The sequence below is a fragment of the Gopherus evgoodei genome, chromosome 1, assembly GCF_007399415.2.
Source record: "Gopherus evgoodei ecotype Sinaloan lineage chromosome 1, rGopEvg1_v1.p, whole genome shotgun sequence".
In the NCBI taxonomy this organism is placed as follows: Eukaryota; Metazoa; Chordata; order Testudines; family Testudinidae; genus Gopherus; species Gopherus evgoodei.
The window spans coordinates 290,748,463-291,819,313 of record NC_044322.1 but is presented as its reverse complement, the minus strand read 5'-3'; the positions used below and the strand labels follow the sequence as shown (position 1 = coordinate 291,819,313).

The 1,070,851-nt window shown below is 41.5% G+C and overlaps 2 protein-coding genes across 12 annotated transcripts; one reads left to right on the top strand and one right to left on the bottom strand.

The window, feature by feature from the left end:
• Nucleotides 1-94,582: 94,582 nt before the first annotated feature.
• ACSS3 (acyl-CoA synthetase short chain family member 3) lies at nucleotides 94,583-275,037 on the top strand. 3 transcript variants are annotated; one of them, XM_030548632.1, is made up of 16 exons: nucleotides 94,583-94,643; nucleotides 148,035-148,179; nucleotides 160,964-161,152; nucleotides 168,750-168,884; nucleotides 169,159-169,299; nucleotides 172,379-172,459; nucleotides 172,552-172,647; nucleotides 188,320-188,471; nucleotides 198,052-198,155; nucleotides 234,447-234,542; nucleotides 240,161-240,224; nucleotides 261,735-261,816; nucleotides 262,855-262,977; nucleotides 273,371-273,470; nucleotides 273,566-273,741; nucleotides 274,029-275,037. In XM_030548632.1, coding segments are annotated over exons 1-16 (1,755 nt in total). In that variant the 5' UTR covers nucleotides 94,583-94,641; the 3' UTR covers nucleotides 274,098-275,037. The 3 variants fall into 3 exon arrangements, with proteins under 3 accessions (XP_030404492.1, XP_030404491.1, XP_030404493.1); XM_030548631.1 differs by lacking the exon at nucleotides 94,583-94,643 and adding an exon at nucleotides 133,526-133,803; XM_030548633.1 differs by lacking the exons at nucleotides 94,583-94,643; nucleotides 148,035-148,179; nucleotides 160,964-161,152; nucleotides 168,750-168,884; nucleotides 169,159-169,299 and adding an exon at nucleotides 170,596-170,627.
• A 3,094-nt stretch (nucleotides 275,038-278,131) lies between these two features.
• Nucleotides 278,132-945,018, bottom strand: PPFIA2 (PTPRF interacting protein alpha 2). 9 transcript variants are annotated; one of them, XM_030548621.1, is made up of 33 exons: nucleotides 944,737-945,018; nucleotides 936,157-936,407; nucleotides 639,193-639,255; nucleotides 569,493-569,594; nucleotides 546,733-546,897; nucleotides 526,978-527,052; nucleotides 459,268-459,384; nucleotides 419,793-420,014; nucleotides 409,461-409,607; nucleotides 406,460-406,594; nucleotides 399,460-399,546; nucleotides 398,956-399,039; nucleotides 398,429-398,560; nucleotides 396,580-396,642; nucleotides 394,317-394,408; nucleotides 386,369-386,504; nucleotides 385,501-385,721; nucleotides 373,801-374,038; nucleotides 370,176-370,205; nucleotides 368,736-368,866; nucleotides 364,512-364,666; nucleotides 352,889-352,982; nucleotides 320,370-320,451; nucleotides 315,512-315,712; nucleotides 312,087-312,149; nucleotides 310,396-310,425; nucleotides 301,367-301,542; nucleotides 300,502-300,599; nucleotides 295,552-295,727; nucleotides 295,397-295,465; nucleotides 288,743-288,902; nucleotides 287,355-287,446; nucleotides 278,132-282,890 (listed from the first exon to the last, which is right to left on the bottom strand). In XM_030548621.1, exons 2-32 carry the CDS (start codon nucleotides 936,403-936,405, stop codon nucleotides 287,388-287,390), a joined length of 3,852 nt encoding a protein of 1,283 aa, XP_030404481.1. In that variant the 5' UTR covers nucleotides 936,406-936,407; nucleotides 944,737-945,018; the 3' UTR covers nucleotides 278,132-282,890; nucleotides 287,355-287,387. The 9 variants fall into 9 exon arrangements, with proteins under 9 accessions (XP_030404481.1, XP_030404482.1, XP_030404483.1 ...); XM_030548622.1 differs by lacking the exon at nucleotides 944,737-945,018 and adding an exon at nucleotides 943,679-943,736; XM_030548623.1 differs by lacking the exon at nucleotides 287,355-287,446.
• Between the last annotated feature and the right edge of the window lie 125,833 nt (nucleotides 945,019-1,070,851).

The following is a 1,070,851-nucleotide window of genomic DNA, read 5'->3' as shown; positions in this document are numbered from 1 at the left end:
TTCAGCAGGTTATCCTTTTCCAGTTTTTACCCACTGGACTGAAGTTTGCCAGGTTAGATATTAGTCCTGGAGTACACACTTTCATAATCTTTGAATAAAAATGTTCCAGCCATTCTTGAAAAAGGAAAACATTTTCCAATATAAAAAAAGTTTGGCAACTCTTTTTTTTTTATTAAATCAGCTTTCATGCCTCAGTGGCTTGAGGTAGATGTTGGGCATTTGGCAGAAAGCGTGTCCTTTTGGTCATCTGAGGCTGTTTGGTTGTGATTTGTGAAAGTTGGAAAGATTTGTAAAGAGGACAGTGCAGGCTCATGAATATTTCTGTCGTGATCTCTTAATGGCTTCCTAACAGCTCTGTGCATGCATAAACTAGGTAAACCAAAGGGAGTCCAGCCACCTTCCTTCTGAGGAGTGGAGGAGTATATGGATGATGACAGAGAGCCAAAGTACTGCTGCAGCCTGTCTTATGAAATATGAGGTGGTAGAGAAAGGTTTGCATTAAATAAGGCCAGGCCTGCATCCTCACTGATTTCTCTGCTGTGCAGTATGTGCATTTTGCTGTTGTCCGGTACATACTTAAACATGGTGGAATATCTGTTCCTAGATTTTCCCTTTAAAATATATAGGAAATGCTGTACAAAAGAAATTGCATTACAGTAGAGTTACAGTTGCAAAGTGAAGTTTTGTGAGCTGAAGCATGAAAAATTGAATCCACAATTGGAGCACTAGAGGAACTATTACTTGACTATTTTGACCACAAATCTGGTGTGTTTTATAATTAGGTGAGTGTAAGAGAAGAAATTTAAGACATATTTTCTCCTCAGAAAGATGAGTTAAAAACTAAAAGTCCTCTTCTGAGTAGTAAGCACAGTAGTCAAATCAGTTTGGCTGTGTTGACAAGTAAATGTTTTAATTGGCTAAAATGCTGAAATTTAAAAATCAGTTACTGGCAGGCAGTCAATTATCTTAACCTAAATTAACATAAGGATTTTTATTATGTAGATTGTACGTATTTGTGCAGCAGCTGGATTGACATAAAGTGTAACAGCTCCTTTTAAGAAGTCACATTATTATATTTGGGATTCGTACTCTTAAAATGAAAAGAATGTACACATTTGGAGCTATAACAACCTAATGTGACAACTCTCAAACTGTTATGACACTTTTAAAAAACCTGTTATGGGAATTATGCTTAAATAATATTAAAAGCACACTGCCAAGCTAATTAAGCAATCAAGTTGTTTTTCTTGTAGGTTTTCAAAATTCTTCAGACTCTTTTTTAAAATGACAAATTAAAAACAGACATTTTTGAAACAAAATACAAATATAACATATGTGGCCTGTTAATAAATATGTAATAGACATGCCACATGGATGTTATGAAGATCCAGCTCTCAAAAAAAACAAAACATAGTCCTCAGGTTTAAGAGCAACAATATTAGGGAGAGATGCTTTCTATGGGAAAAATCAGTAGGCCAACTTTGCGCCTTTTTGAGTTCCCTTTTATGTCTGTTGCTGGATGAACAGGTCAGATGTCCCATGCCATGCAGGGTTAAGCCTGATCAGTACTTGAATGGAGACTTCCACAGATCTTGGCTTTCCCTTAGGGAGTGTTGTTGCTGAGGCACTAGATGACATCCTTACCTTTAGATTCTGTGTCCTATTTCTGACCAAACTTTGGGCTGTTACATTCTGCCAGCCTAAATTCCCTGTGTAGTTTCAGTTGGCTATTGTACTCTTTCATGCCACATTCTGTAATATTACCATGTGTTCCATCCCAGGAATTTCAACTATGGATAAATTGATTGTTTCACAATGTAACACAGGCTTTAATCTTCTCCTCTTTTTATAAAACAAAGAAAATGTTATATGTGCTTCCAGTGCTCTCAAACGGTAACAACTTGACAGCTCTGGAGACTGAAATCCCCTGTTTATTCTCAGGAAAAGCTACAGCATGGTCAGTTGTAGTGATGGCTTCTCTTCATTGGAGCCTTGTCATGCTAGCCCCCAAGCCCTAGGCTCTGCGTGGAACTCCTATTCGCTTCAGTGGAAGTTCCGTGCACACAGCAGTTTGCAAGATCATGTGTAGAGTTCATAAAGTGGATCCTTTGGGATTAAAAGCGCATTATCAGCCTTCATTTACATTTTCTTGCCGATATTGGTTTCAGTCACAACCTACCATAGTATTTCAATGAAAATATAAGCAAAGGTGCTAGCACTATTATAATGCAGGGCCTGTTAATTTCTTTCTTCTTTATAACCTGGTCATTAAAATTTGTTTTGGAACGAATTCTGGCATACAATGTGAGTAGAGGAATGGGCCCTCTTTCTCTTTATTTAATCAGTCAGACCAGTTCCATGGTGTTTCTATAAAGGACATGGAATTTGGATATCTGATGGTTTACGGCACACTTTGCTTATTAGGCAGAGAATTGCATCCTTCTTCCAGCAGGATTTTTTTAGGATTCTAAAATAACAAGTTGCGACTTGATGCTTTTGGTAATAATTATACACAATACCAGCATGTGCTGCACATTCTGCTCCAGGACAGCCATCCACTGGTAAGCAATATTTCAGATGGATTGGGAACTAGGGAGGTAGTGCTCAACAGCTGCGCCTGGTGCTACAATAGTTACAACCTGGCGCCACTTTTATGTTCTAATATTGCAAAACATAAGACATAGTTTCAAAAAACTATGCATCTGATGAAGTGGGTATTCACCCATGAAAGCTCATGCTCCAATACGTCTGTTAGTCTGTAAGGTGCCACAGGACTCTTTGCTGCTTTTTCAAAAAACTGTTCTAAAAGCTCCAAACCAGCTTCATCTTAACAGATAGTACTTTTTTAATGCTAAATTCCCATTGGCTACAGTGAGAATAGGACTGAGCTCTTGTGCTCTGGGGAGCTTTACTGTTGACTTCAGTTCAGGTGTGGGAGCAGGCCCTTAATCTATAATGTAAATTGTCAACTTTGGATATGTTTTATAGCATCTGAAATACTGACATTTTTTAAAGTAGTTATGCTGAGTTAGTTATTTTTATGACTGTTTTGAGCACAGGTATACAATTAATGCACACAGTCTATAGCGCCTTACTTTTTAAAATATTAAAACTACAATTGACTCAAGCTTCAAAACTACATCTCTCACATATCAGCATAATGAGCTATCCACCCTGTTTACTTGGCCAGTCTGTTAACATATATTTTGCCTATAATAATGCTTTGCTAATAATCACCACAACAATAAACAACTTTAGCCATTTTTGACTATGCTTGTTGCTTGCATCAATACAGAGTTACACAAAGAAGTGAGGACAAACAAACTGTGGTTAAAACATTTAAAATCTTGTCACTAAACGATGTTAACCTAGCAGACTATATTATATAAAATTATTGCAAAAAAATCAATGATGAACAAATATTAGTGAATACAGACAGGTCTCTAGTCAGGCATTTAGATTTACAAAACCAAAAGAAATACCAGTTTTTAAAGTAAGGGCTGGAGGAAAGCCAATAGATGCAGAGAAGCACATGGTTTGGACAGAGACATCCTTTAGGGGAGGTTTTATTAATGGCGATATTCTATAGCCTAGTGAAGGGGAGAGGATAGAAGTTAATAAAGAACAGGTATGAACTGAAGAGAAACAGTCAAATGAAAAAGAGTCTCATTCAATTACAACACATGACGGCAGACAAATAAATACTGACAGATTTTATAAGTGCTTATATACCAGTGCAAGAAGTCTAAATACTAAGATGAGTGAACTTGAGTGCCTGGTATTAAGTGAAGATCTTGATATAATAGGCATCACAGAAACTTGGTGGAATGATGATAATCGATGGAACATAGTAATAGCAGCATACAAAATATATAGGAATGACAAAGTACTGTATATACTTATTCATAAGCCGAATTTTTTTAGTAAAAAAGAGAAGTATCAGAGAAGGGGGTCGACTTATGAATGGGTATAGAGAAGGAGAGGTGGGATGCAAGGGAGCAAAGGAGAAGCAGCACAGGCAGCAGAGCCAGAAGGGAAGAGGTAGGACCAGAGTCTCTCTGCTTCTAGCCACGCTGCTCTCCCCCCAGCCTCCAAATCAGCTGCAGCTCTGGGGCTGGCAGGCTGCAGCCATGCCGCTCAGCCTCACCTCCAGAGCAGGCTGTGGCCAGCCCGCTGGAACATGCTGCGGCCGTGCTGCCTGGTTTCGCCTGCCGGAGCAGGCTGCAGCCGCGCTGCCCAGCCTGCCGGAGCAGCTCCAGCCAGGTCAGAGACATCCTCCCCTGGCCCTCCCCAGGTAAGGTGGGAAGGGATGGGTTGGGGAGAGTGTGGGGGTCCTGGGCCGAGGGTTGGGGTCATGTGAGGGGTGGTCACAGGGGTTACTCCCCTGACTCCCAGCTTCTCCCCCCCAAAAAATTTCCCCACCAGTTGCTGTCGCAGCCTGTCAGGGTAAGCAGCTGGCAGGCCGGGACACTTTGTTTACCTAGGTTTACCTCCATGCCTGTAGACGCTCAAGATAAACAAACCATCTCAGCCCACCAACGGTTTATCCTAATGGCCCGGGAGCTAAAGTTTGCTGACCCCTGAATTATAGGGTCATCTTATGAACAGATTATAAAAATTTTCCATTTTTACTTACCCATCTTGGGGAGCGGGGTCGTGGATCAGCTTATAAACGAACCGGCTTATGATCGAGTATATATGGTAGTAGGTTGTGCTAGTGAGGGAGTGGCACTATTTGTGAAAGAAAGCACAGAGACAAATACAGTAAAAATCTTGAATGACTCAAACTGTACCATAGAATCTTTATGAATAGAAATTTCATGCTTCAATAATAAGTGGATAGCAATAGAAATATACTACCAACCACCTCACTAGGATGGTTGATGGTGATTGTGAAATGCTCAGGGAGATTAGAGAGGCTACAAAAACAGAAAACCCAATAATAATGGTGGGATCTCAGCTATGCCCATATTGACTGAATATGTATAAGGACGGGATGCAGAGATAAAATTTCTAGAAACCATAAATGATTGCTTCTTGGATCAGTTAGTCCTGGAACTCACAAGAGGAGAGGCAATTCTTGATTTTGTCCCAAGTGGAACACAGGATCTGGTCCAATAGGTGAATATAGCTGAACCCCTCAGTAACAGCAACCATAATGTAATTAAATTTAACATCCTTATGGGAGAAAATGCCAAAGAAACCCACCCCGGTAGCATTTAACTTCAAAAAGGGGAACTATACAAAAATGAGGAAGCTAGTTAAACAGAAATTAAAAGGAATGGTCACAAGAGTGAAATACCTGCAAGCTGCATAGAAACTATTTAGAACACCATAATAGAGGCTCAAACTAAACATATATCCCAAATGAAATAAAAACAGTAAGAAGAGCAAAAAAATTCCACCATGACTAAACAACACAGTAAAAGAGGTTGTTTAGAGGCAAAAAGGCATTCTTTATAAATTAGAAGTCAAATCCCAGTGAGGAAAATAGAAAGGAGCATAAACTCTGGCAAGTCAAGTGTAAAAGTATCATTAGGCAGGCCAAAAAAGAATTTGAAGAGTAACTAGCAACAGACACAAAAACTAACAACAATTTTTTTTTGAGTACATCAGAAGCCTGCCAAACAATCACCAAGGCCACTGGACAATCGAGGTGCTAAAGGAGCACTCAAGGAAGCCATTGACATTGAATTCTTTGCATTGGTCTTCACAGCAGATGATGTGAGGGAAATGTCCACACATGAGCCACTCTTTTTATGTGACAAATCTGATGCACTGTGCCAGATTGAGGTGTTAGTAGGGGAGGTTTTGGAACAAATTGATACATTAAGGTACCAGGACCAGATGTTCACTCAAGAGTTCTGAAGTAACTCAGATATGAAATTGCAGAACTGCTAACTCTGATATGTAACCTGTCACTTAAATCAGCCTCTGTACCAGATGACCGGAGGATACTTAATGTAATGCTGATTTTTTTAAAAAGATCCAGAGGCGATCCTGGAAACTACAGCTGATACGCCTAACTTCACTACTATGCAAATTGGTTTAAACTATAATAAAAAACAAAATTATGAGACACATAGATGAATATGCTACTTCGAGGAAGAATCAATATGACTTTTGTAAGGGGAAATCATGCTTTATCAATCTATTAGAATTCTTTGAGGATGTCAACAAGCATGTGGATGAGAGTGATCCAGTTGATGTTGTGTACTTGGACTTTCAGAAAGCATTTAAGGTCTCTCACCAAAGGTTCTTAAACAAAGTATGCAGTCATGGGATAAGAGGGAAGGTCCTCTCATGGATCAGTAACTGGTTAACAGATAGGAAACACAGCGTAGGAATAAATAGTTTTCAGAATAGAAAGAAGTAAAGAGTAGAGTCCTCAAGGATCTGTATTGAGACCAGTGCTGTTAGAATTATAGAATCATAGAATATCAGGGTTGGAAGGGACCTCAGGAGGTCATCTAGTCCAATCCCTTGCTCAAAGCAGGACCAATTCCCAACTAACTCATCCCAGCCAGGGCTTCAACATATTTATAAATGATCTGGAATAGGAAGTTAATAAGGAGGTGGCAAAGTTTGCAAACGATACAGAATTACTCAAGATAGTTAAATCTAAAGAAGATGGTGAATAGTGACAAGGGAATCTTACAAAACTGGGTGATTGGGCAACAAAATGGCAGATGAAATTCAATGTTGATAAGGGCAAAATAATACACATTGGAAAAAATGTCAACTATACATACAAATGATGCATCTAAATTAGCTGTTACCGCTCAAAAAAGAGATTTTGGAGTGATTGTGGATAGTTCTCTGAAAACACCTGATCAATCAGTCAAAAAAAGAATGTTAGGAATCATTAATAAAGGGATAGATAGTAAAACAGTAGATATCATAATGCCACTACATAAATTCACGGTATACCGACACCTTGAATACTGCAAGCAGCTATGGACATCCCATCTCAACAAAGATATATTAGAATTGGAAAAGGTACAGAGAAGGGCAACAAAAATGATTAGGGGTATGGAAGAACTTCCACATGAGGAGTGATTAAAAAGACTGGTTTGGAAAAGAGACGACTATAGGGGGGATATGATAGAGGTCTATAAAATTGTAGATGGTGTGGAGAAAGTGAATAAGGAAGTGTTATTGACTCCTTCATATAACATAAGAACCAAGGTTACCCAATAAAATTAACAGCAAGTTTAAAACAAACATAAGGAAGTATTTCAAACAAACTATTTGTCAAGATTAGGGTGACCAGATAGCAACTGTGAAAAAACAGGACGGTAGGTGGAAGTAATAGGCACCTACATAAGAAAAAGTCCCCCAAAATGGGACTGTCCCTACAAAAATGGGACATCTGGTCACCCTAGCCAAGATGATCAGGGATTCAGCTGCTTGCTATGGGTGACCCTAAACCTCTGACTGCTAGAAGTTGGGACTTGACACCAGGATGGTCACTCAAAAAATTTCCCTGGTCTGTTCATTCCCGCTGAAGCATCTGGCTCTGGCCACTGTCAGAAGACCAAATACTGGGCTAGATGGACCATTGGTCTGCCCAGTATGGCCACTCTTGTGCTACCATTCATTAAATTGCTATATCATAATTTGTGAGCTGCAAACGGTGCAAAAGACATTGTTCACTACTGGCCTTGTATTTACTGCATCTATATGCGGATGAGGCGGGGCAGAGGGGATTGGGGAGGGAAAGCAGGTTATTTGGCCATTACTAACTTGCAGGGTGCCTGCCCAAATGGGTAGAAACCTAATTTCAAGACGTTACTGTAGTTGATTCTTATTATAGTGTATGCTATGAATACTTTTTTTTCTGATCAGTAAAAATGAGAATATGATCAAATTGCTATTGTAATCTTGAATGCTTTTGTAGTTTTTGATTGGAATGTGAGCAAAGGCAAGCAGTTTGAAGAGCCTGATTTGATTACAGACCCAGATGTGGAAGTAGGCTGTCAGTATTATCTGAAATCATCAAATACATAATGAATTCACACAAATAACCTAGTTTCCTAGTTTGAGTTTTAAAAAAACAGCAACAAAGCAATGATGTGATTGAACTCAAATTTAGCAGTGTATTTGTCCTAGCCATAATTTCTATAAATTAAGAAAAAAGATTATTTTAGTTTTCAAAATATGGCTTGTGATGGTACTGAGGCTGTTCTGTGTTTTCCAGCCATATGCTCACAAAGATCACAATATTTAAAGCCCTGCACGTGATCAGAATGTCAGATCTACATCATCTACTAATGAGGTTTGTTCTGAGTAATACTTTGTCTTCACAGGGAAAGAGAACCAAGAGGGAAGGTATTTGAGTTATCTTTTCTGAGAAACAGTTTAATGGTCACTGCTATACTACAGGTTTACATCATTTAAGTGCTAACCTGTGTGCCAGTGTGAGCAATTGAATGACATCTGGCCACTACATCGCAGATTAGGTTCCTTATTTGCCATGGTATTCTATTTCCTCATGTGTCCTAATGGCAAGACCTTTCTTAAGAGTATCCCAGAAAAAGTGTATATATGAGTTCCAGATCTGTAAGGATACTCATAGGTGCAATCATTTGGGGAACTCATTTGTCTGGAGGCAGAGTTTGGAGTTAGGCCAGGTCTACACCGAATTTAGCAATGTTAAACTGATTTAACCCTGCACCCGTCCACACAACGAAGCCCTTTATATCGATATAAAGGGCTCTTAAAACCGATTTCCGTACTCCTCCCCGACGAGGGGAGTAGCACTGAAATCGGTATTGCCATTTCGGATTAGGGTTAGTGTGGCCGCAATTCGACAGTATTGGCCTCCAGGCGGTATCCCACAGTGCACCATTGTGACCACTCTGGAAAGCAATCTGAACTCGGATGCACTGGCCAGGTAGACAGGAAAAGCCCCGTGAACTTTTGAATTTCATTTCCTGCTTGCCCAGTGTGGAGCACTGATCAGCATGGGTGGCCATGTAGTCCTAAATCCAAAAAGAACTCCAGCATGGACCGTACAGGAGATACTGGATCTGATCGCTGTATGGAGAGACAAATCTGTTCTATCAGAGCTCCATTCCAGAAGATGAAATGCCAAAGCATGTGAAAAAATCTCCAGGCTATGATAGACAGAGGCCACAGCAAGGACTCAACACAGTGCTATGTGACAACCGTAACGGAAAGCCAAAGAATCAAATGGACGCTCATGGAGGGAGGGAGGGGGGACTGAGGACTTGAGCTATCCCACAGTTCCTGCAGTCTCCGAAAATCATTTGCATTCTTGGCTGAGCTCCCAATGCCTGAAGGGTCAAAAACATTGTCGCCAGTGGTTCAGGGAATATGTCATCAATTTACACCCCCCCATCCCCCCTGAAAGAAAAGGGGAAAAAATCGTTTCTCGCCTCTTTTCAATGTCACCGTATGTCTACTGGATGCTGCTGGTAGAAGAGGTGCTGCAGCGCTAAACAGCAGCATCCTTGCCCCTCCTCTCCCCGGTGGCAGACAGTATGGTACAATATGACTGATAGCCGCCCTCGTCATCATCCCGTGAGTGCTCCTGGCTGGCCTCGGTGAGGTCGGCTAGGGGCGCCTGGGCAAAAATGGGAATGACTCCCGGTCATTCCCTTCTTTAGGCTTTGTGTCCTGGAGATTCAGTCCTGGCAGATGGTGCATTAGGGCTGGTAACCGTCCTCATCATAGCACCTGGAGGCTGATCTCCTATCCCCCCACCCTTTCATGTCTAATGGAGATTCTGGACTATCATAGCAGTGGGAGACTGTGCTCCTCTCCCCCCACCCCCGGTTTAATGAGTAATGGAGATGTCCTGCCTGGAATATCATAGCAGCTGGAGGCTGCTTCCACCTCATTTTATCTCACTAAAAGCTCAGTGTTTCTTATTCCTGCATTCTTTATTACTTCATCATACAAATGGGGGGAAAACTGCCATGGTAGCCCAGGAGGGGTGTGGGAGGAGGGAAGCAATGGGTGGGGTTGTTGCAGGGGCACCCCCTAGAATGGCATGCAGCTCATCATTTCTATGGGATATCTGGGGCTCTCACCCGGAGCGGCTGTGCTCTCTGGTTCTCTAGTAGACTTGCCCCATATTCTAGGCAGGACTGACTCTATTTTTAGACAAAACATAAAGAAGAGAATGACCTGGGAAGTCATTCCCATTTTTGTCCATGCGCCCCTGGCCGACCTCAGTGAGGCCAACCAGGAGCACTCATGACAGCAGCAGACGGTACAATATGACTGGTAACTGTCATCGCCAATTTCCAAAGCAGCAGACAGTGTAATAGGGCTGGTAACTGTCTCTGATACCTTGCAAAGGCAAATGGATGCTGCTATGTAGCACTGCAGTACCGTGTCTGTCAGCAGCATCCAGTACACATACGGTGACAGTGAAAAAAGGCTAAACAGGCTCCATGGTTACCATGCTATGGCGTTTGCCAGGGCAATCCAGGGAAAAAGGGCGCAAAATGATTGTCTGCCGTTGCCTTCACAGAGGAAGGATTGAGTGATGACATTTACCAAAATCACCCGTGACTCTGTTTTTGCTCCCTCATGCATTGTGATCTCAACCCAGAATTCCAATGGGTGGGGCAGACTGCGGGAACTATGGGATAACTATGGGATAGCTACCCACAGTGCAACGCTCTGGAAATTGATGCTAGCCTCGGTACATGGATGCACACTGCAGGATTAATGTGCTCAGTGTGGCCGCGTGCACTCGACTTTATACAATCTGTTTTAAAAAACCGGTTTATGTAAAATTGGAATAATCCCGTAGTGTAGACATACCTATGGGCCTGAGGGTCTTTTAGACTCCGATCCTGCAAACACCTAGGCACATACTAACTTTATTAACATGGTATTCCCTCTGACCTCCGTGGAGCTACTCATGTGAGCAAAGGGCACCGACATGCGTGTTTGCAGGATTAATGTCTGAGTTAGTTCATTATCTAATTACAATTATATGAAAAGACTAGGGCTGTCAAACAATTTAAAAAATAATCCTGATGAATCTAAAGATTAAAAAAATCATGATTAATCAGAGTTTTAATCACACTGTTAAACAATAATAGAATACCATTTATTTAAATATTTTTGGATGTTTTCTAAATTTTCAAATATATTGATTTAAATTACAGTGCAGAATACAAAGTGTACAATGCTCAATTTATATTATTTTTTATTACAAATATTTACACTTTAAAAAGATAAACAAAAGAAATAGTATTTTTCAGTTCACCTCATACAAATATTGTAGTGTAATCTCTTTATTGTGAAAGTGAAATTTATATTTATGGGAGACAATGCTGCCCGCTTCTTATTTACAATGTCACATGAAAGTGAGAACCACTTGGAACTGTTGTAACCGATGTTGAAAGGTACTTATGTGCCAGATATGCTAAACATATGCCCCTACATGCTTCAACCACCATTCCAGAGGACATGCGTCCATTCTGCTGACCAGGGCCGGCTTTAGGAAGTGCGGGGCCCAATTCGAACACTTTCAGTGGGGCCCTGGCAGGGATGACTTAAAAAGAAAAAAGTGTAAAAAAAAGCCTTAAATTTCTTCCATGTATTATTTACTTTCCATAACTATATAAATAATAAAATTGTATATTATGTACATTGCATCATATATGCTGTTGATTGGTTATTAATGACTGCCGTTTCACATGTGTAGGTCCACGCCACTCCCTGGGGGTGTGCACATGTGTGGGTCCCCGCTGGTTCCTGCCCCCCTCATTGAAGCAGGTGTGCAGGTTACTGGCCTGGGAACTGCAGCAGTGGACATGGGGCTGGTTCCAGGCAGGTCAGGGGCTGACTGGAGGTAGGGTCTGGCTGCAGGCAGGGCAAGGGGTGTGGGGCTGGCTGGAGACTGGGGAGCGTGGGGCGGGCTGGCTTCAGGCAGGGCCACAGGGGGGTGCAGCAGGGGTTGACAGGGCTGGAGACAGGAGTATGGGACTGGCTGGCTTCAGGCAGGGGGGGTGCAGCAGTTGTTGGCTGGAGACAGGGCAGGGGGTTTGGTAGGGGCTGGCTGTGGGCAGGGGGTGCAGAGCTGGCTGCAGGCAGCGGGGGGCGGGGCTGGTGTGGGCAGGGCAGGGGGTGCAGCAGAGGCAGCTGGAACCCCGGCCCTTTAAATAGCCCCCAAGCCCCCCGCTATCCCAAGGCTCTGAGGGCTATTTAAAGGGCCCAGGGCTCCCCTGCTTCTACCCCGCCCCGGACCTTTTAAATAGCCATGGGAGCCCTGGGGAATGCATGGGGGCGGCTGGGCTCCGGCGGCTATTTAAAGGACCGGGGTGGCAAAGGCAGCTGGAGCCCTGGCCCTTTAAATAGCCCCCAGAGTCCCCTGCTACTCCAGGGCTCTAGGGGCTATTTAAAGGGCCTGGAGCCCCAGCCGCGGGTATGGGGCTTGCCGCGCTCCAGCCAGGAGAGCGGGGCCGCAGGGCTTGTCGCGCTCCGGCCGGAGCTCCAGCCGGGGCCTCCGGGCTTGTCGGGCTCCGGCCGGAGCTCCAGCCGGGGCCTCCGGGCTTGTCGGGCTCCGGCCGGAGCTCCAGCCGGGGCCTCGGGGCTTGTTGCGCTCCGGCCGGAGCTCCAGCCAGGAGAGCAGGGCTGCGGGGCTTTCAGCTGGAGCTCTGACCAGAGCGCCGCAAGAGCGGGGCTGTGGGGCAGCTGCGCTCCCGCCGGCGCTTTGGTCAGGGGAGCGGGGCCATGGAAGACCCCGGAGCAGACCACAGCAGCCGGGGTAAGTAAAAAAAATTTAAAAGGCGCCTAAAGCGCGGGGCCCTCTTAGGCGCCGGGTCCGATTCCCAGGAATCGGACGAATCGTCCTAAATCTGGCCCTGCTGCTGACGGGTTCTGCTCAATAACAATCCAAAGCAGTGCAGCCCACGCATGTTCATTTTCATCATCTGAGTCAGATGCCACCAACAGATGGTTGGTTGATTTATTTATTTATTTGGTGGTTCAGGTTCTGTAGTTTCTGAATCAGACAGTTGCACTTTTAAGACTTCTGATAACATGTTCCACATCTCATCCTTCTCTGATGTTGGAAGGCACTTCAGATTCTTAAACATGGGGTTGAGTGCTGTATCTATTTTTAGAAATCACATATTGGTATCTTCTTTGCGTTTTGTCAAATCTGCAATGAAAGGGTTCTTAAATCGAACAACATATGCTAGGTCAGCATCCGAGACTGCCATAATATGAAATATATGGTAGAATATGGATAAAATCATGGAGTAGGAGACATACAATTCTCCCCCAAGGAGTTCAGTCACAAATTTAATTAACACTTTTTTTTAAAATAAGCATCATCAGCATCGCCTATTATCACTTTCAGGTGACATTGTAAATAAGAACCAGGCAGCATTATCTCTCGTAAATGCAAACTGTAAAAATGGTTGTTTTAGCAATTGTCTGAACAAGAAGTAGGCCTGAGTGGACTTGTAAGCGCTAAAGTTTTACACTGTTTTGTTTTAAAGTGCAGTTATGTAACAGCAAAAAAATCTACATTTGTAAGTTGCACTTTCACGATAAAGAGATTGCATTACAGTACTTGGAGGAGGTGAACTGAAAAACACTATTTCTTTTGTTTATCTTTTTACAGTGCAAATATTTGTAATCAAAAATAATAATATAAATTGAGCACTGTACACTTTGTATTTTGTATTGTAATTGAAATCAATATATTTGAAAAATAGAAAAACATTCAAATATTTATAATTTAAATTGGTATTCTATTATTAACAGTTCAATTAAAACTGCAATTAATCATGACTAATTTTTGTAATGGAGTTAATTTGTATTGAGTTAATCACATGAGTTAACTGCGATTAATTGTCAGTCCTGGAAAAAACGTAATATTCTCATTGTCTAGGCCTCCTAGGAAGCCTGCAATGACCAGCTTCACAAGTGATTTTTCTGATAACTTATTTTTAAATTTTAAAAGAACATTTTCTTTTGGCATTAAATTAACAACACTCTCCAGCACCTGCTGTCATCCATCTGCTCGGGGCCCTCAGATGATACCATTCTGGTAAATCTGCTCTGCGCTCATATTCAAAGCCATCAAATTTGCCTTCAAGTTAACCCACATTCTGTTCCAGGGTAGAGAACAAATTCTCAATTTTCTTTCTGCTTTAATGACTGCAGCACTGTCAATAGTTTTTCTCTGTTGAAGGCTTTTCCTAAATAGATCTAAACATTGCTGGGATTCAGACTCATTCACAGGGCTCTTCTGAAGGTGTTTGATTCTCACCTGCCATTGTTGGGGTTGATGATGAGCTGGGCTCACTGACACAGCAGTCTGAATACATTAACAACTGTAATCAAACTCTGAGCCTCCAAACTCTGAGCCTCTCTGCTGCTGTTGTAGATGAAAATACCCCTATTTGTTAACTATTGAAATGGACCTTGAATATGCAGAGACTTCCCTCTCCAATAGGTTAACACATTATATTAAACTGTACTCCACTCTGTTTGAGTGTGCAAGGGGGACAGGGTGGGAGAAGTCTCCTTCCTGTGTACCTCTCTATGGGACAAAACCCCCTAGGGAGGTGCAGCCTCTGCTTCCTGCTAGCAGCCTCTGTGGGTACTCCTTTCCTGGCGGGTCATGATGAGGAGTATGTCATTTGTTATCTCATGTTGGGTGAAGCTGCCAGTGCAGTGTGGGCTGCCCCGGAATCGTCAGGGGGAGTAATGGCTGTGTGGTACCCTTTCCAGCAGAAGGCACAGTTCTAAATTCATAAGCAGGCCCTCATTCTTACATTTTCCAAGTGATTTCTATGATATTTTAGTGCAGCTTCTATTGATGTTGAATCAGTTGCTTAAACTTTCTGCCACATTTAACTCTTTCTAAGTTTCCTTCAAATACACAGGAGACTCCCACAGACCTATTTGCATTTAAGTTTTGCCAATTCAGTTACTGTCATTTGCTTCCCTTAGCTTCTTGCTGTGCTGTTTTGCTGCATTCTCCAATTATCAAGTGAATTTCCAGGCACAAGAAAAATCTTTTGAAAAGAAACAGCTGTCTGGCCAAATGTACCCAACCTTTTTCATATAACCTACCTTCATCTTCTTAATTTTCATGCTATATACTTCAGTCCCATTGGAAAGCTAAATGCTCTCTGTGCTCACCTGAATTAAACGGAGTAAAGCTCAGGCCTTCATTTACAATATATCTATATATTTTTGTCTATCAGGCTGAAGGATGTCTTTATATCATTCATATGATATATACATATGTAACTCTTCTGCCCCTCTGAGTTGGCAGCAACAAGGGCCGGGTTCAGTATCCAGGGGTTCCATTTCAATAACACAATGCATAACCGGCTCGAGCCCCCACCCAGTGACCTGGGAAAATCTTACACACACGCCGAGGTGCCTCAAAGAGGCAATGCTTCCCCTCTCGCAAGCACAGAGTCTCGGTGTAGCAGATAAACAACAAGCACTAAATTGGGAAAACACCTCAACTAGAGTTCCTAGACCAAACCGTGAGCAAAGACCCACCCCAGGGAATTGGGCAGTGTCCTTTCCCCTGGGCTCTTGAGTCCAGCAACCCCCAAATCACCCACTGTCCCAAAAGTCCCATAATCCAAAAGTCTCTGTCCTGGGTCAGTGCAGCCCCAAAGTTCAAGAGTCTATCTGCAGAGGTCCCTCCCCCCAGCCTGGGTAGAAAGGGGCACCTTACGTGGTCCAAGGCCAACTGCCCTGCTTCTCCGTGGGTTCTGCTTCCACCTTCTCCACGAACTGCTCCTCTTTACCGGCCGCTTCACTCTGCTCCTCCAGCCATCCTCACAAACTGCTCCGCTCCACCAGCTGCTCTGCTCCACCAGCTGTTCCGTGAGCTGCTCCAGTTGTCCCTGCAAACTGCTCGGCTCCGCTCGCTCTGTGGGCCGCTCCACCTGTCCCACAGCTACTCCACTCTGCTCCACCAGCTGTCCCGTGATCCGCTCCAGCCGTCCCCACAAACTGCTCCATTCCGCCAGCTGCTCTGTTCCATAGTATAGCTTCAGGCTCCCCCACTAGTTAGCACAATACTTAGTGCTCTCAGCTCAGTAATTTCAGCTCTTTAGTGATTTCAACTCTTAGTGATCTCAGCTTATAGTAGGGGAGCCCCAGTGCTAGTGCACCATTAGCCCAAAGTGAGTTCAGCTCAGTAACCTGTACCTAGATTCTTAAGGGAATAAAAAATCAACTCTGACATTCCACACTGGAAAGAGGGAGGGGAACTGGTGCTTCTGGCTCCACAAGGAGATTGCACCACCAGACACAGATACCTGTCCCCAGCCTCTCTCAATTCACTGGGTTTTGGAATCCATGTCCCTTGTCTAGCAAGTACCACCCAACTGAGGTTGAGTCATTTCTGTCACAAAGCAGTCCCACAGCTCGGCAGCCTGGGATGGGGTAGGCGTGCCTATGCAAATACACTCTCTGAAATTCTTTCCACCAGATGTCATGGTAGAGCTCATCCTGACTCTGCTTACACATGAACAGGACATGTCCTAAAACCAAAATGGGGATGTAATCCGTTTCCAACTTTCCATCAGCAGTTAGCCTTTTCCATCATTTCCATTGGCAGTTTCCATCAGCAGTTAACATTTCTTTCCTAATATTAGACGTTTGGGTATCACACATCATATGTGATGGGCAAAACACAGTTGCCACAATAAATTTGCAGGACACTTTCACATTACCCAGCTGTATACCAGCCAATGTACGTTGGGAATATATAGCGTCCATTCCAAGCGGCCCCAGAGGCAATCTGCATATGCTCAGAATTGCTGACTTCCCAGTTATGTTAATTACTATGTTAGTTAGGCTACTTAGTTCTACTTCAGCACAAAAGGGTTAAAATCAACTATTTAACTACAGAATAGCACCAGCTCTGTGCTGGAGGAATGAAATTCTAATGGAACTGCTTTGTGACAAAAGCAGAAATGTTTCTGCTGCTTAAACAAGATAAATACTAAATAAGTATATTATGTTTGTTTCAAATGGTGATTTTAGCAAAGATGGCTAAACTGCATTACATTGTAACACTGCTCATTTCACAGAAGATTGCCATGATAAAATATCTAGCTTTGAACCGACACTATTAATCAGATATATTTCCCTGTCTTATGTAGTACTTTGTTTCACTTTTTAAGGGTCTAAACTTGGATATGTAAGATATTTATCTTTGAAAGAGTCTACTATCTTTTGGGGATATGGAACAGACAAAAGCCTGGCTAAGTGAAAGGCACTGGTTTCTAGGGTGGGAGAAAAAAGGGTTAAGTGGCAGTGCTCAGAATAGAGGCTCCTTAGCTTCTCAGGGTATGTCTATGGAGCAAAATAAAACCCACAGCTGGCCTGTATCAGCCAATTGGGGCTTCTGGGGCTTGGGCTACGGGGCTGTTTCATTGCTGTGTAAACTTCAGGGCTCGGGCTGGGTCCCATCCTACAGGGTCCTAGAGCCCAGGCTCCAGCATGAGCCTGAATTTCTACACAGCAATGAAACAGCCCTGCAGCCCAAGTCCCATGAGCCCAAGTCAGCTAGCGCAGGCCAGCTGCCAGTGTCTAGTTGCTAAGTAGACATTCCCTTAGAAATGCAGCCTGGAGGGTGAAGAGGCAGGATGTTCTAATTAAAATCTCGATTAGTCTAGATTGGAAATGAAGACTTCTAATAAAACAACTCATTTTTGTAATTAATGTATTTATTTGTGACAAAATTAATGTCCTTTGCCTCACGGTATTAAGTCTGATTGTTTACCATTATAACACTTTATCTGCTACTGCTAACTGTATAATTCTGTGATTTTTCCCCCCCAATTGCCTTGGTGGCCATTACATTATTTCTCAAGGAACATAAGTGAAGCAAGTACAAATAAAATTCTGCATTCCATGCACCTATTCAGTGAGATACTGTAGCCCTTTTTGCTTATATGCACAATCCTATTGCTACTTACTGCTGTCTCTTCTACTGGTTTCATTGGACTATTTGTAAGAGAGCTGCAAGCTTGGTCTATAAAGAGGATTTTTGTTAATAATTATTAAGGGAAAAATGCTATTTAGCAATGTATGTGTAGCATTTAGCATTCAGATCCCAAGAAAATAGGCCTAGAAATACTTTTATAACTATCAGGATTCAAATAGGAAAACTGCTGTGCAATTTGAACAGAAATATTGACATTAAGTGAACTGCACATGCACTTTCCAAGTGAGTTATGTTGAGAAGTGTTAGGAGGTGAAAAGTAAGAATCCAGTTCTGCAGGATGCTGAGCACTTCCAACTCCTTCTGAAGTTGAGTGGGCATTGAGAATGCCCAGCATTTTATAGGACTGGATCCCAGAGTCTTGAACCATCATCATATAAAGTCACATTTTTTTTCTGGGGGAAATACAGATTGGATGCAATGTGCTTAAAGTAAACACTAAATCAATTATTTTACAGACTAGCTAGATGGAATATTATTTGTCAAGAAATTAATGGGAACAGTTATCTTTTACATCCTAACATTGAAGGTACTCTCTAGGAACTGAGGGCATATTTTATTTATTTATTATTACCTTCAACAGATTATAGAGCTGATGTTGCCCCTGTTATTACTAGTGCATTAGGCTATTAAAGTCTCAGGAATGGTAGAAGAACTCAGGAAATACAAAAGAAATGGGGAAAAGAAGATGTGTTTGTAATACCAATGGTTTGGTAAATATTTGAATATAGAAACTATTGTGACTAGCTGTTCAAAACTGCATTTCTTTTTAGCAGTCTCCCAGCTTGATCCTGGGAGGGGCTGAGCATAGTTGCAGGTGTTCAAAATCTCCCTGGGTGAGGCCCTAATCACCAGCTGTGAAGCATTCTAAAGACTGCTTCATTTTTCATCAGCACAAAAGCAAAGTATCCCTGGTACTAATAGGCACTTTTAGTTTTGCCTCATTGAGAGTTAGAAACGTTATGAAAAGAATAATTCTTTCTTTCATACCTAAGTCAATAAAAATTCTATTATGGCAATAACTGGGGCCATTTGAGTCAAGCGTCAAGTGATCTTAAAATGGGAATCTAAATATTTCCCACCAATGGAGTTTGTGATTTCAGGATGCAGCTGTCACTAAACTGTATTCACTGGTGGCTTATTTTAAAGCATAAAGAACAGCATAACAAAGGGTGAACAAATTTTTAGAAGGTTAACACTTAGAAAGGGAAAGGCTTTTCTGCTTGGTTTTATTTATTTTTACTATAAAAGCATTTCATAATATGAATGAGGCCATTTCAGGGAGTGGGATTATCTGACATACAAAGCTGGCCTTGTGATTTAGACCATGTACAGAATATAAATATCATAAAGCCACAGAGAGCAGGTGGCCAAAGACTTGAGTAATGATGAACATCAGCCTTCTGCTTTGGATTGGTCAGAGGGCGACTTTACAGTTGTCTGTGCTTTTCTGCAATATTGGGTTTAATACAACTCTTGAGATTCATAAAAAAACCAATAAAAGTATGACTTCAAAAATTCACAGGAGGGTAAGGAAATAGCCTTCCTATATAACTGTGTAAACAGAGCAGTTTTTAAAACATTACATCACCGGCAAATCTGGAAGGGGAGGAAAAATCCCAATTTTTTTAGGACTCTGAGACTTAAACTGGCTCTCTTGGATGTCATCTTCATTTATGACCAACCAGGACTATCTGTCTTCTTATTCCAACACCACAGTACTAGAGTGTGTCCCTATGACGTAGGCCCATTTGTGCCAACTGGCAAAGCATTCACTGTTCATTACAAGCAACTCCTGTCTCAGACCTGACAAACTCACTACATCCAATAAACCAGTGTCGTGGTATTTATCCAGAAAGGATGGCATGTGAGGTCTCTACTGAAAGCTTGAAACTTATCAGTACTTCTTGTGAGTATTCATACTCTACTCTGTTTTTTTTCCTTGTCAAAATATTATCTGCAATTAGTTGAATTTTAAAGATTAAGGAACCCATAGCAGATAGCTTCTGGATGATGCATCTGCTCAAACTTGAATCCAGCCCTATCCTTACATTTTCCTAACATATTTAATTCTACTGCTAAAAAATTAGGGATTTTTATAAGAAATATTATCAAAACAAAACCCCGAACATATGTAGATACTTTTCTGATTGATTACAGGCAATTAAGAGGACAAAAACAAAAGTAACCTTACATATTCTAAAAATCAATATAACTAAATTGAAAAGTAAATTATCATAGTCAAACATATTAATTCTTTATTCCTATAAACAAATCTCAGCAAAAGAAACAAAATAACAGCTGAAAACCACAGACAGCAAGACACAAGATATAATTATACATACAATATTTGCATAGTTCTAAGCTGAAATACATGCAACTCTTTTATCTTCAGTTCTAAAAATATTTGCCTTAGGAAACTGGACAGTGGAGTGGGCTAATAATGGAATATAACCTCTCACCTCTGTGCCACCAGTTTGGACAGGTTGGCAGCGTCCAGAAGTTGTTAGCAACTCATGATTGGTCAGAAGTTTGTAGCTCCTGAGCAATGAAGATGATAGAACCAGCATGTCATCCTTTGCTAGCACTTCCCAGAAAAGGCTACCGCTTTCTGTGTACTCAAGAGGAATACATGTTGTACTCCTTTGTTTACACCTTGATCCTCCAACTCCTGCCTTGGTGCACAGCAAGGAATGAAACATTGTTTCATGGAGTAGTGCATGTATGAGAAGAAGCTATAGGTAGACTCAAGTACAGTTATGTATTAGGCATGGTCCTCTGTACTGAATGGAAAAAAAGTCCCATGCCTCTTGCATGCCTGCTTCCCTACTCTCAAGAACACCAGGCAAAAAAGGAGAAAGGTGTGTCTGGAGAATGGACATGTTTAAGGAGACTCTGTCACCAGGAGGATGAATAAAACCCTTTATGAAATTTTGAAATCCAGTAAGAAATACGTCATGAGAAAATAGAAATAAAGAAAAAAAGGAGAGTCAGGAAAAGTGGTGTGTGTGTGTGTTTGTGTGTCTTGCAAGATCAAAGGATAGAAACATAAAGTTACTTTTCAGGATAAGAAAGTTGTTGCAAGGACCATAGAAACCTGTCAGGTGACTTCACAGTGGCAGTGTAAAGGTGACTGACTACACTAAAAAAATATAATGATGAATTATTCAGCAAAGACTTTAAAAGAATTTTCCAAGGGTAACAAAGAACAGAGAAAATAACCAATTCAGCACAACTGAGGAAAGTAATAAGTAGATGTATAAACATCAGACATATGATTGTGCAGCATATTGCTTCTTAAGAAAATAAGTCCTTCTTCTGATAATTGCCCTGATACTGGAAAATTTGTATTAATCATGTAGCATACATTTATTACAAGAGTTCTGAAGGACCTCAAATATGAAATTGCAGAACTACTAACTTGTATGAAACCTATCATTTAAATCAGCTTCTGTAAAAGATGACTGGAGGATAGTTAATGTGATACCAATTTTTTAAAAAGGCTCCAGAGGTGGTCCTGGCAATTACAGGCGGGTAAGCCTAACTTCAGTACCAGGTAAACTAGTTGAAACTATAGTAAAGAACAGAATTATCAGACATATAGATAACACAATTTGTTGCACAGGAGTCAATGTGGCTTTTGTAAAGGGAAATTATGCCTCAACAATCTATTAAAATTATTTGAAGGGGTCAACAAACGTGGACAAGGGTGATCCAGTGGATATAGTGTACTTGGACTTTCAGAAACCCTTTGACAAGGTCCCTCACCAGAGACTCTTAATCAAAGTAAGCAGTCGTGGGATAAGAGTGAAGATCCTCTCATGGATCAGTAACTGGTTAAAAGACAGAAAAAAAAGGGTAGGGATAAATGGTTAGTTTTCAGAATGGAGAGAGGTAAATAGTGGTGTCCCTCAGGAATCTGTGCTGGGACCAGTGCTATTCAACATATTAATAAATGACCTGGAAAAAGAGGTAAGCAGTGAAATGGCAAAATTTGCAGACAATACAGAATTACTCAATATAGTTAAGTCCAAAGAAGACAGCAAATAGTTACAAAGAGATTCCATAAAACTGGGTAACTTGGCTACAAAATGGCAGATGACATTCTATGTTGATAAATGCAAATAAATGAACATTGGAAAAAATCATCTCAACTATACATACAAATGATGCATCTAAATTAGCTGTTACCACTCAAGAAAGATATCTTGGAGTCATTGGGAATAGTTCTCTGAAAACATCCAATCAAAAATGTGGAGTGGCAGTAAAAAAAAGCTGCAAGAATGTTAGGAACCATTAGGAAAGGGATCAGAATACAGAAAATATCATAATGCCACTATACAAATCCATGGTACATCCACACCTTGAATACTGCGTGCAATTCTGGTCATCTCATCTCAAAAAAGATATATTAGAATTGGAAAAGATATGGAGAAGGACAACAAAAATGATTAGGGGTATGGAACAGCTTCCATATGAGGAGATTTTCAAAGAACTGGGACTTTTCAGCTTGGAAAAAAGATGACTAAGGGGGGATATGATAGAGATCTATAAAATCATGACTAGTGTGGAGAAAATGAATAAGGAAATGTTATTTACTCCTTCATATAACATAAGAACCAAAGTTACCCAATGAAATTAATAGTCAGCAGGTTTAAAACAAACCAAAGGAAGTACTTCTTCGCCAAGTGTGCAGTCAACCTGTGGAACTCGTTGACAGGGAGTATTGTGAATCCCAAAACTGTGACAGAGTTCAAAAAAGAACTAGCTGGGTTCATGGAGGATAGGTTCGTCAGTGGCTATTAGCAAAGATGGTCAGGGATACAATCCCATGCTCTGGCTGTCCCTAGCCTCTGACTGCCAGAAGCTGGGGATGGACAACGGTGGATGTATCGCTTGGTGATTGCCAGTTCTGTTCATTCCTTCTGAAGCATGTGGCATTTGCCCCTGTCAGAAGACAGGATACTGTGCTAGATGGACCATTGGTATGATCCGATATATCCATTCTTATGTTCAGTTCTTGTGTTTCTATTAATGAGTGATGGGAAGGAACCTTTGAACTGTATTGGTGGATCCCTACACCTGTGCAGAACCCACAAAGAGTTAACAGGACCTGTGTGATTGCAGGAGTGCACTTGTATGCTGATCTGGGTTTTAGGGCCTAATCAGTTCTCACTGAAATTGAAACTTCTGTGGGAATTGGTTGGGTCCTTAGGTGAAGTTCACACCCAGGCAGAGTACAGTGGGACCATACAAAACCCTATTACCTGGAGTTTAAGGAGGGCAGAGGGTTTTGCACAGATGATCTATGCCACATAAATATCATGTTTAAAGCATCCAGCTGTTTCACAAACTGGTTTTGTACCTAATTAAACAACATTTTCTTGTAGTTTTGCATTTTGTATGTTTGCTTCACAAATTTTAAATGAGGCATTTTCCTTGCAAAGATCTAGTCATAGGAGCAGATGCAGGTGGATGGGGGAAAGTTCAGCACCCTTTGGTTCCTTTCATCTCCTTGAGTGAATCCTGGAGTGCTGAGCATATTTGAAAATCTGGCCCATAATTCCTAGGCAGCAGGCAACCTGTAATGTGCAGATTCACTAGAAAATTACAATTAGCAGGGATCAATGGTCTGCAGTTTCTCTCTCTGCTTAAAGTATCTTCCAACCTAAGCAACCAAATGGAGTTCTCAGCAGTAGAGCTTGTGCTGGCCAAAATAAGATTAAAATGTTGCAATCCTGATTTTAGAATACATGAGGCAACTGCTCTCACACCAACAGGGAGTCTTTAACAGGCCATGTGGCATCAGGCACTGGAGGAAGAGTATTGATGTTTTTTGCCAAACACTGCAAAAAATCAAAAAGTGATATACTGAAGACTTTTTAGAGGAAAAGGTCAATCTGAACAAGGTCTACAGTCAATAACAGTAGCTAAAAATTAACTGCTTAAGTGCCTTTGGCTTTAACATGTAGAGCAACGATTCTCAAACTGTGGGTCGAGACCCCAAAGTGGGTCGCAACCTTGTTTTAATGGGTTTGCCAGGGCTGGCTTAGACTTGCTGGGGGCCGGGGCCAAAGCCCGAGCCCCACCACCTGAGGCCCAAGTCTGAGGGCTTCAGCCCTGGTTAGTGGGGCTCAGGATTTGGCTTCAGCTCTGGGCGGCAGGGCTCAGGTTACAGGTCCTCTGTCTGGGGCTGAAGCCCTCAGGCTTCGGCTTTGCACCCCCTGCCCGGGGCAGTGGAGCTCGGGCTTTGGCTTCAGCCCCTCCACCAGGGCGGTGGGCTTGGGCAGGCTCAGCCTTCATTCCCCTCTCCTGGGGTCGCGTAGTAATTTTAGTTGTCAGAAGGGGGTCACAGTGCAATGATGTTTGAGAACCCCTGAGTAACAGAGAGTTTCAAAGGGCATTTATATGTCATTTACATAGGAGAATAACGGTAGGGGGGAAATACATGATGTCTGGTGCAGTATTACTTCCTTTTGAACCAAGGTAACACCAGAAATAAAGTCAGGAGAGGACAATGAACTTGTCAGATCATAATATTTATAGTAAAAATATATATTCTTCACACAGCCATCTAATTAACTGATTTGTCATCTAACCTTTAGCTATAACTAGAAGATGGTGTATTGCGCTCAATTATCATGGTGCCTAGCAGTCAGTGACACACCAAGCAGTCATTGTGAGATAATTTTGCTGCACTGTGCATTCTGAATGAGACACCTACCAATCCTTGTTATTACGGAGATTTACATCTCTAGTCCATCATGCATGATGCTAAATTTCACTCCTTTGTGCAGAGGAAATGTAAATCTCATCAAACCTTTTCTGAACAATTTTTTCAAGGCTCTTGCTTAGCTCTGTTTCTCAGGACTGCTGTATAAGAAGCTCAGTTTGATCCCAGAGTCTGCCTGTCACTCCCTTGATTAGCAGTGCCTGACAGCACTATCAAGGTGGCACATTTAGACCAAGTCCTGCCCTTTAACTGACAATCTCCGTTTTTAATGGCATTTTTTAAATATGCAAAATGTAAAGAGCAAGACATTTGACAGGTTATACAATGTTTGTCCATGTAGATGATTTCAGTCCAAATGAAAAATTTGTCATGACATTGTAGATTTTTTAGTTGAGTTCACCATAAAGGTCCCTCTTCCATGTTTCATTTCTCATTTCATAAAGTGAGGTAAACTGCAAAACTGCAGGGTGGGAGGATCCCAGAGCTTGGGCTCCAGCACGACAACAGATGTCTATACAGCAGTGAAACAGCCCCGCAGCCTGAGTCAGCTAGCATGGTCCAGCCGCAGGTTTTTCTTTGCTGTGTAGATATATCCTATGAGCACAGGGGGGCTGTGTTCTCCATGGAAAAGGATAAATGGACACAAATCAGACATTAGGAATGGCAATATACAAAAACCTGTAGGAGAGCACTTCAACCTCCCTGGCCACACTATAGCAGACCTTAAGGTGGCCATCCTGCAGCAAAAAAACTTCAGGACCAGACTTCAAAGAGAAACTGCTGAGCTTCAGTTCATCTGCAAATTTGACACCATCAGCTCAGGATTGAACAAAGACTGTGAATGGCTTGCCAACTACAGAACCAGTTTCTCCTCTCTTGGTTTTCACACCTCAACTGCTAGAACAGGGCCTCATCCTCCCTGATTGAACTGACCTCGTTATCTCTAGCTTGCTTGCTAGCATATATATACCTGCCCCTGGATATTTCCACCACATGCATCTGAAGAAGTGGGTATTCACCCACGAAAGCTCATGCTCTAAAACATCTGTTAGTCTATAAGGTGCCACAGGATTCTTTGCTGCTTGGGTGAGTAGCTGGCTGGGAAGGTGAACAACTGAATCAATTTAATTGAGAACACAGAGCCATCAATTTAAAATATAAGCAGTACAGGAGGCTAACAGCCAGCAGGAGCTCATCAAAAACACTGCTTTGTCACCATTGCACCCCTCTTCTCCCCAAACAATACAAACCACCACTCTGGAATGATGAGGGTTTTTTCCTTCACCAAGTTTAAAAACAACAAAATCATGTGGAGAGTATGATTGGCTACACAATAACTGCCTATAACAGGGATCAGCAACCTTTGGCCTGGGGCCCGCCAGGGTATTGGGAAGCAGCAGCCAGCACATCCCTCGGCTCCACGCTGCTTCCCGCAGCCCCCACTGGTCTGGAGCGGTGAACCGCGGCTAGTGGGAGCTGCGATTGGTCAAACTTGTGGACGTGGCAGGTAAACCATCCAACCCGGCCCAGCCCACCAGGGTGCTTACCCTGGTGGGCCGCGTGCCAAAGGTTGCTGATCCCTGGCCTATAACAATGTAATTACTCATGTATGGCTCTTTGTTATTCTCTTGCTCAGGTTATTCTTACTGAATGCTAGATTCTGCCACCCTTACTCAGGTTGAATAGTACCTTCCTCCCTGATTTCCGTGAATGCCATGATAAAATCACAGCCATAATCCTAGGCCATGTAAAAACAATAGGGAAACAAAACACGCAGGCAAAAAGAACAATGTGAGTTTTACCTGGAGAGTTTCCTTATCCTTCCACCTTGGGAGTATGGTGTTTGCTCCCTGTGACACACTGCACTTCAGAATCATCATCATCATGTTCCCATTATGCCTCTGGCATTTAGGGCAGTGACTGTCTGTTTCCACTCCTGTCTGTTTCTGGCAAGTCTTTCAATGGTTCCCTAGCTGTGCCCCAGGTTTTTCAGCTCGGCTTCCACAGCTCTTCCCCATGTTGTTTGCGGGCGGCCTTGTTTTCACTTCCCTTGAGGTGTCCATCTTATTGCTACTCTGGTGATGGAATCAATTTCCATCCGAAGCACCTGGCCAATCCATCTCCAATGCCTCCTGGCTGTGATGGTGCTCAGATCCTCTTGGCTGCACTGTTTCAATAGATCTTGGTTTGAGATTGTTCTGGACCAAAAGATACGGAGGATTTTTCTGAGGCAGGTTGTATGGAAGGTACATAGTTTGGACATGTCATACTTTCTCATTCCCCAGCATTCTGCACTATAAAGTAGTGTTGAAAGTACATAGCTCGGATAAATCTTGAGTTTGGTTTTGGTTTTGTATGTTGATGATTTCCAGACTGTATTTACGTTCCTGAAGGTCTTCCTGGCTTTATTCTGGATGTCCTGGCCTGTTCTACCATCCTGGCTGATGGTGCTGCCCAAGTATGTGAATGTTTCTACACTGGTGAGAACATAATCCTCCACCCGTACTGGTGATGGTGAGGCAATATTACAGGTCATGATATCTGTCTTATTGCTGTTGATTTGCAGTCCAATTTGCTGGCTGAATGCATTGAGTAAAGTTATTTTTTCTTGTATATGGTGTTGGATATGTGATAGGAGAGCAAGATCATCTACGAAGTCCAGGTCTTCAAGAGATGAGAAGGGTGTCCATTTAATGCTTTTTGGCATGTTGTACGTTGCATTACACAGTTGATGGCAATGCTGACGAGGATTGCAGACATGACACATCCCTGACATATTCCTATTTTGACTTCAAAACTGAGCTCACTGTGATCAACCCTGCATGTAAAGTTGAAATAAAAGCTTTTGATGATGTTGATTATACGGAAAAGGATTCCATATGCCTGCAGAATGCACCATAGGCTGGTCCTGTGAATGCTATCAAAAGCCTTCTCAAAGTCTATGAAATGTATGTAGAATTGCCATTACCATTCTCAGCATTCTTCTATTATGTTTCATAGAGTGAAGATCTGGTCTGTGCATCCACGCCATTTCCGAAAACCAGCTTGCTCTTTTCTGAGAATGCTATCGACTGCCTCTGATATAAGCTGGAGTATGACCTTACACAATACTTTGCTTGGCACAGATAAAGTGTGATACCGTGACAGTTATTAACAATCACTGAGAGTTGCTTTCTTTGGTATCTTCACTATAATCCCAATGGTTCACTTATCTGGCCCTTTTTGCCCTTTCCCAGACTAATGTAAATAGAGGGGCCAGGATAGATGCTGCTAACTCAAGATTTACCTTGAACAATACCTTGAACCCTTCATTCAAGTTATCCTTGCCAGAAGCTTTCCCATATTTTAAGGATTTGATGGCTTGAATGATCTCTTCCTTAGTTGAGGTGTCTATGTTGATATCAATAACTTCTTCTGCCTCCTGAATGCTTGTTTCCTGTTTAGGTGGCTCCCTGTTCAGCAATTCTTTGAAATGCTCTGTCCAGTGCATTTCTTGTTCTTTTCTGGTTGTTAGTAGGTGGCTTTATTCGTCCCTGATGAGAGTGTTTGTTGGTGTCTGCCATTTACCTCTGATAAGCCATGTCATTTTGTAGATAGTTCCTTGTTAACCATGAGCTGCTGCATCCTCTGCTTGTGTTGCCAGATTATCAATATGATGCTGTTTGTCCTCTCACAAGGCATTTGAGCTCCCGGTGTGCCTTGCTATACTGCTCCTGATATTTGTCCTTTAGCTTCTGGGCAAGACAGTATAGCTCTGGGGTGTAAGGCTGGGAATCTGGGGGGAATTGGCTGGAGCCTCCCTATTGTTAGTTCATGAGTGGCTGAGAGAAGCATTCATGTAACTCAGTTGGGTGTGTCCCTACCTGTGGATGTCTGTGTAAGTGCAGTACCTGCCAGAGGTTGGCAGCTTGTCACATCATCCGTGTGAGAGGGAGCCCAGGTGGGTGGAACAGAGGGTTCAGCAGTACCCCAGTTCCAGGCTGCACACTAAGGACTTCATCGCACTCCCCTCTCTCTGCCCTCTCTTCCATCCTGTGCAAATGAGAAGGCATTTGCGCACACACGAGAAGGCATTTGCGCGCACACGCACACACGCACGCACACACCAGCTCAATCCCATTGATCTCCCTAGATAAGACTTCAGTGCCCTTGATGTGCTTGGCCAAATGCCACAATAAGGTTCCTGTCCACCTAGTCGCCATGCAAACATGCAGCTGTGCTGCCCTATCACAGCTGGTCTCATATCCCCCTGTGTGTGGGGTGAGCCTCCTTGCCTAGCAGTCAGAGTCTGTGGCAGGAGCCCTATCTGTTGGTTAGAGTCTGTGGCGGAAGCCCTGCCTGGAGGTATGGAGGTAGGGGAATCTGGATTCTTCCACCACCAGGTTCTGACCCAACGGCCCTCTTGAACACCGTAAGGCAGGCATCCACTACTTCTGATTAGGCTAATGTTCTTCTCCGGGTCTCTTTCTGCCACTTTGCCTCCCTTAAGGAGGCATTGTGGTTTGTAGTTGTCCAACACAATCTGGTCCACACATCTCAGCAGACTAGGGAGTCCTGGTTCTGTGCAGCAGACCTCACCCTGAGAATGCCTTCCTGGCATAGTCCCTCTGTAGCCATGAGCACAGATCTTCCTCTCTCCACTCACTGCCCTCCTGTCCTGTAGAGACTCCCTTTTAAGTCCCTCCTCCAACTGAAGCATGCCCAGCAGGTCTCTGGGGACAGGACTTCCCGGGCCAGAGTTGTGCCTGCATCCTTATCTCCCCAGTGTGAGGTTCATCCACACCATCACATACTTACACACATACCCTAAAGTCTGGTGCTGGTGTGTCCAAATCCAAGTCTTGCCACCCCCATCCCAGGAAAAGAAATCAGCATTCTGGTGTTTGTTCCTTGGCTTGTGGTTTACCTGGAAGGCATATGACTATAAGGCCAAATACCGCCTCATAATCTGGAGGTTGGTCCATGACATCAAGAAAGTGGAGGGGTGCATGATCAGTTATCAAGAGGAAGGCAGTTCCCACAATACTGCAATGCTTCTACTGCCTCTTTCACCAACAAGGTCTCTTGTCCTATAGTGAAGTAGGCCTTCTCCCAGGGAAACAGTTTCCAACTGATGTAGAGTATCAGACATTTTTACCCCCTCAGAGTCTTGGAACACTACTGCCCCCCAGCCACACATCTGAAGTATCGATGTGGAGTATAAACCATTGTCTGAAGTCTGGATGGAAGAGGACTGATTCACTGCTCAGAAGGTCTTTCAAGGCACTAGAGGCACTGTCACAGACCTGAAACCAAGTAACCTTCTTGGGGCTAGAGTTCTTCACCAAGTCAGTGAGGGGTGTGGCTATCATGGTGAAGCTGGGTATGAGCCATCCATAGTAGCTGTCCAGACCCAGAAATTGTCTAATTTTTTTCTTTTTTGATGGAATAGAACAGTCCTTAGAGGCCTGGACCTTGCCTACTAAAGGTGTAAGTTTGTTCCTTCCAAGGGTGTATCCTAGATATGTCACCTCACAAAAACTCAACCAGTACATGGCTCAATTCACCATGAGTCTAGCTTCCTCAAGAATCTGAAGCACCACTGATATATGCTTGAGGTGTTTCTCCCAACTGCAACTGTAAATGACAGATTGTCTATGTAAGCCTCTGTATGCTGGCCATATGGTAGCAGGAAGATGGCTGCGGCCCCAAGAAGGCCAAAGAACACAGTCTTATAGACTCATAGACTCATAGACTCTAGGACTGGAAGGGACCTCGAGAGGTCATCGAGTTCAGTCCCCTGCCCTAATGGCAGGACCAAATACTGTCTAGACCATCCCTAATAGACATTTATCTAACCTACTCTTAAATATCTCCAGAGATGAAGATTCCACAACTTCCCTAGGCAATTTATTCCAGTGTTTAACTACCCTGACAGTTAGGAACTCTTGACGTGATATATGCTGAAAGATGTAGCAAATGCCATTTTTTCTTAAGACCCCCTTGTAGCCCTTAAGATCTTAAGATCTTCCAGTAGCCCTTGGTCATATCTAGGGTTGAGATGTATTTTGTGTCCGCAACTTATCAATTTGCGGTATGCAATATGTGTCAAATGGGGATATCTCATTCCCCTTCCTAAAGTGGATACAAAACCAAGTCATCCCATCCATCTTGAGCACCAGGACAATGGAACTCCACCACCTGTTCTGAGATTCCTTTACCACCCCCAAGCTCAACATAATCTGTAGTTACTTATGTATGATGTATTGCCTGGGCAGAGGATAGTGGCTTTCATGGAACTTGCTCCAGGGCTCTCTTGTAGTGAAAATCAGCCATGTTTTTGCAGATCATGAAGAGAACACGAAAGGAAAAGACTGAATTTCCTGGAGCATGTGACCCAACAGGGTCAGGTGCAGACTTTCCCCCAGGGGTATCGTGTCTGAGTCCTGGGATAATCGTGTCTGAGTCCTGGGAGCCTGGGGAATTGGGGGAGCGAGGAAGGGTGCTATGAACTAGCTGTCACAACCCCACCAGGCCTTAAGCAAGTTTATGTGATAAATCTGGGTCTCCTTCCTCTTCCTGGGTTGTCAAATCTCATAATCGACTGCTCTGCTCTGACCCAGCGTACCTCAAAGGGCCCTTGACATCTAGCCACTAATTTTGACTCCGAGCCAGGCAGTAGCCGCAATACTCTGTCATTGGATTAGCATTCACATAGATGTGCACCCTTGTCAAATGCTTGGCTGAGACATTCTTGGGTCCTTAAAAAGTTTTCCTTTGCAAAAGTTCCTATTATCTTTAGGTCCTCTGATAGCTGGAGAACATACTGTACTACCTTGGTGCCTCTGGGCTCTTGCTCCTCTAGGTTTCCCACACTAGGTCTAGCATGCACTGGAGTTGCTTCCAATACAACAACTTGAAGGGTGAGAACCCTGTCGAGGCCTGGGGAACCCTACACACCACAGATAGGAGGGTTAGTAGCAAGCGATTCCAGTGGTGAGGGTCTTCAGCCAGGAACTTTCTTAGCATCCCCTTAGGATCCCATTGAAGGGTTTGAATAGCTCTGGTTGGGGTGGTAGCCAGAGGCCAACCCTCCTCCACCCAGTGCCAGAGGGGGAAACACTGAGCCTGATGAAGTGAAGGAGGTGCCTTGCATACAGTTTAGTTCTCATTAGTAAAATTCCGGCTACAGAATTCTGCAGAAGCTAGAGGCAATTTAGTGAGAACACGAAAGACCAGTCAACAACGAATTATAATAACTTAGTGTAGCAGAGACCAAACATGGACAAGAATAAGTCTGCATATTAAGCGTTGGTTGCAGTCTGATCCAAAGATTCCAAAGGTCACAGCAGGAAGCTTTACTGGTAGCAACACAATTTTGAAATTGCCACACCTTTTAACCATCCCTCATTGAGGACATCCCTCATTTTAATGCATTACACACACATTTGGTGTCCCAAAATGAAAAGTCATGAAACTAAAGTGTATAGAATGTTATTCACCCTAAAGGAATGACTCCCATAACATTTTAAGTTTCCTGTATAAATAATTTTGTTGTGGCCCTCATTCTGGGCCTTTGTCACATATTAGTATGTCTACACAGCAAAGAAAAACCCATGGCTGGCGTGTACCAGCCGGCTCAGCCTGTGTGGGCTATTTCATTGCGTCTGAGGTGTCTGAGACCTGAAATTTAAACAGCAATGAAACAGCCCTGCAGGCTGAACCCTGTGAGCCTGGGTCAGTTGGCACGGGCCAGCCATGCATTTTTTTGTTAGACATGCGTTAGACATACCCATTGTGTCCCACATTTGGGCTTTGACAAGCCAAAAGGTACAGAAGTGGCATCTTTGAATAAAAAATAACTCCAAGATCCTAGGGTTGTAAGTAAGAGGGCTGTTCTGATTGGACTTTGCTCAGAAATACTTTATGGGGGGTGAACGTAATTCTTGTGAAAAATGCCAGACTGACAGCCCTTGAAACTAAAGCCCTCTGTAGCTCATATTGTGAGTGGTGCCTGCCTAGTTGTAGAGGAAGAAGCTTCCATTGCTTATGTTGCAGTGTGGGAGCTCTCCCTGAACTCTATGCACTCCATGTGCCCTGCTCACTCCTCCTCCTCAAAAGAGATTAGGAGTGTAGGGAGGAGGTGGGCCCGTTGGGTCAGCAACCTGGGGTCTACTTAATGGGTGGACAAATCTGAGTGGGTGGAACAGTTTGTTTTTTGTTGCTAGTGGATGAATAGTCTTGGATCTCTCTACTGTGCCACCAAGGATGGTGTAGCTCCCTGCTCTTCACCAGGTCCAAGGCTTAAAAGCTACAATATGTTCCCTACACCTGCAAAACTCACACAGGCATCAATACTGCAATCTTCTTAAAGGCCCAGTTATCAGCCCCAGCCCCAGCCCCACCCCTGCGGCAGAGACAGAATTGTGCTCCTAACTAGACTTGGAGGGATCACCTCTATTGATGAGGTTCAGTATCCACATTTTCATCTAATTCTTGGCCTCTTATCCACAGTGAAGCTTCTTTGTGGTGTGGTCCCCTAGGAATTGGAGTGAAACCAGAAAACAGATTGTAACAGCAATCAAGGTTATGACAATTTTCAGGCTCTGGGCTGGATTCAAACTAGTATCCTAATTCATGCAGCCCCTGGGAGCAGCTAGGTTGTGGAAATCCGACTCACATTATTGAACACTTAATTCATAAGAAAATTGCAATAGAAGTCAGTGAGATTATTTGCCGGAGTGAGTGCTGAGCAACTGGAGTAAGGGTTCCATAATGGAAGTCTTAGGAAGCCACAGAGAGTGTGCACTCTCCCCAGCTGTCTTTTGACTGCCTATATTTCCCCCTTTTCTCTTTGCCTCAACTGCATCACCTATTTTCCTTTCTTGACAGAACAGAAGGGCTCTAATAGAGTTATAAAATCTTGTAGCTTTACATCATGAGAATCAGACTTTGAGTACTTTAAAAGAAGATTTTATGGTAATCGCAGATGCTTGAAATAGAAATACTGATCTTTGGGAAGAAAGGGTTTCATTATCTTTTAATTTCAAGATGAATGAATGTCATTTTGTAGTCAATGTCTTTTTTCAGCACTCTTGATAACATTACCACAGCATATTGCCTTCTGGGAAAGGACTGAGATTCTCTTTCACAGATATTGTTCTGTTTGAAATTTTTGTTTTAAGAGAATTAATATGAATTTAAGCATGTTTTTAACATAAACTTGGTCTCCTTAGCAGTCTGCTAGCATAACCTCCTAGCAGTTTGATACTATAAAAATCTGAGCCTTTAAAATGGTCCTTATCATTGCATACAATATTTAAGAAATTCAAATATTTGAATTATTAGTTGGCTAATCTGACAGAATATTCAAATATGAGAATATTCATGTAACACAGCACTTACTGTGTTTTTGATGGAAAGAACCCTAATGTCTGAAGTACCAGAACATTATATTGGTCTGTACAAATCCCACTCACCCTGCATCTTATACAAATAGTCCCTCCACCTTGTTCTTGAATCACATGTAAATAAGGTTAATAGAATACTCTAGATTCTTAGAGCAATGAGTAGATTTGGAAGGTCAATACAGGAGAGGATTCAAAGATTATGACTTTTACATTTTGTGAAATAGAGTTCCAATCCTTGTTTTTGCAAACAATGTTATGGCAAATCTAACAACTGAAAAGTGAAAAACTTGTAGTTGAAATAGTAATCATTTATATTCTGGCATTGATTTGCAGAAGAATAATGCCACCTTTAAATAGTATCTCTTTCCCTAGCAGACATGACTATATTGATTTCTAAGACAAAACTGGGTCCTTCTTTCACACAATGTGAAAATACTATTCAATATTTTTAGCCAAATCTAGACAGTATACTTTGACAATATTCAAAGGACTTTGAAAGCCCTCTGTAATGACACTAATGAGGGGAAACTAGGATCTCAGAGCTATTACAGGTTATTCAGAAAAGTGTTGTGTGCATGCTTTTTAAAATCACCTACATTACTAAAGGTGAGAATTAGATATATTCTTAATGATTAAGTCTGGTTGATAATAATCTTGTAATTCTATGGTACTCAAAGTCATAAACATTAAAAAGAGACACATAACCATTGTGTACATTGCAATATTTCCAAAATATTTACAATATAGCAGATATATAGATTTGAGTATTTTTGTTTGAAAAAAACAAAACTACTTGTAGTGTCACAGATGTAAATGGCATTTTTATACAACAGATGAAGATGTTGTCTCTGTCCTGAAGAACTCACAGTGATAGATATATCACCTGGAAAGATTCAGATATCCTGCCCCCAGTTCTGTTCCTGTGACATCAAACAGGCTCCTCAACTGTCAATCTGCAAAATTCACCCAAACTGTTTTCCTTTCCATGATGTTCCATCAGTCCCATGAGTTCCTTCACCCATTCTCATGACTTCTTCCCACAATTTCCTTTTCTTTGAAAAACTTTGATCGTATTTTATTTGAGGATCTTTGCTTTCTAATTGGCTACAATACATCATCTTCCCTGGTCAGAGGTACTTCAGTCCAGAACATATTCCATATTAAATTGCATGAAATTTCAATGCAGTAGTTTCCATGGCAGTGCTGCTGTACTTCCTGGACTCCACAGAAACATATCCAGGAGGGGGGTGGAAGAACGCTATGGGCTGGTCACAGAGAGGGAGTTGTGGGCTGTTGAGGGATGCTATAGAACAGCCTAAACCAGGGTCATGGGAAAAGAAGGAAGCTTGAATAATGGAAACAATGAAGGAGTTTTTCTTATCTCAGCTAAATCTTATGAGCCAAACTTTCTAAGGGGAGCCTCTAAATTTCTGCCTGTAACTTTTCACCTACAGTTTTCTGAGCACAAAGAGCTTAGCTGAACATACAGGTCAGATATCGTGACCGGGGACCTCTTGGTGCTAACTGGCAGATAGCTTTGCAGGGGTTCACAGGGTCTGATATATACATAATAGTTCCCCGAAAGGTGGCATGTAAGGACTCTACTGAGAGCCAATAGCCTGCTGTTCATCATAATCATTGTGAAATGTATGTATAGATAAATATTTAAGAAGTTATGTAGCTATACTAAATTCAAGACTTGGGATTAGGGTGGGTCAGCAGGAGGAATGTTTTAGGAATGTTCCTTTCAGGCAGGTGATAACAGATGCTTATGTCCCTGTCTGGTCATATGTGTACTGTATATTGTCTGTTTCACAATAGAGGTCTATTTGCATACTGAGCTTGATGCTAATCAAAAGGTTGCAAAATCAACAAGATAGGAAAGGCACCGGGGAAAAAAAAACAATCAGCAAAGAGTGTCCTGGTTATGGAAAAAAAAAAAAACCCAAAGGATTGTTCTGATATATCTAAGGGTACCAAGAAATACCCGGGATCTTTCACAGAGGAAGCAAGCTGACATGACTTGTCTTATGAATGGAAGATTGTGGCTAAGTCTGGCTGTAAAGTGCTAGAAGAATTTTGGGTGAACATTGCTCTATAAGACATGAAAGTATCTAGATAAGTAATCCTATGTTCTAGAATGTGTGTTATGATTTGATTTTATATGTAACCATTTCTTTTCAATACTTCTGCTTGCTAGGTCTTAATTCTCTACACTTTGTTAAATAAACTTTTACTTGTTTTCATTGTACACACATCTAAGAGCTGTGTGTCAAGCAGAGCGGTGATCCAAGGTGTAACTGGTAAGCTGGTGGGTAGTGCTTCTGTCAGAGCAAAGAAATCTGTGAGTGTCAAGCAGAGGCTGAACGCTCCAAGGACACACTCGGGGATGGAGTGTGGTCAGAAGTACTGACTTTCTAATGTGTCGGGGGGTGCTTGACCCCCCCCCCCAGCCTCAAGCCCTGCCCCCAATCCATCCCTTTCCCTAAAAGCCCACCACAGCCCTGTCTCTTCCTGCCTCCACCACAGCCCCGCGCCATCCCTGCTCTGCCTCCATCCCGCCTTTTCCCACCTCATTCTGTCCCCTCCCCCCAGCACACCGCACCCTCACTCCTGCTCCCCCCAGCACCTACTGCATGCCATGGAACAGCTGATCTGCAGTGGGCAGGAGGCACTGTGAGGGAGGGGAGGAACTGATTGGGGGGCTGTTGGTGGGTGCTGAGCATCCACCATTTTTTTCCCATGGGTGCCCCAGCCATGTGCCAGTCTGTGCCTCTGAGTTTGGCTATCGTTAACCTGTAGAAAGCAAGTGGTGCCTGCATGGGTCTAGAAGGAAGTGCTTGTGTTGCCCTTGGCCACAGGAATTGAGAAGCTGACCCACCCATGGCAGGCACAAAGAAGGCTTCCTCACACTAAGGGCAAGTTGTAAGAATTCTTAGTACCCCTAGGCAGCATCATAGGTACATTTGTGAAAACCAATACTGTTCGCATGCTGAAGTGAGTAGCTTTGCATGTGCAAAATTGTGTACCCACTTTTTAAAGGTTGCTTTTGGAAGTTTGGCTGCAAAATGTTCACATTGTGTAACAAGCCTAGTTTTTCTCTCCTTATTACACATCTGCCCATGCTCATCACATGATGCTGTGTGCAACAAGCTGTGCTGTGTCTTCCATTATGTACATATCAGTGCCAGCTTTGACAGCTGTAGTGTTTCTCGGAGAGACAATCTTCTCTGTTTCACTGTTAGCTTCTCCCACAGGAAGCTGTGTGTCTTGTGAATTCTAGTGCAGGTTTAATTCCCTAATGCTCAGCCCAGACTTTGAACAAAATTGTAATATAAACTTAAGACAGTCCAGTGAGTGGATTTTATCATATTCCTTGATTTACACCTACTCTAGCACATTATAGTAGCTGTCAAATTCAGGGATGGAGAATAAAGCCACACTGTTTGTCAGGTGCAAAAGTGGACAGTTAAGACTTTTGTCAGAGAGGGTGGGAGAAAATCAAGACTTCAGTCACTGCTGGCAGTGGGTTGGCAGTTGCAATTGATTCCTGGAGATTGGTGGAGGCTGAGTGGCAATCAGGGTGCACACTGTATGGTTAGTAGTATGAGAGACCCTTGCACCGGGGAGCAGAGCAAGAGGCATGTACTGAGGAAATTTGAGACTTGCAGAATGAGAGAGACCCTGCTCACAGGTGAGTGAGTAGTTTTCATTCATGAATCATCTGTGAGCTGGCAAGTTCATATCAAAGGCAGTGTTGTCTAGTGAGCAGAGTCTTGGACTGAGACTAGGTTCTGTTCCCTGTTCTGCCACTGGCTCACTGTGTGATCTTGGGCAAGTTTCCCTGTCATAGGTTTCACCCCCACTCTGAATCTTAGAGTATAGATGTGGGGACTTGCATGTGAACCCCTAAGCTAAATTACCAGCTTAGATCTGGTCTGGCTGCCACCACCCAAATATTTGAGTCATTTGGGAAACTGTCTTCCCCTGAAAAATCTTTCCCTCCCTGAGAGACTCTTCCACCAAGTTCCTGGTGAACACCGATCCAAATCCTTTGGATCTTAAAACAAGGAAGAATTACTCATCCCCCCCTCCTTTTCCCCCACCAATCCCTGGTGAGTCCAGATTTAGTCCGCTTGGGTCTAAAAACAAGGAAAAATCAATCAGGTTCTTAAAAAGAAGGCTTTAATTAAAGAAAAGAAAGGTAAAAGAAAAACCTCTGGGAGATAGCATACAAGCTGATCTCACAGACAACAGATTCAAAACACAAGATGTTACCCTGGGCAAAAACCTTAGTACACACAAAAATACCCAATTCGATTATCCCCCTAATGCCAGGACAAGTTACAAAAAGAAAATAAACATAAATCTATTTATTTCCTTCCTTAATACTCACTACTCTGTAAGAGGCTGATTCCTTGATCTTCTCCACTCCAGCCAAAACTGAGACTGACTCTAAACAAAGAAAACTTCCCTCCTTCCTTTTGAAATATCTTGTTCCCCCATTGGTTCCTCTGGTCAGGTGTCAGCTAGGCTAGATGAACTTCTTAACCCTTTACAGGTTAAAGAGGCATTAACCCTTAACTATCTTTTTATGACTGATATTCTCTTTCACAGATATTATTCTGTTTGAAATTTCTGTTTTAAGAGAATTAATATGAATTTAAGCTTGTGTCAGTCACTATCTGCTTGAACTGGTCCCACTTTTCGGTTACAGTACCAATCAGTTGTCTGTGGGATGTCAGTTTGTCATCGGGGTGTATGGGGTGCCCACGGAGGGGTAGTAAAGCCATTGCAGTCAGTAAGGTTGACAGATGTAAGTGATTAGAATTAAGTAAACTTTTGTGTTGATGATGCACAAGATGGAATACAATCCGACTCACTGCCTTATGGCTACATTGGCTCTGCAGCACACATGGGAATAAAAAATGTATTTTTGTAACTGATGCAAGAAGATGTGAATCTGAATATTCGCAGAGAGCAGAGTTCAGCATTTCCGTGTAGAAGCCTTTCTGGAGTCAACACGAATGTTGCCAGCCTCCTTTGTGCTAAAATAGCTTTTCAATATGGCTAGTAATGAACAACAGCAGAACCTTGCATGTATCAGTGCTCCACAGGCCTCTGCCCAGCCTCACCCCCATAATGCAGCAGAAACACTGGGCTGACTGTTCTGCTGTCCCAGTACTGTAATTACTTCATAATAAGCACTCTTATTGTATTGTAATTACAATATTATTCTAATACTGTATTTCCTGGTTCTACAGTCTACCTGTTTGGTATATTTAAATATACTGAAAGGCTTACCTATATAACCATGACCTGTAAATCATTCAGTACTCATGGAATTCTGAAAATCGAAGAATCCTGGAAATCTGCAGCTGGATTGCAGGTTCTGAGACTAACATACAGGTGCAATAGGAACATAGGAATAGGCTCTCTAGTCTGGTATCCTTTTTCTGACAGTGGACAATACCAGATGGTCAGAGGAAGATAGGAGAGTCCATAGTGTATGATTATGAAATGATCTGTCTCTCGCAGGGTGGGATGTTCTTTAACGGCATTGGGTTTGGCCCGACTTGTGAAAATAAAAGGTCTGCCATGCCCCAAAGAGCTTACAATTAATTACTTCATTTAAAATTTATAAAAGGTTCCTTCTTTTGATTTCATCACTGTCTCGTTGTTCTTGTATTGCGAGAGGATAAATAGGAGTTCCTGGATTTACCTTCTCCATATCTTTCATTTTTATATTTTTAAAATGTCCCCTCTTATTTTTCATCAGTCTATACTACACAGTCTTATTCTTTTCAGTCTTTCATAACTTGGAAGTCTTTCTATATCTCTTATCATGTTTGTTGAGTGTTTCTTAATCCATCCCAGTATTCCAGATGAGGAAGTATTCATAGGTTTATATAATAGCATTGTATTTTCTGTCTTTTTAAAAAATATATCCTAACATTTTGTTTGCTTTGCTCAGGTGTCTCTTCTAAGTGATTGCCGATCAATTAGAACCCCACAGTTTACGAATAGGTCAGATTTTTTTCCATTCAGGCTACATTACCTTGCATCCAACAACACTGAATTTCATCTGTCATTGTACTACCAGGTTATCTAGTTAAGTGTTCCTCTGTTTTCTCTCATCTTAACTAACCAAAATAACTCAGTATCTATAATGTTTACCACTTCAAGAGTACCACATAAGTCACTGAAAAAGAATAATCTTCCAAAAACTTTTCCACTTGCTGACATAAAAAATAGTGCTTGTGTTGTGCAGAATTGAAAGGATCCAGTGCCCCATTAATGTATTTGCTAAAGTGTCTAGTGCCAAGCTAAATAAGGAAACTATAGGAAAAACCAAAATCAAACAACTTTTGCACCTCAATTGCTCACTTGAAGACAAATTAACATAAGAACATAAGAATGGCTGTACTATATGTACCAACGGTCCATATAGCCAGGGGCAACATTTCAGATTTTGGTCGGGAAGGGGCACTTTATCTGTGATTTCAAGGGCTACTTAGGCACCTGAAAACTCCAGGATTTTTTTGCAGATAACTTAGAAATTGGCTGATAGGAGCACTGTATCTAATTTCTATATAAAAAAAGAGGATTTAATAAATATTAGACCCACTCAGCTCTAATACTAACATGTTCTCACATCTTCTGTCAAGTCACTTAAGTAACACTGGTTAGGTTTAAGATTTTAATGTATTCTTTGTTACTAACTCTTGAATACAACAATTGAAACAACTGTAGAAAAACCTAGGTTACTTTCTATCACTTTTTTGCAATTCACCAAGCTTGGAATAGATCATTTAACTTTGGAAACATCCTACTAGGGCAAGGCCCCATGAGTTTATACTGCACCTGCCTGGGGTCTAGAGGTGTTACCTCACTACAAATAATAGACTAGAAACTAACCTTGAATAGGAGTGAAACTGACACTTTCAAGTCACTTTCACAATATTGCCAATCCCAAATGTTCAAAAATCATGAATCAGGCTCATCAAAAATCATGAGATTGGCTTTAAAATCATGATATTACCCTTCTGCTTTTTGAACCTTCAGGGTGCACTGGAGTCACATTTTGAAACTTTCTCCACAGCCACAAGGACTAGAAACTTCATTTTTCTTTAAGAATGAAGGCTGAAATAATCACATATCCACTTGACTCCAGGAGCTTACAGGAGAATATTTTAAACCAAACACCAAGAAAATTCTATATTTTAAAGTTGAGAAAAAACCTGAGACTTCTGAGGTATTTCAGGGCCACGGCAGGCAGGAAAGGAAAATAAACAGACACAGGAGCTTGGGATAGCTCTTCCTTTAGAAAGAAAGTTGGAGGGTCAAATCTTCTATTCCTTAATCAACTAAAACTTCTATTGCCATCAGTGATAGATATAAACATCATGATGACCATGTGATAACGTGTGGTCAATAACTATACACTTTGTACTTAAATATCTGAACCATCTCATCCAGAGTTATACATCTTATATGCATTGGCTCAGGGACTGGATTTTCTGGCATATTCTGAACAATGCTGAGCACACATGGTGCCCAGTGATTAATGCAAATCATGACAATATTCGTCAACTTTATGGACTCTGTGGATGCAGTTTCTGTTCTTTGTTCTGAAATTGGCCTGAATACAACTGAAACCCTGAGAATTTGCACAATAAACACATCTGATATTTCTGTGACACTTTCTCATTCCTTCCTTTTCTCAAACTCAGAACAAAAAAATGACTGAACAAAATGGTCTTCAGTTAAAATGTTAAATTTCACAGCAGTCATTGCTGTACAACATAGCATGGGGCAGAACCTGCCACCCCTTGGGAGTTAAGTGATCTCCTCTCCTCTGACTCTCATTCTCCATCCTTCTTAACGTCTGTTCTGTTTTTCATGCTGTCAGCTATGACATCCATCCTGGGACCATTTGCTGGAGTCTCAGAGAACTGGCCAACTTGGTTTTGCTCCGTCTACCAGAGTCCTCTTTCAGAGTCCCCCACCCCACCCTCTGCCCAGGCATGCAGTAGAGAGAGAATGGCTGGTCTGCTGGTTAGGGAGTTAGCTCTGAAAGACCTGGGTTCTATCCTGCCCCCCGTGGACTTCCTGCCTGACCCCAGGCCAGTGCTTTAAGGGCAGAATTTCAAAGGTTTTTAGGCACCCAAAGATGCAGCTAGATATCTAGTGGGTTTTACAAAGCACCAAACCTTTTAAGTGCATTTGAAAATCTCATTAGGTGCCTAAATACCTTTGAAAATCTGGCCCTTAGTCTGTGTGCGCCTCAGTGCCCCATCTGTAGAATGGCAATAACAGCATTGTTCTACCTCATCGAGGGGCTGGGAGGAGAAATAGGTTAGACATTGTGAGGCACAGGCTCAGATATCTTGGTGATAGGCGCACAGGTAGAGTGGGAACTTCTCTGTACACTGCTAGCCCTTCCCTGGGTTTAAGGTGACCAGACAGCAAATGTGAAAAATTGGGATGAGGGTGGGGGGTAATAGGAGCTTATATAAGAAAAAGACCCCAGAATTGAGACTGTCCCTATAAAATCAGGACATCTGGTCACCCTACCTGGGTTTGACCCCTTCTTTTCACCTATGCCCCCAAATCTCCCTTGTTTCTGAATGTAACTTAGGCTCAGCGATTTGCTATATTTTTTCTGAGCTGCCTCTCCCCCACTTCTCTCTAAAACAACCCCGCCTCCCTCTCCCCCCATCCACAGAGGGATTCCTCTTTTACAGGCTAAACATCCATATCCTTAATTTAACCACCAGCCCTTCCTTATCTTAATCACCTTGCCTCTGTTTGTAAACAAAATACTGACTCTCAGCCTCAGGGGCATCTGTCCTCTGCAGAACTTAGGCCATGGCTACACTTACAACTGTACAGCACTGGGAATTACAGCTGTCTTCGTACAGCTGTGTAGGGAAAGCGCTGCAGTGTGGCCACACTGACAGCTACTAGCGCTGCAGTGTGGCCACATCTGCAGCATTTGCAGCGCTGTTGGGAGTGGTGCATTATGGGCAGCTATCCCAGCGTTCAAGTGGCTGCAACGTGCTTTTCAAAAGAGGAGGGTGGGGTGGAGTGTGACAGGGAGCGTGGGGGAGACAAAGAGAGTGGATTTTTGGAGGTGACACTGTGTCAGCTCCCTGCCTTGCAAGTTCTAAGTACTGGAAGATACGCAGCACCAACCTTCAATCATTTTAAAAGTTTCGACCCCTTCCCCCGTCCCTCTCTTATTCACTAAATGCAAATAGCCTTCAGACTAGATAAGCAGCTGCTCCAAAACGGACTCACCCACTCCCCCCCCCCCGCCGTGTTGCTTCTCTCCTCAAGCAAACACTATCAAGCTATGAACATTCCAAAGAAATTCCCCTGCCTGCCTCTGCTCGAGCAAACGAGCTGTGTTTGTTTTTTAGATAAGCAGCTCTGGGAGCCCGGAGTTCACAACAAAACAGCAGAGTGGCTGAACAGGCATTCTGGGATACTTCCTAATACCCTAATTATAGCGCTTTTGGTGGCCACATTTGCGGAGCAGCGCTACATCACCAGCGCTGCAATCCTTATACCCGAGGCAGAGCAGGAGTACAGCCAGCGCTGCAGCCAGGGAGATGCAGCACTGTATGTGACTTGCAAGTGTGGACGGTGAATAAGTTGCAGCACTGTAAACCCACCACCAGCGCTGCAACTCTCCAGTGTAGGCAAGGCCTTATATTTCACACTAATGCTGTGCTGTAGTTAAGAGCTCCACCTGGAGCTTTCACACCTCCTGTATGAAATTTGGGGGGCGGGGAGGAGAGTTCTGCCCTCCCCTGCCCCCACCAATTAGTGCCCTTGCATCTAGCCCCGTATCCTGTCTTCCAGCAGTGGCTAGTGACATATGCTTCTGAGGGAATGAACAGAACAGGGTGGTTTATCAAGTGATCCATCCCCTGTCTTCCAGTCCCAGCTTCTGGCCCTCAGAGTTAATAAACACCTAGAGCATGGGGTTGCATCCCTGACCATCTTGGCTAATAACTACTGATGGATCTATCCTCCAGGTACTTATCTAATTCTTTTTTAACCCAATTATACTTTTGGCCTACACAACATCCCCTGGCTATGAATCCCACAAGTTGATTGTGCATAGGGTGAAAAAGCACTTCCTTATATTTGTTTAAAACCCGCTGCCTATTAATTTTATTGGGTGACTCCTGGTTCTTGTGTTATGTGAAGGGGTAAATAACTTTCACTTTCTCCACATTATCTGTCATAATTATAAAGGGAAGGGAACAGCCCTCCTGTGAACAATACTATAAAATCCCTCATGGCCAGAGACACCAAAATCCTTTTACCTGTAAAGGGTTAAGAAGATCAGGAAACCTGGCTGACACCTGACCCAAAGGACCAATAAGGGGACAAGATACTTTCAGATCTGGATGGGGGGAAGTCTTTTGTTTGTGCTCTTTGTTTTGGGGGTTGTTCGCTCTTGGGATTAAGAGGGACCAGACATCAATCCAGGCTCTCTAAATCTTTCTGAACCAGTTTCTCATGTTTTAAACGTGTAAGTAACAGCCAGGCAAGGCATGTTAGTTTTATTTTTGTTTTCTCAACTTGTAAATGTTCCTTTTTGCTGAGAGGACTTTACCTCTGTTTGCTGTAACTTTGAACTTAAGGCTAGAGGGGGTTCCTCTGGGCTATATGAATCTGATTACCCTGTAAAGTATTTTCCATCCTGATTTTACAGAGATATTTTTACCTTTCTTTCTTTAATTAAAAGCTTTCTTTTTAAGAACCTGATTGATTTTTCCTTGTTTTAAGATCCAAGGGGATTGGCTCTGGACTCACCAGGAATTGGTGGGGGAAAGGAGGGAGGATGGTTAAATTCTCCTTGTGTTAAGATCCACGGGGTTGGATTGCTGTTCACCAGGAACTTGGTGAAAAAGCCTCTCAAGGCTACCCAGGGAGGGAAGTTTTTTGGGGAAAAGAGGTGTTCCAGACACGGAGGAATCTGGATGATGGCAGCGAACCTAGATCTAAGCTGGTAGTTAAGCTTAGAAGTGTTTATGCAGGTTCCCACATCTGTATTCTAAAGTTCAGAGTGGGGAAGGAACCTTGACATCACAAAGAGCTATTCCCCAAAGCAGCCAGCAGGAGGCACCACCTGTGGTGAGTGAGAACTAGGGTGACCAGATCGCAAGAGTGAAATATCAGGACACATTGGGCGAGCGAGGGGGTAGGAGGAAGGAAGAGAGACGATGACAACACAGGTGCACAGATCCATGAGAGGGAGCCCTAGGAAGCTGCAAGAGGGGTTGTATGGCCCCTCCTGCAGCCCGCACCACAAGCCACAGGGCAAGGACTCATGGCCCCAGCTCCAGCTCCCAGTAGAAGCCACAGGGCTAGGGGCACAGGGCTCTGTCTCCAGCCCCCGGCTGAAGCTGCAGGACGGGCACAGGATTCTGGTTGCAAAGTCAAATCCTGTTGCAGGGCAGGGGAGTAAAGGGTCCTGGTTCTAGCTCTGGCTCCAGCTGCAGTCACAGCGGGGAGGTCCCCAGTCCTGCCTTCAGCCCCAGCTTCAGCCACTGACAGCTGAAGCAAACTACATCACAGAGGTCTGGAATCAGTGAGTCTAAATTATAGACTTAGTCGTAATACATATTTAAACATACAGATTTATTTGTACACTAAACAAACAGGGGTAAAGGGCTGGGTTTTTTATTCAGTCAAGAAATCAACTTCCCAATTTGCATATCTCTCAGATATGCCAGAACTTTAGTACTTTTTGGCTCACTTTGCCATAGTCATAACTTACTTCTGGATAATGAAAAAACTGTAGAAGTCCTTGCAACTCATCCAGAAATTCATTTTGACAAAGGTTTCACTCCGCACCAAGCCTATGTTGCTTCAATTCTGGACATCAGTCCATGCACCTTTCATGATTGAAAATACACGTTCTGAGTATGTGTGACACCAGCTTTGCCATGTTCAGGAATTCAGTGCTACTGTCCTTGTTTCTCAGCACTTGAGACCAGAATTCCCCAGCTGAACAGTTTCCAGGCTCCAACTTGGAGTTGATGTCTTTGATGATACAGTACTCATCATAGAGCTGATCAAGATCCACTGTTTTCTGAAGGTTTACAGCTGTCATGGCTGCAGACAGATCCTTGAATTCGAATACCCTATTAACTTTGATGTTCATGCACTGGATATTGAACAAGTAGCCAGCTGTTGAAAAATCAAACCATTTCTCCAAATATAGGATCGACACATCGTAAAATTTCATGAAGCCTTTCTGGAGACATGAAGCAGTGACAGGCAGCATCTCAGTTAATGCACTTTCAACTTTGGCGCCAAAGAATAGGTCATTTTTCCCTTGCTGAAGTTTAATTCTCAGAGTAGTCATTATGACATACACTTTACATGCTGTCATACTCGCATTTTCCAAACAGAGCACAGTATCATTGAAGATTTTCAGGACATTCTGGAGGAAAAACAGATGAACCTCAATTTTGCTAGGCCCTTCACCTTGTTCACCATTTTCCCTGTCCAAGAACAGCATCCATAGAAATGTTGGACACTTCTCACTGCCCAGAGAAATGAAGTAGAACTTAACAGCCTGCCATATATTTACAAGCCTGTTTACAGCTGGGAAAAGACTCAACCAGCGCGTTGGAACATGGCGCAGTAAAGTGGCATACTCCATATCGACAAAGTCAAACTGTCATAAACAGAGTGTTAAGGGTTAATGTCTTTTATACTTGTAAAGGGTTACAAGCAGGAAACTGGACACCTGACCAGAAGACCAATCAGAAGACAAGATACTTTTAAATTCGGGTGGAGGGAAGTTTGGGTGTGAGTTCTTTGTTCTTCTCTCGGAGGGTCTGAGAGAGACCAGACATTACTACAGGCTCTCTAAGTCTCTTTTCAAGTAATGAGTAAAAAACAGGCGGTTTAGGCTTTTTAATTGTTTTATTCTATTTGCATTTGTGGATCTGGCTGGTTAACTTTTATATGTGTAGTTGCTGAGAATATTTTTATTTGTATTGGTACTGGGGGGAAAGTCTCTTTCTGGTGTCTGTAAGCTATAGGAACCTGTATATTGACATCTTGAAGTTACAGAGATAATTCTTTACTTTTTCCTTTCTTTTATTAAAAGATTTCTTTTTAGAGAACCTGATTGATTGTTTTTTCTCTGTTTCCCTTGTTTTATCCCAGGGGATTGGGATAACTCACCAGGACGGGTGAGGATACGGGAGGGGGAGAGATAAAATCTCTCTCTGTTTTCCTTGAATCTGTTTGCCTCTTTGTGGAAGGGAAGGGAGATGCTTCTCTGTATGGTGATTTAAGAGGTTAGATCAGTATCTCAGGATAGCTCAGGGAGGGAAGTTCTGAGAGGGGGAAGGTGGAGGAATGGTTTATTTCTCCTTGTTTTAAGAACCCAAGGGGTCTGGGTTCTTGGAGTCCCCAGGGAAAGTTGGGGAGGTCAGAGTGCCCCAAAACACTATATTTTTGGGTGGTGGCAGCCTATCAGATCTAAGCTGGTAATTAAGCTTAGGGAAATTCATGCTAGTATCTCATTTTCTGAACTCTAAGGTTCAGATCTGAGAAAGAATGCTATGACATGGTGGTAGAGGTGGGATAGATAAGAATCTAAAAGCCAGTAAGATTATTAATTTGCTTCTCTGCTAGCTGGTTATAAGCAGAGGGAAAGGGTTGTTGGTTTTTTTTAAACTGCAGCTAGAGAATTTTTTTTTCTTGCTCCATCTAGCTGTGCATAGGGAGGGCTATTAAGGTTTAATGACGGTTGTTTGTTAAACAAAGCAGCCTTAAGTGGTCAGGTACTCCAGCCAGAACACATTTGTAAATGAAAGACAGTTTCTTTTGCTTTTTAACTCTTTCAGAGAGGCTAGGAAGTTAAAAGGACTCTGTTACTAAGCAACCCCAGGAAGCCAACAGAGAACCTGCATTTCAGGCAGTAAACACCAGAGGGTGCCTCAGCACAAGAAAACAGGAACCATGACTACCAAGGACCTGAAACAAGAACTGGCAAGAGTGGAGGCAGAGGAACAAATCAGAAACGCAGACCACAAGCAAGACATGGAAAAGAAACTGCAAGAACTAGAAATAAAATAAAAAGAGATGGAGCTGAGAAAAAGAAAAGAAAAAATCAGAGAGGAAACCTACAAAAAAGAGCAAGCAGCCAAAGAGGAAACCTACAAAAGAGAGCAAGCAGCCAAAAAGGAAACCTACAAAAGAGAGCAAGCAGCCAAAGATGCAGCCCACCAACGAGAGAGGGAGAAACACCAACAAGAAATGGAAAAACAACAAAAACAGAGTGAAGAGAGGGAAAAAGAGAGAAAGCATGAAATGGACTTGGCGCGGGCCAGGCAGGATGCTCCTGCCAGTCCTAACAACCCTGCGCCAATGATTGTTCCACATCACAAGAAATTTCCCACCTACAAGGCAGGTGATGACGCTGAGGCCTTCTTAGAAAATTTTGAAAGGGCCTGCCTTGGGTACAGCATCTCTGAAGACCAGTACATGGTAGAACTGAGGCCACAGCTCAGTGGACCCTTAGCAGAAGTGGCGGCTGAAATGCCTAAGGAGAACATGAATGATTATAAACTTTTTCAAACCAAGGCCAGATACAGAATGGGGATAACACCTGAACGTGCCCGTCGGCGGTTCAGAGCCCTAAAATGGAAACCAGATGTGTCATTCTCCCGACACGCCTACCGTATTGCAAAGAATTATGAAGCCTGGATATCAGGAACAAAGGTTAACAATCTGGACGAGCTGCATCTCCTGATACAAATGGAGCAGTTCTTAGATGGTATTCCTGAGGAAATAAAGAGGTACATCCTAGATGGGAAATCCAAAACGGTAATCGAGGTGGAGGAGATTGGAGCCAAATGGATGGAAGTGGCAGAAAAGAAAAAAGCTACTGTCAAGGGGAACGAATACCCCAGAGGGCACACAGACAATAAACCTTACAACCGAGGGCAGCCAAAGACCCCACCTACAACCCAAGGAAAGCTACAGACGCCCTATTCTTCCACCTCATCAGTCTCCAGTAACCCACATCGACCCCAGTGACTATTCAGCTGGAAAATGCTTTAAGTGTAATGAACTGGGACATATAAAGGCCAACTGCCCAAAGAACCCCAACCAAGTGCAGTTCATTACACCACCATCACGCCAAAGTTCCCCAGGCTCAGATGCCTCTCAAATACCCTTGGAGCGAAGGGAAATTTTGAGAGTGGGCGAAAAGAAGGTTACCGCCTGGAGAGACACGGGGGCACAAGTGTCAGCTATCCACCAATCCTTCGTAAACCCCAAATTCATCAACCCAAAGGCCCAAGTGACCATTTACCCCTTCATGTCACAAGCTGTAGACTTACCTACAGCTGAACTGCCTGTCCAGTACAAAGGCTGGTCAGGAATGTGCACCTTTGCAGTCTATGACAATTATTCCATCCCCATGCTACTGGGGGAAGATTTGGCAACCAGGTGAAGCCGGCCAAGAGAGTGGGAATGGTTACACATAGCCAAACCAGGCAAGCTTCCAGACCCATTCCTGTTCCTGAGCTGTCCACTGAGGCCCCGTTTGTGTTACAAGAGACCCAGACAGAGGTAGTGGACCCGGATCCCATGCCAACAATGGAAACAGCCACAGTGCTTCCAGTCCCAGACCAGGAACTGGAAAAGCAGCCAGCACCAGAACCGTTGCCAGCACTGACGACAGTGCTTGCAAATCCATCTTCAACCCCAACGCCAGAGGGCACCAGCGAGCCTGAACTGGCAGAAGCAGCAGACAACCACACCCAAGAGGCTCAGCCAGAGCCTGAAATAACCCCTGGTGCACCAGCAAAAAGCGGCTCACCAGCAACGGAAACAACCCCATCACCTACATTGCTTCCAGACGGACCAAGCCCAAGTCTCCGGTCTACGGAAGAACTGGTGTCTCCAGCTTCAAAGGAACAGTTCCAGACTGAGCAGGAAGCAGATGACAGCCTTCAGAAAGCTTGGGTGGCGGCACAGAGCACCCCACCGCCTCTCAGCTCTTCTAATCGATCCCGGTTTGTTGTAGAACAAGGACTTTTATACAAGGAGACTCTTTCTGGTGGACACCAGGAAGACTGGCATCCACAAAAACAGTTGGTGCTTCCAACTAAGTACCGGGGGAAGCTCTTAAGCTTAGCCCATGATCATCCCAGTGGCCATGCTGGGGTGAACAGAACCAAGGACCGGTTGGAGAAGTCCTTCCACTGGGACGGGGATGGGCAAGGACGTTGCCAAGTATGTCCAGTCTTGTGAGGTATGCCAAAGGTGGGAAAGCCCCAAGACCAGGTCAAGGCCCCTCTCCAGCCACTCCCCATAATTGAGGTCCCATTTCAGCGAGTAGCTGTGGATATTCTGGGTCCTTTCCCAAAAAAGACACCCAGAGGAAAGCAGTACATACTGATTTTCGTGGACTTTGCTACCCGATGGCCGGAAGCAGTAGCTCTAGGCAACACCAGGGCTAATACTGCGTGCCAGGCCCTAACAGACATTTTTGCCAGGGTAGGTTGGTCCTCCGACATCCTTACAGATTCAGGATCTAATTTCCTGGCAGGGACCATGAAAGAACTGTGGGAAACTCATGGGGTGAACCACTTGGTTGCTACCCCGTACCACCATCAAACCAATGGCCTGGTGGAAAGGTTTAATGGAACTTTGGGGGCCATGATACATAAATTCGTCAATGAACGCTCCAAAAACTGGGACCTAGTGTTGCAACAGTTGCTTTTCGCCTACCGGGCTGTACCACATCCCAGTTTAGGGTTTTCACCGATTGAACTTGTGTATGGTCATGAGGTTAAGTGGCCATTACAGTTGGTGAAGCAGCAATGGGAGGGGTTTACACCCTCTCCAGGAACTAACATTCTGGACTTTGTAAGCAACGTACAAAGCACTCTCCGACATTCTCTAGCCCTTGCTAAAGAAAACCTAAAGGATGCTCAAAAAGAGCAAAAGGCCTGGTATAATAAACACCAGAGAGCATTCCTTCAAGGTAGGAGACCAGGTTATGGTCTTGAAGGCGCAACAGGCCCATAAAATGGAAACATCATGGGAAGGGCCATTCACGGTCCAAGAGTGCCTGGGAGCTGTTAACTACCTCATAGCATTTCCCAATTCCTCCCTAAAGCCCAGAGTTTACCATGTTAATTTTCTCAAGCCCTTTTATTCCAAAGACTTACAGGTTTGTCAGTTTACAGTCCAGGGAGGAGATGACGCTGAGTGGCCTGACAGTGTTTACTACGAAGGGAAAAAAGATGGTGGCATGGAAAAGGTGAACCTCTCAACCACCCTGGAATGTCTGCAGTGGCAACAAATCAAGGAGCTGTGCACTAGCTTTGCCCCATTGTTCTCAGGTACCCCAGGACGGACTGAACGGGCATACCACTCCATTGACACAGGTAATGCTCACCCTATTAGAACCCCACCATACCAGGTGTCTCCTCTTGCCCAAGCTGCTATAGAACGGGAGATCCAGAACATGCTACAGATGGGTATAATCCGCCCATCTTCCAGTGCATGGGCATCTCCAGTGGTTCTGATACCCAAACCAGATGGGGAAATACGCTTTTGCGTGGACTACCGTAAGCTAAATGCGGTAACTCATCCAGACAACTATCCAATGCCACGCACCGATGAGCTGTTGGAAAAGTTGGGACACGCCCAGTTCATCTCTACAGTAGACTTAACCAAGGGCTACTGGCAAGTACCGCTAGATGAACCTGCCAAAGAGAGGTCAGCATTCATCACCCATGCAGGGGTGTATGAATTTAATGTGCTTCCTTTTGGGCTGCGAAATGTACCCGCCACCTTCCAGAGGCTGGTAGATGGTCTACTAGCAGGACTGGGCGAATATGCAGTTGCCTACCTCGATGATGTGGCCATCTTTTCTGACTCCTGGCCCGAACACCTAGAACACCTGGAAAAGGTCTTTGAGCGCATCAGACAGGCCGGACTAACTGTTAAGGCCAAAAAGTGTCAAATAGGCCAAAACAGAGTAACTCACCTGGGACACCAGGTGGGTCGAGAAACCATAAACCCCCTGTCCCAAAGTCCAAGAAACAGGTCCAATCCTTCTTAGGCTTGGCCGGGTACTACAGGTGATTTGTACCACACTACAGCCAAATCGCTGCCCCACTGACCGACCTGACCAAAAAGACCCAGCCGAATGCAGTCAAGTGGACTAATGAGTGTCAGAAGGCCTTTACCCAACTTAAGGTGACACTCATGTCTGACCCTGTGCTCAGGGCCCCGGACTTTGACAAGCCATTCCTAGTAACCACAGATGCATCTGAGCGTGGTATAGGAGCAGTTCTCATGCAGGAGGGACCGGATCTCAACTTCCATCCTGTCGTGTTTCTCAGCAAGAAACTGACAGAAAAAGCCACTGGTCAGTCAGTGAAAAGGAATGCTATGCCATTGTGTATGCCCTGGAAAAGCTACGCCCATACGTTTGGGGACAGCGGTTCCAGCTACAGACCGACCATGCTGCGCTAAAGTGGCTTCATACTGCCAAGGGGAACAACAAAAAACTTCTTTGATGGAGTTTAGCTCTCCAAGATTTTGATTTTAAAATTCAGCACATTTCAGGAGCTTCTAACAAAGTACCTGATGCACTCTCTCGTAAAAGTTTCCCAGAATCCAGTAGTTAAAAAGTGTTCTTAAAATGTAGAAGTCTGTTAGTTATATACTTAGTAGTATATGTAAAGGTGCATGTGTTGTATTAATCTGGTTATTTTTGAGTTCTAGGAAGAAATCGCCGCCAGTGAGATTCCCCACTGTCTGCGATTTGGGGGGCGTGTCATAAACAGAGTGTTAAGGGTTAATGTCTCTTATACCTGTAAAGGGTTACAAGCAGGAAACTGGACACCTGACCAGAAGACCAATCAGAAAACATGATACTTTTAAATTCGGGTGGAGGGAAGTTTGGGTGTGAGTTCTTTGTTCTTTGTTCTTCTCTCGGAGGGTCTGAAAGAGACCAGACATTACTACAGGCTCTCTAAGTCTCTTTTCAAGTAGTGAGTAAAAAACAGGCGGTTTAGGCTTTTTAATTGTTTTATTCTATTTTCATATGTGGATCTGGCTGGTTAACTTTTATATGTGTAGTTGCTGGGAATATTTTGATTTGTATTGGTACTGGGGGAAGGTCTCTTTCTGGTGTCTGTAAGCTATAGCAACCTGTATATTGACATTTTGAAGTTACAGAGATAATTCTTTACTTTTTCCTTTCTTTTATTAAAAGATTTCTTTTTAGAGAACCTGATTGATTGTTTTTTCTCTGTTTCCCTTGTTTTATCCCAGGGGATTGGGATAACTCACCAGGACGGGTGAGGATACGGGAGGGGGAGAGATAAAATCTCTCTCTGTTTTCCTTGAATCTGTTTGCCTCTTTGTGGAAGGGAAGGGAGATGCTTCTCTGTATGGTGATTTAAGAGGTTAGATCAGTATCTCAGGATAGCCCAGGGAGGGAAGTTCTGAGATGGGGAAGGTGGGGAAATGGTTTATTTCTCCTTGTTTTAAGAACCCAAGGGGTCTGGGTTCTTGGGGTCCCCAGGGAATGTTGGGGAGGTCAGAGTGCCCCAAAACACTATATTTTTGGGTGGTGGCAGCCTATCAGATCTAAGCTGGTAATTAAGCTTAGGGAAATTCATGCTAGTATCTCATTTTCTGAACTCTAAGGTTCAGATCTGAGAAAGAATGCTATGACACAAATATATCCTTCAGGGCTGCTACTGTCTTAGCAGAACTGCTGAAATGATTGAACATCTTAATCACCAGAGTCTCAATTTCAATTTGTAGTGTATTGCTACCATGTTTGATGGCGTTGTGCACAACATGGGCAGGGCAGTTTGCTGGCAAGATATTTTTATTTTGTTTTTTTAAATTCTGGCACACTGATTGTTGCTTTCCATAATTCACATTTGCATTATCAGCACAGTAGGAAGACACTTTGTTTAGGTCTAGTTTGTGTGTTGCAAGTTTTTCAAGTAATGTGTTGCTTATTGCCTCTGTGGTCTCTTCACTTTGCTCATAGAAGTCTAACAGTTTATCTTGGACCCCATGTTCAGGTGTCCAGTATCTCAGTGATAAGGGGAAAGTTTTCACATTGCCCTTGTTAGAGGCATCTGTGGCAACTGAGAAATAGGGACCATCTGGCTTGCTGAGGTCTTTTAAAAATTCTGTTGAGCGTGGTGACAGCACATTTTAGATCAATGCCTCTGCTTTAGTCTGGCCAGAGCTGACATGCTTTGCAATTGTTGAATCTGGGTACAAGCTAGGTGCCAGTTTAAGTTCACAGTCACATGAGCGATAGGAGTGTTGATGGACTACTGTGTGGTAAACTTGAGTTCGCTCAGTAACGATAACCTTGTTATTGAAGGATTCATCTGGCTTGCTGAAAAAATGTGAGACCAGGGTATTGCTCTTGTGAGTCTGGGTGTTTTGTCCATGATTTTTTGATTCAGCATGATGCTTAACATCAGACTCACCGGCATGGCAAATGGTAAATTTCTTCCTGCATGCTTTACAAAAAGCTTTTGAATCATACTCATAGGATTTCCGAATCCAGGTGTTAGTGGCTTCCCATTCTATCCTGTATCTGCACTGTCTTTTTTGTTTTTTGGTAGTTGACTCCTCCCTTGCCGTTGTCATTTCAGGTGAGGTTTTCAGCTGAAGACTGTTAGATAGATAGCTAGCCACTGAAAACAACTGTGCAGTCTCTGTGCTTCTTACGTGCTATTACGTGCCCACTGTAGTTTGTCCTACAGTATACAATGTGCTTCAGAACTGTAAACTGCCAGAAATTTGCATTACACCGGAAAACAATCTGAAAAAAACAAAAATGCCAGTAGATAATCGATCACAATTGAGTTTAATGGGACATTCCCAATCAACTAATTTTCTATTTCACTACCAAATGCAAAATTTTACCTGAATAGCAGGACAATGGTGTCCTGATTGTATATTAAGCAGATGTACACTACCAGGTGCAATCTCTGCTTGCTAATGTGGGTAAGTGAACAGGGCAGCAGCCTAGCAGTGCTCAGTCCCAGCCTGCCTGGTGTAGAATCAGCATGTGCAGAGGCAGGTGCCTCCTTTCCTTGAGAATTGGTTCATTTTGTTTTCATAAGCTCTAAGTGAAAGCATAAGGCACACCCTCGCCCTCAATAGTGGCTGTTGTGGTTAGAAAAGGGAAATTTGAATCAGGGCTCCTCAAATCCATTTCTGGCTCTGCCATTGATTTATTGGGTCTTGGAGAAATTACTTTACCTTTCCCCATCTATATAATTATGATTTATTCTTTGTAATACAGCAATAATACAGAGTCTCTAACTACCTACCCTTTGTGCTTGGGATACTGGATCTACTAATGCTTAGCTACTTCTCAGGTGTATTGTGAGGATATAAACCTTGTAAAATGTTTTGAGATTCTTTGAAGAAAAATGCTATACATATTTAAAGATATAGTGATGAGTGTGATGTAACCGTCTGGACATACAGTGGTGCAAACCATTATTACTGTTCCAAAACATAAGGGAAATATTTTGGAAATTAAGGTTTAATCAAAGAGCACTGGGTGAAGGATTTTACTCTCTCTTTTATAATCCAAGTGTTTTAAAATATATTTATAAAGCTAAATATGTATGTGAAGGGAGATTCTCAACCTAGGAAAGCCAAAATGGTAAGTATTGCACTAAGATGGTTAGGTGATCTTAAAAATACTTAAATACAATTTGATGAATTTTATGCCATTTAACTTTTTATACATATTTTAAAAAATATCTATGTGAAATCTTTTACAGAACGTTTACTGTAAAAATCTGATGTATTTTTGTACTTTATTTCTGAGGTGAAACAAAAATATTGCTAGAATCCAGAGACTGCATCAACATACTACTACTTGGGTGACTTTTTTGGCCATGGGGTATTTGAGAGGATTCCTGAAACCTGGAAGAATCCACCTAGCCACAAAGTGACAAACATTTTGCATTCAGAATTCTTCAAAACCAGTCAGGAAGAAAAGTTTTATTCAATCTTTTTAGGTGTCATTAATATCAGAGCTATAAAGTCAAGGAAAGAATGGTAGTTATTTCAGAAGAAAAGTAATTTTTGATATATTCTTGTCTAATAATTATTTATATAGCTATCCAAGGTGTTGGAACTAACCACTCTCATTTTCCTTTAAAAGGGAAAATTTATCATGGTTTTATTTCAAGCTCAGAAATGTAGCATACACAGTAGTGTGATATTTCAGTTCAAGAAACAGATTCAAATAGACATTTTCATAAGGTCACAGTAAAACTTCATAGCATAGTACTACTCCAAGAAGTGATGATATAAAATTTTTCATGTTCTTACTCAGGAGTTGTGCTCACAGCAGACTGAGTTGGACTCAGTGTGACTCGTTCCTTAATATAAAGATAAACCCAAATCTGTTGCAGACAGGGAGAAAGGCAAGTGGCTTGGTGTGCTGGTCTACCTGCCCCTCCCCACCCCAAGCTGCCCTGGCTCCCTTCTCCTCCCCTGAACCCTCCCCCTGGGGAGTCCCTCCCTTTGGCCCCTGGGCTTCACACCTGCTTGGCCAGGAGCCCCCCCAGAGGGATCTGCCAGAGGGGGCCGGCCAGGTGAGTCCCAGCAGTGCTTACCTGGAACGGCTCACAGGAAGCACAGGTCCCTCTGGCTACTAGGGTCACATCGGTCGGGTTGGGTTGAAGGGGGGGTTGGGGGATTCTTTCCCACTGGCGCCTACTGCCCGCGTCTACAAGCCCCGCTCTGCTGTAGCACGCAGCAGATTGGAGACCTCCTGCCCCCTCTGTGTGCGTGGGGCAGGGTTGCACTCTGCAGACTCCTGCTGGCTGACGGGCTGGTGCTGTCTTGCCAGGAGTTCAGCTGCGCTGTCCCAGGGCCCCCCAGGAGGAGAGGTGAGTGGCGCCAATGGCACTGGCTTGCTGCAGTCCCCCCGATATTGGGACAAAGTGCATCTCGACCAAGGTAAGGTCGGGACGTGGGACAAATCCCCTAAAATTGGGACTGTCCCGATAATATCGGGACGTCTGGTCACCCTAGTGAGAACTCCTTGACAGATCCCTTTGTAACTCTTCGCAGTCAGCTTTGGACTTTATTATCTTGCGTAATTATGTAATTGTGTCTGCAAACTTGGTCACCTCACTGTTTACCCCCTTTTCCAGGTTATTTATGAATATGTTGAAAAGTGCTGGTTCCAGTACAGATCCTTGGGGGACCCCACTGTTTACCTCTCTCCACTGTGGAAACTGACCCTTTTATTTAATTTGAGCCTCTATTATGGTGTTTTAACAAAATTTCCATGCAGCTTGCAGGTATTTCACCCCTGTGATTGTTCCTTTTAATTTTTGTTTAACTAGCCTCCTCATTTTTGTATAGTTCCCCTTTTTGAAGTTAAATGCTACTGTGGTGAGTTTCTTTGGTATTTTCCACTCTACAAATTTGATTAAGTATAGTCTCTATTACCAATTGGTTCAGCTATATTCCCTTTTTGGACCAGATCCTGTGCGCCACTTAGGACTAAATCAAGAATTGCCTCTCCTTGTGAGTTCCAGAACTAGCTGTTCTAAGAAGTAGTCAAAAATGCTGTCTAGAAATTTCATCTCTGCATTCCATCGTGAGGTGACATGTTCCCAGTCAATATGGGGATAGTTGAAATCCCCCTTTATTATTTGATTTTCTATTTTTGTAGCCTCTCTAATTTCTCTGAGCATTTCACAATCACTGTCATTGTCCTGGTCAGGTGGTAGGATAGTATATTCCTACTGCTATACTCTTATTATTCAAGCATGGCATTGCTACCCATAACGATTCTATGGTACAGTTTGAGTCATTCAATATTTTTACTATATTTGATACTATACTTTCTTTCACATATTGTGCAGCTTCCCCACCAACATGACCAACTCCATCATTCCTCTATATTTTGTACCCTGATATTACCATGTCTGAATGATTATCATCATTCCACCAAGTTTCTGTAATGCCTATTATATCAATATCTTCATATAATACCATATAATACTCAAGTTCACGCATCTTAGTATTTAGCCTTCTTGAATTTATATACAAGCACTTATAAAATTAGTCAATATTTAGGTTGTCTTCAGGTGATGTAATTGAATGGAACTCTTTTGCATTTGACTGTTTCTCTTCAGTTCCTACTTACACTTTATCAACTTCTATCCTCTTCTCTCTACTAGGATATAGAGAATCTCTTTTAATAAATCATCCCCTAAGGGATGTGTCTGTCTGAACCATGTGTTCCTCTGCACCTGTCAGCTTTTCCCCAACCTTTACTTTAAAAACTCCTCTATGACTTTTTAATTTTACATGCCAACAATTTGGTTTCATTTTGGTTTAGGTAGAGCCCATCCTTCCTGCATAGGGTCTTCCTTTCCCAAAAGGTTCCCTAGTTCCTAATAAATCTAAATCCCTCTTCCAAATATCATTGTCTCATCCGTGCATTGAGACCCTGCGTTTCTGCCTGTCTCCTTGAAAGTGGAACCACTGGGAGGCATTCCTAGACAAGGGACTGTTCTCATGGGATGGACTCCACTTGAATAGGGAGGGAAATAAACTTTAGATATGGAGGTTGGCACAACTGATTAAAAGAGCTTTAAACTAGGAATTCAGGGTAGGTGGGTGGGAGATGCGCATGTAGTCTCCATGCCTGATTTTAACATTGAGCTGGAGGGGGAGGGATAGCTATGTGGTTTGAGCATTGGCCTGCTAAACCCAGAGTTGTGAGTTCAATCCTTGAGGGGGCCATTTGGGGCAAAAATCTGTCTGAAGATGGGTCTTGTTTTGAGCAGCGGGTTGGACTAAATGACCTTCTATGAAAATAAAGTGACAGAGTATATAGCAATGGAGAAAGGAACAACAGAGGGTAGAAGAATGCACATCAAGAGGAAAGATAGTGTGGGTACTAATTACAGTCAGGTAGGCAATACTGGCAGTAGAATGACTCTATCTAATCAGGCAAGAATCTGGATGAAAACAAGCAGAATCAACTAAGATAGGAGAGGGAGAGATAGCTCAGTGGTTTGAGCATTAGCCTGCTAAACCCAGCGTTGTGAGTTCAATCCTTGAGGGGGCCATTTGGGGATTGGTCCTGCTTTGAGCACGGGGTTGGACTAGATGATCTCCTGAGGTCCCTTCCAACCCTAATAATCTCTGATTCTGTCTGTACATCAGTGCAAGGAGCATGGGTAACAAAATGGAAGAACTAGAATTACTGGTGCAGGAAGTGATACCAAATATCACAGAGATAATAGAAACATGGTGGCATAGTAGTCATGACTAGGCCACAGGTATGTGCTGTTTAGGAAAGACAGAAATAAAGGAAAAGGTGATGAAGTAGACTTGTATATTAACAATGAGGTAGACAGTAAAGAAATAAGAAGTGATGAAATGGATAAACAGAATCTGAGTCAAAATCACTTGGGGAAGAAAGGTAACAGGCTTCACTGGGATAGTGCTTGGAATCTGCTACTGATACCCAGGATCCAGTTTTGATATGAATAGAGACCACTTTGTTTATTTCATTGAAAATAACACTACTGGGAATTGTGTGATTATGGAACACTGTGGAAGACAGCCAGCAGGAGACACTGCTAGCAGTGACTGAACCCCATGAAAATTAATGCAGAGCACGGGCACATGGTTGCTCTGAAGCCAGGGGAGTTTAAGAAATTGTTGCAGACTATAAAGGACATCATAAGTTGGTCACCCTTATACAGGGGGAGTGCAAAAGGCCACAGCAAGGCAGAATATGACAGAGACCACCAGGATAGGTCTGGTGGTGATGACCCCGGACCTGGCAGGGGATTAACACATGCACTCAGCAGTGGCTAGCAAACAAAACAACTGGGACAGAGAATGTCCAGTGAGACTGAAGTACGAACACTAAAGTGAATTGGACAGTGGTGGGAACTCACCCTGTGGGAAAGGGAGATGGGGGATCCCGTTGGGCAAGTGAAGGAGCACCAGGGGAAGCTAGTAGTAGCAGGGAAAGCCCTGAAAATAGCTGAAGAAGACCTGGAGTTCCAAAAGGAAAAGCTTAGGGATGCCATGGCATAATTTGCATTTCCTGGTGGAGAATAGGAGAGGGATGACCTGAGGGCCCAATTACGGCAAATGTAGGGCATGAGACATCCACTCCCCAAGGGTTATAGACTTGTGGGTGGGGGTATGTGATGGGGCGTCAACCCCCTTCAACTTTGTGTGGGGTGAAGGTGGCCAGCAGGCCAGTTAACTCCACCAGGTACACCTGGAGGAAGAGCCAGGGAAAATGCCCCTTATTAGAAGTAGACTCAGCTGGGAAGGAACAGGAAGCCTAGGAGCACTGAGCAGCAAGAGGACTGCAGGAATAGGGAAGTAGGCTATAGTTACTCCCTGGCAAGCCCAGAGCAGGGGAAGCCAGATGAGTAGTAAGAAGCCCAGGGAAACAGTAGCAAGGGGGTCAGACTAGGCAGAGACCTTGACTGCTTGTTATAGGGTCCCTGAGCTGGAACCCAGTGTAGATGGTAGGCCTGGGCTCTCCTACCAGCCACTGGGAACAGTCAGACAGCAAGTCTGGAAGGACTTTGGATTCCCCAGAAGAGGAGGACCTTAGTGACCTGGCAAGAAGGTCAACCCACATAGAGAAGACTGCAGATCCAAGAGTGACCAGGGCTGCAGAGAAAGACAGGACAGGTGAAGAAACCACTAGAGAGGGAGTGCAAGCCCGACAGAGCTAATTTCTAGGACGGCAAGCAAGAGGCGCTGTTAGTGGTGAGTGAATCCTGTGACAAAGACTTTAATTTCCCAGACTTTAATTGCTGGACAAAAGCTACTGATAATGGTAGATAGATATTCCTGATTGTTATAGCTGACACATTTCTTCACCAAATACACCAAACCAACAAAAGTTGATGCCATTTTACATTTAGTATTAGTAAGTAGTGAGGATCTCACAGAATAACTGTTTGTAGAGGACAGCCTTGGTTCGAGTGATCATGAGCTAATTCAGTTTCAACTAAGGGGAAGGATAAATAAAAATAGGTTTACAACTAGGGTCCTTGATTTCAAAAGGGCAAACTTAAAAAAAAATTAGAGGAATTTAGTTAGGGAAGTGGACTGGGCTGAAGAACTCAAAGATCTGAATGTGGAGGAGGCTTGGAATTACTTTAAGTGAAAGATGCAGAAGCTATCCAAAGCCTGCAACCCAACAAGAGAAAAATTTGTAGGGAAAGGTTGCAAACCAAACTGGATGAGCAAGCATTTCAAACAGGTTATTAAGAGAAAGCAGAAAGCCTACAAGGAATGGAAGAAGGGATGGATCAGCAAGGAAAGCTACCTCTTGGATGTCAGAAAGTATAGGGGAAAAAGTGAGAACCACCAACGGTGAAGCAGAATTGGACCTTGCAGTAGTAAAAGGTTCTCTAGCCATATAAATAAAACAAGGAAGGAAGTGGGACCACTAAGCACTGAGGATGGGATGGAGATAAAAAATGTACGCAGGGCCCAACACCTAAATATATAATTTGACTCAGTTATAAGAAATTATAAGACCAACAGCAAGGATTTTTAATGAATCCATACATTTGGGGGTCATGCCTTATGACTGAAGAATTGCTAATATGGTACCTATTTTTAAGAAAGGAAACTACCTTTTAGGCTTATTAATTTAACTCAATTGTATGCGAGATCTTGGAACACATTTTGAAAGAGAAAAGAGTTGAGAATGTAGAGCTAAACAATAATTGGAATAAAATGCAAAATGGTTTTACAAAAGTAGATAGTGTCATACCAATCTGATCTCTTTCTTTGAGGAGAGAAACTGCATTTCCTTTGTCTAAAAAATGGGTTCTCATCTACCTGGATTTCAATAAGGCATTTGATGCAGTTCCATATGGGAAATTATTAGTTAAATTGGAGAAGATGGGGGATTAATATGAGAATTGACAAATGGACAAGGAACTGATTAAGGGGGAAACTACAGCAGCTCATATTGAAGGGTAAACTTTCAGGCTGAAGGGAGGTTATGAATGGAGTTCCTCAGGGATCAGTCTTGGGACTAATCTTATTTAACATTTTCATTCATGATCTTAGCACAAAAAGTGGGAGTGTGCTAATAAAATGTGTGGATGACACAAAATTGAGAGGTATTGCCAATGTGGAGGAGGACTGGAATATCATACCAAAAAATCTAGAGGGCCTTGAATACTTGAGAAATAGAAATGGGGTGAAATTTAATAGTACAAAGTGCAAGGTTAATCTTGTTAATCTTGTTAAGGATTAACAAGAATTTTTGCTATAAGTGCAGACATCATTTGGAAGCAACAGAGGAAGAGAAAGACCTGAGTGTATTAGTTGATCACAGAATGATGATGAGCTGCCAATGTGATGCAGCCCTGAAACAGGCTTATGCAATCCTAGGATGCATCAGGTGAGGTATTTCCAGTAGAGATAGGGAAGTGTTAGTGCCATTATATAAGGTACTGATGAGACCTCCTTTCGAATAGTGTGTGCAATGCTCGTCTCCCGTGTTTAAGAAAGATTAATTCAAACTGGAACAAGTGCAGAGAAGGGCTATTAGGAATGGAAAATCTAATTTGCAAGAGGCGACTCAAGAAGTTTGGCTGGTTTAGCCTAAACCAGGAGTTGGCAACCTTTCAGAAGTGCTTTGCCAAGTCTTCATTTATTCATTCTAATTTAAAGTTTTGCGTGCCGGTAATACATTTAAACCTTTCTATAAGTCTATATTATATAACTAAACTATTGTATGTAAAATAAACAAGGTTTCCAAAATGTTTAAGAAGCGTCATTTAAAACTAAATTAAAATGCTGATCCTACACCGCCAGCCTGTTCAGCTCGCTGCCAGCCTGGGGTTCTGTTCACCTAGGCCAGCTGCGGGCTGAGCAGAGCCTGCAGCCGGGACCCCAGACCTGGGGGAGGTTCAGGGATCAGGGCAGAGGGCTTGGGGGTGTGGGGGGTGCAGGGCAGAAGTCTGCAGGTGTGAGGGGGGGTTCAAGGGTCAGGGCAGAGGGCTGGGGGGTATGGGAGGTGAAGGGCAGAATGCTGAGTGTATGTGTGAGGGGTCAGAGCAGAGGGTATGGGGGTACAGAGCAGAATGCTGAGTGTATGGGGGGGTCAGGGCAGACGGCTGCGGTGCTCAGTTCGTGGGGGTGCTCCCAGCCCCCTGCCCTGAGCGGCTCATGGCAGGGGGCTGGAAGGAAGGTGCCCTGTTCCACCCTCTTCCCCCAGGCTCCATCCCTACTTCTCTCTGTCTTCTATGGAACTGCCTGCACGCTGCCGCTCTTTCTCCCCCGCCCCCCACAAGGGCCATCAACTGATTGGCTCAGGGATGGAGAGGGGGCAGGGCAGGAAAGCACCATGCTGGGGGAAGAAGCAGGGGAGGGGGGAAGCTTGGCTGCTGGAGAACCAAGCTTCTGCCTCCTGTCCCCACAGGGGAGAGCGGTGGGCGCAGGGGCTGAATGGGGCTGGGAGTGTGGCAGGCAGCTGCGTGCCGCTCAGAATTGGCTCGTGTGCCATAGGTTGCTGACCCCTGGCCTAAACAAAGACCAAAGGGAGATATGATTGCTGTTAATAAATATATCAGAGATAAATACCCAGGAGGGAGAAGAGTTATTTACGTTAAGCACCAATGTTGGCATAAGAAGAAAAGAACATAAACTGGCTATCAAGATTATATTTTAAATTAGATAAAGATACCTAACAATCAGAGGAGTGAAGTTCTGGAACAGCCTTCTAAAGGGAACAGTCAGGGCAAAAACCTAACTGATTTCAAGGCTGAACTTGTTGAGTTTATGGGAGGGATGGAATGATGAGACTGCCTACAATGGCATGTAGCCCATCTACGACTGCTAGCAGCAAAAACAACAAGGAGTTCGGTGGCAACTTAAAGACTAACAGATTTATTTGGGCATAAGCTTTCATGGGTAAAAAACCCACTTCTTCAGTTGCATGGAGTTAAAGTTACAGATGCAGGCATTATATACTGACATATGAAGAGAAGGGAATTACCTCACAAGTGGAGAACCAGTGTTGACAGGGCCAATTCAATCAGGGTGGATATCGTCCACTCCCTATAATTGATGAGGAGGTGTCAATTCCAGGAGAGGCAAAGCTGCTTCTGTAATGAGCCAGCCACTCCCAGTCCTTATTCAAGCCCAAATCAACGGTGTTAAATTTGCAAATGAATTTTAGTTCTGCTGTTTCTCTTTGAAGTCTGTTTCTGAAGTTTTTTTGTTCAAGAATAGTGACTTTTAAATCTGCTATAGAATGTTCAGGGAGATTGAAGTGTTCACCTACTGGCTTTTGTATGTTACCATTCCTGATGTCCGATTGTGTCCATTTATTCTTTTACGTAGGGACTATCCAGTTTGGCCAATGAACATGGCAGAGGTTAGTTGCTGGCACATGGTGGCATGTATCACATTAGTAGACGTTATCTAGTAGCAGATATTCCCAACAGCTTGAAATGGGGAACTTGATGGGAAGGACTCTGAGCTAGTACAAAGAATTCTTCCACCAGTCAGAACACCTGGGAGCCTTGGCAACATGCTCAGGGTCCAACACCATATTAGGGGTTGGGAAGGAATTTTTCCCCAGATCAGATTGGCAGAGACCTGGGGTGTTTTTTCCATGTTCCCCTGCAGCAAGGGGTCTGGGTTGCTTGCTCGTTTAAACTAGAACAAATGGTGGATTCTCTGTAACTTGAAGCCTTTAAACTATGATTTGAGGATTTCAGTAACTCAGTCAGAGGTTACGGGTCTATTACAAGAGTGGGGTAGGTAAGGTTCTAAGGCCTGCAGTGTACAGGAAGTCAGACTAGATGAACATGATGGTCCCTTTTAGCCTTAACGTCTAGGAATCATTTCTGAGAATGTTACCATAGAGGTCCTGGACTTTAATCTTTTCCCTAGCAACCTATATTTGGCCTCCAGAACTCCTGTCTGTCTTTTCCCTATGTAATTGCTACCTACATGTATGACGACCACTGGCTCCTCACCACCAATGGACATAAGTCTATTTAGTTGTCTCATGAGGTCTGCAACTTTTGCACTCAGTAGGCAATTCACTTATGCATCTCCTGGTCAGCACAATCCCAAAATTAATCTTGTCTGAGCCTGTGGACATAACTAAAATAAACTCAGGAAGGTAGAAACTTAGCTCAAGATTCGGACAGAATGAGAATTCTTTCCTTCTTCAATTGAGTATTTTAATTTTACTTGTATGTCATTAAAGGAAAAGGAAAAAAACGGACAGTACAAAGCTTTGCAGTTTTCAGTCTAATACAGTAGAAGCATTGGTCATAAGTATCATATAATAAAGTGGACTGAGATCATTGCCCTCAGATCCACATGCTAAGAGGACCTTTCTCCCGCCATGGATTTTACCACATGGAAGAGAGTGGGAGTCAGACACTATTGAGGCAATATTCTTTCCCCTTTTTGGAAGACCAGAGAGAGCCTTCTGTAATGCTGAGATCCATGCAGGTGGAGTGGATGATCCCATGGGTTGGTAGTTGGCTATGGACCTGTGGTAATTCTCAAGGAAAGGTAATACAGTATCCTCCTGTGCTTGGAATACTCCCCACCATCTGAGGAGATGTGGGAAGCCAAGGCCCAGTGCCATTGTACTCATCTTACCAGGGCGCAGAAGGGTGCACTAGGATCTCCAAATTGGCACAAGAGCACAGGTCTTCTGGAAGGATTGTCCTGACCTTCTGCGGAACTCATCAGATTAATAGATTCTGCAGGTCATTCTGCAGAGTTGCAAATCCTTCCTGCCAGAATGTTCTTGGGGGAAATTCTTGCGACATCTTCCCTTTCCCAACTCTTCTCCCCTGATACTGACACAGCGGGGGACAATTTATATGTTAAGCAGATTCCTTGTAAAATCAGCAAATTAATAAACAGGATCCAAACTAGAATTACATATAAATTTTGTTTGGCGTAAGTGATAAGGTTTAGCTGCTTGTATGTTAAAATCTGCATATTTAATAGAGAAGACAAATAGCAAAATATTGATTACTTTTCCCATTTTTTGTTTTAATAGTTTTTTTCCATAATAAAAATCACATATTTTTGCCAAAACAGCTATTCAGATTCAGTGTGCTAGAGTTACACAACTGGAAACTGAGTCTAGCAGCAATCAGGTGAGTCAACTTTTTGTTGTTGGATGCTTACATATCCCAAACAAAGTAAAAGGCATAATAATTCATTCAGGAAATCCCAAATCAACCTAACTTCTCTCATCCATGTTTTTCTAAAACTCTCAGATCTCTGCAGTCTTGCCTACATATGTTTCAAACTATCAGCTAGGTAAAACATTTGTCTGTACTCAGCTGCATGGTCCATTCAGAGGTTGACACTATCTCTTAGGTTAGAGATAAGAAATGACAGTGAACATAAGTGATTAGAATCTTTTACTTGAAGGAAGCACCACTTCAAATGCTTACTAGGCTACCTGTTGACAGTGTACCTGATTGTTCCAATATTGATCACTTATGTAACTTAGCTTTTCTGGGATGCAATCATCTCTGAGATGCATTCATCTCAGGGAAGGAATGTAGGCAGGTTGGGGCCTGGGGAAAATGTATATTTAGGATGAACAGTTCAGCAGCAGCAAAATATAATAAGCATGAAGTAAAAGTTGTTTAAGTAAAATTAACTCAGTTTCCATTGATGTCCCTCCCTCCATAATGATTTGAAACACTAGAAAACATTTCTAGGTCATGTTATTTTTCTTGGTCTAGTCCTTCCCAGATAATTCAGGACACTTGTTGAATTAAACAAGGTCTTTTTTCTCTTTGTATATTTCACTTTTGTACTATATTAAGCTGAAATTTTTTTTGTTAAAGAAAATTTGAAATCTTTCAAAAATATAAATTATACCATTAATTTCAGAAAATACAAAACCATGAGTTTCAAGGAGTCGACTCTCCTGTCAAGATAATTTTTTACTAAATAGCAGCAATATCAAAGCAGCAGGCTACTCAATTCTATAAAAAGCTGTATGAATTTAATTAGAAACATAGTATCTCCAAAGTTTCCATGCTTTTAAAATGCAAATACATGAAAATCTAAAGTTGCATGGTTTGTTGACACTTCTCATTTGAAAGTTTGGTTTTGTGGGTTTTTTAATGGAAATCTTAACATGTGATATTTGTGATAACTTTTCATTTTGATCATATTTGTTTTTATTTGCATATACTTCAGTAAGGTATTTCCATATAAAATAAAAAGATGAGTCCCTCTTTCCTCCTCTTCTTTTAGGAAGTTTCATAGACTAATGTTTGAAAAGGTTTGTAAACCAAAAATATTTAAAGGTGACCTACACAAGACATTTTGAGCTAATATAAATTTATGCTTAAGAACTGATTATCCCTGGAATGAGCTCAAATAAAAAGGGCATCTATCAGCTTCCACTCTCTAACATCCAGTTGTGCATCTTCCTCTTGCTCATTGAGACATCCAGAAGAAGATATTTGCAAGTCACCTTTATAGCCTGATCCTGCCAGACTTTATTCACTGAAAATTCCCACTGATCGCAGTGAGTAGAGATTGGTTTCTTAAATGCTCATGTCATGATGGGAATCAGCAAATACATAAGTTTTTAAAAAGCAATGCAAATAGTGGAGGGTCTACTGGCCCCAGGTGTTAACCGAGGAGTAATTTGGAGATTTAAAGTATAATTGGGTATAGGAATAAAGAGCCTGCAGGTAAGTATGGAAAGTGTTACCAATAATGAGACTAAGAAGACCCAATAAAATCTCATTTCATGCTGTGACTTTCATGCTCAAAGTACTTTACAAAGCAATATGGTGATGGGTTGGACCCATTAGGAACTCACCTGCTGTGCTGAGATACCACTGAGTCTACCTGTTCTGCCAGCAGGGGCCCCCTTTAACCTGTCTTGCTGAGCCAGGCTCTTAAACCCTCCTCTAACACACACAGAGGCACGGCCACACCCAGCTGCAGATCCACTCTGTGAAGACTTGCTTTAAGGAATTTGCTCCAGCACTCATATGTTCCCTTCCCTTGGAGCACAGACCCAAAGATATATTATATTCACCTCTTCCCTCACTGTGGAAGAGAGTATACACAATTTCTCACCCCCTCCCCCAGTTAAAAATCACATAAACTGGATTGTATTATAAACCAGAACTAAACTTGACTATAACAAGTGTATTTTAAATAGTTAAGGAGGTAGCAGACAGAACAAGGCAAATTACTCAGAAAATAAAATAGAGCATGAAAATGAAGCTTAATACACTAAAGAAACTGGTTACATGCGATTTCTCACCCTAAATGTGGTTCTAATAATCTTTTTTCACAGGCCAGATGCCCTTCCAGCCCGGGCTCAGTTCTTTCCTCCGTTCACTCTTACTTGTTTCCAGCAGTCATCTTGGGTGGGGTAGCAGGGGAGAACTGATGACCTGGATTACCTCACTCCCCACCCTTAAATAGGATTTACATAAAATGGGAGTCCTTTGTTTCCCTAGTTTGACATCTCCCCACCTTACAGTAGGAAGTTCCAGGTAATGTTTTAGTAGCTGGTGACAAGACCACCTGACTCTGTAGGCTTACAGTGTCCATGAGTCAGGGACAATATGGACTGTCCACCAGAAGGCTAAGCTTTTCACAGTCCATTGTCCTTGCTGATGGGCCAGTTGTCCTGTCTGGTTTTTCCATTGTTATACCTGATCTGTTAGCAGTGGGTGTCACCCAAAGCAGCATAGCTGAAATACAGATACATAACCAATATTCCTAACTTCAAACACAGAAATGATACAGGCATACAAATTGGATAATCACATTCAGTGAAAAATAACCTTAAAGTATATCTCAATTATGTCATTCATATCATTAGCATATTTTCATAAAGCATATGGAATGCCCTGTCACACCTCACCTTGAAGATTACTGCCAGAGGATTGGTCACTGATGAATGTAGAGGCAGTAGCTTAAAATCTGTTAGTCTGTAAGATGCCACAGGACTCTGTTGCTTTTTGGCTTTGGTTATGCAACCTCCAAGTGTTACCAAACACTGATGTCATCCATGGGTGCTTTTGTAAAATTCTGGGTTTCTGTTCCCAGGTTGTCTGAAAACATGTTGGTGTATAGCATTGCTAACATAATGCAGATATAGATATCTTTTGAAGTGTGGGTGTCTTGGCATTTAGCTACCAATGCCATGAGGCAATGTGCTTCAGTTTCCCCTTTCACATTGCAGTCTAGATTGGCTATGCTTTCTCTGCTGTGCCAAGCTGTAAACTTGTTTACAGGTACTAGCTGAGCAGCAGTACTCTTATAGGACTTTCTTGTTATCACTCCCAGTCTGTACCAAAGGTTTTCCAAAAATCATGCATGTTACATATTTTGAAAATATTTACCACTAGTATCCAATTCTTTGTTTTAACCCACAGAGTATGTAGTGAGACATAAAATTACCAGCAAATTCATGACAGGGAGGAATTTCCAAGTATGATTGTCATACCATGCCTTCTGTCTAAATAGTTCAGTTTGTTTAGCATTTACTGTATTTCTGATCCCCTCAGTAAAGGTTCTTGCTTCAGGTATTTCTTTGGGGTTTTGGCAAGGAAAGGATATAAGGAGACCTTGTATGTTACTGGCCCACCCACTCTAGAGTTGCATTTACTCTTCAGGGTTAAGCCCCTGTGAAGAATACACTCCCTCTCCTGGGATCCCTTTGTGTTGATCATCCCCATCACTCAGGGCTGGTCTACAGTACGGGAGAAAATCAATCTTAGATACGCAACTTCAGCTACGTGAATAACATAGCTGAAGTCGAAGTATCTAAGATCGAATTACTCACCGTCCTCACGGCACGGGATCGATGTCCGCGGCTCCCCCTGTCGATTCCGCAACTCCATTCGGGTTGGTGGAGTTACGGAATCGATATAAGTGCGTTCAGGGATTGATATATTGCATCTAAATGAGACGCGATATATCGATCCCCGAGCAATCGATTGCTACCCGCCGATACGGCGGGTAGTGAAGACGTACCGTATGTGTCTGAAGCTCCGCTGTGGGACGGAGTTTACTTGCCAGGGAAGTGGCTGTCCCTGCCCCTTCCTCAGGTGGTTCATTAGCATGTTCACAGAAACCAGGCTGCTTGGAAGAATCCCCTCCCCTGCCTTAAAGAGACAGAGATTGTTTTCCCAAGTACAGCAGGAAAAACATTTTGCAAACATGGTTCCTGGATAAGGAAACCCTATGTTGCCCCTCTCTCTGTCCCCAAGAGGTCAGCTGTGTGGCTGCTCCCCTTCGGAAGGTCAGATACACAGTTCCCCCTTAAAACCTGGACTACAGGTGAAGTGCCTGGGATTACAGATGCAGATCCAGCAACTTTCTCCTGGGCAAACTCTTCCCTGTAATGAGTGGAGAGACATTCCTGTACTCCCCCACATTCCTTCTTAACCTTTTTCTCAGGGTTCTCATCAGGGTAACCCATCCCCTGTTCAACTGTAGGCTCCCAGCCATGACAGATCCTTCCCTGGTGAGCCCTGTATCCTTCTCCCTCTTTGAATTGGGCTGGCTTCTAGTCACGGAGCTCATTGAATCCTTACCCTCCGCAGCAGTTTCTCAGACCCCAACTTCCCCATGGGCTCTGTGTGCACTGCCCATGCTGTATCTCCGGGTACCTCCCCCAAAGCTTCCACTGGCCGCGGTTCCCCATTCCCAATGGGAGCTGTGGGGAGCAGTACCTAGAGGCAAGGGCAATGCATGGAGCCCTCTGCCCCTCCCCTGCCCGGGGGCCAGAGGGACGTGGTGCGTGTGGCGCCGCGGGCCGGATACAACGCCCGGAGGGGCTGGATCTGGCCCATGGGCCATAGTTTGCCCACCTCAATCTAGCTGAAAGCTAGCACAGTGCCTCCTGGAGAGCTAGGATGCATTGTGAGCAATAATTCTGAGGAAAGTAGCTGTTATAGCACATTTTGGTGAATGTACAATATCCACTTGTGAGCCAGTTCTGAGGGGTAGTGGGGATGGGAGGGAAGAGAACTGTGGCCCAATCTGCTTTGGAGAGGCTAGTTCTGACTACTGCAGTAGGACTCAGAGATATCTTATGTTTCCTGATGCTAGGTTCCCCGTTGTGCCTAATACTTCTGTGGACACTGTAAGAAAGAGGCTTGAGGGGTAGGAGCTATAGGTCACTCAAAGTTGGACTAAACAAAATCTTACAGTACTGTTCAGAAGGCTGTCTCGCTAAATTAAAAGCCTTTATTTACTAGCTGCATCACTTCCCACAGCAATAAATAATTTTACAAACAATTCAAGTACAGCATCAAATTGCTTGAATATAATTACTATAGAAAACAGACCAGCACATATATTAATTTTAGTTTGTTAGACAATTGCCTTCAGTGGCTATAAAGGGATGTTGTCAGATGGGATTCTGGGCTAGGTGGTAACGGGTGAGCATCTGGGCTGTTAGGTTCTCCTCCTTCCTCTGTTCTTGGTGGTGGTGGTCAGGCTAATTTCAAGTCTGATCAAACACGTTCCCTCTACTTGATACCTTCTCATATCTGATTAGCATGTGTCATATAACCTGGTCCCAGATTTGGACCTTAGCATCCAAAATATGGGGGTTAGCATGAAAACCTCCAAGCTTAGTTACCAGCTTGGACCTGGTACTGCTGCCACCACCCAAAAATTTAGAGTGTTTTGGGGCACTCTGGTCCCCCCGAAACCCTTCCCTGGGGACCCCAAGACCCAAACCCTTGAGTCTCACAACCAAGGGAAATAAATCTTTTCCCTTCCCCCCTCCAGGTGCTCCTGGAGAGATACACAGAAGCAACCTCCGTGAATCTAAGCAGAGGGAGTCCACCCTCTGTAATTCCAGTCCTGGAAACAAAAGCACTTTCCTCTTCACCAGAGGGAATGCAAAGTCAGACTAGTAAATCTAACACACACAGACCTCCCCCTGATTTCTTCCTCCCACCAATTCCCTGGTGAGCTGCAGACCCAATTCCCTGAAGTTCCCCACTAAAGAAAAACTCCAACAGGTCTTAAAAAGAAAGCTTTATATAAAAAGAAAGAAAAATACATACAAATGGTCTCTCTGTATTAAGGTGACAAATACAGGGTCAATTGCTTAAAAGAATATTGAATAAACAGCCTTATTCAAAAAGAATACAATTCAAAGCACTCCAGCAACTATAAACATGTAAATACCAAAAAAACATATAAATCCTATCTGATCTTTTTGTACTTACAACTGGAAACAGAAGATTAGAAAGCAGGAAATAGAAAAATCCTTCCCATAGCTGAGAAAGAGTCAGGCAGAAGACAAAGAACTCAGACACACAATTCCCTCCACCCAGAGTTGAAAAAAATCCTGTTTCCTGATTGGTCCTCTGGTCAGGTGGTTCAGATTATTCCTTTCCAGGTGAAAGAGATGTTAACCCTTAGCTATCTGTTTATGACATGCCCCCCAAATTGCAGACAGTGGGGAAGCTCACTGGCGGCGATTTCCTTCTAGAACTTGAATATAAACAGATTAATACAACACATGCACCTTTACATATACCCCTAAGTATATAACTAACAGACTTCTACATTTTAAGAACACTTTTTAACTACTGAATTCTGGGAAACTCTCACGGGAGAGTGCATCAGCTACTTTGTTAGAAGCTCCTGAGATGTGCTGAATTTCAAAATCAAAATCTTGGAGAGCTAAACTCCAACGGAGAGGTTTCTTGTTGTTCCCCTTGGCAGTATGAAGTCCCTTTAGTGCAGCATGGTCAGTTTGTAGCTGGAACCGCCGTCCCCAAACATATGGGCGTAGCTTTTCCAGGGCGTACACAATGGCGTAGCATTCCTTTTCACTGACTGACCAGTGACTTTCCCTCTCAGACAGTTTCTTGCTGAGAAACACGACAGGATGGAAGTTGTGATCTGTTGCTTCCTGCATGAGCACTGCTCCCATACCACGCTCAGATGCATCTGTGGTTACTAGGAATGGCTTGTCAAAGTCCGGGGCCCTGAGCACAGGGTCAGACATGAGCATTGCCTTAAGTTGGGTAAAGGCCTTTTGACACTCATCAGTCCACTTTACTGCATTTGGCTGGGTCTTTTTGGTCAGGTCGGTCAGTGGGGCAGCGATTTGGCTGTAGTGTGGTACAAATCGCCTGTAGTACCCGGCCAAGCCTAAGAAGGATTGGACCTGTTTCTTTGACCTTGGGACAGGCCACTTTTGGATAGCATCCACCTTGGCCTGTAGGGGGTTTATGGTTCCTCGACCCACCTGATGCCCCAGGTAAGTTACTCTGTTTTGGCCTATTTGACACTTTTTGGCCTTAACAGTTAGTCCGGCCTGTCTGATGCGCTCAAAGACCTTTTCCAGGTGTTCTAGGTGTTCGGGCCAGGAGTCAGAAAAGATGGCCACATCATCGAGGTAGGCAACTGCAAATTCTCCCAGTCCTGCTAGTAGACCATCTACCCGCCTTTGGAAAGTGGCGGGTGCATTTCGAAGGCCGAAAGGAAGGACATTGAATTCATACACCCCCGCATGGGTGATGAATGCTGACCTCTCCTTGGCAGGTTCATCTAGCGGTACTTGCCAATACCCCTTGGTTAAGTCTATTGTAGAGATGAACTGGGCACGTCCCAACTTCTCCAATAGCTCATCGGTGCGTGGCATTGGATAGTTGTCCGGACGAGTAACCGCATTTAGCTTACGGTAGTCCACGCAAAAGCGTATTTCCCCATCTGGTTTGGGTACCAGAACCACTGGAGGTGCCCATGCACTGGTAGATGAGCAGATTATACCCATTTGTAGCATGTTCTGGATCTCCGGTTCTATAGCAGCTTGGGCATGAGGAGACACCCGGTAGGGTGGGGTTCTAATAGGGTGAGCATTACCTGTGTCAATGGAGTGGTATGCCCGTTCAGTCCGTCCTGGGGTGGCTGAGAACAATGGGGTGAAGCTAGTGCACAGCTCCTTGATTTGTTGCCGCTGCAGACATTCCAGGGTGGTTGAGAGGTTCAACTCTTCCACGCCACCGTCTTTTTTCCCTTCGTAGTAGACACCGTCAAGCCACTCAGCATCATCTCCCTGGACTGTAAACTGACAAACCTGTAAGTCTCTGGAATAGAAAGGCTTGAGAGAATTAACATGGTACAGTCTAGGCTTTAGAGAGGAATTGGGAAATGCTATGAGGTAGTTCACAGTTTCCAGGCGCTCTTGGACCGTGAATGGCCCTTCCCATGATGCTTCCATCTTATGGGCCTGTTGCGCCTTCAAGACCATAACCTGGTCTCCTACTTTGAAGGAACGTTCTCTGGTATGTCTGTCATACCAGGCCTTTTGCTCTTCCTAAGCATCCTTTAGGTTCTCTTTAGCAAGGGCTAAGGAGTGTCGGAGGGTGCTTTGTAGGTTGCTTACAAAGTCCAGAATGTTAGTTCCTGGAGAAGGCGTTAACCCCTCCCATTGCTGCTTTACCAACTGTAATGGCCCCTTAACCTTGTGACCATACACAAGTTGAAACGGTGAAAACCCTAAACTGGGATGTGGTACAGCCCTGTAGGCAAACAGCAACTGCTGCAACACTAGGTCCCAATTATTGGAGAATTCGTTGACGAATTTACGTATCATGGCCCCCAAAGTTGCACTAAACCTTTCCACCAGGCCATTGGTTTGATGGTGGTACGGGGTGGCAACCAAGTGGTTCACCCCATGAGTGTCCCACAGTTTTTGCATAGTCCCTGCCAGGAAATTAGATCCTGAATCAGTAAGGATGTCGGAGGGCCAACCTACCCTGGCAAAAATGTCTGTTAGGGCCAGGCACACAGTGTTAGCCCTGGTGTTCCCTAGAGCTACTGCTTCCGGCCATCGGGTAGCAAAGTCCACGAAAGTCAGAACGTACTGCTTTCCTCTGGGTGTCTTTTTTGGGAAAGGCCCCAGAATATCCACAGCTACTCGCTGAAATGGGACCTCAATTATGGGGAGAGGGGCCTTGACCTGGTCTTGGGGCTTTCCCACTCTTTGGCATACCTTACAAGACCGGACATACTTGGCAACGTCCTTGCCCATCCCCTCCCAGTGGAAGGACTTCCCCAACCGGTCCTTGGTTCTGTTCACCCCAGCATGGCCACTGGGATGATCATGGGCTAAGCTTAAGAGCTTCCCCCGGTACTTAGTTGGAACCACCAACTGTTTTTGTGGCTGCCATTTTTCCCGATGTCCACCAGAAAGAATCTCCTTGTATAAAAGTCCTTGGTCTATAACAAACCAGGATCGATTAGAAGAGCTGAGAGGCGGTGGGGTGCTCCATGCCGCCGCCCAAGCTTTCTGAAGGCTGTCATCTGCTTCCTGCTCAGTCTGGAACTGTTCCCTTGAGGCTGGGGTCACCAGTTCTTCCTCAGACTGTGGACTTGGGCTTGGTCCCTCTGGAAGCGATGGAGGTGATGGGGTGGTTTCCGTTGCTGGTGAACCGCTCTTCGCTAGTGCTCCTGAGGGTATTTTAGGCTCGGGCTGAGCCTTTTGGGTATGGCTGTCTGTTGCTTCTGCCAGTTCTGGCTCGCTGGCGCCCTCTGGCGTTGAGTTTGAAGATGTGGTTGCACTTGCTGGTGCTGGTTGCTGTTCCAGTTCTGGGCCTGGGACTGGAGGTGCTGTGGCTGTTTCAGTGGTTGGCATGCTATCCGGGTCCACTACTTCTGTCTGGGTCTCTGCTAACACAGACGGGGTGCCTGTGGATGGCTGAGGAACAGGAATGGGTCTGGAAGCTTGCCTGGTTTGGCTACGTGTAACCATTCCCACTATCTTGGCCCGCTTCACCTGGTTGGCCAAGTCTTCCCCCAGTAGCATGGGGATAGGATAATTGTCATAGACTGCAAAAGTCCACATTTCGGACCAGCCTTTGTACTGGACAGGCAGTTCAGCTGTAGGCAAGTCTACAGCTTGTGACATGAAGGGGTAAATTGTCACTTTGGCCTTTGGGTTGATGAATTTGGGGTCTACGAAGGATTGGTGGATAGCTGACACTTGTGCCCCCGTGTCTCTCCACGCAGTAACCTTCTTTCCGCCCACTCTAAAATTTTCCCTTTGCTCCAAGGGTATTTGAGAGGCATCTGGGCCTGGGGATCTTTTGGGTGATGGTGGTGTAATGAATTGCACTCGGATGGCGTTCTTTGGGCAGTTGGACTTGATATGTCCCAGTTCATTACACTTAAAGCATCTTCCATCTGATGGGTCACTGGGCCGAGGTGAGTTACTGGAGACTGGTGAGGTGGAAGAATAGTGTGTCTGTGGCTTTACTTGGGTTGTAGGTGGGGTTTTTGGCTGCCCTCGGTTGTAGGGTTTATGGTCGGTGTGCCCCCTGGGCTATTCGTTCCCCTTGACCTTAGCTTTCTTGCTTTCTGCCACTTCCATCCATGTGGCTCCAATCTCCCCCGCCTCAGCGAGATTTTGGGGTTTTCCATCTTGTATGTACCGGGTTATGTCCTCAGGAACACCATCCAAGAACTGCTCCATTTGTATGAGGAGGTGCAGTTCTTCCAAGGTTTTAACATTGTGTCCTGATATCCAAGCCTTATAATTTTTCCCAACGTAGTAGGCGTGTTTGGGGAATGACACATCTGGTTTCCACTTTTGGGTTCTGAAACGCCGACGGGCATGATCCGGGGTTATCCCCATTCTGTATCTGGCCTTGGTTTGAAAAAGTTTATAGTCGTTCATGTTCCCCTTAGGCATTTCAGCTGCCACCTCTGCTAAAGGTCCACTGAGCTGTGGCCTCAATTCTACCATGTACTGGTCTTCAGGGATGCTGTACCCAAGACAGGCTCTTTCAAAATTTTCCAAGAAGGCCTCGGTGTCATCACCTGCCTTGTAGGTGGGAAATTTCCTGTGATGTGGAACCATAATTGGTGAAGGGTTGTTAAGATTGGCTGGAGCCTGTTGCTTAGCCTTTTTTAATTTCATGGCCTGTTGGTGGGCTTCCCTCTGGAGTTCCATCTCTTTTTGTTGTTTTTCCAGGTATTGGTGGTGGGCCACCTCTTCTTCTTCTAGTTTTCTGTGGTGGGCTGCATTTTTGGCTTCTTGTTCTCTTTTATGGGCTGCCTGTTTGATCTGTTCTTCTCTTTCTTTCATCTCCATTTCTTTTTGTTTTATTTCTAGTTCCTGTTTGTTTTTTTCCATCTCTCACCTGTGCTCGGCGTCTTTGATTTGTACCTCGGCCTCCATTTTTGTCTTGTTAGGCATGGTTCCTGTTTTCTTGTGTTGGGGTGCCCTCTGGTGTTTATCTTCTGAGCTGCAGGCTCTGTTGCCTCCTGGGGTCTGCCTAGCAACAGTGCCTTTTTCCCTTTCTTTGTCTAGCTAATTTTTTCAAGGTAGAGTAAACCAGAAAAACCACTTTATTTGCATGAGTATAGTGCTGGTAATGACTCTCAATGGGAGTGCTATTGTCACAAAAGACCTGTTTGTCATAGCTTAATGGTTCCTTGCTTAATATGCAAGCCAAAAACTGCCAGAGAGAGCAGAAAAAAAATTCTCTCTGGTTCCCTTTTTAAAACCAAACTTTTCTCTCTGCTAAAAAGCCCCTAGCAGAGAAAAGAAAAATATAATATTCCTACTGGCTTCTGGATTCTATCTATCCCACCGCTAACACCATGTCATATAACCTGGTCCCAGATTTGGACCTTAGCATCCAAAATATGGGGGTTAGCATGAAAACCTCCAAGCTTAGTTACCAGCTTGGACCTGGTACTGCTGCCACCACCCAAAATTTAGAGTGTTTTGGGGCACTCTCTTCCCCCCGAAACCCTTCCCTGGGGACCCCAAGACCCAAACCCTTGAGTCTCACAACCAAGAGAAATAAATCTTTTCCCTTCCCCCCTCCAGGTGCTCCTGGAGAGATAAACAGAAGCAACCTCCGTGAATCTAAGCAGAGGGAGTCCACCCTCTGTAATTCCAGTCCTGGAAACAAAAGCACTTTCCTCTTCACCAGAGGGAATGCAAAGTCAGACTAGTAAATCTAACACACACAGACCTCCCCCTGATTTCTTCCTCCCACCAATTCCCTGGTGAGCTGCAGACCCAATTCCCTGAAGTTCCCCACTAAAGAAAAACTCCAACAGGTCTTAAAAAGAAAGCTTTATATAAAAAGAAAGAAAAATACATACAAATGGTCTCTCTGTATTAAGGTGACAAATACAGGGTCAATTGCTTAAAAGAATATTGAATAAACAGCCTTATTCAAAAAGAATACAATTCAAAGCACTCCAGCAACTATAAACATGTAAATACCAAAAAAACATATAAATCCTATCTGATCTTTTTGTACTTACAACTGGAAACAGAAGATTAGAAAGCAGGAAATAGAAAAATCCTTCCCATAGCTGAGAAAGAGTCAGGCAGAAGACAAAGAACTCAGACACACAATTCCCTCCACCCAGAGTTGAAAAAAATCCTGTTTCCTGATTGGTCCTCTGGTCAGGTGGTTCAGATTATTCCTTTCCAGGTGAAAGAGATGTTAACTCTTAGTTATCTGTTTATGACAGCATGTCACCTCAAGGATCAGCAACTGCCCCTTCTTCCTTTTGGGGGGTTCTGATGCTTCCTGGGGTACCCACGGCTGTGATGCACTTCTCTGCCCCCTGCCCTTGGCATGAGGAAGCCTTGTCCATGCCTGCCAGAAGTCAGCTCCCAGACTCCTCTGGCCAAGGGCAATACAAATACTCCCCTTTCAACCTACACAGACTCCACTGTGTAGTAATAGGCACACTTTAACTATCGAGGCCTCCAAGCTTCTCCCTGCAGTGTCCAGCCCCTATTCTTCTGGGCAGTCACTGAATTCAGAGGCCTACTGTTCTGAAAGGACCAGGACACCTCTGCTCATCAGTTTCACCTCAGATCACCACTTCGCTCAATTCACAACACTTATACTTGTTGTCACCATCAACAAATCTAAGTTTATTTTCCCAAGAACAGAGATTCAAATAATAGCAAGTTGGCAGAAGTGTGGGAAACAATTGGTTACATCTAAAATAAAATCATAATACACTTCCGAGGCCTAGGCTTAGTTAACAAGACACTCCTATCTCAAAGGTTAGTTCACCCAAAGTCTTTCTCCCACTGGTTAATGGCCAAGCTGGCCATGACTCCTCATAAGACAAGCACGGTGGATTCTTGTCCTTGAAGTGAAGGACACAGGATGTCTCTCGACATTCTCCTGATATACCAGATAAATTGTTTGATCTTAGTCATAAACAGGACTGTGTTCTGTCCTGTAGATGTTTTAATCTTTTGTTGACTTTGCAATTTTGATTAGCTGGTGGCTCTGTATGCAATTAGACTTATATGGTAAGACACACAATACATAACAGTCAGCCAGGGAAAGATAAGCATCTCCTATCCCCTGCCCAAAGAGAACCTCTTTATCAGTTTTAAGGAAATCTGTCTTAATTTACCTACCATAAGAACGTAAGTTTTCAGTATAGATAAAGAACTCCTTGTATATCATCCATACATATACCTTGCAAAGCCAGTGTGCTACAGGTTGTTGGTAGATACCTCACATGCCACCCATTGGTGCACTATTATGTAGACATTGGACACAGGGGATCCCTGTGAACATGTATGCACCCCTTAAGCCCTCTGCCAGTTGGCATCAAGGGATCTCTGGGCCACAGGTGTTATTTACAAATCTTCAAACTTGAGGATGGCCTCCCTTGTTCTGTTAATCTGTTCACTTGCTCTTTCCCTAAATTATTGAATGTTCAGACTCAGCCACCTAGAGAAAACATTGCAGTTCCTTACTTCAGCATCTATCGGCTACTTCCTTTTCTTCCTCTGTTAAAATTAGCAGTGTATAACTTACCTCTGCAACTGACTTTTCCACTATTAAAATTCCTCCTCCCCCAAAAGATATTAATAATGTGGTTGCTATTAAATTCTCTGTTTACTCATAGCCTGTTGCTATAAAGGCTGCATAGTATTAGCAAGCATGAGAATAGTGAATGTTCTGTTAATATTGGGGAAGAAATCTCTTATTTATTCTCAAGTTCCTTTTATAGTGCTCCTACATTAGTATTTAAATAAGGTAATATTTATTCTTTGTTTTACATGAATTGAAAAAGGAACAATAGAAAACACTACAAATAGAGAGGAAATGGTCTTGCCATTCACATTCAAAAATAGGATTAGTAGCTTTTATGTCTCTTGTCTATTATTAGAAAGGACATTCAGAAAACAACTTGGTTTTAGTACATTTAACTCCTTCAATTACATCTTCAGTGCTCCTATCTCCACCTGGAACATTGTGCCCAGCCCCTGCACCAGTCTGGCCAGTTATGTGCTTAACAATGGCTCTTGAACATTATATCCATTCTTTTATGAAGAGGAAATACTGAGTAGGACATCAGGAGTCTCCTTTACTTTTTGAAAACTGCCACGGTAGCTTTAACTGCCACTCTTGGGAGGAACAAAAGGAATGCACTTTAGTATTTCACCCAAAGAAATGGTATCTTTGTTTAAAAACCTCCTTCAGACTTGTATTAGCAAATAGGGTTCCTTATCAAACTTTCAGAACTGTGTGTGCTGTGATATAAAAGATTTCTTTGAAGGCTGCACAAATTAAGAAATGAGTGATTACATAGGTAGAACAAATCTCTAAAATTATTCTAAAGGAATTTTGAGAATGTTTCAACAGTTGCAATGGATAAATTCATGTTGAATCTGTGTCTGCACATACATATTTTTCCAAGTTGAAACATAATTACTCAGATATTATAAGTTTACTTAGTACCTGTGTTGCCTTGTAAAAGATAGTTTCTCCTACTTTCTGTGCCTCTCTAGTTTTCCAGGCCCCTCTAATGTCATTCCCACATTGATTGAGCTATGCTTCTCCCATTTTTATTTGGGGAGGGGGGGAACTTATTTGTGTTCTATACCACAACACTGAGATATTTACTTAGCCAACAATTAAGTGTCATTATTGCCCCAAATATATTTAGCCATAGATACTACTATAACAGGTCACTGGTGCCTGGGGTTCATGTGTACATACTTGTGCACCTGTTATAGCCTGTGGCCTCTTTAAAACAGACTGCTGTTGTCATGGGGCACATGAGTAGGAGCATGCATGTGACCTGCAGGAAACCAGAATAAGGTTTCCTGCCTTCTATGTAGGAGACCCCCTGTGTCAAGGAAGAACTTGGGAGAGGCTCTCTATAGAAGCCAGGAATGGCTGCCTAGAGGAAGAGGATTTGTCCTCCAAAGTTGTGGAAATCAGGAATGTCTCAGTTGTGAATTTTTGTATTATTTTGAGCCTTTTGCATTTTCTGTTATTTTACAGAAAAAGGACTCGAAACTTGACTCAAAAGTTTGAGCTTTAGTTGAATTAGCCTGGCTGGTGAATCTGCCCACTGGCTTACAATTGTATATCTGTAACATAGTTATTTATTGATTGCATTCATAATTCAGTATATAAATCAGCAAAAGATTAGTTAATATGTCAACTGAAAGCCCATTCCTTCTTAGTGATGCCATAACATTACTTTATGATAACATGAAGAACAGCTTGATATAGCGACATATGCAGGTGAAAACAGTAAGAAAGCATTGGGAATTTAAAATTGGCATTAAAATCAAACCAGAAAAGCGAGAGAGGTGTTGCATGCCTTAATTATAGACCTGCATTTGTTCTACCAAGCCTTAATTACAAGGGAGAAGCTCATTCCCTACCTAGGGAAAGCCTGCATAGAAGAACAGACAAGAAACATTAGGCCAGATCTATATGCAGAGGAGACCCTCTGTGTGAGCATCTCTGTGCTCGTGTAGATTGGCAATCTTCCAATCTCTCCATTAACATCTCCTCTTCCTCAGGAACCCTTCAAGGGCTTTCCACAGGATCCATGAAAGCGGGAGGAATGTGGACTGACACTAGGGAGTAAGAGGCATCTGTGGGGAACACACATCATTCTCCCACTGGTCCCATGAAGACTTCCCGGGAAGAGTAGTAGGCCCTAAGGCTTTAACACCTATTTTGCGGGACTAATCTGCAGTGCAGGAACCGGCCCCTCTCCCAAGACTGTTTCATGGAAGCAGTAGGGGGCTCAGGAGTACAAAGCCATTGTAGAGACATAGGGTTTCTGTGTGGATGGTTCTGGTCTCCTAGCAATCCCCTGAGATCAGTGGATCTTGTGGGTGAGCACTGCATCTCATTTTGCAGATGCCAAATCATACAGTCCTGCAATGGCGTTATGGGATGAAACTCCATGAGGAATTCCTTGTTCTTTCCTCTGCCCCTTTCCAAGCTTCTTCTCGCTGGAATTCCCTAGTCTGTTTCAGAAGGCATTTGGGGGTGGATCATCATATAATTGATTAGGTTTCCTGCTCATAAGTCACATGGTTCCCCCAAGATCCATCCGGACCTCCAGTGAAGGAGCTGGTGAATAGGGTCATCATGTGATGCTTTTCTGCTGCTAAAGTATGTCTCTGGGGCCTCTGCTCCCTCTGTCTACATGGAATCAGGAACTTCTCTAGAATTTCTAGGAAGGGTGCAGAGGGCAGCAGATTATACCATGTGTACAAAAATTCAATAAAGATAACTGACTGAATTTCTTCATATTAACGTTGTGCGGAATTTCTGCAGGATTGGTATGCAAATAATGTAAAAAAGTGTCTGCTCTAGGCCCCTACCCCCCGCCTTCCTGAACACACAAATCCACTAGCCCTTGGAGGGCTGTTGTAGGGTAGGAGAAGGAGGGAATGATACAGCAAAAGTTGCACATCCCATCCTGTATGTGCCTCACAGCTAGGAGCTAGTGCTTCCTCCTCTACTCTTTCTGCTTCCCCCCAAATGTTTCTCCAGTTCCACAGTTGCCTCTGGATTGCCTCTCTATCACTGCCTGCCCAATCACACATCAAAGACACACCTGAACCTGCCCCGAGCTTTGATGGATCTCCCCCTAGACATGGACAAAAATGTCAGGAATGAAGGTGTTAAACTAATGATTCTAAGGCAAGAAGAAGTGAGAGCAGCAGAATAAAGACTTCAAAAAAAAACCCAGACTTCAACAAACTCAAAGACTTCATAGATATGATCCTATGGGAATGATAGCTAAGGGAAAAGTAGCTCAGGAGAGCTGAAAGTTTCTAAAAGAGACAATGTTAAAACCACAACAGCTTTTATCAAGAGGAAGGGGATCAATTGTTCTCCACATCTACCAATGGTAAGACATGAGGTAATCAGCTCAGTTTGCAGCCAGGGAGATTTAGGTTGCATATTTGGTGTTAAACTTTTCTATTTGGATAGGTAAGCACTGGAACAGGTTACCTAGGAAGGTTGTGGAAATCCCTTCCTTGGAGATTTTCAAGAAAAGGTTAGACAGACACCTGTAAGGATGGACTAGGTGTACTTAATCCTGCCTCAGCGCAGGGGAATGGACTAGCTGATCTCTTGACATCCTTTCTACCCCTACATTTCTATGACACTGTTTCTATTAAACTACCAGCTGTGGGTGACACCCAGATTTGGGATGGAGATATATTTATTTTTACAGTTGGCTTTTTTGCCCAATTTTTCTTACTGGGCCAGAGCCTCAGTTGTAAACTGCCCCTGCAGCTCACTGCAAAAAGGCTCCTTTCTATGAATAGACAATTTCACCTAGTTGAAGGTGTTACCGAAATATCGAGTCTGCCTAGCTGAGAGCCAATAACAGACTGACAGGGATAAGGAAAAGATGCTTTACTCTGCAGAAAAAAGGAGAGCCTTGTGCTTTAGTACAAAGACCCTATTCCATACAAATTTCACAATCCTTTTATACACTTTTAGACAAAGACCCTTGCGTGTTAACACTTGATTGGTAGGTGTCAAATCCCACGGTTCTGTTATCTGTTCAGTAAAAACTGGTTTGAAGCAAGTTTTCTCTGCTTTGAGGCAGAAGAAAAGAGAGAATTCAAAAGTTAGGTTACTGTATATGTGAGGCTTCTGCTTCCCCCTACTTGTAAGCTATTAAGAGGGGCTACCAGTAACTTTTACAAAGGTCTTCTAATTTGAAAATAGTCTCTGTAAAATGAACCATTTATTATTCAAGATTCTCATGCTTTTTCAGAATAACTGCTTCCTTAGAATTATTATTCATATTAGTTGGTAGTAGTAGTTGTATATATTGAGAAAGGAGTCAGGCCTGGTCTACACTACACGTTTAAACCGAATTTAGCAGCGTTAAATAGATTTAACCCTGCACCCGTCCACACAATGAGGCCCTTTATATCGATATAAAGGGCTCTTTAAACAGGTTTCTGTACTCCTCCCCAACAAGAGGAGTAGCACTGTAATCGGTATTGCCATGTCGGATTAGGGTTAGTGTGGCCGCAATTCGACGGTATTGGCCTCTGGGCGGTCTCCCACAGTGCACCATTGTGACCATTCTGGAAAGCAATCTGAACTCGGATGCACTGGCCAGGTAGACAGGAAAAGCCCTGTGAATTTTGAATTTCATTTCCTGCTTGCCCAGCGTGGAGCACTGATCAGCATGGGTGGCGATGCAGTCCCAAATCCAAAAAGAGCTCCAGTATGGACTGTACAGGAGATACTGGATCTGATCGCTGTATGGGGAGACAAATCTGTTCTGTCAGAGCTCCGTTCCAGACGATGAAATGACAAAGCATTTGAAAAAATCTCCAGGCTATGATAGACAGAGGCCACAGAAGGGACTCAACACAGTGCTGTGTGACAACCATAATGGAAAGCCAAAGAATCAAATGGACGCTCATGGAGGGAGGGAGGGAGGGGGGACTGAGGACTCGAGCTATCCCACAGTTCCTGCAGTCTCCAAAAAGCATTTGCATTCTTGGCTGAGCTCCTAATGCCTGAAGGGTCAAAAACATAGGCTCATAGACTCATAGACTCTAGGACTGGAAGGGACCTCGAGAGGTCATCGAGTCCAGTCCCCTGCCCTCATGGCAGGACCAAATACTGTCAAGACCATCCCTGATAGACATTTATCTAACCTACTCTTAAATATCTCCAGAGATGGAGATTCCACAACTTCCCTAGGCAATCTATTCCAGTGTTTAACTACCCTGACAGTTAGGAACTTTTTCCTAATGTCCAACCTAAATCTCCCTTACTGCAGTTTAAGCCCATTGCTTCTTGTTCTGTCATTGGAGGCTAAGGTGAACAAGTTTTCTCCCTCCTCCTGATGACACCCTTTTAGATACCTGAAAACTGCTATCATGTCCCCTCTCAGTCTTCTCTTTTCCAAACTAAACAAACCCAATTCCTTCAGCCTTCCTTCATAGGTCATGTTCTCAAGACCTTTAATCATTCTTGTTGCTCTTCTCTGGACCCTCTCCAATTTCTCCACATCTTTCTTGAAATGCGGTGCCCAGAACTGGACACAATACTCCAGTTGAGGCCTAACCAGCGCAGAGTAAAGCGGAAGAATGACTTCTCGTGTCTTGTTTACAACACACCTGTTAATGCATCCCAGAATCATGTTTGCTTTTTTTGCAACAGTATCACACTGTTCACTCATATTAAGCTTGTGGTCCACTATGACCCCTAGATCTCTTTCTGCCATACTCCTTCCTAGACAGTCTCTTCCCATTCTGTATGTGTGAAACTGATTGTTCCTTCCTAAGTGGAGCACTTTGCATTTATCTTTATTGAACTTCATCCTGTTTACCTCAGACCATTTCTCCAACTTGTCCAGATCATTTTGAATTTTGACCCTGTCCTCCAAAGCAGTTGCAATCCCACCCAGTTTGGTATCGTCCGCAAACTTAATAAGCGTACTTTCTATGCCAACATCTAAATCGTTGATGAAGATATTGAACAGAACTGGTCCCAAAACAGACCCCTGCGGAACCCCACTTGTTATACCTTTCCAGCAGGATTGGGAGCCATTAACAACTACTCTCTGAGTACGGTTATCCAGCCAGTTATGCACCCATCTTATAGTAGCCTCATCTAAATTGTACTTTCCTAGCTTATCTATAAGAATATCATGTGAGACTGTATCAAATGCCTTACTAAAGTCTAGGTATATCACATCCACCGCTTCTCCCTTATCCACAAGGCTCGTTATCCTATCAAAGAACGCTATCAGATTAGTTTGACACGATTTGTTCTTTACAAATCCATGCTGGCTATTCCCTATCACCTTACCACCTTCCAAGTGTTTGCAGATGATTTCTTTGATTACCTCCTCCATTATCTTCCCTGGCACAGAAGTTAAACTAACTGGTCTGTAGTTTCCTGGGTTGTTTTTATTTCCCTTTTTATGGATGGGCACTATATTTGCCCCCTTCCAGTCTTCTGGAATCTCCCCCATCTCCCAAGATTTCCCAAAGATAATAGCTAGAGGCTCAGATACCTCTTCCATTAACTCCTTGAGTATTCTAGGATGCATTTCATCAGGCCCTGGTGACTTGCAGGCATCTAACTTTTCTAAGTGATTTTTTACTTGCTCTTTCCTTATTTTCTCTTCTAAACCTACGCTCTTCCCGTAAGCATTCATTATACTAGACATTCCTTCAGACTTCTCAGTGAAGACCGAAACAAAGAAGTCTTTAAGCATCTCTGCCATTTCCAAGTCTCCCGTTACTGTTACCCCCTCCTCATTGAGCAGTGGGCCTACCCTGTCCTTAGTCTTCCTCTTGCTTCTAATGTATTGATAAAAAGTCTTCTTGTTTCCCTTTATTCCCATAGCTAGTTTGAGTTCATTTTGTGCCTTTGCTTTTCTAATCTTGCCTCTGCATTCCTGTGTTATTTGCCTATATTCATCCTTCGTGATCTGACCTAGTTTCCATTTTTTATATGACGCTTTTTTATTTTGTAGGTCACGCAAGATCTCAAGGGTAAGCCAAGGTGGTCTTTTGCCACATTTTCTATCTTTCCTAACCATCGGAATAACTTGCTTTTGGGCTCTTAATAGCGTCCCTTTGAAAAACTGCCAACTTTCCTCAGTTGTTTTTCCCCTCAGTCTTAATTCCCATGGGACCTTGCCTATCAGCTCTCTGAGCTTACCAAAATCCGCCTTCCTGAAATCCATTGTCTCTATTCTGCTGTTCTCCCTTATACCTTTCCTTAGAATTGCAAATTCTATGATTTCATGATCACTTTCACCCAAGCTTCCTTCTACTTTCAAATTCTCAACAAGTTCCTCCCTATTGGTTAAAATCAAGTCTAGAACAGCTTCTCCCCTAGTAGCTTTTTCAACTTTCTGAAATAAAAAGTTGTCTGCAATGCAGTCCAGGAACTTATTGGATAGTCTGTGCCCCGCGGTGTTATTTTCCCAACATATATCTGGATAGTTGAAGTCTCCCATCACCACCAAATCTTGGGCTTTGGATGATTTTGTTAGTTGTTTGAAAAAAGCCTCATCCACCTCTTCCGCCTGATTAGGTGGCCTGTAGTAGACTCCCAGCACGACATCACCTGTGTTTTTTACCCCTTTTAGCCTAACCCAGAGACTCTCCACCCTTCCGTCTCCTATGTCCATCTCCACCTCAGTCCAAGTGCGTACATTTTTAATATATAAGGCAACACCTCCTCCCTTTTTCCCCTGTCTATCCTTCCTGAGCAAACTATACCCATCCACACCAACATTCCAGTCGTGTGTATTATCCCACCAAGTTTCAGTAATGCCAATAATGTCATAGTTGTATTTATTTATTAGCACTTCCAGTTCTTCCTGCTTATTACCCATACTTCTTGCATTTGTATAAAGGCATCTAAGATACTGGTTTGATCTTGCCTCCCAGCTTTGCCCTGACCCTCCTTCCTCTCTGCCATTATAGCCCGTGCTCCCTCCTGTTTCCAACCCATCTCCCAGGTCTTGTTCCCCACTTACCTGTGGGCTTTGCTCACCTGTCCCCGTCGAACCTAGTTCATTGTCACTAGTAGTTCAGGGAATATGTCGTCAATTTCCCCCCTCAAAGAAAAGGTAAAAAAATTGTTTCTCGCCACTTTTCAGTGTCACCATATGTCTACTGGATGCTGCTGGTAGACGGGGTGCTGCAGCGCTAAACAGAAACATTCCCTCCCCTCCCTCCCCCGGTGGCAGATGGTACAGTACATAATGACTGATAGCTGTCCTCGTCATCATCCTGTGAGTGCTCCTGGCTGGCCTCGGTGAGGTCGGCCAGGGGCGCCTGGATAAAAATGGGAATGACTCCCTGTCATTCCTGGCAGACGGTACAAAAATGCTGGGTAACCGTCCTCATCATAGTAGCTGGGTAACCGTCCTCATCATAGCAGCTGGAGCCTGAGCTCCATCAGCCCCTCCTCCCTTTTGTGTCTAAAGAAAAGATTCTGTACTCCCTGGACTATCATAGCAGTGGGAGGCTGCGTTCCTCTCCCCCCCCTTTAATGTCCTGCCTGAACTATCATAGCAGCTGGAGGCTGCCTCCCCCTCACTTTATCTCACTAAAAAGTCAGTGTTTCTTATTCCTGCATTCTTTAGTACTTCATCACAGAAATGGGGGGACACTGCTACGGTAGCCCAGGAGGGGTGTGGGAGGAGGGAAGGAACGGGTGGGGTTGTTGCAGGGGCACCCCCTAGAATGGCATGCAGCTCATCATTTCTGCAGGATCTCTGAGGCTCTGACCCGGAGTGACTGTGCTCTCTGGCTCTCTAGTAGACTTGCCCCATATTCCAGGCAGGACTGACTCTATTTTTAGACAAAACATAAAGAAGGGAATGACCCGGGGAGTCATTCCCATTTTTGTCCATGCGCCCCCGGCCGACCTCAGCGAGGCCACCCAGGAGCACCCATGACAGCAGCAGACAGTACAAAATGAATGATAACTGTTATCGCCAATATCCAATTGCAAATGGTACGAAATGATTGAAAACAGTCATCTCATTGCTAATTTACAATGGCAGACAGTGCAATAGGGATGGTAACCATCTCTGCTACCTTGCAAAGGCAAATGAATGCTGCTGTGTAGTGCTGCAGTACTGCCCTGTCAGTAGCATCTAGTACACATACGGTGACAGTGACAAAAGGCAAAACAGGCTCCATGGTTGCCATGCTGTGGTGTCTGCCAGGGCAATCCAGGAAAAAGGGCACAAAATGATTGTCTGCCGTTGCTTTCACGGAGGAAGGATTGAGTGACGACATTTACTCAGAATCACCGGCGACACTGTTTTTGCCCCATCATGCATTGGGATCTCAATCCAGAATTCCAGTGGGCGGGGGAGACTGCAGGAACTATGGGATAGCTACAGGATAGCTACCCACAGTGCAACGCTCCAGAAATCGACGCTAGCCTTGGTACATGGACACACACCACCAAATTAATGTGCTTAGTGTGGCCGCGTGCACTCGACTTTATACAATCTGTTTTACAAAACCAGTTTATGTAAAATCGGAATAATCCCGTAGTGTAGACATACCCTCAGTCAAGTTGAGGGGAAGTAAACTTGCAGCAACAAGGTAGATGGCAGAATCAAAGGAGGAGAGAACAAATTAACAGTAGAGGAAGTCAAAATGACCTTTCCCTTAGAGGGTTTTTTCTGGAGACATTCAGTGCCGCAGGAGTGGAGGAAGCACATACAGGGAATGATTCAGGGTTTAGTACTGGTGGTTCAGACTGAGCACTGGGAAAGGTGATCAAGAGAGTCTATCCAGAGACAATATTGGTGTAAAGTAGGAAACGACTGTCTGACTGTCTCCACCTGAAATAAAAACCCCTGTATGTATTGCATTCTAATCTGAATATTGAGATACTGAATGTTCAAAGTGGTACATTTCCTTTATAAAAACAATCATAATGGCAAAAACAACTGCATTCTGACAGAGCCGTAATGTGACATATAACAACTTGATAACTCATGCAGATGTTACACAATACTGAGTTAAGTATGGTCTAACCTCTCTGTTTTCCACAGCATGTTTAGTTTAAATGTTTCGCTACGGTGAAGTGCATTTAGAGAGAAAAATTATATAAGGAATTATAGTATAATTGGGAATAAAAGTATTCTGATTCAAAACTGAGGCATATTATGGAGGGACTATCTATCATCATAAACTCAGGAGATAGGTTTTAGCAAGTGGCTTGTGTTAGTATTCAGGTGCTTGTTTTTATATTTTTTCTTGTTTCTGCTATGTTATCCCCTTGGCACTCATTAAGCCTTGTCTTCCTGCAGCAGACTATCCACTCAGGCATGAATAATCTAAGGGGATGTTGATATAAATATGCGGTGTCTATTACAAGAAGTATGAAATTAATATATAATTTAAAAAAAACAAAGGGTATGTGTTTCTCTTGTATAGTGTTTATTAGACTCTAACTCTAAACCGTCTTAGAGTTCAGTGAAAATAGATAACTCACTGGGTGGGTAATGGGCTATTGAATATTTCAGCTCTACCTCACTGTCCTTGAGAGGGAGGCAATTATAAATGTAAGGGGTTTGATTCTCCACTGCCTTGAATTTTATTTAAACATATACACTTATGCAAAGTGGATGTCAAATGCTACTATGTGTGTACATGAGGGGCAAATTCTGAATTGATACAGTTTTACAAGCCTGTAAGGATTGGCATGCGATCTGTGTATGCAAGGCATGCATAGCATGCCCCAGGACTGGCTGTGCCCACAGGACAATTCTGTCCAGCCCCTGAACACACATGGAAGACGCCATGTAATAGAACAAAATGGCATCCTCTGCACAGCAAGACATTGCATGCACTATACATGTGAGGTCATGCCACATGAGGGAATGCCATTTTGCATACAAGTGTAAAATTGCATGCATGACTAAAAATGTCACAGCAAGTCACTGGCTGTTAGACCCCTCAGTTCAGTAAAACATCTAAGCATGTGCCCATTCTATTCAGCAGCATACTTAGGAACACATATAATCATAGAAGATTAGGGTTGGAAGAGACCTCAGGAGGTCATCTAGCCCAACCCCCTGCTCAAAGCAGGACCAGCCCCAGCTAAATCATCCCAACTAGTGCTTTATCAAGCTGGCTAAGGATGGAGATTCCACTGCCTCCCAAGGTAATCCATTCCATTACTTCACTACCCTCCTAGTGAAGTATTTTTTCCTAATATCCAACCTACACTTCCCCTGCTGCAACTTGAGAACATTGCTTCTTGTTCTGTCATCTGCCACCACTTAGAACAGTCTAGCTCCATCCTCTTTGGAACCCCCCTTCAGGTAGTTGAAGGCTGTTATCAAATCCCCCCTCACACTTCTCTTCTGCATACTAAATAAGCCCAGTTCCCTCAGCCTCTCCTCATAAGTTATGAGCCCCAGTCCCCTAATCATTTTCATTGCCCTCCACTGGACTCTCTCCAATTTGTCCACAACCTTTCCGTAGTGGGGGGCCCAAAACTGGATGCAATACTCCAGATGTGGCCTCACCGGTGCCGAAGAGAGGAGAATAATCACTTCCCTTGATCTACTGGCAATACTCCTACTAATGCAGCCCAATATGCTTTAGCTTTCACTGTTGACTCATATTCAGCTTCTCGTCCACTGTAATATCCAGGTCCTTTTCTGCAGAACTGCTGCTTAGCCAGTTGGTCCCTAGCCTGTAGCAGTGCATGGGATTCTTCTATCCTAAGTGCAGGACTCTGCACTTGTCCTTGTTGAATCTCATCTTTTGGCCCAATCTTCTAATTTCTCTAGGTCACGCTGGACCCTATCCCTACCCTCCAGTGTATCTACCTCTCCCCCCAGCTTAGTGTCATCTGCGAACTTGCTGAGGGTGCATTCATCCCATCATCCAGATCATTAATGAAAATGTTGAACAAAACCGGACCCTGGGGCACTCTGGTTGATACTGGCTGCCAACTAGACATTGAGCCTTTGATCACTGCCCATTGAGCCTGATGATCTTCCCAGCTTTCTATCCACCTTATAGTCCATTTATCCAATCCATACTTTTTTAACTTGCTGGCAAGAATACTGTGGGACAGAGTATAAAAACTTTTGCTATAGTCAAGATATATCACATCCATAGCTTTCCCCGTATCTACAGAGCCAATTATCTCATCATAGAAGGAAATCAGGTTGGTCAGGCATGACTTGCCCTTGGTGAATCCATGTTGACTGTTCCTCTCCTCCAAATGCTTCAAAATGGATTCCTTGAGGACCTGCTCCATGATTTTTCCAGGGACTCAGGTAAGGCTGACCAGTCTGTAGTTCTCCAGATTCTCCTTCTTCCCTTTTTTAAAAATGGGCATTAAGTCCCATTGACTGATTGTTGCTGCTTAGGTATTTTTCTGAATCAGAATCTAAATGACTACATGAGGTGCAAGACAATGAAGAATCAGACACAAATCATAGATTTGTGGTTTTAAATAAATGTCTGGGAGTCAGACTCTCTGCTCACACTTGTTTAAATCAGGAGTAACTCCACTGACATCAGTGGAGTTATTACACTAGTGTTAGAGGATAGCCCTGAGAAGCTTTGGTTCTGTTGCTGGATCTTCCACAGACTTCCTGTTTGACCTTGACCAAAGCACAGAGGGCCTGATTCTGCTTTCATTTACAATGGTGTAAATAGGAATTACTGCATTGGGATTACTTGTCTATACGGATAGTAGTGCATGACAAGCTGGGTGTAAATGTACAGTGCAGTAGCCTGCTGCGTGAATCCTTCTACTATGCACTAAAAGTTCTGTAGTGTATTTTGATCTATGGCAGTTTGAAATGGGAGTAGATCAAAGCACACTAGGGAACTTCTAGTGCATAGTAGCAGTCTTCACACAGACAGTAGTGTGTCAGGCAAGTGCACTGTGGAATTACCCCACACTTATTGCACACCATCTGTACAGACAAACCCAAAGGCTTCCACCATTTTGTGCTTCAGTTTCTTCATCTATAAAATGGAGTTTCTAATACCTAATGCCTCTCTCACAGTGGTATTGTGAGGATAAATACATTTGTAGAGTTGTTCAGAGTCCTCAGATGGAAGGCATTCTAAGTACAAGTTATTATCTAGGAGGAACTTGGCAATCAAGACATCTACAATTCACCTGACAATACTTTGGCATGTCAAATGTGCAATTAATTCAGGACTCATGGAAAGTGAAATGCAAAGAAAAATACCACAGGCTTTTAATGTTTCTGAACAGAGATGATAATTTACACTCTAGCAAGAAAAGGAGCTCCAAAAAATAACCCCCCACCTCAGAAACTGCAATTGCCTGCAATCAAGCTTAAAAGGCAGAAAAAACAGATTAGACCTGACCATTGAAACATCTTAAAGAATAGTATATACATAAATTTAATGAAAATCAATCAGTCAGTCTTTAGATGTTCAAAAGCCTATCTAATCACTAGAAAACAATACCAAAAATAAATGCCTATTTCAGAAAAGAAGACCAGATGACTAGGGAAATAGAAGACCATGTTAATGATCAGAATCAACCTTTGGACTAACTGGCTAGACAAAATTTGTTCATAAACCATACTATTTTCTGGAATTTGGGGACAAACAGACTTCAGATATGTGAGTGATACAGAAAGTGGAATGAACATCTCTTTGCTTTCATTGTCAGCCCTTTGACAGAAATGTAACAGATTTTGGATAGCTTGTTAGTTCAAAAGAAAAACTGAAGCTGTAGTAGGGCTCAATGGTGCAGCCATTTTTTTATAATTGTCTGACACCATTATGACATAAAGACATAACCGAGGAAAACATGGTGGGTTTATGACTGTTTATGAAGTTTCATAATAACGTAAGAATTCTTCATCTAATTAAAAAACTAACATGGCATGAACAGTACTGCTTTTTATGATTTCACAGCTTCATTGAAGGCTGGACAAAATATTAGTAAAAATTTGTCTCCGTTGAAATAAACCTCCTTTCATGTTTGCAAAATGTGCCAAAACTGCAGGCAATTTTTCAATAATTCTAAATTATTTGAAAATACATGTAAAACATATTTCTATGAAGAGGGGATGAGTAAGTGACAGTCTGTACTCTTATGTTCACCCCATGAAACTGATAAATTTTGTACCAAGTATGCCTTGTGAGGTGGTATTTGAAAACTCATTACCTGCTGAATATTATTGTACTGGTAAAATATGTGTGGCAGCTTTATATGTAAAGTTATAACATTCTACTTTATAAGGCATGTTTCAAGTCTGAGGAAACAGCTTAAGACCAATTCCCCAGCGACAAAAGGCTAGCCAGCACCTCAGCCATATGTCAACAAAATCAAAAGGACTATCACCTGGTTAAGTGGCCATTCCTTGGTAGGAAGAAGGGTATGAGTGAGAATTTTACATATTGGCAACAGAACAGCTTGGAGTCCCCGTGTAAACAGACTGGCTATCACCAAAACCCCAGCTGGAGATGATTCTCAAAGAGAAGGAAAAGATATAAAAATGAGAAACAGAGGCTCCAAATCACCTCTCTCCTTCCTTTCTCTTTGTTCACAGCATCAGAGACACATGAAGGAACACTAACCTGGGGGAGGGAGCCTGACTGAAGGAGTTCATCCAGTAAAAGCATGTGAGACAAACCTTTGCTTTGAATTTATTTAGCTTGTTAATTTAGGTATTAGTTTGCATCTTACCTTTTATTTCTTTGTAACCAATTCTGACTTTTATGCCTCACTACTTGTAATCAATTAAATCTTTCTTTCTGTAGTTAATATACTTGTTTTATCACTTTATCTAAGCTGGTGTGTTTGGACTGAAGTGTTTGGGAAACTTCATTTGAGATAACGGGTTTGTTCATATCATTTTCTATTACTGAAATTATGGACTTTCTATGAGCTTGTATAGTCCAGGAGGATACTGAGCAGTGCAAGACTCATATTTCTGGGGACAAATCTGGGACTGGGAATTTGGTGGTGTCATTCTGCAGTGTAATTCAAGGGTGGCAGGCTAGTTGGCTGAAGCACTCTTGCAATGTAGGTGGGAGATAATTTACATGCTGGAGGCTGTGTGTGAGCCGGCCAGGAGTATTTGCTCTTACAGCAAAGCAGTGTAAAAGGCACCCCAGGGTGGACAACTGAGGAGACACAGCCAGGAGCAGCTCCAGGCCCCAGCACACCAAGCGCGTGCTTGGGGTGGCATACTGCGGGAGGCGTTCTGCCAGTCACCAGGAGCACCGCAGATGGCTCCGGTGGACCTCCCACAGGCGTGCCTGTAGAGGGTCCGCTGGTCCCGTGGCTTCAGTGAAGCTGCAGGACCAGTGGACCCTCCGCAGGCATGCCTGAGGAAGGTCCACCGAAGCCGCGGGACCAGCGGACCCTCTGCAGGCAAGCCTGCAGGAGGTCCACCAGAGCCATCTGCCAGTGGACCCTCCGCAGGCATGCCTGTGGGAGGTCCATCAAAGCTGCAGGACCAGTGGACCCTCCACAGGCAAGCCTGTGGGAGGTCCACCGGAGCCGCGGGACTGGCGACTGGCAGAGTGCCCCCTGCGGCATGCCGCCGTGCTTGGGGTGGTGAAATGTCTAGAGCCGCCCCTGGACACCGCTGTTCAACAGTCCATATTGTACCCTGAATAATATCACAGATTGTTTTGGGGGTTTTTTTACAATAGTTTTTGAGTTACTGTCTCTGATTTTGAACTGGACTGGCTGATTTTAGTTGATCACCGAAGTCACGTGGTATTGGTTCCAGTTCCCTGAATGAATGAGCAATTTGGTCAAAAGGGTTAGCAACAGCCAGTTTGACTCAGAGGAAGTAGATTCATTTTATGTACACTCTCTGAAACATTCAGAAATAATGGATAGTGGTCAGGAGTGGCTCTGTGTTGCACCTGGTATAGTGTTTGAGGGCGAAAAAGGAGAAGGAAAAGACTTTTTATTCTGAGTTAGAGACTTGTGTGTCTCAAAGTTGAGCAACTGAGTACTAAAGTATAAAAGTAAAGTTGTAGGCATCTATCTGTTGAACAGGAACTGATGAAAAATAAGGAATTGTTCCTTATGTGCATGATACAATGAAATATATGGTTGGTGATTTCCTATGCTTTCCATTTTATCACTTTGCTAAAATTGCTTTAATAGAATGGTTGAAATAATGGCTGTGGACTGACCCAGGACCTCAAATGTCTCAAAATACCTATCAGTCTACTGACTGACTGACTGACTGGAGATAATTTTGGATCCTTGGATTTTTTGTGCTTCAGATTTCTGGAATGGTGCATAAAGGTTGAACCAACTAAGTGATGCCAGTGACTTTGGAAGGAATATTGTGTATGATTTGCCAAAAGACTCCTAAGGTGCAGTTCTAAGGGGGAGGAACCAGCCAGGCCACCACCTTCAACAACTGAAGGAAAAGAAGAAGCAAGTTTGCTTGCTTCTGGCCATTGGTTTAAAACCATTGTTTGCTGCTGTCATGGCTGCTACTGCAGCTGCTGGTTTCTGGCCTTTGGCCATGTGATGCAACCATGCCTGACAAAAGAGAAAAGAGGCCTTCACTTCCTTGACTCTCCTGGCTGGTCACCAAGGGCTAGGAGTCCAGCAGCAAACAGCATCTAAGATTCAACACCTTTCACAGATTTCAAAGCCAGGAGGGACCATTGTGATCATCTAGGCTGACCTGCTGTATAACACAGGCCATAGAATTTCCCCACAATAATTCCTATTTGAACTAGACCATATCTTTAAAAAAATCAAGATTTTTAAAATTGTCAGTGATGGAGAATCCACCATAAACTTTGGTAAAATGTTCAAATGGTTAATTACCCTCACTGTTAGAATGTTACGCCTTATTTCTAGTGTGAACTTGTCTAGTTTCAACTGCCAACCATTTGATCTTATACTTTTGACTGCTAGATTGAAGAGCCAATTATCAAATATTTGTTCCCCATGTAGATATTCATGGGCTATAATCAAATCACCCTTAACCTTCTTTTTGGTAAGCTAAATAGATTTGAGCTCCTTGAGTTTATCACTGTAAGGAATATTTTCTAATCTTTCAATCATTCCCCCTGGCTCTTCACTGAACCCTCTCCAACTTATCTATATCATTCTGAGGCTACGTCTACACTACAAACTTTGATTGATGCAAATTGCACTGGCATACAGCTGCCAAAGTTGATATATTGCTCATGTGTGGGCATACTTGACTGCTCATGTTTGCACTGTGCATACACACTATGAAAGCTTGTGTCAGTGCAAAGTGTGGTGAACTACAGGTAGGTTGCCCCATGTGTCACACACTGGCATCCAGTTTGATGCCTTTTGGGAACTTTTTGCAATGTGTTGTGGGGTAGAAATGAGTCACGCAGGGATCTCTGGGAGATAGGGTTCAAGTTCCCAGCATGCAACTTTCTCCATCTCATAATACTACCCATATCCCATAATTTTCATCCTTTTTTAAAAAAAAATCCCAAAAATCCACACAGTCCTTTTCAGCGTCTACCATCTCTGACAGAAGCATAGAGTCCACAGAGCCCTGCATACTATTGTCATGAACATTACAAATACTGGACACACAATTCTCTCGTATTTTCAGACTTGCAGGAATTAGTGCAACAAAGGGCGACATGACAATTTTTTGGAAAGTTTACTGAAGGACATAGTGAAAAACTATTCAAGATGGTTGGTGGCATTCACGGAGCAGCTGCAGATAGTGAAGTGCTGCTTCTGAGAAACAAGCCTGAGAAACAAGCACTGACTAGTGAGATCAGATCATAATGCAGATTTGGGATGATGAGCAGCGGCTGCAGAATTTTCGGATGTGAAAAACCATGTTCCTGGATCTGTTTGCTGAACTCACCCCAGCTCTCCAGCTCAAGGGCACCAGAATGAGAGCTGCATTCACAGTGGAGAAGTGAGTGTCCATCACACTCTGGAAGCTTGCAATGCTGCATTACTTGTTGTTGTCCTTTATGACCGAAAATGACACTGGCAATGGTATAACATCTTGTAAGTGTGACTCTGGCTAAAAGTGCTGATTTGCGAGTGCAAATCTTTTTGCATTGAGTGCATATGTAACTTGATATTAAGGAAGGGATTACAGACTATGCTCTCTGAATCTGCTGCTATTTACAGCTCAGCCTCTGTGCCTAAAGATCCATATGGCAATTAATCTCGAACTGAGTAACCCCATCATTGACTGCTGCTTGCCAGCACGATCTAACTGTTGCTGATGACTCCCAGCTGTCAATGTCAGTGTTGCACTGTTTCAAGTTTTGCCTTGGTGTGTCTTTGAAGCACTTCTTCTGGCAGCCGTGTGTGCAATTACCCACTTTCAGCTCACTATACAGCAACTGTTTGGGCGTTCTGGAATCATCCATCCTCACCACATGACCAGTCCAGCATAACTGTTATGTAATGAGCATGGTTTCAATTCCTGTGGTGTGGCTGTATTCCAGAACGCATAATTGGTAACTTAATCTTGCTATAATATGGAATATGGCACGTAGATGTGATAAATGGAACTTATCTAGAAGCTTGATGTGATGCTTGTAGCAGATCCAGGTCTTGCACCTATACAACAAATTGGACAGCACGACTGCTTTATAAACTTGTAGCTTGGTTTGAAGCTTAATATCATCTTGCTGCCAGATTCTGCCTGATAGTCTGCCAAATCATGAACTGGTTTTGTTGATGCAACTTGTCAGCTCCTTGTCTATAGCAGCATCATTTGACAATGGGCTGGTAAGATAGCAGAAGTCTGTAATAGCATCCAACTGTGTGTTGCTGATGGTGACTTGTGATTTTGTATAGGGTTTTCCTGTCTTTTTCAGATTTATTGTCAGCCTGAACCTTTTTGCAGACTCTTTGAATCTGTGTGTAATCAATTATGTCTCTTCATGATGCCCATAGAGCACAGTCACTAGCATACAGCAGCTCATGCACAATTGCCTCAAAGACAGAAGAACATAAGAATGGCCATACCGGGTCAGATCAAAGGTCCATCTGGCCCAGTATCCTGTCTACCGATATTGACCAATGCCAGGTGTCCCAGAGGGAGTGAACCTAATGATCAAGGTAATGATCCTGCCATCCATCTCCACCCTCTGACCTTAGATCATAATCTCTTCAGATTGAATAATTTTCCAGAGGATTGGAAATGTACCCTGATAATGGCACTCAGGTCTCTTGTAGCTACAAGAAGCAATGGGCTTAAACTGCAGCAAGGGAGATTTAGGTTGGACATTAGGAAAAAGTTCCTAACTGTCAGGGTAGTTAAACACTGGAATAAATTGCCTAGGGAGGTTGTGGAATCTCCATCTCTGGAGATATTTAAGAGTAGGTTAGATAAATGTCTGTTAGGGATGGTCTAGACAGTATTTGGTCCTGCCATGAGGGCAGGGGACTGGACTCGATGACCTCTCGAGGTCCCTTCCAGTCCTAGAGTCTATGAGTCTATGAGTCTATGAGCATCATTGAGCACTGCAGTATAGAAGAAATTGAAAAGAATTGGACCAATTACACCCCATTGCTTAATATTATTAGTGATAGGAAATGGGTCAGATAGAAGACCATCTATAATGACTTGTTTGTGCCTTCCATCATGAAGTAGCCTCAGAATGTTGGTGAATTTTTCTGGACAACCAAACTTACGGAATAGTTACCAAAGTCCAGGTCTACTGATGTTGTCAACTGCTTTAGTCAGGTCGATGAAGACAGTATAAAGGACCCATTGCTGTTTTCTGCATTTCTCCTGCATCTGATGAGCTGCAATATAATGTTTGCCATTCCTTGTGTTGGCCTGAAACCACACAGTGACTCTAATAGCATGTGATTATTGATATTGCATAGCAGACAATTTAAGAGTATTCTGGCCAGAATCTATCCAGTAATGTAGAGCAGTGGTTTTCAAACTTTTTTTCTGGCGACCCATTTGAAGAAAATTGTTGATGCTTGTGACCCAGCAGAGCTGGGGATGAGGGGTTTGGGATGGGCTGAGAGCTGTGGCAGAGGGTTGGGGTGTGGGGCTGAGGGCTGCACAGTGGGGCCAGGAATGAGGGGTTCAGGGTGTGGGAGGGGGCTCTGGGCCAGAGTAGGAGATTGGGATGTATGAGAGGGTCAGGGATCTAAGCTGGGGGTGCAGGCTCTGGGGTGGGGCTGGGGATGAGGGATTTGGGGTGCAGGAGGGGGCTCTGGGTTTGTGGGGTGGGGCTCAGGGCTGAGGCAGGGGGTTGGGGCATGGGGTTGGGGCATGGGCTTACTTCAGGTAGTTCCTGGTCAGCGGTGCAGTGGGGGTGCTAAGGCAGGCTTCCTGCCTATCCTGGCACTGTGGACCGTACTGCACCCTGGAAGCAGCCAGCAGCAGGTCCAGGTCCTAGGCAGAGGTGCACAAGCAGTTCTGCGTGGCTCTTGCCCGCAGGCACCACCCCCCAGCTCCCATTGGCTGGGGACCGGCCAATGGGAGTATGGAGCCAGCGCTTGGCGGGGAGGCAGGAGCCAGACTTGCTGCTGGCCGCTTCCGGGGCACAGCGCGGTGTCAGAACAAGTAGGGACTAGCTTGCCTTAGCTGGGCAGCACCACTGATGGGACATTTAATGGCCCGGTTGGCGGTATTGACCAGAGCCACCACCACCCAGTGCCATACATTCTGCGACCCGCTACTGGGTCACAACCCACAGTTTGAAAACCACTGATGTAGAGTAATGAGGTACCATGATAGTTGCCACAGTTGAACTCTTTATCCTTCCTATTGTGTATGAAGACAGTGGTGGTGTTTTCAAAGTCTTGTGGTACCTCTCCAGTACTCCATATATTGAGAAGGAGTCCAGGCAGTCTCATCAGCAAGGACTCACCTCCATACTTGAATAGTTCTGCAGTTCTTCATGGCACTAATTGCAGTGCTGACTTCGTTGAGGGATGGGACTGTGTCTATGTAATCATTACAAGTTGGCTGATCCAGTGCTTTCATTAGTGCCGCATTTATGACATGGGACAGTGTGTTTAGGAGATCACTGAAATGCTGTCACCACGTGTCATAAACAGATAGTTAAGGGTTAATGTCTCTTTTACCTGTAAACGGTTTAGAAGCTCAGTAAACCTGGCTGACACCTGACCAGAGGACCAACAGGGGGACAAGATACTTTCAAATCTTGGTGGAGGGAAGTCTTTTGTTTGTGCTCTTTGTGTTGTTGTTCGCTCTTGGGACTAAGAGGGACCAGACGTACATCCAGGCTCTCCGAATCTTTCTGAATCAGTCTCTCATGTTTCAAACTTGTAAGTAATTAGCCAGGCAAGGCGTGTTAGTCTTATTTTTGTTTCCTCAACTTGTAAATGTTTCTTTTTGCTGGAAGGATTTTACCTCTGTTTGCTGTAACTTTGAACCTAAGGCTGGGGGGGGGGGCCCTCTAGTCTATAGAAATCTGATTACCCTGTAAAGCATTTTCCATCCTGATTTTACAGAGATAATTTTTACCTTTTCTTTCCTTAATTAATAGCTTTCTTTTTAAGAACCTGATTGATTTTTCCTTGTTTAAAGATCCAAGGTGATTGGATCTGGACTCACCAGGGATTGGTGGGGGAAAGGAGGGGGATGGTAAATTTCTCCTTGTTTTAAGATCCAAGGGGTTTGGATCTGTGTTCATCAGGGAATTGGTGAAGTCCCTCAAGGCAACCCAGGGAGGGGACAAAGTTTTGGGGGAACAGAGAGTGTCCCAGACACTGGAATTCTGGGTGGTGGCAGTATACCAAAGCTAAGCTAGTAACTAGGCTTAGAAGTGTCCATGCAGGTCCCCACATCTGTACCCTAAAGTTCAGAGTGGGAAAAGAAACCTTGACACCACCTTTGAAGGATTTCTTCTTTATCAGTGTTAAGCCGTCCACACTTCAAAGGCATGGTAGTGGTATGTGTGGGATTACATATGTCTTTCAAAGTAGCATCGAAGTCTTTGGTTTCATGATGGTTGGCCCACCAAGAATTAAGTGTGTGGAGGGGGTATTTCATTTGTATGAAACAATAAAATGTTGGTCCCTATTCCATGGGCATGAGTATGGGTTGATGGCACTGAATATTGGCACTATTTTCCACATATGTTGGTGGTTTTAGCTGATATCTCATTCCTGAGCATAAGAAAAACACAGAAAGCACAGTTGCTACTGGTATCCCAAAACTACCCAGGTCCCTGTGGTGCTAGTCTGTTTACTGCAATGGTGCCTGCTGAATTCACTGTGTAGTGGAAGGGAAAAGAGTCCTACCACAGAGAAAGAAAAGCTGCTATCCCTAGAAACTGTTAGGAGACGATTACAGAGCATTTTCATGAAAGTGTCATTGAGATCTCTTAGGAGGATACAAGGGACATTCCTGTGTACATAAGCAAACTGCTAGGCATGTCCTCTGGTCCTTGCCTAACCCAACAAGGGAATAAAAAGCAGATGCCAACTCATCCTCTCTTTGTTGTACCGCTATCTCTTCTCTTATGAGTAAAAAAATGAAAAAAACCCAAAACCCACTATCCCTGTGTTTTTGTTAACTTGGGGATGGGCTGGGTGCCATCTTTAAATTTAAACAATGCAAGGAAAAATGTATGCACATGCTTACCCAAGTTATTTTCCCCTGTGTTGGGCTCATTCATGCTCAGCTACTGGGACTGACTAGACTGTGATGGAAACTTAAACAGGTTCTGGCTCATGGCATGGCTGGGCCCGGCCCGTCGCACTGCATCTTTCTCCTCCTCCTCGCTGTTCATGGCAGGGGTCTCTGTCTTGTGCTCCTCTATGGTGTCCACAGGGTGCTGAGGGTTCTGCCAAGTATGGCATGCAGCTCATTGTAAAAATATAAGGTCTGCAGCAGATCAATTGTTGGCCTAATTGGCCTTGTGGTATGCCTGCTTCACTTTCATGCAGCATTGTTGCTGTTCTGTCACACTCTCTTGCCTGCATCCCCGTGCAAACTGTTTGTAGATGCCCAGGCTTCTGCCTGTAGTTGTGCTTGCACAACCCCACAGGGACAGGAGACTAATACCTCCTGTCTACTCCAGGGAGGAGCACATCTAGTGTGGGCAGCTGGTAGGGTTGGCTGGGCAGTTGCAGGCAACAAGGGAGAGCTGCTAGGTGTGCACGCCGAGGCGAGACAATCAGGAAAAGGTGTTTCAAAAACACTCGGGAGGCGGGGACGTTAAGTGGGAAGTGGCTTCCAGTCTCTGTGACCACTGGTAATGGAGTTTACAATTGTGACATGAGTGGTCATTGTTGCAGGGAATGGGGCATTTTGGGACAGCTGCTGGAGGACAGTCAGGGTTGATGCAGGTCATGCAGTGTCTACACTTGAAGTGCATTGAACTGTGTAGGTCGACCATGACTCCACACTTTTCAAGGATGTAGTTTTACTGCTTCGCCATAATGGGGCACTTATATCAGCCAGAGACAAATTTGAGTGTAGCCACACGTACAAACAAGTTGATGCAAGACAACTTACATTGACCTAACTTTGTTGTCTAGACCAGGCCTTAGCAAGTAACTGAGGGCAGGTCTACACTACAGCCTAAGTCGATATAACTTACGTGCTTCAGGGTGTGAAAAAGCCCGCCCACCCCGAGCAACACAAGTTTTGCACTGTCCACACCAACATTGCTTCTGCTTCTCGCCGAGGTGGAGTAATTATGCCAATGGGAGATTTCCCCCCTGTCGGCCTAGCACGTCTTTGGCTGCAGCTGCGCCAGTGTAGCATTGCAGTATAGACTTGACCTTAGCAACATCCTACAAATGAGTAACTTCTAGCCAGCCAGTAAGACCATGAGTGTTAAAACATATGAGCCCATAAGACTGGCTAATCTTTTCAGTGACATACCAGCTTCCTAAACCTGAATGAAATAGGAGTTGTGGCAAAATTCCTGCATAAGTATCAACCTTTTAGTTTTGTGTTCCTTTCCAATTTTTAGTAATAGAGGCACTTCTCTACTCTAGTATTCTTGCACATTTTTTAAATTCCTGTAGATAACTGGTAGCGAGCGAGAGCAGGAGTGTGTGTGTGTAGAACCCATAGAGTTTATTTGAGAAGAGCTTAGAAAATAGTTCCCTAATACCTAAAATAGCCCTAGGTTAAGCAATGTACTGTCCAAAAGATCATGCTTGCTTACTGTTACAGGGTGACATTGACCCTTTGAAAGGGAACAGCATCAGTACACTCCAATTTGGCCAATTAATTGTGCTTAACAGAGGGCACCTGGGCCTCAGGGGAGGCAAGAATCAGTGAGTTAGAGTCTGGATCAGTCATAAACAGGGCAGGAAGTGAGAGCTGCCAAAGTTAGGAGTCATAGGTGGTTTCTAGGGCAAAGGCTGGAGACAGGAGAGCAGCAAGAGAGGTTTGCTGTCCTGGAGTCCCCAAACCAGAGAGTGAGGGCTGATGGCCAGGGAGCAGAAGAGGGAATTGCCTGCTGGCTCTTAGCTGGAGCCAAGACAGGGTGACCAGATAGCAAATGTGAAAAATCAAGACACTTTTTTTTTTTTAGGGCGGTGGGGAGAAGTATAGTTGCGTATGTAAGACAAAGCCCCTAATATTGGGATGTCTGGTCACCCTAAGATCAGGCCTGAAGAGAGCTGAAGGGAGGGGAGCAGTGGAGAGCTGGACCCAGAGGAACTGTGAGAGGGCCAGAAGGAGCAAGGATTGCCCCACTGGCAGGGATGCTCCCAGCTATGTGGGTCCCCATTGGGAAGAGTGGGGTTTTATGCCAGTTGGAAGGGCTGGGATGGTTATCTAGGGACAGAAGAGGACTGGCAGAGAGTCCAGGCATGGTCAAAGGTTGCTGGGTGTGGAATGTGTAGTATCAGGAGGTGAGATATTGGGTGATCTTAATTTCTATTTGCATTTGTGGTAATGAATTGATTTTATGTTGGGACTCATGAACTATTATGCATGAAATTTTAATAATAAACCAGCCCCAAGGAGGATGGGTAATATTGAAAGAGAAGAACCTGAAGCAAACTTCCTTGGTTATCTGAGGGGGGAAACTGAGGCAGGATGCCTGTGTTGTGCCTGTCATGCTGTGGCTTAGTGCAAGGGGAGTGCTTCAGGTGAGGCTGCTCTGACACACACTTTATGGGTTAGAAGTTTTTTGTGTAATCCTAGGAAATCATTATTTTAAACCAAATTTGCTATTTGAATATTTAGTGTAACCAGCTGTGTTCTCTTCAATCAAATTGGAATGTTTCATGTTACCCTGTGTTCAGGGACGGGGAGATGGGAAGGCTGGTTGCCTTAATTGGAATCAGAGCTGTAATCTCAATTTTTAGCTTCAATATGAAAGTAATTTGACTCTCACTTTATCAGCCATTTGGAGGGAACATAAGTTTGTTGCTGCTCATTGAGATTGACAATGCCCTATCACTTTAGAGGTTGAAAGCTAAACAAGACTGCTGCCTTTCTAAATTATTACATAGATCTTATAAGGAGGGTTGGTTTATTGATATTGTTTAATCCATTTGATTTTATAACAACCTTTTTTAGATGTTTTTATGTATATTTGTTCTATGCTTTTGCTTAACAGTTTAGTTAATAAAATATAAAATTGGAAACTTGTGTGGGTCTGCTATTCTTTCCCCAGATGTCAGGGTCTGGACTCAGAGGAATACTGGGGTCACTAAAAGAAGCAACTCTGTGACCCACTTACTGATAGTCCATAGAATTTCTCATAACTGCTTTTGAAGGAAAATTGACTTGTGTGTTGATCATTTCTTTCAGTAAGAAATGTGGATTCCTGAACTTTTAAGGGCAAAAGATGAAAGAAGTGAAAGATACCAGCTACCCAGCCTTTAGATTGACCAATTTGCAATAATAACTCTATGTGCTTCACAACCAGTCCTTTCCCAAAGGAAGATAACACCAGCTCAGGTTGTGCATGGCCTCATGGGGCCTTCACAGTTTAGATAGATAGTTATTCAGACTAAGCCTTTTGAAATTTGACTATGGTGGAGCTGGCTTATAGTCTGAGGTGGGGAGGAGTAGAATGTAGTTAGTGATTGTAGTGAGGCTGAGACTTGCATGGGTGTGTGTGTGTGTGTGGTGTGTTTTTTGTTTTTGTTTTTTTTGTTTTTTAAATTTTATTCCTGTTAGAAAGTTAGCAACCCTAAGAAGCAGATAAACTGATTGCACAAACATGAACACCCTAGCCCTGGCCCTTCCCTGAAGCCCTGGCCCCTTCCTCATGTGCCCCTACTCACAACATTCCCCTCCCTCAGTGGCTTGCTCTCTCCCACCTTAACTCACTTCCCCTGGGCTGGGGCAGGGGTGAGGACTCTGGGGGTGTGGGCTCTGGGGTGGGGCCAGAAATGAGGGGTCTAGGGTGTGGAAGGGGCTGTTGGCTGGGGCAAGGAGTTGGGATGCAGGAGGATGAGGGCTCCAGATGGGGGTGTGAGTTCAGGGAGGGGTTTGGGATGCAGGAGAGGACTTTGGGCTGGGAGGGGCTCAGGGCTGAGGCAGGGAGTTGGGGCATGGTTTTGCCTCCAGAGGCTCTCAGTCAGAGGCACAGCGGGGCTAAGGAAGGCTCCTTGTCCTGGCACTGCACTGCGCCCTGGAAGCAGCCAGAAGGTCCAGCTCCTAGGCAGGTAGGGCAGGAGGCTCCGCGTACTACTTTCGCCTGCAGGTACTGCCCCCCCCCAGGTCCTATTGGCCCTGGTTCCTGGCCAATAGGAGTGAGGAGCTGGTGCTCGGGATGGGAGCAGTGTGTAGAGCTCCATGCCCCCACTCTGCCTAGGAGTTGACCTGCTGGCCACTTCCAGGGCACAGCGCGGTGCCAGGACAGCTAGGGACTAGCCTGCCTCAGACCTGCAGCACTGTCAACTGGACTTTTAATGATCCAGTCGGCGGTGCTGCTCAGAGCCGCCAGGGTCCCTTTTTGACTGGGCATTCTGGTTAAAAACTGGAGGCCTAGTAACCCTATCACTTCTATGTTGGTAAGAAAATGAGAGGAGTCGGCATTTGTCTTTTACATTTCAGATTTATCTGTACTAAAGTAAAATCCAAGATGGATAAGAGATTAAGAAGCCAAGACATGGTGTAAAAAGTGAGCAAATATGGGTCCTGGGAAAATAGAGCCCCTTGAGTTCATATTTTTTTTTCAAATGTTATCTGAGGAAAAATGTCATCATCTTTGGGGACTGTAATTCATAGAAGATGTCATCTGGAATTTCTACTTTGTCACAAGAGAATATTCTGTGTGCATTTTTGCTTTGATATATTGTAGAATGTTTCTTCATATGATTTTAGGATGGTTGACCTCAGAGAAAAAGCATTTTTTTCTTTTTGAATATCATTCAAGGAATTATGTGCACCCGAGAATTAATGCCAATTGTTACGAGGATCTGCAACGTTTATCTACAGGAATAAAGCAAGATCAAGAAATTCTTATTGTCAAGACAAAATAGACATACCAACCAAGTGCTACAAAAAAGGTATGAATACATTCAGCATGAAGACCAGAATGGCAACTGTATGGCTACTGAAGAATTCACTAAAGAAGCTGAAATGGTCCAAACTTTTAAGTTCTGTGTCTGCTACAGCCTTCTCTAGTTTAATAGTTTATCTCATTCATATACTTAACAGTGACATTTAATTTGCACTTATCTTTCCAATTACATATGATGGACCTCTGAGCAAAAGTCAAATGAGTGTCTGTTAGATTTATTATAATTGCTGCTATTTCAGGAGCACTTGTGCCACTGGCAGCCAGCATGAATCCTGGAGGCCTAGTAAAGTGCAAACATAATCTGAAACATGTACCTTGAAGACATCCACCATTTTAGACAAAAAATAGAATGAGTATATCAACGTGCACTAGGTATGATCAGGCATTGTTTGAACAAAGCGGTGTAGTTACTTTGACCAAGGTCCAGAGTGCTCAGTGAAGGGTAAAGTAGGATATTTGTGATAGGGCAAATGAGCAGGTGCCAGATCTGGATTTCTACCAAATTCAGTGCTACTGCTATGACCCTGAGTTGACAGGCTTTTTTTCCTCAGTTCCAGAGAACTAAGGTGAAGGGCACTGCCTTGTACTTTGTGCAGTCTTTGCACCTATGCAAAGTGAGCGTAAGATGCTATCGTTCTGTTTTGGTAACATGCTGCATACATTTTTCATTGGTACACTAAACTAATGACTGAACATGGTGCAAACCAGCACAGAATAAAGCCCTAAGATGATGGGCAAAATCCAGACTTCCATGGAAGTCCATGGCAAAACTGCCATTGACTTCAATGGGACCAAGATTTCACCGTATATATCAGGGTCCTGATCCATGGAAATCTGGTTCTGAAACCATACTTTTCCCAGATCCAAGTTTAGGGGCCTGACATTCAGATCCACAGTAGAAGTCTGAGCCATAGAAATTTGTATTGATCTGCATTTATTTCAAGTTTGAGGGTATCTGGACATACGCTTTGGCTTCAAACTCCTCTCTATATAAAACAGAGTAATTTTAACACTTTGAGAGTTAAAGACTGGTGCTAATTTTTCTTAACCATGTAAAGCAGTAGTTATCAAATTTTTGTACTGGTTACCCTTTTCACATAGAAAGGCTCTGAGTGCAACCCCCCTTCATAAATTAAAAACATTTTTTAATATATTTAACACAATTATAAATGCTGGAGGCAAAGTGGGGTTTGGGGCGGACACTGACAGCTTTCAACCCCCCACGTAATACCTTTGTGACCCCCTGAGGGGTCTCAACTCCATTTGAGAACCCCTGATGTAAGGCTACATCTCCACTATGAGCTAGGGCTGTAATTCCCAGCTCATGGAGACTTACTTGTGCTAGCTCTCATGTGAGCTACATACTAAAAATAATAGTGTAGCTGTGGTATCACATGCATCAGCACTGTGCTAGCTATCCCTAGTGCAAACCCACAAGGTCCATACTTGGGGTGTCTAGCATGTGCTGCCACTGCCTATGCTACTAATGGCTGCATGACTATTTTTAGCTTGCTAGCTCAGATGAGAGTTAACACAAGCATGTATCTGCAAGCTGGGAATCATACTCCTAGCTCATAGTGTAGATGTAGCCTTAAGGAATTGCACATTCTAAAATTATTTGAGTGCCTTGTGTAATCCACACCTATTTTTCCCCTTTACATCTGCAGAGGTCTATGCAACAAGCTGATCTTCAGGCTCATAGACTTTAAGGTCAGAAGAGACCATCATGATCATCTAGTCTGAATTCTTGCACATTACAGGCCATTCACCCACTCCTGAAATAGACTCTGAACCTCTGGCTGAATTACTGAAATCCTCCTGTCGTGCTTTAAAGGCTTCAAGTTACAGAGAATTCACCATTTATACTACTTTAAACCTGCAAGTGACCCATGCCTCATGCTGCAGAGGAAGGCAAAAAATCCCTAGGGTCTCAGCCAATCTGACCTAGGGGAAAATTCCTCAACAGGATGGGGCATAGCTACTTCCAAGGTTTGTGAGTGATGCTATTGGGACTGTCAGAAAGAGTCAATTGAGTGATGTCATTCTTTTGCCCCTCGGACTGAACATGGTGCTGTCATATTGTTCCCTTCTGGCCTGAAGAGCTAAAGATCAGACTTAGCACATATGTAGAGATGTCTTCACTAAGTGGCTGAGTTTTCACTTACATTTTTAAAAAATATATTATCATGCAATTTGAAGAATTCACCTGAAAATCAGAAGAATTTTGAATTTAAAACTTTGTAGATAATTCTGTAAATGAAAAAATTATGCATGATGATGCCACCTGCCTTGAAGTCTGAATATCAACTCTACATTGTATATTGTGATAGAGTGGGGTAGAAGTGGTGAAAACATCTGCTACTAGTAGGAACTCCATTCAGCAGTGGCTTGGAAAGGAGTAGGCATAGGGTGACCAGATGTCCCGATTTTTATAGGGACAGTCCCGATTTTTGGGTCTTTTTCTTATATAGGCTCCTATTACCCCCCACCTCCGTCCCGATTTTTCACACTTGCTGTCTGGTCACCCTAAGTAGGCAGCAAAGGTGCAACTCCAGGGGAGCAGCAAGAACAGATGATTGGAAAAAAGCTGTTTTTTGTTGTTTTTTGCAGTAAAACTTTCAGCCTCATCAAGTAGTTTATATTTTGAAGGGTAATTTAAAAAGGAGAAAGGCTATTTAAGAAATGGAAGCTGATATCTAAACCAACTCACTGCTGAATCACTCATACTTCATCACCACACTCACATTTGTAACCAGTAGCCAGCAAAATAATGTATTAATTTTAAGACAGACTTACTCCTAAGAAGTTTTGGGAGAACATGAAGCGCAAAGTTCTGAAGGCCAGGTGCTCAGGTGGCTTCATTTGTCATAACTCCACTGTCTTTGGTGGAGCTATGGTGACTTTCACCAGCTTATGATGACTTACACCAAACTAAGAATTACAGGTACGCTTAAAATATTAGGTGCCTCATCCTGCAACCCTTGTGCACCCAAAACTCTCCTAAAAGACAAAAGGAGCCGTGTGTGTGTGAAAGCAGTTCAGGATTAGGCTGTAGGTATTGATATTGTTTCCAAAAATCTAAAACATTGTACATTTTTTACTTAATTATACTATTATAATTAATTATATATTATATATAATTATAACATAATGGATAATCCCCACACACTGGGGGTAAAGCCTAGTCTTTAAACCTAAAGTAAGTGTGGAAATGTTCAGGCAAAAGGGAGCTTTGCTGTTTTATTATTGGAGAGAGTTGAAAATACAGTTTAGAATGGTTGCAACTTTAACTATGGAACTGCTCCATAAGAGCTAATGTCCATGTACTTCAAGGCTCGAGGTGAACTACTGAATTGTAAGGAAGGAAGAATGCTCAGGAACAAGGGATAGTTAGAAGAAACTGCTTAGATTTCATTTTCAGTTCATTCTGCTCATAATCTCTTTTGAGTTGTGCTGTTTTGTTTTTGGGGTAGGTTTGTGTTTACCAATTTCAGAAAAACAACCCCCCTCCCCGTAATGATGCCTGCTAGTCAGCAATATTGATAAAGGCCAGTTTAAATTTTCTGTGTTTTTATTTCTTTTGTTTCCAGTAATGATATTGGCATTTAAAATATCTAGGGTTTAAGGTCTCTCAGTTATAAGAAACTAAGAAGAAGAAAAAAAAGTAACAGCGGCCAAGTTATTTTTTGAAAGTAACTTTTCAAGGAATGTCCATAGGAACATCATTGCCTGGAGTTCTTTTGTTCCCCAATAAGAAAATATATATCAAGCACTGTACATTTGGTAAAAGCAATGCATGTGCATGTCACAGCTCCGATGCAGCAATCTGAAAAAATAGTCACAAACGCACAGCAAACAAACAAAGATAGTTTTTGATAACACTGATTTTACTCTTGTAGAGCCAAATAATCAATACTCTGCAATTGCATGAACCTTCACAGCCCTGGGACATGAACTACATAAAGATCAATGTTCACTGGCAATTTTTGTGACATTACTTCACAAAGAACTGTGTTATAGTCAGGTTAAGGTTATAGCTTAAGTCCACAAAAGCAAAGAATTCAAAGCAGAGGTTACAATTTTATTTGTCCTCTATGAAAACTGTACTTGACTGCTTTTTCTATATTGCTCCTAAATACTGGGCATCATCTCATATACTTTGTTTTTATCGTTGAACTGCTTTGCTTTTATATGCTCTTAATTTTCAACTAGAATTTTTTTTTAAAACATAATCCTTTGTGGGTTTGTTTCTTTCCTTTTTAAATATACAAGAAGAGTTGGCAGTAAGGAGGATAGTAATCAAAATCACTGAGGATTTTGGTTCAGATTCAGCAGAATGTTACATGAGCAGGGCTATTTGCATGTATTAAGCTAAACATGTTTGAAACAGGACTTCAGTCTGGGAAATGTGCTTGTGAAGAGATTTTCTTGCATTGCAAAGAAACCCTTCAGAGGAATCAAATAACAGCACCAATCATTTATACTAGTAGCGGAAAGCCTGTGTTCTTGCACAGGTGTAATTCATACAGCCATGTATGATTTAAAAATCAAAAGGCTGACAACTTAAAAATTGGATAGTAACAGATAATGAATCCCAGTAATGGTTAAACCTGGTGAATTCTAAACAAAAAGAGCTCTCAACCATGTTTGTAGCTGTTTCCATTACTTTACTTTGACTCAGCAGGCTTCAGAGTGACATTCCTGGAATCTTATTACATAGAATAATGTTGCTCTTCACCCCAAAGCATTTGTATGTGCTGCACAAATGAAATACATGTAACACCACTGACATGTAGCCATCTTTGGGTAGGAAGACAGCACACAGATAACTGGTGAGTTTTGTCTAAGGGCAGCCCTTAATATTCCAGAACATACCACAAGATCTTTAATGTTCACATAGACAAAAATTCCTCTTGAAGGGTTCCATCTTAATGTAATTTGTTTCAAATTATCAAAATTATTGTTTTAAATTCTATGTGTGAGATGCTTCCTGGATTTTGAATATAAATGTGATGTGCTTTTTATTCTGGGTTTTGTTGACAGAAAACTGGAATGCTTGTACTCATTTACAGACTCAACCTATCCCGTGCTTAATTTGTGCCAGGGTTGAGCCCTGGAACCTTTAGGCTTGGCATAAGAACATAAGAACGGCCGTACCGGGTCAGACCAAAGGTCCATCTAGCCCAGTATCTGTCTACTGACAGTGGCCAATGCCAGGTGCCCCAGAGGGAGTGAACCTAACAGGCAATGATCAAGTGATCTCTTTCCTGCCATCCATCTCCATCCTCTGATGAACAGAGGCTAGGGACACCATTCTTTACCCTTCCTGGCTAATAGCCATTTATGGACTTAGCCACCATGAATTTATCCAGTTTCCTTTGAAACATTGTTATAGTCCCAGTATTCATAACCTCCTCAGGTGAGGAGTTCCACAAGTTGACTGTGCGCTGTGTGAGAAGAACTTCCTTTTATTTGTTTTAAACCTGCTACCTATTAATTTCATTTGGTGACCCCTAGTTCTTGTATTATGGGAATAAGTAAATAACTTTTCCTTATCCACTTTCTCCACATCACTCATGATTTTATATACCTCTATCATATCCCCCCTTATTCTCCTCTTTTCCAAGCTGAAGAGGCCTAGCCTCTTTAATCTTTCCTCATATGGGACCCTTTCCAAACCCCTAATCATAAGATTAGTTGCCCTTTTATGAACCTTTTCTAGTGCTAGAATATCTTTTTTGAGGTGAAGAGACCACATCTGTACACAGTATTCGAGATGTGGGCGTACCATGGATTTATATAAGGGCAATAATATATTCTCAGTCTTATTCTCTGTCCCCTTTTTAAGGATTCCTAACATCCTGTTTGCTTTTTTGACCACCTCTGTGCACTGCATGGACATCTTCAGAGAACTATCCACAATGACGCCAAGATCTTTTTCCTGACTCGTTGTAGCTAAATTAGCCCCCATCATATTGTATGTATAGTTGGGGTTATTTTTTCCAATGTGCATTACTTTACATTTATCCACATTAAATTTCATTTGCCATTTTGTTGCCCAATCAGTTTTGCGAGATCTTTTTGAAGTTCTTCACAATCTGCTTTGGTCTTAACTATCTTGAGTAGTTTAGTATCATCTGCAAACTTTGCCACCTCACTGTTTACCCCTTTCTCCAGATCATTTATGTATAAATTGAATAGAATTGGTCCGAGGACTGACCCTTGGGGAACACCACTAGTTACCCCTCTCCATTCTGAGAATTTACCATTAATTCCTACCCTTTGTTCCCTGTCTTTTAACCAGTTCTCAGTCCATGAAAGGACCTTCTCTTTTATCCCATGACAGCTTAATTTACATAACAGCTTTTGGTGAGGGACCTTGTCTAAGGCTTTCTGGAAATCTAAGTACCCTATGTCCACTGGATCCCCCTTTTCCACATGTTTGTTGACCCCTTCAAAGAACTCTAATAGATTAGTAAGACACGATTTCCCTTTACAGAAACCATGTTGACTATTGCTCAACGGTTCGTTTTTCTATGTGTCTGACAATTTTATTCTTAACTATTGTTTTGACTAATTTGCCCGGTACCGATGTTAAACTTACCTGTCTGTAATTACCGGGATCACCTCTAGAGCCCTTTTTAAATATTGGCGTTACATTAGCTAACTTCCAGTCATTGGGTACCGAATCCGATTTAAAGAACAGGTTACAAACCTTAGTTAATAGTTCTGCAACTTCACATTTGAATTCTTTCAGAACTCTTGAGTGAATGTCATCTGGTCCCGGTGACTTGTTAATGTTGAGTTTATCAATTAATTCCAAAACCTCCTCTAGTGACACTTCAATCTGTGACAGTTCTTCAGATTTGTCACCTACAAAATCTGGCTCAGGTTTGTGAATCTCCCTAACATCCTCAGCCGTGAAGACTGAAGCAAAGAATCCATTTAGTTTCTCTGCAGTGACGTTATCATCTTTTGTATCTTGATCGTCAAGGGGCCCCACTGGTTGTTTAGCAGGCTTCCTGCTTCTGATGTACTTAAAAAAACATTTTGTTATTACCTTTGGAGTTTTTGGCTAGCCGTTCTTCAAACTCCTCTTTGGCTTTTCTTATTACACCCTTGCACTTAAGCTGGCAGTGTTTGTGCTCCTTTCTATTTGCCTCACTAGGATTTGACTTCCACTTTTTAAAGGAAGTCTTTTTATCTCTCACTGCTTCTTTTACATGGTTGCTAAGCCACGGTGGCTCTTTTTTAGTTCTTTTACTGTGTTTCTTAATTTGGGGTATACATTGAAGTTGGGCCTTTATTATGGTGTCTTTAAAAAGGGCCCATGCAACTTGCAGGGATTTCACTTTAGTCACTGTACCTTTTAACTTTTGTTTAACTCACCCCCTCATTTTTGTATAGTTCCCTCTTTTGAAATTAAATGCCACAGTGTTGGGCTGTTGAGGTGTTCTTTTCCCCACAGGGATGTTGAATGCTATTGTATTATGGTCACTATTTCCAAGCGGTCCTGCTATAGTTACCTCTTGGACCAGCTCCTGCGCTCCACTCAGGATTAAATCTAGAGTTGCCTCTCCCCTTGAGGGTTCCCGTACCAGCTGCTCCATGAAGCAGTCATTTAAAGTATCAAGAAATTTTATCTCTGCATTTCGTCCTGAAGTGAAATGGTCCCAGTCAATATGGGGATAAATGAAATCCCCCACTATTATTGGGTTCTTAATTTTGATAGCCTCTCTGATTTCCCTTAGCATTTCATCATCACTATTACTGTCCTGGACAGGTGGTCGATAATAGATCCCTAATGTTATATTCTTATTAGAGCATGAGATTTCTATCCATAGCGATTCTATGGAACCTGTGAATTCGCTTAAGATTTTTACTTCATTTGAATCTACATTTTCTTTCACATGTAGTGCCACTCCCCCCGCCCCCCCGCACGACCTGTTCTCTCCTTCCGATGTATTTTGTACCCTGGAATGATTGTGTCCCATTGATTGCTCTCAGTCCACCAGGTTTCTGTGATGCCTATTATATCAATATCCTCCTTTATCACAAGGCACTCTAGTTCACCCATCTTATTATTTAGACTTCTAGCATTTGTGTACAAGCACTTTAAAAACTTGTCCCTGTTTATTTGTCTGCCCTTTTCTGCTGTGCCAGATTCTTTTTTATGTGACTGTTTATCATCTGATCCAGCCCTTACATTATCCTCTTCCATCCTCTGTTCCTGACTATAACCTGGAAATTCTCTATCATTAGACTCTCCTCTAAGAGAAGTCTGTGTCCGATCCACATGCTCCTCTGCAGCAGTCGGCTTTCCCCTGTCTCCTATTTTAAAAACTGCTCTACAACCTTTTTAATGTTTAGTGCCAGCAGTCTGGTTCCACTTTGGTTTAGGTGGAGCCCATCTCTCCTGTATAGGCTCCTCGCATCCCAAAAGTTTCCCCAGTTCCTAATGAACATAAACCCCTCCTCTCTACACCATCATCTCATCCACGCATTGAGACTCTGAAGCTCTGCCTGCCTACCTGGCCCTGCGCGTGGAACTGGGAGCATTTCTGAGAATGCCACCATAGAGGTCCTGGATTTCATTCTCTTCCCTAGCAGCCTAAATTTGGCTTCCAGGACATCTCTCCTACCCTTCCCTATGTCATTGGTACCTACATGTACCACGACCACCGGCTCCTCCCCAGCACTACACATAAGTCTGTCTAGATGCCTCAAGAGATCCACAACCTTCAGGCAAGTCACCATACGATTCTCCCGGTCATCACAAACCCAGCTATCTATGTTTCTAATGATCGAATCTCCCATTACTAACACCTGCCTTTTCCTAGCAACTGGAGTTCCCTCCCCCGGAGAGGTAACCTCAGTGCGAGAGGCAACTCCAGCACCATCTGGAAGGAGGCTCCCAACTATGGGAAGGTTTCCCTCTGCTCCCATTGACTGCTCTGCTTCCCTGGGCCTTTCTTCCTCCTCAACAGCACAGAGGCTGTCTGAGCGGAGGTGGGACAATTCTACAGTGTCCCGGAAAGCCTCATCAACATACCTCTCTGCCTCCCTTAGCTCCTCCAGTGCTGCCTCCAAAGTCCGTACGTGGTCTCTGAGGGCCAGGAGCGCCTTACACCAACTGCACACATACGCCACCCACCCACAGGGCAAGTAATCATACATGCTACACTCAGTGCAATAAACTGGATAGCCCCCACTCTGCTGCTGCGCTTCTGTCTGCATTGTCTCCTAGTTAATGAAAGGGTGGTTTAAAGAAAGGGGTTTTGGAAAATGGTTTGGATTATAGGTTTTAAGGGGGACTACAGGGGAACAGGTAGGACCAACAAGGGACCCCCCTCCCTTCCCAAACTCCCTTACAAAACTCCCTGTTAGCAGCCCCTGTTCACAAGCTCCCTAGTCGCTTGTGCGCGGCTTTATAAAGCCCTGGACTGAGTTAATGCCCCGCCTACTGATTAAGGCTCAGCCAATTACCAGAGGCTTCGAGCTTTCAAACCTTCCTTTGAAGCTCACGGCCTCCAACTGCCAGCCACAGCACACGGTCCTTCAAACCACCAAACAAACAAACAGACTGACAAACACAAGCTCAGCACATAGCACACAGCAAGTAACCCCCAAACACAAACACACACACTACAGACAGTCACTTACCCCACAGATGCTGTATTTGCTCCTCCTTCACCTGGAGAACTCCCTTGCAAAACTCCCTGTTAGCAGCCCCTGGTCACTTGTGTGCAGCTTTATAAAGCCCTGGCCTGAGTTAATGCCCCGCCTACTGACCTGGCAACTCATAGACCTGGCAACTCTGGGCTTGCCCCTCAGTTATGTAAGTAAAAAATTGCTTGAGCCCAGGCACCTTTTCCATTATAAATTAAGCATTCAGCCTATCAGTTCCATTTCTATCACCTCTGAAGGAAATGAATAGAACAGGTTCTGACAGAAACTTCACTGTATTACGTGGACTACCACCAACTGAACTCGAATGTATTACTATTATTTCTCTATCACTGATAGTATGCCCAGCACTGTGCAAGACTGTACCTGCCCCAACGAGCTGTCAATCTACAAGTCAGACCAAGAAAGACAAGATGCACTGGTAGAATCAAAGCAAGGTTATTTTTGTTTCAATAGTGGGCTTTGTGGAAGAAGTGAGCCTTCAGAAGTGATTTCAATTAGGAGATATGGGTGCCTGGCAAATTGGGATTGGAAAATTTCAAGAATACGAGGAGGCAAAACAATCTTTACAATATTTTATTTAAAGTTATACTTTTTTTGTTAATCTTTTTACAAAATAAGAATATTTTAAAAATGTTTTTCAAAGATGTGAATTTATTTCTTTTCCTTTTTTTTATGTTAAAGGAAAATGTTGGAGGAAAATGTTTTCTTTTGTTTGAAACAGGCAAACAATATTATTTGAAGCCTAACTTTATAAAATAATTTAACGTAGTTTGTTGTTCTTTGCCAAGTTATAAAGCCTTGAGTGTGTGTGTGTGTATTTTAATGGAATCTATAGTTAAAATGAGAATTTCTGAACACACCAGTACATATTATTTGAAAATCCTCCAGCATGTGTGAATTTCAGGAAATAAAATGGAAATGTTAAACTCATTAGCTTTGTCTTTCAAATCTTGCTGGAAAAAGTCTTTAGAGATAAATTTCAGTAACCCAGGAATAATCTCTGATGATGTTTGTAAACGAAGCTCAAGTTAATGGTCTTAACCTTTACCTCTTAAGATATCAGTATGGGCTGCAAGCAGTTTGTTTAGTGAATATGATCTTCCACAGTTATTCATTACCAAAATTCCTTTAGGAAACAGTTTTAGGACTATAGCTAAAGTATGAATTTAATTTGCTTCCACTCTATAGTACAGTGATCTGTCTCATTTTCCTGTGATACTCTGAGCTTCTCCTCCATCTCCACTGTACCATTTGTAAGATGATGTCCATCCCCAACCCTGTATGGTGATGTTCACTCCTGCAGTGCTGCTCATTCTGACAAATGATTATTTCACTGCTCTGCTGGTACTATAGGCTGAGTGGATTGATCACAAGAGAAGCAGGCCCAGAAGTGTTCTTCCGCACTGTAAGGGGCCTCAAGCAAATTCAACACCTACCAGGGCTTTTTGAGCCCTATGATACTCTGTGTCATAAGAGCGGCCATACTGGGTCAAACCAAAGGTCCATCTAGCCCAGTATCCTATTTTCCGCCAATGCCAGGTGCCCCAGAGGAATGAACAGAACAGGTAATCAACAAGTGATCCGTCCCCTGTCACCCATTCCCAGCAAACAGAGGCTAGGGACACCATCCCTGCCCATCCTAGCTTATAGTCATTGATGGACCTATCCTCCATGAACGTATCTAGTTCTTTTTTGAACCCTGTTATAGTCTTGGTCTTCACAACATCTCTGGCAAGGAGTTCCACAGGTTGACTGTGCATTGTGTGAAAAAATACTTCCTTTTGTTTTAAACCTGCTGCTTATTAATTTCATTTGTTGACCCCGAGTTCCTGTGTTATAAGAAAAAATATTTACTCCTTCTCCATACCAGTCATGATTTTATAGACCTCTATCATATACCCCCTTAGTCATCTCTTTTCCAAGCTGAAAAGACAGTTTTATTCATCTCTCCTCATATGCAAGCCGTTCTATATCCCTAATAATTTTTGTTGCCCTTTTCAGAACCTTTCCCAATTCCAGTATATCTTTTTTGAGATGGGGCAATCACATCTACATGCAATATTCAAGATGTGGGCATACTATGGATTTATATAGAGGCAATATGTCTTATTATCTATCCCTTTCTTAATGATTCCCAACATTCTGTTCGCTTTTTTTGACTGCCGCTGCACACTGAGCAGATGTTTTCAGAGAACTATCCACAGTGACTCCAAGATTTCTTCTTGAGTGGTAACAGCTAATTTAGACCCCATCATTTTATATGTATTGTTGGGATTATGTTTTCTAATGTGCATTACTTTGCATTTATCAACATTTAATTTCATCTGCCATTTTGTTGCCCAGTCACCCAGTTTTGTGAGATCCTTTTGTAGCTCTTCACAGTCTGATTGGGACTTAACTATCTTGACTATCTTGTCAGTGCATAAGACTACACAATTTGTTAAGTACAGAATGTTGGTGTTTAAATGTTTTATTTTTTTGGCTACAGAACTGAAGCTTTGGTTGTTTTAGGGCCAGATTGTGTCATTAAGGCACAGACCTAGAGTAGAGGGCAGTACATAACTGCTCTGGCTCAGCACTGACTGTAAGAAGTGTTGCCTCCTAAGGATCAGGAATAGAGAGAGTGTCACAGAATTTTTTTTTCTCCACAGTCAGCTAGCTCTGTTTGCTGATGCACAGGGAAGGAAGAACAACTGGGCCTTAAACAATAAAATAAAATTAAACAAATGGCATGGGAAATACTACCAGACTATTATTGGAGGGCAGTGTGCTTACACACTCTTTCCTACTGCTAGTGAAGTCAGTGCAAAATATCAGAGGGGTAGCTATGTTAGTCTGGATCTGTAAAAGCAGCAAAGAATCCTGTGGCACCTTATAAACTAACAGACGTTTTGGAGCATGAGCTTTCGTGGGTGGATACCCACTTTGTCAGATGCATGTAGTCTGTAAGGTGCCACAGGATTCTTTGCTGCTTTTACAGTGCAAAATAGGTCATTGACATAAATGAGAACAGGTTGGGATTCATAATGCCCACTGAAATCAATGGGAAGGGTAGCACAAATGGGCCTCCAGTTGTCCCCAACAAGTTTTTACAATAATCTCTCAATGGTAACTTATTTTTCATGACGGTGTCACAGGGAGTTAAAAACATGGTTTTACAATGGAAGTTGGTTGCAATCTTGGTATAAGAAAAGGTCACAGTCTATCAGTACATTTATTGTTGTTGCATTAACTCCACAGGTGCATCAACTAAGACTGTTTCCCAAAAATTTTGTCTGAGGACTAAAAATTTCCATTCGAAATAATAAATATGAAATTAAAAGGAGAAGTGAGGAAGAAAACCACGCACAAAAGCCAAAACCTGTAAAACAGATTCAGTTACTTTGAAATCTCCACAACAGCTTTCTAGAAAATCCTCCACTGGATAAAGAGACTACCAAAAACAGAGTACAAGGAAAGAGCAAGGAGATAGAGAGAAGAGTCACATCTCCTTTTTAAAGTACTTTAAATCAGAGCACCATATAGAATGATGAGAGAATAAGAATAGTCACATCATGTAAGTAATTGTCACATGATGCAACAAAGCATCACTGCCTTGAAAAAAAAACCACACAAAGCAGAAACACAATGTACAGGATGAGTCTATGCCCCTGTGCAGGTATGGCAGCATGACTATAGTTATGGTTGTGTCACAACTTCTCTTTGAAGGTCAACCTTTCTCAGTAATTTGAAATAGATATGCTTAGTTGTATTCCTTTGAAAGTTGATGTACCTGTCCTCAGGAGGGGCAGGGTAGGCTGAGTGGGGGTTGCAGAGATATATGATCTGAAGAAAATAGCCATTTTTCAAAAAGTTTCTAGGTGAAGCTCTTTTCTTGTGCAGAGCTAGAAATTAACCTATTGATGTGATGTGGGACAGAAGTGACATCTATTGGATTTTACCCATTATAGTGCATGGCACCACTAAACTTTGGGGGGACTCATACTTAGAATAGTATTTAAGAAAATGTACCTTTTTTTATAGTGTGCATGAGCCAATACAGAAAAGTGGCAACAGAGTTTCTATTCCTGCCATTTAAGCTTGACTCTTGTAAGTGTGCTAAAATGCGAATGTTTATTTGGATTGCTTTGAAATTTGGCATGCATCCTGGAGGTGTGGGGTAGCATTAGTGATCCAAATGTAGGGCCATTTGACCAAGAAGTTTCCAAGTGACAGCCTCCCACTCAAAATGGTTTACTTCTGCTGCCTTGGACTGTTACACTGAGAGGTACTAATGAGTGGATGAATCAAAGCCCTAGTTGTGATTGACAGCTGTGAAGTCACTCTTTAATTAACATAACTAAGGATAATGTTGCTTCTTTTTGACCCAAGTGGCTAGTCAAAGATTGGGGCCTAGCTGAAGAAACTGATGGAGTCTGGTATTTTTCTGTGATACAATCTCGTTTATTTACAAGTAATGTACTTAGTCCCCCTTGTGCAAATGGAGGATGAACCAAGAACAAAAGGAGCAGTTTCTTAGTTTACAGTCCCAAATATCTTTAGCCAACAACTTTAAAAGCTCCTCTCTAGCTTTTTTCCCAGGGTCACACTGTAATCATAGGCTACTGCTTGACTTTCTGGCTTTTTGCCTCTGCCTCTCTCTTTGTTCTTGTCTTTTTCAGTCTTTTGTTGGTCTCCCCCTTCCTCTCTTCCCCCCCTCCAAAAAAAAACAAACAAAAAACCAATACTAAGCCAAAAGCTCTTGGGCAGGTTCATATACTCTTTTTGTCTTAGCTGGGGTCTTATGCTTACAGATATGTTAACTGAAGGGTAAGTTTTAACTTATCAATCTCAATGGTGTTTTAACTTACTCCATAACAAGGTGTCGAGCAGCTTGAAACTAGTTAATCACAGGCCCCTCTAACACAAAAGGAGTTTGGATGGAGTAGGTGGAGGTTGCTAAAATTTGAGTCATGGGGCACAGGCGGCATCTTTCTTAGTTGCCAGAGGGTGCTCAACCCCCACTCTGCCCCAAGCTCCACTCCACTCCTTCTTTCAAGCCCCCACCTTGGCCCCACCTCCGCCTCTTCCTGCCCCCTCTGCCCCAGCGCCTCCTGCATGCTGCTGAACAGCTGATCACTGGTGGACGGAAGGTGCTGAGAGAGAGGGGGAGGAGCTGATCAGTGAGGCCTGCAGGTGGGTGAGAAGTGCTGGGGGGAAGGGGAGGATCTGTTTGGGAGGTCTGCCGGTGGGTGCTGAGCACCACTATTTTTTTTCCATTGGTGCTCCCACCCTGGAGCACTCACGGAGTCAGCACCTATGCATGGAGGGGGGGGGGTTATTTTTGGAGAAACATAATCAAAGAATTTTGGGGAAAATTAGACATGTGAATGCTTCCTGGGAAGGGAGAGAGATTAGGAGGTGGCGGAATGGGCGAATAAGAGGAGAAGAGCAAGGGGCTGTAGAAAGCGAAGGGAGGTTATGGGGATGCATGAGAGGGGAGAGAGACTGACGGCTCAGGTGAGGGAGGCATAGGGAATGAGAGGTGGGACATTGGGTTTATGTCTATACTATGAATCTAGGAGTGTGATTTTCCCTGCTCATGTACGCATACTTGCACTAGCTCCCATCAAGCTAATGTGAGTATAAATAGCAGTGTAGCCATGCAATAGCATTAGACAGAATCCTGTGAGTGAGAGTGAAAGGGCTGTAAAAGGAGGTGAAGGGCTTGTACATTTCAGCAACTGTGGAGCTGGCAGAGTAAAGGTATGTGTGTTAATCAGGTGTATTTGGGCATTGTTGAAAGCAGGCAGAGTTAAGGTTGCATGCGCAGCATTAACTGTGCATTTCCTGGATTTTAGAATTTTGAGTTTTCCTCAACATTCTGCAAGGGGATGACATACCAACAAGCAACCTTAATTCTGAGTTCACATAGTTCTTTGCCGCTGAATTATATGTATTCCAATAGTCTAACCTTCCAGTCTTATAGAACTTTAAAATAAATCTTTATTTGAGTCTGATAAATCATCTGCTCTCGCAACGCAGTCTTGATCTGGTCTGTTCACACATTGTCAGGAGCTGTCAAACTTAATAAAAATAAACATATGGAAGTTTGTCCATTGCATTTAATATCTATCCTGTCATAGAGTAGGACAGGCAGATTTAAGACTGTATTGCTACATTCAATTTAAAAGGCATTAACTGCTTTCTTTTACCCTGAATGTGCATAATGTCAAGAAAAAACGAATAATGTTTACAGACAGGCTCGAAGAGAGACTTCTCTAAAAGTGGACTTACAGAACTCAGCTGTCCTGCCCACATATCACATGCTTGTGTTCAAGACAACTTGTGATTTATTATTAGACTCATAGACTCACAGACTCTAGGACTGGAAGGGACCTCGAGAGGTCATCGAGTCCAGTCCCCTGCCCTCATGGCAGGACCAAATACTGTCTAGACCATCCCTGATAGACATTTATCTAACCTACTCTTAAATATCTCCAGAGATGGAGATTCCACAACTTTCCTAGGCAATCTATTCCAGTGTTTAACTACCCTGACAGTTAGGAACTTTTTCCTAGTGTCCAACCTAAATCTCCCTTGCTGCAGTTTAAGCCCATTGCTTCTTGTTCTATCATTGGAGGCTAAGGTGAATAAGTTTTCTCCCTCCTCCTGATGACACCCTTTTAGATACCTGAAAACTGCTATCATGTCCCCTCTCAGTCTTCTCTTTTCCAAACTAAACAAACCCAATTCCTTCAGCCTTCCTTCATAGGTCATGTTCTCAAGACCTTTAATCATTCTTGTTGCTCTTCTCTGGACCCTCTCCAATTTCTCCACATCTTTCTTGAAATGCACAATACTCCAGTTGAGGCCTAACCAGCGCAGAGTAAAGCGGAAGAATGACTTCTCGTGTCTTGTTTACAACACACCTGTTAATGCATCACAGAATCATGTTTGCTTTTTTTGCAACAGTATCACACTGTTGACTCATATTAAGCTTGTGGTCTACTATGACCCCTAGATCTCTTTCTGCCATACTCCTTCCTAGACAGTCTCTTCCCATTCTGTATGTGTGAAACTGATTGTTCCTTCCTAGGTGGAGCACTTTGCATTTATCTTTATTGAACTTCATCCTGTTTACCTCAGACCATTTCTCCAATTTGTCCAGATCATTTTGAATTTTGATCCTGTCCTCCAAAGCAGTTGCAATCCCTCCCAGTTTGGTATCGTCCGCAAACTTAATAAGCATACTTTCTATGCCAACATCTAAATCGTTGATGAAAATATTGAACAGAACCGGTCCCAAAACAGACCCCTGCGGAATCCCACTTGTTATACCTTTCCAGCAGGATTGGGAGCCATTAACAACTACTCTCTGAGTACGGTTATCCAGCCAGTTATGCACCCACCTTATAGTAGCCCCATCTAAATTGTACTTTCCTAGTTTATCTATAAGAATATCATGCGAGACCGTATCAAATGCCTTACTAAAGTCTAGGTATATCACATCCACCGCTTCTCCCTTATCCACAAGGCTCGTTATCCTATCAAAGAACGCTATCAGATTAGTTTGACACGATTTGTTCTTTACAAATCCATGCTGGCTATTCCCTATCACCTTACCACCTTCCAAGTGTTTGCAGATGATTTCTTTGATTACCTGCTCCATTATCTTCCCTGGCACAGAAGTTAAACTAACTGGTCTGTAGTTTCCTGGGTTGTTTTTATTTCCCTTTTTATAGATGGGCACTATATTTGCCCCCTTCCAGTCTTCTGGAATCTCCCCCATCTCCCATGATTTCCAAAGATAATAGCTAGAGGCTCAGATACCTCTTCTATTAACTCCTTGAGTATTCTAGGATGCATTTCATCAGGCCCTGGTGACTTGCAGGCATCTAACTTTTCTAAGTGATTTTTTACTTGCTCTTTTTTTATTTTATCTTCTAAACCTACCCTCTTCCCGTAAGCATTCACTATACTAGACATTCCTTCAGACTTCTCAGTGAAGACCGAAACAAAGAAGTCATTAAGCATCTCTGCCATTTCCAAGTCTCCCGTTACTGTTTCCCCCTCCTCATTGAGCAGTGGGCCTACCCTGTCCTTAGTCTTCCTCTTGCTTCTAATGTATTGATAAAAAGTCTTCTTGTTTCCCTTTATTCCCATAGCTAGTTTGAGTTCATTCTGTGCCTTTGCTTTTCTAATATTGCCTCTGCATTTCTGTGTTATTTGCCTATATTCATCCTTCGTGATCTGACCTAGTTTCCATTTTTTATATGACGCCTTTTTATTTTGTAGGTCACGCAAGATCTCAAGGGTAAGCCAAGGTGGTCTTTTGCCACATTTTCTATCTTTCCTAACCATCGGAATAACTTGCTTTTGGGCCCTTAATAGTTTCCCTTTGAAAAACTGCCAACTTTCCTCAGTTGTTTTTCCCCTCAGTCTTAATTCCCATGGGACCTTACCTATCAGCTCTCTGAGCTTACCAAAATCCGCCTTCCTGAAATCCATTGTCTCTATTCTGCTGTACTCCCTTCTACCCTTCCTTAGAATTGCAAATTCTATGATTTCATGATCAATTTCACCCAAGCTTCCTTCTACTTTCAAATTCTCAACAAGTTCCTCCCTATTTGTTAAAATCAAGTCTAGAACAGCTTCCCCCCTAGTACCTTTTTCAACTTTCTGAAATAAAAAGTTGTCTGCTATGCAGTCCAGGAACTTATTGGATAGTCTGTGCCCCGCGGTGTTATTTTCCCAACATATATCTGGATAGTTGAAGTCCCCCATCACCACCAAATCTTGGGCTTTGGATGATTTTGTTAGTTGTTTGAAAAAAGCCTCATCCACCTCTTCCACCTGATTAGGTGGCCTGTAGTAGACTCCCAGCATGACATCACACGTGTTTTTTACCCCTTTTAGCCTAACCCAGAGACTCTCCACACTTCTGTCTCCTATGTCCATCTCCACCTCAGTCCAAGTGTGTACATTTTTAATATATAAGGCAACACCTCCTCCCTTTTTCCCCTGTCTATCTTTCCTGAGCAAACTATACCCATCCACACCAACATTCCAGTCGTGTGTATTATCCCACCAAGTTTCAGTAATGCCAATAATATCATAGTTGTATTTATTTATTAGCACTTCCAGTTCCTCCTGCTTATTACCCCTACTTCTTGCATTTGTATATAGGCATCTAAGATACTGGTTTGATCTTGCCTCCCAGTTTTGCCCTGACCCTCCTTCCTCTCTGCTATTATAGCCTGTGCTCCCTCCTGTTTCCAACCCATCTCCCAGGTCTTGTTCCCCACTTACCTGTGGGCTTTGCTCACCTGTCCCCGTCGAACCTAGTTTAAAGCCCTCCTTACTAGGTTAGCCAGTCTGTGCGCAAATAAGGCCTTTCCCCTCTTCGAAAGGTGAACGCCATCTGTTCCTAGCAGTCCTTCCTTGAATAGCATCCCATGGTCGAGGAAGCCAAAGCCCTCCTGGTGACACCATCTTCGCAGCCAGGCATTCACCTCCACGATACATCTGTCTCTGCCCGGGCCCCTACCTTCAACAGGAAGAATCAAAGAGAATACCACCTGCGCTCCAAACTCCTTAACCCGTACTCCCAGAGCCCTGTAGTCACTCTTGATCTGCTCAGTGTCACACCTCGCAGTATCATTTGTGCCCACATGGATGAGTAGCATGGGGTAGTAGTCAGAAGGCCTGATAATCCTCGACAATGCCTCTGTAACATCTCGGATACGGGCCCCTGGCAGGCAGCATACCTCCCGGGATGAACGGTCAGGGCGACAGATGGGTGTCTCCGTCCCCCTCAGCAGAGAGTCTCCAACCACCACTACCCTACGTTTCTTATGACTGGTGGCAGCAGACCTCCCAGCCTTAGGGGTACAAGGCTTCACCTCCTTAACTGTTGGGGGTGATTCCCTCTCTCCTGTATCAAGAAGAGCATAACGGTTATCTTTTACCACAGCAGGAGGGTTCGCAGCAGCGGTGGAGCACTGCCTGCTGCTAGAAGTAACCAGCTGGCTGTGTCCACCCTGAGCCTCCTCCTCCACTGGTGTGTCAGACACACCCTGAGGCATCTCCTCCTCCACTGGTGTGTCGGTAGTCCTGTCAGCTGGGACAGCTACGTCAGCTGTCTCCACATGGATACTGTCCAGGAATTGCTCATGGATATGTATGTTCCTCAGCCTAGCCACCTCCTCCTGTAGCTCTCCCACCTGCTGCCTGAGAGATTCCACCAGTAGGCACCTTTCACATTGGATGCCACCCCCAGCCTGGATATCAGTAAGTGGAAATTGCAAATTACAGTCTTTGCAAGCCCACACCAGAATCTGGGTAAAAGCATCCATGCTCTGGTGCTCTGTCTGGCTACAGGCGCAGGTGGACGAGACAGAAGCAGTGCTGGCACAGGTGTTGCGGGTCCTCCTCACCATTGTAAGCCTCCCTCTGTCAAACACTCTCAAATTCCGTCTACAGCTCCCTGTCGGCTCTGCTCTGCTGTAAACAGAAAGGTTTTGGATGTGGCTCGGTTTATAGGTTCAGGGGACCAATGGGTCACAGATGAGACCGACAAGGGACCCCTCCTCCCTTCCTACCCCCCTTCCAAACTCCCTTGCAAAACTCCCTGTTAGCAGCTCCTGTTCACTAAGCTCCCTGGTCGCTTGTGCGCAGCTTTATAAAGCCCTGGCCTGAGTGAATGCCCCGCCCACCGGTTAAGGCTCAGCCAATTACCAGAGGCTTCTAGCTTTCAAACCTTCCTAGCACTGAGGAGCCCCAGTCATAGACCAAGACCCTATTATGCTAGGTGCTATACAAACACAGAAGACAGTCTCTGTTTATGCTTATCTGAGACTGTGTGTGTACACATATATTATTATTTGTTATGATTATTTATTATTTGTATTACCATAGCACCTTAGAGCCCTAGTTATGGACCAGGACCCCACTGTGTTAGGTGCTGTACAAACATAGAACAAAAAGACCATTCCTGTCCCAAAAAGCTTGCAATCTAAATTTAAGGCAAGAGACAACAGGTGAATACAGAAAGAAGGGAGAGTACAAGGGAATGAGACAACATTGGTCAGCTTGTTAGGCAGTGGTCTGAGCACATGAGCAGCCTAACTGTTAATTTTTTTGTGGACCTCACAGCAAAGGATAGTTTGAAGGAGGGTTTTGAATGAGGATACTAAGTTAATTTTGTGGATGTTTATGGGGAGCTTCTCCCAAGCATGAGGGGCAGCTTGGGAGAAAGCACAAAGGTGCTTTGTTTGAAAATTTAACTAGTGGGCGATTGAGGCTGTGTCATGGGCTGATCAGAGGAGGGTGTTGACCTTTTGATGAGAATGTAGATATAACAGGTCAAGTGGGGATACATTGTGAAAGGTTCTGAAAGTGAAGACTAATAGATTCATATGATAGAGAAGAGGGAGCCATGAAGGGATGCAAAGGAGAGAATGACATGATCAAAGTGACATGTTAGGAAAATGATCTTTGCAGCAGCATTCTGAATGGATATCAGTGGTGCAAGAAGGCATTTGTCAAAGCCAGAGGAAAGGATGTTGAAGAAATTGAGACTGAGATGAAGAGAGTGTGGATGAGCACTTAAGCTGTCTGTAGACATACCTAAGTACTAACAGTGATATGCCCAGCCAACTCAAAAGCTTTCCTTGGTGCCTGAGGACAAAATTTGTTTACTGGCCCAATTTTGTTCTCACTGAAATCAATAACAAAATTCCTGTTGCCTTAAAAGGGAGCAAGATCAGGCCCTAACTGAGTATGCTGGCTGTGTGCAAGCATTCTCCATGGACAATGGGAGGAAATGGAATTCTTCCTCTGATGCACTACCAGCAAATCCATAAATACTTTACCAATCTCAGGGCTGCAATCATATTCACAAACCTTTTGCTCCTCTTCTTTGAAGCATATTGGCCAGAGGATGTGAATAGACAATCCTTCCATCCCTGCCTATTTCTTCAACCCCCTCTCCATAGCTGAGAAAGAGTATTTGCAAAATGGTGCAGGTGGCACAGTGTTCCAAAGTGCAGCCTCTTGGTGTCTCAGAAATGCCATTCTGATTCCTTTGCTTTGGTGGCATTTTCCAGTCCTTCCACAGGCTACAGGGTGGGACCTTAAATGTGCGAAGTTCTTTTAGAATGTCTACTGAACAGTCTTCACTTGCATTGTAAGCTTCTTTGTTATATACAGGGCCTAGCATATTGGGGCCTCTTGGCATTACTCATGATGGTGTGCTTTTGTTTGCCTCAGAAATAGAAACCACCATTCTTGATGTCTGAAGAGTGGTAGTTGTTTTTGGGGGTGGAGAATGGGATAAAGTGAGAGGGAGTTGGGCCAAAATGAGACCGTTTATTGGTCAAATCCTGCTCACCTTATTCAGTCCAGACTGAGAATTTATTGAGTAAATATTTTCCCTCTTGTAGTGGGTAAATAGACTATTTCCTTTGATCAGTTTATTCATTTACCAGTTATGTACCTTGTTGAATGACTAAACTTGGAATATATCAGTAATAGTCACCTTGCATAACCCCCAAGTTAATAGTGAATGTTACAATATTTGTGGCTATCCTGATTTGTTGACACACACGTATACTTACTTGGAGTTGTAATTTTCTTCTTCTTCTTCTTCTATTTCCTTTATGCCACTGTTTCTGGTGAGGATCATGGTGACAGTATGGAGAAACAGACCTCCTTTTCTTCTACAACAGGTTCCAGCTCCTCCTGAGGGATTCCCAAGTGTTCCCAGGCCAACAGGGAGATATAATTTCTCCAGAGTGTCCTAGATTGGCCTGGGGACCTCCTCCCAGTGGGATATGCCTGGTAGACATCCAAAGGAAGCCTCCCAGAGGGCATCCTTATCAGGTGCCCAAACCACCTCAGCTGGCTCCTCTTGATCCAGAGAAGTAGCAGCTCTCCTTCAAGGCTCTCCTGAATAGCTGAGCCCCTCACATTGTCTTGGAGAGTATGTCCAGCCACACTGTGGAGAAACCTCATTTCTGCCCCTTCTACCCACGATTTTGTCCTTTTTGGTCATTACGCAAAGTTTATGACCATAGGTAAGGATGGGGACATTGATTGGCCTGTAAACCAAGAGCTTTGTCCAAGAACTCAGCTCCTGCTTCACCACCACGGATTGGTACAGCGCCCACATCACTGTTGCTGCTGCACCAATCTACTGGTCAATCTCCTGCTCCCGCTCACCATCACTTATAAACAAGACCCCTAGGCAGCTGCTCCCCCTCACCTAGAGAGACAAATCCACTTTCCTCTGAGAGACGACCATGACCTCCAATTTGGAGATGCTAATTCTCATCCCAGCTGCTTCACAGTCAGCAGCAAAATGTAATTTTCTGTATCTCTTATATAATGTCTTTGTATAATGTGACTCTATGAACAATCTGCTCCCCCTACTTTTTTTTTTCATTACAGATAGAGTCATTAGAACAGTAAAATAACTGATTCCATAAAGAATATATAACTCTGCAAAATTCAGGAGTCTAGTGTATTCTTTTAGCTGGTTCACACTTTATAGTATTCTAAAAAGGACCCTCTGAAACTTAGAAAAGTCCCCTGGCTTGGCCCCAGATAGTAAAAAGAAATTCAAAACAATTTGAAGTAGCTGAGCTTAAGATGTTTCTTCCATTCTCAGAAGCCTTGCTGATACTAGTGGTAGTCCCCATTTTAGGCGCAGGGAATCTCTCTCAAACCAGTAGAATCTTTCAAAACAAGGGATGGGGGAGATTGTTTTTAGTTTGTAATTACTGCAGCTGCTCAGTAATGGGAGTACACCAAACCCATAATGTGCCAGTAGCATACAACGGCTCAAAGGCAAGTACTGTAGGTGCTTCAGTAGCTAGGTCTTGAGGGTGCTGGCCTTGGTAGGTGCCAGTAACCAGTCAGACACATGGCTACAAGAAAAGGTTTTTTACTAGGGCTGGCAGGAAAGGGAAAGGTTGGACATACCTTAGGTTCAGAGTCTTAAACCTTTACAGTTCAAAGTGAGCCATAGCTGTAAATGTTTGGGTCCCTGGAGCAGTCCAGTCGAGAATTAGGGATCTGCAGGGATAGTGCCTGGAGTACCCTCTCCAGTGCAGCTCTATTCCAAGCAAACAGGAACTTACAGGTTTTCAAACCTGTGTCTCTGATTCAAACCTGTGTCTCTGCACTGCCTCCCTGCCCAGCTGCTGTTGCTTCTGTCAGGGGCGGCTCCAGGCCCCAGCACGGCAAGTGCATGCTTGGGGCAGCAAGCTGCGGGGGGCGCTCTGCCGGCGCCACGAGGGCAGCAGGCAGGCTGCCTTCGGTGCCTTGCCTGCAGAGGGCCCGCTGGTGCCGTGGCTTCGGCAGTCCTCCCGCAGGCGTGCCTGCGGAGGGTCCGCAGGCAAGCTGCCGAAGGCAGCCTGCCTGCCGTGCTTGGGGCGGCAAAATGCATGGAGCCGCCCGTGTTCTCTGTAAGTGCCATATAGTCCTGCACTCTGCTGTGATGTCCAGCAGTCACAGCCTTTTCCATGTGTGGCTGTGTATATGGTTTCTGGGGAATCTTTTTTGTATCTAGCTTCACTGTAGCTCCTGGCTAGCCATGCAGCTGTGCCTTCACTGAACACAGCATGGCAGTGCCCACTTTCTGGTTCAAGACTTTTCCCCACCGCACATGCCCTTCCTTCTAGCCAGATAATGGGAAAGGACTGATTCAAATTGGAATTAATGCATTCACCTTTGGCCTGGCTGCCCACAACGCTCCCATCAGGGGGCCAGGTCAAACCAGAGTGATGCAGTGAACTCATGCCTAAAGTGCCAGGTCACTAAGCCCAGAGTAGGCGGCTGAGCCCAGCCTTCCCTATGTGATGGAAGCGACCGGAGCTACTGCTGCGGGATAAGTGCAGGATCACTCTACAACTTCTCCCCTCTTGGGGGCAGCACCCACCTCCCAGTGACAGCACACAACCTTGCCCCTCTAGGGACAGGGCCCCCCCTGCTTTAGCCACTAGAAATGTTGCAACCAAACACCCAGTACTTACACAAATCACATAAGTGTTAAAAATAACCTCACAATAAGATGCCCCTCTTCCTCCTTTTTCAGTTTGCTCCCTCTGCACCCTCTTAATTCATTTCTCTTCATCCTCATAATAAGCATATTCTGTTACTGCAGGCCGATACAGTTGAGCAGTAGGTTTCAATTATTTTTTATGGAGGGGTGAGGGAGAGGAGAGGGAATATTTGTGATTTATTGAAAGTGATGTGGGGAGGCACAGTGGTACAGATCTAGATTGTGCATTCCTCTGCCTTGTGTTCTCACAAGGTTGGCAGTCTGACTAACCCCAGGCTTTGGAAGGCCAGGCTGTTGGTTGTGCTCTGGGCAAGTGCTATCATTAAGGCAAAGTAGGCGGTTGCCCAGGGTGCCAAGATTTGGGGGTGCCAAAAAGCGGTGCCCCCAATTTTTTTTTACAGCGGTTCCTCCCCAGGGCGCGGTGGCTGCTCCACTTCTCCCATCTCCCAGGCTTGCAGCACCAAGCAGTTGTTTGGCACTGCAAGCCTGGCAGGAGAATTAGAGCGGAGGAGGCATGCTTGGGGAGAAGGTGGAGCAGAGGTGAGCTGGGGTGGGGAGCTTCTATATGGCTCTCTGGGCCGGGATGGGGTAGTGGGTAGCTGCCGTGGGGGTGCCTCAGGGTGTATGGTGGGGAACTGCTGTGGGGGGGGCACCTCAGGGCGGAGGGGGGGTAGGGAGTTGCCACAGGGCTGGGTGGGGGGCGCAAGGTGGAAGTTTCGCCTAGGGTGCGAAACGTCCTTGCACGGACCCTGGTTGTGCTGGTTTGAGGCTCCCCTAGACCTGGAGATGATGGAGGTAGAAGGGGCTGCACTGCGTGCATGCTCCCTGCTTGGAGGGACACGTTGGCTGCTCGAAGCTATGTCAAGTGCCTCCAGGTACTATGGACAAGGGCGCCTGTGCTAACAGTTGGAGTCCCGGCTACGCGGATACAAATCTGTAGCCGGACAGGGCTCTGCTAACAGTGCCCTATAAGCAGGAGGATCTGTTTTGCCTGGCCCACGCTCCGAGATGCGCGGGGCTCTGATCCGCTGTTCAGCGCCAAGACCGTGAATGAAATCGGGGCGGTCACTCAGGCTTGTGCAACTCACCTGGCCCCCGGCCATCAGCAGGGGCGGCTCAGCGGCAGGAGCAAAGCCCGGGCTGGACTCGGTACTTTAGCGCCTGCAGACTTGTTGCTCGCGAAGCGCTCCGCGGCGGAGAGCGGCGCTTGCAGCCGACAGGGGATCCAGCTCGGCTTTTTCGAGCGGCTTCCACGTGGCCCTTCAGTCGGGCTAGAGGGAGTCGCTCCCCAGCCGCACAGGACGGGACCGGTCCGCAGAGCGGCATCACCATGGGCCTCCAGCGCAGGCTGATAGGGATCCTCGCCTGCAACCGGGTCTGGGGCAATGGCTGGCTGACGGGGCCAGCCCGGCGCGGCGCTGGGAGCGCTCCCGCCGCCCGGCGCTCCCTCTCCGCCGGGCAGGCCGCCCCCGAGGGCGCGTACGAGCAGGCGGTCAGGGCTGCCCTGGCGGAGCCCGAGAAGCTGTGGGGAGAAGCCGCCGGGCGGATCCAGTGGCACAAGCCCTGGGTCAAACTCGTGGACAGGAGCAACCCGCTCGTAGCCTCCTGGTGAGCGACACCCCGCCCTCCTCCGGGGGCGCCCTCGGAGCAGGGGTGAGCGGGCGGCGGTCCAGCAGAGAAGGGCTAGAGACAGCGGGGGGAAGCCCAGTGTCCGCCCGCAGGTGGGGGCTGGAGGGAAGAAGAGAGCGTCCGTCGTGGGGTCGGGTGTGTGGGGAGGAGGAGCAGCAGGGAATGTCCCCAGACCTGTCAGGGGGTCAGATGTGTGTGTGTGGGGAGAACAGCTATTGCCTCTAGGATATAATGGGGGCCTGTGTTTGTAGGGGGGGAGGAGCAGGGAATGTCCCAAACTTATCATGGGGATCCGGTGTGGGAGAAGCAGTAAGTGCCTCTAGCCCAGGGGTGGGCAAACTTTTTGGCCCCAGGGCCCCATTGGGATTGGGCAACTGTATATAGAGCTGGGTAGGGAAGGCTGTGGCTCCCCAAACCGCCTGGCCTCCATCTCCTCTCACTTCCTGCCCCTGACTGCCCCCCTCTGAACCCCCAACCCATCCAACCTCCCCCCTGCTCCTTGTTCCCTGACTGCCTCCTCCTGGGACACCCACCCCTATCCAAAGCCCCTGCTCCCTGTCTGCCCCAACCACATTTACACCCCTGCCCTCTGACAGCCCCCCAGGGGCTCCCACCCCCTATCCAACCACCCTCTGCTCCTCACCCCCTGACCACCCCCTCCTGGGATCCCCCACCCCTAACTGCCCCCTGGGATCCCACCCCCTTATCCACTCCCTGTCCCCTGACTGCCCTCCCAATCCCTATCCACATCCCCATCCCCTGACAGCCCCCCGGGACTCCTACTCCCAACTCTCCCTGTTCCTGACCCCCTGACCACCGCCCCCAGAACCTCCACTCTATCCAACTGCACCTCCTCCTCCCTGACCAGGAGCGGTGCCAGACCGTCTGGCGCCCTAGGCAGAATTCGGAGGGCGGCATTTTGTGCACTCCCCACAGGGCATGCGGAAGCTTCCAGTTCCGCTCCCATTGTGCCGCCGAAGAAGGACCCTCCGCCAAAATGCTGCAGGCGACCGTGGCAGTCATTGAGCTGCTCAATTGCCTGCACTGTTTTCCGCGGCACGTCAGTAGATCCTTCGGGCGCGGAAACAGAAGCTCTTGTGCGCCCCGTGGAGAACGCACAAAATGCCACCCCACGAATCCTGGAGCCCTAGGCGACTGCCTAGGGTCTCCTAATGGAAGCGCCGGCCCTGTCCCTGACTGGCCCCCCGCTCCCCTACTTGACCCCCTTACCAGCAGCAGGAGCTTGCAGCCATGCCACCTGGCCAGAGCCAGCTGCGCTTCCCATGCTGCCCAGCGAGAGCAGTGGGCCAGAATGTGGCCTGTGTGGCTGCGGGGGAGAGGACGGGGATGGGGACAAGGCTCCCTGGCTGGGAGCTCAGGGGCCGGGCAGGATGGGCCTGTGGGCCGTAGTGTGCCCATGTCTGCTCTAGCCTATCAATGAGACCCAGGGCTTTATTTGTGTGTAGTAGTGGGGAGGAGAAGAGAATGCCTCTAATGTATAATGGGGGTCAGGTGTGTTGGAGGCAAAGCATGCCCTCCACCTTTAATAGGGGGTCACTGGTGCACGTCTGTGTTCTTCCTTCCCTGATCTTCACCAGTAGTATGTTTGGTATACCCATCATAACAAATGTTTCTGTTTTGACTAGAAAATATGGACCCTTTTAGGTGGGGGAAATGGGTATGTTTCACCAATACTAAAACATGCATAAGGAAGCCGAATCGATGTGTGTTTTGTTGACTGTTTTTGTAGCATCACACCAAAAGTAGATCAGAATGTAGAGACTAAATGTCTTCTATATTGTTTATGGCAGAGGATGTCTATAGCATGAGATTACAGGTAAATCATTGCACTGTTCACTGAGCGTATGCATGCCACTTACACTAAACTAAAATCAAATTACAGCAAGAGATTTTAGATAGTTACTTTAAAATCCTGTTACTTTAATTTATTCTCTTTTAGAAAGTATCATAATAAATCTGCCAAATTGATATGCAGTTTGTGAAAAGTTTGTATTCTGGAAAGAAGACATATTTTATTATGGTGAATCTTGACAAAATCAAACTCTTTTGACCTTCAAAAAGTTTTTTATTTTGACAATAAACTAATACAGCAACATAATTGATATCAGTCAGTTAAAGTAAATTGAAAGATAATTTGTTACATTCAATGCCTTTCCAAAGACGACTTCACCATTGAACTTTTATTTTTTATTTTTATTTTTTTTTGTATTGGGGAGGCAGGATAATATTAGAACAAGAATTTCCATTGCATTCCCCTAGAAAACCTGTGTACAATATACATCAAAAAAATGCTGGAGCAGTGTCCCAGCTGTGTGTTTAGTAAGTCTATGCCCTATATATTTTTTTATGTTTTCAGAAGGGAACTTCAGTTAAACTCACCGTTTAGACGTTAGTTTAAAAATTATGACCAAGCACGTGATCTGTCAGAGTTCTAAATCATTTCCACTAATTTAGCTGTAATACAATAATTTGTCATGAGAATAGAAGCATTATTCTGCATCTCTCCACTGCAGGGGTGGTGAGCCTGAGCCGGAGAAGGAGCCAGAATTTACCAATGTACATTGCCAAAGAGTCACAATAATACATCAGCAGCCCCCCATCAGCTCCCCCACCCCGCTCCCAGTGCCTCCCGCCCAGGGACACCCCTGCTGATCAGCAACTTCCTCCCCTCCCTCCCTGCATATCCTGATCAGTTGTTTCGTGGTGTGCAGGAGGCTCTGGGGTGGGGGGAGGGAGAGGAGCGAGGGCACTGCAGGCTTAGGCGAGGGGGCGGGAAGGGGTGGAGTGGGCGCAGGGCCTGTGGCAGAGCCAAGGGTTAAGCAGTGAGTACCCTGTGGCACATTGGAAAGTTGGTGCCTGTGGCGCCAGCTCCGGAGTCGGTGCCTATACAAGGAGCTGCATGTGGCTTCGGAGCCAGAGGTTGGCAATCCCTGCTCCACTGTAATAAAATAACTAAGGAGGATGTTAAACAGAATCTACTAGGGATAAACGCTTTTAAATATGAGAGGGGTAGCCGTGTTAGTCTGGATCTAAAAAGTGAAAAAGAGTCCTGTGGCACTTTATTGACTAACAGACATATTGTAGCATAAGCTTTCGTGGGTGAATATCCACTTCATCAGACGTTTGACGAAGTGGGTATTCACCCATGAAAGCTTATGCTCCAGTACGTCTGTTAGTCTATAAGCTGCCACAGGATTTTTTGTCACTTTTAAATAAGCAGTCCTGTATAACTTACAGCTAAGAGTCCTAAAACAGCTAGCTACAGAGATCTGTCTTCACCAATGTTAATTTTGAATAAATCTTGAAATACTGGGAAAGTTCTAGAAGACTGAAAGAATACTAATGCCATACCAGTATTAAAAATGAGCAAGTAGAATGTCCTGACTAATTACAGGCCATTTAGCCTGACATCACCCTTGGGCATAATAATGGAAGCTGGTATTAGATTCAGTCAATAAAGAGCTAAAGGATACAAATATAATTAATGTCAGCATGGTTCTGTGGAAAATAGGTTTTGTCAAACAAACCTGAATTCATTCTTTGAGATAAGTTTGGCTGAGAAATGTAACTGCCTTGGACTTGGACTTTCGTAAGGCATTTTGACTTGATACCACAAGTCAAACACAAGTTATTGGACTAAGTGTATGGGTAACTGTGAAATTCTATGGGCGGTGTTAGATAGGAGGTCAGACTAAACGATATAAGGTCCCTTCTGGCTTTATACCTCATTTTTTCCCTGTGCAAAGTGGATATAAACTGCTGCTAAATCACAGTGATAGCATTTTATACCACTTTGCATAGGAGTGAAGAACTACACAAAGGTGCAAGGCTGGGAGGATCAGTATCAGACCCTCTCTTTCTGACTGGAATTGTATTGATGTCAAGTATCTAGTGCTCCATTTTAGTTAATAAAACACAGTGAAATCAAGTACAAGTCTGTATACTTCTCATGTCTAAACTCTCTCTAACAAAGGAGTTTCTTTACCTTCATATGCTCCACAAATGTTTATTTTAATCCAAGTTTATATGTTCATGCTTATCTGAAACAGAGAGTGAGTGTGCCTATATATTATTACTTGTTGATTGTTTGTTTGTCTCACTGTAGCATCTAAGAGCCCCAGTTAAGCCCAGGACTCCATTGTGTTAGGTTCTGTACAGACAAAAGACTGTCCCTGCCCCAAAGTGCTTAAAATCTATGTTTAAGACAAGAAGCAGCAGATGGGGGAGTACAAGGACAAGTACATGCCTACAAAATGATGACAAAGAGTTTTAAGGTGGGATTTGAAGGAGGATCATGAGGTAGCTTTGAAGCTGTTTATGGGGTGCTCTTCCATGAGGGGCAGCACGGGAGAAAGCACAGAAGTGCATGTTTGAAAATTTAACAAGTAAGCAACTGGGGTTGGTGCCGTTGGTAGATCAAAGGCAGGAGTCAACGTTTCAATAGTGAATGAGAGATGATACGTAGGGTAGGGATAGGCAGTGAAAGGCCTTTGAAAGTTAAGACAAGTCGCTGGTATTTGATCCAATAGAGGGGGAGGGGGCAATAGAAGGCTGCAAAGAGGAATAATGTGATCAAAGCGATGGATCTGTGCAGCAGCATTCTGAAAGGATATGGATGCGGCAAGATTGTATTTGTCAAGGTAAACAAAAGATGCTGCAATAATCGAGATGCGAAATGGCAGGAGTTTTAGCTTGGTGGATGGATGTTATGCAGAGAGAATTTGGTTCATCCGATCGTGGCTCCCAGGCCAATGGGGGCTGCAGGAAACGACACGGACCGAGGGATGTGCTGGCCGCCCTTCCCGCAGCTCCTATTGGTCTGGAGCGGTGAACCGCGGCCAGAGATAGCCGCGATTGGCTGAACCTGCAGACACGGCAAGTAAACAAACCAGTGCGGACCGCCAAGGGCTTTCCATGAACAAGCGGCGGCCTGACTTTGAGAAGCACTGCTTTAAAGAGTCCAAGCACAAAAAAAGACCACAGAAACCAGTGATTCTGTACTGACCTGCACTGATCTACTGCCAGCACCTGCATTCCTCCAAGCTCGAGACCTGTCTGCTCCAGGGAAGACAATTGTTCCTGTACCAGTTGTGGGGACTGAGAAAGTATCCTTGATTCCAGGGAAGCTGGGAAGTGTTTTCCATGGGAGAGTCAAGGTTTCCACACTGCCTGGAACCCTCTACTTCCAGGGAGACTTTATCTTCTGTGCAGGGCATGCCTTAGCTGAGGCACCTCTTACCCCCTGCTCCGGCACCTCTTAGCCCAGCAACGGAATGGGCTAGACAACAGCACCTACACTCCACCCCATCTGACAGGGAAGGCAAAGCAGCTTGACCTTTTGGGCCTTAAGGTCTTCTCCTCAGCCAGCCTTCAATTTGAGATCTTGATCAGGCATTACTTGCCAAATACAATTTCCTGTATTACAGCAAATTGGAGGACTTTGCTGAAAAACTGCCTCAACAAGTCTGGGCTCCTTCTAAGCAATAATAGAGGAGGGGAACAAGATCATTGTTTAAATTGGCCATGGATGTGGCAGATATCTCATCACTAGAGCCCTGTAAATCTGTGGATATCCACTTTATATCTGTGGACCATTTTTGCGAATTGCAGCTTGGATGCAGATACAAATTTTGTATCCTGGCAGGGCTGTGCAGCACATGCTCATCCGAATGTAACAGTTGTCACCCAGCCCTCAGGCTCCAGCTCAGCTCTCTGAATCTTGCATCAGCAGGCTGCAATATGTTGCAATAGCCTCTGGGTATTCTGGGAGTTGAAATCCCTAGCTTTCTCAGATGGAGGAGGTAAATTACAACTCCCAGAAAGTAGTGAGTCAAGTGCCATTTTGAAAGATGTGTGGTTGTACTTTAGCGGGCGCTTTGAAGAGAATAGTTGTCGCTGCTGTCTGTCCCGGCTGGGTCTGCATGCGTTAGAGCCACCATAGTTGCGTAGGGGTGTCCAAGGCCCCCACTGGGAGGGTGGTGCTGCACACAAGGCCCAGGATTGTAGCCTCCCTGCCTGCAGTGGGGAAAGAGGTGTGGCGGGGGAGAAGTGGGGAGCCGTTGGGGGTCAGTTTGGCACAGCCTTGCATCACTGGTGCGGGGTGACCTGTGGAGCCTTTGGTAGAGCCCTTCAAATCTGCAGATATCCACATCCATGGATGCAGATATCCACGGACAAATTTTGTGGCTCGAACATGGATAAAAATTTTTGTATCTGCGCAGGACTCTACTCCTCACTCTCCATGGCCTTGGACATTGTCATGAGGATGGGATTGTGGCTTCTTTCCTCTTGTTTTCTTATGGAGGTACAAGATATCATCAAAGACCTCCCTTTTGATTAATTCTATCTTTTCAACCAGAAAATGGACAACTCTCTCCACATTCTCAAGATTTGAGGACACTTCATTCCTTGGGTATTTAAATACTTACACTGAAGCATAAATTGTCCCGCCTGCCACCCACACACTGTTATGGAACCTCACAGTTTTTCTATCAGCATCCGTATGGACCACCAGGGAAGCGTCAAGAGATTCAAAGATCTTGTCTTCGTGCCTGTCCTTGCAACATTCCTCCTCCCAGATACAACCCCCACAGAAGAGAGATTTCTGAGGAACCCTAGAAAGCCATCAACCACATTGCCTGCAGCCATACAACCACCCCACCTCCTTTGGGGGTCATCTTGTATTCTTCTTACCAGATTGGAGTGCAGAAACAATGGACAAATGGGAATAAATGTTGCCCACTATGGCTATACAGTCAAGTGCATCATGCTGCCTCATTGACAACCCCCTCCCCAATCCCATCTCAGAGACAACATTCTCACCTTAGAGTTGGACTTCTTACTACAAAGAGTGGTGACAGAGCGGGTTCCTCCAGACTATCAAAGAATGGGGTTCTATTCAACTTACTTCCTGATACCCAGAAAGAAAGGCAGATGGAGACCAGTTCTGGATGTCCACCATCTCAGTCGCTTCGTCCGCAAACCCAAGTTTTGTATGGTCACTTCAGTAGCAGTCATCCCATCATTAGAATAAGGCATGTGGTTTACAGCTTTCAATATGCTGGACACTTATTTTCACATAGATGTTCATCCAGCCCACAGACGATTCCTGAGATTCATGGTTGGCCTGCATCATTTTCAATACATGGTCCTGCCATTTGGACTCACCACTGCTTCCAGGGTCTTCATCAAGGTTTTCTCAGTTGTATTCCTTGTATTCCCCTATCTTGGTGACTGGTTCCTAGCAGCAGAGTCCAGATACAAAGGTCAACTTTCAGCTTGCATGCTGCTTGGACTCCTTTCCTCTGTCAGCATCAGTGTAGAAAAATCTTCTTTGGACTTCATGCAATCCCTAGACTTTATAGGGGCTTCCATCAGCTCAGTCACAGCACAAGCTTATCTGCTGAAGGACAGGTTCCAAACTCTGCAGGAAATCATAGCCCACGTAGTCAACAGTCCTGGCCAGGACTTGCCTATTCCTCCTTGGCCACATGGCCTTGTGGATATATCTTGCTGCCTTCACTTGCTTCCACCTTTGCTGATTCCAGATGTGGCTCCAGAGAGTTTACTCACCCATGTGCTGCACCGTAGACCTTTATGCTGATAGTTCTTCCATCCAGTGTTGAGAGACCCAGGGCAGATTTGCGTGGGAGTCCCCCTTTCTCCCCTCCTCCCTGTCCCTCGTAGGATGGGAGCACACATGGGAGACCACATGACACAGGGAACACTGACTCCTTGGGAATCCAGGATGCACATCAACATTCTGGATCTCAGAGTGGTAATGAGGTCTTGCCAAGCATTTCTCTCATCTGTCCTCTCCCATCATCTTTTTATGTCTGGCAACATCACCACTATTTACTATGTCAACAAATGGGGGACACCAAGTCAACTGCTCTATGTACAGAGGCTGTAAACCTCTGGAACTCATGCATTGTCTATCTCCCAAAGACTCAGAACATGATCACAGACTTGCTCAGCAGATGGTTTGTGATTGACCATGACTGGAACTTCATCATACCGTAGTGCGTGACAGTTTTGACCAATGGAGAACTCTGACCAGGGACCTCTTCACCTCCCCAATCAGTAAAATATGCAGCACATACTGCTCGTGGGGTGGGGGTGGGGGTATTCGTCCCCACTCTCAGGGCAATGCTCTCATACTCAGCTGGTCAGATCTGATCAACTATGCTTTCCCTCCTGTTCCACTCTTGCCATAAGTACTCCACAAGATCAGACAGGACGGGGTGACTGTCATCCTGATTGCCCCCATGCTGGCCCAGGCAGTTCTGGTTTTCCAACATCCTCCAGACATCCACCTATCCTCCAATTCCCATCCCCACTCTCGCTGAGCTACTGATACAGCACAACAGGAGGCTTAGACATCCCAATCTGCAGATGCTTCATGTCAGCACATGGTATTTGGATGGACACTTCTCTGGAACGGCCGTGTTCATTGGAAGTGCAAAACATCCTCTCGAGCAATAGGAAAGAGTTCACTAAGCATTCCTAAAGGGCCAAGTGGAAAGGCTTCATCTCTTGGGCCCAATAGAAGGGGCTTTCCCCAGAAGCGATGGACTTTTAGGTATCCTGTCCTTGTCTCACCCTCAACTCTCCCAATGTACACCTAGCAGCAGTTAGCACCTTCCATCCCCGTGACCCCAGTGGAAGGACATTCTGTCTTTACACCCCTGCTGACTGCTAAGTTTTGGAAAGGCCTCATCAGAACCTTCCCACCCATGCTACCCAGTGGGACGTCAATCTAGTTCTTTTGGCACTAATGAAACTGCCTTTTGAGCCGCTGGCTTCGTGCTCTTTGTCCCTTCTTTTCATGAAAGTCACTTTCCTTGTGGCTATCACTTCAGTGAGAAGGGTAGGTGAACTTGGGGGCCATGATGGTAGACCCTCCTTTCACCACTTTCCATAAAGGATAGTCTCCCTGTGCCTGCATCCAGAATTTCTGCCAAATGTCATCTCAATCAGCCCATTCACTTACCTGCTTTCTTTCTGAACCTTCACGCCTCGGAAGAGGAATGATAACTCTTCTCCCTTGATGTCCGTTGGGCCTTGACCTTCTACCTGCAGAGGATAAAACCGATAGGAAATCTCCTAGACTGTTTGCATAACTGAAAGAGTTAAAGGTCAGGCAATCTCCACACAGAGAATCTGCAAGTGGATTTTGGGGTGCATTACACTTTTCTGTCAGTTATGATGACTGCTTCCAGGTCCTTGAGGTGTGGGCGCATTCCATGAGAGCCCAGGCTTCGAACATGGCCTCCCTCCATGATGTGCCGCCAGCGGCATATGTAGAGTGACCCTGTGGTGTTCTATACATGCCTTTGTTACACATTATGCTTTGGTGCAGGAGTCGGTGGCAGATGGCTCCTTTGGCTCCACTCAACCATTCCAACTTTGTCCTCATATCCTCCTCTGACTTATGTACTGCTTGTGAATTTCTCTCAGTGGAATACAGTATAAAAGAAGAGGAAGTTACTTACCTGTAACTGGAGGTTCACTCAGATGGGTGGTCCTCTTTATATTCCACTTTCTGCCCTCCTGCTGCTGCGGATCTGGGGATTGGTGGTGGAGAAGGAACTGACAGTGCTGTTGTTCTGCCCCACTCTTTGTCATCTTGGACAAAACCATGTGTGGACTAATGGACACTACTGCTTTCAAAATCTCTGCCTCTGGATGCATGGTGCACATTCATAAACCCTCAGTGGAATACAGATGAGGACCACAGTTCTCAAAGAACCTCAAGTTACAGGTAAGTAACCTCCTCTTCCTAAAAGTTACTGGGATTGCAGAAATATTCTGCCGAAAAAAAGTGATCAGTAGCCTTATCGCAGAATATTTCTGCAATAAGGCTACTGGTCACTTTTTTTTAAAACTTCTGTAAATTAGATTAACTTACTTGCAGCAATCTCTGTTAACCTTCTTGCTGATGCGATGAAAGGCAGTCATTAACCATTTAAAAAGCTTAATATACCATCATTCGAAGGCGGTATGAAAGAATCATTGTGAGTGATTACAAATCAGCATTCAATGAACTTTTCATTCTGGAAGTTATGAATGAAATAGTCTCTGGAGCCGGATAAGTGGGTCAGCTTCTCTAGAAGTCTGAAGATACTCTGATCTGATGTACTGAAAACTACTGCGAGCAAGCAAATAAAGTCCTTATCTCTCTCAGATGCTGACAGCAGTCTCTGTCTGATAAAGTGAAGAGGCTAATGGGACTTGCTCTTTTCTCACAGAAGAGTTGCTTAGTCTAATGGACTTATGGATGGGAAGCCATTACCTTCTCTTCAATGTTTTATTTAGAAAATGGAATTTAGACTAGCACAAAATAAGTTTTTTTTTTCTTCATCAGGCATAAAAGTTTTTTTTTTTAAATGGTCACAGTGAACCTACTTGAGAAGAAGGGCAACATTAGTTTAAAATATTAAAGAAGTTTTCATAAAACCTGGCAAAAACGGAATCCCAGATTGGGAAGCATTTCTTTCAGAAAGCTTTCACATAAGCCAAAAACATTAAATGAGGAGTGAATGGCACTTACTATCCTTAGTTTAATGATGCCAAAAGAAACCCTTAAGAAAACCTTAAAGACATTTCAGTACAAGAGGAAATACAACAGTTAAGATATAGCATTTACTTCGTGTCGTTAGTTTATCTGCTCTAAAATACTTAGTTGCCACAAGGAAAAACTCTTGTGTTTGGAGCTGCTCTTTCTTATTTTTAAAATTTTATATATACAAGTGGTCAACTCCTGAGCTGGGTATTAAATCATCTTGAATAATACCGTTGTTACACTAGTTGGTGAGAATTTTGGATCTTGATGTATGAATGATTCATAGGTTCACAAGTTGCTAAAATTAGTAATAAGTTTACACCATGACTAAGGCTACCATTTAGTCACCACTGCTCAGGCGGTCCCCAGGGCCAGCCACACTGGCCTCTGCAGAAGTCATAGAGGCCATGGAAAGTCATGGAATCCATGATTTCACAACTGCCATGACAGACATGGAACCCTAATCATGAAGTAAGGCTTCTCTTAAACAACTTTTAAGAAACTCAGAAGAACACTTGATTTTTCACTATTGTGGGAAAGATAGGGAGAAAAAATATGGTGCAGTGCCAATTGTCAAAAAAGAATCTAACAGTAACTACATGAGACATCAAAGGATATGCTGGAGGATGAGGAAGATGATTGCTTGAAAACTTCAAAGCAGTTGTTGTAACTAGACATGACCTGTTCTACTTAGCACTGGTGAGGCCTCACCTGGAATACTGTATCCAGTATGGCGAGCCACATTTTAAGAAAGATGTAAACAAACTAGAGGGAGAGTCTAGAGGAGAGCACCAAAAATGCTAAAATGATATCTACCTGACCTATGAGGAAACAAAACAAAACCAAGCATTTTTAATCTTCGGGGAAAAGATTCAGGGGAGATCTGTTGAGTCTTCAAATATGTTAAGGGCTATTGCAAAGAGGATTGTGATAAATTTGTTCTCCATGTCTACTGAAGGTAGTACAAGAAGTAATCAGCTTAATTTTCAGCAAGAGAGATGTAGGTTAGATAAAGTTAGAACATTTCTTCCTAATAAGACTAGCTAAGCACAGGAAAAGGCTTCCAGGGGAGGTTATGGACAAGTCCTGTCATTGGAGCGGTGCAGTTGCAGCGGTACAGGTATGTCTCTGTAAGGTCTGTAGTGTAGACAAACTTACAAGTTTATGCTGAACTCATCAAGAAATAGCTATGGAATCAGAACATATATACAATTTTTTTAAAGTAAATGTATTCAAATAGATAACAAATCTGAATAAAAGCTGGCTCGTTCTAAAACAAAGGGTTTTAATTTTTTTTTTAATAAAAGGCTTTCCACAACTTTAATTAGAAAAAGTTTTGTGAAATTTAAAAAATGAACTAACATTACTTGTATGTAAACATATTTCTTCAGGGTTTAAAATCCATACATTGTTGCATTGTGCTAATGCAAAAGGCACAGAAAGTGAAAGCATCTTGTTTGCTTTGCTCTCAGCATAGTGGTGTAACCTAAACTCTTATCAAAAGCAACAAGAAAAGTTGTCAACAGTCAGGTTAAACATCAGCTGAGAGCTGGGAAGTTGAACCTCCAGGTCTGGATTCAGTCTCTTGTAATGTTATAATCACATCAGAAAAAAACAATTTTTTTTAAAAAAAGGGTACAAACATATTTTTTGTTTTTCATTTTAGTTTTAACTCTCTCATTTAATTATTTTTGTGTTTTTTAAAATGTACCCTTATTGTAATGTGAATGTAAGTCTAATGTATTCAGTTTAATTGTAATTGGGTTAAGAACACATACATCCTTAAAACTAGATGGCTTGTTTTGCAGATGGAAAGGCAGACTAGTTTAGGACTAAGAAGGAGGAGTTAGTTTATATGTGTGAAAGCTGTTGGTCTGATAAGTCTGGAGACAGAAGTTCATTATTCACAAACTACCTGATATTACCCTGGTAACAACATTTATGATAATTTGGAGGAACCATATCTAGGGGTAAAGAGTATTTCAGTCTCCATACGCACTCTGTCCTTTTTCTTTATATTGAATCTGCCAGAAATAGAATAGGGTGCCAATTGTGATGCTGTTTTTCTGTGGAATGCACAAAGAACAAAATTAAAATCAAACTTGTTTCAGGTTGGGGACTGAACGGTCTTTACGTGGTAACTCCAGGTCATTACCAACCTGAATTAGATTTAATAGTTGTGAACCTGTGATGAAAGATGCTGCATGCATGCAAATATTGTTTAAATCAGTCTTTTTATTGAGATGGGGGAAAAGGGACGCTAATCTTTTCTTTTCTTGCTCATAATGGACCTAATTGTTGAGTTTGAGTTGTGTCCAGTGCAGTACCCAGCCAAGGGTATTGTGGCAAAGGTATACCACTGTAAACCCCTCTCCTCCTATGGGGCAGTTTCACCCTGGTACTGTCTAGAGCATCCTCATGGGATCACAGGGTTCACAAATGCTTTCCTTCTGCTCTGTTTAGCTGTTCATCTTTCATTCCTGTATTGGGGTATATGCACAGATGGGGAGAGGGATATACAATCCAAGTCACACAAAGGGGACCATGGCTGGGGAGGTGGCAGGCAGGGGAATAGGACTAAAATTCAAAGCTCTTCTTTGACGTACATTTTTTGATGTTGTCTATTTTTGAAGTTGTGTCATCTTAGAATACACCACTTCTGTATATTTTTGTATTTCAGCATCATACTACATTTGAATAATCTTTTCTATGTAAAATTACAACAAAAACAAATCCCAAGTTTGTGAAACAGTTTTTAATCAATGACAGTTCTCTGTAAATATCTGGCTATTGAAGAGATCATAACTCTGTTTGCAGATTCCTAGTCTTTATACAGTTAAAGTACAGCATTTTACTAACCAGTTAATAGCCTCGTTTACCCATTTTTGAGCAAATTCTTTTTGATTTGGGGTTTGTCTATACTTACAGAGTTGCAGCTGCGCTTCTGTAGCGCTTGAAGATGCTACCTATGCCAACAGGAGAACTTCTCCCATTGGCGTAGATCTAGGGTCCCCAACGCCATGTCCATGGGCGCCATGGCGCCCGCTGGGGCCTCTAAGTGCGCTCGCGTACTGGCCGGCGGATAAGCATCCGCTAAAATGCCGCGACAAGCTGCGTCATCCAGAGGCGTCGCCGCCGATTTTTGGCAGTATTTCAGCAGCGATGTCTCTGGATGATGCTACTTGGCGGTGGCATTTTGATGGCGATGTCCATTGACGTTGCCGCTTGTATGCGGAATTTTGGCAGATGCCCATCCGCCGCCACAGTCCTTCGTGGCTAGTTGTCTGGTGCCCACCAGACAAAAAAGGTTAGGGACCACTGGCATAGATACTCCACCTCCCTGAGCGGCAGAAGCTATTTCGGTGGGAGAACCCTCCTACCAATACATGCTATTTATGCTGGGGGTTAGGTCAGTATAACTATGTTGCTCATGGTATGGATTTTCCACATCCCTGAACAACATTGTTATACCAACGTAAGTTGGTAATATAAGTAATCTAACAGAAGGGGCCTTCTGATTTGAAGACAGTGTTTCATCTGACTGAACGTTCTCTCTCCTCCCCATAAATTAGTCTAGTTAGTTTGGAAAGACTGTTATCTAATATTGTACTTTTTTTTCTTTTAGGTTTGTGGATGGAGAGCTGAATATTTGTTATAATGCTATAGATCGTCATGTTGAGAGTGGACATGCAGACAAGATTGCTATTATCTATGATAGTCCTGTAACAAACACTAAACAGGCTATCACTTACAAAGAAGTTCTTGAACAGGTAAGGTTGATGATAGAATCCTGTTTTCTAGAAACAGATAGGAAATAATGTCTCATTACGTGACACACAGATATTACAGAGATGTGTGAATTAGAAATAACATAGCCATATGATATCTTGCCTTTCAAATTGCATTTTATTCTTTAGTTGTGTTCTATTCTAATTTATAAACCTCACTAATTTTACCCAATAGTGCATTGTTTCTCTCGCTTCTCTTCTCCACTGGTTATTTAGGCCAACAGCTGCTGTTTTGTCAACATCTTAGATTTCTTTCTCTCTCTTCCCCCTCCCCTCCCCAACCACTTCCATAGTCCATCTCAAAGAAAACCAGTATAGGTAAATTAGCTTACTGTCATCAGCAAAACTACTCTTCTAGTAGTGATAGCAATAAGCTTATGAAAAGAAAAGCATATATCTTGACCCAATACACCAACAAAACATCATAATTAGAATTTAAACATTTAAAGGACAGAACTCCTAAAATATGTGCCTCATCCACCAAATTCTAGATCATCATGGAAGTGAAGGTTTTTTCATGTGTTTACCTGGTAAATCAGTTAACCTTGAATAATTGGTGAAAATTGGCATATGCACATGGAGATGTGTATGGTGCCACAGAGCTGTACATATGCAGAAAATATCTGTGTTCCAAGTTCAGCTAGTAGGTGTCGTAGTGAGGGTCTCTCCTGGTCATCCATTTGGACTGCTGTGAGAGGAATACAAGCCTCTGTTGTGCTGGATCCGTGAAGCCTGTATGGTGTTCAGCCATTGCCCTAATATCGGAGACTCTTAAGTGCACTCTCAGGGCACAGATATTCTATCTGGCTGGCACCCCTTTTGAGAGTTGGAATCTGCTCTCCACTTGCCTAGCCCATGGCACAGTGCCGGCTGTTTAGACTCGCCCGTACTTAAACACCCCCATTTCCCAGAACTCCACCCAAAAGAAGTGAAGCTTCTAGTTTACAGTCTGTCTCAGGGGCATGCATTAGTTGTGAACCATTTAGCATACACACACTTTGCACACTCTTAACACACTCTTTATGCTCTCTTATACTTAGTCATGGAAAGTGAAAGAGATTATACAAAACAGTAAATGTTACACACATCCCTTTCTATCACACCTTTCCCTTGGAAATCCTTGGGGATCAACTGTATCCTGGGGGTTACAGTGTCACCTCATGCAGGCAATTATGTGATGGGTGGTCTCTCCCTCTTGGAGCCCCTTATTCAGCTCCTGTGATGTGAGCCCTATTCTTTCCCTTCCTGTCTGGTTCTCCATATTCCTGGGTGGTTGGTCTTTTAAACACCACCTAATGACCTGCTCTCTTTTTTTTTGTTCTGCTCCTGGAAGTTTCCAGTGCTGCTCCCTTCAGAGGAGTCAACTAAAGTGCATTTCTAAGGCGGCAGCTCTTTCATTATCCCTGGTGTTTGCACCTCAATAGAATCATTGTCTTAGGCACCTTTTATTGTATCTGTCTGCTGCATACCAGCCACAGGGCCTGTTGGCAACAGTGGATCTATATACATATAAGCACTCATGACTTGGGTGTTTTTCATAAAACAACTGTGGCCACCAGCAGACCAGGTGGCAGCTCATGCCAAGGACCCTAGACCTCACTGAACACTGACAAATGCGTAGCTGGAAACCAGTCTGGCTCACCTGTGTGTTAGTATTGTTAAAATGGGTATTAGATTTATCGAGAGATGTTATTAGTTTTGGATTTTATGGAATCCTTGTGAGTTGCTGCATGTATTAATCTCACTTATACTATCTGTATCACATGTTTGTAAAGTAATATGTAAATATTTGCTTTGTAACTATAAAAGTGGTTGCTAGGAAACCCACAGTGAGGAGAGAATCATTATCAAGTGTGAAATGCTAGTTTACCACTGGAGGTGTCATCTTCTGCCCAAATCAGAAGGCCCATAGACACCGGACAAACCATTATGGGATATCAGGCTTTGATTGCTCCCCCAGACCCATGAAAAGGGGATGGACACAATCACTCATCCCATCGCAGTTTGAACACTGTGGGAAGGGAATAAAAAATAAAAATCCCTGACCTGAAGGATTTGTATCAACATGCTTCTTGAAATTTGGAGGGGGTAATATTTCTAAGCAGAAGCAAGGATCTCCAAACTGCTTAGCTTGGATTAGCCCTAAAGGATAAATAGAGCTTGCATATTACAGCAGTTTCTATTACTGTTTGAATCTAAGACTGTAACTCATTTATGTATCTATGTTTATCTGCTTCAACCTTGTAAGTAAGTCTAGTTTATCACAGGATTGTCTACAGGTGTTTCTTTAGTATAAGGTATAAGGTGAAATTGACATGGGTTAAGTGACAGCTCCTTTGGAACTGGGAATAACCTGAACATTTTTGTGATTTTTGGTATAAGGGATCATCTATCACAAAAGCAAGTTTGCCATGGCAAGATAGATTGGAGTACCCAAGGCAGTGACTCCATGGTTAGGCTGCTGTAGTTCTTGAGTTCACGCTTGTTACTTGATTGGTAAGATCTAAGAATAGAACTGACAACTATCTCCCCTAAGGTTGGCAATCACAGTCGTGAGCTACTCCAGACAGCTTGACAACACCTTCAGTGTATAAGTTTACAAGTATAACTTCGATTCATCACTGTAGGTATGAGTAATATCTAGATTGTACTATGGCAGTAGGCTCATTCACTTTTTAAAAAGGTGTGTATGTTCTTAGAATCTTGTTCGTTTGCGTTTGTTTTTGTTTTCTTTGAACCTGAGATGGATGGCCCCTGAGTGCTTGGAGTGCTGAAAGCATCCTGACTTGTCTGGCAAATGACCTATATTTTTACCTAGCTGGGAACAAATTTGAATTCTCTCTCTTAGTTAAAAATACAGGTCACTTACCAGATAGTGAGAAAAGGCTGCGTCTACCCTAGAAAAGAGGCTGGTTGAGGATCTGAAGGTAGGCTCCACTGTGGCCTATATTTATAGCATAGCATCCTTGCCTTGGCCAGTCAGACCCTGATAAAACCTCTGTTGTAAGGGTTTTAAATATTATGGTACATTTGTTTAAGTGAGGAAAATACTTTGACAGTGTGGATGCTAATGTCTGATTAATAAATTCTGTAGTTAATGTGCAGATTTGTATACAGCAATTGGTAATCAAACTGGATTTCTTGTTCCAGTACTATGTTTTAGCCATTTTGTTTTGTTCAATTATCTTTATCAGCTGTGCTGAACTCTAAAGTAAACTTCAGTGAGGTAGAATGAGACTCCCATATTGTCTTAATGATTGCAGTGTCCAAAGTGCAATTCAGGTCACTGTTGTAGTGAAATTGTTCCATGGAAAAAGATATTTACAGCATAATTGTGTGTAGTGTTCTGAAATGTGTGAATATGTTTACAAATGTGTAATGTACTCACATTAAAATAGTCCAGTTTGTGAGTTTTCTGTTACTGGCTTTAGGAAAGGAAAAACTGTTTAGTTGCAAACATTGGTACACATCACAGCACTTCTGTAACCCTGTGATGAGATCTGCAGAAAACCTTCATTTTTATTGATTGACTTTCAAGATTTTTTAACCAACATACACTATAGCAGTAGTCCCCAACCTTTTTCGTCTGGCGCCCGCCAGACGAAGGACCGTGGTGGTGGTCGAGCATCCGCCGGTCAGGACGCAGGCGCATAGTGCCCGCAGGCATCACGTTGGGGACCCCTGCACTATAGTGTTGTGATGCAGCTATTCATGTACTTCAACATTTATTGATAAAGTATGTCTCTTGTTTGTTTTTAAATAGCTATCTTAATGATGTAATATCCCTGTGTAAATCCTGTCCAGTGTATCCCCTTTGCAGTAATATACTTTGAAAAATCATTTGAAATGCAGCTCTTTACCTTTTGGAACCTGAAATTGATGTTCAGTTTCCTAGGTTTGTGGCTGTGTATTCTGTCCAGGTCTAATAATAGCTTTGGGAGAGAACAGTAGTAATAAATAATAGTATTGTACAGAATGAGAGAGCTGCACAAATTGACTTAAACATCCTCTCTCTACATTTTCTCCTCTTTCTAACAAACCAGGTTAACAGGGAGCACTAGTTACCAGCCCGAGTATGTAACCAAACACACTCTGAAGTCAGCAGGTCATGGATTGCTGTCTGTAGTAGAGTCCTGTCTAAATATTATCTTTGAATTCTGTACAGCTTATGCATGTGTTCTAATTTACACATTTTCATGCTCTTCTGTCATGTGAAGGAGAGAATGTCAGATTAATATACACTACAGTTTATAAAAATACTTAGTTTACTGCTAATCCTTTTGAAGCTGTTGAGTGTTTTATAATACCTGATTTCTCTGAAATATTCTGTTTTATGCATGCTATCTTTTTGTATTTGTTTTGTTTGTTTTATCTTGCATTGTATTTTACTCCTGTTATATTTCTTACAAAAGGACAATATTTTAACAATAAACTTATAATGAAAAACAAATCCTTTCCCCATTTTGACCCATTATGCAGTATTACCAATCCCCCGTCTTAAAAATCAAGAGATTTGGTATATAAATCAAGTTACTATTTTTTTTTTTGCAAACATAAATAAATTTACATAGACAGTTGGTTTATAAACCTCATTAGTGACTTATTTAATTTCTAACAGGTTAGAGCTCTTTAGAAAAATGATAGTTATGCTACACAAAGCACACGGGATCTTTTATAGAGAAGGGAAAAACCGCTGCATTTATTGAGAATACAGCAGTTAGCGTATGCTTTTTAGTCTCACTCACACACACACTCACTCACACACTCTCTTTCCCGCCAGTTGATGTTTATAGTTACCAGTCCAGAGTCTGTCAATCTAGTGGCCAGTCAGATTGGCCACAGAGGGGAGCTGGACTCTGTTGGTCGCGATCCGATGCTTCTGGACTGTGGCAAGACGAACCCAAAACCTGTTCTTAGTCTTTTTTTCTCTGTTGAAATCTATGGATTTTGCTGTGTTAGGCCTCGGCTACAGTGGCGCTTTACAGCGCTGCAACTTTCTCGCTCAGGGGTGTGAAAAAAACACCCCCCTTGGCGCTGCAAGATACAGCGCTGTAGAGCGTCACTGTAAACAGGCGGCTCCCAGTGCTGCAAGGTACACCCGATGAGGAGGTGGTTTATGTGCAGCCACGGCAGCGCTTTGAAGTTTCAAGTGTAGCCATAGCCTTACTTTCTGACTGGTTACTTCTTAATTGGTGTAAACATTCAATACACCTCGGAGAGGGTCATTCTGTCCTGGTTTAGATTTAATCAGTTGTCCTTAGGGCTGCCAGCCTTCACCTCAGGGTCATCGGTCTGCCCTTCCTTCATTATGGATGAACATTGATGGTGTCCTTAAGTCTCTTCATTCCTCCTTCCTTGACCATTTGGCTTTAACAATGGCCTTCACACCTTCTTTTCCGGATGCATACATTCCTCATTCACACAAACAGCCTTTTACAGTTAAAGGTATACAGCAGTTTTTATGTTGAGCAAGAAAAGGCATTGTAAATTAAAATTTCCTAAATCTTATAATCAAAACTATTTACATTGTGGCCCAGGCTTTCAGTGTTCCTCTAATCTCCTTAACATAGACACAATACAAGATCCTGTCTCTTACGTTCTAAACCTTAAAAAAAAAGAAATATATATTTAACTAGAGTGCCTAATTTGTAATACATATAGGAAACCATAGCAGACATTATAACTTATCCTAAAACAAAAGGGTGACCATAATCAGTCATAAGGATTGTTCTGGTCTGTCATTCCTTTCTGCTTTTCAAAAAGGGTGGCTGGCAGGATGAAATCAAATCATACATTAATACTCATAGTACATTTATAAAATCCTGCTCCTACAATATTACTGCATACGAAAATGCTTTACCAACAACTTTTTAAAAATCCTACCTGTTGTCATCCCCATGTTGCTATGCATCTCAGTTTAAGGTTACAATGACAGTGATTGGTATGACAGCATCTGCTGGAGTGCTGTGCATTTAGCAATTTCTGGTAGCTGTTGGGAAGGTTTCAGTTCATAGTAGTGTTGCCGACACAGAAGTGCCAGAGGCAAGCAACAGTGGTTCGTTGCCCAGAGTGCTTAGCGCCAATAAACACACCAGGGTGGAGAAGCAAAACACAAGTTTATTTGAGCTCAAATAAGGTGCAAGGGAGAAAATCTCAAATCCTGCACACCTAAAACAAGCAGTTTCTTCCTTTTATATCCCAGTTGTTTACTACAAAACTTTTTCGTGCTGACTAGCTGATTTCTCACTCCCCCCTCCTTTTCCATCCAGCTGCAATATCTTTACTCATTCAATCTTTTGTCTTCCCCGTTCCTCCCCCCTCTCCGCTGCTGAGACATGTATACAGTATCTTAAAACGGCCTTGAGCGTGCTTTAACCTAGCTTCAATGTATTACAACAGAGAACTGGCTGTTACAACCGAAAACTAATTGCTAACACTACATTTTTGCAGCTATTAGTACATTAGGTTACACCTAGGTTACACAAAGTGTTTAACATGGAGGAACATTGGTTCATTGAGGCCTACAACAGGAGGGCTTCATTGACACTTGTGGTCTACCACCCTCCTGAGTTACCTAGATTTATGCCTAGTGACACCATCAGTAGTCCAGAACATTTGTTTTTGTTACAAGTAAAATAGATAAGCCTTTGCTGCACATTCTAGATCAAAAATGGTTGTGTTTCTCTGCATTAAGGAGAATACATGCTCCACTCTAGCCTGACCATAAGGAAGAATCAGAAGCATAGCAATCAGTTTCAAAAGAGCTGGATACCACTTTTCTTGTGTCTCCATTTTGTTAAGATCCAGGACTTGTCCCCCTCCCTCCACTCATTCAGTTTTGTTACCCCTGGCTGGAAATCAGGCAGTTCAGACCCTACTTGATACTGGTTCCACTCATACACAATTGTTTGTTTTTTCACTCTCAGATTTCATTGCAGATGGAAATCATGTCAGTAGATTAAGAATTGTGTCTTCATCATAATGCAGTTATTAGGCAGATGTAGCAGTCTCAACACCTGAAGAATGTTATCTGTTAGTGGTAATTTTTTCATATAACTTGACTGCTGTTTTATCCGACTTAAAACAGAGTTATTTTTTCCTGTCATAACATTGGCAGAGTCAGAAGAGAAACAAGTAACATTCTCCCATGGAATGTGGTGGTTAGCAAAAAACCCCAGAATTTATTGTAATTAACAGATTTTCTGCATTTACTATATTAAATATTTCAATGGCCAAGAGGTCTGTTTTCACAACTTTGAGTCTAATGAAAGTACCTAGTGATACTGCAAACCTCCTTGCCATTGCAAACATCATTACTGTCATCCACCACTAAAGTGTTTGGGCTTGTTTCCTCAACTGATTCAAAATGGTGGTTGGAAAGTGCTTTTATTATTGCAGTGGCTTTTGTTCACCCACCTGGAAATTCTTTTGCAATGTTTGAATTGGGAAACACCAACTTGAGTGGTTGTGTGTGGTTGTTTTTTTGTTTTTTTTAACCTTCAAATGCAGTCAGTCGGTAATCCATATTCTGCAATGGCTTGACAAAAAAAGTACTTCAGCATTTGTAATCTTCTGACCTCTTCATGATAGGAAAAAATAACAATGTTTTAAAGTCGGATAAAATAGGAGTCAATTCCATGTACGTGGTGCTAGAACAATTTTTATAGTAGAGGTGATGAGAGCCATTGAACCAAACGGTAAACATTGTATATAATGGAAACCACTTCAACCCAGGGTGTGTGACAGCACCTCTAGTTCCAGCACTTATGTCTGTGTACTGTCTGCCTTGTGTTTCTCACATTGCACATCTTTCAGTGAAGGATGCTGTTTAAGCAGTCTCAAAACCCACAGAAGATCTGCTTGTGGACATTTTTCATTATTGTAGTGGTAGCACAAAACGAAAAGATGCGTACAAACAATACCAGCACTGCTGTGATGCAAACGAGCTTCAACTAATAAGACAAGGTGGAACAGGGTGGCTCAGTCTCTGCCAAGCAGTAGCAAGATGTAATAACCACTGGGAGCCCCTTAAAGCCTATTTTGGAAGGTGACTTGTCATTAAAGTGACAGATGCCAGCACCATAGACTAAAGATTTTAGTATCTAGTAAAAAGATTTGGTAAGAGCCTCGCTATGCAAAGATTAATGGATTAAACAGTTGAATATTTTTATACTGAGATTGAGAGTCTTGAATCAAAAAAGAGAGAGGGACGGAAATGAAGACAAGTTTTATCTCATGCGTGTTAGAAACGGTCAAAAATATCTGCCCAGTACTAAGGTACTGATAGGAAGAAGTAAGGGAAAAAAAGCTAAGGGAGAGATAAAAGTGCCACTAGAAACTAGCCTTATTCATAGTTTCGCTGTCTTGATGTAAAAATTGAGTGATACCTTGAAAAAATATAAAACTTGCCAACTCCATTCAGGATTTATTTCCTAACCTTTAGGACCTCAAGTAAACTGCATTGTCTGGCTAAGCCTGAAGAAGAATAGGAGAAACTGTATGTGGTTTTAATTAAGTCTCAACTTTATTTTTAAATGTTTGGGAGTACGCAGCAGATAAGTTGACAGTGCCGGTAATTTCATAATCATTTCACCATATACCCAGGGGCTTCCATGAGCCCTCCCACTTAGCCATCCTGGCCCCCAGCCAACCTGCTGCTGTGACCTCACCATCTCTCCCCTCCCAACTCAAATGAGGTTTCAGAGAGATTGGCCCCCTGAAATACCAGTCATAGTAACCCTCAACCCCCTCCTCCCTGTTTCTGCTCCTTTAAAGAATACCTTTAAATCCTTTACCAATCCATTTTATCTGATCACTGTGTTCCTTCTCTATGGTGTACTTGCTCTGGATATCCGCCATGGGTTGCGACATCATAGCTTAATTCCAGTTTCATGTTCACCCCATTAAGCCCCCCAGAATCCACTTCAGGCATAAAACCCCCACTTTGCCTTGGTCAATCTGGCAGTGAGGGAAAAAATTCCTTTCCAGCCCCAACCCCCTCAAGAAAGGAACAACTAGCACAGTAGCACAGTGCCCACAGTGGATCTTGACAAAACCCAGTATTTCACTGCTTCCAGGAGGGTGTGACCAGAGTCCTGGGGAGCCAACTGAGGTCACTCAATTAGGGTGAATTGCAAAGAATGGGGCAGACAATCCCCAAAGCTGGTGGATATTCTAATACTTAGATTTTTCAAGACAGCATAAAACAGCTTCTATAATACCTCTCTGGTTACCCAGAAGCCAACAACATAGTTCCCGTAAAATAACCCAGCCTTAGACCTTCACCCAGATGCCCAAGTCATATATGACGAGGATCACTGAACATCTTTTTCATCGTATAAGAAAGTTCTACTAATCCCAAAAGATTGGACACATTACCTCCCAGGTTAATGAATATTTTGGATCTTACCCAAATACATGCTTACAGCCAATTCTTATTAACTGAATTAAAATTTATTAAAAAAGAAGAGAGAGTGAGTGTACTGGTTAAAAGATTAGTATACATACTGATATGAGCACAGTTCTAAGTTTAGATTCATAATAGAGATGGTGAGCTTCGTAGTTGCAAGGAGTTCTTTCAGAATTCGTGCATATGTTATAGTCTAATGTTCATATTCAGAGTGAATCCAGATTATGACTGGAGATCTCATTCTTACTATTTAAGCTTTCCCTGCATGAAACATCAAACAAATCTGAGATAAAAAGGATATGGGAAAACTTCTTCAGAACTTTTAATAAAGAAATGAACATGTCATTTTACCCAGTTCTTTTTTTCTTTTAAAAAGATATGGCAATCCTGAATCATTCAAGCAATCTTCAGAGCCAGATAAGCCTGCTCCATTGTGTTCTGCATTTTTCTAGGCTTCTACAGTTGAGTAAAATGCTTCTGTGGATATTGTGACCTAAACTCTGGCTGTGTTTGGACTATTGGGAGGGGATGAGAGAGAGGATGCAAAGAGTATTCTCACAGTTGTGCTGCTACGCAACAGCTCAGGGACCAGCTATAGTATGGCTGAGGCATACAGGTACTGTAGTAGTCTACTGCCTTCAGTAACAGTTATCTCTCCAGAGGGTGCAGAGCAAACATAACTGGGTACATGTGGCAAATATGGTGGGATTCCTGCTACGACATGCCCTCTTCTCCTTTTCATAGGTTTGTGCTCTACAATGCTTCAATAAAGGTCCAAAACTGTCTAGATTGTAATTTTTTTACATATAAAAACCTATATTGAAAGACTTCTAAGGTTGAAAAGTCAAGCACTCAAAAGGTAGGAAATACTGGAATTAAGGTTGTGTGTGCATTACGATAGTCTTCAATGACAAAATCACAGGCTTTATTTTGCACAGAACCCCTACTTCAGAATGCATCCTGCTTACTAATTGGATAATTAGTTGATATTTCTTTTTATCCTCATTCAGTGTGTAGGCCCATATTTTTGTACCATAAACCACCTAACCCCCCGCACTGAATACAGAACTATTAATTAAATGTCATTAATTGCCTCTTGGGCTGTTTTATTGTACTCATTCCCATAGAATGAGTGCTTCTCAAGCATTGATTACAAGGATTAATCTTCACAAAACCGCATGTGAGGTGAGTTGGTGGCATTATCCTTGTTTTACAGCTACATTTTGGCATAGTTGTAAGCAACTGAAAACATGATCTTATAATGGAAAGTATTGGACAAATCCACCTATAATTAATTTTCCCAAGAGTCCCACCTAAAATCTTCTCTGAATACCAGATTATTTGGCTAGCAAAATGGCAGGTGAAATTCAGAGTTGGTAAATGCAGAATAATGCACATTGGAAAACATAATCACAACTAAATTAGCTGTTACTACTCAAGAAAGATCTTGGCGTCATCATCCGTAGTTCTCTGAAAATGTGTTGTAGCAGTCAAAAAAGCTAACTGTGTGCAGAATCATTAGGAGAAGGGTAGATAATAAGACAGAAAATATTATAAGACCTCTATATAAATCTATGGTACATCCATACTTTGAATACTACTCCCCATCTCAAAAAATATTAGAATTGGAAAAGGTACAGAGAAGGGCAACAACAATGATTAGGTGTATGGAACAAGGCTGAGACTGTTCAACATTGAAAAGAGATGATTAAGAGAGCGGGTATGATAGTCTATAAAATCATGAATGCTTTAGAGAAAGTGAATAGGATAGTGGTATTTACCCATTTGCAAGGCAAAAGAACCAAGGATCTGTTCATTAAATTAATTGGCAGCAGATTTAAAACAAAAAGGAAGTACTTAACACAATACACAGTCAACCTGTTGTACTCATCGTAGGGGATAATGTGAAGACTGAAAATATAACTGGTTTCAAAAAAGAATTAGATCAGTTTGTGGAGGATAGGTTCATCAATGGCTATTGGCCACGATGATTAGGGGACTCATCCTCATGCTATGGCTGTCCTTAAACCTCTGACTACTGGAAGCTGGGACTGGATAACAGGAGGTGGATCATTGGATAATTGCCCTGTGGTCGGAAAACAAGATACTGGGCTAGATGGACCATTGGTCTGATCAAATATTGCCATTCTTATGTTCTTACCAGTTATCATACATTTATCAGTGCCAGCGACTGCATTGCTCTTTAATAGTGCATCCCGATTTTCACAGTGTATTAATGGTGTGGAGTTAGTTATATTTAGAATGATGGAGACATTTCTTTCAAGATCAATCACTAAAGTTAATAAAAAAAAATTAAAACCAATAAACCAAGATAAAGATGCCTACCTGTTTCTGGTTAGCATATTATATTAATTATCCTCAATGATCCTTGTAGCTGGGGATAATGAATACCTAACACTTAGTTGTTTCTTTTATACTGTACAAAGAATTGTGTAAACATGAATACTTACTATAACCTCTCAGTACTAACTATGTGCCTCTCGAGGGTAAATAATTTGCTCATGAACGTACAAGTCACTGGCAGGATCAGAATTAGGTTTTAGGAGGGCCTGACTTTCAGTCTGATGCTCAATCTGTTAAACCTGTCTACATGCCTAAATAATCTGGAGCTGGGAGAAAAAAGTAATCTCTGAAATTAAATGGATCACGAGGATGTTGGGACAGACACAATGTGGAAGAACTCTTATCCAAAGGATTTAGAAATTAGAGAATACAGAAAATTGGGAAAACATTTGGTATCTCCTCTATTGACCTGTGCCCGACTTTGCTATGTTTTAATGAAACTTGGATTATGAACAATTCTGATACTTTCCTGGCTTTTTTCATATCTGTTTAGTTTAGTAAAATAAACCTGGCCTGCAAACGTGGTCTTATTTTGTATGTCTTACATAGAATTGTTTTAGTTAATTGTAACAGTAATATGAATAGCTAATTAAAATGAAATCGCTCTAGTATTTTTTCTTTGCTCTACTTTGTAAAGCCACTAATGCCGATATTTTTTATCAGCTTTTTCATCTTTACAGAAGATGCTGCTCCATTCTCTTTTTTTTTTCTAATATGGACTAAATTCATTGACCTTGTACTGGAACTTCAATTTTATGTAGTATTCCTGTGGCTTAAAGTGAAAAGCAGCATTAATTTTTAAGTAAACTGTACCAGTGATTCATGGCAAGATCAATGATAAAATGGTCAAGTATGTTGTCCAGTTATTATCTAATATTGACTGTGTTTCTTTTTGTGAGATGCCACCTAAACTGGAAAAGCAATTAATCTGTTTATTGAGATGCTTGCTTTATACATCTCTTTATCGTTAACTTGAAAATTTTGCCTATACAGGTCTCCAAGTTAGCTGATGTTATGGTTAAATACGGTGTGAAGAAAGGAGATTGTGTTGTCATCTACATGCCCATGATTCCACAGACAATATATACTATGCTGGCATGCGCAAGAATAGGAGCCATACATAGCCTCATTTTTGGTGGATTTGCATCTAAGGAGCTTTCTAGTCGCATTGATCATGCAAAGGTAACAAACATTTAGAAAAACAAAGCTCATAAATTATAGAAAATGATTGTTATATTTCCTCTTTTATGGTAAATAGGTGTTTTGTTAACAGTACATAGTACCAAAATGCAGACAGATATTTATGCAGAGTGTTATATTTTATAGCAAGTACTGAGTTTTAACTTTTTGACCTTTACAAGTATGACTTTTTATCATGCTGCTCTCTATGCTTAGACCGAACATCCTCCACTGTGGTAACCATTCTACACTTCAGAATCTTGGCTTGAAACCCACTTTTCACCCAGCCTTCCCTTAATTGTCTAAGATTCTGTAAACTGCCAACCTTGTACCTCTCCCTTTTGTTTGTTTTCCATCTGTCCATATTAGGTTGTGAGCTATTCCACTGCAGATTATGTTCAAGTACACTATATGGTTATAAAGTATTTTTCATGTCTGACACTATATACTGTAAGTAATATCTTGCAATTTTTATTAGAAATGAATAGTGCTGTCTATTTTTTTTAAATTCTGATGATTTATTTTGTGGGAATTACAGGTGGAAAAGAGAAGGGGAAATCACAACAATTTCTCGAAATTTATTTTATGCTTTTTCGGCAAGCTAGAGGGATGAATTTTAAGCCTCAGATGCTACTGATTGGCAAAATCATGTGGTGAAAAAAACCAAGTAGGAGTGCAAAACCTTAAGGTCAATTTATGTAATAGCACAGAGCTAGCATTTTTCATTTTCATAGTACTTTGCAAATATTAGCTAATTAATCCTAATGGTCCTTCTCTCAGAAAGAGAACACAGTATATAATTATCCCTATTTTACAGATGAGAAAACAGAGAGGGAGTTTAAGTGATTTATCCAAGGCCACACAGCAATTCTGTGGCAAACCAGGCATAGAACTAGGAGCTGCATGCCCTGGGTTCTGTGCTAGATTATGCTGTCATTTGTTTTAAACTTGAAAGGCGAATCAAATTGAATTATGTTTTATTCTCTTGATGAATTTTTCTTTAGCTGGCTTGCATGTTGAACACACTGATGTGTAATGAAATCAAAGGGTAAGACAAAGTGAGCCACATTCATACTGAAATTTCAAGATTTGTCCAGATTTCAGAACTCTGTACAGCTTTTTAAAAATTTAGTACAAATTATATTAGGACTATTTTAAAGCATATGCATTTAAATAATAGTGTAGTAGATGGCACTGTGCTCAACTCAAAGTTAGTAAGATATTCTTTAGCAATTGCCCCAGTTAGTACTGTAATTTGTGCTTATTGAACATTGAGGTACCAAACCTCATGTTGGTATGATATGCTAGAAAGAGTTGCATCTTTGGAACAGAGATCAATCTGTGAGAAGTTCTTTTGGGAGAAATATCACAATTTAGATCTTATCATAAGACCCCAGATATAAGAAATAATAAGAACTTTCTATTGGATATAGAAAAGTACAGATACCGTACCAGCTTGCCTTAATTTGTCTTGAATTTTAAATAGCTCTGGAAATGCTGCATAGACCACGATGATTGTTAGTCTTCTCAGATATTGACTGTGCTGTAGACATAAGTCAACTGAGATGAAGTGATATTGAATGGGAGTACAGGCATTTGTTATAACCTCATCTCACTTGAAGTGGAGCATATATATACTTCACTACACTGAAATAAGATACTTTTTTCTGATGGCCATTAAATGTCTGTTAGATCTAAACACATCATTTGTTTAAGCATCTTATTTTAATATTTTGAAAAATGTAAAACGAAAACTGCAAGGACACTTCAAATATGATGTGGTAGGATGTACAGCTTATAGATGCTGTGCTTTAAATCACTGAAGCCTCTTGAGGCAGTTAAACACCCATAGCTGGCCCATGTCAACTCACTCCGGCTAAGAGTCTGTTTAATTGCAGTGTAAACATTCAGATGCAGTTTTTCATTTTCAACCCATTTTAGCATGAAATGGGATCATCACTGTGTCTCAGAGAAGCGTCTTCCAAAAATAGAGTGCTATCACCTGATGTAAAGAACAGACCAAAAACAGTACTTGAACAAAACTCCTGTCCCAAAATCATAATCTTTCCTGTCACAGCTAGGTGCACAGCGGCTGGGTGCTAGTAGAGAGCAGATTTCAGTCAATGAATGTCAGCAATCAGGGCCTGCAACAGAGCTAGTCTCTAGGCAACCTCCTCAGTACAGCTGTGCTGCAGCAGGCTGCCTGACTGGCTCCATTCCCTGACTGGCTGGAGAGGCCAGTAGGCCAGCTTTTAGGACAAAAGCAGTTCACTGGCTGCTCAGTGCTCATGTCTGTCAGTGTGACTGCTTCTGTATTATCTTTCTGCCTTGCACTCAGCCTTGCCTCGGTCCTGCCGCTACCTTGAACCCCTCTTTGCCTGCTTTCCTGCTTCCTCCAGCTTCTGACCTCTGGTTTGACCCTTGGCTCCAGCTTCTGCCTCTGCCTCTGACCCTTGTCCCAGGGTCTAACACTGGTCCTGATGCCTGACCACTAGGCTTGAGACTTTTTCCAACCACTAGGCTAGCTTCCCCTTCTGCTGGTTGCCTAACACTGATACACAGACCTACCAGCAGCAGTGGGGGGTTGCCACTGTTCTCCTCCTTGCACCATGAGTTCCTCAGCTTTGCTCCACCAGGCCACAGGGGGACTGGAGTGACCTGTTCCTGGCCCAGGAGCAGGCTATGTCTCGCAAGTGAAGTGGAAGGGACTCTGTGACTTGGGGCTCCTCTCCAGATGGTAATGCCTACCTACTCACAGGGGTTATTACAGGGACGGGGAGTGCCTGGGCACTCATGGGGAGGAGCAGGCACAGGGAGGGGTTTTTGAGGCCCAGCTATTCACAGGGGCACTTATGGTTTAAAATAAACAAAAGGAATTACCTCTTCACATAACACACAATCAAACTGTGGAACTTGTTGCCAGAGGATATTGTGAGCTATAACCAGGTTCAAAAAAGCATTAGATAAGTTCGTGGAGGATAGGTCTGTCAATGGCCATTAGCCAAAATAGTCAAGGATGCAACCCCATGCTCTGGGTCTCTCTAGCCTCTGACTGCCAGAAGCTGGGAGTGGATGTCTCGGCATGGATCAGTAGGTGATTGCCTCTTCCATTCAGTTCCTCTGAAGCATCTGGCATTGGTCCTTGTCAGAAGACAGGATACTGGATTACATGGACCTTTGGTCTGACTCAGTATGGCTGTTTTTATGTTGGAGGTGGGGATGGGGGAAGGGAGGCGCTTTACATTCCTGAGGGAGCTGGTCAGAAGGGGGGCCACTACTCATGAGTGCAGCCTCTTGTTCCCTGTGGCCTATCTGTGCAGCAGTCGGTTGTCTTGTCAGGCTCCCTGCCTGTCTCACTCCCTCACTGTGCAGTGGCAGCAGCCACCAACAGGGCAATTTAACCTTCCCTGTGCAGGCATGCTGAGGAAGTCTGTGGGGTCTCCGAGGAGGGAGCCGTGTCCAGAGAATTCAAGCAGGGACAAAGTCAGAGTAGAAACTGGAAAAATACAATTATTGGATTTTTCAAAACACAGGAATTTTTCAGAGGTTTTTGGTGGAAAAAAACAAAAAATAAGGGGCCCTATTTATTCTGAACAAGACTACTGTTCTTGCACACAGATACATCCATAAATGGCTACTCCTGATTATTATCATGATCATCAGACCATTTATGTGATCAGGCACTAAGATGATGAGCCTGGCACTTAAGAGACATGGTTGCCTCAGAATAATGGCAGCCCAATCTTATGTTTAAAGAACTATTTATTTATTTTTGTAATACATGTTTTTTAAAAAGTCCACTCTTCCATAGATTTAAAAAGCAACTATATACCTTTATTACCCACTCTTACAGTATGATTAAGGCTAAGATTTTGTCACAGATGCTTTTAGTAAAAGTCCAGACTGGTCATGGGCAATAAAGAAAAATTAGTTGGGGCCCTTGGCATGTCCGTGACTTTTACTAAAAACATCTGTGACAAAGTGGGGAGCTACAGAGTCCCCACACTGCTTGCAGCAGCCGGGCAGCTGCAGGGGCCCCGATTCGGTGCTCCAGAGTGGCGGAGCTGCGGGGCCCCCTCGCTATCTGCAGCGGCTAGGAGCTGCAGGGCGGGTCCCTACTGCCCGTGGTACTTGGAGCTGCAGGGGGCCCCTGCCACCTCAGGCAGTGTGGGTACCCATAACTCCCGGCCACTGCTGGTGGCGGGGGGACCCTGCAGCTCCCAGCCTCCATGGGCTGAAATCAGAGGTCCCACGGATTCTGTGACTTCTGCAATCTGTGTGACAAAATCATAGCCTTAAGTATGATTTATCTGCTTTTATGTAGAATGTTACAGAATACTTGACTGCAACTCTTCCTTAGTCCTATCTCATATGGATTATATGCCCACACAGTGGCAGCTAGTCCGGCTAGTAAAAGTATGTAAACATTAGTCTTCCCTCCTGCCCCCTCACCCTTAAATTTTCCCGCCATTGCACTACCACCAATGCAGCTCCACTAGTGGAATCAACAGAGTGCGTGTAGTATTGCCAGTCCCAAATTACTAGTCAGAACCACAAAATCAAAAATGAGCTTCTTAAAGTGAGGGTTCTGTTCATTGGTCTTCTGTTTTCTAATCCTTATTATTCTCTATTCATGTTTTCATGCTGTTCTCCATGTCCATTAGGGCTAGAAACTTACTAAAAAAAATAAAGCTGACATGCTCATGTGACAACTTTACTCCAGAACAACAAATAAGCACAAGTCTTTATGGTAAAAGTGCTTAGTGTAGCTCAGATAGTAGCAGCAGCAGTAAAGTCCATTTATTTATGTCTGAATAGTGGTGACAGCATAGAATTTTCAGAAGCCTTTTTGAGGCATTCTAACTTTGCACACTCAGCAGCTGACTTCCCAATGATCTGCCACACACCATCCACCCATCCGTCTCCTTGCTGGTCATCCCCTACTCTGATGACCCAACACCATTCCTTCCATAATAACTTCCTTGCATTATTTCTGTTTCTATGCCTGATGTGACCAAAGTACATAAGTTTGTGCCTGTTGATTTCTGAGAGCAGATTCCACTTTTCTTCAGTAATATTTTTAAAATAAGCTTTTGTTCTCTTCCATCCAGGAGATGCACAAGTGTCTTTGCTAGCACCACATCTTAAAGACTTTAGTTTTCTTCTTGTCAGTTAGTTTCCAAGGAATTCCATCCATAAGTCATTACGAAAAAAATAAGCTTTTTATTTTTCTCATAGCAACTTATGGTTATGAATTCTGGGAAACTAATGCTGCTGACAAGAAGAAAATTGAAGCTTTTGAAATATGGTAGAACAGATGCTGGATTTCAGTCATTGTTTCATTTAATCCAGGCCTGCACAACTCGTAAAGCAGCGAGGGCCATATTATTCCAAAGAAAACAGCTGAGGGCCGAACCCCCCGGCCCTGCTGAACCTCCCCCCCAGTGCTGCCAAGGCCCTCCCCCCCCGAAATACAACACCCCTCCAGCGCCACCCAGCCCCGAAACAGCGGTATTGAACCTTGGTAATATGTTATAGCAGGCCCCTAAGGTAGTAGAATTAAGGTAAAAGAAAAATGTCTTTTTGCTAGAAGTAGATGATCTTCCCCCAACATTGTAATCAATTGCCCTGTTGAATGAATGAGGTGTGAATGAGGAAGGCGTGGAAGGCAGCTTCCAGACAGCTGCAACCCTTGGAGAGGGGATGGGAGCCAGACCAGATCAGTAGAACAGGTCAGCCACTGACTCCTCGCTTGCCTCCTCAGCCCCCCACCCCTCTGGCTCATCTACTCACCCCCCGCCACTGCCCGCACACTCGCTTCCTCAGCTCCCCACTCCCGCTGCTGGCTCACCTGCCCCCCCCCGCCACTTCCTGCCCGCTCGCCTCCTCAGCCCCCGCCACTGCCCGCCCACCTCTTCAGCCCTTCTCCCTCACTCACCGCTTGCCTACTCTCCTCCCGCGGGCTGCACAGTGAGCCCACATGATCCACATGTTGTGCAAGCCTTTTAATCTGACTGAGAGCAGATATGGATGACAAGATGGTTAAAGCACTGGTGTCGTCTGATGCCCTGTCTGTACTAACGCTGCCGTTTGTGTAATATGTATTACAAACACATACATAATAACACATTGCATAAATATTTTTAAAAATAAAGTATCAGCATATAAGTAAGCTTGAAGGTTATGAAACTTTCAGATTTTGATTTTTTAAAGAAAATTGATTTTATTCGATTTTCAAAATCTTGATTATCTGTGAAAGTCCAGAGACAAATTGGACAGCAGGAAGGGAATATGGGATGCATTGGGGACAAGCAGGAATGTGTGTAGCCTATACTGAAGGTAGTGAATGGGGATTTCAGAGGGAAAAGAGTTTGCATATCCCTCTCACCTCAACACCAGAAAGCAGGACAGGAGAGCTAAAGGTAATGGGAAGAAGGCGGTATGTGAGGAGGTTGTGAGCAGAGATGTGAAGGAAGCATGGCAAGGTTAGCAGGAATATGGAGTGAGAGAGAGCAAAGATAGGAAAGGGTAGGGGGCGAGGCATGAGGAAGCCATCTATGACACTCGCAATCAATGCCCCTATACTCTGGAGAAAATATTCATCTTGCCTAGCATGAGTTTCACTCCAATTAACTTGATCTTGTCTGAGATTAGATTTGCAGCATACAGAGTGGCTGGGGAAAGGTAATCACATGGGACCCCTTAAACAGCAACTTCAGCAAAATTAGCCCTGACTAGTCTATAAACATAACAATGGGAGACAATAGTTGTTAGTATTTTAGATTAATTACAAACTAATTTATTCAAATGTAGCCTCTTCATGACTTTAATTAAGCTGAACTATATGGAAAGTTTGAAAATTCTATCTTATTCTGTTGTTGAAGTTATTCTGGTCAAAAAGAGAGAGATGATAAATGCTGAACTTATTTTTTTTAAAAAGCTCATTTAAAAAAGATTTAAAAAATATTTTTAACTCAGACTAATTAATGAATTTCCTTTACTAATAAATTTGGAGATGGTACACTGTATTATTCATACATAAGAAAGCTACTCAAGTCCCATTCTGAGTTCAAAGCTCAACTCATCGGTAATTATAGAGTTGGGGCCACTGCCTCCATCATGAGATTTCTGGTAATATACACAATAAACTATCTTGGTCAGATTGTGAGATTGCATAGTATAAACTAAGAGCACTCTTGTTGTGCTTGCAGTTTTTCAGAGGAGAGAAGATTGGTTCAGTTCTAAATAAGATGAGTCTGACTATTAGTTGGCTTTTACTTCTTGGAATACGACTAATATACATTTGGTTTAGTTAATTTTTGGAGGCAAGCTCTTGGAAGTTATGTCAAAACATTTTGTATGTTGTTGTAAAGTCAGAGGTGCCCTGACTTTAAATTGTGCAGTTTAATGTTTTCACTCCCAGTATAAATGAAGAGTGCATGATTTAAACAATAATTTAAAAAAATAGAAACTTGTATGTGTGAAGAATACAATGTTCTCTTTAAAATGCAGTAAATGTGTGTATTGTGTGTAAGGGCTTTATTTACTGAATAATTTTATGACAAACATTTTTAATATACTATGATCCTCTTTATTTTAGCCCAAACTTGTTGTAACTGCAACTTTTGGGATAGAACCAGGAAGGAAAGTGGAATACATGCCGCTTCTAGAAAGAGCACTGGAGATGATACAGCACCAACCTGAGAAAGTTCTCATATACAGTCGGCCTCACTTGGTAAACTTATAGTTGTTCTTGCTTATTAACTTTTTACATATCTTCTTGCTGTCCTTTTTTTTCCTTTTTAATCAAAAATGTTTTGCTGTGCATTTTAATTGAGATCTTTCATGTCATGAGATTTAAATAGAGCTTCTGTGTCTGAGAGATTAGGTATACTAGCTTTGTTCAAGGTATGCATGTGGAGACTGGATGCTGCATATCTTTTGAGCCACTGTCTTTTATTCCATCTGATTAAATTTCATTGAATATTTCTGTGTTTCTTGGTGTATAGGGAACAGTTCCTCTAGTCTCAGGTCGTGATCTTGATTGGGATGAAGAAATAGCAAAAGCCAAGCCGCATGATTGTGTTGCTGTTCGTTCAGATCATCCACTTTACATTCTTTATACATCAGGAACGACTGGCTTGCCCAAGGTAGGGTACTATCTTTAGTATAAATATCTGTGACCAAACTATTTTCTGTTCCATATCAAAGAGCATTTAATTAAAAGGCTGAAAATATTTGCCAAAGCTCACCTCAATGAATGATAAGCATTGTTAGAACTGCTTTGATCTCATTTACTCACATTTCATTGCTTTAACTTTTTAAGATTTAAAGTTCATTGTCTTCCAGTAAATCATATTAGTGGATCTAAATGTGAATGACATAAGATAAAATGCATTCTAATCTAAATGTTTGTTTAATATAAATTCTTTAGGAAAAGGGACATATTTCTTATCTTTGTATGCACCCTCTATATTAGCAGTGTGATATGTTTATATAATAAGTTAGTGATAGGTTGGTCAACAGTGTTTACTTTGTGATGACTTTTTGTTTTATACTGAATAAAGGAGGATCAGATAATAGTCCATGAATTTTAACTGGAATCAGAGTGTAATGTTGACTAATGTCATATGTAATGTTCATATGCTCCTTTTTTTTCTTTTTTTTTTAAATGGAGGAAGTTGAGATTGAATAAGGTTAGACAACTAAGGCAGCATATGCTTTTCAAATTCAGTCAGTTATATATCTTTAGAAGAATTCTGATATGCTGAGCAGAACACAGAATGCCCCAAACTTTTTTCTTGGCTACTTTATTGCTGTATTAAAAGATTTTCCTGTTTATATTTGTATATTTTTTCCAATTCCCCCCGCCCCCAATCCCCAGGAACTTTAGCCAAAAACTTAAGGTATCCAAGAATTAATGAAAATTTACATTTTGTCTGCTGTCCCCCATTATTTTAAGATTAAATGTCAAATCTGTTTCACCTTTGCCGGTTGGCTGACTCTTGCTAAGAGCAGTCTAACGCTGTACACTACTAAAGCAGCAGCCCATAGGGTTTGTGTTAGAACTTTCTTACAGCAAAGGAAAGGAGTATTTCTTCAGTAAAATGTTTGAAGCAATACTCCATTTAATCACATATGATGCAGATTTAAGTGTCTTCTCAAATACAGTAAAAAGGTCTCCCTCATGGGAGAGCGGTGGGAGGGTGGAGGAAGCATCTAAAAGACTAAGTGGAAAGCCTATTATATCTTTGTGGAAAACAGACACTTAATATCTGTCAGTCTGTGAGTTAATTAACTCTTTCTGGCCCTAGGTCACCTTTCAATGAGACATTTCTCCTCCTTTGGTGTTCACACCTCAACTGCTAGAAGAGGGCCTCATCCTCCCTGACTGAACTAACCTCGTTATCTCTAGACTGATTCTTGCCTGCATATTTATACCTGCCTCTGGAAATTTCCACTGCATTCATCTGACAAAGTGGGTATTCACCCACGAAAGCTTATGCTCCAATACGTCTGTTAGTCTATAAGGTGCCACAGGACTCTCTTTCGCTTTTTACAGATCCAGACTAACATGGCTACCCCTCTAGTACTTAATATCATGACACTTAACTCTAAATTGTTTTTGGTTTACTGATTCTAGGGAGTGTGAGAGATGGGTGGGAGTAGGTAAGAACATGTCGGTGAGAAATTTGGGTCCAGAGGCACCAGCTATGTGCTTTTCCATCCCTTTCATTTGCCCCATTCTGGTACAGCAAAAACTTTTATATATCCTAACAAGTTGGAAAGAGAGCTGTGTAGTGCTGGTGGCTGGGTGAGGTCAGTGGAATACATAATGAATGGCCTGGTAGGTGGAGGAAAATATTGAGTGAGCAGAACCGGGGAAAATAGCTAAAAATACAATTGCACAACAAGAAGAAAACCAAATAAGACAGAGAAATGGGGGCAGAGAATAGAAAAGAAAATCTTAAAATAGAGGCAATGACTGGCATGAAAGGACATAGGTTGAGAGAGGGGAAGGGATTCCTAGGTGCCTGTTCATCTTGAGGTGAAATATAACTAAAAAGGCTAGGAACACTACTTACCCTCAGTGACTAGGAGCTTTTAACAAACAGATAGCAGTCCAGTTAATCAAAGCACAGAGGAGTCAAATGCATGATGCTTCTTTTGGAGAATTAAAATAAAGTACTTAGATGAAATGGCACAGTTATTTGTGGGGTATTACAGCTAAGCTTATATAAGTAGTGCACATAGGTCCTGTGATCCCCACTCTTCCAAAATTTCTAGCGACTGCTGTGCTAACTGTATCTCAGAAGCAACGTTTAGATGTCAGTAGAGTTGGCCAAAACTCGTAATTTCCAGTTAGGGGAAAATTTCTGCTTTTTGAAATTTGGTTTAGTTTTGATTCAGATTAGACTAAAACCTTTTTTTCAAAATTTCCTGCAACCCACACATTCTATTTAAAATTTTGCTTTGAAAACTTCAATATATGATGTTTCCAAAATGAAATAGGCTCCCCAGGATCCTGCCACTAGTGTATGAAATTGATTGTGATTCTTGTCAGTTTTTCTTCTGCCCTATGCTGTACAACACTGGTGAAATAGCAGCCAGATAGCCAATCTGTCAGACTCAGTATGTTTTTGTGAAACATTCTGGGCTCAATGAATCAGCATTGAGCTAGTTTTAGGTTGGAAATTCTCAATAAGCTCTAGTTCTCAACATAACTAACTGTGCAAGATGCTGTTAACAGCAATATATATAATATTCCATAGCATGGTGCTTATGTTCTGTTACTGAAGAGAAGGAGAGGATTAATTTCTGTACATACTTGCATTAAATTTTCTTTTATTTTAAATGTTTTATAACATTTGTTTGTAAATGTGTGGAAAACTGATTTTAAAGAGAGGATTTTAGCTGAGTGATGGTTGTGTTGTGTAAATAATTGAGATCAGATCTATTTTTTGCTCTGTCTTTTGAACTGATCCTCCAGGTAATAATGCAAAAGTTAATTTTAATCCATGCTTGGCTTTTCTTCAATGGGACTACTTGTATGAGCAAATATTTGTAGGATTGGGCTGTTATATTATCCTGATATGGCAGGGATGTCAAAGCTGAAGTTAGACAACTTTAAATATTATAGCTAATTTATAGTAATGAGATTTTTTTAATAGAGATTTAATGTGTGTTTGCCTTTTAAGTGATCTTAATTTTAAATTACTTCTCATTTAGGGTGTTGTTAGACCAACAGGTGGCTATGCGGTTATGTTGAACTGGACAATGTCAGGTATATATGGACTCAGACCTGGAGAGGCAAGTGCTATTTAAATTGTAGTTGCATGTATTAAAACTTTTTGGAACTCTTTTTTTTTGTTTAACTGAATTTAATTTTAATTTTATTTTAGGTATGGTGGGCAGCTTCTGACTTAGGCTGGGTAGTTGGCCATTCCTACGTTTGTTATGCACCTCTCCTGCATGGGAATACAACTGTTTTGTATGAGGTAAATGCTTGAAAGAGACAGAATATCTTTTATTGGACCAATTTCTGTTGATGGGAGGTACACATGTTGGAGCTACACAGGGCTCTACTTCAGGTTTGACATTTTACCATCTTAGTGCTATGTTTAGATGTGTTGCTTTTTAAAATTTCTGAGACTACTTCAAAATAAAATTAACTGAACCTAGCATGAACCCTAATCCTGCAAAGACTTTTACACCTTAATTGTGTACATAAGCGGTTCTCAAACTTTAGCAACCTAAGGACTCCCATTTTGATTTAAATTTTTTTGGGAACCCCACAATTCCCCCCCTTGCTCAGCCGTTACCCTGCCCCCTTCACCTAGGCCATGCCCCCATTCACTCCACACACCTCCATCACTTGCTCTCCCCCACCTTCACTCTCTTTCACCGGGCTGGGGCAGGGGGTTGAGGTGCAGGCTCTGGGAAGGAGTTTGGAGCAGGGTGAGGGCAGGGTGGTGCAGGGTGAGGGTGCTGGGGAAGGGATTGGGGTGGAGGAGGGGTTGAGGTGACTGGCACTTATTCTCTGGCAGCAGCTCCTAGGTGGGGGGCCTGGAGGTCTCCATGTGCTGCCTCTGCCTGCAGGCACTGCCCCCTTAGCTCCAGTTGGCTTCAGTTCCCAGCCAATGGGAGTTGCAGAGCCAGCGCTTGGGCTGGGGGCAGCGCACGGAGACCCCCCTCCCTGTTCCACCAGGCTACAAGGACATTCTGGCCACTTCTGGGAGCGGCATGGAACCAGGTTCCCTGCTCCTTCTCCACCCTTCCAATGCCTCCTTCACGCTGGGGAACAGCAGTTCCCCGGCATGAAGGAGACACTGGGAAGGACAGGGAGGAGTTAATCACCGTTGCTAGCGGACCCCCAGGGTTACCCTCGGGGACTTCTAGGAGGCCGTGGACCCCAGTTTGAGAAACACTGGTATACATAATTCCATTAAAGGCAACAGGATTATATACATATATACAGTTAAATACATATATGTGTTTGCATTAAGTTAGATGCTTGTGGTCTTTGCATGATCGTGGGCAATAGTGTGCTATCATGAAATAAATGTACGTTCGGGAAGAAATTTGGGATGTTGTTATCTTGGACCAGCAAAGAATGATTGCTTTGGAGGAAACACTTTCTTAACCATGGAGATAATGGAGGATTGGCTTTAGATGTTTAGCACTGTGGTTCCCAAACTTTTTAGTGCTATGGCTTCCATATGGATGTTTTAAAACTTGGTGGCTCCCTACAACCAAGTACAGTGGTTTTTTTTTTGTTTGCTTTTTGTTTTTTTTTAATTGACTTAGGTACTAGATTCAAGAGTTCAGGACACTATAGTTCAGATGGTTTTGTATCTTGACTTGTGCTGCAGTCCCGCTCTTCTTTTGGATCATGTTCCTGTCCCATCAGTGCATGGCCTAGGACATGTGGCCCAGTTAAGATCTTCAACCAGTATGAATTAATCAAGGATCTTGAAAATTTCCTCACTAGTTGTTCAGCTTAGGATTTCTTTGCAAAATAAGTCTTCAACTATTATACCTGCTTTGTCAAATCCCATATGCATCAGAAACTGAGCCATGTAGGCGATGTCTGTGAATTGGAATGGGTTACCTAGGGAGGTGGTGGGATCTCCATCAGAGGTTTTTAAGGCCTGGCTTGACAAAGCCCTGGCTGGGATGATTTAGTTGGCGTTGGTCCTACTTTGAGCAAGGGGTTGGATTAGATAACCTCCTAAGGTCTCTTCCAACTCTGATTGCCTATTGCCTCTTCTTAACTTGTTTTGTCAACTGCTTCTGGATGTTTTCTGCAAGATAATCATTGTGTCGGTGGATGGTATTATTTGCCATAAAAATGGTTGTCAGTGCCATGGCTACTTGTTCCCCAGTCATAATTCTACATGTCTATTGCTGCTGGAAGTTGAATTTTTTGGTAAATGGTGTGTGCAGATTTACCTTTCGCAATTCACCTGGCCACAACACAAGATCATTTAAAGCATTTTTGAGGAACAGTTGCCTCTTTATACATGACTTCTCTCATCCCTGCCACTCCCCCAAGCTTTAATTCTTCTTGTTTCCAAAAGAAAAATTGCTGCTCTTGTTTTTCGAATTCTGGGCGTTCAGTTTCTAAATGTCTCTGTAGTTTCCCTGGCCTCATGCTTTCATTTGCTAACACCTGAAAACAAGTGACATGTTTTGGCTATGGACTTTCCTCAGTAATACTGAGACACGAAAATTCAAATATAATGCAATTATCATCACATTATCTACTTTTCTTCATGTTATGTTTAACGCTGTTAAAACCATCATCTTCTTCAGCCAAACATTAGCTACATGTAGGCTTAGTATGTGGTAAAAGTTGTTCCCTTATAAAGATCAGACACTGATACCCACACACTCCAGGGCATCCACTTTTACCCAGTTCCTAGGCTCAATGGTTGACTTAGGCATCCCCACCCATTCCCAGTTCCTAGGGCTCTGGGGGAAAGGCATCTACCCATATCCAGTTCCTAGGGCTCAGGGTATACTCTTCTGTGGGTTTGCAGGATCTTTTTACCAGAGCTTTACACATTAATATCCTTAACCTCTTTTTGTTAACAATTACCAGAACAGAATGCACATGCTAAGCATACAATGCTTACCAATCCCAATAAGGCAGATGAACTTTTCCTGCTGGCCAGCCAGGACCAGGTCATCTGAGGACTCCAGCTTCTGCATGGTGTGACTGGCAGAGCGTTGAAGTCTGGCAGCTCTGATCTTGGGGCTGTGTCCTAGAGTTGGTCCCAAAGAGCTTCCTTTTGGACCTCAGTTTATATAGTGAAACTTGAATCCTGCTTAGCTGTAGCTTAACCAAAGTAATATAAAAAGGTAATTTTCAACAATCCTAGCCCATTATGAAACAATTGTTTAACTAATCTGACTCCACCACCATAGTTGATTTACACTGAGCAAAATTAATTATGCAACAGATGGAAACAATCAAAGAACCAGACAGAGACCATACAGATAAACAATAGAAAAGTAGGAACCAAAAAGGCTAAAACAATGGAAGTATGGGTGTTACAATCAGAACATTGATAAGTGATTCCTTGCCAGACAGAGTGCTATCAAACAACATTGTTTTCTTTAAACATCTTAAGAGATTCCTTGCTTATCTGGTGATGGTGGGCACTATTAGCAAGGGTGCCTTCTTACCAGCCCAATATTACATTGTTTTGATAGAATTTAGAAGGAATGTGAGGATGTGACTTTCAGCTTCTTGGCTTGTGGCTGCTACTTTCCTAATATGGCTGCAGGGAAAGGCCCAAGGCTTTTGCTGTATGCAGTTTTTCTTTTGCCTTATACTGCCAAAGCAGTTCTTTGCTCTCTAATGTCCAGCGGGTGGTGAAAGCCTTTCTGTATCACCTGGGAATATTGGCTTTGGCAGCTTTTATTAGGCTAATGAGGTGATGATAATTGGCAAAGGTCGGAGGCATGCACTTCACAAATTTCTCTGTGCCTGCTGTATTTTGAACATACTGCTTTCTCAAAGTTTTAACAGAGACTTCGAAGTAGCAGGATCTGGAGGCTGACCTGAATCACAAGAGGTCTGTGTTGGCTGTTGGGAAAGTTGTCAAATACTATCCTTGTTGATGGCAAAAGGTGGCTGTTGTTTTCTTGCAATACAAAGCAAAGGTCAGGCGTATAGCATTTTGTCAGTGTGCTGACCTAAAAGTACCGTGCTCCTTAGCATTGTAGTGCAGGCAAAGGTCTTCTGCCACTGCCTGTGATGACTGTTTTTCTCCTGCACAATCATTGGTGTCATAGCCCCACAAATTGTGGTGGCTGTTGAAGTTGCCTATGTGATGGTGGGGTGGCTTGAAAGTGGAAGCACTGCGAGAGGGCTAGTTCGTTAATGGACGTTTATAGACATTCACTAACGTCAAGTTGCTGACCTGGATGGCGATGGAATTAGGGGTTGTGTTAGGGAGTACCTGTATAGGGTTCTTCACATCACCTTTGGCATAGGTTGCCAGGCCTTGTTTTGGATGGAAGACTGCTAAGATGGGTTTATCTGTTGATCTTGGAGCGATGGCTTTTTCACTCAACTTACATTTCCTCCAGTCAGTTTTATCAGTTCATAGGATCTTTGTGAGGTAGTTGCATTTTGTGCTGGATAAACCCTTGATATTTAACTGCATTATGTGCAATGAGGGGCTGGTGTCTGGTTTGACTTGGAAGCAGCCACTTTTGCCATTGCTTTGCTGACTTGTAGGCCTTTTTGGGACTTTTGATCACCAGTTTAATGACATTCGTTGTGCTTATGTACATAGGAGGAAAGAGACCACAAGCAGGTTCTCATTTCATCCCTCAACAAATTATGAAGGTGTTCCTACCCTAGGAAATCAACCAGCACATGTGTGCAACACAAAGTTTGGTGCCACAGTTGGATTTGTGGTGATTATCTTAAAAGTGAGGCAAGTGGAAGTCTGTGATCCGGACCATTTATTTAAAAGATTAGCTATTGTTAATTGTAGAGAGGTTTCTTTTTGTTAGCATTTGAAGGGAAGAAAATGAGTGACTTGGAAGAAGGGTGAGGGAACTGGTCTTATTTAGTTTGCAGAAGAGAAGGGGTGGGGATTTAATAACAGCCTTCAAGTATCTGAAAGGTGGTTCCAAAGAGGATGGAGCTATGCTGTTCTCAGTGGTGGCAGATCACAGAACAAGGAGAAATTGTCTCAGGTTGCAGTTGGAGAGGTCTAAGTTGGATATTAGGAAAAATTATTTCACTAGGAGGGTGATGAAGCATTGGAATGGGTTACCTAGGGAGGTAGTGGGATCTCCATCAGAGGTTTTTAAGGCCTGGTTTGACAAAACCCTGGTGGGGATGATTTAGTTGGCGTTGGTCCTGTTTTGAGCAGGGGGTTGGATTAGATGACCTCCTGAGGTCTCTTCCAATCCTAATCTTATATGATTCTATGCCACCTTCAAGAAGGGCAGCATGGCCTGTATTTAACCCAGCCCATATAGTAGAGGGGAACAAAAGTGAAGTGATTGGCATGCACAGTTCGGAATGGCAGCCAGTCTGAATGAGTGAGCTGAGTACACTAAGCTGAAGTTCCTGAGCCTGTTGCTCATAGGGAAAGACAGGGAGGATGAGGATTTAGCAGTAAGGTTTGACAGGACTATCAGTGTCTTAACAGATGCCCTTACACATTCTTTGGAGCCTGCAGCATGCACTGATTGAAACTGGGCAGGTTTTCTCAACTATAGGAAGAAGCCAGAGATTGGTTATGAACACCTTCCCATAAGCAGGCTCTGAGATGCAAGATGCTTTAGCCTGAGGTCAGTTACGTTTTCAGTGGGGAGATGCAACTACAGCTCCAGATGGGGAAGACCCAAAGATTAGATGAAACTATCAAAGTAGCTACAGAGATGGAACTGGGAAGGAGACTGGAAGTTTTAGTTTTCAAGGTACTAGGTGCTAGGATGTATGTCCATTCTCTGGAAGAAGAGAAGGGAGGTTGAGACACCATCTTATGAATCACGGGTCATGTAGATGGTGTCGGGAGTGTTAGAATTATGGGGTGAACTGGATCAGCTTAAGGAGGCTGTGAGGATTCAGGCCCAGTGCAAGTTTCCATGGAAATATCAGACCAGATTATGATGGATGTGGGATCAAAGTGAAGAAACGGATGGATGCTGGCATTGTGGTAACCCTGACCATTTTTGGAGGGAATGCCCAAGGAGGAAGTGGCACTTGGGGAAGGGAACCAGAAGAGAGCAGGGTCCTAATGCTCAGAGAGACAGAAGAGGTCAGCAAGATAATAGATTGGCATAGGAGTGAGCAGGAAGATACTGATATAGAGAAATTGATAAGATGGAAAAGAACGGATAGTGGAGAGTTCCCAGAGGAAATTCGGTGGCATCCTTTCCTGAAAAGCTATCAAACTTGTGTCCTGAGCTGAGTGTTAGACCAGTATCTCCTGTCTATCACTTTCCTCTTTTCCTTCTTGCTGTTCAACTGTTTTCCTGTTGCACCTGGGTTCACATAGGGGATAAGACTCGTATGTAGGGTGGGAAGATCTGTATTAGCTCATTTTAAGACAGATTCTCTTTATTTGATTTAAAAGCATCTGCAGTCACCCGTGTCGGTTAAGGGTTGTCTTTTTAGAAACTTTCCCGTATCTCATTATTTAGTCTTTGAATTAGACGTTCTCCCTACTTCATTCCTTTTGACCTTATAACTCATCGTTTTCATGGCCTTCCTTCTACTTGCTGGTCAGGGCCTTTCTTTAAACACTTATATAGTTCCTTAACAAATAAGCTAACTTTAAATCTTTAATTTTATATTTATCCTACAACCTTCCTAATACCAGTGCCAGTTGTTTTAACTACACATGTGTCATCTGCTTGGCACTACAGGACCAGGATTTGTCACCTAGAAATTCTGAGTGCAGGGATGCCAGAACCAGGGGGGAGTTAGGAAAACAATGGCTCCCTCACTTTTAATAGTGGGAGGGCCATGCCCACACGCTTTTCGGGGTGGTGCTTCATGGCAGCACCAGTGTCTTCCTGTGTGGAGGGGGGGAGGGAGGGGATCTGAGATGGGTCTTAGCTCCCAATCATCATGGGGCTCTGCCCCCTGCTGCTCCTCTTCCCCCCAAGGCCCTTGCCAGGCTGGGAGCCGGTCCCTGGTAAGAGCTGCCCAGGGAACCTGAGCCACCATGGGGAGCTCCGGGCCCTCCATCTGCCCTGGGCAGCAGTGGAGGTGGGGACATGGACCAGGGTTTCCTCTTGGGCACCCTGGCCCCCCACCCAGGGCAGGTGAAGGGTCTGGGGCTCCCCACAGCAGCCCAGACTCCCTGTGCGGGCAGCTCTTACTACAGCCTGGTTCCAGCTTCCGGCCTGGCCAGGGGTCGGGGCATCGGGAGGAAGAGGAGGAGTGGGACCTTGGGGCAGAGGTGAGGCCACTGTTCCGGCACGGAGGGCACCCCCCTTTTATGTAGGTTCCGGCACTCCTTTCTGAGTGCAGATATGAAAGAGACGACTCATTATTATAAAAAGTGGAGACATAAACCTGGTGTGAGAGGTCCCCCCAGAGTGCAAACTAGAACTGGGGTACCGCTGATCCCTCTGCCATACCAGTCTGTGTTCCCTCTCACAAAGTGATGTTGTGACAAGCTGCAACCCCCTCCAAGCTTGCACTCTCACCAACATCCACAGGCAGGGACCACACCCAGCTGTGTTCATGAATGCTCTGGCCAGTCATTGCATGAACCAACAATAGACAGTCTCCAGCCTGAATATTCCCAGCTCCCCAGCCCCTAACCCCAGAGCTGTACTGTCCTGCCGTGCTCAAAAGCTCAACTAGTATGAATTTATTACCCAGTCCACCCCTCCCTTGATGTGGAGAGGACATGCACAAAGCCTTTGTTAACTGAGCTGAGATTTTTCACTTCACGCGAACCACACTGTTTTAGGTAAAGAATATAAAATAGATTTATTAACTACAGAAAGATAGATTTTAAGTGATTATAAATGATAGTAAACAGATCAAAGAAGATTACTTAAGAAATCAACAAAACACAATCTAAATCTCATACACTTCACAGGATTTGAATCAAACAGGGTCTGACCCTGTTAGATAGTACAAGCAGTTTGTAGATGTTTTATACACAGGCAGGAATCCTTTCTTTCAACCTGGGACCAGCACTTCCCTCAGTTCAGTCTTTGTTTCTAAGGTATTTCCAAGTGTTGAGTGAGGCTGATTGGTGAAATCACTCCCCCCTTTTATAGTTTCTTCCTTATAAAGGGAACACCTTTGTTCCAAGCCAAGTTGCCAGCCCAGTTTGTGGAAAAATACAGGCACACCTCTACCCTGATATAACGCAACCCGATATAACATGAATTCGGATATAATGTGGTAAAGCAGTGACCTGGGGGGGGGGACGGGGCGCTGCGCACTCCAGTGGATCAAAGCAAGATATAACGTGGTTTCACCTGTAACGCGGTGAGATTTTTTGGTTCCCGAGGACAGCATTATATTGAGATAGAGGTGTACCCAAATGGAGGTGAGTATCATATGGTCTAGCCACATGCCTTTGCATGCTTCGATGAGTCATAGCAGCCATTATTCATAGGCAGACTGAAGCATTACCTGGAAGGCTCACCAGGTGGGGAATAAGCTTCTCCCAAGGCCTATTGTTTTCCTTAATGGCCCATTACCTTGAATAGACTCTTCATTATCGGCCATCTAGACTGGAAGCATCTTGGTTTGCGGGTTTCACCTTGGTGAAACCACCTATGAAATACTGATAGTCAATATTCATAACTCCAGATACAAAAATGGTGCATGCATACAAGTAGGATAGTTATATTCAGCAAATCATAACATTTCCAATGACACCACACAACACAATTTGTCCAAGATGCATCATAATTACGTCATCATATCATTAACCATACCACTATGATGACTATGGGGTGCGGAGTGTCACACCTAGTATTAACAGAAAAAGGACAGTTTCTAGCTGCTTCCGTCTATACCACACAAAGGCCAACAAACAGCTTAAAACCTTCGTGAATGGACTCAGGCTAGGCCAGGAGTAGGCAACCTATAGCACGGGTGCCGAAGGTGGCATATGAGCTGTTTTTCAGTGGCACTCACACTGCTCGGGTCCTGGCCACCGGTCCAGGGGACTCTGCATTTTAATTTAATTTTAAATGAAGTTCCTTAAACATTTTAAAAACCTTATTTACTTTACATACAATAGTTTAGTTATATATTATAGACTTAGAGACCTTCTAAAAACGTTAAAATGTATTATTGGCGTGCGAAACCTTAAATTAGAGTGAATAAATGAAGATTCGGCATACCACTTCTGAAAGGTTGCCGACCCTTGGGCTAGACCATGACTCAGTTGTATATCTAGGTGTTACACTGGACTGTAACTTGAGTTTTCGAGCAACACCTTACTAAGGCCACACTGTAAATGAAAGACAAGAAACAGCCTGATCAGCAAACTAGTTGGTTCCTGGGGAGGCAATGTGCAGACATTAAGAAACTCTGGGCTTGTCTTGTGCTATTATGTAATAGAATGTTGCTCCCTGGTGTGGCTCATCTCATCTCACTTGTGACTGGTAGACACTCAGTTGAACAAAACCATGTATTTAATAACAGATATCATGAAACTGACTGACTTGTCCTGGCTTCCGGTCATAGATTCATAGATTCTAGGACTGGAAGGGACTTCGAGAGGTCATTGAGTCCAGTCCCCTGCCCTCATGGCAGGACCAAATACTGTCTAGACCACCCCTGATAGACATTTATCTAACCTACTCTTAAATATCTCCAGAGTTGGAGATTCCACAACCTCCCTAGGCAATTTATTCCACTGTTTAACTACCCTGACAGTTAGGAACTTTTTCCTAATGTCCAACCTAAATCTCCCTTACTGCAGTTTAAGCCCATTGCTTCTTGTTCTATCATTAGAGGCTAAGGTGAACAAGTTTTCTCCCTCCTCTTGATGACACCCTTTTAGATACCTGAAAAATGCTGTCATGTCCCCTCTCATTCTTCTTTTTTTCCAAACTAAACAAACCCGGTTCTTTCAGCCTTCCTTCACAAGTCATGTTCTCAAGACCTTTAGTCATTCTTGTTGCTCTTCTCTGGATCCTCTCCAATTTCTCCCCATCTTTCTTGAAATGCAGTGCCCAGAACTGGACACAATACTCCAGTTGAGGCCTAACCAGCGCAGAGAAGAGCGGAAGAATGACTTCTCGTGTCTCGTTTACAACATGCCTGTTAATGCATCCCAGAATCACGTTTGCTTTTTTTGCAACAGTATCACACTGTTAACTCATATTAAGCTTGTGGTCCGCTATGACCCCTAGATCTCTTTCTGCCATACTCCTTTCTAGAGAGTCTCTTCCCATTCTGTATGTGTGAAACTGATTGTTCCTTCCTAAGTGGAGCACTTTGCATTTATCTTTATTGAACTTCATCTGGTTTACCTCAGACCATTTCTCCAATTTGTCCAGATCATTTTGAATTTTGACCCTGTCCTCCAAAGCAGTTGCAATCCCTCCCAGTTTGGTATCATCTGCAAACTTAATAAGCTTACTTTTCTATGCCAACATCTAAGTCGTTGATGAAGATATTGAACAGAGCCAGTCCCAAAACAGACCCCTGCGGAACCCCACTTGTTATACCTTTCCAGCAGGTTTGGGAGCCATTAATAACTACTCTCTGAGTACGGTTATCCAGCCAGTTTTGCACCCACCTTATAGTAGCCCCATCTAAATTGTATTTGCCTAGTTTACTGATAAGGATATCATGTGAGACCGTATCAAATGCCTTACTAAAGTCTAGGTATACCACATCCACCGCTTCTCCCTTATCCACAAGACTCGTTATCCTATCAAAGAAAGCTATCAGATTGGTTTGACACGATTTGTTCTTTACAAATCCATGCTGGCTATTCCCTATCACCTTACCACCTTCCAAGGGTTTGCAGATGATTTCTTTAATTACTTGCTCCATTATCTTCCCTGACACAGAAGTTAAACTAACTGGTCTGTAGTTTCCTGGGTTGTTTTTATTTCCCTTTTTATAGATGGGCACTATATTTGCCCTTTTCCAGTCTTCTGGAATCTCTCCCGTCTCCCATGACTTTCCAAAGATAATAGCTAGAGGCTCAGATACCTCCTCTATTAACTCCTTGAGTATTCTAGGATGCATTTCATCAGGCCCTGGTGACTTGCAGGCATCTTACTTTTCTAAGTGATTTTTAACTTGCTCTTTTTTTATTTTATCTTTTAAATCTACCCCCTTCCCATAAGCATTCACTATGTTAGACATTCCTTCAGACTTCTCAGTGAAGACCGAAACAAAGAAGTCATTAAGCATCTCTGCCATTTCCAAGTTTCCTGTTACTGTTTCTCCCTCCTCACTGAGCAATGGGCCTACCCTGTCCTAGGTCTTCCTCTTACTTCTAATGTATTGATAAAAAGTCTTCTTGTTTCCCTTTATTCCCATAGCTAGTTTGAGCTCATTTTGTGCCTTTGCCTTTCTAATCCTGCCCCTGCATTCCCGTGTTGTTTGCCTATATTCATCCTTTGTAATCTGACCTAGTTTCCATTTTTTATATGACGCCTTTTTATTTTGTAGGTCATGCAAGATCTCGTGGTTAAGCCAAGGTGGTCTTTTGCCACATTTTCTATCTTTCCTACCCATCGGAATAGCTTGCTTTTGGGCCCTTAATAGCGTCCCTTTGAAAAACTGCCAACTCTCCTCAGCTGTTTTTCCCCTCAGTCTTGATTCCCATGGGACCTTACCTATCAGCTCTCTGAGCTTACCAAAATCCACCTTCCTGAAATCCATTGTCTCTATTTTGCTGTACTCCCTTCTACCCTTCCTTAGAATTGCAAACTCTATGATTTCATGATCACTTTCACCCAAGCTTCCTTCTACTTTCAAATTCTCAACGAGTTCCTCCCTATTTGTTAAAATCAAGTCTAGAACAGCTTTCCCCCCGGTAGCTTTTTCAACCTTCTGAAATAAAAAGTTGTCTGCAATGCAGTCCAGGAACTTATTGGATAGTCTGTGCCCCACGGTATTATTTTCCCAACATATATCTGGATAGTTGAAGTCCCCCATCACCACCAAATCTTGGGCTTTGGATGATTTTGTTAATTGTTTAAAAAAAGCCTCATCCACCTCTTCCACCTGGTTAGGTGGCCTATAGTAGATTCCTAGCACAACATCACCCTTGTTTTTCACCCCTTTTAGCCTAATCCAGAGACTCTCAACACTTCCGTCTCCTATGTCCATCTCCACCTCAGTCCAAGTGTGTACATTTTTAATATATAAGGCTACACCTTCACCCTTTTTCCCCTGTCTATCCTTCCTGAGCAAACTATACCCATCCACACCAACATTCCAATCATGTATTATCCCACCAAGTTTCAGTGATGCCAACAATGTCATAGTTGTATTTATTTATTAGCACTTCCAGTTCTTCCTGCTTATTACCCATACTTCTCGCATTTGTATATAGGCATCTAAGACACTGGTTTGATCTTGCCTCCCAGTTTTGCCCTGACCCTCCTTTCTCTCTCCCATTATAGCCCATGCTCCCTCTTGTTTCCGACCCATCTCCCAGGTCTTCATGTTCCCACTTACCTGTGGGCTTTGCTCACCTGTCCCCGTCAAACCTAGTTTAAAGCCCTCCTCACTAGGTTAGCCAGTCTGTGTGCAAATAGGGTCTTTCCCCTCCTCGAAAGGTGAACGCCATCTCTGCCTAGCAGTCCTTCCTTGAATAGCATCCTGTGGTCGAGGAAGCCAAAGCCCTCCTGGCGACACCATCTTCACAGCCAGGCATGTTCAGCCTCAACTCTCCTGAATCGGGCAAAAAGTTGCTTTGCAGAATATGCACCATAAGGTGCAAAGTGTGCCACATCTACCTGTTTAAAGATATGTTTAGTATACTAAGCCCACGGTCACAGCTGTTTGGACAGTTCCCCTAAGGACCTTGATATCCTCTTTGAGTGGCATATTAGGTGACAAGCCCTGGTTATATGTGAAACTTGTTCTTATCTCATGACTGGTCCAACAGTCCAGCCCCATGGTTTTGACTTTCCACACCATCTTTGGGTAAAACTCAATCTCTTCAGACATAGAGGAATCAGATGTGCTGCTAATGACTATAAGTGGGATCTTTGTGACTCCCCCTTTGCTTTTGTGGCCAGTTAAAAGATGCAGGTCACATTTGTAGTTTGCATCCATTAACAGGGGCTGCTTGGACTTTGTCATAGACTTGCATAATGCTCTTCACTCAGCTATTGAATGGTTAAGACACTTAGACTAACACAGTTGACTTGATCGTCTAGATAAATGTAATCACAATATGTACATATATATGTAATGCACTCTAAATTGTCATTTATACCAAATAGTGGAGATTTGAGTTTGTAATGTGCATTTGTTTGCATGCCGTAGTGCAGTATGGTGACAATATGGTGACATTTGCAACAATCAAATGCTTGCTCTGCACTTGTGGCTTCTTGTCCAATGTTTATGCAAGTGGCATTTTCAATATGAAAGCTGTATATACCTCCTGACTTGGCTGTAAGCTCTGTGTGATACAGAAAGTTCATCTTCTGAATGTGATCTTTCTAGTGAAAAGGCCCTGGCAATAGCTGTAGAGCTTTGCCTAAAAACCACTCTGTTTTTACTTAATCTCTATCATTTAAAATAAACAGGTATGGTGACCTTCACTCCCTGCAGCAGGCAGGAGCAATAAAAATTTTATTAGAAGATCGTGTGCCACCTGGTTTCCTTATTTACAGCACTGTAGAAAATGATTGGTGCTTTTTATCCCTAGCCATGCTGGGCAAACTGTCACATCTGGTTACTATTGATTACTATTCCCCTGGCATGTTTTGAGATATGGAAAGTCAGTGCTTAGTACAAAGCTGCTATTGTAGCACACCAAAATACAAAAGGACAGATCCTTGCCCCCTCTCCAGCCTTTTTGTGCTGCTGTAGGGCACGAAGAGGCCAGAAAGCCACTATGAGCAGCCAGCTGCGGATTTTTGCAAGGTGAGGGGAATCCTGGGTAGCAAAGAGCCAGCATTATTGAATTCTACGTTACCACCATGACAATCTGTGTCCAGACACCCCAATGGGGGAACAGAAGATCTGAACCTCCAAAATGAGCAGTTGGGACCAACTGGTTGCATACTGCATAGTTGTACTATAGAAGTGAATTGAGTGGGGTCTTTTATAAAAACTTGTGATGTTCTGGACTTGGTCACTATGAACTGTGTATACAGCTCTGTATACTGTCGTTATGAATCTAGGTGTTTAAGAACAGAGAAAACTGTGCTCCTGATCGGTACTACAGTTTTATCATTACCTCACAATAAGGCGGAGGAGCAGCCAAGAGGGGAGAGAACTCAAGCCTGTTCTTTACCCAAAACCAACTTCAAGTGACCATGACCAGCCCAGGAAATGACAATGGTTGACCATTAATGTTAATGGAAAGACATTGAGACAATTGAGTATTTCCTCACCTTGTATAGCAGTAGTGACTGAAGGGAAAAAAACCTGCCAACCCTTTTAAAATGGAAGGGGTTTGAAGTAGGGGTAGTTAACTATTTTTTTGTCAAAGTCCAAATTTCTTGGTCAAGGTATAGTCAAGGTCCAGACTCCAGAGAAAACAATACCAATAATAATAATACTAAGTAAATAAAAAGATTTTTGGGTCCATTCAAAAGTGTCTGACTGTCCAGTTTTTGCCTATGGTCCGTCTATTGACTACCCCTGATTTGAAATGAAATCCATCTTTAATCTGAGGGACAGTCTCGAAGGCAGGAGGCTGTCTGTCAAGACTGGATTCCCCACTATGGCTAGGGACATGCTGGGAAACTGTTCAAAGAGAAAAGGTAGCTTATTCTAGAAAAGAGATTTGATCTAATATGGAAGTGCAAAGCCAGAAGGTGTCTTTGTATATTTTCTGTGAAACTTGTCTATGTTTGCTTTTCCTTACTATTTCATCTTTAAATCTGTGTTTTTTCTGTTAAATAAACCTTTTACCCCCTAGCAGGTCTCTGTTGTGCAAACTGTGTGTCTTGTGAGTGAAACCGTGAACTGATAACTGGGGGGGTTGGTTTCATGCCTTTGGGGTGACAAACCAGAGGGGAACAGTCCGAGTATCTGTTACTTTAGAATTTAGGGAGGATGCTGTGGTAAGACTTGGGACTGGAAGGTCTGTTGGTATCACTCTGCAAGGAGTAACTAGGCTAATGGAGGTCAGGGTAAGGCCTTGTGCCTGTGGGCAGGCTGCTGATCAGAGATCTGAGCCATAGCAGGACAGCATTAAGACACCCCAAAGTTACCTGGGCAGGCAGTTGCAGAACCCCTTACTGCTCTGGGTGAACCTCAAAATATCACAACCACCTTCTGTGCCTCTGCACTGACAATGTAACTGGGACAAAGGGAATGTGGCTGGAGTGCTGCTGTGCTCCAGGGACACTGGGTGCTGAACTAGCCCATCATGGGTGGTGTGTGAACCCCCAGTTTGGGGAGTCTAGCCCCCTGCCCCAGCCCTTCTGCACAAGGCCCTGCCACTTCTGTCTGAAGTCCTGTCTCCACTCTACCCCCCTGCTCTTGCCCGCCAGGCCAGAAGGGCTCCAAGCTCCACAATGTGGCTGGGGTTGTAGTGGGGAGCATTAGCAGAGGTTTGGGGACACTTAGCCTCCCCCAGCCTCCATGACGTGCCGCCTATGCAGCCGAATGGGACTCTAAAGCTGTTCTACACTGTTCCAGGACCAGGGTTGGTGCAGAATTGACTCTCAATGTCTCCATTGTAGAAACAGCTCTTTCGTGGCTCTCCTTTTAACACACATCCATCCCCCAACTTTTCCTAGCTGCAGCTAAGACTTATTGGGCACAGTTGGAGATTGAGCTCAGAACCTTTTGAGTTTACTCTGGAACATGATCCAGCTTGTGAGATTAATGGTATAGCAAATGAATAAGCTCATTGTATATTGACAAAGGTATTTCTAAAGTGTTTTTGAAATACAGTTGTTGATGTGTTGATTGCTATTGTTACACGTTCAAGTCATGAGCTGTCAAGGAATTATGAAATATTTTTATCCTATGACATTTTATATTTATCTCTCCATAGGGGAAGCCTGTGGGAACGCCAGATGCTGGTGCTTACTTCCGTGTGCTAGCAGAGCATGGAGTGGCTGCCTTTTTTACTGCACCAACTGCAATTAGAGCAATCCGTCAGCAGGACCCTGAGGCAGACTTGGGAAAACAATACTGTTTGACAAGGTGAGCTAAGGATACGTTGGAAATTGTTTGTTATAGAAATAAACTTGATAGACTGAGGAGAGTATAATGTCTAGAGCTTTGAACACTTAAGCAGTAGAATATAAATATATAAAATACCAACTATTTTATTTATATATGTGTAAATGTGTACAGAGCATGTGTGATATATAAATAATCTACATATATTACACAAAATTAATATTAAAATAATATTAAGGTTGCAAAGTCAGGCACGCAAAAAATAAGGAGTGCCTCAGTTAAAGTTGCCTGTGCAACCTCCTAGTCTTTAATTATGTCATCACATACTGCTTTTTCTACAAGACCATTCAGTGCACAGCATGGCCAGAGCTCACTTAATGAGCAGCTAATCAGTGTGTTGTTTTGTCCTTGTGTTCATTATGTTGTGCTAGGCCTTATTTACTCCACACTATTCAAAACCTGCTCTAAAGACAGATTTATAATTTCCCGATGGGCTTTTCTATGGTGCTTATCAGGATAGCATTTGGGAGGCATGCAGATGCTAAGTATTTTCACATGATCTCTGTGCAGTGAGGAGGTGATACTTTTCCCATTTTACAGTTGGGGAGCTAAGATACAGAAAGATTAAAATAATAAGTGTACACTAATTTTGGGTGCACAATCTGAGCAGGCTGAAACCTGATTTTTCAGAGTTCCTAGCATTGTATGGCACTCTCATGTTCAAAGTACAGTTCGCACTGAATTCAGTTGCAGCTGTGAGTGTGCAGTACTTCTTCAAATTGAAGTCTCAAGTTGGGCACCCAGAAATTAAGGAACACACGGTTATGACTACCTGTGAAAACTTTGGTTTAAGTGACTTGCCTAACACCATATAGGAACTCTGTTGCAGAGGCAGGGATAGAATCTCCAGAACAACATTAACCGTGCCTTAACCATGAGACTTTCCTTTCTCTTCCTGCAATCCCCTGCCTCATTCACTTATAGGTAAGGCTAAGATTTTGTCATGGTTATTTTTAGCAGAAGTCACGGACAGGTCATGGGCAATAAACAAAAATTCACAGAAGCCATGACCTGCCTGTGACTTTTTCTGCTGTGGCTCCATGGTTCCCTGCCACCATGGTGGCTGGGAGCTGTGGGGCCAGTTGCCCCTCATAGCTGTTGGGAGTGCAGGGTGACCATATTTCCCAAAGAGAAAATGGGACACTCCCAGTCTCTCGCCTGAGGCATCTGCCTTCCCCTCCCATGTTCTCCCCCATCCCTGCACAAGGCTGTTACCCATCACTGGAACCCTGGAGGCGGGCCCCCTCAGGAGTCTGTCACCTTATTGCCTGTGGTTGCTGTTGCCTGTCCCTGGAACCCCACTGGCTGCTAGTTCCAGATTCCCTCAGCCCTTGGGACTGAAGCAGAGAATGTTGGGGATGTCTGTGGAAGTCAGGGATTCTGTGACTTCCAAGACCTCCATGACATAAACATAACCTTACTTATAGGTAACCTTCCAACTTCTGCAACCAATGAAGCAGGGATCCTACAGACAAGTTTCCTTTACTACACAGCCTTGATTGATTCCTAGAGTACTGTCCATCTTGTACATTGAATGAAGCAGGGGTCCTATGAAAAAATAGTATGTGATCATGTAATTAAAGATTGTATCATAATGCATGTGCACAAGAGGGCAAATTAAGGTTGTTGAGAGTGGGGAAAACACTTAGAGCTAGTCAAGGCACTATCTTTCAGTTGTCAAGATAATATTAGATGATGATAAATTGTATAGTCAATTGCTTAGCCACTCTTTGGTTTGTTATGAAATATACTCAAGAGACCACATAATCAGTGTCAGTCAGGTTTATTGCTACAATCCCATAATAATATAATTCAGGAAAAGGGTTCTGTAGGATACTAATCTCTGGGAAGCTGTCTTGTGCACTGGCGTTACATTCACCTCATGCAGAAGGTGTGTTCCCAGAGTTACACATTTCAATTGGTAGTATTTTTAAAATGATTTTGCAAGTTACACATTTCTTTACATCCATCAGTTGGCCCAGTTCTTTAACTTGTTGTTCTGTTCCTTTCCTTATTTTTGTCCTGAATACAAACATTCCAGGTATTGGTCTGTGAAGATACCTTCTAGGTTTGTACCATGGTAGAGCAATCATATATCTTGTCCTCTTCCTTTGGGATATTCCAGCACTGGCCTGTGAGAATAACTCCCTACCTGTTGCTATGGTAAAATACTCATAAATCCTGATCCTAACAGGTTTCCTACCTACTTAATCCAAAAATTACTTCAAGTAATGCAGATGTTATGGGATATATAGTACAGGATTATAGAAAAGGAGTAAGCCAATTTAGGCTATTTAACTACAATAATATTTGTTCTTAATGCATACTAATATATATACTATATTATACCTGTCCATAGTCTCTAGGAACATTTAGAAAGAATTAATAAAAATCCATAATACATCTACCAATTTATGTTAGTAAATGCAAACTAAATCCCCAGCCAACCCCTTCAGACAACAGTTTGGAGACAAAGGTGGAGATCTTGCTAGGGACACCACTCTCCCTTGTCAGGTAAAACTGGAGTACGAATTCTGGAGTGGATGGCTCTCCACTGAAAATACACCTGGGCTTTCAGGAAATGGTATAAATAGAGAGGAATGTTTTCTTTTGTACTTAGGAACAATGCCAAAAAAGTACATGCTGTATCTGTCTTCCAAGATTGGATCCTAAATGCACTGATCCAAAGCTTTATGTGGCTTAATTCTTCTTCAGTGCATTTAGGATTGAAGTCCTAAAAGCTTAATTACATTGATTTATAAGTCAGGAATCCAGGTTTCGGAAACAACGGTTTAGGACATGTTCACTTAACACAGTGGTCACAAGATTTCTTGCATATCAAGTTCAAGGAGCAAGACTTCAATAATAAATGCAATGACATATTGTAATCATTAAGGTTTAGGAGTGATTAAAATATAAAATTGTTCATATCAGGACTTTTTTCATATGTATACATAAATAGTGTTCTGCATCACTTACACACTTTTGATTTACTCTTCAGTAGGAGAAAATAATTAATTCCATATTTATTTTGCTTTAGTCTATTTAGCTGTGACACTCATAGTACCTTTCCCAGACAGGAAGAAGAGCTCTCTGTAGCTGTAAAGCTTGTCTCTCTCACCAACAAAAGTTGGTCCAGTCAAAGATACCTCACTCACCTTGTCCCTCTAACTTTAGGCAAGTCTTTGTAAAGTTTTCTCTGTACATTTATGTCCCCATCTGTAAAATGAGGATACCTTTGTGATACTTAAGAGCTTGTCCTCACTGTATTGTTAGCTCAAGCTATAACTTGAGTTTTGCCCCTAACCTGACTCTCGTGCGCGCACACACACGTCTAGCTCAAGCTACATGGTGTTTTAAGTTCAAACTATCTGGCCCATTCAGGGAAGGGTGCAAGAGGTTGGGCGGGGATGCTTGAGGCTCCAGTTATGCAGTAGTTAGAGTTATAACAAATCATCAGCTGTTAGCAGAATCACTCTGTGCTGCTAATCAAGTGTGTCTGTTTTAGTTTGAGTGTGGTCATTCTAACTCAGGGGTTTTCAACCTTTTTTCAACTTTGTGGACCCCTAAACAATTTCGAATGGAGGTGCAGACCTCTTTGGAAATCTTAGACATGGTCTGCAGACGCCCAGGCATGCACAGATCACAGGTTGAAAATCACTGTTCTGTAGTAATGACAACCTTTCACAGACCACTTAGACATAATCTGTGGACCCCCACGGGTCCATGGACCACATGTTGAAAACCAGTACTCTAATTCCAGGTGGGCTTGCTCAGGTGGACAAGCCCTTAGTTTTTTAATGTTTTCACGGTATAATTGGGAGATTTATTTTAATTCATTATAAAACCCCCAAGATGCATGGATGAAGTTTGACAGAATAAACACAGGCTGATAAATTTAGGTGCCCATGTTTAGGTTTCAGAGGTGATGTGACTCTGCACCTCTCCTTTGCCCTTGGGTTCCAAAATATAGAGTTAGGTGCCTAATTATAGGTTTCCAAGTTTGAAACATTTGCTCTGTTTCTACTTTAATCCATTCATGCTGTCTTGTATTGCCTGCCTCTTTTGAACAAACTTAGAAACTTCCTCATCTGTCCACCTGCTTCAACTTGCCACAGGTTGCTTTTTTCATGGCTGCAAAATGATATATATATAAATTAGACTTAACTCTGATCCTTGTGGCAGTTATAGTCATCTTTCTCCATCTTGAACTGCTATATAAAGTACTCTCTCAAGTCATTGTTAATTCAGAGGATGGACACTGCTGACCCCTAACTGATAATCACTGGTCTCTTTAGAACTGCACAAGCTGTTTTTGTTGTTTTCTCCCACCCTATTAACTTTTGGCTACTACTAGAATATTGCCTAGCATGTAGAGCTATGCTGTGAATGGAGCCAAAGACTCATGTCCATGGAGAGGAAATCACTGTTACAACCAATAGTATTAATACAATTAAGATTAATTGTTTTAGTTAATACAGCTTTTGTTATTCTTTGGAATCGTGCCTCCTGAGATGTTTCCTTTTACAAATAATTAGATTGCTCCACTGAACTGGAGTAAAAAATAATTTTGAAGAATAACATCTCATTTGGTGAGCTCAGTTTAATTTGTGAAGGAATTAAGTTTTTATTATAAATCTATTGGGGTGGAACATTGCTATAAGCTTCCTCACAGCAGGATCCTGCTAATGCTGCAAAGAAAGGAATACTGCTATGAGTCATCTCAACCTCCTTTCTCTCTTGGGTTGTTATCATTTACAATAATGGAAATGTTGCTGTACACGAGACATTTTGTCCAGTGTGTTACAGTGAAACTCACTGAACGATGACTAATAAAGAATTATAGTGCCAGACAAACTTAGTGCTCATTAATGTATATAATTGATTGTCAATTTTTTGTAAGGGAAATGTCTATGAAAATAGTACACTGTTTGACACAAAACCATATTCTTCAAACATGAAGCATAATGTTCATGTGACTTTATTATTTGATTAAAATACTCTACATCAGTGGGACATGCATGATGAGCATCACACACATTCTCTTGCTCACTTCTCAAAAAAAACAACCAGCCAAAACAAATAAAAACATTATCAGGAGAAATGCAGAACCCTGAATTCACGTTCACCAAAAAGATCTTTTATCTTGTAAAAGATAAACAACTTTCAGATATTTTGTATGTATTTGTAATGTTTATGTGCCTAATCCTGCACACACATATGTGTATAATTTTATTCACACAAGTATCCTATCAAGGTCAATGTGACTACTCGTGTAAGTACAGTTACGCAGTCATTTATCTTTTATGTATCTCTCATTTATCTTTTATGTATCTCTCATTGACGTACTTAGACCTTCTCACCGCAGTGTCTTCACTCCCGTACTGCACCATGAGAGGCACAAGCAGAGTTGACAGGAGATGGGTGGTGGAGTATGGGAGTTGATGGGAGAGCACTCAAAGGTCGATTTATCACATCTAGACTAGATGCGATAAATCGACCCCCGCTGGATTGAGCACTGCCTGCCGATCCAGTTGTAAGTGTAGACATACTCTAATTGTCTGTGGACAGATACAGGGTATAAAAACAAGCACATGAAAAGTGGTGTATAAATTATTCGGAAATGAGAAATGCATGTGATATATTATAACAATGGGACTATGCACGTGAGTAAAGTTACTGTGTAAGAATTTGCATAAGACCTGTAGTCTGCTAGTATGTTCTAAGTTCTAGATCCTAAATAATATTTTGTGTTGTAGGGACTTATTTAAAAAGCACTTTAGTTCACCTTCAAGTCCTTACCATACTGAAGGGGGAGTGAAATAAATTTGTAGTGCTTCATGAGGCATGACAGCTTGTGACAAAGTATATGATAAAACATGATGTTAAAAGATTGTGTGGGTTTAATACATAGTTATATAGAACTGTTTAATCTAATAATAATAATATAAATGCAAATAGTGCCTATTGCTTCTGCCAAAAGGTGCATCTGTTTCTGCTGCAGTTTGCTAGAGAACATCCTCCAGATGAATAGAATTCTAATACATGCTATGATGTCAAGTACGTACAGCATCAATTGAGTGTTTAATGTGCATGCAGCATGTTGTTCAGCAAAGAGGTGGCTATAATAAGTGTGCTACCTTATTGTACTATTTGAAAATCTAAATGATTTGTAAACTCTTAGAGTATGGAACCTTCAACAGAGTTTCAAATGCTATATATATCGTCTCCATTGTTGTTTGCCTCTGAAATTTACAGGTTGCTTTTAGGCCAATCTCTCTCTCTGTCCCTCTCCTATGTCTCACAGAATTTACAAATTTTCCAAGTATTATTTTTATTTCATATATAACTTAGAAGATTTGCTTTAAGATTATTCATGCACATTGGTTGTACTTCTGGGAAGGGGTTTATCTTCAGTAGTTGCTAGAAATACCATTTTGAAATGACTGGTTCAGTTAAGGTTAGAAAATTATTGAAAACCAACCTTAAATTGGAACACTGTTTACAACTTTAACTATAGAGAGACTACTGGTCTTTCCATAAAACATCTTAATTTCTGTGTAATTGGTTTCTTATTGTCTCTGATACTTTTTCTGCTCCTTTTTGGTATTTCCCCATCATTTCTTGACTTCTTTTCCTGTTTACACAGAGTCAGAGGTGACCATGTTTCTTTGCCATTCCTTGCAGTCCATGGTACAGGTTTGTAGGCTTGCAGGTCCAGGCTTTTTGTCTTCAAACTTCTCTTGACAGAGTCTTTCCAACATATTCTCAGTCTTTCTTTCTTTCTGTTCGCTTCCTCCCATGTTTTCTTTGCTTGTCGTCATTCTCATCACATGTCAAGCTCACTTCAAATGTGCCAGCCTATCTGTCACTGAGAGTCCCAAGTTAATCTTCCTCCTGCTTTCTTCCCTGTACACTCTGTCTACCCTCTGCATGCTAGCCATTCTCCTCAGTATATTATTGTCTACTACTTACCTCCTTTTCTTCCATCTCTGTAAGGCCCACCTTTTCCAAACCATACGCAGGGGGACAACCATGCAGCATACACTGTTCCTTTCAGTTAGTTACTTAGTTACGCATCCCACAGTACTTCTGTCACGTTTTTCACTGCCGCCCGTGCACATTAGTTTCTTGTTTTCACTTCTCCAGTTCTTTCTCCGAAGGCACTAAATGTACTTCACAAGTACACTTTCTTTCTTCTGATTCAGTTTTTCTCCTGAAACGTCAGTCAACCTCTCTTCTTCCACCTTCCCTACTTGCATAACTCCAGTGTTCTTTGTGTTTGCCTTCAAATACAGATGCCCACTCTGATACCATATTTACCAGTTTGTCTTTGCTATCAGACAAAAGGGCCAGCATACATTCATTTTCTCTGTGGCTCCACAGTCCTGCTTCTTCTACTAATAAACTCCATAACTGGAAGAGAAGTGGACTCAGCACACCGCTTTGTCTCCCACATCACCTCAGAACTCTCTGAAATTCCATGTATTGTTAACACCTTAGCTTGTGATCCTTGGTGCAGTTCTTTTGTCATCTCCACTTCTTGAAGTCCCTTTCCTGTCCATCTCAATATGCCAAACACCAGTTCCCAAGGAACCAGAACACATGCTTTTCTCAGGATTAGTCAGTACTGCATAGCAATTAAATCCTCCATTTATCATACTTTCAAATTTCTGTCTCATTACAAATATTGTGTTTATAGTACTCTTTCCCTTCTGAAAAGCTATGTTGCTCCTATAGTTTCCTATACCTTGCGTCTCAGTCTTGCTTCCAAAATTCTCTCAAGGGCTTTGAGAACAGGATGATGCCCCAGTAGGTGTTTCGATAATCTGCATCATCCATATCCTTTCAAAAAGGCACAATCAATCCCATTCTTCAGTCATCTGGTATCCTACCTTGGTCTAATAAATCACATATCTGTGAAGCCATGTTATTCCAGTATCTCCAGTGGCCTTGATCATATCAACAATATTTATGTTAACCAATTGCTTTACCAGTCTTCCTCTTGTCCAGTGCTGCTTCTACCTCCTCTGTAGAGATCAGTATCTTTTGAGACTTCCTGATACTTGGTGGTGCTTGCATTTGCAGCTTTCACTTCTCATTTAACAGCCTATGAAAATGTTTTCCATACCTCTACCATCTCCACAGAGTCACTCACCACACAATTCCCATTCTTCTCACATAAAGAATTCTTCATACCTTGTGCTTCATTGTTTTTCTGTTTGTCCAGCCCCGAAACCAATTTCCTGCCACCATCTTCCTCCAGCTTTCAGTATCATTCCTCTTTGCCACCATTCTTACCTTAGCCAACTGCCTTTTTAGCCTTAATTTTTGCTTGCATTTTTGATTCTCATGATCCCGAGCTGCTTCCTCAAACTCTCTGAATTATTCAGTCTTTCTTTTTAACTTCTCTTTTATATCAGACTTCCACCACCAGCGTGTTCTTTCTGAAAGCACCCCATCTTACCACTCATTCTGGCACATTACCTCTGCTGCTTTGATGAAATATTATTTAAACTTCCTCCATTCTCCCTCACTGTTCTTGTCAAAGTATGAAAGCCTTCCTTTACTTTTTGGCAGAACTCTTTCTCTCTCCCCCGCCCCCATTTACATAACCACCAATGCAATTTCTTCCTCAGCATCATCTTCTTTCCTGGTTTCTCAGGCTACAATTTTTTTTAGCTTATACTTTTGTTGTTCTGTCACATAATCTGTCAATATAACCTTTTTGTCTTTCACCATTTTCATATGTTCTCTTCTTATCAAAATATAGTCCACCTGGGGCATGCTTTTTTCACTGTAGCTTGTCACCAGGTGGGATTCTTTTTTCGAACCATGTATTTGCCACTGAGAACCCATTAAACAAACAGTGCTCAACCCATTTCTTTCCTTCTGACTTTTTTTTTTAACCAAAGCTAGATTTACCCACCATTCCGTCCACTGGGCACCCTTCACCACATGGCAGTTTTAATCACCACTCTCAGCCATGACCGCTAACTCTGCCAGATCATTTCTGAAGCTCTCTGTCTCTTCCATAGTTCTACCTTGTTTAGGAACATATGCTGACATAACACACACAAGCCTACTCTCTATCTTCAATGTTCTGCCATCCATTGGTCTCCTTTATACCCTTATGAAAACCTCAGCAATCTCCAGGCTCATAATCAGAGCTCCTTTTTGGTATATTGTATTGGTTTTGTAGCTATTGACACTGTACACAATTTCTATATTGTACCTGTTTTGTTTTTAATACATTTTTATATTTGTTTACTTTTCTTGAATTGTTGAGCTAGTCATGGTGCCCAAGGCCTTCACATTTTGAAAAAGAGGCTATTTTAAAGTATTATATTAAGTAGTATACATTAATATCCATAGGAATGCATTTTCCATTCAGTAAGCTGAACCAGAAACACACTCTCCACCCTTCAACATCTTGGACATAGAACACATGTTTCTAAAGTTTAAGAGGAAATATATTCCTTTTCTGTTTTACCTTTCCTTATCAAGCATTAACATTTAAAATTTTTACCATTTTATTTAGGTTCCGAACATTATTTCTAGCTGGTGAACGCTGTGATGTGGAGACATTAGAATGGTCCAAAAAAGTCTTCAAGGTCCCAGTGTTGGATCACTGGTGGCAAACTGGTGAGCCTTTGCAATATTATTTGAAATTCTCTCTCTCCCTTCCCCTCACCAAGCTTTACAGACTTGATTCCTGTTTTCTGCAAAGCAGTCACTACAGGAGGATCCTTCCATCTACATGACTTTCTATTTATGTTTGCATGGGATCCTATTTCTTTAAGGATCCACTTATGCTTTTCTGGTTGGGGGTGGAAAGCAGTACATGTTTATTTTAAACACACGGTTTGCTAATGTGGAAAACAAAATATAGTGTTTTCTGATACCTGTGTTTAAAAGATTTAACATCATTATTATCATCACTGTATTTTCTGTCTGTAACTATATTATACATGTACATGTGTTATCCCCTCACACAAAACTTGATCTATTAGAGAAGCTTTTAGATTTATTTTATACACTTTCAGTCTATTTTATGCATGAAAAAATATGGCACACTGTAGGCTCCTCAGTTTTTGGTCATGTTCCGTTTGAACCTGATCCAACACCCATTAAATGACTACTATTGACTTCAGTGGGACCTGCATTGAGCCCTTAGATCACAATGGGAGAATCAAAAGCACCAGTGTATGTGTAACTGTGTGTCACAAATTCTGGTGAGAGTTAGACAGCTTGGTTCTGGCAGTTAGACTGAACAGCTATTTACCATAACTCTGAATGACGTGTGTGTGTCTCTTTATAATTTATATATAAAATTATCAGAATATATTAGAAAATCCTTATGCTTGTTTTTTTTTTGGATCCCTTTGTGCCAAGAATATTCCTTTCTGTTTCTGTGATCACTGTTTCATTATAGAATTTCACAGATCTTTGTATGAGGCAGAAAGCTTTCTGCCTGCTCCATGATGGGTGGCGTATGGAATGGGCATGAGGCGGGAAAATGTGGTTTAAGGATACAATTGCCTGGAATAGAGAAGTTTCTTTAGTTCTGATCTGATCTGATTTACCATATACAGTAAAACCAGTCTAGTGGGCTTAAAGTGCAGCTTATTTATATAAACGTTTCAACACTTGTGTGAGATATTCGAAAGAGAGTGGTGTTGCCTGTTACTTAATCCTTGTTCCTATTAGTTGATAAAAGTAAAAGTGTTACAGGATGGAGAGAGAACCTATTTTTTTCCTCCGGTACAACTTTAGTAATACTGAAGGATAGATTCATAAATAAAACAATCCCTTTTCATTTCTGATAGGTCTGAATAAAACTTGTGCCATTTTATACAGCTAGTGCACTCAAGCTTAAAGAAAAGGCTCCCTGATGTCTGAGAACAAACATATGTCATTCCTAGCAGGAGGATGTGTTTCATATTAGTTTTTTTTTAATGTAGAGAAATCTTACGATGATCCTATATCAGTCTGTTGTCACTTTGAAGAACATTTTATTAAGTGGATTTCTATTGTTGTGAAAGATTACTGATTCCTATACTAAATAAGTCTTCAATGCATTAAATCATATCCTGTGGAGATCCATTCAATTACATTTGAAAATTCTGAGCTTTGGAGCAAGACAGTTCATGCCAGATAATGCTGGATGTCTGCTGTAACTTAAGCAGGTGTTAGACAGTTCGTTTGGTCCTATGAATCAAAGTACATTTTATAAAAGTATTACAGAGCTACAGAATCTAATAGTTATGAATTACTGACAATCTGGCATAGAGAGAGAGGAAATCTCTCAGAGAGGCAAGTCTCTAGCCATTTAGGGCTTCGTAGGTCGATACCAACGCCTTACTCTCTACCTGCAAACCAACATGCAGCCAATGCAGATAAGAGCAGAGTCACAGATTCCAAGGCCAGAAGGAACCATTGTGATCATCTAGTCTGACTTCCTGTTTGACACAGGCCAGAGAACTTCCCCAAAATAATTCTGAGTGCATATCTTTTAGAAAAATACATCCAATCTTGACTTTAAAATTCAGTGATGGAGAAACTACCATAACCCTTAGTAAATTCATCAAATGATTAATTACGCTCACTATTAAAAAGGTAAGGTTTTTATTTCCAGTCTGTATTTGTCTAGCTTCAGCTTCCAACCATTGGATTGTAATTGTACCTTTCTACTGAAGAGCCCATTATCAAATATTTTTGCCCCCCATGTCGGTACTTATAGAGTGTAATCAAGTTACCTCTCAACCTTCTCTTTGTTAAACTAAATATATTGAGCTCTTTCATTCTGTTACTATAAATTGTGTGTTTCTAATCCTTTAATCTTTGTTGTGGCTCTTCTCTGAACCCTCTCCAGTTTATCAACATCCTTCTTGAATTGTGGGCACTAAACTGGACACAGTATTTCAGTCCCACCAGTGCAAAATATAGAAGTAAAATAACTTCTCTACTCCTACTCAAGATTCCCCTGTTTATACATGCCAGGATCGTGTTTTAGTTCTTTTGGCCACAACATCACTCTAGGAGCTCATATTCAACTAATTATCCACCAAGAGTCTCACGTTTTTTTCAGAGTCACTACTTCCCAGGGTAGAATCCCCAATCCGGTAAGTATGGTGTGCTCATAGCTGCCACCTTCTGCACTAACTTCAGTTTCCTAGATGACTTAAGGTGAAGTTCCATGTACAGCACATTGCTGTAGTGTAATATGAAAGTGACAATGTGATACCATAATAGCAAGGCCACATCTGAAAGGAATAGTTATGCCTTCTGGACCAGATGCAGATGAAAAAATGTCATGATTACCGCTGCTATGCAATCATCTAACAGCACTTGGGGTTACATCAGTACCCATAGACTGCAAACTTGAGTAATAAATGATAGAGAAACCCACCCTCATTTGTATGGCCAGATATAATTCTTGCCGTATGTTTGGGTTGTTTCCCCAGTCTTACCAATTTCACTTCCTTCTTGCCTAGGCTGAGCTTCAGCCAGTTATCCATGGGGCAGCATCTATCAAATGCTAGGTAAGGCATTTGAAAGCGTGGTTATCAGTGGCATATTAAAACACCATAGTACATATCTCCTTATTTGGTCTGTATGCACATTGGATGGAGTAGAAACAAAGAAGATGAAGCCCTGAGGGACCACTCTTTGACAGAAAAGCATTTGCCAGCGATGACCATCTGGAACTTCTTTAGGAGATAGGAATGAAGTCTGTAAACCCTAATGGAAGAAAATGAGGCAAGTCAACAGTGCCAATATGTATCAGAGGGGTAGCTGTGTTAGTCTGTGTCCACAAAAACAATGAGGAGTCCGGTGGCACCTTAAAGACTAACAGATTTATTTGGGCATAAGCTTTTGTTAAGGTGCCATCGGACTCCTCAGTGTCAGTATGGACACTTGATCTTTATCAGAAGATCATCTAGCAAGGCACCCAGAATACTCCACAGTCTGTACCCAGATTGACAGGGGTCAGGAAGATTTTGTACGTCAAAATGCTCTGAGAATTGTTTTGCCACAGGAATCTTAACCAAAAATGGAAAATTGTGATCCTGAGAAAAATCTGGCTATTATCATCAGCACCAAGTAATGGCCTCACAACAACTTCCTTTACAGAAATCAGCAACCTGTCCTACATAAGTCATTGGCAGTCTCCACCAGTTGGGGATGCTGTTCTTCCCTGCTTTCCTTGCTCAGAAAAGAAGCACTTGTTTGCAAAGCACAGATTGTAGCACAAAATATTCCTAATGTCTCTAGTATCTCAGGGAGCATCAATGGCCGTTAGCCAGAAAAGGCTTAATCGCTCTGCATCTGCTGAAGTGGATATTTCAGGCCAATCAATTTTCTCTTCAAAATAACATGCAATTTCCTCACAATGGGAGGTAGTCGCTTCAGTTGGAATAACCAAAGCTGTCCATTACTTGAAACAACTCTGCTGATCAGGAGTAAGCCAATGCTAAAAAAATGAATTCCTGTTTGCCTCATGCACAACAACTGCAAAAAGGCTCTAAAATTGTTATAGTGCTATTGGTCAGATCCAGTCCACTTCTTTCATTTGGTACTCTAGACATCTTTTCTTCTCACTTTATTTGTCAGAGACCACCTGTAAACCATGATGACTTATTAGAACGGAGCCAGGGAAGATGATATCTAGGGATTGGGTCATTTAATCAATAATGTATTTTTTGTTTTCTTTCAGTTGTTTTTTATAGATAGTTTTATGACACAATATATACACGTTTTATAAAAACAAGCATTAAATATATAATTTACATATCTTAGAAGACATGATTGTATGTGTTTGGAGTAGGGGAGGTTTGAGAGACCTGCCTATGGATGGGAGTAGTGCATTTGAACATTTTGTTCATCTGTGTATAGAGAAGAGATAATTTTGTTCTGGTTTTATGCATATATTAGTGCAGGTGCTTGGTTTTTGCATATTTATAGAAAAATAATACTTTGCATTTAAATAGCACTTTTCATATTCAAAGTGGTTGTTCAAACATGAGCTAATTAATTCTCATAACACCCCTGTGAGGTAGGTAAAGTGTTATCCCACCTTCACAGATGTGGAAATTGAGGAAGAGAGATGACTTGCCCCAAGCCACACAGCAAGTCATTACAGATTCAGGGTTACAGCTCAGAAGTTCCTGTGCTCAAAGAAAAAGTTTCCTGTCATGCTTACATATGTTTTGTTTTGTGTGTGTGAGTGAGTGATGGGTAATAGAAAAATACATTTGGGGTCCAGCATTACATGTATATTGGTGTTTTAAGGGAATATAATTTGCCTCTGCCCGGTTTTTCTAGTTAAACATTCCAAATAAATATCATGTAAGGTACTTTGATAAAAATATCTTTGAAGTATCCTAAATCTTTTAAAATTCAGGAATTATAATTGGTATGTCCAGTTTTCCAAGGAAGTACCCATTTTCCTTCGTATGGATACATGAGGAAATACTGAGAATAGATTACTCCCATTAGAGCTGGAACCTGGATTTTAGTAGAGGAATATAATTGTCACTCCAAGACCTCTTCATTGCTGTAATTAAAGAGGTGATGGTTGTGAAAGTTTGTATTAGAGAGCCTCCTTTGCATTGAGCTGTTAGTTATTCAGTGCCAGTAAAACAAAGATATGAAATGAAATTGTCCAATCATTTTTTCTGTCTTCAAGAAAGGTTAACAAATAAGATTTCCTTCTATTCCTATTAAATGTAAGAAGTAAGGCTCATTTGTCTTGTAGGTACAAGACAAGGAGATATCTGAGCTATCTGACTGAGAAGATATATGAGCCATTAGCAATTATCTTTGAAAAGTCACGGAAGAGAGGGGAGACATTCCAGAAGACTGAAAAAGGGCAAATAGAGTGCCCATCTATAAAAAGGGAAATAAGAACAATTACAGACCAGTCAGCTTAACTTCTGTATCTGGAAAGATAATGGAGCAAATAATTAAAAAATCAATTTGCAAACATCTAGAAGATAATAAGGCGATAAACAACAGTCAGCATGGATTTGTCAAGAACAAATTGTGTCAAACCAACCTGGTAGCTTTCTTTGACAGAGTAACAAGCCTTGTGGATGGAGGGAAGTGGTAGATGTGATATATCTTGACTTTAGTAATGCTTTTGATACTGTTTCACATGACCTCCTCATAAACAAACTAGGGAAATACAACCTAGATGGAGCTACTATAACGTGGGTGCATAACTGGTTGGAAAATCATTCCCAGAGAGTAGTTATCAGTGGTTCACAGTCATACTGGAAGGGCATAACGAGTGGGATCCTGCAGGGATCGGTTCTGTTCAATATCTTCATCAATGCTTTAGATAATGGCATAGAGAGTACACTTATAAAGTTTGCAGTCGACAGCAAGTTGGGCAGAGTTGCATGTGCTTTGGTATTAAAATTCAAAATGAACTGGACAAACTGGAGAAATGGTCTGAAGTAAATAGGATGAAATTCAATAAGGACAAATGCAAAGTATTCTACTTAGGAAGGAACAATCAGTTACACACATACAAAATGGGAAATGACCAGCTAGGAAGGAGTACTGCGGAAAGGGATCTGGTAATCATAGTAGATCACAAGCTAAATATGAGTCAACAGTATAATGCTGTTGCAAAAAAATTAAACATCATTCTGGGATATATTAGCAGGAATATTGTAAGCAAGACACGAGAAGTAATTCTTCCACTCTACTCCGCGCTGATTGGGCCACAGCAGGAGTATTGTGTCCAGTTCTGGATGCCATATTTCAGGAAAGATGTGGAGAAATTGGAGAAAGTTCAGAGAAGAGCAACAAAAATTATTAAAAGTCTAGAAAAATGACCTGTGAGGGAAGATTGAAAAAATTGGGTTTGTTTAGTCTGGAGAAGAGAAGACTGAGAAGGAAAAGACGGTTACTCACCTTTGTAACTGTTGTTCTTCGAGATGTGTTGCTCACATCCATTCCAGTTAGGTGTGCGCGCCGCGCGTGCACGTTCGTCGGAAACTTTTTTACCCTAGCAACTCCAGTGGGCCGGCAGGTCGCCCCCTAGAGTGGCGCCGCCATGGCGCTCTATATATACCCCTGCCGGCCCGCCCGCTCCTCAGTTCCTTCTTGCCGGCTACTCCGACAGTGGGGAAGGAGGGCGGGTGTGGAATGGATGTGAGCAACACATCTCGAAGAACAACAGTTACAAAGGTGAGTAACCGTCTTTTCTTCTTCGAATGATTGCTCACATCCATTCCAGTTAGGTGACTCCCAAGCCATACCTAGGCGGTGGGGTCGGAGTGAGAAGTCGCGGCCCGGAGCACCGCAGTTCCGAAGGCCGCATCCTCCCTCGACTGCTGGACCAGGGCGTAGTGGGAAGCAAAAGTATGGACCGATGACCAGGTCGCTGCCCGACAGATTTCCTGGATGGGCACACGGGCTAGGAAAGCCAGCGATGACGCCTGCGCCCTGGTAGAATGCGCAGTCACACGGCCTGCAGGGACATGGGCCAAGTCATAACAAGTCCTGATACAGGACGTAACCCAAGAGGATATCCTCTGGGAGGAGATAGGAAGACCTTTCATACGATCTGCTACCGCCACGAAAAGCTGGGGGGATTTTCGGAAGGGCTTAGTCCTGTCTATGTAGAACGCGAGAGCCCTACGGACATCCAGCGAGTGGAGCTGCTGCTCCCTGCCTGAGGAGTGAGGTTTTGGGAAAAAAACCGGAAGGAAAATCTCTTGGTTGACATGGAAGGCTGAGACCACCTTGGGCAGAAAAGCAGGGTGTGGTCTCAGTTGCACCTTGTCCTTGTGGAAGACCGTATATGGGGGGTCTACCACAAGAGCTCGGAGCTCCGACACCCGTCTAGCTGAGGTGACAGCCACTAGAAAGGCAGTTTTCCAAGAGAGGTAGAGCAGGGAGCAAGTAGCTAACGGCTCAAAGGGGGGCCCCATGAGTCGGGACAACACCAGGTTAAGATCCCAGGTGGGAGCAGGGGGACGGACGTTAGGGAATAAACGTTCCAGCCCTTTAAGGAATCTCGACACCGTCGGGTGAGAAAAAACGGAGCGACCGTCCGCACCCGGGTGAAAGGTGGAGATAGCAGCTAGGTGGACTCGCAACGACGATAAGGCCAGACCTTGCCCCTTGAGGGACAAAACGTAGTCTAATATTTCGGAAACCGAAACTTCCATAGGGCGGAGATTTCTCTCTACGCACCAACAGGAGAAGCGCTTCCATTTCGCTGAATACGTGGCTCTTGTGGACGGTTTCCTGCTGCTCAAGAGCACCTCTCTCACAGGCGTGGAGCATCGCAGCTCTGGGCCAGTCAGCCACGCAGGAGCCACGCCGCTAGGTGCAGCGACTGCAGGTCTGGGTGACAAAGGGTCCCGTGGTCCTGGGTAATCAGGTCCGGATGAAGGGGCAGGGGAACTGGGTCGGCTATGGCCAAGTCCAGCAGCATGGTGTACCAGTGCTGCCTGGGCCACGCCGGGGCTACCATGATCACGAGCGCCTTGTCCCTGCGCACCTTCAGGAGGACCTTGTGGACTAGAGGGAACGGGGGAAATGCATAGTACAGGTGGGTCAACCACCGGATGAGGAAGGCGTCCCCTATCGACCCCGGTTCCCTGCCCTGAAAGGAGCAGAATGCTGGGCACTTCCTGTTCCCCCTGGACGCAAAGAGGTCCACCCGGGGATAACCCCACCTCCGGAAAATGGAGAGAGCGACATCCGGGCGAAGGGACCACTCGTGCGACAGGAAGGATCTGCTCAGTCGATCTGCCAGAGTGTTCCGTACTCCAGGGAGGAAGGAAGCCCTGAGGTGAACGGAGCGGGCTACGCAAAAGTCCCAGAGACGTATCGCCTCGTGGCACAGGGAGGAGGACCTGGTGCCGCCCTGCTTGTTGATATAGTACATCGTCGTCGTGTTGTCCGTAAACACGGCGACACAACGACCCTGAAGCTGATGACAAAACGCTTGACAAGCAAGGCGGACCGCTCTCAACTCCCGTATGTTGATGTGGAGCCCCACCTCCTCCTGGGACCACAGGCCCTGTGTCCGCAGGGTCCCCAGGTGGGCCCCCCAGCCCAGATCTGAGGCATCCGTTGTCAGGGATACCGATGGCTGAGAGGGGTGAAAGGGAAGACCCGCACATAACACGGACTGGTCCAACCACCAGCCGAGAGAGTCCAAGACCTTCTGGGGGATTGTGACTAACATGTCTAAAGGTTGCCTTTGCGGCCTGTAACGGCTGATAAGCCACAGCTGGAGAGGCCTCATGTGGAGCCGAGCGTAGCCGGTCACAAAAGTGCACGCTGCCATGTGGCCTAACAGGGTTAGACATGTCCTTACTGACGTCAACGGGGCTGACCGCAACCGCTGAACGATCGCCGCCATGGTCTGGAACCGTTGCAGAGGCAGCGAGGCCCTGCCCATCGTGGCGTCCAAGACCGCCCCGATAAATTCCACCTTTTGCGTGGGCCTCAGAGTGGATTTGTCTGTGTTTATCAAGAGGCCCAGACTTGCAAATACGGCGGTGATCAGGCGGACATGGCTGCTGACCTGCTGCTCCGACGTGCCCCGAATCAACCAGTCGTCCAGATAAGGGAACACGTGGACACGGTTGCGTCGAAGATGCGCCACGACAACTGCCATGCATTTTGTAAACACCCTCGGGGCCGTGGACAGGCCGAAAGGGAGGACTGCAAACTGATAATGAAGAGCCCCCACAACGAAGCGGAGAAAGCGTCTGTGGCGCGGCCAAATGGCAATATGAAAATACGCGTCCTGCATGTCGAGGGCGGCGTACCAGTCTCCCGGATCCAGGGATGGAATAATGGTCCCCAGGGATACCATGCGGAACTTCAACTTCACGAGGTATTTGTTGAGTTCTCGCAGGTCGAGGATAGGCCTGAGGCCCCCCTTGGCCTTGGGGATCAGAAAGTAGCGGGAATAAAACCCCTTGCCTTTCTCGTTTTCCGGAACCGCCTCTATGGCTCCTTTGCTGAGGAGCGTCTGCACCTCCTGTCGAAGGAATTGCTCGTGAGAGGGGTCCCTGAAGAGGGACGAGGAAGGAGGGCGGGAAGGAGGAAACGAAACAAACTGCAGGCGGTATCCCGTCTGCACCAGGTTTAAGACCCAGCGGTCCGATGTTATTTGGGACCACGCCGGGAGGAAAAACGAAAGGCGGTTTGAAAACGGGGGGAAAGGATCCATAGGGGAAACTGCTACAGCGCCCTCGGGCGCACCTTCAAAATGAAGGCTTAGGACCAGGCGGGGGTTTCGAGGAGCCTTGGTTCTGCCCCCCTTGGTTCCCAGACTGCCTGCGCCTGCCGTTCCTGCCGCGGCGCCTGTAAGGGTCCTGCCGCTGGCGGAACTGGGAAAACGGCCTACGGTACGGCTGCTGCTGTGGCCTAAAGGGTCTACGCTGCGTCACGGGGGTGTGCATCCCGAGGGACCGCGCAATGACCCGGTTGTCCTTCAGACTCTTGAGTCTGGGGTCTGTCTTTTCCGAAAACAGGCCCTGGCCTTCGAAAGGAAGGTCCTGTATCGTGTGCTGGAGCTCTGGCGGAAGGCCGGAAACCTGCAGCCAGGAGATGCGACGCATCGTAACTCCCGACGCGAGGGTACGGGCAGCCGAGTCCGCAGCGTCCAAGGATGCTTGTAAGGCCGTGCGCGCGACCTTTTTGCCCTCGTCCAGGATGGCCGTAAACTCCTGGCGAGCATCCTGTGGCAGCAGCTCTTTAAATTTGTCCACTGCCACCCAGGAGTTAAAAGCGTACCTGCTCAGCAGGGCCTGCTGATTAGAGACCCTGAGCTGCAGGGCCCCAGCCGAATATACCTTACGGCCAAGGAGGTCCATCCGCCTGGCCTCTCTGGATTTGGGGGCCGGAGCCTCCTGGCCGTGACGCTCCCTATCGTTCACCGACTGCACCACCAGTGAACCGGGAGTCGGGTGAACGTGCAAGTATTCATACCCCTTGGAAGGGGCCATGTACTTTCTCTCGACTCCTTTCGCTGTCGGAGGGATGGAGGCCGGGGACTGCCAGATAGTATTGGCATTGGCCTGAATGGTCCGTACAAAGGGCAGGGCGACCCTGGTGGGAGCATCCGAAGAGAGGATGGTAACAATCGGGTCCTCTATCTCCGAGACCTCCTCTGCCTGCAGACTCAGGTTTTGGGCCAACCGCCTGAGGAGGTCCTGGTGCGCCCTGAGATCCAGCGGGGGGGGACTGTTGGAGGAGGTACCCGCCACCGCCTCATCCGGGGAGGAGGATGAGGAGACCCCAGGCACGATAGTGTCCAACTGAGGGTCTTCCTCAGCCCTCGCCTCTACCTCCGGAGCCACAGCGGAGTCCTGCTGTTTGGACCCTTCCTCCGCCTCCGGGGAGGGAGGGGGGCGAGACAAGGAGGCTTCAGGGGCCCTACGCTCCGCATTCGCCGGTGTGGGAGGGAGCTGCTGGGGGCCCTGGGCCTGATGGTATGCCCAGGGTGTCCAGAATCCCCACTGTGGTGGGCCTTGGTCTTCCAGCGGCGGATCCCCGAAGAGCGCCGCCTGCCGGTCGGTGCCGAGCGCATACGCACTGTCCGCCTGCGAAGATACGGACGGCTGTCTCGAGGGCCACGGCGGGGCCGACCCCGGATGGTACGGGCCGGCGCGGGTCGGCACGGAGGATCGTCTCGGTGCCGGGGACCGGTGCCGGGAGTCGTATCGGTGCCGGGATCGGGACCGGGACCTGGATCTGTCACGGTGCCGGGATCCTGATCGGTACCGGGTGTCGCTTCGGTAGCGGGACCTGCCACCGGCTCGGTGCCGGGAGGTCGACCGGGACCTACCACCGGCTCGGCGCCGGGAGGTCGACCGAGACCGGGACCTGCCACCATCTCGGTGCCGGGAGGTCGACCGGGACCTACCACCGGCTCGGCGCCGGGAGGTCGACCGAGACCGGGACCTGCCACCAGCTCGGTGCCGGGAGGTCGACCGGTGCGGCGAGTAGCGATGGGACCTGCTCCTGGAGTCGCGGTGCCGGTGACGCCGACTGGAGCTTGACCGCGACCGTCTGGAGGTCGACCGTTGCCGCGAGTGCGACCGGTGCCGCTGAGGGGAGCGGTGCCGGGACTGCGAGCGGCGTCGGGATCTGGAGCGCCCAAGACGTCGGGACCTAGATGGCGAAGGACTGTCTCTGGGCGGCGCCGACATCATGGGCTTGCCCCTGGACACGACCCGCACCGGAGGTACCGGGGGTGGCAGCCGAGTGGGCTCCGTCAGGGCAATAAGGTCCCGAGCCGAGGCGAAGGTCTCCGGTGTTGATGGGACCACTATCTCAACCCCAGATCTCATGGGGGAGCTCGGCGGCACCGGACTCAATGGACCCGCCGGGCCCGGAGTCAACGGTGCTGACGGTGCCGGCGGTGCCGCGGCCGATGTCGAGGCCGGGCGCTCAAGCCGGGTCTGCCTGGCCGGAGTAGCAGACTTCGACGGCCTAGGCTGTGATTCCGGTGCCGGAGAAGGTCGGTGCCGAGGAGTCTTCTCGGTGCCGGAGCGATCCGGTGCCGGTGCCGAGACCACGGTCCGCGAAGTCGACGGGTCAAGTGCCGCCTCCATTAGGAGAGTTCGGAGCCTCTGATCTCTCTCCTTTTTTGTCCTCGGCTTGAAAGCCTTACAGATGCGGCACTTGTCAGACCTGTGCGATTCCCCGAGGCACTTCAGGCACGCTTCGTGGGGATCGCTGGTGGGCATGGGCTTCTTGCAGGCCGCACACTGCTTGAAGCCCGGCGAGACAGGCATGAGCCTGGCGCCGGGTGCCGGGAAGGGCTAAGCCCCCGGCCAAGAACTATTTAACAACTATTGACTAAACTACTTACTTAACAACACTAATTAACAACTATATAGAACTAGAGATAAGCGATTGAAAACTAGGAGAGCTAGGGACGTGGAGGACAGCTATGCCGCGCTCCACAGTTCCAACGACCGACACGGCGGTAAGAAGGAACTGAGGAGCGGGCGGGCCGGCAGGGGCATATATAGAGCGCCATGGCGGCGCCACTCTAGGGGGCGACCTGCCGGCCCACTGGAGTTGCTAGGGTAAAAAAGTTTCCGACGAACGTGCACGCGCGGCGCGCACACCTAACTGGAATGGATGTGAGCAATCACTCGAAGAAGAACATAACAGTTTTCAAGTACATAAATAGTTGTTTCAAGAAGGTGGGAGAAAAATTGTTGCTCTTAACCTGTGAGGATAGGATAAGAAGCAATGGGCTTAAATTGCAGTAAGGGCGGTTTAGACTGGACATTAGGAAAAACTTCCGAACTGTCAGAGTGGTTAAGCACTGGAATAAATTGCCTAGGGAGGTTGTAGAATCTCCATCATTGGGGATATTTAAGAGAAAGTTGGACAAACCCTGTCAGAGATGGTCTAGATAATACTTAGTCCTGCCTTGAGTACTGGGGACTGGACTAGATGACCTCTCAAGGCCCCTTCAAGTCCTATGATTCTATAATATAGTTTCTTAAAGAAATCTCTCTACCTGCAAATGTAATGTCTGCTCAAAGAGGTCTGCAACTTATTCACACATACACCTCTACCCTGATATAACGTGGTCCTCGGGAACCAAAAAATCTCACTGCCTTATAGGTGATATCACGTTATATCGGGTACTGTCCAGTATGGTGTACCGGCAAGAGCCACTACTCTGTGCTGGACTAGACCAGCTTCCCCAGCGGTGATTTAAAGGGCTCAGTGCTCCAGCAGCTGCACGGAGCCCCGGGCCCTTTAAATCACTGCCGGAGCTCCGCCAGCAGGGCTCAGGCAGGGATTTAAAGGGCCCAGGGCTCCCCGCAGCGGTCAGAACCTCTGGCCCTTTAAATCACTGCCCGAGACCAGATGCTGGAGCCCTGACGGGGATTTAAAGGGCCCGGTGCTCCAGCTGCTGTGGGGAGCCCCTGGCCCTTTAAATCACCGCTGGAGCTCTGACAGCAGGCCTCAGGCAGGGATGTAAAGGGTTTGGAGCTCCCTGTAGTGGCCAGAGCCTCTGGCCCTTTAAATCACTGCCCGAGACCGGCTGCCGGAGCCCCGAGGCTCCAGCAGTCAGGCTCGGGCGGTGATTTAAAGTGCCTGGGGAGCCACACGAATTCGGATATAACGCAGTAAAGCAGCCGGGTTCAGGTGGCGCTTTAAAGGGCCTGGCACCCCACTGCTTTACCGCATTATATCTGAATTTGTGTTATATTAGTTCACGTTCCATTGGGGTAGAGGTGTACTTTGAAAGAGAATTGTACAAATCTGCTTTTGTGGAAATAAGCTGCCATAAATGGAGTATGTAAAGTATGTAAAAGCAGTTTGAGCATTAGGTATCAAGATAGATATTGTGGTGGCTGCTCAAAAGGTGGCTGTTGTTTGTATAACGTAATCAAGGCCTTGAGTACTCTATAACACGAGACCAAATTCTCTGTCAGCAACCCAATAAATTCATGGCAAAATTTAATTTACTCTGTCACCATGAAATATCCTTCATTCCCGTCCCTGTCTTCTCTCAAACACAGAGAACTATTATTATAATTACTACTGTTACTAATTATTTGTATTGAGGTAGTACCTAGGATCCCTAGTTGTAGACCAGGACCCCATTGTCCTAAGCACCGTATAACAAAGGGACTGTCTCAAAATTGCTTAGCAATATCAGAGCTGTGGTTCATAGTTGACTATACTCAGTGATACAAATACTGTTACTGACTGTTTTTGATCATGATAATTTGAGAGGATGGGTTTTTATTATGTTCTCCATTATGGCTGTCAATTAATTGCAGTTAATTCATGCGATTAACTCAAAAACTTAATCATGATTAAAAAAATTAATCACAATCACAGTTTGCACTATTAAACAATAAACCAATTAAATTTTATTAAATATTTTTGAATGTTTTTCTACATTTTCTAATATATTGATTTTGATTACAACGCAGAATACAGGGTGTACAATGCTCACTTTATATTATTATTTTTGATTACAAATATTTGCACTGTAAAAATGGTAAAAGAAATCATATCTTTCAATTCACCTCATATAAATACTGTAGTGCAATCTCTTGATCGTGAAAGTGCAACTTACAAATGTAGATTTTGTTGTAGTTGTTACATAACTGCACTCAAAAACAAAATAATGTAAAACTTTAGAGCCTACAAGTCCACTCAGTCCTACTTATTGTTCAGCCAATCACAAAGACAAACAAGTTTGTTTATGTTTACGGGAGATAATGCTGCCCACTTCTTATTTACAATGTCACCAGAAAGTGAGAACAAGTGTTCACGTAGCACTTTTGTAGCTGACATTGCAAGGAATTTACATGCCAGATATGCTAAACATTCATATGCCCCTTCATGCTTTGGCCACCATTCCAGAGGACATCTTTCCATGCTGATGATGTTTGTTTAAAAAAAAGTCTTAATTAAATTTATGGCTGAACACCTTGGGAGAGAATTGTATGTCCCTTGCTCTGTTTTACCTGCATTCTTCCATATATTTCATGTTATAGCAGTCTCGGATGATGACCCAGCATATGTTGTTCCTTTTAAGAACACTTTCACTGCAGATTTGACAAAACACAAAGAAGGTACCAATGTGAGATTTCTAAAAATAACTACAGCACTGGACCCAAGGTTTAAGAATCAGAAGTGCTTTCCAAAATCTGAGAGGGACGAGGTGTGGAGCATGCTTTCAGAAGTCTTAAAAGAGTTACACTCCGATGCGGTGGTATCTGACTCAGTTGATGAAAATGAACACGTGTCACTCCGCACTGTTTTAGATTGTTATCAAGCAGAATCTGTCATCAGCATAGACGCATTTTCCCTGGAATGGTGGTTGAAACATGAAGGAACATATGAATATTTAGTGCATCTGGCATATAAATATCTTGAGATGGCTACAACAATGCCATGCAAAAGCCTGTTCTCACTTTCAGATGACATTGTAAACATGAAGTGGGCAGCATTATCTCCTGCAAATGTAAACAAACTTGTTTGAGTTATTGGCTGAACAATAAATAGGACTGAGTGGACTTGTAGACTCTAATGTTTTAGATTGTTTTGTTTTTGAATGCAGCTGCCCCGCACTAGTAGAAATGGGATTAAAAGCAGCCATAGGGAGGCTGTGCCAGAGACAGGCTATTGGAGAGAGTCTGAGAGGAGCTGGCTCTTATATGAGCCTGACAGGCTCATATAAGAAGGCTGCAGGGCAGAGCAAAGTCATTCCCTGGAGCTTGAGGAGGGAGGTAGACTGGCTGCCTTGCAGGCTGAGTTCAGCAAACACCCTGGACATAGCAATGCTATAGGCTGGTGCTGCAGGCTGAGGCCCTGAGGCTAGGGCAAAGAAGGTGCTGGGACTGCGGGGAAGTGGTCCAGGGAGATCCGCAGAGGAGTCGGAGGGAGTGTAGTAAGTGACTGCTATCTACAGGATCCCTGGGCCAGGACCCAGAGTAGTGGATGGGCCCGGGTCCCTCTCCCCTGCTCCTCACCACTGGCGAAGAGGCTAAAGAGTAGACTGCACTTGCCACTGAAGGAAGTGGCTGGACAATGGACTGCAGTCCACCCAGAAGGGGGGTACATGGAGTATGACCCAGCCAGAGAGCAGTGTCATGAAGAGGACGCCGTGGTCCTGGGAGTGAAATGGGTCCAGGAACAGAGATAGTCATGCCTTGTCACATGTACATAATCCTATATTTGTGAGTTCAGCTTTCATGATAAAGAGATTGCACTACAGTACTTGTATTAGTTGAACTGAAAAATAGTATTTCTTTTTATTTTTACAGTGCAAATATTTGTAATAAAAATAAATATAAAGTGAATGCTGTACATTTTGTATTCTGTATTGTAACTGAAATCAATATATTTGAAAATGTAGAAAACATCCAAAAATATTTAAATAAGTGGTATTATATTATTGTTTAACAGTGCGATTAATCACAATTAATTTTTTTAACCACTTGACAGCCCTCTTTTCCATACATAGGCTTTAACTCCCATAATGCTCGTGTGACCTGTCTCAGATCATTCTTTTTCCCACATGTTTCAGGGATGATGGTGTTAGATTCCAGTTCTCTCTTTCCAACCCCTGCTACCTAGCTCTGTAGAACAGTGCTGGGAGTATGCATTGTAATCCAATTAATTCCTCAATATGGGGGACCTTGCAGAGCAAGAGGCAGCTGCTAGCAGGTCCAATCAGGACAGGTAGACAAAAGAATGTTGGGTTTCTGACTGCAGTAAAATGGTGAATTTCATGGAATCTTCAGAAAGTGCCAAATTATGCCATTGTGAAATTATGAAGCCTACAGGGTCCTGACTGAGATGAGTGAAGCAAGAGCTGTCTCAGAGCTATTGTTTCAGTTTACAGTCTGTTCATACTTTTGAAGCCTTCTCTGCAGCAAAAAAGGCTAGAAACGTTTTTCTTTTTAAATTGGAAGCCGAGATTCTACATCAAAACTCTGGAAGAAGGGGGTGAATTATGCAGAAAATACCATAGCGGTGAAACACTTGGGTCACTGAACTTAGTGTTTTGCAAAATCTGGGCTTGTCTCAGACTTTCATATTGGGGATAGGGCAGGTAAGTGGCTATCTTGCTTAAGAAATTATTTTTGAAGGGGTTCGTAATCTGAGCTCATCCACTTAGAAGTACACAACATTATCTGTGGCCTCTTTCTTTAAGCAGTTTTTCACAGGGACCATAGTCATTGCCATGACCATATCTAACTAATAGTCTGGCTGGCTGGGTATCCCATCCTCTACTATGGCCTGTCAGGATATTTCAGATAAAGGAACATTGTAACTTCTTAAATTTTTGTTCCTTTTCCTATCTATTTATGCGAACATTGTGTCATGAGTGGGGAGCTCTTCCTGAATCCGTTTGGTGATCAGTTTTTCCCCTGAGGTCTAAGGATTGATAGCCTTAGTAATTTTGATTGTATGGTAATTAGTGTAACTGCCAGGTGACAGACTATTGATTTATATAATGGTAACCTCTCTGTGAGCTAAGATCAAGCGTAGTATCTATCACCTTATTAATGCAGTCTTAGCATATCCTTCACATTTTGACTATTGATGTGTCTTACTTGAACTGGCCACTAGGACTGATCTTTCTGCTACCTGTAGTAATTCGGAGTCACCATTGTCTACATTCCTCCTCTAATCTTGTATCCTCATGGGATTTCTGAGGCTCTTTTCCGGTTGCAGAAGATTCTAATCCAAACACTTAGTTGGCATCTGCTTCATTAATGTACTCAGATTTGAGGATTATTTTCCTGCAGAAAAGTTTTAATTCATTTCCACATTATCCACTGGGCACTCAAGAGTATTTGCTTTAATTATGTTTATTTTTTAAAATGATCATCTTATTTGGAATAAAATTGTTACAGCTACCTAAGTTTGCCATGGGTAGCTATTCAGTACTACTCACTCTGATCCATTCCATCATCCTGATGGATATGGCTTCTATATTCTCCTCCAAAGATGTTTTATCCCACATGAATTACTTCAGATATGCATTTGACAGAAGATCAATCCTCCTCTGCATCGTGGGAAGTGCTCTAGGCAGCAAAGATGGTGCAGGTTCAGTGACTGAGGGAAGGAGAGCTGTGTTGTGAAAAAGCTTCTAATCCCTTTGGTTTTATTTTTAGAAAATAAAGGTTTGCCTATGGGTTCAGGGAGCCAGTACTGGGGTCTGTTCCAGTAAATTAAAGCACAAACAGCTTGTGCTGTCTGAATTGCACAGGTTTACTGGTTTCCTCACAGTGGTCGCCTCTGCTTCTCTATAATTCTGTATTCTAATTTATTGTATCCAACTTGTCACCTACTCTGACATTCTGTATAAGTTTAGCATATTTTAAGATTGTTTGTTTCCATCTAATTTTAGTTTCTCTGTGCTGTTTAATCTAAGTCATTTCCAACTGTTATTCCACATGCAGTTAAGGGGTCTGCAGTAATAAGAATAAAGCATCATAAATGCCCACCCCTTTTAAAATTTCCTTTATGCGGTTTTGATGGTTGGAAACAAAGAAATTGTAAAATGATCTTCAGTCATGGAGCTCATCTCTGAGCTATTTTTAGGATGCACTAGATAGGAGAATGTAGGGGCGGGAGGGGAGCGTTTGTGTAAGAAACAGTGAGTTAAGTCTAATACAGTCTCAGCTGTGTGAGGGAAAGCGGCTGTGACAGTGCCCTCAGTTTGTATATTTGTGTGAAAATGTTACAGGTTGCTGATGTCATTCTTGTTGCTTGGCAACTGTTTTTTCCCTCTAGTTCGTAGAACAGAGTCCTCATTAGTGTCAAGTAGACAATTTTACTGATGATTTGAGAACAGGAAGCCCAGAGTTAAGCTCCATGAATCTAGTTTATGGGAGGAATAATCCTTTGCAAGATTTAAGGCAGCCTTAATGAAGATTTTCCTGAAGAGAGAGAGAGGGAGAGAAACAATTTATAAAATGTTAATCCCTGCTGCAGAGAAATTTACCTAAATTATACACTAATAATCTAATCATTCTGTTCCATCATTACAGTATAACTCTGCATTAAATATATAACACTTTCTCAAAATGATTAAACAGTAAATGGTTAGCACTGAGATGTGTAATTACTTTTTATAACATCCATTTGTGTCTACTATTTCATCATGTATCAGTACAGTATTACAACAGGAAGAGAATAAAAAAACGGGTTGCAATTAAAGCATGAAAATACATTTTATAATCATATGCATTGCATTACTTTATGCATCTTTAAATCTTTAGTCCTATTATCTGAAATATTCAAAGTAAGACGGAAAGCATTGCCATATATCTGAATATCTCAACAATCACTCTGCTCTTGCAAATTCCACCTATAAACTTCAGCTGCACTGTGACTGACTTGGAGCACTATAAGATCCACTAGACTTTTATTTCAATCCTTGTCATAGGCAACCAGATTCCAGTTAAGCTATTGAGTGTTTCCCAATAAGATCAGTTAATTGCAACCACACTTCTGAGGTTTGCAAGTTTTTGGTGTTCTTTGAAACCTCAGAGGGAGGCGGGCAGGTGTGTGTGTGTGTGTGTGTGTGTGTGTGTGTGTGTGTGTGTGTGTGTGTGTGTGTGTGTGTGTGTACATAGTGAACAATACAGTATATAAATATACAGTACAAGCTGTGTTATCTGGCACTTTATCAGTCAGAAAGCTCTATTAACTGGCATTTCTGATATCTCCTTACAAATCTTCAATCTAGTAACCAGGACTAGTGTAATGCCCAGGAGGTTATGCAATTGCACATTCTGCACTCTACTTTTAGGCAAAGGAGGCAAAAGACAAGTAAACAAGCTGGTATCCGGGATTTATTCAAAAAAGCAGCTTCCGGGGTATGTCATTGGACTGAATCTGTAATGACCATATCTCCTACGCTTTCTTGTACATCGACAATGGTAACTGATGTCGATAATGACTCGGAGGCACTGCAAGATCCTAAAGTGCCTTCTGAATTATCAAAGAAAGATTAAATTATGTTCAGTATAGTTTTAGTGTTAAGTGTATTTTTAGTGATCTGAGTGTACACCAAGCGCTGCCCATAGTGATATGTAGTGTTGTAAGATAACCTACTGTATAGAAAACTTTACGTGTATACACCTAAGTGCTTCTAGAAACCAACCACTCTGCAGTGCAGTGCTACTACTGGATTGATGAGTATCTGTTTACCATTTCATACTTTATTCATTTGATTGTATTCTAATTCTTTGAAAATTGGTATTCCATTGGTAAGTATAACTCTTAGTTAACCGGAATTTTTGATTAACCTGCACTCCGAATTCCATCAACATGCCCGATAACAAAGCTTTTACTGCATAATGTTTACACACTGGACTGAGAGAGTTTGGCAAAGAACTTGGGAATTATATATTTTTATTATTAAATTAAATATCATAACAACTATATTACCATGAGAGTATGGTTTTCAGAAATGAAACACGTGTTCATGAAAGCAGGTGTGCAGTGACTACTGATGCCTAGAGACTATAGGAAGAAAAAGGAGTTGTTGATTTCCCTTGTGACTACATTTAAAAAAGAAACACAAATTCTCTGAATGGACTTGAGTTTTTGTAATTTTATAAAGAAACAAGCACTGTTTCTCCAGACAAAATCATCTTTTAAATATTTTAACAGGTCTTGTGACTTCCTCTGGATTTTGTATATTTGCAAGAAATGACAGAAATAGTGTTATCAAGGTTACCTGTACCTAGCTGTTACAGAAACGCTGGTTGTGGCTCCAGAGTCCAAGACCAAGTTTATTTTCATTCTGGTAGTACCAGGAAGCCATAGTCAAACTCAGGCCCCTTTTGTACTACGTGTTGTAAAAGCACATAATAAGGGCTTGTTTGCCTACAGTATTTTTACTGATTTAAGTATATTGGTTTAAAAGCTATTATAGTTAAATTGGTGCATCTCCCAGTGTGGGTGCAGTTATACCAATTTATAAGTTCTGTATTGGTGTAGCTTATTTACCAAACTAAGCAATGCTGCTATAATATACTCTCATATTTGAATAATTGCGTCTCCACTAGGGGGTTATACCGAGCTTAACTACTGGTGTAGAAACAGATATAGTTAAATCAGTGTGTAGATGAGTTCAGAAAGACAGCTTGTGTCTCAGGGAGTTTGCAATCTGAAGTTCTGATTCAGAAAAGCATCTCTGTTCAGGAAAGCACTTAAGCATGTGCTTAAGTCCAATTGACTTCAGTAAGATTTAAACACAGGGCTTACAGTTAAGTGTGTTCCTTAACAGGACTAAATAGGCTAGATGAACAACAATTGGGAAAGAGGAAGTAATAGTATCCTCATTTTAACTAAGACTTGCAGATCACACTGGGAAACTGTGACAGAAAGTCCCAGTTTAGCATCTTAACTTCAAAGTCATCCTTACTCTTATAAAGGAAACAGTGGCAGCCACCTTATGGGTTATGTCGTGTCACAATCCCTTTGCCCCATCTGTCTGATTTTGTGTTTTTTTAGGATGTAAGCTCTTACTCCGTGACTGTACAGCAACTAGCACAAGGGGGAGGTGGATCTGATTCTTACTGAGACCTCTCCGTGCTACCATGATACAAATTAATAATGATACTACAAAGAGCTTTTGAGTAGGAGTGGACAATGAACTGCAAATGTGGCCGTAGCCAGCAGGAATGTTGCATGCAGATTTTGTGCAAGGGACTGGATTGTACTGTAAGAGTTTATGTATATCAAGGAATCTCTTTGGTACTGAAGACTTTCCAATTTCTCTGTCTTTAGCCCCTCCATCATTTGTTGTTTCTGCTCTTTCTTGTTTTGTATATTTCCTCTTTTCCATTCTGTGTTATATATCACCTTTCCTCTGTCTATTTTCTTTGTTTTATGGGTTAAATTTCTATGTTTCAGTTTCTGAATGGAGATAATCAGGATAACCTTTGCAAATAAATTGGGTGCCTTTTAGGGTGTCACTACAGTTCATCCCAATGAAGCCAGGTCAAATTCCAATTTCAGTTTTGTGTGGAAAAAAACTTGAAATGATCAAAACTTCTGTCCATGAGCCTAATGCTGTGCTTCTCTAAAGGTTTTTCACTTTTCTTGTAGACTCAAGGTGGGATAAAAATCTGTGGAGCCCTGGTAGGACCTTAGCGTAGAAATCTGGTGTCATGTCAACCTATGCTACTTAAATGCCATGTGGCCACATTCTGCACTAGCTGTGGCTTCCTAGGATTCTTTAAAGGTAGCCTTATGGCAGGTACATTGCAATAGTCTGGACTGAGGTAACCAAGTTATCCTAGTCCTTTGCTAGCTTATTGAGATTCAGCTCCTTGAAGTGCACCTGGAAATAGATAGGAAGTCAGGGTGCAGCACTAGGGTTGTATGCTCCTCTTAGCCTAACCCACTTAAAAGTCAGTCATACACATTGTACATAGGTGAAACTTCATGGTGCCTTTCCCAAATCATCCTAAACAGAGTGCATTACCATAATCCAACTGAAGATGACAACATTTCTGTTCTGTTTCTCTGCCAAGTAGATCCATTTTGAGTAACGGGCAGCATGGTGAATGCAGACTGTCTCCACTTGGCAAGAGTCAAGTAATTCTCACTATCAAAAATTTTCCAAGTTATCTTCAGAGAAAATCAATTAGTGTATGGCAGTCTCTCTTTTACTGACTACAGCATACCAGAGCAGGAAGGGGAAAAGGGCTGTCTTTTCTGGTTGGGGTTCAGTCTCACTGGTGGATATTCAGTATATGTTGGGAAAACTTTGTCCTACCGTTATGATATTTCTTTTTAATTTTAAAATTTAATTTTAATTTTAAATTTTAAAAAGATCACGAAAAACTAATGAAAAGAGTCTCTGTCAGAAAGTTGATTTAAAATCAAATGAAACAGTCAACTTGAGTATTACCTTAAAGGTAGTATTTATGATGACCCTTGCTGTAAGGGCAGTATCCTGCTGCTTACCTTTTCTCACTTTGTAGTGGATATAATCCTATTTTTAGCAGGCTGTTGGAACCTAGCACCATGTTGACACTTTGCATGTCTAATAAATAAGAGGACATAGATAGAGAAAAAAGGATATAACTGTCAGCTTTCAAAATCCTTTGATCCATGTATACCAAATCTCATAAATAGCCTGGAATTAAACATAAAATTGCCTCTGACACAATTATCACAGTTCAAAGAAACAAAAATAGAAAATAAATTCAGTGGTAAGAATGAAAGTGTGTCCTTACCTCACCTCATCTAATAGTGTCTAATGAGTAAATTGTGTTTAATTCCAGACCAGGTGTCTTGACAGATTTGGTGCTGGGCATGCAAAGGATCTTTCAAGGTGTCTTCCTCCAAATTCTTCTGTTTGTTTCTCTTTTGCTGTACTGAATCTTGTTGATCTTCCTTGTGGCAACATCCTGTTCAGTGTGCTAGGATGGAGTTCAGCCTTTCAGAAAATTGAATCTTTGCCAGTAAATTTTACTTAATTTGCTGACCCACTGTGTGAAGAGGGGCAGAGGATGGGATGAAGAACTTCTCCCGGTGATAGGCACCAAAGTGTAAATAACTTTTCCTAAGGCCTGGTCTACACTACGCGTTTAAACTGATTTTAGCAGCATTAAACCGATTTAACGCCGCACCCGTCCACACTATGAGGCCCTTTATAGCGATATAAAGGGCTCTTTAAATCAGTTTCTGTACTCTTCCCCAACAAGAGGAGTAGCGCTAAAATCGTTATTACCATATCGGATTAGGGTTAGTGTGGCCGCAAATTGACAGTATTGGCCTCCAGGCGGTATCCTACAGTGCACCACTGTGACCGCTCTGGACAGCAATCTGAACTCGGATGCACTAGCCAGGTAGACAGGAAAAGCCCCGCGAACTTTTGAATTTTATTTCCTGTTTGGCCAGTGTGGAGCTGTGATCAGCACAGGTGACCACGCAGAACTCATCAGCACAAGTAGCAATGCAGTCTCCTGAGAATAGAAAAAGAGCTCCAGCATGGACCACACGGGAGGTACTGGATCTGATCACTATATGGGGAGAGGATTCAGTGCTAACAGAACTCCGTTCCAAAAGACGAAATGAAAAAATATTTGAAAAAATTTCCAAGGCTATGATGGGAAAAGGCCACACCAGGGACTCAGTGCAGTGCAGAGTGAAAGTTAAGGAGCTCAGACAAGCCTACCAGAAAACCAAAGAAGCAAACGGAAGGTCCGGGTCAGGTCTGAAAACATGCCGCTTCTATGCTGAGCTGCATGCAATTTTAAGGGGCTGTACCACCACTACCCTACCCCTGTCCGTGGATTCTGAGGTGGGGATTGTAATCGCAACCATGGCTGAGGATTCTGCAGAGGGGGAAGATGAGGAGGAGGAGGAAGAGGAGGACGACCTTGCAGAGTGCACACAGCACTCTGTTAGCCCCAACAGCCAGGAGCTTTTTGTGACCCAGACGGAATTACCCTCCCAGCCCTCCCAAGCTACTAGCCCAGACAGTGAAGCCATGGAAGCGACCTCTGGTGAGTGTACCTTTGTAAATATAAAACATGGTTTAAAAGCAAGCTTTTTTTAATGATTGATTTGCCATGAGGGCTTGGGATGCATTCACGGCCAGTAAAGTTACTGGAAAAGTTTGTTAACATGTCTAGGGGTGGAGCGGAAATCCTCCAGGGACATCTCCATGAAGCGCTCCTGGAGGTACTCCAAAAGCCTTTGCAGAAGGTTTCTGGGCAAGGCAGCCTTGTTCCGTCCACCATGGTAGGACACTTTACCACGCCATGCATGTAGCAAGTAATCGGGTATCATTGCATGACAAAGCCTAGCTGCGTATGGTCCCAGTGTTTGCTGGCATTCCAGAAACATCTGTTCTTTATCTCGCTGTGTTATCCTCAGGAGAGTGATATCGTTCATGATAACCTGGTTGAAATTCAGGAATTTAAGTAAGGAGACAGAGATAGCCATTCCTACTGGGCTGTTTGCCTGTTGCTTAAAAGAAATCCTTCCTTGCACATAGCCAAGTGGGGGGAGGGAAATAGTGCTGAGCTGAGCTTTTTCGCGTTTGGCTATCAGGGATCTTCCCTGATACCGGCCACGCGGTGGGGACGAGGGGAAGGGAGGTGATTAGCAGTGATCTTCCATGATACCAGCCATGTGGTGGTGGGAGGGGTAAAGTGATCATCCCACAGAATTGGAGGGGGAGGTGGCTTCTGCTGCTGCGTGTTAACAGGAAAGAAGCATCACTGAACGGGATTTGCTTGGTTTTTGGGAAAGGCACTGTGTATATGAAGGCTGCAGAAGCCAAAAGACAATGGCTTATCATGGCCACATGCAAGCTGAATTCTGATGCCCGGACCTGCGTCTGTGAGATCTGTAACGCCAGAGCCACAGGCACTCAATATTAAGATGCAAAATGCGACCTTGTAGTGAAATCACATGTGCTATGTAAGGTGAATAGTGTTGTTCACTGTGAAAGAGTATAAGCATTGTTCTGTAAAATGTATCTTTTTAAATACTTCTCTCCCTTTTTTCCCTCCCTCATGCAGCTGCACATTTTTCAAGTCTCCCTACTCCATCCCGAAGGCTCTCTCAGATAAGGTGGAGGAAAAAGAAGACGTGAGACGAAATGTTCTCTGAAATCATGGAAGTGACCCGCATTGAAAGAGCTCATCTGAATGAATGGAAGGACATGGTATCAAGTTACAGGAAAGATGCCAGTGAACATGAGGACAGGAGGGACGCTCGAGATGAGAGGTGGCGCCAGGAAGATCAGAGGTGTAGGCAGGAAGATATGTGGTGGCGGGATGCAACGCTGGGGCTGCTGCGTGATCAAACTGATATCCTCCGACGTCTGGTGGAGCTTCAGGAAGAGCAGCAGGGTCACAGAGTGCCGCTGCAGCCCCTGTGTAACCACCCTCACCACTCACCATGTTCCAGATCTTCCTCACCCAGATGTGTAAGAAAGCGTGGGGGAAGGCTTCGTGCACCCGCCCACTCCACCCCTGTGGATAGCCCAACCAAAAGGCTGTCATTACATTGAAATGTTTTTAGTAGCCTTTTCCTTCCCTCCTATCCTCCTCCCAAACCACACCTGGGATACCTTGTCATTTCTCTCCCTCTTTTTATAACTTTTTAATAAAGAATACATGATTTTTAAACGATAGTGACTTTATTTCCTTAAGCAAACTGTAATCGAAGGGGGAGGGTGGGTTGCTTACAGGGAATGAGTCAATCAAGGGGGGGTTTCCATCAAGGGGAAACAAACACAACAGTTACACTGTACCCTGGCCCGTGATGAAACTCATTTTCAAAGCATCTCTGATGCGCACCACTTCGTGGTGTGCTCTTTTAATCGCCCTGGTGTCTGGCTGCGTGTAATCAGCAGCCAGATGATTTGCCTCAGCCTCCCACCCCGCCATAAAGGTCGCCCCCTTACTCTCACAGAGATTGTGGAGCACACTGCAAGCAGCAATAACAAAGGGGACATTGGTTTGGCTGAGGTCTGAGCAAGTCAGTAATGTACGCCAGCGCGCCTTTAAATGGCCAAATGCACATTCTACCACCATTCTGCACTTGCTCAGCCTGTAGTTGAACAACTCCTGACTACTGTCCAGGCTGCCTGTGTATGGCTTCATGAGCCATGGCATCAAGGGGTAGGCTGGGTCCCCCAGGATAACTACAGGCATTTCAACATCCCCAACTGTTATTTTCTGGTCTGGGAAGTAATTCCCTTGCTGCAGCCATTTAAACAGACCAGTGTTCCTGAAGATACAAGCATCGTGAACCCTTCCTGGCCATTCCACATGGATGTTGATGAAATGTCCCTTGTGATCCACCAGTGCTTGCAGCACCATTGAAAAGTACCCCTTGTGGTTTATGTAGTGGGTGCCCTGGTGCTCCGGTGCCAAGATAGGAATATGGGTTCCATCTATCGCCCCCCTACAGTTAGGGAATCCCATTGCAGCAAAGCCATCCACTATGACCTGCACGTTTCCCAGAGTCACAACCTTTCGTAGCAGCAGCTTAATGATTGCTTTGGCTGCTTGCATCACAGCAGCCCCCACAGTAGATTTTCGCACTCCAAATTGATTCCTGACTGACCGGTAGCTGTCTGGCGTTGCAAGCTTCCAGAGGGCTATTGCCACTCGCTTCTCAACTGTGAGGGGCTGCTCTCATCTTGGTATTATGGCGTTTTAGGGCAGGGGAAAGCAAGTCACAAAGTTCCATGAAAGTGCCCTTACGCATGCGAAAGTTTCGCAGCCACTGCGAATCGTCCCACATTCGCAAAACTGTGCGGTCCCACCAGTCTGTGCTTGTTTCCCAGGCCCAAAATTGGCGTTCAACAGCTAGAACCTGCCCCATTACCAGCAGGATCTCCAAAGCGCAGGGGCCTGCGGTTTGAGAGAATTCTGTTCCATGTCCTCATCACTCTCGTCGCCGTGCTGCCGTAGCCGCCTCCTCCTCCTCGTGTGGCTTTGCAGGTCCCGGTTCAGCATATACTGCACGAGAATGGACGAGGTGTTTACAACGTTCATGATTGCGCTTTTGATCTGAGCAGGGTCCATGCTTGCCATGGTATGGCGTCTGCACAGTTCACCCAGGAAAAAAGGCGCTAAATGGTTGTCTGCTGCTCTCAGGGAAGGAGGGGTGAGGCTGCACCCAGGACCACCTGCGACAATGATTTTTGCCCCATCAGGCACTAGGATCTCAACCCAGAATTCCAAGGGGCGGGGGAGACTGCGGGAACTATGGGATAGCTACCCACAGTGCAACGCTCCAGAAACTGACGCTAGCCTCGGACCACGGACGCACACCGCCGAATTAATGTGCCTAGTGTGGCCGCATGCACTCGACTTTATACAATCTGTTTTACAAAACCGGTTTATGTAAAATTGGAATAATCCCGTAGTGTAGACGTACCCTAAGTATAATTGTTTACTAGCTGTTTTCCTGGTTGTAAAGTGGCTAGTCACAGGTCAGTAGATGACCTGTATGAGTGTATGTCTTTGTTACTGTTTCCCTAATCTTCCCTCCCGTTTGACAAGTGAAATGCCTGCAAGATGCATGGAAACAATTTGAAAATACAATAATAGAAGTTCAAAGTAAATGTATAGCCCAAATTAAAAAACAAACACTAAGAGGTGCAAAAAACTCTCACTGTGGTTAAACAGCAGAGTAATAGAGATGGTTAGAGCGGAGAAAGGCATCCTTTAAAAATTGGAAGCCAAATCCCATGGAGGAAAATGAAAAGGAACATAAATTCTGGCAAGTGTAAAAGCATAATTGGGAAGGTCAAAAAAAGAATTTGAAGAGTAACCAACAAAACATACAAACAGCAATGTTTTTTTAAAAAGTGCATCAGATGCAGGAAACCTGCCAAAAAATCAGTGGGGCCGCAGGGCAATCAAGATGTTAAAGGAGCACTGAAGGAAGACAAAACTTGCGGAGGAGCTAAGGCCATGTCTACACTAGCGAACTAACAGCGAGACAGCTGTACCAATGCAGCTGCGCTGCTGTAAGATCACTCGTGTAGCCTCTCTATGCCAATGTGAAAGAGCTCTCCTGTTCACATAATAAAACCACCTCCACGAGCAGCGGTGGCTGTGTTGGCAGGAGAAGGTCTCCCACTAACATAGCACTGTCCACCCCTGGTGCTTCTGTTGTATAACATGTTGCTCGGGGCTGTTTATTCACACTCCTGTGCGACGTAAGTTATATTGACAAAAGTGATAGTGTAGTCAAGCCCTATGTGAATACTTTGCATTGGTCATCACTGCACAGGATATGAGGGAGATTCCCACATCTGAACCATTCTTTTAGGCGGCAGGTCTGAGGAACTATCCTCAGAGGAGGTTAACATAAGAATGGCCATACTGGGTCAGACTAGAGGTCCAATCTAGCCCAGTATCCTGTCTTCCGACAGTGCCCAATGCCAGGTTCCCCAAAGGGAATGAACAGAACAGGTGATCCATCACCTGTCACCCATTCCCAGTTTCTGGCAAACAGAGGCTAGGGACACCATCCCTGCCCATCTTGTCTAATAGCCATTGATGGACCTATCCTCCATGAACTTATCTAGTTCTTTTTTGAACCCTGTTATAGTCTTGGCCTTCCCAACATCCTCTGGCAAAGAGTTCCACAGGTTGACTGTGCATAGTGTGAAAAAAATTGGTTTTGGAACAACTGATAAATTAAACAGTAATAAGTCCCCAGGAATTCTGAAGAAACTCAAATATGAAATTACAGTACTACAAATCATGGTATGTAACCTGTCACTTAAATCAGCCTGTCTAGTAGATGACTAATAGCTAATGAGGATAGCTAGTGTAACACTGATTTTTAAAAAAAAAAAAGGCTCCAGAGGTGATCCTAGCAGTTATATAGGCCAGTAAGTCTAATTTTAGTACAAGGAAAATTGATTGAAACTATAGTAAAAAACAGAATTATCAGACACATGAACAAGATATGTTGGGGAAGAGTCAGCACAGTTATTGTAAAGGGAAATCATGCCTCCCCAATGTATTAGAATTATTTGAGAATGTTAGCAAGCATGTGGACAAGAGTGATACATTGGAATAGTGTACTTGGACTTTCAGAAAGCCTTTGACAAGGTCCCTCACCAAAAGCTCATAAGCAAAGTAGGTAATCATGGGATAAAAGGGAAAGTCCTCTCATGGATCAACAACTGGTTAAAAGATAGGAAACAAAGAGTAGGAATAAAGAATCAGTTTTCACAGTGGAAAATAATAAATAGTTAGGTCCCCAAGGATCTGTACTGAAACCTGTGCCATTCACTGTATTCATTAGTTCTTTGGAAAAAGGCGTAAACTGTGAGGAGGCAAAATTTGCAAATGATACAAAAGTACTCAAGATAGATAAGTCCAAAGTTGACTGTGAGAAGTGACAAAGAGATCTCACAAAATTGTGTGAGCAGGCAACAAAAAGAGAGGTGAAATTCAATGTTGATAAATACAAAGTTATGCACATTGGAAAAAATAATCTCAGTTACACATACAAAATGATGGAGTCTAAATCAGCTGTTCCCGCTCAAGAAAGAGATCTTGGAGTCCCTGTGGGTAGTTCTTTGAAAACATCTTAATATGTAGCGGCAGTCAAAAATGCTAATTGTAACCATTAGAAAAGGGATACATAATAAGACTGGAAATAGCACAATATCATTATATTATATAAATGCATGTTACGCCCACACCTTGAATACTGTATGCAGATCTGGTTGCCCCATCTCAAAAAAGATATATTAGAATTGGAAAAGGTACAGAGAAGGATAACAAAAATGATGAGGGGTATGAAAGAGCTTCCACATGAGGAGAGATTAAAAAGACTGGGACTATTCATCTTAGGAAAAATATAATTAAGGGGGGATATGATGGGGTGTGTAATCATGAATGATATAGAAACAGTGAATACAGATGTGTTATTTATCCCTTAACATAACACAAGAACCAGATGTCACCCAATTAATTTAATAGCCAGCAGGTTTAAAACAAACACAAAGAAAGTTCTTTACACAGTGCACAGGCAATCTGTGGAACTAGTTGTGAGGGGGTGTTGTGAAGGCCAAAAGTATAACTGGGTTCAGAAAAGAATTATATCAGTTCATGGAGGTTAGGTCCATCAATGACTATTAGCCAAGATAGGGAAAACAGCCTCATGCTCTCTCTTTAAACCTCTGACTTCTAGAACACAGGGCTGGATGATAGTTGCCCTCTTATCTTCATCCCTTTGAAACATCTGACACTGATCACTGTTAAAACACGGTATGCAGGGCTAGTTGGGCCAGGTTACAGGGTTGTTTGTTAGGTTCCCGCTGTCTCATGCGAACCACGTGTGTACATCAGGGACCAACATTTGACCAGCATACCTACCTGTGGTAGGGTCGATACAAAAAATGTTACATTCACAGTGGTAACCAGCGAGACAGTATCACAAAGTAGCTGCTACTGAAATTGCATAGCCGCTGTTTTGGAAATATATATTCCTTATTTAGAAGAGATGGAACACAGTTCAGTCTTTTTTATATTTTTTTTAATTGTGTAGTGAGTAAGTGCAGAAATATAAATCAATATAATAGCATGGTTCACTTTTAGTTCACATTGTTAGTTTTGTAGATTGTGCATAAAAAGCACAAAGTGGATCCTAACTTATCCTTGAAGACTTCACAGATCTCCCCCCGTCCAAGACCTTTGAACAGCAGGACTCTGCAGTGACAAATTTATGTCAGTTCTTAGTGCATACTAATCATATCTGTGGATTAGGTTACTGTAATGTTCTGTGCTCATTCCATTTTTCTGACAGAATCATTGCTTTGCAGCTGTAGTAATTTTCCTTGTCAAAGGCATTCCCTATTCTTGTCAACTTGTGTATAAAGAGAAATTGGCTGGAGTTCACACACTGCTGTCAACAATGATACTAAATGTAGAATTTATTAATATTTCTGTACTTGGCAATGTTGTGAGTAAGAAATATAAATTGGTTTGCTGAGTTACCGACAGTCACATCCACAACATTGCATTAAAACAGTGATAAAGTGGTGTATTGGATGGTTTCATGAAACTCATAATGGGACATTCAGCTTTTTGGCAATGGCTGTCTGTTACAAGTTCAAATGTGGCTTAGGTTGATAGGTACTGTAACAATTTTCAGTGACAGAGCTACTTTGCAGCCCACATGAACTGAGTTTAGCAGATTCAGGCCAACTCCTAGAAGTGGAATAAGACAAAATGAGTCCTAAAACCAAGAATTTTCCAGGATATTCATGACCAGACTCTTCCACGCTTCCCAGTCCCAGACTTAACACTGAGTATATTCTTCCTGCAAACTAGATCGGTCCTGCATGGACTCCCTGATTCGGGAATCCAACATGGGGGTCGGGAGGTCTTCCACCATTATCATAGGAGGGGGACAATATGTTTGTGGCTCTCTTGGCTACAGTCACTCCATGGGATGATGTCAGCTGAGCTACCCTGACTCCCACAAAGTCCTTTACTCAGGTGGGTAAATACTGAATCCTCTCTCTTCTGGAATGGGCCCTGGGTTTCCTGAAAGTGGGGAGGAATGGAGGAGGCCCAGGTTGCCCTAAGAGGTGATTTGTGATGGCTGTTGTGTTATAGGGGTGTGATACTGTCTGGGGCCCTGGATTTCCCAGGCCTAAGTTCCTAGCTCCCTGTGACTATCCTCCTACTTCATTCCTGTGTCATCTCTCCTCTCCCCCCACATTTTTCGTTCTTGCTGGATTGTACTGCAAGGCTTTCAAGTCTGCATGCTGCCTCCCCCTCAAATTTGTTTGGTGCCTGGGCCTATGTCCATTGCTGGTCTACGCTGAAGTTAATGGAGTTGCACAGGAGGCACTAGAGAAAGGAGCTGTGTAGAGTAGCAGTTCTTTGGGGTATACTGAAGCAGTGAGGTTAGGCGGGAGGGCCTCACAGGGAGAACATTAACAGGCTGAGGAGTGGCGTTTTGAAGGGGAGCTTTTTCCTCAGTACCATCCACTGCAGCAGCAGGTAGTTGGGCATCAGCTTGTCAGAAGTTTAAATTTTAAATACGCTGACAAGTGATGTCCACAAACAAATGAGCAGTCCAGGTCATCTGAAAGAAGACTGATTGTGTCTCATGATTTCCTCTTCTCAGCTCTAATCTAAAAGCCAAACCCACATACTACCTTTTGGCCAGGTCTGCATTAAAAGAGTCTCTTTCAGTAGAGCTGTGCTGGCATAGACTGCTTGTGTAGACACTGTATGTGCTGATAGAAGGAGTTGTTCTACTTCAGTAGCAGGACATCAACCCTGAGTGATTTTAGCTAAGCCAACAGAAAGACTCTTCTGTTGGCTTAGTTGCATCTGCCCTACTCCATTCCGCTGGCATAGCTAGACTGCTTAGAACAGTGGTGGGTAACCTGTGGCCCATCAGGGTAATCAGCTGGTGGTCTGCGAGACAGTGTTTACATTGACTGTCCGCAACCCACCACTGGCCTAGAAGGTGTGAATTTTTTCACGCTCCTACGTGACATAATTATGCTGGCATAACTTAGTAGTGTAGACCAGGCCTTTCTCAACAGACCTGTTGCAGAAGATTTGGCAGCCTCCTCCCTGAAACTCCTGCAATCAGCTGGAAGATTCTCCCTTTCCCCTTGCTTTCTGACACCTCCCCCCACTCCCAGGGAAATGCAGACTGTGTAGAAATTTGATGTATTTACTTGTATCTGCCCTTATTTTTCAATTTGACTTCATTCTGTTTAAAAAAATTGAATGGGGAAGAAATGTTAGGGTCCATAATAGCCCAATATCAGTGTTTTGGGGAAAATGCAGTTCCAAGCCTGCTGAATAACATCTGTCAGGGTTTCTGCTTTTGCAGCTCCATTACCTTCTGCTACTGCCTCCCTGCTTCCACTACAAGAGAACCCTGGCAAATATCCTCACACACATTGTTAAATGGGACGAGGCTCCTTTCATTTTCATCATAAGGAAGCAGGAACCCCTTACCTTTTTTTCTGCCTGCACAATACGAATCTCTCTCTCTCACACTTTTTCAAGGAAATAGGCCCATATTGTGATGTTATTAATCTTTGCCATAACCCTCACTTTTATCTAAACTATGGCTCAGAGGTACAGTAACACTATATCCTTATCATTTTTTCTAGTTTTCACACATCATTTATTTCACACTCTTTCCTCTTTTTCTCATTATAACTCTGAACCATTTTCTCCGCCCCGACAGTTTTTCTCTTAACCTGGGTGCAGCCCTCAGTTTTTCTCCCAATCTCTTCTGACCTGTTCTCCCTCTGCTCAGTTAGTTGTTGTCTCTGTTTATTTTTCTCTTTCCTACTTTCCCTTTAACCCTCAAGGCTCCTGTTCAGGCCAGTTTCAGCCTCCTCCCACTGGAGATCCCTGAGGTTCCAGTTCAAACTGCTACCAGCTGCGTCCACTGCCTTTCCGCTATTCTATCTGTGACCTCTGTGGCTCTTCTTAGTGTAGCTGTTATCTGCCTCCTGCAGCCAGCATCTGAGACAGGCCGCCTTCAGGTGGGATTTTTTCACAGCTTGGCATGTTTCTCTTGCTCGGCACAGCTTGACCTTGGTGCAAGTTCAAGGGCCATCTCTGGTCCTGCACTGGCTTGCTTAGTTTGAAAAATGGATGAGTTGAAATTCTAGTAAGGCCATCAGTGTTACTAGCCAAAACTACTGCACACCAGCCCATTTTGGGCCCTGCATATATGGTAAAGCCAGTAGACTGAATAAGGACCCTCTTAAATGTTCTGTATTAATCTTACCAATGACTGGTTAACTCCTGTAAGAATCTACCAACATGAAAAGCTTCCATAGCAAAAATACAGACTTAGCTTCCTTCCAGAGGGAAGTATGGCTGCTGTAGAGCAATACTCCTATAAACATAGACAACTCTCACAGTTTTATTATGAGTCTTACAATTTTTTTCATTAACCCCCTTCCCCTTCTCCAGGCCCTGGAGTTATATGAGCTCATCAGAACCTCAGCTTTCATTTTAATGAAAGTAAATTCCTAGCCATACTGGGTGTGGAGATAAGCTTGAATATCTGAGCACTGAAGATTCACAAGCTAAAAAGCAAGTAAAACAACACCTCAGTGTATTGCTTGTCAAATCTCATTCTTTTGGGGGCTTGACTCATGATTTGTTGACTGCTTGGGGCTGGAAATACTGAAGGAATGACTCCTCTTCCCCCAGCACTCCCATGAAGTTTCTTTCTAGTAGCTTCAGAAACTTAAGATACGTCTGCATTGTAGTCATACGATTTGGTTGCAACTCATGTGAATGTACCTGAGCTAGCTTTAATCTAGCACCTCATGATTGCAGCACAGCCATACTTATTTTATACTACTACTACTACAACATACTTTAATACTACCGTATTTTTGCTTTCTTCTTCATTGTGTAGCTGCAAATAGTTCCCAAAGTGATATCTCAGTGAGAACCCTATGAGTTATAAAATAGATATTCCTGAACTGTCTGCAATAGTTCCAGATAAAGTAATGATCCATTGCTTCGTAACAGAGACTACTCTCTGGTCTTCCTGCCCAGCAGCATGAAATTGGGAAATATTGCACTTGTCTGCTTACTGAGCATCTCAAGGGAGAGAATTTCTGAGCCCCAAAATAGAATTCTGCATACAGTTGTTCAGCCTTGAGGAGGCTTTGCACAACTGCATTCCTCCGTCTGTATATAACACCGTAAATTTTAAATGCCACATCTGATCAATTCCAGGGAATATTCTAGGTATCAGTGTACCGATTTACAGGCAAAATTAAAAAACGGAAAGGAGGAAAATGGGGGACATGGAGCTTCTGTCATCTGTTTAGCACAACAGCTTCCACTTTCCCTCCAGTTGTTTATATAAATCAGACTGGTTGAAGGCACCCATTAATATCTTCCAGTATAACAGTATCTCATCTCACCACCTCTCTGCTCATCCTTCCAGTAGCTTAACATGTTGACACCCTGAATGACTTATCTCGCAGATGGAAATAAAAATGATAAGGAAGAGGAAATAAGGGATGGGAGGACCCTGGTATAGGGGAGGGAATGAAACATACAGTTCATGGTGGGAGGGAATTTGGGGGACTCTGGTATAGGGGAAATGAAGGTGCACACAGAGTCCCTGCCATGAAGGGAAATGGGGGCGGGAGTCACAGAGTTTCTGACATGGACGAGGGAGGGTGGGGATGAGGGCACACAGCGCCATTTGCATAGAGGGGAGGGAGGGATAGGGGACACATAGAGCCTCAGGCATGAGGGACAGGGTGGGGGAAGTTACAGGGAGTCCCTGAAATAAAGGAGGATGGGAGGATGGCATGCTGGGAGCTTGTGGAGTGGAATGGAGGAATGCTGGTGTGTGCAGTCAGCTCAGCCTACGGAAGCTGCTAAACATGCAACCACCTAGTGATACACACCTTACACAGAAAGCACTAAGACAGTCTAAATGGAGAGGTAGAATAATAAGACAAGTCTGGTCTAGTGTGTTTTCTAGAAATTGTTCCTCTTGATTCTGGTTGATGGGACAACTCTTAAAATACACATAAAATAATCTTACATAGCAGTCCTATCATTTATAGGTTTCTTGCGAACGTGTAATTTATTGTTCTCTGACTCCCCTAGGTCCACAGCAGAATAAGCTACACGTTTTTCTTAGTGCAATAGAGATTCTTTTTTTTTTTAATTGTCTGTTATTGAATGGAAATGTGGCCTTTTAGAGCGCTCTGACTTCTGTGGTGAATTTGCATTCATTACAATTATATATGAATCTTCTGAATTCTAAATCTTTCATTGCACATCTGGGAATATATTTTTGATGTGCCGAACTAGAAACCAAGCTTGGCATCAGTAAATACTTAATTACACTAAGTACAAGACTTAACTGGCACGTTTTCCTTCTATTACATAACAGAAACTGGATCTGCAATTACTGCTTCCTGCATCGGTTTGGGCAACTCTACAACTCCTCCACCAGGACAAGCAGGAAAATCAGTGCCAGGATACAATGGTAAGAGTGTGCAGTGTATATCAATAGGAGAGCAGGTTGCTTACATGTCTGAGAGACCTCAGCATCTCACAAGATCAGGGTTTAAGATTGCAGTTATTGTTTAACAATCTAGGGCCAAAATTGGTCTCTGCTCAATCAGCTTTGCACCTCTCTGGCTTAACTGGCTACTTAACTGGATGAAAGTCCATGGGTCAACATAGTAGTTCCTCACCAATGTTTCTTTATTTTTCCTTCCCCCCAGTTTAGCTGGGGAAAAAACCACGATTTGGGAGCCGACACATTCTGGAGATCCCATTGTGTATGTTGGCGCAATTTAGAGCAGCCCTGATGCTATTTAATGTTATCGTTGGAACCAGTCTAGTGGCTCCAGGATTGACTTAAAGCCATTTTTCCTCTCTCTCACATACACACATGCAACTTTTTGACCTGTGTCAGGTTCAGAAGCATCAGTTCTTACAATCAGACTCCAGTGTCCAGTACAATTAAAATTACAGCAACCACTTAATCATATGGGTTTTAATTTACCCTGTATCATTTGAAGATGCTTGCATTTTTCAGGAGGTGCTCAAAAACTCACAAGGTCAGACCCGTAGCAATGTGCCTTATTAGCAAACATTCCTTTCCATCTTTCAACTGTTAGTCTTATACATTCCTTATGTACCCAGCATTTCTCAGGCATACAGTTAGATTTGAAAGTGCACAAGGAACTGGCTACTGTAGTTGTCATTGAACTGTTGAGTCTGAAGGTTTGGAATGCTTGCATACAAAGGGACAATGGATATTATGAAACTTTCAGAGCTTCAAACCATAATCTACAGTAATCTAGTGTTAAATCATAACCAGCAGTAACATTGTTTTTTAGTGGTTAGGAAAAATAGTGTTAATAGTGATCATCTTTATAATTGTGGAGAGGGAATAGTAGCTAAACTATGTAGCTAAATAGTGCTTTAAGAACGTATTGTCATACCTGTACCTTACATCTATGACTACATGTGTTATTCAGAGGCTAAATGGTTTTGCTTGTTTGGTATATACATTGTACATATATGTTTAAGAAACACACTAATCCAGTCTTTTTCGGCACAACAATTTAATATAAAAACTCACCTGATTTTAAGTGTATAAAGATGATTCTTCCTGAAGTCTGTGACCTCTACAAATATGTAATGATGAACTAAACAGCAACATGGTATGGGTATAAATCTTGTCTATTTGTACCTGCCTCACATCCCCATTCGTTTTATCAAAGACGACAAGTGTTTGTGTTCAGACTTGTACAGGGGCTCATATTTGGGAGAGTTGTTAAACACGTTATATTTCAATACATGTGCAGCATTTTTATTTCTAGCTGTACAAAATTGTAGACTGTGAACCAGCATAGGGCATAAAAAGTGAGAGCTTTCATTGTGTGGAAGGTATTTGCATGCAGAGTGTGCAGCCATGAGATGAAGAATTCTAAAATATTTTTATACCTGGGAACTCTGATTTTGACCCAGAGTGTTCAGGAATGACACATAATTAGATTTTTTTGAGGTCAAGCCATCTGCAGGAGGAGTCTCATATTCCTGGGAAGAAACAGTTGGCTGACTTTTCTTCTAACAAGTAGAAGTGAACATGAACATTAAAAAAAAAAAAAGTTTCAGCTGCCCTAGACTTTGGCACCAGTAGTTATTGAAGACAAACAATGAATGAAGGATGAAGTTAGAGAAAAGGCTTAAAGATTGACCAGAGCTCTAATAAGCAGGGAACAGTGGCAGAATATAATTGCATCCAACCTGTTCTCAAAGCTCTGGTGGTCAGGCTTAGCAAGTATATGTGGGAAGCACATATGCAGAGATTTTAAATGAACTCTGCAAAACCTGCTGTGAGGGTATCTAAAAACTTCCTTCTAAATGGATGAAAGGGAGTTACAGCAGAACGTCAGACTTCCGGATACCAGAGTTATGTACTGATCAGTCAACCACGCACTTGAAACTGGAAGTATGCAATCAGGCAACAGCAGAGAACAAAAACAAAAAGCAAAAAAATCCAAATACAGTGCAGTACTGCTTTAAATGTAAACTACTAAAAAAAAAAAGGGAAATCAGCATTTTTCTTCTGCATGGGAAAATTTCAAAGCTGTATTAAGTCAATATTCAATTGTAAACTTTTGAAAGAACAACCACAATGTTTTGTTCAGAGTTATGAACAACCTCCATTTCTGAGATGTTCGTAACTCTGAGGTTATACTATACTTTAAAATAGACTATAAAATGAACGTGCATTCAAGTATGTTCCATAAGGGAACAGATGTCACATTTCCTTTCTAACCAATGGTTCAGGACCACTAACTGGAAAAGTTTACAAATGCTGTAACCCTGCTGTTAATGAAATACAGGACCTTGAAATCTCTTCTGATTTCTATCTCACTTTTCCTCACTTCAGTTGTGATATGACTCTAGCTGCTGCTACTTTAGCTACTAGTTTGAGATAAATGTTTTATGCCACTTAAAAGATGGACTCTGTGTTTCCGATAGTATAAAATTGCATTAGTAGTTCTCTGGACAATGGTTGCTGAAGTCTTGATACCTTTAAATTGGATTTGGGGAAGTAAAATTGGAAGAAATGCCCTTTTAGCCCCCTAAATGGCCAAATTCTTTCCTGTTATACCATTGTAAATACAGAGTAAAGTAAATTGTGTGAAGTGACTCCAGCTTTACATTGTAGTAAATGAGAGCAGGATTTGGCCACAGTTGAAGATTCAACGTTGAATGACCAGGTTAGGCTATGAATGCTGCGTACCACTGGAAAACTAATTTAAATCTGAATTATTTTTTTAATAATATATCTCATTCATTTCTAGCTCTGATGTTTTCTGAGATCTGACCTATTTGGTATTGGTCCCTTGGTCTATAAGTTTGTTTGTTATTGTTATTGTTATTGATTGTTAAATACAGCAACTTTTGGATTTGAGGGCAGTAAATACCCCGAATATAAGTTGGTAGCCATGTAGTTCAGGAATACCCCTAAACTGCTGCTGTTCTTAAAATTTTTCTAAAAATCTTGGAAACCTAAATACTTAGCTGTCAAGAAACAAAATCTAATTTGAAAAACTGATGTTAGCACCTTGTTAAACAAATTACATTAAACTGAGGTCTCTAATGAAAAACAAAAACAAACTAAAAAATGTAAGTTGTGGAAACTGTGGTATGAGTAAGACTATCTCCTCTTACTATACGAGTCCAAGTTCTCAAATCTAACTTGTTGGATTTTTCTTATGTTACTTGAACAGGTACAAGCAACAAATAGTGTTTACAGAATTTGTAGTCATTGTCTAGGAGAATGGAAGCTTCTTGTTAGCATCCCAGATTCGCCCTCCCTAGGGCGACAGGGGACAGGATGACTTCTGAGTTCCTATTTATCCTTTGCAAAACCTTTCTTAGCTTACCTTTTGTCTGTCTAATTAACCCTTTATCTGTCCTTACACCAAGCCTCTGACCGATTGTCTGAGACAGGCTATGCAGGTGTTAAAATCACTGTCCTTTCTGAAGGAGTGTTTTCAGACAGCAAAGATCAAACTTCAGCAGTCTTGGAGTCTATGTATTAGGTAGGCACAATGATACTTCAAAGGTCTGTTGGCAGATGTGGGTATCTCTGCTCTCACCTCAACTTTCTTCCTTATTGTCCAAGGCTGTTGTAGCAGGATGGACCTAGCTGGATGTTACTGTTGCAGGTCAGGTAAAACTCCACCTGTATTCCCCTGTGGAGTCCAGCAAGGGCATCCACTTTTAGGCTCCCAGTTCCTCAGCTGTCACTTCTCTTGGGCAGAGACCCACATCTTGTTCCCTCCAGTCATGGTCAGGATTTTCCAGGCAGCATAGTTCTCTGCCTACACTGTGTTATTCCTGGTATGCCAGACTGCCTAAACAGGCCAGTGTCTACTCTTTGCTTTCTTTTCAGAGGCTGTAAACAACATGATTGCCCATACTTATAAATTACTACACAGCTCTTCCTAAGCAAGCACATTTATTCTTCAAGGGAAAAGCATTATAGAGAAAACATTAAAAACAATAAAAGAACCTACATAAATGCTAATAAATTTGACAGAGATCACCCCAACTCCAGCAAAGACTCTCTGGTAGGAGTTAGTCCTTTCTTTAGACAGCTTGGATCTTTGAACTTCAGATTCTGGGAATGGGTAAGCAGTAAACAATGATTCCCTCCTCATGGCATTGCTTCAACCTCCCCTTTGAGATTCCCCAGGTGAACCACTTGACACTGTCCAAAAGTGCATTCTGGTCTGGCCCATTATTCAGAATAATCCTTTGAAGTTCATAACATTTCCCAGGGCTCACAATAATACATTACCTTTGCATTTAATACAATGGATTCCAAATAAACTTAATTCAATAAGGTTTTTCAAGGATATTGCAGGAAATTGGCATATCTGTCAGAGTTACATCCTCTGCTTAGCCACACTCAAATAGCTTATGATTTAAAAGGCTTAATATGCCTCTCCTTCCCACCTTCACTTGCTTTTCACATACATCAACCATTCTTAGTGAGGTAACTCTAGCTACTCACGCCTCTGAGTAGTTAGTACAGATAAGGGTACCACAGCCCAGGGCAACAAGTTATTTGTCATCCTTCCCTTGTTCCCAGGCAGCATGAATTTGATTCTAATAGATTGCCTAGTTAAAGACAGTATCCAAGAGGAGATTCCAGGCTCTGCCCTTGTAAACCTAAATGTCCTCTGTTGAAGTATAACCAAATTACTGAAGATTGTAACAAATGTAGTGTGGACCATTGAAAATGGCACTGGAGATGGTCTCTGGATTCTGTTCCAAGCTATGCCACTGACCTGCTGCGTGAGTTTGGGCAAATCAGAAGCTACTTCAACTCACCTCTCTGTAGTATAAAAAACACAATCCTTCCCTGTTGGGATGGTGGTTTCACTATGCAGAGTCTGATGAATCAGAGACAGATTTTGTGCATTTGAAAAACAGACAGTGTTTTTAACCACAAATGATATTTATTGAGTGGATGCTAGGTCAGTCTCTAATAACCTTAGTTGTTATCACTTACTAATATTTCTTGTGGGCTCTTTTTCATGGGCTCACTTCCCTACTTCTGAAAGGGCTTTTTTTTCTTTTAATTTTTAGTTTGGGATTGGGTTCTTTTAATTCCAACCAGATGTTTCTCCTTCTCAGTTTGTGTGTCTTTAGTTTAAGGCCTAAGGTATTTGTGATGGGGATGCTAACAGGAATCTTTAACTCATCTATTTTGAGACCGAGAAATTCTATAATTTCTTTGTTGCCTTTTCCTACTCCACACTGAAGTGTGACATAAGTGGGCATTCATCAGATTAAAGTTTGTAGACATGGTGAGTTAGTGTGCTGCAAGACAGGGTGTGAATCTACAATGTACTAGCATGCTGCGTGGACCCTGTTACTGCCCAGTAGATGTTCCATAGTGCTCCATATCAGGGTTTACCTAGCCATTAATGCATTGTAGCTTCTCACTCTGGCTTGCCTTGCACTGACTCCCCAGGTAGACAGGCTTTTTAGAGATTGTCCTTGTCCATCTGAAAAGTACCATTTGCAAGAGAGAAAATGATCTCTTTCTTTGTTACTTTGCAGTGATGGTTCTGGATGACAACAAGCAACCAGTGAAGGCCAAGACTTTAGGAAATATTGTGGTAAAGTAAGCAAGTCAAAACGTACAAGGTGTCTTATAATTAAGAGGAGCTGCTTTACATGAAAACTGTTGAGAAGGGCAGACTATTTTTTTTTTTGGCAAAGACATAAATAGCAGTGGCACATAAAGTAAGGAGGATGAGAGTAGAAGAGCATGGCTGTCTCTCATGTTGATTTTTAGGAATCTCTCACTGCAACACTGATATCGGAGCACTCAGCTCACCTGGTACAAAAGGGTTAAAACAAACTCTATACTGCTTTTTTTTCTTAATGGCAGACTTCTTTGCCTTGTTTCTTATTTGCCGGCATAAGAACAAGCCTAATTACTGTGATACAAGAGAACACTGCCAGGTCTCCGACTTCCTTCTGGTTCCATGGAGGTCTGCAGCATCACAGAATTACATGCTTGATTTCTAGGAGGATGAAGCAATTACTGCTTGCTGCTTCTTTGTCTAGCTAGCTCAACCTAAAGAGCATTTGAAAATTCTTAGGTTTCCTCATCCTACTAAAGCAAGAGCCCTTCTGTTATCTGAAAGTGTGGTTTGTATGGAGAGGATAACTTGTCCCAGAATGGCTACAGGTCAGAGGAGGAACGTGTATTGACAGACTCCATAGGCAAGAGAATCATTGGTGTTCTCCTTGCTGTGTGTTCTCTTTGATAACACTTGATAGCAGACTCCTTTGTCTTTCCAGTCTGGTGCGTTTTATAAACACTAAGAGTCACTTTAAAATGCACACCCTTTTTTATATCTTCCCACTCTACTCCCCAGAGCAGATTTTTAGCTTAAAGCCACTCTAAATACTGACTGCTTTTCTCTTATCTCCTTTTCTGCTTTCTCATCATCTTGAGCTTCCATTGTGTCTGCTCCCATGGCACATGCCCGTTGCATTTCTTGGCTGATTTACAGGTAATGCTTGGGGTTACTGTCCTTTTAGTCAGCCAGGTACCCCTTTCTGACTTACAAGCTAGTCTGACTCTCAGCAAACACAGGTCCCTATGACAATGCACCAACTCACTGTTGTTTCAGTAAAAGCTAGGAGAGCAGTGCTAGGTCAAAAACATTCTTTAGAGGACTGGTAAGGAACATACTGGAAGTTTAACATTGGCCTGCACTAGAACTGATTGGAAGATTTTTGGTTAAATGAAATTTCCTTGAGATGTGCTCAAAGTCAAAATGTTTTGTGCAGATGTATCTGTTTCAACTGAGTTTTTGTTGGGAAATCTGGAGAGAAGGGGAAGGAAAGCATGACCAACTGACATACTGTAGGTGGGTGGTTAGGGCATTGGTTGGAGATGTGGGAGACCCAGGTTCAAGTCCCTGTTCTCCCTGACTGCGTGATCTGGGATGAAAAACTCCACTTTGGTTCATGCAGAACAAGCACTTGAACTTGGCTCTCCCACATTTCAAGCCAGTGCCTTAACTTTTGGGACATTTGACCTCTTTTCCTCTCTCAATTTAAAATCTCATTTGCAGTCAGAAAATGGACACTTTGACACATGGCCATCAGAAACTTTTTCCCTTCACAATACCCATTGGGCAGCTCGAGCATCTTCTGCTCTGGGCACTGCTGTTTGCACATATAAAGGGCAGAGCTGCTCCCGCTCCCCTCTCAGTTCCTTCTTACTTTTCACGACAGTCGCTGGAATCCCTGTTCATTACCAGAAGTTTTCTCTCTGCTCTGTGTGTAAAGTATAATTGTAGTTAGTTAATAAGTTTGGTTGTTATGTTCAATTTTTTTATTGTTTTCCATGTTTTGGGGTTCTACCACAAGCACTTAGGAGTGCCCCAGTTGCCAGGCTTCATGCCATGTCCTTGTTGCTAGTGAGTGACCCGCACAGTTGTTGTCTTAAATGCCAGGGTGAAGCACGTGAAAGACTGGTGCCAGATTTGCTGTAAATTCAAGCCTAAAACAAACAAGGATAGGGAGGCTAGGCTGAAGTTCCTGTTGATGGAGGTGGTACTCAGGCCACGCTTGAGCTGTCCTGCTCCAACGTTATCAGAGTCCCGGCACTCATCTCCTTCCCTTGTGCCTAGCAACAATAGATTCATAGATTCTAGGGTCAGAAGGGACCAATGTGATCATCTAGTCCGACCCTCTGCACAAAGCAGGCCACAGAACCCTACCCATCCACTTTTATAACAAACCCCTAAAATATGCCTGAGTTATTGAAGTCTTCAAATTGTGGTTTGAAGACCTCAAGCTGCAGAGAATCCACCAGCAAGTGACCCATGCCCTACGCTGCAGGGGAAGGCGAAAAACCTCCAGGGCCTCTGTGTCATAACCTAGTCCCAGATTTGGACCTTAGCGTCCAAAATATGGGGGTTAGCATGAAAACCTCCAAGCTTAGTTACCAGCTTGGACCTGGTACTGCTGCCACCACCCAAAAAATTAGAGTGTTTTGGGGCACTCTGGTCCCCCCGAAAACCTTCCCTGGGGACCCCAAGACCCAAACCCTTGAGTCTCACAACAAAGGGAAATAAATCTTTTCCCTTCCCCCCCCCTCCAGGTGCTCCTGGAGAGATACACAGAAGCAACCTCCATGAATCTAAACAGAGGGATTCCACCCTCCCCGTTCCCAGCCTGGAGAACAGAATTACCGAGAGTCAATTTCTCTTCCCCCCCTCACCCAGAGGGAATGCAAAGTCAGGCTAGTACATCTAACACACACAGGTTTTCCCCTGACTTCTTCCTCCCACCAGTTCCCTGGTGAGCTGCAGACCCAATTCCCTGGAGTTCCGCAGTAAAGAAAAACTCCAACAGGTCTTAAAAGAAAGCTTTATATAAAAATGAAAGAAAAGTACATACAAATGGTCTCTCTGTATTAAGGTGACAAATACAAGGTCAATTGCTTAACAGAAATATGAATAAACAGCCTTATTTAAAAAGAATACAAATCAAAGCACTCCAGCAACTATAAACATGTAAATACAAAAGAAAAACAATAACCCTTATTGTTTTTATGATCTCTGTACTCACAACTTGGAAACAGAAGATTAAAAAGCAGGAAACAGAAATCACTTCTCAAAGCTGAGAGAGAGGCAGGCAGGCAGGCAGACAGACAAAGAACTCAGACACAAACTTTCCTCCACCCAGAGTTGAAAAAATCCGGTTTCCTGATTGGTGCTCTGGTCAGGTGCTTCAAGTTATTTTTTTTTCAGGTGAAAGAGACATTAACCTTTAGCTATCTGTTTATGACACTCTGCCAATCTGCCCTGGAGGAAAATTCCCTCCTGACCCCAAATATGGCGATCAGCTAAACCCTGAGCATGTGGGCAAGACTCGCCAGCCAGCACGCAGAAAAGAATTCTCTGCAGTAACTCAGATCCCATCCCATCCAACATCCCATCACCAACCACTGGGCATACTTATCTGGCGATAATCAAAGATCAGTTGCCAAAATTAGGCTCTCCCATCATACCATCCCTTCCATAAATTTATCAAGCTTAATCTTAAAGCCAGACATGTCTTTTGCCCCCACTACTCCCCTTGGAAGTCTGTTCCAGAACTTCACTCCTCTAATGGTTAGAAACCTTTGTCTAATTTCAAGTCTAAACTTCCTAGTGTCCAGTTTATACCCATTCGTTCTTGTAACTACATTGGTACAAAGCTTAAATAATTCCTCTCCCTCCCTAATATTAATCCCTCTGATATATTTATCAAGAGCAAGCATATCCCCCCTCAGCCTTCTTTTGGCTAGACTAATCAAGCCAAGTTCTTTGAGTCTCCTTTCATATGACAGGTTTTCCATTCCTCGGATCATCCTAGTAGCCCGTCTCTGAACCTGTTCCAGTTTGAATTCATCCTTCTTAAACATGGGAGACCAGAACTGCACGCAGTATCCCAGGTGGGGTCTCACCAGCGCCTTATATAACGGTACTAACACTTCCTTATCTTTGCTGGAAATACCTCGCCTGATGCATCCTAAAACCGCATTAGCTTTTTTAACGGCCATATCACATTGGCGGCTCATAGTCATCCTGTGATCTACCAATACCCCAAGGTCCTTCTCCTCCTCTGTTGCTTCTAACTGATGCATCCCCAATGTATATCTAAAGTTCTTATTATTAATCCCTAAGTGCATGACTTTGCACTTTTCACTATTAAATTTCATCCTATTGCTATTACTCCAGTTTACAAGGTCGTCCAGATCTTCCTGTATGATATCCCGGTCCTTCTCCATGTTAGCAATACCCCCCAGCCTTGTGTCATCTGCGAACTTTATTAGCACATTCCTGCTTTTTGTGCCAAGGTCAGTAATAAAAAGGTTAAATAAGATTGGTCCCAGAACCAATCCTTGAGGAACTCCACTGGTAACCTCCTTCCAGCCTGACAGTTCACCCTTCAGTACGACCCGTTGTAGTCTCCCCTTTAACCAGTTCCTTATCCACCTTTCAGTTCTCATATTGATCCCCATCTTTTCCAATTTGACTAACAATTCCGCATGTGGAACCGTGTCAAATGCCTTACTGAAATCGAGGTAAATTAAGTCTACCGCATTTCCTTTGTCTAAATAGTCTCACTTTCTCAAAGAAGGAGATCAGATTGGTTTGGCACGATCTACCTTTAGTAAAACCATGTTGTACTTTGTCCCAATTACCATTGACCTCAATGTCCTTAACTACTTTCTCCTTCAAAATTTTTTCCAAGACCTTACATACTACAGATGTCAAACTAACAGGCCTATAGTTACTCGGATCACTCTTTCTCCCTTTCTTAAAGATAGGAACGACGTTAGCAATTCTCCAGTCATACGGTACAACCCCTGAGTTTACCGATTCATTAAAAATTCTCGCTAACGGGCTTGCAATTTCATGCGCCAGTTCCTTTAATATTCTCGGATGATGATTGTCCGGGCCCTCCGATTTTGTCCAATTAAACTGTTCAAGTATGGCTTCTACCTCAGATGTGGTAATATCCACTTCCATATCCTCATTCCCGTTTGTCATCCTTCTGTTACCCCTAAGCTCCCCATTAGCCTTATTAAAGACTGAGGCAAAGTACTTATTTAGATATTGGGCCATGCCTAGGTTATCCTTAACCTCCTTTCCATCCTCAGTGTGTAGCGGTCCCACTTCTTCTTTCTTTGTTTTCTTCTTATTTGTATGGCTATAGAACCTTTTACTATTGGTTTTAATTCCCTTTGCAAGGTTCAACTCTACTTGGCTTTTAGCCTTTCTCACTTTATCCCTACATGTTCTGACCTCACTAAGATAGCTTTCCTTGCTAATCCCACCCTTCTTCCACTCCTTATAGTCATTCTGCTTTTTCTTAATCATCTCTCTGAGATGCTTGCTCATCCAGCTTGGTCTACAACTCCTGCCTGTGGTTTTTTTCCCCTTTCTTGGGATGCAGGCTTCCGATAGTTTCTGCAGCTGTGACTTAAAGTAATTCCAGGCCTCTTCTGCATTTAGATCCACAAGTTCTTCAGTCCAATCCACTTGCCTAACTAATTTTCTTAATTCTTTAAAGTTAGCCCTTTTGAAATCAAAAACCCTAGTCCCAGATCTATTTTTGTTTATCCTTCCATCTAGTTTGAACTGAATTAGCTCATGATCACTCGAACCAAGGTTGTCCCCTACAACCATTTCTTCTATGAGGCCCTCACTGCTCACCAAAACCAAATCTAAAATGGCATCCCCTCTTGTCGGTTCTTCAACTACTTGGTGAAGGAATCCATCAGCTATCACATCCAGAAAAATCTGAGCCCTACTATTCTTGCTAGCACTTGTACTCCAGTCTATATCTGGGAAGTTAAAGTCTCCCATGATCACACATTTCCCATTAGTGTTTACTTCCTTAAAAACATTAAAGAGGTCTCTATCCATATCCAAATCAGATCCCAGCAGTCTGTAGCACACCCCAAGCACTATCTCAGGGGAGGGTCTAGTAGCTTTCTTTCCCAGTGTGATTTTTGTCCAGACAGACTCTGTCTTGTCCATTCCATCACTTCTTATTTCTTTACAGTTAACCTCCTCATTGATGTACAATGCTACTCCACCACCTTTGCCTTTATTTCTATCTTTCCTAAACAGCACATAGCCTTCAATACCTGTACTCCAGTCATGACTACTATTCCACCACATTTCTGTTATCCCTATAATATCCGGTTTCACTTCCTGCACCAGTAGCTCTAGTTCCTCCATTTTGTTCCCTCCTCGCATTAATGTACAGACATCTTAATTTTTGCCGTTCGGCTTCACTCACATTCTGTACCCTGTTAGGCACAGACATTCTACCACCAACATCACCTGTTAGTCTGTTATTTACACTACCCTTCCTCCTTATTCCAATTCTTCAGTCCATGGCTGTATCCCCTCTTACTTTGTTTATTTCCCTCTCAAGGTTAAAGCATGTGTCTTCTAAAGAGGCGCCCACCAGGAGAAGATATCCACCCTCAAAGCCTGAAAAGAGGGGTGAGAGGGAGCTGAGTAGAATATATCTGAAATCCAAGCATTTCTCCTCCAAACCAGTGCCTAAGTCGGCACTGGACTTGATGGTGCCCTCTCTGGTGCCGAAGTGGCACCATTGTGGTATAGCAGTAAACACATATGATCTGAACTTGAGGTTTCAGACGATTCAGTCTATTGCTATAGATCACAAAGCTCATTCAGTCACAACAGCATGAAACTGTTTGAGGCTTCTGGGGCATGTGGCCTTGTGCACTTACATGGTTCAAAATGCCAGACTGCACCTCATAATTCTACAGGGTTGGCTACTCACTGTGCTGTCACCATCTGGACTCAGTAGTGAAGGTGACCTCTCACGCCCTCATCTCCATAGCTTGATGGACAGTTCCAGCCAATGTGTGTGTGGGAGTCCTTTTTTGTCTGCCAGCAACAGACGCTCATGTTAGTGATCGATGTGTCTGCCCTTGGCTGGAGGACCCATCTGGATTCTCTACAGACTCAGAGTTTAGGTCCGCAGAGGACTTGGCTTTCCACATCAAGGTCAGAAAGTTGAAAGCTGTTAGATTGGCCTGCCAAATTTTTCTGCTACAGATCAAGGGAAACAACCTTTTAGCAGGGCTGCCAGAAGGGGGTGGGGAAGTGGGGCAATTTGCCCCAGGCCCGCAGGGGCCCCCACAAGAGTTTTTCAGAGCCCCTGGAGCAGGATCCTTCACTTGCACCGGGAGCCCTGGAAAACTCTTGCGGGGCCTGGGCCCCTGGAGCTTCTTGTGCTTCGGGTCTTTGGTGGCGGCGGGTCCTTCCGCTCCGAGGTGGAAGACCCCCCGCCGCCGAATTACCACCGAAGACCCAGCTCTTTGGCGGCAGGTCTCACTTCGGCGGTAATTCGGCGGCGGGGGGGTCCACCGCGGGTCTTCGGGGCATGTTAGCGGCGGATCCCGGAGCGGAAGGACACCCCCCCGCCGCCGAATTACTGCCGAAGCGGGGGCCCCCCGCCACCAAAGACCCAAGGCCCCCTGAATCCTCTGGGCGGCCTTGCCTTTTAGTCCTCACAGAGAACACAGCAGCAATGCTCTTCCTCAGCAAGCAGGGAGGAGCCCGCTCTGTCAAGAGGCTACACTGCTTTGTGAGCTTTGCACTGCCAACTCAATAGGTCTAGAAGCTTCTTATCTACTGGAGTCCAAAACAATCTGGCAGATCACCAGAGCAGATCATTTACAAGACACCATGAGTGGTCTCTTTGTCCACATCTGGCCAGCTACATCTTCCATCGGTGGGGGTTTCCACAAATAAACGTATTTGTGACAAGGATCAAGAGAAAGTGTCAACAGTTCTGTCCCCTACAACATCACAGCCTGGGTTCCCTGACAGATGCATTCTTACTACTGTGATCAGGCAGGCAGAATCACCGTTCCTTTTTTTTGTTCAACAGCTACTAGATTACTTATTGTACCTGAAACACTGAGGTTTGACTGCTAATTCTGTCAAGGGATATCAGGCAGCTATTTCAGCATTTACTCTTGGGGGAATTCTGCGCCAAAAAAATAAAAAATTCGCCACCAAAAAAATTAAAAACTCTGCATACAATATTTTAAAATGCTACAAAATTCTGAATATTTAATTGTCAAAATAACACAATATAATCAGGCCAGTTTTAATTATTTTGGTCCTTTATTTCAAAATACCTGTCAGCAAGTATGTCTGTACAATACAGACAACAAAAAAGATTCCCTCAGGAGTAGAAAGCTTACGACAACTCAGTTCCTATTTCTTGGTTATGCTTTTGTCAGGCGTCTCACACAAGCCGGCTCGGCACAGCTTGAGGGAAAACTCTGCCCCTCTGGTCTTTTAGTCAATTCTGATTTTTTTTACCCTGCCCCCGTAGGTTACCGTATTTCAAGTTCCCAAATAGAGGACACTGCCAGGGCAAGAGGGAGTTGCAGGGGTACAGTTGAGAGGGGGGCTGGAGTTAGCTGCACAGGGCCCCCTAGCCCAACACCTGCACCCCCTTTCCCCTCAGAGTTCAGCTGTGGGGCCAGACACCCGCACCCCCTCCCTCTGGAGCCCAGCTTCAGTCTCCACTCCAGGCAGCATTTGTTATTGTCCTACTGGGCAGAGATGACCCATATCTATTGATGGGGGAGGCAAAATGTAAAGATTTGGTCGCCTCCTGGAACAGGTCAAGTCACACCCCCTTCTGAAAGGCCCCCCCCCCTTACCTTCAGTCTCCCCTCTTGGAAAGCAGTGGTACCTCCCTGCAGCTTTCAGCTGTTGCTTCTGCTTCTCCCTGGAGGGTGCAGCCTGCCGACTCCAGCAGCTTTTGCTCAGGGAGGGGGCCTGACCACACCATGTGACCAAGCAGGGCTGGCAAACTCTGCTTATTGTGCAGCCCTGGCTCACATGCCATCTTCTTTGTTCAGGGCGTGCTGGGAACTGCAGCCCGTGCATGCCGCTTGCACTGGTGCATTGCGATTTGGGGAGCCGGGCTCTGTCAGGTCCAGCAGTCCCTAGTAGCAGCTCTGCAGCACCAGTTATGTGGGAAAAAATTAAATTCTGTGCAGAACATTACTTCTGTGCAAATTCCGCATTGCGCAGTGATGCAGAACTCCCCCAGGAATAAGCTTTCCAGCCCAAAGTGGATAATTGGTCTGTTTTCTCTAACAACATGTTCACAGGGTTTTTGAAAGGGCTAGTCAAATTGTATCCTTGGTTGCAAAACCACCTTCTCCCAAGCAATCTAAATTTAGTGCCTTCCAGACTTATGGGTCTCCCTGTATGAGCCTTTGGCTACATCTATGAATGAAGATGACAGCTTTGGTTGCCACTACCTTGGCCAGAAGAGTAGGATAGCTGCATGACTTAATGGATGGGCCTCTCTATACAATCTTCTTTAAGAACAAGGTTTACTTGCAGCCTCATCTGAGGTTTGTCCTAAAGGTGACATCATCTTTCCATATCAGCCAGCCAATTTACTTATCTGCATTCTCCCCAAAGCCACAGTTGTAGATTGCCAACCTAGTCCTCAGTCAACCCATTTTTTTTCCCGTTGTGGTGTTGCTCAGGATTCGAGAGACAATGCTAGGGTTGAGTGAGTTGTTCTCCACTCATGACTCGCCCTCCTAACCCTCTGTGTTGGAGGTCTGGCAAGATACAACTGAGGGGGGACTGGGGCCGCTCAGTCCTTTATACCTGCATGCAGTGGTGTGTGCCAACAGGAGCTCAAGCTACCCAATGAGTACTATTGAGGGGAAAAGTTTCCAATGACTGTCCTCTGGGCAGACAAACATCAAGATTGGATTGGACATGTGCAGTATGTCCAGAACAACAATTACTGAACAGCTTAGTAACTGCTTTTTCCCAAATACCAACACTCAACAAAATATTTTGAAGCTCTTGACTGTTTGCCCCAAAAGTGGTAGAGGAGGAGTACTCATTGGTGAATTTTGTGACTTTGTGGCAGTTAAGCTGAACTATATTTATTTCTTTTATATACATGTACAGCTATTTCTGTATCTTGTATCACGTTTTATTCTAGGTTCTTGTCATTAATGGCCTATACTGTAGGGGACCATTTAAAGTGTCATTGCCAGCCTTGATAAAGCCAAAAGTGAGCTTTCTTAACAAGTTTCCCTTTTTAAAGAGCTTTAAAAATTCTAAGGGTATTTGTTTTGTGGGTTTTTATTCTGTCCTCCCAACCCCCATCTTGACTTCTGCTGCATTTGGATGAGTTGGTGGAGAAGACGTGGGTGGGGAATCAGAATACTTTTTGTACTCTGTAATTCCTGGTAGAATGCCAGTACACTATCTTCTATTGTAGCAGTTTGGCCTTCTGTCAGCAGGGGGGGTAGGGGTTGGGTCTACGTCCAGCTGTCTTGCTTAGTGGCAAGAGTCTGTGGCAGTATCACCAGGTGGCAAGAGTCCTTAGGGTCAGTGGTAGGGGACCCCTGGGGCCTCCCTGCTCCATGTGGTTCCAAGCAGGTCGGATATACGCCCTGAGGGCGGTCACCACCAAATCTGTTTCCTGGGTCTCTTCCTACCGTGGCTTCCGCCAAATTCTCCACAGGGTTTGGCTTATTGATGTAACCCTTCTGCCCCTCTGAGTTGGCAGCAACAAGGGCCGGGTTCAGTATCCAGGGGTTCCGTTTCAGTAACACAATGCATAACCGGCTCGAGCCCCCACCCAATGACCTGGGACACTCACATACCACACCCCCTGGGCGCCTCTAGGAGGCAATACTTGCCCTCTCGCAAGCACGGAGTCTGAGTGTAGCAAAATCTTTTTAATGAAGGAAGGAATGAATGCAGCATCCCATTGGAGAAACACCACAAACAGGGTTATAACACAAACCATAAACAAAAACCCACCTCCCAGTATGTTTGGCAATGTCCTTTTTCCCCTTAGGGTTTTAAGTCCAATCACCCCAAAGTCCAACAACCCAAAAGTCTCTGGCCAATGCCACCCCAGAGTTCGAGAGTTTATCTGTAGAGGTCCTTCCCCCCAGCCTGGGTAGAAAGGGGCACCTTATGTGGTCCGGGGCCAACTGCCCTGCCTCTCCGTGGGTTCTGCTTCCGCCTTCTCCACGAACTGCTCTGCTTTACCAGCCACTCCATTCTGCTCCTCCAGGAATCCTCACAAACTGCTCCGCTCCACCAGCTGCTCTGCTCCATGAGCTGCTCCAGTTCTCCCTGCAAACTGCTCGGCTCCGCTCGCTCTGTGGGCCGCTCCACCCGTCCCACAGCTACTCCGCTCTGCCAGTCGCTCCGCTCCACCAGCTGTCCCGTGATCCGCTCCAGCCATCCCCACAAACTGCTCCACTCCGCCAGCTGCTCTATTCCGCAGTATAGCTTCAGGCTCCCCCACTAGTTAGCACAGTACTCAGTGCTCTCAGCTCAGTAATTTCAGCTCTTTAGTGATTTCAGCTCTTAGTGATCTCAGCTCATAGTGGGGGAGCCCCACTAGTGCACCATTAGCCCAAAGTGAGTTCAGCTCAGTAACCTGTATCTAGATTCTTAAGGGAATAAAAAATCAACTCTGACATTCCACAGTGGAGAGAGGAGGGGGTGGAACTGGTGCTTCTGGCTCCACAAGGAGACTGCACCACCAGACACAGATACCTGTCCCCAGCCTCTCTCTCTTCACTGGGTTTTGGAACCCATGTCCCTTGTCTAGCAGGTACCACCCAACTGAGGTTGAGTCATTTCTGTCACAAAGCAGTCCCACAGCTCGGCAGCCTGGGATGGGATAGGCGTGCCTATGCAAATACACTCTCTGAAATTCTTTCCACCCGATGTCAGGGTAGAGCTCATCCTGACTCTGCTTACATTGACTTACACTGAGGTTTCTCACTGACTCTGATCCGGAGGCTATTTTCCTTCAGTCAGGCCCTGCTTTGCTCAGTCTTCATGGGGCCTTCGGCAGCTCAACAATGGGGTCTGGTCCAGGTGTGGAGGAACTCCTGCGGCCTCTCTGCAGGAGCTACAAGCCTAGGAGTTCCCTTGCTCTGTTCACCCTGATGGGGCTCGGCTTCTGCCTTTTGAGCTATGCCACCATTGTGAGCGTGCCCAGCAGGTATGGCTGGGCAGGGCATCTGGGCCCAGAGTTGCTCGTTAACTCTTTATTCCGTGTTGCAGGGCTTATACACCGCACCACTCCCTCATAGTATGGTGGGAGGAGAATCAGAAAATATATTATACACCAAGAATTCTTAGGAAACAACATGCGACCACTTGTGAAGTAGGTTGTTTTTCCCCCCTCTTCTTTTGATATAGCCACTTGGGTCCAGTGTCCCTTTTAAATTATATTCTATTAGGTGAAACTATGGAAATGTAAGAAAAAACATTAGTGAAGTGGAGAAGGGTGAATGATGACCATTACACTACTTGCTTGTGAAGTTGCAACTTGGATGGTGCTGAGTGGAAACACATTTGTAGAAATTACGGTCAGCAATCTCAGCATTTTTCTCCAACTTTAATTCTAGTAATATGACATCTTCTTGGCAGTTTTTAACAGGTTTTACTAATATTAAACTAAAAATCTGGGGTTGTTAGGAAATGTAAATCCTCAACTCATTTGCTGCTGTTTCCAGCACAGCCTTTGTGTACTAGAAAAACTGAAATGCTGACACACTACAATTTTTTTTTCAGTTAAGGCTAGAGTTTGATTGTCCCTTCTGAATGGTGAGGAAAAAGAGATCTTTTCTCACCCTGACCTCGCACAGATCCCATAAAGATACTTCAGAAAGGCAACCCATGTTGTTGGGAGAGTGCAGGGCTAATAAGGAGCACAGCACCATAAAGCATTGGGAGAATAGACGTAGTCATGGCCTTGTGTCTGCAGTGCATTAGTCTGTGAAGTATTATTGCACTTTTTAAAAGCATGTAGCAGTTTGTTCCTTGTTTTCATGCTGTTGTAGTCTGATTAATTCATAATCTATATATTACATTGATTACTTAAGGATTCCCACTTATCACTTTGCGGTTTGACAGGTTCTTGTCCCAAGATCAGGCCCAGTATTATTAAAATTACTGTGTAGTTGGGAACTCTGATGTGCACAGTTGCAAAACTCTCACTGTAGGAACCCTTCTGTGTTTACAATAGCACTTTTTATGTTTAGGTTTCAAAGTGCTTTACAAAAGAAGGTCACTATCATTATCCACATTTTACAGATGGGGAGACTGAGACACAGAGGGGGGAAGTGACTTGCCCAAGATCACCCAGCATTCCTGTATCAGAGCTGGAAATATAACCCAGATCTCACGAGTCCCACTGTAGTGCTCTACCTACTAAGCTACGCTGAAGTGAGAGGAAGTTGGCAGTTTTTCAAAGAGACATTATTAAGGGTACAAGAGCAATCTATTACACTGCGTAGGAAAGATAGGAAGTATAGCAAGAGACCACCCTGGCTTAATCAGGAGATCTTCTATGATCTACAATTCAAAAAAGAGTCCTACAAAAAGTGGAAGCTCGGTCAAACTACAAAGGATGGGTATAAACAAATAACACAAGTATGTAGGGCAAAATTAGAAAAGCCAAGGCACAGAACGAGATCAAACTAGCTAGGGGGGAAAGACAATAACAGACAATGTGGAAATGGCAGAGGTGCTTAATGACTTCTTTGTACTGGTTTTCACCGAGAAGGTTGGTGGCAATGGGATGTATAAAATAATGAATTCCTGTGAAAATGAGGTAGGAGCAGAGTCTAAAATAGGGAAAGAACAAGTCAAAAATTACTTAGACAAGTTAGATGTCTTCAAATCACCATGGCCTGATGAAATGCATCCTAGAATACTCAAGGAGCTGACTGAGGAGATATCTAAGCCATTATCAATTATCTTTTAAGAGTCATGGAAGGCGTGAGACATTCCAGAAGACTGGAAAAGGTCAAATCTAGTGCCCATCTATAAAAAGGGAAATAAGGGCAACCCGGGGAATTACAGACCAGTCTGTTTAACTTCTGTACCCAGAAAAATAATGGAGCAAATAATTAAGCAATCAATTTACAAACAACTAGAAGATAATAAGGTGATAAATAACAGTCAGCATGGATTTGTCAAGAACAAATTGTGTCAAACCAACCTAATAGCTTTGTTTGACAGCTTAACAAGTCTTGTGGATGGGGGGAAGCGGTAGATGTGTTATATCTTGACTTTAATAAGGCTTTTGATACTGTCTCGTATGACCTTCTCATAAACAAGCTAGAAAAATACAACCTAGATGGAGCTACTATAAGGTGGGTGTATTAACTGGTTGGAAAATCATTCCCAGAGAGTAGTTGTCAGTGGTTCATAGTCATTCTGGAAGGGCATAATGAGTGGGGTCCCACAGGGATCAGTTCTGTTCAATATCTTCATCAATGATTTAGATAATGGGATAGAAAGTACACTTATAAAGTTTGTGGATGATACCAACCTGGGAGGGATTGCATGTGCTTTGGAAGATTACAATTCAAAATGATCTGGAGAAACTGGAGAAATGGTCTGAAATAAATAGGATGAAATTCAGTAAGGACATGTAAAGTACTCCACTTAGGAAGGAACAATCAGTTGCACACATAGAAAATGGGAAATGACTGTCTAGGAAGGAGTAGTGTGGAAAGGGATCTGGGAATCATAGTGGATCACAAGCTAAATATGAGACAACAGTGTAATGCTGTTGCAAAAAAAGCAAACATCATTCTGGGATGTATTAGCAGGAGTATTGTAAGCAAGACATGAGAAGTAATTCTTCTGCTCTACTCTGCGCTGATCAGACCTAAACTGGAGTATTATGTCCAGTTCTGGAGGCCACATTTCAGGAAAGATGTGAGCAAATTGGAGAAAGCCCAGAGAAGAGCAACAAAAACTATTAAAGGTCTAGAAAAAATGACCTATGAGGGAAGATTGAAAAAATTAGATTGTTTAGTCTAGAGAAGAGAAGACAGAGAGGGGACATAACAGTTTTCAAGTACATAAAAGCTTGTTACAAGGAAAAGAGAGGAAAATGGTTATTCTTAACCTGTGAGGATAGGACAAGAAGCAGTGGGCTTAAATTGCAGCAAGGGTGTTTAGGTTGGTCATTAGGAAAAACTTCCTAACTGTCAGAGTGGTTAAGCACTGGAATAAATTGCCTGTGGAGGTGGTGGACTCTCCATCACTGGGGATTTTGAAGATCAGGCTGGACAACACCTGTCAGGGATGGTCTAGATCAGGGAGCGAGCAAACTTTTTGACTTGAGGCCTGCATCAGGTTTCAGATATTGTATGGAGGGCTGGTCAGAGGAGGCTGTGCCTCCCCAAACAGTGAGACGTGGCCCGGCCCCTGCCCCCTATCCACTCCCCCCTGCTTTTCACCGCCTGACAGCCCCCACTACTGCCCCATTCACCCCTCCTGCCCTCTGTCCCCTGACCACCCCGGACCCTCTGCCCCTAACTGCCCCCCTGCTGCTCCAGCCAACCCCCATCTTCCTTCCTGACATCCTCCCCCGGGATCCCTGCCCCATCCAACCACCCCTTCTCCCTGACTGCTGCTGGAACCCCCGACCCCATTCAACCCCTCTGTTCCCCACCCTCTGACCACCACCACCCCCATCCACACCCCAGCCCTTGACCACCCCCGGAACTCCCCTTCCCTCCTGCTGCTCCAGCCACCCTCCCCTCTTCCTTCCTGATGGCCCCTCCCAGGACCCCATCCTCTTCTCTTCTCTGTTACCGCCCCCAGGCCACCTGCCCCTAACTGCCCCTACCACCACTGCCCCCCACCACTCCATCCAACCCCACCTCTTTCCTGACTGCCCACCACCACCCCATCCAACCCCTCCTCTGCTTCCTGACTGCCCCCCCGGAACCCCTGCCCCATCCAACCACCCCTGGAACCCCCGACCCCATTCAACCTCCCTGTTCCCTGCCCTCTGACCACCCCTACCTCTTCCACATCCCTGGCCCTTGACCAGCCCCCGAACTCCCCTGCCCTCTATCCAACTGCCCCTTCTCCACTCCCTGCCCCCTTACTGTGCTGCCTGGAGCACCGGTGGCTGGCAGTGCTACAGCTGCGCCGCCTGGCTGGAGCCAGCCGCGCAGCACAGAACGCCGGGTCAGGCTGGGCTCTGCAGCTGCGCTACCCCAGGAGCGCGCAGCTCCGCTACCTAGAGCATTGTGCCCGCGGCACAGTGAGCTGAGGCTGCAGGGGAGGGAGAACAGCAGGGGAGGGGCCGGGGGTGAGCCTCTCGGGCGAGGAGCTCAGAGTCTGGGCAGTACGGTCCCGCAAGCCACCGTAGTTTGCCCACCTCTGGTCTAGATAATACTTAGTTCTGCCTTGAGTGCAGGGGACTGGACTAGATGACCTTCCAAGGTCCCTTCCAGTTCTATGATTTTATGAAATTAGCATGAGGCAACTTGTGTCTCTGTTTCTTCTTCTGTGAGCTAAAATCTTTGGACATGAAGGTTAATGAGGGTTCATTTTGAAATAATTGTTGTAATGACCTCCAGCTTCCATTAGCAAGGGCAGCCTGATGAGGAGACCGACATTTTAACACAGAATCTGACCTTTCTGAGATTATATGTAACATGTATATACATGTGCATGCTTATGTGTGTAACCATTATTATGAGCAAAAGAGAATGTTGTCTGTTCTCATACTGAACATTAGCAATGAAAAATCAAGTGAAAATTCCGCTGCTGGAGGAAACTCAGAATCCGTGTATCTGTAGACTGTAAATGTCACAAGCCTTCTGTATTTATTTTTAGAGGCAATTACTAGTACTTCTGTTTCCCTGGCTACCATCACTCTTTACACCAGCAGTGGGCAACATGCGGCCCATCAGGGTAATCCGATTGTGGGCCGTGAGACATTTTGTTGGCGTTGACCATCCACAGGGCACGACCCCCTGTGGTTCCCAGTGGCTGTGGTTTGCCGTTCTCGGTCAGTGGGGGCTGTGGGAAGCGGCAGGTTGCAGGGACATGCTGGCCACTGTTTTCCACAGCTCCCATTGGCCAGGAACGGCAAACTGCAGCCACTGGAAGCTGTTGGGGGCTGTGCCTGCAGATGGTCAACATCAGCAAGATGTCGCACGGCCCACAATCAGATTACCCTGATGGGCTTCAGGTTGCCCACCACTGCTTTACATCAGGCCAGAACACTAAGGGAGGACACACAATCGTATCATAAGGACAGCAATGTCTAACAGCTGATCTCCCACTAGAGCCTCTCATGCAGCTCTGTGTCAATGCTTCTGATCTCAGTGTGGTAGTTCTCCCCTAATATTTATATAGCTGTTTTTGCACCCTTGCCGTGAAGCACCCTGGGAGAAATCCTGGCAGTAGTAAAGGTCTAATAACCATCCCTTCCCAGTAGCAGCATTGCATCCGTTTCCTTGTGTTTGGGAGGCAATGTTTTATTTTAATTTACAAATCTGGAACTGAAGTTTTTCAATCAGATCACCTTGGATTATGTTCTTGTCAGATTTCTCAAACTGAGCAAGGTCAGGCCTGGTCTGTATTGAGATAGGAGAGCTCCAAGGAAACCGAGGATGCTACAGGAAGATGGGCAAATGCCTTTTCTCTCTCCAGTGTCTCAGAACAGAACCAGTGCCCTCCCATGGTGCTAGGTTACACTTTATTATGTGAAGTACTCTTTCAGATGAAACACCAAATAGAGCACTTGACCATTTGATTTGTCGTCCTCTGGCTCTTAAGGTCCCAATCCTGCTGTTATTAAAATCTGTGGCAAAATGCTCATTGACTTTTATGGGATGGAGATTTGGCTCTTTGGGTGTAAATTCAAAATTCCAGTGTATAGATGTATATCCTGATCAGGTGACGTCCCTCTGTAGTTTATGGGATTCATTTTCTCTTCCTGACCTAAATGTGTCCTGTTATGTGACATTAGAGGTGGAACACGTTACTGGTAACATGAGTGGTTCCAGTGTAAATATTGTTTTGGAATCCTTTGGCATGAAAGATGATGTACAGGGAGTCCTCGGACTTACGATGCCCAACTTAGTTGGATGCCACTTACAACGCTTTTCAATTGACTGCTCATTTCGCCCCTACAACACTTGTTTCGCCCTTACGATGAAAGCCAGCAGGGAGAACATACACATCACATGCTGAGCCTCAGCCAGTAATGGATTTCACTGTTCAAGCTTTCTGATTGTCTGAGCTGGGGGCTGGGAGCCAATCAAATACAATTATCAAGGCTACCTGGCAACAAGCTACCCTAGCTGTGGAAGCCAATCAGACAAGTAACTGCAAGGGACCCCTTTCCAGCTCCATTCATTATAACATGACCACAAAGTTATTTACAAGAAAGACTGTGAAAAGCAAGCCCAGCTGCCTGCCTTGCTATCTGCCCCCCCGACTGTCTGTCCACAATGTCTCTCAATACTGAACTCAGTGCCTCTGTGAATAGGGGCCTATACAATATGTACAGCTGCTACAGAGAAATTTACAAGGAGAAGAGGAGAACATCTGTCCAAACTTCCTTAGACACTTTCTTTAAGACTCCAGAGAAGATTTCAGAGAAACCTGCAGCCTAGACTTCAGAGAAGCCCCCAGCCAAGAGCCCTTCAAAAAGTTCTGGAAAGTCAAAACATGTGATTTTATTTGTTTATTTGAATGTTGTTTGCCAAATAAATACATTGATGGTGCTACATTAGACATCTATCATTCATTTAGTACAAAAATCTGGGTTGTTGTGGTGAAAATAGTGTATCGAGCTTTGGTTCAGGAACCACTCCCCGCTTTAGACCATTGATTCCTATGGGAAAAACAGTTTTGACTTATGTTTCGACTTATAACACAATTCTGAGGAACGAATTGTGTCATAATCCCAAGGACTCCCTGCACATACATGTAGGATAAGTTCTCTTGGTTCTCATCTGTGACTAAAGTGCTGCTGAGAGCCATGGCAAGCCACTGTTAGTCATTTTGTTCTTTTTCTATCCTGTCCTTAAAGACAGCAAGGCTCTGGGTAGGGCTTCAGCTGTGCTTTTTCAATCTGATTCTTGTTAAACTAACACTGAATCCCAGGTGAAATAACAGAAAACTGAGATGGTAGGGACAAATAGAAGGAAGGCGGAAGCATGAGGGAAAGGAGTGATGGCGGGGGAAAAAAGCAAGGGAGCATGAGACAGAAAGGAGAGGGAGCTGGAGCAAAAGTGTAGAAGTAAATCTAATGTGTTCCAGAGAAATAATATGCTGTCAGACTCGTAAAATACAAATAAAAATAAATACAAAACAACGAAGAAAAAGTATGAAAAGAGGGATAGGGCAGATCAAAAAAGCCAGTAATTTTGTTTATGGATTTCAAACAACAAACAAAAATGCCACACACAATCCTGACATTATTACTAATGTATTTAGAAATTCTTGCACTCTAAGCTGTCACTAGCCATGACTTATACAAATGACCTGGTGCTACGCATAAGGTAGTTTAATTGCTAAAGTACTGATCTACTGCTATTGACCAATCAAGAAATCAGGATTCCCTGATGTCATATGTTACATATTTCTTCTGTTTTTAATTTTCAGAAATCATATTTACAAAACAGCAAAATGAGGTTTTTATGTTAGAAATGTGATGGGTTCTTCTGTTTAATCACTAAATTGGGGGCGTTTTAATGCAGCTCTGGAGAAATCATTAATGACTGTCAATGGGTAGTATCCTTTGTCTCTATCATAAAGACATCTCAGACAATTAAATAAATTAAAGGTGCAAAATCTGCAACTACAATACCTGTTATGAATTCTTACACAGTTAGCAGTCAGGCAACAAACATGGTAATTACCATTCTCTCATGGTTTCTCTTGAATCTGAACAAGAATTTTTTCTTTAAAACTCTCACATTTCCAAACACATGGCTTGATCCATTCCTGGGTTTCTTCAAGCAAGATTCCATAAAAATGGAGTTACTCTTTTGCAAAGCAACTAGTACTCCCACTCTGGGCACCTTAAGCTGTCCAATAAACCCACCAAAATGGGCAATGTGGGGAGTGGCTAGATACCCCATGGATGCTCATGCAGTTTACTGGGAAAAGTTCCATCATCTGAACCCTTGACCACATCCTGTTGCCAAATACACCCTTCTGGTCCTCTTAAAGTGAATCACGTGGAGGATAGCTGAGTCTGACCCTGAGAGGCCCCCATCATCTTAGGAAGAACAGTGATGATTTAGCTTGTTTTGCCATGGCTTATTCTGTCAATACTTTCTATAGAAAAAAGGAAATTGTCCTTTTGTGCTGATAAAAGTAAAGCCTGTAGTGTAGATGTGGTTGACTTGCTAACACCATTTCCTGTGGGCTAAAATCCCACATGCAGTTTATATTTTATCAGTATGGACATGGCCACACTACTGGGGAATGTTTCAGTGCTGGAGGTATTGTCCTTTGGATAGTATTATGAATCACAGTGGCATTTGTCAGGGTTTGGTGACTGCCAGGGTGAAAGTGAAGATCCCATGTATGAGGGATTACTTGTGAGTAATACATTCATCCCATACTCATACCAGGAGACCTTTTATGCCACTTAATAGAATTGCTCTAATATATGCATGCACACTTGCTCTGTCCTCTCACACACTCTCTCTCCTGCAAATCTGCTTTGAGAGTTAACCTTTATAGAATCCCAGTTCAACCTCCCCCCCCCCACCGAATTTATATCTTATAGGGTTAAACCCAGTTTCCTTAAACTTTTTCTCTACAGTCAATACTGTGAAATTTAAAAAATCACCGTTTCTCCTTGTCAGCCCAAGAAGCTTTGACACTTCTTCCCATCTGACAGATATTATTTATGTGGAATGCTCCTTCTCTCATCTTCATCACATTCAGATGCTGACTAAAGTGGCAGAAAGGAGCACATGTTGATAATTCAGCTCATGGTGCATTTCAATTTTTGTCATTTCTGTTTTCTTCTGTGAATTAAACCCAAATTATTTTATTTTTGAAAATATAGGTTTTTACCTTTTTCCATCTTCCTCCCCCCAATAATTACTGCAGTTTAATCTGCATAATTTCACTTCATTTTTGTACAATTAAAATAAGTATAACCACCTGAAAATACTGTGATCCAGATCCTCATGACTTTGAAGTCAATGGTGCTGGGACAATTTACACAAACTGAGGGTCTGATCGTGTGTGTGTGTGTGTGTGCATCTGTGTGTGCACGTGTGTGCATGCATTGTATTGTATGTATTATAAAATGTCTGTATCCATATAGAAGATATATGTATTTGTGCCAGGTACTTTATCTTGGGCAATGTTTTAAACTGAATGATGATGATAGATTTTTATAGCACTTTTTTCACATTTACTAGAGCAAACTTTATTTTACTAGAAGTTGGAGGCCCTGGTGTTCTATAAAATGTATCAGCTAGCAGTATCTTCAAGTTTAGAACTATATGAATGTGATTTAACATTAGTTTATGAAATACATAACTTTCAGGATCATCTGGCACTAAGCAATATAGGTGTTAAGGGAACTGTCATCCAGTTGCATAATCCTCATATGTTTACCTTACTATGCGACCTGAATGCAGTTCTATCACATTGTGATTATCTATTATACTGTGCATCTTTGAAGTTTTTAAGTTTGTATCTTATTATTCTAACTACTGCACTATTTTCCTTTTTAATGTAAGGTTGCCTTTGCCTCCTGGAGCCTTCTCGGGTCTCTGGAAAAATCAGGAAACGTTCAAGGAGTTATATTTCCAAAAATTTCCCGTAAGAATGGCAAAAGGAACTATATAAATTCCAGTAATGCTATGGCATTGAACGATCTTAGTTAGCAGTTATAGGATTCTGTCATTTTTTCTTTTGATGAGAGAGCTTTGATATGTATGTCCACATAAGATTAAAATCATTTAAAGTTAAACCTTTCATTGTGCAGAATATTAGAATGTAGTCACTCTCTTTTAAAGAAAATCTAAAAAATACAGTTTGTCTTCTGTGTGGGGTAACATATGCAGGAGGGGAGCATGACTAGGAAAGGGAATCAGTAAATAGATGAATAAATTACACTTCCCCCATCAGATCCACACATGGAAGAGATTGTACATAAGCTGATCTCCTCCCTACACAGAAGTGTGTGTGTGTGTGTCTTATGCATGACCAAGAAGGAAGATTTGGTCCAAGGGTGGAAATAGGTGAGGGAACAAATTTATGTGAGGACAAGATGTCATTTTGTGGTCTGGCAAGGTGTTGCTATCATGCTTCTGGGTCAAGATATTCCCAAAAGAAACAGAAATATCATGAGAATTTGAGTTCAACTCTGCTGCCCCATCCTTTAGAGACAACCCCACCTCTTCCTCTGGGCTTAGGAGAGCCCCATCTTCCAGGGGTTCTGAGGGAGCAGTGAACAGGCTGGAAAAGATGTGAGTGGACTTGCAGGTCATATACTGTTCCTGCTGACCCCACCAATTTCACTCAGGGAGGGGAACCCAAGCTGTATTATGAAATAAGAACAGTGAATAAAGTGTTTCAGAATAAAATCCATGTAATGAAAAAATAATAATTGGGAAAAGAAGGAACTGCAGAGTTTATAAAGATTTTTAAGTTTTAAAGTTGATGTGATCCTATTTTGCACCGTGAAGGTAAATATGTTGATAATTTTTAACGCATAAACTTTAGGTGGGAGATGACTATATTAAATAGACCAGGAACTTTTTTCATTTTGGGTGAGTCACTCATCCATCTTGCTGGTAAACATTGCTGATGACCCTAGCATTAATACCAATTTATTGCTTGTGGTTTTATTTTCAGGGATACTATGATACCATGGATGCTGGGTGCATGGATGAAGATGGCTACTTATATGTCATGTCTCGAATTGATGATGTGATCAATGTTGCAGGTCATAGAATTTCTGCAGGTGCAATTGAGGAGGTGAGCACAAATTTAACAGTGAAAATGGGTACAAAAAGGCTGGCATCACAGGTACGCCTACACATTGAGTGGGAGACTGTGGAAGTGAGTCTCAGAGCCCAGGTTTCAGAGTAGCAGCCGTGTTAGTCTGTATCCGCAAAAAGAACAGGAGTACTTGCGGCACCTTAGAGACTAACAAATTTATTTAAGCATGAGCTTGCATGGGCCACAGCCCACTTCATCAGATGCATAGACTGGAACACATAGTGAGGATTTATATATATACATACAGAGAACATGAAAATGTGGGAGTTCCCCTACCAACTCTAAGAGGCTAATTAATTAAGATGAGCTATTGTCAGCAGGAGAAATAAAACTGATAATCACGATAGCCCAGTCTCTATGCAAAAGAATAAATGGATGCACATCTGACATCAGAACATTCAAAAACGTAGGAGAATTCTTCAACCTCTCTGGCTATTCAGTAACAGATTTAAAGGTGGCAATTTTGCAAAAGAAAAGCTTCAAAAACAGACTCCAATGGGAAACTGCTGAACTTGAATTAATATGCAAACTAGATACTATCAATTTAGGCTTAAATAAAGACTGGGAATGGCTGAGCCATGACACACATTGAATCTATTTCCCCATGACCGCCCCCGGACATCTTCTTGTCAAACTGCCTTAAATGGGCTATCTTAAGTATCACTACAAAAGTTTTCTTTTTCCTGTTGATAATTAACTTGCCTCTTAGAGTTGGTAGGGGAACTCCCACGTTTTCATGCTCTCTGTATGTATATATATCTCCTCACTATATGTTCCATTCTATTGCATCTGATGAAGTGGGTATGCTCAGAGCCCAGGTTGACAGACTCAGGTTTGTGGGGCTCAGGCTAAGGTGCTTAAAATAACTATGTAGACATTGTGGCTCGGGCTCTGAAGCAGAAGGTGGGGGTGAGCTTCAGAGCCCAGCGTCTAACCCGAGCCACAACATCTACACAACTATTTTAAGTGACAGAGCATGAGCCCTGGGAGTCCAAGTCTGTTGAGCCAGGCTTTAAGAGTCACTGCCTGCAGTGCGGTAAGGGGGCAGGGAGCAGGGCTGCAAGGCTGCTGCTTACTGTGTAGATGTGTCCACAGAGACTGAAAACGTCAATAAAAATATGTGTTTTTTTTCTTTTCGGCTGTGTACTTGTTGGTTTTGATTTCTTTGGAAGTGGGGTGTTTAATATCACACATTTCTAAGATTAAAACTTTTGGAAAGTTTTTTAAAAGTAGTTTTAGGGCTGATTTCAAAAAGCGCTCAGTGTTGGCTTAAATTCTGCTCCTGTTGAAATCATTAGGAGTTTTAGCATTGGCTTCAGTCAGAGCAGAGTTAAGCCAACAGTAAACACTCTGAAAATTTCACCCTCACATCCTAGCTCACTAATGTAAAATACAAGTAACTCCAAAAGTTAAAACTATGCATTTTAAAATAGCATTTTGAGACTCATTTCCTGATTCACTGACCTGTCCAGATCTACTGTAATTGCCAGAAGATCTTGCAAGTACAGGAAGCCATGTAGGGAGTACAAGAAAATTCTGCTTATTTGGTAGTAGGCATGTTGTACTTTTCTCTAGACTCTGAACTTAGCAGTTGAGTCAAAGGAGAACTAATTTTGTAGTATTTTGCTTTACAAAATATCTGTTTGCAACCTGTATGTTGACCTGCATATTTTATTTAACATTTTGGATTTTAAAGCGTAGAAAACCTGGAAAAAAGCCAGAGTACAGATTTTTGGACTTTCTGACTGCACAAGCCTTTTGGGTTGCACAAAACCAGTGCATAAACCCAGTGGATCCACCTTCCTGAGCATTTGCATTATATAAGGCAGGGGCAGGCAAACTTTTTGGCCTGAGGGCCACATCAGGTTTCGGAAATTGTATGGAGGGCCAGTTAGGGGAGGCTGTGCGTCCCCAAACAGCCAGGTGTGGCTCGGCCCAGCCCCCGCCCCCTATCCGAACCTCCCTGCTTCTCGCCCCCTGACAGCATCCGCCCATTCCCTGATGGTCCCCCACCCCGGGACCCCTGTCCCATCCACCCCATGTTCCCTGTCCTCTGACCGCCCCTGAAACCCCTGCCCCTGACTGCCCCCTGCCACCTCATCCAACCCCCCTCTCCTCCCGGGACCTCTGCCCCATCCAACCACCCCTTCTTCCTGTCCCATGACCGCCCCCGGAACCCCTTCCCCTGACTGTCCCCTGCCACCTCATCCAACCCCCCTCTCCTTCCTAACTGGTCCCGGGGACCCCTGCCCCCATTCAACCCCCTGTTCCCTGCCCTCTGACAACCCCACCCCCTATCCACACCCCTGACCCCTAACTACCACCCTTAACTCTCCTGCCCTCTATCCAACCCCTGCTGTTCCCTGCCCCCTTACCGCACTGCCTGGAGTACCAGTGGCTGGTGGTGCTACAGCCACACCGCCCCGCTGGAGCCAGTCACGCACAGCACAGACAATCAGGTCAGGCCAGGCTCAGCAGCTGCGCTGCCCCAGAAGCTCGGAGCCCTGCTCCCCAGAGCATTGCACCAGCGGCAGAGTGAGCTGAGGCTGCGGGGGAGGGGAACAGTAGGGGTGGGGCCGGGGGCTAGCCTCCTGGGCCAGGAGCTCAGGGACCAGGCAGAAAGATCCCACAGGCCATAGTTTGCCCACCTCTGATATAAGGGGAATCTCTGCTTGGAGTAGAGTGGTATTAAAAGCTCTGCACCATGCCATCTCATCCTCCAGGGACATTACTGGCGATCCCTGCTCCCTGGTGCTCCCAAGATACTGGAATGTCCTCTTAGGTCTGGGAATAATCTATCTTAAAATAGAGCTGTTTTAATGTAAGAGTGCTAGGCTAGTGTACGTTGACTCAGAATTGGGAGAATGTAAATGTCACATAAAGCCACCTTCCCCTCCCACTCCACAATCCTGTAATGAGTACACCACCTGGGAAGGGATTCTTCCCTCCATTATGGCCTTTTAGTTTAAGGGATATCACAACACCAGATCTAGGTGGGGAGGATCTAATCACACACACACACAGCCGGTATGGACTTTGCACAAGGTATTTTATGTGGCCACATAAGACCCATGCCTCAAACCCCTGGCATAGGGGGCATGTCTAAACCAGGGAGCAGTAGGGGGAACAGCAGCAGCATAGCACTTCAGGGATTGTGCTAATTTAGGCCGCCCCTCAATGTTAAGTTATTCAAGGGACCATACAGGCCCCTAGAGCAACCCAGGATTAGCAGGGCACAAAGATGGTTTGAAGACACACAACACAGAATCTCGCCACTGGTCTTCTACTTTTGTATCGTTAAACAAATTATTCAGGTGTTGTTCCTTATCTTTCAGACTGGATCTGAAGCTGATAAAATGGCTGGTGTTGTGAATTCCCTGATATCTAATATTGTACTACTTTATCAGTGTGTACCATGTTAGCTTTCTTCTTTTCTTTAATTTCAGTCACTTGTTTTTCTGTCTTCTTCCCTACTGTTTTGTAATTTTGTTCCCCTGAAACAAGATACACTTAATCACAAGAAAATACTTAGTTTTTCAATTCACCTTTTAAACCAAGCTAAAACAAGCTAGACTGTAGTTAGTTTACAGAGCAAATTGCTATTTAAATGAGAAAACATTAAAAACAATGCAATTAACTTTTCAGTAAGATCAGTAAAAACAGAATTAGAAGCTCAGTGAATCTTCCTTTAATTAAATGACAGTCACCTGGTCGAGTATGCATATTTATCTCCCTTTCCATTATAGCTACAGGTAGTTGAGCAAGTTTTTCCTCAGATTTTGACTATAAATCTCAACAATAAGAGTTGTTTATTTCACCAAGATTTTCTATAAGTATCATCAGGCCCCTGTGAAACTACAGAAGTTACCATTTATCTGATGGCTCAATGAGTAGTTGTTATATATTTGTGTTAATTTCAGCTTCCATCTTGTGTTCAGTGTGTGTGTGTGTCTCTTTCAGCTGGCATTGCTCACCTTTTCTCTGAAGCAAGGGATTAATACTAAAGGGATTTAGCACGACTAGTGCCCTCCTGACTGCTGCTGCTGTAGAAAACAGAAATGCATCCTGTTTCAGTAACTACCATTCTAGAAACACTACCTCTTTATTTTTTTTTGTTTCTTAGTTTTACAGCTTTTGAATGACTTGTGGCTGTTTCTATTTTCCGTATTTCTATTTTGCATGTTTTAAAAATTTTTATTGTATTTTTTTAAAACTTTCTACTAATTTTTAAAGCTCTTATTTGCTTCTTATGAATATGGAACCCTTCACTCTTCTTCAGAATTATCTATAAGCTTTCTGAACTCCATTGAGGGTACCTGATCCAAGGCCAGGTGTGGGGCCCGAAAGACTGCACTGGGAGTAGTGGCTTTAGAAGGGCTTAGTCCATAGGCAAAAAATGGGAGGCTGAGTATTTAAGGAATCTAATGGCAGGAGCTCAGACCATAATGTCAAGTTCAGGATTACAACTGTTTTTTGTATGGTTTCCCTATGTTGTATCAGTGTGTTATGTTTCCCTGAGGTGCACTGAATTTTTCATGATATTTTCTCTGCTTTGACTTTATTTTTATATCCCAATCCCAAGGGTTTAATTGATTAAGATTTTACCTTTTCCTTTTGCGTGTGTTCACTTTTCTAGTGGTTGTCTCTATTTATGTGTTATATTCTATTCTTTGCCCACTTGTATTTTCCTTGATATATACAAAAAGCAGCTATGTCAACTAACACTCCTGACTGAGCAGGCAAAAGAGTCTTCAGGAGGTGCCGTTAAATTATAGACAAAGACTTCCTTTAATGGAAATTTGACATTTTGAAACCCAACAGTCAGGACAGAATAGCCCTTCCTTGTAATGAGGGAATTCTTGAACCTGCAAAAGAAATTATAGACTACTCCAGCATCTCAGCAACCTGAAAGAGAATAGAACAAAAGTATGAAGGTCCCCTTAAAGGGTTAGAGTATTTTTATTCACATCTGCTGCCATCATCTGTTTCCTTCCCCACACATGAAGAAGGGCTGTGTGTTGTTCGAAAGCTTGTACCTTTCACCAACAAAAGTTGGTCTGATAAAAGATATTATGTCACTTGGCACCCTCATCTCTAGTAGTCACTGCAGCTAATGAAGACCATCCCATGAGAAAAAGAGGCAAAGAAATTGGATCTGTTTGGTCGTAAGAATTATTCAGTGGTATCTCTTCAGGCCAGGCTTGCAAACTACTTAGCTATGCTAGCCAAATACAGTTATCTACAATGGGACAAAATTGCAGTCATGGTTCTCTTCAAGGTGGAGATCTCAACCATGTATTTTGTTTTATCCTAATTTTTTATCAGAAGAGTCAGAGAGTCCAAAAGAGAAGACTGTCCTCTTCATTCTCTGCTCAACCATCTCATTCTCAGAAGCAACAGTTTTGATACTTCAGTGGAGGTTACTGCACGAAACTATGTGGATTGGTACTCTTCCCTTCCCCTTTTTGGGACCTGCCTTTCTTCTTTCAAGAGTGCTTGGACTTCAATAACATTGCGCTTTTGGGTCATCCAGACAGGATGCACCCTCCGATTCCATACCATTTTCCCCCTCACGCACCTTCCCCATACTTTTTTGGGGACCATTCTCATGCATCAAGAAAAACTGTTACTACTGGAGTTAGTGGAAATGTTCTGGTTCCCGTAGCCTTTGGGGGAAAGGGATTTTATTCCCCATACTTTCTTATACCAAAAAAGTATACTAGACCAAGTGCTCCACAGTAGACCTCAGGCTCCTCAACACCGTCATCACAAATACAAAATTCTGCATGGTGACTCTGGCATCCATTATACCTTCTTTATATCCCATGGATTGGTTCAGTACACTCGATTGGTTCCGAACACTCGGTTCAGTGCAATACATCCTTTGCACAAGAAATGTTTTTATTTCCCAAGTACTAGGCAATCATCATCAACTACAGGTCTTTCTGATCAGACTCTCAACTGCACTCCAAGTGTTTACAAAATGTCTATTGTTAGTATCTGCCCATCTTCATCATCCAGGGATTTATGTTTACCTGTCTCTTCACAATTAGTTAATGAGGGAAGATCAACTCAACAGGTCTCAGAGTCAGTAAGATCGAATCTACATCTGTTCTCAAACTTGGTTCTAAAGTTCAGTCTCAGGCTCAATCTCGGTCCATACAATACCTAGGCATACATCCCTGCCTCAGGAGAAGTTCCAGAATTTCTCTCTCATATTTATTTTCAAGCCTGAGATTGGTCTCAAGTACTTATATCACACCCTTTGCCAGACTGAGGGTGAGACCTCTTCAGTCTTGGATTAGGTCAGTTTACTATCCAAACATCCACAGAATGATCACCCCTTCATTGATGGCTAGAACCAAGCAATGTCTGTTGTATCTTTTCTCTGCACTCTGCTTTTCATATTATTGCAAATAACCTAATTCCATAACTAACAGGATATTTATCTTAATGCTGTGCCAGTTAAGGCAAAATATGCATATATAATCACTGCTACCTTAAAAGTATGGAAAGTTTCAGCGTGTTGATATCATGTACATGTGTGCTGAAAAAATAGTGTCAATTGAACACACAAACTAGGAAGCAAAGGAACGTTCAGTGTGTTTGTGTGAGCAGGTTTCACATACTTTATGACAGCTGCCCAGCAACCTGAGGCATATGTTATTGGATTTAGATTACTGTCCGTCATTAGCGTGGGAACGAATCTTTGTTTTTGCAATAGGCTATTTCTTTAAAGAAGCGTTGGCTCATGCTCATGGTTTATCCTTTCGCCTTCTTGCTTTAATTCTTTTAAAAAACAGTGGCTTGGGACAATGTTAACGCATGGTGAATTTTGGGTACATTTTGCATAGTATTTTATCCGCAATGAGGAAAGCATTAATGGATATTATCACTACTATAATTCCTACAGGAAGGGTTTGATTAAGAGTTGGACCATTAACACCAGTGGATCCAAAGAGTTTCTTAGGAGGGAAATCAAGGATGCGTATCCTATAGTTTTTATAATCATTTTGGACACCTGGATCCCTAGTTATATATGAAGAGCAAAACAGAGTACTTCAGGGGCTATAGTCAGGATATCTATTTGGAAAGCTGAAGTGTTTTTTGCCCAGGCAAACTGAGGTCTCATTTTACCTGAGTTTTGACTACATTATGAGAGGAAATGAAGAGGACTCTGAGGCCATGTCTACATCTAAAATTTTGCAGCGCTGGTTGTTACAGCTGTATTAGTACAGCTGTATAGGGCCAGCGCTGCAGAGTGGCCACACTTACAGCAACCAGCGCTGCAAGTGGTGTTAGATGTGGCCACACTGCAGCGCTGTTGGGCGGCTTCAAGGGGGGTTCCGGGACGAGAGAGCAAACCGGGAAAGGAAACCAGCTTCCCCGCGGTTTGCTCTCTCGGTCCCGGAGCCACCCAGCAAACCACAGGGAAGGAGACCTGCTTGCTCGGGGTTCCGGGACCGAGAGAGCAAACCGGGAACGCCGCGGTTTGCTCTCTCGGTCCCGGAGCCAGCCAGCAAACCGCAGGGAAGGAGACCTGCTTGCTCGGGGTTCCGGGACCGAGAGAGCAAACCGGGAACGCCGCGGTTTGCTCTCTCGGTCCCGGAGCCAGCCAGCAAACCGCAGGGAAGGAGACCTGCTTGCTCGGGGTTCCGGGACCGAGAGAGCAAACAGGGAACGCCGCGGTTTGCTCTCTCGGTCCCGGAGCCAGCCAGCAAACCGCAGGGAAGGAGACCTGCTTGCTCGGGGTTCCGGGACCGAGAGAGCAAACCGGGAATGCCGCGGTTTGCTCTCTCGGTCCCGGAGCCAGCCAGCAAACCGCAGGGAAGGAGACCTGCTTGCTCGGGGTTCCGGGACCGAGAGAGCAAACCGCGGCGAAGCTGGTTTCCTTTCCCGGTTTGCTCTCTCGGTCCCGGAACCCCGAGCAAGCAGGTCTCCTTCCCTGCGGTTTGCTGGGTGGCTCCGGGACCGAGAGAGCAAACCGCGGCGTTCCCGGTTTGCTCTCTCGGTCCCGGAACCCCGAGCAAGCAGGTCTCCTTCCCTGCGGTTTGCTGGGTGGCTCCGGGAACGCGAGAGCAAACCGCGGCGAAGCTGGTCTCCTTTCCCGGTTTGCTCTCTCGGTCCCGGAACCCCGAGCAAGCAGGTCTCCTTCCCTGCGGTTTGCTGGGTGGCTCCGGGACCGAGAGAGCAAACCGGGAAAGGAAACCAGCTTGATTACCAGAGGCTTCCTCCTTCCACGGAGGTCAAGAAAAGCGCTGGTAACTGTCTACATTGGATTACCAGCGCTGGATCCTCTACACCCGAGACAAAACGGGAGTACGGCCAGCGCTGCAAACAGGGAGTTGCAGCGCTGGTGGTGCCCTGCAGATGTGTACACCTTCAAAGTTGCAGCGCTGTAACTCCCTCACCAGCGCTGCAACTTTCTGATGTAGACAAGCCCTCAGATACCTGAAAGATAGTAGATGAAGGTTTGTGCATTCATTCATTTTAGCTTCCAACATTCATGTGCAGGTTCTTACTCATTAGCAAATTCTTATAGCACTCCATAGTGTTGCTCCATGCAGGCTTTTTGAGGCAGGAATTTTGCCTTCATATGTGTTTGCACAGCACCCAGTACACCCCCCTAACAGTCTTCATCCACCTAAAGGTCCCTAAAGATAGCAGATTAATTTTTTCTCTGATTGTGATCCATCAGTGAGCACTCTTTTCCTCAATTTCAGTCTCCCTTTTTCCTCTTTAAGAGGTCACCAATGAATAATGGGGAGATTATACAGGCCATTATGATGTTTTCTTTTATATGATTAGGAAAGTTCCCTAAGCAGGAGATGTGATTAGGAGGGAAGGAGACACATTTTTGTATATGTTAATTTGATACTTCAACTTGACTGACAAATGTGAAGCAGTAATAACTTGTGGCTTTACTGTTGCTGGTTTGGATTGGCAGAAAATAAAATCTCAGATAAATTACTTATGTAACTTTAGTGCCCTTATGGTCAAGTGGAGTCTGCTCTGCAGGCAGCTCGGTCCAAGAGAAGCATGCAGGATGCAGCAGGGAAAGTCCCTTCCACCTCAGGGGCACCTGTTCCAACCCCCCCAGAGTAAACACACACACCAGAAAAGCACAATGAATATAGGAAAGGGAAATGTTTATTTACAGAGGGGTGAAAGGAAAAAAACAATGGGGAAATATAGGGGGAGCGATAAAACAGAGTTGCATTCAACTCAAGGCCCCACAGGCTTAGTGTAACACTGTCTGAAAGGGCAGACACTGAGTAATGTGTCTGCACACAGAGCTCAGGAGTCCTGGGCAAAGCTCCAGTCCAGCGGTGAGTCTTGGGTGCTCCTGGTCATCTTTGGTGCCAGTAAACTTCCCCCAGCAAACCCCTCTGGTGCCCTCTTCTGCCACTCTCTGTAAAGCTATGCAGAGTGACAACCTCCCCACTTAACTAGCTAACTCACTCACTCACTCATGCCCGTCACCCCACTCGGGGTATGGGCCGCCAACCACAGATCTCCAGAGTCCTCTATCTTGGGCCATTCGCTCTAGCTGGTTCAGCCTCCCTAATTATTCCCAATGCAAAGTCAAAAGCCCCAGAACTCACAGCCCCATGCAGCTCTGGACAGCAGTGATACTGGTTTCAGCTCCAGTTTGCCCGTCTCAGGCGATTTCTCCCTGGCACAGTGCTCCTTCTGGCTCCTATCCTGGGGTGTCCCCAGTCAGCTACTCTGTCCCTCCCAGGCTTCAGGCAGGTTCTTGACTGCTTCATTCTTTGAGGAGCCTGCTTGCTGCAGCTCTGCTATCTGGACCTCAGACACACCTCCTGTTGCTCTCTTCCCTTCTCTCTGCTTCCCCTCCTACCAATAGCACTTCCTCCTTCTGGAACTATCAGCACTTCCCCCCTCAGGAAAAATATTTAAAGGGGCAATGCTGTCTCTAAACCCCAAAGGAGTGACACTTATTAACATACTGCAGTTTGTGTTTCATTATAGAGTTGTAGTCTCTAGTTATGGTTGAAGAGGCTCTTTAGTTCCAAGTCCCTGCTTTCCGTACAGTTGGAAAGATTACAGGTAGATTACGTATCTGAATTGTGGTAGATCAGCTATTCAAGAATGTACCTGCACTCACTTGCTCTTTCCTTCCTGCATAACTGTGTGAATATTGTATCAACATAACATTTTCCAGCTAAGGTCTTGTGGAATGTGTTAAAATGTGACATTGTCATTTTTAACATTGTATGTTGCATTTCCTAGGAATTGTTCTTATTTCCATCCAAACACTAGATTGGCTATGCTCCCTGCGTATTAATTACAATAGAATATATATTCAGCTATTTGAGTTTTTGTTTTGTTTTGTTTTCTCCATCAGTCTGTTCTTTCCCATGGAGCTGTGGCTGATTGTGCTGTTGTTGGCCAAGAAGATGCCTTAAAAGGTCTTGTCCCATTAGCACTATGTGTATTAAGAAATGGTGAGAGCTTATTACTATTCATAGACTCGTCTCTTGTGTCACTAAGATTTGTATAATGTTGTAAAGTAGTTACAGCATCTGAAATTCCTCACCAGGTATAAAGATAGAGGAGGAGAAAGTTTTGGAAGAAATTGTTAAGCGTGTTCGAGAAAGCATTGGCCCAGTGGCAGCTTTCCGAAAGGCTGTGTTTGTGAAACAGATACCAAAGACACGTTCTGGCAAAATACCACGTTCTGCTCTTTCTGCTCTTGTCAGTGGCAAACCATATCAGGTAAGCTACAGGTGCACTTTATTCTAACAAGGGACGCTAGCACATCAGCAGAAGTGTCTTAACCTTTTGGTTCTTTAATGTATTTTGCTATTGATTCACAATATCTAATATTGTAATGTCATTTTATTTTTGCCTGGTATATTTTATCTTCAGAATCTTTATAAATGCTTTCTTCTTGATTACTTTAGAAAAATTAGCATTAGAAGAGATACTGAACCAATTTCTCTTTTACTGTATGTGGTATTTGGCAATTCTCTATCATATGTTTATGTATGTTCTTCTCTCAGATAACTCCAACCATTGAGGATCCTGGTGTGTTTAAACATGTAGAAGAAGTACTGAAGAAACAAAAATAATGTGACTTTTATCCATCATACAGTGTCTTTTAATGGTAAACTTCCGAACGTCTGGAATACATGAAGAAATTTTGTATTTGGTAACACTGTTATGGAACATATTTTAGAAGTCTGAAATAACCTGGTGCTAATTTTATTATTACTAAACTGTTGCTGCTTTCTCTGTCATGTAATATCATGGACAGTGAAACATTTTGAGTTTTGGCAGCCTTTGTCATTTGTATTATATTGGAGGTTGTAGACAGATAAGAAGTAGATGTAGATACTTACAGTAGAGAGTTTTAACAGAGCCCTGTAAAGAGGGTTCATAAATTCATCGAGTTCAAGGCCAGAGGGGACTATCAGATCATACAGTCTGACTATCATATAACCCAGGTTCTTAATTTCACCCAGTAACCCCTGCATTGAGCACAATAACTTGTTTGGCTGAAGCAGATCTTCCAGAAAAGTATCCAGACTCGATTAGATGATTTCGAGAATCCACCACTTCTCTTGGTCACTTCTCAACCTTTTTTTTGATAAACTAAACAGATTGAGCTAAGACTCTCGCTATATGGCATTTTCTCCAGCCCTTGATTCAATTTTGTGTCTCTTTGTCTCCACAAATTTTCAGCTTCTTTTTAAAATGCGACACCAGAACTATGTGCATTATCTCAATATCAGTTTCACCAATGCTGCATGAAGAGATAAAATCACCTTCCAACTCCTATTCCCTGTTTATATATATAAAGATCACATTAGCAGTTTTTGCCACAGCACCGCACTGGGAGCTTATGTTGATTTGCTCTACTATGACCCCTAAATCCTTTCCAGGATACAGACTCCCATGCTATAGGTCTGGCCTGCGTTCCTTGTTCTACTCCTGGTAGAATTCTCCACCAAAAGCTTAAAAATTCTGCGCACAATATTTTGCAATTCTGCATATTTTGTCACAATAATATAATCACACCAGTTTCAGTTATTTTTGGTCATTTATTTCAAAATACCTGTCAACAAGTATGTCTGTAACAATACAGGCAACAAAAAAAAGACTCAGGAAATGTTTTTTGACAGATTCCTTACTATGCATATTAATACAGAACTCTAAGTAATAATTCATTTAAACTACACTACAGAACCATATTGCCCACACCCCTCTGAAGCAGAGCAAAGGCTTGGGGGAGTCGGGGGGGGGGGTAACACAGGAGCTGAGTGAGAGGGAGGTAAATTGCTGGGAAGAAGTCTGGGTGTGAACTTGGAGAGTTGTTGGGTGTGGGTGGGAAAAGTATGAAATAGGGTTGTGGGGGGGGGGGGTTTGGGGGGGGCAGGGAGGAATTGCATGCAGACCCTGACTGACCCCTGGCCTCTCCCGTTCAGTCAGGCACATCCACTCCAGTCTCTGTGCCCTCACCCAGCCACTCCCCCTCCCTATGCAGCTCTGCCCCACCTCCCCTTGTCTCCATGTGCCTCTGCACCTCCACTTCCATTCAGCCCCTGCCCCAGTCCTCCCCCACTAGCCCTTATGAGCCCCTGTCTGACCCCTCACACACAGCCCCGTATCGTGACCTGGCGTGAGAAGCGCTGCAAAAGCAGCTCTCGCTCTTCCCTCACTGGTCTGGAGCTGCAACTTTGTTCTGTCACCACAGCACCCTCTGGTGGGAAAAAGTGGAACTGCAGCAATATTTTGGCAGAAGCGCTTTCTGCATGAAAAATTAGAAATCTGTGGGGCTCATTAAATGTGCGCACATGCAGTAGTGCAAAATTCCCCCAGGAGTACTTGTTCTTAGATGTATAACTTTGCATTTGACAGTATTTGGATGCATTTTGTTTGCATAGTCCCCAGTTACCAAATTATCCAGATTGCTCTGCATGACTGCCCAGTCCTCCTCATTATTTACCATTTCACCAATCTTTACGTCATCTGCAAAATGGAGCCCTAGTGATTTTTATATTTACTTTCAGCTCACTGATGAAAATGTTGAATTGGATCAGGTATCATACTGATCCCAGTGGATTCCCACTGGAAATATTTCCATTTGATGATGATTACCCATTGACAATTCCTTTTTGACAGCTGTCTTTTAGTCAGTTCTTAATTCATTTAGCTGTGCTTTAGTGATAATCATATGCTGTTAATTGTTTTAATCAGAATATCATATGATACTTTGTCAAAATCACTTATGTATTTTGCTGTTACTTTTGTCAACCAAACTTGTAAACTTTTTCAAAGGAAATCAGGTTTGTTTGACAAGACCTAATTTCATAAAACCATTTTGCCTAGCATTAATTACATTCCTATCTTTCAATTCTTTATCTGTTGACTCCTGTGTCAGCTTTGCGTTTAGTTCGCCCAGCATTGGTTTCTGGCTAATTGGCCTATATTTACCCAGTTCATCTTACTTGCCCTTTTTGAATATTGGCACATTCCTCCACTCGTCTGGAAGTTTCTTGAAAGTTATCCAGGCCTACTGAATTGAAAATGTTAATCACTAGTAGATGTTGCTTAACATGCTCTGGACTAATAGACTGGACAAGTGCATAATCTTGCTTCAATTCAAATATAAAACGCAGATATTTATTTAACACTTCTGCCTTTTCTGCTGCAGTATTAACAGTTTTACCATCTTCACCTAGTAATGGGCCTAAACCATTGCTAGGATTTCTTTTATTACTAATGTACTTTAAAAATGCCTTCTTATTGTCCTTAGCCCTAGCAGCCATGGAGTTCCCAATGTTTTTAGCTTCCCTTATCCATTTTCTACACTTCACACATTATCAATTGCTATTCCTCTTCTTTTTCCATTTGTTGTATGTTGATTTTTTTATTCCTAATTGCTGCCTTCACTTTGCCACTCAATTAAGATGGCTTTTTAGCCAAAGTTTTTATCTTTATTGATTGTGGACTTATGGCTTTTTGGCCATTGACTTGGTGGTGGAGCATGCTAATTTGCCTAATGCTTTTCATGTGTATCTTTACTTTAAAGTTATGTAACAAATAGATGGGAAAGAAGGAAGGAAAGACAAAGACTGAATTAGGACCGGATATCTTTCTAAAATATATCTCCAACTCCTACAGACGTTATGGGCTTGATGCAGAAATTACTGGATGAGGCTCTATGGGCTGTGTTATGCAGGAGGTGATTGTAGATAATCATAATAGTCCCTTCCAGCTTTAAAATCTGTGAACATCTGATTATGGATGACCATCACTATAGCCTTAATTCATATCATTTAAAAAAAAAAAAGATACAGAAGGATGACTTGATCATTGACGTTTGGAACTTTCTGGCCTTTTACAGTGTGTACCACTCTTAAGATAAAGAAAGGGATAACCAGATTCTGTGTGTGTATACTGCTGCTGAGCTAACCACATGCTTCAGGCTTGCAGTGAGACACAGAAACACTGGCAGCAACCCAGTAACATGATAACTGTTGGCTAATTGATGACAAACGAGCCACGGAGCACCTTTTTTACAGAAGTTTCTGACCCCCTTCTCTTCCCCCCTCCCAATAAAGCAGAGCTGTCCTTCTTGGGTAAGCCCCAGACAAACTCAGCCCCATCTTAGTTGTGGTGCAGTCAGTCTCATAAGGTGCTGAATATCACAGCGAGTTGTTTGAACACCCCTATGCATTTATGAGGTTATTGCAGGCTGCAGCTGCTAACCCAGTCAAAGGAGAGAGCCTGTACATTTGAGTGTGTTCTACATTTCAAGTGGTAGTTTTTAATGCGTAGTGAAATACAAAATGACACTAAGCAATACGTGAATTCAAAAGTTGCTATAATGAATGAGAGACTCATTTAGCATAGCTTCACTAAGGGAGAGTCCCTTAGTGAAGATAGTTTAGGGATCTCCAGTTTGGTCCATAGCTGAGGGATATATTTTGTTTTAAAGAGTATCTATAGGGATTTATGTATCGGGGGTAGCCGTGTTAGTCTGTATCCACAAAAACAACAAGGAGTCCAGTGGCACCTTAAAGACTAACAGATTTATTTGGGCATAAGCTTTCATGGATAAAAAATCCACTTCTTCAGATGCATGGAGTGATAATTACAGGTGTGGGCATTATATAATGACCTCACAAGTGGAGAACCAGTGTTGACAGGGCCAATTTGATCAAGTTTTCCACTTGTGAGGTCATTATATAATGCCCACTCTGTAATTTTCTCTCTATGCATCTGAATAAGTGTTTTTTTTACCCACGAAATCTTATGCCCAAATAAATCTATTTGTCTTTAAGGTGCCACCAGGCTCCTCGTTGTTTTTATAGGGATTTATAAGACTACACTTTATTTTTTGCTACGGGCAGTATTTCCTCAGAAAAAGAAGACATCCAGGAAGTAGCCATCAACTAAGGAATAAAGGTAGGAGGCTGTTAAGTGACACAATACTAGAACCAGATAAAACAGCAGGCTGATCATAATGGCTGGGAGTCTGCCATATATATAAAGGTGACTCCCATTTGAATGTTCTCTTGGGCCCAGCACCTGCAAACTGTGCTGGGTGAGTGAGGAGCTCTGCCTTTGCAGAACAATTTGCAGGACTGGAGCCATACCTGGGAACTGTAAAATATTCCAGAAAGTTTTTGCCTTGCAGTGAAGACCTTGGACCAAAACAATGAAATAGTGAGACTGGGATGAAATATGTTGGAAGAAACCACTACACTTATCAGATAGAATGAGTAGAATCACATAATAATTGAGTCCATATTTAATTTTATGCTTTACCAACCAGGATGAATACATTAACAATCCTGCTGTCCTGTTCGATTCAGGTGAAATCCACCACCTAAGCATGGCCTAGCCACTACCTAAGACCTCCAAATAAAGGGTGAGGGGGGGGGACTTACATAGGGGATAGGCCTTCTGCACAGGTTTTAAATTTTCACTCATGAGACAGCGATGTAAGTTTGCTCATGTGAGTAGTACTGTTGACTTCAGTAAATTACTCACCGAGGTGTTTGCAGGATCAGCTCGTTAATTTCCTGAGTTTGGCTATAAAAATGACATTTTGCAGTTTTCTACTGCATTTGCTGTCGCTTTGTAGGTATCGAAGATGATCCGTATGCATGTCTTTGTAGCTTTGGAGGGAAGACAGAGATGTCCCTATGAATGCTGCAGTGCTGTCTGTCTACCTTGGCTTCATTAGCTAACTAATGTTAACCTAAAGTGTACTACCTAATATGGAGTGAATGAAAAGCTCCAAAAGTTGCCCCTTCTGAAGAGTAGTGTCAAGCTGTGAGGTATAAAATTGCAGAAAATCTAAATTATTGACACTAACAGCAGAGCACTGTACAACAAATATGGCAGCTGTTAATATAAACCTAGAGCCTTCTTCACCACTGCCTTGCATCTTGTTTTAGATCGGTGGGGGAAATGATACTAAATCAGATGCAAATATTTTTGTGAATATGAAAAATTCAGTATAGCAGGCTAGTTTTGTTTGTACTTTAAGAACTACTTTGTGAGTCATGAGTTTGGACTGTAGAGTTGTATGCTAGTTGCTTTCCTGTGTAATTGATGAACATTTAAAAGTAAATTATAGTCTTTTGGGTTAATTTTTTTCTTTCGTAAATAGAATGGCAATGGAAGTCCTCGCTGATGTGAGAGGCTAACTTAAAGCTATATTACCCAACTGTATTCATGCTTATCAATACGTAAGGAATGAGTAAGATAGTATGAGTGTAAGAAACCAATCACAAGGCTTGAACCAAAATATTACTGTGTAAGGCTAATCAAGGTGTAACTGGAACTGTATATAAACCTGCAGTAATAGCAGCCAGAGAGAGATGTAACCCATGATAGCAGACACTCAGGACTGGACCGGAAGCAGTAGCTCCAAAGGGACGTCGAGGGTTCTCATTGCCTAGTGGTTCAATCTCTGGGAAGTTGGAACCTGGCCAGTCTGAGTCATCTAAGATCTAAAGTAACACCCACGTCTGCAGCCTGTCACCAGCATGAATGGAATGTGCGTCGGAGTATAAGTGCACAAATAATGGAAACAAGCAATAAATCAAACCTCAATACTGTTTTGGTTTGACCTTTTTTTTTTTGTTGGTTATTTCTTGGCTGGTTCCAAGAAAGGGTAATCTGAGAATGGAATGGGCCCTTTAAATGAAATTCCTTTTAGTTGGCTGCTGTTCCTTTTTCTGCCAAGGTTGAGATGCATTATACTTGCACCACTACTCTTGGTGGTGCATTAATGTAGAGATAAATAGGCGCTCAGAGATGTAAAATTGATAATTTTCACTAGTGCATTAAGGAATTAAATTGTTTATAAAAGTGTTTCTGGAATTTTAATGGTGATACAAAAGGCAAAAATAATTGTTTGGCCATGATGTTATGGTTTCAGACTGTATTTTATTTATACTACTGTTTGATGGTCTATGCACAATCATGTGAGGGCCCTTTGTATAGGGGGTAGCCTCCTCCTCCAAGCACAATGTAGCTCCTTGCACAGCATGGCTACTGGCTGATTATCAAGAGTTTAAGTACCCTGAAACTAGGAGAGCATTTTCACTTTTTTTTGAATACCAGCTTTCAAAATTTTGTTCGAGTCTAGTGTTTGAACCTCCTATAGTGTTTTGTCTGTGTGCTAAAGGAGTGTAAAATGATATTCTGACAACTGTGGCCATCTTAGATTCTGGAACATTTATCTTAGCCAACCTAAATCATACATAAGGTAGACACATCTTTGTGAACTATACCAGCCAAAGAACACCCTAAAACCCTGGACACTTGGATAGCTGAGAATGGGTTTGAACAGCTACCACAGTTGCAAGTTTTTAATGTTTTTCTTGAGAATGGCAATCTAACTCAGCAGCAGGGAGAAATAATTAGAGAGAGGCTCTGGGTCAGAACTGTTCACATCCAGCTTTAAGCTTTTATGAGTCCCCCCGCCCCCCCGATCTTCCAGAGTAAGAGATTTAGGGGTTAGTCTTCTACAGGCATGTAACTTCTTGTTCCGTTCACAGGGATTTCTCCTGTGTGTTGCTCCTGGTTTGGGCTGAGACTCTGTGAAAACTGCAAAAAACCCCAATAAATACTGGACTGGAACATAATGAGGGGTTTGCTCAAAAGAGACAAGTAGTACTGAAAATGTTGGAGTTTGCACTGTATTTACTTGTTTTTTCACTAAAACAATCAAAAGGGGGGAAAACATTAACATGAAAGCTAGTTAAGGCTGAGGAATTTGAAGTAATGTCTTTATACTATAGCTTTACTGTCTTGACAGTTTGATCAAATTCACCATATCCTACATATAAGCAAGTTTAGTGCTCCCTCTAGTGGCAGACTCAACATTAAGCTCATGTTGATAATCTCTGCCGGGGAAAAAATTCTTACACTTTGAGATGTGCCAGTCATCCAAACTGCTTTTCCATGCTACCATATACTCAGCCTTATAGATATTAAACACAAATAGCACTGAATATTTTTATTGACAATGGGTGAGAAAAATCTGTCACCATTTGATTGACTGAAATCTGTCAAATGAAAATAGACAATAAAACAAATGTTTAGGTACGTGCAAACATTGCAGATCAAAATGCTAAAAGAAATAACTAAAAGACAGATCTTGAGATAGTATCAAGCAGCAGAAAATTTACAAATAGGTCAACGACATTATTAAATAGGTTTTACTTTGGAACTTCCCATATAAACAAAGAATAAACAACACTAACACCACCAAATAAAGCCACAATAGGTAATAATTGCTCTTCTAAACTTTTATACACTATATATATTATCATTCTGTCTTTCAGTTATTTCCTCTGATAAAACTGACTTGCAAGAAGTCTCAGCAAGGCCATCTTGGCTAAAAGCATAACGTTAGACAGCAATTTGTCTAATGCCCTGTTACAATGAAGAAATGGTGGGGTTTGGCATTTTTTTAATTTTCTTTTTAATAGAAAACTTGAACATCAGCTTCTTTGCAACGTTCAGATTTTTACATCCCACGCTGGCTGGAACAAAAAGGTGGCTCTTGGTAAAGCAAGGTTCTTCTTGGTCCACAGGTAACACAGGAGAATGTTTGTTTTTTTTAAATATATATTTTTTCGGTAATTGCTTGTGACTCTTGTAAACAATTTTGTTGTTTTTGTTTTTAAGAGGAGAGCCATCACAGTGCATTTCTACAGGTATTACAGGTATCTGACCTTTCTGCTTGACTTTATAGGTCCATTTTGGCTCCAGTTCCAGTTTAAATCATCCTTTCATACATCTTCAGAGGCAGGTGTTCAGCTTTAAATATTGACAGATTTTTAAGCAGGAACAGGTTGTAGCTTCTAACTTTGCTAAACATATTAATTTGACTGTTACAATCAAAAACCTGTAAAAATGGTGGAATGGAAAGATACAAACATTATTGTTGACACTGTATTGTCAAGTGTTTGCACTGGGACCTCATGTACTATAGATTTTATTTTTAAAAAATCATTTATATTCCTTTACATACACATTTTAAAAGAAATACACAGTAAATACACAGATGGCTAGTATATAACAATAAAACAGATGAACAATATAAAAAATGAGTGGCTCCAGTGGATAAAACCATTGGTTTTGCACTACTGCCAAATTTATGATGACAGAGATGCTTGGGTTTTTTTTGTTTTGTAAATGATTTAGGTGTTTTATTACTCTTGTATTAAACTAACCAATAACTTAATACATGAAAAGAACATCACATTTTTTTAGCTTGATAAAACTTTGTGTTCTCTTCCTTAATTACCCTGTTCTTGAAGAGACCTTTACTGCTCCGTTCCCCTAAAATAGTGGTAGTGCACTTCAGGTAAAGTAGAAGAAAGAGATGATATCTAAAGACAAAAATAAAAAAAACCCATTAATTAGCAAGATTCTTGATTATATCCTTTTTGCCCAGACTTGATTTACAGTGAGCCCACTGGACATATAAACAACACTTCATACTATCTTGTTTTGCCAAAACTTGAGTTTGAGAGAGAGATTAAATTTTCATTTATTGTAAATCTTACATCTCTTTCTGTGAATATATAGGTGAGAATGGAATTTAGCTGTAAATCTTCACAATAATCATTTACTAACGTAGAAATTATTTTTCAAACTATAACAATTTATAGATTTAGCATATTATATATTTGAAGGCCATATGAGGCCTTACAGTATAAAAAAGTTGTGTACACTTAAAATCTTTACTCTACACACACTAAATTTTATGTCCTCCATCCTGCAGATAGTCAAGGACAGACAGCATTAGGGCTGCACGTACTTGAACCAGGAAGCAAAAGCTGTTAGTTATGTATGAAGTCTTGGTCCATCCACTGCAGAACCTAGTTCTTTTGCCTAGAAGCTTAAAGTCTGCACATCAGTGCTCCTTCTCCTAATTCAAGTTCCTTCTCTTTGGGACCAAAGAGAAAAAATATTCCAAAACTCCAGAATTGCAGATTAATTGAGAAGAAAGAAAAAGAAGAGGGAGAGAGACAATTCCCTGTTTCAAGCTTTGGAACTTGCTCCATGGGAGAGAGAACCAGAAAACCCAATCACTTCACCTCCCATTTCATGGGGCTCTCAGGTACCATTTGCTTGAGTGTTGGATGGTCTTGCATGGTCTGAGACCCTCTAGCATGCAAGTCAGCCATTTCCTGTCTCAGTGAGACAAGACAAGTGTGTATGTTTAGTTTACTCCTATTAGTTCTTCATGTGACTAAGCATTGGGAGGGAGGTTGTCATTCGTCCCTATCTTGGACTGTTGTCTAATCAATTGTGAGCTGCCCAAGTTGCATATGAGTAGTCATCCTAGGTCGATGCTTCACTGTGATTTCCTTTGTTCAGTGGAGCTGGAGTACATCTACCTTGTGTCCCTAGCCACCTAGGATACCAATGCTTTGAGCTATGAGACAGTTGTTGCCTGTTCACACCCATCTTTTCAGGACTCTCCTGTTCCCTCAGTTTTTTATGAAGATCCTGGTAGATTTCATTGCTAATCATGGGAAAGGGTACATCTCTACTTGGATGTTATCTGTAACCAAGTCCCTTTATTATCTCTCTCAGAAAAATCCAGTACCCACCGGTAACTAAGCAAGTGTTGCAAGCCTTAGCTGTGAATGGTCCTCACCACCTGACTAATAAAAGTGTTTTGTCTTCTGAGCCAGGTTACAATCCCTACTGAGCTTTCTTCCCGATCTTGACCTAGTCAAATTTATTCTTTGGCACATCAGAGCCTGTGAGAATCTAGTTTCCAGGTATCATCTTCATCTGAAGTTGCTGAAGTTTTTCCTTCTGTCCAAATAGCACTTATCCCCTTCCCTTGAGGAAACTCTTCATTCCCTAGGAAGCTTGGTTTGCCCTAGTATAGTGTTCCCATTGCCACACATGTTGCTAGAATTCTAATTTCTACCCTCTCTGAACCAACTGTATATCACCTCAGATATGATTAGCTTGGATTTGGGTACTCTGCTGGGTCAGTACAACTGTGGATGTCATTCCTTTTATGTAGACTAATTAACCTTACAAGAGAAATATACCACTAACAGTACAATGCAACAGAATCCTCACCTTTGTTTTATATAGCTTGTCTGTAGCTACAGTTATCACATTTGCTTTTGTATACATTTTTATTAAGATCATTTTCTAGCCTCCTTGAAATTTTTGCAGTTGCATATAATAACAGTGAATGAGACCATCTGAATAATTACTGTAGCATATTCCCTCTATAAAAAGTGGGCTGGAAATTAATTAAACCAGTATTACATTAGTAACATTTTAGTCATTCACATGTTAGGGATGGGCAACAGGAAATTAAAGGAAGAAATTATTGATCCTTCTCACTGGAAAGATGACTTGTAATAAACATGTAATTGCAAATGACTGGCCAAAGGCATTGACCCATTAGACATCACTCATTCTCAAGGTAGCAGCAATACTCCTACAGAGTATATTAAACTTATTTTTATAATATTCTATAAATGTATTTTGTTTAAATACAACACGGTGCAGCTCCAGTGATCTTTTGCTGCTACTTATCTATTTTTAGCTTTTGGGTTCTTGGGCAATAACAGAGCTCCAGCAGTAACAGACTGATCGGATAATTGGAAGTTTACGCATTTGCAGTCCCTGCCCTTCATGTATTCATGGTACTTTGAAACTCTTTGGGGCATGTCACATAAATTACATCCAGGGGAGGCTTACAATATTTGGATAATTTTAGTTGCACACCATTGTAACAGTTTTTAAATTATGATTTTTGATCTCTGTATTATGCCTTTCAAGCTTAAAGCAACACATGCTTAATGCCTGCTCCCTTTGAACTGAATGAGAGTTTTGTCATGAGGTAGCACGGGGCCCTAAATGACTCAGCCATTGTTCTCTGGGTAGAGATGGGCTGTATTGTCATCCTTACAGGATCATGCACTGAGGCTATTAGAGCACAAGGTTTGAAACCAGATCTGAATTTTTCCTAAGTGATTCAGAGTTTGAGTCCAGAAGGGAACATTAGAACATGTAGGTTGATCTCTTCTATGTCTCTGACCATTAAGTTTCATCCAGTTACCCCTGTATTAAGTGTCAAGAGGTGTTTGGCTAAAGCATATTCCTCAGAAAGTCTTGATCTGAACACATTAAGAGATGGAGAATCTGCCCCTTCCTTTGGTAGTGGACTGCTCATTATTTCCCAGGGCGTACAATATTCTAAGCCCTTCAATTGGCATTAAAAAAAAAAAATCAACCTGACAGAAATGCTTCCTCCTCATCATCCATACAAATATTTACCAGCCTGAGGTGCAGGATGGTCAGTTTCGCTGCTGAACCTATAACAGTTTTTTACTACATACAAATGATATGAATTTTATTTTACTACTCTGCATGGCTAGAAAAGGAAAGGGGAGATTTTCAGCTTGCCTAGAACTTGCCTAACTCCCACTGAAATCAATGAGAGTTAAGCCCAGATCCTCAAAAATAGTTAGATACCTACATCACCTGGCTTTACAGGTGAAAGGCTACAAAACAATTCTTAATGTTTCTGTAACACACATGGCATATATAGAACAATGATTGTGTGGTGTAAAATTTCTTTTGAACTCATTGGGAGAAAACCTACGCATCTCATTTGTGAGTAATGCTGTAATCCAAACTCATGGTTTAATACACTATTGTGTATTTTTATTCTTTCTCTCTGTGTACATGTATATAGAAAGATAGAGCCAGCTGAATACTGTGTTGACAGGTGCTTTATAAATGCCTATGATTATCTGCTGAAACTTAAAATGGAAAGGAAAACTGTTAAGTAAAATTAGCATGAAATGGTGGCATATTAATGGAGGTGCTCATCATATTCTTATTTTTGCACGACTGATGATTTGATAACAAACAATATATTTTCACACAGCTGTATTTTGTTCAGAAGTCTATTTGTACAACTAGTACAGTGTGTAGATTACAAACGATGAGATATTTAAGTAATAAGAACTACTACATACGACCTGACCCCTGTGTATATCTAGTCCAGTATCCTGTCTTTGCCACTGACGAATATCAGGTGCTTTGCGGAATGTGTAAGAACGTTCATAACTGATAATGTTGGAAGACCTTATCCACTGGAGATGTTTTGTTCTAACTCATGCCAACCACCAGCCAAAAGATGTCCTAAAGCGGGTTTACAGCTCTAATTTTTTCTAAAGTAAATCTAGTGTAACTGTTCTCTCTCATTAGGCTCCTCTCTAAAGTGAAGTTCCCCAGTGTCTTATATGCATGAAAATTCCTTCTTTTTACCCCATCATCTCATCCATACAGTGAGACCCTGAAGTTCCTGTCAAACTTTCTCTTCTTCGGGCACCAGAAGCATTTTAGAGAAAGCTATCAGAGACCTGACTCTGTGCCTTTCTCCTAATTAGTTGAATGTAGGCTCCAAGACCCTGCCTCTCCCTAATATGTACCATGACCACAGATTCCTCCTGAGCTCTCACTAGCAATTCACCTAGATGTCTCAACACATTTTCTTGGTCAGTATCATCACAAGCTATCCATCTTAAACAGCATCCTTATCTCTTGGCGGGCATGACCAGTTTATTAGAAGGGATGTCCATGAAAGAGAGGGAGAAGTTGCTGTTTGAGATGGGAGGTGGAATAACACGCTGGCATCCCCCAGACTGAGCCCCACTTACTTAGGATTTTTTGGGTTTTTTGGATAAATTAGACGTGCTGGGGGCAATGGACCCCATCTTGGCTTTCATTCCAGTAATGTCAGTGAATATGGGGTATAGTGTACATTTATACAGCCTCCATGATGGCTTTTTGTGAATACTCACAGCAATTCAGTGCTGGCTTCTTTGCTAGCCTTGTCAACATGAATATGTGCGAACTGTAGAGCTGTCTAACCTCTGCAATCGTGATGAAGCAACTGCAAATTGGAAAAAAACCCTCTTTAGAATAACGAAGAAAATTAATTAATATATTTTTCCTCCCTAAAAGTGTGACTGTTAAATTACTATTTAGCTCATTCTGTCCAACCTTCTGGGTTTGGTCTGGTCTATACAACTCATTTAGTGTAGCTACATGTCTGAGTTACTGTTGAAAATTGGACTGCTTCAGGAAAAATAAGAGGTTTTCCAACTTAACTGATGCCATTATTATTGTTAATACAGCATCACAGGTGTGCATTACAGTTTATAAAAAAATAATGTTCGTATCACAGGAAGGTGGGAAATATGGTCCTGGAGCCTGGCTTAATGGACACAGAATTGGGAAGCAAGTAGCCCTGAGCTCAACTGTCATGTCAGCAACAGACTCCCTACACTGTGTGACCTTGGCAAGTCACTTAATCTACTCCGTGCTTTAGTTCCCTAGCTGTAAAATGGGAATAATACTTTCCAACCTCACAGTGGTGCTAGGAGGATAAAATCCATTAAAGAATGTGCAGTGTTCAGATCCAGTGGTGATTAGGGTTATGTCAGTACCTACTTAGATAGTACCTTTGTTCATAGCTGGAAACCGCCTTTGAAACTGATCCCTTCTACCCTAGGACTTTGCACTAGTGCTAAAAAGTACAGAATAGAGAAAAGCATGAACATGAGCAGTGCAGTCAATGGAATTAGTGATGCGGTTAGTAACTTATGCCATTTGTGCTACTATATAAGATGCTTTTTAAAAAGATACACTTCTCAGACACGGAATGTAGAGGGATATATTTTTATACTAAATACTTTAAACAGCAGAAAAACATAGCAACTACCACCAATATACCAAGGCACAGAAGACACAGAAAATTAGAAGCATTATCAGGTAGACCACAAACACTGTCAAGAATGAAATACTATTCTGTGGTGAAATGAGTGCATAGTGTTTCTTTTTGGGCTAGAGGGAACATTAAGACTGGTACTAGATAACATTGCCAATAACTGCAATGTGGCCTTTGCCTTCTATTTACCCAGGGTCTTGATATTTAACTGCTAGCAACCACAGTTACTTCCATCATTAAGCCGAGGGATCAGATAGGACAAGAAGAGTAATAGTACTGCAAACTGAGACTGTGGAACACAACTTGAAAAAGACTCGGGGGGAGGGTACACCATGTCACTGCATTTCCCTCCCCCAGTTGATTAAACCTCTATTTTACCTGTGACCATACTAAACTTGTTCAATTTCAGGCTTAGTGCTAATTGCCCAAGTTCGTGTTAAGTACCAAAACACGTCATACCATCTGTTGTCATTTTTCGTGACTGCCCTGATGTTGTAGTTAATCTGAATCCAGCTGGAAGTGTTTCTGAGGAGCCAGGCATCATGCTGATCCCATGGACCTCACGTGGAGGAAATTGTCTTCGCCAGGAAGGGCCACGTCTGAAGTTCTTATCATCGCTCTGCCAATACAAATGTTTGTGTTTGATAAAACTAAATTAAATTCATGATTAGTTATCTGGATGGTTGCTTCTTCTCCAGCAAATAGATTACTGCATGTTTCATGCAATCCAGTAAAAAGAAAGTGTATGTGAGACATTCAAAGTTTCTAAAGCAACTGCTCTTACAAGAAATACTGGATCAGAGGGCTTTTCCTTGAATCTTTTGCATGATACACTATCAGGGTTTTTTGGCTGCTGATTTAGAACTTTCTTAAAAATCGAGGAGGCATAAAGTATCGCCACATAGGCTGTCTATTGAATTCAAAGGCAGGAAATACTGATCAGATGAGGAGGAATAAAATGATAGAAGAACTGAATGTTTGGATTTAAAAGCTGTATTCAGTTAAATTTCATGTCTGATTTTACTATTTAGAATTTTGGAGTCACATATATATTCTTTTTTCAACATAAATTCCAGTCACCTGTCATATACTGGAATTTATTTATTATTTTTAAATAATAATTTCAGTTTACATGAACATTTGTACCATGTGTTTGTAACCACATGCAGAAAATCCTAGATAGAAATACTGAGTCTGATAAAAGAGAAGACTAATGGTGTGGGTTCTTCTCTTGGTGGATCTGTGCCAATTTGCGTTAATACTAATGAAAACAACATTGAGTACCGTACCTAGAGGGAGATATATTAAGTCAGCAATTTATAAACCACTTATCAAATTTCAATAAGTGGTTCTTGAATAGATTAATATTGGGTAATAAACAAATAGTGAAATCCAGTTCTAAACCAGTTCAACTATCAGTATTTTCTCACAACCTGCTGTAAGGAACAAAGTATGGTTCTGAAAGTATTTTTCATACATCCTACTCCTTTTAATCTATCGAACAGAGTTTTGTCTTCCCTGATCAGGAGGCAAAGATCTGTCAATCAGAGATGGTATATAACTAGGGCCCTACCAAATTCATGGTCATGAAAAACATATCAGGGGCTGTGAAATCTGGCTACTGTAAGGGAGACCAGATTTCACAAAGCTAGATAGTTGGAGAGCGGCAACTGCAGGCCAGGAGCACAGCTCTGAAGGCAGTGCTGCCACCAGCAGTAGCAGCACAGAAGTGAGAGTGACATGGGGGGAGGGGGCAGTCATCACTTTTGGGGGGGCAGGGTTGGCCTTATGGGTGGACAAGTGGGTGACCACCCAGGGTCACATAGTCAGAGGGGTGCCGTGGTCACCTGTTACAAACAAACACAGAACCAACCCAAGGCTTCTTAACTCTTGAATCCTGGGCCTGGACCTGGGAAGGGGCAGGGCTGAGGGTGCCCCAGCTTGGGGTTCCTACTGTGTGCCAGGCTCCAGCTGCTTGTCCCAGACAGGCTGGGGAAGTACAGGCCTTCCTCTTCTTCGAGCGATTGCTCATGTGTATTCCACAATACGTGTGTGTGCTCGCCACATGCACCGGTGCCAGAACTTTTTCCCCTAGCAGTACCCGTAGAGGGGGAGCGCCCCGTGACCCCTGGAGTGGCACCTGCCTGGTGCGGTATAAGGCACGCTTCACGCTCCCCCCACCCTCAGTTCCTTCTTGCCGCCATTGAAGGTGCGGCGGAACTGCTCTGCTCCAGCTCTGCTGTTGCTTGTCCCCAGAACTGTTCATTGCGTTCAGCATTAGTACCTATAGTTAGTTAGCTGTTTATTTAGTCAGTGAGCCCGGGCCTGGGCATGCCCCGCGCCCCGGGGTTTAAGTCTATGCCAAGAAGTGACCCGCATGCAGACTGCGCTGCTTGGAAGAAACCCCCTATGAGCGAAAGGTACAAGATTTGCAAGTCATTTAAGCCTCGAACTAAAAGAGAAAGGCACATTAGGCTTCAAGCTATATTGATGGAGTCGGTTCTGGCGCTGCCCCTGACCCCAGCACGCTACTCCGAGCCGGTACCCAGCACCACGGTGTCAGTATGCGGTGACCCTCTGGTGCCATCGACCAGCCAGCACCACTCCCCATCCACGGGGCAGACCGAGGGCCAGGAAGACTCCCCTTCGCAGCGGCATTGAGGGAAGTCTGGGACAGAGGCTAGACCCATGCTGGGCAGTCCTCAATCCCCACCAGGCCCCAGGCCTCTGACTCAAGTTGAGCACAGTAGCCCAGCCCCTCCGGGACAGGCCTCTCCAGGACGTCATGTCCATGCTGGTGCTGGAACGCCACCGATGTCGGCCCTGCACTCCAGAGGCAAGCCGCCACTGGGATCTCCATGGTCACCTCCGGCCCGGTACCAGTCTCAGGAACATTCCCAACGCTGATCACTGCCCAGTGACCACTTGGGGCAGAGTCCAGGTGGATCGCTCTCGACGTCGACCAGCCTGTCTGGGTGGATCCCGTCAGGTCAGAACTCACAGCACCGCTCGTCCTCGAGGAGCGAATATCAGTGGGACTGCGGCTGGTGTCGCCATTGGTCCTCATCTCAGACAGGGTACCACAGTCAGTCATGGCATGGTCGTTGACGCCGTTCCCATTTGGACTCCCGCTCCAAGTTTCCATCAGGACATCACAGCCCTGGCTGTCAATCGCTGGCATCTTGCCATCGTGGGTCCGCCTGTCAAGGCCATTCGTGGAGCAGCTATTACCATTGGTGCCGGTCCTCCATGTCGCGATCGCGGTTCCATGGCCATCATAGATCCCGGCACCACCACTCCTCCCGGTCCAGAGACAGCAGCAGATATTATGCCAGCCTGGTTTCCATTCGTAGCAGTCCTTCAATGGGCCAGGCCAGCCAACCTGGACAGGAAGCCCCACTGGTTCCACAGCAGGTGCAGTGGGAGCTCGCTCAGTGGCCGGAGGTTCAGAAGCACCATTGGCCCCCCTCTCCAGACCCCCAAGAAAGGAGTTGGTGGGATGTATGTCCTCGGCACCATGCCCGGAGTCTGACCAGGTGGTGGACCCTCCGGAGCCGGCCGACACCCAGAGCACTGCACCAGTCTCTTTGCTCGTCCCACAGGAGGACTTCAGGGCCCACCAAGATCTCTTAAAGAGGGTGGCAGCAAGCCTACACCTCCAGGCAAAGGAGATGGAGGAGCCCTCTGACTCACTTTTTAACCCATCAGCCCAGGTAGGATGGTGTTACTTCTCCATGAAGGTGTGGCTAAGATTTCAAATGCCCTCTGGCAAACACCGGCCTCGTTGGTCTCCATCTCTAAGAAGATGGAACGCAAGTACATTGTACCCACTAACGGGCATGAGTACTTGTATACCCACCCAGTGTCCAACTCCCTGGCGGTCGAGTCAGTCTACCACAGGAAACGGCAGGATCAGCCAGCCCTGACCCCAAAGAACAAAGACTCTCGGAGACCGGACTCTTTATTCATCTTTGAACTTCCAGTTACGAGTGGCGAACCATCAGGCTCTCCTGGGCCTTTCATCCACCGGTGCAAGGGCACACGGTATTTTCCCTGCTATGACTGGCCGGTTCCTTAAGGGTTTGGACCATCTTTTTTCGTATTGTAGACTCCCGTTCCCACAGTGGGACCTAAACCTGGTGTTGGCTTATCTCACAGGGCCCCCGTTTGAACCACTGGCCACATGCTCCTGATCTCAACTCTTGTGGAAGGCGGTCTTCCTGGTTGCAATCATGTCAGCCAGACGAGTCTCAGAGCTCAGGGCCCTGACCTCCGAGCCGCCGTACGTGGTCTTTCATAAAGACAAGGTCCAGCTCCGCCCACACCGTGCGTTCCTCCCAAAGGTGGTCTCTGCCTACCACATGGGTCAGGATATTTTTCTGTCAGTCCTCTGCCCCAAGCCTCACGCATCCAGTGAGGAACATCGTCTCTGCATGCTTCATGTGCAGCAGGCTCTGGCTTTCCAGCTTGAGCGGACTAAGCTATTCAGAAAGTCCTCGCAACTATTTGTTGCCTCGGCTGAGCACGCAAGGGGCCGGCTGACCTCCACTCAGCTGCTCTCCATCTGGATCACCTCATGCATCCGTACCTGTTATGGCCTGGCGGGAATCACTCCGCCAGCCATTGTGAGGGCACACTTGACTTGGGTGCAGGCCTCATTGGCTACCTTATTCACCCACGTCCCCATCCAGGACATTTGTAGGGTCGCCACATGGTCTTTGGTTCACATGTTCACCTCGCAGTATGAGATCATCCCCCAGACCAGGGATGACACTAGGTTCGACAGGACTGTCCTCTGTCCTGGGAACTTGTGAACTCCTACTCACCTCCAACAGATATAGCTTGGAATCACCTATTGTGGAATACACATGAGCAATCACTCGAAGAAGAAAAGACAGTTTCCTTTCCGTAACTGATGTTCTTCGAGATGTGTTGCTCATGTCTATTCCATGTCTCGCCCTTCTTTCCCTCTGTCGGAGTTGTCTGGCAAGAAGGAACTGAGAGTGGGGGAAGCGTGCAGCTCCCCTTATACCGTGCCAGGCAGGCGCCACTCCAGGGATCACGGGGGCACCCCCCCTACGGGTACTGCTAGGGGCAAAAGTTCTGGCACCGGTGCATGTGGTGAGCATGCACACCTACTATGGAATACACATGAGCAACACACCTTGAAGAACACCAGTTACAGAAAAGGTAACTGTCTTTTTCCCAGTACGGGCCACTCTTGGGGCCAGATCAGACCTGCCTCCAGGTACCTCCTCTGGCTGCAGGAAGCGCCATGGTTGCAGGAAGCTCTGCGGCTGCTGGCTGGGATCCCAGCTCTGATGCAATGCTGCCACCAGCAACAGCGCAGAAGTGAGGGTGTCAATACAGTGACTCCCTGACAATAGCCTTGTGTCAGGGTCTGCTTCCCACTTTGAACTTAACATCCAGAAAGTGGGGACCTGCTTATTCCCTTCTAAGCTTAATTCCTATCTTAGATCTTATCATGCTGCCACCAACCCAAAATATAGTGTTTGGGTACACTCTCTGTCCCCCAAAACCTTTCCTGGGGAACCCAAGACCCAAATTCCCTGGGTCTCAAAACAAAGGGAAATAAACCATTCCCCCCTCCTTTCTTCCTCCCAGATTCCCCCCTCTCCCCCCGGGTTACACTGGGAGATCACTGTGATTCAAACTCCTTGAATCTTAAAACAGAGAGGAAATTCACCTTCCCCCCTTCTCTCCCCCTCCCAGACTCTCCCTGAGAGAGAGACAGTGATCCTAACACAGAGAAATTAACCTTTCCTTCCCCCTTCTTTCCTTTCCCCTCACCAATTCCTGATGAGTCCAGACCCCGTCCCCTGGGGTCTCACACAAGAATAAAAAAATCAATCAGGTTCTTAAAAGAAAAGCTTTTAATTAAAGAAAGAAAAAAGTAAAAAAATATCTCTGTAAAATCAAGATGGAAAATATTACAGGGTCTTTCAGCTTCACCTAGACCAGAGGGCTCCCCCTCCCAGCCTAAGTATACAAGTTACAGCAAACAGAGTTAAAATCCTTCCAGCAAAATACACATTTGCAATAAAGAAAACAAACAAATGCCTAATCCGCCTGCTATCTAGTACTTACAGTATTGAATAGAAGAGACTTTTTCAGAAAGATTGGAGAGCATGTCTGGTCCTTCTCAGACCCCAGAGAGAACAGCACAAAAAAAAACCAGCACAAAACAAAGACTTCCCTCCACCGAGATTTGAAAGTATCTTGTCTCCCGATTGGTTCTTTGGTCAGGTGTTAGCCAGGTTTACTGAGCTTGTTAACCCTTTACAGGTAAAAGAGACATTAACCCTTAACTATCTGTTTATGACACCTTGTGATCACCCTCGGCACCTTTTGGGTCAGGACCTCCAAGGTTACACCACCATGAAATTTCAGATTTATGTATCTACAGTTTTAAAAATCTTATGACTGTGAAATTGACCAAAATGGACCATGAATTTGGTAGGGCCCTATAACTCCTGGCCCACCCAGTCCACTCAATTCTTTGCCTCCTACATGGGGAGCTCCAGCTCCCTTAGCCCTTCTAATTGTGTCATCTTAGCTTTTCTCTGCTAGTACAAGAAAGAAAGCTGAAGTAAACATTAAGACCTTAATCCCTCTGGTTCTAACATTTCCATCTTTAAAATAACCTGCCTATCTTACAGGACCATGGTGAAGATAAATTCATTGGAGTGGGTGTGAGGTACACTCCTACTATGGTGACAAGTGCCATAGGAAAAGCCTATAAGGAACTTAATAATTGCCTATTTAATACAGGATTTGGATGGTGTTCAATATAAGTATGGGACAATGCCCTCACTGATGATGAAAAGAAATACTGAACTGCTGCCTCATTCTCTGAGCATTGTGAGTCCGAGGCAGGAGTCCTGTGGGAAAAAATAGTTATATAATTAACACTCATAATGCATATGCACAAGGGGCAGTAGTAAGGTTGCACAGGCTACCTTAATTCTGGCATTTCCTAATTTTTGACTTTGTAGCCTTAATAACATTCTTTTAACGTGTGTATGTGTGTGTGTGTCAGTGTCCTCCTGAACTTAGTGTGTGGCTTTCAAAGACATAAATTAAATTACTTACTTCATCAAGTCGTCTCTCAGTTCCTAGTGCTAAAAGATTGTTGTATTCTCTCTCGAGGATTTGCCGTGCCTATATATAACACATTAAATAATTAAAATAATTGAAAATAAGCAAAAATAAAATCCAGACAAGGTAAAAGTCAGGAAAGGACTTGCCTGGGTGTTTTGTGTTGGAATTTGTAATAATAAAGCTAAACTGCTATAATCAAAGTTTTCATCCAGGGCTATAAGTGACCCATGTACACCACTTTCTAAGACATTATTTGCATATTCTCGTAGTCCAATAGCCTGTATCCAGCGTATGACTCGATCATTGCTCCAGACCAATACATCTACAAACACAATATAGTATTAGTTTACTATTAATTGAACTTTCATAAGCATACAGATACATGTATGTATATGGTAGTTAACCTACTACACTACTTTCCATATAAGGAATGCTAATACATGATTAAAATAACCTCAGTGGTTTCATTGTTGATACAGAGTCCGGAAACTTGATTACCTGTGTGTCCATTCCCACTTGCTATTTAAACATACCAAATGACAACCCTCAGCAAACACAGTAGTGTCAGCAAACGGCTTTACAATTTTCAGAAAAGATTTTACAGGTTCTTGAGAGAAAAAAAAAAATCAGTCCCCTGAGGTTCAACCTCAAGGGAAGGTGGGGTGGGATTAGTTAATCATCAGCTGAAGTGACATTTTCAGAGCAAGACACGTACATAAAATAACTAGAGGTCAAAATCTATAGTTTTCTTATGTGACCGACACTAAAAAAAACACCTTGTGTTGACATTTTTAGTAACTAGCTGTTCTCACTTCTGAAAGTTGTTTCATTAAGAGCTGTGCTAATTAGAAAGCTATGGACAAGTAAAAAGAGAGATGAGGTCTTATTTGAGGACTGAGTAAAAAAATAAATCTCCACATTAGAAAGAGAGATATTTGTATCACATTCTTAATATTTAATGTTTTGCTTCTCTAATTAAACACAAATCAAAGATTGCTTTTTAAAGATCTCCTTAACAGCATAAGTCTCAGGTGTAAATAATCATGAGCCACTGAAGTCGTCAAACAGCAATAAAGTTAATTTAAATGGAAATCCTTCCCTGGCTCCTCCCTCTGTTTGTTGCACGACCAGCACAAAGAGGCTGGAAAACTGTTAGTTTGAAATTCTGTGAGAAGGACTCCTCAGCTGGTTTAGGGCAGTGTAACTGTTCTTCTTTGAGTGTTTGCACATGTCCATTCCAGTGTAGGTGTGTGCATGCCCCAAGCAGAATTTCTGGATTTTTTTCCCCAGTGGGATCTGTTGGGTTGGCTCCAGCACCCTCTGGTGCCGCATGCTCACAGCACTGGTATAAAGGGCCATGCCGACCCTGCTTCCCTTCAATTCCTTCTTACCACCTGTGAAGGTTGCTGGAACTCCTCATTGCTCAGGCAATTTTCTCCTAGTGGCTTTTCTACTTCTTTAGTTATTGTAATTTGGTAGTTAGTAGGTAGTTTTTTCATAGATACGCTGAGATGCTCGGTGTTGAGTCCGATTGTGGCTCTGAGACAGGTCTTAAGGCTGCCTCCACGAGGAAGAACTTTTTGGTGCAGTGTTTGGTCCCTGCAGATTTGGCAATGGTCTTTCCTATGAGATTGCCCCAATCACTTGAGACAACTCAAGTGTGGGTCACTCAAAGGCATAGACTTACCACAGGAAGTGCATGCCCTGGCACCGGCAGGTGCATGCCCTGGCACCGGGAGGTGGAAGACCTCGCTAACTAAGTGCGGAGGCATCTAAAACTGTTGATGTCTCTAGACGCATCAGCCCTCAGCTGGGGAATCCACCTACGGTGCTTCAGGTGTCTGGTTCCAAGAAGAGCTTTCCCTCCAGAGCTCAGGGCAGTCCACCTATCCTGTCAGGCATTTCTACCTGATATTACAAACAAGACTGTTTTGTTTCTCACAGATAATATGATGTGCATATTCTACATGAACAGACAGGGCAGTGAGTGTTCTACCCCCGATTCAGGAAGCAATCTGACTATGGGAGCTCTCCACTGATCATTCCATCAGTCTAGAAGTATACTACCTTCCAGGAATGCAGAACCAGCTGGCAGGATTACCTCAGCAGGTCTTTCTCCTCTCACCACGAATGGTCCCTCCAACCAGACATCACAAGGGATATCTTCCAGCGGTGGGGGACTCCCCTTATAGACCTGTGTGCTGTCTGGAACAACAGAAAATGCCATCAGTTCTGTTCTCTGTGACGTTTCAGCTTGGAGTCTCCCATAGATGCGTTTCTGTTGTATACATTTCCTCCTGCGTGACTGATTCACAAGGTTCTGATGAAGATCAAGCGGGACAGAGTGTGGGTCATTCTCGTAGCATTGGTTCACCATCCTTTTAGGCCTTTCAGTGGAGGCCCCACTATGGCTTTTGGTACACGCAGATGCCCGAGACCATGGTTGGCTGCTCCACCCGAACCTCAGTTCTTTTAATCTGACAGCCTGGAAGCTCCATGGCTGAATCCTGAGGAGGATCCTGAAAAGTCCTCCGTCAGGGCCACCTACCTTTCAAAATGGAAGTGGTTCTCCATCTGGTCCTTCTGGGGAATTCCACCTACCCAGTCCTCCCTGCAGCTCATCTTGGAGTACCTTCTGCTGAAACAACAAGGTCTGGTCCTCTTTTCAGTTCAGATTCATCTAGCGGCCATCTCAGCTTTCCATCCGAAGGTTGACAACAATCTGCTTTTTGCACAAGATGGTGATCAGTTTTCTCAAAAGCCTGGAGAGGCTGTATTCCCAGGTCAGAGAACCCATTCCTCCCTGGAATCTGAACCTTGTCTTGTCAAAGGTTACAGGTCCACTGTTTGAGCATATTAGCAATGTGCTTGTTGTTATACCTCTTCTGGAAAGAGGCCTTCTTAGTGACCATCACTTCAGCCAGAAGAGTTTCAGAGATCCAGGCCCTCACATTGGAGCTGCCATATATGGTCTTCTTCAAGGATAAAGTCCTGTACTCACACCCATCATTCCTCTCAAAGGTGGTCTCACAATTCCACTGCAGTCAAGCAATCTTCCTGCCAGTATTCTACCCTAAACCACATGCAAACAGAGAGGAACAGTGCCTACACTGGATGTTAGATAGGCCCTGGCTTTCTATATATGAAGGACCATAACATTCTGCAGATCTACTTAGCTGTTCATAGCGATAGTGGAGGGAATGAAGGACGTACCCAGCTCCGCTCAGAGAATTTCATTCTGGTTTACTTCATGCATCTGAGCATGCTATGAACTCATGGGCATCTCACCCCTCAGCTAATTTGACTGCTCATTGTACAACATCTCAGGCCTCATCTGCCGCCTTCCAGCACAGATAGCTATTCAGGATATCTGCAGAGCAGCAACTTGGTCATTGGTGCACATGTTCTCAACGCACTGTGCCAACACCCAACAGGCTAGAGACAATGCCAACTTTGGCCACACAGTCTTGCAGCCAGCCTGTCCTTGTACTCCGAACCCACATCCTTTACAACTACTTGTTAATCACCTTTATTGGAATGGACATGTGCAAGCACTCAAAGAAGAAAAAATAGTTACTAACCTTTCTGTAACTGTTGTCCTTTGAGATGTTCATTCCACAACCCACCCTCCAACCCCTCTTATCGGAAGCAGTTAGTAAGAAGAAATGGAACATGGTGGGTAGGGGCCTTTATGTTGGTGCTATGAGCACATGGCACCAGAGGGCATTGGAGCTGAAACAATGGATACCACTAGGGGAAAAAATTCCGGTAACTGCTCAGGGTGTGCACACACCTACATTGGAATGGAAATATGCAACACATCTCGAAGAGCAAGTTATAGAATGGTTAGTAACCATTTTCTTCTTCGCTATCCATTCTGAAGTCCCTGCCACAGAGAACATTCCAGGGTTTGGATAGGGGAGTGACTGAAATGCAGTGTTCCAGCCATCCCTGGCTGTAAAATATTCCACTGGGGAGCATGTCCAATCAGCACAGATTGGAACAGCCTAAGGCCGCTGTAACCTCTGCTGGGATCAGGGCTAGCACAGAACTAGCACCAGTAACCAGTTACTCCATGTGCTTCTCCATGCACACCCAGCAAATACTGGGCACACCAGGAAATTTGACCTTAAGTCCTCAGCACTATGTAAGTCTTTTGCATTAGAGTATGACACCATCTCTGCTGATGCAAGCACAGGTTCAGATGTTATAGTTAATTCTGTCCCACTAGTTCTTGTATTGTTAATTCTTCCAAAGAAAGTTGCACTTGAAAAGATTTAACTGAAAATGTTCTGGTTTCCTTTAATACTAGGCAATGCTTAAAGGATTCCCTTCTAATAACAGTTGGAAAGAAAGCCTCACTCTTAAGTGCAAGACCTGTACCTTGAGCTTGCATGCTCTCTAGGAAGTCTTATGTAGGAAAATACTGTTTAACAACTATTACGTCATACAATAAACCTTGTTCTTTGGAAACTAACATTATGGGTCAAGGCCTGACCCACAGTGAAATGGCAAGTTGTAAATTTGAAACATGTGCCTTTTCAGATCTTAAAGACCTGACTTGATGGGAATCCATCCATGTAATTTTATTTAAATCTGAGCTGCTTTAAAATTAGGAAACAAAAGCAATGATTTTCTAAAGCCTGACATTACGCTCCTAAATTCATGCTTAGGTATTGGCCAGATTTTCAAACATGTTGCACCCAGCAGCTCCCATTGACCAGCACTGGGGACATTCTGAGGCAGTTGGACTTGTCAGTTTTATGGCCAGTTTCTACTGGCTGACTGGTGCAAAAGGACTATAGTGGGATCTGGCGCACAGTCCCTGCCCCAAAGAGCTTACGATCCAATTTGGCCAAACACATACACACAAACATATACTTGCAACAACCATTCAGGAATGTGTCCCGGTTTAGCAAAGTACTTAAGCATGTGCTTAAGTGTAAGTAAATTCTTAAGTGCTTTGCTGAATAGGCATGGATTCAAATTTGTGCTTAAAGTTAAGCTCATGCGTAAATCATTTGTTGAATTGAAGACTATAGCTGAAGTCTCACAAAGAAAAAAAAATCACAATACCCATTCCCTGAGACTGTTACCTTTTATTTCATGCTGACTCACTTCTCTTCTTCTTTCCAGTTCTTTTCTGTCATAATTCAGCCTCTTTAAGCACATGATCCCATACTGCAAGCTTGTTCTGTTATTTGAGAGAGAAACATTTACAGAGTAACATAAGACATTTCAAAGAAAATAAGGTTGTGGATGCGAATGTGTTTGAAGTATTTACTACATTTTATATACGGTAGTTCAGTGTGCTCATGTATCAAATCATAGGGGCAAAGAGTCAAAAAACATAACAGACTAAAAACTGAAATGGGCACAAGCAAAAACGAATGGGGTTTAACTAAGTTATCAAGCAGAAATACATTTTACATTAAAAATGTATCCAAAACAGGCCAACAAATTATGTGAACTTAAGTGCTCTATTGAATCAGGATGTAGGCAGGAAGAGGTGTTTATTGCCAAATCAGATGGTAAAGAATACATCCTTGCAGGAATGGCTGCCTCCTTTGGTAGATGAACCTACTGCCCACTTGTTTTTTCCACTGTAATCTGAAGTAGCTTAAACATTTTCTTTATCATCATGTTTCTTGTCTACCATCTTCTGATGCTTTGCCTTTTAATATATTTTTTTTACAATTCATGTAGTGTTACAGTTACATTTATGTATTAAGGCTACTCTCTGCATCATGGAATTGCATTCCATAACTAATCATACTTACAGTTGCTAGGTCAAAAGGAACCTCTTTCATTTTCACATAGTTTATTGGTGCTGATTGTTTATATTTTCATGTGGTTTTCTAAAGTTGGAACAAACTTAAAACTAAAGCTCTGTTAGCTTATGCTGCACTGAGCATAATATTACATCCACATGCTCATTTTGAGAGGCCTTTGTAAACATACCGATGAAAGCTATCCACCATTTTTAAGTGCACGCGGAGATCTTTCTTCGTCAGATGGTCTAACATCCTTGCGTCTACCAGGCACTCCATAAAGTAACTTCGGTACTGAGGTAAACCCAGACTGGGGAGCCATTCATTACCAATCCATTCATGGTTCATATCACCATAAGCAAGGGTCTATAGAAAAATAGGAGACTTCACGTTTTTATCTATTTGGGTCAATGCCACAGAATGAAGGCAGTTGATCCTTCTGCTGTGCCATTTCAAATAGGAGTTCACTGTCTAGGAAATTCACACTGCTTTCTGTAGTAATTCTGACAATACTACCATTTGGGCCTCAAATATGTAACTAAAACACTATTAGCTCTCTGTATACATAAAATATTTTTGTTACATAAAAATATGATCTCTCAATATCATGTCTACCACCTTTTGAAAATGGAAATTCTAGTTGTAATAAGAAATAATGCATTAGAAAATTCACTTCATAGCAAAATCAAGAAAAATCAGACATAGATTGAGGGAAATTTGTTACAAGAACCTAAGTGAGTTAGGAGGACAATCCTATTGAATTTCAAAGGGATTTGTTATCCCAATGCATGTATGTGCTTTTAAAAATCCTTCAGTGCATTAACACAAGTGATATAATAAACCATTAGGGTGAAATCCAGGCAACATTAAAGTGAATGGAAGTTTTGTCGTTGCTTCAATGAGGCCAGGCTTTAATCCACTGCTTTCTACATCTTATTTCACCAAGCAATTAGCATTATACATTTGTAGTCCCCCTGAAACACTTGTTATTTTTAATTGGTTCTTGGCCAAGTCTGCATACCTGCCTCTGCTTCCAGCCCCAGTAACAGTAAGTAGCCAAATGCACACCACTAACAATATGTTTAAAAGTGTGACTAGCACAAATGAAATGCACCTTGTGGGACTATCAATATGTGCATCCTTGAATAAAGAGAAAAAACAATCTTTGGAGAATTCCAAAAACACTACAATTCAGGAATACTTTCTGTGCTGTGAGATTATAGTTGCAAACAAAAGTATGTGTGTAACGGGGTGCCTGCCCCACACTGGGCTCTAAGGGTTTAATAGAGCCCTCTGGAGGCTGTTCAGGAGGCAGCCAATCAGGGCCAATCAGGCCTATATAGAAAGAAAGCTTCAAGGCAGAGGAAGGCAGTTCTCTGCTGGGAGCTCAGGGAGGAAGGACTGTGTCCCTGGAGGGCTGAGAGAACTGCCAGTACCCTGGACAGAGCAGTGCTGCTAGCAGGAACCGGGGGAGCGAGACACAGCTCCTCGGGCTGCTGGGTTTGCAGGCTGAGGCCCTGAGGCAAAGAGGATCCTGGGGCCATGAGGAAATGGCCCGACAATTTGCTGCAGTAGCCCAAGTGACTGAACAGCGGACTGCACGTCCCCCGGAAGTGGGGAGCACAGTGTGTGGCACGGACGGAGGGCTGTGTTGCTGAAGAGGGCACCGTGGTCTTTGAAGAGATGTGGGTCCTAGAGCAGAAGTGATGGCAGTGAGGCACCACCAGAGGAGGGTGCATTGGCAAACTGAGCTAATCCCCAGGACAGCCAGCAGGAGGTGCCACAGTGGTGAGTGAACCCTGTTACAGAGTGTGATGTAAATGCACATAGAACTACTTTGGTATGGTTTATTTTAAGTATATAATCTATATTGTAGAAAGAGAGAGATTCTGCCTTCAATAATGCTTTGTGCAATCCCCTTGAAGTCAACCTAAAAATTGCAGGGTTTTTTTTTTTTAAGAATCTCTCACTTCTCAGGATAAAACACATTTTAGTGACCATTGCTTGTTATTGCAATAGTTTCTTGTCTTATACTTAGATGCTAACTCACTCTTTGGGTCAGAAACTGTCTTTTAGTTATGTGTACATCGTGAAGAACAAAAGAGGGCTCTGATCCTTGACTGGAGTGACTAGTCACTACTCCAGTATAAACAAATAATAAATCAATTATCTGAAGTAGTGAAGAACAGAAATGGGCCCACAGAAGCCTACTACAAGAAACTAAAATTTGGAAAAAATAATTCCTGCACTTGTTCTTGATTAGTAATATTATTGTTACAGCTAACAGAAGGCTATTGATAAAACTGAATTAGAGGAATTAGGTGTTAAAAGCTCTGTTCTTTCAGATACTGACATGATATTTTGGCTAATTTTGATTACAGATAGAGGTGATGCCTACATATGTATTAAACGATGAAACTGCATGTCTTTTATACCCAAATAATAATTAGTTTGCAAAAGGCATGTAGGTACATTGTTTCTTTTTTTGTGGTCCAGTTGTTTTGTAAAGTGTGTTGGTTTTCAGAACTGGAAACTATATACAGGAAGAAAAAAAAAGTCTGGTACTGCTTATAAAATATCTGTAATGGATAATCACAATAAACTTAACTAGTAATGAATATACAACTTAGAAGTTTAACACTCATGTACATTAAAATTATGTGGCACAAAACTGGATTTTTGACAAATAACTGTAGAAATGATTTACTTCATTGCTTACATTATCTATGTGCTTGGTATCTAGTTGTGAGCTACACATTCTAATGGCAATTTTTGCATAATAGTGCAACTGTTTAGTTTAAAATGCCAGGCTTTTTTATCCTTGAGAAAAACCACAAGCCATCAAGATGATTTAACTGTTGATGTTGATGTTATACCAATTTGACATTAACGGCCATATGATGTTACAGTTTTGCTCAGTGGGCAATGTAGTTGTAAACTTTGAAACCCAATTTTAGCTTCACTCAAGTGAAAAATATTCAAACACCAATATTTGTTTCAAAAAAGAGTCTAATGTGCATAAAGTAAATACATAAAACCAAACACTGATGTTCAGGAGGAACACTGTGTTTCTTGCTATTATACAGTATATATATATAATATATATATATAATCTTTTTATATAAATAGTCTTCCCTTAGCTGCTGACATCTGCAGTAGTACTTTGCTGTCACTCTCTTTTTAGTTGGATAGTTTTTTTCACTGAAATCCACACATTTCCATGAACCAAATGCAAACATTTCATTTGCCTCTAGCTGCTTTATTTACACCACTACCTTGGAAAAAGTTAATTGAATTTCCTCTAAATGTAAAGAGGTTGCTCTTTCAAGTGTAATGAAGGGAGTATCCATGCTGAGCTTGCTCAGGGAAGCTGCACATTCACCTCTGGTGTAGCGTTCTGGTGCAAGGCCCTCTGCCCCACTCTATGGGGGAGTGGGCAAGCAGGGGGAGCAGTCATGCTGTGGGTTGTCTTTGCACCTTTTGCATGACATGGGGGAAAAAGGCTCTGTGCTGCCCCCAAATGGCTAGTATGTAAAGCAGTGGACCAGAGGTGGTGCCATGGGATCAAAACTCAGGACACTTGAGAACCTAATTAGAATTCAAAACATTTTAAAACAAGGAAGCTAGTCCTTTTGGTGTAGGCAGAGAACAATAACCTAACCTTGGGTTAGGAAGACAGAGAGGGATTTGAACAGTTACACACATGGAAAAAGACTTCCTAACCAAGTTGTATGTGTGACATTATGCCCCATATTCTTCATAGAAATATTGTTATGATATGAATATGGCATAATTAAGATATATTTTTGGCAAGAGGGGTCATGTGAGATATCAGTGGAAAGGTTATAATTCACTAAATGTAATTATCCAATCTGTGTGCATATATCATTTCTGTATCTGAAATTAGGGGTATTGACTATATAGCAATTACAACTGTGTATGTACTTGGGGGAATGCCCATCAGACAGCAGGCAATGAGCCTGGATGGGCCATTAAGAAGGACAAAAGAACTTTGAAGATACTAATCTCCTGCCTTCCTGAGAAGCTTCCTGGGATGCTGCTTTGACACTACAAGGTCAAAGGGGGGAGGGGAGGCAGGCAAAGAGCTCTGCAGATCTCCTCCATTTTGAGGGAGGGGATGAATTTATGAGCTTCCACTATATAGATCTCTATACAGTGCAGACAGTACAATTTTTGGTTTGTATCCCAAAGGAGATGTGCACTTGAGTGCTGGGTAATCCCGAGCTGATTCTTCACACACAGAGCTGATCTCAGTGTCTCTGTGACCATTTGCAGCTGGGTGTGCCCCTACTTGTGTATGCTAGAGAAGGCTTAAGGGCCTGGCACAGCGAAACAGGGTGAGGGAGCCCAGGCTGGTGGAATGGTCAGGCTCAGTGGGACCCCGGAATATCAAGTGGTACCTTGAAAGGGGTGTCCAACCCGTCACAATATACAGATAAAATTATGGGCACATCAAGGGCTTGTCCTCACTAGAGTTTTTTTTTTACCCTGCATCAATTGCTTGTCAGGCTAATTGTAAACCTCAAATTTTGTAGGCTGGTATAAGTATTTAGGAAGTGTTCAGAGTATCCTTTATCAAGGTGTTAATTACAGGAGTTAATTGGAAAACAATTAACGGATATTTAAACAACAAAGCAGATAATTTCAAAGCACTGGACATGAACAATTGTCATTGTCAAGCTGCTGATCATGGTTTGAATTTGGGAGGGGATATGGGGCAATATACACACAGTTTCCCGGAGCTGCCATCTTGTTATCTAGAGTCTCAGCTTCTTTTAAGAAGTCTCTAGCTATTTCAGTTATGAAGAAAACCTTTAAAATATACCCAAGTGTAACTGATGTATGAAAGTTTGCCTGAGTCTGCAACCAGCCTGTAACAATAGCACTGAACTGTGGTATTAATTTCAATGAGGGTGATTATTCAGATGGAAAATAATAATAATTAAAATGTTGCTATTGTGAACTTCACTGCTGATTCTGTGTAAGAAAGAAGGACTAGTATATTATGAAGATCTGTGGCATGTCAAGTGAGTACAGCTTGGTTTGTGAGTACAGTTTGGAAAGGTACCACTAATTTTTTCAGTTTGCCCCCTAAAGTTAATAGGTATAATAGCTAAAATGATGATGCAGAGGCTGACACCTAATCATGAGAGTAAACTGGGTATATATGAAGGGATGTGTCAGTCTGAGGGAAAGAGGGATGCCAAAATGGAGAAAGACCTGACAGCAGCTGGACAGACACAGAAGTCTAAGAATATAAATATTTGATTCTCTGACCTATCTGAAACCATAAGCTTGTGCTCTAAGTAGGCAGGACTGCTTGTAGATTAAAATCTGCGATTTATATAATTTTACCTTGGATTTTCTCTCCATTTTCTAATAAAACTTCTAATAAAATCCTGTTATTTTGTGTGAGTGTGATGAATTTCAGGTAAGCATACTGCAGCCAGGTCTTAAGAGTTAGCTAAAAGTGGGTCCAGTTCTAGTCACTCTCTTCATACATGATTTGAATAATGGTGTAGAGAGTACATTTAAAAAGCTTGCAGGCAATACCAAGCCAGAAGGGGTTGAAAATGCTTTGGAGGGCACAATTAGAATTCAAAATAGGATAAAGCCTGGAGAAACCGAAGAAATGATTTGAAGTAAATAGGATGAAATTCAATAAGGACAAATGCAAAGTACCCCACTCAGGAAGGAATAATCAATTGCACAAATAAAAAATGGGAAATGACTGCTTAGGAAGAAGTACTGCAGAAATGGATCTTGGCTTATAGCTGATCACAAATGGAATATGTCATCAATATAACACTGTTGAAAAAAATGAACATCCTTCAGGGATGTATTAGCAGGAGTGTTGTAAGTACAGTGGTGCAAGTAAGCAGGTATGGTCAGGTATGCTGTACCATTGAGATATGTATTGCCAGTATGTTGTACCAGGAAGAACCATTTTCAGAACTGCAAGGCTCCCAGGAACCACAGCTGTACCGCCCCAAGCCCCACCCACAGCCCTTCCACACAGCTGCATCTCTTGTCTACGGTCTGTACAGCCCTGCTGGAGGTCAGGGCTGGGGGAGGCACAGCTGCACTGGAGGTGCTGTCAGCATGGGGCAGCCAATGCTCCTTTTGCCCCTGCGGTTTCCGGGAGCCCTGCAGGTCAGAAATCCATATCTGGCGCAGCGGGATAACAGAGCCCCCCAGGTAACATGGGACGGGGAGACCGTGGGGGGCCCCAGTCTGGGGGCAGGAAGGAGTAACATGGGCAGTCACATGCCCCCCCCCCCGTTAGCTGTTGCCCACTTTGTGTCCCTCCCATGAGTCGCCTAGGCATACCAATAAGAATTAAAATCTACTTGCACCACTATGTAAGTACAACACAAGAAGTAATTCTTCCACTCTACTCAGTACTGATAAAGCCTCAGCTGGAGTATTGTGTCCAGTTATGGGCATCACACTTTGGATGCCCAGAACTGGACACAATACTCCAGTTGAGGCTTTATCAGTACTGAGTAGAGCGGAAGAATTACTTCTTGTGTTGTACTTACACAGGACAAACTGGAGAAAACCCAGAGGGGATCAACAAAAAATGTTAAAGGTCTAGAAAATATGACCTATGAGGAAAGACTGCGTTTGTTCAGTCTGGAGAAGAGAAGACTGAGAGGGGACATGATAACAGTCTTCAAGTACATAATGTTATTATAAAAAGAGGAGGGTGATAAATTGTTCTCCTCATCCACTAAGCACAGGACAAGAAGTATTGGGCTTAAACTGCAGCAAGGGAGATTTAGTTCAGACATTAAGGAAAATTTCCTAACTATATGGGTAGTTATGCACTGGAACAAGTCACCTAGGGAGCTTGTGGAATTGCTGTCCCTGGAGATTTTTAAGAACAAGGCAGACCTGTTCTTAAAAACAGGTTCTTAAAACCTGTTCTTAAAAACATCCTGTCAGGAATGACCCACATAATACTTAGTCCTTCCTAAGCATAGGAGACTGGACTAGATGACCTACTGAGGTCCCTTCCAATCCTGCAATATGGTGATCTATGATTTAAAAGGACTGGGTAGTATATGGTGTGGTTTTCAAATAAAATAATTAATAAAAAAAATCTTTGAAATTGTGTAATATGCTGAAAAGCTTCTACATTAATGGTTTAGCTCCAAGAACTAGCACAATTTCCTTGACAGCTGTGTCACCTCAGCATGCTGCAATTTGGGTTATCAAAGTGAAGCCAGTCTGCTGTGACCGTTGATCCTAAACACAATTTGCAAAGGGTATTCTTTCTAGTAGTTCCTGGGCATTCAGCCTTTAGTGTAATTAAAAGGGCCTTTCAGCTTTCAGATGTGAAGTACATGATGGTTGTAGACCAGTGTTTCCCAAATTTGTTCCGCCGTTTACGTAGGGAAAGCCCCTGGTGGCCAGGGCCAGTTTGTTTACCTGCCATGTTTGCAGGTCCGGACGATTGCTGCTCCCACTGGCTGCAGTTCGCCATTCCAGGCCAATGAGAACTGCTGGAAGTGTTGGCCAGTACGTCCCTCCATCTGTGCCGCCTCCTGTAGCTCCCATTGGCCTGGAGCAGTGAACCACGGCCACTGGGAGCCACGATCGGCTGGACCTGCAGACACTGCAGGTAAACAAACTGGCCTGGACTGCCAAGTGCTTTCCCTGAACAAGCGATGGAATAAGTTTGGGAAACACTATTGTAGACTTTACATGCAGAGCATCTAGGCCCACATTTTTAGAGATATTTAGGCACTTAACTCCCATTGAAATCAATGGGAGCTAGGTGCCTAAATACCATTGAAAATCTGATCCTGTATTCTATAAATGACACACACAATGAACCTCCAAAAATGGATACAAAAATTGTGCAGGCACTTGATTGTACATTCAGTTACCCCTGCTGCACATACATATAAATGAGGATCTTAGTTTACTATGAACCAACCACAGGATGGTGTCAGGATGCCTTCAGCTTCCTTTCTCCCCCAGAGTTTACTGATTGTTTCATCAAGAAGAGGGAGCATGCCATCTCTGTGACTTGGATGGCCTTCCACAGACACTGGTGGCCAGAACAAACGAGGTCTTTTTTCTGTGCTGGCAGAGTTTGAAAGACATTGCCAGTAGGAACAGGAACCATACCTGCACCATTCACAATAGCCTGACATTAATATCCCATCTGGATAAGCAGCACATAAACTCAATTTTTTGTGACCTAATTGCCCCAAACTTGGGCATGTGCTTAGGAAAAGGTGTGCTAAGGACAGTGTGGGAAGGACATGAGGCATGCAGGGCCTTATTACTGAGTACACGCACACAGGCCCACCGACAACAATTCTGGGCCCCAGGGCAGAACATGCAGTGGGCCTGAGCTGCTGCTGACTGCGCTGCTAGTGGTCAGTGAACTGCTGAGCACACTCTTCGGCATAGCCAGGGTTTCTACATGCCAGCCTGGCTGCCTTTGCCGCTGCCGGTACCACCCCATGCACACCAAGGAGCCCTGTGGCCTGCCCAGGCAATTTAACCGGGCCCAGGGCTCCCGGCCACCACTACTGTGGCAGTGGCCAGGGGCCCCAGGGCCCTTTTAAATTGCTCGGGCTGCTGAGCAATTGCCCCCTTTGCCCTCCTGTTGGCAGGCCTGCATGTACATCACTTGTCCCCTGTGAGCAAACACATTTCTAATCAATACCGGTATGTTTGGGAGCTGCATCTTGCTGGTACTGAGGTCATGTAGCAGACGCACTCATTCTTTATGAGCATTAGGGACTGCAGGGTAACAAGGCATTTGCAGCCACTGTCAATAACCTGCTTGCTAGTGTGTTGTGTTTTACTTCCTCATCATCCCAAGCAAAAGCAAATCATTCTAGTGCACATAATGGATATGTGTGCAAAGTGTATATGCACAAAATAAAGGATTGTGTTGAGTCTCCTTAAAATATCTGGTTACAAAAGATCGTAGCAATTTATATAAAGGAAAATATTTGCTGCAAATATGCTATGTTTTATGTAATAAACCTGTCTAGAAAAGATTTTTTTTAAATTAAAAATGTAAAAGATACTCATTATACTTAACTTAATAGGAGGAAATCATGCGTTAGACTCATGCAATAGCTGATAAAATGTTACAAGGTTTTCTACACTATGTTAATTAAATTATTATTAGTGTTCCATCCCAAACGTGTAAAGTCAAAAGATTCATACCTGGGCCCAGCTGCCTTCCTCAGACTCTTTCTGTATTATCAGCAAGGAGCCATTAGAAAAGCAGGTAAAAAATACAATAAACACAAGTCAAGAAGCAAAAGGTGATTATAATGCAAATGTTAATTAACAATTCTAGTTCAAAGAAAAATGTACAAATAAATATGCTGATAATGCATTTAACCTAGTGTCAATGGCAAACTTCTTAGCTAAACTACAAAACTGACACCATTATAATTAAGGTTGAGTAAAAAACTTCTTAGTACTGACAAATCAAGAAAATATTAAAGATATTAAAAAAACCGTCATAGTTTTGTGAAATGTTACAAGTTCATCTCAAACTCCCTTGGTTGTTTTCACAAAAGCAGCTACTAAAGTCAAAATTTTGCCATTTTGTCTAAAAATATTGAAAATTAGGGGTAACCCACTGTTTTGTCCAGCAAAGTCTCAAAACATTCATAATGTAAAGCCATGTTTACAGGCAGAGTGGTTGAAATTTTGCCCTGATTCAGATCTGTGAATACCTGTAAAGCTTTCGTGTTTGACTTGCACATACTTAACAGGCAAAGTAATAGTTCCATTCAATTGTGTTAACAGTAACATTTTGTACAACACATTGCAATAAAGCTACTCACTTTCTTGTACCAAAAGTATGTGGCTTTTTCCTAGTCAATTTTCCAGGACTAGCTCTGTTTGTTGGTGCTAAAGGTGCTGTTATTGTGTTAGTGTTTTCTTTACCAATAATGATAAAGCTGAGAGGAGGCTTGGTTGTAAAAAATAATTGGTAAGGAAATCACTCCATGAAATTTATAGTGAATATGTAAAACATTATAGCAAATGAAAATGTGTAACAAATCCAACTTTGCTGCATTAAAATGTAGATTTAGCACCTCCCCTGCCATTTATGGGCTGGGCTAACTGTAAATTATTCTGAACTGAGGATAAATTTTCATACATCTTTTTTTTTTTAAGATCAGTTAATTGCTTACAAGCATGGTCTCATGCTGGCACAGAAAAACCTTACCTTTGAAAACAAAATATAATTCTAACCCTGAGGTGTTAGGGAATGAAAAAAGTCTGAGCCATTGACTGGGGGATACATATTGCCATATATTTTAAGTCTCTACCAAAATCAGTAAGACGTTTGCCAAAAAATCAATGGCACAACAGTCACCCCAAGTCCCAGAAAGGTGAACAACCTGGTCTGGTTTTCAAAGAGAGAATTCTAGCTAAAGCAATTTTGTCCTGATTACATACTGTTCAGGCTTCCTCTAGATTACCATCTCTCAGTCTCATCATTATCGCAAACTTCTATTTAAAGTGATACTGGAAAGGAGGCTTAGGGGCAGGTGCGGCACTGAAATTGCTATAGACTCATTTTTAACAGACTAGATTTCGAATTGACAGTGTTCCCTTACGCATATTCAACAGAGCGTGACATCCAAATTAATGTTTCAGAAAATGGAACTACAGCTGCACAGTGAAACTTCAGTACTGAGTGCAAGTTAATATAGTCTCTGTGACTAATATATTTGGTATTTTATTTTTTAGGGAACTGTTATGTTTTCTCGAACTGTATATTTGAGAAAATCTACAGGTGATCTGACAATTGTAAACAACTACATACATTTCACTTGTGTTCTTGGTATTAAAATAAATATCACTGTTGTTTAAATAAAATTGGAAAGACTAACCGTTTTGGCTGGAGCTGCAAGATTTTCCATTTCTTCATGGGTCACCCAAACATTGCCTGAGGGCTGTTAACAAGGCCCACAGGGAAGCAGGTAGAATCCACATTAGGTAAGCAGTGTTAAAGAAGAAAGGCAGCACCACTGTAAGTTAACAGCGTATAGCATCATAATCAGCACAACCATGTTCTTGCCTCAATCGAGCTGCAACTAGAGAGAACTTTAGACAACTTGCTTTACTAAGATCTTAACAGATGATTGTTTATTAACCAGAACTAGTGGATGAAATGTCTTACTCCTAATGTGGTGGAAATTCTCTGAATACCGTTACAAAGAAAAGAACAGTTAAAGTGAGTATATCACACAAAGCGCCAACAGAAGCTTTTATGTGGTACTGAATCCTGAAGAGAGTTCTAATTTGGTGATGAATTTCCAGCCTAAAAATTCTGCACACATACTGCAGTTTCATTGATAGTAACTGAAATTTACAGAGAGGCAAAATAAGAAAAATGCTGCTTGAGAATTTATCAGAGTTTGATTTAAGAATACTTATTTTGTATATTTTGGTCATGTGATCCTGACAATTTGGGTTTTCATGGTTTTAAAGCTTTAAATTCTTGAATCTCAACACCTACACTTATTAAATAGTTATTGTCTGACCCCCTTTATGCCCCTCCCCCAATTTCCCACAAAGGTCAACATTTAAATTGATAAAACTTTTATGCAGCTGTGAACATTTAAATAAATAAAAATAGTATATAGTATGTAGTATAACATAAGTTCTCTTTCTCTACAGCTCTGTATGTCAAACATTTTTGAAGAATTTCTTTTAAGCATGTTCGCTTTTTCCCCTCATTCCATTGTTTTTAATAAGGGTTAGAGTCTGACTTGCCCAGGTGTGACCAGGCAGGGAAGTAAGGGGGTTCAAGAGCTGGCTGAGCACACAAGGGCAAAGGCTGCATTAAATTAACTTCCTTCTGGGGAAAGAGAGAGGACAGAGGAGCTCTGACTCACAGTACAGCTGTGTACCACCCATCCCTCACGGCTAAGTGCAAAAAGCCCAATCTACCCTAATATTTCTAGCCTGAATATGTGACATCTCATCTGGTAAATGTCAATGCTTTTCTTCAGCTGTGTAACTATATATTTTAAAGGTGCCTCAGTAATGAGAATAGAGAAACAGAGATGTTCAGGGTAAAATTTGACTTTCAATGAACTCAGACTTCTCAGTGCCTGAGCCACTTTTGAAAATGGTATTTAGGTGTGTTTGTTTGAAAATTTAACCTAAGTCATTATGGTTTTTTGCTATTGTCTTCAATGAGCACAAGATTCATCCTTGAATGAGGAAAGCCATCAGATTTTGAGTACATATGCCAGATTCTTAGGGCCAGGTTACTGATAACAGTACCTTGGATAGTACCACTTCAAGGAGGAGCTCTCTGAGTAGTAGAAATCAGCTCATTGGAGGAATAAGGTCCTCCTCAAAGTAAAAGTAACAGAATTTGCCCTTAGCAGTTACTGGAATAGTGGACATATTTTGATTGCATGCATCAATCAAAAGATGTTTAAATAACTTAGGGATCAAAAACCACCAGTATGGGCATACTATAGAAAAACTGATTGTGCAGATCAAGTGGTGCAGAATTGTATATGACATGATGACAGCACAAACTCGAGCAGTACTGTAAAAGTCTTATAGCCACCTGATCATGCAGTGACTTACAACTACTGTTTGTTCAAGATACATTTCACTATGACATAACATTCACCTGCTCAGATCTGTGTCTGCAATTGTTTCCTTAAATTTTAAATCTATTGCTGGGTAACATAATGTATGTGCAGCACAGTTCATTATCACTGAGCATTTAAAATATGGAAATTAAGTAGTTAGAATATGGAAGTTAAGAGAAAGTAGAGAAATATTCAAATATCCCCACTGTTCAAACAATCTCTTCAATGAAAGAACAAGTGTAATATATTACACTGCACATTTAAAAATCTCCTTAATTCTGTCCCCATATTTCAACCCAGCTTCCACTTATAGACCTGAAAACAATTTACATAAAAGAAACTGTACTTGTATTTGCAGCTGACTAAAATTAACATGTACCAGAGGCTACAAAATAGCTTAGTCTCTAGAAAGTTCAAAACTCACTTTGCAGACTCAAGAGGTTTGTATACAGGGGTTTGAATGAGCATCCAGACTTTTGGATGCTGATCCAAACCAAGGCTCAGTACCCAAATGGAGAAGTGAAAGTGTTAGTATTCCAGTGTCCCCCTTTCCCAGGCAGCATGCTGCCCCTGACCTTCTTCATTTTCAATCAGCTTCCCTTTTTCTGACAGGAAAATACTATACAGCATAGGGAGATAACCATGCAATACAATGTACTATCCTTAAATTTGAGTGTTGTCTTAGAGTTTTCCATTTCTTGTTCACTTCTTTTCTCCCACTTTGATTCATTTGCCTCACCTCTTTTTCCTGATGCCTAATGTTCTCCTCTCTTGACTTTCTTTCCACCCTTTTTTCCTTCAGAGTCTCTACCTCTCAGTCTTTCCCTTCACTACTTCTGCACAATTCCCATCTGTCCAAGCCCCTTTTCTCTTTCTCTGACCTCTAATATCTCTTTCTAGGCCCAGTTTTCTCACCTTGTTTCCAATCACCTATTTCTTAGCGTTCACCATCTGTCATTCTTTCTTTCCCCTCCAGCATGGCCCCTTTGTTCTCCATCTCCCCTCTATGCACACTCTTACCATAATACACACAGGATTCTTACCCTCTCAAATTCACTTCCACTTCTCACCTTTGTTCTCTTTCAAACAGGCTTCTCCTATATGCACTCTTCTCCTGCCTGCTCTCTCTCCTCCCATCACCCATACCATTATACACAGAAAATAAAACACTTTCTATCTCTTTTCCTTCTTCTCACTACATAGTCACATACTCTTGCTGCCTCTCCTAGGGAGGAAAGATAAGCAGGAGGATACAATAGATCCAGGCTGAGGGATAACTGAAAAAGGTAGAAGGAGGGAGAGGCAAGAATCTTCTGTGGGAGGAAAGAGCCAGGGCAGGAAAAGTATCTGGTTCATTTGGGGAGAGGATGTGACTTGGAGAAAGGGGAAAATAAAACATCTGCAAAAGTACAAGTAAGATTCCAAACGTTAGGTATCTATGCATAGCACGTGTGAGCATTTTGAGGTTTGCCCTTCCCTCATATTGATCACTAAGATAATTTCAAGGTTAATCAGAAGCACGATGTTTAAAAAATATATTGTTTTACAGGAAAGTAGTGATCAACAAGCAAGTAAAGGCACTTCCACTCTCTTCAGGACAATTCAGACTGATTTTGATTTGGTTTGTACTACACAGCTTTTGCTATGGATTTTGATATAGTGTCAAGTGTGAGAAAGCAAGTTAGCTGAACGTGACTCACTGTTCTAGAAGTGGGAGGAGCTGATGGACTCGTAAGTGATACCATCTCCTGGATTGCTAGTCGGAGCTTTAAGCGATGGAGAGGGTTGCTGATTCCAATTTCTCTCTGAATCTCAGTATCAGACAAAGCAGACATTATGGCTCCACTCTTCACATTTGCACGGCAAGCAGCAACATACCATGCAGGCATTCCCAACCACAGCTGTTGAGAAAAAAAATCACTAGTTTAAGACACTAGAACTCAATTTCTGAGATTTCATACATGATTTAGTTAAAGACTCCTGCCATGTGAATTACTATGGTAATGCTCAAGCACTCAAATCACCAGTTTGTGAAAGGCCCTTTTGCGCATGCAGATTCAGGCATTGCACAGGCAATAAGTGTGATCAAAAAGTGATTTTGATGTTGTGAAATGGCTTCGGAATTCTGGACCTGAGCACAACTGGAGATTTCATGTTAGCTCTCCAGTGTTCCACAACCATACCAGGAATGTCAAATACAGATATGTTTCCTAGTGTATATCTATATTCCAGCTTGAGGAGACATACCTGCACTAGCTCACTGAGAGCTAGTGTGTGGAACATTGAGTATACCCACAACAGTGAGAGCCACTGACAGGGTAGCTACCTTGAGTACTTACCTAGCACGGTGGATGGGTTGTGCTCAGAGTGGCTAGTCCCTTGCGCCATGGCTGCTACACACTATTTTGAATGTGCTAGATCAATGAGTGTGAGCACAGGTATGTTTCCTTGAGCTCAAAGTAGAGACATATGCAAAGTGTTTTCAGAGCTGCTCATAATCCCTGCCTGCAATAGTTCTACTACTCTTTTCCTGACCGCTAATGAACAGAGACTGACCATACGACTGAACTGTGCTCAACTGTTTTGCATTCTTCTAGGCATGCAAAAACACACTGCCTGTTGTGTCCCTTATTATGATTGAAACAACACCCAGATCTTCTTATCCACAGGAAAGAATTCTGTCTCAAAGAAATACATATGTGAACCCTCCAAAACACGGTCCCCTCAAAAAACCAAACACCATCCCCCCAAACCAGGGAGCTCCTAGTCACAGTATGAAATACATTCGATTATAATGAAATGTGCAGAAGGAGGACCAAAAGACATAACTTGACAACATTTTCAGAAGTGACTAGTGATTTTGGGTGCTCAACTTGAGAAATTTGTACTTTTCAAATATAAGGTGTAAAAAAGCTCATTTCAAATTAATGCATTAGCTATTGGTAGTGTACAAACATTCTTTTCTGTTCTGTTTCCTATACCACACCCATCAGGATGGAACTGAGTGCCTGCTGAGCACCCATAATACCGTACCATTAAGGATTACATTTTCAAGATTGTTCACTGATTTTGGATGTCCAGTTCAGGATACTAGGTCTGGATTTTCATAGATTAATAGATTCCAAGGCCAGAAGTGTCCACTGTGAACTAGTCTGATCTCTTGCCTAACACAGGCCATAGAACTTCCCTAAAATAATTCCTCTTTGACCTAGAACAATTCCTGTTTGAGCTAGAAACATTTTCACAGGTGCTAAGCATCTGCAGCTCTATCTGAAGTAAATGGGAGCTTCACATGCTCCACATCTCTGAAAAATCATGTTCTGTGTGTCTCAAGTTGAACATTCAAAATTAAGATATAATTTTGAAAATGTAAGTCTAAATCCTCTCCAATGTCTTTGGATATTAGAAGCTGTTTTACCAAGAAAGAAAATGTAGGAATGAAATTTTTTTTAAACATGGCATCAGTTAATCCACATGCACCTGGAGAGCCATCTGGGACAGATAGAAGTGTGTCTGATTTAACAGTCTCCTAGTGTGAAATGAAATACTCAACATTAGACCTACATCATCAGGTTGGAAATGTGTACCATGAAGACAGCTGTGTGATAAATTTCATATGTTGGGGGGAGGAGGCGGGGAACCCCAGGATCTACTAAGAGCTAAAAATGCTCATTATAGAGAAAACTTATTTTTCCGCAGGTGCAGACTTGGGTACAACACCTTATCCTTTTGGAATTTCCTCCAGCTCCCTCAGGCTGATGAAGTGCCCTTTTGCACAGTATTGTGCTTGGTACTAAGCTGTAGTGCACTGAACTAAAATACCTAAATGCCACTAAAACTGCCTGATGCGTCAAGGGATGATGCGGGAGGCAGCTATCTGCAAGGATTACTTGGCATGTTCCATTAGAATAGGGGCTATGAAAAGGCAAAATGGCAAGATTCCTTCTCCCCCTCCAGTATTTGCTTCAGATGTAGACCTAATATGATATTCTGTCAAGCATCACAACATTCACTAACACAGACTTCTCAAAATGAATGAAAAGATCACCGAATTGTTCTCAAATCTTATGAAAGTTCCTATTTTTACCATATTAAAAATCAACAAGTAAAAACTAGAAATTTTGCATGAAAATAGACAGACACAGACTTTACTCTTGGATGTCACTGAGTTCCATACTGTCCTTTTCCATAGTAGGAGTGAAATTTTCTGATGGCTTGTCACTGGTACCACTGTAACTTGCACATCATCATAGTCTGTCAGAGGACCAATTACTTAGCACTAAACCTTACTGAGGATTAATAAAAATGCTCAGCAATATGGAGGCCTAAGCCACACTTCAAGAATACTAACCCTTCTGACTACAGTTCAGTGATTTTAAAGAAACATATCACTCATTGTTTTTTAAAATGAAGACATTCTGAAGAGCCAGACTGGGACAGGTGCACAAAAGGTCAGAGAGAGGGCAAAGAGCCCACACCTCAGATGGCCCACATAACGGGCCGCTACCACCACAGTTCCAGTGCCCAGGGGAGTTCAGTCAGATCCTCCATATGCCCCATGAGGAGCAGAGGGCTACAAACAGGATGGAGAGAGTCTGGGAGGAAATGGATCCCTGTCTCTCCACCACACACTGGTCTACAAAAGAGCACTGCAGGGAGCAGGCTGTGCTGAAATATGGTACATCAAGAAGCTCAGGGAGAGATTGGGTCTCTTTTTGATGCACAGTCCCCTCCTTGAAATCCCCCACACCACACATACAGGACTGAGTCTTGAAGAACAATCTAAGCCCAGATTAAATTGTCATGTAAAGTTTAATAGGGACATGTACACAGATTGAGTCCAGGTCCCAGATATAGAACTGTCAACACAACTGATTTTAGCTGAAGGACTATGAAAAAATGATGCACAGCTTCATAATGCATCTTCTCTCATATTTTTTATATATTAAATAAATTAGATTTTTCTCCTTTTCAGACTCTCTCCAACCCAAACACTCCACATAGTTTGCACTTAAACAGTTCCTTAGAACAGAAGACAACAATTTGGAAAGGAGAGCAGCCTAAGTTTGAGTTCTTTACTTCGGTAGAACTTGATTCAAAGTTAAATTACATGACTGGGTAAAAAGGAGTGTGCAGGTTTTAATCAGATCTATAGCAGACACTTATCTACATCAGAAACAACCACTTAGTGTGACACTAATAGTGTCTCTGAGAAGTGTGTACCCATTGTTCCAAGCAAGGAGGATGCAGCTCAAGATTGAGACATGTTATCAGCATTAGTTACAGAAGCTCATAGCTCTTAAGATTTATCCAAGTTATACATACTGTAATCATGTGCTGACTCACCCTTGCGGCGCCTCCTGCTGGTGTCCTGGGAATTAGCTCTTTTTCCAGCCTTAGAGCGCCCTCTGCAGGCCAAAATCTCATCACTAACTGGTTTGGCCCCCTTGTGCCTCCTAGACCCGCCCCTTCCCTCAAGGTGCTGCCCCCCAGGCAGTACCCCCACTCTCTGCGTCTCCCCACCCAGGGGAACCCCTGGGGTCTCCCCATAGAAGACACCTGTATAACCGGGATCCATCATCCCCTGGTTCCTTGAAGTCCAGGCAATAGTTCCACTGTCCATGCCCATGTCCCTTGTATCAGGGGCGGACCACTTATGCCCACATTCTCCAACACTTTCAGTTCCTCAAGGCTCGGGTTCGGGCAACAGTCCCACAGTCCATGCCCTGCCCCTGGGCCTGGGCCTGGGCCTTTCCCCCGCCCTGCTCCACTCCAGGTACCTTCTCTCAGCTTCCTGCAGCCAGATCCCTCCCTCTCAAAACCAGAGAGAGTCTGCTGAGCTCCTGGCTCCCAGCCTCTTATATAGGGACTGCTGAGGCCTGTCTGGGGCATGGCCCAGCTGCAGCTGCTTGCCCAATCAGCCTCATAGCTGCTTTCTCCCAGCCACAGCCCTCTGCAGGGCTACTTTTACCCCTCCCGGGCAGGAGCAGGTGATCACCCCCCTACAATACATATATTACACACCAAATAACTATGTTTAAAGAACATTAAGATGACAGTCAAGCAATGAAAACTTAGGAAATGCCAGTATTAAGTTTGCCTTAATTTGCGCCCCTTGTACTTATGTGTTATGTAAAGTCTTTAAATTATATGATTACATACTATTTGTGAGGGTAAGATCCTCTACATATCTGCCACTAGGGGAAATAAGAGAGACAGACATACTCAGACAGTGGGTTTCCCAGACATTTACTGACAGAGGAATATTGAGACTCAGGAACCCAGTGTTCAATTGCAGTTTTTCAGGGTAGCTTTCTTCAGAGGTAATAAACTTTTTTTTCCCCCCCTTCCATCCAACCTGCCTCTATCGCCCTCTCGGCAGCTTCTGTCTCAGTCCCCCACCCGTTAGCCTCCTGCAGCTGGCAGTGATACTACAGCTAATAGAAAGAAAGAAAATGAAACATTCAAACTTTCTTTCCAAATACTGTCTCTCAGAGTTTGGGAAGGTAACATAAATACAGAAGTTCTGTGAATAAGATCCATGCTTCCAACACTTACCTCCAGCCACGCAACCACTGTAGGCCCGTCCCACTGTGCAAAAGGCAATCCCTTTCTCCGAGCTTCTTCCAGAAGTTCATGCCTAAAAGTGTATCAGAAAGTGTTAAGTAGGTGTCAGTACCTGGGACAGCAGAGCTACACTTGTACTTCCAAGGCTAAACGCAACAATAATGCAGCACAATAACTCTCCTCATTTACACCAATAATCTTGTTAAAGTATTTAAGCCTAAGTAAAAGCAGTTCCTTGCCTTTTCTGAACATATTCCTTTCTCTATTCCAAACTTTTTTCTCTTTCTGTTCTAGGACTCGTTTTATCTTGGACTAGGACTCCTATGATAATGCCTAACATGTAAAGGAAATACATTTGTAATTTAATTTTCAACATTTCTGGATTGTGTATAGAAATATACCACAGAGAAGACATCTATTATACAATTTTGTTACACTTTTTGACACAATTCATTGGATAAGCATTGTGATGATTTATCAACGATATGTGAATCATTACAAAGGTGGCCAACTACAGATCCAAATTCTGTGCCTGCCATCTCCCCTGGACTTCAAAGCCTGTAGAACATGTCACTCCACAATAAGAATTTGGCTTTTGCAGCCTTTAAAACAAAGAGTGTAACATCATATTTAATATAATCGTATTGAATATCATGCAGATTATATACTTTTAAATCTATTAAAATATCAGGAAAATGCTTGCTTTACATTTCACCCATATTAAATAATTTGATCACGTACACAAAAAAAAATCCTTTTGCACAGGGGAACGGATCAACAGGATATTGCAGGGGGCACAGAATTCATCATGTAGCCCCTCTAAAACCTGTTTCTTATTAACCAAAGTATTTCTGTCTGCCTCCCACTGAGAGGAGCACAGAAGGCAGGTTCTCAGCAGTAATGGAAACAAATTAGATAAGGACTATGCTAATGTAACATTAAAATTTGCTGACAACACTTCATAAGAAAGGAAATTTAAAGTGATAATATTGCTTTTGCTTCCTTGTCCTTTATTGTTGCAGCCTGCGTGGTTCAGAGAACCCTCAACAATGCTGCTTTGCCTTAGTAGCCCTTCACATAGGGATCTTGAAAAACTGTGGCACAATGAAGCAGAGATAAAGGCAAGAGAATGACCTTGTTTTTTTTAAGAAATAAATTGGGGTTCCCAAATCATGAAGGGTCAGATTCTGCTACTTGTGCCCCTACTGAGTATCCTTTTATTCTGTAAATTACTCCATTGTAATCAATGGAGTAACACTTTCAGATAGATGCTATTCAGTGAGTGAGGGTTTTAGAATTTGGCTCTAGTAGAAGGGGAGAAAGATTGATTAAGACCTGCACACCTCTTTGTCCTGATAATCTAATATTTTATTTGAATCAAGTTGTCCAGCAATGACGAACTACTTACGTCACCATCCTTTCCAAATTTATGTTTTCAGTTCTATGGAATTGTTTAATTACTTAAATGACAACTTTCAGGTGCAATGCAAGTTTTTTAGATAGCCAAAAGTCAGAGTTTATAGGTGAAATCAGCCGCTTAGTTACCTAAATTCCCTAAATTATTTTGAATCCACAGGAAGAGTCCATTTTTGAAAATCTAGCCCTACAACTGCTTCAGGTTTCTGTATTTCAGCTATAGATAACACCATTGACATCTGACAACACTTTTCAACCAAAATCATCTAGGCTTCCCTCTTAGCACACACACTATCCTCTGCTGCAGAGAGTTTTGCAGCTGCTTGTAGGAAACCTGTTATATAACTGCCACTTGCTATCCATGTCCTTTTCCTGAATCCCAGCTAGGCCAAGGAGACCTGGGGAGCTGAGCCAAGAAGCCCAAGTAAAAAAGTCAGTTAACTGCTTGTTGTGTAAGGATGGCGTTTACTCTCTGTGGGTGGCTGGTGGAACTGAGAGTTTCCTCCTCCAATTTCCCAGAGAGGGTGGAGTGCCCCTCTCTAGCACACTGTTGTTGTACAGGTTCTACCCAATAACTGGAGTGTGGGATCACTCAACCATCCCCTCCCCATCATCCGTGTGAGCTTCCTCAGTGCACAGTGGTATGTGAGTTGGGAGGAACTTTGGTCTAGGAGGCAAATTTGGGCTTGTTAGATCTCTTTTTAAACCCATGGCTGAACTCTGGAATTGAAGTGCCAGGAAAGGAGACATAATCTTTAGGCCCAGAGCCACTTTACAATGTCTTTCCCCTCAACAACTCACTTCCTCCAGCCTGGAATATCAGAGAAAATATTGAGCATGTTCAGTATATCTCTGGTGTGATTCCCATGAGCTCAGTAGCCATACAGTAATCAAACTGGAGTCAGGTTTGGGCTCTCAGTTTAGCATTAAGCTGCCGCTTCTGAGGGAGATGTTCTCTTCTGGATTAGTGAAGAGCCTCTATAGCTGCATGGTCAGTCAGACTCGTGGCGGTACTTATGGGAGAACAGCTCCAGATATTGCTTCTGGCTGAACAGAACTGTCCAAAACTTGAATTTCTTATGCTCCTGGCTACAGCTATCAGTGACATCACACATAATCCTGAGGTTCTTGGAAGGCACAGCAGGTGAGGGAGGAAAATGATTATCACAGAATCACAGATTATTAGGGTTGGAAGTGGCCTCAGGAGATCATCTAGTCCAACCCCCTGCTCAAAGCAGGACCAATCCCCACTTCCCTAAATGGCTCCCTCAAGATTTGAACTCACAGCCCTGGGTTTAGCAGGCCAATGCTCAAACCACTGAACTATCCCTCCCCCCATACTAATAATTTTAGTTGTAATTTTAAAATCTATTATTCAGTCAAATATTGTATTAGGGTGAAATTAACCCTTGGGCAGAGTGCCTGCACAAGACAAAAGCCTCACTTAATGATTTGGGATCTTAAAGACATTTTTATTCATTTAATTTTGTAGAAGGATTGGAATTTATATTTAAAAGCTCAGATAATAATTTCCTTTTCTTTTATAGTTTTGCCTACAAATACTGAAATGCAAGTTTTATTTAATTTGAATTTCCCTTTTTTAAAAAAAATACCCTGTGGTTTAAATATATGTATGATTTTATATTATACAATATGAAATTATAAATTATATCACTTAGGCTGTATACAGCGTTTGAACCCTGGCTCTGCAGAACTAAAAACAGAGCCTCTATTACTTCATCTAAAAGCAGTAATTTCTTAGGTGACAGCTGTAGTAGACACTTATCCTCTTACATGAATCAGCCCCTAGAGGGGGACAAAGATACATTCTTTGTTAGATTGGGTTACACAAATGAGTATGATGCAAGTTAATTAATAAATGATGTATAATTTTGATAAAAAGTAAATCTAACTAATAAAGGTAATATAACTAAAATAGCAACTTCCAGTATTTATGAAAAATATGAATCTTCTGCAGTGATTGTAGGTCTGTAGCAAATTTTCAAACCAAAATTCCTTGGCTATTTCAAAGTCAAGTTTAAAAAAAAATCAAAATCAAGATGTTAGAATCAAGATTGTGTTATATAAGAGGTCACACTGGCTGATGGCTTTACAATCTCTGAATCTATTAAAGTGGTTTTCACTTGAGAATATATTAGTTTATTTACAGTATAAACTCCTTGCAAAAAGAATCCAATAATTTTCAAATGAATCTGTAATTTTTCATTACAACGTGAAAATGGCTAAAATTGTGCGCAATTTTCCTACCAACAGGGTAATAACAGCTATAAACCAGTTCACATAAATTTAGATGCCATTTTGGGAGAAAAATGTATCCTCTACACTTCATCAAAGTACTTTATGAGGCCATGAAGTCATTCTAAGTAAAACCCACAAATTAGTGACTGAGAGGAAGGGGCCCATGGCTCCAGAGGGTAGCTGCTGCTTGCTCTGCAGATGGACAGAGAGGCCCCTGGTTAGAGGAAGCTACAACTGCAGCTGCCTCATCCCTACCTAGCTAAGCAACTGATCATAAGAGGAGGAACAGAGTGTGCTCAGCTGCACTGATAACAGCCTCAGACTGTTTCCCTCTGCTGGGGTTTACAGCTGGTGGGGAGAAATGTAGTGTTCCCCTCCCTACTCTGAAAGGTGGGGAGGAGCTGGCAGATGTCAGAGAAAGCACTATATACTGTTACACTGTGTCACTTGTTTGTATCTTTAGGCAAATACAGGACTTTCCTTGCTTTCCTATCTAATTTTTGGCAACATATGCAACTAATATGGTCAGGAGAATTGATATTAATTAGACTTTACTGTAGGAGGTAGTTTGCATATAATAGTCTCTAAAAGAGTTTGCAAGCACTGGAATGATTACAAAATGAATCAATATTTTTAGATATTATTATTTAAGAATAAAATCACCTTTATTTAAGACACTGGGAGTAACGGTAATATGAATGTAGGACTGGAAGGGACCTTGATAGGTCATCTAGTCCAGTCCCCTGCACATAGGAAGGACAAAGTATTAGGAACCATCGCTGATAAGAGTTTGTCTAACCTGCTCTTAAAAACCTCCAATGACAGAGATTCCCAACACCTCCCAGGTAATTTGTTCCCGTTCTTAATGAGCCTTATCGTTAACTAGTTTTTCCTAGTATCTAACCTAAATCTCCCTTGCTGCAATTTATGCTCATTACTTCCTGTCTTCAGTGGATAAGGAGAACAATTTATCACTTTCCTCTTTATAACATCCTTTTATGTACCTGAAGACTGTTATCATGTCCCCACTCAGTCTTCTCTTCTTCAGACTAAACAAACCCAGTGTTTTCAATCTGTTCTTGTAGGTCATGTTTTCTAGGCCTTTAACCCACATTTGTTGCTCTCTTCTGGCCTTTCTCAAATTTGTCCACCTCTTTCTCAAAGAACACAGTACACCAGTTGACGCTTATTAATGCTGAGTAGAGTGGAATAATTACTTCTTGCTTACAACGCCTCTACTAATACATCATAGAAAGACATTTGTTGTTTTGCAACAGTATTACACTGCTGACTCATATTTAATTTGTGATCCTCTACAACTTCCAGATCACCTTCTGCAGTACTCCTTCCTAGACAGTATTTTCCCATTTTGTATTTGCACAGCTGATTATTCCTTCCTAAGTGTAGTTCTTTGCATTTGTCCTTATTGCATTTCATCCTATGTATTTCAGACCATTTTGACAGTTTGTTGAGATAATTTTGAATTCTAATCCTGCCCTCCAAAGCTCTTCCAACTCTTCCCAGTTGGTACTGTCCACAAATTTTATAAGTGTACTGTCTGTGCCATTATCTAAATAATTTATTATTGCGTCATTAATCAACTATCTTCCACTGCGCTAGATAGGTGTTCCAAGGTAAGGAAATTATATGAAAGTGGACTTTAGCTAGCCTCTGTCCAAAGCTAGGGTGACTCTTCTGTTAATCTAACATTTTCGAAAAAGGACATGATACAACTGGGTATCCTCACCATTGGTGCAATTAGAGAGGGGCACAGTCAGGTGTGTCTGGGTTGGCTGGCACAGAATGGTGGTGACATGGAAGTGCGGGCTCCCCCCATCATTGACTTCTCTTCCCTAATCCCAAGGAAACTACTTCACAGGTATCAGAGGGGTAGCCGTGTTAGTCTGGATCTGTAAAAGCAGCAAAGAATCCTGTGGCACCTTATAGACTAACAGACGTTTTGGAGCATGAGCTTTCGTGGGTGAATACCCACTTCCTCAGATGCACCCACGAAAGCTCATGCTCCAAAACGTCTGTTAGTCTATAAGGTGCCATAGGATTCTTTGCTGCTTTTATTTCACAGGGGCACTACTGTACTGGGCTGTTCTCCTTATCCTAATCCTCCCCAGAACCCCGGGGGACTGTTTAGCATATAACTATGCTAACCCACTCAACATTATTACAGTAGGGTTGCCATTCAGCACTTTGAAACTCCTCTGAAGGGAGCAGTGGCCAGAGTGGACAATATGGGAACTCTGCTGTCAGGGAAGAGATAAAACCCAAGAGATCAGTGCTGACTATGAATGTTCAGGACAACCTGCAGTGGTTTTCAACCTGTAGTCCATGGAGGGGGTCCACAAATGGCTGTTGTTACCATAGAACAGTAGTTTTCAACCTGTGGTCTGCAGTCTCCTGGGGGTCAGCAGACTAAGTCTAGGGTTTCCAAAGGGGTCCATAACTCCATTAAAATTTTTTTAGAAACCAAACGTGAAAAATGGTTGAGAACCACTGATTTAGGGGTTTACAATTCATGGAGTTTCTTGTCACTAAATGTTTTTTTTTCTTGTATAGGTGATTGTCAAATCCTCTTATCACCCACTGTCAACTGCTCATTGTGTAACAGCAAATGAATGTTATTTAAAAATGAATGACTAAGGAGAGTCCATCCATTGACCTCTCTGTTGGTAAATATTAAAATCTGGATTGAAAACGAAATTTCTAGCTTGATCTTGTTTATAACTGTCATGAAAGTGAGGCTCACCTAATGAGGTGAACAACAAATAGCTGCTCAAAATGACTGACATCTAAATTAAAGTGCAGGAACTTTAAGACAAAGTCTAAACACTTCCATGATGAAATATGAATTTCAACACACAACTCCGTACTTCTGCAAAATAGTAGTACGATTAGCTAGTTCCAGTTGATTTCACATGTAGCGTTCTCAGTAATACCAAGTATAATGGCTCTTAATTAAAATTCAATAGCAAATGTGAGGTAAGTTAATAATGAGGCATGTTAAAACAAGATGTAACAACATTTTAATAGTACGGTACTAGTAGTTCTCACTTAGAAACATCGGCTTGTAGATAGAGAAGCTAATTCCCATGAAATGTCATGCATAAAAGTTTTCTAATAAAGATACTGGCTGCAAGTCAAAATGTTACGTTGAAGACAAAATGCAACAGATTCCCTTTATTATTATTATTATTATTATTATTATTATTATTATTATTATTATTATTATTATTATTATTATTATTATTTCCTTTATTATTATTTAACACTGAGTAATGTAAATGGAATTGTTAATTATTGTATTCTTTCAAGTAGAAATATTGTCCAAATTACAACCAGCCTTTATACATATTAGATTTCTGTAAATTAAGTTAGATAGAAGATGGCATTCAATGTGAGCAACTTGAGGACTTTAAACCAAGGTGCAAACATAATTGATTCTCTATAGAAAATAATATTCAAATAACTGAAACAGACAAATGTCCAGGAACTAGTGTCTTGGATTCAAAGCCTTTTGGAATCAGGCAAGAATTTTTCCATTTAACTCATAGGGCTTTGGACAGATGCTATTAACAGAAGGAATTTTTCATTTCTCTGTATTGATATTTTTTAGCCATTATAGATTTAAAAGGAACAAGAAGCAACCTTGCCATTGCCATATACTTTTGACTTAATCTCTTTTAAAAGGGTCTACGTTTGTTTTAAATACAACCCTTCATTAAAAATTAAGTTAGTTATTCAAACTCTTGCCCTTAGGCTGACCCTGACTTTAAATAATGCACCTATCTTTTCTCTGTGTGTGTGTGTGTGTGTGTGTGTATAAAAAACTTTGTATAAAAGGTGGACTGGGAATGGTGGGCAAGGTTAATTCTTCATGTCTTTGCAAAACTTTTTCCAGTTAACTTTAAAAGAATTTTCAGGGGAGAATGATTGAAATATTGAACAGGTAAATGTAAGTAATGATTCATGCAATAAATAAAAACTGTTTAAATACAAAGGACAAGGGAGGTATTATTATTCCTTTAATATGAGCATAGGTAACATAGCTATGGACAGCATTTTTAAACATTGCTGTAATTGCTGTATATTAGTGCATGTTCTGCAAGCAGAAGGGCATTATTGCCTTTCTGAAAGCATACATTATGTGAACAGAGGCATATTCTGGAATGCTGAACAGCCATAAAAAATACAGACCATAACTTTAAATTAGAGGAGCAGAAAATTACTATTAAAAATATAATCAAAACAATAATGAACTAAACAGACTTGCAAAACAGACGACCTTGCAATCTAGTATAAAGTTTACTAGATATTATTAGAGACCCTTGGAGCTTCCAGGTTAATTAAATTTTATTAAATCAGGTTTTGTACCAGCATTTCATAGTAATACATTTTAAATTAAAATAGTAACTCCTGTCCTCTACAAGTTTAATTCTGGTCTTCCAATCTTAAAAAAAGCCATAGTTCAGACATATTTAAGAGTTTGTGTACTCTGCATAGAATTTTCTTTTATAAGCTCCATAAATAGTTTGTTTCAGGGAAAACAAAACTTGTTCAATTGATCTAAGAAGAGGAGATGAGGATTTTAAAACTGAAACCAGGAGAGCCAATTAAAACACATTTCCATACTTTTAAAACAAATGAATTAGTAAAAAAGAAAAATAAGCATGAAATTATATAAGCATAAAATGAAAATATTGTTGTTCTATATACAGAGTATGTAGACCCAACAAGCCAATCTATTTTAAAAATGGACTGGCATTATCCCCAGGTAGACTCTTAAGGGTAAAGGCTTCAAGATCAAGTCCTGAATTTGTGAAGAAATGAGAAATATTGTGCATTCAACTATTATAAAGTTGTAGAATACCCTGAACATTTGGTTTGGGGTTAGTTCCCTGCATAGGTCTGTTTATATAATTGAAAAAGGAAAAGAAAAAAAAAGAAAAGAAAACATGGTGCTGAAAATGAACATGTTCAGCAGCCAATGTGATTTAACTTACCCAGATATGCTTTTCATGAGATGAAGAGAGATGGATGGAAAAGAAAAGCACACAAACATTAATGAATATATGTCAATCCATTAAAAAAATCATGATAGATAAAATAATAGCACAATCACAAATATGGCAAATCTCACTAGGAAACAGACCTTCCACTAATTTATTTAAAAAGACACATGCCCCTATATGGATTTTTAAACCGAGATAATAGCAGTTATAATTAAATTGGCATCTGTTACTTATTAGAAACCTCTTAGCACAACAGACCTACAATAAATGTTAGAGCCAGAAGGTCTGACAACACAGCACATGTTGGATACTATTCACAAACAAATGCAGGTTGTCCCAGCTTTCATCATTCATAACCTTTTGTGCAATGGAATGTTACGTATATTTTGATTAGTGTTTTTTCACACAAATGCATTTAGATACAAACAACATGGGTTTAGCCACTAAGCACATTACCATGGAAGAATCTCCAACCACACACACAGAAAATACACAGCAAAAGGTGAACCAGGATTTGCTTTCTTGCCTATTACATAAAAAAAAATGGTCTAAGTTGTGTTTTCTGAAACATTACAGGAAATGACAGCATCACTTAGGGCTGGATACTTCCATCCTTACTCATGCTGAGCAGTATGTAACTCTGTGACTAGTCTGATTGGTGTGAGACGAGTTGTCAGTGATTTATGCGGTTTTGCATTCTGTGTAAGGTGTTACTCAGTGTAAGGATAGCAGCATCTAGCCCCTTACTAAGATTATGGAATTTTACTTCCAGTTCATAATGAGACTATATATAAGAGCAAGCTGAGTTATGTATGGTTGTAAAACAGCTACGATTCTCCAAAAAACATGGACAGAGAAATATCACTAAAAGGACTGTGAACCAATCACACTATAAATTTGATTTTATTTTCCTGTTGACACAAGTGTGTATAGTTATACAGACTCAAAGGCGAGCTAATAAAAATAGTTTCTGGATGAATGACATTCCCCACTAGCCAGTAACTCTGCTAAACATGCAAAAAACCCATGTGCAAACCATGTGCTACCAACATAATTTCTAAAGGTGTCTATTGAAGAGCCAGGATGCCACCATTGATCATATAATTTCCCCAGCATACCTTATGATTGTCATTCAGTAAAGAAAGAGAACCCGTGTCCCATGTGTGACGTTGCACTCCATAATGTTTTATGGAAATATGTTTATGAGTGTGAATATGATGTAACTGGAATATGCTTTATGCAAAAGGTCTCTTTTAAGGTATCATTACAAAGCTTATGATCTACTGACGATGTTCATCCTATTTGTATGTATGTATCATCCTTGTATCTGAAGCTAGAAATATGAAGTATAACTCTGAGATCCTATTGTAACTATGCAAAGGGTGGGCCATTAATAGTGGTTTAGAATCTTGATGGCTCCCATTGACTAGGACAATTGGTAGTAAATGGTTTATTTACCTGCAACCCTTCCTGTGTTCCTGTGAGCCAGCCCAGGAAGAATGGAGGCTGGGGTCTCACAGGACATGTGAACATGTCACCTGATACTGAATCCATCTTAAATCTGGTACTTTCCCATTTAAAAGAAGAGGTGGGGACCCAGAGAGACAAAAGATTCCCGCCTTGTGCCAAAGCTATAAAAGGGGATGGAACAGGACAAAGGGGGCTGCCAGTTATGAGAAAATGTCTAGTTTCCACCTAAGATGTTTGCTGAAACTAACAAGGACTATACAAAGGGAAAGGATTGGGCCCAGACTAGGAAGGCATCTAGTCCGTGAAGGAAGCTTATTGGAACATTTCTGAGCGTGAGATTTTACCTGTAATCAGTTTCTCAATATATTAGGCTTAGACTTGCGTGTTTTTGCTTGGTGACTTACTTTATTCTGTCTGCTATTAATTGAAACCACTTAAATCCTACTTTTTATTCTTAATAAAATCACTTTTATTATTGAACCCAGAGTAAGCGATTAATACCTGGGGGAGCAAACAGTTGTACATCTCTCTCTATCAGTGTTATAGAGGGCAAACAATTTATGAGTTTACCCTGCATAAGCTTTATACAGGGTGAAACAGATGTATTTAGGGCTTGGATACCATTGGGTGCTGGAGTCAGGTAACCTGCAGAGCTGTTTTCACTTAAAGCCTGCAGCTTTGAGGGTGTGGACCAGACCTGGGTCTGTGTTGCAGCAGGCTAGCATGTCTGGCTCAACAAGGCAGGGTTCTGGAAGTCCCAGACTGGCAGGGAAAACAGGCTCAGAGGTAATCTCAGGATGTCAGGTGACAGTACCAAGGGGGTCCCTGTGACCAAACCCATCACAACATGAATGAATAACATCTATGCAATCTTACAATACTGTATTTCAAAAAAACTTTAGAGAGGTCAAAAGAAAGGTGCACTGTAAAACTGCTTGGAAAATATAACTGAAGACAAGGCTGGCCTGATGAACCCATGCTCTCACTGAGCGTGGGCAGCTGGAAATGAGATCCGGACAAAACACACAGTAGTTGGTAGGGGGGAAGAGGCCAAGAAATACATTTTTTGTTTCAAGTGCGTGTGTGTGTGTGTGTGTGTGTGTGTGTGTGGTGGAGAGAGAGGATGGGCAACAGAAGGAGAAAAATGGGAAGAAAGTGGGAGTAAATGACAAAAGGGTGAGGTACGGAGAGTTTTGGGGCCAGAGGACAGACAGATAGGGAGGATGAAGAAAGTGGGTAAAAGAAAGAGAAATATATACATATTTGTACAATTCCTAAATTAATGGATCCTCCATTAGACTTGAAAGTAGAGTCATGAAGTGTAACATTTGGGAGAAGATTCTCTGCATTGCTCTACTCTGTGAGGACTGACCTTAAAGCTCTAACTGGAGATAACCCTACTGCGGTGGAGTTCCCAGCATCCAAAGGCAGCATAGCGCATTCCCTATGCTAGGGGAAGCTAGATGACTGTCAGGCTGTTCTAACCTGCCCCCTGAGCCAGACAGAGAATAACGGAAGATAAATTGACTTCCTCATGGCATCCCACTCCTCAGAAACTCCAGGTCCTTAAATTTTAGATCTCTCATTTTCCTAAGAAAACTTTTTATCCCCATTTTAATGAAAGAAGACAAGGACCTTCCTTGATCATATTTCAGCTTGTTGGAAATAATATCTAATACTTCTTTTTTTTGGGGGCGGGGGGAGTTTCCTGTTGTCTTTCGTCTCTTTCTCCCTTATTCCTGTAGGCTCTCATCCTATGAAGGGACTGACATGGCAGGACCTTTATGTCTGTATGGTGTCCCATTGATGGCAGAATCAGGATTTAAGGCACAGTTGGCTCCACGAGTACACACTTACATCCATGAGGGTCCTTCCACTGAAGTCACTGGGATGCTGCATGAGTGCAAGGCCCTCCCAGCATAGATCAGATTGCAGGGTTGAGGCCTTGTTTTGCTTTTCCTACTTGTGTCTGGCTCAGAAATAGCTGTTAGCTGAGGTAAGGCTCCTTATACTACATAAGGAGAAAGGATTCAAACATTTGGCAAGAGAGATCTCTGTGTCCCTCTGTTTATTTTTCACAAACCCTGTATTAAAACAAAACAGTTTTCCATAAGTAGAGAGAATGAAATGATGTACTGCTTTCATTGGAATGTGAAAGAAATAAAGAACCCGACTGCCCTCCGCTCCCACTGCGCTCTGAGTGGACTCAGCTGTGGCGGGCAGATCCTGTGTCCTTCGCTTCTGAGGAGTGAGTGACTCTGGCAGGCAGTAGAGCGCTGGGACAGGTACACAGAGTTTTTTTTTTGGGGGGGGGGAATAACCCTGCATGCCCCTCTCCCTAGTCTCTGCATGAAGCTGGCCCCACCAACACCCACTGCACCCCATTTTTCTGCCACCCCCTGCTTTGTGCCCTGGGTGGCTGCTCCACTCATCCTGCCCAGTTACAGTTCTGCACTCTGGATACATCTACACTGCAATTAATAAATTCACGGCCATCCTGTCCCAGCTGACTGAAGCTCACAGGCTCAGGCTAAGGGACCATTTAACTGCGATGCAGACATTCGGGCTCAGACTGGAGCCCAGGCTGCAGGACCCTGTGAGGTGGGAGAGGTCCCAGAGCTTGGGCTGCAGCCCAACCTGAACATTTACATTGCAATTAAACAGACTCTTAGCCCGAGCCCCATGATCCTGAGTCAGCTGGCTTGGGCCAGCTCTGGGTTTTTAATTTCAGTGTAGACATTCTCTCTGACACATTTCCAAGACCTGAAGAGGAGCTCTGTGTAAGTTTAAAAGCTTGTCCTTGTAACCAACAGCAGTTGATCCAACAAAAAATATTAACTCACCCACCTTCTCTCTTTAATATCATTACAATTTGTAAATGTACAGTATTTTAATGAAAGCAATTACTATTTTGGGTACAGGAGAGAGAAGGTTCCCCCAGTATCTAATTTTATTAATATGTGATGCTACTAAATTAAGGGAAAATATTGGTAGAGGCTTTACTGACTGTTCCAGAAAGATACTTCAATAAATGGAGGAAAAACATGTTTTGAAATGGAATTAACTTGAAAGGAAAAAAAACAGTTCTTATTTATATAGAACAAAAGTTAGGCCCTGATCCTGCAATGCCTCACTGACTTCAACAAGGCACTGTGAGGTTCTCCTAACCCAGGGGTGAGCAAACCACAGCCTCTGGGTCTGGGGATTGCCCTGACCCGGTACTCCATGCTGCTGCTTCCGGGAGCCTGCAACCCCTCCCCACGTCCCAACTCTCTGCCCCAGTTCTGATCCCCCTGCCACCCTCCAAACCCCTCATCCCTAGTCTGGAGCACCCTCCTGCACCCCAAACTCCTCATCCCCAGTCCCAACCCAGAGCCTGTACCCCCACCTGGAGCCCTCACTCCCCGGTACCTCAACGCTCTGCCCCAGTCCTGATCCCCCTCCTGCCCTCTCAACCTCTTGATCCCAGCCCAGAGCATCCTCCTACACCCCAAACTCCTCATCCCCAGCTCCACCCCAGAGCCCGCACCCCCCACGTCCCCACCCCAGCCCGGAGCCCCAGCCCACACCCTGAACTCCTCATTTCTGGCCCCATCCTTAGTCCACATCCCCAGCCAGAACCCTCCCCACTCCCTACACCCCAGCCCCAACTTCGTGAGCATTCATGGCCTGTTGTACAATTTCCATACCCAGATGTGGCCCTTGGGGCAAAAAGTTTGCTCACCCCGTCCTAGCCAGACTGGGCCCACAGAATGCACTTTTTTATGGCATCAAGAGGTATTGAATGCATCCTTTGTTTGCAAAAAGGGGAAAAAAGCCTTGGGAGTTCTTACATCAAATGATTTGTCATGTGTGCAGATACAAAGGAAAGAAATTAAATGAAGTACAATTAACAATAATAAGGCACGAGATAAAAATTATTCTTAAGGACTAATATACAACAAAGAATGCACACTTACAGGATAATAGATTTTTATAAATGTTACAAATATGAGAAGATTTAGATGGCTGGCAATTACAAAGAGCTTAATTAATGCAATTTTGATTAATTTTTTTAAAATGCATGTAATTAACATCATCATTAGTAAAAGCACTTTTATACTTCAGTGGGCAAAGAAAGTTTTTTCTACTTAAGAATGTACTAAACCAAATTCTGCTCTCAGTCATAAAACCCCACTGAAGTTACAGGAGTTGTATATGCGTATAGTTGAGAGCATCAGATCATCTAGTCTGACCTCTTGTATAGCACAGGCAATTCATTTTCACCCAGTTATCTCCGTTTTGAGGTCAATGCCTTGTGGTTGATTAAAGCATTACTTTCAGAAAGGCATCTAGTCTTCATTTGAAGACCTCAAGAAATGGAGAATCCACCACTTCCTTTGGTAGTTTGTTTCCATGGTTAGTCACCATCTCTGTTAACATTTTTGCCTTAATTCTAATTTGAATGAATCTGGTTTCAGCTTCTAGGTATTTGCTCTTGTTATGCTTTTCTCCAACAGATTAAAGAGACCTTTAATACCCAGTATTTTCTCTTTGTCATGGAACTTATACACTGTAATCAACTCATTTCTCAATCTTCTTTTTGAGCTCCTTAAGTGTCTCAGTGTACGGCATTTTCTCCAGCCCTGAAATCATTTCTTTGTGTTTCTTTTCTACACCCTCTCCCAATCTTTCAAGAAACTAAACAAGAGTAAAATCAGCAGAGGGAAAGAAAAGGAATGTAGCACTATTAGGAATGTAACTAGGCAACAATTCTTTTTGCTCTATACAAAGAAAAATGAAGCTAAATAACAAAAGTCTCCTTTTTATTTAACATGGGAATTGTTCTTTCTTGATATGTGAATTCCTGTAATAAATTATCATTAGTTTGTGACTAGACTCAGCCAAGCTGCAGTACTTCCGGACTAAAGGCTAAAAAATTGTTAGTGAAATAATCAAGATTTATGAACAGATAGAGGTATCTGGTATAGCAAACATAGAATTTCTCTGAATATAGGGAGCTTTGTACAGTGGACCAGTCAGTCCTCGGTCTTGCAAGGACTTATGCATATGTGTAAACATGTGCATAAGTCTCTGTATGATCAAGGCTTTTTTTTTTTTGCTACCTGCATTAAAAGCAGAAACTTGCATTTTGCAAATACAAAGCCTAATTGTGGTTTGTGTAATTAACACAAGGCTTCCAAAAGCATATCCACAGTATGGAATATTTTCTATATCTCTTCTCCTTCGTAAATATGAACTTTAATGTTCATGCCTGTTTTGGCGGCATGGAGTATAGACTGAAGATTTAGCTTTCTGTTTAAAAAATAATTTAAAAAAATCAGAACGGGAATATTGTCATTCAGATTGAAGCTATACAAAAGCAGAGGAAAAGTTCAAGCTGTCAGCTCTGACCTTGACTCACCCTAGTGTTCCTATTAGACTAAGGACTAGGACAGTACAACAAAATTTAGTAAGGGTGAATTGATTGTTATGAGGACACCTCTGCCTGTAGGTAATATTGTGGCTTCTGTTCTAAGCCTGATATTGACAGATGCAGCACAGAGCACAAGCAATATGTCATCTTCAGAGTTGCAGTCTTATCAGTGTACTCTGCGGAAGAGGTGGTTGATTTATACAGACAACTTTGGAAATGTGGGGAATAATTCAGCCATAGGATCTGCTGAATGAGTACCAGATGAGACTGTTTGAGGCTAAGATAGCAATGCACATGAGGTGACATCCACCTCAGTATGGGAGATCAGCCTACTTAAAGTATGTGTTATGCCAGCCCTCTCCACAGGGGCAAATTAAATGACCCTCTCTGCAGTAGAGAGTGCACAGATAAGTTGGAAGCATGGAGCTGTAAGTCAGTGTAGGGGGAGGAACTTTTTAAATATATTAACTTTTTATTTTTATAGCTAATTATACATTTAAACAGGAATTTTAATACTATTTTATACTTGACAGTTTTTTTATTTTAAAATATAAATTTCCAAAGTTAAGTCTCTAATTTATGTTGTAAGAAACTTTATGCACATAATGTGCCATTATGTAGATAATGGTTGACTGCTTACACGTTTACCAGTTCGTGCATGAAAGTAGATAGTTATTTGTTTTTTGTAATGCTGTATTGTGGAAATGTAGACAAAGTGACTACATTTGAAATTTGACCTTAGATGACTGTAGTATTAATTTGATATAACTGTCATTACTGAAACCTGTTGGCAGAGCCATCCCTTGAGTCTAGCAAATTGGGGCGACTGCCCTGGGCTCTGTGCTTTGGGGGGAGGCGGCAAACAGGGAGGTGGGCAGGCAGATGGGGAGGACTAGCCCCCCTGCCAGAACCTCCCGCTCCCTCCCAGTGCCTACCACCTGCCATGGATCAGATGTTTCGCAGTGTTAGGAGGTGTTAGAGGGAGGGGAAGAGCAAGGGCGCAGCATACTTGGGGGAGAGGGTGGAACTGGGTGGGGAAAAGGTGGGGCAGGAAGAGGCAGGGTTGGGGTGAGGCCTTGGGGGAAGAGGTGGAGTGGGAGCAGGGCCTTGGCAGAGCCATGGGGGAGCACCCCCCAGCAGATAGGCACCAAGTTTCTAATGTCCCAGGCCCTGTACCCACCTAGGGATGGCCCTGTCTGGTGGGATAATTCGTGTGATTGCAGTGCTAAAATCTGTTTATAATCTTTTACAAAAGATAGGTAAAAAAAGTATGTTGGGGGGGGGGAGAAGAAAGGCGGTGCTCTCTAGATTAAAGACACCACAATCTGTTCTAGAGTTGTTAATAACTCAGAAGTGCAGGATCTTGAATGCATATGGATCAATGTACAAACAAACAAAGCCCAGGAAGTGGTAACATGTGGGGTTGTGGTCTGTTACAGATCAGCAAATCAAACTAGAAGAAAATGAGTTACTTCTTAAGCACCTGTCTGCAGTGTGCAGAAAGAAAAAGTTGTGTTATCATGAGGGACTTCAGTTTGGAAGACATATGCCTGAAGTCTCATGCAGCCAAGTAGTTAAACAAACAAAATGGAAGATAATATTTTGACAAAAGGTATTATACACAACATGAGGTAACTATTTTGGTCTCCATTATGATGGATAAATATAAAATCACTGATGAGATTACAAGTGCCTGCATAGATGTAATATACTTAAATTTTTGTAAGGTGGTTGACTTAGCACCGTAAAACATTGTTGTTAAAAATTAACACTATACAATATCAAGAAAGCACACATTAAAAACAGATTAAGAACTGTATGACACATGGCCAGAGAGGGTTAAACAACTTGCAGGCTAAATGACCCAGATTCTACTTTTAGAGACACGTTAGAAAAGTATGAAAATGGTAATTAGGGCCATTCCATGTTAGATAGGCTAGAACTTTTAAATGAAAATCTGTATGGTTAGAGAATCAGAGGTGATACTAATTGTATGGGTTTACTTACATCTTGTTAGATGTTAGCCATGTGAACAGTTTCTGTCTATTATTATAGCTATTGATTCAGAGATCAAAAGGAAATATTAACATTTAGATGAAATGTGAGTGAAATAATGTCATTGTCTGTATGCCTCTTTAAAGTTTGTGGTAAGCTGTATTTTAACTACTTAACGGATAAATTACCTTAATCCATGTAGTTAATTACTGATAATGTTTGGGAAACACAAGGTTACATCAAAGGCCTATTGATCAGTCAAAGACTCTGTGCTGCCCAGGAACTACATAAAAAACTCTTGGGACATGATACTTTTCATCTCAGATCTGCTTGATGCTTTATGCAGGGGAAGCCTGAGTCATAAGACTGAGATCTCCAGTACAACTTGGATCTCTCTGGATATGAACACTGGACTATAACCGATGGACTATTTCTGAAAGAACTATTTGCAACTACAAAGCTCACCATCTTTACTATGAAACTAATCTCAGAACTGTACTCATGTCTGTATGTATACTAATCTTTTTAACCGATATTCTCTCTCTGTTCTTCTTAAAGAATTCTTAGTTTAGTTAATAAGAATTGGCTGTAAGTGTGTATTTCGATAAGATCTGAAATATTTATTAATGTAGGAGGTAATATGTCTGATCCCTTGGGATTGATAGAACTTTCTAATATGATGAATAATATTTTCAGTAATTTTCATATTTGATTTGGGTGTCTGGGTGGAAGCCCATGGCTGGGTTGCTAAAGGGAACTGTGTTTTGTCTTTTGGGTAACCAGAGAGGTATTATAGAAGCTGTTTTATGTTGACTTGGTAAATCTAAGTATTGGAGATTATCTGCCCCATTCTTTGCAGTTTGCCCTAATTGAGTAACCTCAATGTGGCTCCCCGGGACTCCGGTCACAAACTGAATAGCAGATCAGATCAAAAAAAAAGTAACAATTAATGGAGAATCATCTAGTAAGGTTCCATAGGGACCAGAACTGCTATTCCTCATTTTCATTCATGATCTAGAAGTAAATATAAAATCACTGCTAATAAAATGTGCAGATGATACAAACATTGGTGGAATGTTAAATAATGATACATATCAATTGAATCATTTTGTAAGTTGAACCTGTTCAAACAAAATGCATTTTAATACAGCTATGTGCAAAGTTATACATTTAGGAACAATGAATGCAGGCCATATATCTATAGAATGGGGGACCATATCCTGGAAAGCAGTGGCTCTGAAAAGGATGAAAAAGCAACTGAACATGAGCACCCAGTGCAATGCTATGACAAAAAGGGAAGATGTGATCTTAGGATGTATAACAGAAGTGGTCAGTATGAGTCGAGAGGTGATTTTACCTCTGTATATGACATTGGTGAGACAAATACGGGAAAGCTATGTACAGTTCTGGCATCCATATTTTAGAAAGGATGTTGAAAAATTGGAGAGGATGCAGAAAAGAGCCATAAAAATTATTCAATGGCTTGAGAAAATGCCTACCAGTAAAAGACTTTAATTGCTTTATCTGTTCAGTTTATAACAAAAATCAAAACCAAACAAGGTTGAGAGGTGACTGGATAACAGTGTGCCTTCATAGAGAAAATATTCCAAATACTAAGGAGCTCTTTAATCTAGCAGAAAAAGACATAATAAGATCCAGTGGCTAAATCTAAGGCAGATAAATTCAAATTAGAAATTAATCACATATTTTTACCAGTGAGAGTGACTAACCATTGCAACAAACTATCTAATGAAGTTGTGGATTCTCCCTTTCTTGATGACTTCAGATCAAGACTGGATGCATTTCTGGAAAGATATGCTTTAGCCAAAAACAAGTTTTTTGACTTAGTACAGAGTCATGGGGCGAATTGTAATGGCCAGTGATCAACAGGATATCAGACTAGATGATTTAATGTACCCTTCTGGCATTAAATACTATGAAAGGATGTGTCAGCTACTGGGGCACTCATGTCTGCTGAATTATACTGCTAGATATGGTCTTTAAGGACTGCAACACATTGGCTACACCCTCCTTCAACAGCTTAGGCTGCAAGTAGGCAGGCTGGGAAGAAGAGGGAAGCCTGAGAAAAATAAGTGTTGGCAAGTTCTGTGTGTGATAAGCCAAGGTGGGTTATCAGGACTAGTTTATATTGATAGCAAATAATGCAATTCTCTAGGCCACATTTCAGCATTGTTTATCTTCTCTATACCATATATCAGACAAAATGTAAGAATGCACAGTCTTAACAAAATCAGTGATATGCCTGAGATACATCAATGATATTTTCATCCTCTGGAGTCTGGACAGAAATCCTAAACTCCCCCACAGATTTCCATCACAATTTCAATAACTACCACCCATTCATCAAACTCCCTACAGAATACCCAACACCAGTTAGCTTCATGGATATCACAGTTAGCTTAAAAATAGAACCCTACAAACAATTATGTATGAGAAACCCACCAGTCACCAAACTTACCTCCACTGATCCAGCGACTGCCCCAGACACACCAAAAAATCTGTTATTTACAACTCACGTACCACAGAATTTGCTCTGAAGAGAAAGTCCTGGATACACACCTGAACACACTTAAATTGCCTTCTCTAAACAAGGACACTCCACTAGAGAAGTAGCTGTAAGGGGGGAGGGATAGCTCAGTAGTTTCAGCAATGGCCTGCTAAACCCAGGGTTATGAGTTCAATCCTTGAGGGGGTCATTATAGGGATCTGGGGCAAAAATCTGTCTGGGGATTAATCCTGCTTTGAGCAGGGGGTTGGACTAGATGACCTCCTGAGGTCCCTTCCACCCCTAATATTCTATGATCCCATCATGGAAAGGGCTATCCAAATACCTGGGAGAACCTGCTTCAGTACAGGGGAAAAGAAATCCCTGACCACACACCCCTAGTTGTCACCTACCACCCCATGATGAAATCCATGTGAGGTATTATCAAACAATTATAGCCCATATTTGATGGGGATGACATCCTGAAAGAAATCTTTCTTGAACCCCCTCTTCTGACCTTTAAACAATCCTCCAGCCTCAACAAGCTCCCCATAGACCAGGACACACCAACTCAAAGCAGCACCAGGCACTGCCAGAACAACAGATGCAAAATCTGTAGACAAATCTCCATTGCTATGATAATCAATACACTCTTAACATACCTTCTAAGATTTATAGATCCTACACATACTTATCACAACATCTGGTGTATCTCATCCATTGCAACAAATGCCCCAGTAACAACTATGCATGTGAAACCAGATAATCTTGAATGAATTCATAGAGAAAAATGATACAAAACAAAAACACCATATCACCTGTGGGGGAAACACTTTTCATAAAGCAATCACTCTATAGCTGATCTTTCAATACTTGTCCTCAAAAGGAAACCTACACAACACCTTCAAAAGGCAAACCTGGAAACTTTAACTCTGCTTGACACCAAAAAAACATGGACTTAACAGGGACACTGCTTTCATGGCTCATTACAACAATCTGCAACACACCACCCTGCCTGCTGATCTTAACTGCCCACTTCAAATCTTTTATGCATAAAAATCTAACGCCCAATTGCCCACTTCATTTCAAGTGCCAGGCTCCAACCTGCGTTACTCTTTCTGCTTAACAATCTGTCCCAACTTGTATTTAGCTCAAACGCTCTGCTTCCTTCCCCAGACCTAAAGAGGAGGATGATTTGGTTATGCATAGCTCAAAAGTTGTCTCTCTCACCAACATTAATTAGTCCAATAAAAGACATTACCTCACCTATCTTGTCTCTCTCATATCCGGGGATCAACATGGCTACCATAATGCCACTGCAAACAAATCTTAACAAATGTAAGAATAAATCTATTTCTCTATTCTTAACCAAGTTTCTTTTAGATAATAATAGTTTGCAGTTCTATAGTACCTTTCATCACAAGTTCTTAAAGCTCTCTACAGAAATTTATTAATCCTTTTAACAGATCTTTAAGGTTATAATTAGGTGTAAGAGGTAGATTCGCAAAAAACTGCACAGTAAATCCCTTGTAGAATAAGAATAAACTCAGAAGAGTCCTGAAATTCACTTTCATGCTCTGAACACTAGACCACATTTAAGTTACAAATAATACAATTCTAAAATACTTAAATTAATGTGTCTTATTACATCATGTGTCTTTTGTGGTCAGGCTTCACCGAAAACATACATAACTTTATGAATGTGTAGATGATTCATCTAACTAATGGCTGTATTATTGAATCAATTTTAGCATCATGATGGGATTAAATTAAAAACTTCTGAAGAGCTAGTTTCCTGTGTCTTTGAAGTCCTAGGATAAGGATTCATAGCTAATGACTAACTGTAACAACCAAATTCCTAGGATGAAAATTGGCTCTTTAGGGAGGTCTACAAAAGTCTTGCCTATCACGGAGTTAGGTTCTTCATTTCACTTTAATGGTGTGTAAGTAGTTAATTCAAATACATAGAAATATATAATGCCAAATAGCATCCTCTAAGCAGGAAGTAGGTAAAATTTGAAGTGCAATAATATGTTGATTACACTATAATCACAAGAGTGGGATTTGATATGCAGAAGTGTAGTACTCTCTCAGGAAACTTAGAGTAAAAGATATTGTTCAATAATTTATTTTGCATATGTAAATAGTCAGGGTTAGAGAGCTAAAATAGCATAATGTAAATTTAATTAGAAATATAATCCAGAATGTCAAATTTTTAAGAGTTCTAAGTTTAAGGCATTTTTCCCCCAAGAGAGTGTTCCTCTGAGACCCCCTGGAAATATTGTGGCTTAAGTTCAAATAATTTTAAAATAATTATCGTCATTATCTCAAAGCTAACTCATATTGTAACAAATTTTGGTCATACTTTGGCTACTCATAACTTTCTGCAACATCAAGGAGAAAACATTTTCTCCCATTCTAAAACCACAGTCTCCTGCCACCTGAGTTGCAAGAGCAGTGCCTGAGCTGCAAGCAATATAATGGTAGGGCTGAAGAATGAGCAGATGTGATGTTATCCAGTAGAAGGCGATGGTCCAAATTCTTCTTCATTAAAGTCACCTGTTCATTAAAGCATTCTATTCCCATCATTACCATACAGGACTGGGAGATCACATAGCAACTTTGTGGCAAAAACAGAATAGAATCCAGATCTCCTACCTCCCAGTCCTATGGTAATTACTAAACAATGCTTCTTTGCCTTTTTCTCATATCTGTCCTTCCAGCTTGTCATAAACAGATAGCTAAGGGTTAATGTCTCTTTCACCTGAAGCACCTGACCAGAGGACCAATCAGGAAACCAGATTTTTTCAACTTTGGGTGGAGGGAAGTTGTGTCTGAGGTCTTTGTTTTCTGTCTGCCTGCTTTCTCTGAGCTTTGGAGAAGTAGTTTCTGCTTTCTAATCTTCTGTTTCTAAGTGTAAGGACAAAGAGATCAGATAGTAAGTTATATGGTTTCTTTTCCTTGGTATTTGCATGAATATAAGTGCTGGAGTGCTTTGATTTGTATTCTTTTTGAATAAGGCTGTTTATTCAATATTCTTTTAAGCAATTGACCCTGTATTTTGTCACCTTAATACAGAGAGACCATTTGTATGTATTTTTTCTTTCTTTTTTATATAAAGCTTTCTTTTAAGACCTGTTGGAGTTTTCTTTTCTGGGAAATTTCAGGGAAATTGTGTCTGTACTCACCAGGGAATTGCTGGGAGGAAGAAATCAGGGGGAGATCTGTGTGTGTTGGATTTGCTAGCCTGATTTTGCATTCCCTCTGGGTGAAGAGGAAAGTGCTTTTGTTTCCAGGACTGGGAATGGAGAGGGGGAGTCACTCTGTTTGGATTCACAGAGCTTGTGTCTGTGTATCTCTCCAGGAGCACCTGGAGGGGGGAAGGGAAAAAGGATTATTTCCCTTTGTTGTGAGACTCAAGGGATTTGGGTCTTGGGGTCCCCAGGCAAGGTTTTTCAGGGGGGACCAGAGTGCCCCAAAACACTCTAACTTTTGGGGTGGTGGCAGCAAGTACCAGGTCCAAGCTGGTAACTAAGCTTGGAGGTTTTCATGCTAACCCCCATATTTTGGACGCTAAGGTCCAAATCTGGGACTAAGGTTTGACATGAGTGGCAGCGGTTACGGGATAGACAGAATCCAGAAGCCAGTAGAAATATTTTATTTTTCTTTTCTCTGCTAGGGGCTTTTTAGCAGAGAGAAACAGTTTGGTTTTAAAAGGGAACCAGAGAGAATTTTTTTTTCTGCTCTCTCTGGCAGTTTGTGGCTTGCATATTAAGCAAGAAGCCATTAAGGAGCTGTTACAGGTCTTTTATCATGCAATAGCACTCCCATTAGGAGGCAAATACCAGAACTATATACATGCAAATAAAGTGGTTTTTCTAGTTTATGCTAGAGGGAGAAAGGAAAAAAAAACATTGTTGCTAGGCAGACCCCAGGAGGCAACAGAGCCTGCAGTTCAGAAGATAAACACCGGAGGGCACCCCAACACTAGAAAACAGGAACCATGACTTCTAAGGCAAAAATTGAGGCCGAAGCACAAATCAAAGAAGCTGAACACAGGCGAGAGATGGAAAAACACAAACAGGAACTAGAAATAAAACAAAAAGAGATGGAGATGAAAGAAAGAGAAGAACAGATCAAACAGGCAGCCCATAAAAGAGAACAAGAAGCCAAAAATGCCGCCCACCACAGAAAACTAGAAGAAGAGGTGGCCCACCGCCGAGACATGGAAAAACAACAAAAAGAAAATGAAGAGAAGGAAAAACAGAGAAAACATGAACTGGACTTAGCGCAAGCTGGACTGCATGTGCCAACCAATCCTAACAACCCTTCGCCAATTATGAATCCACATCACAGAAAATTTCCCACCTACAAGGCAGGTGATGACACCGAGGCCTTCTTGGAAAATTTTGAAAGCGCCTGTCTTGGGTACTGCATCCCTGAAGACCAGTACATGGTAGAATTGAGGCCACAGCTCAGTGGACCTTTAGCAGAGGTGGCAGCTGAAATGCCTAAAGAGAACATGAATGACTATAAACTTTTTCAAACCAAGGCCAGATACAGAATGGGGATAACCCCGGATCATGCCCGTCGGCGTTTCAGAACCCAAAAGTGGAAACCAGGTATGTCATTTCCCAAACACGCCTACTACGTTGGAAAAAATTATGAGGCCTGGATATCAGGACACAATGTTAAAACCTTGGAAGAACTGCACCTCCTCATACAAATGGAGCAGTTCTTGGATGGTGTTCCTGAGGACATCACACGGTACATACAAGATGGAAAACCCAAAAATCTCACTGAGGCGGGGGAGATTGGAGCCAGATGGATGGAAGTGGCAGAAAGCAAGAAAGCTACTGTCAAAGGGAACGAATACCCCAGAGGGCACACCGACCATAAACCCTACAACCGAGGACAGCCAAAGACCCCACATACCACCCAAGTAAAGCCACAGACACCCTACTCTTCCACCTCACCAGTCTCCAGTAACTCACCTCGGTCCAGTGAACCATCAGATGGAAGATGCTTTAAGTGTAATGAACTGGGACATATCAAGGCCAACTGTCCAAAGAACACCATGCGAGTGCAATTCATTACACCACCATCACACCAAAGATCCCCAGGCCCGGATGCCTCTCAAATACCCTTGGAGCGAAGGGAAAATTTGAGAGTGGGCAGAAAGAAGGTTACTGCGTGGAGAGACACGGGGGCACAAGTGTCAGCTATCCACCAATCCTTCATTGACCCCAAATTCATCAACCCAAAGGCCAAAGTTACAATTTACCCCTTCATGTCACAAGCTGTAGACTTGCCTACAGCTCAACTGCCTGTCCAGTACAAAGGCTGGTCAGGAACGTGGACTTTTGCAGTCTATGACAATTATCCTATCCCCATGCTACTGGGAGAAGACTTGGCCAACCAGGTGAAGCGGGCCAAGCGAGTGGGAATGGTTACACGTAGCCAAACCAGGCAAGCTTCCAGACCTATTCCTGTTCCTGAGCTGTCCACAGAGGCCCCGTCTGTGTTACCAGAGACCCAGACAGAGGTAGTGGATCCAGATTCCATGCCTACCACTGAAACAGCCACAGCACCTCCAGTCCCAGGCCCGGAACTGGAACAGCAACCAGCACCAGCAAGTGCAACCACATCTTCAAACTCAACGCCAGAGGGCGCCAGCGAGCCAGAACTGGCAGAAGCAACAGACAGCCATACCCAAAAGGCTCAGCCAGAGCCTGAAATACCCTCAGGTGCACCAGCGGAGAGCGGTTCACCAGCAACGGAAACAATTCCATCATCTACATCGCTTCCAGAGGGACCAAGCCCAAGTCCACAGTCTGAGGAAGAACTGGTGACCCCAGCCTCAAGGGAACAGTTCCAGACTGAGCAGGAAGCAGATGACAGCCTTCAGAAAGCTTGGGCGGCGGTCCGGAGCACCCCACCGCCTCTCAGCTCTTCTAATCGATCCCGGTTTGTTATAGACCATGGACTTTTATACAAGGAAATTCTTTCTGGTGGACACCGGGAAGAATGGCAGCCACAAAAACAGTTGGTGGTTCCAACTAAGTACCGGGGGAAGCTCTTAAGCTTAGCCCATGATCATCCCAGTGGCCATGCTGGGGTGAACAGAACCAAGGACCGGTTGGGGAAGTCCTTCCACTGGGAGGGGATGGGCAAGGACGTTGCCAAGTATGTCCGGTCTTGTGAGGTATGCCAAAGAGTGGGAAAGCCTCAAGACCAGGTCAAGGCCCCTCTCCAGCCACTCCCCATAATTGAGGTCCCATTTCAGCGAGTAGCTGTGGATATTCTGGGCCCTTTCCCAAAAAAGACACCCAGAGGAAAGCAGTACGTACTGACTTTAGTGGACTTTGCTACCCGATGGCCGGAAGCAGTAGCTCTAGGCAACACCAGGGCTAACACTGTGTGCCTGGCCCTAACAGACATCTTTGCCAGGGTAGGTTGGCCCTCCGACATCCTTACAGATTCAGGGTCTAATTTCCTGGCAGGGACCATGGAAAAACTGCGGGAAACTCATGGGGTGAATCACTTGGTTGCCACCCCATACCACCATCAAACCAATGGCCTGGTGGAAAGGTTCAATGGAACTTTGGGGGCCATGATACGAAAATTCATCAACGAATTCTCCAATAATTGGGACCTAGTGTTGCAGCAGTTGCTGTTTGCCTACAGGGCTGTATCACATCCCAGTTTAGGGTTTTCACCATTTGAACTTGTGTATGGTCACGAGGTTAAGGGACCATTACAGTTGGTGAAGCAGCAATGGGAGGGGTTTACGCCTTCTCCAGGAACTAACATTCTGAACTTTGTAAGCAACCTACAAAGCACCCTCCGACACTCTTTAGCCCTTGCTAGAGAGAACCTAAAGGATGCTCAAGAAGAGCAAAAGGCCTGGCAGACATGCCAGAGAATGTTCCTTCAAGGTAGGAGACCAGGTTATGGTCTTGAAGGCGCAACAGGCCCATAAGATGGAAGCATCATGGGAAGGGCCATTCACGGTCCAAGAGCGCCTGGGAACTGTAAACTACCTCATAGCATTTCCCAATTCCTCACTAAAGCCTAAAGTGTACCATGTTAATTCTCTCAAGCCTTTATATTCCAGAGACTTACAGGTTTGTCAGTTTACAGTCCAGGGAGATGAGGCTGTGGCCTGACGGTGTCTACTACGACAGGAAAAAAGACGGTGGCGTGGAAGAGGTGAACCTCTCAACCACCCTGGAATGTCTGCAGCGGCGACAAATCAAGGAGCTGTGCACTAGCTTCGCCCCATTGTTCTCAGCCACCCCAGGACAGACTGAATGGGCATACCACTCCATTAACACAGGTAATGCTCACCCAATCAGAACCCCACCCTACTGGGTGTCTCCTCATGCCCAAGCTGCTATAGAACAGGGGATCCAGAACATGCTACAGATGGGTATAATCCGCTCATCTACCAGTGCATGGGCATCTCCAGTGGTTCTGGTACCCAAACCAGATGGGGAAATACGCTTTTGCATGGACTACCGTAAGCTAAATGCGGTAACTCGTCCGGACAACTATCCAATGCCACGCACTGATGAGCTATTGGAGAAGTTGGGACGTGCCCAGTTCATCTCTACAATAGACTTAACCAAGGGGTACTGGCAAGTACCGCTAGATGAACCTGCCAAGGAGAGGTCAGCATTCGTCACCCATGCGGGGGTGTATGAATTCAATGTCCTTCCTTTCGGCCTTCAAAATGCACCCACCACCTTCTAGAGGCTGGTAGATGGTCTACTAGCTGGACTGGGAGAATTTGCAGTTGCCTACCTCGATGATGTGGCCATTTTTTCAGACTCCTGGCCCAAACACCTACTACACCTGGAAAAGGTCTTTGAGCGCATCAGGCAGGCCGGACTGTTAAGGACAAAAATTGTCAAATAGGCCAAAACAGAGTGACTTACCTGGGGCACCAGGTGGGTCGAGGAACCATAAACCCCCTACAGGCCAAGGTGGATGCTATCCAAAAGTGGCCTGTCCCAAGGTCAAAGAAACAGGTCCAATCCTTCTTAGGCTTGGCCGGATACTACAGGCGATTTGTACCACACTGCAGCCAAATCGCTGCCCCACTGACCGACCTGACCAAAAAGACCCAGCCAAATGCAGTTAAGTGGACTGATGAGTGTCAAAAGGCCTTTACCCAACTTAAGGCAACGCTCATGTCTGACCCTGTGCTCAGGGCCCCGGATTTTGACAAACCATTCCTAGTAACCACGGATGCATCTGAGTGTGGTATAGGAGCAGTGCTCATGCAGGAAGCAACAGATCACAACTTCCATCCTGTCATGTTTCTCAGCAAGAAACTGTCTGAGAGGGAAAGTCACTGGTCAGTCAGTGAAAAGGAATGCTATGCCATTGTGTATGCCCTGGAAAAGCTACGCCCATATGTTTGGGGACGGCGGTTCCAGCTACAAACTGACCATGCTGCACTAAAGTGGCTTCATACTGCCAAGGGGAACAACAAGATACTTCTTCATTGGAGTTTAGCTCTCCAAGATTTTGATTTTGAAATTCAACACATCACAGGAGCTTCTAACAAAGTTGCTGATGCACTCTCCCGTGAGAGTTTCCCAGAATTCAGTAGTTAAAAAGTGTTCTTAAAATGTAAAAGTCTGTTAGTTATATACTTAGTAGTATATGTAAAGGTGCATGTGTTGTAGTAATCTGCTTATTTTAAAGTTCTAGAAGGAAATCGCCACCAGTGAGCTTCCCCACTGTCTGCAATTTGGGGGGCGTGTCATAAACAGATAGCTAAGGGTTAATGTCTCTTTCACCTGAAGCACCTGACCAGAGGACCAATCAGGAAACCGGATTTTTTCAACTTTGGGTGGAGGGAAGTTGTGTCTGAGGTCTTTGTTTTCTGTCTGCCTGCTTTCTCTGAGCTTTGGAGAAGTAGTTTCTGCTTTCTAATCTTCTGTTTCTAAGTGTAAGGACAAAGAGATCAGATAGTAAGTTATATGGTTTCTTTTCTTTGGTATTTGCATGAATATAAGTGCTGGAGTGCTTTGATTTGTATTCTTTTTGAATAAGGCTGTTTATTCAATATTCTTTTAAGCAATTGACCCTGTATTTTGTCACCTTAATACAGAGAGACCATTTGTATGTATTTTTTCTTTCTTTTTTATATAAAGCTTTCTTTTAAGACCTGTTGGAGTTTTCTTTTCTGGGAAATTTCAGGGAAATTGTGTCTGTACTCACCAGGGAATTGCTGGGAGGAAGAAATCAGGGGGAGATCTGTGTGTGTTGGATTTGCTAGCCTGATTTTGCATTCCCTCTGGGTGAAGAGGAAAGTGCTTTTGTTTCCAGGACTGGGAACGGAGAGGGGGAGTCACTCTGTTTGGATTCACAGAGCTTGTGCCTGTGTATCTCTCCAGGAGCACCTGGAGTGGGGAAGGGAAAAAGGATTATTTCCCTTTGTTGTGAGACTCAAGGGATTTGGGTCTTGGGGTCCCCAGGGAAGGTTTTTCAGGGGGACCAGAGTGCCCCAAAACACTCTAATTTTTTGGGTGGTGGCAGCAAGTACCAGGTCCAAGCTGGTAACTAAGCTTGGAGGTTTTCATGCTAACCCCCATATTTTGGACGCTAAGGTCCAAATCTGGGACTAAGGTTTGACACAGCTAAGGGACAGGGATCACTACAAAGCTATGTAAGATGCTTCTTCCCCTTCAGGGTCTGAGTTTGCTTTCTTTGCAGTGTTCACAGGCCCTGATCAACAGAAGCAAGGAGTCAAGCAAAAGGCTTGATCTCAAACTTAGTTGCTGTGCCACTAGAAAATAAGACAGTTTAATAAAGTTAAACTCCCTCACTTACCTTTTATAAAGATAACACATTGTTTATAGATAAGGTCCTGTCAGTACAGTATATTTCTACTATCATTAATGTGAGACACTAAATCTCTCTCACTTATATTACCAAAATTAGTATTCATCTCTCAGCCAAAAGACCTCTCTCCATTTATGCAAGGAAGGAGATGTGCATTGTTAAATGGGGGCAAGAAAGGTGTCTGACATACTGAGACAAACCTTTCTGCTTAAAGCATTAAAAAATGAAGTACTGGACTGTTTTAACTTCTAATACACTTCAAGATCTCAGTCACATTAAATACCTTTATCTTTCTAAAGCAGATCTGATAACACGTGAATTCTATTTCACACGTCCCTATCCCAGTAATGTCCATGATTCAATAAATACCTGTGACCTGCATTCATTTTTCTGTATTAGTCTTAGACATACAATTATATATTGAATGAATTAAGGACCTCGGTAAATGGACCAACACAAAGCACATCCAAACTTGTCTCTGAAAGGAACCTGGGGGAATTCTGAACAGTACTTTTAAAAGTTAACCAAAATTTACAAAGATTGACCACTCTTAAAGGTCTAAAGTGATGGAACAAAGGCCTTCAGGAGACAGATCTATAAACATATGATTAAGGGTAAGTACTTACAATTGCCATGTTTATAGTCTAATATCTTGGACTATCTGGAAAAATATGCACCTGAAATACTAGCCCAAGATTATATTCTAAGTGAATGAGTCATAATCACAAAGAAAAGTTTCCTAAATGATACCATGTCGAGGGATGATTTGGTTATGTCTACACCACAAGGAGCCAAGGACAGACAGAGGAGAAGAGAAAACTTTGAAAAGCTGACAGCACAAGAAAGTCCAACTGTAGGAGATTAGACTAAGAGGTCTGGGAATAGATTATCCTATATATTCTCCAATGTATCCAAATCCAAGACTTTTCTAGGTTTGTATTTGTGTAATGCAAGTAACGTGTAAAGCTGAATTTTCTGTGTTATCCATTGTACATAGATTAAAACTTTTACATTCTGTTAATAAATACTAACCTAACAGAATAAGAGAACTGACATATTTTGAAATATTTTTGTGGGCACTGTGGTAGCCTTTAAAATCTCAACATTTGACACTTCAACCAATACTGGCTGCGTATTGCGGTATCTTCTATTCTCAGTACTGAAAGATACTTGAGAAGCATGGTAAATGCTGAATTCCTAATGGCACCCAATATGGTCTGTTCCCAGTGGTGGCTTCAACAGCTCTTAAGAAGCTTTGCAGAATTAAGGATAAGCAATTGATATTTTTACAATATAATTCCATAAAAAGGGTTTAATTTCCATAAAATATATAACAGAATGGTGACTGATAATTGATTTGGAGATAAAAATTTCAGATGCAGAGGAAAGATTGATCTATTGTAGTATTCTTAAGAACAGTATCCTGAGTTTGGTGACCAAAGTCTCTTTGTTGGGAGAGGATGCTGAAGGAATGTTTTTTAAGCCTTGTTCACAGATTGTAAAACTAGGACCAATTTAAGTTGAACACTCATATTTGTACATTAACAATAATGATCGCATGTACCATAAAGGCATGTGGTACAAAGTAAGTAGTTAAAACCACTAAGAGAGGCTGGGAAAAAATCCCTGGAATTTCCTCATCAGAAGGGCAGAATACTATGCAAAGTATCCATCAAACCACATAAAAGATCAGCAGAAGACTGAGTTTCATGAGCATACTGTAAATATGAAAGATCAAAAAGAGAGTCTTAGGAAGTAAAATGTTGACACTCAAACAGTAATTAAAGAGGAGGAATAAGCTTGTTTAAAAAAAACATTTTCAGAGCATGATTTTTAACTGTCCTTTTTCTCCTCAGATGTCCTCTAATAACACTGGAATTATGAGACTGAATAGATGGGGGGGGGCACAATGCTTTTTTTTTTTCAAATGGGCCTACTTACTTTCTTGCAGCTGTTATGACTCAGAGTGTAACAGTTTTACAACTAGTGTAGCAGTGGAAAGCATTTAATTATTCTATAATTTATGTGAACAAAAAACTAGGCTGTCATTTTCTGACAGACATAAGAGAAAGCAAAGTTACTAATGTCTTTTATAATAGATTGAAATAATTATATGCTCAATGCATCCTCTTTTTCTTTTGGATAATCCAGACAAAGAGAGTCGGTAAGATGTTTCGTTCATTGCATATGTAGTTTTAAAAACCACAATTAGCACAGGACATAATAATTAAACTGTAATGTCAAACTAAAAAAATATTCCTTTCTTTTAAACTCATGGGTTTTTTTGTGAATGATAAAATATTCTACCTTTATAAAGTGTGCCTTATTAGCACATTACTTTAGTGTTAGTGTACTTTATTACCACATATTTCTGTTATTTTATGTGGAGCTTTTTAAAACAATAATCCTGGAAAAACTCACATATACACGATAGTCAACAGCTACAGTGTCAGACAAATACAGTCATTTGTTTGGTCATGCTTTCAATTATGCGCATATCTAGGATAACACACAAAATCAAAGTAGGAATAAGGTATGATGAAAATAAAATGAACAAGCAACCTACTTTTTCTTTAGTCTTCGGTCTTTTTCTGCTTGAGTTCCCAGTTTGCCTAATCCCAGAGAGTCCTGTGCTGCAGCCTCTGTTTCCATAAAACCTCCTGTGTTGAAACAGAAAGAAAAAGGAAAATATTTCCTCATAGTTCTTTTCTGATTATTCCCCTCCTCAACCCAATCCTATTTTTATTTTATTTATTTATTTTTCCCTTTTTAAGTCTACTGCTTGTTGAGAATACCTACTATTTATTTATAATCACAGAATTAAGTAACAAATCTGACCAAACGTTGACAAAGTCTTTATATATCCTTCTTACTACCTGGAAAGGTCTGAGTAATATTTTTAACTTCCAAACACCCATTTGTGAGGGAAATACTATTATTCCTATTTCACAGATGGGGGACTGAGGCAAAGGGAAACTAAGGGTATGTCAGTACTTCTAGCTGGAGGTGTAGTTAAGAACAAAAGAGCTGCCAGACTGGGTCAAACCATGATCCATCTTGCCTGGTATCCCTGTCTCTGAAGTGGCCTGTACCAGAGCTTTAGGAGGCATGTATATAACAGGGCAGTTATGGAATGATCCAGTCCTGTCTTCCTCTCCCAGCTTCTGATAGTCAGAGGTTTAGGGTCTCCTTGATCCTGGTGTTGCATCCCTGACCATCTTGGCTAATAGTCATTGAAGAATCTATATATTGGGCCATCACAATATCCCATGGCAATGAATTCAATAGGTTAGTTGTGAAAAAGTACTTCCTCCTATTTGCATTGAACCTGCAGCCTATTAATTTCATTGGACAATCCCCAATTTTTATATTATGTGAAAGGGTAAATAACTCTTCTCTATTCACTTTTTCTACACCATTCATGATTTTATAGACCTCTATCATATCCCTGCTAAGTCATCTCTTTTCTAAGATAAGTAGACCTAATCTTTTTAGGCTCTCCTCATATCTGGAATCTGTTCCACAGCCTTGATCATCCTTATTGCCCTTCTCTGAATCTTTTCCAGTTCTACTATGTCTTTTTTGAGATGGGCCAACCAGAACTGGACACAATATTCAAGGCATTGGTCCATGTATTTATATAGTGACATTACGATATTTTCCGTCTTATTTTCTATCCCTTTACTAATAGTTCATAAAACACTGTTAGGTTTTTTGACAACTGGTGCACATTGAGCACAAGTTTTCAGAGAACTATCAAGGTGACTTCAAGATCTCTTAGAATGCAATTTAGAACCAATCATTATATATGTATGGTTGGAATTATTTTTTCCAATGTCCATTACTTCGCACTTATCAATGTTGAATTTCATCTGCCATTTTGTTGCTCACATTTTGTTGCTACCCAATTTTGTGAGATCCCTCTGGAACTCCTCACAGTGTGCTTTGGACTTAACTATCTTGAATAATTTTGTATTGTCTGCAATCTTTGCCAATTCACTATTCACCTCTTGTTTTCCAGTTCACTAATGAGTATGTTTTATAGGACAGGCCCCAGCTTGAGAAGACATACCCGTGCTAGCTTTCATTAAGCTACCACACTAAAAACTAAAGCTACCACACTAAAAAGAGTGTAGTCATGGAGGCCTTTTTCCCTCCCCAAGTATGTACCTGTCCAAGACACTGGGTACATATGCGAAGTGGCTAACCCATCCCACTGCTTGCGCCACTGTGATTACACTTTATTTTTAGCATGCAAGCTCAATCAGAGATAGCACAGGTGTGTCTTCTTGATCTGGAAATTGCCCCTCCTGCTCAAAGTGTAGACATATCCTTAGTGACTTGCCCAAGACTGCAAAGGAAGCCTGGGGTGAAGCAGGAAATTGAACCTGAGTCTTCTAAGTCCCAGTTTAGTACCTTAGCCACTAGACTGACCATCCTTTCTTGAGGATAGATATCTAGTAGGGCTGTCAAATGATTAAAAATAATAATCGTGAGATTAAAAAAAAGTTGTGATTAATTGCAGTTTTAATCATACTGTTATACCAATTTAAATGTATTATACATTTTTTGGATGTTTTTCTACATTTTCAAATATATTGATTTCAATTACAACACAGAATACAAAGTGTACAGTGCTCACTTTATATTATTTTTATCTGAAATATTTGCACTGTAAACAGGATAAAATAAGATAAATAGCATTTTTCAAGTCACCTTACACAAGTACGGTAGTGCAGTCTCTCTATCATGAAAGTGCAACTTCCAAATGTAGATTATTATTTTTTACATAACTTCACTCAAAAACAAAACAGTGTAAAACTTCAGAGCCTACAAGTCAAAGCAGGAAGAGGCATATGCATGTTTAGCTGATCCACCATGTAAAGTCCTTGCAATGACCGCTACAACAGTGCCATGTGAATGCCTGTACTCACTTTCAGGTGACGACGTAAATAAGAACCAGGCAGCATTATCTCCTGCAAATGTAAACACACTTGTCTGTATGAGTGAACAAGAAGTAGGATGTAGTGGTTTTGTATGAGGCGCATTGAAAAATATTATTTCTTTTGTTTTGTTTTATCTTTTTTACAGTGAGAATATTTGTAATCAAAATAATGTAAAGTGAGGACTGAACACTTTGTATTCTATGTTGTAATTGAAATCAATATATCAGAAAATATAGAAAAAAATCCAAAAATATTTATAATAAATTTAAATTGGCATTTTATTATTGTTTAACAATGCAATTAAAACTGCAATTAATCACACTGTTTACAATTTAGTTAATTTGTTTTGCGTTAATCGCATGCATTAACTGCAATTGACAGATAGACAGACAGACCCATCTGTCTGTCTGTCTGTCTATCTATCTGGTGTCAAACCATATTACAAACTGAGTGCTAGATTGTGACTCTGTGCTCTGCCCTGAAAAAATGAAGTATGTTGTTGTGGCATTCAAAGAGCACGTGAGGAGGAATATTGTAAGTCTGCTTATTTTTCCTGCTGTTCAGTGAAGAGAGTGAACCTCAGTTGAAAGTGGCCAACCTGCTGGCTCTGCTCACTTCTCACCCGCAGGTGGGGAAGGTGGAGGTAAGAGCTCTGTGGACCTGCTTCCCCTCCCATGTTACTGCCCATGATGTAGGTAACTGGGGTAAAGTAGGAAGAGGACACCTCACATCTCCTTACTCTATGGCAGTGGTTCTCAACCTTTCTAAACAACTGTATCACTTTCAGGCACCTGATTTGTCTTGCGTACCCCCAAGTTTCATCTCACTTAAAAACTACTTGCTTACAAAATCAGGCATAAAAATAAAAAAGTGTCACAGCACACTATTACTGAAAAATTACTTACTTTCTTGTTTTTACCATAATTATAAAATAAATCAGTTGAAATATACATATTGTACTTACATTTCAGTGTATAGTAAAGAGAGCAGTATAAGCAAATCATTGCCTGTATGAAATTATAGTTTGTACTGACTTCGCTAGTGCTTTTTATGTAGCCTGTTGTAAAACTAGGCAACTATCTAGATGAGTTGATGTACCCTCTGGAAGACCTCTGAGTACCCCCAGAGGTACACAAACCCCTGGTTGAGAACCACTGCTCTATGGTAACTCCCTAGTGCAAGACTGGAGTCACAGTTTGGCCCTAAATTAGTATATATTAGATACTGGCATTATCTCGGACAATATAATAGAATTTATAATATTAGTAAGCAACTAATTTTTCTTAAAAAAACTGAAACAAATGGATATAGGGTATCACATAGAGGAAATAGAACCCTGAAATTTGCAAACGACTTTAACATGCAACTCAGTCAAATGAGAACAAAAATCTATTGGTGCATCTGTTTGCTGGTGTTGAAGAACAAATGCCTTTTTTAAGGTCATCCTTTTAAAATATAAATCATTCAACTGTTATAACTGTCTACAGGACAAGGGTACATTTTCAGTATTGTAAACAGGGCATTAGCCACATAACTTCCAAGATGGCAGCCATGCATCTGATCACACACACACAAAAATCACCTCATGCATTGCTTTATTGTTAGTGTCCTTTGATAGAAGTTTTATAGAATACTTAATCATATGTTTCCTTCTGACCCTTGTAAAGATATCACTTACACTCTTTTGTGCAGATTAAGTTGCTTTAGATATAGGTTGTGTGAGTTCAGTAACTTTTACAGAATGGAAAATATTCTTAGTATAATATACTTTTACAAAATACAGTTGTGCTGTTTGAATAACCAAGAAAGGATGGCAAACCTGGGGTTATGGCAGCCATAGTCTTAAATGTATATGTGAATGAGATAAGTGCTTTATAACACTCCTATCTTGCAAACTGATCCACACACTTGCACCCACACAGATCAGTTTTATAATCGGGATCTAAAAATCACTGTAATGTATAGTTTGTACTAGGGACAGATATAGCTAATATGTAACAGCAGAAGAAACACAAAAAGAAAGTTTAGCATGATATTCCAAAAGGACGTTAGAAGATGCACAAGCTGATAAAGTCAGATAAGTTAACAAAAGATGTGAAGTTCCCCCTCAAAAAAAATCTTTAAAGAAGTATACATACGTAAAACATATTCTAAGGAATGTATTAGACTTTGGATAGTAACGCACATAATTTAGTAGACATTGAAAGAATAATAACTCAAGAGTAACAGATTTAGCACTGGAAAACCAATTCTCTTGAATACATACAAAGAATTTGGTAGAAGGATATTATCAAGGAGAAATCTTGACCCTATTTAAGTCAGTGGTAAAACTCCTGATGTTCCAATATTTTTTTTTTAATCAACATTACTCAAATGAGAGATTGTGAGAATTTATATACATATACCTATGTTTTTTAAAGAGAGATTACTAGTTGCAGAAATATTATGTATACTTAAAGTTGCTGGAACCAGAAACATCTTTGGCACTGAGATGATCGTTCTAAGTAAACTCACTCTGTGTGCTAGTCTGCGTACGTGTGTGCACACACGTATGCATATGACTGCACACATGAAAATATAAAAAAGAAAGAACATTTTTGCTGAGGCTAGTCAATAAGATCTATTTAATGCTGTCTGTTGCTTTATTGAAGAAAAGGGAAGGTATCATCCAAATAACAGGAAAAAATAAATATTTGGAATAGTAAATTTGTACTTCCACAGGCCACATCAAGATTAGTGACATCTGGAAGAAAGAAGTTAAATTAGGACTTTTTTTATTCCCTTTTGTCAAGTTAATTTGTGACAACACATTAAAAATCTGATTTAGCAGTCAGAGGTACAATGATATAGAAGTCTCATAGACTCATAGACTCTAGGACTGGAAGGGACCTCGAGAGGTCATCGAGTCCAGTCCCCTGCCCTCATGGCAGGACCAAATACTGTCTAGACCATCCCCGACAGACATTTATCTAACCTACTCTTAAATATCTCCAGCGATGGAGATTCCACAACTTCCCTAGGCAATCTATTCCAGTGTTTGACTACCCTGACAGTTAGGAACTTTTTCCTAATGTCCAGCCTAAATCTCCCTTGCTGCAGTTTAAGCCCATTGCTTCTTGTTCTATCATTGGAGGCTAAGATCAACAAGTTTTCTCCCTTCTCCTGATGACACCCTTTTAGATACCTGAAAACTGCTATCATGTCCCCTCTCAGTCTTCTCTTTTCCAAACTAAACAAACCCAATTCCTTCAGCCTTCCTTCATAGGTCATGTTCTCAAGACCTTTAATCATTCTTGTTGCTCTTCTCTGGACCCTCTCCAATTTCTCCACATCTTTCTTGAAATGCGGTGCCCAGAACTGGACACAATACTCCAGTTGAGGCCTAACCAGCGCAGAGTAAAGCGGAAGAATGACTTCTCGTGTCTTGTTTACAACACACCTGTTAATGCATCCCAGAATCATGTTTGCTTTTTTTGCAACAGTATCACACTGTTCACTCATATTAAGCTTGTGGTCCACTATGACCCCTAGATCTCTTTCTGCCATACTCCTTCCTAGACAGTCTCTTCCCATTCTGTATGTGTGAAACTGATTGTTCCTTCCTAAGTGGAGCACTTTGCATTTATCTTTATTGAACTTCATCCTGTTTACCTCAGACCATTTCTCCAATTTGTGCAGATCGTTTTGAATTTTGACCCTGTCCTCCAGAGCAGTTGCAATCCCTCCCAGTTTGGTATCGTCCGCAAACTTAAAAAGCATACTTTCTATGCCAACATCTAAATCGTTGATGAAGATATTGAACAGAACCGGTCCCAAAACAGACCCCTGCGGAACCCCACTTGTTATACCTTTCCAGCAGGATTGGGAGCCATTAACAACTACTCTCTGAGTACGGTTATCCAGCCAGTTATGCACCCACCTTATAGTAGCCCCATCTAAATTGTACTTTCCTAGCTTATCTATAAGAATATCATGCGAAACTGTATCAAATGCCTTACTAAAGTCTAGGTATATCACATCCACCGCTTCTCCCTTATCCACAAGGCTCGTTATCCTATCAAAGAACGCTATCAGATTAGTTTGACACGATTTGTTCTTTACAAATCCATGCTGGCTATTCCCTATCACCTTACCACCTTCCAAGTGTTTGCAGATGATTTCTTTGATTACCTGCTCCATTATCTTCCCTGGCACAGAAGTTAAACTAACTGGTCTGTAGTTTCCCGGGTTGTTTTTATTTCCCTTTTTATAGATGGGCACTATATTTGCCCCCTTCCAGTCTTCTGGAATCTCCCCCGTCTCCCATGATTTCCCAAAGATAATAGCTAGAGGCTCAGATACCTCTTCCATTAACTCCTTGAGTATTCTAGGATGCATTCCATCAGGCCCTGGTGACTTGCAGGCATCTAACTTTTCTAAGTGATTTTTTACTTGCTCTTTCCTTATTTTCACTTCTAAACCTACCCTCTTCCTGTAAGCATTCACTATACTAGACATTCCTTCAGACTTCTCAGTGAAGACCGAAACAAAGAAGTCACTAAGCATCTCTGCCATTTCCAAGTCTCCCGTTACTGTTACCCCCTCCTCATTGAGCAGTGGGCCTACCCTGTCCTTAGTCTTCCTCTTGCTTCTAATGTACTGATAAAAAGTCTTCTTGTTTCCCTTTATTCCCATAGCTAGTTTGAGTTCATTTTGTGCCTTTGCTTTTCTAATCTTGCCTCTGCATTCCTGTGTTATTTGCCTATATTCATCCTTCGTGATCTGACCTAGTTTCCATTTTTTATATGACGCCTTTTTATTTTGTAGGTCATGCAAGATCTCAAGGGTAAGCCAAGGTGGTCTTTTGCCACATTTTCTATCTTTCCTAACCATCGGAATAACTTGCTTTTAGGCCCTTAATAGCGTCCCTTTGAAAAACTGCCAACTTTCCTCAGTTGTTTTTCCCCTCAGTCTTAATTCCCATGGGACCTTGCCTATCAGCTCTCTGAGCTTACCAAAATTCGCCTTCCTGAAATCCATTGTCTCTATTCTGCTGTACTCCCTTCTACCTTTCCTTAGAATTGCAAATTCTATGATTTCATGATCACTTTCACCCAAGCTTCCTTCTACTTTTAAATTCTCAACAAGTTCCTCCCTATTGGTTAAAATCAAGTCTAGAACAGCTTCCCCCCCAGTAGCTTTTTCAACTTTCTGAAATAAAAAGTTGTCTGCAATGCAGTCCAGGAACTTATTGGATAGTCTGTGCCCCGCGGTGTTATTTTCCCAACATATATCTGGATAGTTGAAGTCCCCCATCACCACCAAATCTTGGGCTTTGGATGATTTTGTTAGTTGTTTGAAAAAAGCCTCATCCACCTCTTCCGCCTGATTAGGTGGCCTGTAGTAGACTCCCAGCACGACATCACCTGTGTTTTTTACCCCTTTTAGCCTAACCCAGAGACTCTCCACCCTTCCGTCTCCTATGTACATCTCCACCTCAGTCCAAGTGTGTACATTTTTAATATATAAGGCAACACCTCCTCCCTTTTTCCCCTGTCTATCCTTCCTGAGCAAACTATACTCATCCACACCAACATTCCAGTCGTGTGTATTATCCCACCAAGTTTCAGTAATGCCAATAATGTCATAGTTGTATTTATTTATTAGCACTTCCAGTTCTTCCTGCTTATTACCCATACTTCTTGCATTTGTATAAAGGCATCTAAGATACTGGTTTGATCTTGCCTCCCAGCTTTGCCCTGACCCTCCTTCCTCTCTGCCATTATAGCCCGTGCTCCCTCCTGTTTCCAACCCATCTCCCAGGTCTTGTTCCCCACTTACCTGTGGGCTTTGCTCACCTGTCCCCGTCGAACCTAGTTTAAAGCCCTCCTTGACATAGCATCCTAATGTTAATGTAACTTGCAATACAGTTATAACTATTTCATTATAGTTGTCATAGAGCTAGTTCAATCAATTATGTAAAAATTTGTACTCTGTGTGTGTTTTTGCTACTATCTTATATTACCTTTAAAATACTAGCTCTATGCCAGTTTAAGCATATAAAAGCTGCCTGCCACAAAAGACTTCATTTCCTTCTCTTTTCTCATCTGTCTTGGTTACAAATTAAAGAGGAAACAAACTGCTCCGTATTTCAGTAGCACAGGGATCACCCTTAACAGCTTCTAAAAATGCTTTTGTTGCTTGTTTTTGGTTACCATATGTAAATGTATGTTTTATTGTTCCTGGTTAGGTTTATATAAAATGTATGTTTTTCACCTTCCCCACGGTGAGTTGGGGACCTGATAGGTTAGGAAATGGTGGTTAGGTTATAATGTCACAACTCATTATGTAAACCTGTGATGGACATCCAGGGGATACGGATCAGATAAAAAGCGGATTGGCAAAGGATTTAAAGGAGGCATACTTTAAAGGAGTGAAAAAGTGGGTTCAGGCAAATACAAATTGTACAGCAGAGAGTCAACCCTCTCTCCTTCATAGCTCCCTTTAAACCTCATAGAAAAGAGGTATTGGGGTCCCAGCAGCGGGATGGCTAGACCAGGATGGAAAAGGGGAAGGATGATGGCAGCCCCTAAACATAGGGAAATGAGAATGGAATTACCTACACTGGACACTTTTATTTGCTGGGTACATCCAGATATTTTAAGAATAAAGTTGCAGCCTAATTAAAACCACATCCAGTGTCTCCTTTTCTCCTTCTGGCATAGCCAGACAATCATCTATTGCAAATATTCACTAATGTCTGCCTGAAACTTCATGAGTTGGTTCTTGGGAATTATAAATGTGTTTTAACAGATTACGCATGTATAGCATGAACATTTTTAGGTATCATTTAGACAGTAATTTACGGTCATCTTCTATTGCTTCTGAGGCAATCTTTACAGGAATTTTCCATTCTGCACTGTAAAGAGCAGCATAGAAGACCAATACGTTGATTTTATCTTTCTCCTCTGGGCTCTGAGTTACTGTAAATTAATACAATATTATATATAATTTGCCAATATCAATAAAATTGGTCTCATGGAACGTAAATGGGAATTAATAACCCAGTCTAAAGATATAAAATTCTCAATCAGTGCAGATGGGAACATGCAGATTGACTTGAGAGGCCCATTTAATAGATTTTGAAATGCACTAAACTACCACATGGTTGAATAAATCAGATTTTCATTCTTCCCCTAGTGACACAGCAAGTGAAGCCTAAATTATGATTAAAACTCAGTCCTTTTTCATGAACACAGGGTTTTAGTAGGCAAAGAGAGGAAGATAGGTATCCATAACGACAGAGATATAGAACAAAAATTCTGAATTCTTTGATTTTATACTGATGGATTGACCCTAATATCAACTATTTTCATATGTGGAACCTTAGTTCTGTGATGTATCAAGAGCAGGTTTCACTATGGATTTAGGTTTCTAACTTCAGGCAATCAAGTTAGCCAGATACATTTCAAATTGGTGAAGTGTTCTAAACTCTCTCTCATGGACGTGTCTGGTGTCTGTTACTGTAGTATCTGAAAGTTTCACAATCTTTAATCCACAGGGCCGGCCACTCTCCGGATCCTGCAGCTCCGATGGACCTCCCGCAGGTGTTCCTGCGGAGGCTCCAATGGTCCCGCGGCTTCAGTGTCTACTGAAGCCGTGGGACCAGCGGACCCTCCGCAGGCATGCCTGCGGCAGGTCCACCGGAGCCGCCTGCCGCCCTCCCAGCAACCGGCAGAGCACCCGCAGCGGCGTGCTGCCCCAAGCACGCGCTTGGCTCTCTGTGGCCTGGAGCCGGCCCTGTTAATCCAGTTATGCTCACAATACCCCTGAGAGACAGGGAAGTGCTATTATCTCCATTTTACATATAGGGAACTGACGCACAAAAACTGAGTAACTTGCCTAAGGTCACAGAGGAAGCCTGTAGTAGAGCAAGGAATTGAACCTGGGTCTTATATATTCCAAGCTAGGGGACTTACCACTAGACCATCCTCCCTTCCTAAACACCAGTGATACCATCTAAAGAAGAGTGATATTTTCTAAGTTATAATTTAGGAAAAAAGATCTTATGAAGTCCTTACCAAGACAAAACTCATACTGATGTCAATAAGATTTTAAATGACTAAGGATTTCATGATTATACCCACAGCTATAGCAAAATGGTGAGTATGAAGTTACAGCTGAAAATATATTCCAAACTAGTGTAATGTAAACCTACAATAATAGGAAGCTTTTTAATATGAATTATAATGGATGTTATGATTCTGTCACTGTGCTGTATGTTGCAACAGGAACCACGTCAAACTATCACATCTTTTTTAGGCTCCCATAGCTATCTGGATGCTATAAAACATCACATTCTCACTGATATGTCTTCTGAGCAGTAGCCCAAAGGACATTATAATTAGATTTTTTCAAATTAGTGTCAAGAATGACAATTTGGACTGACAAAGTGGGTATTCATCCATGAAAAGCTTATGCTCCAACATATCTGTTAAGTCTTAAAGGTGCCACAGGTCTCTCTGTTGCTTTTTACAGATCCAGACTAACACGGATACCCCGCTGACTCTGGACTGAAGTACCTATTTCCTGAAAACACTGTTTTTTCTGTTTGTGCTCTGTAAATTCTGTCCAATAGGAAGCATAATAGAAGCCAGACAGACTTAGAGGCAGATTTAGTGCCATTAAATGAATTAAATGAGGATCACAGCTGAGGAAAAATGCATGAACTATAGAAAGAGAAAGGGCAGTTTTAGTGGGAAATGTGACCAATAGCAAGAGGACAGCCAAGCTATGACTAAAACAGCCAGGAACTGCTACCCAGTGAGAGACTGGAAAACTGAAGGGTTGTTATATTGAGTTTTGAGAAACTCCCAGATTGCATTATTAAGATAAGCTCATTACTGTGGGAACAGAAACTATTACCCTTCTATTTTCATTAGTTAAGGGTATGTTGTCAGCAATTTTGCTCTAATACAACAAAGTATTTAAGGAGTGCTTAATTTTAAGCATGTGAGTAGTTCCATTGAAGAGGCTAACTCTCAGGAAACAATGAAGCTTGTTAGCTTAACGGATTTCCTTTCATTTAGATCATGATTATACCAAATTCCTGACAAATATGCTCATTACTATAATGAAATTTAATGGAAAGGTTCTGCCAGTGCAAACGAGGAATACGCCATTTAGAAAACAAGAAAAAAGCAAAAACAAACACAAAAATGACAGTGGAACAATGACCTAGGCCGAGTACAACTAATTCCTTACTGAGCTGTCCAAGTCGAGCCTTCTCTTTTTTACCGAACAAACGTCCTATTGAAGACTTGATTCCTTTCTTTTTGGGAGCTTTGTGTAGGGAGTCCTGGCTGCTACTGGCACTGCCAAGACCAATACTTTCTGGCTCCAGTGAAGCTGGCAAACTACTGTAAAATTGAAAAGAAGAGATAGGTAACATATTATTCTCCTGGCTAGGTTTCATTTTCTCCTGAGCAGCTGTGCAAACACATTATCTAGAATCTAATAAGAACCTCTTCATAATTAGAACAATTAATCAAATTATTGATGTTTTCTTTCCTGTACAGCTTAGCAACATATAGAATAGTACAATGTCTAATGCTCTTGTCTCAATCAAGCAGAAGCAATCCCATGAAAAATGGCAAAGAGGAAATAAAACGTAAAGAGTCTTTCAAATTTGTTTTGCCAAAAATGATGCTGGGAAAATGTATGAACATATACGGTTTCCCAACTGAAATCTGAAGTATTATTTGTAAAGAAAAATATATCAATGACAAAGTTTTTATCTCATTTACATTGTGTAATTAGACAATTACAGAACTAAATTTCAATCAGATAATTTCTGTTTGTTTCACTCAATAACCAAATACAGCATACATTATTAACTACATATTTACATCAAAGCAATTCAGATTTTGGGCATTGGTAAAACTCTAAAGCAGACATATTGACATTACAGGCTACTTCATGGATTTAACTTTAAAAAGGAATGTTTTGCAAAACAGATTACTATATATTCTATATGGATACATTCAGCATTTGCTACTGGGAGTCCATACTTACAGTAATTGCCATTCAGTGTTATCTCAAATAACGAAGTTATTTCCTGTGCCCAGCTTTGGATTTCACAGAGTAATAACAGTTGACAACTATTTGCATTTTAATGGTGTGTACTTTATATTGTATATTTATTACACTCTTCAATGACTAATCGTATTCCAATTGGCCAAGATACAACCATGTGAGTAAAAGAGTTGGTTATCTGTCCTCCTTGAATAATCCACTATATTAATTAAGGTTTGTATCAATAACAATGATCAGCTTATAAGTAGAACACAACTGTCAGGAGGATACAACCATGTACATTTCAAGGATACAAATACCAAGGGGAAGAAGTAGTTAGAGTGGCACAAGGTGATTTTATAATTAACTTTGATACAGATAAAATTAAGAATGGAAAAATGTATGTTGTGTATCAGGAAAAAATTATAAAATCTCCTGAGACCACTGTTGGAATCCTCAAAATTTGGTACATTTGAAGTTACACTGGACAAACATTAGTGAATGTATGGTAGGAAACAACAATCTTGCACTGGTAGTGTAGAACTGATAAATGAAACTGTTTTTAATTGTTCACTTTATTAATGTAACTTCTGTTCACCATTCACTACACTTGCCTACACTGTAACTTCTGTTCCATATTGTAATTCAAACCCCATTTTAAAACACTCACTCCATTTTGTAAAAGCTTCCTCCAACCTTCATTTCTGCAAACCCTGCTGTAATCTTATTAGTTTAATTTAGATGTGTGAATGAGGTATGTATGAATGACGGAATCAACCTTCAACCCCAGCCTGTCCTGATGAGATAAAGTTCAAATACCAACGGCTGAAGACCTAGACAACAGCCCTAAACAAAGTAAGAAGCATCCACCCTAAAAAGAAAAGGACAACAGAACAACAGAAGGAAGATCAAAGCCAGGTTCAAGGCTGAAAGTCACGCCTGCAATTGATGGGTGATCAGTCTAAACCCAGAGGCAGTGTGACACAGCAAGACCTATAGACTTTGAATCCAAATTAAAAGCCTATAAAAAAAGAAGGGTGAGATGAGAGACTCTGGGTAACATTCTGCTGCCAACATGGAAGGACCTCAGTGCCTGCCCAACAGAGATCCAGCTTGTCCTTGTGCCTGGCTTTCCTGGCCAGTTAGCCGCCACAAGCTACGAACCCAAGCTACAAAATCAAGCTATGAACTTACGCTATCTTCAGGACTGGTAACTATGCAGCAGCTGCAGAACATCTGATGGGTGTGTGTGTGTGAATGTGTGTGTGTGTGTGTGAATAGGTATTAGGTATAATGTGTGTGTATAAGAATTAAGATATTAGTTATTAGTCATAAATCAAATTGTTATCATAATAAATGTGGCATCTTTGTCTTGTCCCCTTTAATAAGATCCTGCTGGTTTTTACTGGTCTAATATAATTGGTATAACAGTAGGAAAATTGATTTTATTATTTAATTTTATTTTTCTGGGTGAAATTCTGGTCCTACTGAAGTCAATGGCAAAACTTCCATCTCCCTTCATGTGTAATTTCTATCATTCATGCTGAGCCACATCTCTCACCATCTTGAGCAGGCATTGTGTAACTGTAATTGGGTCTTCCATGGCCAGGCTGCCTAGTGGCTAGATCACTGGCCTTTCAGTCTGTAAGGCCAGAGGGGATGTAGGGGGACCCCAGCCCTCCCTCTCTATCAGATCCCAGCCCAGGGCCCTATGTAGATCACCCCAAACAGGCGGGATAGGTCTCCCTCCTGGCAGGGAGTCAAGACCTGCTTTCCCGGGCTACTTTCTACAAGTCTCTTCAGTTTGGGCATGACCCCGCTAGTCCAGTTTATTGGGGGCTTGCCTAGTCAGTTGCCTCAGGTGCTGGGGCTTATCTGCAGCCTTCCCTTGGCAGGGGAGCCCTTACTTGTCTCAAGTGGCTGCACTGGCTGGCAGGTTGCTGATCCGTCCTTTCAGGCATGCAGGCAGAGTGCTCCTGCCTCCTCACCAGTCAGACCCTTACTGGGCCAGGCGCCCTTCTTCCTTCCCCCACCCCCCAGGCCTGGGATTGGCTGCCAGTATAGCAGTGTGGGGCTAGCTGAACCCAAAGGTTTTCTTTAATCCCTGCTATGCCGGATGGCAGTTTCTCTGATCCCTCATGGTGACAATACATGAAAACAATCTCCAACATGTGCAATATCACTTTGTTAATGAATGTAAAATGGGGTCTTGTTTAATCAACTAATGAAATTAACAAATTATTATGAATAAAATACCCCTTTAAAAATCTTCTCTCTCCCAGTTTTTCTCGTGTCTTTTTCTTTTCATCTATATTCTTGAATACTTAAAACTTTGTACCTGCTTTCTATGTTTACCTAGTTGCTCCTTTCCATTTTTTAGAATGATATTCTGCAATTCTTTTTGTGTTCCCTTATTCCTTCTCTTTTCACAACTGTTTCCCTCTCTTTCAGTGATTTTATTTCACCTCTTTGAATATGTATTTTTTTCTTGTATAACACTGTACAACCAGCGCAAGACATGCTGGTCACATACTTATATCTTTCATGTTAAGGAGCAATGCTGCATAGCTATCACTAGAAATGATTATTTCAAAATTCATTTTCATTATTTTTTTCAAATGGGTGAGCCTAGGGAAAATTAATTTACAGCAAATATTTCCAATCCTGAAATATTTTCTCTTTCTTAGGCCAGGTTTACACCAGAAAAAGTTTGCCGATATGGTTATATGGTTCCAAATCGCAGTATGGACACAATTTATACAAGCAAAAAAGTGCTTTAGCTGGTATGGCTTATACTGCTTCCCCAAGCTAAATAAGCTATTTTGGCAAAACGTTTATGCTGGGATAACTATATCTACATTAGGGCTTTTGCCAAGCACAGAAACATCATTAAAAATCAGACCCCAGCTGATATTACTACACAGGTAAATGTTTCTAGTGCGTATACCTGGCCTTAATGAATCTACTCGTCCCTCTTCTGTGGATTCTCAGTTTACCTATCCCCTAATCCACATCAATGTTGTCTCTTGGCCTCCTGCAAAATCCAGGATTTGTTTATGCAGAGGCACTTCTTGCCCTGAATTCCCCTTATCTTCCCATCCATGAGGATTATCATCATTTAACAGCACTCTTTCAGGTGAATATTAAGGTTCCTGTTCTAAAGTAGTTATAACTTAAAGTTAGACCAAAGACATGACATAAGAGAGAAACAGACACTATTATTATTTGTTTTTTAGCAGCAGTGTAGTGCTTGGGATTGTAGAAAAGACAAAGAAAATAACAATTTTTGACTTGCAGGACATACAATCTCAAAAAAAGTCAAGGTGTACTGGGAAATCAGAAGAATCATATACTTTTAAAAGGATATAACGTGGTCAAGTTGTGAATTTCTGACTCATGTTATGAACTTCTTACCTTCTGGCATCACTGTGGTATGAAGAAGGAAGGGTATGAGTCATCCTGATGGCTCTGGGTGTTGGAGGAGGAGAGGTTTCACATTTTATTGTGGCTTTATCTTCACGTCCATCTTCTTCTACCACTGCAATCTACCAATCAAATATATCAGTGAGAGTATGCATCGGCTCTTCAAGACTTCTGGAAATTTCAGCAAGTATTTGTCAAATGATCAGGTTTGGAATCGATTTAAATTATCCGAGCAAATGAGCAAATGTTAGGATTATATAAAAACCACATGAAAGTATTAGGAAACAGATCAAATGTTCTAACTGTGCCAACTTAAAATGTATATTATAAAGGAAAGAAATCATACTTAGAAAAGCAGACTGTTCCTATTATGCAGAATAGGCTTGATCTTGCGAAGACCTTAGCATACAAATAACTTTATGCACAAGCAGACCAACTGAACAAAATGGGACTACTCATGTATTCAAAGTATCTCATTCTTGTCTGACTAGAACAAGCGTGGTCTAGTCTAGTGGTTGGAGCAGGCATCAGGCCTAGTGGCTAGGGTCAGAGCCATAGTCAGGAGTCAAAGCCAAAGGTCAAACTGGAAGGCAGTAACTGGATACCAGCGCCAAGGGTTAAGCCATAGGACAGGAACTAGAGTGAGCTGGGTATCAGATGAGGAAGCGTTCAAGGCAAGGACTGAGTGCAAGGCAGGAGCAGCAAGCACAAAGTAACACAAGACTAGTCACAGTGGTGGGCATGAGCATTGTGAAGACAGTGAGCTGCTGCTGGTGTAAAATCCAGCCTGCTGACCTCTGCAGCCAATCAGGCAGCACGGCTAATCAGACAGGCCAGCTGTACTGGTGAGGCTGCCTGGAGACTAGCTCTGCTGCAAGCCCTAATTCCTAATACTCATGAGTTAAGACTGTACAGGATCAAGTCGATTGTTTTCACAGCTTGTTTATGAAGGGATCAAATTTCTAGATCATAAGCATCAAAGAAATGGAATTTTGTCACAGTTTTTGATGGCTTTGCTAATCTCTCTCATACCAATAGAATTATGACATTCTATCCCAGTTATATACATAATTGCATATTGTACCAGCACAGATAAAACTCAACCTTAAAGATTATGGCTGCTCCATCAATAAAAAGAGTGAACAAAATGTTCTGTGAAAGTACTCAGAATGTAACTAAGCTTGGTTTATGATGGAGTGTTTCTTTACGGTTGCACTAAAGCATGAATTATCAGATAAAGTCACCTGAGAGACTTAACTCCTAACACTGAATTAATTGTTGATTTTCACTCACAAGCATTTTCAAATGAAAATACATTTTTCCAATTGTTTAGACAAAAATGACATAAAAGTTTTATAGTAAAAGGCATGAAGAAATTAAAAAAGTATGTTTAATACAGCTATTGTACCATTAAAATATTGAGCGTCATACCTTTCGTCGATGTTTCCTTAGATCACTTGGCTTCGGTTGATGAAAAAAGCAACAACAAAAAAGAATTATTAGTAAACCTTATTTGACCAAAGAAACACTCAAACTTCACATATATATCTATTCTGACACAGAAATAGTGACAAGAATACCCATTCATATTCTCCAGATGCCTTTGACATAACTTAAAAATATCTTTTGAGTGCAGTAATTTAGAGAACCCACCACAAAGCCCTGCTTTCCTGCAAATAATTAGCCACTCCCACATGGCCCCTTCATTTTCATATGCCTGGAAATAAAGTTTTCAGACATGATATAAAATTTTCATTTTTAGTTCCTTTCCTCCCCATATCTTCCATAAATCCTCCCAAAAGAATCAACAATAATAAAAGGATAATGCTTTCTTGCAATTCTCTCTTGTTTAAAACTTTTTAAACATTTCACTGAAAAACAGATATGAGACCAAAACATCAAACTGCAGTACATGAAAGAGGGAAATTTCTCTCCTCTTATGGTAAATCTAAATTAATATTTTTATGTATCTGACATTTTCAATAACTCATCAAAAACACCAATCATCTTTACCACAGGCATTATCTCACCATGGAAGTCTACGAGAACATACATTGTTCAACTGCTTAACACTTCTACTTCAGGTAAATGTGTCACTCTGTGATATACAGCTAGAGCTCAACAAATCCTGCAGAGTTTGTTTTATGCAAGTTTACATAGATCTGTCCTGTGAAATCTGGCTGCAGTTATTGGCATCTAACCAACTCCTATAGGTTTATTTGGAAGTTTGTGTACTATAGAATCTAAACCTCCAAGAAGATCTCCCAACTTAACCCTTCCACCCAAAAAGTTGTCAGTCTGTCCTACCCATACCCAGGCAGCAGGAACAGGCAAACCATACCTTCTGAAATAATTACATATTGAGAACGGGGGGCAGTAGCATTGTAAAATGCTCAGTGTATTATTTGCTAAAGACTCCCAATGGATTCCATAATTATCTGGCTAAGTCTTGTAGTGGGGAAAATGCCTCTACTCCTTCATCTGCTGGACTTTCATTTGCAGTTTTCATTAGAACCGAAATGTGAATCTTTTGGACAACCTTTTTCAGAGCACTTTCCCCACTCATTTAGTTTAGTTTCAGAATTTTTTTTGAAATGTTCAATATCAGTTCAACACTTTTAAAAATAAGTTTTAAAAGGCTTTAATATCAATAATGGCCTTGTAAGGCTTTTGCTTGACATTTAAATCTGACCTAGGATTAACAGCCTTCAACTCTGCCTCAAGCTATGTTTTATTAAATGGATTATTTGAGACATCATTGCTTATAATAAAAATCTTATGCAAATTGGTTCTGATACTTTTTACTAATTATTATTATTATTTCTATTACACTGGTACTCAATGGCCCTAATCAGAGAAAAGGGCCCCACTCTGCTAGGCATTGTACAGAGACAATAAAAACCGAACACAACTTAGTCTTTCCTCCAAAAACCTTACAACCCATATGTAGAATCATAGAAACAAAGGAATGGAAGGGAGGTCAGTAGGTCATCTAGTCCAGTCCCCGGCACTGAGGCAGGACAAAGTATTATCTAGACCATCCCTGAGAAGCATTTGTCTAACCTGTTCTTAAAAACCTTCAATGATGGAGATTCCACAACCTTCTTAGGTCATTTGTTCCAGTGCTTAACTACCCTTACAGTTAAGTAGTTTTTCCTAGCATCTAACCTAAATCTCCCTTGCTGCAATTTAAGCCCATTACTTCTTGTCCTGTCCTCAATGGATAAGGAGAACAATTTATCACTCTTCTCGTTATACCGATCTTTCATGTACTTGAAGACTTATGTCCCCATCAGTCTTCTCTTTTCCAGACTAAACAAACCCAATTTTTTCAATCTTTCCTCATAGGTCATGTTTTCTAGACCTTTAATCATTTCTGTTGCTCCTCTCTGGACTTTCTCCAATCTGTCCACATCTTTCCTGAAGTGTACGGCCCAGAACTGGACACAGTACTCCAGTTGAGTCCTAATCAGTGAGTAGAGTGGAAGAATTACTTTTTAAGTCTTGCTTACAACACTTTTGCTAATACCAGAATGATGTTTGCTTTTTTGCAACAGTATTACATTGTTGACTCATATTCAGTTTGTGTTCCAATATAAGTGCCCAGATTCTTTTTCGCAGTATTCCTTCCTAGGCAGCCATTTTCAAGTTTGTATTTGATTATTCCTTCCTAAGTACTTTGCATTTGTCCTTACTGAGTTTCATCCTATGTATTTCAGACCATTTCTCCAGTTTGTCAAGATTATTTTAAAATCCAATCCTGTCCTCCAAAGCACTTGCAACTTCTCCCAACTTAGTATCATCTGCAAACTTTATAAGTGTTCTCTCTATGCCATTATTGAAATCTTTTATGAAGATACTGCACAGAACCAGACCCAGGACAGATGCCTTAGGACCCCACTCAATATGCTCTTCCAGCTTGACTGTGAACCATTGATGACTAATCTTTGAGTAGTTTCCCAACCAGTTGAGCACCCACCTTACAGGAGGTTTGTCTTGGCTAGTTTGTTTATGAGACGGTCATATGAGATAGTATCAAAAGCCTTACTAACATTGATATATATCACATTTCCTGCTTCCCTTCTATCCATAAGCTTGTTACCATATCAGAGGAGGATATTAGGTTGGTTTGATAATGATTTGTTCTTGCAAATCCATACTGACTGTTACTTATCATCTTATTATCTTCTGGGTATTACAAATGATTGATTATTTGCTCCATTATCTTTTTGGGTATTGAAGTTAAGCTGACTGGTCTGTAACTCCCTGGGTTGTCCTTATTCCCCCTTTTTATATAAGTACTACATTTCCCCTTTTCCAGCCGTCTGGGATCTGTGCTGTCCTCCACAAGTTCTCAAAGATAATCACTAATGGCTTAGAGATTTCTTCAACCAATTCTTTAAGGATGTAGTTCATCAGGACCTGCTGATTTGAAGACATCTTCCCTGTCCAGGTAATTCTTAACTTGTTCTTTCCCTATTTTAGCCTCAGATCCTACCCCATTTACACTGACGTTCACTATGTTAGTTGTGATCACTGCTAACCTTTTTGATGAAAGATGAAACAAAAAAGGCATTTAACGCTTAGGCCACTATGATGTTTTCTGTTATTGTCTCTCTCTTCTCATTAAGTAATGTTCTTGGTCTTCTTCTTGCTGCCAATGTATTTGTAAAAAAAATTCTTGTTACCCTTTATTTTCCTAGGTAGTTTAATCTTGTTTTGTGCTTTAGCTTTTATAATATTGTTCTTGTGGGTTATTTTATATTTATCCTTTGTAATTTGATCTACTTTCCTCTTTTTAGTATGACCCTTTTTTGAGTTACAGGTCACTGAAGATCCTGGTTAAACCACCAGGTCTTTTACCATATTCCCTATCTTTCCTATGCATTGGCATAGTTTGCTATGGTGCATATGCAGAGACAACAAAATATGGACAAAACAAATTCTACAAGGGAGTAGACAAGGCTTGGTAAGGACTAGGCAAACAGCAAAAACAATTTGATCAGTTTATTTTAATAAATATCATGCTCAAAATTGCCATCATACATTTCCTTACCAGTGTCATGACTCCCATGCGATCCATTTCTCTGGCTGGACTGCGTGGGGTGAGTTTAGGGGTTGAGTGCCCACTAGGAGGAGAAGAGCTTGCAAGCGATGAAGCTGTCACTGATCCAGTGATAGATGTACCTGGGTGAACTCTAGCCAGATTCAAGCCTTCTAGACTGACACTAGCTACTCTGTTCTCAATTTCTTCAGCACGCAGTTCTGTTGATTCTTTTTCTTCTTGAATTAACCTTAGGGAGTGAGAAAGCATATGATAATATTCTGGTCAGTGTCAGCTACATAAGGGACGTTTCAGGCTCTAACAGCAACTTCACTTCTTTGAATAGCTGAGTATGAACTTGCCTTTGCAGAAGTTTTATGTGCGTAGATGTGAGTAAACCCGTAAGAGTTTGATAAACGTTAGAGGAACAAAACTGTATTAACTGTATTCATAGTTAAGGCTGCTAATATACAACAATTTAACTACAAAAACAGTTTGGGTAAAATTTCAAAAGGTCATCTACTAAAGCACCATTAGTGAGCTTCTAAAATACAGGCACACATACTTCTGCATACACTTTGAAGGTTCAAAAATGTGCTAGCAGACTTGATAAACTCTACTATTTGCAAGCATTAGAATCCGCACCTGAAAACCTATTGGACCCATATTCTAAGTGCTGATCTAACAGGAAATCAAACAAGACGATGTATGAAGTTACTCTCACTGCATCTAACACTAACTTGTTTTATGTATTTAAGCTCTATATTTTAGCATTTATGTTATGTTATTTATACTGTTTTTACTGTCTAAAGTTGGTAGCATTTTCCCAGTGATATTCTAAAACCAGTATGACTAATTTATAGCATTATAATTAACTTTTAGTGCTAAGTCTGGATTCCACTCTGCTAAGGATATCCTTTGGCTTTTCAAGTGGTGTGGGCTGCCAAAGGCAACACACATTGGATGATCTGTGTCAGTAGCAGTATATGTCTAGTGCTTCTTTAACTATGTTGAGTAAAAAGAACAAGAGAGCTCATCACTCCTATTACTGTGCTATTCCATATAGACATCAATCTGCAGTATGCAGGAACTCCAGCAATTTCCACTGGTTTCCACTCAAAGGGATCCCAAAGACCTTCAGCATGGCTCTTGAGGATATCTTTGCCTGCTGTCAGGGAGTAAGAGCAATAAGAACTGTAAGGCAGGAAGGCAGATAATTCTTACCAACAGAGAAACATGACAAAGAATAAATGGGAGACACAACTTAGCATTCAACATTGTGTTTCACCTAACATTCTCAGAAAAGCTTCTTTCCTCATTTCCTGAGCGTGGTCTGGTTACTTGCTAGTGTTTAATTCCATCTCCTTCCCACTGAAATGATTTCCTCAGTATTAGCAGGGCAGATGCTCCAAACAAAATCCAAATTCCTGTAGTGTAGGCCCTGGTCTAATAAATAAATGTGCTAGCATGTAGGCTGCACCCACATGAACTCCCAACAGATCCCTCAATCTGGTCCCCAGGGTAAGTTAGAGCAACTCTGAGGTTGAGGGCCAACTGACTAGGACCCAAGGGGCTATTTTGTCAGACAAGAGATACCCCAGACAAGACGCTTGCAGTGGGCATAGTGACTCTGTGCACCCAAGGTTTCCTCTAGGCAGAGGAATCCTCAGCGAAATAGATCTGTCAGCTGTACAGTTGCTTTGTGACACCAGAAAGTCACAAAGCAGCCAGAGCAGGGGACAGTAATTGCCCCAGAGACATTAGGTTTTCTCTGGACAGAGTATAAAAAAAGGGATGACTCAATACAGGGGCCATCTGTTTCTGAATGAATTTCACTACATAATGTACAAAAGTGCACTCATTTATGAGTAGTTTGTCCTTTCTTCATCCTCATCTGCCCTCTCAGTCACATATCGTCAAAACAATCACACATTTTCATAAAGGAGGAGCTATTAGTATATCTAGAGGCAGAAAGAGCAGATGAAAGAATTGTGCAAGATAAAAAGATGGGATCAGAGAAGACAGACGCTCCTTAAGTTTTGAAATAGAGACAAACAAGCTGCCTCACAGATATCTACAGTGTGGTTTTCCCTTCTCTTGTGCATGTTAGTAATAATGCTTCAGTGGAACATGCCTTATTTGGAAATGGGAAACAGTATTTTTGATGATCTATAATGCAATCAGCTATCTCCAAAATGCAAAAGCTATTATAAGAATCTTCTGAAAGGAAATACTCTATTTGATATTTAAAATATATATATATACACTAGGGTTGTCAAGTGATTAAAAAATTAATCACAATTAATCTCGCTTAATCATGATGTTAAACAATAATAAAATACCATTTATTTAAACATTTTGGATGTTTTCTACATTTCCAAATATATTGATTTCAATTACAACAAAGAATACAAAGTGTAAAGTGCTCATTTATATTTATTTTTGATTACTGAGACTACAAGTCCACTCAGTCTTACTTCAGCCAATCACTCAAACAAGTTTGTTTACATTTGCAGGAAATAATGCTGCCAGCTTTTTGTTGACAGTGTCACCTGAAAGTGAGAACAGGCGTTTGTATGGCACTGTTTCAGCTGGCATTGCAAGAAATTTACATGCCAGATGTGCTAAAGATTCATATGTCCCTTCATGCTTCAACCACCATTTCGGGGGACATGTGTCCATGCTGATGACGGGTTCTGCTCTATAATGATCCAAAGCAGAGCGGAAGGATGCATGTTCATTTTCATCATCTGAGTCAGCTGTTGCTAGCAGATGGTTGATTTTCTTTTTCGATGGTTTGGATTCTGTAGTTTCTGCATTGGTGAGTCACTCTTTTAAAACGTCTGAAAGCATGCTCCACACCTCATCCCTCTCAGATTTTGGACAGTACTTCAGATTCTTAAACCTTGTGTCAAGTGTTGTATCAATCTTTAGAAATCTCACTTTGGTACCTTCTTTGTGTTTTGTCAAAACTGGTGTGAAAGTGTTCTTAACATGAACATGTGCTGGGTCATCATCTGAGACTGCTATAACATTAAATATATGGCAGAATGTGGGTAAAACAGAACAGGAGACAAACAATTCTCTCCCAAGAAGTTCAGTTACAAATTTAATTAACACATTATTTTTTTAAAGAGCGTCATCAGCATGGAAGCATGTCCTCTGGAACGGTGGCCGAAGCATGAAGGGGCATACGAATGTTTAGCATATCTGGCATGTAAATACCTTGCAATGCCAGCTACAAAAGTGTCATGCAAATGCCTGTTCTCACTGTCAGGTGACATTGTAAATAAAAAGCAGTCAGCATTATTTCCTGTAAATGTAAATAAATTTCTTTGTCTTAGCGATTGGCTGAACAAGAAGTACGAATGAGTGGAGTTTTAGGCTCTAAAGTTTTACATTGTTTTCTTTTTGATTGCAGTTATGTAACAAAAAAAAATCTATATTTGAAAGTTACACCTTCATGATAAAGAGATTGCATTTCAGTACTTGTGTGAGGTGAACTGAAAAATACTCTTTCTTTTGGTTATCATTTTTACAGTGAAAATATTTGTAATCCAAAATAATAATATAAAGTGAGCACTGTATGCTTTGTATTCTGTGTTGTAACAGAAATCAATACATTTGAAAATGTAGAAAAAACATCCAAAATTATTTAATAAATTTCAACTGGAATTTTATTGTTTAATAGTATGATTAATCATGATTAATTTTTAAAATTGCAATTAACTTTTTGAGTTAACTGCAATTAATTGACAGCCCTAAAATGTACCCTACTCATTTTGTTTTATTGTGTAAAACACATCTAATGCAGTTCCACTTCACGTGTTCTGAGTGTATGGTCTCCAGATACAACTCAGAATATTCCATGGAATTTGGAGACACACTGTATTTTTGGATAAAATGTAAAATCATGTCAGACTTCAGGGATACTGTATCAGTAGAGATCACAAAAAGGAGCTAACAGAAAAGGAAGCACACATTGTTGAATGTCTGTTGTACTATTTTATCTTACATATGGAATATGAATTTGCCACTAAGAGAAAACCTGAGAATTTCAGACAAAAATTTGCTCTCTCTCTTTTATCATCAAACCAGACACGGGGGAATAAAAAGTGTAGACACTCAAAACTATGTTATATGTCTTAAAAATCTATAACTTTTATGGAAAAAAAAAGAATTACAAAAAAAAGCTGCAAATGAACAGTTAAGGGATCTCTGCAATCACAATTTCCTGCTATCACACAATCTTTCATCACTCATCATAACTCTACCTCAATTTACACTTCCACCCAACCTAAACTTTGCCCTCTCTGTGTTCATTTGTGAGGAAGCTTTGCTGTTGGCTCTACATACTTGTTTTTCATGTTGTTTCCTACACCTGTAGAATAGACTTCAAAAGGAACATAGTTCCATGTTACATTAAATTATATTAAAGTTCTATCAATTCACAGAATCATAGAATATCAGGGTTGGAAGGGACCTCAGGAGGTCATCTAGTCCAACCCCCTGCTCAAAGCAGGACCATTTCCCAACTAAATTATCCCAGCCAGGGCTTTCTCAAGCCTGACCTTAAAAACCTCTAAGGAGATTCCAACACCTCCCTAGGTAACCCATTCCAGTGCTTCACCACTCTCCGAGTGAAAAAGTTTGTCCTAATATCCAAGCTAAACCTCCCCCACTGCAACTTGAGACCATTACTCCTTGTTCCATCATCAGCTACCACTGAGAACAGTCTAGATCCATCCTCTTTGGAACCCCCTTTCAGGTAGTTGAAAGCAGCTATCAAATCCCCCCTCATTCTCTTCTGCAGACTAAACAATCCCAGTTCCCTCAGCCTCTCCTCATAAGTCATGTGCTCTAACCCCCTAATCATTTTTATTGCCCTCCGCTGGACTCATTCCAATTGTTCTACATCCTTCTTGTAGGGTGGAACCCAAGACTGGACACACTACTCCAGAGGAGGCCTCACCAATGTCATATAGACGGGAATGATCACATCCCTCAATCTGCTGGCAATGACCCTACTTATACAGCTCAAAATGCCATTAGCCTTCTTGGCAACAAGGGCACACTATCGACTCATATCCAGCTTCTTGTCCACTGTAACCCCTTGGTCCTTTTCTGCAGAACTGCTGCCTAGCCATTCAGTCCCTAGTCTGTAACAGTGAATGGGATTCTTCCATCCTAAGTGCAGGACTCTGCACTTGTTCTCATTGAACGTCATCAGGTTTCACTGTGGTAAGTAGATCTAATTTGTCTCATTGTGGTAAGTCGATGTAAACAAATCCCCACTGGTGTTATGAAATGTGTTGGTTACATTGGGCTGGAGTCTCCTGTCTGCCGGGGGCAAGGGGAGTGCATGAGGTTGGTAGGGGATGCAGAGCCTGAGTCAGGAGAAGGGAGGGGGCTATGTCTGCAGAGGGGAGGAGAGGAAGAAACATGGCAGAGCATGATGCTCTGTTGGTGAAAAATCTTCTGCCAACAGTTTAAGTTAAAGCTTCCCCTCCCACCATATTTTAAAATTTACAATGTGGCCAGGAAACTAAGATCAGCTACTCTCATCCCTCTTCTGCATTGCATTTGAGCTCAGGTTGGGCACATTGGAGAACTCAGTCCACTCTATTTAGGCTTATGTAACTTTGCCAATTTGTCTTTTTGACTACATTAATTATTGTGTCTATCAGCAAACATGTTAAGTCCCCCATCATCCAACAGTAATGTTGTAGTATAACACAAGACAACCAAGAAACAAAATACTGTGTCCTGCCATTTTAAGGCATAAACTCCTCTGGACAGTGTTCCTCACTCTGGCCCACCAGAGAGAGGGCTTACCACAGCCTTGTCAAAAAAAGAAAAAGAGACAGACAAAGGGATGGCTGGCCTCAGATGAAGGAAAAGCCAAACATCCATTTATAGAAACATAGAATACCTGGGCTGGAAGGGACCTCAGGAGGTCATCTAGTCCAACCCCTTGCTCAGAGCAGGACCAACCCCCAGACAGATTTTTGCTCCAGATCTCTAAATGGCCCTCTCAAGCATTGAACTCACAACTCTGAGTTTAGCTGTGTTAGCAAGATTGTCAGTTTCTCTGTTCCAGTGTTCCTTGTCTGAGCCTGGGAGCTTCCTATGCCTATTTCCTCCTCAGGCTGGGAAGAGAGGAAAAGAGAGAGTCCCCTCCCCATTGCCTTTCCTTTACCTCCTTGCTCTAATCAGCCCCTATTTAATCCCTCTGCTGCCTACCTTAGTGGGGCACAAGTATGCCCACATACTGGATCTGTATTTGATATGTCCTTGTAATTCCTTCATTTGCCCTCTCTCTCCAGAAAACCAAAACTAAGGGGGCACTTCCCCTCAAACGAGGCCAATGAAACAAAACAAATGCAGTTTGTAAGTCAAGTAAAAATAAGTCTGAAAAGTATTTTCCAAAAAAATCTGACAAAGAACCTTTTTAATCACCAGAATTGTAAAACTCCTGTTTCTATTTTTTTTCCACATTAGTCAGGAAAAAAAACCACCTACCCTGGGATAAGATGTGGTTTATGAAATTTTAGGAGGGTTTGTTTCTTTATTAGAAAGATAGGCCAGTGATTCTTGAAAAATTGAATTTATTATGAGAAACTACCTTTATCCTTAACTTCCACCATATAATAGGAAATTTACGGATCTTTCTGCTAGAACAAGAGAAAACACTCAAACCAAATTTTCTGTTTTATCCTCACAAACTAATGAGAAAGAAATATTTGTCTATGAAGGTTGTTGCATTTTGTTTCACTGGAAAATGGGATGCAGGATTTACTCATTCTTGTGGCAAAATAACACTTTTACTGTTAACCAATTTGATGTTCATGCACAGGGCCCAAATACTGCCCTAGGTTGCTCCCACTGTGTTCTTTAATCATAGTTTATAAACTACATACTGCTTCCATTTACTTTACTATGCCCCATAATTATATATTCACGGAGTAAAAATATCCAGTTGTGAATTGCAGTAATATGTGAATATAAAAGATGGAGGGCTGAGGATTTAGAGTGAAATGTGAAAATAGAGACGTTATAATGAAAGGAGCCATAATACCTAAAGCATAAAAGAAGCTAAAAGATCCCCTACTGACATCAATCTTCTTGCCTGAAATCCATTTAAAAATTGCCATAAAAGATCTATAGTATTTTCTGAACTGATATCTGATGAAAGATCTAATGTAGGTCATATTCTGGGAATTAAAATAATCTTTTCCATGTTATTAATAAATCTAAATTTTAGATCAGTTTGGATAAAACAGATGATCACCCTCTTACATAAGACATATTGCATGAATGAAAAACATCTTATCAAAGAGTATAGCAGTAGGGATATATTACTGATCACCTGAATAGGATAGTGATAGTGACTATGAAATCCTCAGGCAGAGTAGAGAGGCTATTAAAAGAAAAAACTCAATAATAATAATGGGGGATTTCAATTATCCCCATATTGACTGGGTACATGCCACCTCAGGACAGAAGCAGAGATAAAGTTTCTTGACACTTTAAATGACTGCTTCTTGGAGCAGCTGGTCCTGGAACCCATCAGAGGAGAAGCAATTCTTGATTTAGTTCCAAGTGGAGCACAGGATCTGGTCCAAGAGGTGAATATAGCTGGAGCACTTGGTAATAGTGACCATAATATAATTAAATTTAATATCCTTGTGGCAGGAAAAACACCACAGTGGCCCAACACTGTAGCATTTAATTTCAGAAAGGGGAATTACACAAAAGTAAGGAGATTAAACAGAAATTAAAGGGTACAGCACCAAAAGTGAAATCTTGGCAAGCTGCCTGGAAACTTTTTAAAGACACCATAATAGAGGCTAAACGTAAATATAAACCCCAAATTAAAAATCACAGTAAGAGAACCAAAAAAGAGACACTGTGGCTAAACAACAAAGTAAAAGAAACAGTGAGAGGAAAAAAAGGCATCCTTTAAAAAGTGGAAGTTAAATCCTAGTGAGGAAAATAGAAAAGAGCATAAATACTGACAAATGAAATGTAAAAATATAATTAATGGCCGACAAAGAATTTGAGGAACAGTTTGCCAAAGACTCAAAAAGTAATAGCAATTTTTTTAAGTATATCAGGAGCAGGAAGCCTGCTAAACAACCAGTGGGGCCACTGGATGATCGAGGTGCTAAAGGAGCACTCAAGGACGATAAGGCCATTGTGGAAAAACTAAATGAATTCTTTGCATCGGTCTTCACAGCTGAGGATGTGAGGGAGATTCCCAAATCTGAGCCATTCTTTTTAGGTAACAAATCTGAGGAACCGTCCCAGATTGAGGTGTCATTAGAGAAGGTTTTGGAACAAATTGATAAACTAAATAGTAATAAGTCACCAGGACCAAATGGTATTCACCCAAGAGTTCTGAAGGAACTCAAATGTGAAATTGCAGAACTACTAATTGTGTAGTCTGTAACCTATCATTTAAATCAGCTTCTGACCAGATGATTAGAGGATAGCTAATGTGAAGCCAATTTTTAAAAAGGGCTCCAGAGGTGATCCTGGCAATTACAGGCCTGTAAGCCTGACTTCAGTACTGGGCAAACTGGTTGAAACTATAATAAAGAACAATATTGTCAGACATATAGATGAACATAATTTGTTGAGGAAGAGTCAACATGGTTTTAGTAAAGGGAAATCATGCCTCATTAATCTATTAGAATTCTTTGAGGGGGTCAACAACCCTGTGGACCAAGGGGATCCAGTGGATATAGTGTACTTAGATTTTTCAGAAAGCCTTTGACAAGGTCCCTCTCCAAAGGCTCTTATGCAAAGTAATCTCCCACAGGATAAGAGGGAAGGTGGTCTATGGATTGGTAACTGGTTAAAAGATGGGAAACAAAGGGTAGGAATAAATGGTCAGCTTTCAGAGTGGAGAAAGGTAAATAGTGGTGTCCCCCAGGGGTCTGTTCTGGGACCAGTCCTATTCAACATATTCATAAATGATCTGGAAAAAAGGGTAAACAGGTGGCAAAATTTGCAGATTATACAAAATTACTAAAGATAGTTAAGACCCAGGCAGACTGCGAAGAGCCACAATAGGATCTCTAAAAACTGGGTGACTGGGCAAAAAAATGGCAGATGAAATTTACTGTTGATAAATGCAAAGTAATGCACACTGGAAAGCATAATCCCAACTATACATATAACACGATGGGGTTTAAAGTAGCTGTTACCATTCAAGAAAGAGATCTTGGAGTCATTGTGGATAGTTCTCTGAAAACATCCACTCAATGTGCAGTGGCAGTCAAAAAAGTGAACAGAATGCTGGGAATAATTAAGAAAGGGATAGATAATAGGACAGAAAATATCAAGCTGCCTCTATATAAATAAATGGTACACCCACATCTTGTATACTGTTTGCAGATGTGCTCATCCTATCTCAAAAAAGATATATTGGATTGGAAATGGTTCAGAAAAGGGCAACAAAAATGATTAGGGGTATGGAATGACTTCTGTATGAGGAGAGATTAATAAAACTGGGACTTTTCAGCTTGGAAAAGAGACTTTTAAGAGGAGATATGATTTAGGTCTATAAAATCATAACTGGTATAGAGAAAGTAGATGTGGAAGTGTTGTTTACTACTTCTCATAACACAAGAACTAGGGGTCACCAAATGAAATTAATAGGCAGCAGGTTTAAAACAAATAAAAGGAAGTATTTCTTCACACAATGCACAATCAACCCAGTCAACACAACCAAATCCTTGCCAGAGGATGTTGCGAAGGTCAAGAACCATAACAGGGTTCACAAAGAACTAGATAAATTAATGGAGGATAGGTCCATTAATGGCTATTAGACAGGATGGGCAAGAATGGTGTCCCTAGTCTCTGTCAGAAGTTGGGAATGAACGACAGGGGATGGATCATTTGAGGATTACCTGTTCTATTCATTTCTTTTGGGGCACCTGGCAATGGTCACTGTCAGAAGACAGGATACTGAGCTAGATGGACCCTTGGTCTGACCCAGAACGGCCATTCTTATGTTCTTAAGAGGGTGATCATTTCTTGGTGGACTCTCCTGACTGAATAACTCCCTGAAATTTACAAAAGAGAATATGAAAGTAACTAATCTGACCATTAGTTATAAGTGTATCTTTACAAACCAATTTTTTGATGAGAATCACTCATGCTTTAGGGCATCGACAAATAATGTATGTGTGTGTGGGGAGGGGAATAAAGAATTTTCTTCTCTCAGTCAATCTACAATACTACAAAAATAACTCAGTGTGTTATGTTTTCTCTTTCTTTTTTGCTTTCCTCTAAAGCATCAGGTCCCAGTTATTGCTAGAGGCAAGATGCAAGACTAGATGGATCAATGATCTTATTCAGCATGACATAAATCCTATCTATCTACATTACCTACAGATATGTTCTTTTCTCCAACCCCCCATTATATCAGATAATTGCTTCTTAAAAGGTCAACACTTTAATATTGTAAAAAGTAAAGATAAGTAAAAACCTATAACCTATTGTGAGGTTTCCTGATTTCCTTGTAATAAAAGAAAACATGAATAAAATTCCTTTGTTTCTGTATATTGGGAATATGCTATTTTAGCAAGATTTAAACCTTACAATAGCAAAATTTTCCATTGGCCTTTTATCTTGACAGAAATGCTGTGAAACAGATTTTAGAAAATTGAAGCATAATTCTATATGAATCAAATGGAGACATGTTGGGAGTCCCAAATACTCAATTACAGTGAAAAATAAGTGGCCTCAACCCACCCTAGAATGGAAAAGTTTTTAAAGTCATTTTAAAACATGCTCAAGAGTATATATTACACTGGGCACTATTCTTTCAAGGTTACCTTACATAAAGAGAAAGACTTGAGGAAAAACTAGCACAAGGTAAAGGGTTTACTTCAAACTATTCTCTACCTGATTACTAAATAGTACGGTAACCTACTGGTACGACCTGGACATTGATGCATTAATGATATCTCTTTCATCTATTTCCTCAGAACTGGGAGGTAATAAATGGATGTTCTAAAGAAAACATGATCAATTTATCATGCAATCTTTTTAAATCTACCTTTTTTGACAAAACAGGTAAACTGTGGTTCTGCTGCGAAAAGTGCATCCTTGGGTTCAATGTTTACTGCCTCTCAATAATTGCAGATGAAATAAGTGCAGTTTAATACATTGAGGTTTTTTTTCCTTGTCTTTGAGCCTTATAACTCGGGCTGGGATATGAACCTCATACTGAATTCCTTTCTGCTTTCATATCATTCTTAGTAACCCAGATTCATATGAGGTGTATTACAGGTGTGACTACCAGCAAGAACCATGCATATCACTGAATTCAAATCTTCATTAATGGTAATGTTCATTAATGGTAGAATGGGCACATACAAATCTTGAAAAAAAGGCCTATGAATAAAGGTCTATCAGAAAGCTTCCCTTTGTTAGTGTGCCCTAAAATAGCTTCTTCTAAAGAGCTATTTCTCTTCCCCTGGCATGTTCTTCGCAAGCTCCATGTTTAAGAAAGGAAATTGCTATCATTACTTCCACTACAGTATATATTCTTGTACATAAACACATACATTCCACAGTTACTGCCCTGGAATGCATGAGTAGGGCTCCCATTGCAGTCTATGGAAGCTGATCCTGAGCAAAATGAGGAAGATTGAGCTATGACCAGAAAACACATTGCAGTTGGTTGATGTTAGGTACCTTATTTCTTTGTTGATTGCATCTAGTTGCTCCTGAAGCATCATGGCCAGAGTCTGGGCATCTGAATGCCCACTTGGTGACAGAAGATCCATGGAGCTAAAAATAGTTTCTCTATCGTCGTCATCAATATCAGACATTTCGGTGTCACTTTCAAATGGGTGGCTGCTCAAGACTCCAATCTGCTGAGTTCTGTTCCACTCATGATCCCCAAGAGATTTCACCTAAGCAAAAATTTACAAAATGCATATTGTGTAGTCTAAGAAACTATTTCAAAATTAGCTTGCTGGAAAATGGAAAAGATGAAGCATTAACATTTTAAAATACTGGCTCCGTGATTATTAATCCCTTTCTTATTTGTAACAACATTAATGATAGATTTATTTGATAGGAATAAAGATGCTGTAAAGTTCTTTCATATGGTTTCTACTTCAGTTCAGCATTAACGAAGGAAGAGATTTTCAAAGGGTGTCGTCCAGTTAGGTTTCCAACTCCCATTGCACTTGAATATCTCCCTCTGCGCTATTAGTGTTGGCTGCTATACAGTAGTGGACGTACTTGTAGATTTGCATGGAAAAATCCTATTGTTTGCTGAGAAAATGACACAATTTGTAACCCCATCTTCTACAAACACTGAGATATACTGTCATATCCCAGTATCGAGATTTCAATTGTTAACATGAACTATTCATACCATATGCAATAAAAAGAAAATATCCTATAAGCTGTCAGCAAACTAGTTAGTTAAAGCACTTTTGCAGTGCATTATTTATGCCAGTGTTTAATGCTGTCATTGTTTAGGAATACATTGAAATAATGCATGCAAAAAAGCTTGCAGTGTTTCACAAGTGAAAACAATTCAATGGTTAACCTTTGGTTCATCTCTCCGGACCCCCATACGACCTCTTCTGGGTCGCCTTATCACTTTAGTTGACCTGTAGTCGGATTGACTATCAACCAAGGAACCCACAGAATACCTCAGTTCTGTTGACGTGTCAAGGTGAGATCTGAAAAAGGATTGAGGCAGAGATAATAGGTAAATTCAAATAACAGTAATGATAATACAGTGCCTTTCATTCTAGGGTCTCAGACCTTTATTGACATTAATTCATTAAGCCTTGCAAGAGAAACTATATTGGGGACACAATTCAGTGAACATTTTCTAAACATATTGTGGGGTAATAAAGGAAATAAATCTTGACCCTTTTTATATTAAAGGATTAAATAACAAACCACAACAGGCCAGATCTGCAGCTAGTGCAAATTGGCAGAGCTCCAATGAAGTCAATCAGCAGAGTCGGGTTAACATTAAGCATTTTTGCAAACCCCACCCTAAACACTTCTGTAGTATTACTTTTCTGTGCAAGCAATTGTTGCCATGATAATGTTATGTTATCATGAATGAAAAGAAAGATGAATCAATCTGCTTATTAAGACATGCTCTACATTATGATAATGTTAGTCAACTTCTCAATGATATAAAGGTTTATGGTTTGATTGGAATGCTACATATCTGGTACTATGTTAATAGATTAAACTAATACAACTGATACAGCCTAAGAATCTTGGCTTCCACAAGTGTGTTTGGGGCATGACTCTGGCTTTTAAACCATTGGCTGCATTGCAAGGCTGGGGATGAGGATGGCCTAAGCTTCAGGACAACAATGGAAGAATTGTGGCTGCCAGTCAGAATTCTTCCTAGTTTTCCTAGGGGTGTGTGAATGCTAGAGTGGAAACACTGCCACTCATTGATGCAATGCGGCATTCCCTTCCTGCCCCACATCAGTTTTGCTGGTTGGTGGGGACTGTAGGAAACAGACTATGTTCCCCTTCCTTGACTCTTTTCAGGAGGTTAGTACCCATGACAGAACTAACCTAGGGCAGTGCTTGTACCTCCCAGATCTGTCACAGTTGCTGCTCGTGGTGGGAAATAAGGGGAGTGAAATCTCCATGCACCCTCTGAGCATTCTTGAACAGTCATGAAGATTTGGCCACATTTTGGCCTTAGTAAAAGGATGCATTTGGCATGATAACATTAGAGAAATGGAAAGTAAAGGTACAAATATTGTAGTGATGATATTTCATCAGTATCGAAGTACAACACATTATTACTACTTATTTGTTTGTTTATGGTATCTCCTAAAGATGTGCTAGTAGCCTTCCAGGCGGACAGGAAGGAATGGTCTGTGCTCTCTGGAACTGGCAGTCTGAAGACTGACACACAGACAGAAAGCAGTTAGGGGGAAAGGGTAGATCATCTTTGTGTTTGTTTTAGCATGTGGCAAATATACTATTGCATCTGTCATCTTTCATTGTACTAAGCTGAATGGAGAAAAGAGAATGGTTAAGAAAAGTAAGTCGTTACTCCTACACAGAAGGATTTTTTTAAAAAATAATATACATGTTATAAATAACAACAGTGAAATGAGAATGTTATCTGACTACTTGCATTTCTGTAGTAGTCAAGAAAGTTACTCTATCTAGAATGAACATGAAAAAGATACCTCCATATTTAAATTTTAATTCCTTTCAAACTGGAAAAAAAAAGCTTGTGATCATCTTCCTTAAAAGGTTCACAGCAAGGTTAATAATCAGTTTTCAAGAAACAAAACAGGATTTTTATCCCTAAAAATATTTCCTTCTGCTTAGTGGAAGAATGTTGCCCAAGAAATTAATGGCTTTAATCTTTAGAGATGAAAACTGTCTAAGTAAAGGTATGACTGATTTCCAAAATGAAGGCAATCATTCAGAAAATCAAATCACATTTATACTAAAATCATAGAATATCAAGGTTGGAAGAGACTTCAGGAGGTCATCTAGTCCAACCCCCTGCTCAAAGCAGGACCAACCACAACCCCATCCCAGCCAGGGCTTTGTCAAGCCAGGCCTTAAAACCTCTAAGAATGAAGATTCCGCCACCTCCCTAGGTAACCCATTCCAATAATCTATAATATCTGTAAAATCTGTAATACTATTAGAATATTAATGTAATCCCCACTTCCCCATTCCAGATATGTATTCTATAAATAGATTTCAACAGATGTTCACTTTCACTACAGGATCACTTATTTTGAACTAAAATAAATTGTTGCCTAGAAGAATGAGGCATTAGCCTAAATTTTAGCACCACCACATTAGTCAGAAAGTGAGAGCAACTGGTATTGTTAAAATGCAACCACCTGATGGCTGTTCAGTGACATAGGACCATTAACTGCATCTCCAGTGAGCATGGAGTGCAGAATCAGAGGTGGGTGCTCTCATTTGGAATTCCTAGTATGAAAAAACACAACTGAGGTTATTAACAGCTTCTCCAGAGAGATCAGAAACATGGAGACAGGACTGTCCTCTTAAATCCAGAGATAGATCCTTCTCTAGCAGGAAAAAGGTAAATTGGCTGTATGATGTGGGGAAGCTTGTTTGCTAAAAGGCTAAGATTGCATGAGGTATTACTACTCTGTTGGAAGGAAGAAACTGTTCCTCAAGATTTTAAAGATGCTCGTTTCATCCAACTCTACAAAAACAAAGGAGACAGAAGTGACTGTAAAAGCCACAGAGCTACATCTTAACATTGTGAGAAAAATCTTAAGCTGTATTCTTTTACCTAGACTTCAAACTTCAGCTGAAAATAATCTATCCTGAGAGCCAATGTGGCCTCTGCTAGGGAAGGCCCAGCATAGATATGGTCTTCTCTGGAAGACAACTGCAGGAAAAGTGCAGAGAGAAGCGTAGTCCACTGTACATGGCTTCTATAGATTTAACAAAAGCCTTGGACATGAAGAAGTTGGTCTGAAGAAGCTTGTGTGACGTTGCACTCTATATGATTATATGAAAGTATGCTGATGAGTGTGAACGTAATGTAACTAAAATATGCTTCATGCAAAAGGTCTCTTCTAAGGTGTCATTACAAAGCTTATAATCTACTGAGTGTGGTCATTTTATTTGTATAAATGTATCACTCTTGTATCTGAAACTAGAAATATAAAATATAACTTGCAGGGCCTATTGTAATTATGCAAAGTGTGGGCCATTAATAGTGGTTTGGAATCTTGATGGTTCCCATTAACCAGGACAATTGACTGTAGATGGATCTGTTTTACTCGTAAGTTTTCCTGTATACGTGTGCGCTGGGAAGTGGGTAATGGAGTCTTACAGTGACATGTGATCAAAGGATTCCCACCCTATGCAAAAGATATATAAGTGGGTGGAAGAGAACAAAGGGGGCAGCCATCATGAGAAATCCCCTAGCTACCAGCTGATATGGAACAAGGGCTGTACCAGGGGAAAGGATTGTGCCCAGACTAGGAAGGAGTCCAGTCTGTGAAAGAAACTTATTGAAACATCTCTGAGGGTGAGATCTTATCTGTACTCAGTTCTGTTACTCTACTAGGCTTAGACTTGCGTGTTTTATTTTATTTTGTTTGGTAATTCACTTTGTTCTGTCTGTTACTACTTGGAACCATTTAAATCCTACTGTCTGTATTTAATAAAATCACTTTTTACTTATTAATTAACCCAGAGTACGTATTAATACTGGGGGGGGGGAGGGATGAGAGCTGTGCATATCTCTCTATCAGTATTATAGAGGGAGAATAATTTATGAGTTTACCCTGTGTAAGTTTATACAGGGTAAAACAGATTTATTTGGGGTTTGGACAGGAACACTTCTGTAAATTGCTTTCAGTTAAGTCTGCAGCTTTGGGGCATGTGGTTCAGACCCGGGGTCTGTGTTGTAGCAGACTGAAGTGTCTGGCTTAACAGGACAGGGTGCTGGAGTCCCAGGCTGGCAGGGAAAGCAGGGGCAGAAGAGTTGTGGCACATCGGTTGGTAGTTCCCAAGGGAGTTTCTGTGATCCAACCGGTCAGAGCTTGGTTGTCCACCTATATTGCTAAACCTTGTGAAATTCTTACACAATGGCCTGAAAGCAACTGTAATGTACAAAAACCAAGAGTCTAACTCATTTAACATCAACAGTGGAGTGAAGCAGGGTTGCGTACTGGCTCCTACGTTATTAAATACTTTTTTACTTCTCATTCCTGCTTCAACATGCGTCCCATGATATTGGAGAGGATGTCTATCTTAGCTCTGGACATGATGGAGGTTTCTTTAATATTGCAAGGTTCAGAGCCAAGATGAAGGTGAAGGAGACCATCATAAGGGATCTGTTGTTTGCAGATGATGCAGCGCTTGTGGCTCACAGTGTTGATGCCCTACAGTATCTTATTACCAAGTTCTCTGATTCATGCAAAATCTTTAGCCCAGCAATACACGTGAAGAAGACTTTTATCATGCACCAAGGCTCTTCAAAACCAGTTCCAGATATCATCTTACATGGTATTCGTTTGGATGGTATTGACCAATTTTGCTACTTTAGCTCTACTGTCACCAGCATTGTAGATCTTCTTGCTAAGCTCACTAGCAGAATTGGCAAATCATCCAGGAACTTTTCAAGACAAAGCCTGGAACAATAACAAATTGTAAACTAAGTGAAAATCCGTATTTATGTGAAATGTGTTTTATCCACTCTTCTATATGGCTCAGAAACATGGATGACTTATGCCAAACATACCAAAAGATTAAACAGCTTTTATATCAGATGCTTGCTTCGAGTAAGATGGCAAGACAGGGTGACAAATGTGGAACTGCTAAATCTTGCTGATATGTCATTCATGGGAACATTGATTAGTAAGAAAAGACTCAGGTGGCTTGGACATGTCAAGTGAATGCCAGAATACAGGATCCCAAAGAGCGTGTTGTGCTCATGAAGGGTTTAGAAAGAGGCAGACTGCTGCATAGATTTTGGGATGCTTGTAAAGATGACTTAAGTATCCTTTGGAATCTCTCTGAATGATTGGGAAAGGAGAGCGGAATGCCGCTCTGGGTTGGTGGAGACAGCTTGTAGATGGAGTGAAGTGTTGCAAGGCAGACTGGATCAAGATTTGTGATGACTGGCATCTGAGGAGGAAAGAATCTGCTGCTTGGATTCAGAGCACTGCTAGAGTGTGAGTGTGCCCTACCTGAGGCCAGGACTGTTACTCGCGCATCGAACTCAGCAGCTATCAAAGAACTCATCGGCACATACATCATGCTCTGTAAAGAGCAATAGTGCCATTTATTACATGTACTGTGCCAATTCTGTGAACAACAAATCAAGGTTCATTGTCCAAAGCTGCCAATATGGTATCTTTAACCAACAATAAATATTCTACAGCAAGACAAAAAGGAAGACAGATACCATATACTCTGAAGTATGAAATAAGAGCCATAAACAATTACAGAGACATATGTTGGAAAATATGTCTTAGGGTTTAGTTCCTAGGTACAATGTATGTCAGATCCCTATAGTCATAAATGCCGAGTCTCCTATTTTTTTTCCTTCATAAATCATAATGTGCAAGTAGATTTTGTGCGTGAGCTGGTAAATATTAGTGACAACCTTGAAAAGCTGTTATAACCTGGGTGGATGTTCCTATAATAAAAAATCCTTGTTGTTTTGAGTACTTCAGAATAGTTTGATTTTAGTTTCAAATGAACTAACTTCTTAGTGTGTTAAGTCAGAAATGGTTATTCTAAACATAATGCAAGGAAAATGAAAATTAAATCAATGATGTGATTTGCATTCCATTTCCCAAACATATTTATGTTTAAAATTAAATTTGAATTGAACATACAACTTTGAAATAAAATTACTAATTACAAACTATGAGAATGACTTATTAATTCTTCCAGAGCACAAACTACAAATAATTTCAAAAGCTTCATATTCCTAATGTAAATTGAAAAATTCAAGATAATACACTGCAAACATACTGTGGGCTGTTTTGCACACACCCATCAGGGTATTCAGTGAGAATTTTGTGTAGTCTCTTTTTGGAGGCTCTTGAAAATCCTTATGGTTCTACGGAAATTGCGCCTGGAAGACACATGCACAGTTAGGACCTTCTAAATTATGACTGAGTGCATGACTTACAGTAGTGGGATGTGAATGCATTCACCCTTTAGGTGTATGTGTCTGAAAAACGTGGCACCCATTCTGAATTAGGTCAGAGAGTGTACACAATGCCTGTCAGGTCTGAAATGTGATGGCAGACAGTAGGAGGTAGCCCAGATTCCAGTCTCCAGCCAGTAGACATTCATCTACTGTCCAGCCTCATAATGTCACATAAGCCCATGTTGTATCCTCCTTGTTGAAAGACCAGCCTATATAATGGAGATGTGATTCTGAGATGAGTTCTCCTCCCTCCATTCCTGAGAGGTGGAAGAATTCAAGTACAAGCGGAGGGATCTCAGCATCAGGAATTAGCTGTATTACCCACACTCAGCGAAGAGTTCCAGCAGCAGCAGCTTTGTAAGTGTGGGAATAGGGATCAGGAAGTAAACAATTTTAGAATGCATTGCTGAATTCTCAGGGCACAGCTGTAAGGCAGCTCACTAAGCTCAGACAGAACCTAGCCACCAGCTATGAGGATGTTTTCACAGAAGCCAGCAAGGCAGTGAGTGACAAGAAAATAAGACTGCTGTTCCCCCATGATGGTGAGAGGTTGCAGGTAAGCAGCTACACCTGAGACAGTAACCATTGTGCCAGGTGCTGAGATTTGTCCAGCAGTTCTCTCCATTTAAGAGATATGTGGTTTTCTACTCTAGAAAAACAAACAGTATCACAGCTTGACACAGAGCGTATGTTGCAATTAAACACTGTTGCTCAGTTCTACACTGCTTGTGTAGCAGTTTCCCCATCTCTGAAATGGGGGTTATACTTACCAGTTTCATAGTGGTGTTGCTAGGCTGAATTATGGTTTAATGTCTATAAAGCACTCTGAGATCCTCATGAGAAAGGTGCTATATAAACCTTGTGTGTGTGTGTCCACATAACTCAAGTTTCAAAAGAACAAAGTGAGAAACCATTATAAAATTAACAAGCTTAGGCCCATTACATTAATTTATATTTCTCATTATATATCAAATAAACAATGCATAAATAAAATAAAATAAAATAAAATAAAGGATATAAGAAAGTAAAAAAAAAAGTTTAAAACAAGCATTGAGCAATGTCTCTCAGAAACATGAGGATGTATAGTAGCTTATGCAGGCAAATATAACAGCATTCAAGGAAAAATAACTTTACTCAGATTACATTTTCCTCAATTTAGTTTTGTACCATGTGTTTTGGCTGACAAATCCTAAACTTTAACATATTAAGCTTACTCGTCATGAAATGAAGACAGGAGAAACAGGTGTGAATTTTATTTTAAAGGACATCTTTGGACAGAAAGGAAAATTATTCTATTATTCTATAACCACAGCAACAGCTTTCCCAAATAATTTATCTTCAGCTATCAGTAGCACACAAGATTTGTATTAAAAAAGGCCATGTTTCATTATTAGTTAGTTCCTGATCCTTCAACAAACGTTGGCAGACAGATCATTGTGCCTGTGAGGAATTCTGCTGAATTTTGCCTGCACAATAAGCTGAAGGATCAGGGCCTTACTATATGCACTAAGCAAAACCTTGTTAACTCTCACTTAAGGGAAAAATAACAGTTAGATACAATTGTTGGCATATGACTCTAAACTTGTTAATCAATTGTAGTGTTAAACTTGGCAACTGGAATTCAAAATTTGATTCTGATCTTAGCAATATGGGAATACATACTCACTTATGTTAGGCCCCAGCTATATTATGAAAAACAATCAAAAGGGACAATTGTAACCATTGAACAGCTAACTTTAAAAAAAATGTTTTTAAGGTGTATTGAAAACACATCCTTGTTATAAAGTCTTGAACAATCTTTACATGTTGTCTTGAAGTTCAATTGCTTTACCTTGACAATGTAGGTTCAATTAAAGAGCCAGCCCTTATTTTCAACTGGTCAAGTTCAGATCTCAGTTTGTCAATTTCTTCTGACAATCTTTCCTGAAAAAAGGAGAAGTGTTATTAAGAGGAGTTGTACTGAATATAAAACTGTAAAAGAATTGGTTACTGACTTCTAAAATAGTAAGTAAATTCAGCCATAGTCTCCTTTTGATGACCCCATGCAAATACTATTACTGTTAATAATGCCTGTGCATTGAGAGAAGGCTGTTTAGTACTCCTCACTATTTCCTCACAAGCTGGCAGGAACTTTCTGAAGGGCTCATGCCTGAAAATTACACTTTTTTAACGCAACTTGTGTTAGAAAAGAAGATACTAAAACAATAGTTTAGGGCTGAAAAGGCAAAGTAAAAACCATTTATCATGGATGATGACTTGAAAGAAGCACTAATAGCAAAATTAGGCTGATACAAAGAATGCTGAGGAATGCGCTTCCAAAAATATGTGGAATGGTGGTATATGATGCTGCCGTTGCTAGAAATGACTATTACCAACCAACCAAGTAATGAATAACTTGCAAACCAGGTAAGACCATGATTCAAGCCCGTGTTTAAGTCCATCTCTCTTCAGCCCTTAAGTATTTAATTTTAAGCATGTAGTTAAGTCTCACTGATTTATGGCTCCAATTCAGCAAGGTACCTAAGTACACACCTAGCTTTATGCTTGTGAGTAATCCCCTTCTTTAAAGATACGCAGAGGTTTAAATGTCTTGCTGAATTGGGGCCTTAAGGCTCAATCTTGGGAGCTGGTGAGACCCCCTATGAGGTGCTCAGAAACCTCAATTTCCAGCAATGCCAATAGACATGAAGGATGCTAATCACCACTTTGCACCTCTCAAAACTGGCCAAATTTTGAACACACACAGTTATAACAGTTGCTAGATAAAAGAGGTAGGTTTCTATAGTTTTGGGGTTTTTAACATAAAACAATTCAGCTTTCTTCTGTTATAATAATGAATTTCTAAAAATAATTAAAACAAAGCAAGGAATTGGAAAATTAATAAAATTGTAAATATAAATATATATATATAGCTGCCACATTCCTAACCCAAAATTAAGTGGCAACAGATATTTTAAATATTTTTGTAATAGTGTCAAGTATCAGATAATATGTGTATGTGTAGATAGTGTATTACATATAAAGGTAATATCATTATTATTTACATTATGCTAGTACCTAGTGGCCCAATTTTGCAAGGAGCTGTACACATACATAATAGACAGTTCTTGGTCCAAAGAGCTCACAGTCTGAACAGACAGGACAAATAGTGGCTGAAAGGAAGATTTATTATCCCATTTTACACATGGGGAACTGAGGCACAGAGACATTAAGTACTTGCCCAAGGTCAAACAGCAAATTTGTTTCAATCAGGAATTGAATCACAATCTCCTGAGCTCTAGTTCAGTGCCTTAACCACAAAATCTCCCTGCCTCTCTACAAAATTACTTATGGTAAAATAACAATAGATTTAAACAGATATTTTCTCTTGCCATTTTCCTCACTTCATGTTCATTTTGGGTGTCATATGGTAATAGTTATTTTCCCCTTAGGAACAAGTGCAGCAGTATTTTTTCCATTCCACACTATATATTTTAAGTTAATTGGACACAATGCAAAAATACTTTCTGTATAAATCTAAAGGTGGATGTATTTTTGTGTTCTACTGCCTTTAAGGCAAGCATATCTTTAAAATAAAACTAAAAACATTTATATTAATTTGACTGATTCACTAAACCAGTGTTTTGTTGTTAAATTGCCCTGAACTCAGAAAGGCACCTTTCAGCTATGGTTAGTATAATTTAACTGCACCTGTTACAGTAAATGTATCAAATCAAATAATTATTTTCTTAACTAAAGATGTATAACTATTTACATGAAAATCTCTGTCTTTTTAAGAACTACAATTTGTATGGTGAAATCCTGGTCCCACTGAAGTCAATTCACTTCAGTGGGGCCAGGATTTCAACCATAAACTATATTTTTAGGAGCATTTTTATATAGCATCAATTTCTAGCTTAAGCAACTGGCTTGGTAAAGAAGCATCTACTCCAGGATCCTCAGGAGTATTTTACTGATATTTGATTAATTTCCAGGGGCCACTTTGAGACATTAAGTACACTATAAACATATTTTTTCATATTAAAATAATATCAAATGATTTTTCTAAAATAAAACAATGAGATTACAGATAAAATAGGAGAGTTATATAGTACCTTGTCATGTAAAGATTCTTCCAAGTTCTTCCTGAAACTTTCAGATTCCTGAATTAAAACATTCTAGGAGAGAGAAAGACATTTGAAATGTACATTAAACAGGAGGAAACATCCAGTACCAGAAGCTGCCATCTGATCAAGTTAACTAAACTAAATGAATTGATCCACCTTGTTCTCCACAGAATTTTCAATATGAATCTGTTTTGGAATGCATACAGGTCAGATCAAGAACCCTATAAACAATCCAAATATTTTCTTTCAAAGACAGAAGACACTTCTTTAATACCTTAATCTGAAATTTTACACACTCTTTTCCCCACAGGTTCTCTCTGTGACAGCATACTCTCTACTTTCTACAGTATTCTGCCTCAGGAGCAGCAAAATCTACAGCAGTACATGCAGGGCTGGCGCTTCCATTTAGGCAACCTAGCTGGTTGCCTAGGGCACCAGGATTTGGGAGGGCGGCATTTTGCTGACCTCGGCGGCAATTCGGTGGCGGGGGGTCCTTCCGCGCTCTGGGTCATCGTCGGCAATTCTGCGGCGGGTCCTTCACTTGCTCCGGGACCCGCCGCCGAAGTGCCCCAAAGACCAGGAGCGCGAAAGGACCCCCACCTAGGGTGCCAAAAACCCTAGCACTGTTCCTGAGTACATGTCACCTTGGAGAAGTTTGGCTGGAGGTGCATTTGAATGAGGATTTCAGAGGAACAGATCATTTTCTTTGATGACTGAAGGAGACTTTAGTGAGTTTTCTACCACTCAAAGGAATCTGATTTTTAGAGTGAAATTCATCATGGTGTTGAGGGCCAGAACAACTTTTCACAATATAAGCCCCATTGTCACATTCTGGGGTGGAAGGGATGGGGAACCAGAAACCAGCATATCAATGATGCAGGGGAGCTTGGGACTGTAGAAAGAGTCCCTGAGCCAGTACCTTTGTGTGGGTGAAATACATTTCAGTCTTTGTGTATGTATGAAGAAGAATGGAATTGGGATGGCTAAAGTGGAAATACTCAAATTCAGAGGGCCAAACATGAATTTGCTCCCCAATAATCCCAGGAAACATCTCAAGGATGCGTTCAGAGCCAAGCAATAGGTAAGACAGGAGCAAATGGAGAATGTTTCTGAATGTCCGTGTCACAAATCCTCAAACTGAGTCTATAATATCATCACTTTAATCACCTTCCAGCCTTCCCTCCTCAAGCAAGTGTTAAACACACCTCTTTTTTATTTCTCTTTAAGATAACAAAGGGATTAGTGAATCCACTGAAGAACAACTTCCATAATTTATTCTTTCTCTGGTCACTGACTTACCTATATATATCTCACTCCTACCCTGAACGAAACCTTTATCTGGGAATAAAAGAGCACATAACTGTTATGTAAACTTTTAACTATACAGAAGAGGCAGGATGCAATTCAGGAATGAGAACAGATCTGGGACTTGGGAACTCCTGAATTTTAACCCTGGTTCTGCCACTGCCTTATGTTGTGGCTGTGGGCAAGCTTGGGTAAGCTCTCCACCTCTGGTTCTCCTTCCCCATCAATAAAAATGGAGATAATAATATCCACCTCACAATGGCATTTGAAGAGTTCTTTCATGAAAGTATGTACCTTGATTTGAAGATCTAAAAGCTCTATAAGTTGTATATTATCCACAGTATTATAAAAACTCTACCAGAATATGAATATCTGATATTTTGCTTGATTCTAAAAATTTGATTAGATTTGTAGCTACTAGGTTCACATTTGCCTGTGCATCATAAAGTCAGCATCACATTTATATCCAGATAAAACATATACAGTAGTAACTTTATTCAATTTAAGTTTATTCTGCCCTTTGCACTTTTACCTTTTCCTCAAGTGCTGCCATTCTCTCTTTTAAGTGTAGCTGCAGGCGCTCATTGGATTCTGTTAAAAGTCTGTCTACAGTATCTGATAATCTTTTGTTGTGCTCCTCATTCATTTTCTCTCTTTGTCTTGCCTTCAGTACAGAACAAAGGAAACACAAGGATAAGTTTCCAAGTTAATTAATGCCCTATTAAAATACGTAGATTTTATGGTCATTGAAAATATTTTCATTAAAATATCCAGCAACAGAAGAAATTATAGTTTAAGTTCATCTATTGATCACTACACTAACTTCTGAGCACGGTATATTAGAAACTTCTGTATCAGAAGACTGTTTACAGCCAACAAAAACTAGATTTAAATCAATTGACTAAGTTGATGAAAAAATGCAGCACAGATTCTGCTCTCAGACTCACAAAAGCAGTATTCTACAATTAATGGAGTTGTAGGCATGTAACTGAGGGCAGAATTTGGCCCTATGTTGTTAAATTATAAGCACAAAAAATAAATGGTCTGCAATACACATACTCTTTGAAGTTCCTGATTCTTTTCTTCAAGCTGAGCTTCCAAGTGTCTCATACGTTCTTCAATGTTACCATGTCTTTCTTCTGCCTGTAAAAAAAATAGGAAGACTCGGTCTGAAATTTAAATTGCTTTGCAAATCTTTATGTCAGCAAAGTTTAAACAAAATATAAAGCAAGCTACTACTAACTGCAAACTTAGTTTTCAAAAAATAAACTTTATTTAAACAGGCAGCTGAACAGCATTGCTTGAAATGTGTCAGCTACAAAGGCCTGTTACATCCAAGCATCAGCAAAATATTGGAGTTATTTATGAGCAATGAAATCAGCCAAATGTAACATGCAGACTGTGCATGGTTTGAACACAAACCTGCCATCGTAAAATTGTAAGCTCCTGAAGCACTAAACTGCACGATGGTTGATTATCAATAAAAAAATAATTAAAAAAATAAATGAAAACAAATCAGATGGATTCTATTTAGCAATAGAAAGTAAAGTCCAGTAGGACTACCTTCCTACGTATGGAGATCATTTCTTGTAGCTTAGCTTCCATAACATATTGATAATCATCAGATGAGGTAGAAGAGGTTGGATCAGACTAACAAGTTAAGGAAAAGGAGAAGGACAAAATTGAAAAATCAGAACTAAAGACACTGACACTGAAAAGAACACAGCACAGAATGCTTAAACGAAAAGTGTGACTGAAAATTTAATACTTTGACTGAATTTTATGTGGAATAAACTACACTGATAGTTGGTGGATGTGATGCAGTTGATGTGGATCAACTAAAAATAATGGAATGCTAAAAAAGCTATCAACCTAGATATGGAAGTTCAAGGTTAGTGATGGCTGGCTGATGAAAGGTTACTACAGAGTGAAATCAAAGCAACTCTGGTTAATACGGTCTAATGTAGTAGTTGGAATTATGGTGAACTAAACACCAGAATATGATGTTGAGGGGCCAATGTCAGAAAGTTCTTCAGGATTCTTGCTACCACTTCATAGGAATGAAAACAATGCACATATGTTGGAGAATATACTAAATTAATAGATTAGTCATTTATAGTAACTGTGCAATATAATGCTAGATTCCCTCATTACTGCAAATACGAAGAATTAACCATATAAAATAAGGCTTAAGTTTTAGGATTCTATTTTAGAATAGATCAAGTAACCCCTTTCTATTCTAGTAAAACAATATAGTTCCCAAACTTTTCAAAGATGATCCCTTTGCAAGATCAGGGTCATAACTAAGAGAAGAACCTATAAGCAAAAATGCATTAATTTGATAAAAAGTAATTTAAAACAGTATAGGTACTGAATATGAAATATCGCAGTCCATCCAAAGATTCAACACTTTTCTGAAAGAATCCAGCTGAATAAGTCATTTGTTCTAAAATATGGGTCTGCATGTTCCCTCTTACCAAGGAAGTCTACGCTAACAGTGTATGTTGTTGGTATGGAAACAAGAGAGATGCATCAGGAGCACAGCTAGCACGGTGCTACCAATGCCTTTCTTTGTGAGCTCCTGATTGCCGAATGCTCAGAGTACTCATTCTCTCAAGAGGTGATCTCTTGGTCACGAGATGAGCAATCTCTCAATGCATCTAACACTATTAATAAAGTAATCCTTCGTTAGTGAGACTGTCATCGACAAATGACTTACCAAAATAACAGTTAGGTATATTCATCAAAGCAATTACCATTGGTACACAATAATTTAAAATCACTTCAATGGTATTATCAGACCTAAAGAGTCATTGACACAAAATTAGACTGATGGACAATTTTATAAACATAAACTGCAACTGTCAGTATGGATTCATTCCTATTACGAACAGTATGACTATACACATACACTGATATATGAAGTTTTAAACCTAACCACTGGGTTTTTTAAATACAATGTTATTTAGTTGACATCATTTTCAACTGTATTTATAAAGTTTATTCACTTGTAAAATGTAAAGGGTAAACATAAATGTCCTGGATAATTCTTTGATTAATTTAGCCTCTTTTTCTCATTGTAGATTATCTGCAAGCAGATTGTGATTTATTTGGATCAGTCATTATTTGAAACTACTCTATTTTTATTTATTACTATACGGATCAATCACAATCAGTTCGACATTGAGTATTCGATGTTATAAATTTGAGCTTTATAAGTTAGTTGTATTTCATCACATAAGTCATATGGTATAGTTTCTCTTCCCTTATTAGATGAATATGACTCCTAAAATCAGTAATAGGACTGGAAAAAAGTTCTCAGAGCTCTGAATCACTGATCATGAGGTAGCAGAAACATAGGATTAGGGAAATTATAGATTATTTTAAACCTTTTACTTTCAGGGTCACAGAGAACTTGCTGGAAGCATCATTCCTAGAAAATTAAGCTACTCTGAGGTTTAATGGCCGAGTGCAAAGTTAAATTTAATTTATTCTCAACACTTTTACATGCAAGATCCTTATATGTTCAAACACATTACTTCTAGCTTTGAAGAGCACGTCACTCAAAACTTCTGATAAGTAGTTTTGCCTTGTATAGCATACTCTGATAAAGAAGTCTGGGCAGCTGTTTCATTCAAATGTGCTGCTCACATCTATATTTCAAATTGTAGGAAGAATTTTCATTCAAAATTATACAACTGATAATTCTTTAACTACGTGATTTGTCTGAGGCACCAATAAAACAAACAGGGTAGAATACCAAAGTATTTGTTGTTATAGGAAAAACTCAATTAATATTTCTGACCAAAATGCACACAGCTTCTTTATAAGTCTCTGATTATCCAGTTCCTATGATGACCATCATGCATGTTAGAATCCACACCGCTCATTCAGCAAGGTACTTAAGCATAGGTGTAAGCAGACATATTTATTTCAGTGAGATTACTCATATGCTTAAAGTTATATACTTGCTTAAATAACCTGAGCCCCTGTCATCAAGGTATCTGATACTATATTTTCTATTATAAAAGGCAATGAGCCTGATTTTCATTTACACCAAAGCCTCTTTACACTGTTCTAGTAGTCTAAAGTGAACACAATTTAATGTAAATGAGAATAAAGACCAATGTCATAGTTCCAAAAATATATATATTTTTTTAACGTTCAAGCATATTGGTTCTCTTTCAACTTCCTTTTGGCTCCTTTTGTTCCTAAAATTTTGCTCCTTATTTCCCTAAGAGGAAGCAAATTATATTCTATTTGGGACATTGGAAACTAACTGCAGTTGCTGATCCAGTTAATGCAGAGGCAGAATTGTGTACTGTGTACATTGTTTATTTGCAGATCTATAATTCAACTAAGTACACTTAAAGCTCTAGTGATATTGCAAAAAATGACTTTGGTCCAACTGAGATTTAAACATGCTTTAAAAGTGAGATTTTAATATTTAAAAGTGCATCGGAAAACATACTAGCAGCCAAAGGAATTACACTAATTTTTTGGCTACTATTTTGTACTGACTTTGCTCAAATATGACATCATAATCAAAGGTCAAACTTTTAAAGCTTTCTCAGGGTAGCAGGTAAAAAATGTTGATCACAATAATGTGGTTGAATTTTGAACATCACATGCATGTTCCATAGTTGATCATGATTTAAGTCCTTATATCAACAGTGGCTACATTTAAAAAGAATGTTTTATGAATAGTGTTGAACAGCTCATGAAATTTCACCATTCACCATAAAACCACCTAAGCTCCTGCACCTCTCTCTCTTCACAGAGGATCTTGTCAAGTTCTTCAAAAATAAAGTTGATTACATCTAACCTGATCTCTCCTTCTTCCTCCACCTTAGCTCTTTCCCCTCCTCTCTTGTCCCAAAGACTGATATTTCTCTTGTACTCTAAACCATCCCCCTGCCTCAGTGACCTCTCTCCTCCTGCCTCCCTTGTCCTCTCCCTCACATTTCTCCTCAACCTTTCACTCTCTTCTTAATACATACTAATTTATCACATCCATTAAAAACTTTGCTCTCACCTGTTCCTGTAACTTTCACTTTATTTTTCTTCACCTCTAAATTCATGGAATATGCTGTTTTCAACTGCTGCCTCAATACAATATATTACCGCCTGATGTGGCTGAATGGAGGAAGGGGGATGATGACTATCCTAGATTGGATTGAGACTGGGACCCCCAGACTGCTCCCTGAAAATACCAGAGGGGGAAACGTATCTGACAGACTACTCCCTTGAAGATGCTGAATTCCAGTCAGACTGCCTCACCTCCAAAAAATAAATATCATGTATGGGGAAGAAGGGATCATGTTGGAGGGGAGGATCATGGAGTCTTCTATAAAGATTTGTACATATATTCACAGAGACTAAAGCTTTGCCTTCACTGCAGATTTAACTTGATCTATCATAGATTTTCCCCATAGGGCAGATCCTGAAGCAGTTGTTAACACATGTTGCTACCCTGAGGTAACTGCAGTGAAAACAGGAAATCACAACAACTGAGATATGATGGTCCTCCAATCCATCCCAGAAGTCCCAGTGGCCAGGAGCAGATTTACCATGAAACAAACCATGTGGTGGCATGGGGTCCCCAATGACAAGGGGTCCCCCAAAATGCAGGACAAATCTCATCTGACAACCTGCCCTCGAGTCCTGGCCGGCAGCGTAGACGGACTCAGGCAGGCAGGCTGCCTGCATGCCATGGCCGGTGGCCCTACACTGCTCCCAGAAGCAGCCAGCTGCTGGCACGTCTTTGTGCACCCCGGGCAGCACACGGAGACCTGATGCCCCTCTCCCCGCAAAGGGTTCACTGAGACATGCCAGCAGCAGGGCTAAGGCTCCCTGCCCACTCTACCTCTCTCCTCCGTGCTGCTCCTGGAAGCAGCCGGCATGTCCCTGCAGCCCCTGTGTGTGTGAGTGACTCTGTGCACTGCCCTCGCCTTGAGCGCCGACTCTGCAGCTCCCATTGGCCAGGAACCGCGGCCAATGGAAACTATGGGGGCAGTGGTACGCAGACACCCCCTGATCCCCCCCCACCTACGAGCTGCTGCCAGAAGGGTGTGTGTGCCAGTCGCTTTGGGAGCCATGCCCCACAAGGTAAGTGCCACCCTCCTGCCCCCTCCCACACCTCAATCCCCTGTCCTAGCTCAGAGCCAGCACCCAAATTTCCTCCCAAAGCCCGACCCCTCATCCCTCTTGCACCCAAACCTCCTGCCCCACCCAGAGCCTGCACCCAGCATCCAAACTGCCTCCCAATGCCTGACCCTCACACCCCCTCCTGCACCCCTACCCTCTGCCCCAATCAAGGTACCTCACTTTATTTTCATTTACTTTCAATTACTTATAATATAGGAGGAGGATGAAGAAAAAAAGAATAAAAAGTAGTGGGAAGATAAAAGAGAGTGTTTTTTTTTCTTGGCTGGATCCTCACGGGAGTGGGGTGGGGTGCAAAAATGAAGCTGAGCACAGGGCCCCACTAACTCTAAATTCGCCACTGCCCTGGGCACCTATTCCTTTGTTCTTTTGATATCTGTCTGTACTCTGACCCCTGACCTGTAAAAGTGGACTATCAATCTGCCTTTGCTCAGCATCCTACTTGCAGTTTACCTGCCTGCAATTTCTCCAAGTTCACGCACTGCCAGTGTTTGATACCATAGAATGATGGCCACTATCAAGCACCTGGAACAGTGAAACTCTTATACAGATTACTTAGTCCAATTGACTTTGTAGTTTCTCTTTAGACAAAAACTTGGATGAAGGCCATTTTGGATGAAATATCCATTCTGTCCACAGTTCTCTAATCACATAAAATAAAAGACTGTGAAAAAGGCACACAGAAATGTATGTCTTAGTATGTTTATGATCAGAATGACGACTATATTGCACTGAAATATACTGAGTATCCTGCATGACTGAGATGAGACATTCTTCTCACAATATTAAGTGTTAGTGTTTGTTCAAGAAAAAAAATGGTGTCAACAAAAGACATGCTTGAGATTGAAGAAAAACTACTGGTGCATAAAATATTGAAGAATTTATAAAAGAAAACTTCATCTTAAATATAAAGCAATATTCTGCTAAGGGCATTAAAATGTCAGGTCATCTGCTGAATAAATCACAGATGTACAACTTAAAGCTGACAAGGGATGACTCATGCATGTGCACCATGGTTTTTACAAAATACTGTAACATTTGTTTGTCATTTCACGCAGCTTCCTTTTTGTTGAATCTTCTTTTTTCCAGAATTTTCAGTTCCCTTTCAGATTCCCCACCCATATACCTAAAGTGGACAGCACAAAATCTTGATTACTGAATACTGATTTTGTCTTAATGAGATAAAAGAAATTATATTCTATTTCCTTCTTGACTAAATTTCACAGAGGTCCTATAGCTAATCCTATAAGCCATCCTGGCACTGAAGACCTGATAAAAAGGGACAAATACAGTTTTGTGTTATTCTGCTAAAATATGAGGAGTACCTGTGGTACCTTAGAGATTAACAAATTTATTTGGGCATAAGCTTTTGTGGGCTAAAACCTACTTCACTCTGAAACCTGTTAAAAATGAAAATTAGTTGCCAAATAAAATTAATACAATCTCCTGTAGTGATAGAGAAAAGAAAATTCAAATAAATCATAATGATGTGTAGCATACTGTGCTGTATGGAGTTTTTCATTTTCTTCCAACTATAAATGTGAAGGATTAAATATTTTATGAGAATTACGTGTCCTAATGAAGTTGAAAATACTTTGAACTACACTACAGCATTAACTGCATGCACATCTGAAAAATTTGGTAGAGAGCAATACATGAATTTTGCATAATTGAAAATGAACTTTTGTCTTATTGTTTTTATGGAAGAAAGCTGTTGTACAATAAATTGTTAACAGAGAAACCAGACTGTCTTCGGTCCCTTTAGGGCTTTACATTTTTCCTTGTGATTTATCAATTGTAGTTTGATTACCTGCTACAAAGAATCAATTAAAAAAAAACAATATTCAGGATGGCTTTGTTTCTGTCACACACAACTCATCCTAAATGCCAGTAAGAAAAAATGTATAATTTTGTGTCATTTACTGTGGTAAAAATGATAATTGTGTCTCTCCTAATTAATGTGGTATAAAAACATTATGGAAAAATGATTTATCAGCTTGATTTTTTTTGGTTAAAAGAGAAATGTTTCCATATTTAAAAGCTAAATGAGATGATGATTTTTTTTGGAAATCCATGACATCTTTTTAAATATAATGTAAACTAAAGTAAGAGTAGTTACTGCACCTGCCAATAAAGACTGTGAGAAATACAGTCAAGGCACGTGGTATATCAAGTTATAACAATGGCATTAATAAAGCCAGGATAATACTACTTATGTTACATAGCAGTAATTAACATTTGCTTACAGTGTGTCTACACAGCATATTTTCCCCCTATTTCTTATGAGGTTGAAATGAAGTCCTTTTTTGTTATGGTTGTTGTAGGGAGGAATATAGAATGTATTAAACCAAAGTTAAACCAAACATTTCTGGAATGAACCTATTTCTCAGAGCAGTACCTTAGTCAGTGCTGCAATTCTCTGAGCTAGTTCAGCCTCCACTTCAGGCAAGGTCTCAGCCTTCCGCATTGTCTGTTGCAGCTTCTGTTCAGCGAGCTCAAGACGTTCTTGCAGCTGTCTGTTTTTTTCCTCCATCTGAAACCCAGAGACGAAAACAGAAAATATAAAAAGGCAGAATTAAGAAATGGCTGCAATTCTTGGGGGACTTTCTGAGGCAGGCACTCCAAGTGCGTTCAGATACAGATACTCTCCAGCTTGCAAGAGAGTTTATTATGTGCTTGTGAAAAGGAGTCATCCAAGTATGGAACTGTGCAGGCCTTTTACGCTATGACTGATATGAGAACTAAGGATTTCATATCAAGGCCAAGTAAAGAAGTTGAAATCTGTAAAGTAAGAAGATGAATAAACATTCTTTTCCCTCTAATCTGTGTGCTATTAGTGCCAGCCAAGGAAAAAAGCGTTTGTGCCAGTAAAATCAGAGTTTTGAAAGCCACGGACACAAACATCAACTCATTTACTGCAAAACCAAGAGCATAAGAGACTGGGAAGAAGTACATGTTTTAAAAGGATACATTTGCTAAAAAATTGTTGGAACTAATTGATGCCAGTAACATACCACTAGTATGATGGTGAAATCAGCCCTGGTTACACATCCAAGGACATCCATTATCAGTTCCTGTCAGCTATTTGCTTACTGCTGCACAGTTAATTTTTTGTTGTGAATTTACAGTTAAATCTTGTTTTATGTAAATGGAATTACTGAAACTTTGATAATCATTGAAAGAGAAGTACAGAGGGGGAAAAAAAGGGTGGGCCTTTAAGTTTTCTTTTGATAAGTAGGGTGTTTTCTGCCCCATGAGACATCCAAAATGAATATGATTTCACTTAGCATTAATTGTCCCCTTCCAATGAATTTAGGGTGGGACTAACAAGAGCATGCGGTAAATACTGTTATCTTTTATACTGGTATTTTAATCCTTTGACAGGGTAATAAGGTTTAAAATGTATTTTGTTGATGTTGCAATGCTGCAAATGTATTCTAAGTCTGCTTTTATGTAGCACAGTTATCAGTACTTACTATTCTCTGTAGGCAATTTATGCATATTGTAAAACTACTTAAATTGCTAATAAAAAACTAACCGCTGATATAGGTATTTTGCTCTTTCATCTATTGTTCTTACAGTTAAAGAGGAAAATTAATAACAGCCTTCAAGCAACTTTCAAAATAGAATCTAAAAAGTTTGGGTTTTGATCCTTTCATTCTCATTAATGAACATAAATATTTTTATTTTAATGGGGTTTCACTCCATTAGAGGACAAATTAGTTATCAAGGTGTTCTCAAATTGCCTTATAACTGGGGGAGCTCTTTTTTTTTCTTTTGCATTATATACTGTTTACAGATAAGACATTTGAAAAACGAAAGAATAAACCTTTGTTGTCTATTGAGGGAAAGAAAGAAACTCACTTCTCCAAAATTTAAGCAATATACATAGTTCTGCATTTTACAGTTTTCTATCCATATTGTAATTCTTGCCTTAAACTATAAGCAATGTTCTCCATTCACCTGATCCATTGGTCAGACAAAGAACTTGATTCTCTGTTGCCCTATGGCCCCTTTATTGCACTACGGCTGTGTAAATGGGCCTTAAAGGTAGCACATCTCTCTTGTTCCTCATTTTCCACCCTAGCATGGCTAGTGGAATGGTTCTAAGCCAGCCACCATTACAGAGTCTGAAGTGCTGGGAATTCCCAGGAGGACAGAGCTTCACTGCACCCACCGACTGTCATCTGTCGAAGCATATGTAAGAGAACTCCGAGGTTGCTCTAATTTTTACCGGAAGGCAATGCCATCTTTGCCTCCCTTCCACCCTTTCCCTGACAGCCCTATGCAGTGTACATTTCAGCCACAAAGGAGAATCAGACCCAAAGTTTTTGTTGTTTCAAAACTTAATCACAAATGACCTAGCTGGAACATATATAGGTTTTATTCTGTCAAACTCAAATCACTTTGTAGTAGAATACAACCAGAAGCAATTTGAGGGTTCTGGCACTCAAAAGTTCTTGTGCTTTCTCTCCTGTATAGCACCTGATAACAACAAATATTGATATATAATAATTAATAATGCCTCACAGCACCCCTTTGAGGCAGCTACACAAATTTTATAGAAATTTAAATCCTGTGCCTATGAGGTGAAGACCAACTAACTCAAGATTGTACTGAGCCAGCAAAAGAATCAGGAATAGAACCTGTAAGTTTTGACTCCCATTCTCCTCACTGAACTACTAGAATACCTCTCTTGCTATAAGATAAACAAACCCTAAGGATTCTAAAAGCTTTTTTAGCTCTAGAATCCATTAATTTGAATAAGTTCTAAATGATGGGCTTTGGAGTCTCCTATTTCAACTTTGGACTTCAGGTTTTGCATCACAGAAAAAAATATGACATGAAAGAAAACTGTCCCATCCTTATAAACCTTTTTAAAATGAAGATACATGGATGACAATTACTTGTGTAATCCATGCATTATTAAAATATTTTCACTTATTAAAACTCATTTTCTGCAAATGACCAGTATTTGGTGGAATAATCTTTCTTTTAAAATATATAATTTTTATTCACATTTGTGTGACCAATGATATCCAAGTAAACATGGTGCACAGATTGACCACTGTTTGCTCAGCTTATGTGATTTGATGCACACTGGTGCAGGACACCACAGGGATACATAACTCAGCACAGATACCTCACAGAGCTGAGTGGACAAATTGGTTTTGCTATTTATGATTATGGTAGCTAATGTGAACATTATAGACTTTGACCTGCCTGATTTTCTTTAAGGCAATTTGGTCCATGCTCTGTTATGGTTGATTTAGAATGAGAAACGTGGCCTACTTTAATAGAAACCTCCTATCACAACTTCAGGACTCATTTTTTTGTTTGTTTAGTGTTAACTTTAATTCTGCATGAAGAGAGCTGCTCCAGGGATGTAGATACTGAACCTGACGCAGGATGGCCTCCTTATTTGCCAGTTCATTTTCCAGTTTATCATTCATGTCATGTATGGAAGTGGATTCCCTCTGTGCACTGAGGTAACGCTTCTCAAGGGTAGTGATTCTTTCTTCCATATCTTCTTTCTGTGCCATAGCCTAAAATGAAGAAACATGTATTTCAAATGTCATTTAGTTGAGATGTCAGCTTAATTTTCATGTTAACAGTAGACAGAGCTGCAAAAATAATATGCAGAGGAAGTGATTTTCCTATTTTCTGTAGGGAGCATTTTTCCCCCTTTGGATTAATACGCCTTCATATAAATAAACCACCTACAAATGCCTATAGCAGAATTTAATGCCATCCACTAATATATATAAAAATATATAGTACAGAACAACATTCAGGGGAAACTGAAGATTTCTCAACTTCTCTGTTTTTTCCTAGTGATCTGCATTTTGGTATGTATGATACGTATAACAAAGAACCCAACATTAACTTGCTTATTTTTAAATAAGAGTAGACATGAATACAAAGGAAGAGAATCTACTTCATATATCAAAATTGAACATCACCATAGCAGTATTATACAAGTTATATGCCACTGATCAAGAAAGCTGATGTGCTTTAATATACTATAAATCTATTACAAGAGGAGGTGATAAAGGCCAGTACTGAAATCCACAGCACCAGGGTCCAGAACTGACTAACTTGACTCACTGTAGAGCCAAACCCTTACCTACTGTGAGTACTTAGTGTCATCAGTCAAACCTTACTCTTTAATTTGCCAGGAAGACAGTATGTGTGGAAGGTCATATATACAAGGGCTGCATGAACCCTACAGAATCAGTAGAGATATTGCTGCAGATGGAGTCCTGCAGCTTAAGTTCATAAAGGATGGCATGGAGCTAATCTCTGCATATTTACGTGAAGGTTTGAGTTCAATTAACTCAAATCTCCAAATGGAACCCCAATTCTTCTGCAGCCAAGCTCTTTCTACCATGAGACACGTCTACCACAGGCTTGTCTCCTTTCTGATGTATACAGAGAAAGGGAAGATACCATCCCAGTGCCCCTCCCACAATCAGAGGCCTGCAGAAGGTGCCAGGAGCCATGACTCCAACAATTTCCTTGGGGGACACTCCTAATAAAGTCTTCTGAGAGACAAGCTGCAGCACACACATAGCAAACAACTACAATTATTGAAAAACAAAAAAAGAGGTGCGATTGAGCATGAGGAGTGAGAAACATGCCGCAAACCCTAACATACAGTTACAAGAAAAACTCAGGAGCTGTGCAGCTATTATTCTGTAACCACAGTGATTAAGGTAGACTCATCCCCTGTACTCAGTAAAGCCAATGACTGGGAGCAGAAACAGGATGTTTGCTGTTTCAGCTGCTCTCTGATGCATGGGTGGGCTGTGCTGTAAGATCTTTGGGACATGGACTATCATTTGCTGTATTATATAGTGCCCAGCACATTGGAGCTCTGACTCAGCTAAGTCATCTAGGTGACACTGCAATGTAAGTGAAATAACTAAAACAAACAAATAAATAATACAGTACATTCCTGTTTATCCAAAACCCTATTATCCAAACTTCTGCATTATCTGAATTCCTTCCTTGTCCCCCAGAGCAGAGATTGCTGGCCAAGACTCCACTCTGCCCCACCAGGACTGCGGCCTCCCACCAGTACCTGCAGAGATTGGGCATCACTGGCTCTGCAAAAGCCCTGGGAGCCCTCTGCAGCCTCACTGTCACAAGAGAGAGTGAGTAGGCAGAGTAGAGACTCCTGGTCAGGTCTGTGAGAAGGAGGACAATCCACCAGCAGCAGGGGAGGCCAACTAAACGGCTCCCATCCTCTTGATTATTGGAACAAAATCAGCCCCCCCCCCCATGCTATTCAGACAGTTGGGAATATACTGTACTTTTGCAAAGTTCCTCTCAGGTTTGAATAGGCTGTAGTCTGTAGCAGATGATTTCCTTAGGAGCCCTTTGGGTGGAGAAAGAATAGCCCTTGATGCTCTTCCTCAAAGATGAGGGAGTGTGGAGGGGACACACCAAGGAAAGGAGAAGGAGAAGGGAGTCAGGACTAGAGCTGACTAGAATATGGCAATTCCATTTTGTGGCAAATTTTGAGGTTTTGAAATTTGATCTGCATTTGGTTGTGTATCTGGGTGGCCATTGGTGCACCAGCCTGCGATGTGGAATTGCCAAGTTGAAGTCCCTTCTCTGCCTGAGTAGGAATGGAATACTCTGCTGTAAATTAGGCAGAAGAGAATTTTAATCCCAGATTGCTCTGAATCAGAGAGCCTTGAAACTGGCTCACCCAGTTCATGGGCCAGCACCCTCACCATTGATCTAGCTCATTTCAGGCAAGGTTTTGGCTTTGACAAAACATCATATTTCACCAAAATTTAATTTAGTTGTAAATGTAGTTGTGCCATGAACTTTTTCTGATTAAAACATTTTGACCAACTCTAACAGGGATATTGCGTTTGCCAGGAATATCCTGGGGAGACAAAGGGACCTGTTGTAGGCAACCCAGTTAGGATAGAAGACTCAGTTGCAAACTCTTCTGATTTTATTGACATCTTTGTGATATTTGCTCTTTTCCTCAAGTCCCAGCTCCTGTAGTTGTGTAAATACTTGAGAATCTGAAGCTTTTTTTTGGAAAAAAAAAGTTTCTAGCCCTTGTTTGCTCAGGAAAACATATGAAAAGATGAATCATAAAAGCAGGGAATAACAAGAAGACAAATAAAAAGAACCAAACTGTATAACATGGTTTTAAAATACCATGATTTCTAAGTTAGTCTGATGATTTTGGGGAGGCTGACTCAAGAGTTTTAAATGCTCAGGGTTAGCAAGACTGGAAGAGAAGCCTTGCAAGAAGAAAGAAGCTGCTGCTGAAATAATTTTCCCTGCAGGTTCACTGGGATGTTGCCCACTCATGCCAACTCTCACACTGAGCACTTCTCTAAGGCACCTCCAACAGCTGCTTCCTTTCTCTTATTATCCACTGACAACTGATGGCATTTTTGAAGCGGAGTGTAAAGGGGCTTGTGAAGAGATTGCTTCCTTGTCATCTGAAGAGAGGAGCAAACAGATAATACAGGGTGAGAAGGCTATGCTAATGCAGAAACTAGTGGGAGAGAGTAATAATGTTCCACATTTTATATTTCAAAACAGTTATTCCCTTTAAAGTAAAATATGTTGTCCACTAAAGAGCGGAAGCCCTTGATACTTGATTTTGCCTTTTCTCCATTGGCTTCTCGGATTCACATAATAGGACTGATTTTCAAGCTGTAGGTGTAACTTCTGTATTTATTCTAGATATTCAAAAGTCAAAAAGAAAGAGCTTCTCTCTAACATCTATGAATGCTAAAACAGTTATCTATAAATATTCACAGTAAACAACAATCAGAAAAGGAAGGAAACAATAGAAAGGTTCAATTATATCACAGGTAGCAGGCCTATGCATACTTGGACACACTAAGATTGATTATATATATATGTTCCAATAGTTTTCTTACATATTGACTAGAAGTATTAAAAAATCCTGTAATTTATAGTGAATGGGAAAATGTCTCTCAAACCACATGGCTCTTATCTCTCTTGGTTATGCCAATAGTGAATTCACCAGCACGAGATGAAAGATTTTCCAATAAGAAACTCCCAAATGTAGTACTTTTATTTTTTGGATTGTGACTGCATTACCTGTATCATCATCTTATTATTATTATTATTTATACCTCAGTAGATCCTAGGAGCCCTAATCACAGACCAAGACCCCTCAGAACAGAAGGACAGCCTTGAGACAGGAGACAACAGATGGACACAGCCAGATAGATGGGGAGTACAAGGAAACAATGAAACAACACTTGTCAGAATGATAAGCCATGGTCACAGATCATCAGCGGTCTGATGGTTGACAAATATTTTGTAGGCATCATGGCAAAGAGAAGCATTATGGAGGAATTTCAAGGAGGATAATGAGATAATTTTGTGGATGTTTACAGGGAGCTCCTCCTAAGTGTGGGGCAATATGGGAGGTAGGGTGAAAAAAATGAAGAATTCTGTTTTAGCCATACTGAGTTTGAGCTGAGAGCTAGATGCAAGCGCGGAGCCCTATGAAACCCCACAGAATGTTGAACAGGGGACATGAGGAGGATCCTTTAGAGGATATAATTTAGGAGCAATTAGAGAGGTAAGAAAAGAACCAGAAGAGGACACAATCATGGAAGCTATGGGAAGAAAAGACTTCAAGAAGGAGAGCATGATTGACTGTGTAAAGTGGCTGACGTGTCAAAGAGGATGAGGATGGAGTACTGGTTCTAAGCTTTGGCTAGGAAGCAGTCCATTAGAGACTCTGGTAAGAACAGTTTCTTACAATACATTGTTACTCACATTGTCACTGCAACGGAAAAAAGATTACAAGAATTATTTATGCAAAATCCCCAAATTAAAACATTATCAAGGTTGCAAAGTCAGGCACTCAAAAGCTAGGAAATGACAGAGTTCAGGTTGCAAATACAACCTCCATTTGCTTCCCTCCACTTTGTGTGTATGCATTATGACTAGAGCTCCATGCCTGACAGAGAGAGCGCAGAAGTCATGGATTCTGTGACTTTCTGCAACCTCTGTGACTTCTGCAACAGCCAGTGTGGCTGACCCTAGGGTGCTCAAGTAGCTGGCTCTGAGGCCACAGCCACACTGGCCACTGCTGGAGTGGCTCTGGGGACAGCCACACCAGCCTGGCAGCAGTCCTGGGATAGCCACAGCAGCTGTGGTTCGCAGGCCTAGGCAATGGTCCCCGGCTGGCCCGAGCAGTCATGGTCCACTGGCCCCGGCAGCAGTCCCCGGCCACCTGGCCAGAGCAGAAGCGGTATACAGCCTCCAGCAGCGGTGACACTAGCCCCAGCTGTTCCCTATTCTGGGAACGACCCCCAGCAGCGGCCATCCTGCGCGCACCTAACACCCAGCAGCGCCCAGCCCCCAAGATTTAGTCAGGTATTTTTAGTGTAGGTCATGGACAAGTCACGGGCTGTGAATTTTTGTTTATTGCCCGTGACCTGTTCATGAGTTTTACTAAAAATACCCAGGACTAAATTGTAGCCTTAATTATGACACAGTCTTTAATTACAGGATCACATACCATTTTTTCCACAAGATCTGGCCTCTTTCAGTGCATAGGTTGGACAGTGCTCACTTAACAAGCAGCTATTCAATATTTTGTTTTATTCCCATTATTCAATGTGTGGTTCTTATTTACCACACACCATCTAAACCCTATACTGAACACAAAATGATTAATTTCCTCAAGGGGTTTCCTATGGTGTTCTCACTGTAGTTTTTAAGTGCTTCACAAGCATTAATTGATTATCTTAACAACACTACTGTGAGACAAGGTGGTGTTATTATCCCCATTTTACATCTGGAAACTGATGAACAGAGATTAAGGCCAAAATTGTCAAAATATCAACAACTTTTAGGTGTTCAACTTGAGAACATCGAAGGCCTGAGTTTTCAGTGTACTCAGCATTTTTATAGCACTTTATATATTCAAAGCACAGCTCCTTCGGCTCTCAGTTGTAGGTGTAATCATTCAGCCCAACTTCTGGTAATACGGCCCCTGAAGTCTCATGCTGGGCATTCAGAAAAGGAGAAATACGTAATTCATGACCACCTCTGAAAATTTTGAGTTACGAAATCTGCCCAGCATAATACAGGAATTCTGTGACAGAGACAGAGATAGAATCCAGTTCTCCAGGACACCATTTCACCACATGAACCATAAGACCATCCTTTCCCTTCCTGCAATCCCCTGCCTCATTTACTACACACCTAACCCTTTCCCTGAACCACTCTGCTCCTATTCATCCCACTAGTCCCTGTTCCCCTCTTCTCCCTCCCCACTGCTGCTATCGACCCCTGCCAGATCCCATTTAATCCACATGGCAATGTAAAAACTGCAGCCTCCTTTTTTATTTCAGTTGAATTGTTGTGTTTTGTTTTGTTTGTGCCCATTGTTGTAAATAAGAAACAACATCTTGAGGAAAGGATCTTAAAAAGGATTTGGGCATGGAATTCACTTCTCTGCCCTTGCCAGTGAAACAGCTCACCAACCTACATAAAGTGGAGATGCAGACATTTGCCACAGCCCGAAAACAGATGGCTCCAGAGGGACTCTTGAATTGACTAGGGGACAGCAACAACAACAATAGTAGTGGCAGAAAAAGCAGTTCATGGCACTAATCTACTCAGCTGAAAACACTGGTCATAATTTCCACATTTGGAATATCTTTGGGAGTGGAGGGACTTAGAGATCCAGAAAGGCGACTTCTCCAGGGAAATACGGTAAGTCAATGGCAGAGGCAAGAACTTAACTCAGATATCCTGGCTTATGGCTCTATGCTCTAACCAGAGCCATCCCTTGGGTACAGCAAATCAGGACAACCACTCCGTGCCCCGTGCTTTGGGGGGTCCCGTGGGCTGCCGGTGCAACTGGCCAGCACCGGGAGTGATCATTCCCGGAAGTGCCAGAGTGATTGGCCAGCACCAGGCATGGTCGGTCCCGGAAGTGACGGATTCCTCACTTCCACCCTGAGCCCCGCACTCCCCTAGGGATGGGTCTGGCTCTAACTATCTTTTGGCATCACTTTCTTCTCTTGATAGCACAGGAAAAGTAGAAATCAGAACACCCAAGAGGTAAGTGGGTAAAAATGGAGAGAAGAAAGTAAATGATTAACTGTACTCAGCCTACTGAGACGGTTCTTGTACATTCGCATACTCTTGCAAATTTCAGTGGCTGAATTATCATATACTTTGCTGACCGATTTGGGTGTTCTGATCAATAATCACATACTTCACATGCTGAACATAAAAAAAATAATACATTTTACTGATCAAGCTGAATACTGAAGGAGATGATGTTAGAGATTGCACCAAGATACTGTATGCATTATGTATAACAAACTGGAAACTTTTCACGTTTGCTTACATTGATTATAAAATTTATTTTCTTCATCCATCCTGATATTTTCATGGGGCTAATGAAATAAACTCTTCCACCAGCAGCTTTTATGTGTTAAGAACAAAATTTAATAATTTGATTTATCCACTGCAACTTTAAAAACACACAGCCAATAGGCAGCTGTATACATTCTGGCAAATTTTCAGCAGGAAAATATCCAAATGCATCAATCTGTGTGCACAAAGGGATTTAGACATTGCAGCACCTCACTCTTAGACACTCTGCTGCCCAGTGGAATTCATAGCCGTGAATTAAATGTTTAAATATTCATTGGAACAGGGACTAGAACGCATGTCTCCAATCCAAAAATGCCCTGACCCCTGAGCTAGAGTCATTCTTGCTTGCTTGCTGGCCTAATGAATATTTAATTATTAATACAAAATGGAATATCTTCCACAAAAGAAATATGGAGAGAGACCCACCACAGAATACTCATTAGCCGAGCAGTGGGGCACTCACCTGAGAGGTGGGACATCTGGGGTCAAGCCCCTGCTCCAAGTCAGCAGAGCAGGGATTCAAACTGGGGTCTCTCACATCCTGGAGGAGTGCCCTAATTATTCGGCATAGTGGGAGACACACATGACTTGCTCATGTCCACCTGTCTCTGTTGTGGGTTATACATGGTGTGAGAATGTCTACTGTATCGAGCCCCGCAATTGAGACAGATGGGGGCAACACCTGTATTGTGAATCCTACCACAATTTAGGCATGAACTGGGCACTGAGCAGTTCAGCAGCATTGGTACTTAAGTGGTTATGTGCATGCCCACCAACAGAAAGTTGGGCACCTAGTGGGTTAGGTGGCAGCTAAACAGGGTTTGGAGGATCTCAATTGTGCTTAAATGTTGGACTTAAGTGCCTAAAATGGCAGCCAGGTGCCTAAGTCCTTCTGAGAATCTAGCCCTGAACTCCCATATTTTTGTACTATCTGGCATTCATACACCCGCACTCCTTTTGGCACACAAATGCAAGATTTTGTGTGTTCAAATTGATGTGCCAGCACATTTTGCAGAAAGATTAGTAGAGGATTGATGACAATTTAGGCTTCTAAATTCCTGTTAACTTTGCGCTGTACTTTCCAGTGGGAAAATGAAATGCAGCATGCAGCTCAATCAGCAAAGCAGTTTCATCAGTGAAGAATGCAGCAAAACAGAGAATTACCACTACTTTGTCTATCTACTCACAGAGTATGAAATTAATCAGCAAATCATACAGGTGGAGTGGCAATAAAGTCTAAACTACCAACACATCGAGCTATCAATGTCTACAAGATAATTGCATCAGTAAACAGAATATCGGGGAACAAAATGGTCACATTTTGAAGCTCTTAGCCATGTTTTATTCAGGCCTCACTCAGGCAAAATTCCCTCTAAGGTTAATGAGAGTTTTGGCCTGAGTAAGGACTAAGTCAAAAATGAGTAAACACTTCAGGATTTGGCCCAGTATTTAACTCAATCAGATGAATACAGTGGTGATATACAACAGATTCTGTGGTACTATGAAACAACAGAAACATTTTAACATGTTATCTTGGAGTTTATCTCCCCCTATTTCAAAGTGAAATGGAGAGTCATAAGTATGATGAACTACCCAGAAAATTACTAACTGTACAGAATTAACATATATGAATCAGGAATAAAATAATATCAATATACAGTGATAAGTTGCAGTATAGTCTCCTCTCAATGCAACATATATAACTGGAAGATTATGCAATATATAATTAATATGCAATACACATAATTATTGGAAGACTAAGGGTGAAATCTTGACCCCGCTAAAGTCAGCGGGGGTTTGCGATTGACTTCCATGGGGTCAGAAATCTATGTCAATGAATTGTTTTAGCTTTAGAACCTTGTCTGGTTTTTAGAAGGATTTAAATGTTGGCACATTATCTTGACACACTGAGATTACTTTCTAAGCTATCTCACTGAAAAAAGTGGGATTACTTTAAGAATAAAGGTACTATGTAACTAAGTAAAGGTGGCAGAATCTGGTCCTAAGACAAAGGTTAAGCCAAACATCTAGAATATCCTTTCCTTGCTTGCTAAAAAGAAAATAAAGTTATATTTTTTCTTAAATAAATAATGTAGTTAAAACATCTTTTATTTTATATTTCTACTTTCCACATAACTGGAGGAGAGGAAAAAACCTTTATCCTAAGTGTAACAAACCAGTCTACTCTATTTATCAGTGTATACTTCAATCACTGCATTGGAAAGTGTTTCTCCTGCTGTCTAATTAGATCATACGAGCAGGTACCTATATATCTATTTGGAAAAAAATTATATTAGCAAAGTTGGCTTTTGATTGTTTAGTCCAATTTCATTCTATTTCTGTAAATTAACTTTTGGGTTTTAGAGTAAAAAAGACAGGCTATAGGTTGAAGCATGGGTGTTTGAACACTGGAATGTTGTTATAGAAAGGAAGCTGGCAGATGGGATTCAAGATGTCCAGAAGACAGTGAATGTTTCACTAGAGAGTTGAGAGAGAAGTTGAGAAAGGGAATGTTAGAAAACACAGATGAGGAAAGGGAGTAGTTGGGGGTGAGGACATAGGGAGATTTCAGAATGGCATAATAAGACAATATAGTTTCTTAAACTGTATAAAGCATGTTTTAATTTGAGATTTTAAAAGAGATGGAGGAACATAGCATGGCTGTGTCATGGAGCTGGAGCTGCAAAGGAGCAATCTCTTGCATGAAGAGTGGCAAGAATATGTAAGAAACAGAGGAGAAGTAGTAGGGAAAGAGAGAGAAAAGGACTATGAGATAGGGAGAAAATTCCACAAAGGATTTTGAAAGCAGAGAAGGCAATTTTGATAGATTCTGAATTGAATGGCCAGACAGTGGACGTGCTTGAGGGTGGGAGGTAAAGTGGTTTCTCCTCTTTGCATGTTTGAGAAGATATGCAGCACATTCAGTACAAATCTGAACCTGGAGACGTGATATATGGAAGGCTATAAAAGAGGGAGTCACAAATATATGGGGAGAGGAGATAAGGAGCATGGAAGAATATTTCAGTGGAGGGGATGTCTGACGTGTGGGAATTTGCAGAGGAAGAAACAGATTTACTGAGGGGAAACACACACACACACTTTTGTTTTTGTGAATGATATTTTGTAAAAAAGATTTCTAATAATTTTGGATGCTTTTCTTTTTTTAAAGATTAAACTTTGTGTAACATACTTCCAAGATTTCTGTCAGTGCTAACCTTCATTGCCATGTTCAGTGACTCAGCTTGGCTCATGTCAAATACCCCATGCACAACTTGTTGAAAAGTCTGAGGTCAAAGTGTAGTGATCCATCTTACCTCTCTAATGTCCCTTTGATATTTACTGCTCATTTCTTCTGTTTTAATTAGATCCTTCCTGGCAGTCTCTGCTTCCTGCTCTACTTCCCCCACTCGGGAAGATAGTGCAGCCAAACGTTCCTTCATTTGTGCCATTTCATAATTTTGCTTTTCGAGTAGTTCCTGTAGTTCCACCACTTGACTGGCTTCATCATTTGAGTCTATAGAGCCATTTGATAGGCGCTGCAGGGAAAGAAGCAACAATATTCATCTATTACTTATCATATAATGTAGAAACTGCCTAAAGCATTTTTTTAAACAAATCTGTCAGCAATTAAAAGACAAAATATTACAGGCATTTTAAGTGTAAATAACATGAGATTCAGCGATATTAATAAACATAGGAAATAGAAGATATGTGCTCTGTTAAACTGTGCATTATTTGTGTTTTAGAGCAACTGGGTATGTGAATTGTGATTATTTATGTACTGGGTCTTTTTTACAGGAAGTCAGCGCTAGTCAATAGAATTCAGCCTTCAGAGCAAGGTAATCTCCACCAGGAGAGGTGGAATTTTAAGTTTCTAGTATAGCATATAAAACTGATAAGGGAAGAAATGTAAATATGAATGAACAACAGTGTTTGACACTGACATGTGGAACTTCAGAACTCTGAAGTTCCTTCCTCCCAACCCTACTGAGCCAGATCATATTACTAAAATTCACCAGAAAGCACACAAAATCTGCAGATGCACAGCAGCCCTCTGATCCCCAATTTGTCTGGACAACTGTCATTTTGAAAGTATGAACAGAACAAACAACAAGGCTCCACACTATATTTAAAATTAGTCAATGAAGTTTGGGATGGCTCTCAAGAATCATCTCACTAACCCTCCCCCAATCCCAAACAGAATGGTATGTGTATGGTGGACAGATATCAGTTATGTTTTGGTGAAGTAGAGAAATAACATTCTGCAGGCTGATTCTGCTAGTTTTTGTCCTCTCTTGAATTCTCACTCCCAATGTCTCTTCCTCATTAGTGTTCATCTTCCTTGATGTCTCTCTTTGCCCCTCTACCCAGCTATGGCAGACTACTTCATATTTCTGCTACTCAGGGCTGGTCTACACTAGGGGAGGGGATCAATCTAAGATACGCAACTTCAGCTACGTGAATAACGTAGCTGAAGTCGAAGTATCTTAGATTGAGTTACCTACCATCCTCACAGAGTGGGATCAATGTCCGCGGCTGTCCCTGTCGATTCCGCTACCGCTGTTCATGTTGGTGGAGTTCCAGAGTCAACAGGCGTGTGTTTGGGGATCGATATATTGCATCTAGATGAAATGCGATATATCGATCCCTGAGAAATCGATTGCTACCTGCCGATACGGCCGGTAGTGAAGACGTACCCTCAGCTTCAATGAGAAGGGAAACAATGCACTAGCTGCTGAATATCTGCACACGGAGAAGTGGGGGAGATAAACAGCTGATGGGTTGCTGCAAGTTGCTGCAGCTCAATAGAGCAGCGCTATGAACGCCACTTTACATTGTCCCATGCTGTCAAGAGTGCAGCACAGGGATGTTGGTGCTCAAGGATGTTGTCCATTGCCCACTGGAGAGCCAAGTGTATACTACTGCATACGTGGTGTGTGTCTGGCTGTGCCCTGGACAGAATCCATACTTCCTCCCATTGCTGCTTCTGTGTTACCAGCATCACTACATATTTATACAGTTGTGTCTATTTACAAATCAAAAGAAAATCACTTTATTTACTGACTTTGATTATATTCTTACTCAACTCAGCTTTCAAATGAACCCAGACCACATAGTTACACTAAGACCATCTGCATTTCTGTGGATCACTGAATAAAATTTTACACTAAAGATTCATTAGATTAAAACAGCTCAGCTCCAAAATTACTTTCCTAGTGATTTGTGTTATGTTTAAACTGTATGTTAATTACTGAAATACAGTTGATCTACTTTGGGATACTACTGACTAATGACAATCGTAGAAGTTGAAAATCTTATTTCCATTTGATTTTGTTGGTCAGAATGATTTCAATTACAATATTTGCATATAATTACCATTCATACGCTGCAACTGCATATGAAAATTAAAATACTACCTGGCCACAATATTAAATACATTACTACCATCCTTTGTTCCAGTGTATGAACTTTATGTAACTTCTCCACTCATGGTTATTGTAATGTTACTTTTAGGGCCTTATTTTCTTGCAGTAATTTTTGCATTTATGACAGATGGAGTAAGTCACAGACAGATGGACAAACTTTATCATGTGTTTACCTTGCCATATTATTCCCTAAATGGTAGCATATGAATTGAAGCTAAAAATATAACTAAGCAACCATTAAATACGAAACATGAACACCATTCAGGTCACTTGCTTTACGTGACCAAAACTATGATAACTTCTTCATCAGTAAGCTTTAATTACCAACAAGTGTACATTCATGAACATTTTCTGTGAAAAATAATTGTGAAAGTTAAAAAAAATAATTGCATCATTTTTCTTTGAGAGATTACAATAATTTTAAAAATAGAAATAAACAAATCAATGATCTAAAAATGTTGAAGTAGATGACTAAAGGATAGATTTTTGAAGGTAGATAAGTGCCTAACTCCCATTGATAACTCCCATATATTTCATAGTTAAGTTGAGTCATTATAGAAAAAGGTTATATGCCTTGATCAAAACTGGCTTGCAAGTTACTTTTTCCTGTTGTTCAGCTCTGGTAAGAATTTGCTGAATGCAGTTAGTCAAAAACAAGCATATTCATGTTCTCTTGGTTCCGGATGACTGGAAAAAGGCTAATGTGGTGGAAGGAGGAGGATCCAGGGAACTACAGGCCAGTCAGCCTCACCTCAGTCCCTGGAAAAATCATGGAGCAAGTCCTCAAGGAATCAATTCTGAAGCACTTAGAGGAGGGGAAAGTGATCAGGAACAGTCAGCATGGATTCACCAAGGGCAAGCCATGCTTGACTAACCTAACTGCCTTCTGTGACAAGATAACTGGCTCTGTGGATGAGGGGAAAGCAGTGGATGCATTATTCCCTGACTTTAGCAAAGCTTTTGATACCGTCTCCCACAGTATTCTTGTCAGCAAGTTAGAGAAGCATGGGCTGGATGAACAGACTATAAGGTGAATAGAAAACTGGCTAGATTGTCGGGCTCAACAGTAATGATCAATGGTTCCATGTCCAGCTGACAGCCGGTATCAAGCGGAGTGCCTCAAGGGTCGGTCCTGGGGCTAGTTTTGTTCAATATCTTCATTAATGATCTAGAGGATGGTGTGGACTGTACCCTCAGCAAGTTTGTAGATTATACTAAACTGGGAGGAGTGGTAGATACACTGGAGGGTAGGGATAGGATACAGTGGGACCTAGACAAATTAGAGGATTGGGCCAAAAGAAATCTGATGAGGTTCAACATGGTCAAGTGCAGAGTCCTGCACTTAGGATGGAAGAATCCCATGCATTGGTACAGACTAGGGACCGAATGGCTAGGCAGAAGTTCTGCAGAAAAGGACCTAGGGGTTACAGTGGACAAGAAGCTGGATATGAGTCAATAGTGTGCCCTTGTTGCCAAGAAGGCTAATGGCATTTTGGGCTGTATAAGTAGATTGAGGGACGTGATCATTCCCATCTATTTGACATTGGTGAGGCCTCCTCTGGAGTAGTGTGTCCAGTCTTGGGCTCCACCCTACAAGAAGGATGTGGAACAATTGGAATGAGTGCGGTAGAGGGCAACAAAAATGATTAGGGGGCTAGAGCACATGACTTATGAGGAGAGGCTGAGGGAACTGCGATTGTTTAGTCTGCAGAAGAGAAGAATGAGGGGGGATTTGATAGCTGCTTTCAACTACTTGAAAGGGGGTTCCAAAGAGAATGGATTTAGACTGTTCTCAGGGGTACCAGACAGAACAAGGAGTAGTGGTCTCAAGTTGCAGTGGGGGAGGTTTAGGTTGGATATTAGGAAAAACTTTTTCACTCGGAGAGTGGTGAAGCACTGGAATGGGTTACCTAGGGAGGTGAGGGAATCTCCTTCCTTAGAGGTTTTTAAGGTCAGGCTTGACAAAAGCCCTGGCTGGGATGATTTAGTTGGGGATTGGTCCTGCTTTGAGTAGGGAGTTGGACTAGATAAGCTCCTGAGGTCCCTTCTAACTCTGATATTCTATAATTCTATGATTCTATAATTTGACATTCAAAGAAACATATCTAGTGCAATTAATAATTGTTTTCTTTTAGAAACCACATGCAACACTGAAATAACATTAATGGGTACTTACTTTCCCCTATCATCATGCTACATGTTCTCCAACCCTCTGGTTCTCTCTGCACTGTCATCCAGACAACACTACCACATACATGGGGAGGAGGGACTCTCTCTTTTCTCCACAAGGGTTCCCTAGCTAGAATGGAGAGGCATTGAGCCGGGTCTCCAGGCTAACCTGAGCTGAGCTCAGTTTATTCTTGCTGGTCTTGTTTCAGACCAGGCAAAGTGAACTTGTGTTTCATTTAATCTCTTGGCACACATTATCCTGGGGAAAGAGGGATAGACAGAGGGAAAGAGCTGCAATGGAGTGAGGGTTAGTTTACTTTTGTCACTCAGTTTTTTATCATTCGATTTCCTTTCAATCCTGCCATCCTAGGCAACAGCATGGTTGGAGTATACGGTAGGATTAGCCCCCAGACTCCTTTAATTATGTAATACTATTCAACTCATGGAGGGAGGGAGGGAGGAAAGACAGCATGTTGATTATCCAATCCCAATCATCTGATTATCTAATATTGTTCTATTCAATGTGGCCGTCATAGTATCTTTCCCCAATCTGAACCTTAGAGTCCAAAAGTTGGGGTACTAGCATGAATTCCTCTAAGCTTAATTACCTGCTTAGATCTGATAAGCTGCCACCAATCAGGAATTCCAGTGCCTGATACACTCTGGTCCCCCTAAAACCCTTCCCTGGGGACCCCAAGATCCAAATTCCTTGAGTCTCACAACAAAGGGGAATAAACCATTTCCCTTCCCCCTTCTTCTTCCCTCCCAGCTCTTTCCTGCCCTGGGTACACCAGGAGATCACCGTGATTCAAACTCCTTGAATCACCACACAGAGAGGAATGTTACCTTCCCCTCGCCCTCCTCTTTTCCCTTCACCCAGAGGCAATACAGATTCAAATTCCGTGAATCTAAAACAAAGAGGAAATTCACCTTTCCCTTCTCACCACCAATTCCCTGGTGAGTACAGACTCAGTTCCCTTGAGCCTCAACAAGGGGAAAAATCAGACAGGTCTTAAAAGCAAAACTTTTAACAAAAAGAAAGAAAAAAGGTAAAAGTTCTCTCTGCAATTTAGATGGTAAAAGTTACAGGGTCTGTCAACTTATAGAAACTGGAGAAAAAGCCTCCTCCAGCAGAAACACAATTTAAAATACTTCCAGCCAAATATACATTAGACCACTACCAGCCAGATACACATTTGCAAATAAAGAAAACTAATTAAAAAGACTAAACCGCCTTTCTACATTTGTATTTACTAAATTTGAACAGAAGATTAGAGAGCCTGTAGGTACGTGTGGTTACTCTCAGAACCCAGAGAGAACAAAGCCAAACCCAAAAAACACAAACAAAGGCTTCCCTCCATGGAGATTTGAAAGTATCTTGTCTCCTGATTGGTCCCCTGGTCAGGTGTTTGGTTCCCTGTTTGTTAACCCTTTACAGATAAAAGAGACATTAACCCTTAACCATCTGTTTATGACAGGCCCCATTAAATACAGACTATACTTAATTTCAATAATTTCAGTTAGCTAACAAATGCACTAAGACAATCAACATTTCCATAAGAAATATTATATTTTAAAAATTATGTTGGATCAGAAGCCACAGCTGAGTCACAAATAATTATGAAGCCCCCACTTTAAAAGTTGCCCCATAATGTTACTGTAGCTTCTCAAAAATTACTTTGTGTTTGTGACATTTTGCTAGAGCCTAACTATTATTAAAGACTTTTACTCAAAATATATATAAATATGTTCTTTTGGCTAAAATCTCAATCCCTTTCTAATACCAATATGAATAAATCACATCTAGTTTGAGTCATGTGACATGTATCTAGATCAGTTTTATGGCAGTTTCAATAAGGTATTTTTCATTAACTTGACAGTACAACTGGAATGTGTTAAAGGAACATTTTGATTGCCATGTACCTACATTTAACACCATCTGTCATTTACAAGAGACTTAGAACACACTGTAGTTTCACTCTGTCCTTCATCCAATGGAGAGCAACATTTGGTTGTCAAGTCAGACAAAGGGAGAGAAGAGAGCCAATGACCAAGATGGCCAGAAATTTTAGGACCTTTGTAGGATTTGATCCAATACCCATTGAAGTCAATGGCAAACTTCTATCTTGGATCCCAGAACAGGTGAGTCAGAATTCTAAATCTTTTCACTCACTATTGGCTCAGATATGAAGATCCATAGGTCATTGTGGAGTTGGGAGGAAATAGAATAGCAGAAGTGATGTTAGTAGAGATTAACAAAAGGAAGACTGAAAACCAAGCACAGAAACTAGGTGAAGTCTGAGGTCTCAGAGCAAAAGGAAACTGAGGTCAAGTCAAGAGAGGATAGGAGCTATGAGCTCAGAGGACATGATGAACATGAGACAGACAGACAGGTAGATAGGAGGTGCAAGATAGGGAAAAATGGAAAGAGAGCCAAAAGAGATCTCCAAAGACCCTGCTCTCGTCCTATCCAGAGGTGCAGGATGTACCAGACAGAGAGGTCCAAGAAAGTTAATTTAAAAAATATTTTAAAACAGCATTTCTCAACTCCCTCAACACCTCCCCCTCCCTCCCAGCATCTCCTTCACACCAGGTTACCCAGCATGAATGAGGTGCTGGGACAGAGGGGAAGGAGTGGGGACCCTGGGTCCATGCCACTCCCAGAAGTAGCCAGTATGTCCCTGTGGTTGGGGACGGGGGGTCTCCATGCGCCGCCCCAGACCCAAGTGCTGACTCCGTAGCTCCCATTGGCCTGGAACTGCAGGCCATGGGAGCTGTGGAGGTGGTGCCTGCAGCAGCTCTCTGACCCCCTGCCTAGGAGCCGCTGCTAGAGGGATGTGCTAGTCACTTTTGGGAGCTGCCCAAGGTAAGCGCTGCCCCCATTACCCCCTCCCACACCCCAGATCAGAACCTGCACCCAAACTTCCTCACAGAGCCCGTACTCCCTCCTGCACCCACACTCCCACCTCATCCCCCTGCCCCAGCCCTCAGCCCCCTCCAGCACCCAAACTCCCTCCCACACCCAAACTCCCAGCTCTCAGCCCGCACCCCCTCCCACATCCAAACTCCCTCCCAGAGCCCATACCCCTCCTGCACCCCAACCTCCTGCCTCAGCATGGTGAAAGTGAGCAGAGCTGGATTAACTTTTTGTGGGCCCAGTACTAAACATATTTGTGGGCCCCCCTGGGGAATGAAGAGGACGGGGCAAGAACAGAGAGGGCAGGGTGGATTAGATTTAAATCATGATTTAAATCACTAGTTAGGAAGACTCAATTTAATCATGGGTTTCTACATAAAAGTCCATTCTTGTTGGTTGTTATAACCTTAAAACATATTCTTCACAACTCAGAGATAGATGTAAGTTTCATTTTTAGAAGGCACACACTATACATTTTTAAACTGTGATTATTTTGAAAACTTTTCAGATGAGTTTTACAGTTATATCAGAAAATGAGTGATTGTTTGGTTATTTCATTTACCAAAGATAATTGAAGCAGATATTTATGAAGTCAGTTCACCTCCCAATATCTCCAATTCAAGAGGTTAATCATTAATATTTGGAGGATTTTCTTGCCAGGCTGTATTAGGAGGAGAACATCACCAGACAGACATTTAAATTGTTTTATTTAACTAAAACAGTAAAGTTAAAGTATTCTGGATTTTTTTTCCTTCAAGAGCAAACATAATATTTTAACAAAAAAAATGTGTCTCTCACTTCTCACTTTTATCTCCAAACTTCTCCTTGTCCAGATCTCTTCTGCTCCCAACAATCTTCTATTCATTGAACTTTTTGAAACTTTTCACTTTTAAATAGAGGTAAAGAGTTGACCCTGTGTACACAAATTTGCAGAGGGACAATAGAGTTGAGGTCTGTTATTTCTCACCTCTATACATGATTGATTTATTTAAATACATTTCTGCTGTTAAAAGGATGTTACCTCTGGAGACACAAATCCACAGTTTGAGAATTGCAAAACTAAGCATCTCTGATGGTATCTTCTAGACTGAGCACTGAGTCCCATTGGGTAGATAGAAAAGTTAACCTAAATAATCTACACAGAAATCTGTGGAACCCCATAAGATTGGGTCCCTAAACCTGTAGAACTGATGAATGAAATTGTTTTTGATTGTTCACTTTATTAATGTAACTTCATAAGTAAAGTTTTATGAATGAAACAACATTCGTTCATAGAACCAGTTACCCCAATAACTGGCTAATTGACAATTAAGGTGCTTGTTAAGAGCCATAGCTGTTCAGCCAGTTGCCCTTGTAAGTTTCACTGTCAATCCAATTCCTGCTTAAATCAATGAGACTTGCACTGTTTCAGTATTGTAACTTCTGTTCACTGTTTGCCATTCATTACACTTGCCTACTATATTGTAATTCAAACTCCATTTTACAATGTTTACTCCATTTTGTAAAAGCTTGCTGCAATCTTCATTTTTGCAAAACTCTGCTCTAATCTTATTAGTTTAGTTTAGATGTATGAATGAGATATGTATGGATGATGGAATCAACCTCCAGCACCAGCCTGTCCTGATGAAACAGAGTTCAAACACCAATGGCTGAAGATGCAGATAAGAGTCCTAACAAAGTAAGAAGAGTGTGTGTGGGGGGGTGCAGGAGTCAGGGCATGAGGTATGGGGGACTGAGTATGTGTGAGGTGCAGGAGTCAGGGCAGGGGTCAGGGCTGGGGAGGTGGCCTGGTGTTGTGGGGGTGCTCCCAGCCCCCTGCCCTGAGCAGTTCACAGCAGGAGGCTGGAGGGGGTATGCCTTGCCTGATTCCACCTCCTTTCCCAAGGCCCTGCCCCTACCTCTTTTCCACTTCCTCCTCTCTCTCCTGAAAGTTATTAAATGTTCAACACCAAGGAACAGATGGGGTAGAGGACTGAATTTTCCATGGCCTCCCTCACAAAATATATCACCATTTTGCCTTTAGTAATTATCCTTTTGAGGGGAATACTGGCCCCTTCTCTCTTTTCGCAAAGTCCTGTGACCTCTTTCAGCTAAAGAAAACTTGTGAGTGCTGGTGATGCAATAACTCTTTACCGCTCTCTCCGGTATAGTGGTGGGGGATGAATAAAGGTAGGGGTTCAGTGTTAAGGCCCCCCGATTCCTAATGCCTGCACACTTCAGGGGAAAGCAGCTGCTGTTGGAAGGGGCATTTCCCTCACTAGAGTTAAGCTGCCCAGGGTCCAGGTGGCGTGGCTGCTGCTCCCTCCCCTGCCCCACAAACAGCTGACAGGGAGCAGGGAGAGAGAGTGAGAGGAGGAGGGGCGAATACACAACACGCTGGGGAAGAAGCAGGGGGAGGGGGAGCTTTGCTGCCAGCTCCCATGCAACATCAGGACAGAGCCCCGGGCACAGCAGCACCAAGCTTCCCAGACAAGAGAGGCTGGGCCGGGGCCCCTTTTGAGCATTAGCCTGGCGCCAGTGGCACCACTGGCGCCATTGTAAATCCAGTATTGAAAGTGAGTGAGTGAGGGTGGGAGAGAGCGAGCAAAGGAGGGAGGGGGGATGGAGTGAGTGGGGGAGTGGCATCAGGGAAGAGGGTGGAATGGGGTGTGGCCTCAGGAAGGGGTGGGGCAAGGTTTAGAAGTGGGGCTTAGGTGTCCCCAAAATTTTTTAAATCAAACTGGGAGTCCTTGGTTTGCTAAAGTTTGAGAACTTCTGTTTTAAAATGTATTTTAGGTTCTGAAAACCTTTTGTATTTCAAATTATATGTATTGTCTACATCATGGGCTCTCATACTGGGGGTCAGGACTCCTCAGGGGGTCGCAAGGTTATTACATGGGGGGTTGCAAGCTATCAGCCTCCACCCCAAACCCCACTTTGCCTCCAGCATTTATAATGGTGTTAAATATATTAAAAAGTGTTTTTAATTTATAATGAGGGGTCACACTTAGAGGCTTGCTATGTGAAAGGGGGAGAATCATTGCTCTACAGATTACAGAGAAATGATCCCATTACTAGAATTCTTTTGAAAATGCTGCAGCATCAGAAAATGGGTGGAAAATCTCCTTACTCCCAAGCATTTTAGTAGAAGGTTTTAGTCTCTACTTAGATCAGCTCCATCACTGTAATTCACAGTGAAGATGGGGTTAAAGGTCAAAGAAGGACTATATCTTATTGTATCACATGATGTCTTTAGTATGACTCCTGAGATCTCTCCCATTTGTAAACTCACCATTACAACTGGGAGACTTTGCCAGGGAAGAGAGGGTGCAGGCATCACAAGAAAAAAACAAAATATTTTTAAAAGTCACTTAAATGTGTGAAAACTACTTCTCTATGCCGTTTCATCTACTTCAGTTACACCTCTAGGCACAGCATATTAGCTGTAAAAGTTTTATTATTCTGGAAGAGGAGACTGGAGGGACTGTGGAAGCAGCACTGCGTAGAGCAAAAATTCACAGATAAGGAGCAGTAAGAATGGGGTGAACTAGTAAAGAGCAAATATGACAACAAGCATATCCCTTTCTCCCACTCGCATGCAGAAGTGCAGAAATCAAACATGAGGAGCTCAAAGGATTACAACTGTTTGAAGTTATGGTGGATTTAGACAACGAGCTTACATTAGAAGATTTGCCGAAAGCCATTAAATCGATTCCCAGGAACAAGGCATATGGCAAAGACTGCTTGCCTGCTGTAATCTACAAATGTACCAATGACAAACTATTCCAAAAGCTCCATGAAGTCATAATACTTTGTTGAAAAGAAGAAGTGGTACCACAAGATTTCAAAGATGCTCAGTTTGTACAATTATACAAACATAAAGGGGATAGAAGCAACTCCGACAACTACAGAGGTATTTTCCTGTTGAACATTGTCGGAAAAGTTCTCACTTCCATTATGCTCTGTGGCTGCAATCTCTAGGTGAAAGAATCTATCCTGAAAGTCAGTGTGGTTTTCGCTCAGGATGTTCCACCACTGATATAATATTTTCAGTCAAGCAACTGCAACAGAAGTGAAGAGAAAAATGAATACCACTGTAAATAGCCTTCACTGATCTGATGAAGACCTTCAATACGGTAAACAGACTACGTTTTTGCTTTTCTGAAGACTCTGGGTTGTCATCGCAAATCACTGAACCTTATTCGCTCTTTACATCAAGGAATGAAAGCAACTATAGTATATGAAAACAAAGAATAAAATGCTTTTGATATCAACAATGGGGTGAAACAGGTGTATCATAGCTCCCTGTGCTCTTAAACATCTACTTTTCTTTCCTGATTCTTCATGCATTTAAAGATGGTGTTTGTCTTTGAACCAGACTAGATGGTTTACATCACAAGGTTTAGAGTGAAAACCAGGGTGAAAGAGCTGGGTTTTGAGAAAGTTCCTGTTTTCAGCTGACAAGGCCTTGGTTGCCCATAGTGAATCTTCTCTGCAAAATTTCTTGGGCAGTTATTCTGTCTTTCAAGAGGTTTTGGCTGACAATTACTTTCAAGAAGACTGTGATCATGTACCAAAGAGTGGAAGAACCAATGCCTGATATTACTCCGGAGGGTTAATCTCTTAATGTCGTTGACAGCTTTTGCTATGTGGGTTCTATGATCAGCAGGAATCTTGACCTTGAGATTAAACTAACAGAATCAGAAAAGTAGCTAAGAATTTCAGGCCATTACAGAAATGTGCATGGAATAACAGCAAGCTATTGACTAAGGTAAAATGTGAATCTATGAGACTTGTGTGCTATCATCCGTGCTTTAAGGTTCAGAAATATGGACTACATATGCTAGACACTTCAGCAGACTGAACAGCTTCCATATGAGATGCCCGCACAAGGTCTTGAAAATAAAGTGAGAAGACAAAGTACCAAATACAGAGATGTTGGAGTGCACATGACTGATATATTTAGAAGTCACTATTAAGAGGAGGATATTGCGATAGCTTGGTCATGTCAGAAGAATGGGAGGAGATGGTATCCCCAAAAAGTATTTTTTACAGTGAAATCCATGACAGCTCTAGAAAGTGAGGTCACCCTTTATGACAGTCACAATATGTGTAAAAATGATATGAAGTTGTTCAGCATCAACATAGAAAGCTGCGAGGAGTGCACAGAATCCTATCTAATCTGGAGGAAACATCGGGCACTGGGTGCAACCCAACATGAAGCAGCTTTGATCCATAGGATGGAAACAAAGCGAGAAAGAAGAAAGCAGCCCTGTAATCTTTGTTTCCAGCTCAGATAATAGATGGATCTATGGAATTGTAACAAGGTACATCTCTTTCAAATTGGGCTTGGCAGCCACAAATGGATTCATCAGGCACGTGACTAGACTTCTTATGTGTATGCTATGATCCAGCAGATTGATGGTTGCCTATCATGCAGAGGTATTCCTGATCTCCATGGTGTAAAGAGTAGCCTCTCCACTGAGTACTCAAGGGGGTGGAAAGATGGACTGGTGGGACCAGAGTGAGGAGAGGGAAGACAAGGATTCTGTTCCTGGCTCTGCCACAGATTTCTTGTATGACCTTGGGCAAGCTGCTTGTGCTTCCATTCCTCCAGCTATAAAATGAGGACAATAATACATCCCTTCTTCACAGGTGTGTTGTGAGGCTCAGTGCATTAATAGTTCATCAAAATCTTTTGGATCCTTGGACAAAAGGTGATTTAAACAATTAAGTTAATGATATTCACTTCATATTACATAGTATTATAGGACCACAAGGATAAAGAGAAGCAGCAAAAGTGAATTTAACATCGCTATGTTAAAAAAAAAAAAAGCAAAAGCAAAGTCATGGGAGTGACTGAGAAACTGAAATCACAGTCCATATAAAGTGGTGCAGAGACAGTGTCTCCTCACGAAAAAGCTTTTATAGCTGTCCAAATATAGCAATAGTAGCCAGGAGGAGAAACAGAACAGAGATAAAAGAATCATCAAGCAAATCTGATGGCAGAGATAGTATTAGTTACAACAGATGAGGCGTACCACAGAGAAAATCAAAGTTCAAAAATACCCCGTGGGAGCAAGTGCCATGGAGGGCAACAGGGATTAAACAAGAAAAAAGGTCCAGAGAAAACATCTTCAAATTGCTAGTGGTGTATAGGAGGAGAAGGGGAGGAATGTAATGCCCATATTCCCTAAAGTGGAATAGCATGAAAAGAAAACCAACATCATTAGTGTGGGATTTTTTTTTTCTCTCTAGATCAAAAGCACAGCAGCAATGCAATCTGCTGTTTGTATAGGCAATGTGTCAGCAGTGGGAAGGCAGGTAAGCACATGGGAACACAGTAAAATTCCCTCAGACTCTCCCTTCCTCCGATACAGCAGCATGAGAAAAGTGTCTGCCTACTGGACTATTAGAAGGGAGGAATGAAGATAAGAGCAAGACCAGGAGTAGGTACAGGACAAGACCCACACTGAAAACCTTAATCTCTTTCAATCTGTTCCACATCCACACTGCAGTCTAATCCAATAGTACTGTTGAAGGGAAAGCTGTGTTACAGAGATGGCACAATGTACTATTTAAAACAAGAGTAAGGACAGCAGACTACAGTAGTTATCAAATTAAATATAAAATTGTCCAAGTTAATGATGTTGAATGTATTGCTTTTTAATTTTGTAAAAGACAAGATATGAGGAAAGCACAGAAATAGTTTCACCGTGACAAATGCTGAGGTGTTTAATGCCTATTTTGCTTCAGTCTTCACTAAAAAAGTTAATGGTGACCAGATATTCAACACAATTAATACTAAAAACAAGGGGAAAGGAACACAAGCCAAAATAGAGAAAGAACGGGCTAAAAAAATGTTTAGATAAATTAGATGTATTCAAGTCGGCAGGGCCTGATGTAATTCACCCTAGGGTACTTAAGGAACTAGCTGAAGCAATCCCAGAACCATTAGCAATTCTCTTTGAGAACTCCTGAAGAACGGGTTAAGTCCCAGAGGACTGGAAAAGGGCAAACAAAGTACCTATCTTTAAAAAGGGGAACAAATATGGCCTGGGGAATTATATATCAGTTGGCTTAACTTTGATATCTGGAAAGATACTGGAACAAACTATTAAACAATCAGTTTGTAAGCACCTAGAGCAGTAGTCCCCAACCTTTTCGTCTGGCAGGCGCCAGACAAAGGACCATGGCGGCAGTGGAGCATCTGCCGAAATGCTGCCGAATTTCTGTGGCGTTTCGGTGGCAATGCCTCTCGATGACGTCACTTGGCGGCAAGGGGCATCATCGAGAGGCATCGCCGCCGAAACGCTGCAGAAATTCGGCGGCGACACCTCTCAATGACGCCACTTGCTGCTGACAAGCTACAACATCAAGAGGCATCGCCGCCGAAACGCCACAGAAATTCGGCGGCATTTCGGCGGATGCTCCACTGCTAGCCAGGACCCAGGCGCATTGATGACCCCTGACCTAGAGGATAATAGGGTTGTAAGAAATAGCCAGCATGGATTTGTCAAAAACAAATCATGCTAAACCAACCAAATTTCCTTCCTTGACATGGTTGCTGGCCTCCTGGATGGGGGAAGCAGTAGATGTGATTTATCTTGATTTTAATAAGCCTTTTGACACAGTCCCACATGGCACTCTCACAGGCAAACTAGGGAAATGCAGTCTAGATGATATTGCTCTAAGATGGTTTATGATTTGCTGTCAAACTGGGAGGGCATATTCTAGTGAGGTCCCTCAGGGGTCAGTTCTGGGTCTGGTACTATTCAATATTTGTATTAATGACTTGGATAATGGAAAGAAGAATATGCTTATAAAATTTCCAGATGACACTAAGCTGGGAGGGGTCCTTTGGAGGACAGGATTAGAATTCAAGAGGATCTTGACAAATTGGAGAATTGGTCTGCAAGCAACAAAATGAAATTCAGTGAAGACAAGTGCAAAGTACTTTATCATCATCATCATGATGTTCCCATTACGCCTCTGGCATTTAGGGCAGCGAGGAAGCTCCTTCACTGCTGTCTGTTTCAGGTAAGTCTTTCCAGGGCCAGCACTAGGATTTTTGCTGCCCCAACCCCAAACAAAAGAATTTTTGCCCCCCCCTTCTTTTATGCCTCCCTGCCCCACCCCAACTCCACCCCTTCTGAACCCCTTCCCCAAATCCCCAGCCCTGCCTCCTCCCCCAGGCATGCCGCATTTCCCCCCCTATTGCTTCCTGGGGGCCCCCCCACGACCTCCTGCCCTAGCCCACCTCTGCTCCGCCTGCTCCCCCGGGTGTGCCGCCGCTCCGCTTCTCCCCACTCCCTCTCAGGCGAGGGAGGGCAGAGGAGCAGTGGTGCGTTCAGGGGAGCAGGCGGAGTGGAGGTGAGCTAGGGTGGTGAGGCGCAGGAAGTAACAGGGGGTAGAGGAACTGCTCCCCGCTCCAGCTCACCTCCGCTCCACCACCGTAGCCTCCCTTGAGCGCCCCACTGCTCAGCTTCTCCTCCCTCCCAGACTTGCTGCACAAAACAGCTGTTTCGCGCACAGCAAGCCTGGGAGGGAGGGGGGAGATGCGGAGCGGTGACAGCGCTCTCAGGGGAGCAGACGGAGCGGAGGCGAACTGGGGCGGCGAGGGCACTTTTTCCCCATGCCCCGGAGTTGGCACCTATGATGGCCGGTGCCAGAATGCTGCCTCTAGAAATGTGCTGCCCCAAGCACCTGCTTGTTTTGCTGGTGCCTAGAGCTGGCCCTGAGTCTTTCAATGGTTCCCCAACTGTGCCCCAGGTTTTCAGCTCAGCTTCCACAGCTCTTAGCCATGTTGTTTTTGGGTGGCTTGTTTTCACTTGCCTTCATAAGCCTTCACTTCACAAGTGAAGACAAAAGTACCTCAGTTAGGAAGGAAAAAAATCAAATGCACAACTACAAAATGGGGAATAACTGGCTACGTGGTAGTACCATTGAAAAGAAACTGGGAGCTATAGTGGATCATAAATTGAATATGAGTCAACAATGTGATGCAGTTGTGAAAAAGGCAAATACCATTGGGGATGTATTATCAGGAGTGTTGTATGTAAGATAAGGGAGGTAACTGTCCTGTTCAACTTGGCACTGGTGAGGCCTCAGCTGGACAAACTGGAAAGTGCAGAGGTGAGCCACAAAAATGATAAAAGGTTTAAAAACCTGACTTTTGAGGAAAGTTAAAAAAATTGGCATGTTTTGTCTCAAGAAAATAAGACTGAAGGGGAACCTGTTAACAGTCCTAAAATATGTTAAGGGCTGTTGTAAAGAGCACTGTGGTCAATTATTCTCCATGTCTGCTGAAGGTAGGATAAGAAAATATGGGCTTCACCTACACCATGTGAGATTTTGTTCAGAAATTTGGGAAAACTTTCTAACTAAAGAATAGGCTTCCAAGGAAGGTTGTAGAATCCCCATCGTTGGAGGTTTTTAAGAACAGGTCGGACAAACACCTGTCAGGGATGGTCTAGATTGATTTGGTCCTGCTTCAGCATAGGGGGCTGAACCTGAGGACACTCTTCACCAGTAAATCTAAAATAAAGCATTGCCATTTTTTCTGGTCACATTATACCATCTTGGTTCTTGGGGACAATTTTTTCCCAAGGAGTCACCCTAATGGTTGAATCAATATCTACGCTAATTATGCTGACTATATTCAACATATAGCATACAACCAGAAAGTAACTGATGCATTTTTATACTAGAATTATATTAGTCACACTGATATATCAAGGTTGCACGGGTAGACATTTATTAATGTATGTGCTTCAAAGATTTGTATTATTTATATATCTGTGCTAATGAATTTACAGATACTGATATAACAGCTTTTTCTTGACTTGCTATGTAAAATCCAAAAACCTTTCAGAAGCTTATGAAAAAAAAGTGAGCTCCAGTTGTTAGCTATGAGAATGTCAGTTTTCCAGAAAATGCTTTATGTGGACACACATGAACAAGAAACACAAAAGAAATGTAGGCAATCCCCAGAGAAATGGATGTGGTCCAATAAAAGATATTACCTCACACAACCTGTCTCTCTAATATCCTGGGACTGACATGGTTACAAGACGACCCCGGAGAAATGTCATTTTGGGAGCTTTTTGCCAGCATAAAGGTGGGCACAAGTGCAGGAGAAGTGAGAACATGGTAACTGGTAACAAACTTGGGTTCATAAGGAAATCAATTAGGGAAACATTCACAGATTTATTCAGGAAAGGCTAAAACATTTATTTTTGTCCAAACAGGACAGCAGGCAAAAGAAAAGGAAATAGTTTGTGAAGAAAGCCCTGGCAGCCCTTTTGCTGTTGACATATATGATTAACCCAGAAGCATCTCCAAAGCAGAAAAAACTACTGCCTAAGAGAGACTGCCAAAGAGCCAGATGTTGCTGCTAGAAGAGCATGTTCCAAAGCTTGGCCTTTGGGTTTTGTGACTTCTCAACTGATGAGAAAGCAGAGAAGTACTGGATAGCAAAGTAAATGACACAGCCTTTTGAAGTGAATAAAATACTGTGAATAATTTTAATCAAATTGTTTCAAATTTCAAAGATTCATCAAAATTATGAAATAAAAATATTAAAGACATATGCATGGTCATACATCGTGGATGAGAATGTACACTACAATGGTCTAGCACTATAAAATAATATTAGAAAAAAGGTCAAGGAAATTCAATCTATGATCTGAGACCTGGATCATAGATAAGCAGTTACGTAGAAACATTCCCTAATCCTAGGGTTTTATACTAACACTCATTAACATAGTCTCTGAGGGGCTTTAAAATTAAGTAGATTGGTAAAACAATGTCTCCAGTGAACTTCATGAATTCTTCAAGTCTTCTACTTTCTATGGTTACTGGGGATTTTTTGTTGTGGAGTGATGTGGTTGTAAATGACAATCTAGTAACAATGGAAATAAAGATACTGCTGACAAGGAGGAAGCTGTAACCTTTGCCAGTTAATTTTCAGAAAGATGTCACCAGCACCATTCCAAACAGCTGGGGAGTTTCAGTTAGGAAAATAGTCTGCTGTACTGTCATAACAGAAAAGGTGCTACCTAGGGCAGTGAATGTTTAGTGACTGTTTAATGTGTCAGTGAGGGTGGTAGGCTCTCAGTCCACCTCTGGCAATACAAATCCTAGGGTTTAGTTTTCAGGAAAAATAGAGGGTTTCAGACTGGAACAAAGAAATAATAGGAGGAGAAAAGGCAGCGCAGCAATAAGGAGCATGGGGTATGATCTCTAAACTCCTGATGCTGCAGTAGATCAGGGAGGCTAGAGATCTGTGACTCATACTAGGAACATCTGGCTCTAGGTGACTGAGCCCAAGAATGTCCTGCCTCCATTCCCCATCCTTCAGGGGTAACATCTTGACCCAGGGCAACGAGGTTGCACTATTCAATTAAGCAAAACTCTTCCTCCATAGTTGATTAGCCTAAAAAAGGGTGGTGGCTACAGAGTGAAAGTGCCATTTAGGTCAGCTTATCAGAGAACTGCTGACTATGACTGCTGAGGTGTGACAGTCGTCCTCTTCAGCATGTATCTTACATTGTGCTTCCTTTCTGCAGAGGAGTTCCCAAATATTTATTGTGGAAGTAATGATGTGCTCAGAAGAAGAACTCATTTAAAAACCTATCACATATTTGAGACTCATACTTCTATCCAGTGTGCAAATGTAAAAAAAAATGAAGCAAAGGGGTAGGATGGGAAGGTAAAAAATTCCAGAAGATTTGGGGAAAATGTCCTTAAAATAACTAATTTTAGGCACTGAAGTTTGAAAATGCTGGCCTTAGTCTTAAGAAAAAACACAAACTACCCTCAGCAATGGTAGTTACACAGATGAACCCTTCTACTTGAAGAGTGGTCAAAAAGGCCAGAACATCGCCAAGAAAACTTACAAGGAAAACCTAAAGAGACATACTTCCCAGGTCAAAATACAACAAAGGAACCAATCTGAATTATTCAGTACAGGAATCTGAAGGGAAATTAAATAAATTCTATCAGATGAGTCACATTATGAAGATCACCTCTCTAGACTAAGTGTAGGATGAAATTGGCAAAGGTGAAATTTAATATTGCCTCATAAAATAAAAAAGGTGATCATTACTAGTGTGGTCATAGATTTTGGACTAAACTAATGGCCACTGCCACTTCCATTTGAAGGAAAAAACATATATATTATAGAGTCCTAATGAAAACATCAGTTTTGCGAAAAGAAGGCATAGGAGAATTAGAAAATGTGCCACCAAATGAGCTGTTAAACAACATCGCTTCACTGCTCTCATCACAATAGAGCAAATTAATTCCTAAATCAGAAAAAAAAGTGGTGGTGGTACAGCTGCTGCAGATCGCGGCTTTTTTGTTTTTTTTTTTGCTGCTTGGGGCAGCAAAAAAGCTGGAGCCAGCCCTGCTACACAAATAGTAAAGATCACACAATTATAGATTTAAAACAGATTGATTAATACACTCAGAGGAGTGTACAATGACACTCTTTCTTAAAGAGAACATAGCAGGAGCCGTTTAGGAAATCAAGGGTAAAATAAATAATAATGATGAATTTTACTTATATAGCACAAGCTAAGAACCACAAATCACGTTACAAGCATTAATTAAACAAACCTCACAAGCTCCATGTGGCATAGGTTAAGAAGCCTCATTTTACAGGAAGGAACTATGGTGAATATGAAGCACAGAAAAGTTACGGCCCGAGTTTTCAAAGTGTCTTGTATTTGTGTGCATTTCAATTTTTGGGTGCCCAAATGGAGATACCTACTTTGTTTTTATTTTTATTTGTTGGGGGTACTGAGAATGAGCATCTGCAAGTACTATTGACTTCAACTGGAGCTGTGGGCTCTCAGCACTTCTAACAGTCAGGCCCTAGGTGTCCAAATAAGGAAGCCCAAAATTAGAGCTCGTTTTTAAAAATTTGAGCCTATGAGACTTACACACAATCATATAGGAAGTCTGTAGCAAAGATGGAATAGAACACAGGTCTCCTGACTTCCAGGCCTGTGCTTTACCATCACACCATCTTTTCAAGACCATTGTATGACCACCATTCTAATTGCATTTGTAGCAAGGAATGCTTGAGTCCTTAATCAGCCTGAGTACCTGAAGCACAGGAAAGACAGATCTAAAAAGAAGTATATGATGTTAATGCAGATGAATAGCTGCATAGTATAGGCATTATAATAGCCTAAATGCAAGTGATAACTGTACTATGGACAAAAACAGTAAGATCATAACCAGTAGATCACAATATAAAACACAACATACTATACCCCAAAATAGTAGCACTATACCTGATGTGTCTCAAACAATTCTTGGAGACTGTTTGCCTCCTTATGAATGGAGTCACTTTGCTCTAAGGCCTTCTGTCTTCACTGTACTAGAACCGCATACAGCAACAGTTCTCCTCTCTCCAGTTTCTAAGAATTCTAAGAATGAGTTGCATGATAGATGGGCATTTTGCCTCATTGCTGGTCCCATCTTTGGGCTACTGGACCAGTCTATTCCATCTCACCTATGCAGACTGTTTACCTTCACTGGAGACCAGAGTACTTCTCCCCCTCTTACTACTGGCTGTGTGTTGAAGTCATTTCTGAAAGCTTATTCAGAAGAGATAGAACAGCACTTTCTGATTTCCCAAAGCAAGAGCTGCTCAGCTCACAAAACGAAGTCCCACATGCAACAAAACCTACCTGCTCTGACCAATTGCTCCACTCTAGTGGTCTCACCAGCTCAGCATGAGTAATGATAGGCTTGAGGCCTCCCTCTTGCACCATATCATCCAGTCAAACTCAGCTATCCAAGCTGTTAGCCATCATTTAGTTTGAAATCTAAACTCCAGGCTCCCTAGCCCAGACAGTAAGAAAGGGACAGCATTTTACTGGGGTGTGGGGTATACAGTATATAGAGATTTCTGTGGGATAGGGAGGGGGAAAGAGTTGATTTCTTGGGGGAAAAAAGGGATTTGACTGAAAAGCTTAATTTATATATTGAATGTGCCCCTTGCGAGTAATATGTCCATCCCAATCTCTTGCCAATAAAAAACTTCCATAATCACACCATCAAATATACACCATATGTACACACAGAGTCCCTACTCCTCACCACAACACATACATGATATCTTACGAAAGATTCTTTAAGCAGAATTTTGAGCGCTGGCCAAGAATTATTGGTTGGGCTTCTATAGCCTTCTTCCATTCCACCTTTACACTTGGAACTCCTTACCTCTCCATGTGTGCCAAACAATTAGACTCGTCATTTAAATCCTCCTCAGACACATACTTCTTCAATGAAGCATACCAGTATTAATCCATTAAAGGAAGTAGTTTATTTTAAAATCCAAAAAGACATCTGCACTGCTTTGAGACAAACCCTCCATCTGATTATCAACTATGTTTTGTGTCTGAAGTGTATTATCTCTCTAATTTAGAATGTGAACTCTTTGAGGCAAGGTTCATGCCTCCCACTGTGTACATCAAGCATACTGCTTGCACTCAATAAATCGCAAAATAATGACAAAACACCTCGAAGCAAACTTTCTCTGAGTTACAATCAACCCTTGAAGGTCAGTGGTAACTCCCTAAATGTCCCCTTCATGAACTGCTCTTCTTATCCTCCAGATAAGGACTCCACATGCCCTGCTTTCACTCTACTGTCTGCTATTCTGTTATGCTGCTAGCTGAAGTCAAAACACCATAGCTGGCAAAGGAGCAAATATGAAATAAGTTGGCTAAAACTTGGAGACAAAGAATTCTCAGTCCATGTTTACACTTACAAGCTTACAGCTGTGCAACTGTAATAGTGCTAGTGTAGCCACATTATGCCAATGGGAGAGCGCTCTCCTGTTGATATAATAAAACCAGCTCAATGAACAGAGGTAACCATGTTGGTGGAAGAGTCAGTCTCCTGCCAACATAGTGCTGTGCAAACAAGCGTTTATGCCAGCAAAATGTATGTCACTGAGGGTGGTGTTTTATTCACAATCCTGAGTGACAAAACTTTTGTTGACATAAGTGCTAATGTAAACATACCGTGTGACATTACTGACATAACCTGTGACAGTATAGATCATTGTTGCAACCACTGTTATATATTTGCAGCAAATATTGTACAAAGGTTGCTGTGTAAGGTGTCTATGGAAAGGTTATGATTTGCTGATTATGATTATGCTAGCTGTATGTGTGTATCATTTTTGTAGTTGAAGTTATGAATATTGGCTATGTACTTGTATCTTAATGTGTTTTGATTCTAAGGAGCCTCAGTGAAGCATTTGGTCAGCTTCTTGAGAAATGGACTATTCTCAGTAACTGGCCAATCAAGAAATATTTATCTGACAATGGATTTTGGGAGAAGCCAATCCACATATGAGCTTCCCTGGGAACGTTCAAACTAACATGTAAACAATGGGGTCAACGTGCAAGCTGAGTCATGCATGGACTTGTGACTTGCCCATGTGACTCCAGACTCCATCTTGCTACTGGGATTTTCTCCAGTAAGAACAAAGAGGTGTTCTCCCACGGGCAGAGAATATAAAAAGGCCCTGAAAACTCTTCCATCTTGTCTTCGATCCTGCTTTATACCTCTAGAGGGACTTTGCTACAAACTTAAGCTCTGAACAAAGGACTGAATGACTCATCCCAGCTGTGGATGTACTCCAGAGACTTGATTTGAACCTGCAGTTTATTCCACCACTGCTACAAGCCTGAACCAAGACCTTTGCCATTACTATACGTAATTGAATCCATTTAACCAATTATAGCTCTGATCTATAGCTTTTTCCTTTTATGAATAAATCTTTAGATTTTAGATTCTAAAGGATTGGCAAAAGTGTGCTTTGTGGGTAAGATCTGATTTGTATATTGACCTGGGTCTGGGACTTGGTCCTTTGGGATTGGGAGAATCTTTTTTTCATTTTACTGGGGTATTGGTTTTCATAACAATTCATTCCCATAACGAATGGCACTGGTGGTGATACTGGGGCAGGGCCGGTGCAATCATTTAGGCGCCTAGGTAGGGGGCACCTAAAAGCCCCCTCAGGTGAGGAGGTGGAGGTGAGCTGGGAGGAGGGGCGCGCGAGAGGGTTGCCCGCAATAACGAGAGGGGGGCACACAGGGGACCTGCTCCCTGCCCCAGTTCACCTCAGCTCTGCCTTCTCCGCTGAGCACACAGCCCAGCTCTCCTCCAATCTCTTCCAATCAGCGCAGCAAGCCTGGATGGGGAGGAGAATTAGAGCAGCACCGACGTCCTCAGTGGAGGAGATGGAGCAGAGGTGAGCTGGGGCGGGCTACTCAGGCAGGCTTAGTTTCAGCAGGAGCTCTCCCCAGGCAGGGTTAGCTGCCGGGGGAGGAAGGAGGGAAGTCTCCCCAGGAAGAGTTAGCTGCCGGGGGAGGGAGGGGGGAAGTCTCCCTAGGAAGGGTTAGCTGCCGGGGGGAGGGAGGGAGGAAAGTCTCCCCAGGCAGGGTTAGCTGCCGGGGGAGGGGGAAAGGGAGGGAGAAATCTCCCCAGGCAGGGTTAGCTGCCGGGGGGGGGGAGGGGGAAGTCTCCCGAGGCAGGGTTAGTTGCCATGGGGGGATGGGGGGGAGAGGGGTTAGCTGTCGCGGTGGGGGGGGTAGCTGGTGCAGGGGGGGCTCCCCAGGTGGGGGGCTGAGCTAGCTGCTCTGGGGGGCAGCGGGGTTAGCTGGGGGGCGTGCAAGGTGGAAGTTTCGCCTAGGGCATGAAACTTCCTTGCACTGGCCCTGTACTGGGGAACTGGAGTGTCTAAGGAAATTGCTTGTGTGACTTGTAGTTAGACAGTGGGGAAATACCAAAGTACTCTCTATTTGGCCGGTTTGGTTTGCCTTGCAAAGGAACCCCAGCTTTGGGCTGTAAATGCCCTGCTCTGAGCAATTTATCCTGAACTGACACTTTCCGTTGGGTCCCACCAAATCCAGCATCATTACAGACCTTAATATAGTCTTCCAAGCTGTAGAAACCCAACGTGGAATCAAAACCATGTGGTAGCCATAAGTGATGTTACGAAAGTCCAAAAATGAGGCAGATGCTGCTGTCAACACATTAAAGAAAGCTCTTGAATTTATTTTATTAATCCAAAAATTTCCTTTTAATTTTGATATACAAACGTTGAGAGCATTGTTAGTCCATATCTTGAGATTGTTTTGGCAAAACATATTTTATTCCCACTGTTATGAAAGAACATGATATTTTTTACTGGGATTAATGTATTTGGAATAAGGTGTAAGAATCCATAGCAGCTGGACAGTTTTCTCACTGATTTTGAAATGCAGACATTATTTGCAGCTGATTAAACTGCTGAAATGTGGGGATGCCCGATTAAAGGGAAAAATTCTACTCCTCAACTTAAGTTAAATGTGAACACCCGACACAGTATGAGTAAGCATTTGTCCATAGTTGTTATCCCACTGACATCACTTCTGCCATTCACAAAGGCAGTTTCATTATGCCGATGAGAGTTGGCATAGAGTGACTTCACCAGACACACTGCAGCAGCACCGCTGAATCGCTGTAAATGTAGATATGCCTTTAGAGAACGGGCTTGCTGGTTAGAAGGCTGTGGATACATACTAATGTATGAAATGGTAATACTTAGCTCACTGGCACTGATGTTCAAGTTTCATATTACATTAGTGCTCAGGAGAAGTGGACAAGACTGCAAGCAACAAAGTGTTAAAATAAAAGCAGTGCATTGTCAGGGAACAAAGGCCCTGATTCAGCACAGTACTTAGCAGATGATTAAGTTTCCACAAGTTTGATTCCCATTGACTTCAATAGCACTTAAATAAAAGCTTAAAGTTAAGCAAATGCTGAAGTGCTTTGTTGAATTAGGGCCGCATACAGCTGGGTCCCTCAAAGTACTTTTAACTAAAAATGGGAGATCTATGGGTAAAATTCATCCCTTGTATAACTCCCAGTAAGGGGCTAGGATGGGTTAACAACCTCTTAAAACAGATGACAATATAACAAAAGTTTAGAATTGTGCTTGAAGGCAAAGATAATTGAACCATAGACGGCAAATGGAAATGGGCAAAGAAAACATTCACTAAAACTTGTGAAGAAGTGCTGGATTTAGGAAGAAACACCATAATCAATGGTATCTGAGAACACATGGAAGAAGATAGAAGAAAGATGTAAAATTAAAATGAAACTAAATCAAGCAAGAACACAGACACAGTGACTTCAAGAGGAATAAGCTGTAAAGAACCAAGTGGTCAAAAAGAGTTCTAGGAAAGACAAAGGTAATTTTATAGACAAAACGGCAACAGATGTACAAACTGCTGCAGCACAAAATGACGTTACGAAACTATATAATATCAATGAACAGCTGTCAAGAAGAAAAACAACTATCAATTGACCAAAGACAATGAGGGCAACTTAACAATGAAGACATCAGAACAATTAAATATATGGAGGCAGTACTTTAATCAAGCGCTACCTAGTGAACCACTGGCCAATCCCCGAGGCAGTGAGGAAGGAAAAGATGTGAACGTCGAACTAGGACCTATCACCAGAGTAGAAGTAGAGATAAGAATCAATCAGTTAAAAAGTGGAAAGCTACCAAATCCAGATAACTTTCCAATGCAGGCTCTCAAGGCATATTTGCAGAACACAATGGACATTTTGATAGGCCTTCTACAAAAGATATGGGAAGAAAAAATACCAAATAAGTGAAAAGTTGGTCATACAGTGAAACAGCCAAAGAAAGGAGACCTCAGTCAGGGGGACATTCAAGTTTTGTCTATCCCAAGCAAGGTATTTACATTCATTATTCAAGACAAAAAAGAACGCAGTAGATTCAAGGTTACAACAGGAACAGACAGGTTTCAGACAGAAGAAACCATTTTTAGATTAAATAGTAACCCTACATAGCTTCATAAAACTGTTGATCGATTGGCAGTCACAGCTTTTACATTAATTTTATGGATTTCCAAAAAGCCTTTGATACAGTGGCTAGAACAGTTTTATAGAAGTTGCTATGCCACTATGGAATCCCACAGAAACTTATGATCATTATTTAGAGCTTCTATGACAATATGACATGCCAATAACACAGAACAACAAACTGACTAAGCCATCTGATGATACTACTGGCATCAGACAAGGATATCTTATGCCACCTATGACCTTTCTACTGGTAGTGGAAAGATCACACAACAACCAATGGACTTTCAGACAGAAATTAGAAGACGCTGATTTGCAGAGGACATCAACCTGCTACTACTTAGCCATAGACACATGCAGGCCAAAACAATGATCTTCAGGCCTAAGCACAATTAGTGGGTTTGAAAATCAACACAAACAAAACTAAAACCATGAGAATCAACACACAAGAAACACCAATACCCTTTCTGGGACTGTAGCAGGGTGGACCCCTGCTCCTGCCCTGAAGGGGTTAAAAACAGCCCTGGGAAAGGGCTGTGACTGGAGAAAGCAGCCTTTAGGCTGGGGCAAGAAGCCTGGGCTGATTGGGGAAAGTAAGCTCAGCTGGCCCCTATAAGAGGCTGAGAGCCAGAAGCCAAGACAGTCTCTCTGATGAGAGCAGTACTCTAGGGCAGCCATCCCACAAAGCAGCTCTCTCCAGTTTGACGACGATTCTTGTGGGAAGGAGGGTGGGGGTGATTGTGGGGCATCTTGAGTCCCTGCACAGCCTCCTCTCCCCAAACACTGATCAGCTCCAGTAGCTCAGCATTGCTCCAAGGAGGGATTGTTTTCTCTGTAGAACAGGCATTGTACCTGGCCAGATAAGTGAGCACATGCCAAGAAAACAGGAAGGGGAGTTTCAAAGTTCCCGGGGCTTTACAGGAGGAGGGGTAGATGTCTTTTTACCTGGCAACAGAGCAGTAGAGCTGCTGGCTAGAGTGGTCACCTAGGCACTGTGGGATATCCTCCGGAGGATAAAAGCTGTGTAAACAGGAAGAATGTGTCTTCACTTGCACATCACCGCAAAAGCATCACCGGTAAGAGCTGTATGCCTCTTCTGGAGGTGGTTTTCTTTTTGTGGTGAAACTTCTGAGTTTCACTGCAAAAAGTCATTGGCAACTGTAGACGTTCCCAGGATTTTTGCGCAAAAAAGGGACTTTTTTCACTTTAAATGGCAAGTGTAGACATGCTCTAAGATGGCAACAAGAGACTGTCAAAGTTGGAAGGCAGTGGTGAAGCCCCTATGTTCTGCATGGAATAAGGAGGCATAAGTTAAATAAGTCATAACTCCCATTCACTTCAAAGGAGCTGTATCAGGAATGAATTATATATTTGAGTTAAAAGGTAAAGCATTGAACCTGTCCTTCAGTATTCCACCTCATGGGAAAGGAAAAGGCAAGCAATACCTAGGTATAGGAGAAATACACTACTAAAAGCAAAGGAGTTACATTAATGCAAAATTATGGTTGACATTTTCAATATAAAATGTTCAGGAAATACAAAGTTATTATTCCAAAAGAAACTGCAGCTTGGATCCTTTTGAATATGCTATTTTGTTTTGATGTATACTGTGACAAAATTTAAACTGAAGGGGTAGATTCACTTCCCATTGAACTCAATAGAAAGACTCTCATGGACTTTTATGGGAGTTGAATTAAGCCCTAATATAGGATTTTATATTTATATAGGTCAAAATTTTCAAAAATGATTAGAAATTGTGAGCATCTTGCTTTTTGGGTTTCCAGTATGCAAAATCTTAAAGGGACCCAATTTAGAAAACACTGAACACTGACTATGCCCAGTACTGTGAACACTTTAGTACTCTCTCTCTAGTACTGAACCCTGGCCACATCAGAATACATTGGAAACTCTAGGGACATTTAACGGTTGTGCACTTTGGAGCATCAGAAGTATGTAGGTTCGTAGATTCCAAGGCCAGAAGGGACCATTCTCGTAATCTAGTCTGATTTCGTGTACGATAGAACTTCCCAAATATAATTACTAGAACTACTGGATTTTAGAAAAACATCCAATCTTGATTTAAAATTACCAGTGAGGGAGTATCCACCATGACACTGGGTAAATTGTTCCAATAGTTAGTTACCTTCACTGTTAAAAAATTATGCCTTATTTCCAGTCTGAATTTGTCTAGCTTCAACTTCCAGCCATTAGATTGTACTATACCTTTCTCTGCTAGACTGAAAAGCCCATTATCAAACATTTTTCCCTGTGGAGATACCTACAAACTGTGATCAAGTCATGCTTTAACTGTCTTTTTGTTAAGATAAATAGCTTGAACTCCTTGAGTCTAAAAGGCACGTTTTCTAATACTTTAATTATTCCTGTGGCTCTTCTTTGAACCCTTATAATTTACCAACATCCTTCTCGTCTTGCAGACACCAGAACTGGCAGTTTCCAGCAGTGGTCAAAACCAGTTACAAATATGGAGGTAATATAATTTCTCAACTCCTACTCAAGTTTCTCCCGTTTACGTGTCCAAGGATCACATTAGCAGTTTTTGCTATAGCATTGCACTGGGAGCTCATGTTCAGCCGACCATCTGTATGACCAGAGTTACTGCTTGCCAGGATGGAGTCTCCCATCCTGTATATATGGCCTACATTATTTTTTCCTAGATGTATGCATTTACACCTAGGGTACATCCAGGCTATCCACCGTATCGGGTTTATCAGGGATCGTGATATAGTGAGATGCGATACAGCGATCCCCGAACGTGCTCCCCGTCGACTCTGGAACTCCACTGGAGCGAGCGGCGGTAGCGGAGTCAACGGGGGAGCCGAGGCTGTCGATCCCACGCCATGAGAACGGGAGGTAAGTTGGAATAAGATACATCGATTTCAGCTACAGTATTCCTGTAGCTGAAGTTGCGTATCTTACATCGACACTCCTCCTAGTGTAGACCAGGCCCTAGTCTTATTCAAATGCATAATGACCAGATAACCCAGGTTACCAAGTGAGCCAGATCACTCTGTATCAGTGACCCGCCCTCTTCATTATTTATCACTACCCCAAATTTGTCTCATCTGCAATTTTATCAGTGATGTTTTCTTTCAGGCAATTGATAAAAACATTAAATAGCATAAGGCCAAGAACCTATCCTTGAGAGACCCCCACAAGAAATACTCTTTTAGTACAAACTATTTCTCCATGCTAATTTTTTCCCTACTGTTACTCACACCTTCTTGTCAGCTGTTTGAAATGGGCCATCCAGATTATCACTACAAAATTTTTTTTTCTCCTGCTGATAATAGCCTACCTTAATTGATTAGTCTCGTTAGAGTTGGTATAGCAAAACACATTTTTTGCATGTTCTTGGTGTATATATATCCTCCTACTGTATTTTCCACTGCATGCATCCGATGAAGTGGGCTGTAGCCCATGAAAGCTTATGCCCAAATAAATTTGTTAGTCTCTAAGGTGCCACAAATACTCATCATTTGTTTTGCTGATACAGACTAACACGGCTACCACTCTGAAATCTCTCTCAATGACGATTCCCCATTTAGAGTTACATTTTGGGACTTATCAGTTAGCCAGTTTTAATCCATCTAACATGTGCCAAGTTAATTTTATATTATTCTAATTTTTTAATCAAAATGTTATATGGCACCAACTCAAATGCCTTACAGAAGCAAAATATAGTACATCAACACTATTACTTTTAACAATCAGATTTGTAATCACATCCAAAACAAAAATCAGATTAGTTTAACAAGATCTATTTTCAACCCCATGTTGATTGTCATTAATTATATTATTCTCCTTTAATTCTTTATTATCAAGTCTATTACTCATTCCATTGTCTTGCGTGGGATCGATATCAGACTGACAGGCTTATAATTACCAAGGTCATCACATTCATCCTTTTTAAATACCGGCACATCATTAGCTTTCTTCCAGTCTTCTGGAACTTTCCCATTGTTCCAAAACTTATTAAAAATCAACATGACTGGTCCAGCGACATCCTCATCAAGCTCTTTTAAAACTCTTGGATTCAAATTGGGGATTGGCCCTGCTTTGAGCAGGGGGTTGGACTAGATGATCTCCTGAGGTCCCTTCCAACACTGATAATCTATGATACTCATGTACAGTACAAATTATCTGGATCTGCTGATTTAAAATATATAACTTTAGCAGCTCCTGATTAACATCCTCCTGGGATACTAGTGGAATGGAAAGAGTGTTATCATCATCATATGATATGACTACATCAATTTTTCCCCAAATACTGAAAAATATATTTAACATTTCTGCCTTTTCTGCATTATTGATAATTCTACCAGTTCCAATCTAGTAATGAATTGGTACTATTGTTAGCATTATTTTTGTTCCTAGTACACTTAAGCTCCTTATTATTATTCTTAACTCCGCTGCCATAGATTTGTCCTGTGTCCTTTTGCTTTCCTTATCAATTTTCTACAGTTCCTAGCTTCTGATTTATATTCATTACTATCAACTACTCCTTTCTTCCATGTATTGTGTGTGTATACATATATATTCACTTCTCCTCTAAGCTAGGTTGGTTGTTGAAAAAACACAATCTTCTTCCTCAGTTATGGGATTGTGGTATTTTGGGCATCATGTAAGGTGTTCTTAAAAAATTAGTTTTTAGTTTGGTGATCAGTTCCTCTTTATCTGTCAAAATAAGGTCTAATATTGAATTCCCCCCTGTTGGATGTAACACTTTTTGAGATAAGAAATTATCATCTATAACATTAAGAAATTCCAAGAATGTTGCTATGAACTTCCACTCCCCAGCATAGGTCACTCAAATTGAAGTTACCCATGATCACACAGCTTTTTTTCCTACAGGGCGTACTGTGTGACATCCTCCTGCCACTATATTGGGAAGGTACCATGCAGTCTTGTCACTGAATATAATCTCCCAAAGTAACTTGGCAAAATTGATAGCCAGGCCATATACTATATGGAGCAGGGAGGACTGGAGGGAGGGGGTGACGAGAGAGAGAAATTGGTGTGTCAAGAGATGGGAACAGCACTGAGGATTTCGTTAAGGGGTGAATGAAATAATTTTGTCTAATTTTAAACCACTTGTGCAAAGCAGGATATAAATGTTGACTAAAATTCTTCAGTTTATGTTTAACTACGAAAATGAGTAGAGTGATGGTAGAGGAAAAACATAAAAATGGGTTGGCGAATGGGAAGAGTGAAAAACACAATTGTGAAAAAAATAAAGGGTAGGAGAGAGAAATTCTAATGAATAAAAACAGTACATACACTATATAGAGACAGCTCAGTTTTTGATAGCCTAGGTTTTGGGGCAGTAGTGGTGTAGGGTATTCTTTTATCCATAATACATAGCACAGCTTTCTCTTCAGCTAGAGAACCAGTTCAAACAAAAATCAAATCACCCATGTAGGAATAAAATGGTTTAAATTATGGGGGGAAATGGTTCATGAACTCAAACCTTGCAAATTCCCTTCACTACCCTCCATGCAAGAAAAGAGAGTTAGGTAGAGTCACAAATTTGTGAAACTCCTCCCCGGCTCCTAAAAAAGTATATGGCCCTCCTTACTTGTTTTAAGCACTTGGACTTTGGGAAATTTAACTAAAACCAAATCATCATTTATACTTAGAAACTTCTCCACCACTCTTTGCATTATGTTTATTTCTTCATCAACACACTTTTTATATTAGATGAAGGAAACAATATATTTTTGTACCAGGTGGCAGTTACTAAAGTAACCATCTAAGTGACATGAAAACAAAAAATATATTTATTATATTCTAGGCCATCTTGTGACTGGAAACTAACAATTTCTCAGACAACATAAATGGCTATTTTAACAGCAGATCAATAAAATTTGATTTTTTTGCACATTTTAGTAAAATATATTTCTGTCTGAAATGAATTTGAAAAAAAATTACAAAATTCCCAACCTCAACCCCAAAATATGACCTTTCAGTCAAAAATGTGAAATTTCATGGAAATTTTTTTTGTTAAAGTGGACTTTTTCAAAATTATGAACTAAACAAGAAAATCTTGATTTTTTTTGAAAAATTTGAATTGTTTCACATAATCTCATCCTTCAAGAGATGGAGGTTATTGTAAGTATATATTGGTGCTGAAGCAAAATTATTGCATAAAATTCAGTGTTTCACACATAACAATTGTAAATACATTATAACAACTTTGTATTTTTTTTGCATGACATAATATTACACTTCCTGTGACTTTCATAGCTGAAAGAATTAGAGCTAGTCTACACTACCGCTCATGCGATTAACTAAAAAAAATTAATCATGATTAAAAAATTGTGATTAATTGCACGGTTAAACAATAGAATCTCAATTGAAATATTTAAAATATTTTTGGTGTTTTTCTACATTTTAAAATATATTGACTTCAATTACAACACAGAATACAAAGTATACAGTGCTCACTTTGTATTATTTTTTACAAATATTTGCCCTGTAAAAATGAAAAAAAAACATTTTTCAATTCACCTCATACAAGTACTGTAATGCAATCTCTTTGTCATGAAAGTGCAACTTACAAATGCAGATTTTTTTGTTACATAAAACTGCACTCAAAACCAAAATAACACAAAACTTTAGAGCCTACAAGTCCACTCAGTCTTACTTCTTGTTCAGCCAACTGCTAAGACAAACAAGTTTGTTTACATTTACAGGAGATAATGCTACCCGCTTCTTATTTACATCTGATAGTGAGAATAGACGTTCTCATGGCACTGCTGTAGCCTGCATTGCAAGGTATTTACGTGCCAGATATGCTAAACATTCGTATGCCCCTTCATGCTTCGGCCACCATTCCAGAGGACATGCTTCCATGCTGATGATGCTCATTAAAAAAATAATCCTTTAATTACATTTGTGACTGAACTCATTGGGGGAGAATTATATGCTCCTGCTCTATTTCACCCACATTCTGCCATATATTTCATGTTATAGAGGTCTTGGATGATGACCCAGCACATGTTGTTCATTTTAAGAACACTTTCACAAAACGCAAAGAAGGTACCAAAGTGAGATTTCTAAAGATATAAACAGCAGTTGACACAAGATTTAAGAATCTGAAGTACCTTCCAAAATCTGAGAGGGACAAGGTGTGGAGCATGCTTTCAGATATTTTAAAAGAGCAACACTCCGATGCGGAAACTACAGAACCTGAACCACCAAAAAAGAAATCAATCTTCTGCTGGTGGCATCTGTCTCAGATGATAAAAATGAAAATGCATTGGTCTGCATTGTTTTGGATTGTTATTGAGCAGAACCCATCTTCTTCATGGACATATGTCCTCTGGAATGGTGGTTGAAGCATGAAGGGACAGATGAATCTTTAGCATATCTGGCACATAAATATCTTGTGATGCTGGTGCCATGCGAATACCTGTTCTCACTTTCAGGTGACATTGTAAATGAGAAGAAGGCAGCATTATCTTCTGCAAATATAAACGAACTTGATTGGCTGAATGTGAAGTAGAACTGCGTGGACTTGTAGGCTCTAAAGTTTTACATTGTTTTATTTTTGAGTGCAATTTTTTTGTATATAATTCTACATTTTTAAGTTCAACTTTCATGATAGAGATTGTACTACAGTACTTGTAATGGGGGAATTGAAAAATGCTATTTCTTTTAGTGTTATACAGTGTAAATATTTGTAATAAAAAAGAAATCTAAAGTACATTTTGTATTGTGTTGTAACTGAAATCAATGTATTTGAAAATGTAGAAAACATCCACAAATATTTAAATAAATGGTATTCTATTGTTTAACACAATTTTTTTATCATGCTATTATTCACAATTAATTTTTTTAATTGCTCGACAGCCCTAGTTATAATGCCCATTGCCTACAGAACTTGAAAATCATAGTTTGGCTATTTATTGAGTAGGCGCATACAGATATATAGACTTTCAGGCCAGAAGTGACCATAATGATCATCTAGTTTGACCTCATACATAACACAAGTCAAAGAATCTCATGCACTTTCTGCATCAAGCCTGTAACTTCTGCTTGAGCTATAAGGCATCTTTTAGAAAAATATCCAATCTTGATTTAAAAATGTCAAGTGATGGAGAATTCAGCACATTTTTGGGTAAGTTATTCCAGGGTTTAGTTATCCTCACTGTTAAAATATTTTTCTAGTCTAAATACTTCTAGCTTGAGCTACCAACCAGTGGCTCTAGTGATGTCTTTTTCTATTAGAGCCATCTATTAGAGCCATCAGAAATCTATTTCCCAAATAGGCACTTGTAGACCGTGACTGGATAAACCTAAACTTCCTTCAGGATAAACTAAACAGACTGACCTTCTTAAGGCTCTTAATATATAACATGTTTTCCAGACCTCAGATCATTCTTGTATTTCTTTTCTGAATCCTTTCCAATATTTCAAAATCCTTTTTAAAGTTTGGACATGAGAACTGGACACAGTATTCCAATTGTGGTTTCACTAAGACCTGATCCACACTACATGGTTAGGGTGACACAAGGCAACTTATATCAACCTAGCTGTGGATGTGTCTACACTTAAATTTCACTCCCACCTATGTAACGGCTCCGCTACACTGACTTAATAACACCACCTCCCCAAGAAGCATAGAGTCAAGGTCGATATAATTAAGTTTATGCAATGTCAGCGTAGATGCTACATTACTTATACACCTCTACCCTGATATAACGCGGTCCTCGGGAGACAAAAAAATCTCACCGTGTTGTAGGTGAGACGGCGTTATATCAAACTTGTTTTGCCCCAACCCACTCCTCGTTCCCTGACTGCCCCCTCCAGAGATCCCCATCCCTAATCACCCCCAGGACCCCACCCCCTACCCGACCCCCCTGTCCCCTGACTGTGCCAACCCCTAACAACCACCTCTACGCCCCCGCCCTCTGACAGGCACTCATTAGCAGCGGCGGAGCTGCCTGCCTCCAGTCCGTTCCACTCCGCCAGCTCCCAGCCGCGGCACTCTGCTTCCCGCCATCAGCGAGTGCAGGGAGGTTGGGGAAAGGATGCCCCCCCCACTACCCTGTGGCGAGAAGTAGAGCGCCATGGCCCCAGCCCACTCCACTCTGCCACCTCCCAGTGTGTCAGAGCTTTACTGTGTTGTATGCGAACCCGTGTTACATCGGGGTACGAGTGTATTGACTGTTACTGGCCTCCAGGAACTGTCCCACAATGCCCCATAAAGACTGCTCTGGTCACTGTTGTGAACTCCACTGCCCAAAGGCCAAGTGTACAGGAAGCCTCCCCTCCCCTTTAAAGCTCTGCACATTTTTGAAATTCCTTTTCCTGGTTGCCAGGCTTGGCAAGCACACCTAGCAGCTCTACACTGTTACGTGCAATTGCCTAGCTGACCATGCTGACTACACACTGCAGAGGCACTCCTGCCTGGAGTACACAGGAGGTGTTGGATCTCCTGAGTGTGCGAGGAGAAGAGGCTGTGCAGGCACAGCTGTGATCCAAATGTAGAAACACTGACATCTACTAGCAGATTGCTTGGGAGGAGGAGAAGAGCTTTAAGAGGCATCAGCAGCAGTGCCGTGTGAAAGCCCAGAAGCAGGGAGTGGACAAGAAGGCAATGGAGGCCAACAACTGATCTTGTGTGAAGCCACAGACCTCCTGCTTTTACAAAAAGTGGCATGCCATCCTCGTCAGAGACCCTCAAGAGCCCTGTGAATACTTCCAAGGAGACCAAGTCACAGGCCCCCAAAGTGAACAGTGAAGAAGACTATGGGGACAGATGATGGAGATTCAGCTGCTTAGCAGGCCAGTAAATGTTTGACTTTAGCGCAGTTCAGCTGGTCCTGACAGTTGAGCACAGGTGAGCCTGATGCAGGGGAAGGAACCTCTGGTAAGGATGCAGTTTGCTGTGAAATTATAGGTATGGAACCCCTCCAGCAGCAGAACACATCTGTTGATTTGCGATTTTTTTACTTGTGCTAGAAGTAGTAGTGGAACAAGCAAGAGAGGCAGAGTTGCTATCTGCTTTTCATTGCCCTCTAGAATTAAGGCAGAGGAGGCAACATGGATCAGTATGTTTATGTCCACTGGGATGTCTCATGAATCCTCCATAGAGATCTCAATAGGGAAGCTTCACACACACACACACACACACACACACACACACACACACACACACACACACACACACACACACACACACACACACACACACACACACACACACACACACACACAGATTTGCTATTTTCTATTTTAAGAAGACAGTTAGCAACACTAACAATTAGCAAAAGAACATAAGAATAGCCATACTAAATCAGACCTGTGGTTCATCTAACCCAGTGTCCTGCCTCCAGTGACTATAAGCAGATGCATTTTAATGTCTGACTGACCTGAAATATTTCAATTTGGTTTAACACACTGAAATTAGATGTTTAATTCCAATTCAAAATCTAGAAATTTTCCTTATAGAATGTTTTCAGAAATTTTTCATTCCATGAAAATAATCATTATTTCCACTTTTTGTCCCAATTTGAGGCAAAACCAAATGTCAAAATATTGGCATTTTGTGCAGTATGAAAGGTCCAGTTTTTTGCGGAGCTCTGCTTCCAAGCATGGAGCTTAGCATGGCTCAAAACAGAAGATGTGGCTGGAAAAAAGGAAGTAGTGAATGTGATGTTTTCTGCTCAGTGGGGAAACTCAGTTTTAGTATTCTTGGGGAGTCTCATAATTCACTAGCTTAATAAAGGTGCATATATTTGTCAACTAGTAAAATTTTATAAGAAATGAAGGAACAGATGACTAGCTTTTATTTACACTATGTCTGACCCACACTGATTACATAAATAAAGATGCACGCACAATGTAGACTATTCTTGAGAATGCTACTGCAGCCTTCTGAAAAGTATACTTTCAGGATACAAGGCAAATGCAACTAATCCAGGTTAAAAGCTTATATATAGAAATGCAAATAAATAAGGAAAATGATTAGTATTGTAAGTAGAATTAATGTCACATTCACCACACCACTAAACAAAATGCAAAATTTGAGAACAGCAGTTCTACTCATGTCAGCAATTTGCCAAACTGCACTTTGTATTTGCATTTTACCTTATTAACATGGTGCAGCAAAGAGAGGAGGAGACAGAAATAGCTTCATGGATGGCTAAAATCAAATTCCATATGAAATCTTGTTCTAAATTTCTCCTTTTTCCCTTCTGTAACCACAGAGGCAAATCCTTTGTCCAAATTCCATACCTGTGGTTATCTTGTAGCCCTAATACACTAACTTCTAGAAGGACTGGACCTAAACTTTCTCCTCCTCACTCTGGATTATCTGAAGGGTATTGCTCCCTTTACTCTCCCCTCCATACTGGTTATCTGGAAGGAAGAACTACACTTTCCTCCTTCTGGTTCTCCCTTCTTCCTGGCTACTAGAGTATGTTTTTTTCCATCCTCTTGTAGGCTATTCTGGAAACTGCTTTTCCACACACCCCCAATGGGACAAGAAGAAATTCTTTCCTACTACTAAGATTCTGGATGTTCTGGCTGGTACTTCAAAAGCACCAAGCAGCAGGACCCAGAAGTGCTGGTCATAAATGATGCGCCAACTGTACCAGAACAGGCTTATAACAAACTTTGCCTCCCACCTTCCTCCTGTGCTATATCCTATGCATCGCAGAGGAATTATTCATCTGTTTTCCATTTAAACAAAAATATTTTCTCATAACCAGAACTTCTAAGCAGACAATCTTATATAGAGTGCACAAACTGCAAAATCTTATACCTTGTTCTTTTTAAACAAACAGATAGACTAGCATGGTTTTCAGTTTGCATAATTGATACGGACAAGAATCAGAGGGGGATAAATATCTTTTAGAGGAGTCTTAGGATGTCCCTTGGAAATTATTTTGGAAAATTAGTAATTCTTGGTGCACAAGCAAAAAATGTACTCTTCACAACTATTTTTATGAGGCCCAGAAATGTGTGTTCTCAGGCATAGATTGTGTAGAGGGGTGAACTCCACCAGAAGCACCTCAAGCAGAACTCAAATCACCACAAACTTCCCTTCAATTTAGCGATAGAATTATTAAGGACATCCTCTGGGGCATTACTGGTGTTACTGGGGAGTGATGATAGCCTCATAATCCTACAGATACTCAACTAGGCATTAGAATTTACAGGATGAGATCCTATCATGTAATTATAATTAAGAAACAATAATGAACAATAATGGACTATAATATGAGTTTATTAGAATCTATTACGTGAGATTGTATTTCATGGTCTACAAAGCAAATACAGTTCCTGTGGGCACTGTCATATGGCTTTGAGTACCCTACTCAGCCAGTCATTAAATAGCAAGTTCAAATGTGCCTCAAGACTGCCATCCTTATATTAACAAGCAGCCTCTAATTTTTCCAAGACGAATACTTGCAAACATAATTAGGTTTCTAGAAGTCTAAATCCTGTGGACAATCACAAAAATGGAGATTCAATGAGTTCCTTTTAATTATCAATCTATATGTAATAAACAGAATTTTGAGAAGACTTCACTTAGCATCAGAGAGAGGCAAGCACTAGTGGCCTGAACAAAGGACTGAGAATGTAAGATCTAAACTGGCTTTCATAAAAGCCACCTCTGAGGCATTGGGCAAAACACTCACTCTAACTGCAACAATTTCTCCATCTGAGACATGAAGACACTTATGCATACTTACAGACCTCCCACGCATGTCATGGGAATTAATTTACTGTTTATAAAGCATTTTGAACATGTAAAACACTATACAGTGCTAAGCACTATTGGTATTATTTAGTAGTTTTTTAGGGTAATAGTGTGCATTATTTGAAAGTAATAAGTGAAGGTTTGAAAGTGGAAAGTCAGGCAAGTATTCCAACAGAAAGTTTGAAATAGGAGAAGATCCACAGACATTTTACATATTTCTTCCTATTAGCTGTAGGAAAATATGAGATTTTGGAACAGAGCAATGGATCTATTGGTGTATTAGTTCATAGATCTATTGGTTCTTCCAGAGACCCATTTAATGATTTTAATGGAGTCTTCTGAAATTTCCAGTAGAGAGTAATTCATGGTTTACATTACCATCTTTGTCCTTCCATGAGTTTCCACTTATAGGGAAAAACTTTAATTTCCAGATGGGGCTACATAAAAGTCACACTGGAAGAGGCCCAAGTGTTCTGTTCATGTTCTGGGATGTGCCAGCCTTCTCTAGCATCTGGTGGGGAGCTAGGGTCCAACAACCTGGATTTGCTTGATGGACCAGAACAAGTCCAGTATCTGAATCTAATTATTATGTTAGTTTTAGTTACAATATCTCTCTTTACCTTGACTCACTGAGAACAAAAACAATTGTTTTATACCTTTTCATGAACCTTTTGCCCTGGCTCCATTCCTTCAATATGTTCGGATTCAGCAGGCCCTTCTCCAGATGCCATTTTCCTTTGAATGTGTGCATTTTGTTCACGTAAAGCTACAATCTGTGAATGAGAAGAGAAGTAAATGGTTAACGTCACAGAAATCACCAAGCAGGTTAGCATGAAATGTATTAAGGACTTGATCCGATCCTTGCAGATATAAGGAGGAGCCATCTACGTGGCTTCAACTGTGGATTTGGGGCAGACATTTGAAAGGGATTTATAAAAATACTATCATTTATAAATAATAAGAATGATCAGGGCACAAACTTATAAAAATGATGTTTAAATAATATTGAACATATGACTTAAATCAATAAATAGTAACAAATGCAATATTTAGGCTTGCTTACTCATATTTAACATCACTGAGTGATGGGGCATTTTTCATTCATTATTGGTTGGAAATCTGAAAGAGCTATTAGGTCACTGAGTTCACTTCCCTACCTGGACCGGACACAGTCCCTCGTAAAGAAAACAACAGATATAAAGCACACCACAGGAAAACCGGGCCAAAAGGCCAAGAAGAAACAAGCCATTATGTAAAATGAAGTGTCTGTTCTAAGTGTGAATTTCATATCTTTCAGTGATTAAGATATATATTTGTAAAGTGTAGTGTATGATGTGAAAATCAACTGTGTAAAAATGGCAACATCTTACTCAACAAATATGCATCCTGTTTGATTTCCTTACTTTCATAGTTAAATTACATTTGCTTGTATTTTAATTGTTTTTATGTTTAACCTATTTCAACTCTTCTTAGTACTAAAAGGTGAACGCAGTTTTTGGAGAGGAAGCTGGATTCCCTTCTGGCTTGCATATTGTCATCAGAATTGTTAATTAAGTTCACTTACAGAATCTTGGTTACTGAAGATAATCATGGAAATGTAGGACATGAGGCAGGACCAAGTATACAGGTGTTTGTCTAACCGTTTAATAAAACAATGGGGATTCCACAGCCTCCTTTGGAAGCACATTCTGGAACTTAACTATCCTGATAGTCAGAAAGTTTTCCCTAATATCTAACCTAAATCTCCCTTGCTGCAGAGTAAACTCATTACTTCTTGTCCTACCTTCAGCAGACATGAAAAACAATAAGTACAGTCCTCTTGTTGTATCTCTAGCATCTCTCCAATTTGTCCACACCTTTCTTAAAGTGTAGTGCTCAAAACTGGATATAATACTCCAGCTGAAGCTCACCAGTGCAGAGCAGAGCAGAAAAGATACTTCTTGGGTCTTCAATATAAGAAGTCTATTAACATATCCCAGAATTTGCCTTTTCTGCAACTCCATCACAATGTTTAAGAAAGATGTGGACAAATTAGAGAGATTCCAGAGATAAAACAAAAATGATAAAAAGTTTAGAAAATCTGACCTCTGAGGAAAGATTAAAAACAGTGGGCATGTTTAATCTTCAGAAAAGAAGATTGACGGGGGACCTGATAAGAGTATTCAGATATGGGAAGGGCTGTTATAAAGAGGATTGTATTTATTGTTTTCCATGTCTGTTGAACATATTCAATTTGTGATGAACTATAACTCCAGATTTTGTTTTTCCTTCTTAAGTACTTTTCACTTGTCCTTATTGAATTTCATTCCTTTCATGATACACAGAATGGAAAGATCCCAGTTTGACTCTGCACAGGATATATGAGACAGATATGCCTTGAATGATTAATAAATAATGATTCTTTCTGGCCCTCAAAAATAAGGAAAATTATCCATCTATGTTTAGCCCAGAATAGGATCCACCAATAAGAAAATGGTTCACATCATGTGAGACACTTTGTCTACAGGGTCACAGATCAGCCAAGATTAGGCATTCCCCTCCAACTATAGAAACTTAAATGCTAAATGAGGGTATTGTTAATTATCTCTCATAATATGCATATGGATAAAATCTCTTTCTCCCTCCCAATCTAGCTAAAAAGAACTTCAACTTACCAAGCAAGAGTCATACACAGCTTTTCTATTCAAAGTGACCCATTGCACAATAAGTGGACCAGGAAAAGAAATGGGTGGGAAAGCTGCACGTTAAACAATCACTGCCCTGCACTTTGAGCATGCGGGTGGGAGGGATGTCTGGCTGGGCGGAAGAAGAGGGCAATACTTTATGGCTTGGGGGAAGGAGGGGAGATGTAAAACTGCTGGAAAAGCAGTCAGCATGGTGGATGACTCACCACCTAAGGCTGAGGGGTTTAAAAAGGTCAGCCTGGGCCTGGACCCTCCCCGCATCACTTGTAACAGGCTAGTGTAGGTACTCCATAAATTAAGGCACAAAAGAATGGATAAATGACTTGGAAAAGCAATGAAGGAGAGAGGTGCTTGGTAATTGAGCCAGTTGGGGGCGGTTAGGGACTCCTTTTATTGGTACAGCAGGGAGCCAACCCCCCATCATTATAGTCCACCTTAACCCCTCCTATGGGGGGGGGTTGGTAAGGTCTCAGCAAGGGAATTGCTGGAGGAACCTGGATGAAGGGGGGGAGGGAGCTGGTGAAACCGCCCCCACCAAAAAAATGGGCTGGAATTGAAGGTTCCCAGCAGGAGATCTGCTGGAGGGACATGGATAGAAATGTGGGGAGCTGGCAGAAGCACCCCCACCCCTGAATTGGCTGAAATTGGAGGTTCCCAGCAGTGGATCTGCTGAAGGGACATGGACAGAAAGGTGCGAGGGGGTTGGGGGTTGGTAAAAGCACTCCCCCTCCCCCCCAGGTTAATTGTCAGTGCACATTTTATCTGCCAGGTTAGTCCCAGACATCTAATAATAAAGTTGTGCCCTGATTAAACCCATATCCAATGTCTCCTGTCATTCTTTCAGCATAGCCAGATAAACTACTAATGTGGCTTTAAGACTGAAGGTCACATTAGGCAAACAGTTACCTCAAGAAGTGCAAAACACATGATTTTACCCCTCTTAAAAACTATACACTGATTCCTTGTCAATCAAATATACCATGAATAATTTGTCTTTCAACCCAAATTAGAATCTGGACATTTGTTTGCCTTATGAATCAGATCTGTATACTTCTATCTGTGGAAAATGTCTCTTTTTCTATTGTAAGTCTTAAATAATATGAAATGCTTATGTATAACCAAGGACTATGTATTATGTCCTCCCAATTTAGAAGATAAGAATTTTGTTGGATTTCATTGTAAATAATTGCTGTATTCTAGAAGTAATAGGAATTGTCTGGCATAAGGAAGGAGAAATGTTAAAAGATATAAACCAGGGTATAACTTTACGATATTAAGAGCTTAAAAGGGGAAAGGGATTCCAATTGACAGCAAATAATGAAATACAATCTTTGAAAAGAAACAAACTTTAAAAGCATCCAAAAAGAACAGGATTAAGGAAATTTGTTACACCAGGGGTTGGCAACCTTTCAGAAGTGGTGTGCCGAGTCTTCATTTATTCACTCTAATTAAAGGTTTTGCATGCCGGTAATACATTTTAACGTATTTAGAAGGTCTCTTTCTATAAGTCTATGATATATAACTAAACTATTGTTGTATGTAAAGTAAATAAGGTTTTTAAAATGTTTAAGAAGCTTCATTTAAAATTAAATTAAAATGCAGAGCCCCTGGACCAGTGGCCAGGACATAGGCAGTGTGAGTGCCACTGAAAATCAGCTCGCTTGCCGCCTTCGGATGCCTACCCCAGCTACAGACCATCACCATCTACTAGATACCAATGGAAGCAGCAGAGAAACAAAAAGCTGACATTTGAGCACCCACTAGGCACATGTCCAATAGGAATCAGAGGGTGGCTCCCTCTAATGAGTCCTAGTACTGAGTCACCATATGCTCAGGTTCCTGAGTGAACCCAACACAAGAAGCTGAAAAATCCTAAGTGTGACGAAAGCCTGGACCAGCCATGTGGAAAGGCCTTTCCCAATCCCAAGGTAAGTGATAAGAAGTGATGAGATTTCATTTCAAAGATTGTATTTCTCTTCTATTCGTTAATGTACTGTATATACTCGTGTTCATTAGCCCATTCGTTTATAAGCTGACCCCCCCAAAATGGTTAGGTAAAAATAGCAAAAATTGTATGACCCTTTTATAAGCCGACTCTATATTTTAGGGGTTGGCAAACTTTGGCTCCTGGCCTGTTAGGGTAAGCCGCTAGCGGGCCTGGACATTTTGTTTACTCTGAGCATCTGCAGGCACAGAGCCCCTCAGCTCCCAGTGTCCGCGGTTTGCCGTTCCCAGCCAATGGGAGCTGCGGGAAGTGACATGTCCTGACCTGCCAGCAGCTTAACCTAATGGTCTGGGAGCCAAAGTTTTCCGACCCCTGCTATATTTTAAAAGCTGGTATCACAAGAAACACTCATAAATTTTGCTAGAATTATTTTAATGTAATCTAATGAAAAACCTTTTATAATAACTGAACAAATACGTATTCACCTTCAAAATTACAGTCAATATTTAAAATCAGTAAATGGATATTTAAAACAAGTAACTTAGAACAATGAGACTTTAAAAAGTCTTACAATCTTTCAAAGTCTGAATCAGTCTCTTATTCACCAAACAGTTCATTAAACTCGGCTTCAGTTACAGCAGCACCTGCATTGTCATCGTAGATGTAGGCAGTGTCATCTTCAGACTCAGATTCCTTCTCATTATCAGCTTCTGTTGTGTCTTTATGGCATCATCTTCTGACCCATTGAGTGCGTTGCTGATACAGCATTTCCTAAATGATTTTTCTATCATTTCCGAGGGAATGGACACCCACGCGTCCTTGAACCACTGGGCGACCAGATTGATTTCGGGCTTCGTAAGTTTCCTGCCTTTTGTCAACTTTGCCATGTCTGAACACATCTATTCAGACCACATTTTGCATAGCCTGTCTTTAAAGGGGTTGTTCAGGCAGACATCAAGCAGTTGTAGAACTGAAGTTAAGTCTCCAGGTATTACAGCCAAAGTAGTTTTCATATTTTTGGCCACATTTTTCACCTCATCCATCTTGTGTGCCCTGAACATGTCCCAAACGAGCATAGCAGGTTTCTTGAAAAGTGCTCCTGATCTCTTATTCCACAGTTTTTCCAGCCATTTAACAGTCCCACTTTCATCCATCCAACCCTTTTTGTGTGCACGTAAGATGACACCAGCAGGAAATTTCATGTGTTTAGGCAAAGTTTTTCTTTTAAAAAATAACAACAGGGGGAGAGCTTTGATCCATGTGCCAAGCACGATAAAACCACCATAAATGGATATTTTTATGGCCAAAGATTTTAATTAAAACTGTTTTTTCATCAACACCTGCTACCGTTCTGTTGCTCAGGAGATAGAATGTCACTGGTGTTTCATCCATATTTCCTATTTTTGACTGTTCAAGTGCACATTCCTTTCGATATTTTATAATAAACCTTTGGAAAGATTGTATTTTTTCTTCCAGATCTCTCAGCAGCTTTTGCACTTTGTTCGCTGATGAAGACAGAGACCATGATGGTTCATGAAATGAGTACACCAACCCACTGATGTGACGAACACTGCCGGCTTTACTGACTTCTATTTGTCGTCTTTTGACAGTTGCAGAGCATGCAGACAAATTCCAGTTCTAGTGACAATGTACCCATTGGTAGGAATGCATGAAGAGATCAAATTACAAAGTAGCGGACTGACACTAGTGCTATAGTACTATCATTCATTGTATTTTTCTGATTGGCTTGTAAGGCACAGCATTTTATGAAATGCCTGGGTCAAACATCATGCAGATCTGTAGCACTGCACTTTTAGTATTCCTTTCAAGCAAATCTAGTCCACTTTGCAACTTTAAAAGGCTGCAGAATTGACATCAATAAATGGGTCAGCAAACTTTGGCTCCCAGCCTGTCAGGGTAAGCTGCTGGTGGGACGTTTTGTTTACTTGGAGCATCTGCAGCGAACCGCAGCCACATGGAGCTGAGGGGCTCCATGCTTGCGGACGCTCCAGGTAAACAACGTATTAGATATTCAATTCAATGATTCCATAGAGTTTAAAACCATTAAATTTTGGTGTAGAGCTGTTTATAAGCCGACCCCCTGTCTTTGATATGTCACTTTTTTACCAAAAATATTTGCCTTATGAAGGAGTATATATGGTATATATGGTAAATAACTGTAGGTTATCTTGCTGAATCTACACTGTCTAATGAGACCTCCAATAATCATATTTTAGATTTTAACTCTTTCATAAGTCCAAGCAAATTGACCTAAGAGAGATTGAAAATAATTGTTTTAAGCAATTGCTTTTTATATTCTAAACTTGTCCCTTTTGGACTAAACTAGTTAAAGAGAGATAACTGCACTCTTCAAAGTGCTGTAAAGACAAATGCACCCTTGTAAATGTGATAAATATGATGGGTCCTAAAGAATGGAGAATTGTTGATCATAAGTAAACGTAATAAGAAATCTTAGTAACTTGATCTGTTTTTTGATATAACTGCCAATGCTCACTCTAGCCTGTGATAATTATTGCAAATCTGTTGTGTGTTTATAGTACTCACAATTGGTTGTGTCTACCTTTGAGTGGTGAACTGTTGATTTTATCTATCTATCTATCTAAAACAGAGGTGGGCAAACTACAGCCCACGGGCCACATCTGGCCCGAAGGACCCTCCTGCCCGACCCTGGAGCTCCTGTCCTGGGAGGCTAGCTCCCGGCCCCTCCCCCATTGTTCCTCCTCCTCTGAAGCCTCAGCTCACTGCAACGCCGGCGCAATGCCCTTGGTGGCCAGGCAGCACAGCTGCAGAGCCGTGGCCTGACTTGGTGCTCTGGGTGGCGCTCCAGGCAGTGCGGTAAGAGGGCAGGGGAGTTTGGGGTGGTGGTCGGGGGTGGGGGTGTGGATAGGGGTCAGGGTGGTCAGAGGGCAGGGAACAGGGGTGGCGGAATGAGGACAGGGGTCCCGGGGGTGGCAGTCAGGAAGAAGGGGGGGGTTGGATGGAGTGGTGGGGGGCAGTGGTGGGGGAAGTCCGGGGGCGGTCAGGGGACAGGGAGCAGGGGGTGGTGGATGGGGTGGAGTCTGTGGGGACCATCAGGGGACAGGGAACAGGGGGGATTGGATGGGGTAAGAGTCTCAGGGGGTTCTGTCAGGGGGCGAGAAGCAGGGGGGCGTCAGATAGGGGTTTCCCCTAACTGGCCCTCCATTCAATTTTGGAAACCTGATGTGGCCCTCAGGCCAAAAAGTTTGCCTGCCCCTGATCTAAAAGAACCCAGCGTTAAACTAGTAAACAAATGCTCCCTGGACTCAATAAAAATGGGTTATCCTTTGGAGTCTATTATATATTGGCAAAACTACTTTGTTAGATTTCAGCTTTAAAATCTAACTGGCACTTTGGCAAATTCATAATCGACCCCTTTTTACATTTATAACTTTCAGATCCCAGGTTAAAGTTTATGTGAATGGAAGCTAGAAAAAGTAATCTATTCATCTGTAAATTGAGCACATTGGATCTGAAAGTCAGTGAGAGAAGGCACACTTTGGGACCTGACACTGCTACTTTCTCAGAGTTTTTTTTAGGACAGAGCCATGCTTCAGCCTTAAGGCATAATTTTCTAAATTTCATTTTTGAAGATACATTTAACTTCTGAGTGCATGTGGTAACTCCACAATTAGGATTACACATGTGAGAGGGCTCAAAGAGACAACAGTTTAAATAACTGATCTCAAATGTAAATTTTGTAGGGAAAATCACACTTTTGAGTTATGAGCTGTCACGGAGTCCCCGGGCGATGCTCTGGAACTGCTCCCCACCAAGCCAGGCAGGACTTTGGGGAGCCTCCTCTCCCTTGGAGCAGACTTGTTCAGGGCAAGAAGCTCACACGGCTTCACCTCCTGGGTCTCTCCTTGGAGCATTCAGCATCCTCTGCCCCTCCGTGCGCTTCCCACAGCGAGTCCACCCCAGCAGGGTCCTGGGGAAGCCACCGGGTTCTGCACCCCCACTTCGCAGTCAGACGTGACTCTCAGCCAGCCAGTAACACAGAGGTTTATTCGATGACAGGAACAGGGTCTAAAACAGAGCTTGTAGATACAGCGAACCGGACCCCTCGGCTGGATCCATTCTGGGGGGCAGTGAGCCAGACCCCCAGGTCTGCCCTCCACCCTTGACCCCAGCCAGCTCCAGACTAACAACCCCTCCCAGCTCCTCCTCTCTCCTCAGCCCCTTTCCTGGGCCAGGAGGTCACCTGATCCCTTTGTCTCCAACACCTTCAGCTGGCACCTTTGCAGGGGAGTGGCCCAGGCCATCAGTTGCTAGGAGACAGAGTGTCAGGCATTTAGGTGCACTGGCCCTTTGCTCTGCCAGATACTTAAGAACTGCCATGGGGACACTGAGGCACCAATACAGTATTCAGAGAAAACATTAAGAACTTTCCCAGTTCGTCACATCTCTCCCCCCTTCGAGACCGAACTGAGCGAGGTCACTTCAGCCAGTGACCTGGGGAAGTTCGAACCCACCAAGGTTCCCATGGATGCCCCAGCATCTCTCCCATCCCTTGGTGTGAGTTACACCAGGACAGTCCAGTCTTACGACCTCCCTTAGGTCGGGTGTGCTTGATGGCACTTGCAGGCCGCATGTGGGAAGGTTTATGCAGCCCACACCCTTTGCCACCCCAGTACCCCTGGGCTTCAAGCTGGGATTGGGTCTTTTCCCAGCACTCTGGTCTGTGATTCGGGCTCCCTTGGTTAAGAGCCCCCATCTTGGCCTTTGCCAGCTCTGGGCTTGGGCAGCCGCTTCCCGCTTTGTGGCCCAGACACAACACCTCTGCCGTCCCCCCTTGCACTTTCCAGCTTTTAATGTCAGTCCCACCTCCTTGAGGCAGCCCAGCCCCCTCTTCACCTGGGACACCTGTTCCTCCCAGGTCTGGCTAAAGATGCACGTTATCAGTGTCTGCCAGGGCCAAGTTCTCCATCTCCCTCTGCTTGTCTAGAATCTTCCCAGGCCTAGGCATGGGGTGGGTATCGGACACTGTGATGGCTTTAAGCTTCTAATAGCCCCCATAAAACCAGATCTTCCTGTCTCCCTTGGGGATCAGCCCCATGGGTGAGGCCCATGGGCTGTAAAATGGCTGGATCCCATCTAAAGCCAGGATGTTCCTGACCTCTCTCTCCAGGATCTGGGTTGCTTTCCCAATGACTCTGAATGGGGAACACCTGATGGGGAGATTGGCTACCACCTCAGGGAAGAGATCCCCCCCGGGGTCTTCCCCCTTCTCCATCCAATCCTCCCTCTTCAGGTCCAGGGGTCCCCTCACTCTCCTCCCATCCAGCAGCTCAAATGGGAAGAGCCCTGTGGATTCCTGGAGCACCACCAGTTGCCTCCCGATTCCCCCCAGTTCTACTTCCCCTTTGGGAGCCCATTCCCAGTACAGGAATCCCTCCTCCTGCAGGACTCTGTCCCTGCAGCCTTCCCCAAGGAGGTTTGCAGCGCTGTGGCCAGCAAGTTCCCTCAGCTTCTCCAAGGAGGGATCCCTCTGCAGCTCGGTCTGGGATTCAGCAGCTGGAGCAGGGAGTGGGACCTGCTCCCTCTCGCTGGCTGGGCCTGGGGTCACAGCCCCCTGAGCCTTGTCCCTGGTAGCTCCCTCCCTGCTGTGTAATCACTTCCCAGCAGCATGTCTGGACCAGGCAAACCTGTTTGGCAGCTGACCTGCCCTGCCCGGGTGTCCCCCGACTCAGCTGGGATCTCAGCTCCCACCGTGCTCAGCGCTGCCCTTACTGTCCCAGTGGGGGCAGGCAACGAGCTCTCTGCTCTGGTCACAGCATCAGAGCCAGTGTGAGCCCCCTCTCCGGTGCGCAGGGGGGCGGGGAGCATCTCTCCCTCCCACTCAGCCCCAGGGGGCTGGTTACAGGTAGGCAGGTACCCTGAGCCCAGCAGCCCCTCCCCCCTGCCAGCCAGGTCATTTGCATTTTCACTGACCATTTCCATCCTAGCCAATTGGTTCCCTGGATTTGAATTCAAACCCTCGGCCATTACAGGAGCGGGGCTTGGATCCTGTCCCATGGGGAGACAGTCACCCCCCAACAGGGCCTCCCAGCCGATATCCTGGAGAACCCCAACTACCAGCCAGCCCGACCCCTTCTGGGTCTGCACAGGGATCTGGGCCATAGGCAGGGCGAGGGGCTTCACCCCAGGGAACTTCACCCAGGTTCCACAGTCCCTCAGCATCTGGGGCTGCACCACCACAGTTCTCTCTGTCCCAGAGTCTCGCCCCTGCAGGCGTGTTTCCCCACTGACCCCTGGGCAGCCCCCTATGTCTCTCTGCTCCACCATCACCAGTCCACGCTGCTGCTGCTTCTCCTGCAGCTTTTCCTCAGGCTCTTGCTGTCTCTCACGGTCCTCTCGCTCTCTCGGGCTCTGCTCCCATCCCATCCGTCTCCAAACTCCTGATGGGGAACCCAATCGTGAAGACCCTCGTCTGATTGGGGACCAGACTCCCGGGGATGCCTGGCTGATGCTCCAGCTGCTCTCAGATCCTCTTGTAGCCCCATCTGGGCCAGGAATCTGCTCCTCAGAGCGGTGCTTCTCCTCCAACTGCACGATTAACTGTGCCTTGGTGAATTTCCCCATGCGTAACCCTCTCTTTGTCCACAGGATCACAATGTCCTTCTCAAGGAGATGGTGATAGGCCATCACTTCACTGTTCCCAAGTGGCTTTGGACTCACAGGCCTGTGAGCTCTTGGCTCCCCCATGGTTTCCAGGAAGAACCCCTGGTGTGCCAGCCCTTCTCATGATCACCACCTCTTTGCCAGGGTCGAGCTGCAGACTCCTCCGCCCCTGGGACTGCTCCTGCAATCCCCAGGGGAACCCTGCTACTGCAAAAATCCTTCTCTCTCCCAGGGTCGAGCGGCAAGCTCCTCCGCCCCTGAGACTGCTCGCTGCAGTCCTCAGGGGGACCCCGTTACTCCAACAGTCCTTCTCGCTGGTCACACACTCCCAGAGGTTAACTGCCCCGTGAAACCGTCCCACTCTGAACCTTCAGGATGCCTAGTCCTCATTATCCCTACTTTGTTTTACTGCTCCCCAGTCACTTACTGCAAGCAGCGCCATTCACGGGGTGCAGGACATCCCACCGCTAACACCAGTTGTCACGGAGTCCCCGGGTGATGCTCTGGAACTGCTCCCCACCAAGCCAGGCAGGACTTTGGGGAGCCTCCTCTCCCTTGGAGCAGACTTGTTCAGGGCAAGAAGCTCACACGGCTTCACCTCCTGGGTCTCTCCTTGGAGCATTCAGCATCCTCTGCCCCTCCGTGCCCTTCCCACAGCGAGTCCACCCCAGCGGGGTCCTGGGGAAGCCACCGGGTTCTGCACCCCCACTTCGCAGTCAGACGTGACTCTCAGCCAGCCAGTAACACAGAGGTTTATTCGATGACAGGAACAGGGTCTAAAACAGAGCTTGTAGATACAGCGAACCGGACCCCTCGGCTGGGTCCATTCTGGGGGGCAGTGAGCCAGACCCCCAGGTCTGCCCTCCACCCTTGACCCCAGCCAGCTCCAGACTAACAACCCCTCCCAGCCCCTCCTCTCTCCTCAGCCCCTTTCCTGGGCCAGGAGGTCACCTGATCCCTTTGTCTCCAACACCTTCAGCTGGCACCTTTGCAGGGGAGTGGCCCAGGCCATCAGTTGCTAGGAGACAGAGTGTCAGGCATTTAGGTGCACTGGCCCTTTGCTCTGCCAGATACTTAAGAACTGCCATGGGGACACTGAGGCACCAATACAGTATTCAGAGAAAACATTAAGAACTTTCCCAGTTCGTCACATGAGCCAAATGGATTCACTACATAGTGAGTTCCAAATTATGGTTTTTGGTGTGACTCACTGATTTCAATGCAAAGACAAACTGAAATGCAGATTTTGACCCAAAGTACTTATATGAAAATATGAAGTATAAATGTAAGGAGGTGAAGTAATATGCATTTCGTGCTGGGGAAAAGGAAGGGATCTGGATTTGGATACTAGAGAAGAAACCCCAGACCTGAACTGCAAGGAGAAGGAGGAGGAGGAAGAAGAGCCACTGGCCCTGGGGGAGGCCATCCTACTGCTGAATGGCTCCTGCAGCCCCACTGTCATGGGTGTGAATGGGTGGGGCCAGAGCAGAGACCCCAGGCTAGGACTGCAAGGAGAATGAGACTATGGGGGAGGCTATCACACTGCTGAATGGTTCCTCCCCTCTCGGTTATCCAAATTCCCAATTACACTAATACAATCTGTGTTAACTATGCTGTTTGGAGAATTGGGCGTATACTGTATTTGTTTTTCTCAGCTCCTGGAATGATATGATTATGTGAGAATCTCAGTTTTCATTATTAAAAGAAAAGTTAATTTTCTACCCTTTCATGCTGCAGAGAAAAATTTAAAAATGTGAACCGTAAAGGCTGAAAAAGCAGAAGGCCTGAAAAAGCAGAAGGCCTAAAAAAGAACCCCCAAAGTATCCCATGATTCTGGGGGCCTGATTCATGAACATTTGGGGTTAGCAATTCTTCAATAACTGTGAAGTCACAACACCAGGAGAAGCAGCTTTTCTTTCTTCTTGCTTACTCCTTTCTTCCCAAGTCAACAGCTTCATTGTGGCAACCAGTAGAATTTTTTCCCCAAGCCTGGCACATTCTAATGGTCTCAGCACAAGGCTGGTAGTGAGACCACAGGCTCAGTGCATAGAGCAACTGCACAAGATTATGGGGTTGTTCATAACCATTCACTGTGACAAACAGTGAATAACGAGTAACCATTTGCAATTTGTTTGTTGCAAGTGTACTTTGATTCTCCTTAAAATACAGATGTTTGTACAAAAAGCAGCTCATCCCCAAACATTCAGCCACTCTCCTAACTTCATCACTCCTTGTGCGTTAAGGGTATGTCTACACTACCCGCCGAATCGGAAAGCAGCAAATGAGCCAGCAGGGATCGATTTATCACATCTAGTCTAGATGCGATAAATCGACCACCAAGTGCCCTCCCATCGACTCCTGTACTCCACCGCCGCAAGAGGCACAGGCAGTCGACGGGGGAGCGGCAGCAGTTGACTCACCACAGTGAAGACACCGCAGTGAGTTGGTCTAAGTACGTCAACTTCAGCTACGTTATTCACATAGCTGAAGTCAGGGCCACCCGGAGGGTGGGGCAAGTGGGGCAATTTGCCCCGGGCCCCTCAGGGGTCCTGCAAACTACTCCGGGTTTTTGATGGCACTTCGGTGGTGGGCCCTTCACTTGCTCTGTGTCTTCGACAGTGTGTCCTTCCATGCAGTGGACCTGCTGCTGAAGTGCTGCCAAAGCCTCGGAGCGCCGCCTGTTGAATATAAGCACCGCAAGCGGCGGAAAAAGAAACAAAAAAAACCCGCGATTGGCGGCACTTAGGCTGCTCTACCACTGCCGCTTCATTCTTCCACAGCAATTCAGTGGCAGGTCCTTCCCTCCGAGAGGGACTCGCTGCCTAATTGCCGCTGAAGACCCAGCCCTGCCCCAGGCCCCATGAATCCTCTGGGTGGCCCTGGCTGAAGTTGCATAACTTAGATTCTCCCTTCCCCCCAGTATAGACAAGGCCTAAGAGATCTGTATAATAATAATAACTCTGCCCCAGTCACCTGTTTGGTGTTGCGCCACTTTCCTGGGGCTGCTTTACCATCATCCAGAGTTTCCCATACCGTGAGTTGTGCTTGTCTGGAAAGAGTGGTAGGGAGCAATGGAATAGTTAAGAGTCCTGTCCATTGCTCCATACATGTAAAAAATGCAGAGAATTCCTGCAGCTTCCTTACTGTACTCTGCACATGCTCTTAGTACTGGAAGAAATGAGAAGTTTTTATCCTGTTCATTTCTCCCCTCCCCCCTACAACTTTCTAAAATATAGAGTGTAAATTATTTTCTTATTTACATAAAGGGACATGAAAATATAACCATTTCTACTGTAAAAATGACTCTGTAAAGGGAGTATCATGGTGTGCCAATATAAAGCTTGGGGAAAGCATTATGCTAATGTTAGTTATGTTTCTTTCCCCTTTTCAGTACTGTATCTTACCCCTCTGCTGTGGCATACACCAGAGTTTAGTTTTTGCAGGACTTTGATAGCTATATCTATATATATTATAAAAAGTTAAGTCTGCATAATATAGATAGTGGAGGATCCTACCATGTGCAAGCTCCAAGATGGACAGAATGTGATTCAAGAAACTCACCATACAAATAAACAAGCCTAATTCTTGGAGTTGTAACATTAGCATTTATTGGAGACCTCAAGACTGACATATCAAGTACAGAGCTTATCACCTATACATCAGTTTGAATCTAGCCCAAATCAACAGGAATTAAAAATTATTCTCCTCTAATGCATGTTTTGGTGGCCCTCTATAGGATGAGTCTGATGGGGTTCAGTTCCAGCACAGCCGCCCAGAGGCGGGGGGGAGCAAGTGGGCAATTTGCCCCAGGCCCTGCAGGGCCCCCCACGAGAGTTTTTGGGGGGCCCTGGAGCGGGGTCCTTCACTCACTCTGATGGCCCCGGAAAACTCTTGCAGGGCCTGGGCCCCCCGAGCTTCTCCCGTTTCGGGTCTTCAGCGGCGGGGAAGGACCCCCCCCCCCCGCCGCCGAATTACCGCCAAAGTGCTAGGTCTTCAGTGGTAATTCGGTAATTCGGGAGGCCCCTGCCGTGGGTCTTCGGGGAACTTCGGCGGTGGGTCCCAGAGCGGAAGGACCCCTGCCTCCGAATTACCACCGAAGCGGGGACCCCCCACCGCCGAAGACCCCAGACCCCCTGAATCCTCTGGGCGGCCCTGAGTTCCAGTTCCTTCGTCACATACGCCATCACTAATTGGCAGGCTCATAAAGAGGCCAGTAACCTAATTGGACATGGAAACTATTATTCTTATTGTAAATCCACCCTCACCCCTTCACTCTCCTAGATCAGGGTTCAGACACACTCACAGAGCAGAGTGTATGGGAACCATGTTCTGCTGCTGCCTTGTATGTAAACAGAGGACTTCATGTACCAGAGCTGTCAAACCAAAGCCATTCATCACCACTAAATCTACACAATTTCTTTCGAAAACTGAAGTTATGGTTATATCCAAATTATTTGCAAATATGCTAATTAATTCTAAATAATGTGCATAAAATTTCACACATGTAGCTGCAACCAGTGGTATGCGCAGGGCCGGTCTGACCGAGTTTCTGCCGGCTACAGCGAGGGCTACCGAGGGAGACCCCATGGCCGGACTAATACCCCGGGACCAACTGTGGGTAGTCAGCCGGTGTCCAACAGTCTCTGCCCTGAAAGAGCATACAATCCAAAAGAGACAAAGACAAAGGGATGCAACAAACAAGCAATGAAATCGGATTATGACAGGCTTCAAGTTTAGCTTTAAGTTTATTTGTTGTCTTTGTTTGGTTAAATACACTGAGTGAAATCCTGGCTCCATGGATGTCAGTGCAAAACTCTCTCTGACTTCAATGAGGCCAGGATTTCACCAATTACATTTCCTATCCACAATTTTCCCTCTTTTGTTCAAATCTGTGGCAGGAATGACCACCAATGTTACATTTTACAAAATCTGCAGAATAATGAAGGAAAACACATTTGAAATTCGAGAGTGGAAATTCACAAGATAATATGCTTACCTAATTAGAGAACAGGTTAAGTGTCCAATTAGTGCAAATACTCTCAAGGAACTGCTCATAATTTTTTTTCACACCAAGAACTATTCACAGAAATTATTCAGTGAATAATTTTGAACAAATAAATTTAAGAAAAATCACAGTCTATTTGTAGATAAACCATAAAGGGAAAAATGACTGCAATTCATCAGATAAATCATTTGGTATAACTTATTCACCCAGTTCAATTTCTGGTTTACAGAACCTTGGTCTTCTTACAAGGCCCTCCCACATCTATAGAACTCTCTGAGTATTTTTAAATAGGTACATTTCTTACAGACTGTAATCAGTCATGAAGCGTTATGACACTTTTGTATTAAATACAAATATATTGTATTGTATATTATATTATATTGTATAAAGAGTGGGCCTGAACTTTAACTACAGATTTTGATAACCTTGAAGTTTGAAGAAATTCAGATCCAGATCCAAAATTTGCAGCTGTTTTATATTTGCATAATGGGCCAGGAAATATATCTGAATACAGGTCCAAATACATATTTGGAATGAAGAGGACATACCCATCAAGATACATCAAGACTATTACATTTTAGATTACTATGTACTGATCATATTCATTTAGCTTTGAATCCTCAAGTCTCATTCCATGAATATGTCATTACAGAATGACCATAAGAACTTTCAAAGACTATTACATAGGCAAAAAGGTTCACTTCAATGTATAAAACAGCACTGTAGGAAAGGATGTTGACAATATCACAAGACAGCAGCAGTCTAATTACAAGAAGACAGAGCAAAAATTATGCTAGACTGTGAAACAGTGAACAAAAGCATAATTTCCATCTATTTATCAGGAAAAGTAGTTCATCTCATGATTATCCGGATACGTTCTCCACACAAGGACACCAAAACCCACAACTCTATAGAAATAAATGTAAACAAACAAAAGATTTACAATATACTAACAAGGGCTTCCTAACTGTGCTGGATGACTGTAATAAGGAAAAGGAATGATCAGCAAAAGGAATGGTGACATTTATATTGTGCAGTCTGAAAAGGATGAAAACCAAGCGAGCTTGCACAAACCACTGGCACAACAACATAGCAGATACCCCTTCTTTTACCTGATTGTAAAACACAGTAATTTCAAGGAAGAAATAACATTTTCACTCAAGTACGTATATTCTCTGTTTTCTCTTACAGCACTGATAAATTAAAATTTGTGTACAGATGGAAGAGCAAAAGCAGCTACAATATCAGCACTAATTCTAAACCACACTAATTTAATCAGCTCTCTTCTGTTTTCACCAATTCACATGGTTCTTTGTTAACTCATTATGGTTTTAAGCTTCAGATACTAGCTGTAATATGAATATATAATACACTGTCCTATAACAGCAATGTTACAGAAGGCAAACACACCAGGAAATTCGGACTAAATACACATATTCCTGACTTACTATCCTCCCTTATGAACAGCTACATATTGTAGACTTATTTTTATATATGCAATTATTAGACCATACAGCTTAATGTCATTAAAAAAACTTTCTTACATCTACAGTACTTTGGTCTTGTCTCTTCACTGCTGTAAACATGTCTGAGTGTCTACAGTATGACTTTTATTAGATTTCATATGAACAGTGATTGACTCACAGCCAGACCTTCAGTCAAAGCACCAGCATTCTTGAACTTATTATAGTTTTGCCCAAGGAGATATGTGACACTTTGGCTGTTTTTCACTTTGTGTCTAAGTGTTGTGTTTTCTCTGTGCAAATGTGCTAAACAAAAGACGACTGGCATCTTATACCCCAAGGCAAAAGGGATAGCTTAGTGCGGGGAGGGATAGCTCAGTGGATTGAGCATTGGCCTGCTAAACCCAGCATTGTGAGTTCAATCCTTGAGGGGGCCAATAAGGGATCTGGGGTGAAAATCTGTCTGGGGATTGGTCCTGCTTTGAGCAGGGGGTTGGACTAGATGATCTCCTGAGGTCCCTTCCAGCCCTGATATTCTATGATTCTAATTTTTTTATTTACCTCATAAGTTAACTACAAATCTGTTAAGACACTAATACAGAAACAACATTACACCAAAGAAATCTGCTAGAGTTTTAGCACATATCACATTTTCTGGCTATACCAAAAGGACAGGAGACAACTGACATGGTTTTAATCAGGCTGCAACTTTATTGTTGGATGTCTGAGAGTACCTGGCAGATAACAGTGTACCGTGCAGGTAACCCCATGTTTATTCCAATATTACCCTGGAGGGCTTTTTCCAGCTCCCTCTCTTTTTCCATCCAGGTCTCTCCAACAAATCCATTGCCTTAAAATCCACCCCCCTACCTCAGAGGAGGGTTAAGGTGGGCTATAAGAATGTGGGGTTGGCACCCTGCTGTACCAATCATAGGACTCCCCAACTGTCTCCCGTTCATTGTTTTAATGAGCCATTATCTGGTCTCTGTATACCTTTCCTACTGGAGTACTTGCACTGGACATCTGCCCTATAGTTAAATAACGAGTTGCGACATATAGCCTACCACCCATCATGCTGTGCATGAATGGAGCCCTTCCTGAAACCCGCTGTGGGGAAGGCGAAAAAACCCCCAACTGCACCCAAGCCAATATAGTGGTAAGGGAAAAATTCCTTCCCAGTCCCCCTAAAAAAGGGGCCACTAGTGTAATGCCCACAGCAGGTGTTGACCAAACCTGGTATTTTACCACCTAAGGGGGAGGTAGGGTGGGTCTTGATTCAGCCTTGGTCAGTGTAAAAAGGAAGGCTCGAGGCACCGAGCTTCCCCTTTTTAAACCCTGAATTCCCAGGTGATGAGTCAGCAACCATGGTGCCTCTTTTTGCAGCTGTTTTAATCTTCCTCCTTCACCCCCAGCCATAAAGCACTGTTCCCTTCACTTGGCCAGCCAGCCAAACACCCCCCAGCTTAAAGGTACAGGGTGGTCAATCGTGATACCTGTTCAAATAATGTTCAGGAGAAACACCTCTGGGGTGCAGGGGAGCAAAAAAAAAAATTAAAATAGAAATTGAGACAAATTTTGGTCCATTGGTACTACTAGGACTGTATTGTACAGACCTAAAAGAGAAGTATGTTCTGAGGCTAAAGCATAGAAGATAGAGTTAGGAGATCTGACTGTATTTACTGATGCTGCCACATTGGGTAAATCACAGACTGTATACCTGTAGGCTGGGAATACTACTTCCATGCCTGTCACAGGGGTGTTGTCAATTTTTTTGACATTCTCAGATGTAAACTGTTTAATGAGTGCAAAGTATAATCATTTTTATTACTAATGTATATCATTCAGTTACTGTAAATTATAAATATGGTCTTTTGATTACCTTCCCCACCCTGCACAAACAATCTTGATTTGAAATCTTGACTCTTGAGGCATTATTTCTGCTTTTTTTTAGTTTTGTAGTAATACAAATTTCCTGAATCCAGTATAAAACACATTATACTTAGATGTTAGAGCCAGAGGCTGGATTTTGCCCATCTGTGCCATCAAGTTAAGGATATAATGATAGTAGCTAGTAAGGAAGACATAGGCAATGCTATGTGAATAATTTCTGATACACTTTGGATCATACTGATGTAAGCAGAGTCAGGATGAGCTCTATCTTGACATCTGGTGGTGAATTATGGGGAGTGTGGAAAGGAATTTCAGATATTTACACCACCCATCTCACCTAGCATAGCCCACGGCAGCCTGGGATGGTTATTTTGACAGCTCTGGGATCCTCAATTTCTTTGCTATTGGGGCAGGAGGAATAAAGTGATGTCAACCTGATTATGTGAATGAGGAACTATGAGACTGCTTTATGACAGAGATGACTCAACCTCAGTTAAGTAGTACTTGCTAGACAAGGGACATGGGTTCCAAAACCCAGTGAATTGAGAGAGGTCGGGGACTGGTGTGTACACCTGATGGTATGGATCCCTTTTGAGGGCCTGGAACACCAATTGCACAGCCTCCTCTCTCCACCGTTAAAGAGTACACAGCCTCCTCTCTCCACTGTTAAAGAGTAGAGCTAATTTTGATTCCATTAGGAGTCCATCTAGATGCTGCTGAGCTGAATTCACGTTGGGCCAATGGTGCACCAGCACCGGGGCTCCCCTACTACAAGCTGAAATCACTAAGAGCGAAATCACTAAAAGAGCTGAGCTGAGATCACTGAGTGCTGTGTTAGCTAATGGGGGAGCCTGAAGATCTATCGCTAAGTGGCTGGCAGAGCGGAGCAGTTTGCAGCATGTTGGAGCAGCCCATGGAACAATGAGCAGAGTGGAGCGGTTTGTGGGGACGGCTGGAGTGGCTCACGGGTCGGCTGGCGGAGCGGCACAGCTGGTGTAGTGGAGTTGGTCGTGGTGAAGGCTGCAGCTGGCGGAGCGGCACAGCTGGTGTAGTGGACTTGGTCATGGTGAAGGCTGCAGCAGAACTGCACGGAGAGGCGGAGCAGTTGGCCCTGGCCCACGTAAGGTGGCTCTTAACACCCTGTGTGGCCCCCCCCATTTCCACCCAGGCTGGGGGGGGGTAAAACTCTGCAGATAAACTTTTGAACTCTGGGGTGGCACTGACCAGAGACTTTTGGGTTGTTGGACTTTGGGGTGATTGGACTTAAGACCCTAAGGGGGAAAGGACATTGCCAAACGTACTTGGAGGTGGGTTTTTGCTTATGGATTGTGTTATAATCCTGTTTGTGGTGTTTCTCCAATGTGATGCCGCATTGTTTCCCTCCTTTATCAAAAGGATTTTGCTACACTCAGACTCCATGCTTGCGAGAGGGGAAGTATTGCCTCCTAGAGGCGCCCGGGGGGGTGGTATGTAAGTGTCCCAGGTCACTCGGTGGGGGCTCGAGCCGGTTATGCATTGTGTTATTGAAACGGAACCCCTGGATACTGAACCCGGCCCTTGTTGCTGCCAACTCAGAGGGGCAGAAGGGTTACATTAATTCCCTTACCTTTCTATAAAACATCTCTGACATTGTCACAGTGGAAGTCTGTTTTGTATTGTCCTGAGTGAAGTCATTTCAAGTGCATTGCTAATTTAATGTATTGACAATAATGGGCCAAATTCTGTCTCAGTGGAAAGCAGGCACAAATCCCTACAGAACAAGGAATGTCCTGTAAAAGCAATGTTAAAACAAACTCAGATTTAAACAAACTCAGACATCAGTTAAAACAAACTCAGACATAGACTGTCATGTGCGTAAGATTCTGTGGATATGACATGAAAATCTGTTCCCAAGTTACTTGTTTGTAAAATATTCTTTAAATTTTGGCACTGAATATATTCAGCATCCTCACATTTTAATGTTTTTTCCCATTATAAAAAGAATGGTTGCTAACCTTTCGTAACTGTTGTTCTTTGAGATGTGTTGTTCATGTCCATTCTACATTAGGTGTGCACGTGCCGCGTGCACGAGTGTCAGAAACTTTTCCCTTAGCGGTTCCCGGCGGGGCAGGGGGCCCCTGCCAGAGTGGTGCCACTGCGTCGGGCATATATACCCCCGCTAGACTGACCCCCTCCAGCTCCTTCTTGCTGGTGACTCCGACAGAGGGATAGGAGCGTGGGTAGTGGAATGGACGTGAACACATCTCGAAGAACACCAGTTACGAAAAGGTAAGTAACTGTCTTTCTTCTTCAAGTGCTTTTTCATGTCCATTCCACACTAGGTAAGTCATGAAACAATCGATCGGAGGACCACCCTGCCAACTGCCGTGTCCTCACATGGCTGCTGACTGACCGCGTAGTGGGTCGTAAAGGTGTGCACTGATGACCAGGTGGCCGCCCTGCAGATCTCCTGGATCAGGACCTGTGCTAGGAAGGCCACAAAAGCTGCCTGTGCTTTGGTCGAGTGGGCCGTGACCGCCAGAGCTGGGACACCAGCGAGGTCATAACACGCCCCAATGCAGCTCATGATCCACGACGAGATTTGCTGCGCCAACACTGGAAGGCATCACATCCTCTCAGCTACAGCCATGAACAGTTGCGTGGATTTACGAAAGGGCTTGGTGCGCTGCAAGTAGAATGCCAACGCTCGGCGGACATCTGGGGCGTGCAGGCTGCGGTCACTCAGGTCCACATGGGGTTTGGGAAAAAATACCAGCAGACACATGTCCTGGCCCAGATGGAATTGTGAGACCACCTTTGGGAGGAACTTAGGGCGTGGGCGGAGCTGCACCTTGTCTTTGTGAAATACAGTGTATGGTGGTTCTGAGGTGAGAGCCCTCAGCTCAGATACCCTTCTGGCCGAGGTCATGGCCACCAGGAATGCCACCTTCCGGGAAAGGTGGAGAAGGGAGCAGGTAGTCAGGGGCTCGAACAGGGGCCCCATGAGCTTAGAAAGAACTAAGTTGAGATTCCATGGAGAGACTAGGGGGGCGCGAGTAAGGGAACACCCTTTCCAGACTTCTGAGGAATTGCCCCACCACTGGGTGGGAGAAAACCGAGCTACCTGAAAACCCTGGGTGGAGATAGCCACCAGATGCACCTTAATTGAGGATGGGGGCAGCCCCTGCTGCTTGAGGTGCAATAGATATTCTAGAATGTCTGGCACTGGGGCCTGGTGCAGCTGCCCCTATTGTGGCCCACACCAGCACAAGAACCTCTTCCACTTGGCCAAGTAGGTCGCCCTGGTAGAGGGCTTCCTGCTACCAAGTAGAATCTGCTGTACAGGAAGGGAGCACTGGCTCTCCAAAGTATTTAACCACATAGCTTCCATGCCGTCAGATGCAGCGATTGCAGGTTGGGGTGCAGAAACTGCCCTCTATCCTGTGTAATGACATCCTGGTGCAGGGGCAGGGTTATCGGGCCATCCACTGACAGTTCCAAGAGCATGGTGAACTAGTGCTGGAGGGCCCAGGCCAGGGCAATGAGAATGATCGAAGCCCTGTCCCTGCGCACCTTGAGCAGTACCTTGTGCACCAGGAGGATTGGGAGAAAGGCTTCTTTCTGTTCCCTTCCCCACGGGATTGTGAATCCATCAGCTATTGAGCCTGGGCTGCAACCCTGGAACGAGCAGAATTGTGGGCACTGGGCATTGCCCTTGGTAGCGAACAGGTCCACCAGGGGAAACCCCCACTTTCGGAAGAGTGAAAGCACGATGTCCGCTCTGAGCGTACACTCGTGCATGCAGTAAGACCTGCTGAGGTGGTCCACCAGCTTGTTTTGCTCCATCGGGATATACACCGCCTCGAGGTGAATGGCATGGGCTATGCAAAAGATCTAGAGGAGGAGAGCCTCATGCCAGAGCAGGGAGGAATGGGCTCTGTTCTGCTTGTTTACGTAAAACATAGCGGTCGTGCTGTCTGTCAGAACTGTCGTTCTGTGACCACTCAGAGTGGCGTGAAAGGTCTGGCATGCTAAACGCACTGCCCTGAGCTCCTTCATGTTGATATGGAGTGATTGCTCTGCCTCCGACCACATGCCCTGAGTCCTGAGGTCCCCCAGGTGAGCCCCCCATCCGAAGTTTGATGGTCTGTTACCAGTGTCAAGTCCGGCTGTTGTGCAGCAAAGGGGATGCCTTTGCAAACCATGGTCTGGGACTGCCACCACATCAGGGAGTCCAGCATGTCCCCCAGGGCTGTTACTATCAAGTCTAGGGAGTCCCTGCCCGGCCGGTATACACGGGCAAGCCAAGCCTGCAGAGTCCTGAGTCTCAGTCTGGCATGCTTGACCACATGTGTGCAAGTTCCCATGTGGCCTAGCAGCCGCAGGCAACATCTGGCTATTGTAGTAAGGAACTGGCACAGGGAGTTCACTGCTTGCTGAATGGCCAGGAATTGAGACACTGGAAGGCTTGCCCTTGCCTGTACCGTATCTAGGACGGCCCCTATGAATTCCACTCTGCGTTGGAACGAGAGTGGACTTGGGAATGTTGACCAGGAGCCTCAGATTGTGGAATAGACTCAAGGCCGTCTGCACGTGGGACCAAACCTCTTCTTCGGACTGACCCACCAGGACCCAGTCGTCAAGGTATGGGTAAACTCGAATCCTCTGCCTCTGCAAGAATGCTGCCACCTCTGCCATGCATATTGTGAATACCCATGGGGCCGCAGCTAGGCCAAATGGTAAAACTGTGAACTGCTAATGTTCCTGGTTCACGGTGAAGCACAGAAATCGGTGATGCGCTGGGTGGATGGCGATATGAAAATATGAATCCTTCATGTCGAGGGCAGTGTACCAGTCTCCCAGATCCAGGGAAGGGATGATGATGCCCAGAGAGACCATGCGGAACTGGGCCTTGACCAGGAACTTGTTAAGCCCATGCAGGTCTAGAATGGGACTAAGGCCCCCTTTGGCCTTGGGGATGAGGAAATAGCGGAAGTAGAACCCTTTTCCCCTTAGGTCTAAGGGTACTATCTGTACCACTCCCGCTTCTAGGAGCGAGTGAATCTCCTTTTCTAGGAGATGCTCGTGAGAAGGGTACCTGAAAAGAGACAGGGAAGGAGGGCAGGGAGGAAAACTGTAGCATGTACCTGCTTTGCACCATGCGTAACACCCAACGGTCCGACGTAATGCTGGACCATGCATGGGAGAAGTGGAACAGGCAGTTGAGGAAACAAGGGGATTGTAGTAGAATGGCGCTGGGGCTCCACCCTCCTTGCGGGTGGAGGGGAGCCACACCGGCCCACCGCGCTCCGTCGACTCGGGGCCCATCCCTTGCTGCGGGGCGGAGTGAACCCACAACAGTTAGCAAGTGGCCCAGACCCTTAGGCAGGGCGGGGCACCACACACAGTCTACGCTCAGGCCTTTCAGCAGGGCTGAGCGACAAGGTAACCATATATCTATAAGCCCAGGCCCTTAGGCAGGGCGGGGCAACACCCACAGTCTAGGCTCGGGCCTCATCAGCAGGGCTGAGCACAGGGGAACAGTATATAAGTACGGCCAGGCCCTTGGGCAGGGTGTGGCAACACTCACAGTCTAGGCTCAGGCCTCGTCAGCAGGGCTGAGCATAGGGGAACAGTATATAAGTATGCCCAGGCCCTTGGGCAGGGCGGGGCAACACACACAGTCTAGGCTCAGGCCTCGTCAGCAGGGCTAAGCATAGGGGAACAGTATATAGCTTCCACTGGTCAGGGGAGGGGGAGTCTGCCACCCTTGAAGGGGTGGCAGGGGGAACGCAGGCCCTCCCACTCCACTGCATTCCAGCCCGGGGCCCTAGTAGCGGTCAACACCGCTAGCGGTCAGTGGGGGATCCTGACCGAAACACACTGCCATCGGCTCAGGTGAGCCTGCAGCCTGACTGGGGTCAGCTGACCCCGGGCCACTTCCAACATCCTCCTCACTGGGTACCTGCCCTCTGCCAGCATAGTCTGGGGGGATCCCAGATCATGGATTCCTCAGGGTGTCCGGCGTCGGGAGGTCCGGTCCACTCCTCGGGGTACCGGGCGTCAGGAGGTCCAGTCCACTCCTCAGGGTACCGGGCGCCGGGAGGTCCAGACAGCTCCTCCACAGGCCGAACGTCGGACTGCTCAGTGGGCTCCTCTGAGTACTGGCCCCAGGGGAGGTCAGGCCAGTACCCCTCCGGGTACCGGGCATGGGGTAGGCTAGGCCCAGCAGGAGCTCGAGCCCTAGTGTCTGCCTTCTCTGGCAGCCTCCCCCTAACTGAGCGCTGGGGCCAGGCTTTTGTACTTCCGGTCCCGCCCCCTGACTTCCGGGCGGCGGGGACAGGCGGGACAGGCCTTGGACTTCCTGTCCCTCCCCTTGAATTCCGGGGGGCGGGGACAGGCGGTGGGGCCTCCGCCCATGGCCGCACCTTCTCTGGCCTATGTCCCTTAGGAGCGTGGGGGAGTGGGGCCCCCTCGCTACAGGGATGGATCTGGTAGTTGACGTGGTACGCTGTCCTCGAGTGTACCTTCAAAAGCCTGGCTTAGGGCCAGGCTGAGATTTATTTTGGCCTTGGCTCTGGCCTGGCCTATTGGAATTGTTGTTGTTATTGCGCTGCCTCCTGTTGTCTCCACCTCGCCTACGATAAGGCTCCTGTCGAGGACGAGACTGGTACTGGCGCTGGGGAGGAGGTTGTGGCTTAAAGGGCTTCCTCTGAGTCACCAGGGTATGCATACCCAGCGACTTGAGTGTAGCTCAAGAGTCCTTGAGGCTATGCAGCTCTGCGTCCATCTGGTCCGAGAAGAGTCTGGACCCTTCGAAGGGAAGGTCCTGGAGCGAATTCTGGACCTCAGGCGGTAGACCTGACTCCTGAAGCAATTGTCCTGGCTGTCACGTCTGCTGAATCCAATGATGCTTGGAGGGAGGTTTTTGCTATAGCCTTGCCTTCCTCCACCGGAGCCATAAACTCCTGTTGGGAGCCCTGTGGGAGGTTATCCTTAAACTTTCCCAATGCCACCCAGTAGTTGAAGTTATGCCTGCTGAGGATGGCTTGCTGGTTAGCAATCCTCAGCTGGAGGCCCCCTGATTAATACACCTTCCTACCAAACAGGTCTAGGTGTTTTGCTTCCTTGGCCTTAGGGGCCGGGGGCTGTTGCCCATGGAGCTCTTTCTTGTTTACTGTCAAGACTACCAGGGAACATGGGCTCAGGTGGCAGAACGAGAAGTCGTATCCTTCTGACGGGGCAAAGTACTTGTGCTCCACACCTTTGGCTGTTGGTGTGCTGGATGCTGGGTTCTGCCATACAGTCATGTAATTAGACTGAATGGTCTTAATGAGTGGGAACGCTATTCTGGATGGACCTTCTGGGCTTGGAATGTCTACCATGGGGTCCTCCTGCTCAACTGTTTCCTTGGCTTGCAACCCCAAGTTATGGGCCACCTCACGTAGCAGCTCTAGGTGGGCTTTGTGGTCTATTGGCGCAGGTCCGATTACCGCCGTGCCTGCTACTGCTTCATTCGGGGATGACGAGGAAGTTAGCAGTTGCTCAGCTTCCTCCAGCTGGTCTCCTTGATCCCCCTTGAGTTGAGGCCGGTGGCCTTGTGGTGGTACCAGGTATAGTGCCGGGCTCTCAGGTCTCTCACTTGGTGAGGCTACAGGTGGCTTGGACACCATAGCTTCCCTTATGGAAGAGCGTAGGTGCGGGGATCGGGACTGCTGCACCGAGTAGCTGGCCCTGGAGAGAGCACCTTGACGCTGGTGATAGGCATAATGGGTCCAGAAGGGCCAGTGTCCTGGCAGTCCCCTTAGTGTTGCCAATCACTTTGTTGTTCCCTGCTGTCCGGAGCCTGTTGCAGGTAGCTGTATCGACCTGAATCAGTGCCGGACTCCAGCAACACCAAGTGCGAGGGCCACAGTGGTGCCATTGATCTGTGTCACTGGGAGGTTGATGATTGGCTCCTTGCTGATCGGGAGCGGGACTGGTAGTGCTGCTCTCTGGATCAGGACCGAAATCATTACCAATACTTCCAAGACTGGGACCGGTGCCTTCTGGGAGCCCTCGGCGACTCCCGGCTCATCTCCTCCCAGTGCTGGTCTCGGGAGGGGGAGGGGTGCCGGCGAGCACCGTGTGTCCTGCACTACCCCCAGGCGTCGACTCGCCTCTGGTACCGAGACTTCCCTCTGAGTCAAGTGTAACTGGGAGTCCACAGACTTGGAGCTCGACCGAGACCAACGTTGGGAGCGGTGCCGGGACAGTGCTCTTGAAGGGCGCACCATTGCCAGCTTTCCCTTCGACAGCACTCTGTGTCTGCGCCCCTCCTTTGATTTTGCCTTGGGCCATATCGGGGAGGATGAGCGGTGCCAGGGCCTACTTTGGCTTCACGAGGCTGACGGCTTGTGGTGCTTGCCCGGTACCGGGTCACTCCGCACCAAGGAGGCTGGGGCCAGCATCGGGCGTTCCAGGCCTGATGGCTGCTGCGCGGCCCCCATCAACAACTGCTTTTAAGCGAAAGTCTCTCTCTTTCTTTGTTCTAAGCTTAAAAGCTTTGCAAATCTTACACTTCTCTGTTTGGTGAGCTTCCCCCAGGCAACGTAGACAGGAGTCATAGGGGTCACTAACTGGCATAGGCTTACGCCTTGGGCTTGTGCGCATGCCCCATGGCAGGCACTAGAATCCTCCAAGCACCTAACCTATTAAGTGTCCAAAAACAATGAAATGCTAACTAACTGATAACAGCTATGTAACTCTTAAGGCGAAGGGATTGCTTCTCTTACGAGAGCAAAGGGTTGTTCCAATGCCTCTATGGACGATAAGAAGGAACTGGAGGGGGTCGGGCCAGCGGGGGTATATATGCACGATGCAGTGGCACCACTCTGGCGAGTGACCCGCCAGCCCACCGGCAGCCGCTAAGGGAAAAAGTTTCCGATTCTTGCGCACGCGGCACGCACACACCTAATGTTGAATGGACGTGAACAAGCACTCGAAGAAGAACCAACAGTTTCTTTTCTCATTTATTTATTTTATAGAACAGAAATCAAACAAATCCCATTTAGACAAACTGAATAGCTATGCAGTGCATATTCAATGTCCACATTATTATTTGACTTCAAAAATGGTATGTGCTGATTATCATATTTAGCCTTCTACCTTGGCTAAATCAACTGCTACTGAAATTAGTAAAATAGCTACAGCATTCATTTTTCTACTGACTTTCCCTAATGTTCCTGCAATTTAAATTACATTTAAAATCATCTACAGTAAAGCATTACATTTAATCAGTCTAATTATCTTGATTCAAATTTGCTTTCCATTAAAGCAGATGCATACTGTGCACAGAAGAAATTTAATTAAAGTAATAAACACAGCACACTAAAAATGTAAAGAGGTCAAGTTCTATCCTCAGAGGAGTCTGTCAAATATTTAAAGCATTAGAAAAGCCTTTTAGACTTGACCCTTTTTATTTTCACTATTTTGCATTTATTATATTAAACTTCTACTTACAGCAATTTTTTAAACAATGCAAGCATATGTTTAGTTTTTAACCAAAGACTCTAAACACAAATATATTATGCCAATTGGTCTCCTAAAACTGTTAAGAAACAGAATCACTGCAAGATTTTACTGTTTTAGTGTAATACAATTGCTTTCTGCCATAAAACTATTGAAATAGCCCTTCCTTTTTTTATGTGCAAAATTCCCCCACTTTTAACCACTCCGCCTGTTTCTCTAATAAATCATCGTATCCTCAACATTTAAATAGAGACCCTCAACATCTAATTAGAACCCCACTGACAAGTCTATTTTTATTTCATTGCAATTAACAACTCTAAGTCAGACTTTTCTTTTTTTATCCCTCATTAGCAACAAAGTGTTTCCTTCTACACAGATGCTCACCCTAAATGGAATTTGTTGCGATTATACTGTGTCAGTTTTGCATCCTGCACTTTGTAGCCAAACCTTGTTGAGACAAATTGTGTCTTTCAGAGAGCAGGGAGATTTAGCATAGATGCCATACTGTTCTAGTCTAATACAATAGAGTATATTTAAGTAATGTTAAAGGTCTGACTTAAATCTGCTGAAAAACACAATTAAGATTTCAGGTGGACCTTCTGTCCCTTCCTTCATACTGCTGTGGCTAGCCACAGTATGGATCTTTAAACTGTGTCTAGAATTATATGCCCTATAATTTAGCAGCAACTGAATCCTCAAAGGATTCAGTTAATTTCATCCTGATTTTGATTTTGGGTTTAGACCTTTATCAAAACATAAATGTACCCTTTTGGTAGTAGAATTCCCTTTTATTTAGAAAATACCAACACACATGGGCTTAGTCCATGAACACTCTAATATATATCTTGCCAGGGTCTTCCTAGATCCATTATTTGGACAATATCCATTTGCTTAATGGCTCTAGGTTCTTGCAGATGTTTCACTTATGTTGCAAAAAGTTAACTTGTAAATACATGACAATACTGAATAATTTATCTGATAAATGATCTGTTTTAGACTTAGGTCTTGCAACACGTACATCTCTCTATGTATCAAGTTTCCAAGTAAAAGTCCTTGCAATCATCATACAATAACATGCAATAACAATGCACTAGCTTTTTGTTTGTTTGTTTTTGAGCAAAAACATATCTTGGCATACATAGCTGCAAAAATGCTAATTGAAAAAACAAATCTGTCATTTTGGTAATCAGAGTCAAAAATAGAAGTTACTTATCTATAATTGGAGGTTCTTCAAGACACGTGGTCGCTACCTGTATTATACATGCGGGTATGTGTGCGCACTGTGCTCCTGAGAGTGGCGATTTTTAGCAGGTAGTGTCCATTGCACCAAACCTGCACAGTTCTCTTTGTGCTCCAAACCGAGGGTGTAAGGCAATGCAGACCAATGCCTTTCCAGTAAATTCTTACTGAAAATCCAGTCATGATCTGCTGCAGAGGGGATGAAGGGCATATAATGGAATACAGATAGGAACCACACATCTTGAAGAACCTCCAGTTAGATGTACGTAACCTCCATTTCTCCTTTGAGTGCTGGTCCCTATGTGTATTCCACATATGGGTGATTGGTAAGCAGTAGTTAAACAGAATGGTGGTACAGGGATTCACTTGGTACAGATCTCTATAGCACTAATGTCTCAAGGCTTTTCCTCCACTTTGAACTTTAGGGTACAAAAAGTGGGGACATGCATGAACACTTTTAAGCTTAATTACTAGCTTAAATCTGTACACTGCCACCAGCCAGAATTTAGTGTCTGGCACACTTTATGTTCCCCCAAAACCTTCTCTGGGGAACATAGTTCCAAAACCCCTTGGATCTTAAAACAAGGAGAAATTAACCATCCCCCTCCTTTTCCGCCCAGACTGTCCCCTCCCTGGGTTGCCTTGAGAGGTTTCACACTGATCCAAACTCCTTGGATCTTAAAATAAGGAAGAATTAACCATCTCCCTCCTTTCCCCCCTAGACTCTTTCCTCCCTGGGTTGCCTTGAGAGGCTTACACAGATCCAAACTCCTCGGATCTTAAAACAAAGAGGAATTAACCATCCCCGCTCCTTTCCCCACACCAAGCCCCGGTGAGTTCTGAGTCAATCCCTTGGATTTTAAAACAAGGAAACATCAATCAGGTTCTTAAAAAGAAAGCTTTTAATTAAAGAAAGAAAAGGTAAAAATTATCTCTGTAAAATCAGGATGGAAAATGCTTTACAGGGTACTCAGATTCATATAGACTGAGGGACCCCCACCCCCAGCCTGAGATTCAAAGTTACAGCAAACAGAGGTAAAAATCCTTCCAGCAAAACACTATTTACAAGTTGAGGAAACAAACATAAGACTAGTCCGCCTTGCCTGGCTATTACTTACTATTTTGAGACATGAAAGACTGATTTAGAAAGATTGGGAAAGCCTGGGTGTATGTCTGGTCCCTCTTAGCCACAAAAGCGAACAACAAAACACACAAACAGCGCAAAGACAGACTTCCCTCCACCAAGATTTGAAAGTATCTTGTCCCCCTATTGGTCCTCTGGTCAGGTGTCAGCCAGGTTTACTGAGCTTCTTAACCCTTTACAGGTAAAAGAGACATTAACCCTTAACCATCTGTTTATGACAGCTGGTCCCTATGTGTATTCCACATATGGGTGATTGGTAAGCAGTAGGTAAACAGAACGGTGGTACAGAGATTCACTTGGTACAGATGTCTATAATACTAATGTCCCCATGGCTGTATCTGCAAAAGGGATCTGGACTAGTGCATAATGTTTCATAAAAGCATGGATAGAGCTCAAAATACCCTGCCTACGTCCAGTATAAGCACACCTCGAAGAGATGCTGTAGAAGCTGCCTGTGCTCTAGTGGAGTGGGCTCTCATCCCATCCGAGGGAAGAATATATGCCAGTTGATAAAGAATGACGCAGCCAGAGATCCACTTAAAGAGTCTCTGAGCAAATAATGCCTGTCCTTTTAGTTGCTCCACAAAAGCAACAAATAGTCTAGGAATCTTCCTAATTGCCCATGGGACACTGAAAGAGTGAAGTATTCTCTCTCCATTGGAAGCATAAGGCTTCAGGAAGAATACTAGTAAGTGGATAGATCGATTCAAGTGACATTTAGAAATTACCTTAGGGATGAATTTCAGGTGAAGGCAAAGGAAAACCATCATAAGGAGATATGACGGATCTGTCAGGGGCGCTCCCAGTTTGTTCACCCTTCGAGCTGATGTGATGGTGACTAGGAAGGTGATGTCCAAATAGATGTAGGACATGGAGCAGGTGGCAAGTGATTCAAAGGGAGGCCTGGTAAATACTGAAAGAACGAGATTAAGATCCCATTGTGGCATTGGTTTCACTACCAGTGACTGAGTCCTAATGAAGCCCTTTAAAAAACTGTTGGATGAGTAAAAACAGGATAGCCCTCAAATGGAGGATGGAAGGAACAGAATGCTCATGGACCTGCAATAAGCTAATGGAAAGACCTGATGTCTTGAGGGTGAATAGGTTCTCTAAAATCACAGGCATTCCCATAATCTGGGGATAACAGGTTCAGCTGTGTCCAGCTGGAGAAAAAAAAAGTCTCCATTTGCCCACATAACATTTTCTGGTGGAATTATTTCTGCTTTGATTGAGAATATATTGAATGGCCTCTGAACATGAGTGATTTAGGTCTGACACCCGTCTGACTACCAGACTGTAAAATGAAGAAGGCTTTTGTTAGACATACAATCCCTCCACTCTCTTGAGTCAAAAGGGCCAGCTGTTGATGGAATGTAAAACTGATATCTTTAGAAGGTCTAAAATTGTCTAGGCCAGTTGCGCATGATGAGAATGACCTGACCTTTGTCATGGCAAATCTTTTGTAGAACCTGTGGTATCAGCAGGATGGAAGGAAAAGTGAAATTTCCCATTTGTCTGGGAGACAAACAGTCCCAAGATAGTGTTCCCCACTGGGCGAAGATCTAATTCAGGATGGAGTTGTGTATCTCCCATTCATGGTCTACAGAGAAACTGTCCACCAGAGAGTCCTCCACATCTGGTAGGTACGCTATTTAGAGAGTTATGTTGTTCCTGATGTTACATAAACTGACTACTTCTACACCATGAGGAAGAGATTTTGCTCCACTTTGCTTGTTTAGGTAGAAAACGGTCATCATGTTGTCTGACATTATCTGGATATGGTGGGACTAGATGAGTGAAAGGAAGGCATTGCAGGCTAGATTGAGTGCTCTGAGCTCTGATTTGCTGATATGAATCCTGTCCTCTCAACAAATCCAAGTGTCTTGTGCTATGTGATTGTCCATGTGGGCTCCTCACACTATGAGGGATACATCTATGATAATGATCAAGTCATATGTGGGCATAAGAAAAGGGATTCTCACATGCACTTGTTCTGGGTTCATCCACCAAATAAGAGAAGCCATAATCTTGGCAGAGATTGTGACTCTGGTACTCATGTTGTTTCTATCTGGTGAGTAAACAGACCTGCAGGCTATGGAAGGGGTTTCTGACAAACAGTGTTATCTAGGTACATGAGGCCGTGTAGAGGCCTAATTAGAAAAGGCAGACCTTGACTGTGGTCTGAGGGTGACTTGTCTTAGCAAGTTGATCACAGCTTGGAATCTTTCCATCAGGAGATAGGCCCTCGCTGTAGTTGATTCTAGGATCACACCTATAAAGTGTGAGGTCTTTGTGGGAATCAAAGTGGACTTTTCTATATTGACAGAAATTCCCAAGAAATACAGCAGATGAAGTAGGAATAGGGTTGCAGATTGAACCTTCTTCCTGGATCTTCCTGGATCTTCCTGTCAAGAGCCAATCATTGAGAAAGATGTTGAAGCCAATTTAATCTTATCCCAGTTGCACCCAGTGAAAAGGTCTTTGTAAAAACACTGGTTGCTGTAGCTAGTCCAAACAGGAGCACCTTGAATTGGTAGTGCTCTTGTTCTACCCAGAACCTGACAAATCTTGTGTGGGATGGGTGCATGTCTACATGAAAGTAAGCATGTTTCATGTTGAGAGCCACAAACCATGCACCCTCCTTCAGAGAGGGAATTATCGATTCCACTGTGATCATATGTGATTTTTGTTTTTAATAAAGACATTCAGTTGTCGTAGATCAAGAATCAATTGGCATAGACCCATGTTCTGTTTTTCTTGAAACTAAGAAATATCATGACTAGAAGTATGAATCCTGCCTACCCTTTCCCTTGATGTTGAGGTGGCACATGTTCTACATCTCCTTGCTGAAATCAAGAATCTACCTTCTGATAGAGAATCTTCTCATGAGAGTGGTCCCTGAAAAGGGTACAGGAATGGGCAGCGACATAAACTTGATCATGCAGCCAGACTGAATGGTCTGTAATACCCATCTGTCTGTCATTACTGCCCTTGCATTGTGAGTGAAGTGGGAGAGGTGACCGTCAAAAGTTTGGGGTCAGTGTAAGATGGCATCAACAGAGGAACATATTTCTTGTCAAAAGAAGCCCTTAGGTGGAGGGTGGGCATAAGCTGTGGCAGTAGATTTGGAGGAATTCCTATGTCTGGGACTCTGTACCCTCTGGCATCTAAATGATGATTCACAAGAGTACGGATGATAGAGCAGTTGAGAGTACAGTCTTGGTCTGTATACCTGTTTGTGGTGTTTTCTCTTTGGAGCCAGGATATAAGTAATCTGAGAGCAGAGGATTGTTCTAGAATCTTAGAGTAAGTGAAGAGCCTTGTCAGTCTTTTCACTGAACAAATTAACCTTGTCAAAGGGGAGGTCCTCAATGGTGCTTTGTCTCTCTCCAGAGAAACTCAAGGAGTGACGCCAAGGTCCTCGCCTCATGATGATTCCCCATAGCATCCACTGCAGCCTGAAGATCAGCTTGTCCTCATCAATGAAGGCTTCAACTTGGGCTCTGTCCCTCCAAGGGAATTTGTCCTTGAGGTCTAAGAATTTGGCATAGTTGGTAAAATCATATTTTGCTAACAGGGCTTGACAGTTTGCAATTCTAACCTGAACAGATGAAGAAGAAAAAGCTTTCTTGCCTAGAAGGTTAAGGTGTTTGGCATCTTTATCTGCAGGTGCTGCCTATGGATGTCACAGCCTACACCTCTGAGTGGCTGCTTGTACTACCATGGAGTTGGGTGCTGGGTGTGTAAATAGTAACTTTACTCCCTTGATTACTATGAAATTACACTTTGCAGCCCTCTGTAAGGTGAGGGCCGACGAGGCAGGAGTATGACAGACTACTTTGGATAGTTCCAAAATGGCCTTGTTCACAGGAAGACGTAGTCAGACTAGAAGGCTACAGAATGTCCAGCAGCCTTTGCTAGGAATCCTTTACCTCCTCAGGTTGGATCTGGAGTTTAGTCAGCATCCTATGTAGGATACTGCTTGTGGTCATAAGGCAGGGAAGGTGAAGCTGGGACAATTGCTTCATACAGCAAGGAGGAAAAGACACTTACTGGAAGCACTGGTCATGGTGGATTCAACTCAATTTCTTCTCTCTCATACTCTGACAGAGCTTGTTGGTGTCAGCTAGGAAAGGGTAGGCAGGATTCATACTTGGATCCAGGGTGTCTAGCACAGGGATCCCATGGACCCCAATAATGCCAAAATGAAGTGTCAATTGGTGGAAGGGGAACCCCATGGCATTGTGTACCATCACTCTCCTGGATAGACATATTTGGGTGGAGAACAAAACCCTTCTAGAGCTTCTGCCTAAACTAGCCTCCCTACATGAAGGTGGTGATTCATCTGGATTCTCCAATGCAGCTAATGGGAAGGCAGCCTCCTGTTTGACCTGCAGAGCCATTGGTACTAGTGGCCAGCAGGTCTGGACTGTAGAGGGAATTGGACAACGACTCTGTGTCCTCAAGTTAGTTCCCCCTTCCAGTGTGTGGATATTCCTGAATAAGGCTGTAACCCAAAAGAGAGAAGATTGGGGACAATGAAAATAACCTCTAGGGAAACGTAGGTCTCAGACTGTCCCAGAGCCTGAGATGTACCAGTGGTTGGGACCAGCAAAGCCAGAACTTTCCTGATTATGGTGTACATCAGTTACTTCTGGGGATGCAGCCAGCACAGAGACTAGTCTGGAGCTCTTAGACTGTGCCAGTAGGTGCGGATCCCTTGGTTTATGCATTGGAACTGAAAACAGTACTGATGGATCTGTACTCCTTCACGCCATACTTAAGTTGAGGAGGTTTAAGCAAGCCTAGGACTCTGTGCGAGGACTCACCCAACTTGGAGAGAGTAGGCAAGGGCTTTTATCTTCTAGGAGCAGGTTTTGAAGAGGATCTGTCCTGATGCTTGTGAGAATGCTCCTTGTAGTCAATAAAAGACATTAGGCATATTTAGGATATAGAGGTGAAATAAGTATTTGTTAATGTTGTAACACAGAGCGTACAGGCCTCGGGCCTGTAATATATTTAGCTTAGCCAAACAAAGCCTCAGACCTAAAGATGGATTGACATGAGTAGCTAACCGATGAGTGACCTCCATGTCACAAGATGAAACAGTTATAGTATAAGAGGTGTTAACTGCTGATATTTAGGGAAATATATTTTGCAAGGTACCAGTTAAAGCTGGTTAGAGTATTTCTGTGAATTCTGCAGACAAAGGTGTCAGCAATGTTGTTATGGTGACTGAGTGATATGAATGTTAATGAGCATAAAGGGAACAAACAAGTCAGCCTATGAAAAATGGGGCATTCCAAAAATATCTGGAAGTTCAAATAAAGAAAAAGGTTTGAAAGCTTCATAAATATGTATGAACTCTAGTGGGTGTCAGCGTAACATTTTATAAAAGATGTTGCCTGGCCTCTGTGTTTTGGGAGATGCCAGGATGACACCCACTGATGGTGATGATGACAGTGAGGAAGAGGAGGAGGAAGATATGGCTGACACCTTTGCTCTTGTGAAAAACCCTGGGACGGGCTCCTTTGGGCTTAGTAGTTGTAGCCTCAGCTCCTGAGCTCATGCTTAGAGGGGCACAGCCCATCAGCTGAGTCCAGTGTACAGGGAGGCCCTGATCTGACTGGCCTCTCTTGGATGTCTCCATGGGATGCTTTCTTAGTCAGAGCTCTCGACCTTCACAAGTTTGGGTAGGCAAGGATCCTGCACCTAGCGGAGATGTGAGCCTTGCCAAGGCAGTAAAGGCAGCTCTGATGTCCATCAGTCACTGAGAAGGACAGAGGGCAGGAGCTGTAATTCTTGAACCTTGGGACTCTGGGCATAGTCCTTGTCTGCGGGGCAAAAATTCCCCAACATGGGGAAAAACTAAACTATACTAATTATACTAAATACTAAAATACTAATATGAGCTATTAAAAATACTAAGAACTACTTACAATGTATATATTTACAGACCGAAAAAGATGAAGGTAATTGTGGACACAGAGGATTCCAACTCAGGCCATGCAGCGGTAAGAAGGAACTAGAGAGGCATCAGTCCAGGCTGCCCCTTATGTCTTCGGTTCAGAGCATAAGCAGAACAGCTGTACATATGTGGACCAATGGACACTTCTTGCTAGAAATCTGATCTCAGGCACATGGAAAAATGGAAATATTTGTTCTATTTGTATAGGGATCAGCACTTGAAGAAACATTGCAAACAAAAAACAAACAACTTCCCCCCTAAAAAACAATAAAAAAAAACAACCAAGCATCTTTTATGTTTTGAAACCCTTAGTATTATACCAGACAGAAATATATGTGAGATTTATATGCTCTTCAGGGCAGGTTTTAGAAAGCACCTATCATACAGTGAGTGTTACTGTTATTTGAATTCAGTGGGGTTCAGCTTGTATGCGGCAGACCATCTGCTTGTTGTAAATTGAAGAAACAGGGCGTAAATAAAATAATAGCAGGTGTTCATTTTCTGTCTTCTCTTTTTCCATACATTCCATTCAACAGAGGCCTTCAATATGTAATTAGAACCCCACTGGTCGTCTTTTTGTTTCATTGCGATGAACAATTCTAGGAATCAGACTTACCCAACCAGATTCAATTTCAGCAGTACTCTCCTAAGAGTTCGTTATATTTTGTGACTTGTGGTTCAAGGAATTAGTCTGCAGTTACTTTAGTACAGTACCTCAATACCAGTTATAGCCCTAATCCCGCATAGAGTGCTTTACATATCTATATTACCTTTATGGTGCCCATTATCATAGTATCTGAGCATTTTACAGGCATTAATGTATTTTTCATCACAACACCCCCATGAGGTAGGGCTATACCTATTTTACTGATGTGAAGCCGAGGAAGAGAGAGGCTAAGTAACTTGCCCAAGGTCACACAGGAAATCTGGCAAAGCAGGAACTGTAACAAAGGTCTCTTGAGTCGTAGGCTAGTGCCTAACCACTAGATCATTCTTCTTCTAGGATCTTTCTTCCACTGAGATGCAGGGAGCCATCTATGAAGTCCACTGAAAGCTCCTTATTAGATCAGGGACTAAGTGACTACAAAAAATCATCTGTGTTTTAATGTAATTTTAAACATGAGTTTCAAGCAGGTTAAATAAGATTCTGCTTTGATCCCCAGCTTATTCTAAATCCAAATCTCAGATTAGCTAGATTATAGATTTGTCTGGATACATTTTAGCTATAGAGGTGAGAACTCAAACTACAGCTGTTCTGTGGATTCACTAAGGACTGGGTGAGTAAGAGAATGCCATTTTCTTGCCAATTCTGTTGTATACAGTTACAAAAGACCACCAGCGTTAAAACAGCCAAACAAACACCTGCTATTTCTCTCCTTTCTGAACATTGAAAAGCACAAAGTTATTGATCAGTTTTCTCATAAATATAAAAATTATCAGCAGGCAGGCAAACCTATGAAGGATTCATTTGACTATTCTGACTTTCAAGGGAATTCATCTGCCTCAATGAAATATTTCGGACCAAATTCATCATGAATTACATTTTAGTGTAAGTGGTAACTTAATTTTATGTCAATCTGGAATTCAGTGGGTATTCAAAAATGTGTATAAAATGCACACCAAAGAAAGAAGAAATTTAGCTGAAAAAGTTAACTAGTAGGTCTATTATCTGGTGACACACCCATCTGTTCTGTTTCCTGTTTACACCCCCCCTTCCGTTCTGTGGGTAAATGCCACTAATTTCACACATCCAACGAATGCCAAATTTGTGCAAATACAGCGTTTCACCACTTACACCCTTACTGGCATCCATTTTCTCACCCATTCACATCACTGTGTAAATTACTGATTAATTTGTACTACAGACTGTCAAGGGAGTTTCACTTTAAATCACCAGGTGGCTCCAGCGGTGATTTAAAGAGTTTAAATCAATCCTTTTAACTCCTTGGCAATAAGTGGTCTAATGTAGGCCCATGCCTCACACACATAAGTCAGGCACAATGACAGAGAAAGCAACTCATAGCCCTCTCCCACCCTCCAAAGTATTCATTTAACTGGCATTTCAGCACCATTACTGAACCCTCTGCCTCTTCTTACTTCATACCAGGGTTGAGTGTATACAGCCTTTTGCTGCATAAGTCATTAGAGCCCACCTCTTGCCCTGCCTGCAAGGAATGTCCTCTTTTTCTGACCCCATACATGGGTTCTCCCAGGAACTGTACCTCTCTTTAGCAATAACACTTGCACTGGTTCCAGGCCAAGAAGAGGAAGCAATAACAAGCTTGGCCACTCTCATACTCCCACCAAAGTGACAGGTTGATAAATACTGAAGGATCCCTGCTGGAATCTCAATTATAAACATATCAGATCCCCCATAAGACTTTTTTTTCATAGATTCCAAGGCTGCCCCTTGGCAGCGGTGGCAGGGCTCCAGTGGTGATTTAAAGGGCCCAGTGCCCCTGTTGCTGTGGGGAGCCCCAGGCCCTTTAAATCACCGCCGCAACCCTGTCACCACTACCCCAGGGCTCTGGTAGTGGGGCTTGGGAGGCAATTTAAAGGGCCTGGGGCTCCGGCCGCTGCAGGGAGTCCCGGGCCCTTTAAATCGCCAGCCTGGGGAAGCCCATCTGGTTCAGCACGGCACACTAGCTCTTGCCAGTGTGCTGTACCGGACCATACCGGCTTACTTTTACTGCTGCTTAAATCTGAGTATTTTCCCAGTGTAGCAGGGTGCTTACCCTGCTTCTGCCCTGAAGGGTTACAAATAGCCCTGGGAGGGGGCTGTGGCTGGAGAAAGCAGCTTTTAGGCTGGGCTAATTGGGTGAAAGTGGCTGCAGCTGGGGCCACATCCCAAACAGACTCCACTAGCCCTATAAAGGCAGAGAAGCCAGGGGCTCAGAAGTCTCTCGCTAGCTATAGAAGGAGATGGGCCTGGCTGCAGGGAGCTGGACACAAGGTACCTGAGTGAAGCAGGGCTGGGGAAAGGCAGAGGAGCTAGGGAGCTCTAGCCTAGAAAGCCCCAGGCTGCGGTCTAGCATTGGGCCAACAGGTACTGGGGGATTGCAGAGGGCAGCCCAGGGGTAGGCCAAGGCAGCAGGTCCAAACACAATCTTGCCAGTGATGAGTAGGCTGATACTGCAGTCTGCCCCAGGGCATGGGGGTTAGACAATGACTGGCAGTAGCCATATACTGAGTTGAGGTGAGGATAGTGGGTGGGGGTTCCCCTGGGAGGGGAGACCCTAAGACTGAGGGGTTACTGCCAGGGGGCAGCACCCCATGTAAAAGGGCCCTGGGTCCAGGGAGGAATACGGGTGGCCAGAGGACTGGTGGATCACCAGCCTGCAGAAGGCACTCCAGAGCTGAATCGAGCTAATTCCCAGAAGACACCAGCAGGAGGCGCCGCAGGAGTGAGTCTGCTCGTCTACACCCAGCCAAACAAAACAGTTTCACACTTCACTCAAATCAGCCCTTGGGAGAAGACAGTCTGGATTAAGCACACTATCCACTACTTGAAATAAACCTGCTGTTTGAGAGAAATCTGCCATTTGGCATGCAGATGCCATGATGGAAACAAAGTTTTCTCTTTGTCTTTGCACACCCACAACAAAAGGCCATAAAATATTTTTCTTTTAAAGTTCAGTCATCTTTGAGGCCAGACTTCTACCACAAGAACACCAGTTATCTTCCCTCTTGCTTTCTTTGCTAAAAATCATCAAACCAAGGTAACCTATGAGGAAATTGTAGCAGAGGATAGACACACACAGATATTAAGTGCTCCTTCACCGTCCTTATGGGTATTGCCTAAAATTCTTTACAGCTGGCCTTCAGGACACACTTTACTTTCTGCTTGTCCAGTCAAATTTTTAGTTACCAGCAGACCTCTGCTTGAAGTATACTAAGTTTGGGAGAAAATTTCATGGTCCAGCAGCAGAGTTCTGTTTTATTTACTTGCATTCAATAAAAACAACGATGACTGCACACATTTCCTAATTGGTATCGTAATTAAATGCTAATAAGAATTTGAGAATTATATGCAAACAGTGGCTGACCCAATCTCTTCCACTACAAGTACAATAAACACAATCATATTTCTATACAGCTATCAGGTAATATGAGCATAATTCTAGAAACACTGAATTTCTTTGCATTAATGATAATTACCAGCAGAAAATGTATACAATTTGTCTCATCCAGAAGGATCCTAAAAGGCTGTACAAACTCACTGGCAGGCCAGAGGACATCAAGCACACTTTTGTATTGTAACCAGCCTAGACTGTCACTCAAGTCCCTGTGAAGGAAGCTGCCATCTTTATGTCTAATGTGTACAAACAAGATTATACTTCGGTTCATAAGTATTAGCTACATATTTAATGACAATTTGGAATACAATCAGTTTTGGAAAATTATTAGTAATTTCCTAATTTAAACCCTTTCTCTCTTTATCTATATAGGCATTTTAATGGCCTCTATTATCATAAAGCCAGATCATGCTACAATCATTAATGATTTGCCCCTATGTGGTAGAGAAGTATTATCATTCCCATTTCACAGATGAAGACAGAGAGACTCCAAAATCATGCACGAAGTCTACTGCAAAGCTAGAAATTAATCCAGATTTCCGGAGTTCCATTCCAGTGTCTTAACTACACCATCCTTCTTCTTATTGTATTTAATGTCACTTGTACCCTATAGAACAACAGCAAATGGTGGGTGGGCACTTGTTATTTGAAGTTGAAGTTGAATAATCAAATATTATTATTTATATTCCAGTAGCACCAAGAGGCCACAGTCAAGGTCAGGGCCCCATCATGCTAGGCACTGTACAAATACATTATAAGAGATGGTTTTTTCCCCAAAGAGCTTACAATATAAATAAATAAGACAAAAGGTAGGAGATAGCAAATATTATTATGTCCATTTGATGGATGAGGATAACAATTAATTCTTGCTATCAAAAACAATAAAATAAAAAACTCAGAAGGTCAAAATTATGCATCACAGATGGAACTGAAAATCTATTTTGGTTGTAAATTTTGTGTTGTTAGAACAATTCATATTAAGGTCTACTGATTAATAATTATTTTCTATCCTCATGTGATTTCACTCTTTTCATATCTGATTAGTCATGAGTATATATCATGCAAAAAGGAGAAAATCTATCAACACATCTAATTTGCTGTTATACATTTGAACTTGTGTTTCTGCTGAAATTCTGATCTTCTTCTAACTCAAGTCTATTTCTGTTAGAAGAGACTGTCTCAAATCACAATTAAAATATGTTTAATCAAAAATTGATGCTAATAGAATTAAGTTTTTGAAAGATTCATAAAATAATTTTATAAAACATAAAAAGGACTTAAAATGATGGATTTTAGTTTTTGAGAAAGAATAGAACCTTTAAGTTTCACCACGTGACAGTCCCTTAAATTTTAAACATGGATCAAAACAGTTGTGTTATATATTGACTTAGTGACATATATAGTCATAGATAACATACCTCTCTCTCTCTCTATCTATAGATATATAAATTTCATACTGCACATACGCAAAACTGATTTTTCTCATCATGGATGTCAGTTTAAATGTATGCATTCAATGTTATATTTCTCTTTCTAATTAGCTTAGTGAGTACTCCTCAGCAGCAGCTATTGTACTTGTAAAGTTCAGGCAGTTCTTTGTTATGAATTCACAGAGAGGGTCTTAAAAGATTTTTTTCAAGTAAAAGAGTTTTTTTCCCACCTTGCATTTCTCAAAAATGCACGAATGGATTTTTATGCTGTGGTCTATAGAGCCCGCTCTGGAGAGGAAGGTTCCAGAGAGGCCCTGGGGGCAGGGATAGCCTGACCCCTTCAAACCAGTCAGTCATAGATGGTAGGGAGGAGACCTTTAAAAAGGAAGAAACTGCAGTCAGCTGGGGGAGAAAGGAGCAGACGTGGCCTTCGCAGGAGACTGTTGGAGGGTCTCCTGGAACCACACAAAAAACTTCCAGCCAGGAGCCATTCATCCCAATCCTATGGAGAATACCGTGAACTCCCAGGGTAAGCCAGAGAGATGTAAAGAACGCCCACAAAGGGCAAGAGCCCCTTGCAAGTTGCAAGGAGCTGGGGCTTGGGCTGAAGTCACCCAGGGTATGTCTATACTGCAATCAGACACCCACAGCTGGCCTGTGTTAGCTGATGGGCAGGCAGGGCTCAGGCTGTGGGGCTGTTTAACTGCAGTGCTGACATTCCGGCTCAGGCTGGAGTAGGGTTGCCAACTTTCTAATGGCAGAAAACTGAACACCCTTGCCCTGCCGCTTCCCAGAGGCCCTGCCACTGCTCCACCCCGTCTCTGAAGCCCCACCCCTGGTCATGCCATCCCTCCTCCTCCCATCGCTCACTCTCCCATACCCTCACTCACTCACTCATTTTCACAGGGCTGGGGCAGAGGGTTGGGCTCTAGCTAGGGGTGTGGGCTCTGGGGTGGGGCCATAAATGAGGGGTTCAGCATGTGGGAGGAGGCTCCAGGCTGGGGTGCAGTAGGAGGGTGAGGCTCCAGCTGCGGGTGTGGGCTCTGGGGTGGGGCTGGGGTGAGGGGATTTGAGGTGCAGGAAGGGGCTCCAGGCTCTAGTACCCTTCTGTTTCGTAATACTTTTGACTCTGGAACTGACCAATGTCTGAAGCTTAAGAAAAGGTGAAAAACATCAGGCTAACTGAGCACTAAAATCTTTCCTTCCAGGTCTTTAACAAACATAAACTAAAACCCCTAAGTGCCTCGATGACTGTAATGCAAACTGATGCTGTGTTAATGATACCTGACAATCTGTGTGCTCTTTGATTGTGATGGAGCAGCTACAGCAAGGCACCCCAGACTGTTTAGAATGAACATTCTGATTTAAGAATCCAAACATACCATCATTCCATACTAACTACCTGAATCTTTCAAAATACAACAGATTGAAACTAATCTGTCTGAAGATGGCTTTAATGCTGAAATGCCCCAGTCTTCCCATTCAGCAGTGCAGGTTCTGACCTTTTAAAGCAGTTATATTTAATGTGACAAATATGGACTCCGAGCTTTGAAAAAGCTATCAAAATATTTTCACCACAGGTAGAAGTTACAATAACTATGGATTGTACAGCATTGTGACTGTCACTAGCAGCACTTTGACAGAACAAAAGGTAAGACGAAAAAAAGCCCTTTCAGACTGACAAAAATAACTTTGGAATATGGGGAATGCTGTCCTCACCATAACAATGCATTTTGGGCTCTACTGAGGAAGAAAAAAGAATAAAGAGCATTTTTCCTAATGGCTTGTCTTCTCTTCTCTTTCAACTGCTTAAACCTCACATCCCCAAAGCAAACAGTTCAGAGGAAGGGATCTTTCAGGGGTGCTTTGAAAAATTCCTTTTAAAATACGCCAAACTACTGATTGCCAGCTCTAGCAAGGACTGTCCTTCATGAGGCTATGACACCCTGTGGAATATTATGTATTCATCAGTATACTGACTGATTTGATATTAGGCCAGTGTTCTTTATAGAAAGATTTACTTAACTGAATTTAATGGATGGCCCCTTCAAATCAATCCTGAAAATACCACATCAAAAATCTACTTTACGTAAATACTCTTGATACACATTAGAAAACAGAGTATAAAAGTAATGAGGAAATAATATATATTTTTACCATTTGTATATGTCATATATACTTTTTTCTCTTCCACTGCTTGATGTTCTTGACCATGTATTTATATTGCTGTTTACCTTAACTTCCTGTGGCAAAATCTACATTAGCCTGAAATCCCCCTAACTGGGGAGAACCGAGATAGGTAACAACATTGGAGGAATAGGTGGAGGTGGGCACAGTGACACCAAATAATTGATATTTTCGTTATAGGTCTTTAAGCTCAGTTCAGTTAAACCAGATGGAAGTCAGAGACTAGCTAATGTTATTCCTGAATAATCAGCAGGAGGTGCCTTATTATTACGGTACTAGTATTTGTTAGCTCTTGAAGAAAGTGGATAAAAACATTCAGACTCTCAGAAGGTCTTCTGTTAAGATACAGCAGTGCTGTTGCAAGAGCACCAAACTGATCACATGGACATGACAGAAAAAGGACAGCTTGGAGAGAAAAGGTTGTCTTGTGTTTAATGCCCTAGCCTGGCACTCAGGATACCGGGTTCAATTCCTATCTCCACCTCAGAATTCTTGTGTTGCCTAGGCAAGTCACTTTATCATTCTGACATCAGTTCTCCATCTGTGAAATGGAGATAAAAATACTTCCTTTCTCTGACTCTTTGTCTGTCTTGTCTATTTAGATTAAACACTCTTCAGTATATGGGCTGTCTTTTATTCTGTATTTGTGCAGTGCCTAGTACAATGGGGTCATGACCTTGTTTGGGGTCCCTGGGTACTATGTAATGCAAATAATTAATGATAATGGCAATGAAAAGTGGAGCTGATCAGAACTTCTCTGTAGAAACAAAATATCAATGAAAAAAATGTTAATGGATTTTTGTGATCCCCCCCCTTTTGTGACTTTCTCTAATGATAAATAATGACAAATTTTGTAAATCAATGTTCCGTTATGTTAATTTGAAAGTCATGTCTAGAGGTGACACAGTATTACTGTGCTCCATACCCCCAGGGGCTGAGCACACTAACCAGCCTCTGCTGGTCCACAGAGCTAAAAAACAGTCAGATTGACATACACTATAGTGACATGCTGTCTTATTATTAAAACCTCTCAATAAGCCTCTACAGTTCTTTTAAACTATAAATGCCTTATAGGTCCTGAATGTAGCAATTTCTTTATTTTATAACTTAATTGTATGGTTTATAGTTTCAACTGGTAATAGGGCAAAGAGCTTTATTAATCTATTACCCTTTATTATGAACTCTGATCCAGAACTAAAATGTCACTGTACAAAAGAGAATGCGGTCTACAATGTGCACCATTTATTTCTACAATACACCAATAACATCTTGCAAATGGAACAGAGTGCATTTAAAGTAATTGTGCAGTTACTAACATGGAAAGGAATATCTGTCAGTAGTTTAAAAATGTTTGCAAGGCTGCTTTTAAATATACATTTATGGGTTCAAAAGACTTGAGCAAAGTAAACAAAAATATGCACATTTTGTCCAACATATACATCTCTGACTCTTTGCCTGGTTTGTTAAACAGATGAAACTGCATCAGACTATATAACTAGTTCTGCTCTCCAATTGCAAAATAACTCCCTTTGTCTTCAGATTTTGAGCCATATTTTAATGTTTTTCTTCTATTAGCTCCCTCCCTTGAAATAAACCTTTATCCAGTCTCTTTGTCACTAACTCCATTCTATAGAGAACTAAAATTACAACAGGTCCCAAGATTTAGTTGTTGACAACAAATCATCCAGTCCCAACACAGACATTTTATATGTAATCTTCAGCAGAGCATCCAGGAAGGGTTTTCATTTTTGTTCAAATGAGATCTCTTTGTTATTACTAAAAGTCCCCCTAATGCAACTATCTATAAGGTAAGTAAAAGGCGGTTTCCCAGTGACTCAACTGATAAATACATCTTACTGTATGACCTGCAAATAAACTTATTCTGAGGCATTTATTACTATCACAGAAAATGTCACCCACATCTAAAATTGTTATAGGCCACCAAAATCAACAAGTTGACAGAAGAACCAGAAGCACAACGATCTCCTTGAAGAATTCAGTCCTACAATACACTTAGATACAATGGACTGCAATCAGAGCCACTTTCACGCTTGTCCTACCTGGATGGTAACAGAAAGCAGATGCTACTTGGGATCTCTACTAGCAAAGATGGTCAACAGTCTTGATTAGAGAAATCTACCACCCATTCTAAAACATACAAAGCTACTTCATTATCCTTCTTCAAATTATTCTTACAATTCTTCTTTGCCAAGCTGCTCCCCCCAAAACTTGACAACAATTTGGCCAGTGGTGTGCTGAGACCACTGCCTATCACGTTGACCAATATGGTCTTGCTGTTTCCTTGTCCTCCCTTGTCTGTCTCTATCCACCAGTTGTCTTTTATCTCATAGTTGGACTGTAAAATGTTTGGAGCAGGGGCCATCTTTTTATCCTGTGTTTGTGTAGGACCTAGCACAAGGGGGTCCTGGTCTATGACTAGGACTTCTAAGTTCTATGATAATATGGAAGATGATAACAACATAATAACAACAAATACTAAGGAAATTGTTGCATGATGGTGGAGATTTAGACAGACAAATACACACCCTCCCTTCTCTTAGCAAGATAAACAAGATGGTGGCAAAACCAATCTCTGATGTGACCCGTTAACTGTCCTGGGTGCATTTCATAGAGGCTATGCTGCAGAGACAGTACTTGGTGGTATGGTAGATGACTTTGCCCTTCTCACAGTCAAAGGAAATACCTGTTACGGAAACATTATTATTGGCTGGAATGTTCTACAATATGAGTTATTTAAATGAAAAATACTTGCAGTAGCAAGCAAACTGGATTTCCATGTTAAAATGGTGTACCATTAGCACTATATACAGCTCTTATCTCTGTGTATTTTAGAGGTATAGATTTTTGCTTTAAAGTAGCCAATATTTTTATCCTATTGGGTTTTTAAAGGTATAAATCCTCCATTTTTGTCTTTGGTGTTTTTAGCACTTTTTCCAATGAAAAAAATGACTTTCCTTTTAAAAATGGAAATGCATAGTGTACCCTAGAGCTCATGATATTTTAAATTTGTTTTAACTGCACATCGTTATTTCTGAAAACCAGCTACTCCACGTGTGCAGTGATATTTTTTTCTCATTACATTTTTCAATATACCATATCTGTATTAAAATCATCATCTTTGATATGAATGGATACAATACATTAAAAGACATATTAAGAATGAGATATTGTAATACAGGGTGAAAATCCTGAGAGGAAATGAACCCTACCCTAACACTACAGTTAAAGAATACCAAAGCTCTGACTTACAAGCACAAAATCAAGGAATTTCTTCTCAACCTTTTGATGTACAACACGTCAAAATCAAGGCACAGTAGAGTGAATTAAAGATTCCAACCTTAAAACTAAATCTCCTTTTTTGATGTTATTCAGATCCTTCATATTTTTCAGCACAATTATTTTAGGGCCCAATCCTAGTTCACAAAGATAGACAGTTCCCCACTGAAAACAAAGGAAAAAGCTGTGGCCTTAGGGGTTTTATTTTACATATATTTTTTCTAAAGATAAATAAGGCTTTTAAGTGGATTGTTTAAAAACAACAACAACAAGTGTTTATATTGTGGTATTATTCCTAAAAGTCTTCTTTAATGCAATACTGCTTTGCTGCTGCAAAGGAAGAATACTGACAAATGCATCGCTGGAAACCAGTAAAACTTACCTCTGTGTTAGTATTTTTAAAATAGATATTAGAGTTATAAGAATGTGTTTAATTTTTAAACTTTACGGAATGCTTGTAGGATGTTTCATGTATTAATCCAATCTATAATATCTATATCCCACGTATATTATAAGGTAATGTTTACATGTTTTCTCTGTAACTATAAAAATTTTTGCTAAAATGCTTCACCAGGACAGCTGCCCTAATACAGCCGGGTTGCTTTAGTGCAGACACTCCTATACTGATGGGAGAGCTTCTCCTGTTGGCATAGTTAATCCACCTCCTCAAGAGATGGTCATAGGTAGCTATCTCCCATTGACAGCACTGCCTGCACAGGGAGTTAGGTCAGTATAACTTTGTCACTTAGGGATTTGGGTTTTCCACACCCCTGAGTGATGTAGTTATACCGATATAGGTGTGTCATGTACACCTGGTCTAAAACTGTTAATCTCCAACAATCAGGGAGAAGCATTACCAAGTGTGAAATGCCAGTTTATCACAAGAGATGTTATCTCCTCCCCAACACATGGTCCACAGACATCACACAGCCATTGTGGACAAAAGACTTTGTTGATTGCTTCCCTCATATCCTTAAAGAGGGTATATGCACAAGTTCATCTCATCACATCTTAAACCAGAAAGAGTAGAAAATTCATGCATCTAAGGCCTGGTCTACATTACATTGTTAGATCAACACAAGGCAGCTTACATTGTGAAAAACAGTGCCAGTATTCATGCACTAACAAGGAGAGGACTAGAAAGAGCTGGCAATGCCTGTTAAGGAGAAATTGTTGTTTCTATGCTGTCTGGACTCCAAGAGGCAAATATTCCTAACATAAGCAAGAGATTCCCAAGCTTCTTAGCTTGGGTTAGCCCTAAAGGACATAAAAGCTTGCTTATTATAGAAGCTTCTATTATCTTTTAAACTTAAAATGGTACCTCACTTGTGTATATTTATCTGCTTTAACCTTGTAAATAACTTATTGATTTTCTTAGTTAATAAACCATTAGTTAGTTTATTGACTACAGTACAAGTGTTTTCTTTGCTGAGAGATCTGGGGTGTGCTTGACCTGGGATAAGTGACAGGTTCTTTGGGACTGGGAGTAACCTGAATAGTGTTGTGCTTTTTGGTATAATGGACCATCTATCACACAGATAAGCTTGCCTGGGTCGCAAGATAGACTGGAGTAACCAAGGGTGGGGGGGCTGTTTGTGACTCCTTGTTAAAGCTCTAGTATCGCTTTAGGAGTTCACACTTCTTACTAAGTTGGTGAACTCTAATTATATAACACACAACTGGTTTGGGGTTTGTGCCCTGTTACTGGACAGTCTGCCCTGAGGTTGGCAGTCATGTTTGTGAGCCATTACAGACCAGCATGACACATGGATCTTGCCCTACGCATGTGGAAGTAGAGGGTCGGTGCCTCTAGATGGACCAGTGGAGTGCTCATGTACATTGTTTTCCCTGGCACCCAGTGGGAAATCAACTTACAAATTATTATGAACTGAGACTTTTCTAACTTTTTGACAAAGTCAGAAAGGATTACTAATTAGGGACACACAATACTGGTGAGAGCAGCAGAGTGTTTAACAGTCACTTCAGAGGCACAATGCTTCTCTATAGATGGTTATGCACCTGTATCTTCTAATCGGCTTTGGTATTTCAGGCCCTGATTCAGCCAGGTATTTAAATGTGTATCATTTCAGGTACACAAGTAGTCCCAGAGAAGTCAATTTGTGCATGTTAAGCATCTTGCTGAATCATTGGAAATGTGAATCCAGGGAATACTCTGAGATCTGCTGGGAAAACGAGAGATTAGGGAGTTTGGGGGGTCAGACTTACTGTATTTTAGGGCAAGTCTACATTTCAAAGTTAAGTGGACGTAAGACAGCTTACGCCGAGCTAACTATGGAAGTGTACACACTACAATGCGCCTCCTGCTGCTTTAACTCGCCTGCTACACCGACCTAATAAAACCACCTGGACAAGAGACATATAGCAGGGGTTCTCAAACTGGGAGTTGGGACCCCTCAGAGGGGCATGAGGTTATTACATGGGGGATCACAAGCTGTCAACCTCCACCTAAAACCCTGCTTTGCCTCCAGCATTTATAATGGTGTTAAATATATTAAAACACGTTTTTAATTTATAAGGGGGAGGGGTTACACTCAGAGGCATGCTATGTGAAAGATGTCACCAGTAAAAAAAAGTTTGAGAGCCATTGGCATAGAGCCTTCTGTGATGGAGTTGTAGTGACACAGTGTCAGTGTAGACACTGTGGTGCTTATGTCACCCTAAGTGGACTCCAGGAGGTGTTTCACTATGCCCACCATGACCACTCTGGTCACAGTTTTGAACTCCACTGCCCTGCAGCTAGATACACAGGTGAACGGCCCTCCTTCTCTAAAGCTCTGGAAAATTTTGAAATTGCTCTTCGTCTTTGCTTGGCATGGAGAGCAACTGCCCAGCTGACCATGCCAGATTCACACAACAAACGTGCTCCTGCCTGAAATACATGGGAGGCAGTGGATCTCCTGGGTCTGCGAGGAGAGGAGGTTGTGCAGTCACTACTCTGCTCCAGTCACAGGAGCTTTGATATCAATGGCCAGATCACTCATGGCATGGCAGAGAAGGGCTATGACAGGGACATACAGCAATGCTGTGTAAAAATCAAGGAGCTGAGGCAGGGGTACCAGAAGGCAAGGAAGGTAAATACCTGCTCTGGTGCAAAGTTGCAGACATGCCACTTCTACAAGGAGCTGCCATCCTCAGCAGTGACCCCGCTTCCACTGCCAAGAGCCCCATGGATATCTGGGAGGGAGACGCTAGGGTCACTGGCCACCGAAGTGAACCCAGAAGATGACATGCTGGACGAGGAAGAGGAGGCAGAGGAGGATAGGGGGCAGGCAACAGGGAGGTCCGGTAGTGTGGTGAGCCCGGACCTCTTTTTGACTCCTGAGCACTCTACTCAGTCCCAGCAGTCCAGCGCTGGCAAGCATGATGCAGGGGAGGGAACCTCTGATAATTACTCTGTTTCAATACTGGAGGGGCACATCTGGTCATGTACTGCTTTTTTTAATCAGGCTACAAGAGATGTGAAATAACCAATGCAGGATCAGTTTGTATCTGCTCTCATTCCCCTGTACAGCTAGGCAGAGAGGGCCTTGCAGAAAAGTTTGTTTATGCACACTGGGATCTCCAGTGAGATCTCTAGGAACCTTTCCTGGAGCTACTCTGCAATCCTCTACCAAAGGTTTCTGAGGAGAGCTGCTCTGTTTCTTCTCCTGTGGTAGGAAACTTTGTCACACCACTCAGCAATTACTTCAGCAGCCACCATAGCACCACACACGCCAGCAGCATATGGTCCCTGTCTTCAGTCACACACATGCAGGAGCTGGACCCTTGCAGCCTCGGTTAACCTCTGGAGTGAGATATCAGCTGCAATCACCCCCATCTGTGGAAAACGGTGCCAGTATTCAGTACAGTAGCTCTATGTGCTGGCACTGATACTCCATGGGTACCCCCCGTTTTGTCTAAACTCACCCCCTTGCCTTCTGGGCCACACTCACCATGGCTGGGGATACCACCACGCTGTGTCAATGCCAAGGGAAACTGAGACAGAGGTGCTTGATACTTGTTTGGATCCAGGGCATAAGTTCACTGACAATAATATCTCTGTCTATTGTTTCTTTATCAGATGCAGATGAGCCCTTGATGGTCTCCTGCACACTGGCAGAGCACTTCACTCAGATAAAGAAAAGAAAATGGAAGAGTAAAGCAGACATGCTCAAGGAGGTGCTGCAGTCGTCTGGTGCGTTGAATTGTGAGCAGAGTGCATGGAGGAAGGCAGTCAGTGAGAAATTGTGGAGGGATAGTCAGGATAGGAAACACGGGCAGGAACAGATAATAGCGCTGCTCAGGGCGTAAACAGAAATATTGTGGTTCCTGATTGAACTTCGGGTTGAACACATTTGGCATGCTTCCTCCTGCAGCCCATACAGAACTGCCTTCCTGCACCTCCCTCCACTGTCCCCGCCCACATTCTTTATTTGCTCAGGGGCGTCTGCAGTATCCCAGGAACTCCACTCCATGGGACAATTTGCAGAACAATAGCTGGACATACAGCGAACTCTGAAAGCCTCATTGGCAAATGTGCTTCCCCTTTAAAAATACTTTTCTCTGTATGTAAAATGTTAGGTTACCAATACATAAATATGTTTGCATGGGTGTGGAATAAAAATGTACTTATGGATAGTGAATGAATCATTATTATTCTCCAATATATGATGACTACTGCAACATTCAGAGACAGTACCAAGAGGTGCATTTGCAGTGTTATAGTAGCACACACATAGTAATCATTACAAGGTTTATACCATGGTACAAACAAACAAACAAAAAGCCTGGCTAAACACATTACAGTGGCCCATTGTTAAAATGCTCCTTCAAAGCCACCCTGACCAAATGGCTCCCCATTGAGCCCTTCTTACAGCACTGTTCAAAAGCAGCAGACAGCTGCTCCACTTCCACGGTCCACCCCTGGGAAAATTTCTCTCCCTTTGATTCACATATATTATGGAGGGCACAGAAGGCAGCTATAACTATGGGGATATTTTCCTTATTGAGGTCTAACCTGCTGAGGAGACAGCACCCCTTTAAAGGTACATTCGACTGTCATTCTGCACCTGCTGAGCCTGTTGTTGAAGTGCTCCTTGCTGCTGTCAAGGTATAAGGTTTTATGAGCCACAGAAGCAGGAGGTAGGCTGGGTCTCCCAGGATCACTATTAGCATTTCCACATCTGCAGTGGTAATCCTCTGATCTGGAAAGAAAGTCCCTGCTTGCAGCTTTCTGTACAGGACTGTGTTCCTAAAGAGGTGTGTGTCATGCACCTTCCCTGACCAGCCCACATTGATGATGGTGAAATAACCACGGTCATCCACTAGTGTTTGCAATACCATAGAAAAGTAGCCACTTCTATTGATTTACTCTGTCATAAGGTCGTTTGGGGCCAAAATGGGGATATGCGCGCCATCTATCGCCCTGCCGCAGTTAGGAAATCCCATTACTGCAAACCCATCAACTATTTCACACATATTGCCCAGAATCACAGTCCTTCATAGCAGGAGATGATTAATGGCTCTGCACACTTACATCACTGCAGCCCCCATAGTATATTTCCCCACTCCAAACTGATTCACTACTGATTGGTAGCATTCTGTCATTGCCAGCTTCTACACAGTGATCGCTTCTTGCTTCTCCACCATTAGTGCAGCTTTCATTTTTGTGTCCATATGCCAGAGGGCTGGAGCAAGCTTCTCACACAACTCCAGGAATGTGGTCTTTCACATCCGAAAGTTCTGCAGCCACTGGTTGTCATCCCATACCTGCAAAACAGTGCAATCCCACCACTCCGTGCTTGTTTCTCAAGCCCAGAGCTGATGGATCCCTGTGTGCACCTGCTCTATGAATGCCAACAGCAATCTTGAATTGTTTCCGTCCATGGCACACAGCCGTGCAGACACCACCACCACCACATCATCATCATCATCCTCCTCCTCACAGCTCATGAAATATTGCAGGGATCAGACCCGTTGTGTTCATAACGCTCATCACAATAAGCAGTGCAGGATCCATGCTTTCTGACAGAGATGGCAGGCAGTCATATCAACGTGACCTTTTTTTGGTTTGTAGTAATTTAGTCTCTGTCTGGTTCTCTTGCACCTGTTTATAGCATTCGCTATTGAAAACAACATGACCTATTTTCCATTGACTATTGTTATAGGTTATTCTATCATCTTAAATACTTTTTACAGTTGAGATTACAGTGCAAGTAAATCTGTAGTCCCAATTATTACAATAGGACTCAACGTTCTGACACAAAAATGTGGGGGGAAATTATGTAAGGCTTCACAGTCACAGGTCATAAGCCAGAATACAAGCTGGTATTTCTGCAGAGTAAGGGAGATCCAAGTCTTATTCAGTTAAAGTAGTTTAAAGAATATTTTCAAAATATGAAAATACAAATGATTTATTATCAGATGGCTCACAGCTTAATTACAACACCTATTATTATAGGTGAGCCTATTAAAAATTAAGGTTACTTTTGCTTATTCAATTTTGATAAACCACTGGCTTACACATTTTATTCAAATACAACATATACAATTTATATGTAGACTAAAACATTAATAATTAACAATCATTGTCATAAAAATTCCAGTACTACATTCTTGTTAAATTAATTAAAAACTGGATTATCACTTGCAGCAGCAGGTCTTCTCAATAGATGATGAGCATCAATGATTTTTTGCATGACAACATATTATAATTATAACATTAAATAATGCCAGAATTGCTTAGCCATTTTTAAATAACATTTTTGATAAATAACACCACAATATATTGCAAGTACCTCAGAGTATCCAATTTATTTTCATTCCTGCAAATTAAAAATATAAGATTCTCCCTTGCCCCACCCCAGGCTTCTGGATCACTAGCCATCACCATTCTTGGCTGGAGACTTGTCTCCCTCCCTCCTAGCTGAGGCATTTCCAGGCTGCACAGATCTCCACTGACACTGTGATACTTTCAGCAAGCTGGACTGCCTAGTCAGGCCAGCATCTGCAATGTGCTTACTCTTCAAATGCTATGAACAATGTAATTTCCAGCTGTTATGAGTTTCCACACAGCTCTTTCTAAGCAAGCACACCAATTCTTAAAGTGAAAGCATTACAGAGAAAACACATTAAAACACAACAGAAAAACCTACACCAAGGGTAGGCAACTTATGGCACGTGTGCTGAAGGTGGCATGCTAGCTGATTTTCAGTGGCACACACACTGCCAGGTCCTGGCCACCGGTCTGGGGGGCTCGACGTTTTAATTTAATTTTAAATGAAGCTTCTGAAACATTTTATAAACCTTATTTAGTTTATATATAACAGAAGTTTAGTTATATATTATAGAATTATAGAAAGAGAACTTCTAAAAATGTTAAAAAGTTTTACTGGCACGGAAACCTTAAATCAGAGTGAATAAATGAAGACTCGGCACAGCTCTTCTAAAAGGCTGGCGACCCCTGACCTACAAACGCTAGAAAGTTTACCAGAGATCACCCCAACTGCAATCTCAGACTCTGGCTGGTGTCAGTCCTTCCAACAGTACCCTATGCTTTGGGGACCCCCCTTGGAGCGAAGGTTCTGTCTGTTTGCTGGATCAGAAAGGTGACCCTGAGTCAGTTTAAACTCAGGCTTTTTATCCAAAAGTCCTTTCTTTGTCTGGGGAATCCAGTTTGAACCTATGTATGTGAGCCTCTCCAGGTGGGGGGTACCTAGACTCTAGAAGTGCTACAACCTGAGTGAATTTGCCTAATCACCCTGCACTGTTCTTAATTCTGGAGGAGCTGTAGTCACCCTCCCACATTGAATTACATACAATCCCTGGCCCACAGTAATATACAGACTTAGCTATTGCAGGAAATTGCTAGTCACAAGATTAATAATTAAAGGGCAATCGCTGTGTAACAAAAAAATTGTTCAGACCAGTGCTTGAGTCCTAAAAAAAAAGACATCCCAAAACAACACTTCTGGCACTATCACTCAGAAATGAGGGTAATGCAAACTGAGGCAGCTTCCCATGGGTCTGGGGAGAATTGTGAGTCCCATGGCAGCATGTTACACACTGTACCCCCTTTTACCGTGTGCCTTGGAACTGCTGCCAGGGGCTAAGCTATACTGCGACACCACCAGAGCCTCCCCGCCAGTGCTGGCTGATCCATCAGTGGTACAGCTCTCCAGACAAATCCCTGGTACATCCTGGCAGTGGGCAGAGCAGCCTCCCCTTTCCTGCAGTCAAGCGTGGGGTTAAGGGAGTGACACTCACCCCCAGTGTACTTCTCAACTCAGCTGTGCATGCAATTAGCGGGGACTGTACTGAAGCAGGGAGCTCTGGGCCGCAGTGGAGGGGAATGGCAGAGGACACCAGAATAAACCATCCAGCCTGTGACCCCAGGCTCCCCTATCATAAATAATAGCATCAAAAGTGCCTGAACAGAGTTCTGGCTCCCAAAATGGTGCTGGAACGGCATTCTGGAGCATTCCAGCACAACTCAAGTCCTGGTTTAAAATTTACATAAATATGAATGTGGAAACATTATTATTAGAGGGAGCAGTAAATATTTCTGTCATTGCAGCACTCAAAGACTGTCCTGGGCTCTGCTGAACAAATGTGGAAAAGGGACAATTCTTGCCTCCAAGGGCTTAGAATCTAAAGCACACAAAAAGAGCAAGGCTGATGAGTATCTAACATACAGGCAAATTGATACGGTGAAGAACTGGCACCGCTTTGTTTATTAGTTATGCTGTTTATGTGTTTGCCTTTCCAAACTGGGACAGAAGTGGGGAGTAGGGAAAGGTTAGAGGAGAAAGAATAGTCAGATCTCCTCACCTGCCTTATTATGATCAGCAGGCAGAATTTTGTAGGCATCATGACGGGGATGAGTTTTAAGGAGGGATTTGAAGGAAGATAAGGTAGTATCTCTATACAGAATTTACTGGGGAGATTTCCCAGGCATAAAAGGCAGTGTGGGGAAAAACTGCGATGTGTTTGAGTGAGAAGCTGACTGATGGACGGTACATCTGGGAACACTGACAGAGATAAGATTGAGGTCGATGTCACAATAAGTTACTAGGTTAGCTAGATGGGGTGAAGGCTAAGTTGCAAAGAGCCATAAAAATTAAACAAGAACCTTGTGCCTGAGGAGGAAGTACTCAGTGAAGGGATTCAAATGGGAGGGGAAGGGAGAGAGGACGTGGTCGGAGCGACAAGGGAGGCAGATGATCTTCACATATATAGTGATACTTTAAATCCTTGAGGGGGAGAAATCATATCAGATTGTCAAGTAATAGATAATTTGGTACGTACATTTGTTTCCTAAAATGCACACATGGATCAGAGAACAAAAGAAAGATATAGTCTATTACATTGAAATAATGGCATGTGGCTTGTTTAAAAAATCAATTAGTGAACCCTAGAAAATATTTTAACACACTTTTGTAAGAAAAAATAATGGGCCAAGTTTCTGCTCTTTTTTGATTAAAGTGCTAATTTCAGTGGTAATCTTTGTGTTAACAGAGAAAGAGGGTAGGAAAACATGGCAATTTTTAATCCGCAGTTATCATGAAGACAGAGATAAAAGCAAGGCATTAAAAAATGTTTCTACTCGTGGGCGATCAAGGTTTCATCAAGATAAATGTTTCAGCCAAATAGAATAGGGGTAGATTGAAGAGATTTGCAAAATAGACGTCAAACATCTAAAACTCAGCAGGGAACCATTTTATAACAATTGCTTCATGGTTGCACAGCAGGTTTGGGGGAATGGTAAAAACAAAATAGTAGAACTAGCAAACAATTTTTCGTAGCTTTTTGCTCTTTGTTTCCTTTATTCATGTGTGTCTTAAGATACTTGTATTTCCTTTTGTTAAAAAGGTGCAATTAACAGCGCCATTGGAAACAAAAATTCTATTGATAAAACCTTAAGAGCAACTTACACAGTATGTATGCTCATTGGTACATACAGAGCCATGACAGCAAAAAATCTAGAGTTTTATTAGGAGATCTCATGCTGTTTTGTAAATAGAAGCAGTGAAGCTAAGTAAATATATTCTGCTCTTCAGAAATAAATCAGTGCCAGTATGATTCAATCTCCTTACAAATCTTTTAAACAATAAAATACATTAGAAAATATATGTTCAAAAGTGAGTAGAATGGAGTGGAAATATCAGAGAGCTGACCCAAAGAAGTAAGAAAAATGTTGGCATTGGACAAACAGGGATATTCATAAAGGACTTAAGGCATAACTTAGTTCACAGAAACTGATTGCTTAATGACCAAAACAGTAGCTAGAAATGTCTTGGAGCAGGCCGATCAATTTAAAAATTGTATCATGGAATACATATGTGTTTAATGATATTTTTATTTGTCTGCCTGTATGGAATCTGATTGCAAAACAGAATAAGCACAAGATACTGACCTGCCTACAACAGACAACACAAACACTACCAAAAGAGGTAAGAATGACTACTAATCTCATTGCATTCATAATGAAATGCAAACCCCATCTCTTCAGCTAACGTTTCCCCAAAAGCAAGTTTCACACACACACACACACACACACACACAAGCATGCCACACATCCATTCTCTCTCACCCTCAACCCCCACCCCAAGCGGTTTCGCCTACAGACTAGGCAGAAAGCGGGACTGCTATTGTTATTTCCATTTTTAAATACTTCGGAGGTGTTCAGCTATGATGAGAAAGTGATGTAGATTTCAATGTTACCAGATCACTGATGGTAGTGCAGTCTTAAAGCCTTCAAAATATGTCAAGTGGCCACGTTCTGAAGAGATGGGGTGGTGGAGTAGAACCTTGCTGGACTACATGTGAGAGCAGACCAGCAGGGTAGATGAGCAGCTACACAATACCACTCTGAACTATTCAGGAAAGAAAGAATGGAGTTGCTGAATAACCCATTTACTTCTGCCAGATGCCACAGTCTTATCAGCAATATTTTGTGGTCAGCCATAGAAACAGGCTCATTGTATTTTGGGAAGTCAACAAAAGAGATAAGACGTCTCAGTGAAATGTTGTACCATGCACACTGAAAGAATGTTCAGAAACCAGTATTTGCCAGCACTGAAAAAAGTGTATGGCCTTTTTTCACTCTTGTAATGTTTCTCTGAGAAATGTTAATTGCTTATGGTAGAAAGTTACGGAAATCATGTTGAAAGATGATCCATCTCTTTACAAGTGGCATGGTGGTGCTAATAGTAGAGATGGTAATGGACAAAAGTGCTTTGTAATGGACACAAAATACAACCTTAACTGTGGAGGAGCTCTCTCCAGAATTATAATTGTACAACCCATGAGTTTAGAATTTTAAAACAATGGATAAATATAACACACAATGGAGACTATAGGAGACAGTAACTTTTGTCTTCATCACCCAGAGAAAAGACAATGGGGTGAGGAATATTTATATGTAAAGCATATTATGGTTTTACACCAAAATGTTCCTTTTAGAGTTAATACATTTTAAGGCTGTAAAGGGACCATGATGATCATCTAGCTTGGCCTTTTGCATGACACAAGCCACAGAATTTCATCCAGTGATTCCTGTTTATTATCTTTGTTTCAGGTTGGGTTTGAGATAAATATCACATATAACACATGTTCAAGTAAAAAACATTTTTCTTATCAAAACTGTTTATCCAAATAATATTCTTACCCAAATCAACCTTTTTGCATTATGGAGTGTACTTTCCATGGTGCGTTAATGCACAAGCCCCACGTTATCAAGAGAGTAATGCAACTAAATGGGTTTATATGCTAATGTGTTGTGAACCTTTCAAATATGTAGCTTTGAATATATGTACATAGAACTATGTGTAAACACAGCACTCTATAATGGATACGGTTATCCTTTTAAATTAAATATTTGCAGGTAATAATACTTGCACAAACTATGCTGTGCCGCATTATTCTTAATAGGTGGAGCCAAAATTTTCCAGAACTGCAGAATGTCCCCATATGATTTCTCTGTTTCTGGTCCCATCTTGTACAGAAGAAACAAAGAATTTCATTTGTGGTTTTGGCCCTTTGTGACTGCATAGGTGAGCTAACACCAAGTGACTGCATTTTCTGAAGTTCATGGAACAGGCTAAAAGGAATCAACCCCCAAATCAACCTTTTATTGTGATCTCTAAAATTAAGTGCTAAGATTACCGATGACTGATTCCATGGGTGCTATAATAGTAATTAACTATAAAGATAAATAAGAGATGTATCATAAGCTCATCACTAACCACCTTGGGTTAAGAGAAAACTTTTCTTTAGGAATGGTTTCTTGCACCTTTCTTTGAAGCATCTGGTATTGGCTACTTACAGATAGACCACATTATAGTAATTCTTATCTTCCTATCTCTATGTAATATCATTTGACTCCTAACGGTAAGGTTATTCTCACTTGTAAGAATGAGGAGCTCAGTAATGTATTTTTGTAACTTTTACTGTGTGTTTTAATATAAAGTGAATTCCAACAAATATTAGACATTTTCTGATGCCCATTCAGCAAAGGCCAATCAAAGAGGAGGCGAGCAGTCACACAAGCATGCAGTTATATGAAGTAAATGCCTATGATCCAGCCTTCTTGCAACTTCACTCAGAGCCCTGAAAGTGGGAGATGAATAACCCTGCTTCTTAATTTTATCCTGGAAAGGATGAGTAGAATTCAGCAGAGGAGGATAGAGTGCCTGGAAAAGACACAGGAGATGTATGGATCCAATTTTGGAGACAGTCACAAGGGTCCATTAAAGATTACCTCTAATAGGAACAGTACTGATAGGGACTTTAAAGATACCCAGGTCAAAACAGATTCTCAGTTAATGGGGACAGGACCGGCTCCAGGGTTTTTGCTGCCCCAAGTGGGGAAAAAAAAAGCCGCGATTGCGATCTGCGGGAGCTCTACCGCCACTGCTTCAGTCTTCGGCAGCAGGTCCTTCCCTCCGAGAGGGAGCGGGGGACCCGCCGCCAAATTGCCGCCGAAGTGCCGGAGGTGCCGCACCTTCCCTGTGGCCGCCCCAAGCATCTGGAGCTGGCCCTGAATGGAGAAAATGCATTAGTGTTTGGCATTTGCAACAAATGCTGAGATAAAGAGTTTGGAGGTGCAGTGACTGATAAACCTATGCTCTCTTTCGTGATGCACTTGTGTCAGTGTTCTACAGAGGTCACAGGGGTTTTGCCAGTGTTCCCCAAGAACAATGATCTTTCCTCTGAGATAAAACATTCTGTGAAATCTGAATGATCTCCCTGTGGTTTTCTACTCATTTGATCCAGGAAAATGGAATAGCCTGTGTTTGAACTAAAATAAAAGGGTCTTGGAGGGTCCCATATGATGTTGCCAATATGTGGGCTTTTACAGATGTGGAACACTTATGGTGTAACACAGCTAGGAAGGGGGGGGAATTTATGTTATATAGATAGACAGACACTTATCTCATAGAACTGGAAGGGACCCAGGAAGGTCATTGAGTCCAGCCCCCTGCCTTCACTAGCAGGACCAAGTGCTGATTTTGTCCCAGATATCTAAGTGGCCACCTCAAAGATTGAACTCACAATCTTGGGTTTAGCAGGCCTATGCTCAAATAACTGAGCTATCCGTCCATATCCTGCAAGTAAACAATAAATTCCACAACCAGGGTTGCTTCCAGTATACTGAGCCAGTAAATTACAAGGCCTGGTGGTAAGGACAAGAGTTGGCAGAAAGGTTTAGAGGTAGTTTCTAGATGAAAGAGTGCTTGTTGGGACTTCAGATGGTTCTGGGATAAAGTGAACTCTGATTTGATGGAAGTGACAAGAATCGTCCTTTCCACGGAGCAGTGGTGCAAGAAGGGGATGTGAGAAGCATGTTACAACCACATGAGGCTGCATCATGTTTCCAGGCACTCTGAATTTGCATCCTTCAGAGGCTGCTGGAGTCTCTTAAATGTGCCCCAAGTCTCAACTGGCTCCTGGATATTTTCTAATTTGGACAGCAAGCACCTGGGGCCAAGTGTTCACTGCCTGCTTTTTTCTCTGAGATAAATAGAGCTTAATTAAGTATCTGATTCAGTATGCTGGAGATGTCCATAATTTAATCAAGCTCTTAATGAAGACTGAATTTCATAATATTAGTAACAGTACATCAAAAGGTGGGGGTTATGAGGACTGCCAGCAGTCTCAATAATACACCTTGGAATGCTACAGAACAGAGAGACGGGCAGGCAATTTTATATTCTAGCTCTTGTTAAAAAATGGGGCAAGTCCCACTCACATTAGTGGGAAAAGGTGTGGCTGTCAGAAACTGGTTGGTATTTGAATAAGTTTCTGTCTTATCTGACAAATGTTCCCAGGCAGAGGTTAACAGAGTACTAAACTTCAGTATTGGATGCACCACCTGTTGTGAGCTGGAGGACTAGCAGCAGAAATCAATTGCTAATAACAACCATCTCCCACACAGTTATTTACGCACATCTGGGGCCTTTGGAATAGGTAGAAGTGTGGCTTCTGGAAAGACAACACCAGTGACGCACTTGAGTGGTATGGTCTGTATATGAATACCTGTGAGTATGCATAGTTCTTTTAACTATTATGACCAACTCCCCCGACAACTATTGCAAAAAGCTAGTATATATGTAACAGCTACAGAAAAAAAATAATGAAAAGTCAACACTTGCCAAATGTGACCACATACATCTCCTATTATAAACATTAAAGAAAAATGTGGTAATCCCAGAACACAACTGTATGATAATTGTAGGCAAATGCTAGCATTTTAATGGTGACTATTGTATGTAATTACATACTATAGCTGAACTCAAATTTAAAAACCTACAGCAGTAATATTCTTTATGGGGAAATTAACAGGACTTAAGAATGCCACCCCTCAGCGACTTTTACCACCATCTTGTTTCTAGTTGTCAAAAACAAGAAAGTTCCCCAAAGTGTTGTTTGGCCTTGATTTTCTAAGGTGGTGCGTTAGGGTGACCAGACAACAAGTATGAAAAATCGGGATATGGGTGGGGGGCAATAGGAGTCTATATAAGAAAAAGACCCCAAATTCAGGACTGTCTCTATAAAATTGAGACATCTGGTCACCCTATGGTGAGTGCACCAGCAACTCCCACTGATTTGTAAGAGAGTTGAAAGCATTCAGAACACATAGGAGTTGCTCAGCCCCTTGTAGGACTGAGTCCTTAAAACTTAATTTTTATTGTTTGTAAACAACACTTCAATAGAAAGCAAATATGAAACTTAAGCATCATAAGTGCAAATACGGAAGATATAAAATGCAAATCATAAAGAACACGAAAGGAGGACTGCTCAGTGAACGTGACAGCTAATGTAACTTAGTTTGGGAAATTCTCCACTAAACATATTGTATTTAATATGATGGGTCCTGTGATAATTTAAGGTACATGTTATATCTTTCTTGATTTAAAAAATAACACAAAAAACCAAAAACCCTACTCTGATTTTCTTTTTTAAATCTTCAAAAATTTTTTCATTTTATAAAACCTGCATCATTTCTATAGTACATTCATTTGAGGATAAGGCAAAGAAACAGAATAATAATGTATCCTTTGAGAATATTTGTGGGTTTCGAAAAGTACAGCTGAGCACCTTTCCTAGGGCATCTAGGAATTAAAATATTGTCTTTACCATCAGAATATCTATAGTCAAACTCAGTTAGGGAAACCTCACAAATAGCTATTTAACTAGATAGAGTCCAGGCAGTAGACCAAGAAAAACACAGGCTCAGTAGGAAGTGATGCTGCTGATTTAGTAGGGAAGATTCTTCTCCATAGGTCACTTGTCCAGCATGCTGGTGACATAGAAGAGGCTTAAGGCCACTTGTGCTCCCACAGTTCTTTCTAGAAAAGTAGTGTGGATGTTGACAACTAGGTCTTAGGGGACATTAGCACCCCAAAAATCAAGGTTTCCATTAACAAATATATGAAACACTGATTTTGGAACAGAATTTTGTTTATCTCACTTTATTAAGTGAACAAATTTAGTTGTGGTACAAAGCTACTCATTGAGGCATTATTCAACAGCTATAATTTTATTTTTTAGCTTTATCTCCCTCCAGCAACGTGTGGAAGACTTTGGCAAACCAGTGACGTGCATAAAACCACTATGGCTTACTGTTAAAAAGCAACCTAGTCAGTAAGCTGTGAATTGATCATTCAGCAATCTTGGCTTGAACAAGGCAGGAGGGGAGAGGGTTTTGGGTGCCACGGAAAGGGCAGCTTGACCCCGCGTCCTTCCTGATAAGACTTGTGTTGAAGTCGTTGATACATGCATTTTAAAAAGAGCAGGAATGTTTATTGGGGTCTCAGAGCTGCAGACTCTGGAAAACCCACACCTGGTTAATCGATAGTCAGAAGGAACCTCTTGCTTGAAACTGCTTACTTAACAAGGTTTCTTTAAGGGACATGTCATTATATGACAAATGTATAAATAAGGGGGAAAAGCTTGAGACAGTTGGACTCGTTTGGGGACTCTTTTGGACTCTCCCTCTGGATACATCTTGCAGTCCCCACCAGCAGACAGAAGATTTGGCCATTGGAAGCCTGCTGCTGTGTCACTCGAGAGTCACTCTCAGCTTTGGTAATTATCAAGGGTTGAGGGTGTTTTACTAACTTGCTGCAGACGTGCATAAGTGCTTGAGACTAGTAAAGTTTAGTTTTAAGTGAAAGCACTCTTGCATTGTCCTGTTCGTGCCAGCCATCTATCGGTCGGACGGCTGCGTCTCCTGATTTATTTCCTGACACCTCCTTGCACAGAGTAAAGTTACCAAGAGCTTTGGGTTGAAACAACCCCAGGAAACAGAAGAAGAAGTTGCCCTTGAGAGGTGAAAGCTCAGACCAAATTCCAGTTTCAGTAATTATCTTTTGCCTATCTCAACTCTCTCTGCAGTTTCAAATACACAGGTCTTTGTTTGCTGCCAGCTTTAAATTATTGCATAAGTTTCTGGTTTATAACCAAAGCTGAAACCAAACAGGTTTTGCCTGTGTTCACAATGTTATCTAAATTTCTCACATCTGTTATTATGTTTATTAATGCTGGTTATTTAGGAATTATACTACAAAGCCTATTTAGGAGTACAAGCTCTTATTTATCTTTTCCCTATGTAAGCCTGTAGGAGTTTATTGTTTGGAGTATCGGTCTCAGTAAGTGCCTAACCTCTCTGAATTTCTTATGTGATTCTTTGTGGATTTGGGCACTTTCGTCAGGGCAGCCATGACCTAGGCAGATATCAACGTGTTCCTGTGGTTTACTAAACCTGGATCTTGTGTGTGTCTTTCCTTAGTGATACAACATTTTAATCAGGGTATCAACCTACTGCCATCATTTAGGTGTCTATATTAGTCCTGACTATGGAGTGTGCTGTTACAATGATAAGAACATGGATATGGAGAAAAATAATATGAATTATCAAGGGAGGAACATTGCCAATTAGTAGTGAGTGTTTTAGAAGAACAGACACATAGTGACAGCAATATAGAAATTACTGAAAGGCCTAAATCCAATTGTCTTGGAAACTTGCCTCATTTCTTTTCATATACACTACATCCAATTTACAATGCCTTTCAAATGAACACTGGCTGGGCATTCACTGGAGATTTTGGTGTTAAATCAGCCCCTATATAATGATGTTGTCTAATCCATTTTTGGGCTTAATTAAATAATTGTGAACATCATCTGAACTCCTGTTAAAAATTCACTGATTGTTTGAATGTAATTCATCAATTCCCTACTGTATATCTCCTTGCCAAGTTCTTTTTTATTATTATTATTTAATACATTTTCAGTTTTGAGCTATAACAGGAAGTACTTTGAAAGAAACTGAAATATCAATATTCATGTTGTGTAAATGATCTTGTCAGGTTTTGTTGATTAAAGTCCTTCTAAATGTTTTCAGCATTATTAACACAGTAAGTCTGTATAACATTTCTAAGGATGGCAGGCAAGGAAGCCTTTCCTATATCCTCATTTCCAATTCATTTTAATCTGTATATTTATTATCCCTGCACTCTTTTCCCTTCCCCAAACTGATGCCTATTACTGCTCAGACTGATCTTGCTTTAGAAGAGAAGTTTCTAAGAACAGCCCAGATTAAATTTCACTACTGGACACTCCGTTTCTTATTCTCTAGCCCTGAAACTGATTTTGTCCAGAGTTGTAAGCGTCACCTTCTTGGCACAGTAGGGTATTTATTGGCCAAGGTACAAATAAGTATCAGAAGCAAATGATTCTGTATTTTGTCCTCTACAGTGAATCACAATTATTCAGCTGGCTGGGACTATCACTGAAGATCATTCTCAGTAGCAAACCCAAGCGTGTCTGTAATTCACTTCTTGTGGAAAGATAATTAAGTACAAACCTGGCCACTGTTAGAAAGAGCTGCAAGGTGTACTTAGAATCATAGAATCATAAAAGATTAGAGTTGGAAGAGACCTCAGGAGGTCATCTAGTCCAACCCCTAGCTCAAAGCAGGACCTACCCCAGCTAAATCATCCCAGCCAGGGCTTTGTCAAGCTGGGCCTTAAAAACTTCTAAGGATGGGGATTCCACTACTTCCCTAGGTAACCCATTCCAGTGCTTCACCACCCTCCTAGTGCAACAGTTTTTCCTAATAATCAATCAAGACCTTCTTCATGCAACTTGAGACCGTTGTTCCTTGTTCTGTCATCTGCCACCACTGAGAACAGTCTAGCTCCATCCTCTTTGGAACCCCCCTTGTTTGCCTATGCCCTCTACATTGATTCAGTTCTGGTTTGCTAGCTGAAAAATAAAGCCACAAGCATCCAGGGAGCTCTATGTTTGGTCTCTCTCATTGAACTCTTGAATATTTCTATGTAAGCCTTGTAAGGTGCCCAGATGCTAGTGAGATGAATGTCAGATAAATGATAGTAATAGATGACACCAAAATTGTTTGAATAATTCATATAAGCAGGATTCAGTGAGAGAGAATGGAGTCAAAACATGGGAAACAGAGCAGCAACTTGTTAGAAAGGTTTGGATACTTGCTGTTCAAATAGCTAAAATTCTATTGTTTTTAATATACTTATTACTCATTTGTAGATTGTAAAGCAAGAACAATTAGAAGTACATATGTTATTTTGCATATTTACCAGGCTCGGAAGGCAAACCAAGAACTACAGTGCTTTTTCTTAGAATTCCCTTGTGTATGACTGGTAAAGACTGAGAGTATAACTAATCTCCCCAAAATAACTGGATATTGAGATGATTGACTACAGCCCTGGTCCTAAGATAGTAGATGTCAACAGAAAGACTTCCATTGAACTTTATGGACTTGAATGAGAACCTATACATATCAATATTAATTATTAACTAAGGATCATACAATATCTGAGCCAAGTCTGCAATCCTCATTCTTGAGTAATAAGCACAGGATTAGGTATTTTAAAAACCCTATATGTTAATGCATACACAGAGGATATATACTATTAGGATAAGTTATGTAGCAGTTTTAGCTTTTTTCTCTGTAATTTAATTTATAATATTGTACTTACTGCTGAGACTGCAGGTCCCTAATTTTATAGCAATATCTGATATAAACTCCAATTTAGCAGTTATTATATTGCTTACAATTTCTGACACATATCTATTGTCTCATGGCTTTTCCATATCTAGTAAAGGAAAGAAAAGTTTGGCACCTGTCACTATCCCTTGTTTGTTTCATCTGCTCACAATGACAGATCTGAATAAAGCAGAAGATTTTAGTAATGTGACAGCCACTTATAATAGGCCTTGGTCAGTGGCCTATACAGAATGTAATTTATTGTTTTGTGACAGTTTCAATAATAGTGATGGGAAACACAAGGGACAGAATGTTAGAAAAATTGCACCTAAAATGGGGAGAAAGTGTTTTATGTTACCTCCTGGTTAGCAGCAGCTAGTTCTTCTTCCAGTGCAGAGACTCTTTCTAAAGAAACCCTCAGTCGTTCCCTTACCTAGAAGAAAAACCAAAATATGTGCAGTAACGTGATTTCTATCAGTCTTTAAGGTTTATATAATCTGCCATAAACACTACAGTACAATCTGCAGGTCTGTTTGCAGGTATGTGTATTGTGTCCTGAACACGCATGAAAGAGACATTAACTAAGAAAGCCTTTTAAACCTTACTCTGAGAAGAGTGAAGCCACATGTGTGAGCATCAGGTTACAACCTTTAAAGCCTAACACTGCTACTATACAATTTCCTTTTAAATCTATGAAATTGTACAGTAAATGCAACCTTCTAGAAGTAGACAAGACATTAAATATAAGAACTTATTGGAACAGTTCCAGAGGAATGGTATGGAAAAGAACTCCTGAAAACACATTAAAGTCCATTGTGTGAAGAATAACTGGTAATACTAATTTAATTTATCAAACTAATTTAAAAACTTTTGTGCAGCACTATTTGTAACTGACCAAGTTAATCCTTGTTAGTAAAGTTGTTCACTTTATTTTATCTTTGCAAAAAGTTATTAAGAATCTACAAAATATATTTCCTATACACAAAAAGCTAATGTGGTGTTTGTAATAAATGAGAGTTTATTATATATGACAGAAGACATTATTATCCATTTTCTGGGCTTCCCTTAATACTGTCTACGGCCCACACAAAAGGTCACAAGAAAGTGATGTGACTTATTCTATACAACTGAAGGCATACAAACTTCTACTTGTTTGAACACTTATTTCATATCCCGAGGTAATGCTGAAAGAAATGCTAATCAATTAAGAACTTCGGGGAAAATACTTCTCTTCTGAGCTCCTGTTGTCCTTACTGATGAAAGTGGTATTTTGCAAATGCTTATAATACATACCTAACACTACACCATTCACAAGAACTAATAACAAATAGCTAACATTTAAAACGGTACATATTAGCACACTATTGAAGTTACTTATTGTCAACACTATGCTGCAATGTGTACACTTATTTAGTCTTATTCTTAGTTAATTTCAACATTTGATTTAAATAAGTCGAGACAGCAAATACATTTGCAGAAAATAACAGCATCATGGAAAGTTATTCAAGTTATATTAATTAACATGTAAAGAAAACCTTGTAGCAATTTAGATGAAATAAAAGATCATGTAAGCCTAGGGTGTATCTTAAACTAGTTGTTGCTTGCACAACACTATTTGTTTTAGTTAATTTGAATAAAATATATATTAGCATATTGTTTTAGTAAAAAGGAAAAACAAGTTTAACTGCAGTAAGAACATGCTAGGTATGTTCACATAATTTATTCAAATGATCTAAAATATCTACAGCGGTGATTTCTAAACATTTATACATAGTAAATCTTCATTATACTTCATAGGACTGCCACTCACACAAACACAAAATAAAAACACATGCGCTCTACCGGTGTAAACACCTGTGTGTATGTTTTAACAAAATTCTAACAGTTGTATGTGGATTTTGAACAGTGTTAGAATTTGAATGTACAAAATCTCCTCGGGCCACAAACACAGCTGGAGGCTGGAATCTGAAAATTTACCTCTTAAATTCTGTACAATGCAATACTATAGGACCCAATCCTGACCCTTGTTCATATGGAACTGTGAGGCATAAAAAAGTCCAGAAAGCCACATATGTTGCTGCATGCCAGGCTCACTAATCCTGGGGATAGTAGGCCCTGGGCTCAAAGGATGAATGAGAGGAACCACATGGTTTGTGAGAGCACAGCCACTCAGGGAAAGTGGGCAGGGAATTTCCATGAATAAGCTACATATTGAGCCACTCTATTCACATGCCAGTTTTTCACTCTAAACCATACAGCAGTAGTAAAGGTAGGGTTGTCAGTTGGGAGAGTAATTAAACTGAAAAGGATTTCATTTCCTTCCTTCCATAAATAAATAAATAATCCCCAAAGAGTAAAGGGTCAGCCCACTGTCTTTCTGACCCACCCCAGAATCTTAAGCCTGCTGGCTCCAGTTTGTTCTCCCAACCTAAGCAACCATTACATCAACTGAGGACAGTTTGTTTCAAAAGAAACGCCTATTCATTCTTTTTATATCTGTCTGTTAAACTGCCCAGGAAGAATCCCACTCTCCATCCCCAATTGAGATGTAACAATCATTCCCCAACGTGGGACTGCCAATACATGTCAGCCAGTTAGGCTGACAGCAGTCTGTGACTCCAACAGTGAGAGGAGGGAGAACCTTGGGCAGCTATGAAAAATTACATAGATGTCTTGAGAAACTTCCCTTTCAAGATGCACACTAGTCTCTGATGCAGTTATGATGCTCAGAGCTCCTGAATGTTGTGTGCCATAGAAGCTGCAGTTCCCAGATCTAGCTCTAAACCAACAGGATAAATGTTTAACCTGGTAATCTTGGTTATTACCTGACTCATTTGTATTCCTTCCTTACTCAACCTTCCACTGATTTCAATGGAAAATTGAGTATGGACACTGTTAAAACTGAGTAAGGAACTCACACTGGTCACGTATGTTCTCCTAAAGAATGCCAGTGATAAATAGCACTCTCGTATATTCTATATAGAAACTCAACAATGAGCTATCATAAACAATATTAGCCCATTAGTGACATTTTCCTGAAACCTATAAATCAGGCAGAACAAACATTAAAGTCTAACTGTGGGCCAGAGCCACCTAAAATGTTTACAACAAATTTATTATAATAAATCCTATGTTGGTACCCCCCTAAATTTATTTGAAAAACAAACAACAAAAACACACCCTAATCTAGTTTTTGAATGGTCTGAATGATTGACATTCTAAGTGTTACCTGGACAGTTATGAGATAAATGAGTGGACACAGATTCAGGATATTCTCACCTAGTCTATTTTATTTTTACATATAGTTCTGAATTTTTACATCTGGTAAAGGTGCTTAATGTGGATAGCTGGCACTATCATAATGCTTTCTCATCTGTAGACCTCAAAGTGCTTCACATTATATCAGTCCCTTTTATATATGGTGCAGCCAAGCACAGAAACGTCAAGCAATTTTCTGGAGAAGAACCACAGGGTTTTGTGAAATATCAGAAATGCTTCTCTGCTGCCCTGTCTGTAAACTGGAACAATACTTGCCCACTTTCTAGATAAGGTTTGTGAAGTACAGAGAATGAAGACTAGTCCTGGTGACGTGTGGTGACCTATCAGAACATAGCAGAGGATACACCTCTAGGTGACACTTTTCCTATGCGATGCCACAAATGGTGCAGAAAAGGTATTCTGTTTTCTTTCTGCCTGACTGCACTGCAAGCACAGAGCCAGACGACCAGCCACACCACTAGCTTTGAAGTGCCACAAAAAGAACCAGGCACATCATTGATCTTTCAGTGTCACATGGTTAATCTCTTGCTGGCATTTCTGTAGGTGGTAACACACCACCTACTCTACTGTATCTCCTAGTAACTGCTTCTCACTTATTTCCCCTCTTCTGCCAAATCCTTCCTTCTCCCCTTTCCAATTCCCAGCCCACAAAGAGCTTTAAAATTATTTATTCATGACAGTATTTGTGACGCTTTTTCTTTCTATGAACACTTGTGTGACTAAAACCCCCAGTTACCCACCTGTTTCTGAATAAAAAGATTGTGACTCATGTTGAAACAAACTGGTTGTTTTCATCTGCAAGAATATCTACATATACCTTTCTGTTGTATCTGCACAGCACTTACTGTAAGGGAATTAATCTTTTGACAACCGTAACTGAGACAATAAAAACTCCTGTTGCTGTTTTTGTTTGTGGGGCAACTTTACCTCAAAATTAACTCAGAAAACTTTCTTTAAAAAGTTACGGTTAAAACTTCTGTTTTCCTTTTAAATTTACTTAAAAAAAAAATTAGTACCAAAAGTTTAAATCCAGTTGCTATGTGAGGCCTGCAGGAGGGGAAACTTGCTCTGACAGATCTCATTATGTCACTAAACAGCAGCAATGTCCTTCTGCATGAACAAGATTGTTAGTTTCTTTGTTACTTCCCAGTCTGGGAGCTTCTTCCAGAAGCTATTTCCTTGCTGGGATGACTGAAGGGAGAGACAGCACTTCCTCTTCCTCTCAGTGGCCCTCCCATGGACTTCCTGTTCCTCCATTTTCTATCTCTGTTTTATTGAGTCTCTAGTATTCTACATATGTTTGTAATTTGCTTATTCCCTGCCTTTCTTGACCTCCCCCAAAACACTAAAAGGCACTTCTCCTCAATAAGGCCAAAACAAACAATCTGGATTTTTTTACCAATTGATTTGGAGACACAGTCAGACAAAAAGAGTTAGGAATTTTTTTCAAAGAGACAAGAAGAGAGAAGATATTAAATGCTCTGGCACCCCTGAGAGGGTGAAGCATAGGCAACTTTCCTTTACCTTCCCATTCTTGAATCCTGGGGGCAATTTTGAGGCTAAGTCAGATTCCGATTCAAGTTAGGGCAACACTATAACTTTAAATAATCCTTTTATGGTTTTTCCAAACTATCCAGAGAAGTTCTCTCCAGAGATAAGATGTGGCATTTGAAATTTAATATCTTTGGAGGGAATTTTATGGTAACTTATAATGGGAAGCTAACTTCAACCTTGACTATGCAGCTGATACTGCCATTTCATAGTGCTAGCAAGCCTCCCAGATAGGTAACTGGTGGTGCTGATCTGTGTGCAGACTATAGGAAAATATTGTAACAGATTAACATAGAATTTTATTTCTTCATCACAAACTGAGATATGTTTAAAAGAAAAGACAGTCAAGTACAGATAAAAAACATGCTCTGTCTTGGTTTAGTGCTTTATGCCAGTGATCTAGACAAATTACTGTTATTTGTCTTGCTACCTGGTGTTCCTAAAAAATCTAAATAGCCATATCAGATGATGTCAGTGAATAAGAACTACCATATATATACTCATTCATAAGCCAAATATTTTTGGTAAAAAAGTGACATCAAAGAGCAGGGGTCAGCTTATAAACAGGTCTACACCAAAATTTGATTATTTTAAATGCTATGGAATCATTGAATTGAATATCTAATACATTGTCGGTCTGTTTACCTGGAGTGTCTGCAGGCATGGGGCCCCTCTGTTCCCTGTGGCCACAGTTTACCGTTCCCAGCCAATGGGAGCTGCAGGAAGTTGCGCCACTTCCCGCAGCTCCCATTGGTTGGGAATGGCAAACCGCAGCCACAAGGAAATGAGGGGATCCATGGCTGCAGACGCTCCAAGTAAACAAAACATCCAAGCTGCCAGCAGCTTACCCTGACAGGCCAGGAGCCAAAGTTTTCCAACCCCTGAAATATAGGGTCGGGCTTATGAAAGGGTCTTACAGGTTTTGTTATTGTTACCTATCCATTTTGGAGGGGGTCCTTTTATAAACGAATGGGCTAATGAATGAGTATATACAGTAATTCTGAGTTTGCTCAAATATATACACTGGTGGCTGAATAGTATAATATAGTTTAGCATTATATTACATCTCTCCCTTTACGTTTTACATTGCCAACATTTACAAAATCATGCTATCCTTAAAGTTCACTATATACCAGTCTGTTAAGTGTTTCTGAATCATACTGGTTTTATCATTGTATGACCCAAACATGTAACAACTTGTTTACCTGGCTGTCCACTAGGTGCAACGATTGTCTCCGGTCAATTTGGAATCTTGGAGTATTATTATTATTATTAAAATTAAAAGGAACAGTCACAAGAGTAAAATGCCTGAAAGCTGCACGGAAATTTTTTAAAAAACATCATAATAGATGCTCAAATTATTTATATCCTCCTTTCCCCTCCAACAACAAAACAAAACAGTATGAGGACCAAAAAATGCCACACGGACAAGCTAACACAGTAAAAGACACTGTTAGAAACAAAAAGACATCTTTTAAAAATTGGAAGTCAAATATTACAGAGCAATATAGAAAAGAACAAACTCTGGCAGGTCAAGTGTAAAGACAGACCAAATTAGGCAGGCCAAAAAAGAATTTGAAAAGCAACTAGAAAAAGACAAAAAAAAAAAAAAAAAGAACAGCAATTTTCTGAACATGTATCAGAAGCAGGAAGCCTGCCAAACAATCAGTGCAGCCACTCGATGACTGAAGTGATAAAGGAATGCTCAAGGAAGATAAGGCTGTCATGGCAAAGTTAAAAGAATTATTTGCATAGACCTTCACTGCAGAAGATGTGAGGGAGATTGCCCATCATTCTTTTTATATGACAAATCTGAGGAACTATCCCAGGTTGAGGTGTCCATAGAGGAGGTTTTGGAACAAACTGAAAAACTGAACAATAATAAGTCACCACAGCCAGATGGTATTCACCCAAGAGTTTTGAAGTAGCTCAAATACAAAATTGCAGAACCACTAACTGTGGTAAATAAATCACTTAACTCAGCCTCTGTACAAGATGACTGAGAGATAGCTAATGCAATGCCATTTTTTTTAAAAAGGCTCAAAAGTAATCCTGGTAATTGCAGGGCAGTACGCCCTACTTTAGTACTAGGTAAATTGGTTGAAACTATAGTGAAGAACAGAATCATCAGACACATACAGAGATGAACACAATGTGTCGGAGAAGAATCAACACAGCTTTTGTAAAGGGAAATCATGCCTCACCAATCCACTAGAATTCTCTGAGGGGGCCAACAAACATGTGGACAAGGGAGATCCAGTGCAGTTAGTGTACTTGGATTTTCAGTAAGCCTTTCACAAGGTCCCTCACCAAAGGCTCTTAAGCAAAATAGGCAGTCATGGGATGAGAGGGAAGGTCTTTCATGGATCAGTAACTGGTTAAAAGATAGGAAACAAAGGGTAGGAATATATGGTCAGTTTTCACAGTGGACATAAGTAAATAGCGGGGTCCCCTATGAATCTGCACTGGGACCAAGGCTGTTCAACATATTCATAAATAATCTGGGAAAAGGAGTAAATGGTGAGTGGCAAAGTTTGCAGATGATACAAAATTACTCAAGATAATTAAATACAAAACTGATTATGAAGAGTTACAAAAGGATCTCACAAAACTGGTTGACTGGCTAGAAAATGGCAGATGCATACAGTGTTGATAAATGCAAAGTAATGCATCCTGGAAAATATAAACCCAACTGTACATACAAAATGATGGGATCTAAATTAGCTGTTACCACTTAAGAAAATGATCTTGGAGTCGCTGTGGATAGTTCTCTGAAAACATCTGCTCAGTGTGCAGCAGCAGTCAAAAAAGCTAACAATGTTAGGATCAATTATGAAAGGAATAGATAATAAGACAGAAAATATCATAATGCCTCTATATAAATCCATGGCATGTCCACACCATGAATGTGTGTGGAGTTCTGATCGCCCCATATCAAAGGAGATACATTAGAACTGGAAAAGGTTCATGATGAAGGGGTATGGAACAGCTTCTGTATGAGGGGAGAGATTAAAAAGATAGACTTTTCAGCTTAGTAAAGAGACAACTAAGGTGGATATGAGAAAGGTCTATAAAATCATGAATGGCATGAAAAAACTGAATAAGGAAGTGTTGTTTACGCCTTCTCACAACACAAAAACCAATAGTCACCCAATTAAATTAACAGGTAACAGGTTTAAAACAAATTAAAGTACTAATTACTTATTCACACAACGCACAATCAAACTGTAGAACTTGTTGCTAGCAAATGTTATGAAGGCCAAAACTCTTATGGAGTTCAAAAAAGAATTAGATAACTTCATGTAGGACACGGTTACTATTAGCCAACATAGTCAGGGATGCAAATCCATGCTCTCGGTATCCCTAGCGTCCAACTGCCAGAAGTTGGGAATGGGCGGCGGGGATGGATCACTCAATGATTGCCTGTTCTGTTCATTCCCTCTGAAGCACTTGGCATTGAGAAGACAGGATACTGGGCTAGATGAACCATTGGTCTGATCCAGTATGACCATTCTTATGTTCTTATGATGTTCTGTGTCTGCGCTGTCGAGTTTGCTCTGTTGATTGTTGGGTTTTTTTTTTTTTGATTAACAAACTGTAGATGTTGATGGTTTCTGTTGAACTCTCTGCAGGTTTTGATCATATATGACCTGAGCAACTAATTTTTTTTCATTTCAACAGCTGGAGTTTTCCATCCTTTTTTCCCTCCATTCACTTTGACACAAACATGGTCACCAGGTCATAAACCCAGAAGTTCTCTAACTAGTGACATCTGTTGTAAAAAGATTTGTATGCTCTTTTTGCTTTTTTATCTGATTTGGCTATTCTCCTCATGAATGGCCACTTTACAGATAGGTCCTTTTCCAAAGTCAGAACTGTAGTTCTGAGCTGTTTTCCCACCAGGAACTGTGCTGGACTATATCCAGTAGCTGTTATTAGTGTTGATCTCTAGCTCAAAAGAGCAAGGAACGGATCTTCCTGCTGTAGGATTTTCTTGGCTATCTATAGAGATCTACCAGTCTCCCCATTCATTTGTGGATAATGTGTGCTGCTAGTAATATGATTAAAATCATATCTCATTTGAAATGTCTTAAATTCCACTGCTGTGAACTGTGGTCCATTGTCCATCACTAGTTGTTCAGGAATACCAAAATGTGCAAAGGTGCACGTCAGTTTCTTGATAATACTGCAACAGGTTATGTCTTTCAAGTAAATTATTTCTATATACCAGGAAAAATAGTCCACTACGACCAGGTAACAATGTCCTTTAAATTCACATAAATCTGCAGCTTGTCTTTTCCAAGGTCTGTCTGGTAAAGGTGTTGTTATTAAAGCGTCTTTGTGTTGTGTTAGTTTGTTAGTTCTTCAATGTTCACATGCAGATAGTGTATTTTTTATATCCTTGCTGATGCTCGGCCACCATCCTGACTGGCTTGCATTTAGTTAGTCCTTGATGTCCTTCATGGATGAGATTTAGGATTTCTCCTCTTATTTAGTTTGGAATTACAATGTAATTGCCTTTAATCACGAGTACATTTGACTTGCTTAATTGTCCACATACTACAAAGTAGTCTCTTGTCACTTCCTTGGTGTCCTTTAGATACTCTGGGTAGCTAGGCCTAACATAACTTAAAACTTCTTGAAGTTGTGTGTCTGTGAAGGTTGCTTGTTGTAGCTGATGTAGTCTCTTTTCTGACACTGGTCTGTATATGTTCACAGCATCTATTTACTCATTAACTTCATCTTTGAGCTCATGGATAGTTGGGTGTGACGCTGGGCTCCAAGACAAAGTGTCTGCTACTATCAGATTTTTTCCAGGAACATATTTAGTAATTGGATTCAATTATACTAACCTTATCAATGGATGATGGTATATCAGCAATGCTTGATCCTGTTTTTTTCAGTTGATGAGGGTTACAAACAGATTATGGTCTGTTATCAGCATAAACAAATCCAGTCCATGAAGATATCTGTAAAAGTTCTCACATGTCCATATGCTTGCTAGGTACTCCTCTTCTATCTGTGCATATTGTTTTTCTGCTTCTGTGAATGTGAGAGCAAAATGCAACTGGCTTCCACTGAATTCCATGTTGCTGCAATAATAAATCACACAGGCCATAGCTGCTTGCAGAAATGACACTGCTGATAGTGGGAGGGAAGGGCAGAGTGAGGGCAGCTGGCTTCAGCAGTGTTACCAAGCATGCTGAGTACAAGTCAAGCAGCAAAGCAGTGATGGGGGAGGCAGTATCTCCCCACTCCCTCTCACACACACACATCATCTCTAGCTGCTGGCATCTGCACTGACCATTGTGGATTTGTTCACATCATAGTACTTGAGAACTGGAGGTACTGAGATAATTTCTTTTACCTTTTTGAATGCAATTTCTGTCAGATTTTAATAGTTCACTCAGTGGTTTTGTCACTAAAAAGGTCTTGAATCAATGAAGGTCATTTACCATCCCAAGCATTAGTCTCAGTTCTGGTACATTCATTGGTGTATTCAATTCTTAAATTACTTTTACCTTCTCAGAGCTAGAACTGATTCTATCTCTGTTTACTGTCTGTCCCAAAAACTTGATTTGGGATATGCAGAAAATGCATGTTTTTCTTGTTTAGCTTCAGTTTAGACTGACTGATTAAGATTAGACCTTCATTGAGGGTTTTGTTGTTTTCTTCCATGGAAAACCCCATACATCCTAATGTTATCCACTACGAGTACAACTCCATTAGTGTTTTGCCATCTTCCTTTGGAAAATTTCAGGCGCACTGGTAATCCCAAAAGGTAATCTTTGAAAGTAAAATCTCCCAAAGGGTGTGATAAATGTAGTCAGTTTAGCATTTCTAAAGTGGAATGGATAGGCTGAGGAATATCCTCTGTAAACAGCATGATTCCTAGGAATGTAGCTTCAAGGCTGGCATGACTATTGTTGTGACTAATCTTACTCCCTCCCCATGACATGGAAATCCCTGCTGATAATATAAAAGTGAGAACCCATATTTGGGACCTAACTGGCAGCAGAGCACATGAACATGCCAAACTGCCACTGGGGAATGGAGGGCATTTACAGGCACTTCAGCTCTGTATCTGATTGGTGACCTACAGGGATAAAAAAACTGTCATGGCCTATCTACCCTTTTACTGTTCTGCCTCTGTACAGGGCTTGTAATGCAAGGATATATGCAGCCCCAAACCAGTCAACTTTTGTGGCAAAATTTTCTTTTGTGCAGGTCCTTCATGGAAGATGACAAACTAACCCCAAGTCTTTGGAAGACATCTTTACTCAAAAAGTAACAGAATGAATAGTATGTAACACATTATTGTAAATCACTTTGGGATCTCTTCTTTACAAAAAATGAGACATGTAAACACATTCTATTAAAACAAGCTCTTCATGGTTGTTTCTGTGGTAGAATAAGGATTCTGTGGTATTTTGACTGCACTGAGGACATTGTGTAGCTTTTGACACCATTAGAGCCAAATCCTGCTCCCATTATAGTTACTTGGATTTGCTTATTGAGTTCAATATAGCAGTATCAGGCCTTTAGTGACTACAGTACATGGAATGGAGACCCTCAAAGGAATAGCCAGATGCTGCGACATCTGTTCTTGGGGACATGGTCTGTGGCAATGACAATGACATTAGCATTGTTCTCTCTGAGTAAATGTGAAGTTAAAGCCTCAGCATGATGCATAGAGATATTGTGTTGTTGCACTTGCTGTCTCTGAGATGACAAGTAAAATTCAGACCCTGACCACTTGCAGGTGTCCCAAGGCAACTTCCACAAAAGGGTGTTATCAGCCTTGATGCCATAGCCAAAATTTCTACTTAGATATTTAGAGTGCGTCCGGCTGAAAAAAAAAATCTCCTTTTTAATTTTAATTGTTTTTCCCCCACTTTCCCCTCTTAAAATACTGTTGTGTGGCTTTGCATCAAATCCCATTACAGCAATGACTCCATTGCAGTTGCTGTTATACTGTCTAGGTAGGAATCATTACCCCCACCAGTGAAACACAACGACGCTACCGTGATAGAATCTGTTACAACATGACACAACAGTATTTTAGTGTTGTAAGTCAACATGTGAGAGTTGACATTACAAATGAAAATTTTCAGTTAGGCAGAATACACACATCTGGTTAGGATTTTTGGTCAGAATACTAAGGCCAGTCTGCTTGGGGAAAGACCCTGTTTTACTTTCTCAAAAGCATTGGAATAACTTTGTGTTGTCTGGCCGACATTCTCCCTGCAAAATAAAACAGGTTTGAATGTCAGTTTTCAGGTATCTAAAAGGGTGTCATCAGGAGGAGGGAGAAAACTTGTTCACCTTGGCCTCCAATGGTAGAACAAGAAGCAATGGGCTTAAACTGCAGCAAGGGAGATTTAGGTTGGACGTTAGGAAAAAGTTCCTAACTGTCAGGGTAGTTAAACACTGGAATAGATTGCCTAGGGAAGTTGTGGAATCTCCATCGCTGGAGATATTTAAGAGTAGGTTAGATAAATGTCTATTAGGGATGGTCTAGAAGGTATTTGGTCCTGCCATGAGGGCAGGGGACTGGACTCGATGACCTCCCAGGTCCCTTCCAGTCCTAGAGTCTATGAGTCTATGAGTCCACAGGTCAGATTCTCCCCTCTGTTGCACAAGACTATATAGAGCAGAGGGGAGACTGTGGGCCATTTTCACTAGTATTGCCCAGCTGGTTTATGTATTGCTCCATTGCAGGGACTGTGGATGGGGGTGGGGAGTGTATGGCTGGGCCATCCCTCTGGTAACCCATAACACTGTGCTAGTGGTTAGAACACAGATAGAGGTTTATAGGCTCCTATTGCCCTAGAAATAATTAGCTTAGCCTTTTACCTCAAATGATAGAGGCTCATGATTTTAGATCCAGGCGTACAAGTTCAGTCATCACAGATTACTAGAGCAGGGATGTTATACGTATATGTAAATATTGTAAAAGCCATTTGGAACTGTGGGCAGCCAGCGGAAGACAGAATGGCTTTCAGCTCTAACTTGCTTTGGAAAGAAATATGGTAATAGGACAATACAGGATATGGGGCACGTGGTAGAAGTAGTTTATTGTCACCTTTATACTCCTCTTCAATGTTTTACCAAGCATACCTTGGCCAGATCAGAGAAACTTGCTTGGTATTTTATATAGGTCTATATCTATAGAGACATGCACATACAGCTAACATATATGGAGGTAATACCCATGTGATACATTTTTCATACACCTTTGGCTGCCACAATGGCTCTTTACCTTCCAATCTACCGCCTTCTAATCAGAGCTGCTCAAAAATGTTGAATTAAACATATTCCAATTGAAAAATAAGGTTTTATCTAAATCTGAATTTTCCATGGGAAAAGACAGATTTCAGCAGAATTTTCTGCCAGGAAAAACAAAAGGAAACATTTTGTTTCAGGATGACATTATGCATCCCTCTGAGCTACTACAGTGCCTCATGGGAGTTGTAGGTGAGGAAACCCCATACCCCCATTCTTTCTTATGGACCCAGCTTCTGGGCCAGACTACATCTTCAATGATTCACCACTGTCTCAACCTGTGGCTGAGCTTATGTGGTTCATCATGGACAAAACATTTAATCTTAGATCAACAAACTGAAATGAAATGTTTCATTTCAAGAAAGTTTTAATGTTTTGTTTTGATGTTGAAATGAAACAAAACATTTCCAAAGTAAATTTTTAGTGTGTGAAAAGTTTTGATATTTCAACTTTTCATCCTATTTGAGATTAAAACAGCTATCAAAATATCAGAATTTCCCACAGTACAGAAATTCCATTTTCAATCTGTCCTCTCCTAAACTATTCTAAGGTCTTGTCTATGAGGCAAGTTAGTATGTGGCAAATCAGGGTTTGAATTTATAGAGCACTAGCTTGCTGCACACTAACTCACCCAGTGGACCCTGCTACAGTGCACTAAACATTCTGCAGGACGTTTGAAATGGGAGTATATCACAGTGTGATGTCCAACTGTTAGTGCACTATAGCAGGGTCCACGCAGGGCATTATTTCACGGCAAGTTAGTGGGCTGTAGATTTATATAGTTTAGATTTACACTCTGGGTTACCATACACTAATGTCCCACGTAGACAAATCCTAACATTCCATACCTCTGCTCTGAATAGCGTCAAGCAGACACCATTCATTTAAAAAAAAAAAGTCTATTACAAAACTGTTTCCTTTTTCTCTACCCTAAATGTGGAATTCTCCCCTCCACCCCCAGTTAGACCTGTCCTACACCCAAAATTTATAAGATTCAGCTATAAGGGTACGTCTACACTACAGAATTATTCCGATTTTATATAAACCGGTTTTATAAAACAGATTGGATAAAGTTGAGTGCACACGCCCACACTAAGCACATTAATTCGACGGTGTGCATCCATGGTCGGAGGCTAGTGTCGATTTCCGGAGCATTGCACTGTGGGTGGCTATCCCGTAGCTATCCCATAGTTCCCGCAGTCTCCCCCGCCCCTTGGAATTCTGGGTTGAGATCCCAGTGCCTGATGGGGCAAAAATCATTGTCGCAGGTGGTTCTGGGTACAGCCTCACCCCTCCCTTCGTGAAAGCAGCAGACAACCATTTCGCGCCACAGCAAGCATGGACCCTGCTCAGATCAATACCACAATAGTGGACATTGTAAACACCTCACGCATTCTCGTGCAGTCTATGCTGAACCGGGACCTGCAAAGCCAGGCGAGGAGGAGGAGGCAGCTACGGCAGAGCGGCGATGAGAGTGATGAGGACATGGACACAGAATTCTCTCAAACCGCGGGCCCCTGCGCTTTGGAGATCCTGCTGGTAATGGGGCAGGTTCTAGCCATTGAACGCCGATTTTGGGCCCGGGAAACAAGCACAGACCGGTGGGACCGCATAGTTTTGCAGGTGTGGGATGATTCCCAGTGGCTGTGAAACTTTTGCATGCGTAAGGGCACTTTCATGGAACTTTGTGACTTGCTTTCCCCTGCCCTGAAACGCCATAATACCAAGATGAGAGCAGCCCTCACAGTGGAGAAGTGAGTGGCAATAGCCCTCTGGAAGCTTGCAACACCAGACAGCTACCAGTCAGTCGGGAATCAATTTGGAGTGGGAAAATCTACTGTGGGGGCTACTGTGATGCAAGTAGCCAAAGCAATCATTAAGCTGCTGCTACAAAAGGCTGTGACTCTGGGAAATGTGCAGGTCATAATGGATGGCTTTGCTGCAATGGAATTCCCTAACTGGGGGGGAGGGGAGGTGATAGATGGAACCCATATCCCTATCTTGGCACCGGAGCACCAGGGCACCCAGTACATAAACCGCAAGGGGTACTTTTCAATGGTGCTACAAGCACTGGTGGACACCAACATCCACGTGGGATGGCCAGGAAGGGCTCATGACGCTCGTCTTCAGAAGCACTGCTTTGTTTAAACTGCTGCAGCAAGGGAATTACTTCCCAGGCCAGAAAATAACAGTTGGGGATGTTGAAATGCCTATAGTTATCCTGGAGGACCCAGCCTACCCCTTGATGCCATGGCTCATGAAGCCATACACAGGCAACCTGGACAGTGGTCAGGAGCTGTTCAACTACAGGCTGAGCAAGTGCAGGATGGTGGTAGAATGTGCATTTGGCCGTTTAAAGGCACACTGGCGCACATTACTGACTTGATCAGACCTCAGCCAAACCAGTGTCCCCACTGTTATTGCTGCTTGCTGTGTGCTCCACAATCTCTGTGAAAGTAAGGGGGATACCTTCATGGCAGGCTGGGAGGCTGAGGCAAATCACCTGACCGCTGATTACGCGCAGCCAGACACCAGGGCAATTAGAAGAGCACACCAGGAAGCGGTGCGCATCAGAGAAGCTTTGAAAACGAGTTTCATCATGGGCCAGAGTACGGTGTAACTGCTGCGTTTGTTTCCCCTTCATGAATGCCCCCCCTTTATTGACTCCTTCCCTGTAAGCAACCCACCCTCCCCCTTCCATTACAGCTTGCTTAAGGAAATAAAGTCACTATCGTTTAAAAATCATGTATTCATTATTAAAAAGTAATTATAAAAAGAGGCAGAGAACTGACAAGGTATCCCGTGTGTGGTTTGGGAGGAGCATAGGAGGGAAGGAAAAGGCCATTAAATACATTTCAGTGTAATGACAGCCTTTTGGTTGGACTGTCCACTGGGGTGGAGTGGGCGAGTGCACGAAGCCTTCCCTCACGCGTTCTTACACATCTGGGTGAGGAAGATATGGAACATGGTGAGTGGTGAGGGTGGTTACACAGGGGCTGCAGCAGCACTCTGTGACCCCGCTGCTCTTCCTGAAGCTCCACCAGACGTCGGAGGATATCAGTTGGATCACGCAGCAGCTCCAGCGTTGCATCCCACCACCGCTGATCTTCCTGCCTACACCTCTGATATTCCTGCTGCCATCTCTCATCTCGAGCGTCTCTCCTATCCTCACGTTCATCCCTCCTATCCTCACGTTGGTCCCTCCTGTCCTCATGTTCACTGGCAGCTTTCCTGTACTTTGCTACCATGTCCTTCCAGTCATTCAGATGAGCTCTTTCATTGCGGGTTACTTCCATGATTTCCGAGAACATTTCGTCTCGCGTCTTCTTTTTCCTCCACCTTATCTGAGAGAGCCTTCGGGATGGAGTAGGGAGGCTTGAAAAATTTGCAGATGCATGAGGGAGGGAAAAAAGGGAGAAAAGTATTTAAAAAAGATACATTTTACAGAACAATGGTTAAACTCTTTCACAGTGAACAACACTATTCACCTTACATAGCACATGTCATTTCACTACAAGGTCGCATTTTGCATCTTAATATTGAGTGCCTGCGGCTCTGGTGTTACAGATCTCACAGACGCAGGTCCGGGCATCACAATTCAGCTTGCATGCGGACATGGTAAGACATTGTCTTTTGGCTTCTCCAGCCTTCATATACACAGTGCCCTCTGATGCTTCTTCCTGTTAATATGCAGCAGCAGAAGCCAACCCCCCCATTCAATTCTCTAGGATGATTGCTTTACCCCTTCCCCCACCGCTTGGCTAGTATCATGGAAGATCACTGCTAATCACCACCCTTCCCCCCCACGACGTGGCTGGTAGCTGGGACGATTCCTGCTAGCCAAATGCAAAAAAGCTTAGCGCTATCCTTCCTCCCCTCCCCCCGCTTGGCTACGTGCAAGGAAGGATTTCTTTTAAGCAACAGCCCAGAAGGAAAATGTCCATCTCTGTCCCCTTAATTAAATTCCTGACTTTCAACTAGGTTACCATGAACGATATCACTCTGCTGAGGATAACAGAGCGAGATAAAGAACGGATGTTTCTTGAATGCCAGCAATCACCGGGACCATACGCAGCTATGCTTGGTTATGCAATGATACCCGATTACTTGCTACATGCATGGCGTGGTAAAGTGTCCTACCATGGTGGACGGAACAAGGCTGCCTTGCCCAGAAACCTTCTGCAAAGGCTTTTGGAGTACCTCCAGGAGCGCTTCATGGAGATGTCCCTGGAGGATTTCCGCTCCATCCCCAGACATGTTAAACTTTTCCAGTAACTTTACTGGCCGTGAATGCATCCCAAGCCCTCATGGCAAATCAATCATTAAAAAAAGCTTGCTTTTAAACCATGTTTTATATTTACAAAGGTACACTCACCAGAGGTCGCTTCCATGGCTTCACTGTCTGGGCTAGTGGCTTGGGAGAGCTGGAAGGGTAATTCTGTCTGAGTCACAAAAAGCTCCTGGCTGTTGGGGCTAATGGAGTGCTGTGTGCTCCCTGCAAGATCGTCCTCCTCTTCCTCCTCCTCCTCCTCATCTTCCCCTTCCGCAGAATCCTCAGCCATGGTTGAGATTACAACCCCCACCTCGGAATCCACGGACAGGGGTGGGGTAGTGGTGGCGCAGCCCCCTAAAATTGCATGCAGTTCAGCGTACAAGCGGCATGTTTTCGGCCCTGCCCCAGACCTTCCGTTTGCTGCTTTGGTTTTCTGATAGGCTTGTCTGAGCTCCTTAACTTTCACTCTGCACTGCACTGAGTCCCTGGTGTGGCCTTTGGCCATCATAGCCTTGGAAATTTTTTCAAATATTTTTTCATTTCATCTTTTGGAACGGAGTTCTGTTAGTACTGAATCCTCTCCCCATATAGTAATCAGATCCAGTACCTCCTGTGCGGTCCATGCTGGAGCTCTTTTTCGATTCTCAGGAGACTGCATTGTTACCTGTGCTGATGAGTTCTGTGTGGTCACTTGTGCTGATCACAGCTCCACGCTGGCCAAACAGGAAATGAAATTCAAAAGTTCACGGGGCTTTTCCTGTATACCTGGCCAGTGCATCCAAGTTCAGACTGCTGTCCAGAGCGGTCACAGTGGTGCACTATGGGATACCGCCCGGAGGCCAATACCGTCGATTTGCGGCCACACTAACCCTAATCCGATATGGTAATACCGATTTTAGCGCTACTCCTCTCGTTGGGGAGGATTACAGAAACCGATTTAAAGAGCCCTTTATATCGATATAAAGGGCCTCGTAGTGTGGACGGGTACAGTGTTAAATCGGTTTAACGCTGCTAAAATCAGTTTAAACGCGTAGTGTAGACCAGGCCTAAGCAAGTCACACCTTTTCTATACATTAAAATGCCATGACCTTAAAGTCAGTTAACGCGCAGCCCTGACAAGGTGGAAACAGAAGCATTACACCCTTGGAAAGGGGATACTTCTAGCTTCTAGGTATAGGGTCTGGAATCATAGAATTGTAGGACTGGAAGAGCCCTCGACAAGTCTTCTAGTCCAGTCCCCAACACTAAAGGCAGAACTAAGTATTATCTAGACCATTGTGACAGGTGTTTGTCTAACCTGCTCTTAAAAATTGTCAATGACAGAGATTTCACCTCCTCCCTAGGCAACTTATTTTAGTGCTTAACCACCCTGACAGTTAAGAAGTTTTTTTCTAATGTCCAACCTAAACTGCCCTTGCTGCAATTTAAACCCAAAATAAGCCCTTTTTTCTTCAGCTGCGTCATATCGCTAAAGTTTTTTATATATTAACCTTATGAAATCTATTACATACGTGTTTGCTGAATTTCTGTAAATAGTATGTATGTTTGTAAACTACTGGCAGTTCTCAGGACTTGTTATTTATTATACAACTAAATGCTAGAAACTACTATGTAGTAGAAATCCTCTACTTTTACTTTTTTCAGCCTTTAAAATACCATAAACCCTACTAAACTCCAAAAGATATTACTGACAATACTCTTTTATGCAAATTATGCTACAGCCAAAAGCTCACTAAACTAAACCTAACGGCTAAGAGAAGTTACTACATATTGATACACACACACATAAACACAAATACATAAATATATCTATATATACTTCCTTAAAATGCATTTTAGTAATGATTACCTTAATAAAATATCACTCATTGCTAGCTAAACATAGATACACTTTAGGCTAGACTTTAAATAAGTGTAGTGACTTTCACGTAGTATTGCATCTGCTAGTCAAATCCAATATGAAGAGACATAACCTGCAGTGTTCGATAAGTCTAATAACAATGAAAAAACATACTATTTTATGAATATAACTAATGTATTCACAAAGTTTTGTGGACTACTGCTCCTCAAATATTAATTTGTGGAGAGTATTTTCGAACTCTTGCAGGACTTGCATAAAAACAGATGTGCATTTACATTTTAGAAATCTGTACAATGAATACTATAAAAATTCCCTGGCATTCCAGATCGAAACCTCTATTACATGTAGTAACTTTTAAAAAGTCAAGTACTAATGTCTAGTTAAGAGAGAGAACTGATGTTGCTACCTTTTCAGTTACAATTCCGCAGCAGGAAATTGCAATTTGAGATGCCCATATTTTCTTAGTAATTACTTGCTTCTTGAAATACACAACACGGACTAGCATCTCCATGTGTGGGAGATATGTTTGCTTAGTGCTTAATGGAAAGAGGTGTTTATGCCAGTCGTGTAATTTCCATGGAACTGTTTTATAACAAAAACTACTAGTGGCCACAAATAAGTTCTGATGACTTTATTTTTATGTAAAATCCTTACTAACCCCCCCCTCCAGAATGAAGCTAAGAAATGAAATATGAACATTTCAGTTGTTAGTCATGCTTTGTCAAAGATTTTCTTTGGATGCCCTACTTTCAGTATGTACAGTACACTCCAAGAACTGAGAAACAATAATACTGCTCTGCGGTATCGTAAGTGTGGTAAAGCAAGGAGATAGCCTGCTGAATAAGCTTCTTTCCATAATGTACCTTTTCATCCAAAGCCTTATGGTGCTCAAACAAAGATTTCAGTGCTTTGAGAACTTCAACTTCACTGGAAACTCCTGAGGGGGACTGTGCTTGTCGTTTCACTACCGTCATCCTCAGAGACCTTTCATGTCTTGAAACAAGGCACTCCAAATGCTCCAGTAACAGCTGTTGGGTTTAAACATAAAGGGACATCATTCTTTTGTACCTAAATGTCATAAGCATTATAATTACAAACTGCATGCTACCAACTGACAATGACTTTGGCAACCTCCCTAGCTGAGGAAGCCTACGACTCTATTAAAGATACAGCCAGCATTCTCTGACTCCAAGTCAGAGAACATGATAGAAAATAAAAAAAGGAATTTTATTCAGATCTTCTTTAAAAACTGCTGTGAACCTTTGAAAACAACAATATATTTAAATGATTTTTTTAGTCACAATAATCAGTGGAATGTTAATAACAAAAATAACTAATATAGCTAACCAACTAATGCAGTCTATAATTAATGCCTGAAAATCAGACACCTAATTGTAATTTGTATTTAATTTATACTAAAACTTACTTAACAGAGAATGCAAAAACAAGCAATGTATTTTCATTTAAGTTGTAAAACAATGTATTTATTCTAAATGCATGTTTCATAGCTAATGGTGCATGTTAATATGGCAAGCTCTAAAATATTCACTGTTTTTGTTATGGAATGTGGAATGTCCACAAATGTTGCTAAGTGCATTCTTTGTGATTTCTAGCCTACATTCAGCTGTAGAAAATGTTAGAATCATATTTTTATGGACATCTTTTTGCTGATATATTGAAAATCTATCTATTTTTATAAGCATATCAGTGCCATCCCTGTAGTATCTGAGCATGAAAATGATTAGTTGTTTTTGTATTAAAAGTGAATGGCTAACTTCAAGAGTCATACTGTATAATAAGAATACTTGAATTACAGTATAAGCACAATAGTATTCCTTTTCAACATACAATTACATCTAATTCATATAACTGGAAGCTTAAAAGTTACATGACTGATTTACTTATTACTCCTTTGATGTGGTTCTTAATACATCTACTATCAGAACACAAATCTATTTACTACATATATGTTTTCATATATTTATTCTCAGTCATATAGTTAACTTTGCAGTCTTATGAGTTAGGGATAACAGGTATGACAGAAGCATAACCAGAGCATAATTAAACTATAATGACAATGTCACTATACTGAAATTACAGTATCCTTAATAAAATGGAAACGACTCATGTTTACCATTACTGTACTTTAAAAACACATCCTGCCAGTAGTTTACAAACATTCACCAAACACATATGTAAGAGATTACATGAGGTTAATATATAAAGAACTTTAGCAATACCACACAGCTGAAGAAAAAAAGAAAACGTTTTGCCATTCTGGAGTTAAGAAAGCAGATTAACAAAAACAATCCACATGAAAAGATGTGCACGAGCTTGCTGTATTGCAGTGGTGGACAATCTGCCACCTGCGGGCCACACAGGGCCCATCAGGGTAATTCTCTGGTGGGCCACGAGACAGTTTGTTTACATTGACCATCCATAGGCACGGCCGCCTGCAGCTCCCAGTGGCTGTGGGTCACTGTTCCCGGCCAATGGGAGCTGCGGGAATTAGCACAGGCCGCCGGGAAATGGCGAACTGCAGTCACTGGGAGCTACAGGCAGCCGTGCCTGCGGACTGTCAGTGTAAACAAACTGTCTCCCGTCCTGCCAGCAGATTACCCTGACGGGCTGCAGGTTGCCCACCACTGCTCTACTGGGTCGTTGGCTGATGTAACGCACGTTGAGGGATGGCAGATGCCGGCTTTTTGACACAAGTTTGGCAAGCAGCTGTAAGGTGCAAACAAGTTTGGAGCCCCACCGAGGAAAGACTGATGAGGGGCCATGCTAAAGCACTGATTCACATTAGCAAGGGAGCACAGTCTTAAATTCACTCCTATTCAGAACTGCACTTAAACATGTGCTGAACTGCTTTCCTAAATGTTGGCCATGCTTTTTCCTGGTCCAGTGACTCTTCATTGCTGCACCACTCTAGTGGAGTCTAAACAATGTGACCCTACATTTCACAGTTATCATTACAGACAAAATATTTAGTTAACTAGAAGCTCTACTTAAAGTAACATTAAAGATTAAATATGTATAATAGAAAGAAAAAAAAAAGAATCCTGTGGCACCTTATAGAATAACAGACGTTTTGGAGCATGAGCTTTCTTAGGTGAATTCCCACTTCGTCAGATGCATGTAAAAAAAAAAAGACCCCCTAATATCTGAAAAAATAGAAAATGACATTTAAGAGACAGATAAATATTCAAATACCCTCACACTAATTCATAAAATCTGTGAAATTAATGTACCTGTGAAAATATTCTTTTGCATATTTTATCATATAAAGAGAAATAAGCTGATGTCATAGACAAGTGTTGAAGGAACCATGGGGAATAATATAGACTCCTTGCAAACATTCAACATCCATTCTTACTGTACTGCTTATGGAAGTGTTTCAGCTAATAGTTGTTCATTTTTCTGGACATTAGCTCTGAACACTGGCATTTTGCTAGCCACACGAATGCTCAAGAGGACATGTCCACATTCTCTAGCTTAACAATGAGTTTAGTTATGCTTTTCAATAGAAATTGACTCCCTACTGAGAGTCCCATATTTTTTTCTCCCACAATCTATAAAGACAATGGTTATGGCAGGGTTAAGTTGGCTGAATTGAAGGTCTTATTAAATGACACTCCCAAAGGATCATCCAATGGTTAGAGTAGTAGCCTGAACCATGGGAGAATGGGGGTTCAATTTTCTGCCCCACTACAGACTTCCTGTGTGGCCCTGGGCAAGTCACTTAGCAGTTTAGTGCCTCGGTTTCCTATCTGTAAAAAAGAGGATGTGACTATAAATATTAAAAAAGAGTGCAAAGTGCTCAGATACCATGGCAATGAGGACCACATAAGTACCTAAGATAGATACTGTAGATGTTCATGGGCGGCAAGGAATGTTTAGGACATGATTAGGGGAGGTAAATCATAGTATTTGTCTTCAGGGTACTGCAAGGATTGTCTGTTCTATTTATCCCCATGCACAAGAATGCACCTCTGTTTTTTCTGGGGCAGAGTGGTTCTGCAAAGTGTTCCAGCATGACCAAATGGCTAAATTTCAAAATGGACCCTAGGTTTTTCACCTCTAGGTTTATATTCCCGACTACTGAAAAATTCCAACACTAATCTTCAGCTAGCTGGCCCACTTTTTTCTGTGTTGTTAACAGGGCTTTAGAGCGGAGCCCGGAGCTGGAGCGCAGAGCAGCTCCGGAGCAGTGGAGCTGCAGGTTTTTGCCTGGAGCTAGAGCACAGAACCAAAGCCCTGGTTGTTAACCCCAGTTGTTCCACCAGAACCCTGTAGTCACCTGAACAAGTGAAGAGAGAGTCTAAGCTGGAGTGCAAGCTCCTCATTGTCTCTTGACCACTTTTCTTATTTTTCTTTCATAGATCTGGTGTTTTTGTGTTTTGATTTTCAGTTAGAGACAAATCTGAAGCTCCATTTATATCTATACATGGCAAATGGCTACTTGTTGATCATTTCTTCTTAACGATTATGTTTTGAATGAACTGCTACATATCCAGCTAGGTAGCAGAGGTGCAGCAAACTGCTATGTTAATTATCCTCTGCTTAAAATATTTTATAATGGCCCTAAATTGCAAAAATAGATTGTAATGTATAAGAATTATATACTACCCGGTTCAGAGCTCAGACTGCAGCCCTTTTTCAGGGCTGTTAAAGTGGAGTTATTCAGATTCAAACTCAGTTATACTAGTTCCATATCAAGTACACTCAACAATTCAAAATGCCAACAATCTTTAATATTGTTCACTCTTCTAACATTTCAAAAAGCTGAGCTTTCATAAGATTATTAGCCATATTTGATAACAGGTAATGAAACTAGTTGAACATCCCCCCTCCAACCCCCCCGCCCCAAGCTTGTCTGAATTTTCCCTGAGAATACTGTAGAGCAAATGTAAATTTTTTTCCATATACATTTTTTCCTTTTTTGTAATTTTAGGAAGTAAACAAGCATTCAGAGTGTTTTGTTTTATTTCATGTGAACATTTGTATGGCAGTAGAAACAAAAAAAGTTAATCTATTAATAAAGAGCTTAAAACCATAGGCCACATTTTCAAAAGAACTCAGTGCCCACAACTGGGGGCCACATTTTTAAGAAAGCTCAGCTCCCACTTAGGCACCTACATGAAGTGCCCATTTTAAAAAATGATCTGCCACCAGCCGTGGAGCACGCCACTTCATGTACGAGTCTAAATGGGAGCACAGCTCTTGAAAACTTGATGTAAGCTGTTTTCTGAGGTCTTCTGAAAATGTGGCACAAATGTTCAACTAAGTATAATCAATTATCAAAGCAGAAATATACAACGTGAACAGAAGCCTTTTGTTTCTAATAATGTTTTCAGTATTAGTATGTGCTGAGAATCAAACCAGTTAACCACATTGTATCTTCCCCAAATGTCTCCTTAATTGTAAAACATGCCATATCTGTAACATACATTTTATTGTGAACCAATAAAGGGTCAGGAAAATTTATCCCATGTTCCATTGGGCACAATGATACCTGTAGGGTTGCTGAGTGTCCAGTTTTATACTAGAACACCTGGTCAAAATGGGACCCTGGCAGCTCCAGTCAGCACTGCTGACCAGGAGGTTAAAAGTCTGGTCAGCAGCGCAGCTGGGCTACGGTAGGCTCCCTGCCTGCTATGGCTCTGTGCATCTCCCAGAAGCAGTGGCATGTCCTCTCTCTGGCTCCAATGCATATGTGCAGCCAGGGAACTAATGGGAGGTGCAGGAGTGGTGGTCTGCAGATGGCACAGAGCCACCTGGCCAGGTTGCCACATAGGAGCTGGAAGGGGGAGATGCCGCTGCTTCTGGGAGCAGCTTGTGTAATCACCACCTGGAGCCTGCACCCCTACACTCTCCCATGTCCCAAACCCTTGCTCTCATCCTGATCCCCCTCCCACCCTCCAAACCCATTAGACCCAGCCCAAAGCACCCATCTGCACCCCAAATCCCTCATCCCCAGCCCCACCCCAGAGCCTGCACCCCCAGCTGGAACCTCACCCCCTTGCACCCCACTCCTCTGCCCCAGCCCTCCAAACCACTCAGCCCCAGCCCAGAGTGCCCTCCCGCATCCTGAACCCCTCTTTTACAGCTCCACCGCAGAACCCACACCCCCAGGCCAGAGCCCATACCCACTCCCACACCTCAACCCCCACCTCAGCCCAGAGCCCCTTCCCATACTCCAAACCCCTCAGCTCCACCCCTCAGACCAGAGCCCCCTCCTGCACCCCAGACCTACCATCCTTGGCCCCAACCCAGAGCCTGCGCCCCCAGTCAGAGCCCTCACCCCCTCCTGCACCCCAACCCCCTTAGCCAGCCTAATGAAAATGTGCAAGTGAGTGAGGGTGGGGAGAGCGAGCAACAGAGGGAAGAGGGATGGAGTGAGTGGGGGCAGGGCCTTGGATAAGGGGCATGGCAGGGGCAGGGCCTCAAAGGAGGAGCAGGGCAGGGGCGGGGCAAAGGTGTTTGGTTTTGTGCAAGTAGAAAGCTGGTAACCCTAGATACATGGTTACTTCATTCAGACATGAAAATCTATATATTCCATAGAGTGCCATTCCTGAAGCACATGTCAGCAGAATACAGTAAGATTTCATGTTGCAACAGTTTTGCAAAAGAGCTGGTCTTAGAGTCACAGCATAACTGGTCTGTTAAGAACAGCTTTAGAATTTTTAAAAAATGGTAATTAAAGGTTCACTTTAATCAGCGTCAAGAGGTGCTGCAGACAGTCTGTTCTTTCACACTGTGTCATGCTGCGCTGACATTAGAACTGCCACTGGGACAGCGGCATGGCAAAGAAAAGAAAATGGAGTTCTGCTGCTGCAGCAAGAAGTCTGAATGTATCCAGGCAAAGTATCAAATTGTTGCTATGAATTTTCTACTGGAAAAACATGGACAATGCATGATAAAGAATCTAAAAAGTACAAATGAATTTTACTCTGATCATTTGTGTTTCATGAGATCCCCAAGATGGAATTCATTATTATCTATTGCTGGTAGAGCTACACTTTAAACCCCACAGTGTTAGCAAATAAACAGTTGAATTAGCATGGTGTGTTTAGAAATCCTGAGTTCTGGTGACCACAAAGTGAAAAGATCTCTTTGCTATTTAAAAAAACAAACAAACAAATCCCAACCCCACACATTTAAGAATGAACTAAGCACCTTTTTAAAAATCTAATAAAAACAAAAGCCACATGTATGAAGAGAGCATTTCTAGGATTTCCATAATTTTCTTCATATATTGTGTAGACGATTAAGGCCCCAAATCAGCAAGGCAGTAATATATGTGCTTGATTTTCATGGAACAAAAACATATGCTTAAATTTAGTAAAGTTAGCTGAATTATGGACTTAACCAGGGAACCTACTCATTTACATAGGTCAGCAATGACATGTGGACTGAGATTAGACAAGTGCACAGTTATTTTACGCATTATAAACTGGCCCATTAACTGCATAAATTTGAACACGTGAATGTGTTTTGAAGGTTTGAGGCTTTAGTCAATAAACTGAAATCAATGGGGTTACTCACAGGTTGTAGGCTTTGCAGGAGCTGGGCTTTAGTGAACTAAAAAAATTCTCTTTACTGTTTATTTATAGAATATTTATTTTTTAATTCCAATAGGCCATTTTACTAAATTGTCAAAACAGCAACAACAGGATAATACACACCTTGAGCAACAGGTCAAGAGATGGAGGACTCAAGGGGGAAATCAAGAGAAAAAACTGGGGGAAAGCGGACAGAGGCATAGAAAACTAGAAGTAAAGGAAATATAGGAAAAAAAAAGATGATGGTGGAGGAAAATGGATGGGGCGAAGAGAGGATGAAAAAATATGCTCTGAAGAAACATGGATCCTGAATAAGACAGAGGGAAAGGTGCATCAAGAGAAGGTGGAGTTCAGGGAAAGAAGAAAGAAAATAAAGTTATTATTTGTTTGTTTATTTAATTTATTACAAAGTGTGGTTGATTAATTGTTTTGAAGCAATGATCTAATGATAGTTTAACTATTCACATTAAATCAGGAAAGAGCAAGAATTATACAATGCATTTCATGTATACTTTCAACAGCTTTTGTTCTGAAAAGCTGGCAGGTATGTAATTGATTTGATTAAACAGCACTAAAACACATACACTCTGCCTGAAGTAACTCCTTGCCTAAGTCCTCTCAGAAACTTGTGCATCTTGCTTTTTTATTTGATTTGGGAAATGTGTTTAATACGGGTGGGACTGGATTTTCAAAAGCAACTTTGTTATTTAGGAGTGCAATTCCTATTGAAAGTTAACTTAGGTACTTTCTACCCTATGTTGTTAAAATAACTATTTGAATATAAATATATCCAGTATCAATATGTGTTCCAGCATTTTCTAAATATCTGAATCCTACAGAAGTTGTCCTAAATACTATTATTTTATAGTAAATCACAAAGGCCTAACATATAGCAAAGTTTTATGAAAATACCAGCCCTTAATCTTTAGTTGCAGATAAGTAGTTGTTTGATAATGGCCAGAAAAGACCATTAACCTAAAGATACTGAGATATATACTCTTTGAAAGCAGCATAAAGAACTAATACAATGAGTTCTGCTCTTATTTTTGCAGTATATTGTATAAATTAGTTATCATCTGGACAGGTTAATACTAAATTGGTCATAATCTGGAGCTGGAGGCTTGTTGATGGCAATGGCCAGGGAGATAGTTGTATCTGGATTCATAACCAGACTAGATTGGCCATCAGCAATTCACTAAACTGAGCCACCTAGACAATGTCATCGGCATATCAGAGATATTGAAGCAGAATGGTGTTCTGCTAAACACCACCAACAGCTGCCTCCTCAAGCTTTTCCATCAGCCAGTCAATCCCAATATTCAACAATGGTGACAGAACACAACCTGGCCAAACTCATGTGGAAATAGGAAACCATGCCATGTATCTATTGATGTTGAGCACATGGCAACTTTCAAATACTTGGGAAGGGTCATGGACAGTGCTGAAAGATGCTTGAAAGATGAAGACACTCATGTAGCAGGCAACTGCACAATGTTTTGGGCCCTTCTGTGGCCTCTGTGAGGATGTCATAACATCAGACTTGCAGTGCAGCTACAGAGCTATGGAACTATGATTACACCAATTTTATTTTACGGGTAGTGAAACATGGGTGCTGAGAAAGGCTGAAAAGTGGAAAATTGACATTTTCAATTTTAATTGTCTTTGTCAACTGCTCCATATTAGATGACAAGACAAGATCAGCAATGAGAATATTCACACCGGAAGCCAACAACTGCCTCCACCAGTACTGGTTTGGTTTAGGTGGTTTTCTTGGTGCAAACATATTAGGGTGAAAGACCAACACAATACCAAGTTTACCAAGGACTACTACTGTGATAGATGTGGCAATTTCCTGCTGTAACCCTGAAAAAAACTGAATTAAGTCTATGGAGTCCATTGTATTAAATGCAATGTATATATTATTGTGGATCAGGATGACCAAAAGACTATATTGAACAATGTGGCAGACAAGAATGGTCTTTTGGGACAATATATGTGAAATGGATTCTTTGTGTGGGTTTACCTAGATTTATTGCTCTGATAACACAACACTATATTCATTTTCACAGTCAAGTCTCTTCAAAAAACATGAATGTTTTAAATGGTTTGTCTTCCTGAAATAAGGTAATCCGTATCTGGTATTTATACAAGAGAGAGGTGTTCTGGTCTAGACAAGACATTCTTACGTGTTTGTCTCTTGACCCGAGAGCCTTAGAGTTATCATCTGTCTGCCATAGCCATTAACTTTGATTCCAAAGCATGAATTTCAATAACAAATACATATTTTAAATACAGCACAGAGGGAAACAGTATAATGTTAAAGCAAGGTAAAGTTTAAAATGCAGCTTATCTGACTTTGTATAACACCCTTAGGGATAATAAACATGGTATTATGGCTAAAGATGGTTTATCTTCCTGACATTTACTTGTCCTTGGTGACAGAAAGCAGAAACTTCATGCAATTTCCTTAACCAGGCTGAACATTTTATATAGTATATTATATTCTCAAGCACCTGGCTATAACATACTTGAAGCTATATCTTAACATTCAGAAAGGGTGCAGACAAGTTTGTAACAACCTAATCTTAAAAATAAGTTAGAATAAGAACAGCCATAGTGAGTCAGAACAAAGGTCCATCTAGCCTAGTATCCTGTCTTCCGACAGTGACCAATGCCAGGTGCCCCAGAGGGAATGAACAGAACAGATAGTCATCAAGTGATCCATCCCCTGCCACCCATTCCCAGCTTCTGGCAAACAGAGGCTAGGGACATCATCCCTGCTCATACTGGCTAATAGCCATTGATGGACGTATCCTCTATGAATTTATCTAGTTCTTTTTTTAACCCTTTTATAGTCTTGGCCTTCACAAAATCCTCTAGCAAAGAGTTCCACAGGTTGACTGTGCATTGTGAAGAAATACTTCCAGACCAATGCTATAAAACTGTCATGTAGATAAGATCTAAATCAGGAACTCTGAGTTTCTCCTCCCACTCTTATTAATCTCGCCTCATATGGAAGCTGTTCCAAACCCCTAATAATTTTTCTTGCCCTTTTCTGTACTTTACTTATTCCAATATATCTTATTTGAGATGGAGAAACCACATCTGCACACAGTATTCAAGATGTGGGAGTACCTTGGATTTATATAGTGGCATTATGATATTTTCTGTCTTATTATCTATTCTTTTCCTAATTGATACTAACATTCTGTTAGCTTTTTTTGACTGCCGCTGCACATTGAGTGGATGTTTTCGGAGAACTATCCATAATGACTCCAAGATCTCTTTCTTGAGTAGTAACAGCTAATTTAGACACATCATTTTGTATGTATAGTTGGGATTATGTGCATTACTTTGCATACATCAATGTTGAATTTCATGTGCCATTTTGTTGCCCAGTCACCCAGTTTTGTGAGATCTCTTTGTAACTCTTCACAGTCTGCTTTGGGCTTAACTATCTTGAGTAATTTTGTATCATCTGCAAGTTTTGCCACTTCACTCTTTACCCTGTGTCCAGATCATTTATGAACATTCTGAACTGTACTGGTCCCATCCCAGTACAGATCTTGGAGGACACCAGTGTTTAACTCTCCCTATTCTGAAAACTCACCATTTACTCTTACCCTTTGTTTTCTAACTTTTAAGCAGTTACTGATACATGAGAGGACCTTCTTTTATCCCATGACAGTTTACTCTGCTTAAGAGCCTTTGGTGAAGGACCTTGTCAAAAGCTTTCTGAAAAATCTAAGTACACTACATCCACTGGATCCCCCTTGTCCACATGCTTGTTGACCCCCTCAAAGAAGTCTAGTAGATTGGAGAAGCATGATTTCCCTTTACAAAAAACATGTTGACTCTTCTCCCACAAATCATGTTCATCTATATATTTGATAATTATTTTCTTTACTATAGTTTCAACCAGTTTTCCCAGCACTGAAATTAGACTTACCAGCCTGTAATTGCTGGGATCACCCCAGAGCATCTGGGCTAATTTTATTAATATAATTTCGGCATCAGATCCCTAAATATCTATTGTCTGTCTGTGATATGTAACAGACTCTTACTTTTGGTCGAAGAAGTGGGGGGGGGGGGGAAGGACCACCACCAAGGGTTGGTTATTAAGGGATTCTGAGGTCTTGGACTGCTCCATTTGCTGTCTCTTTCCTCTTGTGTTTCAATTTAATATAGTACTGTGTTATGCAGTATGATGTCATTATCTCACACATCCCATTATACTGAGCACATTAGTGTGATTTGCAAACAAGAGGCATAAAACAGCAAGAGGGCAGCATGTGTAGCCATATGAGCTACATGCAATGAGGCTGCTGAGCTCACTACAAAATCATAATGTCAAGCAGTCACAGAGGTGCTTTCAATCTCATTATATGGGACAAAAGACCACCACCTGCCATAGTAGTGGCAAGTAGACACAAGATGAGTCATCAATGCCACCTCCCCTTCTCCTTCTCACAGAGGCCCTTGTCTTCTTAACCTGGTGCTACACGTACAAGTTTATAATGCATCCATCACTTGTGTTTGAGGGTTAATGAAGATTACATAATTAAATACATGGTCTGAAAAACTGCATTCTCCATTTCTCCCTTATATACACACTTTGTGGCTTGTGACAAAAACCCACTAGTGGGCATAAAAAAGGTGATCTAAATAGAGGGAAAGATCTTGGGAGGAGGACATGGAAAATTACAACAGGTTCATAGAGCAACAAGAGGGATGACTGTGGGGGAATCTGCTCAACATCTTAGATGTCTATACCAATGTGTAAGGAGCATGGGCAATAAACAGGAAGAACTGGAAATTTTAGTACATAGGCTAAATTATTACTTAATTGGCATCACAGACATTTTGTGGGACAAATCTCATGACTGGAATAGCGGTATGGAGGGGCAACATGTTCAGGAAAGACAGGCAAGGAGAAAAGGAAGCAACTGTTGCATTCTACATCAAGAATATATACATTTGTTCCGAGGTAGAGAGGCAGAATAGTTGAGTTTCTGTCTTGGTCTACACTACGAGTTTAAACCAATTTTAGCAGCGTTAAACCGATTTAACGCTGTACCTGTCCACACAACGAGGCCCTTTATATCGATATAAAGGACTCTTTAAATCGGTTTCTGTACTCCTCCCCAACGAGAGGAGTAGCGCTAAAATCGGTATTACCATATCGGATTAGGGTTAGTTTGGCTGCAAATCGACGGTATTGGCCTCCGGGCGGTATCCCACAGTGCACCATCGTGACCACTCTGGACAGCAATCCAAACTCGGATGCACTGGCCAGGTAAACAGGAAAAGCCCTGCAAACTTTTGAATTGCATTTCCTGTTTGCCCAACATGGAGCTCTGATCAGCACGGGTGGCGATGCAGTCCCAAATCCAAAAAGAGCTCCAGCCTGGATCATACGGGAGATACTGGATCTGATTGCTGTATGGGGAGACAAATCTGTTCTATCAGAGCTCCGTTAAAGAAGACAACATGCCAAAGCATTTGAAAAAAAATCTCCAGGCCATGATACAGAGTCCACAGCACAGTGCTGTGTGACAAGCGTAACGGAAAGCCAAAGAATCAAATGAACACTCATGGAGGGAGGGAGGGGGTACTGAGGAGTCCAACTATCCCACAGTCCCCAGCAGTCTCCAAAAAGTATTTGAATTCTTGGCTGAGCTCTCAGTGCCTGTAGGGTCAAACACATTGTCCGGGGTGGTTCAGGGTATAGCTCGTCAATGTACCCCCTCTCCCCCCATGAAAGAAAAGGGAAAAAAATCATTTCTTGACTTCTTTCAGTGTCACCCTATGTCTACTGAAAGCTGCTGCCAGATGTGATGCTGCGGCAGTGAACAGCAGTATCGGCTCCCCTCCCCTCCCCGCTGGCAGACGGTACAATATGACTGCTATCCGTCGTCACCATCAGCCCATGAGTGCTCCTGGCTGGCCTCAGGTGAGACTGGCCGGGGGCACCTGGGTAAAAATAGGAATGATTCCCAGTCCTTCCCAGTAGATGGTACAGAACGGCTGATAACTGTCTTCATCATAGCAACTGGGGGCTGAGCTCCATCAGCCCCCTTCCTTTTATGTGTAAAAAAAAGATTCTGTACTGCCTGGACTATCATAGCAGCAGGATGCTGGGCTCCTCTCCCCCGCACAGCTTAATATCCTGCCTGGACTATCATAGCAGCTGGAGGATGCCTTCTCCCCATTTTATCTCAGTAACAAGTCAGGGTTTCTTATTCCTGCATTCTTTATTACTTCATCACACAAATGGGAGGGACACTGCCACGGTAGCCCAGGAAGGTTTGGGGAGGAGGGAAGCAACAGATGGAGTTGCTGCAGGGACACCCCCTAGAATGCCAAGCAGCTCATCATTTCTGCAGGATCTGACACGGAGCGGATGTGCTCTCTGGTTCTCTGTTACACTGGTTCTCTAGTACACTTGCCCCATATTCTAGGCAGGACTGACTCTATTTTTAGATACAACATAAGGGAGGGAATGACCCGAGAGGTCATTCCCATTTTTGTTTTTGCGCCCCCGGCCGACCTCAGCCAGGGGCACCCATAACAGCAGCGGAAGGTGCAGAATGACAGATAACCGTCATCTCATTGCCAATTTACAATGGTGCAGCAGACAGTACAGAAAGACTGATAACTGTCTCTGCTGTCATGCAAAGGCAAATGAATGCTGCTGTGTAGCGCTGCAGTATCGCCTCTGTCAGCGGCATCTAGTACACATACGGTGACAGTAAAAAAAAGCTGAACGGGCTCCACGGTTGCTGTGCTATGGCATCTGCCAGGGCAATCCAGGGAAAAAGGGCACGAAATGATTGTCTGTCGTTGCTTTCCCGGAGGAAGGAATGACTGATGACATTTACCCAGAACCACCCGCGACAATGATTTTTGCCCCATCAGGCACTGGGATCTCAACCCAGAATTCCAAGGAGCGGGGGAGACTGCGGGAACTATGGGATAGCTACGGAATCGCTACCCACAGTGCAACACTCCAGAAATCGATGCTAGCCTCGGACCATGGACGCACACTGCCAAATTAATGTGCTTAGTGTGGCCGCGTGCACTCGACTTTATACAATCTGTTTTACAAAACCGGTTTATGTAAAATCGGAATAATCCCGTAGTGTAGACGTACCCTCTGAGTGAAGATATGAGGGGGGTGGGAAAGAGGGTTAATGTCATGTTAGTGGTCTACATAGACCACCAAATCAAGATGATGAGGCATTTTTCGAAAAGAAATATCCAAAACACAAGACTTAGTAATAATGGAAGACTATAACTACCCAGACATCAAACAAAGCAATATGGCAAAACAAAAAATATCCATTAAGTTCTTGGAATGTATTGGGGACAACTTTTTGTTTCAGAAGGTGGATGAAGCAACCAAGGAAATGGACATTGTAGACTTGCTTCTGATACACAGAGAGGAATTGGTTGTGAATCTGAAGATTGAAGGCAGTTTGGATGAAAGTGATAGGAAAGGAGTGAGACCAGCAGAATAAGGACAATGGGCTTCAACAAAGTAGACTTTAACAAACTCAGAGAATAGGTAAGTAAGGTCTCATAGGAAGAAAATCTAAGGGAAAATGGAATTCAGGAGAATTGGCCTAATATTAGGCCAAAGACCTAATATTAAAGGGCAAGAGCAAACTATCCTGATGCAAAGGAAAGATAGGAAAAATAGTAAGAGGCCAAGATGCCTCCATCAGGAGTTCTTTAATGACCTGAAAAATCAAAAAAGTATCATACAAAAGGGTAGAAACATGGAGAAATTGCTAAGATGAGAACAAAATAAGATGAGCACAAGCACGTAGGGACAAAATCCAAAAGGCTAAGGCACAAAATTAGTTACACTTAGTGAGAGCTATAAAAGGCAATAAATACATTGGAAGCAAGACACAGATGAAGGGAAATGTAGGTTCTCTACTTAACGAGGAAGGAGAGCAACTAACAGACAACATCAAGAAGGCTGAAGTGTTCAATGCCTATTTTGCTTCAGACAAGTAACTGTGACACGATACTTAACACAATTAACATTAACAAGAAGGGGAAAGGAATGCAAGCCAAAACAGAGAAGATCAGTTCAAGAAATATTTAGATAAGTTATATGTATTCAAGTCAGCCGGGTCTGATTAAATGCATCTGAGGGTATTTAACAAACTAGCTGAAACATTCTTTGAACCATTAGTGATTATCTTTGAAAACTCATGGACAGGTTAGAACCCAGAGGACTGAAGGAGGGCAAACATAACACTTATATTTAAAAAAGTAAACAAAGAGGACTAAGGGGTTTACAGACTAATCAGCCTAAATTGGATACCTGGAAAGATATCGGAACAAATTATTGCACAATCAAACTGTAAGCACCTAGAGGATAATAGGATTATAAGGAATAGCCAACATAGATTTATCAAAAATAAATCATGCCAAACCAATCTAATTTCCTTCTTTGACACGGTTATTGACCTCCTTGATGGGGGGAAGCGGAAGCTGTAGATGTGATATATCTTGATTTTAATAAACTTTTTGACACAGTTCAACATGACATTCTCATAAGCACACCAGAGAAATGCAGTCTAGATAAAATTACTATAAGGTCAGTGTACAAGTGGTTGAAAAACCATACCCAAAAATAGTAATCAATGGTTTGCTGTCAAACTGGGATGATGTATCTAGTGGGTTTCTCAGGGGCCAGTCCTGGGTCCGGAACTATTCAATATTTATTAATGACTTGGATAATGAAAAGGAGAGTATGCTTATAAAATTTGCAGATGACATCACGGTGGGAGGGTTGCAAGCACTTTGGAAGGCAGGATTAGAATTCAAAATGACCTTGACAAACAGAGCCGACCTTTGGGGAAGGCAGCCAGGGCGGGTGTCCCAGGGCAACCTGCCAAAGAAGGTGCCGTGCACTGATCCGGTCCAGCACTCCACCTGCATGCTGCAGCCAAGTGGACATAGTGCTGGTTCCTCTCCACCTGGCCCAGTCCCTCACCCCCTACTCCTCTTGGCCAGACCCACGGCTGTCTTCTCCATTCCCCTGCCCCCCTCCCACTTGCTTCTCTTGGCGAGCTGGCTGCCTGAGGTCTCCTGCAAGTGATGGGTGCAGAGAGGCATCCTCAGCCTCCGTGGTTCCGCTCCAGCCCCACCTCCTCCCACCAGAGGCTTGTACCACTTGGTGGAGCTAGTGTGGGGGGAGGGGAGTAGTTGGGGGAGGCTTGGCGGCAGACCCAGGGGTTTCTGGCTGCCATGCATCATGGACAGCTGGGTTTCCCCATGGCGCAACCACTGCCTCCTGGGCTCTCAGGCCTCTGCTGGGCCTGGGACAGCACTGGTGGGATCCTGATGCACATGCAGATCCCCATGCCCTTCCCCCCCGGTCCCCACCATTATTCAAATGAGGAGGCCGGGGAGCATGGGGGTCTCAGACCATGCTGAGCAGGAGGAAGCACCGGCAGCTAGTGGACCGACAATCTGAGCAGCGGATGCTCCTTTCTCCAGGTAAGCCCCATTGGTCCTGGGTCCTGTGGAGCAACTGGAGACCCATCAGCATTTCTGGGTGCCACAGTTTAAGAAAGAGCTGTACAAACTAAAGAGTTCAGAGAAAACCAACACAAATGATAAAAGGTTTAGAAAATCTAACCTATGAGGAAACATTTAAAAAAAACTTGGCCATTTTTAAGTCTTGAGAAAAAGAAGACGGGAAGGGTGGGGGGGGAGGAAACCTGATAAGAGTTTCCAAATATGTTAAGTGCTGTTATAAAGAAGATGGTGATCAATTGTTCTCCAATGCCACTGAAGATAGGACAAGAAGTAATCAGCTTAATTTGCAGCAAGGGAGATGTAGGTTAGATATTAGGGAAAATGTTCTAACTATAAGGATAGTTAAGCAATGGAATAGGCTTCCAAGGGAGATTGTTGAATCCCTGTCACTAGAGGTTTCTAAGAACAGGTTAGACAAACACCTGTCAGGGATGCCTAGGTATATGCCTAGGTCCTGCCTCAGTGCAGAGAGCTGGACTAGATAACTTCTCAAGGGCCCTTCCAGCCCTACATTTCTAGAGTTCCACACTATTTTATTTGCTCCTTCCTGTTTACTTTCCCTCCTTCTTGTCCTTTTATCTTTATGGAAGAAAATTTAAGGTATCTGGGATACTGATAAAATGAAAGCTGTTGCTGGATGTGTTTTACAATTTACACTGCACATAATGAGATCCATGATTTTACTAGTATCTACAGGAAGGGAGAATACCAGACCCAGGCCAAACATCAATGTGGGCCAGTCTCCTGTTCCTAAGAGCCTCCCATTTCAATGCTGTTGACTCCATCAGCTCCTGATGACTGGTGGTGTCAAGTAGTTCATGGTCATAAAGAGAGATGGTCCCTGACACAGCCTGGGTACTGTCTTAGAATCATAGAATATCAGGGTTGGAAGGGACCTCAGGAGGTCATCTAGTCCAACCCCCTGCTCAAAGCAGGACCAACCCCAACTAAATCATTCTAGCCAGGGCTTTGTCAAGCCTGACCTTAAAAACCTCTAAGGAAGGAGATTCCACCACCTCCCTAGGTAACCCATTCCAGTGCTTCACCACCCTCCTAGTGAAAAAGATTTTCCTAATATCCAACCTAAACCTCCCCCACTGCAACTTGAGAACATTACTCCTTGTTCTGACATCAGGTACCACTGAGAACAGTCTAGATCCATCCTCTTTGGAACCCCTTTTCAGGTAGTTGAAAGCAGCTCCTCAGCGTCTCCTCACAAGTCATGTGCTCCAGCCCCCTAATCATTTTTGTTGCCCTCCACTGGACTTTTTCCAATTTTTCCACATCCGTTTGTAGGGTGGGGTCCAAAACTTGACACAGTACTCCAGATGAGGCCTTACCAATGTCGAAGAGAGAGGAATGATCACATCCTTCGATCTGCTGGCAATGTCCCTACTTATACAGCCCAAAATGCAAATAGACTTCTTGGCAACAAGGGCACATTCTTGACTCATATTCAGCTTTTCATCCACTGTAACCTCTAGGTCCTTTTCTGCAGAACTGCTTCCTAGCCATTCAGTCTCTAGTCTGTAACAGTGAATGGGATTCTTTCGTCCTAAGCGGACGACTCTGCACTTGTCCTTGTTAAACCTCATCAGGTTTCTTTTGGTCCAGTCCTCTAATTTGTCTAGGTCCCTCTGTATCCTATCCCTACCCTCCAGTGTATCTATCACTCCTCCCAGTTTAGTGTCATCTGGAAACTTGCTGACAGTGCAGTTCAAGCCATCCTGCAGATCATTAATGAAGATATCGAACAAAACCAGCCCCAGGACCGACCCTTGGGGAACTCCGCTTGAAACTGGCTGCCAAATAGACATGGTGCCATTGATCACTACCCGCTGAACCCGACGATCTAGCCAGCTTTCTATCCACCTTATAGTCCGTTCATCCAGGCCATACTTCTTTAACTTGCTGGCAAGAATACTGTGGGAGACTGTATCAAAAGCTTTGCTGAAGTCAAGGAATAACACATCCACTGCTTTCCCCTCATCCACAGATCCAGTTATCTCCTCGTAGAAGGCAATTAGGTTAGTCAGGCATGACATGCCCTTGGTGAATCCATGCTGACTGTTCCTGATCACTTTTCTCTCCTCTAAGTGCTTCAGAATTGATTCCGTGAGGATCTGCTCCATGATTTTTCCAGGGACTGAGGTGAGACTGACTGGCCCATAGTTCCCCGGATCCTCCTCCTTCTCTTTTTTTAAAGATGGGCACTACATTAGCCTTTTTCCAGTCATCTGGGACCTCCCCCGATCACCAGGAGTTTTCAAAGATAATGGCTAGTGGCTCTGCAATCACATCTAGCACACACATCTGCTATCACATTTAGCACCCTCGGATGCAGCGCATCTGGCCCCATAGGCTTGTGCTCGTCCAGTTTTTCTAAATAGTCCCGAACCACTTCTTTCTACACAGAGGGCTGGTCACCTTCTGCCCATACTGTGGTGTCCAGTGCAGCAGTCTGGGAGCTGACCTTGTTTGTCAAGACAGAGGCAAAAAAAGCATTGAGTACACTAGCTTTTTCCACATTCTTTGTCACTAGGTTGCCTCCCTCATTCAGTAAGGGGCCAACGCTTTCCTTTACTTTCTTCTTGTTGCTAATATACTTGAAGAAACCCTTCTTATTACTCTTAATATATTTTACTAGCTGCAACTCCAGTGTGATTTGGCCTTCCTGATTTCACTCCTGCATGCCTGAGCAATATTTTTATACTCCTCCCTGGTCATTTGTCCAATCTTCCACTTCTTGTAAGTTTCTTTTTTGTGTTTAAGATCAGCAAGGATTTCACTGTTAAGCTAAGCTGGTCACCTGCCATATTTACAATTCTTTCTACACATTGGGGTGGTTTTTTCCTGCGCCCTCAGTAAGGATTCTTTAAAATACAGCTAGCTGTCCTGGACTCCTTTCCCCTTCATGTTATTTTCCCAGGGGACCCTGCCCATCAGTTCCCTGAGGGAGTCAAAGTCTGCTTTTCTGAAGTCCAGGGTCCATATTCTGCTGCTCTCCTTTCTTCCTTGTGTCAGGATCCTGAACTTGACCATCTCATGGTCACTGCCTCCCAGGTTCCCATCCACTTTTGCTTCCCCTACTAACTCTTCTCTGTTTGTGAGCAGCAGGTCAAGAAGAGCTCTGCCCCTAGTTGATTCCTCCAGTCTTCTGAGGATCTTGCAGATCAGGATCTTAAAATTAGATCCAGCATTGCACAGAGAGTCAGTGCACCATAAGGAGTAATCGGTAAGTTTCTAATCAGATTTACTTTCTGGCATTCCTGCACTAACACAACGCAAGAGAATGATTAAATTTGAATGTACTACACTGTCAGTTAAAGTTAAAAATGTAATCATTTTATCCGATCTTTTGTGGTAGGATGCTTGTTTTTATACCACTAATTTTGGATTTAGATACTTAGGGCCAGATCCTCAACTGGTGTAGAATACGTGCAGAATGCTTTATTTCCACTAAAATCAAATATAGTTATTCAAACTTACACTAAGTGAGCATCTGGCTTTCAGTGTACTTTTAAAATGATGAAGTAAATGTATGGAAGATTCAACATATATGATGCTGGGTTACACAGTTATGAAAGAGCAAATGAAATATGTTTTATAAATATACTCAGATAATATACATTTTGTACTTCTTACATATGACAAAGAGAAATAGGAAAGCACATTTTTCATAGTTTATAATCCATTTTTAATATTTTAATTATTTGTAAATTCTGAATAGCAATTCCATAAAAAATTAAGACCAGAGTATTATACAGGGCTTAAACATAATGCAGGCATTGATAAAGCATAGATTAGGCACACTACAGCAATATTCTCAAGCATGCGAGTACATTGACATCTAAATAGATTTTCTGTCTCCATCCAGTCCATTATAGAGCTCTTACATGGTGAAGTTATTCCTCTCACTTGTTTGAAAACAGTTCCATGTGATTCTATGGGCCATAACCACACATCTTACCTATACCATTGGTCCCATTTAAGACAATGGGACTACTGGTAAGTGGAAAACAAATAGGATGCAGCCCATAAAATTGCTGATTTCACCAAGGGGACAAAATATCCCAAGCAAGTGAGCACTGTTGAAGGACAAATGTTCACTGAATCAACTGGCAGCACCAGTTTACATCAGCAGAGAACTTGTACCGTATGTTTTTAAGGGCACACATTTTCAAATGTCTAAAATGATATTTCAGAGATATTTCAAATTGTTTACTCTTAAATATCTATGAGTTTTGGGGAAATAGATAGGTGGGAGGATTTGTAAAGGAATATATAGCCTTTCTCCTCTAGATTGCTTGCTAATATCCCGCTAGATCACTAGTGACAGAAGTGTGTTACCATGGATGTTTAGAGGCTTCTATGACATGTGCTTGATGTGCTATGGCATGTGCTTCCCGGTCGACTTGACAACTATCTAAATCACAAAAAAGCCACCACATTTCAAAGAGACTGAGCTATCTTCTTGTTCTGGCTGGTCCTCCAGATCAGCAGGTCAGTTTGAGAAAGCTTACACTGTCACTTCTTGTTCTGCAAGTGTCCTGTGTACAGGGACCATCATTCTCCAGGGCTGTCAGCAAGCACCTTCCACAAGCACTGAACTTACATGACATATGTTTTCTCTCTTAAATCTATTACCTCAGATTTCTGAGTCCTGCTTTTCTCTTCCAAACAGTTATATTTACAGAATATAGGAGACAAACATAATTTTCACTTTTAATATCTAATTTAAACAAGGGGCTTACCTGTTACCATTAAATAAATAATTTTTTAAAATCAAGCTTACTACAGTATATTCTTCAGGAATTTTCAGAAACAATATGAAAAAGTTTACAGAGCTTCTGTATCAGATCGCTTGCTGAACTGTTAATTTAGGCAGATACTTTACTGTATCACCACCCCCAACCGCATTTACATTCATTCTGATTACAAACTGCAACTTTGTTGAGAAAAGAAAGGATACTTTAACAAAGAATTATCAACTGGCTTAGGTCAGAAAAGAAAATTTCCTCATTTTAACATAACATATGTTCATTTTTAGTTTTGGCCTCCTTTGATATTCTCTGATATCTGAGATTATCACAATTAATGTACCACATTGTTCTGTGTTCCAGCTCTAGAAGAGATCCTATAATACCCTTCCATATACTGTAAGGATAGTTATTCTTTCAAAACTGAAATTAGATAGTAGGATAGGCAACTATTCCTTGGGTGCTCCGTGGCTAGAACACCCTTGGGGAAAAATTGGTGGTTGCAGCTCTCCACCTTCCCCCCCAGTACCTCCAGCCCACCGTCGGCCCCACTGATCAGTGCTTCCCCTTCCCTCCCAGTGCCTCCCCACCTGTCATGGGCCAGCTGTTCCACGGCATGCAGCAGGCACTGAGGGGAGAGGAAGGAGTGAGGGTGGGTTGCACTCGTGGGAGGAGGCAGAATGGGGTGGGAAGAGGAGGGGCGGGGGCAGAACGCGAGCAGGGCAGGGGTGGGGAGGAATGGGGGCACAGCTGGGAGGGGTCAAGCACATTAGAAAGTCAGCACCTCTGCTCAGTAGCGACTACAAAAGTTACTATAGAAATTTCTACTCCTTCAACCTTTTCAAAGTTACACAAAATGATTTTACTGATAAAAACATACTTGTCTTACTGTCATCAGTGCAGAGCCAGTCAATATAGGTACAGGTCGTTCAGTACTGTTATATTTTGGCTCACGTGTTGAAAGAATTGCCAGCTATGTTCTGAACTGAAAGATATTTCTACTAGGGTTGTCAAGCGATTAAAAAATTAATCACAATTAATTGCTGTTTTAATCGCACTGTTAAACAATATTAAAATACTATTTATTTAAATATTTTTGGGGTTTTCTATATTTTCAAATATAGGATCAGAGCTGGGGGCTCTGGGATTCAGCCCTGCTCCAGGCTTCAGCACTCTTCAGGGCATGGGGCTTCAGGCCCTCTCGGGGCACAGGGCTTAGAGCTTCAGTCCAGCATGGGACATGGAGCTTCAGCCCCCCTCAGGGTGCATGGCATGGGGCTTCAGCACCTCTCGGGGAGCAGGGCTCCAGGCTTCAACCTGGAATGGGACTTTAGCCCCTTCAGAGCTTCAGCCCAGCATGGGGTTCAGGGTTCTAGCCCCTCTTAGGTTTGGGGCATGGGGCTCCAGCCTCCCCTGACCCCCTAGGAAGCTGCTGGCTGCAGCCCCCATTCCTCCCATCCCCTGCGCCGCCTCTGGAACTGGGCTGCTCCAGCCGTACCCCGCACCTAGCTGCAAAATTATAATGGTTTGTTTCCCTCACATAAAATATATCATACTTTCCTGTAGAAGAATTGTAATTAACTTATCTTTTTACACAATATAAACAAGTTCTGACAAACTTGATATGATTATTATTAATGCAAATTAACAGGTGTAGGCACACAGTTGTATTCCTTCTGCTTCATACAAAGTTAGTGCTAAAAGCACACACTCGTAAAAAGTCTACTATGTACTTACTCTTGTGTTGTTTCTTTCAGCCTTGAGTTCTGAAATTTCCTCCTCTTTTTCAAGCAGTTGTTCCCTACACACATTTAACTCTTTTGTCAGTGCAGCAAATTCCTATAAAAATTAAATAAATATAGAAATTATTTTAAATGTACATTTTGGAGTGTATTCCCAAAATTAATCTGCATTATAGCATTTAGCATTTAATATTTAAATACTGTATATACTTGTTCATTAGCCTGTTCATTTATAAACTGACCCCCAAAGATGGTTAGGTAAAAATAGCAAAAACTGTATGACCCTTTCATAAGCCGACCCTATATTTCAGGGGTTGGCAAACTTTGGCTCCTGCCCTAGCTAGCGGGCCTGGGTATTTTGTTTACCTGGAGTGTTCACAGGCACAGAGCCCCTCCGCTCCCAGTATCCACCATTTGCCATTCCCAGCAATGGAAGCTGCAGGAAGTGGCGCACCACGTCCCGCAACTCCCATTGGCTGGGAATGGCGAACCATTGCCACAGGGAGCTGAGGGGCTCCATGCATGCAGATGCTCCAGGTAAACAAAATGACAATGTATTAGATATTCAATTCAATGATTCCATAGAGTTTAAAATCATCAAATTTTGGTGTAGAACCGTTTATAAGCCGACCCCTGCTCTTTGATGCGTCACTTTTTTACCAAAATTAATTGGCTTATGAATGAGTATATACGGTAATTTTTAAAAGTCCAGAAAGGCAGCACTATAAAGTTAAAACTATAATAATATTTATTTGTGGTTACTGGTACATAATTCATAACTATGTGTATCAAAGGATTTTTGAAAGTTAGAGTCAAAGTCAGCTTCAGAGCTTGGCCAGCTAAAATAGCTGAGGATCTGGCCTATAGACTAGCAAATTATTTCTGAACATGTCAAATTATTTTGATTAGAGAATGGGAAGCAAATTAATTGCAATACCATAATCAACAACAACAATAAGCTGTTTCTATAGCACTGTCCATTCAATGATCTCAAAAAGCTCTACCATATTAGCATTTTAAGGCACCAGTTCAAGAAAGCATCCTATTCAGGACAGCATTTAAGCATGTACTTAACTTTAAGCACCTGCTAAAGTCCCATTGAATTAATAGGTCTTTAGCAGGTGTTTTAAGTTAAGCAGGTGATTAAAAGCAGACATAAAAAGAAATGAACTTTAATGTACACTTAAGTGCTTTCCAGAATCAGGGCCTAAAGCGCATGACTTTCCTGAGAGGTTGGTAACAGTCTATTTTTCATTTGTTTAGGTTTTAACTGATTTTAAAAAAATAATAAAAATACCACAAAGATACTTTTTCAACAGAAATCCTGGAGTGGCTAATGAAACCCACCTATTCAGAACACTGAGACATGTTTAAAATTACAGTTGCCAATCAGTGAAGCTGGCAGTATCTTTTTACCTTCAAATCCAAAATTACTAACTAAAAGAGGGGTGCTGGAACAATTTTTATAGTGGGGTTTCTGAGAGCCACTGAACCAAACTGTAAACCCTGCATATAATGGAAACCACTTCAAGTCAGGGGGTGCTGCAGCACCCTTATTTCCAGCACCTATGAACATAAAAAAGTGATGAGTCCTAGAGTTTCTGGCTAGGAAGGACCCCTAAATCATATAGTCTGACCACCACCACCACGCAAGCACCCCCACACTAAACTCAAGTTCAGTCTCCCTCATATACAAGCTTAAAATACCCCCAACATTGCTCCTCTGAAGATAAACAGGCTTGGACCAATAAAGGGAGTGAATTTCAATGACTAGACCCCTACCAAAAACATCTTGTTGACAGACTCCACTCTATGAAATGGAAGTATGCAACTTGTGCACCTCTAGTTATGGCACCTGTAGTTTACAGCTTGGGAGAAAGGCATGCATGCATTAGTGTTATATTGTCACATTATGTAGGCTATGTAATACTAAAAGCTTTAATGTTTCTAGTTGACATTTTCAGTTCAAATTAAATAATCTGCATGTCAGCAGAATATTATTTTGGAGCCGGTCTTGCAGTCTTTAGTCATAAAGGACTCCCTCTGAAATCAAGACTGAAAGTAAAACTGGATTTACACTCTATCATATGTGAAGCTGTGACAGGGTGTGCATACCCCGCACTAGGCGAGAAAGAGTTAATCCCACACTATGGGTGGAGGAAGTCCTACCCCTCAGACTGTTTTGGGCATGCTCCAACTGCTGTGCTAGTATAAAAGAGAGCAGCTCAGCTCAATCTGGGCTGGCCACTGAGGAGGAAGCACACTTGCTAGAGGCTCCAGGCCAGGAGCCGCTACAGCCCCTGACTGCGGGAACCAGAGATCCCAGGGACCAGACCGGAGAACTGCTACCTACAGTTCATTGGCGAGAGTCAGCAGGGCTGTCCTTAGGATTCATGGGGCCCTAGGCATTATTATTAAACTGGTGCCCCTATGTCAGACTTGGGGCACAGTCACCACCCCGCCCATGGATCCCCAGAACCACTCCCTCCCATTGTGGATGCACACTGAGCTTCATACACAGCAGATGCTGGGGCAGCCGGGCTCACAGCCCAAGGGAGTGGGGGAGGAGGCAGCAAAGGATACCGAGCTGCTTGGCCTGCCTCACAGTGGCAGTGACTCACAGTTCCCTGCAGATAGCTGCATACGCGCTCCTTCACACAGAATGTGCTGCGCCGGCGCATTTGGATCTGTGAATACGGCACCTGCCTAAGGAGACTGCAGCATGCGCTGGGCGTGCGGAAACCAACCCGCTCTTACCTGCTATCCCTGTGGTGCCCCAAATGTTTGGGTACCCTAAGCAGCCGTATATGTTGTGTATGCCTAAAGATGGCCCTGGGAGTCAGAGTTCCAGGGAACTACCCATGTCAGAGAACCCGGAAACCCCAACGATATATGGACTACAGGTTCAGAAGACACAGTAGGAAGGGGACAAGAAGGCAGAGTGAGTTGTATCTCCCACCCATGCAAAGTCAGCGTGTTGCAGTAGGATCCCCACTGACTGGTGACAAATACACTCGCCACTGACAGGGCTCTGGGCCAGGATCCGTGAAGTTGGGTGGGCCCAGATTCCCCTACCCTTGCTGCCACTCGCCCCTTTGGTATTGGCCCCTGTATCTGGACATTGGGCCATACAGCCCTGAATGCCAAAAGCAGCCATATTGACTCTAGCCATTATGCCATACAGCCCTGAACCCCAAGAGCAGCCATAATGACTCTGATCAATGGGCCATATGGCTGTTAGTCTAAGAACCATCTGGTAGACTGCAACCACAGTGGAATCACAACTCTGATCCCTCATCTCCCCCGAAAGAGGGACAGGATGTGGGTAACCTCATGACAGAAGCCTTTCATATACCACCATTTTCTAGAATAACAGTCTAAAACAAGATTATCAAGTTGGCATTCTGACAAAAGTCCCATTGAACTCTCTGGGATTGACCATTAGTCTGTTGTTATAAATTCTTGAAACTATGAGTAAACTCCTGGCCCTACTGAAGTCAATGGAATTTTTGCCATTTTGACTTCAGTGGGGCCAGGATTTCACCCACATGATTTATTTTACATAAGGTATTACACACAGCATCAAGTAGTTGTGTTTATCTGGTATAATGAAAGTTGACGGAAAAGAGACTGCATTTCTCTAGTACACGATAAAGCACAAGGCTAAGGGTCAAATGCCTCAATCATCTGAAACGTGATTCTCTCACCAAAGCTATCTGGGGAGCAGAACTGCTATTATAAAAATGAACATTTTGTTTTTTAAAGTACAAAATAATTTAAAATATGCTTTTTGAAGTGAAATTTTAACAACAATCATAATTTCCTGAAATGTCCCAGAAGGTGCCACAGTTGAACTGAAGTCATACTTTATTACTCAAAAGAGGGAGCAGAAGATTGAGAGAAAATGCATCCATCTGGTTTAGCTTATTTGCCTCCAACTTTAAGTTGAAACCAAATAAAATTGAAGGGAAAAATTGGCGGAGAACAGGCTCAGAAAAGTCTTTGCCTGTTTTATATCTCAGATGCCTCCCATTGCACTGCTGAAAGTGGCTTTAATGCAAACCACAATGACTTCAAGGCTTAATACAGCAGATGCCATCAGCCAAGCTAGAGCTCAAAGGGTGGATCACACATTTTAATTACATGTTTAAGTAACTTATGGCATCACTTAATGGGTAGTGATCAACGGCTCCATGTCTAGTTGGCAGCCTGTTTCAAGTGGAGTGCCCCAAGGGTCGGTCCTGGGGCTGGTTTTGTTCAATATCTTCATTAATGATCTGCAGGATGGCGTGGACTGCACCCTCAGCAAATTTGCAGATGACACTAAACTAGGGGGAGTGGTAGATACGCTGCAGGGTAGGGATAGGATACAGAGGGATCTAGACAAATTAGAGGACTGGGCCAAAAGAAACCTGATGAGGTTTAACAAGGACAAGTGCAGAGTCCTGCACTTAGGACAGAAGAATCCCATTCACTGTTACAGACTAGGGACCGAATGGCTAGGAAGCAGTTCTGCAGAAAAGGACCGAGAGGTTACAGTGGACTAAAAGCTGGATATGAATCAACAGTGTGCCCTTGTTGCCAAGAAGGCTAATGACATTTTGGGCTGCATAAGTAGGGGCATTGCCAGCAGGTCAAGGGATGTTATCATTCCCCTCTATTCGACTTTGGTAAGGCCTCATCTGGAGTACTCTGTCAAGTTTTGGGCCCCACCCTACAAGAAAGATGTGAAAAATTGGAATGAATCCAGCGGAAGGCAACAAAATTGATTAGGAGGCTGGAGCACATGACTTATGAGGAGAGGCTGAGGGAACTGGGATTGTTTAGTCTGTAGAAGAGAAGAATGGAGGGAGGGGATTTGATAGCTGCTTTCAACTACCTGAAAGGGGGTTCCAAAGAGGATGGATCTAGACTGTTCTCAGTGGTGCCTGATGACAGAACAAGGAGTAATGGTCTCAAGTTGCAGTGGGGCAGGTTTAGGTTGGATATTAGGAAAAACTTTCAAGTTGCAGTGGGGGGAGGTTTAGGTTGGATATTAGGAAAAACTTTTTCACTAGGAGGGTGGTGAAGCACTGGAATGGGTTACCTAGGGAGGTGGTGGAATCTCCTTCCTTAGAGATTTTTAAGGTCAGGATTGAGAAAGCCTTGGCTGGGATGATTTAATTGGGAATTGGTCCTGCTTTGAGCAGGGGGTTGGACTAGATGACCTCCTGAGGTCCCTTCCAACCCTGATATTCTATGATTCTATGATATTTTAGTTACCAGGAATCAGAAAGCACACTTGGACCATATTTCAAATGAATCTTAGTAAAGCTTTAGATAATATTTAAAAGAAAGGTAGTCTTTAACTGTGTTTGAAGTTTTAAACCCTGAACATGGATTTATGCTGCTGTGGTTAAGGAAAGGAAAACTTTGACATTCTCAACAAATTTCAGTTTAGAAAATAGTATTTGATCAAAGTAATTGTTTTAATGATGTTCTGTGAAATAATTCTCTGTTCCTTTCATTTCATTTCATATGCAAGTTCTCAAGCTCTTTGCTGGGCCACAAAAACCATGTTAAAACTTCAAAAAGAAATCTAACAACGTCAGTTGAAAAAAATCTAGACACGAAAAAAACAAGGAAATCCTAGTTTTGCTCTAGAAAAGTGATGCCTCTGATTGGCTTTGAATTGTACACACAGCTATGCTGTGCTAAACTTCCTGTTATTTTCCTTACCCATTCTCCCTCATATCACCTTCACTTGTTTATTTCAGCTATGTGTTACAACTTGTCTTTTAGGGCTAGTCTACACTGGCAATGCTAAAGTGCTGCCACGGCAGCACTTTAACATGGCTTGTGTGATCATGGCAGAGCACTGGGAGACAGCTCTCCCAGCGCTGTAAAAAATCCACCTCCACGAGGGGTGTAGCTACCAGTGCTGGGAGTGCGGCTCCCAGCGCTGGTACACTGTCTACACTGGCGCTGAAACTTGCTATGCTTGGGGTGGTGGGGGTGTCACACCCCTGAACGAGAAAGTTGCAGTGCTGTAAACTGCCCTTGTAGACAAGCCCTTAGACTGCAAACTCCCTGGACAGGGACTGACATTTACTGTATATTTGAAAAACTTAGCCCCATGGGATCCCAACCCAGTTGTAGACCCTCACCACTATTACACTATCAATGACAAATAATAATGCAGGTAAAATCAGTTTCATTTTGCTGGCCTTCATCATTGTCTTCACTTAGAAGCATTCACAAAAAGTATCAAATACTACTAAGAAAATTATTTTACCAATGCCAGATATGTACATACTGTACACATTAACTGCTGCGTTCATTTTATTGCAATACTGTAATTCCCAGTAACCAAATTGAATATGTAGATATATAGAATTCTTCTCAAGGCAGTCAATACGCTATGTGCAGTACAAGAGAGATAAAAAAGGGTTCTTGGATTTAGTAGGCATATGCCTCAGAGGTAGTATTATTTTAACACTTTCTTGTGTTTAATTGAATTATCATCTTGTAGTCTCTTTTGTTCTTTAAATTAATTAGTTCACGTGGTGAGAAATGGCCCTAGTTATGCTGCTACTATTGCTGCTGTGTAGCTATATCAGCACAGTATGCAATCGGGAAAGGCTATTTTTTGAAGCAGAGGAAACAAAGGAATGAGTGGGATTTACAACAGAAATAAAATAAAATAACAAAACACTCCACCCACTGTAATTTCTATGGCCTTCCAATATTTCTGTGGTGAAAAAACAGCTTTCAGAAACCATATTGTAAGGCATCCCGTGAATTCTTCAGCTTTGTAATTCAGACAAGGTGAAACGCAAATAAGTTAATTTCAAACACTATTCAAACATGTTTTTTATAGACTATGTTTCATGAACATTGTCTTTTTTCTATTCTGATTTCAGAAGTTTAACCTCTTTTGGCATATTTTATACAGTATTTATATATAATATGCTATATATTCTATCAATAGATGACCTATGAGACTTATGCTCCTAAGTCACTTTTGAAAGTGGAATGTAAGTACGTAAGTGATTATGGCGCTTTTTAAAATTTTAGCCACAGTGCCTACATTTGTCTATGCAGTTTATTATAGGTTTGATATATTATCAGACAATGGTAATCTGACTAGAACTCTGTTATACACACAAAAATGATAAAAGACAAAAACATCACATCACCTGTGGGTGAACGCTTTTCACAAAGAAATCATTTTATCTGACTTATCAGTCCTCATCCTCAAAGGAAATCCTCACAACACTTTCAAAACACAAGCCTGGAAGCTCAAATTCTAAAAAGTATGGACTGAAAAGACATACTGTATGTATACTTATTACAGCAATCTGTAACCCACTAATCCTCCCCCACCCTGCCCCTGCCGGAATGGTCCCTTGAAACATGTGTCAACTACTTATGCTAAACAATCTGTTCCACCTTGTATTTAGCAGTGAGTGTGTTTCCCAGACCTGAAGAAGAGCTCTATGTAAGCTCAAAAGTTTCTCTCTCACCAACAGAAGTTGATCTAATAAAATATATTATCCCACCTACCTTGTCTCTCTAATATCCTGGGTCCAACACAGTTACAACAACACTGCATATATTTAAAGGATGTCATTTAAACCATATACCAAGGGACAATATTATATTTAACGTTAATATAAAGAAATAAAAGTCAGTTTAAATGAGATACTCAGAACATATATATGCTCTCTCTATACACCCTTCTGGAAGATAAAAGTTGCAGTCCTTCAATCTCAAACCCTACTGATAGCCCTGCTATATATTTTGTGTACTCAAATCACAGTGCATGAGAGATTTCTAACTATATCCTAATGTTTTGACAGATTTCTCTATTTTAGCTATAAATGTTATGCTTTCAAAAACTCATGAAAAAGAAGTTAAGGTAATATTTTAGCATATTTCATTTTCCATCCTCCAATTCATAGTCTTTAATAAACAAACAAGTCAAATGACTACCATCTAAAATCCTAAAGTTATTGCTGACTTGGGGACTCTACTATGATACAGAAAACTCAGCTTTATTAATGACTAGATGTAAAGTCTTTTTTGTTTGGAACTTAAATGCTTTAGGCTGACGGCATATGCTTAGATGCTGGGAAGGGTGTCAGCTGATGTCAAGGATTACACGTCACCTGATGATTTAGGATGATTCATAGCGATTAGCTACAGTGAGGCAGAGATACAGTCTGATAACAGACTTTTTGTTCTCTAGATTTAATGTCTATATCTAGGGAATACCATAATTATTTTTCACACAGGGGTAAATGTAGGCCCATATGGCATATCAGCGGCCTGTACACTGAGGGGTTGGGGGGGGTCAAAAGGGGCAGTTGCCCCAGGGTTGGCAATTTAAAAGGGCCTGGGGCTCCTGGCTGTTGCTGCTACTGTGGCAGTGGCCTGAGCCCCAGGCAGTGTGGGCCAGGCAGTGCGGATGGGCTGGCTGGGGGAGGCTGACCCCCACTCCCGCCTCTTCCAGGAACCTTGAGTCGGGTCCCCGTACCAATAAGTGTTTAATACTACTTTAACCCCTGCTTACATGTCATCATTTACAGCCATCAAAAAGCTGTAGACTATATTCATAGCACTTAGTAGTCCTCATTTGGCCAAGATCCCTGTATACATCTTTCTAGATCTTTTCCAGGCGTCAATACTCGCAAGCCCCTTAATTACTTTAGTTTTGTTGTTCTCTGAATTTCTTCCATGTTGGTGATACCTTTGTGATGCTGATATTTACAAAACGCAGTTACCTCTTCTTGCACTAAGAGCTAACGGACGTTCAGTGGTCAAGTTTCCTTTTTATCTGAAATACTACATAGCACCCAGTTGTCAAGAGATTTGACTTCTCTTAGTTGAAAGGTGCCAAAGATTTTCTTCTTGGAATTTACATAGTAAGACTTCTACAGAGAATGTCTCACTGTAACAGTGGATTTGACCTTGGTCTTTACAATCAAATTATTTTTATCATATTTGGTTTTTGAGTGGTAACTTAATAACAGAGCTAAAACTTCACTACAAGCTGCTTGTGAATTCATGCTTCAGAAAAACATGCGTAAATGCTGTAATTCTTTTAAAGTGTATCATTTAAGCCTGGGATGTATGAGTTATGTACACGTAAATATCTCCAGAGTATGAAAGCACAAGTTGAAAGCAAAGAAATATATGTTTTGTTTTATCCAGTTATGTAATAGCATGTGATAGCAACAACCTCTGCTCTTGCATTTGCCTCCTAGATGTACAGGAACCAAAAGAATACTGTCATCTAAAATTACTGTTTGTAGCAGAAATGTTGCATGGTCAGTCATAGTTTATTACCCCTGAAGGTAGAATCTGCCGCATAACTAATACAATTTGACAAGCACAACTGCACTCTTAAAGTTGATACAGAAGTTGTTGGGCTATGAAGCCAATTAAGTAACTAAACAAGATTTAAACTATATGGAAATTACTCAGCTGTTTTCACAGTTTTTATATTATAATATGAAAACACTAATAAAGAAAAAATGCTAATGACATGAAACATAGGAAACTGCAATTATTTTGAAGTCTGAATAAACATACTGCAGAAGGTTAGATTAGTCTGTTTATTCTGTTGAATATTTCCCTGCTCCCAATAGCTCACTTGAGATATAATAGACCCAATGTGACTGAAAACTAGTCAAATCAAAATGTCAGATTTTCATTTACATGTGCGTATCTTTGAAGAGCTTGCAGTTCTTTAAAAAAGTTCTAAATTCAGATGTAGTTGAGAACCATTCAGAATCATAAAAAAAAAATAGACATGTAGGGCTGAAAGGGACATCAAGCAGTCATCAAGTTCACATGCCCCCTTCCCCGCCAAGTCAGGATTAAGTATACCTAGACCATCCCTAGCAGGTGTTTCTCCACCTGTTCTTAAAAACCTCCAGTGATGAACATTCTATAGCATGGGTCGGCAACCTCTGGCATGCAGCTTGCCAGGATAAGCACCCTGGTGAGCCAGGCCAGTTTGTTAATCTGTCGTGTCGGCAGGTTCAGCTGATCACGGTGCCCACTAGCCATGGTTTGCCATCCCAGGCCAAAGCGGGAAGCAGGAAGCCACTGTCAGCACATCCCTCAGCCCGCGCCGCTTCCCACCGCCCCCATTGGCCTGGGACGGCAAATCGCTGACAGTGGGAGCCATGGTCCACTGAACCTGCTGACGCGGCAGATAAACAAACTGGCCCAGCCTATCAGGGCATTTACCCTGGCGAGCCGTGTGCCAGAAGTTGCTGAACCCTGTTCTACCAGCCTCCCTAGATAACTTGTTCCAGTGCTTAACTGTCTTTGTAGTTAGAAAGATTTTCCTAAGAGCCAACCTAAATCACACTGGCTGCAAACTAAGTCAATTACTTCTTGTCCTTTGTCTGTGAACATGATCATTTTTATAACAGCCCGCAACATATCTGAAGACTAATCATGTCTTCTCTCAACTTTATCTTCTCTAGACAGAATACACCCAGTTCTTTCAACCTTTCCTCATAGGTCATGTTTTCTAAACCTTATCACTTCTGTTGCTCTTCTCTGGACTTTCTCCAATTTCTCCACATCTTACTTAAAGTGTAGAGCACAAAACTGGACATGGCACTGGTGAGGCCTCAGCTGGAGTACTAAGTAGGTGAGACAGATGGACCAATTACCCCCACATCCTACATGCAACACTCCTGGTACAACATTTTAGAATGACATTTGCCTTTTTTTGGCAACAGCATCACACTGTTGACTCATCTTCAATTTGTGATCCCTACAATCCCACATCCTTTTCTACAGCCCTACTGCCTAGCCATTATACTCCATATTGTATTTGTACATTTGATTTTTTGCTTTCTAAAGTGTTGAACTTTGCACGTGTCTTTATTAAATTTCATGGTATTGATTTCAGAATATTTCTCCAATCAAGATCATTTTGAATTCTAATTCTGTCCTCCAAAGTGCTAGCAACCCATCCTCGCTTGAATGGTATTTGCAAATTTTATAAGCATACTCTGCACTCCATCATTTACATCATCATCATAAATGTTGAATAGTACCGGACCCAAGAGAGACCAGAATACATAAATGTTTTACAGAATAAAAACTAAAATCAAAACTGAAGCTGCTTGCTCATTACTGGGCACTGTGTTAACTCCCAGTTCAACAGACAGCTACTAGAGTAGATCTATAATTCCTCCAGTACAGGAAACAGAAGTGCAACCAGAGATCAGAGGGGATCAAGCTAAGCAGAAAGCCAAAAGATGCATGCAGGAAGGAACAGAAGGCTGGAGGTATTTTCCTGGGAGCTGGTTGTGAAGTAGGAAGGCAGCTTGAGAGCTGAGATAACTGCAGGAGAAGGTCACAGGGCAGTGATCTGCAGGCAGGAGGAGAGTGTGAAGAGGTTACACCAAGAATTTACTACCTCTAAATCTCTGTTGTAGATTGCCTTTAGTGGCTGGGCTAGAAACTGCTTTGTTTACTTAGCATAACCACTAAAGAAAACGCATCCCATATATTTTACTTTTTAGTTTATAGATTCTAGTGCTGGGAGCACCTGTAGCACTTTCCTTCAAGTTTGTAGTACACCCAGGATGCTACCAGCCTAGAGCTTGGCAAATAATGGATTTTTTGGTTAAATGACAACTTTGAAAAGCTGAAAAAAAATTGTTTTGAGTCAAAGAAAACATGTTGAGACAAGATTGAAGCATTTAATTTCCATTATGATCATTTTTAAACATTTGATTTTTTTAAAAATTGAAATTGCAAGTCATTTCAATCTGAAAAATTAAAATGTTTTGTTCTAAAAAATGCTGAAACAATTTTTTTTGAATTTTTTAAATTTTTGGTGTTTTTTTAGAAACAATCAATTTGGCAAAATTTACATGAATTCACAAAATGTCACCATATCAGCATTTTTCACATTGAAATGACTTTTTGTTTCAAAATGTTTAAAAAAAGACAAATGTTTAAAAGGGGCAACATGGAAATGAAATGTTTCAATCTTGTCAATGCTCAGGTCAGTGGGTTACTACTTCACCAAATTAAAATTTCTCTTGATTCAAGATTTGGTATTTAGTTACATTTTTATACTGATATGGTATCAAATGATCCCTTAAATAGTGAAAATGTCGATCTTTTTTCTGATCTCATGTTTAGGTTTCTCCTAAACATCACCAGTTTAAGAAAACAGGCATTAATATCTTCACATATTAATTGAGATCCATGATACGCCCACACCTGGAGTACTTCATGCAGTTCTGGTCACCCCATCTTAAAAAGATTGGAAAAGGTACAGAGAAGGGCAACAAAAATTATTAGGGGTATGGAACAGCTTCCATATGAGGGGAGATTAAAAAGACTGGGACTGTTCATCTTGGAAAAGAGATGACTAAGGGAGGATATGATAGAGGTCTATAAAATCATGGATGGTGTGGAGAAAATGAATAGGGAAGTGTGATTTATTCCTTCACATAACACAAGAGCCAGAGGTCACTCCAAGAAATTAATAGACAGTAGGTTTAAAACAAACATAAGGAAGTACTTCTTCATACAGTGCACAGTCAGCCTGTGGAATGGTGCCAAGGGCTGTTGTGAAGACCAAAACTATAACAGGGCTCAAAAAAGAAATAGATAAGTTCATGGAGGATAGATCCATCAATGGCTATTATCCAAGATGGTCCTGGATGCAACCCCGTGCTCAGGATGTCTCTAGCCTCTAATTGGCAAATGCTGGGAGTGGACAACAGGGGATGGATCACTCGGTGATCGCCTGTTCTGTTCATTCCATCAGAAGCATTCACTAATGTTCGAAGACAGGATACTGGGCTAGATAGACCATTGATCTGACCCAGTATGGACATTCTTATGAGATAGCTCAGGGATTTTTTGCTTGTGATAGGAATTTATTTTATACAACTGAAATGTATTGTGAAAAATCTCTAAAATCACGTCATTCTCTGTTCATCCAGGTTTTGGTTTTGGACATGTAACTTTGCTTTATAAAACACAGGGTACACACACACAAAATTACCAATGTGAGATTTTTTTTCCCCATAAGCTTTCAAAGTAATTTTCAGTCAAATTAAAGATTTAAGTAGCTTTGAATTTTCACTTCTTTTCTTCCCAAATGCAATGATCAGCTTTAACAAAAATGGTTGGTGTTCAGAATTCATTCTAATCTGAACTATTTGTTAGAGTGTAAATTCAGGTAGAATCTTCTGAAATGTAAATTAGGAATAAGAAATTAACTAGAAATCGTGAAGGAAAATGTTGGGATTTCCTTCTTTTATGAGAAACTTGAGCCATCTGATTCTTTGTCAGAATGCTGTGTGCTGAATATATTGCCAGACTCAGAAGCAAATGTTGTATGCAGAATAGGTAAGTTATACGTTTGCTGGCATTTAGATATTCTGTTGGCAGTACAAGCCAATTTTCCACAGCTCTGACTGTGTAAACTAGGAAGCGTGTTCAACAAGATGCTGCATAATAATTAAAAAGATACTAATGTTGGCTATCTGGTTTAGAAACAATTTGACATGACAATACAAAAATAAAAACATTAACTGACCCATGTTAATATTTTTCCCACCAGGGGAAGGAAAAAAGAGAGAGAAAGAAAATATATGCATAGAACGGTAAAATATTTGAGTTAGGCCAGAATACTCACTATGGGTTAGAACCAAAGCCTGTTTAAGTCAATGGAAAGGTTGCCACTGATTTTAAGGGCTTTGAATCTGGCCTTATTTCGACAAAAACTTAAAATCTTATTTTAACTCTGTGCAAAACTCAAATAAGTTTACATTGCTATAGAAAAATACACAGGTCCCTAACGAAATGTGATCTCTCATATATCTAAGAAGCTAGAGATGGTTTCAATTTGGTTCCATATGCAGCCAAAATATTTGTGATGTATTCTGAAATTAAAGAAACTTCTTTAAAGCTTTTAACTATATTAATTTAGACAAAATAATGTTATCATAAAAACGGCTTTGTATCTGGGAAATAGAAGCCTACATCAATTTCTGCAAGTGTTTTTCTTTTGCCTCCCTCACTTAACAAATCAATCATTTTGAATCCCAAATTCAGAAACAGTAGAGCAAAGTGCATTCTTGACTTCACTGAATGGATCTATACTGATTTCAGCTAAGTCTGAATTCAGCCCTGGATGCCCAATGAAGAGAGAAATGAAAGATTCTCAAAATAACTACTGATACAAAAATGTTCTTTATTTACATGTGGGGAAAAGGAATGAATTCTTATAAAGACAGACTTCTAAAAGTTTTTTTTATTTGACCAGCACAAACTACATAGACAGACTTGCTTACCTGCATATCTGGATTTCAACTCTCACTCTAGCAGAAGAAATTTTCTTCAACATCTCACCATTAGGTTGCATGGGCTTTGTTTCACCTAATTCAGGGTGGTGTGGTTTAATTATTCTTCAATGGGAATTTTACTTTAAAAATAATCTATATGCTTTATTCAGTCGTTTAAAACAAAATAATTAAGTTTTCATTTTGGTACCTCTGCCTCGGTCCATTCCCTCCTGTTATTGTAGTGGCAGTTGGACACTCTCTAGCCTTCTAAATGTAATTCAATATACACCCATTTTACAAATTGGTCAAAGCAGCAGTATTTGAATGTAAAGTAGGTTTAATGGCACTGGTCAGTTTCAAATCACATCTAAGTTTGGATTAGATTTTATAATCTTTCTATCTTGCAAGACGCAGGGAGATCTTGGCAGGAATCATCTGCCAAAGAGCTCATTTGCTCTTTTGAAATTTCAGTTACATAAAAACTGGAAAATATGCCTTTTCTAATTTTGGATCCAATCAGGAAGCAACAAATTAAGATTTGCAAGCAGAGTTTTGTAGTGATGCATAGCTAGCTTAATCTATTACATGTAATTTACATGGAGTTTCCTGAAATGCTCCACAAGTGACTTCCAAGAGCCAGGGCTGGTGCAAGGATGTTTTGTGCCCTAGGCGAAACTTCCACCTTGCGTCCTCCCCACCCCAGCCTGAGGCGCCCCCCCTCCCCGCAGCAGCACCCCCCCCACCCTGAGGCGCCCCCCTTACAGCAGCTCCCCACCTCTACCCTCCGCTCTGAGGCACCCCCCCGCCCCAGCTCACCCCTCCTCCATCTTCACCCCGAGCATGCCATCGCTGCTTCACTTCTCCCACCACCTAGGCTTACGGCACCTAAGCTGATTGGTGCCACAAGCCTAGGAGGTGGGAGAAGTGAAGCAGCTCACCCCTGCCCTGCCTCCTCCCCGAGCACGCCGTCGCTGCTTCACTTCTCCTGGCTTGTGGCGCCAAACAGCTTAGGAGCTGCAAGCCTGGGAGGCGGGAGAAGTGAAGCAGCCCACGGAGTGCTCGGGGAGGAGATGAGGCAGGGGTGAGCTGGGGTGGAGAGTTCCTCTGCATGCCACTTCCCCCTCTTACTTGCTGCAGGCTGCCCTCCCCACGCTCCCCTGCCCCAGCTCCCTCTGCCTAAGTGCCGGCGGCGACCAGGGCAGCTGAAGATCCAGCCGCCATGGTCGCTGCTGAAGAAAGTGGCACCCCCCAAATCCAGTGCCCTAGGTGACCACCTAGGTTGCCTAAATGGTTGCACCGGCCCTGCCAAGAGCTACCCTTTTTTACAACAAAGGGATGATTCAGTCATCCTCTTTGCTCATCAGGTGTTTTTTTCCCCCTCTCAAGTAGCTTTACCACTGGTATTAATTATGTAAACAACGTTATTTTATGATGTGGTCTTGAGTAACCTCTAACTTGATTTGACAGTGGCATTGAGTTTGATTTAAACCATGCTTTAAGATGTGAATGTAGGTGCTTTTTCAGCTGTTACTCATATCCTGTTTTTATACAGATGTTAAACATGCTTCAGATTATGAAGGAATTACCTCTGTAGGTTCGAGTTATTTACTGCCCTGCAGGATACCCAGCGTGTGGAAAGTGTGATTAAATGTGACACTGTGAGAGTTCATGAATCCACAAAGGAAAACACACAGACTGAGGATTTCTGTTATGTAAGATATAAAAATAATTCAGTAAGATGATGTACCTGTGACCCCACGGTTACAGTATTATTACTTTCAGAATGCAAACATTAACTGAAGATATGAAAGATATAGACAGTTACCTGTATATAAACATACAGTACATTGAACATTCTATAGCAGAAGTATTCTATAGTAAGAGGATACAAAACAATTCTAACTTATCTACAAGCACAAAATATTGCCGGTAAATGGATTCAACACAGTATGTATGGAGAACTACAACAAAGTTTTCTGAAATAGAGCAATTTCTTCTTTAATTACTTGATGAATCAACAGCAAATTTTTGAACCAAGACCTGCAAATATGTGCAATAAGATATTGTTTTCTCTGAAAAAAAATTGGGTTTGAATATTATTCAGTACGCTGTTGCCCAAGACAACAACAAAGCAGAAGAGGGTGCAACTGGCAATGTGTGGGTATATATATATTTTGCCAGTTGCACATATACATACACACACACACACACACACACACACACACACACACACACACCCCTAACATCATGGAGAACCCCCATTGATTTTAGATGCATATAATTTGGGTTCATTTTGGTCACACATGGCGTGGCTTCATTTAAAACGTTTTATAATTTCAACACAGGAGTGATTTGTTAGCTGTTATTTTTGTTAATAAAACCCTCAAAACTATGTTTTTTAAAAGTCATGGAGAATAAAATATTTAAAAATTGTTTGACATCCTTTTTGTCTTTTCCAACAGATGCAAAAGAAGAAACCATGTAAATACTCCCAAACCACAACCTATGGCCTAATATTGGGAAACATAAATGTTCCTTATGTTTATGCTTCATATGCCTCAAGCATCTCTTTAGCACTGCTCAAAACTCTTCAAAAACTCCTCTAAAGCAGAGATTAATAACCCAATTTACCAACACGCTTTCTGCATTCAGAAAGATCAGTGCATTGTTGACCTTTGAAACATCTGAATTCACTAACAGTGTTTCAGTTTTTGTTTTGTATAGTTTTGGGGTTTGTTTGCTTTTAAAATTACATCAGCTTCTGATATTATTATATTGACATACTTTAAAGGTTAAAGCTTCCCGCTATGAAGTGTCTAACAGGATGGTATTCTAATTACTAATACAAGAATAACAATATGTATATTTGACCATATAGTAAGATTTTGCAGTGTTGGACATGTACAATCAAACTTATGTTCTTTTGTGAGAAGTCACAGTATGGAGAGATTACAATGTTACCAGGGATATAAAATTTTATTTTTTAAAAACAAGCAATAATACTATGCAGAATGAGTGAAATTCAAACAAGTGTGAAGGGAGACCAGGCAAGACCCTTCACAATTATTAAGCCCCCGGAGGGCTACCAGCAGAGTAACTACTTAGATTAGTAAAATCTCTGCCACTCACCAGCTGTGGAAGGAGTTCTATGGTGGCCTCACAAAAGCGGGCACATAGGTGGGAGGGAGCACAAAATCCAGAGATCCTAACCTGTGGTGCAGATGGTTATGATCATGTTTAGCCCATAGGCTAGTACATCAGACAAGCTCATAGGAGTTGGGATCAGTACTGCAGCTTCATACTGTAATTACAGGTTGAGGTGAGTTTTACCACCTCAATGTCCCCCTCTACACACACTTTAACCACATGAAGCCCAATTCCTCAAGCTTTTTGTAGATAAAGGGATTTTCACCCTGAGAGCATCTGTTTTTCAAACTTATTATAATGATTCAACTTATTGCTCTAAATTTCTTGTCTCACAGAACTTCATACTCACTAATGAGGAGAGAACTCGCGACCTTCTGTTCAGAAGGCACAAGCACAAACTGCCAGGGTGGATTTCACTTCAACCAACTGCAGTAAAAGTATTTGTTAATTTACACCCTCTGCGGACCAGTTATTAAGGAACAGAATATTTACAAACACTTAAAGAGATCTGACTTTCTATTCACTAAGGAGCATTAGAACACATACTCGCTGTCCTTCGAGTCATTACAATCCACTTTATTACGTTCTAACTAGACAGCAAAATTTTATTCTAAATATTGAAGTTACCTTTGGTACAGCAACCCTCCAATATTATAAAACTATTTATTTTCATCTGTAATCCAGTATAAACAAATGGAAGATTTTCTTGAAATTTGTTGTGTTGTTTTTTTTTTTTTTAAACAAAAGCATTCCAGGGATTAGGTGTTGTACTGTATGTAAATTTCAGCAAAACACATCTTTATGAGATCATGAGCTAAGCACTACAATTTACAGCTAAACACCTCTTTTTATGAGTTTATAGCTCAGCTGTCAGAAGTAATGAGTTTTTACTTCTGACAGCTGAACTAGAAACTCATAAAAAAAGATGGTTATAATGAGAATGCTAATATGAGAGATATTAGCTAGAGAAAGCTTCACCAATATTAAAAATGGACATGTTAGTCCCATTTTATGACAACTGACCCTTAATGGAAAATTACTAAAAGATTTATCCCAACTGCTGTCTTTATAATTTTTCCCACTTGCCTTGATTTTTAAATAATCTAACACTGTAGCAATACATCAAATGTTGGATGTCCACCATTAATCACAACCAATACATTCTGAAGCATAATGTCCTCTCAATAAGCTCTTATTTCATTAAAACTAATGGAAATTGCACATTCATATTGACAAGAGAGACAAAGGAGTGGAGAAAATGGCCACAATACAATGGGCCTCGTGCTTTTAACTTTTTTCTAAAATCATTTAAGTTCTGTGAGAATCACACATTAAAAATAGACTAAATCTACTAAGAAAACATTTTCATATTATGACAGCAGATGTAGAGACACAAGGCACAAAAGCTTAAACAAATTACCTAACACACAAGACAGTAAGACACGATACATTCAAAATTCCTTATTTGTCATCATTAATGTCAAGCTATAAAGCTTAAGCCTTCAAAGGATTTGACAGCCTCCATCCACAAGAAAGTAAATGTTAAAGGTTCTAAAAACAACCTACATATTTTATTTCTTTTGGATGATTATGACCTGGCAATTCCAATTATAACAAACAAAAGTTCTCCTTTGCAATTCTTTTAATTAATGCAAATAAGATTTCTTTTTTAAAATGAATATTCTGAAGATTGCACATTATCTTGTGTTACATTTGTTCATGTTAACCAGAGTTGATTGTATTTTAGATAGTTCTATGTAGAACAACATAATTATCTTTCATGTATGTAATGCAGGGTTACTACAGTAGCTATTAACAAGAACATAATTTAGTCCTTGAGCATTTACAAGGTATGTATCCTTATTCAATTGTACAGATTGGAAGACTGAGGCACAGAGGTGTAAAAATGAAATGAAATCACAAGTTAAATGTCCCTAGCACCAATATTGAAATAAGATAAAACATCAATCCGATTAACATTTACAAATGTAATAGAGCAGAACATTTTGTAAATCAAAATGCAGGGAATTTTGAAGTAAACATAACATTATAGATGCTGTATGACATGACTTTATAAGAATTGGTTTCTGTATTTTACTGATTTATAATACTTCAAAGTTTTCCAATAAGCACAGTACACTATACTTTGCAGAAATATTAATAACTTACGTCACTGGGGTACGCTATTGAGAAATGAGGTGAAATTGTTGGTGACTGGGATTGTGGAGAACTATACACTTTCGCTGTTGGTCATTCATTCAACTGAAGAAGTAAAAGAACTATACAACAAAGGTAAACCTGAGCAAATATACTAAAAAAATGCCTATGCTCTGTTCATATAGGACACAAAAGGACTTTTCAGAATCATTTGGCAGATACTAAAAGACTGAAAAACTATTTCTGTAGGTACCTTCAAGTGATACCTTATTGCTAAGGATCATATCCTGCCACTGATCTTTGCATGGCTCTCTCAATGAAAAAAATAGCACTTTTGCATTTAAACATAGCAGAATATGTCTCTAATTTTGGAAAATTAAAAGGCAAATACACTATACGGAAAGGCTGACAGATACAGTTTCAGACTAGAGATTATGTATGCTTTATTAAAGAAGACAATTCTACGAGGGAATGTGGACAAATTAAAAGGGGATTAACTTGATTCTAACTGACCAGTGTATTATTCAAGACATGAAATGATCATAGAACGGCATACACAGAACACAGATAAACAATAAAATGCTGAACTGGATTAACAAGAGGTAACAAAAATTAACCTAAAATGTTAATCAGAAAATAGAATTTTAAATTTATCAGCTACTACAGTCTTACAAAAAGAAAATAAAAGCAAGACCTAAATAAAGGATAAATATAGATCTCTCTCTACCATACAGTGCAGCACTGGCAAGTCCTTCACAGATTGCAGGGACACATATTGCCTTCAGTGTACATATGCAACTCTCATTACACATGCAGATTTAGGACAGTACATGGCCCTGAGGAATTAACTAAAATGTGTCCTGAAATACAGGGTGTGCTGTCAAGCTATTTTTCCCCCAGTTTGAACTTTAGCGTCCAAAAGTGGGGACCTGCATGGACCCTTCTAAGCTTAATTCCTAGCTTAGAACTGATAGCGCTGCCACTAGTGTTGGCACACTAGTGTTTGGCACACTTTCTGTTCCCCGAAAACCTTCCTGGGGAACCCAAGACTCAAACCCCTTGGGTCTTAAAACCAGGAGAAATAAACCATCCCTCCTCCTTTCCCCCTCCCAGACTTTCCTCTTCCTGGGTTACCCTGAGAGGCTACACTGATCCAAACTCCTTGGTCTTAAAAGAGAGAGGAATTAACCTTCCCCCTCCTTCCCTTCCCCTCACCAATCCCTGGTGAGTTCAGACCCAATCCCCTTGGGTCTTAAATAAGGAAAAAAATTGATCAGGTTCTTAAAAAAGAAAGCTTTTAATTAGAGAAAGAAAAAAGTAAAAATTATCTCTGTAAAATCAGGATGGAAAATGTTTACAGGGTATTCAGATTCATATAGCCTAGAGGGACACCCTCCCGCCTAGCCTGAGATTCAAAGTTACAGCAAACACAGGTAAAAATCCTTCCAGCAAAATCCACATTCACAAGTTAAGAAAACAAACATAAGACTAATTAGCCTTTTCTAGTTAGTACTTACTATTTTGAACATGAGAGACTGTTTCAGAAAGATTGGAGAAAGACCTGGTTGCATGTCTGCTCCCTCTTAGCCCCAAAACCGAACAACGAACAAAACAAACAGCACAAACAAAAACTTCCCTCCACCAAGATTTGAAAGTATCTTGTCCCCCCATTGGTCCTCTGGTCAGGTGTCAGCCAGGTTCACTGAGCATCTTAACCCTTTACAGGTAAAAGGGACATTAACCCTTAACCATCTGTTTATGACAGCAACTCTCATTATATATGCAGATTTAGGACAGTACATAGCCCTGAGGAATTAACTAAAATGTATCCTGAAATACAGGGTGTGCAGAGATAAGACTACAAAGTACAATACTAGGGTAGGGCTAAGGAATGTACAACTCAGCTAAGGCTTAACTCACACCCAAACCATCAGAATTCACGGCCGCAATGGCTCTTTTTTTTTGCCATCCTTGACTCACTCTCAAACTCTCTCCTGCTCACCACTCTCATTGCACTCTGACTTTCCACCACCCTTTGGCTTGCCTCCCCTTTCACGCTTACCCTCCAACAATTCTCTTCTCCTTCTCCCAGATCACAGATGCAGAGGTTCTTATCTGCTCTCCATCACTAAACCCTTTCCTTGCCTTAGTCATACTATCCCATCTCCTGATGTGTCTCATGCCCACTCTCTTTCCCTCCTTAACCTCCACAATGCTCTGGTCAGGACACTCAGAATGGTAAGTCACCATGTTACTCCCCTGCCTCAGCAAGAGAGAGCTTTGCTGGGGTTTAAACCATGTGTCAGCTCTCTGCCACCAGTCTGTCCATCTCACCAACAAACTCCTCAAGACTCCGCCAGTCTTAACCTTGCCTAGTAGGTAATAGCCAGTGAACCCCACTCTCTGAGCTTCCAAGAGACATCTAGTCCCTCTCACTGGACACTCACAGAAATTATTAAATTTTCTGTCTCCAAAGGACAGTGCACAGACCAGCCTGTTAGGTTAGCTGAAGACCCTCACTTCAATATATCAGGAATGAGACAGTTTATAGGAAAACTAAGAATAACTTTATTAATAAAGAACAGAGATTTAAGTGCTACTAAACAGGAGAAGGAGACAGGTATGCTCCTGACAAAACAAAACATTCTTTTCCAATAACTAAAACTTAATTTTAGCAAATTACAATCTTGGTGTAAGTAGTTTTCTCACTTAAATCAAGTTACCAGCATCTCCCACCCTCCGGGCCAGAGTACCCAAAATTCACAATATCACAGTGTGCAGTTCTCTTTGTAACTTAAGTGATAGATAATTACAATGTCTTTTTGTTCCTCTTATATTTCCTAAAGTCCATGAACTTTGCCTCACAAGCCAGGAAGACTTTTTGGAGGTACAGGCTCTATTCCCCAGGGGGTCCACTAAGTTGTTTCCTCAGCCATTTGCTAGCTTGATTGCTTTGTTTAACTTATATGTAAACGTACTTTCATGATCGCTGGCTTACAAAGCTTGACCCAGACAGGTAAATCCACATTCCTTTTTCCAAGGCAGGTTTGCCTCCAAAACATATTTTAAGAACATATTTCCATCACACACGCATAACTCTACATGCACCATCTATACGTACATCACACAATCATATTCATGAACAGCATGTCACCAGTTTTTATATGATCCCACTTGATACACTTCGCAATTATTTGATTCAGTTGCTTATTCTTTGGGGTTCAGGCTCCCTGTTCTTTCAGTGAGGATGTTTGGACCCTGACCGTCAAAACCTCTCACTCTCTGGCTTGCTCTCTTTATAATAGAATGGAATAGACTAGAATAGAATATATCTGTATTATGAAAGGAGACTCAAAGAGCTTGGCTTGTTCAGCCTAACCAAAAGAAGGCTGAGGAGAGATATGATTGATCTCTATAAATATATCAAGGGACAAATACCAGGGAGGGAGAGGAATTATGTAAGCTCAGGACCAATGTGGACACAAGAACAAATGGATATAAAAAGGCCATCAGGAAGTTTAGACTTGAAATTAGATGAAGATTTCTAACCATCAAAGGAGTAAAGTTCTGGAACAGCCTTCCAAAGGGAGCAGTGGGGGCAAAAGACATATCTTGGTTCAAGACTAAACTAGATAAGTTTATGGAGAGGATGATATGATGGGATAGCCTAATTTTTGCAATTAATTGATCTTTGACTATTAGCAGTAAATATGCCCAATGGCCTGTGATGGGATGTTAGATGGGGTGGGATCTGAGTTACTACAGAGAATTCTTTCCTGGGTGTCTGGCTGGTGAGTCTTGCCCACATGCTCAGGGTTTAGCTGATCGCCATATCTGGGGTCGGGAAGGAATTTTCCTCCAGGGCAGACTGGCAGAGGCCCTGGGGTTTTTTTGCTTTCCTCTGCCGCGTGGGCCATGGGTCACTTGCTGGAGGATTCTCTGCACCTTGAAGTCTTTAAACCATGATTTGAGGACTTTAGTAGGTCAGACATAGGTTAGGAGTTTAATACAGGAGCGGGTGGGTGAGATTCTGTGGCCTGAGTTGTGCAGGAGGTCAGACTAGACGATCATAATGGTCCCTTCTGACCTTAAAATCTATGATAATATAATATATAAAAAAGCCTATCCTTGACTCCATTTGCCTCCCCATCTCCTTTTCCCCTTTCGTCTCTAGATCTCTAGATGCTATTTACAATCATTGTCTGGAGGAGTTCTCCAATCCCACCCTAGATTCTCTCCAATCCAGCTTCTGTCTCCTTCACTACACTGAAATTGCTCTTCTCAAAGTCTCTAATGATCTGTTCCGAGCTAAAGGTCAGATCCGGTACTCCATTCTCCTCCTCCTAGATCTATCAGCTGCCTTCAACACAGCTGACCATGCTCTTCTTGAAATCCTCTCTCTGTGATATCTCCTCATGGATGTCTAACCATCAGCTCAAGTGCAATATGGCTAAAACAGAGCTCTTAATCTTTTTTTCAAAAACCTTCCCTGCCACTCAATCACTGTGGACAATACCACAAGCCTACCTAGCAGTCAGGCCCATATCATGAGTCCCACCTCTGGCTTGAACTTCACTCTTTAGGTCCTCGTATTGAAGCTATGTCTAAATCTTACAATTCTTCCTACATAAAATCTGTAAGATATGGTCTTTCCTGTCCACCTACACAGCTAAAACTCATCCAGGTTCTCATCATCTCATGTCTCGATTACTTCAACAATCTTTCCTCTGGCCTTGACAAATGCAGTCTTGTCCAGCTCATATCTATTCAGAATGCTGCTGCAAAGATCATTCTCTTGGACCGTTGCTGTTGTCTCAGTTCTTATACATAAATTGTGAGCTCTTTGGGGCAGGGACTCTTTTTGTTCTGTGTTTCTACAGCACCTAGCACAATGGAATTCTGGTCCATAATTAGGTCTCCTAAGCACTATGATCATAATAATAATTAAATATTAAATAATAATAATCTGGAAAGGTGGGTGCAAAAATGGTTTTATGATACCTTCTCACTCCTCTAATCCTGGGGCAGCTGTGAACTGGGCTGGTCCCCTCCATATAAAAGATTGACAGTTTCACTATACATTGGAACAACCTAATTTACACTTCCCTTCCAATAACCCCCAAAAGCTTGGATTTCCTGGACACAGGAAAATCCTGGTCATAGCCTATATGCCACCTATATGGTGGTTGTGGTTGCGCAGGAGCCATTACACTGCTTCTATGCTACTGGATGATCATCCAACTGTGGGTGATACTTTCATGACTAGTTATAGCAGCTTTAGGGCCAATTTGCATCAGCCAAATACCATAAAGAGGTTTCAGTGATACGTGGAGAATCTGGGCCAATGTGATATTCGATATTCTGAGTGAACCAGTATGAATTGGTCCTGGAACCAAAGGAGAATGCTATTCATACTAAAATATTTTTTTGAAAACATTCAGTACAAGTTACCCTATCAGAGCCTGATGGTGAGACAACTAAGGGATATATTCATTCACTGTAGGTGCTATCAACTGTGTTTGTAATTCTGACCTCACATATACATATTCACCTATAGTTTCTGCTGAATCCTTGTACACCAACATTGATGTAAGCTTCCACCAACATATCCATAAATTAGTAGCATAAAAGGGCCTACAAGCCTATTCAGTTCTTTTTGATTGAAACCCATTTGCCTCCCTGTTTTCATTCTTATACAATACTATCTGTATCAGATGGTGACAAAATAATGCTAACTGGACTAGGCTTAGATTGGTACCTCTTGTCAGTAAGCTTGTTCAGAATATGCATATGGAGACTGTAGGGGAAATAGTGAGAGAGAATTGTTAGAAGAATCCTTTGCACTAGTATGGCACCATGTTTGTGTGTGAGAGAGAGAGGGGAGACAGACAGCGTGGCGGAGAAATCAGCAGACTGACCAAAGTAAAACCAGTGACAGTAACAAGAAAGGTACCAAGTCATAACAGAAGTGTTAAAATACAGTCAACCACTATAGTTGGACAGGCAAGCCATTACATCTTTCCTTAGTTATACACCTTTAGAAGCCTGGAAACAGTGCTTATCTTATTAACTTGGTGAAGACAATTAAGCATTAAGATTTTATATGTGAAAAAGTTGTTTCTGAATTAAATGAAATAGTAAAAGTTGCAAATACAAAAGAGATTGGGGTCATTTAGATGGTTCTTGACACACCCATCTATATCCCTGATGTAGTGGATCTGAGATCATAAATTAGAAAGTACAGCTAGCTGAAAAATGGAAACAGTTTCTCAAGAAATGTCAATGTTATTTCCATTTTTGCAGTTTGAAATAATTTTCAAAATTTCATTTCAATTTTTTATATTTTTAAATTTTACACAGAAGTTTTAAGAAAAACTGCAGTTTTTTAATTCAAAATTTCATATTTCCCTTTCTCCTCATAAATATAATAAAATAAATGATATCCAGGGTTTGGTTGCCTCTGCCCCCTCCACCCCCACCATGCATTTTTTAAAATTATTTTTCATTAACTTGCTCAACTTTTGAAAAGTTAGATAGTGGCAAAAGGAAAAATGAAAAGAAAAAAAGAAATAGGGAAAGGGAAGAAAAACAGATGTAATTTATTCTATAGCACACAGTGGCAAAAAGCTAGGTAGGGGAGGAAAAGGAAGAGATATAGGGAGGAAAATAGAAAAACTGAAATTTCAAAATTTGTATACATTTGCTTTTGATAAAAGCCAAGGAGGGGGCAGGGAAGGAAAGGTTTTTGTTTCCAGACAAGAGCATTTTTCATCAGAAAAAAGTTTCCAATTTTTTTTTCAAACTGTTCTATTATCACCACCTAAACTGACCTCACACACAAAACCAGACCACACCTTCAGTGGAGATCTCCTTGTATGACTAGGGTGAGCAGGATTTCACCCTTACTCTTACACAGTCCTCATGGTTCTCTGAGTCTTAGTGTATGCGTGGCATGTGACCAGGATTCCTCACTGAATTCAGCTGGCTGGTTGGATCATTAGGTTGCCCAGGCCAGGCCAGGCACTGACAGGGAGTGCGAGGTGAACACTGATCCATGCCCCATTTTGCCTGAGTAAGGAAGTGTTTCTTGTTCAGGCGTTAATTAACAAAAGTTGGTTGAAGGAAGTAAAGAGTTAAACTCTTAGCTAAACATTTCTAAGATGTTGTCACTCGATAACTATCCATAGGTAGAAATTCACTACTGCAATTTTTAAGTTTCTTCTTATTAGAGATGAATATTAATTTAAATGTCTGCGTTCGTATATTCATTTATTTATTACGCTATTTCCATATATATGTTTCTAGTCATCTAAATTATAGCTAATTCTGAAGCTTTGATTTACTTTTTATTTGATGGGAAATAAAAGATATGAACTGTCTGTTTGTACAAATGCTTATATGAATACTTATATGTAACAAACTGATTTTACTGTATGTAACTTTTGCTATTGATTTGGTCTTCTGACTTTTCTATTAGTTATTCTACATTGTCAATCTAGTATCTGCCAACTACCAAAGTAGATTATTTGAAAGAGGAAGCTCAAGGTTTCGGTTTCTGATAAACCACAATGGGTTTTCATATGTACAAAAGCAGCTTAATTAAAACTAATTAAAACTTTGTTCAACTTATTGAGATTGTATAAAAAATAAAAAAATAAAAAAAGATTTTGCTTCTTCTATGCTATCAGAGAAGACATCCAAAATTCCAGCAGAAAAAATAAGAAAACTAGTGTCAGATTACAACAGGTGTTCACCATCAAGGACTGTGATGAAATAGTAACTGCTGACACAGGCAGCCTCCTGAGGAAAGAAACAGTGTTCCTGGCATCTGTAAGTAAATACATTTAGACAGATTTGAGGAACTCTATCACCTTTTGTAATATCAGAAATAGTAAAACAAAGAAGGATAGAATAAGAACATAAGAACGGCCGTACCGGGTCAGACCAAAGGTCCATCCAGCCCAGTATCTGTCTACCGACAGTGGCCAATGCCAGGTGCCCCAGAGGGAGTGAACCTAACAGGTAATGATCAAGTGATCTCTCTCCTGCCATCCATCTCCATCCTCTGATGAACAGAGGCTAGGGACACCATTCTTTACCCTTTCTGGCTAATAGCCATTTATGGATTTAGCCACCATGAATTTATCCAGTTCCCTTTTAAACATTGTTATAGTCCCAGCCTTCACAACCTCCTCAGGTAAGGAGTTCCACAAGTTGACTGTGTGCTATGTGAAGAAGAACTTTCTTTTATTTGTTTTAAACCTGCTACCTATTAATTTCATTTGGTGACCCCTAGTTCTTGTATTATGGGAATAAGTAAATAACTTCTCCTTATTCACTTTCTCAACATCACTCATGATTTTATATATCTCTATCATATCCCCCCTTAGTCTCCTCTTTTCCAAGCTGAAGAGGCCTAGCCTCTTTAATCTTTCCTCGTATGGGACCCTCTCTAAACCCCTAATCATTTTAGTTGCCCTTTTCTGAACCTTTTCTAGTTCTAGAATATCTTTTTTGAGGTGAGGAGACCACATCTGTACACAGTATTCGAGATGTGGGCGTACCATGGATTTATATAAGGGCAATAATATATTCTCAGTCTTATTCTCTATCCCCTTTTTAATGATTCCTAAGATGTTGTTTGCTTTTTTGACTGCCTCTGCACACTGCATGGACATCTTCAGAGAACTATCCACGATGATGCCAAGATCTTTTTCCTGACTCATTGTAGCTAAATTAGCTCCCAATATATTGTATGTATAGTTGGGGTAATTTTTTTCAATGTGCATCACTTTACATTTATCCACATTAAATTTCATTTGCCATTTTGTTGCCCAAGCACTTAGTTTTGTAAGATCTTTCTTAAGTACTTCACAATCTGCTTTGGTCTTAACTATCTTGAATAGCTTAGTATTATCTGCAATGATCAATCCCTCCCTATACACCAGTGATGGGCAACCTGGAGCCCATCAGAGTAATCTGCTCGCGAGCCGCCAGACTATTTGTTTACATTTGCATAGCCGCCTGCAGCTCCCAGTGGCCGGAGTTTGCCATTCCTGGCCAATGGGAGGTGTGGGAAGTGGCAGAATAAATAAATAAATAAATAGCTGGATTAAAACAATTAATCTTCCAACCCTGAGAGTATAGTGAATAAAGGTAGTAGCTTTTCCTTTTCAAAGAAAGATAAAAAATAGTTTTGCAGTTTATGTTAATTTTAATTAATGACATGGTCTGTAATCTAAAAGGATTTTATTTTGATCCACCAAAAACAAATGGAAAAATTCCCACTGGCTTCAATGGAAGTTGAATTGGACACTAAAACAGGATTTTCTATAAAAGAACCTCTTTGAGAAATAAATGATGAAAGTAGACAATAAGTAATAAATTATACCTACCACACATACAGCATTCACTGACTATGAGAAGTAGCTCAATTTACAGGAAACAAATTACTGCTTATCAAGAGCTCTGCAGTGCCAAAGTGATTACACTCCACAAATGGGAAATTTACATGAAAATAAGACCTCCGGTATCTATAGAATAATATGTAAAATAATGCTACTTCTGTGACTATCTATCCTCCTCTGCAGTGTACATGAACCCTTGTCTTCTGCTGAATGCTATGTCAGAACTGTTCTCAAATGTGTATGTGTGATCATGTCACCTTCAGGGCCACCCAGAGGATTCAGAGGGCCTGGGGCAAAGCAATATCGGGGGCCCCTTCTATAACAAAAAGTTGCAATACTATGGAACGCTATATTCTCATGGGGGCCTGCCCCACTTGCACACACACCCTGGCGGCCCTGGTCATCTTCTAATATCTGCAGCCTACGAAGGTGTAAACTACCAGTGAACACTATCTTATAGATTATTATATCCTCATGACATTAATTTTATTAGGTACCTATATAGCATCCTATTAGCATTGCCCATATTTCTAGTACATTAATAAAATGGATAAAAATGAAATTGCAGGAATGAAGATAACAAATATATTTTCTCACCACTTTCAATTATGTTTAAAATGACATATTACAGTTGTTAACTACAAAGAGGCAAGAAGTCTGAAGATTCTTCTCCTCCTCCCCAACTCTCCTCTGGAAGTAATTCCAACTGCACCCTCAATTGCACTTCAGAGATGGCCAGGCCTATTTGAAGTTTAACTTTCATCTAGAAAGCTAAACTGGGAGCTATTCTGATCCTTATTTAACTTTCTAAGTGAAAGTTAAACTCCAAATGGGCCCAGGCTGCCACTGAACCATTGAGGAACACAGGGTCTTTGCTTGAAGTTCATCAGGCAAGTACAATACGATCAATTCAATATTACATCTGTCTTATTTTATGGATCCATTCCAAATAATATTTTTATATATATTGTATATTATATACCAGTATATTATATATATTATTTAGTATACACACCGTACATACTCGATCATAAGCTGGTTCGTTTATAAGCCGACCTCCCCAAGATGGATAAGTAAAAATGGAAAATTTTTATGACCCATTCATAAGCCACAGCATGGCCAGAAGTGGAGAGACTCTGGGCCCGCCTCTTCCCTTCTGGCTCTGCTGGCTGTGCTGCCTCTCCTTGCTCCCTCTGTTGGAGGGAGGGGCTGTGTCCCACCTCTCCTCTATACCCATTCATAAGCCGACCCCCTTCTCTGATGCGTCTTTCCTTTTTTACTAAAAAAATTCGAGTTATGAATGAGTATATACCAGGGCTGCCTGGGGGGGTGGGGAGCAGTAAGTGGGGCAATTTGCCCCAGGCCCCAGTCCTTGCAGGGGCACTCACAAGAATATAGTACTCTATAGTATTGCAACTTTTTTTTTTTGTGGAAGAGGTCCCCAAAATTGCTTTGCCCCAGGCCCCATGAATCCTCTGGGCAGCTCTGGTATATCCAGTGTGTGTGTGTGTGTGTGTGTGTGTGTGTGTGTGTGTGTGTGTGTGTGTGTGTGTGTGTAAAACCTCTTTGGGGTTTGAAGAGCATGGCCCCTTTCAATCTTTTTTCTCAGGGGGGGGGGAAGGAGTAAGAAAAATGGAGGGAAACTCCAGGAGGCAGTGCTGGGGCTCCAGGGAGAGAGGGGGGCAGTCGGGAGGCCCTGGAAAAGTGAAGCAGGGAGTACCTGCCTGAGGCCTGAGAAGGACAGGCCAATCGGGGACAACCCAGGACAAGAGCCAGGAAGAGCACTGTGCCAGGGAGGAATCGCCCGAGAAGGACAGGCTGGAGCTAGACCCAGTATCACGGCTGCCCAGAGTTGCTTGAGTACTGGGGCTTGTGACTCTGCACTGGGAACAAGGAGGGAGGTTGTAGCTAGTTAATGGTGGTCGCTCTGTGTAGCTTTGCAGAGAGCGGCAGAAGAGGACACTGGAGGGGTTTGCTGGGGAGAGTTCACGGGCGCCAAAGATGACCAGGTGCACCCAAGACTCACCACTGGACTGGAACTTTGCTCAGGCCTCCTGAATTCTGTGTGCAGACACATTGCTCAGTGTCTGCCCTTCCAGACTTTGGTACTGCTGGGCCTGTGGGGCCTTGGCTTCGATGCAGCCCTGTTTTACTGCTCCACCTATATTTCCCCTTGTTGTTTTTCTCCTCTCATCCCTCTGTAAATAAATATTTCCTTTGCTATATCCATTGCACTTTTCCTGTTGGGGTGTGTGTTCACTCGGGGGGGAGGGGGTGTTGGAACAGGTGCCCCTGGGGTGGAAGGGAGTTTTCCTGCTGCATTCCTGCACGCGCCTTCTCTTGGCCAGAGTTGCCTGCAGAGCAGACTCCATCTTGGCCACGAGAGCGCTAAAGTTACATATATGTGTGTGTGTGTGCACACACACACACACACACACACACACACACACACACACACACACACACACACACACACACAGAGTAATGGTTAGCAAAGCAATGCATATTTGGTGGCCTAGAGGAATTACATTGCTTGGTCACTTAGGAAATCTGAATTCAGAAACAGACCCAGGTCCCACCAGGTCAAACAGGGACACACAAATAGGAGAGTTGGGAAGTAAGAGTTCCCCAGAGGAACTTTTAGGGGGAAAAATATATATACTGTGAATATGCTTTTAACTATTCTACTTAGATCCCATTAGTTGCATGACTTGTACTATAATTTCAGAACACATCTTCCATGTCACCTAACATTTGCAGTGGTCAACAGCACATGGGTATGGAAAACCATTTCCCACAAATCAAGTCAGATTTATAACACAAAGTCCATTTGTTTTACCTCTGTTTTGTTAAATGCATAGACACTAATTTTCCTCCCATCTGCCAATAGATGCACATCCGATTAATGATATAGAAATACTGATCAAGCTTTCATCTCTTGTTTTTATTTTATTATATAATGCTAAGCAATGCTTTGCATGTTTCTAATCTCACCCAACTCCCATATGTCACACAATGATATTCAGGAAATATGAAAACAAGCTAGCAAAAGCTCCAAGTGTGTGTTTTATGTTTATTCTTCTCTTGAGCATATTTCTTTACAGGATATTTCTAGAAACACGTCTTTCTGAAAATAACATGCAAACATCCAAATAAATGCAAACATCAGAAATCTATCATAAATGCAAACACCTTTCTCTATGCAACCCATAATTGCTAACCAGAGTGAAATGCATCATCACCAGCAACATAAATCTTTTCCAAAGTTGTCTCTATAACTATTTTACTATCATTTAATGTTGCTAAATGAGACAACATTCTATTTCTCCTAAATTGGATGCTTATATTTGTGACGTTAAAACAAAGCAGAAATCACAGCATGCAGTCAGAAATGTGTGGAAGTTTGTGCACTTATGATGAACTTGGAAATATGTTGAATAGTTCAAACCACATTCAAAGCTTATGACCAAATTCTGTCCTCATTTGCTTTGGTACCACTCTAACTGAAATGAATTGGAATTTCACCAGTGTAAATGAGGGAAGAATTTAGCTATTAGAAAGTCAGTTCACAGTGACCCAGTCCATCAATATTTCATATTGAGGCCAGAAGGACACTACACTAAATGCAACACATGACAACTTGAGAGCTAATGAACAGCCTTTATATTTCCACAGTGACTGCGTAAAAACCAATATTGTTTCTAAATTTGTGAGCTATTAATACACACACAAAAATTACGTTGTGTGTCAGTTGAGGTAGGTCTATTCCAAACATACCTAAAACAAACCTAAGGAAAATGAAATGTAATAATCCAAATCCTTTTCTCTTCCACCTACACACACCTTATCACTGGAATCACCATCATACACCCACAAAAAACACTACAGTTTTACTCTATCCCTGTAGGAATTGCAGTCTTCTAGAACTCTCTTTCCCAAGCTTCCAATCATTACTACCACACATTAAATGAATTCCTCTTACTTTTATGTACAGTTTTTGAAATTCCATTTTGGTGACAGGGTTCTTATCTCCTTCCCAAGCAGTAGCAGATGGAAATTGACGTTGTTATTTCTTGACAGGCATGAAACTAACAACTGTTTTGTTAATTTCACTTTGCAGCTGCTGGGGAAAATTTACATCAGAAAGTTACCAGCAGTAACTAAAGCTGTCTGGGTAAAATTTTCAAACGTGCCTAAATTACTTAGGTTCCTAAGTTCCACTGATTATGAGACTCAAAGTCAATGGGACATAGACACTTTTGAAAAATATTACCTTCTGCCTATAGACAAAGAAGACAGCATTGCATTGTCACATTGAACTCATATATGGAAGGTTAACTTCACAATCATAAGAGCTAGAAAGTATTTTTTACATGAGAACTTTATTCTGAAGAAATTGATCTGTTAGGGCCTCCCTACTCATTAGAAAAGGTTCCCTGTTTGCCCCTGGTTAGTGAACAATTTGATTTGCAAGCCCTGAAAGATAATCTGCATTGAATTCACACTAAATTATATTTTTTCATATATTTAGAACCATGCAGGACCCTGGATCTGCAAACATGACTTCCTCTCACAACAAGAGAAGCTGAGTGCTTAGAGCAGGTAAGGTATATAGCCATCACATATTAATTTATTAAATATTTTAGAGATATCTGGACAGGCAATCATGACACTTACTTAACATTGCTGTCTATGTTCTTTAACAAATGGCTTTTAGTGTTTTGTTGCACAAAAAGGTAAGAAGCTTGGACAATAGAAATGAAAGTGAGGAATAATAGAAGAGGTTTATATTAAGAGTTCTATGAAATGACTCTCTGACCCTTTCAAGTAAACAGCTTTATTAATTGAAATAAATGGATATAGGGAGGGTTTATGGTTTAAATTAACCTTGTAAACTAAACACTCCACCTAAGCTTTGAAGTCCTGAGAGCATCAGATTTCCTGACTATATAAGAACTCTAGGTAGTATGCATTGTATTCTCAATTTGATGTATTTTTCAGTGCTGTGTACAGCTATATGTGTAATCTACTCTTAACATTTGGAATCTTCAATTCAGAATTTAAGCATGTTACGCAAAATAATGACTGTGAGAACAATCCCCTGAGTTTCTATAATTTCATGAGTATTGCTGCAAATGCTCATATCACAACAGCAAATGGCATTAGAAAGTGGCACAACTCTTGGTTAAAATGGTTGTTGATTCCAATCTGTCTCCAAGGCCAACAATAACTGAATTAAACAAGTTAAACAGTTTGACAACATTGACTGTGTTCACTTCCCAACTTTAGACATTTTGGAAGATACTAGTGTATTTTTCCATTACAACCAAAAACTTTCTGAAAAGGAAAGAGTCAAATATTGCAAAAGCTGAACTTAGGGTAAAAGTAAAAGAGGTGGGAGGGAAGAGCAGTCCTCTACGTTGCATCACAAAAACATCCTTATAACTGCTCAAATAAAAAATATCTAAAAATATTTCCTTTTCCTTATCCTGCTGAGCGTTACATAAATTTACATGTTCTCTTTTGCCTTACGGAGTCCATTCAATTTGATTTTTCTTCTAAAGATCATGCTGAGATTCAAGAAACTTTATTTGCCTGTTATTACACAGTACCTGTAAAACCATATAATCATATGTACTTAATCTTTTCCAGCCTTTGACACAAGACCCATATGCCTCTATTAAAAGTGTACATACTTTTAAATATATATTTTACTTTTTACATATTTAAAAATATTTTACATTCTTTTGAAAATACTTTTCTCCTTTTTAATGTTTAATAATTGGATGATTTCACATATCCATCTCTCAGATATTCTAGGACACTTACCATCATAGCATCTGAGCAGGAAAACAGTAATTCGAGTTGTTCACAGTGTTCATCTGTTCTTCACTTTTCCTGCATTCTGCAGCTTTGCTGTACTGTTTTTTATCTCTCTCTTGCTGATGTTATAATTCCATGCGTCTCCCCTTTGGCCTTGTCATGGAATGAATTAGAAGGATACATCTCAGTAGACTGCCCAATTTTTTCATGTTCTTCTAAAAGAGAGTTAGAAGTTGTCTGCTGCACCACTACTGACCCAAGAGACTCAGAGGCCTCCACAGGTTTCTTCAACTTTTTCAGAGGTGGTGACATAGGAGTTAGAGATATATGTTTCTTATCACCAATGTTCATTGGAGGTACAGAAGGGGTAGAGGGAGATAACTCCAGGGCCAACCCTCCAAAAGAGATACAGACTGGGATTTTCAAAAGAGACCAAGGGACTTGTCCAAGAACACAACTAAGATCAAAAAGAAGACCCAGCAGCACTGTCAGGCCCCTTAGGAAAAGCAGCATGTGAAAAGGATAAAAATGGCTTGTTTTGACTCCAAGAACTCCACAGAACTGAATTTGGCTCCATTTTGAATAGAAAGCTCTATGGATACAGTGATGATACCATCTTATCTCAGAACAGAGACTCTCATGACACCGTGGGATTAAAGGTGCAGGGGAAAATGCCTATAGAACCTACCCCACTAATCCAGTCAGGGAATAATCCACGCAAGACATGGAGGACAGATGCAAATCATCAAACATCTCCATCTGACTGTTTAGGGGACTTGGTGGCATGGCCAGGCAGATCTGAAATGTACCCCAATGCAGAAAACTGATTTGATCAGCCTGGAATGTAAGGTGATCCTTTCTTTTTGGGGGGAATCCTAAAATCCAAGATCACCACCTACACTGTAAGACCTACTGGATCCAATGGCTGAATCCTTTGACAAGTGCCTCTTTATCCTTCTTCCTGTGTTGATCCCTGGTACCCTTGAAATCATGAGAGGCTCTCCCCTTCAGCACCATCTCAAGACTGCAGATTGTTAGCCACTGGAGGAACTCATATGATCAGATGCTTTTTGGGTGTCCTCATAGAAGCCTAAATCAGCTCAGATTAGGCCTATCTGAGACTCGTGAACTTGGAGAACAGCCATTTAGGCAAGGAGACTCCTTTTCAGGGGACTGAAACCTGAACCCCCAGAATCTGCTAAAAAGGAGATTTTGAAGTCTAGTCCTGTCCTTCATGGTTGTCTTGGAAAATGCCTCACCGAGCTGAGTGCATCCCTCCCAAACACACAAGAGCTTTCAGGGTATTGCAGAGTGAGAAATGCAGTTCTTGGACCCCACTTTCCTTTTCACATCAAAGAACAGAGAAAAGTAGAAAAAGTAGAAAAAACACAACACAACAAAAATAAAGAGCAAGTTAAAAGCTAACCTCTCTAAAAGACACTAATATTCAATCTAAACTATTTCAAATTATATATTGTAATATCCATTTTTTTCTAACTTGATACAGAAAAGAGAGGGCAAATTTCACAACTACTCTGGCTGGAAGACAGAGAGGAACTAAGGGATGGAACTGGTTCTTACATCTTCATACAAGAGAATGTAGGGCACAATGGATGCTTGTGCCCTCTTATTGCTAACTGACTCTTAGAAAGGTCTAGGGGCCAGGAACATGACTCTTACAGTGTGGCGTGTATGAGATAATGTCATAAAGGAAGCCACAGAAGGATTACTTTTGTTTCCCCTGAACAACAGTAAATCTCTATTCTTAGCAAAAATGAACTAACTTCTGAACTCTGATACAAGGAAAATGAGGATGTTATAGGAAGGGAACTTGTAACAAAATTGCAGCCCATATGAATTTAAAATAAAATGTGGGGGAAAAGTGCTTAAAAACAGTTTTAAACGAAATAATCAAAAACATCCAAAGACGACATTTAACAGATGGGAAGGGAAAGGTAACATTAAGATTTCTGGAATCTGTATAATGGAATAACGATAGATAATTAAGGGAACATGATTTGGGAGGACAAAAAATGATTATGGTCTAGGAAATATGACTTACAAGGAAACATAAGGAAAATCAGTTTGTTTAGTCTGAAGAACAGAAGACTGAAGGGGGACATGATAACACTCTTCAATACACAAAAGATTCTTATAAAATGCAGGGTGATGAATTGTTCTCCTTATACACTGAGGATAGGACAAGACATAAAAGAAATTATATCAAGGGTGATTTACGTTATACATTAGGAGAAAATACTCAACTCATCTAGATAATTGTTTCTCAACCTGGAGGTTGCAACCTCTGGTGGTGGTGGGTCCTGGGATAGGATGCAAGTTCAGGGCTGGCATTAGGGGGGCAAGCAGGACAATTGCCCAAGGCCCTACACCACAGGAGGCCATGCAAAGCTAAGTTACGTTTCAGCCCCAAGTGTGGGGATGGGGCTTCAGACAAGGTTCACAAGTGAAAAACAGCTTCAGGTATCACACTGAAATGTAAGTACAATATTTATATTCCAATCAATAGAATTTATAATTATATGGTAAACATGAGAAAGTAAGTGATTTTTCAGTAATAGGGTGCTGTTATACTTTTGTATTTTTATGACTGATTTTGTAAGGAACCACAAGAATGACTAAAGTATTAGAAAACATGCCTTATAGGAATAGACTGAAGGAGCTCAATCTATTTAGCTTAATAAAGAGAAGGTTACGGGATGACTTAATTACAGTCTTATAGACATGATTAACAAACATTTAATAATGGGCTCTTCAATCTAGCAGAGAAAGGTATGACACTTTCCAATGGCCAGAAGTTTAAGCTTGATAAATTGAGACTGGAAATAAGGCATACATTTCTAACAGTAAGTAATTAATCACAGGAAGAATTTACCAAGTGTCATTGTGGATTCTCCATCATTGACAATTTTTAAATCAAGATTGGATTTTTCTGAAAGATCTGCTCTAAGAATTATTTTGAAGAAGTTCTATGACCCGGGCTATACAGGCAGTCAGACTAGATGGATCACAGTGATCCCCTCTTTCCTTAGAATCTATGCATCTATTAATATGGCCCAAAACCATATTCTAGAGAGGATGCTTAGTCATAAGTAATTTAAGTTCTCTGAAGGCATTTTCTCTGATGAGCCTCATTATGCCACACTCTAAAGCCATGGAACTGTTAGAAATAGCACAGCTGTTTAGGGGACTTTTGGGATCTCTAGGATCCAGATGTTCCCGAAACACAGATTATAAAAGGCCCCATTCCAGTACCTATCTTCAGTTTCTCTCCATCCCAAAACTTCACTCAGTGAACTCTGAAGAAAAAAGAAAAGAAAAAGGCCCATGTGGATCTGCAGATGCAATGTATTTAGAAAACTCCAATACTAATAAGTAAGTTTCCTTTCTTCATCATAATTTGCCTCTGTGGAGACCCCCTACAGGAGACTAATCTGCAGTTTTACAACCCAGAAGGGAGATAATGAGTGTGTAATTAAAATAGGAAATGAAGAAGGACTGTGTTGAACTGAGCATTTGACCTAGTTCCAGAATCAAGAGAATAATGATTAGTGAAGGTGCAAATGAAGTTCCAAGTGGCAACTTGATATATTTCAATATTAGACACATTTCTAATAGCATCAAAGATCTTGCAGCAAGCTGTCTCCTTAACCCTTCTAAATGCTGGGATTAAATGACTTTTTAAAAATCACTACATTCTTTGTGTAATTCAATTTAAAATAGATCAGCCATAAAAGTCAGTAGCTCCTGATGGCCAATGTTACAGGCATCAAGATGACTTCTACAGGGGGTGGGGGGGGAACAATATAAAGGACATTCTCCCAAGGCACAGATCCATCAAACTGGTAGGACTATAATCCAAGTCCCAAGAGTTTACACTTTGGCAAAATGGTGCAATAAATATAAGAAGTTTCTTAGGAACCTTGTAACTGAGGAGTGAGTTTATTATTAGATCACAGAAGAAAATGTTTCAATTTAAAGCACGTCTTGCTAACAGAAGGCTTTCTGGACTCCAGCAAGGTCTTTCCTTACCTTCCTGAAAATTAAAATGCTTATTAAAACTTTCAAGTGAAGACACTGGATATCCAGATAGGGAATCCTGTCCTCCTTTTGAGTTGAGATCTGGCACTCAGAAAAAAGACTGCATGGACAAAGCTAGCAACTCTGAATACCAAAGTTGAGTGGCTTATGCTAGTGTAACTAAAATCTCCTGACTTGTCATATCTTTCTCAAGATTTTGGGGTTTATAGCATATGATTGACAAGTATCTACCCCCACCTTTTCTATAACGCAGTAGGAAAGCATCCAACTCCATGTTCTTGCCTGCTCTGGAACAAAACTTTTTACATTTGTTGTTATCAAGCAAACAAACAAACCCAGCTAGGGTACGTCTCAAAAAATAAACATGGACCGTGTTATAGAGGCCCTCAGGGACCATTTATGTTGATCCTGGCCTATCAGATTGAGATTTTTTGCTAACAAATTTTTCACACCTTCTAAATGGATAGCAGAAAGATGAATTCCACTGATGTTAAAGCCTAGGAGTAAGTACAGACTCATGGCGGCACACATTAGTACAATCCTTTCTCTTTCCTTGTTTTTATTTTCTCCTTGTGCATGTGTTTATTTTACCAGTATTGTTCCATCTGGTATATTGCCTTGTTATACTAGAAATTAATCAGGCAAGATTATTGTGCAAAGCAATGTAAGAAGTGGCATCGCCTGATTCCCTCCATTATAGAGAGCTGCTCCCTTACAAATTCTTCAGGAGGAATAAGCAGGAGGGACTGGTAAGTCAGAACAAAGGTACATCTTTAAACTACCATCTAGAGGAGACAGAGACTATCTCCAACAAGTTTAGACATACTAAATGGTTGGGAGTATGATAATTCTTAGACTCAGATGAGTGTCAGGTAAGAGTCTATGAAATGAGAATGTTAGATATTTAGAACAGGGCCCAACTGCTGAACACTTTTACCTCCCACTGATTTCACAAGATTAAGTCAACAGGGAGGATTTGAGAGATAGATTTGGTCTGAAAAGCAACTACATCTCACTCCCCTCATTCTTTTACCCCTCCCCCCACATCTTTATTTTTCTTTTGTTCTTGTATATGTTTAATTTTCTGTGGGTTCCTTGGACCTGTGGTTGTTTGTGTCAGACTTCTTGGTTTGAACAATTAAATAAAACAGCACACACCTGTTCAAATTTTGGATTTCACTCTTGTGAGAACTGCTGTTCAGAATGTTAACATCAGGTAGGCTCTAGCCACCAGAATTCACATTAACAAGGTGCGAGAGTGTACAACAAGATATTAAAACTTCATTATGCATCTGAGACACAAATACAGACAAAGCAGAACTTTGATTTGAACTGATAGTGGAATTTTCCTTCCATTGCTCAGTATCTGTATATGTTGACATAAAGATAGGTAACTAACATGGAAGAAAAATGTCCATGACTAATGCACTAGAGAATTGTTCAAGAATAGTTCATCATTACAAAAAGATTGTACTTAAAATGCTGTCTTTGCCCCTCACCTTACCTCAGAGACTTGCTCACAATGGAATTTGGCATATCTGGATCCCAGCTGTGGGTGGGGTGGTTGCAATTGGAAGAAAAGCCACCTTTATTATTATTCTCCCTTTCCTCACAAACACAGTTCCACAGAATCTCTGCAGGGTCCCAACTCTGCAGTGATTGAAAGGACAAGGAGGATGTCTGCCAGACTCTCCATATATGAACTGCAGGTCAAAGCAAGTTACTGCATATGTTTGCAGTTACTTAAACTGCTGCCCCCTCCATGGTTTGGACTCCCATTCTCATCCCTCAAGGGAACAAAGGTGACTGGGGGAGTTATGCTATCTTTGAAGGGAAGCTAATGGGGCCAGACAGTAGTTTGTAAGTACAGTGTCAGGAGGCATGGCCTGCAGCAGAGCCAGGCTCCAGGCAACCTAATGAGCACAGCTGGCCTGCAGTAGGCTACCTAATTGGCTAGGCCACCTGACTGGCTGGAAGAATCAGCAGACTAGCTTTTAAGCCCAGGAACCATTATGGGGCTGTTCAAAGCATGTGGCCTGCACATACTTGTTCTCAGCCCTGCCCCTGCTTCACCTCAATTCAGGTAACCCAGTTCTACCATCGACTCTGGTTCCTCACCTCTGATTTCAGCTCTGACTCTTGGCTTTTGTATTTGGCCTCTGACCCTGGGTTCAAATTCCTGACTCCTGTTCTAATCACTAGGCCTGAATCCTGCTCCAACTACATGGCATAATTTCACAGTCATCTGACATAAGAGGCCTTGTGAAGTGGGCCTTCACCTCCAGTAGATCTCAGTCATCAATAGATTAAAGGGAGGAATAAACTAATGATGCTGTGTGGGAGATGAACCCACATTGATTGGAGAATTCACAGGAAACAGCAAATTGAAACTCACTGTGGTTTCCATTCCCAATGTAGTTTATTCCTGCGCAGGCAGAAATGGTATCAGTATGGCCTAATATGATCTATGTGAGTGCAGCTGTGCTTGTTTAAACTATGTGATGAGTGCTATGACATACATGTTCCATTGTTTATCTATATTTAGAAATAATAAATAAATACAATGTGGTATCCCTATTCCTAACCTTTTTCTGCTTTCTCTAAATTCTATTTGGGGATGGTTTTTGAGATAAAACCAATGTATGGGGTTGAGCAGAGAAAATTAATGAGAGACTACTATTTCATATAGTTATGCTACATTTTTGTTTCTATTATTTGAAATTCTGACATGAAAAATGTCGCACATGAACTCAAAATGGAACCAAGTGATAAATGTCCAGATATGCAAATCAAACATCGATTAGCTTGGTCTAATAATAACAATCAACCTTGAAAAAAACAAATGTCATTTAGTATCTTTTCAGAAGAAATACTTTAACCCTGTAGCCATACTATCTCAAAACATATGCTGAATTCTCTTTATCAAATTCAATATTTATGCTTGCCAAAACTTAACATTTTAAAATTAAACCAGCTGTGAAAGTAATTTACTCTCTCTAGACTTTTGTCTATTTATGGAAAGAATATAAGGGGCACTGTTTATTGCTTAAATAAAAAACTGCAGCATACAATTTGAAGATATTTGCTCATGAAAAGGAAAACTAATTTAACAACAGTAACAATTCCTAATAAAGCTTCAATAATTATATTGAACTGAACAGCAAAATTGTTTAAGCTAATGAGAAATTTCAAATTGCTTTTGAAGGGTGATAAGAAGAAAGACTTAGCAAAGGAGGGTGGGGCAAATGCTTTAATCAAAAACTATTTTTCTTCACTTTTTCAAAAGTAGCAGTTAAAAGGGATCAAGGGTCAAAATTTTCTCCTGGTGCAAATGGGCAAAAACTTCATCAGTCAGTGGAGAGGAGTTTATTTACATCTGCAGAGAATTAGGCCACTGTTATAACTTCAATCCATTTTGAAATCAAGAAGGTTTTTTTCACAATTTATGCAACTTGTTACATCTTCTTACATATATTTGTGAAATGCAAGTTGTTCTGTTTATGTCATGTTTTTCCATTCCTACAACCTATCAATTTTACTATCTGTGCTTTCCCTCCTGTTACAAATTCCAGTTCTTCCCACAACTAGGCCTGGTCTACACTACGCGTTTAAACTGATTTTAGCAGCGTTAAACCAATTTAACGCTGTACCCGTCCACACTACGAGGCCCTTTATATCGATATAAAGGGCTCTTTAAATCGGTTTCTGTACTCCTCCCCAACGAGAGGAGTAGCACTAAAATCGGTATTACCATATCGGATTAGGGTTAGTGTGGCCACAAATCGACGGTATTGGCCTCTGGGTGGTATCCCACAGTGCACCACTGTGACCGCTCTGGAAGGCAATCTGAACTCAGATGCGCTGGCCAGGTAAACAGGAAAAGCCCCGCGAACTTTTAAATTGCATTTCCTGTTTGCCCAGTGTGGAGCTCTGATCAGCACGGGTGGCGATGCAGTCCCAAATGCAAAAACAGCTCCAGCATGGACCGTACAGGAGATACTGGATCTAATCGCTGTATGGGGAGACAAATCTGTTCTATCAGAGCTCTGTTACAGAAGATGAAATGCCAAAGCGTTTGAAAAAAATCTCCAGGCTACACAGTGCTGCGTGACAAGCATAATGGAAAGCCAAAGAATCAAATGGACGCTCATGGAGGGAGGGAGGGGGTACTGAGGACTCCAGCTATCCCACAGTCCACAGCAGTCTCCAAAAAGTATTTACATTCTTGGCTGAGCTCCCAATGCCTGTAGGTTCAAACACATTGTCCGGCGTGGTTCAGGGTACAGCTCAACAATTTACTCCCTCCACCCCCACGTGAAAGAAAAGGGAAAGAAATCGTTTCTTGACTTTTTTTAATGTCACCCTGTGTCTACTGAATGCTGCTGGTAGACGCGATGCTGCAGCAGTGAAGAGCAGTATCCACTCCTCTCCCCTCCCTGGTGGCAGATGGTGCAGTAGGACTGCTATCCGTCGTCACCATCATCCTGTGAGTGCTCCTGGCTGGCCTCAGGTGAGGTTGGCCGGGGGCGCCTGGGTAAAAATAGGAATGATTCCCGGTCATTCCCAGTAGATGGTACAGAACGGCTGGTAACCGTCTTCATCATAGCAACTGGGGGCTGAGCTCCATCAGCCCCCTCCCTTTCCTGTGTAAAGAAAAGATTCTGTACTGCCTGGACTATCATAGCAGTGGGATGCTGGGCTCCTCTCCACGACACCGCTTAATGTTCTGCCTGGACTGTCATAGCACTGGGGGGCTGCCTCCCCCTCATTTAATCTCATTAACAAGTCACTGTTTCTTATTCCTGCATTCTTTATAACTTCATGACACAAATGGGGGAGACACTGCCATGGTAGCCCAGGAAGGTTTGGGGAGGAGGGAAGCAACAGGTGGGGTTGTTGCAGGGGCACCCCCCCATGAATGGCATGTAGCTCATCATTTCTGCAGGATCTGACACGGAGCGGATGTGCTCTCTGATACACTGGTTCTCTAGTACACTTGCCCCATATTCTAGGCAGGACTGACTCTATTTTTAGAAACCATAAAGGAGGAATTGACTCGGGGAGTCATTCCCAGTTTTGCCTTTGCGCCCCCGGCTGACCTCAGCCAGGGGCACCCATGATAGCAGCAGACAGTACAGAACGACAGATAACTGTCATCTTACTGCCAATTTACAATGGCAGCAGACGGTACAGAACAACTGATAACAGTCTCTGCTATCATGCAAAAGCAAATGAATGCTGCTGTGTAGCACTGTAGTAACGCCTCTATTAGCGGCATCCAGTACACATACGGTGACAGTAAAAAAAAAAAAGCTGAACGGGCTCCATGGTTGCCGTGCTATGGCGTCTGCCAGGGCAATCCAGGGAAAAAGGGCACAAAATGATTGTCTGCCATTGTTTTCCCGGAGGAAGGAATGAGTGATGACATTTACCCAGAACCACCCGCGACAATGATTTTTGCCCCATCAGGCACTGGGATCTCAACCCAGAATTCCAAGGGACGGGGGAGACGGCGGGAACTATGGGATAGCTACGGAATAGCTACCCACAGTGCAACGCTCCGGAAATCGACGCTAGCCTCAGACCATGGACGCACACTGCCGAATTAATGTGCTCAGTGTGGCCGCGTGCACTCGACTTTATACAATCTGTTTTACAAAACTGGTTTATGTAAAATCGGAATAATCCCGTACTGTAGACGTACCCCTAGATACTATCACAGCACTTCCCACAATTCCTGATTTTCCCCACCAACTCCTTTCCATACACCCCAGCAAACCCAACACAACAGCAAGTCCTAATTGCACTTGCATCTAGTCACATTCCCAGCCTACCACACCAGCTCAGGAATAATGCACATTCACCCTTGTGTGACCATGCTGACCAAAATAATGTTCAAAGTGTATGTAGGAGTCGTCATCCTCAAGAATGATGCAATATTTATATTTAAGGCAGTCTTTATTTTGGGTCGCTGAAAAGATTGTTCGTAACACTTGAATATGCAATAGAAGAGGGTACTGGAGGGAACAGGAAGGAGTGGGGAACATATACCTGGTGCAGTGGACTACTGAGTCCAGGAGAGAGGAGCACTGGGTGGAGCTACAGAGGGCTGTAGTGTGGGCTCTAAAGAGGCTTCATAAGAAAGGAGTTCATAAAAAGAAAGCACAGGTGGGGTTAGGAGAAAAGGGGAGGGGGTTGAGGGCCATGCAGATGACCAGGAGAAGATAAAAGGATTGTTCATGTTTGAGGTGGAGGGAGGACCGCCCAAGGCAGGGAAAGAAAGGAAAGGCAGGAATGGTGAGGATGCATGGATGGGCTAGGAGGCAGTATGGAAAAAAGGGAGACAGTTTTGCCCTGTTAAACTTTAAACACATTTTTTAAACACTTCCAGCTTAGATAAAAGGCCTACCCCTATATGCAACAGAGATACAATTTGCCCTCCCCAAATACACATGCTGAGGAGTCCAAGAGGAGAATCCCACTACAGTGAGTCCTCACTGTGGTGTGTCTAAACATCTGCCACAGCAGAGCCATAAACATGAACTTCACTCAAACTTTTGTTGCTAATTAAAAGGCAAGAAAAATTTCCCCAAAAGGTGTAGTTGTACTGGAGCAATCTTAATTCTCAGGGCTTGGCTACACTCGAAACTCCAAAGCGCTCCCGCGGCAGCGCTTTGAAGTGTGAGTGTGGTCGCGGCACCAGCGCTGGGAGCAGGACCGGCGCTAGGGGTTTGAGCATCCTAGGTGGATGGCAATTTCGCCGCCCCGCGCGCTGGTCCCGTGGCTCTGCTGGAGCTGCTGCAGTGGTGCCTGTGGAGGATCTGGAGCTCTGTGGCTCCGGTGGAGCTGCCGCAGTGATGCCTGCGGGAGGTTCACCGGAGCTGCGCGAGCAGCCGACCATCCGCAGGCACCACTGCAGCAGCTCCACCGGAGCTGCCAGCCGCCCCCTCCAGCAAAACGGTGCCCACCATTTATTCTGGTGCCCTAGGCGATTGCCTACGCTGCCTAAATGGTAGCGCCGGCCCTGGCTGGGAGAGAGCTCTCCCAGCGCTGCACATACTCCACCTCGCCGTGGGGATTATCTTACAGCGCTGGGACACTGTTTACACTGGCGCTTTACAGCGCTATAACTTGCTGCGCTCAGGGGGGTGTTTTTTCACCCCCCTGAGCGAGAAAGTTGCAGCACTGTAAAGCGCCAGTGTAGCCAAGGCCTTAAAGTCACTTTCTGTCAACACAATCAGAAAAATAAAAATTGAAGAAATCACCAGTTATTTCAACTTCAAGGTCAACTTGTATTCACAGGCCTTTCCACCCACACTAACACTTTAACATACAAAATCTTTAGGTTCCCAACAACCCCGTTTTCAGTTCCAATATAGAGCCACTCACAACACATATTGCTATTTCCTCAAAATTAGTGAAATCCATAACTGGAATCACAACTCCATAAAGACGTATGTGTAAAGCAGACATCAGTAACTTTATAGTACTAGTAGGCCACAAAATCCATTAAAACCTTCTGGCAGGTCATGCTATTTTTTTAAGAGGCTACATATTGCATAACTCAGAAATGTCTGCTATAATACACCATGTTAACATACAATTATTTGTGTATTGACAGTGCAAAACCAAAGTATTCTTAAATACAAATGTCACATAGCACTACTTTTAATAAACAGTTTAAACATAAATCTTTCACTAACTTTTTTTCAGCATGCAAAAGAGCAGGGGATTAATAAATGATTCTTAAATTTTTTTCTCTCCTGTTCCCAGTCTTTGCCTTCACTCTGCTCTCGCATAGACACAGACTCTGCCATGTAGGGCAGAACCAAAAACCAGGAGCCCACGAGCTGGTCACAAGACCACTCAGATTGGTCCAAGTCACCTTTCTATCATATGAGTAGGGAAGGGACTCCACCATTACGCCATCCAGCTATCGTTACTCCCTCCCCACTGGTGAAATTGTACCCAGCCCCTGCTCAATGATGGAGGGGTGCTGGCCAGAACCTGATTGGTTTTCAGCTTCCAAACAATCAACCAATGGGCAGGCAGGAACTGGAGCTGGGTGGAGTCAGAGCCTGGGTTGATGGGCAAAGTGAAGCTGAGCAGAACAATGTGAGACAGCAGCAGCTTTACTAGAAGTCTGCTCCCCTCAATGCCCTGGCTAAATCTTTTTCTTTTTTAAAAAATTCTGTAGTTGTGACCCTGCCTGTGGGCAGGTCAAATGAAATGATCTGGCAGAACCGATGCAGCCCCCAGGCTGCCTGTTGCCCATTCCTAATATAAAGTGTTTTGTGATGAAATACTTCAGATGAAAGTTGTGACTCTATCTAAAATAGAAGTATTATTGCATTATTTGTTTCTTAACCATCTGAGTAAATATTTGTCACAGACAGACTGGCTGTTACACGTGCTGAAAAACAAACACATTTTCAAGGCAAATCTACATTTTCTAAAATTCTTTTAATTTATGTTTATTTGAAAAAAATTACCAAACAGATTATAAATCAAGAATTAAAAAAAAGGAGCACATCAGTCAGCTTTGTCTTTCATAGATGGTTCATTTTCAGAGTTTGCATCTAATTTTCTTTTTTTCTTCTCAGTAATCTTTCCCAGGAGTTTTTGAACAGAGGTCACACTACCCAGAACAGCTATGTCTAATTATCATGCACTACTCAGAGGATAGGCAGAAACAGAAACACATTCATCAGTAACAATCTTTTCTATTTCTGGGCTGCCACAAGAATTCTTTCCATATCCCATGCATCAGTAAGAGTAGAAACCCCATGCTTTACTAGCAATACATCCTTTATTATGTTTTGATGGAATCCAGTAGCAATCTTGCACATGCAAGAACTTTGTTGACTTGAAACCCAAGCAGGGCAAGAGCTTTACCTTCTACAAATCCCACTAGTTTAATGAAATTTTTCCCATCTGGGACTCCACCAATCCTTAGATTTTGCCTACTACTTTGTTGTTAGATTGCTTTATTTGCTTGTCAGCACACAGATCCCATTAAAAAAAAAACACAAAAGTCAAAGTCTTCGTTCCCATAATATTTGCCCTTATCTTGTCTTTGACTCATGGTTCTTTCCCCCTTCATGTTCAGTGTCTGCAATTCTCTGTTTTTAAGTGTAAACTACTTCACAGCGTATTATCAAGACTGGCAATACAGTATTTTTATTAACAGAAGGGGACCATTAACACAGATCATCAGATCAGTTTAAAACTAATATTGTTTATGTAGGAGATATACAATACAGTATTCTTGCAGTATAGTCTCTCTATTTGAAAGGATGAATTTTCTTTGGGAAACAGAATTTGAGTTTAATTCCTGTCCTTCTACTGAATGTGATCACTGTTTTATAAAGCATTATGTATTTGCATGCCAAAAACATTCTTGAGAAGGAAATTAAGGAAATTCACTCTTTTGCACATGCATTTTCTCTAATACTTCACTTGCAACACTGATATGCTTTTAAATTATTTCTGTTTACTCTAATTTGAAAGAAAAGGTTTTGTCATACACTGAAGAAATACTGACATCTAGAATCATCCCTTTTGTTGTATTTTTTTGTGTGTGTGGCGCACAATTATTGGTAATTCAGCAAACCTAAACTAATGGGTGTTGGAGGAATTAAAGCTTAATCTTACATACCACTACTCTAATATTATATATATGTATGTGTGTATACACACACACACACACACACACACAATGTTAAAAGAACATTAACATTGCAAAGTCAAGCATTCAAGTTAGGAAATGCCAGAATTAAGATTGGCTGTGCAAACTTAATTCAGTTTCCTTGTGCATATGCATTATGGTATAGCCTTTAATTACATGATCACATACTATTTTGTCCACAAGACTCATTTATAATGAGGCACAGGTCTTGTGGGAAAATGCAATGACAGACTGTATCATAATGCACATTGAATTAAGGTTGCACTGGCAACCTTAATGTTGGCATTTTCTAACTTTCAAGTACTTGACTTAGTAACCTTAACCATGTTATTTTAATATATTTTGCATGTAATTCCCTAAAAAAGCAAACAGAAAAACCAGAAATTCCATCATGTGGCATAATATTGGCCCCCATTTGGTTTGTCCACCGAGTTGGAACCTTTAGATTCACTGTGCACCCCTCTGCCACTTGAGCTAATGAAGTAACTGATAGCAGTAGGTTCTCATCCAGATGACAGGCAGTAGAGAGATACACTTTGCCAGTGGGTTACATAGATATTTGTTGACAGCTGATGAATACTAAGACTCAGGAATCTTGGGTTCCAGCCCAATCTCTGCAGAGGAATGTCTTCTGCCTCTTTCCCCCAAGTTTGACCTCTAGTGCCCTTTCCTCCCCAACCCTCCCCTATCCTGTCTCTTCCCCACTTCTGGTCCCAGTCCCATGTCTCCTTACCTCTCTTGCCCCAACTTCATTGTTATAGATCATGGATCGACAATCTTTGGCATGCAGCCCATCAGGGTAAGCCCCCGGTGGGCTGGGCTGGTTTGTTTACTTGCATGTCCGCAGATTTGGCCAATCACGGCTCCCACTGGCTGTGGTTTGCCGCTCTAGGCCAATGGGGGCTGCAGGAAGAGGTGTCCAGAACATTCCTCAGTCCATGCCACTTCCCACAGCCCCCATTGGCCTGAGACGGTGAACCGCGACCAGAGGGAGCTGTGATTAGCTGAACCTGCGGATGCAGCAAGTAAACAAACCAGCCCAGCCACCGGGGGCTTACCCTGGTGGGCCGCAGGCCAAAGGTTGCTGATCCCTGTTGTAGATAATCACTGCCACCAAGATGGGATATGGTTCGCCCAGGGTTATGTTCCCATCCCTTCCCAGATCCAATGAGCACCTCTCAGCTTTCAGATCTAACTCTGGCACCCCAGCCTCCCTTCAAGAAAATCCTAATTGAACTGACTAAGGGATTGTCCAACACCCCAAAAAACCTCCATCACTTAATTTTCCCTCAATAAATTAGTCGGGTCCTGCCAACAGCCAAGTGTAAAACACCCATCCTAAGATCACCACCTGGGGTGTGAAACTGAAGATAGCCAAGCTTGTGTGGTTCATGCAAAGTAATCTTGGATGTCTCAGTCCTCCTGCCTGACTCCCATGATCATGCCAGTTCGTTAAAAGGAACAGAGATACCTGCCTCTAACTTGTCTCCAGACAAATAAGCTTGAGGGAGGTGGGTGTTTTCTGTAATTTGGTTGCTACAGTACTCCTATCCTGCCAGCCAATGTGCAAAGGAGTCAATAGGCTTATATCTTATTTTGAATCCATTCTTGCTACAAACAAAAGCGTATCCTGGTGGCCCACTACATGCAAAGCTAGTCTTCAGTAAACTGCTACATGTTGGCATCCATTACACACAGTCAGGTGGGGAAGGGATTTATGCCCCTCTTACTTCTTTCTATGGCATGCCTTTCAAAGGGTTTATCTGTGTCCCTGGGCATGGTGTATATGAGGTAACTATCTCCCCTCTTTTGCGTTAATACTGTGTTCCTTCCACAGCTTCCTCCCTCTGCCCTGCCTCAGTGTGTGTCAGGAGTCAGGGTCCTTTAGACTGAGGTGTCCCAGGGCCACATTCTATTCTCTATTGTTGGCTGCAGCCTCCTAGTTGCTGCACTTGTATCTTGGACATAGTGCCTCAATTTTGCTAATTTCCCCTGGAGTTTTGGCAGTGGCCACATTGGAGTGTGCTTCAGCTTCCCAGATCTCAGCCGGGATTCCTTCCACAGTCACCCTAGGTCGTACCTCCATTTCCCCAAATTTGGTCTCCAATTTCTATGGACAGCTACCCTGAACTGTGCTTCAGTTTCCCAATTTTGGTTTGTCATAAACAGATGGTTAAGGATTAATGCCTCTTTTACCTGTAAAGGGTTAAAAAGTTCACCTAGCCTAGCTAACACCTGACCAGAGGAACCCATGGGGGAACAAGATGTTTCAAAAGGAAGGAGGGAAGTTTTTCCTTTGTTTAGAGTTTCATTTTCAGCCGGAGTGAAAAAGATCAAGGAACTAACCTCTTATCAGAGTAGTAAGTTTTAGAAAGGAATAAATAGGTTTATGTTTATTTCTTTGTAACCTGTCTTATACAGTTAGAGGTAGAATCAAATTGGGTATTTTTTTGTGTAACTAAATTTGTGCCCAGGGGAACATCCTCTGTGTTTTGAATCTGTTGTCTGTGAGAGTAGCTGGTATGCTAATCTCTCCCAGAGAGTTTTCTTTTACCTTTCTTTTCTTTAATTAAAAGCCTTTTTCTTAATACCTGATTGATTTTTCCTTGTTTTTAGATCCAAGGGGATTGGATCTGGACTCACCAGAGATTGGTGGGGGAAAGGAGAGGGGATGGTTAATTTCTCCTTGTTTTAAGATCCAAGGGGTTTGGATCTGTGTTCACCAGGGAATTGGTGAAGTCCCTCAAAACTACCCAGGGAAAAAAGTAGTTCTTGGGGGATGGTGGCAGCGATGCCAGATCTAAGTTGGTAATTAAGCTTAGAAGTGTCCATGCAGGTCCCCATATCTGTGCCCTAAAGTTCAGAGTGGAGAAGGAACCTTGACATAGTTCTCAATGTCCACCTGAAGCTTGGCTGCCACAAATATGAGATGACTATGTTTTTTTATACCACTAGCATCTATCACTTTCAGAAAGTGAATGCACAGGGCTATCTTATACTCTAATTCTGGTCAGTGCCACTTACACTAAACAATAATGTAGAATAAATGGTTCTCTCATTCAGACTAAAGACTCTGTATTCTCCTTGCCCAAATGTGACAGGGTTACATTTCTAGTTATATAAGAAGAATTACTAATATCCAAAAAGATGCCCAGGCATTAATTTATATTTTGAATGAACATTTCTCAAAGAAAAGCAAACTGCTTGGTGGTTTCAGAATTGCAAAGGCTTTCTGGCTTGTCGGTTGGGTTGGGTTGTCCTCAGTACATTTATGGAATGAAAGTAATGTTCTGTGGAATCCATCTCTATAACATTTGAAATTATAATATTATTAATATTTCCCAAAAACTCTGAAAGCATTTTTCTAAGCCTCGTCTACATTATTAATTTCCAGCAGGCTGTAATTTTACTTGTTTGCAGCTGGCATATGAGAGATTAATTTCATATTCTCTCAGTCATACTTTTTCGTAACCGGATAAATACAACAAAGAGTCCTATGCTATGCACTAAGCAGAATATTATGGCTAATCATTTTTTTTATCAAGGATGGATATTTGATGTTATTTGATATTTTGGTACCACATATACAGGATAGTACAAGTATCATCAAATAGGTTCTCATCCCTGCTCTGTCCCCTTTACTTAACATACAGGGGCTAGAGCAGTGTAAAGGGGCTCACATAGACTCATAGACTTTAAGGTCAGAAGGGACCATTATGATCATCTAGTCTGACCTCCTGCACAATGCAGGCTACAGAATCTCACCCACTCACTCCTGTATCAAACCCCTAACCTATGTCTGAGCCACTGAAGTCCTCAAATCATGGTTTAAAGACTTCACGGTGCAGAGAACCTTCCAGCAAGTGACCCGTGCCCCACGCTGCAGAGGAAGGCGAAAACTCCCAGGGCTTCTGCCAATCTGCCCTGGAGGAAAATTCCTTCCCGGGGGAGAATTCCCCAGGTGCAGGAGTTGAGGAAGACAACCATAGTCTATTTTCTGAGGATCACTTCATAAACCTTGGAGTAAGGTGTGTGTCAGAGGTGGGACTTGGGGTAAGAGGGGTGTGTCTCCTGCAGCACTGCAGTGACTCTGAGCTGCGCTGCTATCTATTGTTCAGGTTTGTGAGGCTGCTGTAACTTTAAAAAAAACCCTCCACAACTGTCTAGATTACCCCAGGGGCTGCTCTGGTCCATGGAGCAGGTCAGAATTATTAGGGCCCAAAGGTGTCTTAAAATCACTACAGTCCATTCCTCAGGGAGGCACAGCACAGAGTCTCACCCTCAGTCCCCCCTATAAATTACCTGCCATTCTTGTGCATTGTGCTTTATAACCACATTTTATAGTGATTAATGCTAGTAGGCAGACATGATGTTTGGTGCTACATATAGTGACTGTTGTGCTCCATTTCTTGGGACTTTTCTCTCTCTTACTCTTTCCAAACTAATGCCCTGACAGTACAATTTAATGAGCAAGTGATCGCCCCTACAATGTGACTCTGCAGGGGTCCACTTAGCAGATTACATTGCAAAATGAGGGCCAAAATCATCCTAGTTTTTCTTTATAACTTTTTGTGTATGTGATAAGTTTAACAACAAAAGTACAGTAACTCCTCACTTAATGTTGTCCCGGTTAACTTTGTTTCATCATTACATCACTGATCTATTAGAGAACATACTCATTTAAAGTTATGCAATGTTTGTTTATAACATTGTTTGGCCATGGGGGCTTGGAACCAGGGTGGGCTGGCAGCCCCCCAGCGGCTACAAAAAGTGCCACAAGGAGCTTGTTAAAAAAATAATGCTTTAATTAAATTTGTGGACTGGAATACTGCCCTGCCTAGCGCATCTTGCCCATTGGGCACCCTGCAGATCAGCAACTCTGCCCTCCCTCCCTGCACCTCCCGCTTGCAGCAATCAGCTGTTTTGCAGCATTCAGGAGGCTCAGAGGAGGTGGGAAGGGAAAGGAGTGAGGACTTGGCATGCTCGGGGGGGAGGGGATGGAATAGGAGCGGGAATAGGCAGGGTGGAGGTGGAACAGGGGCAGGAAGAGGTGGGGTGGGACCTTGGGGGAAGGAGTGGAGTGGGAGCGGGCTTGGGGCAGAAACAGAATTTGAGCCTTCCCGGCACTTTGGAAAGAACAGCAAGAGGAGCAGCCGGATGATCCACCCTCTTTCATCCTCTGACTCCACCGCCTCAACCAAGCTTCACAATCAACATTGCTGAGTACAGTATCAATTTGTTTGTTTAAAATTGTTTAAAACTTATACCTGTGTTACATCTGTGTAACAGCTATTTATTAATTACAAAGTAATTACCTTAAATGATTTTAAATAAGCACCAATTATCTCTTAATTAGAATTTAAACATCTCTTTATTAATTTTCTTATTTGCAAAACTTTATCTGTTTATTCTCCTGCTCACTCCTATAGTTTCTGATCAGACTCTTCTTGTACCATTGGCATCATTTCCCTTTCCCAGGAAGTAAGCCTTTGTATAAGCGTCTGCAGTTTCTATAAACTTTGGTCCCAATTCTGCAAACAAATATGATAAATATAATAGGGGCCCCCTCCTATATGAAAAGTTGTGAGAGGGGACTTTTGGAGAACCATGTAAATATTGCCCAAAATTTTCCAGTCAGGGCTGAAGGATTCGCCCGTCTCCACAAAAGCCCATGGGGACAATTCCCAAACATGGTGGATTCTGGGAGATTTTTCTTTCATTCTAGGAGATGCTGCCATACCAATTTAGCTACTGGCAGCATCCCGTCCCTCATCCCAGCTCCCTGGCCCCATAGCTCTTTTGGAGGGAAAGAAACCAAAAAAGGGTCAATGTGCTGCTTTCCCCTTCATCTCATCTCCAGATCACTCCCTCCACTTGGCCTGCCCAGAAGCTGCTTTCTTTCCCAGTACGGTTTCTGGATCACATGGAGACAGGTCTGCCAGATGTGGGGCACTGGAAGGAGTTGTACTACCATGGAAACTGATGAGCATTGTACTCTCCCAGAAATGGATAGATGCAGATGCAGCTCTATGGTGGATGAGCAATGATCTGATTTGTTGGTTTTATCCAAATTTGATCTCTGTTTGAAGACACTTCAAAATTTCATCATCTTTGGTAGAAGAGGGGCCAGGGCAAGGTTATTAATTTTAAAACATGTTTTTCCCCATATGTGATACTTCTAATGCCTAGTTAACATGCTGTCAGTTAAGGAACACCTAGACACTTTTAAAATGTTATTAACATTTACATGTAATCAACTAAAAAATAGTATAATTTGTAGCAGTGCAGTAAACCTGCAATTTAATGTACTGATCAAGTTACAAATTAAAGATAGTAATTCTTTTAAATCAAAATGAAAATTCGAGTTGTGTAATCAAGTATTTATATATAACTGAAATATCAGCACATTCACACATATACCTATATATGTATACCTTGTTATATATAAACAAACAAACAAAAAGCCTTTAACCAAGAAAGAGTATCAATAAACAAAGCTGAATTATGCTGAATGGGCTAAATCAGGGGTTGGCAACCTTTCAGAAGTAGTGTGCTAAGTCTTCATGTATTCACTCTGATTTAAAGTTTTGAGTGCCGTTAATACATTTTAACCTTCTTAGAAGGTCTCTTTCTATAAGTCTATAATATAATTAAACTATTGTTGTATGTAAAGTAAATAAGGTTTTAAAAATGTTTAAGAAGCTTCATTTAAAATTAAATTAAAATGCAGAGCCCCCTGAACAGTGGCCAGAACCTGGGCAGTGTGAGTGACACTGAAAATCAGCTTGCATGCCGCCTTCAGCACACATGCCATAGGTTGCCTAACCCTGGGCTAAATCCTCACCTTCATAATGAAGTCAAGAGGAGTTTTACCACAGAGTTCTACAGGTGAAATCCTGATTCCAGTGAGTGTAAAAGTTAAGAACATATCAAGCATTACAAAGGTTAAACATAAATCAATATCTGCTTTGCTCTGTAATGCTAATCAAATCACAGTACGCTATTGCTGCTTTATCAAAAAATGATTTTCTAAATCCATTTAAACTATTTTTCCTTCTGAATAACATGACAGATATTTCAAAAAATTACAATATTATTGCTTGTTTGTTTTAAATAAAAGCACAAGCTATTTCATTCTAGATAAAATTAGAATTTTACAAGTACAATTTCTAGATTAGTAAAGAATGGCAAAGCAGATTTCTGAATGGGATAAGTGATTAGTAAGAATCAGGTTGCTGGCTATAATAACGTATTAGAGTGGATAGCATTTCATTACTTTTTTAAAAAATTGCCTATTTTTCATCATGTTAAGCATATACCAATTGACCATATTTTTACTGATTCAAAAATTAAATGCTTATGAATGCCATATATAGCTCTGTGCTTGTGGCATAATAGCAAAACTGTTCACTGTTCTTTTTGGGAAACAAGTTTAATGGTCCCTGACCAGCATGGACAGGAAATACTGTGAAGGCACACATGGTTCCCCAGAAGATCGAGTTTCCTCTCTCTGACTAGTGACCTGTGAGGGTCTCGAGAGAGAGACAATAAGCCATGCCATGAAAGAATGAGGGCCCTATAATACGAAGACTTTGAGGAACAGGGAAAGTATGGGAGAAAAATGCCTCCCACAGCCTCAGAGGTGAGGCAATTCTGTCAGCCCAGCAAGGGAAAGAAAACCATTGATTCCCTTAAGAAATGCACCCACCTGTCCCTCCTTGTGGACACTCATCTTCTTCATGGGCCTTAGGAAGGGAGCTCTATTGCTGATTGGTTGGACAGAGCATGCAGCTTCTGTTTTTGGCTCCTGTACACCTGGAAGGCTTATCTGACCTCCCCCCTGCTCTGATACTCCATTCTAAACTCTACACCTCCTAGGAACAGGTTTGTGGGCCTTGCTGTGGGCTTTGCCAGACTGGTCTGGGCAGTGCAGGAAAAATGCCAGCCAGAGTCAAGGACAGTTGAGCTGAGAGAGAAGGAAAAACTTGATAATTCAGAAAAGAAGCAACGAGCTGCAGGAGAAGGATTCTGGACATCCCAGAAGACTCTGACCTAGGCCCAGAGAATGTTCCAGAGTGGTGAGGAAATGAAGGCAGGAAAAAGAGTGTAGGAAATTATTAATTTTGTCTGGATCTGTACACCTTTTGTATTGTCTAAAGTAAAGAGAAACTGTGTTTGGAAAGTTTTATAAAGCAAGTCTGGAGCTTTGAGAGAGGGGGTGCTTAAGCTACTGGAGAGACTGAGGGCCTCAGCACTGGTACTATTTGTGTAAAGCAGTAACAGACAGCCTGTGCCCAGGAAGTGTGCTAGAGAGGCCAAGGAAAGAAACAATGTTGCAGGCTACCTCAAACCAAGGGAAGCACATGGATCAAGCCTGTAGGACTCAAACTCATCAGCCTGGTGGGTGTTCAGCAGAGGGAGCTTGATCGACATGAAAACAAATGGCAAAATCTAGCTCTAAACTTGTGGCCCAATATATATTTTGGAAGGGTCTAATGAAGTATCAATTTAGTTTAAACTACTGGACATCACCAATGACGTGGAAAGATGGTATACGGCTGACAGGGTAAACCGTAGATAACACTAGCACTCCTGAAACACGATTTGTGGCAACACGTTACAATACCTAAATGAGAGAATGCCACCAAACACTTGTCTATAATGAAGCACATATGACCCAAAAGATGCATTTGCTTTCACATGAAATGTAAGCAGACCACTGAGATTTGTGATGTCTGTCAGGATATAATCTACAGAGAGCTATTTCTGCATGTGGACAGAGTGCCAGATTTTATAGTGGCTTTTGTATTGGATTTGAATTGGGTTGTATAGAGGGTAAGTTGGGGCAGAATTTGATCCTTTCTCCTAATGAATGTCAAGTACAGACCATAGAAAAATTAACACATATGCAAATTCTGGAGTCTTTACTCAGGCAAAAGGCCCAAAGAGTTCAGTTAAGGGTTGGACCCATAGAGTACCTTGGTTGGTTGGTTGGTTGTTTAAGAAACAAGTAAGCTTTTTTCCCTTCATGTCCAAATACAGGTTGTGTCATATACCTTTAAGTTATTTTTAGTTCAGACTATTCTATTTACTCATTACTACAATTAATGTTTCATATGCAGAATGAAACATTGCAATAGCTTGACAGTCCTTATCTTCATCTAAATGGCTAAAAACATTCTTACAAGTCAAGATTATGATTCTATGTTAACACACTGCTTTTTGAGTTGCTACCTCTTAGAAGTTGCCAGTAATAAACTTCTAATAATTGGTAGTAATAACAGAACTATCCAGTGACTGTTCGCTGTGCACAATAAACCCCAAATTAAAAGGCATGTAACAATACCAGATATAATTCTCACTCTGAACTTACATTCCTTTTGAACTGTTTAGTAATACTACTGGTAGATGCAGGATACCAAATCGTGAGTTACTGTTCAAATTTATTTAAATTCTGCAATTTCTCAGCACAGAGAACTAGATGAATTTTATATTATATGATTACAAACATCTGTATACAACCCAAAGAAAACGGTGTGGGTTTGCTAGAAAGTTGGGAAAGGAACCGTGCTTACAAGTGTTCTTCTGCATAAAATATTATGTCTATCATGAATTCAGTAATGGCCCTTGTCAGTAGTTAAACACATTTTCATTACAATGTGATTAACAAGTCCACTTATATACCAGACATCAGTTTACGTGTAGTGTTGGTGCAATCTTTTAAAGGAAAAAAAAAAGTAGGGTGGGGTGTTTTTTTGTGCGTTTTTTTTTTAAATCAAACCTATCAAACTACATAGTCTGGAGTGAAAAAGTTTTTGTATGTAGACAAATTAGTAATGTTCTGTTCTTCTACATTTTTAAAATATTGATTCAGATTTTAATAGAAAACAAACAATGGGGTCCAAAGTCATCCATTTGCTTGTTGTGTGTTCTTTATATTCTGTATTGGAAGTTCAAGGATTCTCAGGATCTCTCGGCATGTTTCTCTTCCACTAATATTCAGACATTGATACAACTAACTGTACAACAAAACTCAGACACACCCTGATACCTACTTTCTACTAAAACCGCAAAATATAAAATGATATCTTCCAGAACAACAGAGCAATCTTTTGTAGTTCAATCATATTTATAAGGATTTTCTATAGTTTATAATCTTCTCTGTTGGTCTTCAATACCTGATCTCAAAGAATGATACTATTTAGGTCATTCTAGTTAAAAGAACTATTACTTTCTGAGAAACTTACTGAGATGCCATTGCTAGTTCAAAGATTCCCTGGATACTATCACATGATTCATCACCACACAAAATTATTTATATATATATATTATTGGACTGCAGCACTCTTATTTTTGGTGAAGTTTACTGTACAGGTGACAAAATGGTTCTCTGCCTTGAGAGCATATTCCCATTTGTAATCTTCTTGCAGATTTACATTTTGTGCAGGAGGGTGCGTGAGAGAAATATATCATACACATACACAATCTCTCACGCATATACTTTGTATATATTATTGATTAATTTTTATTAGGATAAAAAAAGTTTCACTAGGACAAATTGGCTATTATAATGATATTTTTTCAATAAATAAATAATAAAAAAAATAAGACCAGACCCTGTCCCTTGTTAATTCTGATTTGTAATGCTCTGATAGTGGAAACCAAACTCTAAACAGACCTAAGTGGTCCACTGAGCCTCTGGCTTAACTAAATCCACTAGTTGCGTAGAGCTAGTTTAACTGTTCCTATGTCACCTGCCTCACCACACCCAGTACAGAGATCATGTTGAGGGGAAGGCTGTTGCCAAAGGACTTCTGTACCCTAGGACCAGGAGGTGAGGAATAAAAGAGATGTATAGCCATCTTTGCCACATCAGGTGCAGAACCTGCATGGTACAGAGTTAGGCCAAAACTGAAAATTGACCCCAAAATAGATTTCCTTTATTTTCTGTTAAAAATTCACAAGCATTTTACAAACAGACTACTCTTAATGAAACAACATGAGTTTCCCAATTAAATTACAAAATATGTGAATAAATTGTAAAGGGGAACATTAAATCACAAATTACTTATGAAAATTAATCTCAAGAATGTAATGAAGTAAACCTATTGGCTATACAAAGAGTAATTTTTTTCCAGTTGTGTTACACAGGAACAGAACAAAACCTCCTTGTACCTTCCAATCTTAGCGACAGACTTAAGTGCTATGCCGGATCATGGCCTAAATGGGAACTGAGGGCGCTCAGCATACAGCAACACTTGGTCCAATAATAGACCTGTTCTCCTTAGCAAGAGGACATAACTGGAGTTTTAATATTTTTTTCCCTTTTAGTTGGTTAAACAGAACATGGCATAATAATGCTTATAGGTTTACTGTAGTTCTGTGAAAGAAACTGAAGATGAGTTTACTTGTTAAAATATGCCCTTTACAAACAGACCAAAAAAGGCCTAAGGCATAAATTATATATCCCAGAAATGCCTGAGAAACCAGCCCAATCACACTCAAGACTCATCTGTATCAGACAATTAAGCCTTCAGTTGCAATCATAGCCTGAACACTGGGAGAAAGCCTTCTAACCTGTTCACCTATCCCACAAAACTTTTCAAGGCTAATAATATATTATTTTTGCTGCAAAATATATACATATACCCAAAACAAAGTCCTAGGGATATAGGTTAGGAAACATCTTCCATTTTTGGCACAAAATGGCTGCCAGCTGCGCCATATCAAATTCTTTCTTCTCACTTTCCCCAGACAACTCACAATCCTACTCTCAGTATAGATCAAGTTATTCAATACTGCCTGGACATACACTTTAAACCAGTATTTATTTCGTTGCAGAGATATAGAAACAACTACTTTTTGTAGCTAAAATGGCAAAAAACACGAATTCCCCCATATTCAGAGGAATATTAAATAGCTCATTACAGAACGCCTTGCAAGTAGTTTAACTTCAAAATTTTCTACAAAATTGTAATTAACAGAAACTCCATCACATTCTCTGCATCCTTTTTATCTTTTTCTGGTTAATGTTGTTTACATATTCACACTTATTTTTACACCTTGAATGTGACTTTCCGATCAATGCAACTGTGATATTTTGAAGTCATGAAACTGAAATCTGTGCCAAATGAGCTGAACCTGGAAAAAGGGAAAATAACTAAGCTGGGATGAAAAGAATTGTGTATATTTGTTAACAATATGTACTGTGCTGACCTTGCAGAGTTTTTAAACAAGTTGTGAGCAATGACCTTCATACAATTACATATCCCTTCTCAGAGAAAAATACAGAAGTACTTTGTCCTCTGAACCAAGACAAAATATTTTTTTCTGAAATGCAGTTGAAAAGCCTACTAAAGAGAGTAGTGACAGGCCAAAGCACCATGAATAACAAAGCAGCTTTTAGTACGTTATTTTTTTCTAGTTCCCTTACCTTCAGATAGTTTTCTTAATGCCAGTTAGAATGAGCCCATCAGATGTTATTTTATGTATGTACAGTATAGTTCACTATCACTATCACATAAACCCTCATCTATTTCCTAGCAAAACTTAGAACTCCAAGTCCTTCAGAATAGTTTGAAAATAAATTTTGCCTCAAGTCCTGCTCACTTTATTCAGATGAGCAACCTCACAGAAGTCAATGGGAGCTGCAGCATTTGGCCCAGAAAAAAGAAAATCAAGGAAACCTGGGTATTAAATTATCAGTCTTAGTCAAGGAAAACCAAGTACCACCATATCTGGAGATGCCAGAATTTTGCCATACCATTTTTTTCTCTCCTTCTCTCAGATTATAATCTTCCTAAAGGATCCCAAAGAGTTTCACAAACACCATACAGTACAATTAAGATTACCTACGGGACAGAAAGTGGCAACTAAGTGTTTTAAAGGACACAAGGGAAGTTTTGCTCAAGAACATATCAGCAATTTGCTACTTTATTACAGAATTGTTATATGGACTATATGTCCAAAGGAATAAGATGAAAAGCTGACCTATTATGCTGGTATGTGAACCTGTATTTCCAGCCCTGTTGTTGAGATTTACAATACATTGCTGAGGAAATCCTTCTAGGTAAAACAAATGTGGATAATCTGTTATCTATTATTCTTGATAGTTTTTATAATTTCATTTCAAGCTGCTGTTTTCATAGAATATATTCTGAAGAAAATAAGGTGTTTATATTTGAAAAAAACAATGAACTGGAATGAGTTATCAAAATTCCTACTAAGCAAAGAAATATGGCAATTATTAATATGGTTTGGAATACTTGTCACCCATTTCACCATAAACAAATCTGCAATTTATATAATAGTTTATGACTTTTGTCATTTAAAAAAGAAGTTGCTTTTTTTTTAAACAGGAAGACACCAAAAATTAATACTTTGTACCTATAAATTTTGTACCTATAAATAAATTTTTTATTTGAGAATATCAAAGAACTATAAAAATGAGTATTAATATCCCTATTTGCAAAGACTCAAGGTCACAAAGCAGATTAATGACAGAGTCTGAAATAGGACCTAGATCACTGACTCTCAGCCTATTCTGACTACTAGATCACTCTGCTATCCTAGCATCTGAACAACTATATATAAATGCTAGTTTGCAAAGTAGAATAGAGTTTTCAGTCTCAACGCATTGTATATTTACCAGTATTAATTTAAAAGGCATACGTTTATCCATGCCAAAACTCTTGGCAACTATACAAAGTGTGTGTGTGTATCTATCTACCTACCTATATTTTGCTGGGAAGAGTTGCTATACACAGTTCAAAAGTTGTTGTTTCCTGACCCACAGGAGGATGAACTTCTGTGATCACTTCACCCATCACAGAAGTTCATCCTCCTGTGCTCAAGAGACAACAACTTTTGAACTGTGTATAACAACTCTTCCCAGCAATTCAGGGTGGAAAGAATGCTGTATGCAAATGAAACTAGAGAGGAATTTTAGGTAGGCAAAATGTAATGACTCAGTTGGGCTTTAGCCAAACAGACAGGCTAGCACATTATTCTTGCAAAAATAAATGAACGAGGCCTTGGTTTTACCTTTCAGATGAAAGACAGCATAACAACACTTACCCTACTTCGGTAGATGTTCAATACTGATTGAGGGGGAGTGTACAAGTTATAAGTAGCATTTTATTATGTATAATATCAATTTGTTGATTCAACCTCTCTGATGTAAATTAATTACAACAATGAAAAAGAGAACAGTAACTCTGTGTGAGATAAAAGGTAAATTGGGGTCTGTAAGGGAAGACAGTGAAGAGGCATACTTCAAAGAACAATTGCATACAAACTAGATTTTACCTTTTGTGCATGTAATGTTGGTAACTTCACCATGATATTAAACATAATTCTGAGCACCTGAAGTGTGAACAGATGGCAATTTTCCTTTATGATTTTCAGTTTTATGTTAAGTTTTGCATGTGTTGCTGTCATTTAGGTCAATGTACTATTACCTTTTATATTTAAAATAGCTTCTTACATTTGTTACTATTAGCAATATAATGTTCAGGTAGAGTTGAAGATCAAAAAGAGCTCTATTTGCATTTTTATATTAGTAAAACTTAGTACGTCACATGTACCATCTACTGTATTTAGTTTATTCTGTGAAAGTATTTTTGTGTAGTTTGATAATATTCAACCTAGCCTATCCACATATTTTAATCGCCTATTAATATTTTTAAATATCAGGTTGGAGTCAGAAGAATAAACAAAAGTATACTATGGCTCTATCTTACCAAGAGTATAAGCCCTGGACAAATAGATTTAATTAATTTAATGTAATTAAAATGCTGAACTAATGTATTCTCAACCACTAGAAATTTCAAGTTTTAGAGGGCATCCTGTTGAGGAAGATGGATCACTATAGAGCAAACAAAAATATTAAAGCATTCATGCACACTTTTCAATTCTCCTGGGAGCAAATGTTGAAACCTGTGCTTCCCACAGCATTTAGAAGAAACCAGAGAAAATTCCAGAATAATGTAGTCCTATTATATGAAAAGGTACCAGATAATTAAACTTAGGGACAGCAATCTTAAACCAATCACTAATACTTAATTTGGAGTTCTAAATATTTCAAAGTGTAGGCTCGTTTGGGGTTTGGAGTTAAATACAATATAAAACGTGTGGTTTGGATACTTTTTCTTTTGTATATATACACCTGTAAAAAAATTGTCACCGAAAATTTCTTCTAACCTAAGGAGACAAACAACCTATCATATGAAAGGCTGTGGCTCATATGAAAGGCTCATATACAAGTTTTAAACACTGTGTTTGAACAACACTGAAGTGTTACACATTTTCTAATTATCAGGAGACAGGATGGTTTATGTGTTGACAACATGCATTGCAGACTTTCCACTTCTTTATCTTATATTCACCTCAAGTTGGTATTGATAGAAAAGTAAGCACCAACTGTTAGGAAACCTTCTGTGTACGGGACAGAGATGTGCAAAGTTTTTGGCATGGATTGAGCTGCAAAAAGTACTCAAACTTGGGGTTGGATCTGCTTTTGTAATCCCCATTATTAGTACACTACATTGACCCAAGGAGTATTACTTATCTCAAAAGAAGTCCTTCCAAAACAAAAGGTCTAAGCTTTCTTTGGGGAGATTTGTGCCAGCATTAAAACCACCTCCTTGTTCTAGACCTTGTAAACTTGAGGGACACTTAAGTGTTGGTTAGGATTATTTTGTATTTGTGCATCTGTGGGCTTGTTTTGAAAATGCCAGGACTTTTTGTTAAATATAAGTTCTAAAATCTTAAGCTTCCCAGGGAGAATTTATGAAGAAATTTGAAAATATTTAGTGCAGTAAATCATCAGAACTGGGTGAAATTCATCCATGAGTTCTCAAGGAAGCATGAAATAGCAAATAATAATAATAATAATAATAATAATAATAGGAGATAATATTACAGCAGAGATACTAACAAGGAGGAAAAAAAACCACAAACAAAACCTGTTCCTGACTGGAAAATTATTCACACAGTGCAAATCTCCAGAAGAGGAATGCAAAGTGATCACAAGAATTACAGACCAGTAAACCTCAATTCAGTTTGAGGAAACTGACAAAGTGTGTAATTAAAGATTATCTAAGCTCTCTATTAGTTTAACATAACCAGAAAGCAACACACCAACACAGGTTGTGTATCAGAGAATGTCATGCCTCATATCAACCTGCTAGATGGTTTTTGGAAAATTAATAAAATACTAGATAAAGACAAACCAACTAGTATATGATAATTAACTAGGATTTCTAAAAATAAAATTTAAAATGAGGTCTGTTATAAAGAATATTAAAGAAAAAACTAAAGATAAAGGGCAAATTAAAAACTGACTCTTTCCTAGGACAAAAACAATTGTAGTAAATGGCTGCTCTTCATAGTGGACAGATGTTGATAATGTGTTTCTCAGAGCTATTATTAGGTGAATGTGGACAGTTTTGGATGATATCAGTTTTATCAAAGTTCTTTGTGACCAGGCATCATGGGAGGAATTGGTTAGCATCATGTTTAATCTCTCTTATGGCCCAAGAAGTTCCAGGTGCTAAGGCTATTGGGCCTTGATATGGATCAGAGGACGAGTGTGCAGTTTTTTCCGTAGGCATATCATCATATTTAGGTGAAGAAGTGAAGAAACAGCGGATGAAATTTTATGTTAGTTTTGGAAAGATCAGATTATAAAAATCAGTTTATCCTTTATTGACTAGGAAATAAGGGGTGTCTTTTTGTGTTAAACTAACTGCTTAATCGCAGAGCTACAGGGAGGGAGTTAGGGAGCTCTAAATTCACTAACACACCTACAGCTCATGAAGTCAAAACTACGAGATTCACTTCTTGAACAGCTACAGAAAGAAATAGCTTTTATTAGCTTATCTTTATATGAAATTAGATGGAAACTTCTGTGGAGCCTGGGAGAATCACTTTTATAATGCACCATGGAGCTAGGCTAGACCAAAAGGTAATGTGAACCACGACCATGTCAAGTTTCCTACAATAAACATAGTGAACTATTGATGGCTTTCAGCTAGACAGTAGGTATAGTTGTCATAAACAGATAGTTAAGGGTTAATGTCTCTTTTACCTGTAAAGGGTTAAGAAGCTCAGTGAACCTGGCTGACACCTGACAAGAGGACCAATAGGGGGACAAGATACATTCAAATCTTGGTGGAGGGAAGTCTTTGTTTGTGCTTTTTGTGTTGTTCGTTGTTCGCTCCTGGGGCTAAGAGGGACCAGACGTACACCCAGGCTTTCCCAATCTTTCTGAATCAGTTTTCATGTTTCAAAATTGTAAGTAATAGTCAGGCAAGACAGATTAGTCTTATGTTTGTTTTCTTAACTTGTAAATGTGTCTTTTTTGCTGGAAGGATTTTTTACCTCCGTTTGCTGTAACTTTAAATCTAAGGCTCAGGGGGGGTCCCTCTAGTCTATATGATTCTGAGTACCCTGTAAAGCATTTTCCATCCTGATTTTACAGAGATAACTTTTACTTTTTTTCTTTCTTTAATTAATAGCTTTCTTTTTAAGAACCTGATTGATTTTTCCTTGTTCTAAAATCCAAGGGATTGAGTCTGAACTCACCAGGGATTGGTGGGGGGAAAGGAAGGGGAATGGTTAATTCCTCCATGTTTTAAGATCCAAGGAGTTTGGATCGGCGTGAAGCCTCTCAAGGCAACTCGGGGAGGGGAAAGTCTGGGGGGGAAAAAGGAGGGGGATGGTTAATTTCTCCTTGTTTTAAGACCCAAGGGGTTTGGGTCTGGGTTCCCCAGGGAAGGTTTTGGGGGAACAGAAAGTGTGCCAGACACTAAATTCTGGCTGGTGGCAGCGTACCAGATTTAAGCTAGTAATTAAACTTAAAAGTGTTCATGCAGGTCCCCACTTTTTGTAACCTAAAGTTCAAAGTGGGGGAAAAACCTTGACAATAGTACAAGCAGATATGAATCTTAATTGTCAACTGAAGTGAGATTATTTTGTATTCTAGGAATTTTTAGCTACCTAAGGTCAAGAAGTGGTTGAAACCCCACCCTGATTTCCAGTAAATTATGAAATATAGAAAATATTTCTTGACATGACTGTGTATCTGGTACTGCATTGATAATGTGTTACCTTTGTGCCTAGTAACTTTCCTCATGTGAGAATTCCCTTGGAGTTCAGTGTGACTGTTCATGTGCATGAAGTTGCTCAAATGTAGAAGTGTTTGCAGGATCAAGTGCTAAAAGATTTATTATGTGTTTACCAATTTTTGAGATATGAGAGATTATTTTACTAAGTCTAGATAGAAGGAATCTTCCAACATTCTAAGAAATAACTATTTGAGATAATAAATATAATAATTTTGTCTTTGGTGATTTATTTATTTATTCTGTGACACAGGAAGAGTGTCAGATCCATAAAGGTAATTTTGGTGGGAAAAGACCATTAGAAAAAAAGACAATTTTCTCTAGACTGATGTGGAAGTTACTCTGCCTTGGTTCTATCAAGCAGGAGAAATGCTGGAATAGACAATTTGTATATCCTGTCATACCACAGAACCTATATGGGGTTCCTTCCTTAGGTAATTTTTCCTTTATTTTGAGGTATCTGTCAAAGAGAGCAACTGTCTTTGCATTAATCCCTTTTATGGTAGCATCCAGGTTCTCTTTAAAAAGCTTATGGCACCTCAAAGAGAAAAGCCATTTGATTTAAGTTACACGCAAAATCATCTGACCAGAGTTTGAACCACAGGGAATTTCCATCTTCTCATTAAAGCAACATTCTAAATAGGACCATAAAGAACCTCTGTAGCTGTATCGGCAGTGAAAAAGTGAAAGTCAGCAGCCAGAGCAATTAAGTCTACAGGAATTTTGGATTTACTGTATTTCTTTCTATAATCAGAGTCTAAAATTAGATCTTAAAGCCACTTTACAATGAGTCCAGAGGTAAGGCATGAGTGAATTACCACATTAAGAACTTGAGCTGGAAGTTTTATACCTTGTGAGAGTATCTGTGTGATTATTTTCTATCCATGGGATCTTTGTTCTAAACATTAACTTTCAGTATGAAAGGCTTTTTTATAGTGTTTACAGTAAAGGTGAATCCACAATGGGTGCTAGCTCTCCTTCTCAGAGACTAGGCTTGGGAATTCTTTCTAACTTGTGAAGAGACTTCAGAAAGGATTGTTAAGGCCCAGATTCTCCCAACATTGTTGTAAGATTTATTAGTGTTATTGTGATAAGAAATACTTTGTCCTCTATTTCACCTTTGGTAAATAGTCACTAAAACTCTTCTTATTCACTGAGTTATGAGAATATTCCAATTCCTTAGACATTTGTGTATGTACAATTCATATGTTTTAACCTCAATGTCTTCTGAGGGATTCATAAACTTCCTTTTTGTTTCTTTTGGAAAAGAAACTTTGCTGTCAGAGAACACAGAAAATGGAGAGGGAGAAGGGGTGAGTGTGATTTTGCCTTATCATTGAGGCCTCTCATCCTTTCTTGAGGACAAAGAATGTAATTCTAAACCCACTGAAGACAATAAAAGAACTCACATTGCTTTCATTGGTGGAAGATTTCACCCAAAGAGTAGAAGGTTGACTTTGACTTCTTTCTGTATACTTTAAATCCTCCTTAGTTTTAAAGACCTCTTTATCGATTATTTTTAAGTTTAAGTTACCCTTCCTATGCTTCTTTAAAGTGATAGCACTAGCCTTTGTGTATGAGTTTGAAACACTGTTGCACACTGCCAAGCCTGTGGTTCAAGTCCTCCAATTCAAGGTTTATCTACAGAAGATATCTGAATGATGCGAAGGTGATTATCTCCGCAAAGCAGCAGATTGAACTTGTTCTTGAAGGAGCTAAAGTTAGGTTGGATATGGGGAGAGGATTATCTACTTTGGAAACCAATCTTGCATTATACATCTATGGCATCTTCTTCCATTCCTCCTGACTAAACTGTACATGGATATTTTATACACTGAAATGGTCTTTAGCCTCATCACATAAAACCGTAACTAGAATTCAAGAAAGCAATTCCTAATCAAGTAGTGTTTTTGGTGGCTCATTGAAATAGATGCCCAGGAATACATACTGGTGATCCAAATAGCTAGAAGCAGGATACAAATCAGTTTAATCCATTACAGAAAATTGGAAACTTCTATGTTCCTTGAAAAATAGAAAGTTACCGTGTTAAACTAGGTTTGGGGTTTCTGTTTGTTTTTTGAGAGATTGGGGTGGCTCAGTATCCCCTGTGCTCTTTCATCTTGACAATATCAAAAATAGTAATAATAATCATTTGATGCTTAATTAGCAGTATGGTCTAACTATATCATACTTACCTGGATGACATTTTATGCAATAAGAACTCTTGAATTTCAGGATCAACAGCCTCCTCCCCCACAAAAAAAATTGATCTTTATCAAGAGAAAGTAATACTCAATATACAAGTTATTCAATACATAGTGTAGGACAGAGAGCCAAAGTCTGCCCTTAGGGTATGTACTGAATTCCCACTAATGTTCCGTGTATCAGAGGACAGGCTTTGGGCCACTGTATTCCCACTTGTGGAACAGGCTTATTGCAAAAGATAAATTAGCTATTATACTACAAGTGAATCAATAGTTTCTTTTTAATAAAAATATAGGTTTCTTGTTCTGTCCTTCCATCACTAGTGTCTCCTCCCTCGCCTTGATTTTAAGTCACACAATACAGAAAAAATAAAGTTTCCTTCCAAATTTAGTATGAGATATATTTAAAGTCCAATACAGAACAATGTAAAGTAGAATAAATGTGCCCTCATCTTACTTCTCTCATTTTGCTTATTTCTATTTTACTGATTTCAACTGACAGGAGTATTCAGATGGGAGAGAAGCAAGGTAAACTTGGAAGTAGCTATGAATATATCATCCTAGTCTTTATTTAGCTGAGCTGTCAAATCCGATAGGAAAAAATGACAGTCATTCATCATTTTGATATGCTGAAACCTCCACTTGTAGTATAATATGTGGTGACCCTGAGATACATGAGATTCATTTGGATGGCAAAGTGTCAAATTTATATAATGAGGTTTTGCATTGAAATTACACAAAAATCGAAGATATGTAGAACATACATTAGGGCAGGATATGGTCCTTTGAATGTTATTCTCAATGCTCGTACCAGCAGCAACCGTCATCTGAAAAAGGGGGCAACAGAGAGTCCACTCAATTGAATAGAATTTTTTGAAGTGTTACAGTATATTCAAATTATACCACGTTAAACAGATGAATATTTTAAATTTTCATTCACACAAGATGACCTAATGCAATGTTCATCTGGTTCAACCTAAACTTGCAAAAAAAAATTGAAAGTATTGTTACACACGGTGTGAAAATCATGGCTGGCTAAAAGCAGTCTCATGATGAGTCAGCAAGTTCGTATTATTTACCTCCATAGAAACGAATGCAGAAGTCTGAAGCAGTGTCAAAACTTAATTATGGAGGTGCCAGTCACAGCTCTATGGTTAGGTATAAGTTGAGCTTTCCACTTAAAGCAGGAATTCAACCTCTTTGTTATATCTGAATACAGGATATCCTCCTTCAGATTAAAACACATTCTCTGACTTGAGAGATTTTTTCCGACAAATTGGAGGAAAAAATTAATTAATTTTACCATTAAGAAATTTAGCATTCTATCTCACACCTTTCTATTGCCTTGAATGATCTTAATAAAGGAGTCTTTTAACTTCCTATATAGTTAAAACTCATTGAAATCTCATGCATAGTCTAAATATGAACAATATCTGTAGAATTAATAGTCATTTTGTTAATATTTTTCATAACAGTATGTTTCTCTTTCAGCAGTAGTTGATACATAAAATATTTTTCTTAAGAGAAACTCTGAATGGCAATCTGACTGGCTGACTTTCCTTCAGACCTTAATACATACATCAGAGGAAATAAATAGCTTGTGTTTTTAAATTTCTAGTTTCATCAGTACTGAATTAATTTAAAAGGAAACAATTATACATCAAGAAAGTATGGCCATAAACTAAAGATTTCCAAATGTTTCTGATTAAAACACTGATAGTATATGTAACAATACACACATTATACTGATTTCATGTTTATTATAGTCAGAATTCATTGTCTCTTGAAGTAAATACCGACCTAACTTAATTAAGCCAGTGTTTACCTCTTACTCTCTAAAGGTGGTGTTCATATCAACAAATGTCAATATTTTCCTGTTACAGTGTTTATAGCATAACAAGAAAGTAGGACAGATACACCTGCATTATGTGTCGACATTAATTTTATAACTACTTTATTATTTATGGAATGAGGAACTGAATCCATGCTTTACCATAATGTAGTCAAGTTGTAACCAGGTATATGCACAGGTTTCAATTTGTTTTGATAACATCCACAGGTTATGCTTTTATGCATCTTCACCTATTATCAAAATATTATCAATGCACTTCAAATGTGCTTTGTAATACTTTAAAAAGACTTATAAGATTTTTAGTTTTTTTATTTCTTAAAAGGAATATGCTACTGGTGGAAACAACATTTAAATCTTGGAACTCCAGCCAAACAGAATCTATTCACACACACTGAAAGGACCTTTGTTTACTTCTATGACATGCCCATTCTTCAGATTCTTATTATTTATTGTTCCTTTCAAAATTGACACATTATTCCAAGAAATTTTTACAGTATTTTGGTCAAATTTCTTTTCATTTTTTGGTTGGTTTTTGTTTAGTAATGTACAGAATGTCTCTAGATATAGATTAGCTACATTCAACAAGAATGTTTCTGTGCATAACAAGTTCACAATCAATTCACAGGTAATGTGTAGGTGGTTCTTTAACAAAACCACTATCCTGAAATTTTAAAAGAAAAACACAGCCTATATTATATCAGCATGGTATCGGCTTTAAATAGCAGTATCTCAAAACAATGAAACATACAATTTAAACAATGAACAAATACTTTACATAATATCACCACTTTCAGATTGCTTAAAAAATTAGCCCAGTTCCTATTTAAAAAATGAGCTTGTGTTTACATATAAATATCTAAAATAAAGAAAAATAGTGTATGTATGTATTTATTCAGTTATACATATATGTACTCTATATACGTGATGGTGATATCTTGTGAAAAACTGGGTTTACCATACACTTTTGACTGCTGCATCTGCCATTTGGCCACTAAGCTATCACCTCTGGGAGGTAGAATTCTGTTCGTTCTAACCTTTGACTAGCTTCAGATACATTCGTTTTAAAGAGCCTTTGAGATTTTTCCCCCTGTTTTTCCCCTTCCAAAATGTGGATTTCATACCCCAAAGAACATTGTGTGGGATAAGTATAGTCAATTCTAACCTGTGACAGATTTAAGATTTAATATCTTGGGACCCTTCAGGGATAGCATGGAAAACTTTACATAATTGAAAATAAGTGATCACTGATTTTTCAATGCTATAGCTTCTATCCCTGGTAATTTCCTGGGCAGTTGTCTCATGGTAATTAAATTGCAAAGTTTTAAGAGGACAGAAATGAAAAACAAAATCCAATACATCTTTTAAAACTCTAAAATATTTCCAATTGTTTTTGTAAAATAAGTGGGATCTATAAAATATATATTGATGTGGCATTTTTCTGGCTATCATTTGAAATTCAATGAATGTGTTATGCAGGGTTTTAATAAGTAACACAGCCATACCAAACTCATGCTGATAAAACCTTTTATCTACATATTTAATATTATAGGAAGTACTTAGTGGTACCTATTATAGTTAATATTCATAACACTTTCTGTTACAATTGAAATTTATTACACTTTGACTCACCTCCTCAGAGAAAGCAATAAATTAATAGGCATTGCAACATGCCAAAAAAGGAAAACTGGTTCAATTTGGAGAAGTGATTTCAGAGATGAAGCCTCAATGCATACAAATATTGGGACTGTCATCTTCCTAAGATTAACTGTGACCCACATCCACATTAAGTTACCTAGGATCCAAACTATAAAGCTGTTTATATATCAAAGCCACAACTTGACTTGAAAGTAGACATTAATTGTAAGTTAGGGCAGACTTCATAGCACAAGTGAAAAAATTTTCATTTGTGAAAAACCCTACAATTAAACAGATGGCCATATTCTACACTTTCTGAAGTTTCTAAAGGGTCTTCTAGGTGCTGTCCCAGGTATAGTAGAATGCAGTGCACTCAACTGGTCTGAGATAACAAATTGCATGGATGAAGGTGCTTAGCATATCAATAAAAGTGCTTTCAGACCTGCTATATAAGCGCTGGTGTAAATAAATGTTCCCGGCTAATGCTGCAATCTGGACTATCAGAAGCAGCTGAAGAGCCACCAGGTCCCTTAGGTTGCAAATGACAGAAACAATCAGCAGGATTGTTCCCTGAGTTGGCAGCTATCGCTTCCACAATTTCCTCTGTTTTTTTCCACTAGACTTTTATCTGTGTTTTCATCATGGCCCTTATACCTGTTTGATACTAGCAAAGTAGAGCAACCACATTATTTAAATCAGATGAAACAGAGAGGAATATCATCACATATGAGTGGCTCTACAACCTAACCCATTTTACCATTTCTCTACTGAAGAAGTCGTACAGAATAGAAGCCTCTGGTCCTACTTACTATATAAGGAGTCATACAGTAACTAATTCAAGGTCCTGTGCTAAAGGAAGGTATGGACTCATTCAAATTCAACTGCACCAATCTCTATCCACAAAAAAAGGCAGTTTTCACGGTCAGTGGCATCAAAGTCTGCTGACAGTTCTAAAAGAATCAATATAGACACTTAATAGGCTAGTAGATCAATGAAACCAGTGTAGAATCTTTAATAAATCTACACTGAAAAGAGTCAAAGAAATCTGAGGACTCAGGAACTCAGAGCCTACCAATCCATTGTTAAAATGATGATGGAATCTTGATGCAATCTCCACCAAACAGAGACCTGATGTTTCCTGATAAGGGTTTTGGTAACCAAGAGAGATATAGGTACTAAATCATAGCTCATACCCCAAAGCTCCCCAAAGACCGCCAATCAGTAAGTGAATTTGGTCAAAACCCAAAGAGAAAGCCTCATGTTTGCTGCTTCACCCACATTTGTCATGGATCCCAGATCCCAGAGACTATTAATCCATTTCATAGCCAATACGCTAACAGAAAACTCTTCAGAGCAAGAGCAGCAAAGAATCCTGTGGCACCTTATAGACTAACAGACGTTTTGGAGCATGAGCTTTCGTGGGTGAATACCCACTTCTTCAGATGCATGTGGTGGAAATATCCAGGCGCAGGTATATATATGCTAGCAAGCAAGCTAGAGATAACGAGGTCAGTTCAATCAGGGAGGATGAGGCCCTGTTCTAGCAGTTGAGGTGAGAAAACCAAGAGAGGAGAAACTGGTTCTGCAGTTGGCAAGCCATTCACAGTCTTAGTTCAGTCCTGAGCTGATGGTGTCAAATTTGCAGATGAACTGACACCACGGTGCAAATAAGTGATGGTCACATTAACACCACCCTATATCGTAAACCTACCGACCGCTATGCCTACCTTCATGCCTCCAGCTTCCATCCCGGACACATCACACGATCCATTGTCTACAGCCAAGCACTGAGGTACAACTGCATCTGCTCTAACCCCTCAGACAGAGACCAACACCTACAAAATCTCCACCAAGCATTCTCAAAACTACAATACCCGCACGAGGAAATAAGGAAACAGATCAACAGAGCCAGACGTGTACCCAGAAGCCTCCTACTGCAAGACAAACCCAAGAAAGAAACCAACAGGACTCCACTGGCCATCACATACAGACCCCAGCTAAAACCCCTCCAACGCATCATCAAGGATCTACAACCCATCCTGGACAATGATCCCACACTTTCACAGGCCTTGGGTGGCAGGCCAGTCCTTGCCCACAGACAACCTGCCAACCTGAAACATATTCTCACCAGTAACTGCACACCGCACCATAATAACTCTAGCTCAGGAACCAATCCATGCAACAAACCTCGATGCCAACTCTGCCCACATATCTACACCAGCGACACCATCACAGGACCTAACCAGATCAGCCACACCATCACTGGTTCATTCAACTGCACATCCACCAATGTAATATACGCCATCATATGCCAGCAATGCCCCTCTGCTATGTACATCAGCCAAACTGGACAGTCTCTACGGAAAAGGATAAATGGACACAAATCAGACATTAGGAATGGCAATATACAAAAACCTGTAGGAGAGCACTTCAACCTCCCTGGCCACACTATAGCAGACCTTAAGGTGGCCATCCTGCAGCAAAAAAACTTCAGGACCAGACTTCAAAGAGAAACTGCTGAGCTTCAGTTCATCTGCAAATTTGACACCATCAGCTCAGGATTGAACAAAGACTGTGAATGGCTTGCCAACTGCAGAACCAGTTTCTCCTCTCTTGGTTTTCACACCTCAACTGCTAGAACAGGGCCTCATCCTCCCTGATTGAACTGACCTCGTTATCTCTAGCTTACTTGCTAGCATATATATACCTGCCCCTGGATATTTCCACCACATGCATCTGAAGAAGTGGGTATTCACCCACGAAAGCTCATGCTCCAAAACGTCTGTTAGTATATAAGGTGCCACAGGATTCTTTGCTGCTTTTACAGATCCAGACTAACACGGCTACCTCTCTGATACTTCAGAGCAAGAAACACTCCACATCCCAAAAGAGACAAACCAACTGTCTACCTTCTGGAACTGTCCCAGATGGAAAATACTTTGTAAACACTTCAGTGGAGGCCAAATGTTTGTTTTTTATCCTCCAACAACAGCCATAGCATAAAACTTCAAGAACTTTGTGTTGCAGGTGGCACGACTCAGAAAGTAATTTCCACTGCTTCTGCTCATTCAAAATCTGAAGTGCAGTGGCATGGCCTCTATCTACCACAATATTCCCATTTTAACCCTATCCCAGGACTCACACAAAAGGAAGTGATATTTCCATTATGCTCATTTTTGGAACATGCTGCTTCCTACATTGAAGAAATGATGCAACCAGCATAGTCACACCACTAACTGAAACAGACTCAAACTCATGAAGGAATCAGTCTTCAACAGGAGACATTTGGGTTAACAGAAAAGGCAAATAGATACATGCACAGGTATGAAAACAAGTCCTTGCTTTGCAATCCCAACACACACGTTGATGTTTGGCTGCCGCCTCTTAGGGTGTGTCTATATTGCAGTGTAAACCTGAGTCAAGCCAGGCTTCCTAGTGCCCTCCCAGCTGTTGCCAATCTAGCCCTTTGTTTGTGGTACAATGTGGGAAAACTTGCTTGCCATCCCCACATTTCAGGAAGTTGTTTCAGCCTGCCAACACGTCCTGTCTTTTGGGTCTGCACACTCTCAGCAGCCGGACCCAGCAACAAGGAGGAGTCAACATTTGAAGAACTTTCCTTGCTTGGGCTTTCACTCTTTTTTCAGGAAAGAGGTAGAACATACATAAAACATTGGTGGACATTCTGGCAGTTTTCTGACCTCCCAAAGGCACCTGACAGAGGAGGAGGATGATAAAACAGACATGGAAGACTTTAACTGGTTGATATAGCCCAGGGGTCGGCAACCTTTCAGAAGTGGTGTGCCGAGTCTTCATTTATTCACTTTAATTTAATGTTTCGTGTGCTGGTAATACATTTTAATGTTTTTTAGAAGGTCTCTTTCTATAAATCTATATATTATATAACTGAACTATTATTGTATTGTAAACTAAACAAGGTTTTCAAAATGTTTAAGAAGTTTCATTTAAAATTAAATTAAAATGTTGATCTTATGCTGCCAGCCTGCTGCTGGTCTGGGGTTCTGTTCACCTAGGCCGGCAGCGAGTTAAGCGGGGCCTGATTGGCTGGTAGGGAGGGAGGGACAGAGAGGCAGAGGAGGGGCAGGAACCCAGCACACTATGGGAAGAGGCAGGGGAGCCGGCATGACCAAGCTTCTGCCCCCTGCCCCTTGCCCCTGTGTGGGGGGAGGAGGGAGCAGAGGGCGGAGAAGAGCTGGACAGGCCAGGCTGGGTTTTTAATGGCATGCTGCTGCCTATTGGGACTCCAGCAGGCAGCAGCGTGCCATTAAAAATCAGCTCACGCGCCGTCTTTGGCATGCATGCCATAGGTTGCCAACCCATGATGTAGCCACTGATGCACCCTTCATAGACCTGAGCCTTTGGAACAGGGCTACAAGCATAGACTGGTGGGATCCCATCATTATGAGGACCTGGGATGAGCAGCAGTGGCTCCAGAACTTTCACATGAAGCAAGCTACATTTCTGAAGCTGTGAGAGCAGTTTGTCCCAACCCTCCGGGATCATGACACATGCAGAAGGACAGCCTTGCAGGTCTAGAAGTGAGTTGCTATAGCCATCTAAAACAGAGGTAGGCAATCTATGGCAGGAGTGTGGAAGGCGGCACGTGAGCTGATTTTCAGTGGCACTCACACTGCCCCGGTCCTGACCACCAGTCCAGGGGAGGCACTGCATTCTAATTTAATTTTAAATGAAGCTTCTTAAACATTTTAAAAACCTTATTTATTTTAAATACAATAGTTTAGTTATATATTATAGGCTTATAGAAAGAGACCTTCTAAAAACATTAAAATGTATTACCGGCACGCAAAACCTTAAATTAGAGTGAATAAATGAAGACTCGGCAAAGCGCTTCTGTAAGGTTGCCAACCCCTGATCTAAAAGTTTGCTACCCGAGACTGCTACATGTCCATTGTTAATCAGTTTAGTGTTGGAAAGTCAACTATGAGTAAAGGGGTGGAGGTTTCTGAGGCAATTGGGAATGTGATTTACCCAAAGGTAGGTGGCCATAAACAATATCACTGAAGTAACTGCTTATTTTAAGAGACTGGTGTTTCTAAAGTGCATTGAGACCATTGATGGGTCTCACGTGCCCTTGTTTGTCCTCCTTAAGAAGCACGAGTGCATAAACTGCATCAGATATTACTCCGCTGTAACGCAGTACCTGGATTACTCAGGCGCAAGCCAACCCCTCACTTCTATCTATACACAATTTTGTCGGACGCAAGCCAGCAAGTCTTATGGTTTGGACCTATGACCTGTCAACGGCAGGGGGTTCCAAGCCTGAGTCACACTGGGACTTGGGACCAAAGTCCATCATTTTGCTGTGTGGAAGTAGGTTAGGCCTGGGTCCCCCATGCTCAGGTCTGGAGAGTCTGCCAATGTTATCCCATGCTCCGCTGGACCAGTGTTCCTTGTCCTTCCTATCTCAAGACTATCCAATAGACTCCCAGTGAATGGAAGCAACCCTCTCTAGGCTCACCTTTGGGGTCTCAAAGATTGTGAAGAGCATGGCAAGCCATCATAATGAGGATAGCATTTATGACACTGAAATCCAAATATGTCTGTATCAGCACCAGTGGGATTTCAATCTGCCAAATGCATATTCAACCACCATTCTACGCCTACTGAGAGTTTAATTAAAATGTCTTCTGCCAGGGCCTCTGAGATCAGGTTATGGTTTCATAAGCCAAGACCAAAGGAGGTGTATGTGTAGGGACGGGGGAAGTCCCCTAGAATAATAGTGGGGACAATAATTCCATTTATGACAATGTCATTTGGTGAGAATAGTGTCCTGGCCTGACCGTGAAGATAGACCTTTGATCAGCAGAAAATCCTGGCATGAATTTTTTCAGCACAGCCCATATTGGCATCCATAAATCAGCTTCTGTAATGGATTATTATCTATATTTCATTGGCAATTATGCTAGAATCCAAATTTGAAGCTGTCTGATATTTTGGTGGATTTTATTATTACATGCACAAAAGATCAGAAATAACCTTCATTCACTGAACCAAGTGATTTATATTGCTGTATCTTCCTACCAACTGACCATAGTATATCAAAGTTGTCTTTGTGAGAGGCATCTTATCTATAATTGTCAGCTGGTTCTGTGCATACTTTGATTTCTGTTATGTCATTAAACCAAACAGAAATCATTTTTATTTCCTCTTTCCTCCAAAAATAAATCATTAATAGAATGATTATTTTTTTCTATCATAATTTATCATCCAATTAACACTTAGTATTGTCTGCATAGTAAATGGGGCTAGTGAAAGACCAATCCCATACTGTGAGCTTTGTATTACGTTGTCAGCAGTATCTAAAAATTCTTTATTCCATGTAAATTAAAGCTATGGGAATCTCATTTAAATACTGGAATTAAAAGAAAATATAATACTATTTACATTAATTATACTTATATACTTGGATGCTAATGATATGGAGCAAAACCACCATTTTTTTTCTTTGTTTACATACATAGGCACTTAAATATTTCAGTGATAGAGCAGTTGCATTATGCGGCACTAGCATTTCTGCACACGCTTGACTTCAGACATGAGAGTCTTCCCATTAAGTGAAATTCAACTACTCATCTGCATAGAATTATGCATGTGCATATATGTCCACAGGCTTGGGGCCATATGCCTGCTGAGATAGGAAGGTAGATAGATACTGTACTATATGCAAAACTCTTGCTATATTATCACTTCAGTTACGTCATGGGGAAATGTGGCAAAAGACCTAAATTAGGCCCTTTATATATTTTTCCAGTAACTTCAAAACTAAAAAACAGTGCACAAAGCAAGTTAAATGTTTTCAATAATGATTAAGAACTAGAAAAACAATCTTTAAGGATTTTACAGGTTAAAAATAATTGCTACCTGGTATCATGGATTTCTCTTTCTTTCTTTCTTTCTTTCTTTCTTTCTTTCTTTCTTTCTTTCTTTCTTTCTTTCAGAGGATGCCAATCACTATTCATATTTTATTATTAAGTGATATGCTGTCTGGCTTCACGACTAAATCACTGTAGCAAAGCACTGAAGGTACAGCAAAGCATAACAATTAGAACTTTACCTAGGATGCTGAATAGTGAATTGCATGTACAGCCTATCTAAATTTAACATCTGCTACTGCATTTAAATATGCTTGTTAGCATACTGTTAAATTATGCCAGACATCGTATGAGGATACTGTAGTGTCATAATCATCAGAATTATCAAGTCACATGACAGCGTGAGATCAATAAACACCTCAGAATTTACTATCAGGACCATGCTTATGTAAAGCTGTCGTGTTTATAACCATACAGGAAACAGGCCATTATCTAAGACTATTTTACAGAAACGTTCTCCTTGAGAACGAGATATTCACTTCTTGCACAGGATTAAATGGAAAAAACAGTTAAATGTCACTTCTAAAAATATGTAACTAACTGTTACTCTCCAGAGCAAGCTAATTTATCTTAAAACTAATTTCTATTTTTGAGAAAATAAATGTTTCTGGTTTGTATATTTATTTGGATGTATACACTCTAAAAAGGAAGCCTACATATATGCTCTGTTTTCCCTTAACATAATTTAAAAATATATATGAAGAAAATACTCTTAGGTAACCGAACTGTAGCTATATCATCTAGTACAATTGAATTATATATGAATCAATACAATGATTCTCACGGAGACAAAGTATTTAAAAATGAACTAAAATTACAATAGATTGCTTTGACAATCTGCAAATTAAAAAAATCTGAAAATAATTAAATATGCAAGATAGTCCACATCAGATTCTTATTTTTTTTATTATATCTTTAATCACAGATGGCTAAGTTTTAGTAATAGCTTTAATCTAACATTAATTTATCCTCAGTAGTCAAAATAAAGACCATTATGATGTAATGAAACAGCCTGCATTAATTTAGAACTCAATAAAGTTTTCTGTTTTAAACAGTATTTTCAGCCTCTCCGTTTCTCTTGCATTAACCACTTACAGGAAATAAAGTGCAGTGAAATGGTTAGCTAGCTCTTTACTCAATGGAATCAAAACACCGCCATGCATACCAGCAGATATATACAGAGTAGTGAGTTTTCTTTCAGAATACATTTATTTAGAAATAATGAAAAAAATATCACAGGAGAGGTATGAAATACTCTATAACCCACGAACAAACTAATTTTCATGTGCAATACAAGCAACATACAATATCTTCACATAATACAGAGTTGTCAGGTTCAAGAGGCTTGAGGGATATTTATACAGGTTTGGACGTAGAGCCTGATTTATTCTCCTGCTTTCCTTCACCCAACAGGAATCTTGTTAATCTCTCTCTCTCTTCACCTTTTGTCATTTGGCCTTCCAGTATGAAAGAGCTACTGGACTTACTGCTATTACTCTCTCACTCCAATGTTCAGAACTCGCTGCTCCACCTGACACAAATGGCTAATGAGAGGAACTGACTAGTAGTTGTATGCATTGATAAAACTAATTTCTGGATAGCCCTAAACTCCCCGTTTTTTCCCATGTGCTTCAGGCAGAGTAGGACGCTAATGCCTAATAGTAAATGTACTCATCAAACCCCATTTCCTCCCATTTGTAACTCCACCCTTAACAAATCATATCACTTCGCACTTTACTGCACTCTGTCAAATTCCAAATCTCACAAATTTCCCTGTCACCTCAATCCTTGAATACAAGATTCCATTACACACCACCTGAAAAGCACCTACTAGCATTCATGTGTTTCCTACATTCCACTCAAGTATGAAACAATACCTGTTTGAATCCAGAAGAAGCTTCACTAGTGCAACTCACGTCTTCTTTGCCTCTGCTTGTGGCTTGCACCGATGCAATCATGCTAATAGCTGAAATTGTGGCAAATCCCCAATGTAAAAAAGGCCTATGTTTCTCTTTGAAATTTTGTAATGGAGCAGGGGAGGTAAGAGAAAGCATATGGGAGAATGGAAAGAAATTCTCTAATAAGGAAAACCCTATGTAGATGGTAGAGTTGAAAAATTTACATCTATGATGCAAAGTGCCTCTATTACTCTTATCACAGAAGAAAATGATGTACTCTTCTAGCTTGCATCTCTTCCTTGACTCAAAAAGAATCCCCTCTGAAGTTCTTTGGGGCACAGACCATATCTACAATATTTTGTACAGAATCTAGCACAACAAAAGTTTCATGTCTGTTTGGATTCCCATCACTACCCCATTACAAATAATAAACATTAATAATCCAGCTACAAATTAACTACTGGAGTAACCTATAAATATAAAAGAAATAGATGGTTATTTTACTGACATAATTCTAAAGGATGCAGAGAAATGTAATTGACAATCTTACTTTCCTCTGCACTTCGGTCTTGCTTTTACAATCATGGGAAATATGACTCAATGTCAAAGAAATGTTATCTAACTTTCTGATTCAAAATTACTAAAATATTTTATTGCATCTCATCATTTGAAGCCATATGTGGCCTAGCCTGTGCCCTTGCAAAGAGGTTTAAGCATAAAGCACCTCTCCATACTCAAACTCATTTCCATGGGTAGCAGTAGCATCACCTAGAGGAGATCAACTTCTACCAGGCTACTACATCCTCACAGGCTGTGCACGTAACTGGAAAAAGGCAAGGAGTAGATGGAGCCTTGACTCTTCCTCTTCCACAATGCACTGGGCAGAGGGCCAGCTCTAGGCACCAGCAAACCAAGCACGTGCTTGGGGTGGCACAATTTCAGGGGCAGCATTCTGGACACGTTTTTTTTTGAGCGCTTCGGCAGTTGCGCTCCCGAGAGATTTTTTTTTTGCTTGGGGCGGCAAAAAACCTAGAGCTGGCCCTGACTGGGAAGCACAGCTCTGTGGGTGTAGGGCTGAAGTAGAATATGTTCCCACCTGGAGCAGGGGGAAACAGAGTCAAAATCTGCTTTCCAGTCTACTTCCAGGGCAACACAGTTATGTGCTGACCCATACACAAGGCTTGTGGAAAAAACACACTTTAGGCAAGTATCTTAGAAACTTGACAGGTGTGCAAGGTATAAACACATCCAACATAGGAACGTCCATGTAAAAAAAATTCAAAATCTTTGCCAAAATTAGGAGCATTGTTTTAAACTGCCCTAGTGTAGCTTTGACTTGTACTATTATAAGATAAAATCATAGGTCTCAGTGACCCTGACTGCATTGCAAGGGTAGTATTTTTGAACAGACAGAATGTTTTGAATTTTTTTCAGCAATGTATTGGGCAAGAAGGATTTAATACACATTAGACATACTTCCTTGCCTTTCCCTGAGCATAGATATAAATCAATTGTGTCCCTTACAAAAAAATAGATCTACTCATTTGAGTTCCCGTGACATTCTTATCATCTTTGGTCATGTAGAACAGAATCTAATCCTGACCTTGTTTCTAAGTTTGGCTATGAGAGGTAGGGATAAGTCTCATTTAAAACTTTGATGCTACAGAGAAGGAGGAAATTGGAAGAGAAAAGAATAGTTAGCAGGTTCGCCGTTTCATTGCCTGATGACCCAAGTGAAATGGGGACTTTGATTAAAGATGGTAGCAACAAAATTTGCTGATTTCACTGACCTAAACCCTAGATACAGCAAAATGAATTTCATATTCAATTCTACACAGATTTGCATACCACTCATTACTGCAGTATCTGAGTACTTTACAGTAGTGCAATATATGCATGATCACAGGTGGCTTTTTCTTTCCCTCATCCTTTCCCCAGTAGTAAATTGTGTGTACTTCATAGTGTTTTATTTTGGTAGGGTTTTTATTTAAATGTACATGCTGTTGTGTGTTTCTGTTAGACAAGGCAAAGCTGAAGAAGTGCAACTTGTCCTTGGAACAAAAGATGGCGAGGTCTGTGATAGTCCATAGTTCCTGAGGGAGTTCATTCCACAGTCTTGGAGTAGCTCACAAGAAAGCTCTGTCTTCTGCCCAGATGAGCTTCACCCTTATGGTAAAGCTCCATTGTGCCAGCGGAGTAGCGTGGTCAGCCACTCTCTTCATCCCATAGATCTCATAGATTTGCTGGGTCCAAGAACTGAGTACCTTGAAGATAAGGATGAAGATCTTGAATATGATTCTATATTCTGTGGGAAGTCAGCACAGATATCAGAGAACAGGTACAATGTGCTCATGGCAGCCCATATTACTGAGGAAACATGCTCCACTGCTTTGTATTTGTTGGAGCTTCCAAGAGGCTGTTAGCTTCATGCCTAGTATGCTGCATTGCTGTAGTCCAGGCAGGAGGTGACAAAGGCATGTATAACTGAAGCAAGGTCATCATCCACCAGGATGGGAAGGAGTCTCCTAGCAAACCAGAGCTGGCAGAAAGTGTTAGTTGTAGAAGCTGCTATGTGAGTGTTTATCATCAGAGATGAATCCTGGAGTACTCCTGAACAAGTGACAAAATTAACCAATTATAGGTGCGGACCTTCCACCAAAAGAGATTGCACCGGGCACTCAAACTCTTCCAAGTGCTTTCCCCTGCTAATCAGCATAACATCTGTGTGGCTGAGTTCAACTTCAGCTAGCTGTTCGTCATCCATGAGTTGATCTTATCGAAGGACTGAATTATCTTGGTAGCAGTGATATGGTTATATGTGGTGAAGGATAGGTACCTTTGAGAAGCTAGCCAGTGAATAGAAATCGTTATTTTTGTCTTCTTTTTTATTAGTCAATTTTTTCTTTCTAAGCAAATCCAATCAAAGTTCTCTCTAATGCCAATGGCTAATAAGTCCAAACAACACTAATTCCATGCTTTTGAGATGCAAATCTGAAATATGATACTGTCAGAAATAACGATATAAGCCTCTCACAGGGGCACACAACTGCTCTACAAAGTCCTAAAATCAAACTATTTTTGATGTTAAACTATAGTTTTTAAAACAAACAGAAACCCTCTAAACTCTAGGCTTCTGAACAACCCAACATGTTTTCTCCTGTGATCAAGGTACCCTCTTGCCCTTCTCCTTCCTGTATAAAGTGGCTGGTCCTGGTGGAATGAGCTCCAGCTGCCTCATGCTCCCACACCCATAACCTTTCCTGTAACTTAGGTTCTTGAACCGCTTAGATAACCAGAAGAAGAGAAAGGGAAATGCTTCCACTTTGACTTTTCTTGGGTACTGCACCCTCATACAAACCGCAAAATCTAGGAGGAAAATATAGGATTATGGGAAAGGGCACAGAAGTTAACAGCAGATACTAATTGGGTCTGTATGTATAGCTTGTGTTTTATTATAATAAAATTACTAAGATACTTGCAAAGGTAGCAGATTTTCAGAGTTTTTAGAATTCTGCAACCAACAAATGGATTCTACAGACAAGTATTGTTGGAAAAATTCCAAGAAATACTAACAAAATTATCTTAATCTTGTCAGAAGAAATTCTCATGAAAGTGCTTCAGAATTCCCAGATCCTTGGTATTCAGGAAGATTGTTATGTATTCAGCTATTTTCTTATAGCGATTACTATTGTAATAATGATTTACATTACGCTACTGCCCAGGACTTGGCCCCATTATGTTGGCTGTGCACTGTACAAACATAGGTGTGTATTTCTATTTGATTTTTGTTTGGGAGGTGGGGAGGTGGAAGGAGAACAGTAGGGGAAGGAACATCTGTACAAACATTTGCACTGTAAAAATGATAAACAAAAGAAATAGTATTTTTCAATTCACCTCATACAAGTACTGTAGTGCAATCTCTATTGTGAAAGTTCAACGTATAAATGTAGATTTTTTTTATTACTCAGAAACAAAACGATGTAAAACTTTAGAACCTACAAGTCCACTTAGTCCTCCTTGTTGTTCAGCCATGCTAAGAGGCTCAAGTTTGGTTACATTTACAGGAGATAATGCTGCTTGCTTCTTATTTACATCACTGAAAGTGAGAGCAGGCATTTGCATGGCACTTTCGTAGCTGGCATTGCAAGGAATTTATGTGCCAGATATGATGAACAATTTTATGTCCCTTCATGGCCACTATTCCACAGAACATGTTTCTATGCTGATCATGCTCGTTAAAAAAAAATGTGTTAATTAAATTAGTGACTGAACTCCTTGCGGGAGATCTGTAGGTCTTCGGTTCTGTTTTACCAATATTCTGCCATATATTTCATGTTATAGCAGTCTCAGATGATGATCCAGCACATGTTGCTTGTTTTAAGAACACTTTCACAGCAGATTTGACAAAATGCAAAAAAGGTACCAATGTGAGATTTCTAAAGACAGCTACAGCACTCAACCGAAGGTTTAAGAATCTGAAGTGCCTTCCAAAATCTGAGAGGACAGGGTGTGGAGCATGCTTTCAAAAGTCTTAAAAGACCAACACTCTGATGCAGAAACTACAGAACCTGAACCACCAAAAAAGAAAATCAACTTTCTGCAGGTGGCATCTGACTGAGATGATGAAAATGAACATGTGTCAGTGTGCACTGATTTGGATGGTTTTCAAGCAGAACATGTCAACAGCATAGACACATACCCTCTGGAATGGTGGTTGAAGCATGAAGGGACATGTGCATCTTTAGCACATTTGGCCTAAATATCTTGCAATGCCGGCTACAAAAGTGTCATGTGAATACCTATTTTCACTTTCAGGTGACATTGTATACAAGAAGTGGGCAGCATTATTTCTACAAATGTAAACAAACTTGTTTGTCTGAGCGACTGGCTGAACAAGAAGTAGAACTGAGTGGACTTGTAGGCTCTAAAGTTTTACATTTTTTTAATGCAGTTATATTTTTGTACATAATTCTACATTTGTAAGTTCAGCTTCCATGACAGAGATTGTACTACAGTACTTGTATGAGGTGAATTGAAAAATACTATTTCTTTTGTTTTTTACAGTGCAAATATTTGTAATAAAAATAAATATAAAGTGAGCACTGTAGACTTTGTATTCTGTGTTGTAACTGAAATCAGTATATTTGGAAATGTAGAAAACATACAAAATAGTCAAATAAATGGTATTCTATTATTGTTTAACAACACGATTAATCACAATCAATTTTTTAAATCACTTGACAGACCTAATAAATATAGGCGTGTATACACACACACACACCCCATACTTGATAATCTATTTACTTTCCCTGATGAGTGTAGGAGCCTAAGCCACTGATTTCTGTTAGGGAGGAAAAGGTGCAGAGGCACGAATGGGACCCAGAGGTGCTGGAGCCAAGGATGAGGCCGAGACGAAGGGGATGGGACCCAGAGAGGCTGAGATGGGCTGGGAGCAGATAGGAACTGAGCCTCAGTGCCTCTCCTCACTCCCATTTCCTCAATTCTGTAGAATTAAAATTTTACTTAAAAATTCCTAGTCCTTATAGTTGCAAAAATAACCTTCCAAATATGAACTGAATATAAAAAGATGCAATGCTGTGCTTGTGGTTCAACAGACAGTTCTAGTGACTGCTGTTGCTCATAGTTCTGCCAAGCAGCAGCAGCAGCAGTGTGAAATTAACAAGACTTTGGTCAGGTTCTTAGCTGATACTGGGAATCCTTTGGGCAACAGCCAGATGTCAAGAATCACTCCGATTTCACACTAATGTGGCTTGAGAAAGCTGTAAGCAGCAGCAGCACAGGCAGGCAATTGAGTTACACCTAGAAAGGATAACCCAAAAATAGAGGCTGTGGGAGGAGTAGAGTAGCAAGCACTTCTTCCCTTACAAGAACCAGCATGCTGTGAATGAGGGGAAGCAGCAGCAGAAAAGTCTTCTCTCCAACTTCCTTTCTGGAAGACTATAACACAGAGTATAATTATAATAGTAGAAAGGAGACTATCCCTCTTTAAATCAGCTTTGCTGGGGGAATTGAGCTGTTATTTCCCCCTATATTGTGCCACAGAAAAGATCCATTGAAAGAACATATGCACCCACGATGCACAAGAGCTACAAAAAAGCTCTCATTTCTTATTAAAGGAAGGACCTCAGTCACATCAACATATACATTTACTGTTAAAAATAGCATTGTTTCTCAAATGCAAACAAATCTTTCCATTTGTAATAAATTAAAACACCAGCTATGACAGATGTTTGGCAAAAATACATACAGGATCCCCAAAGAGCATTGTAGATCTAGAAAACCATGACTAAAGCTATATTAGTTGCTGTCAATCAACAGTGGTAAAAGATTGCAATGCACGTCACTGACAAGTCACATTTTAAGCATATATAAAGCTACGAAGGAGGGCTATTCTGGATAGTGTAACTAAAGAAAAGTTATCTTCAACTCTTAAAGAAAAAAATGACAGTATTTTGTAGGAAATTTAAAGTTTTTCTTCCTTTCTATTTAAACATGTCTATAACATCAGATAGGTTGCAACTTCACAGCCGAACTATTCTATTAAATTATCTTTAATCTCAAATGGAATGTTTTCTCTCTACATATAGCTCCTCATTTTAAAAAAATTAATCCTATTCTGTATATTTGGTTGGAAACTATCTGTTCAGCTTTGGAAATTTCAAGGCATATTGTTTCACCATCAAAACAAAAAAAACAAACAAAAAAATCAACCCCATCACTCAGACAAAATGACAGTCCTGTGTTGCTGGCAAACTAGAAGATTCAGTTTCAGAAGAGTACATCAGGATTCTAGGCCCCAGACCAGTAAAAGATGCACAAACTTTTTAGAGCACTCAAAGCATGGATGGCTTGAAGCAAGAGGATCCAAAAGGAAACATTATTGTGGCCAGAGAAACAGAATATACAGTATAATGGTAACTTGATAGCCATGAGAAAGTGAGAATGGTAAAGACAAACATTATATAACAGAAGGCATGGGAGGCCTTTGGTTTAACCAGTTCCATAATCATACACTACTAACTAGAATACACAATCATCCAATCATGTCTGTGCAGGCTCAGTGTCCACCCAAAAAACTATTTGTAAATCAAATCCTGCAACAACAGAGTCCGGTAGTACAAGTTCTTAATCTAGCTATTGTATACAAGAGTTTTTGTTAAAGCTGTTAATGGAACTAAAGTCATAAAATAAAAATTGTAATGAAAATAGCTGACGTGTCTGGATTTATATCAATGAACAATTAAATATTTCAGGAGAATGACAGAAGGCTCAGGATTGCCTTTCTCCAGGCTTTCCTAATCAAACCAAAGTGTACAGAGATAAAAATGTTGTCAATTGTTTTTATTCTAGTTTTTCATAAGTATATGCACCACTTTATAATCAGAGATAGGGTGACCTGTCATCATAGTGAGCTGCAATCATAGGTGCAAAACCCGAAATTTGGATCTGAAATGTTCATTTTGCTCCTCCCTAGCAGGATGAGACAAGCTCCCATGTCCCTCAAATTTCTCTATACAAGTCAGACCCATCTCTAGGTGTAATAGAATCTTGACTCTCCGAGTAATAACTTTTTCCAGAATCAGACTGGTTGACAAAACAGGCCATGTCCATTTTTTTAGCATGATATCTCTTTAACAAGAGTGAGAAGGAATGGTGTGTCCCTCTGAAAGTTCTGTGACATCTTGGGGCCACTGCACAAACAGGGTGAAGTGCTTGTGCCTCAGCAGGCAGTCAACTAAGGAAAATAAAAATGCTATGCACAGAGGAAAAGAGGGAAAACAACCAAGCAGGTCCATCTAGCTTTCTCCTTATGGTATAGCACAGAGGTCTCTGGAGGCTGCTGAAGCCTGGAGATTGTAGTACTGGCCACAGCTTGGTTTGGGTGCGAGAGGTTTCTTTACCTCAGTGTCTGCAGCAGTCCCCAGTGCACAACCAAATTACATGAGCTATCCATTGCTATGGCTTGGCCCTAAAGGATATTTTATCTGTGTAAACTAAAAAATACAGCATAGTTGTAAACTAACACACAAAAATTCAAGCTAACAAATTTCACTGGCTGCTATGGAAAAAATACACTGAGAATTAAAAGCATTTCCATAGCAACACTTATCTAAGCATCCAAAGAATCAGCAACAAAGAGCGCTAAAGGGTAAAACATTGGCTATATTATTTTCACCCTTAGAATTAGGATTCTGTTCACCCACACAGCAACATGACATGCTGCATAAAATCCTTCAGATACATACAATCTTTTTCGAATACTCCATAACTTGTGGACATAAACAAAAGCTTATAAGTGAATCTAGAAGCTGCTCTGCAAAATACCACATTATGGTGATTAGTCTAGGAATAGAAAATCACTCCATGAGGATCTGACAACAATTTAAATACAAAAGGAATGCCTCTTTTAACATATTGTAATGTTTTCCTAAATTTAATATGCTTTAAATGGATAAAATCACTCTTGGAATAGAAAAAGAAATACAGCTGCAACACACACAAAGGCTTTTAAAATTCCTATACCACATTAGCATTAGTAAATTGGTAATAATTTGAATAAACACATAATACATAATATTAATGACAATAATTAGTATTTATACACATGGTTTTTAGTGTAGCCATGTTATCCTAGAATGCTTGGAAGCTATTTTTTTTTTCCTGCCCAGCATTAACATGGGACTTGGCCATATTTCAACTGCAAATGGACGTTGAAATACTAAATTTAGTACAGACTCCATCATCCCTGATGCCAGATTAAAACAAGACACTGATTCACAATGATTTAGAAACCTGAAAATCCATTATTGGTGTTATGTATTGGTGCTATTCTAAGTATTAGAAGAATATGTAACCTAATGATGAATATATCTGCCACTTAATTAACTGAAATGCAATTCAGAGCAACTGTTTTTTAATCAGATATATTCTCAGATCAAGAACTTCTTTTCAGTACTAAAACCATCGTGTACATTGGAAAAGAGAAAATAATGTATTTGCAATTTCTGCGTAACATGAGACAGTTGCCAAATCTGCAACCTGGAGAACCTTAGGGCACTGAGTCCCAATGTCCCCAACAGAGACAGGAGAAATGCTAATCTGATGTTTGCTATTCATGCTCCACAGCACAAATAGATGCTCTGCTCTGACACAGCGCTGTAATGATAGTTTGAGTCCACAAGGAATTGGGATAGCTCCCCCTTCATCATGGCCCTGATAAGGAAACACAGCATGTTCTTCCCTTTGTTCTGTTTAACATTTTTCCCCTAGTTCTCTCTAGAAACATGGACACCAGGTCTGGATACATTCCCTACTACCTCTTCCTCTATGGAACCAAACATCCCCAAAAGGCATGACAAAAATAGTTTAGGGGAAAAGTGTCGGGGATGATGAGAGAGAAAAGAGATTACAAATTGAATACAATTAAATGGCTTTGCAGGAGCCCTCAGCTTTTACTTAAACTGGTCCTCAACAAACAGAAAAGGTTATAATGCCCTTTACCAGCTGACATTTTAAGTACTATCATACTAAGGGATTAGTTCATCCCCAGTTCAGATGCAGCTCACTCAGGCTTGAAACATGATATATCAATCAGTACATTAGACAATGAAATGAAGAGGAAGTCAGCATGGTCTAGCAATTAGGATCCAAGCTGAGGGCCAGTGTAACCCATACACCTCCTGGGTGTGGTGCTCTGTCCCATCCAGTGGCACCAAGACCACTTAGAGATGAATAAATCTGCTACAGCCTAAGCTAACTGCCATGTGATTTTTAGCTCATGCAATAGAGGCTCATGCATTTAGCTGCAAAGGTCCCAGGTTTGATCCTGCCCACTGATGACCGGAGTCTGACAGCATTACATCAGCAAACCCAGGTTCTAGACTCTTGCATCGAATTGCCTTGAGACTTACAGCATATCACTTATATTCTTTGCACCTCAGTTTCCCAGTCTATAAAATGGGACTAATGATTAAAGCTGCTCAGAAGTTTAAAATCCCAGTTCATTGAGCATGAAATTTGTCATGAAGATGGCTCGGGTTCAACAAACTTTTTTTTGAAACACCAGCAGGGTTCCAATGAAAACCTGTCTGGAATGCTGCTGAGGAGTCCAGGCTTCAGTGGTCCATGGATCTAGGGCAGCCAGGGCCCCCCTACCCCAGGGTTTTTGCTGCCCCAAGTAGCTAAAAAACAAAACAAAACAAAACAAAAAAAGGCCGCAATCGTGATCCGCTCTACCGCTGCCACTTCAGTCTTCGGTGGCAATTCGGCGGCTGGTCTTTCGCCCCGAGAGGGAGTGAGGGACCCGCTGCCGAATTGCCACCAAAGAGCCAGACATGCCGCCCCAAGCAGCTGCATGCTGGGTTAGTGCCTGGAGCCGGCCCTGAGGGCAGCCGCCTTATTATGTTGACTAACCTGTGGTTCTGGGGCAGCCCAGCTATACCAGGCTCCTTGATACATAGCTGAGAACATGGACGTTCTGCATGGGCTTCCAGGGTCGGTGGCTCTGGATTAGCACTGCTCTGCAGATTGCCCCGGCTGGGAACCCCAGTCATTTCTTCCAGACTCCCCGAACAGCTGGCACCAGGGCTGCCCGACTGTCTGGCTGGCCCAGGAATTTGGAAGCCTTAATGTTCCTAGTCCTGGGGCAGTCTGCATGGCAGAGTGGCCTTGGAGCCACAGATTTTGGGAGTCCTGGCAGCTGCTGACTAAAATTGACATTCTTGTCAGTTTCATCATTGCTACTGAATACACTCCCTGGGAGTGGCAGATGTAGAATAAACAGCAGGAGTGAAACTGGCAAAAATGTCAATTTTGGATAGCAGCGGTCAGGTCCTGGAGAGCACATTTTATTTATAAAACACCATGTATCAGTATTTCTGAAATTATAATTTTTGAGAATTTCCAGTTCGTAAGAACTTTCAAAAAATTTGGTTTCATTCCACCCTGGCAAAGCACTTTGAAATCTGTGGATGAAAAGCCCTAAGCATTATTATTTGTATTATGCAACTTATACTGGAAAATCTAAGAACTCAAACTAGAATTATGCCAGGATATCAGTTGAAGACATCATCGCTCTTGTGTAAAGTGCCATGGGATATTGAAAAAGGGTCAGTACCTCAAGTTTATTTCTCAGTTTAAAAATGGAGAATCCCGTAAGACAATGCATTCCCCTGCACTTGGAACTGACTCAGAAGTACCACCTATAAAATCACAAACACCACTTCCTACAACATAATATATTTGTTTTGTAGTCCTATAAAGCAGTTGTGGCCCTTTCAGGATCTGAGATCTAAAAGCCCAAACTGGTACGATTTCAAACAATTAATAATAATTAGTATCTATGTAGCACTTTTCGTCTTTAAATAATTTTAAAATAAACTGGTTAGGCCCCACAAAAAAACATGTTGGCAAAATATGATTGATAAACTATTGTCCCCATATTTAATAGTTGATATTTATTTTAAATGTAATTCAAGGTAAATAATGATTAAATATATCACTCAATCCTCAGAAGATGCCTGCAAAGTAGGTAAGTATTGTCATTCCCATTTCCCCACTAGGAAAAATTGAGGTAAAGAGATTAACTGATATGTTCAAGGGACTTGCCACTGCATCAGAGACAAGATAATGAACACTTTTAAAGGTTGAGTAAGTACAAATTCTGTAAAGTCTTACTCATGAGCATAGTCCCACTGATTTCAACCTACGGGGTTAACTACAATGGAACATTTTATGTGATTAAGGTTTCCTGAGGAGTGTACAGATTTGCAAGACTACTGCCCTAACCATATATGCTACTGTTTGCGTGAGTATGGGTGCATATGAGAGAGAGAGAGAATATCTACCAGTATGCAATAAAGAAAATTGGTTACATAGGACATTATTTTTAAAAAAATGTGCAGAATCACCTGCACTTTGGGGCATGACATTAATTAAGACAAATAAGTATTCACGAACACTATTTTGGAATTAGGAACACTTTAAATTGTCACAGAATGTCACAAAAATAAAATCCAGATAAACTTGACTACCAGAAAGATGACCCTTCCTATTTTATCCATTGTATGGAATACTGACAAAATAATGTTTGTAAATATGGTATATTTTCTTACTACAATATTAGCAAATGATCCTCATAAAACAAGTGTTTTAAGCCTATGAAGACTATTACCATATGTATATTTATTCACATTCTCCCTAGATATGGTGAACTTTAGTAACATATGCATATGTGCACATCAGAGGAATACATAATTAACACTGATGGAACACATGGTTAATAATTTACAAATCAGAAATTTGGCAATTTTTATCATTAATATAACTAACATTTGCTGTTGAACATCTATCTGACCCAAAAGTGTGCACATTATGAATCTTTCAGGTAACTTTGTAATGACTGAAATTTATAATTTCTCTATATTCTAATAAACAAAACCTATTTATATAAGAGGTCATAACCAACATGATTTTTATATTATTAAAGTAAGGATGAGGAAGACTGTCTCTTGTGTTGAGACAACATAAGGTTACCTGGAAGTTCCCATCATCTGGATAATTAATTTCTATTAATTAAACACTCTTGTTTTAACAATTGTTTATAAAAATTATATATCATTACTCAAACCTGAAATCTCAATATCAGGTGATCAAATTTGTGTGAATAGAGCTGAACCAATTAACTGTGGGTTTGCATCACATTCATTTTCACTTGCATTCTTTGGAACATACATTTAGAAGAATTTAGTGTAAGATTAAGATTATCTAAAATATTGCAATACTATAGTTCCACAATGTCACTTCATAATTAAAATAAATAAAAAATGCAGTCTGTGTATGAGGCTCACTCCTCAAAGCACATCCTCATACAAGCAGTTCCAAAGAAGCGAATGGCACTTTTTGCATGAGTACAAACTACACACCAAATTAGGAGTTTGTAGGATTGGGCTTTTACACTGTCATTTTGATCAGATTACTTTAGAGCTATAGAAAATGTAAGGTTATGAAGAAAAGGGACCTGATTTTGTTCTCAGTTTCACTGGTAAAAATCAGAAATAACTCCTTTGAAGTCAATGGAGTTGTGCCAACGTAAAAATGGTGTTACTAAGATCAAAGTCGGACCTATTTAGTCAGTTCTAATGTGTTTTTCAATCTGAAATAAGCTTGTGGGCTAACATGGATTTATAGAACAAGCCACCATAGATGTAGGGTATTGTCTAGCAACTTAGTTTTTCATTTATCCTGTTTTTCACATATCACGATTCTGCAGGACACTGCAAAATCAAATAGTGTGGACAATATAAAGCATTAACAAAATGTTCCCATGATACTGGAATGCAAGGGAAAATCTCAAACATGTTGGTTTTTTAGGGTCATTCTCTTTCAGGAAAGGGTTAAGATATGTTTCTGCCTCGTGCATTTATCCATGTTCATCAAAGTATTTCTTTTGTTCAACTCATTTCTTCTAAAGCAGTGGTTTTCAGCCTGCAGTTCATGGATCTCTGGGGTTCCACAGACTATGTCTAAAGGGTTCGCAAAAGGTGACTCTGAAAATAAATTTTCAGATCCCAGAAAAGCATTCTGTGTTTTCTGATCAAAAGTGTGTAAATATCCCCAGCAAAAAGTCAAAAGCCAGAAGCGATGCTGTTACCATACAAGCCCACAGTTTAGTGCCCTTTCTCACACCGCATCACATGCTGGGCCAACCATGTGCAACTTTTATAGGTGAATTCTGTTCTGTAGACCGGGGATTTAACTCAGCCCCCTACTAAATTAGCCTGGATTAGCCTTGGGTGAAACTCAGCTGCTGCTAAGGCACCCCCACTTCAGGAATGCCTGTACCAAGAGTTATAACACTGAGCGTTGTAATGTAGACACACCCAGGCACTAGAAAGTTTAGGATACAGAAAGCCCCAGCAAACGGTCAAATAGATTAAGATAAGCTCTAAACAGTGAATTTATGCTGACCATCTGCACAAACAAAGAAGGTCATAAATAAATTATAATTTGGGCATGAGAGATAAAATATAAAAAAGACTTGAACAGAGAGGAGGAAACATAGGTGCCAGCGCATAATTGGTTAAATTTTGACACCTAGGGATGTGGGATAAGGTGATAGGTTTAGCAACGTTAAAGAAGGTAGCTAGTTTTAACCTATGTAATGTAAATGAAAAACAATGCTCTTTGGGAACAATCTCCGGAGTGCAGTTCAACATCAAGCTGCTGGAACTCTGTCCTTTCTGCACGACCGTGACGTGCCAAGGCATCATCAGCACCACCAGATGATCCTGACTGGCCATCTGGTGAAGTTTGTTTGTATATTGGGAGTGCTGAGCATAATAGATTTGCTTGGCATATATATCCTGTGTGTGTTGCGAAATAAATAGATATTTAGAGCACAGTTGTGTAAGGCTCTTTCACTGGTAAAAGCAGCAAAGAATCCTGTGGCACCTTATAGACTAACAGATGTTTTGGAGCATGAGCTTTCGTGAAGTGGGTATTCACCCACGAAAGCTCATGCTCCAAAACGTCTGTTAGTCTATAAGGTGCCACAGGATTCTTTGCTGCTTTTACAGATCCAGACTAACACGGCTACCCCTCTGATACTTCACTGGTAAAAGGTTCTGCAGACCCACAGAGCCCTGGGAAAGGTCAGGTATTTAAATTGACTGTTTTTTCCCTGAGCTCTGTGGGTAAGGTCATATGCTTTACACCCCAAGCCCTTGACAGGGAAAGGTGGGGTACCTAAAATAGCCAGGTCACACCTTCAGCCCTCAGTAGGGTATAGGCGGGTTGCCCTAGATTTTTGCAAGTAACAGTTCAGTCAGTTTTTCCATCAGACTTCTATGGTAGGGGTCTGTGGACCACAGGTTGAATTTCCAAATGGGTCTGCACCTCCATTTGAAATTTAAGGTTTGAGGATGGAAGTGATCACACATATGCAATACATTTGTGCAATGTGATATTTATCAGCTATGAGAATATTCAAATACTTCTCTTTCTTCCCTTTTTTCCACATTTTTAAATGCTTTTTTTTAAATATAATGTTCCAAGATTTATATACATTTCAGCTTTAATGTTAAATCAAGTATACAGTAATAATGGGGCGGAGGGTTGTTTGTTTGTCAGTTTCCTTTTTAAAGAAACTACTATAGAATGAACTTGGGGCTTAGTTCCCATCAGCATCTCTCTGTCTGCCTTGCAGAGCCTGGAGAAGCTTCTGTTATAAACAGACAGTTAAGGGTTAATTCCTCTTATCTGTAAAGAGTTAAGAAGTTCACATAGCCTACATGACACCTGACTAGAGGAACCAATGGGGGGACAAGAAGTTTTCAAAGAGGGAGAGAGAAATCAGTCTTTTGGCTGTTCAGAAAAGTTTTGTGCCAGAGTAAAGGATCCAGGAATCAGCCACCTAACATTTCTTAAAATTAGTAAGTGTTTAGAGAAGGAATGTATTCGATTATGTTTATTTTCTTTTATGACTTCATTTTGCATAGAGGGAGAATCAAATTGGGTTTCTTTGTGTAACTAAAGGTTTTTGCCCAGAAGGACATCATCTGTGTTTTGAATCTGTTCTCTGTGACAGCAGCTTGCAGGTTAATCTCACAGAGGTATTCCTTTCACCCTTTTTCTTTAATTAAAAGTCTTCTTTTAAGAACCTGATTGATTTTTCCTTGTTTTAAGACCCAAGGGTTTTTTTGGATCTGGGTTCACTATGAATTGGTGGGAGGTGAATCAGTCTCAATCCTGCCAGGAAAAGGGTGATAAAGACTGGGGAAATATTTGGGGGGGGAAGACAGAGTTTCCAAATGACTCTCCCATAAACGTTTGTTTAAACTATTTGGTGGTGGCAGCTACTAGAGTTAAGCTGGTAAATAAGCTTGGGGGTTATTCATGCAGGTCCCCACATCTGTACCCTAAAGTTCAGAGTGTGGGGGACACCTTGACAGCTTCATAGCTCTGGAAGGTCCCAGCCAGTCCTAGCTGACACTTCTCTGTGGGTCTGTGGAATTCTGTAAGTTCACAGACTCCTAGTTCCCATTGGCTTCAACTGACTTGTGACTTTCTTGTGCTTCTGCAGGTTCCTTCAATTTCAGGCTCCTCCTTGTTTCATCTGTCCTGTAAAGCTTTGGAGTAGTTTGGATATCCAGATACCACAATGATGGGTTTGGTATAAGAACCTAAATAAATTAGAACAGAGTAACCAGACCCTTAGCTCTTCCTGACGCACCCTGCCTTGTGGAACTTAGAAATTTGTTAACTTCCATTTTGTCTAAGCCGTATCAATTTAGCTTCAAATTTGGTCTTCAGTTCACGTATATTTTCTCAACTAGATCTTGTGTGGAGATGGTATTGCAGCTGGAGATAGTGATGAAAATCTGACCTTTCAAGTTTGTATTGTTAGGTCTCTTGTTCAAATGATTTTATGTCTGTAATTTGAAAGAACTGGTCTAGGTGAGTTGATATGAGATGTTCTGCACCCATCTATTTCTAAGTGTCATGAGAGGGGCTGAATAGTAAGCATGTGGTATCAGATATGTTAGTCCAAGTAAGGAGGTTGGGATGGCTAAGTAACTGTTTCCAGATTAATGAGGTTTGATTAACCCAGATCTTGCGCATAAAGTATAACAATAATAATTAATAAAACCACCAAGTTATATATAACATTTTTCATCAGTAGATTGCAAAGCAATTTACAGAAGTCAGTATATTTTGATCTTTTTAGGGCACAGATTGCATTTGCCAGGAAAGTGGGGTGCTTACAGTGAGCTCCACCAGTTCATCTTCTCAGCTTCTCCCCATGCTTCAGCTGCTACCCTATTCTCAAGACAGCCGACCTAATCCGCCACCACTTCTGGCTCTCCTAGACGCCTTGGCTGAAAACTGGACTCTAGCTGTGGCTCTCTGATCTCCTCTTACATCTATCCTAAAGAATGGTGAAAGGAGGACACACGGTAATCCACTTAATTCACCCTGTAGAAAAAGATAAGAAGCAAGAGGTATATGTAGGTAGATCTCAGCAGGGCAGGGAATTCTGTGCCATCTTGGAAAAGTTCCATTTTCCACAGCTGCACAATTGCAGGCCCTGATTTACATAAAGGCAGCAATTCACAATTCATATCCATTGTTTCAAACTCTTTACAGGTTCAGATTGGCACTGGCTCACATTCTCAGAATCACCATCACAATTATAGAGGCTAAAAAATTAACTTTTTTAAAAATGAAATTCTGAAGCCTAATTTTGCAGTGAGTTCCATGGTCCCAGAATCCCTAGGGGTCAAGTTAAGAGCTTTTGTTCTCTAATGTTTCCAATGCTGCCTTTGAGATATGTTTGTGGTAAAATTAACTACAGCCCACATAATCAAAAAGATTACAAGTATAAAATTTGGCAGCTAATTCAGTCAGAGATCAGATCAATAATATTTTCCATCAATATGGTCTAATATTGCTAACTATTTACACTGATCAAGGTTGGACTTAAGTGTTGAAGAATGCCCAGATGGTTCACCGGTGCTCCACATCATACAGCAGTGAGAAGTACATACACATTTTAATACAAAGAATTTCATTTATATAAAAATATCTCTGTGCCCTGAAGCTACATGAGAAATGAACACTAGCCCCTACACATTGTCTGAAGTAAAACAATCTCCCTTCTCTTCACCAGCTTAACAAAATGCCCTCAAAATGCACCCAATTGAAAATGTGAATAAGGCAATCAAGCCAATCACTTTAAAGTTAAAGTGAATCAAGTACTTGAACCACGATAAAAAGGGTAAGGTGCACACTAAAAGCTCTCAAAGCCCTGCTGCTTACTTATGAACCATAATACTTTAGTTACATCAAATACAAGTTTAGTGTTAAAAAGAAAGTTTGGGAAGTGCTACAAGATAAATCTTGAGAAACTAGAAAAAAAATCCACACTAAACAGGACTTCTAGGATTATCATCAGAAAAACAAAATCAACATAAATCCCCACAGTCAGAAAAATCCCCCTCATTCTGAATACCCAGGACCAGCGTGAAGTAAGATAATAGTTCTGAGTACAGAAACATGAAGACCCTTAAAAGTTTAAGGTGTATTAGCAGCTATCATCATAAAATGGTATCCCCTCCTCCATTAATCTTTATCTCCACTTTTGCAGCCAGACAGCCCAAATGTAGGCTTTCTAGTTAGCACTGATTAGTAATTACCTTTAAACACCTTACCTTCCAGCAGCTCCCACTGGCCTGGAGCGGTGAACCGCAGCCAGTGGGAGCTGCGATTGGCAGGACCTGCGGACGGGATAGGTAAACAAACCAAGCCTGGCCCACCTGGGGCTTTCCCTACCCAAGCGGCATCCCATGTTTGGGAAACACTAATCTAGATCATCCCTGACAGGTATTTGTTTAACCTGCTCTAAAAAACCTCTAATGATGCAGATTCCACAACCTCCCTAGAAAAATTATTCCACTGCTTAACCACTCTGACAGTGAGAAAGTTTTTTCCTAATGTCCAACCTAAACCTCCCTTGCTGCAATTTAGCCCATTGATTCTTTAAAAGTTAACAAGAACAATTTTTCTTCCTCGTCCTTGTAACAACCTTTTATGTACTTGAAAACTTATCTCCCCTATCAGTCTTCTCTTCCTCAGACTAAACAAACCCAATTTTTTCAACCTTTCCTCATAGGTCATGTTTTTTAGACCTTTAATCATTTTTATGTTCCTTCCTCTGGATTTTCTCTAATTTGTCCACTTCTTTCCTGAAATGTGGCATCTAGAACTGGACACAATACTTCACTAGAGGCCTTATCAGCATGGAGGAGAGCAGAATTACTTCTTGTGTCTTGCTTACAACACTCCTATCCCAGAACGATGTGAGTAACAGTGTTACACTGTCGACTCATTAACTTGTGATCCACTATAACCCCCAGATCCCTTTCTGCAGTACTCCTCTTCAGGGAGCTATTTCCCATTTCGCATGTGTGCAACTGGTTGTTCCTTCTAAGTGGAGTACTTTGCATTTGTCCTTATTGAATTTCATCCTATTTACTTCAGACCACTTCTCCAGTTTGTCCAGATCATTTTGAATTTGAATCCTATCCTCCAAAGCACTTGCAATCCCTCCCAGCTTGATATCAGACACAATGGCATAGAGAGTACACTTATAAAGTTTATCTAAATCATTGATGAAGATATTGAACAGAACCAAACCTAGGACCAGTCCCTGCAAGACATCAGTTGATAAACCCTTCCAGCTTGACCATGAATCAGATTATTCCTCTCAAGGAATGGTTTTCCAACCAGTTATGCACCCACCTTATAGTAGCTCCATTTGGTTCTATGTCCCTAGTTTGTTGGTGAGAAGGTCATGCGAGACAGTATCAAAAGCCTTACTAAAAATCAAGATATACCACTTCCCCCATACACAAGGATTACTACCCTGGCAAAGAAAGCTATTAGGTTGGTTTGACATAATTTGTTCTTGACAAATCCATGCTGATTTTTACTTATCGCCTTATTATGTTCTAGGTGTTTGCAAATTGATTGTTTAATTATTTGCTCCATTACCTTTCTGGGTACCAAAATTAAGCTGACTGGTCTGTAATTCCCCAGGTTGTTTTTATTCACCTTTTTATAGATTGTAGGTTTCACTTCTGTACTTTTAAATATATTATATGATTGAAAAGTGAAAGAATGTGTCTTTCACTTTTGTGAAGGGGAAATGAGAGGAAGAGTCTGTCCTGTCAGGTTTTCAAGCTGAAAGTAAGGCTGTCTGGCACTGGGAATCAAATTGTTTGTGGATCTAGGCCCGTTTATTTAAGAAATTAACTATTGTACATTATTAGTTTTCTCTACAGCAGAGAGGACACAGGTTGCAATTAAAACATTTTTTTTCCTGTTTTGAGAGATACCAGTGCTATTTCCCATTTTAAATAAAGGAAATCTCTCTAAGAATCTTTCTATATAAAAGACATTTAAGTACAACCCTGTATATTTCTCTGGAAAATAAATAACTCCAATTAGAAACCCACGGCTGAACAAAGCCATACACTTGTGAACTATTAAAGATCATATCATTAAGTACAGTACATGACCTACACAATCTCTCTTTTCATACACACTTAGTATGTCACACACTAATTTACAATGCATCTAGCCAACTGACATATTCTAGGTACATATGCAATCAATCATGGAGATATATGCAAAGGATTGACAATGTGATGAAGTCACATTTTAAATCAAGAAAATATAGTATTTTTTACAATTATAACTAAAAGAAGACTGGTATCAGAGGGGTAGCCGTGTTAGTCTGGATCTCTAAAAGCAGCAAAGAATCCTGTGGCACCTTATAGACTAACAGACGTTTTGGAGCATGAGCTTTCGTGGGTGAATACCCACTTCCTCAGATGCATGTAGTGGAAATTTCCAGGGGCAGGTAAACATATGCTAGCAAGAAAGCTAGAGATAACGAGGTCAGTTCAATCAGGGAGGATGAGGCCCTGTTCTAGCAGTTGAGGTATGAAAACCAAGAGAGGAGAAACTGGTTCTGTAGTTGGCAAGCCATTCACAGTCTTTGTTCAATCCTGAGCTGATGGTGTCAAATTTGCAGATGAACTGAAGCTCAGCAGTTTCTCTTTGAAGTCTGGTCCTGAAGTTTTTTTGCTGCAGGATGGCCACCTTAAGGTCTGCTATAGTGTGGCCAGGGAGGTTGAAGTGCTCTCCTACAGGTTTTTGTATATTGCCATTCCTAATGTCTGATTTGTGTCCATTTATCCTTTTCCGTAGAGACTGTCCAGTTTGGCCAATGTACATAGCAGAGGGGCATTGCTGGCATATGATGGCGCATATTACATTGGTGGTTGTGCAGGTGAATGAACCGGTGATGGTGTGGCTGATCTGGTTAGGTCCTGTGATGGCGTCGCTGGTGTAGATATGTGGGCAGAGTTGGCATCGAGGTTTGTTGCATGGATTGGTTCCTGAGCTAGAGTTATTATGGTGCGGTGTGCAGTTACTGGTGAGAATATGTTTCAGGTTGGCAGGTTGTCTGTGGGCAAGGACTGGCCTGCCACCCAAGGCCTGTGAAAGTGTGGGATCATTGTCCAGGATGGGTTGTAGATCCTTGATGATGCGTTGGAGGGGTTTTAGCTGGGGGCTGTATGTGACGGCCAGTGGAGTTCTTTTGGTTTCTTTCTTGGGTTTGTCTTACAGTAGGAGGCTTCTGGGTACACATCTGGCTCTGTTGATCTGTTTCCTTATTTCCTCGTGCGGGTATTGTAGTTTTGAGAATGCTTGGTGGAGATTTTGTAGGTGTTGGTCTCTGTCTGAGGGGTTAGAGCAGATGCGGTTGTACCTCAGTACTTGGCTGTAGACAATGGATCGTGTGATGTGTCCGGGATGGAAGCTGGAGGCATGAAGGTAGGCATAGCGGTCGGTAGGTTTTCGTTATAGGGTGGTGTTAATGTGACCATCACTTATTTGCACCGTGGTGTCAAGAAAGTGGACCTCCCGTGTAGATTGGTCCAGGCTGAGGTTGATGGTGGGGTGGAAGCTGTTGAAATCGTGGTGGAATTTTTCCAGAGACTCCTTCCCATGGGTCCAGATGATGAAGATATCATCAATGTAGCGTAGGTAGAGAAGGGGCGTGAGTGGATGAGAGCTGAGGAAGCGTTGTTCCAGGTCGGCCATAAAGATATTGGCATATTGTGGGGCCATGCGGGTGCCCATAGCAGTGCCACTGATCTGGAGATATATATTGTCATCAAATTTGAAATAGTTGTGTGTAAGTACAAAGGCACAGAGCTCAGCAGCCAGTTGTGCTGTGGCATCATCAGGGATAGTGTTCCTGACAGCTTGTATTCCATCTGTGTGTGTGGGATGTTTGTGCAGAGAGCCTCTACATCCATGGTGGCTAGGATGGTGTTTTCTGGGAGGTGACCAATGCATTGTAGTTTCCTCAGGAAATCAGTGGTGTCACGGAGATAGCTCGGAGTGCTGGTGGCATAGGGTCTGAGTAGAGAGTCTATATATACAGACAGTCCTTCAGTGAGAGTGCCAATGCCCAAGATGATGGGGTGTCCACAGCCTCAGAAACCACCCTGACATTATCATCAAAGAGGCTGATAAAGGAGGTGCCATTGTCATCATGAACAGGTCTGACTACCAAAAGGAGGCCGCCAGACAACTCTCCAATACCAAATTCTACAGGCCACTTCCCTCAGATCCCACTGAGGAATACACTAAGAAACTACAGCATCTACTCAGGACACTCCCTACACTAACACCAGAAGAAATCAACATACCCCTAGAGCCCCGACCAGGGTTATTCTATCTACTACCCAAGATCCACAAACCCGGAAATCCTGGATGCCCCATCATCTCGGGCATTGGCACTCTCACTGAAGGACAGTCTGGATATATAGACTCTCTACTAAGACCCTATGCCACCAGCACTCCCAGCTATCTCCGTGACACCACTGATTTCCTGAGGAAACTACAATGCATTGGTCACCTCCCAGAAAACACCATCCTAGCCACCATGGATGTAGAGGATACCACACAAACATCCCACACACAGAATACAAGCTGTCAGGAACACTATCCCTGATGATGCCACAGCACAACTGGCTGCTGAGCTCTGTGCCTTTATACTAACACACAACTATTTCAAATTTGATGACAATATATATCTCCAGATCAGTGGCACTGTTATGGGCACCCGCATGGCCCCACAATATGCCAATATCTTTATGGCCGACCTAGAACAATGCTTCCTCAGCTCTCGTCCACTCACGCCCCTTCTCTACCTACGCTACATTGATGATATCTTCATCATCTGGACCCATGGGAAGGAGTCTCTGGAAAAATTCCACCACGATTTCAACAGCTTCCACCCCACCATCAACCTCAGCCTGGACCAATCTACACGGGAGGTCCACTTTCTTGACACCACGGTGCAAATAAATGATGGTCACATTAACACCACCCTATATCGAAAACCTGCCGACCGCTATCCCTACCTTCATTCCTCCAGCTTCCATCCCAGACACATCACACGATCCATTGTCTGCAGCCAAGCACTGAGGTACAACCGCATCTGCTCTAACCCCTCAGACAGAGACCAACACCTACAAAATCTCCACCAAGCATTCTCAAAACTACAATACCCGCACGAGGAAATAAGGAAACAGATCAACAGAGCCAGACGTGTACTCAGAAGCCTCCTACTGTAAGACAAACCCAAGAAAGAAACCAAAAGAACTCCACTGGCCGTCACATACAGCCCCCAGCTAAAACCCCTCCAACGCATCATCAAGGATCTACAACCCATCCTGGACAATGATTCCACACTTTCACCGGCCTTGGGTGGCAGGCCAGTCCTTGCCCACAGACAACCTGCCAACCTGAAACATATTCTCACCAGTAACTGCACACCGCACCATAATAACTCTAGCTCAGGAACCAATCCATGCAACAAACCTCGATGCCAACTCTGCCCACATATCTACACCAGCGACACCATCACAGGACCTAACCAGATCAGCCACACCATCACCGGTTCATTCACCTGCACATCCACCAATGTAATATACGCCATCATATGCCAGCAATGCCCCTCTGCTATGTACATTGGCCAAACTGGACAGTCTCTACGGAAAAGGATAAATGGACACAAATCAGACATTAGGAATGGCAATATGCAAAAACCTGTAGGAGAGCACTTCAACCTCCCTGGCCATACTATAGCAGACCTTAAGGTGGCCATCCTGCAGCAAAAAAACTTCAGGACCAGACTTCAAAGAGAAACTGCTGCGCTTCAGTTCATCTGCAAATTTGACACCATCAGCTCAGGATTGAACAAAGACTGTGAATGGCTTGCCAACTACAGAACCAGTTTCTCCTCTCTTGGTTTTCACACCTCAACTGCTAGAACAGGGCCTCATCCTCCCTGATTGAACTGACCTCGTTTTCTCTAGCTTTCTTGCTAGCATATGTTTACCTGCCCCAGGAAATTTCCACTACATGCATCTGAGGAAGTGGGTATTCACCCATGAAAGCTCATGCTCCAAAACGTCTGTTAGTCTATAAGGTGCCACAGGATTCTTTGCTGCTTTTAAAAGAAGACTAACTGTTGCTGCAATGCATCAGACCAGGAGACTGAAAGCCTCAACAACACTCAACAGGAAAACAAGGTGGGAGAGGCAGTATCTTTTATTGGATCAACTTCTGTTTGTGAAAGAAATCAGCTCTTTAACTTACGCAGAACTCCTCTTCTAGAGCCTGGAAGAAGAGCTTTTATAGGTTTCAAAGCTTCTCTCTTTCACCAACAGAAGTTGGGTAAAAGATATTACCTCTCCCACTTTGTCAATATGGAATCACCTGGAGAATCCAATGGAAAATCATGTAATTCCAAATATTCATTGTACAACCCATGTCTGAATAACTAACAGGGAAATAAAGAACATTCATGCCTGTTTCCCACCCTTTATCCCTCCAAACATTTAAACAAATTTAAAAGTACTTCAAAAGTAGTGCTTCTGCAATCCCATCACTGCATGATGCTAAAACATGGCAACCAAAAACTGGAAGTGACCAGAAGCTGGGTGATTTGTTTTCACTTTTTCAAACTCAGTGAAAAGCAAAGAGTAAACAGTATAAATGGTGGACATTAAATTAGATTTTTAAGGTATTAATAACATTGATAAGGAAATTTGTTTTTAAAAATAAGCTGTCATTTTAACCCAACAGCATCCCTATGATTTGATGTGTACACAAAACCAGGACAAATGGTGACACCACCCCAAGTGTTGGGACCACTCCTTTCCCCTAAGTTCTTGAGTCCAGAAGTTACTGCCACATTGGGTTCCAAACTTCAACAACAATATCCACCAGCAAAGGGGCATTTTTACCACATCTAGTGTGGGAACTGTTTAGCTAGATATTTATGTAGCATCCATACTCTTGATTTATTGTCATGGTATCTCCCTCTGCCTCTTTTTCACACTGACAACATCAACTGTCATCAACTGTCAACCCAACCTTCCGTTATAGACCTTCATGCTTTCTCCCATGCCACCTCTTACGTGTGGGAGAAGTTCATCATACACAACTGCAAAGCCACTATACATTGTCCACCTTCAAATTTCTCCTTAAAACTCACACATAAAATGGCAATGCCTAGGTAACTTGTGACAGTCACTATTGCTTATTATGCTGTTTGTTGACCTGTTCTCCCCTCAGCTGTTTATTGCCTCCATCAGCTTCCTCTCATTCTTAGATCATAAATGCTTTGGGATCCGCCTTTCATTATGTTGGAGTAGGATATCAAACACAACATGGTCCGAACCCCTGCAGATGTTAGCCAAATACAAGTGATAAGGAATAATAATGGTATCTGTACAATACCATGAGCCAGTTCCTGGCTTCTGTCTCACATCCTTTGTACCATTTCAAAGGGATGAGAAAGCCATCTTGATAATCAACTTTCACTTGTAAAAGGTGTTTTTTTCAATTTTTTAAAAAGTATGTTATTCTATTAGTTTGCTGATTTCTTCATGCAATCCTGAGATGATTACTCCAGTACTTTGTCTGATGCAATGAGAGTAATGTAGTATGCTAAACGAAAAAGCACTAAGAGTACTTGTCCACAGCTTGTGTTTGAGCTGGGGTTTATAATATATTTACTAATCTAAAGAGATGGGTATCTTTGGCACATCAACTCTATTGTTGTAGATTTTAGTTTTCTTACAGGAATATGGAGAACAAAACAAGAATTAGGAATACAGCAAAATGGTGGCCATTAATACCTCACTGAATAAACAGCTGTAAATATAGGTTAAGTCTTTATATTGTTAAAAGGGTATCTCTATGTACATATTAGAATTCTGTGTGCATCCGCTTGACTAACATAAAACCGTGTCCAGATGTTATTACAAGAATTTGTAATGGAATAGTGTGGAATTAAGTCAGACAAGCAGACTTCAACAATAGAACTTCAGCATATAAGCCATTTTTTAATTGCATAGTAGCACCGGCAACCTACTTAAACCTCTTATGCTGAAACCAAATGACACAGATTTAGGTTTTGATATTTAATAACAACGTATTTTCCCACCATCCTTCTTTGGTAACCACTTAAGTTTTTCAATTCCATCTGATTTTAAGGGATGAGCTACTAATAAATACAAATTTAATATCTTTATCAACAAACAAACAAAATAAGAGTGTGACCAAGGACTACCATGAAAAATCCTCCATTTTTTTACCCAATTTTATTTTGACCACACTAGAAAATGTATTAATAGAGATTCATATATCAGCTAAAAGAATAAAATAATGGAAAGACCATGTTATCAGATTCTCTCTCTTAGCTTTTCCATAAAAATAATAAATGGTTAGAAAAACGAGATTAAAGCCTAGCATGTTTATGTTACTGTTTAATATTTGAAAGAACAATTATTGTAAATGGGTTTTTCTAAACAAAGATCTGCATTGATTGTGAAACTATATCAGCTTTAAATAAAACATTTTCACTGCCAGTTGCAAAGCTTATAAAATGCTGAAAATTACTCAAACCAATTAAATTAGGCAATATACATTGTATGTTTGACACTTTTCCAGATCTTACCTTTTGTAACCAAATAGCATTTTCATAAGCTTCATTCACATTACACATGAAAACTAGTTAAGAGATAAACTAACAGCTATGATACTATAAGCAAAGAGTAGCTTATACAAGCTACTTCAAATTCTGTTTTCTTCAAAAACTTTGGATGCTGACATTTTCCCTAGAGTGACTTCTAATGAATAAAGACACATGATAAATAAATATCTATCCAACACTACAACAGTTTTTACCATAACTAGCATTAAAACATACTTAAATGTGAATCAACTCTAAAATACTTTGATAAAAAAAGAGAATTATAGGGTTTATGGTTTCTCGGTGACATCCACATCACATCTGCTCAGTTTCGATAATTTTTCTAGCTTTCAGCCCTTCAGAATTAAACTAGAATTCAAAAGTCAAGCTGGATTACTACTGGGTCAAGGAACAATAATAAAGAATTTGCAATTAGAGTTTAGTTAATAATAATGTTGATTATAGGCCAACTGCAATATAATCGACCCTCTCTTCCTCAGAGCCCAACGGTCTCTACAGCTCTAAAGAGTAATGAAAAATTGAAAAACAAAAACATTTTTGACACTAAGGTACATATAAGTGACACAGAGTGTCCACTGGAGCTACTTGGGTGAGCTGGAAGTCCCTTTTCTGAGTAGCAACACTTTCAATTGTAAATGTGATCATAGACTCATAGACTCTAGGACTGGAAGGGACCTCGAGAGGTCATCGAGTCCAGTCCCCTGCCCTCATGGCAGGACCAAATACTGTCTAGACCATCCCTGATAGACATTTATCTAACCTACTCTTAAATATCTCCAACGATGGAGATTCCACAACTTCCCTAGGCAATCTATTCCAGTGTTTAACTACCCTGACAGTTAGGAACTTTTTCCTAATGTCCAACCTAAATCTCCCTTGCTGCAGTTTAAGTCCATTGCTTCTTGTTCTACCATTGGAGGCCAAGGTGAACAAGTTTTCTCCCTCCTCCTGATGACACCCTTTTAGATACCTGAAAACTGCTATCAGGTCCCCTCTCAGTCTTCTCTTTTCCAAACTAAACAAACCCAATTCCTTCAGCCTTCCTTCATAGGTCATGTTCTCAAGAACTTTAATCATTCTTGTTGCTCTTCTCTGGACCCTCTCCAATTTCTCCACATCTTTCTTGAAATGCGGTGCCCAGAACTGGACACAATACTCCAGTTGAGGCCTAACCAGCGCAGAGTAAAGCGGAAGAATGACTTCTCGTGTCTTGTTTACAACACACCTGTTAATGCATCCCAGAATCATGTTTGCTTTTTTTGCAACAGTATCACACTGTTGACTCATATTAAGCTTGTGGTCCACTATGACCCCTAGATCTCTTTCTGCCATACTCCTTCCTAGACAGTCTCTTCCCATTCTGTATGTGTGAAAATGATTGTTCCTTCCTAAGTGGAGCACTTTGCATTTATCTTTATTGAACTTCATCTTGTTTACCTCAGACCATTTCTCCAATTTGTCCAGATCATTTTGAATTTTGACCCTGTCCTCCAGAGCAGTTGCAATCCCTCCCAGTTTGGTATCGTCCGCAAACTTAATAAGCGTACTTTCTATGCCAACATCTAAATCGTTGATGAAGATATTGAACAGAACCGGTCCCAAAACAGACCCCTGCGGAACCCCACTTGTTATACCTTTCCAGCAGGATTGGGAGCCATTAACAACTACTCTCTGAGTACGGTTATCCAGCCAGTTATGCACCCACCGTATAGTAGCCCCATCTAAATTGTACTTTCCTAGCTTATCTATAAGAATATCATGCGAAACTGTATCAAATGCCTTACTAAAGTCTAGGTATATCACATCCACCGCTTCTCCCTTATCCACAAGGCTCGTTATCCTATCAAAGAACGCTATCAGATTAGTTTGACATGATTTGTTCTTTACAAATCCATGCTGGCTATTCCCTATCACCTTACCACTTTCCAAGTGTTTGCAGATGATTTCTTTGATTACCTGTTCCATTATCTTCCCTGGCACAGAAGTTAAACTAACTGGTCTGTAGTTTCCTGGGTTGTTTTTATTTCCCTTTTTATAGATGGGCACTATATTTGCCCCCTTCCAGTCTTCTGGAATATCCCCCGTCTCCCATGATTTTCCAAAGATAATAGCTAGAGGCTCAGATACCTCCTCTATTAACTCCTTGAGTATTCTAGGATGCATTTCATCAGGCCCTGGTGACTTGCAGGCATCTAACTTTTCTAAGTGATTTTTTACTTGCTCTTTCCTTATTTTCTCTTCTAAACCTACCCTCTTCCCGTAAGCATTCACTATACTAGACATTCCTTCAGACTTCTCAGTGAAGACTGAAACAAAGAAGTCATTAAGCATCTCTGCCATTTCCAAGTCTCCCGTTACTGTTACCCCCTCCTCATTGAGCAGTGGGCCTACCCTGTCCTTAGTCTTCCTCTTGATTCTAATGTATTGATAAAAAGTCTTCTTGTTTCCCTTTATTCCCATAGCATTATTCCAGCTCCAAAATTATGGCCATGTTAAACTAAGATTAGTTAATGATACACTATCCCTATTGCCCCCTTTCACCTCCCTTCCCAAAATTCCAACATTAGAACTTCCCCTCAATCCTTCTAATTAGGGGTGAAGTTTTACACACTACAGAATAGGCAACAATTCCACCCCATAGCTCTGCAGGAAACCAAAGTCATTTGCATAGTGGAACAGGTGGTGCTTTGGGTTTCTCCATCTCAGTTGTCTGAACCTCCTTAGGAGCTACGCTGGTAGGACTTCTGCAAACTGATGCCACCCCTGGGACACCACTACTCAGGCTGCATTAACTTTCCAACAATTCTTCTACAAGTATCTAATGGAGAAATGTGCAGCACTCTGCCCTACAATTCCCTCTTACTCTCTTCCCATCACCAAATATCCCTTGGATGGAGAAGAGCTCTACCCAGAGTCTCAGAGAGTGAGGGGGAAAACAGTGCTGGGGTGATTTCTGACCCCATTTCTCCATATTGGGAGAGGATACCTGTGTGGAGAATCTCCCTCTATGCTGAAAAAAAGGGAGCAATAGACCTAATCATTCCCCATATTTAATACCATATCATCATGTTCTTTACATTCGCCTTGTCCTGTCAGTCAGGGTCAGAGGCTCCTGTTCTTTTCAAGTGCATCTTCCAAGCTTCCACCAACCTTCTTCATGTCCTTTTTCAGTGTCTCAAACCATCTTTGCCTAGGCCTTCCTTGTGGTCTTTGTCCCATGACAGCTAGCTCTTGTTCTCTCTGGCAAACATATTCCACATCTTGCCATCTCACATGATCCAGCCATTTCAAACAATACTCCCTCAGCTTTTATATTATGCAGGCTATCTGCTTCCTGGCTTATACCATTTCACTGCATAGCTTATCAGCTCTCATCTTACCCAGCTTCCACTTCAGCATTCTCATTTTGGCAATGTGAAGTAGTTCTCTCTTCTTTATTGGCCAGCATTCTAATCCATACATCATGGCTGGCGTAATCATAGTGCGTACACATGTTACTTCTTAGTTTACTTGGCATATTCTTATCACAGAAAATTCCTGCCAAATCCCTCCATTTATACGAAGTACCCATCCATTGGCTCCTAACATTTGCATTCATATTACCATCATGATTCAACACTGAACTGATGTATTTAAATTGTGGCAGAGACTTTAACTCTATACCATCTAGATTTACTGGCATCTTGTTGCCCCCTCAATGAAACAGCACATGTATTCCATCTTTAGTTAGCTGATTTGTAAGACACTTTCTTCTCATGCAACCCTCCATAGTTCTAGGTCCCTTACCAGTTCGTATTTATCGTCACCATACAACAAAATGTCATAGGTGACAAGCATGCTCCATGGAGCCTCTCCCCTAATCTCCTGCATCCAGGTGTCCATCATAATCATAAATAGGAATGGGTTTAATGCTGATCCTTTATGTAAATCTATGCTCACAGTGAATGACTCACTGTAGCTGCAGCTACTTATCACTACTGTTGTGCTACCCTCTATATATCCATAATAGTCTGAACATGTGTCTCTGGTAGATTGTGTTATTGTAGCCACCACCACAATAATTCTCTAGGAACTGTGTCATAAGTCTCCTCTAAATCCACAAACACTAAGAGCAACTCCTTGCATTTCTCCCTGCACTTCTGCAATATTATGGGCTGTTAACATTGCATCCATTGTTGACCTTCCTGGCATAAACCTAAATTGGTTGTCACTTACTTGATGCTCCAGCTCCTCCCAAAATCTTTTCTCAATAATTCTTTCCAGTCTTTTCATCCACGTGCGTCATTAACTCAATGGGCGAGTAGTTAGTATATACTTGCACTTTTCCTTTATGCTTGACGACAGGGACCAGTGTGTTCTGCTTCCACTCATCAGGCACTTTTCCAGTATGGAGAATTAATTTGAAAAAGTTCATCATCAGCAGCACTTGACATGGTCGAATGATTTAAATGTCTCAACTGGTAGTCTGGTCTCACAGCCTTTCCATGTGATAGGTCTTCTGAGGTTGTTGCATATGCATACTTCCCTCAGCAGTTTCCTCATGTTTTCTTTATTGGCCAGTTTCTCAGAAAATTATTGTCACCTCTCAAAGGTTCACCATCCCCCACCAGTATTTTTTCATTTTCCTCTCTGACACACTTCACAGCTTCCAAGTCCTTTGTGCTTCCTTACCTAATCATGGCTAATCTATATATTCCTTTTTCCGTCCTCCATTAGTATGTTGCTATGACACTTCTTCCTTTTGCTTGGCCAAAGCAGCTTCTGTACTTCTGTTTGGATATTTTTCCCAAAACCTTAATGGTATCATCATGGTCAGCTTGGTCATTGTCCAACCTCTGTAGAACCTCAACCCTAAATCTCAGACTAACTTCTCTCTCTGTTGACCTCCACCACATCCTTTGTTCCACAACTCATCTTTTGTCCCTTAGTGGCCTTTTTACCCATGCACAAGAGTTCCATGGAGATTGCTGCACAAAATAATGCAGGGGGAAGGTGGGCTCAGGCACGACTGAGTTAGAGGACATGGAGCTGGACATTGTGGTGTGGATAGAGGTGTAAGTTCACACAGGTGTACTGGAGTGTTTGGGGGTGCAAGGTAGACAAGTGAGTGCTGAAAGACCCTAGAGTAGTAGGTGTACCTGAACAATGGGTGGGAGTGTCTGGGGAGAGAAAGATTGGTATCTGGGGACAACATACAATTGACTGGTACCAGGAGAAGCTGGGATTTAGCTGTGAGGGGGCCCAAGGCCAATGCTGGGTCCCCTTAGCTCTGTCCTCACTTGCTCTTGCTGCCGCTCCTGCCGCTGCTGCTGGAAGTGGCAAGCCTGGAGTTTGATGGTTGCTTCTCCTGCAGCTGGCAGTAGCAATTGTAGCTCATGACATCTCAGTTGGGCTGTGAGAATCTGTAACAGAGCTGTCAAATGCATGACAAGTTGAAGATTTTACTTGGTCAGACCATATCTCCATCTGGAGCACCACTCCCTGTTCTTCAGGTTCGCTGAAGTCCATGTCATAAGATGGAGGACTCAGCCCCTACCCATAGGAACAGGGAAGCAAACTTTTCTTTGAAGCAATAAGGGCTAGAAACACTTTTTCTGTCCAGTAGAAAGCTTAGATTGACATCATCATGTGACTCTAGGAGATGGCCTCTACAATGCTTATGCCTTAATCCATCTCTGGTCCTGACCAGCTGTGGGAGAGGACTGCAGAGGGCTGCTCTGCTGTTGAATTAAAGTAGCTTTTGCAGAGGAGCGCCTCAAGATGGGGATAATTCCTTTTCTCATCCTCACATAGAGAGATACACAATGCAATAAGTGCATGTTACTTGAAAGAGAATAAACCAATATATATGTAGAGTTGGAAGAATTAGATATTTATTGATAATTGTCTATTTCACCATACAAAACCACACACAGCAGATGAAAAAATATTTCCATCAATAATAACTAAAATTTACAAATAGGCAAAGTGAGAAAAAAAGCTGCTTGAGGACTTAGAGTTTGGTTTAAGGATATTTACTTTGTATATTTTGAGATGTAGGGTTGACAATTTGTGTTTTAACGATTCTAAAGCTTTAGCTTATTGAATCTCAATGTCTATTGTCATTAAATAATTATTGTCTCACTTCCCCATAATTTCCTACAACTGTTAAAATTTAAATCAATACAAATAAAAATGCTTAAATTAAATATCTGCAAACATTGTTAAAAATAATAATTGAATTCTGACAAGTTATTTATATGGAAAGTTTGGCAATACTTAGTGTAAGAAATATGTCAAAGATGAAAGACAATCAATATTAAGTTTGTTTCAAGCTGTCTCCTCTTAAGACTGGAGCATCCCCTGTTGTACTAGTATATCCTCTGTGAAATTCACATGTGATAAACCTAATGAGACAATTGCTACTAACAAACAGCAACATAATGTACTTGGATAAAAATGATCTGGCTATATATTTATTAAAAATCCATCATTTGAACATAGTACCAGGAGAAGCATAGAGCAGAACAGCCAGACACTCAGAATTTTGGTTTATCGAGTTCTGTTCAATGACAGATCCCAGGGAGAGGGGAAGTGCTGAGATGATTAGCTTGAGCACCAGGGGAACAACTTTACTGTTAATTAACAGCTTATGGACATCTGCAACTTCGCTAGTGTTAAGTATGCACACATCAGGTTCTAGGGAAAGATCTCTAGCAAGAGATCGAGCAAACTGAGTCATATTATCCTATGCTATTCTGCACATCAGTCTGTTGGGACTGAGGACATATTGTGATAAATCCCGCGCAAACTGCACTACTGCAGGTGAAAACATCAGAAACACTATGGATTACAGGCTTAATGCATGCATTCTGAGTTTTGATACATAACCATATCTCTGATCTTTCATTCTCTCTCAACACCAGTAGTACTGCTTACTCATTTGCTATACCACAAAGATGCATAACCTACTAAAGTAGTGGGTTACATGTGGATTTTATAGATAGCATAGTCAAACAGACTGATGTGCTGATTCCTTCTGAGTGGCAGTGTTGCTAAGTGGCTAAGAATTGGGCCTGCCATATCAGAAGTATGGCTTCTATTCTTGGTCACCGTAACCTCTCAGTGGGAGTGAGGCCTTACCCTGTAACAAGGGCTGTGAGGGGCAGATGAGAGAATTAACACCAGCCAGTAGAAGAAGTGAGATTTTACAGTTTCCTGGTTCATGGCCCACTGCACTTGCATCTTTGGCAAAGAGTATTTTGGTGGGGAAAAGCAGCAGCAGCTGCCACCAAGAGAATCCTATTTGTCTGTGTTGTGTCCAATTTTCAACTGTGTGTGGCATGTTTAGGTGAAATGCGAGGGCAGTGGTGATTTATTGTTGAGAGATTTTAGCAACAAGCCTCTAACAAGCCCTACTGAGCACTACACAGATGGGAAATGACACAATTTAGCAGTTTAGGATTCAATCAATTCTAAAATTCCTGACAAAAGTCAAGTTTTGTGCAAAACCTGGTAGAGTTCTTGAAAAAGAGAAATGTTTAGAAAAAATTGTATAATGGAAAATAGTTCAGTGATTTTAATACAGGTGTCACTATTATTCCCCCTGACCCTCGTACAAGGTGGAGTTTCTGTATAAGAATGATGCTTTACTGAATTGTTATTATGTGAACTCTGCTTGCCATGGCTCTAGGCTGTTTGAAGGAGCCCTTGAACCCAAACACACATCAAAAGATCCTTAAAGACAGAGATGAATTTGTATATTATCATCTTGAACACTGTGTGTGTGCTCTGAATAAGTATTAGTCAAGGGTTATATTGTGCATTAAAGCCACACTGTAACATGAAGACTCCAGCAGGGGTACCAAGAGGAATTCTGTACAATTCAGTCAGGCTCTTTGGGAGTACATTCTGCACCGGCACTGGGAGAAATGCAGTATGAGCTCTCTTCTACAATCATCAAACTCCCCTAGTTGTCCCATCCTGCCTTTTTGCTACTTCCCTGGAAGCACTTATGCAAGGGTGGTCAAAATCAGGCACCAAGTTTATTAAACATAGCAGACATTCTGGATTGTAAATTTAACCTTATTTTGTATATTATTCGTTGTTATTTGTAGTGAATACTATGGATGCAGTGGAACAACTGAATAATACACTTGACTATTATGGATCTGTAATGAGGTAGCGTGGGCTCCCTCTGAGGCTTGCCTCATCTCTCCTGCCGGAAGTACATCACCTGGACAGAAAGTATAAAGGGTGGGGCCCCCTGCTCAGTTGGGTCTGAGATACAGATGGATCCTGCTCGCTCACTGACCCTGCTGCTGAGCCCAGCAGCGCTTTGCCTGCCAGGGAACTTGCTTCTTCCACAAACCTGCTGGGAATGCCACTGGCCACCTACACAGAGGAGACAGAGGGTGCCCCACTGATCCAGGTACACCTTGTGGAGAGGGGAGAAAGTGGCCCGGGACAGTTGGACTCAATCTGGCTGTAGCTCTGCCTGAGGCATGGTCCCTGCAATTGGGATCCCCGCTGACCCAGTGGTGGACCACTCCACCACTCTTAGGGACCTGGGTTCGGGTCCAGTGTAGTAGGGTGGGGCCCAGACTTCATCTGCCACACCTCCTGGGGTGGCAGCCTCCCCTCACCAGGTCCAGTGGCCTGTGGTTATCAGTTGTCCACCGGAGCTGGGATGCCTGACCCCTGGGGTTTGCTCTGTCTCTGCAACTAGAGACCAGAGCTCATTAACTACTGGAATTTGCTCTGTCTCTGCATCATGAGATCAGGGCTAATTGACTACTGGCTTTGCCCTGTCTCTGCATCCAGAGATCAGGGCTGATTGACTTCTGTGTTTGCTCTGGCCCTGCAACTAGAGTCCAGAGCTAACTGATTGTGGGTTTTTCTCTGCCTTTACCTCTGGAGGCCAGAGCTAATTGACTAATCCATTTGCTCCTCGCTGACTGAAGGACCTGGAGCTACTTGATGCCTGTGTTGCCTCTGGGCCCTGGTAGCAGGGCCCAGAGACCATAGACTAAGGGTACGTCTACAGTACTCACCAGATCAGCCAGTAGTGATCGATCTATCGAGGATCAATGTATCGTGTCTCATCTAGACGCAATAAAATCGATCCCTGAACACACTCCCCATCGACTCCGGAACTCCACCAGGGCGAGAGGTGGAAGCAGAGTTGACGGGGGAGCAGCGGCCATCGATCCTGTGCCGCAAGGACGCGAAGTGAGTCGATCTAAGATATGTCGACTTCAGCTACGCTATTCTTGTAGCTGAAGCTGCATATCTTAGATTGATTCTACCACCCCACCCCCCAGTGTAGACCAGGCCTAAAGTATGCACAGCCTCGGCTTGAAGGGCCCAAGAGCTATAGACAGTTGGCTGCTTAGATGCTAATGCCTAATGCTAATTCCCCTGATCCTAGGAGAAGACTCCGATGGCATAGTGAGGCAGTGTGGCCTCCCTCTGACTCAGAGGGGGAGGGACAAACGCCACACCACTACAGGATCCATAACAATGAAAATGTAAAGAAAGTCTTTGTGAGCAGTAGTTATTGGCCACATATGGCAATTTATAAATACATTGGTAAGAAAGGTAGCTTTTCCATGGGGGAACAAGATGAACAAATAAAAGCCGAGCCAAAAGCTTGCTCCATCATGCCTGCCTCCATACAGCTGGTACAGAGTGCCCACTCTCCCATCTGTCTCAGTCCAGATATATCCATTTGGGAGATTTAATCTATATATACACACTCATACACCCCTGTCATGGGAAGAGAACTGCTATGAGAATTCTATTATTACCCTTGTGTGTGCACAGTTCCAACCCTTTCTTTATTATCCTAGATTCCTATCCTCTTTTATCTTTTCTTTTTCTTTTTCTTTTTTTTTTTTTTTGTTACTTTCTGCCAGAATCGCCTCTCTAGTGTGAAGAAGTCTAATTAATGGATGGATGTAAATGATGCCTCTGAAGTGGCTAATAAGCATTAGTGAAAGACCAAACCAAGTTCTTTACAGGTTCATGACAACACCTGCATGTCACAACTCACATTTGGCCTCTAATGGCACAATGCCTACATTAACAATTAAAAGTTGGATTCTCAGTGGGACTGCATGTAGATGCAAAGGTGTATAGAAAGTAAAAAAAATAAAAGAAAACCCTCTTACATTGCTACACAGTCCAAACGGATCTTCAGTCCAGGCACATAGTAGCAGGCTGGGCTACTTACAGCTCTCCACATCCACATTCTATCTTGAGCCTCTTAGGAAGCAGTACCAAATCTATGGGACTTTTAAGCTTTAGTTTGGCCATAGTGTGTATGTAAATAAAATGAAGAAAACTGTTGGACACCTATTAATTTACATATACTTGTTTAAATATATTCTCCTCTTTTAACAAATACATTTGAAATTAGCTTGCCCATAACTGATGCTTTCAGGCTAGATCATAAGTAAACAGTAACTACTCCTTTAGTACATTAGAAACACAGCAGTTGAAATAAGGGAGAAGTTAAAATCACTAGCCTAATATTTGGCTACAGTAGTAAGAAAGTTATTAAGACGAAATAGTTAGTACAAACAAATAAGTGTCTTTCTTTAGTTTCCACAGTATGATTTTTCTAGCAATGAGTATTCTATACAAATTAAAGTGAGAATCATTTATATTATAGAATCACAGAATATCAGGGTTGGAAGGGACCTCATGAGGTCATCTAGTCCAACCTCCTGCTCAAAGCAGGACCAATCTCCAGACAATTTTTTGCCCCAGATCCCTAAATGGTCCCCTCAAGGATTGAACTCACAACCCTGGGTTTAAATAGGCCAATGCTCAAATCACTGAGCTATCCCTCCCAACTTGTGCCCAGGAGTGCAAAGGAAAGGAAGAGTATTTTCTGTTAGCAAGTGTTGCGAAGGGAGGAAACATGCCAGTCTACAGAACTCTTTACATTGGTTCAAATTTTGGAACATTTCCCTAGTGTAATTAAATCAAAGTGCTTACTTTACTCCAGTGCAAACTACTAATGAACTGGTATGTCATTGGTGCAAGTAGGCATTATACTGGTGTAACAATCTGCGAAGTCACACCAGTATAGTGAAGTATGTTGACATCAGAATTTGCCCAACGGTCACTACCAGTTATTATACTGGAACAAGTTCTCAGATCGGGACAGGTCTGAAGACACAATGTCTCCTGAGTGCTAGGGAATGCACTGGTCATCAGCTCTCACTGCATCTGTATAACCTCACCAGAGGGAACATATCTGGGTGGTAGCATAGAAGGACTGCGTTTATCTGTTGTAGAGGTATGCTGTGCACACGTTAGCACAGCTTTCCCACCATATTCTCTGTAGTGGCTTATATGTCACTGCACATAAGGGAGGAGGAAGAGTTGCCCTTCATCTTCTCCCTTCAGTCATAATTGGATTCATCATATAAATGAACAAATCTCCAACCACTGTGACCTTATCTTCATCTAGATCTCCAAAAAAGTTGACATATCAGGCTGTTTAGATTATTATGTAACTAGTAAAAACATGGCATGTATTAATAGACTAAGACAAGTATGTTTTTACAAGACTAAATAAAATCTGACTTTGTGCTTACCAATTATAGCATCTTCCCACAAAGCCACTAGAATTACATTAGTGTCAGCAAATCAATTATTATGACCCCAGTTTTCCATAAACCTATAGGACATAAAACCCAGTCAAAGAACTCAGCCTGTAGGACTTTGCACCATGGACTTAGCTAACTGGTGACATTCCAGAAGGTTTACAAAAATGGTACAAAATTCCTTTAGCATCCAGCAGGTTCCTAACTCGGTAACTCAGCAAACTTGGCGCAGACATACAAATAACATACATGTAGCAAACAAAAGATTTTTTTTGCGTACAATAAAGTAACTCAAAAGAAAAAAACAGATGTACTATATTGTGACATTATACTCCATATTCTTTATGAATATAAGCTTGTGGTTGTAATATGACATGACTAAGAAATGCTTTAGGCAAGATAACTCTTGTAAGGTATCATTGGAAAGGTTATAATTTACTGAATATAATTATCCTATTTGTATGCATATATCATTTGTATCTGAAATTAGGAATATTGAGTATGTAACTATATTTCAACTATGTTACTTCGTGTGACGCCCCTGCTAACACTTCAGGTACAACAATGAAAGAGCTCGACTGTGCTGATGGCCCATTAGCAAGAGACAATGGACTGTAAAAGAGCTTAGTCTTCCTGTGAACGTGTGGGTCGGCCTGTGAAGAATGGCTACAGGGGCCCTGCAGAGGAATGTGACTAAGTCACCTGATACTGGAACACATCTTGAATTCTGTACTTCTCCATGAGAAGCTGGGGGGTGAGGGGAAACAAAAATTAGGAAATAAAGGACTCTGCCTATTTAAGGGTGGGGAGTGAGGTAATCCAGGTCTTCAGTTCTGCCCTGCTACCCCACCCAAGATGACTGCTTGAAACAATTAAGACTGAACTGGGGGAAAAAATTGGAGCCAGGCTGGAAGGGCATCTGGCCTGTGAAGAAGATTATTAGAACCACATTTAGTGTGAGAACTTACATGTAACCGGTTTTTTTAGTGTATTAAGCTTAGTTTGTGTTCTGTGTTTTATTTTCTTAGTAATCTGCCTTGTTCTGTCTGCTACCTCCTTAATTAATTAAAATACACTTGTTATAGTTAATAAATTAATTTCTGGTTTACAGTATAACTCTGTTTATGTGATTTCTAACTGGGGGGGTGAGAAGTTGTGCACACCCTTCTCCACATTGAGGGAAGAGGCAAATTTCATATAATTTTGGGTTTGTACTCCAAGTGGGGGTGGACATCTGGTGTTGTGGCAAGCCCCTTAAGCTGAGCTTTCTCAGAGCGGATCTCTGTCTCTCTGTGCAGCTAGCTGTGGCCCAGCCTGTGTGCTTGGCTGGAAAAGGCTGGGGAGCCTAGCCCAGCAAGACCAGGTAATAGGGGGCTCAGGCTGGCAGAATAGTCTGACTCAGTGGCGTCCTAGCACACCAGGTGACATCCAGGGGGTCCAACCTATCACACTATATAATACATTGAAAAATAACCATTTGACATAAGGGACTCTAAAGTGCATAATAGTATGTGCTATTTATAAAACAAACAGTCTACTCATTGTATAAAAATACCACCGGAAGTTACATTCAAACAATGTAAAGTGTGTGTTCCAGACTACAAAAAGTACAGAAATTAAAAGTATGTGCCAACCAAGAGTTCCAAGCACATATATGTACCTTTTGTGATATCAATACAAGCAAAATGGGATGAGATCAGGATAGAGGTCATCTTCATTTTGAATTTTATGCCAATAACAGTATTTATCTTTTGTTTGCTGGTTTCATATGATTAGATTTCCAACTGAAGGAGATGAATTTTACCTTTAACCAAAACAATTTCTTCTTCTTTGGTTTAGCAAATACACCCTGTGTATTTCCAATGACAACATTTTTTCGTAATATTAATGATTACTTTGATACTTGAAAAGCAGCAAAGAGTCCTGTGGCACCTTATAGACTAACAGAAGTTTTGGAGCATGCATCCAACGAAGTAGGTATTCACCCATGAAAGCTCAGGCTCCAAAACTTCTATTAGTCTATAAGGTGCCACAGGACTCTTTGCTGCTTTTACAGATCCAGACTAACATGGCTACCTCTCTGATATTTGATACTAGAGTATCTCCTTTAGCATGGTCATCTGTACTAGATGGCGTTCCATAGGATCTCTTGTGTGGAGAACCTGCAAATGCTCCAAGCCCATTTGGCAGATGTAGGCTCAGGTTTAAGGACACTTGCAAGAAGGATTTTAAAAAACTTTCAACCTTGATTCCACAAGGTTGAAGAATCAGCTAACAACACGCTATACTTGAGGGCTGTGTTGACCAGGGTGCCAAAGAGACATGGTTAAGAGACAGGAAGTGACAAGAGTAAAGAGGAAAGCGAAGGAGGGCTCAAGTGCTAATAGTATGCCAGCTTTATCTTCTGGCCTTGTGCCTTACACTTGTGTTACCTGTGGCAAGAACTGTGGCTCAAGAATTGGACTTTTTTTAAAGCCAATTGCGACGCTATAGCACTATACACAGTAACTGAACCGATTTGGCACTTCCACCATCATCTTCCAGTCATCAGTGAGGAGTATCTCTACCCAAAGTAAGCAGCAAACTACCTCACACTAGAAAAAATTGTTACACTTAAATGGTGGCAAACAAAATATCTATTATGTGTATGTTTGATAAGAATACGATCAAAAGCGTGATTATATTATCACAATCTTTAATAGCCCTTTAGGTCTGATTTAAGCAGAAAGATTATTTCATTATATCATCAAGAGGTGCCTAAGAGGCTCTTTTTAATCTCCAGCCCCCTAAAGGAGATTTACCATGAAAAAGCCTGTGGAAAACCGTTGTAAGAATTAAAAGACTAACAGTATTAAACCTAACAGAAACTGTCTTTATGTCAGAGCACTGTAAGAAAACTCCAGGACAAGTAAACATATTATTCATTTTACTATCAGAGGCTATGTGCTCTTTCTAAATGTAATTTATGTTCACAATTATCTTAAAGTTTTAAAGAGTATCATTCATAAAAGCTAATCATGATGCATTAACTTAATCAAAATTCCTGTTGCAACTACCTTCTGGGATGTTGTTACAATTAGATACATTGCACATTTCATAAAGTGTAGAAGTTCAAGAATATATCTTGACTGGAAGTTATAAACTTCAGAGAGTAATAGGAATGCAAGAATACAAAAGATTAAATAAAAATGCATGTTAAACGGTCATATTATTTCATTAAAAATGCCAATGACCAAATGTGGTGTTATATGCTATAAATATCATAGGGATAAAATCCAAGCCAAAACTGGCAAAATGGCTAGAAGACCTCAGTCTCTGGTGCCCATAGAACCCCTTTGTCATATGGCAATTTGAACTGAAGATTCCCATTGATATACTATTATTTCCAGACAAAAATTACCCCTACTGCTGTCTGCAATCTTACTTCTCAAGCTCTAACCATCACTGAGAGACAATTGGCCAAACTGTCCCTATTAGAATTTGATTGAGATAATTTTAAAATATTCTGAAATCGGGTTAAGCATGTGTGTAAATGTTTTACTAAATTTGGGTCAGAGTTCTTGAAACTTTGCAGAACTGACCTCTAAAAGTGCACTTCTCATAGATTCCTAGACTTTAAGGCCAGAAGGGACCATCATGCTCATCTAGTCTGACCTCCTGCACATTGCAGGCACCAGAACCTCCCCCACCCACTTCTGTAATAGGCCCCCCAATTGCTTGTATGCCATTGTATAGCTAAAGACCCTTCCTCTTAAAGCAAATGGATGCAGACAGTCTCCAAGACAGACGTGTTTTTCTTCGAGGGGCTTCTTTGAGGCATCATAACACAGTTCATAAATATCCACTACTAAGGTATAGCTATAGGGAAATAGTGGGGATCTCTCAGATACAGCGTTGTGGGAACCATTTATAAACATTGACTTTTTAATTCTAACTAGGTATGCATGTTCAACAGCCACACTTCCCTTCAGAAATTTACATAATATCTTCAATTAAAAAAGATTCCACCACTTTGAAATAAAATCCCTATATTTAAAAAGTGGAATAACTCTGAAGTTGGTAATATCTTTTAAAATGGAATGGATAGGTCGGGTGCAGAGGAAAACCAAAAGATGCAAAGAGTAGCTGTAGAACCACATCTCTGTACTTATCCATGTTCCTTTTCTCTATCTTTTTTTTTTTAAACTGTCTTTCTGTTTGCACCATTTAGGCACATTATCCAAGTGCAAAAGCTAATAGTGGGAGAAGAGTACTGAAGAACTTCACAAGACTGAATGTGTGGAGTTAGCAATTCATTCTCTTCTTGTGGGGAGATGGCTTATGATCTCACAGAAGGTGCATGAAAACCCTGCAGAGCATAAATATCTACAGGAATACTCTTCTCAACCATGTAGATTATGGATCATTAATGGGAAGGGCCTGCCTCTCTGAGCTACTCTTTACATCACCCTTCACTGTGGCAGTAGGAGCTGTGTTGCCACTAACTCTATAAAGGGAGTAGGAACCAAATTAATTCTACTATGGTTTTCTGCTAGAAAGATTAACAATTCACATAGGAATCCCGCAATGTCGACAATCTGGCATGTCTCCTCTAGACCCAGGAGGCCTTCTGTGACATTTAACAAACATTGGGTTTTCACTAGTCAATGCTGTCATAAACAGATAGCTAAGGGTTAATGTCTCTTACACCTGGAAAGAAGTAACCTGAAACACCTGACCAGAGGACCAATCAGGAAACAAGACTTTTTCAAATCTGAGTAGAGGGAAGTTTGTGTCTGAGTCCTTTGTTCTTTGGTCTTGTGCCTGTCTCTCTCTCGGCTATGAGAGGATTTCTGTCTCTTGCTTTCTAATCTTCTGCTTCCAAGTTGTAAGTACAAATATAGTAAGGCAGTAAGGTTTCTATTGTTTTCTTTTGTATTTACATGGGGATAGTTGCTGGAATGTTTTGAATTGAATTCTTTTTGAATAAGGCTGTTTATTCATATTTCTTTTAAGCAAATGACCCTGTATTTGTCGCCTTAATACAGAGAGACCATTTTTATGTATTTTTCTTTCTTCTTATAAAGCTTTCTTTTTAAGACCTGTTGGAGTTTTTCTTTAGTGGGGAACTCCAGGGAATTGAGTCTGTGCCCACCAGGGAATTGGTGGGAGGAAGAAGTCAGGGGGAAATCTGTGTGTGTTAGATTTACTAGCCTGACTTTGCATTCCCTCTGGGTGAAGAGGGAAGTGCTTGTGTTTCCAGGATTGGAAATAGGAGAGGGTGGAGTCCCTCTGTTTAGATTCACGGAGCTTGCTTCTGTGTATCTCTCCAGGAACGCAGGGAGAGAACACCTGGAGGGGGGAAGGGAAATGGTTTATTCCCCTTTGTTGTGAGACTCAAGGGATTTGGGTCTTGGGGTCCCCAGGGAAGGTTTTTGGGGGGACCAGAGTGCCCCAAAACACTCTAAGTTTTTGGGTGGTGGCAGCTTTACCAGGTCCAAGCTGGTAACTAAGCTTGGAGGTTTTCATGCTAACCCCCATATTTTGGACGCTAAGGTCCAAATCTGGGACTAGGTTATGACAAATGCTAAAAAGGATACAATTGAAAAACAGATGTTACTGGACAACTTTATCTTGGATTTTACCCATACTGGATCAAAGGAACTTAATTTAAAAGATGAAATCACTTAAAATCACAGTAAACATGGTGGTTTGCATTTGTTGTAGCCTCAGCATTGTGCACCATCGATCAGAGGCAACTTCTAATGTACACACAGCAATACAAAGACTTCTATCATCAGTTCTAACATAGTGGTATACCACATGCAGGGAGTGGCATATGAGAAGTGTGACTGGACTATCCTGTGTCCCCTGGACCATTGCCAGCTGATGTAGGTTAAAGTGGTGGCCCCCAGGCTGCTGTAGTCCACACCATGGCACAAATCAACCCAGAGGATCATGGAGTCAGAATGAATTCCTTGGCAGTCCCTGGCCACATTGCACTGAAAGGAAACTCATTGCAACAGAGAAGCAAGGCCACAGATTGTTCTGGCATGTTGCTTACTAAATTGAACACCTGGCAGGAGAAAGTATTTTAAGTGGATTTGTAGGTTAGCAACTGCAGCACTGATTTGTGGGTAGAAGTTACCCAGTTTTCCCCAGGTCATGCCTCCTCTACTGGCCTTGCAACACTAGATACTGATCACATGCAGATATGTTCTTCGGTTTCTCAGGCCCAGATTAACAAATGTGCACTTGGTGCATTTAAACAGAGTACCCATTGTGAAGTTGTAGTCAAAGAGTATGAATATAATGTAACTGGAATATGCTTCATGAAAAAGGTCTCCTGTAAGGCATCATTACAAAGCTTATAAACTACTGAGTGTGGTCATCCTTGTCATAAACAGATAGCTAAGGGTTAATGTCTCTTTCACCTGAAGCACCTGACCAGAGGACCAATCAGGAAACCGGATTTTTTCAACTTTGGGTGGAGGGAATTTTGTGTCTGGGGTCTTTGTTTTCTGGCTGCCTGCTTTCTCTAAGCTTTGGAGAAGTAGCTCTGTTTTCTAATCTTCTGTTTCTAAGTGTAAGGACAAAGAGATCAGATAGTAAGTTATATGGTTTCTTTTCTTTGGTATTTGCATGAATATAAGTGCTGGAGTACTTTGATTTGTATTCTTTTTGAATAAGGCTGTTTATTCAATATTCTTTTAAGCAATTGACCCTGTATTCGTCATCTTAATATAGAGAGACCATTTGTAATTTTTCTTTCTTTTTTATATAAAGCTTTCTTTTAAGACCTGTTGGAGTTTTTCTTTACTTCAGGGAAATTGAGTCTGTACTCACCAGGGAATTGGTGGGAGGAAGAAATCAGGGGAGATCGGTGTGTGTTGAATTGGCTAGCCTGATTTTGCATTCCCTCTGGGGGAATAGGAAAGTCCTTTTTGTTTCCAGGACCGGGAACGGAGAGGGGGAGTCACTCTGTTTGGATTCACAGAGCTTGTGTCTGTGTATCTCTCCAGGAGCACATGGAGGGGGGAAGGGAAAAAGGATTATTTCCCTTTGTTGTGAGACTCAAGGGATTTGGGTCTTGGGGTCCCCAGGGAAGGTTTTTCAGGGGGACCAGAGTGCCCCAAAACACTCTAATTTTTTGGGTGGTGGCAGCAAGTACCAGGTCCAAGCTGGTAACTAAGCTTGGAGGTTTTCATGCTAACCCCCATATTTTGGACGCTAAGGTCCAAATCTGGGACTAAGGTTATGACAATCCTATTTGTATGTATGTGTCACGCTTGTATCTGAAGCTAGAAATATGAAATATAAGTGAGGCCCTATTGCAATTACGCAACATGTGGGCCATTAATGGTGGTATGGAATCTTGATGGCTCTCATCAACCAGGACAATTAACTGTGAATAGATCTGTTTGCTTGCAGGCCTTTCTGTAAGTCAGGCTGGGAGAAATGAAGGCTTGGAGTCCTGCAGTGACATGTGATCACATCACCTGAACTTTAATCCATTTTTAACCTGGTGCTTTTCCATTTAAAAGGAGGGGTGGAAACTCAGAGAGGGACAAAGGATTCTTGCCTTGTGCAAAGCTATATAAGGGCATGGAACAGAACAAAGGGGCTGTAATCATGAGAAATCCCGTAGCTACCACCTGAGCTGGAACAAGAGCTGTACCAGGGAAAAGGATTGTGCCCAGACTAGGAAGGCATCCAGTCTGTGATAGAAGCTTATTGAAACATGTCTGAGGGTAAGGTTTTCACTGTAATCACTTTCTTACAGTATTAGGTTTAGACTTGCGTGTTTTATTTTATTTTGCTTGGTAATTCACTTTGTTCTGTCTTATTACTTGGAACCACTTAAATCCTACTCTTTGTATTTAATAAAATCACTCTTTACTTATTAATTAACCCAGAGTATGTATTAATACTGGCGGGGGAGGGGGAAAGGGCAACAGCTGTGTATCTCTCCCTATCAGTGTTATAGAAGGTGAACAATTTATGAGTTTACTCTGTATAAGCTTTATACATTTCTTTATGGTTTGGACCCTACTAGGAGCTGGGCATCTGAGTGTTAGAGACAGGAACACTTCTCTAAACTGCTTTCAGTTAAGCTTGCAGCTTTTAAGGGAGACGTGGTTCAGACCTGGGTCTGGGTTTGCAGCAGGCTAGTGTGTCTGGCTCAAACCAGACAGGGCACTGAAGTCCCAAGCTGCCAGGGGAAACATGCTCGGGGGTAGTCTCAGAACATCAGTTGGCAGTTCCCAAGGGGCTTTCTGTGATCCAACTCATCACACCCATCTCACGTGGGTCCCCCAACCACAGGGGTTGGAATAACCCCCACACAAAAACAACCGAGGGCCTGGATGGGATCAGAGGGCCCCTCCTGCATGTTGTGGGCTGGAGCAGGGAGCTGGGCCAAGACAGAAGCCACTGAAGGGTGGGCATGGGGCAGGGAAGGTAGGAAGCCCCCACTTTCTATAGCACACATGGCCCCCAAATATCATTAATCTGGCACTGTTTTTGCAGTCTACTGTATATGAAGCTGAGTGCTTCTAATGAGGTGTGCATTTTGGGAGGCATTTATTTCATAGCTATTTCCTTTGTCACCACTATACACAAAAAAGAACCATAATAATTGTAAAATATAGTTTGTATAACATACCTTAATTGTTACATATTCTCTACTGAGTGACTGTACAGGTAGTGGCATGTTGAGAAGGCCCCATTAGGGAGCAGCCTCATGTTGTTCCCTATTTCTTGTCACTGTGTCCTGAAATGAAGTTCTGAGTATAAATTTCTTTGCAGAAGTTCTGAGTATTCAAAAAACAAAGAAAGAAAAAAAAACCCAAAAACTGATGATCTGCAGTGGAGCTGTCCAGGATAAACACAGTAATGTTTATTTCAGCTCCTTATAAAGCTCAGCTGGAAAAAAGCAGCTATATGTATTTTTCCACTGTGGCAGGAGGATTCTCTCTTGAACTGCAAAACAGATCTGTTCTTTTGGGTCATGGGAGAGAAGGCTTTATATCTGTGTAAGTACCGGTTTGCACTTTCATGTCTTCTCATGTTTTTTAAAAATATAATCACATTTTGGACAAGTGTCATCACTAAAGGACTGCTAATCTAAATCAAAACCTTACCAAAACTTAAGGGGAATAAAACCCCTGTAGAATACTATAAGGTCTCAACAAAGTACTATGGACGGTTATATTTATCTTGTAATGGTATCGGCCAACAAATTTTGAATAAAGTTCAATATTACATATAATTTAAAATTAAATTAGGGTTTTACAATGTGATTCTATGACAATCTTCCTAATGTACACATAGACTATTTTTACAGTACAACAGTCTGATATCAGTATTTATTTTAATTGTGTATATGATTTATTTCTATATTTGAGGGAAAATTTTAATTACAAAACAATCCCAATCATTTAGGAGTTACTAGATTAATATCACCCATCATTATAATAAAATATATTAACAATTTTATTGCAATAAGTTGGGTGACTAGGGAAAATCCATGGGTATTAAGTGAAAAGGGCTGTTCACAGTGGATAATTAAATTAAATCAAATTTAATACCTTACATTTTAGTTAAACTCCTGCTTAAGCTATAAAGGAAGATTTTTGTTATCACTTCCTTCATAGTTTTTCATAACCATTCTGTCAGAGCAGCTTTCAAATCAAGATAACCTGAAGTGTGTTTGTCTGGAGCACACATCTAACTGTTTCAATTGTTTGCGACTTGCTCACTATGGTAACAATCAGTTTAGTCAACCTAAAAATCCCCACTGAATGTCATCACACAGTATGTTTAAAGAATTGGGGCTTAGAAACCTCATCACAAGCAGCAAAAAGCTCATTCAAAGCACTATCCTATCCTAGATAAAGATAATCTTACTGTCCAAAGGTAAATACGATTTTTTTTTATTATTTTACACAAAATAATGATATTGTATTCTTCCATCAAGAAAAGTAAAATGCTTGTCAGACTACTGGGCTGTTTGAACACACACAGTCTTCAAAGATATTGTATTAAAAGCCTCTAAGGACTAGATTCTCAAAGGTATGTAGGTGCCTGAAGATACAGATATGTGCCTGGTGGGATTTTCATAAGCATCAAGTGCGTAACTCCCATTGATGTAAAAACCCACACTGCCTTGGCCAATGTGGCCATGAGGGAAAAATTTTTTCCAGCTCCAAAAAGGCAACTAGCACAATGCCCTCAGCAAAGCCTCCAAACCCAGATCTGCTCTAATCCCAACGAGAAGTGTGGAGCTTTTTCTCAGGACTCAGAAGGGTGCCCCTGGATAGGGAGAAGGGCTTAGAAGATGTGGACTCTAAGTGCTAAATATAGACTTGAAGGGTAAATGTAGACTGTAAGGGCTATGCAAAGCTGCACAACGTGTGGAATAACATTTGCTTCCTTTTAGCTGTTTCATTAGAAACAAAATACAACTTCTGGATTTTTAATCTTTTGTTTATTTTATCATAACCTCTTATTTTATATAGGTTAATTTAATTTTCCTCTATATCAATCCTTATGTCTGTCCAAAGTTTCTTGTCTTTATATCTGTCTTTATTTCTCACAATCAGAATTCTCTCTCTTTTGGGTACTGAAGTGAATTTAACAGTTAAATAGTTCTAAATACCTCATGCAAAACCTGAACAGAAAAAACAAAGAAAGTATGATGTCAATTACATACGTCTAAACTTAGTTTAGGCTACTCTATGCTATCAAAATATAAAAGGTATTATTTCTCAAGAGAGAATGTTTCAGAATGTTTCTTTTTGTGGACTCAATCCTGCAAGGTGCTGAACCCTCTGTCCCTCATTCTGCAAATCAGCAGAGCATATGCTTAACTTCAAGGATGAGGATAATCCCACTGATTTCCATGGGACTCCTCAGGTTCATAAAGACAAGCATGTGACTAAGTGCTTTGAAGAATTTATACTGTGTATTCACTGGTTTAAAAAAACCCAATCTATTTCTAACAGCACAATGAGAAGTTTGGAGGTAAATTTATGAAAGCTGCCAAGGAAAGATTAAGGAAAGAAATACAGACCTATGCATATAACCCTTTTGTTTTTACTCTTTGTTCTATGGCGGAATGAATAGACAATACTTCAAAGAATTTGTTTTTGAGCCCTTTAATCAGCTCACTGGCCACAAGTCCCTGGACTGAGGAGGCTTATAAAGTGCCAAACACAGTTGGGCCTGTCAGGTTAACACAGATGGGAAACAAGGGGGCTACAGCCCAGAGATCCAAGTTCAGTGTGGCTGGGTTCAGTGGTTCTGTCACAGTGAGGTGCAGGAAGCCAAGTGTCACAGGGCGACTGGCCTCTTTAGGGGAGATGGGGGTTAGCCTCTCCTGTATTATAATTAATAAGTTGCTTCCTAGTTTTGGGGGAGAGGGCAGGACTAAAGATGGTAAGGTTTGCCTTGTAACCATGACAGCTACCCCGATAATACAGATATTATGAAAATGTTAATTTATCCTGCAAATAATTCTTCCCTCAATCTTGCATTATACTTTTTTTTCAACTGTTCCTTTGTCTTTTGCCACCTTTTAGTCTTCATTAACATATTTAGATAGAGCAAAACATTGGTAATACAGGTTTATCAGGCAAAGCCACAAAGAACTTTCCATTTCAATTTAGCAGAAGTGTGGCTGTAAATTGGATTACAGCTATATTCTTCCTCTTCAGTGGCAGCTGTAGTCACTGAAAGAGACAGCAGTTGATACTTCAAGCAAACACCTCTGCCTCAGACCAAGAACCTCTCAGAACATTGTGGCACATCAGGAAATGATCCCTATACCAAATGCAAAACATTCATCTCTGTGCAGAGGACCAGCAAAATAGCCATGAACCCCTTAAGTCCTCTTTTTGAGGTCTCCTTGTGCTGGTTATCGACATAGGGATGAATCCTCCCACAACGAATAGATACCACCTCTGTGTCCTTTGATTACATGGTAGATTCCAAGAACACTTCCCAAGCATCAGTATCATACTATAGTATGTTTGGGTGCACTGCTATATATTTTATAAAACAATAGTATTCTTGTAGAAATGCATTTATTAATAGGTGTGCTCTATTGGGCTCAGGTTAGTCCTGCTGCAATTAAATCGCAAGTAAATAGAAACCAATATTAAAATAAGTTTTTCAGAAATTCAAGAAACTAGAAGGCAAATAAAAACCAAGCCCAAATTTATTATTTCTTCTAAGTTCCAAAATATGAGATATGTGGTATTCTTGCTCTTTTTTTTAATAGAATGACAGAGGAATAATTTTATTCACTGCTCACAAGAAATTATGTTGTTTTGGAAACAATGCAGAATCTGTACTAAGGACTAGTTTTCTCTGTGTGCAATGTGCATTATTGGGATGTCAGAGAGTGTTCTCAGCTCTAAGAGCCTTGTGGCAGAGATAATCACTATTATTTGTTATTTATATAGCACTATAAATGGACATAGCACATTAGAAAACAAAGAAAAATGGAGACTCTACCCAGAAGTGCATATAATATAAGTAAAGACAAAAATAACAGAAGGAGATAACAAATATGGGACTCAGTTCAGGAAAGCTTCCCTACTCAGGATGTCATGGATAGGAAATGTGTCGCAGCCCTAAAGCCTATGCTCAAACATGGCGTCTGTTTGGCCAATTGTCAGTCAAAAGCTCACATTGGTACCGTGTGCAACACTGTAGTGCCGTGTGCCTATTCCCGCTCTTTTCCCTGGTCACCTAAGGGTTAGGCTAGTGCCGTGTGCAAAAATACCAGTGTGCCTGTTCTCGAACCTTCTGTCGGTTAAAAGGTCAAGCTGGTGCTGTGTGCAAAAGCATAGGGCTGTGTGCAAAAGTAGTGTGCCGGGTGCAGCTCCTATTGATGTAGAAGGCACCAGCTCGGAACCTGGTTGGTGAAGGAGCTAGGGACCAATCAGATGCTGACATGGGTAAGAGTCTTCGAATAAAACTAAGTCTCGCACCAAAATCTGCAGGAGTATCCGCTTGTTAGCTGGAAGGCCTGATCACCCTTCCAGCCTGGGTCTCCTCTGGATTTAGCCGGCTCATGTCGTGTCATTTTGGTTCTTTGGATTACTTCCCCTCCCCAATTCGCCATGTCCTCGGTGTCTGTACTGCTGGTCAGCTGCACCTGGAGCGTATGTGCATTTTAATTTCTGTAGATACCCTGTTTGTTTAACTTCTCCCCTTTTCCCTTCCCTTACTTGGTACCAAGTTGTGTATATAGTATATGAGAGTCAAATTGTTGTATTAATTGCTATTGTGGTGAGTTGGTGTATTTTTATAGTATTCAATTAATGCATGTACAGTTTACTTGGTTTGTGTATCTGCTTTGGTTTTCAGTGAGCAGTTGATTGTAAATCACTTGGTTTCTTGTTGCTGGATGTAAATAGACTGTTTCAAGTTATATGTATATTCTTGTTCTGATAGTATTGTTAGTTGGTAAAAGTGCTCCTCCCCAGCCCAAGTTGCAACTCATTTCCCATTAACAAACAACCACTTGGTTTTGAATTACAATCTGTTTTCGTTTTAAGTTTCCTCTCTCAATCAAATCCTTACTCGAGCCTGCATTGGTCTCGGACAAAATGAAGAAGGGAAGGGAAGGGGTAAAGACAATGCAAATACTTATCTGAGTGATGTGCACATATGTCATGGTATAATCCCCCTTCTGAACCTTAGCGTCCAAAAGATGGGGTACCAGCATGAATTCCTCTAAGCTTAATTACCAGCTTAGTACTTGTAGCACTGCCATTAACCAGGAATTCCAGTGCCTGGTACATTCTGGTCCCCCAAAAACCTTGCCCAGGGACTGCCAAGACCCAGACCATCTGGATCTTAACACAAGGAAAGTAAACCCTTTCCCTCACCTTTACCTCTCCCAGGCTTCCCCTCCCTGGGTTACCCTGGAAGATCACTGTGATTCAAACTCTTTGAATCTTAAAACAGAGAGGAAAATTCACCTTCCCCCCTCCTTTTCTCTCCCCCTCCCAGACTCTCCCTGAGAGAGAAAGTAATCCTAACGCAGAGAGAAATTAACCTCTCTCCCCCACTTCGTCCCCACCAATTCCCTGGTGAATCCAGACCCTGTCCCCTGGGATCTCACACCAGAATAAAAAAAACAATCAGGTTCTTAAACAAGAAAAGCTTTTAATTAAAGAGAGAAAAATAGTAAAAATTATCTTTGTAAATTTAAAATAGAATAAGTACAGGGTCTTTCAGCTATAGACACTGGGAATACCCTCCCAGCCTAAGTATACAAGTACAAATTAAAATCCTTTCAGCAAAGTACAAATTTGAACTCCTTCCAGCCAAATACACATTTGAACTCCTTCCAACGAAATACACATTTGCAAATAAAGAAAACAAACATAAGCCTAACTCGCCTTATCTACCTAGTACTCACTATTCTGAACTTATAAGAGCCTGTATCGGAGAGATTGGAGAGAAACTTGGTTGCACGTCTGGTCCCTCTGAGCCCCCAGAGTGAACCACCACCAAATTCTAACAGCACACACAAAACTTCCCTCCCTCAAGATTTGAAAGTATCCTGTCCCCTGATTGGTCCTCTGGTCAGGTGACAGCCGGGCTCACTGACCTTGTTAACCCTTTACAGGCAAAAGAGATATGAAGTACTTCTGTTTTATTAACTCTTACTTATCTGTTTATGACAACATATTAAGTGTAATTTAAGAAAGGACTAGGGCTTATAAGCCTCCTTGAGGAAGAATGTTTTGTGCAGCAGTGAAATTGAGTGTGGGGCTTGAACAAAGGTATTAAGGATTCCAAGCTGTGATTAAGTTTGCACGAAGGAAACAGTACAGTGGACTTTTCTATGACTTTTCGGTGTGAAGCCTTGAAAGACAGACCAAAGAAGACTTTTCCCTCAGAAAATGTGTTCTCACCCATGCCATGGGAAGAACTAATAGAAACAAGGAACAACAAGAACAAGATCCAAGGCTTCTTCCTGGATTGATCTGCAAAAGTTTGATGGATCCCACAGCACTACTCTAAGGTCTGTCTCTCTCCAGACGACACCTAATTCCACTTTTAGGGGTTGCTGTTACTCCTGACAGCTGCTCCCTGGCCTTGATTCTGCTCTCATTCAAGTCAGTAGCAAAACTCCCACAGACTTATAGAGCAGTATCAGGACTCATGTGAGCTTCCATAGCTTTGTCAGTCCCCCTTCTCTCTGAACTTCATGATGTTCTTTCTTCAATGCACTAAATTTTTCCACATCATTGGATTGTTGAAGGCACTATGTTAAGGGGGCGGGAGGGCTTGCTGCTGCAGCCCTTAACTGTATTATTGTGGTGTGTTGTGAGTGACGAGAATGCAATGCCATATTCAAGGAACAAAAAAACTTTTCAAAAGCTATATTTTTCTGAGTGAATTCTGAACTCCAAGTATGTCTCATTTTATTTTCATAGCTCTAAAACTAAGTTAATAAAATAGAGAGCTTACTACAACTCTGAACAATAACAATCAGACAGCTTGATTTGGTAGCTATATTCTTGATACATAAATCACCATCCTACCTACTCTATTTGTCAGATTACATCTGTTATGGCAGGTATGATGACAACAATTCAGCGTCTGAGATGGTAACAGCTGGGAGAACATGAAGAGAGGTCTGATCATGAAAGAGAAGGGTTCTGTTTAATCACAAATACGTTTCATATATTTTGCACTAGCCAAAAGATCAACACAAACAACAAAAACCTAAGCACACCATGTATGTGATTTTAGTAGTAGAATATCCTTGAGAATACAAATTCTTCGACAGTAAAGTTCTTTGATGTCTGAAGTATATTGATTCTAGAAGCTTTCAAGACTATGCATTTTTTAACACTATAATAAATTCTGACCTGCAGAGAAGCACTGCAGGATTGGGATTTAATTATGGCCATGCATGAAGTAAATAAATGTATTGGGCCTGATCCTACAATCCGTATGATGACTTCAACAGCAGTTTCCTCTGAGTATGCAGAGAAGGACTGGGCCGTAAGAAAATGTACATTTGCTCCTACAGTAGTTTTAGGTAAACTATAAGAACAGAAATTTAAATACTACAAAAGGTAAAAATATGGGACTCAAACAAACCATAGATATGCCTATTTAAAATATATAAATTTCATTCCAGAAAGTATAAGCATACATGTCTTGTTACCTCCCTCCTCCCCCTACAAAAGTAAATCACCCTATTTTTCTTATTGGTATTATACTAATAAATAACACACATTGTGTAAAAGTTGCTAATGATTACATTAAGCCTTTGTTACCTGTAATCAGATAAGGAAGCTAATTATTGTATAATTTCACATAGTTCTCTCTCAGGCTAAGCAATCACAATGTAAAAAAAAATCCTAGCTGAATTTAAAAAATAAAAGATCAGTAGATGATTTTTCAGCAATATCTTTAAGACTAAAAAAGAGATCATCAGTCTTTAATTACATAGCAGACCCCATGCTCTGCCCAGGCTTCCCCTTCTTTTTTCAGGCCCCAATCCTGCAATTCACTATGTGTGAGCCCACCACAGAATGTGTGTGAAGTGAATTGTAGGATTATGTTTCATTTCTAATCCTGTTATTTCCAGTTACACAGGCTAATTATGTTTCTGGTTTTGTCAGCCAATTAGTATTAGACATGCTTTTCATTTAATTGGTCACTGCCAACTCCCTTAGGCCTAAAATGGCCTTTTAAATTAAATTCCTGTATTAGCAACACAACATTGGATTTAGTCATTTAATTCTGTAATTTAAAAAAATCCACCTTAATCATAAATTTACAGGGCATGATCTACATGCAGGAAATGCTGAGTGAATCTGGTGTCACTCACTCCATTCATCTGTCTGAGTGAGTGCAGTGTGAAGTCATGAAATGAAAATGAGCTTGCTAGTCATCATCATTAGTGGTGTATGCACAATGTGCCCCATTTAATGGCATCATCATCAGCCAGCTGGATAGCCAATATCTCACCAAAATAAATTGGTGAGCATTCAACAATGATATGTGACGTAGTCTGAAGTTGACTGCAGTTGCATCACAGGCCATTTAAGGAGATTGGCCTCACAGCTGCCTTGTCCTGTTCGAAACCGTTCAGAGATGATCACAGGTGCCTAGGTAAATCAAAACCTTGTGGACAGATGTTTGGGTCAGTGACAAGAGACTGATTAAATGACTGTCGTCGTTGACCAGTCATTGCACCAAGAAGATTCCACTGTCATGTCGTGTGATGGCATAAATGCCATAAAGAGCGTCAAGAAGACTGGTGAGCTGGTGGGTGGTCAAACAGGTCTATGTACGATGGCAGATCACTATTCTCATGGATTTTAGCCAGCAGCGTGACAGAGACCTTTTCACAGCAAATATGGGACAGTGCTATGTTGCTAAGTATCAGAAGCCATGGCAACGGAGTTGCCTGTAAAGTCACAGTAACAATACACATAGCTTTGTTAAGCTCTACATCCACCAGCCTCAAGTGAGATGAATGACACCAGACAGGAGCACAATACTCTGCTGTTGAATAGCAGAGGGCCAGGGCTGATGTTCTAAGCATCCAGGCGCTCACATCCCAGGTTGAACCAGCCAATTTTATGAGCAGGTTGTTCTGAGTGCTGACTTTGGCTGTTCTCTTCTTCAAGTGGTTGTGGTACATTAATGACCTATCCAATGTCACACTGAGGTAAACTGACTTTGGAGCATGCTGCAGCTGTTGGCCATTTAGGAAAACATTTAACTTGTCACTTGCAGATGGAATACACTATGCAGATGGAATACACTATAAATAGTCTTAGAAAAGCTTGACTGCAGGTGCCACTGACTACAATGGCCTGCCATGAGCTTCATATCTTTGTTCAAGACCTTGTCAATTTCTGAGAAGGACAGCTTGGTAGCTGCAGCAGATTTCATCAGCATAGATAAACTTGCATGACAGTATAGCTGGAAGGTCACTGATTTACACATTGAACAGTACTGGTGAAATAACTGAGCCTTGAGGGAAGCCTTTGATCGGATTCCTCCAAGAGCTATAGCAGTTGCCCACGTGTAGTCTAAACCATCTGTTTTGGAGAAATAGCTCTACTACTTTGACCACACAATGCAGAACATCTTGAGAGAATTTAAACAAAAGGCCTCTGTGCCAAACTGTGTCACAGGAGGCAGTCAAATACAAGATGACGACTCATCTTTAGATTTTGTTGAATACCATTTTTGATAAAGGTGGTCAAAGCCAAAGCTTGATCCCAGGTGCTGTGTCCTTTCCTAAACCCAGCCTGCTCAACTGGAAAGATGGCATCCAAATCTGGAATGATTTGTTGGAGAATCAAATGCTCAAACACCTTGAAACATGCTACTAGCTCGCTAGTATCAACTTACAGAAAAAACTTCACAGGTACCCTTATTCCTTATGGAAAGGTAGTAAATAGAACTTCGTGGGAAAATAGGATGAAATTTTCAGGAAGAAATGTTTCCCTCATCAAAACTTGATTGTTTTAACAAAAGTCCAAATTTTTATTTGTTTGCATGAGCCATAACACTGTTTGAAAAACAGGCCAGAATTTTAACTTATTTTTATTCATATTTAGGATTACATTTTGAGACAAATATTGAAGCGGTTCCTAATTCAAAATTTCCAACCAGCATCAAACCATACAATGTTTACTCAGAGACAAAGTTTAATGAATCTTTCCCAGTCACAAGGCATGCTGATTTACTCCGCTTACAATGCAGAGGCTGCTCTAGGCAAGCTGGGTTGTTGCCTATGGTGTACAGCATGCTAGGATGGCGGATTTCTACATGAACAATTAGTTTGGAGTGAGAATCTACTCCGTGCTAGCCTGCCATGCCATGTGTGCACCCTGGCATACATTATCAGTTCCTTAATGCACTTTGATCTAGTCGTCTCTCAAATGGGACTAGATCAAAGTGTGTTAATGAACAGCTAATGTGCTTCAGTGAAGTACACACAACATGCAGCCTACGCGCACTTATGCACAGGTAGAGGCCTTGATGTGAATCATATGGCTGGAGGGCCAAACAGCCCAGCCCAGCTTCTGACAGCCTCTCCCTGGACAAGCCTGAGGATGAGAGGCCCTAATGGTAGGCAGTAGGCAGTGTCTAGGTGTCATAAACAGATAGTTAAGGGTTAATGTCCCTTTTACCTGTAAAGGGTTACAAGCAGTGAACCTGGTGTCATAACATTTCTTCCCAGATATGGACCTTAGCATCCAAAATATGGGTGTTAGCATGAAAACCTCCAAGCTTAGTTACCAGCTTGGACCTGGTACCACTGCCACCAGCTAAGAATTATACAGTGCCTAGCTCACTGCGGTCTCCCCAAAACCTTCCCTGAGGGACCCCCAGACTCAGATGCCTTGAGTCTTACAACAAAGGGAAATAACCCCCTCCCCTTGTTTCCTTGTTACTTCCTCCCAGGCTCCCCTCCCTGGACGACCCTAGGAGATTCCCTGCTTCCAGTCCTGGAAACACAAGTACTGAGAGATCTAATCTCTCCCCCTCACCCAGAGGGTATGCAAAGTCAGGCTTAGTAAATCTAACACAAAGAGATTTTCCCCTTGACTTCTTCCTCCCACCAATTCCCTGGTGAGCTGCAGACTCAATTCCCTGGAGTCCCCACTAAAGAACAACTCCAACAGGTCTTAAAAAGAAAGCTTTATATAAAAAGAAAGAAAAAAGGACATTAAAAATAGGCTCTGTATCAAGTTGGCAATATACAGGGTCAATTGCTTAAAGGAAAAAAGGAATAAACAGCCTTATCCAAAAAGAATACAATTCAAAACACTTCAGCAACTACACACATGTAAATACAAAAGAAAACAATATAAACCTATTGTCTTACTATCCTTGTACTTACAACTTGGAAACAGAAGATTAGAAAGGCAGGAGATAGAAAAATCCCTCTCAGAGCCGAGAGGGCACAGACACAAGACAAAGAACAAAGAACTCACACCCAAAACTTCCCTCCACTCAGATTTGAAAAAGTCTTGTTTCCTGATTGGTCCTCTGGTCAGGTGTTTTTTGTTACCCCTTTCCAGGTGAAAGAGACATTAACCCTTAGCTATCTGTTTGTGACACCTAGACCACCTGACCAGAGGACCAATCAGAAGACAAGGTACTTTAAAATCTCGGTGGAGGGAAGTCTTTGTTTGTGTGTTTTCTTTGTCTGTTGTTCTCTCTGGGTTCTGAGAGGGTAACCACACGTATTTACAGGCTCTCTACTTTTCTATTCAAATAGTAAGTAACAGTAGAAGGTGGTTCAGTCTTTTTGATTGTTTTCTTTATTTGCAAATGTGTATTTTGCTGGAATGATTTTAATGTGTATTTGTGCTGCGGGGAAGGCTCCTCTCTAGTGTCTATAAGCTGAAAGACCCTGTATATTTACCATCTAAATTATAGAAACAACTTTTACTTTTTTTTCTTTCTTTTTATTAAAAGTTTTTCTCTTTAAGACCTGTTTGATTTTTTCCCCTTGTTGAGGCTCAAGGGAATTGAGTCTGTACTCACCAGGGAATTGGTGGGAGACAGGGAGAGAGAAGGGAGAGGGAAAAAATGGAATCCCTTTGTTTTAGATTCATGGAGCTTGAATCTGTATTACCTCTTCGGGAGGGGGAAAGAGGAGGGGGAAAGGTGTATTCCTCTCTGTTTTAAGATTCAAGGAGTTTGAATCACAATGATCTTCCAGGGTAACCCAGGAAGGGAAAGCCTGGGAGAGAACGGTGAGAGAAAGGGTTTACTTTCCTTGTGTCAGATCCAGGGGGTTTGGGTCTTGGGGTCCCCAGAGAAGGTTTTTGGGGGGACCAGAGTGCCCCAAAACACTATATTTTTGGGTGATGGCAGTCTATCAGATCTAAGCTGGTAATTAAGCTTAGAGGAATTCATGCTGGTACCCCATCTTTTGGACTCTAAGGTTCAGATTGGGGATTTATACCATGACACTAGGTGAGTAGCATCCCCTGCCCCCCATCTGCTTCCTGCATATCTTTGCCCCCTTGTGCCTTACCACCACCCATTTGCTCCTGACCCCCATGTCCTATATCCCTACTCTAGCTTTCCCCCATCTCCCTGTATCCTAGTCCTTCTGCCCCTACAGGGTCTTGGCATCCATTTCCCCCTGTGTCCTAACCTCCCACTCTAGCCTTCCTGTCCCCCATCTTCCAACATTATCCTAGCTCATCTGTCTCCCACCTCATCTGTCTCCAGCCTCTCCCCAGGGTCTGACCCCTCCTCAATCCTCTTACCCGCCACAGTCTGTCCCACTGTGTCCTACCCTGCATCTGCCCCTGGGATCCACCACCTCCCAGTGCCATCAACACCCTTCTCCAGCATCCTGCCACATAGACTTCTCCTTGTCCCCCTTTTTCCTAGCCCAGCCACCCATTTGCTCCATAAATGTTCTAGTCCACCCCCCCCATTTGCCACCTACTGTATCCTGAACCCCACCCCATCTCCCCACAGGTCCTGACCTCCATCCCTGCCACAGATCCAGACTCCAGTACCGCTGTATTGTTTCCTCCACATTGTTCCACCCAGGTATTGCATAACCCCTGCAGCCTCATGTCAGGGAACCCCACCCATAGGCACTGACTCTGTGGGTGCTCTGGGGCTGGAGCACCCATAGAAAAAAAATAGCACCCACCAGCAGCCCCGGGGATCAGTGCCTTCCTCTCTCCCTCAGTGTCTGGGGCAGAGCAGGGCAGCACCTATGCCCCCACCCCTCTGTGCTGGTGCAGTTCCCCCTGCAACGTAGGGTGTCTGCTTGGGATGGGGCAGCAGAGCCCAAATGGGGGCAGATGAAGCCCCAAGTCTTGAATGCCAGTTTATGGTGCTCTTGAGTATAGACTGCTAATGTGGGTGGGAGTGGGCTGCTGACTTTTGAGCTCAGTGGGGGTCCTTCCAAGAAGCCTGTTTATGGGGAGCAAGCTGCTATAAACGGGTAAGTAGGAAGGCAGAGGCATGCTGATGTTCTGCCCTAGGACAGCAGATTGTCTTGAGCAGCCTCTGACCTCATATCAGGTGACATTTCCATGGAGAGAGAGGAGAGTGCAGAGAAAGACAGATTTCTTATAAGTAACTGTACTCCAAGTGTGTGGGATGCTTCCTCTTGGCCACTGCTGAGTTTCAAGTACCTTTAAGAAAAGCAGTTGCTGTTGGGACTGCACAATTACTCTCTCAAGAAAGTGACTGTTTGGAACCAAAGTTATAAGAGGACTTGCATTCCTCAACTCCCTCAATTCCTTCATTTCCACAAATAGCTGTGGGAGTAGGAACCTTTGCTGGAATAATTCTCCACTTGGTTATGTTTTCTTAAACCAAATCTCTTAGCTAGTTACTGTGGTTTTAAATATGGATCGTTCAGATGATTTGAGTACAGTAGTTTGTTCACCACAACACACTTTACATTTCAAGACCTTCCAATTTTGTGCCCTATGGTCTCTCTTTGTTTAGATAAATTTCTCAGGCACTTTGGAGATGATCATTCTCCCCAGAGTTGTTTCTCATGCAAAGCCTTTTCAGCTCATGTCAGAAAGGACAAACATAATTAGTGCCAGCCCCTCCTGATGATACAGGTATTATGAGATAGACTATCCAATCTATTCTTAGGTCAGGGCCCTATTCCTATGCAGTGTAAGACTAAGCCTTTGTCTGCATCAACCTAAAGATCACAAGTAATGAAGGCACCTCTCACAAGAAATAATATATTGAGGAAACCTCAAAAAAGAATTTTGCATTTCTTCTCCCATGCCAGGTTGCACTCTTCTGGGCCAGGTCCCCTAATGAATCCTAGAAAAAGGAGCATTTTAGTCTAAATTCTTCCTGGATATTTGTCCACATCAAAACCTGACCATACAATTTGGTCTAACTACTAAGCTCTCCTTCCCTGGGAACTGTACCTTGATGCAGTGGGAAGACTTGTGTGTTCCAGTGATCCTGAGAGTTTTAACTCCTGGTACGAGTCACACAAGTCAGATGAGTCAAAGGGAAGGGACTAGATGAAAACCAATTTGCTGGTGCTCAAGTCTGGGGATTGAGTGATAGGCCAACAATCTACCCTCATAAAAAAAGTTATAGAAACACAACAAGGTTGCTCTTCTGGCAAAGTATGGGACAAGGAAAAGCCTCCAGAAAAAATGAAAAATTGTATCATAGTCAAAACATGAAAGAAAGGAGACCTAAATGACTGCAATGATTGGTGATGTAGTCATTTCAGTGATAAGCAAAGTCTTCTTCAGTATCATCTAATGTGGAATAAAAGATATAGTTTAGGCAAAGCTAAGGGAACAACCCAGAAGATCATGTGTGGACTAGATTTTCACCTTAATAAAAATCACAGAAGAGAGCTTCAAGTGGCAAAAACCAGTCATCATAAATTTCACAGAGTTTAAGAAAGCATTTGACACTCTGGAGCATCTTGAAAAAAAATAATTAACAATCATGGTGCAGCTTGCAGAGTTAAAATAAATGCCAACTTGAGAGAATGGCTTAATAGACACTGGTGTCAGACAAGGATACATTATCTGACCTCTCCCATTTGGCATTGTCATTGACTTTATTATGAGAAAAAGTGTAGATAGATATAGAACAGGCTTCATGTGGTTTAATAACAGTATACTAGAAGATTCAGATTTTGCTGATTACATAGCTCTAAGTGACAGTTCAAAATGCAAGCAAATAGCAAAAGACTGTCCAGCTTTGCAAAAAAGACGGGGTTAATAATTATGAAAAAGCAAATCTAATGAGAACCCTAGCAAATCAAACATTACATTAGAGTGAAAAAAAATACAAGAAGCGAGACAATTCACATACCTTGGCAGTAATGCGCAAACCAATGGGGATGTCCAGAAGGAAAGAATGTCACAAACTGGCAAGGAGACAGCTACATTCACCAGCTAAAATGAGATTTGGTCATAGCAAATCTATATCTAAAAGACCAAACCACAAATTTTCAACTCAAATGTTATTTCCATCTTAACATATAGACGTAAAAACTGAAAATCCACCTAAAGTACAAACCGATATCTAAATGTCTTTGAAAGCAAATGCCTCTAGAGAATGCTGGGTATTAAATCTAATGACTTTATAATAAATACTGAGATTCACTAGAGAGTTCAAAATAATCCCTTATCTCCAAAGTTATCCAGAGAAGGTGATGGCAATATCTGGGACAAGTGTTAAGAATGAAGCCAGAACATCTTCAATGGCAGGCATGCCACTGGGCAGCTCCAGGAACACATAAGAAGAGCCAACCAAAAGAATCTCTCCAACAAACATTAGTCAGAGAGGGAAAACTTATATGACTTAACAACACAGAGGAGATGCAAAGAGCAGCCCAGGATAGATAGGGATATTGGAGCCTTGTTCTTGCCCTAAAGAAAGTCTGACAGCAAATATTGAGATTCAGACCAACCTCTGCTCCGGGTCCCTGAGACTTGGGTACTCGGGTGTTACAGATAAAAAGTGAGGCGGCCTTAGTAATATTGACTGGGGAAGCTTGCACAGCACTTGTATACACAATAGCAACACACTCACTGCCTTTAAGTACATTAATCCACACTGAAATTTGAAAAACAAAAATAAAGCATCAGTTTTGAACGGAGCACAGAATGAGATTTGCATTTTATAGATGGTTTTATAGACTTAAAGGATTGATAGCATCCCTTTGACAGTCTTAATTACTCTCTATTATTTATATCCTTGACTTTACAAGCAGTCAGTTAATGATAAATGGCACTACTGGTGTAACTGACTATCTGCTGCCTTTGTAAAACAACTGCAGAATTCAGAGTGATATTATATTACTGTTTATGTAATCTCCTACTTCATAACAATGGTACATTTGCAACATAACTTTTCAGAATGAATTAACAACTCCCATTTATAAACTCAACTCTATTGCTCTTGAGAAAGAAAATATCGAAAATTAAAATGCCACCACAAGGATTAATAATTATCTCAGCATAATCATACAGTATTCCGTTGGTCCAGTTTTGGACTCTTAAAACTGATGTTCATCATACTTATTACATTTATCTCCACTAAGCAAGAAATGTCTCAGCAGAAACAAGTTTCCAACAATTAAACCAATACAAATGTGTGGAATCACTTGTTTCTCTGCAGATCTCACCCCCTTATTATATGTATAAATTGGTGGTGAAAAGGTAAAACTAAAATGTCCCCGTTAATGTAATTGGTATGAATCTAATATGTCATTGCATGATGTGACATGCTGCCAATAAAACATCTCTAAAGAGACATGCCCAGGGGTATAGGTTGTAACAGAGCACAGCCATGGTAAAATAAGCTACCCCGATGAAATGTCATGTGGCATGTAGTAACAAAGTGATAGGCATTCATTTGCTAAGTTGATTTTCTTTATAATCCTGCATGCACATTTTTTAAAAGCAAGTTAGTGAATTTGCAACTTAAACAATCAGAGCTGAAGAGGTAATAGAACATTTTGTTCTTATACAGGAAACCTAAGTTCATAAGCATTCTCAGGCAGTCTATTCAAGGTGACTGGAGTGGTGGTATGATAATTCATCATTTAAGATACACCTCTTCCACACTGATCCATACAGCATCCTTGACAGCAGCCTCACACAGTGGTAAGTTTTGCCTTCCTAGAGGAAAGATCCCACAGGGACAGCTGTTCTTGCATAGTAGACAAGTATTGCCTGGATAGAACAATTAATGAATGACTAGGGAAAAGTAAGCCATGCCCTAACCCCCTATAGCCTAAGGCTGCCAAAAACAGATTTTTGTTTTAACATTCCTCCAGTTAATTATCCCCAAAGCCATTACATTCATGATTTTTATTCGACTGATTCCACTGACAATGTCAGCTCAGGAGACATATGAGATATACTGCTTCACATGTCAAATCACATATGCTTAGATGCTAGAAACATGTCAAGTTTTCCAGTTTCTTCCCCCCTTCCCCATGTTTCAAAAGAATATCCAGGGACACTATTTAAGGAAAATAACATCGATAAAATTTTATTTATAAAGCACCGAACCCTACTAATGCACTTAGGGTGTTGTATAATATAAGAAAGAAGCCTCTTAAAACTCAAGCAGGTGGATTTGCATATCCAAATGCTAACTTTGTCTAGGCTTATTTTAAAACTTCCTTATCTTGAATTTAAAACTTCCTTCCAAAATAATATAAAAGCTGTCCATTGGATCAAGCCCAGAAGATCCTATTCAATTTTATTCAATATTAGGCAAACTACTATTATTATTTTTATTGTGACAGTGCCTAGGGGCCCCAAATGAGATTGAGGATCCGTTGTGCTAGACACTGCACAAGCACATTTATTTTGATTTATAATAAACACTCTTCATCCACAAACTGCGAGCCCCCTAACAGTTATTTAAAATTACAACATAAAATGCATTACAATCAATTCATCCCAACTGCAGCAGCAGCAGCACAAATATACCGCCCCCAAACATTGGACAAACCTCCATCTTCTTCCAAGAGCAGGTGAAACAAACCAGCCCTGCATTTTGTCCTAACAGTCATCAAATCCGGGCTATTTTGGACCAGAGGCAGAAGAGCACTCCAGAACCCTGGAACCTATTGAAAACAGTGACCCAAGAACCACTTAAAGGCAACTGGCAAAGGGTTACAGAAATCTCATGTACATTCTAGTTCACCAAAGAATGTCATGTGAGGTCTCAAAAGAAAGCCAGGGACGATGGTGCACCTATTGTTAATCTGCAAGGCAAAGTGAGGGCTGGCATAGCCCAGATGAAAGTGCTTGAGTGGCTAACAGTTTGGTAGACTTATAGAGCTATACCATGTCACGCTGGAGGCTATGAGTAACAGGGTGATTCACAGTCCTGGGTACCCTGAGAACTGTCACAAGAATACCCTGCCAGCAGACTGTTATACTGATGAGGGATCTACCATGAGCACCTCTGCTGACTGCATCTGTGGAATGGCATTACAGAGGGAGAAGAGGTCTCTCAGGGAGACTCGTCCCAATCCATTTAGAGGTTTATAGGTCAAAACAAAGACCTTAAACCTATTGAGACGTCCAGAAGGTATCAGACCCAGCCCTAAAGCATTTGCAATCCAAATAGACAATATAAAGAAAGGAGAGAGAAAGAGGTTAAGAGACTTACCCAAGGTTTTACAGAACAGCCACAAACTGAACCCAGGTCTTCAGAATCCCAATCCACTGTCTTAATCACAAACCCATCCTTGAAGTTAATGGACGTTTGCCTAAGTAAGGACCTATGGTTTTGCCCTTTGTTATTAATGTTTCTTTTTTACACTGCCACAGAAACCATAAAACTCCATATGTGTTAGGTGTTAATTTTACTATTATATACTTCAGGCTTACTAACCAGCAGAACATAACTAACAAAAATCATTAGTGACTTATACATTGTCACATGAAATAATAATGTACAATAGCAGTCCAGGGGAATGGTGTGTTCTATACGTTTTTAAATGACTTAAAATAATTCCCTATTATAATCATTCTTCCAGGCAACAGAAATGGAAGAAAACATTAACAGCATTAGTGTGTTGATAACTGCCCTATCTGGCTCATCAGTCAAACTCAGAACAAACACTGAGCCTCTCTATCAGTTATCAAAAATGGCAAAGCCAACAAAATATCTGGTATTTAAATCACTGCAATAGTAGCCAACAGAGAGAATCTGGGAGGGGAGGGGATGAAGAGAGAGAGAGAGAGAGAGATCCAGAAGGTGAAGGAGAAGGAAATGCAAGAATAAATAGGCATGGAGAGAGGCAGAAAGACTGCCCTTGTCGAACAAGTGCCTCTTTTCAGTCACAGCAGTAGGAGGCTGTTGTAAAACCCATTGTAATCAGTGGGGATCTTTCCTTTGACATAAATGGACTTTAGGTCAGGCCCTAGGTGGTATCTCAGTAAATGCCAAGTCAGGCACTGGGAAGTGACAGACAGAAGTGATAGGGAGAGTAGCTCCCAAACAAATGGACACTTTTAGAAGCAGCACAGCTTTTTATAATAGGACATTCACCTGGTCTTCCAGTGAAATGCAGTGTGAACCAAATTCATCTCTGGTGCAATTCCACACTGGACTCAGTAGGTCTAAGCTGTTGTCTGACACATTTCAGCTATGATATTCTTATGCCAGGGACTCTTGCTTTCTGCATATATGGCATTCCTGTACAGCACTGTTAGTGTTCAATAAAAGGGGCCAAAGTGTAGCCTGGACAACATATATACAGGGGTATTGGGGTACAGGAGGAGAAGTCCCTACAGACTTCGGATCCACATGTGGAGGGTAAATAGTGCTGCACACCCACTACTTCTCCCTCATTCAGGCAGGTGCAAATGGTCAGAGCCTTGCAATTTCCCAACATGTTGGCCAGCGTAGTTGAGCCAGTGGGTGAGGGTGGGTGGAATGGTAATCTGCCAGTAGCACATTACTGTCCAAAATGATGGATTTATGCCTCTGAGACCCTAACCCTTCTCTAAATGATTCCACAGTGTTTCACTTTTTCAAACCTGTTTTAATGGGAAGGAATCCTATCCACCTAGATTTGGGATTCAAAATGTGGAGTAAATTTGCTTCTTTAAAACATCAGATAGTCTTTTCTCTCTCTGTTCCCATTCAATTTTTAATTTAGCTGCAATGTCAAGTGCCAGACAAAAAACTTTCTGCCAAGCTTATGTTGCTGGATGTTGTTGAGATCTAAAAATGGTTCCAGCATCTCCTCTACTTTCTTTTCACTGAGTGTCCATTTATTTCATGAGGCAAATCTAGAGATACTGTACTTCTCAAATTACCACTGTTCCATGGAGCACATTACAGGACAGTGGGGTGGGGGAGTGAAGTAGTAATATAAATAGAGAAAGTTAGAAGAGACTGAAGCAACGTTTTGCTATTGACTTCAGGAGAACAAAATCAGTCCCGAAGACTGTAGAGGAGCACTTAGACATAGGAGGGACTAATGGCTTTTCCTTTTGAGCAGGATTCAAATCAACCTCATCTAACTCACTACCATGAAGTTCAAGTCCTGCCAAATATATTGCACTTGGTTGAAGCAATCCTATTTTTAAATTACTAAGAGGTAACAAAGTTGTAACCCTTCAATCCCAAATTCAAAAATGATAGCTTTAAGGTCTGAAATCATCTCTTGTTGATGATTCCAGCTAAATGCATTATACATGAGGGATTATGTAAAGAACAAAAACCAAAAAACTTTCTGTTATGTCTTCAGACATTCCATGGAAAGGTCTGAGACTTGAATTAATCTTAACTTTTGTTCATCAATTTTTTTCTTTTAAAATCATACTACTTTTCTGAAATTCTACGTTTTTAGAACAATCCACTAATTAACTACTTTTTTCAAATTTCTTTGAAAATACCTAATTTGGATTTTTGAACTGAAGGAAATTAGTACACAACTGAAACACAAGTCCTATTAATGTGTACACATTTATGAGTACATTTTCAAGGACACTATTTTAAAAGCAAGACATATAGCTGGCTTTCCATATTCAGTATTGCTCTGGAAAGATAATAGCCTGAGCCAAAGCCCATTAGAGTCAATAGAAAAACTCCCATTGACTTGAATGAGTTTTCAGATTAGGTCATAAAGCCTTCCTGGGTCTTCCCTATTGCAATACTGCTCAAGAATGGCTCACCTATCCAATTATCTGGATAGAGTGAGACTATGAAATTCCTTTCGGTTGTGACCTAAAGCACTTTTGAGCCATAGTATCCATAAATAAAAGCCTAATATATTATAGGATGATTTTCAAAAGGCACAAATGGGAGTTCAGATTTGGGCATTTAACTCCCTTAGAATTTTTTGAAAATTCCAGTCTTAATCCATTTAAGCCACAATCCTCTATAACATCAACGAAGTACTGAAAGACCAAATGGGTTCATCAGTATCCTTAGCAATAATAAAACAGAAATGAGTGATCTGTATTTTCTCCTGAAATGGGATGCTGCCAACATGCCAAATCCATCATGACAACTAAGTTCTTATATCCCTCCAATCACTATAGATCTTGAGTGCCTCAAATGCGGAACAAATAGAAGAATTTGTTTAACATGTTAACTGAAGAGGTGGCTGGAAGATTTTTATATTTTCAAATGTTGTGGTATGTACTGTATCTCCTCAACAAGAGGCTGACTTGTCACAGCATTTTTTATGATAAAAATAACTAAGGCTTTGTCTGGAATTATAATGGCATATAGAGTACAGGGACTACACGTACAGCTACATGCCACAGTGAAAGACAGGCTTCATCCACATTTGTCATTGTGATGAGTAGCTACATGTGGCAGTGGGAAAAGGCTTCGGCAGCTCCTTTCCCTGCTGTCTATCTGCTGCCAGAGCCTTTACCTGCTGCTAGAGTCTTTCACTGGGGGGTGGGAAAAGGCTCTGGCAGTAGGGAGACTGCATGACACTACACTGCTATTACTAGTGAGTACTAAATAGCAGTGCAGACGTAGGAGGTACTACTTGGGCATACAGAGAGCCATGGAGGGCTCAGGTGTGTAGGGCACTCTGCCTGCCAAAGTCATGTCTATTATCATCTACACTGCTATTTGTTCCTTCCTAACTGGCATGCAGTGTCTGTACTCTACAGGCTGCTGAAAGTGTAGATGTACCGTAAAAAGTATCAGTTGTACAGTTCACACTTCAATACAGAGGTAAAGCTAAACTGTCTGTTGAACTGTCAAGATTTACCTTGTTGTATGCAGTGTAGTTGTAGGTGTGTTGGTCCCAGGACATTAGATAGACAAAGGAAACTGCACAACACTTTCAAAAGACAAGCCTGGGAGCTTAAATTCATAACTCTGCTAGACACTAAAAAACGTGGACTGAACAGAGACACTGGATTTATGCCTTATTACAATGATCTACAACCCACTAACCCCCTTTTTTGCTCTATGACTGCAGAGGTGTTAATGGGCCACCCTACTTTCAATGGTCCCTTACAATATGTGCTAACTACTTATGCTAAACAATCTGTTCCACTTTACATTTTGCTATGATTCTCAGAGTACCTTTCCCAGACCTGAAGAAATCTCTCACCAACAGAAGTTGGTTCAATAAAAGATAATACCTCATCCATCTTGTCTACCACATTTAACCACTCATGTTCTTTTGCTGCTCCAAACATCCAGTATATTGAAATCAGGTTCCATACAACAAAGACTAGGGCTCCTAGGCGCTGATAATAATTTTTTCGACCATGTGTTAACTGATAAGCAGTGCCAATAAAATCATATCACACATAACTTACCTTATCTGTTAGCTGATCAGCTCATCCTCAAGACAGGTCCGTAATTTGATACGTAAGTAGAAATATGTTTTGAAAAACTCATTTAGCCAAAGGAAGTTTTCATTTTTGGACAAAAATATTCAATCATCAGTGGCATGCAGCAAGAGAGGAAAAGATAGGTTCTTCTTCTCAACTGTTCTTTGTAATAGACTCAAAGAAGAATTCCATCACTGCATCCACTCACGCTGATTTGGGAGCGGCAACAAACAAAAGGTATACTGTAGCCTGAATATCTCCCAGGACTGTTCTGTACTCTCAAATTATGTTTAACTCCAACTGTGCACGTTTACCATTATAGAAAATGAAGGTTTTTTTATGTCCTCAGTTGGGTATTTAATCTGTTTCAATTCCTATGTCAAAAAAAGGAAGCTGTTGCGGATACTCAGGTCACAGATGGCCCATAAAAGAGGATGTAATGTAGTTTGTTGATAAGGCACGCTTTAAGGAGAAAAAAAAAAGATGACAGCTGAAAAATCTAGGAGGTGTTTTAAATTCATAATAAAAGATGACAGGGATTTTAAGTTCTTCCTTTCCTCCTGTATATTATTTTGTATGTGTTAAGGACAGAGAAAGCCAAGCTTCATTGATAGATGCGTATGGATTATTGTTTATAAATCTCTCTCCTTTTAGTGATGTCATTCTTTGGCAGAGTGTAAGATGGGAACTGAACTGCAGGGAGAGACCTCATATATCTTCCGATAAATAAATGCATCTCTCTCTTTCTACCTCTCCCTCTACCCCCACCCCGACACCATGGTCTTACATTGTCCTCATGATAAGAGAAAGGAAACTACTTAACATCAGATTTAAAATAAATTTAAAATGATACAATTTTCTGTTGATTGCTTTTGAACACTATGAATCTAATAGACTGGAAATCACTTATCCAAAGCATGAAAAGGATGCAGCATATTCAATATCTGAAGTGAATACACATAGTAATATTAGAGCTAAATCCTAATGCAACATTTGTGCACACCAGAAACCAGTGTATTTTTTTCTACCCTACTAAACAAAGATAATCCTCAATCCATCAACCCTGGAAATAATCTTCTCCAACCCCTTTTTCCAATAATGAGAGTAATAGTCATTTGGCTTACAGAAATAAAGAGAAATCATACATTTATTCTGTATCTTAAATATGTAAATATTCTAGTAAAACAATTTGAAAGGAAACAAAATAAAGCACAAGAAGCTGTAGTACATAGTTTCTCTTTGGGATAGATCCTTATTTTTTCTTTTTAATTATTCAAATCTTGAATCAAAAGCATGTGCAAACATCTCACAAACTGACACACAAAAAACCACCTATGGAAAAAGTTATGGTACTAGAATTTTCACCAATCATGCACCTCTAGCAGTTTTTTATCACAGCTGACAGTGATTAGAAAAAGGGAAAGTGAGGAGAAAATCACATATCAGAAAACGAATAATTTTCTCTATGCAACTAATGTTGATCCCATAAGCAATAATTCATAATAAATTGTATTCATTGGATACTGATGTGGTTCTAGGTTAGGTTTTATTTATAGAGGAATTATTAGAAGGCCAAAGGGGTCTTCTTCCACACTCTTCTCAACTGCCTGCAGAAATATGTTTTCTTGTTTTAGATTTGGGATTATTCTTAGTGAGTTCCGCAGACACTGCACAGTAGTGGGCAGACAGTGTGCAAAAGCACTGACAGGCTGGAGGAAGACTGCTAGGGTCTGAATGTCCAATCTTCTCTCCAATAGAGATAGTCGGGTTACAGAGTGTAGAACTCCGAATAGCTATAGTGAGCTCTGCTGCCATTCTATAGTTTGGGTAATGTGAAGTTCCTCACACCAGCAGAACACTTATTGTAGAACCCCCTAGTCTTTCCTCAAGGAATGAAGTTTGCAAAGGAAATGAGGAAGGGGAGAGGATGAGAGAGAGAATTACGTGTCACTGTTCTGAACAAAGAAAGAAGGCCAAACAGAATCAAATATGACTCAAAAATTGCAATTGTGTTTAATTAGTAAGTTGACATGCATGTAGTTCTATCTGTTTTGCCAGAGGCTGCAAGAAATAATGTTTTTTTGAATTAGCAGTTCTATGGTCAAACTCTTTCTACTTCAATACTTGCTTTGCTAGTACAGCTCATAATTGCATTTTTCTTGTGCTCAGTTCTCTAGCGTTAATGTTTGATTTCACCCAGGAATTAAAAATTTGTTTAGTAGATGGAAGAAAGCTCAAGTAAATGAACTCTTTGCCTTGTACCCAAGGCAATTTCCTCTCCTGATTTGGGTTTCTGTTCCCTCTGCTGTGGCCTCTTCTCATGAGAGTTACTTTGTCTGCAGAAGATCATTCTCCCTACATAAGACTCAAGCGAAAGTGATGGGAACACACAACAATGCTTATTTATTTGTGTTTTGCCTGGTGTTGAGGTGGCCTGGAGATTCACCTATTCTGTTCATCAGAAAGGAGCACTGAGCAATGGTTTTCTGAACAACCACGTAGAGAGAATGAGAACTGGAATTGTTAGCCAACTTAGACATTTCTTCCTAGCCAAAATGGAACTGTCAGCCAGAGAAGCATCTCTACAGACTATACTGTCCCGTTGAAATGTCCTCCTTGGTTGAGACAGTCAGCAGGGGAAAAACCCACTTCCCTAAGAGGAAGTCAGGGAATGCATTGAGCATCCTAATATCACTCCCCCTGGAGCCCAGTTGCAACACACAAAAGTCAGGTGTTAGGGGAGGAGCAGAGCTGAACACCATCTAAATTTGAGATCATGGGACTTGTGTTGTTTATGTGGGGAAACATCCTTTTATGGTACAGCTGCATCATCAAATGGCTGCATGATTTAGGAAGCTCAAACCCTCTGGGAAGCAGCATTTGTGTAGGTAAATTTGAGCTGGATTAAATCCTAAATAAGCTATTTGCAAAAAAAAAAGAAAAAAAAATGCTACCTTCCTCAAAGGAGAAATATACAAGATTTTAAAGAACTTCACAGTCCTAGTATCATGTTATATATCTGGAATTTCTTCCAATTGTCATCTACACAAATCTGTAGTAAACCAATTTACTTCATTTTTATAAATGTTTTCTCTTCTATTTTTCAAACATTCCTCTTCCTTTTATCTTATTACTTTCACCACTCTCTGTCTCCTCCAGCCACAAAGGCCACCTCCTTTGAGATGAACAAGATATTATTCCAGACTCCTTACCTCTGGAGCCTGGGTGTCAGTCTGATACGCAGCAGTACCTGTCCCACTCTACCATCCCGTTCCTCTAAAGAGCAACATTTTAACTGTTTAGTGTCCTTTTAGAGCTGTTAGTTCCCAGCCTTAACAAAACGAGTCTCGTTACTTTGCTGGCTTCTGGAAGTAGCATATCTACAGTTTAAAATAGCTCAAGGATTGTTTCTAAGCCCCCTTCAAATGTTTACCAGGAGGTTATTTATATAGAGCTATTGTATTGCCTTTCTGTTAGCTTCCTAATAGTCTTCAACATATGCATGCAGTAAATATTCTAAAAACCCCATATAGCTATACAGCAAATATCTTAATAATCAGGTCACACACAGTATTAAAAAATTACCCATCAGCCTTACATCCTTCACTCATGCCTCAAAAAGATTTAAAATCATATATTTTTGCTCATTCTACTTTCTGCTAAGCCATAAACTGACTGCCTTTTTTGCTGGACTCATAATCCCAGAGCAAGAATTTGAAATGAAAATTGACACACAATTTATCAGACCTGATGCACATTTTGAGTTTAACTGATAAACACTTTGTGAAATTTATCAGCATCCTCTTATATCCGACTTCAATATCATATCAAAGTCAGAGGAACAAGTAGCTGTCATCAAGCAGATTCAGGAGCATTCAACCTGTTACATGTGATATTGTTTGTTAAATAAATAGTAGTTATTGTTTCAAATTTATATATTGACATTGCCCTGTTTTCGTATATCTTTCTACAATATATCATTGTCATAAACAGATAGTTAAGGGTTAATGTCTCTTTTACCTGCAAAGGGTTAACAAACCGGGAACCAAACACCTGACCAGGGGACCAATCAGGGACAAGATACTTTCAAATCTCGGTGGAGGGAAGCCTTTGTTTGTGTTTTTTGGGTTTTGCTTTGTTCTCTCTGGGCTCTGAGAGTGACCATACATACCTACAGGCTCTCTAATCTTTTATTCCAATTTTGTGAGTATAGAAAGGCGGTATAGTCTTTTTATTTGTTTTCCTTTATTTGCAAATGTGTAGTTTGCTGGAAGTATTTTAAATTGTACTTTGCTGGGGGGGGGAGGCTTCTTTCTAGTTTCTATAAGCTGTTTCTATAAGCTGACAGACCCTGTAACTTTTTACTATCTAAATTGCAGAGATAAACTTTTACCTTTTTTCTTTCTTTTTATTAAAAGCTTTGCTTTAAGACCTGTCTCATTTTTTTCTCCTAGTTAAGGCTCAAAGGAACTGAGTCTGTGTACACTAGGGAATTGGTGGGGAGAAGGGAAAGAGAGCAGGAAGGAGAAGGGGGAATCCCTTTGTTTAGATTCACGGAGCTTGAATCTGTATCTCTCTCCAGGAGCCCAGGGAGGGAACACCTGGAGGGGATGAGGGAGAAGGGAAATGGTTTATTCCCCTTTGTTGTAAGACTCAAGGAATTTGGGTCTTGGGGTCCCCAGGGAAGGTGCTGGGGGAGACCAGAGTTTATCAGGCACTCTACTCTAAGTCCTGATTGGTGGCAGCACTACAGGATCTAAGCTGGAATTTAAGCTTAGGGGAATTCATGCGAGTACCCATATTTTGGACGCTAAGGTTCAGAATTGGGAATTATATTATGACAATCATACACCAGAAAAATACACTCCCTTATGTATTATCGTTTTATTCCATAAAGCATGAATTGAGTTCTAAAGATGTACCTTTCTGTATAATCTGTGGATGCTAAGAATGCCATTGTACATTACCAACATTATGTGTCATTTCTGCTCTTACAACCCTGTGGTATAAGATCTGTTCCTCGAACCAAGCAGAAAGCCCCTTTTAACCTGAAGTCCATGTCTCCTGTCAACTTTAATTACACAAAACCCAGAAAAATTGAATCAATTTCCTCATAGCCACTGAAATCTCTAAACTTATTAAAATTTACTTGTGCATTACTTGGATTTTTGACCAAATAATTATATTGAGTACAATTCATAGGTCAGACTTAAGTTTAATACATGGTGTCACAGTTTCTGGGTAACTGTGCTTGTATTCTTCCTCAGTGATTCACTGAGAGCACACCTCTTTAGGCTTCCAACTCCTCAGCCATCACCTCTCTTGGGCAAAGACCTGTCTCTTTCTCCCATCTGACAGGGATTTTAAGGCTGCAGCACAGCTCTCTGGGTTATATTGCGATATCCCCAGCAAGCCAGATTGACTAGAGCAGGCCAATGCCTCTACTTTGCTTTCTCTCTGAAGGCTGTGACCAATGTATTGCCCACACACATCTCCTTCTAAGCAAACACATTTACTTCTCAATGTGAAAGCATTACAGAAAACCATACTGAAAACAATAAAAATCTACACTTGTGCTAAAAAGCTTACCAAGGGTCACCCAACAGTCTTAGGGGCCTCTAGCAGGTCAAGTTCTTCCAATCCGTCCTTAAGGATTGGGTCCCCCCGCACCTGAATTGGACAGAAGGTCCTGTCTGTTTCCTAGATTGGAAAGAAGGCCCTGAGTCAGTTTAAACTCAGGTTGTCTATTAAGAAGGCCCTTTCTTGGCTGGTTGGTCTTGAGAGAATCCAGTCTGAAGTAGTATATGTGAGCCTGTCCAGTTGAGAGAATCCAGTCTGAAGGAGTATATGTGAGCCTGTCCAGGCGATAGTTCTTCCCTGATGGATTACAACAACCTGACTGCCTATTGGACTATAATCTATTGAATTGATTCTGGAAGGACTTCTATAAATCAGCATCCTCACCATCTCTATTATGAAACTGACCTAAGAACTTTAATCACACCTGTATGTATAATGATTTTTTTTAATTACAGTAACTTTTTCTAGTCGTTTCTTTTTAAAATAAAGCTTAGATTAGTTTATAAGGATTGGCCATAGGCCTGTATTTGGGTAAAATCTGAAATATTCATTGACCTGGTGGGTAATGTATCCGATCTCTTTGGATTGGCTATAACTTTACATACGGTGAATAAGATTTTAAGTAACCCTCACCATATCTTAACTGGCTCTCTGGGTGGAAGCCCAAGGCTGAGTTGCTTTATGGGAGCTGCATTTTTGGCTTCTTGGTAACCAGGAAGGTATTACAGAAGCTTTTTTGTGACTTGTTTGGTGCATCTAATTATGAGAATAAACCACTAGTTTTGAGGGATCATCTGGCCCATTCTTTGCAGTTTGCTCTGATTGAGCAGTCTCAGTGTGGCCCCTCCAGCAGCCACGCTCACATCACCACTCACTGCTATTAGTTCCTAGTGGAGCTGTGGTAGCCCTCCCCCATGGAGTAGAACACAATCATACATAAATCATTCATTTAAAACCAAGGACTCCCAAGATGTTGCATGGTATTGTAATATCTGTCACATTTCCCCCCTAGAGAGGTTACATACAATCCTGGCCTGCAATCATACACAAAATTAATACAATAAGGTCTTTCAAGGATGTTGCAGGAAATTGCCATAGCTGTCACACATGGTTCCTAACAACATACTATACTATTCTTAGTTTATTATGTCAAGATTAATCTTCTGATGTGTAGGATTTGACTCTAATTCATTCTAGTTGGCTCTATGGATCACAATTTTTTGTCAGATAGGAATATATCAAAACAATCTGGAATATTGAACAAACAGTCAGAAATCTCCTTTAGCAATACAAGAAACAGAGAATCATTACAAAAAAAATTGCTCTCTCAGAAGTAATGATCACATTTGGAAGCACAGTCACTTATGCTACAAATTAAAGTGAGTAAATCACATTTTTAGAAGTATTCCTTAAAGAAACATAGATTTAAAAGGCTAAACTACTGCATTTGTTACCTTTCATGGGCCTCATTAGTCTTACTAAGATAAAACAAATAACATTTGATATTCAGAACAGGAAAATTTGTTATTTGAGAAGAATAAAGTCATTTTTTCCACGTTAGGGTAGTCATCTTACCCTCCAGTGTGTTAGGTGAAAGAGAGCAGTTATCATTTTAAATCTTGTCATTGGACTACCATATCAATAAGGCTCATCTTCCCCTGTTTTTGAACCAGACAACAAATCTTGCCCGAGACATACATTTTTAAAATATTCCCTCCCCCTAGAAAAATACCTTTAATAAATAACTAACGAAACATATTTACTAAATATTCAGCAAGAACCGACTTCTCTAGTTGATAAAAACATGAAACAAACAACAACTAAAAATGCTGCCTTTCAAGTTCTCTTGTACCTAACAAACGCCCAACACTGAAGATCCAAGGTTAAAGCACATATTGGCCAGAATAATCCTCAGAGAAGTCACCACTGTATACTAGAAATAGAAGAAATCTGTATATTAGTCTAGCTTTGTGACACTCTCCTCAGGAAGCTCAGAACCATACGCCTGTGTTACCTCTCTGTCTTAGCAAGCAAGAATTTTGCTGGAGTTGAAACTGAGAGCTCCCTGCCACACCAGTCTGTCTGCCAGTCTAAACCTCTCTCTGCAGATAACATTCAGTGAACCCCAATTCCCAAGTTCACCAGAGATGTCAGTCTGTAGCGCCCAGGCCCTCTCATGGGACACTCACAGAAATTATGTCTGCTGTCTCCAAAGAGAGAGTACTCATATCAGTCTGTTGACTCACTGAGGACACACTCATTAACTTAATACACATCACGGAGATGGTTTATAATAAAACTAAGTATATGCTTATTAATAATTAACAGATTTAAACGATACTAAGGAAGAGAAAGAGACGGATATGGTTATGAAGAAAACAAAAGTAAACACATACTTTCTAATGTTTAAAAAACTTAATTTACAATCCTGGCAATTTCTCACCTACAGTGAGTTCTCAGCATCATCTTCAGCAACATGGCTAAAGGATCCACCTTTCACAGATTCTAACAGTGCTGGCATCTTCTGTCCCTTAAGTGATGGATAACTATGGAGGAGTTCTTTTTATGGTCCAGAAACACCATGAAAATATATTCTTTGAAAAGTAAACCCAAACAAAGTTCCTCTCTTCTGCTGGTATGCAGATGCCATGATGTCTTCCTTGTCCTCTTCTGAATTAGCTCTTTCTAGTTGTTTGATAATCTTGTTTGACCTTACACGCAAATATGGTTCCATTTTCTCTAGTTTACACAGCTTAAGCCTGGCAAATCCACATTCCTTTGTCTAAGAAAAACCTGTTTATCCACTTTACTCAGATTGGTTGGTCTGGTCCTATATTAGGAACACGTTACCAGTATACACATAACCCTTTACACACTAACCATACATACATCAAGCAATAATATTAATGACCAGCGTGACATCCAATTGTTACATGACAAAATACTCTTTGGCTAAATATTTTAACAGTGTTGGGTGTGCCCTTTGCTAGTTGGCATAAAGGGACTCTTAGGGTCACAGATTTCTAACCCAAATTTTGGGTTCTTCTCTAAGAGACTCTCTCTAAGGGAAAAGAAAAAAAAGTAACAGGTACATTTATATAAGGATAGGAACCATAAATGTATACACAGTGTGTGCGCACACTCATATGTACACACTTTGTCCAGCAAAACAGATTTAGCTGCCAAGTTAGCATCTCAGTTAGCTTTCAGTAGGTCAGATAAGGCCACAGTTCAGTCTTTTGAAGACCAACTGAGGAAAAATCCAAAATGCCATTAATTGCACTTCTGAAGGAGAAATGTAATCCTGTTATTTAGAAGAAACAGAAGGGAAAACTTTTCACACTGAATTTACACAAATTTGAGGGCAGAAATTAGCCGTAATGTGTCTAATCTACTCAAATGAACAGAAGTGCCCATTCTTAAAGTCAAAAGGTAATCCGTTATAATTCAGGGAATAAACCCACACTACTTTTCTTTAGGAAGTGACATCTTATTATGATATGGTACCTAAGACTCTCAATCAATTGTCATCTGAGGATCTCTTTTGTATTTTTTAAATGGGCTGCTGAAAGAATCGTGACTATAATCAGAAGAACTGCTAATTGGAACTGGAGGAGCTTCCTCTCTAAATGAGAGTCACAAACTTGGAAACATCTACATCTGATTTTTTTTAAATGAGATGTAATCCAATATTTGATTTGGATCTGACACTGGTTAGACAGGATTTACAGTTGCTACAAAAAGATCTCTACCAGTACTTCTATCACAAGACTTTTCAATATCTCTTTAGATCCTTCCTGTCCAAGATGATCTAGAGCAGAAGGGGAAAACAGTACTTGTTTAATATACACTCTCCAGCGAGACAAATTAATTACTCTTTGATTTGTTCCTCATTCAAAGGTTGTTGGTCTTCAAATGCCTAGCTCTGACTTTTTATCTGAAATGTGTTAAGTAAAGTGTAATTTGTTAGGCTGAAGAAGAAGCTATCAATGATGGCATGCAGAAAGGAAATATATTTTGTCTTGATGGGTTTAGAAGGGAGCCAGCCTTCATCAGTATGCCATATTCCTTTGTTTTTGTTACATGAAGGAAAAAAGGAAAAGCTAACACTGGTGTATCAAATCTTAATGGTGATAGTAGACTGCCTAATGCAACCCTTTTGTTTATTCACTGATAGACTGTCTAGCCCTTTTGCCTCTTGGTTCTGACTTAGCTCAAAAACACAGCTCAAAGTTTGATGGATGATTTACTAGTAGCCTTCTGCCTCTCTCCCTCCCCCTCAAACTGAAAGCAGAAGTCAAATAGTCTTTTTCTGAAATTCTTTGTTTTGGAAGGATTCTCTGACAAGGGGAATCTTCATATGGGAATTCTCAGCTTTTATTTGTGGGGTCACTTTTCCCAGCTTCCCCAGGACACAGGGGAAAGATTAGCAAATACTCTTATCTAGTGAAAACACAGTCTGGATGATAAAGGGAGAAGGACTATGAGGCATCTCTATGGCCATAATTTTTGCCTTTTTTTGGAGGGTGGGAGGGAAGTACTGGAAGGAAAAAGAAGGTACAGAAATGGTCTAGAAATTCAAGAATGTCTCTCTTCCGACTGATGGCCTACACAACAATATCAGAAGGAGCTGGCAAAGGGATCCTGCTGTGAAGTTTCCAACTGGTGACACAGTTTGAAGAACATGTCCTGTATCTTTTCCCACAGGTCCTTGCCCTGGCCCAGGCTATTATGTTCTCTGTCAACAGAAATGTGCTGGGCAAACAAGTTGAATTTTTTGTTTTGACACAGAACTTTCTAGCTCAAACAAATGATTTGGTATTCCTCCCCTACTGGAGAACACAGTGCTAAACTGTTGGTTTGGTACTGCTCAAAGGGAAGAGTGCCACCTCCTGTGTTGCTCACATCATTTCTTATGGTATCCTGGATCTTCCTTGAGGTCTCTGTTCCCAGCACTGACCAGACCTGACCCCATTTAGCTTGTGAAATCAGATAAGATCAGGTAGCACTTCTTTTAGGCAATTATATCTGTCCAGGGTATGATTTACAGAGCATGCTCCCAAGCCTGGCTGCAAGTTGCAATACCCATCCTATGTATAACAAAACATTGTGGGTTGGAATTTTAAGCTATTTGTATGCCAAAAGAGGCAGACAGGTGTTCTTGAAAAAAACTCACTGAGTGCTGAGGTGCTTAACTCTCATAGAAACCAATGAAAGTTAGTTACCTAAGAGCTTTGGAAAATCCCACTAAGTACATCCCTGCATCTTTAAAAAGCTGGCCCTATGTTTAATGTAATATATGTATATTTACATACTGCACAGTTATATGGATAAGTAGATAATCCATACAACTGTATAATACAGCAAGGATGTCGGTAAACTATTTTATTATTCATATACAACAGTTTTAAAATGCTTATTGTTTATGAATTGAAGGGTAGTGTAAACCAAGTGCAAATGTAAGGGCTTATCTACACTACCGACCGGATCAACAGGCAGTGATCAATCCAGCATAGATGCAATAAATCAACCGCCGATCAATCTAGCATCAACTCTGGTACTCCACCTCAAAGAGAAATGCAAAAGGAATCGACAGGAGAGCATCTCCCATCGATACACTACAGTGAAGACACCGCAGTAAACAGATCTAAGTACGTCAACTTCAGCTACGTTATTCACACAGCTGAAGTTGCATAACTTAGATTGATCCCCCCGCCCTGTAGTGTAGACCAGCCATTAGACACACACATAGACTACACCCACATCCAAATGCCATGGAGTTTATCCGTCATAGAATTGCACAGGATTAAAGCTGTATTGGTTCAGCTGCCATTGAAATATCATCACATATGCCTCCTCAGATAAGAATGGTAGGAAGCTAGTTTGAAACCTAGACTGTTAATTTTGGGCAATTAGAGGATAACAGATCAGAGAAGACACTATCAAATTACCTTTAGTTATAAATGTGAGAAGTTGTCATGGCACCTTATCTTAATAAGATTATGAAACCCCTAATTGTCTGTCTAGGTTGTTATATGCCACCGACGCCATTCCCAGTTTCCAACCCCTCACACAAGTAAAAACTCTTCCATCCCCAGGAAAGATGTCTGAGCAACTGCCATATTCTCTTGGAGACTGAAGCTAATGCGTTGACATTCTTTCTTTTTGCTGATAGGACCTCTTCCGGCAGTGTCATCCACTGCACTCTTTTCCTCTAGCCATTTGTACCAGACCTCCCCACAATCCTTTCAGCACAGTTCTGTGAAGCCACATACACTCGGGGTTGAAAAAAAAAGGATGCTGAAAGACTGGGGCTGAGTTAAGGTTGTTGTGCATTCTCAGTGGTGCCTTGGGTGTGGTGCTGTTAGTGAAGTGTGAGACTCTGGGTGAAGGAGTTCAGAGAATATTCTGTCAATTGCTTTAACTTTTCATTTCCTTGCTTTTTACACACAACATTTCTGTGAAATTATTTCCTATGTTACCCCCCAAATTTCAGGTGAGGGAACATCATTAATGGCATATAAAATGAAAAGAATACCTCTTCTAAAATATTCAACCAGGCTTTGTCCTACTACACTGGAGAATGGAAATATTGACACAAGCCATGTTCTCTGTTTTACATAAGGATTCAGTTGACAAATACCTCTAATATTCCACACCACCACTTCTTTTTTTGTTAATTGACAAAACCACCACTATCCTATAAAAATCAGAGATCCCCAAGCTCTCCATTATGCACAATTTTCTGACTTTCTAGTAGTTTTTAAGCTGGAAGGGTCATATCATAGACTTATTGTCCGAGAGCACCCTGTTGAGGCATCACAGTGTTTCAGTGATTCACTCTCCTTCTTGGGACTTGGCCCTCTGGCCAGTTCACACTATACCTTTGGGGCATCCAAGTTCTAACCCAAACACAAAAGAAGGGTCATATGTCCCAGTCTTTAGCTGGGCACCACCCTCTGCTCAGGCTCTCTTTTCTTCTGCAAGAATCTTTCGTTCTCTTGCACTCAGCTTCCAGTTCTTTCCTGCTCTCTTACAGAGTGTGGACTCTCATGGCTTTTTCCCTTCTTCCAGAGCCAATGACATGAGCAAGCTAGCTAGTCAGCCTCCTCAGTCCTCTTGCCTGAGGGTTACCCTTCTCCAGAGCCTAATGAAGGAGCCAATGCTCCCAGCACTTTACTGAAGTGTTTTGAGATCTTTCTGGAAAAAGGCACCATAATGCTGTTTTCTATGAACTCTTCAAACTTAATTGCTCTCTTAAAAAAACCTATTTTACAATCTGTAACTACCCCTAAATAAATATATTTTCCTTAGAACACAGCATTTGTGTGCAATAAAGGCAAGAAGTGGAGATCATATTAAGTTTGATTTTCCTTCATTTTCCCTTTAGGTTGCAAAGCTTTTTGTTTGTTATTTCAAACTTATGTCAATTCTCACCTGAAAGTTCAAAACTTGATTCCTCTGGACCAATGTTTAAAATATCTGGATCATATTCCAAAACCAGAAGTGTTTAACAAGCATAGTGCCAAATTCACCTCTGGCATAAGTGAGCTAAATTCCAATGCTGTCAATGAATTTGCAACTTACTTGTCCACTCAGCTTTTCTAGAACACATAAGATTAGTGGAAGGCAGAATTCTACCTGTAGAAGATACTAACTACATCTTTCCTAATATCCCCAAACTGTGATATTTCAGTTAGACACCTGAAAAAATTATTTGTTTCTTCACAAGGGTGAGCAACTCCTTTTTCGCTTACACTCGGTTCATTGAGAGGTCAGAATCAACATCTTTAACGCCCTGGAAAGCTGTACTTAATCTATTTTTCAATATTTTTCTCAATAATAAACTTTTTACAGCATATTTTAGCAGGAGTTTCTAACATTTCAGCAAACCAATTCAGGATCATTAGATATCCTCCTACATAAAGTTGTTGGATTTGCTTTATAGGCTGTAGTCTCAATTTTAATAATTTCTCAAACTCTGACCAGGTTTTCTAATACTTTCTTTCCTTTTTCTAGAATTCAGAATTGATTTGGCAAATTTCTCTAGAAGCTCTCTTCTCAGGAAGTTTTACTTTTTTTGTTTTTTTTTTTTTGCAGGAGAGGGTAATATTTCCATCATGAGCTACAACTTCTGCTTTTTCTGACTTATTTTTCTTTAAGGAATAGTATTGTTACAGAAGATATTCCTAATGGGAATCTGGGTTATCATAGAATCATAGAACATCAGGGTTGGAAGAGACCTCAGGAGGTCATCTAGTCCAGTGGTTCTCAAAGCCAGTCCGCCGTTTGTTCAGGGAAAGCCCCTGCCGGGCTGGGCCAGTTTGTTTACCTGCTGCGTCTGCAGTTTTGGCTGATCGCGGCTCCCACTGGCCACGGTTCGCTGCTCCAGGCCAATGGGGGCTGTGGAGAACCGCGGCCAATGGGAGCCACGATTGGCCAAACCTGCAGACACAGCAGGTAAACAAACTGGTCCAGCCCGCAAAGGGCTTTCCCTGAACAAGCAGCGGACCAGATTTGAGAACCACTGATCTAGTCCAACCCCTTGTTCAAAGCAGGACCAATCCCCAACTAAATCATCCAAACTACCAGAAGTGACTAGCTCTGTTCTGTATACCTGTTTCATTGCAAACTTGCTACAGGATTTTCAACAGAAACCAAGCTGCCCAAAATTCTTTGAAAATTAAAACACCATAAGAAAATTAACTTATTCCACATTTTAAATATATAGCTATTAAAAGAACTGTATGGCAGCAAATTAAATTAATTAATAAAAACCAATTAATTGGTCTTTCCATGGACTAATAATGACCCACACATCAGAGAGTTGTAATGCACTGGTGCTTTTATGAGAAAAGTATTTATAGTCCAGCATCCTCATTCTTGAAATCTGTTACAATTAAATGTCATTATGTTTTCTACAATCATTTTCATTAGAGAAGTTTTATTTAAAACAAGAAGTCTGGCTTACTCTACTTGATTCAATTCTTCAACAGAAAATACTTTCATTTCCAGAAAATTGCTACCCTTTCCATACAAGTACTTAAGAACTTTTGCTTAGAAAATATATAAGTCTCCAGGGCTGTGTCCTTCAGAATCCATTAATCAACTTCAAATGCTGAGCTTACTTCTAAAGCATGTGAATACAGCAAGGAAAACGTCTGAGATAGCTCTCGTCTGTTCAGATGTTGCGCAAGACAAATAAGTGAGATTAAAAATGCAACTTACCTTGTTAACTATACAAAAATAGTCATAATGCTACTGAAAAAAAAATGGTATATTCCTCAAGAACATTTTCAACAATTTACACCAGACTCTAAACTGCTATTTTCCATGTTGTAATATTGTAAAAGAGTCCACAACCCTGCACTGGAAAGGAAAGGGTTAAAAAACTACTTCGGGCCCAAGCAGCCCCACCTCACCTCAAATTTTGGTGGATGATGCCTCATCAAGAGGTGAAATATTTCAGAAATAAATGTCAGAACATTTCTAAACTGTCTATTCATATTTTGTGTGATAGCAGTTCTCATCTATTTCATATAATTTACCTTTAAGAATAAAAGACAAGTTATTCACAATGTCAAATGCCCTTCAGAGCAACTGCACATATTTGGATTAATCCTCCATTGACACAGAAACAATTCTAAAGCACACATAGATCAGTTTCATGTCATCTGTATGATGCTTCAAAAAATCAATTAGCTTAGCAGCTTAGCATCCTAAAAACTAATGAAAGCAGGAAAGTCTTTTGATAACTATGATGCTACAGTATGCTGCTAGGTACACTATTTCTCAGAGCTACAGATATGCTTAGAAGAGCCACTTGACTTCTCTTAACAAAACGAGAGTCGACAGTTGATAAAATGCCAACTGCTTCTCAGATCATTTAACAACAAAAAGCATGTTGGCATATCATTTTTACTACAATCTAGGTACATAGTAGGCAATTCTAGACCACATATAGGCCCCAGTTCATCAGGTGCTGAAGTTAATGGGAGTTCTCACAGGGAGTAAAGTTAACCACTCATTTAAGTCTCTGCAGGATTGGGACTTTAATTAGTATAATTTAAGAGATAGCTTTTCAATGGTACAACTTCCAGGGAGCAGGGGCGGCTCTAGACATTTCGCAGCCCTAAGCATGGCGCCATGCCACGGGGGGCACTCTGCTGGTCGCCGGTCCCGCGGCTCTGGTGGACCTCCTGCAGGCGTGCCTGGAAAGGGTCCGCTGGTCCCGTGGCTCCACTGGAGCAGCGGGACCAGAGGACCCTCCGCAGGCATGCTGCTGAAGGCAGCTTCCCTGCCGCCCTCCCGGCAACTAGCAAAGCGCTCCCCGGCTTGCCGCCCCAAGCACGCGCTTGGCATACTGGGCCTGGAGTAGCCCCTTTTAGGGAGGGTCGGTGCCTCACTGTCCTCCCTGTGCCTCTGAAAATCTCTCCCTTAAGACTTGAAGCAAAAAACTACTAAACAGAGATGCAATCTTTTCAGTACAGAATTTATTATGCCCTTCTGAGTTTGCCCTCCCCAATAGATGTTAAAGTGCACTAATAACTAGCCATAAGCAGATTCATGGACCAACCCCAACTGGCAATAAAATATATGTTTTGTTGACCTGTGATACGGGACTATTGGTTGAAAAAACTATGAAGTGATGATTCTTCAGAATTTTATATAAATGGTCTAAAGTGAAACTGTTAATTTGAAATTTAGAGACACAAGGTGGGTGAGATAATATCTTTCATTGAACCAACTTCCCTTGGTCAGAGAAACAAGCTTTCACGCTCACACAGAGCTCTTCTTCAGGTCTGGAGCAGATTTATCTTATGTCTCTAATATTCTAGGACCAACATGGTTACACCACCACTGCATACAACTTGAAATTTAATCACTTTAAAAAAAAAAAAAAACTAGCTAAAAGCTGTTCCATGCGCAGGTGATACAACTGACTTTGCCCATTTTTATGTTTTTAACTTCCATTTTTCCTGTCTCTTTTTTTTTAAACATGAGAATTCCAACACAAACAAAAGGGGAAATTGACTGTGGCTCTGGATCCTACAACTGGATCTGTTAAACACAGACCTCTGTAGATTCCCGTTGACACTAATTAGACTCTACACGGGAGTCTACTCTAGAAGACTACAGTGTGAAATAGGGCTTCACTGTCTACACAGGGAAATAGTGAAATTGACAACACACTAACTGCTGAAAAATGGAAAAAAAGAAATATTTTTATTTTAATCTCTTTCAGTTTGAACAATATTAGGTAAAAATGTTTTACCTAACTAAAGTCTGATTTATTAAATTGACACTGTCTACTTAAATAGGAATGGGTATTTAAATAATGTGATCTAATGAGATGCTTAGCAAAACAATATATAAATACTGACTATTTCTTCAGGTGTTACAGTTAGAACATTACACAATTGATTTGGGGCTAAATTGTCATTGAGTCCTACATGACTTCCTGGGGAATAACGGGGCATAAGCCACACTGCTGCATGCAGCCTGCTCATATCATGACTCCAGGGGTTGGGGAGATAGGCTCCACAAAAACTGCTACTCTTCCTTCGCAAAGGACAGGGAGTTGGCTGAGCCGTGTCTTCACTCCCTCACTGCTACAATGTGCTAGCCAGTAGAGTAGAGCCCGCATGAGAAGGCAAGTTAGCTGAAGTCTGTAAAGGGATGCAGAAAATTTCTTCCGTCCTTAGGATCAAGAAAGCAGGGAAGGCACTCTGAGTTACAATTCCTTCCCAGGCTTCCTCCAGGCACAATTCCACATGACCCTTACTCAGGGTTTAGAGAAAAACGTTAACCTAGCCCTTCAAGATTATTGCATCATATTCCCTATTTGGAAAATTATTATAAAAAAAACTGACCCAAATTACTTTGGTATACAAGATAAAGATTTTATTTTAATTTGCTCATTTATTATCTGACTTTCAAAATGGTAACTGATAACAAATGTATTTGACATCTGACACAGAGTACGCAGCAATACTTTAAACCTGAAGTATTAAAAGTCTGTGACAAGGAAATGCCCTAAAGGACAATAGGGTAAAAGTTGTTATTATCGGGAGATTTTAGACTGAGGCTGGGAATATTTAATTACAATGTCATATAAGTAAAATGTGGGGATAGTTTTGTGTGTATCTAAGGAATCAATTTATTGTTAGATCTTAAAAGAGAATTTAAAGGGTATTTTAGAATTTTTTTTAAAATTAAAATCCTGTATCTCCGCCAGAATAAATGAATAGAAATAAATATTTAATACATTTAAAGCCAAATATATTTTAAAATTACTCACTCACCTTCACCTCCAGGACTTCAAGACATCACAAACATTTAAAATGCTGTAAGTTATGCAACTTCCTGCTCGGCTTTGTGGGTTCGGTGGCAAGGAATTAAAAAACTCTCCAGAAACCTGAACCTCATATTGATAAGGAAAATTAAACCTTTCACTTTGAAAATGATGTTTTTAATCATGTCAAAGCTGCCATATGCATTCTGCTAATTCAAAGCAGACAATTGTTTGTATTTATTTATTTCAAAAGCATTTCAGTGCATCATTAAAAGAGAAAATCACCTAATAACTCATTACTTTTTCTAAGAAACTGAATACTGAATTGGAGTCAGCTGCCTGTTGATTATGTTGTGCTCTACCATGTGAAAAGCTGAGTTTTGATCACTAAACTCTGGCTCCTCTTCTCTGTTTAAAGAGGCTAAGAGTATTCCAGATGTGGCAGTCAGTCCAGACTGGGGACAAGTAAGGGTCTGGATATTGGTTACTGAAACATGTTGTGAGGTTGAAAATGCCCACAAGCAGCCTCTCAGGTACAACAGTAAAAAAGCCAAACAATGTTAACGGCTTATTGAGGAAATGCACACAAGCACAAGGATTACCCCAGGAACTGTGTACAATAGAAACCTCTCAGAGATAGCTCTACACAATGGGAACTGTGACTCAGGTCACAGCAAAAGAGCTTTCCAGCAAGTGGGAAGAAAATATAAAAGGGGGAAAATGACATCATGATGGGTCCTCACTCTCTCTATAACACTACAGCTGGAAACACCCGAGGAACAAAGACAGAACCAGGGGAAGTGATGGTCCCAGGCTAAGGAATTTTTAGCCTGTGAATAGAACACCTGCCAGGCTGTTAGCAAGTGCAGCTTTCCCTTAAGAATCTGAAGCCTGCTCTTATGGTGACATAATCTCTCACTGTGGACTGTGTAGTATGTAGATAGCAGTGGATTTTTTACCTTTAGTCACAGTAGACACAGTCCACAGTGAGAGATTATGTCATACTCTATCAAAAAAACTGAGGAACCACCTGATCAGCATCCTATACAGCAAACAGGAAAACATCAAAAAAGAGCTCTCCAACCTGGAGACTCTCATTAATAACCAAACTTCTATACAAACGGACTTCACTAGAATAAGACAGGAGATCTACATTACTCACTTCACCTCTCTTCAAAGGAAAAAGGACTGTAAGCTGTCTAAACTCCTACCTGCCACATGGGGCCACAACAGTGGTACCCCTAACCCACCCAGCAATATCGTCAATCTATCCAACTACACACTCAGCCCAGAAGAAAAGTCTGTCCTATCTCGGGGACTCTCTTTCTGCCCTGCCACCCCCACCAACATGATACAGTTCTGTGGCGATCTGGAAGCCTACTTTCGCCGTCTCCGACTCAAAGAATACTTCCAGGACAACACTGAACAGTGCAGTGATACACGGGTGCCCTTCCACCAACAGCACAAGAAAAAGAACTCCACATGGACTCCTCCTGAGGGTCGAAATGACAGCCTGGACCTATACATTGAATGCTTCCGCCGGCGTGCACGGGCAGAAATCGTGGAACAACAACATCGCTTGCCTCACAACCTAAGTCGTGCAGAACACAATGCCATCCACAGCCTCAGAAACCACCCAGACATTATCATCAAAGAGGCTGATAAAGGAGGTGCCGTTGTCATCATGAACAGGTCTGACTATCAAAAGGAGGCAGCCAGACAACTCTCCAATACCAAATTCTACAGGCCACTTCCCTCAGATCCCACTGAGGAATACACTAAGAAACTACAGCATCTACTCAGGACACTCCCTACACTAACACCAGAAGAAATCAACATACCCCTAGAGCCCCGACCAGGGTTATTCTATCTACTACCCAAGATCCACAAACCCGGAAATCCTGGACGCCCCATCATCTCGGGCATTGGCACTCTCACTGAAGGACTATCTGGATATATGGACTCTCTACTCAGACCCTATGCCACCAGCACTCCCAGCTATCTCCATGACACCACTGATTTCCTGAGGAAACTACAATGCATTGGTGACCTCCCAGAAAACACCATCCTAGCCACCATGGATGTAGAGGCTCTCTACACAAACATCCCACACACAGATGGAATACAAGCTGTCAGGAACACTATCCCGGATGATGCCACAGCACAACTGGCTGCTGAGCTCTGTGCCTTTATACTTACACACAACTATTTCCAATTTGATGACAATATATATCTCCAGATCAGTGGCACTGCTATGGGCACCCGCATGGCCCCACAATATGCCAATATCTTCATGGCCGACCTGGAACAACGCTTCCTCAGCTCTCGTCCACTCACACCCCTTCTCTATCTACGCTACATTGATGACATCTTCATCATCTGGACCCATGGGAAGGAGACTCATGAAAAATTCCACCATGATTTCAACAGCTTCCACCCCACCATCAACCTCAGCCTGGACCAATCTACACGGGAGGTCCACTTTCTTGACACCACGGTGCAAATAAGTGATGGTCACATTAACACCACCCTATATCGAAAACCCACCGACCGCTATGCCTACCTTCATGCCTCCAGCTTCCATCCCGGGCACATCACACGATCCATTGTCTACAGCCAAGCACTGAGGTACAACCGCATCTGCTCTAACCCCTCAGACAGAGACCAACACCTACAAAATCTCCACCAAGCATTCTCAAAACTACAATACCCGCACGAGGAAATAAGGAAACAGATCAACAGAGCCAGACGTGTACCCAGAAGCCTCCTACTGCAAGACAAACCCAAGAGAGAAACCAACAGGACTCCACTGGCCATCACATACAGCCCCCAGCTAAAACCCCTTCAACGCATCATCAAGGATCTACAACCCATCCTGGACAATGATCCCACACTTTCACAGGCCTTGGGTGGCAGGCCAATCCTTGCCCACAGACAACCTGCCAACCTGAAACATATTCTCACCAGTAACTGCACACCACACCATAACAACTCTTGCTCAGGAACCAATCCATGCAACAAACCTCGATGCCAACTCTGCCCACATATCTACACCAGCGACACCATCACAGGACCTAACCAGATCAGCCACACCATCACTGGTTCATTCACCTGCACAACCACCAATGTAATATACGCCATCATATGCCAGCAATGCCCCTCTGCTATGTACATCGGCCAAACTGGACAGTCTCTACGGAAAAGGATAAATGGACACAAATCAGACATTAGGAATGGCAATATACAAAAACCTGTAGGAGAGCACTTCAACCTCCCTGGCCACACTATAGCAGACCTTAAGGTGGCCATCCTGCAGCAAAAAAACTTCAGGACCAGACTTCAAAGAGAAACTGCTGAGCTTCAGTTCATCTGCAAATTTGACACCATCAGCTCAGGATTGAACAAAGACTGTGAATGGCTTGCCAATTACAGAACCAGTTTCTCCTCTCTTGGTTTTCACACCTCAACTGCTAGCACAGGGCCTCATCCTCCCTGATTGAACTGACCTCGTTATCTCTAGCTTGCTTGCTAGCACACATATATATACCTGCCCCTGGATATTTCCATTACATGCATCTGAGGAAGTGGGTATTCACCCACGAAAGCTCATGCTCCAAAACGTCTGTTAGTCTATAAGGTGCCACAGGATTCTTTGCTGCTTTTACAGATCCAGACTAACATGGCTACCCTCTGATACTTGACACCATGCAAGGCACTGCATTTAGCCGTATGAAATGGAAATCTTCAGAGTGATGAAGCTAACATCATGACACTAGGAATTCTCACTAATCTCTAGGATTGCTCTCCATCCTTGGAGAAACTTGGCCTGGGCATGGAAAGACAGTACCAGTAAAGATAAAAGGAGGAACAAATTATGTTCCCCTGCAAGATCTATCCACACTGGATAAACACACTGATTTAGTTATTGGCTTCTGCTTTGGAGGCCTTTGACGTGTGCTCTTCTGTTCCATGTTTTCTTTCTTTGAAGAATTGCTTCAATGATAGTGAGTTTTATACCATGATCTGAAGTTGGTGAAAACAGAATTAATCCTGATTTTCTTGGGAAGGTTGCTCTAGAATCACGGCTTTTCCTCAGCTCCCTCATATTTATATCTGGACTTTGTTGGCTGTATGTACTAAATGATCATAGCTTCTGTGATAGTTACAGGAAAGAGAGATGACCTATCTGATAGTGTGGGGAGCTGGTGGAGGCTGCAAAGTCCTAGTTTAATATTATCTCTTTAGCTCATTTCACCCAGAAGATGGCTGAATCTGTATTACACACCAGCTGAAACTGTGTGTCACACAGAGTAAATTACAATATTCTTGCCCTCAAGCTACTACTGCAGTCAGGCCTTCATTGAAGACTCATGGGATGTTACTGTTAACGGCTACTGAAGTTGTTCCTTTAGTTCAACTACTTTTAAAGAAAATCATGGATTTTATTCTCTGTACTACCTATCGTTTACCAGGTGTCTGTGTGTGTTACAACAGATCATGACATTGCTAGCCAAACTGTCCCAGGCTTTCAGCCTACAGAAGCAGCGTACACTTTCTGATCTAATGAGATAAACCAAAACTGAGATTCTAGATTTAAGAAGGTGAAACAGAGATTCAGTTATTAATCTTAAATAATTCCCTGTCTGCTTACCCATTGTATGAACCGCAGTGGTAGAGACAAGGGATTTCAGTGGCTCAATGAAAAGGAAGGAGTTACAAACATTACCACTTATAAATGAAGCATTTTTATTTTGCTTCCTCATTTAGCTCATGCTTATTAGCACTTCCCTATTTGCTTAATCCTAAAACCAGACAGGCTGCCAAAAATAGATATCATTTTCACACACAAGGTTTAAAAATATTTTGGGAATAATTTCTTATTAAAATGATCAATGAGCCAAACTGCAAATCACACACTTCTTACATACACAACATACCTCTGGTGTTTCAGATACTGTTTGACATGACATCTTCAATTTTTTTAAATAGTTTACTGAGTTAGCTCTGCATCAACAGTACATTTTCAGCACCATGGACACTTCATGATTATTGACTTTGTTCAATAGTAATGCAAAGCAGAAGCATCTTCACAGTACCTGAAATTGTGACTAAAATCAACGTTTTATACTGTGACATTGCAATAGGTACAAAGTATCTAGAGTTAAAATATTTTCTTTTACAAGAAAATCATATTTCGCTCACTCTTTATTCTATTTATCACTTGAAAGAAAGAAATTTCATGGGGCAGAAGTATTTTTCACTTGATTCTGTATAATTCATTTTAATATATAAATATAAACAGATAACTGATATCCATGAATTAATAATTCTATTTCTCTCAAGTAGAAATAATGAATCTGTTTTTCTCATTTGTTTGCACATTTTAGTGAATCACAATACCAACTGAATTATCAGGTATCATTTCAAAAGCATCACATCCCCATAATCCTTCCACTAACATTCTTTAATATAACCACCCACCTGATACTGAATTAGACAAGAACAGATGAAAAAGAAGAGAGTTTACTAAATTAAATAAAGTGTCTATTTTAAATATTATAATCTGCAAATATGAAAATACCATCCCACTATTTGAGAAACATGTAGTCTGTACTTTAATGAAACCTATAAATCTTTCTACAACACAAACTACCAAACACCAACACATCCACAAACCAACCACCACTGAAAAAAAATCAGTATTTATATCTGAACTAAGTCCAATTCAGAATACCTGAATCACTCATTAGAAGACTTCTTTTTCAACACCAAACAGGTGAACAATCACCAAACATTTAAAGGTTTCTGGAAACCACTCTGCATGTGCTCTATTTCTGTTCCAGGTGAAGAGATCTCTGGATAGCAAACCTCTCCTTGAAACAGGTCAAAGAAAAAAGACGAAATTTCTGTTATACCTCAAGATTAGAGCTAGTTGAAATTTTTTTGTCAAAACACTTATTGATGAAAAATGCTGCTTTTGACCAAGGCTAGCTCTAGGCATCAGCAAACCAAGCACACGGTTGGGACGGCACAACTCTAGAGGTGGCATGGTGGCATTCCTGGGGTGGCACTTCGTTCTTGGAGGTATTTTTACTTTGGCACTTCACTCTTGGAACTTTTTTGTTGTTGTTGCTGCTGCTTGGGGTGGTAAAAAACTAGAGCCGGCCCTGCTTTTGACAAATTCAAACATTTCAGAAAATGTCATTTTGACAAACATTCCAGCAGGAAAAAAAAAATAATTTTATTTCAAAATTCCTAAATTGTTTCAATATTTTTATTTTCATTTTTTTATTTTTATATTTCATAATAGTTAAAATAGTCTACTATTTTATGTCCAAGTATCAAACTGGGTTTACAACACAGACACTGATCTAGAAAATATAACACTAAGTAGTTATCTTTCACAATACTAACTAGCAGCTGCCCTTCACAGTTTTAAAATAAAAAGAGGAGAAATATTTCATCTATTATATATTATAACATATAATATGCACTACTTCTACCACTGACAAGTTATGAATTAATGTAAAATAATAAATTGTATAAATGAAAAAATAAAATTTAAAATGAGATTTCAGAATTCCAAAACTATTTTTTCAATAATTCTGATTTGTGGGAAATTTCAAAAATATTTGTTTCTATTCCAGTTCAGACCAAACCCAAATTTTGAAATTTTCCAGGAACCAAAAATTCTGAGTTTCCATCAGCTCTACCTAAAAATACACCACCCAATTCCAGATATCATTCTTATTATTGTAATGCAGAGGATCATCATAGGATATCAAGGCCTCATTGTGCTTGATGCTGTACAAACACCGAGTAAGAAACTGTTCCTCTGACCTGAACAGCTTACAGCCTACATACCCAAAACAGAAACGAGCATTATATAAGTGAGAACACGTAAATTCCATGTACCTTTTTTTTTTTAAATGTATGGTTAGGAGTGTTTTGTATATGTTTGTTTTATTCTCTAGACTGGCCCCCAGCACACTGTTTTTGTTAAAGTATATGGAGAATCAGCTTTTCCACTAACGAGGAACAGAATTACTGATTCTAGCATCCCATTTAAGTCTTTACAGTTGATTCCTCCAGATTACCAGACAATAGAACCACGTTCTCCCATCACAATCACCTTGCTGAAAAAAATTCTTAAATTAGGGCTTTGTCTGTGGAAAAAATTCTGCAGCTTGCACTTGGACAAAGTCTTCTAAACCAAATTTATACCAACCAAAAAAGCTCTACCAGAGAGCCCAAGAGATGGTACTGGCCTCCTTTTGCTTTAATCTGAAATATAGTCTGGAGAAGCAGTAGCACACTGCAGAGTTGGGGCAAGTGTTCAAGACATATGAAACATACAAAGGAACAGGAATGTTAATTCTCCTTTAGTATTCTTCCTCCAGATGTTGAGGGGAAAGGTTCAATAGCATTCATAGCAAGATGGCTAAAATTATCCATCAAGGAAGAGGAACGACTTCCCCACAAATTCCCCACAATTTACACAAGACTTTCAGTACAGAGATCCACAGAAACTCATACGATCTGCATTTCTCATTCCAATGGGTTATGCTTTGCCCCTTTGCCTCCCAGTTGCCAGCTGACTCCAGAGGGATGTACCTTAACTATAGCCTAATTTCTGGAACAGTGTATGCACCCTGGGCAGATGCAGGGCCTAACATGTTGGGGATGGGGACAATGCCACGGTTCCTCCTACAGTTCACTTCCCCCTCTTGGCCCACCTGAGTGGGAAGAGGAAGTAATAGCTCTGCAGAGCCTGCTTGCCTCCTGGTGTTGCTGGGGCAGAGGAATAAGGAAATGTTTTATGCCTACTTATTCCCCCGCACAGGCATGCAGAGTGGGTGACAACCTGGCCCTAACAGTCTCTCTGTATGGATCCCAGCAATTATCTGCAGGACTATATACTGACAGCTCCTGTTGGTTTCCACTCAGCTTGAAAACTGTTGTGGTGTGTGGATAAAGCTATTCTGGTGCAATAAGCAAAAACAAAATGTAAAATTTGTTTGGCGATTGAATTCTGACTCAAAATGATTAGTCTCCTCTGGCTGAATTTCAGAGCTGATAATCCTTGCACACATTTCTTTCTTACTGTTTCTTGCTGCCAAAGTACATAGTGGGATTTACGATAAAGCAATCTAAGGATGAATGATGTAAAACAATCTAATAGAATAAATCTCTACAACTGAGAGATTACCATACTCACAAGTGCCTTTTAACTACTTACTAAAGCAAAAATACTACTGTGTTTTCCAGGCTCCATTCTTAACAGTAAAATCATCTTACTAGTTTAGAATCATAATGCTTGCTGTTTCTTCCTTGCTAGGGGTATATGTTTCTGCCCATAGGAATATGCGCATTTGATCTATAATTGATCATACATTAGCTATTCTCTTGGATTGTCCAAAGTAGTCAGTATACACCACTTAACAATCAGCATTCTTCCATCTGTTAGTCAGTCAAATTTCCCAGTGCATCAGGGCAACCCAGAGGATTTAGGGGGCCTGGGGCAAATTGGGGGAGCTGTGGCACTTGTACTCTCCTGGCAGTAGTCCGGGTCTTCGGTGGCATTTTGGCAGCGGGGGACCCTTCAGTTGCTCTGCGTCTTTGGCAGCATTGAAGGGCCCTTACCATCAAAATGCCGCCGAAGACCCGGACTGCCACCAGACCAGGGCTCGCGGGGCCCCTGCAGCATCTAGGGCCTGGGGCAAATTGCCCCACTTGCACTGCAGGGCAGCCTGGGGGGGGGGCATTGCATACAGAGAAGCAAGTCCCATAAAAAGATTTAGACCATTTTACTGAATGACTGAAAAAGATATAATGATAATTTGTAGCCATAAAGTGCTATTGATTTTTAAGTAGAATGGGAGGAGTAGAGGCTGGGAGCACCAGCCAGAGAGAGAGATTCCGCTGCACAATTTTTTTACAAGAAGCCAGAGGAGAGCCAGAAACCAGGGTGCAGGCACAGGACTTTTTCATGGCTAACGTCTGTGACCATATGTCATGGACTCGGGGAAAGCTGGGTCTGAGTGCCGTGTCTTCTACAAGCTCTGCAGGGGGCAACCAGCTCCACTGCAAAAATGGTAAACAAATTTGAGGGCTAACTAAATATAGCCCTCAATATTTAACACTACTGCATTATTATACTAATTCTATGGTATTGTTAAAAATACTAATAAAATGTCACTGGGTTCAAGCCAACATTGCTTATTCTTATTAGAATCAAAGTGCCCGATCCTCAGCTTGTAAAAAATGGCACAGCTCCTTTGATATCAGTGATTTACAACAGCTGAGGATCTGACCCATTGTGAAAAAAACCAAACTTCTAAGTTTATTTTTCATACTTTGTTTCAATGTATAAAAACATTTATACATTATTCATTCAAAATTCTATATGGTTTTGTCTCAGTTTGTGTAATTGTTTGTATGCAAAAATCATTTTATTTACATCTTCTTTTCTAGGGAGACTCATATTGGGAGAAATTATATACGAGCATGACAACACTGTGCTTAACGTCTCCTTATTTCAGCAGAAATGCCTGGCTTTTGTTCTCTGTAGAAGAACAATAAAAAAGAACACAGACCACAAAAGGAAGTGATAAATGACGGCATAGGGCATCCTTTAAGAATTATAACTTGAAACAGTCTTCCACCCCCGACTTTTTATCAACTGTTGTTAAAAAAAAAAAAAAAGGCCTGCAAACATATTTGCCCGACCATAAATCTCCTACCTTCCAGGTCATACAAAAGCCATATATTGCTACTGAATATTTGCATTTTAATTACAAGGCAAATCACTTCATGATTGTCTCCTTGCGATGGCTCTGCCCAGATTTTCAAATTACTTTGCCACATTCAGCTTCAGGATATAACTTAAATTCTGACTAGTCCATCATTGTTATCCTCTCCTTGACATAGTTCGAATGCTGTATCTCTCTGAAAATTCCCCACTGCTATGCAGCAGCTTTGCTGCCACTGGTACTGCTTGGATTTACTAACGGGGTTTCAGGCAGTTTTCAAGTCCAGTAGCAGCCCCACTCAATCTGTACCACAAACTTCTGCAAACCAAAGCATCACTCCCTTGGCACTTGCTACAACAGGACTTTTATTTCATGTTTAATAGCACTAAGCTATCCAGCAGTCACCTGCATGCTATGGACTTGTGACTTTCACATTGAACATGCCTTTAGGATTTTAATGTACAACATGAAAATCACAAATATACTGGAATTTGTCAAATAAATTAAGAGCATTGTTGTATCAGTAGGGAGAAATGATCCAGGGTTCAGTAATAAGGAAGATATTTATTTAGGTACAACATTCAGAGGAGAACAGACTCCCTGGAGGAACTGCTTGTACACTTTCAGGTCAAGGGAAGTCCACAAAGGAGAAGAGGGAAATCAGCTCTAGAAAACTTCTGCAGACCAGCCCATGGACACCCAGGAGTAGACAATATCCTCTGATTTTTTCATTTCTTGCACATTGTGTACTTATTCACGTTTTCACAAAGTCTATGTAAAGAGGGCAAAACACTACCAATCAGATTTAGTCTATTTTAAACCCACTTTGCTCTGGTGTAAATGATACAAGGTGCAGGGCAAAGGAGAATCAGGCCCTGTCACCACAGCACAACATACTGTACAAACACAGAGGATTTTGCAATGTTACTAACAATGTTTCAAGACCTTCCCTTTAACATCAGGTAATCGTGTAAGGCATTTGTATAAGTACTTAAAGTATTAAAATAAAAGAAAACTGAGGGTTTAATGAATATATATTGAATATAACTTTAGGTTATATATGTGTGTATGAACACGCACACACCCCCTAAGGTGAAAAGTGGTTCATGGTAAGTGAAAGCCATTACAAATGTTAAAAAGTTTGGTAAGTCCTCCGTTAAAGAAGGAGCATTTTGAGTCAATTACTACTTTTTCCACACAAAAAATCTGTATTAAAGAGAACTTTAAGGATGGTGAGTGAAGAACTCATAATAATAAAGTAAAAGGAAATGTAATGTCAGGATAAATACACAGCTTTAACTTTGCCCATTTTAGCTACAGCCATATAGAAATCACATGCTATTCCTTAAATAATAATATTTTTCATACAACCTTAGCTACATGTCCACAGTATCTACCAATATATTTTTGTCATTCTTGCTTATTTGTTTTTAGTTCAGACTATAAAACCACAATAGGATTTTAGTTATAGGTTATACAAATTTAGTTTTCTAATAAGTATTGAGACTTAATTTTGTCACCATAACACTTTACATACACATAAAATAAAAATGAAAACTAGGTTCTTCATTTCATGAGATAGTTTTAATGTGTTAATAATTCATTGCTGCACGATACTGATTTGAAGGCTAAGGACCCAGATGTATCTAGCAGACATGCATAGTTCTGTGCACTGGGGAACTCAAGGAAGGTTTCTCTCTCTAGTGCAGAATTCTTTCATAAGATCCACTTGGGGTGGTTCACTACTCTCTAACCATCACTGAGAATTGTGTTTACATGACATATTACCATAATAACTGAAAGTCACAAGACATTTTAAAATAATTAGTTCTGATGTTACCGTCATTATGGAAATCATTTTTCTTATGCAAAGACACCCAACATAGAGATCTCAGATTTGGTTTGTTGATCGATTTTGTTGAGACAGACTTCAAGATAACTCTGAAGATAATAGGTTCCCATAGTTTTAAACTTATGAATATTTAGATTGGACAGTTTCTTAGCAAAGACTTCCAGTTTCACAAAAGGGCAAGAAAGTTGACTGCATATAGTGAATATACATAAATTATTTTACAGACAGTGTTTTATCAGCTTAGCAAAGCACAGAAGCTTTGTACCCTATTTACAAAGCAAGTTTGAATTTTCAGCTAGTTTTGAGCTTTCCCTCCATAATATTTTTTAAACTTAGGTAAAATATAATTTTGCATCTCGTAAGGGGCAACCCATTGCATGATGAAAAACATAGTTAGAAATACTGCCTTGTTTAAGCCATGCTGATCCCCATCATCACATTATGCACATAATCATTGTATTACAATGAAATACATTGTGCACACAGTGGAATGCATGTACCAGCCAAAGAGGAATGTAATGTTAGTAATATTTGGACTTTGACATTTATAAGTAACATTAAAGATACTTTCTTATTTCAAGGACTGATGGCAAACTAAATCATCTATGTACAGCAGCAGCAATGGTATCTTCCTATACAAGGGAACAGAAAATAAAAGAAAAAAGGAAAAAAAAATCTGCCTTGTTTTACACAGCTACACAAGTCTACCATGTTTTTACATAAAAGAAGCTAAATATATTCAGGCCCACGCAAACAAAGTGAAATAATGATTGGTTGATATATATAAGCCTAAAAACCTGCATTTTATCTGTTTTTATTAAAATAAATATTTATTAAAATGATCGAATTCCCAATCAGTTGTTACTGTCACACACCGTGTAACTCCTTTATATAACCTTATCTCAGAGTAGTTTTCTGTTTTAATTGCTTTGATCAAGTGTACTCTAAGGATCAAAGCCCAGAGACTTATTTTGATGATAACAAGCAGTTCAGCAAATACAGCAGCCCAGATCAAAATTTAACACTATCAGATGTTCAGGATGATTCTTCTGCATTGAAGAATATAGACACTGATATCTTCAAAGAGTCCATGGATGTCTAAATACTGTTTTCTAATATCTGTGTAATACTTTTCCTGAACACTGGGTGACCAGGACATCAAGTATATGATATGCCATAAATATGACTTTTTGAAATAAATAAATAGAGCCTAAGTTCGTTCATTCAAGTTCATGTTACATACGGTAGTTTTATTTCATAAACAGTAATTCATTCGAGAGAAAATGTCCACATTAGCATAACCTGCTTAAAATAAATCATGCAAAAAATGTATGTGAATCTGCATACTTATGGCACATTTCATAATCTCCTCTCCTTTGATGCTTATTTAAACATTTCAGTTGTTGAGGAGAAGCTGATTCCAAGTCTTATCCTTCATCTTTACCGAAGTGATATTTTAGCAAAAATTGAAAGGCATCTGAGTATTAAATGAAGAAAAACCAGAACTCAGCCCTCTGTATTTTAACCCATATTAAATTAAGTTGATCAGTCAAAGCATTTGATAAAAAATCTGGTAAATGCTTTCCCCAAAATATTTTACACAGATCTCTAGTGGTTTTGGCTCTACCCAATGGCTGAGCTATGCTCGCTACATTTATACAAGGCAACTATAACTCATTGGCCTGCAGTGTCTAACTATGTCTTATTTCCTAATACTTTCGGTTTAGGAGTATGTAACACACACATCATTTGTGCACAGGCTTGGTTTCTTTTAATCTAGTTGTAGGCATATAGGGATAATATTACATGCTGAGATTCTCGGTCAGAGAAGTTATTTTAACAGCTCTGTTATTATTAACCACAGTTTAGGCCCTAATGCTGCAAACTTTTCCTTCTGGGCTTAACTTTAAGTATGTTTGTAATCACAATGCCTTCAGCTGTACTATTTATGTGCTTAAAACTAAGTACATGTATGAGAGTTTCCAGGGCCCTTATATAGTGCCTTAACTTGGTATAGCACTTTACAAATATTACAATAAGAGATGGTCCTGGTGTCAAAGAGTTTACTATCTAAATTAGATAAGTATAAAAACATGTAGCTAGCGAGGGGAAAAGAGAAGGTAGCAAAAGGTGTGACTAGGAATAAAACAAATATAGATTCATTATTAAGCAAATCTTATCTTTTTTAAATACAGGTTGAAGTAGGACAGGAGGGAAAGAGTAGACAGCACAGGAATGGAAGTCAAAGCTAGAACCAAGGCAAAGGAAGTGAGTGAGATCTGAGGTGAGATTTGAAGAAGAGTGGGGGTGCTTTATATATGCTTTTTTCTTTTATTTACTTTTTAAAACTACACATATTGTTTCCACTATATAACATCAGGTTGAAAGCACATGGCAAGAAAATATAACACTATAGGAAGAATGATATAATTTAATGGTTTTTTTTTAAATGGTCTCCCAATGGCACCCAAATGCATTAATACACAGACAACCTATCCTGTTAATAGCAGCCTCATTCTCCAAGATCAGTCAGTGTTATATTGATCACTTAGCATCCAGAATTTGTTAATTAGTTAATTTCTTCCTTTTGATTATGCCCTTGCACCTCAAAATCCTATGGATAAATAAAGCAGTTCTGGAGAGACATTTCTGTTCATGTGAAAATGAATGCTACAGCCTGAGTATTTATACTAACCATAACACAAACCTACATAAAACAGCATTCTCTCAAGTTACTATCAGAGGCTCTATGGTCAAAAAACAACACATGATGAAACAGCCAAGACTGAGCATATTGACTATACTGCCCCTTTCAGTTTAAGAGACTCAGAAAGAATACCTGATGCCAAAAACTGTGTAAAAGGTCCCAGCTGCAGGAGACTGTAAAGAATGTTTAGAGCTCAGTGTGTGAAAAAAGTAATCATTCTGCAGAACAGCAGCCCTGGGGCACTCATGTCTCTGAATCATTGCCAGGATCAGCAGATATCTGCTGTGAGATAGACACACACTGTTTCAGCACAGCCCTCAACTATCAGTGTAAGGATGGCATGATTAAAAATAGTAGCTTAACAGAGGAAGGGAATATGAACTAAAAAAATGTATACAGAAGTTCTTTCAAATTCAACAGATGTAAAAAATGCACCGGGTGCTAAGTATTTTAGTATAAACTTTTTTCCATCATATTGATTGTTCTGGGAATGTACTCAGTTTATTATACATTTAAGGTGCTATTCTAGAATACTGTATAGTAATTGCCAAATAAAGACTGATACACATATTTAAGCATGGAGATATTTGTTTTCAAGCTGAGCTGAAAGACAGTTTAAGTTATGATGGGTTTGAATTGTTATGCAGGGCCAAAGTGCTGTAGGGTGCACTTTTGTCAACCCTTAATATAGGACTACCTATTTTTCTAGACTGAAGGCATTAAAGATTTCATTTTTCACTTTCTGTTGAAAAATGTTAGGGATAAGAGACTTGCACATCAAACATATCACGGTTTTGTCAATACTTTCTTACCTTTAGCTATAGCACAGGAGACTATTCACCTGCATGAAGTGAAAGTTGGCTGCACACTGAAAACCTTAATACTCCTAACAAATAGATTCCTGCTGTGCTGTCTATTGCTCATATATTACTACTCTCCAAATGAATCAAATTAAAGCCCAGACAGTGTTAACCTACATTTAGAATATTAAAAACATTTCTATGTCAGGACAGGTACATTACATAAAGTTTCAAAAATACTTTTGAATTTTACAAGTTGAAATTTGTGATGATGCCAAGAAAGTGTCTATTCTTTACTAAATGTGAACACTAATACAGCTCTGGCTATGAAATTACAAAATCCAATGAGCTGGAGAAGGATATATTACTGAAAATAATCAATAATAAAAACATACTCAATGCAACTTCATCTTCAATTACAGACATATAACTAAGTAAACTGATTTTTGAAAATATTAATTTCTTACATCTCTTCTTCCCCAAATAAACATCAATTAACAAGGCAGCTTCTTATCCTATTTAGCTTACTCTGATTCAAAGTTTACCCGCATTTTAACTTCCAGATAACCAATGTTATTAAAGTACACTTACCTGAAAGGTATAAAATCGGGTTCCATTAGGAGGATGCATCTTAGGGGAGCCAGAGACAGTGTTCATATCTGAGAAAATCATTTCTGATCACAGATACAATACAATCCACAAGGAGATACAGATGCAGAGTAGAGTGCTAAGCTTACAGATAAATCCTTCATATATTTACGGAGGCAACTGTATGAAATGAAATCTGCTCCATCCATTCACATACAGAGTGACAGCATTTTGAATTCCCCACTCCTACATTTGTGAGCTAAACTGTAAGGTCTTCAGTCACTGACCTTTTAGTTCAGCTAGTTCTTTAGACATGCAGGCTGAATAAAAATTAAAATGGTTGAAGAAAAGAAAGCTACAACCTACAGTAAACGGAGCTTGTGCAGAATCTGGCAATGCTTTGGACCTGTCCATCTGTTCCCAGTGATAATCACCTCCCTCCACCACAGCCCAGCAAAGTGATTATGCTAAGCATCCCAGTTAACCAATAAGAGTTTCATTTCAAGCAAGCAAGCACAGTGTAATACAGAGGACCTCTTCTGACTAACCTGGAGCATGCCTGAGATTCTGTTTATAGCTATGTTTGATAACAATGATTATTTTATCATTTCAGTTATTAACAACCATATTAACTCTTACTTTTGCTGACCATTGCTTTATTTTAAATTTTAACTATTTATATACAATTTTTGCATTGTCTTTTTTACCCAGCTGAGATGAATAATACATTGCTCTTCATATGAAAAAAAATGCCTACACAGATTTTTTACTTATCTCCTATAGACTGAGAACATAATGAAAGACTGAGATACAGAAACAAAGTCAGTTTATATTTATATTGACTATTAACATGTAATGGAACATAGACTTCTTTTCTCATTATTTGTCCCTTATCTTTAGAAATGGCTTCAAAAGCAATAATAATTATAACGGTGAAATTATTTTATATTTTTCCTCAGTCTTCATGTTTTTTCTCAAAGCCACTCTACAGAAACCATGACATCTCATTTTAATAATTCATAACACAAACCGTTGATTGTAAAACTGATCTACAGGTGAAATACACTATATAGACATTTCTTGGAGCTAGTTCTTAAGAATAAATTCATTCCCTTTTTTTTTTTTTTTTTAAGATCACAAAATGATACTTGCAAACATCCATGCCGAACAGGCAACAAGGATTCATTATGTTACTTGTTCACACAGATTGTTCAGACTACAGGAAGGCATAAAAGAACATATTCGAATGACTTGGCACCTTTTAACAGCAAAAATAAATGTTCCATTTACACATAATTCAAAGGTGGGTTTGAGGAAAGGATGGAAAATAAAACACAGCTAGAAAGATGCCTTTATGGTTCTATCAAGCATGTTACATTTATACAAAATTTTAAAAACAAGAGAGAAAGAGCTTAAGAAATACAAATTTAAAAATGGAACCTGTTAAAAGACTAAGAAACTGCCAGGCTGCCAGCTTGGTTCTTATTCTCTTTCTGCATTTCATTCTGAATCATCTTACTGTTTTAAAGCAACTAAAAATAATACAGTTCCTCTGTTTTTATAACAGTTAATAGAGGGCATATATTCCCACATATACACAGATGCCCTTTTCTTTAAATGTGCATGCTGACCTCCGCTGCTGTCCATGTTATGGTATGATATATCCCATTACAATCTTTTGTAAACCAAACGGGAGAAAGTCACCCTTTGTTCCGAGTCTTTCCCACCCACTGCCTTTTAACTCTACTCAGAAGTGGCCATAATTACTCTAGAATTGTTATTTCAACCCATTCTTGTACTGAAGCTTGCAAAAGCTACTTATAAGTCTTTGCTGGAGAAGTGGATTATAGAAGCTGTACAGTCTCTTTTTTTCCCTTTATTTTGGAAAGAAGGACTAGGCACAGGGATGTGCATTAGGGTCTCTCAAATGGCCAAAGTAGAAACTCCAGATCTTTGGTAATCTCAGTATGGAATCTTTCATTCTGAGCTCCTGTTCTGTTGCTTTATAATCCTCCTAACAAATATCTGCTGATATTTCCCCTCAGTTGCATGAATAAACAGAGTTTTTTGTAGATTTGAAGACTAAAGGGACTAGTATCATTGTCTAAGTCTGACCTCCTGCATATATAACCCATAGAATTTCACCTAGTAATTCCTGCATCAAAAGTCCTTATCTTCTGGCTAAGATAGAGCATACCTTTTAGAAAGACATCCACAATCTTGATTTAAATACTTCAAGACCGCATCCAGTTGGTAAATTGTTCCAATGGTTAATTATCCCCACTCTTAAATAAATTGCATTTTATTTCAAGTCTGAATTTGTAGAGTGTCAGTTTCCAGCCACTGGATCTCATTATGTGTATTTCTGCTACAGTGAAGCTCTACTTTGCTATCAGAGATCTTCTTCCCACCTAGCTACTTCTATACCATGATCAACTCACCTCTCAAATTTCCCTTGGAGCAACTAAATGGATTGAGTTACTTTAGTCTTTGACCGTGAGGCAGGTTTTCAGACTCCAAGTAATTCTTGTAGCTCATTTCTGAACCTTGATCAATTTGTCAACATTCTTTTAAAGTCTAGGCATGAGAACTAAACACAGAGCTCGAGCAGCAGTTTCATTAATGTCCTGTCCAGTGGTCTTGGCACCTCACTTAACCAAGGATCATGTTTGCTCTCTTATCTACAACATTGCACTGGGGGCTTTTTTTCCGCTGGTTACCTACCATAACCCCTGACCTTGCTTTCCTAGCATCGCTGCTTTTCTAAAATACAGTCCCTCACCCTTTAAGTGTGACCTACATTCTTTGTATCTGGATGTATGAGATTGCATTTGAGTATTTTAAAGCATGTTGTTCAAATGAGCCCACCTTACCAAGTCAGCCAGATAACTCTGTAGAACTGATCTGCCATTCATATTTACTACTCCAGTAATCTTTGTTTCATTTGCAAATTTTAACAGTAATGATTTTATAGTTTCTTCTGGATAACTGTTATATTGAACAGAGGGATGCCACTAAAACACCCCTATTGGTAGCTAATTCTTCATTTACAACTACTTTTTGAGCTCTATCAATTAGCCAGTTTTTAATCCATTTAAGATGTGCTACTTTGATCTTTATGATGCTAATTTTTAAAATCAGAGTGTTGTGCAGTACTCAGTCAAATGCGTTATAGAAGTCTAAGTAGACTTCCAACACTAACAATGCCAGAAGTGTACCAAAGTGCAATATATTCCATCTCTTCACCCCAATCTAAGCAGGAAAAGACCTGAGTTTGCTCTCAACCCAGGATCTCCCTGACAGAACAAAATACATGTTTCAAAACTCAGCTTTAAAAATAACTCCTATTTTGGCTCAGTCTAGTTTGTATGAATAGTGTGTTTTGTTGACCACTTTTTGGACCTACACCTTGCAAATCTACATCACTTTTATATAAACCAAGCAAAATTTTAAAAAGATACTCCTCAACAAATATTGGTGCACTGAATTTGGTAGCCAGGGCTATGACATCCCAAACCTTTAAAACAGTAACATTCTTTTAAGTAGCAGCATTCCTTTGTAGGCCTGACAAATGCTGGATACCAGCCCTCATATCTTATTGGATCTGGCCGGGAATGGATCTCACATACAAATATCACTAAAAGAAAAGGAATTTTCATTTGTGGTCTGACAGAGATTAAAAAAAAATCCAAATTAGCACATCATGGAATTCAATAAAAGATGCACTAAACAATGGTCAGGCAAATAACACGACATTTCTGGCAAATAGCGAGGTAACCTTTTTGAGACCTAGACCAGCTTGAATGCCATAGGTCAATCAACTCCTGGAGGAAGCACACACTCTAACAACAGAAGCCATTCACAAACAGACTAGAAACTCTTCCATTTATAGGCCATATCTGCTGAGATCAAATGTGTCTCTCCACTGGTGATCATCCCCTCAATTCTGAGAGTTGTCGCTCCTTAGGTCCAAACCCTACCATTACAGGCACCTTTAAACTTCAGAACAGTGGGATAATTTTGCCCCAAAGGTTGAGAGGGGGAGGGCAGAGACAAATATTCCCCACAGCTCCAGAGGGTCGGCTTCTTTCAGTACAGTCCAAAAAATTCCTTTCTCCTCACCCCTTAAAAACAAAGAAAGCAAGAGTCACCTCCACAATGCTTATTTTGGCTGGCTGCTGGTTCTCTTCCTGTGACTGGCTCCTATGCTGTGCTGGAGCAGACTTAAGAGGGTGTACTGAAATGTAACTCTCCCACCAATCCCCACCACCTCCAAGTCTGTTCTCTTTCCCTTCCAGATATCTACGTGAATTCTTCACAGTCACCTCCTATTTCCACACAAGCTCCTGCACGGTCTCCTCCCAAGACCCTAACCCCCCCTTCTCATCCTTTCCTCCCCCAAACTGCCCCTTGACTTAGTCTTTCCCTTTGACAAAACTCTTGCATCTTCTTTTACTTTCTCCAATTTCATAGCTACCCTTCAGCCCATAGCCAGTTTCAGATCTTTCCCACAAAAAAGTGAGGAGAAATTGTTAGCCCAGTTGCTATACCTCAGGGCTTGCAGACAAGAGTGAGCTCAGCTAGCCACAAACTACAGCCATTGCTGTAGTCTTCTGCCTGCCCAGCAGGGGACAGTGTGGCACCTGATGGCAATAGCTGGCCTTACAGCAGCCTATTGAGCCAAGCTGGTAATGGACGGCTGGCATATGGGGAAATTGCTGAGCACTGTTGTGCAAAGCCGACTCAAACTCTACTCTCTCTCCTCTGTTTATTGTCCCAGTTAGCAAACCATTTTGGGGAAGGCTCTCCCCCTGAAGTGAAAAATGGAGGTAACCCCAATAACTTTCCTTCACATAATTTTTATGCCTATGCCAAGAGTATTTTCCTCCCTGGTTCCTGGGCTGAAGCTGAAGCTTTTCATCTTTGGACAACCTAAATAAGTCCGAAGTCAGGTCCCTAGCCCCCCTGACTCTTAACAGGCTTATCAAAGGAAGCTGCAAGAAAGCCTCTAAGGCCTTTTCTTGCTGGGACTCCTGTATCTACACCGACAGTCTGCAAGTCTAACTCAGGTCTTCCCCTCCCAAGGGTGGATTCCTGAAGCATCCCTTTGTTGACACCCATTCATCATGGCCTAGAAAACTGCCTGACTTATCCCTTTCTTCCTCTAACCAAAAACTGGGGATGTCGGCTTATTCCTTTCAGTTGACTACGGTGGAGATTGTTCCCCACTGCACTAGTCAGTCAGATTTGTCCATCCAGATCTCAATCAGTCCAGAAGCTGCAGCATCTTAGTCCCAGGCTGGCAGAAGAACAGTAATGGCCTTTTTAAGTATCCAAAATAATACCTTATTATGTGCATTACTATGAGTATGTGCCACACTGGATTTAACTGCAACTTAATTTTTATGTTAAAGAAAACCTCATCTTCAAACCATCATTTTGCAACTAAACACAGGACTGTGCATTAGACAAAGAGTAAAACAAAACATTTTTTTTTATTAACAAAAGGCAGTTTCTTCTATATGATGTCCTGTGCTAAGGGTTAAAATGACAGCAACATGTGATACAAAGTACATGTTTCTGGATAATTACAGGTCTAATTTGATAAAAACTAGTGATTTAAATCTTAACTCAAAACATCTGTTTTTCCCTTGCTGTTCTCTACCTATTCTGGCAAGGGAATATGCCACACAAGAGCTAACATGTTTAACAAGCTAACCGCATTTGGCAATTAATAAAAAAGCCTCTCCACTGATGCCTACATTTTTACATATGCACACGCTTGAATTTGCTAAGTACTTGTTTCATATATTCTGTAGCCTTGATTAATTTGGAGTGCAAATTGCACAAGTCACTGATTATAGGTTCTTTACTCAGGCAGCAATGTAAAATTTCTTATGAAGTATGAGATTACTGGGCCACACACAGAAACTTAAAAACTTTAATTAACATCCAAATAATTCCAAACGTAAGTATTAGCATACAGACAATAGATATACAGAAAGTAACAATCCCCAATATCAGCACACTCACAACACCATGGAGACTGTTAGAAACAAAGATAGAAGGAAACAGTAAGCAGGGAACATCGTAAATGGGATGCAATGATCCAGGCTTCCTCCATCTTATCACTCTGATGAACCCGCTAGCGGTTAGACATACAACTTATTTTATATCCCTTATACTCACACCTGTCCAGTGACTATATTTTAATTACCTCCTGGCCCACTGTCCATGCGCAGCATTTTGTGGAATCATAACTTGGGCCCTATTGCTGACATAGGCTGTTTGCATCAGTACATTTCCCAATGTTTCCAACATGCTAATGCAGTTAACCTCATGGTTACAAATTCCAAAAATCCTCTATTTCAACCCTATTTTGCTCTTTTGTGGTTTGTGTGTTTATCCCCATGGCACACATCACAAAAAGCCCCTATAACCTTATTACCTAGGTCAAACACTCATGTTATCTTATAATAATTGGCCATGCTAACTGCCAGGCCTCACTAGGCCTCTTGCTTATACCAAAGTCTATTTCCAAAAATATTTTAAACAACAATTTCCCCTACTTGTATAGTAGTGTTTCCTTACACAACTTATCTTACCTAGCATGCAAATGTTAACACAAAAGCCACTATTTAAGGAGTTCGAATATGAGGTCAGAGGTCAAAGGCCAATTTTTTTTAATCTATACTAACCCAAGCCAAGTATCATCCAAGCCAATGGTAGCAGTATCAACTCCAAAGTATCAGTTTGCACACATAGTTGATGTGAGACATTATGTTATCAATATTTTCTCAAAATATTTAAATTTCTTTAGTCTTTTTGTCCCTGTGCTTTTCCAGGTTCACAATCCAGACAAAACATTTGTTTCTTTTACCAAAGGCAGTGAATTTTGAGACTCACTGCACATTTTCCAGACAGCTTTCATGTTAAACATTAACCACATCACTTCTGCTTTGTGAAATTGTGAAAAACCCCTTCAAGATCACCTTTCCAAAATCTAGCATTCTGTAAGCACACCTTCAAGAAAGTTGCACAGAGACTCCTGTCAATGTTAATAGTGAATTGTGTGCCTAATTTCAATGCACTGCTTTAAAATGCACCTGTATTCATCTAAGTATTCTCAAAACATTGATATTAACTCTGAGTGATACAAAAACTAAAGTCTTTAAAACATTTAGAGAGTGAGAGACTCTGACCAGTTTTCTAGGATGGAGGCTCGCCGACCTCATCAAGAGAGCTTTAAACTAGGAAGTTGGGGGAGATGGTTGGGAGATGTTCGGGAGATCTCCACGCCGGAATATAATCTGGAGAAGGAAGTAAACAAAGTGAGAGGGGATACCCTTGCGGTCCCAAGAACTGATCCAAAGAGGAATAGTGGAGTAGAAACCAGAGTAACGGGTGATGCTGGTGGTAGAAGGTCTCTGTACGACGGAGGAAAGAATGTCACTGATGCCAAACGCCGAAAATTAAAATGTCTGTACACTAATGCGAGGAGCCTAGGTAACAAGATGGAGGAACTGGAGTTACTGGTGCAGGAAGTGAAAGCAGATATTATAGGGATAACTGAAACCTGGTGGAATAGTACTCATGACTGGAGCACGGGTATTGAAGGCTATGTGCTGTTTAGAAAAGACAGGAAGAAAGGCAAAGGTGGTGGAGTAGCCTTGTACATCAATGATGAAATTAACTGTAGCGAAATAAGAAGCGATGGAATGGATAAGACAGAGTCTGTCTGGGCAAAAATCACACTGGGTAAAAAAGCAACTAGAGCTTCCCCTGAGATAGTCTTGGGGTGTGCTATAGACCGCCGGGATCTGATTGGGATATAGGTAGAGACCTCTTTAATGTCTTTAATGAAGTAAACACAAAGGGGAAATGTGTGATTATGGGGGACTTCAACTTCCTGGATATAGACTGGAGGACGAGTGCTTGCGAGAATAATAGGGGTCAGATTTTCCTGGATGTGATAGCGGATGGATTTCTTCATCAAGTAGTTGAAGTACCTACGAGAGGGGATGCCATTTTAGATTTGGTGTTGGTGAGCAGTGAGGACCTCGTAGAAGAAATGGTGGTAGGGGACAACCTTGGTTCGAGTGATCATGAGCTGATTCAGTTCAAACTAGATGGAAGGATAAACAAATGTAGATCTGGGATTAGGGTTTTCAACTTCTCGAGGGCTAATTTTAAAGAGTTAAGGAAATTAGATAGGGAAGTGGATTGGACGGAGGAATTAGTGGATTTAAATGCGGAGGAGGCCTGGAATTACTTTAAGTCGCAGCTGCGTAGACTGTCGGAAGCCTGCATCCCAAGAAAGGGGAAAAAAACCATGGGCAGGAGTTGTAGGCCAAACTGGATGAGCAAACAACTCAGAGAGGGGATTAGACAAAAGCAGAAAGCTTACAGGGAGTGGAAGAAAGGCAGTATCAGTAAGGAAAGCTACCTTGGTGAGGTCAGAACATGTAGGGATAAAGTGAGGAAAGCTAAAAGCCGCATTGAACTGGACCTTGCAAAGGGAATCAAAACCAATAGTAAAAGGTTCTACAGCCACATAAATAAGAAGAAAACAAAGAAAGAAGAAGTGGGGCCGCTATACACTGAGGATGGAATGGAGGTTAAGGATAACCTAGGCATGGCCCAACATCTAAACAAGTACTTTGCCTCAGTTTTTAATAAGACTAGTGAGGAATCTAGCGATGATGGAGGGATGATAAACGGGAATGTGGATATGGAAGTGGATATTACCGCAACTGAGGTAGAGGCCGTACTTGAACAGCTCAATGGGACGAAGTCAGAGGGCCCGGACAATCTCCATCCGAGAATATTAAAGGAACTGGCGCGTGAAATTGCGAGCCCATTAGCGAGAATTTTTAAGCAATCGATAAACTCGGGGGTTGTGCCGTATGACTGGAGGATTGCTAATGTAGTTCCTATTTTTAAGAAAGGAAATAAAAGTGATCCGGGTAATTATAGGCCTGTTAGCTTGACGTCTGTAGTATGTAAGGTCTTGGAAAAAATTTTAAGGGAGAAAGTAGTTAAGGACATAGTGGTCAATGGTAATTGAGACGAATTGCAACATGGATTTACTAAAGGTAGATCGTGTCAAACCAATCTGATCTCCTTCTTTGAGAAGGTGACGGATTATTTAGATAAAGGAAATGCGGTAGATATAATTTATCTAGATTTCAGTAAGGCGTTCGACACGGTTCCGCATGGGGAACTGTTAGTTAAATTGGAAAAGATGGGGATGAATATGAAAGTTGTAAGGTGGATAAGGAACTGGTTAAAGGGGAGACTCCAGCAGGTCGTATTGAAAGGTGAACTGTCAGGCTGGAAGGAGGTCACTAGTGGAGTCCCTCAAGGATCGGTTTTGGGACCGATCTTATTTAACCTTTTTATTACTGACCTTGGCACAAAGAGCGGGAATGTGCTAATAAAGTTTGCGGATGACACAAAGCTGGGGGGTATTGCTAACACGGAGAAGGACAGGGATACTATTCAGGAAGATCAGAACCACCTTGTAAACTGGAGTAATAGAAATAGGATGAAATACAATAGTGAAAAGTGCAAGGTAATGCACTTACGAATTAATAATAAGAATTTTGGATATACGTTGGGGGCGCATCAGTTGGAAGTGACGGAGGAGGAGAAGGACCTTGGGGTACTGGTTGATAGCAGGATGACTATGAGTCGCCAATGTGATATGGCTGTTAAAAAAGCAAATGCGATTTTGGGATGCATCAGGCGGGGTATTTCCTGCAAGGATAAGGAGGTGTTAGTACCGTTATATAAGGCGTTGGTGAGACCCCATCTGGAATACTGTGTACAGTTCTGGTGTCCCATGTTCAAGAAGGATGAATTCAAACTGGAACAGGTTCAGAGACGGGCTACAAGGATGATCCGAGGAATGGAAAAACTGCCTTATGAAAGGAGACTCAAAGAGCTTGGCTTGTTTAGCCTGGCCAAAAGAAGGCTGCGGGGGGATATGCTTGCTCTATATAAATATATCAGGGGGGTTAACTTTAGGGAGGGAGAGGAATTATTTAAGTTTAGTACTAATGTAGGCACGAGGACGAATGGGTATAAATTGGATATTAGGAAGTTTAGACTTGAAATTAGATGAAGGTTTCTAACCATTAGGGGAGTGAAGTTCTGGAACAGCCTTCTGAGGGAAGTAGTAGGGGCAAAAGCCTTTCTGGCTTTAAGACAAAGCTTGATAAGTATATGGAGGGGATGTTATGATAAGATCGTTAATTTGGGCAACTGATCTTGGATTACCACCAGATAGGTCTGCTCAATGGTCTGCGGGGAGATGTTGGATGGGATGGAAACTGAGTTACTGCAGAGAATTCCTTCTTGGGTGCTGGCTGGTGAGTCTTGCCCACATGCTCAGGGTTTAGCTGATCGCCATATTTGGGGTCGGGAAGGAATTTTCCTCCAGGGCGGATTGGCAGGGGCCCTGGAGGTTTTTCGCCTTCCCCTGCAGCGTGGGACACGGGTCGCTTGCTGGTGGATTCTCTGCAGGTTGAGGTCTTCAAACCAATTTTGAGGATTTCAATAACTCGGTCCTGGGTTAGGGGTTGTTATAAAATTGGATGGGTGGGGTTCTGTGGCCTGCCTTGTGCAGGAGGTCAGACTAGATGATCATATTGGTCCCTTCTGACCTATGAGTCTATGAGACCATGACTAATTGAGAGACACTAATCCTTACTCACAATTCTGTTGAAAAAAATATTTAGGATTTTTTCTGTATAGGTGTTATTTAGTGTATTAATATCAAATGGCCTTGATATTGAATATTTAAATAACTATTTTGGTGGGGGGCTTTTAAAGAAATTTGGGTTCTTCCTAGCCCAAATTTATATCCCGAGCTGCTTTATGGAAGAACTGCAGTTAAACTGTACACTTTTGCAAAGGAGTATTTTCCCCTCAGTAGCAGTACAGAGATTATGTGACTGTCTCCTATTCCCAGAAGCAGAGTTTATTGATTTACATTGCACTCTATGGAAATCAGCCTCATGGGATAGATGTTGAGGATGCACTAATGCAAGTGACTGGGTAACTAAATATCCAACAGCCCAGGAAAGTACTTGAAAGAGGCTGTTTGCTCTAATGATAAAGTCTACTTGAGTGACCATTCTAAAAAAGGGAGACCAGAAATTAGAAGATCCAACAAGACAGACATTTCTATTTCTCCATCAAACCAGCCAGGGGATACGTTGTATTTTCCAAATAGCAGCAATGAGATGTAGAGCTTCTGAATTTCCTCATCAGAGATAAGAAATGCCCCCCTCCCCCTGAATATATTAAAAATATTTAACACACACTTGGGCCCAAGACCTGTTCTTCCCTGCATGAGGTTATTCCAGGCCTACGGTTGTAGGAACTTTCACAAACCCCAGCAAGGTGAAGGGACAAGAAGAGATCTAGAAAAATGAGATTCAGCCTAGGGGAGTAATTTACTCCTTTCCACCAAGCAACTCTGCCATTTCCAATAGTGCAAGGGTTTGGTTTGTTTTGTTTTGTTTTTCTAAGCAGCAAGGGTCCTATGAAACAGGCCAATTTGTTTTCTCGATATGTCAGCATGTGTTGAGCCAGCATCCATGGTCTAAATGGCCATGGATGTTTTCCATTAGATAAACTCCTTTATTGCAGTTAGGCAATTTAAAATGTTTTTATACTGTTGTAGTTAAATGTTTTTGTAGTCACAATATGGCTCTTTATATTACAAGGAAGCGCTAGTACCTCCACAATACACTGTGAAGCTAGCATTCCATTATAAACTCTATTCTGACCTACTCGTAGCTAACTGAAACTATTTGAGCAACTCTGAAGATAACTGGATTACAAAAAATAAATCCATAAATGTATAAACTGTATGCAACATATCAGCAGTAATAGTGACAACATGTGCAGTTATATCAAATCCTTCTATATTGTATTTTAGCTGCACTTTGATGCATTAAGACTAGCAAGTCCATGCCGTCAAACACCTTGGAAGTGAATGTACTGAGTACAATTGCTTTTTCTTAGTGCTTTATGAAACATGTGCTTCATTTTACTAACTATTGAAGTTATTCCAAATACCCAGACAGTCAGAGCCTTCATCAGCCCAACAAATTCAAGCTTTCATGATACCCCTTTAATACACATTCTAGACAGAAATGACCATAATTCATTTTTCTTACACGAAACAGAATCATGGCACAACAAAAACCACACCATAAATTAACAAGTTTAAAATCATCAATTCAAATATCTGAGTGAGTTTATGAAAGCAGGAACTGACTTAACTATCAATTTGCAGAGCCTAGCTAGTGTATAGTTCCACAATTGACAAGAATCAGATACAGTGTGGAAGCAAATAAATCCAACATAACAGACTTGAGCTTAAAAATTCATACTGGAGTTTGATGTGACAATGACAAGTTTAAAGGGAATACAAGATTCCTACCCTTCAGAGCTCTGTTTGGCCCTCGTATAGGTGCTCAAGAGGAAGACAGACACAAAAAACCTCCTCCTTTTGCGCCACTGTGTAGCTGTGTCCCAAACACAACTGGGACAGCTCTATGCTAACGATCCTCTGCAGGCCACCCTGCCCAGAACTGTAAGGACTTGAGAAGTAGATGGGGCTATGCCTTTTGTCTCCTCTACACTGGCTAGTACAGTTGGCTGGCTAGAGTGGAGCATACAAAGCATTCCAACAGCTGTACTCACCATGGGACATTGCAGTTCCTAACTAATTCCAACATGGATACCCATCTGCTAAGCACAATTTGGCCCTAAATAAACCAAGATTGCGCACTGAAACTCACTAGGAGACTGAGAAGATGGTGTCACTATTTGTATCATGTTTTTGAGGCGTGGGATGATGATGTAGTATGAAGGTCATTTGATATTAATGCACTAAACAACACCTATACAGAAAAAATCCTAATTTTTTTTTTCAGCAAAGCTGTGAGTAAGGATTAGTGTCTTTCAGTTATTCACAGTCAGAGCCTCTAACTTTCTAAATGTTTTAAAGAGAATTAAAAGAGGATGGATGGGAATATGGAGGGAAGGGGAGTTCAGGTATGGGGGGGAGAAAAGAAGTAGGACTGATTGTGAGACTGGAAGAAGGAAGTGTATAGAAGGGGAGAGGGATGTGATAAATTAGAGTAGAGATGTATCTCTGATCTAGTCAACAGTCTAGTCTAATATTTACCTAGTTTTAAAAGTTATCTAATTTTCCTTCATTTCCACTACTGGGCTTCAGTTATCCAGGACACACATACTAAGTTGATGAGGGTTGTATAAGATAGACAAACTGAGAGTGCCCACTTGTGCCCTTTGGCTGTCACATTTGACAGCAGAAGTGATTACATTTCTATAGTGCTGCATAGACATATATTTTTCTGAAGAACCCTAAGATCCTCTAGGATGGAAAAGCACAAACATAAAATCTGAGTATTTGTAAACTAAATTAAGTTTTGAAACATACACTTACTACTATCCATAAAAAAATGAGTGTCATGTTTAAATTAAGTGTTGATGGATCCAATCCAACAGAAAGATAAAAAACTGTCATCCCAAATGGTAGCGAAAAAGTAATAAAACCAGTCAGCTTGCTATCTCACCCTGCATCATATCACTTAGATGTGTTTTTCATATTTACATCTTTTAAATTACTATTATAATTATTATTTATAATATACCCTGTGGCACTGATGTCCCTAGCACTTTATAGACAAATTCAAAATGACACCTCCTTGCCCAAGGCCTCTAGAATCTAAATTACACATAACACTGCAAGGGATTACAATAAACCAAGGATGAGAGAAAGACTGAGGAATAGTGAAAGACCATGAAAGAAGATGGTTGTTGCCCATCTATCTAGTTAGTTGATTTAAAGAAAGATAAGTTAATATGTTGCAGTATTTTGTGCATGATTATAGGGAAAAGTACAAGGGCAGAGACCAGCAATGGAAGGTTGACATAAAGAAGTATGGTTAAAGGAGGGATCCGAAGGTGAATAAGTTTTTGTGGCCCACCAAAACATAGCGAATCTTCCAGGAATAATGACCTGAGAACAGGAGCAGAGTCACTTAGAGGAGGAGACATGAGAAGCACCAAGACAATACACTGAACTGCCAATGTGAACAATGTACGTAGAATAACAGGCAACAGAAATGTTGATGAAGGCAAGGGGAAAACTGGGCATTCAACAAGAAGGAAACCCAGACAATGGTATTAAAAAGAACACAGCTCCGCCACCCTTTCTTGTGTTGGAGTATCTTGTTCCATAAGTATTTCCACTCATTTCAGTAGAAATATTTACAGAATAGCTGAAATTACTATTCAGTGTGAGTAAGGGAAGCAAAAGTAAGCTTCTGAGGTACAAACTGGCAGGAAAGCTCATGCAAGGACAATTGCCTTAGTCATTTCTCTTCTCACTCTCTGCTCCATCTGGAAGATAGCTATTATTAAAATATGAGTAGTGAAGGTTGCTACCTGGCATTTTGTTGTCCTCTGATTCATTTCAACTTTGGATATAATCCCACAAATCTTTACTCATGAGAGTAATGCCAGCGACAAGCTGGAAGTACTCACTTGAGTAAGGACTACAACAGATATGAGTCAGCCTTTGAAGGAGAAGGCCTGTTTGTTTTCTTACTTGAGTAAGAATTCATAAAATGTTTTTGATAATGACAAGTACACTGGGTAATCATATTTACATAGAAGTGAATATAATTTGGAGAAACATGAATTTCCAGGATAACAACTTGTAAAACTGGGTAATTATGTTCTGCTTCACATTGCCCAAGAAGCAGAATACTACTAATGGTCTAATGAAAATCTGAAAAATAGATTTACTCTAGTAGTTTTTACTGCATGAAACCAGCTGAGTAGATAATTAGAGCAATAAATCTGAATTTGGTTATAATTATTGCTTTTGTAGCAATTCGAATCAGACACAAGCCTGTTAAAAACAAAGAGCTAAAAGATTAATATATATATACACACACACAACCTTTCAAAAGTGCTCATTAATTTTGGATGCCTTCATTTTAACTGGAGATGGTTTGCATCTAATTTTCTGAAGTGCAGAGAACCTGTACCTACCACTGGTTTATGCTGGAGTTACATGCTCAGCAGCTTTGAAAATTAGGCCTCAATGTGTCTCAATAAACTAAATGAAGCAACAAAAATTACTGACCAGTTTTGAAAAGTCTCTGACTTGTCATTCTTAATATATTTACTCTTTTAAAGAAAATGCAAATCTGCAAAAACTTGCATTACATTTTAATATTTAGGGTTGAGATAAGCAATCAACCCATCGGTACATTTTTTTTTAAGTATAAAGTAATATTTATATACTATCTAGTAAATGCTCCCATTTTCCATAGTGTACACAATGTGAAAGAAATCGTTAGCATTCATGAAGAACTGATGTACCGTATCTTCAGAAAGCATCCTATTTACTCGCTGGTTGTCCTTAACCTTTCAATATCACTTTCCCTTTCAAAACTGCAGCAAAAGTGTTTGTGTACTAATCATCTGTGAAATCATTTTTCCTCCAATACCACAAAGATATGGGATTATATGACAAGTACAGGCAAAGCTCTCCCCAGGGCAAATGGTTGTTCCGGCTCTTGACTCAGCAGACTTTCATTTTCCCTTACAAGTGCTTATACAAAATATAGAACAAGCCAACCCAATGCATAACTATTAAGCAGCAGAGCCAGCAAATGTTACATTTTTCTGGGGAGGAAATTATGATACATGTATAGTATGAAGTTAATTTTTTCTGAGCTGGAAGGTGGGAATTGAAAAGGAACCTAAATATTCTAAGCCCTTATTTGTCTGTAATTCATATACATGCATGGAACATGTTGTGCGATTTTCTTCAGCAGTGCTCATTTTCAATGTTCCTTTTTAATGTCTTGGAGGGAATGATGACAGAAGACCTGCAAGCCAGGGCCAAAAAAACAAAAACAAACAGAAGAACTCACTAATTTTCCTAACTATTGGATAGAATCACTTCAAAATGTAACACAATGCAAACATACATAGAGAAAAGATTTTTTAGCTGTCCATTTTGTAAGGCTTAGTTCACCCAATAGTTGCCTTTGTTCTTTTTTAACCATGTAAAAGGAGTGATTATGGGATATTTTAGGAAAATGTTTTGATTTTCATTCCATTTCATTCAGCATTTTGTCTGGATTAATAAAAGGAAAACAATTTTCCTTCGATATGCATAGCATGAGTAACTGAGCATCATTATCCTCTAACCATCTTGCTACAAAAAATGCTATTCACATATACAAGGTGGAAGATTTACATTCTTCAACAGTCTTACAATTGAACAAACAGGTGGTTCAATCTCATTCCCTAGATACAGAATGGAAACTAACAGATCAATACCTACTAAATGTTTCTCATGTTCTAGTAAGTGATAAAATATCAATTCTAACAGCCTGGTAGAAAGATAGGAAAGTAACTCTGCTTTACAAAAACATTTTATTGGAGGTCATGGCACTTGAAAATCCACTTGAACTTAACGTCAGCATAAATGGCTCATGGGCAAAATATAGTCAAACCTACATACTGTGATATTGGTATGGAATTGCTCTCAAGAGTGGACCAAATCCTGGCCCTTTCTTACATGAAGGGTTCATTAACTCCTCGGGCCCAAGTAATTCAGGTCTGCACTGGCCCAGATAACTAGGTCAAACCCTAGTGTTAGAAAAGAGTGAAAGGACTGCAGTCAACACCCATAAAAATACTCAATGGGACGAAGATGTTCATGATATTGATGTGGTCACAGGTTCTGACCCTAGGCACTTGTCATGGTTTAGACCCCCACTCTGAACCTCAGCGTCCAAAAGATGGGGTACCAGCATGAATTCCTCTAAGCTCAATTACCACCTTAGTACTTGTAGCGCTGCCACCAACCAGGAATTCCAGTGCCTGGTACACTCTGGTCCCCCCAAAACCTTGCCCGGGGACCCCCATGACCCAGTCCCTCTGGATCTTACACAAGGAAAGTAAACCCTTTCCCTCACCATTGCCTCTCCCAGGCTTCCCCTCCCTGGGTTACCCTGGAAGATCACTGTGATTCAAACTCCTTGAATCTTGAAACAGAGAGGAAAATCCACCTTCCCCCTGTCATAAACAGATAGTTAAGGGTTAATGTCTCTTTTACCTGTAAAGGGTTAACAAACAGGGAACCAAAAAAACACCTGACCAGAGGACCAATCAGGAAACAAGATACTTTCAAATCTCGGTGGAGGGAAGCCTTTGTTTGTAGTTTTGGGTTTTGCTTTGTTCTCTCTAGGCTCTGAGAGTGACCACACATACCTACAGGCTCTCTAATCTTCTGTTCCAATTTTGTAAGTACAAAAGTAGAAAGACAGTTTAGTCTTTTTAATTGTTTTTCTGTATTTGCAACTGTGTATCTGGCTGGTAGAGTAGAGTTTTAATGTGTATTTGGGTGAAAGTATTTTAAATTGTATTTCTGCTGGAGAAAGCTTTCTTTCTATTGTGTATAAGCTGAAAGACCCTGTAATATTTACCATCTAAATTACAAAGATAACTTGTACTTTTTTTTTCTTCTTTTTATTAAAAGTTTTGCTTTTTAAGACCTGTTTGATTTTTTTCCCCAGTTGAGGCTCAAGGGAATTGAGTCTGTAGTCACCAGGGACTTGGTGGGGAGAAGGGAAGGATAAATTTCCTCTTTGTGTTAGATTCATGGAGCTTGAATCTGTATTGCGCCTGGGTGAGGGGAAGGAGGAAGGGTGAAGGGGGAATCCCTTTGTTTAGATTCACGGAGCTTGAATCTGTCTCTCTCTCCTAGTGTACCCAGGGTGGGAAGAGCTGGGAGGAAGAAAGGAGGGGGAAGGGAAATGGTTTATTCCCCTTTGTTGTGAGACTCAGGGAATCTGGGTCTTGGGGTCCCCAGGGAAGGTTTTGGGGGAGACCAGAGTCCATCAGGCGCTCTACCTAAGTCCTGATTGGTGGCAGCATATCAGATCTAAGCTGGTAATTAAGCTTAGGGAAATTCATGCTACTACCCATATTTTGGACGCTAAGGTTCAGATCTGGGAATTATACTATGATACCCACTCCTCCTCTCTCCCCCTCCCAGACTCTCCCTGAGAGAGAAAGTAAACCTAACACAGAGAGAAATTAACCTCTCTCTCCCCCTTCCCTCCTTTCTCCCCACCAATTCCCTGGTGGATCCAGACCCAGTCCCCTGGGGTCTCAGTCACCATAATAAAAATACAATCAGGTTCTTAAACAAGAAAAGCTTTTAATTAAAGAAAGGAAAAAAACCAGTGAAAATATCTTTGTAAATTTAAGATGGAATAGGTACAGGGTCTTTCAGCTATAGACACTGGGAATACCCTCCCAGCCTAAGTATACAACCACAAATTAAAATCCTTTCAGCAAAATACAAATTTGAACTCCTTCCAGCCAAATACACATTTGAACTCCTCCCAGCCAAATACACATTTGCAAATAAAGAAAACAAACATAAGCCTAACTTGCCTTATCACCTAGTACTTACTATTTTGAATCTATAGGAACCTGTATCAGGGAGATTGGAGAGAAACCTGGTTGCACGTCTGGTCACTCTCAGAACCCAGAGAGAACAACCACCAAAATCTAACAGCACACACAAAAACTTCCCTCCCTCAAGATTTGAAAGTTTCCTGTCCCCTGATTGGTCCTCTGGTCAGGTGACAGCCAGGCTCACTGATCTTGTTAACCCTTTACAAGCAAAAGAGATATGAAGTACTTTTGTTCTATTAACTCTTACTTATCTGTTTATGACAGCACTGGATAATATTTTATGGACACTTATAAGCTATGCATCTGCCAATGAGAGGGATAAAGATTGAGGTTATTTCTGAAGTACGAGGACTAGGGGTGAGGGAAGCTGTAATGGAGATATTTATGGCTGATGACCCTGAGACTAATTTTCCACCAATGCTGTCCTTAGTGTACTTTCGAGTAGCCTCAGGGCTGCTTTAAACTGTGCCAGCCACATCCTCTCTCACGCCAGCACATCTGGATCTACACCAAACAAAGATCCCTCTACACTGGGGCAATACTTAGTTATTCACCTAGGACAGCTTTCTAGCCTCTTTGTGCAATTGAAGCATTGCAAGGATCCATACAGGGACTAGCATCAGCACCCAAGAGTCTGAACTACGACAGGTAAACAAGCTCTCAAAAATAAGCCAAGACAAAATTAAACTGATATGTTATTGAGCATACAGGACAATTTATTCATTGAAATAGCATCCCACTGATTCTGTAAAACGAAGAAAATCAGTTGCAGCACAGTTTTCAATAAAGAAAATTAAAAAAAACACTCAAACCAACTGAAATTCAAGGCTTAAACAAAATTTTCCATCTTTCTAAAACAAATGAAGTGACAAGACCCATCCATAATAATAAATTTGCTTCAGCATTTTAAATCTTTATTATAATCATTCACAAGATTAACATCCTAGATTGCAACAAGCAGATGTGAGAATAAGAAACTAACATAACCTGACACCACTGCTGTGAAGCAGGTATTACTATATCTGTTTCATAAATGCAGACACTCAAAAGTAAACAAATTAACAGACCTCTTCAAGGCCACAGAGCAAGCCCATGCCACAGCAGGGAAGTCTCTAATTCTAAAACCCAGTCCTGTGCTCAGTTCATGCAGCAGACAATGCACACACATGATCTATATTATTTCTATATAAACACAGACACATGCTATACATTAAATAGCCAAATAACTACCATACCAAGAAGCTTGGGATTTTGCTTACTGTCAGGTACTGGCTATATTAATGGCTAGGCTTATATAGATAGATAGTGCTGAAATAACTGAAGGGCAATTCCTGCCTTCAGTGGCTATTAGAATCATGAGATGACGGGATTACACTTAGTTATAGTGAGGAATGATATATGCATAACTGGCAAATAGCAATCTAAGTACAATTATGATCCTTCTTAGTTAGGGATGGAGAATTTCATGATTTTCCTAGTGGAAAATTATGAAATAACCTCTGCATAAGGAAAGTTGCTCTCTAGCCCTGGTCAGTTAGCAGTTGATTTGTGCTAATTTTTATCTCTCCACTGTAACTCTGGATATTCTTATTATTTCTATAAAATGTCTAATCCTTTTTTGATTCCTACTAAGTTCTTGGTCTCAGCAATGCTCCACAATGCGCTGTGGAGAAAAGATCCACAGATCAAATATACATTGTGTAAAAATCTATTTCCTTGCATCAGTTTTAAATTTGTTGTCTTTCACTTTCATTGACAAGCCTTTGTATTTTGAGAGAACAAACAGGAGCACCTGCTCCAACTTCTATTCATTATTTTATGTATATTTCCATAATCATTTGTCTCTCCTCTACATTAAACAGTGCCTCAATCCTCTCAAGCTATCCCCTTCTTGCCTCTAAATCATTTCCATTCCCCATCTCCAAACCCCTTCATCATGGCACAGAGAGAATTTACTTGTTTCTTCTTCAGCACATCCAGCTAGGTAGTCCTCTCATCCACGTACTGAGAATCCCAAATCTCCTAGAGGGGTTGACAGAGGTATGTAAAATGTCACCATTCTGTGGTTTTGTTAACAGGGAACTACACTGCACTTCTGAGCACTCAGATGTAACATGCAAATTTAGATGTAATAAAGACATAGCTCAGATCTTGTAAACACTGGTTAAAGAAGAAAACAGATAAGATTGGTTAGATAGATCGGAGAGAATATTAATTTATTGGGAAGGAGGAAGAGATTGTGTATTCATGGGCAAAATATAGTCAAACCTAGATACGAAGCGAATAAGTCATAGATGAGTCAGCAATTTAAAATAAAACCTGTGATTTTAATAAAAATGTACAATGACTCATATCTGATTTATCTTTCATGACAGACTCACTGCTTTAGAATACAATCTGAACAGATGAACATGGTTTCTATTTGAGGCAAACAGTATTTTATTGGCTCAAGTGTCTGAAGTGCTCACATATTAAACTAGTGAGCTGCAACACTGCTTTATAAAAACTTTCAAAATTATAAAATCTTCATTTTTTGCTATTAATAATTCCCCTAAAAATCACAAAGAGCGAAGAGATATTTCAGATGTAACAATCTACTTTTACCACATATAAAAATATTAAGTCTGAGAAACATAGTTGTAGACTTCTTAACAATTGTGAAGGTCAGAATCATAGCTGTCAATGACAGCCCAATTTGCAATGTTTATTCATCAATGAATTTGTGCCAGTTTTGTAAGCATATCATACTTGCCGCTGGATTTTTGCTCTGAGTTCTGAATAGTTTCGAATGATTAGGAAACTGGCTTTAATTCTCTCCTCTTGCCACTCTGGGACACTTCTTTTGATGCTGATGAGAGCATCATAGGTTTCCTTCTCAGCTGATATTCTTTATCCTTTCTTATGGTAGTTTACATAGGCAGAGAGAACCACCTCTGCCGGTGGTCTCAGTCTGTCCCACTACTATCCTTAGTATTAGCTACTTCTGCCACCTCAGCAGTAGAGACAGAAAAGTCATGGGGGGAGGACCTCAGAGATACGAGACAAGGATGAGCAAAAAAGGTCTGACACAAGTAGCAGAGCTAGAGTGGAAGGTGAGACACCATGGGGCGAAAGGTTGGTGGGCTAAAATGAGCTAAACTTCAGCAGGAGATTGAAAATGATGACACACTGCAGGACATTAGGTAGTGCCATACTTCTGGTGACACTCGTTATTGTTTAGATTGAGATTTAAAGGTGTGATAGAAGTTACCTAACTCAATCTAATTAACACCTCCTAAAACTCTATTCAAGACAAAACAATTGTACTTGCATATACTAAACTGATTGAGTTAAAGTTAAACTGTGTTTACACTGGTGTTAAGTGGGGTTTTCAATCAAGTTATACCAGTTAATTCAATACAAAAAGCACCTTGACCCCTAGGGTTTATCTACACTTAAAACATTGCAGAGGCACAGCTGCACCCCTGTAGAACATCAGTAAAGACACTACCTAGGCCGCCGGAAGGGATTCTCACACCTGTAGATTCTCCACCTCCCAGAGAGGCAGTAGCTAGGTGCATGGGAGAAGTCTCCTGTTGACTTAGCACTGTTTACTCTGAGGGTTAGGTCAGTTTAACTACATCGCTCAGACGTAAAGATTTTTCACATCCCTCTGTGACGTAGTTATACCAACCTAATTCCCTAGTGTAGACCAGGCCCTAGCCTAAACAAGGCCTCAGAGTAACCAGTTGCAGGCAATGAGAGAATGCAATCAGGCTAGAGTGAAGAGTATCAATACTGTTTATGGTGTTTTTCCCCAGTGTTGCTGTTTTAAATTAGTAAATTTTCCTTTAACCTGCTTTCGCTATAATTGTATGCAGTGGTGTTGTAGCCAGGTTGGTCCCAAGATATTAGAGAGACAAGGTGGTTGAGGTAATATCTTTTACTGGACCAACTTCTGTTGGTGAGAGAGACAAGTTTTTGAGCTTACACAAAGCTCTACTTCAGCGACTATTAAAATAATGCATTATACAAGGAGTGGAAGGCAGAGAGTTCTGGAGATCACAGAAAAGGAACAATAATATTGCAATGCTTGTTGAAAAGTGCTTAAAACAAGGAGAAGAGTAAAATGGAAATGGCTGCTGTGAAGGCTGTATAACTGCAATATATAAATCCCCTACCAGCTGTACAAATTATGGGGAATGCTGAGGATACTTTGAAATAGTTTAAACAGCAATTTAAACTGTTTATGAAAGCCATGGGGGCTAATGGAATGAAAGATGAGCCAAAAATTGCATTTCTTTTAAATGGTGGCTGGCTCAGAATCACTGGATATGTACAGTGTCCTTCATATATTGGGAAAGGAGAAAGAAAGGGGAAGAAAGCAGTAAGGAAGCAATGAGAAGGTTTGAGGAATAGCATCCTAGAAAAAATGTTAATTATGAAAAATATATTTTCCAAATAAGGATCCAGAAAGAAGGTGAAACAGAGAAAAGTGTCAATGACTTAAAATTAGATGTGCTCTAGGAATTATTTTGAGGAAAGTTCCTCAAAGGAACTTTTGAGGAAAGTGACCTAGGCCCTACAACAGGTCAGACTAGATCATATCAAAGGTCTATTCTGACCTTGAAATCTATAAAAAATGCCATTCCATGAATTGGGAATATTAAAAGAGAGACTCCCTGGGGCAATGCAAAAGTTATGTGAAAGGATACTCAGGGACATGGACCTGACACCTGAAAAGGAATGTCCATATGCCATGCAGTAGAACAAATAGCAATGCAAGACAGTAAGGTACAGATATGACATAGTTTGGGAAGGAATGGGGAGTTGTTACCTCCCCCAAAATGCAAGCCTCAGACAGGCACAGAATTTGCCCCCTCCCACAACCACGTTGGCCTGGCTGGAACTCCTCCCCACCCCCCAAATATGTAAGTCAAACACACCTCTGGATATAGAGCATGTAATGTCTAATTGTGTGGTATTTTCAAGTAAGGAAAAAACTACAGAAAATAAAAATGTAAAAGGAGAAAATCCTACAAACAACAACAGTAACTGGCAAGAGCACAGAAAATATCCAGCATTCAAGCAAACATGTAGACACCAATAAAGCCAGCTATTTTGCAACAACGTGCAGACAAAGCAGTAAAATCCATGAGTTATAAATAGAATGCAGAGATTCTGCAGGTGAAGGGCAAAAGCTGTTCACAAACACCCTAACAAGAGATGTGCAAAAGCCTGGCTAATATAAAAAAATCACACAAATGACTGACATGAGACAGGATTGGAAGTGAATGTATTAACAATAGATACTGAACTAAACTGGTTCCTAGGAAATACAAAGCTCAAAGGTGAAATTGAAATTTTACAGCGAGTGCAAATTTCACTCCGGAGAAAGCGTGAATAGTCACTGAGATACAAAGACAAAACAATAAAATCTTCACTGAGGAATTATGCACGGGTGAAGTGCATGGCTTAACTAAAAGGGTGTATTCCATAAAGAATTGCTCTGATAAAAAACCAGAACTAGATGTAAGCACACTAAATTGCATCATATGAAGATGTGTTTACATGAAAGGGTTGTTTTGTGGTGACATACAGACACAGTTATCAGACAACATAGCAGTTATAAAATCCACAGTCTTCCACAAGACTTAACAAGATATTAGAGGAAGACAGTGGATAGTATTATTAATGGAGTACAAAAAATATTTGATGGGGGGAGTGGAAAGACAGATGATAGACTCGGATTTCATATTGAGCCCAATAAATTGAAGAAGAACATTTGTACTTGGAATTAAATTCCACAAAGGAATTAAATGGTTTGCTGAGAATTCAGCAGTGACAAATTCAACAGTGAACTACATGTGTTAGCATGGTGTTAGCAGATTCTCCTGGACACAAAAAGCTCATAGACTCATAGACTTTGGGTCAGAAGGGACCAATATGATCATCTAGTCTGACCTCCTGCACAAAGCAGGCCATAGAACCCTACCCATCCACTTCTATAACAACCCCTAAACTATGTCCGAGTTATTGAAGTCTTCAAATTGTGGTTTGAAGACCTCAAGCTGCAAAGAATCCACCAGCAAGTGACCCATGCCCCACGCTGCAGAGGAAGGCGAAAAACCTCCAAGGTCTCTGCCAATCTGCCCCAGAGGAAAATTCCTTCCCAACCCCAAATATGGCGATCAGCTAAACCCTGAGCATGTGGGCAAGACTCACCAGCCAGCACTCAGGAAAGAATTCTCTGCAGTAACTCAGATCCCATCCCATCCAACATCCCATCAGAGACCACTGGGCATACTTATCTGCTGATAATCAAAGATCAATTGCCAAAATTAAGCTATCCCATCATACCATCCCTTCCATAAACTTATCAAGCTTAGTCAAAGCCAGATATGTCTTTTGCCCCCACTACTCCCCTTGGAAGGCTGTTCCAGAACTTCACTCCTCTAATGGTTAGAAACCTACATCTAATTTCAAGTCTAAACTTCCTAGTGTCCAGTTTATACCCATTTGTTCTTGTGTCTACAGTGGTACTAAGCTTAAATAATTCCTCTCCCTCCCTAATATTAATCCCTCTGATATATTTATAAAGAGCAAGCATCTTGCCCCCTCAGCCTTCTTTTGGCTAGACTAAACAAGCCAAGCTCTTTGTGTCTCCTTTCATATGACAGGTTTTCCATTCCTTGGATCATCCTAGTAACCCGTCTCTGAACCTGTTCCAGTTTGAATACATTCTTCTTAAACATGGGAGACCAGAACTGCACACAGTATTCCAGGTGAGGTCTCACCAGTGCCTTATATAACAGTACTAACACCTCCTTATCTTTGCTGGAAATACCTCGCCTGATGCATCCTAAAACCGCATTAGCTTTTTTAACGGCCATATCACATTGGCGGCTCATAGTCATCCTGTGATCAACCAATACTTCAAGGTCCTTCTTCTCCTCTGTTGCTTCCAACTGATGTGTCCCCAATGTATATCTAAAATTCTTATTATTAATCCCTAAGTGCATGACCTTGCACTTTTCACTATTAAATTTCATCCTATTACTATTACTCCAGTTTACAAGGTCATCCAGATCTTCCTGTATGATATCCCGGTCCTTCTCCGTGTTAGCAATACCCCCCAGCTTTGTGTCATCCGCAAACTTTATTAGCACATTCCCGTTTTTTGTGCCAAGGTCAGTAATAAAAAGGTTAAATAAGATTGGTCCCAAAACTGATCCTTGAGGAGCTCCAACGTGTACTTTCAAAACACTGTTTGGCATAATCGGATTCTTAATGATACTTTTCAGAGTATGTTTGGCAGTAGAAATATTGCTCTGCACAATGTCCTAAATGATAGAATTTCTCCTACAGGAGTGAAATTATTTTCTGATGGACAAGGGTTGGTTGAATGATTAAAGTTTAGGAACTTCCATAATTTCAGATATACATATGAACTTCTAGATACTTTTCTGAAATCCCAATCGTTGGGGCTCTCCTATCAATGGTGTTATTTGTTTATTTCTTAAATACTCTTAAGCTTTTGAAACATTCTATCATTGTGACAAGTCAGCCATTTATAGATTAATCATCTGCAGGTAGGTCTCAGAGGAAGCCCAACAATGTCATGATGTAATATATGGAGAAAACATGGACTTTGGGGGGCCCAAGCCAGCTACCTCTGGAAGGATTACCATTGGCTTGAGTGGAACTCGGATCAGGCCACTTCCTTGGTAGCAGCTTTAAAAACATCTTGCAAGCTGTATAAAAGTTTTGAGGCCCTGATGATAAACTTTTTATATTACCTAAAATTCATCAGAGTGAACTACCCTAGTGTTTGGGGCATAGTTCCTCCTAAAGTCCCAGCTTGAATATTGTTCCCAGAAAATGTTTTTAGATGTAGTCAATTTTTTTATATATTACATACAAATAACGTTAAAAATGTTAAGTGCAAAGTCAAGCACTCAAAAATTAGGAAATGAAAGAATTAAGATTGTCTGGGTAATCTCCATTTGGCCCAAATGTATTATGATATAGTGCTTTAATTTCATGACCACACACTATTTTGTCCACAGAACTCCAGACTCAATCAGTGCACAGGATGGATAGTGCTAACTTAAAAAAAAAAAAAATTAAAAAAATGAAAAACTATCCAGTACCCTCATTGTTTAATGTGTGGCCCTATGTCCTATTTACTTCATGCTGATCAAACACTGCTCTGAAGACAGAATTATTATTTTCCATAGAAAAGCCCATTGGAAATCACCAACATAATATCTTAGTCCTTCGTAAATATTAATGAAATTATTTTCACAACACACGTAAAACAGGAGGGTATTATCCCTATTGTACAGATGAAACCTAAGGCACAGACACACTAAGGTCAAAATAGCCACTAATTTTGGGTCAGACAGCAGAGAACCGATTTTCCAGAGCATGTAGAATATAGCACTTTTGTGTTTTCAAAGTTCTAACTCTCAACGAGTTGTGATACCGTCTATTGCCCCACTGCAGTTTGGGAGCTCCACTGCTGCAAAACCATCCAGTATGTCTTGCACGTTACTCAGTGTCACATTCCTGTGCAGCAGGACGTGATTAATGGCCCTGCACACTTGCATGAGAATGGCCCCTGCAATGGATTTCCTGATGCCAAAATGATTCCTGACTCCCCAGTAACAGTCTGGCTTTGCAAGTTTCCACAGTGCAATTGCCATTTGCTTCTCAACTGTCAGTGCAGCTCTCATTTTGGTGTCCCTGCACTGAAGGGCAGGAGCAAGTTGGCACGCAGATCCAGAAATGTGGCCTTGAGCCTCTGAAAGCTCTGAAGTCACTTATCATTGCAAGCCTGCATTATAATGGGATCCCATCAATCAATGCTTGTTTCTCCAGCCCATAACCTGTGCTCCACCATCTCCAGCTACTCCACAAACACCACCAACAACCTGGAATTGTTTCTTTCTATGTCTTACAGCAATGTAGCCTCCAAGGAATTGTCATGTTCCCTGTGGTTCCTCTTGTGGCTCTGCAAACACTGCAGGATCCAATTCCTGTGCTTGCAACACTCATGACAATAGTGCAGAGCTGCATAGGCTCCATGCTTCTGTCATGGATGGCAGCCAGCCAGGAGGGACAAGTGAGTTTATGGGACTTTGACAAGAAGGCACGAAATATTATGGGCTGCAGATGAAATTATGGGATGGAGAACACTGTATTAAGGGAAATGACAAGGAGTCCGTTGGCACCTTAAAGTCTAACAGACTTATTGGGGCATAAGCTTTTGTGGGTAAAAAACCCACTTCTTCAGATGCATGACTCCATGCCCAATTAAATCTGTTAGTCTTTAAGGTGCGACCGAACTCCTCCTGATTTTTGTGGATACAGACTAACACCACTACTCCTCTGATACTTGGTACCATGTATTAAAGGAAGTTGATCCCATACTCTCAGTCACTCCTGCACAACTCATTTCAGCCCCATCAGACATTGCAAGTGTAACACCGACAGACCCCCATCATTGGCAGGCAGTATCAAACCTGGGATGTCTGAAGCTTAGCGTATGAGCCTCTTTTGCATGAGCTAAAAGCCACATGGCTCTTAGTTAAGGCTATAGCAAACTCATTAATCTCTAAGTAGTGCCACCAGATGCAATGGAGCATGGTGCACTGTATTCTGCATCTATACAATCGCACCTGGTGTGCCACTGACAAAAAAAGCCAACTATGCGCACATACACACGATTTAATAACTGTGGCAACTGTATGTCGACATGATTTTGCAGTGTAGACATGGCTTGAGAGTGTCAGGCTTATCTTTATATTGTATTACTGGTCACATTTCATATTGTATTGTGTGTCACAAATAATCTAAAGATTACTTAGATATGACTGTGTGTGTTACATACTCTTTATTTAGGTTGCCACCACCTCAGGCATTTTTAAACCTCTCCTCACGCTGATGAAAATGTCGTGCCAAAGAGGCTTTAAAAACTCTCTACTGAAGAAAAAAGGCAAAATTTTGAAAGGAATACACTTTATGTAGATTATTCAAAGATACAGCCTGATCATTCCTTTATAGATCTTACTTAAACAAAATTAATTATCCCTCACTGGATTTGAAATTGCAAGTACAAAGAGAGCAATTCTGGTTATCCTACAATTCTTGCAAAAATAATCTGTGAACCACCCTACAGAAGCCCAATTAAGAGTGTATATATTGGGTTTTAAAATAAGATTTTAAACAGCATATTTGAACAAAACCGCTAATTTTCAACTGGTGATTTTAAAATATTTATCACTTAGAAGTAATTTACTGGTGAAAACTGGATTTAAGGCCTGACTATTCTCTCATCAGTATCACACTTTTCCACATACAGTAAATAGGCAGAGCATGTCATAGATTAGAAAGTGGCTGTAGTAATTAGGTAGGCTTTTCTTTAAGTATATCCATATCCTATTTAAAATGTAAAGCCCACTTTCTAATCTCGGACATGCAGCACACTGCTAATATACATCTAAAAATATACAGTAACACAATGTGTGCGCATTAGCAGATTTTTTGAGTGATTTAAATTTGGAATCTGGCACTAAATCTTTAGAAGTCAGAATAGCTGCATTGATATTGATGCTCTAGAAACCTATTCTCCTTTTAATGCCTGGAGGATGAAGGATTTACATGTATAAATTCTCTGAATCCTAACGTGAGTTGCTCATTAAATATCAAGAGGAAACTTGATCTATTAATATCTAAATGTAAGTGTGCAAACTTAAATAGGACTTTGACATGAGTTGGACACCAATTCATTCTGATGCACAGGCATGGTTTTCCCTTTAAAGTTGCCATATTAAATTTGTAAAATATAAAATTTTTTTCGTAAGTTATTAGAGTTTTTGTAGCAGGTTTTTAGAAATCTATATTTATTTATATAGAGCAACATTTAGCATCAGTGCAGCCATCCTGTACCGCTGATTTTTATGCATAACTACTATCCATTAAAATCAAAGAACAATTTGACTAATCAACAAAACCAGCCAAAATAAAATACATAAATAAAAAATCCCACAGTGACATAATATGGATCGTGATGCAAGACAGAATGTATCTCATGGTGCGTTTGAGTCAGAATATCTTATGGTGGATTAATTGATTATTGCAGTGAATAATTTACACATGATTGGAATCCATTCAAAAGGGGAAAACAAGTTCTACCCAGAGAGAAGTCTAGAGTTTGTTCTTACAGGCCCACATCATAAATGGAATAGCTCCTATCCCTTGTGCAAATCATTTTCAAGGACTGCCATCTAGTGGCAAAATATGAAATTAGATCAGCAAAAATAAAAACACACTTTTTTTTTTCTGTAAATACATTCTAACATGCTGATGCTGGGCTGTTTTAAATACACATTTGTTGCATTTCACCCTAATTACTCTGAATGTGTTTTCCCTGAAATACTCTTTGATAAGAATTGAGCACCTCTGTAAGAAACCACTATCAGGACCATTTGAAGACCAAGAAGTGCTTCTGTATCAATAATGACGCAATTTCTCTTCCAACACAGATTTTTTATTCCCTGGATAAATATTTCCTTTTTTGGTAAAGAAATCAAACAATTTTGCAGGAGTCCACTGGCATCTATAATAGAACTCTCAGTGGTTTGAGCATTAGCCTGCTAAACTCAGGGTTGTGAGTTCAATCCTTGAGGGGGCCACTTAGGGATCTGGGGCAAAATCAGTACTTGGTCCTGCTAGTGAAGGCAGGGGGCTGCATTCAATGACCTTTCAGGGTCCCTTCTAGTTCTATGAGATAGGTATATCTCCATATATTATATTATTATAAAAGGATTCAATCCATAATTACAAGTGAAGGAAAAGATGTGTAAATTTGCCCAAGGTTTAACACCAATAAGCACAGTTTCATATTATATATAAGCCTCAATTAACTCACTGTTGGCCTCTTTTTGGATAATTATTAATTAAAAGTCAAATAGTGGTAATTCTAGCAAGCATAATACTTTACAAATACATCCTACATAAATATGTTGGCATTAATTCTGTAGACATCTTTGTTAAAATGTTTTGCCTTTATTGTAAAAAATAAAATATTGAATGATATACCCTTTATTAGTTTCTTTTCAAAGACTTACCTATATTAATGTTACAGTTCTGCCTCACAATGCTTATGGGATGGTCCCTATGCAATGAAAATTCTGCTTCGAGTCAATTTAGTTTGCCCACAAAAAGACTGAAGGATTGACCCCTACAGCATATTCTAAACTTAAATATAAACTTTGTATTCTATGTGTTGTTTAAAAATAAAAGCATTTCTAACCGAAATTCAAGACAGTAGGAAAGGGAGTGAAAGTCAGTGGTAGTCTGAGATTAACAAAACAGCAGTTACCGAAACTAAATGTGTTATACGTTTTGTTCAAGGCATTGCTTTGTAAAGGCAGTAAAGTAACGTGCAAACAATCTTTAACACACTTATAAAAATGTTTGCCAACAAGTTCAGAGCAGGAAGCCCATAGGAATTCATTTTGGATTCTTCTTTTGTTAAACTTTGGATAATGTAATATAGATTTGGAGAAAAGCTCAGTTCAGTCATAAAGCTCTTAGCAGCTAATCCTGCAAACACTTACACCTGTAAGTAACTTTAGTCATGCGAGTAGTTAATATTAGTAACATAAGGATTATGCTCATTCAGAATCACTGATATATACACTCCCACCCACCCACACCCCAGTGGAAAATACCAAATATCCTTTACAGAAGTTCTCAGTTCGTTGTTACAATTCTATATCTATTTAAATGCAAGAGATGAAATCCTGGTCAATTTGTCATTGACTTCAATATGGCCTGGATTTGTGCAGAACCATATATATATATGAATTGTACAAATAGCAAAATTTTGTCGATCTCTAGTGACGATCTCTAATGGCCACATTGCTACCAAACAGAATGAGAGAGAAATTTATCTAACTACTCTTGCAATTGGGGTACATTTTGAAACCTTCTAACTCTTACATTTAATTAAGAGAGAAAGTAGCGTATATACTAGACATAGGAAATACTGTACAGGTACAGTTACAAGTCCCTACCTTCCCTTTTATCACATCTAAGCACAGATTTCCCAATGTACTTGTGCACAACTTTATAATTAGCCCTTTGTTACAGTGGAAGCTTCTTAGGGCTAGTGAGAATTTTGTACGAGGAAGTAGTGTAGGATCAGGCCCTTGAAGTGAATTTGTATTTATATTAAAATGAAATGAAATACAGTAGCTGTTCCTGGAACCAGTATACATTCTGTTTTCTCCTGCAAGTTCGGCTTGCAAGAGTAGGACTGTTCCTATAGAACCAGGACCACTGTGGGTAAAAACGGAATATATATCATGATAATTGGGGGAAAAAAAGTGTTTTTCTTAATTCTAGTTCTAACAAGTTTGCTCTGTGAACTGAATTCCCAATATCAAAGAAAATTCCCAATAAAAGAAAAATACAGAACACAAAAGAATTTGCCTTCAAACAGTCATTTCTACCCCAAATCAAGACAAACAATCCACATAAAATTAAAATAAAGTTAAATCGCCTGTTCCTCTCCCAACATGACTAATTATTCCATTCCTAGCTGCACATTTATATGCCTTTAAAAAAAAAACACCAGAGAATCTCACATCTCCAGAAAGAACAGTCAAAAGAGGAAAACCTTTTGCTAAAGCTGAGAAACTTTTCACAATTCTTAGACCTGAGCAGCAGTGAGCTGAAGCAATAACTAGCACAAAGGTTTCCAGCATCCAAATCATTTGTAGGCACACTATACTTATCTACCATACCTTTATCTCCCCTAGGTAGCAAGTTGAAACTCCATATTTATGCCACAGATTTCATTCAGCTTCCTGATTCTGCTGTTACATCTAATATTTCATAAATGTGGACGCTAATTTTCAAAGCACAGAAGAAAGACAGACACTTATACTTTGTTCTTTTTAGTAGCGCTAAGTCATCAGTTGGTGGCCAGTAATTGGTGCAGCTGCACTAGTATTGACTCCTATGTGCAAACAAGAGCAAGCTGGGTGTGCATCAAATGACTATCGAGGAATGTAAACAATACTGAAGAGCCACAGTTATGTGCCAGCAGCAGGAAGTGAATTCGAAAGGTAGCAAATTTCAAACTCATAAAAGTAAGATTTTTTCACAAAATGCAAAATTAATCAATGGAACTCATTGCCACAAGATATTGCTGATGTCAACAGTTTAATCAGTTTAAAAATGGGACTGGACATTTGTATGAATAACAAGAATATCTAGTGTTAAAATGAGAAGAATTGTGGGACTTCCTCAATCCAGGAGACCAAACTGTGAGAGAGGAACTGGGAAGGAATGTAGTTGCCAGAACAAATTAGCCACTTACAGAATCCTAAGGAGGACTAGGGGTGGTCCTGTGAAGACCTCACCTCATAGAACTGGTTAATTGCTGTTTTTCCCAAATTCATTCTTTTGTCTTCCACCCCCTCCCACCAAATAAAGTTCTCTTTGTTGTAACTCCTGGACTCTGTGCTCCTAAGTGCGGAAGATTTACTCATTTGGACACCCATGGAAGTATTCATAGTTTCACAGATTTCTGGGAAGGGGCTCGATCCAGTGTTAAGTCTTTAAGAAAATTCCTAGAAAACTGAATGACCACATCTGTCTGAAAAATTACATCATTAACAGATGTCAGTGGACTAGAACATTGTCAGAGCCTCCTGCTGTTAGGTAAATTCAAAAACAAATCTGAGGTTTTTTCCAATAATTGATCCTGTGACAATGGCTTTATTGCTACTATACCAGAATGACTGATGTTGATGCCATGCGATTGTCTGATGGATGCTGCAGCACTACTGTGACAATTGCTCACTGTTGACTGAGGCACACAATACAGGTCTATTTTAAATAACTGTTCTATTCGGCTTCACAATAAGGCCTACTGCATATTCCATCAGTTTATCCATAAAAATAAAGGACTTTAACAGGTTCAGATGGTCCTACAAACAAACTGGCTTTTGAATAGTTGAATTTTTAAGGGAATTTTATTTTTAGTAATGGGCATACAGCAATTGATTAGCTAGCAAAAAATTGGTCACATACCTGATATTTGATTTTTCTTTCTTTTCTTTTTGTTTTTAAATCACACTGATGAACTTGAGTATATCAGATGGAAGTTGACTATTATGGGCAAAAGTGTGGCTGGGGAGAACGAGTGAAGAGGCAAACCACCCTTGCCTGGAATTTCTAAAGGGATTATGCCTCACACAGGGCACAGTACTGTTGTATTAATTTAGATGCAATATATGGATTAAAGGTATTAACATGATGGGGTGATCACTCATTACCGAGTATGATCAGCTTCCACTGGAGTTATGGGTCCTCAGATGGCTAATAAGGCCAATCCTTGAACCACAAGTTCTAGTACAATGAGGGCAGATGTTTTCAGACTCAGCATAAGGCTGTTGACCATGACTGGAGACCAGTCTTTCCTTCCTCTTGTGCCTCTTGCCCTCTTTAGCTGGTCAGCGAGCAAGTTCAAAATGCAGGGAAGCATCACGTAGGACTTCAATCTATTTTAAGCGAGCCTGGGCAAGTGTCTCCCAAGTATCAATGTCAATATTACATTTTTTTAGGTTGTCCTTCAGCAAATCCTTATAATGTTTCTGTTGTCCACCCAGGTTATGGTACCCTTCTTTAGCTGAGGAAACAGGACCTGGTTTGGAAGGCAATGGTCTGGCATCCAGACAACGTGACTAGCCCAGCGGAATGGCTGATGAATGATCATTGCCTCGATACTGGTGGTATTTGCCTCTTCTGGAACACTAATAATGAAGCGCCTGTCTTCCCATTTGATCTTCAGAATCTTATGATGGCAGCGGTGATGGTGCCTCTCAAGGACTTTCAAGTAGTGTCTAAAGGTTGTCCAAGTTTCAGACCCATACAACAGTGTTGGGAGAATAACAGCTTGATAAACAAGAAGCTTGGTGTCTGTTTGAATGTTATGATCTTCAATGACCCTGTGCCATTAACATAATCAGTTATGACTTACAGTACTTCTTGGACTGTAAGCCAGAGTGCCTCCTGTTATGCCCTGTAAAAGAGCACATTATGGACTTTGCAGGCTGGCTCTACTATATTGGTTAATCAGAGAAATGGTAGTAGCATGAGTTTGGCTCAGCCATATTGGTTTAGCAGAGAAAGGGCAGTAACTCTTGCCCCAAGTTGTCCTCCATGGGGAAGACTACTGCCTCTCTCTTGGTGGTGCTAGCGTCAGGAAGCACAAAGCCCATTCTCCAGACGACCCTCTGTGCAGAATTACAAAGGTGTGCTGGAGGGTTACTTGCTCCCTGTCTCTCTTCCACATTTATTCAAGGCCAGTCTCAAATCTAGCCTCTATTTTTATCACAGAAAGTAGTGTATAAAAATATCCCTATTGTATAGGCCAGTTTTGGGGGAACTTTCTGCATTTTTGTTGTCATTTAAATATCAGTCTCCATATGCACTAATCATAAAACATAAGAAATGTTCCTCATCTTCCTCTTTTAATTTTATTTCACTGACTCAGTGTTAAAACTACAATAGTACAGACTACTGGTCAGATTTTCAGAGTTGCTGAATACACACAGCACCTTTGACAATCAGCCTATATTGCCACAAGGTGGTGATCTCTCTTACAAATCCTACTTGAACTCCAAGGGCAAGCAACCCTGTCACTACACAAGAGCAGAGTGGTTCAGATTAAACATTTCTTATGTGAGTAGCTTCACTGAAGACAAAATATAAAGAATTCGACCTTATGGTCTACAAATAAAAATGGTGAAGAACATTACAATGTACCTTCATTAGCTACTGCCACACTAATAAATACATTAGTATTTATCTGATTATTTAACAAAAGAAAATCTATAAGGCACGTAAGACTTATTTTAAAAGTATAATTAAAATGTAGAATTTTTGGACTGAGGTTTGGTAGAAAAAAATCCAGCTCAGTGTATTCAAATAAAATACTGGTGTCATACGTCCTGTTTTCTAGCTTATTATGTATGTGTTTTGCCTGAGCATTTGATATCCTCTCTGTGTTATTTGTGCAAACCAATAGTTGAATTCTGTTTGAAGCTTTATGCTTTTGTTTGATTACTAATCCTACGGTGTGTGCAGTTCAATATTTTATGATAAAACACTTATTCTAGAAGAATTATGGATTAATTAATAACCTTATTTTCTGTAAATTCATTGTATCTGTTTAAATCTTCCTTAATGTTCAATAAAAAAACCAGACTTGTTACATTTGCACTTTCTGTAGAACCTGAAGCTCTCAAAATACCTTAAAAGGTATCTGGATATAGCCATTGTCCATATGGGCAAACTGAAGTATAGAGAAGGTAAGTGACTTTTCCAAGATAGCACAGTGAGTCGCAGTGGTTTTCAAACTGTGAGTTGGGACTGGATCCCCCCCAAAAAGTTGAGAACAGACATTTACCATGGAAACTTGTTTTCATTACAACCCTGTTTGTAAAAAAACAAGCAAACAAAATCTCCCAAACCCTAAAATAGTGGTTCTCAAACTTTTCTTTTTGCGAACCATTTGAAAAGTGCTGAGGGTCTCAGCGGACCACTTAATGATCTTTCCAAATGTTGTTTGTACCATTTGCTAACTATTGTAAAACACTTTGGATAAACACACTATATAAAAAAAACTTAATAAACATTTTTTGTTATACAAATAAAAGTACAAAACTCATTTTAATATCAGTAGTCTTACCTTTCTAATGCAATGGACGTGCCCTCTCCCCCTGCCCCAAAACAGCACCTAAGCTGGGGTTGGGAAGGAGAGGGGGTCTCTCACTCTCTCCCCTACTGCAGCAGCCCCCGAGCTGGGGCTGGAAGGAGGAAGGTCTCTCCCCGGAAGCCCTGGAGCTAGGGAAAGTCACTTCTTTGGCCACCGCATCCCTACTTATCCCAAATTTCCCCCATCCCCTCTTCTCACACCATTGCCCCCTCCCACCTACCCCCTATTTCCCCAAGGCCACCACCTCACCTTACCTGTGCATTTTCTCCAGGGTCCAGGCACCTAATTAGTGGAACCACATCTGTGCGGCTCAACTAATTACATGTGTGGCCCTTCATTCTCTTGTGTGTGGCCACCCAGGTGTGTACCTTAGAGGAAACTATCCGCAGACCACCTGAATGGAGCTCGCGGACCACTGGTGGTCTGCGGACCACATTCTGAGAACCTCTGTGCCTAAAACAAACAAAACACAAACACGCAGTTTGAGTAAAAAAGTTTGTCCAGCTATAGTTCAAGACACAGCCCATCATCCGCATACTTGCAGTGGTACATCCTCTCTCCCTTCTAGAGTGGATCTTGCCCCCAACAAATGGCCTAACAGTTTTTTCCTGTCAATGCAGAGTTCTTTACTTTCTGAGAAGCAGCTTGTATTTAAACAGAAGATTTCTCTCACGACATCAAACTCCCAACACCACAAGGGACAGTGCAGCAGGAGTAAAAGAAAAATATAGCACACAACAGAACCCACCTCCAGATACTAACTTCTAACTCTTGAAATGCCATTATATACAAATGTAGCCCATCTGAAACAAAAATAAAATATAGCTGCCTCTGCCACACCCACAGCATGACACAAACTGTTCCACTATGGAGTCATAGTCGTTGTCATTTTCTTTTAAATAGTCACACGTCAGAAAGAGGACGTTAATCAGGGCCTCATCTACTCCATCAGCAGAGACAGTGGGAGGCAATACCCTTTCTGATGTGCTGCTGATTCGATGGCTTTGAAATTTACATTCATTTTTAGACTTCCCTACAACATATGGCGTATGGTGCGTAATGCGGTATTATATAGTGCATGGTAGCAGAGGGGTAGCCGTGTTAGTCTGGATCTGTATAAAGCAACAAAGAGTCCTGTGGCACCTTATATACTAACAGATGTATTGGAGCATGAGCTTTCGTGGGTGAATACCCACTTTGTCAGACTCATGTAATGGAAATTTCCACAGGCAGGTCTAAATATGCAGGCCAGAATCAGTTTGGAGATAACAAGATTAGTTCAGTCAGGGAGGACGAGGCCCTCTTCTAGCAGTTGAGGTGTGAAGAGCAAGGGAGGATAAATTGCTTTTGTAGTTGGCAATCCATTCACAGTCTTTGTTTAATCCTAGCTGATGGAGTCAAATTTGTAAATGAACTGAAGCTCAGCTGCAAATAGACCATTTTGATTACCACTACAAAAAGTTTCTCTCTCTCCTCCTGGTAATAGCTCACCTTAACTGATCATTCTTATTCGAGTCTGTATGGTAACACTCATTGTTTCATGTTCTGTGTGTGTATATATATATATATATATATATATATATATATATATATATATATATATCTTCTCTTCCTACTGTATTTTCCACTGCATGCATCCGATGAAGTGGGCTGTAGCCCACGAAAGCTTATGCTCAAATAAATTTGTTAGTCTCTAAGGTGTCACAAGTACTCCTGATCTTGAAACTCAGCAGTTTCTCTTTCAAGTCTGGTGCTGAAGTTTTTTTGCTGTAGGATGGCTACCTTAAAATCTGCTATTGTGTGGCCAGGAAGGTTGAAGTGTTCTACAGGTTTTTGTATATTCCTAATATCTGACTTGTGTCCATTTATCCTTTTACGTAGGGACTGTCCAGTTTGGCCAATGTACATAGCAGAGGGGCATTGCTGGCACATGATGGAGTATATAACATTGGTGGACGTGCAGGTGAATGAACCGGTGATGTTGTAGCTGATCTGGTTAGGTCCTGTGATGGTGTTGCTGGTGTAGATATGTTGACAGAGTTGACATCAAGGTTTGTTGCATGGATTGGTTCCTGAGCTAGAGTTTCTATGGTGCGGTGTGTGGTTGCTAGTGAAACTATGCTTAAGGTTGGAGGGTTGTCTAAGGGTGAGGACTGGCCTGCCTCCCATGTCAGTGAAAGTGAGGGATCATTGTCCAGGATGGGTTGTAGATCACTGATCATGCACTGGAGAGGTTTAAGCTGAGGACTGTAGATGATGGCCAGTAAAGTTCTGTTGGTTTCTTTCTTGGGCTTGTCTTGAAGCAGGAGGCTTCTGGGTACACGTCTGGCTCTGTTGATTTGTTTCCTTATTTCCTCATGTGGGTATCGTAGTTTTGAGAATGCTTGGTGAAGATCTTGTAGGTGTTAGTCTCTGTTTGAGGGGTTGGAGCAAATTTGGTTGTACCTCAATGCTTGGCTGTAGACGATGGATTATGTGGTATGTCCGAGATGGAAGCTGGAGGCATGAAGGCAGGCATAGCGGTCGGTGGGTTTTCGATATAGGGTTGGGTTAACATGACCGTCACTTACTTGTACTGTGGTGGCTAGGAAGTGGACCTCCCTTGTAGATTGGTCTAGGCTGAGGTTGATGGTGGGTGGAAGCTGTTGAAATCGTGCTGGAATTCTTCCAGAGTCTCCTTCCCATGGGTCCAGATGATGAAGATGTCATCGGTGTAACATAGGTAGAGAAGGGGCGTGAGTAGATGAGAGCTGAGGAAGTGTTGTTCGAGGTCAGCCATAAAAATGTTGGCACCACTTTATCATCATGCACAATTATTTCAAATTTGGTGACAAAACACGTTGGCATATTGTGGGGCTATGCGGGTGCCCATAGAGGTACTATGGTCTGGAGGTATATATTGTCACCAAATTTGAAATAATGTGCGTGAGGATAAAATGGTGTCAACATTTTTATGGCTGACCTGGAACAATGTTTCCTCAGCTCTTGTCCACTCACGCCCCTTCTCTACTTATGCTAAATTGATAACATCTTCATCATCTGACCTTAGGTGGCAGGCCAGTCCTCGCTCACAGACAATCCGCCAACTTTAAGCATATTCTCACCAGCAACCACATCGCACCATAGCAACTCTAACTCAGGAACCAATCCATTCAACAAACCTCAATGCCCAGTCTGTCTATATATTTTACACCAGCAACACCATCACAGGACCTAACCAGATCAGCTATGACATCACCAGTTCATTCACCTGCAGATCCACCAATGTTATATACGCCATCATATGCCAGCAATGCCCCTCTGCTATGTACATCAGCCAAACTGGACAGTTCCTACAGACAAGGATAAATGGACAAATCAGATATTAGAAATGGCAATATACAAAAAACTGTAGGAGAACACTTCAATCTCCCTGGCCATACAATAGCAGATTTTAAGGTAGCCATCCTACAGCAAAAAAAACTTCAGGATCAGACTTCAAAGAGAAACTGCTGAGCTTCAGTTCATTTGCAAATTTGACACCATCAGCTCAGGATTAAACAAAGACTTTGAATGGCTAGCCAACTACAAAAGCAGTTTCTCCTCCCTTGGTGTTCACTCCAACTGCTAGAAGGCGGCCTCATCCCCTGATTGAACTAACCTTGTTATCTCCAAACTGATTCTGGCCTGCATATTTAGACCTGCCTCTGGAAATTTCCATTACATGAGTCTGAAGAAGTGGGTATTCACCCACGAAAGCTTATGCTCCAATACATCTGTTAGTACATAAGATGCCACGGGACTCTTTGTTGCTTTATATAGTGCATGTTATCCTTGGGATAATAAAAGCCTAGTGTATGTGGCATTAGTTTCATCTCATTCTCTGATCACAAGATTTCCTTCTTCTCTCCCCTCTTTTTTTTTTTTTAATTTCACTCCCTTTTCTCTTTTGTTCCTTGTTCTCTGTCACCCATTTTTGTGCTTTATATTCCCTCTTCTCAATCCACAGTTAGATCCTCTCCTCCCAAACTACTTAATGATTGGTTCTCCCCTACTGCTCTGCTCTCTGTGGCTTCATACCACTGATGTATTCTCTGTGGTTACCTCCTCTGCTACTCTGCTCCCTGTGTAACAGCAGAGTGTAACTGACAAATCTCAGACCAGACAGAGAGAGAGAGAGAGAGAGAGAGAGTTGTGACTTTTGTCACTTTTCCATTGCTGAGTGCACAATGAGAAGACCAAGCAAGTAAGGGGGAAAAGTTGATACACCATATAGATGCTTATTTTCCCTTTTCAACCACTACTCTATTTATAACTTTTAAATGATGGTAGATATAATACTTAAAATGTGCCACAAGCTTTACAGAATCAGGATAGTAAAGCTACAAAATTTAAATAAATATGAGACCAGAAGTTCTACCAAAAGCTTTTCAGTTATTTGCTTTGAAAGATTGCCACAAATTCCCTGTCTGCATGGTGAAAACAATTTCTGCTTTATATCTGAAGCAAAATTGCAGAGACTCTGACTTCAGTGAGTGCCAAAGGATTTTCCTAAGCTGAACTAAAATATGTTCATAGCAGAAAATTGAAATTATGATCATATTGGGAGAGTCTGTGATCCATGCTAAAGAGAAATGGCATTTAGTATGTAATGTTTTGGCTTTTAATACAAGTAGCTGTTTGCATAACTAATATTGTATGGACAGTATTTCATTTTTCTTGTTAAACATTTTTTATTCAATTTTGTTAAATATTTATTTAGATTTATTGAGCACCAGTCCACAGCACTAGGTGTTGTACAAAAAATTAAATGCACAAAAATTAAATGCACAAAAATAAGAATCTCAACTGCAAGCAAGCAAAAAGAACAGAAAACAACTGCTCAGCTTAGAATATCCAGACTCCAAGTCTTTCCTTTAAAAAACAAACAAACAAACAAATTAACATGGTTATGATGCAGCTGTGGCGGTGTGTAGAATGGACTTCCACCATTGGAGTGGTCCATTGCAAGTCTTTTTCCTTCAGCAAGAGTCACTATGAGAGGATTTAAGCTACTTAAATCCCTCAGAATTACATCTTCCATCCTCATTCATTGTTGGTCTCATGCTCTACTTCCTTCAACCTCAGTTCTATAAACCTACTGTAAAATTATATCTTCTTCTGCATGTGGGACATGACCCCACCATTGCAGTCATCTTGTTCTCAACTGATGCAAAACTGCAACTTGCTAGGATCATCCAAGTATCTTCTCATTTTGTGACAAAATGAAACCAACAGATGTTAAGTAACTTTTGACTCTGACTTTTGACACTTAAAACTGTTTAGTTTCCTCTTCTCAGCTGTTTTTAATAGTCACATATAACTTATCATTATTGTGTTGAACTCTTGTATCTTAGTTGTCAGACAGACCTTCCACTACACAAACAGAAGCTGAAATGCCATTGACACAAGACCAATCTGATCGGATTTATTTGGCTATAGAAACTCCTGCTGTCAGCTGACTACCCATACAGATAAAACTATTCACCCATTTTATGACATTGCCATCTACATGCAGTATGGGCAGGTCATTCACCTGCATTTTCTAGGAGGCATGCATAGCTTTGGGTTTATCACGATTGATCTTAAGTCCCATAGATTCTGCAGTTTTTTGCCACTTATAGCATCAGTTGTAAGTCAATATCATCGATTTACTTGATCTTCTAAAGATGAAAATGTAAAATTTACATCACCTACTTTGACCTCAGTTGGCTTTGTAATCAGATAGTTTATTAGGATATTAAATAACATAAGTGAGAGAACATATCCCTGGTGTGCTCCTGACTCTACTGAAAACCAGGCTGTAATACAATCATTGACCCTTACACATCTGAATATACTGTGATACAATTCCTCTACTAGGCACGCTAAGTTGTCAGGCACCCCATACTGGCATAGCAGTATTCACAGTGCTGATCGATGCATTGAGTCAAAATCAACTGCAAAGTCTATCAAAGATGTATTGAACTAGCAGTTAAGAGGGCCTGTTGAAATGATCATAATCAATGTTGGAATAGTATCATGAAGTGCATTGAGGAAGCCTCCAACAGAAGTGACCAGAAATGATCTTTGAGACTTTGAACATCCTAATTGGACATCCATTCTTGTGGCTTCTGCCTGTTAAGAACAAAAATGGAGAATGCTGCCAGCATATGAATGCACAACTTAAACATTGGCATGTGCATTTTTGTGAATTAATGAACAAATCCCCATCAAGATTTAAACTAGAACTTAATCCCGGCAGAGAACATGCTGGTGACAAGAGAGGAAGTGATGCTTGCAGCCAAACAATTATGAAGTGATATTGAAAATATTCCATCAGAACTGATGAAGTGTGGAGGATAGGACCTGGTTCGCTGGCTTCATAGAAAAGTTTAGGAAACCTGCCACATTCCAGAAGATTTGAAAAGGGTATGCATCATCCCTTTCTTTCAGAAAATGAGAGCATTCAACCTTGCTCAAACTATAGGTGAATAACACTGGTGTCAGTACCAAGGAAGGTTTTCACTATCATACTACTTAAATAACTGAAGCTAGTAAGTCATCAGGACGACACGGTATTCATGGTTCTGAAGTAACTCAAATATGAAATTGCAAAACTACTAACTGTGCTGTTACTTGTCGCTTACATCAACCTCTGAACTAGATGACTAGAAGACAGTTACGTTGTCATAAACAGATAGCTAAGGGTTAATGTTCTTTTACCTGGAAAGGAGGAACCTGAAACACCTGACCAGAGGACCAATCAGGAAACAAGACTTTTTCAAATCTGGGTGGAGGGAAGTTTGTGTGAGAGTCCTTTGTTCTTGGTCTTCTGCCTCTACTCTCTCGGCTATGAGAGGATTTTTCTGCCTCTTGCTTTTCTAATCTACGTGTGTAAATTTTGGGTGGTGGCAGCTTTACCAGGTCCAAGCTGGTAACTAAGCTTGGAGGTTTTCATGCTAACACCCATATTTTGGACGCTAAGGTCCAAATCTGAGAATATGTTATGACATGAGTGGCAGTGGTGAGATAGATAGAATCCAGAAGCCAGTAGGAATATTATATTTTTCTTTTTTCTGCTAGGGCTTTTAAGCAGAGAGAAACAGTTTGGTTTTAAAAGGAACCAAAGAGAATTTTTTTTTCTCTGCAAGAAACCATTAAGGAACTATTACGGGTCTTTGGTCACACAATAGCACTACCATTGTGAGACAAGTATCCAGCAATACACATGCAAATAAAGTGGTTTTTCTGGTTTACTTTACATTTAAAAGATTAGCTGGAAGAAGAAATGGAAAAAGGCACTGTTGCTAGGCAGACCCCAGGAGGCAACAGAGAACCTGCAGTTCAGATAATAAACACCGGAGGGCACCCCAACACAAGAAAACAGAAACCATGCCTTCTAAGGCAAAAAAGGTGGCCGAAGAACAAATCAAAGAAGCCAAGCACAGGCGAGATATGGAAAAAAGACTACAAGAGATGGAGCTGAGAGAAAGAGAAAGAGAGGCAGCCTACAAAAGAGAGCAAGCAGCCAAAGATACAGACCACCAAAAACAGCTGGAAATAAAAGAGAAAAAGAGTGGGAACTCCAGAGGGAAGCCCACCGACAGGCCATGGAATTAGAAAAGGCTAAGCAACAAAATCCAGCCAATCCTAACAACCCTTCGCCAGTACTTGTTCCACAGCACAGGAAATTTCCCACGTACAAGGCAGGTGATGACACCGAGGCCTTCTTGGAAAATTTTGAAAGAGCCTGTCTTGGGTACAGCATCCCTGAAGACCAGTACATGGTAGAATTGAGGCCACAGCTCAGTGGACCTTTAGCAGAGGTGGCAGCTGAAATGCCTAAGCAGCAAATGAATGACTACAAACTTTTTCAAACCAAGGCCAGATACAGGATGGGGATAACCCCGGATAATGCCCGTCGGCGTTTCAGAACCCAAAAGTGGAAACCAGATGTGTCATTTCCCAAACATGCCTACTACATTGGGAAAAATTATGAGGCCTGGATATCAGGAAACAATCTTAAATCCTTGGAAGAACTGCACCTCCTCATACAAATGGAGCAGTTCTTGGATGGTGTTCCTGAGGACATAACATGGTACATACAAGATGGAAAACCCAAAAATCTCAGCGAGGCGGGGGAGATTGGAGCCAGATGGATGGAAGTGGCAGAAAGCAAGAAAGCTACTGTCAAGGGGAATGAATACCCCAGGGAGCACACCGATCATAAACCCTACAACCGGGGACAGCCAAAGACCCCACATACAACCCAAGAAAAGCCACAGATGCCCTATTCTTCCACCTCACCAGTCTCCAGTAACTCACCTTGACCCAGTGACCCATCAGATGGAAGGTGCTTTAAGTGTAATGAACTGGGACATATCAAGGCCAACTATCCAAAGAACGCCAACCGAGTGCAGTTCATTACACCACCATCACACCAATGATTCCCAGGCCCAGATGCCTCTCAAATACCCTTGGAGCGAAGGGAAACTTTGAGAGTGGGCAGAAAGAAGGTTACTGCGTGGAGAGACACGGGGGCACAAGTGTCAGCTATCCACCAATCCTTCGTAGACCCCAAATTCATCAACCCAAAGGCCCAAGTGACAATTTACCCCTTCATGTCACAAGCTGTAGACTTGCCTACAGCTAAACTGCCTGTCCAGTACAAAGGCTGGTCAGGAATGTGGACTTTTGCAGTCTATGACAACTATCCCATCCCCATGCTACTGGGGGAAGACTTGGCCAACCAGGTGAAACGGGCCAAGAGAGTGGGAACGGTTACACGTAGCCAAACCAGGCAAGCTTCCAGACCCATTCCTGTTCCTGAGCCGTCCACAGACACCCCATCTGTGTTACCAGAGACCCAGACAGAGGTAATGGACCCGGATTCCATGCCAATCACTGAAACAGCCACAGCACCTCAAGTCCCAGGCCCGGAACTGGAACCACAACCAGCACCAGCAATTGCAACCACATCTTCAAACTCAACACCAGAGGGCGCCAGCGAGCCAGAACTGGCGGAAGCAACAGACAGCCATACCCAAAAGGCTCAGCCAGCGCCTGAAATACCCTCAGGTGCGCCAGCAGAGAGCGGTTCACCAGCAACGGAAACAACCCCATCACCTACATCGCTTCCAGAGGGACCAAGCCCAAGTCCACAGTCTCTGGAAGAACTGGTGACCCCAGCCTCAAGGGAACAGTTCCAGACTGAGCAGGAAGCAGATGACAGCCTTCAGAAAGCTTGGGTGGCAGCACGGAGCACCCCACCACCTCTCAGCTCTTCTAATCGATCCCGGTTTGTTATAGACCAAGGACTTTTATACAATAAGATTCTTTCTGGTGCACACCGGGAAGAATGGCAGCCGCAAAAACAGTTGGTGGTTCCAACTAAGTACCGGGGGAAGCTCTTAAGCTTAGCCCATGATCATCCCAGTGGCCATGCTGGCGTGAACAGAACCAAGAACTGGTTGGGGAAGTCCTTCCACTGGGAGGGGATGGGCAAGGACGTTGCCAAGTATGTCCAGTCTTGTGAGGTATGCCAAAGAGTGGGAAAACCCCAGGACCAGGTCAAGGCCCCTCTCCAGCCACTCCCCATAATTGAGGTCCCATTTCAGTGAGTAGCTGTGGATATTCTGGGTCCTTTCCCAAAAAAGACGCCCAGAGGAAAGCAGTACGTACTAACTTTCGTGGACTTTGCTACCAGATGGCCGGAAGCAGTAGCTCTAGGCAACACCAGGGCTAACACTGTGTGCCTGGCCCTAACAGACATTTTTGCCAGGGTAGGTTGGCTCTCCGACATCCTTACAGATTCAGGATCTAACTTCCTGGGAAACTCATGGGGTGAACCACTTGGTTGCCGCACCGTACCACCATCAAACCAATGGCCTGATGGAAAGGTTTAATGGAACTTTGGGGGCCATGATACGTAAATTTGTCAATGAACACTCCAATAATTGGGACCTAGTGTTGCAGCAGTTGCTGTTTGCCTACAGGGCTGTACCACATCCCAGTTTAGGGTTTTCACCGTTTGAACTTGTGTATGGTCACGAAGTTAAGGGGCCATTACAGTTGGTGAAGCAGCAATGGGAGGGGTTTACGTCTTCTCCAGCAACTAACATTCTGGACTTTGTAAGCAACCTACAAAGCACCCTCCGACACTCTTTAGCCCTTGCTAGAGAAAACCTAAAGGATGCTCAGGAAGAGCAAAAGGCCTGATATGACAGACATACCAGAGAACGTTCCTTCAAAGTAGGAGACCAGGTTATGGTCTTGAAGGCGCAACAGGCCCATAAGATGGAAGCATCATGGGAAGGGCCATTCACGGTCCAAGAGCGCCTGGGAACTGTGAACTACCTCATAGCATTTCCCAGTTCCTCACTAAAGCCCAGAGTGTACCATGTTAATTCTCTCAAGCCTTTCTATTCCAGAGACTTACAGGTTTGTCAGTTTACAGTCCAGGGAGATGATGCTGAGTGGCCTGACGGTGTCTACTATGACGGGAAAAAAGATGGTGCCGTGGAAGAGGTGAACCTCTCAACCACCCTAAAACATCTGCAGCGGCGACAAACCAAGGAGCTGTGCACTAGCTTTGCCCCATTCTTCTCAGCCACCCCAGGACGGACTGAATGGGCATACCACTCCATTAACACAGGTAATGCTCACCCCATTAGAACCCCACCCTACCGGGTGTCTCCTCATGCCCAAGCTGCTATAGAACGGGAGATCCAGAACATGCTACAGATGGGTATAATCCACTCATCTACCAGTGCATGGGCATCTCCAGTGGTTCTGGTACCCAAACCAGATGGGGAAATACGCTTTTGTGTGTACTACCGTAAGCTAAATGCGGTAACTCGTCCGGACAACTATCCAATGCCACGCACCGATGAGCTATTGGAGAAGTTGGGATGTGCCCAGTTCATCTCTACAATAGATTTAACCAAAAGGTACTGGCAAGTACCGCTAGATGAACCTGCCAAGGAAAGGTCAGCATTCGTCACCCATGTGGGGTTGTATGAATTTAATGTACTTCCTTTCAGCCTTCGAAATGCACCCGCCAGCTTCCAGAGGCTGGTAGATGGTCTACTAGCAGGACTGGGAGAATATGCAGTTGCCTACCTCGATGATGTGGCCATTTTTTCAGACTCCTGGCCCGAACACCTACTACACCTGGAAAAGGTCTTTGAGCGCATCAGGCAGGCCGGACTCATTGTTAAGGCCAAAAAGTGTCAAATAGGCCAAAACAGAGTGACTTACCTGGGGCACCAGGTGGGTCGAGGAACCATAAACCCCCTACAGGCCAAGGTGGATGCTATCCAAAAGTGGCCTGTCCCAAAGTCAAAAAAACAGGCCCAATCTTTCTTAGGTTTGGCCAGATACTACAGGTGATTTGTACCACACTACATCCAAATCGCTGCCCCACTGACCGACCTGATCAAAAAGACCCAGCCAAATGCAGTTAAGTGGACTGATGAGTGTCAAAAGGCCTTTACCCAACTTAAGGCGACGCTCATGTCTGACCCTGTGCTCAGGGCCCCGGACTTTGACAAGCCATTCCTAGTAACCACGGATGCATCTGAGCGTGGTATAGGAGCAGTTCTCATGCAGGAAGCAACGGATCACAACTTCCATCCTGTCGTGTTTCTCAGCAAGAAACTGTCTGAGAGGGAAAGTCACTGGTCAGTCAGTGAAAAAGAATGCTATGCCATTGTGTATACCCTGGAAAAGCTACGCCCATATGTTTGGGGACGGTGGTTCCAGCTACAAACTGACCATGCTGCGCTAAAGTGGCTTCATACTGCCAAGGGGAACATCAAGAAACTTCTTCGTTGGAGTTTAGCTCTCCAAGATTTTGATTTTGAAATTCAGCACATCTCAGGAGCTTCTAACAAAGTAGCTGATGCATTCTCCCGTAAGAGTTTCCCAGAATCCAGTAGTTAAAAAGTTTTCTTAAAATGTAAAAGTCTGTTAGTTATATACTTAGTAGTATATGTAAAAAGGTGCATGTGTTGTATTAATCTGTTTATTTTAAAGTTCTAGGAGGAAATCGCCACCAGTGAGCTTCCCCACTGTCTGCAATTTGGGGGGCGTGTCATAAACAGATAGCTAAGGGTTAATGTTCTTTTACCTGGAAAGGAGTAACCTGAAACACCTGACCAGAGGACCAATCAGGAAACAAGACTTTTTCAAATCTGGGTGGAAGGAAATTTGTGTGTGAGTCCTTTGTTCTTGGTCTTCTGCCTGTACTATCTCGGCTATGAGAGGATTTTTCTGCCTCCTGCTTTTCTAATCTTCTGTTTCCCAGTTGTAAGTTGTCATGAACAGATAGCTAAGGGTTAATGTCTCTTTCACCTGAAGCACCTGACCAGAGGACCAATCAGGAAACCGGATTTTTTCAACTTTGGGTGGAGGGAATTTTGTGTCTGAGGTCTTTGTCTGTCTGCCTGCTTTCTCTGAGCTTTGGAGAAGTAGTTTCTGCTTTCTAATCTTCTGTTTCTAAGTGTAAGAACAAAGAGATCAGATAGTAAGTTATATGGTTTCTTTTCTTTGGTATTTGCATGAATATAAGTGCTGGAGTGCTTTGATTTGTATTCTTTTTGAACAAGGCTGTTTATTCATATTTCTTTTAAGCAATTAACCCTGTATTTGTCACCTTAATACAGAGAGACCATTTGTATGTATTTTTCTTTCTTTTTTATATAAAGCTTTCTTTTTAAAACCTGTTAAAGTTTTCTTTACTGGGAAATTTCAGGGAAATTGAGTCTGTACTCACCAGGGAATTGGTGGGAGGAAGAAATCAGGGGGAGATCTGTGTGTGTTGGATTTGCTAGCCTAATTTTGCATTCCCTCTGGGTAAAGAGGAAAGTGCTTTTGTTTCCAGGACTGGGAACGGAGAGGAGGAGTCACTCTGTTTGGATTCACAGAGCTTGTGTCTGTGTATCTCTCCAGGAGCACCTGGAGGAGGGAAGGGAAAAAGGATTATTTCCCTTTGTTGTGAGACTCAAGGGATTTGGGTCTTGGGGTCCCCAGGGAATGTTTTTCAGGGGGACCAGAGTGCCCCAAAACACTAATTTTTTTTAAAAAGAAAGCTTTATATAAAAAAGAAAGAAAAATACATTCTGCCTGTACTCTCTCGGCTATGAGAGGATTTTTCTGCCTCCTGCTTTTCTAATCTTCTGTTTCTCAGTTGTAAGTACAAAAGATAAGATAGTGATTTATATGGTTTTTATTTTGTATTTACATGTGTGTACTTGCTGGAGTGTTTTGAAGTGTGTTCTTTTGGAATAAGGCTGTTTATTCATATTTCTTTTAAGCAATTGACCCTGTATTTGTCACCTTAATAGAGAGAGACCATTTTTATGTATTTTTTCTTTCTTTTTATATAAAGCTTTCTTTTTAAGACCTGTTGGAGTTTTTCTTTAGTGGGGGACTCCAGGGAATTGAGTCTGTGCTCACCAGGGAATTGGTGGGAGGAAGAAGTCAGGGGGAAATCTGTGTGTGTTAGATTTACTAGCCTGACTTTGCATTCCCTCTGGGTGAGGGGGGAAGAGAGATTAGCTCTTGGTACTTCTGTTTTCCAGGACTGGAAATGAGGAGGGTGGAGTCCCTCTGTTTAGATTCACAGAGCTTGCTTCTGTGTATCTCTCCAGGAACCCAGGGAGGGAACACCTGGAAGAGAGAAGAGGGGGGAAATGGTTTATTCCCCTTTGTTGTAAGACTCAAGGAATTTGGGTCTTGGGGTCCCCAGGGAAGGTTGTTGGTGGGACCAGAGTGCCCTAAAACACTAAGTTTTTGGGTGGTGGCAGCTTTACCAGGTCCAAGCTGGTAACTAAGCTTGGAGGTTTTCATGCTAACACCCATATTTTGGAGGCTAAGGTCCAAATCTGGGAATATGTTATGACATATGTAATGCTGGTTTTTGAAAAAAGGCTCCAGAGGCGATCCTGGCATTTATAGGCTGGTAAGTCTAACTTCAGCAAATTAGTTGGTTGAAACTATAGTAAAGAACAGAATTATCATACACACAGATGAACACAATATGTTGGGGAAGAGTCAACATGGTTTTTGTAAAGGGAAATCATGCCTCACCAATCTATTAGAATTTTTTGTGGGTGTCAAACATGGATGGGGTGATCCAGTTGATATAGTGAATTGGAACTTTCAGAAAGCTTTGACAAGGTCCCTCCCCAAAAGCTAGTAAGCAAAGTAGGCAGTCATAGGATAAGAAGGAAGATCCTCTTGTGGATCAGTAACTGGTTAAAAGACAGGACACAAAGGGTAGGAATAAAGGGTCAATTTTCACAGTGGAGTCCTTCAAAGTTCTGTATTGGGACCAGTGCTGTTAAACATATTCCTAAATGATCTGGAAAAGTGTAAACAGTGAGACAAAAGTTTTCAGATGCTACAAAATTACTCAAGATAGTTAAGAGCTGACTACAAAGAGTTACAAAGGAATCTCACAAAATCGGGTGAGTAGGCAACAGAATGGCAGATGAAATTCAATGTTGATTAATGTAAAGTCATGCACATTGGAAAACATAATCCCAATTTTATATACACAAAATGATGGTATCTAAAATAGCTGTTACCACTCAAAAAAGAGATCTTGAAGTAATTGTGGATAATTCTCAGCAAACATCTGCTCAATATGCAGTGGCAGTCAAAAAAACTAGCAGAATGTTGGGAATCACTAGGAAAGGCATAGGAAATAAGACAGTAAATATCATAATGCCACTATATAATTCCATGTTACATGTATTCAAACTGTGGGCATACATTTCTGGTCACCTCATCTCAAAAAAGACATTAGAACTGGGAAAAAGTACAGAGAAGGGCAACAAAAATTATTAGGGGCATGGAACAGCTTCCCTACGAGGAGAGATTAAGAAGGCTGGTATGATTCAGCTTGTAAAAGAGACAAGAAAGTGGTGGTGATGGTGGGGGGGATATGATAGGGATCTCTAAAATCATGAATGGTGTGTATAGTGTGAATAGGGAAGTATTACATAGCACTTCACGTAGCATAGGAACCAGAGGTCACCCAGTGAAATTAATAGGCAGTAGATTTAGAAAACAAAACAAAAAGGAAGTACTTCAGACAATGAATAGTCAACCTATGGAACTCATAGCCAGGGATGTTGTGAAGGCCAAAAAATTAAGTGGGTTTGTGATGGGGTGCACTTGCCCCGCACTAGTACCACAAAAGTTAACTCTAATCTCTGGGCCAAGGAGGCCATGCCCCTGCAGCACTGCTGGGCAAGCTTTGGCTGGAGATTTGATATAAAAGAGAGCAGCTTGGCTCATTCTTTCACACTGCAGGCTCCAGCCCAGGAACTGTGCAAGCCACAGATGGTAGAAGCCAGGGACACAGACTCCAGAGGATGCTCAGGAATTGTCGGAGCTGCGGGAGCTGCACTAACTAAGGAGCCAAGAGACCCTGGAGACACCAGGGCTGCTGCATCACGAAGAGGGTAGGAAGTAGCTCAGGGGGACTAGTTATTGTGCTGCGTGGGGTCAGTGTGTTTCAGGCAAATTCCCCACTGACCCAGTGACAGGCATACATGCCACTGACAGGACCCTGAGCCTGGACCCGGTGGAGCAGGGAGGGTCTGGGTCCCCTTACCCAGCCATCACACTGACCCCTCCCCCCCGACAGGTGGTGGCTCATTTTCCTGAGTGGCGGCCAGGCCAAACAGCCCTACTGACTCTGGCCATTGGATCATGTAGTCCTGAGAGAGGGCACTTAGACTGACTCTGGCCATTGGGCCACGAAGCCCTGCTGAGCAGGGCAGTCTTACTGACTTTGGCCACTAGACCACAGGGCAGCCCTATTGGCTCTGACTGTTAGGCCACACAGCCCTGAGAGAGGGCAATCATATTGACTTCTTCCCCTAGGCCAAGCTATCCCAAGATGAGGGATGATTGTATAGACTCAGCCATGGGCCATCTTTACATTCACCCTGTCCCAAGAAGGGAGGGGGTGCACTTACCCTGCAACAGGGTTCAAAAATAGAAGTGGATAAATTCATGGAGCATAGATCTGTCAATGACTAATAGCCAAGATGGTCAGGGGTGCAATCCTGTGCTCTGCATTTCCCTAAACCTCTGACTGCCAGAAGCTGGACTGAATGACAGGGGATGGATCACTTGATAATTGCCCTGTTCTGTTCCTTCCCTCTAAAGCATTAGCCACCTTGCATTTGTAACCAGTGCTCATTTAGGTCACTCTGAATATTTCTGCAGCTACCTAGCTCACATCCATATGCCAGTGTCAATGGTTACAGGGCCTCCATTCACTTGAACCAGCCAGGTCAGAATGGAGACTTAAAATTGGTTGTTGTCAGCATGCTCAAGAGACTGTCTCCTCATTAGCCTTTCTACATGCTGTTGATCAGGAAGGATGCTAATGACTTCTGTGGTACCTTACATGTGAGAGCCTTCCAAGTAGATGAGGTAGTTGATGGTTCAAAAAAAAAAAAAAGTGTGGATTGATGCAATATATACACAGTCCCTGCACTCATGGACAGTGCTGCTGGACGCATGACTCTTTGGGGGGGGGAACAGATTATGGGATGACTAACACCTTTCTTGTTCATTTTCATATACATTTTTTTTAAAGGGCTAAAACTCTACAGCAGTCCCTGAGAGGTACACAATCTACACATCCCCCTGGGATGGCCTAGCTTCACCAATGATATGGCATTATTTGGCCACTTTGTGGGATTTGGTGGCCAATAGTCTGTCAGTGGCTACTATATTCCTGCTCCTTACAGAATTACTGTTGCTTGACCCACCAGCTGGGTGGTATCAGTGGACATGAGTCAGACGCTATGCTTTTGTTCTTCACTAGGATGAAGTGACCCACACAACAGCACAGTTTCTGTCCAATACTAACTCCCACAAATGTCCTGAAGTTTAGTATATTTCCTGCTCACCTCTGTCATACAACACTTCAGTGAATGGTATGTGCTTCCCTCTTTTTGCTGTGAAGATTGTTACTTCAGCTTCTCCTAATTTGCTTAGCAATTGCCGCACAGAGATCTTTATCAGAAAAAAAAATGTTGTTTATGACTAAGGACAGTTCAAAACACAGGAGTACATCTCAAAAACATTCTGTCATATGTAAAAGGTAATGAAAATGGGCTAAATTCAATGACTGTTATACTGTACGTCCTGTAAAGGGCCAAACTCTGCCTTCAAAGATGTATGCACAGCTCCCATTGAAGTCAATATTCTCCACCTGAACTCAGAATTTCGCTGTTGATTGTTATTATATGTCTCTGTTTAGATTGTAACATGGAGTGCCTCACAACTTTGCTGTAGGAGTGCCTCACAACTTTACTGACTTTATGCTTACCACCTCCCTATGAAGTACATAAGTATAATCACCCCCCATTTCATAAATGGGGAAATGAGACGCACAGATTGAGCCCATTTTGGCCAATTTAACTCACTCTGAATAGTGGCTGGCATGGGGACTTATCCTGTTGACTTCAGTGGAAATCTTCACGAGGTAAGGTATTTCTAAAAATAGGTAAAGGTGGTAGAAGACGACTCTAAGAGTATGATCTAAATCCCTGTGAAGTTAATAGGAGTCTTTCCAATGATTTCTATGAGCCTTGGTGCCCAAGTGGCGTGTCCAAGGTGGCACAGGTGGAATGTAGTAGTGCTAGGAAGTGAGATCACAACTCCTGAGTCCCAATCCAGTACCTTAAACACAATACCATCTATTTTTACTAGAGATGAGTGGTTTCAAATGGCCATATACGCAGAGTTCTCCATGTGATGCATTCTAGCTGAATGTACTCAGGCAAGAGATCCAGGGCAAAATATACAAAAGTACCTGAGTGAGTTAGGGTACATCTACACTGAAAAAATAATGCGGTAGTGGGTCACAAAGCCTGGGTCAACTGACTTGGGCTTGCACTATGTTACTAAAAATAGCAGTGTAGATATTCCCACTTGGGCTGGTGCCAGGGCCCTGCGACTCTCCCCCATTGCCGATTTCAGACCCCAGTCTTTGGCCAACCAGGAATGTCTAAACTACTATTTTTAGCCCTGTAGCATTACTTTTAGCTCACAATTCCAAGCCAATTGACCCAGATTCTGAGACTCGCTGCCAAGGGTTTTATTTTTGCAATGTAGACATATCCTCAGTGGCCAAAGTACCATTTTCAAAAGTGATTTAGAAAGTGCCTAAGTCATTTTTGAAAATTGGACTTAGGCCTTGCAGTGCTGAGTGGAACAACTCTTAAATACCTTAGATACTTTTGAACATCCTGCCTTTAGACAATATGTATGCCACTTATCTGTTTCTGCCTGGATGTGCAAGCATGATGATGAAGTTAGGTTAATAGACTGGAAGTCAGAATACCTGAAGTCTATTTTCAACTCTTCCTGTAACTCAGGGGTTCTCAAACTTCATTGCACTGCAACCCATTCTGACAAAAATTGCTACGTGACCCCCCAGCAGGGTGACTGAAGCCTGAGCCTGTCTGAGCCCCACTGCCCCGGGTGGGGAGCTAAAGCCGAAGCTCAAGTGTGACTATTTTCAGCAAATGAAAAAAATAAAAATAAAAAGGGTTTTCAGTTGAACAACTACAACTAAAATAAAAACAACCAATTTTTTGAACTTTTTGATGTATTTCTTTTATGTGCATGGGGGAGGGTGGGGGAAGAGGGAGAGGGCAGGCGAATTTTTCCAAGCACCTCCACTCTGAACATTGTGTTGTTGTTTTTTAATTTTCAGATATGGTTGTTTTGGGGTTGGCTCAGGCTCTGAGATAGACAAAGATAGGCTTGTATTCTTATTTAACTGAAATGCCCCTCTCATGAATTCACAAGCTTTTTTGTGCCTATATGTCTCCTCCCCATGGTGGATTTCAGAACTGCTTTTCGAAAAGAGAAACACTTGGACAGACCTACCTATGTCAAGTTTTATCATATGGGGAAAAATGGTTTTGTTTAATAGTGAAAGTGAGATGTTTAATTCTGACTGTCTTTCAGATGATTTTTTCTTTTGCTGTTCCTCAACATGCTCCTAATGTCAAACAAAACAAAAAGAAAAGTGTAACACATAGGAGAAAAAAGTCCAGGAAAATAACTACCTTTGTAACTAATTTTGAATACTGCTGTGTAAGGCCTCACTAACTAGATACAATAAAAATGTGAGGAATACATACATTGAATGATATAGTACATCTGTTGGTAAATAGGCTTTAAATGTTACTTTTGGAAATCAGGAGAAATAAGTTGAAATCTAATTTTGTAAAGAGCAGTATGTTTAAAAAAATGTGTTACATGGTAGTTAGGTAGGTAAATCTTGGTTTAGCTTCCAATTGTTTTCATCAATATGTCAATATGTTTTCGACATTAAGCATTTGAATTATTTTGTTGAATTGGGAGATCCCTAACTTGGGTGGGTGTGCTCCTGATTTTTTTGAGGGGTTGTAGATTTCTTTGGGAATTTTGTCCTACATCCATATACTGCAGAATTGAGAGGTAATGGTATTCCTAACTACCAGGGTTAGAGTTATCCCAAGAAAGCTCTACAGAGAAGAGGAACCACCCAGGCTCCTATTCCCATCCTAGTAACATCTACATCTCAAATCACTCTATGAATTACTGACTAGGGTTATGTGGGACAGTTGACGGTCAGGCTGAGGTCATGCAGTCTCATCACATGAGATCTATGAAGCATCTCAGGGACCCCCAGGCTGTAATTTTCATTATTTTGTTTTTGAGTGCAGTTATGTAACAAAAAAAAAAAATCTACATTTGTAAGTTGGCCTTTCACAACAAAAAGATTGCACTACAGTACTTGTATGAGGTGAATTGAAAAATACTATTTATTTTGTTTATCATTTTTACAGTGCAACTATTTGTAATAAAGATAATATAAAGTGAGCACTTTGTATATTAAAGTATAAATAAAGTACACTTTGTATTCTATGTTGTAATTGAAATCAATATACTGTATTTAAAAATGTAGAAAAACATCAAAAATATCTAATACATTTCAATTGGTATTCTATTGTTACACACTGTGATTAAAACTGTGATTAACCATGATTAATTTTTTAATCGTGATTAATTTTTTTGAGTTAATCTTGTGAGTTTTTTGTGATTAATCAACAGCCCTATTTAAAATGGGATATTTGGAAAGTAGAATTTGATGCGTTTTTCAAAACTGGAAGCTTAAAAGTCTTGGTATTCAACAAAATGTTAAATGTGGATGAACATGAAGTACCAGATCACATGATAACAAAAAGTACATCCCCCACAATCAAATACAATCCTCAGAAGCGTGGCTCTTGAATTTCAACAATGAGACTCTTAAAGTCTTCTCTGATCTCCTTCTGTATCACAAACTCTCCACTTTCAAAGTGATTCACAGCTCTGCCCTGCTTGTTAGCTCCTATCTGTCATCTCCAACCGTTCATGAGTCATGACCTACAGTCTGCCAACACAGTACACCTTGTTTCCTTTCCCCAGAAGAAACTCTAGGCCTTTTCTAATGACATCCACTAGCCTGGAACATCCTCACTGATCCTGTCAGGGCTGGCTCGAGCTTTTCTGCAGTCCCAAGTGGGGAAGGAAAAAAAGCCTCCAAAATACAATTGAGTTGCCACCGAAGAGGATGAGAGGAAGTGAAGGGCTCACCGAAGACCCGGATGTGCCATCCCAACAACGGACAGACTCCCGCCCCTTTCTATTGGCCGCCCCAGGAACCTGCTTCCTTTTCTGGTACCTGGAGCCAGCCCTGGATCCTGTGCACCGTGCAATTATCTTCAAATTCTTCTTCAAGGCTTTCTGTTTTTGGTCACTGTCCCATTGCTGACCTCTTCCTGCTAGGCCTCAGCATAAACATAATACTTCTAATGAATGTAGATTAAAAATGCAAAAAAGTATGTATGGAATGTTAAGCACATCTTATGATCTTTCACTTCTGAAGCGATTCTTCTGTATTCAGTCCCCTTCTCATTGTTTAATGCCATTGGTTGTCATTCATTTCAACTCTGAGACAGAATACTGCCATTTTATTTGTTTGCAAAGTGCTATTCTGTCTCACAAATAAATAAATAGTAATCCTTTCTTTCCCTGTATTTTATAAATGGTGGCGACACTCATGGAGACTAATAGCTGGAAATCTGAATCTGTTTGTGCTCTCTAATGGCTCTGCAAATGCCTTAATTTCCCTCCCACCCCCCCATCACTGAGAGAATTCAACGCAGTTTCTGTCCATCTATCAAGGTACTTATAAGAACAATAGAAAGTATTATGGGCATGTATATTTATTTTTGTACAAATCATGTAAAATGTACATGCAAATAATCTGAAGTACACAGGCACCTTATTAATATGGCCCTTGGCGTCACAAAGTTTGGATGCACCAGATTAGATAAATGTTGCACCTGCATCTGGCTAACCCTGGAACCCATCTGAGGCTAGAAACAAGATTCAAATTTTTCAACAGTGATGAGAATTAATCCCTGAAATAGATTACTCAGGAATTTAGTAAATTTTCAATCATGGGAACTCTGAAAATCAAGACTGGATGCCTTTGTATAGGATAGGCTCTAGCTCAGTGGTGGGCAACCTGCAGCACATCAGGGAAACCCGCTGGTGGATTCCCACAGCTTACCGCAGCTCCCACTGGCTGGGAATGGCGAACCGTGGCCACTGGGAGCTGTGGACAGCCTTGCAAATGTAAACAAACTGTCTGGTGGCCCACCAGCAGATTACCCTGATGGGCCACGTGTGGTCCGTGGGCCACAGGTTGCCCACCACTGCTCTAGCTCAATCACAAGGTAAATATAGGAATCTTCGGGTGACATTTGATGTCCTATGTTATACAAGAGGTCAGATGCTAACATAGTAGTACCGTTGGCCTTAATCTAGGAATCTAGATAGTTTACAAATTAAGAAAAAACATACATGAAATTACTTGATTTGACTGCTAAAATGCATCTAGAAAGATAGTCAGAAAACACACACAGACACACACACTTTAGAAGAGAAGATGTGACAGATGTAAATTCATCCATATTAGGATAATGACTAGAACTGCTACTTTATGGCCCTTAACAGGGGCTAAAATTGCATAACATTTGACCTTTCAGGCAGGAGGATTAACAAACAAAATACCAACTTGCAGACACTGTTTAAATTGAGGAGTGATGTAAACTGGTTTGCAAATGGGTGTACATAGTAAAGCGGTGTATTGGGAAATTGGAATTCACGTTGTGTGCAAAATTGAAATTATATACAGTTCCAGGGGGTTTTATCAGGAAAGCCAGTTAACAGATGCATTCAAGATTAAGAAGGACGACATGTATTAACTTTCACCTTGCTCTCAGTTGATTTTCTTGGGGCTTCCTCTCGCCCCCTCAACATGAAGGTTACTCACATTACACACCTGTTGAATACTGAGTGCAAATTACTGAACAATTTTCTGAAACTTGCAGCAGACCTTTAACATACATTACTGATGTAGTTAATCTGCTAGTCAAGGAAAGCCAGACACCATATGCCATGTCCTTTGGATTTACAGCTCCAATAACTTGACTTGCATGAGTTTCAAGAGATTAGGTAACAGTCTATCGGGTTTATCATTAGCCACACAGTGAATCCATAGATGATTCAGACTGACAGTGATAAACATGTCAGGAAAGGACCATCATTTTCCTCTGCAACAGAAGAACAATGTCTTGTTAGTTATCTACAATAACGGGTATCATCATTAATGACTCATTGGCAGATATTTTCAAGATTCTTCAGAGGTGTGGTTTCACCTCAAAGGGGGCCACGTTCCTCTAATATCCATATTTCACTATTTCATTATGAAATGCAACATCCAGCGAAAACTACTTTTAATTCAAGAGCAAAAGATTCTACTGTTTTATCTGTTACTCTTATTACATTTATCTTTAATAATGCATTTAAATTAAAACTTGCCTTTCCTGCACATCACAGGCTTGAGTTACGTTAGTATAATCTTTATTTCAGTATTTAATGCAATACTGCGATAAAAGTAAACCAGTAATAGTTATCCCTCCCACAAAAAGAAAAAGAAAAAAATCCAAACTCTTTTCTTGTTATAACTGGTGTCTGAACATAACTTGGGATTTTTGGCCCTGAATTGTCTTCTATATAGTTGTAATTCAATGGATATTATGGCCTGACAGAATCAAATGCATTATTGTTATGGAGATATTTTTTTTCTTGGCAATGCTATGTCAGAACTATAAATGCAGTGGATGAAATCTCACAAATGTGTTCAGTGTTCTTTAAAAGTAGAGGGCCAAATTTTGCCAGCCGTATTGATCTTGAGGAAGATTTCTAAAGGAACAAAAGGCAGGGAGGCCCCCAGCTCCCACTGACTTTCAATGGGACTTGTGCACCTAAGTTGCAGTCCGTGCCTTTGAGTAGTGCCTTATTCTGCAGGTAGCTGCATTGATTTCAGCAGTATTTCTGTTGGAGGAAGAAACTACTCAGCATAAGGTGGCACACGTTAGGCCATAGGCTCTGTGCATCCATTTTCATGGAAAAGCCATTAAAGGATGCAACAGGATCTGCTACTCATGTTCCATAGCGCCTCCTCATGGCTCACCTGGGGAATTAGCTTGCCACTGTCTGCACCTCCTCTTGCAGTTGGTCAGCCTGTTGCCTCAGTCACTCTCTCTGTGGCCCCTCTCTTGCTAGTCAGGAGCTGCAGCACCTCTCTTTTATGGCTTAGCCCTCCAACCAAGCTTCCTCACTCTCAGGCAGTCTCCAGATCCGCTGTGCTGGCTGCATCACTCCAGCAGTGGCTGGTAGTGGAACGTGGGCTTGCCCTTTATTCCAGTCCTGGGACCCTCAAACCAGCAGTTCAGGTCTATACACTCTGACTTTACTGCTCCCTCCCTTCCCTTTTCAGTCTCACTCCCTTGTAACAGAGAGAGTGACTGCAGGTTCACCTCACTGCAGCCCCCTCCATCTTCAGCTCCTAGGCTTTATAGAAGCCCTGCCTGTTCCTGCCCAGGTGAATGTTATTCTCGGTTAGTATCATTGCTCCCTTAGCTCCCCACAGGTGCAGCCTATGGCTAATTGACCTCTATTGCCACTTGTTTGCTATACATCTCACAACATCCTGTGACATGTAATGCTGTGGTATAGGCCATATACTGTTGAATTCAGTTGCTGTGGAACAAACATATTACATCATATTTTCTATTAACCCAGACTGTGAGCCAGTCAATAATGGTTATAACTCTTACTTTTCAAGCAGGTGATAGGTGTCCTTAATCCTGTGTTGCACAATGAAAGGTATTTTATGGCTCCTGTGGACAACTGGTATTATTTGGGGTTCTCTCTTGTTATCCCTCACATTTCCATGGCTTTGTTGTATATAGCAATTAAGCCTTCTTGGATGAAAGGGTCATTATCCTTACTGTTTCTTTGTTGTGGACTAGCACTAATACTGCATATGCTGTCCTGCCTAGGAATTGGGATGTCACTTCTGTGAAGGGTAAAATAACCTTCCATAAAGTTCTAGCATTCGCTCTCTCAACTCTTTTTAAGTGTGTCTAGGACTATTCAGATGCTACAAGTGAAACGCAAGCTTGGCAAGAAGCTTGTTCTCTGGAATTGCCTCAGGTGTGCTCAACACATTTGTTTGTCAGCCAGTATGAACAGACCTTCCACGTGGAGTTCACACAGAAGAGTTTCTCTCTTGCCTTTCTATTACATTTTCGGACATTACTTATACCCCTTTGCAGACTCTACCAAAGTGACTTACCCAGCACATTGATGACAAAGCCTTCCACATATAAGACAGTGTTGTGGGCCATGCACATGCCTATCCCACTGACATTCCTTGCCCAAAGGCCTTTTCAGGCTTTTTTCCATTCTTCTTAACTTTCTTCTGCTCATTCCCTGAGGGGCAATTCTGGCTGCTAAACTGTGCCAGACTTCAACTAGTAGAAGCGGTCCCAGGCGTGTGCAGAATGTGCGGAATTTTTTGGCCACTGAACCTCTTTTTTCACATCTAAAACACCCGTCTTTTTAAGTGGTGTTTTGTGCTCCGCTTTGAAGCAGAGAGCTAACAGTAAGGAAGCTCTGGCAGGCACTTTTCTCCAAAGCCATTTTACTCATTTGAAGGCTAAGTTGACACCCACTTCTCCTTGGACCATTAGACTTTGGAGCCATCAAATGTGCCTGCTAGTGAAACTCTGCTCCAAGGGATGTGATTGGCTGGGTTGATTATGTGGCCCACCCCACAAAGGCATGCACACTGTTGTCTGTGACAAGATTATGGCGATCAACAGATGGCTTAGGGAGTGGTGTTATAAGGAGGGCTTTGGGATGTACGGTCACTGGGAAGCGTTTACGGATAGGCGACTGTTCGCTCAGGATGGACTTCACCTAAGCAAGGAGGGAAATAGAATTCTAGGATGGAGGCTCGCCGACCTCATCAAGAGAGCTTTAAACTAGGAAGTTGGGGGAGATGGTTGGGAGATGTTCGGGAGATCTCCACGCCGGAATATAACCTGGAGAGGAAAGTAAACAAAGTGAGAGGGGATACCCTTGCGGCCCCAAGATTTGATCCAAGGAGGAATAGTGGAGTAGAAACCAGAGTAACGGGTGATGCTGGTGGTAAAAGGTCTCTGCACGACGGGGGAAAGAATGTCACTGATGCCAAACGCCGAAAATTAAAATGTCTGTACACTAATGCGAGGAGCCTAGGCAACAAGATGGAGGAACTGGAGTTACTGGTGCAGGAAGTGAAACCGGATATTATAGGGATAACTGAAACCTGGTGGAATAGTACTCATGACTGGAGCACGGGTATTGAAGGCTATGTGCTGTTTAGAAAAGACAGGAAGAAAGGCAAAGGTGGTGGAGTAGCCTTGTACATCAATGATGAAATTAACTGTAGCGAAATAAGAAGCGATGGAATGGATAAGACAGAGTCTGTCTGGGCGAAAATCACACTGGGTAAAAAAGCAACTAGAGCTTCCCCTGAGATAGTGCTTGGAGTGTGCTACAGACCGCCGGGATCGGACTGGGATATGGATAGAGACCTCTTTAATGTCTTTAATGAAGTAAACACAAAGGGGAAATGTGTGATTATGGGGGACTTCAACTTCCCGGATATAGACTGGAGGACGAGTACTTGCAAGAATAATAGGGGTCAGATTTTTCTGGATGTGATAGCGGATGGATTTCTTCATCAAGTAGTTGAAGTACCTACGAGAGGAGATGCCATTTTAGATTTGGTGTTGGTGAGCAGTGAGGACCTTGTAGAAGAAATGGTGGTAGGGGACAACCTTGGTTCGAGTGACCATGAGCTGATTCAGTTCAAACTAGATGGAAGGATAAACAAATGTAGATCTGGGATTAGGGTTTTTGACTTCTCGAGGGCTAATTTTAAAGAGTTAAGGAAATTAGTTAGGGAAGTGGATTGGACTGAGGAATTAGTGGATTTAAATGCGGAGGAGGCCTGGGATTACTTTAAGTCTGCGGAGACTGTCGGAAGCCTGCATCCCGAGAAAGGGGAAAAAAACCATGGGCAAGAGTTGTAGGCCAAACTGGATGAGCAAGCAACTCAGAGAGGGGATTAGACAAAAGCAGAAAGCTTACAGGGAGTGGAAGAAAGGCAGGATCAGTAAGGAAAGCTACCTTGGTGAGGTCAGAACATGTAGGGATAAAGTGAGGAAGGCTAAAAGCCGCACTGAGCTGGACCTTGCAAAGGGAATCAAAACCAATAGTAAAAGGTTCTACAGCCACATAAATAAGAAGAAAACAAAGAAAGAAGAAGTGGGGCCGCTATACACTGAGGATGGAATGGAGGTTAAGGATAACCTAGGCATGGCCCAACATCTAAACAAGTACTTTGCTTCAGTTTTTAATAAGACTAGTGAGGAACCTTGCGATGATGGAGGGATGATAAATGGGAATGTGGATATGGAAGTGGATATTACCACAACTGAGGTAGAGGCCGTACTTGAACAGCTCAATGGGACGAAGTCGGAGGGCCCGGACAATCTCCATCCGAGGATATTAAAGGAACTGGCACGTGAAATTGCGAGCCCATTACCGAGAATTTTTAAGCAATCGGTAAACTCGGGGGTTGTGCCGTATGACTGGAGGATTGCTAATGTCGTTCCTATTTTTAAGAAAGGAAATAAAAGTGATCCGGGTAATTATAGGCCTGTTAGCTTGACGTCTGTAGTATGCAAGGTCTTGGAAAAAATTTTAAGGGAGAAAGTAGTTAAGGACATAGAGGTCAATGGTAATTGGGACGAATTGCAACACGGATTTAGTAAAGGTAGATCGTGTCAAACCAATCTGATCTCCTTCTTTGAGAAGGTGACGGATTACTTAGATAAAGGAAATGCGGTAGATATAATTTACCTAGATTTCAGTAAGGCGTTCGACACGGTTCCGCACGGGGAACTGTTAGTCAAATTGGAAAAGATGGGAATGAATATGAAAGTTGTAAGGTGGATAAGGAACTGGTTAAAGGGGAGACTCCAGAGGGTCGTATTGAAAGGTGAATTGTCAGGCTGGAAGGAGGTCACTAGTGGAGTCCCTCAAGGATCGGTTTTGGGACCGATCTTATTTAACCTTTTTATTACTGACCTTGGCACAAAGAGCGGGAATGTGCTAATAAAGTTTGCGGATGACACAAAGCTGGGGGGTATTGCTAACACTGAGAAGGACAGGGATACTATTCAGGAAGATCTGAACCACCTTGTAAATTGGAGTAATAGAAATAGGATGAAATACAATAGTGAAAAGTGCAAGGTTATGCATTTAGGAATTAATAATAAGAATTTTGGATATACGTTGGGGGCGCATCAGTTGGAAGCGACAGAGGAGGAGAAGGACCTTGGGGTACTGGTTGATAGCAGGATGACTATGAGTCGCCAATGTGATACGGCTGTTAAAAAAGCAAATGCGATTTTGGGATGCATCAGGCGGGGTATATCCTGCAAGGATAAGGAGGTGTTAGTACTGTTATACAAGGCGTTGGTGAGACCACATCTGGAATACTGTGTGCAGTTCTGGTGTCCCATGTTCAAGAAGGATGAATTCAAACTGGAACAGGTTCAGAGACGGGCTACAAGGATGATCCGAGGAATGGAAAAACTGCCTTATGAAAGGAGACTCAAAGAGCTTGGCTTGTTTAGCCTGGCCAAAAGAAGGCTGCGGGGGGATATGCTTGCTCTATATAAATATATCAGGGGGGTTAACGTTAGGGAGGGAGAGGAATTATTTAAGTTTAGTACTAATGTAGGCACGAGGACGAATGGGTATAAACTGGATATTAGGAAGTTTAGACTTGAAATTAGACGAAGGTTTCTAACCATTAGGGGAGTGAAGTTCTGGAACAGCCTTCCGAGGGAAGTAGTGGGGGCAAAAGACTTTTCTGGCTTTAAGACAAAGCTTGATAAGTATATGGAGGGGATGTTATGATAGGATCGTTAATTTGGGCAACTGATCTTGGATTACCACCAGATAGGTCTGCTCAATGGTCTGCGGGGAGATGTTGGATGGAATGGGAACTGAGTTACTGCAGAGAATTCCTTCTTGGGTGCTGGCTGGTGACTCTTGCCCACATGCTCAGGGTTTAGCTGATCGCCATATTTGGGGTCGGGAAGGAATTTTCCTCCAGGGCGGATTGGCAGGGGCCCTGGAGGTTTTTCGCCTTCCCCTGCAGCGTGGGGCACGGGTTGCTTGCTGGTGGTTTCTCTGCAGCTTGAGGTCTTCAAACCAATTTTGAGGATTTCAATAACTCGGTCCTGGGATAGGGGTTGTTATAAAATTGGATGGGTGGGGTTCTGTGGCCTGCCTTGTGCAGGAGGTCAGACTAGATGATCAGATTGGTCCCTTCTGACCTATGAGTCTATGAGTCTGGCAGGAGGCATGGAAAACAGCACAAACTGATCATTTCAAAAGTAGTAGAAGGGATTGCTGCTCCTTCCAGGACCCCTTGAGCTTCTCTGCCTACATCTGCTCTGGACACACTGAATGACTTCTGAATGGGTGCCTAAGTCGAACGAGAACTTCGGCTCAGGCACTGATGCATGTGCCCTGGATCCCACAGTTCACCTTTGGCAGGAAGAACCAGAACTGAAACAATCTGTCCAAAACCAGACTATATTTCATGCTGAAAACCTGCCTCTTGGTCTCCTGTGGTCACTGTACATGTTCCTCATGGAACAGCCTTGTCCATGCTGGTCCACCTCAGTTTCATTCAATTTTTCCCAAAGATGGACCTCTACCTTGAAACCTACAAGTAATTATAATGATCTGTCCATAGAGTAATCTGGAATTAGCTATATACTTTTTAAAAAGTACAAAAAATTAGGATATGACCAATCATTAGCAGAGAACCTTTCATCCTCCTTTTCTCTACCCTCTGCATCTATTTTGTGTTGGCTAGAATACAGACTCTTCAGGGTAGAGAATATGCCTTTTGTTTGAAAGTAGTTGGCCCATTTGGGGCACTAATGGACACAATGAAAATGAAAACAATGACAGTATATTGCCAGCAATGACATATTCCATTGAGAAATGCAAGAATCACCAAGATCCTCCTCACTTTCCCATTTTAGCATATAATGCAATGCTGGCCAGCGGATTAACATTTTATTTCTGATAATTCACTGACTGATTGGTACATAGAATCATAGACTTTAAGGTCAGAAGGGACCATTATGATCATCTAGCCTGACTTCCTGCACAACACATCCATAGTGCTACCCATATATCTATATTTTACTTTGTATAGTGGTAGCCATGATTTTGAAACTCAGCTTCAGTGTATTGTAACAAACTGTAAAATCTCTCTTCAAAGTTCATTACTATCTGCCATTTTAACAACATACTAACCAAACGTAACACAAATGTTACTGATTAAAGTATTCTGAGTTTTTCCAATTAAATAATAAACCATGATATTGTGCTGGCATAAACACTACATCAATTACCTTCAACACTCTAAAATAAATCTGCCTAATAATACACTTTCTGAAATAAGAAAGGAGCAGAGTGCTTCATACATTTTATATATTTGGAGGAACAGGCATTCCTAGGCTTTGTACACTAGATGGCACTTATTCTATCATTTATTTTGAGGGAATAGTACAATGTAACATAGGCACAGTTTTCTTCAATGTCTGAACTCTAGCAGCTATAAGTCTTTTCCTGTTTGCTTGTTGTCAACTGGGTAAGTTCATTTGGATATTCTCTATGAATAAATTCAAATAATGTATTCTAGTCTATATGAGATACCTCTGCAATAGATTAACTATAGAAAGAAAATTTCAGACCAAATCCTCAGATGCTTAAAAACTACATAGCATTCTGGAATGGAGACGTTGATTTATATCAGCTGAGAATCTGACAGTCAGTTTTCACTATTTGTGTATTTATCATTGGTAGGATAGTTAAACTGGCTGAAATAACAATAAAAAATGATTGCATTTAAATTATCTTTAAATTGATTAGTTAAATAAACTCAAGCAGAATACTAAATTCAGCAAGTAAAAACAGTCAAACCAAGGAATGCCCGAGTTGAATAAAGGGAAGGAATAAATACATTTGTACTAAGAAATAATATAAATGTAATATTTCAAACTTATACTTTGCAAGACATATAAGCAAACACACATGGCATTAGGTCTTTGAAGTTTTATTTAAAATGTATTAGGAGCCATACAAATACACACACACATACACACACTCTTACTTCCTTTTTACACATCAAGTATAAATTAGATTGCTGCCAGGGCCGGATTAACCAATTCTGTTAAAATAAGAATTTACAAGATTTTGTTTGTTCCTTGAATGAAAAAAAAATTATAGGGTTACCCTTACTATCAAAAACTCACTTGTAGTGAGTGGTCTTCTTGGAGTAATAGGTAGCTAAGCATTGCAATAGCCCACTCCTTAACCCCTCCAGCCTTAGGTTTTCTCCTCTTATGGCCTGGAAACCTGTTTTTTCTACCCTCTTCCACTCGGGTGCAAGAAGTTCTTGTACACAGGGGCGGCTCCAGGCACCAGCATGCCAAGCACGTGTCTGGGGTGGCAAGCCACAGGGGGTGCTCTGCCGGTGGCTGCGAGGGCAGCAGGCAGGCTGCCTTTGGCAGCATGCCTGCGGAGGGTCCACTGGTCCCACGGCTTTGGTGGACCTCCCGCAGGCGTGCCGCTGAATCTGCGGGATCGAGGACTTCCCGCAGGCAAGCCGCCGAAGGCAGCCTGCCTGCCGTGCTTGGGGGGGGGCAAAATACCTAGAGCTGCCCCTGCTTGTACATCCCTTCATATGTTCCATGGAATTCCTCACTTTACAGTGGTAAGAATTCTGCACAATCAGAATGCATGTGAGACAGTGAAAGCATGAAAGATCTCTCCTTCCTTGCCTGCATTCCCATAACAGTAGGCCACTTTGTCCTTTGTTCAGGTATGGTTTTGTGGTATCTGAAGATGTATATACAGATTTAAGGAACAGATGATTCAATGTAATCATAAAGGAGGGACTTCCTGTAGAAGAGAAGCAACTTTTAAGGTTACGCAGTCTTTTCATCTACATCCATTGATGTCTGGCACACATACTCCATGGCAAGGTACTGACCTATTTGTGAGCAGGCAGCAGGCCACCCAAACAGATGGGCAAAAATGTACGCAGCCAAGAGACCATGTTTGTACGTCAGGTATGCGTGCTGAGGACATTATTCCCAGCTGAGAACATTGAAATAGTTATTTGGCACTTATGCTCCTGTCATTAAACAAATGTGCTGCCATTAATTCAGTGTTGAGTTTAACTACCTTTAAAAATGACTTCTATTATACATCTGTGCATGGTTAGACTATGGATATGCTGGACCTCACAGAATTCTGAAAAAAGAAAGAATGAGATGAGTATTAACTAGAGAGAGACAGAAGGGCATTGCATAGCTGTAAATTACAGAAATGCCTGAGTTCTAATCCTGGTTCTGCCACTGATGCCATAAGTGACCCTGGGCAAGTCGCTTAACCATTGTTCTCTCAGTTTCTTCATCTTAAAATGGGGATCGTTGCCAGTACTTACTTACCTATTTCCAAGGAATATTGTGAGCATTGGATGGTTGTTTGTAAAGCATTTGGAATATTAAGTGATCAATATTATTATTAGTCTCTACAGCTTTTAATCTCCTTTGGGATGAGTCTGTATAATAAGTGAAAAACATCTTTTGTAGTCCTGAAGAATTTCACTTGAATAGACCAACATAATCTTGGGCTTAAAAATGAAGGACATGTCAGCATTGTTTAGATTAAAACAAAGAACCTGGAAGCAGAAATATAAAGAACTGCAGAAGCTTCCACTTTGTCTGTTACAATACTTACACTTCATTGACTTTCAACATAATCAGCATGCAAAATATAGATGAGTGGGTTTAACAAATTATTTCAGAATAATGCCAAGATTAATAATACACCTCTACCCTGATATAAAGCGACCCGATATAACACGAATTCGGATATAATGTGGTAAAGCAGTGCTCTGGCGGGGCGGGGCCGCACGCTCCGGCGGAGCAAAGCAAGTTGGATATAATGTAGTTTCACCTATAACACAGTAAGATTTTTTGGCTCCCGAGGACAGCATTATATTGGAGTAGTGGTGTAGTAACTATTTGTATAATATTCTCTGCTAAAACTGTTTCAGAAAAAAAAAGTAAATAGAAAACATTTTATATACATTTTTCCAAACCAGACAAACATGTTAAGATAGGGGAAAAGTTTAAATAAGTACTGTAATGTGACAGTTATTAGGGGTATTTAATAATAATGTCAAATGTTGATTCAGTTCTAATTTCTTGACTACTTTGTTCCTTATATGACAAGCACACAATTTAAATCGCAGAACTTAAGGCCAACATTTCTAACTTGGGTGCATATTGTTAGGCAACTAAGTCTAGATTTAGCCACCTAAATACAAGTGACCTAAGCCTAAATTTTCAAAAGTGACAGATGATTTTGGATGCCCGCGCTTGATAAACCTTTTATGGCCTGGTTCTCTAAGGGAAGGTGCCCAGCACTTTCTGAAAATCAGATCCCTTTTAGGTAGTCTCAACTAGGGCACTCAAAACTTCAGGCCTTCAAAAATCACTAGTAAATTGCCAGTTCAGTAGTATCTTATTCTGTATGTAATCACATTGACTTGGATGGGACTACTTATGGAGTAAGGTATTGTTTACCATAAAAGAGTATCAGAATTTGGTGCACACTTCTTTTAGCATATTACTATAGCTATAAGGAAGTAATCCTTAAAAGATTGCCACATCTACCCATGAACTAATTCTTTATCAATTAGCAGTTTACACACAAGCATATTATCAAAATCAGTTACAGCCAGTACTGAGGTTATATTTAAAAGCGTTTAAATTATATTAGGATAAGAACAGATATACAGTCTTTCTCCGGACATGGTATAAACCATACACATTCTAGGTAAATACTCTGATAGCCATTTATGAAAGTCCATTAAGAGTTAAAATTTCAGTAAAATATTGTTTTGGTACACAACCCTTATTTTAAAGTCATGTTAAGCACATAACTGTCCTAAAAAATCACTTGTAACCTAACAAGTAATGTTCTCTACATTTAGTAAACCTTAACTAATTCAATTCACTCACTCTACATTGCACAGTAGAAGCCATGAGGAGAAAAAAAAAATCTTACATCATTGAGCAACTCAGTTCCCATTTCAATTAAAGGAATACAACTCTGATACGGCGGGGTAGTGGTGGGGGAACAGTGAATTGGATGAGATGCATTTATAATCCAAGTCACAGAAGTTATAAGGCAGCAAAGAGTCTTTATGATTATTACAATGTAAAAAAAAATCTAAATCGTTACATTGAGAATTCCCCAGAGCTGCTAATAGCCACAGTTCCATTGCACAACCTTCTCCCACTAACAACGGACAGACAGAGGGCTCTATATGGCCATTACTACTCAATTTAAAACTGTATAAAAATAAATAGACATATTAGCAATTCATTAAAAGTAGCCTAGGTCGAGGCAAGCACAAATGCAGTTCCTGTGCTCTCCTTACGACAATGACTGGTCCCTTAAAGCACACCCCATTCAGGCCATTCTGAAGAGGATAGATCTTAAAAGGCAGAATAATTGCTCTTCCTCCCCCCTGAAACTGATCCTGGCCTCTTCGTAAGGCATAGTGCAGCATATGCATTTCCATCGCTTGGTGGATAGCTCTTATTGTCCCTACTTAAAACACAATACCTCCTGCTTCTTTCCTTGCGGCAATGTAGTTGTGCGTGGTTCCCTAACCTGGGCCTATAACCTACAGACACAGTCAGTTATGGCAATGTGCAGTCGTGCCTTAGGAATGCAACTGTTACTGAATTTTACTGTTTGTAATATCTTCATTGCCCTGGGATAACTACTACAGCTGCAAAGTGATTAAAAAAAATAATCACACAGTTAAATAATAATAGAATAGCATTTAAATATTTTTGGTTTTTTTTACATTTTCAAATATATTGATTTCAATTACAATACAGAATGAAAAGTGCACAGTGCTCACTTTATATTTATATTGATTACAAATATTTGCACTATAAAAACCAAAAGAAATAGTATTTCTCAATTCACCTAATACAAGTACTGTAGTGTAATTTCTTTATGATGGCAGTTACTTACAAATGCAGAATTATGTAGAAAAAATAAATGCATTCAAAAATGAAACTTTAGAGTCTACAAGTCCACTCAGTCCTACTTCTTGTTCAGCCAATTACTCAGACAAACAAGTGTGTTTAAATTTCAAGGAGATAATGCTGCCCACTTCTTGTTTACAATGTCACCTGAAAGCGAAAACAGGTATTTTCATGGCACTGCTGTAGCTGGCATTGCAAGATATTTACATGCCAGATGCACTAAATATTCATATGTCCTTTCATGCTTCAACCACCATTACAGAGGACATGCGTCCATGCTGATGACAGGTTCTGCTCAATAACGATCAAAAGCAGTGTGAACCGACGCATGATGCCACTAGCAAAAGGTTGATGATTTTTTGAGGTGGTTTGGGTTCTGTAGTTTGCAAGTAGGAGTGTTGCTCTTTTAAGACTTCTTAAAGTATTCTCACACCTCAACCTGCTCAGTTTTTGGAAGGCACTTCAGATTCTTAAATCTTGGGTTGAGCACTGTGGCTGTCTTTTGAAATCTCACTTTGGTACCTTCTTTGTGTTTTGTCAAACCTGCCTTCAGGGAGGGGTTGGGGGGGAAGGGGATGGGTCACTGCACTCCCACTATGGGGGCAGGGAAGGGGCAGAGGCCCTGGAGAAGAGCTGAAGCAGGGGCTGGAGCAGCATGCAACTGCGCAGGGCACCAGCAAATTTGCTGATGCCCTACACAGCTGCATACTTTCGTATGGTTAAGGATGGCCCTGATCACAGGACTCAGGAAGGAAAGAGCTTGTTGGCCGCAGCTGCTGTCTCAATTTCCTGATCTTTTTAAAGGCAATGTACTTTACGTATGCTGACCTCACTCTAAGGAGCAATGCACATCTCTCTCTCTCTCACACACATGCGCGCGCACGCACACACACACACACACACACACACACACAGGGGGTATGTGTCTGTCTGCCATGCTGTCTCCTCTCCCTCCATTTGTGTTACCTTGTGTGAGGCTACATTAACAACCATATGTTAAGCCTTGAGGGCTCAGCCGAATGCTAGTTCATAATTCAGCAGTAAGGCATTCCCTGAGAAATATCCCACCCTCTTCCACACTCTGACTTCAGCACCACAACCTAGCTTCACAATCATCATCGCTGTGTACAATATTAAATTGTTTGTTTAAAACCTCACTCTCTCTCTCTGTGTATGTTCGTTCCAGGGAAATTCTTTTCACCAGACAAAAAAATCTACCCCCCTCACCCATGTACATTAATTCTTATGGGAAATTTGATTCGCTTAACATCATTTTGCTTAAAGTCGCATTTTTCAGGAACATAACTACAATGTTAAGCGAGGAGTTACTGTATTACTTCTATCATTTTTACAGTGCAAGTATGTTTAATACAAATCATAATATAAAGCTCTGTATGCTTTGTATTATGTGTTGTAATTAAAATCAATATATTTGAAAATGTATAAAACCAAACAAAAACATCTAATATATCTCAATGGGTATTCTATTCTTTAAAAGTGCATGTATTGTATTATGATTGTATTAATCGTGATTAATTTTTTAGTTAATCGTGTACGTTAACTGCCATTAATTGACATCCATAATAATAACTTTAAGGAAGTTTTAAAAGTCTGTATTTTGGCTTAAGGAGGAAAGCCTAACCAACATATAATGCAGAACACTTTACAAGTAAAAACAGAAATAAGAGAGTAAACAAAATCATCTAAGGCCTTTTTCTGGGGAAGCATTATAATATTCCAGAGTTGTGAATGATTTTTTAGTAATATGGCTTGTTCTGGACTTACACCTACCAATTTAATTGGTAACTGCAGATATCAGCAGGCTTCAAGCCATTCTTAATTTTTTTATTTTTTTTTTAGAAATATAATTGTTTTTGCAAAAAGGTCATGTTAGACCTTTATCAAATCATTTCAAATTGTTCACATTAAATTATGTGCTCCGTGACTGTGGTAGAGATGATCTATGCATAAACATATTTATATGAACAAGATTCTATAAGGCTGTAATAGGTCATGTGGCAGTTGAAATGAGTTTTCATTTCTGTTCAGAGGGAAATGTGTATCCAGCTCTCATTGGGAAGTTGGACGGCAGGGAAAGGGATGATTATTGAGGTATTTTATATTTCAGATGAGCTAGAAAACATTCTCTATTTCTTAAATGAACATTCAAATGAAGATTTTGAAGAAATGTAATTTCTTAAGTCAAGCCATTGTCTTGAATAATGCAAACACTTATTATCAAAAAGTATTATTAGCCTGGTAAGAAGTCTATGCTTTGCTACATCCAATAGACATATTATTTGGACTCCATCACCTTCTTATGAGAACGAACCTTTCCTATGCAATTCATAGATTTCATTAGTTTAACAATTTTAAAACTGATGAAAACCTGTGGTCCAAATCTTTGGCTTTAGCTGAGAAGCACATGAAGGTCTAACATGCTTGCAGAACAATTCAGGATGGAGCTGCAAAGGTGGTAGCTTGGTTTCCTGTTCTCCTAAAGACTGCTCTAACTTATACCAGCTGCCTGTACCCTAAAGGATGGTGATAGTAGTTGGAGATCACCGCAGGGAAGCATAGGAACCATTAAATAAATGCTATGGAACACAAAGATCCTTTTATGCTGGGTGATCTTCCAGTGGTCAATTACAGCAGTTATAGAACCGCTTCCCACCGTTGCAGTGACACAGATTGCAGGGAAGAGTCTAGCCAGTTAATCAGCTCGCCTAGATTTAAATTAACCCACCCTTTCCCCAACATTGTGTGTGTGGTCTAGCTGACAAATGTGTCTGTGTATGTAGGTGACCTGGGATCATCACAGTAAATGTGTAAAATGATATTCAGATAAGATTCTAAACTTAGGAGGGCTTCTCCAAACCTCTAGAGATTTACAGCCATTAGTGTTTCCTGTGTTAGTCAGTAAACATGGATATTAATTTGTGTGAATACTTGATTTTCATGCACATTTGCTCACACATTTAAACTGTCCATATACTGCATATAGTGAAAACTACAATTGCCCCACCCCCTGCTGCTGCTTTTTTTTTTTTTTTTTTTTTTTAAAGTAGGACCCTTCTTATCCACCCCAGAAGCTATGATATTTTAATGGTTTAAAAACTGCATTCCTTGCAACTGAATGGAACCTTAAGGCATTATCAAACAAGTTTTGTAATAGAGAATTTATATCTTTGCAGAAGTGGCACATTTGAAGACAAGAAAAAAAAGACATCTGAACTGTGGCTGCAATAAAATTAAGTGTTTTTTTTTTTAAACCAAACCTTTTCAGTAATTCTGCTGCTAGAAACCTTCATAAGACAACAAGGAAGATTTAAAAAACCAACCAACCAACCAGAAAATATCTCCTTAAATAAAAATCAACTGCTTTTACAAGATAGGTTTGTAAAAGTACAAAGGAGGAAATTTTCACAGGTGAGTTAGGCACCCAACTTTCATTCAATGCCTAACAATCAGTGGTGCCTTTCCCAAAATCTTTGCTTTACACTAAAGAAAGTGCTGAAAGCTTTAACCTAGTGTTTTGAGTTTTCTACAATGAACTTTCAAAAGCTGATTAGTAAGATACAAACAGAGCTTGAGAAAACTTCAGATATCGACTTGGTGGATATCTTGATCTTGTAGAGAAAAGCAGATACAAAAGATAAAACGTTCAGGTTAAGCCTTGAGAAGCCCATCCCATCTCCAACTGTTAGGAGGTGGGAGGATGCTGGAACTCCTACTAGACACTATGTCTAGATGGTGTTTGGGTTGATCCATCCTTCATACGAGGTTCTGGTTAGTAGGTACAGTCACAGCCTCAGAGTTACGAACAACCTCCATTCCTGAGGTGTTCGTAACTCTGAACAAAACATTATGGTTGTTCATTCAAAAGTTTACAACTGAACATTGATTTAATAAGGCTTTGACATTTTACTAAAAAAAGGGGGGAAAGAAGCATTTTTCTTCTGCACAGTAGTTAACATTTAACACAGTACTGTACTTTTTTTAAAAAAAATTTTAAAATCTCTGCTGCTGCTGATTGCATACTTCCAGTTCCATATAAGGTGTGTGATTGATTGTTCAGTTTGTAACTCTGAGGCTCTATTGTAGCTGTTAAACATGAAACCATTCCTCTACACCATGTGGCTTCTGCCAGGGTAAAAGAATGCTCCTTTTTATGTTTGTCCTCTCCTACAATGCTCTGCAAGAAAGTAGGTCTTCTCCGTTATTCTGTCTTTACCTCATAATCTTGAGCTATTGAGAGCTGGGGGAAGAGGGGAAGGAGATGGAATTTCTTTGCTACTCTCCTCCCTCAACCTCTTGGCTGCACCTTGTGTCTGTATGTGGGGAAGGAGTGGGGGAGAGGCACTAAGAGGGCACTAAACTACAACTCCTCCCATCTTTGTTTTTTGATCTTCCTCAACAGCTCTTGTTGAGTTCATAGCTTTTCCAAAAAGGAGAGCTACATTGATTTGTCCCTTGTCAGCTTCTCTGCTTCCTACAGGCTTCTGAATACAGCGAAGTGAATAATTCATTTTTGGGGGGGAAGGAGGGAACCTGTCAAATTTCACAATTTTTTTCCCCGATTGCTTTTTTCAAAAGATGAGTCAACAAATAATTTCAAAAAGAGTAATTCTCCATCTTTAGATGCCTCACAAGCAGGTTATTTGGAATGGCTGACTTTCAAGCTGTTTAGCTCAGACACAGATTACCTAGTGTGTTTCTGTTGCCTGACTGGATAAGTGCAACTCTTTGAAAAAGGTTTTTGGTATGCATGCTCACAGATGTGAAATTCACTTTCGCCTAAAATTAAATTATTTTTGTCAACGCCCATGCCATGTAATTTGTTTTCTAGAATGTTTGTTGAAAGTGAACATAAGAGATAAACAGAATGAAATCAAAGTTGAATAAACATTTGCAGAAAGCTTTTGAAATATTTTCCCTAGTTTTACTTGTGAACAACAACAGGAGCAAAGTTACCAGAGTCCTGTTAACTTCACTGACGCTGCCTGGAGATACTATGAGCTGCTGCAGAGATACAGGAGCTATCCCTTTCTGAAGACACAGGAAGATAGCACTGCATCCATTCAAATATAGAACATTACCCTTACTAGAAATACTGTTTTAATGAAAGCTTTGAATTTTCATAATCATGTCTTAGGTCCCTTAGTTTGCCAGATAAAGCTTGCTCGTAGTAGGTAGGTGAACGGATTTTTCTAGCATGAATATAAAATACCAATATTTAAGAAGGCTATTATGAATTCTGAATTACAAAAACTGACTTGTGAGCTTGTCTTCTATCATAAAAGAAAGTGACTTGTCAGTGAAGAAACAAAGAGGAATTCTTGAGGAACACCCTATACAGCTATATAATTTTTTTTTAGCAGTAGTAGTGCTCCTAAATCCCTCAGCGGTTACAAGGCCCACTTAAAGTTGCACATCTTTCTTCATTGCATACCTTGTATTAGTTGATTTAGTTGATTGATGATTTAGTTGGTGTTGGTCCTGCTTTGAGTAGGGGGTTGGAGTAGGTGACTTCCTGAGGTCTCTTCCAACCCTGATATTCTATGATTCTATTAGAAGATCTGAGCAGGCCCTATGTGAGGATAATAGTGATGATGTCATCTATAGTTACCTGGGGAGGTGGGAACTGGACTCATGTGAAAGGGTGAGCACAAGAATACTCAAAGCAAAGTGCCTGGATATATCCAAACACACAAAAAAGCTTGGAACTGGGAGTGTTCGGGGTCACCAGCTCACATTACCCAAGTCTGGTAAAGACAAAAAAGTGTGCCTGTAATAACTGCAGGCAGGTTGTTGGATTCAAAGTGGTTGAATCAGAGCCATACAGCATATAGAACACAAAGTGTATGCTGGCTGTGCGTATGTCCCAGGTAAGGAGCCAAAAGTAGCAGAGGCATTCTGGGGCATTTAGGGTTATAACACAAGTAGTGAGATAACCTTTCACTGATCTGAACTGTACCTCAAAACATGACAGTAGGTAAATTCTGTGCCTGTGTGCTCAGAGCAATGTCATCAGAACAGACTAATTTGCCTGATAATGTCTGGGAAAGGTCGCTGATGTACCTATTAAACATGGTCAGTGCTAGTACTGATCCCAGTGGAGGCCCATTATTGTGACTATGCTGACCTGGTCAGCAAGAAAAATTAGGGCTGTCAAATTATAAGTGCAATTAATTGCACTATTAAATAATAATACAATACCATTTATTTATATATTTTTGGATGTTTTCTACATTTTCAAATATATTGATTTCAATTACAACACAGAATACAAAGTGTACAGTGCTCACTTTAGATTTATTTTTGTTTACAAGTATTTGCACTGTAAAAAACCCCAAAGAATTAGTATTTTTCATTTCACCTAATACAAGTACTGCAGTGTAATCTCTTTATCATGAAAGTTGAACTTACAAATGTAGAATTATGTATAAAAAAGCTGCATTCAAAAATAAAACAAAGTAAAATTTTAGAGCCTGCAAGTCCACTTAGTCCTACTTCATGTTCAGTCAATCGCTAAGAAATTTATTTTTTTTTTTATATATTTGCAGGAGATAATGCTGCCCGCTTCTTTTTTTACAATGTCAACTAAAAGTGAGAACAGGCATTCTTATGGCACTGTTGTAGCTGGTGTTGCAAGATATTTCGGTGCCAGATGCATTAAACATTTGTATGCCCCTTCATGCTTCAACCACCATTCCAGGGGTTGTGTGTCCATGCTGATGATGGGTTCTGCTTGATAACAATCCAAAGCAGTGCAGACCAACACATGTTCATTTTCATTATCTGAGTCAGATGCCACCAGCAGAAGGCTGATTTTTTTTTGGGGGGGGGGGGTTCAGATACTGTAATTTCCGCATTAGAATGTTGCTTCTTTTAATACTTCTGAAAGAATGTTCCACACCTCATTTCTCTCAGATCATGGAAGGCACTTCAGATTCATAAACCTTGGGTCGAGTGCTGTAGCTATCTTTGGAAATCTCACATTGTTACCTTCTTTGTGTTTTGTGAAATCTGCAGTGAAAGTGTTCTTAAAATGAACAAGGTGCTGAGTCATCACCCGAGACTGCTATAACATGAAATATATGGCAGAATGCGGGTAAAACAGAGCAGGGGACATACAATTCTCCTCCAAGGAGTTTAGTCACAAATTTAATTAACACATTTTTTTAAGGCGCATCATCAGCATGGAAGCATGTCCTCTGGAATGGGGGCCAAAGCATGAAAGGGTATACGAATGTTTAGCATATCTTGGCATGTAAATACCTTGCAATGCCAGCTACAAAAGTGCCATGCGAATGCCTGTACTCACTTTCTCGTGACATCGTAAGTAAGACGCGGGCAGCATTATCTCCTGTAAATGTAAACAAACTTGTTTGTCTTAATGATTGGCTGAACAGGAAGCAGGACTGAGTGGACTTGTAGGCTCTGAAGTTTTACATTGTTTTGTTTTTGAGTGCGGTTATGTAACAACAACAAAATCTACATTTGTAAGGTACCTTTTCATGACAAAAAGATTGTACTACAGTAGTTGTATGAGGTTAACTGAAAAAATACTATTTCTTTTGTTTATCATTTTTACAATGCAAACATTTGTAATCAAAAGTAATATACACTTTGATTTCAATTACAACACAGAATATAATATATATTAAAATGTAGAAAAACATCCAAAACATTTATTAAATTTCAGTTGTCTTCTATGGTTTAACAGTGTGATTAAAACTGTGATTAATTTTTTTGAGTTAATCACATGAGTTAACTGAGATTAATTGACAGCCCTAAGAAAAATGCAAAACCTATGGCTGGTTAGACCTTCTGGAATTTTATTGTTTCATTCCATGGGATAATTTTGCTGACTTTCAGGACGAAGACACTCCTTCATAGGGTATTCTAGGCAGCTGCTAAATCTAGAAAGCCACCCGATCTGGAGTTTTTGCTGGAATCCCACCTCAATGTACATTGTTAAGGCTAATAATTAGTCCATACAGCTGTGGTACGGTCAGAAACCTACTTGTTCAGTTAGTAACATTGCTTCAACAAGTGGCCTAATTCTTGACAGTAATATCCTCTCTATGAACTTGTATGACATGCAATGAAGAAATATGGTCTGGTACAATGGAATGGATTCTCAAGTTTGGCAATGGCAATAATTATAGCTTCCCGGCAGGTCCTTGGGATGAGCCCTGATATATGGATATTAGAGGAAAGTATTGCCAGCCATTTCTGTCCCTTGGTGCCAAGGTTTTAAAGAAACTCTGGTAAAACACCAGTAGGTCCTGCAGATTTCTGTGTTTTCATGAGTGAGGGCCTTATTTACACTGCCTCAACAGTGATGGGCAATAATGGGGGAGAAGGGAGGCGGGTAGCAACTTAACTATTTCTTGGAGCTCTCTGTACACTTGTGCTTAGTAGACTTGTCCCCGGTGCTTTTGACTGTATAAGGAGCACTCCTGTGATCACATCACCTGAGACTTAAGGATTTCAATATTTCACTCGCTTTGCAGGTCCAAGCTGATGCAGCAATAGCCAAGCTATACTGCTGCAATGAGTAAACTCCAGAGCTTCTACCATCTCAAACTGTCTTTAATCGCAAGTGATGGCAACAGGGATGTTACCGTATTTGGTAGATTCACTAGATATTTGGTACTTCTTTAGTAGCCTGTCCGTTTCTGGTTTCCATTATGGGGTACATCTTTTTCAATAGCTGCGAGAGATGTTTTTTCTTGCAGGTATTCAGATGAGCGAGGTGAAACGATTGACATTTTCAGGCTTTGGTGGAATTATGTTGATGGTTGCCTCAGTTGTCACAGTGAATCTTGGCCAATTTGCCTTTAGAAAATTCCATTGTGGTAAGGGAGATGACATGAGTACTGGGAGTTCATGAATTATCACTGGTTCATGCTGACTGTGTAGAAAGTTGCCAAGAATAGTTCTGGAGATGTTCTAAGGGATTTTGAAATGGTCTTTAGTAAGGAAACAGAGAGGCAGATTGTAGTCTTTGTTCCAGTAGGCAGAATGGAATGTTTCCCTGTTTTTTGCATTGAAAAAAAGCTATGCATCTTCATTGGATGACCATTCTGCAAGAGCCTTACCCACAGTATCTTTATTTTTATTGCCCCAAATTGGGTAGTGGCTATTGAAATCACACACACATATACATGGGTGATAGGTAATGGGAAAAACAGCAAATCTGTATTTGATGGTTTATACACATTAGCCACTGTTATCTTAGAGATTTTTGCTGAGATTATGAAGATTCTGGAGTTACTCCTGGTATCTATCACATCATAATCCTTGATTCCCTGCTTAAGGTATGTGGCAAGGCTGCCTTTCATGTGATGGAGGGAGGCAACGAGATTGTAAGTAGCAATATGGCAGCATGATTCCCATTACGGGGTACTAGTCAGAATATGAAGCATTAAAAAGCCCTTTGAAGTAGTAAAATGCAGAGGGATGTGTTTGAATTTTTATATCTAACAATGTCTGGAAAATATCTGATTTATCTTTATGCTATACACATGGTCTATAGTGATGACTATTTTTCTTTTATACTATTTAAAGAGCCACTGAATTAGTTTCAAGGCCAATTAGTTCAGGCTTGAAAGCATAGGATTTGATTATTCTTAGCATGCATAATTACACATTAATATTGATCATCCAACCCCTTTTAAATCTGGCTAAAGTGTTTAATTTTATGGTCACCTGGGTTGGCAAACTCCACAGACAAGTTATATGATGTGTGAAGTATTTTTATTTTTCAAACTCATTTGCCATTAACTGTATGTGGTTTCTTCTTGCTGTAGGATAACATAAAGGAGGAAACAATCTATTTTTACTGCATCCTTTGCAATACTGAGCCCTTCATTTAAGTCCCTTCTTTCTTTTCCAAAGTTAAATGATCCTTGCTTTTACATTTCTTCATATTACATAAAAATGTTACCATCGTTGTTACCCCACATTTGGCTCTTTTGTTTTTTTTTTAATCTCAGTTGTGTCTTTGTGAAGATAAGACAATCAAAGATGAACAAAGTATTTCAAATCAGGGTATCTCAATGGTGTTCAGTCTCGTGTTCAGTCGCGTGTTGCTAGAACTTGTGTGTGATTACTTTCCACCTGTATCTTTATATAACCTTACATCTTATTTGCCTTTTTAAACCAGTGTTGTACTCAGCAACATCCTCACTAAGTTATTTACAATGATTCCCAGTCTCCTGATACTCTTCAGTCTTTGCACTGAAGCATTTATGTTATCAGATGTGTGAGAAAACACAGTATCCAGATATCTAGCTATTGGCTGTGCATCTTAAGAAATGGCTATGCATCCATTATTCCACCTAATAGATGTAATAACTTTTGAACTTGAACTAGACTTCAGTTAAACCAGTGTTAGGAAAGAATCCAAATTTATTGGTGCATTTTGCTAAAAATGTCCCTTTTTCGGTCAAATCAGACTCCTCCTGTCATCTCCAAAAGAAAGATGGGCAATGCTGGTGTAAATCCCATTTATCTCCAACTACATTTTAATTCCCAAAATGCTTTCATAAAAACTTCTAAGCTGTCTGTAATCCATTTTGTGGATCTAAAATTTGGCCCTAAACAATACTTATTGGTAATATCTGAATATCAAGCAAAGGCCCAGAAGTTTAACTACTCACATAAAAGTTATCTCCCTCAACAGCACTTTCCAATCTGTAACAAATAAGTCATTTGTAAAACCTCAAAATATCAATTAACATTTCTAATCATAACACTCAATATACAAAGTCTAGTGCTACAAGTGGGTAAGCAGATTTTTTATTTTATTTCAGTGAGCGATACAGCCGATAATAAAATTCCAAGTGTGAAGATAGTATCTACCGCCCAATAAACTTCATACAAGCTCTTGCCTCTCTGTAAAGGAAAATAATTAGTTAAAGTAACTAAATTAAAAATTAACTTCTAATATAGATATGTTTAAGATTTAAAAAATTGTATATATAATTTGGACTGGAACATTACATGGCAGTCTTCCATTGTCCCACTACTACAACTCCCTTGGAACTAGCCACCAGCTGAAGTGAATACTATTGTAATCCATCCGTTCCAAACAAGCAATTTATTGAAGCATACTAAATTCTTTGGATTAAAGAACCACCTTAGAGAAGATTATCTACGCTAAAGAGATCAAACTTAAAATAAGGAGCGTTTTGCTTAACTAGCCACTGCCTCAGTAAAGTTAATCTCAACATCTCTGTTATATCTGAAGTGACAAAGGTACTGCCTTTGGAAATTCTGTTTTTTTGTTCTTCCTCCCCTCCTCATCATAGCCTCATTTTTTCAAGGTTACAGCTGTATATATTGTGGACCACAAAAGCACTGTGATCTTGTGCAGCAAGCATCTGAGCACTTGTGTGATAGCCCTGTGGCATCTCCGTTATTGTAATGTATTTGTTATATAACAACTTAAAACAAAAATTATGTTGTATACCAGAAATGCCACCCTCTGCCTGGGGCCAGAAGTGAAGGGGGACAGTCCCAGCAGCCAGGGAGGGGATACTGAGAGAAACTGGTAGTGCCACCTTCTCCTACCCCAGGAGTTGCTGGTATCTGTTGGCCAGCTGGAGGAGAGGAGTGCTGATTGGCCAGCATTCCCCAACTCGCTCCTTCAGGATCAGAGCAGGGGGTAACTCCCTTTTATGGGCACCCAGCCAGTCAACAGCTATAGAATTCTCCTTAGCAGCTGTACCCTAATTGCCTTAACTGTAAAGGGTTGAGAGACGCTTAACCTGAGTTGCCACCATGTCAGGATATACCCCCCAAAATCTGAACTCTGGGGTGCAGATGTGGGGGACCCTCATGAAAGACCCCCTAAGCTTATCTTCTATCACCTTAGGTTAAAACTCTTTCAAGACACAATCTTCTGCCTTGGACAGATATTGCAGCCACCACCAAGTGATTTTCACAAATATTCAGGGAAGGTCACTTGGAATCCTATCCTCCCAAAATATCCCCCCAAGCCTCTTCACCCCCTTTCCTGGGAAAGCTTGAGAATAAAATACCAACCAGTTTCCTTAGCAATGTGAACACAGACCAATCCTTTGTCTAAGAGCTTTGGAATCAAAGGATTCTTTAATAAAAAAGGTAAAAAATTATTAAAAAAGAAAGAAACATCTGAAAACTCAGGCTTTGGGGATTAAACACCAAAAATAACTTTCTTGGTGTTCAGCTTAAAGGTTACAAGCAAAACAAAAGAACCTGGGGTTAGCACAGGGGAATCCACAAACCAAAACAACCAAAAAGGTTCCTAATCACATCTGTCTTAACTTTTCCTGTGCTACTTACATATCTGGAGTTCCAAATGAGGAGTTTCTAGTTTGATGCTAATGATTTCACATAACCGGCTTAAAGCTTACAGCGTGTTGCTGCCTTCCCCTCTCTCCAACCCGAGACACAAACAAAACCCTCCCCTCCCCACCCAGCAGTTTTTCCAATTTGAAAGGGTACAGGCTCCCTATTGGTTCCCCTGGTCAGGTGCCAACTCAGGTTAAGCTTCTCTTAACCCTTTATAGTTAAGGCAATTAAGGTACGGATGCTAAGGAGGATTCAAAGCTATTGACTGGCGGGATATGCATAAAAGGGAGCTACGCCCCCTCATTTATCACAGGCCCCAATAGCTGATTGAGGTCTTTATGTACTAGCACAATAATAATGTGTTAAATTGTGTGTCTACTCAGAAAAGCGGCTAATGTAAAAACAGCCCCTGCTTACTTGACAAATCAGCTCTGTGTTTATTCAGTCATATCTGCTGACTGACAAAAGTAAGTTTTCCTCTTTTATTCCTCTTACCCCTGCAGAACTAAACACAAATGAGTGTGAGAGTTGGATTATATTTCTCCTTGTGCATCATCAACAAAAGTGTTTATTATCAGTGAGCTTTATAAAAAGGTCCAAATTCTACTCAGTTACACCTCTACTAACACATTGAAGGCAACATGCCCACTCCAACCTTCATGCAAGTGGGTCTGTGTTAGGCTAGCTGGAAGAAAGGGGTCATTGCCCCTTTAAAGGACTCCCTTGGAGTAGGTGAGAATGGGGAATGATTTTTTGGGGGGTAGGCTCAGGATGTGGGCCCTAGAGAAGATCCATGTACTTCCATCACTGTTCAAGCATAGAGGTTTAGCATAAGTTCTCAATCAAGTATGCCGAAACAGAGAGGGGCAGTCTTGTTCAAGGCTGCATTTGTGGTAGTTTTTTTGGAGTGATTAGAATCAGCAAATTAGTGCCTGGGTCAGCTAGGGATACCTTGAGAAGGGCTTTGGAGTGGAGGGATTTACAGTGGAAGAGTAATCGGTCAGCTTAACCCTGAGGATCTCGAAAAATGATCAGGGTGGAGAGCAATCGAGTCCATAATGCTACAGGAAATGGAAAGCCTCTTGCCACCTACCAATTTGTTATGGTTTTCAAATTGGGGATTATAAAGCTGGGGCTACTGGTGCAAGAATTTGGTTCCCAAACTTTCTGGATAAGGGATATAATAGCTGTCACCCAGCTAGAGATCAGGGCAATTCAGACAATTGGGCAATGGTATTAAAGTACATATAAGATGTGCATGAGACTCCCAGAGAATCAGAGCTAGTTTTCTTGTATTTCCACATTTAGGAACATGCAAATGAGCCAAGTTAGCAGTGGTGGGGAAGTCTGGTCACAGTATTGTTTATGGGGCAGGGCGTCCAAGTTTGTGAGCAGTTCATATCTTGGCTTAGGTAGGGGCATCCTGAGCTGGCATGGAAGGAAGGACATGCTAAGGAATCAATTGAGGCACCTTGTACACTCTCTGACAGCCTACGAGTGGGCACCAGATGTAAATGTGTTTCACTTCAGTTAAACAAAACAAAAAGGAAAATCTCTAACTATCTGGGAATCTGCTAGGAGTGGAGAGTGGAGGCAGCCAAGCATTTCCTGGTGCCTCCCTGTGACAGATATCCAATGCAGGTGCTCAGCATAGCATGGATATGGCTATTGGAGAAAATGGATTGGAAAAGGCTTAGTAGTCAATGGAAGTTGGACTGGTCACAGAGAGAGATGAGAATGCGAGTTAAATGCATGATTTGACAGACAATGGTCAAGTATATTGGACTATTCTGCAAGATCTGCTAATTAATTGAAAAAGAAACTGCAACAATATCAAGCCATACAAAATCTATTGGACCTGTTGATACACATTCAAGTGTGTCTTTCTATACAGTAATGTTTAGTGGCAATGATGTAATAGAAGTGTTGATCTGGACACATCTCATTTGGCAGTATACTAAATTAGACATTTTGGGTCAATTGTTATATATGTTATAATAAAAATAAGAAATCAGAAGATACTGGTTGAGTACAAATTTGATTTAGTACATGCTATTTTATCAATACATGGAACTACAAAAGGATTTTTTTTTGTCCATTTTAAATGGCCAGCAGTTATCCTGGGTAATTCAAAAAACTGATCCTTAGAAAGTGGAATGACTCTTGTGACCTATTTATAAAAAAAAATGGTATGTGTAAGAGCTCATGTGCTCTTATAAACAAGACTAAATGATAAAGTTGAAGAAGTTCATGTGATATGCAAAAATTTAACTCTTCTCTAAAGGAAAAGACAGATGTTCAAATGAAAAGTAGATGAGATTGCAAAGGATGAATTATGGAATAAAGTGATGTGGCAAGACAGGCGTTCACAAAAAACAAAGTGTAAGTTGCTTGTCCATAGTTCATGTAATTCTTATTTATCATTGTTTTAATTCAATAGACTTTAAATTGTTAACTAATGATTTAAGTGGGGCTCCTTTGCAATAAGGTAAAGTCTGCAGTATACTTTCAGAGAGATTGTTTCAGATCCAAGCATACTTCAAAGATTGACAGAGGTGCAAATGGAAATGAAAAGTGATATGGACAAGAGAATGTTCTTTTATTAAATACCAGTCTGTTTTGTTCATTTGGTTAAACAAAATCAAGCACATGATGACCCTTGAGGCAAAATAATTCTTCTGCAAACCACAGATGGGATTCCTAAGAACCAACAATAAGTACACATTCACTTTTACAAAAAATAAATAGCCCAACTGCTCAGATATCACAGTAAAGAGCTTGAGCAGTTCAAAATAAAAACTTAAATATTAATGTATTAATAGTGCCTCAGGTGAAGAACAACATTAATATTGGTAAATATGCCAATATGCCAAGATAAAAATCCCTAGCCTGCAGTTATCCAGGTGTGTATTTGAAAGAGGGTGAATGTGACTACTAGCCCTATTTCTTTATATCTAAAAACTTTTTTTTTCTTTAAAAAAAAGGAAGTTCAGAAATAAATTGGTAATTAAGAACAAATCAGTATAAAGACTGGGAAGAGGATGTCTTATTCTGCTGGTTTACTTACTTTTTAGCATAATAATGGAACTCTGAAGCATCCACAAAGTTAACCATAGAAATGTAGGGCTCGAAGGGACCTCAACAAATTATCGAGTCCAGCCTCCTGTACTGTAGCAGGACCAAGTTTTAAAAAATATCCAATAAAGGGCATTCTACAACCTCCTTAGGATGCCTATTCCACAGCTGAACTACCTTTATAGTTGGAAAGTTTTGCCTAATATCAAACCTAAATCTTCCTTGCTGCAAATTAAGCCTATTTCTTCTTGTCCTGTCTTCAGTGGACATGAAGAAAAATTAAACCCAGTCCTCTTTAGAAGAGCCCTTAACATTTGCAGACTTATCCGGTCCCCCCTCAGTCTTCTTTTTTCAAGTTTAAATATGTCCAGGTTTAACCTTTCCTTTTAGGTCAGGTTTTCTAAACCTTGTATCATCATGGTTGCTCCCCTCTGGATTCTCTCCAGTTGATCAACATCTTTTCTAAAACGATGGTGACTAGAATTGGGGACAGTACTCCAGTTGAGGTCTCATCAGTGCTAACTGGAACAATAAGGGAAATACAAACTAGATGGAGCTACTCCAGGTGTGTGCATAACTGGTTGGAAAACCATTCCCAGAGAGAGTAATTATAAAAGTGGTTCATAGTCAAGCTGGAAGGACATAACAAGTGGGGTCACACAGGAACTGGCCCTCGGTCTGGTTCTCTTCAACATCTTCATCAATGATTTAGATAATACATAGGGAGTACACTTATAAAGTTTGCAGACAATACCAAGCTGGGAAGGGTTGAAAGTGCTTTGGAGGATAGGATTAAAATTCAAAATGATCTGGACAAACTGGAGAAATGGTCTCAAGAAAATAGGATGAAATTCAATAAAGATAATTTCAAAATACTCCAGTTAGGAACAATCAGTTGCACATTTACAAAATGGGAAATGACTGCTTAGGATGGAGTACAGCAGAAAGGGATCTCAGGATCATAGTGGATCACAAGCTAAATATGAGTTAACAGTGTAACACTGTCGCAAAAAAAAAAAAGCAAACATCATTCTGGGATGTATTAGCAGGAGTGTTGTAAGCAAGACATGAGAAGTAATTATTTTGCTCTGCTCCACGTTGACTGGATCTCAACTGGAGTACTGTGTCTAGTTCTGGGTGCCACATTTCAGGAAAGATGTGGACAAACTGGAAAAAAGCAGAGAAGAGCAACAAAAATGATTAAAGTTCTACAAAATGTGACCTATGAGGGAAGATTTTAAAAGTTGGGTTTGTTTAGTCTGGAGAAGAGAAGACAGAGTGGACATGAAAACAGGTTGTTATACAAGGAAGAGGGAGAAAAATTGTTCTCCTTAACTGCTTAGGATAGGATAAGAAGTAATGGGCTTAAACTGAAGCAAGGGTGGTTTAGATTGAATATTAGGAAAAAGTTCTTTACTGTCAGAGTGATTAAGCACTGGGGAATAAATTGCCCAGGGAGGTTGCAGAATCTCCATCACTGGAGATTTTTAAGAGCAGGTTAGACAAACACCTGTTAGAGATAGTCTCAGCATGAGTGCAGGGGACTGGATTAGAAGACCTCTCAAGGTCCCTTCCAATCCTATGATTTTATGATTTATGAATTACCTCCTCCCTCTTATATACAATATTCCGTTAATACACCCAGAATATTAGATTTTTGCAGTTTGAGATCCACTATAACTGTCAGATCCTTTCAACAGTACTACCACTTAGCCAATAATATCTGTGAAAGTAAAATAAATTAAATTGTAAAAATAAGAATGGATTAAAGAACTGTTGTATGTACCTTTAAGCAGAAATAAGAAATGTTGAAATACAGGTGCCAGGAAAAGAAACATTAGGCATAAACAAGGGTGCTAATGGCGAAACATTAACAGAAGATCGGTAATAGTTAGTAAGGAAATAAGATATGCATGCCTAGCCCAGGTAAACTTATCAGATTCTGCTTCCTTTGTTATCTTGTTAAGTGCTCACCCTTTTATCTGTATAAATAAGATAGTTTGTGTCTTGCATGGTGCTCACATTATCTGGGTGTTATTGGCAGAGCGCTGCGCTAATAAAACAGAGTGGTCTGACAAATTGTGAGTCCTGATTCTAACTTTGACATATCCTATTGAGAACTACTCTGAGTATGTTTTTTCAACCAGTTGTGTACCCACCTCATAGTAATTCCATTTTAACTACATTTCCTTACATTTGCCTCTGAGAATGTCATGGGTGTTTCAAAAGCCTTTCTAAAATCAAGATACATCACATTCACTGCTTCCCACTATTCACTATGCCAGTAACCCTACCACAGAAGGAAATTAGGTTGGTATGTCAAGATTTGTCATGATAAATCCATGCTGGCTATTGCTTATAACTCTGTTATCCTCCTGGTGCTTACCAACTGATTGCTTAATAATTTGTTCCAGTGCCTTTCCAGGTACCAAAGTTAGGCTGACTGAACTATAATTCCCTATAATTCTTAAAGATAGGTATTTTGTTTGCCCTTCAAGTCTTCTGGGACCTCACCCATCCTCCAGAAGTTCTCAAAGATAATTGCTAACAGTTCTGAGATTGCTTTAGCTAGTTATTCAAGTATCCTAGGATGAATTTCATCAGGGACAGATAACTTGAATACATCAAACTTATCTAAATATTCTTTAACCTGTGTTCTCTCTCTTTTTTGCAATCCTTCCTCTTTTTTGTTAATGTTACCTGCATTGAGTATGTGGTCACTATTAACCCTTTTTGTGATACCTGATCTTTCTTGATGTCATCAGTTATTATCTCTTTCCCTGCTAAGTAGAATACCTATATTTTCCTTCATCCTTCTCTTATTTATGGTGTATTTTGTTCCTAAATGCTTGTGCTATTTTATAATTCTCCTTAGCAATTTGTCCATGTTTCCACTTTTTGTGGCATTCTTTTTGATCATTAAGGAGCTCCTCATGGAGCTATATTGGCCTCATACTATTCTTATCTTTTCGTCGCATTGGGATAGTTTGCCAACTATCCCTTTGAGAAACTGCCTGAACTCCTTTTTCCTTCATATTTTCTTTACATGGGACCTTACTTATCAGTTCTCTAAGTTTGTTAAAGTCTGCTTTTTTTGAAGTCTATTTTCCTAATTCTGCGGCTTTCACTTCTCTTCCTTAGAAACATGAAATCTATCACATTCACTCAAATTGCCTTCCAACTTCAGATTCACTACCAACTCCTCTTTGATGGTCAAAATCAAGTCTGAAATGACTGTTCTCTGGTGACTTCCTTCACTCTGGGAGCGGTGGGGGTGGCAGGGAAGAGTTGTCTCCAGTACATTCTAAGAACTTATTTGAAATGTTGAGTTTTGCCATATCACTTTTCCAACAGGTCTTATATTTTGGATATTTCTGTTTGTTCTAGAGATGTCTCATTCCCTTCTTCCTCCTGATTTGGCGTTCTATAGTAGATTCCCACTATGATGTCACCCATCTTTTTACACCTTTTATTTTATGCGTAGACTCTCAACAGGTCTGCTTCCAACTCTTTTTGCACCCAAGAACAAATGTATATATTCTTAATATATAATACAACATTTCCTCCTTTTTTACCCTGTCTGTCCTACCTGAATAATATATACTAAAATTTAAGGCATGAGACATATCCAACCAAGTCTCTGTGATGCCAATTAATTGTAATTTAGGTTATAAGAATGGTCATACTGGGTCAGACCAAAGGCCCATCTAGCCCAGCATCCTGTCTTCAGACAGTGGCCGATGCCAGGTGCCCCAGAGAAAATGAACAGAACAGGTAATCAAGTGATCCATCTCGTCACCCATTCCCAGCTTCTGGCAAACAGAGGCTAGGGACACCATCCCTGCCCATCCTGGCTAATAGCCATTGATGGACCTATCGTCCATGAACTTATCTAGTTCTTTTTTGAACCCTGTTATAGTCTTGGCCTTCTCAACATCCTCTGGAAAGGAGTTCCATGGGTTGACTGTGTGTTGGGTGAAAAATAAAACCAGGTTCGTTTTAAACCTACTGCTTATTAAATTTCATTTGGTGGCCCCTAGTTCTTGTGTTATGAGAAGGAGTAAATAACACTTCCTTATTTACTTTCTCCATGCCAGTCATGATTTCACACACACTATCATATCCCCGCTTAGTTGTCTCTTTTCCAAGCTGAAAAGTCCCAGTCTTATTAATCTCTCATATGGCAGCCATTCCATACCCTTAATCATTTTTTTTGCCCTTTTCTGAACCTTTACCAATTCCAATTAATCTTTTTTGAGATGAGGCAACCATATCTTCACACAGTATTCAAGATGTGAGCGTATCATGGATTTATATAAAGGCAATATGATATTTTCTTATTATCTATCCCTTTCTTAATGATTCCCAACATTGTTTGCTTTTTTGACTGCTGCTGCACACTGAGTGGACATTTTCAGAGAACTGTCCACAACAACTCCAAAAACAACGAGGAGTCCTGATACAGACTAACACAGCTACCACTCTGAAACCTGTCACTATGCAATGACTCCAAGATCTTTCTTGAGTGGTAAGAGCTAATTTAGACCTCATCATTTTATATGTATAGCTGGGATTATATTTACCAATGTGCATTACTTTGCATTTATCAACACGGAATTTCTTCTACCATTTTGTTGCCCAGTCACGAGAGAGCCTTTTGTCTCTCTTTGCAATCTGCCTGGGACTTAACTATCTTGAGTAGCTTTGTATCATCTGCAAATTTTGACACTCCACTGTTTATCCCCTTTTCCAGGTCATTTATGAATATGTTAAATAGGACTGAGTCCAGTACAGACCCCTGCAGGACACCACTATTTACCTCTCTCCATTCTGAAAACTGACCATCTATTCCTACACTTTGTTTCCTATCTTTTAACTGGTTACCAATCCATGAGAGAACTTTCCCTCTTATCCTATGACTGCTTACTCTGCTTAAGAGCCTTTGGTGAGAGACTTTGTCAAAGGCTACCTGAAAATCTAAACACACTATATTCACTGGATCCCCCTGTCCACATGCTTGTTGACCCTCTCAAAGAATTCCAGTGGATTGGGGAGCATGATTTCCCTTTACAAAAACCATGTTGACTGTTCTCCAACAAATTATGTTCATCTATATGTCTGACAAGTTTGTTCTTTACTATAGTTTCAACCAGTGTGCCTGGCACTGAAGTCAGGCTTAGTGGCCTGTAATTGCCAGGGTCACCTCTGGAGCCCTTTTAAAAAATTGGCATCACATTAGCTATTCTCTAGTCATTTGGTACAGAAGCTGATTTAAATGATTGCAGGACTACTAACTGTACTCGTAACCTATTTCACATTTGAGCTCCTTCAGAACTCTTGGGTGAATACCATCTGTTCCTGGTAACTTATTACTCTTTAGTTTATCAGTTTGTGCCAAAATCTCCTCTAATGACACCTCAATCTGGGACAGTTCCTCAGATTTGTCACCTAAAAAGAATGGCTCAGCTTTGGGAATCTTCCTCACATCCTCAACCATGAAGACTGATGCAAAGAATTCATGTAGTTTCTCTGCAATAGCCTTATTGTCCTTGAGTGCTCCTTTAGCATCTCAGTCGTTCAGTGGCCCCACTGGTTGTTTAGCAGGCTTCTTTCTTCTGACGTACTTAAATTTTGCTTTGAGTCTTTGCCTAGCTGTTCTTCAAATTCTTTTTTGGCCTTCCTAATTATATTTCTATACCTTATTTGCAAGAGTTTATGCTCTTTTCCATTTTCCTCACTAGGATTTAACTTCCTCTCACTGCTTCTTTTGCTTAGTTGTTCCAATACTTCCAGTTCTTCCTATTTATTAGTCATCCTCCTTGTATTTGTTAAATATTTCCTTTTAAATCTAACATTGTTTTTTTAACTACCCCTAATTACTATGCTTCCAATGGTTTAAAAAGTGCAATTACCTTACTGTACTTAATAGTGTGAAAAAGTAAAGGTAGTAACACAAAATATAATGCATTTCAGACACAGCACCTGATAGTCAAAATTGCACAGTCAATTATTTAATCTCATTTCTACACATACTTTTCAGTTCTGTTTCATAATCTTTAGGAAAGATGTGGACAAATTAAACAGAGTTCGGGGGAGAGCAAAAAAATGGTAAAATGTTTAGAAAAACCAGACCTATGAGGAAAGGTTAAAAAACTGGGCATGTTTAATCTTGAGAAAAAGACGACTGAGGGGAGAACTTGATAGCAGTCCTCTAATATGTTAAGGGCTGTTCTAAAGAGGAGGTGACCAGTTCTCCTTGTGCACTAAAGATAGGTCAAGAAATGGGCTTAATCTGCAGCAAGCAAGATCTAGATTAGATATTAGAAAAAAAATAAAACTTTCCAACAATAAGGGTAGTTAATTTGGAACAGGCTTCCAAGGAAAGTTGTGGAATCCCCATTACTGGAAGTTTTTAAAAACATACTGGAAAACACCTAATAGGGATGGTCTAGGCTTACTGGTTCTGCCTCAGTGCAGGGGGCTGGACTTGACTTCTTGAGGTCCCTTCCAGTCCTACATTTCTATTATTCCTATTTGCTTTTAAAACATAATACAATAAAAATCTTACAAAATAGCCCTCCATGAGCTTAGTCTTGTTATAAATTATTTCCACGCCATATAAAAGTTTTGTTCACAAACACTGACTCAGATCTTGAAGGTCCTACTTGAGAAAACTCATGCTGCCCTTAATGTCAATTTTAAAATACTGAAGTATTTACCATATAGTTCACATGAGAGACAGAAATTCACCCAGATGGCAAAAATAGGAAAGAGTAAGAAAAAAGAGGAGAGCAAGAAAAGTAAGCAGAGTCCAGCCACATTTCAGTGATTTGTCACACCGCTCAAACCCATTCAGTAGCGAAGGCAGGTCTGAATTGTCCCAACCAGATCTTTAGGATTATTCAGTATGCCAAAAGCAATAGTTAGTTCAACTGGTATTTTACTGGGTCAGGCATTTCTCATACCTTTGCAAATCAACTCACTTGCACCAAGTGATGAGGAACAATTCAGAGATCTTTCACATAATGGGTCACCTGTGTCCAACTGGGGGTAAAATTTCTCAGAATTCTACAAGATGTGCAATAAAATGCCCTTCTGACCACATTACCTCCAACAATGCTCTGCACGGCATGCACCTTTTCCTTTTTATTCTCATGTTATGCTCTTGTATTGGATTTTCCCCATACCTTGTGATACTGAATAGAGTAGCACCCAGATGAAATTCATCTAACCACATCTCTAATTCAAGTTGAAATCTTAATGCTTTCTGTGACTTTAGCAAGACAGATTATGTTGAAATAATTGCCTTGTTTAATCTCAATAAGAGCCTGAGTCTTGGCACATTTAAACAACATGGATTCAAAAGGCAACAACTCTGGTAATTATTTTCATTGTTAAATTTGTGTAGAAAATGTGCAGAGGAAAATAAGAGAAGGAGGGAAACCAGGCAGTTGCCACCTATTCCTCCCCCCATTCAGGGACAGAAATGTCTCTCCTTTAGAGACATGGAAGTAATATCAGTGATCTGAGCTCCTTATGCTCCCAGACCCCAAGACTTGGGAACATGCATAAAAAGGGAATTGCATATTCTGCATTTTAAGTCTTGTCATTTTCTTGTTCCAGGTAGCTGCTGAAAAAGAGCTATAAGTATACGTGGGTTAGTTTTAATCAACACACATAGCTTCAAAAGTTCTAATACTCTTGTGTAGTCACTTTTCCATGTCCATCTCATGGCATTCCTGGCAGCCAGTTCGAAGACAGCTTTTAGCTGTGCTTTGTTTCAGTTTTTTAATGTCTGAAAGGGGTAATCTTCCCTCTGCAATGGTCTTCGCAACAGCTTTAGGTTCAGAACATTTTCCCTGCTAGCATCTAGGGCAGAACTGGAAGTAGGCTAACCAGATGTTACAGACAGCAAGGAGGAATCCTATCACACAAACCTTTGTACAGCCTTCAGTTTTCTTTTCCATTCCATTTGTAAAAAAAAAAAAAAAAAGTCCTGTATCTGCTTGAGTTTTCACAAGGACGGGGAATCTGAATAGAAAAGGAATACTATGCCAGCTACAGAAAATCAAAAGCAATGGCTCCAGTGACCTGATTCTCCTTAGTCACATGTGTAAACTAGGCATAATTCTCTTGGAGTGAAAAATGAGAGTAAGGGCCAGGAGAAGCAGTCCCTAGATTGCTTTTTCTGTCTGTTTTCTGCTGAGGAAAGAACAATTTTAGATTGTTGGACATGAGGAGTAATAGACTGATATTTTGAAATGGAGACCCTACACAATCTTGGGTTTTATTTTCCAGTCTATAATACGCCCAAACCAAAAATGTTTATGCCAGGAGAACAACAGGCATTAGAGTTGCTGCCAAGAAACCAGTTGGCTTTTACAAATGTCTCAATTACTCATTGTAGAAGCCTCAGGTAAAACACTTTTTTTCCTCAGAAATACATACAACTTGGTTTTAGTTCTTTGATGGATGCAAATACTCTTAAATAAAGTAAGTAGAAACATAAAAAAGAAAACAGTACTATGAATAAGAGAACCAACCCTAAAGGGGAAAGCCATTTTTTAAAAAGTGTCAAGTCTCAGCCTAAAAATAAAGTCTTGGCAGTTGGATTATTTTTTTGTACATCAAACATGTTACTACAGAAACTGTCATTTCATGTAAAACAGTATTATACAGACAGCTATTTATGTATCACATTTTTTCTGAATGTGCTTGCTTTTACCATAAAAAACATGTTGACTTAGCTTGTCTTTGCCATGTATTTTTTGAATGACAACAACTTATACCTGTTGTAATGCTTCAATAGATTTTCTTCTAGCTAATTCAAATAATTCTCCCAACCCACTGCTTGAATTATATTTTCTGGTTTCAGGAATCAGTTTAGTTGCTGACCCACTCTATTAAACGCAGATTAATTAGTATGTTAACTATAGTATCAGTGAAGGCAAACAATGATCCATCATTATATGAGTGTGTTCTCACTTAGCATCCTCTTCCCTCCTCCTCTGCCTTTGATCATTTGCACAACTACAAAATGGGGAATAACTGGCTAAGCAGAGGTACTGTTGAAAAGGATCTGGGGGTTATAGGGCATAACAAATTGAATACAAGTCAACAATGTGATGCAGTTGCAAAAAAAGGCTAATATCATTCTGGGGTGCATTAACAGGAGTGTCATATGGCAGACATGGGAGGTCATTGCCCTGCTTTACTCAGCATTGGTGAGGCCTTAGGAAAGATGTGGACAAACTGGAGAGTGCGCAGAGGAGAGCAACAAAAATGATAAAGGGTTTAGAAAACCTGAACATTTAGAAAAGGTTAAACAGGCCTGTTTAGTCTTGAGAAAAGAGGGAAGCGGGGACCTGAAAACAGTCCTCGGTTATGTTAAGAGCTGTTCTAGAGAAGAACAACTGATTATTGTCCTCATGTCCACTGAAGGTCAGACGAGAAGTAATCTCTAGCAAGGGAGATTTAAATTAGATATTAGGAAAATCTAACTAGAAAGGTAGTTACGTTCTGGAGTAGGAATCCAAGGGAGGTTGTAGAATCCCCATCACTGGAAGTTTTTAAAAGCTGGTTGGACAAACACCTGTCAGGGATGGTCTAGGTTTACTTGGCCCTGTCACAGCACAGGGGGCTAGGTTTGATGACTTCTCAGGGTCCCTTCCTGCCCTACATTTCTAAGTATCTGTGATATCCCTCATCTCTTCCCTCTTGCTTTTCCACACTTCCAAGTCCTCTCTCTTTTTAAAATACCATGAAAAACACTTTATTTATGCACCAGAGAGTCCATAAGCTTTAGAATAATAGAATCATAGAACTGGAAGGGACCTCAAGAGGTCACCTAGTCAAGTCCCCTGCACTCATGCCAGGGTTAAGTATTATCAATTATTATACATTTATATGTATAAACCAAAACTAAAACACATATTGCTTTTTTTTAAGTGCTGCTATTGGTTGTAGGTGCCCATTCCCTCCCATAGCTTTTAGGGGATGGAGAATTAGAGCTCTGGCTGTCTAGGGTGTCAAACTACAAGTGACTCCAAAATTATTCTTCCTGCGTATGAAGTTCCAGCTTCTGCCAGCTTTTTCACAAAGTCTCTTCCACCATACGGGACCCAGCTACAGGTCCCACAGATACCATGCTTCAGAGCTCATCACCAGAAGAGGGGGAAAATGAGGAAGCAACCTGGGTCTTGAATCTTGTATACCACCATTAGTCCTTAATCAGAGATGAAGGGCTGGAGTTCAGATGAAGGAGACATATACCCTATCCAAACTGCCCCACAAATTTTTTTCCCCTTAGAGCATCAATGCATCTAGACCTTGCCCTGCCTATCAAATGTTATATACAAAGTTTATCTTTGTAAGAGAGACAATGCAATAGAAAGTTCAATGCATTTACAGGGTATGCAGCTGATACTACAAGGAATTGCACAATTTCTCTTTACTGAAAAGAGAGCTTTAGCAGGTTTACATCAATGAGGATGCCACAGGCATTCAGACATAACAGGCATTCTAAGCCATACATTGGGCTAGGCTTTTGAATTGATAGAGGCTTTACAGGGAGCAGGACTAACCAAATCCTGAGAAAAGGATATTAAGCCACCTGGAGCTGTTTTCGGTCATGGATAAATCTTTGCTGGGATTGTCATTGTTGGATTAAGCCTTCAGCCTTGCAACAAAAATGTCATTCCTGGGCTTAGAAATAGCCCTGCCCCTGAGCATGACAGGGTCCGGGGGTATTGTGACCAGAGTGACAGCACTAGCCTCTGTGGTTCCAACAGAGCCCCAGAAATAACTTTGAAAATGAACTATCCCAAATAAATGCCAAGGTATTATAGTTCAATCAAACACTTGTTTGCAGTGTTTTGGTTGACCCAAGGATACAAGACACACAAGGTAGGAGAGATAATAACTTTTATTGGACTAGCTTCTGTCCCAGGGTTATTACCTCACCTACATCGTCTCAAATATGTTCATTACCATATTCTTTATTAATTGCCCCTAAACATTTGCATTCTAGATGAGCTACACCAAAAGATGTATTTTTTCTCATAAAACTGGGATATAAATGGCTTTCAAATATTGCTATCTCCTACAGAGTTTACCATGTACCCCACAGAGTATTAGCTTTGCAGTGAACTCCTTCCAGATACTGCACCTTCTGAATGAAGAGCTCATTAGCCACATAAATATTAGAAAACCAAAAGATACAGGGCATCCACAAATCCAACAAATATTCTAATAACCTCCAATTTTTCCTTTTGACATGTTATGAACAGTGAGTCTGATGCTTATCTTTCTCCTTTAAAATGTCATCAACTTTACCTCATTTAAGGGAGGATTTAAATCTTTTAAAAATAAAATTTAGTTTGTTGTCTATTTGGCTAACATGGAACAGTAGACCATTTCCAATCTTCTGCATACCAAAAGGCAAATATTTATTAATTTTTCACACTTCAGAGAGGCTCAGCTCACAAGCATTAGGCTCCCCCTTTGATGACATATTTTAATATTTATAGCGGAACAGTACATATATTAAGGATTGGTTCTTTTGGCAGTATAGAGGACTGATCCAAAAGACTATTGAAACCAATGGGAATATTACCATTGACATTGATTTTCAGTGTGGCAAAAAAGTCACCTCAAGATACCCCCTCGAGACTGATTGCAGCAACTTTTGCCTCAGTTTCCCCCTACTATCCTTTGGTCTACCCCGGTCATGGGCATGTCCTGGCCCTCCAGCCACAGAGTCCTTTACCAAAGTCTAACAGAAACAAACAAAACCAAACCATCAGCCTGGCTGGGCCCAGCTGGCTGCTCCTTTCCTCACAAGCACACCTCATCCACTACAGTTTTTCCCCATGCTTTTTCTCAGGCTCCTGTGCTTTCAGTAATCCCACTGTCCAGGTGCTAGCACACTCCTTCCCTCACACAGGGGCTCAGGCAAGCTACAGGTCCTCAGGGCCCTGTCATTGTACCAGCTTCCAGCTCATCTCAGGAGTAGCCTCTCTGCTCTCTGCTCTGCTTCTTAGCCATCTTTCACGCTGCTTCCCAGAGAGAGGGAACTCTCTACACCTCCTCTCCTCTGTATCTCCTCCCCTATCAACCGGGCTCACACAGTTCTTTATGGGAACTAGCCCTGCTCTCCCCCAGGTGGGCTTTATTTCTAATTAGGCCTCGCCTACCCCTCCAAGTGCAAGTAGGCAAGTTAATTGGCCTCTCAGGCACATTACCCCTTTCAATGTGTGTGTGGGGTAAACATCCTGAACTCCCGGGAGCTGTAGGAACTCAGCACCTCTAAAATCTGCTCAGATATTAAATATATCATCATTTATACATATTTCTAAAATATTTATATTTCACATTGAAAAATACTTACTTACTCATTGGTAACTGCTTATGAAAGAACCATTTCCTATCTGGTCAGCAAGCAATTATATTGATAATGGAAACAGAAATTTGGGGAAAATGGTCTTAAATATGTTTCAGATATAAGTTCTCCAGGGTAGGCACCTTATACATACAAATCAGGCATCTAAATGGCCATGCTCCTAACCTTACATCCTATATTTAGATGCTGAAAATCTTATGAAGGTACCCATATTTGAAAACTGGGCTCTGGAAATTAACTCCATTATAAAGCTTAATACACATTGTAGTGAAACATAACTGTGAACAATTGACTCCAGAAATAAAAAGTTAAGCCAAAACTATTACTCAGGAAGAAATAAGGTTTTAGGAACAAAATAAAGAATCTTATCCTGACAGTGAAACACCAGAATTTAATATAATCAGGTGTACAAAAGTATATGACAAGACAGCAAAAGAATTGTTACTAAACAAACATAGGAGAAAAGGACAGTCATAGAAATGAGTAGATAAAATGACATTGATATAAGTGTAGCAAATGAAAAACTTACATTAAATTCACAAAAGAAAACTAAGCTACTCACTCAAATTTTTATAATCCTTATTGGTGATGATAGAGAGATTGTGTTCTACTAAAACATTTTAAAAAAACAAGCAACATATGTTATTCAATTGTCTATCCCAAACCAGCACTATCTACAGCTGCCTGACTATATGTTTGACAAGTAAAGTCTATTCTAGATATTTAAGGTTTCTAACCTTAGCAGAAGTCCCAACTATTATGCCAAGGAATGGCTGGAAAAAAAAAGCAACAACAAAACACATCTTCGCACAATTTATATTTAAAAAATAACTTTTTGGACAACAAAATATTAATTTAAGTATCCAAACATTATATTTCGCAGATATACTCAGGGTGTATGGGTATATATATAGTGGACATAAATAAAAGTGTCACATACTGCTTTAAGCATACATTCAGAAACTCAAGAAGCAAATGGGCATTTTCAGTAGATAGACATGCAATTTTCAGCTGCAGTACGTGCCTGGTGGAGAATGAAAAGATTTAAGGAATTTTCTGTCCCTTATATGAAATAATGTATAGAAGACAGAAGTGTATGGCAAAAATGTATTATGTATATATCACCAGGAAAAGGAAATCTTGATTTGATCAACAGTAACATCTACTAGTTGGACAGAAGCAACATTAAGAGAGCTATGATGCTTGGTTTGTTCTTCCCAGAAAGTAAACAGCCATGGTCATAGGAGCCCTTTTTAAGGAAAGAGGTAGTTTATGTGTGAAGAACAGATAAGGCCTTCATAAGGACACAGGTTCATGGTAGATATTATATTTCATGACAAGACTAGATCTTCCCCATCCTACACAGACCCATCCTGTGTGGGGACTACAATCCCACCTGTTACATCACATTGTCTGGAGAGGTGTTACTTCTAGGGGGAGTCTGCATGCCTGCAGAAAATGCCCCCCCCCCAAATTCCAGTGCTTTCTTGCAAAAAATAGCAGGGAAGCTGCGGAGGGAGGGGTGTGGTGATGATCATGAGCACAGATTTGGGGGGAGGGATGCCCCCTCCAAACAGAGATGAAGGATGGGGGGGCACATGGGCTTACATGCCACTGCCCTTTGCCCCACCCCCACCTTCCATTTCTGCAAGTGCAGAACTGCCTAGCTGAAGGAGGCTGTCTCTTGGCTCCACTGACTCTGCAGCTCAATGTCACCTCCTAGGTCCTAGTGCCATTCAAACTCTCTGTGTGATGGGAGCCTTCCTGTTTTTTGTGCAACAGTGAATGCCCACAGTGAGGCTGAGTAAGGCGGGTGGGGGAAAAGGCAGTGGAGAAGGAAGGGGGCGCAATAGGGAAGGGGATCGGAATGTGGGACTAAGGGGAGGGGAATGTGGGACTGAGGGGAGAGGGATGGAGAAGAAAAGGCAGTAGGGGAATCTCTGGGGGAAGCAGGAGCCCAGCATGCAGCAACCCCTCAGCACAACTGGGGCTCCCCCATTAAGCAGGCCCATCGAACCCTCACCCTGACAAGCCTTTACCCCCTACACCTGGACCCCTCTGACAAGCCCCTCACACCCAGAGCCCCACACCACTGATCCCCAACCAGCTGCACCTAGTCCCCCACCCCATCAAGCCTCCCTTTCCCAGCACCTGGACCTCCCCTGCTGAGCCCCCCACACCCAGACCTCCCCTGCTGAGCCCCATTTCCCCACATCAAGACTCCCCCTGCTGAACCCCAACCATCTTCACCTGGATCCCCTGCAGAGTCCTATTGCCCCTGCACTCAGAACCCCCCAACGAGGCCCTGTGCAATCAGATATCCAACTGTGCTGCCCACACTCAGATTTGCTCCACACAGAAACCTCTCACCCCATACCTGGATCCCAGCACACTAAGCCCCTCTTACACTTGGATCCTACTGGGCTGAGCCTGTCCACCCACACCTAGTACATCTGGCACAGAAGGGCAGGACCTCAGGGTGTTTATGGGGCAGGCCTGGCCCTTGCACTGTGTCAAAGTCAGGTGTAGACTCACTGCTGAGTCCCTGTATTGGGGGAGGTGGGGACATCAGAGTGTTCTCTCACCTCAATGCAGTCAGTGTTCTGTGCTCCCCACTGCCATGCTGGAGATGCATTTATTTACTGACAAAATTTGCAGAATTTTAAAATATTGTGCACATAATTTTTAACTTTTTGGTGCAGAATTCCCTCAGGAGTAAGGTGTGGAGGAAATAGATAGGAGATGCTACAAAACCTAGTACTGAAAAGATGGGATCAAATAGGGAAATACAAAGGAAAAACCAATCACAGCCTTAAAGTAAGCATGTGGTCTCTACAAAAGGCACAAACTGGATTATAGTTTGAATTTTTATTCTCAAGACTCAGATTCTTGGAATTAAGAAGTTAAAATTAACATATCAATCAACTAGTTTATTTCCTACTTTACCTAATTTTAAGTTGAAATGTATTTAACAAGGCTATCAATATCAGTCCAACCTTGTGTTTATTAAAACACAATACAGCGCTTCAGCATGTTAAATCTTGCATATGTAACATAATCTAGTAAAGTGATATGTAAATCAAATGATATTTTCAAGACAAGTGCACTTCTGACAGGCTTGAAAATTGCATTTGAAGGAGATCAAGCAGTGAGTGCATCACAATGAAATTGAAACAGAGGAAACAGGACGATGACACAGACAGAATGAAGATAATGTTATTATAAAAGGTACCATAATGTTATTTCCTCAGTTATTCAGAAAGACAATTGCAGGTATGTTTTCCTGAACTCAAATATCATAAATACATACCATAACTTGCATCTTAGAGCAGTGCTAGTATTCAATGAAATATCCCTTTGTAGAACAATTGAAGTGCTATAAAATCCCTAACCACATACATTTTTATTTAGCGAATGCAAATCTGAGTAATGCTTTTTAATGTTAGTCATTTTAATTGTAACAGCTTATAGGAATTTAAACCTGGTGAGCGCCATTCTCTATTTTTCTGCCAAGTGGACAAAACAAAACATGAAATATGAATACAGGCTTCTGGCAGAACAACTTTTATTTAACAAAACCAAAAGGTTAACCACATACTCAGGAATCAAGCCCTGATCTTGATACATCCATGCCCCTAAACAAAAGTGTCACGTGTTCTCACCAAACCACAAGTTCTACCTCGCCTGTCCCTATGAAAGGAAGCAGCCCCCTACGAACGGCCCTACCCTTGTGTAATATATACCATAAGGAGAAGCATAAGCGCTGACTCAGTGGGTGCTCCGGGGTGGAGCACCCATGGGAAAAAAAAGGTGGGTGCTGAGCACCCAGCAGCAACCCCCCGATCAGCGCCTTTCCCACCCCCCTAGTACCTCATTCCTGCTGGCGGGCTCCACCAATCAGCACCTCCCCCTCCCTCCCAGTGCCTACCACCTGCTGTGGATCAGCTCTTTTGTGGTGTCAGGAGGTGCTGGGTGGGGAGGGGGTAGGAGCGAGGGCACAGCATGCCTGGGGGAGGGGGTGGAACTGGGCAGAGAAGAGGCTGGGTGGAAGCAGGAAGAGGCAGGGAAGGTGGGGGCAGAGTGGGCGTGGGAAGAGGTGGTGTGGGGGTGGGGCCCGGGTGGAGCAGCCCCTAGCTGATTAGAAACTCAGTGCCTATGAGAAGGGCCCACTCACCACCAGCAATTAAGACACAGCCTGTACCTTCACCTCACCCCTCCAAATCGAGGTGGGCCTCCTGTGATGGAAGCCCAGAATGCTTGCTCGGGGTGCCATAGGATAGGGATCCATCACATGCTCCAAGGAGGCGTTTACTACAAGCTAGGGGTGGAGAACAGAACATACAATTGAACCCAAAATAGGGGTGCCAATCAAAGAGTTTGGTAGCCTTTGTTGAACAGATCCCTTGCTCTACAGTTTAATGATATGCCCACCAGCATCTATCCCAGATGTTTTGTGCATACTGGCGACCCACCATGCTCTGACCTAAAACGCCACCATTGAATGCAGTGTTGCTGTAGCCCGGTTGGTCCCAGAATGTCTAAGAAACCAGGTGGGTGAGGTAATATCATATATTGGACCCGTTTCTGTTGGTGAGAGAGACAAGCTTTTGACAAGCTCTACACAGAGCTGAAGAAGAGAAGTTGGTCCAATAAAAGATATTACCTCACCCATCTTGTTTCTCTAAACCCCCACCAGCATTTCACCAACCACCATGAGGCTGCTGGCTATTGTGCCCATTGGGCTCTGCTGAGACCTAAATCAAGCCCTCCAGTCCCAGGTTTAAGAGCCCCCAACTCATCCCAGGACTCCAAATGCACTATTTCTATCTTCTATTAATGGCATATTTCTTCCTTTTCCGAGTCACCAGTGAACAGAACTTGTCTGCAAAGGAAGAGTAGCAGTTGCCCTGGGATCCTCCTGAAGCCATGAGTAGATGAGCTATAACAGCCTACACAATCTCTTGCAACCAAACAGGCCCAGTCTAGATAGCTATGAACTAGGTGACATGAAGGAAAGCCTCCTTTGCCTGTGTTCGTGTGCGCATGTTTGAGGAGAGGGTAGAGGAAATGCCATTGACATGTCCCCACTTGATGGGGGAGCAGAGCCATGCCCTCTGTCCAGATAGTAGGGCCTCAAGGACTTTTTCTTCCTGGGAATTTCAGGCATCTTTGTAAAAAGGGTTTTTAAAACCCTTCAGAGCCAGCTTCCTCTCCTTTTCGCTCAGGCAGTCACCCTCTTCCATTCAAGGAATTGCCAGTCAACCAGGAGGATGCTCCATCCAGAGATAGCCAATTGCACAACAACTGATCCAAAGAAAAAAGTCATCTCCTCTACCTCGTATAGCAAAAATAAAAATCTCTGCACAGCTGGAATAAAGAGGCAAAAACAGCCAAAGCACTCATTTCCAGTCCTACATGACAGAGCAACCCAGTAGGCCCTATGGAACTTGTAAATCCTGTTAATAATTATTTTAGTCCTCTTTTATTAATGTTAAATTCATTCACATATTAACTATTCTCCCAAAATCTTTCTGCTATTAGTGAACAGCATGTTTGAATTCTTAGATCCACAATGTCTGGCTCTTAATCCGAGAGTGACCAATAATCAGGAATTTAATATGAATGAGTGTTGGGCTTTAACTAACTAGCCTCAGCACCTTCAGGTATCCAGGGAAAAGAACCCCTCAGAGTATTAAAAGTATCTACAGAAGCATGTTATAAACAAAACTGGGTGATTCATAAGGAATATTTGTAATGACAGACATTTTATGTAATGGACTGGGTGACCAGTAAGGAATAATTGTTGTTATGGATGGGTTCTGTAATGGATGAAACAATGACCCACTGAAAGATGTTTTTAACTAATTGAGAACTGTTGGTTTTCACAACCATTAGTAACAATGACCGGATTAGAGATTCCTTTTAATTCATTAGTCAGGTAAACTGAGGACCGTAAAAGAAATTCCATCACTAATTAGGAAAGCAGAAGACATTAAGTTTAACCATGGGAAAGTATTTTTCCCTCCAAAAAGGGGTTTCTTTGACTCACTCTATAAAAAAAGCAGAGGTTTTGGAAGTTGTGTTGGGGAGTGGAAACCAGTATCTCCCCAGTTACAGAGGAGAGGGACACAAAGCCCAGCTCCTTACATTATACCAAGAGTGGTAATGTATCTATTCCATCTGACTTCTCTTTAGGGCTGTACTAATCTCTGATTGATCATCTTTGATTAAATGATTTCATTTGAGCCTGTTATTTGACAATCTCAAATTATTATTAAATTCAGACACACAGCAGCAGAGGGAGAAGAGGCCTGGAACAAGGCAGACCTGGCACGTGCTCTTCATTTAAAGGAGAACAGTTATTTTTTAATTATCCATCCATCCATCCAAATCTATTTATTTTTAATTCACAGATTACATTGCTCACTTCTCTGTTCCATGTAATATTTGTTTACGCCCTACCATACATCAGTTCAGTGCACTATCATGTTGCTTACCTCTGCCAGAAGATGGCAGTGCCAAGTGGTATTTCAAAGTAAACACTGCACCTGGAACAGTAACTTCCTGTATTTTCATTAACTGAAATCTCTCTTTGGTGAGGTATTGGGACATAGCATCTTAGTGGTTAGAGCAGGGGCCTGGGTATAAGGTACCCCTGGGTCTAAGATGACTCACTGTGTAGTTTTGGTCAGCCCATTTAATCTTCCTACTTCCTCTTCTGTAAAATCAAGATAATACTTAATTTCTCTTCTTGGGATTGTGAGAATTAGTTAGGCTTGTAAAGTGCTCTGAAGATACAAAGAGTTATAAATTCTAAGCATTCTAATAGGGTCTTGGTAGTTTCTGCTATAATTAAGGTGTTTAATAAACAGGTTTTTTAAATAAGGAAAACTACTGGAATACTGGAAAAATAGTCAAATTATTCAACATAAATAAATTATTCAGTGAATAATGGCAATATAACAAATTGCATCCAACTAGCTATAGAGAAGGTCAAATACAGCAAAAAGTATTGAAATAATTCAATGAGTTCCAGCACGATTTGTCAAATAAGGTACTTGACAAATAGTATTCAGCCGGCATGTATTACAACACTCTTCCTCCCAACTCCACACATTGTCACACGCCCTAATGTTGGGAGATACTCACATTTGTCATTGAAATTTTCCACATATGCTCTCTCCAGCCAAAGTGTGTTGTTTTTAGTTTAGTTTGATCACAGTCCCTTAAGTTATTTTGAATTAAGAATTCCTAAAGGGATGAAGGAGAGAGAGAAGGCCAATATTTCTTGTTTTCCCATTGCTAAGATAAAGGTATTCCACTGAAACTAGATAGGCTGACATCATGCTAGAAAAGTCTGTCGAAAAATATCTGCAGCCAAAGAACATCAGGAGGAGGAAAAGCCAGATACTGAGCATCTCCTTTAGGTGCCAAATGCCATCACTTACATCAATGTCTTGCAAAATCTAGGGTACTTACATGTAGGGTCCTACCAAATTCACGGTCCATTCTGGTCAATTTCATGGCTGTAGGATTTGAAAATTAGTAAATTTCATGTTTTCAGATGTTTACATCTGAAATTTCACAGTGTTGTAACCATGAGTGTCCTAACCCAAAAAATGGTTGTGGAGGAGTTGTTAAGCTGTTGTAGGGGAGTCACGGGATTCCCGCCCTCACTTCTGCACAGCCTTCAGAGCTGGGCTATGAAGGCAGAAGGCCTGGAGCTTCCTGCAGCTGCAGGAGGTTGCTGGAGGTGGAGGTGGGTCTGATCTCTCCTGTGCGGCTGGGAGCATCCCAACCGGGGGCTCCTAGCTGCTAGTCCTGGCTGGGCTGGGGAAGGACAGGACTTGCTTTTCCTCTGCATGGCCACTGTCAGAGATGGAGCAGGAGAAGATCAGACCCACCTCTGGGTACCTCCTCCAGCTGAAAGGTGCTAGCAGCAGCATGGGAGAGATCAGAACCACCTCCACCTCTGGAAACCTCCTGCAGCTGCAGGAAGCTCCGTGGCTGCTGTCCAGCCCCAGAGCTTCCTGCCGCCATTGGAGGTACCTGGAGCTGGGTCTGATCTCCCCCAAGAGAGTGGCTGTGCAGGGGAAGAGAAAGTGCCATCCTCCCCAGCCCAGAGGGGACAAGTAGCCAGGGATATGGAAGGAGCACCCGGCTGGAGCACCTCCAGCCCTGCCCCTCCCCTTCAATAGCTAGATTTCATGGGGGAAGTCTGATGTCACAGTCTGTGACACATTTTTCATGGCAGTGAATATGGTCTTCATTACCACAGTCTGTAATGTAGTTGTCTTAAGAGCAACTGTGAGGAAAATAAGTGCTATTATTCCTATTTTACAGGTGGGCAACTGAAGCATAGAGAGACTAGGTCACTTACCCAAGGTCACACAGGAACTCCATCATTAAACAGGGAATTGAACCTGGGCCTCTTAGGTCTAGGCTACCGTCCTACCACTGGACTAGCCTTCCTCCAAGCCTCCTTATATTACTTATACCAATAATATGTGAACTTCCAAGCGTATTTATCATAGGATTTTCTTATTCCTTAAAAAAGGAAATAAAATGCAAAACTAAGGGCAAGCAGGAAAAGAAAACCCCGGAATAAACTAAAGTAGTAAAAAGAAGAGTATACATTGCAAAAACAAGAATCATAGAAGATTAGGGTTGAAAGAGACATCAGGAGGTCATCTAGTCCAACCGCCTACTCAAATCAGGACCAACCCCAACTAAATCATCCCAGCCAGGGCTTTGTCAAGCTGGGACTTAAAAACCTCCAGTGATGGAGATTCCACCACTACCTCCCTAGGTAACCAATTCCAGTGCTTCAACACTCTCCTAGTGAAATAAATTTTTCCTAATATCCAATCTAGACCTCCCCCACTGCAACTTGAGACTATTGCTCCTTGCTGTCATCCACCACCACTGAGAACAGTCTAGCTCCATCCTCTTTGGAACCCCTCTTTTAGGCAGTTGAAGGCTGCTATCAAATCCCCCCTCACTCTTCTCTTCTGCAGACTAAATAAGCCCAGTTCCCTCAGCCTCTCCTCACAAGTCATGTGCCCCAGGCCCCTAATCATTTTCATTGCCCTCGCTGGACTGTCTCCAATTTGTCCATATCTTTTCTATAGTGGGGGACCCACTACAGACGTAATACTCCAGATGTGGCCTCATCAGTGCCAAATAGAGGGGAATAATCTCTTTCCTCAATCTGTTGGCAATGCTCCTAATAATGCAGCCCAATATGCTGTTAGCCTTCTTGGCAACAAGGGCACACTGTTGATACATATCCATCTTCTAATCCACTATAATCCCCAGGTCATTTTCTGCAGAACTGCCGCTTAGCCAGTTGGTCCCCAGCTTGGAGCAGGGCATGGGATTCTTCCATCTTAAGTGCAGGACTCTGTACTTGTCCTTGTTAAACCTCATCAGATTTCTTTTGGCCCAATCCTCCAATTTGTCTAGGTCACTCTGGACCCTATCCCTACTCTCCAGCATATATACCACTTCCCCCAGCCTAGTGTCATCTGTGAACTTGCTGAGGGTGCAATCTATCCCATCATCCAGCTCATTAATGAAGATGTTGAACAAAACTGGCCCCAGGACTAACCCCTGGGGCACTCCACTTGATACTGGCTGCCAAGTAGACATCGAGCCATTGATCACTAGCCATTGAACCCGACAATCTAGCCAGCTTTCTATCCACCTTACAGTCCATTCATCCAATCCATACTTTTTGAACTTGCTGACAAGAATACTGTGGGAGACCATATCAAAAGCTTTGCTAAAGTCAAGATATATCACTTCCACCGCTTTCCCCATATCCACAGAGCCAGTTATTTCATCATAGGAGGCAATCAGGTTGGTCAGGCATGACTTGCCCTTGGTGAATACATGTTGACTGTTCCTGATCACCTTCCTCTCCTCCGAGTGCTTCAAAATGGATTCCTTGAGGACCTGCTCCATGACTTTTCCAGGCCAAGAAAAAAGTATAATCCTCATTGCAAGCTGTTTTGGTTCCATTGGATAAATTGGGCCAATAAATAGCCAGGATGCAAAAGCTTCTGGGCTTTGCATGCCACAGGAGACTCCGTATATTTCCACTTTAAACTTCATAAACATGATGATTGGTGGCATGATGAGGAGACAGTAATCCTATTTATGTTTTAATTAACTTGGCAATATAAATGGCCCCGCTCCTTTCTGAGTTGGCTTTTTTTTTTCATTAAACAAATAGAGATTGCAGCTTTAGAAGGCTGATCTTTTCTTTCAGATAATTTTATATAATAGATCTTACGTGTTTTGGATCTTTCTCTCTCTCTTTCTCACAAACACACACACACACACACACACGGAAGAAAAGCTCTGTAAGCCCTACACACTACTTATGTACTGTATCCTTCTTGTAATCACCTTCCCTTTACATAGAAAACACCAAATTTACCAGAGTACACAAAGAGATAATGGCCTCTGAAATATGATAGAAAGTAAAAATCAAATATATATCTTAGAAGAAGACAACCTTAATAAAATATTGTCTTCATTTTCAGAACATTTGACAGTTTACTTCAGTAACCTGGCATTATTCCATAGCGTTCTCTCTCCAATTCAGCAAACAATACAATTCAATGTATGCAAGCTTCACATGACATCTTTTCTTCCCATTATTCCAGTGCTTCAGTGAAACACTCTTTGGACTGAACAATGCTTTCATTTTCCTGTAACATTTTAAGGCCTGTAAGTTCAATATAGTCTCAAGGCCTGATTCTCCACTTCTTTTATATCAGTTTTACATTTGCCTAATGCCACTGTCAGAACAGCAAAAAAGCTGCTGCAATACAGTGGAAAATTGAGTGCTCTGAATAAAAGCCAACAAGCAGCCATTTCCCATGTTTTTGCTGTTTTAAAAGATCATCATTTAAGACAAACATTTCTTCTGGTCGGGGCAGATTTTATATTGGTTATGAACAGTGATTAAAAAGCCAGCATTGTGTTAATGACTTTTTTTTTTTCATTAAAGGCCAGCATTTCCCCTGAGCTGAAGCAATAATTTGACATAGTAGATTCAGACCAACATGTGTTTGAAAGGCCAACATGCTTAAAATCACCACAGGCTATTGGATCCTCTACATTCCAAAAAGCTGTGGTTTATTATATGTTTAGATTTCAAAAATATTAAAGATGAACAGATAGTAACTAACTCATATCTGCTGTTGTTATGTATTGGTTTTATACTACCTCTGAGTTAGTCAACCCAGCATAAAAAACGAGCTCTTAAACTTTATGAACTATATGTATGAGGTAATCACATTAGTTAGGACTTAAAGAAAGCAAGCTGGCAACAGAGGTATTTTACTTTTTGCAAATTGAGTTGCCCTAAAACTAAATTTGCAGGCCAGATTTAGAATCTTTGCCACATCTAAGAATATTTCTACCACTGCCATCGAGGCCATTCTCATAGTAAATGAAGAGCCTGAAATGTTCTCTCTCCTAAAGAACTCCAAGGAGTAAAAAGTTTTGTTTCTTTCTCTTCCTTTCCCTTCATTCCTTTCTAATTAGAGGATGGGCAGGTCACAATCAGAGTACACACACTGTCCAGCATTGCTATTCCTTCTATCTGTACTTTCATTCTGATTCCTGATTCTTTTTATAATTACTTATAAGCTAAGTCACACCAGCATTAACACTATAGAAGATGCAGAAAAGGACAGCTATTTTGCCTCAAGGAGTTTATTATATGCAAAATATTTTAACATTGTTTGAGTGACTTACCTCTGGCTGTTCCCTACCAGGAGCTATATCTATTTGAGAAAAGAATCCAAGAAAGGGAGGACATGCCACTTTGAAAATTACCCTTCTCTCCTCCCCATCTGGGGTTGCCAACTTTCTAATTTCAGAAAACCAAACAAACACACTTGCCCTGCCCTTGGCCTGCCCCTTCTGCAGTTCCCGGCCTATGGGAACTGCAGAGTCGGCACTTGGGGTGGCACCTGTGGACAGGGGCAACGAATGGAGCTCCATGGCTGCCACTCTGCCTAGGAGGGGGAGGGACATGCTGACCACTTCCCAAGATCCACACAGAGCCAGGTATGGAGCCTGCCAGCCCTCCTGCAGCCAATCAGACTTAACAACCTGGTCAGTGGTGCTGATCGGAGCCGCCAGAGTCCCTTTTCGACCAGGCATTCTGTTTGAAAACCAGACGTCTGGCAACCCTATTCCCATCCAACAGAGGTGTTCTGTCAGTGGACTGAAAAAGAGTGTTGTATTCCAACAGCAGTTTGTCCAATTTAGCACTAAAAAGAGCTGAAGAGACCCAGGTTCCACCCTTCACTAGTCAAAGACATTTACCCTTATTTATAAATGTCAGGTTTATGTTACAATATCTTTTCACCTTTATCCTTCTTTATTAAATGCTCATATACATATGCACACACATTTTGATACAACACAATTAAACCCACCATCTCTTGGGGTGACCATGAGGGTGAAGAAAAGAGGCGCATGTGCCAATTTTAGCACCATGTTCATATTTTTCATGTAGCTACCTTTTGAAAAGGAAAATCCCACAAGCACTGGATGTTGCACTAAAACTTTACATATAAAATTTGTATTTACCATCCTTCAATCCCCATGATACAACGTGACACCAATGTATCACGACCATTTGCAATAAGAAGTCTACAGATCATAAATATATAAAGACATTGCACAGTTTTGTACAACTGGCAGACATTTCAAAAAAGGTCTAAAACTGAAACAGAATAGGCAGTTATGGTCAGAGCTATGAGGGAACCTCACATTAGCATCTTCCTATGCTATATCTTGCTTGACACAGCAAAGAGAGTCTTTTAGTTTCAGTAATACTAAATTCACGCACAAATTTATTAAGTGTATAATTGTCATGAGGAGTTTAAAAACGCTCCATCAAATTTAAGAATTCCTTATATTAGCAAACATCTCTGCCAACTATTTCACTGTTCTAATATTTCCTCTGCACAATTTCATCACTTCACCTTGCCTAATACATATCTATGGCATCAAAATATGGCTTTTAAACTTCCAATAGCACATTTCACTGTACTGCAGTGAAAAAACCCATGACTGATCTTTCTGAATACACATCAGTGCAGAGTGCAACTATATAAACAGTTTCTACAGATGACAATACCAATTTATATTTTCAAAAAGAGAAAAGCCGTCTAGATTAAAAAGAAATGAAGAACATAAGGTAGGTCTCTGTCAGCTGTAACTTCTGATGACAATTTTCACAGTCTTCAAAAATATAGCACAGATAAGTAGTTTTATTCCATAACCCACTCCTTTTTGCTCTTCTAATGCAATGCATTTTTTTTCAGTAGGTTCTTTCATCTGTTCTGAAATATGTAGTCCATTAAAAGAAAAACGTATGTCTACTCAGTTTTCTTTTATTCACACTTTGAGGCAAATAAAACTGGAGGTGAACTACTGAGTCTATTAAATTGGAAAAGGCCAAAAGACAGAAAAAAAAGGAAAGCTAATTGGACACTGACTTATGTAGATTTGTGATACCTATTATTTAGTAAGATCACTGGAGATAATTTCTTTTGTTTTAATCAATCAATCAATCATAAAAGGCTTAATTTCCCCATAATTACTGCAAGTTCTAAGATACCACCCCACATATTCAGCAGGAGAGGTCTCTGGACATTCAGCAAGTAGGTGCTGGAAGTGAAGTTATTTACAAGAACCGGACTATAAAAGATATTTATATTAGAAATGAAGACAGATCAAATTATTTCAGCTTACTGGTATATTACCGAAACAAATTGTTTAGGTGGAAAAACTTTAAAAAATATTAATTATATTTGGGTATACATGGATAACCAGAAGAGCTGGTTGGATAAATTCTAATGAAACATTGTGGCGAAATCAAAACATTTTATGGTGGCCCTGATGTCTTGTTTCCTGCCATCTCGCCCACCTGCCTCACTGACAGCCCAGGCTTCCAAGATTTACAAGTCAAGGGCAGCCCAGTGTGTGTATTATCCTGGGGCCAGGGACCCATGGGTTTCCAGAGTTCACTGCCTCAGAATCTGGGCTTTATTCCCTTTCTCAGAGAATTTGAAAAATTTCATTTTTGTTCCTAGTGGGTATGAAAGCAAATTTTGAAATATCAAAATCCTCTGTGAAACGGAATTGTCTTTCTCCACACTGCTCTAGTAAACAGTTTTCTGGGACGTGAAAGCATTAAGATATAAAGTGAATGCGGGTTCTAAGCCATTAATGCCCACATTTTTTAAATTGCTGAGCACCTTCAACTGCCCCAGTAGCCAGTGCAGCCATTGTGAAATGGGAGCTGCTGATGCTCAGAAACTCCTAAGATTACCTCAATAGTATTGGTACCAAAGAGTGAAAGGGAAAGAATACAAGATTAATTCTGTACTAGGCCTCTAGAGGGACAGCCCAGGGAAATGTAAGGGCTTTAAGCCATGATTGCACCTTCCTGATACAGTGCTGCTGCAGTGGTCAGAGTGGCCTTCAGCTTAACTAAAATATAGCAGCTTGTCTCAGGCTGCCTAAGGGCGGCAGTGCTGCCCAGAACCTCCACAGTGATTCCCACCACAATTCCACCCCTCCCATCTCTAGCCCCACCCTGGCATGCCCCGTACACTGGAGTTTGCAACGAAATCCTTTGAAGACAGTCTTGGGCTACCTTCCTCAGTTGCTGTGCAGGGGAAATTCTCCCCCCTCAACCCACTCTGAGCCCCCTGACAGTCCGCAAGTGATGGAGCATGTGTGAGAATCTCACTCATATAAATAATAGTTTGACGAGAGTGGGTTTGAGTCAGTCCCACAGATACAGAGAAATACAACTACTCTAAAACAACATGCAGGTTGTTCTCCAGAGGTATCACTACTGCTCTTGTCAGGAAGTTCTCAAGGGAAGGACATCTTTAACTTGTAGCCAGGACTCTACAGGTGTCTGCATGAGAGATGCACTGAATCATCTCCTTACACTGCCACTGCTACCCCCCATCCCCAAGAGGATTTTCCACAAATGGGCCCTGCATTTAACTGAGGGAAGTGTCTGACTAAACCCAGTGATTTCAATAATGAGAGGTCATGTGGAAAGCCATGTACTGTTTAATTCAAAGCACAGAAGATTTTTTCCATAAAGAAATAGAATGTTCATAGTTCATTGATCATTTTTGTTTTCTTTGTCATCCCATTGGCTCATTTCAGTCTCTCTTTATAGTGTCAGGATTCTTACACAGCACCAAATAAGGAGACTATGAATTCAAGTCGCCCAGAAAACACTCTTCCTCCATAAAATGGACAGAGAATGGCATCTGGAAGCAGTACTGTAATAAACCTATTGGCTCACCACTAGGTATATTTTCTTCCTTCAACTGAGATGTAGGGAAGGGGTGTAGCTGTAGAGGATGCTCTTACCTAGTTCAACATCCAGCCAGTAGAGGACTCCATAATCCCCAGTTTACAAGAAAAGAAAGTCATGTCCTGAGGTCAGAATAGACCAGATTTTGGAAAGGAATGTAGGCTACACAGTTGCAGGAACAGAAAGCTGGAGGCAGCACTTGGGAAGTAACTGTGGACATAAGTGCTGGAGGGGTTTCCACATCCTCTGGCTTGAAGCGGTTTCCATCATACACAGGGTTTACAGTTTGGTTCAATCGCTCTCAGCACCCTCACGGTAAAAATTGTTCCAGCATCCCTGGCTGTGGATGGAAGGACAAATGGCAGGTATCTGAAGAAATGGAACTGGAAGGCTGAGAGCTGGGAAGAGATGCGCCCTATTGCTGGGAGGTAGTAAGCAATAGCCACAGCAAGAGGACACATGGCAGAAGCCTGTGGGTGGAATGATAGTGTACTGGACTGCCCTAGGGGCTGGATTTGGACCTGTTAGTTTGATCTTTTTGTATAACTGTTAAAGTATTTGTGCTTGGGGACCTTTTAGAGCATGTCTACTCTTGGATCTGGAGGAGTGAATCCCCTTGAGGAGACAACTGTGCTAGCTCTCGTCATGTCAGCATGCTAAAAAGAGAGAGTAGCTGCATGAACACTGGGATGGGCCACCTGCCCCAAAACATACCTAGGGTTTTGGATGGATATGGACTCAGGACAGCTAGCTTGTCCCACCACTCGTACTGCTGTGGCTACACTCTATTACAATGATGGGTTCTAAATTTTCAGTAACCATATGAAAGATCTTGGTGTCATTGTGTATAGTTCTCTAAAATCATGCATTCAATGTGCAGCAGCATCAAAAAAAAACTAACAACATTAGGAACCATTAGGAAAGGGATATATAAGATGACAGAAACTATCATAATGCCACTATATAAATCCAGGATATGTCCATGCCTCGAATACTGTGTGCAGTTTTGGTCACCCCCATCTCCAAAAAGATATGCTAGAATTGGAAAAGCACAGAGAAAGGCAGCAAAAATGATTAGCGGTATGGAACAGCTTCCATATAAGGAGAGATTGAAAAGATTGGGACTGTTCAGCTTAAACAAAGATGACTAAGAGGGGATATGATAGAGGTCTATAAAGTCATGAATGGTGTGGGGAAGGTGAATAGAGAAGTGTTATTTACCTCTTCAAATAACAATAAGTAAGGGGTCACTCAATTAAGTCAATAGGCAACAGGGTTTAAAACAAAACATAAGGAAGTACTTCTTCACACAATGCAGAGTCAACATATGGAGCTTGTAGCCATGGGATGTTGTGAAAGCCACCAGGATAACTGAGCACCCACTATTTTTTTCTGTGGGTGCTCCAGCCCCGGGGCACCTATGGAGTCGACACCTATGAGTGTTGGTCTCGGGATATTAGAGAAGCAAGGTGGGTTAGGTAATATCTTTTGTTGGACCAACTTCTCTTGATGAGAGACAAGCATTGGAGCATACACCCAGCTCTTCTTCAGGTCTGGGAAACACTCAGATTATCACAGCTAAATACAAGGTGGAATAGAATGTTTAGCATAAGCAGTTAACATATTTCAAGGGGTGAAGTGGCCATTAATACTCTTAAGTCATAGGGAGGAAAGCAAGGGGGGAAGAAGCAGCTGGAGGGGTTGTTAGTGGGTTTAGATTGTTGTTTCTCTCACCAACAGAAATTGGTCCAGTATAAGATATTATCTCACCCACCTTGTCTCTGTAGCTAAAGTGATAGAGCAAAACAACACTCAATCTGCACAGAGTGATTGCATTAGCATAACAGAGTGTTTGTAGTAGTGGTGCCAAGTATCTGAGTTCCCACAGCATTACTAGCTTAAACACTGCTGATGCTTGAGCTTCAACCCATACCCCTGATGGGCCAGCTAGCTTAATTTTAAAGCTCCAATTAACTTGAACTAGAGAGTTTGTGTATGATTAGGAGTCGAGTTAGAGGCAACATTCATATTTTACCTTAAGTTAACTTTAGTGAACAACAACCTTCAGGGCCTGGATTCCTGTCTAAATTACCCTGGGATACTCGCTAGCATCTTGAGTAGCTCAGTATCCCAAAAACACAAAGCTAGCTTAAAGATATCTTAAAGGAAACATAAAAGTGGTACCTTCTGGGCTCTGAGTTCTGCGCTGAGCCAAAGGTTTTGAGTGTCCTTTCTATAGAACCTGATAAAAATTCTGTACATTCATAGTAGTTTCATCCCAATTAAATTCTGTGAGATTTATAAGGGCTGTGACCAATCAGCCCTGCTGACAGGGCCGTAGCAACAAAGAACGTGGCCCCCTCCGAACATATGTCCGGGGCCCCTTACAATGCAGAAACTGGAATGCGGTATTTTATACAATATACAGGGTTCATATTATGTATACATAGGCCTACAGTGTACACGTATTCCGTATTTAGGCAAAGCACTTCTTTCGAGCCTTGTTCTCCGCAAATTGGTTAATCAATGCATCATAGTCCAGAGATCTGGCAATCTTGTTTTCGATTGAGATAACTGCAAGCGCAGAAAGCCTGTCATCTGTCATGGTTGAGTGCAGGATACTCTTGATCAGTTTCATTCTGTTGAAGCTCCTTTCAGCACCAGCGACAGTAACTGGTGTGGTCAGAAGAATTCCGAAGCAAATGCAAAGATTCGGATATATCTCCTGAAGGCTGTTCTTGTATATGTACTTTAAAAAACTGTTTGCCGTGACGAGTCCTCTCTCTTTCTCGATGACATAAATAAAACGATTCAATTCCATTATGAGTTCGTTGGCATCAATGTCTCCCATTTTTCTTTCAAATTTTTTGCTGTGATTCTCCAGTTCATTTTCTCTGTGACACTGCTTCAGGCTGTTAGCGTTGTACAGAAATCCAAACAACTTATACCACTCCATAAGTTGGTCAAATCACGACGAAACAGAAAATATGGCTGATCAGTGAGAACAAGAAAGAACTGCGATATGAATTTTTCTTCGGCAGAAAGACGACTCGAATCATCGGCACATTCGTAATCAAACATTCTCTTCTTACGTCACACCTTGGTTTCTGGAAACACCTGCTCAATACCCATATGCTCTGCTATTCCACGTGCATTTGTGACCAGAGTTATATCCTGTATTTCGATAGTCTTCCAAGAACTTCATTGTAGCACCGACTTCTGCCTGCAGTACATCAATTGACACATCTGGTGACTGAATTAATTTGCTGGTTTTATGGACGTGAAATAGTATATCGTACCATGTGTACACAGTCAGAACAAAAGGCCACGTACTAACATGGTCTAAAAGTGCACCGGCTTCTGTTGCCGTATTGCCATCTTTCTTTTCGAGCGCATATTCTCGCAAAGATGACAAAGCGTTGCACAATTCTTCAAGGTGATAACGCAATGGCTTCATAGCATCAATTCTCGACTCCCAACGAGTGTTCGATAACCCTTTAACAGATATTGGCACATGTTCTTGAAGTATATCCCAACGTGAAGGTGAAGAAGAAAAGATAACGTATATTCTGTTAATCAGAACGAAAAAGTCAACGGCATATTTCGATGACTTTACCGCGTCTGAGATCACAAGATTCCAAGTGTGAACTCCACATGGTACATACAAGGCACGGTCATTTATTTCTAGCATGCAGGCTTGAACTCCTTTATTCTTTCCTCTCATATTTGCGCCGTTATCATAAGCTTGGCACCTCATGTCAGCAATGTCTATTCCTAAGTTGTTTGCCTTTTCAAGAAACGCTTCCAATAAGCCCTTGCCAGTTGTATCATGAACATTAAGAAAACCAACAAACGCTTCACGACACCATCTTCACCGTTGCATTCAACAAAAGCGTAACACCACAGACATCTGTTCTTCATGTGACATGTCGGGAGTACAGTCCAAAATAACTGAATAATATTTTGCTTTTTTAAGCTGCGCTATGTTGGCCTCTTGAATGTTACTGGCAACAAGTTGAATCAGCTCGTTTTGGATCTCTGGAATAAGGTACTGAACATGTGTCTTTGCCTTCTTAATCCTCTGTAAAAGTTCGCTGAGGACAGTATCATACTTTGCAAGCAATTCAAACAGTCCCAAAAAGTTGCCATTCGAAGGATCGCCGAGCTTTTCATTACTTGCTCGAAATGCCAAGTTTCTTTCGGACAAGAAAATAACGACATCAACCATGCGTTTGACAACATTTCTCCAGAAATCTCTTTCTTTCAGAAAAGCCTGCAATTCGAGTTGGTCAATAGATGTATGGTTTACTATGCCTGAACGAAGGTCAAACCATTTCACCATACAGTCTTGATGAGCTTTGCCTGTTTCATGCTGCTGAAGTCTTTTTGACAGTGCTTTCCAAGCAGATGTTCCATGACGTAGCGGTATGTCACTAGTGCCAAATAATTTACAACAAAAACAAAAAATGGCATCTTTCTGAACTGAGTACATTAACCATGAACGTCTTATTTTCTCGCTATTTATAGACTCAGACTCTAGGACTGGAAGGGACCTCGAGAGGTCATCGAGTCCAGTCCCCTGCCCTCATGGCAGGACAAAATACTATCTAGACCATCCCTAATAGACCTTTATCTAACCTACTCTTAAATATCTCCAGAGATGGAGATTCCACAACTTCCCTAGGCAATCTTTTCCACAGTTTAACTACCCTGACAGTTAGGAACTTTTTCCTAATGTCCAACCTAAATCTCCCTTGCTGCAGTTTAAGCCCATTGCTTCTTGTTCTATCATTGGAGGCTAAGGTGAACAAGTTTTCTCCCTCCTCCTGATGACACCCTTTTAGATACCTGAAAACTGCTATCATCGCCCCTCTCAGTCTTCTCTTTTCCAAACTAAACAAACCCAATTCCTTCAGCCTTCCTTCATAGGTCATGTTCTCAAGACCTTTAATCATTCTCGCTGCTCTTCTCTGGACCCTCTCCAGTTTCTCCACATCTTTCTTGAAATGCGGTGCCCTGAACTGGACACAATACTCCAGTTGAGGCCTAACCAGCGCAGAGTAAAGCAGAAGAATGACTTCTCGTGTCTTGTTTACAACACACCTGTTAATGCATCCCAGAATCATGTTTGCTTTTTTTGCAACAGTATCACACTGTTCACTCATATTAAGCTTGTGGTCCACTATGACCCCTAGATCTCTTTCTGCCATACTCCTTCCTAGACAGTCTCCTCCCATTCTGTATGTGTGAAACTGATTGTTCCTTCCGAAGTGAAGCACTTTGCATTTATCTTTATTGAACTTCATCCCGTTTACCTCAGACCATTTCTCCAATTTGTCCAGATCGTTTTGAATTTTGACCCTGTCCTCCAAAGCAGTTGCAATCCCTCCCAGTTTGGTATCGTCCGCAAACTTAAGCAGCGTACTTTCTATGCCAACATCTCAATCATTGATGAAGATATTGAACAGAGCTGGTCCCAAAACAGACCCCTGCGGAACCCCACTTGTTATACCTTTCCAGCAGGATTGGGAGCCATTAATAACTACTCTCTGAATATAGTTATCCAGCCAGTTATGCACCCACCTTATAGTAGCCCCATCTAATTTGTACTTTCCTAGTTTGTCTATAAGAATATCATGCGAGACCGTATCAAATGCCTTACTAAAGTCTAGGTATATCACATCCACCACTTCTCCCTTATCCACAAGGCTCGTTATCCTATCAAAAAATGCTATCAGATTAGTTTGACACGATTTGTTCTTTACAAATCCATGCTGGCTATTCCTTATCACCTTACCATCTTCCAAGTGTTTGCAGATGATTTCTTTAAATTATCTGCTCCATTATCTTCCCTGGCACAGAAGTTAAACTAACTGGTCTGTAGTTTCCTCGGTTGTTTTTATTTCCCTTTTTATAGATGGGCACTATATTTGCCCCCTTCCAGTCTTCTGGAATCTCCCCCGTCTCCCATGATTTCCCAAAGATAATAGCTAGAGGCTCAGATACCTCCTCTATTAACTCCTTGAGTATTCTAGGATGCATTTCATCAGGCCCTGGTGACTTGCAGGCATCTTACTTTTCTAAGTGATTTTTTACTTGCTCTTTTTTTATTTTATCTTCTAAACCTACCCTCTTCCCGTAAGCATTCACTATATTAGACATTCCTTCAGACTTCTCAGTGAAGACCGAAACAAAGAAGTCATTAAGCATCTCTGCCATTTACAAGTCTCCCGTTACTGTTTCCCCCTCCTCACTGAGCAGTGGGCCTACCCTGTCCTTGGTCTTCCTCTTGCTTCTAATGTATTGATAAAAAGTCTTCTTGTTTCCCTTTATTCCCATAGCTAGTTTGAGCTCATTTTGTGCCTTTGCTTTTCTAATCTTGCCTCTGCATTCCTGTTTTATTTGCCTATATTCGTCCTTTGTAATCTGACCTAGTTTCCATTTTTTATATGACGCCTTTTTATTTTGTAGGTCACGCAAGATCTCGTGGTTAAGCCAAGGTGGTCTTTTGCCACATTTTCTATCTTTCCTAACCATCGGAATAGCTTGCTTTTGGGCCCTTAATAGCCTCCCTTTGAAAAACTGCCAACTCTCCTCAGTTGTTTTTCCCCTCAGTCTTGATTCCCATGGGACCTTACCTATCAGCTCTCTGAACTTACCAAAATCTGCCTTCCTGAAATCCATTGTCTCTATTTTGCTGTACTCCCTTCTACCCTTCCTTAGAATTGTAAACTCTATTATTTCATGATCACTTTCACCCAAGCTTCCTTCTACTTTCAAATTCTCAACAAGTTCTTCCCTATTTGTTAAAATCAAGTCTAGGACAGCTTCCCCCCAGTAGCTTTTTCAACTTTCTGAAATAAAAAGTTGTCTGCAATGCAGTCCAGGAACTTATTGGATAGTCTGTGCCCCGCGGTGTTATTTTCCCAACATATATCTGGATAGTTGAAGTCCCCCATCACCACCAAATCTTGGGCTTTGGATGATTTTGTTAGTTGTTTGAAAAAAGCCGCATCCACCTGATTAAGTGGCCTGTAGTAGACTCCCAGCACGACATCACCCGTGTTTTTTACCCCTTTTAGCCTAACCCAGAGACTCTCAACACTCCCAACTCCTATGTCCATCTCTACCTCAGTCCAAGTGTGTACATTTTTTATATATAAGGCAACACCTCCTCCCTTTTTCCCCTGTCTATCCTTCCTTAGCAAACTATACCCATCCACACCAACATTCCAGTCATGTGTATTATCCCACCAAGTTTCAGTAATGCCAACAATGTCATAGTTGTATTTATTTATTAGCACTTCCAGTTCTTCCTGCTTATTACCCATATTTCTTGCATTTGTATATAGGCATCTAAGATACTGGTTTGATCTTGCCTCCCAGCTTTGCCCTGATCCTCCTTTCTCTCTGCCATTATAGCTCGTGCTCCCTCCTGTTTCCAACCCATCTCCCAGGTCTTGTTCCCCACTTACCTGTGGCTTTGCTCACCTGTCCCCGTCGAACCTAGTTTAAAGCCCTCCTTACTAAGTTAGCCAGTCTGTGCGCAAATAAGGCCTTTCCCCTCCATGGTTCAATAGAAATGAGTACTTGTGAACCTCCGTCTTTCCTCGTTAAATGGAAATTCGTAACTTTCATTCTGCTGCGGTGGGCCACGTGCAACAATGTCACACACTTGCCTGTCCGATATTATAGATGGCCAATCTCCTGGATCATCAGTCAGTGGTTCAGATTCAGATACTTCTTTCCCAGCAGCAGCTGGAATATCTGTCACAGTTTGTTTGGTAGAACAACTGGCTTCACCTTCGACCTCACTTGAAGCACTTCTGGATACGATTTGTCGCTGCTAGCGCTGTCCGTTTCATGTGCCTGTACCTGTACGTTGAATTGCAGCGCAAAATACGTTGACAACTTTGGAATTTTCTCAAGTTCCTTCTCGGCATCTTTTGCTGCCTTTCGTTTACTAGCTCTGCTCTTATACATTCTCTTAGACATCACAAAGCACGCTTCTGCGTTGGAAACGATAAAAAACTAAACAACTAAATTAATAACATTTATCCGCCGACTGCCATTATGAACACAAATACACATTCTTTGAATGGGTCCAACTAAAATTCGAAACTGACTGACAGACAACTAATGTAGCCAATAGCATTATGATGTATCATAATGACTTCACGGTTTTGTCAGTAAAACCAACATGGATTGTGCAATAGCGTCAATAAATGTCACTTACCTAGTTATACCTTAAATTTTTTTTGCCACTTTTAGGGGCCCCCTTCTTTGCGGGGCCCCCTCCGGTCAGAGAGTACGGAGGGCGCTCGCTACACCTCTGCCTGCTGAAAAGCGTTGAGGGAAGAGGAAGCATTAATTCATCCCTTCCTCATTTACACTAGGGCAGTTAGTGCTTATGAGAGCCCCCAGGGCAGAGCTAGTCTTTGTGGGTTTGCAAAGCTCACAGCTATGGGCCTCCTCTAATTTGAGGAATTTAGAAATGTTGTAGGAGAATCTGTGTTTTCAGGAGAAAAGGAAAATGGGTAGATTTTTTTGCTGATACTGTAGCCTTGAAAATGTAACTGATGCAAACTAGTCACTAGAGTTGAAGACTTGTGATTCTCTCCCCTCCCCCGCTCCCTGTAAGTCACAGCATATTCACAGACCCCTCATAGCCAGTCTTTGGGGCCTTGAATGTCAGGATATTTGTGATCCTCTTCTAGACTACATAGCCATAATAGCCTCCTTTCCACCTTTCCTCCTCTGCCAGCTCCACTTTTTTCCTTCCCATGTGATTTAATTTTTCCTTTTTGGGGGGTAAGTTTAAATTGTGAATAACTCAGTAGATAGAAGTATATGTAAAATCCAGCCCACTCAACAGATATTAGATGGGTTTTTGGAAGTATAGTTTATTCTATAAATTGCTTATTGTTTTCTTAATGTTTGTTGCTCAGGGGGCGGGCAAATCACACCTTAAGGAAATGCTTTATGGACTGGGATATCATCTCACCCCTCACAGTTGTTATCCTTCCACCTGACCTAGAGGTGCCCATTTGAGCTTGTAGCAATTTACTTGCTTATATATGGAAAAATTCTGGGTTCAAAATGAGCCCTTTCAAAATAAATTGACTCTTTTCAAGTATGCTTCTTTAATCTAATGGAAAGTCATATAAAATTTAATTAACAGGGATGAAAACAATAGGATTTTATGGAATCAAAGTTTTTGAAGCTACTTTTAGAATTCTATAGAAAGGGAATAATTCTCCATTAAATTCTATAGCAAGGTTATAATTTTTCATTTGACTTTTCAGGAAGGGGGTATACATTTAAAAAAGTACAGGCAGGATATTATTAGGGTGACCAGATGTCCCGATTTTATAGGGACAGTCCTGAGTTTTGGGTTTTTTTCTTATATTAGGCTTCTATCACCCTCCACCCCATCCCAATTTTTCACACGTGCTGTCTGGTCACTCTAGATATTATATAGAAATGAAAAATCTGCCTTAGGCCGCTGTGATCCACCTTGAATAGGTGGACATCACTGCAACCAATCCATTTCAGTTACTAGTGGGCATCAAGTCAGGTTAGAACCAACAGGAATGGTCACCTCCACAGCTGGCAACGTTTGTCGTCCTTTCTCCCCATATTAAATTGAGTAATCCACAATGTGGACATCTCGCTCACAGAGGAAGTAAAGACACTACCTGTGGGTGCTCTTTCAGGCACATTACTAATGTACAAAAAGGTACAGGATGTTCTGGGCATAGAAGAGATATGTATGGGGAAGCACTGCTGCACAAATGTGTTACAGCTGTGACTAAGGAGCAGACACGAACACTGGGGATATTTTTAAGAGGCTGAACTGTTCCTGGACAATTTCTCACTGATAAGCACCTTTCCTCTCCATAAAAAAAAAAACATAACAAAAAACTTAATGTGATGTAACTATTCCTGCTGCCTCCCAACACAAAGACCCTTACTGCAATTTGAAGATGATTGGTTTCAAGAATTGTTTTGTATGCGAGAAAGCTTAAAACACCCTCAAAAAGATTTTTCTTTATTCTACTGTCCATTCCACATGAAGACTTGTATATTTATTTGATATTTGTATTTCAAAAGACAGGAATTACATCCGACTGTCAATGTTCAAGCCTATGGTTAGGCAAAACTGACATTACTATCCTCCTGTTCTTACATTTCGATAAAATATTGTGCAGCCAGTGCATTTTTTTTCTGACTGCAGAGAGGAGAGTACAGCTGTGATATACCAGTAAATTATAGAACAAACAAGAGAAATGGGATAAGACAATCATACACATATTAGAAATGAGACATTATAAAGTATTTTCCAAGAGAGAAGCTCAATTAGGTTTATAGATATTAATGGACCAGGTCAGTTGCAGCCTGAAAAAAAAAAGCCACTCAAATCTTCAATGCCCTAGAGTTCATTAGCAATGAATGTTCCATAGAAACTCCTTGGACCACAGCTCTACAGAGTGACTTAACATTATCTGGCAGTATTCTTCCATTTTGTAAAGCATTTGACAGGGACTGCCCTAGGTTTTGTTAGGATCCCGTGCCAAGTAAGATGTGAGTGGCCTAAGGCAGACTTTTATGACTTGTATACTATATCAGAGAAGGGCAGGAAGAGTGGGGAGGTTCGGGGAGAAGAGAAAGGTTTGAAAGCTGGGCTAATCACTAACGTTGGTCACTGTTTGGCAGAACGTGTAAGTACTAAGCCATTAGTGTAGACAGAGCTAAGAAAATATTTAACATTTACTGTGTCACGAAAAACACACTTAGTGAAGCAGACCACAGTGAGGTATGAAACAATTCTGCTTGAAAGTCAGTATATCTAGTAATGTTATGGATTGATCCAATGTTACTGTGAGTTATTGGGATTGCTGTACATATTTCATAATCCAATACAATTCCCTGTTGCATTAATAGAACTGAGTTGAGATTGGGAGTACATTAACAAAAGTGATTTGACATCCCAGAGAGAGGGAATGACGAGGACTAAAAATCCCCATAAGCTTTAGTGTGGGGCAAAAAAACAGGGCAAACAGCATTGCTCCTAGATGGTGATAGGGGGGCCAGTTCATATATGTGGGACATCAGTGATAGGGAAAACCAACACCCCCCCCAGCACAAAATCATAAGTATAGGCCCTAGGCCTTAAAATTACTGACTCCATCAAATAAATTGCTATATTAACCACTGCGGAACTAAACTCCCAGAAGGCAGTTTCGTTATATACAAACCATGATCATGCTGCTAGCATAAGGGGAAAACTCAAAGAAAAGTCCCCTAATAACCAGCTCATCACTACCCTAAAGTAACATATTAATAAGCTTGCGTTAGCATAAATAACTCAGTATCAGCATAGAAAGAGCTGGCCGGAATTGGGAACTGAACACCAGACACTGAATCCCAGAGGGCATGCAAGACTGGTTGGCCTGACCGCAAACAGGGGTAACTGAACTGTCAGGGTCTTCTGACAATCACGTAATCATCCATAAGGAAGTGAAAAGATAAGGCTTGCAATTTTACATATATTCTGCCATATAAGGACAATATTAATTTTGCTTCTGCAATATATGCCATGTGATAGCCAAATAAGGTGTGATTTATGTGTAAGCAAGATATGATAATTTGCGGTTTTAAACTTTATAAGCACTGGCGAAAATCAGTATGGGAGAGCGGCTTAACCCTTGCTAGGGAATACGCTGTCTCTCCGTGTGTGTACACATGTATTAATGATATATCAATAAAAGGATCCTCAGGCTGTCTGATCAAATTGACAAGGTGGTGGTCTTTTCCCCAACATCAGGTAACTGGTTCAGTTTGCTATGCCAGCTCTGATTCAACAGGATTATAGGCAACTGGGATCTCACAGGTTTCTGGAGTTGTTGTCAGAGCAATTTAAGGAAGCCAAAAATGCTGAGCAGAGAGATCTGAATGTTAATACTGACTCAGCCAACTTTAATTTATGAGTAGGGCCCAACTAAATACACAGTCCATTTTGGTCATGAGATTTTTAAAATTGTAAATTTCATTTTAGCTATTTAAATCTGAAATTTCATGCTGTTGTAATTGTAGGGTCCTGACCAAAAAGAAGTTGGGGGGGCGGTGTCACAAGGATATTGTAGGGTGGGTTGTGGTACTGCTACCTTTTCCTCTGCGCTGCTGCTGGCGATGGCGCTGGCTTCAGAGCTGGGCAGCTGGAGAACAGCCACCGTTCTCCAGCTGCCCAGCTCTGAAGGCATCACAGAAGTAAGGGTGGCAATACTGCTACCCCCATAAAATAACCTTGCGACACCCCCCTGCAACTTTCTTTTAGGTCACAACCCCCAGTTTGAGAAATGCTGGTCTCCCCCATGAAATTTGTACAGTATTGGGTAAAAGCATGCAAAAAATGAGATTTCACTGGGGAAGACCGAGTTCATGGTCTGTGACATGTTTTTCATGGCCGTGAATTTGGTAGGGCCCTAATAATGAGCAAAACAGTAGCAACTGTAGTGTAAGGTACTGGAGCTATCTTTGCTACTCCACATCCTCCCCAGTCAGCCACACCTCCTGATACTGCAGACAGCCAATCATGGATTTAAGGTCAGAAGAGACATATTGACTTCCTGTATAACACAGATCATAGAATTTCACCCCTGTACCAATCCCAAAGCTTCAGTCTTTATTTGAAGATCCCAAGAAATGGACAACCCACCACTTCCCTCCACTATTAAATAACTGTGCCTTGTTTCTAACTTAAATTTGTCAGATTTTCATTTCCAGATGTTGGTTCTTGTTATGCTTCTCTGTGTTAGATTAAAAGCCCCAGGAATTGAGGGCAGCTACCGGCTTGGGAAAATGTAAGGAGATGTTGCTTTTCACTCCCCTTATATATGCATGCACTTTGGCAGATGTACTGTTTGTTACTCATCTCCTTTACAGGGCAAGATCATCAAATAATACCACCTGAATCTTAAATAGAGCTCTTCAACCATAGATCTCGAAAGATACTGAAAGATGGAGGCACAGAGAAGTGAAGTGACTTAAGCAAGGCTGCACTATGGGCCAGTGGAAAAGTTGAGAATGGAATTCAGGTCTTCAGAGTCCCAATCCAGTACCATATCTAGCAGGGTTCTCTATGCCTATGTTTGGGGGGAGGGATAGCTCAGTGGTTTGAGCATTGGCCTGCTAAATCAAGGGTTGTGAGTTCAATCCTTGAAGGAGCCATGTGGGGAACTGGGGTGAAAATCTGGGGATTGTTCCTGCTTTGAGCAGGAGGTTAGACTAGATGACCTCCTGAGGTCCCTTCTGACACTGCTCAGGATCTTTTGAAGCAATTTAATAACATTTTGCCACATGACTGACATTTAAACCATAATATAAATTAGGAGTTTAACCTAACCATATATTTGTTCTTTGTGATCTTAATTCTTATATAAAAGTCTGCCAGAATCATTAAAAGGACCCTTTTAATTAAAAAAAAAAAAAAAAGGTCACCCCATACGCAACAGATATAGTCCCCATGATAACAGAATAATATGACAGCTAAGTTTATATTCAAGCATCTGAATAAGATAGACTTCTGGATACACTTTGTTGCTCAAGGAATTCATAATCTGCCCTCCTCCTCCATGTCAATTTACATCATGTTTTAAAATTATTACATAAAAAATAGATTTCCAAGGTAATTGCTTCTCCAGTCCATAAGGTGTTAGGGATAGGGAGCAAAGCTAAACTGAGATACAATATGAATGATAACCTATGACAGATTGGAGTAGAGAAAGAGACCAATGGGGGTTGAGGGTACCCCTATAAGAAAGCACCGAACACTGCGCAGTATTAGGTCCAAAAACTAGAGAACATTCTCTCTTTTTCTCACAATTCCTAACTTTCTGCCGTGCAATGTAGTATAGCACTGTCATGGTATAATTCCCCACTCTGAACCTTAGTGTCCAAAAGATGGGGTACCAGCATGAATTCCTCTAAGATTAATTACCAGCTTAGAACCTGTAGCGCTGCCACCAACCAGGAATTCCAGTGCCTGGTACACTCTGGTCCCCCCAAAACCTTGCCCGGGGAACCCCAAGACCCAGACCATCTGGATCTTACCACAAGGAAAGTAAACCCTTTCCCCCACCGTTGCCTCTCCCAGGCTTCCCCTCCCTGGGTTACCCTGGAAGATCACTGTTATTCAAACTCCTTGAATCTTAAACAGAGAAGAAAATGCACCTTCCCCCCTCCTCCTCTCTCCCCCTCCCAGATCTTCCCCGAGAGAGAAAGTAATCCTAACACAGAGAGAAAATTAACCTCTCTCTCCCCCTTCCCTTCTTTCTCCCCACCAATTCCCTGGTGAATCCAGACCTAGTCCCCTGGGGTCTCACCAGAATAAAAAAACAATCAGGTTCTTAAACAAGAAACTTTTAATTAAAGAGAGAAAAACAGTAAAAATTATCTTTGTAAATTTAAGATGGAATATGTTACAGGGTCTTTCAGCTATAGACACTGGGAATACCCTCGCAGCCTAAATATACAAGTACAAATTAAAATCCTTTCAGCCAAATACAAATTTGAAGTCCTCCCAGCCAAATACACATTTGCAAATAAAGAAAACAAACATAAGCCTAACTCACCTTATCTACCTAGTACTCACTATTCTGGACATATAAGAGACTGTATCAAAGAGATTGGAGAGAAACCTGGTTGCACGTCTGGTCCCTCTGAGCCCCCCAGAGTGAACAACAACCAAACACTAACAGCACGCACAAAAACTTCCCTCCCTCAAGATTTGAAAGTATCCTGTCCCCTGATTGGTCTTCTGGTCAGGTGACAGCCAGGCTCACAGATCTTGTTAACCCTTTACAGGCAAAAGAGATATGAAGTACTTCTGTTCTATTAACTCCTACTTATCTGTTTATGACAAGCACCCATTAGAAAATATTTAACTTTTTTAATTACATATGCAAATATTGTGTTAATGCATTAATTTCAGAAGAATAACCCAAGTGCCGATGTGCGATTTTACAATTTGTGCCATCTGAGTATTGTGAGGATGCTGGATTTCTTTTCCTGTGAGATACAAGCAACTACGTCAAATAATAACCCAAGAGAGAAAATCAGAACAACATATAACCTATTCTTTATGTTTCTCCACATCTGTAGAGACATGAAAGCTAAAATGGGATAATTGTTCAAAGCTAAATGTCTGTTACTCTGATCACAGCAGCACCTCTAGGACTCAATCAAGGATCAGGGTCTCATTGTCATAAACATTGAACATATAATTATATTATGTATAAAACAGCCAAGTACATTTGATGACTGAGGCTGCATAGGCAACCACTTTAAAAAAAAATGAAAATGCCAGAATGAAGGCTGCCTGTGTAAACTTAATTCAGTTCTCAAGTATATGTGCATTATCATTAGAATTACATAATCACATATTTCAGATATGTTCTTTTAACATAGGAAAAGACATACAAAATACCGTATTTTTTAAAAAAGTAAACTGAAGATCATCCATCATGAAAAAGCATACTGACCCCAACAAGGGTCATCTGCTGTGTCAGGACTTTCAGATCCAGAACTTTTCTATCACTTCATTTAATAGATTGACAGATAGTAGTAGTAGGCTGTTATCCTGTGGGGGGAGTAATTAGTGGGGAGTTAGACATTCGCTTCTTCAGTAGGTTTCACATATATCTTATGACAGCAGAAGAATGCGACTCATCCTGGGTTCAAATCCATGTTCTGCTGAAGAGTGGAATCTAGTGGTTAGAGACCCTTCAGTCCATACTCTGTGCCTGCCTACTCTGTCCAGTCACCTAACCCCATCTCCTAATTGCTCACTCATATCCCCCATAGCCTATTCCTGTTACTCTTCTGCTCCTGACCCCTCTCCATTCAAGCTTGACTGTTTCCTTGTCATCATTCACACTATTTGGATGCCAGCAGGGGGCGGGAACTGAGAGCACAGGAGAGAGTTCTCTATCCCTGTTCTCTGTCACTAGTGCCCAATGACACAACTGTCCCCTGTTGCCAAGAGGAGAAATTGCAGGAAAGCTCTGAACTGGGGGACACTCAGTGAGTACTACAGGCGTAGAATATGCTCAGTGTTGCTAGCATGGACTTCTGAGGGGAGGGGAAGAGTGGGTTGTGAAGCATATTAGTTGGAAATGGAATGTTCTGAGAATTGTAATGCCAACCTCTAATAAATCTACCAATCACTTGATTTTCAGAGGCTTATTAGTAAGCCAAATTTGGGTGTATTTTCACAGGGAAAGAAAAAGGCACGCTTCTGATCTATAAACTGCCTTATTACAATCACTGTGGCGCCAGAGCACGAGGTAGTAAACCTGCTAAACTCCAGTCTCATTAGTGTTTACCTACTTCCTTCTCTTCTGTATGCTGAGCCTTTTGTTTTAGGATTGAGAATCATAAAACAAGGAAAACAAAGAACGCAGTCTGCTTACCCTGCTCCTCTCCTCATCCAAGAAAGAAGTTACTGTAGAAGTAGGGAAAGAACTTAATAGTCATTTGTGATAGTGGGAAGAACAACAAGTGTGTAATTCAGATACTGCTAGACTTTGGTTTAAATAAAAGAACACTGCACATTTTCCTGATCCAAGCTAGGAGAAAAAAAATCACACACACACACACACACACACACACACACACACACACGTAATTAAACACATTTATGGATGAAGAAGAGGTAGCCACAACAATCCTGTTTGGTGTCAAAATCAGGATAAAAGAAATGTAGTCAGATGTAAACATTGAACAAACCACCTTTGGGTAGGAGTAGAGGGAGGGAGGGAGAAAAGAGAGGACATAAACACAAAGTGAAAAACCTCAGATCGGCCCTAATCTTGAGTGTGTGTGCGCCCTCATCTCACTTTACATGAAAGCGTGCTGAGGACATGTATCTTGCAGGAGGTGGGCTCCGCATCTGACAGGATCAGGCCCAATCTGAGTTTTTTTTCCTAAATGACCCAGTAGGAAGCATAGACGAAAGCTGCAGCAGAGAGACAGACTGTTGGAAGGAAATGGTCTCCTTTACAATAGTTCAATTTTTTCTTTTTATGAAGTTTCTGGTTAATATATAGTGTCTAAGCTACTTAAATTTAGTCTGTTCTAATAAATCTACATTGCTTTCCATTTTATAGTATGGGGTGTACCGTTACGAGAACTCTTGTTTATAGATGACAATGTTAGCTATTTAAAGACAAAATAGGATTCGATATGAAAAACATGCAAAGGTTTATTATTACATACACAATTGTAACCTTATTGTTTTTTTTATTCTCCACTTCATGCAGATATAGATGGTGCCTGCTTCATGCACTTATACCAGATCTACAAACTAATAAGATCAAGTTGTGATTCACAGAAGGGACACTGGCCTGACCTTCTGCATTGGACAAGCCAAGAAACTTCCTTGAATCAAGTTCTGTTTGAACTAGACCATGTCTTTTAGAAAAACATCCATCTTAATTTTAAAAATTGCCCATGAAGAATCCACCACAACCCTTGGTAAATTGTTCCCTCACTGTTAAAAACACATGGGTCTTATTTTCAGGCTCAATTTGTCAGCTTCTAGCCATCGGATCTTGTTTTACCTTTTTCTGCTAGATTGAAGAGCCCATTATCAAAATGTTTTTCCCCATGTAGATACACATACACTGTGATCAAGTAACTCCTTAACATTCTCTTTATTAAGCTAAATAGATTGAGCTTCAAGAGTCTATCGCTATTAGCCATGTTTTCCAATCCTTTGATCATTCTCATGGCTCTTCTTTGAACCCTCTCTAATTTATCAACGTCCTTCTGGACTTGTTGACATCAGAAGCGGACACGGTATTCCATTATCAATCACACAATGCCAAACAGAGGTAATATAAACTCCCTACTGCTACTTACATTTCCCTTGCTTGTAGATCCGAGCTCATTTTCAGTTGATTATCTGCAGATAACGTAGAGTATGCAAATGAAACATATTCTTACTTATTTCAAATTATCCTTCTCAGAGTGGATAGATAAAACAAACATTGCAAAGCAGTACTCTCCGTAAAAGATTAAGGCATATCCTTCTTACATAAAAGTTTCATTTTAGGTGAATTTAGGGCTAGAGTTACGAAAAGTTATTTCACTGCCTAAAGATGCAGACAAGATGTCTAGTGGGATTTTCAAAAGTGCGTAAGCATGTTAAGCACCTAAATCCCATTGATTTCTGTCCCATTTTAAAAAGGTGGCTTGCAAAAGTTTCTGAATGTGTTTATAAAATGGGCTTGCCTGAGATAGCAGGCAGTTGGAATCTGTGACCCAGGAGTCCCTTCCAGTCCTATGTCCTAAAAGGAAAAATATGAGTGGTCTTCTTTGTTAAAATTCAGGACTTGTCTAGCCTGAAAAAAACTCCCTAGAGTCTGGAAAACTTGAATTTCTCCAGAGAAGAACAGTCATGACTTTTTTTAAAAAAAATGTATTTTGCAGGTCACTTTCAATGGCCTATACTCCCTCTCTTGCTCCCTCTCTCTCTCACACGTATGTTATTTATGTTTATGTTCTGATAGGATGGTGGAGAGTTAAGAGGCTGATTATCAAAAGGTGCTGAAAACTCAACTTCACTTTAAGTCAGAGGGAGCTTCAGGTGTTCGGTGGGGTTGCGGGGTGGGGAAGAGGGAGAAAAAGTCTTTCTAGTTTTACCACCATAATGTACCAAACAGTTAAAATCTTCATCAAATATTCTAATTTAGTCCAAAGCTCTGAAATCTAGTAGCCTGTTGCACACGATTGGGAGATTAAGAAAATGCTATCAACATCCAGAGCTCACACAGTTCTAAGATTCAGAAGCATTAAGTTGAGGTTTCTTGAGCCTTGCCTCCACCAGATTTCTGTATATTAGCTGACAGTATTGTAAAACCTGTGATTTAGTTTTAGCATATTTCGTCCTGCAGGCATCTTAATTTCAACTTCCACAAACAGATATTAACTATGCAGCAACCTATCACGCTCAGTTGCAGTCAAGCACTATATACTCTTAGACCACAAATTACAGAGCAACTTTAATAGAACCATCAGAAACTGCATTTTCCAATTCTTTCATTGTGAAATGGAAGGAAATTGTGTGTGACCTACTTTTCATATGAGAGCTGCCTTCTTTGCTACAACACTTAAAGCCACACACAGTTACCTACAGTCTGAATAAAAAAAACTGGCATATCAGTTGCTGCAAGGATTTAAAATATTTTACAAAAAAAAATTAAACTGATAAAGAAGAACAACTCCAGGATTATTTTCTTTTAGACAAATTAAAAATTGTATCAATGTGTTACATTTATTATTCATCTTAAAAATTACTTGATGCAATATTATTTTCTATCGATTTTTTTGTCAAAAAGACTTCAATTTTGAAACACAAAGAAGAAAGTTTATTGATCATATCATCTAAGGCCTTTGTTTTTTCTTTAACCTCATTAACCTTGTACTTTCCTTATAATACCAACCCTAGCAGTTTAACATTATACAGAGATGATATTGCTACAGAGCTAGTTAAGCTGTGTACCAAAATAGCATTATAGTATACAAGACAGCATTATGGCTTTTATCATATGACATGTACACCTCAACCCCAATATAACACGACTCGATATAATATGAATTCAGATATAACGTGGTAAAGCAGTGCTCCAGGGGGGCAGGGCTGCGCACTCCAGCAGATCAAAGCAAGTTCGATATAACGCGGTAAGATTTTTTGGCTCCCGAGGACAGCGTTGTATTGGGATAGAGGTGTAATTTTATTTTTGGTTTAATAGAAAAACCATTCAGCTGCAAAATCTGTTTGAACTTTACTGGGCCCTTAAATTTCCCTGCAAAGTGTTTCTGATGAACTATGTTCTGAACATTTAGTGATTGCCTTTATAGAACAGCATTTCAAATACTGCATCACAAAAATCAACATTTAAGCTACCACTGGAAAAGGATAAAAACAAACAATTCATAAGTCTCAGGTTGATTGCAAAGCTTTAACCCCTCTGATTAGTATTAAAGAGGCAATATGGTTACTACACAGAGTATTTTTAGATCCTATCTGGAATACTGCATGTATGTTCTAGACACAGAGCTACAAGATAGATAGTATTACCTTACAAAGAATGCAGTGTCAAAGATAATAACATGTTTTAATCTAAATTTGAGGGAAGTAAGCTTATTCCCATTGGCAAAGGAGACTTTCTGGTAAAAGAGATTTCATAATTATGAGAAGTAAATAAATAGAGTGTGAGGTTTTGTGTACTATTTCTTTAAATCTGTATCAAGAAACCAGGCAAGAGAGGAGCTAAAGAAGACTATACAGGCAGAAGCTCTACAGTGGAGCAGAGAGAGAAATATAGAATAGCATTATCCTGAATACTGTTTTTGTTATTCTAATAAAGTTCCTTGTTCAGTGTTAGAAGAAAGTGGCCATTTCTGTGATTCTTGATCGTTATCACATGACAGTGGGGTCAGGGAGTTAACCCATTTTGAATCAACATACATAAGAGGAAGGAAAATAGGTCAGATTCAACTTTGCACAAGACATTCAGTTTAATAAGCCCACAAGTGGTCTCAGTGGAAGGAACACTTCACCATATTCTGAATCACAACAAAGCTTAACATACAGAATGCAAAGTACTGATAAGCTCATTATTTTATGTATCAAGGACAGAGGCTGAAATTATTTATGAGCAACTTGCCTTCACTAAGGAAGGACATGAGAATCACTGTGACTTTGTTCTTCAGAGGTTTGACAAGCATATTATTCTCACAAGATCTGCAACACACAAACAGGGCATGCTTTAACCTTATAGTGCAGAGGCCCAGAGAAAAAGTGGAAGCTATTATAAGTAGAGGGCATTGTGACTTTGGTATATAAGGAAAAGCACTGAGGAAGTTTTAGAAAAAAATACAGTTAATATCTGAGCTAAATCTGGACTGTGTGGAACAGCTGGCATGGCAATTTGAACAAGTGAAAATACAAGTAATATAATAAGAAAACTGTGGGACTGTGGTGCAAGGGCAGCAAAGAAAATACTACCATGGGAACAAGGAAGGAAAAAAACCCCAAAAAGCAACATCTTGGGATCACTGCATTTCTTAGGCAGTAATGCAACAGGGAGCCAACAGGATATGTGTGGTCAGCCCAGCCAAAGCAAAATGAGTGAGGTTCCGCAGGGCCTAGAAGTTTATATGGATGACATGTAGTTGCATAGAAGTTAGAAGGAGAAAATGGCATATAGGTAAAACAATACTCAAAAGCCATTTGACGCTGCTCAAACCCTGTATTAATTGGTTTAGTAGTGGTGAAGTACAGACTAGGGTTTACCAGGCTAGTATTAGTAGAGGCATGTTGGGGGTAGTTTCTATTACGCTGTTTGGATCAGGATTTTAAATTCTTTGGGATGAAGACCACAACTTCATTCATGACTGTACAAGAGCCCCCAGTACTGATTAGGAACTTTGGATGCCAACATAGTATAAATAATAATACACATGTGTGCTGTAAACAACAAAAAGTGACTTTGGGGCAGAAACCATGGCCTCTGACTTTTGATTTTAAAGAATCTATTATTTTAGTCCTTTGCTCTATGACTATCTGCTGACTTCTGCCACCACCCTAAAAATTAGACCAGTCCCCATAATGATTATTTTATAGAAGTTTGATTTTCTTTTTGAAAAGAAGTGTCTTGCAGACAAAAATATCATCTAGTTTTCAAGGTCTCTGGAAAATATCCATCACTTCCCTTTTCTCAGACCACGAGGGCTGAGAAAAAGACCAAATATAGCTGTGCATAAGGATCTGGTGACAACATTACAGCACTGTGGATCAAAAGGGGTAGGTCAATTAAAAAAAAATGATACAGTAAGGCTGAAAAATAAATCACCAGGCAGGTAATTTCATTTGAGCATCTGTATATTTCTTGGATTTCACTCACTTCTTTGCTGCTTTTTCAATGACTGAGTCAGTGCTGTATCAGAGACCCTTTTATTTGCCAAAAACATAACAGCTATGGAGATTGCATGTTTTAAATACAGGATCTAAACCATCACTAACCATTTCATTTTTAAATTGACCTTTTCATGGCTCTCCTAAACAGGACAATTTTGTCTCATCTATTTAAGGCTACACTGTCTTGTTCTGAGTGGATGCACAGGACAGCACACACACTGCTTCACTTGTTTGGATCATCCCTAGGCATGATGCTGGGGTGGAGAGTAACAGAACTGATCAGGGGCTGCACGCCACTCATTCGCAAGTAGGCAGGCAGTGACTGCAGCTGTTCCATATCTACCTGGTACAAGACAAGCGCCTAGGATTTGTGACTCTTGTTGAGTCTCCTGGAGTAAAGCAGCTACTTTTTGCTCCATATTCTGGGCTGAAACAAAAGGCTCAATCTAGCCCCTAAATGTATTTAAGTTTTTAAAAGGACCCTGTTCTGAGCTCTGGAGGTTTCTTGTATAACACTGCCAGAATACTACAGAGATGCAGCTACACTCTATTGCAGTGATACTCAGGCTGAGGCTCACAAGCTGCAAATGGCTCTTTACAAGAGACTATTCTGCATCTCCTGCAGCTCTTTAAAACACTATGTGGTTTAATTATTAACCAATCTAAGTTATTAATCAATCATGATGCTTTTACTATGTTATTAACCAATTGTTATTGATAAAATAATACTTGGTCAGTCATTTTGCTGTGAGAATTTTATAGATACATATATAGATATACACCCAAAATATATTTCCCATCATACTGTTTATATATGAAGTCATATATATGTGTTATATACATACTGTTATATATGAAGTTTATATATGTTGCTCAGAGTGTGAAAAATCCAGACTTTTGAGTGGCATAGTTAAACCAACCTAATCCCCATTGTAGACAGAGTGAGGTGGATGCAAAATTCTTCTGTTAACCTAACTACTGCTTCTCCAGGAGGTGGATTGCTTATGCCAGTAGAAAAACTCCTCCAGTTGGCGTAGGTAGTGTCTACACCAAAGCACTGAGCCACGCAGCTGTGTGGCTGTAGACAAACTAGACAATCACACATGCTGCATTCACTGTACACCATTCAAATACCCTAGAAAATTGCTAATGGCTTCAATTTTACAGTCTTTCCTTGTTGGTTTTTGCAAAAACAATGGCTTTGCCTTGGCTCTTGTCAATCCCATGAGACTAGCCACATGCAGAAGATGTTGATCCATTGAACATGCAGAATTCACTGCAGGCAGCACTCCCCACCAAATGCATGTACCCATCAAGGCTACATTGGTTCCCCATGTGGTCCCTAAAGCTGTAATGCCAAATGGGTTTTTTACTTCATTAATCCCAGTACATGATTCATAACCAGTTAAGAGAAACAGAAGAAGCAGAACATGAAAAAATATACATGCTCAACAGTGTTGGAATACGTAACACTGCCAGGCACCCTTTAATAGAAAAGGTAGTTGTGCAAAGCAAGATTAGTTAGAACTTGTGTAATCAGATGTGTAACTGTAACCTGCAAAGGAGCTAGTTATTTTGCATATTTCATTTTGCAAGTTGTGCTTTTACGTACCAGTATAACTTTAATAAAGCTAGTTCAACCCTTTTGGTATCCTTTCCCTTTATGGTTTCCACATATCCTTTCCCCCCTCTCAGCCTACCAAGTTAGTGTTCCACTGTGTGCTAAGAAAAGTTACTGATTAATCTTAATATTGTAACATACTTGCAACACACACCTTCCAAAGATGTTCCATCTATAGAGCAAGTTACATAAAAAGTCATGAAACACCTATAAGGGTATATCTACACTACGGGATTATTCCAATTTTACATAAACTTGTTTTGTAAAACAGATTGTATTAAGTCGAGCGCACATTAATTCGGCGGTGTGCGTCCATGTACCGAGGCTAGCGTCGATTTCCGGAGCGTTGCACTGTGGATAGCTATCCTGTAGCTATCCCATAGTTCCCGCAGTCTCCCCCGCCCATTGGAATTCTGGGTTGAGATCCCAATACAAAAACAGTGTCACGGGTGATTCTGGGTAAATGTCGTCACTCAATCCTTTCTCCGTGAAAGCAAACGGCAGACAATCATTTCGAGCCCTTTTTCCCTGGATTGCCCTGGCAGATGCCAAAGCATGGCAACCATGGAGCCCGTTTTGCCTTTTGTCACTGTCACCGTACGTGTACTGGATGCTGCTGACAGACGCGGTACTGCGGTGCTACGGAGCAGCATTCATTTGCCTTTGCAAGGTAGCAGAGATGGTTACCATCCCTATTGCCCCGTCTGCCATGCCACTGTAAATTAGCGATGAGATGGCGGTTATCAGTCATTCTGTACCATCTGCTGCTGTCATGGGTGCTTCTGGTGGGCCTCACTGAGTTCGGCCGGGGGCACATGGACAAAAATGGGAATGACTTCCCGGGTCATTCCCTGCTTTATGTTTTGTCTAAAAATAGAGTCAGTCCTGCCTAGAATATGGGGGCAAGTGTACTAGAGAACCAGAGAGCACAGCTGCTCCGTGTCAGAGCCCCAGAGATCCCACAGAAATTATGAGCGAGTTCAGATTGCTTTCCAGAGCGGTCACAATGGTGCACTGTGGGATACCGCCCGGAGGCCAATACCCTCGATTTGCAGCCACACCAACCCTAATCCAACATAGCAATACCGATTTCAGCGCTAGTCCTCTCGTCGGGGATTAGTACAGAAATCAGTTTAAACAGCCCTTTATATAGATATAAAGGGCCTCGTTGTGTGGACGGGTGCAGGGTTAATTCGGTTTAAACGCGTAGTGTAGACCAGGCCTAAGAGTTTAAGGTTTTGCGATTTTAAGAAGCAGTAGATGTGTATATTATATCTTGTGAACACTACAGAAATTTGTCATGTACTTTTGCATTTACTGATCCTGTTTGTAAGATACTAGCTGCATACTTTCACTTGATATTACATTATTTTATATGGAACTGTTTTCAAGAGAACATTTCTTACTGTACTTTAAGATGTAACAGCAGATCATATACACTGACTTCAAGATTGGTTAACTAGTTCTTTTATTTACTTGCCATCTACCCATTCCTTTCCAAGTTACATGAAAGACATCAATAATTCAATTTCATTAGAAGCCAAATGCACCTAATTACTGAACTGAATTTAACATTAATAGTCATTTTCTCTTTACCCTTGTCCCATTTAGTGCTCCCAGACACTACATATCCACTGAGTCTCTCTCTTTGCCACCTCAGAAGTACGGATATCATCAGCTAACGGAAAAAATGCTCACTTGGGCAGTCCTCAGATGGCAACTTATGTCTGTCTACTCCAAGATTCATGTTTTCATTTCTAGCACTAGTTTTACACTTTTCTCTTATCCTCCCAGCTACAGAGTGCCTTAAGCCTCCACCCTTTTCCCTCTTCTCTATCTGTCTTCTCCCCCAAGTACATCTTTTTACTTAGCTTCTATTTTGAAGAGCATATCTACGTAGATAATGCACAGTTTCATTTTTACTAGACTCATTCTAGAGTTGCTTTATTTTCCCATGTCTTGAGTCAGTATAGGTGTTTTTAGTAAAATCAGAACCTTTGATAAAGGCTTAAAAGGCTGGAGGCCCTCCTTTAGGATAAAAAAGAAAAAAAAGTCATTTGACATCAAGTGATGAAGAATCCACTATATCCTTTGGTAAGTTGTTCTCATGGTTAATTACTGTAAAAAAATGTATTCACTCCATCTCATTTCCGGTTCATATTAGCCTAGCTTCAACTTTCAGCTATTGTATTTTGTTGTGTCTTTGTTGCCTAGACTGTAGAGTCCTCTACTATCAGACACACTTGTGGAGAAGATTACAACAAACCCACAACAATACCAGGAAAACTAATATTCATTGTAGACCAATCTCTTCAGAATTTAGCTTGTGATTTAACTTTAACTTTTTATTCCACTTAGCCCAAAACTGAGTTATCTACACTTTCAGCCAGGTCAAAATTACATAGTAGAAAAGGCAAAAGTTCTACTTAAAGTAACTCCATTCAGAACAAAATGCAAGGTTGTGTGTGTTTGCATAACTCTGCCTAGAGGAGATGAACAGCCAGCATAACGTACTTTGGTCTTTCCTTGACCTCTTTTATATGCAGTTCAGCATATAAGTTTTCAGCAGCCTGAGAGGCCAAATGAAGACACACGTTCTCAGCCAATTACATTCTGTTGACCATTCTATATTAAAATAACATATGGTATGGTACTCTAGAGATCTATGTTTTATACTAGTACTGTACTCCTTAGTATGAAAGTATGGAAACGAAACTACAATTTCTCAAGATGTGCTGAACTTCCTCAGTACACAGGATGGCCAAATTTTTCAAATCAGATCAGGGACACCTGCCCCTCCTTTCACCAGCTTGCAAGGATGGAGAATGTGTTACTCTGGAGGATTTTGAAGCTGGTAAGGCACTTTCAGCTAACTGCTGGAACATGGAGAGCATTTACCAAAAAGGAGGAAGAGCTCTGAGGGATATGTTTTGTGGTGTATATTGGAAAGAAAATCCAGAGATATGGCTAAGGAGACAGGTATCACCAAAGGTGGGTAAGAGGAGAGGATTACAGTGTTCCTCCATAGTTACTACATTTCTCCATGTTTCAACAAAAGCCTCATCTTCTTCTCCCAGTATGTTCTGGGCCAAACTCCAAAATCCATTCCAAAGAAGGGTGCTGTGAGTTGGTGAAAAGCAGGCAACACACCAGGCCAAGCACAGAGCCAGTAGGGCCCCTATTAGGGCACCGAAGTCCCTGAATCTTGAAAACATGTAGGGAACAGGAAACTGGTGGGTGGGTTAGTGGGAAGCCATGAGGCAGTAGCGAGCTCAGAAGATGAAGAAAATGAGAGGAAAAGCATGTCCAGCTATGTTGAAGTCAGAACCCGGAACCCTAGTTTCAAGCAATAAAATTTGCTGGGGTTTGGGGACTGCCCCCAAAAGAATAAGCATCCAACCAGGACATGAGGTCACCCTACAGATATACACTTATTTAAATGCATTGATGTGGAGAAGTGATGGTTTTGTGAGCTTGCTAACTAGGTTAATTACCAAGCCTCTCAAATGATTTAACCTATACCCTGATTTCCAATTTCTATTTGGTAGCCTCAATGAATTGAGTATGAAGTACCTACTGTGTTAAAAGCATCTTTAACAATATCATAAACATGTTTAACACTCTCCTTCAAATTATTCAGAATTACACAGCTATTAAAATGCATGAGGTTGCCATTTAATAGCATCCTGCACCTTAACAACTTAAATCACTGAGCTCTTAATGGAAATTTTTATTAATTTTCAGAAGTGACATTATTATAAATTAGCACTGTCACTTTAAATTTCTATCACATCAAGTTAAAATGTTTAGAAAGCTTAGAGACTAATTTGTGCATTAAAGCATTGTAAATACACTTTAAACTTCAGTAAAAAGGACACTTTATACTGTATTTTTCCAGTCCTTTATAACGTATTATTCCACAAGTCACTTCTCCCTATTTGTCTTCAAAAATGGAATTCTGTTAATTTACTGGGCAATAGCTCAAAACATTATGTATCCAGGAATATGAAGAAGTCACACACTGTTTATAAACCCAAGGAGAGGATATTCTTTTTTAAATTAAAATCAAGCAACGAATTTAAGAATATTTGTTACAACACCAAAAGATCTGCCACACCACTAGATTATTAGCTACAAAGTCATTTGTTACCAAACATTGTAACCAATGTCAATAATGATCCAGTGGCTAATGTATGTTATAGATGAAGGCATGGGTGGACTTTATTCCATTGGACAGGTATTTTCATTTTTAAATGAGAATTAGAATCAGCACCTTTACGAAGAAGTCTTATTAAAGGAGGTTATGGGCAGAATGGTTATGGAGAATGAGCTACCCTTTCATTCTAAGAGGTGACCTCTTTACTCAGAATTCATATATTTTAAAGCAGAAGAAAAAAAATGAGATTATTTGTGTCGAACCTCCTGCATAACACAAGCCAAGACGATCCCATAGCCCATGATTTCTGCATCAAATCCATAACTTCCATTTTAGCTATCATTTATCTTTTAGACTCATAACCAGTCATGAGTTAAAGACATATGATGGAGAACCCACTACACCTCTAAGTAAGTTGTTCTAGTGATTCATATTCAGACCTTATTTTAGTCTGTGTTTATCTAGCTTCTGTTTCTAACCATTGGCTCTTATATTTTTTTGCTAATTTAAAGAGCCCTTTAAAGATCAGAAATCTCTTCCCTGCTTGTGGATTGTGATCGACTCATCTCTTAGCTTTCTCTTCGATAGATTAAATAAATCAAGCTTCTTTAGTGTCTCACTATCAGGCATATTGTTGCTTTGGAGCATCAGTGCTCCTGTACAGGGGGTGGAAGCTCCCTAAAATGGAGGGGGCACCAGCACCTGAACCATGTCCCCATCCCTGTGCTGCCCCTTCTCCCTGAGACCCTGCCCCCTGCTCACTCCTCTTTGCCCTCTCTCCCCCCGTCGTCACTTGCCCTTAAAAGTGATGGGGCCTTGACCCTCTGGCCCCCCTGTTACAGCACCCCGTTCCTGTATGTTATCAATGGCAGGATTTTAGCCGTAAAATATAATGGCCAATTTACACAAATTATTGGGATGCTTACTTGGAATTACTAAACTTTGCAAAACTTATTTAAGTGATATCTGAGCTGTTAATTGCTTCAAGAAGCTTGCTTTTAATTATTAATGATAATTAAAATAATTAATACACTGGCAATGCTCCCTGTTTGGTAAAAGTAGTGATGTCTTATTACAGGGCCTTGCTAAAACTCTCTGCTATTAAATCTTTGTTTTTATAAAATGCAAGAGACTATGGAATATTGTTTTGGAGTGAGCAAGTTAGTGAGATTCTACTAGAATTTCTTGTTAAGATTCAATTTAAAAAAAACAACACAAAAAAAAGTATTGAAGGCCACTAACAGTTAATGCAGGAAAACCTATTAATTCCATGATAATGGAAAACATGTCAACTTGCTTTATGAAGGCCCCTCTTTGTGTCAGTTTTGAACTGTACTCCAAAAGTATCAAATGAAACACCATGCAAATGTAACACTTTGCTAATATGTTAATTCATTACTGTGATTATAATTTTGTAACAATTTTAGTAGTAAATTTCTCCCCAAAGCTGTTGCATCAATCATTGCGGTCTACTGATACCATATAAATATATTTAGCACATTATTGTATAGAAGAGCTTTAGAATATAAATCTTAGACTTGGTTCTTGTTGACTACCAGTCAAATGTTATACAAACCCTTACTTCTAACCTCTGGTACCAGCCTCCCCTCCAACACCAACTAATTATGTGGTAAAAATTCACCAAGTTTTTCCCCTGCAAGTGTTTTACAGATGGTAAGGAGAAGTAGTCCCAAAAAATATGGCTATATTGGGTTCAGATGTAGGATGGGAACAGGATGTAACAGTAAATGCAATGATGGAACAGTGAAACTCAGCATGCATCTAGTTAGTTCCATGGTTTCTTTTTGGATCTACTTTCCATCAGTTTTTGTAAAATTTCTTTGAGTTGGATGGGGGAACTGAAGTTATAGGCTCTTGGAAGAAATCTGTTTTAGTCAGGACCTGAAGAAATTGAGGGTCCAAGCATAACAGAAGGTTCATAATTTAGTGGACTGTGTGAAAGGAGACAGAGAGAATATAAGCCAAAGGAGCATATGAAGAGGGTGGTTAATTGTGAAGTTTATAGAGAGGGAGAGGGGAGAGTGAAAGACGATAAAGCAGAAAGATTGGGGAGTTAAGTTGTGGAACACCAAGAAATCAAGGATAGGGAGGTTAGATTTTATGCAGACACCGATGCGAAACCAGGGAAGAGTTCTGAAGAGAGGCTGAATATGGTTAGGGTCAAAGTTATAGATTTACAGTAGTTGAGGAGATATGATCAGGATTTAGGCAAAGTTGTAGCAGTGCAAATGGAAAGGCAAAAGTAGCTACTATAGATGTAGAGGCAAAGAGACAAAATTATTATAGATTTTGCCTGGGCTGCTAGAACTCACTAGTCCAGTAGTACCATGACTGCAGTTCAGAAACTGACCTGCCACTGTTTTACTAATTGTTTTAAATTTAGCTTTGTGATTAGAATCTGCAAGGCCAAAAAATTAGCAGTTTTTCTATGATCAGCCTTAACAGTGATCTAATTTTCAGAAAGTCTACTATGCATGCTCTTTGTGCAATAACTTTTTTTTATTTAGAGAGTCATAGACTTTAAGGTCAGAAGGGACCAATATGATCGTCTAATCTGACCTCCTGCACAATGCAGGCCTCAGAATCTTACCCACCCATTCCCATAACAAACCCCTAACCTACATCTGAGCTACTGAAGTCCTCAAATCATGGCTTAAAGACTTCAAGGTGCATAGAATCCTCCAGCAAGTGACCTGTGCCCCATGTTGCAAAGGCAGGCAAAAAAACCCCAGGGCCTCTGCCAATCTGCCCTGGAGGAAAATTCCTTCCTGACTCCAAATATGGCAATCAGCTAAACCCTGAGCATGTAGGCAAGACTCACCAGTCAGACACCCAGGAAAGAATTCTCTGCAGTAACTCAGATCCCATCCCATCTCAAGCCATTGGGCATATTTATTGCTAATAGTCAAAGATCAATTAATTGTCAAAATTAGGCTATCCCATTATACCATCTCCTCCCTAAACTTATCAAGCTTAGTCTTGAAGCCAGATATGTCTTTTTCCCCCACTGCTTCCTTTGGAAGGCTGTTTCAGAACTTTACTCTTCTGATGGTTAAAAACCTTTGTCTAATTTCAAATCTAAACTTCCTGATAACTAGTTTATATGCATTTGTTCTTGTGTCCACATTGAGCTTAAATAATTCCTCTCCCTCCCTGGTATTTATCCCTCTGCATTTTATAAAAACAAAGATTTAATAGCGGAGAGTTTTAGCAAGGCCCTGTAATAAGACATCACTACTTTTACCAAACAGGGAGCATTGCCAGTGTATTAATTATTTTAATTATCATTTAAAAAGAGCAATCATATCTCCCCTCAGCCTTCTTTTGGCTAGGCTAAACAAGCCAAGCTCTTTGAATCTCCTTTCATAAGACAGGTTTTCCATTCCTCAGATCATCCTAGTAGCCCTTCTCTGTACCTGTGCCAATTCATCCTTCTTGAGAGACCAGAACTGCACATAGTATTCCAGATGAGGTCTCACCAGTGCCTTGTATAATGGTACTAACATATCATCTCTACTGGAAATACCTTGCCTAATGCATCCCAAGACTGCATTAGCTTTTTTTAACAGCCATATCACATTGGCGGCTCATAGTCATCCTGTGATCAACCAATATTCTGAGGTCCTTTTCCTCCTCTCTTCTAACTGATGAGTCCCCAGCTTATAACAAAAATTCTTGTTATTAATCCCTAAATGCATGACCTTGCACTTTTCACTATTAAATTTCATCCTATTACTATTATTCCAGTTTACAAGGTCATTCAGATCTTCCTGTATGATATTCCTATCCTTCTCTGTATTGGTGATAGTTCCCAGCTTTGTGTCATCTGCAAACTTTATTAGCACACTCCCACTTTTTGTGCCAAGGTCAATAATAAAAAGATTAAATAAGCTTGGTCCCAAAATCGATCCCTGCGGAACTCCAATAGTAACCTCCCTCCAGCCTGACAGTTCATCTTTCAGTATGACCCATTGTAGTCTCCCCTATAACCAGTTCCTTGTCCACTTGAACATATCTGATTCATTCCCACAGTTTCCATTCAGTTTAATTGGGCTTCAGCAGAAAGTGCCATTTAAAATGCGCAAAGTGCTTGTAATGGTTAGTTCAGACACAAAATTAAAAAAAGAAAAGGAAAGTATATCTATGCAACATTTTAGTATGAAGTGGATACATTTTGTGTTTGCTACCTACATTTTTAAAAGGTGGATCCTTCTAGATTTTTTTTTTTTTAAAAGTCTACCTTCCTCAATAACTTCAGCCTCACGGAAGAGCAAAGGGAACATGATGAGTGTGGTTTTGACTGATAATCAATAAAAGGTTTAAGAGAAAAATTCAACTGTCACATGTACACATACTTATTCTCTGAAAAATGAAGTAAATATAGATGAAATGCTTAATTGATGCGTTCTGGGCTTCTTCAAAACTCCTGAATGTGCTTAATTCCTGATTCACATTCCTGAGGTATTTCTGTTGGTAGAACTCCAGAAGAGGCATTCTTAATACAATGATCCTCTCATTTAATTTCCATCATCAAAAAAAAATAGTATTTTGTGTCACAAGTGCATGTTGTGACAAATTCAACAGGAAAAGCACAAAAAGCACTGTGAATAAATCCCACACATGAAAGTTAGTCGTGTGCAAGGGAGTGAATCCAAAATCTGATTCAGCAATGCACAAGGCACAAAATTAGATGTGTAAACCCTAGGCACAGTGAGTGGGTAGACTGGGATAGTGATTAACAAGATGCATGTTATGCAACCCAGATTGCGGAGGCCAACAAGAAGCTATTTGCTGATGTAGCAGACAATAGTTGCGATAGGCAGGTAGATAAATTCTGAGGATTTAAGACAGAAAGAGAAAACAACATCTGCAGTTGCCCATGCTACCACACAAGGGACACACAGCTACTCTAAGACCACCATTAGCCCCTATGCAGGAGAAAGGTTTTTTAACAGGAGATGGAAAATCCATTAGGGGCAGGGAAAAATGCTCAAGAGACAATCTTGCGGAGGGCCCTGAAATCCAGGTCCCATTAATCTAATACCACCCCTACTTAAAATTTCTTGATCTTAATCTCATCAGTTTGCAGATATTAGTGAAGTGTGTATCTTCTTTGATCCTGAGCCTAAGCTAAAGGCTCCCCAAATTAATGTTTCCCTCCCCTCTGGGAATGAAGGGCCTAATTCATCTCTGTGGCGTTAAGCTAGGGAGGAATTTGGCCCAAACTCAACAAGGATCTGGCCCTATTAACTATGATATAGCTGGCCTAAACCTAACTCAATCATAGCTAAACACTGTAAAATAGTGCCAGAAAAAAGCTTGACTTGCTTTGTAGATCTCTAAGATTTAAAACTGCAAGTGAGATTAAAATCTGATTACCTGATACATTTGTAAAGTTTGGCAAATAGCTAACAAATGTATCTTTGACCATGGCTGCCAAATTTGGTGAGGCTCCATGTATGACATTATGAACAAATGATATGAAACAATGTGCATATTTGCAAATAGTTTGAACATCACTATAAACGTTAGCTTAAAAAATTGATTTACTGCTGGTATGCAGCATTGTTACAAGAGTGTCTGTATGAATACAAGTAGTTAATAGATAATGCAGCTCCACACCTCAGGGGACAGGAGAAGGTAAGTAGAGTTCCCTGCAATGAGTAAACTGGAAGGTTCAATTTTTATCATAAGAACAGCCATATTGTGTCAGACCAAAGATCCATATAGCCCAGTATCCTGTCTTCCAACAGTGGCCAAATGCCAGATGCCCCAGAGGGAATGAACATAACAGGTAATGATCAAGTGATCCATCCGTTGTTGCCCACTCCCAGCTTCTGGCAAATAGAGACCGGGGACACCATCCCTGCCATCCTGGCTAATAGCCATTGATGGACCTGTCCTCCATGAATTTATCTAGATCCTAAGATAATCATACATTTCGCCAAAGGCATGGGGGGCGGGAGGGAGTCAAAAGACAAGTGAAAAAACAGTAACTTTTAGTTTAAATCCGAAAGGCAAGGTGGCAAAATGGATGAGATCAGAGGATGTTACATTAGAAACATTGATTCTATTCCCACCTCTGCCTGAGTGACCTCATGAAACTCCTGTTACCTTATCCATACACAGATGAAAGATAGGAGCCTCCCATAATGCACAGACATGAGGCTTTGGTTAACAAAGATTAACTGGAGACAGTGGAAGATTGAGATTGGAATTCATGTTCTCCTGGCTTGTAGTTCAGTGCACGATACCCTAGGCTATTGTGCAGTGGAAAGTCTGTGTTCTTCCTGCCACCTTATACATAGACATTCTACTAGTTCTGCAGTAATGTATGACAAACCTGCCACTTGTCAGGTCTGCTCAACTAGCATATCCTTAAAATGCACCCCGCCCCCCCCCTTTTTTTTTTTTTTTTTTTAAAGTGAGTTGCATGCTCTCTGAGTTTTCCATGCCAGACTGATGAGTGTTGAATTAGGAAGCAATGTGGCTAATACAAGTAAACTTAAAAATGTATGTAATCAAGAAGTGTACAACAAAAAAAAAGGATAAACGTATTCCACTGTATTCTTGTGAAAGCCCCAATTTCAAACATTTATAAAATTTAAAAACTATCAAACTGAAGTTTTCCAATTTTATTTTAAATGTCAATCAGATCTACAGAAAAATTAGGTTAGGATTTTCTAGATTCAGCTGTCTGAGGAACACAAATTTTCTTCAGAGTACATATAAAGAGACTTTTCCCTGGCCTTCCGTCAATACATGAATAGTCCACACTTAACTCAAATTCTTCCAGGTCAAACTTTACACACACACACAGAGATTGGCTGAGAACAAACACAAACATGGAAAATTTCAGTACAAGAAGAGTTTGCTTGAGAAACCCGAAGGTTATAAAGAGACTACAAAGGCTGATTTTGCCTTGCCCTATGAAGGGACAAAAGATGTGACTACTCATTGTGCCCCATCCTCCATGTCTATGTGAACCTGCACAGTATTGGGCACAACTGAATTAATATTGTGTAAGATAGCAATTTTATATCGCATAAAAATGTCTATGTAATTTCTTTTTTAAATTGCATCACTTGGAATCATTTTTAAAATGCATTTTACTTGATTCAGATTATAAACTGAAATTATAACATTTAATGTCAATCTATAATACAAACATCACAACTCCAATGCCTGAAGATTATCACTGTTGGGCAAGATAGGTATTCATACCTAACTACAAAACTGAATGTTCCAAAATACACTGTATATCTTTCTAAACATTCAGCTCTGCAATTTCTGTATGGGAATCTATTTTCCAGAAATAAACCAAGGCAGCTGCTGGAATTGGAATAGAAGCAATGAGATACAAATCATACTTTGTGAGCAGTCTCATGAGTAATACCCAGAGTCTAAAACCTACAAATGTTCATTTGCCTCTGGCATAAATTGGGAGATTAAGTTTCACATGTGTCACCCAGAATTGACACTGAACATTCTTTTAGTCTTGCACAGTGTTCAGTTAAATATATATTTGTGTTTCAGTTAGCACAGATTGCCATTCACAGCCTTCTTCTCTTATCTGTAAAAATGTTAAAGCCCCTCTAATAATTTATTTCAAGGTAAAACTTTAGTACTTGTGAATACAATTTATCTTTGAGATGAGAAGACCCACATAGTCCATTTCAACTGCCAGTGCAAAATTATTCCCTACAGTATATTTTTCTAATGCTTTGGCCACTCAAATTTTAAATGTCTCAAGTGAATGGAGCTTCTACTAGTCTCTTAGAACACGATTCCACAGATGAATAGAACTGTGTTAAGGTCTCACAAGAAAGGGGCCTATTGTAATATTTGCCCCTGCCCACATAGAAAATGTTTTATTGAGCTCCAGGGGAAACTGACACCGTTGGAACCACTATTCCATTCAGATTCTTATACCATGCTCATCATCATAGCATCTGAGCCCTTTCCAGTAGCACATTAAGCAATGTAACTATACATCTGTCAGACTTAGGCTTAATCTCCAAAGGACAGAGAGAAGAAAATACAATGAAACAATATCCCCCAACACATAATTTACAGCTGGAGAACTGAGACACTGAAAAATTAGCCAATTGATCCAAGGCCACAAACCCTAGAATCATTCCCACTGTGATGTTGCACTCCATATGCTTTATGGAAATATGCTTATGAGTGTGAATATGATGTAACTGGAATATGCTTTATGCAAAAGGTCGTTTGTAAGGTATCATAATGGTTATAACCTATTGAATACATTTCTCATATTTGTATGCCTGTATCATTCTTGTATCTGAAGCTAGAGATATGAAGTGTAACTCTGAGGTCCTGTTATAATTATGCAAAGTGTGGGCCATTAATGGTGGTTTAGAATCTTGATGGCTCCCATTGACTAGGACAATTGGTTGTAAATGGTTTATTTACCAGCAAATCTTCCTATGTACATGTGGCCCAACCCAGAAAGAATGGAGACTAGGAGTCTTACAGTGACATGTGACCATGTCACATGATACTGGAATCCATCTTAATCCTGGTACTTTTCCATTGATGGGGGTGGGTGGTGGGGATGGAGGTAAGGACAGACAAAAGAAAACCCCTGCTTACCACCTGAGATGTCTGCTGGAACTAACAAAGAATGTACCAGGGGAAAGGATTAGGCCCAGATTAGGAAGAAGTCTAGTCTGTGTAAGAATCTTATTGGAACATCTCTGAGGGTGAGATATTACCTGTAATCAGTTTCTTAATATATTAGGCTTAGACTTGCTTGGTTTTGCTTTATTCTGCTTGGTGACTTACGTTGTTCTGTTATTACTTGAAACCACTTTAATCTTATTTTATACTTAATAAAATCACTTTTGTTTATTAATGAACCCAGAGTAAATGATTAATACCTGGGGGGGGGGGGGGGGCAAGCAGCTGTGCACATCTCTCTATCAGTGTTATAGAGGGCGGACAATTTATGAATTTACCCTGTATAAGCTTTATACAGAGTAAAATGGATTTATTTGGGGTTTGGATCCCATTGGGAGCTGGATGTCTGGGTGCTGGAGATAGGAAACCTGCTGAGCAGTTTTGGCTAAAGTCTGCAGTTTTGGGGGTGTGGACCAGACCCTGGGTCTGTGTTGCAGCAGGCTAGCATGTCTGGCTCAACAAGACAGGGTTCTAGAAGTCCCAAGCTGGCAGGGAAAACAGGCTCAGACATAATTTCAGCACATCAGCTGACAGTCCCAAGGGGGACTCTGTGACCGAACCCATCACACCCACATTTTCTGAGTCCCAGGCCAGTGCCTTAGCCACAAGACTGTTCATTCCCCTCCCACACAGCACCCAAATTTCAAGTGCCTACCTGCAATTCCTCAGCAAGGGCCCTAAAGAAGTGATATCTGGAGACATTCTTCCCCTGCTTGCCCAAGCAGGCAGGCCTGAATAAGAAACTATAGAACATGACCATAGTCCCCCCCCCACCCCCCCGTTGACTCTTCAGTGGACCTGATGACAACACTCTGTTTTTGGAGGTTTTTTGAGCTTATCTTCAATATGCAGGGCTTTCCTTGCTCTCACAGGGTGGAACCCCAAGTAGCACATCTTCACCTCCTTCTTCAGCCAGCAAAAAACTTTTTTTCATCTCTACTTAGATAAATTCCACTGGTAGGTGTTACCCTGTGAATGTAAACAGACTCTCCAATGACCTGATTGGCCTCATTTTTCAATGAGTTTTGGCATCATGGGTATTCAGTTTGCAGGTGAATTCCTCCCTTTCCCTAAAAAAGTGTCCTAACATATATGAGTATGGTATGCTAAAACATAGTTGGGATGGGTGTTTTCTTCCTCCTTTTCACCTGTATTGTGTGCTTTATCTTCTACTAGCCCAAACACCATGAAGGGCTTGCTATCCTATCAAATTACTACTCTGTTTTAGATGGCACTGACGGCTCTTCCCAGATTTTTCCTTTAGGTTTTGCCTCTGGATGGTGCATGGTTTCCTGCCATGAGCATCCTTTGCTTGAGTGGTATACATGAAAATAATTGGTGTTTCATAATGAATAATGAAACCCAGGAAGAAAATATAAAAAGTAAAATATACTACAAAAGTAGTACTACAGCACTGAGTGGCAGTTTCTCATATGTAGGTGGGGGAAGAATGAGGGACATGGACAAGATTAAAGCCAAACAACTAAGCTTACCAATGCCTCAAGGAATGGATGGCTGCATTTTTCATATATGCTATCCCTGCTATTGTACAGCTAAGCCCGTACGCAGAACTAACAACAACATTGCCTATATTTTGCCTGATTTCCAGGACAGGTTACTAGCCTTGGTGGTAGAAGCCAGCAGGCAGTCAACAGTCTTGCCACTGTTCTAGTAGAGCCAGAACACCTCAATGAATATTTACATTTTAGTAGCATGTTTCCACAGAGGATCTCCCCTTCCAAAATATGATCGTACCTTTCTGTATGTGCTCTGCTGGCTTCCCAGATCGGTGCAAAGATTTTGTAGTCTACAAACTGGTGGATGAGGGCCCAAGCTGTATACATTTTCATGCAGACCCTCAAGCCCTTGTTGTATATTCTGTAATACGTCAGCTCGAAATAGGTGCTTTACTGATGAGCCTTGTCAGCAGTCTCTCTGGGTGTGTCCATATATTTGTAAACTAGTCTCTGGTTCCACATAAGGCTGTTCCAGCTGGGCCTTCACACTGGGGCCAGATTTTCAAAGGCATTTAAATACCTCAAGATGCAGATAGACACTCTTTGTAAAGCCCACGGAATGCCTTAGTGCCTATCCTTGGTTTAGGTATCTCGGACACTCAGGTCGCTGGCTGGTGGCAGTTTAATGATGGTTATCAGGGTTCCTTTAATTTAATCAGATTGTATTGTGTAATGGGCTAGCACAGATTTCTTTTTTTCTTCTCCATAGGTCCTCATTTTATTCTCTTTTCATTACAGATTAGTGTTTTCCAAAGGGGAGATGTGGGAGAGCTGGAGATGAGATAAAAGCATCATCCACTGACCACAGAAGCATGTAACTGCTATTGAGGACTAGTGTGCAGTTTGGTCTTAAGTATCCAGGAATATGCATCTCTGTAGGCATGGCATATGCTGAATGCTCTGGGACCAGCTGCATTTCACCCTGTATTCTATAGAGTGGTATCTGGATCTGCTACAAATTCCAGGAAACTTTGAAGGAAATGAACTAGAGTGAGAGAAACAAACTAGTAAAAAGGACATGGATAGACCTTTTAGTCAGCTTCCTTAGCTACTTCCAGATATCTAGTTTTGGTCTAAAGTGGCAGAGGGTGGTGAAGCCAAGTCAGATGGACTGTGACAGAAAAGGGGTAAGTCAGGAGAAATGGTCAAGCATTTAATAGGCATGCATAGTGGAGGATTATCATCAGGAAAGAGAGGTCACATAGTAATTCAAGCTCGTTTAAGGAAGATGGATTCACCTGTCCAACATTCTGGTCGGATTTCCAGTTTTGAATAAAGGTACATTTTCTTGCTTGAACTCTTCCAGCCAATTACTGGTGTTCTTTGGCAGAGTCCACTGAAGTTTTCTGTATTGATGGACTTCATATTTCACCCCAAAACTGAGTAGAGAACCAAGGGTGAGACAGTGACTAGAAGCCAGTATGCACAGTGCCACACACACAGTTAAAGTGTTCCACTTTCTAAAGAGCAAGTTGGGTGATTTTTCACATTTCTTGATTGAACTCAAATGCAGCAACACAGGGCAGTACCTCGTTGTGTGTACTAGCTAATCCATGATTTGAAAAAAGGGTTTGAGATGGATCTGCTAAGCAGAGGACAACTCCTCCCATCAACCGCCTCCCCACTGCACATCTGCTTCCTCCTGGCCAGGTACGGGGAAAATTCCTAAACCAGGAAGTGGCCAGGCTCTGTTTGTGAAGAGGATGTGGCCATCAAGGAGCTGCAGGAAAGCTGGAAGCAGTAAACCTCAGCAGGAACCACACGAGAGCCATGTGTGGAACAGGCTGCAACTACCAGACAGTACAGCTTGGTGCAGATCTGTGCGGGCAGGGAGCCAGTGCAGAGGGGCCCCAGTGAGAGAAACTAACTGAACCTGGCCTGGAAACCTGCAAGCAACTATTTGCTTTGATAAAGACTAGGTTGGAGAGGGCACCCCAGGCACGAGCTCTGAAACTTGACTGGATTGCTCCAGGGACTCAGGCATTTACAACTATTGCTCACTTTGAACTACAACTATTGAAGCCTCTACACCTATGGGACTGTAACCTCTCTCTTTCCTACCAGCCCTCCTTTCCCTTAACCACTCAGACACATGGTTATTGGACCTAGAAGGGTCTGCTCCTATGGGGACTAGGTGCTCATGTATCTACAAGGGCTTGCCTCTGAGTGACAGTACATGAAGCACATTACTGGCATCCCAGGGTTTGGTGTATTATGGATCCCCAATAATTTCAAGTTTAATGGATACTATAATATTTAAATAAAAGTTGTAACCTAACAGTTAGACATAAACAGGTGTGATGGGTATTTCCAGTAACTTCACTGGCACTGGTAGTACTTCCTATGCAAATGATATAGTGGCTTTGGTTTCATGGGATAAGGGGAAAGTGAGAAGGAAAGAGGTTGTGGTTTGTGTTTGGTTTTTTTTTGTTTTTGTTTTTTGGACAAATGGGCTAAATTTCAGATTGTCCAATATTAAATACTGTAAAGAAATGATAAACATGCCACATACTTTCACCTGTAGGACGGATTTTAAGAGTACATTTTAACGTCTTTATCTAGACACTAATCTCTGTACTATAAAAGATACTGACCACATTCTGAAAGTCAGATTAGCTGGGAATCTTCATCAAACCTTTTTTAAAAAAATAAATAAATATTGTTTTTTGGTTACAATAGAATGAGTTGTTCAAATTGTACTGAACACAGCACTTGAAAATGGCTCTTGCCTATTTACCAGCGATGAATAGGAAAGCCTACCTCATCCATATCTGCTGAAACCAAGCTTGTATTTACAAAAAAAATTAAGTTCCAAGTTCTCAGTGTTGCAGATAACTTTCCAAATGTGGCAGTGTGGCATTCCTGAGTCTGCAAGTGGACAGCTTAGTGGCTCTGCTGCTGCTCATTACTTTGCTAAGCAGCAGCAGAATGAAATTAAGAACATAAGAATGGCCATAATGTATCAGACAAAAGGTCCATCTAGCCCAGTATCCTGTCTGACAGCGGCCAACGCAGTTGCCCCAGAGAGAATGAACACAACAGGCAATCACCACGTGAGCCAAACAGGATTAACAATAATATGGGCAGTGTCATTTTAAAATAATTTTCTTAACACAGGAAATATTAGTTACTTGGTTTTCAGAAGACGTGAGATTATTTAATTTGAGGAAAATAAGTTCTCCTCCTCTGGGAGCAACCAAATAGAAGAATGCAGTTATTTCAAATGTGCATGCCTTATCATGACAAACATTTTAACATTTCAAAAAATCAGAGTAAGCTACCCTGTGCAAGTATCACATTTCAATTTCCATGCTCCAAGATAACTGAATGTTGTTACACCCAAAATCATAAAAAGAAGTTCAGTTTAATATGACAACCTGCATTTTAAACCCTCTGAACAACCCTAAATTAGATAAAATTTAAACTATGTACAAAATTGCCCAAAGGCAGGAATTTTTAGCACAGAACAATCCATATGTCATTGTCAGTGTGTCTATAGCTCTCTTAGTTCAATTGTAAACATTTCAGAGCAGGGACTCTGCATTTCTGTTCCTACTAGTGCTGAGCACACTGCAGGGTTAACAAATGAGAAAAAATGAATTAATTACAACCCCCCCTCCAAAAAAAAGATGGTAGAGACTGTCGACTCATTATTATTTTTAAGTCAAGTCAGTTTCACATGAGCAGAAAGGTGTATAACAAGTGGGGAAAGGCCTACACACTGAAGCATAGTAAAAAAGGTTTTACACAGCTGGAGGAAGCCCTAAGGGCAATGGGCTTCAAAGTAGCTGCAGTCTAGAACCTCTGATCTTGGAGAGCAGCAAAGAACTCCCGTCAGTTTTCCAAACCAGCAGGCTTACATAGACCATGCTAGTTAGAGCACAGCCACTGTCAATGGATAATAGTAATAGCACGAAGCATAAGCACTTAAACAGTTGCCAGTATAGGATTACATGCACGCCCCCCAGTCACACAGTCAGGGCCGGCTCCAGGCATCAGCTTATCAAGCAGGTGCTTGGGGCGGCAACTTGGGAGTGGGGCGGCACTTTCAGGGATTCGGCGGCAATTTGGAGGAGGGTCCCTCACTCCTGTTCGGAGCGAAGGATCTCCTGCTGAATTGCTGCAGATCGTGATTGAGGCTTTTTTTTTTTTGGCTGCTTGGGGCGGCAAAACCCCTGGAGCCGGCCCTGCATACAGTTCCTCAATAAAGCAAGATTTAAGTATCCATCAGTTTGCCGTGTACACGTCCACATCAGAATCTTAAATTTAAGCAAGTGAACAATTCTATCCCTATTCAGATGTAAAAGTTAATTGAACTTAATGTGCTTTAGAGAATTGGGGCCATTCTCATAAACTGTAAACTGATAAACTCGCACGTCAGTATTCCAAACTTACCTACTTAGGCTTCTCTTGCAGCTCTTCAAAAATAGAAACACTACACTCATGCCAAATAAAATATGTCACCTTTGAAGGAAGCTGTACGATGACCATTCATGAGTCATTTATTGACTCATGGGGAAAAAAGGCTACTCCATTCCTCAAGGACACTTATTTTATAGAGAAAAAGAAAAAAAACATTGCCAACGGCCCCTACATAATGTGATGTAGATAGCTTGTTTTTGCACTCAAAATCTGAACAGTGGAATTGGTTTTTTTTTTTTATAACCTTAGTTTGCACACACTTTCCTCATAAATGTAATGAGCTCTCCTTTTCAGTGTATTTGCTAACACGTACAGAGTTACATTCAGTTTTCTGTAAGTATTCAGACAACGAGCATCTAGTTACACTGATAATTGTGGAGGCTTCATTTATTTTTTGAGAATGAACCTATTAATGTAGAAAGTTGCATATTTGGAGATGTTCACAGACATTTGTAAAAAACATATTGGTATGCTTATCAATTTGCTTATTGGACAGGTTTCTTTGGAAGCTTGGTTGTCACCTGTTGGGAGGCAGCCTGAGCAAGAAAAACAGGTTAAAAAAAAAAACATCAACACTGAGTGATCAACATGAGCAACAGTGATGAGAAGGAAAGCCAAGACAGGAAGTTCTGGTAAAAGATAAGATCTATGGATTGGAAATTGTTTGCATGCTCCAGCCCCAGAAAATTGAGAAAGGTGTCTGAAGTGTCATCCGACAATGAAGCAGATGAGTATCTCCAAGGAGGACTGCTCTGTGAACTACCTCCATACATGGTATACAGGCTTGCAACCAGATGGGCACCCTCTGGTGAGCATGTGTACATGATTCATAAGAAGGGGAATGGGTGGTGAATAGGGTGACCAGATGTCCCGATTTTATAGGGACAGTCCTGATTTGGGGGGCTTTTTCTTATATAGGCTCCTATTACTCCCCCCCCGTCCTGATTTTTCATACTTGCTATCTGGCCACCCTATTGATGAATGACATTGTGGTATAAAATGGGAAGACAGTGAATGCAATCCACATACTTGAGAACAGAAGAAAATGCAGAACGTTGAACAAAAAAACAAAAAAAACCCAACAAATATTTAGCCAATGAGATAACAAGTGCTCTATCATTCTGGTTCTTATCCTGCACACCATCATGATAGCTAAAAAACCTCTGCGGCAGCCAAGTGCTTTAATCACCAGACTGTGGGCGAGTTGTTTCCAATCTCTATAAGGGAAATGTGTACTCAGACATGCATGTTTTTCTTCACCTGCAAGAGGCAGAGTTTTGCAGTTAACAGATTTTAAAAAATCCTCCTCTCTAAAGCTGTTTTAATCTAAAAGAGTGAAACTTGGGTTTGAAGACTATGAAGGAAAAACTGTTTTCAACTAGGATTCCTTGAGATTAGAAAAGATTTTCCCTTCAAGAGAAAATTACACTAAGAAATTTTATTCTGTTAATTAAGTGAGATGAGTTTAAATTTTTACACCATGTAATTTAGTGAATTTGGAGGTTAAATTCCTGTAGAGCTGTTTGCCAAAGGGATTTAGCTCTAGGCTGCAGTTCAAAGAGGAGGAAAGGAAAAAGTCATTAGTTATCTTCCAGTTAAAATGTTGATACAGGTCTGCTTTATTATTTTGGGAACAGCAAGAGCGTGCACTCTATAACAGGAGTCAGCAACCTTTCAGTAGTGGTGTGCCGAGTCTTCATTTATTCACTCTAATTTAAGGTTTCGTGTGCCAGTAATACATTTTAAGGTTTTTAAAAATCTCTAACTCTATAATATATAATTAAACTATTGCTGTATGTAAAGTAAATAAGGGTTTTCAACTGTTTAAGAAGCCTCATTTAAAATTAAATTAAAATGCAGAGCCCTTCGGACCGGTGGCCAGGACCCGGGGCTGTGTGAGTGCCACTGAAAATCAGCTCGCCTGCCGCCTTTGGCACTTGTGCAATAGGTTGCCTACCCCCTGCTCTATAACTTGGGTTAGGTCAGTGCTGTGAGTCAAATAGACTTACACCAGAGGAGATCTGCCATTTTCCAGAGAAACTGAGAACTTCAGCATTCTTCTGTGAAATCATTTCACTGTGCACAGATCCAGAGAGTTCAGACCTGACATGGATTCCAGTTCTACTTTACTTCAAGTTTTTGTTTGTTTTTAGGAAAAATGGATAATTATGGTCTACAATGTTTATTCTCTTCTCACCTGCTTTGGTAAAATGTATCCAGAGCACTTTAGAAGTATAAGCTCATCATCATTTGTTAGTCTATGAATTGGTAATTCATAGAAGAAAGAATTCTTTTTGTGTGGTGACTTATTTTAAAAGGATTTTTTTAAGGTGATTAATATATTTTCCCCTCAAGCTAGTCAAGTAGTATAATGATTCATGAACTACTTTGGAAAACAGACAATGAAACCATGCAGTAAAGAAAAAAGGATGACAGCAGAGAATGTACACATAACTATATTATTTCATCAGGACATATATTCCACATTATTTCAAATCTTTGAGTGAGCTCAGATATAAGCCCCAATAAAACCCCAATGGAATTAATTGAAGTCCTTCCACTGATTTCAATGGGCATTGGCTCCTTAAGGTACTTCAGTAATATTCCTCTCTGTTAATACTGTGCTAAAAGAAACTAGTGTAGGAATCTGATGGGACTTAACCGCCAACACTTGAAAGGCAAGGGAAAGGACTCAGTCATGCTCTGCTCCGGGGAGGAGGGCGGGGGGGAAGAGTAACTAATTGCTTCCTGGATAGAAGAGGCAGAGCTAAGCCATATAAACAGAGCTCAGCTGAAGGGGAAAGACTGCAGAGACAGGTGTCTCTGACAAGTCCCAGCCTAAGGCTTCTCTCTAACAGGCAGGAGATAACAAGGCAACAATAGTGAAGCCTGACAGGGGTAGGAGGGCTTTTAATCTGATGACTTGTTTGAACCTTTTTATGGACTTGTTCATGCTACTTGGGAAGGAGTTTAGGCTTTTATGTGACTTGACCAGAGGGCCAAGCCACAGAACACCAGGAGAGGGAGTTAGAGACGATGTAGACTGAGAAAATCTATTATAGGCAAAAGAACTGGCCTCTTGAAGAGGATGCAATAGGCAAAATCCCCTGCAATTCTGCATCCAAGGGTGAGGAGTGCCCTAGAAGTGAGGAAGCATGCTTACAAGAAACAAGTTATACCTTATTGTTAAAAACTTTGATAAAAATATCGGAGTACAGATTCAATTTGAAAGACTTACAAGCAGAATGAAAGTGATATTTATTTTTCCTTTCAAAGTTCTCAAAAATCAAAGTAGAAATCATTACAAGTAGCAAAAATTCATTTTTTAATATGGATCTGATTTGGGGGATAAATGACTCTAAATATTTCACTTCTCCTTGTAATATCACTGTTTTAAAACAGAATTCTCCAGTAAGACATTAAGAAGCAAAATAATTAATGAATCAACTTATAACCATAAAATGATTGACACTATATGGTTGTGACACACATTATTATCTTTCAGAGTTTAATGTTTTTGACTGCACTATAACGATACAATTAGAAATATCTACGGGTATTTATGATGGCAAATGTATGCATTTTCTCAAGTCTACAAGAGAGTTAGTTGAGATCCTATAGCATACAGTATAATAAAAATAGTTTTTCCCAAAAGGAAATTATTAACTGTCAGGCTCAAGTGTAGACTTTCAAACAAACAGTTTTCATTAAGGCATTTACAAATTGCATGGAAGTATCCATTTGTGAGCAAATAAAATCTATGTTTGGACATGCAAAGCAGGTGACCCCATTTCTAATTACCTGATCTGTGCATGGAAATACTAATGTGGATGCACAAATGTGAGTTTATGTAGGTACATCAAGTTGCCTACAAGTATTTTGCGTCCATTAATGGAAGTTCGTTGAATACTTGGCCCTAAAAATCTACATAGTCATAGGACTATGACAAAAAGTTTCCATTCACTGAGAAGTATAATATTGTAAATTTGCAAATGAGATGGTCAAAAACATATATTGAGGGATTAGACTCTACATGCTATTATGTGTTAGCGTACCTTTATTCATATTCACAATAGTGTTTTTTAAAATATGTATCAATGGAATCATCACACAAAATTGATTAACTGTACAGTTCTCTAGTAGTAGCACAAAAAGTTTAAATAATTCAGGTTGCACTTTAAATTATCATTGTGACTCAATACGAGAAAAAAAGAAAAACCTATTGAATTTAGGCAAGTATATAACAGATACAGGAAAAGTGCAACCACTTCAAATGCAGTATTTAATTTTCCATCCATACTGTATTAATATTATTTAATGCATGTTTTAATATTTTTATTGCCACAGGGTTTTTATGTTGGTTTAGAGCAGGCACAAATAGCATTGAAAGGAAAGATGCTCCCTGGAGCGTGGCATGAAAACCTACGGATTACTACTTTCTAAATATACTTTCTTGCGTTTTAAAATGTAATCTCCCCTTCTTTAGAATGCATTTCCCAACATCTCTCTGATAGACGCCACCATAAAATTGCATTATGTCACTCAACTTCCCATAGTGAAAAACCAACCAGTGCTCAACTTACCAGTGAAACATACTAGTTTATAGCTTGCCCACAACATGAAAGGAAAGATGGCCATTTCCCTTTTTTAGCAGATAATGTTTAGTTAAGTGATTCAGCCAGTTAATCGAGAGCTGTAAACATTCTGCTGTTTCACTTTTAGTGTTGCACTTATCTAGAAGACTACATATTTAACAACCACAATTAGAGCCCAATTCAAAGCCCAATAACCATTCCTCAGTTAAGTCCTGATGCAAGTCCCATTGACTTCTGTGGGCTTTGGATCAAGTGCTTTGTCCACTACCCAGAGGATGCATGTGCGAAGATTAGTGGGTAGGAGAGTTTCAAAATCTTTCCATTCAAACAATGGTGGCATGTATTCTCTTCCAGATCATCAGGACAGTATTAGTCATCTTTGATAATAATAGCAGTATCCAATAGACTTCATTGGGAAATGGATCAGGTCCTAAATCCCTACACGGACTGCCTTTTGCCTTCCATATATTAAGGTATGGTCAAGATGGTAGAACAATGCAGGTACATGTTCCAGCCTACAACTATTGTCATTTCATACTGCTCTTCCCTTTCCCTTCCACTCTCACAGGGAATCCCATCTCACCTCTTGCACTGTCTCATTTTCTCACTGCTCTTGATCCTTCCCATATCTAGAATTTCTTTCCTATCCCAGCATACCAGATATCCACCCTCTTTCAAATCCATCCTCAATATTCACTTTAACTGAGAACCCCACAAACTAAACCACATCAATACAAATGATGTCACACATGTCAAGCAGAACCTTCTTCTAATCTCATGGGTTATTTTAAATCATCCAGCTGTTTTGACTGCAAGTTCTTAGAGATGGACTATGATTTTTTCTGCGATTTAGTGCCAAGTGGACTATAGATTCCTAACAAATTATACATATTCACTGTTCAGAAAAATCATTAATGAAAAAATAGCTAATAGATCTTGGCAAGATCCTGGAAATGCAAACAGAAAATTGAGTTTAAAACAGATAAAAGATTCAATGAAAACTTACAGCCCATTGTTTTTGAAATCTTGAGATACATCCTTGGCTAAGCTGCAGAAGTTTTGTGCCAGTCTGGAAGTGCAAAGCCACCTGGATTACGTGGCCACCTGAAGAATCCCCATATCTAGGGGAGCCTAGGGGTGCAATGAAGCAGGCAGGCATTAGGGTGGGGTAAACCATTCTGCATTAGTAGCAAAGTTAGGCAAAGTGAATGGCAAAACTACCACTCAATCCAATAGGAGCAGAGTTGGGCCAAAGGAGAGCGCTTTGGAAAATCCCAGCTCTAAGTATTATTTATGCTTGTGAACAATTGATTATGGGTGTAAACATAGAAGCTGGATGGAGGCCTCTTTAAGAGCTGTCCCTAAATATTTTCCATAGTTAGTGAGGGCTTATATGTTTTCAAGAAGTTAGACACACAAGGTAGGTGAAGTAATATCTTTTATTGGCCCAACTTCTGTTGATGAGAGAGATGGGCTTTCACTAGCAGAAGTTGGTCCAATAAATGATATTACCTCACCTGCCTGGTATCGCTAATATCCTGAGACTGACATGGCTACAAAACCACTTTATTCAATAAGCTAGATTTTCATCTCCTTGCATTATTCTCTTGACATATTCCTGTGGTGTCCTCGATTGTGGAAATATATCACTCAGATTCTTTAAAGCAAGCAGAGAATTTATCAGATTTTAGAGTTACGCCTTCTAAACTTGCTTATATTTTTCACTTCTCACCACCAGCTATAGCTTACATGAAAAAGTTATTTTTGTCTACAAATTTTAGTAGCAACAGTTTCCTTTGTAAGCATTTGTACTCCATCTCTATTCTATTGACTAGCCCAGTTTATTTTTATCTCATTTTCAGTCATGTGTCTTTATGAGCTTTGAGATAATGAACCATCAATAGTTTATGTACCAGTTGATGTGTCTGGTTCAAGCTAAATTAACTGATAGTGATGTTTATGAAGCAGAATTAGAAAGCGAGACTGATGCATGCAGTTCTTGCTGCTGGTTTCAGGCAATCACCACATGATCATCCTCCTCCCCTAGATATTAATATTCAAAGCTTTCTTACTTACAGCACAGCATTTTCTTCTGCTAGATGCTATTTGAGACATCAGTCTTTTATCATGAAAATGATTAAGATACCACAGACACAGTACTACTGCTTTACTGTTTACATGATCAAATATTTTAGGAAGACAGACAGGCTCTAATAGAAAAAGCTTTCTTTGCCTATGAATATTGCCAATAATTACCAAATATGGCAAAAATTATAAAGAAGAGGAAAGATCAATGGTTTTGTGCTCTAAGAATAACATTACTTTAAAAGAATTCAACTGCATATGTGATGGCTCTGTGTTGGGAATATGCTGACAGTTCAATAGGAGAAAGTAAGACTCACAGAAAGCAAAATAAAGCTTTATCCTAGTTATTATAATATTACATCCAATCTGCATTTTGGCCTGGTCTACACTATGCATTTATACCGATTTTAGCAGAGTTAAACCAATTTAACGCTGCACCCACCCACACAACGAGGCCCTTTATATCGATATAAGGGCTCTTTAAACCGGTTTCTGTACTCCTCCCCCACAAGAGGAGTAGCACTGAAATTGGTATTACCATATCGGATTAGGGTTAGTGTGGCCGCAAATCGATGGTATTGGCCTCCGGGCGGTATCCCACAGTGCATCACTGTGACCGCTCTAGACAGCAATCTGAACTTGAATGCACTGGCCAGGTAGACAGGAAAAGCCCCGCGAACTTTTGAATTTCATTTCCTGTTTGGCCAGCGTGGAGAGCTCACCAGCACAGGTGACAATGCAGTCTCCTGAGAATCGAAAAAGAGCTCCAGCATGGACCGCACAGGAGGTACTGGATCTGATCGCCATATGGGGAGAGGATTCCGTGCTAACAGAACTCCGTTCCAAAAGACAAAATGAAAAAACATTTGAAAAAATGTCCAAGGCCATGATGGAGAAAGGTCACACCAGGTACTCAGTGCAGTGCAGAGTGAAAGTTAAGGAGCTCAGACAAGCCTACCAGAAAACCAAAGAAGCAAACGGAGGGTCCAGGGCAGGGCCGAAAACATGCCGCTTCTATGCTGAACTGCATGCAATTCTCGGGGGGTCCGCCACCACTACCCCACCCCTGTCTGTGGATTCCAAGGTGGGGGTGGTAATCTCAACAATGGCTGATGATTCTGCGGACGGGGAAGATGAGGAAGAGGAAGAGGAAGAGGACGAGGAGCTTGCAGAGAGCACACAGCACTCCATTCTCCCCAACAGCCAGGAGCTTTTTCTCACCCAGACGGAATTACCCTCCCAGCCCTCCCAAGCCACTAGTCCAGACAATGAAGCCATGGAAGCGACCTCTGGTGAGTGTACCTTTGTAAATATAAAATACAGTTTAAAAGCAAGCATTTTTTAATGATTGATTTGCCCTGAGGACTTGGGATGCATTCGCGGCCAGTACAGTTATTGGAAAAGTTTGTTAACATGTCTGGGGATGAAAAGGAAATCGTCCAGGGAAATCTCCATGAAGCTCTCCTGGAGGTACTCCAAAAGCCTTTGCAGAAGGTCTCTGGGCATGGCAGCCTTATTCCGTCCACCATGGTAGGACACTTGACCATGCTATGCATGTAGCAAGTAATCCGGTATCATTGCATGACAAAGCCTAGCTGCATATGGTCCTGGTGATTGCTGGCATTCAAGCAACATCCGTTCTTTATCTCGCTGTGTTATCCTCAGGAGAGTGATATCGTTCATGGTAACCTGGTTGAAATTCAGGAATTTAATTAAGGGGACAGAGATGGCCATTCCTACCGGGCTGTTTGCCTGTTGCTTAAAAGAAATCCTTCCTTGCAGGTGGCCAAGCAGCGGGAAGGGGGAGGGGGAATGGCGCTGAGCTTTTCTGCATTTGGCTAGCAGGGATCTTCCCTGCTACCAACCACGCAGTGGGGGGAGGGGTAAAGCGATCATCCCAGAGAATTGGATGCGGGGGAGGGTTCTGCTGCTGCATGTTAACAGGAAAGAAGAGTACTGAAAGGGATTTGCTTGGTATTTGGGAAAGGAGGGCACTGTGTATATGAAGGCTCTAGAAGCCCAAAGACAATGGCTTACCATGGCCACATGGAAGCTGAATTCTGCTGCCCAGACCTGCGTCTGTGAGAGCCACAGGCACTCAATATTAAGATGCAAAATGCGACCTTGTAGTGAAATCACATGTGCTATGTAAGGTGAATAGTGTTGTTCACTGTGAAAGAGTATAACCATTGTTCTGTAAAATGTCTCTTTTTAAATACTTCTCTCCCTTTTTTACCTCCCTCATGCAGCTGCACATTTTTCAAGCCTCCCTACTCCATCCCGAAGGCTATCTCAGATAAGGTGGCAAAAAAAAAAAAAAGACGCGAGACTAAATGTTCTCGGAAATCATGGAAGTGACTGCAATGAAAGAGCTCATCTGAATGAGTGGAAGGACGTGGTATCAAATTACAGGAAAGATGCCAGTGAACGTGAGGACAGGAGGGACGCTCGAGAGGAGAGGTGGTGCCAGGAAGATCAGAGGTGTGGGCAGGAAGATATGTGGTGGTGGGATGCAACGCTGAGGCTGCTGCGTGATCAGACTGACATCCTCCAAAGTCTGGTGGACCTTCAGGAACAGCAGGAGGGTCACAGAGTGCCGCTGCACCCCTGTGTAACCACCTTCACTGCTCACCATGTTCCATATCTTCCTCACCCAGATGTGTAAGAACGTGTAGGGGAAGGCTTTGTGCACCCGCCCACTCCACCCCTGTGGACAGCCCAACCAAAAGGCTGTCATCACTTTGAAATATTTTTAGTGGCCTTTTCCTTCCCTCCTATCCTCCTCCCAAACCACACCCAGGATACCTTGTCAGTTCTCTCTCTATTAAAAAGTCATTATAAAAAGAAAGAATACATGATTTTTAAAAACAATAGTGACTTTATTTCCTTAAGCAAGCTGTAATCGAAGGAGGAGGGTGGCTTGAATACAGGGAATGAGTCAATCAAGGGGGGTGTTCATAAAGGGGAAACACACACAACAATCACACCGTACCTTGGCCTGTGATGAAATTTGTTTTCAAAGCTTCTCTGATGCGCACCGCTTCCTGGTGTGCTCTTCTAATAACCCTGGTGTCTGGCTGAGTGTAATCAGCGGCCAGGTGATTTGCCTCAGCCTCCCACCCCACCATAAAGGTGTCCCCCTTACTCTCACAGAGATTATGGAGCACACAGCAAGCAGCAATAACAATGAGGACATTGGTTTAGCTGAGGTCTGAGCGAGTCAGTAATGTGCGCCAGCGCGCCTTTAAACAACCAAATGCACTTTCTACCACCATTCTGCACTTGTTCAGCCTGTAGTTGAACAGCTCCTGATTACTGTCCAGGCTGCCTGTGTATGGCTTCATGAGCCATGGCATCAAGGGGTAGGCTGGGTCTCCCAGGATAACTACAGGCATTTCAACATCCCCAACAGTTATTTTCTGGTCTGGAAGTAATTCCCTTGCTGCAGCTGTTTAAACAGAGTAGTGTTCCTGAAGACGCGAGCGTCACGAACCCTTCCTGGCCATCCCACGTGGATGTTGGTGAAACGTCCCTTGTGATCCACCAGTGCTTGCAGCACCATTGAAAAGTACCCCTTGCAGTTTACGTACTGGGTGCCCTGGTGCTCCGTTGCCAAGATAGGGATATGGGTTCCATCTATCGCCCCCCCACAGTTAAGGAATCCCATTGCAGCAAAGCCATCCACTATAACCTGCACGTTTCCCAGAGTCACAACCTTTCATAGCAGCAGCTTAATGATTGCTTTGGCTATTTGCATCAAAGCGGCCCCCATAGTAGATTTTCCCACTCCAAACTGATTCCCGACTGTAGCTGTCAGGCGTTGCAAGCTTCCAGAGGGCTATTGCCACTCGCTTCTCAACTGTGAGGGCTGCTCTCATCTTGGTATTATGGTGTTTTAGGGCAGGGGAAAACAAGTCACAAAGTTCCATGAAAGTGCCCTTAGGCATGCAAAAGGTTCGCAGCTACTGCAAATCGTCCCAAACCTGCAAAACTATCCGGTCCCACCAGTCTGTGCTTATTTCCCGGGCCCAAAATCAGTGTTCAATGGCTAGAACCTGCCCCATTACCAGCAGGATCTCCAAAGCGCAGGGGCCCGCAGTTTGAGAGAATTCTGTGTCCACATCCTCATCACTTTCGTCGCCGCTCTGCCGTAGCCGCCTCCTCCTCGCCTGGCTTTGCAGGTCCTGGTTCAGCATAGACTGCACGAGAATGAGCGAGGTGCTTACAACGTCCACGATTGCGGTCTTGATCTGAGCAGGGTCCATGCTTGTTGTGCTATGGCGTCTGCACAGTTCACCCAGGAAAAAAGGTGCGAAACGGTTGTCTGCTGCTTTCACGGAGGGAGGGGTGAGGCTGTACCCAGAACCACCCACGACAATGTTTTTTGCCCCATCAGGCACTGGGATCTCAACCCAGAATTCCAAAGGGTGGGGGAGACTGCAGGAACTATGGAATAGCTACGGGATAGCTACTCACAGTGCAACGCTCCGGAAATGGACGCTAGTCTCGGTACATGGACGCACACCACCAAATTAATGTGCTTAGTGTGGCCGTGTGCACTCGAAGACTTTATACAATCTGTTTTACAAAACTGGTTTATGTAAAATCGGAATAATCCCATAATGTAGACATACCCTTAGATAGATAACGTTAACCAGGAGACATTAGCAATAACTAAGTTTATATTTAATAGTGGGTAACCAACTTGTGTCATATAAAAGCAAATAAAAACTATGAATATAGGATTCCGAAAAAAAAATGAAGGTTACTGCTTTGACTGTTACTGTGCCTTCTATTTCTTCGGGCATGGCGACAAACAAAATGTCATCATCATTTCGTACTTTCAACCTATGTTAAGAATACTTTAGTGTCCACGCTTAAGCCATGTCCCCTTTGTTTCCATATGGCCTGGTTTTCCCATAGTCTGCACATAGGGTTGCCAACTGTCTAGTCATTCAAACCCAAACATCCTTGTCCCATCCCCTGCCTCACCCCTAGAACTAGGCTACGCCCCATCCCGTCCATCCTATGAGGCCCTACCCCCCGCTCACTCCATCCCACCTCCCTATGTCACTCGCTCTCCCGCACTCTTACTCACTTTCACTGGGCTGGGCATGCTCCAGGTGCAGTGACTGTATAAAGGCAGGCCGCTCAGTTCAGTTGGGGCTGACTGCTGGAGGGGAAGGATGTAGCATACAGGCTTTTGCCAGGGAGCAGCTACCAACCCACCCTACGGAAGCCCAAAGCACTGAGGCCCCAGCTGACACCCAGGCACCCGCTGATACCCAGGAGGAGTTGGAGATGCCAGGAATAGCCCAGCCAAGCAACCTGAAGACACCCCAACTACTGCCACCAGAACTATGATAGGAAGTAGCCCGGGGGGGGGGGGGGGGGACTAGCCATAGTCCCAGACATAGGAAGTGTGTTGCAGTTAGATCCCCACTGATCTCAGTGACGGAGCCCTCTGCCACTACTAGGGCCCTGGGCTGGGACCTGGTGGAGTAGGGAGGGCCCAGGTCCCCCTACTCTAGGCCACCACCCTCCCCCTGGGGGTGGCCCACTACCCTGGCATCCAGGGACTCCCCACAAGCTCAGGCTGCTAGCCTTGAACCCATGAAGGAGAGATTCACCACCGACTCTGACCATTAGCCCTTATTGCCCTGTGACGCAGGACAATCTTATCAGTGTAAGTCCATTGAGTGTCCTACCCTGAAGAAACGGGCACTCGAGGGATGGGGTGTATTCACCCAGCACTGGACGGGGATCCCCACCCCATCACGGACACACAACGTGGGCGAGGTAGAAGAGTTGTGTACACTCACAAGCTTGTCTCTCAACAGAAGTTGGTACAATAAAAGATATTACCTCACTCAGTTTGTGTCTCAAGAGAAAAAAAAACTGGAAATTCACCATTCAAAAATTTCTGGTCATCTTTTTAACTGCATAGTAAGACATGGGTGTTGCATGTTTTCTATATAGTCAGTGAAAGATAAAATAATAAATACAAGATCAAGCTGCATTCATCACAAAATCTCAAAGAGTGATTTTCAATATGGAACTTGGTGCTGTTCTACTAGCCATCATTTCTATCCAAACAATAATATCTGATATTCCTGTCTTGGAGATTTCCAACCTTATATGAAGCTGTCTAGCTGAGTCTCTTTCCTGGTTTGAGCTTCTGTTTACTTTTTCCATTCTTAGCTGATATTTTACTTTATTAAGGCACAATTTCTGCAACTAGCAACGATAAATGGAGGCTGAGTAGGGAGGAGGTGGTGTGTGCAGAATGGCAGGCCCTCAAAAGTATGGCCTCAGAGTAATAATTAACTTTAACATTCCTTTTCTTTTTATATCCTCCTATTCCCAATCAGACAAGCTTTAATTGTTCCTCAGTATTGGAAGAAACTGCAAAGCTACCCACAAACTTCCCTAAACAGAACCCTCTTAAAGCTTAATATTGATCAAACTTCATGCACTAGTTCAACAAAGCAAGGTCACTATATTTTCCTCCTGAATTTTCCCTTCTCTCTTCCACACAAATCAACATTTCCAAATAAGTTTATTTAATTTGATAAGATATTAACAAAACCCCTTCAGTAATAAATATACTGATAATTGTTAATGCAACTGAAGATGGAAGTTCACTAGTAAATATACGAATAATCCTTTTAACAGTATGATCCACTACACTAGAAATAACTTATGTATCTAACTGAAATGTGAACATTTTAAAATAAACTTCTAAATAATATTGCAGTGCTGGAAAAACAAGATGTGACACATCAGGCAGACAGAAGTCTTTACAATATATCATTTTTGACCATTACACTGTGAAGAGGTCAATTCGGAGTTCAATTTTTTAAAGTGTACTTTTAAAAATCTGTGCACAGTAAGACAGAGAGACTTTGGCACAGATTCTGATCTTGGTTACACCAATGAAAACCAGAGTAATCCTGATGACAGTGGAGTTACAGCGGAAAATCCTGAGATCAAAATCTAGACCTTTGTAAATAACATCACACTACAACACATCAAAACCAGTGTTGAGCATGGACTTTTTGAATGAATCTATTTGTGAGAACAACAACATAGCACAACAACTACATGTATTCTCTATAGTCTGGGGCATGTTCTGATGCTCAGTGGGACACATCAGCTGGTGCAAATTATAGCTCTATTGAATTCAATGAAGCTATGACAACTTCCATCATCTATAAAATATATTAATAAAAATAGATCTTTATTTCTTGAATAGTCTCAATGAAATCACCAGGGCAACATAAATAGAAAGGTTCTAGTCAACAAGTGCAGGCCATGTTCTGCCATGTTCAAATGGTAATATATTTCATTTCACAACAACATAAAAACTAAGTTGTCATGGTATGTTTTTAAGACTTGTGTCAGCATCTCTATTCTTTGTCATCAGTTTCATCAAAACTAAATCATTTAAACATAATAATAGGATGAACACAAATGGGTAAGATCTTACTCATGATCCCAAAAGAGCAGCTTGCTCAATATTTTATCTCAGGCAAGATATTTCTATGCATGAGGCCCGTTCACTGCAGTGACAATATTACAGCACTCACTAACAAATGCAATGTGATGGAGATGACAAACACACTTCCATTATAAACTAGAGACAAATCCAAATAGCCATCTGAATCTGGAATCAGATTTCAGTCTCCATGAGTGTTCAGAATGCCATTAAGAATCCACCTTTTTAGTCACTAATAATTTACTTAAACTTCTCACTTTTCCATAACTTGAAAGATATGCAACTTACAACAAAATGTCAGGCCACGTTTTCATCCTGCAGCAGGTACAGTTTAAAAGTTCTGCTCAAAGTTTAAGACTGGTCTGTATAATTTTCTAGATGGGGCCTTGATCCAAAGCCCACCATAGTCAACGGAAGTCTTTCAAGATGCCTTCACTGGGCCTTGCCTCAGGCTTATGCTGAGTCTGCTCTGATATTAAAAAGTACAGAACTACACTTCAGACATTTTAAATATTTTATCTACTCCCCTTAACTATAGGGGAATAAGCTACAGAATGCAAGTAGCTTTCAAGAAATATATTCCAGCTGCCCAACTAAACATTCCTTTTGTTCTCTTCTACCACTTTAGGCTTCATGCCCTTTTCCCATGCTCCCTTCATGGCAGGAGCTCACTCTCTTTCCCTTCACACCAAACATTCTGCCCCTCTTTAATCCAAATCACTCTTAACACATACTTCTTCCACAAATCTTTATAACTTTGATTTAAGAAATAAAGAGTTTGTAGTACTTCAGGATTTGGAACCTCTGTCTCCTTTCATGTTTGTACAGCATCAGACACACAGTTTGCACTCAGATGTAATGTTAAAACAAAAAATCAGTGTGTGACTTTCCTTTGATGGAATGATCTTTAATATTGTGATGAGTTGGCACTGCAGTCTGTTGTCCTGATCCTGGATCCTGTAAGTTACAATATGCGGATAGACACCTGCACAGAACCCATGGTGTTCTATGTGCAGGATATGAGAGTAGCATTTTTCAGAATTGTATCACTTCCTTTTTATAGCAGGTATAAACTTGTTTTCATAAAAAAGTTTACTTAGACAAGCAAATATGATTATAGATTGCTAGTTCTATGATCAGACCAAATTGTGCTCTACCACGTCACAAATATTATAATACAGAGAAACAGATCTTTAGAACTCTTTTTATAAGCAACTCTAAAGATCTATGTCCAATTTAAGTTGGATTTTTCTAAATGTGCTTTCTTCTAGTAAAGTAATACTGACAGTGTTATACATGTATTTACTGGAGTAGACTCTACTACCTTGTACACAGTGCAATCACTTACAGCTCTGCAAAGCGATAGTAAAATGCTCCCAAATTAAAATTCCATTCATTTACTCTGGTGGCAATCATTTACAACCACTTTAGGTAATATTCTATATTTGTGCAAGGCAGTACTGAATCCGGTCTACTATGTATTGTACAGGTCTCCTTAAACAGACTATTTAAGGCAATTAACAGAATAATTCTATTTTGCTAATCTCACTCATTTTTAATCAGTGAAAAGTCCAAGAGTCCTTATGCTGAACACACACTTTAGTAGCCAACAAATACTGGTTTAAAGAAGCAATTCATTAGTTTAACTTGTGGTTTTTTAGTTCTAAGAGTACATGGAATTGTCTTTTTTCGTTAAGGGGAAAAAAGCATTGGTTACAGCTATAATACTGCTATTTACTTAAACTCTGTTCTATATGCCAAGATATCAGTATCAGGCCTATACAGCTGCTGGAAGTATATTATTGAGCCAGATTTCTTTTTCTTAACGTCTATTTTAAAAAGAGACAAACTAACAGGTTTTTGTAAAAAAAAAAAGATGGAAAGTTGTTGTAAATTTAAGTAGTTAACAATACTTAACTTAATAGGGCCAGATGTGTCAACATCATGGCTACTTTAGGTTTTACCACTAGTGCAGAACAATACTAAAGCTATTGTAGCTAGCCATGTGAAGATCACCCCAGACCATGGGGATCTTCTGGTAGCAGATAGCTGGCATAGCGTGTTTTATGCTACCCACTTTCCCTCCCAGCTGTAGAAGTAGGAGTATGGTTGGAAAAACCTGCACCCTAACAATCCTGTGAGCCACTTGAGCCTCTTGGGGCCATTAGCAACTGTCACAAATTAAAAACTGCCCTCAGAGCTGCTCAAATTTACCATCCCAGCATTCCTGAGGGGCTGGTCCAGTGTTGTGTGTGTGTTTCTGCCAGTATAAAACATGATTAATTTCTAATTAAGCCACGGAGCAAGTGAATTGCTCACGTACAATATGCACTTGTTTGAAAGAAATTGGGTCTGCTGTAAGTGTCTTACTACATGATCAGGGGCCATCAGCTTTTCAATCCATTAAAGATTTGTGTCTTAAACATCCATCATTTATTTAAGCACTATATGCAAAAAATGATGCTAAATAAAATCTGCCATGTAGGATCTGACCAAGGTTATTACAAACCGTATTAATACTGGAATCAGGTATTCAGCTAAGACCAATCATCCATCTAGTCCAGTATCTTGTCTGTCCTGCTCTTCGTGACCAAATGCTTCAAGAGACAGTGCAATCCTACAATGCATTGTTTGAGAAATTCCTTACAAACTCCCAGGCAGTTAGGGTGGAATCCAAGAAAGGACTTAGTGCTGCAATGCTGAGAATCAGAGCACCCAACTTATAGGTGCCTAGGAAAAAAATATCACAGGAATAATACAGTAATCCACAAAGCTGAATTAGGTGCCTAAACTCCCTATACAATGAGAGGGAAGAGGAGGTGGTAAGAATGATGTCCATCTTATAAAACTTTTAGCCCAGCAGTTAGAACACTTGCCTGGAATACGGAAGGCCCATAATCAATTCCCCTTTTTCTGCCAAAGGGGAAGAATGGATTAGAACCTGAATCTCCCACCTCTCAAGAGGGTGTTTTAACCACTGAACTACACAATATTCCAACATGGGGTTCCCTCAATCTCCTGTCAAAGTTCTTGTACTTTGGATAAACAATGAAAAAAAAAGTGTTTGGGGAAAGGAATCTGGGCCCAGGATGTCCCACTTCCCATGTGGGTGCCCTATCACTTGACTTCAGAGTCTCTCTCGCTCTCTCAATGACTGAGTATTTATTCACAGGGGGCCAGCGACAGACACACAGAGGTAGAAGAGGTGAATGAGGCAGCAGGTCAATGGGAGACCCAGGAATTTAACCCTGGCTTCCTGACTCCCAGGTGAGTCCTCTATCCTCTGGAACACACCACTTCAATTAAAGGGATACTGTCAATTTAATGTTTACTGTTTCTAAGCAGGGGCGGCTCTAGACATTTTGCCGCGGGGGGCGCTCTGCCGGTCGACCACTGGACCACCAAAGCCTCGGGACCAGCGGACCCTCTGCAGGCAAGCCGCCAAAGGCTGTCTGACTGCCACCCTCCCGGCGACCGGCAGAGCGCCCCCTGGGGCATGCCGCCCCAAGCACACGCTTGGCTTGCTGGGGCCTGGAGTCACCCATTTCTAAGTAAAGTATATTCAACATCCCAAGCCCATGAAAACTCTGTCCATTGTACATTTTTTGTTTTGCCTTTTTGGTATGTAAAATCTCTCAGGCTGTGTGATGGGTGGCTGCCCCACCTCCATGAGAGAGAGGGCTATGGTAGGCCAGAGCAGCTGTACAGGCCAGCAGTCAATTAGAGAAGGGCCTACTGAGAGCCAACCAGGGCCAAGATTAGAGACAGCCAATCAGGGCCAGGCTAGGCCCTATATAAAGGCTGCCTAGGAGAGGAGCAGGCAGTCTGTCCCAGACCTTCATAGGGGAAGGTCTGTCTTTGGAGCAGGAGACCAGCACCTTGGACACAGCAGTGCTGGGGAAGGGCAGAAGGAGCTGGGGAGCTCCAGCCAAGGAAAACCCCAGGCTGCAGGTCTTGCTACAAAGGGCTGAGTGGGTGTACAGGCCAGGAGGGGAAGCAGCACAGGGACAAAGTTTGACAAGGGGAGAGAAGGAGGCTGCTGCTAGAGGGTCCCTGGGTTGGGATCCAGAGTAGTGGGTGGGCCTGGGTCCCCCCCCTTCCCACTCGTACTACACCTGGCTGAGGAGGAGTGGGGCCTGAAAAAGGCTGTGGCTGGCCACTGTGACAAAGGGGCTTGACTTTAAGGCTGCAGCTGGCCACTAGGACAGGTGCAGATGGAGGACTGTTGATAACACCGGACCCCTGAAAAGGGGTGAGACCAGAGCAGAGGGCAGTGTACTGAAGAGGATGCTGCTGAGTGGAGAGCAACATGGATCCGGACACCAACAGGGGATCAGATGATGGACGGGACGCCACTGGCAGAGGGCTCCCTGCAGAAGACAGAGCTAATTCCCAGGCATGCCAGTGGGAAGTGCTGCGGTGGTGAGTCCCAACCCCGTCACAGGCTGGCATTTTGAAGACCCTTGTTAGCAATGGTGGCTGAGCCTGGACAAGCAGCACACCTTCAAAATTTGGGAGACCTGCAGGGTTTCTTCTGAAATGCAAGAAGAGCTGCTCCTTAAACAGTGCTGTAAGATAAGGAGATAATCAGGCCAGAAGCCCTTTCTTCCACAGAGTGAGAGGAGAGGAAGAAAAAAATTCACCATGAGATTTTGGATCTTCAGACAGAAAACAAAACCACCAATCCATTGTCGGAGATTGCTGTTCTGTATTATGCATGGGAATTCACTCACATTTTGATCTGCTATAGCCCAGGTTTGGTGGTTTTTAGAACATGAGGCAGACATTTTTATTAACTCTGACATCTTCTTAAATGGGTGAAGACACAATCCCTTCTTTCATTTAGATGCCTGCTGTACTTATACAATATTAAATGTAAGCTGCAGAGTTACTTGCATATTACATTGCATTATAATAAAAAAGGAGAGCTCAGATATGTGAAATAGAAATACCAGCATAATCATTTATTATACTAACATGTGGCCTTCAGTTTGAAGATTTAAGATGTTCTATAATTTCCTATATCCTGTGTTAACTCAGGCCCTGTCCTTTCATTGGGTGTGGGAAGAGCCTTTGACTGATAGATTGGGCACTTATTAAAAGGTAATTTCCTCTGAATATAAACACTTGTTACCAAGTGCAGAGCTTGCTACAGGAAATAGTCTCAGTGCCTGCAAGCAAACATGCACGTATAATAGTGGGAACATGGATAACCCCACTGAAGTCAGTGTAAGCACTTACACTGGAGCTGCTTAATGGAAGCTAAAAGCACTAGGTAAGTAGCTAAAGTCTTCAGAAAAGTGGCTACATGTTAAGAAGGTTAATTGGATGCCACTTTTCCCTTGGTTATTGCTGCCTTCTCTTGCCCAGTTTAGTTACAACTAACTTTGTGAAAAAAATACTAGATTGGGTGAGCTAATCTTGCAAGTGGTTCTGTGAAAAAATGTTGGCGGAGGAGGGGTTTAAATCAAGAGTGCCACCAAGTATTTAAAAAGGAATAGTATCTAAATTATTAAGTTAAGAATAGGTGACTACAAATGCTAGAAGACAAGTGTTTTGCCCTTCTCTCCCATCTGTCCATTATCAAGTATTTTCTCCCACTTGTAGTATGCTGAGTTGCACGAGCTCACCTATCACTGTTATCATGCCCAAAATAAAAACAAGCAGCACACAAAATAAGTTTGAAGTTCATTATAATTGTGGGTTTGGTAAAATCATGCCCCACGGTAGAGCAATGACATGCCCAGCAATTCTGAAAGCTATTGTACACACTTTTTTTAAAAAAAAACAACTTTTTTTTTCTCTCCATAAAAAATGCATAACTTACTTTCAGTCCACACTCACACTTTAGACTTTTTTTTTTTGTTTTTGAGGGTGGTTCCTTTTTTCCAATTGAGAAGAGCTGAATGCAAGTTCTCCCCCAGGAGTCCATTAATAACTCTCTTGAACAATAGGGATTTTTCTAGGCTGATGATACTGTTTTCATAGCATTCCCAGCTGCTGCTGGCCTTGGATCAGACTTTAAACTTGGTTGTGAGAGCCATGGCAGAACACTGTGGCACCACTAGACTACTGGGTAAATTCCTCTGTTTATTTTCTAAACTACCAGTATTAAATAAAAACAGATGTATTAAGTAACAGAATTATTTTTTTAAACACCCACTTACATTCAAGGAGCTATATGATAATCAAAGGGCACTCTAGTGTATGTTTTTTACTGGAGCAACAATATATACTTTGGTGATTGCACTACAAAGAGACATCATATTGGCTCCAATAACAAATGTTTTGAGGATTATTTTTTAACTTGATAATGATGGAAGCTGAGCTACTGTCAATGTATTTTCTCTACCATATCTGCTTCTTTGTAATACATAACTAGTGTGCAGTGAAGCCCAGATAATTTTGATAATGGGCTGTTTTAATATTCTATGCTAAAACATTTTACACATTGTAAAAATATTTTTCCAGTGTGAACTTTAATAATGTATTGCCATGTAAATGTCAGTCAGATATGATGGATTGAAGCTTAACTGAGGAATCCACAAAATGCATCAGAAAGAAAATGGAGATTTGGGAGAGAGGGAAATCAAATGGATATCAATCAAGGTGAAGACTGAGACCTCAATCCTGAAATTGGATCCATGTAAATAATGTTCACATTCACAAGTTAAATAATATTGGTCAAATTTCCAAATGCTTTAATCATTAAGTAGAGAAAGAGTATGGAAGCTTTCAGCCCCGAAAAGGAATTTGAGAAAGTAATAACTGAAAAAAGTTTCAGAAAAGAAGTTGCAATTTACTTTTTATTAACCTTTTCCTTTTATAACTGGACTATTGATAATTGATCTTCATTAAGCTATATACAGAGAACTTAATTAATCCCAAAGCAAAAGTGAAATATTAAATATTGTAAGATAAATAATTTAACTCCTTGTACAGTACAGTCCTGTTGTAGCTGAAATTTTTGTTTGTTTTTTTTCCTGAAAAAGGTCACACATTGTGGCCCAGAATACTGGCTATAAGTGACACACAGCCCAAGTGTTGACCCAAGTGCATTTCCCTGAGAGCTCAGTTTGAGCACTTTCCAGGCAGCCTTTGGAAGTCCTTGTCTAGCAAGCATGTCCACCATTCAGAAGGATTCTGAATATTGGAAGACCAGAGGAGGCTGCAAATTAAGGTCCCATTGTGCAAATACTTATGCACACACTTAAGTTTACTACTTCAGGTAATCCTGTTTGTTTTAGTGTTCATACATGTACACAACCTTATTACCATGCATAGTCCCATTGAAACTAATGTGACCACTTAGAGTAGTAAAGTTAAGATTGTGTGTAAGTATTTGCAGAGAGTTAGGATGAGGAGAAAACAGCAGAGGAGCCAGCCAGAGACTCCAGCCAGTACAAGCAAGATGTAGACAAAGCAGGGACTTTTGGTCTGTGCTGATCAAATGCACGCTCCAACTTCCACACCTGCTCCTCTTACCCTTTTCTCTCCTGCCCTGTCCCCAGCGCACATCCCTTTTATTTCCATTTATTTCATCCCCTCCTGACTAACTCCCTCCCCTTCCAAAATTAAAATAAAATATTGTGGAACATGCCATTTGTTGCTATCACATTGTTCAATCTGTTTGTTTGTTCGATCCCTCTCCCCACCCTGTCTGTCTTGTCTATTTAGATTGTAAACTCTTTGGGGGCAAGAACCATCTACTACAGTGGCTCTCAACCCTTCCAGACTACTGTACCCCTTTCAGGAGTCGGATTTGTCTTGCATACCCACAAGTTATACCTCACTTAAAAACTACTTGCTTACAGTCATAAAAATACAAAAAAAAAAAGTGTCACAGCACACTATTACTGAAAAATTGCTCACTTTCTCATTTCTACCATATAATTATAAAATAATTCAATGGGAATATAAATAATGTACTTACATTTCAGTGTGTAGTACATAGAGCCATATAGACAAGTCATTGTCTGTATGAAATTTTAGTTTGTACTGACTTCACTAGTGATTTTTTTGTACCCCATTGTAAAACTAGGCAAATATCTAGATGAGTCGATGTACCTCCTGGAAGACCTCAGTGTACCCGCAGGGGTATGCATACTCCTGGTTGAGAATGACCAGTGTACTAACCTCTGTGTGTGTGTGCGCGCACGCACGCGTGCGCAGCACAATGGGCTCCCATTTTTGGTTGGCCCTTAGACACTACCATAATAAATATATTTAATAATAATTATTATTATTATTAAGAAGAGCATTTGCAAGATCAGGGTCTAAGAATGCAGAAACCATTTCTCAATAGAGCCCTCTAAGGGCATGTCTACACTCACCGTGGGGGATGGATGCTGTGGCAAATCGATGCACCGGGGGTTGATCTAGTGGATCTAGTGAAGATCCGCTAAATCAACTGCAGATCGCTATCCTGTTCACTCCAGTACTCCATTGGAACAAGAGTAGTAAGGGAAGTCAATGGAAGAGTGTCTCCTGTTGATGCAGTGCGGTGTAGACACCGCAGTAAGTCGACCTAAGCTATGTTGACTCCAGCTATATTATTCATGTAGCTGGAATTGCGTAACTTAGGTCAACTTACCCCCATAGTGTAAACAAGGTCTAAGTCTCTCATCTTGAGTGATATCCTATCCCCACTGAAGTCAATGATAAAATGCCTATTGACTTCAACAGGGTTGAGATCTCATTTCCTATACCTATGTTTTGAAACAGCCTTATATTGGAATCACTATAATGCATATACATTTTGTAGGTGACTGAGACTGTTGTAGTAGAATATACTGTTCAGTAATGTTACATTCACTTAGAGCTGTACTGTAACTCCAATTCATATTTGTACATGTTGTAACTATTGTATTTCAATATATTAGTAATCATTTAACATTTCAAATCAAAGTGAACAGTTTCAAATCTACTTTAATCTATTTAAATTGTCTCCAATTAAGCAAATTTTGAAATGTAGTCTTTCCTTATGATGAAATTGTGTGCTGCGGGGAGGGACAGTTGTTTTTTATACACAAGATTTCAAGGATGTATTTATGCCCAGAAGTAGTAAACCGGAGAGAAAAGTTTTTACATCAACCTGGTTGTTCAGTGCTTTATAGATATACAGCATGATGTAAATGCTAAATATTATAAATAAAATGTGGTTAGTACATTATAGGTTGAAAACCATTCAAAAACTGAATGGTCTATGTAAATGTCACATTTGCAAGATTCACAAGTGCCACACACTATACAAATCTTAATAATCTTGCAGATAATACATTTTCTTTATCTTTTAAAGAACCAAGATTCTCCCAATGCACAATGAGATTAGATCAAACAGTTACAAATACGAGCCTGCCATTCATAAAAAATCCCTGCAAACAACCCTTCAGAAACACAACTCAGGATTTTTCCAACTTCAAAAAAGGGAGCTAGATAGTATAAGCATGGAACACATTTTGTGTACTTTTGTTTTGGATTTTCTTTTTTAATGACACTGATAGCATGGTGCTCCATATTTATAAAAATAATTCACTACACTACTTACTTATATACACAAACACCTAGATGACCTAGTTGATCAAAACCCATCTGGTTTTCTTTCAAAATGTAAGCAAAAATTCCTTATACATTATATAGTACACTTTCTTATGCAATTTTAGGGGATTATTATAGAGCGCTGCCAGGAATCATCATTTGTACTGTCACACAATATTAAATGATCTGACAAGTCAGATCATCAATATCTTTATACAAAGATAAAAGTATTAAACATTAAAAATGGACATTTAATATTATGGCTTTACTAGACATTAGCATCACTTCACGCACAAGATCAGATAAAAGATTGTTTGTGCCATATTACTTTAGTTTCCTGTAGGATGTATACCACTTTCCTATTCATTATCGTTTCCCTCATAATTTAGATGGCCAAGCTTCAGTAAGGGAAAGGGCTGAGTCATGAATACAGAATCTTTAGAACTAAGTTCTCCCAGCACTTCTACAGTGTAGCAATACCTAATACAAAAGATAGCGTACAGCCCCTCTAACCTGCATTACTTACCAAATGCTCTGCAGTGCTGTTGTAGGTTCATAGGTACAGATCCTTGGCAGGAGTTGCCCCTAGAATAGGTCCTACCCTGATCCGCACCCTTCCACATGCTTCTATCAGGAGACAGAACAACTTGTGGGAGCAAAGATGAGTTAACCTCCTTTGGACTACAGAATTTCCTCTACTATAATGGAAGCAGTGGCCATCATTACTGTTCCTGCCCTTATCTGCTATTCCAGTGTTTGACCCCACCACAAGCAGCATCTGAATAGCTCTTACTCCCCTAAACCAGTGCTGACATTGGAGACCCCCTACTCTACTCCTCAAGTGTTTGCACAGTCCCTGTCCTCCTTTCACTGCCATTATCCATTATTGCAAGCCCCTCCGCCATCCTTAATTAACTCCACCCACTCTTGGAACTGAATTCTCTCCCACTATTCTCAACAGCTGCTGACACTGGCCCCTCATTACCTTTCTCCTTAACCCATCCACACCACCTTCTTCTCCCAATCTCACATCCAAATCTCTCTGTCAACTGTCCTCAGCCACGAGCAATAATTATGGGCAGAGCTTTGCTCTCAGGACTCTCAAGTTCCACACCTTTAGCCAACCAAAAGTTGGGAGACCAGAGAGGAGGATAGAGAAAACTCATCTTTACCATGTGTCATATTCCAAACCTCAGGGCAGGATGTAATTTGTAGATCTTGGCGCTCACAGTGTGGATTTTTTTTTTACTTGTTTTGTTTTTTTAATTGATTACAAATATTACCTTGTTTTAACCAAAGCAAACAATGTTTTAAGTTTTTTAAAAAGTCAAAGTAAAAAGAAAATCATTAAGCTTTATTTTAAAAACAGGAGGAAAAAAATGAGTAAGATACCTATTTATTTTAATATTCCATTTTCAATCATCACAGATTGTGTGGAGCAATTTACTTATATGTAAACTAATGTGGTAGCTCTACTTGTGGTAATATTAGAAAGCAAGTCCTATCTGTAACAAGGTGTGCCTTTCTGGATTAGACTGTAGTGAACTTGTGATATCACCATCTCTCATTTTATATTTTGTCCTACTTCCACCATCACAGATTTAATTTCAATAAATCCTAAATTTTCAGAGACGTTAGATCAACAGCCAAAAGAGTGGTTAAGGGCCTCGATCCTCTTCTCTTTGAGATCAGTAACAAAACCCCCAATCTCTTCTAGATACAATGCCAAAGCTTAAGGGACAGACCATACACTATACTATTGAATCTAATGGGAGTTTTGCAATAGATCTCAATAAGAACAGGACTGGTTCCTTAAGAAATAAATAGGTGCTTTCAATTAATATTAACATCACTTAATCAATTTAAGGTTTCAAGGAAGATTTTTACAAGTGACATACCTGTGGCAGTGCTGAATTGAGCTGTCGCTGGAGGGAGTCTCTGTCATAGATGACATCCTGAAGGCGTTGCTGTGCAAGTGACAGGCTTTCCTGAGTCTCCCGAAGGGTATCAAGGAGGCGATCCCTTTCATCTAGCATGTTCACCATCAGTTGTTCAAAGTGAGAATCCGAGTCCGACCCACTACTCTGGGACCCCCGTTGACTCATTGGGGTGTCCTCGTTTATCGTTGGCATCACTTCACACATCATTTCTTTAAAATAAGAAGTTAGGGGGAAAATTTTAGGTAGAAAAATATTTAGGGGAACTTTATATGAGGAATTTAATATAGTCACAAACTGCTAGCACATTATTGCATTGATTCACATCTCAACTTTAAGTTGTCACCAGTCACATGGCTGACAAAATAACTGATCGTTCAACATTTTTGCAATGTTGAATACACTTTCTATATAAAGGGGAAGAGATATTAAATTCATTTGAATGGCTTGACACAAAAAAAAATGTCAAAAGTTTCCTTTTTAGTTTAGTTTGCTTTATCTTTCCTTTCCCTTTAATTATTATCCTTGTGATACCTTGTCCAAACTGGCCACTAGGAACAGGGCCACAATCGCATGTAGCCAATTGGTTCACATAGACCACCACACAAAGAGTGGCTTCAGGAGGGGAAAAACACAAAAAACAACAATTAGTCTCACTTGGCTCAGCATTTCCATCAAGATGCTTCTTATGTACATCTCAACCTAGATTTAGGCATGTGTGGAATCAGGAACCTTAAGATACTGGATGCTGGGTACAACACACACAAAAATAACCAGGACATTGAGGTTCTCAAAAGCCACATAGATTAGGTTTTCTACCATAAGTTAGGATTATGCTTAAAATAAACATTTACCTCTATGGATTTCTGTGGATAAGGTCAACACCGCCAACTTTAACTTTGCCCTTCCATCAATATTAAATTATACTCCTTTTATATATAGCAGATGTAAATTAGATTTGGGTCTAAGGATTAGTCTTGGATCTTAAATCTTGGAGTCCTTATATATCAGCAAGTGTGCCTACAGAGTTTGTAATTTCGCTAGCTGCAGGTTTAAAATCTTTTTTTCAGTTTAGGAATTTGCCTGTAGATCTTGTGTAGACTAGAGCTTCTGGAAGCCTTGTACATGATATATAAATTTCATTATAAACCTTCCAACACACACAATCTTCACCATTTCACACTGTCAATACTTGTATTGATTAGCTCTGCATATTCTCTGTTTTGGTAAGGATTTAAGACCTTTTAAATCTGGTATATTTTTCATAATAGAATTTATGGGACTGAAATATTTTGTACCAGCCACCTCTATCTTAAGATCAGCCCAATGTTGTTTCAAGTAGCAGGGGAGTAAAGAAAGCTGAGCCATTTGTGCAAACACACAAAGCCTGCTACACCCCCCATTTGTCACAAGCACAGATAATAATGCAGCTGCCAATTTTTTCCTGGGATTTGCTGAGACAGTGATCCAGCTTTATCAGGAAGAACTGGTCTTGCCTATATTCTAAGCATTTACACAGATCCTAGTAGATTTCAGTTTCAGCTTCTTCTTTAGCAGATATAGAGTGGTGAGTAGAGTAAACAGGGAACATTAATATCTCAGTATTGGTTATGGATCACTACCATTTAGGTTGGCTAGTATTTTCTTTGTCAAGGGTCTCTGGTGTTCAGTCATAAGGTTCTCTTTGGATTTTGAGGGTGCAGGGATATGAGAAGTGGCAGAGTAAAGGTTATTTAAGGAACCATCAGTGCATTTCTAAGATTTTTATGTCAGTCTTTTTCTTGCCTTTTTCTTTTTCAGTGTTCTTGTTGCCTTTTTTTTTTTTTTTTTTTTTTTAATATAATGGGTAGCTTTCACCTTGAATTTTCAGCTTACCACATGTTTCTTTGAGGAACCTCAAGAGTTCTATCGTATAATTATCTCAGGTATTTTGTAGACTCATGGATTTTAAAGCCAGAAAGACCTATTATCACCATCCAGTCTGCTTTTCTGATTAACACAAACCATAAATTCCAGTTGAACTATATTTAATGTTGATTTCAAGTCTTAAATGATAGGGAACACACCACATCCCCAGGTAAGTTGTTCCAGTGGTTAAATATCCTTGTTGTTATGAATGCAACTTATTTATAACCTTACCTCTAGTTTAACAGTTTTATTCCTCTATTTCCTTATCCATTTTTAATTTTAACAATTGTTCAATTTGTGGGCTGCATAAGGAATTATGAAGTGTCATGCCAAAGAAGCACTTGCAGACCCCACAAAAGGACCAGATCCAAAGTCCATCAAAGTCAATTGAAAGACTCCCATTGACTGGGTCTGATCAAAAAAATCACATTGAAAATCTGCAGGGAAGACCTACAGAGCTTACAAAATGTGCAGGAGTCTAAGGGCCACAAAGAGAGAGGGAGAAAACAGGGTGAAGTTTGTGCTGAACTTCTAAGAGATGCAACAACTCTCAGCCTAGGTGGAAGAAAAGCCTATGATGTCTTTAAGTCACCTTTGTGCTCTCCTGATCCTGGGCTGCTCTGGTGGCTGGAGATGCCCCCAATATAATTTAGTATGGTTTGGGCTTCCGAATTTCTAACTTTTGGTGGAATTTCAGCGGTCAATAAGTTCACATCCAAAGACTACATGGTTTTTAAGGTGTACATGGAGCATCAGATACTAATTTGTGATCCAGTTCCCATGTTTTAAATATGTGCAACGATAGTCTACATCAACCCAAGGAGCTGTATAAAGAATTTAGACCCAATTCTCCATTTCATTCCTTTTACACCAACACCCTTCATTTCCTCATACAGATGTCTGCACACTGGATTGCAGACATGAAAATACAAATGGTTTTTGTGCACATATTCTCATGTCTCTACTAGGCTTATGTGTGCATGGTGCTATGTAGAGTGCTAAAATCTGTGTATCTTAAGGCATTGATTCCTTTATTAATGAAATAATTACCCATAGATACCCCGGCCAAACAGTCACTCATCTTAGAAAGGACTTGCCTAAGAAGCGGGGGAAAAGATATAAAACCAAAAACACAACCACTACATTTGTAAAGTGTCAGATCTCTCGGTTTTGGAATTCATATCATCTTAGAACACCTCAGTGCATTTGCCTTAAACCATAATAATTCTGCCTTGGCAAAAGACCTTCCCAGCCAATCCGCAGACAGACTAATGAAGTTGGACTGTATCTAAATCAGCTTAAGAATTTCATAGGAGACTCAACTGCAGCTAAACAATTATTTTCAACTGCCTGTGGAGAAGGAGGAACTATTAACTTCAAACGATCTGGTCACTGGTCATAGGATTCCATAACTGAATTTAAATGTAGAGATACAGAATTCAAAGGAAATTTAAAGAAAGTAAGAAAAAATATATAAAGGCTTGGGGCCAAATACTACTCACTTCACTCACACAAGTAATCCCTTTGCCTTCCATGGAACTAGTTGCATGAGTAAAGCAGAAGGATTTGGGACACCAACCTCTATGGAAGCATTTTAGTCAAGCTAAAGAAAACCCCCTTTTAATATGACATTTTGGTGTTTAAATTACTGTTTATTAAAAATATAGCCTAAATTTTCAGAAGCAACTTGTGATTTTGGGCATCTCAATTTTTGAGTACTCAATTTGAGACAACTCATATAGGTCTTGATTTTCATAAAAGTGCTGAGCCATTGGCTGAAAACCCAGCCTTTTTAGGGTGGGAATTTGGCCACCCAAAAAAGGAGGCTTTTAACATGGGTACTTTTGAAAATTTAGGCAGTTATTTTAAGAACATGAGCCTCAGAAGAACAAGCCAGGATTATACACTATATTGCTAGAAAGTGGGTTTTCACACAGGATATCTGAAATTTAACATTTTTGAAACTGCCTTTCATAGCTAAAGTATAATGTTGATTGTTATTTTCCTGCTCTGCTTGTTATTCCAAAAATCTCACATCAAAGAAAAATTTGAAGAAAGATTTGAGTTTGTGTTTGGTGGTAAAACAAAAGGAATTGTAACAAGAGAAATTAAAAAAAAATAGAAATTTAAAACAAGGCTCAAGGCAGATGAAAAGCTACATATTGAATAACTATGCCTCTCTAGGAAAGCCAATCTCTACAAGGATTTGTGGAAGGGAGCATCAAAAGAAAAAACAAAAACAAACAAAAAAAACAATAAAACTTTCTCAGTAATCACAAGTCACTAATTTGTTTAGAATATAGGTGATAAAGATACACTAGATTAAAATTAAACTTTAAACATGTTGCAAAGCACTATGAGATTCAGATCTTTTGGGAAGTCATCCTTCAACGTATAGTTCTGCACCTACACCTGTCTGAGTTTTTTCTGCTTTGTCAATTCCCTAATTTACTATTAATGAGTAACAAAGATTAATGTTCATCCTATTCTCACCAGAAAAAACAATCATTGCTTTTTTTTCTGGAAACAACTCCATTGGAGAACACAGAGTGGACTCAGCAACTTGGTTCCTGCTGGTGAAACTCACCAAGGCCTCAATTCTGCTAGCAATACTTAGGCAAACCCATACTGAAGTAAGTGAGTAATGATTAAGATCCTGAATGATGATAACCAGGATTATTCGGTGATTTGAATCCTTCACCATAAACAGTCTCAAAAATTGGGGTCTGGTGGTGTTATAAACAGATAGCTAAGGGTTAATGTCTCTTTCACCTGGAAAGAAGTACCTGAAACACCTGACCAGAGGACCAATCAGGAAACAAGACTTTTTAAAATCTGGGTGGAGGGAAGTTTGTGTCCGAGTTCTTTGTCTTGTGCCTGTTCTCTCTCGGCTATGAGAGGATTTCTGTCTTCTGCTTTTCTAATCTTCTGTTTCCAAGTTGTAAGTACAAAGATAGGTTTGGTTTTTTTGTATTTACATGTGTGTAGTTGCTGGAATGTGTTAAATTGTGTTCTTTTGAATAAGGCTGTTTATTCATATTTCTTTAAGCAATTGACCCTGTATTTGTCACCTTAATACAAAGAGATCATTTTTATGTATTTTTCTTTTTTTTTTTTTTTTTTTACATAAAGTTTTCTTTTTAAGACCTGTTGGAGTTTTTCTTTAGTGGGGAACTCCAGGGAATTGAGTCTGTAGCTTACCAGGGAATTGGTGGGAGGAAGAAGTCAGGGGGAAATCTGTGTGTGTTAGATTTACTAGCCTGACTTTGCATACCCTCTGGGTGAAGAGGGAAGTGCTTGTGTTTCCAGGACTAGAAATAGGGAGAGTGGAGTCCCTCTGTTTAGATTCACGGAGCTTGCTTCTTTGTATCTCTCCAGGAACCCAGGGAGGGAACACCTGGAGGGGGGAAGTGAAATGGTTTATTGTGTTTATTGAGTTGTGAGACTCAAGGAATTTAGGTCTTGGGGTCCCCAGGGAAGGTTGTTGGGGGGACCAGAGTGCCCCAAAACACTAATTTTTCAGATGGTGGCAGCTTTACCAGGTCCAAGCTGGTAACTAAGCTTGGAGGTTTTCATGCTAACACCCATATTTTGGACGCTAAGGTCCAAATCTGGGAATATGTTATGACGGATGGAAACAAAACACACAGTCTTTTTTCTTTCAAGAAGGTAAAAAAAAAAAGTTAGGCAGACTAGCTATCTAAGTGTGACATATTATTTGAATGAAAGGAAGGATGCACAGGGATATGGTACAAGAGAACCTAGGAGGCACACAAAGTGTGAAAACTGAGGTAAGGCATCCAACTGGCATGTGAGGATTTAAGGTGCACCTTTAATTTCCACTGGGCTCATTTAATATTGTGTCTATTTAATATGGATAGAGAAGAGCAGAAGGCTTAGCTATGAAGGTGATAGGTGTCTCATGAGTACCTTAAAAATTGATTGAGAAAAGAATAAAGAGGGGGAGAGTACCACAAGTTTTATTTTTTTTAAGGGAGGCCAGGCACCCTCATGTCCTGTAAAGTAATCACCTGAAGTCACTGTTGTAATGTGAACAGATGTCTGAATAAATAAATAATAATAAAAGACTACTAGGCTCCTTTAAAGAAGTTTTCAATTTCAATAGGGTTTTTTGCTTAAATAATTTTAAAAAACTATTTTTAATGTTTTGAACTGGAATGTTTAAACCTTTTGTTTGAACAAGAAAGAAAAAAGGAATAATCCCACAAAGAAGCATAGGTCCCCTTCAGCAGAACCACTGCTTTATTGTGCCCAATACATTAAAGCCTCTTTGGAAAGAGACACACATACTGCTCCTTGGATTCATCAACAGCTACTGACAAGGACACTGATTAAAACCCCTTTCCCTAGAAAAAGCCAAGGCTTTATATATGCTGAGTGCACTCAACTCCCATAACTATGACGGGAGCTGAAGGTGTGTAAAAGATCATGGCTAAACTGAGCCCACCAATAGCGTATGAAGGAAAGGGATAGAAAGGGAAGCACTCAGAACTTTGGTTAAAAAATTATGTACTGAATGCATATTCCCCATACCTGGGTAGTCATTAAGGTGATGTGCTCAGTTTGGGCATACCACAACAGCTCCCCTATTACTAGAATAAATCAGTTTTAGCTTTTCAGTTCACCTTTAATATTAAAGAACTAAAATAAGCCTCGTTTTTTAAATGATGCACTTACTCCTAATACTCATAGCACTTACTTAATTACTTAACTAGAGAATTCCATGCACATTATGAAAATACATACATTTCATGTACTTTTGTGTATTGTTAGAGTACATTCATACTATCATTTCATAAAGCAAGGTTTTCTCTCTCTAACAATGTATTGATGTCTATCTGAAGATTTGCACATTTCAGGGGTTTCCCCTATCATCTGACTAGAACCTGATCCAAACCCCACTGAAGTCCATGGTAGTATTTTCAGTGATTTCCATGGTCACTGGATCAGGCTCCATGAAGATGATAGGAGAAACCATGGAAATGTTCAAAATTTCAGATTGATATATCTTCAAAACAGGGATGTGTAAACAAAAAGCATCTGACACATCAGCCTGTATTAGCCAGATCAAAGTGAGTATTATTTGACCAAGGCTTAGAATATTAAGTGAAATCCTGCACATTTTCCCCCTGTGGTCAACAGAGATTTTAACTGACAATTAAAAGGAGACTTTGCTCAAAAGTAGTCTGTTCCTAAAAATAGCTCAGTGTCACTGCATTACAGATCTGTCAAGCTATCTACCTAGCTACCTGCAACATGTCCTCACCAAGAACAATCATGCAGTTGACTCATCTTGGGGTTGCAAACCTCAGTTTATAATTACAAATGAAGTGACTGGACATGAATTGAAATGAATTGTATAGTTCATGACCATCCGCTGTTATATAAGGCTCCTTTTCAAGATCAACCCAAATAATGATTGCTTTTTTTTCTTTTTATATTTCTTATGCTCACAGCTGCAGATAATCACTTTCATACCTGGACTGTAAGAGCACATTTAAAATTTGCTCTATTCTGAATGATTCTCAGAAGACAAGGTATTTGAAATACTTACATAATGTGTGCAGTAAGGAAGTAAAAAGTTCTCATCTTTCTTCTGGCTTGACCCCACCTAATTTGAGTCCCTCTGGTGTGTCAATTATAAAAAGAAGTTGTGCGACCACAACAAAAATCTCCACTTCAGGAGTAAATCATGTGGTCTGGGACTTGGTTTGCCACCAGTACTCCCTTCACGTGGGGAGAATTTGGGGGTGGGAATCAGAAATATCTATCTGTAGCTCAACAAAAGCTCTTTTTTAGAGGAGCATTCATTTAGTTCACTGTGAAGACTTCCAGCTTCTAGGAAGTGTTTCTAATTTTAACTCATCACCTTTGTACCTAACCTCGGTCTTAATCACCTTGACTTTGGTATACCCAGATATTAATTTTGCATCCAGGTTTAGGAGTCAATTTCAAGTTACTTTTCCCCTTAGCAATAACCTAAGGAGAAATTCAACTACAATACGCTCTGATCTGAATCTGTCTACGGTGACATCAGCTTTGAAGACTCACCCTACACTCCATCCCTTTATTGAACCATTTTTTACAATTTGCGTTTACAACTAAAAAAATACAGTGACTGGTACAACCAGTTCCCACACTGCACTGATTTATTTTCAGATGCTTTCAACACCTCACTTAACCCACACAGTGTAATTCCATATGGAAAATCCTTGCCATTGTCTGAGTTGCATTACATGCATATTCCTCCTTCTAGTTAACTCATTCTCTCCCAAAATCTTCACTAAACTGTGAAATCACCTTTTAACAGAAGCATTTTGCACTCCTTTCACTCACAGGGGTAATCAACACAGTACTTTAACATATAACCTGTTCTGCATGACATCACTCCAGCAACCCCCATCCAAAAAGAAGTGGACTTCATGGTTTTGGGTGTTTTTTTTACAATGAAATTCCCCCATCTCCCAAAGCCCAGTACAGAGCTACATTTAATATGACAGGTCATACAACAGTAAGCAGCAGATAGGAAGAATTTGCATTTGTATCATATCCCCCCTTAGGGGGCTGGGATTAAGGAGGGATGGAGGATTTTAGATATGCAGGTTTCAGTACCTAGTAGCTTTTACTTCGGCGTCTGCTTATTCCGTTGATCAATGACAACCGCAGTCTCTCCCGGCTTTGATGGGGGCTCACACAGCTGGGCAGTCCTGGAGCATCTTCCTAGCAATGATGACACAAGCGTTGCTCAGAGAAATCCGAAGCCCCAGCGCCCTTCTCCCGGCAGGAGTATCTGCATGGCACTTTGGCATTTTCTTCGGCCACTTCGTCAGCAGCCAAAAGGAAAAGCGTCCATGGGAAAAATGGCATATTACAAATTTTGCTTTGGGAAGCAGAGCTTGGTTCAGACCATTGTTAGGAGGAAGAGAGGGGGGAGGCGACTCTTAAAGCTCCAGCAGCCCCTTTCAAGCAGCAGCATCTTTACAGCTGGAGACTGAGGATTAGGGGGAGGGGGAGGGAGTGGGTGAGTGAATGTATCTTTTATTTTTGTTAAAAATTTGAGGGAGTGTGGTCTGAAATCCCCATTTCTTCACAGCCCGCCCTCTCCCAAGCTAATTGGCCCCTGCGTGTATAATTAAGGCAGTACACACGAGTTAGAAGAAATAAGAAAATGCACTATTGGAAAGAAGCTTGCTGGCCCTGGCGCACTCCTGCCTTCCAGCCCCTCAGATTCCGGGGTGAAACAGAACTAACTGCTGCAGACACCTCAGTGGAGCTGCCCTGGTGTAAGGGGAGCAGAATTCAAGGAAATTCATTCGTAAGGGGCGTTTCAGACGGCGTCCAGGGAGCCACACGCCGATATTGATCTGTAAGGCCCGGGGACAGGTTGCTCGGCGCTCAGGTGCGCTAGGTATGTAGGAACAACCCGAGTTTGAGAGCTGTGAACGGAAACGATGGACGCCACTTCACCGCTCCTCCTCCGGTAGCTCCAGAAACTTGCGGGATTGTTCTCAAATCCGCGTGGCGTGCGGGTTCGAGGGACGCCTGTATTGCAAGCCCTAGGACAGCGCTAAAATGCGAGTGGCTCTAATTTGGAGAGGTCGGGCCAGTGCTCCTACCTCTCCTTTAATCGGACCTGTAGCGTAATAACATGAATCCGCTACTATAATCCGACCAGGACAAAGCAGCGACAATACCGGCTCTGGTCTGACTAGCGCAGTCACGCAATTCACATCGTATTGTGTGGTCAGAAATACTACCAATAACAAAGCCACTTCTGCCCAAATCGGGAGAGCAGGGTGTTGCCCACAGCCCCTCTAGGGTGCGCCTGCATGGATGACACAGGGTGCCAGGTAAGGAGGAGCGGGAGGGAGTGATTTTCTCTTCCTCCTCAGCTGGGGCTTCCCCTGGAAGCTGCTGCAGTGGTTTCCACCAGCCCTTAAATAAATTCTGAAGTAATCACGTCTGCTCTCCCTGCCTCACGCACACACGGGTCCCTAGATGCAGCTGCTGCTGCTCCGCAGCTCGCGGTGTTAATTCTCCAACACCCGCCCCTCCACAGAGACAGCCTAGGGCCGGGAAGAGCAAGAAAAGAGGAGATGCTAGCGGGAAGGCAGTGCTCTGCTCCGCGCTCTTCTGCGGGCTTATGAGTTTGACAGGACAGGACATGACCGTCTGTGCTATTGAAAATTGATGACTTTCTAAAACATGCCTGCGGCTGATCTTGTAACACACCTTTCAGTGGGACAGTCTGATTGCCCTCCCCCATTTGTCTAGTTAAGGGTGTCTCTGCTCCCAAGGTTTGTGGGGGGGGGGGCGCGTCAGGGACCTTTTGCTGCCCCGCCCCTTTCTATACATATAAATCCATGGGATCTAAATTAGCTGTAACCACCTGAGAAAGATCTTGGAGTCACTGTAGCTAGTTCTCTGAAAACATCTGTTCGATGTGCATAGCTGTCAAAAAGGCTAACAGAATGCTAGAAACCATCAGGAAAAAGATAGATAATAAAACAGAAAATATATTGCTGCTAAATAAAGCCATGGTATGCCCTCACCTTGAATACTGCCCGCAGTTCTATTAGTCCCATCTCCAAAAAGTTATATTAGAATTGGGAAAAGTACAAAGAAAGGCAACAAAAATGATTGGGGTATGAAACAGCTTCCATATGAGGAGAGATTAAAAAGATTGACTGTTTAGCTTGTGGGGATACAATGTGGGGAGGTCTATACAATCATGAATGGTGAGGACAAAGTGAATAGGGAAGTGTTATTTACCCCTTCATATAACACAAAACCCAGGGTTACCCAATGAAATTAATAGGTAGCAGGTTTACAACAAACAATAGGAAATATTTCTTCACACAATGCACAATCAACCTGTGAAACTCATTGCCAGGGGATGTTGTGAAGGCCAAAACTATAATTGGGTTCAAAAAAGGATTAGACACATTCATGGAAGATAGGTCCATCAAAGGCTATTAGACAAGATCATCAGGGATGCAACCCCAGGCTCTGGATGTCCTTAGCCTCTCACTGCCAGAAGCGGGGACTGGACAACAGGGGATGGATCACTTGGTAATTGCCTGTTGTTCATTTCCTTTGAAGCAACTGGAACTGGCCACTGTTGGAAGACAGGATACCAAGATAGGTGGACCACTGGTCTGACTCAGCATGGCCATTCTTATGCTTGTGATCACCTAAGCATTCCAGAGCTCTCATCCCCTGCCCTGAGCAACTGCGCTAGTACATCTGGATCCAGAAGATGAAGATCCCCCACTCTTCTGGATCTCCTAGGCTTCATATCTCATAGCAGCTGTGATGCTCTTGTCCCTTGTCACCATAGGCACATGACTTCAGGGCTGGCGCACCCACAGAAAAAAGATAGTGGGTGCTCAGCACCCTCCAGTGGTCCCCATCAATCAGCTCCTACCCAGCACCTCCTGCTTTCCAGGGATCAGCTATTCAGCAGTGGGCAGGAGGCACTGGGGGAGAGGGGAAGAAGCAGGGACAGGAAGAGGTGGGGTTGAGCGGGGCTCAAGCACTCCAGGGGAACTCAGAGTCAGAGCCTCTGCTTGTCACCCTCCATCCTTTAACTTCTACTCATTGGTCCCACAAAAGGGTCCAACTAATAAAGAACCTTCTTACTTGCATACCCAACCCACACCCACAGCAGAGCAAATCTTGTTTATCTACCCCACTCCCCACCCTCTCCACTCCCACAACATCTAGGGGTTCAGGAGCAATAAAACTACGTAAAATAATCACTCAACTCCTTAACCTCCCTCCCTCAGCTCCCAATCCTATGACACAGAGGCCCAGGCAATGAGGTGGTGTTCAGAGCAGGAGGCATCTTCAAGGCCCTATGCAGGTGTCCAGGGTGTGACCTTCTCTGCACCCTCATGCAGAATGATCTGGAGAAGGCAGATCACTCCTCACCAGCCCCCTCCCTTGACTCTGCTGCCCTCTGACTCTGCAGAGGAAAATGCAACACACCCACCACTGCTTTCCTCCCATGCCTTTCTTCCACTCCTTTATGGCTCTTTCTGCCAATGGAGTGAAGACTGTTTATGAAACAGGTAACCCCCCTTTTCTTCAGTGACTTCCCAACCTCAAGGGAGCTTCTACCTCTATCTGCACATCAGTCCCTATGGCTTGCTCAAGAACAAAAACTAGCTCACTGCCCTGGGCTCATTTACCACACAACCCCAGTGAGGTTCAGTGTTTAAGAGCCAGCTCCCACAAACCCTTCCCTCTGAGGTTTGAGGAGTCTCCTCACCAAAGCTGCAGAGGGTTGGAAAGAAACTCTTCTGACTACACCTCTGTTCCCTTCACAGGCTTCCTAAAGTGGGAGAGACCCACCTGATTGCTCTGCCAAGATCCATTGCATGGGGCAATTACAAGAGTGTGAGGTCACCTTCTAGCGGGACTACCCCAAATGCTGGCAAATATGAAAAACAAACATTTTAAAATGATCTTTAGGTAAAAGGAACATTGTCCACTCAAGAGTCTCAAAACTCTGGTGTGAGTACCAAGAAGCTCTCTCCCTCCCACCCCACACTGACATATACAAGCAGAGTCTTCTGTTGAGTGGGAGTTTACACCTACCAGGAAGGAGGAAAGTCAGGGGTGGGGGAAATGAGACAAACACAAATAGAACAAAAACAAAAAAACAAAAACAAAAAAAAAAGCAGAAAATAAGAGAAAAACTGAGGTGATATTGTGCAAAGAAACTTGGGGCACCTATGTACTAATCCATCCCAAAAGGTATGGAGCTCTTACAATAAGAGGTTGGGAACCACCGAATAGCAGGATAAAACATTACTGAAAATGATTTATAATCATGGTTTTCCAAGTTCCTCCTATTGATGCCAAATCAGCAATCTAGAAATTGGGGACCAAGCTTTAGCTTATCTTTAATATATCAAGTTAAGAAAAGGCTTGGTCCATGATTTCTACATTGCTCATTTGGCATCAACGGGGAACTTCCATTTTACAAGGGGCAAAGAAACATTTCAGAAAGTGAATTTTATTTTTAAGCTTCTCTGGAAACATCATTCATCTTTGTGAGAAGGAGAACACAAACACACACAACCACCAAGCCAGTGCAATCTATTCTATTCAGATTCTTATTCTGGGCTCACAACTGTACTAAAGGTCTCAGAGATACAGTAGATGGTTTGGTCTCCACATTTGCTTGTTCTATTGCTACCCATATGCAAGTGAGTGGTGAAATATGAATAGCTAAGGAAGGTGCTGGCAAGAACATACTGAAAACAGGCACAAAGAAAAAATGACAAGTACTAGTCTGTAAGCCAGTGGGCTGGTGAGCAGGAAGAATTGATGCCACACCAGTGTGTTTCAGGCATTTGCCTTCAGGTATAATTTACTGGTTTAAATGAAAGCTTATGCAAAATACCAAGATGGAATAATTCTTCTGAACAACATGGGCTATAATCTCCCAGAGGCTTTCCCCTCACCTCTCTCAGCCCTTCTGGGTCCATGCTTTTATCCTCTGATACATGATACTTTATGCTCCCTGCAGTTCCCAACTCCACCAGTAGGCCATCCACTATTTCCCAGCTCACCTGAGCTCTTGCCAGGTTTTATAAGAACTAGGTGCTCTTCCAGCTACCTCCTGACCTCTAGGCTCAGCTGTGACATTGCTGATTAGTCACAGTTGGGGCTGGGTCCCCATTTTCCCATACAAGGAGCAGTCATCCTGTGACTTAGAATTCTTAATAGCGAGTGAGCACTGCATAAAATGGTCCTTTACCATTAAATGGGATGTACTTAAATATTAATTAAACCTTACAACACTGCTGTGAGGCAAGCAACTGGAGGCACAGGAGGAAACAGACTTCGCACTGGCTCACATGCCCTTGGATAGGTCAAGTCAGTCTCTTTGTCAGAGTCTTTCCTATGTGCTAACCAATACACAGCCCTCCTTCCTATTCATATGGTTTATAAATATATTGTGGAATAATTCACAAAGTCTCTCTCCCCACCCCGACTCTGTCAACCTCCTTCCCTCCTATTCTTTCTGTGCTGAATTTCTGTTTTAAAAGTGGAAAACTATTATTGCTACTTGTGAGACTGCTCTACTTGACCTACTGCCAACTTCATCAATGAGTAAGTGACTTCAGAATAATTTATGATACTGAGGTTACTGTATAGTAAAGAAGTTTCTCCTTAGCATCAGTTAATGGCAACTGCGCTGTATTCCTCTGTTGTCCCATGAGGGCATCTACTCCAGCCTCCTCAACCTTCACCTCTCTTGGATAGGGACCTACATCTCTCTCCCTCCTCAGCAAGGTTTTTCAAGGCTGCACAGATCCCTACTTATACTGTGGTTCTGCCAGCAAGCCAGACTGTCTAAATAGGCTAGCAGCTATGCTTTGCTTTCTCTTCCAAGGCTACAAACAATGAATTACCATATAGCTCTTTATAAGCAAGCACAGTTATTCTTAAGTTGAAAACAGAGAAAAAAAAACATAAAAACAAGTTCCTATAAGCATGCTTAAAGCTTATTAGTCTTATGGGACCTAAGAAGCCAAATCCTTCCAATTCCTCCCAAGAAGGATTCCCATTTCCCCCACACACACCCCAAAAAAGAAGTCCCTGAGTCAGATTGAAGTCAGGCTATTTATCCAAAAGTCCTTTTTTTCGTCAGTTGGTCTCTGGAGAATCCAGCTGAATTCTTATATGTGAGCCTCCCCAGGTAGTGGTACTGCTTGGCCATCCCACAAGATTGTTTCCTGCACTAACAGGGTCTCCTTCAGAAACTCAAGACCACCTGCACAGCGTGAGTTTTCACTATTAACAGGTTTTATTTAAAAATTGCTGAAGACAGAGACACTCCATTCAGCTATGCAAGGGAAGCTTTCCCTGGGCTGAGTTTGACTGAAAACACAGAAAAGAAAAAAAGTCTGTATCCCATTAACAATTTTCCTGAGCCATTCTTTCCTGTATGGAGCACATTCTAAGTCTAGGCACAATGACCAGATCTCAGATGCACACTTGTGTTGCAAGGTTATGTAAATTTGCAGCATGCAAACCAAATCCATTCCAAGCGTCAATGAAAAAAGGATCAAACACTCGAAAATCTCACCACAAAAGTAAGTTCTAAGTTCTTGCATTATTGCATATGGATCATCTCTAGATTACTGCTGTGGGAATCAATTGGCTGTTTTTTAGAGAACACAGCAAAAAGATGCTCCCTGCTCGTCAAAGTTTGAATCTAAAAGTATACGATAAGTGGATACAGAGAGAACACACAGAGGCTATGTCTGCACTACAAAATTACTTTGGTATCACTTATATTGCTTAGGGGTGTGAATAATCCACAACCCTGAGTGATGCAAGTTATATTGACCTAAGCATCAGTGTAGACAGGAGAAGTGCTCCTATCGACTTCAAATGTCTTCATCAGAAGCACCAGAGTGGTGCAGCTTTACTACTGTAAATGATGTAGTGTAGACATAGCCTGAGACAATACTGGTCAGCATGATAAGCAGTGCTTTCAGCACATCAGCTAAGTGTTATTTGTAGGCATCACAGGAAGAGAGTTTTAAGGAGGTATTTGAAGAAGGACAATGTGGTGGTTTTGTGGCTATTAATGGGGAGCTCCTTCCATGTGTGAAGGTAAGCATGGGAGAAAGAACAAGGGTGTTTGTATAAACATTTAATCAAGTGGGCAATGAAGGCTGGCCCTATTGGTAGAGTGGAGGCGAGAATTGACATTATCAGAGCATGAGGATAAGTCAAGAAGGGACTTGAAAGTAAAGACATGTCCACTTATGTTTGATGTGATGGAAAAGGGGGAGCCAGCAGAAGGATGCAAAGAGAAGGTTCACATGGTCAAAGAAACGAGCCAGGAAAGTGATCTCTGGAACTGTGTTTTGAATATTGTAAGTGGGGCGAGACTGCCTTTGTCAAAGCTAGAGAAGATGTTGTTATAGTAGTCAAAATGAGGAGGGCCTGGATAAGAGTTTTAGCTCTTTGGATAAATAGGAAGGGCCATATCTTAGATATTACACAAACAATCAACAAGATTTAGAGAGACCTAGATGTGAGCATCTAGGTAGAGGACTGAGTCAAAGATGGTACCCAGATTATGAACTTGAGTGATAGGAAGGATGGTGGTCCACAGTAACCGAGAAAGGAGCAGAGAGATGGCTCAGGAAGGGGCGAGAAGGAGGAAGGGAGGAAGATTGAGAGCTCTTTTTGAGTTAAAGCTGACAGCTGGATAGCCACAAAGATGTCAAAAACAAGCTGAGATTTTAGTTTGTACAGGAGACAGATCCTTAGTGAAGAGATAACCATGAACCGTCAGCACAGGGATAATAGCTGAATATGTGAATAGATAGAAAGAAGATTGCCCACAGAGAATCACTATAGTGTGAGGAGGGGATCAGAGACTGAGCCCTATAGAACCCAAACAAAATTCAAGGGGCAAATGAGAATCCTCCAAATGGCACTCTAAAAGAGCAATTAGACAGGAGGAGAACCAGGAGAGGACAAGATTTCAAGCAAGCAAATCTTGGGGAGTGAGCACTAAAAGCTAAGGGACTGCTGGTTTATCTATCTTCTGGTTCTTGTGGAACTTCTCAAAGGTGCTTTTACTGAAGACCTATTTTAAAGGTTCTGAGCACCAAGTATCTCCTGGAAAGTCCCAAGTTACTGGAGTCACCTATACGTAAAAATTGGAGTATTGAAGTTACTCTTACATGATCAGCAAGTACAGTTTGCAATGCTATGTTTTGTTTGCCTGAATGTGTTCCTTCCCTTTGTTACTGTCTCTAAAGAATAATATTAGTGTTGCTTCTAACTACTGGGAGTAACAAGCACAAATAAACAGTTTGATTTAGTCTACTCTTAAAAACTGCAGCAAAGCAGGAATAACAGCATTCCACTGTTCCAATTAGAGTAACTAACAAATTGCATGAAGGTAGGTGAAACCATCTCATATGGACAAATTACAAAACAATTGTTCATTTTATGTTTGCTGCACCTTCCTGTTAAGTACCTAGTACTGGCCTTTGTTCAAGGCAGGCTACTAAGCTGAGTAGACTCTTGGTCTGACCTGCTAGCATATTTGTACATTCTGAGGAAATCCCTAAAATCCTACATTGTCTAGCCAGATCCAGCACATGAGAGAGGGGTCAATATTTGAGTACTGAAAATAGTCACCACTGAACAACATGAGGATATAAAGCATTCACATCCTCTCTCTCTGGAAGGTTACAAAAGCTGTATTGCTTAGACTCCCAACAGAGGAAGTGAGCAACTGCTACCAAGAATCAATGTCTCATGATATTTAAAAACATTTCTCTCCCTCCCTGCCACTTAATCTTTACAATAAATCCCTTGGAAGCTTGAAGCTGAAATCTGTTTCTTTATCCCCTTCACTGCACTCACATGCTGGTTGTGTTTGGAAGGTGGGGGTGTTAGATGAATGCTGGGCTTCTGGCATTAATATCTTCCAAAGGGAAAATTCAGGAACATTTCAGACAGATCATACAGTAAGATGTGCAGGATCAGAGCCTTAGAGCAGGGTAGTTATTCTACTACTGCAGAGGGCTTTTCAGTGATGATCACAGAACAGTGGAAAGAGGACTGGGAAGGAAAAAATTCTTCAAGACAACTCTGTAGATACTGGTCACTTTGTAAATTAACAAAAACAGGGGGGGGGAGGAAGAAGGACAGGCAGGGGCAGGAATTCTGGTATATAAAACTAAGTGTATATGATATAAGCTTGGAATCACAATCAGACCTCAAACCAGACCAACAAAAAGAGAGCATGTTGAGGGACAGTACATGCTGCTGGACAGGTATTGGGGCAGAAGAAATACCCATTCACCTTTAGTTTGAAAGCTAGTGTAGGCACATGGGTATTCATACACAAAACACTATGTTGTGCATCAGTTAAGACTGCTACACACAATATATACCCGGCACAAAACCTCAAAAGCAAGAAATTGAGAACTTAAGCCATTTAACGGAACACACCATTTACTATCTTGTAGCCAGAGAGAGAGACTTCACAACTAGCACAACCACCATACTCCACAGTGTTAATTCATTTCTTACAGGAATGCCAACCTTGAAGTACCTCCCTCAGCAAACTCCCCACCAGCACAGACTGGTCAGGCTTCCCCATTTCTGTCCTGTTCTGGGAAACACCACTAATTTCATCATGGGGCCACCCATGTGTATCCAGTTATAAGATCCTAAGTATCACTAACTGTGAAGAAATACAAAACACTAAGATTATAAAGACAATGTTAACTCAGTATTATTACTCTTATTGGGTATAAATTTTGTGGTATATATTTTTATAACATAGGAATCTATTAAGCAAGCCAGTGATAAGCAGGCATAGAATATACTCCATATTACTGTCTGTTGCATTTTTATGTTTTGCTTATCCTTTCATGTAGTGATATTAAGTGCCTGTACAAGCTTAACATTTCTTTAACTTAGGAAATTACAGTGAGAACACATATTTGCAATATCTTCGGGTACCACTGCTAAAAATTACTGAGGTTTTCTGCTGTGCAGGTAGAGTAGCATTAATTTATACCACTACTATCCAAACTGTTTCCAAACTTAGTCATGGACAAGGATGTCTATGATATCTATTTACATGCCAGGTATCAAAACTTCAGCTATCATCAGTTATCAAAAAAGAGAAGAGGGGAAGAGCAGGAAAAATAGGTGAACAAGGTTGAGTGGCTTTTGTTTTAAATAGGAAAAATATTTTCTTTTCATCTTTGTAGACTGCAAACAGCAGAAAGGAATTACTCCCCTTCCCTATAATAATAATAATAATGAGAGCACAAACCATAAGAACACCTTTCAACTCAGACCAAGCTTGCTACAAACTTGTGAAAAGGCAGGAATATCACTGAAATCAGTTTTTCAACCTTAATCATAGTATTTATAACTAACAAACACTACTGTAAAATACAGCAAATGGAATTTTCCATTAAAAAGATTTTTACAAAAATAAGAACTTACTAAGTCATCTCTGTGTTCTTCCTTCACTCTATTTTGTGTATCTTGGAGTTTTTTGCTCCTCCCTTCTCAATGTCCATTCGCCCCTACGGGTAGAATAATTTTTGAGCTTAACAGTCCAAAATGTAAAGTTGGTAGTCAATTTTCTCTAAAACAATCTCCCTTTTCTTCAAGGCATTCTTCTGATTTTTCCTTAGTTTCTTAAGATGAAAACAAATTAAATGTAATTAACACAGATGAATGTGTTCCATTTTAAAAAAATAAAATAAAACAAAAACTGCCAAAAATTAGCATGGGAGGAAAAACTCGGAAGTTTTACAGAAAAAGCAGCTCTCCAGAGGCATTACATGCAAACTTTGTGCAAGCCAGCAAACAGCTGTATGTAATTAGCCAATTAGAAGCTCCAGCCTAGCATTCTCATTAAGAAAACAACTGTTATTTCTCAGCTGGTGATTAATACAGCAGGCCAAAGTATATTCTAGAGCTACAATAAAACAAAGAGATGGGCTTCCAGCTAAGTTCCCTCAAACCAAAAATATTAAAATTACAAAGCTGAATGTTTTTTGTGCTGCCACCTTATGGCCTTCAGGCCAGTAAAACAGTTAAGGTACCAGAGCAGGAGTCTTGAAACCTGAGTTCTATGCTATGGACTTGTAACTTCTGTGTGCTTCAGTTTCCCCTATCTATAAATTCAGGATGATGTCCTCTTTTGTCTTGGAAAGGAGCTGAAAGCATTAAAGTGTGTTGATACATTGGTGTTAAGTGGGTTTTCTAATCAAATAAGATAACTTGACTAAACAGGAGCACTTATTGTACTTCTCTAGAGAAGGCAGAAGAAATGCTTTTGGAGAGGGGGTGGACCTGGGCCCAGACCTACAAAGGGACTGGAGCACTGACTGCTTAACTTTTAGGTGACTAGCCACTCAGGATATGTCTACAGTGCAGCTGGAAGCAAGCTCCCTGCCCAAGGACACAGACTTGTGCTAGCTTGGTTTAAGCTAGCCTGCTACAAATAGCAATGTACACATTGTGGCTCTGGCATCAGCTTGGGCTCTCAAGCCTATCTGACTCCTGGGTTTGACCTCAGGTGGCTAGCTCAAGTGTCTGCCAGAGCCCCACACTACTATTTCTACCATGCTAGCTCCAGCCAAGCTGGCACAAATCTGCAGGGCTGGCTTCAGGTTTTTTGCCAGCCCAAGCCAAAAAAAAAAAATAAAAGGGGTGGGGGGCACGGAGTGCCACCCCTTGAAAAGTGCCACCCCAAGCACATGGTTGGAACGCTGGTGCCTAGAACTGGCCCTGCAAGTCTGTCTACTCACGCTAGGAGGCACACTACCAGCTGCAGTATAGACATACCCACAGTAGAAGCCACAAACCTATGGTTAGGCACTTACCTTCCCTATAAAATGAGAGGGGAGCTAGAGAGGCACCTGAGAATGGGATCCACAAAAGCCAGCCTGCTAGGCAGGGAGCTGTGTAAGCTAGCGAATAACAGATGCTGAGGACAGGGGTGTCCTAAGTCCCATGCCTCTCTGGGATTTAGGCACCCAAGTATGGGCTGTAAGGAAGCACCTATCTCTGCTTAGGATCCACAGCTGGGAACTGCTCTGTTGGAGTCAGGTACATGAGCCATTTCTTGTAAGAATAGGTGGGGCTGCCTAACTTCACACAAAACAGCCAAGGAGAAAGGCAGAGGCCTCTCTCACAACCTGCAGCCCCATGCTTAGAGACCTCAAGTGGAATGTGGGAGACTGGTTCAAGTCCCCTTCTGACCAAGAAGTGGGTTGACCATAGACTTTCAACATCATAGGTACGTGCCCTAACTACTGGACTAGAGTCATATTCTCCTCCTCTCTCTGGCCTAATGCATATTTAATTTTTTGTACACAGTGGAACAACTTCAATAAGAGAGATTAAAAAGCCTCCACATCAGAATACCCAGTAGCTCAGTGGTTAGAGTACTCACAGGAGAAGTGAGAGTACCCCATTCAAATCCCCATGGGTGGTGGGTAGGGGAGGCTGGGAGAGGCTGTGCCTTCCCAAACAGCCAGGATTGGCCCTGCCCTCACTCCACCCCGAGGGCCCTGCTTTGGTGTTGCCATTGGGCTTCAGGGGCTGGGGCCACGCTGCCCACCTTCCCAGGACTGGGGGTGCTGCAGCACCACTGTACACTCTCCCTCCCGGTGCTCCGGGGCTGTGAGGGCAGGGCTGCAGCAGCACTGCCGCATGCTCTCGCTCCTGACACTAGGGTTGCCAACTTTCTAATTACTCAAAATGAACACCCTAGCCCTGCTCCTTCCCCAAGGCCCCACCTTCCTGCTCACTACATTCCCCATCCCTCGGGGGTTCGCTCTCCTCCACCCTCACTGGGCTGGGGCAGGTGAACAGGAGGCAATGAGGGCTCTAGGGTGGGGACAGAAATGAGGGGTTCAGGGTGCAGGAGGGGACTCTAGGCTGGGGCAGGGAGTGGGGGTGTGGGAGAGGGTGAGGGCTCCAGCTAGGGTTGTAGGCTCTGGGGATGAGGGGTTTGGGGTGTAGGAGGGGGCTCTGGGTTTGGGGAGGAGAAACAGGGTTGGGTCAGGGAGTTGAGGCTCAGGCTTACCTCGAGTGGCTCCTGGTCAGTGATGCAGTGGGGCTAAGGCAGTCTCCCTGGCTGTCTTGGCTCTGCTCCCTGGAAGCTGCCAACATGTCCCTCTCCTAGGTGGGGGGAACCAGAAGACTCCAAAGGGTGCTCTCGCCCACAGGCACCATCACCCCCAGCTCCTACTGGCCACAGTTTCTGACCAATGGGAATGCGGAGCCAGTGGTGGGGGTGCGGATAGCGCATGGTCCCCCTGCCTAGGAGCCAGACCTGCTGGCTGCTTCTGGGGCACAGAGCCAGGACAGCCAGGGAGCCTGCCTTAGCCCCACTCCGCCACCGACCAGACTTTTAATGGCCCAGGCAGAGGTGCTGACTGGAGCTGCCTGGATCTCTTTTCAGCTGGGCATTCTGGCCCAAAACCAGACACCTGGCAACCCTACCCAGTGCTCCTGGGCTGAAGCGGCACCTCTGTGCACTCTCCCTCTGGCACTCTGGGGAAGCTTCAGGCACTAGCCAACTTGGGGCTGGGCCCAGCAGGCGCTATTGGTGCGGCTCTGGGTTCTGGGGCATGTGGAAGGGGGAGGACCTCATGTGGAAGGAATGGGGCTGGGGGCTAGCCTCCCCCAACCAGCAGTTTACATGCTGCATATGTAAATCGCTTTTCATTGGGAGCTAAAGCTTATAATGGAGACCTCTGTCCCCTTGAGCAGTTTATGTGGAGTTAGACGTACTCCGAGCCCACCTATTGCTTCCAGACCTGTTGGCAAGATAGATGTAGCTTGCCCTAAATCTCTTCACTAGGCCTGAGGATCATGCTGGGGTTTAGTCATCTGAGTGTCAGCCTGAGGAAGAGAATGCACCCTACAGACAGAAACTGAGGCAGTTAAACTTTTGCGGTAAAAGTCCCTAAGTGTCTACTGTGGAAGCTGAATAGGAGTTTTGTGGATGGCAATGGTGCCTTACCCCTAGATTTAGGCACCTAAATCTCTCTGTGGGTCTGAGCCCTGGCACATGGGGGAGAGAAGGAATTTCAATCCAAACAAGGGTGTGATATAAAAAAAATGCTAAGGAAAGACCTATGAAGGCAAGGATGAGAAACTTGAACTTGTACAGTTTTTCCTTTTCTGGATGAAGAATTTTCTGTATCATGTAGAAATGCCCGATACCACAATAAGATTTTAGTGCTCAACAGAACTAATTATGTGCTTAAATTTAAGCACATGGCTAAGTTGTTGCAAAATTGGGGCTTTAAAATATATTATGCAACCAGTTTCCAGATTTTTTTTTTTAAAAGAGAAATTTAAAAGGTAAGGTCTACATGAGCAATAAATAGCTGAACAGAAGGGGGAAAGACTTGACAACTATTTTCTCTCTCGGTTTAAACATCTTAAAAAATAAAATATTTGCCATCTTAATGGTTAAGATACTTAGCTTAATAACAATTACAAAGTAAGCATGTATATTTGCCAGCTTACTGGAACCTGTGCTGCTTAAATAAAGACATACAGCAATATGGAGTTTATAGGTGGCATGTGTTGGCCCATGAGCTATGGGTGAAATCCTGGGCTCGTTTACATAATGAGAAATCTCCCATTGCCTTCAATGGGATGAGATTTTGCCCTGTTTAACCTTCCTTAAGAATCATTCATTAAAATTGTTTGGCATTCCCTTTTCTGGATGAGATTCAATATCTGGATACCTCGACTGACATTACAGTTACTAGCATTTATTAATTAGCATCATTCTCTCTCATCTTTGTTAAACATAATAAAATCCTTCACTCCTTAGTTTTATCACTTTTGTATGAAGTACTAGATATGTTTAAAAAGTGGGTTTATTATAATGTAAGAAAAATGAATTTGATAGCAGCTAACAAAATAACACTAAACAGATGGTCCATATTTTAAAACCCCGCTTGTCTGCCAATTTAACACACATTATTTGTAAAAATAAATATCATACTGACTGTACACAGAAGCTGAATACTTTAAATAATTAACCACAGAAGGGAGAAGAAGCTAAGAACTGAAACTGTGGTTATAATGTTATTTCAAAGTGCAGGTGCATTTAAGGTAAATTTTATGAGTAAAAGAGTTTTGTGGGGGGAAATATATGAAACCCACTCCACAATCCATGAAGTTCCACTGCCTGCTTCCCAGTCTGCACCCTTCTTCCACTGGCCCACTCAGCCTGGCTTCAAGATGCGCCTCTATACAAAACTATTTAGAGTTGGAGTGTAAAGTGCATGAGTGTTCTGCCCTCTGGCCCCCCATCTATAAAGCTCAGAGGAGGGCCCTCTGCAAGAGGCATATATTTCACACCTAAAGAAATGCAGCAAAGCTAGGCCCCTTCACTATTCCAGGGCTTCTGCTAAAGTCTGGAAGATCAAGAGTTGTCATCAGTGGAAATCCTAGGTGTCATATTGCCTGGGGTGGTTCATGACAGAGTGCCAAAAGCATATCAGCTACCCCAAACTGGTGGTACATTCTATAATTAGATTCCACCAACGCAGTAAAAAATGTGAACTCTTTTGGATCACTGTAACACTCTTACCATGGAGTCACAAACAGTTCCTTAGACTCTCCAGTGTATCTTGCCACCAAGGCAAGCTGGACTTAGTGATAAGTGGTCACTTACACTAAAAATTGCTAATTATTCAGGTTTCTCCCCCATCCCGAGAAACCAGTCACTTACCCCAAATCAGTTTGTACCTTAGATCTCATATAAAGACAATGTTTATAGCCAATCTTATAAGTAAGCTAATTAAGGATTCATTAACTAGGAAAATGAAACGAGAGAGTTATTTATAGGTTAAAGCAGGCACCGTGAATGCACAAATGAGTTCAATCTATGGTTCCAGAAGGTGAAAGCAATGTAATAATTTGTCAGCATTGACTATCTTTTCAGGGTTTAATGCAGGTCAACCTAGGGAATCTCTGCTTCTTGTTTCTTAGCTCCAGCGCTTGTAAGAGCAAAGAGAGGAAAAATCTTCATGTCAAGTATTTTTATTTTCCTCTTCCAGCATTCAAATTGAGGGGATAAGACCTCTTGCATACACTTCTCCATAGGTGAATGGGGTAATCAACAAGGCTTTTGTCCTTCAGTGGCCCACTTAAATTTGATAATATTCCTGGTTGGGCAGGTGGAGCCACTCTTCCCATCTGAGCTCACAAGTTCAGAGCAGGTATTTTTACAGTTATAAAACAAATAAACATATTTCACCATGTAGCATGGAATAGACATTACAAGATTAATGCACACAGCAACTTACAAGCATTTTATAGAGTCCAAACAATCCTTACAAGTCCAACACCTGAATAATAGTAACATAGATGTGAGCTTGGCTTCCAGCTCTGAATTTGTCACTGCTCAACTGACACCTATAGGCTTGGTAGGAGTTGACACCTAGTTTACCAGCAAAACACCAGGACTCCCACATCTCTACCAAAAAGACCATACATAACTGTGGCAGGTCCCTCTCACTCCTGCTTCTGCTCAAGTCCACAAACCCCTCGCACTTTTATGCTAGTAAAACACCTGGTGCAGTTTATTTACAATGTTGATTCCACCACCCTTATACAATATACAGCCCTACTCCTACAGTCTTGGGGAGCCCTCAGCTCCTGAGGCAAGCAGAAAAGAGCAAAAACAAATCAATCAATCACACACTCACTCACTCACTCATTCATTCATTCTCACTTTTCCCCTCCTACTTCCTTCGCCTGTTTGTAGCCTCCGCCTAACAGTTTAATTAGCTTTCCAGGTCTTCTCCGCCCACCCATTAGGCACAACTCTTATTAAGGAGGTGTGTTCTGCAGTGTTTAATTAGAGTTGCCCTGACCAGAGCACTGGCTCAGCCATTATTGGCCAGCAGAAATGGGTAGGTGAGGTTCTGTGACTTGCAATGTGCAAGAAGGTCAGAGTAGATGATTATGATGGTCCCTTCTGGTCTTAAAGTCTACGAGATTTGCTGTGGACATTAACACATTGTTGCCCAGCACTCTATCACAGTAACTTTGACTCTTGTCTTCTAAAATTCTAAAGACAAATCATTTCAGAAGGGACATGGAGGGGGAGAGGGCAGGGCAAGGCAAGGCAAGATCATGTAAGAGAGCAGCCCACAATTACATCATGCTAGGGAGGATGGTGAAATGGCCAAAATTAAAAGAGGCAAAAAGAAATGAAAAAGAATGATGAGTTTGGTGTTCATTATACTGGCCAAGAAGTCCAGAAATAGATGCTGGACTGGCAGCCAGAGATACAAGTTTGAACCAACCAGGAGAGGTCAGATGCCAAGAAATATATCTGCAAGTTGTCAACACAAAGATGATAAACTGAAGCCACGTGATTATTTATCTAGCATCAAAGGGATGCAAGTTGCTTAAAATACATGTAGGAATATACGGTCCCTTGCCCAAAAGAGCTCACAATCAAAATTAGATGGATAACAAAGAAAATGACTTCTACAACTGGTCACAAATTCTTTGACAAAACAGTTTCATTAGAAAATACCAATGTTTTTTTAAGAAACGTCTTGGGTTCAATAAACTTTTCTTGAATTACAGATAGGGGTTCCAATAGAACCCTTCCAGGTTGCCTGGCAGGCTGCTAGGGAGCCTGAGCTTCCAGGTCTATTGTTTTAAGACAACCCTACCATATGAACTGCCCCAGGGCCGGGGACCCCAGTGCTTCCAGAGTCCTGAGTCAGCTTGCCCCCCAGGATGCTGGGGAACCATATGAATGGCAGGCAGCAGCTGCTGAAGTCCTGGGGAATATATTTCATTTAGAATCATCATCTGTTGATGTTTCCAAAATAAAAATATAATGGAATTTGAGGTTCATGGGAAAATTTTGAAAGAAATTGGTTTGGTCTGAATTGGAATGAAACCAGATTTAATAGTGTTGAAATTTCCTGTGAATTGGAAATCCTGTGTTTCAGCCACCTCTAATACCAATGGATGACCAAGGTTGCATTAATGGAATCCAGGGCCCAACAAATGCTAAAGCAAGGGACCCCCATGGTTCTGCCTCTGTACCGCCACTCCTTGCTTAGATCAGCAGTGGCAGAGAGCCCCAATCCTCCCACAGAGGCAGGGGCAACAGCGGGGGCCATTTCTCTAACCTGAAGTAGCAGGACCCGCAGCCTCAGACACAGGAGGGCCCCTCCTGCCTTCTCAGCTAGGAGGAGCAAGTGTGGCTCCTGCAGAGCTTTGGCCAGATAACCCCTGTGAGTTGGAGTTAAAGAAAGGAAGGTAATCTGAAAAATGTTTTGTCATAAACAGATAGTTAAGGGTTAATATCTCTTTTACCTGTAAAGGGTTAACAAACAGGGAACCAAACACATGACCAGGGGACCAATCAGGAGACAAGATACTTTCAAATCTTGGTGGAGGGAAGCCTTTGTTTGTGTTTTTTGGGTTTTGCTTTGTTCTCTCTGGGTCCTGGAAGGGATTGGACGTGCAACCAGGTTTCTTGCCAATCTCCCTGCTACAGTCTCTTATATATTCAGAATAGTGAGTAATTTATAAGAAAGGTGGTTATAGTCTTTTGATTGTTTCTGTATTTGCAAATGTGTAGTTTGCTGGAAGTATTTTAAATTGTATCTTGCTGGGGTGGAGGCTTCTTTCTAGTTTCTATAAGCTGACAGACCCTGTAACTTTTTACCATCTAAATTGCAGAGATAAACTTTTACTTTTTTTTCCTTTCTTTTTATTAAAAGTTTTGTTTTTAAAATCTGTCTGATTTTCCCCCTTGTTGAGGCTCAAGGGAATTGAGTCTGTACTTAACAGGGAGGGAGGGGAGAAGGGGGAATTCGTTTGTTTTAGATTCACGGAGCTTGAATCTGTTTTGCCTCTGGGTGAGGGAGAAAGGGGAGGGGGGAGAAGGGACATTTCTCCCTGTTTTAAGATTCAAGGAGTTTGAATCACGGTAATCTCCCAGGGTAACCCAGGGAGGGAAATCCTAGGAAAGGCAATGGTGAGGAAAGGGGTTTACTTTCCTTGTGTTAAGATCCAGGGGGTCTGGGTCTTGGGGGTCCCCAGGGAAGGTTTTGGGGGGACCAGAGTATATCAGGCACTGGAATTCCTGATTGGTGGCAGTTTATCAGATCTAAGCTGGTAATTAAGCTTAGGGGAATTCATGATAGTACCCATATTTTGGACGCTAAGGTTCAGAATTGGGAATTATATTATGACATGTTTGTTTTGGACTTTTGAGTTCTACTTTTGACAGACTGTTGCCAGCCTGAGGAGAACTGGTAAAAGGTATATTAAAGTTTGAATTTAGAAGGTTACTGGAGAGTTAGTGAGTTCTTAAAGGGGGCCCAAATGAAGTAGTAATTGCAGTGGGATGGCCAGAGAGGCAACCCAAGCCATGAGAGGGTGCTTGGGAGGCGTTAAGTGGCTACTGTACTACAGTCACATTTTCAAGCTTTTCTTTGCAACCATAACAGCTAGACACTTTAAAAGAAATTAAATTCAAATTCTGATGCAATCACAAGACTCCAGGACCTTGAACATGGGCTTATGATGCCTATGCTTTATCCAGCCCTGCTACTACAAGGGGAGGGAGGAGAGAACAAGAAGGAAAATAATGCTGCTTGTGGGAGAGAATATTTTCCAAGAGGCAGGTCACTTCATTTGTTTTTTCCTGTTCTTTTAATGTTTTGTGTGAGAAAAAGAGCAGTTAGTGTCAGAGATAAGATTAGTGATGGAAAGCCAGCTGAGAGATTTGTTCTGAAAACCTGAAGGAGGAATGGAGGAGAAATTAAGATTTATTGACAGCAACCTCCCATACATCAATAGGGGACTCAGAAGAATCTGGAAGAAACTGAAAAATAGCATGGCAAATAGTTAAACATTTGGCCCGTCTTCCCCATCCAAATAGTAAATTCTGCAGCAGCTAATCCAGCTAAAAGGTAATGCAACTGTGCATTCTTAAACATTACCTCCATGATGCAGAGGATGGCCAATTACTAAAATCAAGAGACACATTATTGGCAACAAACCAGTCATTCTGAAACTCATTTAAATCATCTCTTTGTCTCTGCAGCCTGGCTCCCTGCAGATACCCTTCCAGGGATGAGACAATTTTTGAATAATCAGATTAGTTGGATGGTTGCTGCCATACCTTTCATACAGGCATTGCATACCAGGATGAACTGTTACTTACCTTGTTTGTTTTTTATTGATGTACTGCTGGTGAAATATGCTAGTTTGATCATCCTAGAGTCCTAACTCCTATTAGTCTGCAAAAAAGTGCAGCACAAGAAGCAATAGTGCAAGATTACATCATTTCTCCCTCCTAGTCAAGTCTAAATTTTGGCATATAAGGAATCATAGAATATCAGGGTTGGAACGGACCTCAGGAGGTCATCTAGTCCACCTCCTGCTCAAGGCAGGAGCAATCCCCAGAGAGATTTTTGCCCCAGATCCCTAAATGGCCCCCTCAAGGATTGAGCTCACAACTCTCAATTTAGCAGGCCAATGCTCAAACCACTGAGCTAACCCTGCATAGGATAATCCTAAAAGACGTCTAATGCCATAGCTTCCTGCAGTCCCCTGCATTCACTTGTGATGTGGCTGTTCTTATGCTTGAGGACAACTAGCACATCTGTTTGTTGATTTTGATATAGAAATTCATTAGCTTTGGCACCTTTCCTTTATATAGTTCCTGATTCCTGCTCTATACCCTTTTAACAATCCCCCTAAATAATAGTCCCTCAGGATGTATTATTTCAAATGAGCAGATTTCTTTTAGTATATCTTACTATAGCAGTATGGACCATATTCCCAATTAAGTTAAAAAAGGTTGCAAGATTAAATTTCAGTACAGCATGCTAGATATTTACTGTGGTAAGTACTTATGCTTAGATGTCTCTGCTTCACATGCAAATTTTGTAAAGGTCTGTGTTGATGACATCTCTAGTTCTATTCTTGCAGATAGCAAGTGAAAAAATCCAAATTTAGGAGCTTATATTTAAGGATTTTCTTTCTATATTTGTCATGTCAAATAGCACAAACATCAGATTTTATATGTTCTGTAAGATTGAATATCATATCAAAATGCATGTTTCTGATCAGTTGATAATATTAATAAGCCACTATCCCTGTGTAACTGATGAGGCAGGCATAGGATTTTGCCAGTTGGCACAAATCCTCAGCTGGGGTAAATTGTCATAGCTCAATTGCCTTAATAAATTCATAGATTCTATGACCAGAAGGGACCACTCTGGTCATCTGGTCTGAACTCCCGCATAACAGGCTATAGAAGAAGATCTCTGAATTAATTCTTGTTTGAACTAGAACATATTTCCCAGAAACAACATCCAATCTTGATTTAAAAATTACCAGTGATGGAGAATCCACTACAACCCTTGGAAATCTTTTTCAATGGATAAATTACCTTCACTGTTAAAAATTTACACCTTATTTCTGCTCTGAAGTTGTCTCGCCTCAACTTCCGGCCACTGATTATTTATTTATTTCATAACTTTGTCTGCTAGACTGGAGAGCCCGTTAGCAAATATGTGTTCCCCACATAGGTACTTATAAGTTTAACTTACACAAGTCACCACTCAACATTCTCTGTTAGACTCAATCACTATAAGCCATGTTTTCCAATCTTTTAATCGTTCTTATGGCTCTTCTCTGAACCCTTTTCAATTTATCAACATTCTTCTTGAATTATGGATACAGTATTCCAGTAGCAACTGCACCTATGCCAAATACCAAAAGAAAGCATTAGCCCCTTTGGCCACATCATTGCACTAGGAGCTCATGTTCTGCTGAATAGCCACCATGACTACCAAGTATTTTTCAGTCACTGCTTACCAAGATGGTCCCCCATCCTATAAGTGTGGCCTAGATTTTGTTTTGTTTTCATTGCTCGTATTAAAATGCATATTACTTGCTTGAGCTCAGTATCAGTGATCTGTCCTCTTCATTATTTACCGCTCCCCCTAGTTTTTGTGGTATCTGCAAACATTATTAGTAATGATTGTATTTTCTTCCAGGTTATTGATCAAAATATTAAATTGTGTAGGGCCAAGAATTGATCCCTGGAGGACCTCAATACAAACACACTTGTTTGATGTCATAATTCTATGACACTACTACACAGCAGCTGAGGATCTGACCCTTAGTGTCTGAGGATGACTGTTGTTTGTGGGAGGATTGCATTGTTAACTAAGAACAAAACTAAAATACTGGGTTACCTTCTGATTTCAATGCAACTCTGTAGTGTAGGATTGTTCCTCTGTAACTAGGAGCAGAATTTGTGCCACTATATGCAAAGCAGATCAAATAAATATAGAAATGAAATACATGAAGTTAAAGTACTGGCACCACTGCTGCCCAAAGTCAGCAGAGTGTATAACCTGTGTCAGGTATATAGCTACAGAGACAAAATATTTAAAGGTCAACCGAGCTGTAAACTAGCAACCCCAGATTAGGAAAAAATGCAACAAAATTTCCCCAAACTAGTACTAATGGAGCATTATGATTGTGAGATTGAGAACTCAGAAATCAAGACATTTCAACAGATCAAACTGATCCAACACCATTGATTTGACCCCATTACACATATTCATATTTCTATTCCTTATTTTGGTTGATAATAGCAATATAATAAAGTATAATTTTAAGTATACCATAAAACATCTAAAATGTACAATAGTAAATATGGTATCTTTGGCAATTCCTAATGTAAAGACAAACTGTGGAGTGCTTGATCTTGAGCCTTAATATTGTACTATTGCTAGTTCTCTTGCATTCAGTATTTGATGTGCTTATGAACATTTTCTCTTTCACTAAAGCTGCCTTCTGGAAAGAGTTTGGAATTCATCCACATTTATTTGGTTTCTGACAAGTTTCCCCCGCTGGTTTGTATCTTTCATTCTCCGTCACCTCAATACTCACAATTAACATATCTAAAGCAGTTAGCCAGCTCTGGGTCTTAAGAACTGTAATTCTCCATGTTTTGTATAAAATTTTAAGCATGTCATGCTGTCGAGAGAATATCTGAGAAACTATATTTATGTAGTCATATTTATTTAGTGTCTTTTCAGAGTCTAGGTATTGTGGAGTCATGAAATTCATCCACAAATACTCATTAGGTCAAATAACCTCAAGGTGATATCAATCTTAAGAATTTAATAGCTAATGAGTTATACTAGATAAATATCAGTATGTCATGTTACTTTAGCATTTCACAATGGGTCACTCTTTATAATTTCAGTATTAACCCAAAGAATATAATAACCCAGTTAGCCAATTAATGCTTTCAATTGTGGATTTTTCAGCAATTCAAAAATTTCTTGGAAATAAGGGAGTATATTATGGTATTTATATTAAGTCTCATGCCTTCCTTCAACATTCTGTCATGTTGGATTCAAATCTATCTTGGTATCATAAAGAAAGGCTCCCCCCCCCTTTAAAATGATGTGCTAACAAAAGAAGTACTCATTGATGAAACCATGGTTACAATGAAAATAAGTTGTTTCTGCTCAATTTGTTGTGTCCTTGATTGTGGGCACATGTCCAGCATTCTAAAGCACCAACACTTCTTCTGGTGTGTTGAAAAAGAAAGTTTTCTGAGTTCAAATATCTAAATATGTCCCTATGACTCACAGTTAGTGGAAGAGGAGCAAAAACAAGCACCCTGACATGGCATCATTTCTTCTTTGTGAAAACATATCAGTTATCATTCTTCGTGCATGCTTGTCATAGTTCAAAGCCAAATCAGAATAAATATCTAGACAGTTTTCTCCTTAGATCCGGGATTAACAGTCAGATCTGAAATCAATGGGTCTACTCATGAAATAAGTTACTACTCAGCAAGAATAAGGATAGTAAAAACAGATCAACAAACACTGCACGAAAGCATGTCTCATTTCAAAACAAATTAACTATCTTCTGCATCATAACACAAGCTGCAATAGAAAAACTTAGTGTCTCACATTCAGGTTTTGCAGGACAGAGGTTCCTTTAACCTCACAACTATTTTTTTTAACCTCACAGGAACAGGTCTTGAATTGTATCTACATGCACTTGTATTCCACATTGGCACTTTTCAAGTCAGATCTGGACACCCTCGTTCACACTGAAGTAGTATGGCAATCTGTGATTAGTCATGTCTTGAAAGTCATGATCAAATTGTGGAGTAATGAACTACTCAGTGTGAGTAAGAGCACCAGAGTTTAGCCTTTAAGTAGCAGAACTCTTCATAACAGGTTTTTGTTTTGCCTCCCCTTCCCCCACACCTCCCACCTTCCTTCTCCTTCCTCCTAACCTCCCCATGGGTAGGGGCTGGTTGGTGTAGGTGAACATTGTTATTCATGTCAAATTCAAGCATTGCTTGGTCAAAACAGAAAATGCTGTTCTGTTTTTCCATCATAAAATGCTGTTCAGCTCTCCTGAGAGAATTATTTAAAACAAAAATAAACAAACAAACAAAACATCAGGCTGAAGTTTAAACAGCATATCAACAGTTTAGTGATGTAGGACACAGAGGCTAAAGAGGTTTTTCATATAGGAAGAGAAAATTTGCCATACTAGAGCAAACCACAGATCCATCAAGGAGGTGGATTATGTAAACTGACAGGAGAATCCCCCCGTTGACATACGTTGTATCTACACTGAAATGCCACTGTGGTATTTCAAAGGTGGACAAGTCCTTGCAAGTTGCTGTGGATTAAGGTAGGTTGTAAATTTCAAGAGCAATCACTGTTCCTGAATAACACCAGGTGTGGACAGTGCTATTTTGCAACAAGAGTTCCTGTTTAGTTTAATTCATTGCAAAGCAGGGCCATTATGCTTAGGTCATTGTTCAGCCATTGCAGTTATTTCACTGCGTCTGGGTGTCCACACTATGCTCCCTTTGGTCGGTGGTGCATGTCCTCACGAGGAGCCTTTGTATCAAATTTGTATTACTACCAGAGTAGTGTACCATGGGTAGCTATCCCACTGTGCAACTTGCTGTCCGCCATCTGTGACAGAAGCATAGATCCTGCACAACTCTGCATTATTACGATGAGTGTTGCGAACATGGGCTGCCTGATCCTGCAATATTTGCAGAGCCACAAGAGGAGCTATGGGGAACATGACAATTCCTTGGAGACTAAATTGCTATGGGACATAGAAAGAAACAATTCAGGGTCATTGGCAGTGTTCACTAAGCAGCTATAGATGGTGGAATGCCAGTTCTGGGCCTGAGAAACAAGTACTGATTGGTGGAATCTCACTGTCATGCATGTTTGGGATGATGAACAGTGTCTGCCGAACTTTCGGATGCATAAGGCCACATTCCTGGATCTGGGTGCAGTGCTCATCCCAGCCCTCCAGTGCAGCAACACCAAAATGAGAGCTGCACTGACAGTGGAGAAGCAAACAGCGATTCCATTGTGGAAACTTGCAACTTCTGAATGCTACTGATCAGTCAGTAATCAATTTGGAGCTGGGAAATCTGCTGTGGGGGCTGTTGTGATGCAAGTGTCCAGGGCCATGAATTGCCTCTTGCTATGAAGGAGTATGACTCTGGGTAATGTGCAGGACATAGTGGACAGTTTTGCAGCAAAAGGGTTCCCAAATTGAAGTGAGGAGATACATGGCATGTATATCCCCATTTTGTTACCAGACCACCTTGCCACAGAGTAAGTCAACAGAAAGTGAAACTTAATGAATAGAAAAGTAGCCCTAACAGATCAGATAAGGTACATTTTTTCACATATGGAGAAGACAGCAACAAATTTCATTTTCTGACTGAAATCTTCAGGCTCCTTTTTATTCTGCAACCTAGAATGAATGAACTATCTGGCCACCAAACTGGAGCAGTTTAAGTCTCTGCCTGTACAAAAGTAAGATTTTGTAACAGGCTTTGATCATTTGGGAGTGTGACGTTATTGCGTGATACTCAGTATAGCAACAGGGAGATGGAGTGAGTGCCTGTTGGGTCAGACGCAGGTGTAAAGGTGCTAATCTTTAAAACAAACAAATACTTATAGACAAGCCTAGCAGACCTTAACCCTCACACCAGCTTCTAGCAAGAAGAAGCAGGCCTAATGTGCTATAGAACAAGATACATCAAGTGTAGAAGGATTTTAAGACACTACTAGATTTTCCTGGGCTGAGTGGACTAGAGACATGTCTGACCTCATACTCTGAGTAAAACGTGGTAGGGAATCCACAGGAAATGAACAGAATCCACCTGTGGCATGAGTAAATAGTTTCTGGAAAGGCAAAAATACTGCTTGCTAGAACTATCTCAAGGGGAAAATTGAATTTATAAGCTTGAAAAGATGAGCATAGAGTAGTCATTTCAGAGTACAATAGAACTAGGACATTCTCATGACTACTTCAGTTAGTCAAAAGTAATACTGCCCTGGCAAGGTACCTGCTTGCTGGAGAGGCAAATGACATTCCAGAATGCAAATATAAACTGGTTCGAGTGAGTAAACAAGGACTTGATCTAGGTGTCCATACGGAATAAATGATTCATGAACTATTGAAGAGTGACAATCCTCTAAAAAGTGCCTCCTTAAAAATGGCATAACAGATTTCATGAGTATTGTCTCTCATTGATGTCCATATGCAACAAGCATTACTCACAAGCAAAAAAGGTAGTGGTTCTGACTACCCCTGCTTCCCATTCTTCCATAACACTGACAGGCAAGCAGTGTGTTCTTCCTGATTCATCATTCATCACCAGATTTTGCAACTGGAACATTGGTTTGACTAACTTTTTTTTTTAATTAAGCCAAATCAATATAAGGCAGTGGTAAACCTACATAAGTGTGACCACACAAAGGTTTGCACTAGCATAACTAAGTTAACTTAATAACAAATTGTAGTTAAACAAAAGCCATAGTTAATAATTCTATGGAACATGTACAAAGCCTAGAAGTCAGCGAGCTCAGTTTTAGCTGTATTTGACTCTGTGGGACTAACAAAAGTAAAAAAGAAAAGTCATCACAATAAGGGGTTGTCATAAACAGATAGCTAAGGGTTAATGTCTCTTTCACCTGGAAAGGGGTAACAAACAACACCTGACCAGAGGACCAATCAGGAAACAAGACTTTTTCAAATCTGGGTAGAGGGAAGTTTTGGGTGTGAGTTCTTTGTTCTTTGTCTTGGTTCGGGACCCTCTCGGCTCTGAGAGTGATCTTTCTATCTCCAGGCTTTCTAATCTTCTGTTTCCAAGTTGTAAGTACAAGGATAGTGAGACAATAGGTTTATATTGGGTTTTTTTTGTATTTACATGTGTGTAGTTGCTGGAATGTGTTAAATTGTATTCTTTTTGGATAAGGCTGTTTATTCATTTTTTCCTTTAAGCAATTGACCCTGTATATTGTCACCTTGATACAGAGACCATTTTATGTCCTTTTTTTTTCTTTTTATATAAAGCTTTCTTTTTAAGACCTGTTTGAGTGTTTTTCACTGGTTAAGGCTAAGAAACGAAGGGAGGGGGAAAATCTCTTTGTGTTAGATTTACTAAGCCTGACTTTGCATACCCTCTGGGTGAGGGGGGAGAGAGATTAGATCTCTCGGTACTTGTGTTTCAAGGACTTGAAGCAGGGAGTATCCGAGGGTCCCCAGGGCGGGGAAATCTGGGAGGAGGTAAAGAGGGGGAAGGGAAATGATTTATTCCCCTTTGTTGTGAGACTCAAGGAATCTGGGTCTTGGGGTCCCCTGGGAAGGTTTGGGGGGACCAGAGGGTATCAGGCCCTAAAATTCCTGATTGGTGGCAGTGCTATCAGATCTAAGCTGGTAATTAAGCTTTGGAGGTTTCATGCTAGCTTCTCATGTTCTGAATTCTAAGGTTCAGATCTGAGTAGGACAGTTATGACATGAGTGGCAGTGGTGGGAAAGATAAGATCCAGAAGCCAGTAGGAATATTATTTTCTTTTTCTCTGCTAGGACTTTTATGCAGAGAGAAAGGGTGGTTTTAAACAGAGCCAGAGATAATTTTTTTCTGTTCTCTGGTTGCAGTTTGGCTTGCATATTAAGCAAGGAACTATTAAGGTTGACAGAGGGTCTTTTGTTATACTATAGCACTCCGATTGAGAGTTAAGTACGCAGCACAACACACATGCAAATAAAGTGGTTTTTCTGATTTACTTTACATTTAAAAGATTAGCTAGAAAAAAAAAGGCACTGTTGCTAGGCAAACCCCAGGAGACAACAGAGCCAGCAGTTCAGACAATAAACACCGGAGGGCACCCCAACACAAGAAAACAGGAACCATGACTTCCAAGGCAAAACTAGATGCAAATCAAATCAAAGAGGCAGACCACAGGCGAGATATGGAAAAAAAAACTACAAGAGTTGGAGCTGAGAGAAAGAGAAAGAGAGGCAGCCTACAAAAGAGAACAAGAAGACAGAGAGGCAGACCACCAAAGACAGCTGGAACTCCAGAGGGAGACCTACCGCCAGGCCCTGGAATTAGAGAAAGCTAAGCAACAGAACACAGCCAATCCTAACAACCCTACGCCAATGATTGTTCCAAATCACAGGAAATTTCCCACCTACAAGGCAGGTGATGACACTGAGGCCTTCTTAGAAAATTTTGAAAGAGCTGTCTTGGGTACAGCATCCCTGAAGACCAGTACATGGTAGAGCTGAGGTCACAGCTCAGTGGACCCTTAGCAGAGGTGGCGGCTGAAATGCCAAAGGACAGAATGAACGATTATAAACTGTTTCAAACCAAGGCCAGATTCAGAATGGGGATAACCCTGGATCGTGCCCGTCGGTGTTTCAGAACCCAAAAGTGGAAACCAGATGTGTCATTTCCCCGACACGCCTACTACGTTGGAAAGAATTATGAGGCCTGGATATCAGGGACTAATGTTAAATCCATGGACGAACTGCACCTCCTCATACAAATGGAGCAGTTCTTGGATGGTGTTCCTGAGGACATAACACGGTACATACAAGATGGAAAACCCAAAAATCTCACCGAGGCGGGGGAGATTGGAGCCAAAGATGGAAGTGGCAGAAAGCAAGAAAGCTACTTTCAAGGGGAATGAATACCCCAGGGGGCACACTGACAATAAACCCTACAACTGAGGGCAACTCAAGACCCCTCCTACAACCCAAGGAAAGCCACAGACACCCTATTCTTCCACCTCACCAGTCTCCAGTAACTCAGCTCGACCCAGTGACCAGTCAGCTGGAAGATGCTTTAAGTGTAATGAACTGGGACATATAAAGGCCAACTGCCCAAAGAACCCCAACCGAGTGCAGTTCATTACACCACCCTCACACCAAAGATCCCCAGGCCCAGATGCCTCTCAAATACCCTTGGAGCGAAGGGAAATTTTGAGAGTGGGCGGAAAGAAGGTTACTGCGTGGAGAGACACGGGGGCACAAGTGTCAGCTATCCACCAATCCTTCGTAGACCCCAAATTCATCAACCCAAAGGCCCAAGTGACAATTTACCCCTTCATGTCACAAGCTGTTGACTTGCCTACAGCTGAACTGCCTGTCCAGTACAAAGGCTGGTCAGGAATGTGGACATTTGCAGCCAATGACAATTATTCCATCCCCATGCTACTGGGGGAAGACTTGGCCAACGAGGTGAAGCGGGCCAACAGAGTGGGAATGGTTACACATAGCCAAACCAGGCAAGCTTCCAGACCCATTCCTGTTCCTGAGCCATCCACAGAGGCCCCGTCTGTGTTACGAGAGACCCAGACAGAGGTAGTGGACCCGGATCCCATGCCAACAATGGAAACAGCGACAGTGCTTCCAGTCCCAGACCAGGAACTGGAAAAGCAGCCAGCACCAGAACTGGTGCCAGCACTGACGAGAGTGCTTGCAAATCCATCTTCAACTCCAACGCCAGAGGGCGCCAGCGAGCCTGAACTGGCAGAAGCAGCAGACAACCATACCCAAGAGGCTCAGCCAGAGCCTGATATAACCCCTGGTGCACCAGCAGAAAGCAGCTCACCAGCAACGGAAACAACCCCATCACCTACATCGCTTCCAGAGGGACGAAGCCCAAGTCCACAGTCTAAGGAAGAACTGGTGTCTCCAGCTTCAAGGGAACAAACAGTTCCAGACTGAGCAGGAAGCAGATGACAGCCTTCAGAAAGCTTGGGTGGCGGCACGGAGCACCCCACCGCCTCTCAGCTCTTCTAATCGATCCCGGTTTGTGTAGAACAAGGACTTTTATACAAGGAGACTCTTTCTGGTGGACACCGGGAAGACTGGCATCCACAAAAACAGTTGGTGGTTCCAATTAAGTACCGGGAAAAGCTCTTAAGCTTAGCTCATGATCATCCCAGTGGCCATGCTGGGGTGAACAGAACCAAGGACCGGTTGGGGAAGTCCTTCCACTGGGAGGGGATGGGCAAGCACGTTGCCAAGTATGTCCAGTCTTGTGAGGTATGCCAAAGGGTGGGAAAGCCCCAAGACCAGGTCAAGGCCCCTCTCCAGCCACTCCCCATAATTGAGGTCCCATTTCAGCAATGGGAGGGGTTTACACCTTCTCCAGGGACTAATATTCTGGACTTTGTAAGCAACCTACAAAACACCCTCCGACACTCTTTAGCGCTTGCTAAAGAAAACCTAAAAAATGCTCAGGAAGAGCAAAAGGCCTGGTATGACAAACATACCAGAGAACATTCCTTCAAGGTAGGAGACCAGGTTATGGTCTTGAAGGCGCAACAGGCCCATAAGATGGAAGCATCATGGGAAGGGCCATTCACGGTCCAAAAGCGCCTGGGAGCTGTTAACTACCTCATAGCATTTCCCAATTCCTTTCTAAAACCCAGAGTGTACCATGTTAATTCTCTCAAGCCTTTCTATTCCAGAGACTTACAGGTTTGTCAATTTACAGTCCAGGGAAATGATGCTGAGTGGCCTGAAGGTGTCTACTACAAAGGAAAAAAAGACGGTGGCGTGGAAGAGGTGAACCTCTCCACAACCCTGGAATGTCTGCAGCGGCAACAAATCAAGAAGCTATGCACTAGCTTCGCCCCATTGTTCTCAGCCACCCCAGGATGGACTGAACGGACTTACCACTCCATTGACACAGGTAATGCTCACCCAATTAGAACCCCACCCTACCGGGTGTCTCCTCACGCCCAAGCTGCTATAGAATGGGAGATCCAGAACATGCTACAGATGGGTATAATCCGCTCATCTACCAGTGCATGGGCATCTCCAGTGGTTCTGGTACCCAAACTAGATGGAGAAATACGCTTTTGCGTGGACTACCGTAAGCTAAATGCGGTATCTCGTCCAGACAACTATCCAATGCCACGCACCGATGAGCTATTGGAAAATTTGGGACGTGCCCAGTTCATCTCTACAATAGACTTAACCAAGGGGTACTGGCAAGTACCGCTAGATGAACCTGCCAAAGAGAGGTCAGCATTCATCACCCATGCAGGGGTGTATGAATTTAATGTGCTTCCTTTCGGGCTGCGAAATGCACCCGCCACCTTCCAGAGGCTGGTAGATGGTCTACTAGCAAGACTGGGCAAATATGCAGGTGCCTACCTCAATGATGTGGCCATCTTTTCTGACTCCTGGCCCGAACACCTACTACACCTGAAAAAGGTCTTTGAGCTCATCAGGTAGGCCGGACTATCTGTTAAGGCCAAAAAGTGTCAAATAGGCCAAAACAGAGTAACTTACCTGGGACACCAGGTGGGTCGAGGAACCGTAAACCCCCTACAGGCCAAGGTGGATGCTATCCAAAAGTGACCTGTCCCAAAGTCAAAGAAACAGATTCAATCCTTCTTAGGCTTGGCCGGGTACTACAGGCGATTTGTACCACACTACAGCCAAATCTCTGCCCCACTGACCGACCTGACCAAAAAGACCCAGCCAAATGCAGTTAAGTGGACTGATGAGTGTCAAAAGGCCTTTACCCAACTTAAGACGACGCTCATGTCTGACCCTGTGCTCAAGGGCCCCGAACTTTGACAAGCCATTCCTAGTCACCACAGATGCATCTGAGCGTGATATAGGAGCAGTTCTCATGCAGGAAGCAACAGATCACACCGTCCATCCTGTCGTGTTTCTCAGCAAGAAACTGTCTGAGAGGGAAAGTCACTGGTCAGTCAGTGAAAAGGAATGCTACGCCATTGTGTACGCCCTGGAAAAGCTACGCCCATACGTTTATGACAGTGGTTAAGACTCCAAATATACAAAAGTTGAAGTTCTGTTGAAAGATGCCATTTTTATACAATCTGTTTTCCAAGTCCAGCTATTCTTTTATTATATACAATTCTGCTGCATGGAGAAAGTATGCAACTTACTGGTGAAGAAACAGAATGATAGAAAGGAAGTGTGTGGGGTGAGAGGGGGAAGAGAAAAGGGGTATGATTGTCTCATTTGTGGAGACATGGGTCCAAGAGTGGATTTTTGGAAACAGCCTTGCACAACAATTGAACTGAACTTAGAATGAAGGGGGGAAAATAAGCTTCCATCTCTCTTGACCTTAGCTCTATGGGACAGAGACAGATTCGTTTGAGAAGTATGTGTGTGTTTCTATCTAATCTATTTATCTAGAGAGAGAGGATGAATCAGAAATATTTTAGTTTAAGGAAGTATTATTACTAAAAATGGTGGGGCAAATTCACTTCTTAGGCCTTGTCTATACTACCACAATAAGTCAACCTAAATTATGCTACTCCAGTTATCTGAATAACATAGCTTAGGTTGACTTATCGCAGTGTCGATACCACATTGTGTCAACAGGAGACGCTATCCCACTGACTTTCCTTACTCTTCTCGGGGAGCTGGAGTACTGGAGTCAATAGGAGAGCGCTCTGCCATCAACTTAGCAGGCCTTCACCAGACCTTCTAACTCAACACCTGCCACATCGATCGCAGCAATAACGATTTACCCATAAATGTTGACAGGGCCTTACTTACATTAATATAACTTAGAATTTGGTCCAGAAAGGACCACTTAAATCAGTGGTGTAACTCCATTGACTTTAGTAGAGATGAATTTTGCATTTTTGCAGCTGGAAAAAATTCTGTTCTTTCAATCATAGTCTTTTCTAGTTCAAAAAAATGTAACTCAGGGGAAGTATGTGGGTGTAATTTGGGCTATCAGTCAAAATTGCTTACTAGAGTTTTAAATCATGAACAATCTGTATGATCCATTTAATTCCAATACTATATTATTTCTACAGCATTTGTCACAAATTGTATGTTTTATTTTGTTTCATGTGTAGGAGGGTTCTTGTAAAAACCTTTGGTTCTAAATCTCTGTTTCTTGGAGAGCACTGTAGAAGCATTGTCGTTCTTACCTCATTGTGTTGGAAGTGGGAAAGGAGGATACTGATGCCAGGCACTGTTTTCCGATCAAATGTTGTGTACAGACCCAAAATTCAGTAATAATTGAACACATTATGCAAATTTCCCATATTAAAAAAGTGGCATATACATTTTACCTTGTTAAATATATATTAGGATGTTGAAAATGTACCATAAATATTCTCATGGCATGAGAGTAGAACATCTGAATGACCGCTAATGCTCAAGCAGTGTGGAGGCATGAGGCATAATGCCTTCTGGGGTAATGGGTAGTCCTTGTTTATTGTTAAAAAGGTGCAGCTTGCTCTGAGTAATGATCTGGGTCACACTCTCCAAAGAAAACCCCCTTCTTAGGGACACTGCATACTGGCAGCAATGCTGGCTGCAATCCTGGTCCACTCTCCATTGCCTTCAGTCAATCTGACTGCCTTGTATACAGAGGGAAAGGATGGAAAGAGGATCTCTGAAACCACTCTCCACTCTAGGGCTCTATTCAGAACCAGCCATAATTTGGCCCTAAGAGCTTTAGGTTTTGGAAAGAACAGGCATTTGTCTCAATAATTTTGTTTGATACAAGGCACTTTTCACCTGACCTGTGCAAAACTTTCATAATGAAACCTGAAGTTTAGATCAGTTTTGCTGAAATGTTTGTGAACCTGAGTTTAAACCATATCCACAATTAGTTATGTGGAAGTAAGGCAAAATTATTGATATCACTTGTATTTTACTTTATTTATGGATTCACTAAGTAAACATTTGGGGTTGCAAACCCACATGAACAAACCCATCAAGTTTCACACTTTTCTACTTTCCACTCTGAAACAGATAATATTGCTCTGACAAATAAGGCATCAAAGGCATGTGAGTGTTTTAGGCTTCTACAACACCGCAGAATATTTGGCAACTTTGTCATATGCTTGCAGTAAGAATCTAGCAGCTTTATCTGGGCATTGAAAATAAATCTTTAATGTGCTACACTTTTTTCAGCTACAGCTCTAGCTGACTAATTTGTTATGTCGTATCATTTTTTTCCTGCAAAAAAAGAATTAGTCATGAGTAAGGTAATGAGCCAAACTGTGTGGTTGTATCACCGCCAGTACCTAGGGCAAAACCAAAATATGCTTATCACAGCTTCAAAACCCCAACTTCCATGTTTCCTCTCTTGACAGTCACAAGATACAACAGAGCAGGATGTGGACTCAGTACAAGAAGAGAACATTACATGCATTTAATACTTGACTCAGATGCTCTGTGATTGCAATGTCATAACTGAAACAAATGCAAGTTTTAACAGCTGTTGTAAAGGTGGAAAAAGCTCAAGTGACTTAAATCCACAAATTAGTTCATGCTGTATATGCTATGTATATAAGATGAACAGGTTGAAAGATGCTCATTATACCCACTGGCAGTTTTGTTCTGAATCCAGAAAATGACTAGTATATTCAGTATATTGTTGAGCTGATAATGCTAGGTAACAAGGTAGAAAGCATTTTAGTTGGAATCTGTATCATAAAATAGATTTATCCAGGTACTATATAGCCCTCAAAACTGTAGCATAGTGACACATCATTGTCATTCTAAGATAAAAGCAGGCAGACACTGAATGTAAAAGCTTCTGTTGCTCAGACAAAAAGCTAAACTATGGCTTTAACTATCTATGGCTTATTGGTAAGCATAAAGTAAATGATTCTGTATGTAGTTGATTAAATGAATGCCAAGATCAAATGAAATGAATCAAATATTTCCTTTGTACCAGGATTTCAAATGATTTAAAATGAATATGACAATTTTACAAATCATTTACCTGCAGAATGATTCAGAACTGTTGCAGGCAACATTCTTTTCTTTCCTTATAGGGGGACACACAAGATATACATAAATATTGATTAATATCCTGTAATGTATGAATCATGATTTAAAAAGATTAAATGACAAACCAAGAGAGAAATGGTAAGAAGTACAATCCCATGGATCACTAAATGTATTGTGGTAGTGAAAGCAGAGGAAAAGGCAAGACATGATGTGCTTTAATGTTTTAATCTAGTCATAGTTTAAGTCAAAACTTAGCAACACTATTTTAAAAATAAGGTACATAAGATGAGATGACTGACTAGTTTCTAGGATACAGCAGTAAAGCTATGGCATGCAAAAGAACTTAAGCTACAAAGAGGAGGAAGGATTATCCAGTGGCTAGAAGTTGCTCTGCTTAGGACTGCAATGCCTGAGGGCATGTCTACCCTTACAACATTGCAGCTGTAGCTGCACTGCGCCACCGTAAGACTTCAGTGTAGATACTCACTACAGCAATGGGAGGGAATCCTTCCATCGACCTAGCACTGTCTACACTGGGGGTTAGGTAGGCATGGGGCATGGCTACATTTGCAGATGTAGAGTGCTTTGAGTTATATCAGCCTTTGGAGAGCGCAGTAGGGAAAGCGCTGCAGTCTGTCCACACTGAAAGCTGCAAGCGCACTGGCATGGCCACATTTGCAGCACTTACAGTGGCACTGGGAGCGATGCATTATGGGCAGCTATCCCACAAAGCACCTCTTCCCATTCTGGCGCTGTGGCTTGTGAGAAGGGTGAGGGGCATTCTGGGTCCTGTCCCAATGCCCCGTGATGCATCGGTTCGCATTCCAGCAATCCCTCTGCTTCCGTCCACGTTTGGTGCCATCTTTCAACATTTTTTGTGCTGTGCGCTCTGTCTTCCCTTTCGGTCTGCAGGAATGGAGCCCAAACTGCTGAGGAATATGTTGACAAGTCTCGCCAGCACATCACGTTTTTGGCTTTCGAGTTGCTCCTTATGATCCAAACTGACAGTGAGGACTCTGACGATGATATTGACTCAAGTAACGCATACAACATGAGATTGCTTGTGGCATTCACGGACATGCTCATCACCATGGAACGCCGCTTTTGGGCTCAGGAAACAAGCACCAAGTGGTGGGATCACATTGTCATGCAAGTCTAGGATGATGAGCAACCTAGGGTGGCTGCAGAACTTTTGGATGAGAAAAGCCACTTTCATGGGACTTTCAGAGTAGCAGCCGTGTTAGTCTGTATCTGCAAAAACAACAGGAGTACTTGTGGCACCTTAGAGACTAATAAATTTATTTGAGCATAAGCTTTCATGGGCTACAGCCCACTTCTTCAGATGCATAGCATAGCCCACAAAAGCTTATGCTCAGATAAATTTGTTAGTCTCTAAGGTGCCACAAGAACTCCTGTTCTTTTTTCATGGGACTGTGTGATAAGCTCGCCCCTACTCTGCAGCACAAGGACACGAGATTGAGAGCTTCCCTGATGGTGCAGAAGCAGGTGGCTATTGCAATCTGGAAGTTGGCAACTCCACACAGCTACCAATCGGTCGCTAACCAGTTTGGAGTGAGAAAGTCTACTGTTGGAATCTCATTGATGCAAGTTTGCAGGGCCATTAATTGAATCCTGATCAGAATTGTGACTCTGGGTAACGTGTATGACATTGTGGCAGGCTTTGCACAACTGGGTTTCCCTAATTGCGGAGGCGCAATAGATGGGACACATATTCCAGTTCTGGCACCAGCCCACCTAGCCTCCAAGTATGTTAATCGGAAGGGGTATTTCTCTATGGTTCTCGAGATGCTTGTGGATAACTGTGGGCGTTTCATTGACATTAATGCAGGCTGGCCCAGAAAGGTGCATGATGCACGCATCTTTTGGAACACTGGCCTGTTCAGGAGCTCCAAGCCGGAACTTTTTTCCCAAACCAGAAGATCACTGTAGGTGAAGTCGAAATGCCCATTGTGATCCTTGGAGACCCCGCTTACCCTTTAATGCTTTGGCTCATGAAACCATACACAGGGAGCCTTGACAGCAGCAAGGAGCAATTCAACTACAGGCTGAGCCAGTGCAGAATGATGTGGAGTGTGCTTCTGGCCATTTAAAGGGCCTCTGGCGCTCTCTATATAGGAAGCTGGACCTGGCTGATGACAGCATCCCTGTGGTTATATCCGCGTGCTGTACCCTCCATAACATTTGTGAAGGGAAGGGTGAAAGATTCACTCACACATGGACCTCCGAGGTTCAACACCTGGAGGCTGAATTTGAACAGCCAGAGAGCAGGGCTATTAGAGGGGCCCAGTGCGGGGCTGCAAGAATTAGGGATGCCTTGAGAGAGCAATTTGAGGCTGAAAGCCACCAGTAATGTCTGGTGCACGGGAATGAAGTGCAGTGGTTCCACCGTTAGTAGGAATTTGTGTTTGCTATGCTGACTTGCAGTGCCTGTTGCTTTCCTGGGTTAAGGTATCTTTTACTTTATGCAATAATGAAGAATGTTTTCAAAGCCAAAAAATCCATTTATTGAAAAGAAACACAACTGCTTGGGAAACAGAAAGGGAAAGGGGGTAGGGTGGGGAATGGTATAATCACAGATTTGCTGTAATTACTTTTCTGTCTGGAGTGCTGTGCAATGAGTGCTGCACCTCAGGATGGCTATACTTGGCGCTCCATGATGCTTATCAGACAATCTGTACTTTGCTGCTGGAGCCCTGGGCTTTTGTGCTGGTGATCCACATTCTGCTGAGAGATCCTCCTTTCACGCTCCCTCCACTCCTCCACTTTTAAATTCTCGTTAAGTGACTACTGCATTACTTCATGCAGCATGTCTTCTTTGCTTCTGTGTGACCTCTTCCTGATTCTTTGCAGTCTCTTGGCTGGTGATAACATGGACAGCTGAGATCTTAAGGTTGTATCTGTAAAGGCAAAATGCAACACTTAACAGAGGCAGCATTGTTAACATGAGACAGAGCAATGATTCCCCCATACTTAAGGAGGGCAAGCCCAGTCAATAGCATAATTTGCCTGTCCCAAAGCAAGCACACACAACCCACAGGAGCCCCAAAATGGTGAGTAAGCACAGGGTCAAGGGGGACTGATTGTTTCATGGCTGTATTGTCCTCTAGGTTTCTGTGCTGTGGGGAGAGCCAACAGCTGTAGCAGGCCCCTATATGAACACTGTCCTCACATTTTCCACAGGAGTTCGTCCTGGAAGATATCTCGCTGCTGAGGGTGACCTGGGAAGCAAGGGAGGGTCTTCTACTACAATGCAGCTTCCGCCCTGGCTCATATGCAGCTTGCCTGTGTGCAGCAATGATCCCCCCACCTCTCACAGCACAGTGGCACAGACATGTTAGCCTGACTGGGACAAGGACCGCAGTGGCTTTCCTAAGAAACCTGAGTGAGCGCATTGCCCAAGTTCTGGCTGAGATGTTTGAAGAGATCACTGGGACTTTCTTACCACAATGTGAGAGAGCACATCAATGCCCTATTCTGCATCTAGGCATGCATGCAGCGTTAACCCTCCTCATCACAAGAGCCCACACCGAATAACTTTGTTCCCAAAATAAAAACCGCTTACCGGGAACCTTCTCTGGTGTTTGTCCTTCCCCAAGCACTGGCTGCCATGACTGGCTATCTTCCTCCTGGCTTGAGAACAGCTCCTGGCTGCATGCATCTAGGGATTCCAGGGTGTCTTCCTCCGCCTCAGCACCCTCTCTCCCACTTTTCTCCTTCTCCTCCTCCTGCCTTGTTGAACTGGGCTCTGAAGTGTCCATGGTGGTCCTTGGAGTGGAAGTGAGGTCGCCCCCAAGTATTGCATCCAGATCTTTGTAGAAATGGCAGGTTGCGGGGGCAGCACTGGAGCAGCTGTTTGCCTCATAGGCTTTGTGGTAGGCATTTCGCAGTTCCTTCACTTTAACCCTGCACTGCAGTGCATCTCGGTCATGGCCCTTTCCATCATGTCCCTTGATGTCTGCCCAAAGGTATCATAATTTCTATGGCTGGAGCGCAGCTGGGACTGGACAGCTTCCTTCCCCCCAAACACTGATGAGGTCTAGAACCTCGCCATTGCTCCATACTGGGTATTGTCTGGCGCATGGAGGCATGGGCAGATGGAAAGTTTCACTCAGAGCACTCCACGCCTGGCTGAGAAAATAAAATTTTCAAAATTCCCAGAGAATTTAAAGGCCGCATCTGATGATTGGTCACTTGAGGGCAGGGCAGTAGAGTTCAAACTGATGACCAGAGTGGCTAGAACAGGTATTGTGGGTGTCATAATATAATTCCCAAATCTGGACCTTAGCGTCCAAAATATGGGTACTAGCATGAATTCCCCTAAGCTTAATTACCAGCTTAGATCTGATAGGCTGCCACCAATCAGGATTCTGAGTACCTGATAAACTCTGGTCTCCCCAAACCTTCCCTGGGGACCTCAAGACCCTAATTCCTTGAGTCTCACAACAAAGGGAAATAAACCATTCCCTCCCCCCTCTTTACCTCCTCCCAGAGGCAATCCAGATTCAAGCTCCGTGAATCTAAAACAAAGGGATTCCACCCTCCCCCGCCTTCTCCTTCCCTGTTAAGTACAGACTCAATTCCCTGGAGCCTCAACAAGGGGAAAAAAAATCAGGCAGGTCTTAAAAGCAAAACTTTTAATAAAAAGAAAGAAAAAATAAAAAGGTCTATCTCTGCAATTTAGATGGTAAAAAGTTACAGGGTTTTCAGCTTATAGACAATAGAAAGAAAGCTTTCTCCAGCAGAAATACAATTTAAAGTACTTTCACCCAAATACACATTAAAACTCTACCAGACAGATACACAGTTGCAAATACAGAAAAACAATTAAAAAGACTAAACTGTCTTTCTACTTTTGTACTTACAAAATTGGAACAGAAGATTAGAGAACCTTTAGATATGTGTGGTCACTCTCAGAGCCTTGAGAGAACAAAGCAAAACCCCAAAACTACAAAGGCTTCCCTCCACCTAGATTTGAAAGTATCTTGTTTCCTGATTAGTCCTCTGGTCAGGTGTTTGGGGTCCCTGTTTGTTAACCCTTTACAGGTAAAAGAGACATTAACCCTTAACTATCTGTTTATGACAGTGGGACACTTCTAGAGGCCGATCAGAGTGCATTAACAGACCAGGGCATCCACACTGGCACCACGGCGCTCCAGTGGGGCACATCAAACATTATTCCACTCGCTGAGGTAGAGTACCAGGAGTCAGAGCGCTCTACGTGTCTTGCTAGTGTGGATGCATCATGAGTTAGAGTGCACTGGGCTACTTTAATGCGCTCTAACTTGCACGTGTAGCCATTCCCATAGTTATGCCTCTCAAGGGTGTGGATTTTTCACACCTCTGAGAGATGTAGCTATGCCAATGTAAGTTTTCAGTGTAGATAAGCCCTAAATCTCATTTTCAAATGTGACAAAGGCCCTTAGGAAATTCCAGCATGCACTAGTGTGTTTCGCACACTAACTGGCCAATGTGGATTCTGAAAAGTTCCCTAGTGTGGATTAATGTAGCCTATTAAAACTGGACTACATTTACATGCACTGGGAAACTTTTAGTGGGCACCAGCTGGGTCCACACAGGCCAGTTTGTGTGCGCACTGGCATTTATAACCCTCTAGTGCAAACAAATGTACCATGTAGACAGAGCCAGTTCTAGCCTATTGGGAGCCCTAAGCAGGAATATTTTTGGACCTCCCTGCCACCACAACACTAAAACAGGCAAGTTTTTATAATAAAAAGTGAATAGGGGGCCACTTTGCTGCTCAGGACCCTATGCAATTGTTCAGTGTGCTTGTGCCGAGTGCCGGCTCTGCATGTAGACAAGCCTTAAATCCCAATTATTTTCAATGAGATTGAGACTCCAAGTCATAAATCAATGGTGCCTAAATATCTTTTGAGGATCTGGGCCCAAGTGCTTAAGACACTCTTGAAAATGAGACTTTCTTCTTGCCACATTGAGTGGAAAAATGCCAGAATACCCTTAAAAATCTGGGCCTTAGTCGCTATGTGCCTCAGTTCCTCCCCTTTAAAATGGAGATAATAGTGCTTCCCTATGTTACGGGGGTTTTGTGAGGATACACACATTAAAGACTGTGAGGTACTCACATACTGTGGTGACAGGACCATACAAATATTATCAATAGAAAGGCCATGGACAAGATGAATCTTCAGGGCTAACATGAAGTTGTAAGCAGTTAACTGCAATCTCTCTCTCATAAACAATAACAATTTCATCCAGGATCTGATTTTGCCCTATGTGGGAACTTTATTTTCCCACAGATTATCTTGTTGATCTCAGGGTATGAACAGAGGAATGGTACATTCATAGGGAAACCCAGAGCCACTCCTACTCCTCAGGCATCCGTATCAGCACCACTCTGAGGAGCTGTGTTTCCTGCCTGCACCTAGATCAAACCACTCTTCAAAGAGTGGGATAGTATCATAACAATATCTAAGATAATGATGACAGTGTCTGTGTTATCTGATATGGAATTTGAAAGCAGATAATGCCACAGAATAGCTCACAGTTGGCTTCAAATGATTTTAGGGAACACTGCAGGTCTCTGAAAGAAAGCCTGATACTCTTACATCAAGTATAAATCTATAGATATCAACTGATAATTCCATGCTGCTGGGGAAATAGTAAAATATACGGACTTCACCCACCTACAGCAGGAAATGTGCCCTATGGAAGTGAGAAAATTATACTTGTCATAATTCTCAATTTGTATTATTTTAATGGCAGATGTAACAAAAAATATTTTAAGCCAGTGTAGGCTGGGTCAGATGAAAGGAAAGAAGAACCTGCTAGGTTTTCACAGAATTGTCAACTGAATCCATACTGACTACAACAGGGCCATACAGCGTAACAGCTAGATTGTCTGTACCTCCTATATGGTTCTGTAACTTTAAGTGTCTATCTATGATCAGTTCTGACTGTTTTTCTAAAATCATCAACAACAGTGAGTCCTGCAAATGTTAAATAGGTTAAAAAGTGGGAATATGGCTAAGAGGTGATGCCAATCTATAATACATACAATTTAGTCTGTTTGTTGCCCACTTAGAATTAATAGTAAAGAAAATATAGCAGGTTGATAAGAACACTGTAGATTGGAAACCCCAGGCAGTAAAGAAACTATAAGAAAAAGATGTTCATTTCACATTTAAGGGACATTGCTATCCACTTCTTTACAGGAATTAAACCTTCCGAGTCTAGTCCTCTGACCTGATCAGAGGTGATTGACTGCACTGGGCTCTCACCATTGCCAAATCTGCATATGGCTGCCTCTGAGTCTCTTTAGGCATAGTCTTCCACACTCGCATATACATCCTTTCACTTGCCTAGTTCCCCATAATGATTTCTAAGTGTTATCAACTGCATCTTTATTTCCCTACAGTATTTAGCAAAGAACTTATGAGCACCCATTTTGGACCCTCTTCCACCTATATTACTTTGTGTGGTATGTTATCCGTTGGAAAACCATTTTGATCCTCCTCTCTTGAGGGGAATCATTTTTACCTTTAGTTTAGACTTATTTTTAATGCCCCTTTAATTATAGTCTTGTGCTACTGTTTCCAAATCTTTGGTTGGAGAGAGGAGCCTCATTTCTTCCTCAAACCTGCACCAGTCTGTTTTTTTTTTATTCTGCAATTGCTCTCACTCTCCTTTCTGCTGGCTCTTCAAAAAGGGTAACTGATCTCTCCTGGAGTTCCTTTTGCATGTCCCAGATCTGCACTTGAAATACATCTCTCATATACTCCAGGAGCTCAGTCTGGACTGAAGGCTAGAACCCTGAATTCCCTTTCAGGCATTCCTGCTTTTATTTCAGGGCTCGCTGCTTGACTTCTTGCAAAGCAGAAGGTCCATTTGGTGCTTCTCAACCAAAGAGAGCAGGGATCTCATGCCCTCTCCTCTCGGTGCTGTATTAGTGGCCTTAGCTTCTACCAGCTTTCTACCAGTGGTGGGTTTTGCGGCACCCTCAGATCTTTCTGTAACAGCAAGTGATGTTCCTTGTCTTCTTTTATCTTCAGATGGGCTAATCCTTGCTCTCATTTTATGGCTTATGCAAAAATTCAGTCCCTTGAGGAGCGTATTTCATCACATACCTTCAAAGCTGCTGCTTTTTGATCCTGTAAGTGTCAAGCAGTGCCACGATTTCTGCCTTGACCCTGTCGGCCATATGACCCTGTCTTCTAACTCTCTTATTTCCATTAGAGGTTGGAGAGGCTGCCACCATTACTGCAGCTTCAATTGTGCACACCACATCTGTATTTGGGGTGGTTAACATCAAGTCTTTCACTGGGAAGTGAACCTGCCTCCTTGCACCATTCTCCAAGATGCTTTAACTCTTACCCCACACAGGGGTGCAAGTCCCTTGGTAAGTTTTGGCTGTTTTCCATTCCACTGTCCACCCTCTCCTGGATCACCCTTGTTAGTCCTTTCTATTCCTTAACTTGTTCCAGAGAGTGGCTGTTGATTTCAGGTCCTCATTCTTCCTCTGCTTAATCTCCTCACTTTTGGTCCTGCTGTGGTAAAGAGCTTCCTTCTCCATTTATAGCCTCAAGCAACTCTCTTGCTGCTGCTTCAGTTTCTTGGAGAGCTTGTTCACCTTTTCCAGAAGCAGAAAGATCTCTGCATGCTTTGCTGTCTCCAGACTCTGCATTTTCTCCTTTCACAGCCTCTTCTCCTCTTTCTCTATCTTCCATTTCACCTCCACTTCTGATCTCAGCTGCGAGCCTTGGGAGAGGTAGGTGTCCAGATCTTGCTGTTGCTCAGGATAGCATCCAGTCTCTTCTGAACCTTGTCACACTCCAGGTGCAGCTGCCGCTTCAAAACCTTCAGTGCAGCGCTGCCTTTCTTCTCCAGGATGCACTGTCCATCCATAGTGTCTTTCACCTTCAGTCTCAGCTGGTTGATGATGTCTGGCAGCCATTTTAATCCCATCCGACTGCTCTTTCCAGAGTCCTTCCATCAGGAGTAATAGGGCTTGTTTATACTCTTTCCATTTCAGATCTTGGGTATTTGTCCAGGAGAACTAGATTTTTTTCTGCCTTGACTGCGTGACACATCTTGGACTCCACATCCTATTGCCATTCAAACTGTGTTATTCTCACCTCCAGAGAAGTAGTTCTGTACTAAGACAGCACGATGAGGTCCATCACTTGTAAGTTGGCCCTTAAGTTTGTATTTGCTTGACTCTCCTGCCAGTTTGCTCTTGTGGTTCAGTTGTTCCCCATTTGTGCTATTGCTGTGCTCCTCCTTGAGTTCAGCTATTTGGGTCTCTGAGCATTGCTCCTCTCTTACGGCCAGGGCTCTCTGAGCTTGAGTTTTGGCCACCACCACGACCAGTTCTTCACAGTCATGGGGTGGTTGGTATTTTTCACTTTGTTCAGCTGTAAACTCCTTCTGCATCTGGAGCACAGTAGACAACCTGCCCATGCAGGTGCTGAAGTTGCATCCTTAACTGATGATCTCTTAAGAGCTCACACTGGTTTGTCTCCTGAAAGAGGCCAAGTTCCTTTTCCAATGCATTGATCTGTTCCTTAATCTTAGCCATTACTAAATGACTTCAGGACTTACATTTCAGTAGGAAAGCCTGCATATGGCCCTGCAAACTGAATAGCTGTTCAAGCATATCATTAAGTGCTCTTGTCACATGTTGACTAGTACCCTAGAAGCTCTGGACCCAGTTTGAGCTTCCCTGAGCTTCCTTGACTTCAAAATACCAGACAAGGGGCTCATAGTGTATAAACAGTGTTCAATCAACTACAAAGACTTTCCACAACCAGCTGGAATCTTCAGGAAGGAGAGGAGAGAAGTGAAATTTCATAGGGCCTCACAGTCTCCTCTTCTTAACAAATACTGATTTCTCCCTTTTTCAGCCACCAACAGTGTCTTTAGTGACTGCAACTACTAGGAAAAGCTGCATGATGAAATGAAAGAAGTCCAGAGGGCTCTTTGGGCCTCATTCAGCTCCACTGAAGTCAAAGAAATCTGTCCATTAACTTCAGAGTGTTGCATCAGGCCTGTAGTAAACATGGCATGATATTGCCGGAGCTTCACTGATTAATACCTAATGTATTTGGCTTCAGCAGATATTTTTTGTCTTTATTAGATTTTATATTTTTATGCTCAATGCTTCTTTATCCTGTTTCTAGTTACACTGTACATTAAATCATGTTTCTTTTAAAATGAATTTAGTGCTCATTAATTTAAGCCTGAAGACTAACATCCTCTAACTTCAAAGAGAATATGTTCAGGTTTTGACCCACTCCACCACTCCATGGTGGATAAAGAATTGAGTTGAATCCGTTCTAACCAAAGTGTCCACATGTCTACCTGACTCTGGTAAATACATCTTTTCTGGGTTTAGTGCGTATTAGTTAATAACTAGCAAAGAGCAGATTCCTTATGGCAATTTTAATCCATAAACTTTTTATTTTAAATATTTTATACAAACTTCACAACAGATTGCATAGTATAAACATAGCACAATGTGCAAGGCATGTGAGATTATTATACCAAGTTAGATCTGTGATTGTGAGAGTGCTTTGCAGATTTGTCCAATTTAGGTTATTTTTCCACTAAAAGGTTCTTTACGTGCATTTTATCTGTTTGATCAATTGCAGGAGGACTTCTAGCAGCTGGGGCATTAGTACAAGCTAATAATAAAAACAGCACAAATTAATGAGATTGTAAAGCTAACCGTGGGGGCAAATGTGTATATGCATTGTGTGGCAAGAAAAATCATTGAGTCATATAATTGAAATCTGTCCCTCTTGAAGTGGAGAAGCAGGGGAAGGAAGGATAGTCTTGTACTAAAGGAGATATGAATTCAATTCTTACCTCTACCACTAACTTCTTGTGCAACCTTTGGCAAATCACTTTGGCCCAGCTCCACAGCATTGTGATGCTGACTGATACAATGCTTTGAAAATCACAGGAACAACACTGTGATCCATAAGCCACCCTAAGCTCCCCTCTACAATGAAGGGGGAGAGACATCCTAATATGTGATCCACAAAACCCTGCATGCTAGGAGGGGAGCTGCCTAAACTAGCCAATTGGAGATGCTAATGACAGGAGTGTGTCTTAATCCTCTCCGCTCTTGCAGAGACAGGTGCCTCCTTAGGAACCTGTCTGCTAGCAATCAATGAAATGGGGGAAAATAGGTGTTCTTCTGCTTAACTTGCATGCAGGGCCTAATCTGGGGTGTAATAAGAGGCTCCTAACTCGACACAAAAATGGTTGAGAGAAGGTGCTCCCTTGTAACATTTATCCCAGGGAATAGAGTACTCAGCTGGAATGTGAGAAACCCCTGATTCCCTGAGGGGAAGGGATTTGAAAAGGGATATGCCACTTCGGTGAATGATCTAACCACTGGGCTAGAGTTTCTCACATTTTCTCTGCTCCAATATTTAATTATTCATTTATTTAAAGTGGAAAAACTTCAGTAGGAGAAGTTGAGGGATATCCTACAGCCCAGGGCACTCACCTGTGAAGTAGCAGAGCACTGTTCAGATCCCAACTCTGTCTCAGGGAGAGGGGGGAAATTGAACTGGGGGTCTCCTACATCCTAACATAGTACCCTAACTATTGAGCTAAAGGTTATAAGGGACGGTTTCCTTGTTCTCCCTCCCCAGCTGTTTTGTCTGGAGTTAAGTGGCCGCTGAGCACACCTATAGCACCAGGCCTGGGACGTGAATTACGAGGAATGCCAGGCTTCCCCCACTTCATGGATTGCTAGGGCTTAGAAGGGAGATAAGCATCCAGCTGCCTATAGAGGCACACTGGTGTGTGCATGTCCTGAGGCAGAACCATAGGTATCCAGCCAGTGGCGCTGGAACACTTTTTACAGTGGGGTTGCTGAAAGCCAATGGTCTCCAAACTTTTTACTTTGCACTCCCCTTACCCATCTCTGGGATCCCTCTCCCCAGGGCTGGGGCCAGGACCAGGCCAAGGCTCTGGGACTGGAAGGGGGAAGCAGACAGAGGTAAGGGAGCTGAGGCTGGGACCACAGCTGGGGGCGGAAGCAGCGCCCCAGGTGCAGGTCCTGCAGCTGTGACCCCAGGCATGCTACAGCACCCTCCCCCTCCCCATACCCCTGGTTCCCACTCGTATGTATCCAGTGAGTTTTTACCCTGAAAACAGATTCAGAGTGAGTTTAAGTGCCTAAGTGTTTAAGGGTTAGGCAGCAGTTGAGCAGGTTTTTGTGGATTGTAGCGGTGCCTAAATCTGGGGAGTAGGAAACTAATTACCTTTGTGGATTCAGTCCTTAATCTCTTTGGGTTTCAGTTTTTCCATCTGCAAAATACTTCTCTACTTCACAGGAATAGTGTTAGGCTACCAGATACTACAGTAATGGGAAGCTCTAGAAAGAGCTACATGGAATACAGGAGCTGAGTCATTAAAAAGGGCTTTAAAAATAAATGTATGGGCTGTTTTTGGTTTGGTTTTTTTGGGTGGGTGTTTTTAATAGAAATGCCCGGTACTGTATGTAACCTATGACTATCCTAATTGTGGCTTTCAGCTCTCTCTCAGGAAAAGTGAGGAGCCATGACTGACCACTTGCACTGCAACTTACACCCAGTTACAATCTTGAACATCGAGGTTCCAACTGTTCCCAGAGTGATTCAGATGAAGCTGCATGTGAGTAACAGAGGACAGATTTGGTCTGTTGCTAGTTGAGGGTGTTTTAGGTTATGCATCCTCCTCTTTTTACTTTAATTTTTTCCTTGTTTTCCCTTTTGCACAGAGGACTGGTACAGCAGAGTAAATAGAGCTCATCTCAGACTGAAGTAGCACCTCTGCTGTGCAAGATTTGTAGCTTACCTGTGGATCTGAAAAACCAAATATATTGACTTTTTTGAAACTCTGATGTAACTCTCCATAGAAAGTCTTAAATGCACACAGAAAGGCTCAGATCCTGTGAACATTTTCACATAGGCTTGACTTTGGAGGGGACACCACTCACTACACATGCATCCGACGAAGTGGGTATTCACCCATGAAAGCTCATGCTCCAATATGTCTGTTAGTCTATAAGGTGCCACAGGACTCTTTGCTACTTTTACAGATCCAGACTAACATAGCTACCCCTCTGATACTACTCACAGTAGTAAAGTAAAAGTTAAGTGTTTACAAAATGAGGCCCTAACAACTAGAATAACAAAAAGAATGATGCCTGAAAGGGGGAGCCTACAGGTTAAGGATGGGAATTTTAATGCTACTACCATACTACTCTGAGATGGAAAAAGAGTTGCAACAGCAACTCCCCCACACACGGTTTTTAAACAAACAAGCAAAATGAGAAAAATTGCAATGCTGATGCAAAATCTTGTACAGTGCATTTAGATTTTTCTCCTCAACCTGTAGTGACTATTATATATCCTTTCATAATCAGAAGGGGCATTGCCCAGACATTTAGAACTGTGTATACCAACACATCCTTTCCACTGCAGAAATATATCTATCTTGTTTCTTACATGGTTCCCACTCACCATAGTGTCTGAGCACATCCCACAAATAAAAATGACAACGATATTACTCTCCCCCCCCCTTATCTATCATCAAGAAACTGGCTTTAGGGGGCATATGTATCCGTATGACAATAGGGGTCCTGCCCAGGGAAAGATCTGTTGTTGCTGTTTGGGAAGCAGGGAAGAAATGAAACTGCAGCATACCCTCTAAACACCCATCCCCTTCACTAAATTAGAACCTTGTTAATCCACTTTGCTAATCTGCACAGCATCCCTTCCATCAATAACCCCCACATACAAAACATGTGAGACACCTGCATTCTGCCTGCCTGACTTCTTCTCCCATGCCCAAGAGCATCTTCCTCTTCAGCTCCCTTGAGCCCTAAGGTTTCTTCCTTCTCCTACACTGCCACCTCAGAGCCCTGAGGCATTTATTTTTATTTCTGCTCATCCCTTCAGTAGAATCAAGGGGTAGCTCTTGTCCTATGACTGTCCCTTCCTGCTCCCTAATCTCCATGGCAACTGCAGTGCTGTCTGATTGTGAAGTCCCGTCATGGATCCTTGGATCCTAACTCCCAACTTGTGCCCAGAACCACGGTTCCTGCCCTAACCCCATGAATGTACATCAGCCCTGTTCTGAAAGGCTACCTCCAGGAATGAGGATCGTTTAGTCTCCAAGCAGACTATCTTTGGCCTCTTCGATGAGATTCTCAACCATTGTTTTGGCATTCTTGTTATTTCTGCACCATAAACACATAATTAGGTACTGGTCTGAGATCACCAAATTCATTTCATATACTATGACGACCGTCTTTTAATGAGTTTTGATCTAAATTGCATTTCAAACAGTGGCTTAAACTTGAAAAGGTCCATGGGCCTAAGCCATCAAGTTTCTTTACTTGAACAATTGTAATTAACACTTTGATATCATTATTCCTTTCAGGACCAAAAGATTTTGAACCTTTTAATTTTGTTTCCAAATTAAAAGAGCAGAAACAGACAGATCAGAACGTAAAGAGGTTTTATAAAAAGAAATCAGCCTCAGAATCCATCCAAACACCTCGGGATTCATCATGCTTAAAGTTAATTTTTAACACCATCCAACTAGTAAGTTGAGGATTTAATTACCTCAAAGACCTGTTCTTATAGATGGCATAAAAAAAAAATCAAACCACACACTTCTCAGGTGTTTGCCCATTTTCTTCACTAAAGCTTCCCCCTCCTTTTTTGCCCTCCCTAGATGCAGGGCCGGTGCAACCATTTATGTGATCTAGGCGGTCGCCTAGGGCTCTAGGATTTGGGGGATGCCATTTTCTTCAGCAGTGACCACAGTGGCCAGATCTTCAGTCACCCCAGTCACCGCCGGCATTTAGGCAGAGGGAGCTGGGCAGGGGAGCGCAGGGAGGGCTGCCTGCAGCAAGGGGGGGGGAGGCAGCATGCAGAGGAACTCCCTGCCCCAGCTCACCCCTGCCCCACCTCCTCCCTGAGCATGCCATGGCTGCTTTACTTCTCCCGCCTCCCAGGCTTGCAGCGCCAATCAGCTTAGGCACCGCAAGCCTGGGAGGTGGGAGAAGTGAAGCAGCGATGGCGTTCTTGGGCTGCTTATGCTCGTGCGCGGAGCAGGGGTGAGCTGGGGTGGGGGGGGTGCTTCAGGGCAGAGGGGAATGGGGAGTTGACGCAGGGGGGGCGCCTCAGAGTGGAGGGGTGAAGCTGCCGTGAGGGAGGTGTCATAGCATTCTTTCTCAAATCTGAACCTTAGAGTCCAGGAATGAGATACTAGCATGAATTTCCCTAAGCTTAATTACCAGCTTAGATCTGATAGGCTGCCACCACCCAAAAATATAGTGTTTTGGGGCACTCTGACCTCCCCAACCTTCCCTGGGGACCCCAAGAACCCAGATCCCTTGGGTTCTTAAAACAAGGAGAAATAAACCATTCCCCCACCTTCCCCCTCTCAGAACTTCCCTCCCTGGGCTATCCTGAGATACTGATCTAACCTCTTAAATCACCATACAGAGAAGCATCTCCCTTCCCTTCCACAAAGGAGGCAAACAGATTCAAGGAAAACAGAGAAAGATTTTATCACTCCCTCCTCCCGTCTCCCCCACCCGTCCTGGTGAGTTATCCCAATCCCCTGGGATAAAAACAAGGGAAACAAGAAAAAAAATCAATCAGGTTCTCTAAAAAGAAATCTTTTAATAAAAGAAAGGAAGAGTAAAGAATTATCTCTGTAACTTCAAGATGTAAATATTACAGGGTCTTATAGCTTACAGACACCAGAAAGAGACTTTCCCACCAGTACCAATACAAATCAAAATAGTCCCAGCAACTACACATATAAAAGTTAACCAGCCAGATCCACAATTGCAAATAGAGTAAAACAATTAAAAAGCCTAAACCGCCTGTTTTTTACCTTCTATTTGAAAAGAGACTTAGAGAGCCTGTAGTAATGTCTGGTCTCTCTCAGACCCTCCGAGAGAAGAACAAAGAACTCACACCCAAACTTCCCTCCACCCGAATTTAAAAGTATCTTGTCTTCTGATTGGTCTTCTGGTCAGGTGTCCAGTTTCCTGCTTGTAACCCTTTACAGGTATAAGAGACATTAATCCTTAACACTCTGTTTATGACAGGGGGCGCCTCAGGGTGGGGTTGCGGGGGGGGGAGGGCACAAGGTGGAAGTTTCGCCTAGGGCTCGAAACATCCTTTCACCGGCTCTGCCTAGATGCCCTCCCTCTGTGACCCACTTCTCCCCTACTGTCCTCCTTTCAATCATCACACAACCTTCCCTTCCTCCCAACCTATCACTCTCCAAAGAGAAGCAAGTAGATGATTTACTTTTAGCAGTTCTAATCACACTGCCCTCTAATGACCTGTTATTGCTCATCCAATTCATCACACAATAGACTGACAGCATGTATGTTTGCAGTGCTGTGGAGTCAATTCTCACAGCCCATGAGGGGAAAGTGCACCTCAGACCCAGATCCACAGAGCTATTTAGTCTACAGAGTTAGATCGACATAAGGCAGCTTACATTGACCTAACTATGTTTGTGTCTACACTACAATTTCTCTCCCGCCAGCATAACTCACCCACTATGCTGACTTAACTCCACCTCTGCAGGAGGTGTAGAATTTAGGTCAACATAGTTAGGTCGATGCATAGACACAGCATTATTTATATCAATTTTAGTGGCCTCCCAGAGGTGTCCACTCTGGTTACTGTTTTGAACGATGCTGCCCAGTAGCCAGATACATAGCCCTGGTCTATGCTACGAGTTTAGGTCGAATTTAGCAGCATTAGGTTGATTTAACCCTGAACCCATCCACACAACCAAGCCTGTTTTGTCGACTTAAAGGGCTGTTAAAATTGATTTCTGTACTCCTCCCCGGTGAGGGGTTTAGCGGTAAAATCCACCTCACTGGGTCGAATTTGGGGGAATGTGGACGCAATTTGACAGTATTGGCCTCCGGGAGCTATCTCAGAGTGCTCCATTGTGACTGCTCTGGACAGCACTCTCAACTCAGATGTACTGGCCAGGTAGACAAGAAAAGCCTCAGGAACTTTTGAATTTCATTTCTTGTTTGGCCAGCGTGGTGACCTGATCAGCACAGGTGACAATGCAGAGCTCATCAGCACAGGTGACCATGGAGTCCCAGAATTGCAAAAGAGCTCCAACATGGACTGAACAGGAGGTACTAGAGCTGATTGTTATATGGCGAAAGGAATCCGTGCAGGCAGAACTCCGTTCCAAAAGACAAAATGCCAATATATTTGCCAAAATCTCCAAGGGCATGTTGGACAGAGGCTACAGCAGGGACACACAACAGTGCCATGTGAAAGTTAAGGAGCAGAGGCAAGCCTATCAAAAAACAAAGGGTGCAAACCGTCGCTCCCAGTCAGAGCCCCATACATGCCACTTCTATGATGAGCTGCATGCAATTCTAGAGGTGGTCTCTACCATTACCCCACCACTGTCCGTGGACACCTGCAAGGGGGTGTCTCACTCAACAGGGATGAGGATTTTGTGGATGAGGAAGATGAAAAGGAGGAGGTGGTTGAGGATAGCGCACAGTAGGACAGCAGACAAGAGCAGATATTTATACAGAATGACGAGAGGGCCTGCGAAGTGGATTCATGACACCAGGAGAGCAGAGTTGCAGTGGAAGCAGTGGAGGATGACAGTTGGCACCATGCACATTTCCTGAGGAAGAACACACATACCAGGAAGCCCATGACAGACAACATGGAGAAATTCGCTATCAAGACAAGAGCAGCAGAGCAAAGTTGCAGCGGAAGCAGTGTATGATGACAGTTAGCAGTCCCACTGCACTGTCTGCTGACAGCAGCACCCAGGACACAACAGCGGTGTTGCTGAGCTGAGCTGAGCAGAGCAGAGCAGAGCAGAGCAGGCTGCGTGCTTACTGTGGTGTGGCGCCTGCATGGAAAAAAGGTGCGAAACAATTGTCTACCATTCCTTTCATTCAGGGAGGGGCGACTGATGACATGTACCCCAAACCACCCGTGACAATGTTTTTGCCCCATCAGGCACTGGGAGCTCAACCCAGAATTCCAATGGGCAGCAGAGACAGCAGGAACTGTGGGATAGCTACCCATAGTGCACTGCTCCATACGTCGATGCTAGCCATGGTAGTGAGGATGCACTCCACCAACTAAATGCGTTTAGTGTGGACATATGCAATCGACTGTATAAAATAGATTTCTAAAAATTGACTTCTATAAAATCAACCTAATTTCATAGTGTAGACATACCCATAGGAAGCAGGGAGCCATGAAATTGACAAGAAAGACAGCCAACAACCGACGCAAGTAACCCACAGCGTTTATATGGACATTGTATCTCCCTAACTACACTGACATAAGCCTATGCCGCTCATAGAGGTGGAGTTATTATGTTGGTGTAGAAGGTCACTTACATCATCAGGTCCAAAGCTGTAGTGTAGACCAAACTAGGGCTGCCACAGGTGCAGCCGATCGCGGCGCCCACTGGCCGCAGTTCATCACTCCAGGCCAATGGGGCTGCAGGAAGGGTGGATAGCACGTCCCTCACTGGGATAGCACTGGCCTGGAGCAGTGAAGCACGGCCAGTGGGAACCATGATCGGCCGAACCTGTGGACACAGCAGGTAAACAGCCCGGCCCACCAGGGGCTTTCCCTGAACAAGCTGCGGCCCGACTTTGAGAACCACTGGTGTAGACTCTGATGTAACATAAGCTGCCTCATGTTAACTTAACTCTGTAGTATAGACTAGGCCTGAGATTCTGAAAGGTAACATGATAATATGCAAATTTTGGTTGGTGACCTACTTACCATGATCAACTCACAAAAACTTATAATAAAATAAAACCACAACCATCACTATTTCTAACACATGTACCTATATATTTCTATTTTATTTATGTTGAACAAACCTATTGAAGATCAGTTTGCTTGAATCAGATACAAACTTCTGCTTTGTCCACTAAAATTTGTAATGCAACCAGATTCCATCAGCATGGTCCAAAAATATTTTTTTTAAACTGACAGTTTCATGTTGGCGGCTCATGTACAGCTGTGCCACGAGCTGACTTTTCAATTAAACTGATTATACAAAAAAATCATGTCAACAATTAAAAAAAAATACAATTTCAGGGTTAACTGATAAGTTTTTTTGTTTTGGGTCCCACACAATGCCTTCTTTGACCTAAAATAAAACATTTTTTAATTTATGTATTTTTACCTTTTAATTTTATAAAGTTAGGTAAATTTCAAACAAAGTTATTTTGAATTGAAAAATCAAGACATTTAGAAAATGCCAGAACATAATGTTTAATTTTCTTTTAAAACCTGAAAAAAATAAAATTTGAAATTTACACAAATGCATGAAATCTTTTGTTTGAGCAGAATCTGTGTTTTTTGGCTAAAAAATATTTGGCCAAAAAAAAGAGTCACCCAGCTCTAGTTTCATGACTCTTACTGAATGTTATATCCTCTCCACAGGCATACCCTGGTTTGGATCCCTGGACCAGGAATGGGACCTTTCTCCTCCATTTTTCCATTTCTGACAAGTTTCAGTTGTTGCTATCTATTCCTTTGAATGCAGAGATGGCAAAGAAACATAGTGTGCTCACACTCCTGTTCTCCAATGTCAATCAAATGGACATTATAAAAACCACGATCTGCAACTACAAATTGTGCATCTTTGAGATGAGACCTCTTGTCCCAAGTTCCTTTTTAGGGAGTTAAAAGCTCATGAGTAACATTGTCAATGTTAATAAATATGTTTCAAGAAAGGTCATCCTAACTTTGATTTGTACCACAGCACCAGGGGCTGAAACCAAGGTGTCGATTAATTGTAGCTAACTCACACAATTAACTCAAAAAAATTGTGATTAATCACAGTTTTAATCACATTGTTAAACAATAGAATTAATAAATTTCAATTGGCAAAGTTTTTGGATGTTTTTCTACATTTTCAAATATATTGATTTCTATTACAATCCAGAATACAAAGTGTAAAGTGCTCACTTTATATTTATTACAAATATTTGCACTGTAAAAATGATAAAGAAATCGTATTTTTCAATTCACCTCATGCAAGTACTGTAGTGCGCTATTTGAAAGGGCAACTTGCATATGTAGATTTTTTTTGTTACATAATTGCATTCAAAAATGAAACTATGTAAAATTTTAGAGCCTACATGTCGCCTCAGTCCTACTTCTTGTTCAGCCAATCACTGAGACAAACAAGTTCATTTACATTTATGGGTATAATGCCGCTGGCTTTTTATTTACAATATCACCTGAAAGTGAGAACAGGCATTCACATGGCACTTTTGTAGCTGGCACTGCAAGGTATCTATGTGCCAGTTATGTTAAACATTTGTATGCCCCTTCATGCGTTGGCCACCATTCCAGAGGACATGTTTCCATGCTGATGATGCTCATTAAAAAATAATGCATTAATTACATTTTTGGCTGAACTCTTTGGGGGAGGATAGTAGGTCTACTACTACTTTACCTGCAGTCTGCCATATATTTCATGTTATAGGAGTCTCGGATGATGACCGACCACGTTGTTTGTTTTAAGAACACTTTCACTGTGGATTTGACAAAATGCAAAGAAGGCACCAATGTGAGATTTCTAAAGATAGCTACAGCACTCGACCCAAGGTTTAAGAATCTGAAGTGACTTCCAAAACCTGAGAGAGACCAGGTGTGGAGCACACTTTTAGAAGTCTTAAAAGAGCAACACTCCGACATGGAAATTACAGAACCTGAACCACCAAAACAGAAAATCAGCCTTCTGCTGGGTTCATCTGACTCAGATGATGAAAGTGAACATGCGTCAGTCCACACTCTTTGGACCGTATCTAACAGAACCCGTCATCAGCATGGATGCATGTCCTCTGAAATGATGGTTGAAGCATGAAGACACATATGAATCTTTAATGCATCTGGCCCGTAAATATCTTGTGATGCCGTCTACAATAGTGCCATGCAAACGCCTATTCTCACTTTCAGGTGACTTTGTAAACAAGAAGTGGGAAGTAATATCTCCTGCAAATATAAACAAACTTCCTTGTCTGAGTGACTGGCTGAACAAGAGGTAGGACTGAGTGGACGTGTAGGTGCTAAAATTTTACATTGTTTCATTTTTGAATGCAATTATTTTTTATACATAATTCTACATTGTAAGTTTAACATTCATAATAAAGAGATTGCATTACAGTACTTGTAAGAGGTGAATTGAAACATGCCATTTGCTTTTTACAGTGCAAATATTTGTAATGAAAAATAAAGTGAGCACTGTACACTGTGTTCTGTGTTATAATTGAAATCAATATATTTGAAAATGTAGAAAACATCCAAAAATATTTAAATAAATGGTATTCTATTACTGTTTAACGGCACGATTAATCGCACAATTAATTTTTTTAATTGCTTGACAGCCCTAGTTGAAACTAATTTTTTTAGTCATTAGCTTCACAGAGCCACCAGTTAATTTTATCACTAATTACCAAATAATTTTAAGTAACTCCAATAAATACAGATTAATGCTAAAAAAAGCTGTTACAAAAATGGATTTGTTCTGACTGTTTGTTTACACAGTCAGCTCCCTTGACTCAGCAACTCTTTCTTGCCCTGCAAAGCTTTGTCTTTGTTTCTCATCTCTGAACTCAACTCATCTAAATGAGAAAATTCCATCAGCTTTATTCCCAATATAGCAAAACCAGTGCAAATAGCTCTTATTTCAGAATGAGTGGCTTATGTCACTAAAGTTAAATCTGTTCCTAGTTACATTATTTAAACCAAAATAAGCTACTCTCAAATCAACCTAAGAATGTTTATACTGCATTGTTTTAAATACATCAGTTTATATTTACACCTCAAGTTATACTGCTGCAACTTTCTTGTGTAGACAGGCCCTCTGTGTCTCACTTACTGCCATTCATTAACGGTTCTCTGCATCTCTGCTGATTTCTTCTCCTAACTTTACTTTTTGACTTGCTTTTTGCTACTTCTACAAGCCATCTTTTGTCACACTCTCTTTGTTACACAACCTGTCAAGGTTCCTTCCCCACTCTGAACTTTAGGGTACAAATGTGGGGACCTGCATGGACACTTCTAAGCTTAGTTACTAGCTTAGATCTGGTAACTCTGCCACCATTCAGAAATTTCAGTGTCTGAAGCACTTTCTGTCCCCCAAAAACTTTCCCCTCCCTGGGTTGCCTGGAGGGACTTCACCAATTCCCTGGTGAACACAGATCCAAATCCCTTGGATCTTAAAACAAGGAGAAATTAACCATTCCCCCTCCTTTCCCCTCACCATCTTTGGTGAGTCCAGATCCAATTCCCTTGGATCTTAAAACAAGGAAAAATCAATCAGGTTCTTAAAAAGAAAGCTTTTAATTAAAGGAAGAAAAGTAAAAATCATCTCTGTAAAATCAGGATGGAAAATACTTTACAGGGTAATCAGATTCATATAGCCCAGAGGAACCCTCTCTAGCCTTAGGTTCAAAGTTACAGCAAACAGAGGTAAACAAAAAAGGAAACATTTACAAGTTGAGAAAACAAAAATAAGACTAATCTGCCTTGCCTGGCTATTACTTACAAGTTTGAAACATGAGAGACTGATTCAGAAAGATTTGGAGAGCCTGGATTGACGTCTGGTCCCTCTTAGTCCCAAGAGCGAACAACCCCCAAAACAAAGAGCACAAACAAAAGACTTCCCTCCACCAAGATTTGAAAGTATCTTGTTCCCCCATTGGTCCTCTGGTCAGGTGTCAGCCAGGTTTACTGAGCTTCTTAACCCTTTACAGGTAAAAGAGACATTAACCCTTAACTATCTGTTTATGACACAACCTTTGCTGCTGTCAACAAAAAGCCCAATGGTTCATTTTGTTGTGTGGCCTAAGTCCAAAGAGATTTCATAACTGAGATGGTGGAATATATTTCAGTTTAATTATGCTTCCCCTCCGGTCTCCCAACTCTAAGATCTGAACAAGCGCTGTATTTTTGATATGGGTACGAAAGAACCTTGTGCCTGAAAAAGGCAGATCTTTGTGAAAACATTTAGCTGTATTGACTTTAATGGGACTCTGTGTGGACATGGATTCCATTGCAGTATCAAGGTCTATGTGAGATGTATATGGATGGATTCTTTTTTGAAATTATACAATCTAGTAAACCTGATGTCTCTTTCCAATACCAGCTCTGACAATCCCATTATCTATATATTGTACAACACTACTTGATTTTTCAAAAGCTCACTTCTGTTCTTAACAAAATATGCTTTCTTTAAGCAGTACACTTGACACCTGGGAATGTCTTGGTGCTGTGCGGGTTATGCTAAACTGCTGCTCCAGGTTATCAACTGACTTTCAAATATGGATTAACCATCTCTGTAAATTGGTCACATTTCTTATCCATGTGTGAAAAAAAAATTGTATAATAGTGGCCCGATCACCCCCTCCCTATACATAGCAATGATTCTTATCTTAAAGCCAAATAAAGAATATAGAGAAACATGTCAGTGACAGTTCCATTGAAGCAGACAGTTTAATTTTGAAAATAGCCTGTGGTAAACAGAACAAATCACTTGACAAGTCTTTCTCTAGATATTTATGGAATTTATAGATATTCTTCACTGATCTTCTGACTGATCCCAAAGTTATATATGGTTCATTCCTTGCAGAGCTCACTGAACAATCACTGGGAAAAAGTACCAGTCTACTAGAAAATCATTAGCAATTACCTCACACATATGGGGCCCCCACCTGACCTCCAGCTGTGTTGCTTATGTTTTGTCAGGGTTGGCTTTACCCAGATCACTTTCCAGCCAATTCATAATTATTCAGCCAGGGAGGGATGTAGCAGAGAGAGAACTCTGTTTAAGAGTGGGGTTTGGTCTGTTTTTTCTCTTTCACCAGATCTGGGCTAAACTCACTGACAGCCAGGTGTCCAGTCTAAGCTTAACTATGATGTCTGTGTGCTGTCACCCTGCTGATTTCTCACAAGATGGCATGGTAAACTTCTACTTGCACTTACTAGTCTTTGTCATTCACTGGTTGGCGACCCCACTTCCACTGGATTTCATTGGTTTATCCATTTAACTCTTTGTTTGGAATCTTCCCTTGGTGCCTTTTCCATCTACTTTCTGTGCCCAGCTTTCAGGTTCAGCTGACATTTTCTGACCTTGTCTCTTTGTAATTAGCTCTGTCACTAAGGTGGTGATCTATCAGCAGCCATCTTTCTCTAGTCCTATAGACTCCTCAGTTCTGTGTCTTTTCTTCCTGTGGAAATGTCCACTAGACAAAAGATGGTGGGGTAAAATTGTTTCCTTCCCAGCTGGCTGTTCTTACTGGCTTCTCTCCAGTTGGCAGAGGAAATTTAAGATTATGTCTATATGTATAGTGCCGCAGCAGCGCAGCTGTACCAAAACGCCTGTGTTGCTGCAGCACGTCTGGTGAAGACACTCTATTGCCAGTGGGAGAGAGCTCTCCCATCAGCACTAAAAAAATACACCTCCACGAGGGGCAGAAGCTATGTCAGCGGAAGAAGCTCGCCCACCAATGTAATGCCGTGTATATGAGCGCTTAGGTCCGTGTAACACTACAGGGTTAGGTCGAATTTAGTTGCGTTAGGTCGATTTAAAAATGACCTCGTCCACACAAAACCCTCGACCTAAAGGGCTCTTAAAATCGACATCTGTACCTCTCCCTGGCGAGGGGAGTAGCACTAAAATCAACTTTGCTGGGTGGAATGTGGGGTAGTGTGGATGCAAATTGATGGTATTGGCCTCCAGGAGCTATCCCAGAGTGCTCCATTGTGACTGCTCTGGACAGCACTTTGAACTCTGATGCACTAGCCAGGTATATAGGAAGAGTCCCGGGAACTTTTGAATTTAATTTCGTGTTTGGTCAGCATAGTGACCTCAGCAGCACAGGTGACCATGCAGTCCCCACAGAATGGTAGAGCTTAGAATGTTTCTGTGCTCCCTCATCATCTCTGTCACTGAGGTTATTGCAGATTAGAAGGCAAAAAAAACCCCAACACACTCATGATGACATGTTTTCTGAGCTCCTGCAGACAGGACACAGCTTAATGCATGGAGGCATTTAGTGGCAGAGGCCAGGAAAGAATTAAGTGGGCGTGAAGAGTGGAGGCAGGAGATGATGCTGACGCTAATGGGGGAGCAAACGGACATGATGAAGCATCTGTTGGAGCTGCAGGAAAGCCAACAAGAGTGCAGACTCCTGCTGCATCCACTGTATAACCACCTACCGTCCTTCCCGTGTTCTATAGCCTCCTCACCCAGATGCCCAAGAACGTGGGTGGAAAGGCTCCAGGCACCCAGCCACTACACTGCAGAGGGTGGCCCAAGCAACAGAAGGCTGTTTGATTTTTAGTATGGCTACAATAAGCAATGTGGCCTTGTCCTTCCCTCCTCCCCCACCTGTCATAAACAGATAGTTAAGGGTTAATGTCTCTTTTACCTGTAAAGGGTTAACAAACAGGGAACCAAAAACACCTGACCAGAGGACCAATCAGGAAACAAAATACTTTAAAACCTCGGTGGAGGGAAGCTTTTGTTCGTGTTTTTGGGGTTTTGCTTTGTTCTCGCTGGGTCCTGAAAGGGACTAGACATGCAACCAGGTTTCTTGCCAATCTCCCTGCTACAGTCTCTTATATATTCAGAATAGTGAGTATTAAGTAAAAAGGCGGTTATAGTCTTTTCATTGTTTTCTGTATTTGCAAATGTGTGGTTTGCTGGAAGTATTTTAAATTGTATTTTGCTGGGGCGGAGGGGCTTCTCTCTAGTGTCTATAAGCTGAAAGACCCTGTAACTTTTACCATCTAAATTACAGAGACAACTTTTACTTGTTTTTTTCTTTCTTTTTATTAAAAGTTTTGCTTTTTAAGACCTGTTTGATTTTTTCCCCTTGTTGAGTCAATTCAAGGGAATTGAGTCTGTACTTACCAGGAAAGTGGTGGGAGACAGGGAGAAAGAAGGGAGGAGGGAACGGTGGAATCCCTTTGTTTAGATTTACGGAGCTTGAATCTCTCTGTCTCTCCAGGATAGCCCAGGGAGGGAACACCTGGGAAGGAGAGAAAAGGAGGGAAAAAACCTGATTTCTCTGTGTTGCAATTCAAGGAGTTTGAATCACGGTGATCTCCTGGTGTACCCAGAGAGGGAAAGATCTGGGAGTAAGAAAGGAAAAGTGTGTGGGGGGGGAATGGTTTATTCTCCTTTGTTGTAAGACTCAAGGAATGTGGGTCTTGGGGGTTCCCAGGGAAGGTTTTGGGGAGACCAGAGTGTATCAGGCACTCCAAGTCCTGATTGGTGGCAGCTATCAGATCTAAGCTGGTAATTAAGTTTAGGGGAATACATGCTGGTACCCCAACTTTTGGACTCTTAAGGTTCAGATTGGGGAAATATACCATGACACCACCTCACTCGGGCTACCTTGTCCATTCTTATTTTTTTTTAAATTAATAAAGAAAGAATTTCATGGTTTCAAAACAATCGTTACTTTATTTCGAAGTGGGGTGGTTGGCTTACAGGGAATTAAAATCAACAAACGGGGCGGGTTTACAGCAAGGAGAAACTCACACAACTGTCACACCAAAGCCTGGCCAGTCATGAAACTGTGGCTGAAGGTCTTGAGGGAGGTATCCAAATCCATTTCCTCTCCCCTCACCTTACCTCAATAGTTCACTTCTGGCTAGCTTAGGCTGCTCTCTACTCAGCTGGCTGACTTCTGAGGATGCCTTTCTTAGGCACCTATGTCTCTCCCTGCATTGAATGGAGAGCCAGGGAGCCTCGTTTGGGGATGAGGATTCCACTGGGTGGCAGCCACCTAGTGGTTAGGCATTGCAGTGCTGAATGGAACAACACCTAGAGACCTTTGAGGCTCTAGACCCATGTTCCTATTAAAATTAATGGAAATTAGGCATCCAAAGTCCTTGCAAACCTCATCTTTGGAGTATAAAACTAATCCATTTAAACATTTAAGTGGTGAAATGTCTGGTTTGCTTGCATGACATATGGACAACTACATGTCATTTGTGTATCTTATTTTAATGTATGTGAAGATAGCTCCTGCCTCGAAGAGCTTACATGTAACAAGATGTTAAAAGAATGTGCAAAAAGTAGTAGTATCCTAATTTTGCAGATGGTAAACTGAGGCAGAGTGATTAATTGACTTGTTCAAGGACTCGCAAAAAGTCTGTAATAAAGCCACAACTTGAGCCTAGATCCTCCAGCTTCCAGTCCAGTGCCTTAACCACAAGACAACACATGTTCCTTTGGTTTCTATGTTGGTCCACTGAGGGTCTTTCATTAGCACAATGGCTGATCTGTGCAATTTTAATATTGCACAATGACTTGAATGGTTATCAGCAAATAGCCCTGTAAGAAGGTTGCCAAACTACTTGGGAAACTTTAAAAAAAAATTAAAATTCTTATCAACAAGGTTTTGAGAGTTTAAAAGATTAGCCCATACTTATGACCCCATTCTATAAAGTTTACTAGAATCTAGGGAAATCACTGAGAATTATAATGGTATATACAACTTGTTTCTTTCTTTCTTTGGACTAACGAGCAGTTAACTGAATTTGAACTTTGATATCAGTTATGCTAGTAACAAATATGAGAAGAAGAGTATTATGGTATTATGGTTACTAAATATTTGGTCAATGAAACCTCTTGCTGTTGGAATATCTTTTTTTCAGTCCTTATGTCATCCTCTTTACAATGTAAATAGAACTATCTCACGGCAGCAATGGTGAATTTAACTCGATCTATTCGAGTTTCACACCATTCCATTCAGGCTTGTTGAGCTTTGCATAAAGTTTAGAACTCTGCAGAAATTTCAGCTTGCAGGGTAGGCGTGAAAGTCTGAGTGTTGCATAGGCCTAGGAATGTCAGCATATTCAACTTGTAAGCACCGGGCTTGATTCTCCTTTCACTTAGTGTACAGAAACGCCACTAAAGTCAAAAGAGCTACACTGGTGTAAAAGTGATGATAGTCAGAAGAGAATGAGACCCTTTAGTTATAAAGAGTCTTTTTGTTTAAAGTTTAGGAGTAGAGTTGTGAGAGTTTAGAAAATATGCATTATTTACTATGTTGTACAGCAAAGAACTAAAATAAAAGAAGCAGGAAGGCAGCAGCAGCTCTTAAAACTAATTTACAAATATGAACCATTTCACCTTGCCACAATTTATTTGATGAATTAGCTTGTTTAGATTTACAAAAATGTTATAAAATATGTTTGAGATCCCTCTCCACCCCAGACTTCACCCAGAACACACAGATTGTAGAATTGTACTCCAAAAGCACTTTGGGAATTAGGGATTGGCAAAACATGCTGAAAAGGGAGTGGCAATATATAATTTGCAAGAGAGTGCTTGGAGGTTGGTCTTTCAAGCAGCTCAAGAGAGAGCCTGGGAAGAGACCTAAAAAGAAACCCCAGGAAAGAGGAAGTTTAGGTGGAAGGTGGCACAGAGCTATCATAAACCTAGTCCCAGATTTGGACCTTAGCATCCAAAATATGGGGGTTAGCATGAAAACCTCCAAGCTTAGTTACCAGCTTGGACCCGGTAAAGCTGCCACCACCCAAAAAATTAGAGTGTTTTGGGGCACTCTGGTCCCCCCAAAAACCTTCCCTGGGGACCCCAAGACCCAAATCCCTTGAGTCTCACAACAAAGGGAAATAAACCTTTTCCCTTCCCCCCTTCAGGTGTTCCTGGAGAGACACACAGAAGCAAGCTCCGTGAATCTAAACAGAGGCATTCCACCCTCCCCGTTCCCAGCCTTGGAAAACAGAAGTACCGAGAGCTAATCTCTCTTCCCCCCTCACCCAGAGGGAATGCAAAGTCAGGCTAGTAAATCTAACACACACAGATTTCCCCCGACTTCTTCTTCCCACCAATTCCCTGGTGAGCATAGACTCAATTCCCTGGAGTTCCCCACTAAAGAAAAACTCCAACAGGTCTTAAAAAGAAAGCTTTATGTAAAAAGAAAGAAAAATACATAAAAATGGTCTCTCTGTATCAATGTAACAAATACAGGGTCAATTGCTTAAAAGAAATATGAATAAACAGCCTTATTCAAAAAGAATACAATTCAAAACACTCCAGCAACTATACCCAGGTAAATACAAAAGAAAACAATAGAAACCTTACTGCCTTACTATATTTGTACTTACAACTTGGAGACAGAAGATTAGAAAGCAGGAAACAGAAATCCTCTCATAGCCGAGAGAGAGAGACAGACAGAAGACCCAAGAACAAAGGACTCACACACAAACTTCCCTCCACCCAGATCTGAAGAAATCTGCTTTCCTGATTGGTCCTCTGGTCAGGTGTTTCAGGTACTTCTTTCCAGGTGTAAGAGACATTAACCCTTAGCTATCTGTTTATGACAAGAGCTCAATGGGAAATCTTGGGGGCTAGTTACAGATGGTATTTTTAGTACCCTAATTTGGGGTAGAGTATAGGAAGTAGCTCTAGAAGAAAGAGAATTTGAGATAGTTTGTGGAGGACAGACTAGATGGCCACTTTGTTTGTCTAGGGTCCCAGAGAAGTAGCTTGTGGAAGATGGAGAAGCTGAGTTCCACTATGACTGAGTGTCTACTAGAAGGTGTTGTGGATATTCTAAGAAGGGGAACCTCCGCACCAAAGGAATTACAGACTATGGAGGAAGGGCTTTGGCCCAGAGGGAGAACAGGGTAAAGGGTTGCTTGTGTTAATGTCCCATTATAAAATATGTTCTATTAGCCTGGAAGTCACAGAATGGTCCTGGCTTGGCTGGACAGCTAAACTACCCACCCAGGTATGGAAGAGAGAAGCTCAGGCAGTGGCCATGGTTCCATAATAAAGAGGTAAGTGCTCTGCTACACACCCAAAGAGGCAAAAACCTGGATCCACCATCCTCATGAGTAGACACAACAATATTACTGTGATGAGAGCTATGGTTCTGATCAAAAACATTTAAGCACGTGCTTAACTTTGAGCATGAAAGTAGACCCACTGAAGTTATAATAATGGGGCTACTCATGACTGAAGTTAAAATGTGCTTAAGAGTTTGGCTGGAGTAACACCCATATAAGTATTTAGACACACTATACAGAAAGGGCCTCCTATGAAGACAGACAAGAGAAAAAAATCTGGATGGAAACATTGTAATATTTAAATAGCTTTTTCCCTGATTCACCACACACACAATAAATTGCAGAGAAAGCCAGCAGCACTAAAAGCACATAAATCTGTAACAATTTGCAAGAGTGAGCCATAGCATCTGGAGATGCAGGAATTAGTGAAAGAATCTGAGTAAAACTGAAGCAGATATGAATCAGAGCCAAAACTGAAGAGGACCCAGAACTCTTTTCTGACTTAAAGCAGTTATAATAATTGTGTAATTTCATCTCTAGCTATTTTTGCCTCCTTCTGCATTCTCTTCTGTATGTTATGGCTGATGCATTAGAAATACCATTAAAAGGGCTATTATTCTTTGTCACACCTCTGATATATTTACTGGAATGTTTATTCTGCTGATATCTGAAGCTCAGTTTTTTGCTGAGATTGTGTAGCTACCTCTTGTTTCAGGCTAAGGAGATTCTCCACCACCTCCAATCTGTACATAACTCAAAAATAGCTCAATCAATTTTGTTGAAACTTTCAGAAAAATCATCTTTGAGTAGAGACGGATCTGATACATTTCAGCTCTAGATGAAAAGATTGAGAAAGTTATGGAGTGAAAAATAAATATATTTTGCATTAGTGTCTCTCTAGAGTGGGGTTTTCAGAAACTTGGCACTGTTATAGTACTGCTCCCATTGAAGTTGATGGAGGCAAAGTTAGGCCAATGCTGACCACTCTTTAAATTTGCATATTATGTCATAGTCACTGGGCATCTTGATTCATGAGATTAGTCAGATTGACTTAACCAGAAATCTCCACATGAATACTGTTGCACACACACTTTGGTGTTTCCAGGATTAGGCCTATGATCATAGTAGCTGCGATCTCACTTGCTCTGGTGGTGGGAAACTGCAGCTAAAATTTCTCAGCAAGTTAAGTAATTCATTAGTTATAATTAGTTGCAAATGATACCACTCCAGAGTTTATGGGTTTGGTATCTTGACCTAGGATTTTGACTCAGCCCCTGCTCTAAGATTGTAATTGTTTCAAATTTTGTTATAATGCAGTGTTATTCAATTTTTCCCCTCTGAGATCTTAAAATGTTTTTAATTTTTAGCTCTAACCTTTGCAGGTCACCTTTATGGAGTCTATAAGACAACACACTGATAGGAGAGAGGACTCTGGGATCCTCCTATTTTGATCATTATTGCAAGGTGAGAACCTTAAGTTGTAGAAGAAACAGCAAGTAGCAAAATTGAAATAAATTGGGTCAGCTCTCTGATAAATCAGCACAGATTTTTCTCTTCTCTACTCCATATCATGTAAAAACACCCCCCCAAAAACTTGTTTTATTTGTGCTTTTTTTTTTAAAGCTTTGTGGAGCTTGGATCGATATTTTAATCTCCTAGTACAGGGAGTAGTATTCAATATCACTTGAAATCTCACACACTGTGGTACTTTGGCACTTTTTTTTAATATTTCTTTGGTGTGAGAATTATTTTTTAACTGGAAAACCAGGAAGATTCTCTGATCCTCCTCCAAATCAATGAAGCTATGTAATTTATACCATCTGAGGACTGACCTTTAGGAGCTTAACCATAAAAGCATATGTTCATTAAGGAATTAGAAGACAGAGCTCAGCTACCATGATGAAAGGTGAGGCACAAGATACGATAGACATAATAGGTAGTGCTCAAAATAGATAGGACAGCAATAGCCTTCAGGAATACAAAACTTTTTAACTATTTATATTAAAGGGGATTTAAAAGAGGATTTACATTAAACAATGCAAGAGTCAGCACATTGAAGATGTCATGGTTTGTCTTTCAAAACACAATGTGCCTTATGGGTCCACATGTCTTTGCAAAAGAAGATTAAGTTTAACTGATCTTCTATGAATATTTTAGCATATGGAAAGTTTACTCCATTACATCATGAACAACTTAACCTACTCTGCCTCTCTCAAATCTATATATAGCAATCAGTAACGTTACATTCCATTTCCTAAATAGGCTTCATCATGACTTTCGATTTTCCTTGATTGGGGGTTTTTCTAGCTGAATGGGTGCAGCCACAGCCTTTGTTTGGGGGAGGCGGGGGGGATGTTTGGTCTGTGATGATGTAGGTGGCCAGGGGATGTATCAGTTTTTGCCCATTTATGAGTAATCACTCTTCAGTTATGAAATGATGTTACTCTTCAAGTCAGGACCCCTCCCCAAAGTCCAACAGCGATTGCCTTTTGTCTTTTCAGGTGCAGCGAATGCAGTGGGAGGAGGGGTCTACCCCCTTCTTTTTATAGCCCTGTTCCCACTTTCAGAAGCATTTCCAGCTGGGAGTAAGGCAAAAGGCAGGCTAGTGAAGAATGGAAACCCTATGCTATTTCTTTGCAAAAATGTAGATTTTACTTCCAGCTCCCTTTCCTGCCAAACCTTGGCCACCTAGCAGAGGTTTTCAAGCTCTAGGGCACACCTTCCTTGGGGGTGCAGGGTATGTAGCACCAGCAGCCCTTGCTAGGGAAAGGGGTTGGACAGCTGGAGTCCCTGGCCACCAGTCCCCCCCACCCCCAGGGGGCATAACCAAAAATGTTAACTCAAAGGGGAGCAGCTCAGCTCAGAAGTTTGAAAATTGTTACGTAGCAGTGATCTATGCTCTATCAGCCTTGTTGACCCCTGGCTGAGGCATCAGCTTGCCTTCTGTTGCTGAGGAACTGGTTTAGTTACTCCCCAGATTTTATCTGGGAAACATACTTCAGTCAGTATTGCAGTTTATATGTAAGCTTATGAACATAATGTTGCTATGTGCATTCTGCTTGATATTGATCAGCAAAATATGACTAAGTCATACCTGTGATGTGGTGCTTGACTCTGCTAGATAGCCCCACTGTCTGGCCATTCTAGGGATTAGCTTCATAAGGTCAACACGCTTTTCCACAGTTGCTCGCCATCTCTTTCCCCCTTGCTCCATGAGTTGCTGCTGCCTCTTCATGACTCAGACCTCCAGCCAAGTCCCTACACACATTTTCCCCTTCCAAGGTATCAAAGGATTTCCTCCTCAGTCTTAGAGAAGTTTTGAATTCCTTATCCTACAGTGCCACTTCCTCAGTGGCTGGCAGAGGAACCTGGGCCAACTCTCTACTCCAGCTGCCAGCATAGGGATTCTCTAGTCAGCAGAGAAGATCTGTTCTCTCTCTCTGGCCTGGTCTACACTACGTGTTTAAATCAAATTTAGCAGCATTAAACTGGTTTAACCTTGCACCCGTTCACACAACAAGGCCCTTAATATCGATATAAAGGGCTCTTTAAACCGGTTTCTGTACTCCTCCCCAATGAGAGGAGTAGTGCTGAAATCAGTATTGACATGTCGGATTAGGGTTAGTGTGGCCGCAAATCGACAGTATTGGTCTCTGGGTGGTATCCCATAGTGCACCATTGTGACTGCTCTGGAAAGCAATCTGAACTTGGATGCACTGGCCAGGTAGACAGGAAAAGCCCCGCGAATATTTGAATTGCATTTCCTGTTTGCCCAGCGTGGAGCTCTGATCAGCACAGGTGGTGATGCAGTCCCAAATCCAAAAAGAGCTCCAGCATGGACCGTACGGGAGATACTGGATCTGACTGATGTATGGGGAGACAAATCTGTTCTATCTGAGATCCGTTACAGAAGACAAAATGCCAAAGCATTTGAAAAAAATCTCCAGGCTATGATACAGAGTCCACAGCATAGTGCTGTGTGACAAGCGTAACAGAAAGTCAAAGAATCAAATGGATGCTCATGGAGGGAGGGAGGGAGGACTGAGGACTCCAGCTATCCCACAGTCCCCGCACTCTCAGAAAAGTATTTGCATTCTTGGCTGAGCTCCCAATGCCTGTAGGGTCAAACACATTGTCCGGGGTGGTTCAGGGTATATCTCAATTTACCCACCCTCCCCCCCATGAAAGAAAAGGGAAAAAAATAGTTTCTTGACTTTTTTCAATGTCACCTTATGTCTACTGCATGCTGCTGGTAGACACGGTGCTGTGGCACTGAACAGCAGCATCCTCTTCCCTCCCCTCCCTGGTGGCAGACGGTACAGTACAAAAGGACTGATAGCCGTCCTCATCATCAACCTGTGAGTACTCCTGGCTGTCCTCAGGTGAGGTCAGCCGAGGGTGCCTGGGTAACAATAGAAATGACTTCCAGTCGTTCCCAGCAGATGGTACAGAACGGCTGGTAACTGTCCTCATCATAGCAACTGGAGGCTGAGTTCCATCAGCCCCCCCATTTCATGTCTAAAGAAAAGATTCTGTACTGCCTGGACTATCATAGCAGCGAGAGGCTGGGCTCCTCTCCTCTCCACCGTTTAATGTCCTGCCTGGACTATCATAGCAGCTGGAGACTGCCTTCCCCTCATTTTATCTCACTAAAAACTCAGTGTTTCTTATTCCTGCACTCTTTATTACTTCATCACACAAATTGGGGGAACACTGCCACGGTAGCCCAGGAAGGTTGGGGGAGGAGGGAAGTAACGGGTGGGGTTGTTGCAGGGGCACTCCCTGTGAATGGCATGCAGCTAATCATTTCTGCAGGATCTGACACGCAGTGGCTGCGCTCTCTGGTTCTCTAGTAAACTTGCCCCATATTCTAGGCAGGACTGACTATTTTTAGATAAAACATAAAAGAGGGAATGACCCGGGGAGTCATTCCCATTTTTGTCTTTGCGCCCTTGGCTGACCTCAGCGAAGGCCAGCCAGGGCCATGACAGCAGCAGACGGTACAGAATGACTGGTAACCGTCATCTCATCGCCAATTTACAATGGCACAGCAGACGGTACAGAACAACTGGTAACCATCTCTGCTACCTTGCAAAGGCAAATGAATGCTGCTGTGTAGCACTGCAGTACTGCCTCTGTCAGCAGCATCCAGTACACATATGGTGACAGACAAAAGGCAAAACGGGCTCCACGGTTGCCATGCTATGGCATCTACCAGGGCAATCCAGGGAAAAATGGCGTGAAATGATTGTCTGCCATTGCTTTCATGGAGGAAGGAATGAGTGATGACATTTACCCAGATTCACCCACGACACTGTTTTTGCACCATCATGCATTGGGATCTCAACCCAGAATTCCAGTGGGCGGGGGAGACTGCGGGAACTATGGGATAGCTACGGGATAGCTACCCACAGTGCAAAGCTCCAGAAATCGACGCTAGCCTGGGTACATGAATGCACACCACCGAATTATTGTGCTTTGTGTGGCCACGTGCACTTAACTTTATACAATCTGTTTTACAAAACCGGTTTATGTAAAATCAGAATAATCCTGTAGTGTAGACATACCCTCTCTCTCTTTTCCTTACCATTGGTATTTCTCTTCTCTCAGGGTTTGCCAGCCTTGCAACTCCCTCCTCCCAGGGAGTAACTTGACTCTGTAGATCTGGAACACTCTTCCTTTCTCCCACAGAGTGACTATAGGTTTTCCCAGTAGCTCTTTCTGTTTCTACTTTCCTGTCTTTATAAACCCAGCCTGGTTCTTCTGCCTCAGCTGGGCTCCCTGCCTCAGTCAGGGGATTACTTAGCCACCTGATTCCCCTCAGCTGTGGCCTTTCAGGTTAATCAGCCACCTTCTCAATCTACATTAACCCTTTCAGGGCAAGCGAGCGATATCACAATATCTTATACAAACATTATTACAGTAGTATGTTGGGCATGAACACAGGGGTGTATTCTGTCACAGTTACTATAAAATGAGAAAAGGTTTCCACACTTAACATTTAGTGCTAAGAATTTAAAATATATCTGGTAGATCCGGGCAGATCTCCAGACTGTATTTGTAGAGGACTGCTCACGGGGGCGGGGGGAGTTGCCCAGCCTATGTAAACTATTTTTTGTACATACTACATAGACAAACAAGAGGAGGGAAATTAAATACTCCTTTATGTGACCCTAAAGGCCAAAGAGGAGAATGGAAAGGATCTCATTGATTTCAATAGGCTTTGGAATACATCCTGTATCTTCCCTCTCCGTTCTTCTCTCACTAGGAATTATTCTGTCTTGTTGAAGTCACAGTCAAAAACTCCCCTCTAGACCCAGAGAGGTAGTTATTTTTTATTTGAATACATTAATCAAGCTCAGCAGCTGTACTTTAAAAAAAAATAGATTTAGGCATATATTGTTTTTTTCTTACCTTGATCTCGAATATGATGAGGGGCCCTATCAAAGCAGCATGAAGTGGAAAGGTTTGTTGATCTTCCTAAAAAGCTAGCGTGTTTTCAGAACTGCAGCAATAGTTTTATAATGATAGCAAGACTGTTAGAGCAAAGTTTGTATCAGAGATGATATTTATTTTTTTACTAGAAAACTTGACAGGACAAATTCATAGAAGATAAGCAGGTAGATGAGCATCAGAGGGGTACAGTCTGGATTAGTCTGGATCTGTAAAAGTAGCAAAGAGTCCTGTGGCACCTTATAGACTAACAGATGTTTTGGAGCATGAGCTTTCGTGGGTGAATACCCACTTCGTCAGATGTATGACGAAGTGGGTATTCACCCACGAAAGCTCATGCTCCAAAATGTCTGTTAGTCTATAAGGTGCCACAGGACAGGTAGATGAGGGGTTTTCCATTCATTTTCAATGAATGAAAAATGTAAAACAATTTATTTATCAGAATTTTGAATGTCACTGAATTGGTTTAATGAATTTAATCTAAAAACAGAATGTCAAAGTCCACCTTTTAGTAATTTGTAGTAGTTGCTCATGCAGTTTCATATGTCTGGCTAGCTCTCAACTTGACCCTCTCACTTTGAATTTTGGGGTGTAGGGATGACTGTTTCTGTAACAACAGAGAAATGTTTAGATCAGTGCTGAACCTTTAGACCTTTAATGCTTCTGTGATCATCTTACTTTGACATATTTGATTAATGTTTCTACTTCCTATAAAAGCTTTAGTTTCCTTTTTAATCATGCCTCATTTTACGACATTTCATAATGTTGTATATTGTGTAACTGAGATATCACTGCCACAGTCATCTCCAGTAGCCTCTGGAAGTGCTATAGTAGGATGTTTTGAGAGCAGTCATATTAGGTTGCTCCCATTCCTCCTCAAATTACTGTTCTTTTACATATTACCAACCATATCACACACACACTTTATACGGAAGGGAAAACACTTACGCCAGATTCTGACTCACTCTCTGTAAGTAACTTCCATGGACTACTCAGATGCTTAAATGTAAGCACCTGGACAGCTGGGTATACATAATCCCTTATTAATCTTTAGAATATAACTATAGGTAAATTTTCTTTTGTCATTCACTGGACAACATCATTAGTCATAAGTCAATTTGCTTCAGTGGAGTTTCATCCACTCACATCAAGGATAAATTTGGCCCTAGGAATAGCAATGATAAATTACCTTTTCATTTACAAAAAACAAACAAACAACTAACCAATCCATCAAAAACATCAATGTGGTGCTATTGTTTGAATTATGACTTGATGTTGCAAATATGGATGGTTTAATCATCACTTATTCTGTTTAATGTTTGTCAACTACTGCCAGATATTGTTGTCTATTAGCATCTCCAGAAAGGCATTAATGATGCAGCTGACTAGTTCATCATTTTGCTTTGAATGTTTTACTTTTTTTATGCACAGTAAATTGTACTATTCGTATGCTTAAAGTTAATCATGTGCATAAAAATCAGGGTTTAAACCTATACTTACAATGAAGGATTATGAATATATTGACAAGCCAGAAAAGCAAAAATTGAGAGCTTTATTAATTCACTTGAATTTGACAATATAAATGGTTTAAAATCTGTATTTAGTTTTGTGCTTTATATGCTCAGAAAAATTATAAGAATACAAGCTAATATTTCTCTAATATTCTTCTTCCTTAGGCTGAAGTAGCAAAGTATGTCATAGACATCACAGTGCAAAATAACAAAATACTATATTTTTAAAGAAAAAACTGCCACTTATATTCAGAAAGGACATATCTAGTAAAAACAAACACCCTCCCCCATAAGGTATAATGTACTGAAAACAGCACAAATCAAAACGTTCATTTTTAATCAGGTGGTCCTGATAACCATATAACCACAATGCACTAGAGAGCCCCATAAAGAGCTTAATTGAAATCAATGGGAGTTTTGCTCTTGAATTCAATGAGAGCAGACCCAGACCCAAAAGGAAGTAGTTGTATTTAAAAATATATACATATATAATAAACTGGACATTCACTAGAAATACACTTGCTATTTGAATACTGCAACATATAGTAACAACATTCTGCATCCCTATTCCACCCCAAAAAAACGGATTAAGAAAATGTTAAAATGGCAAAATTAAGCTTTCAAAAGTTGCTTAATTGGACCTATTATGTATGATACACATTTTATCATGATCACATACAATTTTTAGCACAGGACCCCTGCCTTATTCAGTGCATAGAATGGGTGGTGCTGACTGAATGGGAAGCTCAATGTTTCTTTTTATCCTCATCATTCTAAATATGGTTTTATGCATAATTACTGCATATTTTTATGCATAATTACAAAACCCATGCACTAAGAGCAGCCCCAGCTGATTTGCTGGATGAGGAAAATGTTTTCAGTGCTGTCTCCTCTCCACCCCATCTCCTGTGAGCGGCTGGAGGTGTGTGGAGGTCAAGCAGTGGAGTAGTACAGGGCCACCTGGAAGTTTGCAACTAGGGTGGCCACCCTGCTCACCAGTCCCTAGAATCAGCTGCATATGGAATTATTCATTATTCATTTCCTCATGGACTTTTCTATGCAGTTCTCACCAGCATAACTTAGTTCTTGAAAAACTTGAATGAATTTATCTTCACCATCTGGGTGTGAGGTAAAATGATATATTACCTCCATTTTAACATGGAAAATAAGGCACAGAGATCAAGATAGAAATTACCAAATTACTAGATTGGAGCCCAATCTGAGACCCTAAGGGCCTAAGTAAAGCTCCTATTCAGCATTTCTGTAAATCATACCTCAGGATTCTACTCACTGTCACCTCTGTTTCTATCTCCACATCCCCAGATCCTGTCTCACACTATTATTCCCCCTTTGCCCTCCTCCCTCTGATCCTGTTCCCATTCCCTGACTGTCTCCTTCTGCTCCAAATCCTGTCCTCACCACTCCCTGCTCCTGTATTTACCTTCTCTTCCATCTTATCCCTTCCCTCTCTGCTCCTATCCTTCCATGCTCCTGCCCCTCTTCCCACTTCTGCGCCTGCCCCCTTCCTTTCCCCAACTATCCCTTCCTTTCCCTTGCTTCCTGCTCCTTTTCCCCATCCCAGCTCCTGCTCCTATCCCTCTTCCATCCTGAATTCCTACCTCTGTCCTCCTGCCTGAACCTCTTCCCCCCACCCCATTGCTCTCAATCCTTCATTCAAGTCAGGCTTCTCCCTCTTTCTTCTGAATGTGAGAACATTCTCCTTGTTCTCAGTTCTGGTGCCACAGTGCTGTGCAGTACCCAGAAGGAGCTCAGTCCTGCAGTGCTGGGATGGAGCATGCTCAGTTCCTCACGAGGGATGGCATAAGCACAGTCCAATTGGCATATGGTAGTCAAGAGGGGATGAAAACTTTAGCTGTCCAAGTGGTACAGGGCCACCTGGCCAGAAATCTCTACTGAGCATGTGCAATCTATGTTTTTTCAGAGACTTATAACTTGGGCAAATTTTGGAAAATTTTTACAAAGATGTAGCAAGCATATCCCCTGCTCTAAAACATAGATAGACTATAATTTCTCTACAAAATAGTTGTTGTTTTTTTAATATGGGCAACATCATATTTCCCCTAATCTTTGAGAAACGACTGATCTATTTTTAACTGAAACTTTAAAAAAAAATCAGCCATAGGCAGAGATGTGTCCCTGCCTGCAGGTATATGGGATCTTGGGGAGCAATTACCACACAGGTGGGGTGCCAATTAATTTCTTTATTAAAGGAAAAGGGAAGTGGTGGGAATTTAACAATGAAATACGATAGGATGGGGTGTGTAGGGTGTTTACAATAGACAATGATGGGGGGGTTCTTCTTATTGAACAGTGTAGGGAGTTCTCACAGCGGGGTGCAGGAAGTGGGGTTCAGCACAATGGGATACAGTACAGTCAATAAGCAACTCAACTTTATATAGGAACAACTCTAGATACAGTGTGGAATGCAAAATGTACCCAAAAGAAATGCAAAGTAAAATGGTAGCTTCTATATGAAATGGTCAACAATCTCAGATAGAATGTATTAAGTGGTTAATAGCTATATATATATAATGTAACACAGTGGCATCAATGCAAATACAAAGTATATCAGAAAAATGGAGGCGACCAACAGGGTGTTATAACCACAAGTAAAATGTGAATCACAGTGTAATGATACAATATGGGTGATAAGTGAAATTATGCAATGCAACAGCATAGAAGACTTAATTTGTGAGGTTGTAACAGCAGATAATCTGCAAGAGTGTACCTAAAGGCTGAGTCAAGAAACAGGAGTGGGGAAGGGAGTGAATGACCAGTGGCAACTGATGAGAGGAGAGTGCAGCTGCAAGCAGCGAGAGAATCTGAAGCCCTGCGGCGTGAAGCCCAGAGCAGTCTTCAGGAGCCTGCGGACTGGACGTACGGGAGACAAGAGCAGCTGGAGTGCACTTAAGGGGAGTCTGGGAGCAGCAAGAGGGGAGGGCGCTGAATGTGCAAGCGATGGGAAGGCACGTGGAGAATGGGGGAGACGTCTGAGGGAAGAAACAGGTTGCAGCAGCGGAGAGTACTTCAGGGAAGTTGCGGAGCAGCGGGGTGAAGACAAACGGAGCAGTGTGATGGCGATCTTCAGTAGGGGAGGGGCGGCGGAGAAGCGGGAGCATGAACACAGGGGATACAGGGAGAGGAAGCAGAGAGGTGTAAGGAAGGGCTGGAGGGACACCGAAAAAAAAAGGAGAGAAGCGGCAAAGGGTTTGGGAGGTTACATGGGGAGAAGCAGCAAGGGGTTACAACAGGGAGACATGGGGAAGTATACAGAGGGGGAGATTGGAGCGGGGGAAAAACAGACACGGGAAAGTTCAGGGAGAGATTGGGACAGCGGGAAGATGAATTGAAACAGCAAAAACCTTATCTATCATCTAACTTAATCAAATTTATATAAAATGAGCAACAAAACAGCAACTATAGCAAGGCAGGTGAAACTTACAAGCGCTACAATCTTAGGCCACGTCCAGACTACCCGCCGTATTGGCGGGTTAAAATCGATTGCTCGGGGCTCGATATATCGCGTCTAATCTAGACGCGATATATTGATCCCCGAGCGCGCTTATATCGATTCCGGAACTCCATCAACCCCAACGGAGTTCCGGAATCGACAGGGAGAGCCGCGAACATCGATCCCGCGCGGTGTGGATGGGTGTGTAATCCGATCTTAGATATTCGACTTCAGCTACATTATTCACGTAGCTGAAGTTGCATATCTAAGATCGATTTCCCCCCCGTAGTGTGGACCAGCCCTTAGCAAACTATGACTTATTAAACTAAAAAGCAAAACCTATGGCACACCTTATGCTATGGGGAAGTCATAGAGGGCAGAGTAGTATGTGGCCAGGATACAGCTCCCAAAGCAGCCCCCCAAGGAAGCCAAGGGATGGTCGCTGCGGCAGTGGATATGGCTGAAAGCAGTGAGCCCCGAAGCAAAGCACACAGGAGCAGAGCTTAGCGGCAGCACAAACTTATTTTTAGCGGCAAAGCGCCGTGGAGTTTAAGAGAGGTTTTAAGACACAGACCAAGGTTTAGCTTGAGTCTGTGTGCTCGGGAAACAGAGCCAGCATCTAAAAGAATAAAATAAAAGTATAGAAAGTTTCACGGAGGGATTCTTACCAGTCCCCACGGTAGCAGCAAAGGCAGAAGCAGCAACAACATCAGAAGAAGCAAGGAGGGCTCGGTAAGGTCTTGATAATCAGGAGATCTCTCAGGCAGCAATTTGTTCTTCATGTGGGGGGGTTAAAAACGGGGGTATACTCTAAAATAAAACAAGAGCGGAGAAAGGACCCCCCAGAACCCCTGGCTGATCAGACCAGGCAGCAATGCAGGAACCTTTCTGATGTTTCTTTTAAAAATGCCTGTTTTTAAAGGCAGACTCAGGCAGTTTCCCGCCAGTAATCCTGATAGGCTCCCTCTGTCACAGGGGAGGAGACACAGGGAAAAACTGCAGGTGAGCACAGAGACGTGCCTGGGCAGAGTCCGAACAATAGGTGTGAGTTCACACCTCAGGACTCAAAAGCACATGAGGCCTATGACTCATGCCCAGGATCTTAAAAATACATTAGGTCTTGCAGCTCTGGACATTGCCTACCCTACACAAAGCCCAGGTTTAACAAGGTGATAACAGGACCGAACCTTTGAACAGGGCAGTGGTCCCACTTAGCAGGCAGCACAAGTGGCCATCCCTTTGAGAAGGGCAATGGCTCTTGGTAAACAACTTAAGGGGCCCTCCCTTTGAGAAGGGCAGTGGCCCTGGTAAACAACTTAACAGCCAGGGAGGGGTGGCCACAGGAGAACAAAAACAAAATGGAGTATGGGGACAGCTGTAAGAAACAAAATGGAGTAGGGGGATTGCTGTAACAGACAAGATATAGCCTGGAAAACTTTAGCATGAATGGTCTAAAGTTAGGCAAAATTATAAGCAACTGAAAAAGAGGGTCTTATAATGGAAAGTGTTATGCAACCTAAAACTATAAGCATCTCTACCCTGTACTGCCTATAACCCAGTTTCATTATAAAACAGATTTCAAAACTGATTTTATATCATCACAACCCTTTGTGCTTTTATTTGTCTTTGATTTTATTATATAAATTATAATATAAAATTTTTAAATAGCACATTATAGGTATATTGTATATATCCTCCCATGTCAAAGAATGGCCTGGCAGGAACCCTGCCTCACTCTCCCTCATTCATTGTGAGAATAGCCCACTTATACCCAGAGTCTTTAAGACTAATATGCCCCCTCCCTTGAGGCTAATCTCATCAGATTAACTAACTTTGCCCATAAAGGGCACATTTTTTAGATTTAGGGTTTCCCAGGCCCCTTTCCTGGGGCTGGGTGCTTCAAGCTGTGGCTTCCTTGGCTTGTAGCTCTCCCCTCAAGTTCAAGGTTTTTATTGGCCCTCCTTTTTGGGGGGCTATGTGCTTTCAGTTTTGACTTCCCAAGCCTTTAAACTCCTCCTCTTTCCAGATCAGGGGTTTCACACTCCTTCCTGGGGCAGTGTTTCTAGTCTTGACCATGCTGTTCTGTAGACTGTCCCCTTGGGTTCAGAATTTTATCACACTGCTCCTTACAGTTTATGTCCTAGCTGAGCTTTTCCTCTCAGGGCTTGTCTACTCAATCACTTAATTTGCAGCAAGCTAGGGAGTAAATCTACTTGCATTAGCCTGCCATGCACTAACTCTCCTTATGGACCCTACTACATTCCACTAAAAGTTCCCTCATGTATTTGTGATACTCCCCACTTTAAAGCAGCTCCCCCCTTGACTGAATTTAAATCCTCTGTTTTGAGTCTCCGACCCAGTCAATTAATCAGTCTCTGAATCCTCCCCAACTGGATCTAATAAACCCAATCCTCTGTCTGTGCTGGCTGGGAGGGTGAAGAACCTCTGGAGCTGCAGGAACAGAAGTGGAGTTTCAAGGGACAAAGTTGATGTGTGGGGTTGGAAGGTGCATCATTAATTGCTGGTCTGAGAGGGGCACAGAGTTATTAGAATTTTGAGGTTGAAATCTCTTCACTATCAGGCACATGGTAAGAGCTCCTGCACCAGGGGTCAGAATCACCTTACTCTACATCTGGGAGAGTTGGCACCACTGTAACTGCTCCATACACTGGGATTGGGCAGAGGAAGTTAAAAAATCAAAAGACAGACCCCCCCCCAAAATGACAAATTGGTCTCAAAATCCTGAGATTTATTTTTAAATCTCATGGTTTGGGGTATGGAGATACTGCTGAAGAGAGAGGGTGAGGTGGCTCTCTCCTGACTCAGGTAGCGAATAGGCTACAGAAGCAGGTTTCTTCTATTTAGTGGGTAGTGGTGGGTGTAAGGGCTTCTCAGACTCAACAGCTGCACCAGTAGTCCGCCAATGGAAATGGGCGGTTCTGCACCCTGTAGTACATCAGTCACATCATCATATTAGTGGGTTTAGCCCTATTAGTCCCTACTGACCAGCTGCCCATTTCTGAGTGCATTACATTATTGGAAAATAGCTTATTTAAAATGGTCAGAGAAGGGACCAACAAGGTGTGTTTCTGAGTTCTTCCCATGTAAAAAGATTTTAGGGCTGACTTCAAGGCCAGAGGAGGAAGTTTGGGTGGCCATTTACTCCATTCTCTGTGTCTAGGGACAGTAGAAGGAGGTCAGAAAATAACTGAAGCAGTCACTGGGAGAGAAAGATGGTGTGGGGGAAAAGACAATATCTGGGAGAGGGAAAGCATAGGGACCTACCAGACCATTGTCCCTTTAAGGACCTGGGTCCTTGTGAAATGTTGGGTGTAAGTTTCCCCTCTCTCCAGGCCCAGGGAGCAACTGCAATAAGGTCCTTTTCTACTCCTTTCCAGGCCTGTGGGGAGTGCATTTAATTGCATTCTTCTCCTCTTCCAAAGTCTTGTGATGCAGGAATGGAAAGGGGAGGAGAAGAGAATGGACTCCTCCTGAGCCATTTTTCACAGCTGGGGAGGAGGGAGCAGTGCCACCCTGAACTGCTGGACATTTTCCTCCTTGCCCACTCCTCTTGTGAGAATGGTGTTGGCCTCTCCCCCCCTACCCCTTACCTACCTCCTCAGGAGCAGAGAGGCGTTTGTGGAATGAGAGCTGTGACTGAGTCATACCCAGGAGGCAGAAAAGTGGGGAAGGCAGTCAGTCTTGGGGGATTTCCCCCATGCCAGGATGGAAATCTTGTGAGGGTGAGAGTTTCATGGCTGGAGACTGACTTGAACAAGGGGTCAAAATCGCATTACATGTGTTTCAAGAGTTAGCAACACTGTGTCAGGTAGGGTAGACGATGTATAGTCAGAGGAGACCTGCCCCCTGCAAAAAACAAAAGGGAACTGCCCCTACCTGACCAATCAGTGGTATTTTTTTTTAAACAGACAGAGCAAAGCATATTTTATGAAGGGGATGTCATATATATCGCTGGTCACTGATTGTATGCTCTTCAAGGTGGGATCTCTTTGTTTCCTGTTTCTATTATACCTAGTATGTATCCCAGATCCATGAGTCAGGCAGCTAGGCACTATCACAGTATAATTGATGAACAACAGCAGCAGATTAAGGTAAAACAATTTAAGGGTAATGTGTTAAAATGTTGGCATCACAACAATATTTTATCAGCTGGAAAGGGTTTATATTGTCATCAATATTCCTAATTTACATGCATTGGCATCAGAGGGGAATGTTTGTGAACTCAAAATATACTATTCACAAAGGGGAAAAATATGCAGACTTGCCTAATGTACTGCTGCTTATAATTGTCTCCTAGCTGCTGCTTTCCTTTCATTAGGTTCTCAAAGGAAAGAGTCATAAGGGAAGGAGAATGGTAACAAATTAGAAATGTGGATGTTACTGATCAATTCTGTAAGATCTACTGCAGTCAATTAGAAAAAAGGAAACCTTGTGCACTGCTTGACAAAATGTTTGTGGCAAACTGGAGCAATAGGGATGGGGGACAAGCTTAGAGGAGCAGTACACACAGGCTAGCTCTTTGAAGATCTGAGGATGAGTCTTCTTGTCATAAACTTTGTGGATCTCTGAACCTGGAAGGCCTTGCTCTCTGCAAAATTTCCAGGCTCCCACACCTTCTCCCACTTGAGGAATGCTTCCTAGGGTACTCTGCAAAGAGAACTTTGAGGCACCTTCTGCCTCCTATAGGTCTGACTCACATTTACATCAGGGCAAAATGGGTGTTCATGCTACCATTCTGATTTGGTAGCATTTTACCTCCACCGTACAATCACCTCACCTTGGTGTAAGTGACTCTCCATTGCCCTGCAATTTGTGTAAGCATCACCTATATTTCTTGGTCCAAAGTTAATGTAAGGTAATAGATTAAATAAATCCTTAAAAAGCACATGCAAAAGCAAAGAGAATGGCTGTCACTTCCATATAGCTAGTCCAGTATGGACAGGGCCGTCCTTAGGCATAGGCAACATAGGCAGCTGCGTAGGGCACCTGAAAATTTGGGGCACCACTGGGTCTTAGTGTTCACCCACTTGTTTTCCTATCCCCGTTCTGACCCTTCCTGCAGGCTCCCACAGATGGCTGCTCTAGCCTGGTGAGTCTTCCTTGGGAGGGAATCTAGTAGTTAAAAGTGAAAAAACCTCCAGCCTGCCAGACCTATTAGCACAACATTGAAACTGTTAAAGAGACATTCAAGGGGTAATAAAGCCATTTAACAGGCATTTGCCAACCCCAAGGTATATACTGACAGGTTTCAGAGTGGTAGTCCTGTTAGTCTGTATCAGCAAAAACAAGGACGAGTTCTTGTGTCACCTCAAAGACTAACAAATTATTTGGGCATAAGCTTTTGTGGACTAGAACCCATTTCATCAGATGTCCACGAAAGCTTATGCCCAAATAATTTTTTATACTGTCAGTTTCTGACTTTACTGACAAAAACAGTTGTGCATTAATGTAATATTTACACAGAACATGTCAGTCTACAAGACCTTAGTTTAAAATTTGCTTTAAAAATATTTCATTAGTGAGCTGGTGAAGATTATAAAATCACATTTCTAAAAAATGCTTGCATAGAGTTTTAGATGCGCAATCATCTTTAGCCTTAAATGTGTGGATCTTCAGACATACAGTTTTTTAAATAAATCCTTCAAAAGACCTCCCTTATCTAAAATACGCATTTTAATTACTATAGTTAAAAAAAAAAGTGCTTCCAAGTCTTCCTGTGTCCTTTCTGTCCATCCCTTCACCACCTCTCCCCCCACTCCCCACTGAAGAGAGGCCTTAAAGGGACAACAGTCCTTCCCTTCCAGATAGCTGGACAAAGTTTCCCTTTCTTTACTTCTGACTATCCAACGAACTAGTTTTAAAAGAACCCTCCAGCAAAATCAGTACCTTAGTAAGACAAAATCCTTGTTATACCTAAAATCTTTGGAAACATATTTTTTTAAAGTTGGTGAAATTTCATAACCATGTCTCTTGTTATGGAGATCACACAAAGTAAATTACTGTTCCCTTTTTCTAAAAACAATGAACATTGTTATGAACACACTAAACCTCTCTGATTAATTTAAAAGAATGTCTTTGTTTCAGTGAGTTAAATATGTAGTAATCTGGAACGCTGGTTTAAGATTTGAGTACATTTAAAATATAAATTCAGTTTAGAAATACTGATTAAGAAAATGTAAAACAGAGAAGAGCTGCATCATGTATTCCATTATATGTAATGTTGTATTCAGCAGGACAGCTGACTCACCCTTACTATGAAGTTTTTGCAAATAAATCTCTGACAAACTTCAGGGAATATCAAAAAATCTGTGACTGACATTTTTTATTCCCAAATTTTAGTGCTATTAATTAGGTACTTTCTTCATGTCCATTCTGCATGAGGGAGAGTGCATGGAAGTCTCTGCGGGGAACTGTGACTCTCCGCCACCATGAGGCAGGCCGGGCATCTCATTATCCTTTGCCGTCAAGTCCCTCCTCCCCCTCCCCCACCAGGCTGTGAGCTTGGGCTGCCATCCTGCATAGGGGCACCAGTTTAATAATACTGCGTAGGGCCCCATAAATCCTAAGGACGGCCCTGCTTGTACAGTCAAGACAGACAACTTTTTTCTGTGGCTTATAGGTTTCTTCTCTCATCCTGTCTACCACCAATAAGCAAGCCACCAACCCAGCAGTTGATAAAAGGGGGTTCAGAACTACAGCATTTACCTCTCCTTTTTCTTTCACCAGTGATCAATGTCTACAGTATGTCTAATCCCAATTTTAATGGTTTGAGGCCACCCATCACAAAGATATTGCAATGATGGTATAATCCCACCCTTCCCAACTCCATCACATCCCAGATTATTTCCATTTTACTTATTAGATCTTTGGCAGGTATCAGTTTATACAAGCTCATGTTAATGTTCAACATTTAACTTGTTTCATCTGAGACAAAGGACCTGATCCCACAAAGGTCCTGATTCTGATCTCACTTACAGAGTGTATATTCACCTACATACTCTGCTGTAGTATCTAGGCATTTCACAAACTAATGAATTTATCTTCAGATATTATTCCTGTTTTTATAGATGAGGAATTGAGGCACAGGAGAATTAAATGACTTGCCCAAGGTTACATGGGAAGTCCGTGACAAAGCTGGGAATTTAACCCAAATCATCGGAGTTCCAACCCAATGCTTAGTTAATTATTGTTGTTTATTGTCTATTTGTATCAACCACAAAACCAACCTCCCTTAATGGAGTTATACTGGCATAAAATCAGGGTGCAATCAGAATTAAGCCCAACATTTTTCCTTTCTCACCTGTTCATTTATACAATATCCACTACATTATTCAAGAACAACCACAAGACGCAGACAACAGGCATCAGGTTTTATTCCAGCAAGCTGTACAGGTTAACCACCTGAGACATGCTAGAGGACACGAAAAGCACTTCTACCAATAATGATCATTCACGCTCTGCTAGTTCACTTCTAACAACCATCACCACAGCAACAGTATAACTCTACAAAAGCATTGACATAAAGATGACCTCATCATTACTCTGCCAAGGTTCATATGAAAGTGAAATATGGGGTACCAAAATGAAACTATAAAAAATGTTTTGGTGAACACACATTTGTGGAAGGAAACTGTCAAGGTATTTGCTAACCATTTGTGATTTTTGGACTCCCTTCTCATAATAATTCCTTGCAGGTTTGAAACAAATATATCTTAGTAGTGATTGGTTAGCTCTTATGAATTTTGAAGTTCAAATTCAATAATTTGGTCTGGGCTACTTATACATACACTTTGGGGGTTTAAAATGTTGGAATGAAAAGACCAGGTAGAGCTATGTGGAGATATACCAGTTGAAGATCAGGCTGCAAAACTGGGATGGGAGTGCTCAAAGGCAGAGTGTTAAGCATCTAAAGGGGAGACGGCAATAAGATATTCAATATTCTGGCTGAATAATGAGGTAAACTACTTGGGTAAAATGAATCCTCTTCTATTGAGGTCTGGATATTACAAACACCACCACCACCACAGTTCTGCCCAGTCAGCCATGGCCAATAAGATGGTGGTCGTTATACGGGATATTCAGTATGGAAGGTTTAAAGCAGTGGTTTTCAAACTTTTTTCTGGCAACCCAGTTGAAGAAAATTGTTGATGCCCGTGGCTCCAATGAGCTGGGGAAGGATGAGTGGTTTAGGGTGTGGGAGGGGCTCAGATCTGGGGCAGAGGGTTGGTGTGCTGGGGTGAGGGCTGCGAGGTGGGGCCAGGAATGAGGGGTTCTGGGTATGGGAGAGGGCTCTGGGCTGGGGCAGGGGTTTGGGGAGCAGGGCTTTGGGTATGGATGAGGGGTTTGGAGTGCAGGAGGGGGCTCCAGGTTTGGGAGGGGTCATGGCTGGGGCAGAGGGTTACCTCTGGCAGATCCTGGTCAGTGGTGCAGAGGCAGGCTTCCCCCTGTCCTGGCACCACAGACAGCACTGTGCCCCAGAAGTGACCAGCAGCAGGTCTGGCTCCTAGATGGAGGTGTGCAAGCAGCTCCACGTGGCTCTCGCTCGCAGTCACTGTCCCCCGCCCCAGCTCCCGGCCAATGGGAGTATGCAGCTGGTGCTTGGGGTGGGGGCAGTTCATGAAGCCCCTGAGCCCCCCGACCTAGGCACCAGACCTACTGCTGGCGGCTTCCAGGATGCAGCATGGTGTCGGAACAGGTAGGGACTAGTCTGCCCTGGCCAGGCAGCATCACCGATGGGACTTTTAATGGCCCAGTTGGCGGTGCTGGCCAGAGCCACTGTAACACAGTGCTTTATATTCTGCCACCCAGTGCTGGGTCATGACCCACAGTTTGAAAACCACTGGTTTAAAGCAGGCTAAACTTGGAGCCTCTTTAGGGTCTCCAAATCTCTCAAAACCCTGGAGAAATTTGTAGTTATGAGTCAAGGTTTAAAATAGCGATTTTAGGTACCGTGATTTTTGGGTGCCCAAATTGAGGCTCCTTAAGGTGCTTGATTTTCTGGAGGTTGGTGCTCAGCAGTTCCTGAAAAAAAATCACTAGTCATTCATAAAAAAAATCTTGACCATTAATATTACAATAATAAATATGAATGCATCTAATGCTGTTTTTGTCAGCTAGAAATTTATTCTTTATGACTTCAAGTTATTTGGCATTATCTAAAACATTGTCAGATTGCTTTCTTCTATCTGAAACAAATGTGAACACTTCACTATTTCAGTGCCCTCACAAGGCATCATCTTGACAAAGGTATATATACAGCATCTTCAGCTGAGCTTAGAGAACAAATCAGTCAGCACAGTTGCACAGTCAGACATAATACTGATGTTTTTAGCTTTTAAGAGTATTGTTTTGTGGATCAGTGTTTTATTTGTGTGCTCTTTGTTTATTTATCGGGGCGGGGGGGTGTTATTCCAGGATTCCAGTTTTTACTACCCCAAATCCATTTATATCTTTCCCCAATCTACATCAGACTTTTCTGGTTCAATATATTATGATATTGATATCTATACTGGGGTAGGCAACCTACGGCACCCGTGCTGAAGGCTACACACGAGCTGATTTTCAATGGCACTCACACTGCCTGGGTCCTGGCCAGTGGTCCAGAGGGCTCTGCATTTTAATTTAATTTTAAATGAAGCTTCTTAAACATTTTAGAAACCTTATTTACTTTACATACAGCAATAGTTTTGTCGTATATTATAGACTTATAGAAAGACCTAAAAATGTTAATATATTACTGGCACGGGAAACCTTAAATTAGAGTGAATAAATGAAGACTCGGCACATCACTTCTGAAAGTGACCCCTGATCTATACTATAGAGACTACACAGACATAACTATGTCGACATAGTCTTGTCGAGTAGACATAACATACAACAGATGAGGTATTTCCATCAGTGTAGAAACACTACCTCCCCATATAAAGTTAGCTGTTGGCAGAAGTCCTGCTCTGTTGACAAAGCTGTGTCTACTATGGGGGTTATACTGACATGCTGCATCATTCAGAGGCTTTTTTCCCCCTCCACATCCTGACTGATGTACTTATGCCAATAAAACTTCTGTGTAGACCAGGCACTGCTCTCTCTCCAGTCTTCAGATTGTTTTATAAAAAGGGAAGTTGGAGTGATTAAATATTAGTGACCCCTATATTTAGATTGCCAGCACTTTCCACTATGAAGGATTCTTGCAACCTTTTCTTTGAGCAATTCTCTTGTTTCCAGCGTTTGCAACAAGTCTGATATTCAGCAGGAGGAATCCATTTGGACTACAACTTTTCTTTTTCCACTGAAATTTCATTTAGATTCAGCTGACATATGAACTAGTCAAAACAGCCATTTCCCTTCTCTCACTTGTGTTCATGAGACATTTTACCAGCCTGCCCAAAACACTAAACATTTGGAGCATAGGTGCCGACTTATTTTTCCCCAGGGGTGATCCACCTTTGCTCTGCCCTGAGGCGCCACCCCACCACTCCGCCCCTTCCCCTGAGGCTCCGCCCTCATACTGCCTCTTCCTATCCCTGCTCTGCCCACCTGCCACTCACTGCTCTCTACCCTCCCCATGCTGCTCCCCCAGCTGCCAAAGAGCAGATTGGCGGCACCCCACCAAACAGCTGTGGCTAGTGGGTGCTGAGCACCCATTAGTTTTTTTTCCTGTGAGTGCTCCAGCTCTTGAGAACCCACAGAATCGGTGTCTATGATTCCGAGGCCAGGTTCACATTGCTGCTAAAGCAGCAGCGCCACCACCACCAACTGCACTGGGAATACATGGGAGTTGCTGGAGCAACTGTATCAGGGTTGGGGGGGGAAATGCGCAAGGGGGTAGAATTAAGTTGGATGTTCAACTGTTAATTTAGCTTTTCGTAACTTTTGAGTTCTTAACTTCACATCCTAAAGAACGTTTTTAACATTGGGATCCTCCCCCCCAAATGTGTAGTTGTAGTTATGTGCTCTTTGTTTATTTATCGTGGGGGGGGTAAGATCGAGGCCTGTTGCGTTAGGCACTGCAGAAATACAAAGTAAGAAATAGGCCCTGCCCTGAAGATCTTATCTACTTTAATAGAAGACTAAAGAAATGGTGAAACACAAATGTTTAATTATGCCACCAATGCTTCCTTTCTGGCCATCATTCATGATTCCAAATGGAGAATACATCCAACGGACAGACAAGCTATGGCACCTGTAAGTACCAATGCCCCAAATCTGATCCATTTGGACTCAGCCAACTCAAGGGTGGACAGAGAAGGAACAGATTGGTGGAGTCACTTCTAAGTCTGGGTTTCAGTTATAATAAGCTGGTGCACAATAGGCAGCCAATAAAGGGTGAAAATGTCTTCAACCAACTTTAGTAAATACTTTATTTTGCCTCTAATTTCTCCATTGAACTTTTTGAATCAAAGGCAGTTCATACAGATGAAAAAATGTCATTTTGCCATGAAAAAGGCAAAAAATTCTCAAAAAATAAAAGTATTTCCCTCTGCAAACCTTTGTCACACTCGCAGGAGAAAAAAGGGTGTTGGACAAGTTGAATAAATGGCTTCGAGTTAATGGCTCTAAATGGTTACAAGTTAATTTCAGATATTCTTGTGAAAGTTAATTTTTTACAACAAATTTGGTTCATTACTGGCAGCATCTTGTCAGCCTCCAATTATAATAAAACCTAGGCCAAATAACTGACAGGCAATACTGTAATATTTTTGCCTTGTTTATTTTGCAGGAGAAATCCTCCATAGTCACATTCATGCAAGCTATCAGTAAATATGGTACACACACAAAATAGGCACAATAGACATGTTGGGAAGGAAAAAAAAAGGAAGTTAGTTGGCAGTGAACATACATTAAATTTGCTCAGTGTTGCTTAACAGAAGGCAAATGTAAGCTGTGCTCAGATCATTTAGATTTCATACAGTTCGATTTACCTCTGCCCCACTAGGGACTAAGAATTATAATGTCTTAAGGAGTGCTAAGGGCTATAGACTTCTTATTGAATGGTATTCTTGATAAGAAAACTAATGGAAAGATTTCTCATTAGTGAGATGGCAGAAAGTGGCAACCAGTTACTACACTGATGCTAAAACACTCCCAAGCGGTATTATTTACAGGGACTGCCCCAGGCACCAGCACAGCAAGCAGGTGCTTGAGGTGGCCAACACAAAGGGGAGGCACGTCCAGCTCTTCGGCGGCAGGTCCCTCAGTCCCTTTCGGAGAGAAGGACCTGCTGCCAAAGGATGAAGCGACAGCGGTAGAGCTCCCTCCAAAGAGCCACTGATTGCGGGGTTTGGGTCCCCCCCCCCCGCTGCTTTGGGCAGCAGAATCGCTGGAGCTGGCCTGATCCTGCAATCAAACAAACATTGCAGTATAGTTCTTACTGCAAAGAGAAGTCTTGTTCAAGTCAGTGGGGCTATCACTATGCACTATGCCCGGTAACAAGTGCTTATTGTCTCAGACCCTAAGATTGTAAACCATTTGAGCCAGAGATCAGAGGCTAAATTCTTTACAGATGTAACCCTGCTGAAGTCTAACAGAGTTATGCCAGCAGAGAATCCCCAGGTCTTTTGTCTGTAACTTTACCACAACTCTTTAGAAGAGTAAGATTAACCTGTGATTAAGGTTGCCCTGTACTTCCCATTATCAGATCCTGTTTCAGTCGCTTATAAAAAACTTTGCCAAACTTGAACCACTGGGGTTGAAATTTTCCATGCTGAGTGTCCGCCAAAAGTTTTTGGAAACTTTCAACCAAAATGATTCAGCTATTTCCAAGATTGAAGGTAGGGAAAAAATACATTGTTTTGCCCATCTTACAAAATTATCACAACCTTTTCTTTGAGAAGCTCTAGCACCCCATGACTTGGAGCAGAAACTTGAAATTTGGCCTTTGGCCTTGAAATATAGCCCCTTTTCCAGGGATGTACCTTTTGTGTGTCTGTGAAAAATCTGCCTATATTTGGCCATGTTATGAGTCTTTAAAAAAAAATCAGTCTGTACGTGCTCACTAGAGGATTGCCACAGCTTTGCAGCTCAGTTCCTTGAAGATTCCATTTACAATAGGCGTGATCCAGCCTGCAGTTGACCAAAACTTTCTCTGCAACTGAGCTCTGGGGCTGCTGTAGAATGGTCCAAAGCGGGGCACCAGAACTGAGAGCATGGAGAGAGTGTTTTTTGTTCAGTGACCACCCTTCTGATACCCAGGCAATAGGGAGAAATTTGCCTCATTTGAATGCAAAGGAGACAAGAGTCAGATCTGTGAAGGGTGAGGGAATAGGTTGGGACAAGGAACCAGGGGAGGAGAAGACTTGAACTAGTAGTAGAAGTAAGGGGGACACTGGGACTGGTGAGATAAGGAGACTTGGACAACTGGTGGAGGGGAACACAGAGACTGAACAAGGAAGTCTGGGGAGGGACAAGGAAGAGTCCAGGGTGGGAAACTGGAACTGTGTGCAAGTGGGCTTGGGAAACCATGGGTGAGGGAGGGGGGGCAAAAATGGAGGCCAACAGGGTAGACAGAGAGAATGGATGAGGAACTAGGAGAGAGAACTGGGGCTGGCTGGGCAAGGAGACTGGGGACAAGGAACTGGGGTGAATTTGAAATGGCTGAGTAAGGAAACAGAGGTGGAGACACTGGCATGAGGATTTTGGAGGGGTAAGACTAGGACTGGATAGTCAAGGAGAATGGCACTAGTACCAAAGAGGCAGGACTAGGGCAAGGATGGGTTGCAGGGAAAGGGGTAGAAGGGGTAATAGACAGAAGAGTCTGTGCTCATTAGAAAGTACTGCCCCTCCCATGCCAGAACCTGGAATGTAACCAGAGATCTTAGTCTCACCATTCCTCTGCAGCTAACAAGTATCTGTGAAACCCACTGACACAATGTCTCACTCCTTTTAGCGCTGGTCCATACAAAGGATAACAACCTACTACTGCTATCACTACCATTTGTTAGTTCAAGTGTCAGAGTTTTGTGCATTGGATCTAAAAGTTCCAATCCTTCTGATGAATCATGTATGCATCAATATAATACCACATGATGGAATATCTGTTATTTCTGTTTGCTTTTTTAAAAGCCTAGGAAATTATGCACACACACATATCACAATGTATGTTAGAAGAGGATTAAGGTTGCAAACGCAAAAAAGTTAGGAAATGCCAGAATTAAGGTTACCTGTGCAACACAAATCTGCCTTTTTGTGCATATGCATTATATTATAAATATAGGCTGCAAATTAAAGATCTACAGTATATGTTCAGGAATGAAAGTAATGACTCATTAAGTGAAATAGAAAATGAAAGCAATATATTTCCTTTCTATACATAAAAAGTCTAATTTCAACACCATGCCCATTAATAAGTAATAGAAAACAAACAAACAAGAAGATTAAAGAAGTTTCCATGTGTAAAAGTGAACAAATAATATAAGTTACTGCTTTTATTACAGATCTATTTTGAGATTTCCTTTGGTGAAAATAAACTTGATGTGTATAATCTGGTTAGGCAAATTGGCACATAGCAGCCAAGAGAAGAGACCTTCACTAGTGGTTAAAAATACTATGTTTTAGAAGGAAAAAAACCCAGTGTCTTTCCCTTTAAGAAGACGGTATTGACAAATTCCTCAGTTAGAAGACTTGAGCCATGACGATGCAATTCATAACCAGCCTGGAAAATAGTCCATCTTCAGCACTCACCATATCCATCTCAGTACTACAGTTCTCCATCAGTTCTGCCAGAAAGTCATGTCTATCTGGTTGGAATGCCGCAAGATACAAAGCACTATTAGTAAAGAGATGTAACAGTATATTTGTTTATTGTTCCAAATATTGCATAATTTCATCATACTTCCATAATTCCTGAATTTTCATTAAACAGATCTAGATTTTCAGCAGACTAAACAGGGTATGTAAAACTACTGAAAGACTGAATTTTGGAAGGGGGTCTGATCTTTCCCTTGGGACATGTTATCCCACAACAGCCTTTTGTGGGGCTTTTTGCACCATCCTCTGCAGCAACTGGTTGTTGTTGGAGACAGCATGCTCAATTAGATGGACCACTGGTATCATCCAGAATGGCAGCTCATCCAGTATGGCAGCTTGAAAGACCCTTAGGAAATTCCATTTTAATACCACTTTTAAGATTGCACTCAAGAGTTAGGAAATGATCCAGGTAAGTTTATTTCTGTAGCCTTACCCCTGTCCCTTGTGGCAGGGCATTAGAATAGTCTTTAATTACATAACCTGTATTTCTCTGGAACCCTGCCTTAAGAGTTATTAAATTAAGTAATGATCTAAGCTATGTTTTTTTGACAGGCTCATGGCTACCACTTATAGCAGTCAATCAAATGATAACCCATAGCTTCTAATCTTTCGGTACTGCAATCAGCAATCCATATGTCAATTTTATTTATAAGGCTTAACTTACTACCAACTAATACTATTAAAACAATATTTCTGCAAAGGTTTAGCATAAATTCATGGGAACTATATTTTGGAAATATTCTACATTGGTTAATACTTTGGAAAATACTATAGTCCCCTATCATAATTGTATGATTAACTGAGTTCTCTTCAGACAAAAATATTACATGGTCCAAGCACCTGTATAAGGAGCTGAGGGAAAAGTCTATGGGCTCATAGAGGCAACCGCAGAAAAGTGTTGGAGGCAATGGACTCATTTTGCCCTAAACATGGCAAGGGACGAAGAACAGGCTGCACACTGGAGCAGAGTTCTCCTTCCCAAAGCTCCTTAGCAGCAGCATGGTCTACAACATTTATGCCAGACAAGTGTGTGTGTGTGTGTATGCTAGTGTGCATGTGGATGCATGACTGCGCGTGCATGTGTTTGAATAGGGCTCTGTCTTTCAGGGCTCCATGTCCACCCAGCACATTCTGGGCCCTCTGTGGCACTCCCCCAATGCAATATCCTACTTCCTGCCTGTTCTGCATTATCCTCCATGTTTTGTATCTCTGGGGCCTTTGGTGCTCTGTCATCCCATCTGTGTTCTGTGACCCTGTCCCTTTGGGGGACATTCTCCAAAAATAGGGGTCCTCTCGTCAGTACCTTCCTACTTTCAGAGGTCTCCTTTGACTCCTCCCATGTACTCTAGGCCTTGGGGAGGATGTGAAGTCAGGGAAGGGACATATTTTTCCTTCCCCCTTCCTGTGAGAGGAGCCAGGAGGAGCAGAGCTGGGCTTTCATACAATTCTCTCAATGGTCTGAGTCTTCACACATTAGCTCATAAGCTATTAGGCAACTCCCACAAAGTGAGGAGGATGAAGTACAAAGCCTACAGCTCCATAAGTGTGTGAAGCAGCAGAACTCTCATGGCCTTCCTCCCCTCCCCTTAGCCACAGTCTCAAAGTTGCGAGGAGGAGGGAAATGTTGCTGCCCTCCCTGTTGAGGATACAGAAACCCAGCACACAGTCAATGGAGGAGGAGAGGGGATGCAAGCCTGCCTTTATTTCTTGTTTACACAAACTGCCTCCTTGCTCTAAGTCACTGGGAAATCTGTGTCCAGAGAAGACCACAAAGTACTTTAAATCTGCTTGGTATTTAAAACATTCCAAGGGAGAAAGCATGATATGAGTTCACTAGGATATTAGAGAATATGGACGTAGGTCCATGTTGTACGCTAAAGCCTGTAGGTTGTGTGTCTCTCAAACACATGTTTCACAACCCGTTTTTTCCTGTCATGATATTAGTTGGTCTGTAGCTTTCAATAATGCTTCACTATGGTTGTTCTAGATATTAACTCTTATTGAGAAAGTGCCAGTGTAAGTTAAGATAAAAAAATTTCCTGAGCTAAGATTTTAAATAAAAAGTGAAAGTTCAAAGACAGCACAGCTGTTGGTGAATTACTGATTATAGCTCAGAGATTGAGAGGGGCCAGAATAGGAAAAGAGGGTTATTGATCTTGAGAGAGAGAAAGAAACCATGTTGCCTATTATAGATAGATGTATGACTCATTCACAATACTGAGCAATTTTCCACCTTAACTGCTATTTATTTTTTGGAATAAAAATGAATAGTAACAAGTTTAAAATAAATGAGGGGAGGTTGCTGTGTTTCATTTCTATATATAAACAGCACGGCAAACATAAAATGCTCTATTAATGAGATTACAGCTTTAATACATTGCACCATTTTTACTTTATATTTAAATGATGGGAAGCTGCATATTGGCCTCAAGGGTGTGTGACAGCCACAAGGACAGAGGGGATAGGAGCAGGAAAACCAAAGGCCAGAGGTGCCCCCTTGTAGAAACTTGAACCTAAAACAATAGTTCTCCAAGAGCAATTCTCTCCATTAAACAACAAATACTTCAATATTATAAATGCAATCCTAATTTTGTTACAGTGGAGACATCTTGGGGACTGATCCTGCAAACAACTGAGTACTCTGGCTACTTTGGCACCAATCCGGCAAGTCAGTTAAACATGTGGATTGGGGCCTAAATTAAATTTGTCTTCAAGAAATGAAAGAATGTGGTAATGGGTAAAAAAATGTTAAAATTCAGCCACAAACATTGGTATGGTATCAATGTAAACAGCACTAAGGCGGCTAAACTGGGACCTATAGAGTGGCACTGCCTGCATTCTTTGCTATTTTCGTTGAAAGTTACAATTTTTTCGTATTCCCTTTACTATAAAATGGTTCATACAGAAAGCATAAAAATCCAGAATAACACAGAGCCACCCAAAGTGTAAAGGGGAACTCAGATTTACAGAATTTAAATGTTCCATTGCAGTCTGTGTTTGGTTTATTAAGCTTCATTTGAGTGTCAAATAATGGCACAGAAGTATAGCAAACAGACCTCTTTTTCATGAGGCAAAAATAGCTGAACCAGCAATTTGTGGAAATTCAATATACTGCATGTAAAGGGGCAGAAGGGCCAAGCCTGAGGTAGCACAGGTGTTAGTATTTCACTGACAGCCAAATGCAAGGGAACACAAAGCCATTAAAAAAAAAGGAGAAAGTTTTAACCAATATTTCAATACACAAATAAAAGCGAGTGAAGTTTAGAACATATCACACTAGAGCAACTGTTGGACTAAGAACAGGGCAGGGAGGGACCATACCGTATCCACCATCAGTGTGCTGTTATTTCCTCAAGAAAACCTTCTCTCCCTAAACACCCACTCCAAACAGATGACAGAGGAGAAAAAAAGCTGATATTAGCTCTTGAACTCACCACATGCTATCCATCAAGTCTACTTAGAAGATAAGGATTTGGCAGCTAGGAGGGCTGCATATCATCTAGCAAAACAGATGGTTCAGACCACACTTCGGCAAATGAAAAAACAGTGGTGGGAAAAGAACGCGGTGGAGTTACAACTGGCAGCAGACCACAAAGACCTTAAAAGCTTTTTTTGCTGATTTCTGCGCTGTGTATGGCCCCAGGTGCAGCAGGATAATTCCTCTGTTCATACGGGCCAGCAATCAACTCTTAACTGACAAAAAAAGAAATACTTGCTTGATGGATGGAATATTTCAGTTTGCTTCTCAACCACCCTTCAGACATCTCTGAGGAAGCAATCAATGTTGTTCCCCCAACACCCACTAAAAGAGCTTGCATTAGCCCTTTCCTTATACAAGATAACAGCAGTCAAGCAGATGTCACAAGGGAAAGCACCTGGACTGGATAGCTTTCCAGCAGAGATTTGCAGACAGTGTGTCCACCATATTGCAAGGCATCTTACAAGGCTCTTCTGCATTATCTAGGAGCAAGAGTTGGTGCCACAGGATTTCAAGGATATCAGCATTGTTCACTTTATAAATGTAAGGGTATTAGAGCAAACTGTGATAATCACTGTGCTATGTCCCTACTCTCTGTTCCTGGAAAAATCCTTGCATGGGCTATATTGAATGGATTTAATATCTATTTTGTGGAAACCATCTTCTCTAAGTCTCAAGGTAGATTTTTGTCTAGATGGGGCACTATAGACCTGGTCTTCACAGCCCATCGGCTTCAGAGAAAATACTGAGAGCAAAATCACAGCCTTTATATGGTTTGTTGATTTAACCAAGGTTTTTGAGTCTTTAAAGCATGAGGGACTCTAAACTTGTGTTGATCTTTGGATGCCCTGCAAAATTTATTTAAAAATGGCCATACTAGGTCAGACCAAAGGTCCATCCAGCCCAGTATCCTGTCTACTGACAGTGACCAATGCCAGGTGTCCCAGAGGGAGTGAACTTAACAGGTAATGATCAAGTGATCTCTCTCCTGCAATCCATCACCACTCTCTGACAAATAGAGGCTAGGGACACCATTCCTTACCCAACTTGGCTAAAAGCCATAAATGGACTTTACTAGATAAATCCATGGAGGTTCTCTTTTAAACTCGGTTATAGTCCTAGCCTTCACAACCTCCTTAGGCAAGGAGTTCCACAGGTTGACTGTGAGCTGTGTGAAGAACTTCCTTTTATTTGTTTTAAACCTGCTGCCCATTAATTTCATTTGGTGGCCCCTAGTTCTTATATTATGGGAACAAGTAAATAAAACTTTTATTCACTTTCTCCACACCACTCATGATTTTATATACCTCTATCATATTCCCCCTTAGGCCATGTCTACATCTAAAATTTTGCAGCGCTGGTTGTTACAGCTGTATTAGTACAGCTGTATAGGGCCAGCGCTGCAGAGTGGCCACACTTACAGCAACCAGCGCTGCAAGTGGTGTTAGATGTGGCCACACTGCAGTGCTGTTGGGCGGCTTCAAGGGGGGTTCGGGGAACGCGAGAGCAAACCGGGGAAGGAGACCAGCTTCGCCGCGGTTTGCTCTCGCGTTCCCGGATCCACCCAGCAAACCTCAGGGAAGGAGACCTGCTTGTTCGGGGAACGCGAGAGCAAGCTGGGGAAGGAGACCAGTTTGATTACCAGAGGCATCCTCAGGTATGCTGGGATACCTGCTTATTCCACGGAGGTCAAGAAAAGCGCTGGTAAGTGTCTATATTTGATTACCAGCGCTGGATCACCAGCGCTGGATCCTCTACACCCGAGACAAAATGGGAGTACGGCCAGCGCTGCAAACAGGGAGTTGCAGCGCTGGTGGTGCCCTGCAGATGTGTACACCTCCTAAGTTGCAGCGCTGTAACTCCCTCACCAGCGCTGCAACTTTCTGATGTAGACAAGCCCTTAGTGTCCTCTTTTCCAAGCTGAAGAGTCTTAACCTCTTTAATCTCTCTTTATATGCGACCCGTTCCAAACCCCTAATCATTTTAGTTGCCCTTCTCTGAACCTTTTCTAGTGCCAGTATCTCTTTTTTGAGATGAGACCACATCTGTACACAGTATTCAAGACGTGGGCATACCATGGATTTATATAACAGCAATAAGATATTCTCTGCCTTGGTCTATATCCCTTTTTTAGGGATTTCTAACATCCTGTTTGCTTTTGACTGCCACTGCACATTGCATGGACGTCTTCAGAGAACTATCCATGAAGACTCCAAGATCTTCCCCGATTAGTTGTAGCTAAAATTAGTGCCTCTCCACCCCCCCCCCCCATCATACTGTATGTATAGTTGGGGTTATTTTTTCCAAGTGCATTACTTTACATTTATCCACATTAAATTTCATTTGCCATTCTGTTGCCCAATCCCCTAGTTTTGTAAGATCTTTTTGAAGTTCTTCACAGTCTGCTTTGGTCTTAACTATCTTGAGAAGTTTAGTATTGTCTGCAAACTGCCACCTCACTGTTTACCCTTATTTCCAGATCATTTATGAATAAGTTGAACAGGACTGGTCCTAAGACTGACCCTTGGGGAACACCACTAGTTACCCTTCTCCATTCTGAAAATGTACTGTTTATTCCTACCCTTTATTCCCTGTCTTAACCAGTTCTCAATCCGTGAAAGGATCTTCCCTCTTATCTCATGACAACTTAATTTACATAAGAGCTTTTGGTGAGGTACCTTGTCAAAGGCTTTCTGGAAATCTAAGTACACTATGTCCACTGGATACCCCGTGTCTACACGTTTGTTGACCCCTTCAAAGAACTCCAATAGATTAGTAAGACATGATTTCCCTTTACAGAAACCATGTTGACTTTTGCCCAACAATTTATGTTCTTCTAGGTGTCTGACAATTTTATTCTTTACTATTGTTTCAACTAGTTTGCCCGGTACTGATGTTACACTTGCAGCTCTGTAATTCCTGGAATCTAGAGCCCTTTTTAAATATTGGTGTTACATTAGCTATCTTCCAGTCACTAGGTACAGAAGCTGATTTAAAGGACAGGTTACAAACCATAGTTAATAGTTCTGCACTTTCACATTTGAGTTTTTTCAGAACTCTTTAGTGAATGCCATCTGGTCCCGATGGCTTGTTACTGTTAAGTTTATCAATTAATTCCAAAACTTCCTCTAGTGACACTTCAGTCTGTGACAATTCCTCAGATTTGTCACCTACAAGGATGGCTCAGGTTTGGGAATCTCCTTAACATCTTCAGCCGTTAACACTGAAGCAAAGAATTCATTTAGTTTCTCTGCAATGACTATCATCTTTAAGTGCTCTTTTTGTATCTTGATTGTCCAGGGGCCCCACTGGTTGTTTAGCGGGTTTCCTGCTTCTGATGTACTTAAACATTTGTTATTACCTTTTGAATTTTTGGCTAGCTGTTCTTCAAACTCCTTTTTGGCTTTTCTTATTACATTTTTGTCATTTGGTCCTTCCACAGTGGTATGATGGCCAGAGCGGTGGGAAATTGCAAGATATTGGACCCTTATCCAGTCACTAATTGCATCAAACAGGGTTGTGTGCTGGCTCCCACACTCTTTCAGCTCTACTTATGGATGCATTTCATAACACTGACTGAGGAACATTTATTCAGTCCTGCACCAATGGGAAGTTGCGTAATCTGCAATGCTTCTGTGATCACACAAAAGTGGGAGATTTACTTAAGGAGCTTTTCTTTGCTGATTACTGTGCACTAGTTGCTCATTTGATCAGTGACATTCAATTTATAACTGATCACTTCTCTTGTGCAATCAATTTTAGTTTCACAATTAGCCTAAAGAAAACTAATATTGTACCATGCTGTGCTGGGGTATGTGCATGTCCACCCAACTATTAAGATTGATAGTGTTCCTCAAGTCCACAGAGAAGTTTTGTTACCTAGGAAGCATCTCACGGCCAAGGCTAGCTCTGCATTTGTAATGTTGCGACATTACCTATGGAAAGATAAGGCTGTCAAAATAAGCACTAAGCTAAAGGTCTATCAGGAAGTTGTGCTAACCACACCTCTATATGGTTGTGAGGCATAAACATATTGCTGCCACCACAGGGAACTTTATCTGTTCCATATGCACAGTCTTTGGTCTCTTTGAAGGGTCAAATGGTGGGACCAGATTCCTAATACTGAAATCCCTAATCATTGTCAGATGTCCAGCATTCAGAGCATTCTCATACAGGTCATCTGCATTGGTCTAGACACTTTGTTCATATAGCTAACTTGAGAATACCCCAGGCCATATTTTATGGTTAATTAAAGCAAGACACCCACTCTCATGATGGTCAATACAAACAGTATAAAGATACACTGAAGTCAAACTTCAAAGCACATCAGGTCAAACCCAGGTACCTGGGAAGCAGCAGTCCACTACAGAGCAAAGTGGCAGCAGATTTGTCACGTGTCCATTAACTGCTTTGAAAACTATGAACAGCGCAAAGCAAGGATATAACAGCCTGAAATGGTCACGGATAATTTTGTCTGTCCCCCATGCCATCTTTGTGGTATATGCATTGGTCTGATATGCCATATATGTGTTAATATATAGTGTTTAATAAATCCTCGTACATTAACACTGATGTGAGACTCCATCCATATAGTTCATGTTACTTCAGCAGTAAGTGCCTTTTTGCAGTCTACAGCACTTCAAGTCTTTTTGAATTATGTACATTTCACCTTACAGTGAGCACTGTAAATAAATATATCAGTTAAAGTAACTCATCTTAAACCTCCGGTCTCTTATTTACTGATGTCTAGTAGTTATCAGGATTCGGTTGGTCTTAAGTGCTCTGTACAATTGCCTGAGCCAGGCGTAACAGAATTCTGACCAAATAAATTACCAGTACAAAAATGTACATGTCAGATGTCTTAAAGAGTGGATCTCATTTTCAACAGAAAGGCAAGGCACAAAACATATAAGCTAATGTGGGTGCACTTTTAAAATTCTTCTTTCACTTCTACTGAGGCAAATTAAGAGAAACTTCATGGAGTTACACACTGGAGTAAAACTAGTGTAAATGGGGTGGCGGGGAGAAATCAGGCTGTATGTACGCTAAGGCTTGGATGCAGTTCATACAGACCTCTTACAATGTATTCATTCTGTTAGTTCCAAATAAACTATTCCTGACAAAGTCAGATTCAGAAGATTGCCTCTCCTGAGAGCTTTACTGCATTTAGATATTTGAAATATTTCCTAACACTAAATATAGATGTAAATATCATGGACCTTACCCTGGGACCCATTCCAGCAGCTGCTCTACCAATGCAACACAGATGAAAAGATGCCCAATCAGCTGTCCAAGGATTCCCCTTGTATATTAGAATTTCTAGGTGCCATAGGTCTGACATAGTTGCTCATGTGCCATGTTCTCCTCACAGCACCCAGATCAGTGAGTCTCTATCTTTGCCAGATCTCTGGCTGCCAGAACAGCACATAGGGCCATGGAAAGTTGGGCATTATTTAGTGTGGCTGCCCAGTCCCTCACAGAATTCCCAGGAGACCATAATGAGAGCATGAAGCCACTTGTTGCCCCTGCCCTACCTCCAGCTCCTGAACTGACCAGATAACCCAGCCTGTCATAAACAGATAAGTAAGAGTTAATAAAACAAAAGTGCTTCTGTCATAAACAGATAGCTAAGGGTTAATGTCTCTTTCACCTGAAGCACCTGACCAGAGGACCAATCAGGAAACTGGATTTTTTCAACTTTGGGTGGAGGGAATTTTGTGTCTGAGGTCTGTGTTTTCTGGCTGCCTGCTTTCTCTGAGCTTTGGAGAAGTAGTTTCTGTTTTCTAATCTTCTGTTTCTAAGTGTATGGACAAAGAGATCAGATAGTAAGTTATATGGTTTCTTTTCTTTGGTATTTGCATAAAGATAAGTGCTGGAGTGCTTTGATTTGTATTCTTTTTGAATAAGGCTGATTATTCAATATTCTTTTAAGCAATTGACCCTGTATTTCGTCACCTTAATACAGAGAGACCATTTGTATGTATTTTTCTTTCTTTTTTTATATAAAGCTTTCCTTTAGGACCTGTTGGAGTTTTTCCTTACTTCAGGGAAATTGAGTCTATACTCACCAGGGAATTGGTGGGAGGAAGAAACCAGGGGGAGATCTGTGTGTGTTGAATTTGCTAGCCTGATTTTGCATTTCCTCTGGGTTAAGAGGAAAGTGCTTTTTGTTTCCAGGACTGGGAACGGAGAGGGGGAGTCACTCTGTTTGGATTCACAGAGCTTGTGTCTGTGTATCTCTCCAGGAGCACCTGGAGGGGGGAAGGGAAAAAGGATTATTTCCCTTTGTTGTGAGACTCAAGGGATTTGGGTCTTGGGGTCCCCAGGGAAGGTTTTTCAGGGGGACCAGAGTGCCCCAAAACACTCTAATTTTTTGGGTGGTAGCAGCAAGTACCAGATCCAAGCTGGTAGCTAAGCTTGGAGGTTTTCATGCTAACCCCCATATTTTGGACGCTAAGGTCCAAATCTGGGACTAACGTTATGACAGCTTCATATCTCTTTTGCCTGGAAAGGGTTAACAAGTCCAGTGAGCCTGGCTGTCACCTGACCAGAGGACCAATCAGGGGACAGGATACTTTCAAATCTTGAGGGAGGGAAGTTTGTGTGTGTGCTGTTAGTGTTTGGTTGTTGTTCACTCTGGGGGCTCAGAGAGACCAGACGTGCAACCAGGTTTCTCTCCAATCTCTCCAATACAGGCTCTTATGTGTCCAGAATAGTAAGTACTAGGTAGATAAAGCGAGTTAGGCTTATGGTTGTTTTCTTTATTTGCAAATGTGTATTTGGCTAGAAGGAGTTCAAATTTATATTTTGCTGAAAGGATTTTAATTTGTACTTGAATACTCAGGCTGGGAGGGTATTCCCAGTGTCTATAGCTGAAAGACCCTGTACCTATTCCATTTTAAATTTACAAAGATAATTTTTACTGTTTTTTTCTTTTAATTAAAAGTTTCTTGTTTAAGAACCTGATTGTTTTTTTTTATTCTGGTGTGAGACCCCAGGGGACTGGGTCTGGATTCACCAGGGAATTGGTGGGGAGAAAGGAGGGAAGGGGGAGAGAGAGGCTAATTTCTCTCTGTGTTAGGATTACTGTCTCTCTCAGGGAGAATCTGGGAGGGGAAGAGAGAAGGAGGGGGGAAGTGCATTTTCCTCTCTGTTTTAAGATTCAAGGAGTTTGAATCACAGTGATCTTCCAGGGTAACCCAGGGAGGGGAAGCCTGGGAGAGGCAATGGTGAGGGAAAGGGTTTACTTTCCTTGTGTTAAGATCCAGTGGGTCTGGGTCTTGAGTGTCCTCGGGCAAGGTTTTGGGGGGACCAGAATGTACCAGACACTGGAATTCCTGGTTGGTGGTAGCGCTACAAGTACTAAGCTTGTAATTGAGCTTAGAGGAATTCATGCTGGTACCCCATCTTTTTGACGCTAAGGTTCACGGTGGGGAATTATACCATGACACAGCCACAGCAGTTTCTTACATGGAACAAGAATATTAGCTATGTATTTAATATATTTTAATCTGTCTTTTAATGAAGTGCCATGAATGAAAATGTGGTGAAGAAGCGAGAACCATGTGCTCAGCCAGCTCGCCAAGGATCATCAGCAAGTGTTTGGTAGACCACCAATGGTCCATGGACCACAGCATGGGAACCTTTGCACTAGAAGATACTTTTCCTATGTCTAATGCTTTGTTTGAAAAATACTGTATGCACAGACTTACCAGTAGTGTGGAATTTATGATGCAATATATTAATAGGGCACATCCATTATGTTCATTGACTAAATTAACTTTCATCATTGTGCCAGGAAGTTAGAATTCCTATGGGATAAATATTGGTACATGCAGATGGCTGGTAACAAATGGAAGCAATTACCTAAGGAATTGAGTGAATGTTTCAAAGAATGCTTTGTACAGGATGTGCAATAGACAGGTTTCATCTCTCATTAGCACACTGGGAATTTATGAAAGTAACTCCCATTAACATGTGAAATGTATGTTTGAATTGGCTCTTCCTGTACATGAGGTGGTGATCTCACCTCTAAATGGCTAATGCACAAAATGCTGAGAAATAGACTAGAGAAATTTTTAAAAAGGTACATAGGCTTTGATCTTATTCAAGAGAAAGTCAGACATGAATTCTTCCTTTCCCTTCCGGTTTAAAGGTAAATGCTTCTGAAGCCAGACTATAAAACAAAGACAAATAAGCAACTGCAAAAAAAGAATTCCTGAAGGACGTGTGTGGAGACAATCCTATATGAAATATTTTCAGTCTAACACAGATAATTAATAAATCACTGACTTAATCTGCCACATTGCTCAAGTTCTGATGGCATTTATCAGAGCTAAAAAAACAAAAACAAAAAAAACACAACCTTATTCCACTGTCTGAATTTTGGTCATTGTGTCAGACATTGATCTCCTTGATCTGTTTTCTGTATTCTCAGCTTTGCAGACACCCAATTGAAAGTATAAGGTGGTTTGCCATATTAATTGTGCAACAGTTACATTTGTAGATGACAGCATTGTCCTGATCAGCAGAAGACAGACTAACTGGTTTCAAAAACTACATTAATGTTTTATCTCCCACCAAAAAAAAAAAAAAGCCATCAAAAAAAACCCCTCAAGCCCTACTCTAACCCTTGCCTTATTCAGGACCCCCTTTCAATTTTATGCAGCAAATGAGGCAAGGGTCCTGCAGACAAGAGCAGGGGGAGTGAAGAAAAATAAGGAAGGGTCCTGCAGAAAAAGTGTGGCCATATTAAAAAAGATTACTAACTTTTTGTAAATGTTGTTCTTCAAGATGTGTTACACATGTCCATCCACTCTTGGTGTGCACACACTCTGTGCACAGTTCTCAGAAATTTTTCCTTCAGTGATGCCATCAGGGTGTCTTGAGTGCCCTCTGTACTGTCTCACACCACTGTGCACCAGTATAAAGGTCTAGCAGACCATGGCCCCCTCCGTTCCTTCTTTCCAGATGACTGATGCAGAGGCAGGGCCGGCTCCAGGCACCAGCATTCCAAGCTGGTGCTTGGGGTGGCATTCTGCAAGGGGTGGCAGTCCCTGCTGTTTTGCCCCCAAGCAGCACGCTGAATTGCCGCCCCGGGTGGCGGGGGCAGTTCCTGCGCCCCTAGGGCAGCAGGCACTTTTCCGTGGCAATTCAGCAGCAGCTTCTATGTTTCGCTGTCTGGGGCGGCTTCAGCTAAACATAGAAGCTGCCGCCAAATTGCCGCGGCCACAGAAATGCGCCTGCTGCCCTAAGGGTGCAGGGAGTGCCCCTGCCGCCCGGGGAGGCAATTCGGTGCGCTGCTTGGGGCGGCGAAAACTGTAGAGCCAGCCCTGTGCAGAGGGATTGCTAAGGAGGGAGGGAGGGGCATGAAATGGAAGTGGCAAAACGTTTCAAAGAATAGTTACAAAAGGTTAGTAACTCCACTCCACTCATGGTGCCTCACATGCAGTAAATGTAGGAGGAATCTGAGTTCATATACACACACACAGATTAGAGTACAACTCATCCAAATTTAAAATATCTCTAGAGTATTGAATGATGGCATAATGAGATGCGAAGATGTGAACTGAAGACCAGGCTGCTGTTCTGCAAATGTCTTGAATAGGGACTCATTCAAGGAATGCCGCTGAGGCTGCTTGTGATCTTGTGGAACGTGCCGTCACTTTGCCTGGCAGGGAAATGCCTGCCAGTGTTAGGGGTCTTATTCCTTCACCCTCTCACTTCCCTGGTCCTTCTTGTATGAACAGAGAGCAACAATACCCAAAGTCCAAAGGCGCAAACAATTCAATGTTTATTGAGGTGAACTTCCAGCAAGCATGATTCCAGTTTCCTTCCTTAGTGTCCCCCTTCCAAGCTCTGCCACCACAGAGCCTTGCCTGTGTCCCTGTTCCCATTCCCATTTTCCCCTTTAGCAAGGCATGATTTTAATTCTCCCATCCCCAGTCCCTGTTCCCATCCCCTCCACTTCCTGATTGACTGCAGACTATATAGTAAAACCTGAGTTTTGCATAGCTATTCCTTAACCAATCATTTTACTGAAATTTAACTAACCAGTCCTAACATATTGTAGCATGGTTATTTAATCAGTTATACTCCACCACCTTCATTGGTTTACACCCAACAAAATTAATTATACAGCAGACAGAAACAATTACAGAACCAGACAGAGACCATGCAAACAAACATACAAAACAATACAGAAGTGATGATTTCACAACTACATCTATACAGACATAAGGGTTTTCCAGCTGTGTCTATTGATAAGTGAGTTCTTGCCAGACAAGATGCTATTAAACTAAGTTTCCTTTTACATCTTCTAGGCCCTTCTCTTTCTCTGGAGGTGATAGGAATATCAGGACAGGACTGTATTCCTAATAGCCCAATAGCACCTTATTTCAATGTGACTAGTTTGGAATGTGAGGATGTAACCATACACTTCCCAGCTTATGGCTGCCTAACTACATCTTAGCAGAAGGCTTTAGCCTGTCACAGTAAGAGAAGGCCATTACATAGACAGTGATTTTGATTCTCTCTTTTATACCTCTATAACTAGCTAAGTGATAAGAATACACCTAAATTCTTAAAGTATAGGCCTTTGCAGATAGGCCTGAATATCTATATCCTAACAGCCAGATCATAAACATGAATACAGGAAGTTATCCAAGATAAAAATTTGTGAAGAAATGGGGAGACCAATCATTCCAACTGCCATACCCATGAACAGTTGAATTGACAAAAAAAATTTAGTCCCATCTGTGTAGAAAGCCAATGCCTTTCTAACGACAAAGGTGTCAAGCTGTTACTCTTCTCTATTGGTGTGTGGATTTGGGTAAAATGCAGATAAGTAAATTGACCAGTTAATATGAAATTTGATACCACTTGAGAGAAATGTTGGATGAGGGCATAAAAAACCTACATAAGGTGGTTGGGATGTCAGCGTATGCAAGTCAGCCACCCTCCTGGCTGAAGTGATAGCTACCAGGAGAGACACTGTCAGAGAAAGGGGTAGTAAGGAGAACATTGCTAGAGGCTCAGAGGCGGGTCCCATAAGCTTTGATGAAAGTAGGTTCAAGTCCCAAAGGGGAATAGGTTCTCTAAAGGTATAACCTTTCCAGGCCCTTCATAAACTGTATTGTCATGTCATTCGAGAATGCACACTGCAATCCACACAAAGATGGAAAGCAGTTATTGCTGCCAGGTGGACTGTGATAGAAGAAATTGCTAACCCATACTATTTTAGGTGCAATAGATATACTAGACTATGTTGCAAAGAGGACTGCATTGGTGAGACTCTGGTTTGAAGAGCCCAGATAGAGAAACATCTCCATATTGACAGGTAGCCAGCTCTGGTGAAAAGCTTTATACTATTAAGCAAGACATGATGAACTTGCTCCTGAAGACTCCTGCCTGGGATTTAGCCATGGAACACTGAAGCTCTGTTGGTCAGGCAGAACCACAGTGCGGCAACCTAGCTAGCAGACACCCCCCCACACACGTACACATTCTGTTTTCCACCAAAATCTGTTCTGATCTTAACCAATTGTGTTCAGAAATGATTAATTAAAACCAGCAAGGGAGTATCATATGCCAAGACATCACACATACCCTCTATCAATAACTTCTCCCATTCTGTAAACAGATTAACAAATCAGGAACTGTTACTGGGTGAACCAGTAACTGTTGCTGGGCAGACTACAATTAATACTCTTCACATGAAGAATATTAAGACTTTGAGACCCATGTTTCTCAGGCCAGGAGTTGCTCTGCATATGCACACAGCCACAAAGGTCACACAGCAGACACTGATTGACAGCCCCTAGGCAGCAATCACTGTATTGGCCCTATACTGCGAGTGCAGCCCACAGAGACCACTAGTGGTGACTTATAAATGACCTGTTGAGGCAGTCTGCTAGTTAATTTTGCACCCCTAGAAGGTAAGAGGCCTGGAGGTTCGCTGAATTTCACAGCAGCAGCAACCCCCTGCCAAATTTCAAGTTCCTGTTCCAAAGCATGATGATGCTGGAATTTTCTCAAGCAAATGGTTGTAAGAATTTTTACCTTGAGCAAAATCTATTGTGCTCTACCCCCATTCTTGGAAATGGCTGACCCATTTTTGTGAAAAAGTTTCCAAAAAATTCAGCCCAGAACAGACACCTGACATGGAAAATTTATTGCAAACTTAAAATTTGGCAGAGTTCTAAGCAAACAAAAACTGGTAATTATGAAGAGTGTTGGACTACCTGAACAATAGGCATCACTACCTACTCCACCTATAATAGATTCCCTACTTCCACAGATTCAAATCAGATTCAGGCATGGTCAAATCAGTGTTATGTTTCCATAGCATATGAATAAAATACTCTATGGAAGAGTTTCAAGGCAAAAAGAGGCCAGCCTCTTAAATCAGAAGCCCTTATTGACACAAAGTGAGGCTCTCGCCTATTAAAAATAAGTCTTGTTTGTTTTACATGAACATTAAAAAGCAAACTGTATCTTGTAAATAAGATCTCCTGTCACCTCTGCTATGTAGCCTTTGTCTGTTATGTAATGTTATCCCTGACTGTTGTCCTCCACTCTGAATGTAATTCCATTTCATTGTTGGTTAAATGAAGCCTGTGATTATAAAGCACTTCAGAATCCATTGGGATGAAAACATTACATAAATGTAAGATTTGATATCCATCTTGCCCCTTCCCCTGAAAGTGAAGCTAACAGAAGAGTATTATTATTTATTTAATTTATTATTATTTATTTAGACTCCCGGCTTTTTGCGCCCCAAGCAGGAGAGGGAAAAAAAAAAAAAAAAAAAAGAGGAGCCGGAGTGCCGCCCTTTGGAAAGTGCCACCCAAGCACATGCTTGGAGCGCTGGTGCCTAGAGCTGGCCCTGCCAATACCCCTTGCCTCTTTTGAGCAAGTGGGCAGAGGTAGGGCCAGAGTGGAGATGGTTCCATTTACTCCCTGCCAGTTTCCATCACTTCAACTTCCCACCACAAGAGAAGCTGACTAGAAGTGATGGGCAGGGAAGTATGCTGCATCTGATAATAAGCTATAGATAAGCTTGTTGACCTATTGCTTAACTCCCTACTTAATGCAGCAGTGAGCTGCTTCTCATCTAGTCCCTACCCTTTGATCTGTGCAGCTTGGGTGTTCCTACCAGGAGTTAAAATTCACCCCAGCATTACAGAATACACAAGCCTTCCCATCTCAAAGAGAAGTCCCCAGGGAAGGAAGTTAACAATGCACACACATGCCTAATTTTTTGTGTGTGTCATTTATTTGGAACATTCAAAGTGGCTATTTGCAACTGCAACACAGAAGTGGCTTGGTATAGCATTCTGTGCTTTCCTTTATTTTTGTTCTCAGTTGCTTAAACTCAAGTAACATCTGAATAACATTCACCAAACCCTACATTGCAGCACAATGAAAAGGGAGCACTCTCATTATATTTCACTTTTCTCTGGAAACCTTATGAGACAATTGCACAAAAAAACAAAAACAAACAAAAAAACCACACACACACACCACAGACGCCTTGCAGAGGTAAATGCAGAAGAACCTGATTTTAGTGAACTCTGATAGTAAGACTCCATATCCATTGAGGTAGAATCTATTATTTAAGATCCTAATATGCACATTCATCTTATATAAGCAGAATTATACCACTAGTGAAGTGGGTTTAGTGTGTATGTGTGAGGGAGACAGGACTTAACTTTTAGTGTTACAATAATCGTACAACAAAATATTCTTGATCAAAAGGAAAAAAGTGATAGTGGTCCCAAAATTTACATTTTGTTTGGAATAATAAAACCTCCCTAACAATCACTAGCATCATAGGGAAAAGAGATGTTCAGTCTTACAGAAACATGTCTTGTTAATTATATCCTGAAGTAGATTTTTAACGTGAGATTACTTCATTTTATGGCACTCATATACCTTATTTTCTCTGTAGAAATAGTACTTCAAGCATAACTATTTAATCTTGGGTGCACCAACATCTTGGAATGCTGTTAGCAGTGGTGCTGACTTCCTGTAAGTGGGCATGTAGAGGAAGGAATGTGGGAGTAAATGGAGTATTCTTACTTCTGATTTCTGGAGGCCAGAATAGAACCAACCACCTCTTGCCAGTTGGAAAAGAAAAAAGTCTTAAAGTATTCCAGGCTCTCAAGTTTACTAGCTACATGGACAGCAAGAAAAAATAGAGAATATATCAGTGTGCAGATTAATAGGTAATAACACCTTCATTTTATATTGCATTTTGGATTAGTAGATGCCAAAGCATTTTAAAAGGGGTCAGTATCATTGACTCCATTTTACAAATAAGGAAACTGTGGCACAAAGAGGTGAAGTGACTTGCCACAGGTCATCCAGCAGGTGAGTGGCAGAACTGGGAATAGTAACCAGGTGTTCTAGATCCTAGTCCATGGCTCTGTCAAGTAGGGCACACCACCTCTCCACATTGATAAAGTATCAAACTGTTCACATGTCATTTGCAAGCGTCTTGCAAAGTTGCCATTTTCACAAGGCAAGTATAACTGATGTGATAGAACACACACTAGACAACATGTAAAGATGTGTTATTGGTGACTATAGTGCACATATTTTTTCTACTTACAGTCTCAAAGATACAACTCTTAATAGTTTATCTAGAAAAATGTCAGAGGTGGGGAAGTATGTTTTTCTGCAGTTTTGCAGCAACGTGTTTCAACAAAAATTTTAATTGAAACCAAAAAAACCCACAAAGTTGAATTTAAAACATTTCCAACAAAAAGTTGTCAAATATTTTTGTGGTTTTCAGCCAGCTCTGCAGTGAGCCAAAGTTTTTGGACAACTGAATTTGACTTTAATTTTGAAAAAAAACCTAGTACATACATATAGAACTATTCCTATTTTTTTAAAAAATAACTTTTTTCCTGCCAGCTCAAGTTGGTCCTAATTATCACCTCTTGTTTGCAACTTCAGCAAAGAGAAAAAGATTAATTTGACCTCTCATCGTTAGAGGAAGTCTTTGCAGCACAGGATTTAGGCACATTGGTGGAGCAATGTGTTTGCAGGAAGTTTGTTCTACCACGCCCCGTGCTGTACTTACTCTGAGGATTCAAGTAGGATTCAAGTCTTCAAGAGCTGTCAATATGGCACCTTCCACTATCACTAAATTATCAACATTAACCAAATACATAGATCAGAACCATCCTTGTAAAGTACCACTCCTTTCCTTCCTGCACCTAATTATGAGATAAAACCGTCTAAATTCTGTAGTTACCCTGGTTATTGGTCCTTGCAAGGAAAAGTAAATGTCTATTTTCAAATAGAGTTTCCAACTAGGAAAAAAAAATCATGCTCACTTACAAAGCTAACAATTTTGCTAATATTCATTACAAGTTACACAAAATACCCTGGTATATGGTCCTTTGCTACCGTATACTAAAGAAAAGTAGTGTTTTGGAGAAAGAAAAACCCCATTAGATCCCTCCTTGTTCTGCCAACCTCCAAAGCAAAATGAATGGGTTAAAGACAGGAAAAAGGAAGGAAAGAGATCTACAGGGGTCAACTGATCATCTCTCCATAGCATCATCATAACAGATGCTGGACTGCAATGTTTGAGCTTGGATTCTGAAGTATGATGGAGCTAGAAATCTGTTTTCAGTTGGAGGCTTATGGGCAAATCCAGTTGTCCTAACCTAGAACGATAAAGACAGACTGGCCTGTGCTCAAGGACACTCCAACTGTAGAAGAGTACAAGCTCTGGCAGAAACAAACAACTCCCTTGTCTTTATATGATGTCCTCAGTGACACTTGGGAGACCCTATTAGCTGAAAGCAAGTTTGCATAGGTATGGCCTTGCCTCAATTTCAGGTGTCCAACAAGAACAACCAGAGGCAATTCTGCTGAAAGCAAAGTCAAAGCTTCTTCTGAGAGGTCCTATTTATTAGGCTCAGGTAACCTCAAAGCAGTCAGACTCAAATTCTCTGTTCAGTGCCTCCGAAGTTGCTATCAATATTTGTGGTAGTGCCCATGAGCCCCAGAGATGGGCCTGCACCTCATTGTGCTAGGTGCTGTATAAACACAGAACAAAAAGGCAGGAAGGCCTTTGGGGTAATGACTGTGTGCACAAACAATCCCAAATGTAAATAAACTTGCAATAAAGGGATTTAAGTCTAACTATGCTAAGCATATACCCCTAAGCCTGCTAGAGAAATGAAAAGAGACAGACTGCCTTCTTAGTTATAAACCTCTACTGGTAATGTAGCACACCTGCCTTTGGGAGTCCGACTCATTACAACAAAGAGATTCAGATCTAGACCAAGTTTCCTGAGCTATGCAAGGAACCCCCCTTAGGCCCTCTTCTCCCCTGAATCCCATCTCATTTTGGCTTAACCACTTTATTTTATTCTGGGGCTAAGGTTTTTCAGACCATAGAGAACCCTTTTGGAGCCCCAAGCCAACCTATCACAACAGCTGTCACTGAGGGCATAGTTTGAAAATAATGGGGCTACCCAGATAGATCAGAGTCACTTTGTAAAGTGGTGCATCTCTTTTCCCGTGGCTGACAGTAGAGCCACAATAAGTGCCAGGACCCAGGGGCAATCAGTGAGCACAGATGTTCCATGCAATCCCAGTTGCTTAGAAGGTGTCCTTCCCAAATTACTATGAGGGGCTTTTCTAGCAGTAGAAAGGCAGGACACTTTCACAATGTTTCTACCTCCATGCCAAAAATCAGCCTTTGCCTATATTTGAGGTCTCCACATCATTCAGTCTTATGTACCTTTTAGACTGAAAGACTATTCCTCTCACAGCTGTGCTTCACAAAAATGATCAGACTGGAGAAGACCCTGAGGAATTCCAGAGAGACCTAGCAAAGCTAGTCAAATGAGTAGAATGATGGAACTTCAAATACAGTGTAGACGTCCAAGGTAATAATAAGAAATATTTTGTACTACCTATACACATTGCAGGGTTCTAAATTAACTGGCAGAAACTAAGGCTACAAGTCCCAACAACTTCTATTTGAAGTACAATACAAGAAAATGACTTTAATATAATGTATTGGTGAAATACATACATCTGACCAGTGAAATAGTATGTGTGAACACACGCATTCAATATCTCCACTGATCTCTGCTTGAGAAATTGTGGGAAGAGATGGGGATGGGGGCAGTATTTTATTTTGGGTAAGAATGCTCACTTACTCAGGCATATTGTTTTAAAATTAGGGAATATCTTAAACTGAGAACAACATTTATGCTTCCAATGATCCTCTCAGCTACAATGGTGCTAAGACTTACACACATGCTTACCTTAATGTATTTGAGTAGTCCTATTGGCTTGAAAGGGGTCACTCATGAATAAAGTTAAGCACACATTTCAGTCTTTGCAAGACTGGGACCCTAGGCCAGATTTTCAAAGGTAATTAGGCACCTAAAGATGCAGATAAGCACCTAGTGAGAGTGCCTAACTCCTATTTAAATCAATGGCAGCGAGGCACCTGTCTAGATGCTTTTGAAAATTCCACCAGGGTCCACAGCCACAAAGTATAGTAGGCAATGCACCTCTCAGCTTTGCAGTCCCTAACTTTTAGGTGCCCAGAAAAAAAACAAAAACAAAAAAACACAGGAACACTGACATCCACAAGGCCTGAGCTAGATGCCTAGGATCCCTGTAAAGTGAATGGGGTGCCTTAGACTGCTCTACAAAAGCCAGCACAGTAGGCAGGGAGCCACCTAAGCTAACTCAGAGGAGATGCCAATGACAGGGTGCATGGCCTTAGCCCTTCCATTGTCACAGAGATAGGTGCCTAAGCTACAGTTGCAGGGAGGCAACTAGCTCTGCTAGTGACCAACAAATGGGAACCCTCTCCTGGAGTCAGACTGCTTAGTTGTTTAAGCAGTTTCTTCAGGAACGAGTTAGGCACCTGCCTAACACCAAAAAAAAAAAAACAACAAACCAGTAAGAAGTGGTGACACCCACAGTTCTCCTTTTAGCCCAGTGGTTAGAACACTCTAACTGTGACACCCACAGTTCTCCTTTTAGCCCAGTGGTTAGATGGGATGCAGGGAGACCCAGGTTCAATTCTCCTTGCTGCCTGGAGAAAGGATTAGAACAGGGGTGTAGCAGGGCACATACCTCTCACAAGCACCCTGTTGGCTAAGTAAATGTGCCTGCACACTTTCTCTGTTTGTCCTTGCTCCAGGATAGAGCAGTGGCCCAGGGCTCCTTCTCTGTAGGCAACATCTTCAGCCTGTCATATCCTTTCTGGTCACAGCTCTCCAGTTGGGCCACCACAGTTCAGTTTCCTCTCTGGGGTACCTCAACATCCAGGCCACTCCCCCCAGTGGCTAATGATGGGGTGGAGTGTACCCAGGCCTGCCCACTAATCCAGGTCCCAACCCAGGGACCCTGTATATAGCAGCCATCCACTGTGTCCCTTTATCTATGTCGCACTGCTGCTCTAATTCCTTGGGTTACTTCCCCGTGGCCCTTCATTGTCATCACCCTTACCTCAGGGCCTTGTCCTAATGGAGTCCCAGCAACCACCTCAGGCCTCCTTCTTGCTCTCCCTAGCTTCTGGCAGCGCTGCTCTGTTTGAGGCACTGCAGCTCCATCCATCAGCCAGCCACACTCCTCCAACTCTAGCAAGGAAATGAACTAGCTTGGGCCCTGCAGCTCTTCTTATACTAGGCTGCTGGGCCCTGATTGGCTGTGTCTCACACAGCCACTCTAAGCAGCTTGGAGGGCCTTCTCCATTGTATTTTCTTGGGAACTTTACATCAGAATATCCCATAGGTCAATGGTTAGAGTACTATCCTGAGAAGTGATAGAGCCCTTGAGATGGGATGTGGCAGGGCCATGAGGCCTACAGAAGGGGGCCTAAAATGGTCTGGTATATCCTATCACAAGGGGTTTATCACCTCTCAGGAGTGTACTCTAAGCACTGAGCTACGGGATATTCTGATGTAAGGTTCCCCTCAATTACTCCTGTTTAAGCTGTTCCACTGTGTACAAATTACTAGGGAAACTTTGGACGAGGGAGTCTGGATGCTAGGGGTACATCTAAACAGCCTGCAGTAGCAAGTCTCGAAGCCCAAGTCAATAGACTTGAGCTCACACTATGGTGCTAAAAACAGCTGTGTTGAAGTTGCTGCTCAGGCTGTGAAGCCGAGCTCCCTCCCTAGGTTTCAGAGCCCAAGCTGTAACATCTACAATGCTATTTTTAGTTCTGTAGTGTGAGCCCCCTGAGCCCAAGTCTGTCGACTGGGGCTTTGAGACTCTGCCACTTGCTGTGTAGATGTACCTTAAGTCCTCTGCCCCACAGCTGGGTGCCCTCACCACCAAACCACAGCATCTGCATTAAAAACAGACAAACCTTTCTTTCCTTTTACCCAGGCACCTGCAGTCCCCTCACAATTACTTGTATCAAGCAAATAAACTTAATGTGTATCTGGAACATTTTATTAAACACAAGAACATACAATCAAATCTAATTATAGCATGACCAATTATTCTGAATTATATGGCTTCACTGGCCATGATTGCACACTGAACAAAACATCTGTAGCCTAAACAATAAAATTGACACAAGCAATTAAATTGTTTAAAGAACATGCAACTCTGTACAAAACAAAATCAATTACAAATAAATCTTGAGAGGAAAATAGCCAATGCAGACCTTGCTGGTGCTTAACCAGCTCTGAAACTGTTCCCCTGTCACATTCAGCTTTACCCCAAGCCTTACATCCTGCCTAGAAATTTCAGATTTGTTGTTGTTCTGACAGGACCAGAAAATGGTATAGAAAATGTTTTCACTCTGCTGGTCACCTCCAAATGTGTGGCTGTTTGATATGTCAATACAATGACCAGCAACCACCACAGCTGTAATGGGCTTGTGGTATTCCTCTAGCTGTCAAGAGCCTCTTTAGTACAAAGAACCTCTGTATGGAGCCAAGAAGAGGAGAATTATACAAAGAGCAGTAAATCATTGCCACTGTCTCTGAAAACAGAACATTTGCATTCATTTAATAGTACTCTTATTTGTAGTATTGAGAAGCAATGTTAGAACAGTCTAATATCTACACTGGAATTCTACAGTAGTCTGACTATATTTTAGATTCTTTTGGATGAGATGTAAAATCCAGGTTCTGACCACTTATACTGGAGTATGAAAAGTTTCAGGATTATTCAGCATTCCTAGATTGCTTCTAGTTTCAACTGGATGTGAGATTCTTTTTCATTTCATGTATTAGGCCCCTATCCTACAAGATGTTTCATACAGACAACTGCAAAAGTACAATCACACCAGGGAGCACAGAAGGGGTATTTAAAATGAGCTGATGATAAAATAGAATGTTCTTTAAAATCCCCAGTGACAGAGATTCTACAACCTCCCTAGGCAATTTGTTCCAGTACTTAACTATCCTGACAGTTAGGAAGTTTTTCCTAATGTCCAAGCTGAACCTCCCTTGCTTCAATTTAAGCCCATGCTTCCTGCCCTATCTGTAGAGGTTAACGAGAACAATTTTTCACCATCCTCCTTCTAACAACCTTTTTATGTATTTGAAAACTGTTATCATGTCTCATTTCATTCTTTTCTTCCTTGGACTACACAAACCCAGTTTTTTCAATATTTCTTCCTAGGTCATATTTTCTAGACCTTTAATCATTTTTGTTGCCCTCCTCTGAACCCTTTCTAATTTCTCCACATCCTTCCCAAAATGTTGCACCCAGAACTGGACACAATACTCCAGCTGAGTATTAATGCAGAATAGAGCAGAAAAAAATACTTCTTGTGTCTTGCTTACAACACTCCTGCTAATACATCCCAGAATGATGTTAGCTTTTTTTGCAACTGTGTTTAGCTTCTGATCCACTATGACCCCCAGATCCCTTTCTGTAGTACTCCTTCCTAGGCAGTCATTTCCCATTTTGTATGTATGTAATTGATTGTTCCTTCCTAAGTGGAGTACTTTGTATTTGTCCTTATTGAATTTCATCCTATTTACTTCAAGTCATTTCTCCAGTTTTTCCAGATCATTTTTAATTTTAATTCTATCCTGCAAAGCACTTGCAACCCCTCCTAGCTTGGTATCGTCTGCAAACTTTATAAGTGTACTCTCTATTCTATGTATTAACTAAATCATTTATGAAGATGTTGAACAGAACCAGACCAAAGACCGATCCCTGCAGGACCCCACTTGCTATGCCCTTCCAGCTTGACAGTGAATCACTGATAACTACCCTCTGGGAACGGTTTTCCAATCAGTTATGCATCCACCTTATAATAGCTCCATCTAAGCTGTATTTCCCTAGTTTGTTGATAAGAAGGTCATGTGAGACAGTATCAAAAGCCTTGCTAAAATCAAGCTATACCACATCTACTGCTTCCTCCTATTCACAAGGCTTGTTTTTCTTGATATTTAATTTCTTAATTTAAACAGGTTTGTGAGCTGATTTTTACTCCTATTTGAAACACATATTCTCCTAACTTAACTCTTGTTAAGAGTATGATTCTTAGCCTAAAGGGCAATATAAACACAGACAACATGAGCAAGGTGGCAGAAGAGTTATACAGATTAAGTAGTTATCTACACACAGTGATTTGAGAAAGTAACTACATATAAAATATGTTTGTGTCTATATAAGTGACTGCCTGTAAATTTGTTTTTAACTATGCAGAAGAACTCATCCTCTATATCTATTGCATTGTACAGATTTTAGTGTACTTTCTTGGTTTACATCCTATGGTGTCATACAGTTTCACAAGCAACATAGTAATGATTTTGTGAGTCTACTACTATTTTCATGCTATCATATAGAGTCTGTGCAGTATGGAGGATATTACACAGTAACTGCTTAAAGTGGTGGTGGCAACACATTTTGTTACAATAGGAGACTCTCTCCATTCTATGTCAGCTTTGAACCAATAGCCCAGCAGAGCTCTAAAGGGACTTGATACTGTGTGTGGTGGGGGGATTCTTGTCTTTTGGATGAGATGTAAAATTGATGTCCTGATCATTTGTGATGATTAAGAATTCTTATTGTAGTTTTCATATTAACAGGGGTATTCACTCCACATTCTAGTTAAATTCCAATTTTGGTCATTACATTCTGCCTACCTTAAATAAAAATCCCACTATCTTAGAATCATAGAACTGGAAGGGACCTCGAGAGGTCATCTAATCCAGTCCCGTGCAATCAAGACAGGACTAAGTATTATCTAGACCATCTCTGACAGGTGTTTGTCAACCTGCTCTTAAAAATCCCCAGTGATAGAAATTCCACAAACTTCCTAGGCAATTTATTCCAGTGCTTAACTCCTCTAACAGTTAGGAAGTTTCTCCTGATGTCCAACCTAAACAGCCCTTGCTGCAATTTAAGCCTGTTGCTTCTTGTCCTTTCATCAGAGGTTAAGAAGAACAATTTTTCTCCCTACTCCTTGTAACAACCTTTTATGTACTTGAAAACTGTTATCATGTCCCCTCTCATTCTTCTCTTCTCCAGACTCATTTTTGTTGCTCTTCTCTGGACTTTCTCCAGTTTGTACACATCTTTCCTGAAAAGTGGCACCCAGAACTGGACACAATACTCCAGCTGAGGCCTAATCAGTGTGGAGTAGAGCGGAAGAATTTACTTCTCGTGTCTTGCTTACAATACTCCTGCTAATACACCCCAGAATGATGTTTGCCTTTTATGCAATAGTGTTACATTTTTGACTCTTATTTAGCTTGTGATCCACTACGACCGTCAGATCCCTTCCTAGGCAATCATTTCCCATTTTGTATGTGTGCAACTGATTGTTCCTTCCTAAGTGGAGAATGTTGCATTTGTCCTTATTGAATTTCATCCTATTTACTTCAGACCATTTCTCCAGTTTATCCAGATCATTTTGAATTTTAATCCTATCCTCGAAAGCACTGTAAAAACATAAGAACATAAGAATATATGTAGATGTTTCTCTTCAGCTCCTCTCTTGTGCCATGAGGTTGGCACAAAATGATTGCCATGTTCCATCCCCACAGGATTGCCTTTTGGGGACAGGTAAATGATCAACATGGCCCAGATCCAGAGACACTTACTCATACAGAGGAGCACCACACTCCATAAATGGGCTTCAAAGGTACTGTTCAAAACCAGAAAGCATATTAGAATCTGGCCCTACATGAGCAGTCTATCAAAAGTCTAGGATCCTTCAAGATAAAAGGTGCTGAATAAATGGAGGTTATTTTTATTACTTATCTGAGCTTAGCACTGTAAGCAAGGTAGATGAGGTTTTCAAAAAAGATGTATTGTCTTTCAGATAAATTAGGCTAACAATCAATTTTTAGCATACTTGTGATTTTCAGGATATTCCCTTCCTGGCCTAAAAATAATTATGGGTGTGAAACAATTTTCAAAGCCAAATGATTTAAATATATAAACCTTCATTAAAAACTAGGTATTACTATTAGAGGGTTAATTTCCACCTTACTTCTTAATGAATTTATCTACCAGTAGTCTGATCCCAAGTATGTCATTTATTAAACAGTAGATTCCCCCTGCCTCTTCCTGTCATAACCTTAGTCCCAGATTTGGACCTTAGCGTCCAAAATATGGGGGTTAGCATGAAAACCTCCAAGCTTAGTTACCAGCTTGGACCTGGTACTTGCTGCCACCACCCAAAAAATTAGAGTGTTTTGGGGCACTCTGGTCCCCCTGAAAAACCTTCCCTGGGGACCCCAAGACCCAAATCCCTTGAGTCTCACAACAAAGGGAAATAATCCTTTTTCCCTTCCCCCCTCCAGGTGCTCCTGGAGAGATACACAGACACAAGCTCTGTGAATCCAAACAGAGTGACTCCCCCTCTCCGTTTCCAGTCCTGGAAACAAAAGCACTTTCCTCTTCACCCAGAGGGAATGCAAAATCAGGCTAGCAAATTCAACACACACAGATCTCCCCCCTGATTTCTTCCTCCCACCAATTCCCTGGTGAGTACAGACTCAATTTCCCTGAAGTAAAGAAAAACTCCAACAGGTCTTAAAAGAAAGCTTTATATAAAAAGAAAGAAAAAATACATACAAATGGTCTCTCTGTATTAAGGTGACACAATACAGGGTTGATTGCTTAAAAGAATATTGAATAAACAGCCTTATTCAAAAAGAATACAAATCAAAGCACTCCAGCACTTATATTCATGCAAATACCAAAGAAAAGAAACCATATAACTTACTATCTGATCTCTTTGTCCTTACACTTAGAAACAGAAGATTAGAAAACAGAACTACTTCTCCAAAGCTCAGAGAAAGCAGGCAGACAGAAAACAAAGACTCAGACACAAACTTCCCTCCACCCAGAGTTGAAAAAATCCGGTTTCCTGATTGGTCCTCTGGTCAGGTGCTTCAGGTGAAAGAGACATTAACCCTTAGCTATCTGTTTATGACACGCCCCCCAAATTGCAGACAGTGGGGAAGCTCACTGGCGGCGATTTCCTTCTAGAACTTGAAAATAAACAGATTAATACAACACATGCACCTTTACATATACCCCTAAGTATATAACTAACAGACTTCTACATTTTAAGAACACTTTTTAACTACTGAATTCTGGGAAACTCTCTCGGGAGAGTGCATCAGCTACTTTGTTAGAAGCTCCTGTGATGTGCTGAATTTCAAAATCAAAATCTTGGAGAGCTAAACTCCAACGAAGAAGTTTCTTGTTGTTCCCCTTGGCAGTATGAAGCCACTTTAGTGCAGCATGGTCAGTTTGTAGTTGGAACCGCCGTCCCCAAACATATGGGCGTAGCTTTTCCAGGGCGTACACAATGGCATAGCATTCCTTTTCACTGACTGACCAGTGACTTTCCCTCTCAGACAGTTTCTTGCTGAGAAACACGACAGGATGGAAGTTGTGATCTGTTGCTTCCTGCATGAGCACTGCTCCTATACCACGCTCAGATGCATCTGTGGTTACTAGGAATGGTTTGTCAAAATCCGGGGCCCTGAGCACAGGGTCAGACATGAGCGTTGCCTTAAGTTGGGTAAAGGCCTTTTGACACTCATCAGTCCACTTAACTGCATTTGGCTGGGTCTTTTTGGTCAGGTCAGTCAATGGGGCAGCGATTTGGCTGTAGTGTGGTACAAATCGCCTGTAGTATCCGGCCAAGCCTAAGAAGGATTGGACCTGCTTCTTGGACCGTGGGACAGGCCACTTTTGGATAGCATCCACCTTGGCCTGTAGGGGGTTTATGGTTCCTCGACCCACCTGGTGCCCCAGGTAAGTCACTCTGTTTTGGCCTATTTGACACTTTTTGGCCTTAACAGTTAGTCCTGCCTGCCTGATGCGCTCAAAAACCTTTTCCAGGTGTAGTAGGTGTTCGGGCCAGGAGTCTGAAAAAATGGCCACATCATCGAGATAGGCAACTGCAAATTCTCCCAGTCCAGCTAGTAGATCATCTACCAGCCTCTGGAAGGTGGCGGGTGCATTTCGAAGGCCGAAAGGAAGGACATTGAATTCATACACCCCCGCATGGGTGACGAATGCTGACCTCTCCTTGGCAGGTTCATCTAGCGGTACTTGCCAGTACCCCTTGGTTAAGTCTATTGTAGAGATGAACTGGGCACTTCCCAACTTCTCCAATAGCTCATCGGTACGTGGCATTGGATAGTTGTCCGGACGAGTTACAGCATTTAGCTTACGGTAGTCCACGCAAAAGCGTATTTCCCCATCTGGTTTGGGTACCAGAACCACTGGAGATGCCCATGCACTGGTAGATGAGCGGATTATACCCATCTGTAGCATGTTCTGGATCTCCCGTTCTATAGCAGCTTGGGCATGAGGAGACACCCGGTAGGGTGGGGTTCTGATTGGGTGAGCATTACCTGTATCAATGGAGTGGTATGCCCGTTCAGTCCATCCTGGGGTGGCTGAGAACAATGGGGCGAAGCTAGTGCACAGCTCCTTGATTTGTCGCCGCTGCAGACGTTCCAGGGTGGTTGAGAGGTTCACCTCTTCCACGCCACCGTCTTTTTTCCCGTCGTAGTAGACACCGTCAGGCCACTCAGCATCATCTCCCTGGACTGTAAACTGACAAACCTGTAAGTCTCTGGAATAGAAAGGCTTGAGAGAATTAACGTGGTACACTTTAGGCTTTAGTGAGGAATTGGGAAATGCTATGAGGTAGTTTACAGTTCCCAGGCGCTCTTGGACCGTGAATGGCCCTTCCCATGATGCTTCCATCTTATGGGCCTGTTGCGCCTTCAAGACCATAACCTGGTCTCCTACCTTAAAAGAACGTTCTCTGGCATGTCTGTCATACCAGGCCTTTTGCTCTTCTTGAGCATCCTTTAGGTTCTCTCTAGCAAGGGCTAAAGAGTGTCGGAGGGTGCTTTGTAAGTTGCTTACAAAGTCCAGAATGTTAGTTCCTGGAGAAGGTGTAAACCCCTCCCATTGCTGCTTCACCAACTGTAATGGCCCCTTAACCTCGTGACCATACACAAGTTCAAATGGTGAAAACCCTAAACTGGGATGTGGTACAGCCCTGTAGGCAAACAGCAACTGCTGCAACACTAGGTCCCAATTATTGGAGAATTCGTTGATGAATTTTCGTATCATGGGCCCCAAAGTTCCATTGAACCTTTCCACCAGGCCATTGGTTTGATGGTGGTACGGGGTGGCAACCAAGTGATTCACCCCAGGAGTTTCCCACAGTTTTTCCATGGTCCCTGCCAGGAAATTAGACCCTGAATCTGTAAGGATGTCGGAGGGCCAACCTACCCTGGCAAAGATGTCTGTTAGGGCCAGGCACACAGTGTTAGCCCTGGTGTTGCCTAGAGCTACTGCTTCCGGCCATCGGGTAGCAAAGTCCACTAAAGTCAGTACGTACTGCTTTCCTCTGGGCGTCTTTTTTGGGAAAGGGCCCAGAATATCCACAGCTACTCGCTGAAATGGGACCTCAATTATGGGGAGTGGCTGGAGAGGGGCCTTGACCTGGTCTTGAGGCTTTCCCACTCTTTGGCATACCTCACAAGACCGGACATACTTGGCAATGTCCTTTCCCATCCCCTCCCAGTGGAAGGACTTCCCCAACCGGTCCTTGGTTCTGTTCACCCCAGCATGGCCACTGGGATGATCATGGGCTAAGCTTAAGAGCTTCCCCCGGTACTTAGTTGGAACCACCAACTGTTTTTGCGGCTGCCATTCTTCCCGGTGTCCACCAGAAAGAATTTCCTTGTATAAAAGTCCTTGGTCTATAACAAACCGGGATCGATTAGAAGAGCTGAGAGGCGGTGGGGTGCTCCGTGCCGCCGCCCAAGCTTTCTAAAGGCTGTCATCCGCTTCCTGCTCAGTCTGGAACTGTTCCCTTGAGGCTGGGGTCACCAGTTCTTCCTCAGACTGTGGACTTGGACTTGGTCCCTCTGGAAGCGATGTAGGTGATGGGGTTGTTTCCGTTGCTGGTGAACCACTCTCCACTGGTGCACCTGAGGGTATTTCAGGCTCTGGCTGAGCCTTTTGGGTATGGCTGTCTGTTGCTTCTGCCAGTTGTGGCTCGCTGGCACCCACTGGCGTTGAGTTTGAAGATGGGGTTGCAATTGCTGGTGCTGGTTGCTGTTCCAGTTCCGGGCCTGGGACTGGAGATGCTGTGGCTGTTTCAGTGGTAGGCATGGAATCCGGGTCCACTACCTCTGTCTGGGTCTCTGGTAACACAGACGGGGCCTCTGTGGACGGCTCAGGAACAGGAATGGGTCTGGAAGCTTGACTGGTTTGGCTACGTGTAACCATTCCCACTCTCTTGGCCCGCCTCACCTGGTTGGCCAAGTCTTCCTCCAGTAGCATGGGGATAGGATAATTGTCATAGACTGCAAAAGTCCACATTCCTGACCAGCCTTTGTACTGGACAGGCAGTTGAGCTGTAGGCAAGTCTACAGCTTGTGACATGAAGGGGTAAATTGTAACTTTGGCCTTTGGGTTGATGAATTTGGGGTCAACGAAGGATTGGTGGATAGCTGACACTTGTGCCCCCGTGTCTCTCCACACAGTAACCTTCTTTCCGCCCACTCTCAAATTTTCCCTTCGCTCCAAGGGTATTTGAGAGGCATCCGGGCCTGGGGATCTTTGGGGTGATGGTGGTGTAATGAATTGCACTCGCATGGTGTTCTTGGGACAGTTGGCCTTGATATGTCCCAGTTCATTACACTTAAAGCATCTTCCATCTGGGTCACTGGGCCGAGGTGAGTTACTGGAGACTGGTGAGGTGGAAGGGTAGGGTGTCTGTGGCTTTACTTGGGTGGTATGTGGGATCTTTGGCTGTCCTCGGTTGTAGGGTTTATGGTCTGTGTGCCCCCTGGGGTAATCGTTCCCCTTGACAGTAGCTTTCTTGCTTTCTGCCAGTTCCATCCATTTGGCTCCAATCTCCCCCGCCTCAGCGAGATCTTTGGGTTTTCCATCTTGTATGTACCGTGTGATGTCTTCAGGAACACCATCCAAGAACTGCTCCATTTGTATGAGAAGGTGCAGTTCTTCCAAGGTTTGAACGTTGTTTCCTGTTATCCAGGCCTCATAGTTTTTTGCAATGTAGTAGGCGTGTTTGGGAAATGACACCTCTGGTTTCCACTTTTGGGTTCTGAAGCGCCGACGGGCATGATCTGGGGTTATCCCCATTCTGTATCTGGCCTTGGTTTGAAAAAGTTTATAGTCATTCATTTGCTGCTTAGGCATTTCAGCTGCCACCTCTGCTAAAGGTCCACTGAGTTGTGGCCTTAATTCTACCATGTACTGGTCTTCGGGGATGCTGTACCCAAGACAGGCTCTTTCAAAATTTTCCAAGAAGGCCTCGGTGTCATCACCTGCCTTGTAGGTGGGAAATTTCCTGTGCTGTGGAGCAATAATTGGCGCCGGGTTGTTAGGGTTGGCTGGCACATGCAGCCCAGCTTTTGCCAACTCCAGTTCATGTTTTCTCTGTTTTTCCTTCTCTTCATTTTCTTTTTGTTGTTTTTCCATTTCTTTTTGTTGTTTTTCCATGTCTCGGCGGTGGGCCGCCTCTTCTTCTTCTTGCTTCCTTCTGTGGGCCAACTCTTCTTCTGCTTGCTTCCTTCGGTGGGCCACCTCTTCTTCTGCTTGCTTCCTTCGGTGGGCCACCTCTTCTTCTTCTAGTTTTCTTTTGTGTGCTGCCTCTAAGGCTGCCTGTTCTCTTTGGTAGGCTGCCAGTTTGATGCTTTCTTCCTTTTCTTTCAGCTCCACCTCTTTTTGTCTTTTTTCCAGTTGTCGCCTGTCTTCAGCTTCTTTGATTTGTTCTTCGGCCTCCATTTTTGTCTTGGTAGACATGGTTCCTGTTTTCTTGTATTGGGGTGCCCTCCGGTGTTTATCTTCTGAACTGCAGGCTCTCTGTTGCCTCCTGAAGTCTGCCTAGCAACAGTGCCTTTAGCTAATCTTCAATGTTAAGTAAACCTGAAAAACCACTTTATTTGCATATGTATAGTGCTGGTAATGACTCTCAATGGGAGTGCTATTGTGTGACAAAAGACTCTTATTAGCACCTTAATGACTTCTTGCTTAACATGCAAGCCACAAACTGCCAGAGAGAGCAGAAAAAAAAATTCTCTCTGGTTCCCTTTTAAAACCAAACTGTTTCTCTCTGCTAAAAAGCCCTTAGCAGAGAAAAGAAAAATATAATATTCCTACTGGCTTCTGGATTCTATCTATCTCCCACCGCTGCTACACCATGTCATAACCTTAGTCCCAGATTTGGACCTTAGCGTCCAAAATATGGGGGTTAGCATGAAAACCTCCAAGCTTAGTTACCAGCTTGGACCTGGTACTTGCTGCCACCACCCAAAAAATTAGAGTGTTTTGGGGCACTCTGGTCCCCCTGAAAAACCTTCCCTGGGGACCCCAAGACCCAAATCCCTTGAGTCTCACAACAAAGGGAAATAATCCTTTTTCCCTTCCCCCCTCCAGGTGCTCCTGGAGAGATACACAGACACAAGCTCTGTGAATCCAAACAGAGTGACTCCCCCTCTCCGTTTCCAGTCCTGGAAACAAAAGCACTTTCCTCTTCACCCAGAGGGAATGCAAAATCAGGCTAGCAAATTCAACACACACAGATCTCCCCCCTGATTTCTTCCTCCCACCAATTCCCTGGTGAGTACAGACTCAATTTCCCTGAAGTAAAGAAAAACTCCAACAGGTCTTAAAAGAAAGCTTTATATAAAAAGAAAGAAAAAATACATACAAATGGTCTCTCTGTATTAAGGTGACACAATACAGGGTTGATTGCTTAAAAGAATATTGAATAAACAGCCTTATTCAAAAAGAATACAAATCAAAGCACTCTAGCACTTATATTCATGCAAATACCAAAGAAAAGAAACCATATAACTTATTATCTGATCTCTTTATTAAACAGTAGATTCCCCCTGCCTCTTCCCCCCTCCCATCTAACTCTGATTTTCATTAGCAGGACCATATCAGGAGAGTCTTCATACCACTGTTCTCTTAAAACCCTTCCAAGATCATAGCTATAGTTTAGATCTGAGCAAATCCAAAAATTATTAATTTCCAGACCCAGATCCAATAACCATGCCCTATGCCAGATAAGAAATTTCCAAAATAAATTTATCACTTTCATCATTCTAACCAGAAAACTTAAAAATATTCTCAGAGGGATCTGAATAAAGACTGTGTGCTAAAAGATATATGCCAGATTTTGAAAGAAGAGAGAGAATTTATCGGCTAGATGTCTGACTAATAAATATTTATAGGTAACCTGAATTACACACTTTAGAAGGTTGTAACCCCAACCTCGTTTGCTTCTAGAAATTACACATTGCTTATTTTTATTTATTTTATTGCATGTTTTAGAGTCTGAAATTTTCAGAAGACACAGTAAATCCTTTTGGATACACATTAGGAATATTAATGTTTTCCAGTATTTTTTGCACATTTTCTGTGCCATAGACTTCTTGGACAGTATGTAGAATATATAATGATTGGTAGAATATTTTTCCAGGTGTAAAGTGTGATTGGGTGCCATATTGAGAATGTCATGGTGAGAGCAGACTGCAAGAATAAGGGTAGACAATCCTTAAGAACCAATGATTTATTCTATAATTAGATTCACCAAGCCAGTAACAAAAAAGCTTCTGCAGTATCATGCCAGTTAACCAGAAGCCAAACACAGTCCCCTTTAGGAATTCCAGCTCTTGACTCCCATCCAGACAAACAAGTCTAATAGAGGTTACTGAAAACCCATTTCACTATATGTAAGGTTCTCTCTAATCATGAAGGATCAAACACTTATCCCCAGGTCAATCTGAAATCTTACCCAAATACACCACCTCAGCCAATCATTAGTAAACTAACTAAAGACTGTTTGTCTCAAGTCTGTAGTAGTGATGGAATAGACTGCTGGCTTGCAAAAGTCTCTCTGGTAACTTCCAAAAGATTGGCAGGTCCTCAGTCCATAATGCAAGATACTCCTTTTAGTTGTAAATCCACAGTCAAGAGAATTAGAGCA

Excerpts from the sequence above, each read along its gene's own strand:
- ACSS3 (XM_030548631.1), top strand. The coding sequence starts at position 133,526 with ATGGGCCTCCAGCGCAGGCTGATAGGGATCCTCGCCTGCAACCGGGTC. Across the intron at positions 161,153-168,749 it reads GTCGCATTGATCATGCAAAG|CCCAAACTTGTTGTAACTGC; the intron begins GTAACAAACATT and ends TCTTTATTTTAG. Across the intron at positions 188,472-198,051 it reads AAACAATACTGTTTGACAAG|GTTCCGAACATTATTTCTAG; the intron begins GTGAGCTAAGGA and ends CATTTTATTTAG.
- PPFIA2 (XM_030548621.1), bottom strand. The coding sequence starts at position 936,405 with ATGATGTGTGAAGTGATGCCAACGATAAACGAGGACACCCCAATGAGT. Across the intron at positions 409,608-419,792 it reads ATCAAAGGGACATTAGAGAG|GCTATGGCACAGAAAGAAGA; the intron begins GTAAGATGGATC and ends TCTTCATTTTAG. Across the intron at positions 287,447-288,742 it reads ACGAAAAATGACAACAGATG|TTGCTTCATCACGATTGCAG; the intron begins GTATGACGTGTT and ends TCCAATTTGCAG.